The sequence below is a fragment of the Thalassophryne amazonica genome, chromosome 9 (assembly GCF_902500255.1).
Source record: "Thalassophryne amazonica chromosome 9, fThaAma1.1, whole genome shotgun sequence".
Lineage (NCBI taxonomy): Eukaryota > Metazoa > Chordata > Actinopteri > Batrachoidiformes > Batrachoididae > Thalassophryne > Thalassophryne amazonica.
The window spans coordinates 51,827,104-52,946,732 of NC_047111.1; the positions used below are offsets into that span (position 1 = coordinate 51,827,104).

Here is a 1,119,629-nt window from a genome sequence, read left to right on the forward strand (position 1 = left end):
AAAGTTTGCTGAAGGTAAAGGTAAAGCTGAAGAAGGAGTCCCACTTATCTTTGTTGGTAGGTGGGACCCCGGAGGCAGCTGACAGGTACCGGCAGGCCAAGCGTGCTGCAGCCCGTGCGGTCGCAGAGGCAAAAACTCGGGTCTGGGAGGAGTTCGGGAAGGCCATGGAGGAGGACTATCGGTCAGCCTTGAAGAGATTCTGGCAAACCGTCCGACGCCTCAGGAGGAGGAAGCAGCTCTCCACCATCACTGTTTACGGTGCGGGTGGGGAGCTGTTGACCCTGACTGGGGATGTTGTCGGGCGGTGGAAGGAATACTTTAAGGATCTCCTCAGTCCCATTGTCACGTCTTCTGAAGAGGAAGCAGAGACTGGGGACTCAGAGGCGGACTCATCCATTACCCAGGCCGAAGTCACCGAGGTGGTTAGAAAGCTCCTCGGTGGCAAGGCTCCTGGGGTGGATGAAATCCGTCCTGAGTACCTTAAGTCTCTGGATGTTGTGGGAGTGTCTTGGCTGACACGCCTCTGCAACATCGCGTGGCGATCAGGGACAGTGCCTCTGGATTGGCAGACCGGGGTGGTGGTCCCTCTGTTTAAGAAGGGGGACCGGAGGGTGTGTTCCAACTACAGGGGAATCACACTCCTCAGCCTCCCCGGTAAGGTCTATTCCAGAGTACTGGAGAGGAGAATTCGACCGATGGTCGAACCTCGGATTCAGGAGGAGCAGTGTGGTTTTCGTCCTGGTCGCAGCACACTGGACCAGCTCTACACGCTCCATCGGGTGCTCGAGGGTTCATAGGAGTTTGCCCAACCAGTTCACATGTCTTTTGTGAATCTGGAGAAGGCGTTTGACCGTGTCCGTCGGGGTACCCTGTGGGGGGTGCTCCGGGGAATACAGGGTCCGGGGTCCTTTGCTAAGGGCTATCCGGTCCCTGTACGACTGCAGCAGGAGCTGGTTCGCATTGCCGGTAGTAAGTCAAACCTGTTTCCAGTGCACGTTGGCCTCCGCCAGGGCTGCCCTTTGTCACCAGTTCTGTTAATTATTTTTATGGACAGAATTTCTAGGCGCAGCCAGGGTGTAGAGGGGGTCTGGTTTGGGAACCACAGAATCTCATCTCTGCTGTTTGCGGACGATGTGGTTCTGTTGGCTTCGTCAAATCAGGACCTTCAGCGTGCACTGGGGCGGTTTGCAGCCGAATGTGAAGCGTCCGGCATGAAGATCAGCACGTCCAAATCCGAGGCCATGGTTCTCAACCGGAAAAAGGTGCTTTGCCCTCTTCAGGTTGGTGGAGTGTCCTTGCCTCAAGTGCAGGAGTTTAAGTATCTCGGAGTCTTGTTCACGAGTGAGGGATGGATGGAGCGTGAGATCAATAGACGGATCGGTGCAGCATCTGCAGTGATGCGGTCGCTGTATCAGACCGTCGTGGTGAAGAGAGAGCTGAGTAGGGGGGCAAAGCTCTCGATTTACCGATCGATCTACGTTCCGATCCTCACCTATGGTCATGAGATTTGGCTCATGACCGAAAGAACAAGATCGCGAGTACAAGCAGCCAAGATAAGTTTCCTCCACAGGGTGGTAGGGCGCTCCTTTAGAGATAGGGTGAGGAGCTTGGTCACTCGGGAGGAGCTCGGAGTCGAGCCGCTGCTCCTCCACGTCGAAAGGAGTCAGTTGAGGTGGCTTGGGCATCTTTTCCGGATGCCCCCTGGACGCCTCGCTGGAGAGGTGTTCCGGGCATGTCCCATTGGGAGGAGGCCCCGGGGAAGACCCAGGACACGCTGGAGGGACTACATCTACATCCCTTAGGCAGTATTATTAGACGGTATTGCTTAAATTTTCATTGTTACGCAGATGATACCCAGCTTTATCTATCCATGAAGCCAGAGGATACACACCAATTAGCTAAACTGCAGGATTGTCTTACAGACATAAAGACATGGATGACCTCTAATTTCCTGCTTTTAAACTCAGATAAAACTGAAGTTATTGTACTTGGCCCCACAAATCTTAGAAGCATGGTGTCTAACCAGATCGTTACTCTGGATGGCATTTCCCTGATCTCTAGTAATACTGTGAGAAATCTTGGAGTCATTTTTGATCAGGATATGTCATTCAAAGCGCATATTAAACAAATATGTAGGACTGCCTTTTTGCATTTACGCAATATCTCTAAAATCAGAAAGGTCTTGTCTCAGAGTGATGCTGAAAAACTAATTCATGCATTTATTTCCTCTAGGCTGGACTATTGTAATTCATTATTATCAGGTTGTCCTAAAAGTTCCCTAAAAAGCCTTCAGTTGGTTCAGAATGCTGCAGCTAGAGTACTGACGGGGACTAGCAGGAGAGAGCATATCTCACCCGTGTTGGCCTCTCTTCATTGGCTTCCTGTTAATTCTAGAATAGAATTTAAAATTCTTCTTCTTACTTATAAGGTTTTGAATAATCAGGTCCCATCTTATCTTAGGGACCTCGTAGTACCATATTACCCCATTAGAGCGCTTCGCTCTCAGACTGCAGGCTTACTTGTAGTTCCTAGGGTTTGTAAGAGTAGAATGGGAGGCAGAGCCTTCAGCTTTCAGGCTCCTCTCCTGTGGAACCAGCTCCCAATTCAGATCAGGGAGACAGATACCCTCTCTACTTTTAAGATTAGGCTTAAAACTTTCCTTTTCGCTAAGGCTTATAGTTAGGGCTGGATCGGGTGACCCTGGACCATCCCTTGGTTATGTTGCTTTAGACGTAGACGTGGGGGTTTCCCATGATGCACTGTTTCTTTCTCTTTTTGCTCCGTATGCATCACTCTGCATTTAATCATTAGTGATCGATCTCTGCCCCCCTTCTCGGCATGTCTTTTTCCTGGTTCTTTCCCTCAGCCCCAACCATCTCAGCAGAAGACTGCCCCTCCCTGAGCCTGGTTCTGCTGGAGGTTTCTTCCTGTTAAAAGGGAGTTTTTCCTTCCCACTGTGGCCAAGTGCTTGCTCATAGGGGGTCGTTTTGACCGTTGGGGTTTTTCATAATTATTGTATGGCCTTGCCTTACAATATGGAGCGCCTTGGGGCAACTGTTTGTTGTGATTTGGCGCTATATAAGAAAAAAGTTGATTGATTGATTGATCTCTCGGCTGGCTTGGGAACACCTTGGGGTTCCCCGGAGGAGCTGGGGAAGTGTGTGTGGATCGGGAGGTCTGGGCGGCTTTGCTTGAGCTGCTGCCCCCGCGAAACCCAAATTGCATTTGATGTAGTGGTGTGAAGCTTTATCAAGGTGTTTGATCAGCTGATTTCCAACCCATTTTTCAGCTACCTTGGAGATAACTGGAAGAATACTGACTGACTGAGACTACTGACCGATTTAAAAATGAGAGTCACTGAAGCAACTTTCCAGGCTGTTGGGATTGTTTTATGATGAACTGACAAATTAACCAAATGAGTGATAGGTTGTACTAAGGCATTAGCATGTGTTTTTATAAAGTTGGTATCCATACCATATACATCTTTAGCTTTGGAACATTTAAATCCTTTAATAATTTTTAATATTTCGTCTTCAGTTATTTTGTCCAGTTGAAAAATGTTGGTTGGTCACAGTTTAGAACACACTGTGCAATAGAGGTGGGGGAAAACTGATTTGTTATATTGAGCACACTATTTAAAAAGTAGTCATTCAAAGTATTCGCTTTTTTTTAGGATCTTTCTCCAGAACATTATCAATATCTAAAGAGTGTTACTGTCATATTTGCTACCAAGTAATTTATTTAGTGTCTGCCAAACTTTCTTCCCATTACCCTTTGAATTCTCAATAACTGAGATAAAAAAAAAAAGGCTTTGGCTTTCCTTAAGGTTTGAGTAACTTTATTCCGCAAATGAGTGACTTTAACCTATCTTTAAGCAATCGAGTTTTCAAATAGAGCTTAAGGTGCATGTCTCTAGATCTCATCAGATCTTTACAGGTTTGATCTAACCATGGGAGTTGTTTTTGACCTTTCTTGGCCCTGAAGTTAAACTTCCTAGTAAAAGCAGATATTACATCTTTGATTTTCTTGTTAAAAAATGTTCTACTTGTTTCGATGGTACATGATGTGAGAGTTTCCTCCCAATTAATTCTGTTTATTGCTTCACTATTGCAGTTGTTTTTTGGTATCATATTAACATAGGTGGGAGAGGAGGTTTTAAGTAATCTTGAAAATCTTGAGTTGGTGAGCTTCCTAGACAAAAATATGCAATTGTGATCTGAAATGCCAGTAAGAAAGTTATATGTCTTTGCCATTCTATCAGGCTTATTTGTAAACAAAGGTCTATTCTTGTTTGTGATTTAGGAGTCAGTCTGGTTGGTTTGTCTATCAACTGTTCAAGGCTAAAGTTTTCTGTTGTTTAAGTTTTTTCCTTTCTTGTTTGTCATCCCATGTTAAAATCACTAAGGATAATTATTTCTTTGTCTGGGTTAAGTGAGTTTAACATTGTCTCATCGTAGACACAGCCTTGGCATTTGGGGGGGGAAATAACACACAAATACAAACAAAAGACATTTCACTTGAATATAGGTTGAAGAGGATTGGCAAATCATTGTATTCTGTTTTATTTACATTTTACACAATGTCCCAATTTCATTGGAATTGGGGTTGTATCTGGGGTGGCTTTTAGGGAGCCCAAACAATATTATTCTGACAAACATGGTACTTATTAGGGATCGACTGATAATCGTTTGGTCTGATAATCGGGATTGGCCAATAATCCCTCTGGATGCTCTGTAGGGATAGACACCCAGTCTCACTTTTTTTTGTTATGCTTCCTTGACGAAATGAGTCAAATTTTCGTGACGGATCTTTTTATAACTCACTATTACTAACCCTACGCCCACCCCCAACCCTAGCCTTAACCATCAACGTAATCTTACTCCTTCCCCTCACCCTAACCATAACCACCCGACCCCCCTGCTTTACTTTAATTTTGTGCAGCCATCATGGAATGAATGAGAATGAAATTCATACTGCCGGATGAAAATGAGGCGCTTTTCGTCACAATATCACAAACCAATAGATTAATGTATATTTCATGCTGCTGAAGCACAACTTGCCTTGAGACAGGTTGGGATAGACCAATAATCGGTGGGCTGATAATGGTATTGCCTGATAATCCCTCTGGGTACTCTGTAGGGATAGACTGATAAAGCGCTGGGCCGATAATCGGCATCGGCCGATAATCCCTCTGGTTGCTCTGTAGGGATAGACTGATAATCGGCTGGGCGGATAATTGGCCTGGCCGATACTCAGCCAATATCAGCTGAACCGATTGTCATGTGATTTTAGGTGATAACTACTAAAAACAAAGAGCTTCCTGCTCATTAACTTCAAATTAGTCTTAAATTTCGCAAAACTCCAGTTGTGCTGCCATCTGTAGTAAACTCATCCCCTCTGCTCATGCAGCAAATGAAACCTGACCAGTAATAATATATTTGTTTTTTTTGTCAGAGAACTGGTTCGGCGGTGAATCGGCCTGATGTTTGGTGTAGCTGATAATGAGCGGTTTCTCCTGCAGCTGAAGCTTCCTGTGGTGATGATATGTATGTGGCCCTGTGGGGTGGAGATGACAACGTAGGTGTGGAGGAAGTCAAATGCAGGTGTGTGTGTTGTGGTGTGTCGTGCTGCACCAGGTGGGTGCTGACAGACCGGCAGGTAAACAGCAGGTTGGTCTCTGATTCACCTGTGGAGCAGACTGAGTAACTCCGGCAGGCCTTCTGCTGCGGGAAACAAGTTCTTTGTATGACGCTGGAAAGTCAGTTCATCTTCTCCTCTTTCTCTTCCTTCTCTTATCCCCATGCATTTATTTTTCTCTACGTATTATTTTCTGATTGTCTTCCCTGTTGCAGGCGTTCTCCGCCTATGTCTATCTTTTCCTCACGCATGTTGCACGCCTGCGTGTCGTCGGTTTGCTCCTGCTCCCAGGTGTGCTGGGTAAACACCCAGGAAACAAATGTGGAGGTGAAGAACACCTCAGGGTAAAATGGCAGTACAGGTGGGCTGGTGTGTGTGTGTGTGTGTTGTGTGTGTGTGTGTGTGTGTGGTGTATGTGTGTGCATGTCCTAGCTTCATAAAGAGGTGTTTGGGAGGAAAGGAATGTTACACATCCAGATTATAACAGACCACCCTATAAACCGGGAGGAAGTCAGGTTAATCGCGCATGTCCGACACCCACACAGCGACATCACGCTGATCTGCAGTGACCGTCTGTCTGCTTTGGTGTCTCATCATCCTGAGGAGACTGTGTGAATTCATTCCTCTTACAAATTAATTTTTTTTCTTTTAAAACAGTGAATGTCATATGGTCAAGCTGCTTTATTTGGCCTGCAAAGACTTGCACGTGTTTTATGGAGAGGAAAGGGGGAGACCTCAGGAAGTGGAAGTAGAACCCCATAAATAGACTCAAACAAAACACTTTGTCAGCATTTAGTGACAGATCCATTTAGCGTACAAGAATTAGAGAAGGCATTCAAACATGGACTTATATGTCCTAATATTTCACTATAACTGTACAACCATTACTGCGAATGACACATCAGAGGGACAGTGTAACTTTTAATCCACATAATCACGAATTTAGGGCATTTTTAATAGAATAAAGAATAGTTCATTAAATAAAGGTGTTTTTTTTAAAAATGTGTTAAATTGTGTCATTGATTTGTAGTGAGAAAAGGACCAATAGATCTTTGATCCCATCATCCATCCAATTTCTGAACCCACTCATTGTAATTAAGGGTTTGGAGGGCTGGAGCCTATCCCAGCAGTCCACTGGGCGAGAAGCAGGGTGCACCCCGGCGCAGGCTACCAGCGTTATCGCAGGGCTGACTCGTAGACAAAGAGTTACACACTTAATCCAGCCCCGTCTCATGTTTTTTTTTTTCTTCGTGATACCATCAAGAATGTGTCACATTTTCATGACGTGAAGTTTTTAAGTTTACTAATTTTAACCTCTGATCTCCGAGATATGATGCACCTACTTTTGGTCATGGTTGAACCCCATAGTTGGCATATGGATTGAGTGGCAGTTGCTATGGCAGACCCGCAGCATCCAGTGGTGTTGAATGTTACCCTTCTCAATGAGCGTATTCTGAGGCTCATATTCAAGCAAGTCGTAGGTGTTGTGTCTGTCTGGTCTATGCTCCGACTGCAGTGACCAGGGTCTCTGCAGGTAGACTTTTTTACAGCGTCACTCTGTGATTGACAGTTGCCCCAGAGGTGACATTTTATTGGTCATGGTGGTTTCAGTGTGACTGCTGAGACTGCTAGATGGGCTATGAGGACTGCACTGTCCTCATGGATCTACCCTGGTGAAAATGGCTCAGTGCTCCTTGATGTTTGCAAAAAAGATGGGGGCTATGAGTTGCTGGATCTTGGTTTCAGGGTCCAGCTGTACACTGATGGATATGGTATTCTAATACTGGTGGTGTTGCCAAGGAGATCGACCATATTCCTGTGAGCAACATTAGAGAATTATACAGGATTTCTGTAGGATCTACAGAAGTGCCCAGTTTGTGAATTCTGTCTATAGATAGATATCATCAGGACAAATTTAAATGGTGTAATGCCAGTGGTGTCCAAAGTATTCAGAAAGAGCCAAGAGGGTGCAGGTTTCTTGCAGCCACTGACACCAGCAGGTGAGTTCACTGATGAACTCATCCCACCTGGTCACAGTGACGTTAATCCGGTGATGTGAACAAGAGAACAAGAGAGTTAAAGATCTGTCAGACATTGGGCTCTCCAGACGTTCCCAGTTCACCTGCTCTATACCTTAGGCTTACCAGGTCTGTCCAAAGTGCTCCCCCATCCTCTGATCCAGCTCACCACCAGATGGTGATCAGTTGACAGCTCTGCCCCTCTCTTTACCCGAGTGTCATGCAACCTCAGATCAGATGATACGATCACAAAATCGACCATCGTCCTTCGGCCTAGGGTGCTGTGGTACCATGTACACTTATGAGCATCCTTCTGTTTGAACATGGTGTTTGTTATGGACAGTCCATCACTAGCACAGAAGTCCAATAGCAAACAACTTGCTTGTATTAGACTGAAAGTCTAATACAAGCATATATACTCTGTACTGCACTGTATAACAAACAGAATTATTCTTATTTTAATTTCACTGTTCATGTTGTATGGGTGTGGAACACGGTCCTCAATAACATAATGTCTAATCTTCAGAACACTTGTGTTTCTCTGTAAAGTAAAGTAAGGGATCTTTCAAATTAATAAAGAAAAAAACCTAATCTCTGAAATGTGTGACACCACAGACAACAAACCGGTGAGAATACATACCAATTAGTAAAAATGAAATGATCAACATGCTTTGTGAAACAGTGGGATAATTCACCCCAAATATATCAATTTTAAAGTACATGATATTCACATGCACAGTTATTTTGTTTAGTCTTTAATGTTTTATGTGAATTATTTAATATTTAGGCTTTCATTATTCTTAGACTCATCGCTTTATGAATTCTTGAAACTATGCTTCAGATTTTGACAAGTACCACACAACATCATTTGCTGTGCTTTTTTTTTTTATAATGAAAGATTAATTAATATCTACTATTTATAAGTAAATGCATAAAAAACTAAATGGGTGTGACTGCTTTTCACATTTACTTAGCTTTTGATGGCCTTCAATTTGCAAGGAAACTGACTTTTATTTAATCAGGTTTTTACAATCACTTAATTTTTAAGTGATCATTGACAGAGATCCTTGTGTTTTTGTGTATTCTGCAGCTGACCTAAATATTGTTGTTGTTGTTGTTAGGGTTGCTTTTTGAAATAGTTTATTTGAACAGAATTAACTGAGTGGAAATGCTGATATCAGATAGTTTAATTTCAGCTTTAATTTTTTTTTTTTTTCAATTTAACCTTTATTTAACCAGGCTAGTCCCATTGAGATCGAGAGCTCTTTAATCTTGAGCATGGTGCAAAATATTTGTTTTGTAAATAATTTCTTTTACCTTCTGTTTTTCTTCATGGTCACCATATATTTTACACCATATGTCCTTCCTGGTGCAAATCCAGACGTACAAGTTGAGTGGAGCATGGGTAGCTTCACACCAGGGACCTTCTTTTTGGGACGTAAGTGTACTAACTTGCCCCTTGTGAAATGTTCTTCTTGTGTTCCATTGTCTTAAAAAGTTTCAAACCCACCATCTCTAGGTACCTTAGGTACCTAATGCCCTGATTTTTGGCGATATCTATCTATCTAGACCAAATATTGTTGTTTTCAGGGGGGGAGGAGTTGCTTGGTTAGTATAGGAATATGAACGACCTTGTGGGATAATGAATTACAATAATCAATACTCTGCTCAGTAAAATGGGTGACCCTTCAAAGGTCTTGGTGCAATGTGATTTTTGTCAAAGGTACATTATTTCAAATTATTTTCAAATCTGGTGAAAATCAGATAAAGTTTGTTTTGTTTGTCATGTACACAAGAAAGTGTGATTGATACATGTACGAATGGAGCGCAATTCTTTGTTGTCCTTCTCGCCTGGACCATAAAAACCCATCTTAATCAGGCACTGTAAGAAGATCTTTGCACAGCAGAGTTTAGCTACCAGTAAATTTGCCGTTGTAGTACCTTCAAAATAATAAGCTGGGATTACGCCAAACTGTAACCGTAACCGCAACTGTGAAAATGTGTAATAAATATGATTTATAGTATAGGTAACAATCCAACAGCACTTCAGTTGTTGATGGTGTTATTGGGGGAAACACGGACAAGTACCCCTACTACAAGTGCGTGTGTGTGGTATTACTGCTGAATCTACACCAAAGAGATAAGAATGACACATCAGCCTGGTATATTTAACAATATATATTTTCATTGTGAATGTACATTCCATTTCGACATAAGCTTTCTTCACAAACAAAAAGTTGGCATCTAAATAAATACTATATAAAATAGAACTTCAAAATAAATATATCTATAAAGGGAACCTTTTATATGAGGTTTTTTTTTTTTCTTTTTGTTATATCTAAACAAAACAAAAGCACATATCTTGTTTCTTAATCCCCAACATTGACATTGCAAAGGCAAAAAGGAATGGAGTAGCATCGGGTACTAATATTTCCTCCTGTTTGGGTTGACATTTTAAAAATAAAATCATCTTTATTGGTAAATTTATGACACAAGGGATTGTGTGTAAAATCACAGCATTGTAGCAACAAAAGAAAAAAAAGTTAAGGTTTTAACAGAGTCCCACACCTGGAACAGGCTTGCTAGCACATGGAAAAGTGTAAAGCTAATGCTAAGAAAAGAATGCTTGAGTAATACAGGGAAAGGGAGAGTGTAGAAACATAGGTCCACTCATGAAAAAGATGGCACGGAATGCTGGAAGATAGGGAAAGAAAAGAAGAAAAAGTAGAGAGAGAGCAAGAGAGAGAGAGAGAGAGAAGAGAGAGAGAGAGAGAGAGAGAGAGAGAGAGAGAGAGAGAGAGAGAGAGAGAGAGAGAGAAAGAGAGACAGGCTTGTCTTTCTCTCCCGTCTGTGGTATGACACGGCAGCTGTGTTTGTCAATCAAGACCAGGCGGCGTTTGTTGGACGAAGAAGAGGAAAAGCAAGAATGAGAAAAGGAGAGAAGTGAGCTGAGACACTGAGCAGTAACAGCAGGGAACAGGTTGATCCGGACCGGTGCCGGATTGGTTTCCCCTGTGTGGAGTCAAAGAATCCACAGTCTTTAGGAGTCGAGGAGGAACCGGGGAATTACCTTAGCCTCTCGATTGCTAATGAGCCACGGATAGCATAAACAGCAGGAGATTTTTCTGTTTTCTTTTTTATTGCCAGGCACGCTTTCGTAAATCAAGTGCTTGTGATAGAAAGATCTGCCATTTTCCCAAACCCTTCCTCTCACCCGCCCCTCCCTCTCCTAGCTCAAAAAACATCTTACCTCAAAATATATATCTAATATATTTTCTATATATTTTGTACTGAATTGTCGTTATAATGTACCATGCAATCTTTCAAGGACATTTAAAAGTCTCTTCTAAAGAACACAAATGTCATGAGACTATTTACAGCAAATAACATTTCACCTGCATAGCTCTATTTCTAAATCTATTGGTGATTTCTGCTCCGCACTAGGCCTTTGCCCAGTTGCACAATCAATCTGAATTTTGGCACCTTTCTCTCCAAGTGAATTGCTAGGTTTTGAAAATATTGCCTCATACATTCAAGACCAAGGACAGTGGCTTTGTATTTTTTTGTTGTTCTTCTTCTCTTTTTTATTTTTTTTTTATCTGGGTGATAGCAGCTTTGTGTAACAACACAAATATGTATATGAGTTAGCTAGACACCCTGACGGAATAAAGGTGCGTATGTTGGAGCAACAAAGACTCAGCCAACTGTATTCAAGGGTATGTATTAAGAACCAACTCCTATCAACTCGGTTTGGCAGGAATCCATAAAAACTGATCACTCAGGAAACGGCACATGCCAAACTCCTTTGGCAAAGTCCTACAAATGACATGCAGGCCACAAAAATAGACATTAAGAGGAAAAGTTAGCCTGACTTAGCTTAGCTATGCAGCATGATTTCCCGAAGACACTTGTATACGTGCATTAGGGTGGCTGGGTTGAAACTCGAGTGCATGCCAATGTAATGTGAAAAAAGCTGAGGTGGTAATACTGTGCTTTCGTACATCCATTTAGAGGTTTACGTCTTTTTTTTTTAAAAGGTTGTGCAAGTGGCAGGTTCGAGTTTGACTAAAGCTGCGTTTACATATTGGCAATTGGAAACCGCAGGCTGTCAATGCTTTTATGACCAATCAGTGGCTACGATGGCACATCCCCATACTAACAGTACATACTGATAGCATGCTGAGCTAAAACACCTCTTAGCATGCATCAACTAATAATAGCAAATGTGTTCGCTGGAGCATTTAGCTAGGTGCTAACTCCAAGCATCTTCACTTGTGACAGTACACAAGCTACAAGGTATTTCACATCCATTTTACAAGAAATGGTCTGGTTTGAATTAACAAAAGAAGAAAAGTTCCACTGTCAGCAGCTGAAGGAAGATCATCAAGTTCATGCTAACAAAGGAAATGCTATATTTACTCAATCTTGTTAGGTCAACTGGATCTACACAGTGTGGTTGTTTTAAATAGGAAATGGAATATGCAGTTAAATGTAACATACAATTTCAATGTTTCCCATTTAACCATGTTTTGTGGGACTGGAACTAGCTTAAGTAAGCTAGCTACGTTTGCTGGCTCCTTTTGAACTAAGGTGAATGGAACTTCCTGTTTCCCATGAATGCTAATATGTAAACGCAGCGTAAGGCTGACTAGATACACACGCAGCAACACAGCTATGCCTCTTTCGCTCCTCTTCACTCACATCGCTTGCATCCCTTCTCTTCTAGAAACAATATTATTTGGCCATTTTGTCTCTTACTTATTAGCTTACAAGTCTTAAATTATTCACTATTGCCTTTTTGTCCCTAAAAGTTCTTTGCATTATTGTGCAAAGAGGAAGTAGACCAGGCTCTTAGGCAGTTTTAAACTCAACATGCTGTCGGCCAAGTTCTATAGAGGATTACTGTAACAGTCCCTGAGAAGGTTGGGTGTACATTTTTATACATCGTTTGTCTACAACACATTGACTTCTAGCATTGTGTTTGACCATTAGACTAGAGCATGCAGGTCGTGGCATGCATTACTACCTCTGAGGTGACCAGTGAATGTTAAACAATCATAAATGTTTAAAACATCTTGGTTTCACCCCCTAAAATAGGAAACATATTTTGAAGTGATTATCTCTCGATCACTTGCAGTACAACTGTGTACAAACAGTACTGTAAGAATTATGGGCAATAAGGTGTTTCAAAAGATTTTTTTTTTTAACAGATCTCAATGGAGGCAAAACTGGAGATAAAATATTAGCAATACCAAGCTAGCATCTTCAAGCTATAAAAATGGTGACACTAGATGATGGGCGAATAGAGTACATGGAGCTTCCTTGCGGTCTCCTCTCCGAAGCTTCTGTATAGATAATCGCGTTTGTCATGTTGTTTGCCAAAGGCAGGGCACTGGGCTGTGCTTTCAGGGGGGGTTTGGATTTCTCTCTCCATCTTATACCTTCTATAATCAAAGGATCAGCAACCAGGTTCTGGTTAGTTACAAACCATTACAAAATTAGCTGAGAATACAGAGCAGCAGAGAGGTACAATGACTTTGTGCCTTCAGCCATTTTAAAATACAACACAAACACCAGTCCCATGATCTAGTCTCTTCTTTGTGTGTTACTCTTATTTTAAAAAACAAAACAACCAAGTTATTACTCAGGCCCACTCTGATCATTCACCTTTTCCAACATTTAAGTACCTTCGTTTTACATAAGTCATCTTTCAGCAGATTAATGGGGTAAATTAAGGGGTTGGTTTTAGATTGTCCGATCCATAGAAAGCAAGCAAGTCCTGCACAGTCATCTCCATTTCTCATCAAGACCACAACCAGCTTGGTCCAGTATCATGACCCCTGCATCTGCTTTTCAAGTGTCCCAACCTTTGCTTCCACACCTCCGCTTTTATAACCAGGGGCAGCCACACACCCCTGCAAGTGCTTGCAGCGGCAGCCGGGCCTGCTAATATGTCGTAACACTTTTGTCCCAGTTTGGCAAGACCCATAGCTGGCAGGTAGCAGACCAGGCAGGGCAGGACAAACAGAAAGGGCAGCCATAAATGACCAGCGGGCACAGCAATTGGCCTGGGAGCATGAGCAAGGCTGTCTGCACAGGATCCCTCATCGTCCTCATCCTCGGTGCAATGGTAAAAGATCCTTTGACCAGACACATGCAGGTGGCTGTATCCACCAGGCTCTGAGCCGAGCACAGGCACTCCTGGTTGCAGACCCACAAGAGGGTAGGGTTCGGGGGAGCGTACACTCTGTGCATCGACACTTCCCACAATGCTCGCAAAGAAGGAGGTGCTTCTTCTCAGCTGGGGAAGAAGGAATCAGTGACAATCCCTGCTGGCCTGTAGTCACCTTTGCAGATTTGAGGTCAAGCGATTTAGAAGAGGACGAGCAGGAAGAAGCAGAGGAAGAGGAGGTGAGGACTTTAGATTCAGAGGAGGCAAACAAGTTGGAGTTCGAGTGGTTGATTGGTGTTAGCGGGGCCCTGGTGGAGGGTGCAGGTTTGGGTGGTGGTCCACTGTTGGGGTGGGGGCAGCATGTTCCAGCAGCCTCTGGTCAGAAGAGGTGCTGCTGCTGCTGCTAATAGAGCTTGGCCTCCCGCTGAATGAAATCCAAGGGTGGGTGGTGGTGTCCTGGTGATGGTGGGGGTCACACCTGCCCTGCTGGTGGTGCTGGTGCTGATGATTATGGGTGATGGTTGTGGTTTGCCCCTGGGAAGGTCTCCTGATTCTGACCAAGCCACGTGATTCTCCTGTGATTTGCAGTCTTCTGGCTCGGAGGCTGCTGGGAGACAACAGCAGGACTGTCTATGTAGTCGTTCTCCACATGTGAGGACTTTATCTGGTCAATGGGGTAGATAGTGAGGGGGTGCTGCAGGCGGTCGTACGGCACATGACTGTCCAGCAGGGGCTGGGATATGAGGGAGGATGATACTCCGGGGATGTGGTGGGGAATCCTGGACTCCATGCCTTGCACGTCTTCACTCTAAAGTGGCATCTAGCAATGCTACACACACACACACACACACACACCCACACACACACCACACACACACACACACACACACCACACACACACACACACACACACAGATAAGACACAGTTATGACTGGCTGCTTTTCTTTTCTTTATTGATCTTTACTGTTTTTGATCTTTCCCACAATGGATTTACATTTATTTAAATAAATGTAAATAAATTAATTGGAAAGAAGTGAAAAGTGTAATCAAAGAGAGAAAAGGTGCAACTTCTTACCCACACACACACACACACACACACACACACACACACACACACACACACACACACACACACACACACACACACCACACACACACACACACACACACACACACACACACACACACACACACACACACACACACACACAAATAACTGTAAGCATTATAACAAGCCTTCAGTAATGCCTCTTATCTGATGTCCATCAATGAACTTCAGAGAGACTACATCAAGCCAACTGAGCAGCACTCAAAGCCGGCAACTACCAGGGAGCAACCACATTTACCCAGACCAATAACTAAAACCCAAGAGTGAATACTAAACCAATAGGAATCTGTTTCCAGGCCGGCTGGGTTACTGAATGTAGAGTGCACCATGATTGTGATTTTTTTTTTTTAGACTGAATACCAACAGGGTTTCAACCTCCTCCATTCTAACACTGACATTAGAACATAGTAGCTGGACTCTCTCTCATCGCCTCCCTTCCAAAGAGCGCAGAGGACCAGGGAGCAGGACATGCATGCAAAATACTCAAAAAGACGCAAAACAAGGAAGCGCAAAGGCCGCCAGGGAAAAAAAAAAGGGCTTCAACAAAGCCACGTGAATGCAAGAGGCAAAAGAAATCAGGGCTTTCTACATTAGAACTAATTAACTCTGTATTTTAACCCATAACTTTGCTCTCTGTGTGCATATTTTGGCAAAGAGAGCTGACGGTGATCGCGAGGAGTTTGTGAATGAAGCTCACTTTGCCAGTTGCAGATTTTTTTGTGAATGAAGCTGCTGAGCAGGAATCAATGGGCTCCAGTCATTATGAGCGTGAATGAAAACTGCTCCGTCTGTTTCAACAATGAGCGCACGAGGCGCAGACCTAACCCACATTTTACACCCAACTAAAAGATGATCGAAGACGAAACGGCGCAGCGCGACCGACGCGTCCACTGACCCACTTCAGCTGCGTAAAATGCGCTCCATAAACAACCTGGCACGTATCTTTGGAAAATGCTAATTTATTATTATTATTATTATTATTATTATTATTATTATTATTATTATTTAAAAACGTCTTTTCCTCGTCCCTTTTTCGTGAGAAACCAGTTGCGACAGCTCTGGCACCGACGCGACTTGTGTTCATCAAATCCAGATCATTACAAGCTCCAAGCCGGAACTGTGCGTGCGTGCGCGATGTGCGCGCGTTCCTCCCTTCAATATGTGAATGGACTGAGTCATAAGAACCGGAGGCGGCCGCTCGGCTTACTCAAATAGCACGCAGACATTCAAGCTGTACGTGTGCCGTGTTGGTATAAAGTGGAACACGGTGTGCCAGCAGCCGAAAGATTGTAAGATCGATCCCATCGATGAGGGACGAGCTGATCAAAGATATCGTTTATTAATATTTCTTTGGGAAGTTGGTAAATTCTGCTGGGGGGGAACAAATCAAATAAAAGGTTGTGCCTCACGTCACAAACACCTGACACAACCTGCGTGGACGAGCCGTTCCACGTACAGCATGTACAGTGCGATCGCACAGCTGGAAACGGCTCAGATACCGGACGTGAGGCCCGTAGCACGCAAAATACGAACGAATCTACCGATTAAAACTCCTCACCGTCTCCTGTCCGACTTCCTTTTTTGGTGCGCAGTCGGTGGTTGAATATTGACCTAAAGCGCAAACACGACTCCAGCTTGTTGCAAAAAAAAATAAAAAAAATAAAAATAATAATAATAATAATAATAATAATAATTAAAAAAAAAATAAAAATAAATAAAAGAGAGTTAGACAGCTGTCGTGCCCCCCCCCCAACCCCTACTCTCGCGTACCACCGGTTTGTGCAGCCAACAAGTTTGGAGCATGAACGCAGCAGAGGTGATCGCTTACCGTCTTCTCAGGCTACAAATCTCATCTCTTCGTTGCGCACTACTTTTTCTTTCTTTCTCTTTCTTTTTTGTTTTCTCCTGCGTACAGGTTATTATAGTCCAGTCCGAGGTGAGAGACGTGGAATGAGGTTTAAGTCCAAAACGTTGAAGGGGGAAACGCGAGCAGAAGGGGAGCGGGTTCTCCTGCGCGTCTTCTGGTGCGTAAAAAGCGACTGCGGTTGTGGACGCAGAGCTTTGGATATGATGTTGCAACCAGCGAGGGGGAGGGAGCCGAGTTTTTATGAATGGGAGGGTAACGGAAAGGAAAGAGACGGCACTGCGCAGATGCCTGGCTCTTTTTTCCCCCTTCTTTTTTTTTTTTTTTTTTTTGTGAATGGGAGGGCAGAGAGAGAGACTGAAATGCGGTGGTTACATTTTTATGAATGGGGAGGACTCCGAATGACATTGCGCAGGCGCGATGCTGATATTTTTATGAATGGGAAGACATCGAGGCGTGTGTGTGACACCACGGGGGCTGGGGGTGGGCTCGCTCTTCTTCTTCTTCTTCTCCTTTTTTTGGGATCAAAAGCAATGTCAGGTCTGATTTACATAAAAAAGTTTTCTTCATTTTAACCTGTTGATTTATTTATGACTTCCTGCTGCGATGATGATGATGATGATGATGGAGGGAAAGAAGTGCTCTGTTTCTTTTCTGATGGTGAATTTGCTTTCTGATTTTCTTTGATTAATAACTCATTTAACTCCACGCGCCTCAGATCTCCACAGCCGGATGTTAAAATGACATTTTGTTTAAAGGATCGAAACCAAAGAGGGAAATGTTTCAGCTTCGAATCTCCATCAGACTCAATAAAAGCCGCCCACCGCGCGTTCCCGTGCTATCTGAAGCGCGTTATAGCCAACGAGGACGCGTCCTTCCTTCCTTCCTTCCTTCCTTCCTTCCTTCCTTCCTTCCTTCCTTCCTTCCTTCCTTCCTTCCTTCCTTCCTTCCTTCCTTCCTTCCTTCCTTCCTTCCTTCCTTCCTTCCTTCCTTCCTTCCTTCCTTCCTTCCTCTGTAACAATGTGAGGCATGGCTACGGTGTAAAAACACACACACGGAGCTGGAGGAGGAGGAAGGAGCCAGCATGAGGGCACACAAGATTCACAAAAGGACAGGATGTTGTTGATTTGTACCAAAACCACGCGGAGAAAATGAGTGAGAATTTCCTTTCTCTGACATCCCACTGTGCGTGCGTGCGTGCCCTGCCCCCAACACACACACACACACACACACACACACACACACACACACACACACACACACACACACACACACACACACACACACACACACTTATATACGAGCTTTTAACCAGTCAAAGGTTAACAGTCTACCCATTATCCGTTTGCACATATCACCATGGCAACCACTACACCTCCAAATTGGGATTTTTGTCGTTTTTTTCCTAAGGGTGGGGAAGTGGTATGTTGACTCTTTTGATTGTCTGCTGTCAAAAGGATGATAATTACATCATCAACAGGAAGCACAACAGCTTTTGAGTGTCACAAACTGCCAAACAAAAACAAAGAAAAACTCTGTTTCCTAATGAACTCATCAGGTTTGGTGTCCCAGCGGTAGGTTCCTGCTTCAAGACCACCCGTGTCCATTCTCTGTGGAATGTGGAGTTTAGTCACAAAGTGTAGTAAATCCTGTGCCAAATCAACCTGGAGATCTGTGTCTGATCTGCTGTGGTTACAAAAACAGTTTTCGCTCACCTATATATTTTTTAATAAAACCCAATATCTGAAACATTTACAACTGATCATTAGAAGTTGGAAAAAGGCAACAGTTTGAAAGAGTTGTTTAGAATGTGGTTAATTAAAACTTTCAAATTTCACAGAATTTTCAAAATGTATTTTCTACCAAACTCCAAGTGTTATAATGTAGGTTTAGTTTTGTAAGTAAGACCCTTTGGCTGCTCCCTTGTTTGTACTCGGGGTCGCCACAGCAAATCCAAGGTGGATCTGCATGTTGAATTGGCACAGGTTTTACGCCGGATGCCCTTCCTGATGCAACTCCACATTACATGGAGAAATGTGGCGGGGGTGGGATTTGAACCCGGAACCTTCTGCACTGAAACCAAGCGCATTAGGTTTAGTTTTGTAATGTGTTGCAAAATTACATCTTATTTTTATGAAGAGAAAATATTGACCTGTGAGGTTTTGAGAACACCCGGGACCTGACACTCTTGTGTGATGCACTTTCACAGGGCACACACACTAACATCCATAAGCTGCATTGTAAATCACTTCATAAGCTGTTTCAGAGAGTTTCCCCCCATCTTGGTTTATTTTTTTTTTGGAGTGAACAGCCTTTCTTTACTCTGATTGGCTGTTGATGTGCTTCCCAGCATCCATCGCACAAGTTGAGGGAAGCTCCCACATGATCTGATGTCACTACCAAATGTAGGTCATGGCCATCTGATCACCTGAATTTCTTCCCTTCAGGGGCAGAAATTCTAAATTGTGTCCAGACAGTGCAAATTTTGATCATATAGCAATATCATATTTTGAATCCCTTATTTAAATGCTCACGAATACAATTACAGTAGTGCCAAAGAAAATTATTTTCTGACTTAAATCTTAAAAAAAAATCCCAGAGGTCATACAGCTTTAATACACACTGAGGATTGTGATGTACTTCTGATTTCAAATAATACTGCTTGATTGTTTCCGGTCTGGCTTTTGTTCACTGTGGTTGTTCAATTTCAGCATAAGCATATGCAGGAAATAATTTAAAAATGGATATTTTCAAAAACAGGAGAAGAAACACTCTGAGCCTTTGTTTGTCTCACTTTGTTCAGCTTCATTCAAATTTAAAAAAATGGACTAAGATTTTATGGCTTGTCAAACATGGTGGAACAGCCTGTTAGTGGTAACGTGGCACTTCTCTTCCCGGAGTTAACAGCATACAATGCACAGCTGATCTTATGTGGAGTTTGCATGTTCTCCCCGTGTTTGCGTGGGTTTCCTCCCAAAAACATGCGGGTTAGGTGGATTGGAATCTTTAAATTGTTCCTAGGTGTGCGTGTGGGTGTGACTGTGTTTGTTTGTCTGTTTGTGGCCCTGTGACAGACTAGTGTCCTGTCCTGGGTATACCCCGCCTCGCGCTCTGTGGCTGCTGGGATAGGCTCCAGCCCCCCACGACCCTTAATTGCACTAAGTGGTTGAAGATGAGTGTGTGAGTGAGTATATAATGTTGTCCAGAACTGAACCGGATGAAGCACATCAGAAACAGAACGATGAGCAAAAGACAGCATTTGGTGTTAGTTAACTCTGTTTAGTCAGTTGATTGTTGTTTTCTTAACTTTGTAGTTGTGTATGGTGAAACATAATATAATTTTTTTCATTTCATTTCATTATCCTGCAAATCCGATGAACAGTGGTGATGTTAAAGTTTGGAAACGAGTGTGAAACATTATTATTTTTATTATTATTATTATTGGACCAGAAATAATGGAGCAGTACTAACTGGAACATGGACACGATTGTGCAAGTAGCCGACTGACCCCGTTTTAAACTTTAAGATTGCTCGCACAAACTCCACCCCCTTTCTGTTATGTTGCAGGTCATCTTCTCTTTCATACCTGTAGATTTGAAGACCAACTCTGGTAACAATTTCTGATAAACATTAGTCATAAATCATTTATAAGCCATAACTGAATGATGAACTAATAATTAAAAAAGGATTTGGAGATGTAAACAAATAACCAATGTATTATGTGTCAAATAATGTACTAGTCATTTATTGTTCTATACTAATTTTACCATCTTTAAGAAATGGTTTGTAAAGCATCTGCATCAGACATGTATTATTAAAAACTGATAATTGATATATTAATGTATGTAGATCATTTATTTATTTCACTGTCAGTAACCAGTGCCTTAGTGATTAATGCAAACAAACATGGTTACTTAATTGATTATACTTAATTAATTTAATTATACGTTCACCTACATATAATTATTTCTTCATAATGTTAGCCTTACTATCCAACGCTTTAATCAGTATCAACAGCAGATGTGTATTTGGGGGAGGTGATGGTCTAGTTGTTAAGCGTTGGGCTTCAGACCAGATGATCCTGGGTTCAAAACCAAGCCAGACCAGAAATTTACTCAGGGCCCTTGGGCAAGGTCTCTAATCCCCAAGTTGTTCTCGGAGTGTAGTGAGCTTCTTCCATGGCAGCACCCTGACATCGGTGTGAGAGTGTGTCTGTGTGAATGGGTGAATGTGAGGCATAATTGTAAAGCACTTCTGATGAAGATGGAAAAGTGCTATATAAATACAGTCCATTTAACATATTTATTAAATTATTAGTTATTACTCATATACAGTAATCATTTGATTATTTTAAATCATTTACTAATGCCTACTGATCATTTAATTATTTCCTTATCATTAACCAATGCTTGACTGTCCACAAGTTTTTATGTATTATTAAACAATTTGTTGATCCTTTATTCTTATAAACACCTTATTGCTCATATATCTATGTATACTAATTATTTGTCAATAATTTTCTCATTATTATTTTGTACTTTATTGATATCTGTAAGCATCTACAACAGATTTATGTATTATTAAAAATGTTTCTAATTTACTAATTTGTACTGTATTAATAAACAATTTATTACTCATTTACCTATTAATATTTATGTGTACCTATCTTATGCCTTCTAATTATATGTTGATCATGTTATCATTTTTAAATAATTCTTTATTAAATATTTAAAACAGATTTGTTATATATCCAATAATTTATTAGTTATTTACTCTGTTATACTAATCATTAATGCATGGCTTTTAAGTCCCTACAACAGATTTATGTATTATTAAAGCAGTTCATAAGTCTGGGAATTTTCATCCTCTGCTTTATTTTTATATGATTTTGCGTTCATCTTTTCATTTGGACTACAGTGATTTTAATTGGTCCTGTATTGATTCAGCACACCGGCACCATCAGGGGCTAAATAAGGACATGGGGCAAACTAAAAACACTCAAAGCAAACTGCTTTGAATCACAGAAACTTTCATGAGCAGTCTCTGGGATCATGGAGAGAATACCTACAGGCCTGTGTATCTCTGTAAATGTAAAGGAACTTTTTGAAATGACTGATTGTACAGTTAGCCGCTTACCTAAATATCCTTCCTTCTGGGTGGTGCAGCACTCCACTAACTCATTGAAATATGACCTTTGATGAGGGGCTGTTCTTTTCCTTAAAACAGGAATGAGCCCTTCTTTGACACTCAACTTGTGATGACACAGTGGGCGGAGGGAAAGACGAAAGAAAACGCAACATATTCTCATGACGCAGTTTGTACGATGTGGTATGGAAAATAAAGCACAATATTTTATGCATATTCCTATTAACTTTCAAGATCATTTGCATTTTGCATTTAATGTTCAGAAATGCCTGTTTGCTCTTTGTTCAGGGTTAGAATAACATTCAATCCATTTCCACTGCAGAAACATGTGGGCCATTTTAGGGGTCTGACACCTGCATATCTCCACCGCAGGGACTGCCCCCTGAAAAATAATTTTTCAATTGGGTTCAGATAAATAAATGAATGAATACATGTAAGATGAATTTCTGCCAGAAAATCCGGCATCCTGTTTTGAGTGAGGGCATCACGACCTGCCGGATTATGAAAACATGGGTCATGTACATATTTTTGTGCTTTACTTCTGCTTTGATTTAATACACATTTTTTGTTAATTTATTGTTGGGGAGAATAACCTGGAAAAAGATGTGGTTGCAGGGCCTGTTGTACTTTGGAATGGGAAAGCGCTTCATTGTGCTTATTTAGTTATTTAAGCATTCCCCTCTTATTGTAAATGGTTAGAGTAGCATTAGTGCACCTACATCATGGTATTATAGTGTTTTAATAATAATAACTATGTAAAATAGTTTAACATGTCACAGCTACAAGCTGATTTTTTTTCTTTTCAAAATAAATAAATCAAATTAAGGCAGCAATCAAGAAATTCTGAAATCTTCCTGCCTCTGACCTCTTGAACACACACATATTTAGTCAAAGACGCACAGATACGTGCACGATTGTGTCTGCAGCTGTGTGGCTTGCAGGCACGGTCTTCATCACGTGCTCGCTGAATTGCAGATTTCTGGCCGGTGTGATCAGCCGGGTGAGGCGAGTATGCACAGAAGGGAAGGTCTCGATCTCTCTCCGGAGTCTTTTCTTCCTGCCACATCTGCTGACTGCTGCTGTGAGTTGGAAAAACGTACAGATGCCCCCATCTGCTTCCAGGGTGGGTTAAGATATTTAGCATGAGGTGTTTGCTTTTTCTTTTTGTTTTTTACATCCCATCAAGCAGCAAATCTAACAAACACATCGCTTGCACTTGAGAGGTGCGCATTTCTTCTGATTTCACTAAAATGTCTCCTGCAACCTTTTTGTTTCAGGTTTATATATATATATATAAATAATCCATATGCACATCCATACAAATCAAATTAGAATCTCACTAAGTTTTTTTTTTAAAAATTTTCTTTGCTTTTTTTGCATGCACATGCACTCTTTCCCTCACTCCAGAGCTGTGGCTCTGCTTGTGTCTCAATTTAAAGAAGTTGAAAAGTTTTTTTGTGATTTAGACCAACATTGGTGGAATAATCAAGGATCAGTCAAGGACAAAGTGATTTGTGGTTAGAAAGTCAAGGTCATGAGCCAAGTTCAAAGTTTGGGGCAGTGCTTCTATATAGGGGCATTTTTAGAATGGCCATTTAAAAGGAATCAGTTAAAGCAACATATATGGTTAATATCAGAATCAGAATAGCCTTTATTCACCAAGTATCTACAAGAATACAAGGAATTTTACAATTAATATTAAATAAACATGACAAATTTCACCTTTTCATGAGCCAAATGGCGTTTGACTTTGGGCGACTTTAAAGTTCAAACTCAACAAGAGCTAGTTGAAGGAATGGGTTAGATATACACCTGAGGTTACTGTGAAACACTAATGTGTTGTCACATATCAATGTTGTCTTGGTCACATGACATTTGACCTTGGGTGGTTTGGAAAGGTCAAACACCAGTATGGATGGAATATGGCAGGATAGTTTTTTGTGTGTTTGTCAAGCATAATGTGGTTCAGTTTTGGCCAGAATTAATCAAATGTCAAAGCCAAACAGAACTACTGTTACTTTTTTATCGCTGAAATAAAAAAATGCATGTGTTTGTGTCAAATATGTAAAGGCGTGGGTGTTGCACTGTGTGTGTGCTTATTTGTAGTTTATACATGATTCTCAGTAATGTATGTGTTTATTCTGACTTGAGAAAAGACGACAGTCTGTCAGAGGTGTGTGTTTGTGTGAGAACAGGGTGTTGGAGGACAGCACTTAAATGCAAATCGGAGCTACGGCTCTTTGCTTATACATCAAAAGTTGTTTTAGTGCGACAAACTGCAGAATGTAAATAGATTTTGTATGGTAGCCGATAGAGGCTACAACACACCCAAATTAAGACACCTTAGTTATTTGAACTGTCAACTGAGGTAATGCCACAAGATTTCTCTAGTTAACTTGAAATAACTTAAAAAAATCTATGCAAATTGTTACATCACTTTTTCTTGTGAGACAGCGGTTGATTTTTTAGAGTGTGCAATTTCACACAACACATCCAAAAACCCAGACTTGTTGGAAAACAACACAACAGAAGTAGTGTGGAAGTACTTCTGCCTGGAGGAATTTTAATGACTTCTTACTTTTCTTTAATGAATTGCAAGTAAAACAGTAAAAGGTGAACATATGGTTAGCATAAGAGTAAAAAAATGCAACAAAGTAAGTAAATAAACTTAGCTCTGCCAACCAGCTGGAGAAAACCAACGGTGTGTTGCGATGCACTGAACGATCCGCCAGGTGAAGTCCTCTGCGCAGAAACATCTTCAGTGTTGTTCGTACTTTTGTTATGTCCAGCTTTGTAAAGTCTCTGGGCATTTGGCCACAATAACCAGAGACATGTTTGGAGGAGTAAAGGTGAGGCACTCTATCCCAGCATCACCGTACCGACTGTTAAGCTGTTTTGTGGTCAGTGGAAGCAAATTGAAGGAGGAGGAGAAGGATTACTTTTAGATTCTGCAGAAAAACCTCAAACCTTCACTTAGGCAGTTATACTTGGATAAAACTGTTCCAAAAGGACAATGACCCCAAACACACCTCAGAACTGGCTGTAGTAGGTATAAACAGAGAAATCATTAAATATTATGCTTTTGGATTGGGGTTCCAAAGTCCTGACCTCAACCCTATCTAAAATAGTGACGTTGCATAAAAACGTGAGGGCTGTGCCAGGAAACGAACACATTTTTGAACTCTATCAATTCTGCCAAGAACAGTGGTCAAATATCCAACCAAAATTCTGCCAGAAGCTTCTTAATGGTTACCACAAGTGCCTGGTCAAAGTGTTTATTTATATCTACAGTATGTCCGGTAAGTATTCACGGTGCTTTGCTTTTTCCACATTTTATTATGTTACAGCCTTATTCCAAAATGGATGAAATTCATCTTTCCCTCAAAATTCTACTCAGAAAACCCCATAATGACAACATGAAAAAAGTGTTGTTGTTTTTTTACATTTTTTTGCAAATATATATATATATATATATATATATATATATATATATATATATATATATATATATATATAAAGAAATCACGTACATAAGTACATGAAAGTGAACATTGCTGAGTGAACATAATAAAATTATGCAAAGTATTTCCACCCAACTAAAATGCATTAGCCAGAAACACTTTACATGTAAATTTGTTGGGTCAACATGATGAATTTGAGTTACTGTAACATAATTACCATGGTTCAGGCCAACTAGATTTGTAAGGGCAAATGTAACAAACAAGCCTTGTTTGCACTCAGGGTCACCACAGCAAATCCGAGGTAGAGCTGCATGTTGAAGTTTTACACCGAATGCCTTTTCTGACGCAACTCCACATTACATGGAGAAATGTGGCAGGGGTGGGATTTGAACCGGGAACCTTCGGCACTGAAACCACCCCTGCGCTGTAAGGATAAAGGTAACACACTGATGTAATTTTCTTGGGCCATTTAAACTTGTTTGATATGATTATGACTTATTTAATTGAATAGGGAAGTTACAACTACTTTTTAAAATAGTACAATTACATGAATAAATTGTGCTGATCCATTAAAGCAAAGTTAAGTTACCATCTAACCTTAACTCACCCCTGCCACATTTCTCCATTTAATATGGAGTTGGGTCAGGAAGGGCATCCAGCGTAAAACCTGTGCCTATTCAACATACAGATCTACTTTGGATTTGCTGTGGAGACCCCGAGTGCAAACAAGGGAGCAACCAAAGGGAGTTTCACAGAGTCGTCCTGAAGCCACTCCTTTGATATCTCGGCCGTGTGCTTAGGGCAGTGGTGTCCAAAGTATTCCAGAAAGGGCCGATACAGTGTAGGTTTTCTTTGCAGCCACTGATTCCAACAGGTGATTTTACCGATTAGCATCACTTTGAGCAGGTGGGATGAGTTCATGAGAGAAATCACCAGTTGGAGTCAGTGGTTGCAAAGAAACCTGCACCCTCTTGGCCCTTTCTGGAATACTTTGGACACCACTGGCTTAGGGTCATTGTCCTGCTGAAAGATGAATCGTCACTCCAGTCTGAGGATAAGAGTGCTCTGGAGCAGGTTTTCATCCAGGATGTCTCTGCACATCTCTTACTTTTTTTGGTTACATTTTCCCTTACAAATCTAGTTGGCTTGAATAGTAACAGTAAAGCAAATTCATCATGTTTACCCAAAAAATTTCAATTGAGGTCACTCAACAAAATTGTTTCTGGCTAATTTATTACAATTTACTTGGGTGGAAATACATTACATTACATTACATTTGGCAGATGCTTTTATCCAAAGCGACTTACAATCGAGGACATAATCATAGCATATAACACTTGCAAATACAAAGTGCACAGGAAATATACAGAACAATAGGTGCAAATGCCAAATGGGGTTAGTTTTTTTTTTAATTTAAGTACATTAACACAGGGTTATTTTCCATAATTTTATTATGCTCACTGAGCAAGTTTTTTTTTTTTTTTTGCCCAGTACTTTGTTGATGTACCTTTGGCAGCAATTACGGCATCAGGTATTCTTGAATATAATGTCACAAGCTTGGTGCACCTATCTTTGGGCAGTTTTGCCCATTCCTCTTTGCAGCACCTCTCAAGCTCCATCAGGTTGGATGGGGAGTGTCAGTGCACAGCCATTTTCAGATCTCTCCAGATTTATTCAATCCGATTCAGGTCTGAGCTTTGGCTGGGCCACTCAAGGACATTCACAGAGTTGTCCTGAAGCCACTTCTTCAATATCTTGACTATGTGCTTAGGGTCATTGTCCTGCTGAAAGATGAATCGCCACCCCAGTGTTGTGTGTTGGGGGGTGTGGCTGGATATTTTGGTGTTCTTTTCTTTTCTTTGCTCTCCAGGTAGCATGAGAACTGATTTGTCTGTGGAGAAGGTGCTGGCTGAAGAATCCTTCACCCTCATCAACATCATGTGCAGCACCTGTGAATGGTGCTCACATGCAACCTTAAAGACTTTCAGCTGAAGCAGATAATTGGATGGTGTTCTGCATTTAAGTCATGTGTGATTCAAGCAGAACTGCCGGGAACTCGACCTTGTGATGTTCGTTTGTGAGACGCTGAGGACCGCGCCTGGGTTTGACACATCGAGCCCGTGAAGCAAGGAAGGGTGAGGGACACATGCTGTCAGCACACATCAAAGGTGATTAAGTGTTTGATTAATTGTTGATAGTAACTTGGTATTTTGTTACGCAGTATACTTGAATTGTGATGAGGATTGTGCAGCTTGCTTCTCACTGCTGTGGCATGCGGACAAGTGGTCCTCCACCTGTTGTGAGAAGCTGCTCATTTGCATAAAGCTTAAAATTCAGACCTGCATGTGTTGCTGATAGTGTGTGTCTTTTGAAGAATATTAGTTGTAACTGCTGACTTACCTCACCTCTTCTATGCTTTGCAGAGAGTCGGTTTGTCGTGTCCACCTGGGGGGTGTTTGGCGGTGGTAGTGGGTCCAGGAGCACCAGGCGTTGATCCTTTTGGGCGCTGGAGAGCGTGCCAGCCTTCACTCCACCAGAAGGACGCTATTTCAGTTCTTACACTTTCTTATGCACCAGTGGGTGAAATAAATATATTGTTTTTGTTATTGGAACCGCTTTCTGGTTATTTGTAGCGCTGGGTTCCGTCTGACGCAGGTGCGCTCCTCAATCCGCGTCGACACATAACACCCAGTCTGAGGTCAAGAGTGCTCTGGAGCAGGTTTTCATCCAGGATGTCTCTGTACATTGCTACATTCATCTTTCCCTCAATCCTGACTAGTCTCCTATTTCCAGCTGCTGAAAAACATCCCCACAGCATGATGCTGACACCACCATGCTTCACTGTAGGGATGGTGCCTGGTTTCTTCCAAACATGACACCTACATTCACACCAAAGAGTTCAATCTTTGTCTCATCAGACCAGAGAATTTTGTTTCTCATGGCCTGAGAGTCCTTCAGGTGCCTTTTGGCAAACTCCAGGTGGGCTGCCATGTGCCTTTTACTAAGGAGTGGCTTCCGTCTGTCCACTCTACCATACAGGCCTGATTGGTGGATTGCTGCAGAGATGGTTGTCCTTCTGGAAGGTTCTCCTCTTTCCAGGCACATGGTGAATTAATGGTTAGCACTGTTGCCTCACAGCAAGAAGGTCATGGAATCGATTCCCACCTGTGGCATTTCTGTGTGGAATGTGCATGTGTTTGCGTGAGTTTCCTCCGGGTGCTCCAGTTTCCTCCCACATTTAAAGACATGCAGGTTAGGTGGATTGGAAACTTTATAATTGCCCAGGTCTCCCTTGCAAAATAGATCTTGACCTCAATGGGACAAACCTGGTTAAATAAAGGTTAAATTAAAATTCTTGGTCACCTCTCTGACTAAGGCCCTTCCCCCCAATCGCTCTGTTTAGGCAGCGGCCAGCCCTAGGAAGAGTCCTGGTGGATCCCTACTTCTTCCATTTACAGTTGATGAAGGCCACAGTGCTCATTGGAACTTTCAAAGCAGCAGAAACATGTTTGTACCATTTCCCACATTTGTGCTTCGGGACAATCCTGTCTCAAAGGTCTACAGACAATTCCTTTGACTTCATGTTTGGTTTGTGCTCTGACATGCACTGTCAACTGTGGGACCTTATATGTAGACAGGTTTGTGTCTTTCCAAATCATGTCCAATCAACTGAATTTACCCCAGGTGGACTCCAATTAAGCTGTAGAAACATGATCAGTGGGAACAGGATGCACCTGAGCTGAATTTTGAGCTTCATGGCAAACACTGTGAATACTTACGTACATGTGATTTTTTTTAGTTTTTTTTTTTTATTTATAAAAATGGAAAAAATCTCAAAAACCTTTTTCACATTGTCATTATGGGGTATTGCGCGTAGAACCTTGAGGAAAAAAAAACATTTTCATCCATTTTGGAATAAGGCTGTAACTTAAAAAAAATGTGAAAAAAGTGTGTTTGTACTTTGCATTCTGACAGTGATACTGTACTTGAAGTGAGTGGTTTCATTGTAGCCTGGTGGCATGAGCACTGAAGGTCATGTGACTGCACAAGGTCTATAGCAGAACTGTTTCTACTACTGACAATGTTTAACCTCAAAAATATTTGACTGTGAAAGGTAGATAATTTTTTTTTCACAATATAACAGTTTTAATCTGTGAACTCCCCAATAACCTAAATAAATCTGCAAATAGTGAACAATAGTGTGGAATTCTTTGTGTGATTGTAAGTGCGATATTGGAACATTACATTAAATAGGCTTTTCATCCAGACGATGAGACCTAATTATTTTTAATCAATATTTATGTGTGTGATTTCTGTGGTATTTGTATATGCGTGCCACTCTCCCTCCAAAGTTCTGGACAGATAATCAGTTGGCCTTATAGACAGACGTACGTATGCATTCCCTGAATTACCTTAGTATACTCTGGCTTAGGCCCAGCAGGTGGTGGCGCTGCTTTACCCACATGCAAATAACATGGAAATCAGTGAGTGATAAAATAAAATTTTGATTAAAAATTAAATGATCAAGGATCACCAACACTTCTTTGCCTAAAAATCCTGTTCTTCACCAAATGCCATTGAGATTTCACTGATGCAGGTTGAAGAATCATGTAAACAAATATTCTAACTAACAAACATGAATAAAAACATTTCCTCCTGTGAAAGAAACACATTATTGTAGGCATTATTATACACATTATTATTAATAAGTCCCTTTGGCTGCTCCCTTGTTTTCACTCGGGGTCACCACAGCAGATCTAATTTAGATCTGTATGTTGATTTGGCACAGGTTTTACGTCGGATGCCCTTCCTGACGCAACTCCACATTACAGAAATGTGGCAGGGGTGAGGTCTGAACCGGGAAGCTTCTGCATTGAAACCAGATGGGAGGCTGGACACCATACTTTCCAGAAAATTTGCAAATGCAGCTGCAATGTGGATTAAAGATAAATTCCAATCTTTAATAATTATTAGTCATGAATGTGAAACTGTTCGGTTTGTTAAATTTCCCTGTTTAAATGGTTCAATGTCCTTATTTTGTCCTAGAATCATCTCCAAATGATGTATCTCTGGAGATGATTATACATGCAGGGATCACAGATACACGCTCAAGCAGCAAAAAATGAACACATACAGATTGCCACCAAAATGCTCACTTTTATTTTGGGATTCCAGCCTAAAGTAGTAGGATTGGCAAACAATCAAAATGACGGATTGTAAACTCAGGATCAGTCCAGCTTGGAGCAGCGTTGTGGCAGCAGAGCCTACAGGCTTCCTGAGAGGCGGATCTCGTCCACGAGGCTTCGGCTCCTCAAATATTGACTTCCTCTCTCGCTGCCCGCCTGGTCAGGAGGTGTGTTTGTGTGATTTGGATCCAGGAGAGTTGTGTGGTAATCGAGGTAGGAAGGGAGGCAGGGGTGCACGTATGTGGTTGTGTGTCCACATCCATCAAAATAAAGACTTTGATGACTTTGGCCTGCCTTTATTGCACCATAATGGAATGCATTAGACCGGATTCACTTAGAGCCATTAGACAGCTTCAATAACACCACAGGAATTTTGCAAGATGTAGAAACAGGATCCTAACTATTATATTACTTTCAAACAAATTTACGCATGTATTTTTTATGTTGGTAATCTCTGACAAATGTGATTTCCTCCATTGCACAATTCTTTACAAAAAATAAACCGATCCTGCTTTTATTTTCTAAGTATGTACAAGCACTCAAAGCAGTAAACAATGAAGATTTGACTCAACTCTTTAAAAAAAACCACATAAACCACATGCACATCTAAAAGGAAAGCTTTGTTTACATCATAAAAACACCAAAAATACACATTTCGTCAGGAATTGTAAAAATAGAAATGATCACATTTTCAAATTTCTGACAGTTCTTGAATGAACCTTGTGTACTAAATACTTCTATCAGGATAAATAAATAAATAAGCAAACTGAAGATGAAAATAGTGATTTTATCAAATACACATTTCTCATGCGACATTTTGGCTAAAATAAACTGTTCCATCCCAATTGTGAGAAATATTAAAAATTCAGCATTTCTCAGCACAGCTGTGTCACCTTGAATAGCAACAGTCATGTGGTAAAAGCATGTTGTTGATTGAAGTACAGGCTGCAACAGAGATGACGGTGATCAATTTTGACCTAATTGGTACCACTTAAGAGCAACTTTAACTTTTGACCCCTGTACAAACTGAAACTGACCTTTGTCACTATTTTTGCTGTTTTTTACCCCATAACTGTCAGTATAGTACTGTGTGAAGGGTTTTTTGAGGTGTTGTTGTCTTTTATTTTCTGTTTGGGGTTTGTGTTACTGCTTTCTCTTGTCTTTCACTGGGGTGCTTGGTGTTGGGCGGTTCCCTCCTGTTTTCCACGCCCTGTTCTGGATCTGTCTCTCACACCTGTCTCTCATCTCCTGCTCATCACTTCCTGTATTTAAGCCTCTCTTTTCCGTCTTTTTGTTGCCAAACAGTTGTGCTTCACTGCCTTGTCTTCCAGCCTTTCTTTAGAGTTTTTGTCTAGTGTTGCCTTGCTGTGTTTTTTGAACTATCTCTCTGTTTCCTGGTCCCTGCCTTTCGGCTCATGTTTTGATTACTGTTACTGATAATTTACTGCCTTCTTGTGTACCGAACCTTGCAAGTAATTCCAGTAAAGTCTTTTGAGCATCGAACTCCTGTGTCTGAGCTCAGCATTTGTGTCCAGCCATTTCAGCTTACAGAACCTGTTAATAACGCCAAAACATTTAATCACAGATTGTCCAAACTATACCTTTTGGGAATCCTTATGATCAGATAAATAATGTGATATAGTTTTCAACATGATTGGAACATTTTTAAATTTTGACCTCTGTGTGATTCTTCACTGAGCCCTACCTGGTTACAGCTGCCACCTTGGGATGGCTGTTATACATTTTTGTGTAGGTTATGGTACACTAAGGCTGGATTCTAAGTGCTGTTTCGTCCCCTTAAGTGGTACCAAAACCCACTTGGCCTATGGACTAATTGAGAAGACAAAGTGATATCCTCAAGACACACAGTAGAAGAGAAAATATATATTACAGATATTGATAATTCTCGTGGGCACTTGGATAGATGTACAGACAGATTCCATTTTTTCTTTTTTCATTATTTGCAAAATGAATTGGATACTGTGGGCACTAAAGGGTTAAAATATGACACAATAATCCTACTTCTAGGGACAGCGCTCATTTGTCCCCATCAGAAACACAGCACTTTCTCTGAGATTTTGGGAAAATTATGCCACAAAGTGAAAATGCAAAGGCAAAGTGACAATGCGGTGGAAAGTGGACATGTGTTACGGTTTGTTTATGACCCCGAGCTGTGGGACTTGCAGGTGCTTTGAAAAACATAAATATATATAAAAAAATAACTTTCATGTACTTTGTTGCTCCTATTTTGTACATATTTGTGGTTTTTAGTAGTTGTTTTTAAAGTAATTTTATGTGCTGCTTTTATATATATATATATATATATATATATATATATATATATATATATATATATATATATATATATATATATATATATTATTGCATCAATGTGTACGTCATTCTTATATTCTATGTAGGTACATTTTAGGTATTAAGTGGGATCAGCAAGTGTGCAAAATGAGAAGGTCAGCTAATATTTCAGAGCATTCACTGCTGAACTTTTCCATATCTACCACTTCATCCAACTGCATTTGATCTTGACTGCCAACCACTCAGACAGACACACGGCCACCCTCGTCTCTTCAAAGTAACCATCTGCCTGCTGCAGACAGGAGAGTTTGGCCCACAGCTGTTAAGACTACAGGAATCAATTAAGTTAACGTGACATTTTTATTACACACTTGATTTTTTTTTTCATTTCACCTCTATTGCGTTGGTGTACGGTATCAATATTACAAAAATGGCATCACTGTCCAAATACTTATGGACCTAACCCTTTTAAACTGTTTTATTTGACATGGTCATGTGGGTGGAACCTACCCCCGTGCACACTGGGCAAGAGACACCCACAGGATGCAAAGCGCAGACAGACAGGCTGCCATTCACAGGTAATACGTCTTTAGACTGTGGGATGAAGCCAGAAGTTCATTTAAAGTCCAGTTTCTTGGTGGCTGTGGAAATTCCTCTTTGGAAACCTGTGACCTAGAGGTCAGGTTGAACTTCTGAAGACAGGATGACTCAGAGTGAGTGTCCATGTTGACAAGTATCTAGGCTTCTTAAGTATTTTGCAAGTGAGACTCTGAATCCCCATCAGCTGTAGGGGTGCTGCTCTGACCTTGACCTCTGAACTTCCTGGGTCAGTGGAATAATGATGACAGAATTTTCCTGTGGGGCTCACTAACAATATCTAATTTAAAAGGCAGTGACAAGTTTAGTTTGGGTGGTCCGAGAGAGAATCGAACATTTCGACACGCATCGACATCGTGATCTATGAACTCAGGGAGCAAATTTACCCTCATGTCAAAGCAATGTTATTTTTTTGGTCATTACAATAAATGTTTTATTTACTTTAAAGGATCATACCAGCAATTTTAGAAGTTTTAGCTGAACATATACAATTTGTGTACACTGGAAACCATTTTTCAGCACATATGACTAACAGGAAAAAATGAAAAATATATTTTCACGCTTTCCTGGTTTCCATTGGATTTGGTTCACTTTTGTGCATGGGCCCCCTTCACATAGTGCCCACATGTGCCACTTCCGGTCGCGGCTGTGGGATGAGACGAAATGATCTTGAGTCTTACAGCTGGAGGAGGCAGGGGGCGGAGCCCATCCCCGCAGACAAACTGGTGGGACTGGGTGGTGGAGGGAGCGTCAGGTGGGTAACTGAAAAAACAGTGAGATTAGTGAGACCTCCAAAGCTTTTAAAGAACGTGCCTGCATTTAATTGGTTTGCGGTGAATAACTGTGGCAGGTGTTTAGGATTCTGTTCATAGCTGTAGTCAATTAGCTGATTGTGAGAGATGCTGAATTGTGAGTCTTCTGGGAGAATTTGCATGACGCTGCAATCATGAGGAAGCTACTTCATACGTAAAGACAGTAATCTGTTTGTGTGCTCATTAATTAGGTGTTTTAATTTTTTCAATATAAACTTAAAACTTTTTTTCTGCCACACATAATCAGTTATAACTGGTTCCATTTGATTTCTGAAACAATTTGTGGATTATGTGACCCGAACCTTCGGAAAGCATAGATGAGAAATCACTGAAACAGAATTGCCATGGGAATGTAACAGTTGATAATCTAAATATTCATTCACTCATCTTCAACCACTTTACTCCAGTTAAGGGTCACGGGGGGGGGGGGGGCTGGACTCTATCACAGCAGTGATAGGGCGTGAGGGACAACAGTTTGAAACAGTGTAAATTTTCAGTGTTGCATTAATGTCAAAACAGTGAATCATGGTGGTACATTAGTTGTTGGTATTATTAAAATGTATATGTCACAGACATGAATGAGTGAAGCTGTTCAGCATCTCACCATTTCATTGAGGTCCTTCAGACTGTTTTTGAGCGAATGCTTTAGGGGAGCATTAGCATGGCTAAAACCTTTCAGACCCCCTGCCATTTTAAGCATTTTTCTGTTTTTGCCTTTCAGCTTCTGGGGAGGGGGGCTTGACCCCCCCTAATTACAGCTCTCTTAACCCCCTGCCACTTTAAGCATTTTTTTTTTAAATTGTAGATGTGTATTACAATTCAAACATTTCATCTAGTTGACAGTAGGGCTGCACAATATGGGCAAATTATCATATCTCAGTATTGTCATATCAGTACGATATATGATATGACTATGATTTGACACAAAGTGCAGCAACAGTGAAAATTAAACATTCTTAAACAAAACAGTAATAATACCACACTCATTTTGCACTCATCATAAGGTTAGGATACTGTGTCCTCCAAAAATATTGGAACACTTGGAATTTCACACATTTTAATTTGTTTATACCATTTCAAATGCAAGAAATACAAAAGTATAAAGAATAAAAATTTCTAAAATGATCTTCCTCAAACTGAAAGCAAATCTCTAAAATTTAATAATACTTGTAAATAATAATCAGTTTTCTTCAGACAAGACAGGGGATGGAAACATGAACATTTCCAAGTCACTGAATATGTCTTGGACTTTATTTACATCAATTATCAAGAAATACAAAAGTTTCTTTCACCAAAACATCAAATCTAGGTTTTCATCTCAGATGTACTTTCTGGCAAATTGTAGCTGAACTATCGGGTCTTCTTTTTAAGAAACTCCTCCTCTACACTACTTCATCAGGAAGCTGGATTTTGTATTTTAATTAATTTATATCAAGTTGTAGAGATTTGCTTTCAGTTTGAGTTTAAGGAAGATAACTTTAGATTTATTTATCTAAAGTTGTCACCGATGTGTTACTCAGACAGCAAAATTAAGAGGGTATTTAATCAACAGCTGCGTGCTTGTTTAAAAATCACTGGAAAAATATGTGTGTGTGTGTGTATATATATATATATATATATATATATATATATATAAAGCAACCCGAATTAAAGGAAAAATGCTGCTTTTTAACAACCTGGACCTCATTTCTGGCATAAAATACGGTCGTTTACTCACCAATATAACTTTGGTGTCATTATTAGTCCATGGGTCAAACGACCTGTTCAGTTCAAATCTGAGGCAAACATTTTTCTTCTTCTACTAATGTGGATTAGAACTTCATGTGGTACACAGCACCAACTACTGGACAGGAGGAACCTAGCAGTGAGTGTGACACACTGATTTCAAAATGCAGCTCTTTTCAACCAGATATGTGGTGCCGTGACATGCCAATCATCTGTGTCCAATCAGATTTGAGGGGAGTCCAATGCAGCCCTGGCCTCCACTCTAGCTCCACCCATGCCAGGAAGTGTTCAGCATTTGACATTTCCTGCTTCACTGTGGACTCAAAATTTGGCACTTCCTGTTTCAGTGTGAACTTGCCACTGAGTTCTTGCGAGATTCCATGAGATATCGTCTGTCAATCCAGGAAGTGTCGATCCAGGAAGTGTTTGACATTTCTTGTTTCATTGTGTACTCAAAATCTGGCACATCCTGTTTGGGATTCCCTGTACCATGAGTGAGCTTCACACCGCTGCGTGTTGCTTTGCTCTTATCAAAATTTGGCACTTTCTATTTGGGACTCCCTGTACCATGAGTGAGCTTCATGCCGCTGTACGATACGTCACTCGTATTATTATACTATGGTCAGAGTTGTTGCTTCCCAATCATACGAATCCTGACTCATGACTGCTTGTGCTCATTCTCCCTGGAATGTGGAGCTGTGCTAGGGAGATCATCTGGCATAAAATTTGTGCCATATAAACATTCAGATCTGCTGTGGGAGCACCCCCATACCCCCCGAAAAAATAAAAAAATTCTTGTATGGTCAAAAACAAAATGTGCAGTCTGGCTTTCTGTTAATTTCAGAAAATTTAGATTTTATGGGTGGAAGATCCCCAGTGGGCAAAAGGAGGAAAGGAGACCTCCGGTGGAAGTTGACCTTTGACATTTCTTCAGAGATGTGGCAGGACCCCAACTGCACTTTGACCTCCTGAGATCAACCAATCGTTGAAGTGTGACCTGCCAACAGGGGCTGGCCAAGAGGCCTTCAGTTCTTAACTGTGTGTCTCACATTTTGGACATCCCAAGTGTCGCTGCGAGTACATGTCATCCAGGCACCTCAGGGAAATACACACACACACACACACACACAGTTTCCCCAAATTCTTGAGTTTTATAATTTCTTCACAACATACGTTGCAGAGTACTTTCGACTCTGCAGTGAGTACGTACTGTCCCACTCTAAATAGTGTTAAATCAACTCTATCACAATGTTGAATCAGCATGGTCAACTGCATTTGGGTTCGTTTATCCTGTGACAGAGTTGATTTAACATAATTTGGAGTTATTTTACTCTGCAAGATTTACAGTGTGCATCTTTAGATCCAGTGTTTGTTCGAGCCTTGATTCACACAGTGATGTGATAAAAGAGCGCATAAAACACTTATAATGTGAGTCCTCTGGAGCCGACTGACTGCCTTCTAGGAAGAACAGATTATATGAGATTTAATGTACAGATTACAAAATGTAAATCCCAGTGTATAATAACAGGAATATAATTATTACAGTATATAACCGAGCAGCAAAAATATGACTCCACATAAATTACAGCAATCTGCAAAGACAGCTGTCAATTTCAAAATAAATTGATGATGAATTAGCAATGTCTGGTGTAAATAATGATAAAATATTTTTGGGGGGATATGAATACTTACAAACACACAAACAAAAACAGTCTCCAGTTTTAAATAAATGTTTCAGTAAATATTTTAGATTTGACATGTCTGTCATGCTCGGCCCCGGCTCATGGTTTAGGGCAGGGGTGGGCAACGAGGGCCGAGACACTGCAGGTTTTCCTTGCAACCAATCACCTCAGCAGGTGGGTTGCTGATGAGCTTCTCCCTTGAACATAAACACCTGGTTGTCAATGAAATCACCTGCTGAAACACCTGAACATTAATGAAATCACCTGCTGAGGTGATTGGTAGCAAGGAAAACCTGCAGTGCTTCAGCCCTTCATGGCACATGATTGCCCACCCCCGGTTTAGGGCCTCGTCTTTGCTTAATCTCCTCAGATTCTCTGGTCTTGCTTTTCATATGTTCATACTTTATCAGGCTTGTCTCAGTTTGGTTCTGTTTGTTGTTTTGCTTTGTTTACTATTTAGTCACTGGTTTTATTCAGCTATTTGTTGCTTTTCCTTGTATTACACTTTCATCACTGGTTCATTCTTTACTTATCATTTATTGTGTAGTTTGTTTGAGGTCTGTGAGAAAAGTATCCGACCTTATTATTTTTTTAAAAAAACATATGGATTTGAATCACGTGTGATTACATCAGCCAAGCTTGAACCCTCGTGGGCATGCGTGAGTTTTTTCACGCCTGTCAGTGACGTCATTCGCCTGTGAGCACGCCTTGTGGAAGGAGTGGTCCAGCCACCTCAACGGAATTCCTTTGTCTGAGAAGTTGCTGAGAGACTGGCGCTGTGCTTGATCAAAATTTTTTCAAAAACTGTGAAGCACATCCAAGTGGACACCTTTCGAGAAATTCAGCTGGTTTTCGGTGAAAATTTTAACGGCTGATGAGAGATTTTGGATTGTTTCTATCGCTGTAAGGACTTCCCATGGAGCAGGACGTCGCGCAGCGCCCCGAGGCGACGTCGTCATCCTGTTTCAAGCTGAAAACCTCCAAATTTAAGCCTCTGTTGACCCAGGACATCGTGAGAGAACAGAGAACTTTCAGAAGAGGACGGAATCAGCAGTTTATCCGGACATTCCACTGTTAAAGGAGATTTTTTTAATGAAAGACGTGTGGAGGGATTGGTGCATTGGCTCGCAGCCGGCGCGACGCGCCCGCCACAGGAAAATCATCTCTGTTGGAAGCCTTAAGGACAAGTTGGAACATGCCCTGCTGTTAAACAATTCTCAGATACTCACTCAACTGAAAGCCACCAAAAGCCGCCTGGATTTTACAAATGGTTATCAACACGGAGGTGTTTTTCCTGTGGCGGGTGTGCTGTGCCGGCTGCAAGCCAACGCGCCAATCCGTCCGCACGTCTTTCATTAAAAAAATCTCCTTTAACAGTGGAATGTCCGGATAAACTGCTGATTCCGACCTCTTGTGAAAGTTCTCTGTTGTCTCACGACGTCCTGGGTCAACAGAGGCTTAAATTTGGAGGTTTTCAGCTTGAAACAGGATAACAACGTCGCCTCGGAGCGCTGCTCGATGTCCCGCTCTGTGGGAAGTCCTTAAGGCGATAGAAACAATCCAAAATCTCTCATCAGCCGTTAAAATTTTCACCGAAAACCAGCTGAATTTCTCGAATGGTGTCCACTCGGATGTGCCTCACAGTTTTTGAAAAAATTTTGATCAAGCACAGCGCCAGTCTCTCAGCAACTTCTCAGACAAAGGAATTCCGATGAGGGAGCTGGACCACTCCTTCCACAAGGCGTGCTCACAGGCGAATGACGTCACCGACAGGCGTGAAAAAACTCACGCATGCCCACGAGGGTTCAAGCTTGGCTGATGTAATCACACGTGATTCAAATCCATATAGTTTTTTTTTAAATAAAACTGTCTGTTTCTTTTCTCGCAGACCTCGTATTTGTTCACTCTGGGTCTTTTAAGTTACTTTAGTTTTAGTTTTGTTGTGTTTATCACATTTGTTGTATAATGCTTAGTCACAATTTTTGTTATTATTTATCTTTGGTGTTGCTCTTCAGATTATGTTCCATTTGTTAGTCATTGCATTTTCTGTTCATCAGTTATCTTGTTTTATTAATTGTATTATTCTGTATTCACCGGGTTTTTATTTGCAGTTTAACCGATAGTTCGTTTTGCCATTTTTATTGTATTCACTGTTCCGTACCAGTCAATAACAGTTCCATTCCAGTTTTAGTTTTAATCATTAGTTTTCTTGTTTTCCCCTTTTTTTGACTTGTCACGTTCACTCTTATGCCCCTTTGGTTTTGCTCACATTTATTATTTGAGCACGTCATGTTTCTCACAGTTAGTTTTTCTGTCACTCACTTCTCTTGCTTTGCACTGCTTTGTTTTGCCCGCTCACACACTTGCCTTTCTTCCCTCTTCTTTTTTCACTTAACCACACCTCTTTCCAGAACCTTCCACACACCTGCTTCACATCAACCTGATTAGTTTGCTCCTCATTAAAACCCTCACAGTTCCACAGTTGCTTGTTTCTGGACCTTGACCCAGCCTGCACCATGTCTGATACCACTGCCAGAAAGTTTGACTACCTGTGTACCGAACCTTATGCCTGGTCTTCAGATAAAGCTTTTTATCGATCAAAGCCACCCATGCCTGTGGGTCTGCATTGCATTGCATTTGACTGAAATTTACAGTCAAACTATTGTTTTAACTTTTGAAGGTAAAAGTCACAGGGACTGAATTTCCATATAATATTCTGTTTTAAATACAGCTGTACTTTTTAAAATCACTCTTTGGCCTCTTTTGATAAATTCAATCACTACTGCACCTCATGGTGATGCTCCTGTATTTCCCATATTTTTTCTAAGGTCTCAGGTTAAAAAATGGTACTGGAAGTATTTTCCATCACGGTATTTAAATGAAGTGCAGTGAAAACCATTACAGTGAGCCAATCTTCATAGTCCAAACAGAATAAAAAACCTCTACTCGTACATCATATACAGTGCTACTCGTACATCATTCACAGCGCTTCACTTTTTCCATGTTGTCACAGGGATGACACATATAAACAGACTCACACATTCACACCGACAGTCAATTTAGGGTCATCAATTCACCTAATCTCCATATCTCTGGAAGGTGGAGGAAGATGGAGCAACCAAAGGGACCCCACACAAACATGGGGAGAAAATACAAACTTCAGACAGAAAGGAGCAGGTCAGAAGCAAATCCTTGGCCATTCTTGCTGTAAGACACCAAACCAGCCATCAAACTATCAAAAGGATTCGGTCTTCAAAGAGTGCCTATAATTGAGTAATGCATATACGAGGTCTATTAGAAAAGTATCCGACCTTATTATTTTTTTCAAAAACCATATGGATTTGAATCATGTGTGATTGCGTCAGACAAGCTTGAACCCTCATGCGCATGTGTGAGTTTTTCCACACCTGTCGGTTGCGTCATTCGCCTGTGAGCAGGCTTTGAGTGAGGAGTGGTCCAGCCCCCTCGGCGGATTTTCGTTGTCAGGAAATGGCGGAATGATTTGGGCTTTTTTTCCATCAGAGTTTTTTCAGACACTGTTTCAGACAGGCACCTGGAAACCATTAGAAAAATTTATCTGGCTTTCGGTGAAAATGTTACGGGCTTGGTAGAGAGTAAGGAGTGTTACTGTCGCTTTAAGGATGGCCCCCAGCGGCTGTGGGGTGCGCAGCGCTCTGAAGCCGCCATCGACAGGCTGAACGACCATTTCATTTCTAAACGGATGGCTGTCTGGATCCGTGACCATTGTGTGCCATTTCTCTGGTTATCACAAGAGCTGGACATCAACCATTTTCCGGCAGATTTCACTTTTAACAAGAGATTTTGTCATGGAAAGCTGAGCGGAGGCTTCGCGCGTCATGATGGATTCGCTACTGGAGCGAGACAAAACCACCTCCATTTTGGTCTCACAGGACGGCTTTGAGATGGCGTTCAGACAGCTGTTGGTGGTTTTTCCATCGAGTGATTATCCGAGAAATTGTGGATGTGCCTGAACATGCCAGAACATGTCCCGTGAGGCTTCATCACGGCGTTGCTGTGCGCCATGCGGCACTGCCGCGACACGCGGAATTCCTCCGCACGTCTGTCTCAATGTGCCAAAAAAGTGCTGATGTCCACGTCTTTTCACAATTCCTGTGCTAGTCAGACGACGTCCCGGATAAAACACAGCGTCCAGTTTGGAAATGAACGGCACATTCCACTGTTACAGGAGTTTTTGTCATGGAAAGAGGAGCGGAGGCTTTGCGCATCGCGGCGGTGCCGCATGGCGCACAGCAACGCCGTAATGAAGCCTCACGGGACATGTTCTGGCATGCATTTAGTTTTGTGTTTGCTGTTGAATGAATAACTACACATTTCCTTAAATATTCTCATTAGATAATATTTAAATGAGATTTATTTCCAAACACACTTTTAAATTGTGTGCTTTTGGAGGTACAATCATTCTGCTCAAGACCGTGTGTGTGTGTGGGGGGTTGCAATAAATACATTTTTTTTAATTTTTCAATTAATATGTATTTACTAAAGTGGTTGAAAAAAGTCACTTCAAACTAAAGTCCAACACAGATATATACACCACATTTTTTATTTTTTCCTCACAATTTTTAAAATGTACCATTTTCCCTACATACTGTTTTAGATCTTCTTTGGAACTCTGGGATCAGTGAGGAAACATCATGCTGCCAAATGCCTTAAGGAGCTCGGACACAAAACCACCTCTGTAGCGTGGAGGCCTGGAACATTATGGATTCTATTTGTGCAAAAATAGGTGCCATGTGTTGATTCTCTTTGGGTCACATTGGAAATTGCATTTGACAGGTTTTTATTATTCATATTTGCAGAATGAGTTGCATGCATGGAGCCAGCCCACACATACTGCATTTTATTATCCAGTTCTGTCTTCCATGTCCTCGGTTGCCACTTGGTTAAGTCAAGACTTGGTCAAGAACAATTAACATCTAAATTTAAACCATCAGAACTCCGATGCTGTCTGTCCGCTTGCTTACTTTGGCACATACTGAACTTTTAATGTGAGTGTGTATGTTTGTGGCTGCCTGGTGAGAAGCATCACTCAGTTCTGGTTGTTCTTTGCTATATATGTCTTTCCTGCATGTGACTATGGTGTGTCCTTGGTGCAGCAGTACCACAGATAGACCGCGTGCACTCATACAAGTGTGTTTATAACAGTCATGTTCTTTTTAAAATTTGCTCTACATGTGTGGTTGGGCTCAGAGTGGTGCAGTCCACACCCGATCCTGTGCAGTCTCCACACTGACCCAGACAGAACCAGACCGGGCTGCACACTAATTACATGCCTAGAATTGGACATAATATCAGCCAGCCGGTTAGCTGTGGAAAGCAGGGATGGAAGGCCAAGTTAGGGATGTGTGTGCACGTGTGACTGAGGCATGTCTGCATGTCTCCCCATGCTTGTAAATTATTGCCTCATGAGGGACACAAGAACAACAGAAGTGTTTTTTTTAAAGAAGTCCTCAAGAGCTCAAATACACAACTGCTATATTTCAAGACAAGAACATTAATCCTTCATGACCTGTCGAGGGTCTTTTTTTTTTTCTTTTAGCAAGCCAATATTCTCAAAAGCAGTCAGTTCATTCTGAATAGAATCTGTATTAAGATGTCTGGTGTTGCATTCACCTTAAAATTAAACTGATAAATTATTTATGTATATAATGTCTTAATCAAACTGTTCTGAATGGTGCTGCACAGATATTCATTAGTTTCAGAGAACCCACATCACATTGATTTTATCATTAAGCCGAGTATCTCACTGGTCACAACAGCTTGTGATTGTAGTGACTGGAGCTCGACCCAGGACCCCTTCGCAGAATAAATCTCAGATATGTGGCTAAAATGTGCTTTTAATCAGTGTTTTAACAGCAGACAGAGATACAGACAAAGGACAGTCTGACAGAAGCCAAATCCATGAAGGGGCTGAGCAAAAGCAAGGTTGGTTAATTGGTTGGTTAGTTGGTTTATTATTATTTTCAGGGCTGTGCCTTGTGGCTACATTCTAGGATATTTTCACAGCCTTTTTTCACATAATAACAGCATAATAGCAGTCCACAGCCATCCTGAGCATTTTGTTTGCAAATGTGTCATGAGCGAGTGGTGTTCGACATTCGCAAGAGTGCCACACACCATTTGAGTGGAACACATATGATATGTATGCAGACATAATTTCGCTGTGAGTCTGTGCAATATTTTGCTCACATTCCTACAGCTAGCCAGGCACCTGTAGTCGGTACGGACCAAGGTAGCTTAGCCACCGTTAGTTTCCCTCCGGCAGATCCCGAGCAGTCGGGAAAGCAGGCCGACTGGGTGACTGTGAGGAGGAAGCGTAGTCCTAAACAGAAGCCCCGTGTACACCGCCAACCCGTTCACATCTCTAACCGTTTTTCCCCACTCGGCGACACACCCGCCGAGGATCAAACTCTGGTTATTGGCGACTCTGTTTTGAGAAATGTGAAGTTAGCGACACCAGCAACCATAGTCAAGAGCAGGCGACACTGAAGGAAATTTGAAACTGCTGGCTAAGGCTAGGCGTAAATTTGGTAAAATTGTAATTCACGTCGGCAGTAATGACACCCGGTTATGCCAATCGGAGGTCACTAAAATTAACATTGAATCGGTGTGTAACTTTGCAAAAACAATGTCGGACTCTGTAGTTTTCTCTGGGCCCCTCCCCAATCGGACCAGGAGTGACATGTTTAGCCGCATGTTCTCCCTGAATTGCTGGCTGTCTGAGTGGTGTCCAAAAAATGAGGTGGGCTTCATAGATAATTGGCAAAGCTTCTGGGGAAAACCTGGTCTTGTTAGGAGAGACGGCATCCATCCCACTTTGGATGGAGCAGCTCTCATTTCTAGAAATCTGGCCAATTTTCTTAAATCCTCCAAACCGTGACTATCCAGGGTTGGGACCAGGAAGCAGAGTTGTAGTCTTACACACCTCTCTGCAGCTTCTCTCCCCCTGCCATCCCCTCATTACCCCATCCCCGTAGAGACGGTGTCTGCTCCCAGACCACCAATAACCAGCAAAAATATATTTAAGCATAAAAATTCAAAAAGAAAAAATAATATAGCACCTTCAACTGCACCACAGACTAAAACAGTTAAATGTGGTCTATTAAACATTAGATCTCTCTCTTCTAAGTCCCTGTTAGTAAATGATATAATAATTGATCAACATATTGATTTATTCTGTCTTACAGAAACCTGGTTACAGCAGGATGAATATGTTAGTTTAAATGAGTCAACACCCCCGAGTCACACTAACTGCCAGAACACTCGTAGCACGGGCCGAGGTGGAGGATTAGCAGCAATCTTCCACTCCAGCTTATTAATTAATCAAAAACCCAGACAGAGCTTTAATTCATTTGAAAGCTTGACTCTTAGTCTTGTCCATCCAAATTGGAAGTCCCAAAAACCAGTTTTATTTGTTGTTATCTATTGTCCACCTGGTCGTTACTATGAGTTTCTCTGTGGATTTTCGGACCTTTTGTCTGACTTAGTGCTTAGCTCAGATAAGATAATTATAGTGGGCGATTTTAACATCCACACAGATGCTGAGAATGACAGTCTCAACACTGCATTTAATCTATTGTTAGACTCGATTGGCTTTGCTCAAAATGTTAATGAGTCCACCCACCACTTTAATCATACCTTAGATCTTGTTCTGACTTATGGTATGGAAATTGAAGACTTAACAGTATTCCCTGAAAACCCCCTTCTGTCTGATCATTTCTTAATAACATTTACATTTACTCTGATGGACTACCCAGCAGTGGGGAATAAGTTTCATTACAGTAGAAGTCTTTCAGAAAGCGCTGTAACTAGGTTTAAGGATATGATACCTTCTTTATGTTCTCCAATGCCATATACCAACACAGTGCAGAGTAGCTACCTAAACTCTGTGAGTGAGATAGATTATTTTGTCAATAGTTTTGTATCCTCATTGAGGACAACTTTGGATGCTGTAGCTCCTCTGAAAAAGAGAGCCTTAAATCAGAAGTGCCTGAATCCGTGGTATAACTCACAAACTCGCAGCTTAAAGCAGATAACCCGTAAGTTGGAGAGGAAAAGGCATCTCACTAATTTAGAAGATCTTCACTTAGCCTGGAAAAAGAGTCTGTTGCTCTATAAAAAAGCCCTCCGTAAAGCTAGGACATCTTACTACTCATCACTAATTGAAGAAAATAAGAACAACCCCAGGTTTCTTTTCAGCACTGTAGCCAGGCTGACAAAGAGTCAGAGCTCTATTGAGCCGAGTATTCCTTTAACTTTAACTAGTAATGACTTCATGACTTTCTTTGCTAATAAAATTTTAACTATTAGACAAAAAATTACTCATAACCATCCCAAAGACGTATCGTTATCTTTGGCTGCTTTCAGTGATGCCGGTATTTGGTTAGACTCTTTCTCTCCGATTGTTCTGTCTGAGTTATTTTCATTAGTTACTTCCTCCAAACCATCAACATGTCTATTAGACCCCATTCCTACCAGGCTGCTCAAGGAAGCCCTACCATTAATTAATGCTTCGATCATAAATATGATCAATCTATCTTTATTAGTTGGCTATGTACCACAGGCTTTTAAGGTGGCAGTATTTACACCATTACTTAAAAAGCCATCACTTGACCCAGCTATCTTAGCTAATTACAGGCCAATCTCCAACCTTCCTTTTCTCTCAAAAATTCTTGAAAAGGTAGTTGTAAAACAGCTAACTGATCATCTGCAGAGGAATGGTCTATTTGAAGAGTTTCAGTCAGGGTTTAGAATTCATCATAGTACAGAAACAGCATTAGTGAAGGTTACAAATGATCTTCTTATGGCCTCAGACAGTGGACTCATCTTTGTGCTTGTTCTGTTAGACCTCAGTGCTGCTTTTGATACTGTTGACCATAAAAGTTTATTACAGAGATTAGAGCATGCCATAGGTATTAAAGGCACTGCGCTGCGGTGGTTTGAATCATATTTATCTAATAGATTACAATTTGTTCATGTAAATGGGGAATCTTCTTCACAGACTAAGGTTAATTATGGAGTTCCACAAGGTTCTGTGCTCGGACCAATTTTATTCACTTTATACATGCTTCCCTTAGGCAGTATTATTAGACAGCATTGCTTAAATTTTCATTGTTACGCAGATGATACCCAGCTTTATCTATCCATGAAGCCAGAGGACACACACCAATTAGCTAAACTGTAGGATTGTATTACAGACATAAAGACATGGATGACCTCTAATTTCCTGCTTTTAAACTCAGATAAAACTGAAGTTATTGTACTTGGCCCCACAAATCTTAGAAACATGGTGTCTAACCAGATCCTTACTCTGGATGGCATTACCCTGACCTCTAGTAATACTGTGAGAAATCTTGGAGTCATTTTTGATCAGGATATGTCATTCAATGTGCATATTAAACAAATATGTAGGACTGCTTTTTTGCATTTGCGCAATATCTCTAAAATTAGAAAGGTCTTGTCTCAGAGTGATGCTGAAAAACTAATTCATGCATTTATTTCCTCTAGGCTGGACTATTGTAATTCATTATTATCAGGTTGTCCTAAAAGTTCCCTGAAAAGCCTTCAGTTAATTCAAAATGCTGCAGCTAGAGTACTGATGGGGACTAGAAGGAGAGAGCATATTTCACCCATATTGGCCTCTCTTCAATGGCTTCCTGTTAATTCTAGAATAGAATTTAAAATTCTTCTTCTTACTTATAAGGTTTTGAATAATCAGGTCCCATCTTATCTTAGGGACCTCATTATACCATATCACCCCAATAGAGCGCTTCGCTCTCAGACTGCAGGCTTACTTGTAGTTCCTAGGGTTTGTAAGAGTAGAATGGGAGGCAGAGCCTTCAGCTTTCAGTCTCCTCTCCTCTGGAACCAGCTCCCAATTCAGATCAGGGAGACAGACACCCTCTCTACTTTTAAGATTAGGCTTAAAACTTTCCTTTTTGCTAAAGCTTATAGTTAGGGCTGGATCAGGTGACCGTGAACCATCCCTTAGTTATGCTGCTATAGACTTAGACTGCTGGGAGGTTCCCATGATGCACTGAGTGTTTCTCCGCGCACTCCGAGCGCCGATCGACAGGCTGAAACCCCGCTGAAACAACCAGTTCATTTCCTACGTGAAGGCTTTGTTGATCCGGGACGTCGTCTGACTTCCACAAAAAAGGCAGAAGGCATGGACATCAGTATTTTTTCGGCACATTCCAAAGTTACAGGAGTTTTTTTCATGGAAAGAGGAGCGGAGGAACGCGCCACCGTGCCGCTCATGGCGCGGGACAAAACCACCTCCGTGTTGGTCTCACAGGACGGCTTTCAGATGGCTTTCAGACGGCTTTCGGTGGCTTTTCAGTCGTGTGACTATCCGAGAAATTGTGGATGACCTGGACATGCCAGAACATGTCCTGTGAGGCTTCATCACGGCGTTGCTTTGCGCCATGCGGAAACGTCCCAACGTGCGGAATTCCTCCGCACGTCTGTCTCAATGTGCCGAAAAAGTGCTGATGTCCACGTCTTCCGCAATTTCTGTGTTAGTCAGATGACGTCCCGGATCAACAGTGTCCAGTTTGGAAATGAACGGCACATTCCACTGTTACAGGAGTTTTTATCATGGAAAGAGGAGCGGAGGGATGCACCACGGAGCCGCTCATGGCGCGGGACAAAAGCACCTCCGTGTTGGTCTCACAGGACGGCTTTCAGATGGCTTTCAGACGGCTTTCGGTGGCTTTTCAGTCGTGTGACTATCCGAGAAATTGTGCATGAGCTGGATATGCCAGAACATGTCCTGCGATGCTTCATCACGGCGTTGCTTTGTGCCATGCAGCTCCACTGCGACGCGCGGAATTCCTCCGCACGTCTGTCTCAATGTGCCGAAAAAGTGCGATGTCCACGTCTTCCGCAATTCTTGTGGAAGACAGACGACTTCCCGGATCAACACAGTGTCCAGTGTGGAAATGAATGGCACATTTCACTGTTACAGGAGTTTTTGTCATGGAAAGAGGAGCGGAGGAATTCCGCGCGTCGCGGTGGAGCCGCATGGCGCAAAGCATGCGGTGATGAAGCCTCACAGGACATGTTCTGGCATGTCCAGCTCATGCACAATTTCTCGGATAGTCACACGACTGAAAAGCCACCGAAAGCCATCCTGCGAGACCAACACGGAGGTGCTTTTGTCCCGCGCCATGAGCGGCTCCGTGGCGCATCCCTCCGCTTCTCTTTCCATGAAAAAAACTCCTGTAACACTGGAATGTGCCGAAAAACTCTTGATGTCCACATCTTCTGCCATTTTTGTGGAAGTCAGATGATGTCCCTGATCAACAAAGCCTTCACTTTGGAAATGATCTGGTTGTTTCAGCGGAGTTTGAGCCTGTCGATCGGCGCTCGGAGTGCGCCGTGCTCTCAGACGCTGTGGGCGGTCTTTAAACCAGCTGGAGCACTCCTTAATCTGTGTAATCCCCATAAAATTGTCCCTGAAAGCCATCTGAATTTTCCAAATGGTGTCCACCTGTAGGTCTCTCACAGTTTCTGGAAAAAATTTGATGCAGCAAAGCTCCAAATCGTTCAGACATTTATTCGCAATAAAAATCAGCTGAGGGGGTGGACCACTGCTCACACAAAGCCTGCTCACAGGTGAATGACGCAACCGACAGGCGTGATAAAACTCACGCATGTGCACGAAGGTTCAAGTTTGGCTGATGCAATCACACGTGATTCAAATCCATATGGTTTTTTGCAAAAAATAAAAAGGTCGGATACTTTTCTAACAGACCTCATATGCTAACATGTCATTCATACCAATTCAGTGAGATACAAACTGAGAATTTGTCACTAATTTGCATATTTTGTCACAATTTTGTGTCTCCAACTTCTCCCCAACATTCGCAGCCCAGTGAGATAGTACCCTAAGTATATAGCACCTTTCAAGATACAAATAACAAAGAGCTTCACATCAAAATAAAACAAAGAATAAATCCAAAATAAAAAGACGGAAAACATCAGTAATATTTAGGACAAAAACAACTAAATGTGAGCTGAATGCCAGTTCAAAAGGTCTTCACCTGTTTTTTTTTTTTGAGATCTGAGTTCACAGATTGTACACTGGACCTAAGTTTCAGAAGTGAACCCAGTCTTCACCCCCTTCCCTGTACTTCCACAGTTTCTGGCTCCTTCAACATCCTCCCGGTGTCTTCCTGTCCTGTCCGGTGCAATACGCTCCATCCTTGCACAAATGGACTGCCACCCTAGGCACTTTTCTTGATCCTGGTTTATTGGCTCAAATTTGCCTTTCTTTTCTAAAATTCTTGAAAAAGTACTTTTGCAAGAATGTTTGTCCTTTGTCTCTGATAAAATCCTTTCGGAAACATTAAAGTCTTGCAATGGTCTAGATGAAACTCAAAAGGATGGACACACAAGTGCCGAAAATAATACCCCTCCATGCACTACCGCCGTGCACGGGTGTGATAATCACTCTTATCAGCCGTCGTGTGTGTGTGTGTGTGTGTGTGTGTGTGTGTGTGTGTGTGTGTGTGTGTGTGTGTGCAGCATCAGCAGTATCCAAGCTCAGTCTGATGACAAGCTTAAATTAAACCTTCAACAAGAGAAGACAGGAAAGGAAGATCAGATGGGAGGACAGAAGTAGAAAGGAAGGCAGGTAAAAGAGGTGAGGAGAAGAAAAGAGGTGAGAGGAAGGACAGGAGACAGCAAAGGATGGACGTAACTTCCTGTGGTCCACCAGTCTGGAGAGCAGCACTGGGAAGATGGAAAATTAAAACAACAACAAAAACCCTCTTTAATCTTGGCGACCTGTATTGGAAGATTTCCCAGATTTGTGAATGCATCAAAGAAGGTGCAAAGAAGGTCTAATCTGCACCGAGAGGAAACAGGCCATTCATATCAATGCGAATGATTTCAGGAACTCAGAATCTTTTGAGGAATTTAGGCCCCTTTCTCTCATTTTTTTTCATTGCTATGCTGATGATACACCAATTTATTGAGAGCTAAATTAAAATGTACCAAAACGACCTTGTTGAAACAGTTAAAGTGAGGTTTAGATGATTGGTAACTATTCAGTGACTATTTTCCTATTCAGTGAGATTTTGTTGTGGTGCATCCATTTTGCTGCGGGTCACCACAGGAGATCTGGCACGGGATCCACATGTTGATCTGTTTTTGTGACTGAGGACCTGGGATATTTTGCTTGGGAGACAGTATGCTTGCTGTTTGAGCTACTGTGCTGTCACACAAAAGGAATGTCTCTGAAAATATAATGAATTGTATAGTAACATTTTTTAGTGTATTTGTACAAAGTGTGTGTGAATATGATTCATTCTGAAAAATAATGGTTTGTACATTGCTATGTTGTTGCACATTATTTTAACTTCCTGTTAAAATTTTCCTGTTACAAAATTTCTTGTTAATAATTCCTGTTCTGGAATCTCACAAGCATGATCACCTCCAGAAAGGGGACAACTAGAATGGGCAATCAGAGGGTGTAACACATCACATGCACTCACTCACTCATCTTCAACCATTTACTCCAATTAAGGGTCACTGGGGGTGGGGGTGGTGGGGAGGCTGGAGCCTATCCCAGCAGTCACAAGGCGTGAGGCGGGGTACACCCTGGACAGGACGTGAGTCTGTTGCAGGGCCACATTGACAAACAAACACATTCCCACCTGCAGACACACACCTACAGACAATTCTAAAGTTTCCAATCCACCTAACCTGCATGTCTTTGGATGTGGAAAGAAACCAGAGCACCCGGAGGGAACCAACCCAAACTCCACACAGAAAGGCCACAGGTGAGAATCGAACCCATGACCTTCTTGCTGTGAGGCAACAGTGCTAACCACTGATCCACCATGTGGTTCATTGCGGTTCAGTGACACCATAATAATAATTTGTGCTATGTAGCCATATTTAATCAGTTTTGTCCAAAACAAAACTACTTCACAAACACACAACCGACGTGTCATGTTGGCTCGATACACAAATGAACACATGCACACTTGTGATTTCAAGAAGTTGGGCGCTAAATACCAGCTGTACCGGTTGAACACGACCAACACACAAAATAACCATTCCAAATATCTTTTATATCAGTGAGTGTATTTGATATTTTTGTACTGAAACTGTTGTTCACAGGCTTCTGATTAATCTAACAAGCTCTCAACTTGAGAACTGAGAGGATGTGACACAAGAGCGACACGTTCAATCACCCGCCCTTTTGTTGTGACAGATGATGAGGTGGTTGTTTTCCAATCTATGACCTCTGTCAATGGAGGATATGAATCAGGATCAGATTCAACATAAAAAAGAACGTCTGTTGACCAAGATCTATTTTTACACAATATGATTCTCACTAAAAATGAATCATTTTCATTTCTAGAGCTGAGTCAGTGTTAACAGTCAGCTTCACGGTGTCATCTTCAAGTAATGTTTGAACCACATCAGCTGACCTGTATCAGTGCTTTTACATGCACTTACTGTACATAACGTGGTTACAGTCAGATTTGTGCAAATGTTGTTTTGTGAAGTATGTTTGAAGATGAGTTGCTATAAGTTCCTGTAAATGACCAAACCCCAGACTGTCATGATTGGAGCTTGTGTATTGTGTCTTTTTGTTTCTTTATTTTTTAGCTACCATTCTTTGTCATGGTCATGTTTGGTGGTGGGATCTTTCTGCTCTGTCTTCTGCTTGGTGGTGGGCATTTCCCTGTGATCCTCTCTCCAGCCTGCCAGATGCCTTCCAGATCCTTCCACACACACCTGTCCTGCATTTCCTGCTAATCACTCCCTCTATTTTAGTCACACCTGTCACCCTGTCTGGTTGCAAGATTGTTGAGCTTTGAGCCACTTTTGAGCACTTATCCTTCTGAGCATTTCTGTCCTGTTTTTGACCTGCCTGCCTGTTTTTGACGTTGTCTCTGCCTAATACTTCGGATCCTGCTGCTTATCTTGGTCTGCCTACCTGTGTACCGAACCTGGCCTGAACTTTCATTAAACCCTGTTTTACTGACATCTGAATCCTGCATTTGTGTCCAGCTACGCCATTTCGGTAAGCCTGACAGAACAATCTCGCCAGCTATGGACACAACGGGTTCAGATCCAGCCCAGCTGACACTACATGCTCAGGCGCAGCAATTAGCTCAGCAACACTGAGGACAAGCTAGAATCTCTCTGCTCCAGTTTGAATGCACTGTCACAATATCAGGACCAGCTAATTTCTGCTCTAAGCACACAGGTGGACCAGCTGCTGAAACACTTTGACACCCAGCTTCCTCAAGCACCTCGAGCCGAAGCTCCCTTGACACCCACAGCCAGGCCTGTCAGCAGAGACACACCCACCTGCTCCAACTACAGTCATGTGTAATCAGCTAAACCGACCGGAACTCTTTTTAGGCGAATCAAGTGATGTCAAGCCATTTATCACAAAGTGTGAACTACATTTTGAACTGATGTCTGCAACGTTTCCGTCTGACCGGACAAAAATACCTTTCATGATATCTCACCTAACGGGGCGGGCAGCGGCCTGGGCCACCGCCGAGTGGAGCCATCGTTCGGAGATGTGCCAGTCACTCTCTCGTTTCACCGCCACTCTCCAACAAGTATTCCAACACACCAGTCGTGAGGCAGCGAGGTCTCTCATGAAACTCCGGCAAGGCAGACAGCGGGTAGCAGATTACGCCATAGACGTCTGCATTCTCGCAGCCAAGAGTGAGTGGAACAGGGCAGCATTAACTGACGCTTTCGTCCAGGGACTCTCCGAGGAAGTGAAAGATCAGCTAATCGCCATCGAGCTCCCAGATGACTTGGATGCTTTGATTGTTCTCGCCATCAAGATCGACAGACGGCTATCAGACTGACACCAGGACTGGTCCCGTCATGAACAGCGCTCCCAGAATTCCAGCGGTAGAACTGACTCCTCCCACCAAGCTCATCCGGCAGCCTCCGGTCCCAACCGGATGAAGAGGAACCCATGCAGCTTGGGCGGACACAGCTCTCAGCAGAGGAGTGTCAGTGGGAGGGGCGTTGTTTTTACTGCGGTCAGCTCGGCCATCAGATCGAAAGTTGCCAGGTCGGGGTGCCCCAACTCCAAACAAGCAGACTATCTGGGTGAGTCAGGACCAGATTTCCTCTTCTCACAATTCCGTTCAAGCTAAAATTAAGTCTGACAAAAAAACTGTCTAAATCTCAGTATTCATCGGCTCAGAATCTGATGCCAGTTTAATTCATACCTCTCTTGTCAGGACGCTGAATCTTAAATTACATCGGCTCCCACACCCCCTGGAAGTTAAAGCTGTCTGTTGGGGAGAATTATTCATCACACCCAGTGAGTCCAGTTAACTTTTTCTGAGGAGCATTCTGAGAAAATTAGTTTCCGTGTTTTTGATAACATTACTCACCTAGCCATCTTGGGGCACCCCTGGCTAAAACAACATTGTCCTAACTTTGACTGGGCCAGCAGCCAGATTATTTCATGGGGGCCCAGCTGTGCCCACACTTGTTTAGTCAGAAAGTGGAAGCCAGCTGTAGAAATTAACCCAGATCTTTTGGGGGTATTATCCTGCTATCATGATCTGGCACTAGTGTTTAGCAAAGCCAGGGCAAAGTCCTTGCCACCCCATCATAGCTATGACTGCGCTATTGACCACCTTTCTGGGTCTTGTCCCCCTAGGGGGAAATTATTCTCGCTCTCTGCTCCAGAACGCCAAGCAATGAAAGAATATATCAATGAATCCCTAGCCAAAGGGCTTATTCGGCCATCATCTTCCCCTGCAGGTGCTGGTTTATTTTTTGTAGAAAAAAAGGTAAGTCTTTGCAACCATGTATTGATTATCGGGGGCTTAACAAGGTCACAGTAAAAAACCGGTATCCCTTACCACTACTTTACAGTACCTCCTCTTCGGCGGCCCACACAACAACTTTATTCAGTGTTCGAGCTTCTGGAGGGGCCAAAATTTTCAACAAATTAGATCTTCGCAATGCATACCATCTGGTCTGGATTAGGACGGCGACAAATGGAAAACTGCCTTTAATACTCCCACGTGCCATTATGAGTACTTGGTGATGCCATTTGGGCTCACTAATGCACCAGCCGTCTTCCAGGGTTTTGTGAACAATGTGTTAAGAGAGTACTTGAATAAATTGTGTTCATATACCTAAACGACATCTTGATTTTCTCCCCCGATGAGAAATCTCACAAACTGCATGTCCGTACTGTACTACGTAGGTTACTAGAAAATCAGTTGTTTGTCAAGGCGGACAAATGTGAGTTTCACAGGCCCTCAGTGTCCTTTCTGGGGTTTGTGTTGGCTGAGGGGGAGATCTGTATGGATCTGTTGAAGGTTGAACGCTTTTTTGGTTTTGCCAATTTCTATAGGAAATTTATCAGAAATTTTAGTGCCATAGCTGCTCCTTTGCACAGCCTTACCTCCACCCACCAGTCGTTTGTCTGGTCCCATGAGTGTGAGGAGGCTTTTCAGCAGCTAAAGAAGTGATTTACATCTGCCCCTGTGCTGCTTCTTCCAGACCCTAGCCGACAGTTCGCGGTGGAGGTGGACGCCTCAGATGTAAGAGTGGGGGCCGTCCTGTCTCAAGGTGCCGCAGTCAATAAACTGCATCCATGTGCGTCTCTCTCAAAGAAGTTATCATCAACCGAACGCAATTACAGCATAGGTGACTGCGAACTCTTGGCAGTTAAGGTGGCTTTGGAGGAATGGCCGTACTGGTTGGAGGGGGCACAAGTACCTTTTCTCGTCTTAACTGATCAAAAAAATTTAGAGTACTTACATGCCGTCAAAAGGCTTAACGCCCGACAGGCCCGGTGGTCCATTTTCTTCAGCAGATTTAATTTCACCCTATCCTACCGCCCAGGGAATAAAAACGGGAAGCCGGACTCCTTATCACATAAATTCAAACCTGACAATTACCATCCTGTGGCACAACCCATTCTGCCTTCCACCTGTTTTGTTTCAGCTTTTACCTGGGGCATTGAGGATAAGGTGAGAGCAGTGTCTAGGGAGGATCCTAGACCTCAGGGTTGTCCTGCAAACAGGCTGTTAGTCCCCGGCAATCTGAAGGGGGACGTAATTCAATGGGCACATGACAGCCCCTTTGCCAACCATCCCGGCATTAAAAAAACTACTTGGTTAATTAATCAGCGGTTCTGGTGGCCCAAGATGTCACAGGACATCAAGGAATATATCATGGCATGCCCAGTATGCAGCACCCACAAGGCTTCCATGCAGAAACCCTCTGGTGAACTGCTTCCTTTGTCCATCACAAAGCGTCCGTGGTCTCATATCGCAGTAGACTGTGTCACCGGGCTGCCCGTTTCTCAGGGGTTCACAGTCATCCTAACATTTGTTGACAGGTTCTCTAAAATGTGTCATTTCTTTCCCCTGCCCAAGTTGACCTCGGCCAAGGAGACAGCAGAGGTCCTCCTTAAAAATGTGTTTAAGCTGCACGGATTCCCCATGGACATTGTCTCCATTCGGGGTCCACAATTTGTTTCTCACTTTTGGACTGAGTTTTGTAGGTTGCTCTCTTTTTTAGAGGAGCTACAGCATCCAAAGTTGTCTTCAATGAGGATGTAAAACTATTGACGAGATACTCTATCTCACTTACAGAGTTTAGGTAGCTACTCTGCACTGTGTTGGTATATGGCATTAGAGAACATAAAGAAGGAATCATATCCTTAAACCTAGTTACAGTGCTTTCTGAAAGACTTCTAGTGTAATGAAACTTATTCCCCACTGCTGGGTAGTCCATCAGAGTAAATGTAAATGTTATTAAGAAATGATCAGACAGAAGGGAGTTTTCAGGGAATACTGTTAAGTCTTCTATTTCCATACCATAAGTCAGAACAAGATCTAAGATATGATTAAAGTGGTGGGTGGACTCATTTACTTTTTGAGCAAAGCCAGTAGAGTCTAATAATAGATTAAATGCAGTGTTGAGGCTGTCATTCTCAGCATCTGTGTGGATGTTAAAATCGCCCACTATAATTATCTTATCTGAGCTAAGCACTAAGTCAGACAAAAGGTCTGAAAATTCACAGAGAAACTCACAGTAACGACCAGGTGGACGATAGATAATAACAAATAAAACTGGTTTTTGGGACTTCCAATTTGGATGGACAAGACTAAGAGTCAAGCTTTCAAATGAATTAAAGCTCTGTCTGGGTTTTTGATTAATTAATACGCTGGAATGGAAGATTGCTGCTAATCCTCCGCCCCGGCCCGTGCTACGAGCATTCTGACAGTTAGTGTGACTCGGGGGTGTTGACTCATTTATACTAACATATTCATCCTGCTGTAACCAGGTTTCTGTAAGGCAGAATAAATCAATATGTTGATCAATTATTATATCATTTACCAACAGGGACTTAGAAGAGAGAGACCTAATGTTTAATAGACCACATTTAACTGTTTTAGTCTGTGGTGCAGTTGAAGGTGCTATATTATTTTTTCTTTTTGAATTTTTATGCTTAAATAGATTTTTGCTGGTTATTGGTAGTCTGGGAGCAGGCACCGTCTCTACGGGGATGGGGTAATGAGGGGATGGCAGGGGGAGAGAAGCTGCAGAGAGGTGTGTAAGACTACAACTCTGCTTCCTGGTCCCAACCCTGGATAGTCACGGTTTGGAGGATTTAAGAAAATTGGCCAGATTTCTAGAAATGAGAGCTGCTCCATCCAAAGTGGGATGGATGCCGTCTCTCCTAACAAGACCAGGTTTTCCCCAGAAGCTTTGCCAATTATCTATGAAGCCCACCTCATTTTTTGGACACCACTCAGACAGCCAGCAATTCAAGGAGAACATGAATGACTATATGTATATGTATATGAATTACAATCTTACCAAATTTACGCTTAGCCTTAGCCAGCAGTTTCAAATTTCCTTCAATGTCGCCTGCTCTGGCCCCCGGAAGACAATTGACTATGGTTGCTGGTGTCGCTAACTTCACATTTCGCAAAACAGAGTCGCCAATAACCAGAGTTTGATCCTCGGCGGATGTGTCGTCAAGTGGGGAAAAACGGTTAGAGATGTGAACGGGTTGGCGGTGTACACGGGGCTTCTGTTTAGGGCTACGCTTCCTCCTCACAGTCACCCAGTCGGCCTGCTTTCCCGGCTGCTCGGGATCTGCCAGGGGGTAACTAACGGCGGCTAAGCTACCTTGGTCCGCACCGACTACAGGGGCCTGGCTAGCTGTAGAATTTTCCACGGTGCGGAGCCGAGTCTCCAATTCGCCCAGCCTGGCCTCCAAAGCTACGAATAAGCTACACTTATTACAAGTACCATTACTGCTAAAGGAGGCCGAGGAATAACTAAACATTTCACACCCAGAGCAGAAAAGTGCGGGAGAGACAGGAGAAGCCGCCATGCTAAATCGGCTAAGAGCTAGTAGCTATGCTAAGCTAGCGGATTCCTAAAAACACGCAAAGTGAATAATGTGTAAATAATTTAGAGGTGATTCAGCAGAAGGAGTGCTTTAGTTAAGGCACGTAAAGATTACACTGGGAAACAAATCGTAATCTAGATAACTAGATCAATCTAACTGCGCAGATTAAACAGCTAACAGATACAGAAAAACACCGCTGTGCTCCGGAACAGGAAGTGATACAATACCGCAGTGAGAGCCAACCACCAGTAGAGGCAAAGACCAAAGTCATCCACTGTGAAAGTGTGTGTTTAGGTGTGTGTTCATGGTGTTTAGGTGTATAGTATTTGTTCATTGGGGGTTTGGTATGGACGGGTGGGTGTGCATGTTTGGGGGTGGATTCATCGGGCCAATAGTGGGCTGGTCCAGAGTAAAAATGCCAGGGCCGAAATTTGTTCCCAGTCCAACCCTGTGTGCTGCAGTCTGCTCCTGTCTTTAGCAGTGGCTGCAGCGTACCAGATGGTGATGAAAGAGGAGATTATGGACTCAGTGATGGCAGTGTAGAAGTTCACCATCATTGTTTTTGGCAGGTTGAAGGCTCAGGCTAACAAATAGCAAGTTTCAGTAATCCAGACGTGATGAGACAAACACATGAATGATCATCTCCATCTCGGCCCTAGACACAATCCTGTGCAAATGGGCAATATTCTCATTGATGTCACATTATAGAGATTAAACAGGAACTAAAGTTACAGTACAGAGGATTAAAGGGTGTTTTTTCCCACAGAAATGGAATATAGCATACTTAAACATCTGTTCATTAGTCTTTTATTACCTGCAACAATAAATCAATGTGTTTTTGTGAGTGTAGAATGAGTCCTTCATATCTACATGGGAGTGGGCCCCCTCTTGGACACTGCCCTGTTGATACAGTAGCCCAAAAGGGACCTACGTATTCTGCGTCTTGCATGTTGCAGTGACGGAAAAAGAAAAGGAATCGGTCATTGTTCTCCTCCACATTGTCTACTGGTTGTTAGTGTAAGCTAACAAGTTTGAGAATCCTCATTTTTTGGCAAAATGGAGGATCATAGACATTGCTCATCACAAGAAAAGGCAAAGTAACATAAACATGAAGGGAAACAAAATCGCGACCAACAAGATAATAATGCAATCTGAAACCTCATCGCGAGACGACACAAATTCCTACATACTGTAGCTTTAAGGGGTTCATGTTAGCTAGGTTTATAGACTTAATAATTTTTAAAGCTAACGAATACCATTAATAAATCACTGATATAATAATAATAATAACAATACATAGTTAACTCTTAATTAACAGTTAATGGTTCTTATGATATGAGCTAATGCCAATTTATGTAACCTCATTGTAATGTTACATTTGTATAAATGTGATCATTTTAGAATTTTAATATAAAGAAGCACAAATAATTTTGTTTTCTAATTTAATGTCATAAAAAATTAAAAGCTCAAGGGTGCACAATCCCTTTCATAGAGTAGTCACCGTTACCCGGATAAGCGGCAGAAAATGAATGAATGAATGAATGAATGAATGAAAGAATGTAGAGCAGATAAACGATCTTCACATTCATTTCCACTGCAAAGCAAAAGAATGATTCAACGTTGACTATGTTTTGAACAATATCTCCACTTTATGATATGCATAAAAGTTGCAATTTCAATGACTTTTTTCCCACATTGGTACAGCCACCGTTATTTATGAATGAAAAATGCAGGACTAGATGGTGAAGGGAATACTGTCCCACAGTCTGTCAAAAGTGTCAATTTTTCAAACTCATTTTATTCAAGAGTGTATTTTAAAGCTTTTCACCTCATAGTTTCCATATTGCTCAGTTGTTTGTTCCTCTAATGTTGAAGATGTGCCTGAAGCTATGCTTATTTTTCCTTCCTCTACATTTTACATTCAGAACACACATACAAGTAACTTTCTCTAAACAATAATGTACACAAGAAGTTGATTTTTCAAAAATGTAATTGGAATGAAGTAGGCTTGATTTGTTCAGTACAAGATGAGTAAATGGTAAATGGATTGCATTTATATAGGGGCTTCATGTCCCACAGTAATACCTTTCCAGCGTTGCTGGCTCTGACCAGGTACATATCTTCAGGAGACAAGCACATCTCTCCTTTCAAAGTGGAAACCTCTAGTGCCAAACACGAAGCCAAGGCAGAAATGCCAAAACCTGCAGCCGTTACTTGAGCGGTTACCTCAAAGAGAATCAACCCCATGTTAAAATGTCCAGCTTTGCAGCATAAATAAAGTGTTTATAGCCTATATAAACATTTTGGCCTCTATAGATAGTTTCCTCATGAGGGTGAATTTTTAAATAACTCACCAGTTTACACAATTTTAAGGCATAAAATTATGAGTGTTTACAGTCGTGGTCACCCGCTCACCACAAGTAGTGGTCTCTATCTGCCGTGGACTCAATTGGATTTGTCATGTCTGATCATTTTAATAGAAATATCTGGGATGGCGTATTGTGTAGGTAATGGGTGGCACGGTGGCTCAGTGGTTACTACTGTTGCCCACGGTGAGAGGGTCCTGGACTCACTCCCCCCGGTCCATTTTGTGGAGTTTGCATGTTCTCCCCATGTTTCTATGGATTCCCTCCAAGTCTTCCAGTTTCTTCCCACTTCCAAAGACATGCAGTTTAGATGACTTGGAAGCTTTAAGAGTGTGAATATGTTTGTGTGTCTATACATGGCCCTGCACTAGACTAGCATCCTGTTAAGGCTGTACCCCACCTCTTACCCAAAGACCACTAGGGTAGGCTCCACTTCCACTGTGACCTTTAACTGGAGTAAGCGGGAAGAGAAAATGAATGAATGGGTGGGGAATTGTACTAATGGTCTGAAGCTGGTGCTCCAGTATTTCTACCAGAAAGACTCTGGAGACAAGTTAAATTTGATCATTTTAATACATTCAGATAATGTACAGAATGTTATAATAGTCTTTGCTTGAGGTCCTCATCATGGTCAAGAGTATAGTTGAGATGAGGACAAATCCTGCTGTTGGAAAAGGCAGGGGCAGAGCCTACCCTCCCAATCAGTGCACAGAGACCACTTGGTGGCGGTGAAGTAGAGGAGACAGTAGTGAGAGGTGGGTGACAACTTTGACGTTTTAAGGAATGCATGTGTTCCCTATTGGTTGAGAGCTGATGACAAACATAAGAAAATTGTTATTCGGACACATTCTCATCATATGCAACTGATGTACATGTTTAAATCAGGTAAATCTTTTCTTCAGTGCACCACTTTACCCATTTATAGGTTGTCCAGAAGTGATGCACTACCAAGATGTTAACATTTGCACCTGCACAACTGGATCTTCAAACCAGCTCTTCATGAAGGCTGTGGTTGATGTTACGTCAGAGGGGATTTGTCCAGTACAGTCTAAGGTGTTCCTATGCCTCAGTGTTGAGGACCTCAATGGCTGGAGAAGGCCAAGGGGTCACCCACAATTCACCTGCACAGTAAAATATACTCTGTCGGGATAACATTTGGTCCCAGTCTAAACAGATTTAAAAAAAAAAAAAAAAAAAGACTAAAATACAATAAATAGAGTAAAATACACTCTATTATAGAGTGAAATCAGCTCCACTGCCTTGTCAAATCAAATGTTTCTACTCCAGTAAGAGTTGATTTTATACTGTGACAGAGTTGATTTAGCACTGTGATCAGTGAGTATATTTAACTCTTTTTGGACTGGGACTAAATGTTATCCCGGCAGAGTAAATTTTACTCAGCAAAATTTACTGTGTGGTTGCTGCAGACGGATGGATACCTTTGAAAGCTGGACCGGATGACTGCCTGTGTGGTTGCCATCCTGGTCCCAAAGTGGTTCAACAGTCCCATGAATGTGGCAATGCATGACATCAGCACATTCGCCTAGACAGAATTCAAAAAAAGTGGCATTATTAAAGGTTAACCGGAATGTTTGAGTAAAAGTATATGAGGAACAAACTAATAACAAACGGTGCATGTATTCTGATGTCCAGGTTGTTTTTTTTAATTCATGACCACTACATAAATGACCATTAGACCAAAAGACAATTAGACCAAAATAAGAATTAAAGATAAATATTCAACGTCCACATAATAACATGCGTGTTTGTTGCTGAGAGAACACATTTTATGGACTGTCATTCAAACATCCATCATGTACTGCTATTTTGCACAAATGCAAAAAAAAGTTTTACATTATTAAATATTAAAAACTGAGACAGCAATATAAGATCACATTGCACATGCTGGACAACATCATGAGCACAGCATAGGGGAAGCCGGGGCACAGTGGATCAGAAATGTTGTTTTGTGGCAGCATAAACACATTATGCATAGGTTTAGGTCATTCTATTGTGGATTTAATACAGCAGTTATTGTTTATTAGACTGTGTTATATATGTCTCCCCAAGTGGAATTTACAGGTGTTAAAAATCAATTTTAAAATTTTTGATTCACTGTTTCCCAGGCATTAATTCACGGGGCACCGTGAATCAACTTAGAATATAATGAAAAACACGATTTAAAGATTTCTTCAAAATGATTAAATATATGCTGATGCATATACAAACTATCATCCACCAAACCAGCTATGTAATGTGTGAGTGTCTTATACAGTGATATAAGTACTTTATAAACTATTATAAATACAACTGTTATAATTTCTGTTCAAATGTCAATCAATCAATCAATCAATTTTTTTATATAGCGCCAAATCACAACAAACAGTTGCCCCAAGGCGCTCTATATTGTAAGGCAAGGCCATACAATAATTATGTAAAACCCCAACAGTCAAACGACCCCCTGTGAGCAAGCACTTGGCTACAGTGGGAAGGAAAAACTCCCTTTTAACAGGAAGAAACCTCCAGCAGAACCAGGCTCAGGGAGGGGCAGTCTTCTGCTGGGACTGGTTGGGGCTGAGGGAGAGAACCAGGAAAAAGACATGCTGTGGAGGGGAGCAGAGATCGATCACTAATGATTAAATGCAGAGTGGTGCATACAGAGCAAAAAGAGAAAGAAACAGTGCATCATGGGAACCCCCCAGCAGTCTACGTCTATAGCAGCATAACTAAGGATGGTTCAGGGTCACCTGATCCAGCCCTAACTATAAGCTTTAGCAAAAAGGAAAGTTTTAAGCCTATCTTAAAAGTAGAGAGGGTGTCTGTCTCCCTGATCTGAATTGGGAGCTGGTTCCACAGGAGAGGAGCCTGAAAGCTGAAGGCTCTGCCTCCCATTCTACTCTTACAAACCCTAGGAACTACAAGTAAGCCTGCAGTCTGAGAGCGAAGCGCTCTATTGGGGTGATATGGTACTACGAGGTCCCTAGATAAGATGGGACCTGATTATTCAAAACCTTATAAGTAAGAAGAAGAATTTTAAATTCTATTCTAGAATTAACAGGAAGCCAATGAAGAGAGGCCAATATGGGTGAAATATGCTCTCTCCTTCTAGTCCCCGTCAGTACTCTAGCTGCAGCATTTTGAATTAATTGAAGGCTTTTAGGGAACTTTTAGGACAACCTGATAATAATGAATTACAATAGTCCAGCCTAGAGGAAATAAATGCATGAATTAGTTTTTCAGCATCACTCTGAGACAAGACCTTTCTGATTTTAGAGATATTGCGTAAATGCAAAAAAGCAGTCCTACATATTTGTTTAATATGCACTTTGAATGACATATCCTGATCAAAATGACTCCAAGATTTCTCACAGTATTACTAGAGGTCAGGGTAATGCCATCCAGAGTAAGGATCTGGTTAGACACCATGTTTCTAAGATTTGTGGGGCCAAGTACAATAACTTCAGTTTTATCTGAGTTTAAAAGCAGGCAATTAGAGGTCATCCATGTCTTTATGTCTGTAAGACAATCCTGCAGTTTAGCTAATTGGTGTGTGTCCTCTGGCTTCATGGATAGATAAAGCTTAGTACCCTAAGTATATAGCACCTTCAGATACAAATAACAAAGAGCTTCACATCAAAATAAAACAAAGAATAAATCCAAAATAAAAAGACGGAAAACAGTAATATTTAGGACAAAAAAACTAAATGTGAGCTGAATGCCAGTCAAAAGGTCTTCAACCTGTTGTTTTTTTGAGATCTGAGTTCACAGATTGTACACTGGACCTAAGTTTCAGAAGTGAACCCAGTCTTCACACCCCTTCCCTGTACTTCCACAGTTTCTGGCTCCTTCAACATCCTCCGGTGTCTTCGTCCTGTCCGGTGCAATACGCTCCATCCTTGCACAAATGGACTGCCACCCTAGGCACTTTTCTTGATCCTGGTTTATGGCTCAAATTTGCCTTTCTTTTCTAAATTCTTGAAAAGTACTTTTGCAAGAATGTTTGTCCTTGTCTCTGATAAATCCTTTCGGAAACCTTTAAAGTCTTGCAATGGTCTAGATGAAACTCAAAAGGATGGACACACAAGTGCCGAAAATAACCCCTCCTCCATGCACTACCGCCGTGCACGGGTGTGATAATCACTCTTATCAGCCGTCGTGTGTGTGTGGTGTGTGTGTGTGTGTGTGTGTGTGTGTGTGTGTGTGGTGTGTGCAGCATCAGCAATCCAAGCTCAGTCTGATGACAAGCTTAAATTAAACCTTCAACAAGAGAACAGGAAAGGAAGATCAGATGGAGGACAGAAGTAGAAAGGAAGGCAGGTAAAAGAGGTAGGAAAAAAAGAGGTGAGAGGAAGGACAGGAACAGCAAAGGATGGACGTAACTTCCTGTGGTCCACAGTCTGGAGAGCAGCACTGGGAAGATGGAAATTAAAACAACAACAAAAACCCTCTTAATCTTGGCGACCTGTATTGGAAGATTTCCCAGGATTTGTGAATGCATCAGAAGAAGGAGCAAAGAAGGTTAATCTGCACCGAGAGGAAACAGGCCATTCAATCAATGCGAATGATTTCAGGAACTCAGAATCTTTTGAGGAATTTAGGCCCCTTTCTCTCTTTTTTTTCATTGCTGCTGATGATACACCAATTTATTGAGAGCTAAATTAAAATGTACCAAAACGACCTTGTTGAAACAGTTAAAGTGAGGTTTAGATGATGGTAACTATTCAGTGACTATTTTCCTATTCAGTGAGATTTGTTGTGGTGCATCCATTTGCTGCGGGTCACCACAGGAGATCTGGCACGGGATCCACATGTTGATCTGTTTTTGTGACTGAGGACCTGGGATATTTTGCTTGGGACAGTATGCTGCTGTTGAGCTACTGTGCTGTCACACAAAAGGAATGTCTCTGAAAATATAATGAATTGTAGTAACATTTTTTAGTGTATTTGTACAAAGTGTGGTGTGAATATGATTCATTCTGAAAAATAATGGTTTGTACATGCTATGTTGTTGCACATTATTTTAACTTCCTGTTAAAATTTCCTGTTACAAATTTCTTGTTAATAATTCCTGTTCTGGAATCTCACAAGCATGATCACCTCCAGAAAGGGGACAACTAGAAGGGCAATCAGAGGTAACCATCACATGCACTCACTCACTCTCTTCAACCATTTACTCCAATTAAGGGTCACTGGGGGTGGGGTGGTGGGAGGTGGAGCCTATCCCAGCATCACAAGGCGGAGGCGTGGGGGGGTACACCACTGGACAGGACGTGAGTCTGTTGCAGGGCCACATTGCAAACAACACATTCCCACCTGCAGACACACACCTACAGACAATTCTAAAGTTTCCAATCCCCTAACCTGCATGTCTTTGGATGTGGAAAGAAACCAGAGCACCCGGAGGGAACCAACCCAAACTCCACAGAAAGGCCACAGGTGAGAATCGAACCCTGACCTTCTTGCTGTGAGGCAACAGTGCTAACCACTGATCCACCATGGGTTCATTGCGGTTCAGTGACACCATAATAATAATTTGTGCTATGTAGCCATATTTAATCAGTTTTGTCCAAAACAAAAACTACTTCACAAACACACAACCGACGTGTCATGTTGGCTCGATACACAAATGAACACATGCACACTTGTGATTTCAAGAATTGGGCGCTAAATACCAGCTGTACCGGTTGAACACGACCAACACACAAATAACCATTCCAAATATCTTTTATATCAGTGAGTGTATTTGATATTTTTGTACTGAAACTGTTGTTCACAGGCTTCTGATTAATCTAAACAAGCTCTCAACTTGAGAACTGAGAGGATGTGACACAAGAGCGACACGTTCAATCACCCGCCCTTTTGTGTGACAGATGATGAGTGGTTGTTTTCCAATCTATGACCTCTGTCAATGGAGGATATGAATCAGGATCAGATTCAACATAAAAAGAACGTCTGTTGACCAAGATCTATTTTTACACAATATGATTCTCACTAAAAATGAATCATTTCATTCTAGAGCTGAGTCAGTGTTACAGTCAGCTTCACGGTGTCATCTTCAAGTAATGTTTGAACCACATCAGCGACCTGTATCAGTGCTTTTACATGCACTTACTGTACATAACGTGGTTACAGTCAGATTTGTGCAAATGTTTTTTGTGAAGTATGTTTGAAGATGAGGTGCTATAAGTTCCTGTAAATGACCAAACCCAGACTGTCATGATTGGAGCTTGTATTGTGTCTTTTTGTTCTTTATTTTTTAGCTACCATTCTTTGTCATGGTCATGTTGGTGGTGGGATCTTTCTGCTCTGTCTTCTGCTTGGTGGTGGGACATTTCCCTGTGATCCTCTCTCCAGCCTGCCAGATGCCTTCCAGATCCTTCCACACACACCTGTCCTGCATTTCCTGCTAATCACTCCCTCTATTTTAGTCACACCTGTCACCCTGTCTGGTTGCAAGATTGTTGAGCTTTGAGCCACTTTTGAGCACTTATCCTTCTGAGCATGTCTGTCCTGTTTTTGACCTGCCTGCCTGTTTTTTGACGTTGTCTCTGCCTAATACTTCGGATCCTGCTGCTTATCTTGGTCCTGCCTACTGTGTACCGAACCTGGCCTGAACTTTCATTAAACCCTGTTTTACTGACATCTGAATCCTGCATTTGTGTCCAGCTACGCCATTTCGGTAAGCCTGACAGAACAATCTCGCCAGCTATGGACACAACGGGTTCAGATCCAGCCCAGCTGACACTACATGCTCAGGGCGCAGCAATTAGCTCAGCAAACACTGAGGACAAGCTAGAATCTCTCTGCTCCAGTTTGAATGCACTGTCACAATATCAGGACCAGCTAATTTCTGCTCTAAGCACACAGGTGGACCAGCTGCTGAAACACTTTGACACCCAGCTTCCTCAAGCACCTCGAGCCGAAGCTCCCTTGACACCCACAGCCAGGCCTGTCAGCAGAGACACACCCACCTGCTCCAACTACAGTCATGTGTAATCAGCTTAAAACCGACCGGAACTCTTTTTAGGCGAATCAAGTGATGTCAAGCCATTTATCACAAAGTGTGAACTACATTTTGAACTGATGTCTGCAACGTTTCCGTCTGACCGGACAAAAATACCTTTCATGATATCTCACCTAACGGGGCGGGCAGCGGCCTGGGCCACCGCCGAGTGGAGCCATCGTTCGGAGATGTGCCAGTCACTCTCTCGTTTCACCGCCACTCTCCAACAAGTATTCCAACACACCAGTCGTGAGGCAGCGAGGGTCTCTCATGAAACTCCGGCAAGGCAGACAGCGGGTAGCAGATTACGCCATAGACGTCTGCATTCTCGCAGCCAAGAGTGAGTGGAACAGGCAGCATTAACTGACGCTTTTCGTCCAGGACTCTCCGAGGAAGTGAAAGATCAGCTAATCGCCATCGAGCTCCCAGATGACTTGGATGCTTTGATTGTTCTCGCCATCAAGATCGACAGACGGCTATCAGACTGACACCAGGACTGGTCCCGTCATGAACAGCGCTCCCAGAATTCCAGCGGTAGAACTGACTCCTCCCACCAAGCTCATCCGGCAGCCTCCGGTCCCAACCGGATGAAGAGGAACCCATGCAGCTGGGCGGACACAGCTCTCAGCAGAGGAGTGTCAGTGGAGGGGCGTTGTTTTTACTGCGGTCAGCTCGGCCATCAGGATCGAAAGTTGCCAGGGTCGGGGTGCCCCAACTCCAAACAAGCAGACTATCTGGTGAGTCAGGACCAGATTTCCTCTTCTCACAATTCCGTTCAAGCTAAAATTAGTCTGACAAAAAAACTGTCTAAATCTCAGTATTCATCGGCTCAGAATCTGATGCCAGTTTAATTCATACTCTCTTGTCAGGACGCTGAATCTTAAATTACATCGGCTCCCACACCCCCTGGAAGTTAAAGCTGTCTGTTGGGGAGATTATTCATCACACCCAGTGAGTCCAGTTAAACTTTTTCTGAGGAGCATTCTGAGAAAATTTAGTTTCCGTGTTTTTGATAACATTACTCACCTAGCATCTTGGGGCACCCCTGGCTAAAACAACATTGTCCTAACTTTGACTGGGCCAGCAAGCCAGATTATTTCATGGGGGCCCAGCTGTGCCCACACTTGTTTAGTCAGAAAGTGGAAGCCAGCTGTAGAAATTAACCCAGATCTTTTGGGGGTATTATCCTGCTATCATGATCTGGCACTAGTGTTTAGCAAAGCCAGGGCAAAGTCCTTGCCACCCCATCATAGCTATGACTGCGCTATTGACCACCTTCTGGGTCTTGTCCCCCTAGGGGGAAATTATTCTCGCTCTCATGCTCCAGAACGCCAAGCAATGAAAGAATATATCAATGAATCCCTAGCCAAAGGGCTTATTCGGCCATCATCTTCCCCTGCAGGTGCTGGTTATTTTTTGTAGAAAAAAGGTAAGTCTTTGCAACCATGTATTGATTATCGGGGGCTTAAACAAGGTCACAGTAAAAAAACCGGTATCCCTTACCACTACTTTACAGTACCTCCTCTTCGGCGGCCACACAACAACTTTATTCAGTGTTCGAGCTTCTGGAGGGGCCAAAATTTTCAACAAATTAGATCTTCGCAATGCATACCATCTGGTCTGGATTAGGACGGCGACAAATGGAAAACTGCCTTTAATACTCCCACGTGCCATTATGAGTACTTGGTGATGCCATTTGGGCTCACTAATGCACCAGCCGTCTTCAGGGTTTTGTGAACAATGTGTTAAGAGAGTACTTGAATAAATTGTGTTCATATACCTAACGACATCTTGATTTTCTCCCCCGATGAGAAATCTCACAAACTGCATGTCCGTACTGTACTACGTAGGTTACTAGAAAATCAGTTGTTTGTCAAGGCGGACAAATGTGAGTTTCACAGGCCCTCAGTGTCCTTTCTGGGGTTTGTGTTGGCTGAGGGGGAGATCTGTATGGATCTGTTGAAGGTTGAACGCTTTTTTGGTTTTTGCCAATTTCTATAGGAAATTTATCAGAAATTTTAGTGCCATAGCTGCTCCTTTGCACAGCCTTACCTCCACCCACCAGTCGTTTGTCTGGTCCCATGAGTGTGAGGAGGCTTTTCAGCAGCTAAAGAAGTGATTTACATCTGCCCCTGTGCTGCTTCTTCCAGACCCTAGCCGACAGTTCGCGGTGGAGGTGGAACGCCTCAGATGTAAGAGTGGGGGCCGTCCTGTCTCAAGGTGCCGCAGTCAATAAACTGCATCCATGTGCGTCTCTCTCAAAGAAGTTATCATCAACCGAACGCAATTACAGCATAGGTGACTGCGAACTCTTGGCAGTTAAGGTGGCTTTGGAGGAATGGCCGTACTGGTTGGAGGGGGCACAAGTACCTTTTCTCGTCTTAACTGATCAAAAAATTTAGAGTACTTACATGCCGTCAAAAGGCTTAACGCCCGACAGGCCCGGTGGTCCATTTTCTTCAGCAGATTTAATTTCACCCTATCCTACCGCCCAGGGAATAAAAACGGGAAGCCGGACTCCTTATCACATAAATTCAAACCTGACAATTACCATCCTGTGGCACAACCCATTCTGCCTTCCACCTGTTTTGTTTCAGCTTTTACCTGGGGCATTGAGGATAAGGTGAGAGCAGTGTCTAGGGAGGATCCTAGACCTCAGGGTTGTCCTGCAAACAGGCTGTTAGTCCCCGGCAATCTGAAGGGGGACGTAATTCAATGGGCACATGACAGCCCCTTTGCCAACCATCCCGGCATTAAAAAAACTACTTGGTTAATTAATCAGCGGTTCTGGTGGCCCAAGATGTCACAGGACATCAAGGAATATATCATGGCATGCCCAGTATGCAGCACCCACAAGGCTTCCATGCAGAAACCCTCTGGTGAACTGCTTCCTTTGTCCATCACAAAGCGTCCGTGGTCTCATATCGCAGTAGACTGTGTCACCGGGCTGCCCGTTTCTCAGGGGTTCACAGTCATCCTAACATTTGTTGACAGGTTCTCTAAAATGTGTCATTTCTTTCCCCTGCCCAAGTTGACCTCGGCCAAGGAGACAGCAGAGGTCCTCCTTAAAAATGTGTTTAAGCTGCACGGATTCCCCATGGACATTGTCTCCATTCGGGGTCCACAATTTGTTTCTCACTTTTGGACTGAGTTTTGTAGGTTGCTCTCTTTTTTAGAGGAGCTACAGCATCCAAAGTTGTCTTCAATGAGGATGTAAAACTATTGACGAGATACTCTATCTCACTTACAGAGTTTAGGTAGCTACTCTGCACTGTGTTGGTATATGGCATTAGAGAACATAAAGAAGGAATCATATCCTTAAACCTAGTTACAGTGCTTTCTGAAAGACTTCTAGTGTAATGAAACTTATTCCCCACTGCTGGGTAGTCCATCAGAGTAAATGTAAATGTTATTAAGAAATGATCAGACAGAAGGGAGTTTTCAGGGAATACTGTTAAGTCTTCTATTTCCATACCATAAGTCAGAACAAGATCTAAGATATGATTAAAGTGGTGGGTGGACTCATTTACTTTTGAGCAAAGCCAGTAGAGTCTAATAATAGATTAAATGCAGTGTTGAGGCTGTCATTCTCAGCATCTGTGTGGATGTTAAAATCGCCCACTATAATTATCTTATCTGAGCTAAGCACTAAGTCAGACAAAAGGTCTGAAAATTCACAGAGAAACTCACAGTAACGACCAGGTGGACGATAGATAATAACAAATAAAACTGGTTTTTGGGACTTCCAATTTGGATGGACAAGACTAAGAGTCAAGCTTTCAAATGAATTAAAGCTCTGTCTGGGTTTTTGATTAATTAATACGCTGGAATGGAAGATTGCTGCTAATCCTCCGCCCCGGCCCGTGCTACGAGCATTCTGACAGTTAGTGTGACTCGGGGGTGTTGACTCATTTATACTAACATATTCATCCTGCTGTAACCAGGTTTCTGTAAGGCAGAATAAATCAATATGTTGATCAATTATTATATCATTTACCAACAGGGACTTAGAAGAGAGAGACCTAATGTTTAATAGACCACATTTAACTGTTTTAGTCTGTGGTGCAGTTGAAGGTGCTATATTATTTTTTCTTTTTGAATTTTTATGCTTAAATAGATTTTTGCTGGTTATTGGTAGTCTGGGAGCAGGCACCGTCTCTACGGGGATGGGGTAATGAGGGGATGGCAGGGGGAGAGAAGCTGCAGAGAGGTGTGTAAGACTACAACTCTGCTTGATGGTCCCAACCCTGGATAGTCACGGTTTGGAGGATTTAAGAAAATTGGCCAGATTTCTAGAAATGAGAGCTGCTCCATCCAAAGTGGGATGGATGCCGTCTCTCCTAACAAGACCAGGTTTTCCCCAGAAGCTTTGCCAATTATCTATGAAGCCCACCTCATTTTTTGGACACCACTCAGACAGCCAGCAATTCAAGGAGAACATGAATGACTATATGTATATGTATATGAATTACAATCTTACCAAATTTACGCTTAGCCTTAGCCAGCAGTTTCAAATTTCCTTCAATGTCGCCTGCTCTGGCCCCCGGAAGACAATTGACTATGGTTGCTGGTGTCGCTAACTTCACATTTCGCAAAACAGAGTCGCCAATAACCAGAGTTTGATCCTCGGCGGATGTGTCGTCAAGTGGGGAAAAACGGTTAGAGATGTGAACGGGTTGGCGGTGTACACGGGGCTTCTGTTTAGGGCTACGCTTCCTCCTCACAGTCACCCAGTCGGCCTGCTTTCCCGGCTGCTCGGGATCTGCCAGGGGGTAACTAACGGCGGCTAAGCTACCTTGGTCCGCACCGACTACAGGGGCCTGGCTAGCTGTAGAATTTTCCACGGTGCGGAGCCGAGTCTCCAATTCGCCCAGCCTGGCCTCCAAAGCTACGAATAAGCTACACTTATTACAAGTACCATTACTGCTAAAGGAGGCCGAGGAATAACTAAACATTTCACACCCAGAGCAGAAAAGTGCGGGAGAGACAGGAGAAGCCGCCATGCTAAATCGGCTAAGAGCTAGTAGCTATGCTAAGCTAGCGGATTCCTAAAAACACGCAAAGTGAATAATGTGTAAATAATTTAGAGGTGATTCAGCAGAAGGAGTGCTTTAGTTAAGGCACGTAAAGATTACACTGGGAAACAAATCGTAATCTAGATAACTAGATCAATCTAACTGCGCAGATTAAACAGCTAACAGATACAGAAAAACACCGCTGTGCTCCGGAACAGGAAGTGATACAATACCGCAGTGAGAGCCAACCACCAGTAGAGGCAAAGACCAAAGTCATCCACTGTGAAAGTGTGTGTTTAGGTGTGTGTTCATGGTGTTTAGGTGTATAGTATTTGTTCATTGGGGGTTTGGTATGGACGGGTGGGTGTGCATGTTTGGGGGTGGATTCATCGGGCCAATAGTGGGCTGGTCCAGAGTAAAAATGCCAGGGCCGAAATTTGTTCCCAGTCCAACCCTGTGTGCTGCAGTCTGCTCCTGTCTTTAGCAGTGGCTGCAGCGTACCAGATGGTGATGAAAGAGGAGATTATGGACTCAGTGATGGCAGTGTAGAAGTTCACCATCATTGTTTTTGGCAGGTTGAAGGCTCAGGCTAACAAATAGCAAGTTTCAGTAATCCAGACGTGATGAGACAAACACATGAATGATCATCTCCATCTCGGCCCTAGACACAATCCTGTGCAAATGGGCAATATTCTCATTGATGTCACATTATAGAGATTAAACAGGAACTAAAGTTACAGTACAGAGGATTAAAGGGTGTTTTTTTTCCCACAGAAATGGAATATAGCATACTTAAACATCTGTTCATTAGTCTTTTATTACCTGCAACAATAAATCAATGTGTTTTTGTGAGTGTAGAATGAGTCCTTCATATCTACATGGGAGTGGGCCCCCTCTTGGACACTGCCCTGTTGATACAGTAGCCCAAAAGGGACCTACGTATTCTGCGTCTTGCATGTTGCAGTGACGGAAAAAGAAAAGGAATCGGTCATTGTTCTCCTCCACATTGTCTACTGGTTGTTAGTGTAAGCTAACAAGTTTGAGAATCCTCATTTTTTGGCAAAATGGAGGATCATAGACATTGCTCATCACAAGAAAAGGCAAAGTAACATAAACATGAAGGGAAACAAATCGCGACCAACAAGATAATAATGCAATCTGAAACCTCATCGCGAGACGACACAAATTCCTACATACTGTAGCTTTAAGGGGTTCATGTTAGCTAGGTTTATAGACTTAATAATTTTTAAAGCTAACGAATACCATTAATAAATCACTGATATAATAATAATAATAACAATACATAGTTAACTCTTAATTAACAGTTAATGGTTCTTATGATATGAGCTAATGCCAATTTATGTAACCTCATTGTAATGTTACATTTGTATAAATGTGATCATTTTAGAATTTTAATATAAAGAAGCACAAATAATTTTGTTTTCTAATTTAATGTCATAAAAAATTAAAAGCTCAAGGGTGCACAATCCCTTTCATAGAGTAGTCACCGTTACCCGGATAAGCGGCAGAAAATGAATGAATGAATGAATGAATGAATGAAAGAATGTAGAGCAGATAAACGATCTTCACATTCATTTCCACTGCAAAGCAAAAGAATGATTCAACGTTGACTATGTTTTGAACAATATCTCCACTTTATGATATGCATAAAAGTTGCAATTTCAATGACTTTTTCCCACATTGGTACAGCCACCGTTATTTATGAATGAAAAATGCAGGACTAGATGGTGAAGGGAATACTGTCCCACAGTCTGTCAAAAGTGTCAATTTTTCAAACTCATTTTATTCAAGAGTGTATTTTAAAGCTTTTCACCTCATAGTTTCCATATTGCTCAGTTGTTTGTTCCTCTAATGTTGAAGATGTGCCTGAAGCTATGCTTATTTTTCCTTCCTCTACATTTTACATTCAGAACACACATACAAGTAACTTTCTCTAAACAATAATGTACACAAGAAGTTGATTTTTTCAAAAATGTAATTGGAATGAAGTAGGCTTGATTTGTTCAGTACAAGATGAGTAAATGGTAAATGGATTGCATTTATATAGGGGCTTCATGTCCCACAGTAATACCTTTCCAGCGTTGCTGGCTCTGACCAGGTACATATCTTCAGGAGACAAGCACATCTCTCCTTTCAAAGTGGAAACCTCTAGTGCCAAACACGAAGCCAAGGCAGAAATGCCAAAACCTGCAGCCGTTACTTGAGCGGTTACCTCAAAAGAGAATCAACCCCATGTTAAAATGTCCAGCTTTGCAGCATAAATAAAAGTGTTTATAGCCTATATAAACATTTTGGCCTCTATAGATAGTTTCCTCATGAGGGTGAATTTTTAAATAACTCACCAGTTTACACAATTTTAAGGCATAAAATTATGAGTGTTTACAGTCGTGGTCACCCGCTCACCACAAGTAGTGGTCTCTATCTGCCGTGGACTCAATTGGATTTGTCATGTCTGATCATTTTAATAGAAATATCTGGGATGGCGTATTGTGTAGGTAATGGGTGGCACGGTGGCTCAGTGGTTACTACTGTTGCCCACGGTGAGAGGGTCCTGGACTCACTCCCCCCGGTCCATTTTGTGGAGTTTGCATGTTCTCCCCATGTTTCTATGGATTCCCTCCAAGTCTTCCAGTTTCTTCCCACTTCCAAAGACATGCAGTTTAGATGACTTGGAAGCTTTAAGAGTGTGAATATGTTTGTGTGTCTATACATGGCCCTGCACTAGACTAGCATCCTGTTAAGGCTGTACCCCACCTCTTACCCAAAGACCACTAGGGTAGGCTCCACTTCCACTGTGACCTTTAACTGGAGTAAGCGGGAAGAGAAAATGAATGAATGGGTGGGGAATTGTACTAATGGTCTGAAGCTGGTGCTCCAGTATTTCTACCAGAAAGACTCTGGAGACAAGTTAAATTTGATCATTTTAATACATTCAGATAATGTACAGAATGTTATAATAGTCTTTGCTTGAGGTCCTCATCATGGTCAAGAGTATAGTTGAGATGAGGACAAATCCTGCTGTTGGAAAAGGCAGGGGCAGAGCCTACCCTCCCAATCAGTGCACAGAGACCACTTGGTGGCGGTGAAGTAGAGGAGACAGTAGTGAGAGGTGGGTGACAACTTTGACGTTTTAAGGAATGCATGTGTTCCCTATTGGTTGAGAGCTGATGACAAACATAAGAAAATTGTTATTCGGACACATTCTCATCATATGCAACTGATGTACATGTTTAAATCAGGTAAATCTTTTCTTCAGTGCACCACTTTACCCATTTATAGGTTGTCCAGAAGTGATGCACTACCAAGATGTTAACATTTGCACCTGCACAACTGGATCTTCAAACCAGCTCTTCATGAAGGCTGTGGTTGATGTTACGTCAGAGGGGATTTGTCCAGTACAGTCTAAGGTGTTCCTATGCCTCAGTGTTGAGGACCTCAATGGCTGGAGAAGGCCAAGGGGTCACCCACAATTCACCTGCACAGTAAAATATACTCTGTCGGGATAACATTTGGTCCCAGTCTAAACAGATTTAAAAAAAAAAAAAAAAAGACTAAAATACAATAAATAGAGTAAAATACACTCTATTATAGAGTGAAATCAGCTCCACTGCCTTGTCAAATCAATGTTTCTACTCCAGTAAGAGTTGATTTTATACTGTGACAGAGTTGATTTAGCACTGTGATCAGTGAGTATATTTAACTCTTTTTGGACTGGGACTAAATGTTATCCCGGCAGAGTAAATTTTACTCAGCAAAATTTACTGTGTGGTTGCTGCAGACGGATGGATACCTTTGAAAGCTGGACCGGATGACTGCCTGTGTGGTTGCCATCCTGGTCCCAAAGTGGTTCAACAGTCCCATGAATGTGGCAATGCATGACATCAGCACATTCGCCTAGACAGAATTCAAAAAAAGTGGCATTATTAAAGGTTAACCGGAATGTTTGAGTAAAAGTATATGAGGAACAAACTAATAACAAACGGTGCATGTATTCTGATGTCCAGGTTGTTTTTTTTAATTCATGACCACTACATAAATGACCATTAGACCAAAAGACAAATTAGACCAAAATAAGAATTAAAGATAAATATTCAACGTCCACATAATAACATGCGTGTTTGTTGCTGAGAGAACACATTTTATGGACTGTCATTCAAACATCCATCATGTACTGCTATTTTGCACAAATGCAAAAAAAAGTTTTACATTATTAAATATTAAAAACTGAGACAGCAATATAAGATCACATTGCACATGCTGGACAACATCATGAGCACAGCATAGGGGAAGCCGGGGCACAGTGGATCAGAAATGTTGTTTTGTGGCAGCATAAACACATTATGCATAGGTTTAGGTCATTCTATTGTGGATTTAATACAGCAAGTTATTGTTTATTAGACTGTGTTATATATGTCTCCCCAAGTGGAATTTACAGGTGTTAAAAATCAATTTTAAAATTTTTGATTCACTGTTTCCCAGGCATTAATTCACGGGGCACCGTGAATCAACTTAGAATATAATGAAAAAACACGATTTAAAGATTTCTTCAAAATGATTAAATATATGCTGATGCATATACAAACTATCATCCACCAAACCAGCTATGTAATGTGTGAGTGTCTTATACAGTGATATAAGTACTTTATAAACTATTATAAATACAACTGTTATAATTTCTGTTCAAATGTCAATCAATCAATCAATCAATTTTTTTATATAGCGCCAAATCACAACAAACAGTTGCCCCAAGGCGCTCTATATTGTAAGGCAAGGCCATACAATAATTATGTAAAACCCCAACAGTCAAAACGACCCCCTGTGAGCAAGCACTTGGCTACAGTGGGAAGGAAAAACTCCCTTTTAACAGGAAGAAACCTCCAGCAGAACCAGGCTCAGGGAGGGGCAGTCTTCTGCTGGGACTGGTTGGGGCTGAGGGAGAGAACCAGGAAAAAGACATGCTGTGGAGGGGAGCAGAGATCGATCACTAATGATTAAATGCAGAGTGGTGCATACAGAGCAAAAAGAGAAAGAAACAGTGCATCATGGGAACCCCCCAGCAGTCTACGTCTATAGCAGCATAACTAAGGGATGGTTCAGGGTCACCTGATCCAGCCCTAACTATAAGCTTTAGCAAAAAGGAAAGTTTTAAGCCTAATCTTAAAAGTAGAGAGGGTGTCTGTCTCCCTGATCTGAATTGGGAGCTGGTTCCACAGGAGAGGAGCCTGAAAGCTGAAGGCTCTGCCTCCCATTCTACTCTTACAAACCCTAGGAACTACAAGTAAGCCTGCAGTCTGAGAGCGAAGCGCTCTATTGGGGTGATATGGTACTACGAGGTCCCTAAGATAAGATGGGACCTGATTATTCAAAACCTTATAAGTAAGAAGAAGAATTTTAAATTCTATTCTAGAATTAACAGGAAGCCAATGAAGAGAGGCCAATATGGGTGAAATATGCTCTCTCCTTCTAGTCCCCGTCAGTACTCTAGCTGCAGCATTTTGAATTAATTGAAGGCTTTTTAGGGAACTTTTAGGACAACCTGATAATAATGAATTACAATAGTCCAGCCTAGAGGAAATAAATGCATGAATTAGTTTTTCAGCATCACTCTGAGACAAGACCTTTCTGATTTTAGAGATATTGCGTAAATGCAAAAAAGCAGTCCTACATATTTGTTTAATATGCACTTTGAATGACATATCCTGATCAAAATGACTCCAAGATTTCTCACAGTATTACTAGAGGTCAGGGTAATGCCATCCAGAGTAAGGATCTGGTTAGACACCATGTTTCTAAGATTTGTGGGGCCAAGTACAATAACTTCAGTTTTATCTGAGTTTAAAAGCAGGCAATTAGAGGTCATCCATGTCTTTATGTCTGTAAGACAATCCTGCAGTTTAGCTAATTGGTGTGTGTCCTCTGGCTTCATGGATAGATAAAGCTGGGTATCATCTGCGTAACAATGAAAATTTAAGCAATACCGTCTAATAATACTGCCTAAGGGAAGCATGTATAAAGTGAATAAAATTGGTCCTAGCACAGAACCTTGTGGAACTCCATAATTAACTTTAGTCTGTGAAGAAGATTCCCCATTTACATGAACAAATTGTAATCTGTTAGACAAATATGATTCAAACCACCGCAGCGCAGTGCCTTTAATACCTATGGCATGCTCTAATCTCTGTAATAAAATTTTATGGTCAACAGTATCAAAAGCAGCACTGAGGTCTAACAGAACAAGCACAGAGATGAGTCCACTGTCCGAGGCCATAAGAAGATCATTTGTAACCTTCACTAATGCTGTTTCTGTACTATGATGAATTCTAAAACCTGACTGAAACTCTTCAAATAGACCATTCCTCTGCAGATGATCAGTTAGCTGTTTTACAACTACCCTTTCAAGAATTTTTGAGAGAAAGGAAGGTTGGAGATTGGCCTATAATTAGCTAAGATAGCTGGGTCAAGTGATGGCTTTTTAAGTAATGGTTTAATTACTGCCACCTTAAAAGCCTGTGGTACATAGCCAACTAACAAAGATAGATTGATCATATTTAAGATCGAAGCATTAAATAATGGTAGGGCTTCCTTGAGCAGCCTGGTAGGAATGGGGTCTAATAAACATGTTGATGGTTTGGATGAAGTAACTAATGAAAATAACTCAGACAGAACAATCGGAGAGAAAGAGTCTAACCAAATACCGGCATCACTGAAAGCAGCCAAAGATAACGATACGTCTTTGGGATGGTTATGAGTAATTTTTTCTCTAATAGTTAAAATTTTGTTAGCAAAGAAAGTCATGAAGTCATTACTAGTTAAAGTTAATGGAATACTCAGCTCAATAGAGCTCTGACTCTTTGTCAGCCTGGCTACAGTGCTGAAAAGAAACCTGGGGTTGTTCTTATTTTCTTCAATTAGTGATGAGTAGAAAGATGTCCTAGCTTTACGGAGGGCTTTTTTTTATAGAGCAACAGACTCTTTTTCCAGGCTAAGTGAAGATCTTCTAAATTAGTGAGACGCCATTAGCTCTCCAACTTACGGGTTATCTGCTTTAAGCTACGAGTTTGTGAGTTATACCACGGAGTCAGGCACTTCTGATTTAAAGCTCTCTTTTTTAGAGGAGCTACAGCATCCAAAGTTGTCTTCAATGAGGATGTAAAACTATTGACGAGATACTCTATCTCACTTACAGAGTTTAGGTAGCTACTCTGCACTGTGTTGGTATATGGCATTAGAGAACATAAAGAAGGAATCATATCCTTAAACCTAGTTACAGTGCTTTCTGAAAGACTTCTAGTGTAATGAAACTTATTCCCCACTGCTGGGTAGTCCATCAGAGTAAATGTAAATGTTATTAAGAAATGATCAGACAGAAGGGAGTTTTCAGGGAATACTGTTAAGTCTTCTATTTCCATACCATAAGTCAGAACAAGATCTAAGATATGATTAAAGTGGTGGGTGGACTCATTACTTTTTGAGCAAAGCCAATAGAGTCTAATAATAGATTAAATGCAGTGTTGAGGCTGTCATTCTCAGCATCTGTGTGGATGTTAAAATCGCCCACTATAATTATCTTATCTGAGCTAAGCACTAAGTCAGACAAAAGGTCTGAAAATTCACAGAGAAACTCACAGTAACGACCAGGTGGACGATAGATAATAACAAATAAAACTGGTTTTTGGGACTTCCAATTTGGATGGACAAGACTAAGAGTCAAGCTTTCAAATGAATTAAAGCTCTGTCTGGGTTTTTGATTAATTAATAAGCTGGAATGGAAGATTGCTGCTAATCCTCCGCCCCGGCCCGTGCTACGAGCATTCTGACAGTTAGTGTGACTCGGGGGTGTTGACTCATTTAAACTAACATATTCATCATATTCAAAGCTTCTGGGGAAAACCTGGTCTTGTTAGGAGAGACGGCATCCATCCCACTTTGGATGGAGCAGCTCTCATTTCTAGAAATCTGGCTAATTTTCTTAAATCCTCCAAACCGTGACTATCCAGGGTTGGGACCAGGAAGCAGAGTTGTAGTCTTACACACCTCTCTGCAGCTTCTCTCCCCCTGCCATCCCCTCATTACCCCATCCCCGTAGAGACGGTGCCTGCTCCCAGACTACCAATAACCAGCAAAAATCTATTTAAGCATAAAAATTCAAAAAGAAAAAATAATATAGCACCTTCAACTGCACCACAGACTAAAACAGTTAAATGTGGTCTATTAAACATTAGGTCTCTCTCTTCTAAGTCCCTGTTGGTAAATGATATAATAATTGATCAACATATTGATTTATTCTGCCTTACAGAAACCTGGTTACAGCAGGATGAATATGTTAGTTTAAATGAGTCAACACCCCCGAGTCACACTAACTGTCAGAATGCTCGTAGCACAGGCCGGGGCGGTGGATTAGCAGCAATCTTCCATTCCAGCTTATTAATTAATCAAAAACCCAGACAGAGCTTTAATTCATTTGAAAGCTTGTCTCTTAGTCTTGTCCATCCAAATTGGAAGTCCCAAAAACCAGTTTTATTTGTTATTATCTATCGTCCACCTGGTCGTTACTGTGAGTTTCTCTGTGAATTTTCAGACCTTTTGTCTGACTTAGTGCTTAGCTCAGATAAGATAATTATAGTGGGCGATTTTAACATCCACACAGATGCTGAGAATGACAGCCTCAACACTGCATTTAATCTATTATTAGACTCTATTGGCTTTGCTCAAAAAGTAATGAGTCCACCCACCACTTTAATCATATCTTAGATCTTGTTCTGACTTATGGTATGGAAATAGAAGACTTAACAGTATTCCCTGAAAACTCCCTTCTGTCTGATCATTTTTTAATAACATTTACATTTACTCTGATGGACTACCCAGCAGTAGGGAATAAGTTTCATTACACTAGAAGTCTTTCAGAAAGCGCTGTAACTAGGTTTAAGGATATGATTCCTTCTTTATGTTCTCTAATGCCATATAACAACACAGTGCAGAGTAGCTACCTAAACTCTGTAAGGGAGATAGAGTATCTCGTCAATAGTTTTACATCCTCATTGAAGACAACTTTGGATGCTGTAGCTCCTCTGAAAAAGAGAGCTTTAAATCAGAAGTGTCTGACTCCATGGTATAACTCTCAAACTCGTAGCTTAAAGCAGATAACCCGTAAGTTGGAGAGGAAATGGCGTCTCACTAATTTAGAAGATCTTCACTTAGCCTGGAAAAAGAGTCTGTTGCTCTATAAAAAAGCCCTCCGTAAAGCTAGGACATCTTTCTACTCATCACTAATTGAAGAAAATAGAACAACCCCAGGTTTCTTTTCAGCACTGTAGCCAGGCTGACAAAGAGTCAGAGCTCTATTGAGCTGAGTATTCCATTATCTTTAACTAGTAATGAGTTCATGACTTTCTTTGCTAACAAAATTTTAACTATTAGAGAAAAAATTACCCATAACCATCCCAAAGACGTATCGTTATCTTGGCTGCTTTCAGTGATGCCGGTATTTGGTTAGACTCTTTCTCTCCGATTGTTCTGTCTGAGTTATTTTCATTAGTTACTTCATCCAAACCATCAACATGTTTATTAGACCCCATTCCTACCAGGCTGCTCAAGGAAGCCCTACCATTATTTAATGCTTCGATCTTAAATATGATCAATCTATCTTTGTTAGTTGGCTATGTACCACAGGCTTTTAAGGTGGCAGTAATTAAACCATTACTTAAAAAGCCATCACTTGACCCAGCTATCTTAGCTAATTATAGGCCAATCTCCAACCTTCCTTTTCTCTCAAAAATTCTTGAAAGGGTAGTTGTAAAACAGCTAACTGATCATCTGCAGAGGAATGGTCTATTTGAAGAGTTTCAGTCAGGTTTTAGAATTCATCATAGTACAGAAACAGCATTAGTGAAGGTTACAAATGATCTTCTTATGGCCTCGGACAGTGGACTCATCTCTGTGCTTGTTCTGTTAGACCTCAGTGCTGCTTTTGATACTGTTGACCATAAAATTTTATTACAGAGATTAGAGCATGCCATAGGTATTAAAGGCACTGCGCTGCGGTGGTTTGAATCATATTTGTCTAATAGATTACAATTTGTTCATGTAAATGGGGAATCTTCTTCACAGACTAAAGTTAATTATGGAGTTCCACAAGGTTCTGTGCTAGGACCAATTTTATTCACTTTATATATGCTTCCCTTAGGCAGTATTATTAGACGGTATTGCTTAAATTTTCATTGTTACGCAGATGATACCCAGCTTTATCTATCCATGAAGCCAGAGGACACACACCAATTAGCTAAACTGCAGGATTGTCTTACAGACATAAAGACATGGATGACCTCTAATTTCCTGCTTTTAAACTCAGATAAAACTGAAGTTATTGTACTTGGCCCCACAAATCTTAGAAACATGGTGTCTAACCAGATCCTTACTCTGGATGGCATTACCCTGACCTCTAGTAATACTGTGAGAAATCTTGGAGTCATTTTTGATCAGGATATGTCATTCAAAGCGCATATTAAACAAATATGTAGGACTGCTTTTTTGCATTTACGCAATATCTCTAAAATCAGAAAGGTCTTGTCTCAGAGTGATGCTGAAAAACTAATTCATGCATTTATTTCCTCTAGGCTGGACTATTGTAATTCATTATTATCAGGTTGTCCTAAAAGTTCCCTAAAAAGCCTTCAGTTAATTCAAAATTCTGCAGCTAGAGTGCTGACGGGGACTAGAAGGAGAGAGCATATCTCACCCATATTGGCCTCTCTTCATTGGCTTCCTGTTAATTCTAGAATAGAATTTAAAATTCTTCTTCTTACTTATAAGGTTTTGAATAATCAGGTCCCATCTTATCTTAGGGACCTCGTAGTACCATATCACCCCAATAGAGCGCTTCGCTCTCAGACTGCAGGCTTACTTGTAGTTCCTAGGGTTTGTAAGAGTAGAATGGGAGGCAGAGCCTTCAGCTTTCAGGCTCCTCTCCTGTGGAACCAGCTCCCAATTCAGATCAGGGAGACAGACACCCTCTCTACTTTTAAGATTAGGCTTAAAACTTTCCTTTTTGCTAAAGCTTATAGTTAGGGCTGGATCAGGTGACCCTGAACCATCCCTTAGTTATGCTGCTATAGACGTAGACTGCTGGGGGGTTCCCATGATGCACTGTTTCTTTCTCTTTTTGCTCTGTATGCACCACTCTGCATTTAATCATTAGTGATTGATCTCTGCTCCCCTCCACAGCATATCTTTTTCCTGGTTCTCTCCCTCAGCCCCAACCAGTCCCAGCAGAAGACTGCCCCCTCCCTGAGCCTGGTTCTGCTGGAGGTTTCTTCCTGTTAAAAGGGAGTTTTTCCTTCCCACTGTAGCCAAGTGCTTGCTCACAGGGGGTCGTTTTGACCGTTGGGGTTTTACATCATTATTGTATGGCCTTGCCTTACAATATAAAGCGCCTTGGGGCAACTGTTTGTTGTGATTTGGCGCTATATAAAAAAAAAGTTGATTGATTGATTGATCCTGCTGTAACCAGGTTTCTGTAAGGCAGAATAAATCAATATGTTGATCAATTATTATATCATTTACCAACAGGGACTTAGAAGAGAGAGACCTAATGTTTAATAGACCACATTTAACTGTTTTAGTCTGTGGTGCAGTTGAAGGTGCTATATTATTTTTCTTTTTGAATTTTTATGCTTAAATAGATTTTTGCTGGTTATTGGTAGTCTGGGAGCAGGCACCGTCTCTACGGGGATGGGGTAATGAGGGGATGGCAGGGGGAGAGAAGCTGCAGAGAGGTGTGTAAGACTACAACTCTGCTTCCTGGTCCCAACCCTGGATAGTCACGGTTTGGAGGATTTAAGAAAATTGGCCAGATTTCTAGAAATGAGAGCTGCTCCATCCAAAGTGGGATGGATGCCGTCTCTCCTAACAAGACCAGGTTTTCCCCAGAAGCTTTGCCAATTATCTATGAAGCCCACCTCATTTTTTGGACACCACTCAGACAGCCAGCAATTCAAGGAGAACATGCGGCTAACATGTCACTCCCGGTCCGATTGGGGAGGGGCCCAGAGAAAACTACAGAGTCCGACATTGTTTTAGCAAAGTTACACACCGATTTAATGTTAATTTTAGTGACCTCCGATTGGCGTAAACGGGTGTCATTACTGCCGACGTGAATTACAATCTTACCAAATTTACGCTTAGCCTTAGCCAGCAGTTTCAAATTTCCTTCAATGTTGCCTGCTCTGGCCCCCGGAAGACAATTGACTATGGTTGCTGGTGTCGCTAACTTCACATTTCGCAAAACAGAGTCGCCAATAACCAGAGTTTGATCCTCGGCGGGTGTGTCGTCGAGTGGGGAAAAACGGTTAGAGATGTGAACGGGTTGGCGGTGTACACGGGGCTTCTGTTTAGGGCTACGCTTCCTCCTCACAGTCACCCATTCGGCCTGCTTTTCCCGGCTGCTCGGGATCTGCCAGGGGGTAACTAACGGCAGCTAAGCTACCTTGGTCCGCACCGACTACAGGGGCCTGGCTAGCTGTAGAATTTTCCACAGTGCGGAGCCGAGTCTCCGATTCGCCCAGCCTGGCCTCCAAAGCTACGAATAAGCTACACTTATTACAAGTACCGTTACTGCTAAAGGAGGCCGAGGAATAACTAAACATTTCACACCCAGAGCAGAAAAGTGCGGGAGAGACAGGAGAAGCCACCATGCTAAATCGGCTAAGAGCTAGTAGCTACGCTAAGCTAGCGGATTCCTAAAAACATGCAAAGTGAATAATGTGTAAATAATTTAGAGGTGATTCAGCAGAAGGAGTGCTTTAGTTAAGGCACGTAAAGATTACACTGGGAAACAAAATGTGTAAATAGTTGTTTGTATACACAAATTATAAAAATAAATCATGGAAAAATAAACATATAAGCTTCAACAAGTAATATTTGTCATCTACTTGATACTAGGGCTTAGTAAATCACTTTCTAGACTGATTCACTGTGCCCCAGGTGCATGTGACACACGAGTCATGTTATGAAATAGCTGATAGTCCGGAGAAGACATAACACATGCTCATCAGTTGAACAGGGTAGTCTTCTAACTAGTAACAATTTTTTGGGCCACCTTTCCTCTGTTGTGAGAAATAAATACAAAGACACTGACATCCACAAAATTTACTTTTGATAGGAAAAAAATGACTTCAGTTGCCACTTAGTTTTACCCTTAATGTATCCAAAAACAAAACACTAATTTATAAGGGGGATGTCTTTATGCATAAAAATATGCCATAACTGCTGCAAATATATATGTAGTTTTGCAGATATAGCTACTGATTCACTGTGCCCCAGTTTCCCCTATTGGCTGAAATACTGAAATACTATGAAATGTTGCCTATTTAGGGATAGATTTCTAAGTATGTTTTTCCAATTAACAATTTTAAATTAGAGCTTGGTATGAGTTTTTACAAGATTCTGGAGAGTTTATTTCATCCAAAAAGAGTGGATACCAACTATTCAAAAATGCCGCTTCCTGAAAAAAAAAATGGTGTCTGGTCTGGCCTGCTGTCACAGTTGATTTGTCTTCTTGTTGAAGAACATAAACTGTGTGCACCATTGGGGGGGCGGGGATTCCTCTTTTTTTCCACAATTATGTTGCTTTTCTACTGTTGCTATTACAATACTTTTAAACAGTGCAAAAAATGTACATCTGTCTGTGGAGTTGTCTCAATCTATGGAAAACTCCACTGACAGAGGTGCCCGTGTGTTTTGGGCAATGCAGACGCTACTGGGACATTTTGTAATTTTAGATCAAATTAAACAATAGAATACCACAGTTCCTTTGGCTTGGTGTTTTCCTGAGGGCTATTGAAGTGGGAGATGTAACTGTTCAGTGTGGGCCTCATCTTACACCTTCTCCCACTCCGCCTCCTCTCCCCCACCCCTTCCACCCCACCCTTCATCAACACACCTTCATTTCCTTAATTGAGCCAAACATCCTGTATATCAGTCAGATTAGCCTGGGATTAGGCAGGTAAACACAGTGTGCGTGTGTTTAACCACAGGAGGAAGTGGAGTCTTTGATCAAGCTAATGAGCTCCCAGGCCTTCCTCCACAGCCTGCATGGTTGGCTGGGGGTGGAGGGACACCTGAAACAACATGTAGATCCGACACAATACAGCACACCCGCATCCTGCCACCATTATTATCTGCCTGCCAGCTCCCACCACCCCCTGCTACTCGTCTCTATCCATGTGTCAGTCACACCCTCACTTCAGCTCCAGTCTCCTTCACATCTCCCACCCACCCAACTAAAACAGCAGCCTAACCTTTCACCGCCGTCACACCACCCACCCGTACACTCCGACACATCTATCCCCTATTCTAGTACTCACACAATCACTTCCACCATTATTCTCTACCCACTAACCACCCCGTTCTCCTTCACCTGCCCTCTGATTTTACCAACCCAGTCTCACGGCGGTTCATGGGACTGGGCTACGAAAAGTACATTAATCTAGGGGTTCGTGACAGGGGTACCAAAATCAGGTGATTTTCGTAAGAGGGACACAAATTCATTTCGTGACAGGAGACACAGTATGTGGGGTGAAAGGGGGGAGTCTGGGGGGTCATGGTTAACATTTGGGGAAGGTAGACACTAACGCTATGGTTAGTTAGGAGAAGGGGAAGATTATAAATAGCAAAACAAAACAAGCTGTGTCATGAAAAGTGGGCACTTTTCATGACGGGGGCACGGAAAAAATGGGCTAAAACATAGGGGCGCACCCCCCCATTTTTGGGGGTATTTATTTATTTATTTATGTTTAGTATTTAGAGTCATACACCCTCTACTATCTATCTATTAGTCACCTTCCTGTACTGTATGTAATGCAAAATATTCTACTAATTCAATAAATGAGGCATTATACATACATTCATATATATGTGTATGTATATGTAATGTGTGTATATATATATATATATATATATATATATATATATATATATATATATATATATGAGCTCGCCCTTCAGAGAAAAAGCAGACAGCAAAGAATTAACCAGTTATCCTACAGCCCAAACAACTGTTTTTGAGTGACAGACAAAGCTACTGTGATCAAGAGTGTCACATTATGAAATAAGAGACTTCTGAGGGGCATTTTCCCTTTACAGGTACCAGACTGTATTACTGGGAATACGGTCTTGCCCCAAGTGAAGGAGTTCAAGTTTTGTTCATGAGCGTGGGGACAATGGAGCGTGAGATTGGCCAGAGAATCATGCAGCAGGGACGGTCTTGCACTCTTCCGTACTGTTGTGATGAAAAGGGAGCTGAGCCAAAAGGCGACGCTCTCGATCTTCGTTCCTACTCTTACCTATGGTCATGAGGGTTGGGTCATGACCGAAAGAACTAGCTCGAGGGAACAAGCGGCTGAAAAGGGCTTCCTTAGGAGGGTGGCTGGTGGCTCCCTTAGAGATAGGGTGAGATGTTCAGTCATCCGTGGGGAGCACGGAGTAGAGTCGCTGCTCCTTCGCGTTGAAAGGAGCCAGCTGAGGTGGGTCGGAGATCTGGTAAGGGTGCCTCCTGGGCGCCTCCCTAGGGAGGTGTTCCAGGCACATCCATCTGGAAGGAGACACTGGGGAAGACACAGGACTAGGTGGAGAGATTATATCTCCACACTGGCCTGGGAATTACTCGGGAAACCCCCAGTCAGAGGTGGTCAATGTAGCAAGGGAAAGGGAAGTCGGGGTTCCTCTGCTGGAGCTGTTGCCGCCGCGTCCCGATCCCAGATATGCGGTTGAATGAGTGGTACCAGACTAGGGTTTGGACAGCAGACATGTAGATGAGTAGGCTACCCTCATGAAAAATGAATAGCAAAAGTATGAAAATCAATGCACAAAACTTTGCACATGTCCCAAGTATTCATCACTTGACAGGTGGGGACAGTGATGATATCACTGTTATTCTAACGCTAACCTTGACATGCTTTTCTGAATGTAAAATATGAAGGCACATCCATATGAAAATTCATAGCAATATGCAAGACATATTGTGCTTTTTTTATGATATCATAAAAATGTGACATGAGAATGCGTTGAGATGAGCGGTTGAGTGGGTTTGTCCATCCCCGCCAGATCTGTAGAGAATAACTCCAAACAGTCAATGCCATCATCTTGTAGCTCACCAAATTAAAAATGCACATAATGAGGATAATGTGATTAGTGATTGGTTAACTTTGATCCACCAGATCATTCACAAAAAAGTAACTTTGTTTGGCTTGTGTTAGATCAAATAGATGCATTTGACGCCTGCTGGATGGTTCGTGGATGTTGTCTGGGTTATTAAACATTAGAAGAAAAAAAAAAGAATAAACTGCCCACTATCATATGGATGTCAGCAATAGAGATAAAAAAAAAAGAAAAAAAGAGAAAACAATAAAACATAAAAACTAGAGTGGCCACTGTCACTGGTTGAATCATCCAGTGACAAGTAGCTCAGGGTTTCATCTTGTTTAAGAAAATGAATGAAGTTACACAATGTTAACAAACTGCTTCCCGCTTACACTAAAAAAGTTTGGGGAGGTAGGCAGGTGGTCATCCAGGCTACTTACACAAGATGGTGGAAGAAAATATTGTGGAAACAAGCTCAATGTCTGTTTTTTCATCTCCTTGCTGTCAGCTTGCACCTACAGTAGTGTTCAGAATAATAGTAGTACTGTGTGACTAAAAAGATTAATCCAGGTTTTGAGTATATTTCTTATTGTTACATGGGAAACAAGGTACCCGTAGATTCAGTAGATTCTCACAAATCCAACAAGACCAAGCATTCATGATATGCACACTCTTAAGGCTATGAAATTGGGCTATTAGTAAAAAAAAGTAGAAAAGGGAGTGTTCACAATAATAGTAGTGTGGCATTCAGTCAGTGAGTTCGTCAATTTTGTCGAACAAACAGGTGTGAATCAGGTGTCCCCTATTTAAGGATGAAGCCAGCACCTGTTGAACATGCTTTTCTCTTGAGGAAAATGAGACGTTCAAGACATTGTTCAGAAGAACAGTGTAGTTTGATTAAAAAGTTGATTGGAGAGGGGAAAACTTATACGCAGGTGCAAAAAATTATAGGCTGTTCATCTACAATGATCTCCAATGCTTTAAAATGGACAAAAAAGAAAAAAGAAAAAAAAAGACGCGTGGAAGAAAACTGAAAACAACCATCAAATGGACAGAAGAATAACCAGAATGGCAAAGGCTCACCCATTGATCAGCTCCAGGATGATCAAAGACAGTCTGGAGTTACCTGTAAGTGTTGTGACAGTTAGAAGACGCTTGTGTGAAGCTAATTTATTTGCAAGAATCCCCCACAAAGTCCGTCTGTCAAATAAAAGACATGTGCAGAAGAGGTTACAATTTGCCAAAGAACACATCAACTGGCCTAAAGAGAAATGGAGGAATATTTTGTGGACTGATGAGAGTAAAATAGTTCTTTTTTGTCCAAGGGCTGCACACAGTTTGTGAGAAGACCCCCAAACTCTGAATTCAAGCCACAGTTCACAGTGAAGACAGTGAAGCATGGTGGTGCAAGCATCATGATATGGGCATGTTTCTCCTACTATGGTGTTGGGCCTATATATCGCATACCAGGTATCATGGATCAGTTTGGATATGTCAGAATACTTGAAGAGGTCATGTTGCTTTATGCTGAAGAGGACATGCCCTTGAAATGGGTGACTCAACAAGACAGTGACCCCAAGCACACTAGTAAACAAGCAAAATCTTGGTTCCAAACAACAAAATTAATGCCTCGCAGATGTGAAGAAATCATGAAAAACTGTGGTTATACAACTAAATACTAGTTTAGTGATTCACAGGATTGCTAAAAAAGCAGTTTGAACATAATAGTTTTGAGTTTGTAGCGTCAACAGCAGATGCTACTATTATTTTGAACACCCCCTTTTCTACTTTTCTTTACTAATAGCCCAATTTCATAGCCTTAAGAGTGTGCATATCATGAATGCTTGGTCTTGTTGGATTTGTGAGAATCTACTGAATCTACTGGTACCTTGTTTCCCATGTAACAATAAAAATATACTCAAAACCTGGAATTAATCTTTTAGTCACATAGCACTACTATTATTCTGAACACTACTGTACCTTCACATGATTAGATAGAAATTTATTGATCCCTTGGGAAGACTCCCTCAGGGAAAATGAGTTTCCAGCAGCATTGTATAGCAGCACAGAGGGTAAGAGACACACAGAGTATCAAAAGTGAAAGTACAAAAGAAACAGTTTGCAAATCTAAATAGAAATACCAGACATACTTATCAATACTAGTTTACTGGCTACTACTGTTCCTCTTATTCCCGTCCTCTGTCTTCCTGTTACTCCTCCTCCCCCTGAGTGAAGAGTTATACATGCATCCCAATCACACACCAAGTTCATGATGGCGTCACGAAAAGTGATTTAATCTACTAGTTTGTGATACCATCATGAAATGTGTTACATTTTCGTGACATATCACAAAATTTGGGGAGACACATTTGTTTTGAAACAAATGTTTTGAAGCCTTCCGATTGATTTGCCCCTGTAGTGTTAAAACATAAAGCAAGAGAATGAATTGGGCTCAATGTTTTGATTCATAAGCCATATTTAAGTAACAATGAAAAAGTATGTAAAACATTGTTATGGAAAGGCTATCTGTACATACACTTGCATAATATGTAGCCTGAAATAAATCAGATCAGATTGAGCAGCGTGCACACTCAGTTGCACATTGCTGCACCCTGTGGTGACGACACCTGAGCACCTCTCCGCCCACTTGTGGTTTTAAACTATGAAACTTTTTGCATATGCTGAATCTCGTCACCAACCCCTGTCCGGAAACAAACCTATCATGCATACTTTAGAAAGAGGAAACTGACACAGATAAGGGGTGACTGTACAATTAGATTATTGTGGAACATACAAAACCAAAACCTTCTGGCTGTATAGAAAAACTAAAACACTGGTCCTGCTCTACATTAAATTAATATAAACTAGCTGAAAGCTAGACAAATCTGAAAATAACTGAGCAGAATGCAAACTGAATATACAACTAAACTCACTGAATGTAAAGTTTAATAAATCTAAAACAAACTGTGTTGGGAACTGAGGACACTAATTGTTGAAGCTTTGTAGGTGGAATTCTTTCCCATTCTTGCTTGATGTACGACTTCAGTTGTTCATCAGTTCAGTGTCTCCATTGTCACATTTTGCGCTTCATAATGCGCCGCATTTTCAATGGGTAACAGGTCTGGACTGCATGCAGGCCAGTCTAGTACCTGCACTCTTTTACTATGAAGCCACGCTGTTGTAACGTGCAGAATGTGGCTTGGCATTGTGTTGCTGAAATAAGCAGGGACATCCCTGAAAAAGATGTTGCTTGGATGGCAGCATGTGTTGCTCCAAACCTGGATGTACCTTTCAGCATTGATGGTGCCATCACAGATGTGTAAGTTGCCCATGCCATGGGCAATAACACACCCCCATACCATCACAGATGCTGGCTTTTGAACTCTGGGCTGGTAACAATCTGGATGGTCTTTTTCCTCTTTTGTCTGGAGGACATGATGTCCATGATTTCCAACAATAATTTGAAATGGGGACTCATCAGACCACAGTACACTTTTCCACTTTGCATCTGTCCATTTCAAATGATCTCGGGCCCAGAGAAGGCGGCAGCGTTTCTGGATGTTGTTGATGTATGGCTTTCAGTTTGCATGCTAGAGTTTTAACTCACACTTGTAGATGTAGCGACAAAAAGTGTTAACTGACAGTGGTTTTCTGAAGTGTCCCTGAGCCCACGCGGTAAGATCCTTTACACAATGATGTTGGTTTTTAATGCAGTGTCGACTGAGGGATCGGAGGTCACGGGCATTCAATGTTGGTTTTCGACCTTGCCGCTTACATGTAGAAGGTTCTCCAGATTCTCTGAATCTTCTGATTATATTATGGACTGTAGATGATGGAATCCCTAAATTCCTTGCAGTTGAATGTTGAGAAACATTGTTCTTAAACTATTGGACTATTTTTTCACACATTTGTTCACAAAGTGGTGATCCTCGCCCCATCTTTGCTTGTGAACTGCTGAGCCTTTTGGGGAAGCTCCTTTTATACCCAATCATGACACTCAGAATTAGTGTCCTCAGTTCCCAAATGCTTATTCAGTGTTGTTAGAAGGAAAGGTGATGTAACACAGTGGTAAACATACCACTGTCCCAGCTTTTTTGAAACATGTTGCAGACATCCATTTCAAAATGAGCAAATATTTGCACAAAAACAATAAAGTCTATCAGTCTGAACATTAAATATCTTGTCTTTGTGGTGTATTCAAATGAATATAGGTTGAAGAGGATTTGAAATCATTGTATTCTGTTTTTATTCACATTTTACACAACGTCCCAACTTCATTGGAATTGGGGTTGTAAATGAAGAACTATCAGCTACCGTCTATCTAATAATACGTGAATGTCAAAGTTACTGCTTATCTGTATGCATGGTTGCCATCCAGGGTCATGAAAAAATAAATATTTTGCAGTATTTCAAAATGTAAAATCATATTTCAGGCATTCTGGGCATGACATTAAACTGCATCTGGGACTGTAGATGATTCCTTTTTTTGGTGTGTGTGTGTGTGTGTGTGTGTGTGTGTGTGTGTGTGGGTGGGGTGGGCGGCTGCGGAAAAGCTCAAAACTGAAAAATATCTTTTGGTTCCCCACTCCATGGGAGAAACTCTGCTGCTGTCTTCCATTGGAGGGCAGCATGCTCTATGAAGGGGAATTGGGAAAAGCTTTTCGATCCTGTTGTCGGGATATGCGAAATCATATGTACCAGGGTTCAACTGGGAATCACCATCTTTCTGTGTGGTTGCACAGATGCTGAAACGACTGAGGGTGGGCACAGCTGCAAGGATCTGTTGTTTGGGATTGATGTCCTCCAAGTAGGTGGCAATACTGTTCTTGCATTGCATCTGGGAGCCAGGCTACATCATAACAGACTGCGGTATTACACAGGCCCTCTGTACCAGGTAAGAGACTTGTCAGGATCACTCTTAACGGGACTCTGTCCCAGTTACTTGCTGCTCAATGACCAGAGCCATATGGCTTGAGGACCACAATGGAAATAAGCCCTTTGACTTTATTGTGTGTGTGTGTTTTTTTGTTTTTTTTAATTGGTGGTGATTTTTAAAGTATCACATTTTCTAGAGAATAAAATCATGGCAATTTTACTATGCTGGGAGGTCCTGCTACTTGCAGTGCATCCAGAAAGTATTTGCAGCACTTCACTTTTTCCCTATTTTGTTATGTTTTGTTTGTTTGATATGTTATGACTGTAAACGGAATGGGTTTCCCTCAAAATTCTACTCACAACACCCCATAATGACAACATGAAACACTTTTTTTTAATTTTGTAAATTTATTTAAAAATCACACGTACATAAGTATTCACACCTTTTGCTCAACTTTGTTGATGCACTTTGGGCAAGTTTTCTTGAATATGATGCCACAAGCTTGGTGCACCTATCTTTGAGCAGTTTTGTCGATTCCTCTTTGTAGCACCTCTCAAACTCCATCAGGTTGGATGGGGAGTGTCAGGGCACAGACATTTTTATGTCTATCCAGAGATGTTCGATCGGATTCAGGTCTGGGCTCTGGCTCGACCACTTAAGGACATTCACAGTAACATGTCATTGTTACTTTGAGAGACTGAGATGAGGTGTACTACTTGCACCGTGAGCTAGTATAAAGGCACAGCATTACACCCATTTTGTGTGTTTCTCTGTACATGATCCAACACTAAGGAACCTAGCAACCATGCTCACAGACCTGATCTGACATCACATAATATTTCATTATTTATTGATATGAATATTTATTTCATGATAATTTTGTGATATTCCACAGTCATCATCCTGGCTGGTAAATGTATCTTCACATATTTTTTCTCCGGTTCTCCCTCGCAGCCAAGTGTAGCTGAAATCTTTTCTGTGCTTTTGCCCAGAGTCCTTCCTTTTCTCCCATGCTGCTTTAATTTTAACGTCAATTCAGTCAGGTTATTTTGACTGCATATTAGTTCAAGTACATTTTAACTCAAACGACTGACCTCATTGTGTCACACTCAGATTTCTCCACAATTGCCAACTGTGACTGCTATATTTGCCAGTTTAAAAATAAGCATATGTTGTAGTTATGACATTATTGTGACTGAGTGGTATCAAGTCCACTGGGTTTGTTCCATTTATGATGTCAAATCAAGTTCCCAAATTTGCTTTTTAGTATCAGAAGACACAACTAAAGAAATTAATGAAAAAAAAAACACCCAGATATTCTCTTTCCTCCATAAGTTACTCTGTCAAGTCCACAGCAGCTGGTGGCATCTGCTAGCGGGTATCTGCCTGAGATATACAAAAATTAAGCCCCTGTGCCTGTCATGGAGAGGGAAATTAGTGAGAGAGACCAAAATTGTTATTCCATGCTATAAATGCCTTTATTTCTGCTGTAAAGTTCAACATTTTAATATACAGCCTCAAGTGGCCATACAAGGAACTGCAGGATTTGGCATGTCCAAAACGTTGGCTTCATTTCAATAACATTTGCGCATTGCTTTGTGACAGATGTAAGATAGGGTTCTTGACGCTTTTCTATAAATAACAGTTATGCAGCAGACCTCCTGTGTAGTGATTTAATTTATTTCATTTATATAGCGCTAGATCACAACAAAGTTGCCTCAAGGCGCTTCACACAAGTAAGGTCTAACCTTACCAACCCCAAGAGCAAGCACACAGGCAATAGTGGTAAAGAAAAACTCCCTCTGGTGATTTCAGGAAGAAACCTCAAGCAGACCAGACTCAAAGGGGCAACCCTTTGCTTAGACCATGCTACCCAAACAATTGATACAGTAATAAAAAATATGCAGGAAATTTTGGGAGTCCATGCTGGTGCACAGGACAGGAGGCCTGCAGAAGAAGACACTCACTCCCATCTCTGTATGGAGCCGCACCTCAAACAGAAAGACAGCAAATACAGTATAATATGTCAGCATTTAGCAACAAATAAAACAGAAGAAATACTAAGGTGATCGCTGTCCACTACCCTAAGCCTCACTATAAGACCCAGACTTTAGATAAAGTTGAGGCTGCAACCCACTCTGTTTACTAATATAATGAATTTAAAACCGTAAAAAGCATAGTAGCATACTATACCAGTATGCTAGCCATACGAAAGGGAAAATAAGTGTGTCTTAAGTCTGGACTTGAAAGTCTCTACAGAATTTGTTTTAGTGACACAAAGAGGTCATTCTTTACAGTACACAGTATATCTCCATACTGTGAGAAATCTTAGAGTCATTTTGATCAGGATATGTCATTCAATGTGCATATTAAACAAATATGTAGGACTGCTTTTTTGCATTTGCGCAATATCTCTAAAATTAGAAAGGTCTTGTCTCAGAGTGATGCTGAAAAACTAATTCATGCATTTATTTCCTCTAGGCTGGACTACTGTAATTCATTATTATCAGGTTGTCCTAAAAGTTCCCTGAAAAGCCTTCAGTTAATTCAAAATGCTGCAGCTAGAGTACTGACGGGGACTAGAAGGAGAGAGCATATCTCACCCATATTGGCCTCTCTTCATTGGCTTCCTGTTAATTCTAGAATAGAATTTAAAATTCTTCTTCTTACTTATAAGGTTTTGAATAATCAGGTCCCATCTTATCTTAGGGACCTCTTAGTACCATATCACCCCAATAGAGCACTTCGCTCTCAGACTGCAAGCTTACTTGTAGTTCCTAGGGTTTGTAAGAGTAGAATGGGAGGCAGAGCCTTCAGCTTTCAGGCTCCTCTCCTGTGGAACCAGCTCCCAATTCGGATCAGGGAGACAGACACCCTCTCTACTTTTAAGATTAGGCTTAAAACTTTCCTTTTTGCTAAAGCTTATAGTTAGGGCTGGATCAGGTGACCCTGAACCATCCCTTAGTTATGCTGCTATAGACTTAGACTGCTGGGGGGTTCCCATGATGCACTGAGTGTTTCTTTCTCTTTTTGCTCTGTATGCGCCACTCTGCATTTAATCATTAGCGATTGATCTCTGCTCCCCTCCACAGCATGTCTTTTTCCTGGTTCTCTCCCTCAGCCCCAACCAGTCCCAGCAGAAGACTTCCCCTCTCTGAGCCTGGTTCTGCTGGAGGTTTCTTCCTATTAAAAGGGAGTTTTTCCTTCCCACTGTCGCCAAGTGCTTGCTCACAGGGGGTCGTTTTGACCGTTGGGGTTTTTCTGTAATTATTGTATGGCTTTGCCTTACAATATAAAGCGCCTTGGGGCAACTGTTTGTTGTGATTTGGTGCTATATAAATAAAATTGATTTGATTTGATTCCACAAAACAGGTGTGCAATAAGAGAAAGCTCTGTGACCTGCAGACTTTTTATTCACCCTAGGGACACAAAGTAGTCCTACACCCTGAGAAAGCAGAGCCTGGGCCGTTACATAGGGTTTCAGTAGGTCAGGTAAGTATGGAGGTGCTAGTCCATGAGCAATTACATAGGTTAGTAGCAGAACCTTAAAATCTGATCTCACAGGGTCAGGAAGCCAGGGAAGAGATGCCAAAATGGGTGTAATGTGGTCAAACCTTCTGCTTCCTGTCAAGAGTCTGGCAGCAGCATTTTGAACCAGTTGAAGAGCCCTAATGCTGGACTGTGGTAAACCAGAAAATAGAACATTGCAGTAGTCCAATCGAGAAGAGACAAATGCATGAATCAGGGTCTCAGCATCAGCCATAGACAGGATGGGACGAATCTTTGCTATATTTCGCAGGTGGAAGAAAGCAGTCCTTGTCATATCTCTAATGTGGAAGTCAAAGGACAGTGTAGGATCAAAAATATGGTGATCCACGGTATGTAACACAGCACTAAGATCTAGTGGCAGGTAAACTTGGTGCCTCTTTACATACAACATTCCAACATTTAACCATCATCAAATTACAAGTTTTATTCTTCAGTGTTCAGAAATGTTTCATTATACAAACTTCTATTGTAGTCATTGACTGGTTCCCGATTGTATCCCAAAAATTGAAGTATTTGGCACAGTTTGTTTGAAAAGGCCTCAAACCCATCATGAGATTGCCCCTTTTGTTCCATCTCTAGGAAACTTCACCAGACACATCCTCGCACTCTCTAATTCCTCAACCATGATGTGTGTCATTCAAGGTGCTGACAGTTAGAGATCATGCTGCTGACATAAGGGCACTCAAGCGATAAGTATTTGTCTTTGCCCTCCTGCTTTTTCTTGTCTCGTTCTTTCTTTGTCACTCTGTGGCCTTTGCAGTCTGTCACTATGTGACCCGCTGACCCATGATATGACTGGTCTCTGACATGAAAGAACTTTCCTATTATTAGTGTGCAATGATAACAACAGAACTTGGATGTGTTTGAAATGTTAGAAATACAGAAGGAGAGAAGTGCATTTAAAACAAAGACCAGATGGGTTTCTGATCTCATATGGGCAGTGCCGCTGTAGAGTAAGGTAGAATTTATTTGACCATCTAAATTCACTGCGGGTTTGTTATGTCTCATGGAACCTTCTTAACCCTTCATAACTCAAATTAGAGGTCTGTAATGACTGGGAGGAGAAAGTAGTTCAAAACTCCTGAACCTTTTTTAAATAAAGCCACATCTCATGAATATACCTTACATATAGCATAGAAAGCAAACAGTACTGCACAGGATTATTGGCACCCCTGAAATTTAAGGACACAACTTAAAACAAGCTGAGGTGACCTTGGTGGCCACCAAAGCAATGCTGGCCCTGTCACACCTTGACCGTATTAAAAACGCTGGCATAAGTCCAGTAAGTTAAGGGTAAGTTTTTATGAGCTAAAAGCAAGTTAAAGCATGTTGAATCTCACTGATGTACGTCCGAAGGACAAACAAGCTTATTTCCAGCTACATGTAACTTCGACCCCACCTGCTCCTAATTTCCATCATGTAAATTTGTGATGATTACCCGCTGGAACAATCCCAGACATACCCAGTTGGAGTAATACATCAGCAAAATAAAATCTCTTTGGATGTCTAATCAGTTTGTCCAAATTATACAGGATGTGCTTTTTAATTTGGTGAGTTTTATATACAGGTGCTGGTCATATGGTAAATGGACTGCATTTATGTAGCGCTTTTCCATCTGCATCAGACGCTCAAAACACTTTACAACTAATGCCTCACATTCACCCCGATGTGAGGGTGCTGCCACATAAGGTGCTCACTACACACCGGGGAGCAACTAGGGGATTAAGGACCTTGCCCAAGGCCCCTTAGTGATTTTCCAGTCAGGCTGGGATTTGAACCAAGGATCTTCTGGTCTCAAGCCCGACACTTGAACCACTAGACCATCACCTCCCCTAAAGGCGATGGTCCTCATATAATTAGAATATCATAAAAAAGTTGATTTATTTCAGTAATTTCATTCAAAAAGTGAAACTTGTGTATTATATTCATTCATTACACACAGACTGATATATTTCAAATGTTTGTTTCTTTTAATTTTGATGATTATAACTGACAACTAATGAAAATCCCAAATTCAGTATCCAATCCAATCCACTTTATTTATATAGCACATTTAAACAACAGAACAGTTTCCAAAGTGCTGCACATAAAAATGATTATACAACTATACAAAACAATAAACCCACTCAGATACTAATAAATAATAAACATAAAACAATAAAACAATAAATAAATAAAACACTGGGCCAAAGACAACAGAGGACCATACAACTCATGCAGAGCTAAAAGCCAGAGAATAAAAGTGGGTCTTCAGACGAGACTTAAAACACTCCACTGTGGGGGCTGTTCGAACGTGGAGAGGCAGAGCGTTCCAGAGTCTGGGCCCAGCCACAGAGAAGGCCCTATTCCCCCTGGTCTTAAGTCTTGTCCTAGGCACCACAAGCTGGAGCTGGCCCTCAGACCTCAGAGCACGCGCTGGGGAGTAAATTTGGAGGTCTACAATATATTGTGGGGCCGGTCCATTTAAAGCTTTAAAAACAAATAATAACATTTTAAAATCAATTCTAAAATTAACAGGGAGCCAGTGCAAAGACGCAAGAATGGGTGTAATATATTCATGTTTTTTGCTCCCTGTTAAGAGGCGTGCAGCAGCGTTCTGGACTAACTGCAATCTGTGAAGTGTATTTTGATTAATTCCAAAAAAAAGTGAATTGCAGTAGTCCAGGCGTGAAGAAATAAAAGCCTGCATGACGCGCGAAGTCAGAAAACGATAAAATTGATTTAATTTTGGTTAAAAGACAAAGCTGATAAAAGCTGGATTTAACAACCGCCTTGACCTGCCTGTCCAGTTTAAGATCAGAGTCCATAATGACGCCAAGGTTGGTGGCTGTGGGTTTCATGTGTTGACTGAGAGTATCTCAGATCATGAGAATATTACTTAAGACCAATACAAAAAAAGGATTTCTAGAAATGTTGGCCAACTGAAAAGTATGACCTTGAAAAGTATGAGCATGTCCAGCACTCAGTACGTAGTTGGGGCTCCTTTTGCCTGAATTACTGCAGCAATGTGGCGTGGCATGGAGTCGATCAGTCTGTGGCACTGCTCAGGTGGTATGAGAGCCCAGGTTGCTTTAATAATGGCCTTCAGGTCTTCTGCATTGTTGGGTCTGGCATGTCGCATCTTCCTCTTCACAATACCCCATAGATATTCTATGGGTTTAAGGTCAGGCGAGTTTGCTGGCCAATTAAGAACAGGGATACCATGGTCCTTAAACAAGGTACTGGTAGCTTTGGCACTGTGTGCAGGTGCCAAGTCCTGTTGGAAAATGAAATCTGCATCTCCATAAAGTTGGTCAGCAGCGGGAAGCATGAAGTGCTCTACAACTTCCTGGTAGACGGCTGCGTTGACCTTGGACCTCAGAAAACACAGTGGACCAACACGAGCAGATGACATGGCACCCCAAACCATCACTGACTGTGGAAACTTTACACTGGACCTGAAGCAACGTGGATTCTGTGTCTCTCCTCTCTTCCTCCACACTCTGGGACCTTGATTTCCAAAGGAAATGCAAAATTTACTGTCATCAGAGAACATAACTTCAGACCACTCAGCAGTAGTCCAGTTCTTCTTGTCTTTAGCCCAGGCAAGACGTCAAGTCAGCAGTCTTCCCCATGATTGTGTCACCTACAGAACTAGAGTGAGAGACCAGTTAAAGGTCTTTGCAGGTGTTTTGAGTTAATTAACTGATTAGAGTGTGACAGCAGGTGTCTGCAATATTCAACCTTTTCACAATATTCTAATTTTCTGAGATACTGAATTTGGGATTTTCATTAGTTGTCAGTTATAATCATCAAAATTAAAAGAAATAAACACTTGCAATATATCAGTCTGTGTGGAATGAATGAATGAATGAAAACTGTTTATTTCGAACATTTGATACAACAACAATTACAAGATAGATCAGTAAAGACAAAACAAAAAAGTTCCTGTGTACCCAACATGTCCGAAAAGGGGTAGGGTGAAGCATCAGCTTATTTATCCCTACCCCTTCTTCCCCACAACCAGTAATACCCTTTGCCACATATACACATAGATTCCTACACACCTAAACCGATATCAATATATATATATATACATATATACACATATATATATACATACACACATCAACATACATACACATATACACACATATACATATATACATATATATATATATACATATATATACACAAACATAAATATACACCTACACATACCTACTTACATACAAAATACTCTATATTTACGAGCCGAAGCAAAAAACAAAAACACCCTAACCCTCATTACCCTTCCTCCTCCCTATACCTAGAAAAAAACATATTTTTGTACCGCTGTTTGAACTGGTTCATGCTTGGACATTGCTTGAGCCCCACTCCCAATCTGTTCCACATCCTCACCCCACAGACAGAAATACAGAAACCTTTTAATGTTGTTCGTGCCCACTGATGCTTTAAATTAAATTTCCCCCTCAGACTATAATCCCCTGATCTGTTAAAAAACATATTTTTAATATTTGCTGGAAGTAAATTGTTTATTGCTTTATACACAATTTGTACTGTTTGAACCAAGTCTGTGAATTTTAAGAATTTGGATTGTAAAAATAGTGGATTTGTATGATCTCTATAGCCAGTATTATGAATAATTCTTATAGCTCTTTTCTGCATTACTGATAGTGATTGTGTTGTACCTTTATAAGTATTACCCCATACCTCTGCACAGTACTGTAAATATGGTAAAACCAGTGAGCAGTAAAGAATGCGGAGTGAGTTGTGGTCCAGAATATGTTTCGCTTTGTTTAGAACTGAAATGCTTCTTGACAGTTACTTTGTATATGTTTTATATGAGTCTTCCAGTTTATCTTATCATCTATTATCACCCCCAGAAACTTATTTCATGTACCCTTTCAATATCTACCCCCTCGACTTGTAACTGAACCTGTATGTCTGTATTACAATAGCCAATAACATGTATTTTGTTTTACTTAAGTTTAATGATAATTTGTTTCTGTCAAACCATATTTTCAATTTTCCCAGTTTCTATACTGATCCTCCTCAGTAACTCCTGCAAATCCCCCCTGAACAAAAAATGCTTGTGTCATCTGCAAATAATACTAATTTAATATTTGGAAACATTGACAATATCATTTATATAAATTAGAAACAGTTTTGGACCCAATACTGATCCCTGTGGGACGCCACAGCATTGTCCCAAGCATGATGATGTATATTCCCCCAACTTCACAAACTGTTTTCTGTTACTTAAGTAGCTTCTCACCCAGTGCAACACCAACCCCCTATCCCATACTGTTCAAGTTTATTGATTAATATGTCATGATTGATTGTACAAAAGGCCTTTTAAGGTCTATAAATATTCCAACTGAATGTAATTTGTGGTCTATGGCGTTTGTAATCTCCTCAACTGATTCTATTAATGCAAGTGATGTTGAACTATGTGCTCTGAATCCATATTGACTATCAGTAACTATTATTGAATAACTTTTCTAATAATTTGGAAAATTGTGGAAGCAAAGAAACAGGTCTATAATTTGTGAAGTGGTGTCTATCCCCAGTCTTATACAGCGGCACAACCTTAGCTATTTTCATTTGATTGGGAAATTTACCGGTTTGAAATGATAAGTTACAGATGTATGTTAATGGTTCTACAATCCATTCAATGACCTGTTTTAACCACCACCATATCAATTTCATTTAAATCGGTAGATGTTTTATATTTACAATTATTCACATGTCTATAATTTCTTTCCATCCACTGCTGTGAGGAACATTGAACAGGGATTTCTTTCTATGAGATTATTATCCCAATCCTCAGGTTGGGAATCGGGAATTTTTTCTGCCAAGCTTGGTCCAATATTACAAAAAAATTATTAAAACCGTGACTACCTCATCCTTATTTTCCTTCTTGACATTATTATCAATGAAATACTGAGGGTAACTCTGTTTTTTATTACCATTTTTGATAATGCTATTTAATATATCCCATATTCCTTTAATATTGTTTTTGTTATTATATGTTACTATAATATTCCTTCCTACATACCCGTATAATATTAGTTAATCTATTTTTGTATTTCTTATATCTATTTTCTGCCTCTTTAGTCTTTAGTTTTATGAATTCTCTATACAGTGTATTTTTCTTATTACATGCATTTCGTAACCCTTTCGTCATCCATGGTTGAGCTTGGATTTTTTGTTTTCTGTAGTCTTGTTTAATTGGACAATTTTTTATCATATAATGATGTAAATAGTTGTAAAAAAGTTTCATATGCACTATCAACATCACTTTCACTGTATACCTTTTCCCAGTTTTGCTCCTGTAAATCCTTCTTTAGTGTGTTCATGTTTTCCTCTGTCTGCACTCGCCTGTATTTTATTTTCTCCTCTGGCTGATTCCGCCGATGGTTTCTATTATAAACGATGAAAACTGGTAGATGATCACTAATGTCATTGATTAATATCCACTCACAGTGTTATTCTCAATATCATTGCTGAATATATTATCAATTAAGGTGGCACTATGGGATGTAATTCTGCTTGGCCTGGTGATTTTTGGATATAAACTCATACTGTACATTATACTGATAAATTCATCTGTTATTTTATGCTTATTTGGATTGAGCAGATCAATATTTAAGTCACCACAAATGAACACAGTTTTTTGATTAGTTTTTGAGAACATTTTTCCCATACAGTCAGTGAATGTTTCAATACTAGATCCTGGTGCTCTATATATACAGCTGACTAATACATTTTTGCTTTTTTCTTCACATATTTCAATAGTTATACATTCTAATAAGTTATCAATCATAGTTGTCATATTGTCTACTATTTTATAATCCATGTTCTTATCCACATACACAGCCACTCCTCCTCTACTCTTATTCTTTCTGTTTACACAATTAAATTCATATCCATCCAGTTCAAAATCCATTCCTTTATCTTCATTGATCCATGTTTCTGATATAGCAATTATGTTAAATATTTTTTTAAAACTGACTTAAATATTCTTTAATGTTGTTAAAGTTTGCATATAGACTTCTGCTGTTGAAATGGATTATTGATAATTTGTTTATCCGTTTTAATGATCCGATTAAACTGTTCATCTGTATAATAGCAACAACTGTCATTGATATTTGAGAAGAAATTATTGTCGCGGGTCTATATCGTGCTCCAAGTCCAGTACATTGTGGTCTGTGTATTTAAATGTTCTCAGTTCTACTTTTCCATGATCAGCAATCCTTTGAGTTATATCCTTCTTGTCTCCAGATGTAGATGATGTAGTAGATGAATAGGTTCCTCTGGTCTGTGTCATGGTGTTGTGATGTGTTTGTGTTCTCATACCTTATTGGTCGTATTTGTCCAGTTCCTCGATGTTCCTGATTATCATAACCTTCGCTTGTTCTGGTGTTCCATTCAATTTGATAAATGTTTTGCAGTTGGATGTCCATGTCTGTTGAATTTTTCCCTGCTTTTTTAAGAAACGAGCTTTCCTGGCGATGTCTGCGTTTCTTTTGGTCAGATGTTCATTGATGAATACGTTGTTCCTTTAAGTTTCCGTCCCTGTTTTAACAATGCCATTTTATGTTTTCTGTTGACAAACCTCATTATAACTGCTCGCTTGTCTCCATCCTCTCTCCTGGGCAGGGGGTGGCACGCTTCAATGTTATTACAGTCCATTTGAATACCTTTAGATTGCAGGAAGTCAGCCACCTGTTGTTCCACTGAGCTGGCCTCCTGCTCGTTGGCCTCCCCTCCGCTGTCTTCTGACACCGCCCGTGCGTAGGATCGAGGTTTAATATGAATTCCTGTAATAATAACGTCGTTCATCCTTGTGTACTGTTCCAACTCCGCAACACGGTTCTCCAGGTACACCAGACGCCGGTCTTTCTCGGCATTCTGGATCCGGAGAGCCTTCACTTCTTCCACCAGCTCCATAATGGATTTCTGCTGCATTTTAACCACAGAGATTTCCTCAGACAAAAAGTCCAGGGACTTCTTGATATCGTCTCCCTCCTCCGCCGTCAGTGCCTTCTTCGGACCCATGGTCAGATAACTCAGTGCTGGTGCCTCGGGCCTCGGTAAAGCCGCGCCGGTGGAACTGCGCTGACACCTCGGGCTTCAGGTGGAGCCGCGCCGGTGGATGTGCGCTGACACCTCGGGAGACAGTCCAGGGTCCGGTACACAGAAAGGCAGGCCGCGTAGATGGAATTACTTTTTGATGGAATTACTGAAATAAATCAACTTTTTCTAATTATATGACCAGCACGTGTGTGTGTGTGTGTGTGTGTGTGTGTGTGTACAGTGGGGGAAATACGTAATTGATCCACTGTCAATTTTGCAGGTTTTTCCACCTACAAAGAATGGAGAGGTCTGTATTTTTTATCGTAGGTACACTTCAGCTGTGAGAGACGGAATCTAAAAAAAAATCCAGAAAATCACATTGTATGATTTTAAAATAATTAATTTGCATTTTATTGCATGAAATAAGTGTTTGATCCCCTACCAACCAGCAAGAATTCTCACTCTCACAGACCTGTTAGTTTTTCTTTAAGAAGTTTACAAACAGTTTACAAATATAAATGTTATGTGGGCCGCTGAAGAGGAGGTACTGCTGGCCCACCACCACCAGATGGCGCCCTGCTTGAAGTGCAGGCTTCAAGTAGGAGAGGGCGTCATAGCAACCGGGAGTGACAGCTGTCACTCGTCATCAGCACCAGCTGTCACTCATCCACATCATATCACCATCACCATAAAGGCCGGACTGCCACTCCACCTCCCCACCGAGAAATCAGCTACCTTAGAGGTAATTTCTCTGCTGAACTTAACACTGACTTATAGTCTGAACTTCTTTGCAGCTGTTTTCCTGTGGTGTTGCCTTATCTGTGGGATTGGCGTTTGGTGTGATCAGCGACGGATTCGCTTCACACCCCAACCAGATGAGTGGTTAGACAGGAGCTGCACGAGTGTGTGATTGGAGGTGGAGGTGCTCCCTCCCAAAGGAACACAGACTGTGGGATTACTGAGTGTGCGTACTCACACTCATCTGTGCTGTTTTTGTTCTCTGGCAGCAGTGCCAGGTCTGACAGCTGGAGACGGTGGCCACCTGGGGACCCAGGACTTGGCGGCTCCGGTGTTCTTCAGATCCGTTGGCGGTGAGGGCCGTGTGGGATCCGGCTCGGTTCTGGACTGGCGTCTCCTATCATCAAGCCTGCCCACACGTCACTCAACGTGTAATTGACTGTAGTTCCAAACTTGTTATTGTCTGTATTCCGTTGTGCACAATTTACAACATTAAATTGTTACTGTTTGGCTTATCCATTACCCGTTCATTTACGCCCCCTGTTGTGGGTCCGTGTTCCTACACTTTCACAACAATAAATGCACAAATATAAATACCAGACATACTGATCAATACTGGTTTACAGTACAGTCTGATGGCCTGAGGAACAAAGGAGTTTTTCGGTCTGTTGGTCCTGCACTTGGGAAGGAGCAGGCTGTGGCTGAAAAGGTGAGTACCTTTTAAGTCTCTTGTCTAAATAGAGGTGTACGCCTGTTTCCGGTAACTTTCCAGCTCTTAAAGGTGATGAGGTATGAAATTGTAAAAGGTTTTATTTCATGTTATGCCGGAAACACACCCTTTAGTAATTAAGAAAAAGCCAACTCCTTTGTGTCCTGACATATCCATATGAACTGTAAAATTGCGACACACTCCAAATAAACCTGCACTTTTCACTGCAGATTGTGCGCTACACATTGTCAAGATAGGACCCTCATGAAAACTGTCTAGTACCTTCCAGGCCCGGAGCCAGAAAAAAAATATTAAGGGGGTGATGAGTTTATCACAGGGGGTGGGGTCCCCCCCCCCCCCAAAAAAAGTGCGCACCGGAGGGTACCTGCCTCTGAGCGTGCGTAATGAATTGGGTACGCTCCTAGAAAGCTCATGTATTTAGGCTACACCGTTGTAAGAGACTGACTGAGTAAGAGTAAAGAGTGATGACAGTATTTTTTTTTATTATTATTATTTGAACGTATAGACCATCGGTCAAGTGATCTCCTGCATACCACAAAACCAAACCAACAACTGATCTGAGAAATGGCACGAGACAGTAGATTAACCCCACATACAGCCCTCCATCACAAGCGCAAACACAGCACAATTGGGCATGACAGTCACACAACGGGCCAAAGATAAACCTTTCATGTAGCTATACAGTGGTCCCTCGTTTATCGCGGGAGTTACGTTCTAAAAATAGCCCGCAATAGGCGAAATCCGTGAAGTAGACAGCGTTATTTTTTTACAATTATTATAGACGTTTTAAAGCTGTAAAACCCCTCACTACACACTTTATACACTTTTCTCAAACAGGCATTAACATTTTCTCACTTTTCTCTCGTGTGTAAACACTCTCAAAGTTCAAACCTTAGTAGAAAAATAAGACCAACCTGTTTTCAGGCCCAAACATTTGTTTGAGAAATAAAAATAGAACGTTTTCTTATAAATAATTATGATGGCTTTTAGAACTAACGAATTTAATTTTAACGATCAACCTATGAGGTTGGACACATAAGAAATTATTAATAGTGACTGACCAGTATTTCACTGTTCCTCTGATCGTGCCTCTTCGTCCTGGCGCCGCGCCTCTTCGTCCTAGCGCCGCACCACTGTCGCACCTTTTTCCACTCACACCTCGCTGCAGGTGTCTTTTTCTGAGTGAAGAACACAGTTATGGGTAGTTGTTGGCGCTCTTTTTTCTTCTGGGCGAGAAGATTCTTATAAACAGACACGCAGAACACAATGCGCGTACTCTCCCTTCGCGGTGCCGCAACAGGTGTCCCGTAATCTCGACAGAACACCGGCCTGCTTGATGAGGACGCAGAGCACAATGCACTGTAAAAGAAAAGAAAAAAAAACAAAACATGCAAAATTGGACTAAAAAAATCCGCGAAACTGCGAGGCACTATATTTTCCAGTATTTCTTTTTCTTTCTTTATTTTTATTTTTGATAACTATCACATCCAAGGGGGCGAGGTTGATGATGTGAGGGGGCGTCGCCCTCAAACGCCCCCTTGTGGCGCCGGGTCCGGTACCTTCCCATTTATATTCATGGAATAACCCTGTTGTGTCTGATGATTTTCAGATGTTCATGCTGGTTATACAAGGTCTGTTAGAAAAGCATCGGACCTTTTTATTTTTTTCAAAAACCTGATGGATTTGAATCACGTGTGCTTGCATGAGCAAACCTTGAACCTTCGTGCGCATGCATGAATTTTTTCACGCCTGTCGATTGCGTCATTTGCTTGTAAGCAGCCTTTGTGTGAGGATGGGTGTAGTCTCTCGGCGTTTTTTTTCATTCCAAGGAAAAAGACGGAACGACTGGAGCAACGCCGCATCAAATTTAGCCAGAAAGTGGGCGACAGCCAGGTGGAAACCATTCGGATTATTCAGACGGCTTTCAGTGACGATCCTATGGGCATCACACAGATTAAGGAGCGGTACAACCGGTTTAAAGACGTCTGCACAACAGTGGAGAGCAAGCCGTGCTCCGGGCAGCCATCAACATGCTGAAATGACCAGATAATTTCCAAAAGCACCTTCGTGTTGAAGTCTCACAGGACATGTTGTGACATACCCACCTCTTCCACAATTTCTCAGATAGTCACACGACTGAAAAGTTACCGAAAGCCGTCTGAATCTTCCGAATGGTGGAAGAGGTGGGCATGTCACAACATGTCCTGTGAGACTTCAATCAATAAATCAATCAATTTTTTATATAGCGCCAAATCACAACAAACAGTTGCCCCAAGGCGCTTTATATTGTAAGGCAAGGTCATACAATAATTACGTAAAACCCCAACGGTCAAAACGACCCCCTGTGAGCAAGCACTTGGCTACAATGGGAAGGAAAAACTCCCTTTTAACAGGAAGAAACCTCCAGCAGAACCAGGCTCAGGGAGGGGCAGTCTTCTGCTGGGACTGGTTGGGGCTGAGGGAGAGAACCAGGAAAAAGACATGCTGTGGAGGGGAGCAGAGATCGATCACTAATGATTAAATGCAGAGTGGTGCATACAGAGCAAAAAGAGAAAGAAACAGTGCATCATGGGAACCCCCCAGCAGTCTACGTCTATAGCAGCATAACTAAGGGATGGTTCAGGGTCACCCGATCCAGCCCCAACATATAAGCTTTAGTAAAAAGGAAAGTTTTAAGCCTAATCTTAAAAGTAGAGAGGGTGTCTGTCTCCCTGATCCGAATTGGGAGCTGGTTCCACAGGAGAGGAGCCTGAAAGCTGAAGGCTCTGCCTCCCATTCTACTCTTACAAACCCTAGGAACTACAAGTAAGCCTGCAGTCTGAGAGTGAAGCGCTCTATTGGGGTGATATGGTACTACGAGGTCCCTAAGATAAGATGGGACCTGATTATTCAAAACCTTATAAGTAAGAAGAAGAATTTTAAATTCTATTCTAGAATTAACAGGAAGCCAATGAAGAGAGGCCAATATGGGTGAGATATGCTCTCTCCTGCTAGTCCCCGTTAGTACTCTAGCTGCAGCATTTTGAATTAACTGAAGGCTTTTCAGGGAACTTTTAGGACAACCTGATAATAATGAATTACAATAGTCCAGCCTAGAGGAAATAAATGCATGAATTAGTTTTTCAGCATTACTCTGAGACAAGACCTTTCTAATTTTAGAGATATTGCGTAAATGCAAAAAAGCAGTCCTACACATTTGTTTAATATGCGCTTTGAATGACATATCCTGATCAAAAATGACTCCAAGATTTCTCACAGTATTACTAGAGGTCAGGGTAATGCCATCCAGAGTAAGGATCTGGTTAGACACCATGTTTCTAAGATTTGTGGGGCCAAGTACAATAACTTCAGTTTTATCTGAGTTTAAAAGCAGGAAATTAGAGGTCATCCATGTCTTTATGTCTGTAAGACAATCCTGCAGTTTAGCTAATTGGTGTGTGTCCTCTGGCTTCATGGATAGATAAAGCTGGGTATCATCTGCGTAACAATGAAAATTTAAGCAATACCGTCTAATAATACTGCCTAAGGGAAGCATGTACACTCAACAAAAATATAAACGCAACACTTTTGGTTTTGCTCCCATTTTGTATGAGATGAACTCAAAGATCTAAAACTTTTTCCACATACACAATATCACCATTTCCCTCAAATATTGTTCACCAGTTTAAATCTGTGATAGTGAGCACTGCTGAGATAATCCATCCCACCTCACAGGTGTGCCATATCAAGATGCTGATTAGACACCATGATTAGTGCACAGGTGTGCCTTAGACTGCCCACAATAAAAGGCCACTCTGAAAGGTGCAGTTTTATCACACAGCACAATGCCACAGATGTCGCAAGATTTGAGGGAGCGTGCAATTGGCATGCTGACAGCAGGAATGTCAACCAGAGCTGTTGCTCGTGTATTGAATGTTCATTTCTCTACCATAAGCCGTCTCCAAAGGCGTTTCAGAGAATTTGGCAGTACATCCAACCAGCCTCACAACTGCAGACCATGTGTAACCACACCAGCCCAGGACCTCCACATCCAGCATGTTCACCTCCAAGATCGTCTGAGACCAGCCACTCGGACAGCTGCTGGAACAATCGGTTTGCATAACCAAAGAATTTCTGCACAAACTGTCAGAAACCATCTCAGGGAAGCTCATCTGCATGCTCGTCGTCCTCATCGGGGTCTCGACCTGACTCCAGTTCGTCGTCGTAACCGACTTGAGTGGGCAAATGCTCACATTTGCTGGCGTTTGGCACGTTGGAGAGGTGTTCTCTTCACGGATGATGCGAAGGAGATGTGTTGCACTGCATGAGGCAAATGGTGGTCCCACCAGATACTGACTGGCATCCCCCCCCAGTAAAACAAAACTGCACCTTTCAGAGTGGCCTTTTATTGTGGGCAGTCTAAGGCACACCTGTGCACTAATCATGGTGTCTAATCAGCATCTTCGTATGGCACACCTGTGAGGTGGGATGGATTATCTCAGCAAAGGAGAAGTGCTCACTATCACAGATTTCGACTGGTTTGTGAACAATATTTGAGGGAAATGGTGATATTGTGTATGTGGAAAAAGTTTTAGATCTTTGAGTTCATCTCATACAAAATGGGAGCAAAACCAAAAGTGTTGCGTTTATATTTTTGTTGAGTATATAAAGTGAATAAAATTGGTCCTAGCACAGAACCTTGTGGAACTCCATAATTAACCTTAGTCTGTGAAGAAGATTCCCCATTTACATGAACAAATTGTAATCTATTAGACAAATATGATTCAAACCACCGCAGCGCAGTGCCTTTAATACCTATGGCATGCTCTAATCTCTGTAATAAAATTTTATGGTCAACAGTATCAAAAGCAGCACTGAGGTCTAACAGAACAAGCACAGAGATGAGTCCACTGTCTGAGGCCATAAGAAGATCATTTGTAACCTTCACTAATGCTGTTTCTGTACTATGATGAATTCTAAAACCTGACTGAAATTCTTCAAATAGACCATTCCTCTGCAGATGATCAGTTAGCTGTTTTACAACTACCCTTTCAAGAATTTTTGAGAGAAAATGAAGGTTGGAGATTGGCCTATAATTAGCTAAGATAGCTGGGTCAAGTGATGGCTTTTTAAGTAATGGTTTAATTACTGCCACCTTAAAAGCCTGTGGTACATAGCCAACTAACAAAGATAGATTGATCATATTTAAGATCGAAGCATTAATTAATGGTAGGGCTTCCTTGAGCAGCCTGGTAGGAATGGGGTCTAATAGACATGTTGATGGTTTGGATGAAGTAACTAATGAAAATAACTCAGACAGAACAATCTGAGAGAAAGAGTCTAACCAAATACCGGCATCACTGAAAGCAGCCAAAGATAACGATACGTCTTTGGGATGGTTATGAGTAATTTTTTCTCTAATAGTTAAAATTTTGTTAGCAAAGAAAGTCATGAAGTCATTACTAGTTAAAGTTAATGGAATACTCAGCTCAATAGAGCTCTGACTCTTTGTCAGCCTGGCTACAGTGCTGAAAAGAAACCTGGGGTTGTTCTTATTTTCTTCAATTAGTGATGAGTAGAAAGATGTCCTAGCTTTACGGAGGGCTTTTTTATAGAGCAACAGACTCTTTTTCCAGGCTAAATGAAGATCTTCTAAATTAGTGAGACGCCATTTCCTCTCCAACTTACGGGTTATCTGCTTTAAGCTACGAGTTTGTGAGTTATACCACGGAGTCAGGCACTTCTGATTTAAAGCTCTCTTTTTCAGAGGAGCTACAGCATCCAAAGTTGTCTTCAATGAGGATGTAAAACTATTGACGAGATATCCTTAAACCTAGTTACAGCGCTTTCTGAAAGACTTCTAGTGTAATGAAACTTATTCCCCACTGCTGGGTAGTCCATCAGAGTAAATGTAAATGTTATTATGAAATGATCAGACAGAAGGGAGTTTTCAGGGAATACTGTTAAGTCTTCTATTTCCATACCATAAGTCAGAACAAGATCTAAGATATGATTAAAGTGGTGGGTGGACTCATTTACATTTTGAGCAAAGCCAATAGAGTCTAATAATAGATTAAATGCAGTGTTGAGGCTGTCATTCTCAGCATCTGTGTGGATGTTAAATCGCCCACTATAATTATCTTATCTGAGCTAAGCACTAAGTCAGACAAAAGGTCTGAAAATTCACAGAGAAACTCACAGTAACGACCAGGTGGACGATAGATAATAACAAATAAAACTGGTTTTTGGGACTTCCAATTTGGATGGACAAGACTAAGAGTCAAGCTTTCAAATGAATTAAAGCTCTGTCTGGGTTTTTGATTAATTAATTAATAAGCTGGAATGGAAGATTGCTGCTAATCCTCCGCCTCGGCCCGTGCTACGAGCATTCTGGCAGTTAGTGTGACTCGGGGGTGTTGACTCATTTAAACTAACACATTCATCCTGCTGTAACCAGGTTTCTGTAAGGCAGAATAAATCAATATGTTGATCAATTATTATATCATTTACCAACAGGGACTTAGAAGAGAGAGACCTAATGTTTAATAGACCACATTTAACTGTTTTAGTCTGTGGTGCAGTTGAAGGTGCTATATTATTTTTTCTTTTTGAATTTTTATGCTTAAATAGATTTTTACTGGTTATTGGTGGTCTGGAAGCAGGCACCGTCTCTACGGGGATGGGGTAATGAGGGGATGGCAGGGGGAGAGAAGCTGCAGAGAGGTGTGTAAGACTACAACTCTGCTTCCTGGTCCCAACCCTGGATAGTCACAGTTTGGAGGATTTAAGAAAATTGGCCAGATTTCTAGAAATGAGAGCTGCTCCATCCAAAGTGGGATGGATGCCGTCTCTCCTAACAAGACCAGGTTTTCCCCAGAAGCTTTGCCAATTATCTATGAAGCCCACCTCATTTTTTGGACACCACTCAGACAGCCAGCAATTCAAGGAGAACATGCGGCTAAACATGTCACTCCCGGTCCGATTGGGGAGGGGCCCAGAGAAAACTACAGAGTCCGACATTGTTTTTGCAAAGTTACACACCGATTCAATGTTAATTTTAGTAACCTCCGATTGGCGTAACCGGGTGTCATTACTGCCGACGTGAATTACAATCTTACCAAATTTACGCTTAGCCTTAGCCAGCAGTTTCAAATTTCCTTCAGTGTCGCCTGCTCTGGCCCCCGGAAGACAATTGACTATGGTTGCTGGTGTCGCTAACTTCACATTTCTCAAAACAGAGTCGCCAATAACCAGAGTTTGATCCTCGGCGGGTGTGTTGCCGAGTGGGGAAAAACGGTTAGAAATGTGAACGGGTTGGCGGTGTACACGGGGCTTCTGTTTAGAACTACGCTTCCTCCTCACAGTCACCCAGTCGACCTGCTTTCCCGGCTGCTCGGGATCTGCCAGAGGGGAACTAACGGCAGCTAAGCTACCTTGGTCCGCACCGACTACAGGGGCCTGGCTAGCTGTAGAATTTTCCACGGTGCGGAGCCGAGTCTCCAATTCGCCCAGCCTGGCCTCCAAAGCTACGAATAAGCTACACTTATTACAAGTACCATTACTGCTAAAGGAGGCCGAGGAATAACTAAACATTTCACACCCAGAGCAGAAAAGTGCGGCCGAGACAGGAGAAGCCGCCATGCTAAACCGGCTAAGAGCTAGTAGCTGCGCTAAGCTAGCGGATTCCTAAAAACACGCAAAGTGAATAATGTGTAAATAATTTAGAGGTGATTCAGCAGAGGGAGTGCTTTAGTTAAGGCACGTGAAGATTACACTGGGAAACAAATCGTTATCTAGATAACTAGATCAATCTAACTGCGCAGATTAAACAGCTAACAGATACAGCAAAACACCGCTGTGCTCCGGAACAGGAAGTGATACAATACCGCAGTGAGAGCCAACCACCAGTAGAGGCAGTTTATTTTTCTGTAGGTAATTCAGCTGGTGAGGCTTACCGTGAGGCAACATCGCTCCAACAGTGGTCAGGGTGCAGAGTAATCCATCAAATGTGAAAATCCATCAAATTTGAAACGGTAATTCTGTATCAGAATCCACATCAATACTTTGGTATGGTAGCTTAAATTAATCCATTTTGGCAACGTCATCGCTATATGACTTTCTCTCGTTCTCAACGCCGCATCAAATTTAGCCAGAAACTGGGCGACAGCCAGGTGGAAACCATTCGGATTATTCAGACGGCTTTCAGTGACGATCCTATGGGCATCACACAGATTAAGGAGCGGTACAACCGGTTTAAAGACGTCTGCACAACAGTGGAGAGCGAGCCGTGCTCCAGGCAGCCATCAACATGCTGAAATGACCAGATAATTTCCAAAAGCACCTTTGTGTTGAAGTCTCACAGGACATGTTGTGACATACCCACCTCTTCCACAATTTCTCAGATAGTCACACGACTGAAAAGCTACCGAAAGCCGTCTGAATCTTCCGAATGGTGGAAGAGGTGGGCATGTCACAACATGTCCTGTGAGACTTCAACACGAAGGCGCTTTTGCTCCACCATCAGCTTCGTGCCGAAGCCATCGGCATGAATTTCACTGCAACTCTTTTCATGGCCAGATTGGAATGTGCCGAAAAAGTGCTGATGTCCACCTCTTCCGCAATTTCTCAGATAGTCACATGACAGTCCCGCATCACCACAGCGTTCACTTTGGAAATGACCTGGTTATTTCAGCATGTTGATGGCCGCCCGGAGCGTGGCTCGTTCTCCACCGTTGTGGGGACGTCTTTAAACCGGTTGTACCACTCCTTAATCTGTGTGATGTCCATAGCATCGTCACCGAAAGCCGTCTGAATAATCCAAATGGTTTCCACCTGGCTGTCACCCAGTTTCTGGCTAAATTTGATGCGGCGCTGCCAAGAGACTCCACCCATCCTCACACAAAGGCGGCTTACAAGCAAATGACGCAATCGACAGGCGTGAAAAATTCATGCATGCGCACGAAGTTCAAGGATGGCTCATGCAAGCACACGTGATTCAAATCCATCAGGTTTTTGAAAAAAATAAAAAGGTCCGATACTTTTCTAACAGACCTCGTACAGTCACAAATTGAGCTTTAAAACCGATATTCGTACAGTTTATTTTTCTGTAGGTAATTCAGCTGGTGAGGCTTACCGTGAGGCAACATCGCTCCAACAGTGGTCAGGGTGCAGAGTAATCCATCAAATGTGAAAATCCATCAAATTTGAAACGGTAATTCTGTATCAGAATCCACATCAATACTTTGGTATGGTAGCTTAAATTCATCCATTTCGGCAACGTCATCGCTATGTGACTTTCTCTCGTTCTCAGCTGACAGCGGCATTATGACATCTGCGTAGCAGCACACGCAGCCGGTGTTCTGCTGGATTGTATGGTTCGTCGCATAAATCAACAGTTCCCCATCCCAACAATATTCCGTGGAGTGCTGGCCTGTCAACAGGAATGACATCTCATCAGAACATCGGTCAGGGCACGGAGTAATACATCCAAACGGTCGAATATTTTGCCACCATTACCCCGATATTATAACCCCAATTCTAAAGAAGTTCAGTTGTGTAAAATGTAAAAAAAAAAAACAGAATACAATGATTTCCAAATCCTCGACCTATATTCAGTTGAATACACAGGGAGGCCAGTCTAGTACCTGCACTCTTTCACTACGAAGCCACGCTGTTGTAACACATGCAGAATGTGGCTTGGCATTGTCTTGCTGAAATAAGCAGGGACATCCCTGAAAAAGACGTTGCTTGGATGGCAGCATGTGTTGCTCCAAAACCTGGATGTACCTTTCAGCATTCATGGTACCATCACAGATGTGTAAGTTGCCCATGTCATGGGCACTAACACCCCCCCATACCATCACAGATGCTGGCTTTTGAACTTTGCGTTGCTAACAATCTGGATGGTCTTTTTTCTCTTTTGTCTGGAGGAAACAACGTCCATGATTTCCAAAGACAATTTAAAATGTGGACTCATCAGACCACAGCACACTTTTCCACTTTGCATCTGTCCATTTCAAATGAGCTCAGGCCCAGAGAAGGCGGCGGTGTTTCTGGATGTTGTTGATTGATGACTTTTGCTTTGTAAGGTAGAGTTTTTACTTGTACTAGTAGATGTAGCAACGAACTGTGTTAACTGACAATGGTTTTCTGAAGTGTTCCTGAGCCCACGCGGTAAGATCCTTTACACAATGATGTCGGTTTTTAATGCAGTGCCACCTGAGGGATTGAAGGTCACAGGCATTTAATGTTGGTTTTCAGCCTTGCTGCTTACGTGTAGAAAGTTCTCCAGATTGTCTGAATCTTTTGATTATATTATGGACTATAGATGATGGAATCCCTAAATTCCTTGCAATTGAATGCTGAGAAACTTTGTTCTCAGCATTGGACTATTTTTTCATGCAGTTGTTCACAAAGTGGTGATCCTTAACCTATCACTGCTTGTGAACGGCTGAAACGTTTGGGGAAGCTCCTTTTATACCGAATCATGACACTCAGAATTAGTGTCCTCAGTTCCCAAATGCTTATTGAGTGTTGTTAGAAGGAAAGGTGATGTAACACAGTGGTAAACATACCACTGTCCCAGCTTTTTTGAAACATGTTGCAGGCATTAATTTCAAAATGAGCAAATATTTGCACAAAAACAATCAAGTTTATCAGTTTGAACATTAAATATCTTGTCTTTGTGGTGTATTCAATTGAATACAGGTTGAAGAGGATTTGAAATCATTGTATTCTGTTTTTATTTACATTTTACACAACGTCCCAACTTCATTGGAACTGGGGTTGAAAATGGTTTGAAATCTCATATGATTAACGAACCAGATTTGCGGAAAAATGTAACTGGATTAGAATCCTTAATGAGTGACATAAATGAATTCCAAGACATAGAAATGCTTTTGCTGTTATTGTCATCAGTAACTTTGGCCATTTGATGAAATATCCTTAATACACTGATTTGACTCTTTTTGCAGTTATTTCTGAGCATATTTTAAATTCTGAACTGAAAATTCAGGGGTGCCAATAATGTTGATCGGGACTGTATTGTGTGGAATTAATCATGCACTCATCCAGGAGTTCATGTTGTCACAGCCCATATTGCTGCAAAAAGCTTATCTGCAGCGTTTCAAAAATTTCTTATCACAGCTGATTCTGCCTTATTTGTAACTTTCTGGTGTTGCAACATCAAACACATGACACAAACTGAAAAACAAGTTTGTGGTGCAAAGGAAATGGAAAGAAAACAGTGACACCCTGACCAGAATTGTTGATGAAATGTGTATGCACAAAGTTTGTGGATGTTGCTCAACAAAAGCTGAAAGACGTTTAGTGGTTTTAATAAAATAAATAAATAGATAAAACATCAAAGGTTACTGTTCTACCCAACAGCCTCAAGTCTTCTTGAATATGATGCCACAAGCTTGGTGCACCTATCTTTGGGCAGTTTTCCTCTTTGCAGCCCCTGGCAGTCTCCATCAGGTTGGATGGGGAGCGTCGGTGTACAGGCATTTTCAGACCTCTCCAGAGATGTTCAATCAGATTCATTTATGGGCTCTGGCTGGGCCACTCGAGGACATTCACAGAGTTGTCCTGAAGCCACACCTTTGATATCTTGGCTGTATCTTCTTCTTCTTTGTCTTTCGGCTGTTCCCGTTAGGGGTCGCCACAGCAGATCAATCGTTTCCATCTCACCCTGTCCTTTGTATCTTCCTCTGTCACATCAACCACCTGCATGTCCTCTCTCAGCACATCCATGAACCTCCTCTTTGGTCTCCCTCTTCTCCTCCTGCCTGGTGGCTCCATCCTCAGCATCCTTATCCCTATATACCCTGGGTCCCTCCTCTGCACATGTCCAAACCATCTCAATCTCTCTCTCTGACTTTGTCTCCAAACCGTCCCACCTGAGCTGTCCCTCTGATATGTTCATTCCTAATCTTGTCCATTCTTGTCACTCCAAAGAGAATCTCAACATCTTCAGCTCTGGCCCCCTCCAGCTCTGCCTCCTGTCTTTTTGTTAGTGCCACTGTCTCTAAACCATACAACATAGCTAGTCTCACTACTGTTTTGTAAACTTTCCCCTTCACTCTTGCTGATATTCTTCGGTCACAAATCACTCCTGCCACCTTTCTCCACCCACTCCACCCTGCCTGCACTCTCTTCTTCACCTCTCTACCACACTCTCCATTACTTTGAACAGTTGACCCCAAATATTTAAACTCATCTACTTTCACCACTTCTACTCCTTGTAACTGCACTATTCCCCTGGGCTCCCTCTCATTCACACACATGTACTCAGTCTTGCTTCTACTGCCTTCATTCCCCTTCTCTCCAAAGCATATCTCCACTTCTCCAGACTAGACTCAACTTGCTCTCTACTCTCACTACAGATCACAATGTCATCTGCAAACATCATAGTCCATGGGGACTCCTGTCTGATCTCATCTGTCAACCTGTCCATCACCACTGCAAACAAGAAAGGACTCAGAGCTGATCCTTGGTGTAATCCCACCTCCACCTTGAATGAGTCTGTCATTCCGACTGCGCATCTCACCGCTGTCACACTATTCTTGTACATGTCCTGCACTACCCTAACATACTTCTCTGCCACTCCAGACTTCCTCATACAATGCCACAACTCTTCTCTTGGCACCATATCATAAGCTTTTTCTAAGTCCACAAACACACAATGTAACTCTTTCTGTCCTTCTCTGTACTTTTCACAACAGTATCTCAGAGCAAACATTGCATTCTGTAGTGCTCTTTCTCGGCATGAAACCATATTGCTGCTCACAGATCTTCACCTGTTTTCTAAGCCTAGCTTCTACTACTCTTTCCCATAACTTCTGCTGTGGCTGATCAGCTTTATGCCTCTGTAGTTACTGCAGCTCTGCACATCACCCTTGTTCTTGAAAATAGGAACCAGCACACTTCGTCTCCACTCCTCCAGGCATCCTCTCACTTTCCAAGATTTTATTAAACAATCTGGTTAGAAACTCTACTGCCATCTCTCCTAGACATTTCCATGCCTCCATTGGAATGTCATCTGGACCAACTGCCTTTCCACTCTTCATCCTCTTCATAGCAGCCCTCACTTCTTCCTTGCTAATCTCTTTTACTTCCTGATTTACTCTCACTACATCATCCAGCCTTTACTCTCAAAAATCAATTTCATCCATTTTGGAATCAGGCTGTAACATTACAAAATGTAGAAAAAGTGAAGCACTGTATCCTTTCTGGATGCATTGTAAATGTTTGCTCAATCCTGAGCATTAATTTGGTCTTTTTTCTCAAAATCTGTGTTGTCTCAGCTTTTTATATTCTTGTAAAATAGACTGTACAGTTGTGGTATAAATTGAAACAGCTCTAAAAGGAGGATCCATAAAAATTGCTGAAGGAATTTTGTACAATCAGAAGTGTCAATGTCCATACAGTAGTGTTCAGAATAATAGTAGTGCTATGTGACTAAAAAGATTAATCCAGATTTTGAGTATATTTCTTATTGTTACATGGGAAACAAGGTACCAGTAGATTCAGTAGATTCTCACAAATCCAACAATATGCACACTCTTAAGGCTATGAAATTGGGCTATTAGTTAAAAAAAAGTAGAAAAGGGAGTGTTCACAATAATAGTAGCATCTGCTGTTGACGCTACAAACTCAAACTATTATGTTCAAACTGCTTTTTTAGCAATCCTGTGAATCACTAAACTAGTATTTAGTTGTATAACCACAGTTTTTCATGATTTCTTCACATCTGCAAGGCATTAATTTTGTACCAAGATTTTGCCTGTTTACTAGTGTGCTTGGGGTCATTGTCTTGTTGAAACACCCATTTCAAGGACATGTCCTCTTCAGCATAAGGCAACATGACCTCTTCAAGTATTTTGACATATCCAAACTGATCCATGATACCTGGTATGCGATATATAGGCCCAACACCATAGTAGGAGAAACATGCCCATATCATGATGCCTGCACCACCATGCTTCACTGTCTTCACTGTGAACTGTGGCTTGAATTCAGAGTTTGTGGGTCGTCTCACAAACTGTCTGCAGCCTTTGGACCCAAAAAGAACAATTTTACTCTCATCAGTCCACAAAATATTCCTCCATTTCTCTTTAGGCCAGTTGATGTGTTCTTTGGCAAATTGTAACCTCTTCTGCACATCTTTTATTTAACAGAGGGACTTTGCGGGGGATTCTTGCAAATAAATTAGCTTCACACAGGCGTCTTCTAACTGTCACAGCACTTACAGGTAACTCCAGACTGTCTTTGATCATCCTGGAGCTGATCAATGGGTGAGCCTTTGCCATTCTGGTTATTCTTCTATCCATTTTGATGGTTGTTTTCTGTTTTCTTTCACGCATCTCTGTTTTGTTTTTTTTTGTCCATTTTAAAGCATTGGAGATCATTGTAGATGAACAGCCTATAATTTTTTTGCACCTGCGTATAAGTTTTCCCCTCTCCAATCAACTTTTTAATCAAACTACGCTGTTTTTCTGAACAATGTCTTGGACATCCCATTTTCCTCAGGCTTTCAAAGAGAAAAGCATGTTCAACAGGTGCTGGCTTCATCCTTAAATAGGGGACACCTGATTCACACCTGTTTGTTCCACAAAATTGACAAACTCACTGACTGAATGCCACACTACTATTATTGTGAACACCCCCTTTTCTACTTTTTTGTTTTACTAATAGCCCAATTTCATAGCCTTAAGAGTGTGCATATCATGAATGCTTGGTCTTGTTGGATTTATGAGAATCTACTGAATCTACTGGTACCTTGTTTCCCATGTAACAATAAGAAATATACTCAAAACCTGGATTAATCTTTTTAGTCACATAGCACTACTATTATTCTGAACACTACTGTATGTGCTATATATCTGATGTGTGTGCATGTGTAGGTGGATGCATGGCTTGGGGTGGCATAAGTGCACATGTCTCAGTGTGCTCTGAGGATGTTTTCATAGCACTGACATGTGACAGGTGATTTACATCCTCTTTGAACCTGCTTACCCAGAACACACAGAGCCACACAAGCACTCATTCACCAAAGAGTGGATGACGAGCACAGCAAAAAAACAGGCTGATGATCAAACTGGTTTAACAGAGGCCTTATGATGTTTGTATAGAGAGGTTGTCCTAGAAATCTGTTTCACATACTCAACCCTCACACTACTTCTGCTCAATGCTCGATGTGAGGGTGATGGATATTTCAGAGGTTTGCAGCATCCATACGGGAGTGGGTGGGGTGACAGTCTTTCTTCAAACTGGTTTCCGGGCACAGGATTAAGACTAGCTTTCAAGCAATAATTCACTGTGATAGCAAAGCAATACATTCTTGTATGTAATGAATGTATGAATGTATCCCCAACAGACCTCCACACCATGCTGTCCATGACATGAATATAAAGCTAAGTGAACCGCCACCTGAGTATAAAGCTAACTGAATCAAAAATTAAGCGGACGGAAAGCTAAGTGAACCGCCACCTGAGTATAAAGCTAACTGAATCAAAAATTAAGCGGACGGAAAGCTAAGTGAACCGCCACCTGAGTATAAAGCTAACTGAATCAAAAATTAAGCGGACGGAAAAGCTAAGTGAACCGCCACCTGAGTATAAAGCTAACTGAATCAAAAATTAAGCGGACGGAAAGCTAAGTGAACTGCCACCTGAGTATAAAGCTAACTGAATCAAAAATTAAGCGGACGGAAAGCTAAGTGAACCGCCACCTGAGTATAAAGTTAACCGAATCAAAAATTAAGCGGACGGAAAGCTAAGTGAACCGCCACCTGAGTATAAAGAAAGCAGGATTACACTCTGCAAACGTTTGACGATAAATAATCTTCCAAATAGACTTTGGCAGCCGCAGGAAATGGACCATTGTCTTCTTAACGTACTGAATATTCTTAATAACAACTGAAGACATTCGACGTGAAATGGGTGCCCGAGTTTTGTCGACAGAGATGACTCAGGGGTCCAGTGGATGCTTCTGTGGACGAGGGAGTGAATTTCGCCGACTGCTGGGTGTGTGACGGCTGCTGGAGGAGGTGGACCGGGCCAGTGACCATTGTTACTCACCGGCCTCGTGGGTCACCTCTGGGTGGCGTCTGCCAGCATAGCAGATGGGAGCAACGAGGAGCAAACACATCTCAAAGTCATCGAAACTAAAGCAGAGGATCTGGATGTTCAAACAGAAAATCCAGTAGATGATTGCACAGGTGAAAATTGCGAGGAAGCTCGGTTTGAGAACATTTTATTCTGTGAACTCTTGTGTTAAGTTCAGACATACTTGAAGTGCTCTTCTGTCGATAATGTCAAGAAACTTTCCACAAACTCTTTCACTGCCGAGCAGATTCTGTAGGTAAAACAGAAGCACTGGAATAATGAAGTTGGTTCTGATCTCTGTAAATATGTTAACAGGAAAAGCCCATCCCAGAGAAGTGATGCAGCTGCTAACATGAGTGACATTGTTGATGCACTTCGTGACATTGACAGAAGGAAGCTGCCATTGATATGTGTTGCTGTTGATGCTCATTGTATTCCAAGGCATAGTCCTGAAGATGTTAATGAGAAATCTATGCCTGATAGAATAGTCGACCTGGAGAAGAAATACAGTGACCTTGTGGAGACGTATGACCAGTACTGTATTGCAGCTTCACAGAGTGAGGAGAAAATCAAAAGGCTACAGCAAGACTCTGCAACACATGGCAGGCTACTCCATGAAATGACAATACATAGCAAACCTCAGGAGAAGGTGCCACACCTGAGGAGCATGGTGAGGGTGGTATTACTATGCAAGAACACAGTAGGAACTTTTTTGTTGTTGTCTTTACTGATCTATCTTGTAATTGTTGTTGTATCAAATGTTCGAAATAAACAGTTTTCATCATCAAGAAGAGGAGGTCAGTGTCCATGATGAGACTCATGCTGATGTTGAACTGTCATTCTCATAGTAACCTCACCAAGATTGTGGATCTCCTGAGGGCAACAGTGATACTGGGGCTTAGCGTGGTACACTGAAATCTTGGTGACAGGTCTGGTGACGTTCTCCCCAGATCTGGTCCTGTGCATGCTGACATCAATCACCCTGCGGCCGCAGTCAAGCCACCTGCTACAAGACCTGGCAACGGTGGACAGCCTGCAGGTGGCCCGCATGGAGTTGGCCAGCATGAAACCACACTCCATGGTCCCAATGCCCGTGGTCCTTCTACTGGTGGACAACAGCAAGGGTTCCAGCAGCGGTTCATGTCCTTTGCTGGTGTGTCTGCTGTGAAGAAAGGACCTAGGGGAGGTGGACCGCGGAATCAGCAGAAGGACGAGGGCTTTTCCATCCCTCGTTATCAATGGCGTAAGCAGCAGACAGAAGAGAGAAATATTTCTCTCTTCTTTCTTCTGTTTATGCTTCTGTTGACGCATTCATCACCAAGGTCGACGTCAGCTGTGAGGCCATGTTCAAGTACATCCAGAGCTGTGGGGTGTTGGTCATGGGTCTCTACCAGAGATCTCATCCTACAAGTCATTCATTGTGAGTCGCAAGTTAAATCGCAATAAACTGTGGGATGATGGAATCGAAGGCTGCTGTTACAAGCCCCATGGTGGTCGACAGGGCGAAGTGAGGTATTCCTAAAAAAAAAAAAAGTAAGAAAGAAAAAACGGCAAAATTAACTATTTTTATTCTTGGAATACCTAAAATGCGGAATGTGGAAGAACTATTTAATTCATGTGATTTTGTGTGTGTGTGTGTGTGTGTGTGTGTGTGTGTGTGTTGTGTGTGTTTGTGTGTGTGTGTGTGTGTGTGTGTGTGTGTGTGTGTACAAGAGCATTGGCTGTATAATGACAGTTTTCACCGACTCGATAAGGTTGCCTCATGCATTGACTTTGCTGCCAGTAGTGCTATGCCAGTGTACTGAGAAGTGGTCATCGCATGGTGGTACTGCCATCATCTGGAGGAGCGATATCCGCCACAAGGTTACAAGTGTGCAGACCACCTCCTTAAGGCTTTCAGCTGTCAAGGTAAAACTTGATGATGATGTGATTTTTTTTATACTGTGCACAGTTTACATGCCCAGTGATTTGAGAACTGATGGTGCTAACTTGAGTATTATGCAGGATGTTTTAGCTGAGGTCTCAACTTTGTTTCATCAACATAATGCACATTATTTAGCCATTGTCAAGGATTTGAATTGTCATTTTAATCATTTTAGTCTTCATACAAGTGAACTTATCAATTTTTGTGATCCTGAAGTGCTTGTTCCTTGTATCAAGATTCCCTGTTCGACTGTTGGGTATACTTTTGAAAACAGTACTGGTGCTAGGTCAATTATTGATCATTCTATTGTCAGTAATAATTTGCTTGAGTGCCTTACAAAATATTATACATGTGATTCTGTTAATAACTCTTCTAATCACCTAGCCATTGTTTCCCAGTTTGATATCAGGTGTGAGCAGTGGTGGGCATAGCTAACAAAACAGTTAGCTTCGATAACCATTAATCAGATAACTGAAAAGTGAGCTTTATGACAATAAACCGATAACCTGCTAAAAATGTGTCTTATTACAGATAACCGATAACTATTAGTATTGATTTGGACACGGCCACATCAGATTACACTGTCGTCTTTTGATAAATCAGTTTCATTTAAGTGCTGCAATTCAAGGATCACAAACACAAAGAAACACGCGAAAAATGAATCAGTAAAAAAATAAACCCCAAACACTGTCATCATCTTTCAAAAGCAGTAAAACACAGTATTAGAAGTCACAGTTTTCTCAATATTAGATACACCATCATTTACGAGCTAAAAGCTGCTGGTTTTTTCGCACGCTTTGAACCCTGCGGCTTAAACAACCGAAATACGTCGATTAATGCATTGATTGGCAGAGCAAAATACACATAGTAAATATAAATTCTTACCTGTTAGTTTCAATGGGATTCATCTGAATAAATAATACACATAAAGCGTCCTTTTTAAAAAAACAAAAGAAAACAGTGTCTAAACATGAAGAAAAGTCCCTTCCTCTGCACACACAGCTGCACCGTGAGAGCTCCTCTCACACACCGAGTCGTGGCGATTAAATTACAGCCACAAATAAATAAAATAAAATGTTAAAATTAGTCTGTTTTGTTTTTGTGTCTAGTGGACGATTCACTGTAACATCCAAGGTGAACCTGAACTATACTACCCACAATGCTCCCTGCACCAACTGGCCAATCACGTTTTGCACTTAATGATGACGTCATCAGCAAGCGACAGGCAGCCAGTCTGCTCCAAACACACAACAGACAGACTAAAATATTTGATTTTAGGGTTTATAAATGTTTTGACTGTTAAACTTTATCAGAAAAAAAGTTATCGGACCTGAAAGTTATCGGAACTAAATTTATTGGAAGATAATTGGTCTGATGATGGTTTAAAAACTTATCTGAAAAGCTAATCCCATAGCAAAACATTAGCTTTGATAATTATCTGCCATCGGATTATCTGAACTGTGCCCATCACTGGGTGTGAGTATGTAATAGAGGTGGGCGGATCGATCCTAATATTGATACCAACGCTGGTATTGATATTGAACGATCCTCGTGTAAAATGATCGATACTCAAGGTTTTTTTTCTCTCCTGCACGCACTGACTGCTGTGCACGCAGATTCATCAAAGTCGACTCTCTGTCTGTAAGAGCAGCACTGCGCTGTGTCACACAACACGGAGCAGCACACCCTTGTATTGTGGGAGGTCAGCGCTCTACCTCAGGAGATTTTGTTTTAAGTTGTGTTGAGTGATATTTTTTAAAACAAAAATGTTGATTGTGATAATAAAATATTTTGTTGTCACGTTCAATGTTTGGCGAAATTCTATCCTGGGTCTTTTGGATCCTTTGGATCTATGAAGCTTAAATATGAAAAAGTATCGGTATCGATATTGGCGATACTGGGCCTGTATTTACTTGGTATCGGATCAATACCAAAATTCCCGGTATCGCCCACCTCTAGTATGTAAGCTCTCACAGCAAAGGTAAATGTTCAAGTGTTTCTTGTTACAAGGCAAAACTCTGTAACATTGAGCAGCACAAGGCTGCATTAGATGAACTACTTAAAGATAAAGATAAACTTTATTGATCTCACAGAGGAGAAATTCACATGTTACGTCAGCTCTTAAAAAACACACACACAAGGTGGGTGCAAGTAGAGGAAAATGTTCATCAAACAGCGTGTGCAAGGATAAGCAATAATAATAATACTTGTAACAGTACAAGACACAAGAAATGAGGTAGAAATAGAATATGTATGTATGTATATATATATATATATATATATATATATATATATACGAGGTCTCTTAGATAATAAACCGACCCTTTTATTTTTTTTTTTTAACTATATGGATTTGAATGACATGCGATTACACCAATCATGCTTGAACCCTCGTGCGCATGCGTGAGTTTTTTCACGCGTGTCGGTGACGTCATTTCCCTGTGGGCAGGCCTTGAGTGAGATGTGGTCCCGCCCTCTCGGCTGAATTCCTTTGTTTCACACGCTGCTCGAGACGGCGCGTGTTGCTTTATCAAAATTTTTTTCTGGACCTGTGAGGAATATCCGAGTGGACACTATTCGAGAAATTAAGCTGGTTTTCTGTGAAAAGTTTAACGACTGATGAGAGATTATGGGGTGTTTCTGTCGGTGTAAGGACTTCCCACGGAGCGGGACGTCCTGCAGCGCTTCCAGGTGCTGTCGTCGGCCTGTTTCGAGCTGAAAACATCCTAATTTAAGGCTTAATTCACCCAGGACATCGTGAGAGAACAGAGAAGATTCAGAAGAGGCCGGCATGAGGAATTTATGCGGACATTCCACTGTTTAAGGACATTTTTTTAATGAAAGACGTACGCGCAAATTCGCCGAGTCGTTTCCGTGATGACTCGGCAAATTTGTGTGTGCCGCGACAGGAAAAACACCTCCGTGTTGAAAACCATTTGTAGAATTCAGGCGGCTTTTAACGGCTTTCAACAAGTGAGTAACTGAGAAATTGTTTAACAGCTTGGGCATGTTCCAACTTGCCCGTTAAGATTTCCAACGGAGGTGTTTTTCCTGCCGCGACCCCCGCGGTCGGGTCCAGCCCGACATGCGACTCTGCCCGCACGTTCTTTCATTACAAAATGACCGTTACAATGGAATGTCCGAATAAACTCCTCATGCCGACTTCTTCTGAAAGTTCTCTGTTCTCTGACGACTTACTGCGTCAACAGAGCCTGAAATGTGGAAGTTTCAACTTGAAACGGCGAGACGCTGCCGCCCTCGAAGCGCAGATCGCCGTCAGGCGCCGTGGACCGTCCTTAAAGCGACACTACCAGACCAAAATCTCTCATCAGCCATTAAAATTTTTACCAGAAAACCAGCTGAAATTATTGAATGGTGTCCACTCAGTTGTGCCTTACAGTTTTGAAAAAAAAATTTTATCAAACAAAGCAACAGTCTCTGAGCCATTCCTAAACAATGAAAAAAATCGACGAGCGGGGTGGACGACTCCTCACTCAAAGACTGCCCACAGGCGAATGACGTAACCGACAGGCGTGAAAAAAACTCTCGCATGCCCACGAGGGTTCAAGCATGTCTGATGTAATCACACGTGATTCAAATCCATATGGTTTTTGAAAAAAATAATAAGGTCGGATACTTTTCTAATAGACCTCGTATATATATATGAGGTCTGTCAATAAAGCAACGGTCCTTTTTATTTTTTTCAAAAACTATATGGATTTCATTCATATGTTTTTACGTCAGACATGCTTGAACCTCGTGCGCATGCGTGAGTTTTTCCACGCCTGTCGGTGACGTCATTCGCCTGTGAGCACTCCTTGTGGGAGGAGTCGTCCAGCCCCTCGTCGGAATTCCTTTGTCTGAGAAGTTGCTGAGAGACTGGCGCGTTGTTTGATCAAAATTTTTTCTAAACCTGTGAGACACATCGAAGTGGACACGGTTCGAAAAATTAAGCTGGTTTTCAGTGAAAATTTTAACGGCTGATGAGAGATTTTGAGGTGATTCTGTCGCTTTAAGGACTTCCCACGGTGCGAGACGTCGCGCAGTGCTCTCAGCCGCCGTCGTCAGCCTGTTCAAGCTGAAAACCTCCACATTTCAGGCTCTATTGATCCAGGACGTCGTGAGAGAACAGAGAAGTTTCAGAAGAAGTTGGTTTCAGCATTTTATCCGGATATTCCACTGTTAAAGGAGATTTTTTTAATGAAAGACGTGCGGACGGGTCCGCGCGTCGGCTCGCAGCCGCGCGGATGAATATGAATGAATATGAATGAATGAATGAAATCCATATAGTTTTTGAAAAAAATAAAAAGGACCGTTACTTTATTGACAGACCTCGTATATATATATATATATATATATATATATATATATATATACACATACACATATGCACACACATACACATATACATATCCAAATATATAAACATGATTGGGATTGAAAAGGAGATAGGAGCATCTTCTTTACAATATGTGAAAATGAGTTTAGATGTGATAAGGTGACATTAGTGCTGAGATTTGTAAACGAGTTGTTATTGCACATGATTTGTGGACATATTCTTGCATGTGGTTATTTCACAGTGTTATTCTACAGCCTGACAGCAGCAGGGAGGAACGACCTGTGATATCGTTCCTTCTTGCACTGAGGGTGCCTCAGTCTGTCACTGAACGAGCTGGTCAGCTCCACTACAGTCCGGTGCAGAGGGTGAGAGGAGTTTTCCATGATGGATTTGAGCTTGGTTAACACCCTCCTCTCAGCCACCTCCTCCAGAGACTCCAGAGGACAGTCCAGGACAGAGCTGGACTTACTGACCAGCTTATTCAGTCTCTTTCTCTCCCACTCTGTGCTGCCCGGGGCCCAACAGATGACAGCATAGAGGAGAACTGAGGCTACAACAGAGCTGTAGAAGGTCTTTAGCAGAGGCCTGCTCACTCCAAAGGATCTTAGTCTCCTCAGGAGGTGGAGGTGACTCTGACCTTTTTTGTACAGGGCGTCGGTGTTGTGAGTCCAGTTTGCTGTTGAGGTGAACACCCAGGTATTTGAAACTGTCCACAGTCTTTATGTCCTCCCCCTGGATGTTCACCGGTGGGTGAGGTGGTGGTTTCCTCCTGAAGACGATCACCATCTCCTTCGTCTTACTGGTGTTGAGACACAAGTGGTTGCACTCACACCAGTCCACGAAGACTGTGATGACCGACCAGTACTCCAGCTTAACCCATAATGGTGGACTCATCAGAGAACTTCTGGAGGTGGCAGCTGTCTGTGTTGTAGGTGAAGCCCGAGGTGTAGAGGGTGAAGAGGAAAGGCGAGAGGACGGTGGCCTAGGGGGCCCCGGTGCTGCACCTTACCACCTCAGACTGACAGCCACGCAGCCGCACGTACTGCGGGCGGTCAGTGAGGTAGTCGATGGTCCAGGCGGCGAGGTGTCCATCCACACCTGCGTCCTCCAGCTTCTCCCACAGCAGCGCCGGTCTGATGGTTTTGAAAGCACTGGAGAAATCAAAGAAGATGACTCTCACAGTGCTCCCGCCGGTCTCCAGGTGGGTGAGCACTCGATGCAGTAGGTAGATGACAGCATCATCTACCCCGATGTTGGGCCTGTAGGTGAACTGCAGTGGGTCCAGGGTGTCGCTCACCATGGTGCGGATGTGAGACAGTACGAGCTGTTCCATGGTCTTCATGAGGTGGGAGGTCAGGGCAACTGGTCTGTAGGCCAGTTCCTTGGCGTGCTGTGTTTTGGGAACCGGGACCACACAGGAGGTCTTCCACAGGGTGGGGACCACCCCCAGGCTGAGGCTCATGTTGAAGATGTGGCTGAGGACCTCACAGAGCTCATCTGCACAGGTCCTCAGCAACCTTGGGGAGATCCCATCAGGTCCTGCTGCTTTCCTCTGCTTCAGCTGCAGGAGCTGGACTCTCACCTCAGTTGGAGTTACAGTGGGGGGGGAAGCTGGGGTGTGAACTGAGGTGGGCTGGTGCTGAATACAGTCGCGGGGTAGGAGGGATGAGGTCCAGGGTGCAGTGGAGGCGACCAGGGGGTAGAATGTGGGGGGTCAGAGGGACTGGAGGGCTGGCTGCTGGAGACATGTGGAAGGCCGGGAGCAGGCAGGGAGCAGGCGTGGAGGAGCCAAAATGGTTAAAGTAGCTGTTTAGCTCCTCTGCGACCCGAGATTCTCCATCTGCAGTCCTGCTGGTACCCTGGCCAAATCTGGAGGCGGTCTTAAGGCATCTCCACACATCTCTGATGTTGTTCCGGGCCAGCTGCTCCTCCATCTTCCCTCCATACACCTTCTTGGCTGCACGGATCTTCCACTGGAGCCCCTGTTGGACTCTACGCTGCTCCTCTCTGTCTCCCGATTTGAAAGCCCTCTTCTTCTGGTTCATCAGGACCTTCAGCTTGGGGGTCACCCAGGGGTGGTTGCTGGAAAAGCACCGTACGGTGGGCACAGTGCTCTCCACACAGAAGTTCATGTAGTCAGTGACACACTGGGTCAGGCCGTTGATGTATGTCTTCACCATAAGAGTTTTGAAACTGCTCCAGTCTGTGGTTCTGAAACAGTCCCTCAGCCTCTCAGTGGCCTCTTCAGTCCAGAGTTTCACTGACATATATATACTCGTTGATATACTCGTAGATACAGGCAAATGCACACTTCCTGTGACTTCCTGTTCCGGAGCACAGCGGTGTTCTGCTGTATCTGTTAGCTGTTTGAACTGAGCTGTTTGAGTTCTTTGAATTAACAGTCTTTTTCAAGACTTTTTTACTTTTTAACTTTTTTTTTTTTTTTTTTTTTTACTTTTTCACCGTGCTCCAACGCCTAAAGAAGACCTCTAACGGTCGAAACATCGCGACGGAGCACTTTTATCAGCTAACTTTCATCAGCGTTGGCAAGCTAACTAGCTTGCTAACGCTTTCGTTTTTATTTTTATTTTATTTTTTAGCACTGTTGTCGTGCTGCTCCACAGCCTGCCTAGTGGATTTTTATTTTATTTTAGCGCTGTTGTCGTGCGTTACCTGTGCTGCTCCACAGCCTGCCTAGTGGATTTTTATTTTATTTTAGCACTGTTGTCGTGTGTTACCTGTGCTGCTCCACAGCCTGTTCAGTGGATTTTTATTTTATTTTAGCACTGTTGTCGTGCGTTACCTGTGCTGCTCCACAGCCTGTTCAGTGGATTTTTATTTTATTTTTTAGCACTGTTGTCGTGCGTTACCTGTGCTGCTCCACAGCCTGTTCTGTGGATTTTTATTTTATTTTTTAGCACTGTTGTCGTGTGTTACCTGTGCTGCTCCACAGCCTGTTCAGTGGATTTTTATTTTATTTTTTAGCACTGTTGTCGTGTGTAACCTGTGCTGCTCCACAGCCTGCCTAGTGGATTTTTATTTTATTTTAGCACTGTTGTCGTGTGTTACCTGTGCTGCTCCACAGCCTGTCCAGTGGATTTTTATTTTATTTTAGCACCGTTGTCGTGCGTTACCTGTGCTGCTCCACAGCCTGTCTAGTGGATTTTTATTTTATTTTTTACCACTGTTGTCGTGCGTTACCTGTGCTGTTCCACGGCCTGTCTAGTGGATTTTTATTTTATTTTTTTTACCACCGTTGTCGTGCGTTACCTGTGCTGCTCCACAGCCTGTCTAGTGGATTTTTATTTTATTTTTGCACCGTTGTCGTGCGTTCGCTGTTGCCGTGCGTTACTTGTGCTGCTTCATGGCCTGTCTGGTGCCTTAACTAAAGCACTCCTTCTGCTGAATCACCTCTAAATTATTTACACATTATTCACTTTGCGTGTTTTTAGGAATCCACTAGGTTGCGTAGCTACTAGCTTTTAGCCGATTTAGCATGGCGGCTTCTCCTGTCTCTCCCGCACTTTTCTGCTCTGGTTGTGAAATGTTTAGTTATTCCTCGGCCTCCTTTAGCAGTAACGGTACTTGTAATAAGTGCAGCTTATTCGTAGCTTTGGAGGCCAGGCTGGGCGAATTGGAGACTCGGCTCCGCACCGTGGAAAATTCTACAGCTAACCAGGCCCCTGTAGTCGGTGCGGACCAAGGTGGCTTAGCCACCGTTAGTTCCCCCCTGGCGGATCCCGGGCAGTCGGGAAAGCAGGCCGACTGGGTGACTGTGAGGAGGAAGCGTAGCCCTAAACAGAAGCCCCGTGTACACCGTCAACCCGTGCACATCTCTAACCGTTTTTCCCCACTCGACGATACACTCGCCGAGGATCAAACTCTGGTTATTGGCGACTCTGTTTTGAGAAATGTGAAGTTAGCGACACCAGCAACCATTGTCAATTGTCTTCCGGGGGCCAGAGCAGGCGACATTGAAGGAAATTTGAAATTGCTGGCTAAGGCTAAGCGTAAATTTGGTAAGATTGTAATTCACGTCGGCAGTAATGACACCCGGTTATGCCAATCGGAGGTCACTAAAATTAACATTAAATCGGTGTGTAACTTTGCAAAAACAATGTCGGACTCTGTTGTTTTCTCTGGGCCCCTCCCCAATCAGACCGGGAGTGACATGTTTAGCCGCATGTTCTCCTTGAATTGCTGGCTGTCTGAGTGGTGTCCAAAAAATGAGGTGGGCTTCATTGATAATTGGCAAAGCTTCTGGGGAAAACCTGGTCTTGTTAGGAGAGACGGCATCCATCCCACTTTAGATGGAGCAGCTCTCATTTCTAGAAATCTGGCCAATTTTCTTGGATCCTCCAAACTGTGACTGTCTAGCATTGGGACCAGGAGGCAGAGCTGTGGTCTTATACACCTCTCTGCAGCTTCTCTCCCCCTGCCATCCCCTCATTACCCCATCCCCGTAGAGACGGTGCCTGCTTCCAGACCACCAATAACCAGCAAAATCTATTTAAGCAAAAAATTCAAAAAGAAAAAATAATATAGCACCTTCAACTGCACCACAGACTAAAACAGTTAAATGTGGTCTATTAAACATTAGGTCTCTCTCTTCTAAGTCCCTGTTGGTAAATGATATAATAATTGATCACGTATTGATTTATTCTGCCTAACAGAAACCTGGTTACAGCAGGATGAATATGTTAGTTTAAATGAGTCAACACCCCCGAGTCACACTAACTGTCAGAATGCTCGTAGTACGGGCCGGGGCGGAGGATTAGCAGCAATCTTCCATTCCAGCTTATTAATTAATCAAAAACCTAGACAGAGCTTTAATTCATTTGAAAGCTTGTCTCTTAGTCTTTTCCATCCAAATTGGAAGTCCCAAAAACCAGTTTTATTTGTTATTATCTATCGTCCACCTGGTCGTTACTGTGAGTTTCTCTGTGAATTTTCAGACCTTCTGTCTGACTTAGTGCTTAGCTCAGATAAGATACTTATAGTGGGCGATTTTAACATCCACACAGATGCTGAGAATGACAGCCTCAACACTGCATTTAATCTATTATTAGACTCTATTGGCTTTGCTCAAAAAGTAAATGAGTCCACCCACCACTTTAATCATATCTTAGATCTTGTTTTGACTTATGGTATGGAAATAGAAGACTTAACAGTATTCCCTGAAAACTCCCTTCTGTCTGATCATTTTTTAATAACATTACATTTACCCTGATGGACTACCCTGCAGTGGGGAATAAGTTTCATTACACTAGAAGTCTTTCAGAAAGCGCTGTAACTAGGTTTAAGGATATGATTCCTTCTTTATGTTCTCTATTGTCATATACCAACACAGAGCAGAGTAGCTACCTAAACTCTGTAAGGGAGTTAGAGTATCTCGTCAATAGTTTTACATCCTCATTGAAGACAACTTTGGATGCTGTAGCTCCTCTGAAAAAGAGAGCTTTAAATCAGAAGTGTCTGACTCCGTGGTATAACTCACAAACTCGCAGCTTAAAGCAGATAACCCGTAAGTTGGAGAGGAAAATGGCGTCTCACTAATTTAGAAGATCTTCACTTAGCCTGGAAAAAGAGTTTGTTGCTCTATAAAAAAGCCCTCCGTAAAGCTAGGACATCTTTCTACTCATCACTAATTGAAGAAAATAAGAACAACCCCAGGTTTCTTTTCAGCACTGTAGCCAGGCTGACAAAGAGTCAGAGCTCTATTGAGCTGAGTATTCCATTAACTTTAACTAGTAATGACTTCATGACTTTCTTTGCTAACAAAATTTTGACTATTAGAGGAAAAAATTACTCATAACCATCCCAAAGATGTATCGTTATCTTTGGCTGCTTTCAGTGATGCCGGTATTTGGTTAGACTCTTTCTCTCCGATTGTTCTGTCTGAGTTATTTTCATTAGTTACTTCATCCAAACCATCAACATGTTTATTAGACCCCATTCCTGCCAGGCTGCTCAAGGAAGTCCTACCATTATTTAATGCTTCAATCTTAAATATGATCAACTTATCTTTGTTAGTTGGCTATGTACCACAGGCTTTTAAGGTGGCAGTAATTAAACCATTACTTAAAAAGCCATCACTTGACCCAGCTATCTTAGCTAATTATAGGCCAATCTCCAACCTTCCTTTTCTCTCAAAGATTCTGAGAGGGTAGTTGTAAAACAGCTAACTGATCACCTGCAGAGGAATGGTCTATTTGAAGAGGTTCAGTCAGGTTTTAGAATTCATCATAGTACAGAAACAGCATTAGTGAAGGTTACAAATGATCTTCTTATGGCTTCGGACAGTGGACTTATCTCTGTGCTTGTTCTGTTGGACCTCAGTGCTGCTTTTGATACTGTTGACCATAAAATTTTATTACAGAGATTAGAGCATGTCATAGGTATTAAAGGCACTGCGCTGCGGTGGTTTGAGTCATATTTGTCTAATAGATTACAGTTTGTTCATGTAAATGGGGAATCTTCTTCACAGACTAAAGTTAATTATGGAGTTCCACAAGGTTCTCTGCTAGGACCAATTTTATTCACTTTATACATGCTTCCCTTAGGCAGTATTATTAGACGGTATTGCTTAAATTTTCATTGTTACGCAGATGATACCCAGCTTTATCTATCCATGAAGCCAGAGGACACACACCAATTAGCTAAACTGCAGGATTGTCTTACAGACATAAAGACATGGATGACCTCTAATTTCCTGCTTTTAAACTCAGATAAAACTGAAGTTATTGTACTTGGCCCCACAAATCTTAGAAACAAATCTTGTCTAACCAGATCTTTACTCTGGATGGCATTTCCCTGACCTCTAGTAATACTGTGAGAAATCTTGGAGTCATTTTTGATCAGGATATGTCATTCAAAGCGCATATTAAACAAATATGTAGGACTGCCTTTTTGCATTTACGCAATATCTCTAAAATCAGAAAGGTCTTGTCTCAGAGTGATGCTGAAAAACTAATTCATGCATTTATTTCCTCTAGGCTGGACTATTGTAATTCTTTATTATCAGGTTGTCCTAAAAGTTCCCTAAAAAGCCTTCAGTTAATTCAAAATGCTGCAGCTAGAGTACTGACGGGGACTAGCAGGAGAGAGCATATCTCACCCGTGTTGGCTTCTCTTCATTGGCTTCCTGTTAATTCTAGAATAGAATTTAAAATTCTTCTTCTTACTTATAAGGTTTTGAATAATCAGGTCCCATCTTATCTTAGGGACCTCGTAGTACCATATCACCCTAATAGAGCGCTTCGCTCTCAGACTGCAGGCTTACTTGTAGTTCCTAGGGTTTGTAAGAGTAGAATGGGAGGCAGAGCCTTCAGCTTTCAGGCTCCTCTCCTGTGGAACCAGCTCCCAATTCAGATCAGGGAGACAGATACCCTCTCTACTTTTAAGATTAGGCTTAAAACTTCCTTTTCGCTAAGGCTTATAGTTAGGGCTGGATCGGGTGACCCTGGACTATCCCTTGGTTATGCTGCTTTAGACATAGACTGTGGGGGGTTCCCATGATGCACTGTTCTTTCTCTTTTTGCTCTGTATGCATCACTCCGCATTTAATCATTAGTGATCGATCTCTGCCCCCCTCCACAGCATGTCTTTTTCCTGGTTCTTTCCCTCAGCCCCAACCAGTCTCAGCAGAAGACTGCCCCTCCCTGAGCCTGGTTCTGCTGGAGGTTTCTTCCTGTTAAGAGGGAGTTTTTCCTTCCCACTGTTGCCAAGTGCTTGCTCACAGGGGGTCGTTTTGACCGTTGGGGTTTTTCATAATTATTGTATGGCCTTGCCTTGCAATATAAAGCGCCTTGGGGCAACTGTTTGTTGTGATTTGGCACTATATAAAAAAAAAGTTGATTGATTGATTGACTTTTTCTGCACTGGCTCTATTCTCACCCTGGGTGTGTCTTGGGGGAGCAGATAGACGACATTGTGATCAGAGCGTCACAGCGGGGGGAGGGGGCTGGAGGTGTAAGCGTCCTCCAAATTAGCGTAAAAAAGGTCCAGTATTCTATTGTCCCTGGTTTTACACGTGACATACTGGGTGAACGTGGGGAGGGTGGCAGAGAGGGAGGCGTGGTTAAAGTCCCCGGTGATGAGGACGAGTGTGTGGGGGTGTTGTGTCTGCAGCTGTGTGACTGTGCTGTGAATCCGCTCACAGGCAGCGGTGGCATCTGCAGAGGGAGGAATATACGCGCAGAGCGTAATCACACTTCCAAACTCCCGTGGGAGATAATACGGCCTCATGCTCACCGCGAGTAGCTCGACTTCCAAGGAGCAGATCTGGTCTTTGACGTGAATATGAGCTGCGCTGCACCATCTCTCATTCACATAAACGGCGAGCCCCCCCTCCTCTCCTTTTTCCGCTCTCCGCCAGCATCCTGTCCGCGCAGATGAGTGTGAAGCCATCCATGTTGATTAAAGAGTCCGGTACATGTTCATCCAACCACATCTCTGTGAAGCACATGAGACTGCAGCCCTTGTACAGCCTCTGGAAACGGGTTAGCACTGCTAGCTCCTTGGTCTTGTTGCGGAGAGATCTTACATTCCCCATGACCACAGACGGAATATATGTCCTTCTCTGCTTTGTCGGCCCGCCCCTGCATCCCCTCCGTTTCTTCCGAATGTCTGCAGGTACGTCCGGGTGCTCAGCATAGCGGGGACCCGGCCCACTGTACACTGAGTCTCTTAGTCCGAGCAGCTGATCCCGACTATAAACAATTGAACGTCCAGAGCTGGAAACAAAGGGATTTCCCCGCGCTGCCTCCAAAAGTGCAGAGAGCAACATGAAAATAATCACAAGAGTAACAAAAGTGGGTTTCCCATGTGCATACTTGCACAGGGTACCACCCACTGCAAATAAAGACAAATAAGCACCATTAAAAAGTATTAAAAATAGTGAAAGTAGGAAAAGAGGGGGTAGAGCTGAAGTAACAGGCTGCTGCGTCAACAGTGCCATCTTGAAAAAAAAAGTGTACTTGATAGTGTTGTTGTACCTGAGGAGGCATTTCATTCTAGAGATGCTACCTGTAAGCTTCATACCACTGAGTTAGAAAATCTTTACAATGATATTATCAATCACTGTTGTATTGAAGCTGGTAAGCGGGCTTTACCTGTTTGTAAAGGTGGTAGACAGGGTAACAATGATCTTGGTTGGAGTGAATATGTGGCTCATAAAAAGGAGCTAGCAGTGTTCCATCACTGTCAATGGAAAAGTGCAGGTAGTCCTAATTCTGGTACACTCTTTGAAGCTAGAAAACTGTCTAGAAAGGAGTATCATCTTGCTGTTAAAGGAGTTAAGGAGAAAGAAGATGTTATTAAATTGGAGAGAATGCCCAGGCATAGAGGAAAAGTCAACATCGGTATCTGTGGAATGAGGTTAGAAAATTCAAAGGCAAAAATAAAGCTTTGCCTTTTCAGTTGATGGTGTTAAAGGTGAACAGGATATTGCAAACCTCTTTGCTAACAAATATGACCAGTTGTATAACAGTGTATCGTTGGATAAAGTGAGAATGGGAAGCATTAACAGATGTATTAATGTTAAGGTACAGAGCTTGTCCAAGGAAAATACTATGCTGAGTTTGTTTAGCCAAGATGTGATTGTTAAAGCTATTAATAACTTAGAAAAATATAAATCTGATGGTAGAATTGGTTTCTTTTCTGATCATATTATAAATGGTAACACCAAACTGTATAGTTTACTTTTACGCTTATTTAATGCTATACTTATTCATGGGGTGATACTATCTGGTATGCTCTGCAGTCCTATGCTACCAATTCCTAAAAATAAGCACATATGTAATAAGTTATCCCCTAATTTTTGTACTATATACCTACAAATTGCATTATGTAAGGTATTTGATCTACTGGTGCTTAGAAGAGAGCAACAGAAGCTCTGTACAAGTAATCTTCAGATTGGCTTTAAATGTAAACACTTTGCAGCACTCGCAGCCTCTGTTATGTTAGAGACTATAGATTACATCAATAACGGTGGAGTAGTTTACGGCTTGTCACTTGATGCCACTAAGACATTTGATAGAATTGAATATGCTAGGCTTTTCCAACTTCTGTTAGATAGAAATGTAAATCCACTTTAAATCAGACTTATTAAAACTATGTATATCAAGCAAAGAATGAGTGTTAGGTATGGTAATTTTTTCTCTGAGTGGTTTTCAGCCAGTAATGGTGTAAAGCAGGGTGAAGTCCTTAGCCCGACCTTGTTGCTATGTAGGCAGTACATTTTGTGGAGCAGGAGGATGTGCTGATGATGTCTTTTTATTGTCACCTAGTCAGGCTGCAATGTGTCACATGATATCAATTCCTGAGCAATATGCTGATAACTTGTGTATAAAATTCAATGGTACCAAGAAAGAGTATCACTTTTCATAATAATTCTTTTGATTTAGCTTCTGATCCTGGAGTTTTTGGTTAATGGTGAGATGGTCAGCCATGTACAAATGTTAAATTACTTATGGTGCAGAATATTGTCAGTGATTTCAGTTGTAAATTTAATGCTTTTATTTGTGATTTAAATGATAATAGTCTTGATAAGTTTGATACTGCATGGAGAAAAGCGCACAGACGTCTTTTTAAATTACCATACACTACTCATAATAAGTTACTACCCCATATTTGTGATGTTCTTCCACATGATATTTTGATGCATACAGTATTAGGTTTATCAATCATGTTATTGTAGGACTTACACATAATAATCCTGTTGTACACCATTTGTTCCAACTGTGTCTAGGGACTCAGTTGTCAAGAACTGGTTATATTCTGCTATACGAGGTCTATTAGAAAAGTATCCGACCTTATTATTTTTTTCAAAAACCATATGGATTTGAATCACGTGTGATTACATCAGACATGCTTGAACCCTCGTGGGCATGCAAGAGTTTTTTCACGCCTGTCGGTTACGTCATTTGCCTGTGGGCAGTCTTTTGAGTGAGGAGTCGTCCACCCGCTCGTCGATTTTTTTCATTGTTTAGGAATGGCTCAGAGACTGTTGCTTTGTTTGATAAAAAATTTTTCAAAACTGTAAGGCACAACTGAGTGGACACCATTCAATAAATTCAGCTGGTTTTCGGTAAAAATTTTAACGGCTGATGAGAGATTTTGGTCTGGTAGTGTCGCTTTAAGGACGGTCCACGGCGCCTGACGGCGATCTGCGCTTCGAGGCGGCAGCGTCTCGCCGTTTCAAGTTGAAAACTTCCACATTTCAGGCTCTGTTGACGCAGTAAGTCGTCAGAGAACAGAGAACTGTTGGGAAAGTGTAGGAACACGGACCCACAACAGGGGGCGCAAATGAACGGACAATGGAATAGGTCAAATAACAACACTTTACTGTTGCGAACGTGCACAACAAACACAACAAATTACAACAATGGACAAAGTTCAATTCACAAAGGTGTCGTGTGGGCAGGCTCGAAGATAGGAGACGCCTCTCCAAAGTAGAACCGGAACCACACGGTTTCCTCTGCCACAGGACCCCGGGAATACTGGAGCCGCCAAGTTCCGAACTCCCAGGTGGCCACTGCCTCCGCATGTCGGACCTGGTACTGCTGGCGAGGAACAAGAACACAATTAACGTGGGCGCGTTTGCACCCAGCAACCTGTACGGCAGGGAAGCTACCTCCACCTCTCGTTGGAGAAAAAAAGTCTGCAATCACTCACAAAAATCACAAAGGTTACTGTCAAGCAGTCAGCTGAGATTATTACCTTCCAGGTAGAACGATATCTCGGCGATGAGGTGGAGATAGCCGTCCTGCTGATATACCCCAGTGATAATTGCCGTCAGCTGTCTCAGGTGATGGGTGACAGCTGTTACCGAGGCTGCTCCTGTGGGGCGGTGGCGCACTCTGGTGGTGGTGGGCCAGCAGTACCTCCTCTTCAGCGGCCCACACAACAAGAACTTTCAGAAGAAGTCGGCATGAGGAGTTTATTCGGACATTCCATTGTTAACGGTCATTTTGTAATGAAAGAACGTGCGGGCAGAGTCGCATGTCGGGCTGGACCCGACGGCGGGGGGTCGCGGCAGGAAAAACACCTCCGTTGGAAATCTTAACGGGCAAGTTGGAACATGCCCAAGCGTTAAAACAATTTCTCAGTTACTCACTTGTTGAAAGCCATTAAAAGCCGCCTGAATTCTACAAATGGTTTTCAACACGGAGGTGTTTTTCCTGTCGCGGCGCACACAGATTTGCCGAGTCGTCACGGGAAACGACTCGGCGAATCTTGCGCGTACGTCTTTCATTAAAAAAATGTCCTTAAACAGTGGAATGTCCGCATAAATTCCTCATGCCGGCCTCTTCTGAATCTTCTCTGTTCTCTCACGATGTCCTGGGTGAATTAAGCCTTAAATTAGGATGTTTTCAGCTCGAAACAGGCCGACGACGGCGCCTGGAAGCGCTGCAGGACGTCCCGCTCCGTGGGAAGTCCTTACACCGACAGAAACACCCCATAATCTCTCATCAGCCGTTAAACTTTTCACAGAAAACCAGCTTAATTTCTCGAATAGTGTCCACTCGGATATTCCTCACAGGTCCAGAAAAAATTTTGATAAAGCAACGCGCGCCGTCTCGAGCAGCGTGTGAAACAAAGGAATTCAGCCAAGAGGGCGGGACCACATCTCACTCAAGGCCTGCCCACAGGGAAATGACGTCACCGACACGCGTGAAAAAACTCACGCATGCGCACGAGGGTTCAAGCATGATTGGTGTAATCGCATGTCATTCAAATCTATATAGTTAAAATAAAAAAATAAAAGGGTCGGTTTATTATCTAAGAGACCTCGTATTTATGTAATTTATGTGGTTTAGACCTGTTTCACATACAAAATATGAGTAAGAATCAGATTAAAGCTTTAATACACAACAGATTTGTGGAGTCAACAAATGAAGTTGATGTTCAACAAGGTGTCCAAATCAGAGAGCTTGTACAAATTAGGGACTCTGATTTTAATTATGAATTTTTACTGACAAGGGATGAAATATGTGAGACAATTATATACTAAATAAGTTGTTACTTTTTTGGTATTAAGTTTTCAATTTGATTTTGTCTTGCTTACTTTTAATTGTACATGTCTATTTTTGGATGAATAAAATGTTATATATATATATATATATATATATATATATATATATATATATATATATATATAGCACTTTTCCATCTGCATCAGATGCTCAAAGCACTTTACAATAATGCCTCACATTCACCCCAATGTCGGGGTGCAGCAATACAAGGTGCTCACTACTCACTATGAGTAAACAGGGCCGTTAGTGATTTTCTGGTCAGGCTGGGATTTGAACCAAGGATCTTCTGGTCTCAAGCCCAATGCTTAACCACTAGACCATCAATTTATTTCTATATTTTATATTTATAATCTGTTAATAAAGCTACGGCTCACCCGTTTTGCTTTCACAAGCACAAAACAAATGCACAAAAAGTATGTAAATAAAAATATTGACTTTTGAGCTGCTTTCATACCGTTTTTGTCCACATTGTAACTTCTTGTCTTCTTACCAGTGCTTGTGTGCTTTGAACCAGAAGTATTAGCTAGCTCTGTATATTCATGAACAGGAACTAGCATGTATGATTTTTGGGTTTACAAATGCTCCCAACCATCAAATTTACTCACCTTACCAGCAAAAACAATTGTTAGAGGAACTAAATTTAGCATAAAGCTAACTGCATCAAAAACTAAATGGATAGAAAGCTAAGGCAAAGAGTTTTAAAAGACGTGAACGCATCTCAAAACTCTAAAACCATAAGTGGACTTAAAAATGGGCTACTCCCTCCTGAAGGGTAGGGAGCCAAGTCACAAGGGGCCATTAATTTTTCTCCACAAAAATAATGTTGTGAGTTACAGGAAGTGGTAAATCATGTTGAACAACAAGGCACAGGAACAGCTCTTACAGCAGATTATAGAAATAATGAGGGAATAACTCTATTGTGTCTGATTTGCGGACGTTAATGCTAGATTTTACGGTTGCTAATTGAATTTTACAATTGTAAAACAGATATTGGACAAATATCCCAAACCACTGTCGGATGTAGAATTGGACAAGGTTCTATTGGGATTTATTACTACATTGAAGAAAGTAGACATGCATTTCCACACACACACACATACCACTGAGCTCCTTAGCAGCTTTTTCTAAGCTCAGCAGTGGCTAGCCTGTGGGGTGGAGACACTTGCTGGGTGGACACAGTTGGCTCTGTGACCCACTGTTCTCCCCTTCCTGCTCCAAGAAGAAACACCTGTGTAATTTTAAGTAAACTATCCAATGATGTAGATGTATTTAGGTGTAATATTATACAAATAAATAATGTTTATTAGTGCAGTTGTAAGAATATTTGGCTGCGCCTTGATAGATGGAAAATTTCGTTTTTCACCTTCTGAAATATTCTTTCCATTGCATGAATGGAAAAAAAAACATTAATTATTTGATTTATATTACACCTAAAATAGATCATTGTCATTTGATATTTTCTTATTTATAAACAAGAGAAAAGGGACTTACATTTTGGTGTGTGTCACTAGTCCGTTGAGATCAAGAGGTTCCAAATAGTCCAACATGAACTTAAAATAGCAATCCAATCCAAAATTGTTCTCAGTCAACTTGCAAAAACAATCCTGACAATGTAGTCCGTAGCTGATGCCGTGCATTGACTTCTTCGCTTACAGACTGCCTTCTGCTTTCCCCAGTCCACTGAAAAATCGCGACAGAAAGTTGTTGAGCTCTAGAGACATCCCAGTGAATACTGCAAATGCCTCCAGAAGGCTTACAGTGTACTGGATTTGTTTTGTTTTTTGTGTTAGAAGAATGAGCACCGTCGATAAGCTCATTCAAATTGTCAACTGTCACCAAAACAAACCCTATCATGTTTGTTTTTAAACTAAGCACCGTTGCTGTGTCAAAGGTTGCTAGAGTGCTAGTGTGAGCTTGCGGTCCATCAGTGTTTGAGCGCTGTATGCACGCAAACGCAATACATCATGTTTCTACATTAAGGTGGTCACGGCATGCAATGGTACAAAATGTATGGAACCAAAGTTGCACGGTAAATGGAACAAAATTGCAAATGGGACAAATGATCAATATCACGTGACATACAAACTAGTAAGAATATTTTAATTCCTCAAAAAATGGAATGGAATGTTCTGTCTTTCATCTCATGCAAATATTCTTACCTTTGCACAAATAGAAACTAATCACACATATCAACAGATGCAATCAGCACACTATCTCATTGCATGATGGAAAATTATGCACTTTTAGGCTAAAAACCTGCAGTGTTTGGTGCCCTCTTCTGTATATATGTTGACAAACCTGAAATTTGTTCAAATGAAAGGATGTTCTGTTTTTGCAGTATTGAAATTTGGCACTATTCACCTACATTGTTTTTCCAATGGAATTTCAAGGGCCCCTAGACAAGCATAGCCCAGGAGCCCATGTCCATTTTAATTCACCTCTGTCTTTACTTTAAAATTCTGTGATTTAATCTTGCTATTCATTACAAAGAATACTATGGGTTTGTGTTGTGGTTTGTTTGTTTTACTTTTTTTAACCACAAAAGAGTGAATTATCAGGAGTGAACATAACTGGTACTCATGGTGCTCGTGTGTGCGAAACATCATCGATGCACATCAGAGGGAAACACAATCAGTCATTGCTTTCCTCTCATGAAGCGCTTCCTTTGTGTTTTCTGTTGCACATCATTTATTTTTAGCATGCACAAGAACCATGAGTACCAGTTATGTGCATGCCTGGAATTATCATTAAAACGCCAGCATACTTCCAAAGATGTATGGACAAAATACAGGCAGGTATAGCCTGCCTATAGTGTGATGCATTCACCTCAAACCAAATCAACTGTGAACTCATCGTCACTACTCTCACTATTCTCAAGAGAACTATCCTCATGCAGAGGAAATGAAAGAACAGTGTAAACATTGCACATTGGAAAACCTGCCTGCTGACTACACATTCATAAAGAAAAAAGTATCTACAGCCACTTATTACATTGATTTGCTCCTAATCCTGTTATAATGTATATCATAAACATTATGGTCTTCTTACTGTTGTGTTCATTGTTTTCACTCATTTGTTCATAAGTAAAATAAATACTTGTTGGTAAATACTGGTTGGTATTGAGTTATTGCGCGTTTGTGTGGATCGTAGATGGGGCATGGGGGGGGGGGGGGGTGCTCCTGTCATCTGTGCTGCTCTCAGGTCAGTGGATGGGGGATCTCCACCCCCATCCCCAGATATTCCTTACCTCCATTGTATGACCATGTCACAACTACACGTTGGGCTTGTAGAGCGGTCAGTCCATCATTTTTGGTAGACTAGGTTTCCATTGTGCACTGAGCTTTCGTGGACTCTTGTCCAGCTCTCTTGCATTTTAATTGTATGATCGGTACATAGGGTTTGGGATGTGGGTGGGCCTCAGGGACCTAAGTGTTGCCTGGCTTTATTCTTCCATACTTCAACTTGTCTGTGCCCCACCTGCATCAGGGTCACAATTGCAGCAGCATTCTTGCTGGATACCCAATGTACATTTTAACATTTACCCTCACACACTAAATCCTCATCTGGTTATGTGGGAACATGGACAGTCTGCTGTGGCAGAAGTTGCAGCATCTCAGTCATTTGGGAGGTAAACAGAAAAATAGAGGGTGCAGACAAATGCACTACTCTGTTGGTTGATTATATTATGTAAGCATTTATGTCAGCAGTTCAGGCAACTCTGACTGCAAACATGGCCGTGTTTCCACACAAGGAACACACACTCTTTAGACTTGGGGTAGATGACTCCAGGAGACCTGCCACAAATGGGAAAACGGCAAGATCCAGGGATCCTGGAGTCTACCAGTGATGGAATGAAGATAAGGGCATGGCAACTTTGTGACACTCAGAGCAGCAATTTTTGGGCTTCAAAACAACAGAAATCCTAAGAGTGCAAACACACAGGGTTTGTCCAGTATATATAGTTTATGCATAAAAATGGCTTAAGAACTGAGAAAAAGAGAGGGATCAGCAATGGGGAAAAAAGGCAACCCCATCTCATGCCATTTTGTGATGGCATCGCAAAAAGTAAATGAGTCAATTGGTTTGTGATACCGTCACAAAACTTGGGGGCTGTGGTTATGGTTAGGAGAAGGTTGAGGGTTAGGTTATGGTATGAATCACTGCAAATGGAAAATGAACGAAAGTGTCCGACAGAATGAGCCAGTGTGACTGAGGGACAAAAAGCTGAACAGTAGGTTTGATTAATGATGTAAGTGTGAGTATAGGACCTTTGTGGCTGGGACGGCGGTGGGATTGAACCTGGATGGCTCGCACTAAAGACCGTTCCTTTAGCCAAGCTAGCGGGAATGTCTTTTCAATCAGGACCCGGAACCTTCATCCCGCTACATATCTCCCCACCATTTTTTACTTCGTCCCGAAGTCACAGGTGTATTTAAGCATGTCCTGTGACTACCCACATCCTGTTCATGACGCCAGATTGTGACCGTAGGACCTTTGTGGCCGGGACGGCGGTGGGATCGAACCCGGACAGCTCGCACTAAAGACCATTCCTTTACCAGGTCAGCCAAAGGGGAATTCCCCGTAAGCCAAGCTAGCGGGAACATCTTTTCAATCAGGACCTGGGACCTTCATCCCGCTACATAAGTAAACAGCAGCATGTCATTAAATCTTGTGTCAATCTGCGTCTATCCTACTGCAGTGAAAAAATGTTCAGTTTGTTTCGTCCATTCACGTCTCACAGCTTTCCCCATTTAACTGTGTCATCAGGTGTCGTCAAACTGAGTGACACACGGTATTTTGTAAACCTGTGTGTAATCCTTTCCTGACATTTAATGTGAATGCTGAAATAAACTCTGCCCCCAGAGCAGAGGTACATTTTAAACTAGAGCACCATGCTCGTAGAGTGCAAAGCTCCACCAACACTAGTTTCCAGTTCCACCAATTTTTAGCTTGGAAAAATTTTCAAGGTCAAAGTCCTGTTAGAAGTGGCTTTTCATAACCTAAAATATAATACAAAATAGAGATCAAAAGGGCTTTTCAGTGTTAAAAAGAATCAAATTTCTGCTAAATGTGTAAAATGGATCAGATGCAGATCAAACTTAGTCTATTCATTGAGGGTGACAGGTTGCACCATTGCAATGCATCATTGGAGTTTGGGGTTTTGGGGTTTTAAATGTTGTTATTGTTGTTCATGTTAGTTTAACAGTGTTATTAGTATTATTTATTTATTGTGCTTTTGTAGTTCAGTTGGTTTAGTCAGTTTAGTTAGTTTAGTTTTGTTGCTGGTACCATAAGTGAGAAGTGTATTGCATTTGATGTCTTCTGCCACCATCTCTGTTTGTGTCTAAAATTAAAAGCACCTGCTTGCGGCAGAATGTGGAAAAGACAAAAAGCTCTGCATGTGTGCATGTGTGTAATTTCAATCACAGAGGAACTGAGGACAGCTGACATTTGCCATTATGTTTTTTGGGTCAAGAATGAATGCTGCCAGAATGGAATGTTGATAGGACAAATATTTTTGGAGAAGCTATGGATATTAGCTAACATTGCTAACTATACATTCTGGACTCACACGCCATTCCAGCAGGGGATGGTAAATCATCTTTATATTAAAAGCATGAGTGCACACATGCTTTGATTTAGTAAATTCAATGTAAATACAAAACATAAATACATTAAAAATACATGGATGACACAAGAAAGTGAAAACGCTTATTTCCATTGTGGTCCATTTAAAAGTCAAATGACAAAATAGAAGTAATAATAAAATAAAGTAATAATAATAATAATACTGATAATAATGATAATAATACTAGTGTGGATATGATAGCAAGAACCTAAACAATTTATAAATACATTAAGACAGTAAATTAACCTAAAAAAATGTAATTAACAGGAAAAAAGGTTTGAGTTCTTCTAAAAATTATTCTGGACTCACACACTATTCCAACTCATTCTAGAAAAAAAATGTCAGCTACCTATTTTATAAATATTACCCAATCTAGAGCCCGTGAGAATCCACGGGCAACATGCTAGCATACATTAAATGGGTTTTTCAATGTTAAATTTAAATGGCCACAGAATGTATAATGCGGATCCTATCCAGATTCCACTTTGTCAGTCGATAAAGGATACCATCCAAAGAAATGTGATAGTTTTTGACAGTTATGAATTTTTAAAAATTCTTTCAATGTTAAAGTATAGGGACTGACTTTGAACTATGACCTTGAAAAATGAATCAGTTCTTGTCTATCAGAATATTAATCCTCTGTAAAAATTTCAGAACAATATATGAAAAATTGTTGGTTACAGACTGTTCACAAACAGACAAACAAACAGGGATGAAAACATAACGAGGTTATTAAAACATTTTTAATGTGGAAGGGACTCTGTTCAGACACACTGGTCAGGAACAGCAAGATGTGAAATCACTGACATCAAGGTCAATGCATTGAGATGATTTCATTTTACGTGTGTGGGAGTGACATCACTTGTGTCTATAAATGGCCTAAAGGTGAGCCACAGCTGAGTCTGACACCCAGCGACGTCACTCTTATGAATTTTCAGTGAGCAACAGCACGGCTCAGCCCCACTGGAGCTACTGTCAATCAAAAACCTATGTCCTCAAGTCAGTTCATCTTAATGTTTACTTAGTGGTAACCTAGCAACTATTGAGGACAAGCTCTTTTACAGTACAGTATGAGAGTAGAAAAATGAATGTAGTAAAGATACCCAATAAACAACACTGCTTTATCTAGAATATAATGACAAAACACCCCTCACACCCCTTGGATGATCCAGTTCATTGGATCATCTGATCATCCACTCACATTGCTCCCCAGACGAGGGGTGTTTTGTTTTTATACCTCAGTCGTGACTGTGTTTTTTACAAACTGATATGTTAAACAAGATTATTAGTTTCGGAAAGCTGGAGGCAAAAGGTGATCCGTCCATTATCCAATCCAGCAAAGTAGATCCGGCCATATTGTAGTGTTTTGTTTTTTATACCTCAGAAAGTTATGTAAAACAAGATTAGAAATCGTCATTTCAGGCAGTATCTCGGAGGGTTGGCAAGTCTGACATTTTGGTTGTTTGAGCAGTACGACAAATTCATATTACACACTGACTGGAACAAAGATGGCCGAAACAAATAGTTCCAAACAACCTGGATCCACTACAAACCGTATCCAGGGGATCTGGATCCACTCATAACCTGAGGATCCACATCTGGCTAATATACACTTCGAACTGCTGCCCTCCATAAAAATCATGACCCACATCCAGTATGATTGATACGATTGCATAATTTATTTAAAATTAGTTATATATGGACAGGTGGGGTGAAGTCATTATTGTCAGAGTTCCTCAGTGATTTTTCATGGTGATCACCTTAGTATTTTTTCTGTTTTTCTTGTTGCTTAATGCTTCGGCAGGCCTCCCATCTCGTGCACCAGCATGGACTCTCAAAATTTACTGTATATTCTATTGTTCATGTGTCGTAGCATGGCCTAAGCAGTGAGTCACCCTTTCAATCTGGTCTGCTTGAGGTTTCTTCCTCAAATCATCAGAGGCAGTTTTTCCTTACCACTGTCACCTCTGTACTTGCTCTAGGGGTTCGTAAGATTAGACCTTACTTGTGTGACGCGCCTTGAGGCAACTTTGTTGTGATTTGGTGCTAAATAAATGAAATAAATTGAAAATGAATTTTTGTCATGTCCAAAAGCACCACTTCAGTCATTTTTACTGACTGTGCACACCTGCGCCAGCAAAGAGTTTTTACATGTAAAGACACATTTTGTTGACAGTCATTCCACCAGCACCAGAGATCTGACTTTCACATTTGCATTTTATTTACATAGAATTTCTGTATCAATTTGTTTACATATATTATGACTAAACTCTGAAATTGTGTGGTCACGTTCATGTCAGTTCATAAGATCTGTGTATTTGTTCTCTTATTGTGCGTCTTCAGAATGCCTGCATAGGCGCCCACACAGTGTGGATTATGAGGGGGACACCTCTAAATGCACATTTTTAAAAATAAAATGCACATTCAATCCAAAGTAACTAGGATGGGACAAGATTGTTTTGTGCCTGTATGAGAGGTGTTTAGAGCACCTGCTTTTCACAAGATGTGCGTGCCGCTGTTCACCTGTGCATATAATAGAAAGTGATTGAAAATTGACTGTCAAGATGAATCCATTCTTTCACAGAGTCAAGAACAAAAAAAAATGAGAAAATTTTTTGCCTTTTTCTTTTATGTTTATTTAATTATTTGTTCCTTTGTTTAGTTTTTGAAGACACAGGTGTACATCTGGCCTGATTATTGAGAAGCCACTCCCAACTTTGTTATTTATATTGACCTTTCTTATCATGTGCTTTTGTGCTATTTTTCCCAAAAGCCATAACCATCCTGAAGCAACAAGTGCACTGATGTGTGAGTACAATCCCCCAGACTTTCTCTACCCACCTAATGTGAAATACACTACTAATACAATAACATGCTTTTGGAGGTTGGTATGCATTTTCGGAGGCCCGACGTCCATGCCCAGTCACCCAAAATGACAGTTGCCCAAGTTAGACGATATCTGTCATTTGCTGACGTACAGCGGGCGGGTATGCCGATACTCGTTCGATACTGCGGGCAGGTATAGCCAGGTTGCATTGACGTAAATCTACGCTACCAGCCTAGCAACGCCTCGGTAAAGTGATAATAATGTGCAATATTCCTATCTATCTCAAACTCCTCTCTGTCCAATATCCTTACTCATTGCATATTATCAATACTACTGTGTAACTCTAGTTAATAACTTGCAATATATCCACTGTACATAAACGCATGTTCATACTTCTTGCAATATGCATGAATATGCATTTATGTACAATAAGCATTTATGTACATTTATTTATGCATAAAAGTCAGATTCTGTAGAGACTTTCAAGTCCAGACTTAAGACAGTTATTTTCCCTTTCATATGGCTAGCATACTGGCATAGTATACTACTATGCTTTTTACTCTGTTTTTACTGTGAAGGAGTTGCTTTTAATATTATTGTACTTGTGTGACCATAAAGGTACTCTATTCTATTCCACTCTTTTGATCATGATAATATTACATTACCTCACCTCTCCATATAAAACGACTATCTCACCTGAATTCAGGCTACACTTCGGGAATCTTTCAATGATATACTCAAATTATCGTGGTTGTGTGGGAGAGCGCGGCTTGGACCTCAAACATGTAGTTCACTGTGAGAGCAGGCCCAGCTAAGGAGTAGAGAGGACAGTGCACTGGTATGGTCCAAGACACCCAAATTTAGTGTGTAAATGTCCTGATAATTTGGTACGATTTGGTCTCAGGTCATTAGAACCAACACCAACAGTGTGCGTTCCCTGACGTATGACATTAGTGCACATCCTCTATTCCTGCTCTCAATCACCTGTGTGTGTGTGTGTTCCTGTTTTCTCCCCTGCTGTTCCGCTGCTCAGGTGAAAGGAATCCTGGGAACAGTCATGTTCCAGCTTCCCAAAAAGTGCTCAGCACTCCTGACTTAAAATGGAACAAAGCTCGTCTCAGTGTTGGTATGCTTACAGGAAACCCAACCCAGGCTGTAATGGCCCCAGTCTGACAACTAGGAACTAACAGTGAGAAGGGTGGGTTGAGTACATCTATGAGAATCACAGTTTAATTTATTCGTTCACCCTGTAGTATTTTAAGAATATGGAGAAGACTATTGGTTACCCACTCTGAGGATCGCAGTTAATTTTTCATGCATTTAAGGGATAAGAAAGACAGTTTAGAGAAATATGACATTAGGTACAGACAGATATATTTGTGTTATCTCACAGCAAGAAAGGTGTTTTCTGATGATTCTGGTTCCACGCACAGTCGCACACAGCAGATTAGGTTATTTTGTTACTCAAGCTAATCAGGGTGTGTATGTTGTGTCTGCCACAGTTTATATGTTTATAATCTGACTATACGAGGTCTGTTAGAAAAGTATCCGACCTTTTTAGTTTTTTTTCAAAACCATATGGATTTGATCACGTGTGATTTGCATCAGACAAGCTTGAACCTTCGTGCGCATGCTATGAGTTTTTTTCATGTCTGTCCGGTTGCGTCATTCGCCTGTGAGCAGGCTTTGTGTGAGCAGTGGTCCGCCCCTCTAGTCGTTTTTTATTGCGAATAAATGTCTGAACGATTTGGAGCTTTGCTGCATCAATTTTTTTCCAGAACTGTAAGAGACCTCCAGGTGGACCACTCGTCGGAAAATTATATGGCTTTCAGGGACGATTTTTATGGGGATTATACAGATTAAGGAGTGTTACTGCCGCTTTAAGGACGGCCCACAACTGCTGAGAGCACGGCGTGCTCCCAGCGCCAATCCGACATGCTCAGACCCCGCTGAACAACCAGATCATTTCCAACGTGAAGGCTTTGTTGATCCGGGACCTCGTCTGACTTTCATAAAAAGGCAGAAGTCGTGGACATCAAACTTTTTCGGCACATTCCACTGTTAAGGAGTTTTTTTCATGGAAAGAAAGCGGAGGGACGCGCCACGGAAGCCATTCATTACGCGGGACAAAACCACCTCGGTGTTGGTCTCACAGGACGGCTTTTCAGGTGGATTTCAGACGGCTGTCAGTTGCTTTTCAGTCATGTGATTATCCGATTGTGATTGTGCATGAGCTGGACGTGCCCAATATGTCCTGGAAGGCTTCATCACGGCGTTGCTTTGCGCCATGCAGCTCCACCGCAATGCGCGGGACTCCTCCGCACGTCTGTCTCAATGTGCCGAAAAAATGCTGATGTCCACGTCTTTTCACAATTCCTGTGCTAGTCAGACGACATACCGGATCAAGACAGCGTCCAGTTTAGAAATGAACGGCACATTCTACTGTTACAGGAGTTTTTGTCATGGAAAGAGGAGAGGCTCCCCCGCGCGTCGCGGTGGAGCTGCATGGCGTAAAGCAACGCCGTGATGAAGTCTTCCAGGACATGTTGGGGCAGGTCCAGCTCATGCACAATCACAATCGGATAATCACACGACTGAAAAGCAACCGACAGTCATCTGAGATCCACCTGAAAGCTGTCCTGTGAGACCAACACCGAGGTGGTTTTGTCCGCGTAATGAATGGCTCCGTGGCGCGTCCCTCCGCTCCTCTTCCATGACAAAAACTCCTGTAACAGTGGAATGTGCGTTCATTTCTAAACTGGACGCTGTCTTGATCCGGTATGTTGTCTGACTAGCACAGGAATTGTGAAAAGACGTGGACATCAGCATTTTTTCGGCACATTGAGACAGACGTGCGGAGGAATTCCACGCATCGTAGTGGAGCTGCATGGCGCAAAGCAATGCCATGATGAAGCCTTCCAGGACATGTTGGGGCACGTCCAGCTCATGCACAATCGGATAATCACTGGAAAACAATTGATGCAGCAAAGCTCCAAATTGTTCAGACATTTATTTGCAATAAAAAAACGACAAGAGGGTGGACCAGTGCTCACACAAAGCCTGCTCACAGGTGAATGACGCAACTGACAGGTGTGAAAAAACTCACGCATGCGCACGAAGGTTCAAGCTTGTCTGATGCAATCACATGTGATTCAAATCCATGTGGTTTTTAAAAAAATAAAAAGGTCGGATACTTTTCTAACAAACCTCGTAAATGTGTAATGCCAGATCAGAAAAAAACATGAATTCATTCCAACTCTTCTGATAACTGATTGTATTGGGGTTCCCCTCCCCATCCCCTGGAGATGATGCTCCAACTTCACCAAGAGATGACATGACATAAGGCCTGGATGGACTACATAGAAAACACTACATAGAAATTAACAACTGGACAACAGCTTATGGACGGCAAAACTTTGAATTTCAAAGGTTTCTTCTGGTGCCTGATAAAAATGTTCATCAAATGTTTACCTACCCAGTATATCTGGGATCATCCTCCTGCTTGCCTCTACTGGTGGTTGGCTCTCACTGCGGTATTGTATCACTTCCTGTTCCGGAGCACAGCGGTGTTTTTCTGTATCTGTTAGCTGTTTAATCTGCGCAGTTAGATTGATCTAGTTATCTAGATTACGATTTGTTTCCCAGTAATCTTTACGTGCCTTAACTAAAGCACTCCTTCTGCTGAATCACCTCTAAATTATTTACACATTATTCACTTTGCGTGTTTTTAGGAATCCGCTAGCTTAGCGTAGCTACTAGCTCTTAGCCGATTTAGCATGGCGGCTTCTCCTGTCTCTCCCGCACTTTTCTGCTCTGGGTGTGAAATGTTTAGTTATTCTCGGCCTCCTTTAGCAGTAACGGTACTTGTAATAAGTGTAGCTTATTCGTAGCTTTGGAGGCCAGGCTGGGCGAATTGGAGACTCGGCTCCGCACCGTGGAAAATTCTACAGCTAGCCAGGCCCCTGTAGTCGGTGCGGACCAAGGTAGCTTAGCCGCCGTTAGTTCCCCCCTGGCAGATCCCGAGCAGCCGGGAAAGCAGGCTGACTGGGTGACTGTGAGGAGGAAGCGTAGCCCTAAACAGAAGCCCCGTGTACACCGCCAACCCGTTCACATCTCTAACCGTTTTTCCCCACTCGACGACACCCCCCGCCGAGGATCAACTCTGGTTATTGGTGACTCTGTTTTGAGAAATGTGAAGTTAGCGACACCAGCAACCATAGTCAATTGTCTTCGGGGGCCAGAGCAGGCGACACTGAAGGAAATTTGAAACTGCTGGCTAAGGCTAAGCGTAAATTTGGTAAGATTGTAATTCACGTCGGCAGTAATGACACCCGGTTACTCCAATCGGAGGTCACTACAATTAACATTAAATCGGTGTGTAACTTTGCAAAAACAATGTCGGACTCTGTAGTTTTCTCTGGGCCCCTCCCCAATCGGACCGGGAGTGACATGTTTAGCCGCATGTTCTCCTTGAATTGCTGGCTGTCTGAGTGGCGTCCAAAAAATGAGGTGGGCTTCATAGATAATTGGCAAAGCTTCTGGGGAAAACCTGGTCTTGTTAGGAGAGACGGCATCCATCCCACTTTGGATGGACCAGCTCTCATTTCTAGAAATCTGGCCAATTTTCTTAAATCCTCCAAACCGTGACTATCCAGGGTAGGGACCAGGAAGCAGAGTTGTAGTCTTACACACCTCTCTGCAGCTTCTCTCCCCCTGCCATCCCCTCATTACCCCATCCCCGTAGAGACGGTGCCTGCTCCCAGACTATCAATAACCAGCAAAAATCTATTTAAGCATAAAAATTCAAAAAGAAAAAATAATATAGCACCTTCAACTGCACCACAGACTAAAACAGTTAAATGTGGTCTATTAAACATTAGGTCTCTCTCTTCTAAGTCCCTGTTGGTAAATGATATAATAATTGATCAACATATTGATTTATTCTGCCTAACAGAAACCTGGTTACAGCAGGATGAATATGTTAGTTTAAATGAGTCAACACCCCCGAGTCACACTAACTGTCAGAATGCTCGTAGCACGGGCCGGGGCGGAGGATTAGCAGCAATCTTCCATTCCAGCTTATTAATTAATCAAAAACCCAGACAGTGTTGTGTGGGCCGCCAGAAGAGGAGGTACTGCTGGCCCACCACCAGAGGGCGCCCTGCCTGAAGTGCGGGCTTCAGGCACGAGAGGGCGCAGTCGCCTCACAGGAGCAGCCAGGGTGACAGCTGTCACGCATCACCTGCAACAGCTGTTACCCATCATCTTATCAGCAGGGGAATATCAGCAGGACTACGCCTCCACCTCTTTGCCGAGATATCGTTCTACCTGGAAGGTAACATGCTCAGCTGACTGGTTAACAGTGATCTTTTGTGACTTTTGTGAGTTGTTTAGCTGACTCCTTTTCCAACGAGTGGTGGAGGTAGTTTTCCTGCCGTACGGATTCCTGGGTGCAGACGCACCCACATTTAATTGTTCTTTTGTTCCTCGCCAGCAGTACCAGGTCCGACACGGGAAGGCAGTGGCCACCTGGGAGTTCGGGACTTGGCGGCTCCAGTATTCCCGGGGTCTGGTGGCGGAGGAAATCGTGTGGTTCCGGTTCTGCTTTGGACAGACGTCTCCTATCTTCGAGCCTGCCCACACGACACCTTTTGTGATTTGGCTTTTGTCTATTGTTGTAATCTGATTGTATTTGTTGTGCCCATTCACAACAGTAAAGTGTTATTTGACCTCATCCATTGTCCGTTCATTTGCGCCCGCTGTTGTGGGTCCGTGTACCTACACTTTCCCAACAGACAGAGCTTTAATTCATTTGAAAGCTTGTCTCTTAGTCTTGTCCATCCAAATTGGAAGTCCCAAAAACCAGTTTTATTTGTTATTATCTATCGTCCACCTGGTCGTTACTGTGAGTTTCTCTGTGAATTTTCAGACCTTTTGTCTGACTTAGTGCTTAGCTCAGATAAGATAATTATAGTGGGCGATTTTAACATCCACACAGATGCTGAGAATGACAGCCTCAACACTGCATTTAATCTATTATTAGACTCTATTGGCTTTGCTCAAAAAGTAAATGAGTCCACCCACCACTTTAATCATATCTTAGATCTTGTTCTGACTTATGGTATGGAAATAGAAGACTTAACAGTATTCCCTGAAAACTCCCTTCTGTCTGATCATTTCTTAATACATTTACATTTACTCTGATGGACTACCCAGAAGTGGGGAATAAGTTTCATTACACTAGAAGTCTTTCAGAAAGCGCTGTAACTAGGTTTAAGGATATGATTCCTTCTTTATGTTCTCTAATGCCATATACCAACACAGTGCAGAGTAGCTACCTAAACTCTGTAAGGGAGATAGAGTATCTCGTCAATAGTTTTACATCCTCATTGAAGACAACTTTGGATGCTGTAGCTCCTCTGAAAAAGAGAGCTTTAAATCAGAAGTGTCTGACTCCATGGTATAACTCACAAACTCGTAGCTTAAAGCAGATAACCCGTAAGTTGGAGAGGAAATGGCGTCTCACTAATTTAGAAGATCTTCACTTAGCCTGGAAAAAGAGTCTGTTGCTCTATAAAAAAAGCCCTCCGTAAAGCTAGGACATCTTTCTACTCATCACTAATTGAAGAAAATAAGAACAACCCCAGGTTTCTTTTCAGCACTGTAGCCAGGCTGACAAAGAGTCAGAGCTCTATTGAGCTGAGTATTCCATTAACTTTAACTAGTAATGACTTCATGACTTTCTTTGCTAACAAAATTTTAACTATTAGAAAAAAAAATTACTCATAACCATCCCAAAGACGTATCGTTATCTTTGGCTGCTTTCAGTGATGCCAGTATTTGGTTAGACTCTTTCTCTCCGATTGTTCTGTCTGAGTTATTTTCATTAGTTACTTCATCCAAACCATCAACATGTTTATTAGACCCCATTCCTACCAGGCTGCTCAAGGAAGCCCTACCATTATTTAATGCTTCGATCTTAAATATGATCAATCTATCTTTGTTAGTTGGCTATGTACCACAGGCTTTTAAGGTGGCAGTAATTAAACCATTACTTAAAAAGCCATCACTTGACCCAGCTATCTTAGCTAATTATAGGCCAATCTCCAACCTTCCTTTTCTCTCAAAAATTCTTGAAAGGGTAGTTGTAAAACAGCTAACTGATCATCTGCAGAGGAATGGTCTATTTGAAGAGTTTCAGTCAGGGTTTAGAATTCATCATAGTACAGAAACAGCATTAGTGAAGGTTACAAATGATCTTCTTATGGCCTCGGACAGTGGACTCATCTCTGTGCTTGTTCTGTTAGACCTCAGTGCTGCTTTTGATACTGTTGACCATAAAATTTTATTACAGAGATTAGAGCATGCCATAGGTATTAAAGGCACTGCGCTGCGGTGGTTTGAATCATATTTGTCTAATAGATTACAATTTGTTCATGTAAATGGGGAATCTTCTTCACAGACTAAAGTTAATTATGGAGTTCCACAAGGTTCTGTGCTAGGACCAATTTTATTCACTTTATACATGCTTCCCTTAGGCAGTATTATTAGACGGTATTGCTTAAATTTTCATTGTTACGCAGATGATACCCAGCTTTATCTATCCATGAAGCCAGAGGACACACACCAATTAGCTAAACTGCAGGATTGTCTTACGGACATTAAGACATGGAAGACCTCTAATTTCCTGCTTTTAAACTCAGATAAAACTGAAGTTATTGTACTTGGCCCCACAAATCTTAGAAACATGGTGTCTAACCAGATCCTTACTCTGGATGGCATTACCCTGACCTCTAGTAATACTGTGAGAAATCTTGGAGTCATTTTTGATCAGGATATGTCATTCAAAGCGCATATTAAACAAATATGTAGGACTGCTTTTTTGCCTTTACGCAATATCTCTAAAATCAGAAAGGTCTTGTCTCAGAGTGATGCTGAAAAACTAATTCATGCATTTATTTCCTCTAGGCTGGACTATTGTAATTCATTATTATCAGGTTGTCCTAAAAGTTCCCTAAAAAGCCTTCAGTTAATTCAAATGCTGCAGCTAGAGTACTGACGGGGACTAGAAGGAGAGAGCATATCTCACCCATATTGGCCTCTCTTCATTGGCTTCCTGTTAATTCTAGAATAGAATTTAAAATTCTTCTTCTTACTTATAAGGTTTTGAATAATCAGGTCCCATCTTATCTTAGGGACCTCGTAGTACCATATCACCCCAATAGAGCGCTTCGCTCTCAGACTGCAGGCTTACTTGTAGTTCCTAGGGTTTGTAAGAGTAGAATGGGAGGCAGAGCCTTCAGCTTTCAGGCTCCTCTCCTGTGGAACCAGCTCCCAATTCAGATCAGGGAGACAGACACCCTCTCTACTTTTAAGATTAGGCTTAAAACTTTCCTTTTTGCTAAAGCTTATAGTTAGGGCTGGATCAGGTGACCCTGAACCATCCCTTAGTTATGCTGCTATAGACGTAGACTGCTGGGGGGTTCCCATGATGCACTGTTTCTTTCTGTTTTTGCTCTGTATGCACCACTCTGCATTTAATCATTAGTGATTGATCTCTGCTCCCCTCCACAGCATGTCTTTTTCCTGGTTCTCTCCCTCAGCCCCAACCAGTCCCAGCAGAAGACTGCCCCTCCCTGAGCCTGGTTCTGCTGGAGGTTTCTTCCTGTTAAAAGGGAGTTTTTCCTTCCCACTGTAGCCAAGTGCTTGCTCACAGGGGGTCGTTTTGACCGTTGGGGTTTTACATAATTATTGTATGGCCTTGCCTTACAATATAAAGCGCCTTGGGGCAACTGTTTGTTGTGATTTGGCGCTATATAAAGAAATTGATTGATTGATTGATATCTGCTGGGTCTGTTAAGTGGGGCCAGTGGGAGAGGTAAACCGTGCAGTGGAAACATGTCCTTATCACCTGATGTCAGATTTTTGGGATATAAAAGGCATTGTATTTGTGGTCTGCTTTATAAAATGAAGACACTGTGCCAGCTTGCTGAGGCAGTAATAAGATGCAATCAAGACCAAATGCCCAGGAAAGCTAAGTTTTTTCTTTTATTTTATACTAGGACACAACCCCAGCTCACATGTTGATGGTTGTCCCAGCTGCTGTGCATAATTATTGTATCCAACTGGTTGACCTCCCACCACTTTCATGATTTGGGGACATCTAATGTCTACACATTTGAAAGCAAGAAGGACTATTATTAAATATATCCACATGCTTCTTGATGCCACTGCTTCTAGATTGGATGTTTTAACCCTGAACCACAACATCCTTCAGCTGGCCAGTCACTGCCCACCTTCTCCTGCCTTCTAGCTCAACTTCTCCTTCCTGTTCCAGAGCAAGCATTAGACTCTGTTTGCTGCCTCTGCCAACCTGTGATTTGTAGGCATCCCCTCCCTTCCTACTATTCTCAAAACTGTAAGAGTGTTCCACACAAACTGGCCTGGGAAACTCCTGCAACCAACTTCCTGAAAATAACCAGGCCTGCCACCCTTTACCCCTACATTCTTAGAGTACTCAAGGTTCTTCATTTGTGATGTCTCTTCACATCCAGCTATACTCATGAGACCATCAGTTCAATCAGGATGATCTTTTTCCGTTCCTCAGACCATATGATGATATCGGGCCTCGGGGATGGTTGAATAACCTGGGGGAAGTGGAGCTTTCTTTCTAGGTACACCCTCATCTCCCACAACTGAGCTGCCTGCAGGTGTCACATTTTGGTCTTCTTGAAAAGGGGAGTAGCTTCTCCGCTTCCCCAATAAACTGAATAGATTGGACTGGTTTCCTGTGTGCCTAGAGATTTTTCAGTCTCCCTTGCTCATACTTTTAAACTCTGACTGAAATGATGGTTCTTGGTGCAGCAAGACATCGGCATCAGTTTGAACAGCTAACGCTTAACCTAGGCTCATGTGTCATACATCACACTGACAAAGTGAGGAACCTTGGGGTGGTTTTTATCCCACGTTGTCCTTTGACCTCCACATTAAAGATAGATTAAAGATGTGTGGCTGAAAAGATGAAGGCAGAAGCAAAGCTTGTAAATATCCTCCCCTTATACCATAAAAATAAAGAATTTATACATATATAAATATATATACTCATAACAACAATACAAACGAAATGTGCATGAACAATATAACTTAATCAATGCACTAAAATTTCAAAACACAAAACAAACAAGCAATAGTGCACAATCCCAAGCACAATAACAAAATTGGTAAACATAATTCTTCAAACTGTAACTGGTAAATACATTATTTTTGTAAAGCCTTTTAAAGCCAATGAGGGCACCAAGTAATTTAATGTTATCAGGACAATTATTCCAAATATTAACACCTTGAACAATGACTTTTTACAGTAGTTCGGATCTTTAATTTCTCAAATTGTAGCTGGATTGCCTCATTTTAAACAGATTCTGGACATGTTGAGGCAAAAGTTTATTTTTTAACTTTATGCATAATTTGTATTGTGATGTAATCAATCAATTAAATTTTATAATAAAGTTTAAAATGACAGAAAAATAAATATTTTTCTAATTCTAAAACACAGAAGTGATCATTTTTGACTGCATTTTAGAATTAGGCAAATATGTTTGTAATGTTAAACTTTATTATAAAATTTAAAAACTTAAAAAAAATTGAAAAACTTTTCTCAAAAGCCTCTAGATTTAAGTAAAGTGTTTTCTTCATTTATCTGAACTTGTTTAAATTATGTGTTATTACGTCTGCCAAGGACATAAAAAAAAAACACCTGCGTTTTATTTGTCTGTCCGTCTGTCTGTCTGTCTTTTAGCAGGATTATGTCAAAACTACTGCACTGATTTTGATGAAATTTTCACCACAAATAGATATTAAGCCATGGAAGACTCCATTACATTTTGGAGATGATCTGGATCATATCCGGATTCTGGATCAAGTGTAGCGGGATGAAGGTCCCGGGTCCTGATTGAAAAGACGTTCCCGCTAGCTTGGCTAACAGGGATTTCCCCTTTGGCTGACCTGGTAGAGGAATGGTCTTTAGTGCAAGCCATCCGGGTTCGATCCCACCGCCGTCCTGGCCACAAACGTCCTGTGGTCACACAAGGTTCACGTTATATACAGGCTTTTAAGGACTATGTCAAAACTACTTCACAGATTCTCACCAAATTTTCTCTACAGATAGATATTAGGGCATGGAAGACTCCATTAAATTTTGGAGGTGATCCAGATCCGAATCCAGATTCTGGATCAAGATTTCCCTTTATATAGGCTTTCAAGGATTACGTCAAAACTACTTCACAGATTCTCACAAAGTTTTCACCACAGATAGATATTAGGCCATGGAAGATTCCACTGAATTCTGGAAGTGATCCAAATCTGAATCCAGATTCTGGATCAAGATATCACTTTATATAGGCTTTCAAGGATTACGTTAAAACTACTTCATAGATTCTCACGAAATTTGCACCACATATAGATATTAGGGTAGGGAAGATGCCACTGAATTTTGGAGATGATCTGGATTCTGAATCAAGATTCAGTTTATATAGGCTTTGAAGTATTACGTCAAAACTACTTCATGGATTCTCACCAAATTTTCACCACAGATAGATATTATACCATGGAAGACTCCATTAACTTTTGGAGGTGATCTGGGTCCTAATCTGGATTCTGGATCAAGATTTCACTTTATTTTGGCTTTCAAGGATTACGTCAAAACTACTTCACAGATTCTCACCAAATTTGCACCACAGATAGTTATTAAGGCATGAAAGACTCCACTGAAGGTTCGAGGTGATCTGGATCATGATCCTGATTCTGGATCAAGATTTCCCTTTTATAGGCTTTGAAGGATTTCTTCAAAACTCCACATATTCTCACCAACTTCGCACCACAGATAGATATTAGGGCATGGAAGACTCCACTGAATTTTGGAGGTGATCCGGATCCGGATTGGCGGACGTCAGAAATCTCTGATTGCTCTTGTGTATCAATAAAACTTGTGGGCCCCAGATAGTTTTCAGCTTTCAAAGTGAGCCCCATTGTTCCTAAATTTGGGAATGACTGGTGTACAGGTCAAAGGAGAGCTCTTGAAATCATGCGGTCATTGCTTAAAATCCCTGTGTGCTTGAGTGCACGTATCAGATGGAAAAGCTTTATAGTAGAAATGCAGTGCATTTACATGAGCAGTAGTTTAAGATGTTACATAAAAAATTAACTGCATGCATATAGAAAATTATACACATAACTGAAGATGTTCAACCCTGCACCTTTCTTCGAGCTCAGACTGCGTACCCTATAAATAAGAAAGTGGAGGTGGGCATGACCAGATGCATTTGCATGGTGCACTTTAGACCGAGCACAATAAATCCTCAAACTATGGCCCTGTATAGTTTGATAAAACATGAGCATTTGACAAAGATTAAGTTTTAAATTTTTAGCCAAGGTGCATGAAAACTCATATCTGCAACCGTATGTGCGTGGGTGTGGTCAGGCCTGTCTGAAGTTTCTGAGGCACAGTGTGGAGCATTGTACAACAAAGTGACAACGCCATCAAAGAGACAGACCTTCATAAAAGAACGTTTTATGACTCTGGTCTTCAAAAGAACAGTTTGATGAGTTCAAAGCGCACACACGGGGAGAGGGAAAGTTCAGCGCAAGTGTGAGACATGATGGAAGAGAGTGAGACATAAAAGGTGAAGAAAGAAAAACCCTCAAAAGCTTTGTGATATCGCACATGAAAGAACGACGCTAACCTGCCTCGCTGCGTATTTGCAGTGCTGTGTTAAATCTTCAACATGAGGTTGTCATTCTGTGCACAGCCCATGCAGATCGGGTCCAACCGTAGTGTTTAAACGATCTCGTGTGCTTTTTTTTTTTTGGTCAGGGAGTTGGGGGGGGAGCACACACCTTCTATCCATATGCTGAGGATTTCTTCAAAAGACAGGAAACGTCATTTTATGATTTACTGTGTGGTATTGATGGATGGCTAAAATAGGAACAGCGGTCAGTTGACCTTTTCTGGCCTCATCATCTCATCAAGATTTAAAGGCTAAAACCCCATGGTGTGACACCGGCAGACTCAGTGTCTTTAATAAATTACTGCAAATCAAAGCTGACAGCTTGCAAACCTGCTTTTGTCTTTTGAAACGCTTCATACTGTCTACTCCAAAAAATAGACATTCCTGAGATCCATCGGTGCCTGTGTGTATCCCCAGAAACTGCATCATGGAGCAGGTGAGAGTCTATGACATCCCCCTGGACGGGCGTCAATTAATCACAGGTTACTTTCCCATCCAAACCAGTCCCCATTTCCAGCTGGTTGGACTGGAATGATACAAAGTGTCTTGTCCAAGGACACAAACAGGAAAACCAAAGGATGCACCTGGAATCAAACCCCAGCCTAAAAATCAGTATATTAGGAAAACATAAATAAATACACCTAGCTGGCTAGGGATGGGTATTGATAAGATTTTATCGATATCGATGCCATTATCAATTCTGCTTATCGATCCGATTCCTTATCGATTCTCTTATCGATACCTCTTGTGAATTTTGTACTAAAAGTAGGCTTTACAGGTTTTCTATGTATTTCATTGAGTCTTAAAGTAAATAAATATGAAATTGGTTCCTGTATCCTTGATGTCTGGACAGAAATAAAAATAAACAAAACAGTGTTTCGCTTTGAAGTTATTAATTCTGACTGGATTCTATCGTTCTAAGTTGACTCGGCAGAGAGCCGCGCAGCGTTTGGAGCAATAATTTGCCTTTTATGACAACAAACGCTTGCATGCTAACATGTTAGCATCAGTCCCGTTTTTAAGTTATAAAATACATCTATCAACTGTTTCAGAAGATCATAACAGGTCGGTTTAACATTAAAAAAAAGGTAAATAATACTCACAGCCATATGCTTTTTAGGGTTTTAGCGGGGGAAAGCGAAAGAAAAAAATGAATCAACAAAGCAATGATCGAAGCACTGCTTTGATCTGCGAATCACTGCTTCAATTGGTTCAAGGTTCAAAGCAAAGCCGTGCTTCAGAAAAGTTGATTACAGACCCACTGCAGGGTCTGTAATCAATGTAGAGAAATTATAATTTTCCTGACAAACACCCCCCAAAATAACAGCCACTCTGAGGGACCAATAATGGAATCATTAAGTAAAAAGGTTATTGAATAAAACAGAATACAATGATTTGCAAATCTACTTCAACCTATATTCAAATGAATACACCACAAAGACAAGATATTTAATGTTCAAACCCGATCAACATTATTGGCACCCCTGAATTTTCAGTTCAGAATTTAAAATATGCTCAGAAATAACAGCAAAAAGAGTCAAATCAGTGTATTAAGGATATTTCATCAAATGGCCAAAGTTACTGATAACAATAACAGCAAAAGCATTTCTATGTCTTGGAATTCATTTATGTCACTCATTAAGGATTCTAATCCAGTTACATTTTTCCGCAAATCTGGTTCGTTAATCATATGAGATTTCAGACCATTTTCAACCCCAGTTCCAATGAAGTTGGGACGTTGTGTAAAATGTAAATAAATACAGAATACAATGATTTCAAATCCTCTTCAACCTATATTCAATTGAATACACCACAAAGACAAGATATTTAATGTTCAAACTGATAAACTTTATTGTTTTTGTGCAAATATTTGCTCATTGTGAAATGGATGCCTGCAACACATTTCAAAAAAGCTGGGACAGTGGTATGTTTACCACTGTGTTACATCACCTTTCCTTCTAACAACACTCAATAAGCGTTTGGGAACTGAGGACACTAATTGTTGAAGCTGTAGGTGGAATTCTTTCCCATTCTTGCTTGACGTATGACTTCAGTTGTTCAACAGTCTGGGGTCTCCGTTGTTGTATTTTGCGCTTCATAATGCGCCACACATTTTCAATGGACAACAGGTCTGGACTGCAGGCAGGCCAGTCTAGTACCCGCACTCTTTAACTACGAAGCCACGCTGTTGTAACACGTGCAGAATGTGGCTTGGCATTGTCTTGCTGAAATAAGCAGGGACGTCCCTGAAAAAGACGTTGCTTGGATGGCAGCATGTGTTGCTCCAAAACCTGAATGTACCTTACCACCAAATTTGCTCAACTTGGGTAAATTTGGTTTATGGTGAGTAAGTCATCTTGTTTTGTAAACACACAGAACAAGACACAGTGACAGCAGTGCTAAGGCTAAAAGAACAACAAAGGACGAAATTCCACATTCATTTTAATCCTATATCCACTTACTCCAATTCAGGGTCACGGGATTGGGGGGAGCAGAGTTGGGGGGTGGAGCCTATCCCAGCAATCATCGGATGTGAGGCAGGGTACACGCTGGACAGGAAACCAGTCTATTACAGGACAGTGATTGAGAATCTGAAAGGAAATGTCCCATACATATTTGAAATCAGGATTAAATTGCAGGATCTGACCAGAAATCCATTCCAATTAACAAGGGTGATTCAATCCTTTTATAATCCATTAAATAGAAAGATATCAGCATCTATTCCCTTACCAAAAAGTAGTATATGCAAGTATGTTTCAAGTATACTTCTAGTTTACTTTTTATATACTTATCAGTACTATTTTTTGGTAAGGGTTAGCCATGTAAATGGCCAACCAGATTATTCTTCCCAGGCAGAATGTTGTGCACATGCCCACCAGTGACCTTCACAGTGATGCATGTAAAATCAGAAAGTCCATTGAGTTAAAGTTAAGCCAATCCTGACCAAGTGGTTCTTAGGGTTCTTTTATAAAAATACCACAGTATACATAGATAGGCCCAATAGGACAATGTGTAGGACAGCACAGTCTCTTTTGTCAGTTTGGACAAACATCCAAACAATCATCTGAACATCCAACACGTGCGATCAGAAGATGTTAGAGACCTCCCAGTGACATGCAACTGGGGCTGAGCAAAAATCAAGAAATATTTAATATTTATATATGAGACCTTTTAGAGGACCTGGTTAGAAAATTCTTCATGTAATTTCGGGCCACGGGGAAGTGACCCTGGGGTTGACTTACTAAAGCAGGAGAATAAAAAGCTGCAATAATCCAGGCTGCCTTCGACTGTTCTTGTTTACATTTGTCCTTCCAGTCTCTTCTTCAGTGCTCTGTGGTTTCACGCTTCCTGTTGGAATAAAAGTATCTCTAATGTCTGGTCCCTGAGGGAGCAGCTGGAGAGCTAATCCCCGAAGGGGTTTTCTCCTCCTCTTCCATCTCCTCCCCACCCTCATTGAATCACCCTTCCTTCCTTCCTCCCTCCATCTCTCATGTAATAGCCCCCTTGTTCCCACTGGACAAAACAACACCGTTGTGTCCTCTCTGCCTGTCTCCCTCTCTGTCTCCATCTGTCTGTCTCTACCCACATCCCCCTTTTCAGCCTCCGAACTAAACAATCTTTAAAGCAGAAATAAGGAAATCGTAAACAGCAGTATTTTAAAGGCCTGGAGGCCAAGGCAGAGTCTATCAGAGCTCCGAGTCCAGCAGTGCAGAAAAATAGGCCTTTGTTACAGAGAATTAGGTACAGTTGCCACCTCCAACATCAACCTACCCTCACCACCTCCTCTAATCACCACCATCACAACACACCCACCAACCCACACACATTTTAACACTATATATAATCAAGAACAGGTCTGCTGCAAGACTGCAAACACAGACTAAGCAGTGTGACCGTGTGATGCCAGCATTAGCCTCACTAACCTCCTCTACATAGAAAGTACACATTTATTATCACCACATAATAAAATATTGCATGGCCAAGCACCTTGTTATATAGAACATTTGGTTAAACATTTAAGTACATTTATGCACTTTGTGTTCTAAAAATGGAGCTTCTCTATGCATGTCAAAGGTGAAAAAGAAGTCAGCAGGCTGTAGGAATTTCCCTTATGAAGCTGCTTTTCTCAGGAATAACCATTTAGCTGCAATAATATTAAACTGAGACTAAATATACATCTATCTTCTAACTTTTAATTAGTTGCTGTTGTTAATGTGGCTATTGCTGTCTTATTCTAACACTGATTGTTGTAGTAAATTTGAGCCTGTTTGTAGCAGCTGTCTTATTTTTCTGTTGCCAACTGATCTTGCTGTAGGTAAATCACAGCTCATATTTGAGCTATAAATCCTGCCTTTTTTCAGATATTATGTCTACAAAGTCAGTAAAATAGCAAAAACTGAACCACCATCTTATCACAGATGTGTTTTAACTCTTGATGGGGTGCTAAGAAGATGTTAATGATCAGAAGCAATATCAAAATAAAAATGACAAAATTTTTTCAACACAGACGCTGAGGTTGTTCATAGTCACATCATTGTGCAGCTCCACATACGTCAGCAGACATGGAGTGAGATCGGCAACAAAATAATGATGTTCTTCCATCAGCCAGAGATGATCTTCATGTAAGGTGCCATAAGAATGATACTTCTGGATTTTACATGCATGATTTCTGACATCTGCTAATTCAGATCTGGATCACCTCCAAAATGCAGTGGAGTCTTCCATGCAATACTATCTATCTGTGGTGCAAAAATTGTGAGAATCCGTGAAGTAGTTTTGACGTAATTCTTCAAAGTGTATATCAAGGGAAATCTCGATCCAGACTCTGGATCTAGATCCGGATCACCTCCAAAATTTAATGGAGTCTTCCATGGCCTAATTTGTGTCTGTGATAAGGGAAATCTTGATCCAGAATCCAGATCCAAATCTGCATCACCTCCAAAATTTAATGGAGTCTTCCATGGTCTAATATGTGTCCGTAGTGAAAATTTGGTGAGAATCCGTGAAATAGTTTTGACTTAATCCTTCAAAGCCTATATAAAGTGAAATCTTGATCCAGAATCCAGATCCGGCTCACCTCCAAAATTTAATGGAGTCTTCCTTGGTCTAATAACTATCTGTGGTGAAAAGTTTGCCAAAATCCATGCAGTAGTCTTTACATAATCTTGCTAACAGACAGACGGACAGAAAAATAAATAAATGCTGATGATTTTATTACGTCCTTGGTGGGTGTTATAGCTACAAATGGATTTTGATTTAAGTACTCTTTCGTTGTGATAAAATTTTAAAGAACTCACACATGTTAGGAGCTTGCAGACTTTGCTATTAGATGGACATGGCTACTGGACATGACAGTGACAGCTCTGTATTGGTTAGGAACTAGTAATCTCAGTAGAGCTTCACCGTGCGCTTTCCTTGCAATGGGTGACACCAGGCCTGTAGTGCGTTTTAGTCTTTACAAATTGCAAAATGACACATTTATTGAAAACGACACAAGTGATATCTCCATCAGCTCGATGAGACAGCAGACAGCTCAGACAAACTGCTGTCCATGAGGCATGAGACATGAACCCATCCAACAGGAAATTTGAGGACAGTCTACATAGCATAGTTAAAACTGATTGAAATTTCAAAACCCCTGAAGAGAAACTCACAAGGAGAATACCAGAGAGAGTTTTTCCTTCCTTCCTTCTCTGCTGTCTTTGTTTCTCCATATGGCAGCCATTTGTCTGGAGGAGGTCTGTCAGACATAAATAATAGGTTATGAAGAGAAGAAGGAGGGAGGGGGACGGACGCTTTCTTCCTGAGGGACATGATCTCATGAGGCCTGGTGTCCTTCATGACAAAACAGGGGGGAGAGACAGAGGAAGAGAGGCATGGATTGAAGGAGAAATTGAAAGAGAAAGAAAACCAATACACACTGTAAGCATCTGGAGTCCCACGTCTGAGGAATGTGTACATATTGTTTAAAAATGGGCAACAGAATTTTACACAAACAATATTGTAAAATTTGCTCTAAGTGGAATTCCATTTTTGCAAAATTGCCATTTGCCTTTTAATATGAAAACCAAGGCTTTAAAAAGGTCCAAGGAACAAAACTGAAACCCACAAACTTTAGATTTTTTATAGTCCTGTACAGAAATGTTCATTTGAAATAGTGTTAACCAGTTAAAACTTATGTTTTATTTATTTATTTATTTATTACAAATTAAAATAGATTATTCTTGTAATAATTTGATGCTGAGTTCACTTCTTCTCTTCCTGTGAAAGTCATGCATGTCTTTGAATGGTAGAGAGAAATTTACCAGCTGCAGGCGAAAGTAAAATGTGGTGTGGTCTCCCTGTTTCCAAGCAGAGGAGGTAACTATTGTGCCACACAAATGTTGGTCTTAGAAGTCAACTTTATCAACGTCTGAGGGACAGGCTAACATAGGTAACGGGTAAAATAAATTTCAGTATTTGCAACACTTTACATAGGTCATTGATGTAGATGATAAAATTTTTGGGCCTAACACTCACCCCTGGGGGTCGCCACAGACAATGTCCAAGCATCTTGCTTGATGTGTCCCCATCTTCACAAACTGTCTCCTGTTCCTGAGGTACAGTCAAACCCATTTTAAAGCTGAATCACTTAATCACATAAAGTTCCAATTTATGACGTAACATATCATGATTTATTGTGTCAAAAGCCTTTTTTTGAAGTCAATAAATACCCCAGCATATTTCTCTTTGTCTATAGAATTTGTGATTTCTTCAATGACTTCTGTTAAGGCTTGCGATGTTGACCAGCTTCGTCTTCTGAATCCAAATTGACTGTCAGAAAGTAAATTGTGCTTATCAATGATGTTCTAAAGTCTACTGAAAAGGTTTTTCTAAAATCTTTGAGCATTGTAGGAGCAGAGAGACAGGTTTGACCAGTTTGAAATGAAAGATTTAAAAAGTGTTAGTTGTTTAGAAATACCAACAATTACCTTTTTTTTTTAAATATTTTCACACACACACACACACACACAGACACACACACACACACACACATATATATATATATATATATATATATATATATATATATATATATATATATATATATATATATATATATATATATATAAAAGATACTGTACATATGTACTGTATTATGCCACACTACCTGCCAAACCAGTTTTATTTGTTATTATCTATCGTCCACCTGGTCGTTACTGTGAGTTTCTCTGTGAATTTTCAGACCTTTTGTCTGACTTAGTGCTTAGCTCAGATAAGATAATTATAGTGGGCGATTTTAACATCCACACAGATGCTGAGAATGACAGCCTCAACACTGCATTTAATCTATTATTAGACTCTATCGGCTTTGCTCAAAAAGTAAATGAGTCCACCCACCACTTTAATCATATTTTAGATCTTGTTCTGACTTATGGTATGGAAATAGAAGACTTAACAGTATTCCCTGAAAACTCCCTTTTGTCTGATCATTTTTTAATAACATTTACATTTACCCTGATGGACTACCCTGCAGTGGGGAATAAGTTTCATTACACTAGAAGTCTTTCAGAAAGCACTGTAACTAGGTTTAAGGATATGATTCCTTCTTTATGTTCTCTAATGTCATATACCAACACAGAGCAGAGTAGCTACCTAAACTCTGTAAGGGAGTTAGAGTATCTTGTCAATAGTTTTACATCCTCATTGAAGACAACTTTGGATGCTGTAGCTCCTCTGAAAAAGAGAGCTTTAAATCAGAAGTGTCTGACTCCGTGGTATAACTCACAAACTCGTAGCTTAAAGCAGATAACCCGTAAGTTGGAGAGGAAATGGCGTCTCACTAATTTAGAAGATCTTCACTTAGCCTGGAAAAAGAGTTTGTTGCTCTATAAGAAAGCCCTTCGTGAAGCTAGGTCATCTTTCTACTCATCACTAATTGAAGAAAATAAGAACAACCCCAGGTTTCTTTTCAGCACTGTAGCCAGGCTGACAAAGAGTCAGAGCTCTATTGAGCTGAGTATTCCATTAACTTTAACTAGTAATGACTTCATGACTTTCTTTGCTAACAAAATTTTGACTATTAGAGAAAAAATTACTCATAACCATCCCAAAGATGTATTGTTATCTTTGGCTGCTTTCAGTGATGCCGGTATTTGGTTAGACTCTTTCTCTCCGATTGTTCTGTCTGAGTTATTTTCATTAGTTACTTCATCCAAACCATCAACATGCTTATTAGACCCCATTCCTGCCAGGCTGCTCAAGGAAGTCCTACCATTATTTAATGCTTCAATCTTAAATATGATCAATCTATCTTTGTTAGTTGGTTATGTACCACAGGCCTTTAAGGTGGCAGTAATTAAACCATTACTTAAAAAGCCATCATTGACCCAGCTATCTTAGCTAATTATAGGCCAATCTCCAACCTTCCTTTTCTCTCAAAGATTCTTGAGAGGGTAGTTGTAAAACAGCTAACTGATCACCTGCAGAGGAATGGTCTATTTGAACAGTTTCAGTCAGGTTTTAGAATTCATCATAGTACAGAAACAGCATTAGTGAAGGTTACAAATGATCTTCTTATGGCTTCGGACAGTGGACTTATCTCTGTGCTTGTTCTGTTGGACCTCAGTGCTGCTTTTGATACTGTTGACCATAAAATTTTATTACAGAGATTAGAGCATGTCATAGGTATTAAAGGCATTGCGCTGCGGTGGTTCGAATCATATTTGTCTAATAGATTACAGTTTGTTCATGTAAATGGGGAATCTTCTTCACAGACTAAAGTTAATTATGGAGTTCCACAAGGTTCTGTGCTAGGACCAATTTTATTCACTTTATACATGCTTCCCTTGGGCAGTATTATTAGACGGTATTGCTTAAATTTTCATTGTTACGCAGATGATACCCAGCTTTATCTATCCATGAAGCCAGAGGATACGCACCAATTAGCTAAACTGCAGGATTGTCTTACAGACATAAAGACATGGATGACCTCTAATTTCCTGCTTTTAAACTCAGATAAAACTGAAGTTATTGTACTTGGCCCCACAAATCTTAGAAGCATGGTGTCTAACCAGATCGTTACTCTGGATGGCATTTCCCTGATCTCTAGTAATACTGTGAGAAATCTTGGAGTTATTTTTGATCAGGATATGTCATTCAAAGCGCATATTAAACAAATATGTAGGACTGCCTTTTTGCATTTACGCAATATCTCTAAAATCAGAAAGGTCTTGTCTCAGAGTGATGCTGAAAAACTAATTCATGCATTTGTTTCCTCTAGGCTGGACTATTGTAATTCATTATTATCAGGTTGTCCTAAAAGTTCCCTAAAAAGCCTTCAGTTGGTTCAGAATGCTGCAGCTAGAGTACTGACGGGGACTAGCAGGAGAGAGCATATCTCACCCGTGTTGGCCTCCCTTCATTGGCTTCCTGTTAATGCTAGAATAGAATTTAAAATTCTTCTTCTTACTTATAAGGTTTTGAATAATCAGGTCCCATCTTATCTTAGGGACCTCATAGTACCATATTACCCCATTAGAGCGCTTCGCTCTCAGACTGCGGGCTTACTTGTAGTTCCTAGGGTTTGTAAGAGTAGAATGGGAGGCAGAGCCTTCAGCTTTCAGGCTCCTCTCCTGTGGAACCAGCTCCCAATTCAGATCAGGGAGACAGATACCCTCTCTACTTTTAAGATTAGGCTTAAAACTTTCCTTTTCGCTAAGGCTTATAGTTAGGGCTGGATCGGGTGACCCTGGACCATCCCTTGGTTATGTTGCTTTAGACGTAGACTGTGTTTCATAATTATTGTATGGCCTTGCCTTGCAATGTGGAGCGCCTTGGGGCAACTGTTTGTTGTGATTTGGCGCTATACAAGAAAAAAGTTGATTGAAGTTGATTGATTGACTACCTTAAATGAACTTATTTAAAAAATGACCATTGTGGAACTGTTAAAATATTGATTGTGGTCAAAAAACCTGCTTGGGGGTGGAAGGCGGGTATCACAACTCAGTTTTTTTTTTTATTTTACAATTTTTGTTCCCTTTAGTTGATTGTCTTATACTGTGAGCTGACATAGTGATCATTTCCAGTGGACGGAAATGAGGTTTGTTTCATCTGGAGTGCAGGACGATGAAAAACCAGAGAGAAAGAAAGAAAGACAGCAAGACAAAGGAAGAAGAGGAGGAGAATTCTGTGAAAGGGAGATGGAGTGCATGTTGAAGTAAATTAAGGCCTTCTCAAGTTTGCCCTCACTGATTTTCATCTGAAACCAATTAGTTCCAAACCACGAAGACAACACCAAATGTCATTTTTTTCAAAACATGCTACTCACTCACTCTCCCAGCATCCATTCATGTTTTAGGCTTTGCAGCTCTGTTCATTCTAGACTCCTGTGTGCATGTGTGTCTATGCACGTGCATGTGCAGGTTAAGGCATCGTGATTAACGTTCGGCCCAATTCGCTGAGGGACACGCTTTCTAAGCCCTTCCTTCCTGCTCTGAGTGGAATTCTCATTAGCTGATAACTGCTTTTCAAGAGACTGCTGCATTCCTCTGCTGGATACCAGAGGCCTTCCAGGACTCCAGAACACACACACACACACACACACACACACACACACACACACACACACACACACACACACACACACACACACACACACACACACACACAGACTTGCACAAGCAAAGTTAAAAACATGACTTTGCACATGGACAGCTGGTCTTGATGCACAAGCACACATCTCTGAATTGGATTTTAGACTGGTACTTATCATTTAACGTGAGTTAAAATAAATGAATAAATCATGGTAATTCCCTCCGCACTAAAATGCAGCACCTGACCTTGGTCATGGTGCTTTTCATGTCTCTGTAACCCTAAAAGCTCTGCCAGCGGGGACTCCAGTTCCTGGCAGGTCTTACCATGCCACATTGGTCAAGGCCAGACAAACACCAAGCTCCTGGTCATCCAGGTTGGTGGTTGGGCACTGGGTCAATCACCTTCCGCTTTAAATACAAACAAAAACCTTAAACACTCAAAAGCCATGCTGTCTTGGGGCCATTGTGGTAATTTGCCTGGTTAAGTAAACCATGACACTCATGGGCCAAATTTGAGAGGATGTTTATGGTCCAGAGAGATAAACAGCTGGATGGAAGACCTTGAGTGACCCTGTGAGCATTCAGATTTAAACTGTTTTCAATGGGATTTGCATATAATTTACACACTGCATTGAAAAATATCACTATTGAATATCATGGTTAAAATGATGTAAGTGTGAATGCTTAAAGTCTAAATAAATAAATTAATAAAATAAATACATAAATAAACTGTGAAAAAATTGTTGCCTTGAAGTCAGCATATGTTATTGTTACATCTCAGTGTACTTTTCTACATTAATGCTGCCATGACAGAGATAGAAATTGCCTTTGCCAAGGGCACTGACACAACCCCTATCAGTCTCGATGGCCCTTTGTCATCCTTGGTCCACAATACACAGCATCTGTTTCTTCTAAAAAAAAAAAAAGATATGGAATTCTGACTGTTTGACCATACTACATATTTCCACTGTGTGATGGACCAATCTACGTAGATACAGTAGTGTTCAGAATAATAGTAGTGCTATGTGACTAAAAAGATTAATCCAGGTTTTGAGTATATTTCTTATTGTTACATGGGAAACAAGGTACCAGTAGATTCAGTAGATTCAATCAATCAATCAATTTTTTTATATAGCGCCAAATCACAACAAACAGTTGCCCCAAGGCACTTTATATTGTAAGGCAAGGCCATACAATAATTATGTAAAACCCCAACGGTCAAAACGACCCCCTGTGAGCAAGCACTTGGCTACAGTGGGAAGGAAAAACTCCCTTTTAACAGGAAGAAACCTCCAGCAGAACCAGGCTCAGGGAGGGGCAGTCTTCTGCTGGGACTGGTTGGGGCTGAGGGAGAGAATCAGGAAAAAGACATGCTGTGGAGGGGAGCAGAGATCAATCACTAATGATTAAATGCAGAGTGGTGCATACAGAGCAAAAAGAGAAAGAAACAGTGCATCATGGGAACCCCCCAGCAGTCTACGTCTATAGCAGCATAACTAAGGGATGGTTCAGGGTCACCTGATCCAGCCCTAACTGTAAGCTTTAGCAAAAAGGAAAGTTTTAAGCCTAATCTTAAAAGTAGAGAGGCTGTCTGTCTCCCTGATCTGAATTGGGAGCTGGTTCCACAGGAGAGGAGCCTGAAAGCTGAAGGCTCTGCCTCCCATTCTACTCTTATAAACCCTAGGAACTACAAGTAAGCCTGCAGTCTGAGAGCGAAGCGCTCTATTGGGGTGATATGGTACTACGAGGTCCCTAAGATAAGATGGGACTTGATTATTCAAAACCTTATAAGTAAGAAGAAGAATTTTAAATTCTATTCTAGAATTAACAGGAAGCCAATGAAGAGAGGCCAATATGGGTGAGATATGCTCTCTCCTTCTAGTCCCCGTCAGTACTCTAGCTGCAGCATTTTGAATTAACTGAAGGCTTTTTAGGGAACTTTTAGGACAACCTGATAATAATGAATTACAATAGTCCAGCCTAGAGGAAATAAATGCATGAATTAGTTTTTCAGCATCACTCTGAGACAAGACCTTTCTGATTTTAGAGATATTGCGTAAATGCAAAAAAGCAGTCCTACATATTTGTTTAATATGCGCTTTGAATGACATATCCTGATCAAAAATGACTCCAAGATTTCTCACAGTATTACTAGAGGTCAGGGTAATGCCATCCAGAGTAAGGATCTGGTTAGACACCATGTTTCTAAGATTTGTGGGGCCAAGTACAATAACTTCAGTTTTATCTGAGTTTAAAAGCAGGAAATTAGAGGTCATCCATGTCTTTATGTCTGTAAGACAATCCTGCAGTTTAGCTAATTGGTGTGTGTCCTCTGGCTTCATGGATAGATAAAGCTGGGTATCATCTGCGTAACAATGAAAATTTAAGCAATACCGTCTAATAATACTGCCTAAGGGAAGCATGTATAAAGTGAATAAAATTGGTCCTAGCACAGAACCTTGTGGAACTCCATAATTAACTTTAGTCTGTGAAGAAGATTCCCCATTTACATGAACAAATTGTAATCTATTAGACAAATATGATTCAAACCACCGCAGCGCAGTGCCTTTAATACCTATGGCAGGCTCTAATCTCTGTAATAAAATTCTCACAAATCAAACAAGACCAAGCATTCATGATATGCACACTCTTAAGGCTATGAAATTGGGCTATTAGTAAAAAAAAAAAGTAGAAAAGGGGGTGTTCACAATAATAGTAGCATCTGCTGTTGACGCTACAAACTCAAAACTATTATGTTCAAACTGCTTTTTTAGCAATTTGCAATTTTAGCAATTTGCCAAAGAACACATCAACTGGCCTAAAGAGAAATGGAGGAATATTTTGTGGACTGATAAGAGTAAAATTGTTCTTTTTGGGTCCAAGGGCCGCAGACAGTTTGTGAGACGACCCCCAAACTCTGAATTCAAGCCACAGTTCACAGTGAAGACAGTGAAGCATGGTGGTGTAAGCATCATGATATGGGCATGTTTCTCCTACTATGGTGTTGGGCCTATATATCGCATACCAGGTATCATGGATCAGTTTGGATATGTCAAAATACTTGAAGAGGTCATGTTACCTTATGCTGAAGAGGACATGCCCTTGAAATGGGTGTTTCAACAAGACAATGACCCCAAGCACACTAGTAAACGAGCAACATCTTGGTTCCAAACCAACAAAATTAATGCCTCGCAGATGTGAAGAAATCATGGAAAACTGTGGTTATACAACTAAATACTAGTTTAGTGATTCACAGGATTGCTAAAAAAGCAGTTTGAACATAATAGTTTTGAGTTTGTAGCGTCAACAGCAGATGCTACTATTATTGTGAACACCCCCTTTTCTACCTTTTTTACTAATAGTACAATTTCATAGCCTTAAGAGTGTGCATATCATGAATGCTTGGTCTTGTTGGATTTATGAGAATCTACTGAATCTATTGGTACCTTGTTTCCCATGTAACAATAAGAAATATACTCAAACCCTGGATTAATCTTTTTAGTCACATAGCACTACTATTATTCTGAACACTACTGTACCTCAGAGCCCAAATATGTCAAAGCCACTTCTAGACAAGATTAACATATGGCTTTGTTTTTGCAGATTAAAAATTTTAAGTATCACTTGTAAATTCACATTGTAGTGCTTGACAAAAGTTTTGCTAAGTGATTCCTTGCCTGTGTATCAGGCAAGGAATATATCAGCTATTGATGAATGATGCTTCTTGATGCAATGCCATCACAGGAATTTGGTTTAGGCTTATCCTCTTACCTTTTATGCACTGTAATCCCTCAAGATCATTTACTGATAGTTTGCGCTGTAGAAGCAGAATTATGCAAATCCCTTCCAATCTTTCTTTAAGGAACATTCTTTTTAAAAATTTCAAGAATTTTCTCATGCATTTGTTGACAAATTGAAGATCCTCTGCCCATCTTTGCTCTGTAAAGACTCAGTCTTTCCTGGAGACTGTTTTTGTACCAAATCATGATTACAATCACCTACTGACATAATCTGTTTGAACTATCATTACTGAATTGTTTTACCTCATTACTAGGCCTAAACTGCCCCTGTACCAACTTTTTTGAAATGTATTGCAGGCCTGCAATACAGGAATGGATGTACATTAACAAATTAAATGAAGCTGACCACACAAAACATGAATTATCTTTTGATCATATGGTGTGGAATGAAATCAAAGTCAGAGCAAATGTAAAAATATCTGGGGGGTTAATTTGCATTTTCCACTTTTTCACAACTTTTTCTGATTTGGGGTTGTGGTTATGGGTGTGGTTTGAGAATAACATGAAATAAAACAGAGTGTTGCCTGCTTTTATTATACAATTATTCCAGCATCAGGCACATTTAATACTAAACATTACAGCCCCTTTTAGTTATATCCACCTTATTCTGTTTGACTGAAATAGCTCAAGATTTTCAACTAAGCTGTATATTTTCTTACAGTCATTTGTTGTGTTGACTATTTGAGACATTTACTTGTTGTTGGAACTTGGGCTTGTGAGTTATCAGTTGGGGAAAATAAAAGAAAATAAGGTTGGACTGGGGAATTGCAGATTGAGAAAATATAGCTGCCTTGGCTTAAGAGTTTGACAAAGTATCATTATATATATGTATGTATATGTATATGTATATGTATATTTGAATTTGAATTTATTTTATTTTTATTCAGCGACAGAAATAGCAGCAGCAGCATCAGCAGCAACTGCAGCAACTACAACAGCAACAGAGTCTGTAATTTATAAGACACATCAAAAAACACAAAAAATTTAAACATATAAAACAAACTCAAACAAATAACAAACAAATAACCCAACAATGCAACTGAAAGGGTGTGGGCAGAAGCAGAAGCTTATAAACGCCCACCCCGTACATCATACAATATTTAAATGCAAACACAATCACACACAATACAAATGTAGCACTATTAACAAACCAAAATACAAAGGCAAAAAAGAAACAAATATATTATTCACCATTATTATAACCAGAAATTATTAATTTTTTATAACACTTCTTAAAACAGTGAATAGCCAATGAACCACATAATTTAATTTCCACAGGACATTCATTCCAAATCTTCACCCCTCTAACTGAAGCACAAAACCCCTTAACATTAGTACGTACAGGAGGCTTCTTAAATACCATACAACCACGTAATCTATATCCCAATTCCCTACTCTTAAACAAGTTCTGGACATAAAAGGGCAAAGCCTGGTTATTAGCTTTGTACAAAGTTTGTATCAGAATATAATCCACTAAATCCCTAAATTTCAATAAATTTAAATTCCTAAACATGGAATGTGTTGACTCAAAATGATGTATATTACCAATAATTCTGATGGCACGTTTTTGTAGAAGAAATACAGGATTAGTGTTAGATTTATAGGTATTACCCCAAAGTTCAATACAATATATCATATATGGTACAATTAAAGTATGATATAATGTAAGTAACCCAACCTGGGACAATCTGTCCCGAACCCTATACATAATAGCAATAGATTTGGACATTTTTAACTTTATATAATTTATATGGGGTTTCCAACAAAGTCTATTATCAATTATAACACCTAAGAATTTATACTCAGATACTGTCTGTATTTCGATATTATTGATAGTAACATTTTTACATTTGGACATAAATTTATTTCCAAAAATCATGCATTTAGTTTTTCCAAGATGAAGTGACAATTTATTAGCATTAAACCAAGCCATAAATTTCCCCAGTTCATCTTCCATAATGTCCAAAAGCTGTTCAAGATTATCCCCGCTACAAAACACAGTCGTATCATCAGCAAAAAGAATGCACCTCAATACCCGTGAAACCAAACAAATATCATTTATATATAAAATAAATAACAAAGGACCTAACACCGAACCTTGAGGCACCCCACACGTGATTTCCCTGAATTCAGAATCAATGCTATTATATTGAACATACTGATACTGACCATGTAAATAACTATCAATCCAATCATATGCTAAACCTCTGATTCCATATTTCACCAATTTATTTTTCAGAATTTCATAATTAACAGTATCAAACGCTTTCTGCAAATCAAAAAAAACACCTACAGTATATTGCTTATTATCAACTGCAGTCGCAATATTTTCCACAAAATCCATCAGTGCATGTGAAGTAGTCCTAGATTTTCTAAACCCATATTGCTCTTCACACAATATCTCATACTTAAGTAAATAATTATTTAACCTTTTAACAAAAATTTTCTCCAATATTTTTGAAAATTGAGGTAAAAGTTAAATAGGTCTATAATTAGAAAAAATATGTTTGTCACCAGACTTAAATAAAGGAATTACTTTGGCTATTTTCATTTGTGAAGGGAATTTACCTAAACTTAAGGATTTATTACAAATGTAAGTAAAAGGTTTTACAATACAATCAACAATTTTTTTCAAAAGAGCCATATCCAAATTATTAAAATCCGTAGATTTCTTACTTTTTGAGTTCTGCACCAAATCAATAATTTCTTTTTCATTCGTTGCACCAACAAACATTGACACATTTTTATTAAATATTATCTTATTTGCAATGAATTTATCACTCATTGGATCAATCTTAGTATCAAGATTTCTACCTACATTAACAAAATATTCATTAAAATGATCAGCAATCATCACATTATCATCTATCACAGTATTATTAAAAAGAAAATAAGAAGGATAATCTCTACCTTTTTTATTCTTTTTAATTATATCATTTAATATATTCCATGTATTTTTTATATTATTCTTGCTTTTAACAAGTAACTCACCGTAATATTCTTTCTTACTAGATCTCATAATATGAATTAATTTGTTCTTATACATTTTATATTTACTTTCAGCTTCATTTGTTCTCAATTTAATGAATTGCTTATACAATCGATTCTTCTTTTTACATGCCCTCTGAAGACCCTTAGACATCCATGGTTTATTACTAAATCTATTATTATCTAACTTATTTACAAGAGGACAATGTTTATCATATAACTTAGAAATAATAGAAATAAACCCATCATAAGATTCATCAACATCCTCAACATAAACATTATTCCAATTCTGACATAATAAATCCTCCCTAAAATTATCAACAGTCCTTGGTGTTACATTCCTACACCTAAGAATTTATACTCAGATACTGTCTGTATTTCGATATTATTGATAGTAACATTTTTACATTTGGACATAAATTTATTTCCAAAAATCATGCATTTAGTTTTTCCAAGATGAAGTGACAATTTATTAGCATTAAACCAAGCCATAAATTTCCCCAGTTCATCTTCCATAATGTCCAAAAGCTGTTCAAGATTATCCCCGCTACAAAACACAGTCATATCATCAGCAAAAAGAATGCACCTCAATACCCGTGAAACCAAACAAATATCATTTATATATAAAATAAATAACAAAGGACCTAACACCGAACCTTGAGGCACCCCACACGTGATTTCCCTGAATTCAGAATCAATGCTATTATATTGAACATACTGATACCGACCATGTAAATAACTATCAATCCAATCATATGCTAAACCTCTGATTCCATATTTCACCAATTTATTTTTCAGAATTTCATAATTAACAGTATCAAACGCTTTCTGCAAATCAAAAAAAACACCTACAGTATATTGCTTATTATCAACTGCAGTCGCAATATTTTCCACAAAATCCATCAGTGCATGTGAAGTAGTCCTAGATTTTCTAAACCCATATTGCTCTTCACACAATATCTCATACTTAAGTAAATAATTATTTAACCTTTTAACAAAAATTTTCTCCAATATTTTTGAAAATTGAGGTAAAAGTGAAATAGGTCTATAATTAGAAAAAATATGTTTGTCACCAGACTTAAATAAAGGAATTACTTTGGCTATTTTCATTCGTGAAGGGAATTTACCTAAACTTAAGGATTTATTACAAATGTAAGTAAAAGGTTTTACAATACAATCAACAATTTTTTTCAAAAGAGCCATATCCAAATTATTAAAATCTGTAGATTTCTTACTTTTTGAGTTCTGCACCAAATCAATAATTTCTTTTTCATTCATTGCACCAACAAACATTGACACATTTTTATTAAATATTATCTTATTTGCAATGAATTTATCACTCATTGGATCAATCTTAGTATCAAGATTTCTACCTACATTAACAAAATATTCATTAAAATGATCAACAATCATCACATTATCATCTATCACAGTATTATTAAAAAGAAAATAAGAAGGATAATCTCTACCTTTTTTATTCTTTTTAATTATATCATTTAATATATTCCATGTATTTTTTATATTATTCTTGCTTTTAACAAGTAACTCACCGTAATATTCTTTCTTACTAGATCTCATAATATGAATTAATTTGTTCTTATACATTTTATATTTACTTTCAGCTTCATTTGTTCTCAATTTAATGAATTGCTTATACAATCGATTCTTCTTTTTACATGCCCTCTGAAGACCCTTAGACATCCATGGTTTATTACTAAATCTATTATTATCTAACTTATTTACAAGAGGACAATGTTTATCATATAACTTAGAAATAATAGAAATAAACCCATCATAAGATTCATCAACATCCTCAACATAAACATTATTCCAATTCTGACATAATAAATCCTCCCTAAAATTATCAACAGTCCTTGGTGTTACATTCCTACTCCTTCTATTGCAATCCTTTTGGAGCACTCGATCTTGAGATGCAAGGACAGTAAATACAGGCAGATGATCACTAATATCATTTAACAATATTCCCGCATTAAGATTACAAGTTATAACATTAGTTAAAATATTATCAATAAGGGTTGCAGTATTCGAAGTTATTCTACTTGGATGAATGATGGTCGGAAATAATCCCATGCAATATAACGAATTAATAAATGAAATAGTTTGTGAATGATTATGAGGATTTAAAAAATCAATATTAAAGTCACCGCAGATAAATAAATGAGAATTCTTATTTATTTTATTATACATATTCATAATTACTTCTTCAAAATTATCAATATTTGCTCCAGGAGCTCTGTATATACAACTAACAATCCTATTATTTGAATTTATAGATGTGATCTTAACTGTAACACATTCCATGATATTATCAATTGTAAATGACATATTATAAACCAATTCACAGTCATAATCAGACCTAACATATAATGCCACACCACCGCCTCTTCTCTTCGATCGATTTACAGAAAACAATTGATAGCCATTCAACTGCACAAAATCATAATTATCCTTAGTTAACCAGGTTTCAGATATAGCGATCACTGAAAAACTTTTGCTAATTGTGTCTAAACAATCATTTATTCTTGAAAAATTCCGAGAAAGACTTCTACTATTAAAATGTATTATTGAAAAATCTCCATCATTAATTTTATAGTCCTTAAATTGTTCTTCTGTAAAATGATTACATTGTCGATCGATATTATCATTAAAGAAAAAATCTGGATCTGATTCAAATTCACAATGGCGAGAGGCAAAATGACTATGATCAAATGTTTCCAAACAAAGCTCCTTTACAGAGGTAACCTGATTATTAACCGTGATCATTAAATTATATTAAGATTATTTCATCATCACAATCAACCAATACATATCATTATTAAGCATTTCATCACACTTACATCAATTAAACACATCAAGATCATTCTCATCTTTAATCCACAAGATTTTAGCTTGTTCAGGAGTTCCATTTAATTTAATATAAACTTTACAATTAAGTGTCCATGTAGCCTGTATCTTATTTTGTTTTCTTAACAATCGTGCCTTTCTTGCTATGTCAGAATTTCTCTTGGTCAAATATTCATTTATATATACATTCGTTCCTTTTAAGTTCTTAGCTTGTTTTAAGATTTCAATCTTCTGTTTCCTGTTTTTAAGCCTCAATAGTGTAACTTTAGGTCGATTTTGACCTCTCCTCGGGAAAAGGTAACTACTGTCAATATCATCAGAATTTATTACAATACCTTTGTCCTTCAAAAAAGAGATCACCTGTTCCTCTACAGATAGGTTGTCCATTTCAGAGGGCTCCTCTCCTGGAGCCACCGCTCTTGCATAACTTCGAGGCTTAATATCCAATCCTGTGATAAGAAGGTCATTTGACCTAGACTGCTGTTCTAGATCAGCAATTCAATTTTCCATAGATTTCAATACTCTATCCTTCTCCTCATTAGCCCTTTGTAATTCCACCACTTGTTTGGTTAATTCCAAAATCTTCTGTTGTTGTTGCGAAATAATCTTTAATTGGTCAGTTACTTCTTTAATGGGCTTCATTTGCGCTGACATTTCATTTAACATTTTCCTAATGTCCTCAAGCTCTTCTTCCAAGAACAAAGTACCTTTTTTTGGAGCCATAGCTGATGATCCTGAAGATGAACCTCCAACACCGACAGCAAGAAAATCAACAAGCCGCAATCGAGGATTTGGTAGGCCGCTAAACCCGGCCTACACGATATGAACACCTCCTTGAAGCAGACCAACAGCAAATGACCACTTGACATTCCCACTGGCTCGCCTTTCCAAGCAAAGATAGTTTTTGTTGGGCACTCACCTTTCAAAGTATGGCCCGTGAAATTTAGGTGAGGGGGAGTAAATCTGGAAAGTTATGGGCTCCTTGTCCCTGTGGGTAAACTGTTAATGTTCCTGATCATTATGCTTGGTTGGAGTGTAAATGTGCAAAAGATTATTGATTAGACATTAGCCAACAAATGACCATCTGTCTCATAATCTCGCTCCCACATGTAAACTCACCTCCACTGCTCCGCCATCTGTCCTGCTGATTATAGTTAACTTCTGCATGGACCATTTTGTTTTGTTTTGCAACAGATAATTCGCCGGCTATTCCCCAGATCTTGTGGTCAGTGTGCACTACATACTCAGTGTTTCATGTCAGCACATTGGTCTGTAAATTTATCATCTGTGATGGAGCAGCCTGGTTATTACAGGGACTGAAGGGGAGTGGTTTGGGATATTAATATATGTGTATTAATATTCGGAGCCCTCCCCCAGACACCCCGTCTTTTTAAGCATTTTTCTTTATTTGCCTCTCACATGCCTGAAAGCTCCTCACCATCTAGCCAAGTCATTTAGGTCCTTCAGACTTTTTTCAGTAAAATGATTCTTGGGAGCATGAGCATGGCTAAAACCTTTCAGCTTCTGGGTGAGCTCCCAGAGACCCTTGACCTTTTTAAGCATTTTTCTTTTTTGCCTTTCAGCTTCTGGGGGGCTTCACCCCACAGACCTCCCTAATCACAGCTCTCTTAACCCCCTGCCACTTTAAGCACTTTTTTTTTTATGTAGATGTAAATTAATATTCAAACTTTTCAGCTTGTTGACAGTAGGGCTGATACAATATGGCCAAATTATCATATCTCAATATTGTCATTTCAATATGATTTCACACAGAGTGCAGCAACAGTAAAAATTAAACATTCTTTAACAAAACAGTAATAATACCACACTCATTTTGCACTCATCATAAGGTTAGGATACTGTGTCCTACAAAAGTATTGGAACACTTGGTATTTCACACATTTTATTTTGTTTATACCATTTCAAATACAAGAAATACAAAAATAGAAATAATAAAAAAAATTCTAAAATTATCTTCCTCAAACTCAAACTGAGAGCAAATCTCTAAAACTTGATAAAACCAATAAATAATAATCAGTTTTATTGCCAGTTTTATTTAGACAAGTCAGGGGATGGAAACATGAACATTTCCAAGTCACTGAATATGTCTTGGACTTTATTTACATCAAGTTTCTTTCACCAAAACATCAGATCTACACTTGCATCTCAGATGTACTTTCTGGCAAATTGTAGTTGAACTTTCAGGTCTTCTTTTTGAGAAAATCCTCCTCTACACCACTTCATCATGAAGCTGGATTTTATATTTTTTAATTAATTGATATCAAGTTGTAGACATTTGCTTTCGGTCTGAGTTTAAGGAAGATAACTTTAGATTTATTTATTTATTTGTATTTCAAATGGCATAAACGAATTAAAATGTGTGACATGCCAAATGTTCCAATACTTTTGAGTACAGTTGAGAAACACTCCGTGGCATGTGTATTTTTAAGTGAAATGCATGATCCTGGTGTCACTCAGAGAGCAAAATTAAGAGGTTATTTAATCAACAGCTGCCTGCTTGTTTACAAATCACACACACATATATAAGGCAACCCGAATTAAAGGAGAAACGCCGCTTTTAACAACCTGGACCTCATTTCTGGCATAAAATATGGTCGTTTACTCACCAATATAACTTTGGTGTCATTATTTGTCCATGGTTCAAATGATGTGTTCAGTTGAAATCTGAGGCAAACATTTTTGTTCTTCTACTAATGTGGATTAGAACTTTATGTGGTACACAGCACAAACTACTGGACAGGACAAACCTAGCAGTCAATGTGACTCACTGATTTCAAAATGCAGCTCTTTTCAACCAGACAAGGTGCCGTGACATGCCAATTATCTGTGTCCAATCAGATTTCAGGGGAGTCCAGTGCAACCCTGGGCTCTGCTCTAGCTCCACCCATGCCAGGAAGTGTTCACCATTTGACATTTCCTGTTTCACTGTGGACTCAAAATTTGGCACTTCCTGTTTCGGACTCCCTGTACCACTGCACGGTTCTTCGCTCATAGTATTATTATTATTATTATTATTATTATTATTATTATTGCTGTTGTTGTTGTTGTTGTTGTTACTGGGCAGCACAGTGGCACAATTGGTTCGTACACTTGTCCACCAACAAAAACATCCCTGGTTAGAGACTACATGTGCCCCATCTACTTGCACATCTGGAGCCAGATGCCATCAAGATTGGCCTCTGGCATATAAGCTGTGCCCAGTGAACATGCAGATCATTACTACATTGGATTTTCCAAGTATGAGAGTACAATTTCACTCTGCACAGTCTTTGACATACAGTGTTGTCAGGCTATGATCAGGAATTTGGTATATTGGTTCATGCAGCACCTAGAGAAGTCTGTGAATCACATCATATGTGCTATTATTGACACCAGCTTAAAATATAGGTCCAGGATTAGGACCCACTGGTTACGGATGTTACATACAAATGTGTAAATCTGTAACTGCCCAGATATGGACCTATATACATATCATGTATCTATGTCCTCTTGAATCTGAAATAGTCATTTATTATTATTATTAGGGCCCAAGTAGGAGAACATCCTGCGAAGACCCTATTGTAATTATTATTATTATTATTATTATTATTATTATTATTATTATTATTATTAGATCTGTTGTGTTGGCCCTGAACGAAATAAATAATAATTAATTACTGCAAAATTTACAAAGGTAGATAGTAACAATTTCTTCCTGTATTTTCAAAGATTCCAACTGGATGTGGAGATCACAGGACTTTGGACACAGTGAGTTAACAGTTGCAGCAGACAGCTTTCATGAAATTATGTGTATGAATCCACACTCATTCCTGGTCACATGCACATAGGCATTTAGAGGCTGACTTACTCAAGATTTGTGTGTGTAAAAATGTGTGCAAATGAATGTGCATGCTGATTTACTTGGCCCTGTGATAGATCGGCATCCTGTCCAGGGTGTACCCTGCTTGACACCCTGCGACTATTGGGATAGACTCCAGCCCAGACCCTTAATTGCAGTGGTAAAGAAATTAATGGATGCTGATTTACTAATGGTGTGCAACAAGGACTGCATCTTTCCAATGCACAAAATAGTGTGTCTCGTCTATTTAACAAGTCTTCATGAATATGCAGTTTTGGGTGTCTCCATCTGGGTGTGCAAGACTGTGGATGATGAACATGCAAATAGGTGAGGTTTGTGCACACACAATATGATTTATCAAGGCTAAAATCAATTTCAGGGCTGAGGGTGCATCTGTAATTGAGCATGTTTGAAACCTTGGTGGTAACTTAGTGGTGCAGACACAACTAAATCTGACTCAAAGTCCCTGTGAGCTGTTTGATCGGGCATGTCTTTGTTTTGACTCAATTATGTTCTTTAACACAGAAAAACAATGATTCAACATTTATAGTTGTCCATTTTTGGCTAAATAAATGCCCACTGCCTAAATAAAATTAAATGACATAATAATGTTTTTCTGTGTGTTAGAAATATAAGTACAAACCCCTGTGCGTGTCTACCCAGCACAGCCCCTGTGTGTAACCACGCAAGAGAGCTGACAGCAGTCAGCATCACAGTCTATCAGTCTATCATCACAGTCCTGTTGTGAGGCAAAATGTGAACCACCGTGCTACCAGGAGTGGACACTGAAATACAAAAATAAATAAATAAAATAACAACAACAGTAATAACAATTTAGATCGCATTACCCCGCAGTTTGCATTTTTACTTTGTTTAGCAGTTATTCACTTCATTTTCTTCAAGGAGCTGATGGAGTCATGAGGTCAATGGACAGAGATGTTTGGTGATCTTTGTAGGGGATTGTAGGTCCATGGCTTGAGTCCCACTGTTGACTGTCTGAATGTATGCTTGAGAGTTGGATGCAGATCAGTGACATAAGGCAGTAATTGTGTGCCTTTGATACTCTCTGGAGGATCCTTGGCTACCACCTATCTTAGCCTCCCTAGGTAAATGCTTATTTGACACAAAGCCATTGCAGCCTCTGGAGAGCCTTTGGAGAGCATCCTGAGTACCAAAGACATCCAGTCATTGCCTTACTACATGGTTGTAAGATCTGGATGCAAACCAGTGGCCTAAGACATGGAGCACCAGGATGGTAAAGATCTAGAAATTGGCATAAAAGTTGAAAGTTAACTGCTCCCACAACTTGGTGCTTCTCTGTGCTGTTGCCAGACCATATTTTTAGAAGGACCTTCTGTGCTATCACCGACGTGAACAGTGTTAAGTGCTTCTCTACTCACAAAAACATAATTGTTCTATCTTTAGTTCAGTCAACGATCTGTGCTTCAATTTAATTTGTCGTAATTTTTACTGTGACTGCAGATTAACCCTAGTATTCTATTTGCGTGTGTATTCTAGGAGTGGTAACTTAACTTATTAGCTATTTGCTAGCACTAACTTTGTGTCCTCAGTTCAGAGTTACTTCATGCGGAAAGCTGTGTTTTAGTTGTACAATACTGGTAGACAGAGAGGCCCTCTTAGAGAGTCGTATCTGTAAGCAAGAGCATCTTATTATTTGTCTAAAGGTAGATGCAATGGCCACTCCAAATGAGGTTAGTGTTGGGGCGGCTAGCAAGCCCACTAGCATTAGCTTAGGTCCTCCACTGATGGATGATGGCTTTCGGGCTATGGTGAGGTGTAAGAAAGCTTGAACAACTCAGCTCCGGGTTTAGTGTCTGATCTACAGTTATCATTTCAAACTCTGAACAATTTTTACTGCCCTTGTGAGGACTGTTGATCATTCCCCATGTTTACAAGTAACTTCCACACCCATCTCCAGGCCAAAACTCAGTGTCTTAGTGATAAGGGACTCTATCACCATGGTCATAAGGATGAGTTTCAGTCACGCTATTTTGTCACTTTTTATAGGCCTCTGAGCTCATATTCCTATTTTATTACCTCTGCCAACGAAGTCAGTGGAGGTTATGTTTTCGCCCTTGTTTGTTTGTTTGTCTGCCTGTGAACAGCCTAGAGCCCACAATTTTTCATTTCTTCAAGAACTTTTTACTGAAGATTTATATCCTGATAGACAAGAACTGATTGTTGTGAAAGTGTAGGAACACGGACCCACAACAGGGGGCGCAAATGAACGGACAATGGAGGAATCAAATAACACTGTTTTTACTGTTGTGAAAAAGGCACAACAAATACAACCGATTACAATATGGAGATTGAGTCTTATTACAACGGTGTCGTGTGGGCAGGCTCGACGATAGGAGACGTCTGTCCAAGTCGAACCGGAACCAACCCGATTTCCTCTGCCACCGAACCCTGGGAATACTGGAGCCGCCAAGTCCCGAATTCCCAGGTGGCCACTGCCTCCGCTCGTCGGATCCGGTACTGCTGGCAGGAAACAGAAACAGTCAGGTGTGGATGCGGCTGCACCCAGCAACACGGAGAGTGGAGAGTCCACCTCCACCTCTCGTCAACAACAATCAAGAAATGTAGGAAGGTGAGTACTTATCCTACTTCGTCCAATACGGTCTTCAGCTGACCTAAGCACAAGCAACACAGTATTAATTCTCAGAATAATACAACTGGCTGAGTTCGTTACCTCTTTGGTAAGGCGATATCTCGGCAAATGAGGTGGAGATGCCATCCTGCTGATATACCTCCTTATTGATTGGGATCAGCTGTCTCCAGTGATGGGTGACAGCTGTCATCCTGGCTGCTCCCGTAAGGCGGCAGCGCCCTCCGGTGCCTGGAGCCCGCACTCCAGGCAGGGCGCCCTCTAGTGGTGGTGGGCCAGCAGTACCTCCTCTTCAGCGGCCCACACAACACTGATTAAATTTTCAAGATCATAGGTCAAAGCCAGGAAAATCTTGGAAAAATCCCTCTTTAACATCGAATGAATTTTCAAAAAATTCATATCTCTGTCAAAAAAGTTTTGAATTTCCTTCATATTTGAGAGTGTTATGTGGGATGGTATCCTTTATTGACTGACAAAAGTGTGAGCCACATCGGATTTACATTACAGATTTTGTGGCCATTTAAATTTAACATTGAAAAGCCAATTTTACATTATATCTTAGTCAAGCATGCCCCAATCACTCCCATATTTGAATGTGAGGTGCAGACTGGCACTCACTATCACCCGACAAAGTTTGATCTGGATCTGATCTGGATTGTGGTTTTTGTGGACATCTGAATTTAATATTGAAAAGCCCATTTGGTGTACATTTTGCATTATATCTCAATCAAAAGTGCCTCAATCACTCTTATTTTTCTGTTATGGATTTACTTACACCACCAAAATTGGATGGAGATTTCAATTTTATGCCTTTTGTCTATGTTTCAGTTATCATTCGGAAACCAAGTGCTAAAAAGCAATGACAAATTGTGCATAGCAAAGATAACCAATGTTATTTGAAAATTATCTGAAAAATAATTCAGAAAACAAAAAATTTGAAAAAAAAAAAACTGGCAACACCACAAAAAACCTTTGATTCAAGTGCATGAACTAAAGACATACCCCTGATATTTCACATCTAATTTAGCTTATGAAACGCCACTTGTAACAGGATTTTGACCTCAAAATTTTTCCAAGGTAAAATATTGTGGAATTGACAATTGTGTTGGCAGAGATTTGCGCTCAGAGTGCGGTGCTCTAGTTGGTGATTTTATTTGCTTTTGTTATGTGTTTATTTCTAACCTGGCAGCTTGTGCAGATAAAATCCTAATTGTTGGTGATTTCAGTATCTGTGTGACTAAAGCATTTTAATCCCTTCAGCAAAGCATTCATGGAAAGTGTAGAAAGGTTGGGATTTCATCAGTGCATCCAAGGTTTAACCCACTGTTGTGGGAACAGTCTGGATCTGGTCTTCTTTTGCAACATTACCGTCTCTGATATTGTCTCTGATATTGACATTGATTCTTTTATAGCAACAGTTTCAGATCACTCATTCATTAAGTTTAAAGTGTCTTTATCCTGTCCCCTAGACTAGAAAAATGTATCACCTTAGCGTCATATTAGCTCCTTGAGAATAACAGAACGCACACATTGCCTGATATTCTCGCATCTCTTTCTGTACATGGTCAGTCAGTATGTAGCTTCGACCTATAGAATTCAGTACTTATGAGTCTACTCAACACAATTGCTCCACCTATTATTAAACTTCATCAATTAAACTGCTTACTATTCTAATTTAATTATCAAAAACAGGCTTAATCTAAAGTTCCTCTTTGACACTGTCTACACTAATTCAAGGGAAACCACCTGCAAGCTGTTCACCATTTACTGCTCATGAATTTTTATCTTACTTTGAAAAGCAAATAGAACAGAGGCTGTGAGATCAAAGATGCTTCATGCTTCAGTCACACAAATTAATCCTATAATTGATGCATCTCAGCCATAAGGCTGACATTTAGCAGTTTTGACACCATTTCATTGGGTATGCTGTCACAACTTGTGAACACTGCTACAAACAGGACTTGTCTATTTGACACTTATACCAACTAAATTGTTTAAAGGGCTTAAGGACTATATTTGGATCTGCTATGGTGAAAATTATTCACCTGTCACTAACATTGGGTTAAGTTCTAAAATGTCTTAAATCTGCAGTGATCAAACCTGTTGTTAAAATACCACAGATGGGGGTTCATTGAAAATTACATACCGATATTGAGTCTGTCTTTCTGCTCAAAAATTCTTGAAGAAGTAATTTCACAGCAACTTGTAGATTATCTTGCTGATAATGACACCTTTGAGCCGATGCAGTCAACGTTTATATTGCACCACTCCACGGATACTGCACTTAATAAAGTGGTGAATGATCTTCTGATTATGGTGTTGCTACTGTTGGATCTTAGTACAGCATTTGATATACTCGACTATTGTATATTAATGGATAGGCTTGACAGTTATTTTGGCATTACTAGCCAGGTTCTCTCATGGTTGACATCATACTTGTCTAGTTGCTGTGACTCTGCCTTGGATAATAACAATACTTCAAAACGTGTCTGGTAAAACACGAGGTACCACTTGGCCCATATTAGTCCCTTTGCTTTTTTCTCTCTACATAGCAACTCTTGGGCTGATATTGGGACACCTTTCATTGCTATGCTGAAGCCATTCAGCTTTATATGCCAAAAACTACAATCACTCCCACACGAGGACTTGAGAGGATTGTCTGGCTTTAGTTAAAAACTTGATGTCCAGTAATTTCCCGCTCTTAAATTCTATCAAGATTGAAATGATGATAATTGATTATGTGAGATACAAATCAAATCAAATCAATTTTATTTATATAGCGCCAAATCACAACAAACAGTTGCCCCAAGGCGCTTTATACTGTAAGGCAAAGCCATACAATAATTACGGAAAAACCCCATCGGTCAAAACGACCCCCTTTGAGCAAGCACTTGGCGACAGTGGGAAGGAAAAACTCCCTTTTAACAGGAAGAAACCTCCAGCAGAACCAGGCTCAGGGAGGGGCAGTCTTCTGCTGGGACTGGTTGGGGCTGAGGGAGAGAACCAGGAAAAAGACATGCTGTGGAGGGGAGCAGAGATCAATCACTAATGATTAAATGCAGAGTGGTGCATACAGAGCAAAAAGAGAAAGAAACACTCAGTGCATCATGGGAACCCCCCAGCAGTCTAAGTCTATAGCAGCATAACTAAGGGATGGTTCAGGGTCACCTGATCCAGCCCTAACTATAAGCTTTAGCAAAAAGGAAAGTTTTAAGCCTAATCTTAAAAGTAGAGAGGGTGTCTGTCTCCCTGATCCGAATTGGGAGCTGGTTCCACAGGAGAGGAGCCTGAAAGCTGAAGGCTCTGCCTCCCATACAAACCCTAGGAACTACAAGTAAGCCTGCAGTCTGAGAGCGAAGCGCTCTATTGGGGTGATATGGGACTATGAGGTCCCTAAGATAAGATGGGACCTGATTATTCAAAACCTTATAAGTAAGAAGAAGAATTTTAAATTCTATTCTAGAATTAACAGGAAGCCAATGAAGAGAGGCCAATATGGGTGAGATATGCTCTCTCCTTCTAGTCCCTGTCAGTACTCTAGCTGCAGCATTTTGAATTAACTGAAGGTTTTTCAGGGAACTTTTAGGACAACCTGATAATAATGAATTACAATAGTCCAGCCTAGAGGAAATAAATGCATGAATTAGTTTTTCAGCATCACTCTGAGACAAGACCTTTCTAATTTTAGAGATATTGCGCAAATGCAAAAAAGCAGTCCTACGTATTTGTTTAATATGTGCATTGAATGACATATCCTGATCAAAAATGACTCCAAGATTTCTCACAGTATTACTAGAGGTCAGGGTAATGCCATCCAGAATAAGGATCTGGTTAGACACCATGTTTCTAAGATTTGTGGGGCCAAGTACAATAACTTCAGTTTTATCTGAGTTTAAAAGCAGGAAATTAGAGGTCATCCATGTCTTTATGTCTGTAAGACAATCCTGCAGTTTAGCTAATTGGTGTGTGTCCTCTGGCTTCATGGATAGATAAAGCTGGGTATCATCTGCGTAACAATGAAAATTTAAGCAATGCTGTCTAATAATACTGCCTAAGGGAAGCATGTATAAAGTGAATAAAATTGGTCCTAGCACAGAACCTTGTGGAACTCCATAATTAACCTTAGTCTGTGAAGAAGATTCCCCATTTACATGAACAAATTGTAATCTATTAGATAAATATGATTCAAACCACTGCAGCGCAGTGCCTTTAATACCTATGGCATGCTCTAATCTCTGTAATAAAATTTTATGGTCAACAATATCAAAAGCAGCACTGAGGTCTAACAGAACAAGCACAGAGATGAGTCCACTGTCTGAGGCCATAAGAAGATCATTTGTAACCTTCACTAATGCTGTTTCTGTACTATGATGAATTCTAAACCCTGACTGAAACTCTTCAAATAGACCATTCCTCTGCAGATGATCAGTTAGCTGTTTTACAACTACCCTTTCAAGAATTTTTGAGAGAAAAGGAAGGTTGGAGATAGGCCTATAATTAGCTAAGATAGCTGGGTCAAGTGACAGCTTTTTAAGTAATGGTTTAATTACTGCCACCTTAAAAGCCTGTGGTACATAGCCAACTAATAAAGATAGATTGATCATATTTAAGATTGAAGCATTAATTAATGGTAGGGCTTCCTTGAGCAGCCTGGTAGGAATGGGGTCTAATAGACATGTTGATGGTTTGGATGAGTAGTAAGATGTCCTAGCTTTACGGAGGGCTTTTTTATAGAGCAACAGACTCTTTTTCCAGGCTAAGTGAAGCTCTTCTAAATTAGTGAGATGCCATTTCCTCTCCAACTTACGGGTTATCTGCTTTAAGCTGCGAGTTTGTGAGTTATACCGCGGAGTCAGGCACTTCTGATTTAAGGCTCTCTTTTTCAGAGATACAGACACCAGTTTGTTCAGCCAATGTTAATGTTGGATTTGTCTGTTATTTAACATGATACAGCAAAAACATCTGTGAGTGACGTTTAGTCCAACACTGTCCTTTGACCTACACATTAGTAAAAATGCAAAAATTGCTTTGTTTCACCTCTGTAATATTTAGAATATTCAGCCTATTCGTTCTATGACTGATGCAGAGATATTGATTCATACATTTGTCTCTTCTAGATTAGATTACTGTAATCATTACAGTAATTACAGTGTAATGTCTTTCTTGCAGCCTTTCTGCAGCCAACCTTCAGAGGTCTCCAAATGGTTCCAAATGCTGCTGCTAGATTTGAAACGAGGAGAAGAAAATTTGATCATATTACTGAGATTTTGGCCTGCTTCCAGTGGCTTTGCGTCCATGTGAGATCTGATTTTAAGGTTTTGTTAACATTCAAAATCCTTGATGGATGAGTACCTCCTTATATGGCTGAGCTAGTTAAACCTTACGTACCGACCTGTGCTCTGCGTTCACAGGATGTAGGGTGTTTTGTGGAACAGTCTGTCTGCTGACATAAAACAGTCTGATTCCACTGATTTGTTCAACTCCAGCTTAAAGACTCATCTGTTCTTGACTTCATATAATTTAATATAGAACTGTACTGCGTTCCTCTCACCCCTAAATTGCATGCTAATGTTATCTCACCAGATCTAGTTTGTTCATTAAATGTAGGGCGACACTGCCAGCACTCATGTTAGTATGCTGTCTGTTTGTTGCTGTGAAATACTGCTGCTGTCAGCTGGACATTCCGGTTGATTGATTTTGCTCTGCCTCTCTGTCCGAGGTGCTGTGGTCCAAGATACAGTGGGATCTATGTTGCTGATTGTTGTACACTGCAGAATCACAAGTATCCAATCTTGTGGTCCCCTGTCTGAGCACATGGTGTCTGGACCAAAGTCACATGACAATCAACTGTGGTGTCACATTGCCCACTGGAATTTTTGTTATGTGGACATCTAGTTCTACCATCTTTGATGTGCATGTTTAAAAATTCTTTGTTGTACTGTGTTCCTTTGATCTTTGTTATTGGTTGTAGTCAAAGCAGTTGGTCACCTCCTTTGAGTCTGGTCTGCTTGAGGTTCCTTCTTCTTCCTTACCCAAGGGCGTTTTTCTTACCACTGTTGCCTATGTGCTTCCTCAAGAGGGTGGGTAAGATTAGACTTTACCATTGTGAAGCACCTTGGGGCAACTTATGTTGTGATTCAGTGCTATATAATTAAATTAAATTGAATTATAAAGACTTGGGACCTATGATTTCCTGCAAAGATGCGTATCTGCATCTCCAAACACCTCTGTCCAGTGACCTCATGAAGGACCCAGAGACAAGAGCGTCACTGCTGAGATACGTGAATGTATGAACAACTTCACCATTCAGTAAAAATCAATGTTTCCTCATAAGTACATTTGGGATGGAGATAATCCAGAAGTAACAGAATGCAATTAAATTCTCTTTATTTTCTGAAACCAGAAGTTTTTCATGAATTGTATTTTTTTTTTTAACAGACAATTCTTAACTTGACTGTAATGCTTTTTGGAAAAAAGATCCAAATCTGGAAATGATATATTTTATAATGAAAATCGTGTTTATGTGACATGAAAGGGCACATTCTTCTTGTGCCCTTCCGTATTTCTGCATTTCCTCCTGAATGTTGGACGGAGGAAAGTAAAGCAGCGAGTTTGTGTGATTCCTGTTGTTTACCTGCAAGCTTGACAAAGTCCAGTAGCTCTGTAATCGGCCGGTGCCGCCACCCACTTAGCCCTCATTCAGTCATTTGTCTGGCTCCTTTCCCTCTCCAGGAACACTTCCCCTCCGCCTGTAAAATGATCACCGGATGGCTACTTGATTTCCCTCTCTTTTTCTCTGTCTACTCTCCTTACCTCCATCCCCCAATCTCCTCTTACTTTCACTCTCTCAGCTCCCCTTCTGCTGTCCCGCTCATTCACCTCTTCCCTCCTGACATATAAGCTTCATTTTCTCCCACCCATCATTTTTCCTTTCCTTCCTCCCTTAGATGGATGCTGCTCTCCAGGGAGTGGTCACTTGTAAATGAGGAGGCTTCCTAAACACTGATGCTGCATTTACAAGCAACTTTGAATATTTTGAACCCACCTCAGATGCTCCTGGTCTTAACTTCTCTTCCGATTGCTCTCCTGTACACACAGTATGTCTACCTTTAACGCTCTCCCTTTACCAGTCATAATGTCAACATTCAAAGTTCAAATTCTTACTTTCCTGCCACGTTCTTCACCTTGTCATGTCTCAGTTTCCACCAGCACCTTGTTGGACAACAGCACCGGTGGCAGTCCCATGTGGTTGAGTGTCACTTCCCACAGACCCCCACGTTAAAGTCTGCAATGATGAAATTTGGGCAATTTATGTTAGAACTGGATAAAACCGTTGAATGGCTGTGCATATCACTTTTGTTCAATCTGGCCTTCAGGAAGGTGTTGACATATCAGTCAGTGGCAGCTTCTCAGTGTTTCTGCTGTATTTTCGTACGACCAAGCATATTTATCCTTCATAGACACTGTACCACAAAGGTAAGTGTTTATGCTATATTTTGGTACTACCAAGCATATTTATGGTCCAAAGATGGACCATAAATTTATGGTCCATAGATACCATACTACAAAGGTAAACTGTTTGTGTTCTACAGATATGATTTATTTTTAATATAGCGTGGTGGTGCATGCTGTCAGTAAGCCTGTCTTCCAATGAGAAAGTAACCAGTCTGAGGCCAGTGATGCCCTGTGTTCTTTGCACATCTCAGGAAGGGCATTCAATGACGTACTTCTGCCAAATCATCTTCTAGATCTGCAGTACTTTTTCCACATTTTGGTATGTTACAGGTTTATTCCAAAATAAATACATTTTTCCCTCAAAATTCTACTCACAACACCCCATAATGACAACATTAAAAAGGTTGTTTTTTTTTTTTAATTTTTGCAAATTTATTAAAAATAAAAAACTAAAAAAAAAATCACATGTACATGTGCTCGGCTTGAGGAAGAGTCCTGGTGGATCTGAATTTCTTCCACTTACAGAAGATGGAGGCGACTGTGCTTGGGACCTTCAAAGCAGCAGAAATGTTTCTGTACCCTCCCCCAGATTTGTGCCTCGAGACAATCCGGTCTTGGGGGTCTACAGACAGTTCCTTTGACTTCATGCTTGCTTTGTGCTCTGACCAACCCAGTCTCACGGCAAGTCATGATTCAGCAGCACAAAATACGAGGTCTGTCCATAAAGTATCGTACCTTTTTATTTTTTTTTAAACTATATGGATTTGATTCATATGTTTTCACGTCAGACAAGCTTGAACCCTTGTGCGCATGCGTGAGTTTTTCCACGCCTGTCGGTGACGTCGTTCGCCTGTGAGCACGCCTTGTGGAAGGAGTGGTCCCGCCCCGTCGTCGGATTTTCATTGTCTGGAAATGGCGGAATGATTTGGGGTTTTTTTCCATCAGAATTTTTTCAGAAGCTGTTAGAGACTGGCACCTGGAAACTATTCGAAAAATTTATCTGACTTTCGGTGAAAATTTTACGGGCTTCACAGAGAATAAGGTCTGTTAGTACAGCTTTAAGGACCCCTTTAAGGACGCTCAGCACGCCGCGCTCCGAGCTACGACGACACGGCACAAGCCACTGGACCATTTCTGAGCTGATGGATACGAGACCGTCGTGTGCTCTTTCTCTGGTTATCACAAGAGCTGGACATCAGCCATTTTCCGGCAGATTTCACTTTTAACAAGAGATTTTGTCATGGAAAGCCGCATGGAGGCTTCACGCATCACGACCGATTTGCTTTGGAAGCGAGACAAAGGAACACCTCCGTTTCGGCGTGTCAGAGGACAAGTTTGGACATGTCTATCTCGGCTTTCAATGCTTACCAGTCCAGTAAGTATCAGTGAAATTGTGGATAGCTGGACCGTGGGCCGTCCTTAAAGCGACACTACCAGACCAAAAATCTCTCATCAGCCGTTAAAATTTTTACCGAAAACCAGCTTTTGAAAAAATTTTTATCAAACAAAGCAGCAGTCTCTGAGCCATTCCTAAACAATGAAAAATCGACGAGAGGGTGGACGACTCCTCACTCAAAGACTGCCAACAGGCGAATGACGTAACCGACAGGCGTGAAAAAACTCTCGCATGCCCACGAGGGTTCAAGCATGTCTGATGTAATCACACTGTTTTTGAAAGCATTTATTATGTTTTTCATGTTTGTGTTGGAGTTTCCATTTACCATGCAGCTTGTAGTTTTGCTAGCACAAAGTACAATTCTGCCTCTGGATCGTCCTGACAATTTAGCGATTACTGAACTGACACAAAATCATGAGCATTTTTTTTCTCTGCAATCAGCAGAGAAATGGTCAACCATGTAATTTCAGCTTTCAAACATAGAAAAGAAACATTTATAATTGACAGCCTGAAATTTATTGTGTATAATCCTTATATGATGAGGGGAATAAAGTGTAAACTTTCTGCTCCGAAACACCATGACCGTCCAACCTAGCTGCTTTGCTCCAACCTCGTTTCGGCTGCTCCTGTTGGTGCGTGATCAGACAGGCTCTGGGGCCCCGGTTGCACCGGCTGACTGCACTCCTTTTCAATGGCTTCTTCCGCTGTCACATTCACAGCCACGGCCCCCTGAGTTCCCATATGCAGTCCCTCCCACCCGGCTGCACGTGAACATGCACTCACAAACACATAAGGCTTGATCGTTGCTGGAGCCATGGGAACACTGGGGGGGGGGTGGAATGCATGGGGATAGCCCCAACCGGAGGCACGCTTCTAGACTTGTGGATGAGGCAGAAAAGCCATTATGAATTGTTATGGTTGGTTGATCGCTGCCTTTCAGCGGCTGAGCTGCACACAAAAGCAGGAGGCAGAGGCAAAAAATAATGGCATTCATTTCCACACACCGCCCTCCAGAGCATATCTGACTTCATGCCATCACAAATGCGGGAGGTGAAGTGCCTTGCGCATGCATGTTTATGAGTGCATGTGCTTACTGTAAGTGCAGAGTCTATAAAATAGAAACACTAAAATTTCTCTCTCTGTAGATGCATATTGACATTTACATTCTTGCAGAACATGTTGGGTAATGTTACATTTTAAGTGGATGAAAATGTTCATGTGAGTGGATGTGCTGAAGGTATTCATATAATCCCAGGTGTTACCAAGGAAACAAAGCTATATTTAGTAAAACACACATAAATGCATGCGTGAGCGTGAATGCAAACTCCCACACAAACATGAAAAAATATCCAATTTTAATGCTGACCGTGGCCATACTTGCAATGTGGAATACATTCAGAAGTCAGTGAACACATGATGAAAACAAGAAGCACTCAGAGAGTGCAAACCTCCGCCAAGGCCATGGGGTCACTGAAGCCATAACATCTACACGCCGTGGAATCATTGAACCTAAAAAAGTCTAACAATGATGTTTGCTCAGTAGTAAAAAAAGTTTCATCTGCTGTGACTGGATAGCATGTATCCTTAGTGCTTGGCATCACAGTTTATTGCAACTTGCACCTTTCCCAGAAGCTACTGTCATCTGAGCACTGATATTGATATTGCATGTGCTTATAGACAAAAACAAATAAGAGACAAAATTCAATTTATTATTCAACTAAACTGCAAATATATGAATTTTTTAACATTTATGAAACACTTCTCTAAACAAGGCCATAGGGTCACTGACCCTAAAGAGATCCCCTCCTTGGCACAGTGATCTATTTCTTTTTGTCTCTTTCTCTAAACGAACGTGATGACAGCTGCAACTAACTTTTAACAATGAAAATGCCATAGACATGCTAACGCGTTAGCATCGGGATCCGGATCGTTATCCGGATCACCACTAAAATTTAATCATTTGTTCCTCTTGTCATTTCCAACCACTCCACAAAATTTATGTTGAGTTATCCTGCTGACAGACAAACAAACAAACTAACGTGACTGAAAACATAACCTCCTTGGCGGAGGTAATAAAGATGGGTGGGCTAAAAACATTTTTAATATTGCTTCTGCAATAAAATTTATATACCATGTTATTGATTTCTTTTGGAGGATGGCACTGTTTGTTGCAGACATACCACAATGACACTGCAGAGCTGTTCTTATAGTGTCACTGGGCAACAGTGACATTGAGAGGAGCTCCATCCATGAGCCTATAAATAGACCAGCAGTCGTTTATAGACCAGTACCACATCATGGCCCCCAAGCGCCACTTTTTACTAAGCAACATGTCTCAGTTAATTTTAGAAGAAAGTCACAATGGTTTAGACTTTTGAACATAGTGTTTTCCCTTTTCTAGGTTTGGATAACTAAAGGAAATCATTAGTCAACCAGTCGGGTACCATTAGATTCATGACCATTAGATTCATGACTAATCTTAGTAATGAATTAATCAGGTTAAATTTAAGCAGAGAAACTCCCAACTGACTACTGAAATGAAAATTAGTCAACTAGTTGGGTATTAGCTCGAGGTAGTTGACTGTTATGATTAGCAATCCCACTCCTACTTTAGTGGATTGTGAACTGATAAATGACAGTGCTGTTGGTGATTTCTTTGATCTCCTGATTTTGCTTGTGATGTGTGATCTTTGAGTGTTTTGTATCTCCATCCACATTCTGAACCCACTCAATGGGTGGGGGGGGGGGGGGGCAGAGCCTATGCCAGTAGTCAGTGGGTGAGAGGTCGGGTCCACCTTGGACAGGCCACCAGTCCATCATAGAGCTGATGCATATAGACAGAAAAACACATCCACACCTATGGTCAGTTAAGAGTCACGATCCCCCTTACCTGCATATTTTTTGGAATTTTGAGGAAGCTGATGCACGCAGAGGGAACACATTTAAACACAGGGAGAAAATGGAAACTTCACACAGAAAGGACCAGGTTGGTAGTGAATCTGGGACCTTCTCACTGTGTGGCAATGGTACTAAACACTAAACCACTGTGCTTCCCATTTTTGTGGCTATAATTCACAATTCTCTGGTTGTAAATCCTGTTTGTGTTCCTAAGTTTGTTTCGCTGAGTTCCTTGTGTGTGTTCCTCATTGCATTGTTTTGAGATTCAGTGGGTTTGACAAATGAGATTAGTGTTTTTTGCCCTTTATCTTGGTATTTCAGTTCTTTGCTTTAGTTATTTTGTTGATTATTGAGTAGTGTTTATTTTGTACTATAGAATTGGTAATAAATATTATTGTACACACATCACATGTTATCATGTATGACTTGCATTTGGGTCCATTATTTTTCCCAGTAATATGACAGACTGTGTAAACCAACATTGAAGGACAGGGTACACACCAGATATGTTGAATGTTGAACTTGTGTGGTGTGTTTTGCTTTAACTCAGGATATGTTTCTTGATTTCATCAGGTATTGTGAGTCAGTTTATCACAGTACTGTTTTAGAGACAGGGTCTAACAAAAATAAATCCTGAAGCCAGTTTGGTTTATGGATTCCTGGTGTGAAAGTCAGGTTTGGTATTTTATGTCTTCAGCCCTCAGTCTTCATGTCAAAGTCATTTCCCACAAATTAAGAGACACATTTGAATCCTGCATCCTGCTTCATTTTGAAATGTGGCTTGAAGTCTTTGAACAAGCACTGATTTAAACATTTGAGCATTTATTTTAGTCTTCCTCCAAGTTTCATTTCTGCAGGTATTCCCAGTATCATAGTAAACCTTCACTGGCAGTACACCCAAGGATGGGGCGGGGCGGGGGAAGGGGGCGGGGGGAATTCCACCCACAGTGCTTTCATTGTCTGGGCGCACAGCCATTCCAGGTATATGCCCAAGGTCTATATCAAGGGTAGTTGTATGATAGAGGTCCTGGTTCCTCACCCGGTGTCAATGCCCAGGCAGAGTCTGAGTCCTGCACAGCTCATGAGGCAGTAGCAATCCTGTGCACCGTTCCTATTTCTGAGGTGGCTGTGGTCCTGTGCACATCCTGTGTCCAAAGCAGTAGTGGTTCTGCTGCTACTCATGTGGACAGTACCACTGTGTGTGATCCTGCTCCTGACCTGGTAGATGACACCACCATTTACGATCCTGTACGGTACTTACCCAGAAGATAAAGGCACCACTTATGATCCTGCTCTTGAGACACTGGCTCCACCCAGTACTTCACATCCCAGCCCTGTGGTGCCTGCAGACACAGGCCCTGATATGACAAGAGAGCTTGCTGGTTCTGTTCTTTCTCCTGATGTGGTGAAGGTGCATCCAGTCCCTGTGATGTTGGCAAGGTACAGTCATCATGTCCTACTTTGCTGGTGTCAGTGGACTTAATTTCTATGGCACTTTGTTGAGTGTCTGCTTCACATGGAAATTATGCCTCACATTCACCCTTTCACTCACTGTCTCACTCCCACACCGATGTCAGTGTGCTGCTATGCAAGGCGCTCAGCTGCCCACCAGGAGCAACTTGGGGATTAAGGACCTTGCCCAAGGGTTCTTGGGGCAGCTCCCTGTTGACACCTGTTCTTGTCACATTGTCTGACAGATGACCATTTCCTGCTATTGTTTCTTGGCTGGTTCCCTCCTCTCTATTGCACTTCTACCTCATGATTGGTTTCCCAACTCCTTTCTGACCTGCTTGTGTCACTCAGCTGGCCTCCTTACTCATGTCTGCTCCACTCCTGTTCAATTGCCAGCCTCCTGTTTCAGTATCCATGTCTCTCATCCTACCGTGATCTTGTCATGATGCAAATAAGTCACACTTGTACTTCATTCAGTCATTGACTCTTACAGTACACTCCTTTGTCCTCTGTTTCCTTGCGGTACATTCTTTTAGACCTGAACATTTTTACCATATTTCCCGTGTTCTTAACTTTGGACCAATTAATGACTGTTAGGTTAGTGACTATATTTTGATCTCCCAACTCTGCTTATGTTGTGTTCCCTAACAGGTTTTTGTGTTTACAATTCAAATTATTCTGTTTTGTTTGTAAATCCTGTTTCTGGAAATTGGTTGGTTTCTTTGAGGTACAGTATTAAGTTCCTTGTTTTCCATAATTTTTCAGATTTGTTCTTCATTTAGTTTGACAAGTGGAATTAGTGGTTTGTGCTCTTGCTGTGTCCTGGTTTCCAGCAGTTTGCTTTGGTTACCTTGCTCAGTTATTTTGTGGGTGACCATGTACTGTTTATTCAGGATTTTAGATTTGTTAACAAAACGTAGTCCACGTACCATGTCTTGCCCTGTTTGTTATAACATGACAGAAACATTTGTGGCATTATTAAATCACATTTATGTGGTGCTCCCAGAGGGAGATTGGCCTATTAGGAGCACCATCTGGAAGTAGATTAAGGAGTGGTGAGGTCACTGGACACAGGCTTATGGTAATGCCAACATCTTTGTGGAAGGATGGAGCTCCAAGTCTTCAGAGTCCTGGGTAAATTTCCTGTCTGACTGCAATGCATTTCCATTAAAAACTTCTCGCTTGTACCAGACAGATCAGTCTGGACATGCCCAGTAACAGGTACAAAATGAAATTCAGCACTGGCACTCACCAATTCTAGGAAAGCGGGTATGTGTATTTCCATGATTAAAAGCCCGGCTGATTATCTTTTTCAAACCGTGCTCAAACCCGGCACCTAAACAAGGCAGACCTTTATTCAAATCCCATGATTATTTAAAAATGCTGCTTGCTGCCTTCACTGTAATATGGTGTTAAATTTCACACATATGCCTGGGTGTGATGAACCAAAGACAACCACTTTAGATCACAGCTCTCTGCGAGGCTGCGAACCCTCCCCATGATGTGCACCTGCTAAATGACTGAGACCGCAAATCCTGCAATTTGTCACTTTTATGTTTTCACTCCTTCCTCTCCCATTATATTTTAAAAGTTTTTGCAACTACATTTCAATCATGGATCAAATATGTTTGGCAGATAAGTCCACAAGCTTCAAACACTGAGTTGGAGAAAGATGCTCAAATGACCAGCAGTTCATGGAGGAAATGATACGTACCATACCATTGGTTTGGAGATTGATGAATGAGCTCTTTGAGGGACAAATTAATGCAGAACAAGCCAGAGTTCCTGTGGCAAATTGCATAAAGATGTGACAGGGAACTTTAAAAGGGTCACATGCACCTCGACATCATTGCATGGCCACAGAGTTACAGAGTTGCAGAAGCATAAATCTTTAGGATTTTAAGGCACCACTCTGCAGCGAGTGACTCCCAGCAAGCCATATCATCTGAGATATTTGTCTTTTTTTGTTGTTGTTGTTTTTAGAAAGGACTAAAAGTTGATTCAACCCAACTAGCTCAACTTTTACAAAACAGATCAGAAAAAACTTACACATGGCACCTAATTACACCAGGCACCTACTCTATTCTACTCTTCTTTTTTAGATATTTAGATATACCTCAGTATAGACTAGTAGAGTTCTACTTTAGAATTGGAATATATTATAGAAGACATACCTTACTTAATTTTCACATATTACATTTATACAGACATACGTCCACCTGGTTGTGTATTCTGCCATCTTCAATTTTTTTTTCTTCAATTTAAGCATCAGCCAACACAAACCATGTTACCTTACCTTGAATTTGCAGTCGCCCCATTGTATTGTTCAGCATTTGTATAAAGTAGACTTCTTTTCTACTTTGGCCCTGCCTAGCTCGCGCCATTTTCTTTTGTTGCTGTAAATCACCCACTCTGATTGAAATTGAATGGCAGCTGGTCGCTTCGCCTCTGTCTGTCACGGTTTGGGGTTTTGTTTGCATTATGTCTGCTCTGGCCTGTTTAGTTAGGTTTTGTTGTATGTGATTTATTTTGCTGGGTTTTTCCTGCTTGGGCTGTTTCTGTCCCTGTATCTCTTGGTGTTTAGTGGTGGGTGGTGCACACTGTCTGGGCCACACCCTGTTCTGGAGCGTTCCGCACACCTATTTCTAATCTGCAACTCTTCACCTGGGTGTATTTAAATTTCACTTGTTACACTAGTTCCCCGCCAGATTGTTGTGCGTGGTGCCTTCACATCCAGCCCTTTCCTCTGAGTGTTTTCTGTGTGACCTGACTGTCTTGCTGTGTTTTTTGATATCCTCTGCCTGTTTTTTGACTGCCATTTGCCTGATGTTTTTGTTACTGTTGCTGTTCTCTGACTGCCTTCTTAGACCACGGCTGTCCTACCAGTAAAGAGCTTTGAACGCCGATCATATGAGAGTGAGTCCTGCATTTGTGTCCACCACGAGTGTGTCTCTGAGCCTGATACTGTCTCTTGTAGCTAATGAAATCTATGGGTAGAATGTGATCCCGGTCTCACAGCTGCTGACATAGAATATTGTGGAAATAACAAGAAAATAATTTAAATAATATTCAGTTGTAGCAGACTTATGTAAAGCTCCCCCCAAACCCGCAGAGTGTAAATACGTGCAAGATCACCTTCTGCTATAAGCGACATTTTTCATCCAAGAAGCAAGTGTTGGATCCCAGCCTCCTGACAGTCCTGATAGCATTTGATTCTTGGTCATGTGTGAGTAATAAAAGGCAGCACACTGTTTATTTCCTCGACCTGACCTCGTTTCAGAGCATGCATAGCTCAGATTATTCCTGCGACCGCAGTGATTGTTTTCAGAGGTCTGTGTTTTCAGCACCATATAAAGTCAGTTTTGGTGTGTAGGAGGTAAATAGTCTAGTCGTCGTGTTTGGCAGTGACATCACAAAGGCTTTTGGCAAATTATCAAACATCTGCTCCCTTTTCTATCTTATCTGTACATTTTTAGTCCAACTTTCCTCTCTGTGGTTCTTCTTTTTGGACTCTATTCAGCTGACTCTCCCTTACCCTCATCCTCTGTCTCCGTCCCCCCTCCAGTCTTCCCATGGGGCCACAGGAGATGATAAGGTGATGTCATACCTCCGCTTCCTGGGGATGTGAGTAACTGTACACTGTGTGCTTTGGGCCACAGCAGGGAGTGTGTACATGAGTGTGTGTAAGTGTGTGTTGCAATGTTTGTGTTTCACAGTAATACAGACAAATGGAGTCAAGAGGAGGAGGAGAAGGCATTGGGGAATTCTTGCAAAATATGTTTAACATAATAAAGTGCAGACCCACAAAATTAATATGACACTAATGTGTTCACACATAATCACAAGGTTTATGGTCGCATGTGCTTTTAACTGAGAAATTACTAAGTGGTTTGTTGAAAACCAAGGACCACAAAGGTTTTGACGTTCAACACCAACTGGTTGATTGTTTCTGCTCACTCCAGCACACTTGTCACCTTTAAATCTGCGGTGTGTAGAAATTGGTGTCATCTAGTGGTGAGGAGTCAGTTTGCATTATGTCGTCACCTTCACAATTTTGTTTCCATTTTTTGTTGTTGCATCTTTGCCAACAATTAGAATCAGGTAAGGTTTGGGAGGGATTAGCATAAAATTTCCGTAGCATTTTAATTGAATTTAATAAAAATTGTGGACTCCAGCTCTATACAGCACCACCACAATGAGACTCCAAGTGCCAGTTCAGGGCCAACTCGGAAAGCTGGCTTTTCCACATTTCACAACAAAGAAATAAGATCTAATCTAATGATCTAATCATATGATTTTTGTTGTTGTTGTTGTTGTTAATAGGAAACATTTTCATTCCATCAGTGATCGTGGCTAGGTCGCCTAGTTCAACACATGACTCGTTCATCCTGACTAAAAGCATGGTTAGGGCAGCCCAGTCTCATGCTTTTTTTTCATGCTTCCATAATGAAATGAGTGACATTTCTGTGATGCTGTGTGTTTTTATTTTACTATTTCTAACCATAACGCAACTGTCTCCCTTCCCCTAACCCAAACCACAGCCCCCTTGATTTCATGCCCTTGTCAGGCACAGTGCACGATGAGTGGCTGCTTAATTGTTCCGAATGAAAACAGCAAGGCCACATTTGGACATGTGCACATTCAAATGTTTTTTGTTGTTGTTGTTTCTTGATGGTGAAACTAGAGCTTCTTAACAAGCCCTTGTTTGTCTCCCTGTGTTCAGTATTTGTCAATTAACAACTGCGAAATTTGTGATGACACACATTAGCCGCGGCACACCTCATTTTCCTTAATTTCAGTGTGTGTGCGCTGCTTCTGCTTATTCTGGTTGACAGGGTACCAAATAAAATATCCCTGCGTATCTCCACTTCATTTACTTAATTTACTCCACTTTATCTGTAGCTCACACTCTTCTTACCATAATCATTCTGGACAGAGGAGGGAATCCCCAGGTCCCAGGGCCTATTTAAATACATTTGCATATTTAAATAGGGGCGTGGACAGGGAGGAGTTTGGTACATCTGCATGTGCACTCAATTCCACGTTGATTGGGATGTACAAAAGGAATGTGATTGGATCCATGCATATTCACACTTTGATACATCTGGATATTTTTGTGCGTACAACAGTTTCTGGGTTTTAGCGTATGCCATGTTTAAGTAGGAAATCCATGCAAGTCTTTGTACATGAAGCCCCAGAACTCTGAATAACAGCTGACTATCTGATCTAACTTCTCTGTGGTGTGTTTGATTATAATATTCTGTCTCAATATTAAGATGTGTGGACAGTTATTGCTTTAGCCCTGCTATTTTTAACCCCCGTGCTCTCACATCAATGACAGTCAGGGAAATATCAACCTCAGCATGCTGTCCTTTAGAATGAACCACACTGTCAATGGCAGGAATAAATGTCACTGCTGGGAACAATGTATTTTCCATGTAATTAATTATGCCTGGATGTATTAATATTTTATGCCTGAGCTTCCTGTGACCCTCAGCAGGATTAACAGGTGCAGATAATGGACAAGTGAATAGGATTTAATGATTACTTTTGGGGACACACGCAATAAGGGGAACAAGAAAAAATAAGAATATAAAGCAATACTAAAATACCCTCGGCCATATGAGCATAAAAATAGGAAACAGAATGCAACCTTTTGACTCCTTAAAATCGGTCAAGGTTAGCCATCTTTGAACTTGTCCAAGGTCTGTGTCCCAAGAATCCTCCCTGTGAATGTGAAGACCCTGGCAGTAATATCGGTCAAGGTTAGCCATCTTTGAACTTGTCCAAGGTCTGTGTCCCAAGAATCCTCCCTGTGAATGTGAAGACCCTGGCAGTAATAGGAATGGACTTATGCTGAGTTGCTTGACGCGAGGACGTTTCGCTTCAAATCGCAGAAGCTTCCTCAGCTAAAATCGAGGAAGCTTCTGCAATTTGACTTCTGACAAGCTTCTGACTTCTGTCTGACCCAAGGGCCAGAGCAAGAATTTTAGCTGAGGAAGCTTCTGCGATTTGAAGTGAAACGTCCTCGTGTCAAGCAACCCAGTCCAGTCGAAGATTCAAGCTTCTCTACTATGGAAACCACCTGGACAACTGAGAGCCTACACAGAAACTTATGCTGAGCACAGACAGATGAACAGACAGATGGACACAGTAAAAGACACGTAGTAAATATAAATTCCTACCTGTTAGTTTCAGTGGGGTTCATTAAATTCTGAAGAAATAACCCACATAAAGTGTCCTGATTATCCAAAACGGTGTCTAAGAAAAGTCCCTCTGTAACACAGCTGCGCTGTGAGATCTCCTCTCTCCCATCAAGTCTTGGCGATTAAATTATGCTGTCAGCTACAAAAAATTAAATAAAATAATGTTAAAATTAGTCAGTTTTGTTTCTGCGTCGAGCAGACGGTAACACCCACTGTAACTTCCAAAGTGAACCTGAACTACACTACCCACAATGCTCCCTGCGTCGACCGTCCAATCACATTTTACGTTTAATGATGAAGTCATCAGCAAGCGACAGCCACAAACACACAACAGATGGATGAAAATGTTTGATTTTAGGGTTTACAAATGTTTTTGACCGTTAAACTTTGCTCACGTTACCAGCAAAAAAATGTTAGCGGACTGATAGTTATCGGAACTAAATTTATCAGAAGATAATTGGTCTGCTGATGGTTTTAAAAGTTATCTGAAAAGCTAATCCACTAGCAAAAACATTAGCTTTGATTATCCGTTAACTAAACTGTGCCCACCACTGGCTCTGTGTACGTCGGATTTGCAGTTTGGAAGGTCCTCTAATGTAGCCACTGTTAGTGCCATTTTATGCGTCACTTTGCGCATGCTTTTTTATCTACCAATTTAATTGCAAACACGTGGGTATGTTATTTGCTCATCAGTGCGTTGCTGATGTGGACATCACTCTGATGACCTCTTGTTTTCATACTGTTAATGGATCCAAGCATCACCTCTATGTGTCAGTAGTGGAACAAAAGTTGAAGAAACTTACATATGCCAGCCAGGATTTTTGTGTGACGCACCACACATTTCCATGGTCATTTCACTTTTGATACATCTGAACATTGGCGTTGAAACTGGTGTACGCCACATTTTTGTGCATACACAGCCTTTGTACATCAGACCCCAGGACCTGTCTGTGCGGTTTCACAGCAGGAAGCTTTGGATTGACCATGATAAGTGTTGGCAGATACAGGACCTGTGTCTTCTTCAGGTTGTTGTAAAGACCGAGCTTTGTGTGGGCTTCATCAAAGGTTTCAAGGATTTTCTGAAGACCTTCTTCCTTAAAGGATGACACACTGCTGTCGTTGACATACTGGAAATCCAGGAGCAAAGTGGTGTTGATTTTCTTCTTGGATCTCAGTCGGCTCAGGTAAAAGAGCACCTTCATGGACATGGTGGAGGATTCTTGCCATGAAGATGGTGCAGCCCTGCTTTGCTACTGATTGAAAAGTGAAGGCTTGGGTTTTTGTGCCATTTACCAGACCTGTGGTGGACAAGTTATCCTGGATAAGCCTGAAGATCTTGAAGAATTTCTCCAGCCAGCCTGTTTTGCTCAGGATCAGGTTATACATAACTTATATTGGTGTTTCATAGTAACCACTGATCGGTGTTTTTCAATCCTAATGCTTGGGACCCACTGTACTGCACATTTTTCCATTTGTCCCTGAACTGATCAAATATGCAGTACTTTGGGTCCCAAGGACCAGGATTGACAAAGACAAAGTATTGACTTGAAAGCAGAACATTTTTCCATTTTAATGATGCCCCTGCTGCATTCATCAAAATTATCATGGTCTTCGTCTGAGTGTGCTGGGGTTCTTATGGTTTACTGGTAAATTAACCACGGAATAATTGATTAATCAGAGAATAATAAACAGACAAACAAAAAACAGAATTTCATTCATTTAAGATTTTTTTTAAAAAACTGACAATTGATTACAAAAATAAGCTAGTTCTAGCCCTAAATGGCTTTCTCTCATCACCCATCATTTCTCTCTCCCTCCAGTCCTTTGGGTTTCTATTTACTCATCCTTCATTTACAACATTTCCACATTTCCATTCCAGTGTTTCACCACTTGGGGTTAAGAGGCTACAGAGGTTCAGAACATGAACAATCACAGTTACTCATGAGGTGTGGACAGACCAAAAAAGAATACTGTCTAAAAACAGAAATGAAAGGAAGTGCATACAGAATTTAAAAGTGTGTAAGTTCGAAAGAAAGAGAGAGGAAATCACAATATCCCACAATGACATCATCACAGCTGCAATCACACAGTACCAGATATGTGGAATGTGAAGTATTTACCATAAATAGGCCTCAACAATTTGTTTGGAGAGCTTTTTTCCCTCTTTATTTGGAGACATTTATTTTCTTTAGCTTTCAATGTTCTAAATGACAGGAAAGGGAAAAGGAAGAGGAAGTGATACATGTTTAAACTTAGATGTCTCTTTCCCAGAAAGGACACAGGACAGCGCCACAGACAGGAGTGGGTGCAACAGCTTTGCTTGCGCACTCACTGCCAGAATAGGAATTATTCCATGACAGCTTCCAGGGCAATCAAAGGAGGATACAGTTGTGCTGCTTGCGTCATATCCTTGATAAATGTGCAAGAGGGCCTTTTATTTTTGTGATGAATGATTTGTCAGCTTCCTTTAATATTATGAAACCTAGTAAGTCAGGTCAGGTAAGGTCTGGGAGCAAAGAAGAGTATTACATGGCCATAGGTCCTACCTGATATTCCCTAACAGTGCAAGTACATCTCACCTGTGTCTTCCTAAATAACCAATCATTTGACAGAAAGTCATTCCAGTCATACCCAAGGATCCTGCTGAGAGACACCTGGTACCAAAGATAACCATTTGGGGCTTTAGTAAGGTTGTGTTTGTACTGTCTAATACTAGCACTGCATTCATTAAAAGTCAGACATTCCCAGTTCCAACGTGAAGAAAAGGATTTTAACTCTGAAACTCATTCAGAAAAATCAGTGCTCTGATTTATTTCACTTAACGTCATGAATACTACAATCATAGCGTCCTCTGTCATGACAGCTATGACAGTAATATTGCATCAGCTACTAAAATGTGACATCACACACTGTTCTCCAAAATCTCATTTGTGGCAAACATACTTATAAAAAGCCTGTAATGCTAAATAAAGATAAACAATAATAGTAATCTTAACTCTTTAATGGAAAAATGGCCATTTTGTGTTTTGAAGACAATTCTGTTGTGAAAGTGTCGTGACACGGACCCACAACAGGGGGCGCTAATGAACGGACAATGGATAAGCCAAAAAGTAACAATTTAATGTTGTGAATCGCACAACGAAGTACAGACAAAAACAATATGGTGGAATGTCAATCATACACCAGGTGACGTGTGGGCAGGCTCGAAGATAGAAGACGTCTGGTGAGAGAAGAGCCGGATCCCACACAGCTTCCACCACCAACGGACCTGAAGAACACCGGAGCCACCAAGCCCTGCGCCCCAGGTGGCCACTGTCTTCAGCAGTCAGACCCGGTACTGCTGGCAGAGAACAGAAACAGTATTGATGAGTACGAGTTCGCACACTCAGTAATCCCACAGTCTGTGTTTAGTTAGGAGGGAGCACCTCCACCTCCAATCACACACTCGTGCAGCTCGTGTCTAACCACTTATCTGGTTGGAGTGTGAAGCGAAGCCGTCGCTGATCACACCAAACGCCAATCCCACAGATAAGGCAAACACCACAGGAAAACGGCTGCAAAAGAGTTCAGACTATTATTCAGTGTTAAGTCAGCAGAGAAGTTACCTGAATGGTAGCTGATTTCTCGGCGAGGAGGTGGAGTTGCAGTCCGGCCTTTGTAGTGGTGGTGATAGGTGACAGCTGTCACTTCCAGCGGCTCCGACGCCCTCTCCTGCTTGAAGCCCGCACTCCAAGCAGGGTGCCATCTGGTGGTGGTGGGCCAGCAGTACCTCCTCTTCAGCGGCCCACACAACATTCTGAGTGTAATGTGCTGACTTTTTCCATCCTCTTGGACAAAAGTGATGGATGAAACAAAGATCAGTTATATATATATATATATATATATATATATATATATATATATATATATATATATATATATATATATATATATATTGGATCAATCATCACTTTAGCGACAAGAATATCAATTTATTTCACTCCCAGGGCAATTCCAGACACCACCACTATTCACAAAGCTTCATGCACTGGAGTTACGCAGTGGAGAGCAGTTGCTTTTACCTCCCGTTTGTACACTCACTTATTACAGATTGTAAATGTACATATACAACTATTCATCAGAATAGCATTGTGAAAAATGATAGGACATGCCACAGCCAGAAGTAGACCAACAGCATTCACGGAGTACGTATGCCTGTCTCAGCATTTACAACCCCAATTCCAATGAAGGTGGGATGTTGTGTAAAATGTAAATAAAAACAGAATACAATGATTTGCAAATCCTCTTTAACCTATATTCAATTGAATACACCAAAAAGACGATATTTAATGTTCAAACTGATAAACTTTATTGTTTTTGTGCAAATACTCGTATTTGCTCATTTTGAAATGGATGCCTGCAACATGTTTCAAAAAAGCTGGGATAGTGGTATGTTTACCACCGTGTTACATCACCTTTCCTTCTAACAACACTTAATAAGCGTTTGGGAACTGAGGACACTAATTGTTGAAGCTTTGTAGGTGGAATTCTTTCCCATTCTTGACTGATGTACAGCTTCAGTTGCTCAAGAGTCCGGGGTCTCTGTTGTCGTATTTTGTGCTTCATAATGGTCCACACATTTTCAATGGGTGACAGGTCTGGTCTGCAGGCAGACCAGTCTAGTACCCACACTCTTTTACTATGAAGCCACCCTGTTGTAACACGTATAGAATGTGGCTTGGCATTGTCTTGCTGAAATAAGCAGGGACGTCCCTGAAAAAGACGTTGCTTGGATGGCAGCATGTGTTTCTCCAAAACCTGGATGTACCTTTTAGAATTGTTGGTGCCATCACAGATGTGTAAGTTGCCCATGCCATGGGCACTAACACATCCCCATACCATCACAGATGCTGGCTTTTGAACTTTGCGCTGGTAACAATCTGGATGGTTTTTTTCCTCTTTTGTCTGGAGGACACGACGTCCATGATTTCCAAAAGCAATCTGAAATGTGGACTCATCAGACCACAGCACACTTTTCCACTTTGCGTCTGTCCATTTCAAATGAGCTCAGGCCCAGAGAAGGCGGCAGCATTTCTGGATGTGGTTGATGTTTGGCTTTCGCTTTGCATGGTAGAGTTTTAACTTGCACTTGTAGATGTAGCGACAAACTGTGGTTTTCTGAAGTGTTCCTGAGCCCACGCGGTAAGATCCTTTACACAATGATGCTGGTTTTTAATGGAGTGCCACCTGAGGGATCAAAGGTCACGGGCATTCACTGTTGGTTTTCGGCCTTGCCGCTTATGTGTAGAAAGTTCTCCAGATTCTCTGAATCTTCTGATTATATTATGGACTGTAGATGATGGAATCCCAAAATTCCTTTTAATTGAACATTCAGAAACATTGTTCTTAAACTGTTGGACTATTTTTTCCATGCAGTTGTTCACAAACTGGTGATCCTCACCCCATCTTTGCTTGTGAATGGCTGAGCCTTTTGGGGATGCTCCTTTTATACCCAATCATGACACTCAACTGTTTCCAATTAGGTGCTCTTTGAGCATTCGTCAACTTTCCCATTCTTTTGTCGCCATGTCCCAACTTTTTTGAAACGTGTTGCAGGCATCCATTTCAAAATTAGCAAATATTTGAACAAAAATAAAGTTTATCCATTTGAACATTAAATATCTTGTCTTTGTGGTGTATTCAATTGAATATAAGTTGAAGAGGTTTTGCAAATCGTATTCTGTTTTTATTTATATTTTACACAATGTCCCAACTTCATTGGAATTGGGGTTGTACGTTTTAGGATTTAGTATGAAACTCAGAGCAGCTGTGTGGCGCAGATACACAAACTGGACGTGTTATGTACAACAGCCGAACCAATAGCAACACCTTCCCGGTGGTGGCTGGTGGTATTGATCAGGGACTTGCTGCAGGGCTCTTGTTCACTCAGTGTCGCTAATAAACTGGTAACTCGGCATACACTCATAGCCAAATATAGCCACCTTGCTAACTCCCTCTCTCTCTTTGTAACAGTTTATGCCTTAGCAGGGTGGAATTTTGCAAAATAAAGAGACATATCATAAATATCTAAAACATAGCTACTCCTGTGCAGGGGCATTGAAAAGGGGAGAATAAGGAAAAGGATTCTAGGGGCCTATGATTGACAGGGGCCCAAAGAGGCCCCTAATACAATTATAATACTGACAAAATAATATGACATTCAGTAATAAACTTACAATCACACATATAATTTATTTACAGTATTTTCGCAACACTAATTTTATTTGTTTTGGAAACATTTCTCAATGGCCACCCCCCTCTATTTAAGTAAAATGGTTCAGTCCACCTCCTCCATCAAACAGCTGCAGAGTCTAATAACTTTTCACAGAGAGCGAGTGGAGGCGGAAACGGCAAGATGCCTCACAAGTCGGAGAACCAAAAAAAAAAAAGAAGAAGAAGCTCAGACAGGAGAAAGTCACCCAGTTCTTTCATAGGCAAAGTGGGTCTGTTAGTGGTTCATGTGATGCAAAGTTCTGGAACATTAGCCTGTTGTATGTTCTTAACTTTGTCCATAGTTTATAAGATAGCTCAATTTTCTCCCCTTATTAGCTCATATTTCTGAAGAAAACTCTGAATGTATATGTTTTAATCAATGCAGGCAAACATTTAGCAAGCTGCTCTGCTCAAAAAATGACGTCAGTCCCCACCTGAACAAGCCCATGTACTCCCTGAGGAAGGAGGTGAGCAGCTGTGTGTTGAAATAATGGATTATTATAGCAAAAAAAAAAAAAATTAAAGAATAAATAAATCGTTCTGAAATATTAAAAAAGCCTATAGTCTATTTATAGTCTGTTTATTTCAGAATCTTTTTAATCATTTAATAAGCATCAGCTATCACTGAAATATAATGTTTGGTCAGTAGTTTGGGACTCTCACCCCCTGCTTTGCAGTAGGAACAAATATTTCACATTCATACAATATACCATTTAAACCATTTATACCATTTTTTTTTTGTTTATATGTGAGCCTACTTAACTTTAAGTTTAACATTTGCTGATTTTATTTATCATAACAATAATAATTATTGTTGTTATTATTATTTATTTTATTGTTTGCTTGTCCTGTCTTGTTCTATAGATGATAATGTTCAAATTGCAATACATCATAAAAGGAAATTGGCCATTTCTATTTTGATGGGGGTTTTTTTTGTTTGTTTGTTTGCTTTTTTGCTGATGTTTTATTTGTGGTGGACAAGTGGTTAGTGCGCTTGGTTTCAGTGCGGAAGGTTCCTGTTTCAAACCCCCCACCCTTGCCACATTTGTCCATGTAATGTGGCGTTGCGACAGGAAGGGCATCTGGCGTTAAAAAAAAAAAAAAATTGTACCAGAATCAATATGCAGATCAACCTTGAATCTGCTGTGGCGACCACGAGTGCAAAACAGGGAGCTGCCGAAGGGACTTATACTCCACAGTTTATAATTGGATTTCATTTTAATGGAAGAGGTTATTTTGTATTTGTTTTGTATTTTCAGATAACTAACCTTAAGAGAATTTTATATTCAAGTATTTAAAGAAAGAGATGTGTTTTGGACTATCAGGTTTGCAGCAAATAACTGAATTTAAGTGAATTCAAGTAATTGTCATGTTTTCTTTTCACAAATATGGGAATGATATTTAAAAATATCATTAAAATGTAAAATGGTATTAAATTTTTCATTGGTCTAAGAAGTGTATGTCGGTAAGAAATCTTTTCATGGGGCCCAAAATCCCTGTCAGTGGTTTTGCTCATAAACTAGCATGGAGAGCAAGTAGACTAGCATGAAGCATGATGACTAGCTCACAATGGAATAATCTGTTTTTTACCAATAATATATTAACGATTACATGAAGAAAGCCTCATATCCAGTACTGTCTTACAGTTCTGTTTTGTTTTTAACAACTGTTCAAGCATCAATTTTAATTATGCAGTGACCTGGGTTTGAACCACGCTACACTATATGCTCACAGCCAGCTGTTGTCTTACGACTATTTGAATATTCTATGAATCAGTTTTTGAACAGTTACTTAAAGGGTATATTTGTTAAAGGTTTGATGATGTAATGTGGCTAATATGACAATAGCAACCATTTTGGATCGCAGCCACTTTCATTTCCACCTGGCTGACACTATTTTCATTGCCATTTGTTGAAGTGTGGCACGTATAGGAAAAAAAAAATTAAGGAAGTGTAATATCCTGAAGCAAGCTGACCACAGGGAACATAATGCTAACATAGCAGAATCAGCCGTCACCTTCTTCCTGGTGCGAGAACAGTGTAGGCACGCCGGCTGTGAAAAGGATAATGATATGATATGATTTTGCCTCCTTTAACATCAATGACAGCTTGGAGTCTTCTGTGGTAGTTGTGGACGAGGCTCTCTGATGGTAAAGCCGGCACCGAATATGTCTTGGACTGTTATACATTATTTTTGAAGAAATACAAACAATATGGCACTCAATGATAAATCTGCATGGAGTAGACGGTTCTCAAAAACTGAGTGACTGTGCAAGAAGGAGAAGAGTGAGGAAAGCCACCAAGACACCCAGACAACCCAGGAGAAGTTATAGGTTAATGTGGCTGTGATTGGAGAAATTCGGAATTGGAGATTAATCATTTGGGTGAAGGTCAAGGTTTTTGCGGTCACATGTCAGGCTGTCATAGCCCTCACTATCTTAATGTTCATTTGTATTTGTGTTCACTGTGTTTATGTGTTTTCTCAGTGTGCAAGATGTTTTTTTTTAATGCAGTTAGCTGCTGTAGAATTCCTTTTTGTATTTTGTCCATATTTGAAAGTGTTTTGTGTATTTGCTGGTGTTGTCTAAATGTCTAATTGCTGGGGCCTCTCACGGCCACCATACTTCTGATGCTATGTCTCTGTCAGCTACAGTTAAAATAAGATGAGCACATGTCACTGTGATGCGCCAAAATGATGCACAAAAACCCACGGACACAGGGATATTTTCTCTCAGGACTCAAAAATTCATAGTTCATAGCTTCTCTTTCATTGCTGGTGGATGAATGCCATCATCTCCCCCAGTCTGAGGGAGAGCGGCATGTTTGGAGTCTCTGCAGAATGTGTCTATGCAGCACAAATCTTCTATTAGGAAAGCAGTTGCTGTAGGGCCAACCACAAACATCCGGACAATTCTCACTGCTCTCTCTCTCTGTATCTCTCTCGTTCTCGCTCGCTCTGAGTTCTTCCTCCATTTCACAGAGAGCAGGAGCAGATGGAGAGACCAGTGACCGGTGTCAGCATTTCCAGTTGGATCATCTGACGGATATGCATCCCGTTTCCGTTCCCATCAGTGTGTGTGTGTGTGTGTGTGTGTGTGTGTGTGTGTGTGTGTGTGTGTGTGTGTGTGTGTGTGTTTAAAATAAGGTGAAGGGAATAGCATGCATACACTAACGTTGACAAAGCATCAGCTCGGTTTTCCTGATGAGGCCACCAGAACAGGATGGAAAGAGTGAAAGAGGAGTGCAGAAGGATGGAGCACAGCATCCACTAACCCAGTGGCTCCCAATCCAGGGTTTGGGGGGGGGGGGGGGGGGTCGAGGGGCAGGAAGCCACTGCAGGAGGGGTGCGCACAGCTGGATTTGAAAAAAAAAGTTAAGTGCAGCAGAAGTTTAAATCATCTGGTTCATGCAAGAAGAAAAAGAATGGATTTCACAGCTCCCAAGTGTCTTCAGAAAAAGTCAAACCCAGAGAGTTTGGTGTGTTTTCTTAATAACAATGTCTTTGTCTGTGTCACGGTGTGTTCACATTGTTGCAGTCTCATGTGTAAGTGCTGCATCGGCCCACAAAGACGTCTACAATGCCAGAAATGTCAGCTACAGTATGATGCGCTGTTATTCATTTTATTGCTATGATGCATTTTATGGATATTTTAAAGTGACAGTGTGTTACATTTGGTGTCATCAAGTGGTGAGGTTGCAGATTGTTTTATGCCAGTCATGGTTTTGTTTCCCTTCATGTTTTTGCTTTTTTTATTAATTTATGTCCCGTTGCCTTCTCTTGTGGCAGCACGGTGGATTAGTGGTTAGCACTGTTGCCCCCCAGCTAAAAGGTCATGGGATCGATTCCCACCTGTGGCCTTTCTATATGGAGTTTGCATGTTCTCTCTGTTTGTGTGGGTTCCCTCCGGGTGCTCCAACTTCCTCCCACAGCCAAAGACATGCAGGTTAGGTGGATTGGAATTATTAAATTGTCTGTAGGTGTGTGTGCAGGTGTGAATCTGTTTGTCTGTCTATATGTGGCCCTGTGACAGACTGGCATCCTGTCCAGGATGTACCCTGCCTCACGCTTATGGCTGCTGGGATAGGCTCAAGTCCCTGCAACACGATCTCGGATAAGCGGTTGAAGGAGAGTGTGTGTGTGTGTGTGTGTGTGTGTGTGTGTGTGTGTGTGTGTGTGTGTGTGTGTGTGTGTGTGTGTGTGTGTGTGTGTGTGTGTGTGTGTGTGTGTCTTCTCTTGTGATACAGTGCATCCGGAAAGTATTCAGAACGCTTCACTTTTTCCACATTTTATGTTACAGCCTTATTCCAAAATGGAGTAAATTAATTTTGCCCCCTCAAAATTCTACACACAACACCCCATAATGACAACATGAAAAAAGTTGGTTTGAAATTTGGCCACTCTACCATACAGGCCTGATTGGTGGATTGTTGCAGATAATAGGGGATTAAAGACCTTGCCCAAGGGCCCTTAGTGATTTTCCAGTCATGCAGGGATTTGAACCAAGGATCTTCTGGTCTCAAGCCCAACACCTTAACCACTAGACCATCACCTCCCGGATATGGTTGTCCTTCTGGAAAGTTCTACTCTCTCCACAGTTGAATGTTGGAGCTCTGACAGAATGACCATCAGGTTCTTGGTCACCTCCCTGACTGTAGCTCTTCTTCCCCAATTGTGCAGGTCAAACAGGCGGCCAGTTCTCGGAAGAGTCCTGGTGGATTCAAACTTTCATTTATGGATGATAGAGACCACTGTTCTCATTGGGACCTTCAAAGCAGCAGAAATGTTTCCGTGCCCTTCCCCAGATTTGTGCCTTGAGACAATCCTGTCTCAGAGGTCTACAGACAATTCCTTTGACTTCATGCTTGGTTCGTGCTCTAACATGCACTGTCACCTGTGGGACCATATATGTAAACAGGTGTGTGCTTTTCCAAATCATGTCCAATCAACTGAATTTACCCCAGGTGAACTCTCGTTAAACTGTGGAAACATCTCAAGGATGATCAGTGGAAACAGGATGCACCTGAGCTCAATTTTGAGCTTCATGGCAAAGGCTGTGAATACTTATATATATATATATATATATATATATGCAAAAAAACACATTGTCATTATGGGGTATTGTGTAAAAATTTTGAGGAAAAAATGAATTTAATCCATTCTGGAATAAGGCTGTAACATAAAAAAAAAAATGCAGAAAAAGTGAAGCTCTGTGAAAACTTTCTGGATGCACTGTAAGTAATATGTATGATCCTCAATGTGAGGGTTTTCAAACTTGTTAGCCTGCACAAGCAAACAGTAGGCAGTGTACAGGGGAGAAACCACATGGCTGTGCAGCATGGTGTCCTCTGTGAGGAAGCCCACTCAGATGTAGATATGAAGGGATCATTCAGTGTTCATGAAAATACATCAATTTGTTGTTTAATTATACAATAATCAACAGATGGTTATGAAAGTGATATTACATTTCTGCTAATAAATACTCCTGAATTTTGCACACCATTGCTATCTCCCAATTCAGGGTGTGTATGAGGGTTGTGTCCCATGAAGCTCTTCAGGATTCAGGCTGTCAGAGACAGTGGAAGCCAGTGTCACAGACCAACCGGTCCACCCCTAAAAATTGGTCCGCCTTTTGCATCTGCGCATGCGTCATTTCGGACCACCGCAGCACGTCTGAGACGGCATCTCTTCACCCAAAGCTATCAAGTGGATTAATGGGATTATTAACCATCAGATGATAAAGGTAAAACCTCTTAAATCATTCTAAAGTCAGTTTTAAGCAGAAACGAGGATGTTTTAAACAGAAACTCGACAAAATTCCGTGATGCTTTGAAATGACTGATGCGCAGTGAACACATCAGCTAGCAGCTTGTTTAGCCACAACGCTCTGATCACTTCCGCCACCTTTCATGATGAAATAATGCTGAATTTATGTGGAAATGATTGTTGTACAAAAGCTTCAAATATCTGTCGCTGAGATAGATGATGACTGGAGTGCAGTTTGAAGCAGAAACAAGATGTGAAAACAAGAGCAATCCCAGATTTCTGACGTCCGCCAATCCAGATCCGGATCACCTCCAAAATTCAGTGGAGTCTTCCATGCCCCTAATATCTATCTGTGGTGCAAATTTGGTGAGAATCTGTGAAGTAGTTTTGACGTAATCCTTCAAAGTGTATATACAGTGAAATCTTGATCCAGAATCTGCATCCAGACCACCTCCAAAATTTAATGCAGTCTTCCATGACCTAATCTATCTCTGTTGAAACATTTGTCAAAATCCGTGCAGTAGTTTTGACATAATCGTGCTGAGAATATTCCTTCAAAGCCTATATAAAGTGAAACTTGATCCAGAGTCCGGCTCTGGATCCGGATCACCTCTAAAATGTAGTGGATTCTTCCATGGTGTAATATCTATCTGTGGTGAAAATTTCATCAAAATCTGTGCAGTAGTTTTGACATAATCGTGCAGACCACCAGAATGACTTTATTACATCCTTGGCGGATGTAATAAAAGTAAATAAACACTAGGAACATTGTTGTTTGTCTCTTGTCCTCAACAATGACTTTCACTGCCGGGGTTGGTGGGTTCGCTGGTGACTAATATGTCTTATACGGGCCCAAAATCCTCTTCTGCATGTTGGATGTGGGTGGATAAGGTGCTCTGGGTAGTTTGGGTTTTGCAGTTTTTATGCTTTTTACACTTTGCAGTAGCCGTTCTCTTGTTTTCCGCAAAGTGGGCACCAGTGAGGATTTGACTTCGACATGTTGGTCGATTGCGAGCAAGTCGTTCCCAGGCGTTGTTATTCATGTTGAAGTTCTTTCGTGATGCTCTGAGACAGTGCTTGAACCTCTTTTTCTGTCCTCTAACTGTCCGTTTTCCCCTACTGAGCTCACCCTAGAACAGTTGCTTTGGGTTGCGGTGGTCAGGCATGTGGCTGACGTGTCCAGCCCGTGTCACTTGTGCCTTTTGCTAAAGAGGCTGGGGAATAATTACAAAATAACACACATTAGCCAAGCGCTGCTAAGCAAAAATGCTACCATCAGTGCATTTATCTGAAAGAAAAAAAAAGGATGATGACAGTGTATTCTGGGTTGATTTTTCCTATTTACAATGGGGAGACGAAAAGCAAGCATTTGGTGGCTATTTTGGGGGCCATTTAAAACAAGATGAGTTTGAGTTATTGTATTTTATTCTGGTTTTTTTTTTTTTTATTTCTTTTGTTAGTAAGAGATTCTTTTGTTGGTATTTTGTTTATGTTCGTGCTGAACAAAAATTATTCATATTCATAGTCATTCATAGTCATTTCAAGGTCAATTTAACTATTTAGGCATAAATGCATTTATTGTTGCCAAAAAGTTCCTTGTTCTGGAATATTTTCAAACACTAAATCATTTATGTTGTTTTAATGTGTTTTCATAAGAAAATACTATTTTGGTGGCCATTATGGAGCCATTTTGAGCATCTGGGTTGAGACCAGTTTTTATTTTTGGGAACTTGGAACCTAATAGTGTTGAGATTTGCTGTCTTGTGTCATCGTCTTCACATTTATAATCAACACAACTGAAATCAATGGGTTACTCACTGACATACATCCTGTTGTGTGTTGGGGGGTTTGGCTGGATGTTTTTGTGTTGTTTTCTTTTCTTTGCTCTCCAGGTGGTATGCAAACTGGTTTTTGTCTGTGAAGAAGGTGCTGGCAGAAGAATCCTTCACCCTCATCAACATTATTGGCTGCACTCGTGGAGGATGTTCACGTGCAGACTTAAAGACTTTCAGCTGAAGCAGATAATGAGATGGCGTTCTGCATTTAAGCCATGAGTGCTTCAAGCAGAATTGCGGGGAACTCGACCTTGTGACGTTCGTTTGTGAGACGCTGAGGACCGCGCCTGGGTTTGACACATCGTGCCTGTGAAGGAGGACGGGTGAGGGACACATGCTGTCAGCACACATCAGAGGTGATTGATTGTCTGAATAAGTGTTAATAGTAATTTGGTATTTTGTTACGCGGTATATTTGAATATTGATGAGAATTGTGCAGCTCGCTTCTCACGGCCGTGGCGTGCGGACTGATGATCCTCCACCTGTTGTGAGAAGCTGCTCATTTACATAAAGCTTAAATTCAGACCTGAATGTGTTGCTGATAGTGTGTGCCTTTGAAGGATATTAGTTGTAGCTGTTGACTTACCTCACCTCTTCTATCCTTCACAGAGTCAGTTTGTCGTGTCCACCTGGGGGGTGTTTGGCGGTGAATGTTCGATCCCTTTGGGCACTGGAGAGCGCGCCGTCCTTCACTCCGCCAGACAAACGCACTGTTATGTTGTACACCGAGTATTGCACAAGAGGGGAAAATAAAATTGTTTTGTTTTTGGAACCGCTTTCTGATTATTTAGCGCTGGGTTCAGTCAGACGCAGGTCCGCTCCTCAACCCGCGTCGGCACATAACACATCCAATGTTTTTGTCTCAACTGTAGCCAACTGTCTGTAAAAGCAATGTTTTAGCTGTTCTATTAAACAGGGTGTGTAGTTTTGTGACTTATTCAAAGATAACGCAGCATATGATCTATGTAAATATTCAAATTCCTTTGCTCTCTAACTCAACATTTCATTTACTTTCCATCATTGTCAGTCCAATCCCATCCAAGGTCAAGTGAGGACAAGTGGCTGAGGAATTTTTGTGAAGAAGAAAGACCAAAGAAAAAGAAATGCAAAATGAAGAGAAGGAATGCTGCGAGAAAATGTTGAACACAGGAGAAAGGAATAAGATGAAAAAGTAGAAGGTTGAAGTAGTCTGGAGAGACAGACAGGAAGGGAGAGCTTAAAAAATGGAATTGAAGAAAGAGGAGTAACAGATGACAGAATGTGTCCCAGTTCCAGGATGAGTATGCGTTGATCTGTGTCTGTTAGAGTGGTTTGTGTTGCAGAGATCTTGGCTGCTGTCAGGCTCAGAGACTCCCAGAGGAAGCTGGTTCTTGTTCAGTTTACAGTGAATGATTCCCTTCCTGCCCTGCACAGACCTGCAGGCCCACGGCCAACTGTGTGTGTGTGTGTGTATGTGTGTGTGTGTGCGCGCGCGCATGTCTGAGATACAGCGGTCTGGTGCATAGTAGCCGATCACGTCCTGTACCTGAAAGGTCAGAGGTTATGTGACAGTCACTATTTGTCCACCATCAGTGATGTGATGTGTCAAAGCTCGCAAGCAAAATCCAGAGAGTATTTGCATGAGATAATCAGAATTGGCCTTTAAAATGTGGTTTTGCACATGAAAACTAGCCCTTAAAAACAGCAGACGGGAGAAAATACCAGTTTAAAAAAGTGGCCAGCAATATTTGCCTTTGATACCAATTACACCATGGTCACGACACTGCTGCCTCGCTGTAGGCCTCAACGACCATCCACAAACCATCCATCCAATGGCATGTCTGCTTGGAGACAAGCTAACATGCATGCGAACGTCGCAACAATGTAAAAGATGGTCAGTGGTGAATGGTCAAAAAGTGTGGCTTCACTTTGGAAACAAAAACAACAACAAGGCAAAGTGGGAAGTACAGCCCACTCACTTTTTTTTTTTTTTTTTTGTGGTATCGTCATGAAATGTATTAAATTTTTGTGATGTGGTCAACCTTCGATCACTATTTATAACTATAACACTACCCATAACCATAACCCCAGGCCTTCTAACTCCTCCTGGGGGATCCTGGGGAATTCCCAAGTATTTATATTTACAAACTGTTTTGTTTTGGGGGTTTCTTTATTTCACTTTTGATGCTCTGTGTGCTTCTTACCCTGTGTGCTGCTATTCAATGCTGCTGGAACCTCAATTTCCCTGAGGGAGTCTTCCCAATAAAGTTCTGTCTAATCTAATTGAATCTAATCTGATCAAAATGGTATGTTCCAGCTTTCGCCTCATGAAATATTCATACCATTGAACTCATAAACATTCATTATTTGTATACTATTTGTGAATATTAATGTAATGAAATAACCTAAAAGCATTTTTTGTTATCGAAATATTTGACATATTTTGTACTCTTTCAAACTTTCACAGCATACCCGTCAAAACTCAGCACAGTTTCCAATTCACTAAGGAAAAACAAACTCTCAAATAATTCTAGAGTGCAACAATGTTATACATTTTCACATTTCTGAAAGTTTGTACAATTTTGCAATAAAGTAATAAAAGATAAAGACAGTTGATTACTTGCTTGGCTGCACTGAAACTAAATGTTATGAAAGTGGGGAAAAAAGGTAAAATATGAGAACAGTTTCTGTTGGCTTGTCACACAGGATGCATTCTTTCAATCTGTATTATTGACAAACCTGATGTGTGATTGTGGTTTGAAAAACTTTTGCATGTAATTCATTTTGACAGACTGCTGGCTGCACTGTCAACAAATTGGACCAGTTTCTATGTATTTGGAAACCTGTTTTAACTGGCATAGATACACTTTCAACATGAGTGCATTTGGCTCTTAAACATGAAAAATGGAGATAATTACAGATAATTTTGCACAGATTGTGTATTTAGAGACTTTTTACAAATTGGGAAACACAAAGCTTTTGCTCAGTTTCAAATTTTCACTGTTGTTGCTTGGAACAGCAATAATCCTACTGTAATATTTCCTGTCAAGCCTGTTTAAGTCCCTCAGTAATATGGAACTAGTTGGAGCCGTGAATCAGCTCCAGTCCTCCCAAACATCTTAAACCACGTTCCACTGTTTCCTGCAGGATCTTTTTCCTGGCACGGCCTCTCAGGCCATGTTCTGTTTCAGCCGTTACACATTAAGTGTGGATTAGGTGAAGAATGCCACTGTTTCCAAAAATGCTGTGAAAATAGTTGATGAGGGTTACAGAGGTCACCTCTGACAATTTTATAGTTATGAAGATTGATTAGGTTAAACCCAAGCAAATATTCAGGGATGTTACACACACACACACACACACATATATATATATATGTATATATATATATATATATATATATACACACACACTCAACAAAAATATAAATGCAACACTTTTGGTTTTGCTCCCATTTTGTATGAGATGAACTCAAAGATCTAAAACTTTTTCCACATACACAATATCACCATTTCCCTCAAATATTGTTCACAAACCAGTCTAAATCTGTGATAGTGAGCACTTCTCCTTTGCTGAGATAATCCATCCCACCTCACAGGTGTGCCATACCAAGATGCTGATTAGACACCATGATTAGTGCACAGGTGTGCCTTAGACTGCCCACAATAAAAGGCCACTCTGAAAGGTGCAGTTTTGTTTTATTGGGGGGGGGGATACCAGTCAGTATCTGGTGTGACCACCATTTGCCTCATGCAGTGCAACACATCTCCTTCGCATAGAGTTGATCAGGTTGTCAATTGTGGCCTGTGGAATGTTGGTCCACTCCTCTTCAATGGCTGTGCGAAGTTGCTGGATATTGGCAGGAACTGGTACACGCTGTCGTATACGCCGGTCCAGAGCATCCCAAACATGCTCAATGGGTGACATGTCCGGTGAGTATGCCGGCCATGCAAGAACTGGGACATTTTCAGCTTCCAAGAATTGTGTACAGATTCTTGCAACATGGGGCCGTGCATTATCCTGCTGCAACATGAGGTGATGTTCTTGGATGTATGGCACAACAATGGGCCTCAGGATCTCGTCACGGTATCTTTGTGCATTCAAAATGCCATCAATAAAATGCACCTGTGTTCTTCGTCCATAACAGACGCTTGCCCATACCATAACCCCACCGCCACCATGGGCCACTCGATCCACAACATTGACATCAGAAAACCGCTCACCCACACGACGCCACACACGCTGTCTGCCATCTGCCCTGGACAGTGTGAACCGGGATTCATCCGTGAAGAGAACACCTCTCCAACGTGCCAAACACCAGCGAATGTGAGCATTTGCCCACTCAAGTCGGTTACGACAACGAACTGGAGTCAGGTCGAGACCCCGATGAGGACGACGAGCATGCAGATGAGCTTCTCTGAGACGGTTTCTGACAGTTTGTGCAGAAATTCTTTGGTTATGCAAGCCGATTGTTTCAGCAGCTGTCCGAGTGGCTGGTCTCAGACGATCTTGGAGGTGAACATGCTGGATGTGGAGGTCCTGGGCTGGTGTGGTTACACGTGGTCTGCGGTTGTGAGGCTGGTTGGATGTACTGCCAAATTCTCTGAAACGCCTTTGGAGACGGCTTATGGTAGAGAGATGAACATTCAATACACGAGTAACAGCTCTGGTTGACATTCCTGCTGTCAGCATGCCAACTGCACGCTCCCTCAAATCTTGCGACATCTGTGGCATTGTGCTGTGTGATAAAACTGCACCTTTCAGAGTGGCCTTTTATTGTGGGCAGTCTAAGGCACACCTGTGCACTAATCATGGTGTCTAATCAGCATCTTGATATGGCACACCTGTGAGGTGGGATGGATTATCTCAGCAAAGGAGAAGTGCTCACTATCACAGATTTAGACTGGTTTGTGAACAATATTTGAGGGAAATGGTGATATTGTGTATGTGGAAAAAGTATTAATCTTTGAGTTCATCTCATAGAAAATGGGAGCAAAACCAAAAGTGTTGCGTTTAAATTTTTGTTAAGTGTATATATATACACACACACACACACAGTGGTATGCTAATGTTTGGGCACCCCTGATAATTTTCATGATTCTCCTTTATAAATCATTAGTTGTTTGGATCAGCAATTTCAGTTAAATATATCATATAGGAGACAAACACAGTGATATTTGAGAAGTGAAATGAAGTTCATAGGATTTACATAAACGTTGCAATAATTCTTTGAACAAATTTAGGCAGGTGCATAAATTGGGCACCCGTAGATCCTCCTTTTGCAGAAATAACAGCCAAGGGCGCAATTTGGAACTACAATTTGGGGGGGAGAAGGTGCGGGGCCCGCAAGGCCTAAAGCGGCCCCCAGAAGCCAACGGTTTCTCCAGAACAGTAATTTTAATGTTTGAGAAGACTATAAAGTGGACACCATTTGACTTATACAATTTGAAACTGTGGATATAAGTACTTTATTCTGAGAATAGCCAGCATTGATTTTATTAACATCCTAGTGTAAATAAGGTATCACCACATGTGTAGAACTCAAAAAGAATGATAGGTTGAGTTTTCATGTAAAAAAAAAACAACTGCAATGTGGTAAAATGTATTCAGAAATATGAAAGAACAGGCTCTTAATAATTATTAACTATCACATACTGTATTTTTTTTCTCAAGATTTGTTTTTGCATAAGTTTGAAAAAAACAGATCATACGTTTAGGATAAATTACTTATCATGAATTTAATTTTCGAAGTGGCACTAATGACAACACTCATACTGATATAATTTCGCTTGCATAGACTGATTTTGGAGATCAAGCAATAATTGCAGATGGGCTTTCTGAGGTCCCAGATAACTTTTCTGATTTCCTTTTCTAACTTTCAGAATTTAGCAAATCAGCATATGGTCCATTGATACTTATGTGTAGACACTAGTCCCTAGAGGCAACTATTTTTGGTTTCATATCTTTTCAAAAAAATGCAGTCCCAGAAAATTCCAAATGTGACAAACAAGAAACAGGTGTTGTAAACAAGTCAATGCTGCTAAAAATACAAACTTGCAGAAACAAAGATACTATTCTGACATGGTTTTGCACATAAGACTGGCATAGCATGTTTCAAGTACACACATATATGTCAGAAGGTGGGGGGACATACCATATTCTGTCCCCCCTGGTTGAAAAGGTGGGGGGGACATATCCCCCCTATCCCCCACCAAATTGTGCCCATGATAACAGCCTATAAAATCTTCCTAAAGCTTCCAATGAGAGTCTGGATTCTGGTTGAAGGTATTTTGGAAAATTCTTCTTTACAAAACATCTCAGGTTTGTTGGTTTCCAAGCATGGACAGGCTGCTTAAAATCACACCACAGATTTTCAATAATATTCAGGACTGGGGACTGAGATGGCCATTCTAGAACATTGTATTTGTTCCTCTGCATGAATGCCTTAGTAGATTTTGACCAGTGTTTAGGGTTGTTGTCTTGTTGTAAGATCCAGCCCCAAAGCAACTTCAACTTTGTCAGTGATTCATGAACATTGTTCCCAAGAATCTGCTGATACTGACTGGAATCCACGTGACCCTCAACTTTAATATCATCAAGATGCTGATTAGACAGCATGATTATTGCGCAGGAGTGCTTTAAGCTGGCCACAATAAAAGGCCACTCTGAAATGTGCAGTTTTGCTTTATTGGGGTCTGAGGCGGTCAGAAAGCCTGTCAGTATCTGGTGTGATCACCATTTGCATCACACAGTGCAACACATCTCCTTTGCATAGAGTTGATCAGCAGCCAAATGCCATCGAATGTGAGCATTCACCCACTCAAGTCGGTTACGACGACGGACATGCAGATGAACTTCCATGAAATCGTTTCTGACAGTTTAAGCGCAAATTCTTTGGTTCTGCAAACCAGTTGTTGCAGCAGCTGTCAGAGTGGCTGGTCTCAGATGATTCAATTATCAAAGCAGTAAGTCTTGAAATACTGAAATTGAAAGAAGAAAAATGTGAATATATATATATACACAGTGAGGCAAATAAGTATTTGATCCACTGTCGATTTTGCACGTTTTCCCACCTACAAAGAATGGAGAGGCCTGCAATTTACATTTCAACTGAGAGATACAGAATCTATAAAAAACAAGAAATTCAGAAACTCACATTGTATGATTTTTTTTAAATAACTGATTTGTATTTTATTGTATGAAATAAGTATTTGATACAATAGAAAAACAAACCTTAATATTTGGTATGTGTATGTATGGCATCTTGTTTGCACCTATAATCAAACCTCAGAACAAATTGTGCCTGTAAAACCTTAAATCCAAAGAACCATATTTGTATTTTCAATATATTCCTTTTGAACATACCTTTGTTTAAATTTTGAATCGTTTCTGCTGCTCGCCTTTTGCATATTGCATTACAACAACTGTATTTTACTAACTTCTGAGTAAATATGCACGTAACACCAGCTTTTTCTTAACATAAATCATAAATAATATGTGTAATTATTACTTTATTCATTTCATGTTAACAAGTGGGGGGAAAACAGGAAGAATAAAAACTGAAATCCTCAGTGACAGTCATGAAATCACTTAAGGCAATGCTGCCATCTTGTGGTTGTACAGTTTCCCCCTAAACTTGTTTGGTGGGAGGGATGTGCAGCTAAAATTTCTGAGTTCACCAAAGACCAAGAAACACACAGAGGTACTCATCTTGATGATCTATAGTGCAGTCTGAAGCCCTGTTTCTCAATCTGGTGTCCAAGCACCAAAGACCCCAGCAAGGGGGTTACGAGGTCTTGTCAACTCTAAAGTTGTCGAAATTAGAGAAAATTATTTTTTTAATGCCATAATAACACTCTTACTGGTTGATCAAAAGTAATTACTCTTGGATGACATGTGCTAAAGTTCATTTTAGACTCTTTATTAATAACGTGCGTGTTATGGGCGTAACCCCCTGACCTGGGTGCACTGCTGCCTGAGGTGAAGCATTTTGAGTGCTTCCTGCCTGTACACCTCCCCTGATGACCCGATCAGCTCCATATCCTATCTGGGACATCTCTTGGTGCTCTCTGCCTACAAACACAGGGAAGAAGATGGACAGGATGGAACGGACAAGATGGACAGATTGTCTTGCAGCTTTTGGCCATCTGATTTAACTCGATGTAACTCTAACATGGTTTATTTTTAGAGGAACCTGATTAATTACATTTACACCGAACAACAAGCACAGAACATTGCACAATAAATGTTTATTTGAAGAAATATTAGTGAACCAGAAAAATGTACAATTTCTTTTTAAAATTCAGGTTTTAGCCCACACATTTAAACACCATCAATATAAGTTCTGTCAGCTCGAGAAAATTTTACCTTTTTACTATTTCACTGTGTGTAGCAAACTCATTAACGTTAATTGCCATGGTGTTAAATCATTCTTGAATTTATGTACTTCTCACTGATCCAAATTCAAGTTACTTACAATGTCATTAAAATTATGGCAATCCAGAGCCAGCATTTATAGTCTAAATTTCTGCTTACACACACACGTGTATATATATATATATATATATATATATATATATATATATATATACACACACACACACACACAGTGAGGAAAATAAGTATTTGAACACCCTGCGATTTTGCAAGTTCTCCCACTTAGAAATCATGGAGGGGTCTGAAATTTTCATCTTAGTTGCATGTCCACTGTGAGAGACATAATCTAAAAAAAAATTTAAAAAAATCCGGAAATCACAATGTATGATGTTTTAATAATTTATTTGTATGTTACTGCTGCAAATAAGTATTTCAACACCTGTGAAAATCAATGTTAATATTTGGTACAGTAGCCTTTGTTTGTAATTACAGAAGTCAAACGTTTCCTGTAGTTTTTCACCAGGTTTTCACACACTGCAGCAGGGATTTTGGTCCACTCCTCCATACAGATCTTCTCCAAATCTTTCAGGTTTGGAGTTTCAGCTCCCTCCAAAGATTTTCTATTGAGTTCAGGTCTGGAGACTGGCCAGGCCACTCCAGGACCTTAAAATGCTTCTTACGGAGCCCCTCCTTAGTTGCCCTGGCTGTGTGTTTGGGGTCATTGTCAGACTCAGCCATGACCCATCTTCAATGCTCTTACTAAGGGAAGGAGGTTGTTTGCCAAAATCTCGCAATACATGACCCCATCCATCCTCCCTTCAATACGGTGTGGTCATCATGTCCCCTTTGCAGAAGAGCACCCCCAGAGTATGATGTTTCCACCCCCATGCTTCACAGTTGGGATGGTTTTCTTGGGGTTGTTCTCATCCTCTAAACATGGTAAGTGGAGTTGATTCCAAAAAGCTCTATTCTGGTCTCATCTGACCACATGACCTTCTCCCATGTCTCCTTTGGATCATCCAGATGGTCACTGGTGAGCTTCAAACAGGCCTGGACATGTGCTGGCTTGAGCAGAGGGACCTTGCTGCCCTGCAGGATTTTAAACCATGACAGCATCATGTGTTACTAATGTAATCTTTGTGACTGTGGTCCCAGCTCTCTTCAGGTCATTGACCAGGTCCTCCTGTGTAGTTCTGAGCTTTCTCAGAATCATCCTTACCCCACAAAGTGAGATCTTGCATGGAATCCCAGACCGAGGGAGATTGACAGTCATCTTGTGTTTCTTCCACTTTCTAATAAATAATCATAACAGTTGTCTTCTACCAAGCTGCTTGCCTGTTGTCCTGTAGTCCATCCCAGCCTTGTGCAGGTCCACAGTTTTGTCCCTGGTGTCCTTAGACGGCTCTTTGGTCTTGGCTATGGTGGACAGGTTGGCGTGTGATTGATTTGAGTGTGTGAACAGGTGTCTTTTATACAGGTAACAAGTTCAAACAAGTGCAATTAATACAGGTAAAGAGTGCAGAATAAGAGGGCTTCTTAAAAAAAATTAACAGGTCTGCGTGAGCCAGAATTCTTGCTGGTTGGTAGGGGATCAAATACTTATTTGCAGCAGTAACGTACATATAAATTTTAAAAAAATCATACATTGTGATTTCTGGATTTATTTATTTTTTAGATTATGTCTCTCACAGTGGACATGCACCTAAGATGAAAATTTCAGACCCCTCCATGTTTTCTAAGTGGGAAAACTTGCAAAATGGCAGGGTGTTCAAATAGTTATTTTCCTCACTGTATATATATATATATATATATATATATATCAATTCAATTTTTCAATTTTTTTTATATATATGTATATATATATATATGTGTGTGTGTGTGTGTGTGCTCTCATACGTTTACATACCCTAGCAGAATTGTTTTTTTGTTGGTTTTTTTTGGGCCATTTTTCAGAGAATATGAACACAAAAAAATTTTCACTCATGGTTAGTGGTTGTGTGAGGCCATTTATTGTCAAAAAACTGTTTACTCTTTATGACAACAGAAATTCTTGGCAAAAAGTCTCCAGTTCCTGTAAATTCCTGGGCTGTGTTGCATGAACTGCACGTTTGAGATCTCCCTAGATTGGCTTGATGATATTGAGGTCAGGAGAATGGCCACTCCAGAACCTTGACTTTATTCTGCTGTAGGCTATGACAGGATGACTTATCCTTGTGTTTTGGATCGTTTTCATGCTGAAATGTCCAAGTATGTCCCATGCGCAGCTTCTGGGCTGGTGAGTGCAAATTTTCCTCCAGTATTTTCTGATAACATGCTGCTATCACTTTTCATCATTGGATGAAAGATGCAAGGGTCTGTCAGGAGCCCAGAAACTCACTGACCTTTAATATACACACACACTGATTACAAGGGTGATTCTTAGACTACGGGCACTTATTATGCCCTTTGATCATATTGCATGAAAAACAGAAAAAAGGGGAAATTTCACACTTTTATAGTTATCTTTACAATAAAAGTGTGTTAAGAACTTTGTTCTAGTAGTCTATGACTTTCATCTTTTTTCAGCATCATTATATGCAAATATTGCCATTTTGTGCTTGTCCCACACCCAGACTTTTGATCTTCAATGATAAAAATAGATGTAAAGAAACATTTTTTCTAATGTTTTAAAATATCAGTAAAATAATCAAAACATAATAGGGGTATTCAATGTCATACAACTGTTGATTTTTTTTTGTTTTTTTTAAACAAAATGTAGTTGTCCCACACTATCGCCGTATTTTCCACCACAACACTGTAATGTCCATTTAAACAGTTTGTATGAAAGATTGTTCGGGTAGTTTCTATGGAGATAAAAAGTGACAGAGCACATGTATATAGCGCCAAATCACAACAAACAGTTGCCCCAAGGTGCTTTATATTGTAAGGCAATGGTGTGGTGGAAATTACATTTACAAGGCCAATAGTGCCCATAGTTAAAGAATCACCCACAAGCAAATGAATCACTGTTTGGTAGGCTCCAGCCACCCTGTGACCCTTAAAGTGGGTATAGAAAATGGATTTTTTTATATATATAAACCTCAATACCATTAAAGTTGGGACGTTGTGTAAAATGTAAATAAAAACAGAATACAGTGATTTGCAAATTGTCTTCAACCTATATTCAATTTAATATGCCACAAAGACAAGATATTTAATGTTCAAACTGATAGACTTCGTTGTTTTTGTGCAAATACTTGCTCATTTTGAAATGGATGCCTGCAACACATTTCAAAAAAGTTGGACCGGGCAACAAAAGACTGAGAAAGTTGATGAATGCTCAAAGAACACCTAATTGGAAATAGGTGAGTGTCATGATTAGGTATAAAAGGAGCATCCCCAAATGTCTTAGCCATTCACAAGCAAAGATGGGGCGAGGATCACCACTTTGAACAACTGCGTGAAAAAAGTCAAACAGTTTAAAAACAATGTTTCTCAACGTTCAATTAAAAGGAATTTAGGTATTCCATCATCTACAGTCCATAATATAATCAGAATATTCAGAGAATCTGGAGAACTTTCTACATGTAAGCGGCAAGGCCGAAAACCAACACTGAATGCCAGTGAACTTCGATCCCTCAGTCGGCACTGCATTAAAAACTAACATCATTGTGTAAAGGATCTTACTGCGTGGGCTCAGGAACACTTCAGAAAACCACTGTCAGTTAACACAGTTCGTCACTACATCTACAAGTTGTTGTGTCGGACGCAGGATGGAGAACCGACCAGCGTTTGAAGGACCCAGTATAAAATAAGCAGAGCACGGTACAAAGGATAACAGAATTTAATAAACATAACAGTGATGTGCAAAAGTACAAACAAATGAGTGCGCGGTCTGCGAGGTGGAGAAACGGTGCGCTCCTAGCAGCACAAACGGTCAGCCAGAAACAGTTCGGACCCAAGGACCCCGCCAACACCCCCCAGGTGGCCGTGACAAACCGAGTCTGTGAAAGAAGAAACCATCATGTGAGTCCACACTCCACACACAGAGACCACTCAAAGGTGTACACAAACAGCAAACACTTCCTGGCTTAATTACTAATCAGCTTCCCACCCTGCAGGCATGGAACACTCAGTTCACAGTCTCACTGCAGTGGAAGCTGATTAAACGACTAACATAACAGCTCAATATAATAAAGTGTGAGGGACACCACATTTACTGACTGTACTCATGTTAGTCACAAAACCTAACGTACCTCAGGAAGTGTGCTGACAAGCGTGAGACCTCACCCCCTCCTCTTTCACAGACCATAGCATCAAACCTGGTGGTCTCTGCATCCATGATGATGAGATGGCTCTCTAGACGACGATCTCACCCGTCTGGTCACAAGGTCGAGTCTCTGGCAAATACACACTGTACTCCAGACTTAAATGCCACCATGCTCCAATCCGTGTAGATGCACCACAGCTGTGAGTCCTGACGAGCTGCACATGATCAGCCTCAGGTGATCAGGGTGAAGTCCTGATAACTCAGCCACTCAGTCCTAAACGCGTGCCACCTGGAAGGAAAAACAAAAGACAGAAACAAAGGCAGCCAGGCACCCCCAGCCACACAACACAAGTGCAAGTTAAAACTCTACATCAACAACATCCAGAAACACTGCCACCTTCTCTGGGCCTGAGCTCATTTGAAATGGACAGACAAAGTGGAAAATTGTGCTGTGGTCTGATGAGTCCACATTTCAAATTGTTTTTGGAAATCATGGACGTCGTGTTCTCCAGACAAGAGAGGAAATAAAGCCCATCCAGACTGTTAGTAGTGCAAAGTTCAAAAGCCAGCATCTGTGATGGTATGGCCGTATGGGGGTGTGTTAGTGCCCATGGCACAGGCAACTTGCACATCTGTGATGGTGCCATCAATGCTGAAAGGTACAACCAGGTTTTGGAGCAACACATGCTGCCATCCAAACAACATCTTTTTCAGGAACGTCCCTGCTTATTTCAGCAAGACAATGCCAAGACACATTCTGCACATGTTACAACAGTGTGGCTTCTTAGTAAAAGAGTGCGGGTACTAGACTGGCCTGCCTGCAGTCCAGACCTGTCACCCATTGAAAATGTGTGGCGCATTATGAAGCACAAAATACAACAATAGAGACCCCGGACTGTTGAACAACTGAAGTCATACATCAAGCAAGAATGGGAAAGAATTCCACCTACAAAGCTTCAACAATTAGTGTCCTCAGTTCCCAAATGCTTATTGAGTGTTGTTAGAAGGAAAGGTGATGTAACATAGTGGTAAACATACCACTGTCCCAGCTTTTTTGAAACATGTTGCAGGCATCCATTTCAAAATGAGCAAATATTTGCACAAAAACAATAACGTTTATCAGTTTGAACATTAAATATCTTGTCTTTGAGGTGTATTCAATTGAATATAGATTGAAGAAGATTTGCAAATCGATGTATTCTGTTTTTATTAACATTTCATACAATGTCCCAACTTTATTGGAATTGGAGTTTTTTTTATTATATATATATATACACAGTAGTTTTCAGAATAATAGTAGTGCAATGTGACTCAAAAGGAACAACCAAAATACAAAGTTCACCCACTCAGGTTGTGGGGAGATCCAGGGCGTGAGGAGACAAAGCAAAATTTAAGTTGACAATCTTCCAGGGAGTGCAAAAACCAGAACTGAGTACTTACAAAAAGGGAGCAGTGGAGAACACAGGACATCAGAAAAGGTGAGCAGTCACTTTAACAACAGAATGATAAGTAGCATGCTACATGGACAAAGACGAAAAGCAGCACAGGAATCAGCTACCACAGGAAAACAGCTACAATGGACCAGCATGGGACATGAACACAGGTGAGGTTAAATACAGAGTCTGATGAGTGAATGAATTCCAGCTGGAAACTCAGAAGAAGTGTGAAGACTAATTTAAGACACTAGATGGCGGCAGAGAACAGAACATACATGACTGAAGAGTGCAAACATGAAGTGACCCAACATACTAATAAGCCTAATGACATAGAAAGGAACAATGATAAACACACAGTGGAAAGACCAAGACACAAGCAACCACAGGAGTGTAGGACAAACTTGGTTGGAAAGAAAGGTGAGAGAACAGACAAAACATAATGTGAACAAAGGGCAGGGTCTAACCAGACCGACAGCACTGCACGCTCAGTGAGAAGTACCCAGACACAGAGCGCGCACATGCACCAGGAACAACACAGAGGAAGGAGGGATAATATGCACACATACGCAGCAAGACAGAAGGAGACAAAGACAAGAAGTGAGGACTGAGCGCCTGAGGAAATCATGTATAACTGCATTCACACACACAGACGTACACATCCACACAGATGAGGGCCAGCATGCATGTCAATGTGGACTAGGAGGGGGGCGTGCCAGGACACATGCGCATATAGCTGAGCACACTAACCAGACGTGCACATGCACCTACACACACACACACACACACACACCTGACTCCAACTCCTTCATCCAAATGACAAACCCACAGATTCACAAAGACAGAAGTCATGGACAGAGCAAATACAACAGAAACTTGGACACTGACCATTCAGAAGACAAGACAGACAGACAAGGAAGAAGACAAAATACAAGACCTCAAAAACAACCTGAAGGGACCCTAACAATTGAAAGGATGTTTGGGGATGATGAAATCATTTTCCAAGATGATAATGCATCTTGCCATAGAGCAAAAACTGTGAAAACATTCCTTGCAAAAAGACACATAGGGTCAATGTCAATGAGCAGATCTGATTTGATGCAGGTGTTAATTTGGGGGATGAAAATTTACAGGGTGATTCCATAATTTTTTCCTCAGAATTGAGTGATTCCATATTTTTTTTCCTCTGCTTGGTCTAAAAAAGTAACCGTTACTGACTGTCACAATCTTTTTTTTCTTGATTTCTTATAGTGTTTCTTAAAGCCAGAAAGTTGCCATTTGAAATGACTTCAGTTTTGTGTCATGTCTGTGATCTGCTTTTTTTCTACAAAATTAAACAACTGAATGAACATCCTCTGAGGCCGGTGATTCCATAATTTTTGCCAGGGGTTGTATGTGTGTGTGTGTGTGTGTGTGTGTGTGTGTGTGTGTGTGTGTGTGTGTGTGTGTGTGTGTGTGTGTGTGTGTGTGTGTGTGTGTGTGTGTGTGTGTGTGTCAAAAAAACACTGCATTATCATCTGTCGCCATAAGATGACAACCTCAGCACTCTGACCAGCTGCTCCTGTATCTGAATGAGCTGCTACCTGATAAACACTCCATACCAGAATGTGGTGGTAATGCACCATTAAGCTGGATGCCATCTGCCATCATAGAAGGAGATGTTGATGATGATGATAATGAGGGGTCTTGAAGAATGACTGAAATTAATAAATCATGCTCTTAAACTGAAAGACCACACTTTTGAATAAAATGAGGGAATTCGCTTCATATTAAATGGCATGGTATAATAAATTAAAAGGTTTATTTACATTTAGTGAGGTAGGGGTGGTGACCAAGTAGTTAAGTGAGTGTGTTTCAAACGCACGCCTGCCCACTTTCCAATATGGAGTTGCATCAGAAAGGGCACCTGGTGTAAAACCTGTGTCAAATCAACATGCAGATCCACCTCGGATCTCCTGTGGTGACCCAGAGTGAAGAGAGATGCTGAAGGACTGTAATTCTTAACTGGTTGATCCAATATTTTGTTACCAAGGAGGCAAGTCCTAGTCAGACAGGAAAATCACTAAGGTCCCTTGAGCAAGGTCCATAAACCAAAAAATGCTCATAGTGGGGGAGGGGGAGTGGGGAGCATCTTTATAAAACACCTTTGAGCATCTGCATCGAATGGAAAAGCATATTACAAATGCAGCACATTTACACTACAAGCACAGCTTGAGTTTTTCATTTCCTTAATTGCAGAGGCAAAAAAAACTGTCAATGTCCAAATACTTATGGAAGTGTCTGTGCCAGTGATGCACTGTGCTGGACTTGACACAAAGTTTTAGGTGGTTAATTCTGCAAAGACTTCCTTGTACCAGATGTACCATTACCAACACACCCCTGGGTGCACATATCAAAAAAGTGAACATATGTACTGAAAGTGTCTTGAAATTAAACTTTAACTCTAAAAATGAAGTTTGACATATTTGACTGGATAGGCTCCTGCACCCCACCCCCCACCCCCACCCCTAACCCTAACCCTAACCCTAAATTGGACTAAGCGGATCTAGACAACAAATGAATGCATCTTCACACTCCAGTTTTTGCTGTGTATGTATAAATAATTATCTTCAAACTTATTATCATATTCAATTAAAGATTTATTTATTAGCAGTAACAGATCAATAAATATTCACAATAACATCATCTGGTATACTGTTACAGTAACATGGTTTATCAAGTTAGGTAATAAAATGACATTCTGCTGCACTGTTAGTAGTATCTTAATTAAGCATTTATACTCAGATTTATGAATCCTTTGGTCCAAAATCTTGATATCTCAGACCTGTAGACATTTTAATACAGTGTATGATTATAACACTATCGTAATGCAATCACACCTCACTGTCGTGGCAGTGACATACAAGCAAGCTGTGTCCAAGAAGTATTTTAACACAAATATCATCCCACAACAGTTTTGTGCATTGACTGAAAAGTAAAGCTACAGTATGGCGGATTTAGTGTCCTCTAGTGGTGATCATGCAAATTGCACATCGATTCATTGTTGCAGGTAATTTATACACTAATGAACAGATGGTTATGAAAGCTAAATTCTATTTCTCCTAATAAACACCACTAAATGGTATACAGTGTCATTTTACACAGGATGGTGGCAGTTGCGAGTTTGTTGTACAGTTTAAAATGCGACTGATACAAGTTCGGTTTGAAAATTCTTCAAATCTTTTTATAGGAGCTTTACAGTATATAGGAGACAAAGTGTAAATATAACCTTTTTCTCATTAAACATTTATAAATTGGATTACATTGGTGAATTTATTGTGTAGCATTTTGTTAGTTTTTTCTTTGTTTTTGTGGTTTTATGTCATACGACGTGTTGAGCCAGACTGCCTTCAGTATTTTGTCCTTTTAAAGTTTTTTGATTTTTGTGCAAATGGCATCATCTCATAAAATGTCACTCTGTACAGATTTGAAATCATTGTGTGCCAATCAGTGTCAGTATCCGGGGCTGCCTCATCCATGAAATTTTACACTAAGTAAAAACAATTCTTCTTCATCTTTCGGCTGTTCCCGTTAGGGGTCGCCACAGCAGATCAATCGTTTCCATCTCACCCTGTCCTCTGTATCTTCCTCTTTCACACCAACCACCTGCATGTCCTCTCTCAGCACATCCATGAACCTCCTCTTTGGTCTCCCTCTTCTCCTCCTGCCTGGTGGCTCCATCCTCAGCATCCTTCTCCCTATATACCCTGGGTCCCTCCTCTGCACATGTCCAAACCATCTCAGTCTCGCCTCTCTGACTTTGTCTCCAAACCGTCCCACCTGAGCTGTCCCTCTGATATGTTCATTCCTAATCTTGTCCATTCTTGTCACTCCCAAAGAGAATCTCAACATCTTCAGCTCTGCCACCTCCAGCTCTGCCTCCTGTCTTTTTGTTAGTGCCACTGTCTCTAAACCATACAACATAGCTGGTCTCACTACTGTTTTGTAAACTTTCCCCTTCACTCTTGTTGATATTCTTCGGTCACAAATCACTCCTGCCATCTTTCTCCACCCACTCCACCCTGCCTGCACTCTCTTCTTCACCTCTCTACCACACTCTCCATTACTTTGAACAGTTGACCCCAAATATTTAAACTCATCTACTTTCACCACTTCTACTCGGTGTAACTGCACTATTCCACTGGGCTCCCTCTCATTCACACACATGTACTCAGTCTTGCCTTTACTCTCGCTCATTTTCTTTATTCATCAACTCTTCAAAATATTCCCTCCACCTTCTCAGCACACACTCCTTACTTGTCAGCACATTACCATGTGCATCTTTTACCACCCTAACCTGCTGCACATCCTTTCCAGCTCTGTCCCTTTGTCTGGCCAATCGGTACAAGTCCTTTTCTCCTTCCTTACTATTCAACTTCTTGTACAGCTCGCAATATGCCTTTTCCTTTGCTTTTGCCACTTCTCTTCTCGCACTAAGTAAAAACAATAAAGTCAATTTTTGTCATGAGTTGGTGGCATTGCAGCAGACTGATCTCATACAGGTACAGTGATTCATCACAAATGTGGATCGGTACGCTTTCACGTTTAGGTTTACATATGTTTTGCAAAGAAACGCTACATTAACTAATTCTATTTATGCTTCCAAAGTGGAATAATACAGTCGCTTGCCTGAAATGGCTGGTTCGCTTGTTTCCTTGGATCGCCTCATGTATCAGTTCATGTTGTTATTACCCTGCATGCCGGGGAAGCAGGGTATTGTTTTATGGATGAGATCAATCAAAAATGACTGGACGGATTTCCTTCAGACTTAGTTGGAGTATGACAGCTAGATATCTCGAGTTTATTCAGTTTTGGAATAGTTTGGTCAAAGGTCAAGGTCAAGCAACACATGGTCCCTAAATCACCTTTTTTGTATATTTCAACAATCAGCAAGCTTAGATGGATCATCTAAAACAAGTATTGAGCAGCAAAATATTTGTGATTGATTGGTATGAATGACTTCATAATGATGTCACACAGAAGTGGTACTATACAGGTTACACAAACATTTGTTTTTAAGTAAAATTTCCAATAATTACAGATGCCACTTTGAGTGACCAGAACATGCAAACTCCACACAGAAAGGCCACAGGTGGAATCAATCCCATGACCTTCTTGCTGTGAGGCAACAGTGCTAACCACTAAGGCACCGTGCTGCCCAATTATTAACCAGGAAATTAAATAATCTCTATATACTGTATATGTATGTACATACACACATATGTACAATATATAATTTAAAATGAACATTATTGCTGTAGGCACAGCCATCATATTTGTTTGAATGCTTATGTGACGAAATGACAGTGCCATTTTATGATAAATTTATAATTCTGGCAGCTGTCTCGTAGCTGCAAATGAAAACAGCACGAACTATTGTAGCATCCACATTTAGCTGCAGATGCTTAGACATGAGTGATTTAACAACTTTTTTTTAATTCCATAGTTTTTCCTGAAACACCATTTGCTTTGTTTTGTGACACTTGAAAAAGTACGTCAGAAACAGCTTCAGTAGTGTGCTAAAATGGGCTTCCGTCAAGCTTTACATGTTGTTGTACTGACAGGCCATGCAGCATCAGTGATGCAAGTGCCTTTGTGCACGGTACAGTTTGAGTCTATCTCTGGTTCCTGGCGTCTTCCTGACTCACAGGTTACCTGCAGGTCTTGGCAGAAAGAAGATGGCCTTCTGACCCCGGTGGTTGGCTGGTCCTGTTTTGGGTTGACCGTTTCTCTTCAGGCCTACGTACCAGCTGTACTTCTGTGAGCAGAATGTGGTGTAGTGGTTTTCTTCATACTTTTCCAGGAAGTAACACTCATCATTCAGTGCTTGCTGAGACAAGAATAAAGTGATGCAAAACTTTCAGTCAGTGCATTGTAACTGCTGTATGGATACAAATGGAAAAGGTAACTGCGGAAAGGTTCACTGACTTTAACTTTGTGAATGATGCTGTGATATTTGCAGAATCAATGGATACCCCGAGTGAGGTGTTGGGGTGTCTTGGTGGATTTATGATTGTCATGGATCAACACTAAGATCCAGGTTTTCAATGACTTCCTGGACTTGGCCATTCTTAATCAGGCCCTGAGACCCATCTAGCCAGGGCTTATCCTTGGATATCGTAGCATGAAATGGAAGGGATGTGTATCCTTTGTTGGTCCGCAGCCAATTACAGCTTGGTGGACAGGGACAATGCAGATGAAGTGTCTTCTCCAAAGACCCAGATACGTAGGTAGCGCGATGCACACACCTGGAATTAAGTCTATGCATCGGTAGTCCTACTCCTATATACTGCTTCCTGTAATGGTATGTGGTGACAGTGACAAATTGTCGATGTTCACTTGTCTCATCAATGGCATTCATATCTATGGGTATCCTGTCTCTGAGATCAAGTGATGGCTGGTAGCTCAGCTTATGTAGTTATAACATCCCTGCACATCAATGTATGACAATGCTGATGTCATGATTGGACTTGTGGGGTTTGTTCAGGGCTTTATTGTTATTTTGTTTGCTGTCCTTTTGTTCATGGTTTGGTTTAGGGCTAGGGATTTATCTTGTCTGGTGTCTGGGTGATTGGTGGTGGACATTTCCGTTCCAGTTCCTTCCACTACACCTGTCCTGCATTTCCCACTAATCACTTCCTCTTTATTACAGCTCCAATTCCAGTGAAGTTGGGACATTGTGTAAAATGTAAATAAAAACAGAATACAATGATTTGCAAATCCTCTTGCATGCAGGCCAGTCTAGTACCCACACTCTTTTACTATGAAGCCACACTGTTGTAACACGTGCAAAATGCGGCTTGGCATTGTCTTGCTGAAATAAGCAGGGACGTCCTTGAAAAAGACATTGCTTGGATGGCAGCATGTGTTGCTCCAAAACCTGGATGTACCTTCAGCATTGATGGTGCCATCACAGATGTGTAAGTTGCCCATGCCATGGGCACAAACACACCCCATACCATCACAGATGCTGGCTTTTGAACTTTGCGCTGGTAATAATCTGGATGGTCTTTTTCCTCTTTTGTCCGGAGGAGACAACAGCCATGATTTCCAAAAATAATTCGAAACGTGGACTCATCAGACCACAGCACAAATTTCCACTTTGCATCTGTCCATTTCAAATGAGCCCGGGCCCAGAGAAGGTGGTGGAGTTTCTGGATGTTGTTGATGTATGGCTTTCGCTTTGCATGGTACACAATGACGTCGGTTTTTAATGCAGTGACGCCTAAGGGATTGAAGGTCACGGCATTCAATGTTGGTTTTTGGCCTTGCTGCTTGCGTGTAGAAAGTTCTCCAGATTCTCTGAATCTTCTGATTATATTATGGACTGTAGATGATGGAATCCCTAAATTCCTTTAATTGAACGTTGAGAAACATTGTTCTTAAACCGTTGGACTATTTTTTCAGTTGTTCACAAACTGGTGATCCTCGCCCCATCTTGAACGGCTGAGCCTTTTTGGGATGATCCTTTTATACCTAATGTTGACACTCATCTGTTTCCAATTAGGTGTCCTTTGAGAATTCAACAACTTTCCCAGTCTTTTGTTGCCCCTTCCCAACTTTTTTGAAACATGTTGCAGGTATCCATTTCAAAATGAGCAAATATTTGCATAAAAACAAGAACGTTTATCAGTTTGAACATTAAATATCTTGCCTTTGTGGTGTATTCAATTGAATATAGTTTGAAGAGGATTTGCAAATCATTGTATTCTGTTTTTATTTACATTTTTACACAAAGTCCCAATTTAATTGGAATTGGGGTTGTAGTTGCACTCTGTCCCTCTCCTCCTTGCTTGGTTGTTGTGCCTCTTTGGAGCATTTATCTTCAGAGTCTCCTGTTTTTTTGCCTACCAGTGTTTTCGACCTGTCTACCTGTTCTGGACCCTGTCTCTGCCTAATGCTTCAGATAGTGTTGCTTGTAACGGCCAGCATTTTTGTATATCGAACCCAGCTCGAACCAACATTAAACCCAGTAAAACTAACATCTGAATCCTGCATTTGTATCCAGCCACTTTGGACCATTGAGTCTAACAGAACTGCTAGCCATGGATGCAGTGGGTTCAGATCCATCTCAATTGTTGCTGTGCGCCCAAGCACAACAATTAGCACAGCATGAAGAAAAGCTGGCTATGTTCTGCTCCAGTCTCTGCGAGCTGACCAGATGCCGAGACCTGCTGATGGCATCTCTCAGTTCTCAAGTTGGTCAGTTCCTGAACAGGCTAGACACTCACCATACCGGGCACCCCAAGCAGAAGCAACCGATAACCCACTTCCTGGTCCATCTGCGGAGACGCTCACGCCCATCATGAACTCTGTCATGTGCAATCAGCTCTCCAGACTGGAACGCTTTTCCGGGGAGTCAGGTGATGTCAAACCATTCATAACCAAGTGTGATCTACACTTTGAGTTAATGTCATCAATGTTTCTGTCTAATTGGGCAAAAATAGCGTTCATGATTTCTCACCTGATTGGGTGGGCGGTGGCCTGGGCCACCTCTGAATGAAGCCTTCAGTTGGAGTCATGTCAGTTGCTCCACCATTTCAACTGTGCACTGCTACAGGTGTTCCAACACACTTTGCCTGCTGAGAAGCAGCAAGGTCCCTCATGAGGCTTCAGCAAGGCAGACAGCGAGTAGCCAGCTACACCATAGACGTCTGCATTCTCGCTGCCAAGAGCAAATGGAACACTGCTGCCTTAACGGATGCATTCGTCCAAGGACTCGCCGATGAGATAAAGGATCAGCTGATTGCTGTAGAACTCCTGGAGGACCTGGACGCACTCATCGCACTTGCCATCACAATTGAGAGACGGCTGTCAGACTGACGGCTGCCTTCCTGGTTTATTCTGGATCCTGTGCTTATTCAAGACTTTCCCCCCTCGCACCCTGGGGATCCTGGGCCATCAGGGTCAGCCTTGGGGGGAGGGGTGATGTCATGATTGGACTTGTGGGGTTTGTTCGGGGCGTTATTATTGTTTTGTTTGCTGTCTTTTTGTTCATGGTTTGGTTTAGGGTTAGGGATTGATCTTGTCTGGTGTCTGGGTGTTTGGTGTTGGGTGTTTCCCTCCTGTCCTCCCTCCTGCTGGCCACACCCTGTTCTAGTTCCTTCCACCACACCTGTCCTGCATTTCCCACTAATGACTTCCTCTTTGTTAGTTGCACTCTGTCCGTCTCCTCCTTGTGGGACTGAAGATAAATGCTTGAAAGAGGCACAGGGCACAACAGAGTGTCTAGTCCTGTTTTATGCCTACCCGTGTTTTTGACCTGTCAACCTGTTTCTTGGACCCTGTCTCTGCCTAATGCTTTGGATACTGTTGCTTGTAACAGCTAGCCTTTTTTTGTACCAAACACAGCTTGAACTAACATTAAACCCAGTAAAACTAACATCTGAATCCTGCATTTGTGTCCAAACACTTCATACCACCGAGACTAACAACTGAGAGTTTTGCAAGGGATCAAATGTCCATCTGTTTAATGTCTTGGTGTTTCTTGTCTTACTGTATGGTTGTGAGACCTTGACATTAACTACTGACCTAGGATGACAACTAGATGTCTTGGATTCAGGGTTTATCCAGAGGATCTTTGGGTGTTACTGGAATGACTTTGTCAATTGAACTATTACTTAGGGAGACTCAAGTCATTATACTTGCATCATGAGGGAACATTAGGTCCAATTTATGACCATTGTAGTCCAACCAATTTGGATTTTTTTGGGGGGAGGGGAGGGGCAATACAATGCAGATATTAGGGAGTAAAAAATTTACTATGTATATATATATATATATATAAATTGTGTGTGTGTGTGTGTGTGTGTGTGTGTGTGTGTGTGTGTGTGTGTGTGTGTGTGTGTGTGTGTGTGTGTGTGTGTGTGTGTGTGTGTGTGTGTGTATAAAGAAATTATTCCTTTCATTATCATACCTTTTCGACAAAGAAATGTAATTGTTTTACACTTTAATCTTCATTATAAAACACTGTCCAACAACCAACCAATGTGCACCACACTATCATCACTCAGACTGGCAGTCACCATATCAAATGGCTCAGCATTTGTTTCTGTGTAGGCTCTCAGTTGTCCAGGTGGTTTCCATAGTAGACAAGCTTGAATCTTCGACTGGACTGGGTTGCTTGACGCGAGGACGTTTCACTTCAAATCGCAGAAGCTTCCTCAGCTAAAATTCTTGCTCTGGAAGTCTGACTTCTGTCTGACTTGTAGAGAAGAATAAAACAGAAGCCAACAAAAGCTGGAGTTTTAAACCTAACCAGACCCCTCCTACTGAGAGGCAGACTGCTATAGGCTAGTGACTAAACAATAGCTCTAATTAGCAACTATTGTGCTGTAGTTAGCACACCTAATGGCAGGACAGCTGTCCCTCTAATGATGGGATGGATGCCTTTCTGATGGCTCCCTTGATGACGTGAATGACTCATTACCATGAACAAAAGACTGAAACTGCTTTGACCTGAGTACCCCATTGTAAACAGGGGATAAAGTGTGTCTCAGACCCCCTCCCCGGTTAAGGCTGGGTTTCAAACATTTCACAAAGAATGCCTCCTTGACCCCTCTCTCAAACCATTTCTTCTCTCTGGCTAATATTTTAACTTCCTTGTCCTCAAACGTGTGGTTAGTGTCTTTAAGGTGGAGGTGAACCGCAGACTGAGGTCCACTGGCACCCTCTCTGCGGTACTGGTATAGCCTTTTGTGTAAAGGTTGCTTCGTTTCACCTATGTAGTGTTCATTACAGTTTTCCTGACATCTGATAGAATACACTATATTGCTCTGTTTGTAACTAGGGATCATGTCCTTAGGGTGAACTAATTTCTGTCGCAAGGTGTTAACCGGTTTAAAGTAAACTGGGATTTTGTGCTGTCTGAAGATCCTCTAGTTTTTCCCCTACTCCTGCTAAATAAGGGAGAGACACTCCTCTTCTTCTTGTCTCTGTCTCCTGTCTATCTGGTCTCTTTGTTCTCTGGGACTTCTGCACTTTGTCCAGGGACCATCTTGGGTACCCACATACTGTGAGGGCTTTCCGGACATGTTGTTGTTCTTTAGCCCTTCCCTCTGCAGTTGTGGGCACCTGTAGGGCTCTGTGTTGGTGCGTCCTGATCACCCAGAGCTTGTGTTCAAAGGGGTGGTTTGAGCCAAAGAGCAGATATTGGTCAGTGTGAGTTGGTTTTCTGTAAACCCCTGTCTGGAGCTGCCTGTTCTCTCCAATCGTAACATCACAGTCCAGGAAGGCTAAATGGTTGTTTCTGGCATCCTCACGTGTGAACTTGATATTGGCGTCCACCGAGTTGATGTGTTCTGTAAAGTCCTCAACTTGCTGTTGCTTGATTTTGACCCATGTGTCATCAACATATCTGAACCAGTGACTGGGAGAGATGCCTGTGAAAGACGTCAAGGCTGTCTTCTCCACTCGCTCCATGTACAGATTGGCCACAATGGGGGATACCGGAGACCCCATCGCACAACCATGAATCTGCCTGTAGTAATTCCCCCTAAACAGGAAATACATGGTGTTGAGACAGATCTCCAAGAGTTGGCAGATGTGGTCTGGTGTGAGTTTGGTCCTTTCAAGTAGAGACACATCCTCCAGCAGTCTCTGCCTCACAGCTGAGACGGCCTCAGCAGTGGGGATGCAGGTGAACAACAATGTCACATCAAATGACACGATAGTTTCATCTGCCTCCAGCTGTAGGTCCTTGATCTTGTTCACAAAATCTTGTGTGTGTTGTGTGGGCCGCTGAAGAGGAGGTACTGCTGGCCCACCACCACCAGAGGGCACCCTGCCTGGAGTGCGGGCTCCAGGCACCAGAGGGCGCTGCCGCCTCACAGGAGCAGCCGGGGTGACAGCTGACACTCATCACCTATGACAGCTGTCACCACTCATCTGATCAGCATCGGTATATAAGCAAGACGTCATCTCCACCTCTTTGCCGAGATATCGTTCTACCTGGAAGGTAACGTACCTCAGCTGACTGTTTGACAGTATTCTTTTGTGATTTTGTGCGTTGTATTGTGGACTACTTTTCCAACGAGAGGTGGAGGTAGCTTTCCTGCCGTACGGATTCCTGGGTGCAAACGCGCCCTCATTTAATTGCTTTTTGTTCCTCGCCAGCAGTACCAGGTCCGACACGCGGAGGCAGTGGCCACCTGGGAGTTCGGGACTTGGCGGCTCCAGTATTCCCGGGGTCTGGTGGCGGAGGAAATCGTGTGGTTCCAGTTCTGCTTTGGACAGGCATCTCCTATCTTCAAGCCTGCCCACACGACACCTTTGTGAATTGACTCTTGTCTATTGTTGTAATCTGTTGTATTTGTTGTGCACATTCACAACAGTAAAGTGTTGTTATTTGACCTACTCCATTGTCCGTTCATTTGCGCCCCCTGTTGTGGGTCCGTGTACCTACACTTTCCCAACAGGATATCTCGGCCACCGTCATGGATCCCGAAGGGCGTCAACCGGCTGTTGAACGGCCAATGGAAGAACAGGGCGCACAGGCGTCCGCAGGAGGAATGATCGGTGAGTTGCAGCGGATCCTCACCGCTTTCACGGCTCGGTTGGATTTAATGACCGAGCAGAACGTCCTCCTTAACCGCAGGGTGGAGGCTCTCGCCGCGCAGGTGGAAGAGCGCCCTCAGGGCGCTGCTGCGGCTCTCCCTCCTGTCGACCCTGTGCGTAACAGTGACGTTCCACAGGTCGTTCAACGACCCCTCCCACCTTCCCCGGAAGCATACATAAGCCCTCCAGAGCCGTACGGAGGTTGTGTGGAGACGTGCACGGACTTCCTTATGCAGTGTTCGCTCGTCTTCGCACAACGTCCTGTCATGTACGCGACTGATGCCCGCAAGATAGCTTTTAATAAACCTGCTTCGCGGTGAAGCACGCGCTTGGGCTACAGCGCTCTGGGAGCAGAATTCACGGCTCCTTCAGACATATGATGGGTTTGTGAGGGAGTTCAGAACAGTGTTCGATCACCCAAATAGAGGAGAGACCGCTTCAGCCGTGCTGCTGTCAATGAGACAGGGGCGCCGGAGCGCAGCTGCCTATGCAGTCGACTTCAGCATCGCGGCTGCGAGGTCCGGCTGGAATAGCACTGCCCTCCGCGCCACCTTTGTAAACGGACTGTCGTTGGTCCTAAAGGAGCACCTGGTGGCTAAGGACGAACCGCGGGATTTAGATGGGCTTATTGATCTCGTTATACGATTAGACAATCGGTTAGAAGAACGCCGTCGGGAACGAGACGAAGGGCGTGGCCGGGCACGCGCCGTCCCTCTCCCTTCCGGTTCCGACCGCGTTCCGCCCTCCCCATGCTCCACGGCCCCTACGCTCCGTGTGGTTACAGCTCCCCCTGCTGACGAAGCTATGGACACGAGCAGGGCCACATTTAGGGCACCAGATAGACCGAGGAGGCTGGCCCGCGGAGCGTGTTTTGTTTGTGGCTCGATAGAGCATCAGGTAAGAGACTGCCCCGAGCGGTTAAACACCAACGCCCGCCCCTAGAAACTGGGCTAGGGGTGGGCCGAGACATTCACGTGGGACACACCCACATTGCCACACGACTCCCAGTTACAATCCTTTATGAGGATTTAACCCTGAAGGCCCCAGCACTGGTGGACACAGGCTCTGAAGGGAATCTGTTAGACAGCAGATGGGCCAGGGAGATAGGGCTCCCTCTGGTGGCGCTTACCTCGCCTGTGCAGGTGCGGGCACTAGATGGCTCCCTACTCCCTCCAATCACACATAAGACACCACCAGTAACTCTGGTGGTGTCAGGAAATCACCGGGAGGAGATCGAGTTTTTTGTGACTCCTGCTGCCTCCCGTGTGATTTTAGGGTTCCCCTGGATGTTAAAACACAATCCCTGGATCGATTGGCCATCCGGGGTAGTGGTGCAGTGGAGCGAGACCTGCCATCGGGTATGCTTAGGTTCCTCGGTTCCTCCCGGTTCCCAGGCTAAGGAGGAGGTCAGAGTCCCGCCCAATCTAGGGACGGTGCCGGTGGAGTACCATGACCTTGTGGATGTGTTCAGTAAGGATCTGGCGCTCACCCTTCCCCCCCACCATCCGTACGATTGTGCCATTGATTTGGTTCCAGGCGTTGAGTTCCCGTCCAGCAGGCTGTACAACCTCTCACGACCTGAGCGCGAATCAATGGAGACCTACATCCGGGACTCTTTAGCTGCCGGGTTGATCCAGAATTCCACTTCCCCGATGGGTGCAGGTTTCTTTTTTGTGGGAAAAAAGGATGGCGGACTACGTCCATGCATTGATTACAGGGGCGGACAAATCAAGGTTCGTAACGATACCCATTGCCCTTGTTGGATTCAGTGTTCACGCCCCTGCATGGAGCCCAAATGTTCACCAAGCTCGATCTTAGGAATGCGTATCACCTGGTTCGGATCCGGAAGGGAGACGAGTGGAAGACGGCATTTAACACCCCGTTAGGTCACTTTGAGTACCTGGTCATGCCGTTCGGTCTTACAAACGCCCCCGCGACGTTCCAAGCATTGGTTAATGATGTCTTGCGGGATTTCCTGCACCGATTCATCTTCGTATATCTGGATGACATACTCATCTTTTCTCCGGATCCTGAGACCCATGTCCGGCATGTACGTCAGGTCCTGCAGCGGTTATTAGAGAACCGGCTGTTTGTGAAGGGCGAGAAGTGCGAGTTTCACCGCACTTCTTTGTCCTTCCTGGGGTTTATCATCTCCCCTAACTCCGTCGCTCCTGATCCGGCCAAGGTCGCGGCGGTGAGAGACTGGCCCCAACCCACCAGCCGTAGGAAGCTGCAACAGTTCCTCGGCTTTGCTAATTTTTACAGGAGGTTCATTAAGGGCTACAGTCAGGTAGTTAGCCCCCTGACAGCCCTGACCTCACCAAAAGTCCCCTTCACCTGGTCGGATCGTTGCGATGCCGCGTTCAAGGAGTTGAAACGGCGCTTCTCGTCTGCACCCATTCTGGTGCAGCCCGATCCTAGTCGCCAGTTAGTGGTTGAAGTGGACGCCTCGGACTCAGGGATAGGAGATGTGCTTTCCCAGAGCGGGAAGACCGATAAGGTCCTTCACCCGTGTGCCTATTTTTCCCGCAGGTTGACCCCGGCCGAACGGAACTATGACGTCGGCAATCGAGAACTCCTTGCGGTGAAAGAGGCTCTTGAAGAGTGGAGACATCTGTTGGAGGGAACGTCCGTGCCATTCACGGTTTTCACTGACCACCGGAACCTGGAGTATATCAGGACCGCCAAGCGGCTGAACCCCAGGCAAGCCCACTGGTCACTGTTCTTTGGCCGTTTTGACTTCCGGATCACCTACCATCCCAGGACCAAAAACCAGAGATCAGATGCCTTGTCCCGTGTACATGAAGAAGAAGTCAAAGCGGAGTTGTCGGATCCACCGGAACCCATCATCCCGGAGTCCACTATCGTGGCCACCCTTACCTGGGACGTGGAGAGAACCGTCCGGGAGGCCCTGGCACGAAGCCCGGACCCCGGAACTGGGCCGAAGAACAGACTCTACGTCCCACCAGAAGCTAGGGCTGCAGTCCTGGACTTCTGTCACGGCTCTAAGCTCTCCTGTCATCCAGGGGTGCGAAGAACCGTGGCAGTTGTCCGGCAGCGCTTCTGGTGGGCGTCCCTAGAGGCCGACGTCCGGGATTATATCCAGGCCTGCACCACCTGCGCCAGGGGCAAGGCTGATCATCGCAGGGCTTCGGGACTGCTCCAGCCGCTGCCCGTGCCCCATCGCCCCTGGTCCCACATCGGCCTGGATTGTGTCACGGGCCTCCCGCCGTCCCAGGGCAACACCACCATCCTCACGATAGTGGACCGATTCTCCAAGGCGGCCCACTTTGTGGCCCTCCCGAAGCTCCCGACGGCCCAGGAGACAGCGGACCTCCTGGTCCACCACGTCGTCCGGCTGCATGGGATCCCAACAGACATCGTCTCCGATCGTGGTCCCCAGTTCTCCTCGCAAGTCTGGAGGAGCTTCTGCCGGGAACTGGGGGCCACGGTGAGTCTCTCATCCGGGTATCATCCCCAGACCAACAGGCAAGCAGAACGGGCCAATCAGGAGGTGGAGCAGGCCCTGCGTTGCGTGACAGCCGTGCACCCGGCGGCCTGGAGTACCCATCTGGCCTGGATCGAGTATGCCCATAACAGCCAGGTGTCGTCAGCCACCGGGCTCTCCCCTTTCGAGGTGTGTCTGGGGTACCAACCTCCTTTGTTTCCGGTGGTTGAGGGAGAGGTCGGTGTGCCCTCGGTCCAGGCCCACCTACGGAAGTGCCGTCGGGTGTGGCGTGCCGCCCGTTCTGCCTTGCTGAGGGCCCGGATGAGGACGAAGGCCCATGCAGACCGTCGGCAGACCCCGGCCCCTACGTACCGGCCAGGGCAGGCAGTGTGGTTGTCTACTAAGGACATTCCCCTTCAAGTGGACTCCCCTAAACTGCAGGACCGGTATATCGGTCCGTTTAAGATCATCAAGGTACTCAGTCCAGCCGCAGTGAGGCTTCAGCTTCCGGCCTCACTGCGGATCCATCCCATTTTCCACGTGTCCCGGATCAAGCCCCATCACACCTCACCCCTCTGTACTCCAGGTCCGGCACCACCTCCTGCCGGGATCATCGATGGCGAGCCGGCTTGGACTGTGCGCCGGCTCTTAGATGTCCATAGGATGGGCCGGGGCTTCCAGTATTTGGTGGACTGGGAGGGGTACGGACCTGAAGAACGCTCCTGGGTGAAGAGGAGCTTCATCCTGGACCCGGCCCTCCTGGCCGATTTCTACCGCCGCCACCCGGACAAGCCTGGTCGGGCGCCAGGAGGTGCCCGTTGAGGGGGGGGTCCTGTTGTGTGGGCCGCTGAAGAGGAGGTACTGCTGGCCCACCACCACCAGAGGGCACCCTGCCTGGAGTGCGGGCTCCAGGCACCAGAGGGCGCTGCTGCCTCACAGGAGCAGCCGGGGTGACAGCTGACACTCATCACCTATGACAGCTGTCACCACTCATCTGATCAGCATCGGTATATCAGCAAGATGTCATCTCCACCTCTTTGCCGAGATATCATTCTACCTGGAAGGTAACGTACCTCAGCTGACTGTTTGACAGTATTCTTTTGTGATTTTGTGCGTTGTATTGTGGACTACTTTTCCAACGAGAGGTGGAGGTAGCTTTCCTGCCGTACGGATTCCTGGGTGCAAATGCGCCCTCATTTAATTGCTATTTGTTCCTCGCCAGTAGTACCAGGTCCGACACACGGAGGCAGTGGCCACCTGGGAGTTCGGGACTTGGCGGCTCCAGTATTCCCGGGGTCTGGTGGCGGAGGAAATCGTGTGGTTCCAGTTCTGCTTTGGACAGGCGTCTCCTATCTTCGAGCCTGCCCACACGACACCTTTGTGAATTGACTCTTGTCTATTGTTGTAATCTGTTGTATTTGTTGTGCACATTCACAACAGTAAAGTGTTGTTATTTGACCTACTCCATTGTCCGTTCATTTGCGCCCCCTGTTGTGGGTCCGTGTACCTACACTTTCCCAACAGTGTGTTCTCCACATGGTGGTCTGAGTTACCCACTAGAGAAGCCAAAATCCACTTGAGGTACTTGGCCAAATTGTACGTGATGGAATCTGTGCTACATACAATAGGCCTGAGTGGCACGTCCTGTTTGTGGATTTTGGGCAGTCCATAGATGCACGGAGTGGCGTCCCCAGGGTACAGTCTGTAGTATATCTGCCTGTCGATGAGTCCCTCTTTCTCCAGGTTTTGGAGGTAGCTAATGATTTTCTTCTTATAGCCGCTCGTGGGGTCCCTCTTCAGACGTTCGTATGTGTTGGAGTCACTGAGCAAGTTGTTGATCTTGGCCTCGTAGTCCGATGTGTTCAGGACCACCGTGCATCTGCCTTTATCCGCTGGCAGGATAAGGATGCTTTGGTCCTTTTTCAGTGCTGACAAAGCTTTCCGTTCTTCTCCTGTGATGTTGGATGGAGGAGGCTTAGCACTGTTCAGCACTGCTGTGACTCTTAGTCGGAGGTCCCCAGCTTCTGACTCTGACAAACTGTTATGTTTAATGGCCGACTCTACTGCAGTGATGTAATCTACTATCGGAATATGTTTAGGGGTCACTGAGAAATTTAGTCCTTTAGCGAGCACATCCTTTTCTGTCTGTGTAAGAACCCTGTTGGGGAGATTCTTTACCCAATTTTCCCTGTTGTCACTAATTTGTCTGGGTGTATCTTTAAAAATACTCCCACTGAAAGTACGCCTTTTCTGCACTAAAAGGTTGTGAAACTTCCTGATTTGTCGCTCCTTACTTTTTAAATGCTCAGCCATTTGAATTTTAACTATGAACTTTGTGATCTTATTATGGGCCTCTTCCTCCACTAAGGTTTCTAACATTTTGTGCAGGCTATCAAGATTATTTTGGAGGTCTAATATTTTAAAATGAAGTCTTCTAATTCTAAGACCCAAAATCCTCCTAAGGTAACTGTGCTGGATCTTTTCTGCTGTGTGACCTGCTTCTAGTGCCTTTTGCTTCATGCATTTGGGAATAACATTGTTTTGTTTGCATCTCAGGTTAAATCTTAAGTGGTTTCTAAAGTTAGCTATCTTTTTAGCAGTCTTTTCCAGCTTACATACCAGTGCCAGGGCCTCATGCCCACAGTTGGTCGCAATGTTTCTGTGAAGGCTCTCAGTTGTCCAGGTGGTTTCCATAGTAGAGAAGCTTGAATCTTCGACTGGACTGGGTTGCTTGACGAGAGGACTCGCGTCAAGCAACCCAGTCCAGTCAAAGATTCAAGCTTCTCTACTATGGCTCAGCATTTGCATAAAATTGGCTTTTTGTCTAGTTTTTGCCTGCCTCGCTGGCAACAAACTGTGTATTGACACCATTTACAACAGCCAAAATGTTTTTCTGCATTCTTTATTTGGGAAAATAAAAGTTTTCAGATTGGCAAAAATAACAGAGATACTGATATGTTGGTGAAAGACTCATATCAGCCAACCTATATATGGGTCATGCTCTAATGACCCTGTGTCATGTTTCTCTGGGCACGATCCACTACAAAGTGGTACTGGACTGTTTGCCTGCTTGGCTGGTTGCCTTCCAGGACGCAGGAAGTGTGGGGGATTCATCAACACATATACTAGCATAGTTTGTAACTGGGTTTGTCGTTGTTACTGTGAAAATTTAAAACTTTCTACTGCATGTACATTAATAGCATGCAGCTTCCACTCTCACAGCCAGCAGTGGTGGAATTTTCTATTGTTATCTCAAAGAAAAAATGCCAGTGTACGTAGTATCACAAGTAGATCACAGAAATATTAAAACTTACAGATCCATACAGGTGTCCATCTTTGTTCATGGCTAGAAACCGTGTGGTCATCTCACCCTTGATGACCACCACTCCTACGCTCACAGCTTTCAGCCTCAGGATATCTGCAATACAAGCATATAGCACTGGTCAGTGCAGGGATCATATCATGGACAGCTTTTTCAGGAAGGTAATATAGTTTCCCAGATGTTGTAAACACAGATATATCTGGGTGTGTAGCCAAAACTACTCTGTTGACACTGAGGTGATGCATCCTAAAAAATAAATAAATACATTTTCAGTTGTCTATGAAACATCCTGTGTCTCTGTGCATTGAATGGATATCATTGAGCTTCCTACACCATTTTAGCCCTCACAGAGGAGGCACCTGTCAACCCCCCCAACCCCCAACCAGATTGTGTGGAACCTGCTGCCTCAAACAGCACAAACTCAATAATTAAAAAGAAGTCCATATACGCAGTTGTACGACATATGTCACGGTAGTCTAAAACGAGTCGATTCAGTCCTGTTCTTTGCATTTAATTGTTTGTGTCATCATGCACACTCATAGAATTGTGGTGCTTTGAGGAAATTTAAGATGAAACCTCAACTGTATTTAAATGTAAAAGCCAGATAAAACCTCATTTTGCACCATATGATCCCTTTAATAACTGAAGAAAACTCTACCTCATGTCACTGCTTATCCCAGGTAGGGTTCTCTTTCTTAGTAACCACCAAGAAAGCTTTTAATAATAAGTTAATGTTACAAACATTCTAGTTAATTTAAAAAAAAAAAAACCTGTTCAGCATGTTTAATAATAGGGTCATTGCAGGTGTAGTATACATAAAGCTGTACGGCCTTTCAAATTTCACAAAACAGACAAGATTTAGTTTCTACTTAAATCCAAATGCAATGTGTATAATGTAGGTATAAATGTAAAAACTATATAAAAGGTATAAAATTTATGTATAAAATATAATGTAGGTTTATTTTTGTAACATGTTGCAAAATTACAGCTCATTTTAAATAAGGGAAGATATGAGAATTCCATGGTGAATATTGTCTTTTCCTTCTTATGCCATCTACATGAGGACGCACATGTGCACATGCGCGATGCTTTGAGATTACCTGTGACCTGACCCACTTGCTTGTTGCGCATTCCCGGGGTGCGCATGCTAACATTCATAAGATATCTTGTCGATCAATTCAGAGGCGTTACCGGTTTCAAAATTTTTAGGTTTAGAAGTGTTTTTTTTTCTCCTCCACTGGAGGAGAGAAAAAAACACTGGAGGAGTGGAGGAGTTTAATTATCTCGGGGTCTTGTTCACAAGTGAGGGACAGATGGAGCGTGAGATCGATAGACGGATCGGTGCAGCATCTGCAGTGATGCGGTCGCTGTATCGGACCGTCGTGGTGAAGAGAGAGCTGAGTAGGGGGTAAAGCTCTCGATTTACCGATTGATCTACGTTCCGATCCTCACCTATGGTCATGAGATTTGGCTCATGACCGAAAGAATGAGATCGCGAGTACAAGCGGCCGAGATGAGTTTCCTCCGCAGGGTGGCTGGGCGCTCCCTTACAGATAGGGTGAGGAGCTCAGTCACTCGGGAGGAGCTCAGAGTCGAGCCGCTGCTCCTCCACGTCGAAAGGAGTCAGTTGAGGTGGCTCGGGCATCTTTTCCGGATGCCCCCTGGACGCCTCGCCCGAGAGGTGTTCGGGCACGTCCCATTGGGAGGAGGCCCCGGGGAAGACCCAGGACACGCTGGAGGGACTACATCTCTCGGCTGGCTTGGGAATGCCTTGGGGTTCCCCTGGAGGAGCTGGGGGAGATGTGTGAGGATCGGGAGGTCTGGGCGGCTTTGCTTGAGCTGCTGCCCCCGCGACCCGACTCCGGATAAAGCGGAAGAAAATGGATGGATGGATGGATGGAAGTTTTTTTTCTTGCTAACTTCTACAAGAAATATGAGAATCATATTACATTTATGCAGAAATAAGCTCTTTCAGAGTGTTTTCCACCATCTTGGTTTTTTTGTTCGAGCAAGCAGCCAGCTGACGTCACATTACCACATTACCTTTCTTTACTCCAGCTGGCAGTTGTCATGTTCTTCTTAGCATCCTCACAAACCTCGGGGAAGCTGCCATGTGATCTATGATGCCACTACCATATCTAGGTGATGGCGTCTGATTGCTTGAATTTTAACCCTTCAGGGGTCAAAATTGTAATTTTTTGGCAGATAGTGTGAATTTTGATTATACTGGCAATATCATATTATGAATCCCTTATTTAAATGCTAAGTGTTAGATATATTTCTGTGTCTAATTATGGTTTTCTTTATTTGTTTTCTGTATTTCTTTTGGTATCAAGGTAGTTTTTATGTGTAGGGTTATATTTTTGGTTTCATTCTTATTCTCACTTTCCTTTGTTCTTCTTTGGTATGTAGAACTGGATTTAACCAGTTTGTACCACATAGGATAAAGAGAGTTAGGTTACAATTATAAATCATATGCCTCCCGTTATTGCGCGGGCCTGGGGCAGAGGGATGGACCTCCCTTGAATGCCCACGGGGGCCAATAAGAGAAGGACTTTGCGAAATAAGGTCTGCCTTTGTTACGCATATGTAATCCTGTATAAAAACTGCTTGTATCCATTGTCCGGGGTTCTGTAAGAGCGGATCTTTTCTGTAAGAGAAGTTCTTGCGGGGCCCAGGCCTGATTATTTTGGCTGTGACTTTGATTAAATTTAAAAGTGTGGAATAGTTTGAGATTGTGCTTTGTAAGGGGCAGTATTACAGAAAGAACTGGGGGGAAAAATAACACTAAGTAAGGGGTTTCTGTGTAGGCTCTCAGTTGTCCAGGTGGTTTCCATAGTAGAGAAGCTTGAATCTTCGACTGGACTGGGTTGCTTGACGCGAGGACGTTTCGCTTCAAACACTAAGTAAGGGGTGTTAAAGAAAATTATTTTATGACTTTAATCTTAAAAAACCCAAAGCCCACACAGCTTTAAATTAAGCTTAATCTCTTGCACAATGTCATTCCTGAAATCACCTTTTTATTCTTTTTATGAAATTTAAATAAATAAAACTTCTATCCTCACCATAGTTGTCATTTTCCTGTCTGCCACCATTCACATTTCCGTCCGGTAAAATCCTCAGATGGTGTCCTCCGTTCTGACAGTAGAGTCTGGTCAGGGACTGCTGCTCTTGTCTGGACATGTCCACAGACGCAGGTCCAAAAGGCAGCACTGTAACCTCTCCCTCAGACATCCTATAGAGAGTCTGAGCCGAGGAAAAAGAGTTTCCAGAGTGATGACTCTGCTGCTGCAACGACACACGAAGTCTATACTCACTGTTCATGTCACCTGGATTGTGTTTTAGGTGCCATTAAAAAAACACAATAACTCTGCAACTCCTCCATTTATCTTCTCTCTGACAGTGTTTTGAGGCACTTCACATTTTTCTGGAAGTGATGAAACCATTCAGGCCTCAACATGACTGAACTTGTTTTCTAACTTAACATCAATTACATTCTTTCTTGGGAAAATAATGCCCAGATGGCAGTGATGTCACGCACAGCTAAAACCAGTACGAGACCAGACAGTAAATAAATAAACAACATCTGGACAGGAGAAAATTTCACTGTAATGATTTCACTTACTGCTGGAAGTGTTGCAAGTACCAACACAAGATGTGTAACAGCCCATTGAGGAGGACTCAATAATTTATCATGAATCCACAAGAGAAAAAGAAGATCCATCCTCTTTTGAAATATTTAACAGGCAGTGAAGGACCTAAAAAGCAACAGTTTAGTACAACTGCTGATAAAGATCTGGTCTGTTTTATCATCGGGAGCCAGACGTAGCTGCCGTAGAGCCACATCTGGAATGTCTTGTTAAAGGGGAACAAGAAATAAAGAAAGCAGAAAAGAGGCAGCAGAGCAAATCCACAAGAGGAACGTTAGGCCTACCCACTCACGGCCTGCTTTTCTTCAGAACCGGACCTGGAGAAGAAGAGTTTGTTTTACAGGATTCGAGAGTGCTGGTTGTTCCCAGCAGGTCCACAGGGACCTTCGGACAGACATGCACATGCAAGTGACGTCAAACATCCAAGCAATGATCAGTCAGAGAGCAGGTGCGTGGGAGGAGAGTAACCCGCACTATTTGTTAATATGGGGGTGGGGGGGGGGGGGGGTAGAGATGAAGCTCTGACTCGAGTAAAGTTCAGCAAGGAATCAAACAAGGCGAGTTACCCGTGGCAAAGGGCACCTTCTGTGTTGGTATTTCCCTTGGTGAGAGAGGGGTGACTGCAGCAGACACACACACAGTCTCATACATCACACCACACGTTAGTATATGTTTAATGAATGTGTGATATTGCCCACTGCCATAACTGACTGTGCACTTGATGTTACTGCATGTGCACACCTTTACCATATTCTCAAACTGTTTGGTGTCAACCGCCGATGTAAATTCTAGGCACCTTGCCCCTCCACTTTTGGAAGATAGTGATGAACCCTTGATCTGCCCAGGTGGTTGACAAATGGGACTGACAGCAGGTCAGTAAGGTATTGGATGCCGTAACTTCCCGGTTGGTCTACTCCCATTTCATCTACTTCCCATTTGTTCTACTCCAGGTTCATCTACTCTTAGAATTGTAGAGTAGTGCCATTTCATCTACTCTCGTATTTTCCTGATTTTTTTCTTAATATTCACAAGATTTTGACTTATAAGAGGTTGTAATGATAAACCAAAAATACCCCCAATTTTCAATATTTTTTCAGCATTTTTATTTTGGGTTAGGGTTTGGATTACCCTAGAGTTTCTTTTGTATTTGTATCAGCTGCTATATTCAAAGATAAAATAAGTCATTAATATTACTCTTTTATGTTGTGTGGGCCGCCAGAAGAGGAGGTACTGCTGGCCCACCACCAGAGGGCGCCCTGCCTGAAGTGCGGGCTTCAGGCACGAGAGGGCGCTGCCGCCACGGACACAGCCGGGAGTGACAGCTGTTACTCATTACTTCCTGACAGCTGTCACTCATTCTTCATCATCTCACTCCATAAAACCCAGACGTCATCTCCACCTCATCGCCGAGATATCATACTTCATTGGAGGTAATATCCTCAGCCATTTGTGTTTCCTTATAAGCTGTATATTGTGAGTGTTTGCAGGAGTACCGGTCCCTCTTCCTGTGGAGGCTGAGTGAGTGCAGGACAGCACTCTTTTCCTCTGAGGGATTACTGTAAATACATCAGCATTCTGAGTGAGAGGTGGAGGTGGCATTCCCACCGTTGTTGTTACTGGGTGTACACACACCCACACTTGACTGTCTTTGTTCTCGCCAGCAGTACCAGATCCGACAGTCGGGGACGGTGATCACCTGGGAATTCGGGACTTGGCGGCTCCAGTATTCACCAGGTTCTGTGGCGGCGGAAATCGTGTGGTTCCGGCTCTTCTCAGGACAGACGTCTTCTATCCTCGAGCCTGCCCACACGTCACCTTTGTGGATTGACTGTAATTATATTCTGAGATTGTCTGTATATTCGTTGTGCACATTTCACAACATTAAATTGTTACTTTTTGGCTCATCTATTGGCCGTTTATTTGCGCCCCCTGTTGTGGGTCCGTGTCACTACACTTTCACAACACTTTTAGTTTATTTAGAAAGCTATGTTTTAGGATATTGTAGAAGTTAATTTCCTTAATTTCATCCAAAAAATAAAAACTATCAACTAAAAGTTGAATTTTAAGTTTCATTTGCCTAAAAATCCAAAACAAAATGGGAGTAGATGAAATGGGATTTCTGTACTTTCCTAAGAGTAGACCAAATGGGAGTAGACCAACCGGGAATAAATCAGTGGATGCATCAGTGCACAGCAGTAGTAGCACATGCTCCCAGACTTGAACTGCCTAATCTTACCCAACCCATAGCGGTTGTCCTCGTCTGTATCCATACAGTGGAGAAGATGACAGGTGCCATTCATTTAGATTGGTCAGCATGTTTAAGTAACAACATGGAGGCCAAAAGCTAATGGTAACCTTAACCTAGACCAGAGGTATTCAGCTCATTCCAGAAAGGCCCGAGAGAGTGCAGGTTTTTGTTATGTGTCGGACGCAGCCCGGAGAACCGACCAGCGTTTGAAGGACCCAGTATAAAATAAGCAGAGCACGGTACAAAGGATAACAGAGTTTAATAAACATAACAGTGATGTGATTAATATAAGAGTGCGCGGTCTGGTGTGGTGGAATGCGGTGCGCTCCCAGCAGCGCTAACGGTCCGGAGCCAGAACCAGTTCGGACCCAAGGACCCCACCGACACCCCCCAGGTGGCCGCGACAAACCGAGTCTGTGAATGAAGAAATCATCATGTGAGTTCACACTCCACACACAGAGAGACCGCTCAAAGGTGTACAAACAGCAAACACTTCCTGGCTTAATTACTAATCAGCTTCCCACCCTGCAGGCATGGAACACCCTGTTCACAAACTCACTGCAGTGGAAGCTGATCAAAACGACCAACATAACAGCTCAATATAATAAGGTGTGAGGGACACCACATTTACTGACTGTACAAATGTTAGTCACAAAACCTAACATACCTCAGGAAGTGTGCTGACGAGCGTGAGACCTCACCCTCTCCTCTTTCACAGACCATGCATCAAACCTGGACGTTCTCTGCATCCACTGATGATGAGATCTCGAGACGACGATCTCACCCGTCTGGTCACAAGGTCGAGTCTCTGGCAAATACACACTGTGCACTCCAGACTTAAATGCCACCATGTTCCAATCCGTGTAGATGCACCACAGCTGTGAGTCCTGACGAGCCTCAGGTGATCAGGGTGAGGTCCTAATAACTCAGCCACACAGCCACTCAGTCCTAAACGCGCACCACCTGGAAGGAAAACCAAAAGACAGAAACAAAAGACAAACAAAAGCCAGCCAGGCACGCCAGCCACAACAGTTTTCTTTGCAACCAGCCACTCCATCAGGTGATTTCACTGATTAACTGATTCCATCTGCTCAAAGTGATGTTAATCCATGAAATCACCTGGTTGAGTGGGTGGCTGCAGAGAAAACCTGCACCCTCTCAGCCCTTTCTGGAATGAGTTGAAGACCTCTGACCTAGACCCTAGCCTTGGTCATAACCTCCATAACTTTAGCTTTCAGGTAGTCTCCCATTGCTGATTATTGATGTTTGCGCATGTGCTGCCAAATGCACAAAACACTCCTTCCACATTTTTTCCACAATTTTCCAAAAACTTAAAGCTCTGTCAAAATTTCAAAACTGTGTTCTGTTGAAGAGGGCAGGTGTTTTTCAGGGGTTTCATGCTGCCGAGGACGATCACAAGACCTGTACTGGACGGTAGGTTCCTGTTACTGCATCTTGTACCACTTGTCCACTTTCACACCAGTGTAACCCCAATCTGCAATTGCAAAATCCGATTATTCACATTATGTGGATCACAATGTATCCCAATGTCACAAATTTTTTTACACATTTTTCCAGATTTCTCACAATGCTCTACAACACTACGTTTATGACATGTTACACCTTTTTTATGCCTGATTGTTTTTTATTTTCTTCTTTTTTTTTGCAAAAACGCACACAAATCAAAAATTAGCCATGGGAAACCACCCTTAGTCACTCACTCATCTTCAACCGGGTCGCAGGAGGCTGGAGCCTATCCCAGCTGTCATAGGGTGCGAGGTGGGTTACACCCTGGACAGGAGATCAGTCTGTTGCAGGGCCACATAGAGATAAACAAACACATTCTCACCCGAATGCACACCTACAGACAATTTAAAGTTTCAACTTCACCTAACCTGCATGTCTTTGGATGCGGGAGGGAGCCGGAGCACCGGGAGGGAATCCACACAACCATGGGGAGAACATGCAAACTCCACACAGAAAGGCCACAAGTGGGAATCGATCCCATGATCGTCTTGCTGTGAGGCAACAGTACTAACCACTAATCCAAGGTGCTGCCCACCACTCTTACTCACCCCAAATTAATTTAAAGTAGTCCCCCTGGGTTAATATTTGTTCCAGCATCAGAGTTGCACCCTCTGTTGTGCAACCCCAACAATGCCAATTCTTCTATTTTCAAGACAGCTGTTGTAACTGTGATTGTGCACCTTAAGTCTCCAGTAAGGGTTCTGACCAAACATTGGTGATTGACACCTCCCAATAAGAATGTGTTTCAAAAAGAAAAAGTTGATTCATGCATGCACTATATTAACTGTAAACAGGATACGCTTTGTTTTTTGTTCTTGACCTGCACAAATCCTCACAACAGACTAAGTTTCTCCAAAGAAAATAGAATTTCACTTGATTGCCTGCCAAAGGAATCAGCAAACAGACAGTCACACAAACCACAAACTTGTGCACCTACCTGGGAGAAAATCACATGCCCGTGCCACAAATGAGCCAGCATGTCCTTCTTTTTGTTTCCTTATGACGGAGGTTTAGCTGAAAACATCTTCTGTGCAAAGCGACCTCCAGAGAAGTGCTTAGACTTTATGAGTAGAGTCTGTATTTGTATGTATCACCCGCCTCACCTCACCCCTATTCTAAAAACGTCAGAGGACTCATTTTAACAGGCCAACGTCAGAACTAAATTTACCACCCGAAGACAGCACGAGAGAGACAGAGACAGTGACACAAGTGGCCCGTCTGACTGAGTACTGATACATTTTTTTGGAGGTGTCCTCCTGGAGACACTGCATGTGGAGAAACACAATATAAACACTTGTAAAGACAAAGAGGATGACTTCAGCTTCCAGAGTAAAACTTACATAATTTCTGCCGTCCAAATCTGGTTTTCGGCAGATGTTTGCCACAGTTATGACACTACACAGGTCTTGTAGCTACAATTCATCTCAGATCTGTAAAACCAGTGCAGGTTTGAGAAGGAATGAATGTGGTGAAAGATATATATATATATATATATATATATATTTAAATAACACTTGTGAAATCTGTAACAAAGAATTTAAAAGTCAATGTTCTAAAGATTTTTTTGCGTTAACTCAGATTTAGGTGTATCATCTTAAAGATACAGTGTGTATGATTTAGCGCCATCTAGTGGTGAAGTTGCAGGTTGCATTATCCAATCACTGCTCACAATTTTGCTTGCTTTTTTGATTCTTTGGTGACAGGGTCTCACATTGTAGCTTCAATTTAGGAATTAAAATCCTACCTAGTTTTTTTCATATAAAGTACAGGAAAATAAGCCTCATCTCTTGTTCAAAGGCAACACGAAGACAATGTGTAAGCAACTTGCATTTTGTATGTAAAATATTCATATTTTGACATCTTCAGCATCATTTCACATTGTCATTTTTGCGTGTCATCATGTCACAAAATTTAAACCCTCTCTATGGTTGGCATATCTATTATTCAGTTGATGTTAGAGTGCCAAAATGTAGCAAAAAATAGTTATATTTCTAGCACATAATGTGAACAATTCTGCAGTATGTGCCTGTACCCCAGTCTTGCCTTCATGTCCCCAGAAGCACTGTCATTTAAGTCTTCTTCTTCTTGTAAATTATTCTTCTAATTCAAATTCTAATTCTTTGTCGAATTATTCTTCTTCATTTTCATGGGCCAGTAATTTAAAGACTTGCCTATGGTGGAAACCACTGATCTGTATATATTACTGGGTCGCTCATTGGCCCACACACGCCTACAGTCCACTGAAGCAAACTGTCATCTTGCCACTCCCAACTTATGCGTCCCGCACATAGACAGTTTATTAGAACGTCAGCAATTTCAGGTAATAACTGAGCAGATTCTCTCATTTACTTATTTTTGTTCTTCGGATAATGTAAGATTGATCCCTCCTAATCTATGCCTGTCATGATTAGCTATTTGATTTATTTTCTTTCTTTCTTTTATTACTTTGACACTTTCTTCCCTTCTATTCTCACTTACTCATATCTCACTGATATCTCACTGGGACAAATACTCAATTCTAAAAATTATTGTTCTTTAATCACAGTTTATACAACTGTTGTGGAATCATCAGCAAGCTTTTATATATATATATATATATATATATATATATATATATATATATATATATATATATATATATATATATATATATATACGAGGTCTGTTAGAAAAGTATCCGACCTTTTTATTTTTTTGCAAAAACCATATGGATTTGAATCATGTGTGATTGCATCAGCCAAGTTTGAACCTTCGTGCGCATGCGTGAGTTTTTTCACGCCTGTCGGTTGCGTCATTTGCCTGTGAGCAGGCGTTGTGTGAGCAGTGGTCCACCCCTATCGTCGCATTTTTATTGCGAATAAATGTCTGAACGATTTGGAACTTTGCTGCATCAATTTTTTCCAGAAACTGTGAGAGACCTCCAGGTGGACACCATTCGGAAAATTCAAATTGCTTTGAGGGACGATTTTATGGGGATTACACAGATTAAGGAGTGCTCCAGCCGGTTTAAAGACCGCCCACAGCTGCTGAGAGTGCGCTGCGCTCCAAGCGCCGATCGACAGGCTGAAACCCCACTGAAACAACCAGATCATTTCCAAAGTGAAAGCTTTGTTGATCCGGGACATCGTCTGACTTACACAAAAATGGCAGGAGACGTGGACATCAGTACTTTTTCAGCACATTCCACTGTTACAGGAGTTTTTTTCATGGAAAGAAAAGCGGAGGATTGCGCCACCGTGCCGCTCGTGGCCACCTCTGTGTTGGTCTCACAGGCCAGCTTTGAGATGGCTTTCAGACGGCTGTCGGTGGGTTTTCAGTCGTGTGACTAACCGAGAAGTTGTGGATGAGACTGGACATGCCAGAACATGTCCTGTGAGGCTTCATCACGGTGTTGCCTTGTGTCATGCGGCACCGCCGCGACTCATGGAATTCCTCTGCTCCTCTTTCCATGACAAAAACTCCTGTAACAGTGGAATGTGCCATTCATTTCCAAACTGGACGCTGTGTTTTATCCGGGACGTCCTCTGACTAGCATAGGAATTGCGGAAGACGTGGACATAAGCACTTTTTCGGCACATTGAGACAGACGTGCGGAGGAATTCCGCGCGTCACGGTGGAGCCACATGGCGCAAAGCAACGCCGTGATGAAGCCTCACAGGACATGTTCTGGCATGTCCAGCTCATCCACAGTTTCTCGGTTAGTCACACAACTGAAAACCCACCGACAGCCGTCTGAAAGCCATCTCAAAGCCGTCCTGTGAGACCAACACGGAGGTGGTTTTGTGCCGCGCCATGAGCGGCACGGTGGCACAATCCTCCGCTTTTCTTTCCATGAAAAAACTCCTGTAACAGTGGAATGTGCCGAAAAAGTACTGATGGGCCAATGAGCGACCCAGTAATACGAGGGCTGTCAATAAAGTTACGGTCCTTTTTATTTTTTTCAAAAACTATATGGATTTCATTCATATGTTTTTACGTCAGACATGCTTGAACCCTCGTGCGCATGCGTGAGTTTTTCCACGCCTGTCGGTGACGTCATTCGCCTGTGAGCACTCCTTGTGGGAGGAGTCGTCCAGCCCCTCGTCGGAATTCCTTTGTCTCAGAAGTTGCTGAGAGACTGGTGCGTTGTTTGATCAAAATTTTTTCTAAACCTGTGAGACACATCGAAGTGGACACGGTTGGAAAAATTAAGCTGGTTTTCAGTGAAAATTTTAACGGCTGATGAGAGATTTTGAGGTGATTCTGTCGCTTTAAGGACTTTTCACGGTGCGAGACGTCGTGCAGCGCTCTCAGGCGGCGTCATCAGCCTGTTCAAGCTGAAAACCTCCACATTTCAGGCTCTATTGATCCAGGACGTCGTGAGAGAACAGAGAAGTTTCAGAAGAAGTCGGTTTCAGCATTTTATCCGGATATTCCATTGTTAAAGGAGATTTTTTTAATGAAAGACGTGCGGACGGGTCCGTGCGGACGGGTCCGCGCGTCGGGACGCAGCCGCCGCGACGCTCCGCCACAGGAAAAACACCTCTGTTGAAAGCCTTAAGGACAAGTTGGAACATGTCCTGCCTGTTAAACAATTTCTCATATACTCACTCCACTGAAAGCCATCAAAAGCCGCCTGGATTTTACAAATGGTTATCAACACGGAGGTGTTTTTCCTGTGCCGCCGCACCGCGTCGGCTGCGTCCCGACGCGCGGATCCGTCCGCACGTCTTTCATTAAAAAAATCTCCTTTAACAGTGGAATATCCGGATAAAATGCTGAAACCGACTTCTTCTGAAAATTCTCTGTTCTGTCACGACGTCCTAGATCAATAGAGCCTGAAATGTGGAGGTTTTCAGCTTGAACAGGCTGATGACGCCGCCTGAGAGCGCTGCACGACGTCTCGCACCGTGAAAAGTCCTTAAAGCGACAGAATCACCTCAAAATCTCTCATCAGCTGTTAAAATTTTCACTGAAAACCAGCTTAATTTTTCCAACCGTGTCCACTTCGATGTGTCTCACAGGTTTAGAAAAAATTTTGATCAAACAACGCGCCAGTCTCTCAGCAACTTCTCAGACAAAGGAATTCTGACGAGGGGCTGGACGACTCCTCCCACAAGGAGTGCTCACAGGCGAATGACGTCACCGACAGGCGTGGAAAAACTCACGCATGCGCACGAGGGTTCAAGCATGTCTGACGTAAAAACATATGAATGAAATCCATATAGTTTTTGAAAAAAATAAAAAGGACCGTTACTTTATTGACAGCCCTCATATATACAGATCAGTGGTTTCCACCATAGGCAAGTCTTTAAATTACTGGCCCATGAAAACGCGGATATCAGTAATGCCACAGAGGCAATTACTGGTTATATCTCTTTCTGTGTGGACTCAATCATTCCCCAAAAGATTATTAAGAAATACCCAAATAATAAATCGTATGTCACACGGGAAATACGGGAATGTATTAATAGGAAGAAAGCAGCTTTTAAATCAAGGGACTTTGCAGGGGTTAGGGTCGCACAAAAAGACCTGAACCAGAAGATGAGAGATGCTCGACGGCAGCATAAGGAGCGCACAGAACGGGACCTTTCCAGAGCGAATAATAAGAGACTGTGGGATTCTATTCGGGGCATGACAAACATGGACACAAAAAGGAAACCTGTAATTGACAATAATGAATTTGCAAGAGCCATTGAGCTAAATGATTTTTATTTGCGTTTTGAAAGTGATAATCAGGAAGAGTGCAGGGAAATTTTAAAAGAGATTAGGTGTAATTTGCATGAGGACAGAATTTTAATTGACTCACAATCAGTTACTCAAGTTTTTAAATCAATGTACACTAATAAAGCTACAGGGCCAGACAATATGTCTGCTTTTCTTTTAAAAACATTTGCAGAGGAGCTCACTCCAGCTTGGCATCAACTCTTCCAGCTCTCTATTGATATTTATTCAGTACCTGAGCTTTGGAAGAGATCAGTTATTATTCCAGTTTCCAAGAAATCATGCCCCCAAGTGAATAATGATTTTCGGCCAGTGGCCCTAACCTCTAATGTAATGAAAGCATTGGAGAAACTGTTAATTCAGGAGCTTACTGTAGAGGTGGAGCCACACTTGGATCAGTATCAGTTTGCGTACAAAAGGAAGCGGAGTACGAGTGATGCCATTTTAACAATAATGAACTTGGTTTTAAAGCATCTTGAGAGTTCCTCTGCATATGCCAAATTAGATTTTATTGATTTTAGTTCTGCTTTTAACTGTATCCGGTCACATATCCTTCTTCAAAAAATGATTCAGTTGAATGTGAACCCTTTTTTAATTAAGTGGTATCATTCTTTTTTGACAAACAGGTCACAGCAGGTGAAGGCCAATTCTGTCTGCTCTGATATTGCATTAAGTAGCACTGGTGCCCCTCAGGGCTGTGTTAGTTCATCTTTTTTATTTACACTGTATACCAATGACTGTATCAGCTATCAGCCAAACCAGTATGTTGTTAAATTTTCAGAAGACACGATAATAGTCTGCTGAACACTAGTACTAATTCAAGTTGTTACAAATCTGGAGTGGACAGGTTTGTGAACTGGTGTGATGTCCATCAATTGCAGATTAATGTTAATAAAACAGTGGAGATGTTGGTGGACCCTCGGGCTGTTGGAGACCGTAGTGTGGTCACCATACATGGACGTAACATTGAACAGGTGGATTCATATAAATATCTGGGGGTTTATATCGATAATAACTTAAGCTGGCACATATGTTTGTGCCCGAATCCACCAGCGTTTGCACTTTCTTCATCGACTCCGACTGTTTGGTGTATGTAGGAATATTATGCTGATTTTCTACAGAGCAACGATTGAGTCCGTGTTACGGTATGGTATTACTAGCTGGTTTTGTAATTTAATGGTTAAATCAAAAACTCAAATATTAAATCTGATTAAGATAGCTGGCAAAATCATGGGTATGGTGGTACCTGTAACTCCCCAAGAGTTGTTTGAACAGGCAGTTCTCAGATGTGCTGACAATATTTTAACAGATGAGTCTCATGTTCTGCACTCTGAATATACTTTACTTAACTCAGGAAGGAGGTACAGGGTTCCTCTTTATAAATATAATCGATATAAATATTCATTTATTCCATTATCAGTGAAGCTCATAAATCAGCAGATAGTTCAGGGAAGATAGCTTAAGGGTATGTATTGTGGAATTTGCAAAAAGATGTTAATAATGTTGTGTATTTATATTTTATCCTTTGACTTACTGTGTTGTTTTTAATGTATGAGTGCTATGTACTGGATGTGTTGTTGTGTAGCAGACTCTGTCCAAGGCAAATTTCTCCTTAGGGAGACAAATAAAGACACTTTGACTTTGACTTTGACTCACGCATGCGCACGAAGGTTCAAGCTTGGCTGATGCAATCACACGTGATTCAAATCCATATGGTTTTTGAAAAAAATAAAATGGTCGGATACTTTTCTAACAGACCTTGTATATATATATATATGTGTGTGTGTGTGTGTGTGTGTGTGTGTGTGTGTGTGTGTGTGTGTGTGTGTGTGTGTGTGTGTGTGTGTGTGTGTGTGTGTTGGTCCCATATCATGAACAAAAGTTGATGGATAACAAAACTCATGATGGATAATACAGAAATAGTGGTTTTGTTTTTAAATAGTTGCACTAAAATAATAAAAGACCACTTAACTAGCTACAAGAGAGTTAGTTTTACCTGCAATGACAACATTTAATACACACAGCTCCATGAGCTTCAGTCTAATATAAGGAATAAAGCTCGTAGCAACAACACTTAAAGCTCCAAAACTATGCACAAGTAGCCCTAATAAATGTCTTAAAATAGTTCGACCAACACAAAATACAACATGTGGCTACACATGTTGAGTTAATAAGCCACTTATGATATTATTATTATTATTATTATTATTATTATCTTTGACTCTTCAAATTATTGTTAATTACTTTGATTTTACTTTGATTGATTTTACCTTGCCCTTGATCTGGGAATTTGCACAGTTTATAGCTGCACATGAAGGTATTTTTTAACAAGAATAAAGTTGCGTGCGCCTCATTAAAGATCAATAGAAAAACGCATTCAGGAGCGGAACATCCAAGTGGTAATATGGCGGCCAGTTTGCTTCAGAAATATTGGCTAATGAGCAATCCAGTAATCAGTGGTGGCACCACGAAATTTTTGTTGGGGGGCTGAGGGGGGACTGGGGTAAAAGTTGGAGGGGCTCCACAAAATGTCGTCGAAATGAACAATATATAGTAAATTGCTTTATAAATACCAAGGTATATGTTTTAGTCACTCGTGCTCCTCTAACATGTGGTATCAATGCACACACACATCACTTAGAATGATTGCAAGTTCATTAAACTTGCACATAGGTATACAAACTGAATTCATTGAAATGGTGCTCAAGACAATGCATGGAATCAACCCTACACAAATCGTCTATATCAAAGATTTATTGCCAATTTAACACCGAGGTTTTGACCAAACAATGATGTACAACTTCTGTATATTCTGTGTTAGTGCACGGCTACGGCTGACGTGTTTGATGAATTCCAGCGCAAAAAGTAGTTCCCAGATAATTGTGATATATTCCTGTGAGATAATAAAGGGCCTTTCACACTGAATCCGTCAGGCCAATGCGTCAACGGATCGGGATCCGTCAAATCCGTCGGATGACGTCAGACGCGTCGCTTTGGAAGTGGGGGATGGAGATTGCCACGTCACACTCTGGCTGTTTCCACAATCTGAAAAAGTTCAGCGATCGCCATCTTGAATTTGGGTGGCCTGAACCACAAAAAAAAAGATTTAAAAAACAGCAGTAGAACGATTCTCCCATCACCCTGCTGGGAGAAGCTTTTTTTTTCAGCTACTTTTCGGAGTTATGCCGACTGAGGAGGAGGATGGATGAGGAGGACCGACGATCAAACCGCGACAGCGGACCAAACCGCATGGAGAAGCCGACCTTCAGGCATCATCACTGGGCAGACCGAGGCAGGCAGCCGGGGTGATGGAGCAGACCCACTCAGTCCAAAATCTTCCACTTTTTGGATATATGCGAAGTTCCAGTTTGCCCAACGGAGTTTAGTTCTGCAGCTTTATCAGGGTGAGAATAATGTAAAAATAAAACGTGACGTTTATTTAACTGTTTTGAAGGTTTAATGATCGGCTAATGTTAGCTTAGCCTTTTAGCACAGTTGATCTGAGGGAACACTTTAATTTCTAAATGGCTGTCTTTTTATTTTTACCAAATAAAGCTACAGCTTTTTTCAGACACCACAAAAGCTCTTCTTTAAATAGCTTGTTTTTTCCATCGTTTTTTCCATTTTTTTCCTTTTTTATATATAAATGTTTAGCGTTTCTTTATATTTAAATAAATATTTTTATTTGTCCCAGTCAGGAACATTTGCTGTGCAGACAACCAAACTTCCATTGATGAGCTGAACACCACGAAATCCAGTCGAAAGAAAACACATCTGCTTTTCAGCAACACCACCAGAGTTCAAAGCTGCAGAAGAGACCTTCATCTGGTCCAGAGAATCCAGCAGAACATCACCTGCTTCTAAATAAAAGGCTCTTTAAACAGCAACTATTTTATTATTTTTTAAAAAGCTGTTTCATTTTATATTTTAACAATAAATGAACGGATCATTAAAAATGTCCACAAAATCAAAGTCCAAAGACATTTGCACAGGTAGAAGCTCTCCACTTATTGTGCTCAAATTCATATTTTAGAAATGACTCTGTCCTGATAGCAGCATTAAAGGCAATTACATATTTTGGCGAAATTACAAGTTGAAATGACATATATATATATAAATCATGAGGTTTGTCACAGAAATCCTACTTTACAATCACACTGCAGTCATTGTTATATTATTTCCTGTTGCATTTATAATAAACATTAGTATTTATTTACAGTGTCTGTTTTTCTGTTTAAAATGAGATATAAATAATCTACCAGAATTTAAAAAAAAGTACAAATTTCCATGTTATTTTGTCTAAAAATAAATGTCTGAGGTTCCTTATGTTAAAAAAGAAATGAAATAATCTGAAATAACAGGTGGTTTTAATTTACAGATGAAAGGTTTCTAAAGAACCATTTATTGATTTATTTAGCTATTTTAATTACAAGTGTTCTAAACTGTTTTTAACAGTAATCAGAAATAATGAGGTAACAACAAAAAACATTTCGAAGGATTTTTCTTCAGAAAACTGCTCCATAAATGAGCAGTCCTGTGACACGTTTCTGTTTTGCACGGATCAGTGGTTTCCACCGATCCATTTTGTAGAGATCAGTGGTTTCTGCCATAGGTAGGACGCCCCTTCCAAGATAGCGGCCAATGTGGTTTCTGCCACCCGTCTTCCGTGTTTTGGTCCGACGCGTCGTTACTATTGGACAATGCAAAGGTACGTCACAGCTCAGCAGGTCGTAAGTTGGATTGGCTTGAATTTCGACTCCGTCAGCCTGCTGACAAGCGGCAATGCACGCTCCCGTTAGATGCGTCGGTTTAGCTTGGCTTTTGACGTGACGCATCTGACGCATCTAAAACGCAACGCGTCTCATTGAAAATAATGCTTTTTAGACCGATTTTTGATGCATCTGACGGATTCAGTGTGAAAGGCCCATTAGTATATCTCATCTAAATAAATTCTAAAATTTATCAGTAATAAAATTATAAAGATAAGTAAAGTTTTAAGAGTGACCGTAATAAATATTTAGGAAACCTAAATTTGTGGAGTATGGAGTTAAATTTGTCTCATTAATACTTGCAAATGCACAGAGGGTGATTTGTAAGTATCCTTTGATTTGTACATACTTTGTGATCCACAAACACAAATTTCTGATTTGTAACTTGTGTGTGGGTTTTTACAAATAAATGTTTATTTGCAAAACTGAAAATTCTGTTTGTGAAGGGTGATTCAGCATTGGTGGATCACCGAACACACACATTCATCACTTTGCTCAGTTACGCAATATTGAGACATTCTCAATGCAAAACTGCAGTTGATATCCACAAATATGTCAGTCGCTATTCACATTATTGGCAGAATTATTGGGGGAGCTGAGGGGGGGCTTGGCTCATTATTGGGGAGGCTTAAGCTCCCCCAAAGCCCCCCCTTGGTGCCGCCACTGCTAATATATAGAGCTCAGTGGTGGAAACCTTTGATCATTTGAAGCTGGTGGGAACCTCTCTGATGGCAAAGGAAGTCTATGTCGGGGCGGATCTAGATTTAGGTGAAGGGGGTTGTGACTTGGTTGAGTGTGTTAAAAGCACACCCTACTGGGGAGGGCATGCCATCTCCTCACCCCTTGAAAATTTTAAAAATCCATTGCCTTTTTCCTGCATGCTAAGGCACTCTGGGAAGCTAAGTACTGACTCTGTAGTCATTGTATTGAATACACAATTCTTATTTAAAACACTGGAAATATTCTAATTCTGCATGCAGCAATGTTCATCAATCACCTTTCCCATACTTTATCACTTCTTTGGTCAGCCGCTCAAGGATGGAGGATGGGCTGGAACTCCCTAAACCTCCTCTTTAGATCCCACAGGGTATGCTGGCCCCAGACGCTGGCTGACGCAAGTGTTTATCATATTCCGCAGTGTGAAGTGGATGACTTGCACCAGTCAAATGTTGGTTACTTTTCTCGCCAAGACAGGTACCATTTTTCACCTTGATTTACTGAGACAATATAGATGAGGTGACTTGGCTTGGCCAGTGACAGTTTTTTTTTAGTTTTACTTCCGTACACCACAATAATGGAGCTGAACTGAAACAACCAAGAGGTGCTTGTAGTGTATGTAGACTTTCAGTGTAAATTCACAGGGTTCATCAAAAATATTACAACCCCAAATCATTAAAAGTTGGACTGGTGTGCAAAATTAAAATTAAAAAAACAAAACAAAAAAACAAAACAATAATTCTTACATCTACTTTGACTTAGTACATTTTAAGAACCCAAATTTCATGTTTCATATATATATATATATATATATATATATATATATATATATATATATATATATATATATATATATATATATATATATATATATATATATATATATATATATATATATATATATATATATATTGGATCTATAGCAAAATAATAGCTGTGCACTAGTCTCATTACATGCTAAAAGACAAGTTTTGTTTTGTTTTTTTGTTACAAATATAAATCCAAAAAAGGGAAACTCTCAAACATCAGTGTAAAACGTCACAAATTGACTAAAAATGAAAAAGTTAACTGTGAAGCAGGATTGTACCAATAGGTGGCGTCATAGGATAACAACGTCTTTCAACCGAGACAAACGTATCACAACTTCAAATGACGTCATCATGACCTCCCGCCACTCCCTCCAACGGGGCAGACAAAGATCGTTTCTGTGAAAAGCGATGTCACACTCAAACCGTTACATTGATTGATGCTATGTGACGTGCAACGACTTTATCATAAGAAACAAACGGACTCCCCCACCACATCTTAAATTTGATGAAAATAGTGAATTCTCATGTAATTAAAACTAGAAGTCAATTTGTCATTTTCACTTCTAGTGAATGAATACTTTTGGCAAAATTGTGAGTTCAAGAATTATTATGTATCTTTGTTCAGGGTCAGTGTTAACATTTTGAGAAAGACAGTTAATTGTCACATGCCTACATGTATTATTGTACATGTAATATAATAGGTCTACACAGCAGCTAGTACTCTCTCTTTGTGTTGTGCTTTTGACTCCTCCCACTCGGGATGCAAACTGATCATCTCCAGTATTGGAGGCAGAAAACCTGGGCTCTGGCCTTGTGGCTAGAAAATCCTTTTAGCTGCTGGGACAGTGAGGTTTACTGGGTGCCGTTGCACAGCAACTCCTGCTGGCCTCTGTCACACCTACACACGTGGGAATAAAAAACATACATGTCAACCTATACGGATTGTCTGTAAATTATACAGATTTTTCTGAGTTTCAGAGTCATACGGACATACAAATAAAGTCTTACGAATATTTAGGCTTTTCTGTTGTAAATTTATTTTACTGTTGTTTTTCTTAAACATCGTCAAATGATTGTCACAAAAAGACACAAACACATTGTTCTAAACAAAGGATTGTGAAACCGGATGCCTGTTTTCCAAGTCTCGCACATTAACGTGACTTCTAGACTGGTCTGCCGGGGTGTCATGCCAAAGTAATTATCCCTGACAAAATTTGTATCCTCTGGCGCGGGAGCGTGCACTCACTCAGTGCAGCGCTTATTATGATCGCATCGCTGTCAAGATAATCCAATGATTTTCACTTTCTTCAGTTCAATTCGTTCATTCGAGATTAAAATATGAACAGTTATGAACACTCTTGTACTTGCCTGTGACTTTTTCTGTTTTAAATAAAAGATAAGCAGACAAACGTGATGTGGGTTGTTGTGTGGGCTGCTGAAGAGGAGGTACTGCTGGCCCACCACCACTAGAGGGCGCCCTGCCTGGAGTGCGGGCTCCAGGCACCGGAGGGCGCTGCCGCCTTACGGGAGCAGCCAGGATGACAGCTGTCACCCATCACTGGAGACAGCTGATCCCAATCAATAAGGAGGTATATCAGCAGGACGGCATCTCCACCTCATTTGCCGAGATATCGCCTTACCAAAGAGGTAACCAACTCAGCCTACACATACGTGTGACTTTAATTGTGTTCTTGTGATTATCTGTAGGACAGCTGACTATCAGACAGCGTGTGGATAAGTACTCACCTGCCTACATTTCTTGATTGTTGTTGACGAGAGGTGGAGGTGGACTCTCCACCCTCCGTGTTGCTGGGTGCAGCCGCATCCACACCTGACTGTTTCTGTTTCCTGCCAGCAGTACTGGATCCGACGAGCGGAGGCAGTGGCCACCTGGGAATTCGGGACTTGGCGGCTCCAGTATTCCCGGGGTTCGGTGGCAGAGGAAATCGGGTTGGTTCCGGTTCGACTTGGACAGACGTCTCCTATCGTCGAGCCTGCTCACACGACACCGTTGTAATTAGACTCAATCTCCATATTGTAATCGGTTGTATTTGTTGTGCCTTTTTTCACAACAGTAAAAACAGTGTTATTTGATTCCTCCATTGTCCGTTCATTCGCGCCCCCTGTTGTGGGTCCGTGTTCCTACACTTTCACAACAGGATATCTCGGCCAACGTCATGGATCCTGAGGGGCGTCAACCGGCTGTTGAACGGCCAATGGAAGAACAGGACGCGCAGACGTCCGCAGGAGGGGTAATCGGTGAGTTGCAGCGGATCCTCACCGCTTTCACGACTCGGTTAGATTTGATGACCGAGCAGAACGTCCTCCTGAACCGCAGGGTGGAGGCTCTCGCCACGCAGGTGGAAGCGCGCCCTCCGGGCGCCGCTGCGGCTCTCCCTCCCGTAGACCCTGTGCGTAACATAGACGTTCCACTGGTTGTTCAACGACCTCTCCCACCTTCCCCGGAAGCATACATAAGCCCCCCAGAGCCGTACGGAGGCTGTGTGGAGACGTGCGCGGATTTTCTTATGCAGTGCTCGCTCGTCTTCGCACAGCGTCCCGTCATGTACGCAACTGATGCTAGTAAAGTAGCTTATGTAATAAAACTGCTTCGCGGTGAGGCACGCGCTTGGGCTACAGCGCTCTGGGAGCAGAATTCACGGCTCCTTCTGACATACGATGGGTTTGTAAGGGAGCTCAGAACCGTGTTCGATCACCCTAATAGAGGCAAAACCGCTTCAACCGTGCTACTGTCAATGAGACAGGGGCGTCGGAGCGCAGCTGTCTATGCAGTCGACTTCCGCATTGCGGCTGCGAGGTCCGGCTGGAATAGCACTGCCCTCCGCGCCGCCTTTGTAAACGGACTGTCATTGGTTCTTAAGGAGCACCTGGTGGCTACGGACGAACCACGGGATTTAGATGGGCTCATCGATCTTGTCATACGGTTAGACAACCGGTTAGAAGAACGTCGGCGGGAACGAGACGAAGGGAGTGGCCGGGCACGCGCCGTCCCTCTCCCTTCCGGTTCCGACCACGCTCCGCCTTCCCCACGCTCCACGGCCCCTGCGCTCCGTGGGGCCACAGCTCCCCCTGCTGACGAAGCTATGGACACGAGTAGGGCAACATTTAGGGCACCGGATGCACAGAGGAGACGGGCCCACGGAGCTTGTTTTGTTTGTAGTGCAATAGAGCACCATATGAGAGACTGCCCCGAGCGGTTAAACTCCAACGCCCGCCCCTAGAAACTGGGCTAGGGGTGGGCCGAGACATTCACGTGGGACACACCCACATTGCCACATGACTCCCAGTTACGATCCTTTATGAGGACTCAACCCTGAAGGCCCCAGCACTGGTGGACACGGGCTCTGAGGGGAATCTGCTGGACAGCAGATGGGCCAGGGAGATAGGGCTCCCTCTGGTGGCGCTTACCTCGCCTGTACAGGTTCAGGCACTAGATGGCTCCCTACTCCCTCCGATCACGCATAAGACACCACCTGTAACTCTTTTTTGTGACTCAGGCCACCTCCCGTGTGGTTTTAGGATTTCCCTGGATGTTGAAGCACAATCCCCGAATTGATTGGCCGTCCGGGGTAGTGGTTCAGTGGAGCGAGACCTGCCATCGGGTGTGTCTAGGTTCCTTGGTTCCTCCCGGCTCCCAAGCTAAGGAGGAGGTCAGAGTCCCGCCCAATCTGGGGACGGTGCCGGTGGAGTACCACGACCTTGTCGACGTGTTCAGCAAGGATCTGGCTCTCACACTTCCCCCCCACCATCCGTATGATTGTGCCATTGGTTTGGTTCCGGGCAGTGAGTTCCCGTCCAGTAGGCTGTACAACCTCTCACGGCCTGAGCGCGAATCAATGGAGACCTACATCCGGGACTCATTAGCTGCCGGGTTGATCCGGAATTCCACCTCCCCGATGGGCGCAGGTTTCTTTTTTGTGGGTAAAAAAGACGGCGGACTTCGTCCATGCATTGATTATAGGGGGCTGAACGAGATCACGGTTCGCAACCGATACCCGTTGCCCCTGTTGGATTCGGTGTTCACACCCCTGCATGGAGCCCAAATCTTCACCAAGCTCGATCTTAGAAATGCGTATCATCTGGTTCGGATCCGGAAGGGAGACGAGTGGAAAACGGCATTTAACACCCCCTTAGGTCACTTTGAGTACCTGGTCATGCCGTTCGGCCTCACAAACGCCCCCGCGACGTTCCAAGCATTGGTTAATGATGTCTTGCGGGATTTCCTGCACCGGTTCGTCTTCGTATATCTAGATGATATACTCATCTTTTCTCCGGATCCTGAGACTCATGTCCGGCATGTACGTCAGGTCCTGCAGCGGTTGTTGGAGAACCGGCTGTTTGTGAAGGGCGAGAAGTGTGAGTTCCACCGCACGTCTTTGTCCTTCCTGGGGTTCATCATCTCCTCCAACTCCGTCGCTCCTGATCCGGCCAAGGTTGCGGCGGTGAGAGACTGGCCCCAACCCACAAGCCGTAGGAAGTTGCAACAGTTCCTAGGCTTTGCTAATTTCTACAGGAGGTTCATTAAGGGCTACAGTCAGGTAGTTAGCCCCCTGACAGCCCTGACCTCACCAAAAGTCCCCTTCACCTGGTCGGATCGGTGCAATGCCGCATTCAAGGAGTTGAAACGGCGCTTCTCGTCTGCACCTGTTCTGGTGCAGCCCGATCCTAGTCGCCAGTTAGTGGTTGAAGTGGACGCCTCGGACTCAGGGATAGGAGCCGTGCTGTCCCAGAGCGGGAAGACCGATAAGGTCCTTCACCCGTGTGCCTATTTTTCCCGCAGGTTGACCCCAGCCGAACGGAATTATGACGTCGGCAATCGAGAGCTCCTTGCGGTGAAAGAGGCTCTTGAGGAGTGGAGACATCTGTTGGAGGGAACGTCCGTGCCATTCACAGTTTTCACTGACCACCGGAACCTGGAGTATATCAGGACCGCCAAGCGGCTGAATCCCAGGCAAGCCCGCTGGTCACTGTTCTTCGGCCGTTTTGACTTCCGGATCACCTACCGTCCCGGGACCAGAAATCAAAGATCGGATGCTTTGTCCCGGGTACATGAAGATGAGGTCAAAACGGAGTCGTCGGATCCACCGGATCCCATCATCCCGGAGTCCGCTATCGTGGCCGCCCTCACCTGGGACGTGGAGAAGACCGTCCGGGAGGCCCTGACACGAGACCCGGACCCCGGAACCGGACCGAAGAACAAACTCTACGTCCCACCAGGAGCTAGGGCTGCAGTCCTGGACTTCTGTCACGGTTCTAAGCTCTCCTGTCATCCTGGGGTGTGAAGAACCGTGGCAGTCGTCCGGCAGCGCTTCTGGTGGGCGTCCCTGGAGGCCGACATCTGGGGTTACATCCAGGCCTGTACCACCTGCACCAGGGGCAAGGCCGACCACCGCAAGACATCGGGGTTGCTACAGCCGCTGCCCGTGCCTCATCGCCCCTGGTCTCACATTGGCCTGGATTTTGTCACGGGTCTCCCGCCGTCCCAGGGAAACACCGTCATCCTCACGATAGTGGACCGATTCTCCAAGGCGGCCCACTTCGTGGCCCTTCCGAAGCTACCAACGGCCCAGGAGACAGCGGACCTCCTAGTCCACCACGTCGTCCGTCTGCATGGGATACCATCAGACATCGTCTCCGATCGCGGTCCCCAGTTCTCCTCGCATGTTTGGAGGAGCTTTTGCCGGGAACTGGGGGCCACGGTCAGTCTCTCGTCCGGGTATCACCCCCAGACCAACGGACAAGCAGAACGGGCCAACCAGGAGATGGAGCAGACCCTACGCTGTGTGACAGCCGCGCACCCGACGGCCTGGAGTACCCACCTGGCCTGGATCGAGTACGCCCACAACAGTCAAGTGTCATCAGCCACCGGCCTCTCCCCTTTCGATGTGTGCTTGGGGTATCAACCCCCGTTGTTTCCGGTGGTTGAGGGGGAGGTCGGTGTGCCCTCGGTCCAGGCCCACCTACGGAAGTGCCGTCGGGTGTGGCGTGCCGCCCGTTCGGCTTTGTTAAGGGCCCGGACGAGGGCGAAGAACCATGCAGACCGGCGGCGCGCCCCGGCTCCCACGTATCGTCCTGGGCAGGACCAAGGACATTCCCCTTCAAGTGGACTCCCCAAAACTGCAAGAACGATACATCGGCCCGTACAAGATACTCAAGGTCATCAATCCCACCGCAGTGAGGCTCCAGCTTCCGGCCTCACTGCGGATTCATCCAGTATTCCACGTCTCAAGGATTAAACCCCATGACACCTCACCCCTCTGCACTCCGGGTCCGGCGCCACCTCCTGCCCGGATCATCGACGGAGGCCCTCCTGGCCGACTTCTACCGTCGCCACCCTGACAAACCCGGTCGTGCGCCAGGAGGCGCCCGTTGAGGGGGGGGTCCTGTTGTGTGGGCCGCTGAAGAGGAGGTACTGCTGGCCCACCACCACTAGAGGGCGCCCTGCCTGGAGTGCGGGCTCCAGGCACCGTAGGGCGCTGCCGCCTTACGGGAGCAGCCAGGATGACAGCTGTCACCCATCACTGGAGACAGCTGATCCCAATCAATAAGGAGGTATATCAGCAGGACGGCATCTCCACCTCATTTGCCGAGATATCGCCTTACCAAAGAGGTAACCAACTCAGCCTACACATACGTGTGACTTTAATTGTGTTCTTGTGATTATCTGTAGGACAGCTGACTATCAGACAGCGTGTGGATAAGTACTCACCTGCCTACATTTCTTGATTGTTGTTGACGAGAGGTGGAGGTGGACTCTCCACCCTCCGTGTTGCTGGGTGCAACCGCATCCACACCTGACTGTTTCTGTTTCCTGCCAGCAGTACCGGATCCGACGAGCGGAGGCAGTGGCCACCTGGGAATTCGGGACTTGGCGGCTCCAGTATTCCCGGGGTTCGGTGGCAGAGGAAATCGGGTTGGTTCCGGTTCGACTTGGACAGACGTCTCCTATCGTCGAGCCTGCCCACACGACACCGTTGTAATTAGACTCAATCTCCATATTGTAATCGGTTGTATTTGTTGTGCCTTTTTTCACAACAGTAAAAACAGTGTTATTTGATTCCTCCATTGTCCGTTCATTTGCGCCCCCTGTTGTGGGTCCGTGTTCCTACACTTTCACAACAGTGGGTAATGGGTTGTTTTGGTTTACAAGAAATAAAATTCAGCATTTACACTGTAAAAAAAAAAAAAAAAATCCAGTTGTTTTTACAGAAAAATTCTGTCAGCTGTGGTTTCCAGGGGAATTCTGTCAAAATTACAATGAATATGGAAATGGTTTGCACATACATATTTATGTAAATTTTACAGTTTACACCTGTAATTAAAAAATATTAATCTGTCATTTTGACGGTCTTTTTATGTTGAATTGGCATGGCCATGCTGATATTACACCTTTTTATTTGTTGTTGGGGTTTTTTTTGTAAAATTGACAAATATATTAAGTCCCTTTTGGCTGCTCCCTTGATTTCACTCAGGGTCACCACAGCAGATGCAAGGAGGGTCTGCATGTTGATTTGGCACAAGCTGGACACCAGATGCCCTTCCTGCTGCAACGTCATGTTGCAGTGAAATGTGGCAGGGGTGGGGTTTGAACCAGGAACCTTTGTTACTAAAACCAAGTGACTAAACACTTAGCCACCACCCCTGATATCTGTCTGTATCGTATAGATTAATAAGCACAGTAGCTTTGTGGATAGTGTATGTTGCCTCAGAGCAAGAAGGTCATTGCTTCGATTCCCACCTGTGGCCTTTCTGTATGGAGTTTGCATGTTCTCCCCATGTTTGTGTGGGTTTCCTCCAGGTGCTCCGATTTCCTCTCACATTTAAAGACTGTAATAAAACTGATTTTGGCTCAATTTTAAGGTTATAAGAATTTTGTGTTGATTTTATGGATTTTCTCACTTGGTTATACAGGTGGACCCTCAAAGGGGTTGGCATGTATGAAAAAATGTACTTATTTGTAGAGCCAACTTTTAAAAAGCTTGCTACGTTACACTTATTTATACTTGAATTGGACTAGAGGGTCGAGACTCGTGAACAGCAACGGTGTTTGGATTACTTCAGTTCAAATAGCTCCGTTGGAAGCGTTACGGGACAAGTTTGAACATGCCCAGCTGTTAAACAGTTTCTCGGATACTCACTCGACTGAAAACCATCGAAAGCAGCCTGAATTTTACGAATGGTTACCAACACGGAGGCTGCCTGCCGACGCGCAAATCCGTCCGCACGTCTTTCATTACAAAATCTCCTTTAGTGGAATGTCCAGATAAACTGCTGATCCCGACTTCTTCTGAAACTTCTCTGTTCTCTCACGACGTCCTGGGTCAACAGAGGCTTAAATTTGGAAGTTTTCAGCTCGAAACAGGCTGACGACGGCGGCTCGGAGTGCAGCGCGCCCTCAGGCTCCGTGGGTTGTCCTTAAAGCGACAGTAACACTCCATAATCTCTCATCAGCCCTTAAAATTTTCACCGAAAACCAGCTGAATTTCGCGAATGGTGTCCACTCGGATGTGCCTTACAGTTTCTGAAAAAATTTTGATCAAGCAAAGCGGCAGTCTCTGAGCCATTCCTAAACAATGAAAAATAGATGGGAGGGGTGGACCACTCCTCACTCAAAGCCTGCCCACAGGCAAAGGACGCAACCGACAGGCGTGAAAAAACTCACGCATGCCCACAAGGGTTCAAGCTTGTCTGATGTAATCGCACGTGATTCAAATCCATATAGTTTTTGAAAAAAATAAAAAGGTCGGTTTCTTTTCTAATAGACCACGTATAGCATAAAATACGATCGTTTACTCACCAATATAACTTTGGTGTCATTTGGAGTCCATTGTTCAGACGATCGAAGTGTTCAATTACAAATCTAAGGCAAACATTTTTCTTCTTCTGCTAAGGTGGATTTGAACATTTTGTGGTGCACAGCACCAACTACTGTACACAAGAGGCCTAGCAGTCAATATGTGTCACTGATTTCAAAATGCAGCTTTTTTCAACTAGACGTGCAGTGCCATGACATGTCAATCATCTGTGTCCAATCAGATTTCAGAGGAGTCCAGTGCAACCTTGGCCTCTGCTCTTGCTCTGCGCATACTAGGAAGTGTTCAACATTTGCTATTTCACTGTGGGCTCAAAATTTGGTACTTCCTGTTTCAGTCTGAACTTGCCACCAAATTCCCGTGAGATTCCATGAGATCCCGTCTACTGTCAATCCAGGAAGTGCTTGACATTTGACATTTCCTGTTTCACTGTGGACTCAAAATTTGGCACTTCCTGCTTTCGGACTCACTATACCATGAACAAGCTTCACACCACTGTGCTGCGGTTCGCTCGTATTAACTGAATCCGACTGTTATGAAGCATTGCTTCATTTCGCTTTGTTTACAGCAGAGAGCGGTGTCAGATCGGTTTTATTTAAATGTCAAGCCATAACATCATTTAGATCCACACACACACACACACACACACACACACACACACACACACACACACACACACACACACACACACACACACACACACACACACACACACACACACACACACACACACACATATATATATATATGGTACATGTAGTGACCTGGATCGTTACAGTTCTACCATTAAGACTCAGGAAGGAAACAAGTTGAACATTTATTCCATAATGAAATTGTACAAATATGATAGTCTTTGTTTTGGGGCTAGTCCCCTTTCCTGATGGTGTCGGAGTGTATTACACTCAAATCCTGCTGTCAGAAGAAGGTAGGGGTGGAGCCTACCCCCAGCCATAGGTCAGGGACCAACTGGTGGCGGTGGGATGGAGAAGGGCACAGTGCAGGACTGTGACCAAGGAGGATGCAAGAACCAGTGAAGGCGATACAAAGAGGAGAGGCAAGGCGAGCAACGGACCAGGACCGACGGGAGGCAGCAGAAACCGGGGGAATGTCCGGAACGAACCAGGAGGCAGCAGGGTTGGAGGACAGGGAGCCTCAAACAGTGTCTGTAAACAGGCAAAACATGAGTCAGGATTGCCATCTATAACTGGCTTCAGCATTTCCAACTGGTTGCCATTGATGCCGAAATTGAAAACAGCTGCTTCTGATTAGCTAGCAGGTGATATTAATTAGCAAATATGAGGAGAGCTAAAACCTGAGTCTTCCTGGTAGAACCTGTGATTCACTTTTGCATTCTTTAAATGGCTGCACATCCCATACAATATTAACTGGCACCCTCCTATACCATTTTTGTGGAGCCTTTTGGCGCTTCCCAGAGCCTTCCAGTGTGTAGTCATACTGAATTAAGATGGTCAAATCAAACTTATTGCTATTGTAGTCAGTATGCAAGAGGCTGGCCATTTGGCTGACTTGCCACCTGCTTTGCCCTGCTCCAGCCATCTGGTGGACACTGATGGTGCCTGAACAGTTGACAGCAGTCAGTCTGGTGGTTGCTGTTGATGCAGGAGCAGGTGGTGGACAATGGTGGGAAAGGAACATATGACAATGCCTCACCACCAAACCATGGACTGGGAAAAATATATATTATATACAACCCCAATTCCAATAAAGTTGGAACGTTGTGTGAAATGTAAATAAAAACAGAATGCAATGAAATCAAATCAAACTTAAACCTATATTCAATTGAATACACCACAAAGACAAGATATTTAATGTTTAAACTGATAGATTTTTTTGTTTTTGTGCAAATATTTGCTCATTTTGAAATAGATGCTTGGAACACATTTCAAAAAACGCTGGGACAGTGGCAACACATGACTGGGAAAGTTGATGAATGATCAACGAACACCTGTTTGGAACATTCCACAGGTGAACAGGTTAATTGGAAACAGGTGAGTGTCATGACTGGGTATAAAAGGAGCATCCCCAAAAGGCTCAGCCGTTCACAAGCAAAGATGGGGTGAGAATCACCACTTTGTGTACAACTGCGTGAAAAAAATAATCCAACAGTTTAAGAACAATGTTTCTCAACGTTCAATTGCAAGGAATTTAGGGATTCCATCATCTACAGTCCATAATATAATCAGGTGATTCAGAGAATCTGGAGAACTTTCTACACGTAAACCAAGGCCGAAAACCAACATCGAATGCCCGTGACCTTCGATCACTCAGGCGGCACTGCATTAAAAACTGACATCATTGTGTAAAGGATCTTACCACGTGGGCTCAGGAACAGTTCAGAAAACCATTGTCAGTTAACACAGTTCGTCTTTATCTCTGAGCCTTACAGCAGACACTGTCACAAGTAAATCTAATGCCATACTAAAGTTTCTGTATACGCAAATCAGTTTCAGCTTTAATACAGTGTCATCTTGCCTGTGCTTGATTTTCTGGTTTTACCAATAGAAATTCTAATCATCTGCAGACCACCCAGAACAGAATAATTTAGTTTCTTCTAAATATACCTCCCCAGACTCACACAGGTCATTTGGAGTTTGTGCAGGTTAAGATGTTACCACTCAGTCTCCAAGTTAAACAACTTTAAACTCAATCACATGCATCACATAATTTATAGAAATGCACCTGTGCATGCAGAATGATTCAACAAGTTGTCCTCCTGAGGAAGGGTGGTACGGTGGGTTAGTGGTTAGCACTGTTGCTTCACAGCGAGAAGGTTGCAGAATTGCTTCTCACAAGTTCTCCCTGTGTTTGCATGGATCCCATTGACATCTCATCTCCAAAGACATGCAGGTTAGATGAACTGGAAATCTTTAAATTCTCTCAATTCATCTTTTTTAGCCTTCTTTACCTTGGCCATGTCTTTGAGCACTGAGCACCTTGTACCTCTGGACACTCCAGGTAGGTTGTAGTTCTGGACTAAGGTGGTACTGGAGGATAATGTTTCATGGCCGTTCCTGTGTTTTCTCTGTTTCTTGTAACCCTGTTAACTATTTGCAGCAAAATGTTTGTTTGGTGATCATGTGCCAGTATCTTATGTAACGGAGGCCAGCAGGTGTCGCTGTGCATATGTAGTAAACCCCAACTCTCAACAGCTCAAAAGGATTCTCTGGTCACATGGCCAGAGCCCTGGATTTTAGCCTTCTGGTTAGAGAGTCCGACTCCCATGCCAAAGATTGTGGGTTCACATCCCGAGGGAAGAGAATGGGCGGAGCCATAACAACACAATGCAGAGTGCAGCCGCTACATGGGTGCAGTGACCCAGATGGGAGTGAGTTTAGGGGGGTGAGTGTAACTGAGGCTGGTCACAAGGCCAGAGGCCTGGGTTTTAGCCTTCTGGTTACAGAGTCCAACTTCCATGCTGAGGATTGTGGGTTCGCATCCCGAGGGGAGCGAATGGGCGGAGTCATAACAACACAATGTAGAGTGCAGCTGCTACACTTAGCTATTTCATGAAAGTTGCATCCCTTTGAAAGCAATTTTACAATTTCTTGACCAATTTTACCTGAGGTACAGATGCTTAATAATTATGCACACTTTGATACTGGGTGTTAACCAACTTTGGAAACATCCTCCCTCATTACACAAATACATATCATCTATGAATGCTTAAATACAACAAGCATTCAAGTTTATATAGCTTGGAGTTGGAAAATATGCATAGAAACATAAATAAGAAAAAATAAAAAACAAGACAACAACAACAAAAACAACTAGAAAACCAACAAAAACCTGTTGCCTACGTGCAATTACACGATTGTTATATGAAATTATTTATTACGTGCATATTTTTATTTACTTTCATTGCATGCATTCCATTTTTTACATGATATTTTATGGTCCACACTTTCTTGTCTCATCCGTGTATTTTTTTAATGTGTGTAATACTTTAATTTCTTGCTTTAAATTTTACGAAATAAACTCAATCATCAGAGTGATCCATCTTCGCTTTTCCCTCCTCTCTGTTTTAGTGTGGCGCTTCCTCCTGTCAAACCCGCCTCCAAGCTGTCGCTTCAATAATCTCGGCGTCCTATTTGCCAACACAGATGTCAATCAGCCGGCTATCCGCGTCCGGGTAGGTTGATTACGGTGTGCAGCGCGGAGCGGAGTTGCGGAGACAGCAGTGGTGTATAAGCCGCCCGGCCAAGACGTTGCTCTCGGCAGCCTGGTTTAGTTCTCGTAGCCTCCCCTTCGTCCTCACCTCCGTCGTCTCGCGCTGTTCGGTTCGGAATGACTCCGTCGGGAGGACGGAAGCACCGGTTTACCTGAGCAAGTGGACGCGTTCCTACGGACACTTTTTAAACCCGCCAGCACTCTGTGAGCTGGATGTAAGACGACCGCTGCCCTTCCCGAGAAAAACAAGCGTTTTCTTCACAGAGAGTGAGGTTATGTAGGCTGGCCCCGCTGGGTTTCCCATCATTTGTAGCAGCAGCTCGGGGATTCCCTCCTCCTCCTCCTGGTCCTGGCCGTCTTGTCAGAGATGGGACTACCTGCTCTGGAGTTCAGTGACTGCTACCTTGACAGCCCGCAGTTCAGGGAGAGACTCAAATCTCACGAACTGGAGCTGGACAAGACCAACAAGTTCATCAAAGAGCTGATTAAAGACGGCAAGGCGCTGATCCAGGCTCTGAAAAGTAAGTGCGTGCTGAGTGTCTCCACCTGACGTCATCCGTCAGATGACAGTAAGACCTGCCGCTTTTACATGCAGCTGGTGCTGAATCTCTCCTTCCTGAGATATGGTCATGACCTCTAACATGAGCTTGACCTTGCTGTGGCCTGTTTTATGAGAGGACAGTCAACTGAGTTTGTCCACCATGATTGCAATTGCTCTTTGCATTTTGGAGATACCACCATGTATTTTAGATGATGACTTCTTATTTGACTTTGACCTTTGACCTATGACTTTTCAATGACACATGTTGTGAGCGCAGTCCACTGGGTTTATCCACCAAGTTTGATTGAAATTGCTCTTTGCATTTTGGATATATCCCCATGTATTTTTGTTGATGACCTGTGATTTGACCTTGATGTTTTACCTTCGACCTTGACATGACCTGTATTGTGGGAGGACAGTCCAGTGACTTTATCCACCATGATTGATTGCAATTGGTCATTGCATTATGGAGATATCACAAGTATTTTAGATCATGACCTGCGATTTGACCTTGACCTTTGTCCCATACCCTTGACATTATCTGCATTGTGAGAAGACAGTCCTCTGGGTTTATCCACATACTGATTGATTGAAATTGTTCTTTGCATTTGGAGGGTGTGTTTTAGATGATGACACCTGGCTTGACCTTGATCTTTGACCTCCTACTTTGACATGACGTGTTGGTAGGACAGTCTCCACTGCATTTATTCACCAAGTTTGACTGAAGTTGATCTTTGCATTTAGAAGATCTCACCAGGGGCAGTTCAGTTCATTTTATTTATGTGTAAATTTGAGTCTGTAAGTCTCTGTACAGCGTGTATTTGAGATGTCGTTAAATCAAAGTAAGACAAAAATTTAGAATCAGATCCCACAATTTAATCAACACTTCTCAGAAAACTTCATAGAAAGCCATTCATCCTTTATAAAATTAGCTTTAGGCTTTAATTGCTCAAAGCTTTGCAATAGTTGTGTTTTGACAAATGAAGTGAAACATGATTAGTGTGCACTGTTTGTACATCACTGATTTTACTGAAACATTTAGTGTTTTTCTTGTGCGTTGCGGTGAACACATACAGTTCTGATACTGACATTTAATATATAAAATTCCAACTATTATTGCAATTAATACTGTTACCATTTAAAACCTGTTATGTCCAGGACGAACCAGCCTGTGTGTGACCTTTTCACCACCGTTTTGTTAACTGCACACAAATCAGCTTGTGTCACCACAATTGTCAGTGAGCCATGGAGCAATCAGGACAGTTCTGCTTTTGTCCATCGGTGACATCCAGAAATCAAACAGTATGAATGACTGTGAGGTGTCTGTTATTGTGCAGTGAGAGCTCTTTTTAGTATATATGGCCATTTATTATTTTTAAAATAAAGTTTCGGACTTTTCTTCTTGACTGGGGCTTGGTCTGATTTAGATCTAATGCTATTAGATGCAACAGTTCTATTTTAACTGATGGTGTTATAATTTGGAGTTCTCACTCTTCTAGGAAAAAATACATTTTTGTTGAAAATATACGGGAAATGCTTAATTATTGTTTTATTGCTACTGGGAGAAATTGTCTTTTGACAGCTGTCACATGACTAAAGGTGTGTTACGATAGAAAAAAAGAAAAACATTTACAGTCATCACCAGTGCTGTGAGGTGGGCCTGAGTGCTATGTCTGTGCTGTTCTCATATTTGCCATACGGCATGCCATCATGCTTTGTTTTAATGAATTCATCATGGTTGCAGTGTGAAGCTGACATAAAATGCTTATTGCTGCTGTTGATGTTGTTTATCAATATTTAATGCAGCTTAGTGCAGAATGCATCTGAGTAACCTGCAGATGATTTTTAAGAAATCAGATAAGATACTATAAATAGATGATACTTTATTATATTAATCTTACTATAATAATCAGTGTGTATGTGTATGTATGAGGCAACCACACACACAGGAACCTTACACACACCATCAAAAACAAACACATTAGGGTCTGCTCCTTCCACTGCCCCTGATCATGGCAGCATCTTTGCACCTGGAGTCAGTCGTCAGACTGAGGCTGCCTACTGATTCTTCTGGTTGGATTGTGTCTAACTATAATTGCGATGGGTTAAATGCAGAAGACAAATATACATACAACAGTATATGTCCATGTATGGTCGATGACAAGAAAGTTCCTGGTTCTTTCTTCTTCTTCTTCTTCTTCTGAAGCCTGTAACTTATTAAATGGTAAATGGACTGCATTTATATAGCACTTTTCCATCTATATCAGAATCTCAAAATGCTTTACAATGATGCCACACATTCACCCATTCATACAGACACACTCACACACCGATGTCAGGGTGCTGCCATGCAAGATGCACACTACACACTGGGAGCAACTAGGGGATTAAGGACCTTACCCAAGGGTCCCGAGTGGTTGTCTGGCCAGTCCGGGGTTTGAACCGAGGTTTCTCTGGTCTGAAACCCACTGCTTAACCACTAGACCATCACCCCCCCCCCCCCCCCCCCCACCACCACCACCACCACCACCACTCATTCAGTGTAGTCTGGGCATCTTATTTGCTCCCTCATTTGCCTCCTTATTGTTTTATTTTGTCCTCAGTTTTCAAGAACTACCTACTCCAGATAGGTATCGTTCTTATTTTCAGTGGTGATCTGGTTCTCAATTGATTCTTGTGCTTCACTTTTTCCACATTTTGTTATGTTACAGCCTTATTCCAAAATGGAGCAAATTAATTTTTTTCCCTCAAAATTCTACTCACCCCATAATGACAACATTAACAAAGTTTTTTGTGCAAATTTATTAAAAATAAAAAAAACTAAGAAATCACATGTATATACATAATTCACAGCCTTTGCCATGAAGCTCAAAGTTGAGCTCAGGTGCATCCTGTTTCCACTGATCATCCTTGAGATGTTTCTACAGCTTAATTGGAGTCCACCTGGGGTACATTTAGCTGATTGGACATGGCCTAGAAAGGCACAAACTTGTCTACATATACGCTCTTACAGTTGACAGTGCATGTCACAGCACAAACCAAGCATGAAGTCATAGGAATTGTCTGCAGACCTCCGAGACAGGATTGACCTGAGACACAAATCTGGGGAAGGGTACAGAAACATTTCTGCTGCTTTGAAGGTCTAAATGAGCGCAGTGGCATCCATCATCTGAAAATGGAAGAAGTTTGGTTCCACCAGGACTCTTCCTAGAGCTGGCTTAGTCAGGATTGAGGGAAAGATGAATGCAGCAATGTACAGAGACATCATGGATGAAAACCTGCTCCAGAGCATTCTTGAGCTCTGACTGGGGTGACGGTTTATCTTTCAGCAGGACAATGACCCTAAGCACACAGCACCAGTGTGGCTTCAGGACAACTCTGTGAATGTCCTTGAGTCCAGACCTGAACCCAATTGAACATCACTGGAGAGATCTGAAAATGGCTGTGCAGTGATGCTCCCCAGCCAATCTGATGATGGTTGAGAGCTGCTGCAAAGAAGAAAATAGGTGCACCAAGCTTGTGGCATCATATTCAAGAAGACTTGAGGCTGTAATTGGTGCCAAAGGTGTATCAACAAAGTATTGAGGAAAGGGTTGGAATACTTATCATCAATTTCATCATTAATTTTATTTATATAGTGCCAAATCACAACAAACAGTTGCCCCAAGGCGCTTTATATTGTAAGGCAAGGCCATACAATAATTACGTAAAAACCCCAATGGTCAAAACGACCCCCTGTGAGCAAGCACTTGGCGACAGTGGGAAGGAAGAACTCCCTTTTAACAGGAAGAAACCTCCAGCAGAACCAGGCTCAGGGAGGGGCAGTCTTCTGCTGGGACTGGTTGGGGCTGAGGGAGAGAACCAAGAAAAAGACATGCTGTGGAGGGGAGCAGAGATCAATCACTAATGATTAAATGCAGAGTGGTGCATACAGAGCAAAAAGAGAAAGAAACACTCAGTGCATCATGGGAACCCCCCAGCAGTCTAAGTCTATAGCAGCATAACTAAGGGATGGTTCATGGTCACCTGATCCAGCCCTTACTATAAGCTATAGCAAAAAGGAAAGTTTTAAGCCTATTCTTAAAAGTAGAGAGGGTGTCTGTCTCCCTGATCCAAATTGGGAGCTGGTTCCACAGGAGAGGAGCCTGAAAGCTGAAGGCTCTGCCTCCCATTCTACTCTTACAAACCCTAGGAACTACAAGTAAGCCTGCAGTCTGAGAGCGAAGCGCTCTATTGGGTGATATGGTACTATGAGGTCCCTAAGATAAGATGGGACCTGATTATTCAAAACCTTATAAGTAAGAAAAAGAATTTTAAATTCTATTCTAGAATTAACAGGAAGCCAATGAAGAGAGGCCAATATGGGTGAGATATGCTCTCTCCTTCTAGTCCCCATTAGTACTCTAGCTGCAGCATTTTGAATTAACTGAAGGCTTTTCAGGGAACGTTTAGGACAACCTGATAATAATGAATTACAATAGTCCAGCCTAGAGGAAATAAATGCATGAATTAGTTTTTCAGCATCACTCTGAGACAAGACCTTTCTAATTTTAGAGATATTGCGTAAATGCAAAAAAGCAGTCCTACATATTTGTTTAATATGCGCTTTGATTGACATATCCTGATCAAAAATGACTCCAAGATTTCTCACAGTATTACTAGAGGTCAGGGTAATGCCATCCAGAGTAAGGATCTGGTTAGACACCATGTTTCTAAGATTTGTGGGGCCAAGTACAATAACTTCAGTTTTTATCTGAGTTTAAAAGCAGGAAATTAGAGGTCATCCATGTCTTTATGTCTGTAAGACAATCCTGCAGTTTAGCTAATTGGTGTGTGTCTTCTGGCTTCATGGATAGATAAAGCTGGGTATCATCTGCGTAACAATGAAAATTTAAGCAATGCCGTCTAATAATACTGCCTAAGGGAAGCATGTATAAAGTGAATAAAATTGGTCCTAGCACAGAACCTTGTGGAACTCCATAATTAACCTTAGTCTGTGAAGAAGATTCCCCATTTACATGAACAAATTGTAATCTATTAGATAAATATGATTCAAACCACCGCAGCGCAGTGCCTTTAATACCTATGGCATGCTCTAATCTCTGTAATAAAATTTTATGGTCAACAGTATCAAAAGCAGCACTGAGGTCTAACAGAACAAACACAGAGATGAGTCCACTGTCTGAGGCCATAAGAAGATCATTTGTAACCTTCACTAATGCTGTTTCTGTACTATGATGAATTCTAAAACCTGACTGAAACTCTTCAAATAGACCATTCCTCTGCAGATGATCAGTTAGCTGTTTTACAACTACCCTTTCAAGAATTTTTGAGAGAAAAGGAAGGTTGGAGATTGGCCTATAATTAGCTAAGATAGCTGGGTCAAGTGATGGCTTTTTAAGTAATGGTTTAATTACTGCCACCTTAAAAGCCTGTGGTACATAGCCAACTAACAAAGATAGATTGATCATATTTAATAATAGACATGTTGATGGTTTGGATGAAGTAACTAATGAAAATAACTCAGACAGAACAATCTGAGAGAAAGAGTCTAACCAAATACCGGCATCACTGAAAGCAGCCAAAGATAACGATACGTCAGATAGAGATAACGATCCTTTTTCAGAGGAGCTACAGCATCCAAAGTTGTCTTCAATGAGGATGTAAAACTATTGACGAGATACTCTATCTCACTTACAGAGTTTAGGTAGCTACTCTGCACTGTGTTGGTATATGGCATTAGAGAACATAAAGAAGGAATCATATCCTTAAACCTAGTTACAGCGCTTTCTGAAAGACTTCTAGTGTAATGAAACTTATTCCCCACTGCTGGGTAGTCCATCAGAGTAAATGTAAATGTTATTAAGAAATGATCAGACAGAAGGGAGTTTTCAGGGAATACTGTTAAGTCTTCAATTTCCATACCATAAGTCAGAACAAGATCTAAGATATGATTTAAGTGGTGGGTGGACTCATTTACATTTTGAGCAAAGCCAATTGAGTCTATTAAGAGATTAAATGCAGTGTTGAGGCTGTCATTCTCAGCATCTGTGTGGATGTTAAAACCGCCCACTATAATGTACATGTGATTTCTTATTTTTTTATTTTTAATAAATTTGAAAAAAAAACCAACAACAAAAAAACAACATTCTTCATGTTGTCATTATGGGGTGTTGTGAGTAGAATTTTGAGGGAAAAATTAATTTGCTACATTTTGGAATAAGGCTGTAACATAACAAAATGTGGAAAAAGTGAAGCGCTGTGAATACTTTCCTGAATGCACCGTAAATAAAGGTCAAATAAAAAAAATGACGTGGCTTTACTCCATAAATTTTAATTTGATATTTTTGTTAAACTCAATGAATTACAGCTGATGCCCTACACTGCAAACACAACTTGGTTGTTTCATTTTAACTCCATTATAGTGGTATGCTATGCTCACTGTCTAAATTCTTATCGACCAGACTGTAACATTAGGAACACTATGGCGTTACCGTCTCATGACTGCAATTGCAATATTTCCCACAGTAATTGCAATATCGCATTTTCATCACATTGTGCAGCCCTGGAACCAATTTTGTGTAGTCAAAATAGTTTAAAAAAAAATCCAAAGTTAGTGAGTAACAGCAACAACAACAACAAAAATGCTTTGATATGCTGAAATAAATTACATAAAATGTGCTTATGAGAAAGATTTTGCCACCCTTTTGATGAGATAGCGGATCATTATCATTAACAGGCCCTGTGCCCAATTAGACCAGTTTTTAGTAGCATAAGGCAAGTGAGACTCCCTCAGTGGGATGCTAAGCCAAGGTCAGTAGCCAAGTGAGATGGGTGGACTGGGACTATGCAGATGAAGTGTTTTTTTCAAGGTTGCATACAGGTAACCTCAAGCAGACACACCTGAAATCAAACAGGTCAGTTCTGGCAGCAGACAGAGGAGCCATGCGTTGCTGCTTCCACCACACTGTGGAATAACTAGCCTTGGGTCCTGGATGGTAGCCACCCAGACAGGCAGCTGGTTTATCCCCACCTCAGTCACTTGAAAATGTTCATGTGTCCATGTTCATTTATCCATTCCCTGTCTTGTCTAAAGAAATCTGGATGTAAAAGTGATCATTTTTGTTAATAGAAATCCGTATATTTAGTTTGTCTAATTACTTATGAGTTGTGAAAATAGAAATACTTATGTATACAAATGGCTATAATTTGTAAGGGATTAAAGTAATATTTTTTAGCTAAACCCCTTGAATAGGGCAGCACAGTCTGGTTTGGGGGCGGGCACTAAAGGGGTAAAATATGATGCATATGATGTAATTACTCTACTTTTGGGGTACAAACCACGACATTTCCAATGGGGTTTTGGGCAAATTACACACAAACAAAGTGAAAATGCAAAGAAAAAGTGACGGGAAATGCAGTGGGAAATGTGTTGGCAAATGGACATGTGTTGCAGTTTGTTTATGATCCGGAGCACAAACTTGTCGAGGCAGTTTTGCAGGCGAGAGAACGGAGCTACTCTGGTTAGCTATGTAGGCTAACACTTACCGACACAACGTGTCCTAACCCCTCGCCTTTTCTTCTCCACTGGGAACCGAAAAAAAGTATTTTTCGTGACTGCTTTGGTGATTGCAGCTTAGAACAAAAGCGTACACCATTTATCCGTGTGAAGTTATGTTGTGTATATATTAAATGGAGCTCCCCGTAAGTGGTCAAATCCCGCAATATCACGAAGGGTTCAAACAAGACTACGATCTCCTATTAAAGTTGTAAGACTGCACTACAAGTGCACCTTTTGTGTTTCATTTCAACTCCTTTGTGATGGTATATAGAGGCAAAATTACAAACTTTATGTCACAGCCCGGATACTTATGGACCTGACTGTGTTATTATCAGCTGCAGCTTGACTTGGCTTTGGTTGAGTGCCAAACGTGAATAAAGCGGTTTACTGCACTTGGAGTAGTTTCATCACCTCTGTGGTTTGCTACCCTGTGACGCTGATTTCAGGGACCAGTCACGTACAGCTGAAATGTGAAATAAAGTCAGTCTTAATATATGCATTGCATTGGTGGCAGTAGTAAAACGTGATAAGGCACTTGTGTGAACAAGTGATAGTTACTCTTTACTTACTATCAGTTTTTTTAATAATGTGCTTTATGAGTAATGTTTTCTTCTATGTGTATTTCATGTGAATGTTTTTTAATTGATTTTACATTATTTTGTCAGATAAGGTATCATTGATGACTTTGTTGCAATTTCCACTTTTTTCTTATTTTTCTTAATTATTTTCACTTTTTTAAACACAGATTTACTCCATTCTGTCTATTCTGTCCGATGGTTTATGCACCAAATATACATATAGACAAATGTGCCAAACTGTTGTTTGACATTGACTTTGAAGCAACACAATATCAGTTTATGTGTGCGGAATCAAACTATAAAACCTGATATTTGAATGCACACAGATGCACATATATAGTAAAGACCCAGACACAGATGTTTGTTAGAATGTGTTAGATAGATGTTGTTTACGGCTTGATCCAGCTTGTTATTATAAAGCCACGAGGGATGTTTGGGTCTCTGGTTCACGTCTAACATGACAGGGCTCCATCAGCCAAACAAACCCTAATTACCAGCTGGGCATACCCTGATGCTGTGAGGAGAAATTAGACACCATGTTTAGACATTTTATATGACATGTACGCATGATGCTTTGATCTGAAAGTGTGTGGAGAATTGCAGTTATTTTAGTTCATGACATGGCTCTGCAGTGTGTATTAACCCTCTGGGGCCGACGCTGTCATATACAACAGCTAAGACCAAGCTTTACTAAATTATAAATAACTTTTGAATGATATGAGATAGAAACTTACATTTTTTTTGCTGAAAGTTAACTCCGCGGACCTTCGAGGCAGCCATCGGCCATCTTTGTACTCCTCATAGAAGCTGTGTGATGAACTGTGCAATGTGAGTGTCCAATTGGAATTAGTTCACCGTCACATGGTTTTCCAAAATCCAATCATAGGGCAGATTTACTTCACGTGAAAAGCCAAAGATCATTTTCAGGAGTGATGTGTTACTAGTTGGCCCGTTTGAATAGCCCCCTGGGTGCTCGCTCCAATGAGTACATACTATTAGTACATACTCAGTGCACCCTGCGCCATTACGCACAGCGATCAGTGAAAGCAGGAGCACTCAGAGAGCCTCTGATGACAATCTCATGTGCTCAAACAAAGAGTGTGTAACTATCAGGATTGCTCCACTAGTTTGCATGTGAATGTTACTGGATAACTCTGTTGCTTTCTCTGCATAAAGCACTGTTTACCATATCAGTGGACAACAAAACGCTTAGACCACTGTCTATTGTGTATTGTCAAAACAGTTGTTTATTATAGTTTGCTGTGTGTTTTGAATAAATGTGTGTGGAAAATTATTTTCCCCTTTATTTTTTCCTTGCCTATTTTTGATTGTAAACCTTTATTACACTTATAAAACACAACAAAAACATATATATTCTGAAAGCACAGGTTGTCCTGAATAAAAAAAAGAGACATAAAACTTGATTGTGAGATGCAGGGAGAGCTGTTAACAGCAATAATAAAACATTTATGCCAGGTGGGTGAACTGTCCAAAAAATGCTCTCGGACCCCAGAGGGTTAGGGTTAAGCCTCGGCCCCACCGAATAATAAAGCCATGAATAATGAGCCACGTATGGATTTGCCTGAACTTTCAGGCATTAATTGAAAAATGATCCACGTATAAATCGATCACATATCCACTATGAAGAAGCCTCTATGTGCCTCTAAGTACCTCACATGTGCCAGGTACCAGCCTCTATTCCCGTCCAGCCTCGAATGGCTCGTGTCGCTGCATATGATCCACGTCAAGCCACATATGATCCATGTAGCGCCATGTAGCGTGACGTTGGTGCACGTTTAGGCATGGATTTGATCCAAACCTCCAGCCCTCCCACACTTGGTCCCTTTTAAAGTGTGGGTTTTCAATTCACAGCATCCATTCAAGATGTTGTCACATTTTTTAAACGCAGTGCAAAAAAGACACTCCTGCACAGTCCAGCCTGTGTGCGCATCCGTGCAGTTCACCTGTGTTCCAGAGTCATTAAATGTGATTCTTCTCGCTGGCTTTATTTCTTCTGCGGCTCACCCGTGATCCAACTTTTAACTTTGTGTTTGTCCATTATTGTCTGCAAAATCACTCTTTAGCGCACTCTCATTCTGCATAAATGCTCTTCTTCATTTTGACACTGGTGATTCAACTTTTAACTTTGTGTTCGTCCGTTATTGTCTGTAAAATCGCTCTGTTGCGCGCTCACGTTCTGCATAAATGCTCTTCTTCATTTTGACACCGGTGATCCAACTTTTAACTTTGTGTTTGTCTGCTATTGTCTGCAAAATCACTCTTTTGCGCGCTCACGTTCTGCATAAATGCTCGCCTTCATTTTGTCACCGGTGATCCAACTTTTAACTTTGTGTTCGTCCGTTATTGTCTGTAAAATCGCTGTTTTGTGCGCTCACGTTCTGCATAAATGCTCTTCTTCATTTTGACACCGGTGATCCAACTTTTAACTTTCTGTTCATCTGTTATTGTCTGTAAAATAGCTCTTTTGCTCGCTCATGTTCTGCATAAATGCTCGTCTTCATTTTGACACTGGTGATCCAACTTTTAACTTTGTGTTCGTCCGTTATTGTCTGTAAAATCATTTTTTGTGAGCTGACGCATTGCGTAAATGCTGATCTTGAGTGCGAGTCATTGTGTCAGTGCGCACACACAGCGGAGCTCATCTGATTCATTATAACAAGATGTTAAAAATGTTCTGTCATAAACATACTTTTACAGCTGCTTATAAAGAATGAATGAACATGCAATTGTTTTACCAAGCTATTACAATAAAAAATTACAAATACTTACCTTTTAAGCTGTTTCAAATATGTTCGCCATCTCAGCGCACGAGACAGAGGAAAAAACAGTCCAGATGAAACAGTCCTCTATGATTCCAGAAGCGATTAGAGGTGTTTTCAACTGCCAAGCTCTGACAGAAAATGATTAATCCGATACAGAATAATTATTTATTGTTGAATAACTGGACTCTTACCAAAAAAAAAAAAAAAAAAAAAATGCTACGTGGCTCATTATTCATCATTATTCGGTGGGACCAGGGCTTTACTCTGTGTTCAGTGTCTGAGTGTGATTTCTGACCTTTGAGGAGTGGCGTTCTTTCTTTCGCTTTGCCATCTGTTGTCTGTGTCACCACTCGGGATATACCCATACTGATTCAATATCAGTTTTGGGTCTGATATTGATGTTATTCATGTATCAGATATCAGAGGGACAGGACCGGTGTGTTTACCAATCCAAGCTTTCGCCACTTCTCCAAATGAATATTTGATGTGGTGAGCCTACATGTGAATTACCAGCGTGACAAACATAAAAATAACTTAAAAAATGCTAGTAGTACTAATGGCTAAAATGATGTTTTCTGTCTAAGTTGATTAGCAGAAAGGTGCTTTTGCTTTCCAGTATCAAAGATGTTACACACTGTGCTACAGCTTCTGTACACAAAGAGGCTGAATTTAGATGCCGCTGCCTGACAAGAAAAAATAAATAAATAAAATCAGTTATTATATACATTGGGCATATTTAATGAATTAGCAGTTGTGGATAAAGGTAAAATGTGTCTGACTATGTGCGTAAATGGTAAACCGCAATTCTTCATTTTTTGTGCTGAGCATAAAGCAACTCTTATTGATTACTACTGTCTCCATTAGTGTCATTAAGTCATTTTCATGTTTAAGGTGAAATAACTTTCATGAGTAATGCTGTAAAACTTTGTATTTCTTAATTCTGGACCCCGTCAGAGTGTTGTGGTGTTGGAGAAATGAAATAGCAATGTTCAATTAATTACTTCTGTATGTGTTGTCAGAATAAGAATCGGAATCAATTTTATTGCCAAGTGAGTTCTCACATACAAGGAATTTGATATGGTGTTTTTGGTGCATAAACAAAAAGGAAAAGGAAAAACCACTTCTGTAAGAAGTATAAGAGTCAAATAGTCAAATAGGCAAAACTATATTCACTGTGAAATACATATAACATAATCATTATACAGTTAAACCGGTGTACAGGTGTACAGTACTTTTAAGTGCAGGGATGGTCAACTTGTTATTTGTGGAAGTGGGGGTGGGGGGAGGCAGGGTAAATGGGGTTCTCTGGCATTATTCATTAGTCTAGTTGCAGATGGAAAGAAGCTGTTTTTGTGTCTTGAGGTTTTGGTCCTGATGGAACTCAGCCTTCTGCCAGTGGGGAGGATGTCAGAAAGTTTGTGTCCTGGGTGGGAAGGATCAGCCACATTCTTCCTTGCTCGCCTCAGGGCCCTGGAGGTGTACAGGTCCTGTAGGGATGGCAGTGTGCAGTTGATCACCTTCTCTGCTGCGTGAATGATACGCTTCAGTCTGCCCCTGTCCTTAGCCATGGCAACAGTGTACCAGACGGTGATAGAAGAGGAGATGATGGACTAAATTATGTCCTCAAGAAAAACACATGCAAGCCTTTTACAAGCAACAAAATACACATCCACACACCTCAGTGTGATCATCAGGATCTGTGTTTGGTGCCTAAAGTGCTGTGTGCCTCAGTTGGCAGAGCATTTGTGCACAACACAACACATGGGGCTGATACACAGACTTTCATTTCATTAAACTCCAGGGTGGATCTATATTTGGGGGGTGGTAACTTGGCTCCCCTGGAAAAAATGTAAACGTCTGAAACCTTTTTTCTGCATTGTAAAGCAATCTGGGAAGATAAATGCTGAATCTCAATCATAGTTTTTATTTTAAAGACTAAAGATTTCAAGGAAACTGACTTCAGTCAAATGAGCTGAGCTGTGCGCTGCAGCACCTAATTCTGAACGCAGTAGTGTTCATGAATCAGCCTTCATATAGTTAACACCTTTCCCATATTTTTCACACAGTTTATATTAAATGTCAATTACAAATGAATACAAAAACAGCAAATATAGTTCAGCTAACATTAAACAGTATATCTAACAGTAAACAGAAGAAAAAATTATATTAAGCTTGGCCTTAAAAGATTCAACTGAAGTAAACTTTCTAATATCAACAGGCAAACTGTTCCACACTGTAGTTGCACGGTAGGCAAAGGTTCTAAAACCTGCTGACTTCGTAATCCTGGAGTACGCTTATCCTGTGATTGTAAGCCACAAGAAACCGTATAATGTTTTAGATCAAAAGTATCTCTTGAATTGGAATCCGTATCAGAACTGAAAAAAAGGTGGATCGTCACATTGCTACTCACTACTGTATAGTTAGTTAGCTTAAAGGAACAGTGGTGGCTTTGGTGTCTGCCAGACTTATGTTTGGAAATGAAAGGCTAGTATCTCACCGGGCTGCGAATGGTGGGGAGAAGGCGGAGATGCAAAATGCCGCCTGGAATGGCCGTGAAAATATGGCCACAAGTGCATCGCATGAGGCACGCGCCCCCCCACCCACCTCTACCACTCCCCCCTTGCCTCTGCCCTGCTGTTCCCCCCCGAGCTTGCGGCCACACGGGACACTGCTGCGGGTCCCCCCACATTCACATTGCCTCAATTCGGATGACGATGTTTTATGATGTTTTAAAGTTTTGCGTACATAAACAATCAAATGTACATGTATGGGTGTTCTAATTCTTATGTGTGCCATTATTACATTCAATTTGTAATAATTGTGGATTAATTGTATTTTGTTTGAGGTGATTGTGTGGGACGAAATTTCATTGCACTTGTTGTAATATCTATCCATCCATCCATCCATCCATCCATCCATCCATCCATCCATCCATCCATCCATCCATCCATCCATCCATCCATCCATCCATCCATCCATCCATCCATCCATCCATCCATCCATCCATCCATCCATCCATCCGGTGCAAGGATTTGTGCGGAAATACCACGCAGCACTGTCACAGATGTTGATTTCACTGCCATGCATGAAATGACACATTTGTGCACACAGTGCAGGCTGAAATCTTGATCCAGAATCCGGACCTGGATCACCTGCAAAATTGAATGGAGTCTTCCATGGCCTAATGTCTATCGGTGGTGAAAATTTTGTCAAAATCTGTGCAGTAGTTTTGACCTAATCCTGCTAACAGGCAGTCAAATAAATAAACAAACAAACAAACAAATAAATAAATGCCAATGATTTTAATACATTCTTGGTGGATGTAATTATGATAACATCATACAATTAATCTGTAACAATGCTGCATAAAAATTAAGTTGCTTATTTGATGACCAGACTCTGAACACAAAGGTACACTGTACACGATGTTCTTCACCATCTGCAATATGATATAAAACATCTCACTGCAAAATTTGATCCATCATCAATGAATACAGAAGTCCTCAGCAGGGACTGCAAAGAAGATTAGCTGCATCCTCAGCTTGGAGGAAAAATAAAGAAACACAGAGACTTGAGTCCGCTTACCGAGTAAGTGCTGTACTCTGTAGTATTCTATGATTTATTTTATTAAAAGTCATTCTGGGTTGACCTTTCTATTCAGACTGAAGCGGGCCAAAAATTTCTAAATGTTGTTTTATGTTTTGGTTTTTATTGAAGCCAACTATAGAAAAGTGGACTTTTTATGTAACAGATAATGTTTTGGGTTGCTAAACTGTTTTCTGAATTTTTATTTAATACCCCAGGATTTTTGTATTATTTTTTTCTCCTTCCACTGACACTGATAACTATGAAGAGGGAAAAAAAAAATCCATAAACCAACACAAAAGATCAAGGGTGTTTTTGTACAAATACCACTGAGGTGTTAGTGCGGGCCAGTTAAGTTAAGATGGGTCTACTGCATGTCTGACAGCTGAAAGGTGAACTGTGATTTCCTGTCTCAGCTGGTTTTGTTGGAAAAGTACAGTGTTCTTTGTCAATCAGCAGTTGACATTTACATTTACTGGTTGTAATTAGTTGACATGAAGCCAATTATCTGTAGATATACTAGACTCTATAGATCAGGGGTGGGCAATTAATTTTTACAAGGGGCCACATAGGGAACCTGAATTATGTCCGAGGGCCACGCCATCAATAACTCGGCTGTCTCCCATTACAAATTTTACAAAAAATTACCTATTTAATAGCATTTATAGGTAATTTTTATTATTGTAATAATATGTAAATATTTAAATATACCTAAATAAACCTCTCTAATGATTTGCAACACACAAGCTTGACATTTTTAATATATGTAATAATAATCACAGACCTCATGAGGGCCAGACAGAGACATGCAAAGGGCCGCATGTGGTCCCCGGGCCGCAGTTTGCCCAGGTCTGCTATAGATGGTGTTCTAAACTTCAGTAGTGAGCTCTGACTGTCCACAATTAATTGATTTGTTGACTGTACCAGTAGTTCAGTGTGATGGGTTCCACGAATATGTCCATATTTGTTCACTGTGTACATACAACTATCTGAATCAGCAAAATATGTTTTATTCTAAACTGGAAGATGGCTCATAAAGTTATAATTGTACATTGCATTGATTCTCTCTCTTTTCCTTCTTTGTGTTACTGCACCTTCTGCTGTGTGTTGTTGGTAAAAGAAGGGTAATTACAGTCATTCAGTGGCTCAACTGTGTTCTCACACACACACACGCACACTGTACCGTAGCTAATTCTTAATTATGGATGATGGAGGGAGTGAACCCTTGTTTAAAAGGTTCAGAGCAAAAGAAAAAAAAAGCACGAAGGGCAAAACAAAGAGAGGACAGGAGGAGAAAACGTGTGGGAGAGCAAAGCGGTGGGGGTCGTCATCTCTTAAAAGCCAACGTGCCCTTAATTTTCTATGGGCTTGTGTGGGGAGCATGGGGTACTAGTAGAGCAGTTGTAGCTGCTGAGAGGAGAAGATGATCATGAATCAGGAGAAGGATGGTAGAGAAGAAGGCGAGGCGGAGTGACGCCTTGTCTGAGAGTATTCAATCACACAGGAGCAAAAATGACAGGAGAATATTGCGTGTAAATTTCAAGTTGTACACACAGCATGCGTTGTGTGTTTCCTGATGTATGTGAACATGTGTGCTGAATGAACATGTGTGTGCATGCACAGGCTCTGTAGCACAGCACAGTTGGGGGTTGGGGGTCTCCCTCAAACTGTGACGTAGCGTGGAGAAGAATGGAATTAGGCCACGACTCAGCTCAGCTCTGGAGTAATTGTTGCCTTGCTTTCATCAGAGCACACATACAGTCACACCCACACACACTGACTTCGTGCACCGTACTGGATCAAAATGAAAAAAAGGGGCATGTATATTGTTATAACATACAAGAAACAGATCACTGCCATCCATCTCTTTGTGGAAGCGCAGTCAGTGACGAAGGCAGATTAGCAGTGTTGTGTGTGTGTGTGTGTGTGTGTGTGTGTGTGTGTGTGTGTGTGTGTGTGTGTGTGTGTGTGTGTTGGGGAATAAGTGGAACTGGGAGGGAGATGCGCAGACATAGAGGATCCATACCCAGCCTCAGATTCATTTATCTTAATGAATCAGACGAACTTCCTGTAGCGTGAATGACAGCGGATTTAGATTAGCTGTGTGATACAGGTTTTCACTTGTCAATGTGAAACATAGTGAACTCAGATATACTGATACCCTGCACCCCTCGTATTCATGGACTTGTGAGTTTACTGCTATGAATTGTTAAGAATTTAATTATTTTTGTTGGAAGAGCCGTGTACATGAAAAAGGTTTTGAGAACACTGGACAGAATATCTGATGTAAAGTGCAACCAAAGAGGTTATATATGAGTACTAGAGTCCACAATCGCACTGAGGTGTGTCCCGGCAAGGAGGCGTGGTCACCATTTTAATTCCACGCAAGTCAGGAGGCAGCACATATAGAAGTTCAATTCGTCTCATCAAGAAACAGGTGGAATATGCCGAAAAGCTGTGCACGTTGGCAAAGCCACACACGGAGGAAGAAGGGAGACACTATTTCCTTCCATAAGTATGTGGTTTTGGTGATTCTTGTCACTTGTCACCGTGACATTTGGTTGATAAACAGGTGTATGTTTCCTGCCCGTGTCTGTGTCATCCGAGGATACGGACCATTAACACTTCATAGACATACCACTCACACACAGAGATGTGCACCCACACCACTGACTTCATGAATGAAACTCTGTCAATAAAGGATAATTGTGTAAAATATATATATATGAGGTCTGTCCATAAAGTATAGGTCCCTTTTATTTTTTTCAAAAACTATATGGATTTCATATGTCAGACATGCTTGAACCCTCGTGCGCATGCGTGAGTTTTTCCACGCCTGTCGGTGACGTCATTTGCCTGTGAGCACTACTTGTGGGAGGAGTCGTCCAGCCCCTCGTCGGAATTCCTTTGTCTGAGAAGTTGCTGAGAGACTGGCGCTTTGTTTGATCAAAATTTTTTCTAAACCTGTGAGACACATCGAAGTGGACACGGTTCGAAAAATTAAGCTGGTTTTCGGTAAAAATTTTAGCAGCTGATGAGAGATTTTGAGGGGATACTGTCGCTTTTAGGACTTCCCACGGTGCGAGACGTCGCGCAACGCTCTCAGGCGCCGTCGTCAGCCTGTTTCAAGCTGAAAACCTCCACATTTCAGGCTCTATTGATCCAGGACGTCGTGAGAGAATAGAGAAGTTTCAGAAGAAGTCGGTTTCAGCATTTTATCCGGATATTCCACTGTTAAAGGAGATTTTTTTAATGAAAGACGTGCGGGCGGATTGCAGCGTCGGCTCGCAGCCGCCGCGACACTCCGCCACAGGAAAAACACCTCCGTTGGAAGCCTTAAGGACAAGTTGGAACATGTCCAGCTGTTAAATAATTTCTCATATACTCACTCCACTGAAAGCCATCAAAAGCCGCCTGGATTTTACAAATGGTTATCAACACGGAGGTGTTTTTCCTGTGCCGCCGCACCGTGCCAGCTGCGTCCCGACGCGCGGACCCGTCCGCACGTCTTTCATTAAAAAAAATCTCCTTTAACAGTGGAATATCCGGATAAAATGCTGAAACCGACTTTTTCTGAAACTTCTCTGTTCTCTCACGACGTCCTGGATCAATAGAGCCTGAAATGTGGAGGTTTTCAGCTTGAAACAGGCTGACGACGGTGCCTGGGAGCGTTGCGCGACATCTCGCACCGTGGGAAGTCCTTAAAGCGACAGTATCACCTCAAAATCTCTCATCAGCTGTTAAAATTTTTACCGAAAACCAGCTTAATTTTTCGAACCGTGTCCACTTCGATGTGTCTCACAGGTTTAGAAAAAATTTTTATCAAACAAAGCGCCAGTCTCTCAGCAACTTCTCAGACAAAGGAATTCCGACGAGGGGCTGGACGACTCCTCCCACAAGGAGTGCTCACAGGCGAATGACGTCACCGACAGGCGTGGAAAAACTCACGCATGCGCAGGAGGGTTCACGCATGTCTGACGTAAAAACATATGAATGAAATCAATCAATCAATCAACTTTTTTTTTATATAGCGCCAAATCACAACAAACAGTTGCCCCAAGGCGCTCTATATTGCAAGGCAAGGCCATACAATAATTATGAAAAACCCCAACGGTCAAAACGACCCCCTGTGAGCAAGCACTTGGCTACAGTGGGAAGGAAAAACTCCCTTTTAACAGGAAGAAACCTCCAGCAGAACCAGGCTCAGGGAGGGGCAGTCTTCTGCTGAGACTGGTTGGGGCTGAGGGAAAGAACCAGGAAAAAGACATGCTGTGGAGGGGGGCAGAGATCGATCACTAATGATTAAATGCGGAGTGATGCATACAGAGCAAAAAGAGAAAGAAACAGTGCACCATGGGAACCCCCCTACAGTCTACGTCTAAAGCAGCATAACCAAGGAATAGTCCAGGGTCACCTGATCCAGCCCTAACTATAAGCCTTAGCGAAAAGGAAAGTTTTAAGCCTAATCTTAAAAGTAGAGAGGGTATCTGTCTCCCTGATCTGAATTGGGAGCTGGTTCCACAGGAGAGGAGCCTGAAAGCTGAAGGCTCTGCCTCCCATTCTACTCTTACAAACCCTAGGAACTACAAGTAAGCCTGCGGTCTGAGAGCGAAGCGCTCTAATGGGGTAATATGGTACTATGAGGTCCCTAAGATAAGATGGGACCTGATTATTCAAAACCTTATAAGTAAGAAGAAGAATTTTAAATTCTATTCTAGAATTAACAGGAAGCCAATGAAGAGAGGCCAACACGGGTGAGATATGCTCCCTCCTGCTAGTCCCCGTCAGTACTCTAGCTGCAGCATTTTGAATTAACTGAAGGCTTTTTAGGGAACTTTTAGGACAACCTGATAATAATGAATTACAATAGTCCAGCCTAGAGGAAATAAATGCATGAATTAGTTTTTCAGCATCACTCTGAGACAAGACCTTTCTGATTTTAGAGATATTGCGTAAATGCAAAAAGGCAGTCCTACATATTTGTTTGATATGCGCTTTGAATGACATATCCTGATCAAAAATGACTCCAAGATTTCTCACAGTATCACTAGAGGTCAGGGAAATGCCATCCAGAGTAAAGATCTGGTTAGACACCATGCTTCTAAGATTTGTGGGGCCAAGTACAATAACTTCAGTTTTATCTGAGTTTAAAAGCAGGAAATTAGAGGTCATCCATGTCTTTATGTCTGTAAGACAATCCTGCAGTTTAGCTAATTGGTGTGTGTCCTCTGGCTTCATGGATAGATAAAGCTGGGTATCATCTGCGTAACAATGAAAATTTAAGCAATACCGTCTAATAATACTGCCTAAGGGAAGCATGTATAAAGTGAATAAAATTGGTCCTAGCACAGAACCTTGTGGAACTCCATAATTAACTTTAGTCTGTGAAGAAGATTCCCCATTTACATGAACAAACTGTAATCTATTAGACAAATATGATTCAAACCACCGCAGCGCAGTGCCTTTAATACCTATGACATGCTCTAATCTCTGTAATAAAATTTTATGGTCAACAGTATCAAAAGCAGCACTGAGGTCCAACAGAACAAGCACAGAGATAAGTCCACTGTCCGAAGCCATAAGAAGATCATTTGTAACCTTCACTAATGCTGTTTCTGTACTATGATGAATTCTAAAACCTGACTGAACCTCTTCAAATAGACCATTCCTCTGCAGGTGATCAGTTAGCTGTTTTACAACTACCCTCTCAAGAATCTTTGAGAGAAAAGGAAGGTTGGAGATTGGCCTATAATTAGCTAAGATAGCTGGGTCAAGTGATGGCTTTTTAAGTAATGGTTTAATTACTGCCACCTTAAAAGCCTGTGGTACATAGCCAACTAACAAAGATAAGTTGATCATATTTAAGATTGAAGCATTAAATAATGGTAGGACTTCCTTGGGCAGCCTGGCAGGAATGGGGTCCAATAAACATGTTGATGGTTTGGATGAAGTAACTAATGAAAATAACTCAGACAGAACAATCGGAGAGAAAGAGTCTAACCAAATACCGGCATCACTGAAAGCAGCCAAAGATAACGATACATCTTTGGGATGGTTATGAGTAATTTTTTCTCTAATAGTCAAAATTTTGTTAGCAAAGAAAGTCATGAAGTTATTACTAGTTAAAGTTAATGGAATACTCAGCTCAATAGAGCTCTGACTCTTTGTCAGCCTGGCTACAGTGCTGAAAAGAAACCTGGGGTTGTTCTTATTTTCTTCAATTAGTGATGAGTAAAAAGATGTCCTAGCTTTACGGAGGGCTTTTTTATAGAGCAACAAACTCTTTTTCAGGCTAAGTGAAGATCTTCTAAATTAGTGAGACGCCATTTCCTCTCCAACTTACGGGTTATCTGCTTTAAGCTACGAGTTTGTGAGTTATACCACGGAGTCAGACACTTCTGATTTAAAGCTCTCTTTTTCAGAGGAGCTACAGCATCCAAAGTTGTCTTCAATGAGGATGTAAAACTATTGACGAGATACTCTAACTCACTTACAGAGTTTAGGTAGCTACTCTGCTCTGTGTTGGTATATGACATTAGAGAACATAAAGAAGGAATCATATCCTTAAACCTAGTTACAGCGCTTTCTGAAAGACTTCTAGTGTAATGAAACTTATTCCCCACTGCAGGGTAGTCCATCAGGGTAAATGTAAATGTTATTAAAAAATGATCAGACAGAAGGGAGTTTTCAGGGAATACTGTTAAGTCTTCTATTTCCATACCATACGTCAAAACAAGATCTAAAATATGATTAAAGTGGTGGGTGGACTCATTTACTTTTTGAGCAAAGCCAATAGAGTCTAATAATAGATTAAATGCAGTGTTGAGGCTGTCATTCTCAGCATCTGTGTGGATGTTAAAATCGCCCACTATAAGTATCTTATCTGAGCTAAGCACTAAGTCAGACAGAAGGTCTGAAAATTCACAGAGAAACTCACAGTAACGACCAGGTGGACGATAGATAATAACAAATAAAACTGTTTTTTGGGACTTCCAATTTGGATGGAAAAGACTAAGAGACAAGCTTTCAAATGAATTAAAGCTCTGTCTAGGTTTTTGATTAATTAATAAGTTGGAATGGAAGATTGCTGCTAATCCTCCGCCCCGGCCCGTACTACAAGCATTCTGACAGTTAGTGTGACTCGGGGGTGTTGACTCATTTAAACTAACATATTCATCCTGCTGTAACCAGGTTTCTGTTAGGCAGAATAAATCAATACGTTGATCAATTATTATATCATTTACCAACAGGGACTTAGAAGAGAGAGACCTAATGTTTAATAGACCACATTTAACTGTTTTAGTCTGTGGTGCAGTTGAAGGTGCTATATTATTTTTTCTTTTTGAATTTTTTTGCTTAAATAGATTTTTGCTGGTTATTGGTGGTCTGGGAGCAGGCACCGTCTCTACAGGGATGGGGTAATGAGGGGATGGCAGGGGGAGAGAAGCTGCAGAGAGGTGTATAAGACCACAGCTCTGCCTCCTGGTCCCAACTCTAGACAGTCACAGTTTGGAGGATCCAAGAAAATTGGCCAGATTTCTAGAAATGAGAGCTGCTCCATCTAAAGTGGGATGGATGCCGTCTCTCCTAACAAGACCAGGTTTTCCCCAGAAGCTTTGCCAATTATCTATGAAGCCCACCTCATTTTTTGGACACCACTCAGACAGCCAGCAATTCAAGGAGAACATGCGGCTAAACATGTCACTCCCGGTCTGATTGGGGAGGGGCCCAGAGAAAACAACACAGTCCGACATTGTTTTTGCAAAGTTACACACCGATTTAATGTTAATTTTAGTGACCTCCGATTGGCGTAACCGAGTGTCATTACTGCCGACGTGAATTACAATCTTACCAAATTTACGCTTAGCCTTAGCCAGCAATTTCAAATTTCCTTCAATGTCGCCTGCTCTGGCCCCCGGAAGACAACTGACAATGGTTGCTGGTGTCGCTAACCTCACATTTCTCAAAACAGAGTCGCCAATAACCAGAGTTTGATCCTCGGCGAGTGTATCGTCGAGTGGGGAAAAACGGTTAGAGATGTGAACGGGTTGACGGTGCATACGGGGCTTCTGTTTAGGGCTACGCTTCCTCCTCACAGTCACCCAGTCAGCCTGCTTTCCCGACTGCCCGGGATCTGCCAGGGGGGAACTAACGGCGGCTAAGCCACCTTGGTCCGCACCGACTACAGGGGCCTGGCTAGCTGTAGAATTTTCCACGGTGCGGAGCCGAGTCTCCAATTCGCCCAGCCTGGCCTCCAAAGCTACGAATAAGCTGCACTTATTACAAGTACCGTTACTGCTAAAGGAGGCTGAGGAACAACTAAACATTTCACAACCAGAGCAGAAAAGTGCGGGAGAGACAGGAGAAGCCGCCATGCTAAATCGGCTAAGAGCTAGTAGCTACACAACCTAGCGGATTCCTAAAAACACGCAAAGTGAATAATGTGAAAATAATTTAGAGGTGATTCAGCAGAGGGAGTGCTTTAGTTAAGGCACCAGACAGGCCATGAAGCAGCACAAGTAACGCACGGCAACAGCGAACGCACGACAACGGTGCAAAAATAAAATAAAAATCCACTAGACAGGCTGTGGAGCAGCACAGATAACGCCCGACAACAGTGCTAAAAAATAAAATAAAAATCCACTGGACAGGCTGTGGAGCAGCACAGGTAACACACGACAATAGTGGTAAAAAAAAAAAAAAAAAAAAAAATCCACTGGACAGGCTGTGGAGCAGCACAGGTAACGCACGACAACAGTGCTAAAAATAAAATAAAAATCCACTAGACAGGCTGTGGAGCAGCACAGGTAACACACGACAACAGTGCTAAAAAATAAAATAAAAATCCACTGAACAGGCTGTGGAGCAGCACAGGTAACGCACGACAACGGTTCTAAAATAAAATAAAAATCCGCTAGACAGGCTGTGGAGCAGCACAGGTAACGCACGACAACAGTGTAAAAAAAAATAAAAATAAAAATCCACTGGACAGGCTGTGGAGCAGCACAGGTAACACACGACAACGGTGCTAAAATAAAATAAAAATCCACTAGACAGGCTGTGGAGCAGCACAGGTAACGCACGACAACAGTGCTAAAATAAAATAAAAATCCACTAGACAGGCTGTGGAGCAGCACAGGTAACGCACGACAACGGTGCTAAAATAAAATAAAAATCCACTAGACAGGCTGTGGAGCAGCACAGGTAACGCACGACAACAGTGCTAAAAAATAAAATAAAAATAAAAATAAAAACTAAAGCGTTAGCAAGCTAGTTAGCTTGCCAACGCTGATGAAAGTTAGTTGATAAAAGTGCTCCGTCGCGATGTTTCGACCGTTAGAGGTCTTCTTTAGGCGTTGGAGCACGGTGAAAAAGTAAAAAAAAAAAAAACAACAAAAAAAAAAGTAAAAAAGTAAAAAAGTCTTGAAAAAGACTGTTAGTTCAAAGTCCAAAGCAGCAGGTAGCAGTCTCTGTGTAAACAGTTCCAACAGAGAGCCAAAATTCTGATGCAACGTCTTCCTCCTTCCTAAAAGGAATGCCTTGGAACACACAGATGCTCAAAGCGTTTTACAGTTATGCCTCACATTCACCCTGATGTCAGGGTGCTGCCATACAAGGCAATCCATATAGTTTTTGAAAAAAATAAAAAGGACCTATACTTTATGGACAGACCTCGTATATATATATATTTGCATGAACACAGCAGAAGCAGCCCAGCAGCGCAGATCCGTATAGCTTTCAACACTAATATTTCAGCATGTGTGTGTGTCAGAGTAAGTTTAATACTTTCCTTACATAATTTAATGTAAATTAATTTTACTGGCTCGATATCCAGGTCAGAATGGCATTTTAAAACACGTGTTTTGCAAGCGTTTTTCTGAGTGTGTTCAGTTGCGAATCCCAATTGAAAATGCATTAACATCCGGGAACTTTGTCAATATTTTGCCCAGTTAGAAGGTGTCATGTCGCTGTTCATGAAGGGACGTTCGCGTTTAGTGGGCAGCATTGGGAGTGCGGACTCTAGTACTCATATATAACCTTTTGGGTGCAATAGACATCGCTCTTTCTTTCCTTACTACTTTACTTGCATTTTGATGTTGTGCAGAGCCATTATTGTGAAGATATGTAGTATCCTCTGTACAAACACTACTGAACTGTATGCACCTACAGTTGTATACAAACATTTGAGCACCCCTGATAATCTTCATGATGAGGGGCGAGCAGGCAGCAGTCCGTTCAGCACAAACAGCTTGAATGGATTAAAAAATATCAGAGCACAGCGCAGTATAACGGTGCTGTCATAACAGTATAATGGCACAATGCTGTTGTTCCATTGTCTGGGGAGAACCCTGTGTCTATACAGTAGTGTTCAGAATAATAGTAGTGCTATGTGACTAAAAAGATTAATCCAGGTTTTGAGTATATTTCTTATTGTTACATGGGAAACAAGGTTCCAGTAGATTCAGTAGATTCTCACAAATCCAACAAGACCAAGCATTCATGATATGCACACTCTTAAGGCTATGAAATTGAGCTATTAGTAAAAAAAGTAGAAAAGGGGGTGTTCACAATAATAGTAGTGTGGCATTCAGTCAGTGAGTTTGTCAATTTTGTGGAACAAACAGGTGTGAATCAGGTGCAAAAAATTATAGGCTGTTCATCTACAATGATCTCCATTGCTTTAAAATGGACAAAAAACCAGAGACGCGTGGAAGAAAACGGAAAACAACCATCAAAATGGATAGAAGAATAACCAGAATAGCAAAGCCCATTGATCAGTTCCAGGATGATCAAAGACAGTCTGGAGTTACCTGTAAGTGCTGTGACAGAAGACGCCTGTGTGAAGCTAATTTATTTGCAAGAATCCCCCACAAAGTCCCTCTGTTAAATAAAAAACGTGCAAAAAAATGTGCAGAAGAGGTTACAATTTGCCAAAGAACACATCAACTGGCCTAAAGAGAAATGGAGGAATATTTTGTGGACTGATGAGAGTAAAATTGTTCTTTTTGGGTCCAAGGGCCGCAGACAGTTTGTGAGACGACCCCCAAACTCTGAATTCAAGCCACAGTTCACAGTGAAGACAGTGAAGCATGGTGGTGCAAGCATCATGATATGGGCATGTTTCTCCTGCTATGGTGTTGGGCCTATATATTGCATACCAGGTATCATGGATCAGTTTGGATATGTCAGAATACTCAAAGAGGTCATGTTGCCTTATGCTGAAGAGGACATGCCCTTGAAATGGGTGTTTCAACAAGACAATGACCCCAAGCACACTAGTAAACGAGCAAAATCTTGGTTCCAAACCAACAAAATTAATGCCTCGCAGATGTGAAGAAATCATGAAAAACTGTGGTTATACAACTAAATACTAGTTTAGTGATTCACAGGATTGCTAAAAAAGCAGTTTGAACATAATAGTTTTGAGTTTGTAGCGTCAACAGCAGATGCTACTATTATTGTGAACACCCCTTTTTCTACTTTTTTTTTTACTAATTGCCCAATTTCATAGCCTTAAGAGTGTGCATATCATGAATGCTTGGTCTTGTTGGATTTGTGAGAATCTACTGAATCTACTGGTACCTTGTTTCCCATGTAACAATAAGAACTATTCTCAAAACCTGGATTAATCTTTTTAGTCACATAACACTACTATTATTCTGAACACTACTGTATGTATATATATATATATATATATATATATATATATATATATATATATATAGTTGTATATATATATATATATATAGTTGTATGCAAAAATTTGGGCAACCCTGATAATTTTCATGTTTTTCCTTCATAAATCATTGGTTGCCGGATCAGAAATTTCTGTTAAATATATCATATAGCAGACAAACAGTGATATTTGAAAAGTGAAATAAAGTTAATAGGATTTACAGAAAGTGTGCAGTAATTCTTTGAACAAAATTAGGCAGGTACATAAATATCGGTTGTTGTCTTGTTGAAAGATCCAGCCCCGAAGCAACTTCAACTTTGTCACTGATTCATGAACATTGTTCTCAAAATCTGCTGATATTGACTGGAATCCATGTGACCCTCAACTTTAACAAGATTCCCAATACCTGCATTGGCCACACAGCCACTCAGCATGATGGAACCACCTCCAAATTTTACTGTAGGTATTTTCTTGGTTGGTTTCTTGTGTTCTTTCTTCCTCTGCATTACAGCATCATACAGCATCTCTTTGTGCAAAGTGCGGTGTATAGTTGAACGATGCAGAGAGACACTATCTGCAGCAAGATCATGTTGTAAGTCTTTGGAGCAGATCTGTGGGTTGACTATGACTGTTCTCACCATCCTTTGCTTCAGCTTATCTGAGACATTTCTTGGCCTGCCACTTTGTGCCTTACCTAGTACTGTGCCTGTCATCTTCCATTTCCTCACTATGTTCCTCACAATGGAAACTGACAGCTGAAATCTCTGAGATAGCTTTTTGTGTCCTTCCCTTAAACCATGTTGCCACTCATTAGAAGAGATGCAAAGAGGGGAAACATTTGCAAACGGCCACCTCAAATACCCTTTCTCATGGTTGGATTCACCTGTGTAATGAGGTCAAGGGTCAGTGATCTTATCAAACCAATTTTGTGTTCTAATAATTAGTGCTTAATGTATTCCAATCAATAAAATGACAAAGGTGCCCAAATTTATTCACCTGCCGAATTTTGTTTAAATAATTATTGCACACTTTCTGTAACTACTATAAACTTAATTTCACTTCTCAAATATCAGTGTGTTTGTCTGCTATATAATATATTTAACTGAAATTTCTGATCCAGACAACCAATGATTTATAAAGAAAAATCATGAAAATTAACAAGGGTGCCCAAAAGTTTGAATACAACTGTATGCTGTTACACCGATGGAAAAGGAAGATGCAGTACACAATCAGTTCCACCTTTATCATCCTATGCATTTATAACATATCTTCTTATTTTTATAAACACAGCTGGGAGTTAGAGGAGTCATATTATGCAAAATGATTATATCTGCTACATACACTTGGTAGTACATGTGTGGTTTGTATTTTGTGCTACATATCCTTAATGTCTCACTAATCCATGGCTGTGTATGTGGAGGTATTACAAACTGCTATTACAAACTTTGGATCTGAAATGTCTTATTTTCACTTTGATGTAAGCATCGTAAGTCCATGTAAAGACACGGCATGGACTGAGTACTGGCTTCACAGTGTACTGCACTTTCAAAATACCACAGTTCCAAAACTGTGATTTTTTTTTTTTTCCAACAGTATGAGCTCCTGATTTCATTGCACATGGATGATTGTGAGTTTTGTATGAGTTTTTGTGTGAGTGAGTTTTGTGTTGCTAAAACCTGTACATCATGGCTGACTTTTACACTGGTGTTGGGGAAAAGTATGAGTAGAGAAATGCTTCCTTTACTTAGGAGAGGATATTTAGACAAGAAGTTTCTCGAGTATGAAGATAATGTCACACATTCATGTTGTGTTCTCTGTTACAGCTGAGCAGAAATCGCACACTGTTTTGTTCCTTCAGGATGAATTAGCACGGTAACCACAGATGGATGGATGGATGGATAGCTTTATTATCATTGTCATTACAACAACAGGATTACCACACTCACATTCCACAGACAAACAGCAATTAATCCACAATTATTACTTGTTTACCATAATAATGGCACACATCAGAATTAAGACAACACATATTCATTTGACATTGTTTATGTGCAGTAAACTTGAAACAGTCCATTTTGCAAATCCCACCCAGAAGCGAACATTTGCAAACATCAAACAAATGTTCATAGAATGTTTGTTTACTGTTCAGCAAGTTTGTGAATGTTCATGTAATGTTTGTGATGTTTGTCTAATGTTTGCATGGAGGTGAAAATTTGCTAACATCAACTGAACGTTCATAGAATGTTCATTTACTGTTCAGCAAGTTTGCGAACATTCATTTAATGTTTGTGATGTTTGTCTGTTTGCATGGAAGCAAACATTAGACAAACATGTAAGGAAACATTTGCAAAAATCAATCAACTGTTCATAGAATGTATGCTTAATGTTCAACATTACATAATGTTCATGTTGTATGTGTAAAGCTTGCCTCTAAATAAAAGTGTGTGTGTGTGTGTGTGTGTGTATATATATATATGTATATATATATATATATATATATATATATATATATATATTATGTATGTAAAATTTCACATTATAGGAAAACATTAAATATCATTTACGGCATACAGAAAGTTAATGTTGGACTCCATTTAAATTATGCGTGCAAACATAGGTAGAATGAACAATAGGAAATAATTTAAGCACTCTACCATAACCAAGAATTTGTCGATTTATGATTTATTCAGGCCTACTGAATATACTGTATAATTTCAAGATTACTGTAATAAACTGACAGAGCTAACTCCGTAACATGTCTTGGTGCAACTTGCATAAACATGCACTCTGTTAATTGGAATATTAATTTTTGCAAAATAATTTACATCACTACAGAGTGTGATTGTCAGCTACCAAAATATGTTTTTTATGGAAACAGATTGCAATGGCAGCTTATTATCCAGAAGTCCCACAGACCTGAGTTACATACATTTTGCCAAATTTAAAAAAAGGCTATCTTTAGCATTTTTGTAAATAAGGAAAAATACATTAAAGTTATTAAAAATTGATTTACAAAATAATGTTTTCAACATGCATGAGCAGGAAGCATTGACATTTAAATAAAACAGCTCACACACAAATAATATTTTTTACTGGTCACTTCACAACTTGCAGTTCAAACATGTTTTTAAACAAACATGCTGAACATGAGATGAATATAGCAGTCACACACGTTACCATGGCAGAAATCAACTAGATTTCACATTTCCAGAATGAACATTTGTCCAGGGTTTAGTGTTTCGCTCAGACCTCATTTGAGGATGACTTCATGTCACAGTCAAACAGTGTTTGGTGGGAATTGTTACCACATAATTGTTACAACATATTTCTTGCTTTCTGATTCCTTTAATATCAGCTGCTTAATTCATGTTTGCAGTGAGGCATGATATTATAATTATCCAGGGTAAAACATGTACATTGTACACAATATAATTGTAAGACCTGCATACAATCATTTCTGTATGTAAAATGCAACATACTCATTCTGGTAAAAAATAAAAATAAATAAATAAAAAAGCATCAGTGATCATTGTGTATAATTTCCTGTAATCACATTATACATTCAAGTATTGCCAATTAAGTTAACAAATTTCTAGCATACGTGTTTGGTTCCTTCGTGGTTAAAGGTAAATCCAGAGCAGGTTTATCAGCTCAGAGAAATGCTGTCTCACAAAACTACTGTAATAATTGGGTCAGAACGTCTGAAACACTATAGTGCTTTATTTTAAAACATGTTTGACCAACATTATCAGAGGATACAATTCAAATTAATTCATTTTATTTAAAGTAGTTTGTGTACATAGATCTATTTACTATTAAATTATTTTAATATGCTTGCTGCTTCACAGTTGCTTGCAGTGCTGCTCATGAACCAGTTGGTGGCAGTAGTGCACCGAGTTGGGTTAAAACCTGCTGTTTAACAGAGCAGAAGAAGAATACTTAGCTGAGTTACAGCACTCAACTCCGTTCTGTTTTAGCAAATAGAAGTTTGTGTTCCACAAGTTAATTTGCTTGTTCAGTCTCTATACTATGATTAAGAGACCACTGAGAGCAGAAGAGGAGACTAACGCTGGACGCTCGTCGACTGGGATTCCTCACAAAGAACCACCACAAAGCTACCCATGAGGTAGCAGCTATCTTCAAATGGCTGGGCCTTTGTGCCGTGATATCGACGCTGTGAATATCAAAAGAAGGTAACGGAACCTGATGTGAGCACAAATTCATTTTAGCCAGAAATAACAAAACTTACTTGAAGCTTGATTATGCCAGCCATAGATTAATGGGAACCAAACCAACACATTTTTGACTAGCACAGAGCTAACGTTAGCCACAGAGAGGCACAGGCCTAATTAATATTTTGACTAAAACATGACTAAACTAAACATACTCTCCTTTATTAGGTGTTGACGCAATTGAAGTTTAAGTAATGTCAGTGCCCACAAAGAGACTTTATGAAGATAAGCTTGTGATAATATTTTTGGATTATTGCTTGTTTCCCCCCCAACAGCAACCATGCTGGCTACCATACGAGTTGTTGAATCAGTGAATCCTCCATCTGATCAGTGGGTTGAGTGTGTGCCTGTAGTTGATTCACATCAGCCCGATTATCCCGAGGTTTGTACTATAATGGTTAAATAAAATTGTATAGTGTCTTGTGCCAGTAGATTCTAAAATTCATGTTCAGCAAGCAAAATATTCAAACATTTCTGACAAGAAATACTCTGTTCTATTTGGGATATAATTTGAAAATACAGTAAAATCTGTCAGTAATGAAGTTGTATATGCTAACTTCCTTCCTTAAAGAAATAATTTACAGGCCCTGTTACTCAATAAACATATTTATTTATTGCTGATATAAAGTTTCAGAATTTCTTATATAAAAAATTCTGTGTCCCTTGCATAATGTTTCATTTGCATAGTGTGTGCATACTGTCTATGGTAGCATACACTTGAAACATAAGGACTTCTGTGCTGTACTACTGAGGTTTACCACCTTATCTGGGGTGGAAAAACTGACCTGTGCCAACAAAAAAATAATTTTTTTTTAGATTCTTTTGGAATAGACCTGAGTAAGCACCAGAATGCATTTGAGATTTCACATTTTTCTGGGGGACAGCCACCAGACCCCGCCAGGGCCTTTTCAAGATCTTTCAAGTTTTTTTTCCAAAGCTCACTTTCATCACTCAGTTCATTCACAGATTTGTCCGTGCTCATGATGAAAGGTCAACAGCATTGGCTTAATCATTTGTGAAGCATAGGATTTAATAAAAAAGCGAGAACTTCTGTATTAAGGTTGTAACATGTGGAACTATAAACATTTTGTGTTCCATGAGAAGCAGAATGACATCATTCACAGTATTGAACAGCTGAATGACAAAGTTGATGCACTACATCCTTGGACCATCCCTGAAAGTGTCGGTTCCCAGACATACCAGGAGAGAGAACAATGTGGACGCTGCTGACACGATTATCCGAAGGTTGGCCAGCTAAACCAGAAGTGTGTGCTTGAGCCAATTACAAGCAGTGGCTGGAAGTAATGGGGCTTCCAGTAAAGTCACTCAAAGAAGTGAGTTAATGTTTTCTGTTTGTTAGATCCTCTTCACTTCAATAAAGTTTTGCCGTTTTTTTTTTTTTACACAGTGTATTATAAACTGTATTTATGGAAACTAGTAACTAAAGGGCCTTTCACATTGCATGCTTTATACACGTCAGGCAACAACTCCCAATGTGTCATCAGTCATGTTGTGTCAACGCCTCCCTACACCCTGACGCGACGCATGCAGCAGGGGGGTGGAGATTTTCACTCTGATTTTTTTTTTCCAGAGGAAAGCTGAATGATCGCCATGTTGTATATGTGTCGATGAACCAAGAAAAAGCTTTAATATAGCAATTTGATTTCACAATCAAATTAATTTTTGGGTTAAAAAACATTTGCAAGGATTTTTCTTCAGAAAACTGCTCTGTATAAATGAGCAGTCCTGTGACACGTTTCTGTTTTGTAGAGATCAGTGGTTTCTTCCACAAGTCTTCCATGTTTGGACCCAACACGTTTCTATTGGACAGTGCGAAGCTTTGTCCCAGTTCAGAGCGCCAAAAGTTGGATTGGGTTGAACGTTGAACATCATTCTGTTGACAAGCAGGAATGCGCACACTCCTGGTAGAAGCATCTGTTTAGCTCAGCTTTTGACACGGCACTTCTAACGCCTGTAAAAAGCTACGTGTTTCATTGAAAATAATGCTTTTTAGACCGATTTGTGATGCCTCTGACACTTCCAAGCATGCGGTGTGAAAGGCCCTTTACACAAATAGTGTTGGGTACAGAGGATTAATCATTTTTGTCTGATCTGCTTTCACCTGTGTGGTATACCTCGCTGATAACTAACCTGAGAAAAATTCTGCAAGCAAATAAACAACTTGTTAAAAATATAGGGCCTGTCCAATAAGGAGTTGAGTTGAATACCAGTTATGACCATGCCACTCAAATTATACAGTATCTGAACAGGAAAGTATATATATAATTGCTTATGACTTACAATGGAAATGTTAAACTTGCAGCAGTCAAGGCAAGTCAGGAACCGTCAAAGGCAGCCTTGCCAGGGACGTGCCACAAATTTACAGAGTTGTTATGGAGGCTGCAATAAATATCACAATCATCATTTCTACAATTGTGCCATAATCTGAAGATGTCCTGTCCAAGCAGAAGAATTATAGACGGGACCATCCTGAACTTCTTCCTGACCCAGATTACAGGTTTGAGAAACTAACAATCTTGCAAATCTGTCTTTTTTGGGGGGGGTGACACCCAGTCACAGTAGAGAGGCATTGTGACATCTGGTCTCTCTGGCTGCTAATGCAACATGGCAGAATCCGCTACAAAACGGATTAATTTCCGTGTACATCTAACATGTCTATCATATATTATGTAAAAGCTACAGAAAAACACTTCGAAAACGGAAAACGTTGTTTTCACAACCTGATAACACAAGACATCTCGCAGACATCAGTGTGCACACATCCTGCAGTCGATGGTAACTTCCACATTTTTCAGAAGCTCATGCATGTGCACACACACGCATGGTCCCCGTTGGATGCCAATAAAATGTCAGAGTTTATCCTACAACACCAATATAAACATACAGAGGCAAATATATTAGAGATACACAAATAACACAATAAAGGGCATATATATATATATACACACTTTGCACTGGGATATCAATTAAGTAATTATTATGAAGACAATCCTCATACGACTGAGGGTATTTTAGCATTGTGTTTATATTTCATAATATCAAATCTTATGAGCAGATTAGCAGCAGCATTTAATTTGCCTTGTACATGGAATATTTTTGATAACATTTTTTTACTTCCGGAGAAACTTTTTCTCTGGTGATCAAACATTAATTTAAATTAATAATTTTTTATTATTTTTGTATATTTTTTTATCATGAATTTCCTCAGGAAATTTTATTGTAATGTGTTTGTGTTAAAACTGTTCAGTTTTGCTTTAAAAATTATGTTCAATTATATTGTCGTATCTGACTGTCATACTTCTATGTGATAAAAACTTAGTGTTTTGTCATGTGAATTTCCTCAGGAAATTTATTGATTGTAATGTGTTTGTGTTAAACTGTTTCACTCTTAAAAATGTGTGTTCAGCAAGTTGCATTGTCGTATCTGACTGTCATACTGAGTCTTCAAGTCTGTGATTAAAAACTTTATATTAATATTTTTTCATAGGAATTTTCTCAGGGAATTTGAGAGTGTTTGTTTTAAAACTGTCCACAGTTTTGCTCTTAAATATCATAAAGTATTATTAACTGTATGTAGATGTAAGCTGAATTTATTTTTGCGCCTAAAATGTGTAGTTGGTTGTAGATCAATAGATGAATGTTTTTTAGGTTTCATTATTATTTCTCGAAGATTTATTCTTTTGTCTGAACATCTTTTGGAGTAGTGTTGGTGGTATGCCATGTAAGAAATCTTTTGTAAAGTTGAAAATTTTTCATTTTATGTGCTTTTTTATTTTTGAGCATGATGTTTAATTCTGTAAAGATGAATTTCCATCATTAAATCTGTAAGTGATTTCAAAAGTTTCTGCATTATTGATTTTATGTGAATTCCATGAATACATTGCAAGTTACTATTTGAATAAAACCTGTTGAATTTTAAAAAATAAAGTTTGTTTTGCATCATTTTTAGTTCTCAATAGGAAAAATCACAAAAAAAAATTGTAGATATATTGAGCAGGAACATCATATGAACAAAGAATGAGGACAGGTAATGTTGGTATTCGAACATTCTACAAATGTTCATTTAATGTTCTGGTTCAACTGTTCACATGTTTGTGAATGTTTGTATAATGTTCATTGAATGTTTGCATGCAAACATTACCTGTCATTCTTTGTTCATATGATGTTCATCCAGTGTTCATGACGTTTGCAAATGTTCTCATGCAAATGTTCAATGAACATTCAAAGAATGTTCAGTTTCCGGGTGAGGCAATGTGAGTGTGTGGTAGCTGCTGCAACTGGAGTCATGCCTCCTGCCAGCTTGGGAAGAACGGGGGCCTGCCGCTGGGTTGCAGGAAGGGAGGTGAAGGGGAAAAGCTGGAGCATGCTTCAGTCCATGTGTAAGTCTGTCGGTTTATTGTCTTTGTGGGTTGAGATAAGGAGCCGAATAAGCTCACCAAGGCCTGAATAAATTCCTCTGGAGGTAAACTGGGCAGTTTGTCCTTGAGGCTAGATAAGCCTGGAGTGTTGTAGCTGAGCAGTGAAAAACACTTTTACCAGTTCCACTTGAACAGCCAAATCCCAATTATGAATTTTGAATATTCTCAATTATGAATTAAGAATATTCATTGGCCTCCGAAACCTTCAGCTTCAACTGCAAGGCACGCATCAGCTCCAAGGTGTCATCCAATTTGCGTCTGAGTTCAAGAGTCAATGCAGTCTGAGAATGCACTGCTTTGCCAACCTCGTTAATCATGATGGACAAGCGAGGGCCCGTGGTTCTTAATGCCACTGTCTTGCCAATTTTCCGGTAGATCAGGACAGCACATAAGCCAAAAAGTACCAGCCCTGCTGCCATGAGACCAAAAATGAATAAATCCTCGACGTCCTCAACGGAGAAAGGCGCCAAGCATGCAACACGCCAAGACCCCCAGGAGTCGAGGACATAGCCCGCAGGATACGTTCCATCTGGGCAGGTAGGATCCCTGGTCCTTACCTTCTTGTAGAAAAAATGGTGCCAATAGCGTTCAGAGACCAGCTGATCAATTACATGGTTAATCCAATAGTAGTCCAATAGATCCAGAATCCAATATAGTTTTGAGGAATTCACATTCTGGTGAAGTAGGGACTTGAAGGTTAAAGGCAGAGAGATAAGGGAGAGTGGAGGAGATGCGACCACCCTCGTCGGAGTCCCAAGCTGTAGAGACAGCTGAAGAGATCTCTCGTGTGGCTCGAAGGGTGTACTGTAGATATAAACCTAAAATTAAAGCTGCCGCAAAAGTTCTAGCTAAATTATTGCCAACCCAAATAAATAGTTTGTGACCCATTTTTTGTGAATGGATGTTTCAAGAAGTTGTTTGTTTATTTATTTCATTTATATAATGCATCAATTTGAAATACGAGGTCTCTTAGATAATAAACCGACCCTTTTATTTTTTTTTTTAACTATATGGATTTGAATGACATGCGATTACACCAATCATGCTTGAACCCTCGTGCGCATGCGTGAGTTTTTCCACGCGTGTCGGTGACGTCATTTCCCTGTGGGCAGGCCTTGAGTGAGATGTGGTCCCGCCCTCTCGGCTGAATTCCTTTGTTTCACACGCTGCTCGAGACGGCGCTCGTTGCTTTATCAAAATTTTTTCTGGACCTGTGAGGAATATCCGAGTGGACACTATTCGAGAAATTAAGCTGGTTTTCCGTGAAATGTTTAAGGGCTGATGAGAGATTATGGGGTGTTTCTGTCGGTGTAAGGACTTCCCATGGAGCGGGACGTCCTGCAGCGCTTCCAGGCACTGTCGTCGGCCTGTTTCGAGCTGAAAACATCCTAATTTAAGGCTTAATTCACCCAGGACATCGTGAGAGAACAGAGAAGATTCAGAAGAGGCCGGCATGAGGAATTTATGCGGACATTCCACTGTTTAAGGACATTTTTTTAATGAAAGACGTACGCGCAAATTCGCCGAGTCGTTTCCGTGACGACTCGGCAAATCTGTGTGCGCCGCGACAGGAAAAACACCTCCGTGTTGAAAACCATTTGTAGAATTCAGGCGGCTTTTAATGGCTTTCAACAAGTGAGTAACTGAGAAATTGTTTAACAGCTTGGGCATGTTCCAACTTGCCCGTTAAGATTTCCAACGGAGGTGTTTTTCCTGCTGCAACCCCCCGCGGTCGGGTCCAGCCCGACATGCGACTCTGCCCGCACGTTCTTTCATTACAAAATGACCGTTAACAATGGAATGTCCGAATAAACTCCTCATGCCGACTTCTTCTGAAAGTTCTCTGTTCTCTGACGACTTACTGCGTCAACAGAGCCTGAAATGTGGAAGTTTTCAACTTGAAACGGCGAGACGCTGCCGCCTCGAAGCGCAGATCGCCGTCAGGCGCCGTGGACCGTCCTTAAAGCGACACTACCAGACCAAAATCTCTCATCAGCCGTTAAAATTTTTACCGAAAACCAGCTGAATTTATTGAATGGTGTCCACTCAGTTGTGCCTTACAGTTTTGAAAAATTTTTTATCAAACAAAGCAACAGTCTCTGAGCCATTCCTAAACAATGAAAAAAATCGCCGAGCGGGTGGACGACTCCTCACTGAAAGACTGCCCACAGGCGAATGACATAACCGACAGGCGTGAAAAAACTCTCGCATGCCCACGAGGGTTCAAGCATGTCTGATGTAATCACACGTGATTCAAATCCATATGGTTTTTGAAAAAAATAATAAGGTCGGATACTTTTCTAATAGACCTCGTATGATTCATTTTAATTTGAAACCATGCTTCCAGATATTTGTTTATATGGAAGATTTATTGAAACGTTTAACCAATTAAGTAACTTAATTGGTGGCGAAACACTGATTTATGTACGAGGTCTGTGAGAAAAGAATCCAACCTTTTTATTTTATGCAAAAAATATATGAATTTGATTCATATGTTTTTACGTCAGCCAAGCTTGAACCTTCGTGCGCATGCATGAGTTTTTCCACGCCTGTCGGTTGCGTCATTCGCCTGTGGGCAGGCTTTGAGTGAGCACTGGTCCACCCCTCTCGTCGTTGTTTCATTGCGAGGAAATGGCGGAATGATTTGGGCTTTTTTTCCATCAGAATTTTTTCAGAAACTGTTAGAGACAGGCAGCTGGAAACCATTCGAAAAATTTATCTGGCTTTCGATGAAAATTTTACGGGCTTCACAGATAATAAGGAGTGTTACTACTGCTTTAAGGACTGCCCATGATGGCGCATGGCGCGCCGCGCTCCGAGCCGCCATCGAGAGGCAGAAACCACCACATCATTTCTAAACGGATCACTGTGTGGAGCCGGGACTGTCGTGTGCAATTTCTCTGGTTATCACAAGAGCTGGACATCAGCCATTTTCCGGTAGATTTCACTTTTAACAAGAGATTTTGTCATGGAAAGCCGCGCGGAGGCTTCGCGCGTCACGACCTATTCGCTGATGGAGCGAGACAAAGGAACACCTCCATTTCAGAGTGTTAAAGGACAAGTTGGGACATGCCTATCTCGGCTTTCAGTGCTTACCAGTCGAGTGAGTATAAGAGAAATTGTGGAGAGCTGGGCTTGTCCCAACTTGTCCTTTAACACTTTAAAAAAACTAAAAAAAAAAATCACATGTACATAAGTATTCACAACCTTTGTTCAATACTTTGTTGATGCACCTTTGGCAGCAATTACAGCTTCAAGTCTTCTTGAATATGATGCCACAAGCTTGACGCCCCTGCCTTTGCCATGAAGCTTAAAATTGAGCTCAAGTGCATCCTGTTTCCACTGATCATCCTTGAGATGTTTCTACACCTAAATTGGAGTCCACCTGGGGTAAATTCAGTTGATTGGACATGATTTGAAAATGCACACACCTGTCTACATATAAGGTTCCACAGTTGACAGTGCATGTCAGAACACCAAGCATGAAGTCAAAGGAATTGCCTGTAGATCTCAGAGACAGAATTGTCTCGAGGCACAAATCTGCGGAATGGTACAGAAACATTTCTACTGCTTTGAAGGTCCCAGTGAGCACAGTGGTCTCCATTATCTGAAAATGGAAGAAGTTTGGATCCACCAGGCCTTGTCCTAAAGCTAGCCGCCCGTCTAAATTGAGCGATCGGGGAAGAAGGGCCTTAGTCAGGGAGTGAACAAGGACCCGATGGTCACTCTGTCAGAGCTCCAGCATTCCTCTGTGGAGAGAGTAGAACTTTCCAGAAGTACAACCATCTCTACAGCAATCCACCAATCAGGCCTGTAAGGTAAAGTAGCAAGATGAAAGACATTCCTTAGTAAAAGGCACATGGCAGCCCACCTGGAGTTTGCCAAAAAGCACCTGAAGGACACTCAGACCATGAGAAACAAAATTCTCTGGTCTGATGAAACAAAGATTGAACACTTTGGCGTGAATACCAGGTGTCATGTTTGGTGGAAACCAGGCGACATCCCTACAGTGAAGCAAGGTGGTGTCAACATCATGCAGTGGGGATGTTTTTCAGTGGCAGGAACTGGGAGACTAGTCAGGATTAGGGATGGGTATCGAGAACCGGTTCCTTTCGGGTATCGTTAAGAAATGATTCGATCCACCGACATCAATATCCTTTTCACTTAACGATTCCCTTATCGGTCCTTCAGAGTGGCCGTTGTTTTTGGGGGTGTTTGTCAGGAAAATTACAATTTCTCTACATTGATTACAGACCCTTCAGCGGGTTTGTATTCAACTTTTCTGCATGGCGCGGCTTTGCTTTGAACCTTGAACCAATCGAAGCAGTGATTCGCAGATCGAAGCAGTGCTCGATCATTGCTTTGTTGGCTAATTTTTTTTCTTTCGTTTTCCCCCGCTAAAACCCTAAGGAGCATATGGCTGTGAGTATTATTTACCTTTTTTTATGTTAAACCGACCTGTTATGATCTTCTGAAACAGTTGATAGATGTATTTTATAACTTAAAAACGGGACCGAAGCTAACACGTTAGCATGTCTATGGCATTTTCAATGTTAAAATTACCATTACGCAGTTGCAGCTGTCAAGCGTTTGTTGTCGTAAAAGAATCAAATGTATTATAAATTGTAATATTTTTAAAATGTATTTTTGTTTATATATTAGCAAGCACAACAGTAATAGTAATAACTAATCTAATGATTATATACAATTTTAGAGAAAGAGACAAAAAGAACCTGAATAAAAACACAACAGAAAATATAAAACCAACTAACAATGAACATACATAAATAAATAAATACATACATACATACAGAAATAGTGTTTCCTATGAACACCTAGTGACTTACACCTCCATTTCATCCCTGTCTTATTTAAGTTTAATGACAGTTTGTTTCGGTCAAACCATATTTTCAATGTGTTAATTTCTTCAGTGATTTCCGCCAGAACTATCTGTCAAGCTAGAAAACTGCTGCATCCTTGTAAGAGCAGAATACTACTGGAATGAATTTGAATAAGGAAAGTTTTTTTTTTTTCTCACACCAAAGTGGATGCTGCACTCACTCCAGTTTATTGTCTGGAATAGTCCTAGATTACATTTCAGAGCTTCTAGAATTCAAACATTTTCGTACACGTGGTATTGGGGGGTAATTTGGGGTTTCAGTTTTTTTTTTTTTTTTTTTCACCACTTTCATCCCTGAATATGTGAAATCGTGAGTCACTTTTGTGCGGATTAAAGTTACTAGCTGGGACTCCTGTCTTGTGAGAAAGAAATGAGAATCATCCTCCGTTCTGTTCACACAGCTCCAAACGCTGCGCGGCTTTCTGCCGAGTCAAGTTAGAATGATAGAGTCCAGTCGGAATTAATAACTTCAAAGTGAAACACAGTTTTGTTTATTTTTATTTATGTCCAGAGACCAAGGATACAGTGACCAATTTCATATTTATTTACTTTAAGACTCAATGAAATACATAGAAAACCTGTAAAGCCTACTTTTAGTACAAAATTCACAAGAGGTATCGATAAGGAATCGGATCTATAAGCAGAATCGATAATGGCATCAATATCGCTAAAATCTTATCAATACCCATCCCTAGTCAGGATTGAGGGAACGATGAATGCAGCAAAGTACAGAGACATCCTGGATGAAAACCTGCTCCAGAGCGCTCTTGACCTCAGACTGGAGAGACTGTTCATCTTTCAGCAGGACAATGACCCAAAGCACACAGCCAAGATATCAAAGGAGTGAATTCAGGACAACGCTGTGAATGTCCTTGAGTGGCCCACCCAGAGCCCAGACCTGAATCTGATTGAACATCTCTGGAGAGATCTGAAAATGGCTGTGCACTGACGCTCCCCATCCAACCCGATGGACCTTGAGAGGTGCTGCAAAGAGGAATGGACAGAACTGCCCAAAAATAGGTGCACCAAGCTTGGGGCATCATATTTAAGAAGACATGGGGCTGTAATTGCTGCCAAAGGTGCATCAAGAAAGTACTGGGCAAAGGGTGCAAATACTTACCTGTGATTTTTTAGTTTTTTATTTTTAATAAATTTGCAAACATTTCAAATAAACTTTTTTCATGTTGTCATCATGGGATGCTGTGAGTAAAATTTTGAGGTAAAAAATAAATTTACTCCATTTTGGAATAAGGCTGTAACATAAAATGTGGAAAAGTAAAACGCTGTGAATACATTAAGGATCCACCCCGTATGTGAACCTCCTTAAAGCTTCAGTGCATCCTAACAGTTCATGTCGTTTCATGACTTTGATGTGCCCTATGGGCTGTAGGCTCCAGCTGAACTGATGCTGGTAAATTTTTTAGTTCTGAGTCTTCAGTTACAGTGCTCTGCGATGATACTGTGACTCAGCAGCTCTGTGTAGTGTTACTTATATGTACTTTTTTCATGCCAACATGGTACGTTTTTTATGTTAATTTACTCAGTATGTCTGCTATGGATTATGTAGATCCAAGCAAATGAGAAAAGATTACCGTATTTTCCGGACTATAAGTCGCACTTTTTTACATGTTTTGGCCGGGGGTGCGACCTATACTCCGGTGCGACTTATAAATGAAAAATATACCGGTAGGATCTCAATTAATTTACTGTAACAAAACAATTTTACGTGACAGAGTCGATCTATGTTTTAAAATGGCCACCAGAAAAGGAAATGCAATGCATCATGGACACTGTAGTATGGCGGCCGTCCTATAAGTCACGCTGGTCGCGATAACCAATCAGAGAACAGAACGTTGGACGCGTATTCCTCACCTCACCCACAGCGTGTGAAGCTGACGAATACGGTGCTTGCTGTTATTCCGGCATGGCGAACAAAACAGCTTCAACCCTTGGATATCAGTGTGAGCAGAGTGTTTAAGTTGACGCTGAGAGCTGCGTGGGAGCACCGGGTGAGCGACGGCGGAGGATTAGTGTGTGCACTTGGAAGGAGCTGGCGTCGAAGATTGTGAATAGCGTTTGAAGCAGACGAACATGGTGTTTATTCCGGGACGGCTAACAAAACAGCTTCAACCCTTGGATATCAGTGTGAGTAGAGTTGACGCTGAGAGCTGCATGGGAGCACTGAGCGACGGCGGAGGATTAGCGTCTGCACTTGGAAGGAGCTGGATCGACAACGCTGGGTGGTCATGAGCTGCGCAGGTAGGTGCTGCATGGTTCGGCTCGCAATGTGGTCCGCAAAATACAAACATATCTGTAGGTAAAATGCAGCTCACGAGAGGGCACTCAAGGCTTGTTTGACTGTTCCTGCGACTTCTGACTACCATAGAAAAATAAAAATTTCAACGTTACTGATAACTTAACAAGACAACGGAGAAGGCCCGAAAAAATGCCACCAAAAAGAAAATCAATGAAATATGCATCTGAAAACGGTAGCCGTCACAATATTATCATCTGAACTTTTCATGTTAAGTTAACATACCTGTATGTCCATGGGACTTATAGTCCAGTGCAACTTATTTATGGTTTATTTTTCTTTATAATGATAAAGTGGCTGGTGCGACTTATACTCCGGTGCGACTTATTTATGGTTTATTTTTCTTTATAATGGATAAAGTGGCTGGTGCGACTTATACTCCGGTGCGACTTATAGTCCGGAAAATACGGTATTTTTTTCCTCTTTCTTGCCTGCATTGTTTTTCCTTCTGGAACCAGTAAAGGACAAGCCTTGTAGTATTCAGTCCTATAGAGTTAAAAAAAAATACTGTGGTGACTAAACATGAAATATTTTTGTCAGTTTGCTCACTTTTTCACACTCAGTTATCCCTCTCTTTATTATATTAAAGAAAGCATAAAAAGTAACAGCTTTAATTCAAGCAAATGGCAAATTCAGGTACAGTGTTATACTTAGCAGGCAAAAGTCTGCAATCACCACAAAAAACAAGACATTGGATATAACCAATACCAAGAAGACACACAAACGATTGGCGAAGACCCCCCCTCCCCCAAAAATGAACCCTGAGAAAATCAACAGCAAGTTTCCATACACAGAAGCTAATCATGAAGGCAAAAGAGTGTTATTTGGAGGAAATAAAGATAACTGGAGGATTTGATCCCTTTAAACAGAATAGACACTTGATTTCAAGGAGCTACTGATGCTCACGTTCCCTGACATTTTTTTCTACACTTGTTTTGTGGTGTGAGCAACTACACATCTGAGCAGTTTAAGAAGTGTAAATCCCTTGAAGCTTGTTTTCAGTTCACCAGTGAGTGACTGCAGGATCTGCAGATTTTCAAAGTCAGGAACCAGGGGCCTCATGTACAAAGCGTGTGCACACACAAAAATGTGGCGTACGCTTGTTTCCATGCTCACGTCCAGATGTTTCAAAAGTGAAATGACCGTGGAAATCTGCGGTGCATCACACAAAAATCCTGGCTGCCGTATGCACGTTTTTACAGCTATTATGGCACCTCCAACACATAGAGGTGATGCTGGGAACTATTAATAGTGTGAAAACATCCTCGGTTCAAACCCCAGCCTGACCGGAAAATCACTCAGGGCCCTTGGGCGAATTGCTCCTGGTGTGTAGTGAGCTCCTTGCATGGCAGCAGCCTGACATCAGTGTGTGAGTATGTCTGTGTGAATGGGTGAATGTGAGGCATATTTGTAAAATGCTTTCAGTGTCTGATGCAAATGGGAAAACGCTATATAAATGCAGTCCAATTACCATTTACCATTTCACCTTTGAACAATTAACACACCCACATGTTTGCAATTATATGGGTGGACATAAAAGCATGTGCAAAGTGATGAGGAAAATGGCACTAACAATGGCTGCGTTAGTGTTGTTAGAGCACCTTGCAAATGGTGCAATCTGATGTGAGAGTGTATTCAGGTAACGCAAAGATTTTCTTGTAAAAGACGATAATTGGCTCATGAGCTGATTTCAGTTATGAAGGCCACTGCTACTGGGGTTGTGCTCAGCACTGCGGCCGACCCAGAGCTCAATACGGCGAGGAGCCAGGGGTTGTCTGTGCCCACACAGGTGCTGATCACGCTGGAGTCCCTGTCAACAGGGGGATTCTAGCGTGCGCTTGCCAGTCGGTCAAGAGTGTGCCAGTCAACCTTGAGCCGAGCCATGCCAGCTGTGTAGAACTCAATCATCCGAATGTCATCCAGGTACATCACTTTCATGTTGGAATGTGATATCGCATTCCAATTCGCAGTGAGAGCCAGTTACCCTGATGTACTTGGAGCTGACAGTACACATTTTGCTATAAAATTAATTTGTTTTTCACTGTAAAAAAAATAGTTGAGAATACTTCAAATTTGCAGGCAACAGTCTGCACTAAGACTTTTATGTTGTGCCGATGATGAACTATATACTATAACATATATTTCATCATCGGCACAACATAAAAGTCTTAGTGCAGACTGTTGCCTGCAAATTTGAAGTATTCTCAACTATTTCTTTTTACAGTGTTGTTATTAGGAAACAATTTCATTCCATCAATGATCATTCCATCATCCTTGGTTGCGCTTCCAGACTGGAAAGCTGCCTTATAATGTTCCTTAAAGCGTTTCCATTCTGGTGGTGTAAATGGATGTGGCATTTTGTAACACAACAGTTCACCATTCTGATGCGTTTTAATGTTCACAATTTAACTTTGAAACCCAACAGTTTTTTTTCTTTCTTAAATGACTCCTAAATTCTGCTTTGTGCAAATTGTATGACTAAAACCAGGACATTCAGAGTAATCTTGACTGAATGTTTTAGTTGTTAAAATACGAGGTCTGTTAGAAAACTATCCAACCTTTTTATTTTTTAAAAAACTATATGGATTTGAATCATGTGCGCTTGCATCAGCCAAGCCTGAACCTTCATGCGCATGCGTGAATTTTTTCACGGCTGTTGGTTGCGTCATTCGCCTCAGGGCAGGCTTTGAGTGAGCACTGGTCCACCCCCCTCGTCGGATTTTCATTGTCAGGGAAATGGCTGAGTGATTGGAGCAGCGCTGAATCAAATTTTTCCAGAAACTGTGAGAGACAGCCAGGTGGAAACCATTCGAAGATTCAGACGGCTTTCGGTGGCTTTTCAGTTGAGTGAGTATCCGAGAAATTGTGTAACAGCTGGGCATGTCACAACTTGTCCTGGGAGACTTCCAACACAGACGTGCTTTTTGTTGTGCGCCATTGCGGCTCCGTCCCGACACGCGAATTCCTCCGCACGTCTTTCATTACAAAATCTCCTGTAACAGTGGAATGTGCCGCAAAAGTGCTGATGTCCAACTCTTCTGCAATTTCTCTGGTAGTCAGATGACGTCCCGGATCAACACAGCCTTCACTTTGGAAATGATCTGGTCGTTTCAGCCTGTCGATGGCCGCTCGGAGCGTGGCGCGCCCTCCGCCGCTGTGGGCCGTCTTTAATCCGGTTGTAATGCTCCTTAATCTGTGTGACGCCCAGAGTATCCTCACCGAAAGCCGTCTGAATCTTCCGAATGGTTTCCATCTGGCTGTCTCTCACAGTGTCTGGAAAAATTTGATTCAGCGCTGCTCCAATCGCTCAGCCATTTCCCTGACAATGAAAATCCGATGAGGGGGGTGGACCAGTGCTCACTCAAAGCCTGCCCACAGGCAAATGATGCAACCGACAGGCGTGAAAAAACTCACGCATGCGCATGAAGGTTCAAGCTTGGCTGATGCAAGCGCACATGATTCAAATCCATATAGTTTTTAAAAAAAATAAAAAGGTGGAATAGTTTTCTAACAGACCTCGTATTAATCATAATAATAATAATTACAATAATGTGCAAAAAGTCTTCTAAGCTGGATCTTCACTCTTAAGATGGTTGGGGGGGACAGCTTGCCTCCTCTCCCCATCCACTGGCTATGCACCTGCACAGTCTCTATGAGCGATAAGAGAACAGATAATGAAAACGCATTTGTTTATGCGGAAAGCGCAACACTATGAAGTTCACATCACATACGCCATCCATCAGAAAAACATCTAGTGCATATTTAGAGGACAGGATATATATATATATATATATATATATATATATATATATATATATATATATATATATATGTATATGTGTGTGTGTGTGTGTATATGTATAAATTTACTTATAACACATGTACAACTCTGTGCTGAACACAGGCACAGAGCTACTTCCCTGCTCACTATACTGTGCATATAATACAAAATGAGAGGACAAAAAGAAGAAAAAAAAAAATCAACAAAAAAAACTCTGCAGCCCAAGAAACACTGACTGGATTTCCTTCTAAATGGGCCTAATAATTACAGTAACTTGCCACATCGGGTAAGTTTGGGGCATGGTGCACTCGTCCGATAGCAACATTCACTCGCCAATGTCAAGCTATCAACCTTTCATGTTGAGCCATGAGCAGCATCTGTCTTCGCCTACTTCCAGTACAACTCATGCTTGATTGAACAACAAGCCCAAAACTCATTGCTCTGCTGACGTCTCAATTTCTACTGAGGCGATCTACTGATGTGACTGCCTCTGTTGCCTCAGCATAGCTGCAGGCCTGGAATTATTTTTTATGTGTCAATGAAATTTTTAGAGGCGTTATTTCCTTGAGGTCACTCAGTTCTTTTGAGTCATATCATTTGATATGACTCAAAATGCTTCAAATAAAAAATGTTCAGTATGTCAGTATTTTGGATTGATCTATTTCAGAAGACTATAGATAACTATCAGGAACGTGTTAGAGCAACCGGCGAAGACACACCGAGGAAATATTTTGCAGGTTTGTTTTTGTCACTGCATTGTTTAAAGCACCCCTTTACCAGTGTTAGCATGTACATTAAACATTAATACACAGTACATTAAACTAAAGAAGGAAGTGGGATTCACACATCGTGTAATTTTTAACGCAGCCTTGTCACTGCTTTCAGTAACGGAAAGAACACTTACGGTAAACATCTGACAGAGCTCACATCTTAGATGGTGCTTCTCACTGTGTGCACACTCACTGTGTATCTGTGCACAGTTATGTGAAAATGTTTTTTCTTGTAAAGTGTAGTTTTTTGTTGATTAGTAGGTGAGGAGTGGACAGTGGACAGTGGACAGCACCTGAAAACAACAACAACAATAAAAGAATATAGAGGGTCCTACCATGATGATCTATGGTGCATAGTCTAAAGTGCAAAGTGCAGGTGCATTTGGGATGTCAAACTCCAGACAATCACAAATTTTAATGTAAAGTAAGGTGCAGGGCGCAAAGGGGTTGTCTTTATTAGGGCTGGGCAGTTTGATGATCATATCGTCCATCGCCAAGGACTGGCCAACATCACGATGTGAAGTCAACATCATGATGCCACCTTTCGTCCCACAGACATTAATTCTATTGTGCCTGCTACAGCGTGAATATATATTTATTTATTTGCATAGGGGATTGCCCTGGAGATCAAACTGAGCACCGATGACTATGCTATTTAAGACCCCTGTCACGCATAGTACGAATGTGCACGAGCCAAGCCGAATCAGACAGAATGTAAAAAAAAAAAAAAGCAACAATATTCGTGCCACGTTTGGGAGGGAATCAGAATTGCGTATGACAGCCATGTGCATGAGCCTCCAAACGCAGTACAAATGTAGGTGGTACACAGTAAGAGTACCTGGACAGCTGCCAGGATGCAGTAAGAACAATAAGAATGTCTTTACAAGCCATACAATTGCGGTCCGATTGCGGTTTAGCAGAATATATTCCAAGTGCGCTTGAATTTCCTGAATGTGCCTGAACGGTGCTTTCAGGCACATTTGTGAAATTCAGCCAGGGTGGAAGCAACTCGAAGGTCCCCCCAAATGCAATCAGAATGTCACGAATGCCGTTTTTACCCCATCTGATTGTTTAGAATGCAGTCAGACAGCGGTCAGACTGCCCATCGACTGCTGTATGATGGTTGTTCCACCTAGACTGCGCCAAGACTGTTTTGAACATGAGCAAAACATTTTAAGTGGTCATGCGGATGGGCCCGACTGTTTAGACTGCTCTGAGAATGGTGTCCTACGTTTTCCAAATGCACCTCGACGCATCACGACTGTGGGTCGACTTTTCATTCGGCCTCATTCAAGCTATGTGTGATGGGGGTCTAAGGACTGTCAACCAGAGGGTGCACAAATTAAGAATGATGGTGAGCGCTTGTCTGTGTGTGATACAGCTCACACACACACACCATGCGTGGCCTGAATTGAGATGGGTAGATGAGTGTGCGCCAGCCACGTGTCCTGCTGTTTGACGACCCAGTGGCTTCCATATCCCATCTTGATCCTGACAGACAGACAGACAGCTGATCCCCATCCTCCTTAGTGGAGGTAACGTTTACATCTACACTAGTTGAACTTGTCAGCCAAAAACCTAATCACTTACAGTGAGGCCAAGCAGTCTTGTAAGTTAACTGAGTTAATTATATCAGCTGTCAGCAACCCTGCTGTAGTACAGATATGTACTGCTCAATTTTTACTGTAGCTGCCAAAAACTTGAGTAAGCTGTTTTGGTCTTCTGTCATATATGAAATACAGACTTGACACGATCTGTGTAAACTTTAAACACTGTGTGTTTGAGTAATAGAGAATAGATGACTTGCTCAAGGATTATTTTAAACTTGTGCAGCTGCTCACACATGATAAGCGGTGGGTGATGTAATGAGTTGGATGCACCGTCATTATTGGGAGCCAAGCGATTTCTTCCGGTGTCCTTCAGTGTCGAGAACACTGCCTATAAATGAAATACGTTATTATTATTATTCAAAATTTGCTTCTCCTACCAACACACAACGCTCAGAGTTTTGTTTTCTTTTCACACTCCTATCTATTTGTCTCTGTGTGTGTGTGCAGCCTGTTAAATGTGAAATAAAATGACAGAATGTTTAGTGTTGTCCTGATTTTACAGGGTTCCTAGAAAATGAAAGTAACCCTCAAGTTAATGATTCAAGCATATTCAAAATAACAATATAATGACAACAGTTCAAATTTGCAGGCTGCCCTTAGCTGTGAATTTTAAACATTGCTTTGTGAGATTGTCCTCCATGCCAGATCTGGCCCCTGCATTGATAATTTAATGCCTTGTTTTTATGGCATAAAAGACTGAGGCTGTGTTTGAGGAAAGAAAGTAGTGGTGTAACAGAACACAGTTGATCCAGGACCTGTGTCCAGTTCTGTTTTAGTTTTGTTCAGCTGGTTTGTGTTTTCATTGTTTATCATTTAGCTTTCATCTGTTTGCTGTTATACTTTTATATCGGGTTTTGATTTCTGTTTATTAGTCTGTTCCTGTTTTATCCTGCTTTTGTATTGATTCCCTGTTCAGTTCTACTTGCTTTTGTTCTCATGCTCATGTTTGATTTTGGTTCCTGCTGTTGCATTATATTCTGACCATAATTTCCAATTTAGCTCTGTTCTGTTTTTGTCATTTTGTTTCCACTCTGCACCTCCCATCATGTCTTTGTTCCTTGTCTCACGCCCAGTTACTTATGTTCACTCCATGCCCTGCACCCGCCCCATGTCTTTGTCTCCCACACTTTGATTCTGTTTTGCAATTTCATTCACTCCCACTCTCGCTCCAGCTCACGTGTCTTTGTCTGTTACTTCACTCCATTCTGTGCTTTCCTTCCTTCACTATCTTGTACTCTGCACAACCTTTGGCCTCCCCGGTCATGCCCCCTTCCAGAGACTTCCACGCACCTGCTTCACATCACCCTAATTTGTTTGCTCCTTATTTAAACCATCACAGTCTCACAGCTCACTGCTAGTTTGTTGTCGCTTTTGCACACATCCCAGCCTTAGTTCTTAGTCCTGTTTTGTCAAGCCGTGTGTTCTGAATTCTGCTCTGTTTTTTGACTACGCTTTTTGCCTAATCCCCGATGTCCATGTTTGCTTGTGCTTCTGAACCCTGCCTGAATAAGACTGCGTTTTTGCCTGACCCTGTTTGTACCTCCGCTCCGCTGACTGATCACCTGTGCACCGAACCTAAGCCTGAAATAATGACCATGTTTTTTCCAACTCCAACTACAAGTCTGGAAGTCTGCATTGCGGGTCCAGCCACCATGGATGTCGGGCAGTCGCCCGCTGTGACATAGTGTTAGTCTTTGTGTTTAATTCAACATGATTTCCACAGACAAATTGGTCCCAGAGTTTTAATCATTTGTCAGTGTTTCCTCTGACAGGCCAGCCGACCCTTTTAGATTGTCGAATTTGTCCCCCCCCAACACACACACATACACATACATTCATTGAAATTCATGTGTTTTGTGTAGTTTGGAGACCAGTTGTCACATGTACCAGTTCTGATTTCTGAATATCAGATTTCTTAAAAATTACATATTTTCATAATAAAATTAGCTAATCACAATAAATGAAGAAGAACACTAAGATTTTGAAGAGGTGTACATAAGCCACGGGCTGTTACATCTAACATCTACAAAATAAGAAATTTGCTGTGATTTTTGCCCTGTGTGTGTGTATCCAGCGTATGAATTTTGTGGCTGCCGTGGCCCCTCACTCTGGCCATAATGCTATTAAACATGATTATGCACCTGTGTTCCAAGTCCATTTTCCATCTGCTTTTGTCTTATTTTGTCTGTGTAACCACATTAGCAACACAATTTAAAGCATAGATTATAAAATAGAAATAAAATAAAAAAAAAAAGCTCAACCATGGTAACAGATTGGACAGACTCTGTGTTCCTGCTGAGGGTGAGTATTTTATCACCATAGGCATTGTAAGATTGTTGTTGACTATTGTCAGAGAAACAAATCCCACAAGCAGTGTTTGTTAGGGGTTCAAAGCAACGGTGTTTCCAGTCCAGTAAGGCTGGAAACCTTATTGTTTTTGTTCCGTTTTTTATTATGATTATTATTTAGGGGTTCAAGCCTGAATGAGCTGGAAACAGTGGTTGCAAAGCAGCTCTGTTTCCAGCCCAGTAGGACTGGAAACCCTGTTGTTTTTGCTCAGATTTTTATTTTTATTTATTTATTTTTTCCCCCCTACTAAATACAATGCTGCAGCCCTGACCATAAAAGCTACAGAGATGCCATTTTCAGAACTGGTACAAACCCCTGCATGTAACTCAAGTACAAAAAATTGAAACAAATCGGCCTTATAGTGAGCGCTATAGCAGCACGATTGCGTTTTGGGTTATAACTCCCAAACCGTACATCGCACATTCAAGTGCCTTATGGCCCAGTCACACAGCATACGACGATTCCTGAATGAAGGGAAAAAAGTAAAAAAGTCACAATTTGTTGAGAAAAGGTGGACAAAAGAGCTTTATCACCGAACAGCCTGCGAAGCAAGAGCGCAAAAGGGACAAAAGAGGAACTAAACAAAACCGAAGCTAATGTTGATCTCAAAGCTTTAAATGAAATGCGCCTGGAGGCACAGCTCGAGCAGTGTGTGTCTGCATCTCTGAGTTCCAGGACTTGGTGCTGGGATGGAGCTCATAGTGCCTGAGTCCTGGAGAAACTGCAAACAGAAGCTGTGGAGATCGTCGGTGAGTCCACCTGCTCTGGTTCCTCGTCCAGAATAAAAGCGGGATCATCCCCTATCATCAGAATCCTCATTGTCTGACGACACGCTGGGAGCTACATCTTGGTCCAATAAAAAAAAAAAACCCTCTGGTGTGCCGTTGTGGATTGCTGTATCACTGTATTATGTTCTAAGCCATATATACTGATTTATAACAGAAAACTGTCAAAAGTGGGAATAAATATATGTATAAAGATGATTGTATATATCAGAGCAGTAAATTGATCAGTACGTGTGAACGTGCATTGACACCCTATGTGCGGTTATTTCAACCAGCTGCGGCTGATCCACAAAGTGAGTTCTGCCTTCCAGAACAGCTCTTTATATAATCATCTGAATCATCTACCTGTTGCCACATGTACAAAAGGGCTGGATTGTCATTCCTACACTCATAGTTATATTTAATAAAAAATAATAAACACACACAGGAGCTCATGCTGATGCTGCGTTCAAGTACCGTCGGAAATCACACAACTATTTTGTTGTTTCAGATTCAGCATTTGCTTGTGGCAAAATAATTAATTGTATCCACACAAAAGATTCATTCTGGCCTATATAAGGTGCCTGAGCCCATTGAAGCTGACCCCCCCACCCAGATATAAAAAAAATCAAAGCAAACAGGCTGAGTTTGCCCTGTAATTTCAGATGGTACATGAATGCAGCGGCAGCAGCAGCAGCAGCGCTCAGAAACGGCTTCTGTACTGTGTGAAAACATTCAGCTGGTCGAGCAAAGTCAAACTGAACAATAGTGTTACAAAAACTAAGCAAACAATTAAAAAAACGTCAAGAACGACAGCAGAAACGAAATACTAATGAATTGAGGTTTTCGTTGCCCTTCGTTGAAATTTTTCGACAGTTTAAAAATCCTGACAAAGCACCAGCTGCAGGAATGAAGTTAAACAATGCCAACGAAAGTCCAGATTTCTTGTTTCATTTGGGCTTCGTTGCCCTTCATTAAGTGCCGTATGACTGGGCCATTATATGAACGCATTCACTGGCTCGAACTAAATCACCTATGTTAGGCCACACCCATTTTTACCAAGATTGTTTTTTCACAGATTAGCAAAAACATGCAAAAATTACTTTTTGAGAGGCAACCCAGACCATTGCTCTGATCAACACCAAACTTTGCACATTAAGTCTACTGGACCTCAGAAGCTTAAGTTATTAAAATGAGCTTGATGGGCTTTAACCTACCTGAGAAATAAAAGATGAACTTCCTGTTAAAACACGTGACACAAGAAGTTGGACTCATCTTTATAACAGTAAGTCTGATTTCGATGAAACTCAACTGTCTCAAGCTAAATGTTGCAGAGAGACTGCCTGATTAAAATAGTTTTGATGACATTAGGGGGCATCATCAATCTCAAAAGTTTATATCTCAAAATTGGCTAAACTTGAGCAGATATGGAGGTAAATTAAATTTTCAGTATTGACAAATGTAGACTGACAGACTGCGTTACACCACAGTTACCTGTACGTGCAACACCTCATGCACGTGGTGGAAAAAGCGGCTGTGATTCAGTGGATGCACTGAAAAAAGTAGTTCTTTTGGTGTAAGGTAAAGTTGGTGTGACAGCACTGTCACCCATGTGGCTCTGCAGGTCAGGCCCACATCTTGGAGCTGCATTGTTACGAGTCACATCGGTCTTGCGGGGGCTCAGCAGGCAGCCCAAAAAGGGGGCTTGAACCCTGTGTGTACGTGCTGGAGGGTCTAGTTTTTTTTTTGTTTTTTTTTGGTATAAAGATTGGATGAAGCACTGCTCGGTGGCCTGTCAGCACGTTTTTGCCAGAAAAATACTATATGGACATAGGCCCTAATACGTATGATGATGTTTTAAACCCCTTCAATTAAAGATGATGGTCTTCACTACAAGCATGTCTTGATTGTTTTATTTAATCACCACTGTGGCAAAGTACAGAGATAAAATTTCAAAAATGGTCACTCTCCAAATGCTTTTAATAGGGAGGGGTGTTATTTAAAAAAAAATTGGAAATCTATAAATGTTTGCATGGAATATGGAAATATACACGGAATAAACCATATCAGGATAAATTTTGGGTCATTTGGTTCCAGAAACCCATATGGACGAAGCCAGTGAAGATAACGGGTTCAAAAATCACCAAAAATGTCAACGAAAATGTCTTGAGAACCGCTGCACCTAGAGACTTGAAATTTGGCTCCAAATGTTGCTTGACCCCAAGTTTATATTCAACTTCTATAGTAACAATAAGCCTATCTGGTGTTTTTAAGAGTAATTGAAAAAAGTCCTAATTTCAGTACATATGTTACGATCAATTGTAACAAACAAAATCTATGTAGTTTTTATTTCAGGAACATTAGTTGAGTATAATCATCACATGTAAAGAATGACATGGCCACAATGAACTAATTATAAGCAACAGAGTGGTTTTCTACGTCAACAGCACATATATGACACATGCGTTACTTGAAATTTTCAAATGCGCCGTCCATATGGGTTTTTGGAACCAAATGACCCAAAATTTATCCTGCTATGGTTTATTCCATGTATATTTCCATATTCTATGCAATCATTTATAGATTTCAAAATTTTTTGAAATAACACCCCTCCCACCTGACTGTATTGAGGATGAAATATGTTGTGTTCAGTTTATTTTACTGTTCTGCAGGCTACAGGAATGATAGAAAATGAAAATGAATCTAACCTGCTGCAACTCATAACAGTGACTCATCAGGTCAAAGTTGTCATTCCCACCTTAGCTTGCAGTGTTGAGCTGTCAGCACTAAATTCAAGATATGTCAAATAATGAACTAGAAACTCTCAGCCTCAGGTGGAGAATAGGAGTGGCTCTGAATTGCTGTTGTTTTGTTAGAAACCCCAGGTCACTGTTTGAGACTCCAGCCTAGACTTGTAAGAGGTGTCATTTTCAGATTTTTTTTTTTAAACTGAGGTTTCCAAATATTATCAGAAACACTTACAGTATATGAGAGTTCGGGCTGACAGGTGTGGTTTAAATTAATACACAAATCGTCTGACACATTTACATGAACACAAACGCGTGTTGTAGCATGTTGACATAATAATTATTTTCCTCCCACATTAACGTTATCTAAATGAGTCAAACCAGCAGGAGAAGAGCCATTACAAGTCAGGAGCTGAGCCTGTCTCGTCTTCTTTCACAGATTTGTGAGCGGTGAAAGCATATTGTTATATCCAGGAGGGACGATACTATCTTTGACACAGAAAAGAACAATCCCTCTTTGTTGTGTTTAACAAGTACCATGGATGACTTAATGTTAGGCTCCGGGGTTTCAGTATAAAGCCTCTTTTTTAGGCAGATTTGAATCCTATGAATTCAGTGCAGCTGCAGAAAAAAAAGAGTCAGATTTTGGAGCCAGCCTCCTGAAATCATAGCAAGTCTTTACTTTCCCAGATTTTGCATTGTGCTGTTGTTCAGCACTATATCAGGTCTGGGAGCATTCACTGGGGTTGTGTGTTGCTGCATCCTTCACACTACGGAACTGACTTCGGTCTTGGATTGCAACTGCTCAGGGAGACAACTGGACAATCCCCAGCTCTCAAAAGTAGTCATTTATCTGCCGCAACCAGGTGAAATATGGACGTACCCTTGTCTTTTCACTTGTTTGGACCACAACACTGAGTCGCCTTTGTGGTGGATTGTGCTTAAGTGTCACAACCATAAAGTAAGACAAGAACCACTAGGATCCTGATGATGTGGACCTTCACTCCCTTGCAAATGTATCAACAGACACCTCTGTCTAGTTACCCTATAACTCCTTAAAGAACATATCTCACTCCAATCTACACTGTCTTTTAAAAAATATATACCAGTTTATGAATCATTACTTCCAACTCTTTAACTTGCTTGGGCCCTGATGTAGCTGATAAAAAAATAAAATTAACCATACAACATCTGAAAAATGCACACAGATTCAGGGCTATTTTTAGCCATAAAAGTAACCTGGGATGCTTTTTTGTCTCTAATTGTAATATGGCTTTAATTTGGCTTTCAACTCAAATTCTTGTATTTTCGATCAACATATGTCCGTCTCCGCCTCTTTGTAAGCTCGTGCTGTTAAAAAAACAAAACAAAACCAAAACCATTGCATACGTCTCAGTAAGACTAAATAATCATGATGATTACACCGTGAAAGTGGTGTCACTGATTTCATTCCTGCTGTGTTCTCACACACAAACATACACACACACACACACACACACACACACACACCACACACACACACACACACACACACACACACACACACACACACACACACACACACACACACACACACAACACACACACACAGAGCCTTCTAGAAATATTGTTTAACTGTATGGCCCTGTCTTTTGTCCACAGGAATGCATCTTTCCTTCATCGGCCTTCTTCAGACTTGTGCGGTTTCCTGGTAGCTTAGCTAAGCTATCGGTTTAGCTCGGCTTAGGCAATAACACAGCTGCTGAAGCTGGTCCACCTCACAACTCTCCTGTTAACAGCAGTTACTTGTCATCGCTTTTCTGTCTCACTCTGTGATCACACAAGCATAGCATGTAGCATTTTAGCTTAGCTAAGCATGACACGACGCCATGGCACAAACCATAAACACAGTTGGTTCCACGCTTTTGGGAAAGGAAAGGATCAAATCCGTGGTTAGATCCACGTTTTGAAGACTATTCTCATGCTGTACTCGTCTTCACTTCTGCTGTGTCCGAGATGCACTATAAAAATAATAAAAAAAAACCCTCTCACTTTCCTCCTCACAATATTATCTTTGGAAAATCTGTCCATCTAATAAGCAACCGTAGTCATTTTAGTGTATCCTCGTAAAACACACATTTAACCATTTTGATGTATTCACCTTCAAAGTACACAAAAACCACTAATTTCACACTGTAAGACATTCAGTTTTTCCTTATTGATTTTAATAGAGCGTATGGGGAAGCATGGCCTGACATGATGTCATCAGAGTCAAGTTTTCTGAGAGGTTCAGGTTCCTGAGTGTTTATCAGCAGCAGGTGATATCAGGCTAAATTTCCCATGCTTATGACTAATTTCTCAGGGCACATGACACCAAAAAAAAAAAAAAAAGCAACACATCAGTATTTTCATAATTCTTTCTCAGAGACCGATGACTCCGAGACATGAATGACACTGCTGACATAACTGAATGTCTCTTCACATTCAACACTTCATCTCACACAAATTCACTTCTGATGACTGAGTCCAGGAAGCTGGTGAAAGCTGGTGGATCTTAGTCTTGATTCAGGACAGTTGCAAACTCAGATATCTGTTTTCCCCACTCACCTGGTTTCCACAACTCTACCAACACCAAGTCCATAGAAGCACTGAACAGTGTGGGACTGACAACACACGCCTGCAAAAATCTGAGTTTCAAATTCTTTGTGAAAATCAATATAGTCTCCTGCACAAGCACACGGGTAACAGGGTGGGGGGTGGGGGGGTTACCCACTGCTTGGACAATGGTTTTACAACACATGGGGGGGGGACAGAATAAACAGAAAACAGAGAAAGAGAAAAGCAACAAAAACTGAGTCCGTTATTGATTTAAAAAACATCTTGGTGCTTAGACTCTGCCTCCAGGTCTTGAATAGACAGGGCATACGGAGGTCAGCCTGGTGCCCGAGGATACAGGGCCAGTGTCCATTAAAGTGCTTGTCAGTGCCTCGGACGGAGAGAAAAAGCAGAATCAGTTTTCTAGAAATAACTGCACGTAAGCATTAGTTCACCAGCAGTAAATAAACAGAAGCAAAGAGGTTACTAAAGTGGTCCCCCGCAGCTAGCCCTGTGCTTCACTAACAGGCTCAGAGGCTTAGAGTTTAGACATGTTTCGCTCCTATTAATATGAAATAAGAGGAGAGAAAACATAATTCCATACTACATCACACTCCAAAACCTGGCTCATTGGACAAACTCAATTCAATTATGAGCAGGATTTCCATCTAATAAAAATGTATAGTCCCAACCAAATTAAATTAAATGATCTTGCTTGGATGTGCTTCATTTGAGTTGGGGCTACATATATTTATGAGATGGAAATCCTTCTCATAATTGAATTGAGTTCTTCCAGTGAGTCAGTTTTTTGAGTGCAGCATGCTAGCCATACGAGAGCGAGCATAGATGGGTGATTCTTTAACTACGGGCACTATTGGCCTTGTAAATGTAATTTCCACCACACCATTGCCTTACAATATAAAGCGCCTTGGGGCAACTGTTTGTTGTGATTTGGCGCTATATACATGTGCTCTGATGTCACTGTTTATCTCCATAGAAACTACCCAAACAATCCTTCATACAAACTGTTTAAAGGGACATTACAGTGTTGTGGTGGAAATTACGGCAATAGTGTGGGACAACTACATTTTGTTTAAAAAAATCACAACAGTTGTATGACATTGAATACCCCAATTATGTTTTGATTATTTTACTGATATTTTATTCAGAGATATTTTAAAATATAAGAAAAAACTTTTTTACCATTCATTTTTATCATTGAAGATCAAACGTCTGGGGGTGGGACAAGCACAAAACGGCAATATTTGCATATAATGATGCTGAAAAAGGTGAAAAACTCATCATAGACTACTAGAACAAATTTCTTAAAACACTTTCATTGTAAAGATAACTATAAAAGTGTGAAATTTCCCCTTTTTTCTGTTTTTCATACAATATGCTCAAAGGACATAATAAGTGCCCGTAGTCTAAGAATCACCCAGATGCGTCTTTCGTCTGGACTTGAATGGAATGTAAATGGACTGCATTTATATAGCGCTTTTCCATCTGCATCAGACGCTCAAAGCGCTTTACAAATAATGCCTCACATTCACCCCGATGTGAGGCTGCTGCCATAGAAGGTACTCACTACACACCCGGAGCAAATAGGGGATGAAGGACCTTACCCAACGGCCTTAGTCATTTTCCCTTTCAGGCTGGGATTTGAACCAATGATCTCTGGTCTCAAGGCCAATGCTTTAGACCATCACCTCCACTGTGTAAAACGTGTAAAACAAAAACTTCCATTTCCATCTCTTTTCTGCTGATTAATCAATTGGAACTGTTTTATCTCTGCAGGGAGAACATTCCACAGGACAGGGGCATGATAAGAGAAGGCCCTGTGGCCTGCCAGCTTTTTTTGACCGTAGAAACACAAAATAGTCCTGTGTCCTGAGAATGCATAGCACGGGCAGAACACAGAGCACGGGTGTCTTGTAGTTCTAGAGATGTACCAGCAAAGTCATCTTGTGTAAAACTTGTGCCAAAATCAATATGCTGTGCCAACCCAGAGTGAACAAGAACAGCTACAGTGTGGGGTGGGGGATGGGGTGGAGACCTCCAGATATGATGTAGTTGTCTACTGCTAATGGGGTACAAGAGGGTAGTTTGTAATTTGGGTGGAAGGATATGTGATTATGGTAGCATTTTTAAATTGATGTATATTATTAAAATACACTGTTTTACTGATATGGGGCATCTGTTATATAGTTCTGCATTATTGACCTTTCCCCTGATGCATCTTACACTGACCAGTTACCAGTAAAATAAGCATGGGATGACATCTGACTAGTTAACTACTACGACTAGCTAACATCTGACCAGTTGACTATTTTTTATTAAGCGTCTACTCAAAAGCCATTTATGAAGTTTAGCCCTTAAAAGAGTAGACCTGCTGAGCTGCCACCACTCCCCTTCACTCAGTGATGGGAATGGTGGTAAATGGGTAAACTACTCAATCGGGTAGTCTATGCCGAGTAAATGAATGCAGGTATTAATCTTCATGCAAATGCTGTTCTTTTTTTGTATTGTGATTTTTTTGCTTATATTTGTTTAAAATACAACCACAATTCCAGTGAAGTGGGACTTTGTGTAAAATGTAAATAAAAACAGAATACAATGATTTGCACATCATCTCCAAATTGTATTCAGTTGAATACACCACAAAGACAAGATTTTAATGTTCAAACTGATAAACTTTCTTGTTTTTGTTCAAATATTTGCTCATTTTGAAATGGATGCCTGCAACACTTTCAAGAAAGTTGGACGGGGAACATCTAAGAACATCTAATTGGAACAACAGGTGAGGTGTCCATGATTGAGTATAAAAGGAGCATCCCCAAAAGGTTCAGCTGTTCACAAGCAAAGATGGGGCGAGGATCACCACTTTGTGAACAAACTACATGAAACAAAATAGTCCAAGAGTTTTAAGAAAGGTTTCTCAACATTCAATTGCAAGGAATTTAAGAATTCCATCATCTACAGTCCACAATATATCAGAAGATTCAAGAGAATCTGGAGAACTTTTGAGACGTAAGCGGCAAGGCACGAAAACCAACGTGAATGCCTGTGACCTTTAATCCCTCAGGCGGCACTGCATTTAAAAACAACATCATTGGTAAAGGATCTTACCGCATGGGCTCAGGAACACTTCAGAAAACCATTGTCAGTTAACACAGTTTGGCGCTACATCTACAAGTGCAAGTTAAAACTCTAGCATGCAAAGCAAAAGCCATACATCAACAACATCCAGAAACGCCGCCGCCTTCTCTGGGCCCGAGCTCATTTGAAATGGACAGATGCAAAGTGGAAAAGTGTGCTGTGGTCTGATGATCCATGCTTCAAGTTGTTGTTGGAATCATGGACGTTTGTGTCCTCTGGACAAAAGAGGAAAATGACCATCCAGATGTTACCAGCGCAAAGTTCAAAAGACAGCATCTGTGATGGTATGGGGGTGTGTTAGCACCCATGGCATGGGCAACTTACACATCTGTGATGGCACCAATAATGCTGAAAGGTACATCCAAGTTTTGGAGCAACACATGCTGCCATCCAAGTAACGTCTTTTTCAGGGACGTCCCTGATTATTTCAGCAAGACAATGCCAAGCCACATTCTACACGTGTTACAACAGCGTGGCTTCTTAGTAAAAGAGTGTGGGTACTAGACTGGCCTACCTGCATTCCAGACCTGTCGCCCATTGAAAATGTGTGGCACATTATGAAGTCCAAAATACGACAACAGAGACCCCGGACTGTTGAACAACTGAAGTCGTACATCAAGCCAAGACAGGAAAGAATTCCACCTACAAAGCTCAACATTTAGTGTCCCAGTTTCCAAACGCTTATTGAGTGTTGTTAGTAGGAAAGGTGATGTAACACAGTGGTAAACATACCACTGTCCCAGCTTTTTTTGAATGTGTTGCAGGCATCCATTTCTCAGTTTGAACATTGAATATCTTGTCTTTGTGGTGTATTCAGTTGAATATAGGTTGAAGAGGATTTGCAAATCATTGTATTCTGTTTGTATCAACATTTTACACAATGTCCAAACTTCATTGGAATTGGGGTTGTAAATGTCACATTTGAATTTTACCATGAAGATTCAAAATTGGCTTAATTCATTCAATGTCAAATTTAGTCACCGAATAGTCGATGCCTAATGGTACCGACTAGTCAACTAATGATTTTAATTAGTCGTCCCAACCTTAGAATAAAATGGCATTCCATTTTAAATCAAATCAAATCAACTTTATTTATATAGCGCCAAATCACAACAGTCGCCCCAAGGCGCTTTATATTGCAAGGCAAAAGCCATACAATAATTACAGAAAAACCCCAACGGTCAAAACGACCCCCTTGAGAGTTTATCTATCAAAGTTTTTTTTATTTTTAATTTTTTTTTTTAAATTAACTGAATAAAAATATCTGTATGTTTCTTTCCAGGGTTTATTATAAATACTGCAAGTTTTTGTCAGAAGGATGATTTATAACAGTATCACCAGTAAATTCAGTTGTATTCTGAATACAGTAACACTCCATAGCAGTGTTTTTCATTTTTTCCTCTTAACAGGAAGGTGAATTCAAGGCCTTCCTGTGCGTGGCTGTCAAGGACAGTCGAGATGAAATATTATTTGTGTGAAAATGATGTTGAAATTTTCACATGGCTCATGGTCACACAAATCTGATGAATGACTAATGCTCTTTGTGGACTTGTTAACTTGAAAATTGTTAACTTGAATTAAATTAAACAAAACATTAAAGATAAGCTTCATGAAATAGATTTACGACTTGCTGTATTTGATGATTAAGATATCCTTCATTTTCTAGACAACATCTCATAAATAGCAACTCAAATGTGGGGTCTTGTATCTTTCCTGCTGCCACATTCATCACACTGTTTTCCTTTCTTACCTTCTTTACATAATTTAAATCTTGTTACTGTGTTATTAAAAACAACCACACTCTTACTTCTTTTTTCAGCAGTTGTAAGGTATTTCACACAAGCCCCGTTGTGTGTTTAACATTGAATTGTGAGTGAATGGTGAATAATTTATAATAGACTCTTGTGTTTGATGACCTTGGCGTTGAAGTTGACCTTCAACAGTGGTCCTGCCTCAACTTTCCTCTTCCTCTGCTCCCCCTTATGTTTTCCTTTTTAGCTCAGGATGTTCATATTTTTATTATACACATTCCATCTTCACCTTCTTTTCCTCTTTATCCTGTTCATCCTCATTTCCTTTCAGCAGTCTCACATGGAAATTCATTTATCATTCTTCTTTGCTCCCAACTCTATAATCTTGTTTTGCTGATGTTTTCCAAAACAAGACATTTTGTGTTATTAAAGCAGAATGCACGTTTGCAGAGAAAATGACACGCAGGAACCTTCTATACTCCATTTTATCACACGCTTTAAGTCTTTCACAGCCTTTGTTTTGTTTTTACCACATCTGACATTACTGTCAGTCCTGCCAAGTCTTTAAATATATTTTTCTCGGGGTTGCGTTTTATTTTTAGAACAGTGAGACATGAGCAAACGCCCTCCATGGTCAAGTAATTATATTGGGACTCAGTACAAAACTAGCACAATAGTCAGCAACAATTTCCCCAAGATAGACAAAGACTCCTGCTGGAATTCCCAAATTTATCCTCAAGTCCTCACAAGCAAGAATGATGACGTCTGTCTGGTTCCATAACTCCATCTCTACCTGTCATGTGTCACACAGCATTTCACATTATTACACTACTCTCCTATAGGCGCAACAAGTTGCAAATGATGATGATGATGATGGAAGTGCATATATATATATATATATATATATATATATATATATATATATATATATATATGTATGTATATGTATGTATATGTATATATGTATGTATATGTATATATCATGCAATTTTCATACGAGTCATATGCAGCTTACACACACTTTTTTCAGTTTCAGCATTTCTACCATTTCAAATACAGAGATAAAACCTATTGTATACAGTAGTGTTCAGAATAATAGTAGTGCTATGTGACTAAAAAGATTAATCCAGGTTTTGAGTATATTTCTTATTGTTACATGGGAAACAAGGTACCAGTAGATTCAGTAGATTCTCACAAATCCAACAAGACCAAGCATTCATGATATGCACACTCTTAAGGCTATGAAATTGGGCTATTAGTAAAAAAAAGTAGAAAAGGGGGTGTTCACAATAATAGTAGGAACCAAGATTTTGCTCGTTTACTAGTGTGCTTGGGGTCATTGTCTTGTTGAAACACCCATTTCAAGGACATGTCCCCTTCAGCATAAGGCAACATGACTTCTTCAAGTAGTTTGACATGTCCAAACTGATCCATGATACCTGGTATGCGATATATAGGCCCAACACCATAGTAGGAGAAATATGCCCATATCATGGTGCTTGCACCATCATGCTTCACTGTCTTCACTGTGAACTGTGGCTTGAATTCAGAGTTGGGGGTCGTCTCACAAACTGTCTGCAGCCCTTGGACCCAAAAAGAACAATTTTACTCTCATTAGTCCACAAAATATTCCTCCATTTCTCTTTAGGCCAGTTGACTGGTGGTTGGCTCTCACTGCGGTATTGTATCACTTCCTGTTCCAGAGCACAGCGGTGTTTTGCTGTATCTGTTAGCTGTTTAATCTGCGCAGTTAGATTGATCTAGTTAACTAGATAACGATTTGTTTCACAGTGTAATCTTCACGTACCTTAACTAAAGCACTCCCTCTGCTGAATCACCTCTAAATTATTTACACATTATTCACTTTGTGTGTTTTTAGGAATCCGCTAGCTTAGTGCAGCTACTAGCTCTTAGCTGGTTTAGCATGGCGGCTTCTCCTGTCTCTCCCGCACTTTTCTGCTCTGGGTGTGAAATGTTTAGTTATTCCTCGGCCTCCTTTAGCAGTAATGGTACTTGTACTAAATGTAGCTTATTCGTAGCTTTGGCCAGGCAGGCTGGGCGAATTGGAGACTCGGCTCCGCACCTTGGAAAATCCTACAGCTAGCCAGGGCCCCTGTAGTCGGTGCGGACCAAGGTAGCTTAGCCGCCGTTAGTTCCCCTCCGGCAGATCCCGAGGCAGCTGGGAAAGCAGGCCGACTGGGTGACTGTGAGGAGAAACGTAGTTCTAAACAGAAGCCCCGTGTACACTGCAACCCGTTCACATTTCTAACCGTTTTTCTCCACTCGGCGACACACCCGCCGAGGACAACTCTGGTTATTGGCGACTCTGTTTTTGAGAAATGGGAAGTTAGCGACACCAGCAACCCTAGTCAATTGTCTTCCGGGGGCCAGAGCAAGCGACATTGAAGGAAATTTGAAACTGCTGGCTAAGGCTAAGCGTAAATTTGGTAAGATTGTAATTCATGTCGGCAGTAATGACACCCGGGTTACGCCAATTGGGGGTCACTAAAATTAACATTGGAATCGGTGTGTAACTTTGCAAAAAACAATGTCGGACTCTGTTGTTCTCTCTGGGCCCCTCCCCAATCGATCTGGGAGTGACATGTTTAGCCGCATGTTCTCCCTGAATTGCTGGCTGTCTGAGTGGTGTCCAAAAAATGAGGTGGGCTTCATAGATAAATTGGCAAAGCTTCTGGGGGAAAAATTCTGGTCTTGTTTGGAGAGATGGCATCCATCCCACTTTGGATGGAGCAGCTCTCACTTCTAGAAATCTGGCCAATTTTCTTAAATCCTCCAAACCGTGACTATCCAGGGTTGGGACCAGGAAGCAGAGTTGTAGTCTTACACACCTCTCTGCAGCTTCTCTCCCCCTGCCATCCCCTCATTACCCCATCCCCGTAGAGAAGGTGTCTGCTCCCAGACCACCAATAACCAGCAAAAATCTATTTAAGCATGAAAATTCAAAAAGAAAAAATAATATAGCACCTTCAACTCCACCACAGACTAAAACAGTTAAATGTGGTCTATTAAACATTAGATCTCTCTCTTCTAAGTCCCTGTTAGTAAATGATATAATAATTGATCAACATATTGATTTATTCTGCCTTACAGAAACCTGGTTACAGCAGGATGAATATGTTAGTTTAAATGAGTCAACACCCCCGAGTCACACTAACTGTCAGAACGCTCGTAGCACGGGCCGAGGCGGTGGATTAGCAGCAATCTTCCATTCCAACTTATTAATTAATCAAAAACCCAGACAGAGCTTTAATTCACTTGAAAGCTTGACTCTTAGTCTTGTCCATCCAAATTGGAAGTCCCAAAAACCAGTTTTATTTGTTGTTATCTATCGTCCACCTGGTCGTTACTGTGAGTTTCTCTGTGAATTTTCGGACCTTTTGTCTGACTTAGTGCTTAGCTCAGATAAGATAATTATAGTGGGCGATTTTAACATCCACACAGATGCTGAGAATGACGGCCTCAACACTGCATTTAATCTATTTAGACTCGATTGGCTTTGCTTAAAATGTAAATGAGTCCACCCACCACTTTAATCATACCTTAGATCTTGTTCTGACTTATGGTATGGAAATTGAAGACTTAACAGTATTCCCTGAAAACTCCCTTCTGTCTGATCATTTCTTAATAACATTTACATTTACTCTGATGGACTACCCAGCAGTGGCGAATAAGTTTCATTACAGTAGAAGTCTTTCAGAAAGCGCTGTAACTAGGTTTAAGGATATGATTCCTTCTTTATGTTCTCCAATGCCATATACCAACATAGGGCAGAGTAGCTACCTAAACTCTGTGAGTGAGATTGATTATCTCGTCAATAGTTTTATATCCTCTTTGAGGACAACTTTGGATGCTGTAGCTCCTCTGAACAAGAGAACCTTAAATCAGAAGTGCCTGACTCCGTGGTATAACTCACAAACTCGCAGCTTAAAGCAGATAACCCGTAAGTTGGAGAGGAAATGGCGTCTCACTAATTTAGAAGATCTTCACTTAGCCTGGAAAAAGAGTCTGTTGCTCTATAAAAAAGCCCTCCGTAAAGCTAGGACATCTTACTACTCATCACTAATTGAAGAAAATAAGAACAACTCCAGGTTTCTTTTCAGCACTGTAGCCAGGCTGACAGAGTCAGAGCTCTATTGAGCCGAGTATTCCTTTAACTAACTTTAACTAGTAATGACTTCATGACTTTCTTTGCTAATAAAATTGTAACTATTAGAGAAAAAATTACTCATAACCATCCCAAAGACATATCATTCTCTTTGGCTGCTTTCAGTGATGCCGGTATTTGGTTAGACTCTTTCTCTCCGATTGTTCTGTCTGAGTTATTTTCATTAGTTACTTCCTCCAAACCATCAACATGTCTATTAGACCCCATTCCTACCAGACTGCTCAAGGAAGCCCTACCATTAATTAATGCTTCGGTCTTAAATATGATCAATCTGTCTTTATTAGTTGGCTAATTAAACCATTACTTAAAAAGCCATCACTTGACCCAGCTATCTTAGCTAATTATAGGCCTCCAACCTTCCTTTTTTCTCAAAAATTCTTGAAAGGGTAGTTGTAAAACAGCTAACTGATCATCTGCAGAGGAATGGTCTATTTGAAGAGTTTCAGTCAGGGTTTAGAATTCATCATAGTACAGAAACAGCATTAGTGAAGGTTACAAATGATCTTCTTATGGCCTCAGACAGTGGACTCATCTCTGTACTTTTTCTGTTAGACCTTAGTGCTTCTTTTGATACTGTTGACCATAACATTTTATTACAGAGATTAGAGCATGCTATAGGTATTAAAGGCACTGCGCTGCAGTGGTTTGAATCATATTTATCTAATAGATTACAATTTGTTCATGTAAATGGGGAATCGTCTTCACAGACTAAGCTTAATTATGGAGTTCCACAAGGTTCTGTGCTAGGACCAATTTTATTCACTTTATGCCTGCTTCCCTTAGGCAGTATTATTAGACAGCATTGCTTAAATTTTCATTGTTACGCAGATGATACCCAGCTTTATCTATCCATGAAGCCAGAGGACACACACCAATTAGCTAAACTGCAGGATTGTCTTACAGACATAAAGACATGGATGACCTCTAATTTCCTGCTTTTAAACTCAGATAAAACTGAAGTTATTGTACTTGGCCCCACAAATCTTAGAAACATGGTGTCTAACCAGATCCTTACTCTGGATGGCATTACCCTGACCTCTATTAATACTGTGAGAAATCTTGGAGTCATTTTTGATCAGGATATGTCATTCAATGCGCATATTAAACAAATATGTAGGACTGCTTTTTTGCATTTGCATAATATCTCTAAAATTAGAAAGGTCTTGTCTCAGAGTGATGCTGAAAAACTAATTCATGCATTTATTTCCTCTAGGCTGGACTACTGTAATTCATTATTATCAGGTTGTCCTAAAAGTTCCCTGAAAAGCCTTCAGTTAATTCAAAATGCTGCAGCTAGAGTACTGACAGGGACTAGAAGGAGAGAGCATATTTCACCCATATTGGCTTCTCTTCATTGGCTTCCTGTTAATTCTAGAATAGAATTTAAAATTCTTCTTCTTACTTATAAGGTTTTGAATAATCAAGTCCCATCTTATCTTAGGGACCTCATAGTACCATATCACCCCAATAGAGCGCTTCGCTCTCAGACTGCAGGCTTACTTGTAGTTCCTAGGGTTTTTAAGAGTAGAATGGGAGGCAGAGCCTTCAGCTTTCAGGCTCCTCTCCTCTGGAACCAGCTCCCAATTCAGATCAGGGAGACAGACACCCTCTCTACTTTTAAGATTAGGCTTAAAACTTTCCTTTTTGCTAAAGCTTATAGTTAGGGCTGGATCAGGTGACCCTGAACCATCCCTTAGTTATGCTGCTATAGACTTAGACTGCTGGGTGGTTCCCATGATGCACTGTGTGTTTCTTTCTCTTTTTGCTCTGTATGCACCACTCTGCATTTAATCATTAGTGATTGATCTCTGCTCCCCTCCACAGCATGTCTTTTTCCTGATTCTCTCCCTCAGCCCCAACCAGTCCCAGCAGAAGACTGCCCCTTCCTTAGCCTGGTTCTGCTGGAGGTTTCTTCCTGTTAAAAGGGAGTTTTTCCTTCCCACTCGCCAAGTGCTTGCTCACAGGGGGTCGTTTTGACCATTGGTGTTTTTCCGTAATTATTGTATGGCTTTTCCTTGCAATATAAAGCGCCTTGGGGCAACTGTTTGTTGTGATTTGGCGCTGCATATAAGTTTTCCCCTCTCCAATCAACTTTTTAATCAAACTGTGCTGTTCTTCTGAACAATGTCTTGAACGTCCTATTTTCCTCAGGCTTTCAAAGAGAAAAGCATGTTCAACAGGTGCTGGCTTCATCCTTAAATAGGGGACACCCGATTCACACCTGTTTGTTCCACAAAATTGACGAACTCACTGACTGAATGCCACACTACTATTATTGTGAATACTATTATTTTCTACTTTTTTTTTTTTTTTTTTACTAATACGCCAATTCATAGCCTTAGAGTGTGCATATCATGAATGCTTGGTCTTGTTGGATTTGTGAGAATCTACTGAATCTACTGGTACTTTGTTTCCCATGTAGCAATAAGAAATTACTACTATTATTCTGAACACTACTGTATGTGATGGAGAAACTGATGGGAAAGCTAATCAAAGTTATTTTATCATGGCTTTCATTCAGGGCTTTTTGTCTGTATTTTTAATGTTAAGCCAAACAGTTTCTATTTATAGTGACATATGAAAACACATCTGCACATGAATATAAAATGGTCTAAAAAAGGAATGGATGCACTGAATTACAGAACACAATGCACTGACCCAGATTGATGCGCAGACCTTTTCTGTATTGCCATCCTGTCTCATGGACAGTCAGCAGTCTTAAGAAATGGAGAGTGCAAAAGAGACCGCAGTCACAAAGGAGATAAACTATACTGGTATTGTCTTCAGTTGTTCAGTCTATTGTCACACTGTCAAAATTGAAAACGAGAATATAGCTAGAGTTTGTGGACATGTTTGCAAAAGATGCCATGTATAACGTGTTGAATTTGAACATTATATAACGGCTGAGTGGATTCTTGTCATTAGATTGGTGCTTTGTATGTCACATGACTTGGATTAATTCATCCCATTTGTGTTGCATTGCATTTAGAGTGCAGCATGGTTCCATTGAGAGTGCAAATTTGGTTCCATACATTTAGTACCATTGCATTCTGCACACACATGCATGTGAGCACGTCCTCGTGCATGCGCGCATACGTGCTCGCGCACGCACATGTACGCACTCACGTGCTCGTGCATGTACACGCACCCACACGTGCTTGTGCACATACAGGCATACACGCCCACACATGCGCGTGCACACCCGCACGCACACACAAAACAAATCCACTGTGCTGTCTGGAGGCTGTTAGCAGGAAGTTGGAATGAAAGGCTGGACTCATTTCTGATGTGATTTTTTTTTTTTTCGCTACACTGAGGATGTACATAGTCTTTTTTTGGTAGTACACGCACACACAAGCGCCGACCAGGTGGCGTGTGTGTGTGTGTGCGCGCACGCGGGGGACAACGACTCTCCCGAGACATAATGTGATTGAGCTAACTGGCGCTGCTAATTATTGTAAGACACACACACACACACACACACACACACACACAAAACAAATCCACTGTGCTGTCTGGAGGCTGTTAGCAGGAAGAAAGAATGAAAAGCTGGACTGTTTTCTGATATGACTTTTTTTCGGTGCACAGTCGACTGACCCGGTTGCGTGTGTGTGTGTGTGTGCGATAATTTGATTGAGCTAACTAATGCTGCTAATTCTTGTAACATACACATGTACACACACACACAATCTACTCCGCTGTAAACCATCTTGATGCATTAAGACCTGTTCACATGAAATGCTGACGTGAGTTTTGGCTGGTCTGAGGAACTACACAAAGTCTTTTTTTTCTATGGAAGTCGGAAGTCAGTGCACAGCATCACTGAACTACACGTTACAGTGGAACACCAAAATGTAAGTCCCTCTTCTGTTGTTTATAAATTAATGAAATATCAAATGACAAGGATCTATTTTGGCCGTTATATGAAACAAATAATAATGTTTTTACATTCTTTCAGTGGAATGAATATTTCATGAGGTGAAAGCTGGAACAAACCATTGAACTCGGCTTTGCCTCGTTGAATGGTTTGTTCCACCTTTCACCTCATGAAATATTCGTACCATTGAACTCATAAACATTCATTATTTGTATACTATAAAATGATTCCAACTTCACACATCTTACAGTCTTACAGTGTAAACTAAAGCCATTCATGTTTCAAGAATTATTCCAGTGTCTACTGTATATATTTTTCATCTTCTCATATTTAGTAGTCCTATCTAGACCATGTGCCCATGCTTATCTGCAGATTCCTTGGCATCAAGTGGGTGAAAGTCTATGACTCCTACTGCACGGGATCCCAGTCTGAGACAGGTTACTTCCAGTACTGCCCATTTACAGCTGGGTGGACTGAGACAATGCATATTAACTGTCCTGTACATGGACACACACAGGTAGCCTGAGTGGGATTGAACCCAGGTCTACATACCGGCGGGGCCAGTGCTCTCATATTTAGCTGGAGAGAAAATCTGGCCAATGTGAGGCTCCAATTAATCATTGTCATCATCGGATAATCTGCTAGGGAGGTTGACTTTGACTTGGGAAGTTGGACGAAGTTGGAAGACAGTCAGACAAAACATTGACAGTACGGGAACTATGCAAACGATGAGGAACCGTCAAGACAGAAGGCAAAATCAAATACAGACGAATTGAAGTTGTCGTCGGGATTCGTTCACATTTTTCAACAGTTTTGAAAATTCTGATGAAGCACCAGCTACAAGAACGAATCTGGACGACAATTAAATTATGTCTCAGAAAGCCAACGTAAGTCCAGATTTCTTGTTCGTTTTGGCTTCGGTGTCCTTCGTTAGTGCAGTGTGACCTGGGCTTAATGTTTAATTAAATTAGCCAGATAGGGATGAGCTAATCCTTGAAGGTTTTTGTATGTTAATAACAAAACCTTAAAATGTGACCTAATGCAGACAGCAAGCCAGTGAAGGGAGGCCAACATTGGGATAATATGATGAAACTTTTGTCAGTGATTTGGCCCAGGCCATGGCCCAGAGAACTCACACTAGGCAAACATCTGAGTTTTGAGGATGTAACTCTCTTGGCATGGTCCATAGTGCACCGTATGAGTACACCCTTAAGCTCCTTTCACACCGGGCCTGCTTTGACTTGCATGAGCTGCGCATCTAATAACACAGGAATGTCTGCGTCAGTTGTGCGCAGCAGGGGGTGAGAAGCTTGAGGGGAGTGCAGAGGAGCTGCAGCCAGACTGAGCTGCAGCCCGACTGTGTGTGCTCTGATTTCTCTTCTAGTTTATATTTCTTCTTGTGCAGCGCTACAGGTCTGCGCCCCGATTTCTGTTATAGTTTATAGTTCTTCCTGTGAGCGCGGAGCTGCAGCCGGCATTTGCATGTGCGCCAATCCTCTGTGAGTGGACGTGGAGATGTCCGGAGTTATACTGGATGTGGACATGTCCTGTCTCTGGCAATCAGTCTGTGAGCAGGACTTTTATGGACTTTATTTAACACAATCGTGAGAGAACTTGAGGAGGTGAGCGCGATGAGCTGCAGCCAGGCTACAATGAGCATTTTTTTTTTCCTTTTAATTGTTCACATGTGCTCCTTGAGCGGTGTAGTTTTACTGCGTTATGTACACGGTATAAAAAGTTCGACAACAATCCTGCGTTATGTATAGCTCAACAACAATATAGCACAGCAGGAATCATAAATTGGGGTCGGGTAGTGTTATATTGTGTGAGTGTGGCATCCAGTCACGTTAAGTACTGTTAAGTTGCCTCAACTTGCGAGAAAACTACTTCATTTCTGCATCCTGTGCTCAACGCAGAAAAAATTAAACATGTTTAATCTTTGGTATCCGTTTTGCTTCGCCCTTTGTGTCCCTCGCAGAGTTGTGGCGTTGAGCTGCATCAACTCGGCACTAGGTTGCATCAACGTGGCGTCGTCATGATGTAACTCGAAGCAGGCCCGGTGTGAAAGAGGATTTAGTCTTCACCAGTAGACTATCCACAGCAACGAAAACCGCTGTTTTCTCACAAATTTTGGAGACGCACAATAGACTAGCTTCCTGTGATTGCTGCATCTGAATTGGCACGTATAGCTCATCCAAATCAGCCACGTAAGTCAGCACACAGCCATTAAGTATCTTATTGATCAGCAGCACAATCTTCCACCCTCACCTGAACAGGAAGCCACTGAAGAGAGGCCAACACTGGGGTAATTTTCCTTGAATTTCCCTCCGGGATCAATAAAGTATCTATCTATCTATCTATCTATCTATCTATCTATCTATCTATCTATCTATCTATCTATCTATCTATCTATCTATCTATCTATCTATCTATCTATCTATCTATCTATCTATCTGTCTATCTGTCTATCTGTCTATCTATCTGTCTATCTGTCTATCTATCTAATGCAGTCTAACAACATTCTGAATATTCTGTTATTGGTAATATTGTTGTTATTATTACATTCAATGGCACAACATAAACAACAGTTGAAAACTGCGGTGTTGGGGTGCATTTATCTCTTTAAACAATATTGAAGTTTTTTTTTCTTTCAGTACGAGGTCTGTCCATAAAGTATCGTACCTTTTTATTTTTTTTTAACTATATGGATTTGATTCATATGTTTTCACCTCAGACAAGCTTGAACCCTTGTGCGCATGCATGAGTTTTTCCACGCCTGTCGGTGACGTCATTCACCTTTGAGCACGCCTTGTGGAAGGAGTGGCCCCGCCCCGTCGTCGGATTTTCATTGTCTGGAAATGGTGGAATGATTTGGGGTTTTTTTCCATCAGAATTTTTTCAGAAGCTGTTAGAGACTGGCACCTGGAAACTATTCGAAAAATTTATCTGGCTTTCGGTGAAAATTTTACAGGCTTCACAGAGAATAAGGTCAGTTAGTACAGCTTTAAGGACGCTCAGCGCGCCGCGCTCCGAGCTGCGATGACACGGCACAAGCCACCGGACCATTTCTGAGCTGATGGCTCTGTGGATACGAGACCGTCGTGTGCTCTTTCTCTGGTTATCACAAGAGCTGGACATCAGCCATTTTCTGGCAGATTTCACTTTTAACAAGAGATTTTGTCATGGAAAGCCGCGCGGAGGCTTGTGTCACGACCGATTCGCTTTGGAAGCGAGACAAAGGAACACCTCCGTTTCAGCGTGTCAGAGGACAAGTTTGGACATGTCCAGCTCTCCACAATTTCACTGATACTTACTGGACTGGTAAGCATTGAAAGCCGAGATAGACATGTCCAAACTTGTCCTCTGACACGCCGAAACAGAGGTGTTCCTTTGTCTCGCTTCCAAAGCGAATCAGTTGTGACGTGCAAAGCCTCCGCGCCGCTTTCCATGACAAAATCTCTTGTTAAAGTGAAATCTGCCGGAAAATGGCTGATGTCCAGCTCTTGTGATAACCAGAGAAAAAGCACACGATGGTCTCGTATCCACAGAGCCATCAACTCAGAAATGGTCCGGTGGCTTGTGCCGTGTCATCGCAGCTCGGAGCGCGGTGCGCTGAGCGTCCTTAAAGGGGTCCTTAAAGCTGTACTAACTGACCTTATTCTCTGTGAAGCCCGTAAAATTTTCACCAAAAGCCAGATAAATTTTTCGAATAGTTTCCAGGTGCCAGTCTCTAACAGCTTCTGAAAAAAATTCTGATGGAAAAAAACCCCCAAATCATTCCTCCATTTCCAGACAATGAAAATCTGACGACGGGGCGGGACCACTCCTTCCACAAGGTGTGCTCACAGGCGAATGACGTCACCGACAGGCGTGGAAAAACTCACGCATGCGCATAAGGGTTCAAGCTTGTCTGACGTGAAAACAAATGAATCAAATCCATATAGTTAAAAAAAAAAAAAAAGGTACAATACTTTATGGACAGACCTCGTACAGTTGTAGTTTTACATTAATAAGGCCTGATTCCTCTTCTTGAATGTTCCATTAAATTGAGCAGGCCAATGGTTTCTCAGCTGGTTGAGGGATTTGAACTGGCTGACCTCCAGTCACAACCTATTATCTATGTAATTAACCCCCTATGATATAGTATCACGCACCATTTTCCCTGATAAAACAGAAACACGCTGTGTTTCTCACTCTGTCACTGTGTGTGACACGTGCAGGGGTGGGATTAGGAGAAGAGTTGTCTGCACTACTGTTCCGATCCAATCCAAACAAACCACAATCCGCTGGCATGGCAGTGAAGGAGTGTGTCTGTGTGTGTTTAACAGTGTGCATGTCTGAGTTCAGATCTCATCCGTTTTGTCCCGCCTGCTCCAGAAATAACCCCCTGCTAAGAATATTTAATCCTATGGTTACTGCTCTCTTTCCCTGTTTGTCTTCCTCTTTATCACACCCTCACACATTTCATGAGCATACTGTAAACACAAACACACATGTGCTCACACCAGGGTGTGTAGGGGCGGTTCTACTGGTATAAAACCAGTCCAACCCCAGGCTTAGTGTGTGTACTAATCCGCTAGTTCTATGTTTTATTCTTTTTCATGCATCTGGTGTCAGAATTGGGGTAAAGTGGTAGTTTGTGCACTTGGACTGGTGTCTGTGTCTGGAGATTTCCTTACAACAGAGAAGGGGAAGTGCCTCTTTAGCCTTATTTGTATGTTTGTCCCCAGAATCAAGGTTCACAGTTTATTTCCAAATGACATTTCAGATCTTCCCACTTTGATCCTGATCACATCCTGCAGAGTTAAATTGTGGTGCTGATCGAGCTCTTATGCAGCATTTCAGGATGAATGATTGAGTGCTCAGGAGTGAGGGTTGATGCATAACAGAGAGGATTGAATCAAGGAGGGATTTGTGCTGTTCACTGCAGGAGGTGGTAGCACAGCCTGTCATGTTAAAACTCTGGGTGTTATGAGTGATTGGCTGAAATCCCACTTTGAATTTGTTTATTTGAGTAGAAGGCAGTCAAACATGCACCAGAATGTGAATCCAAATGCCTTTGTACTGTTAAAAAAAACACTTCTGAAAGACATTTTCTTAACCTTTGCGATTTTACACAGTTTGTCACAGCCCTTGCCATGCTTTATCATATTATACACTTGAGCTGATAGCAATAAAACTATGAGTATGTGTTTAGCCCGAGGGAAAAGCAACAGAAATAGAGTATTTTATTAAACTGATACCAATCTATTAAAATGTCCTTATTTGTACAGAAACCAGTTCTTAGGTTCATCTAAGTACATTCCAATATGTGTTTTTGGGAATTGGAATCTCTAGGCACCTCATGAGCCAATCTGATTATGATGTTGTAGAGTCTTGCAGTGCAGTTATGTCAAACCATTTTGAAGCGTTTTTTAAAATACAGGATTTTGTTTCCCTATGTTAGTCTTTGCTTAACTGCACTGAACATATTTCACTTAATAGAGAGGTATTTAGAATATTTATTGTGCAAAAGTGCCATAAATAGAAAAGAAACACAAAGCCTTTTCCCCAGTAGAAATATTTTCCCAATAAGTGTACACAACACTCATAATACAGAATTACAAAGTAAAAAGCTCCTCTTTGGTTACAGTGTTGCAGGAATAGGCCAACATTGGGCAAAATAAAGGCTGTTTGACGGAAGCTGTATTTTTATGAATTCATTATTTTTCCTTTAAACACAAAGTTGGAAATATTTCCTTTGAAGCCCCAAAAATGAATCTGGATGGAGGACCTTGAACCAAAATAAATCTTGATCTTCTTTTACATACAATTAAATGTATTATATTTTATGTGTATTCAATTTGATAGAAAATTAGCATTCTGAATCTAAAAAAACTCGTTCTTTAATCTTTGTTGACAGAAAGCTAGTCAGTTTTTTCTCCTTCCACCCCAGAATTTCTTGTGTTTAACATCGTTACTGTATACAGGGCCTGATCAGTGACACCTATACAGTCCTGGTCAGAATTGTTGACAGCCGTATATTTTAATATGTGCATTTGTGGCTGCTGTACAAGTAAATGTACACAGATACAGTGTATCCAGAAAGTTTTCACAGTGCTTCATTTTTCCACATTTTGTTATGTTACAGCCTTATTCCAACATGGCTGAAATTTTTTTTTTCCTCAAAATTCTACACACAATACCCTATAATGACAATGTGAAAAAGCTTTTTTGAAAATTTTCTATATTTATTAAACATAAAAAAAAAACAAAGAAATTGCATGCACATAAGTATTCATAGCCTTTGCCATGAAGCCCAAAATTGAGCTCAGGTGCATCTTGTGTCCTCTGATCATCCTTGAGATGTTTCTACAGCTTAATTGGAGTCCACCTGGGGTAAATTCAGTTGATTGAACATGAATTGAGAAGGGACACACCTATCTACATATAAGGTCCCACAGTTGACTGTTATGTGCAGACACGAGTTGAGGAGCGCGACCAGCGTCTGACTGAACCCAGCGCTAAAATAACCAGAAAGCGGTTCCAAAAACAAAACATTTATTTCCCTTCTGTGCAATGACTGTGTACAACATAAATGTGCATTTATCTGGCGAGGTGAAGGACGGCGCGCTCTCCAGCGCCCAAATGGATCGAAGCCCGATGCTTCTGGACCCAGACTCACCGCCGAACACCCCCCAGGTGGACGCGACAAGCTGACTCTGTGAAGGATGGAAAAGGTGAGGTAAGTCAACAGCTACAACAAATATCCTTCAAATGCACACACTATCAGCAACACATTCAGGTCTGAATTTAAGCTTTCTGTAAATGAGCAGCTTCTCACAACAGGTGGAGGATCATCATTCCGTACGCCACGGCAGTGAGAAGCGAGCTGCACAATTCTCATCAATGTTCAAATATACTGCGTAACAAAATATCAAATTACTGTTAACACTTATTCAGACAATCATCACCTCTGATGTGTGCTGACAGCATGTGTCCCTCACCCGTCCTCCTTCACAGGCACGATGTGTCAAACCCAGGCGCGGTCCTCAGCGTCTCACAACCGAACGTCACAAGGTCGAGTTCCCGGCAATTCTGCTTGAACCACTCATGGCTTAAATGCAGAACGCCATCTCATTATCTGCTTCAGCTGAAAGTCTTTAAGTTTACACGTGAGCATCATCCACAGGTGCAGCTAATAATGCTGATGAGGGTGAAGGACTCTTCTGCCAGCACCGTCTCCACAGACAAAAAAACAGTTTGCATACCACCTGGAGAGCAAAGAAAAGAAAACAACACAAAAACATCCAGCCAAACCCCAGGATTCAGGATTGTCACGAGGCATAAATCTGGGGAAGGGCACATAAACATTTTTGCTGCTTTGAAGGTCCCAATGAGCACAGTGGCCTCCATCATCCCTAAAAATGAAATGTTTGGATACATCAGGGCTCTTCCTAGAGCTGGTTGCCTGTCTAAATTGAGTAATCGGGGGATTGAGGGAAAGATGAATGCAGCAATGTACAGAGACATCCTGGATGAAAACCTGCTCCAGAGTGCTCTTGACCTGGTGGAATGTTTGCTTGCCTCTACTGGTGGTTGGCTCTCACTGCGGTATTGTATCACTTCCTGTTCCGGAGCACAGCGGTGTTTTTCTGTATCTGTTAGCTGTTTAATCTGCGCAGTTAGATTGATCTAGTTATCTAGATTACGATTTGTTTCCCAGTGTAATCTTCACGTGCCTTAACTAAAGCACTCCTTCTGCTGAATCACCTCTAAATTATTTACACATTATTCACTTTGCGTGTTTTTAGGAATCCGCTAGCTTAGCGCAGCTACTAGCTCTTAGCCGATCTAGCATGGCGGCTTCTCCTGTCTCTCCCGCACTTTTCTGCTCTGGGTGTGAAATGTTTAGTTATTCCTCGGCCTCCTTTAGCAGTAACGGTACTTGTAATAAGTGTAGCTTATTCGTAGCTTTGGAGGCCAGGCTGGGCGAATTGGAGACTTGGCTCCGCACCGTGGAAAATTCTACAGCTAGCCAGGCCCCTGTACTCGGTGCGGACCAAGGTAGCTTAGCCGCCGTTAGTTTCCCTCTGGCAGATCCCGAGCAGCCGGGAAAGCAGGCCGACTGGGTGACTGTGAGGAGGAAGCGTAGCCCTAAACAGAAGCCCCGTGTACACCGCCAACCCGTTCACATCTCTAACCGTTTTTCCCCACTCGACGACACACCCGCCGAGGATCAAACTCTGGTTATTGGCGACTGTTTTGCGAAATGTGAAGTTAGCGACACCAGCAACCATAGTCAATTGTCTTCCGGGGGCCAGAGCAGGCGACACTGAAGGAAATTTGAAACTGCTGGCTAAGGCTAAGCATAAATTTGGTAAGATTGTAATTCACGTCGGCAGTAATGACACCCGGTTACGCCAATCGGAGGTCACTAAAATTAACATTAAATCGGTGTGTAACTTTGCAAAAACAATGTCGGACTCTGTAGTTTTCTCTGGGCCCCTCCCCAATCGGACCGGGAGTGACATGTTTAGCCGCATGTTCTCCTTGAATTGCTGGCTGTCTGAGTGGTGTCCAAAAAATGAGGTGGGCTTCATAGATAATTGGCAAAGCTTCTGGGGAAAACCTGGTCTTGTTAGGAGAGACGGCATCCATCCCACTTTGGATGGAGCAGCTCTCATTTCTAGAAATCTGGCCAATTTTCTTAAATCCTCCAAACCGTGACTATCCAGGGTTGGGACCAGGAAGCAGAGTTGTAGTCTTACACACCTCTCTGCAGCTTCTCTCCCCCTGCCATCCCCTCATTACCCCATCCCCGTAGAGACGGTGCCTGCTACTTTCAAAAAGAAAAAATAATATAGCACCTTCAACTGCACCACAGACTAAAACAGTTAAATGTGGTCTATTAAACATTAGGTCTCTCTCTTCTAAGTCCCTGTTAGTAAATGATATAATAATTGATCAACATATTGATTTATTCTGCCTTACAGAAACCTGGTTACAGCAGGATGAATATGTTAGTTTAAATGAGTCAACACCCCCGAGTCACACTAACTGTCAGAACGCTCGTAGCACGGACCGAGGCGGTGGATTAGCAGCAATCTTCCATTCCAACTTATTAATTAATCAAAAACCCAGACAGAGCTTTAATTCACTTGAAAGCTTGACTCTTAGTCTTGTCCATCCAAATTGGAAGTCCCAAAAACCAGTTTTATTTGTTATTATCTATCGTCCACCTGGTCGTTACTGTGAGTTTCTCTGTGAATTTTCAGACCTTTTGTCTGACTTAATTATAGTGGGCGATTTTAACATCCACACAGATGCTGAGAATGACAGCCTCAACACTGCATTTAATCTATTATTAGACTCTATTGGCTTTGCTCAAAAAGTAAATGAGTCCACCCACCACTTTAATCATACCTTAGATCTTGTTCTGACTTATGGTATGGAAATAGAAGACTTAACAGTATTCCCTGAAAACTCCCTTCTGTCTGAGCATTTCTTAATAACATTTACATTTACTCTGATGGACTACCCAGCAGTGAGGAATAAGTTTCATTACACTAGAAGTCTTTCAGAAAGCGCCTGTAACTAGGTTTAAGGATATGATTCCTTCTTTATGTTCTCTAATGCCATATACCAACACAGTGCAGAGTAGCTACCTAAACTCTGTAAGTGAGATAGAGTATCTCGTCAATAGTTTTACATCCTCATTGAAGACAACTTTGGATGCTGTAGCTCCTCTAAAAAAGAGAGCTTTAAATCAGAAGTGCCTGACTCCGTGGTATAACTCACAAACTCGTAGCTTAAAGCAGATAACCCGTAAGTTGGAGAGGAAATGGTGTCTCCGTGGTATAACTCACAAACTCGTAGCTTAAAGCAGATAACCCGTAAGTTGGAGAGGAAATGGTGTCTCACTAATTTAGAAAAAGAGTCTGTTGCTCTATAAAAAAGCCCTCCGTAAAGCTAGGACATCTTTCTACTCATCACTAATTGAAGAAAATAAGAACAACCCCAGGTTTCTTTTCAGCACTGTAGCCAGGCTGACAAAGAGTCAGAGCTCTATTGAGCTGAGTATTCCATTAACTTTAACTAGTAATGACTTCATGACTTTCTTTGCTAACAAAATTTTAACTATTAGAGAAAAAATTACTCATAACCATCCCAAAGACGTATCGTTATCTTTGGCTGCTTTCAGTGATGCCGGTATTTGGTTAGACTCTTTCTCTCCGATTGTTCTGTCTGAGTTATTTTCATTAGTTACTTCATCCAAACCATCAACATGTTTATTAGACCCCATTCCTACCAGGCTGCTCAAGGAAGCCCTACCATTATTTAATGCTTCGATCTTAAATATGATCAATCTATCTTTGTTAGTTGGCTATGTACCACAGGCTTTTAAGGTGGCAGTAATTAAACCATTACTTAAAAAGCCATCACTTGACCCAGCTATCTTAGCTAATTATAGGCCAATCTCCAACCTTCCTTTTCTCTCAAAAATTCTTGAAAGGGTAGTTGTAAAACAGCTAACTGATCATCTGCAGAGGAATGGTCTATTTGAAGAGTTTCAGTCAGGTTTTAGAATTCATCATAGTACAGAAACAGCATTAGTGAAGGTTACAAATGATCTTCTTATGGCCTCGGACAGTGGACTCATCTCTGTGCTTGTTCTGTTAGACCTCAGTGCTGCTTTTGATACTGTTGACCATAAAATTTTATTACAGAGATTAGAGCATGCCATAGGTATTAAAGGCACTGCGCTGCGGTGGTTTGAATCATATTTGTCTAATAGATTACAATTTGTTCATGTAAATGGGGAATCTTCTTCCCAGACTAAAGTTAATTATGGGGTTCCACAAGGTTCTGTGCTAGGACCAATTTTATTCACTTTATACATGCTTCCCTTAGGCAGTATTATTAGACGGTATTGCTTAAATTTTCATTGTTATGCAGATGATACCCAGCTTTATCTATCCATGAAGCCAGAGGACACACACCAATTACCTAAACTGCAGGATTGTCTTACAGACATAAAGACATGGATGACCTCTAATTTCCTGCTTTTAAACTCAGATAAAACTGAAGTTATTGTAGTTGGCCCCACAAATCTTAGAAACATGGTGTCTAACCAGATCCTTACTCTGGATGGCATTACCCTGACCTCTAGTAATACTGTGAGAAATCTTGGAGTCATTTTTGATCAGGATATGTCATTCAAAGCGCATATTAAACAAATATGTAGGACTGCTTTTTTGCATTTACGCAATATCTCTAAAATCAGAAAGGTCTTGTCTCAGAGTGATGCTGAAAAACTAATTCATGCATTTATTTCCTCTAGGCTGGACTATTGTAATTCATTATTATCAGGTTGTCCTAAAAGTTCCCTAAAAAGCCTTCAGTTAATTTAAAATGCTGCAGCTAGAGTACTGACGGGGACTAGAAGGAGAGAGCATATCTCACCCATATTGGCCTCTCTTCATTGGCTTCCTGTTAATTCTAGAATAGAATTTAAAATTCTTCTTCTTACTTATAAGGTTTTGAATAATCAGGTCCCATCTTATCTTAGGGACCTCGTAGTACCATATCACCCCAATAGAGCGCTTCGCTCTCAGACTGCAGGCTTACTTGTAGTTCCTAGGGTTTGTAAGAGTAGAATGGGAGGCAGAGCCTTCAGCTTTCAGGCTCCTCTCCTGTGGAACCAGCTCCCAATTCAGATCAGGGAGACAGACACCCTCTCTACTTTTAAGATTAGGCTTAAAACTTTCCTTTTTGCTAAAGCTTATAGTTAGGGCTGGATCAGGTGACCCTGAACCATCCCTTAGTTATGCTGCTATAGACGTAGACTGCTGGGGGGTTCCCATGCTGCACTGTTTCTTTCTCTTTCTGCTCTGTATACACCACTCTGCATTTAATCATTAGTGATTGATCTCTGCTCCCCTCCACAGCATGTCTTTTTCCTGGTTCTCTCCCTCAGCCCCAACCAGTCCCAGCAGAAGACTGCCCCTCCCTGAGCCTGGTTCTGCTGGAGGTTTCTTCCTGTTAAAAGGGAGTTTTTCCTTCCCACTGTAGCCAAGTGCTTGCTCACAGGGGGTCGTTTTGACCGTTGGGGTTTTACATAATTATTGTATGGCCTTGCCTTACAATATAAAATGCCTTGGGGCAACTGTTTGTTGTGATTTGGCGCTATATAAAAAAATTGATTGATTGATTGATTGATTGATTGACCTCAGACTGGGGCGACGGTTCATCTTTCAGCAGGACAATGAACCGAAGCACACAACCAAGATAAACCAGGTTCAAGAACTCCTTCTTTTCCCACAGCCATTCTTTCCCACAGCTGAGCACCCCCCCCCCCCCCCCCAAGGACAGAGCCCCCCCATCACTGGTCACTTTATCTTCTATTGGACACTTTACTATATTACGGACACTTTATTCTATTGCACTACAATACCTGTTAACTTGAATCCATTGGCTCAGTTGCACTAATTGCACAAAACCATGTACTGCTGAATGTTGCACAAAACATTGCATCAGTGTGCAACATTCACTATCATGTACAAATCATGTAGGCCATTACACAAGAATATTTTATATTTCCCTTCTTATTGTATATTTGTTTTTATTACATTATTACATTTTTATTACATTGCTTGTTATATTCTATTGTTCTTACCAGCATGCTTATTTTATGTTATTTCATCCCCCCACACTTATATTTAGATATTTTATACTTAATTATATATATATATTTGGGCATCCAGTGTGGGCAGCAAAGTAAGAATTTCATTGCACAGGGAAACATGTTTCTTTACTGTGCAAATGACAATAAAAGCTTTGAATCTTTGAAGATATCAAAGGAGTGGCTTCAGGACAACTCTGTGAATGTCCTTGATTGGCCCAGCCAGAGCCCAGACCTGAATCTGATTGAACATCTCTGGAGAGATTTGAAAATGGCTGTGCACCGACACTCCCCATCCAACCTGAGCTGGATGGAGAGCATCAGAGGTTCTGAGAGGTTCTGCAAAGAGGACTTGGCAAAACTACCCAAAGATAGATGCACCAAGCTTGTGGCAGCATATTGAAGAAGACTTGAGGCTGTAATTGCTGCCAAAGATGCATCAACAAAGTATTGAGCAAAGGGTGTGAATACTTAGATACATATTTAAATAAATAAAATCTGTACATGGTCACTGGATCCTAGATCTCTGGACATCAATAGAAATAAACAAAATCTGTAGTTTTTGTCAAAAGCATTTCCTTTCAGGTATAAATGAGGCAAATTTAACTCCATAGTCTCTGAGCTGAGCTCTTGCAGCCACCTGTGCTGCATGTCAAGATCAATGCAATTTATAAAGAATGGAGGATGTCTCATTTTGGGAGGAGAAAAACCTGGTTTTGGTCATTTGCAGTTTGTTGTCTATATTTCAACGTTTGGAAATAGGTGCCATTTGATTTAAAACAGTGATTCGCTTTGAAGTTATTAATTCTGACCGGAACCTACCTTTCCACGTTAACTCGGCAGAGAGCTGCGCAGTGTTTGGAGCTGTGCAGTTAGTCCCACAAAACAGAGGATATCATTGTTATTATTATTATTATTATTATTATTATATTTATTATTTCTTTTACCTGATGGACTTCAGTTTACGAACCGGCGACGTGGGTCCAGCTCACGCCATCACGTGAACCATCGCGTAAAACTCCAGTGTGGAATGATGGATGATTCTCGTTTCTTGCAAGACAAGAATCCCAGTTAGTGACTTTAGTCAGCACAAAGCTGATTCATGATTGACATCTTTAAATGGCTTTGAGGGAGGGTTAATGAAGAAATTGCGGACCTGCCGCTTCTGAAAAGCAGCGATGCAGAGATCCAGCGGGTCAATCAATCAATCAATTTTTTTATATAGCGCCAAATCACAACAAACAGTTGCCCCAAGGCGCTTTATATTGTAAGGCAAGGCCATACAATAAATTATGTAAAACCCCAACGGTCAAAACGACCCCCTGTGAGCAAGCACTTGGCTACAGTGGGAAGGAAAAACTCCCTTTTAACAGGAAGAAACCTCCAGCAGAACCAGGCTCAGGGAGGGGCAGTCTTCTGCTGGGACTGGTTGGGGCTGAGGGAGAGAACCAGGAAAAAGACATGCTGTGGAGGGGAGCAGAGATCGATCACTAATGATTAAATGCAGAGTGGTGCATACAGAGCAAAAAGAAAAAGAAACAGTGCATCATGGGAACCCCCAGCAGTCTACGTCTATAGCAGCATAACTAAGGGATGGTTCAGGGTCACCTGATCCAGCCCTAACTATAAGCTTTAGCAAAAAGGAAAGTTTTAAGCCTAATCTTAAAAGTAGAGAGGGTGTCTGTCTCCCTGATCTGAATTGGGAGCTGGTTCCACAGGAGAGGAGCCTGAAAGCTGAAGGCTCTGCCTCCCATTCTACTCTTACAAACCCTAGGAACTACAAGTAAGCCTGCAGTCTGAGAGCGAAGCGCTCTATTGGGGTAATATGGTACTACGAGGTCCCTAAGATAAGATGGGACCTGATTATTCAAAACCTTATAAGTAAGAAGAAGAATTTTAAATTCTATTCTAGAATTAACAGGAAGCCAATGAAGAGAGGCCAATATGGGTGAGATATGCTCTCTCCTTCTAGTCCCCGTCAGTACTCTAGCTGCAGCATTTTGAATTAACTGAAGGCTTTTTAGGGAACTTTTAGGACAACCTGATAATAATGAATTACAATAGTCCAGCCTAGAGGAAATAAATGCATGAATTAGTTTTTCAGCATCACTCTGAGACAAGACCTTTCTGATTTTAGAGATATTGCGTAAATGCAAAAAAGCAGTCCTACATATTTGTTTAATATGCACTTTGAATGACATATCCTGATCAAAAATGACTCCAAGATTTCTCACAGTATTACTAGAGGTCAGGGTAATGCCATCCAGAGTAAGGATCTGGTTAGACACCATGTTTCTAAGATTTGTGGGGCCAAGTACAATAACTTCAGTTTTATCTGAGTTTAAAAGCAGGAAATTAGAGGTCATCCATGTCTTTATGTCTGTAAGACAATCCTGCAGTTTAGCTAATTGGTGTGTGTCCTCTGGCTTCATGGATAGATAAAGCTGGGTATCATCTGCGTAACAATGAAAATTTAAGCAATACCGTCTAATAATACTGCCTAAGGGAAGCATGTATAAAGTGAATAAATTGGTCCTAGCACAGAACCTTGTGGAACTCCATAATTAACTTTAGTCTGTGAAGAAGATTCCCCATTTACATGAACAAATTGTAATCTATTAGACAAATATGATTCAAACCACCGCAGCGCAGTGCCTTTAATACCTATGGCATGCTCTAATCTCTGTAATAAAATTTTATGGTCAACAGTATCAAAAGCAGCACTGAGATCTAACAGAACAAGCACAGAGATGAGTCCACTGTCCGAGGCCATAAGAAGATCATTTGTAACCTTCACTAATGCTGTTTCTGTACTATGATGAATTCTAAAACCTGACTGAAACTCTTCAAATAGACCATTCCTCTGCAGATGATCAGTTAGCTGTTTTACAACTACCCTTTCAAGAATTTTTGAGAGAAAAGGAAGGTTGGAGATTGGCCTATAATTAGCTAAGATAGCTGGGTCAAGTGATGGCTTTTTAAGTAATGGTTTAATTACTGCCACCTTAAAAGCCTGTGGTACATAGCCAACTAACAAAGATAGATTGATCATATTTAAGATCGAAGCATTAAATAATGGTAGGGCTTCCTTGAGCAGCCTGGTAGGAATGGGGTCTAATAAACATGTTGATGGTTTGGATGAAGTAACTAATGAGAATAACTCAGACAGAACAATCGGAGAGAAAGAGTCTAACCAAATACCGGCATCACTGAAAGCAGCCAAAGATAACGATACGTCTTTGGGATGGTTATGAGTAATTTTTTCTCTAATAGTTAAAATTTTGTTAGCAAAGAAAGTCATGAAGTCATTACTAGTTAAAGTTAATGGAATACTCAGCTCAATAGAGCTCTGACTCTTTGTCAGCCTGGCTACAGTGCTGAAAAGAAACCTGGGGTTGTTCTTATTTTCTTCAATTAGTGATGAGTAGAAAGATGTCCTAGCTTTACGAAGGGCTTTTTTATAGAGCAACAGACTCTTTTTCCAGGCTAAGTGAAGATCTTCTAAATTAGTGAGACGCCATTTCCTCTCCAACTTACGGGTTATCTGCTTTAAGCTACGAGTTTGTGAGTTATACCACGGAGTCAGACACTTCTGATTTAAAGCTCTCTTTTTCAGAGGAGCTACAGCATCCAAAGTTGTCTTCAATGAGGATGTAAAACTATTGACGAGATACTCTATCTCCCTTACAGAGTTTAGGTAGCTACTCTGCACTGTGTTGGTATATGGCATTAGAGAACATAAAGAAGGAATCATATCCTTAAACCTAGTTACAGCGCTTTCTGAAAGACTTCTAGTGTAATGAAACTTATTCCCCACTGCTGGGTAGTCCATCAGAGTAAATGTAAATGTTATTAAGAAATGATCAGACAGAAGGGAGTTATCAGGGAATACTGTTAAGTCTTCTATTTCCATACCATAAGTCAGAACAAGATCTAAGATATGATTAAAGTGGTGGGTGGACTCATTTACTTTTTGAGCAAAGCCAATAGAGTCTAATAATAGATTAAATGCAGTGTTGAGGCTGTCATTCTCAGCATCTGTGTGGATGTTAAAATCGCCCACTATAATTATCTTATCTGAGCTAAGCACTAAGTCAGACAAAAGGTCTGAAAATTCACAGAGAAACTCACAGTAACGACCAGGTGGACGATAGATAATAACAAATAAAACTGGTTTTTGGGACTTCCAATTTGGATGGACAAGACTAAGAGACAAGCTTTCAAATGAATTAAAGCTCTGTCTGGGTTTTGGATTAATTAATAAGCTGGAATGGAAGATTGCTGCTAATCCTCCACCCCGGCCCGTGCTACGAGCATTCTGACAGTTAGTGTGACTCGGGGGTGTTGACTCATTTAAACTAACATATTCATCCTGCTGTAACCAGGTTTCTGTTAGGCAGAATAAATCAATATGTTGATCAATTATTATATCATTTACCAACAGGGACTTAGAAGAGAGAGACCTAATGTTTAATAGACCACATTTAACTGTTTTAGTCTGTGGTGCAGTTGAAGGTGCTATATTATTTTTTCTTTTTGAATTTTTATGCTTAAATAGATTTTTGCTGGTTATTGGTAGTCTGGGAGCAGGCACCGTCTCTACGGGGATGGGGTAATGAGGGGATGGCAGGGGGAGAGAAGCTGCAGAGAGGTGTGTAAGACTACAACTCTGCTTCCTGGTCCCAACCCTGGATAGTCACGGTTTGGAGGATTTAAGAAAATTGGCCAGATTTCTAGAAATGAGAGCTGCTCCATCCAAAGTGGGATGGCTGCCGTCTCTCCTAACAAGACCAGGTTTTCCCCAGAAGCTTTGCCAATTATCTATGAAGCCCACCTCATTTTTTGGACACCACTCAGACAGCCAGCAATTCAAGGAGAACATGCGGCTAAACATGTCACTCCCGGTCTGATTGGGGAGGGGCCCAGAGAAAACTACAGAGTCCGACATTGTTTTTGCAAAGTTACACACCGATTCAATGTTAATTTTAGTGACCTCCGATTGGCGTAACCGGGTGTCATTACTGCCGACGTGAATTACAATCTTACCAAATTTACGCTTAGCCTTAGCCAGCAGTTTCAAATTTCCTTCAATGTCGCCTGCTCTGGCCCCCGGAAGACAATTGACTATGGTTGCTGGTGTCGCTAACTTCACATTTCTCAAAACAGAGTCGCCAATAACCAGAGTTTGATCCTCGGCGGGTGTATCGTCGAGTGGGGAAAAACGGTTAAAGATGTGAACGGGTTGGCGGTGTACACGGGGCTTCTGTTTAGGGCTACGCTTCCTCCTCACAGTCACCCAGTCGGCCTGCTTTCCCGGCTGCTCGGGATCTGCCAGGGGGGAACTAACGGCGGCTAAGCTACCTTGGTCCGCACCGACTACAGGGGCCTTGCTAGCTGTAGAATTTTCCACGGTGCGGAGCCGAGTCTCCAATTCGCCCAGCCTGGCCTCCAAAGCTACGAATAAGCTACACTTATTACAAGTACCATTACTGCTAAAGGAGGCCGAGGAATAACTAAACATTTCACACCCAGAGCAGAAAAGTGCGGGAGAGACAGGAGAAGCCGCCATGCTAAATCGGCTAAGAGCTAGTAGCTACGCTAAGCTAGCGGATTCCTAAAAACACGCAAAGCGAATAATGTGTAAATAATTTAGAGGTGATTCAGCAGAAGGAGTGCTTTAGTTAAGGCACGTAAAGATTACACTGGGAAACAAATCGTAATCTAGATAACTAGATCAATCTAACTGCGCAGATCAAACAGCTAACAGATACAGAAAAACACCGCTGTGCTCCGGAACAAGAAGTGATACAATACCGCAGTGAGAGCCGACCACCAGTAGAGTCAAGTAAAAAAGTAAAAAAAAAAAAATAAAAAGGTAAAAAAGTAAAAAAGTCTTGAAAAAGACTATTAGTTCAAAGTCCAAAGCAGCAGGTAGCAGTCTCTGTGTAAACAGTCCCAACAGAGAGCCAAAATTCTGATGCAATTCTGTCGCAGCGCTTCTTTGGTGCTTCAAGCTTCAAGCAGATTTGTTGAGATAAAAGGCTATTGATGTTGGTGGATCAAATAAGTTCTTATCGATTCTTAACAGGAACCAGTTTTCGATACCCATGTTGCTATACGTTTTCCCATAAAATACACAAAGTATGTTACAGCAAAGTTTATGTGAAAAGTAGTTGAGCATGAAATGATTGTTTTAAAAGAAGGTTGAAAGAGAGATTCAACTGTAATGATTTCAAGGATACTGATCAAGCTAAACAGGGACCAAATAAATGAGGAATTACAAGAATTGGCTTGGCAATTATTTATTTACTGATTTACCGTCTTAGTCAACATTAGCCTATGTCTATGATTTATACCTGCTTAATCATCAGCTTGTTAAATAGACTCAGACAGCTAAGCTGAGCTGGAAATCGCACAAAGCGTCCGGCATGTGATGGTCTGTTGACAGGGAATGAGAACGTGACTTCGTGGACCTACAGCACACAGTACAAATGAGCTTTACATTACTGTGGTTTTGATGTTTGACTTCTCTGCCAACAATTTCCTTTTATAACCATATGATCCTTTGCTGTGCTGCTGCAGTGGCCTTTTGAACTTCATTAAATGTCTCTTGATGTGACATCCTAAGTTTAAAGGATGGATGTTTATTATAGTCCTGGCTGCATGAACTGTCCTCCGAGCATGGTGGATGAAAATATGAAAATTAGTGAAGATAAAACATACTTCTCCAAGCCCAAGATTAAAGAACACAACTAATAATAAAGAAGAAAGGGACAATAGCATGGCATGTTTGTAGCCCTTTTTCTTCTAGTACAGCAAGTCCACAAATAGAGTGGCTTATTTTGAATCAGCCTGCTTCAAAATTAAATGAACATCCTTGCCAAAACATTATTAGACCTTGTATAATGTGACCAACTTGACAAACATTAAACACAGTTATTTATTATTTGATTTATGAAAAATATCTGTATCTGATAAGATTATAAGAGATGCCACTTGAACTTTTGTTTATCTGAAACACAAACTCGCAAACTGGTGCATGTTGAGCAGAGGACAGATGAAAATGAGCTGCCATGACAAGTGTGACTTGTTTGACCTCAGTTATCAAGAACAGCCTTGAATGTTTCTCAAAGAGTAGTAATCACTAAGCTAGATGTCCTGGACTTGGATCATAATTCGAAGGGAGACAGCACGTTGATGTCAGTCATTAATGAGGGGCGGAGGGGGGGACTCAAACTCAGACCTAGGAGACATACATACTGCTGATTTTGTTTTTCGGTGCCTTCGAAGTGCCATTTCAAATTACGAAAAATTTTGAAAGAATTGTACCAACAAAAAGGATTCATAATCGTATCCTTGTGACTTATGTGTGACATTTAGAATAATGGATTTGTCTTCACCAGGTAATCAAATTACTGTGTGATAAAATAAATAATATTTTACCCATTTTCCTTTGAAATGGAAAGCACAGTCCTGATCAGAATTACTGGTTACCGAGCAATTCTAGTCACTGTTGCTGACAAGATATTGTGATTAAGACAGGACCAGAAATCCTCACATTGGATTACTACAATAGTTTTAGTTTGAGATTCATCTCTAGGACAATAACATCTGCATGACATCACCCAGACAAAGGCATCATCACTGGATGTGTCATGTAAGTGCCTTTGCTTACCCTGGAAATAAACCTGCATGGCAAATCAGCAGAAATGGGTCTCTAAGGGTCTCCTGTCCACATCAGTCAGTCACTCAGTTTTGATAGAGACTGTCACAGCCACATCAGTGCCAGAATGTTGATTGCTTCCCCAAAAGCTGGCAAGGTACATTACATGTGTGAGAATGAGTGAAACATCTATCAGTTAATTGCAGAACAGCATTGCCCAAGCTGGACCTTCCTCTGCAGGCATCATATTTGCAACTTTGAGGAAGTGATAGATGCAAGAGACAGAAGCATGGATCAGACATGGCATCCTAGTGGGCTCTGTGGCAACTCAGTGGCTCAGGTATGGCAGCTCCACAAGACCTCACTTAGGTGTGTGTGTGTGAGAGAGAGACGTGGAAGGAGAACACTGTTGTTGTACTGTCATTTTGTACAGGCAGGTAGGTAGGACTAATTGGAGCGATACAGCTTCCCATAAGATAACCTGTACATAACTTTGAAAGTCAGAACCAGCTACACTTCTGAACCAGTAACTATTGGATATCCTTCCCTGCCTACCCAACCTCTATTGCTGGGGTCTAACCAACACCTCTGGCATGTCTACTGTGCATGAAAAGAGGTTCCTTGGATCACATCTTGAGTTGCTGTTTAAAAGCATTGGGAGAGGGGTGGTACAAGTAACAGCATGCTACTTGTACCACCTCCTGAAGGCAGTAGCTAACATCATCTGCACCAGAACCCAACAGAGCAAATGGCTCCCAACAAGGTGGGAGAGGAATCTCAGACGAGTCACAGGGCTTCAACTGAGATGGTGGCATTGGCAGCTGAAGGTTGACGTAGGAAAGCAGACAAAATTTCTTTTTCACATGCAAGGATGACAGTCAGGCCACTTTTGGTCTTAACATCATCTGACTGTGCCAAGGAAGGGGTTATGTTAGAATTCACTCTCCCCTGATTAGAAGAAGCCCACATGCATAAGAAAACCAAATGTCTTGGAACTGGTAAACAAATGTACAAGGCGTGAGTGGAAGGCCTCTTGCAGTGTCTACATGGGTCATGACAGAGTCTGTCTTATGGATCTATAGCGCAGGTCTAAAATGCATAATGCATATCCATTTGGGGCATTTCAAACTCCCTGTCACTGTCTTGCAGGCATGTAAACAGTGCAAAGTGGGCACAGTATAAAAGGGACTTGTTTTATCTCACTTGGGTATTCATTACTTTTTTTTTTTTTGTAGACATATCAACAAATCAACCAAGCAGGGTTAGAAGAAAAGGAAATGTGGGATGAGCTGCTTGGTCTACTGCCACTGCAACCTGGCCCTTGATAAGCAGCAGAAAATGTAAATGTAAAATAAATGATTGTATGACAAAATATCAAGAAATCAACCTGTCAATTCGGAGTGGAAGCTATTGTGCTGTGGTAGTGAACGGATCCATGTGAAAGGTAGGGAGATGTTATCTGGTGAGGAAGTATATCTGCATGGACAGGGCGAATGAGGATCACCTGGCAGAAAAGACCATGTTGGAAGCTGCCTTGACACAAGGATTAATACTCACAGTATGGGAATATGCATCCTTTAAGGCCAGTTAGAGCCACATGTGTAAAGAATGTACACCGACCTCTATCCATCATGCACATAAAGTGCAGCTGTTTTAGTTGGACTTTGGGTTGGACCTCACATCCACACTTAACGGATGTACCGACATCTGTCACCTGCAGTGCATTTTAAGGTAATTTATGAGCCGTTCTTCTGTATTTTGTCTCTGCACTGTCATGAAGTTAGAGTCAGCTTTTTTTTATATATTTTAAGTTTGGACTGTGTGATTCCTGTATGTAATTTGTTTTGTGTCATATCATGCGTTGCTACACATCTTGATGGTGTATTATCAAGAGGTAGGTTCAATTTTGATGTCTAGACCTCCTTTTAAAACAAACCAGAACTGTTGATCCCCCAGCCCTGCGGGGTAAAAAAAACTAAAATATGGTATTATTATAAATATACTACAGAGTTAATACAGCTGTGTTTTTTTTTTCCATGAATAAATCCTCTTATTTATTTTTTGGTTTTTTTTGTGTGTCAAATTCAGTTTCCTGTCCCTGTTATACAATATCGTACTCAATTCAGGATCAAGACTAAGACCCAGGTTTTCAAAGACTTTCTTGACTCGGCCATCAGAACTGTATCTGTATACAATTAAAGTGCTGAAGTTGTAATTTCAATTTATTTTTCAATTTATACAAAGTTGCCTCAAGGCACTTCACACAAGTAAGGTCTAACCTTACCAAACCCCAGAGCAAGCACACAGGCGACAGTGGTAAGGAAAAACTCCCTCTGAGGAAGAAACCTCAAGCAGACCAGACTCAAAGAGGTGACCCTCTGCTTGGGCCATACTATTGACAGGAGGGTTTCAGAAACAGACACCACACCCATCTCTGGATGGAGCTGCACCTCAAACAGAGAGAGAGAGAGAAAAAAAGAATCGGGCAACAGAAAGACAACAAATACAATATAATTTGTCAGCATTTAGCAACAAGAAGAACAACAAGTTGTAAAGACATTTCCTTGTCTTGGCAGTGACATTCATGGATCTTGGTCCTCAGCCTTTGGGAATTAAATATGCCTGGTAAGAACTTATAGAGCCATGAGGTTAGTAGACATGGGTGTTCAGTGTTGCTTCCTTTCTTACTCTATGGTTGTAACACAGGTACTAACCAGTTACCTATGGTGATGACTGCATGTCTTTAGTACTAGGTGTCTTTAGGTGATCCTTGGGTATCACTGGAAAAAAACATTTTCAACCAAACATATGGGCTTCAGTCTCCTTTGGAATCCGAGGGTTTCAGGAAAGAACAGCCACAGTGAAGATCAAAGCTGTAGAAAAAGTATTTTTCGTGGCTGTAGATTAGGAAGAGTGGTACATGGTATAGCATGCTATTTGGAGATGAGCCAGAGACTCATCACCTACGGCTATGATGCCAGAGTGAGGATGTCTGATGATCTCAGACACAATAGCTTTCATAATTCATGTTTTGATGGACAAAAGAGAAAAGTATACCAATATGCAGAAAATGATGTATATCCAAATGATTTGTCTGAAACAGGTGGACAATAAAAAATGACTTCACAGGTCGTATGAATCATTCCAGTTTTGGGAACAAATCAGTGAGGGTCTGAAATATCTGATGGTTCTTGAGTTGTTACTGTTATGTCAGTTTGTCATCTCATGAAAGGAGAATCACAGGGGCGTGTACCTGCCTCAACAACTATAAAGAAAAAGGATGGAATTTGTAATGAAACACTCCCTAGAGGTAAAATGTTTTAAATCATGTCTTCACAATGTGGCTTCCAGGGTGTTCTTTTGCAACGTTGTCTACATATCAGTGTGTAATTTCCATTGTTATCTAGCAGTGAATGTGTTTTCCTGATCTCTGCCTCACTGTCTCTCTGTCTGTCACATCGGCTTCAGAAGAGGACATTAAACTGACAAGCTCCCTCCCAATGCAGCAACATCACATCCAAGCTTCTGTAATCCATCCCGACAGAGAACGAAAGAGAGGGCCAGAAACACAATAAAAACCTGCTGAGAGCGAGTAATGGCTGCACTAATAATAGCAAGTTCAATACTCAGTGGACACAGCATCTTTACTGTGCTAATGGCACAGTGTAACATGAAATGAAAACCTGTGTGTGTGTGTGTGTGTGAGGTTGGTTGGTTGGTTGGTTGGATGCTAATAAAGCATATGATGGTGCCTTCAGGGCTGCGTGAGTCTCGCACTGGGAGAAAGAATGAAGCAGGGAGAACTGCACAATTATTTTTTTCCAATTTAGAAATGTACATCAAGATAGCAGTAATAATACTTCTTCTGTGCTTTCTGCTGGCAGTCATAAATTTCATCCTGATCATTTCTGGGAAGACATCTGGGTACATCATTGTACTCTTGGATTTTGGATATAGAACTCCCTGGTAATTGCAGTGTCAAAAGGATTATGCACAGTGCAAATATTTTTTCCACTAAATTGCAACATCAGCTTTTATCTTCAGGGGCAGATCTATTTTCAGGATTTTTCTGAAAAAAAAAAATGTTTTTTGCAAAATTGCACAAACATTGGTTGATGATGGCATGGAAATTTTTGGGATGAACACTGACACTTTTACAGACTTTTTTTTAATCATTGTAAAATGGGCCATTTTACTCATTTACTCAGGTTTTTAGCAAATTGTGAATATTGGTTTGCAGAACCCAGATTGAGCTGCTTTCATGTGTTCGGTGAGTGCAGCGTTATTGTAAAATGGATGTTTCTTTTGTTTCAAACTGCTGGCTGTGAAAACACACCACACACCCAAGCACTGTTGGATTATTCTGTTGTGTAAATTATTGGTGTGTAACCATGAGAAAACAATGCATGAAGATCACGGTTTCCATGAGAACACAGTTTGATGATGTAACCTGATGGTCTAGCACAGTCTGTTGACACCAAAGGCAGGCTTGTACCATGAGATGTGTACAAAAACTACAGCTGTAGTAAAAGTTTGTCAAAGGCTGCACTGAGAAAAAAAATTCTCAACTCAGTAAAACTCAATTCAGCCATGATAACAACAAGGCCGCACCGCATTGATGGAATATCCTGCTTTACAATGGACTCAAGGATTCAAACCTTGAGCTTGTGGGAGGCAGATCTATATGAACGTGAGAAAGAGTCTTAAGTAACACTACAACTGCAGGTTTTTTGTTTTTTACTTTTTAAAACTGCAAAATGTGGCATTAGGAGTCTGGTTTAAAGTTTCCAGTTTTAAATTGGATTCATTATATCTTGTTTGATTCATAAAACTACAGTGCATCTGGAAAGTTCACTGTACTTCACTTTTTCCACATTTTGTTACATTATAGCCTTATTCCAAAATGGAGTAAATTAATTTTTACTCAAATTTCTACTCACAACACCCCATAATGACAACATGATTTTTTTTTAATTTTAGCAAATTTATCGAAAATAAAAACAAAGAAATCACATGTACATTATTATTCACACCATTTGCTCAATACTTTGTTGATGCACCTTTAGCAGCAATTACAGCCTCAGGTCTTCTTGAATATGATGCCATTAGCTTGGTGCACCTATCTTTGGGCAGTTTTACCCATTCCTCATTGCAGCACCCCTCAAGCTCCATCAGGTTGGATGGGGAGTGTCGGTGCACAGCCATTTTCAGATCTCTCCAGAGATGTTCCATCAGATTCAGGTCTGGGCTGTGGCTGGGCCACTCAAGAACATTCACAGAATTGTCCTGAAGCCACTCCTTTGATATCTTGGCTGTGTGCTTCGGGTCATTGTCCTGCTGAAAGATGAACCGTTTCCCCAGTCTGAGGTCAAGAGTACTCTGGAGGAGGTTTTCATCCAGGATGTCTCTGTGCATTGCTGAATTCATCTTTCCCTCAATCCTGACTAGTCTCCCAGTTCCTGCCACTGAAAAACATCCCCACAGCATGATGCTGCCACCACCATGCTTCACTCTAGGGATGGTGACTGGTTTCCTCCAAACATGACACCTGGCATTCACACCAAAGAGTTCAATCTTTGTCTCCTCAGACCAGAGAATTTTGTTTCTCATTGTCTGAGAGTCTTTTAGGTGCCTTTTGGCAAGCTCCAGGCAGGCTGCCATGTCCCTTTTACTAAGGAATGGCATCTGTCTGGTCACTTTCCCATACAGACAGGAAAAAGAGGGAAAATCGGCGCACTGGTTTAAAACTCCCAAAATCTTTTTATTGCCTAAAAAAGCAACGTTTCAACCGCAAGGTCTATTGCCCCAAGGTACAGTTGCCTGAAGACCTTGCGGTCAAAACATTGCTTTTTTAGTCAATAAAACCATTTTGAGAGCTTTAAACCAGTGTGTCAATTTCCCCTCTTTTTTCTGTCTGCAGTTCCTGATTATCCTGCACCTGGCCTAATATTGGATTGGATGTGCGCACAACTATTATCTTTTCACTCTACCATACAGGCCTGATTAGTGGTTTGCTGCAGAGATGGTTGTCCTTCTGGAAGGATCTCCTCTCTCCACAGAGGAATGCTGGAGCTCTGACAGAGTGATCATTGGGTTTTGGTTACCTCCCTGACTAAGGTCCTTCCCCCACCATCACTCAGTTTAGATGGGTGGCCAGGTCTAGGAAGAGTCCTGGTGGATCCAAACTTCTTCCATTTACAAATGATGGAGGCCACTGTGCTCACTGCGACCTTCAAAGCAGCAGAAATGTTTCTGTACCCATCCCCAGATTTGTGCTTTGGGACAATCCTGTCTCAGAGGTCTACAGTCAATTCCTTTAACTTCATGCTTGGTTTGTGCTCTGACATGCACTGTCAACTGTGGGACCTTATATGTAGACAGGTGTGTGCCTTTCCAAATCTTGTCCACTCAACTGAATTTAAGTTGTAGAGACATCTCAAGGTTGATCAGTGGAAACAGGATGCACCTGAGCTCAATTTTGAGTTTCATGGCAAAGGCTGTGAATATTTATATATATGTGATTGCTTCTTTAAAAAAATACATTTGCAAAAAAAAAAAAAAAAAAAAAAACTTTTTTCATATTGTCATTATGGGGTATTGTGTGTAGAATTTTGAGGGAAAAATTATATAATCCATTTTGGAAAAAGGCTGTAACATAAAATATGGAAAATGTGAAGCACTGTGAATACTTTCCAGATGCAGTGTAGTGTGTTCTTTTATTTCCAGTCATGAAACATTGTTTTTCCTCAAACAGTATCGAAGACCTACAGGAAATTACTGACTGATACTTGAGTCTTGGTTAAAGTAATTTTATTTCACAGGTGTTTCATATTCAAATCATCCTCACACATTTCTCAACGACAGCCTTTTGTGTATAACACTGTGTATTCTTACACACAGTTCATACTGTTATAAATGACATCATTGTGTTAGATTCACTATTACTCAGCCGTGATGGCTTGGTGGCCTCAGTTTCTGTTGCTCACAGCTGAAATAGATGCTGCAGACAGCTTGCTTGCACATGCATGCATGAATACGCACAGTAGCATGAACACATGCACACTGAGACACAGTCTTGCCCCATCAGTTTACAGTCTCACAAACTAACACATTTACAAAAATGTTGAAACCTTGAGGTACATTTATGGGTCATGAACTGAGCATCCACAGGACGGCTTTAACAGCTGTTGTTGTATTGTTGTATTGTTGTATTGGGATTGAATAGATGATGTGGGAATGACTTTATAGGAAATGAAGGAATATAGAAAAGGGTAGAAGAGAGTATAAAATAGCGTCATGGTTCAGTGTGAGGTTTGGCTCACTTTACGTTGAGGTTGCAGTGATACAAAGATGGGGGTTGGGTGTTGGTGGTAATGGCTTCAGGACACATTTTTGGAAGCAAGAGAATATTAATTTGAGTGGATATTGTTCTCTATAAGGAGTGTGAGAGTGACTGAAGGCTTCAAAAGAAGACAAGCAGACTTTTTCTTATTCTCTGCCCTATATTCTGTTTGAAGTTGTCTTTCTATGAATACCGTAGATACCTCTGTACACGCCAGATTCTCTGCTGCCACGGCACTTAAAAGGCTGCCATGCACGAGGTGGTGGTTGCTAGGCTGGCTGCTGAATGGCATCAGGAGACACAATAAAACGACTTCTCTAAGCATATCTGCTTAGTGACTGACTGGTCTGAGGCCAAAGTTAAAGGTTGCAGTGCATGTGGGTGCCATGCAGACTGTGTGTGTGTGTTCACTGAATCAGAAAATTTTAAATTCAATCAGGCTGGTTGGTTTTATTTCATGTCTGTTTTCCATAGTTGTTACAGCAGATCCAGACTTGGGCTTTTTTTTTTTTTTATTATTTATTGTTTTTTAAGACCTGTTAGTTTTGGTTTACAACATTTGGTATGCCTGTTAAATCATTTTATTGTCAATATTCAGTATGGTCAGAACACACAGAAGAGGGAAATAGGGTGGTACGTTGGCAGAGCTTGTTTTATTTTATTTATTTTTGTTTGTTTTTATACCATGTGTGACAGAGTAATGTAAAATTTTGTTTTCCATGAAATATTTTTAAATTGGATTTCACCTAGTCATTCTTGTGGGGTGAAATTTGGGAGCTTTTCAATGCGTTATGAATCACTGGATTAAACAGATGGAGATCCGCTCAACTATACAACACACGCTGATTTCATTAATGTGTTAAATGTATGCGGAAAAATTAAGAAATAATTGCAGTCTTTGCAATTCGCTAATCGCATTAGTTTACATCGTGATTTCAGTTAAAATTCAATAAATTGTTCAGCCCTAGTCTCATAGTCATCACCGATGTGATCCCTGCCAGCTCAGAAACAATTTTTTTAATGACAACAACAAATGAAATTGCTAACCAAATAATCTATATTATAATAGTCAAGTGGCCTCTGTGTGTGTGTGTGTGCGTGTGCATGGCTTTGATCACGGAGAAACTGCGAAGAGCTCACGTTTGTGGTTTGGTATGCTTATGTTAGGATGAACGCTACAAAAATGGAAAGTTAATAGGGCTAAAATTTTTGGACAAATTAGGGATACTAGCTAACAGCAGAAAACAATGGGCATTGTGCTGCAGTGCACCATGTGAGTTCAGGGTTTGTGGTTTTAAATGTTGTTATTGTGGTTCATGTTAGTTTAACAATGTTGTTAGTGTTATTGATTTATTATGATTTTGGAGTGCAGTTGGTTTAGTCAGTTTAGGTAAGTGTCGTGTTACTGTTACATGACTGATTTAAGTGTCATGTTACTGTTGCATGAGTGAAAACTGCAGTTTGATGTCTTCCACCACCATCTCTATTTGTGGGTGTGTAAAAATAAAAGCACCTGTTTGCAGCAGAATGCAGAAAATGGTAAATGGACTGCATTTATATAGCGCTCTTCCATCTGCATCAGATGCTCAAAGCGCTTTACAAATAATGCCTCACATTTACCCCGATGTCAGGGTGCTGGCATACAAGGCGCTCACTACACACCGGGAGCAATAGGGGATTAAAGACCTTGCCCAAGGGCCCTTAATGATTTTTCAGTCAGGCTGGGATTTGAACTGAGGATCTTCTGGTCTCAAGCCCAACTCCTTAACCAGAAAAGACAAAAAAGATGTATAACTTCAATCATGGAAAAACTGGGGAGAGCTGACATTTGTTGGTGCAACTGATCGTGGATCGCTGATGTGATGATTGGAACCCAAGACGGAGGTGGTTTGTGTGGCCAGTAATCTTTTTATTTTTTAAATACCTGTTCTGGTGAGTCCAGAAACCTGTTAAATACCTTTGCTATAGATATAACTTGCTATAAAGTCATTTTCACAATCTATGTGTTTGCTCAGGGGGGTTGTAAGGTTTAGACCTTACTTGTGTGAAGCACCTTGTGGAACCTTTGTTGTGATTTGGTGCTGTATAAATTCATTGAATTGAAGACATACCTTAGCAATCATGGAAATGGTAAATGTTGTGATCACCTCAACACTGGTAGTGCTGTGAGAATCGGGGGGTATAATCTCTGACTTTTTCCCATTTTAAAAACTGTCTTTGGTCAGGGGTGTGTTCTGGCTGTTACTCTATTCATTGATTCCATATTTTGGGTGTTGCGTAGGGTAGTGGAAACCAGCAGCTTAGGTGTTTGCAAGAAAGGATGGACTAGTTGTCTGCCTGAGTGGTTGCCATCAGCACCCAAAACTGTTCCATAGGCTGGTGGATGCAGCCACGTGCAATGCCAGTGCATGTTTGCAAACCTGACCTGTTGTTCATTCTTAATATCCAAGTTGAAAAAGTACTTGCTTACATCCAAACTTGGGTGGAAACCCTTTGAGTTTAACTTCTTTTTATTAGTGTTTCACAGCACACGCATAACCATCACTTAGATCATTATTATTAATAATTAATTTGACAGCAAATGTTTGTCTGTTTCTGTATGAATTTCAGTTTAATCCCTGTTTCTGCTTTCAGTCGTTTGCATATACAACTCAGTGATTCTGTTGATTCTTGAGGAGCTGTAATCTTTTATTTAGTAACAACCTTTCAAAGAGTCTGTTCACTACTAGATCCAGGTGGCGTGATATAATCCCGCTTTGCATACAGATGTTCCATTCTTGTATACTTATCATGCATGAAGAGATTCTTTACAGTAACTAATTTGCAAAAACATTCAAACACTGTGCATGTCGGTGCTTTTTTCCAGCTGCAATAGCACCTTAAATTTGCTGCAGTTGAGAGATCCTGCTGAAATAAATGACCAATAAACATCCCGTGTCATTCTGCTGCACACTGTGATGTCACCCTGTTATTTGAAATAGTTGTGGTATTTTGTTGGCCACTTTTCTCAATGTTGTGCAGCCGTTTTTTCTCAACAGTGTGCATGGCAACATAGTTTTTGTGGTGCAGAATAAACTGTTGGAAAGATTATCCAAAATAAGCAAGCAATGGACCAGAAAGGTATCCATTATTATGAAGCCAATGCCTATTTGTTGTTGTAGAATATATCTCATCACTTCTGATGCAGGACTTATGTTAATTTGGAACAAACCTTCTTCTTCTTCACTGTTTTACTTTATTTGCTACTTTCACTTACATTGCTTTATCTATTAATCCTTATTCGCTGCTTGTCTCCAAAGAGTTGATAGAATGGGGTTAGGGAGGATTTCAGCTAATCCTGTTAGAGCATGCTGATATATTCTCTCAGTATGGCTATGTCTCAAACCGTCGAGAACAATGGCATTTGTGCAGTCATCTTCAATACACTCACCACTAGAGCTGGGCGATATGACTTGAAATGGAATCCCTTCACAGTAACGGTATATATCACAACATAAACTTAAGTGTACAAATTCTAATGTATTTCTGAATGGGTCCCTTAGCAAAGCTAAACTAATAAAAATAAATAAATAATGACAAAAAACCCAACAGATATAATGTAATTTTGAATACATTTATTGTGCAAGTCTCAAACTACAGCTACAATTTGCCAGAAGGTACATCTGAGATGCAAGCCTAGATTTGATGTTTTGGTACAGTATTGTTGGGTTAGTGGCTGAAGTTTCATCTCTTGAACATGAGATGGCACACACGCTCTGAATACATGAAGCATTTTCAGGATGCAGGCATTTCCTCATTTCCAAAACACAACAACCACCAAAAATTACAACCCCAATTCCAATGAAGTTGGGTCGTTGTGTAAAATGTAAATAAAAACAGAATACAATGATTTGTAAATCCTCTTCAACCTATTGTGACGGGGTTCTTGTACAAGATGATAAATGATGGCAAAAGTCGCAGGATGTTTTAAGGTGTTTTTAATTCCCAAAAATCAAAAAGAGGAGTGCTGTACAACAAACAGTGAACAATTATTTACAATATTTACAAACAACAGAAAAATAACAACAACAAAGGATCATAGTTACCTTCTCTGTAACACGACCAGGCCCAGACTAATTGAGCCAAGGAGACTGGCGCCCCTTATACCCCTAGGCCCCTCCCACAAACAATTAACCAAAAAATACAGTTTTCTGCAATCAAACTGCGAATTTCAGAAATACAAAAATACAAAAAATCATCAAATTAATACTTTATTATTTCGCCTTGTCCCCTTACCTGTAAGAAACTCAGGAAAATAATAAAATAAATTTTTGAAAAAATGCCCTTAATGATGACGTCAGCGCTGACGTCGGACGCTAATGTCCTGCACTGGACGCAATAATCCGGAAGTAAACACAGCGCTCGATTTGACAGTAGGGCTCGTGAATTGTGGCTGGATACTGGAAAAGAGTTGGTTACTGGACAAAACTATGGATCATGGAGGATTTAACAGCGGCCTAGTGTGTACCCAAGACTACTGCGGTGGTGAAATGGACTGGCGATTATTGGAAACTGCCGCAGGAGGACGGGGAGTTGACTGAATGAAGGTAAGTGAGCGAGTGAGCACGTGGTTAGGTTGGAGGTGGCGCCGCGGGCTTTGGTGGGCTGCTCCGTCACACCTATATTCAATTGAATACACCACAAAGACAAGATATTTAATGTTCAAACTGATAAACTTTATTGTTTTTGTGCAAATATTTACATCGAAAGGAGTCAGTTGAGGGTGGCTCGGGCATCTTTTCCGGATGCCCCCTGGACGCCTCGCTGGAGAGGTGTTCCGGACACGTCCCATTGGGAGGAGGCCCCGGGGAAGACCCAGGACATGCTGGAGGGACTACATCTCTCGGCTGGCTTGGGAACGCCTTGGGGTTACCCCAGAGGAGTTGGGGGAGGTGTGTGTGGATTGGGAGATCTGAGTGGCTTTGCTATGTTTACCACTGTGTTACATCAACCTTTCCTTCTGACAACACTCAGTAAGCGTTTGGGAACTGAGGACACAAATTGTTGAAGCTTTGTAGGTGGAATTCTTTCCCCATTCTTGCTTGACGTATGACTTCGGTTGTTCACAGTCCGGAGTCTTTGTTGTCGTATTTTGTGCTTCATAATGCACCACACATTTTCAGTGGGTGACAGATCTGGACTGCAGGCAGACCAGTCTAGTGCCCGCACTCTTTTACTATGAAGCCACGCTGTTGTAACACGTGCAGAATGTGGCTTGGCATTGTCTTGCTGAGATAAGCAGGGATGTCCCTAAAAAAGACGTTGCTTGGATGGCAGCATGTGTTGCTCCAAAACCTGGATGTAGCTTTCAGCATTGATGGTGCCATCACAGATGTGTAAGTTCCTTATGCCATGGGCACTAGCACACCCCCATACCATCACAGATGCTGGCTTTTGAACTTTTCGTTGGTAACAATCTGGGTGGTCTTTTCCTTCTTTTGTCTGGAGGACATGACGTCCATGATTTCCAAAAACAATTTGAAATGTGGACTCATCAGACCACAGCACACTTTTCCACGCCCAGAGAAGGCGGCAGCGTTTCTGGATGTTGTTGATGTATGGCTTTTGCTTGTATGGTAGAGTTTTAACTTGCACTTGTAGCGACGAACTGTGTTAACTGACAGTGGTTGTCTGCAGTGTTCCTGAGCCCACACGGTAAGATCCTTTACACAGTGATGTCAGTTTTTAATGCAGTGCTGCCTGAGGGATCGAAGGTCACGGGCATTCAGTGTTGGTTTCGGCCTTGCCGCTTACGTCTCAAAAGTTCTCCAGATTCTCTGATTTGTCTGATTTTTTATGTACTGTAGATGATGGAATCCCTAAATTCCTGCTATTGAACATTGAGAAACATTGTTCTTAAACTGTTGACTATTTTTTCACACATTGTTCACAAAGTGGTGATCCTCGCCCCATCTTTGCTTGTGAATGGCTGAACCTTTTGGGCATGCTCCTTTTATATGCAATCATGGCACCCACTTGTTCCAAACAGGTGTTCTTTGAGCATTCATCAACTTTCCCTATCTTTTATAATTTTTGGTCTTATGGTAGCAGGGCTGGTACAGTAGTGTTCAGAATAATAGTAGTGCTAGGTGACTAAAAAGATTAATCCAGGTTTTGAGTATATTTCTTATTGTTACATGGGAAACAAGTTACCAGTAGATTCAGTAGATTCTCACATATCCAACAAGACCAAGCATTCATGATATGCACACTCTTAAGGCTATGAATTGGGCTATTAGTAAAAAAAAAGTTAAAAAAAGGGGGTGTTCACAATAATAGTAGCATCCGCTGTTGACGCTACAAACTCAAAACTATTATGTTCAAACTGCTTTTTTTAGCAATCCGGTGAATCACTAAACTAGTATTTAGTTGTATAACCACAGTTTTTCATGATTTCTTCACATTTGCGAGGCATTAATTTTGTTGGTTTGGAACCAAAATTTTGCTCTTTTACTAGTGTGCCTGGGGTCATTGTCTTGTTGAACACCCCACTTCAAGGGCATGTCCTCTCAGCATAAGGCAGTATTTTGACATATCCAAACTGATCCATGATACCTGGTTTGCGACATATAGGCCCAACACCATAGTGGGAGAAACATGCCCATATCATGATGCTTGCACCACCATGCTTCACTGTCTTCACTGTGAACTGTGGCTTGAATTCAGAGTTTTGGGGGTCGTCTCACAAACTGTCTGCGGCCCTTGGACCAAAAAGAACAATTTTACTCTCATCAGTCCACAAATATTCCTCCATTTCTCTTTAGACCAGTTGATGTGTTCTTTGGCACATTGTACCTCTTCTGCACGTCTTTTATTTAACAGAGGGACTTTGTGGGTGATTCTTGCAAATAATTAGCTTCACACAGGCGTCTTCTAACTGTCACAGCACTTACAGGTACACCTCCAGACTGTCTTTGATCATCCTGGAGTTGATCAGTGGGTGAGCCTTTGCCATTCTGATTATTCTTCTATCCATTTTGATGGTTGTTTTCCATTTTCTTCCACATGTCTGTTTTTTTTTTGTCCATTTTAAAGCACTGGAGATCATTGTAGATGAACAGCCTATAAGTTTTTTTCACCTCCGTATAAGTTTTCCCCTCTCCAATCAACTTTATAATCATACTACGCTGTTCTTCTGAACAATGTCTTGAACGTCCCATTTTCCTCAGGCTTTCAAGAGGAAAAGCATGTTCAACAGGTGCTGGCTTCATCCTTAAATACGGGACACCTGATTCACACCTGTTTGTTCCACAAAATTGACAAACTCACTGACTGAATGCCACACTACTGTTATTGTGAACACCCCCTTTTCTACTTTTTTTACTAATAGCCCAATTTCATAGCCTTAAAGCCCCGTTTACACACAGACGGTAAGAGCTCCCGGAAGCGTCCCGGAAGAGTTTTTGGCCGTCTTAAGGACACACGCCATTGTTAACGCCGGCACTAAGGGGCGTGGCTTAGTTCCAGCTTTACCGGGAATCGTCGAAAAAATTATTCAACATGTCGAATAATTCCAGGAGCGCTCCCGGAGACCTCCCGTGATGACAGCGACAATGCGAACAACGGCGTTTGATACTTTTTAATCGCCGTTTCATCCTGCCGCTTCCTGTAGTGCCGCCGTTCTCATCGCGCCGCGATGACCAATCAGGGACTGAATATATTGTGACGTGGAGATGTCTGGAGTTTGAAGATGTGAACATGTCCTGTATCTGGTAGCAGCCTGTGAGCAGGACTTATGTGTCTTTTGTCCTTTATTTTACAATCATGACAGAGTTTTTTGGAGCGAGCAGCAGCACCACAGCAGCGTGGAGCGGAGGTTCTTTTTATTTTTCTTTTACGTGTGTGCGCGCGCGAATCGTCCTGGAGATTATTTTGCTTATTAGCTATACAGCTGTATAATAAAGCAAATGGTGACTGGCTTCTAAACACAATTATGACAGTTTTTTGGGGGAAAGAGCGAGGAAGAGCCCCGCAGCAAACAGCAGCAGCAGGGAGTGGAGTTTCTTTTTTCTTTCTTTTTTTTACGTGTGCGCGAGCGAATCGTCTGTAGAGAATATTTTATTAATTAACTACACAAATGTATAATAAAGCAAATGGTGACTGGTTTCTAAACACAATTATGACAGAGTTTTTTGGGGGAAGGAGTGAGGAGGGGCCCCGCTGCGCGCGCTCCGCCCCTTTCCACCCCGAAAACAGCTGGAACTACAGCGAACTTCGGTCTATGTACTACTCACCGACAAAACCTTCTATGTGTAACCTGGGCTTAAGAGTGTGCATATCATGAATGCTTGGTCTTGTTGGATTTGTGAGAATCTACTGAATCTACTGGTACCTTGTTTCCCATGTAACAATAAGAAATATACTCAAAACCTGGATTAATGTTTTTAGTCACATAACACTACTACTATTCTGAACACTACTGTACTTTTTGGCTTATGTGCTGCCCTGATCTACTGGAAAATTGGCAAGACAGTGGCATCAAGAACCACAGCCCCTTGCTTGTCCGTCATGATTAACGAGGTTGGCAAGGCAGTGCATTCTCAGACTGTGATGACTCTTGAACTCAGACGCAAATTGGATGACATCTTGGAGCAGATGCGTGCCTTGCAGTTGAAGTTGAAGATTTCAGAGGCTGGTGAATATTCTTAATTCATAATTGGTATTTGGTTGTTCAAGTGGAACTGTTAAAAGTGTTTTCACTGCTCAAACCATAACACTACAGGCTTATCAAGGCTGAAGGTCAAATTGCCCGACTGTTTTCCCTCCAGAGGAAGGAATTTCTTCGGCCTGGGGATCATTTGGCTGTTTCTTATCTCAATTCACAAAGACAATAAACTCCTTTTCACAGGACTGAAGCATGCTCCACCCCCACCCCCCCACCCCATTCCCCATCAACACTCCCCACTCCAGTGTCTGCTCACGTCACTCCTTTCCCCTTCTGTGGGGGTGGTGCAGTTTTAGATACAGCCCCCGTTCTTCCCCCCAAGCTGACGGCGGCACATCTCAGAGTTGCTGTGTGCCTTCACCCACTTGCCTCAATTCGGATAACGGACTTCTTCAAACTTACTGTACATAAACAATGTCAAATGTGTATGTGCTGTCTTTAATTCTGATGTGTGCCATTATTATGGTAAACAAGTAATAATTGGTGGACTAATTGCTGTCTGAGGTAACTGGAGTGTAAACAGAATTTCTCCACTGTGAGATCAATAAAGTATATCTCTCTCTTTTGTTGCCCCGTCCAACTTTTTTTAAATGTGTTGCAGGCATCCATTTCAAAATGAGCAATTATTTCCACAAAAAACAATAAAGTTATCAGTTTGAACATTAAATATTTTGTCTTTGTGGTGTATTCAATTGAATATTGGTTGAAGAGAATTTACAGATCATTGTATTCTGTTTTATTTACATTTTACACAACATCCCAACTTCATTGGCATTGGGGTTGTAATAAAAGTACTTAATTTACTCATATGTGAAGTCATTCTGGGTAAATCGCTGTTCCCTGGCTAATTTTGTCTTTCTGCATCGGTTAAAACAAATCCTTGCATTATTTAATGTGTTGTCATCTGAAATGATTGATTCAGGTCATGACGGAGTGTCCCGCTGACATAAACAACAGCTTTACAAATCTTGTATGTTGCTGTCTTGGCTTTACGGTGTTCAGCGACAGAACTGCTAAGTGTGGAAGACACTCAGGCGTCTCACATGAGCACTCCTCATCTCCGTGAGAGACACTCCTCAGCTCACAACACCTCCCTTTCCTCCGCTCTGCACTTCGCAGCAAAGGAGCAGTGATTCACAGACACTTCACAGAGGAGTTTTCCTGTATCAACAAACTGCGGGTGTTATCGCGATTTTTCAGTGAAGTCCAAATCTGTACCATAGGCCAGATTTATACCATGTACTGTTTAAACCAGATATACCGTGCACCTCTACTCACCACTGGGTCTCATACGGATATTGGAAGCCAAATCACTGATATTATCTAAAAATACAGTTGTGAGTTTGCCATCTACAGATGTCACGTAGAGGTAGTGTATAATGGATACTAGAGTCCCAGTGGTATTTTGATTGGCCAATAATAGCTGATATGAGGCTTTCACTCGGTATAGGCTTTATTATTGCTGATATCAAAACTTTTATTTTCCTGAATAAACAATGCAGAAAAACACTTTGGCTGTTGGAAATGTTGTCATTACATAGTTAGTCCAGCAGTGAACATGCCAGCAGCATAATTTGCAGTGCTGTCAAGCAGGCTGGGATCCCCTAATATTGGTGTTGCATCCTCCCCTCAACAATCCATATTGGTCAGGCTCTAATGGATAGTACAAAATCATGACAAATAAAAAAAAGTTGGTAGTGTTTTGCTGTGTATTTTCGTTATATTCTGAAAGGTCCGGTTTGTGTCAGATACATATAGAGGAGGCTGTGGACAAAGGCTATTTGTAGAAGACTGGCACTAATCAGGTTATTGTGGTTTCCTCTCTCCTCTCTGTTCTGTTGCCACTCCAGCTCAGTGTAGTGGTTTGTTCAGTCATGTGCCTATCATAGCAAGCCAGGATCCCATTCAGTGAGTTTGTGCTGTGTGGCAGCTGCTTAGTAGATGTTACATAGTCCATGGGGCAAACATTTCAATATAACATTCATGCTGACTCTGTTGGAATTATATTGTAACATTGTTTATGGGAGATACCAAACTACAAATCAAACCCGAGCATTTGAAAAAAAATTCTTATCAGTGCGCAGGAATTTTGGACAAATTTTAAAGGAAAAAATGTGTGAAAGAGATAGGTACAATATTCTTGCGTTATGACATGTGATGGAAGCATCTACTGACCGTGATGAAATGTTTTTCCACTTGTGTTGGGAATCAGTTTGTGGGGCACCAGTGACAGCTTCAGTGCCGGTGTCACAGATCGAACGGTGCCCCCTAAAAATTGGTCCGCCCTGCCTTCACTGCGCGTGCGTCATTTCTGTACGTCAGCCGCGGTTCATGGATTATCACATTGTTTCTGCTTCAAATTGCACTCCAGTCATCATCTGTCTCAGTGACAGATATCTGAAGTTTTTGTACAACAATCATTTCAACATAAATTCAGCATTATTTCATAATAAAAGACGGAGGAAGCGATCAGAGCGCTGCATCCACACGAGCTGCTGCTGCGTTCACTGTGCCTCTGTCAATTCAAAGCGTCAGTAGCGACTCACCGATTATCGCCTCGTTCCGCTTAAAACTTTTTTTACAATGATTTAAGAGGTTTTACCTGTCACGGGGGGGGACCGTTTGGTCGGCGGCACTGGCTCTCAACAACTACAACACAAGCAAAAGTACTCACTCATGTTCTGGCTACTTCCACTTAATCTAAGGGGTTTTTCCTTCTTCTGTCAGCATTTTCCATTGTATCCATTATAGAGAAGAACACTTGTTTCTGATTTTAGATGTCAGGTCTGTCTAAGGGGTAGTTCATATATTCTCTACATTAACAGTGTTGAAGACAATGTCTTTGAAGTAAGTCGTGGATGTTGTATCATTCTGTTAAAAGTATAGTGTCTAAGATCATTCAGCAGCTGAAAAGTTTAGCTGTGGCTCTTTCTTGTACTTGGCCTTCAAGGCCTTAGTACACAGTGGTCACAAACCCTGTTCTGCAGATCATCTGAACTTTGAATATCTGAATATTATTTTCAGAGTGTCATGCTGACTTTATGGCTGATCACCTGAAACTGTCTCCACTAGTATTTTCATTTTAATATGCTTTGTGAACCACCAGCAGCCACTCTGCTATGTGTCAGTGTAATCCTGACATGTCTCAGAAGCGAAGCGGAATAGGTCCTGATTGGTACTTGGGTGGGAGTTGTCATAGGATGACCAGGTTCTTTGTGTGTGTGGTCCTTCAGGTAAAACTGGTGTTGCGTCAGGAGGACATCGATGTTCTAAATCCCAGTGCAGATCTGTACTGCACCACCCCTTACCAAAAATAGTACTTATAAGTATATAAAAAGTAAACTAGAAGTATACTTAAAACATACTTGCATATACTACTTTTGGGTAAGGGCCTGCATGCCTTGCACAGCCTCATTCCACTGTTATATTTATTTGACAGTGAACATAGTTTTGCCCATTTCGTCTATCTGACTCCTTCACTTCCCTAACAGAAATATTTTCCCCCTATTCTTTTATTGTTATTTATGCACCAATTACTTCTTACAGAAGAAGTATTTTTTTCCTTTTCTTTTTATTGTTGTTTATCCACCAATGACACCAGATCAAATTCCTTGTATGTGAGAACTTACTTGCCAATAAATTTGATTCTGATTCTGATTCTGCAATGGATCCACTGTGGTGACCTGTACAAAAGGGGGCAGCTGAAACAACAACATTGTCTGTCATTCAGTCATTTGTTAGTTATTCAAAGAAAATTTATTTTCCAAGCTTAGCGTTATCTACAGAAGACTGAAAGTTTGGAGCAAATAACAGGTAGGACACACAGATGCTTGTGGAGTCTGTGTTCCTCAGCAAACCACCATTATAAAATTGGCTGAAGAGTGGTGTTTTCCTTGAAATTGCAATCTCGGTTCTATTTCATTCCTCCTGACTGCCAGAGGGCGGTGCTTTAGCACCTGGATAACTACATGTGCGCAGCAGAGGTCCAAGAATATATACCAACAAAGTCAAAACCATTGAATGTGACCTGGGTGACGTCACTGGTTGTCTTTATATACCAGACCACCCAGCGCTCGCTTCTTTTCTACATTCTCGCATCTTAGAGGTTGAGAACGCATTTACCTGTGATTGCCGCTCTCGCTTGTAGCCTCGCAACCCACCTTCGGTTGGAGCTACGTGCACTGCACACGTCCTCCAGAGGCTGCGAGACACGGCTTCACCGTTTTTTGTATTCTTTGACGCCTGTCATGAGTACACCTTCCTAAACGCCGGGTGCGCGCCTTGCCGCTGCCCTGCTGGATATTTTCCTCTGTGCACATTAGCTGTGTTGTTTCGATGAAAGCTGGCTATTTGTTTAGTTGTGTCGCTAACCCCGTTAACTACGTGGTAGTGTGTGTATCAGAACCAATATAGTGTACTGTGTTGGGCTTGCCGTGAGTGTCTTCCCACTCCTTGAAGTATTTTGTCTGCACTGCTGCCATTTGATAAGTTTAACAGCTCCGCTAGCAGCTAGTGTCATCGTCGTTGCTCTAAGTGACTTAGCACTTGGGCTGTGAGTTTTTTCGCTGTGTGCATCGTGTTATTACTGTGGCTGTGAGTGTTTTCACGCTCCGGGCCTTGTATTAGCTTTTACACTGTGAGTGTTTCAAGCTCCGTGCTCGTGCCGAGTCTGCGGCTGGAGTGCTTCACGCTCCGTGCTCATGTCGAGTCTGCGGCTGTGAGTGCTTCACACTCCGTGCCTCGTGTCAAGCCGAACGGCTTGAGTGCTTCACGCTCCATGCCTCATGTCGAGTCTGCGGCTGTGAGTGCTTCATGCTCCGTGCCTCGTGTCAAGTCGACGGCTGTGAGTGCTTCACGCTCCGTGCCTCGTGTCAAGACGACGGCTGTGAGTGCTTCACGCTCCGTGCCTTGTGTTGCTATTTACACTGCGTGTGATTCATGCTTTGTCTTTCCATTTGTAACCATCAGGGCTTGTGTTAGCCATCTGCACGCAGTCCACAATGTTTACAGGGCCTTTGTTGCATGGCTATAGTACCTGTTTGGCTCCCTTAAGCCCAGATGTTGGACATATGTTTTGCCCCCCTGTCTTGGGATCAGACACCTGAGGGAAAGCCCTGACTGGCGATGCCTGCCTTAATTGTGCCAGCATGCCACTGGCAGAGAGATCTGCTAGACTTGCGGCATTGGAAAGTGGAATATCTAGTGCGACTTTGGCCTCCAGCCCCAGGAAGGACCCAAAGCAACGTAAACGCCCACATGCAGGAGCCCCTTCTGCTAGAAGGTTACTCATGACCATGCTTTGGCTGAAAAGGTCGAAACGTTGACTTCTGAGTTTGCTCAGATAAGTCCTTGCTTCTGAATCTACAGCCTCAGGATGCAGTGACAGTTCCTGCTGTCCCTATGAGGCTGATCAGACCAATGTAGTTACTCAGCAGGAGGACGATGTCATGTCTATTGCTGCAACTGATTCCTTGTACATGACAAGTGATATAAACTGTGTGGAGGATGAGGATGAGAGGAGTCTTTCTCCAAGCCATTCATTAGTGGGCTCTCATACCTCCGAGGCAGAGTCCCATGCCGCAAACCGAACCTGGACTATCCTTTGTCAAGCAAGCTGTTCAGTTGGCTTTAATCCAGGCTTGGGGGCGACAATCCCCCTGCGGAAACCCACCGCTTCAAGTGCCTTTTTCAAGTCACTCAGAAGCCTGATTTCAACGTCCAGTTTCACAAACCATATATCGAGGAGCTCCACCGATGTTGGGCGGACCCCAAATCATTGACCCATCTATCACAGGACTGCAGAGCCCTTAGCTCTATGTGTGATTCAGCGCAGTATGGTCTGAACCGTATGCCCGCCGTTGACAGCATTATTGCGAACCGGGTTGTGGGGCTCCAGCTGATGCCTGCTCGGCCGGGATGCCCGCTGCCCACGCCCTCAGTGTAGGGTCACTGATGACCTCCTCACCAAAAGCTAGGACATAGCTGCTCGCATCGGTTGCCTAGGCAACTCACTGTCCCATTTAGGCGCCCTTGCCCTCTCAAAGTCTTTGAGGGAAGGCAGAGGTTTGAGTGATGCTAGCGCAAGTCTTAGTGATGCCTCACTCCAAACCTTTGCCTTATATGTCCAGAGAGCTTGGCAGACTGATGTCAACCCTTACCATCACTAGACGTCAGGTTGTGGCTTGCGGCAGTCCCACCTTTCCCGAATCCTTGCAGGCAGGCACAACTCCGTTCGCTTGCCGGTTTCTTACAGGCCAAGTTATTGGACCTGCGGCCCAACAACTTTTAGAGCGTGCTGTCGAGGGCTAGTAACTCTCGGCAACCAGTTTGTTGAACTACACCGTTCTTGCCACGACCTCAGCTCAGTCAGACGTGCTACAGCTTTTCACTCTACATCCAGGCTTCCGCCGACTCACCAGAGCTGCCGTTGCTTTTGCCGTTGAGGGCCTAGCTCTCCCAAGCAGCCTGCCTTTTCGTGAAGCCTACGGGCAGGACCCCTGAGACCGGAACGGTTTTCGCAGAACTTCCCGCTAATCGCACCCAGAGGTCCTCAGGGATGCGAGGCAGAGGTGGTCGGGTCTGACTGCCAATGTTTGGCCCCCAGCCATTTTTCACAAATCAACTCAGCCACTGGGAGGCTCAAGTTCAAGACCCATGGGTCATTTCAACCTTGTTCGAAGGTTACAGAATTCAGTTCGATGTTGTCCTCCAAAGTTCAATGGGGTGAGGATGACTGTTGTTTCCAACTCGGTGCAGTCTGCTGCCCTACAACGGGAGATTTTGGAACTCCTGGAGAAGGGGGCCATAGAGCCAGTTCACAGATCAGACCAGCTCAGGGGGTTCTATTCAATTTACTTCCTTGTTCCAAAGAAGGATGGCGGCTTTCGTCCTATCCTCGATCTCCATCTGAATCGTTATATCAAAGTGCTGCAGTTTCACATGCTCCGCACAGTAGACTCCTTCAAACTATCACACCAGGAGACTGGTTCACAAGTGTCGACTTAAAAGACGCCTATTTCCATGTGCCAGTGGCGCCTCATCACAGCAGTTTCTCCGCTTTGCTTTCGAAGGTCAGGCATACCAGTTCAGGGTGCTTCCTTTCGGCCTCTCTCTTGCCCCTCGTACATTTACCAGATGTATGGCTGCAGCACTAGCCCCACTGCAAGCTCTTGGATTAAGAATCCTACCCTACTTAGACGATTGGCTTGTCTGCGCTCCGACTCAGGAGCAGGCGCACAACGACACAGCTCTTCTACTGAACCATATCTCTCATTTAGGACTCACAGTGAACTTTGCAAAGAGTTCTCTTGTTCCCAGTCAACAAACACCTTCATCGGCATTGCCATCAACTCCCTGACTATGACTGCATCGCCATCCCGCAGAGAGTGGACGATGTAATTCGTCTCGTCTCACACATTCAACGGGCTGTGACGCTGCCTTTTGGTTTGCTGCTCCGGTTGATGGGCAAATTGACTGCAATGTTGCTAGTGGTACTTTGTTCTGTTCTTACGTCCCTACAGATTTGGATCAACAACCTAGGCCTCAACTCGAAGTTGCATCAGCACAGGCTTGTACGACTCTCCAACCAGTGCCTTCTGCACCTCAAACCCTGGGGGAACGTACTTCATCTGCAAGGGTGGCCCTCTAGGCTCTGTTCCTTCTCGCCGAGAGGTGGTTGTTACAGATGCATCACTCAAAGGTTGGGGGCCGTGTGGAATCACAGGATGGTGAGGGGTGTCTGGAGTCCCCAGGAGAGACTCCAACACATAAACGTGAGGAGCTTCGCTGTGCGACTGGCTCTCAAGCATTTCCTCCCAGCCCTGAGAGGAAGACATGTTCTTGTCCGTCGGACAACACGTCAACAGTCTATCACATAAACCATTAGGGGGCACCAGGTCCAATCACTCATTGGCAGAAACTTGGAAGCTTCTCTTATGGTGTTGCCTCGCCTTCAGCGTGTCACAGCAGTTCATCTGCCCGGTGTACAGAACAGCGCAGTGGATTTACTCTCCAGACAAAACCACCACCGGGAGAGTGGAGACTGAACCCGATTGTGGTCCAAATGATCTGGCAGAAATATGGTGCAGCGAAGTGGACCTTTTCGCTTCAAGCACCTCGACACGTTGCCCACGATGGTACTCCCTCTTGGAACCAGACAGCCCGCTGGGGCAGGATGCATTGGCTCACCCGTGGCCGGATTGCCTCCTTTATGCCTTCCCTCCTCTCCCGCTGCTGATGTTGACACTGCACAGGATAGATCAGAGCAGCCACAGGGCTGCTGATTGCTCCATTCTGGCCTGGGAGGATTTGGTTTCCCATGATTACAAACTCCTCGAGGGAGAACCTTTGGCTCTCCCGGAGAGGAAGGATTTGTTGTCACAGCTACAGGGGAGGATTTGGCACCCTCACCCAGAACGCCTTCAACTGTATGTGTGGCCGTTGAGGGGCCAGACTACTTGTTAAGTTCTTGTGACCAGGCTGTTGTTCAGACTATCCTTAATTCACGTGCTGCTTCTACCAGGGCTTTGTATGACAACAGATGGAAGCTGTTTGCGCGGTGTGTTGTGAGAAACAAAAGTTAGACCCAGAGCATTGCCCTGTCTTCTATCCTCGAGCCTGCCCACACGTCACCTTTGTGATTTGACTGTAATTATATTCTGATTGTCTGTATTTCGTTGTGCACATTTCACAACATTAAATTGTTACTTTTTGGCTCATCTATTGACCGTTCATTTGCGCCCCCTGTTGTGGGTCCGTGTCACTACACTTTCCCAACATATCTCGCCAGCGTCATGGACTCCGAGGGGCGTCACCCAGCTGTTGAATGACCAATGGGAGAGCAGGGAGCGCAGGCGTCTGCAGGAGGCGTGATTGGTAAGCTGCAGCACATTCTCACCACCTTTACGGCTCGGTTGGATCAAATGACCGAGCAAAACACCTCCTGAACCGCAGGGTGGAGGCTTCTCCGCGCAGGTGGCGGCGAGCGCTCAGGGCACTGCTGCAGCTCCTCCTCCTGCCGACCCTGTGCAGAATATGAACGTTTCAGTGGTGGTTCAACACCCCTCCCACCATCCCCTGAAGCATACATAAGCCCTCCTGAGCCGTACGGAGGTTGTGGAGACGTGCGCGGACTTTCTCATGCAGTGTTCGCTCGTCTTCGCACAACGTCCCGTCATGTACGCGTCAGATGCTAGTAAAATAGCTTATGTGATTGCTCTGCTTCGGGTAAGGCACGCGCCTGGGCTACGGCGCTCTGGGAACAGAACTCACGGTTGTTATCAGCATACACTGGGTTTGTGGGGGAGTTCAGAACAGTGTTTGATCACCCTAACAGAGGAGAGACCGCTTCACAATGCTGCTGTCAATGCGACAGGGGCGCCGGTGTGCAGCCGAATATGCAGTCGACTTCCGCGCGGCTGCGAGGTCCTGCGGAATAACGTTGCGCTCCGCGCCGCCTTCATAAACCCAACTTGACAAACATTAAACACAGTTATTTATTATTTGATTTATGAAAAATATCTGTATCTGATAAGATTATAAGAGATGCCACTTGAACTTTTTTTATCTGAAACACAAACTCGCAAACTGGTGCATGTTGAGCAGAGGACAGATGAAAATGAGCTGCCATGACAAGTGTGACTTGTTTGACCTCAGTTATCAAGAACAGCCTTGAATGTTTCTCAAAGAGTAGTAATCACTAAGCTAGATGTCCTGGACTTGGATCATAATTCGAAGGGAACAGCACGTTGATGTCAGTCATTAATGGGCGGAGGGGGGGACTCAAACTCAGACCTAGGACATACATACTGCTGATTTTGTTTTTCGGTGCCTTCGAAGTGCCATTTCAAATTACGAAAAATTTTGAAAGAATTGTACCAACAAAAAGGATTCATAATCGTATCCTTGTGACTTATGTGTGACATTTAGAATAATGGATTTGTCTTCACCAGGTAATCAAATTACTGTGTGATAAAATAAATAATATTTTACCCATTTTCCTTTGAAATGGAAAGCACAGTCCTGATCAGAATTACTGGTTACCGAGCAATTCTAGTCACTGTTGCTGACAAGATATTGTGATTAAGACAGGACCAGAAATCCTCACATTGGATTACTACAATAGTTTTAGTTTGAGATTCATCTCTAGGACAATAACATCTGCATGACATCACCCAGACAAAGGCATCATCACTGGATGTGTCATGTAAGTGCCTTTGCTTACCCTGGAAATAAACCTGCATGGCAAATCAGCAGAAATGGGTCTCTAAGGGTCTCCTGTCCACATCAGTCAGTCACTCAGTTTTGATAGAGACTGTCACAGCCACATCAGTGCCAGAATGTTGATTGCTTCCCCAAAAGCTGGCAAGGTACATTACATGTGTGAGAATGAGTGAAACATCTATCAGTTAATTGCAGAACAGCATTGCCCAAGCTGGACCTTCCTCTGCAGGCATCATATTTGCAACTTTGAGGAAGTGATAGATGCAAGAGACAGAAGCATGGATCAGACATGGCATCCTAGTGGGCTCTGTGGCAACTCAGTGGCTCAGGTATGGCAGCTCCACAAGACCTCACTTAGGTGTGTGTGTGTGAGAGAGAGACGTGGAAGGAGAACACTGTTGTTGTACTGTCATTTTGTACAGGCAGGTAGGTAGGACTAATTGGAGCGATACAGCTTCCCATAAGATAACCTGTACATAACTTTGAAAGTCAGAACCAGCTACACTTCTGAACCAGTAACTATTGGATATCCTTCCCTGCCTACCCAACCTCTATTGCTGGGGTCTAACCAACACCTCTGGCATGTCTACTGTGCATGAAAGAGGTTCCTTGGATCACATCTTGAGTTGCTGTTTAAAAGCATTGGGAGAGGGGTGGTACAAGTAACAGCATGCTACTTGTACCACCTCCTGAAGGCAGTAGCTAACATCATCTGCACCAGAACCCAACAGAGCAAATGGCTCCCAACAAGGTGGGAGAGGAATCTCAGACGAGTCACAGGGCTTCAACTGAGATGGTGGCATTGGCAGCTGGTTGACGTAGGAAAGCAGACAAAATTTCTTTTTCACATGCAAGGATGACAGTCAGGCCACTTTTGGTCTTAACATCATCTGACTGTGCCAAGGAAGGGGTTATGTTAGAATTCACTCTCCCCTGATTAGAAGAAGCCCACATGCATAAGAAAACCAAATGTCTTGGAACTGGTAAACAAATGTACAAGGCGTGAGTGGAAGGCCTCTTGCAGTGTCTACATGGGTCATGACAGAGTCTGTCTTATGGATCTATAGCGCAGGTCTAAAATGCATAATGCATATCCATTTGGGGCATTTCAAACTCCCTGTCACTGTCTTGCAGGCATGTAAACAGTGCAAAAGTGGGCACAGTATAAAAAGGGACTTGTTTTATCTCACTTGGGTATTCATTACTTTTTTTTTTTTTGTAGACATATCAACAAATCAACCAAGCAGGGTTAGAAGAAAAGGAAATGTGGGATGAGCTGCTTGGTCTACTGCCACTGCAACCTGGCCCTTGATAAGCAGCAGAAAATGTAAATGTAAAATAAATGATTGTATGACAAAATATCAAGAAATCAACCTGTCAATTCGGAGTGGAAGCTATTGTGCTGTGGTAGTGAACGGATCCATGTGAAAGGTAGGGAGATGTTATCTGGTGAGGAAGTATATCTGCATGGACAGGGCGAATGAGGATCACCTGGCAGAAAAGACCATGTTGGAAGCTGCCTTGACACAAGGATTAATACTCACAGTATGGGAATATGCATCCTTTAAGGCCAGTTAGAGCCACATGTGTAAAGAATGTACACCGACCTCTATCCATCATGCACATAAAGTGCAGCTGTTTTAGTTGGACTTTGGGTTGGACCTCACATCCACACTTAACGGATGTACCGACATCTGTCACCTGCAGTGCATTTTAAGGTAATTTATGAGCCGTTCTTCTGTATTTTGTCTCTGCACTGTCATGAAGTTAGAGTCAGCTTTTTTTTATATATTTTAAGTTTGGACTGTGTGATTCCTGTATGTAATTTGTTTTGTGTCATATCATGCGTTGCTACACATCTTGATGGTGTATTATCAAGAGGTAGGTTCAATTTTGATGTCTAGACCTCCTTTTAAAACAAACCAGAACTGTTGATCCCCCAGCCCTGCGGGGTAAAAAAAAACTAAAATATGGTATTATTATAAATATACTACAGAGTTAATACAGCTGTGTTTTTTTTTTTCCATGAATAAATCCTCTTATTTATTTTTGGGTTTTTTTTTGGTGTGTCAAATTCAGTTTCCTGTCCCTGTTATACAATATCGTACTCAATTCAGGATCAAGACTAAGACCCAGGTTTTCAAAGACTTTCTTGACTCGGCCATCAGAACTGTCTCTGTATACAATTAAGTGCTGAAGTTGTAATTTCAATTTATTTTTCAATTTATACAAAGTTGCCTCAAGGCACTTCACACAAGTAAGGTCTACCTTACCAAACCCCAGAGCAAGCACACAGGCGCACAGTGGTAAGGAAAAAACTCCCTCTGAGGAAGAAACCTCAAGCAGACCAGACTCAAAGAGGTGACCCTCTGCTTGGGCCATACTATTGACAGGAGGGTTTCAGAAACAGACACCACACCCATCTCTGGATGGAGCTGCAACCTCAAACAGAGAGAGAGAGAAAAAAAGAATCGGGCAACAGAAAGACAACAAATACAATATAATTGTCAGCATTAGCAACAAGAAGAACAACAAGTTGTAAAGACATTCCTTGTCTTGGCAGTGACATTCATGGATCTTGGTCCTCAGCCTTTGGGAATTAAATATGCCTGGTAAGAACTTATAGAGCCATGAGGTTAGTAGACAGGGGTGTTCAGTGTTGCTTCCTTTCTTACTCTATGGTTGAACACAGGTACTAACCAGTTACCTATGGTGATGGACTGCATGTCTTTAGTACTAGGTGTCTTTAGGTGATCCTTGGGTATCACTGGAAAAAAACATTTTCAACCAACATATGGGCTTCAGTCTCCTTTGGAATCCGAGGGTTTCAGGAAAGAACAGCCACAGTGAAGATCAAAGCTGTAGAAAAAGTATTTTCGTGGCTGTAGATTAGGAAGAGTGGTACATGGTATAGCATGCTATTTGGAGATGAGCCAGAGACTCATCACCTACGGCTATGATGCCAGAGTGAGGATGTCTGATGATCTCAGACACAATAGCTTTCATAATTCATGTTTTGATGGACAAAAGAGAAAAGTATACCAATATGCAGAAAATGATGTATATCCAAATGATTTGTCTGAAACAGGTGGACAATAAAAAATGACTTCACAGGTCGTATGAATCATTCCAGTTTTGGGAACAAATCAGTGAGGGTCTGAAATATCTGATGGTTCTTGAGTTGTTACTGTTATGTCAGTTTGTCATCTCATGAAAGGAGAATCACAGGGGCGTGTACCTGCCTCAACAACTATAAAGAAAAAGGATGGAATTTGTAATGAAACACTCCCTAGAGGTAAAATGTTTTAAATCATGTCTTCACAATGTGGCTTCCAGGGTGTTCTTTTGCAACGTTGTCTACATATCAGTGTGTAATTTCCATTGTTATCTAGCAGTGAATGTGTTTTCCTGATCTCTGCCTCACTGTCTCTCTGTCTGTCACATCGGCTTCAGAAGAGGACATTAAACTGACAAGCTCCCTCCCAATGCAGCAACATCACATCCAAGCTATCTGTAATCCATCCCGACAGAGAACGAAAGAGAGGGGCCAGAAACACAATAAAAACCTGCTGAGAGCGAGTAATGGCTGCACTAATAATAGCAAGTTCAATACTCAGTGGACACAGCATCTTTACTGGCTAATGCACAGTGTAACATGAAATGAAAACCTGTGTTGTGTGTGTGTGTGAGGTTGGTTGGTTGGTTGTTGGATGCTAATAAAGCATATTGATGGTGCCTTCAGGGCTGCGTGAGTCTCGCACTGGGAGAAAGAATGAACAGGGGAGAACTGCACAATTATTTTTTTCCAATTTAGAAATGTACATCAAGATAGCAGTTAATAATACTTCTTCTGTGCTTTCTGCTGGCAGTCCATAAATGTCATCCTGAATCATTTCTGGGAAGACATCTGGGTACATCATTGTAACTCTTGGATTTTGGGATATAGAACTCCCTGGTAAATTGCAGTGTCAAAAGGATTATGCACAGTGCAAATATTTTTCCACTAAATTGCAACATCAGCTTTTATCTTCAGGGGGCAGATCTATTTTCAGGATTTTTCTGAAAAAAAAAAATGTTTTTTGCAAAATTGCACAAACATTGGTTGATGATGGCATGGAAATTTTTGGGATGAAACACTGACACTTTTACAGACTTTTTTTTAATCATTGTAAAATGGGCCATTTTACTCATTTACTCAGGTTTTTAGGCAAATTGTGAATATTGGTTTGCAGAACCCAGATTGAGCTGCTTCATGTGTTCGGTGAGTGCAGCGTTATTGTAAAATGGATGTTCTTTTGTTTCAAACTGCTGGCTGTGAAAACACACCACACACCCAAGCACTGTTGGATATTATTCTGTTGTGTAAATTATTGGTGTGTAACCATGAGAAACAATGCATGAGATCACGGTTTCCATGAGAACACAGTTTGATGATGTAAACCTGATGGTCTACACAGTCTGTTGACAACCAAAGGCAGGCTTGTACCATGAATGTTACAAAAACTACAGCTTAGTAAAGTTGTCAAAGGCGTGCACTGAGAAAAAAAATTCTCAACTCAGTAAAACTCAATTCAGCCATGAATAACAACAAGGCCGCACCGCATTGATGGAATAGCCTGCTTTACAATGGACTCAAGGATGCAAACCTTGGGCTTGTGGGAGGCAGATCTATATGAACGTGAGAAAGAGTCTTAAGTAACACGTACAACTGCAGGTTTTTGTTTTTTACTTTTTAAAACTGCAAATGTGGCATAGGGAGTCTGGTTTAAAGTTTCCAGTTTTAATTGGATTCATTATACTTGTTTGATTCATAAAACTACAGTGCATCTGGAAAGTTCACTGTACTTCACTTTTCCACATTTTGTTACATTATAGCCTTAGTCCAAGAATGGAGTAAATTAATTTTACTCAAATTTCTACTCACAACACCCCATAATGACAACATGATTTTTTTTAATTTTAGCAATTATCGAAAATAAAAACAAAGAAATCACATGTACATTATTATTCACACCATTGGCTCAATACTTTGTTGATGCACCTTTAGCAGCAATTACAGCCTCAGGTCTTCTTGAATATGATGCCATTAGCTTGGTGCACCTATCTTTGGGCAGTTTTAACCCATTCCTCATTGCAGCACCCCTCAAGCTCCATCAGTTGGATGGGGAGTTGTCGGTGCCAGCCATTTTCAGATCTCTCCAGAGATGTTCCATCAGATTCAGGTCTGGGCTGTGGCTGGGCCACTCAAGAACATTCACAGAATTGTCCTGAAGCCACTCCTTTGATATCTTGGCTGTGTGGCTTCGGGTCATTGTCCTGCTGAAAGATGAAAACCGTTTCCCCAGTCTGAGGGTCAAGAGTACTCTGGAGGAGGTTGTCATCCAGGATGTCTCTGTGCATTGCTGAAGTCATCTTTCCCTCAATCCTGACTAGTCTCCCAGTTCCTGCCACTGAAAAACATCCCCACAGCATGATGCTGCCACCACCATGCTTCACCTCTAGGGATGGTGACTGGTTTCCTCCAAACATGACACCTGGCATTCACACCAAAGAGTTCAATCTTTGTCTCCTCAGACCAGAGAATTTTGTTTCTCATTGTCTGAGAGTCTTTTAGGTGCCTTTTGGCAAGCTCCAGGCAGGCTGCCATGTCCCTTTTACTAAGGAATGGCATCTGTCTGGTCACTTCCCATACAACAGGAAAAGATGGGAAATCGGCGCACTGGTTTAAAACTCCAAAATCTTTTTATTGCCTAAAAAAGCAACGTTCAACCAGCAAGGTCTATTGCCCCAAGGTACAGTTGCCTGAAGACCTTGCGGTCAAAACATGCTTTTTTAGTCAATAAAACCATTTTGAGAGCTTTAACCAGTGTGTCAATTTCCCCCTCTTTTTCTGTCTGCAGTTCCTGATTATCCTGCACCTGGCCTAATATTGGATTGGATGTGCGCACAACTATTATCTTTTCACTCTACCATACAGGCCTGATTAGTGGTTTGCTGCAGAGATGGTTGTCCTTCTGGAAGGATCTCCTCTCTCCACAGAGGAATGCTGGAGCTCTGACAGAGTGATCATTGGGTTTGGTTACCTCCCTGACTAAGGTCCTTCCCCCACCATCACTCAGTTTAGATGGGTGGCCAGGTCTAGGAAGAGTCCTGGTGGATCCAAACTTCTTCCATTTACAAATGATGGAGGCCACTGTGCTCACTGCGACCTTCAAAGCAGCAGAAATGTTTCTGTACCCATCCCCAGATTTGTGCTTTGGGACAATCCTGTCTCAGAGGTCTACAGTCAATTCCTTTAACTTCATGCTTGGTTTGTGCTCTGACATGCACTGTCAACTGTGGGACCTTATATGGTAGACAGGTGTTGCCTTTCCAAATCTTGTCCACTCACTGAATTTAAGTTGTAGAGACATCTCAAGGTTGATCAGTGGAAACAGGATGCACCTGAGCTCAATTTGAGTTTCATGGCAAAGGCTGTGAATATTTATATATATGTGATTGCTTCTTTAAAAAAATACATTTGCAAAAAAAAAAAAAAAAAAAAAAACTTTTTTCATATTGTCATTATGGGGTATTGTGTGTAGAATTTTGAGGGAAAAATTATATAATCCATTTTGGAAAAAGGCTGTAACATAAAATATGGAAAATGTGAAGCACTGTGAATACTTTCCAGATGCAGTGTAGTGTGTTCTTTTATTTCCAGTCATGAAACATTGTTTTTCCTCAAACAGTATCGAAGACCTACAGGAAATTACTGACTGATACTTGAGTCTTGGTTAAAGTAATTTTATTTCACAGGTGTTTCATATTCAAATCATCCTCACACATTTCTCAACGACAGCCTTTTGTGTATAACACTGTGTATTCTTACACACAGTTCATACTGTTATAAATGACATCATTGTGTTAGATTCACTATTACTCCAGCCGTGATGGCTTGGTGGCCTCAGTTTCTGTTGCTCACAGCTGAAATAGATGCTGCAGACAGCTTGCTTGCACATGCATGCATGAATACGCACAGTAGCATGAACACATGCACACTGAGACACAGTCTTGCCCCATCAGTTTACAGTCTCACAAACTAACACATTTACAAAAATGTTGAAAACCTTGAGGTACATTATGGGTCATGAACTGAGCATCCACAGGACGGCTTTAACAGCTGTTGTTGTATTGTTGTATTGTTGTATTGGGATTGAATAGATGATGTGGGAATGACTTTATAGGAAATGAAGGATATAGAAAAGGGTAGAAGAGAGTATAAAATAGCGTCATGGTTCATGTGAGGTTTGGGCTCACTTTACGTTGAGGTTGCAGTGATACAAAGATGGGGGTTGGGTGTTGGTGGTAATGGCTTCAGGACACATTTTTGGAAGCAAGAGAATATTAATTTGAGTGGATATTGTTCTCTATAAGGAGTGTGAGAGTGACTGAAGGCTTCAAAAGAAGACAAGCAGACTTTTCTTATTCTCTGCCCTATATCTGTTGAAGTTGTCTTTCTATGAATACCGTAGATACCTCTGTACACGCCAGATTCTCTGCTGCCACGGCACTTAAAAGGCTGCCATGCACGAGGTGGTGGTTGCTAGGCTGGCTGCTGAATGGCATCAGGAGACACAATAAAACGACTTCTCTAAGCATATCTGCTTAGTGACTGACTGGTCTGAGGCCAAAGTTAAAGGTTGCAGTGCATGTGGGTGCCATGCAGACTGTGTGTGTGTGTTCACTGAATCAGAAAATTTTAAATTCAATCAGGCTGGTTGGTTTTATTTCATGTCTGTTTTCCATAGTTGTTACAGCAGATCCAGACTTGGGCTTTTTTTTTTTTTATTATTTATTGTTTTTTAAGACCTGTTAGTTTTGGTTTACAACATTTGGTATGCCTGTTAAATCATTTTATTGTCAATATTCAGTATGGTCAGAACACACAGAAGAGGGAAATAGGGTGGTACGTTGGCAGAGCTTGTTTTATTTTATTTATTTTTGTTTGTTTTTATACCATGTGTGACAGAGTAATGTAAAATTTTGTTTTCCATGAATATTTTTTAAATTGGATTTCACCTAGTCATTCTTGTGGGGTGAAATTGGGAGCTTTTCAATGCGTATGAATCACTGGATTAAACAGATGGAGATCCGCTCAACTATACAACACACGCTGATTTCATTAATGTGTTAATGTATGCGGAAAAATTAAGAAATAATTGCAGTCTTTGCAATTCGCTAATCGCATTAGTTACATCGTGATTTCAGTTAAATTCAATAAATTGTTCAGCCCTAGTCTCATAGTCATCACCGATGTGATCCCTGCCAGCTCAGAAACAATTTTTTTAATGACAACAACAAATGAAATTGCTAACCAAATAATCTATATTATAATAGTCAGTGGCCTCTGTGTGTGTGTGTGCGTGTGCATGGCTTTGATCACGGAGAAACTGCGAAGAGCTCACGTTTGTGGTTTGGTATGCTTATGTTAGGATGAACGCTACAAAAATGGAAAGTTAATAGGGCTAAAATTTTTGGACAAATTAGGGATACTAGCTAACAGCAGAAAACAATGGGCATTGTGCTGCAGTGCACCATGTGAGTTCAGGGTTTGTGGTTTAAATGTTGTTATTGTGGTTCATGTTAGTTTAACAATGTTGTTAGTGTTATTGATTTATTATGATTTTGGAGTGCAGTTGGTTTAGTCAGTTTAGGTAAGTGTCGTGTTACTGTTACATGACTGATTTAAGTGTCATGTTACTGTTGCATGAGTGAAAACTGCAGTTTGATGTCTTCCACCACCATCTCTATTTGTGGGTGTGTAAAAAATAAAAGCACCGTTTGCAGCAGAATGCAGAAAATGGTAAATGGACTGCATTGTATATAGCGCTCTTCCATCTGCATCAGATGCTCAAAGCGCTTTACAAATAATGCCTCACATTTACCCCGATGTCAGGGTGCTGGCATACAAGGCGCTCACTACACACCGGGAGCAATAGGGGATTAAAGACCTTGCCCAAGGGCCCTTAATGATTTTTCAGTCAGGCTGGGATTTGAACTGAGGATCTTCTGGTCTCAAGCCCAACTCCTTAACCAGAAAAGACAAAAAAGATGTATAACTTCAATCATGGAAAAACTGGGGAGAGCTGACATTTGTTGGTGCAACTGATCGTGGATCGCTGATGTGATGATTGGAACCCAAGACGGAGGTGGTTTGTGTGGCCAGTAATCTTTTTATTTTTTAAATACCTGTTCTGGTGAGTCCAGAAACCTGTTAAATACCTTTGCTATAGATATAACTTGCTATAAAGTCATTTTCACAATCTATGTGTTTGCTCAGGGGGGTTGTAAGGTTTAGACCTTACTTGTGTGAAGCACCTTGTGGAACCTTTGTTGTGATTTGGTGCTGTATAAATTCATTGAATTGAAGACATACCTTAGCAATCATGGAAATGGTAAATGTTGTGATCACCTCAACACTGGTAGTGCTGTGAGAATCGGGGGTATAATCTCTGACTTTTTCCCATTTTAAAAACTGTCTTTGGTCAGGGGTGTGTTCTGGCTGTTACTCTATTCATTGATTCCATATTTTGGGTGTTGCGTAGGGTAGTGGAAACCAGCAGCTTAGGTGTTTGCAAGAAAGGATGGACTAGTTGTCTGCCTGAGTGGTTGCCATCAGCACCCAAAACTGTTCCATAGGCTGGTGGATGCAGCCACGTGCAATGCCAGTGCATGTTTGCAAACCTGACCTGTTGTTCATTCTTAATATCCAAGTTGAAAAAGTACTTGCTTACATCCAAACTTGGGTGGAAACCCTTTGAGTTTAACTTCTTTTTATTAGTGTTTCACAGCACACGCATAACCATCACTTAGATCATTATTATTAATAAATTAATTTGACAGCAAATGTTTGTCTGTTTCTGTATGAATTTCAGTTTAATCCCTGTTTCTGCTTTCAGTCGTTTGCATATACAACTCAGTGATTCTGTTGATTCTTGAGGAGCTGTAATCTTTTATTTAGTAACAACCTTTCAAAGAGTCTGTTCACTACTAGATCCAGGTGGCGTGATATAATCCCGCTTTGCATACAGATGTTCCATTCTTGCATACTTATCATGCATGAAGAGATTCTTTACAGTAACTAATTTGCAAAAACATTCAAACACTGTGCATGTCGGTGCTTTTTTCCAGCTGCAATAGCACCTTAAATTTGCTGCAGTTGAGAGATCCTGCTGAAATAAATGACACAATAAACATCCCGTGTCATTCTGCTGCACACTGTGATGTCACCCTGTTATTTGAAATAGTTGTGGTATTTTGTTGGCCACTTTTCTCAATGTTGTGCAGCCGTTTTTTCTCAACAGTGTGCATGGCAACATAGTTTTTGTGGTGCAGAATAAACTGTTGGAAAGATTATCCAAAATAAGCAAGCAATGGACCAGAAAGGTATCCATTATTATGAAGCCAATGCCTATTTGTTGTTGTAGAATATATCTCATCACTTCTGATGCAGGACTTATGTTAATTTGGAACAAACCTTCTTCTTCTTCACTGTTTTACTTTATTTGCTACTTTCACTTACATTGCTTTATCTATTAATCCTTATTCGCTGCTTGTCTCCAAAGAGTTGATAGAATGGGGTTAGGGAGGATTTCAGCTAATCCTGTTAGAGCATGCTGATATATTCTCTCAGTATGGCTAGTGTCTCAAACCGTCGAGAACAATGGCATTTGTGCAGTCATCTTCAATACACTCACCACTAGAGCTGGGCGATATGACTTGAAATGGAATCCCTTCACAGTAACGGTATATATCACAACATAAACTTAAGTGTACAAATTCTAATGTATTTCTGAATGGGTCCCTTAGCAAAGCTAAACTAATAAAAATAAATAAATAATGACAAAAAACCCAACAGATATAATGTAATTTTGAATACATTTATTGTGCAAGTCTCAAAACTACAGCTACAATTTGCCAGAAGGTACATCTGAGATGCAAGCCTAGATTTGATGTTTTGGTACAGTATTGTTGGGTTAGTGGCTGAAGTTTCATCTCTTGAACATGAGATGGCACACACGCTCTGAATACATGAAGCATTTTCAGGATGCAGGCATTTCCTCATTTCCAAAACACAACAACCACCAAAAATTACAACCCCAATTCCAATGAAGTTGGGTCGTTGTGTAAAATGTAAATAAAAACAGAATACAATGATTTGTAAATCCTCTTCAACCTATTGTGACGGGGTTCTTGTACAAGATGATAAATGATGGCAAAAGTCGCAGGATGTTTTAAGGTGTTTTTAATTTCCCAAAAATCAAAAGAGGAGTGCTGTACAAACAAACAGTGAACAATTATTTACAATATTTACAAACAACAGAAAAATAACAACAAACAAAGGATCATAGTTACCTTCTCTGTAACACGACCAGGCCCAGACTAATTGAGCCAAGGAGACTGGCGCCCCTTTATACCCCTAGGCCCCTCCCACAAACCAATTAACCAAAAAAATACAGTTTTCTGCAATCAAACTGCGAATTTCAGAAATACAAAAATACAAAAAAATCATCAAATTAATACTTTATTATTTCGCCTTGTCCCCTTACCTGTAAGAAACTCAGGAAAAATAATAAAATAAAATTTTTGAAAAAATGGCCCTTAATGATGACGTCAGCGATGACGTCGGACGCTAATGTCCTGCACTGGACGCAATAAATCCGGAAGTAAACACAGCGCTCGATTTGACAGTAGGGCTCGTGAATTGTGGCTGGATACTGGAAAAGAGTTGGTTACTGGACAAAACTATGGATCATGGAGGATTTAACAGCGGCCTAGTGTGTACCCAAGACTACTGCGGTGGTGAAATGGACTGGCGATTATTGGAAACTGCGCAGGAGGACGGGGAGTTGACTGAATGAAGGTAAGTGAGCGAGTGAGCACGTGGTTAGGTTGGAGGTGGCGCCGCGGGCTTTGGTGGGGCTGCTCCGTCACACCTATATTCAATTGAATACACCACAAAGACAAGATATTTAATGTTCAAACTGATAAACTTTATTGTTTTTGTGCAAATATTTACATCGAAAGGAGTCAGTTGAGGTGGCTCGGGCATCTTTTCCGGATGCCCCCTGGACGCCTCGCTGGAGAGGTGTTCCGGACACGTCCCATTGGGAGGAGGCCCCGGGGAAGACCCAGGACATGCTGGAGGGACTACATCTCTCGGCTGGCTTGGGAACGCCTTGGGGTTACCCCAGAGGAGTTGGGGGAGGTGTGTGTGGATTGGGAGATCTGAGTGGCTTTGCTATGTTTACCACTGTGTTACATCACCTTTCCTTCTGACAACACTCAGTAAGCGTTTGGGAACTGAGGACACAAATTGTTGAAGCTTTGTAGGTGGAATTCTTTCCCATTCTTGCTTGACGTATGACTTCGGTTGTTCAACAGTCCGGAGTCTTTGTTGTCGTATTTTGTGCTTCATAATGCACCACACATTTTCAGTGGGTGACAGATCTGGACTGCAGGCAGACCAGTCTAGTGCCCGCACTCTTTTACTATGAAGCCACGCTGTTGTAACACGTGCAGAATGTGGCTTGGCATTGTCTTGCTGAGATAAGCAGGGATGTCCCTAAAAAAGACGTTGCTTGGATGGCAGCATGTGTTGCTCCAAAACCTGGATGTAGCTTTCAGCATTGATGGTGCCATCACAGATGTGTAAGTTCCTTATGCCATGGGCACTAGCACACCCCCATACCATCACAGATGCTGGCTTTTGAACTTTTCGTTGGTAACAATCTGGGTGGTCTTTTCCTTCTTTTGTCTGGAGGACATGACGTCCATGATTTCCAAAAACAATTTGAAATGTGGACTCATCAGACCACAGCACACTTTTCCACGCCCAGAGAAGGCGGCAGCGTTTCTGGATGTTGTTGATGTATGGCTTTTGCTTTGTATGGTAGAGTTTTAACTTGCACTTGTAGCGACGAACTGTGTTAACTGACAGTGGTTGTCTGCAGTGTTCCTGAGCCCACACGGTAAGATCCTTTACACAGTGATGTCAGTTTTTAATGCAGTGCTGCCTGAGGGATCGAAGGTCACGGGCATTCAGTGTTGGTTTTCGGCCTTGCCGCTTACGTCTCAAAAGTTCTCCAGATTCTCTGATTTGTCTGATTTTTTTATGTACTGTAGATGATGGAATCCCTAAATTCCTTGCTATTGAACATTGAGAAACATTGTTCTTAAACTGTTGGACTATTTTTTCACACATTTGTTCACAAAGTGGTGATCCTCGCCCCATCTTTGCTTGTGAATGGCTGAACCTTTTGGGCATGCTCCTTTTATATGCAATCATGGCACCCACTTGTTTCCAAACAGGTGTTCTTTGAGCATTCATCAACTTTCCCTATCTTTTATAAATTTTTGGTCTTATGGTAGCAGGGCTGGTACAGTAGTGTTCAGAATAATAGTAGTGCTATGTGACTAAAAAGATTAATCCAGGTTTTGAGTATATTTCTTATTGTTACATGGGAAACAAGTTACCAGTAGATTCAGTAGATTCTCACATATCCAACAAGACCAAGCATTCATGATATGCACACTCTTAAGGCTATGAAATTGGGCTATTAGTAAAAAAAAGTTAAAAAAAGGGGGTGTTCACAATAATAGTAGCATCCGCTGTTGACGCTACAAACTCAAAACTATTATGTTCAAACTGCTTTTTTTAGCAATCCGGTGAATCACTAAACTAGTATTTAGTTGTATAACCACAGTTTTTCATGATTTCTTCACATTTGCGAGGCATTAATTTTGTTGGTTTGGAACCAAAATTTTGCTCTTTTACTAGTGTGCCTGGGGTCATTGTCTTGTTGAAACACCCACTTCAAGGGCATGTCCTCTCAGCATAAGGCAGTATTTTGACATATCCAAACTGATCCATGATACCTGGTTTGCGACATATAGGCCCAACACCATAGTGGGAGAAACATGCCCATATCATGATGCTTGCACCACCATGCTTCACTGTCTTCACTGTGAACTGTGGCTTGAATTCAGAGTTTGGGGGTCGTCTCACAAACTGTCTGCGGCCCTTGGACCCAAAAAGAACAATTTTACTCTCATCAGTCCACAAAATATTCCTCCATTTCTCTTTAGACCAGTTGATGTGTTCTTTGGCACATTGTAACCTCTTCTGCACGTCTTTTATTTAACAGAGGGACTTTGTGGGTGATTCTTGCAAATAAATTAGCTTCACACAGGCGTCTTCTAACTGTCACAGCACTTACAGGTAACTCCAGACTGTCTTTGATCATCCTGGAGTTGATCAGTGGGTGAGCCTTTGCCATTCTGATTATTCTTCTATCCATTTTGATGGTTGTTTTCCATTTTCTTCCACATGTCTGTTTTTTTTTTGTCCATTTTAAAGCACTGGAGATCATTGTAGATGAACAGCCTATAAGTTTTTTTCACCTCCGTATAAGTTTTCCCCTCTCCAATCAACTTTATAATCATACTACGCTGTTCTTCTGAACAATGTCTTGAACGTCCCATTTTCCTCAGGCTTTCAAAGAGAAAAGCATGTTCAACAGGTGCTGGCTTCATCCTTAAATACGGGACACCTGATTCACACCTGTTTGTTCCACAAAATTGACAAACTCACTGACTGAATGCCACACTACTGTTATTGTGAACACCCCCTTTTCTACTTTTTTTACTAATAGCCCAATTTCATAGCCTTAAAGCCCCGTTTACACACAGACGGTAAGAGCTCCCGGAAGCGTCCCGGAAGAGTTTTTGGCCGTCTTAAGGACACACGCCATTGTTAACGCCGGCACTAAGGGGCGTGGCTTAGTTCCAGCTTTACCGGGAATCGTCGAAAAAATTATTCAACATGTCGAATAATTCCAGGAGCGCTCCCGGAGACCTCCCGTGATGACAGCGACAATGCGAACAACGGCGTTTGATACTTTTTAATCGCCGTTTCATCCTGCCGCTTCCTGTAGTGCCGCCGTTCTCATCGCGCCGCGATGACCAATCAGGGACTGAATATATTGTGACGTGGAGATGTCTGGAGTTTGAAGATGTGAACATGTCCTGTATCTGGTAGCAGCCTGTGAGCAGGACTTATGTGTCTTTTGTCCTTTATTTTACAATCATGACAGAGTTTTTGGAGCGAGCAGCAGCACCACAGCAGCGTGGAGCGGAGGTTCTTTTTATTTTTCTTTTACGTGTGTGCGCGCGCGAATCGTCCTGGAGATTATTTTGCTTATTAGCTATACAGCTGTATAATAAAGCAAATGGTGACTGGCTTCTAAACACAATTATGACAGAGTTTTTTGGGGGAAAGAGCGAGGAAGAGCCCCGCAGCAAACAGCAGCAGCAGGGAGTGGAGTTTCTTTTTTCTTTCTTTTTTTTACGTGTGCGCGAGCGAATCGTCTGTAGAGAATATTTTATTAATTAACTACACAAATGTATAATAAAGCAAATGGTGACTGGTTTCTAAACACAATTATGACAGAGTTTTTTGGGGGAAGGAGTGAGGAGGGGCCCCGCTGCGCGCGCTCCGCCCCTTTCCACCCCGAAAACAGCTGGAACTACAGCGAACTTCGGTCTATGTACTACTCACCGACAAAACCTTCTATGTGTAACCTGGGCTTAAGAGTGTGCATATCATGAATGCTTGGTCTTGTTGGATTTGTGAGAATCTACTGAATCTACTGGTACCTTGTTTCCCATGTAACAATAAGAAATATACTCAAAACCTGGATTAATGTTTTTAGTCACATAACACTACTACTATTCTGAACACTACTGTACTTTTTGGCTTATGTGCTGCCCTGATCTACTGGAAAATTGGCAAGACAGTGGCATCAAGAACCACAGCCCCTTGCTTGTCCGTCATGATTAACGAGGTTGGCAAGGCAGTGCATTCTCAGACTGTGATGACTCTTGAACTCAGACGCAAATTGGATGACATCTTGGAGCAGATGCGTGCCTTGCAGTTGAAGTTGAAGATTTCAGAGGCTGGTGAATATTCTTAATTCATAATTGGTATTTGGTTGTTCAAGTGGAACTGTTAAAAGTGTTTTTCACTGCTCAAACCATAACACTACAGGCTTATCAAGGCTGAAGGTCAAATTGCCCGACTGTTTTCCCTCCAGAGGAAGGAATTTCTTCGGCCTGGGGATCATTTGGCTGTTTCTTATCTCAATTCACAAAGACAATAAACTCCTTTTCACAGGACTGAAGCATGCTCCACCCCCACCCCCCCACCCCATTCCCCATCAACACTCCCCACTCCAGTGTCTGCTCACGTCACTCCTTTCCCCTTCTGTGGGGGTGGTGCAGTTTTAGATACAGCCCCCGTTCTTCCCCCCAAGCTGACGGCGGCACATCTCAGAGTTGCTGTGTGGCCTTCACCCACTTGCCTCAATTCGGATAACGGACTTCTTCAAACTTACTGTACATAAACAATGTCAAATGTGTATGTGCTGTCTTTAATTCTGATGTGTGCCATTATTATGGTAAACAAGTAATAATTGTGGACTAATTGCTGTCTGAGGTAACTGGAGTGTAAACAGAATTTCTCCACTGTGAGATCAATAAAGTATATCTCTCTCTTTTGTTGCCCCGTCCCAACTTTTTTTAAATGTGTTGCAGGCATCCATTTCAAAATGAGCAATTATTTCCACAAAAACAATAAAGTTTATCAGTTTGAACATTAAATATTTTGTCTTTGTGGTGTATTCAATTGAATATTGGTTGAAGAGAATTTACAGATCATTGTATTCTGTTTTTATTTACATTTTACACAACATCCCAACTTCATTGGCATTGGGGTTGTAATAAAAGTACTTAATTTACTCATATGTGAAGTCATTCTGGGTAAATCGCTGTTCCCTGGCTAATTTTGTCTTTCTGCATCGGTTAAAACAAATCCTTGCATTATTTAATGTGTTGTCATCTGAAATGATTGATTCAGGTCATGACGGAGTGTCCGCTGACATAAACAACAGCTTTACAAATCTTGTATGTTGCTGTCTTGGCTTTACGGTGTTCAGCGACAGAACTGCTAAGTGTGGAAGACACTCAGGCGTCTCACATGAGCACTCCTCATCTCCGTGAGAGACACTCCTCAGCTCACAACACCTCCCTTTCCTCCGCTCTGCACTTCGCAGCAAAGGAGCAGTGATTCACAGACACTTCACAGAGGAGTTTTCCTGTATCAACAAACTGCGGGTGTTATCGCGATTTTTCAGTGAAGTCCAAATCTGTACCATAGGCCAGATTTATACCATGTACTGTTTAAACCAGATATACCGTGCACCTCTACTCACCACTGGGTCTCATACGGATATTGGAAGCCAAATCACTGATATTATCTAAAAATACAGTTGTGAGTTTGCCATCTACAGATGTCACGTAGAGGTAGTGTATAATGGATACTAGAGTCCCAGTGGTATTTTGATTGGCCAATAATAGCTGATATGAGGCTTTCACTCGGTATAGGCTTTATTATTGCTGATATCAAAACTTTTATTTTCCTGAATAAACAATGCAGAAAAACACTTTGGCTGTTGGAAATGTTGTCATTACATAGTTAGTCCAGCAGTGAACATGCCAGCAGCATAATTTGCAGTGCTGTCAAGCAGGCTGGGATCCCCTAATATTGGTGTTGCATCCTTCCCCTCAACAATCCATATTGGTCAGGCTCTAATGGATAGTACAAAATCATGACAAAATAAAAAAAAAGTTGGTAGTGTTTTGCTGTGTATTTTCGTTATATTCTGAAAGGTCCGGTTTGTGTCAGATACATATAGAGGAGGCTGTGGACAAAGGCTATTTGTAGAAGACTGGCACTAATCATGTTATTGTGGTTTCCTCTCTCCTCTCTGTTCTGTTGCCACTCCAGCTCAGTGTAGTGGTTTGTTCAGTCATGTGCCTATCATAGCAAGCCAGGATCCCATTCAGTGAGTTTGTGCTGTGTGGCAGCTGCTTAGTAGATGTTACATAGTCCATGGGGCAAACATTTCAATATAACATTCATGCTGACTCTGTTGGAATTATATTGTAACATTGTTTATGGGAGATACCAAACTACAAATCAAACCCGAGCATTTGAAAAAAAATTCTTATCAGTGAGCAGGAATTTTGGACAAATTTTAAAGGAAAAATGTGTGAAAGAGATAGGTACAATATTCTTGCGTTATGACATGTGATGGAAGCATCTACTGACCGTGATGAAATGTTTTTCCACTTGTGTTGGAATCAGTTTGTGGGGCACCAGTGACAGCTTCAGTGCCGGTGTCACAGATCGAACGGTGCCCCCTAAAAATTGGTCCGCCCTGCCTTCACTGCGCGTGCGTCATTTCTGTACGTCAGCCGCGGTTCATGGATTATCACATTGTTTCTGCTTCAAATTGCACTCCAGTCATCATCTGTCTCAGTGACAGATATCTGAAGTTTTTGTACAACAATCATTTCAACATAAATTCAGCATTATTTCATAATAAAAGACGGAGGAAGCGATCAGAGCGCTGCATCCACACGAGCTGCTGCTGCGTTCACTGTGCCTCTGTCAATTCAAAGCGTCAGTAGCGACTCACCGATTATCGCCTCGTTCCGCTTAAAACTTTTTTTACAATGATTTAAGAGGTTTTACCTGTCACGGGGGGGACCGTTTGGTCGGCGGCACTGGCTCTCAACAACTACAACACAAGCAAAAGTACTCACTCATGTTCTGGCTACTTCCACTTAATCTAAGGGGTTTTTCCTTCTTCTGTCAGCATTTTCCATTGTATCCATTATAGAGAAGAACACTTGTTTCTGATTTTAGATGTCAGGTCTGTCTAAGGGGTAGTTCATATATTCTCTTACATTAACAGTGTTGAAGACAATGTCTTTGAAGTAAGTCGTGGATGTTGTATCATTCTGTTAAAAGTATAGTGTCTAAGATCATTCAGCAGCTGAAAAGTTTAGCTGTGGCTCTTTCTTGTACTTGGCCTTCAAGGCCTTAGTACACAGTGGTCACAAACCCTGTTTCTGCAGATCATCTGAACTTTGAATATCTGAATATTATTTTCAGAGTGTCATGCTGACTTTATGGCTGATCACCTGAAACTGTCTCCACTAGTATTTTCATTTTAATATGCTTTGTGAACCACCAGCAGCCACTCTGCTATGTGTCAGTGTAATCCTGACATGTCTCAGAAGCGAAGCGGAATAGGTCCTGATTGGTACTTGGGTGGGAGTTGTCATAGGATGACCAGGTTCTTTGTGTGTGTGGTCCTTCAGGTAAAACTGGTGTTGCGTCAGGAGGACATCGATGTTCTAAATCCCAGTGCAGATCTGTACTGCACACCCCCTTACCAAAAAATAGTACTTATAAGTATATAAAAAGTAAACTAGAAGTATACTTAAAACATACTTGCATATACTACTTTTTGGTAAGGGCCTGCATGCCTTGCACAGCCTCATTCCACTGTTATATTTATTTGACAGTGAACATAGTTTTGCCCATTTCGTCTATCTGACTCCTTCACTTCCTAACAGAAATATTTTCCCCCTATTCTTTTTATTGTTATTTATGCACCAATTACTTCTTACAGAAGAAGTATTTTTTTCCTTTTCTTTTTATTGTTGTTTATCCACCAATGACACCAGATCAAATTCCTTGTATGTGAGAACTTACTTGCCAATAAATTTGATTCTGATTCTGATTCTGCAATGGATCCACTGTGGTGACCCTGTACAAAAGGGGGCAGCTGAAACAACAACATTGTCTGTCATTCAGTCATTTGTTAGTTATTCAAAGAAAATTTATTTTCCAAGCTTAGCGTTATCTACAGAAGACTGAAAGTTTGGAGCAAATAACAGTGTAGACACACAGATGCTTGTGGAGTCTGTGTTCTCAGCAAACACCATTATAAAATTGGCTGAAGAGTTGGTGTTTTCCTTGAAATTGCAATCTCGGTTCTATTTCATTCCTCCTGACTGCCAGAGGGCGGTGCTTTAGCACCTGGATAACTACATGTGCGCAGCAGAGGTCAAGAATATATACCAACAAAGTCACACCATTGAATGTGACCTGGGTGACGTCACTGGTTGTCTTTATATACCAGACGCACCCAGCGCTCGCTTCTTTTCTACATTCTCGCATTCTTAGAGGTTGAGAACGCATTTACCTGTGATTGCCGCTCTCGCTTGTAGCCTCGCAACCCACCTTCGGTTGGAGCTACGTGCACTACACACGTCCTCCAGAGGCTGCGAGACACGGCTTCACCGTTTTTTGTATTCTTTGACGCCTGTCATGAGTACACCTTCCTAAACGCCGGGTGCGCGCCTTGCCGCTGCCCTGCTGGATATTTTCCTCTGTGCACATTAGCTGTGTTGTTTCGATGAAAGCTGGCTATTTGTTTAGTTGTGTCGCTAACCCCGTTAACTACGTGGTAGTGTGTGTATCAGAACCAATATAGTGTACTGTGTTGGGCTTGCCGTGAGTGTCTTCCACTCCTTGAAGTATTTTGTCTGCACTGCTGCCATTTGATAAGTTTAACAGCTCCGCTAGCAGCTAGTGTCATCGTCGTTGCTCTAAGTGACTTAGCACTTGGGCTGTGAGTTTTTTCGGCTGTGTGCATCGTGTTATTACTGTGGCTGTGAGTGTTTCACGCTCCGGGCCTTGTATTAGCTTTTACACTGTGAGTGTTTCAAGCTCCGTGCCTCGTGCCGAGTCTGCGGCTGGAGTGCTTCACGCTCCGTGCCTCATGTCGAGTCTGCGGCTGTGAGTGCTTCACACTCCGTGCCTCGTGTCAAGCCGACGGCTGTGAGTGCTTCACGCTCCATGCCTCATGTCGAGTCTGCGGCTGTGAGTGCTTCATGCTCCGTGCCTCGTGTCAAGTCGACGGCTGTGAGTGCTTCACGCTCCGTGCCTCGTGTCAAGACGACGGCTGTGAGTGCTTCACGCTCCGTGCCTTGTGTTGCTATTTACACTGCGTGTGATTCATGCTTTGTCTTTCCATTTGTAACCATCAGGGCTTGTGTTAGCCATCTGCACGCAGTCCACAATGTTTACAGGGCCTTTGTTGCATGGCTATAGTACCTGTTTGGCTCCCTTAAGCCCAGATGTTGGACATATGTTTTGCCCCTCCTGTCTTGGGATCAGACACCTGAGGGAAGCCCTGACTGGCGATGCCTGCCTTAATTGTGCCAGCATGCCACTGGCAGAGAGATCTGCTAGACTTGCGGCATTGGAAAGTGGAATATCTAGTGCGACTTTGGCCTCCAGCCCCAGGAAGGACCCAAAGCAACGTAAACGCCCACATGCAGGAGCCCCTTCTGCTAAGAAGGTTACTCATGACCATGCTTTGGCTGAAAAGGTCGAAACGTTGACTTCTGAGTTTGCTCAGATTAAGTCCTTGCTTCTGAATCTACAGCCTCAGGATGCAGTGACAGTTCCTGCTGTCCCTAATGAGGCTGATCAGACCAATGTAGTTACTCAGCAGGAGGACGATGTCATGTCTATTGCTGCAACTGATTCCTTGTACATGACAAGTGATATAAACTGTGTGGAGGATGAGGATGAGAGGAGTCTTTCTCCAAGCCATTCATTAGTGGGCTCTCATACCTCCGAGGCAGAGTCCATGCCGCAAACCGAACCTGGACTATCCTTTGTCAAGCAAGCTGTTCAGTTGGCTTTATCCAGGCTTGGGGTCGACAATCCCCCTGCGGAAACCACCGCTTCAAGTGCCTTTTTCAAAGTCACTCAGAAGCCTGATTTCAACGTTCCAGTTTCACAACCATATATCGAGGAGCTCCACCGATGTTGGGCGGACCCCAAATCATTGACCCATCTATCACAGGACTGCAGAGCCCTTAGCTCTATGTGTGATTCAGCGCAGTATGGTCTGAACCATATGCCCGCCGTTGACAGCATTATTGCGAACCTGGTTGTGGCTCCAGCTGATGCTGCTCGGCCGGATGCCCGCTGCCCACGCCCTCAGTGTAGGGTCACTGATGACCTCCTCACCAAAAGCTATGACATAGCTGCTCGCATCGGTTGCCTAGGCAACTCACTGTCCCATTTAGCCCTTGCCCTCTCAAAGTCTTTGAGGGAGGCAGAGGTTGATGATGCTACGCAAAGTCTTAGTGATGCCTCACTCCAAACCTTTGCTTATATGTCCAGAGAGCTTGGCAGACTGATGTCAACCCTTACCATCACTAGACGTCAGGTGTGGCTTGCGCAGTCCCCCCTTTCCGAATCCTGCAGAGGCACACTCCGTTCGCTGCCGGTTCTTCCAGGCCAAGTATTTGGACCTGCGGCCCAACAAACTTTAGAGCGTGCTGTCGAGGCTAGTAAATCTCGGCAACAGTTTGTTGACCTACACCGGTCTTCCAGACCTCAGCCAGTCAGACGTGCTACAGCTTTTCACTCTACATCCAGGCTTCCGCCGACTCCCAGAGCTGCACGTGCTTTTGCAGTTGAGGGCCAGCTCTCCCAGCAGCCTGCCTTTCGTGAGCCTACGGGCAGACCCCTGAGAACTGAACGGTTTCGCAGAACTTCCAGTAATCGCACCCAGAGGTCCTCAGGGATGCGAGGCAGAGGTGGTCGGGTCTGACTGCCAATGTTTGGCCCCCAGCCATTTTTCACAAAATCAACTCAGCCACTGGGAGGCTCAAGTTCAAGACCCATGGGTCATTTCAACGTTGTTCGAAGGTTACAGAATTCAGTTCAGATGTTGTCCTCCAAAGTTCAATGGGGTGAGGATGACTGTTGTTTCCAACTCGGTGCAGTCTGCTGCCCTACAACGGGAGATTTTGGAACTCCTGGAGAAGGGGGCCATAGAGCCAGTTCACAGATCAGACCAGCTCAGGGGGTTCTATTCAATTTACTTCCTTGTTCCAAAGAAGGATGGCGGCTTTCGTCCTATCCTCGATCTCCAAAGTCTGAATCGTTATATCAAAGTGCTGCAGTTTCACATGCTCCGCACAGTAGACATCCTTCAAACTATCACACCAGGAGACTGGTTCACAAGTGTCGACTTAAAAGATGCCTATTTCCATGTGCCAGTGGCGCCTCATCACATGCAGTTTCTCCGCTTTGCTTTCGAAGGTCAGGCATACCAGTTCAGGGTGCTTCCTTTCGGCCTCTCTCTTGCCCCTCGTACATTTACCAGATGTATGGCTGCAGCACTAGCCCCACTGCAAGCTCTTGGATTAAGAATCCTACCCTACTTAGACGATTGGCTTGTCTGCGCTCCGACTCAGGAGCAGGCGCACAACGACACAGCTCTTCTACTGAACCATATCTCTCATTTAGGACTCACAGTGAACTTTGCAAAGAGTTCTCTTGTTCCCAGTCAACAAACAACATTCATCGGCATTGCCATCAACTCCCTGACTATGACTGCATCGCCATGCCCGCAGAGAGTGGACGATGTAATTCGTCTCGTCTCACACATTCAACGGGCTGTGACGCTGCCTTTTGGTTTGCTGCTCCGGTTGATGGGCAAATTGACTGCAATGTTGCTAGTGGTACTTCTGTTCTTACGTTCTTACGTCTCCTACAGATTTGGATCAACAACCTAGGCCTCAACTCGAAGTTGCATCAGCACAGGCTTGTACGACTCTCCAACCAGTGCCTTCTGCACCTCAAACCCTGGGGGAACGTAGACTTCATCTGCAAGGGTGGCCCTCTAGGCTCTGTTCCTTCTCGCCGAGAGGTGGTTGTTACAGATGCATCACTCAAAGGTTGGGGGGCCGTGTGGAATCACAGGATGGTGAGGGGTGTCTGGAGTCCCCAGGAGAGACTCCAACACATAAACGTGATGGAGCTTCACGCTGTGCGACTGGCTCTCAAGCATTTCCTCCCAGCCCTGAGAGGAAGACATGTTCTTGTCCGGTCGGACAACACGTCAACAGTCTATCACATAAACCATTAGGGGGGCACCAGGTCCAATCACTCATTGGCAGAAACTTGGAAGCTTCTCTTATGGGTGTTGCCTCGCCTTCAGCGTGTCACAGCAGTTCATCTGCCCGGTGTACAGAACAGCGCAGTGGATTTACTCTCCAGACACAAACCACCACCGGGAGAGTGGAGACTGAACCCGATTGTGGTCCAAATGATCTGGCAGAAATATGGTGCAGCGGAAGTGGACCTTTTCGCTTCAAGCACCTCGACACGTTGCCCACGATGGTACTCCCTCTTGGAACCAGACAGCCCGCTGGGGCAGGATGCATTGGCTCACCCGTGGCCGGATTGCCTCCTTTATGCCTTCCCTCCTCTCCCGCTGCTGATGTTGACACTGCACAGGATAGATCAGAGCAGCCACAGGGTGCTGCTGATTGCTCCATTCTGGCCTGGGAGGATTTGGTTTCCCATGATTTACAAACTCCTCGAGGGAGAACCTTTGGCTCTCCCGGAGAGGAAGGATTTGTTGTCACAGCTACAGGGGAGGATTTGGCACCCTCACCCAGAACGCCTTCAACTGTATGTGTGGCCGTTGAGGGGCCAGACTACTTGTTAAGTTCTTGTGACCAGGCTGTTGTTCAGACTATCCTTAATTCACGTGCTGCTTCTACCAGGGCTTTGTATGACAACAGATGGAAGCTGTTTGCGCGGTGTTGTGAGAAACAAAAGTTAGACCCAGAGCATTGCCCTGTCTTCTATCCTCGAGCCTGCCCACACGTCACCTTTGTGATTTGACTGTAATTATATTCTGAGATTGTCTGTATTTCGTTGTGCACATTTCACAACATTAAATTGTTACTTTTTGGCTCATCTATTGACCGTTCATTTGCGCCCCCTGTTGTGGGTCCGTGTCACTACACTTTCCCAACAGGATATCTCGGCCAGCGTCATGGACTCCGAGGGGCGTCACCCAGCTGTTGAATGACCAATGGGAGAGCAGGGAGCGCAGGCGTCTGCAGGAGGCGTGATTGGTAAGCTGCAGCACATTCTCACCACCTTTACGGCTCGGTTGGATCAAATGACCGAGCAAAACATCCTCCTGAACCGCAGGGTGGAGGCTCTCTCCGCGCAGGTGGCGGCGAGCGCTCAGGGCACTGCTGCAGCTCCTCCTCCTGCCGACCCTGTGCAGAATATGAACGTTTCAGTGGTGGTTCAACAACCCCTCCCACCATCCCCTGAAGCATACATAAGCCCTCCTGAGCCGTACGGAGGTTGTGTGGAGACGTGCGCGGACTTTCTCATGCAGTGTTCGCTCGTCTTCGCACAACGTCCCGTCATGTACGCGTCAGATGCTAGTAAAATAGCTTATGTGATTGCTCTGCTTCGGGGTAAGGCACGCGCCTGGGCTACGGCGCTCTGGGAACAGAACTCACGGTTGTTATCAGCATACACTGGGTTTGTGGGGGAGTTCAGAACAGTGTTTGATCACCCTAACAGAGGAGAGACCGCTTCAACAATGCTGCTGTCAATGCGACAGGGGCGCCGGTGTGCAGCCGAATATGCAGTCGACTTCCGCATCGCGGCTGCGAGGTCCGGCTGGAATAACGTTGCGCTCCGCGCCGCCTTCATAAACGGACTGTCATTGGTCCTGAAGGAGCATCTGGTAGCTAAGGAGGAATCGCGGGATTTAGATGGGCTTATCGATCTTGTTATACGGTTAGACAATCGGTTGGAGGAACGCCGTCGGGAGCGAGGCGAAGGACGTGGCCGGATATGCGCCGTCCCTCTCCCTTCCGGGTTCGAAAAGGGGCCGCCCTCCCCACGCTCCACAGCCACAGCGCTCTGTGGGGCAACAGTTCCCCCTGCTGACGTTGTTAGGGAAACGCACAGGGCCAAAATGAGGAGGCTGATCCGCGGGGAGTGTTTTCTCTGCAGCTCAAAGGAGCACACACAGAAAAACTGCCCCAAACGGCCACAACAACAACCGCCCTCAGAGACTGGGCTAAGGGGGGGTCAAAACATTCACGTGAGACACACACAGATTGCCACACGACTCCCAGTTACAATCCTGAGCGGGGATTTAACCCTTCAAGCCCCAGCACTGGTGGACACGGGGTCAGAAGGGAATTTGCTAGACAGCAGATGGGCAAGGGAGGTAGGGCCCCCTCTGGTGCCGCTTCCTTCGCCATTGCAGGTGCGGGCACTAGATGGCACCCTCCTCCCTTTAATCACACACAAGACACAACCAGTAACTCTGGTGGTGTCTAGAAACCATCGGGAGGAGATTGAGTTTTTTGTAACTCCTTCTACCTCCCGTGTGATTTTGGGCTTCCCATGGATGTTGAAGCACAATCCCCGGATTGATTGGCCGTCTGGGGTGGTGGTTCAGTGGAGCGAAACCTGCCATCGGGTGTGTTTAGGATCCTCGGTTCCTCCCGGTTTACAGGCTAAGGAGGAGGTCAAAGTCCCTCCCAATCTGATGGCAGTGCCGGTTGAGTACCACGATCTTGCTGACGTCTTCAGCAAGGATCTGGCACTCACCCTTCCCCCGCACCGTCCGTACGATTGTGCCATTGATTTGCTTCCAGGCGTTGAGTTCCCGTCCAGCAGGCTGTACAACCTCTCACGACCTGAGTGCGAATCAATGGAGACCTACATCCGGGACTCATTAGCTGCCGGGCTGATCCGGAACTCCACCTCCCCGATGGGGGCAGGTTTCTTTTTTGTGGGCAAGAAAGATGGCGGACTCCGTCCATGCATTGATTACAGGGGGCTGAATGAGATTACGGTTCGCAACCGATACCCGATGCCATTGTTGGATTCCGTGTTCACCCCCCTGCATGGAGCCAAATCTTTACTAAGCTGGATCTTAGAAATGCGTATCACCTGGTTCGGATCCGGAAGGGAGACGAATGGAAGACGGCATTTAACACCCCGTTAGGTCACTTTGAGTACCTGGTCGTGCCGTTCGGCCTCACCAACGCCCCCGCGACGTTCCAAGCCTTGGTTAACGACGTCTTGCGGGACTTCCTGCACCGATTCGTCTTCGTATATCTGGACGATATTCTCATCTTTTCTCCGGATCCTGAGACCCATGTCCAGCATGTACGTCAGGTCCTGCAGAGAACCGACTGTTTGTGAAGGGCGAGAAGTGCGAGTTTCACCGCACGTCTTTGTCCTTCCTGGGGTTTATCATCTCCTCTAACTCCGTCGCCCCTGATCCGGCCAAGGTTGCGGCGGTGAGAGATTGGCCCCAACCAACAAGCCATAGGAAGCTGCAACAGTTCCTCGGCTTCGATAATTTCTATAGGAGGTTCATTAAGGGCTACAGTCAGGTAGTTAGCCCCCTGACAGCCCTGACCTCTCCAAAAGTCCCCTTCACCTGGTCGGATCGGTGCAAAGCCGCATTCAAGGAGTTGAAACGACGGTTCTCTACTGCGCCAGTTTTGGTGCAGCCCGACCCTAGCCTCCAGTTCGTGGTTGAAGTGGACGCCTCTGACTCAGGGATAGGAGCCGTGCTATCCCAGAGCGGAGAGACCGATAAGGTTCTTCACCCGTGTGCCTACTTTTCACGCAGGTTGACCACGGCTGAACGGAACTATGACGTCGGCAATCGGGAACTTCTGGCGGTGAAAGAGGCTCTTGAGGAGTGGAGACATCTGTTGGAGGGAGCGTCTGTGCCGTTCACGGTTTTTACTGACCATCGGAACCTGGAGTATATCAGGACCGCCAAGCGGCTGAACCCCAGGCAAGCCCGCTGGTCACTGTTCTTCGGGCGTTTTGACTTCCGGATCACCTATCGCCCCGGGACCAAGAACCAGAGGTCGGATGCCTTGTCCCGGGTACACGAAGAGGAGGTCAAGACTGCACTGTCGGATCCACCGGAGCCCATCCTGCCTGAGTCCACTATCATGGCCACCCTCACCTGGGACGTGGGGAAGATCGTACGGGAGGCCCTGGCACGGAGCCCGGACCCAGGAACAGGTCCGAAGAACCGGTTGTACGTCCCACCAGAGGCCAGAGCTGCAGTCTTGGACTTCTGTCACGGTTCCAAGCTCTCCTGTCATCCAGGGGTGCGAAGGACCGTGGCAGTTGTCCGGCAGCGCTTCTGGTGGGCGTCTATGGAGGCCGACGTCCGGGAATACATCCAGGCCTGCACCACCTGTGCCAGGGGCAAGGCAGACCATAAAAGGTCCCAAGGACTTCTCCAGCCATTACCTGTGCCTCATCGCCCCTGGTCCCACATCGGCCTGGATTTCGTCACGGGCCTCCCGCCGTCCCAGGGCAACACCACCATCTTCACGATAGTGGACCGATTCTCCAAAGCGGCCCACTTCGTGGCCCTCCCGAAGCTCCCAACAGCCCAGGAGACAGCAGACCTCCTGGTCCACCACGTCGTCTGTCTGCATGGGATACCCACCGACATCGTCTCAGATCGTGGTCCCCAGTTCTCCTCACACGTCTGGAGGAGCTTCTGCCGGGAACTGGGGGCTACTGTGAGCCTCTCGTCCGGGTATCATCCGCAGACCAATGGACAGGCAGAACGGGCCAATCAGGAATTGGAGCAAGCTCTACGCTGTGTGACGTCCGCACACCCGACGGCCTGGAGTAAACATCTGGCCTGGATCGAGTATGCGCATAACAGCCAGGTGTCCTCTGCCACAGGCCTCTCCCCATTTGAGGTGTGTTTGGGGTATCAGCCCCCGTTGTTTCCCGTGGTGGAGGGAGAGGTCGGTGTGCCCTCGGTCCAGGCCCACCTGCGGAAGTGCCGTCGGGTGTGGCGCTCCGCCCGTTCTGCCTTGTTGAAGGCCCAGACGAGGGCGAAGACCCATGCAGACCGCCGGCGATCCCCGGCCCCTGCTTACCAGCCCGGGCAGGAGGTGTGGCTTTCCACAAAGGACATTCCCCTCCAGGTGGACTCCCCGAAACTTCAGGACAGATATATCGGACCATTCAAGATCCTCAAACTCCTCAGTCCTGCCGCAGTGAAGCTCCAACTCCCGGCTTCACTGCGGATCCATCCGGTTTTTCACGTGTCACGAATCAAGCCTCACCACACCTCACCCCTCTGTGCTCCCGGACCGGCTCCGCCTCCTGCTCAGATCATCGACGGGGAGCCGGCTTGGACGGTGCGCCGGCTCCTGGACGTCCGTCGGATGGGCCGGGGGTTCCAGTACTTGGTGGACTGGGAGGGGTATGGACCCGAAGAACGCTCCTGGGTGAAGAGGAGCTTCATCCTGGATCCGGCCCTCCTGGCTGAGTTCTACCACCGTCACCCGAACAAGCCTGGTCGGGCGCCAGGAGGCGCCCGTTGAGGGGGGGGTCCTGTTGTGTGTGTGGGCCGCCAGAAGAGGAGGTAGTGCTGGCCCACCACCAGTGGGCGCCCTGCCTGAAGTGCGGGCTTCAGGCACGAGAGGGCGCTGCCGCCACGGACACAGCCGGGGGTGACAGCTGTCACTCATTATCTCTTGACAGCTGTCACCCATCTACTCAACATCATCTCACTCCATAAAAACCAGACGTCATCTCCACCTCGTTGCCGAGATATCGTACTTCATTGGAGGTAATATCCTCAGCCATTTGTGTTACTTATAAGCTGTATATTGTGAGTGTTTGCAGGAGTACCGGTCCCTCTTCCTGTGGAGGCTGAGTGAGTGCAGGACGGCACTCTTTTCCTCTGAGGGATCACTGTACATTCATCAGCGTATTGAGTGAGAGGTGGAGGTGGCATTCCCACCGTTGTTGTTACTGGGTGTGCACACACCTACACTTGACTGTCTTTGTTCTCGCCAGCAGTACCAGATCCGACAGTCGGGGACGGTGATCACCTGGGAATTCGGGACTTGGCGGCTCCAGTATTTACCAGGTTCGGTGGCGGCGGAAATCGTGTGGTTCCGGCTCTTCTCAGGACAGACGTCTTCTATCCTCGAGCCTGCCCACACGTCACCTTTGTGATTTGACTGTAATTATATTCTGAGATTGTCTGTATTTCGTTGTGCACATTTCACAACATTAAATTGTTACTTTTTGGCTCATCTATTGACCGTTCATTTGCGCCCCCTGTTGTGGGTCCGTGTCACTACACTTTCCCAACACCAAGGCTTGCATGGTGTTGGTCCTTCATGGGACCTTCCTCTAGTCCTGGAAGGTTTAAGCTTATCCCATTTCGAACCAGTTGAAAGTGCTGATCTTAAATGGGTGTCAGTGAAGACTGCCTTTCTACTTGCACTGTCTTCGGCTAAGCGGGTGGGAGAGCTCCATGCCCTATCAGTCGCTGGGGACTGTTTGCGATGGAATTCTGACAGATCTGGGGTTACGCTGTGGCCTAATCCGTCCTTTTTACCCAAGAGAATTTCAACTTTTCATGTTAACCAGCCAGTTTCCTTGGCTGTGTATGTCCCGCATTCTGATCCAGGATTATCTGTTTCAGGTTCCCTGTGTCCTGTCCGAATGTTGAAGCAGTACATTAGTGCGACTGCCGGGATCCGGAAAACGGATACCCTGTTTGTGTGTTACGGTGATCACAAAAGAGGCTGTGCTGTCTCAAAGCAGCGACTCTCGCATTGGGTCGTGGATGCCATTTTACAAGTATACAGGTCCAGAGGTCTTCAGCCTCCTAAGGTTACGTGCCATTCCACCAGAGGGGTGTCCACCTCCTGGGCTGCACTGAGAGGTGTCCCTTTGAGTGATATTTGTGCTGCTGCTACGTGGGCTTCGTCCTGTACCTTCGCCCGCTATTACAGACTGAATGTGGCCGCTCCTCCTGCGGTGACTTCGGCGGTGTTGTCTGCCTCCACTCCCCACTGCTAATGCAAGGTGAGTGTGACTCTTCGTGACCTTGTTGGTATTAAGTCATCCAGGTGCTAAAACACCACCCTCTGGCGGTCAGGAGGAATGAAATAGAACGAGAGTTACGAATGTAACTACGGTTCTATGAATTCCAGATGACCGCCAGAGTTGCTTGTCACTCAGAGTCTTGCGAGTTCATTCCGAAAAGAAGCGAGCGCTGGGTGCGTCTGGTACATAAAGACAACCAGTGACATCACCCAGGTCACATTCAATGGTGTGACTTTGTTGGTATATATTCTCGACCTCTGTGCTGCGCACATGTAGTTATCCAGGTACTAAAGCACCGCCCTCTGGCGGTCATCCGGAATTCATAGAACCGTAGTTACATTCGTAACTCTCGTTTTACCCATAGTTGGGCATTTCTGGCCCTGTGTTGTCCATTCATATTCCAAATCATATTGTCCCAGATTCCTGTAGCAGATTTTTTCCAGCGCCAGCTGGCAACCCACAGGATGATTTCACCCTTCTGTTGCCTTTTTTTTAAACAACAAAAAAAAGATAGAGGGCAAGAGACAAAAACCTCCCTGGTTGTCTCTGTTTGCTTTGACAGCAGCAGGCGTGGCAGTGCCAAAATGAGAGTGAGGGAGAGGGTGAAAGAGGGTTGCTGAGGTTAACAGAGGAATAGGGAGAAAGAGTGCCACTAAGCATACAACCAAGACCAACAACAGAATACACTGTCAGACAAAATAAAAAAAATAAAAAAACAGACGAGCAAAGATGAAAGAAAAAATAATGAACTAATTAAAAATAATCCATGTGCTTCTTGTCATGGCCTTGGTATCTTTGTGCCAGTTGCTATGATAGGACGGCTTTGTGGCTTCAGGCAAGAGACAAAATCTAGTGACAGTCCCAATGATGTGCAGTGCTTCTTGCTCTCTGTGCCCAGAGGTGGGACAAAGTCACCGTCAAGTCACTCTCAAGTCATTAATCTGCAAGTCCCATGTCAAGTCTCAAGTCAGCTTGCAAACAATTGGTGGTCATTATGACTTGAGACTTGACTTGGGACTTGTAGATTGATGACTTGAGAGTGACTTGATGGTGACTTTGTCCAACATCTGTCTTTACCTATTACACATTATTATACAGTTCATAATACTTGTGCTGACTCCATACATTGCAAGTACTTTTTCTTAGCACAGATGAAAGCTTCAGAGTTGTTAGATGTTTTAACAAATAACTCAGATGGTTGCATTGGTCTCTACAAATTAATACATTTTCCTTGAACAAGACATTGAACCCCAAAACTGTTCAGCCTTGGGGTACAGTGCCCCCATAGTGTGACCAAAATTAACATTGGAAAATGTGTACAAAATGACGAGAAAGGCCAGTTTTCATACCTTCCATACATATATGGATTAAACTGCATACATGTTGAATTATTTACTGTTACTAATATGACTGATTTAAAAAAAAAAAAAAATCTGTAATATTGTATATAGATTTAAAAGCAACAGATTGGGGGATGTAATAGTGTTGCAGCTCTCATTTTGTCACAAGGCATAAATAAAAATAATTATGTTCTAAAATAAACAAAATTAAAATAAAAATAAAATAAAAAATAAAAAAATTTCTTTTGATACCGGTGTCGCAGACCGAATGGTCCCCACTGATGATGCGGTTCACACATTAATACCTCGTTTCCGCTTCAGACTGCACTCCAGCCATCATCTACAGTAGTGTACAGAATTATAGTAGTGCTATGTGACTAAAAAGATTAATCCAGGTTTTGAGTATATTTCTTATTGTTACATGGGAAACAAGGTACCAGTAGATTCAGTAGATTCTCACAAATCCAACAAGACCAAGCATTCATGATATGCACACTCTTAAGGCTATGAAATTGGGCTATTAGTAAAAAAAAAATGTAGAAAACATGCTTTTCTCTTTGAAAGCCTGAGGAAAATGGGCCGTTCAAGACATTGTTCAGAAGAACAGCGTAGTTTGATTAAAAAGTTGATTGGAGAGGGGAAAACTTATATGTAGGTGCAAAAAATTATAGGCCATTCATCTACAGTGATCTCCTATGCTTTAAAATGAACAAAAAAACAGAGACGTATGGAAGAAAACGGAAAACAACCATCAAAATGGATAGAAGAATAACCAGAATGGCAAATGCTCACCCATTGATCAGCTCCAGGATGATCAAAGACAGTCTGGAGTTACCTGTAAGTGCTGTGACAGTTAGAAGACGCCTGTTTGAAGCTAATTTATTTGCAAGAATCCCCCGCAAAGTCCCTCTGTTAAATAAAAGACGTGCAGAAGAGGTTACAATTTGCCAAAGAACACATCAACTGGCCTAAAGAGAAATGGAGGAATATTTTGTGGACTGATGAGAGTAAAATTGTTCTTTTTGGGTCCAAGGGCCGCAGACAGTTTATGAGATGACCCCCAAACTCTGAATTCAAGCCACAGTTCATAGTGAAGACAGTGAAGCATGGTGGTGCAAGCATCATGATATGGGCATGTTTCTCCTACTATGGTGTTGGGCCTATATATCGCATACCAGGTATCATGGATCAGTTTGGATATGTCAGAATACTTGAAGAGGTCATGTTGCCTTATGCTGAAGAGGACATGCCCTTGAAACGGGTGTTTCAACAAGACAATGACCCCAAGCACACTAGTAAATGGGCAAAATCTTGGTTCCAAACCAACAAAATTAATGCCTCGCAGATGTGAAGAAATCATGAAAAACTGTGGTTATACAACTAAATACTAGTTTAGTGATTCACAGGATTGCTAAAAAAGCAGTTGGAACATAATAGTTTTGAGTTTGTAGCGTCAACAGCAGATGCTTTATTATTAGTGTAACACCCCCTTTTCTACTTTTTTTTTTTACTAATAGCCCAATTTCATAGCCTTAAGAGTGTGCATATCATGAATGCTTGGTCTTGTTGGATTTGTGAGAATCTACTGAATCTACTGGTACCTTGTTTCCCATGTAACAATAAGAAATATACTCAAAACCTGGATTAATCTTTTTAGTCACATAGCACTACTATTATTCTGAACACTACTGTATCTCAGTGACAGTTTATCTGAAGCTTTTGGACAACAGTCATTTCCACATAAATTTAGCATTATTTCATCATAAAGGTGGCGGAAGCGATCAGAGCGGTGCAGCTAAATAAGCTGCTAGCTGATGTGTTCACTGTATGTCAGACATTTGACAGTGTCACATAATTTCTCCTCGTTTCTACTTAAAAATGACTTTAGAATGATTTAAGAGGTTTTTACCTTTATCATCTGATGGTTAGTAATCCCATTAATCCATTTGATTGCTTTAGGTGAAGAGACTCTGTCTCAGACGTGCTGCTGTGGTCCGAAATGACGCATGTGCAGATGCAAAAGGCGGACAGATTTTTAGGGGCGGACCTTTTCGTCTGCAACACCGGCCACAAGTAGGGAAGAGTCAGGAAGTCAGTTGGGAACCACATAGGACTGATGGTCATGTGTTGAAGTTGGCAACTGTCACTGAGAGGATGACACATCAAATGAATTCAAGGACCACTGGGAAAAATACTTTTTCAGGACCTTATGCTGAGGTACTATCAAATGGATATCACCTAGAAACCTAAGGTGATGGCTGGTTGGTGGCTGTTATTTGTGTAAAAGATTCAGGAGGTGAGGAACAGGTTTAAACAGGATCAGTGAGCTTTGGTGCTGCACATACTTTGTCAGGCTCTTAAACAGTAGTTCTCCTCTGGTTATTGATAGACACTCCTAAAAACAGCCTCCAGCCAGGAAACACTTGATCATGGCCGACAGAGGCAGGCTGTTGACAGCCCAGGCGCAGCTATGCATTTCTGTTTCTCGGTTGACAGAAGTAATTTCTTTAAAATACTCACACTAGACAAGCTCCAGATGTAGCTCAGCTGACAGAGGTGGACAAGGGAATTGCCTGCAGGCAGGTATGCTCTTAGTCTTTTTTCCCCAGCCAACAGAGGTGGTCTGAAAGTTTGCAGCTGGAGTAGTTCATTGACCCTTGAATTACACAGAGGGGTCCAGACTCTTTTCAAGAACCAGGGTAGACATCCTCAGGAGCCAAAAGGTGTACAGGTATGGACTCTGGAATGGCTGGTTACAGAAAAAGAGATCTTGGCTTTCATACCGCACTGCAAGAGGCAAGTAGGAGGTAGCTTAGCCTTATTTTGCAGGATGTGGCTTGGACTTTCACTTGGCAGAATATTGCACAGGCTTGGCAGGACATAGATCAGACTTGCATTGGATGTAGTTATGCAAAAGTGGACAATAGCTGTAATAAGACAAATAAGTCCTATGGAACTTGAGCCTAGAATCTTGATGTTTGATGTTTGGTCCTCAAGATGTTTCACCATTCATCAAAGTGACTACTACAGTCTGCTACTTGGAGAGCCTTCATTGTTCTGTGGCAAGGTGGTAATAACCTTGAAGATCAACATGCTGGGACGTGGAGGAAGAGGACTTTGGTGTATGCTGAGTTTAGAGGCATGGACAAGCAATCAGGAGATGTTATGGTAGCAGTTCCAACATGAACCCAATATGCAGGCAGCCAAATGGCAGGTATGGTGAAATAACATGAACCCAATATGCAGGCAGCCAAGTGGCAGGTATGGTGAAATAACAGGTGTTTATTGTCCAAGCACATAAAAAAAGAAACCCACAACAATGTGAGTACAAAAATCCCAACTCGTGAAAACCTTTCCAACAAACAGAGTGGGAACCCGGGGGGGGGGGGGGGGGGGGGGGGATAGGAGTAAATAACATGTAACTAAATCCACATGCAGACTAAAATGACAGAGATGACAGGAATTAAACACACTACAAAAAATAGACACATCAGCAACTACAGCTTAACAAAAAGAACTGAATACTTACAACAAGTGCGCCGGAGGAACCAAACGAGAGAGAAGGAACTACCACTTGAACTGGGAATCAGTGCTGGCTTAAATACACAGATGGTAATAAACAAACACACAACAGGTGCAGAGTGTGACAGTAGGGACAACCGGAACTAAAGACACACGTGAACATACCTACAGAAACTAACAAACACAAGGTAATTCAAAACTCAACCAAAGTCTGGGAGTAAGTGGAACTAAAAACAACAACAGGATAATAATACACAATCTTAAACAAAACAATCAAATAACAAACCAAGAAACAAATTCAGAAAACTAACATGGAACTCAAAAGTGTACACAGTGCCAAACAGGGAGACAAAACAGAACTCATACTGAGGATATACTGACAAAAGCCACAGAGAAAAGGACAGAGGACAGATTAGGAGGACAAGGACTAAACAGACTACAGGCATTGGCAGGGGACAGACCACAAGGATGACAAACACAGATGACTGACCAGGACCGGGGAGTGAATGCAACAGATACAAACAAAAGGACACAGACAGAAACTAATCACCAACAGTACACAAACAAAGAACAGACCACAAAATAAGATGACGGCATACACAAGGGACAAACCATAACAGGAGATTAATAATTTCTGAGATTAGCTGGGGGGAAACCAGAACAAGAGGTGAGTGTTTAAACCACACCTTGTATTAATGGAGGTCAGACAGGTAAGAATGATTAAGCAGAAGAGTCCAACACAGGGAACGACCTGAGGGACTGAAGTGGAAACTCTCCAGACAAACATGCAAGCTTATTATGTAATACTATAAATACCGCATGGAATAATAGGGAACAAAGCAAGTAACTTGAAACTTTTTATATAAAATGGCAAAAAAGGTCACTTCCATTCTAATGTGTAAAATATTATTTTGTGATTGCAGCTTGAAATCGTTGCACTTCAGCTGTTTTTCTGCTTAGTTTCTTGTATTCACCTCACTGAAACTAATGTACATTGCTTTTATTTTCGGTTTGTCACACCTGCAGCTGTTCTTCTCCTTCAAACTGACACCTCCTTCTGGTTTGAAGGAGGTGTGAGTTCTCCTTTTTTGTTCTCCTTTTTTCATCGACTGTATTCAGCTATTGTTAATCACTGTGCTGGAGTCTCACCTCTATTCTCCCAGTTTCAGATGAGCATGTAGGATCATTTATTTGTTATACTCGTATTTCTTAAAGGGCATGCCACATGCTTTTTAACGACCCAATTAGCAACACAACATCAAGGTACTCATGATCGTATGTCTCCATGCACACATGCACTCAGAATTAGTAGTTTCTGATGTTTTTTTATTCCTCTTCCGAAATGAGGTAACAGGTGCATTTCCGGAAAACGTCTCAATCACCAATTCTCAGCATTTCTCTGCATGTGACATAGTTAAGAGCAAAACAGAAACATCCCAGACAGAGACAGACGAAGCAAAACGAATGGGGTTCTGTCCAATAGCGACGCTTCTGAGTTTTTTTTTTTTTTTTTTTTGAAAGCAGTGACTCAGATTTACAGAGGAGACGACACACTTCACCCTGAAACTCTTAACTTTTTCAGAGTCTGTCAGATTTTGGAACTTAAAGTTTCGTGACACTGCTGTTTGTATGGCAGGATGCTGGTTTACTGAAGCTGTGATCATGGACATACCTGGACATGCAGATGTATGTGTGTTATTGGGAAAACTCAGAAGACGCTATTTTCAGGATATAATGGACTCTCTAATGTGCCACAAGGCAGAGCTGTGATCGGACATTATGCACGTGCGCGTTCCGAACCTGAGAGCAAGTGGACCTGGACATTATTCCCTCGCCGAGTGGAACTTGAAAATGATCTCTGGCTGTGGATCCGAGTGAGGATGAGTGGACCGATCACACGCGTGCATGAAGGCTTGTTTTTGTTGTGGACTAATTTGGAAATCTTTACACTGGGGTGAGTGGAATGTTAATATTTTTTTTTTCATCTTTTGCTTTGTGTTCTTTTCAATGGAGCTTTCAATGAAAGTACTTTTTTTTTTCTTTGAGAGAGTCTGTGGATGTGTGTGTGTGTGTGCGCGCGTGTGTCTGTGTGTGTGTGCGCATGCAGCAGCTGTTTTAACCCCCAATTTATATGGACTTCTGGCTGAATTCGAACAGTATATAATCAGTATTAAGTTTGTAGACTCTCAAATGTCATAAAACTGTCAGTCTTTATATGGAACTTTTTAAGAGAATTAATGTTGAATAATCCCTTAAAAACAGCTGACATGTGGGTTAAAGCAGCTGTTATGCTGTTTTAATCCGCATGTCACCTGTTTATTGCCCCTTCATGGACGTGGAATGTCTCCGTGATGACACAGATACATATATTATTTAGATGTTTCAGAGTTATATACAACACTTATGGCTCTTAACCGCAGGTGCAAAAAAACCTTCTCACAGCTGCTCCTTTTACCGTGACTGCATCAAAATGAACAGTTATCACTAAAAAATGAGTTGTCATAACACAACATCACACTTGTGTAAACTTTGAAATTAATCTGTGCCTCGGTTCTTAACGTTAGCAGATACATTCCATTGAAGCACACGCTGGGACGCTCCTAATACCAACATCACCTGTCGGAAACACCTGAGTACTCACGAGTAGTTTATTTTTGGAAGTCTCCGTAACTATTTGATGTGAATGCCGTATTCTTTGAACCCGGTCATGGAAGTGCACAACGTAATCCCGGTGGATCATCGGATGGTCACTAACAGTCTAAATCTAAATTGTTATGATTTCAGTGCGACATGTCCTTTAACATGATTTTGAAGGTGGGACAGATCTGTGTGTGTCTGTGTGTGTCTATCTATCTGTGTGTGGTGTAATCAGGAACAACAGAGAAGAGAACTCGAAGCTCAAAGACAAGAGTTGGAAAGATTAAAATGCAATATTTTGACAAACCTTTGTGTATCAAGGTGAACTTTGGTACACAAGGTTAGGCTACCTCTGTAATACCTCAGACAGTTTGAAAATTTAGTGGGTTTTGATTCTAACTTCACAGAGGCTGAGTCTCTGAAACCATGTGTAGGCAATATATTGACAAAAACATCATGTATCAAGCTGAAATGAAACTTGGTACACAAGGTCACCTCACTAAGACTACAAATAAGTTCGATGTGCATTTTGATTGTCATTGTGGCCACCACGGGGCAGAGTCTTTAAAACATTTTGCATGTGATATCTTGACAAAGGCTTTATGTGTGAAACTCAAACTTGGCACACAAGATCATCTCACTAAGACCTCAGAAAAGTATGACTTTTGGCGTGTTTCAATTCTAATTGTCACCACTGAGGGGCCTGAGATTCTGAAACATGTTATGTGTGTTGATACCACAAGGACTTCATGGATCGTGTTGAAACTTGCTGTTGTGGATTATACCTTTCTAAGACTTTGCACAAGTTCAAGGCTGGGCTGTGCAACCCAGGGCAGGGTCAGTATCACCCTTTACTTAATGTTCTCCTGCTCCTTTAAAAAAAAAAAATCCCTTTCTGAGATTACTCTCTGGGATGGGCACTTTGACACTCATTAAAAAGACGGGAGGAACGTGTGTTATATTTGGAGTGTTTAGACTGATGAAAGATCCAGACTTTTCTCAGCTAATTAGAGTGAATGTAGAACATGAAGACTTGTTCCTTTAGCCACTGAACCGACCAGCACATTCAAATGTGATGAAAGCCATCTGCTGAGATAAACAAAGGAAGTGTTTCCAGTGCATTTGTATGATGGCTCTGCTTTGTCAACCCCAGCGCCGTGTCACACTTTGGCCTTTGTTTGCTTTTATAAGTAATTGAGATCTGGGTCATTGTTTGCCACTGTGCACTGTCGACTCCCCTATGTTCAGTGATACCTATGTTCAGTATTTATCACTCACGGAGCTGTTGGCAAACACACAATATTATTCCACAATATTGTTCAAGCAAACATTAAGACAAATGTTAGGGAACCATTTATGTCTGAGCCCCTCTGCATAGTTGGATATAAAATATACAGTATATGTTTACAGTTCATGCCATTAAATTTAATATTCTACTTTTCTAAAATCAGTTGCTTTTTTTCAGTGTAAGGTACTTGTTTTCATATTCTGAGTTCTTACTTTATTTTCTCAAGTAATGCGTTAATTATTTAGTTCATACAGTTTGCCAGAAAATCAGTTTACAGACAGCAAATATCTGGTTTAGAATCCATATTAAGTGCTTTTAAATGGCTTTAAATCAGTCTTTTATCTAAGAATTTAAAGTAATCAAAACTAGTTTACAGCAGACAGGCTTCAAGAAAAAACAATAATCAAATCCCCTGTTTTATGTAGAATGTAGACAAAGTTAAAATAAGAAAAAAAAACAACAAAAAAGTCAATAATTACATCCAAATACTTTCTGAATATCGATACCCTGTCCACCTTGTTTTATCAGCAATTTAACACTTAATATTGAAGAATTAACAGCTGTGCACTACCAGTCAAACGTTTGGACAGAATTTCCATTCAGTGGGAAAGTCTGTCCAAACTTTTGACTAGTAGTGTATATTGTTGTTCATAGCCATAATATAGCTGTAAAATATATAAAATATTTCTGAGCTAATGTCAAATTTGATTACAAAATTATAGCTACATCAATAAAGGTAAATATAACGCAATGCTATAATATCCTCTGCCATATGTGTTGTGTGTTGGGGGGTGTGTGGCTGGACATTTTGGTGTTCTTTTCTTTTCTTTGCTCTCCAGGTGGTATGCAAACTGATTTATTGTCTGTGGAGAAGGTGCTGGCAGAAGAGTCCTTCACCCTCATCAACATGATGTGCAGCACCTGTGGATGGTGCTCACGTGCAACCTTAAAGACTTTCAGCTGAAGCAGATAATGAGATGGCGTTCTGCATTTAAGTCATGTGTGATTCAAGCAGAATTGCCGGGAACTCGACCTTGTGATGTTCGTTTGTGAGACGCTGAGGACCGCGCCTGGGTTTGACACATCGTGCCTGTGAAAGAGGAAGGGTGAGGGACACATGCTGTCAGCACACATCAGAGGTGATTGATTATCTGAATAATTGTTAACAGTAACTTGGTATTTTGTTACGCAGTATATTTGAACTTTGATGAGAGTTGTGCAGCTCGCTTCTCACTGCCGTGGCATGCGGACTGATGATCCTCCACCTGTTGTGAGAAGCTGCTCATTTACATAAAGCTTGAATTCGGACCTGAATGTGTTGCTGATAGTGTGTGCCTTTTGAAGGATATTAGTTGTAGCTGCTGACTTACCTCACCTTTTCTATCCTTCGCAGAGTCGGTTTGTCGTGTCCACCTGGGGGGTGTTTGGCGGTGAACGTGGGTCCAGAAGCGCCGGGCTTCGATCCTTTTGGGCGCTGGAGAGCGTGCCGTCCTTCACTCCGCCAGACCGACGCAGTTTTTGTTTGTACACTTTGTTATGCACCAAAGGGGGAAAATAAATTGTTTTGTTATTGGAACCGCTTTCTGGTTGTTTTAGCGCTGGGTTCCGTCAGACGCAGGTCCGCTCCTCAACCCGCGTCGACACATAACAATATGAGTATTGTGTTCTTTATAATTTGCAGTTGTTTAATTAATTATTAAGATCCCCTTGTCTTACGTACAATTTGTGTGTTTAGTAAAGCCCCTCTATCAATCAATCAGTCAATAAAAAACAATATTTATCATTTTCACAGCATCTGCAAAAGGCCCTGCATGTACATGTACATGAGCTTTTGACAAGAGCGGAAGTTGTGCAAATGACGTAGTATTTGTAGATCACCCTCTGAGCTTTGAGTTAGCCAACTAGCTCAAAGCTAACTGCCTAACTCACTAGTCCCACTGTCTTTGTTATTTTAAAAGTTGAAAGAGTCACAGTGGCTCGTTCATTCACGTCAGTGTTTACCACAGGCATCAGTGGAGCATTCCGCATGCGATGAAATAAAGCCCATGATTCACCAAGACAAAAATAAAATAAAAATAAATTGTTAAATTACTCTGTTTGGCCTCCATGTGGAGGGGCAAGGGTGTGTAACAGCGTACTCATGCTCGATGACGTGCATATCAATATGTACATGCTCCACCTACCAGACAAAAGTTTACTGCTGGTAGTGGAAACGCAAGCCAAGCCACATTTAATAATAATAATAATAACAACTATAATCCAGAGTGTTACGTTCAGTCTCATTGTGCACGCTCTGTGTGTGCTCAACTTGGCACAGAGCAGACATTTATTATGTGTGCATGAACTGTTCAAACACTTGAACTCTTTGTATCTGTGGTACTCAGTAGCATTTCAAGTGCTTCATAAAAGGTGCCCTTGGTGCATATTTATTTTCTGTGGTCCAGATTTTGGTGTTGACCACAGCTGGGACAAGCTGATGAACAGCTCTCATTGCCTCCCTGCGCAGTGTGAATGGAGGCACATGTAGCGGCTGCACTCTGCGTTGTGTTGTTATGACTCCGCCCATTCGCTCCCCTCGGGATGTGAACTCACGATCTCCAGCATGGGAGTCGGACTCTCTAACCAGAAGGCTAAAACCCAGGGCTCTGGCCTTGTGACCAGAGAATCCTTTTGAGCTGTTGGGAGTGAGGTTTACTAACTACATCTGCACAGCGACACCTGCTAGCCTCCGTTACACTCACCCCCCTAAACTCACTCCCATCCGGGTACACGGCACCATTGTAGTGGATATATACTCTCTCTTGCGTTGTGTGATGAAATAGGCAAAGATCTTGAGCTTTTGGCACCAACACGCCGTTTATTCTGATAAGAACTGAGAAGAACAGAAGCAGAAAATGTCTTCTCACAGCCACTCTTTCAAAAATAAGCTCCAGCTTTGCACAGAGAAGCCTGGTGTTTTCTGGCAGAAAATGTACAGTAATGAATTGAAATGTGTACCTGATAAGAACAGAAGCAGAAAATGTATTCTCACAGCCACTCTTTCAAAAATAAGCTCCAACTTTGCTAAACATGAAACAAACAAAAAAATTGAGCTAAAAGTCCAGGATGCTACACCATGGAGAACAGAAGATTTTAGCTAGCAAAATATACCACAAGTTCAGCCTAAATGACTCAGAAACAAATATAATCACCGAAAAGTTTTACAGAAGTCTCAGAGACTCTCTCAACCATGTCAGATGGAAAGGTATTACATTTATAAAGAAAAAACTGACTTTTATAACGTATTTTAGCTGAGCTTATCAACACATACACTTACCACAGAGAAGCCTGGTGTTTTCTGGCAGAAAATGTACAGGTTGCACCGCTCAAGTCTGCACGGGCGCCAGCAGGGGGCGCTCCTAATACACCAAGTCTCCATGGATATTTAAAATTCAACAAAAAGCATTTAAACAATTTACAAAGTAAAGTAAAGGGTATTTTTATACCAAAAGGTGGCAAGTGGAATCTTTAACTCCTTTACACACACTCTGTCACATGTAGTGTACACTGTGTTCTGCAGGTTGTGTATAGCCAGTGGATTTGGCAGACAGAAACTTTACCACTGAGCTACCATCACTGTCCTGTAAAAGGTGCGGGAAAATGCCTGATATCAAGAAGGACATTGATGTATTTAAAAAAAATAATAAAACCACACACCATATAAAAGCACCGCATTTCATTGAAGCAAGCAGGCAATACAAGTATGATCTGTCTGTTCCTCTGTAGATGACCCATAGTCACAGACGTACAGTCATGAAATGACATGAATGAGAAGCATTGCGCTCTTATCATGTCCACGTCTGCTGGTGGTGTATCCAATCAGCTCTGCGTGCATGTCCTGCCCAACACGCGTGTCTTGTGGATGGTGCCGCAGGACTGACACTGCATCATGTGGAACAGAGCTCACTTGGGTCACGTGATATTCAGATCGCCCGCTGCGTGTTATGATCTGACGGTCCGCTTCACCTGTGGTAGCCTGTCAATGTGCGTGGTGTGCGTATGCTCACTGCAGCCCATTGCAACAGCGATATATGTTTTTATGTATGTCCGCGTGACGGTTCAGCGCACACACCAACGTGTGACTGTGTCTCTTTGCAACGCCACACTCGTGGCACACTTAGACAAATTTCACATCCATCATGCTGACTGTTGTCGTGCTAATAGTGCGAATGGCCACACATTTACTAAGTGCTAAGCGAGCAGTGTTAGATGTTCATGTGTCAGCTGGAATTTGCCCAACACCTGCTGCGAGAGGGTTTGATGGGCTTGCACAGCGCACACTCTTTCAACCACTGGTGTGCACAAATAGTTGTAGCAACAGGTGTACGAGGCGTTGGAGGCAGCTATGGTTTTACATGTATTGCATACGATTCCTGCTTCATACGCACTTCATGCAAAATTCGACCACATTCGTAATATGTGTGAAAGGGGCCCTAAGCAATGGCACAGTGTCGCTACACCACTATGCCGATTGTCAAATTTAGTGTGTCCCTTTTCTGTTTTCCCGGGTAATTATTAATTTTTTCACGTCTTTACAAGTTTTTGATCTTTCCCGATGTCAGGAGCTCAGCCCTCCCCTGACCCCGGACCGTAAGCGCAGACGGTTGGTGTAATCCTCAGTCAGTCAGGCTGCACGTGAACGTGAGCACAGCCTGTGAAAAACTGGGCTCTGGGAAGGGTGTGACAATTTACATAAACTGACCCAAACTGACACCAACAGTTACCCAAACTGACTCCATATGACCCAATGAAGTACTTTTATTTATTTTTGGAAATGTACTCCGTTCTCAAAACAGTACATGAAGCGCTCTCTCTCTCTCTCTTTTCCTCCATCTGTCTCACTGTCTCTTTAGAATGCTGAAACAAGGGATGTTGAAGTACCTTTGTGAGTACTGGCAATTATTTTTTTTGGGGGGGGGGGCACATACAACAGACTGAACTTTAACATTTGATGTTACGACCCCTCACAAGGCAGCAGTGCATCCCACTGTACGTCTGCAAAGGCGAGTTCCATTTCCTCTCATCTACCATTTTGAGGACGGAGCGCATTTCCAAAAATAAATTAAAGTACTTCATTTAGTTATATTTGGAGTCAGTTTCACTTTAAATGCGCAGTAAGTCTGTTTCAGATGATCAGTGTGGACCTTCTTTCTCTTAAAAGGCTTTAGTTTACTCTTTTGTGTCGTGTTGGAAAGCTGTAGCTTTTAATGCTACAGATTAGCTCTTACATGGCTTATGCGCATGCTCTAGTCTTTTTCTGTTTTTTTTTTTTCTTTCTGGGGGCGTTACAGCATCACACACAGGCCTGGCATATGTACTACAATGTTAAACGGCGCTTCGAGGCACAGAATTTGCCTTGAAAATTTTTTGTAATCTAATCATTCAAGTTATTTGGCTATCATTTCAGCCCTAATACATACACACATATACGAGGTCTGTGATGAAAAAAGCGGTCCTTTTTATTTTTTTCAAAAAATAAATGGATTTGATTTATATGTTTTTACGTCAGACATGCTTGAACCCTCGTGCGCATGCGTGAGTTTTTTCACGCGTGTCGGTGACGTCATTCGCCTGTGGGCAGGCCTTGAGTGAGGAGTGCTCCACCCCGCCCGTCGGAATCTCTTTGTCTGAATAGCCGCTGTGGACGGCGCGCGTTGCTTTATCAACCTTTTTTCTGGACCTGTGAGGAATATCCGAGTGGACACTATTCGAGAAATTAAGCTGGTTTTCGGTGAAAAGTTTAACGGCTGATGAGAGATTATGGGGTGTTTCTGTCGCTGTAAGGATTTCCCACGGAGCTGGACGTCGCGCAGCGCTTCCAGGCGCCGTCGTCGGCCTGTTTCGACCTGAAAACATCCTAATTTAAGGCTTAATTCACCCAGGACGTCGTGAGAGAACAGAGAAGATTCAGAAGAGGCCGGCATGAGGACTTTATGCGGACATTCCACTGTTTAAGGACATTTTGTAATGAAAGACCTGCGCGCAAATTCGCCGAGTCGTTTCCGTGACGACTCGGCAAATCTGTGTGCGCCGCGACAGGAAAAACACCTCCGTGTTGAAAAATTTGTAAAATTCAGGCGGCTTGTGATGGCTTTCAACAAGTGAGTAACTGAGAAATTGTTTAACAGCTTGGGCATGTTCCAACTTGCCCGTTAAGGTTTCCAACGGAGGTGTTTTTCCTGTCGCGACCCCCCGCGGTCAGGTCCGGCCCGACATGCGACTCTGCCCGCACGTTCTTTCATTACAAAATGTCCGATAATGTGCCAACTTGCCCCCCGTTGAAATACATATAAACACACAAGCCCTTAATAACACTTTTATACTGAATAATAAAATAAAATAAATGATGACTACACAGTATGTTGCTCACTTGGTTTTAAGAAGGATGCTGGAGAGAGCATTTAAGAGTGTTTATTTATCACTCATTCAGTCACTCACAGGCAGTGAAACTGTCATGGCATTGGCAAGCTGGCCGCAAGGCACTGTAGGTCACATCACACAAATAGAGAGCCCTGTGAAAGATAGACAGCAAAAGATGTATGCATTATTTTAGTGATTACTGAACAATATCCATGCAAGTTTTTATATCTTGACCAAAATACATGTGTAATAGATAGCCAAGAAAAGAGGAAAGCAAGTGTATTACTTTACAAGGAGGATGCTGAACACTGGCAACCAGGAAGAGAACTTTAGGTTTCACCGCATAACAAACCATATTATTCCAGGTGTTTATCATAAAATACTCCAAACCTGTGCACCGTGCTCGTAGAGCACAAATGTCCTAATGGATCAGATGCCTCTGTTACAGTAGACATGCTGAGTGAAACCCTCGCTTGATTTAATGTTTTATGCTAACAATGTTAGCACTTTTAGCAGCTGTCAGTAGCTTCACCCGTTAGTGCCACTTAATGTATGATTGCCAGAAAATATACATGACTCATAACTTTTAATGTCCACAACAAAATAAGCCAGTAGGAGAACTACTGCACAGTCCCCCAAAATATACGAGGGCTGTCCATAAAGTATAGGTCCTTTTTATTTTTTTCAAAAACTAGATGGATTTCATTCATATGTTTTTACATCAGACATGCTTGAACCCTCGTGCGCATGCGTGAGTTTTTCCACGCCTGTCGGGGACGTCATTCGCCTGTGAGCACTCCTTGTGGGAGGAGTCGTCCAGCCCCTCGTCGGAATTCCTTTGTCTGAGAAGTTGCTGAGAGACTGGCGCTTTGTTTGATCAAAATTTTTTCTAAACCTGTGAGACACATCGAAGTGGACACGGTTCGAAAAATTAAGCTGGTTTTCGGTGAAAATTTTAACGGCTGATGAGAGATTTTGAGGTGATACTGTCGCTTTAAGGACTTCCCATGGAGCGAGACGTCGTGCAGCGCTCTCAGGCGCCGTCGTCAGCCTGTTTCAAGCTGAAAACCTCCACATTTCAGGCTCTATTGATCCAGGACGTCGTGAGAGAACAGAGAAGTTTCAGAAGAAGTTGGTTTCAGCATTTTATACGGATATTTCACTGTTAAAGGAGATTTTTTTAATGAAAGACGTGTGGACGGGTCCGCGCGTCGGGATGCAGCCGGCGCGGTGCGGCGGCACAGGAAAAACACCTCCGTGTTGATAAGCATTTGTAAAATCCAGGAGGCTTTTGATGGCTTTCAGTGGAGTGAGTATATGAGAAATTGTTTAACAGCTGGACATGTTCCAACTTGTCCTTAAGGCTTCCAACGGAGGTGTTTTTCCTGTGGTGGAGTGTCGCGGCGGCTGCGAGCCGACGCTGCAATCCACCCGCACGTCTTTCATTAAAAAAATCTCCTTTAACAGTGGAATATCCGGATAAAATGCTGAAACCGACTTCTTCTGAAACTTCTCTGTTCTCTCACGACGTCCTGGATCAATAGAGCCTGAAATGTGGAGGTTTTCAGCTTGAAACAGGCTGACGACGGCGCCTGGGAGTGCTGCACGACGTCTCACTCCGTGGGAAGTCCTTAAAGCGACAGTATCACCTCAAAATCTCTCATCAGCCGTTAAAATTTTCACCTGAAAACCAGCTTAATTTTTTAAACTGTGTCCACTTCGATGTGTCTCACAGGTTTAGAAAAAATTTTGATCAAACAAAGCGCCAGTCTCTCAGCAACTTCTCAGACAAAGGAATTCCGACGAGGGGCTGGACGACTCCTCCCACAAGGAGTGCTCACAGGCGAATGACGTCACCGACAGGCGTGGAAAAACTCACACATGCGCACGAGGGTTCAAGCATGTCTGACATAAAAACATATGAATGAAATCCATATAGTTTTTGAAAAAAATAAAAAGGACCTATACTTTATGGACAGCCCTCGTAATTGAATAAACATCCAAACCCAGGTTAGGTAGTTCGGACTTCATAGAGAGCCATGTTCTGGCGTCTTTTGTCACACTCCATCCCTTTATGCATGAATGAGTTCTGACTTCCTGATAGTCTGAGAAATGTACATAATGGCAGAAGTATCCTACGAAAGAAAAAAACCTTGCGGGCTGAGAGAGTTAACATGAAAACAAAACAAAAAAAATGGTCAGCCATCGGCCCATTCATTTATCGCTCCACTGGGAAAAATCCCGGTTCTCTTAATGGACAAGCCACCCCTGCTACAATGAAGTTTGGTGGTGGCAGCATCATGCTGTGGGGATGTTTCTCAGTGGCAGGAACTGGGAGACTAGTCAGGTTTGACGGAAAGATAAACACAGCAATGTACAGAAACATCCTGGATTAAAACCTGCTCTTGACCTCAGACTGGGGAAACGGTTCATCTTTCAGCAGGACAATGACCCTAAGCACACAGCCAGGATATCAAAGGAGTGGCTTCAGGACAACTCTGTGAATGTCCTTGAGTGGCCCAGCCAGAGCCCAGACCTGAATCTGATTGAACATCTCTTGAGAGATCTGAAAATGGCTGTGCACCGACACTCCCCATCCAACCTGATGGAGCTTGAGAGGTGCTGCAAAGAGGAATGGGTAAAACTGCCCAAAGATGCATCAACAAAACCAAAGGGTGTGAATACTTACGTACAAGTGATTTCTCAGTTTTTTATTTTTAATAATTTAGAAAAAACAAAATAAAAAAACAACAAACTTTTTCATGTTGTCATTCTGGGGTGTTGTGAGTCGAACTTTGAGGGAAAAATGTATTTACTCCATTTTGGAATAACATAGCAAAATGTGGAAAAAGTGAAGCGCTGTGAATACTTTCCAGATGCACCGTAAATGCTGTCATCCTGCAACCCACAAAATTAAAAAGAGCACATAATGAGGATGAGTTGAGTTAGATGTTGGTGAAGTTTAATGCACCAGATCCATCCCAACTTTGGCACATGTAAAATCTTACAGATATGTCTGCTCTGCCCCTGTGATTGTCACTTGAGGATCAGTATTAAGCTAGAATCTGCAGGACAAACATGATCCCCACAATGTGGGCAAATTCATGACACAACAGAATGCAAAATTAAAATTGGAATGAAAGAACAGCTAGAACCTGTGGCTGTGTATGGTGAAGAATATTTTGATGAGTAGTGTAAATTAGCCATGCCTAACTAGAAACACTTTTTTGAAATGTTTTGAAACCTTTGAAACACCATTTTCAAATGTTACTCTGGAATCCGCATTAAAAGGAAGACATCACAGTATGAGCAGAAATACGCAACAGAATGGAAAAGTAAAACGGAATTAAATAATGGGTAGAACATGTGGCTGGGGATGGCGCCAAAGCTTTTTATTGGTAGAACAAATTAACAGTGGCTAACTTGAAACACTTCTTTGAAATGATTCAAATACCTCCTCTTGTTGTTAACTGGCAGATTGTATCTGACATTGGGTGCCTGCGACCACCTACTGTGCAGGAGGTGTGCAGAGGGATTGAGCAGAGTATTTTCATTTTAATTTAGCCAATATTTTACCAGGCTAGTCCCATTGAACTCAAAATCTTGTTTACAAGGGAGACCTGGACCGTTATAAAGTTTGCAATCCACCTAACCTGCATGTCTTTGGATGTGGGAGGAAGCGGGAGCACACGGAGGGAACCCACACACACAAACACAGGGAGAACATGCAATCTCCACACAGAAAGGCCACAGGTGGGAATCGATCCCATGACCTTCTTGTTGTGAGGCAGCAGCGCTAACCACTAAGCCACCATGCTGCCCTGCTTATCTGCCCCTCCCCCCAAAAAACAAATTCTTGCTATTAACCCAGAGTGTTTACAAAAGATAACAGTCAGCAGCTGCAAATGACAGCTATTCTGCTGCCACGGTGGTTTTTCCACCATCACCATGTGAATGTAGTATAACAGCAGATTGTTACTATCACAAGATATCATATCAAGATCACTTCCTCAGAATCTGTTGGATCAGTTTAGGGTGCTGTAATCTGATTTTATAGTCAGTGTATGATTCCATTCCCAAATTCCTCAGCTTGCTTGGTTGCTGGCTCCTGTTAAGAATTAAATGAGGAGACTGAAATCGCTTTGTCTCCTCCACAGTTGAATCGTGTGCATGTGTGTGCATCCCACGTGATGAATAAAGTTTCTATTCACATGCTTGTTGAACAAAGCTGCTGCAGAGTTCAGTCTTCTGCTGGATATCCTGTTGATATCACACAGGCCCATTCTTTTGACTGTGTATGTGCGTTAATAGACACAGCAGCAGTTGTGTGCTGCTTTTGTAGGGTTGTGGTTAATTACAGATTCTCTTTGTGTAGCTTACACTGCTGTGTGTTTGTATCTGCTTTTGTGTGCAAGAATGCCTCATTCTTGCTCGATTATCTTTCACATGTCATTGGTAAACTGGAGTCAAAGCATTTGACTGACATATTTATGGCTGGCTGGCTGGCTACCCCCCCCCCCACCCCCACCCCCGTGACAACACACATGGAAAGAAAACTAGATATTCTTTTTGAGAAAGTATCCAGAAAATATAAGTGTTCAGAAAATATAAAACACCTGTTTAGCATCAAACTGGGCCACAGCATGCCATAATGTAGCAATGAAACTGCAGAATCTTCGTTAGTGGCCCATTTTGCCGTTATGGTTAAAATGGTTTGAGATCAGAGTATTTGGATAGAACAAGTCTTCACCCCAGATGTTTGTGAAGTATTTGAAGCATTACTGTCTCCTTCACGTTTGCCAGAAATTTGGAATATTGTCAGTTTATTAGAGCTTGTATGATACATAGAAAGTGACAGTAGAAGTAGTACCGGACAGTAATTTCCGGACTATTAGCTGCTACTTATTTCACACGCTTGGAACACTGCGGTTTTTACACTGATGCGGCTAATTTATGGATTTTTACAGGCTTTTCATAAGTCTAAATACGTCAATTGATGCTGTCAATTGATTTCCTGAAAGCTGCGCTCCTCATCTGGTGTAAATTCATTCACTGTGTAAGTACCGGTATAATGTCTTACCCGTTTGTTTTAGTGAAGAAAGGTCCCTCTCCAGCACCAGAGTTGTGCCGTGACATCAGTTAGCGGAGCAGAGCCTTCTCCCCCCACCCTTCCAAACCGGTTCTCTGTCTTGGTGCAACAAGTCACAAAGTCACAATGTCTCATTTACTATAGACTCCATCCGATCCTGGCTGCACACAGTGAAATCTCAAGAAAAAGTTAAAATTACTCAGTTCTCCATGTTGAGCAGAGAAGCCGCGCTGGATGACGTGCGCGTCAATGTTTATGTGTAACACTTCAGGCAAAAAAAGTATTTATGGTACATATTTAATTAAAAGTTAAAAAATATTTGTAACATCTTTCTGTGTAAATATGTCATGTTACAATGTGGAGACCCGCGGCTTATAGTCAAGTGTGTCCTATTTATACAATTTCTTTTTTCTTTTTAAAATTGGTGTGTACGGCTAATATTCAGGTGCACTCTATAGTCCGAAAATTACAGTAGTAGCTCATCTCATACTTCCCTATCCTTGGCCCAATACTCTAATGCAGTGATTCTCAACCGGGGTGCCGGCACCCTAGGGTGCCGTGATCGATCGTCAGGGGTGCGGTGGGTATTTTTCATATTCACGATTATTTTTCATATTCGCGATTACCGTGAATTATTTATTTTATCCACAAAGCATAAAACGACTCCGAATCTGACGTCAAACGTGCTGCAGCCTCGCTCTCGTCTTAAGGCGGGACAATAACAAGGAGGCTGACGGCCGATTAAAACAGTGCCATCTTCTTCAAAAGCCGTCTAAAATGCGGAGCTGTCGGTGTGTGTGTCTGTGCCTGTGTGTGCGCACGCGGAGTTAACAGGCTGCAGACTGCGAGGGAGGGGGTGGGTGAGGGAGATTCCTGAATGCAGGCGCGACACGTTCAGTGCGCAGCGAGCGCGGAGCAGAGAGAAGATTTTAACCCGAGTGAACGTTAACAAAACGGAAACGTGAAGCTGCCTTTACTTCTCTCTGAACTTTCTCTAAAGGTGTGATTCTGCCGTTACCGTCCTGTTCACACCATGTGCGCGTCGTATGCTGAATTTATGAGATCATGAGATGAAATAAATGGTCAAATATCTTTAAAAACATATTTAAAAAATTAGAATATATGAATGAACTGAGCCACAAAAAAAACAATGTTCAGACGCAGAGATCACAAAAAGCAGATGAGAACTCTGAACTTTAACAGCTGTTATTTTCCAAAGGTATTTATTTGTTCAATCTTGAGCTTAATGCAGTGTTTAAGCACAAACGTGACTGATGAGGAGAAACAATTTCAGAAATGCAACAGAAACAACCACAAATCAGAAAAAGTTGGGACTGTATGTAAAATGAAGATAAAAATAAAAATGTTGCACCATTCCCAGTTTCTCCACTCACAGAAACTAAACGTTCTTCCAGAGTTGTCTAATTATACTACAGTAGTAGAATATAAAGAAGGGTGAAAAAAAGAAAAAATAGACAATATATTTGTCAATCGCAATTATTTGTCTGACAATTAATCGTCTCCAGAAATTCCTAATCGTGACAGCCCTACTTGAGATCAGAGCGCAAAATGCTTGAGGATTTTCGAAATGCGGTGTTTTCTGTATCGATTTTCTACTGCGATAATTGGGTTTTGCGCAAAACCAGAGGTAATAGCATTATAACATTATTTTGGTTGGTGGTGTGCCGCAGGATTTTGTAAATATAAAAAGGGTGCCGCGGCTCAAAAAAGGTTGAAAATCACTGCTCTAATGTATGCTGGGGATCCCAAGGTTTTCCCAAGCCACCTGGGAATTCTAATCCCTGCACGTCTCCTGGGTCTTTCAAACCACCTTCGGTGGCTCCTTCCAATGCAGAGAAGCAGCAGCTCTACTCCGAATTCCTCCCAAATATTTGAGCTTTTCACTCAGTGAATGTAAGCCCAGATACTCGACAGAGAAATCTCATTTCCGCTGCTTGTATCTGCGACCTTTTTCTTTCGGTCATTACCCAAAGTTCATAGCCATATGATAGGTGAGGATAGGAGCATAAATTGAGTGTCTCACCTTCTGGCGCAGCTCTTTCTTCCCTATGACCGTCCAGTACAACATCTGCAGAGCGTTGAATTGACATCAAAATTTCACAGTTGGGTTCACATTAGTGATTGACTGATATGAGGTTCTTTTTTTGTTTTGCTTTTTATGGCGGTGCCCATTTTTAGACAGTAGGGTGGCTGATTGCCAATATGTACTGGCAATATGCTGTTTGTTTGGGTGTAACAAAGAGTTGAGTTTCAAACTAATGTAATGTTACATGAAATGCTAATAAGCTCATTAGTATAACAGCCTGAAAATATTATTGCCTTTCAATGTATTAGGTCAAAAATATGTTAATGCGCGACACCAATGCATGCTCCCACGCCTGACCTGACTTCACCCCCATAATACCCCCAATACCCCATCCCCATAGAGACGGTGCCTGCTCCCAGACCACCAATAACCAGCAAAAATCTATTTAAGCATAAAAATTCAAAAAGAAAAAATAATATAGCACCTTCAACTGCACCACAGACTAAAACAGTTAAATGTGGTCTATTAAACATTACGTCTCTCTCTTCTAAGTCCCTGTTAGTAAATGATATAATAATTGATCAACATATTGATTTATTCTGCCTTACAGAAACCTGGTTACAGCAGGATGAATGTTAGTTTAAATGAGTCAACACCCCCGAGTCACACTAACTGTCAAAATGCTCGAAGCACGGGTCGAGGAGGAGGAGTAGCAGCAATCTTCCACTCCAGCTTATTAATTAATCAAAGACCCAGACAGAGCTTTAATTCATTTGAAAGCTTGACTCTTAGTCTTGTACATCCAAATTGGAAGTCTCAAAAACCAGTTTTATTTGTTATTATCTATCATCCACCTGGTCATTACTGTGAGTTTCTTTGTGATTTTTCTGACCTTTTGTCTGACTTAGTGCTTAGCTCAGATAAGATAATTATAGTGGGTGATTTTAACATCCACATAGATGCTGAGAATGACAGCCTCAACACCGCATTTAATCTATTATTAGACTCAGTTGGCTTCGCTCAAAATGTAAATGAGCCCACCCACCACCTTAGCCATACTTTAGATCTTATTCTGACATATGGCATAGAAATTGAAGACTTAACAGTATTCCCTGAAAACCCCTTTTTGTCTGATCATTTCTTAATAACATTTACATTTACTTTAATGAACTACCCAGCAGTGGGGAATAAGTTTCATTACAGTAGAAGTCTTTCTGAAAGCACTGTAACTAGGTTTAAGGATATGATTCCTTCTTTGTTATGTTCTTCAATGCCATATACCAACACAGTGCAGAGTAGCTACCTAAACTCTGTGAGTGAGTTAGATTATCTCGTCAATAGCTTTACATCCTCATTGAGCACAACTTTGGATGCTGTAGCTCCTCTGAAAAAGACAGCCTTAAGTCAGAAGTGCCTGACTCCGTGGTATAACCCACAAACTCGCAGCTTAAAGCAGATAACCCGTAAGCTGGAGAGGAAATGGCGTCTCACTAATTTAGAAGATCTTCATTTAGCCTGGAAAAAGAGTCTGTTGCTCTATAAAAAAGCCCTCCGTAAAGCTAGGACATCTTACTATTCATCACTAATTGAAGAAAATAAGAACAACCCCAGGTTTCTTTTCAGCACTGTAGCCAGGCTGACAAAGTGTCAGAGCTCTATTGAGCCGAGTATTCCTTTAATTTTAACTAGTAATGACTTCATGACTTTCTTTGCAAATAAAATTTTAACTATTAGAGAAAAAATTATTCATAACCATCCCAAAGACATATCTTTATGTTCGACTGCTTTCAGTAATGCTGGTATTTGGTTAGACTCTTTCTCTCTGATTGTTCTGTCTGAGCTACTTTCATTAGTCACTTCCTCCAAACCATCAACATGTCTATTAGACCCCATTCCTACCAGGCTGCTCAAGGAAGCACTACCGTTAATTAATGCTTCGATCTTAAATATGATCAATCTATCTTTATTAGTTGGCTATGTACCACAAGCTTTTAAAGTGGCAGTAATTAAACCATTACTTAAAAAGCCATCACTTGACCCAGCTATCTTAGCTAATTATAGGCCAATCTTCAACCTTCCTTTTCTCTCAGAAATTCTTGAAAGGGTAGTTGTAAAACAGCTAACTGATCATCTGCAGAGGAATGGTCTATTTGAAGAGTTTCAGTCAGGTTTCAGAATTCATCATAGTACAGAAACAGCATTAGTGAAGGTTACAAATGATCTTCTTATGGCTTCAGACAGTGGACTCATCTCTGTGCTCGTCCTGTTAGACCTCAGTGCAGCTTTTGATACTGTTGACCATAAAAATTTTCATTACAGAGATTAGATCATGCCATAGGTATTAAAGGCACTGCGCTGCAGTGGTTTGAATTATATTTATCTAATAGATTACAATTTGTTCATGTAAATGGGGAGTCTTCTTCACGGACTAAGGCTAATTATGGAGTTCCACAAGGTTCTGTGCTAGGACTGATTTTATTCACTTTATACATGCTTCCCTTAGGCAGTATTATTAGAAAACATTGCTTAAATTTTCATTGTTACGCAGATGATACCCAGCTTTATCTATCCACGGAGCCAGAGGACACACCAATTAGTTAAACTGCAGGAATGTCTTTCAGACATAAAGACATGGATGACCTCTAATTTCCTGCTTTTAAATTCAGATAAAACTGAAGTTATTGTACTTGGCCCCACAAATCTTAGAAACATGGTCTCTAACCAGATCCTTACTCTGGATGGCATTACCCTGACCTCCAGTAATACTGTGGGAAAACTTGGAGTCATTTTTGATCAGGATATGTCCTTCAATGCTCATATTAAGCAAATATGTAGGACTGCTTTTTTGCATTTGCACAATATCTCTAAAATTTGAAAGGTCTTGTCTCAGAGTGATGCTGAAAAGCTAATTCATACATTTATTTCTTCTAGGCTGGACTATTGTAATTCATTATTATCAGGTTGTCCTAAAACCTCTCAGAAAAGCCTTCAGTTAATTCAAAATGCTGCAGCTAGAGTACTGACAGGGACTAGAAGGAGGGAGCATATTTCACCCATATTGGCTTCTCTTCATTGGCTCCCTGTTAATTCCAGAATAGAATTTAAAATTCTTCTTCTTACTTATAAGGTTTTGAATAATCAGGTCCCATCTTATCTTAGGGACCTCATAGTACCATATCACCCCAATAGAGCGCTTCGCTCTCAGACTGCAGGCTTACTTGTAGTTCCTAAGGTTTTTAAGAGTAGAATGGGAGGCAGAGCCTTCAGCTTTCAGGCTCCTCTCCTGTGGAACCAGCTCCCAATTCGGATTAGGGAGACAGACACCCTCTCTACTTTTAAGATTAAGCTTAAAACTTTCCTTTTTGAAAAAGCTTATAGTTAGGGCTGGATCAGGTGACCCTGAACCATCCCTTAGTTATGCTGCTATAGACTTAGACTGCTGGGGGGTTCCCATGATGCACCCAGTGTTTCGTTTTATTCACCTCTTTTTGCTCTGTATGCACCACTCTGCTTTTAATCATTTGTGATTGATCTCTGCTCTCTTCCACATCATGTCTTTTTCCTGATTCTCTCCCCTCAGCCCCAACCAGTCCCAGCAGAAGACTGCCCCTCCCTGAGCCTGGTTCTGCTGAAGGTTTCTTCATGTTAAAAGGGAATTTTCCTTCCCACTGTCGCCAAGTGCTTGCTCATAGGGGGTTGTTTTGACCGTTGGGGTTTTTCTGTAATTATTGTATGGCTTTTGCCTTGCAATATAAAGTGCCTTGGGGTGACTGTTTGTTGTGATTTTGCGCTATATAAATAAAATTGATTTGATTTGATTTGATTTAATGTGAATTGTGCCATTTAAAAGTATGCTTTCTTGCTATCACTCTGATTGTCTGTTTATTTCTGTGAGAGAGTTACTCTTGTGTCGTGTGATCAGCTCAGAAAGATGTGAAGCAAAAATTATAGGAGGGAAATTCTTGTGTTTAAGTGTGACAGAAGAGTGGAAGAGGACAGCGAGGCGAGTGTCAACAGGATCACTTATTTTTAGCTGTCAATGTCCTGTAGTATTTCTCCTGCTTGAAATACGCACAATGATGATTTCAGTCCAGCATCTGGGAAATGCCAACAATACTGTTCTTATTTTCTGATAGTGGTGAATGTGATATTACTTATTCAAATATTTAAGATATTTTCCACTTCATCGAGAAATGAAGTGTAGCATTAATTCTACCAGAAGACTCACTATCCAGCACGTTTCACAATCAGCTAATTGTCTCCAGCCACGTGGAACACATAATCAAACAGATGTTACTGTTAATTATCACCACAAACCAATGAGATGCAGGCACATCCTTGAAAAGCTTCATTGTCTCACTCACCTCTTGCTGCATTTCAGTTAACTGCTTGACGCTCCCTCTGCCGCCCTACCGCTACCAGCTGTTCACTTTCTGCCGCAGGGGAATGGGCTCCTCCCCCTACCTCTTCTATTGGCAGGATTAGAGATTCTCTCGGTTTATCCCACAGCCGCGTTTGGGACTGAGGCCAAACTAAATTTAAAATTTTGTATTAATTTCTGTAATAATTGATTTTCTTTACCCTGTTGAGTCTTTTGGTAGAACTACAAGACATTTTTTTTCTGATTGTGTTACTCTGTTTTTTCCTAAAAATTTTGAATTAATGAAAAAAATGTCCAATGCTACAACCAGTAAATATCAATGCGGACGTAGAGGTACAAAGTTGGACAAATGCAATACTAGTTGCAGTAGTGGTGCAGCTGAATGTGGTCACTGCTGAGTTATTATAAAGTGAAATGATCTGATCGCAGGTGTTGGTTCAGCAGTTATTCATGTTTATCTGATATTAACCCTCTGGGGCCGATGCCATCGTATACGACGGCTGAGACCAAGCTTTACTAAATTGTAAATAACTTTTTAATGTTATGAGATAGAACCTTACTTTTTTCTGAAAAGTTAACTCCGCGGACTTTAGCCAGCCATCGACCATCTTTGTACTCCCCATAGAAGCTGTGTGATGACGTGCGCAATGTGAGTGTCCAATCAGAATTGGTTCACCGTCACATGGTTTTCCAAAATCCAGTCGTAGGGCAGATTTACCTCACGTGATCAACCAAAGATTGTTTTTTAGCAGTGATGTGTTACTAATTGGCCCGTTTGAATAGCCATCTGGCTGTTCGCTGTAATGCGTCCTGCTCTATTACACACAGCGATCAGTGAAAGTGAGCAGACGGAGGACCTCTCACACAATCTCACGTGCTCAAACACAGAGTGTGTGAGTTTTATAGATGCTCCACTCCTCATTACCAGTGAATGTTATTGAATAAGCCTGTGGCAAACTCTCTCCCTCTGGCGTAAAGCACCATTTACAATATCAATGGAGCCAGGGGGGAGGGACCGCTCCTCAGAGTGTAAATGGGCCAAAGTGTCAAAGCTGCTTTCAAACAGGATAGAACACTCCAAAACACAGTCAGCTTCATAGAAGCAGAAGTTTGTGATGTGACCTTTGTGTAATAACAGACAGAAATTGCTTTGAGATGAAGATAAACAAAATGGATAGACCATTTTATATATATTGTTCAAAATGTGCATTTGTCTTTATTGTTTGAACCTTTTTGTTGTACAGTCTTTCACACAAGAACCCAAATTACCTTTATAAAGTGTCAAAACAGTTGTTTATTATAGTTTACTGTGTGTTTGAATAAATGTGTGTGTAAAATAATTTCTGCTTTACTTTTTCCTTTCTTATTTCTGATTGTAAACCTTTATTACACTTCTAAAACACAACTATGGCATATACTGTATATTCTGAAAGTACAGATTGTCCTGAAAAAAAGAGACATAAAACTTGATTGTTGGATGCAGGGGGAGCTGTTAACAGCAATAATAAAACATTTATGCCAGGCGGGTGAATTGTTCAAAAAATGCCCTCGGACCCCAGAGGGTTAAATAGCTTGTCTTTGTGGTGTATTCAGTTGAATATAGATTGAAGAGGATTTGCAAATCATTGTATTCTGTTTTTATTTACATTTTACAGAACATCCCAACTTCATTGGGACAGTTAGTTGTAGTCTTTAATGGTTTGTCAGTCCAAATCACAAATAAATGAGTCGGTAGATACATTTCTTTTGTGGTATCTAGTGTGTGTGTGTGTGTGTGTGTGTGTGTGTGCGTGTGCGTGTGCATGTGTGTTTCAACATATGATTTATAAGGATCATATTTCTTTTGCCTGCCTATAAAATGAAGATAAATTAAATTTTGTTCTATCAGCACAGATACATGAAATGGACAAGAATCCACAGCAATACCTCTTTTTGAGTTAATCTTCAATTACTCTGGATTATTTACACGGCTGATGGGAACTCTATTCATCATTCATCACCATCATAAAAGGTAGAAAATAGCTTCTCTGTGGATTCTAAAACAGAGGTTTGACCCATTACCAAACAAAATGCTTTGTCAAAACTTTTGTGGGTTGCATGCGAAGGGCAAAGGTCAGGTACGGTCAGATCTGGGAGCATCCACTGCTGCTGAGCATTTCAGCATTCATGACACTATAGAACTACCTTGGGACCTGACTCCCATCCCCTCTGGCAGACAGCTGATCCCCATAGAGTCTCAAAAGGAAGGCTTTGGATTGGTTTGTGGAACAACAACAAAAACCAGAAACATTTGGTATTTTGCTGGGAATGAAAACGAAATCAGAAACTTGATATTTTTTTAAACCATTTATTTAAAATAATGGTAACCAGTTAATGCCATTATTTTTTTCGTTCTTGAAAAGATTTCTCTTTACAATGACCCGGTGAGGATTTCAGACACCCAAACCCCACACCCAAACATATGGTGGCGGTACTGCATCATGTCGTTTTACAAACCGCCAATAAACTCAACAGAAGAAGATCGACCCAGTGAGGTTCACTTCTGCCTGTTGTTTTTTTTTTTTGGTGGAACAAAGTCCTGCTGTCCAGTGTTTCACCATGAGCAGACAAACCCTGAGAAACTTCTTTAAAAACACTGTTTCTTCAGTAATTTCTTCAAAAAGGAATTAAGCCTGCGCCAACAGACAAACAGCTTTTTTCCCATGGCTGTGAAATAAATAAATATAAATTTGTTCACAGACTGGCACCTCCCTACTTAGCTGACCTAATTAAACCTTATGTACCAGCCTGGGCTTTGCGTTCTCAGGGTGCAGGACTGCTTTGTGTCCCTAGGGTGAATAAGAAGTCTGTGGGTCATAGAGCTTTCTCTTATCGTGCCCCTGCTCTATGGAATGATCTCCCTTCATCAATAAAACAGTCAGATTCTGTGGAGACTTTTAAGTCCAGACTTAAGACGCACTTATTTTCTCTTTCCTATGGCTAGCATACTGGCATAGTATAGTTCTATGCTTTTCACTCTTTTAATTCATTTTATTAGGAAACGGAGTGTGCCGCAGCCTCAACTTTACCTAAATTCTGGGTCTTTTAATGAAGCTCAGGGCTAGTGGCCGGTGATCACCTTAGTATTTTCTGTTTTTCTTGTTGTTTAATGGTCACAAATTATACTGTATTCCTTGTGTTTCTGATGCTTAATTCTGTTTTTTTTTTTTCTCTCTGTTTAAGGTGCGGCTCCATCCAGAGATGGGTGTGGTAATTTTGCTGGAGACCGTCCTGTACTGTGCACCAATAGCTTTTCCTGTGTATTCATTTTGTGAATTGTTTCTGTAATTTATGTCTGTAGCATGGCCCAAGCAGAGGGTCACGCCTTTGTGTCTGGTCTGCTTGAGGTTTCTTCCTCAGAGGGAGTTTTTCCTTACCACTGCTGCTCTGGGGGTTTGTAAGGTTAGACCTTACTTGTGTGAAGCACCTTGAGGCAACTCTGTTGTGTTTTGGCACTATATAAATATAAATAAATGAAATAAATTGAAAATTGTTTTAATATTTGAAACAGTCAGAACTGTGTGAATGGTCGTGTGAGGACTGTAGCTTTTGCTGCTGAGCCAATCAATGGGCAGCAGTGAGTTTGTGCAGACTTCTCTGCAAGGCTGAGAGCAGCTCAGCGCTGCGTCTTTTACAAATACCAGAAACACACTGCTTCACAATAAGTCTATTTCAGGTGATCAGCGCAGGCCCTTTTACCTTTTACTTAAAACGCTAACTGGTTCGGGAACGTAAGTTTTGGGGTGGAACCCAAAACCGCAACCATTAAAATATTGTTTGTGTTCAGAATGAACCATTTGGGGAAAATTGTTTCAAAGTCCTGCTCGAAAGTAACCATCTGTCTGCTGTAGCCAGGTTAAACATGGGCTTCCCTTTGACTATTTCCAGTTGCAGGGGTCCTCAGTACTGTCTCCTGTGCATGATACAGAAAACAGTACCACATGGTCAAAATTTGTAACTGATGCTTCATCAAAATACAAGTGATACACCTATTCTAAGTCTCCTGTTACCATTTTACACAAAGCCAATTTGAGCTCTACCACAGGATGCTCCAAAGAGGGCTGTTATCAAAGGCCGGTCTCACAACCATACAGTAAGATGAGAAGCACCCAGAACCGAAAGACTTGGAGTTTCATTCCCACACAAAGGTGTCTGCATTAGCAAACAGTTCTGTCCATTAGGGGTTATGGTAAACTTAAGTCATGACTCGGTTCATATTTGTGGATAGATATCACGGTTCAGTACGAGTTCACTACATGAGCTTTAATAGGAGCACCACAGAGATGCCATCAGACACTTCAGCGCTGTGAGAAAAAAAGTAAATGGAAACTTTTTTTCCTACTAAATGTTTATGAATTGATTACATCTTTTGTCATTATCATTGCGCTGAATTTACTGTGCAGCATGTTGTGTTTTTTTTTGTCTGTCTACTTGTGGGGCCAGGCTCCTTTCAATATTTTGTACATTTTAAGTTTGTTTTACTTTTGCACAAATGATGACAGCTCATAAAATCTCACTCTGTACAGATTTGAAATAATTATACACAGTGTTGCTATTTGGCACCCATCTCATCTGTGAAATTTTAAGCTAATTCATGTAAAGCAACTTATAAATTGGTGGCATTTATTGTGTAAGACCCCATCACACATAGCATGAATGGGGCCTAATGGCGTTCGAATGACGACTTGTCCCACATCTGAAAACTGTAGAGGTGCGTCCTGAAAATGTCGGACAGCAGTCTCAGAGCACTCGACATGGGTGGGCCCATTCACACGGTTGCCTCAAATGTTTTGCACATGTGCAAAACACTTGTGGCACAGTCCAGGTGGGACACCCATCAAACAGCAGTCAATGTGCAGTCTGAGTGCAATCCCACTGCAATCTACATATTCGTACGGCGTCATAACATCATTCAAAACAATCTGATTGCGGTCAGCCGAACCCTGAAATGGAATTGGCATATCAGATCCTTCCGGCATTTTCTGCTTGTGCCACATATGTGCACCTCCACTGGATCCCGTTCAGGGAGCACAAATGAAATGTTGATATGCAACATGTATGTGGCACGCATCCATCATGTTACGTGGACATGGACATTGCGCAATCAAACCAAAAACACCGTCTGTCACTGCAAGTGATTGTGTTGCGCACATCAGAGGCTCGGCTCAGCACCTGCAGCACATCTGCACACGATGTCGCCGCCGTAATACACATATTATGACATGTTTACCATCAAATTCTGGCTCAGGAATGACAGTGGAACTGTTTCGCCAACCCAAGACACCAAAAATAAACATGTAAAGTCACATTCAGTACAGCCCCAGGTGCGTGTCACAGTGCAGAGTGGACACCAGCAAGGTGCTGCAGCCTGTGGTTAAGTCCCTCTCACCCCGGCTGTGCCATATGCTCGCAACATTGGCTCACAAATGCCCTGTCCACCACGGCATAAAAATATTCCATCTCAGGCACCATCCCTCTGCATGCCACGCACCAATAATCCGATCAGACAGCACACCGCACAGCCTCTCCATGCACTCCGTATGCTCAACACATCGCCCTCACTGTGCTGTGTCCGTGAGCACAGTGCTGACAGTCTGTCATGTGTGGGAGACACATGTCCATCCTGGTGGTGGAGTGTCCTTCTCAGAGGTCAGTGCATGTGAGGGAGTGAGGGGACGAGCAAATCAGTGAGGCACATCTGTCTGGCAGTGTGAATACTTTATTTATGAATAAATAATAAATGTCACTGGCAACATAAGTGAATTTCCTTAAAATCAAAAGCAAATCAGGTAATCCAGTGATTCTGCAAAGATCACAGCTTCTCCTGTGAAGTCAATAAACCTTTCCTCATGGACAGAGGCACCTAAACTGCTGGTCTCTCCAACCCCACAGAACACCCAGTGCATGCAAGTATTGAACAGAGTAGGACGCAGAGTGTATCCATTTCAAATGCCAGAACTCACAAGGAGAAGTATACCCTGATCCAATTATGATGTCCAGCAACTTGTTGAGGAGCCCCCACGTTTGTTGACATTTTTGGTGTGAAGCCAGACTGCTCCATTTGCCCAGGTGTTTGTAACTAGGACTAATCCTTGCAAAGACCTTTCCTGACACAGTCAGCAGTGTGATTCACTGTGATTGTGATCTCACGAATATTTGACAGTTTGCACTTAATTGGTGGATGTGACACAAGAACACTGCCAAAAAGAAAAAAGCTTTTTTTTTGTGGCAATCATGTGAAACATGGTGAAATGGTGGCTGCAACCAGGTAGCCAACTAGTCCCTTCAAAGTCAGACCTTGCAGTCAGCTTCCTATATACGAGGGCTGTCAATAAAGTATAGGTCCTTTTTATTTTTTTCAAAAACTATATGGATTTCATTCATATGTTTTTACGTCAGACATGCTTGAACCCTCGTGCGCATGCGTGAGTTTTTCCACGCCTGTCGGTGACGTCATTAGCTTGTGAGCACTCCTTGTGGGAGGAGTCGTCCAGCCCTTCGTCGGAATTCCTTTGTCTGAGAAGTTGCTGAGAAAATTTTTTCTAAACCTGTGAGACACATCGAAGTGGACACGGTTCGAAAAATTAAGCTGGTTTTCAGTGAAAATTTTAACGGCTAATGAGAGATGTTGAGGTGATACTGTCGCTTTAAGGACTTCCCACGGTGCGAGACGTCGCGCAGCGCTCTCAGGCACCGTCGTCAGCCTGTTTCAAGCTGAAAACCTCCACATTTCAGGCTCTATTGATCCAGGACATCGTGAGAGAACAGAGAAGTTTCAGAAGAAGTCGGTTTCAGCATTTTATCCGGATATTCCACTGTTAAAGGAGATTTTTTAATGAAAGATGTGCGGACGGGTCCGCGCGTCGGGACGCAGCCTGCGCGGTGCGGCGGCAAAGGAAAAACACCTCCGTGTTGATAACCATTTGTAAAATCCAGACGGCTTTTGATGGCTTTCAGTGGAGTGAGTATATGAGAAATTGTTTAACAGCTGGACATGTTCCAACTTTTCCTTAAGGCTTCCAACGGAGGTGTTTTTCCTGTGGTGGAGCGTCGCAGCGGCTGTGGAATATCCGGATAAAATGCTGAAACCGACTTCTTCTGAAACTTCTCTGTTCTCTCACGACGTCCTGGATCAATAGAGCCTGAAATGTGGAGGCTTTCAGCTTGAAGCAGGCTGACGACGGCGCCTGAGAGCGCTGCGCGACGTCTCGCACCGTGGGAAGTCCTTAAAGTGACAGTATCACCTCAAAATCTCTCATCAGCCATTAAAATTTTCACTGAAAACCAGCTTAATTTTTCGAACCGTATCCACTTCGATGTGTCTCACAGGTTTAGAAAAAATTTTGATCAAACAAAGCGCTAGTCTCTCAGCAACTTCTCAGACAAAGGAATTCCGACAAGGGGCTGGATGACTCCTCCCACAAGGAGTGCTCACAGGCGAATGACGTCACCGACAGGCGTGGAAAAACTCACGCATGCGCACGAGGGTTCAAGCATGTCTGACGTAAAAACATATGAATGAAATCCATATAGTTTTTGAAAAAAATAAAAAGGACCTATACTTTATTGACAGACCTCGTATTTAATTTTGATACTTTGATGAGGCTCGGTCAGTAAATTTGCGTTGGTGAATGTGTGGATAGAGTCGCTTATGTTTGCTGAATATGTGTAGAGTTATTTTATATTGGTGAACATGTTTTCATTGGAGTGTTGCATTTGCTTATGTTGTCAAATAAGTTTTGATTGATGATTGGAAGTGTGAAATTCATTTTGATAGAGCAATATGAGTTGTGAATTATTTTTGATTGATTAATAGGGACTGTGTAGTTTGGATAGAGAAAGGTTAGTTGTCTGTAGTTAGTAGTTGTCTCATCGTGAGAAGGTCCTGTGTTCAAATCCAACCTGGACCTTTCTGTGTGGAGTTTCATCTCTTTTCCATGCTTGCCTGAGTTACCTCTGGGATTCCTCCGACCTCCAAAGATGCACAAGTTAGGTGAACTGGAAATTTAAAATTGACGAAGTTGTGATTGAGTTGGTCTTTTTTATATGTGACACGCTTCTGCGTTAGAATCGTGGCCTGTCCAGAGTTTAGGCCGCCTCTCGCCCAATGACCGTTTGGGTACACTTCAGCTCCCCATGACCTGTAATTGGAATAAGTAGGTTTAGAAGATGAATTTATGTCAGCTATGAATTGGCTTTGATTAATGAGTAACATTGGAGTTACCTTTGACTGGTCATTTTTGAGAGCAATTAGTTTTGATTGGTGAATACATATTATAAACTATGGGTCCAGAGGGCAATGCGTGCATCACTTACAACTTCTGAATCCAGTCACTCACTCAGGGTAAGTGAGAAAACCAAACTGACCCATAAAATAAAATGTGCCAGGATTGAGTATTCATGTGATGTTCATCATAAAAATGAATAATTTTCCAGACTGTGGTTTAATTTTGTGAGTCTCTGTATTAAAATGCCACAAGTGGTAAGGCATCTCTGCTGGCCACATCTGTAATTCGACATGGTTTTACACAAAAGCTTCTCTGGACAATATATGTACTTGTTGTGGCATGTAATTCTTTCTTTGTTTAGTTGCATTGGCAAGAGCTGACAGAATCAGATCCTCTAACAATGTGGTTTTGATTCGGAAACCGTGAGTGTGAGCCACGAGTCCTTCTTTGAGCTGATTTGTGTGTCCGAGTGTGTTACTGCTGCCAGTACCAATCGAGAACATAGCTATGGGGAGAGCTATGACACGCGTGATGTATTTGCATCTAAAGACCAACAAAATTCTTGTGTTACCTCATCATACCATCTGCCAAAATATAGAGTAAAACATCAGTCAAAGGAGAGCATGCTCAACACAAATGAATGTAACCACTTCACTTTTCAACACAGTTTTGAGTGAAGCATGTATTGTTTCCAATGTAGTCATACTTGACAGTCATCAAGGTACTTACTCAGTGCTGCAATACAAACAGTGGTAAACAGTGAAAGTGCTTTTGGTATGCAAATACCAACTCAAACTTGACACATTCAGCAATGTTCTCATTATGTTGCAGGCAACATTGCTGACCATCTGTTTGTGTATTTCTGTGTTTGTATACCTACAGATGAGGACAAATTTATTAGTCCCCTATGAAATTTAACATTTTCTTCAAAAAAATCCCAAATGCATTTTTTAACAGAGCAAATAATTTCCATCACAGGATTTCTAAACATCTATTTTAAAAATGGGATGTTTACATAATTTTACTTTGAACAGAAACAAAATGACTTTCCAAAAAAAAAAAAAAAAAAAACTACAAAGTTATTAGCCCTTTTAAGAACTGACCTTTTTGTTGAGCCATAGCACAAACCACTGTTGTGCAATGATGTGATTTAACATTGTAATGCTCAAAGCTTGTAAAATCAAGTTAAAACTGAGGGTTATCGTCCTGTGTTCACACACTCCAGAAAGGGTTTGAGCTGTCACTTGTGAAAGCATCAGAAAGAAATCAGTTTAGACTTGAGAAAAAGAATTGTTGCTCACAAAGTAGGAGGAGTTTTCACAGCATTTCCAAGTGTCAAGAACTGGAGTGAGAAGTATCATCAAGAAATTCAGAGAGCCTTACAGTACAGAACAAGCCTGGCAGAGGTAGGAAGCGAAAGGTTTCAAAGACTCTGGAAAGAAAACTAGTGAGCAATGCTTCTGAAGATCCCAGAACAACTGACAAGATACTTTTGAATGCCTTAGCCAAGCCAGGAATTGTAGTCTTAAAGAAGACCATCACTAGAGCCAGTGGTGTGGTCTACATTTTTGAAGTTGGTAGACTGTGTTTTTTGCCCATCATCAACCCCGTGCGTATGCGCCCCCGGTTATTAACATTTTTAACACCATAACAACAAATAGATCTATACTTTCCATCTGATCATTTATATTCTATATCTGCCACTATAAATGTGAGAAATGTGTCAGAATGTAAGTAAGTAATTTGCACCAATTGCAAAATACAGCATACAACAGTAAATCTAAAAGAGTGATTAAAAAATACAAAGATCAAATACATTTATTTTTTGGCATCTGAAAACCTAATTTAACAAAGAAATTTAATCAGGTCATAAACCAGGAATAAACAATGTTTAAATCCAGCCAAAATTATCATATGGAAGCTACTGTGTATTGTTTAACAGTAAATAAGACAACTTTAAGTCACAGTCACTCAAAAAAAAAAAAGTGACTGGGATTCCTTGTTATTAAGAAAGAAAAGTTCTCTTAACAATAATAAGGAGCAGATTATTGCCTCCCAACTAAGTATATTGCAAGAGTTCACTTTTCCTCCCTCTATTTAGTACCGGATATGAGCCTGTACTGCCAAATTCAGCAGCTGCAAGATTCACCCTTCATATAATCCGCATGCCCCCACGTTGTTTGTGTACAGTTTAGACGCATAAACAAAAACAAAACAACACACCGGTCTACATGAGCATGCACCAGCTGCAGAGCCTCACGCCTCCTACCACAATCTCTGTTGAAGTTGACAGTCCATCATCAGGTCCAGACGGGGGAGTAGAACCTGTAGGCTTTGTGGTCCATAAGGAAACCTACCCAGTATAAACAAGTTAGTATTAGTATACGTTAAGTTACATTAAAACAGCAGCTAGACTGAAGGACAGAAGCCGGGACAGAAGCTAGCTCCCAGAAAATTCACATACAACAATGAAAATATGGTAGATGCTTTACTTTGCAGAAACCTTTTCAACCCATGACAGAAACATTGTAGGCCAAATCAGTGGCACAAAAGTACAGTATGAAGACAATCATGCAACTAATACCGGAGAGTATGCCACTTACCAATTCCAGTCATTTTAAAACTACACTATCCAACAGCCAACGGGACTCAAGCTCAAGAGACATCTGTAGATTTTAAAAAGCTGTTTCATTTTATATTTTAACAATAAATGAACGCATCATTAAAAATGTCCATGGATTAAAGTCAAAAGACATTTGCACAAGTAGAAGCTCTCCACTTATTGTGCTCAAATTTATATTTTAGAAATGACTGTCCTGATAACAACATTAAAGGCAATTACATATTTTGGCAAAATTACAAGTTGAAATGACCATTAAAAAAATTCATCATGAGGTTTATGTCAAGGAAATCCTACTTTACAATCACTGCAGTCATTGTTAAATTATTTCCTGTTGCAGTTATAATAAACATTTGTATTTATTTACAGTGTCTGTTTTTCTGGTTGAAATGAGATATAAATAATCTATCAGACTTAAAAAAATGTACAAATTTCCATGTTATTTTGTCTAAAAAATAAATGTCCGAGGTTCCTTATGTTAAACAAGAAATTATCTAATCTGAAATAACAGGTAGTTTTAATTTACAGATGAAAGGTTTCTAAAGAACCATTTATTGATTTATTTAGCTATTTTAATTACAAGTGTTCTAAACTTTTTTAAACAGTAATCAGAAATTCTGAGGTAACAAACAACAACAAAAAATATTTCCAAGGATTTTTCTTCAGAAAACTGATGTATAAATGAGAAGTCCTGTGACACGTTTGTTTTGCACAGATCAGTGGTTTCTGTACCAATCCGTTTTGTACAGATCAGTGGTTTCTACACCAATACATTTTGTAGAGATCAGTGGTTTTTGCCACTAGTCTTCCGTGTTTTGGCCCGACGCGTCATTCCTATTGGACAACGCAAAGGTACGTCACGGCTGAGAGCATCGAAAGTTGGATTGGATTGAACTTTGACGCGTCAGCCTGCCGACAAGCGGCAATGCACGCTCCTGTCAGAAGCGTCAGTTTAGCTCGGCTTTTGACGAGATGCTTCTGATGCATCTAAAAAGCAACGCGTCTCATTGAAAATAATGCTTTTTGGACCGTTTTGTTGACGCATTTGACGCGTCTGACGTATTCAGTGTGAAAGTCCCATTATCTTAGTGAACAAATAAAAAAAACTAGCTGTCGTAAGCTAGCTCACTTACCAGCAATGCAGACAGCACCAGGTTTATCTCCTCCACTCAGGGTGCAAACTTTGCCAATCGGCCCTGAAGCAGCAGGTAGACGTTTTTGAAAAAAAATCTAAAACCAAGGCCTGTTTTCTTTTCATTTTTTGGGGTAATAATCACCATCGATACTTTCTCTAGCATTCTTCTTGTTCGTGTGCGGCTTTCGCTCTGATTAGCTGGTAGCCCAGCCCCCATCTATCTATGAGCCAATTAAAACTCTTATCTAGCAGAGTGAGCTGGGGGTGGGGGGGGGGGGTGGGACACATACGGTGCACTCTGCAGTGATGGACGCCTGATGGCTGTCTTTTAAAGGGAGAAAATAAAATTACAGTCAATAAGCGCTCATTTTATTTACACCGTCACGTTCCCCGGAGCAATTTGAAGTGGGTAGATGGAAATTCCGGGTCTTTTTAGGTGAGTAGACTGTGTCTACCTGCGTTCCACGTAGACTACACCACTGACTAGAGCCCTGGACAGGAATGGACTACGAGGTTGTAGACCCAAGAAAAACTCACCTTCAAGCCAGACTGAAGTATGCTAAAGACAACCTGGAGAAAGATTATGCATACTGGAAGCATGTTCTTTGGTCAGGTTAAACAAAACTAGAGCTTTTTGACCATAGAGATGTTGCTTATGTTTGGAGAAAGAAGGGAAAGGAGGGAATGACCCAAGAACACCATCCACACAGTAAAACACGGCAGTGGGAGTATTATGGTTTGGGGAGGCTTCAGTGCGTCTGGAACTGGGAATCATGTGTGGGTGTGGGTTTGTCTGTGTGTGTGTTCACACAGCAGTTAGAGGAGGGTTAAGATGGCACGAGTGTGTTTGGCAGTCTGTCTGCTTTACTTTTTTAGTGTGTTTTTCTTTGGATATTAGGTTGAGAAAACACAACCTGCAGCTGTGTTGTTAAGACAGAAGGAAGTGAACAACACAGCACTGGTGATAGTTCAGTTGCGAATGAATGTCTAATCTTTATACTAATTTGTAGTACTGATTAGTATTGAAGTATGAATTTTTATTTATTTATTTTGACAACCCTTCTGCTGTGGAGTTTAAAATTTTGTCCATGCAGGTAAAATATTTATATATTATTTGCAAATGTAAACAAAAATAATAACTAAGATGTTTAAAGTTCATGTTTTCTAACCACGAACAGCATGACATATATAAAACACTGAGAAGACATACAGCAAGAAGTAACAGCATTTTTTGACTGAGCCAAACAGCAGCCATCCTGGCAGATTTGGAATTTTGAAGTACTTAAAAATCTAAAGATGTGTTCAGACTGAACATAAAGCAAATTTTCACTTTTCTAATCTGACCTCTGCATTGTTTTTGGAGTGGTGTTTATTTTTTGAAAAAGCTCTCCTCATACAGATGTTCATTTGATAACACCACCTCATCACAATAATTACAATAGTCATCTTAAAGAGATTGTAGAAGTGTATCTGAGGCTGGATTATACTTTGAATGTCCTTCTGTTCCCCTCTTTCTGGGTCTGTGGTTTATTTTGATGTTTATACAGGGGAGCACATGGAGTGTGGTTGGAAGCAGATTGAAGAAATTAATGACAACAGATGTGTTTCACTCTTAAGGTGCTGAGAGAAGCTGTCTGTCCGAGGAGGAGAAGAAAATGGAAAAGGGAGATTCATGCCAAAAATAAGAGAGCAGAGAAGTAAGACCTCAGAAACACTGAGCACAAAAGGTACTTCCATAGCTCAGTCGAGACTGAGGTAGGCTTGAGTCTGTCATACACCTTCTGGTAAACTCGAGCCTAGATTTCAAGTGTTATTTTCAAAATGGCTTTCTTTGTGCCACACTAGCATGACACTGTGAAGCCAGCTGCAGAAACTGTGTTCCTTTGTCACTTCCGGCACTAGGGCTGTGCCACACTAAGTAAGTCTCTTCGGCTGCTCCATTGCTTGTAGTCGGGGTCCCAACAGTAAATCTAAGGTGGATGTCCATGTTGAATTGGCAAGTTTTACGCCGGATTCCCTTCTTGATACATCTCCACATTACATGGAGAAATATGGCAGGGGTGGGGTTTGAACCAGGAATCTTCTGCACTGAAACCAAGTGCACTAACCACTTGTCCACCATCCCTGCACCTCCCATGAGAATACTGGAATAAATTTTGACATGATAAAAAAAGGTGTCATATTGCGATATAGCAGTGTTTCCATTACAGATTAGGGGAGTAACAAGATGGCGCTGGTGTATTTGGTAAGATGTCCGCTTTAGTTTTTCCCATTTGTTTTATTGTGTTTTTCTTTGCATTGCAGTGTTTTTCCTCTCCTAGTTTATAGCACCAAGCTTCGCTCCTGTGTCATCTGTTGGAGTTGTTAATTGGTGTTTTGCAAAAATGAGCGAGTTTTTCTCTTCAGTTTCTGTCAGCTGTGCTGCTGTGTTTGCAGGGGAGGGCAGAGAGAGTGGGTGGCAGTCTGAGGACTCAAATGCTGCACACCTGAGAGAAAGAAGGATTATAAGATTGCAGGCTGCACACGGAAAAGCTATAAAATTCACTCACTGTCCAGGATGTCTGATGATAAAGTGCAACAGGGCCTCCTCAACAGGTTCTGCTGTGCAAGCGTGGACATAGCGTAGCTCAGCTCTGCCCTCTGTCAGATTGACTAGTCTTACCCTGGTAGCACAGTGACTTTTACCCAAACTGGATTTGATAACTGCACAAACGCCCTGACAGCCTTCAATAGTGTTTGTCTGAGGACACAGATATCCCCTTCATTTTAAAAACCTTCAGACAAAGGAATCTGACAGTTGTAAAACTGACAGTAATGTTTTGTGTTATACAATTATCAGTGACTTTAATTTTGGACTTATTAACCTCATATCATGGTCCACCAAATTACCCGAAACTGTACTAACCTGTAATTTCAGTAGTCATCATTGCAGTGAATGGGTAAGACCCCTTAAACTTTCCCATGTGTTTTTTTTTTTTTTTGCTGTTGTTTTTTTTTGTGGGGGTACACCTGTTTCCATTAAATGTATTTTCAAATTTGCTACTTCAAATTGTGCAGTTTTGCATATGTTGTAGCGCACACAACAACACAAACCTACACTGTAAAACTCAATGAGTTAGTTGAATTCAAACCATTTGAGGAAACCGATTGCCATAAACCATTTGAGTTTGCCAACTTAAATAAAACAATTTTCAAAAATTTAATGGTTAAAGTTTTGCTTACTTAATTTATAGTTAATTAAACTTATGTCAATCTAGTTTATGATTTTCACTAAAAAAGTAACAAATTTCTGCCTTCTGTGTTGTTATGACTCTGCCCATACGCTCCCGTCAGGACGTGAACTCACGATCTCTGGCATGGAAGTCGGACTCTCTAACCAGAAGGCTAAAACCCATGGCCTTGTGAACAGAGAATTCTTTTGAGCTGTTGGGAGTGAGGTTTACTAATTACATCTGCACAGCAACACCTGCTGGCCTCCATTACATAAACTCAATTAAAATGAGTGACTGGAATGCACTGGACATACATCACCAACACTTAAGTGCCCCAAAACTTTAAATGCACTTAAAGGAACTGAGTTGTTATGACAATTCATTTTTGAGTTAGTTTAATTAATGGAAATGAGTGACTATAACCTTTTCAAAGTTTGAGTTACATTAACTTAATTACTGTATTAAAATGGAGTGTTTGGTTTAACAGTGTAATCATGCCTGAAAGTGAGAGCAGCGTGTCAGCCTCTGATCGTTGTTCAGTATTTTTTTTCTATATCATCATAAGTATTGTTATCGCAGATTTCCTTGAAATATCATTGTATAATTTTGAAGCTATTTCACCCAATCCATCCAGCAGTACGTGACTGAGATGAGACCAAAACACAACAGTCTTGACCTGTCTTTCAGCATGTACAACTAACACCATTACCATCATAATAGAGGTTATTTGTTGAGTTTACTTAATGTTTTCATGCTCCAGGCACTAAATAAAAAAAAATATATATATATATGATGTATGAAGATAACTGCGAAAATAGGCATTTGTTTTTTTTGTTTTTTTGTTTTTTGGTTGTTTGCAAATTTTGCTCAGAACATGTTCACTTGTGAGATGGAGATGTCTTTGTTGTTGGTGGGACATACGTATATTTTAAAATTGTCCAGGTCTCCCTTGCAAAAGAAATCTTGATCTCAATGGGACTAACCTGGTTAAATAAAGGTTAAATTAAAATGAAATGAAATTAAAGTGTTTACTGTAATGTTAGAGTTTTTCTCAGTCACTTTGGTGCATTTCTCACATCACTATTTAAATTTGCAACAGTTAGTGCATTTTTCAAAACAATTACAAACTGGATAGTTTATTCCTCAAAAGCAAGTATTCATGTCAATGAAAGTGTCAGTGTCATCAAGATGAAAAGTCATGACACCATTGCTCACAGACAAGATAGTCAAATGGCTTTGTCATGTTTTCATTATGACAGTTTACTCTGTAAGTGTTTTCCGAAACAAAAAAGTCAGATCTTGGTGACACTACCTGAAAATGCTCATGGCAGCACTGTATACTGTTTACACAGCCATTTCAAAACTACAGTAAAGTCACACATCACTGTATTTGGTGAGGTAACTGAGTTCAAGACACTGAATATGTATGTCTCCCATTTTTACTGCATATACTCTTTGCAATTCCAATTTGTTCTCAGCATCGTACAAAAGAAAAAAATACACCGTTATTTAAAACATAAACTCCCCTTGGGTACAGTGGTGCACAACTGTAAACAATATTGCAGTACATATTGGAACTGAACATACAACATGCACATAAATGTAAATCACTCATGCACATCGTGTCAGTTCCTGTCTGTCTGACCACATATTTTCATCTACATCACAGCGAATATCATCTCTTACAATGCAGCGAGGAAAGTGTCTCCTCTAGTGGCGAATCCACCTTCTGCAGGACTCTGCTGCGATGCCATCACATGCTACATCCATGGCTGCTCACAGGGCCATTTGGGTATGTGGATGGCGGTCATATACCATCCACCTCCTTGAAGAACTCCTCTATTAGATTTAAGAATGGTGAGTACGGAGGGAGATATTCCACCAGCATCCTATCATGTGCCGCAAACTACTGTCTGACCACATCAACAACAACATACTTGTTCAGATGGTCTCCAGTTAGACTCCTCTCATTCTCAGGGATTATGTGCTTGTAAAGTGTGTCTAAAACAGTCAGCAGATGTGTATTGTGGGGACCAAGACGGGGGATGTGGGTGAAGACGCTGTTTTCTGAGATGGCTGCACACAAAGTAATATTCCCTCCTCATTGGCCTTGGACATCAATGGTTGTTCTCTGTCCAATGCACTTCCTTCCATGCCTTCTACCTTTTGCCATATTGAAATACACCTCATCAAGATATATGAATGTGTGCAGTCGTTCCTTGGCCTCCAGCTTCAGTATACGCTTTATCACAGAAGAGGGAGCGAGAAAAACTATAACCACTTTTCCTGTGAAACATAATACATTTTGGACAACATAATGTACAGCAGGGGTGGGCAATCATGTGCCATGAAGGGCCAAAACAATGCAGGTTTTCCTTTCTACCAATCACCTCAGCAGGTGATTTCATTAAAGATCAGGTGTCTCAGTAGGTGATTTCATTGACTATCAGGTGTTTATGTTCAGAGGAGAAGCTCATCAGCACCCACCTGCTGAGGTGACTGGTTGCAAGGAAAACCTGCACTGTCTCGGCCCTCGTTGCCCACCCCTGATGTACAGGATGAGCTGTGAATACACACACAGAACTGTAAGTAAGTGTAAATGTAGTGCATGGCAAGACACAAAGTAGTTTGCAGCAGTGAACATTAGAATATGCACAGAACACATTCATGTTTTACCTGTATATACTGGTGATGGATCTCCTTCACTTTGTGACTATTCCCTTCAAGTGGCACATTGTACAATTGTTTCATGCGGATTTCATTTCTCCTGAGCACTCTGTCCATTGTAGCGATTGAAACGGATTCAGTATACCCAAAGATGTTGTCATCCTCTATTACAACACTTTGTATCTCTCTCAACCTTATGGCATTGTGTTTGCAATGCCCATTGCACAAAAGGCTTCTTCTTGTTGCGGAGTAAAAAGGGGCCCTCTTCCACCTCTGCAGTCCTATGTGGTGCAGAGTAAAATTTCAGTCAATATGGCAAATCTTTACTGTAACACTCCTGTACACGACAGTACACCAAATCTGTGCTGCAGTAAAACCGTAAGTCTAAATGTTAACTGTAAAACATGGCAAGTTCTTGTCCCACTGGAGGCTTCATGAATGACACAATGACATTAGTGCAGTACAGATTGCTTAGAGATGAATTTTTGTCCATCATGCACACCTGTTCTCCTGACAAAATGTTTGAATAATTAGGGAATAACCCTGTTGTGTCTGATGATCATGGGTTCATGCTGGGTTATACGGTCGAACAGCTTTAAAACGGATATGTTCGACCGTATAACAGCATGAACGTCTGCACATCATCAAACACAAGGGGGTTATTCCCATTCTAATCTAATTCCATCGTTTGCACGGTTTATTTTTCTGTAGGTAATTTGGCTTACCGTGAAGCAGCGACCATCTCTCCAAAAGTGATCAGGGGGTGGAGTAATGTGGAAATCCATCAAATGTGAAATGGTAATTCTGTATCAGAATCCACATCAATTCTTTTGTACGGTAGCTTAAATTCACCCATTTTGGCGGTGGCTAGGGTTGCCAACTCTCTGAAAAATAAATAAGGGACACCTCACCGCAAGGGCCGATCGGCCGACTGACCATTGCCTTCACCCTTCCCAGCGTCTGTGTGAAACCATTTTTAACCATTTGACTGTTGACTTGACCCTGAATTTAGGTAGATGCATACATGCATTTGTTCTGATATGAACACGTGGAAAACAAATTATTATTTAGCAATTTATTTTTAGTGCAAAATAAATTTTCACTCACAATTTCAATATGAGCATTCTGTCTTCTTTAAAAATAAATCTCTGTAGTGCTATTGCTTAACTTAAAATTGTATAAATTAACAAAAAAAAAAACAATACAAAATTTGCATCATCCAAAACAATGTAACAGTGCACATTTACACATTTAGAGTAATAAAAAGTGCAAAAAATAAAGTCTGAAAAGTAAACAATACTGTTGTCGCGCACCTTTTCCACCCAGCCATTTTCCTTTTCTCATTCTCCCCTGTATTTTTGCATTCTTTTTTGTTTGTTTGTTTTTTAGGAGGAGTAGTAACGACGTTACAGACATTGCTGTCCGTAGGCATATCTGCAGTGCCAGTGTCGGTGTCTGTATCGATATCAGCCATGCTGCTTTGTTATTGTCGTCCAGCGACCGTCGTCGGCTCATGACGTCGGTATCTTCTTGCGAGCAGATGTCCCTCGACCAATGAGATAAGAGTGATTCTGTATTGTCAACTCGTGTCTGTCAGCTCATTGGTGAAAAGCAGGAGAGAGGCTGGGATCAAATTTACCATAAGTTTCCATATAAAGCGCCAGTCAATTCCATTGACATTTTACAGACTTTTTGATTCTCACAGAAATACGGGACAAACTGTGTCCCGTTTCAGGTCAATACGGAACACACACTTTTATTTCCAAATAAGGGACGATTCCGTTTTTCAAGGGACGGTTGGCAACCCTAGCGGTGGCACATGGCTTTCTCTCACTCTGAGCTAACAGCGCTAAAAGCTAACAGCACACACAGCCGGAGTTCTGAAGAATTGTGCGTCTCCAACGTTTTGTTTGAGTATTGTCAGTATTGGTGTGCGCACATGCACTGTTGTTGAAAAAAATTACATGTATATAAGATATTACATGGTCTGCGCTCTCACACGATTAACCAATCAGATTCATGGAAAAAATGTAATTTGATTAGAATTGAATTTATAGTGGCTCTCCCAACATTTGGCTGCACCCTTTGACCAGCCTCAGCCATTGTGAGGCTGTGATTGACAACATGATCCACAATTGTCGCCCTGATTACTTCAGGAATCTATGTACTTGGCCTCTTCTTCCTCTTCCCCTGTTTTGTGCCCTTCCCCTTCCTCCTAGCATCGTCACCCCTCTTCCACGAGGTTGACCTTCCATTTCTGTGTCACAGTATTGTAGAAATGGTGCACACTGTGTCCTGCTTGGTGGAGAAGTGGGTTATCATTGGTTGCAACTAATGTTTAAGACACCCCTTCTCAACGCTGAGGTTCACCTCAGAGTAATTGTTCAATTTAGGAGACATTTTCAGGAAAATTAAAGATAAATAAATGTATAATATTTGCTTGACAGATTTTGACAGCTAGTTCAGCATTTTTGTATGTAATGACTCTAGTAATGAAATCAGGACTATTAGTTTTAGCATTCACAAGTATTGTTCATTTTGACTGGCATGACATGAGCAAATAATAATGTTATAAAACAGCGGAGAGTTGTATGAAAGCAACTAATGCATGTCCAAAAGCATTTGCAATTTGTTGGAAGGAATGAGAAACTGCTACTATGATGTGCACAAATTATTAAATTGGAGGTTAAACTAACTGCAAATGTTAATATTGATGTGAGAAATGCACTAAAGGGACTGAGAGAAACTGTAATATATGACCTTCCCAGGACCCAGTAATATCTTGAAATTATGTGACTACGGTGTTGGTACATCTCTTTCTCTTCAGTCTGTTTTCATCTTTACAGGGACAATGTTAGCGAAACGTTGCTGAAAAGTTTAGAATTCGAAATTGTTTTGTCAATGCAGGAGCTTGTTGGGACTAAACGATAATATTGTGACCAATACGAAGATACCAATGATGTGAAGCAGTAAAGTAACCCATCCGGGACCCAAAATAACTTTGATAAGCTGTAGCACTACTCACCATATTAATGGGACCCAGTTTTCTGATCTTCCCCACACCCAAAAATAGCTTATATAATCAGCATAAACATTGGCAAAATAATGACCGGGCCCAACAACATGATCAAAGTATGTTTGGTTTGTTTGGGACTTGTATTTAGTGATCAAGCAACTGGGCAACAGCTGTTGTTGTTACAGCTGTGCACAGTTACTGAAGCTTGTAACGCCTTCAGAGCTGTCTGTGGACATTCTCAGTCATCCAGGTCGTGGTATCCAAGCAGGTAGCATGAGGTCGACTGGATGTGTTTAGTTGCTTGAAGATGTTTTCCTCTTCATCCAGAAAGCGCTTCATCAGATCCATTACAGTTGTCATTGATGTTATGATTGGTTCTCTCATGAGTCTCCTTCATGCACCATTCAATTTTAGGGGATGTTCTCCTCCAGTAAGATTAACAGTTGTTCCATATGCTTTTCATTGATTTACAATTGATTTAGCTGTGCTACAAAGGATTTTTAGTGAATTGGAAATGTTTTTCTATCTTTCTCTTCAGTTTTCTTTTTCAGTCGCTTTTTCATTGAGTTGCCTGGAGTATTCTTTTGTCTATCTGGTTGTAGGCTTTGGCATAACTGACTCAGCACATATTTGGCCATCAAGACAAAGATGTATTTATTTTACACTCAATTCAACTTCCATGAAGCACAAGTTCACATCTTTACAACCTTTGTCATATTAAAACATCATTAGCAATGAAACCACTAAGGACTGTGTTCACCTTTGACTATTGCTTTGTATGGGAGAAATCTATTTTTCACGACCATCCATTCATCTATTTTCTATTTCCATGGTCAGAGTGGGCTTTTTACAGCAACAAGAGACAACAGTTGCTATTCTGCCAGGTAGGCGGGGCCAGAATAGATGAGAATACTTATCATTAAACTATTATTAAACATTGTGCACCATAATGCCAAGTAGGGCTGAAACGATTAGTCGAGTAACTCGAATAATTTGATTACAAAAAATGTTCAAGGCAAATTCTGTGCCTCGAAGCTCCGTTTAATGTTGTAGTACCTATGCCAGGCCGGTGTGTGGTGCTGTAACATCCCCAGAAAAAAAAAAAACAGAAGAAGACTACAGCATGCCCATAAGCCGTATAAACACTAATCAAATTAGTGCCTAAAGCTACCACTTTCCAATGTGATAGACAGAGTAAAATTAAGCCTTTTAAGAGAAAGCGAGTCCACGCTGATCATACACTGACTGCACATTTAAAGCGAAGCTGTGTGTTTGTCTATTTTTAAAAAACACATGGTCCGCTCGACGTGGGGAGTGACTATTGACTGGGTGGCCGGCTGCTTTCTCTCTCTGCCCGGTGTCAGGGGCTGATTGTTGTTGGCCTTGCCAGACTGCAACATCTTTCTGACCAGTTAATGTTGTCACTTGGCAACTATATGATTCATCAAAGTGGAAAAGTTATTGTCACTGTCTCTTGATTTGCACATTAAGGGGGGTCATTAAGCATAGCATTGCAATGATCAGACCTATCTTCTACATTGCAGTTGCAGAAATTTTCATTCATGCCTTTGTGTCTTACAGAATTGACAACTTTAATGTTTTACTTTTTGGATTGCCACCTAAGAGTACGAGATGTCTACAGATAATACGAAATACTGCTGTCAGAGTTCTGATGAAAACCGGGAGGTTTGATCACATCACTTCCATTCTGGCTTCCCTTCATTGGCTCCCTGTAACTCTAAGAGCAGATTTCAATGTTTTGTTACTAAATGGACGTGGGCCTAACTTGCAGTACTTGCTGAACTTGTTAAGCCTTATGTGCCTCCTTGTGCCCTGTGGTCACTGGATGCAGATTTTCTGTGTGTCCCAAGGGTTAAAAAGAAGTCAGCAGGTTTTAGAGCCTTTTCCTACCGTGCTCCTGCCTTGTGCCTGCAGAGGAATGGTCTATTTGAAGAGTTTCAGTCAGGTTTTAGAATTCATCATAGTACAGAAACAGCATTAGTGAAGGTTACAAATGATCTTCTTATGGCTTCGGACAGTGGACTTATCTCTGTGCTTGTTCTGTTGGACCTCAGTGCTGCTTTTGATACTGTTGACCATAAAATTTTATTACAGAGATTAGAGCATGTCATAGGTATTAAAGGCATTGCGCTGCGGTGGTTTGAATCATATTTGTCTAATAGATTACAGTTTGTTCATGTAAATGGGGAATCTTCTTCACAGACTAAAGTTAATTATGGAGTTCCACAAGGTTCTGTGCTAGGACCAATTTTATTCACTTTATACATGCTTCCCTTGGGCAGTATTATTAGACGGTATTGCTTAAATTTTCATTGTTACGCAGATGATACCCAGCTTTATCTATCCATGAAGCCAGAGGATACACACCAATTAGCTAAACTGCAGGATTGTCTTACAGACATAAAGACATGGATGACCTCTAATTTCCTGCTTTTAAACTCAGATAAAACTGAAGTTATTGTACTTGGCCCCACAAATCTTAGAAGCATGGTGTCTAACCAGATCGTTACTCTGGATGGCATTTCCCTGATCTCTAGTAATACTGTGAGAAATCTTGGAGTTATTTTTGATCAGGATATGTCATTCAAAGCGCATATTAAACAAATATGTAGGACTGCCTTTTTGCATTTACGCAATATCTCTAAAATCAGAAAGGTCTTGTCTCAGAGTGATGCTGAAAAATTAATTCATGCATTTATTTCCTCTAGGCTGGACTATTGTAATTCATTATTATCAGGTTGTCCTAAAAGTTCCCTAAGAAGCCTTCAGTTGGTTCAGAATGCTGCAGCTAGAGTACTGACGGGGACTAGCAGGAGAGAGCATATCTCACCCGTGTTGGCCTCCCTTCATTGGCTTCCTGTTAATGCTAGAATAGAATTTAAAATTCTTCTTCTTACTTATAAGGTTTTGAATAATCAGGTCCCATCTTATCTTAGGGACCTCGTAGTACCATATTACCCCATTAGAGCGCTTCGCTCTCAGACTGCGGGCTTACTTGTAGTTCCTAGGGTTTGTAAGAGTAGAATGGGAGGCAGAGCCTTCAGCTTTCAGGCTCCTCTCCTGTGGAACCAGCTCCCAATTCAGATCAGGGAGACAGATACCCTCTCTACTTTTAAGATTAGGCTTAAAACTTTCCTTTTCGCTAAGGCTTATAGTTAGGGCTGGATCAGGTGACCCTGGACCATCCCTTGGTTATGTTGCTTTAGACGTAGACTGTGGGGGGGTTCCCATGATGCACTGTTTCTTTCTCTTTTTGCTCCGTATGCATCACTCTGCATTTAATCATTAGTGATCGATCTCTTTTTCCTGGTTCTTTCCCTCAGCCCCAACCAGTCTCAGCAGAAGACTGCCCCTCCCTGAGCCTGGTTCTGCTGGAGGTTTCTTCCTGTTAAAAGGGAGTTTTTCCTTCCCACTGTGGCCAAGTGCTTGCTCATAGGGGGTCGTTTTGACCGTTGGGGTTTTTCATAATTATTGTATGGCCTTGCCTTGCAATGTGGAGCGCCTTGGGGCAACTGTTTGTTGTGATTTGGCGCTATATAAGAAAAAAGTTGATTGATTGATTGATTGTGGAATGGCCTGCCTGTTGAGATTCCAAAAGCAACTTTCATTGACTAGTCTTGAAACCCATTTGTTTTCTATTGCCTCTATATGGTTTTTAGCCTCTTTTGTTTTGCTTGTACAAAAATGTTATGGTTTTAATTGCTTTTACTCTGTGATATGGGGATCTTTGTTTAGTATTCTAGGATTTCTAGGACACTTTAATTTTTTCATTCAAAGTGCTTTTAAATACATTTATTATTGTTATTATCAACTCCCCCAGAGCATGCACACAGACAACAGTGGTAAAGAAACACTGACCCCTGCTGGACAATTCTGGAATATTATTCATATTGAAAGCCAGCTTCAGAGGTTTGTACAATACCCAAACTAGCACGAATATTGCAAGTCAAGTCTGCAAACATGCACTGGTGTCGTGCATCGCTGCATCTTGTCACAACATATAAAATGACTTTCTGTTTCAATAGAATGCTTTCAGTAGGTATTCCTAAAAGTAGAAAATTGGCAGCGTAAAAACACAGTGCCCACCAAGGTCAGTGAGTGGTCTTTGTTTGGTGATGACGCTATGGTGCTGCTGTGACTCATTGTTAGCTGTCATCCTACTACGTTTTTCTGAGTCAGCCCCTCAAGAGAAAATGAGCTTTTGGTGTGTTTTTGTGACAGCATGTATGTGTATCTGGCAGCACTTGCAGGAGTCTGTATTTCATTTCTCCAGCTGGCAAGCTGCAGTGAATCTTTCCACAGACACGCAAAGAAATCTGCATGGAGAACCTGTGGTATTTACAGAACACCAACACAGCCATTTACGCTCTGTTTTCCCCCCTCATTTCCATGTGGCTCTGTCCTCTCTATTCCTATATTCTCTATTTCTCTTTTATTCCTGTCCTGTCTCTGTTTCTTTGTGTCCTGGCCTGGATGTTATTTCGAGCTTCTGTCCATAGTTTGCAAAACGCTGCACACGTGTCGGCTCTGTGGAAGTGTGGGATTTCCCTGCTGGGATGGAACACATCACGTGTTATTTTTTAGCACTCTTTTTCTTGCTTTCAAGCATTAAAAACCATCATAGAAAATAAATAAATAAACAATTTGCAGCTCTTGAGCTCTCTGTGTGATGACGACATGATGAGGAATCCTAGTTGCAGTGTGAATTCCCTCAGTGTCACGGTTCCTCTCTCCTGCCCCTTGTTCACTCTGATCCTGTTTATATGGCTAACCTCAACCGGTTCAGCAGCAGGAAATGCTGGAGTGAAGGTGATCCTGTTTTTGAGTTTAAAAGGATGGGAAGTCAAACTTGCTGTGAGTGTCTGTCTCCTAGGAGCTCTTAGTGCCTCATGCATTATTTGAAAGGCATCCATCTGTCTGAAACTTTTCCATGCCTTATGTGACTTGTTAATTTAAACTTAATGGATTAATAAAAAAAAGGCATTTCAACATTCATCATGTCTTCAGCTCCCTTTTTCATCTTTGGAGCTCTCAACCTTTGGGTTGAATGATAGAACCTAATTAATTTCATGGTATGGTACGTTCTTACTTTTTGGACAGTAATGGCAATGTTGTCGTATTCATTCTTTCATTCATTTTCATATGCTGATCTGGGTCCAGGTCGCGGTGGCAGTAGAGCAAGCAGGTCATCTCACACTTCCCTATCCTTAGCCAAGTCCTATAACTCTTTCCGAGAGATCCCAAGGCGTTCCCAAGCCATCTGTGAAATATAATCTCTCTAGCATGCTCTAGGTCTTCCTTGGGGCCTCCTCTTGATTGGACCTCCCCCTGGAAGACCTCCCTAGGTAGAACACCAGGGGGCATCCTCACCAGATGCCTGAACTACCTCAACTTTTGATGTGAAGAAGCGGCGGTCTACTCTGAGTCTGTCACGGATAGTTGAACTTCTCACCCTGTCCAGGAGTGTAAGCCCAGATACCCGATGGAGCAATCTCATTTCTGTCACTTGTATCCGTGATCTTATTCTTTCAGTCATTACTCAAAGTTCATGACCATAGGTGAGGATACGAACGTAAATCAACTGGTAAATTGAGAGCCTTGCCTTCCGGCTCAGCTCTCTCTCCACCATGATGGTCCGGTACAGCGTATGTAAGATTTCAAACACTGCCCCAATCTGTCAAATGATCTCACTCTCCAACTTACCCCCACTTGTGAACAAGACCCTGGGATACTTAAATTCCTCCACTTTGGGCAGTAACTCTCCTCTGACTCAGAGGGGACAATCCACTGTTTTCCAACAGAGGACCATGGTCTCAGATTTGGAGCTGCTGATTCTCATCTCAGTCGCTTCACAGTCAGTCTCAAACCTGCTCATTGCGCATTGGTGGTCACTGCGTGATGACGGCAACAGAACCACATCATCTGCAAAAGCAGAGATGCAACTCTGAGGTCACCAAACTGGACACCTTCCAGTCCCTGACTGTGCCTTGAAATCCTGTCCATGAATATTGTGAACAGGATTGGTGACAAGGGCACCCCTGGAGGAGTTCAGGTCGAAACCCATATTGCTCCTCCTGAATCTGAGGTTCAAGTCTCCACTCTAGTACCCTAGCATGGGCTTTCCCAGGGAAGCTGAGAAGTGTGTCCTTGTAATTGGAACACACTTTGTGACCCAAGGTTTGCCAGTCCAGAGGTACTGTTGTGGTATTACTGTATTATTATTATTGCAGAGTATTTTCCAATTCTCAGCAGCAATTAATTTGCAAAAAACTCAAAAATCTTTATATTAACTTTATGTGTGGAACCTAAAATAACCAGTTGTTTTCAGTGGTTATCAAAGACTTTCACAATTTACAGTTCACATTAACGAAGAACATAGCAGTGTAGCAATTTATTTTTTTAATAAATAGGCTGTTGATTTCTTATGGTGTTTGTTTTATTGGGCAATCCATTCATAGTCAGAATGTGATGCGGCTGTGAGTTTTTGCAGTTGGTGGTTGAACCATCTGTGTACTTCTGTTTCAACAATGGCTTTTTGTTACACACACACACACACACACACACACACACACACACACACACACACACACACACACACACACACACACACACACACACACACACACACACACACACACACACAACCCCCCTGTCATAAGTAAAGACTATTTGCTGGTAAAATAAATCTTGTATAAACTTGACAAGCTTGTTTCCCCTCTTCTCCCTCTCAGGTCTGTCCACCGCTAAGAGGAAGTTTGCAGATTCTCTCAATGACTTTAAATTCCAGTGTATTGGCGACGCTGAGACAGATGATGAGATTTGCATTGGTGAGTTCACTGATATATGAAATTCATCTCACTGCATTTGCAGGAAAAAAAGGATATTTATTTGTCATGTGTGATCATTAAAGCAGTTGTTAACATTCAATCCAGCTTCATGTTCCGTTGGATTATAGCAGAAACTGTGGCAAACGTTCCAGAGTTATGCCTCTGCTGTAAATCTGTTTTGCATTTGAATCTGTTTATTGCTTTATGACCACAGTAAAGACAAACTGAGTGGAACGTTGCGAAAAGTGTTTGAATCTCATGTCACTTTTAGTAGCCAGACCTTTCTCCTAATGTAGCTTTGATGCCTAAAGAAGCATAAAGAAGAATTTAGACTATTTCATGTATTTTATAAAAAGTCAGAGTGCAGCTCATTGACATCATTCACAGATGTGTTCTTAATGACGTCTACCAAGGAGATTTTCACATGCATGTTTGTTAGCAGGATGACTCACAACACAGTGAAGTATGTTAATGAATAGATGTTTATGAAACAGCTTTGTTTTTGTCCACCTTCCCTTTTGCCTTTTGTAGTTTTGATGTTAATTGCAATGATGTCACACTAGCACTGTAATTGTACAAAGTGTTTATTGTGCATGAACTCGTCCACGCTGAGGTCTGGCACTGTCCTTTCCATCTCTCTGAACAGCCTGTTGTGAAGCACGCAGCAGCCGCACCCTCTCATGTCTGTGCAGGCTGCAGTGCTTCACTGGCCCGACCCGCCCACTGCTGTTGTTTAACTGTCCGAGCTATCTTTCCTGGACAGCTTGTTGCTCAACTGGGCTGCACGATCGCAATGTTGTTTTCAACCGATACTCACTGTAGTGGCTTCTCTTTCTAAAATGGTGTTGATTGCCACCATATAGTACTGCAATTTATATCCTTCAATGAGAATTACTGGTGTATTGACACTGAAAGGACATTTAACTGATTTCATCAGATTTTTAAAACTAAAGAAACTGATTAGTGTGTTTTAGATTTAAATTGCTATTTGTAGCACAAGAGGTTATAATGGAAATATTTTGTATAAATTGTTGTTTGGGTGTTTAATCAGGTAATTTATTTGGACCATAAACATTAATGAGTACTTATTCAGAAGAAGAATAGAATATATGTTTATTGTCATTGCGTTTCTGCAGTGATATTCTGGTAACACTTTCCAAAGAGCTATAAAAAGAACAAACAACAGTTTTAAAAACAACGAATAGCTTTGCAAGACGACTGACATCCTTAAACACATAAAAAGTGACACTTTTTATGTGTTTAAGGATGTCTGTTGTCTGTCGTGTTTATGTGTTTATTAAGTGACTTTTAATGACTTATTAAGGTGCTTAATGCTTAATGAGGTAGAATAGTCTTAGATGTGTAAACAGACTGACTGTCATGCCCCGCCCAGTTCCAGGCTTCAGCCCTTATTTTTCCTCTTTATTTAGTTCTGTTCCTTTGCCCCAGCCTTGTTTTATTAATTGCCTTCTTCATCATGTGTTTATTCTATGTTCTATTTTTGCTTTGGCACATTCTTCTGTTACTTTTATACTTCAGCCATGTTCCAGTTCCGTTCTAGTTTTGTTCTATCAGTCTGTGTTTTCATGGTTTATCATTTGGTTATTGTTTGCCTATTGTTTTTGCTGTTCTCATTTCTATTATGTAGTACTGTTATGCCAGGTTTTGTTATCACTTTGTTTCTGTTTTTCTTATAGTTTTGTCTGTCTGTTCCACTTGGTTTTGTCACAATGTGTTATTTCCCATGATTCTGTTTATCATGTTCTGGTATGCTTTTCAGTCCTGATCAAGTTTAGATTTGTGATCATGTTTTCTTTGTATGATCTTTAGTTGTCATGTCCAGTTTCATTGTTATCACAGTCTCTTTCTGATCACTCATGTCCCACACCTGCACTTTGTCATCACTGTTGGCCATGCCCCATTCATCTGTCATTTACTTGCCCATTTGTCACCGCCTTTCTGCATCTCTTTTGCCTTTTAGTTGTCACCTGACCACGCCCCCTTCCAGGCCCTTCCTACTCCACGTGCACCTCATTATCTTATTAACACCTGTTCTTATTTAAACTGCTTCAGTTCACTTCCTCCCTGCTCGTTTGTTGATTCATTCACTCACCAGCACTTTGTTTCAGTCCTGTTTTGCCAAGCCGTGTTTTTTGACTCTGCTCTGTGTACCGGATCCTGCCTTTTGCCTCAGCCCTGACAACTCTGTTTGCTCGTGTACTGACCCTGCTTGTTTTTGACCACGTCCTCTGTCTTGTCCCTGCCCGGTACTTTTGCTCCGCGGACTGCCTTCCTGTTACTGAACCCAGGTCTGAATTAAACCATCCTTTACGCATACGTCCTGTGGTGAGCCTGCATTTGTGTCTAGCCTCTGTCTGTGTCTCACCTCCGCTCAGTCCTGTCACTGACTGTATTATTTATTGCACATGTTGATAGCCCATTACTGAATGTCTGCGTTTGTTGGAGGGACAGGGTGGGGTGATGGGGGCTACAGCTGTGGGGAAAAAGTTGTTCCTTAGCCTATTAGTCCGTGTCCTTATAATACAGTAGCTCTTCCCCGACGGCAGAGGAACAAACAGTATTACTCATTTAATAATTTATCTAAATGGGCTGAATGAGTCATCCTCACCATTTGGCAAATGTCAGGAAAGCCCAGATTACACATAGACGGTTTTGTCGGCGGGTAGTACGTAGACCGAAGTTTGCGGTAGTTCCGGCTGTTTTCACGATGGAAGGGGCGGAGCATTTCGCCGGCGTTTTGAGTGCCGTACTAGCCGCAAATACGCGGATTAAACGCATCTAAATCTGCCGAATAAAGTGGCGTTTTGACGCCGTAGCATCCGGCACACATCAGGCAACGGGGGTTAATACCCAGTTCTATCCTTTACAATCGCAGGTTAAGACGCGCGTGAGAACGGCGGTGTTCTGCTGCCGCCGATAATGCCTTGTGTACCGCTGGACTTATCCAGGCAAATCCTGCGTTACTCCAGGAACTTTTACATATAGGCACCGCCCCCAGAGTATAATAGGCTGAAGCAGCTGTCACTGCAGGGGGAGGTAGCTCATCTCTCAGCCTTTTCTTCTCATTCCTTTTCCCCTCCTCAACGTGTTGCTCGTCTCCACCACAGGCCTCTCCTCTGCTTCTGAACCAGACCTCTTGGTAAGTCCTTGCCGCTGCTAGTTTTCTTTTAGGTGGCATACTGGAGCTTCTCTGCAAAAATATCTGGAGCTAGCCGAGAGTGAGAGGCCTGCATGCAGCGCGCTACTGTTTTTATAGTGACCGCCGCCTATCGGCCGTTTGGAACGCCATTAACCGGGAGGTGGCGTTTAGAACGGCGTACTGTCCGCTAGCTCCGCCGTTTTGTCTGCCTCTGTCGCTGGTTAAAATGCCTTTGAGGACGCCGATGTGGGCTCTATCGCCGTTGAATAGGGATACAACGCCGGCCGGCAATTATGGCGGTGTAAACTGCGGCACTACAGGAAGTGGCAGGATGAAACAGCGGTTAAAAAGTATCAAACGCCGTTGTTCGCGTTGTCTCCGTCGTCACGTGAATTCTCCGGGAGCGCTCCCGGAATTATTCGACATGTTGAATAATTTTTCCGACAATTCCTGGTAAAGCCGGAACTAAGCCATGCCCCCTAGTGCCGGCGTTGACAACGGCGTTTGATCCTTAAGATGACCAAAAACTCTTCCAGGAAGCTTCCGGGAGCTCTTACCGTCTATGTGTAAACAGGGCTGAAAGTTGTTTTGAGATGCACCCTTGTGTAGCCGGTCTGCCCCTGCCTCTGGCTGCCTACTGAAGGAGATTTATTCCATGTGCTACATGGTAAAATGAGCAACTTCACAACTGCATTTCCACACACACCTCTCCTCAGCCAAGTAATCCAGGTTAGGTTTCTTAAGAAGTGGTTTAAGGTCTCTGATACACTTACCGAGTCGGTGGGCTCGGTAAGCGCTGCAGCGGGCCACTCACACCGCCCCCCTGTCTGCTGTGCAAAGCTGCGGCCAACAACGGCAACTGGTCCAGAGACTACGCTTGCTGTTATGATGTGTCTGGTCCGGCAGCACCCAAGGATAGACTTCTTGTGGAAAAATCCGCAGCGCCGCAGGGTTTCAGTAACCGCAGCTGCAGAGCTCCATGGTCACTGAGAGAGGTTTCTATCTTTTTAATGACTTAGATTCTCTGCGGGTCCTGCATCCGTACCCCGCAACAGTAACACCGGAGGCAGTGTGAGCGAGGGATAATCACGGCAGATGTAAAACATTTAAGAACAGAACTCCAGGCTATCCATCCATCCATTTTCTTCCGCTTTATCCGGAGTCGGGTCACGGGGGCAGCAGCTCAAGCAAAGCCGCCCAGACCTCCCGATCCACACACACCTCCCCCAGCTCCTCCGGGGGAACCCCAAGGCATTCCCAAGCCAGCCGAGAGATGTAGTCCCTCCAGCGTGTCCTGGGTCTTCCCCGGGGCCTCCTCCCAATGGGACGTGCCCGGAACACCTCTCCAGCGAGGCGTCCAGCAGGCATCCGGAAAAGATGCCCGAGCCACCTCAACTGACTCCTTTCGATGTGGAGGAGCAGCGGCTCGACTCCGAGCTCCTCCCGAGTGACCGAGCTCCTCTCCCTATCTCTAAGGGAGCGCCCAGCCACCCTGCGGAGGAAACTCATCTCGGCCGCTTGTACTCGCGATCTCGTTCTTTCGGTCATGAGCCAAATCTCATGACCATAGGTGAGGATCGGAACGTGCAAGGTCTATGAGAAAAGTATCTGACCTTATTATTTTTTTCAAAAACCATATGGATTTGAATCATGTGTGATTGCGTCAGACAAGCTTGAACCCTCGTGCACATGTGTGAGTTTTTCCATGACTGTTGGTTGCATCATTCGCCTGTGAGCAGGCTTTGAGTGAGGAGTGGTCCACCCCCTCTGTGGATTTTCATTGTCAGGAAATGGCGGAATGATTTGGGCTTTTTTTCCATCAGAATTTTTTTCAGAAACTGTTAGAGACTGGCAGCTGGAAACCATTCGAAAAATTTATCTGGCTTTTGGTGAAAATTTTACGGGCTTCACAGAGAATAAGGACTGTTACTACAGCTTTAAGGATGGCTTTAAGGATGCTCGGCGCGCCGCGCTCCGTGCCGCCATCGAGAGCCACAAACCACCGGATCATTTCTAAACGGATGGCTCTGTGGAGCCGGGACCATCGTGTGCACTTTCTCTGGTTATCACAAGAGCTGGACATCAACCATTTTCCGGCAGATTTCACTTTTAACAAGAGATTTTGTCATGGAAAGGTGAGCGGAGGCTTCGCACGTCATGATGGATTCGCTACTGGAGCGAGACAAAACCACCTCCGTTTTGGTCTCACAGGACGGTTTGAGATGGCGTTCAGACAGCTGTCAGTGGTTTTTCCATCTAGTGATTATCCGAGAAATTGTGGATGTGCCTGGACATGCCAGAACATGTCCCGTGAGGCTTCATCACGGCGTTGCTTTGCGCCATGCGGCACCGCCGCGACGTGCGGAATTCCTCCGCATGTCTGTCTCAATGTGCCGAAAAAGTGCTGATGTCCACGTCTTTTCACAATTCCTGTGCTAGTCAGACGACGTCCCGGATAAAACACAGCGTCCAGTTTGGAAATGAATGGCACATTCCACTGTTACAGGAGTTTTTGTCATGGAAAGAGGAGCGGAGGCTTCGCGCGTCGCGGCGGTGCCGCATGGCGCACAGCAACGCCATGATAAAGCCTCACGGGACATGTTCTGGCATGTCCAGGCACATCCACAATTTCTCGGATAATCACTCGATGGAAAAACCACCGACAGCTGTCTGAACTCCATCTCAAAGCCATCCTGTGAGACCAAAACGGAGGTGTTCCTTTGTCTCGCTCCATCAGCAAATCGGTCGTGACGCGCGAAGCCTCCGCTCGGCTTTCCATGACAAAATCTCTTGTTAAAAGTGAAATCTGCCAGAAAATGGTTGATGTCCAGCTCTTCTGATAACCAGAGAAAGTGCACACGACGGTCTCGGATCCACAGAGCCATCCGTTTAGAAATGATCTGGTGGTTTGTGGCTCTCGATGGCGGCACGGAGCGCGGCGCGCCGAGCGTCCTTAAAGCTGTAGTAACAGTCCTTATTCTCTGTGAAGCCCGTAAAATTTTCACCGAAAGCTAGATACATTTTTCGAATGGTTTCCAGGTGCCAGTCTCTAACAGTTTCTGAAAAAATTTCTGATGGAAAAAAGCCCAAATCATTCCGCCATTTCCTGACAATGAAAATCCGCCGAGGGGGTGGACCACTCCTCACTCAAAGCCTGCTCACAGGCGAATGATGCAACCGACAGGCGTGGAAAAACTCACGCATGCGCACGAGGGTTCAAGCTTGTCTCACGCAATCACACGTGATTCAAATCCATATGGTTTTTGAAAAAAATAATAAGGTCAGATACTTTTATAATAGACCTCGTAGATCGATCGGTAAATCGAGAGCTTTGCCCCCCACCATAGTAAGCTCAAGTGTAGTCCTCAGGTCCTTAAATAGGTTAGCTGTATCTGGTAAAAAAGAGATTAGTTTAAACAAGCAGCTTGTCAAGTGTTAAGGCCATAGATAACACTGGTCAACAAGATTTTTCTTGCATGGAGTTTTCCAAAGGATTTTGGGTAATTTGGAGATGCTGAATCCAAATCTGGTGTTAGTTTTTGCCAATCACATCACATTTTTGAGATATGAAAACATATTTCTTATATCGCTTTGGCTCCATAAACGATATTACAGCTCTTTTTCACATTTTGCACACCTGGTTTAAAAACTGTGCTTTTGAAGCTGCTGTTGTGTATAATTAGTGGCATCAAAACATGATGCGATAGTGGAATTCTGAGCTCAGATGTGGATTCACCACCCTAAAATTACCCTAAATCAGTTCTCAATGTCCATGCAAGAAAAAATATGTTTTTTGTTGACCAGTGTAATGTATTTTTGATATATAAGTTGTGTTGAAAAATAAGTCACAGCCAAAGTAAAAAAAAAGTGCAAATTATAGTCTGGAGAATATAATAAACGATGTCTCTGTTAACAGGACATAAGGTTTTGTGTCCTCTGTGCATGTGCATACGTGTTTGAATTTTACATGTTACACATGCTGAGTGTGCACAAAGAGTGTATGCACTCTGTTTGTCTGAAAAACAGAGTGTACGCGTATATGCTGACAGGGTGGAAGCATTTCAAATGGAAACTGTCCGAAACAATGTCTCACTTATCAGAGAGCTCAGAAAGGAGCAGTGTCTTCATGAGACTTGCTTACTGTTGAAAACCACATTGTAATTTTTTGTTTCCAGTTAATTGCCTTGTTGTGCAAGGTATTGACTAAAATTTGTGTGTGGTCCAAGAGCAATCACAAAACACTTTCATCACAACTGCACCACGCCAACTGTCACCAGCCTCACAACAAATTTGGATGTGCTGTTCTCTCACTCTTCTCAACACTGTAAACACAACATTCTCTTGCTCTCTCTCTGTCTTCACAGCCAAGTCTCTGCAGGAGTTTGCAGCTGTCCTACAGAACCTGGAGGATGAGAGGATGCGGATGGTAAGTGATATATCAAAGTGAATAAAAGAAGAAAGATGTTTCTGGATGGCATGTGGAATTCACTGTGCTGTGTTTTGGTCTTGGAGCTTTTCATTGATTATTGCCATTTCTCATTGTTGGGAAGCATGAACTGAATGATTCAAACAATAGTTGATTGCACCAAAATTTCACATGTTGCCCAAGCCAAGTCCAGTTCACTGTAATGCAGTTTTCACATTAACATTAATGGGTGCAAGAGAGTCGAGAGTCAGATTGGATCACATTTTTACTTATAGATCGGATCAGCTAAAAATGGGGACGCAAACATGAATTTGCTTTCCAGTGATGGATCACCCAGAAAAAGTTGAGAAAAAATGTTTTTCTTTTTCTTTTTTCGGAGCTCAGTGGACTGCCAGCTACTTCGGCTCGACCCGTGCTTGGCTAACAGAGTTTTTCTTGGCTCAGAATGAGGCTGCGGTGGTAGCTCACCACAAGATCGGGGGGTATCTTGTTTATAGCTCATGTATATACACATTTGCAAACAATAGTTTGCAAATTTGTATGTACATGATCTGCTGTATGTACATGTCTTAGGGCCCCTTCACACATAGTACGATGTTTGGACGAAGTGCACATGAGGCAGGAATCGTGTGCAAACCGTGTACTTTTGTCCCTGCCTATAACCCCTCGTACACCTGTTGCTACTACTATTTGTGGACACAAGCACCTGAAAGGCAAAGTGTGTGCTGTGCGAACACATCGCACCCTCTCGTGACAGGTGCTGGCCAAATTCCAGGTGACATGCACAAACAACTAACACCGCTCACATGGCACTTACAGGTTGTACTGGGAGTGAAATTTGTTTAAGTTTGACTGTGAAGTTGCCGAGATGTGGCATCCCGCAACACGTGTGTGTGTGTGTGTGTGTGTGTGTGTCGTGCCCCCACCCCCCAACATGTGGATGGGTGTGGTTCATGCCCCCTCCCCCGCAGGCGAGGCGCATCTCATCTGATCACAGAGGGACACTTTGGTCTCTGTGCTGAACGGACGGGGGTGTGGCAGTTGTTGACATCTCTGGTCCTGGACATCAGAGCTGCAGAACATGCATCTGTGTGTTGATGGACACGCATGTGTGCCCGCTTGCTGTACTCACATTGAAAACATAAAAATATATATTGCTTGCGCCGGGCTGGAGAGCGCGCAGACTGACAGGTCCAGCTGGACCGGAGCATCAGTTTATGTGGACACACAGCAGGTGATCTGAACGTCACGTCTGTCTGACAGGACATTGAGCGGTACGCTGCAGGAACATATGACATGCCAACAGTATGACAAATACGGCACTTTCAGTCACATATCAGCAGAAATACACTGTAGCAATTGCTGTTTGGTCAGTTATCACAGCACTTTTTTTTCTTTTTTGGAGAAAATACGTTTGTCTGCTTGCTGATTGGAGCCATTTCACACCCCTTTTACTAGACAGTGATTGTGGTGCGCTGGTAGAGTTGCCATCTGGTAATTAGGATGCACAGGTTCAAATCCTGTGAATGTTGATTGTGTGTGTGTTTTTTTTTAACCAGGGTCATTTAACCACGGAGTTCTGTATTGTGTCCCGCTTTATTTATTATTTATATCAACCCAGTGATATTCACTAATTATACAGCTGTTTTTTTTTTTTAATTTTCCTCCAAATCAGCAGCGCGATGTGGTGCAGCTCCCCCCATGGAACACAATGCAAGCTGCTGCAGTAGCGTGAGCTTCTGTTCCTGCTCGACAGATACCGTTGCGTGCACGAACCATTGCGCTGGCGTCGTGCACGCCTGCTCGTTGGCGTGACGTTTCGTGGTGCGCTAATTTTGAACTGTTTCGCGATGTTTCGCCGTTTTCGGCCACACATCATCCACACTTCGCATTATGTGTAAAGGGGCCATTAGTTGTGTAGATTACTTAAGAATTGAGAAATTATCACAGAGGACTTTATTTCAAAATTTAAAATGCTGTCTTCAATAAGAAAAAACCTTCAGCAGTTAATTAAAATTGCTACGAGTTTATTTGGAGTTGTTTCATATATGTGTATATGCACACTGCAACAGGGATTTTGGTCCACTCCTCCTTGCAGATCTTCTCCAGATCTTTCAGGTTTGGAGTTTCAGCTCCCTCCAAAGATTTTCTATTGAGTTCAAGTCTGGAGACTGGTTAGGCCACTCCAGGACCTTGAAATGCTTCCTATGGAGCCCTGCCTTAGTTGCCCTAGCTGTGTGTTTGGGGTCATTGTCATGCTGGAAGTCCCAGCCATGACCCATCTTCAATGCTCGAGAGAAGGAGGTTGTTTGCCAAAGTCTTGCAATACATCCATCCTCCCTTCAATACGGTGCAGTTGTCCTGTCCCCTTTGCAGAAGAGCACCCCCAGAGTATGATGGTTCCACCCCCATACTTCACGGTTGGGACGGTTTTCTTGGGGTTGTTCTCATCCTCCAAACACGGCAAGTGGAGTTGATTCCAAAAAGCTGTATTTTGGTCTCATCTAATCACATGACCTTCTCCCATGCCTCCTCTGGATCATCCAGATGGTCACTGGTGAACTTCAAATGGGCCTGGACATGTGCTGGCTTGTGCAGGGGGACCTTGCTGCCTTGCAGGATTTCAAACCATGATGGCATCGTGTGTTACTAATGTAATCTTTGTGACTGTGGTCCCAGCTCTCTTCAGGTCATTGACCAGGTCCTCCTGTGTAGTTCTGAGCTTTCTCAGAATCATCCTTACCCCACAAAGTGAGATCTTGCATGGAATTCCAGTCTGAGGGACATTGACAGTCATCTTGTGTTTCTTCCACTTTCTAATAAATAATCATAACAGTTGTTGCCTTCTCACCAAGCTGCTTGCCTGTTGTCCTGTAGCCCATCCCAGCCTTGTGCAGGTCTCCAGTTTTGTCCTTGATGTCCTTAGACAGCTCTTTGGTCTTGGCCATGGTGGATAGGTTGGAGTGTGATTGATTGAATGTGTGCACAGGTGTGTTTTATACAGGTAACAAGTTCAAACAGGTACAATTAATATAGGTAAAGAGTGCAGAATAAGAGGACTTCTTAAAGAAAAATGAACAGGTCTGTGAGAGCCAGAATTCTTGCTTGTTGGTAGAGGTTCAAATACTTATTTTGTGCAATAAAATGCAAATTAATTATTTAAAAATCATACAGTGTGATTTTCTCTCACAGTTGAAGTGTACCTACGATAAAAATTCCAGACCTCTCCATTCTTTGTAGGTGGGAAAACCTGCAAAACTGACAGTACTTATTTCCCCCACTATATATATACAAGGTTTATTAGAAAACTAACCGGCAGTTTTATAAAAAAAAAAAAACTATATGGATTTGAATCACGTGCGATTACACCAGACATGCTTGAACCCTCGTGCGCATGCGTGAGTTTTTTCACGCGTGTCGGTGATGTCATCCACCCGTGGGCAGGCTTTGAGTGAGCACTGGTCCAGCCCTCTCGGCTGAAATCCTTTGTCTGAGACGCTGCTGGAGATGGCGCGCGTTGCTTTATCAAAATCTTTTCAGGACCTGTGAAGGATATCCGAGTGGACACTATTCGAGAAATTCTGCTGGTTTTCAGTGAAAAGTTTAACGGCTGATGAGAGGTTGTGGAGTTTCTTTCGCTTTAAGGACAGCTCACAAAGCGGATCGGTGCGGCGCGGTCGGAGGTGGCGTCCGTCTGGCTGTTTCGAGCTGAAAAGTCCTAATTTCAGGCTCTGTTCACCCAAGACGTTGTCAGAGAACAGAGAAGTTTCAGAAGAAGTTGGCATGAGGAGTTTATGAGGACATTCCACTGTTACAGGAGATTTTCTAATGAAAGAACGTGCGGGCAAATTCGCCGAGTTTGATGGCTTTCAACAAGTGAGTATCTAAGAAATTGTTTAACAGCTGGGCATGTTCCAACTTGTCCATTAAGGTTTCCAATGGAGGTGTTTTTCCTGTCGCGGCCCGACATGCGAATCTGCCCGCACGTTCTTTCATTACAAAATCTCCTTTAACAGTGGAATGTCCGCATAAACTCCTCATGCTGACCTCTTCTGAAACTTCTCTGTTCTCTGACGACGACCTGGGTGAACAGAGCCTGAAATGTGGAAGTTTTCAGCTTGAAACAGTGAGACGACGCCGCCTCGGAGCGCAGATCGCCGTCAGGCGCCGTGGGCCATCCTTAAAGCGACACTTACACACCAAAATCTCTCATCAGCCGTTAAAATTTTTACCGAAAACCAGCTGAATTTATCGAATGTGTCCACTCAGTTGTGCCTTACAGTTTTTGAAAAAATTTTGATCAAACAAAGCAGCAGTCTCTGAGCCATTCCTAAACAATGAAAAAATCGACGAGAGGGTGGGTCACTCCTCATTCAAAGACTGCCCACAGGCGAATGACGTAACCGACAGGCGTGAAAAAACTCTCGCATGCCCACGAGGGTTCAAGCATGTCTGATGTAATCACACGTGATTCAAATCCATATGGTTTTTTAAAAAAATAATAAGGTCGGATACTTTTCTAATAGACCTCATATATATATATATATATATTCCCTCTCACACCCTCTGGGAAGGGTGTTATGTGTGTTCCTCAAGCTCGGGTCCTCTACCAGATGCCTGGGAGTTCGCTGCTGTATCTTAGCTGTTCCTAGGACTGCACTCTTCTGGACAGAGACCTCTGATGTTGTGCCAGGAATCTGCTGGAACCACTCTTAAAATTTGGGAGTTACACCTCTGAGTGCTCCTGTTACTACTGGGAGCACTTTGCCTTCCATATCTGCTCCAGTTGCTCCTTCATCCCTTGGTGCTTCTCTGTTTTCTTGTGCTTCTTCTTTCTGATGTCGCTGTCAGCTGGGATTGCCACATCAATCACAACTGCTGTCTTCTGTCCCTTGTCAAACAGCACTTTACCTTTTGGTTGGCCAACAGCTGCTTGTCTGTTTGGAATTTTAGTCCCACAGGACCTTAGCCCCGTCATTCTCAAGGTGGCGTCTCCCATCAGGACTTTGGAACGTCTAATCCGTATGCGGGACAGATGTTTCTGTATATGATTCTTGACACTTGGTTGTACCTCTCAGTGTATGCTATCCCAGCTTGCATCTTGCATCTGCTACTATGTATATACACACACTCATCTTCAACCGCTTAGTCCAATTAAGGGTCACTGGTTGCTGGAGTCTATCCCAGCAGTCATAGAGCGTGAGGCGGGGTACACCCAGGACAGGACGCCAGTCTGTCACAGGGCCACAAACAGACAAACAGTCACACAATTTAAAGATTCCAATCCACCTAACCCGCATGTCTTTGGATGTGGGAGGAAGCCGGAGCACACAGAAAGGCCACAGGCGGGAATTGAACTCATGACCTTCTAGCTGTGAGGCAACAGTGATAAACACTAAGCCACCGTGCTGCCCTACTATATATATATATATATATATATATATATACGAGGGCTGTCAATAAAGTAACGGTCCTTTTTATTTTTTTCAAAAACTATATGGATTTCATTCATATGTTTTTACGTCAGACATGCTTGAACCCTCGTGCGCATGCGTGAGTTTTTCCACGCCTGTCGGTGACGTCATTCGCCTGTGAGCACTCCTTGTGGGAGGAGTCGTCCAGCCCCTCGTCGGAATTCCTTTGTCTGAGAAGTTGCTGAGAGACTGGCGCGTTGTTTGATCAAAATTTTTTCTAATCCTGTGAGACACATCGAAGTGGACACGGTTCAAAAAATTAAGCTGGTTTTCAGTGAAAATTTTAACGGCTGATGAGAGATTTTGAGGTGATTCTGTCGCTTTAAGGACTTCCCACGGTGCGAGACGTCGCTCAGCGCTCTCAGCCGCCGTCGTCAGCCTGTTCAAGCTGAAAACCTCCACATTTCAGGCTCTATTGATCCAGGACGTTGTGAGAGAACAGAGAAGTTTCAGAAGAAGTCGGTTTCAGCATTTTATCCGGATATTCCACTGTTAAAGGAGATTTTTTTAATGAAAGACGTGCGGACGGATCCGCGCGTCGGGACGCAGCCGATGTGGTGCGGCGGCACAGGAAAAACACCTCCGTGTTGATAATCATTTGTAAAATCCAGGCGGCTTTTGATGGCTTTCAGTGGAGTGAGTATATGAGAAATTGTTTAACAGGCAGGACATGTTCCAACTTGTCCTTAAGGCTTTCAACAGAGGTGTTTTTCCTGTGGCGGAGCGTCGCGGCGGCTGCGTCCCGACGCGTGGACCCGTCCGCACGCCTTTCATTAAAAAAATCTCCTTTAACAGTGGAATATCTGGATAAAATGCTGAAACCGACTTCTTCTGAAACTTCTCTGTTCTCTCTCGACGTCCTGGATCAATAGAGCCTGAAAAGAAGAACGCTGTCATGCTGTATCAAGGATCACCCCTAATCAAGATGGATCAACACGCTCAGTTGTGACCTCCATGACATGAGGCGAAAAGAGGGTGGTGTGTGACATTCGTGGAAGATTTTTTGGCAGCCAACAACATGCTCCACGAAAATCATGAATATCACGCACCAACGCACACTATTAAGAAACCTATTCAGATGCGTTAAGTCACGTTAAGAATGTCAGGAATGTGCCAAGAATGACACAAATATGACATTTGTAACACGTCTTACCTATGTGTAAACGCAGCAAAAATGCAAATAGAAATAATGTTTATTCACTAACCGTATGTTTTGGAAAATGTCTGGTTACTTTATTCTTTATTCAAATGATGTGATCCATTTTCTTTTTTTTTTAGCTTTATTTATTTATAGTAGCCTTTATTAATTTCAGTAGTTTTGAGTCTGTCTGGTGTCAAAGCAGTATTTATAGATTGGCTTTTGGTCACTGTGATATTTTCACCTTAAACTGGGTTCATTTATGTAATTTGTGAAGTTTTAGGCAGCTTGACTTTGTTGTTGAAATTATATTTTCTTACAGACATAACACTTGTAATTTTGAAGATATCAGAAATATTTGTTTTTCTTATCTTTGATCTTACTTTACACAGTACATGTGATTGTAAGTGTGCTCTGAATGTCTGTTTGTCTTCAGATTGACAACGCCAATGATGTGTTAATAATGCCTCTGGAACGGTTCAGGAAAGAACAGATCAGTGCAGCCAAGGTAAGAAGTACACGTCCATAGAAACCATTAAACCTGTATTGTCTCTTCTGCTGGCATATTGATCCATCCATCTGTCCATTTTGTGCCACTTACTTTGAGGCTGCGTCACACTGACAGCAGGTTAAATCAGGTAGATCACATGATCGTCTCCTAGCCACATCAGATAGATAGATAGATAGATACTTTATTGATCCCAGCGGGAAATTCAAGGCATCCAGCAGCTTACACATTAGACAAGACACACACATTGCACCAGACACACAAAATAGGGTTAAGTAAATAAAAGAAAAATAGACTAATCAATAAAAGCTACTAACTAAAAATAAAAATAAAATTTGTGTGCAAGTGCAGCATCCAGTCTCAGAGAATATGACGGAGGAGTAAATGTAGTAGTGCAGTAGTGAGGAGGTAGCACAGATGTAAACAGTACACAATGTGAACAGTGTAGGTTGTGCAAAGAAGGTTCTCTTGGACAACGTGGCATTTCGCATTTCAGACAGGATTTATAGTCCTACCAGTGAATTCTACATCTGCACTAGACTCTCCTCCCAGCTGGGCATGCCTGGAAACATTCTACGGGGAGCTTCCCAAAGACATTCTAATCAGATGCCTAGACAACCTTCATTGGCTCCTTTATATACGAGGTCTATTAGAAAAGTATCCGACCTTATTATTTTTTTCAAAAACCATATGGATTTGAATCACGTGTGATTGTGTCAGACAAGCTTGAACCCTCACGCGCATGCGTGAGTTTTTCCACGCCTGTCGGTTGCGTCATTCGCCTGTGAGCAGGCTTTGAGTGAGGAGTGGTCCACCCCCTCGGCGGATTTTCATTGTCAGGAAATGGCGGAATGATTTGGGCTTTTTTTCCATCAGAATTTTTCCGGAAACTGTTAGAGACTGGCAGCTGGAAACCATTCGAAAAATGTATCTGGCTTTCGATGAAAATTTTACGGGCTTCACAGAGAATAAGGACTGTTACTACAGCTTTAAGGACAGCTTTAAGGACGCTCGGCGCGCCGCGCTCCGTGCCGCCATCGAGAGCCACAAACCACCAGATTATTTCTATACGAATGGCTCTGTGGATCTGAGACCGTCGTGTGCACTTTCTCTGGTTATCACAAGAGCTGGACATCAGCCATTTTCCAGCAGATTTCACTTTTAACAAGAGATTTTGTCATGGAAATCCGCGCGTCACGACCGATTTGCTGATGGAGTGAGACAAAGGAACACAGGATGGCTTTGAGATGGCGTTCAGACAGCTGTCGGTGGTTTTTCCATCGAGTGATTATCCGGGAAAATTGTGGATGTGCCTGGACATGCCAGAACATGTCCTGTGAGGCTTCATCACGGCGTTGCTTTGGGCCATGCGGCACTGCCACGATGCGCTGATGTCCACGTCTTTTCACAATTCCTGTGCTAGTCAGACGACGTCCCGGATAAAACACAGCGTCCAGTTTGGAAATGAATGGCACATTCCACTGTTACAGGAGTTTTTGTCATGGAAAGAGGAGCGGAGGATTCGCGCGTCGCGGCGGTGCCGCATGGTGCACAGCAACGCCGTGATGAAGCCTCACGGGACAAAATAATAATAGCCAATAATAATAAAAATAAAATAAAATAAATCCTGTACAGTCACAAAAATAGTAATTCCCATGCTACAGTACCCATTAAAAATTAACCAAGAAAGATGGAAGTGGAAATGGGTTAGCTTACATTCCAAACTGTTTATTCAAGCGGATGAAAAGGATATCCTCCAGAATTTTGTCATTCAGGGACGACCTAAGCGGAGAAAGAATAAACTTCAAAGATGAAAATGCACGCTCCATGCTAACTTGGGTCACGGGGAGCGCTATGACGGACGTTGCGAGTTTGTGCATATCTGCATTTGAAGCGGCCATGGATGCCCAGTAACGAAGGACGTTCTCGGTGCGCTTTAAACGCGCTTCTCTAGAATAGGCGTCTAACACCGATGCAATGGGATCTCGGCCCTTTTGTATGACGGTGGTTTCTCTTTCTTTAGCCACCAGCAGCTTCTCAATTTCATCGTCATCTTCAGATGAAGATGATGAACGCTCAGCTACACTGTCTGTGTTTGGTGCGGCGGACAGGTTTTGGATCATGTCTCAAGTGTGGCACAGGTGTAATTTCGCCATCTCAGCCTGATTATCTGTCAAAAATAGCCTATATCTAGGATCAGCAAATACAGCACCCACAAATGCATCATTTTCAAACAGTGTGTGCTGACGTGCTTTCATGCACTGGACCAATCGTTTGGCAAAGGGGCTGTCAGTTTTGTCGGTATCTAACACACACTTCAGCCACAGGCCGTAAAAGTCACCTGCAGTAAGCTGTTCTGATTGGATGCATTTAGTTGTAATTTTTGCAGGTTTCAACACATTGACTAGATTTGAAATGGCCTGCCACTCGGATTCACTTAAATGCAGCTCATTAACTGTAGGCGACATGTCATCACAAAATGATCTGAGCTCGCAAAGTCGCTCCAGCATATCATGTGTGCAATGCCAGCGCGTTAGGCAGTCAACTATGACCCTCTTGTGGCCCATTCTTTTGATAACGGCCACAACATTTGGAGTGTGCAACTTTTTAGCAACACTGTGTGCTTTACCGATGATGTTAGACACCCCTTTTTCTTTCAATGCATCGTCTACTGCTAACTGTAAAGTGTGTGCTGAACAATGCACACTTCGCAACACCTGCCCCTGAACAACAGAATCAATTTCAATATCAGGTTCATCAGCTTCTGTGTCCGCATCGTTGTTCTCCTCCTCCTCATCGTGGCCTGTCGCTTGCAGGTCGGACAATACTTGCACTGCTTTTTGCATGTTGGCACCGTTGTCCGCAGTGATCGAGTACACCTGCTTCAGGCTGATTTTATACTCTGCCAGTCCCTCCTGTACCACAGAGGATATGTAGGAGGCCATGTGTCTTTCACACAATTCTCGAACAGCCAGCGTCCATAACACAATGTTTTCCCCAGCTGTATATTGCACGTTAATCCCCAAAACAGAGTGATCCCTGCAAGTGGCGCTGTCGATTTTCCTGCCACTAAGCTCATCTATCAGTTTTCTCCTTTTGCTGTTGGCGAATGTTGTTACTCTCTCATGAATGTTGGCTGACTTAATTGCGAAACCATTTCCGATTGCTTGTTGTAGTGGGTCTATTATTTTTCTAAAGCCACTGTCCTCCATTAAGGAAAATGGTCTGCCGTTCACTGTGACGAGCTCCATACACGCATCTACTAGGGCCCCGGATGTAATGGGTACATTGAGCAATTTTGGCTTCTTAACAACGACTGCATCTAGAGTACTTTGCCCTGTGCCGGGTCTTTTTTGTGCGGTGTCAGTAGAAGACTTGTTCAACAGCTCCGGGTGCCGTCTTTGGATATGCCTCTGCAAATTCCCCCATGGTTGCTCGCTATTTCGGCTCCACATCCCTCAACGTTGCACTTTGACTTGTTTGTTGCTGGGTCAAAGGAAAAATGTTGTCTGTTTGGGTTCTCAGTATGTCTTCCTATCTACACAAACAGAAAAAGTGCCAAAAATGAAAGATAATTCGTTTAGAGTGTTACCAAAGATGAGGCTAGTCAGACCCTATGCGTTGATAGGTTAATAGAGGTTGTCATTTAATGTTCATGAGCCTCTCATTAACGTGGACAAATATATTGATACCGTGTTTGAAATTGATGTTTTTGAATAACGATAGACTGCAATATTTACCTCTTATTTAAGATGTGGAGACGTGATAGTAGTCCACCTTCCCGCTCTCTCCATTCAGTCAACAAACAATGTCACACAGGAAGTGAACCCCAGCGGGTCATAGAAACTCGTGCAGGAGAAGAATGACTTTTTTTTTATTTGTAGGCTACGGAAACTTTGAGGAACGAAATAAAAACCAATATTAACCGGTTACCATTATTTTTAATAAGTGTTTCTGTTCTGGAACATAAAAAATAATAAAGTTTCTGGTTTTGTTTCTGTTCCATGTAAAACAGGAAAAGTTCCCGGTTTTCGTTTTCGTTCCTTGAACCGGTTCAAAGCCCTGCTTCTAATCTTACAGCATCAACAGTAAAATAAGTGATAACTTTCCACGGTAGGTACCAGTTTCAGATGTTTTAAGGATGACTTATCCAATGAGAAACTCTGGTGCAGTAAATATAGACTACGTCAGACTTAAGTATATTGGAGATGATAATTGATGCAGGGCATTTAACATGCAAATACAGTATTGTTTCAATCAATATGCATTGTCAGCAGAATTTGCCACTGCACATCATGACTGCTATGCTGTAACATGAACAACTTTTCATAGATTTTTAGTGAAACCCAAATTTCTATGCTGTCTTGTGGAGAATGTGGAGCACAGCATTATTATCTTAATTTTGACAACTGTCTAGTGAAACTGCTGGACAGTTGTACTCACATACTTGTTTCTAGCACTAAGATGCTTCTGTTTCCTCTTGTCTGGATGTGATTGGGAACAGAAATCAAAACTCATGGAAATGCCATTAAATTTTGGTGCTTTCAGATAAAGTGGTATAGCCAGCAATTTAATTTTTAAAAGATTGCAAGATAGGCTGTTTCCCTGCGTTGGCCTCCACCAGGGCTGTGCCTTGTCACCAATCCTGTTTGTGATATTCATGGACAGGATATCAAGGTGTACTCGGTGGAAGGAAGGTCTTCAGTTTCGTGGGCTAAGGGTCTCATCACTGCTTTTTGCAGATGATGTGGTTCTGTTGGCTTTATCAGCCTGTGTGACCTCCAACACTCACTGGATCAGTTCACAGCCGAGTGTGAAGTGGCTGGGATGAGGATCAGCACCTCTAATTCTGAGGCCATGGTTCTCAGCAGGAAACTGATGGATTGCCTACTCAGGGTAGGGAATGATATCTTGCCCCAAGTGAAGGAGTTCAAGTACCTTGGGGTGTTGCCCACGAGTGAGGGGACAATGGAGCATGAGATTGGACAGAGAATTTATGCAGCAGGGGTGGTATTGCATTCACCTTACTGTACTGTTGTAACGAAAAGGAAGCTGAGCCAAAAGGCGACGCTCTTGATCTACTGGTCAGTCTTCGTTCCTACTCTCACCTATGGTTATGGGGGTTGGGTCATGACTAAAAGAACTAGATCGTGGGTACAAGTGGCCGAAATGGGCTTCCTCAGGAGGGTGACTGGTGTCTCCCTTAGAGATAAGGTCAGAAGCTCGGTCATCTGTGGGGAGCTCAGAGTAGAGCCGCTGCTCCTTCGCATTGAAAAGGAGCCAGCTGAGGTGATTTAGACATCTGGTATGGATGCCCCCGGGTGCCTCTCAAGGGAGGTGTTCCAGGCACCTCCATTTGGGAGGAGACCCAGGGGAAGACCCAGGACTAAGTGGAGAGATTATATCTCCACACTGACCTGGGCACACCTCAGGATCCCCCAGTCAGATGTGGTCAATGTGGCCCAGAAAATGGAAGCTTGGGGTCCCCTGCTGGAGCTGTTGCCCCTGCAACCCAATTCCAGATGAGTGGTCAAAGATGAGTGATTGAGTGAAAGATATTTAGAGAAGAGTAAAGAAACTGCTTAATGAAAATTTCCAATTTAAGACGTTGAAATCAGAATTTTGATTTTTTAAATGACTCAACATGATTAAATGGTTATCAAAATAGTTGTTAATTGGCAGTTTATATTTGCAGCTCTAGTCGAATACTTTATAAATAATAATTCAAGCAAACAAACATACAAAAACATGGTGACCTAAACTTCCCATCTTCCTTCAAAGCCAGTTTGGGAAGAGATTAAAAAAGTTTCCCTGCAAACAGGAGATGTTGTTTGAATATTAATAGAGAGAGAAGGGTTCACTGTAACTTGTGACATGACCTCGCAGTAAATGTGATATGATAGTCCTTGATCAACATTTTTTCCTTCTCTAGAAAGAAATAACTAAATTGCTTTTAATGGGGATGTTGGTGAATACCGCCATCTGCTGGTGGAGAATCAAATGATTTCCTTAACCAGCCTTGCTCAAGTGGCTCAGTAGACAACACTGGTTATGCCAGCTTACTTTTTGATTTTGCACATGAATATTGCCACATTTTTAAAAGAGGACAGACTGTGCAGCCTAGTTGAGAGTAATGATGGAAACAAGATTCAGAAGCAGAAGAACTCTGACATCTTTTCCACATTGTCAGAGAAGGAAGTATGAAAGAGAGGGCTTGTTTAGTGGAATGTTCATCATCACTGATGCATTCTGCAGCTGCTCTCTGTTCCTTCTGACTCTGAGGAGTTGATTCGTTGTTGAAGGTTGCTTGGCAATGCATCTGTGAGTGAAATAAATTGTTGTAACCCTGGGCTTGTCTGAACAAAGACTGATAAATCAATTTGTAGTCACACCTCAGTTATCACAATAAAAATGTTATATATATATATATATATATATATATATATATATATATGTGTGTGTGTGTGTGTGTGTGTGTGTGTGTGTGTGTGTGTGGAGCATGCACCAGAAGAGAGAACTTTACAAAGCGGGACACTGAGTAAATATATTAATCTGACCTGTTGGGTCTGTTCAACTGGATTCATCATCACAGCCTGCTGAAAGCTCTCATCCACATGAGATGACTTTGTTTTAGAAGGCGATGTTTGGAAATGGTTTAATTCCTTATATTGAATTGCTTGTGAATAATCACAGAGTGGAGGTGTTTTTAAAGAAGTCCCTCTGTGTTTCTTTTTCCTCTTGATTTTTGCTGTCGATGGAACCTGGCAGAGTCTGCTCTGAGTGTATTTCTGACTCAGAGATGGAGGATGCTGCCACTTATCTCACCACCAACAACAAGAAAAAATAACTTATTTTAAAAGCAGAAAGTCTTTTCTGCAATTATTTTGTTAGTTTCAGAACAGTCTCATTATCATTTCACAAACGTTGCGTGTTAGTTATACACAGGAAAACGCAAAGGCGGTGTCACTCTGGGACCTGTTTTCAATATGTAGCATTTTTGGCCTCCAAAAACGAAGATGCGATGCAGAACTTTTGTAGATATGCCTAAACTCGTCTCTGTGTGGATAGGCCCCAATCTCACAACCATAATGTAAGGCTGGAAGCACCACGACCCTGAATACTTGGAAGTTTGTTCTTCTGCAAAGGAATCAGGATCACTGAATGCCCACAATATGATGCTGCCACCATCATGCTTCACTGCAGCAATGGTGACTGGTTTCCTCCAAACATGACGCCCGGTATTCACGCCAAAGAGTTCAGTCTTTGTCTCATCACACAAGATAATTTAGTTTCTCATGGTCTGAGAGTCCTTCAGGTGCCTTTTGGCAAGCTCCAGGCAGGCTGCCTGGAGTAAGAAGTGGCTTCCATCTGGCCTCTCTACCATACAGGTCTGATTGGTGGATTGTTACAAAGATGTTGTCCTTCTGGAAGGTTCTCCTTTCTCCACAGAGGAATGCTGGAGCTCTGACAGAGTGACCATTGGGTTCTTCATAACCTCCCTGACTAAGGCCCTTCTACCCCGATCACTCAGTTTAGACAGGTGCCCAGCTCTGGGAAGCATGCTGGTGGATCCCAATGTCTTCCATTCACTTATGATGGAGGCTACTGTGCTTACTGGGACCTTCAAAGCAGCAGAAATGTTTCTGTACCCTTCCCCAGATTTGTGCCTCGAGACAATCCTGTCCCAGAGGTCTACAAACAAAAAGTGGTCATAAACCAAAATCCAGTCCTTATTTTACTCTCATGAGCCACTGCTGTCTCAAAATATTTTTTCCACCAATTCCAGATCATTAACTGGCCCTGGATCAATGTACACCAACGTACAGACAATCACAGTTTTGAACATTGACTTTTAACTTTGATCATGACCTTGATCCTGATTGCTCACCTTTGTTTCTGACTGCTGACCAGTTTTAATAATGATCTGGATATGGACCAATGTACACATACAGCGGGCAAAATAAGTATTGAACACGTCACAATGTTTTTCAGTAAATACATTTCGAAAGGTGCTGTTAACATGAAAATTTCACCAGATGTTGGTAACAACCCAAGTAATCCACATGTACAAAGAAATCAAACCACAGATGTCCATAATTATGTGTAATAATGTGAAATGATCACAGAAAAGCATTGAACACCTGAAGAAAGGGAGGTGCAAAAAGACATGGAAATCCAAGACACCAACTGAAATTTATTAGTAATGGCTCAGTTCCACCAAATAATAAGCCATGCATGGATGTCAACGATTATTGAAGAATGGTCCACGTTTTAAGCAGTCACATATCCGCTACTAAGGCACCTCTATGTGCCTCTCTGTACCTCTCTGTGCCTGAATATTCTGCCTCTAAGGAGCCTCTAAGAGCCACTATTCTCCCATGATTGTTGAATACCTCCTCTTGTCCCCCCCCAAAAAAGTAAAACATGTTGCGTGACTTATTATTCACTTATTTGGTGGGACCAGGGCTTACTTATCAAGCAATCCTGCCCCTTGTCAGTGCAAATTAATATCAGCTGGTTCAGTCCCAACTGATGGCCCGTAAAAAGGTGTCTCATGACCAAGGTGTCACAAAAGAAACGTCTTATGATGGGTAAAAGCAAAGAGCTCTCTAAACCTCTTCACAACCTTATTGTTGCAAAATATACTGATGGCATTGGTTACAGAAGGATTTCTAAACTTCTGAATGTTCCAGTGAGCACTGCAGTTGTTGTAATCTGGTGTCGCAGACCGAATGCCCCCCCTAAAATTGGTCCACCCTGCCTTCACTGTGCATCCGTCATTTCTGTGCATCAGAAATTATCACCTCGTTTCTGCTTCAAACTGCACTCCAGTCATCATCTATCTCAGCGATAGATATCTGAAGCTTTTGTCATTTCCACATAAATTCAGCATTATTTCATCATAAAAGACGGAGGAAGCAATCAGAGCGCCGGAGCCAGAGGAGCTGTTGCTGCCGCGTTCACTGCACCTCCGTCATTTCAAAGCGTCAGTAACGACTCACCGATTATTGCCTCATTTCTGCTTAAAACGGCCTCGTTTCTGCTTAAAACTGACTAGAATGATTTAAGAGGTTTTACCTTGTCATCTGATGGTTAATAATCCCATTAATCCCTTTGATCACTTTGGGTGTATAGACTCAGTCTCAAACGAGCTGGTGTGGCCCCAAATGACGCATGCATAGTGAAGGCAGGGTGAACCAATTTTAGGGGGGGGCATTCGGTCTGCGACACCAGATTACAACAACTGCAGTGCTCACTGGAACATTCAGAAGTTTGGGGGGGGGGGGGGGGGGGGTTTGGTCTGTGACAGTGGAAGTGGAAATAACAATTTCACCATAAACTGGCCATAACGAGGTGCTCCTTGCAAGATTTCTGACAGAAGAGTGAAAAGAATTATCAGAAGAGTTGTACAAGAGCCAATGAGCACTTGTGGTGAGCTTCAGAAAGACCTGTAAATAACAGTACAATTCTTTCAAAGAAAACAATAAGTAATGCACTCAACCGCCATGGCCTGTATGCACACTCACCACACAAGACTCCATTGCTGAAGAAAAAGCATGGTGAAGCTCATTTACAGTTCGCTGCACAACATTTAGACTAGCCTGTGAAATACTGGGAGAACATAGTTTGGTCAGATGAGACAAAAAGTGAACTCGTTGGATGCCATAATACACACCATATTTGGAGAGGTCAGATGGCCCCAAAAATATCATACCAACAGTGAAGTTTGAAGGTTTAGGCCTGGTATTTTTCCGACCTGAGCCAGATTTCCGGCTTTTAGATCCGGATATAATGCAGCAGAGGCGACAGGTTGCCATGTAATCCCTATGGAAGGACGCGTTGTGGATATGTAGTGACGTGGAGATGTCTGTCTGGAGTTTATACTTGACGTGGACATGTCCTGTCTCTGGCAATTATGACGAATTATGAGTTTGAGGGGGAGAAAGTGAGGAAGTGCAGCAGCAGCCGGTGTTTTTTTTTTTACCTGCATCCGCGCGTGAACGAATCATCTGTGAAGATATTATTAATTACACAGATGTATAATAAAACAAATGGTGACTGGTTTATACACAATTATGACAGAGTTTGAGGGGATGGTCCACGAATGACGCTTATCGCCGGGAAATATACCGGTTCTTTGTTTAATAAGAGCCGTGAAATATACCCTGTTCTTTGTTTAATAACACGATTTTTCATTGGTCTAGCTCGATGTGATAACCAATCATTGAACGTGTTTTAATGAGGCTCGATCTGTATCAGAACAAAAATCTTTTCTTAGCATTTTGCAGGTGCCTGTTAGACAAAGCGATCAAATTGAAGAAAGAGATTATTTAGTGGATATGATTTTGACCAGTGCAGCCGATTGCTGTAAGTAGTATTTTATGTTTTTTATCTATGTAGTTTGAAGAGGTCTTAGTGAAAGGATTAAGTATCCATGACGGGTGTTCGATAAATTTCAAAATTCAAATTGCTTACGAATTTTGGCATTTTAAAAACAAAATGCTTCGCTCATGTTGTAAGTTAATAACCATTCATTTATTGAAATAATAATTATTTTTCACATATTTGAAACTTGGAATGGATGCGAACCCAACCCTTTTCATTTTCTGCCTTGCTTTTCTTTCCACACTGATGTTCGCTTGGACTGGTCTGTTGAATAAACTATAAAATAATTGCCCCGAAAATATGAGCCCAGCAGCAACAGTGTTCAGTGATGGTGGTATGTAGACAAAACCTGCAGATGTTAGGGGAACCTATGCCCAATTTTTGTTTGTGGTTATTTTATTTTTGCTGTAGAAAACTGCATTGTAAAACACAAACCACTTGACCTCAAAGATGGTAATGATTGTTTAAAATCTTTAACATTGGGTGTTCCTGAGAGCTCCCCAAACAGGTTTAAAAAGGCCTAAAATCGCAGCCCCCAGCCCAGGGCTTTGCCCCTGGACCCCATTGGGGACCTTGGCGGTAGGGATGTGAATCGTACAACAACTCACAATTCAGAATCGATTTTCGATTCAAAGAGCTCTGAGAAATACTTGTAGTTATATTTGGCAGTTTGGCGAAGCACTGGTCAGTAGTCGGCAGAGACCGCTGCTCCCCTCTTTTAGCTCCGGGTGATGGTGTAGCATGTGGGCTTGCGGATTTGAAGTGTTTCCGAAGTACTTGACTTTCATTTTGCAGATTTTGCACACTGCATAAGTCATGTCAAGCTCCTTCTTACGCAGCAAATAATAAAATCAAAATGCGCCCAAACATTTGCCTTCAGCAAAGACGATGCTGGCTGAATTAGCTCTTCGTCCGCCATGCTAAGCTGCAGCTCACGGGTGTTTGAAGCACGCCGGACCCTCCCCCCCTCGTGGGGACGCTGTAGTACGGAAGCCGTTGCCTGACAAACAGTACACGCATCAAGTAAGCAAGAAAATGTTTTAAAAAATGCTTTTAAAAAAATCGATTCTTGGACATGTTGGATCGATTCTTGAATCGTAATAAATAAGAATCGCGATTCGGATGTGAATCGATTTTTTTCCGACACCCCTACTAGGCGGCCCCCAAACCCCTTGACAAATTAGTTTCAGGCTTAGCCATATTGCCTCAATGCCAGCCCTGAAGGTGGGAACATCATGGCGAGCTGTTTTTCAGTATACGGCACTGGCAAAGTTCATATAATTGAAGGAAGGATGAATGGAAAAATGTACAGAGACATTCTTGATAAAAATCTGCTGCCATCTTCCAGGATGATGAAGATGAAACAAGGATGAATATTTCAGCAAGACAATGATCCCAAACACACAGTCCAGGAAATGCCAGAGAATGAAAATAGAGTTGCTATAATCCATTTGAAAATCTATGGAAAGAATGAAACAGAGTTTATAGAAGAAGTCCACTGAACCGTCAAGATTTAGAGACTGTTTGTGTTGAAGAATAAGTTAAAATCACACGTGAGCAATGCATGCGACTAGTTTCTCTGTACAGGACACATTTTGAAGTGGTCATTACCAACAAAGGCTTTTGTACAATTCAATTTATTTTATTTGTATAGCGCAAATCACAACAATGCTGCCTCAAGGCGCTTCACACAAATTTGTACGAAGTATGAATTAAATTTCAGTAAGTGTGTTCAATATTTTTATTTAATTTATAGACATCTGTGGTTTGAATTCTTTGTATGTGTGGATTACTTGGGTTGTTATCGACATCTGTTGAAAATGTCATGTCAATAGCAACTTTAGAAATAGATTTACTTAGTAAAATGGTGACGTGTTCACTACTTATTTTACCTGCTGTATGTCTAGGCAATCATCTGGAACACTTAACATTAATCCTGATTCCTCTGACCCTGATTACAGGATCAAAGCAATTTGCAATGAAAGGTATCAGAAGGCTGATGCAAATTCTGCACACTGGTATCAAAAGTGGTGTAAGGTGCCCCATTCACAGGTACAAGGGGAGTGTTATCATGGCTAGACTGTACAGGATGAATCTGCTTTCAGCTTAACAGTGCACTGTAAAACCTGACAAGTTGACTTTACTTTAAAAAAATGTGGATAAGTAAAGGACAAGTACTTTTTTCATTTAAAATAACCATGCTAGTTTATTTTAAATGAGAAAGCTACTTGCCTTTTACTTCTCTGTTTCCACGTGTTTTTAAGTCAACATTCCAGGTTTTACAGTGTTTAATATGAAATGGTTTCATCAGTGTTTGAGTTTTTCCTGGAACCAGTGTCTTCTTCAGCCTGGTCATGAGTTTTGGATGAGGAAATATAACATCAGCAATCCAGCACAGATGTATAGTGCTAATGTAACATGCCAGGGCCTTGATGAAAGGAAGATCCACCCTGATCTGCTCCTCTTTTTGTTTTCTCTCCTGCCTGTTTTTACTGTTTCTGCCCATATGTCCTCCTTCAGTTGATGAGAACTAAAGTTAATGATCCCTGTGGGACTGATAATTACAACTACATCAGCATGTTTAGACAAGACATTACCCCTGGTTCTTCTCCAAACTATTGTACCCAGCTTTGTGGTTTTCAGTTTTTTTCAAGATTTTTCTGTTCAGTCTTTTTATTTTATATTTTTAAACAATGCCACACCCAGCTCAATCTGTCTTTGGTTCAGCATCCATCAATCTGCGTGTCTCTTCTGTTGATGACCTCACCTCTTATAAAACAGGCTTTTGTTAAATAAGCAGCTGTGCTCTCTAGAGAAACCATTTCATGCTGGATTTCCTGCAAAATGAAAAACTTTACGAACAGGCTCAGAGAAATTCACATTATATAAAGTTTGTCTTCCTCCCTCTTCTGAAAACAGGGGCTATGTTTGAATAACCCATAGTATATTTAACAAAATTAAATTCGTTGTTTTGTTTATTTAGCTCATGACATATTCCCAAAAGGAAGGAGTGTGTGAGAGGAAGTTGTAACCATTACGGGTTGTACCGTAACTAAACGATTTATTTATGCTTTACAGGAAGCCAAGAAAAAGTATGACAAAGAGACAGAGAAGTATTGTGCAGTGCTTGAAAAGCACCTGAGCCTTTCAGCAAGGAAGAAAGAGTCACATCTACATGAGGTAAAACTTATTGCAGAATTTTATTTATTTGTTTATGCATTTATTGTAGCTTTTTTGTACTGGGACTGACATTACATATAATTGACTTTACAGGTGTCGCCGGCCGAACAACTGCTCCCCTCCCCCCCCTCAAAAAAAAAAAAATCGAGCTGCCCTGCCTTCACTGTGCATGCATCATTTCAGAGCATCAGCAGCGTCATTTCTGAGTGTCGGCAGCGATTCAGCGATTATCACGTCGTTTCTGCTTAAAAATGCACTCCAATCATCATCTATCTCAGCAACACATATCTGAAGCTTTTGTACAACAATTATTTCCACATTATTTCATCAGAGCGCCACAGCAGCACATCTGAGACTGATGTAGCGATTCACCGATTATCGCCTTGTTTCTGCTTAAAACTGACTTTAGAATGATTTAAGAGGTTTTACTTTGTCATCTGATGGTTAATAATCACATTATTCCCTTTGATCGCTTTGGATGCAGAGACTTAGACTCAGAGAGTCAGACTCAGACGCATGCAGAGTGAAGGCACAGTGAAGGTAGGGTGGACCAATTTTTAGAGGGGACCGTTCAGTCGGCGACACCAGCGACAATAAGTGCCACTAACATCAATATATGTTGTTTTTGGTGACAGTACAGTGGCTTGCAAAAGTATTCAGCCCCTTGGTATTTCACGCATTTTAATTTGTTTATGGCATTTCATATACAAAAAGTAAATCAGGCTTTTCAGTATAAAAATGTTTTAAATTATCTTCCTTAAACTCAAACTGAAAGTTAATCTCTACAACTTGATATAAATTAATTAAAAATATAAAAGCCAAGATGATGGGTTGCATAAGTAATGAGCCCCCTTGGTATAATACCTCTAAATAATCAGTTTAATTGCCAGTTTTCTTCAGACAAGCCAGGGGATGGATACATGAACATTTCCAAATCACTGAATATGTCTTGAACTTTATTTACATCAGTTATGAAGAAATACAAACAGTATGACACTCGATGGTAAATCTGTGTGGAGTAGACAGTTCTCAAAAACTGAGTGACTGTACAAGAAGGAGAAAAGTGAGGAAAGCCACCAAGACACCCAGACAACCCAGAAGACATTACGGGCTTATGTGGCTGTGATTGGAAAAATTGTGCATAGTGCAAGTTTTGCATTTGTATCCCCAGTTATAAAGCTTCACGATGAAGTGGTATAGAGGAGGGTTTTCTTTCACCAAAATATTAAATCTAGGCTTGCATCTCAGCTGTACCTTCTGGCAATATACGCTGCAACATGCTTATCTATGGTTTGTCTTTTTCTGCTAGTTACAGTTTGTCTTGTCAGTTTTCTTGATGAATATCACTTAATCTTCAACTTTAATTCCTTCCATGTGTAGGCGGACAGCCAGCTGAATAACGTGCGGCAGCATTTTTATGAAGTTTCTCTGGAGTACGTCTTCAAGGTGCAGGAGGTCCAAGAACGGAAGATGTTTGACTTTGTGGAGCCTGTAAGCTGCCACTTTATGCCCATTTTGCAAAATTATGTTTTATATGACTCTGTATTACATTTTCTGTCTTTAACATGTCCACACTGCTGCATATCCAACTGCCATTAGAGCAGTTTGGAGGTTGTTACATCGTCAAAAGTATTGTCTTTTTCACCAAGTGATCATGAGTATAATTAAAGAGGAATTAGGTGATTCATAGTGCAAATGTTTCTTTATTTGTTAAGGGCCTTTCACACTGAACACATGAGACGCGTCAGAAGCGTAAAAAAAAATCGGTCTAAAAAGCATTATTTTCAATGAGACGTGTTGCTTTTTAGACGCGTCAGAAGCGTCGCGTCAAAAGCCGAGCTAAAACCACGCTTCTGACGGGAGCACGCATTGCCGCTTGTCGGCAGGCTGACATGGTCAAAGTTCAATCCAATCCAGCTTTCGACACTCTAAGCTGTGACGTACCTTCGCGTTGTCCAATAAGAATGATGCGTCGGGCCAAAACACGGAAGACTAGTGGCAGAAAACATTGATCTCTACAAAACGGACTGGTGCAGAAACCACTGATCTATACAAAACGGATTGGTGCAGAAACCACTGATCTGTACAAAACATTAACGTGTGAGAGGACTGCTCATTTATAGAGCAGTTTTCTGAAGAAAAATCATTGGAAATGTTTTTTTGTTGTTTGTTAAATTTAAGTAACTCAATGGAAAAAATGAAAATGAAAACCCCAAAATTCCAGAAGTGCAAAGTCATGATAAGATGAGGCTTGTTAAAATAATGAATAAATAAATAAATATGAGTCAGCTCCGGGTTTGGCATACAATGTGTTGTCAGACCAAGAGTGCTCCTCCCTAACCTGCCAAAGGCAAACAAGAGAAAACAAATATCCTGATCTAACACAGCTGAGAGAGCAGGGCTACTGGGCTCATACCTTGCCAAAGCAAAGGAAATAAGATAGCAAAGCCAAAAGCACCAAAGAAGCCACTTCTTCAAAGCAGAGTAAAATCAGTGAGATACTGTAGTAAGAAAGAACTCAGCTCCATTTGTATGAGTTTTTCCCAGTTAAGAAATGGAGTTGGTTATAGTCAGTACCTTCAGCAGCCACTAGGCGGTAGTACATCACAGATGATTTGATGTGCTTGAGGGGACATTAAAGAGACTGGCAACATTTTTATGATTGTACACAACACGGTGGGTCTAATGCACTTGTTTTCTCAAAAAAAAATTCTCTTATAAAATATTATAATTTCCATATGTCATTTGACAGTGTTCAGTTTTTATTTGTTTATATACCTTTGATTCTTTACATAGGTAGGTGTTGTTTCTTATTCTAAAAATATTTCACCTTGTGTTTGCTGTCTTGATGAAGTTGTGCCACTCCTTCTCTCGTCTCATTTTTTCCCACTTACTCAGTACATCTTTGTTGCACTTATTTTTTCCATTCATTTGCATCTCCCACTTCTATCTCCTCCTCTTCATCCTCACACATCTAGTTGTCATTAGATTTTTTTCCTGCTTCCTTCCTTTTTAACTCCACCCGTGTTTTTCTTTACTTGATTTTCTTTCTCCGTTATTTTCTTCTTTTGCCTAGTTATCATTATCCTCATCTTTCCCTTTCCTCATCCTTCACTGCTTTAAACAACTTAATGTTTTTTTTCACACAGCTTTTGGCATTTCTCCAAGGCCTGTTCACCTTCTACCACCACGGTTATGAGCTAGCCAAAGACTTCAACCACTTCAAGACTGCTCTTACTATCAGCATCCAGAATGTAAGGTTCCACTTTAAAAATACATTATATCAACAAGCAGAGCACAGGATCATGGCTCAAGTTCACAACAGGATGTACAGTCCAGTCACCTCTGAAACAACAAGCATCTCAGTGTGAAAGGAACTGGACAACACACTCTTTTCACTATTTTCTCAGTCCACCTAGCTGTAAATGAGTACCAGCCATGGCTGGCAGAGTAACCTGTGTCAGACTGGTGTACCAGTACACTCATCTGCTTCATGCTGTGGAATCCAGAAATAAGCAAAGGTACCAGTCTAGACCTATATAGGACTTCTAGTTCTTCCCTCTGGAAGTACTTGAACAGTGCAGTCTCACACCCAAGTTGTCACATTTTGCAAATGGTTCATTTTGACTGAACATCAGTATGTGACAAGTCTGGTAGCCCAGTGTGTCACTATGTGATGCATTGGGAAACACTAAGCCTATTTGTCACCTTAATCATGACCATAACCAGAATATAGACAAATGTTCCCTAATGATGCAGACGTGAAGTAAATAGTTCCGTGTTGGAAACCATTTGGAAGATTCAGACGGCTTTCGGTGGCTTTTCAGTCGAGTGAGTATCCGAGAAATTGTGTAACAGCTGGGCATGTCACAACTTGTCCTGTGAGACTTCCAACATGGACATGCTTTTTGTTGTGCGCCATTACGCGGCTCTGTCCCGACACGCGAATTCCTCCGCATGTCTTTTATTACAAAATCTCCTGTAACAGTGGAATGTGCCGCAAAAGTGCTGATGTACACCTCTTCTGCAATTTCTCTGGTAGTTAGACGACGTCCCGGATCAACACAGCCTTCATTTTGGAAATGATCTGGTCGTTTCAGCCTGTCGATGGCCGATCGGAGCGCGGTGCGCCCTCCGTCGTTGTGGGCCATCTTTAATCTGGTTGTAATGGTCCTTAATCTGTGTGATGCCCAGAGTATCCTCACTGAAAGCCGTCTAAATCTTCCGAATGGTTTCCACCTGGCTGTCTCTCACAGTTTCTGGAAAAATTTGATTCAGCGCTGCTCCAATTGCTCAGCCATTTCCCTGACAATGAAAATCCGATGAGGGGGGTGGACCAGTGCTCACTCAAAGCCTGCCCACAGGCGAATGACGCAACCGACAGGCGTGAAAAAACTCACGCATGCGCACAAAGGTTCAAGCTTGGCTGATGCAAGCACACATGATTCAAATCCATATAGTTTTTAAAAAAAATAATAAGGTCGGATAGTTTTCTAACAGACCTCGTACAATGGTAGTGCACCATGTGAATATGTGCATGTAGGGAAATAATTATGGTGCAACATCTTCAAGGGGACACTAGTCTTATTTTGTTATACTTAATATTTGTCAGTTACATCTGTAAGCAGACATGTTGAGCTCTTCAGTACAGAAGTTCAGCAGTTCGTTAATTGTGGTATTTCATTACGAAAGATTTACAACTACATTTATACTTGTGAGCAACTAATATGGCAGAGCAGGGGTATCATTTTGGGTGTTTGCTCTCAGATTACAATTTACATCTAGATGTGTTAACCAGTGTTTCCTCCACCTGTGGGGACATGCCTGATAATACTGATGATAATAATAATGATAATAATAATAAGAAGAAGAATAAGAAGAATTGCTGTTATATGTAAAAAAGAAAAAAAAAGAAAAATGTCTACCAAAGTGGACCTTCATGCTTAACAAAGAGGGGTGGCCCTTTCAACCCCTCATCTCTCTGGCTACGCACCTGCACTGTCTCTGCAAGCAGGAGGAAAATAGCCACTATGATGACAAAAACCTTTTTGTGGAAAACACTACCTGATTGGCCTGTATTAAGGGTGCATCTTCACAAACAGACTTGGTGCATATTTTAAGTGAAGGAGAATTAAATGTTTTTAAAACTGGCACCATGACAGCCCTGAACGCTGCTTATTATCGTTCCACACTTATGAAATAGAACGATATTGACACTCTGTTGGATACACAATATGTACTTTTTCATTGGGAAATCTTAATTGTTGAAATAACGAATGTATTTCTTTAGAATATTTGGTTCCCAGGTTTGTTTTGACATCAGCGTGTATGCTGATAAAGTAAATGTGTAGCTGGTCCCCATACTCTGTGACATGCATGTGCGCAATGTGTACCTCACCTATGGAATTGATGGTGCCAATAATTTTGTGGCAGCGGCCCACTGCCACGAAATGTATATAGAGGAAACACTGCGATGACACAGCACATTTTGCATCACACCACCCAAATTTGGCCTGATCAAATGTATTGGAGAATATGGCTGGCAGGTGTTTCTTGTGACCCAGGTGTGATTAAACAAACAACAACAACAACAAAAAAAAACATTAACTAGCCCAAATTGTCTTGTCAGTGTTAACATTAAGTTTCATATGTCCAACGCTAAAAGCCAATATGCCCAATTCTGCAATGATCCAACATGTTGACCAGAAAGCTATATTTTGGAGAAAATGAAGCCAGCTTTGGAGCTGAGAAGAGAGAGAAAATCAATGCCAGGCATTACACAAACACTGGGCATAGTCAATAAAACAATTTGAATAAAGAAAGAAACAACTGGCATACTGAGAAACAGACATTTAATCGATTAAGGATTAATTGATGACAGAAATATTAGGAAGAAAAAAAAAACGACAAGAGTGACAATAGGACAGTCCACTGAAGAGAACTTCAAGAGCAGAAATAAGGAGTCCATAACACAGTATCAGAATCAATTCAGATTGAAATTTTTGTGATGATCCACAGGAGTTCTGGAGCAATGTTTTATGTGCTGATAAAGATAAACCAAAGTGATGAAAATTATGTGTGGATGAAGAAACGATCTGCTGATGATACATTTTGAAACATACTGGAGGTCATGTCATGGCTTGAGCCTGCGTGGTTGCTTCTGGAAAAGACTTTGACCTTTTCTGGTGACATGAGTCATGGTGCTAACAGCAGAATGATTTCAGAAGTCTGAAGGAAGATTTCATCTGCCAGTTTACAAAGAAATCCATCCAAATAAGTAATCATGCATCACGACAATTATCCAAAACACACAGACAACTCAACAAAGGGTGACTTCAGGAAGAGAGGAAAAGTAGAAGGTTCTAGACTGAGGATTTCACCCTCCAGTAAAACAAACAACTCAAATCGGCTGCTGTAAAGGCCTGGTGAAGAATAGTAAAAGATGAAATCAACATTTGGGGGATGTCACTGAGTCGCTGGCTTGTTGCAGTTTTTGTATGCAAGGGATATTAAGTCACATGTTAAGTGTTGTTTCCTTCCAGACTTACCTATTTGTATTGATTGTGCACCCAAAAATTGGCTGACCAAGCAGCATGTGGCATAAGCAATTAGTATCAGACTCCAAATGTAAACGTCCGCGGTTCAAGACTGCCCATGCTGCTGAGTTTTGTCAGGTGTGTAGATGCATCCACAACAGATGTGCTGGGACACATCATCATTGATGTTTCCTGAGATTGACAGGTGTTTTGGGTCTCACAACATCAGACACCCTCCTTCAGGAGACCCACCCAGGGGTGATCAGTCCTCGACTTGTGTCCCAACAAAGTTGGCCCACTTCTCAGACCTTTTAATCCAAATTCACATTGAGGCTCTCCCAGCAGCCTCTGAGGTGGACTTAATGGCTCTCCTCTTTGCTGCTCCTGTGATACCAAACAAGGTGTAGAACTTGCAAAGGGAGCGGGCAGCAAAGCCCCTACACCCCACCTCGACTGGCTCACAGCAAGCTTTCCAGCCCTTCCTCTGGCACTCCTTGATGAGCTCCTGGTACTTGAGCCACTTGCACTTATTGGTCTCATTCCATGGGACTGTCAGCTCCACTAAGAAGATCTACTTGGAAGAAGTAGATGTCAGCACCACATCTGGTCTCAAGGAGGTTGATGTTATAAAGTCTGCCAACTTGAGCTCTCTGCCCAAGTCAACTCGGTGTTCCCAGTCTGAGGGCATTGAGAGCAGGCTGCCTGATGGTGAAGTCCTTGCATGTGGGTTCTCTCCAGCTCTTACAAAGGTGATCTTCTTGTGTCTGTGGATGTGTTTGTGTTGGCCACTGCCTTGGAGATAGCCTCTGCCACTGTCTTCAGGACCTGGTCGTGCCGTCAGTGGTAGTGACCCTCCCCCGAAGCCTGTTCAGGTGCTGATCATGATGTACTCCAGGGTCCCCCATCCTGGACGGAGGGAGGACGTTGGAGTGTCACTCTTGCCCCAGACGGATATGCAAATTGGCTGGGATATACCAGGAAGTAAAAGCTGTCCTGTCTGTTCTGTATTCTCATATTCATCTTTTAATCCCAAATTCATCAGGAAGAGGAAAAAAAAAATCTAAATTGCATTGGAGTGTAATATCTGGAAAGCCTGTTCAGCCACACACTAGCCTAAAGAACATACACTGAATATGTTTAATCAGAATCAAATTTATTGGCAAGCAGGTTCTGACATACAAGGAATTTGATCTGGTGTCATTGGTGCATAAACAACAATAAAAGTTCTGTGGAATGATCTCCCGGCACACATATGACAGTTGGATACTGTGGAGACTTTTAAATCACGTTTAAAGACTCATTTGTTTTCCTTGTTTTATCATTAGTTTTATTGTGTCATGATGTGTTTTTATTCTTGTGTTCTTTTATGGTTTCGTCTTTTTATTGTGTTTTTGTCAGGGTGGGTGCTGGTTTGATGCAAGAAGTAGTAGGAGACCAATGCAGACTCACAGGCATGGTTGGTTTAGATGAATAATTGGCTTTATCTTGAAACCAGGCATTAGGTATGGTACCCTGGTAGTCAGACATGGAAGCGGAGGTATCAGACATGGTGTAGGCTGGGACGTGGTCCATAAACCAGGCCGGGGTCGTTTACACGGCGTCGAGGAATATAGGAGGCAAAGCAAAGGCAGAGTCAAAATACAAGCAGAGTTCAGGATACGGCAAGGCGGAAATCGGAGCACAAAAGCAAGGTCAAACACACAAGAGCAAACTGGACAAGAATGTGAGGCGAGAGGCGGTGAGCTGTGGAACTGTGAGGGTTTTAAAGAGGAGCAAACTAATCAAGTTGATGTGGAGCAGGTGTGAGGCTTTTAAAGAGGAGCAAACTAATCAAGTTGATGTGGAGCAGGTGTGTAGAAGGAGGTGTGGTTTAGTGAACAAAGAAGAGGGAAGAAAGGCAAGAAAGTGCAGGAGGGCAAAACAAGCCGGTGCTAAGCAAGATAAGTAGGTGACAGAAAAACTAACTGAATAACCTGACGTGTTCTAGACAAACAATAATGCGTGAATGAAACCAAAAGGGGCAGAACTAAGAAATACGGTGGCAAGTCTAAAGAGAGAAAAAAACAAGGACCTTTGAATTAAACCAAACTAGGATGAAACAGATACTGGCAGACAAGAGAATACAACAACTGATGAAGGCACAACAACTATGGATTGAACTGCAAATAACCAAAACCCAGAGAATACAGAATAATGCAATAAATAATACAAGATAACTGATGAACAGAAAATGCCATGAATAACAGATGGAACATAATCTGATGAGCAACACCAAAGTTAAAAAAACAATAATATGTGACTAAGCATATACAATAAATGTGATAAACTCATGATGAAAACAAACTGGCAGGACAACACTAGAATGGAACTGAATCATGACAAAGAAATACAAAGTGACAAAGAGACCAAGTAATAAAGCAAAATGGAACACAATAAACACATGATGAAAATAATCCACTAATAAAACAAAGCAGGAGCCGAAGGAGATGTAAAGAAAGAAGGAATCAAAGCCTTGAACAGGGCCAAACCATGACAGTACCCCCACCCCAAGGGACCGACATACCCCCACCCCAAGGGACCGACACAGGCGGTCCCCAGAAAACCCAGCACACAAGCCGACCAGGGGTGGGGGGATGGGGTAATGGCAGGAAGGCAGTGCCTAACACACCGGGAAAACCAAGTGGGGAACCGTATGGCCGTCCCATAGTCCACACATAACCAGGGGGTCGGTCTGGAGGCCTATGCCGGTAGACAGGGAAAGACGGAAGATGGTGGCCAGGCTGCTTAGAGCCCAAGGAGTCACCAGGAGGTGTCATCAATGAACGGCTGGGAACTGTGGCAGAGACAGAGACCAGACGGGGAGCAAGCTCTGAGCTGGGAACAAGGAACTGACAATCAACGGCCTTATTGAGCTGGCAGCGACTGGAACGAGACACGGGAAGAAGGAGAGCCATGAGGGACTGATACAGACTGGACAGCACAGAGTAGGGAGACAGGTTAAGCCAAACACAAATCAACAAAACTCCATTGAAACTAAGGAGGCAACAGAAAAGAAAGACTAATAACTGAGATTGCAGCCAAAAACTGGATGAAAGTAGAACATCAGATCCCAAAATGTAGCTTATGGTGGTGAAGATAAAAAAAAAGACAAACGGAAAACTGGTGACAAAAGTGCTGAAATAGGGAATAAAGAAACCAACAACCAGAAACTCTATAAGAACTAAGTGGATTAATAGAAGTAAGGAAAAAATGAAGCAGGGAGTGAATAAAGCCAGAAAAGTTAACAAGATAGCAAAAAGAGGAAAAAATGGTAATAAACCATGCCCCTGAATACTGAAGTACCCCTTCAAGTTTATGGCTACTAGAACCATTGAAAAACATGAGCCAAGAATTATATGAGCCAAAATATCGGTCAAGCAAAGAACGTGTGTGGGCTAGGGCCCGACGAAGGGAAATCCCCCGGGGGCCACCAAAGCCAGCTAATCTAGTAAAAATCGTCTCTGGAACACTAAACAGCCGTCCGAGAGAGCGTGGAAGGTGGAACAACCAGCAGAACCATTTCAGAGGAAAACCAAAAACCGAAAAACCAAGAGCTAAACTACGTGAGGGGTCAAATGACTTCCGAACTAAGGAAAGGATTAGATGAATCAACAACCATAAAAAGCGATAAAACCGCTGATATGTGATGCACATACAAGAAAAATAAGCAAGAGAACTACGGGGGGAAAAAACATTTGACAAAAGAATACAGAGCACTGTGGACCCAACCAAGCTGATACAGAGGCTTCTTCCACCCAAACAATTTCAAACACAACATGTGAGGTTTATGCACAAAACAATATAGTGGGCTGGCGACCAGTTTCTTACACATATTCAAGCTAAAAAGGGAACAGAAAAAGAAAATATACTTGACATATCATACAGGAAATGACTGTCAAAATCCGGGTGCATAACAACACCAGGCTTGATAGTGGAGCAAAAAACTGCATGTAGAACAGGTTATACAGACACACAAGAAAGAAGATCATCAATAAGAGAATAAACAAAAGAGCACTAACTGTTCGGTGACTGTCAACTCCAAAGGAAGTCTTCAAGGATGCAGTAGAAAGGTGGGCAGGAAACGATGATTCTGAAGCAGTGGGCGTGGCAGGGAATCCCGGTGACGTAACCTTCAACGTCACTGTGGGCGTGGCAGAAGAATCCGGTGGCTCGAGTTTCACTGAGAGCAAAGCAGGCGTTGTGGGCGTGGCTTGAGGCAAGGGCTTCCAGGAGGGCTGAGAAGGAAGTTCTGATGATGTCATCATCATTGTTGACCTCAGCGGAGCACGCTCAGCTGGGACCTTTACCGCCGGGGCAGGGCCGACAGGCATGCTCGTCATCATGGTGCCCACTGAAGCTTTGGTCAGTGGGGCTGACGAGGGCAGAATGGCTTGTAAGAGCAGCGTTAGCTTTGCTGCTAACGCTTCCGGTGCTGTAGCTGAGTCACTGAGCTTGTGCGCTGTGATTTGCGGCAGCGACCAGGAACTTCCTGATGACTTGACGGCTGGAGCGGGAACTGGAAACAGAGCTGATGGTTCTGGAGTACTTTTTACCGACACGAGGGAGGCAGAGCTTATCGAAGCCGGCTGCTGCAGCTGAAGTGACTGCCGCTTGCGTGGAGCACGGATCGGACGAGGGAGAGGTGACGCTGACCTCAGTGTGTAATTTGGCTGGAGAGACGGTCCGCTTGTCCGGGGCTGCCCTGTCAGTTCTCAAATGGTGGAGCACCGTGGTGCCGGAACTGGTGGGGACGATGAGACTGGAGATGATGCTGGAGTCGTCTGAGAGACCGGCGGGTGAAAATAAGCAGGCAATACTACGGCATCGGACAGCGTAATGGAGCGGGGTGTGCCAAGACTGGCTATGATGTCTGCTTCAAATAGGAAGTCCATCGGGTCCTCGACACAGGTAGGCAACCGACATTGCATAAACAGAGCTTTTATGTTGGTTAGTTCAGGGAATTCAGTGACCATTTCTGGAGCAGTGAGGAGAAGCTGATCTAACTTAGAAAAAATGTGCTGCTTGCTCTGCTCACCTGGACTGTCCAGGAACTCAAAAAACAAGTCCTGAATCTTAAACAAAAACTCTGCCTTGCTCTGGAGTACTGAGTCCTCTGTCTCTGATGAAGACTCATCCTCCAGATCTTCCCACTCTGCGTCATCGTCTGGTGGTGAATGAGTGGTTTGCAGATATAATTCAGGGTGCTTCACCCAGTCGGGCAGCCTATCTGCAGCAAAAAATTGTCCAGATCCTCTAGATCAGGGAAGTAGTGATAAAGCCAGGTGGTCGCTTCAACCACTTCCCAAGCCTGATCCAGGTAGTCAAACTTCTTGCCTGGGGAGTAGGTGTGGTGAAAACAGGTAAAGAAGAAGTGTATGTCAGCAAATACCTCTTTAAGTGCTGACAAGTTGAGTTCTGGGTCTGAGTCCGCGGTCTCCTCGTACTGGCCTGATTGTTCTGTCAGGGCAGGTGCTGGTTTGATGCAAGAAGTAGTAGGAGACCAATGCAGACTCACAGGCATGGTTGGTTTAGATGAATAATTGGCTTTATCTTGAAACCAGGCATTAGGTACGGTACCCTGGTAGTCAGACATGGAAGCGGAGGTATCAGACATGGTATAGGCTGGGAGGTGGTCCATAAACCAGGCCGGGGTCATTCACACGGCGTCGAGGAATATAGCAGGCAAAGCAAAGGCAGAGTCAAAATACAAGCAGAGTTCAGGATACGGCAAGGCGGAGATCAAAGCACAAAAGCAAGGTCAAAACACACAAGAGCAAACTGGACAAGAACGTGAGGCGAGAAAGTGTACAAAGTCAACAATCAGGCGGTGAGCTGTGGAACTGTGAGGGTTTTAAAGAGGAGCAAACTAATCAAGTTGATGTGGAGCAGGTGTGTGGAAGGAGGTGCGGTTTAGTGAACAAAGAAGAGAGAAGAAAGGCAAGAAAGTGCAGGAGGGCAAAACAAGCCGGTGCTAGCAAGATAAGTAGGTGACAGAAAAAACTAACTGAATAACCTGACGTGTTCTAGACAAACAATAATGCGGGGCAGAACTAAGAAATACGGTGGCAAGTCTAAAGAGAGAAAAAAACAAGGACCTTTGAATTAAACCAGACTAGGATGAAACAGATACTGGCAGACAAGAGAATACAACAACTGATGAAGGCACAACGACTATGGATTGAACTGCAAATAACCAAAACCCAGAGAATACAGAATAATGCAATAAATAATACAAGATAACTGATGAACAGAAAATGCCATGAATAACAAATGGAACATAATCTGATGAGCAACACCAAAGTTAAAAAAACAATAACATGTGACTAAGCATATACAATAAATGTGATAAACTCATGATGAAAACAAACTGGCAGGACAACACTAGAATGGAACTGAATCATGACAAAGAAATACAAAGTGACAAAGAGACCAAGTAATAAAGCAAAATGGAACACAATAAACACGTGATGAAAATAATCCACTAATAAAACAAAGCAGGAGCCGAAGGAGATGTAAAGAAAGAAGGAATCAAAGCCTTGAACAGGGCCAAACCATGACAGTTTTAAAAATTTGAATTCGTTTATTTCTGTTTTTATGCTGTGTGAAGCATCTTAAGGCGATCTCATCGCGAATTGGCGCTATATAAATTAATAATTTTGAATTTGAAAAGAAAATGAAGACGCACCGTGTTTGTTGTTTCTACTGTACTGAAAATGTACCAAACTATAAAATTTTGTGTACTCTTACACACCTGTTTTTTTGTTGTTTTGTTTTTTTTTTACATATAAGTCACTTTGGAATGTAAGTTGCAGGACCTCCCAAAGCAGTTAAAAATGATTTATAATCCAGAAAGTACAGTATAGCACAAACATAAAAATAAACCATTGTTTGTTTGTTCTGCTGTCATAATTTCTTATTTAGCAGAAAGCTTGACTATTGAAAGATGAAGTTGCTCAGAACATTTTCTTCATGTCTGAAGTGTATGTTGATGTTCGCACATTTTCAACAGACGAGGAACCGTTTTGAGAGCACGCGGTCAGAGGTGGAGAGTCTGATGAAGAAGATGAAGGAGAATCCACATGAGCACAAGAGTGTCAGTCAGCACGCAATGGAAGGATACCTCTATGTACAGGAGAAGCGTAGGTTCCAACTCTCATGTGTGTGTCCTCGCTGTTGTGTAAGAGCATTAATTAAATGCCCCTTGATAAGAAAAATAAATTAACTTTAGATTCAAGGAATGTTTCAGTTCTTACCAGTTATCAAGGTATCCCAGTAACCCTTTATGATGTTGAATGGATGAGGTTGTGCCACATAATTATTTTAGAAGTATTTTAGAATTAGCAGTTATATTTTTGTTTTAAAATTGTCAGAAATCGTAAAATGTGCCTATGGATTATTCACACTCCAAGGATATGTCAACAGGCATCACTGTAATAGCAACTTAAAATTGAAATTTTTGCTTGTTTTGAGTCCAGTTTTAACCATATTAATATTTGTCTGACAGCTATTTAATACAGTATCTGCATTAAAACTTGTTTAAATTGCTCCAAAGGTAGTTTAAACATGTTCTTGTTCGTCCTTGTCATATTTAATGATATTGAGTGATAATGCTAACTGGGGAGGTGATGGTGTAGTGGTTAAGAGGTTGGGCTCAGGACCAGAGGATCCTTGATTCAGTTTCTTGTCAGACTGGAAAATCATGAAGGTCCTTTGGGCAAGGACCTTCATCCCTCAGTTGCTCCCTGTGTGCAGCTGTGTGCCTTGCAGGGCAGCCTGCTGATTTTGTGTGTGTGTGTGTGTGTGTGTGTGTGTGTGTGTGTGTGTGTGTGTGTGTGTGTGTGTGTGTGTGTGTGTGTGTGTGTGTGTGTGTGTGTGTGTGTGTGTGTGTGTATATACATGCCTATCAAATAACACACACCTGTGCTGTCAAATCAATAGCACAAATGAACTATAATTAACACACGCTGGTGATGAAGTCGAGGCTGATCTATCAGCAAAGCGACAGCAGCTGACGTGTGGTTACCATAGTAACCTCTTTAGCACTAAAACAAAACAGACTGGTTCGTATCCTGGTTTTTTGTTTTGTTTTGATTTTTAACCATATCTCCTTCATTTCTTTGACCCTTTGACATCATCTTTTATTCAGTGTTTGTGTTCCCTTTCTTGTTTTTGTCCCCATATTTTCTTCCTCTCCTTTCTTCAACTGTTTCCATTATTGTCTTTTTAGGCCCATTTGTGTCTTCCTGGGTGAAGTACTACTGCATATACCACCGTGAACCCAAGAGGGTTACCATGGTCTTGTTTGACCCCAAATCAGGAGGGAAAATGGTAAGCAACTGTATCCAGCTGGTTAAACCCCCGATAAGGTCAAAATGTTACTCAGTCTCACTCTGTTTGACTGATTAGAAAATGTCCATTTTTGGATCCATATTGGAATGTTTGCAAGTATTGCCAATTGATTCATAGAGGAAGGCAACTTAGTTATTTATATAAAATCCATATGTAAGTGTAACAAAGGTAATACTTATCCTGTCTTGTTGAGTGCAAAGTTGAACGTGTCCTAGGTCTTAATGAGATGACCTTATGTACTATGTTTGACCTTGATACACACTTTTTTTTGCCAAAGATATCAACCACACAAGGTTTCAGAGCCTCTTTCCCCTTATGGCCACAGTTAAAATCATAACGCACCCTATGTTGAGCTTGTCGGGGGTCTTTGAGAGGTGACATTGAGTATTAAGTTTCACCTTGATACACAAAGTCTTTTTCAAGATACTGTGTACACATTGACCACATAGACACAGGCATGCACAGACACACAGACAGAGACACACACAGAGTCGAGCAGACCCCTAGACCTGCTGACACAAGTAAAAATAATGTTTAAATCTGGTTTGTTCATTCTCATCTTTCACATTTTACAACGGTAATGGAAAATAATACTTGTAGTAATGTGAAAAATACTAAGTTTTGTTCTACAGTTTCTTCAAGATTGGGTCATCTAAATGGTGTTTCTGCATGACTTAATGGCTGATGCTGAGACCTGGATCCATGCTTTTGTTTCTTCCAGATTGGATTATTGCAATGTCCTATTTTTAGGGTTGCCACAGTCCAACATTAGGGGTCTCCAATTGGTTCAGAATGCTGCTGCCAGACTTTTGACACGAAGCAGAAAGTTTGACCACATTACACCTGTTCTGGCATCTCTTCATTGGCTTCCTGTCTCTGTGAGATCAGTTTTTAAGGTTTTGTTATTAGCCTATAAAATTGTTGATGGACTGGTACTGACCTGTCAAGCTGATTTAATTAAACCTTACATACTGGCTTTGCGCTCACAGCATGCAGGACTACTTTGTGTTCCGAGGGTGAAGAAAAAGTCTGCGGGTCAAAGAGCCTTCTTCTATCGTGCACCTGTCTTATGGAATGGTCTCCCAGTATCGATAAGACAGATTCTGTGGAGACATTCAAGATGAGTCTTAAGACACATTTCTTTTCTCAGTCCTATGGTTAGCATATTGTGTTAGCATCCTTAATTTTTACTCCTTTGTGCTTTTTTTTTTTTTTGGATCTTTTAATTATGCTTTTTAATTTTTGGTTTTTAAAATCATTTTAAGTTGTTTTTGAATTGTTTTGTGTGAAAAGCCTTGGGGTGACTGTCGTGAGTTGGCGCTTTATAAATTGAATAAATTGAAAATCAATGCATTGCTAACATATTATCATTTCTTCTTTGACCTTTTCTTTAATTCAGGGAGAAGAGGAGAGCTTCTTCCTCAAATCCTGCACCAGGAGGAAGACAGATTCGATAGAAAAGAGGTTCTGTTTCGATGTGGAAGCTGTGGACAGGTCAGTGTATTTTGTTTGACTTGACTTATTCTGATTAAAACTATAGCCACACATAATCTTTTGCCTGACTTTTGCTTTATGTTCTTTTACTTTATGGTTGTAACAGTAAGTTTCTGCTCAGTGTGCAAAATGTTTCTCTGTTAAGCTAATTGGGAAAAGGATGTGTGTTCCTTTGTCTGTTTTTGAGGCACGTTATTTACACTGTTTCCTGAAAATAATGTACTTTTGTATATGTATATCTAATATATTGGTTTTAAATTAATTTATATCTTGACAGTATAAATCAGAAAATGAAAAGATGGAAAACTGGAGAAGGTTTGCGGAGTTTGAGTGAACTCTTTCATTAGTATAATTGCATATTTTAGCCAGATGGTGGTATTGTTGAATTGATTATGCCTTGGAGACGTACTAGGGGTGTTTGTCCTCATTTCCTTTCAGCCTTTGATTCCAATGGCCCTTCCTCTTCACCCTCTTGTTCAGCCTTTTCTCATCGAATCATCTCACTTTCTCATCCTCTTGTCTCCTCTTGTTCTCCTCTGATAACAGCGTCTGGCTTGAACAGCAGAAATGTAAATAGGTCAGTCCCTCCATCCCAGTCAGGTTTCAGGTTGTGTAGATGGTCACACAAAAACAGTAAATGCAATTATCTCGGAACACACAACATTAAAAAGCACCTAACCAGGATGACCTGATTACTTCATGGTGACCTTTGCTGCACCAGATTAATCCCAAAAGCAACTTTGTTTTACCATAGACGTGTCTGCGCTGCCCCTCGTGAACATCCGCTAATGAGTGGACTTAAGCTCGCAACTACAGGGAGAAACATGTTGCCCAGTGCATGGGGAAATTCAAAGCAAAATATACAACAGAATGGAAAAGTGAAACCAGTATTAAAGAAATGATACAATGTGTGGTTGTATTTAGTGCCAAAACATTTTGCTTTTACTGTGAATCCGGAAGGTATTCACAGCGCTTCACTTTTTCCACATTTTGTTATGTTAACAGCCTTATTCCAAAATGGATTAAATTCATTTTTTTCCTCAAAATTCTACACACAGTACCCCATAATGACAATGTGAAAAGCTTTTTTTTTTTTTTTTTGCAAATTTATTAAAAATACAAAAAAAAAAAAAAACTAAGGAATCACGTGGGCATAAGTATTCACAGCCTTTGCCATGAAGCTCAATATTAAGTTGAGGTGCATCCTGTTTCCACTGATCATCATTGAGATGTTTCTACAACTTAATTGGAGTTTGCCAAAAGGTACCCGAAGGACTCTCAAACCATGAGAAACAAAATTCTCTGGTCTGATGAGACAAAGATCGAACCCTTTGGCCTGAATGCCAGGCATCATGTTTGGAGGAAACTAGGCACCATCCCTACAGTGAAACGTGGTGGTGGCAGCATCATGGTGTGGGGGTGTTTTTTAGCAGCAGGAACTGGGAGACTAGTCAGGATTGAAGGAAAGATGAACACAACAATGTACAGAGACATCCTGGATGAAAACCTGCTCCACAGCGTTTTGGACCTCAGACTGGAGCGACTGTTCATCTTTCAGTAGGACAATGGCCTTAAGCACACAACCAAGATATCAAAGCAGTGGCTTTAGGACAACTCTGTGAATGTCCTTGAATGGCCCAGCCAGAGCCCAGACCTGAATCCGATTGAAAATCTCTGGAGAGATCTGAAAATGGCTGTGCACTGACGCTCCCCATCCAACATGATGGAGCTTAAGAGGTTCTGCAAAGAGGAATGGGCAAAACTGCCCAAAGATAGGTGCACCAAACTTATGGCATCATATTCAAGAAGACTTGTGGCTGTAATTGCTGCCAAAGGTGCATCAAAAAAGTATTGAGCAAAGGGGGTGAATACTGGTGTTTTCTTAGTTTTTTATTTAATAAATTTGCAAAATTGTCCAAAATAATTATTAAAACATTTTTCATGTTGTCATTATAGGGTATTTTGAGTAGAATTTTGATGGAAAAAATAATAATTTGCTGCATTTTAGAATCAGGCTGTAACATAAAATGTGGAACCAGTAAAGCACTGTGAATACTTTTTGGGTACACTGTACTGGAAATTACTGACAGCTAACTTGAAACACTGCTTCAAAATATTGTGCAACCTTTGAAACACCTGTGTTTCAAACATTATTCCAGAGTCCATATGAAAAAGAAGATATGACCAAATGAATCAAAATGCACAACATTGCAGGAAAATAAAACCAGAATTTAAAGAATAACTACAATATGCAAATGGAGATGGTGCCAAATGTTTTGACCAGTACTATAAATTAGCAATGGCTAACTTGAAATATTGCTTTGAAGTGTTTCAAATCTTTTTTTTTGAGTTAACTGGCAGATTACAGTGACATTTTGGGCCTTATTTACTAAGATCCCAGTGGTAAGTTGCGTGGGCGATCCAAGCTTTTGCATGTTGGGATGGAGACAGTTTTGCAGTTTAATAAGAGTGAATGTGCAATTGATAGTTGCATACTGTGACATAATAATGTGTCATAATGAGGATTTTGTGTGTTAATGGTCATAAGTGCAAAATGAAATGAAATGAACCACTTCATTCAAGCTACTTGACGCAGGTACAAAGCACCTCTTTCATGCAGCTCTAATATCCATGAAGACAACTCAGTACTTAGTACTGGATATATTATACTTACTATCATCATGTATCCATTGCTTATCTTTTCTTTTTTAATGGAATACACTCAGCACTGTTATACCTCCACTAGCAGACTGTTCCGTGTATCCACCACTCTAATTGTAAATGAAAATTTTGTCATTACCTGACATGACTTTTTTAAAATAGTTTCTTCTTGTGAGCCCTTCTGATAGTGGCAGATCAGCAGTACATTCACTTGCAGGTATGTTACACACAAACTCTACCGCATAACTCTACCTGCTCTGTTCCACAGAGCACTGTTCTTTCCCTTTTCATCCCAAATAGCAAATCAGGGCATGTTTTGAAGGATCACAGTAACTTCTTGATCCATTTTTGTCAGCCTTGAACAAACTTGGTATATGCAGTAGTTGCGGCCATCATCAGCACCAGTTTTTAAATTGGGTTGAAATTTTTGAGCTCTTCAAAAATTTTATCCTGATCCCATTCACATCATGTTGCATGTGCAAACGTCACCTAATTTTCATATTCCCTCACAGAATTTTAAGCACTCATGTGAACAAGCCCCAAATTGCATCTTCATGAAGGCATACACAATAAACTGACAATACTTGCTATTTTATGCATTTGACAGAAGCAGTCCTTGTTATGTGCTGTTAGTAAACCGGCACGCAGGTGTATTTGTGAGTGCAATGGTGTTTGCACACATTTTTACACATGCAAATCTTTAGTAAGTCAGGTCCCTTGTGCTTGCTGCAGCCTACTATACAGAAGTGCGCACAGGGATTTAACAGAGTACAATTCTTATTTTAAAATAAATAAATGCATGTCCAATTAATTCTGAGTCACGAAAGAAGATGAACACTGCTATACATTATTCCATTTCATTCCTTGTTTTCTCAGGACATCTTCCATTGTAAGCTCTCATCTTGCCATTGTTTCCTGCAACCTCAATCTGTATTCAGAGTTCATTTGGAATTGGACTTTGTTCAAGATTCAGAGTGAAAAAGAGCTAGATGGTTCAGGAATGTGCATTAATGTCAACTTATGAATTTCTTATTTCAAGACTACAGTTAACCTAGGGACTGAGCGCAAGTTCATACGTTGCATACATTCATACATATCGACAGCCAAGAACAAAAAAGTCCTCAGTCGAGTTTTTGAAACCCCAGTGGAAAAGCCTATTTCCCTACTTTATTGTTAAAATATTTAATTGCCTTGCTGCATGAACTGAAAATGCATTATGATCTGTTGTTGTTTCCATAACCTTTGTGACAGACAGCAGGCCAACCCCGTGTGATCAGAGGGAAAGAGGTGGCAAATATGGTTGAACCAGCTCACCCATATTAGTTGGTGCTCACCCATTCATTATCTTATAAGTCATTAGCTTAACTTTCAGATCCACTCTCAGGGGAACTGGCAGCCAATGTAGACAAGTCAGCACTGAGGTAATGTGGTCCGATTTCTGAGCTTTGAGCAGTCATCTGCAGACATTACATTCAGCTTGTTACTGCAGCCAGGCAAGCCTCTAAGATTTGTAATTTGTGATGCATTAGGGTCCTATCTCACTGGGCTGCAACTGTTGGAGAGTAGTTGGAGATGTGAATTTGCAACCAAATATGTGAATGCACAAGAAATTCACACTTGGTATCTCACTGAAGTGGTAGAAATGACATGTCAGGGTATCTCCTCCCAATATCCCAATTTCACACCGACTCGCGGTGAAGATGTCCACAGCAGTGGGGAATAAGTTTCATTACACTAGAAGTCTTTCAGAAAGCGCTGTAACTAGGTTTAAGGATATGATTCCTTCTTTATGTTCTCTAATGCCATATACCAACACAGTGCAGAGTAGCTACCTAAACTCTGTAAGGGAGATAGAGTATCTCGTCAATAGTTTTACATCCTCATTGAAGACAACTTTGGATGCTGTAGCTCCTCTGAAAAAGAGAGCTTTAAATCAGAAATGTCTGACTCCGTGGTATAACTCACAAACTCGTAGCTTAAAGCAGATAACCCGTAAGTTGGAGAGGAAATGGCGTCTCACTAATTTAGAAGATCTTCACTTAGCCTGGAAAAAGAGTCTGTTGCTCTATAAAAAAGCCCTCCGTAAAGCTAGGACATCTTTCTACTCATCACTAATTGAAGAAAATAAGAACAACCCCAGGTTTCTTTTCAGCACTGTAGCCAGGCTGACAAAGAGTCAGAGCTCTATTGAGCTGAGTATTCCATTAACTTTAACTAGTAATGACTTCATGACTTTCTTTGCTAACAAAATTTTAACTATTAGAGATAAAATTACTCATAACCATCCCAAAGACGTATCGTTATCTTTGGCTGCTTTCAGTGATGCCGGTATTTGGTTAGACTCTTTCTCTCCGATTGTTCTGTCTGAGTTATTCTCATTAGTTACTTCATCCAAACCATCAACATGTTTATTAGACCCCATTCCTACCAGGCTGCTCAAGGAAGCCCTACCATTATTTAATGCTTCGATCTTAAATATGATCAATCTATCTTTGTTAGTTGGCTATGTACCACAGGCTTTTAAGGTGGCAGTAATTAAACCATTACTTAAAAAGCCATCACTTGACCCAGCTATCTTAGCTAATTATAGGCCAATCTCCAACCTTCCTTTTCTCTCAAAAATTCTTGAAAGGGTAGTTGTAAAACAGCTAACTGATCATCTGCAGAGGAATGGTCTATTTGAAGAGTTTCAGTCAGGTTTTAGAATTCATCATAGTACAGAAACAGCATTAGTGAAGGTTACAAATGATCTTCTTATGGCCTCGGACAGTGGACTCATCTCTGTGCTTGTTCTGTTAGACCTCAGTGCTGCTTTTGATACTGTTGACCATAAAATTTTATTACAGAGATTAGAGCATGCCATAGGTATTAAAGGCACTGCGCTGCGGTGGTTTGAATCATATTTGTCTAATAGATTACAATTTGTTCATGTAAATGGGGAATCTTCTTCACAGACTAAAGTTAATTATGGAGTTCCACAAGGTTCTGTGCTAGGACCAATTTTATTCACTTTATACATGCTTCCCTTAGGCAGTATTATTAGACGGTATTGCTTAAATTTTCATTGTTACGCAGATGATACCCAGCTTTATCTATCCATGAAGCCAGAGGACACACACCAATTAGCTAAACTGCAGGATTGTCTTACAGACATAAAGACATGGATGACCTCTAATTTCCTGCTTTTAAACTCAGATAAAACTGAAGTTATTGTACTTGGCCCCACAAATCTTAGAAACATGGTGTCTAACCAGATCCTTACTCTGGATGGCATTACCCTGACCTCTAGTAATACTGTGAGAAATCTTGGAGTCATTTTTGATCAGGATATGTCATTCAAAGCGCATATTAAACAAATATGTAGGACTGCCTTTTTGGCATTTACGCAATATCTCTAAAATCAGAAAGGTCTTGTCTCAGAGTGATGCTGAAAAACTAATTCATGCATTTATTTCCTCTAGGCTGGACTATTGTAATTCATTATTATCAGGTTGTCCTAAAAGTTCCCTAAAAAGCCTTCAGTTAATTCAAAATGCTGCAGCTAGAGTACTGACGGGGACTAGAAGGAGAGAGCATATCTCACCCATATTGGCCTCTCTTCATTGGCTTCCTGTTAATTCTAGAATAGAATTTAAAATTCTTCTTCTTACTTATAAGGTTTTGAATAATCAGGTCCCATCTTATCTTAGGGACCTCGTAGTACCATATCACCCCAATAGAGCGCTTCGCTCTCAGACTGCAGGCTTACTTGTAGTTCCTAGGGTTTGTAAGAGTAGAATGGGAGGCAGAGCCTTCAGCTTTCAGGCTCCTCTCCTGTGGAACCAGCTCCCAATTCAGATCAGGGAGACAGACACCCTCTCTACTTTTAAGATTAGGCTTAAAACTTTCCTTTTTGCTAAAGCTTATACTTAGGGCTGGATCAGGTGACCCTGAACCATCCCTTAGTTATGCTGCTATAGACGTAGACTGCTGGGGGGTTCCCATGATGCACTGTTTCTTTCTCTTTTTGCTCTGTATGCACCACTCTGCATTTAATCATTAGTGATCGATCTCTGCTCCCCTCCACAGCATGTCTTTTTCCTGGTTCTCTCCCTCAGCCCCAACCAGTCCCAGCAGAAGACTGCCCCTCCCTGAGCCTGGTTCTGCTGGAGGTTTCTTCCTGTTAAAAGGGAGTTTTTCCTTCCCACTGTAGCCAAGTGCTTGCTCACAGGGGGTCGTTTTGACCGTTGGGGTTTTACATAATTATTGTATGGCCTTGCCTTACAATATAAAGCGCCTTGGGGCAACTGTTTGTTGTGATTTGGCGCTATATAAAAAAATTGATTGATTGATTGATTGATACATGGTGCAAGAGTACTGCTCTTATGCTGTGTGGCACTCTTGTGAATGTCGAGTGTAGCCTTTGCAGATGCAAGGAACACTACTTGTGGCGGAAATGATAACACGTTTGCACACAAAGTGTTCAGTTGATATTGTCCTGCTATTATGTGAAAAGACGCTGTGAAATTCCCCCCATTTGTAGCCAGGTATGCACAGCCCTTAAATAATAATAAAATAAAAACAGGTACAAAAATGTGGACAGCACTGTCACCGGATTCACAGAATGAGGTCCCTGCTGGACCCACTGTCCATTCCTCCTGGGAATTTTTGTCCTCCACTTCAGATCCGTGTGCAGCACTCAACCAAGCACTGGACCAGCCTCTTCTCCATGATGGCCAGTGTCCAGCAGCACTTGGGGGTTGTACATCTTTTGATTTGATTTGTTTTATTCAGCAAAAACATAATAAGTCCCTTCGGCTGTTCCCTTGTTTTTTTTTCACTCAGGGTGACCACAGCAGATCCAAAGTAATAATAATAATAATAATAATAATAATAATAATAATAATAATAATAACTCATTTAATTGCCTTTGTGCATACATACAATGAAATTTGTCCTCTGCATTTAACCCATCCTAATTTGTCCTCTGCATTTAGACCCACTCCAACCACTAGGAGCAGTGGCCAGCCACAGTCCAGTGCCCACAGACCAACCCCAGATGTAGAGACACTATCTTGGTCAGGGCCAGAGAAAGGAGCAGATCCTAATAAGCATATTTTTGTAGTGGGAGGAAACCGGAGTGCCTGGAGGAAACCCACACAGGCACAGGGAAGAGCATTCAAGTTCCACACAGAAATGGTGGGAAGCGATCCCACAACCTTCTTGCTGTGAGGCAACACTGCTAACCACTAAGCCACTGTGGATATGCATGCATGTTGATTTAGCACGGATTGCGTGTGACATCCTGCACCTCCTCTGTCTTCCTGCGTGCACAGTGGGTTGGAACCGGGAGGCAGCATATAAGGCTGATAGAGCAAAAGCATTATTTTGTCAGTCTTTCATAGATTTTTGGCTCTGATGGACAGATGACATTATATTTCCATGGCAGCACAGAGAGCTGCATTTAGCAGAAGGATTTTCCCAGTTTAAAGACACATATGCAGTGTGGGAAGGTGGATTTGAGTGGATGGTGATGTGATCTAAAAGCATGACATCATATTTCACCACTGTTCATGCACTGTCCTCACAGTGGGAGCATCAAAACAACTCCGCTGCAGGTCCTCACTGAGAGAAAAAGAGAGAGAGTGCTCCAGATTAAAAAAAAAAAAAAAATCTGTTTTTTCTGTTTCCTGTTTGTTCAGCTTGGTAAAACTTTGTAAAAGCCTTGTTACTGTTAGAATGGCCTAATAAGCAGTGGGTCACCCTCTCTGAGTCTAGTCTGCTTGAGGTTTCTTCCTCAACATCATCAGATGGAGTTTTCCTTACCAGTCTGTGTGCTTGCTCTAGGGGGTTTGGTAAGGTTAGACCTTACTCATGTGAAGTGCTGTATAAATAAAATAAATGGAATTGAATTTAATTGAACTGGTGCAGCATAAAAGAAGGAAAGAAACAATATTGACCAAAAAACAGAACCTCATACTTAACTGGGGAAATTTTGATGTGTGTGTAGGGGTGGAAGTGGTCTATAATCTGACGGAAATCCTAAATCCAACGTGGGTTTTTTAAGAAGAGCCTTTATCACAGAGGCCTTGAAGCTAGTAGGAACACTTCCATTAGTGAGGGATAGATTTCCAGTATTCAGCAAAGTGAGTCCCACTATTAACTACAAAATTTTACAAGCCTGGCTGGCAATGTATCCAGACAGCAAGTAGTACATATAACACCCATCTCAATCTTAAACCCAATGGATTTCCTGGTATGGCTAGAGAAGACTGGGGATTTATATTTCCAATATTTTCAACTGTATTATTGAGAAAAATAATCTAGCCTATAGGCTGATGACTCCTAGCAAGTTTTGCCATAGTGTTCAACAATAATCTAAGATTATTCTTGTTAGTACCGATTAAATTAGAATAATTAAAATGTTTTGGCTGCTGATAGAGCTCTATTTTATCCAGTCAAGCAATCCTGACAATCATGATAAGAGACCTCCACCTCCAGCCTTGAATGGTGCCACATAAGCTCTGATATGCCTCAGTTTCTAACATATGCATGTAAGAAGTCATGAGCCAGCGTGTTTTCTTTCTCAGCGCTTATCCTTCAAAGGTGAAACTGAATCTTTCAGTCCATGCAGTTATCCACCAATTCATCATGACTAGAAAATGTCACAAGGACCTCTGGTAACCTATAATTAAGTTCTGTTAAGGCAGTGAGTTCATAATTATGTAGATTAGACAACAGTATGACCACTCACATGAAAAGAAAGTGATATTAGAAATGTAACCAAAAAGTAATCAAATTATTGAGAGATTGAGAGATTTATCTGATGGAGAGACTGACTGACATATGTGTTGAGACTGCAGAAAGCCCAGCTGGAAGATAAATGGGAGAAATGGATGATATTCTCAGTTTTCAGCAACACAGAACTGAGAGGAGACATGTGGATAATAACACTGAAAAGAGAACACTCTTGCGAATTCTTGTGACTTGAAATATTTTCCTGTTTTTCTTTTGTTTTTTGTTTTGTTTTGTTTTTTCCAATTCTGAATGAATGTCTGTTTTATAACTGTTTAAAAACAAATAAAAAGAAAGTTTAAAAAAAAAATCAGAAAATACAGATGGAAAGGGAAGCACTTGATCAGTGGAAACATGTACACTCTGGGCCAAAAATCCAGTCCAGGGTGTTTCCACCGCTGTGTGTGGAGCCCTGTACTAAATGTCTGAACCCAAATTTGTCCAACACTGCCAGGAAATCTGTACATACAGGATGAGCTACCTTGTTCATAACCCCATGAAAAGCTGCACTCTTCAGAGGTAAAAGGGTTTTCTGAAGTGAACAGATACATTTTTGCTTGGTAGTAAAAAGTATATAAAAACTCTCTATATATTTTTTCCATCCAAGGACTTCTTTGTTTAAAGTGTGATGTTGTGTTAACCTTTACATGCACACTTTTGTGTGTGCACATGTGTGTGTGTATGCATCACCAGTGTGTGAGGTTGATATTTGATAGGCTCTACGTGTGTGTTTACAGGCCAGGAGTAATCACCATACAGGCGCTGTCAGAGGAAGACCGCAGATTGTGGATGGAGGCCATGGATGGGAGAGAACCGGTAGGTTACTACGGTTACAGAGATCGAGAGAAGGAGAAGCAGACACCCCTGAATACAGGCTGTCAATACAGTTTCATGCTTTAGCACATGCTATCTGTCAATATAGAGTGTAATTATCAATAATAAGCTTGCAGCACACAGCATGTACATGGATCATTTCAGTGATTATGTTCTTAGTGGAAAGGTTGATTGTCAAGCAGGCTCAGTAAAAGTTATTTTATCCTATTAAAAACATGTAATGAATAGTTTTGTGCCTTGAGGCTTGATGTGTGTACACTTGCCTCACCATTCCCATTTAGTAATATTCATGCCCCAACACCTCCTTTATCCTCTTGTCTACATGTTAAAGGTTTCCAGATCCCATCTTAGGTAATCTACATCCACAAAGTCACAACAAAAGCTGACTCAAATGCCTTGTTTCTACTAATTAACTGATATTTTACATGCCAAAATAGTGCTTAATTCTAAAAAAGAAGGGAAAAAATGGCAATAAAGGTAGTGTTTCCCCTTCTACCAACCAATAGATGTTATTAAATATTGCCATTTAAAGAGTAAATTTTGAGTCATTATTAATGACATTTTGAGCCTCTGTTGCTGACACTTAACTCTCACCTCTCAAAAGACACATAGTTAAAAAATAAAAAAAAATCAGAATGCGCTGATTTTACAGCAACCTCTAGTTAGGACTTCTACTGGCTTGTATTATTTTATTGGTTGCTGTAATATATCAAATTATTTAATTAGTGCACTTAATATTGTTTTTAATAGTGACAGTATTTTTTATTGTACATTCAATAAAAAATAGAAGTACTGTTATCATCAATGTAGACTCACATTGAACTTTGAGAATATTAAGTTTGAACATTTGTCCAAAGTGTTCAGTAATTGAACACCACTTCAGTCTTTACCCATCTGATTACCCCCCATCTGATTACGCCCCTCAATACAGTTTACATGCTCTGTGTGTGTGTGTGTGTGTATGTATTTGGATAGGATATTTCTGAAACTACTTCCTGACTAAACATGTTAGCATAAATAATGTTTGTATGATTTCAGGAAAATTTTATTTAATGTTGGCTTAGTGATGGTAATTTACCAACGTTTGTGGGCAACAATGACATAGTAAAAGTGTGACGGCCACTCCATTTATGTTAAAGCCCTCTTACTGTTAACCACATTCTGGAAAGATTATCAGCAGGAACTTCACACATTGAACTTGTACCACCTGCAACACCAGTGATGAGCAGAAATATTCAAAGCATCTCTGACCTGACATTTATATAGTAATACCAAGTCATTCTGTCCAGTCATCTGAAGACATATTTTTTATCTGTCAGTAGAACCTGGTCTCACGGCAAGTCGTGATTCAGCAGCACAAAATATACATTAATCTATTGGTTCGTGATATTGTGTCGAAAAGCGCCTCATTTTCATCATGGCAGCACAAATTCATTTTAATTCATTCCGTGATGGCTGCATGAAATTAAAAATGAAGCGGTGGGGTTGGGGTGGTTAGGGTTGGGGGAAGGAGTAGGGTTAGGTTATGGTTAAGGTTAGGGTTGGGGGTAGGAGTAGGTTTAGTAATAGTGAGTTAAAAAAAAAACCCCGGGAGGACGAAAAAAAACGTGAGACTGGACTGGTCAGTATCTCAAAAACTAATAAAGAGATTTTTCAGATTTGTTTTAGATAATCTATGTTGCTTGAATAAGTCTAGTGTAGTGTTTCATATCATTTTAAGAATTTTTTGGATTTATTTTTTTCAGCATGGGATCCCCAAAGGCTGCATTCTTTCACTTCTACTCTTCTGTCTGTATAACAGAAGCAGCACTTCTAGCCTTGAGTCCATGAAGCTCCTGAAGCCTCATTAGGTTTTGTTGTAACATGAATATTTACTGAACAGGGTTTTTCTTTTGCCTTGCAGGTCTACAATATGAGCAAAGACAACCAAGCTGAAAGCAGTAAGTGGTTTTAATCGTTTGTAGTATTAATTCATATTTATGGTAAAGATTACATAGATGAATGTTTGACTTACAGCATGTATGGACATTAAATACACTTTTCATTTGATGTTTTGTGCTTTAAAAAGTGTTTCTGTCTATTTTAAATGTACTGCCAACTATATTCAAATAGAAATTACTTTTTATGATGAGGAACATGAACCAGATATTTCTTTTCTTTTTTCCATCTGACCTCTGCTGATCCTCTGTCCGTCCCATCGTAGTGGTCCAGCTGGATGTGACTGGGTTCAATGTGATCAAAAAATTCATCTATGCTGTGGAGACCCGAGGTACATTGTTAGCTCAAACCTGTATTGTTTTCCTCACTGTTGTTATGTCATAGTAGGATTTTCTGTACTGTTCTATTCAGAGCCTGTCCTTTGAAATGTCACCACAGCAGCAGTATGGGTGTTGTGATCTGATAATACGGACGCCATGGCCAAATTCTAGCTTTATAATTACACCTGTGTCTTTCTCTGGGTCTGTTTTGATTCACTGTACCTGTAAATATATTTGCAAATTAATGTGTATATTTTCATTACATTAATTAACGGCCTCATTACTAAAAATCCTTTGTGTTTTTGCTGTCGGCAATGAAAATCAATTGTGGTTGTGAATGAATAATGTGTGGCTAGTGATGAATCACATACGAAACAAATGCATAAATTCCAGAATTACCAAGTGAAATATTTTCTCCTGAAGGCAGATGGCTCTGCTCCTTCCTCTTGTGAGTGCATTCTGGGTATTATGTGCATCCAAGTTTAGGTCCAACAGTTATTGTTGTTGTTTTTTAATGTGTTAGAATAAGTCTTTGTGTCCTGCCACATTATAACACTTTCAAACATTGGACTGACATGAAGGTGATAGTGTATTTAGCTTCATTTCTTTTGTGGTTTTGGTTTCTGATGTTATGCCAGGAAACTGCCTCTTTGACAGCACTCCTTTGCTTTTGTAATTTACCTTGGTCTTTAGTCATTCTGAATAAAGTGAGCACACAGTACACTCATGATGGAGCAAAGGCAGAAACATTATGTTTCTATTTATTCAGAAATTCCATGGAGTGAGGACAGAAGGTAACCTGATCACAACCATCTGCCGCTTGTACTTCAGCTTTCTTTTTTAAATTACATCTTCTACTCAGCTTTGAGACTGGACAGTGCAATTCAAAATCATATTTACCTGCTGTTTTCTTGCACTTTTAAAGGTTAGTGAGGTTAGTGTGTTGGGGCTTTTCAGGTCATGTCTGACTGCATTTTTGCTGTTTCAGCACTACATCTGGAAAATAATAAACTCCTAATAAACTCCTCCCCCTCCCTTCCAGGTATTGATGAGCAAGGCTTGTACAGAATCGTTGGCGTCAACTCCAGAGTACAAAAACTACTGAGCCTTGCTATGGGTAAATACACAGAAACAAATTAGCAACAAATATTTGTCATTTTAAACTCTTTTTTTTTAATGCATTTGTTCCTCAGAGAGTTAGGATGTTAAAAGGACAAAGTGGCAGAGACCCCAAGATAGAAGGAAAAACACCAGATTAGTGTCAACCACCATCAAAATCTAAATGTACACTTTATTATTTTTTCCACTAGATCCTAAGACGTGTGCTGATGTGGAGCTGGAGAACCCAGAGTGGGAGATTAAGACGATCACAAGTGCAATCAAGCACTATCTCAGGTTTGTGTTTAGAAAGGTTTATGTAGAAAAGTAGAAGTAGCATGAAACAAGAGTACAGAATATTCTACTCAAAAGTGTCAGATGATGAAATGGCGTTTTTAGTATTCAACTTTAAAGCATTTTGGGTTTATCATCTGAGACATGCGAGTGTTTCAGTATTGTGACCGTCAGTACATTCAAAGTCAACGTCAGCTTTATTGTCAATTCTTCACATGTACCAGACATACAAAGCAATCAAAATTATGTTTCCCACCATCCCATGGTGAAAACATTTCTGACAGTAAGGTAGTCAATGAGACAAACATATCTAACATTCAAGTAAACAATGAATAAGTAAGAAGGTGCATAGCAGATGAAGACACAAAAAATTTGCAATGAAGAACTAATGGCCCAGTCACACGGCACTTAACGAAGGGCAACAAAGCCCAAATGAAACAAGACATCTGGACTTTCGTTGCCTTTCGTTGGCATCGTTTAACCTTCGCCCAGCTTTGTTCCTGCAGCTGGCGCTTTGTCAGGATTTTTAAACTGTTGAAAAATTTGAACGAAGAGCAACGAAAATCTCAATTCGTCCATATTTCGTTTTGCTGTCGTTCTTGACGTTTTTTTAACGTTTGCTTAGTTTTTGTAATGTTAACATTTAGTTTGACTTTGTTCGACCAGCTCAATGTTTTCACACAGTGCAGAAGCAGTTTCTGAGCGCTACTACTGCTGCTGCTGCTGCTGATGCATTCAAATACTGTCGGAAATTACAGGGCAAACTCAGCCTGTTTGCTTGGATTTTTTTATCTGTGTGGGGGGTCAGCTTCACTGGGCTCAGGCACCTTATATAAGCCAGAAGTAATCTTTTGTGTGGATACAATTAATTATTTTGCCACAAGCAGCTGCTGAATTTGAAACAACAAAAAAAGTTGTGTACCGTATTTTCCGGACTATAAGTCGCACCAGCCACTTTATCCATTATAAAGAAAAATAAACCATAAATAAGTTGCACTGGACTATAAGTCCCATGGACATACAGGTATGTTTACATGAAAAGTTCAGATGATAATATTGTGACGGCTACCGTTTTCGGATGCATATTTAACCAGTCGTAACTTGTAATCTGCAGAGTATGATTTTCTTTTTGGTGGCATTTTTTCGGGCCTTCTCCATTGTCTTAAGTTATCAGTAACGTTGAAATTTTTATTTTTCTATGGTAGTCAGAAGTCGCAGGAACAGTCACACAAGCCTCGAGTGCCCTCTCATGAGCTGCATTTTACCTACGGATATGTTTGTATTTTGCGGACCACATTGCGAGCCGAACCATGCAGCACCTACCTGCGCAGCTCATGACCGCCCAGCGGTGTCGATCCAGCTCCTTCCAAGTGCAGACGCTAATCCTCCACCGTCGCTCAGTGCTCCCATGCAGCTCTCAGCGTCAACTCTGCTCACACTGATATCCAAGGGTTGAAGCTGTTTTGTTTGCCATGCTGGAATAACAGCAAGCACCGTGTTCATCAGCTTCTCACGCTGTGGGTGAGGTGAGGAATACACGTCCAACGTTCTGTTCTCTGATTGGTTGTCGCGACCAGCGTGACCTATAGGACGGCCGCCATACTACAGTGCCCATGATGCATTGCATTTCCTTTTCCGGTGGCGATTTTAAAACATAGATTGACTCTGTCACGTAAAATTGTTTTGTTACAGTAAATTAATTGAGATCCTACCGGTATATTTTTCATTTATAAGTCGCACCGGAGTATAGGTCGCACCCCAGGCCAAAACATGTAAAAAAGTGCGACTTATAGTCTGGAAAATACGGTAATTTCCGACGGTACTTGAACGCAGCATCAGCTCCTGTGTGCGTTTTTTTATTTTTTTATTAAATATAACAATATGAGTGTAGGAATGACAATCCAGCCCTGCTGTACATATGGCAACAGGTAGATGATTCAGATGATTATATAAAGAGCTGTTCTGGAAGGCAGAATTCACGTTGTGGATCAGCTGCAGCTGGTTGAAATAATCGCACATGGGGAGTCAAAGCGCATTCACACGGACTGATCATGAATCATCTTTACACTTATATATATATTCCCCCTTTTGACAGTTTTCTATTATAAATCAATATATATGGCTTAGTACCGTAATACAGTGATACAGCAGTGAACACGGCATACCAGAATTTTTTGTTTTGTTTTGTTTTTTTAATTGGAGGAAGACGAAGCATGCAGCGTGTCGTCAGACAGTGAGGATTCTGATGATGAAGGAGATGATCCTTCTTTTGTTCTGGACGAGGAACCAGAGCAGGTGGTCCCACCGACGTGTGCACAGATCTCCACAGCTTCTGTTTGCAGTTTCTCCAGGACTCAGGCGCTATGAGCTCCGTCCCAGCGCCAAGTCCTGGAACTCAGAGATGCAGACACACACTGCTCCAGCTGGGGCTCCAGGCGCGTTTTATTTAAAGCGTCAAGATTGTTAGCTTTGGTTTCGTTTAGTTCCTTTTTCGTCCCTTTTGCGCTCTTGCTTCACAGGCTATTTGGTAATAAAGCTCTTTCGTCCACCTTTTCTCAACAAATTGCGACTTTTTTACTTTTTTCCCTTTGTTCAGGAATTGTCGTGTGCTATGTGACTGGGCTATAAGAGCATACTGTTCACTGTGATAAGTGTCAGAAAAATTGAAATAATGCAGAGACAGTCAAGGCAAATAGTGGCAGCTGAGGTATTGCTGTTTGATTTAAGTGTGCAAGTGGCATAGCAGTGCAAATACAGTCAGATAATAGCAGAAGTGTTTTCCTGTTTTTAAACAAAGTGTTGAAGTGGCATAATAGTGCAAGACAGTCATTGTGTAGGTCAGAGGGCTTAAAAGTCCAGGATGTTATGTAATTGAGGGTGCAGAGGGAGTGAGTTTAGCCTATCAGCCTGGTGGATAAAGCTGTTGGCATGTCTGGTGGTGCGGGAGCACAGGGCACAGTACATCTTCAGTTGCAGGTGTTGGGTGTGACCTCTCCGGAACAACAATCTCCTTGGTCTTGCTGACATTCAGCAGATTGTAGTTTCTCCACCACATGGTCAGAAGGTTGACCTCCTTCCTGTGTTGAGTCTCATCACCGTTGGTTGTGTCGTCAGCAAACATCACTATTTGTTTGTTGCTGTAGGTTGTCCTGCAGTCATGTGTCAGCAGTGTGAAGAGCAGGGGGCTGAGCATGCAGCCTTGGGGTGCCCCTGTGCTCAGTGTGATGCTGCTTGAGATGTTGTTGCCAACACGTACTACTTGAGGCCTCTGACTGAAGACGTCCAGAAGCCAGTTACAGAGGGATGTACTGAGTCCTAGTTTGTCAAGTTTGCAATTGAGTTGTTGCGGTATTATGGTGTTGAATGCAGAACTGGTCTGTGAACAGCATTCTCACATATGAGTCTTTTTTGTCCAGGTGGGTGAGGGCTGGGTGGAGGGCACAGCAGATTGCATCCTCTGTAGATTGTTTGGCTTAGTATGCAAACTGGAAGGGGTCCAGGGTGGGGGTGGGTATTTGATGTGTGCCATGACAAGCTGTTCAAAGCACTTCATGATGATGGGTGTCAGTGCCACAGGGCGGTAGTCACTGAAGCAGGATGGAGCAGGTTTCTTCGGCACAGGTATGATGGTGGCGGCTTTGAAACATGATGGGCTTCAGGGAAGTGTTAAAGATGTCTGTGAAGACATCCTTAAGCTCATCTGCGCAGTCCTTCAGCACACGACCAGGGATGTTGTCTGGACCTGTTGCCTTGCGGGTGTTGATAGCAGCGAGTGTCCTCTTCATGCTGGCCGCAGAGAGGCACAGCGTCTGGTCATGGGGAGGGGTGGGGTCTTCTGTGGGCGTGTGTTGTTTTGTGCTTCAAAGTGTGCAGAGAAGTGATTTAGGTTGTTGAGCAGAGGGATGTTGCTCTTGCAGCTCTGTGGCGTGGGCTTGTAGTCCATAATGGCCTGAATACCCTGCCATAGGCTCTGTGCGTCCTTGCTGTCTTTGAAGTGGGTGGTTATCTTGTCTGTGTAGTCCTGTTTTGCTTTCTTGATGCCACGGGACAGGTTGGCTCTCGCTGTTCTCAAGCCAGATTCATCCCCGGCTCTGAAGGCTTTGTCTCTGGACCTCAGCAGCCTGAGGACATCACCTGTCAGCCATGGCTTCTGGTGAGCCCGAGTGATGATATTTTTTGTATGGGTCACATCATCAATCCACTTGGTGATATAAGAGGTTACAGTGTCTGTGTATTCCTCTATGTCTGTCTGGTTGTAAGTGGCTGCCTGCTTAAACATTTCTTCTCTGTTCTTCGTCTGTTTCGTCGAAGCAGTCTTGAAGAGCAGAGGAGGCTCCCTCTGGCCACACTCTCACCTGTTTTCAAACCGGTTTGGTGACTGTCACACTCTGTCTGTATGCTGGCATTAGCATAAAGTATAACCTTTAACTGCATTTCACATACAGTAGCTGCAGTACCTCTGCAGTGTGGCTTTTACTGTGTAATTTCCACATAAGATTCGTTGTTTGTAAAAATATTTGTTCAGGCCATATGTACTATAGTGTAAAACATACATATACATAAATTGGTGTGTGGATAATTATTGTGATAGCGTTGTGTCACATAACCAAATTAGGCCACTATTACATTTGCCTTGACCTTTTACCCCCAACATTTTTTGAGCCATATTTTTCAGGGTCTCACTGGTTCTCATGACCTGGGAAGCATTCTGAGACCTGAGCCTGATCACTGTCCAATTGGGATGAATTCAGATCTTGTTCTGTTGCTGCAAGGCCCAGAGACTGAAACCCAGATCCAAATTAGAGCCAAAGCCATAATGGCAAGTACACTGCACATACCAGCAGCTGTGGTTGCCAGAATATCCATCCATCCATTTTCTTCCGCTTTATCCGGAGTCAGGTTGCGGGGGCAGCAGCTCAAGCAAAGCCGCCCAGACCTCCCGATCCACACACACCTCCCCCACCTCCTCTGGGGGAACCCCAAGGCGTTCCCAAGCCAGCCGAGAGATGTAGTCCCTCCAGCATGTCCTGGGTCTTCCCCGGGGCCTCCTCCAAATGGGACGTGCCCGGAAGACCTCTCCAGCGAGGCATCCAGGGGGCATCCGGAAAAGATGCCCGAGCCACTCAACGGGACCCATCCGCACGTCTTTCATTAAAAAAATCTCCTTTAACAGTGGAATATCCAGATAAAATGCTGAAACCGACTTCTTCTGAAACTTCTCTGTTCTCTCACGACGTCCTGGATCAATAGAGCCTGAAATGTGGAGGTTTTAAGCTTGAAACAGGCTGATGACGCTGCCTGAGAGCGCTGAGCGACGTCTTGCACCGTGAAAAGTCCTTAAAGCGACAGAATCACCTCAAAATCTCTCATCAGCTGTTAAAATTTTCACTGAAAACCAGCTTAATTTTTCGAACCATGTCCACTTCGATGTGTCTCACAGGTTTAGAAAAAATTTTGATCAAACAAAGCGCCAGTCTCTCAGCAACTTCTCAGACAAAGGAATTCCGACGAGGGGCTGGACGACTCCTCCCACAAGGAGTGCTCACAGGCGAATGACGTCACTGACAGGCATGGAAAAACTCACGCATGCGCACGAGGGTGCAAGCATGTCTGACGTAAAAACATATGAATGAAATCCATATAGTTTTTGAAAAAAATAAAAAGGACCTATACTTTACGGACAGCCCTCGTATGTTAATCGGATAAAATGGATTTGCATTTTAATCACATTTTCCGATTAATTCATGCCATTTGACAGAATTGTAGTGTAAGCACTTAGTGTGCTTGCTGTCCCACTTAAAGGCTGCCTTTACCCCATTCTCATTTTAATTTATTTATTTTTTGCAAATAAGTGTCTTTTTGTTTTGTTGTTTTTTGTTTTTTTTTATTGAATTATTTTGGTAACTACAGCTGCTATCCCCCCCCCCCCCCCCAGACACACACACACACACACACATACGCTGGAAGTGCTTCTCTCAAGTGACTGACAGCGCACTCTATTTTGAATCCAGTCTATTCTCTCTGTGAAACAACCTGTGGGTCTTTCTGCTTGAATTACAGATAAGATAAAGACCTGCAGGTCCTTACAGATACAGATAATTCATTCAGTGGTTTGAGTTGTACAGAAGTATGTGGTGGGCAGACTTTGCAACACACTTAAGAAGCTACATTAATAATGGACAAAACGTCACATCTCTCTCTCTCTCTCTCTCTCTCTCTCTCTCTCTCTCTCTCTCTCTCTCTCTCTCTCTCTCCATCAACAATTCATTAAATGTTGCATAGTAAGCAAATGTATGCATATTAAGTTTTTTTTTTGTTTTTTTTTTTGCTAATTGTGGCTAATGGAGAGCACAGCACACTTCCCTGTTCTTTTCAATGCAAGCAACAAGTGTAATTAACCAGAGCAATTATGCACAAATCCATCTCATTTTACCATGTTCTCAGAGGCCAAATGATGCATTTCAGCCATGAAGCATGAAAACAATCCTGTCTGATCACTCAAGGATGAATAATCAACACTTTGATTCAGGTTAAATTTTAATTGGGGTTGGGAAAGGAACATATTAATGATCACATTAACAATATTTCCTATTTGTGGTACTTCGGTGAACTCAGCAATACCCCAAAATTTAAAATCTTCAAGCAAGGACGTGGGAAATTACAGCAGAATGTAGCTACCACTTTAATCACACTGTGGTAAATGATTTTTTTTTTGTTATTTAACAGTCTCATGAATTTTAGTTTGGACAGACAAATAGCATTATGCCCCATAACAACAATATATGCATTGTTTTGAGACTTTACAATTTGCTGACATTTTTCACTATTCACAATAGCAAAACTTATTCAGTTCACACAGCAACAGGGGCCGCCGCTAGAGCCCAACCGATATATCGGTGGGCCGATAATCTTGCCCAATGAGCGTTTTCACCAGCATGTCTGTACCATTATTATTTTGTCAATATGAACACTTTTATTAAGAATGCAGAAAAGCACTTTGGTTGTTGGAAATGCTGTCATTACATGGTTTGTCCAGCAGAGGGTGCGCTGATAGCATTGTCTGATGTATTTGTCATAAGGGTTTAATATCAAAATATTAGGAATCATTGGCATTTTATATGTATACGGTGGCTTGCAAAAGTATTCAGCCCCTTGATATTTTACATATTTTAATTTGTTTATGGCATTTCAAATACAAAAAAGTAAACCAGGCTTCTCAATATAAACATTTCTAAAATTATCTTCCTTAAACTCAAACTGAAAGTTAATCTCTACAACCTGATATATATTTATTAAAAATATAAAAGCCAAGATGATGGGTTGCATAATTAATGGACCCCTTTGGTATAATACCTGTAAATAATCAGTTTTATTGACAGTTTTCTTCAGACGAGTCAGTGGATGGATACATGAACATTTCCAAGTCACTGAATATGTCTTGGACTTTATTTGCATCAGTTATGAAGAAATACAAACAGTATGGCACTCTATGATAAATCTGTGTGGAGTAGACAGTTCTCAAAAACTGAGTGACTGTGCAAGGAGAAGAGTCAGCAAAGCCACCAAGACACCTAGACAACCCAGAAGAAGTTATAGGCTTCTGTGGCTGTGTTTGGAGAAATTGTGCACAGTGCAAGTTTTGGATTTTATATCCCCAGTTATACAGCTTCATGATGAAGTAGAGCAGAGGAGGATTTTCTTAAAAAGAAGACCTGAAAATTCACCAACAATTTGCCAGAAGGTACATCTGAGATGCAAGCCTAGATTTGATGTTTTAGTGAAAGGAGACCCTTGTCTATACCACTTCATCATGAAGCTGTATAACTAGAGATACAAAACACAGAATTTGCACTGTGCACAATTTCTTCAATCACAGCCACAGAAGCCTAAAACTTTTTCTGGGTTGTCTGGGTGTCTTGGTGGCTTTCCTCACTGTTCTCCTTCTTGCACAGTCACGCAGTTTTTGAGCAAAAATCAGCATAGACTGCAAAGAAGCATTGACAATATTTGAGCTTCAGTGGCAGCTCTCAGAGCTCAGATGTGGTCATTGGTTGACTTCTTGATTGTGAAGCCATATTACTCCGCTCACACAAGGATGACACCTGTCTCCAAGATTGAAAGAAAGATTGTTTTGCAGTGCCAGGAGACCAATAGCTCCACCTGCCTGAGAAAAGCTCAGGTCTATTACAGCAGATCCCTGGAGCTTTCCCCGCCGTCAGCTGTTTCACTTCTCATTTCTCACAGGCCTTTTAATGTTTTATTTTTCCTTCTTTGTTTTTGGGTGTAGTACATCAATGTGTACAGGATATTTTATGTGACAATTTCATTATTTGTTTTCAGTCACCTGACCCTAACCCTATCCTTAGTAAAATAGGCCTGCAAGTGATGAGTATTTTTCTTAGTGAGTAATCTGTCAATTATTTATGGCAGCTGTGGGGAAAACTCAACAACCAACTGTCTTCATGTTTTAAACCTGGAATTACATTATGACTGTCCATTGTAACCTTGATAACTCATCTAGTGGGGTACTCTATCCATCCTGTTTTATCCTCAGGCCTTCCATCTTTCTTTCCTTTGTTTCACATTCCTGGTACATCTGTATTCTATGGCTATTCACAAATTGTTTTCAGGATAAGTGTTTTTTGTAAAAACATCTCAGCGGTGGTTATAAGAGGGAATGTGTCAGGCTATATGGACAGCTTCCTACTGCACCCATGTGCTTCTTTTACTTTGAAGAAGAATGTTTTCTCTTTGGAGAAATTAATAGGACAGAAATGAAGAATTTGAAGCATCATTGACAATGGCAAGAAAACCAACATTGGTGGTCTGTTTGAGTTGAGTCTTCTGTGCTCAAGATATGCGGGTAAATACATTTAAAAATTCATTAACCCTTGTATGGTATTTGGGTCAACTTGACCCATTTCAGATTTTTACAAGAAGAAAAATGGTACAAGCATCAATATTCACTACTTGAACCCCAAGGGTCTTAGTTTACTTGCTGTGTTAAACATGTACAAATAAAAAAAATTAATTGAACACACATTGCTTATTATAATCTAAGCACGGAGAAGCTGTTTGCTCACTTTCCCACACTCTTTACTCTCTGTCATGTGTCCACCTGCAACATCAAACATTTTCACGCACTGTACCTCGCACTTGCACATCAAGGGTGTTGGGCAAAAGAGATAAATACCTCTACATCACAGTACAGAATCTTCCACCTTCAGTATGACCAAAACATTTAGCTCTCAGGGGGCTTTTGAGCTCGTATTTGTAGAGTCAGGCACGCAGTGATGTGGAAGAAGATAATTTAGATATCAATTCAGAGTATTCCAATTCTGAAAGTGAATTTGAAGATGGCCTTCAGTCGCACTATACATGACAAGGAGCACCACAGGTGGTCCTTAGACCAGCCCAAGAGCCAGCCACTGAAAGAGTCCCAAATAATATATTTGTCTAAAGGCCCCCTGACACGAGCATGACTTTGATTCACGCACTTGCACGACCTTTGTCATGCAGGAGAGTAAACTTGTCTTTAACTGGTATAGACTGAACGTAAGAGGGGCACCGGTGCGTGCAATTTGACAAAGCGAATTTTGAAATGTTCCGAAAATCCTTCACGCATAAATGTTGTACTATGTGGCACGATCTAATCACCAACACGATGTACAGCTCGTCAAGTCGAGTAAAAAAGTCAACAGAGCAAGTAGTGACATCAGTGGATTCCATCAGAGCGCAGCTCGTCTGAAGGATTACAACAAGATGTTAAATCTGTCAAAAACGCACTTTAACAGCTGCGCACAAGGAAAGAAACCACAACTGTTTTACCGAGCCATGACAATGTAAATATGACAAATAATTACCTTTTTAGATGGCTCAAAATGCTTTCTACAGCTTGTTAGGTGCGCGCGAATGGCTGAAGCTGAAGCGGTCCTCTGTGATTCAGGAAGCGATTAGAGCTGTTTTCAATGGCCAATTTACAGAGAAAATGATTAATCAGACACAAAGTAATTATTTTATATACACAACGTCCAGAGCAGAGCATGTGGCAGGCAGTAGAACAGAGAATGGCATCCAGCTGGGAAGACAGCGGGTGGGATCGTCACGACGACGGGCGTGCAAGTGCATGAATCAAAAGTCATGCTCATGTCAGGGGGCCTTAAGAATGGACAGATTGAATGGTCTTCATCCTCAGTGAGAGTGCTCCCCCCCTACCCCCACCACTCATCTGCTAACAGATGGTACCAGGGCCCACGCAGTTTGCAGTGGCTCATGGTCAGGACATCAGGTCATCCTTTGAGCTGCTGATTCTTGACTCAGTTCAGAAAATGATTCTTGAGGGGAGATGTGTTTTTGGTGAGCAGTGGAAGAAGATGGACTTCATGCATCTGCATGTCTACTTTGGCATCCTCATTCTTGCTGGTGTATACAGGTCAAGAGGGGAGTTCACTGAAAGTCTGTGGGATGCTGGGGCAGGGAGAATGATTTTTAGAGCCACAATGTCTCTGAAGAGCTTCCATGTATTCTGAAGGATCATCAGATTTGACAGCAAGGAATCAAGCAAGACCTGTTCGACACCACTCGCTGTTGCAAGGACTATGCCTCAGTTGCTTATCTGCATTTTATAAGATAAAAGTGATTGATTGTTGAAGTTCAAGTTGATGTATTGAGCGTTTGCATTCAACATAATAACTGTTATGACAAAAACAACGAATCACATTTCAATTGTTAATTATGTTCTAGTAGAGACTGATTGCAATCAAACATATATGTTATCTCTTTTGTTTGAAATTGAGATAAAGACAATACATATGTTAATAGTGTATGAAGTAAAATTTTATATCAGTAGTTTTTAAAACCCCAAATATTTCCTGAGTCAATTTGACCCAAGGAATACCAGAGGGTCCCAAAAGTAAAGACGATACAAGGGTTAACATACGTGTTTACCTTCACAAGTAGAGATTCAACAACTTCACATCACTTGAATCTAAGGTCCAGCATCATTAGAACCAGCAGGAGTCTTTAAACCCCTCAGTCTGTCATGCTAAATTGATGTCCAGCTGTGTGAGTTGATGTGGTGGAAAAAAGAAACATGAAGATCATGCAGTTACAGCTCCACAACTATTGAGATTTTGTGATTTTCTTACTGCAACCAACCCCACACGTGTCATTTTCCAAGCTTTCCTCCTGACGTTTCTGTCTCCTCTGTGTCCAGGATGCTGCCTGCACCTCTCATGACATACCAGTACCAGAGGAGCTTCATCAAAGCTGCCAGTGAGTATTTTTCATTAATGGCTTTTTAAGATGACCCTGTGGAGCTCAAGGCAGAAAAACACCAAGGAATATTATTTTAGGAGATTTTTACTTTGCCTTCCTGTATTTATACAACAGCTAGCACAATGTCTGTCTGTAGGCTAGTTTTGTTATTTTACCCATAGACTGTATATATACAGACAGAGCCTGTGTGACATCATCCACTGGTTTTCTCACATGGAACAGCCGAATGACCCCTTTTCTGGGTGCCGCCATAATGAGAGCCCTGCATGTACTGATTCCCGATTAAGTCATTAATGCATAAAGGGGTGGCATCTGGGTGGGTCAGTGTGTGACAAAAAAAGCCTTAGCACCCCCCACCCCCACCCCACCCCCACTCGAGTCCAACGCTAATAGCTAACCTTGGTTTGAGTGTTAATGAATTCATATTTTTGGGCACTGCGTGGTGATTCTCATAACGGTTTACTTTGGTGTGGACAGTAAAAGTTGTCCACCGCATAGTTCCTCAGTAATCGTGGACCTACCGACAGCTGCTAAAAGTGCTAACACAATTAGCATACAATAATAAATAAGATGAGAGTTTCACTGAGGTGCACTATTGCATCTTAGATTATCCGTTAGGATGTTTCACCGCACAAAAAGCTCTGTTATTCCAGGTGTTTGTAATAAAAGACTCCAAACAGACACAAAAGCAAGTGGCTCCGTTTCTGTTCCGGGGAGTCTATGGCCACAGTCGCTGGCACTCAAAGCAACCACACCCACAGTTATACAGAATTTTATTAATTAAAACATCTTCAAATAAGAAAGGGGAAAAAAATACCCTCATACAGTTGTCATGGAGGAGGAAACTATCTACAGAGACCAAAAAAAAAAAAATAATTTTTGTACCAGGCTGTAAACATGTTCATTTTTGCTCTAAAGTTGGCCGTTTTAAAATGGGCTTCTATGGGAATATGCTCTGTTTTGGAGCCAGCCTCAAGCGGCCAGTCAAGGAACACCACTTCCTGATTTGGGTCAAAATGCAAGCTCGAGTGTTGTCACTTGATTTTATCCTTCAGTTCTCCTGGTTCATGATGTGTGTGAGTGACACAATATTATCGGGCTTCTGAATTTCATTGAAGGGGAAGAGCCTGGTCAAAAATGTAAGTGTCAGCCTGCTCAAATATTTCTATTTTGTTTTCCTGGCAACCTAATAGTAATGTTATACTCAGGTGTCTTGACACAATGTCTAAACTCCCTTACAGCCACAGCAGTCTTTGATGTGGCTTTCAAATCCTCCAAAACTGGTAGATACGACTTAATTTTTCTTGTAGTCAGAGCAACAAGAGTACTTTTGTTTATATTGACAGGCCTTTTGTTGTGGGTTATTTTAGGTTATGTGTCTCTTAGCTGACTTTGTGCAATATGGAACATTTAAATTTCATATGAGGTTAAAGCACGGAGCTTGTGACCAGAGGGTCAGTTTCTTGATAGACAGAAAAATCACTAAGGTCCTTCGGACAAGATAGGCAGTGGAGCACCATGCTGACATCTATGTGTGTGTGTGTGTGTGGGGGGGGGGGGGGGGGGGGGCACATGTTTGTTAGTTGCTGTATGGACAGTTTTGGAGATGTTGATGATGAATACATAGCAGCCTGCAGATAAAACAATGACAACATCATGCTTGGCAGTGTAAGGTGTGGACTTTCTCTTAATTTGAATAACTCCCTGTGTGCGTTACAGTGTAGGTGCTGGACAGTGAGTGAGTTAGTCCATCCTGGTGAGCCTGGGAAGACAATCACTGAAAAATAATAAATGCAGCCATTTTATAACTCAACAGATTTTAAAATAGACATAATAAGGATGAACTAATTTGTTCATTATTAACATTGATGCAACAGATCAGTTGGAAGCACACCTTTGTTTAATATATGTGCAAGTACCATTGATGTGACTGCCACCTACAGAAGCCACTGGGTGGAAATTTATGCACACCGTGGTTCAATTTTCATGTATTTTGGCTGCCACCTGCTGAAAACTGGGCATGTGGTGTACTTGTTGGTGTTCTACTCCCACATGTGCCCACATATACATCATCTGACAACTAAGGACCCCTTGCCCATATAGCCCAGACATACTTTATTTCAGCACTTTATGAAAACTAAAAAGCAATCCCTCCTCATGGGAACCTTTTAAATCAGTGGTTGTCAAACTGCTTCTCAAATATCACGTAACCAACTCTTCCTGTAGTGCAGCAGATAAGTGTATGAATTGTTCAGTTGATGATATGAGTACCAAATTTGGTATACATACTTCTGAAAAGTCATTTTCTTTTTTGGAGGGGGGTGGGGGGATATAATACAGCACTGGAATGTACTGGTTTGATGTGATTGACTGACTGATAAAATGTAGGGTGGATGCGCATGGATCTGGGGAGATGGAGATGAACAGAGACGGGGTTAATGATTTTAGATACCAGGAAGGGACCAACAAACCTGGAAAGCCACATTTTTGGGCAGTCCTCTAAGGGAAAGGTGGCGCGTAGAGAGCCAGACTTTCTGTCCAGGAGCATAGGAAGGCGCGATGGACCTCCTTCGGTCAGCAGCGGTTTTGTAGGCCACTGTGGAACACAGTAGAGCCCTTCTAGCCCGCTCCCAGGTTTGTTGGCAATGGAGAATTCAGTCTAGAGCTGAGGGAACAGAAGAGTTGAGATTAATAGGTGGAAATAAAGAAGGCTGATGACCGTAAACAACATGAAAAGGCGAGAAACTGGAGGTTGCTGAGGGTAAACTGTTGTGAGCTAATTCTGTCCAGGGAATTTGTGATGACCATGTAGCTGGATGTTCAGAGGCAAGCACCCAGAGACCCTTTTCAAGCTCCTGATTGAGCCGTTCAGTTTGCCTATTGGCCTGTGGCTGGTAGCCTGAAGTTAAGCTAGAGGTGACCCTGAGGAGACAGCAGAACTCCCTCCAAAAATTGTAGACAAACTCTGGCCCCCCATCAGATACAATATCTTGAGGGAACCCGTGTAGGTTAAAGACCTGCAAAAGCATTACTTCGGCCATCTGTTTAGCGGAGGGAAGTCTAGGCAAAGGAATAAAATGAACCATTTTCGACAACCTTTCCATGACCACCAAAACCACTGTATGACCCTTAGAGGGCGGGGGTGTTGCTTTTATTTATAAATCCAGGTTTACTTTAGTAATTGTTGGGGGTCAGAAATATAATTCATTTGAGCATCTGATTCTCCGTTATGCCCATGATGCTAAGTACTGTCAGGGACATAAAACTGGAAATCAGCTATGTTATATTGTCACTGTCTACAGGCCTCCTGGCCCATATTCAGATTTTTTTGATGAATTTGGCACATTCATCTCTAGTCTTTCAACTAGTGTAGACAACATTTTGATTATTGGTGACTTTAACATTCATATAAATAAGCTCTCTGATCCCCTCGGTAAATTATTTATGGAAATCATGGATGCATTAGGATTTCAGCAGTTCGTTCATGGTTCAATGCATATCAGTGGTAATACTCTGGATTTGGTTCTTGCACGTGGCCTTGCTGTCACAAATATCGACATCCTGCCTCTTGCATCAGTGGTCTCTGACCACTCGCTTGTTAGGTTTACAATTATGCTGCCGCGTTTAGTGGAGCAACAACCTTGCCTATCATTGCGGCGACAAATTAAACCTTCAACTTTGACTGAACTCGAAGCAAGACTACCTGAAATCCTAACTTCAAGCTTGATGAAATTTCAGTCAGTAGATAGTCTTGCAGATAGCCTGAATTTAGTGCTAAAAACCACACTTGATAAGATTGCGCCTCCTCTATTAAAGCCACGCCTTCCCAAAGCACAGACACCCTGGTTCAATAGTTATTTGCGTGACCTTAGGAAGAAGGCTAGAGGGTTGGAACGGAAATGGCGTAGTTCCAAACTAGAGGTGTTTCACCTTGCGTGGCGTGAAGCTATTTTAGATTATAAGCATGCTTTATTGGCTACGAAGCAGGCATATTATTCTGAATTGATCAACAAAAACAAGCATAACTCAAAGTTCTTGTTTGATACGGTGGCATTTCTTATTCATGGACAGCCACCTGTTGGTTCTCCTTTTTCAGCACAGGACTTTCTGGACTATTTCGAAAAGAAAATAGAAGATATTAGGTTGAGCACATCTCAGCATACTTTGGTTGAATCATTGTATCCAGCTACTGAGCTGGGGACTACTACTGAGGTGCTACCTAGATTCATGGAATTTAACAGTATCTCACAAGGTGTGCTGACGAAACTCATGATGTCTACTAGAAGCACAACTTGTTTATTTGATCCTATACCAACAAAATTGTTTAAGGATCTTTGGCCCATTCTTGGGCCGACTGTGCTGGAAATTGTTAACCTTTCTTTAAACTCTGGATCTGTTCCAAATTGTTTTAAATCTGCAGTGGTTAAACCACTACTCAAGAAATCTAATCTTGATCCTGGTGAATTGAAAAATTATAGGCCGATATCAAATCTATCATTCTGCTCTAAAATTCTGGAAAAGGTGGTTTCATGGCAGCTTGTGGACTATCTTACTGAGAATGACCTTTTTGAGCCACTTCAGTCTGCTTTTAGAAGATGTCACTCCACAGAAACAGCACTTATTAAAGTAGTTAATGATCTTCTGCGAGCAATGGACTCGGATACTACTACAGCATTGGTGTTGTTGGATCTCAGTGCTGCGTTTGACACAGTTGATCATCATATTCTACTTGATAGGCTAGAAAACTGTTTCGGGATTACTGGAACTGCTCTTGTGTGGCTGACGTCTTATCTGTCTGGTCGTTCCCATTGTGTTTTGTGCAATGACACTACCTCTGACTTTAAGGGCATGAAGTTCGGGGTTCCGCAGGGATCCGTTCTGGGTCCCTTGCTTTTTTCCCTGTATATGGCACCCCTTGGGAACATTTTGCGGCGTTTCGGGGTTGCTTTTCATTGTTATGCTGATGATACTCAGTTGTATATGCCCATAGGTGCTGGAAATCCTGTCCACATAAAATCTTTACAGGACTGTCTTGCAGCAGTGAGAAGTTGGATGTCTAGCAACTTTCTACTTTTGAACTCTGATAAGACTGAAATGATGGTTCTTGGCCCAGCAAGACATCGGCACCAATTTGATCAGCTGGCGCTTAGCCTAGGTTCATGTGTTATACATCATACTGTCAAAGTGAGGAACCTTGGGGTAATCTTTGATCCTACGTTGTCCTTTGACCTCCACATTAGGGACATTACGAGGACTGCTTTCTTTCATCTGAGAAATATAGCAAAGATTCGCCCCATCCTGTCTATGGCTGATGCTGAGACTCTGATTCACGCATTTGTCTCTTCTAGATTGGATTATTGTAATGCTTTATTTTCTGGTCTGCCGCAGTCTAGCATTCGAGGACTTCAGTTGGTGCAGAATGCTGCTGCCAGAATTTTGACACAAAAGTAGAAGGTTTGACCACATTATTCCCATTCTGGCATCCCTTCATTGGCTACCGGTTTCTGCCAGATTGGATTTTAAAGTTTTATTGTTAGTTTATAAAATTGTTCATGGACTGGCGCCTTCCTACTTGGCGGACTTGGTTAAGACCTACGTACCTGCGAGGCCTTTGCGTTCGCAGGGCGCAGGGCTTCTGTGTGTTCTGAGGATGAACAAAAAGTCTGTGAGGTATAGAGCCTTTTCCTACCGTGGTCCGGCTCTTTGGAATGATCTACCTGCTGTTATTCGGCAGTCTGACACGGTGGAGATTTTTAAATCAAGACTGAAGACCCACTTTTTTAGACTGTCTTATCATTAATTTTTTAATCTGTTTGTGTTTGCTTTGTAATTTCTTTTTATTCTACTGTGTTTTATCTTTTAACTGTGCTTTTCTTTCTTTTAATTTTGAATTTAGATTAATTTGTGTTGTTGTGAATTATGTGAAGCACCTTGGTGCGACTTTGTCGTGATTTGGCGCTATATAAATTAATAATAAATTATAATTATAGAGGGCAGAAAAATGGTTACAAAGTCCAATGAAATGTGTGACCATGGCTGGGTAGGAACAGGAAGTGGCAATAAAGTGCCTGCATATGGGCGATTGGATGATTTATGCATGGCGCATATTTGGCAGCCATTAACGTAATCAGTCACATCTTTACATGACCCTAGCCACCAAAATCATTGCTGTACGACAAAAACCGTCTTTTTCATCCCTGGATGACACGGAAACTGACTGTCATGGCTCCACTGAATAATGTTCCCCTTGAGAATCCTGGAAACGAAAAGTTTGCCCTGCAGACAACTGGCGGGAACCGGTGTATCACCCAATGCTGATCTGACCATTGAGTCAATTTCCCAAATTAATGCAGACACAAAGCATGACGCAGGTAGTATGGTCCTCGGATCAACAGGCGCGTCAACCAGGTCCCCAGATGAGACAACGCATCCGGCTTACTGCTTTTGGTGCTTGGACAGTAAGCACAAATTAAAATGACTGAAAAAGATAGCCCATCTGGCCTGGCGGGAATGGAGACGTTTAGCGGTACATAAGTATGCTAAGTTTTGTGGTCAGTGTAGACAAGAAATGGAATTTGTGCCCCCTCTAACCAGTGCCACCACTCTTCCAAGGCCACTTTAACTGCCAACAGTTTGCAGTCACCGATGCCATAATTATGCTCTGCTGCCAACAGCTTCTTCGACAAAAAGGCGCACGGATGCAGCCTGTTGTCTGAAGGATTTCTCTAGGATATCACCACTCCTACACCGATATTGGAAGCATCGACCTCGACCAGGAACTGACGAGTGGGGTCAGGAAGGAGCATCACGGGGGCCGCGGTAAAGCAATTTTTTAGGACTCTGAATGCCTCATTGCACTCCAGCATCTAGACGAACAGATGGAGCGACAAGGTGTCTTCATGCAGAGGTGCTGCGACTACTGAAGCTGCGTATGAATTTACGATAAAAGTTAGCAAACCCCAGGATTCTTTGGACTTCCTTACGAGAAGTGGGAATGGCCCAGTCCTGCACCGCCGCTATCTTTTCTGGATCCATCTTAATCTCCCCCTCCATGTTAACAAAACCTAGGAAGGGCACCGTCGGTCACACTTTACGGTCATTCTGCCATTGGGGTCAATTATAACCCAGCACAACCTGTCCTTTCACTGTTATGTGGATGATCTGCAAATCTATCTGCGTATGAGGACTATTTGGAGTGATGCTTTGTCATCACTATTTAATTGTATTCGCGATATAAAGCAGTGGCTGTCCCAAAATTTCCATTACCTGAATGATGGTAAAACTGAGATCATGGTGTTTGAGTGCCCTGGCATACTATATGTGGTAACACCAAATTGTGGTGATCTGGCTAATTAGTATGTAAAACCAGCTGTCAAGAATTTAGGAGTGATATTTGACAGCTGTTTGAGGTTCGATAAACAGATTAATTCTGTTGTCAAAGCAAGTTTTTTCCAGCTTCGTCTTTTGGCTAAATTAAAGCATTTCCTCAGTAGACGTGATCTTGAGATGGCCATTCATGCTTTCATCAGCTCCAGACTTGATTATTGTAATGCACTTTATTCTGGCATTAATCAGTCTTCTATTGCACGTCTCCAATTCGTGCAGAATGGTGCTGCTCATCTTTTAACAAACACTTTTAGACGGGAGCATGTTACGTCCGTCCTGTACTCACTCCACTGGCTTCCAGTTCATTTTAGAGTTGATTTTAAGATTTTAGTGTTTGTTTTTAAAGCTATTTATGGCCTTGCACCTCCCTACTTGTTTGAAATTTTAACTTTGCGCACTTACAGTAGGACATAACGGGTGTCTGGCCAGCTTTACTTAGATGTTCAGAGGTCAAGATACAAATGCTGGGGTGATCATGTTTTGCGGTAGCTGGCCCCAGACTGTGGAACAAGCTACCTCTTGAATTACGTACTATTCCTGACCTAGTACTTTTTAAATCTAAGTTAATGACTTATTTATTTAAACTGGCTTTTAACACCTAGTGGGGAGGTGACATTCTGTTTTTACGTGCTGTTTTAAATTTTATTGTATATGTGTTTTATTTTTGTGAAATTTTGTTTTTAATGTTAAGTGCTTTGGACACCAGTTGGTGCTATAAAGCGCTTTATAAATAAATGTTGATTGATTGATTGATTGACTTCTCATCTTTTACAAATCGGTCATTTTGTAGTAGAGTTTGTAGAACAGTGCACACATGCCCGGTGTGAGTCACCAGATCGGGGGAATAGATTAAGATGTCATCCAAGTAAACAAAAATGAACTTATGCAGGTACTCCCGCAACACATCCCACACCCGCAAGTGCGTTCGTGAGTCCAAATGGCATGACTAAGTATTCGTAATGTCCTGTGGTCGTATTAAAGGCAGTCTTCCATTCATCACCCTGTTTTATCCGGACTAAGCGATAAGCATTGCATAGGTCGAGTTTCGTGAATGTCTTGGCTCCTTCTAATAACTCGAAAGTGGAAGAGATAAGTGGCAGTGGATAACGGTTCTTAACTGTGATATTGCTTAAACCATGGTAATCTATGCAGGAGCTGAAAGACTTATCCTTCTTTTCCACAAAAAAGAACCCTGTGGGTCACGACGATGGTGGAATGGTCTAATCAAACTGGCTGAGAGTGACTCTTGGATGTATACATTCATACGGCTGCGTTCAGGAGCCAAAAGAGAAAACAGTTTTCCCAGAGGTGGATTCGCACCGGGGAAGAGCTTGATAGTGCAGTCATATTCACGATGAGGTGGTAGAGATTTAGCTTTAGCTTTGCTGAATACAGGTGCGAGGTCGTGGTAACATGTAGGTACCCCTACGAGGTCTTGATTCGAACCTGGTGAAGTGCATTCAGATTTTGACAAACACACATTAGTGCAATCAGGAAATAATAAATAATTTAGGAAATAATTTCACCCTTCATCCAATCGAAATTGGCTTGTGACATTGTAACCAGGGATGCCCCAGAATAGTCAGGTGAGTCATATTATTAAAGACGTGGAAACGTATGGATTCTGAATGAGTCTCGGAAATAACCATTTTAACAGACTGAGTGCGATGGATGATTTGACCTAATTCATGGCCATCTACGGCACGTACCACCACAGGGCGCAAGATCTTATACACCTTAAGGTGTAGGGACCTGGCAAGCGAAGACAAAAGTAAATTTGCATCAGAACCAGAATCAGCAAAAGCTGATATGGTTATAGTGGAGTGATCAGAAATTAATTTAGATGGGATTATTGTATGGCCTTGCCTTGCAATGTGGAGCGCCTTGGGGCAACTGTTTGTTGTGATTTGGCGCTATACAAGAAAAAAGTTGATTGAAGTTGATTGATTACATTTTTAGCTGAGACAGAAGGGATGGAATTGAGACTCACCCGTAACTCCGGCCTTGGCCACACGGTGGCACCACTGGCCTGACAATTAGACATTCAAATGTCCTGAATGTCCACAATTGTAACAGCTTTTTACTGGCGACACATTAGCGGAGCCGGTAAAATAGATATTTGTGACTGTAATCCAGCATGAATGTCCGCATCAGACACAAGGGGGTTATTACCATTCTAATCCAATTCCATCGTTTCCACGGTTTATTTTTCTGTAGGTAATTCGGTTGGCGAGGCTTACCGTCGAGGCAGCGTAGCTCCAACAGTAGTCAGGGCACGGAGTAATCTGTCAAATGTGAAAATCCATCAAATGTGAACCGGTAATTCTGTATCAGAATCCACATCAACACTTTTGTATGGTATCTTAAATTCACCCATTTCGGTATCGTCGCTATGTGACTTTCTCTCGCTCTGAGCTATCTGTGTAGCAGCACGCGTGGTCAGTATGTGGAGTAATACCTGAAATGTGAAATGGTCGAATATTTTGCGACTGTACATCCAATATTATACAGTCTGAAATCTCACACGATTAACCAATCAGATTTGCAGAAAAAACGTAATTGGATTAGAAATACAGTTTCCACTGAGATACCAATTAAACAACTGCAAATTATAAAGTAGACAATGCTCATATGGCCGAGGGTATTTTAGCATTGCGTTATATTATTTTTAACATGGCAAGATCAGGCTTCTTCAGGCCTTGGCAGAGATGTGCGATCTTTGAATGGGGCTATCAAAAATAACTAGTTCATTGTATTTTATTCTGGCCTAGTCTGGTCTAGAGTGCCTTAATTGAGAGAGTGAAGTCAACTCAGAACATGACGCCATTTTGGTTCCAACTACAGTGAACTACTGAATGAACCTTTTATGTTTTCAACATTTTTTAAATAATTTAACCACATACAGCAGCACATCCAGGTACAGGTGATATCAAAATAAATGTAAAAATAGTTAAACTCTCAAATTTACATAAATTTACAATTTATGATGACTTATTTAATAAATTTAAAGCCTGATTTATGCAACAGCACAGTTGTAATTTCGTGTCATGCAATGACTTGCGTGACAATTTTAAAGTTCTCTGTCTCTGGATTATGATTTATTCTGCACTAATTTGACCCTCAACACGGTTTTCTTTCTACAATCATCACCTCCAAATCAAAGATAAGCTGTACAATTTCCTATTTTACTGACTTTGTGCTGTAAATGTGCAGACTTTTCTGATCCATATGTAATCAGCGTGCGCACTGCAAAAACTATTATAATATGATGGCAGACGAGGCAGTGTAAGCAGAAAAGTGTCAAATCACAGCCTTTTGTGTCTGATTTAACAGGTGCACGTCCAGGCTGCAGGTCCGAGTCTGAGCACAGTGTGAAAAAATAAATGGTCGGACTTGTAATCACAGAAATAACTCTGGTCCCACTTTCCTCGAATCGACGAGTGTCAGAGCTGAACTTTAATTTGTACCTCTGTTACTGTGCATGTCCAGACTGCTCGGGGTTTTAATAGAAATACATTGCGATCGGGCGGGACATTTTATCTGATGTGAGCAAAAAAATCCGTTCTACAAAATCCGTACAAAACTTTGGGACTTTTGTTTGTCCGGTGACTGTGAATATCTGGTTTATATGATGGCGGTTTAGGTAAGTTTTACTGTACATGGGACTGAAAAATAAATTTACCTCTCAAAGCTTTGATGATGATGTCAGCTTCCATCCCACACGGCTGACTTTACGAGGTCTGTTAGAAAACTATCTGACCTTTGTATTTTTTGCAAAACCTATATGGATTTGAATCATGTGCGCTTGTATCAGCCAAGCTTGGACCTTCGTGTGCATGCGTGAGTTTTTTCACACCTGTCAGTTGCGTCATTCGCCTGTGAGCACGCTTTGAGTGAGCAGTGGTCCACCCCCCTCGTCAGATTTTTATTGTGAGGAAAATGTCTGAGCGATTTGGAGCTTTGCTGCATCAAATTTTTCCAGAAACTGTGAGAGACAGCCAGGTGGAAACCATTCGTAAGATTCAGACGGCTTTCAGGGACGATTCTATGGGGATCATACAGATTATGGTGTGTTACAACCGGTTTAAAGACAGCGCACAATGGCGGAGGGCACGCTGCGCTCCGAGTGGTGATCGACAGGCTAAAACGACCAGATCATTTCCAAACTGAACGCTGTGTTGATCCGGGACATTGTCTAACTAATACAGAAATGGCAGAAGAGGTGGACATACCACTTTTTTGGCACATTCCACTGTTACAGGAGTTTTTGTCATGGAAAGAGGAGCAGAGGAATTCGCCACGGAGCCGCTAATGGTGCGAGACAAAAGCACCTCTGTGTTGGACTCACAGGACATGTTGTAACATGCCCAGCTCTTGCACCATTCGGAAGATTCAGACGGCTTTCGGTGGCTTTTCAGTCGTGTGACTATCCGAGAAATTGTGGACGAGCTGGACATGCCACAACATGTCCTGTGAGGCTTCATCACGGCGTTGCTTTTGTCCCGCGCCATTAGCGGCTCTGTCCCGACACGCGAATTCCTCCGCACGTCTTTTCATGACAAAAACTCCTGTAACAGTGGAATGTGTCGAAAAAGTGGTATGTCCACCTCTTCTGCCATTTCTGTAGTAGTCAGACAACGTAGCGAACAACACAGTGTTCAGTTTAGAAATGATCTGGTCGTTTCAGCCTGTCGATCGCCGCTCGGAGCGCTGCGCGCCATCCGCCATTGTGTGCCGTCTTTAAACCGGTTGTAACACTCCTTAATCTGTGTGATCCCCATAGAATTGTCCCTGAAAGCCATCGGAATCTTCCGAATGGTTTCCACCTGGCTGTCTCTCACAGTTTCTGGAAAAATTTGATGCAGCAAAGCTCAAAATCGTTCAGACATTTTTCTCACAATAAAAATCCGATGAGGGGGGTGGCCCACTGCTCACTCAAAGCGTGCTCACAGGTGAATGATGCAACCGACAGGCGTGAAAAAACTCACGCATGCGCACGAAGGTTCAACCTTGGCTGATGCAAGCGCACATGATTCAAAGCCATATAGTTTTTGAAAAAAAAATAAAAAGGTCGAATAGTTTTCTAACAGACCTCATATTTTCCCAAATGTAGATTTAAAGGGAATATGTACATCTTGAAGCCCTTGTTGTGTCTATTTGTGCATCCAAATGCACAACAACCTGGCATTTTCAGAGAATAAATAAATAAAATAGCTGGATTTCCATGCAGACAGAATAACAGCGAATGCTATTTTGGCACCAAGATGTCACCAAGATGGCACCATGAGTGACGTGACCGGTTTTTGACTCATCATGTCACCACACTCTCAATGAAAGCACTCTCGTCTGGTCAGGCCTGTGTTGCAGGATGCAGCTACTGCTTTTTTTTTTCTATTTATCCATATTTCAGAAAAAAGCTGAGCAGAAAGGGAAGGAAATACAGGAAATTACCTTGTGCCTCTGGCCATGCAGCCAGGAAATGGCTCTATAGTGAGGCCAACTGGAAGAAAAAAAAATTCAGTGTTGATCTGTGTGCAGAAGGAAAGAAAAGAGCAGAGCCTAGTATTTCACAATTTAGCTGCTTCATACCAAATCAGACCGCCCTATTGCACATGCAGTCATAAACTTAAAAAGTATCTGCCAAATAGACTTTTTCAAATGTATGTCTCCTGTCTCGTGACTCTTAAACTGTTTTCCGCTTGCTATTTATCTGTTTGTGTGGGTGTCTGCATGTCATGAATGGGCAGGAATGCATTTCTGTCTGCCTGTGTGAGCACACATTTATTTGTATGTCCTCAGAAGCAAAACATTTGCAGCAGTGGCAGGGTGTTTTGAGGACAGCGTCCTAAGATGAACTTTGTGAGCTCCTCCTCCACCCTCCACCCGCTTCATGTCTCCTACGCACTTCCTGCTGCCACGCTGCTTGCAAATTTTATTTTCCTCCTGCTGCACCTTCTCCTCAAGATCCATCCCACTTTACTCATTCCCATCTCATGCAGCTCTGGTTTCAGTTTCTGGTTTACACAGAAAATAGCGATTGAGTGGAGAAAGAGAGGGAAGCAAGTAGGCGGAGGAGTATAATGGAATGCAACCTGGATATTTCACACAACCTGAGACATGCAGCAGCAAGAAAACACACGCTGCCTGTCATAGGTCTAATTATTTGCAATCTTTCTGTAATTTATCATTGTTGTTTATATGGAATTTTTGCTTCTTTTTTTTTTTTTTGCACAGTCTTGTTTACTTGAAGTACATGTGTTATTGCATACACTTTTCTTTAGGACTCACAGTTTTCACAAAGAAATGTTATAATTATGGCATTCTGTAGATCTGGCTCGATATTATCCAAAAAAAAAAGTATGCTCATGTAATCTATTATTTAAATTTTTTTGTCACGCATATTTTTTATTGTTATTTTTAACTTGCATGCTCCTCTCTTTAAAAGTTTGATTATGGCTGTGTTTGAGGAACCACATTAGTGTTTGAAAGATTACTACTATTTAAAAAGTCTGTATTTACATGTGAATGCAGACTGATGCATTAGATAAAGGAAGTTCATCCCGTATGGCTCAAACCAAATGGTCTCCCTTTTGAGAGCAATAAAATGAAACTACTGCAGACGGCCAGGTGGCTGCCTTAAGAATCTGACAACCTGCAACTTTATGCAGGTAATCGTTTTAAAAACATTGACTTTAACCCTTTTTGCTCAGCCATTTGGTAGAGCAAAAAGGGTGATATCTACTACACTCTGTTGAAAAATATGAAGCCATTAAAGGGTTAAATCTATGTATCATATGACATACATAATTAATATTTTTTATTATTATTATTGGCAATACATACAAATTTAGATTTAGTAAGACTCCAGTTGAGACGCCCACATTTCCACTGACACTCAGCAACAGAGCTGGCGCCTTACCATGCTGGCACAGATAGCCTGGCACAGTGCACAATGTGTATACATTATAGTGCAGTGGTACACTGTGGCTTCACACCCACGAAGCCAACCACCAAATGCATTATTGTGAGTACTCATTGAATGCAAATGTGAATATGAGAAGTGCTTCGATGCAGCCAGTGATGATTTTCAGAAGGTTTGACCCAGCTGCTCTCTGCAACATCTTGAAAATTTGTAGGATTTGCTGGACATCATTGTCTATACAGAGGTACTGTGAGTGCTGTACACAGATTTTTTTTTTTCCGATGAAAACTGGTGCTCATCAGAGATGTGTTCCTGCTCATGCACTGCTCAGTGCTTGCATTGACTGGGTGTTTGGGAAGGTTGTGAAAAGAAGTGGCATTGGTGCTAATGTCCGTGGAAAATATTGTGATCTGCAAAATCAGTGGATACCCTGATGGAAGCACTTGAGAAGCTGAATGAAGAATGTGGCTGTCTGGGTTTGCGATTGTACTGGATCCAGGCTTTCAGTGACTTCCTGGACTGGGCTACCAGAAGTGTCGTGGCAAGTGTTGAACCTGTGGAGATGTTCACTCGTCTTGGGAGTGAATTTCATGTCTGTGTCCTTGGACTTGGAGACTGGGAGATGCCTGGGCGGTTTTTGGCATTACAAGGCCACTAGACAAAGGTATATGGAAATGTCTACATCATTACAGAAGATGTGAGATGTTATTGCTAACCAGTGGCCTAAACCGGCAATTAGTTGTCTTTCATACAAGGTTTCTTCAGACAATCCTTGATTGTATACAACCCCAATTCCAATAAAGTTGGGACGTTGTGTGAAATGTAAATAAAAACAGAATACAATGATCTGCAAATCCTCTTCAACCTATATTCAGTTGAATACACCACAAAGACAAGATATTTAATGTTCAAACTGATAAACTTTATTGTTTTTGTGGAAATATTTGCTCATTTTGAAATGGATGCCTGCAACACATTTCAAAAAAGGTGGGACAGGGGCAACAAAAGACTGGGAAAGTTGATGAATTCTCAAAGAACACCTGTTTGGAACATTCCACAGGTGAACAGGTTAATTAGAAACAGTGTCATGATTGGGTATAAAAGGAGCATCCCTAAAAGGCTCAGCCGTTCACAAGCAAAGATGGGGCGAGAATCACCACTTTGTGAACAACTGCGTGGAAAAAAATAGTCCAACAGTTTAAGAACAATGTTTCTCAACATTCAATTGCAAGGAATTTAGGGATTCCATCATCTACAGTCCATAGTAAAATCAGAAGATTCAGAGAACTTGGATAACTTTCTACACGTAAGTGGCAAGGCTGAAAACCACATTGAATGCCCATGACCTTCGATCCCTCAGGCAGCACTGCATTAAAAACCGACATCATTGTGTAAAGGATCTTACTGCTTGGGCTCAGGAACACTTCAGAAAACCATTGTCAGTTAACACAGTTTGTTGCTACATCTACAAGTGCAAGTTAAAACTCTACCATGCAAAGTGAAAGCCATACATCAATAACATCCAGAAACACCGCCGCCTTCTCTGGGCCCGAGCTCATTTGAAATGGACAGATGCAAAGTGGAAAAGTGTGCTGTGGTCTGGTGAGTCCACATTTTAAATTGTTTTTGGAAATCATGGATGTCGTGTCCTCTAGACAAAAGAGGAAAAAGACCATCCAGATTGTTACCAATGCAAAGTTCAAAAGCTAGCATCTGTGATGGTGTGTTAGTGCCCATGGCATGGGCAACTTACACATCTGTGATGGCACCATCAATGCTGAAAGGTACATCCAGGTTTTGGAGCAACACATGCTGCCATACAAGCAACGTCTTTCTCCAGGATGTCCCTGCTTATTTCAGCAAGACAATGCCAAGCCACATTCTGCACGTGTTACAACAGCGTAGCTTCGTAGTAAAAGAGTGCGGGTACTAGACTGGCCTGCCTGCAATCCAGACCTGTCGCCCGTTGAAAATGTGTGGCACATTATGAAGTCCAAAATACGAATGGAAACCCCGGACTGTTGAACAACTGAAGTCACACATCAAGCAAGAATGGGAAAAAATTCCACCTACAAAGCTTCAACAATTAGTGTTCTCAGTTCCCAAACGCTTAATTGAGTGTTGTTAGAAGGAAAAGTGATGTAACACAGTGGTAAACATACCACTGTCCCAGCTTTTTTGAAACATGTTGCAGGTATTTCAAAATGAGCAAATATTTGCACAAAAACAATACAGTTTATCAGTTTGAACATTGAATATCTTGTCTTTGTGGTGTATTCAATTGAATATACAGTTGTATGCAAAAGTTTGGGCACCCCTGATGATTTCCATGACTTCCTTTATAAATCATTGGTTGTTTGGATCAGCAGTTTCTGTTAAATATATCATATAGCAGAAAAACACAATGATATTTGAGAAGTGAAGTGAATTTTATAGGATTTACAGAAAGCGTGCAATAATTCTTTAAACAAAATAAGGCAGATACATAAATTTGGGCACCCCAACAGAATAAAATATATCAATATTTAGTAGATCCTCTTTTTGCAGAAATAACAGCCTCTAAATGAGAGTCTGGATTCTGGTTGAAGGTATTTTGGACCATTCCTCTTTACAAAACATCTCCAGTTCAGTCAGGTTTGTTGGTTTCCGAGCATGGACAGTCCGCTTAAAATCACACCACAGATTTTCAATAATATACAGGTCTGGGGACTGAGATGGCCATTCCCGAACATTGTTCTTGTTCCTCTGCATGAATGCCTTAGTAGATTTTGAGCAGTATTTAGGGTCGTTGTCTTGTTGAAAGATACATCCCCGGCACAACATCAACTTTGTCACTGATTTATGAACATTGTTCTCAAGAATCTGCTGATATTGACTAGAATCCATGTGACCCTCAGCTTTAACAAGATTCCCAGTACCTGCACTGGCCACACAGCCACACAGCATGATGGAAGCACCTCCAAATTTTACTGTAGGTAGCAAACATTTTTCTTGGAATGCTGTGTTCTTTTTCAGCCATGCATACCGCCCCTTGTTGTATCCAAATAACTCAATTTTAGTTTCATCAGTCCACAGCACCTTATTCCTAATTGAAGCTGGCTTAGCCAAATGTGCTTTAGCATACCTCAAGCAACTCTGTTTGTGGTGTGTATGCAGAAAAGGCTTCCTCTGCATTACAGCATCTCCTTGTGCAAAGTGTGCTGTATAGTTGAACGATGCACAGAGACACTATCTGCAGCAAGATTATGTTGTAGGTCTTTAGAGCAGGTCTGTGGGTTAATTATGACCGTTCTCACCATCCTTCGCTTCAGCTTATCTGAGATATTTCTTGGCCCGCCACTTCGGGCCTTAACTAGTACTGTGCATGCGGTCTTCCATTTCGTCACTATGTTCCTCACAGTGGAAACTGACAGCTGAAATCTCAGAGATAGCTTTTTTGTCCTTCCCCTAAACCATGATGTTGAAGAATCTTTGTTTTCAGGTCATTTGAGAGTTGTTTAGAGCCTCCCATGTTGCCACTCATTAGAAGAGACGCAACGACGAGAAACATGCAAATGGCCACCTTAAATACCCTTTCTCATGATTGGATTCACCTGTGTAAAGAGGTCAAGGGTCAGTGAGCTTACCAAACCAATTTTGTGTTCCAATAATTAATGCTAAATGTATTAAAATCAATAAAATGACAAGGGTGCCCAAATTTATGCACCTGCCCAATTTTGTTTAAATAATTATTGCACACTTTCTGTAAATACTAAAAACTTCATTTCACTTCTCAAATATCAGTGTGTTCGTCTGCTATACGAGGGCTGTCCGTAAAGTATAGGTCCTTTTTATTTTTTTCAAAAACTATATGGATTTCATTCATATGTTTTTACGTCAGACATGCTTGAACCCTCGTGCGCATGCGTGAGTTTTTCCATGCCTGTCGGTGACGTCATTCGCCTGTGAGCACTCCTTGTGGGAGGAGTCGTCCAGCCCCTCGTCGGAATTCCTTTGTCTGAGAAGTTGCTGAGAGACTGGTGCTTTGTTTGATCAAAATTTTTTCTAAACCTGTGAGACACATCGAAGTGGACATGGTTCGAAAAATTAAGCTGGTTTTCAGTGAAAATTTTAACAGCTGATGAGAGATTTTGAGGTGATTCTGTCGCTTTAAGGACTTCCCACGGTGCGAGACGTCGTGCAGCGCTCTCAGGCAGCGTCATCAGCCTGTTTCAAGCTTAAAACCTCCACATTTCAGGCTCTATTGATCCAGGACGTCGTGGGAGAACAGAGACGTTTCAGAAGAAGTCGGTTTCAGCATTTTATCCGGATATTCCACTGTTAAAGGAGATTTTTTTAATGAAAGACGTGCGGACGGGGTCCGCGCGTCGGGACGCAGCTGACGTGGCGCGGCGGCACAGGAAAAACACCTCCGTGTTGATAACCATTTGTTAAAATCCAGTTGGCTTTTGATGGCTTTCAGTGGAGTGAGTATATGAGAAATTGTTTATCAGCTGGAGATGTTCCAACTTGTCCTCAAGGCTTCCAACAGAGGTGTTTTTCCTGTGACGGAGCGTTGCGGCGGCTGCGAGCCGACGCTGCAATCCGCCCGCACGTCTTTCATTAAAAAAATCTCCTTTAACAGTGGAATATCCAGATAAAATGCTGAAACCGACTTCTTCTGAAACTTCTCTGTTCTCTCACGACGTCCTGGATCAACAGAGCCTGAAATGTGGAGGTTTTAAGCTTGAAACAGGCTGATGACGCTGCCTGAGAGCGCTGCGCGACGTCTCGCACCGTGAAAAGTCCTTAAAGCGACAGAATCACCTCAAAATCTCTCATCAGCTGTTAAAATTTTCACTGAAGACCAGCTTAATTTTTCGAACCATGTCCACTTCGATGTGTCTCACAGGTTTAGAAAAAATTTTGATCAAACAAAGCGCCAGTCTCTCAGCAACTTCTCAGACAAAGGAATTCCGACGAGGGGCTGGACGACTCCTCCCACAAGGAGTGCTCACAGGCGAATGACGTCACCGACAGGCGTGGAAAAACTCACGCATGCGCACGAGGGTTCAAGCATGTCTGACGTAAAAACATATGAATGAAATCCATATAGTTTTTGAAAAAAATAAAAAGGACCTATACTTTACGGACAGACCTCGTATATGATTTATTTAACTTAAATTTCTGATCCAGACAACCAATGATTTATAAAGGAAAATCATGAAAATTATCAGGGGTGCCCAAACTTTTGCATACAACTGTAGAAGCAAATTTCACTAATTTCTTTTGGCTTCTCTATTTATTTATTTTCTGGCGGTCACCACATGCGCCTGTTGAGCTGCCTTACACCACAGATATAGGCAGGGCATTTTGACATGTTCTTGAACGAGCACTCAACTTGGTGTAAATTAATGCTTATTCATATCAACAAGTTAATGATGTGGACTAGATTAGTCACTGAAATTATCTTAAGTTAGTGCTTATCATGTGATAAATCCAAAATATTTTAAACTTTGTCACGGCTCATGAACTTGACTCTGCATTTAGCCAAAGTTATAAGTAAACACATGGTGCAACTGATATCTGTAATCACAGTAAATCATAGTCATTTCAGGCCTGAATTTGGGTTGTAGTGCAAGAGACTTTACCTCTTGGTATAGACAGAACTTTAGGGCATTAAGTATATTTAACCTTAGGTTAAATATACTTATAGGTTGAAGAGGATTTGCAAATTATTATATTCTGTTTTTATTTACATTTTACACAATGTCCCAACTTCACTGGAATTGGGGTTGTAAAAAAAGGACATATTCTATATTGTCACGACTTTTTCTGATTTGTGGCTGTACATTTCTGAGACAGACTGCATCATCAGTCCTGCATCCACTAACCATCCAGCAGGTGGCAAACACTCTATGGGATATTTCATAAGCAATTCAATGTGGCTTTTTCAATTGATCTGGTGCATCAAAGTTGACCAGATGCAGTGAGTTTGTCGACAAGGTGATAGCATGTATTGTTTTTGAGTTATCATGTTCAACTGGAGGTAATTATGCATTCATTTATGTGTTCACTCAGTGCCTTTTAGAGGCTACATTCATGGGCTTTTCCATAGCCCCTGAATTTGATTTGGCATCCGTGTTAATGACGTTAATAATGTGTTAATACTCACATCCAGAACATGTTAAAAGGCGTGCAGGACCAAGAAAATTCATCTGACGAAGGGCTGGTCGCCCGAAATGTTACATTTATTTTTTGTTAAATAAAGCCTTTTTTGTATTGGAGCGCTGTGGCTGTGCCGATCATTTGGTTTCTATCCGTATTAATGACAACATCACATTGCCTTATTTGAAACACTGCTTCAATATATGGTACTAATTTTGCTGTTGCACATTCATTTACTGTGCTGGTGTTAAGTGTCAGACACCTGACAATACTTTAAAAAAATAAAGAATGTTTTCATGTGGAGGCATATGTTTTTTTTAGATACAGTGGGCCTCATGTATCAACGTTGCGTACGGCGATATTTGAGCGTATATGGGGTGTACGCGAAAACGGCTGCGCTACTTGGCATTTATCAATGTGGTCGTTGGCGTACGCTGAGCTGAAAATATACACCAGGTCGAGAGGTGGCGTAAATTATACACCAAAATGAACCAGCACTGGAATCCACATAAAAATGAAGATGATCAACATGATAAACAGTGCCATTATACAAATCAATGCATATGTTACATAAATAACACTTTCCTGATTATACTACATAATAATCAATACAAATCCCACCTTTGCGGGATTGTTATGGAGCACGATCCGTGGCTACAGCGCTGACAGGAAGGAAAGCGCTGCATGCCTTTTTCTCCAGACTTCGAGCCTGGAACCAGAGCAGCGCTGAGCTTAACTTCATGTGGTGTGATTGTTTTAGACTATGAAATTGATAATAACAACTGTAGTTTTGTCATTCCCTTAATTCGCCCGTGCTGCAGCCAGGTTTTGTCGTCTCCATTCGGTTGTCACAATAAAATAAATACAGAAATACATTTAAAAAATAAAGACATCTGACAGATTAGGCGGGTCTTATTAATTGAGCGAGCAAATATCCATGTCAAGAATTATTGACATGTGAAAAGAGAATACAGTGGTCCCTCGCTATAATGCCGTTCACCTGTCGTGGCCTCGGAGTCTCGCGGAGTATTTAGTCCAATTTTGTATGCCTTCTTTTTTTTTTACAGTATTCTGTGTTCTGCGTATCTGTTTATAAGAATCTTGTTGCCCAGAAGAGAAAAGAGCGCCAACAACTACTCATAACTGTGTTTGTCACACGGAAACAAACACCTTCTGCAGCCAGGTGTGAGTGGAAAAAGGCGCGGCGTCAGGACGCAGAGGCTTGATCTGTGAAATACTTGTCAGTCACTATTAATAATTTCTTATGTGTCCAACCTCGTTCGTTGATCATTAAAATTAATTTGTTAGTTCTAAATGCCATCATAATTATTTATAGGAAAACGTTCTATTTTTATTTCTCAAACAAATGTTTGGGCCTGAAAACAGTTTGGTATTATTTTCCTACTAAGGTTTGAACTTTGAGAGTGTTTGAGAGAAAAGTGAGAAAATGTTCATGCCTGATTGAGAAAGTGTATAAACTGTGTAGTGAGGGGTTTTACAGCCTTAAAACGTCTATAATAATTGTAAAAAATAACGCTGACTACGTCGCCGTTTCGCGTATTATGGGCTATTTTTTAGAACGTAACTCCAGCGATTAATGAGGGACCACTGTAACACTTTATTGATATACTACAAAACAATTGATACGACAGCCGCTTTTGATGCTCTATTGGCATGCGTCGTGATTGGTGGAGTTCTTTTTCATTGCCGTCTTCCCGACTTCCATGTCGTAAAATGAGGGTGTGTCTGAAGCGGAGTCTGAATATTTATGGGCGTGTTTATTATAATTACGATCGTTTCCACCCGCCGCATTTATCAAGATCACGTCAGGCATACGCTGGAAATGGGCAGGTGCGCACTGCTTGATACATGTCACGGCGACTTTGGTGTATTTCAAGTTTACGCCATAAATTTACGCCACAAGTGCGCAACATTGATACATGAGGCCCAGTATGTAGATATGGCTTGCCTCTATTGGTGGTTGGCTCTCACTGCGGTATTGTATCACTTCCTGTTCCGGAGCACAGCGGTGTTTTTCTGTATCTGTTAGCTGTTTAATCTGCGCAGTTAGATTGATCTAGTTATCTAGATTACGATTTGTTTCCCAGTGTAATCTTTACGTGCCTTAACTAAAGCACTCCCTCTGCTGAATCACCTCTAAATTATTTACACATTATTCACTTTGCGTGTTTTTAGGAATCCGCTAGCTTAGCGTAGCTACTAGCTCTTAGCCGATTTAGCATGGCGGCTTCTCCTGTCTCTCCCGCACTTTTCTGCTCTGGGTGTGAAATGTTTAGTTATTCCTCGGCCTCCTTTAGCAGTAATGGTACTTGTAATAAGTGTAGCTTATTCATAGCTTTGGAGGCCAAGCTGGGCGAATTGGAGACTCGGCTCCGCACCGTGGAAAATTCTACAGCTAGCCAGGCCCCTGTAGTCGGTGCGGACCAAGGTAGCTTAGCCGCCGTTAGTTCCCCCCTGGCAGATCCCGAGCAGCCGGGAAAGCAGGCTGACTGGGTGACTGTGAGGAGGAAGCATAGCCCTAAACAGAAGCCCCGTGTACACCGCCAACCCGTTCACATCTCTAACCGTTTTTCCCCACTCGACGACACACCCGCCGAGGATCAAACTCTGGTTATTGGCGACTCTGTTTTGCGAAATGTGAAGTTAGCGACACCAGCAACCATAGTCAATTGTCTTCCGGGGGCCAGAGCAGGCGACATTGAAGGAAATTTGAAACTGCTGGCTAAGGCTAAGCGTAAATTTGGTAAGATTGTAATTCACGTCGGCAGTAATGACACCCGGTTACGCCAATCGGAGGTCACTAAAATTAACATTAAATCGGTGTGTAACTTTGCAAAAACAATGTCGGACTCTGTAGTTTTCTCTGGGCCCCTCCCCAATCGGACCGGGAGTGACATGTTTAGCCGCATGTTCTCCCTGAATTGCTGGCTGTCTGAGTGGTGTCCAAAAAATGAGGTGGGCTTCATAGATAATTGGCAAAGCTTCTGGGGAAAACCTGGTCTTGTTAGGAGAGACGGCATTCATCCCACTTTGGATGGAGCAGCTCTCATTTCTAGAAATCTGGCCAATTTTCTTAAATCCTCCAAACTGTGACTATCCAGGGTTGGGACCAGGAAGCAGAGTTGTAGTCTTACACACCTCTCTGCAGCTTCTCTCCCCCTGCCATCCCCTCATTACCCCATCCCCGTAGAGACGGTGCCTGCTCCCAGACCACCAATAACCAGCAAAAATCTATTTAAGCATAAAAATTCAAAAAGAAAAAATAATATAGCACCTTCAACTGCACCACAGACTAAAACAGTTAAATGTGGTCTATTAAACATTAGGTCTCTCTCTTCTAAGTCCCTGTTGGTAAATGATATAATAATTGATCAACATATTGATTTATTCTGCCTTACAGAAACCTGGTTACAGCAGGATGAATATGTTAGTTTAAATGAGTCAACACCCCTGAGTCACACTAACTGTCAGAATGCTCGTAGCACAGGCCGGGGCGGAGGATTAGCAGCAATCTTCCATTCCAGCTTATTAATTAATCAAAAACCCAGACAGAGCTTTAATTCATTTGAAAGCTTGACTCTTAGTCTTGTCCATCCAAATTGGAAGTCCCAAAAACCAGTTTTATTTGTTATTATCTATCGTCCACCTGGTCGTTACTGTGAGTTTCTCTGTGAATTTTCAGACCTTTTGTCTGACTTAGTGCTTAGCTCAGATAAGATAATTATAGTGGGCGATTTTAACATCCACACAGATGCTGAGAATGACAGCCTTAACACTGCATTTAATCTATTATTAGACTCTATTGGCTTTGCTCAAAAAGTAAATGAGTCCACCCACCACTTTAATCATATCTTAGATCTTGTTCTGACTTATGGTATGGAAATAGAAGACTTAACAGTATTCCCTGAAAACTCCCTTCTGTCTGATCATTGCTTAATAACATTTACATTTACTCTGATGGACTACCCAGCAGTGGGGAATAAGTTTCATTACACTAGAAGTCTTTCAGAAAGCACTGTAACTAGGTTTAAGGATATGATTCCTTCTTTATGTTCTCTAATGCCATATACCAACACAGTGCAGAGTAGCTACCTAAACTCTGTAAGTGAGATAGAGTATCTCGTCAATAGTTTTACATCCTCATTGAAGACAACTTTGGATGCTGTAGCTCCTCTAAAAAAAGAGAGCTTTAAATCAGAAGTGCCTGACTCCGTGGTATAACTCACAAACTCGTAGCTTAAAGCAGATAACCCGTAAGTTGGAGAGGAAATGGCGTCTCACTAATTTAGAAGATCTTCATTTAGACTGGAAAAAGAGTCTGTTGCTCTATAAAAAAGCCCTCCGTAAAGCTAGGACATCTTTCTACTCATCACTAATTGAAGAAAATAAGAACAACCCCAGGTTTCTTTTCAGCACTGTAGCCAGGCTGACAAAGAGTCAGAGCTCTATTGAGCTGAGTATTCCATTAACTTTAACTAGTAATGACTTCATGACTTTCTTTGCTAACAAAATTTTAACTGTTAGAGAAAAAATTACTCATAACCATCCCAAAGACGTATCGTTATCTTTGGCTGCTTTCAGTGATGCCGGTATTTGGTTAGACTCTTTCTCTCTGATTGTTCTGTCTGAGTTATTTTCATTAGTTACTTCATCCAAACCATCAACATGTTTATTAGACCCCATTCCTACCAGGCTGCTCAAGGAAGCCCTACCATTATTTAATGCTTCGATCTTAAATATGATCAATCTAGCTTTGTTAGTTGGCTATGTACCACAGGCTTTTAAGGTGGCAGTAATTAAACCATTACTTAAAAAGCCATCACTTGACTCAGCTATCTTAGCTAATTATAGGCCAATCTCCAACCTTCCTTTTCTCTCAAAAATTCTTGAAAGGGTAGTTGTAAAACAGCTAACTGATCATCTGCAGAGGAATGGTCTATTTGAAGAGTTTCAGTCAGGTTTTAGAATTCATCATAGTACAGAAACAGCATTAGTGAAGGTTACAAATGATCTTCTTATGGCCTCGGACAGTGGACTCATCTCTGTGCTTGTTCTGTTAGACCTCAGTGCTGCTTTTGATACTGTTGACCATAAAATTTTATTACAGAGATTAGAGCATGCCATAGGTATTAAAGGCACTGCGCTGCGGTGGTTTGAATCATATTTGTCTAATAGATTACAATTTGTTCATGTAAATGGGGAATCTTCTTCACAGACTAAAGTTAATTATGGAGTTCCACAAGGTTCTGTGCTAGGACCAATTTTATTCACTTTATACATGCTTCCCTTAGGCAGTATTATTAGACGGTATTGCTTAAATTTTCATTGTTACGCAGATGATACCCAGCTTTATCTATCCATGAAGCCAGAGGACACACACCAATTAGCTAAACTGCAGGATTGTCTTACAGACATAAAGACATGGATGACCTCTAATTTCCTGCTTTTAAACTCAGATAAAACTGAAGTTATTGTACTTGGCCCCACAAATCTTAGAAACATGGTGTCTAACCAGATCCTTACTCTGGATGGCATTACCCTGACCTCTAGTAATACTGTGAGAAATCTTGGAGTCATTTTTGATCAGGATATGTCATTCAAAGTGCATATTAAACAAATATGTAGTACTGCTTTTTTGCATTTACGCAACATCTCTAAAATCAGAAAGGTCTTGTCTCAGAGTGATGCTGAAAAACTAATTCATGCATTTATTTCCTCTAGGCTGGACTATTGTAATTCATTATTATCAGGTTGTCCTAAAAGTTCCCTAAAAAGCCTTCAGTTAATTCAAAATGCTGCAGCTAGAGTACTGACGGGGACTAGAAGGAGAGAGCATATCTCACCCATATTGGCCTCTCTTCATTGGCTTCCTGTTAATTCTAGAATAGAATTTAAAATTCTTCTTCTTACTTATAAGGTTTTGAATAATCAGGTCCCATCTTATCTTAGGGACCTCGTAGTACCATATCACCCCAATGGAGCGCTTCACTCTCAGACTGCAGGCTTACTTGTAGTTCCTAGGGTTTGTAAGAGTAGAATGGGAGGCAGAGCCTTCAGCTTTCAGGCTCCTCTCCTGTGGAACCAGCTCCCAATTCAGATCAGGGAGACAGATACCCTCTCTACTTTTAAGATTAGGCTTAAAACTTTCCTTTTTGCTAAAGCTTATAGTTAGGGCTGGATCAGGTGACCCTGAACCATCCCTTAGTTATGCTGCTATAGACGTAGACTGCTGGGGGGTTCCCATGATGCACTGTTTCTTTCTCTTTTTGCTCTGTATGCACCACTCTGCATTTAATCATTAGTGATCGATCTCTGCTCCCCTCCACAGCATGTCTTTTTCCTGGTTCTCTCCCTCAGCCCCAACCAGTCCCAGCAGAAGACTGCCCCTCCCTGAGCCTGGTTCTGCTGGAGGTTTCTTCCTGTTAAAAGGGAGTTTTTCCTTCCCACTGTAGCCAAGTGCTTGCTCACAGGGGGTCGTTTTGACCGTTGGGGTTTTACATAATTATTGTATGGCCTTGCCTTACAATATAAAGCGCCTTGGGGCAACTGTTTGTTGTGATTTGGCGCTATATAAAAAAAAATTTGATTGATTGATTGATTGATATGCCTGATATGTGTGTTTTTCTTGTGGTTATAGTTAGATTCCAGCATTTGTATTAGAGGAGAAAATGAGAATATTATTCTGCTATTGTTTTGCCATTTGTGAGCATACTGTATTTTGGTGCTGACAAGAGCCCAAGAGTTGATCAAGAATGAGTCTTTTGTCATCTTTATATCAACTGGATCTGCAGAAGTGACTTAATAATTTATCACCAAGACTCTCACATTCGCTGTCTTTCTATATTATATGTCTGTCAGCATGATGGCCTGTCGAACCGTTTATCTCCAGAACACAGAGCTTCCACAATTTTCTGCAGAATGAAACAGTGACTCACATAATGTCTCATATTTTCCCCCTGTTGTTCCGTTTAATTTCCTTATTCACTCACAGTACACTCTTTCTGTCTGTCTGTTCAGAGCTGGATAACCCGGAGGCCAGGGTGAAAGAGATCCACACTCTGGTGCACCGGCTACCTGAGAAGAACAGACAGATGTTGGAACTGCTAATGAAACATCTTGCCCAGTATGTGGAGATATTACACGCACATGACGGAATGTCATAGACTTGATTTGAGCCCTTCCTGAAATTACAGTTTGAGTTTCACCTTTAGTTTCAGTCCCTTTTCCAGACAGTCTTTACCTCACAGCCTATCCTGGAGTGCAGAGAAGGTCATATGGGTCTGCCTCTCACTCTTTCTGTGCCAGCTGCTTCAACAGGCTCATTCATCATGCACTGTCACTCTGTTCAGAAATCAGACATATTCATACTGCCACTCAACCCTCACAAATGCTACAAAAACTGCTGGGCGGCAGGGGATAGCTTTGGGAGTGTGGAACGTCATCTCGCTGTGGGGGAAGGAGCCGGAGCTTGTGATGGAGCGATACCAGTTAGATCTGGTGGGCCTCACCTCCACGCACAGGCTTGGCTCTGGAACCATTCTCCTTGATAGGGGTTGGATCTTATTCTTCTCTGGAGTTGCCCAGGGGGTGAGGTGCCGGGCAGGTGTGGGAATACTCACAAGTCCCTGGCTGAGCGCTGCTACATTGGCGTTTACCCCAGTAGACGAGAGGGTCGCCTCCCTGCGCCTTCAGGTGGTGGGGGGAAACTCTGATTGTTGTTTGTGCATGTGCACCGAACATCAGTTTGGAGTATTTGGCCTTCTTGGAGTCACTGAATGGAGTCCTGTATGGGGCTCCGGTGGGGGACTACATTGTTCTACTGAGGGACTTCAATGCACACGTGGGCAATGACAGAGACACCTGAAGAGGCGTGACTGGGAGAAACGGCCTCCCCGATCTAAACCCGAATGGCCGTTTGTTATTGGACTTCTGTGTGAGTCACGGACTGTCCATAACAAACACCATGTTTAAACATAAGGATGCTCATAAGTGCACATGGTGCCAGAGCACGCTAGGTCGAAGATCGATGATCAATTTTGTGATCGTATCATCTGATCTGAGGCTGCATGTTCTGGACACTTAGATGAAGAGAGGGGCAGAGCTGTCAACTGATCACCATCTGGTGGCGAGTTGGATCAGAGGGTGGGGGAGGACTTTGGACAGACCTGGTAAGCCTAAATCGATAGTGCGGATGAACTGGGAACATCTGGAGGAGCCCACTGTCCAACAGATCTTCAACTCACACCTCCGGCAGAGCTTTTCTATCATCCCTGTGGAGTTTGGGGCAGAGAACCAGAATGGGCAATGTTCAAAGCTTCCATTGCTGAAGCTGCAGCAGGGAGCTGTGGCCTTAAGGTCTTAGGTGCCTCAAGGGGCGGCAACCCTCAAACACCGTAGTGGACACCAGTGGTCAGGGAAGCTGTCCAACTGAAGAAGGAATTCCAGGATATGTTATTTCTGAGGACTCCGGAGACAGTTGCAAGGTACCGACAGGCCTGAAGAGCAGTAGCCTCTGCTGTGGGGGAGGCAAAGCAGCAGGTGTGGGAGGAGTTCAGAGCAACCATAGAGAAGAACTTTCAGCTGGCACCAAGGTGCTTCTGGCGGACCGTGAGGCACCTCAGGAGGGAAAACGGGGAACCATCCAAGTTGTCTACAATAAGAATGGGACTTTGTTGACCTCAACGGAGGATGTAATCTGGCGCTGGAAGGAACACTTTGAGGAACTCCTGCATCAGATTGGAGCGCCCTCTATAGTAGGGGCAGAGCTGGAAGCTGATGGAGGATTTTCATCAATTCCCCTGGTGGAAGTCACGGAGGTATTCAAACAGCTCTGCAGTGGAAAGGCCCTGGGTGTTGATGAGATCCGTCAAGAAATGCTGAAGGCTCTGGGTGTGGAGGGATTGTCTTGTATGAGATGTCTCTTCAACATTGCGTTGAGGTCTGGGACAGTGCCTAAGGAGTGGCAAACTGGGGTGGTGGTCCCCATATTTAAAAAAGGGAACCAGAGAGTGTGCCAACTACAGAGGCAGTCAAACCTCTGATTGAAGAGGAACAATGCAGGTTCCGTCCTGGTCGTGGAACAACTGACTGGCTCTTCACTCTCAAAAGGATCCTGGAGGGTGCCTGGGAGTATGCCCATCCAGTCTACATGTATTTTGTAGACTTGGAGAAGGCATATGATTGGCTACCCCGGAAGATACTGTGGGAGGTGCTACGGGAGTATGAAGTGAGGGGTCCCTTCTCAGGGCCATCCGGTCTCTGTACTCACAAAGCGAGAGCTGTGTTCGGGTGCTCGGCAGTAAGTTGGGCTCATTTCCGGTGGGGGTTGGCCTCCACCAGGGCTGCGCCTTGTCACCTGTTTGTGATATTCATGGACAGGATATTGAGGCGTAGTTGGGGGGATGAGGGTTTCCAGTTTGGTTTGCTCAGGGTCTCATCACTGCTTTTTGAAGATGATGTGGTCCTGCTGGCTTCGTCGGCCTGTGACCTCCAACACTCACTGGATTGGTTCGCAGCCAAGTGTGAAGCGGCTGGGATGAGGATCAGCACCTCTAAATCTGCGGCCATGATTCTCAGCAGGAAATTGATGGATTTCCTACTCTGGGTATGGAATGTGGTCTTGCCCCAAGTGAAGGAGTTCAAGTACCTTGGGTTCTTGTTCACGAGTGAGGGAACAATGGAGTGCGAGATTGGCCAGAGAATCGGTGCAGCAGGGGCGGTATTTCATTCGCTCTACTGTACTGTTGTGACGAAAAGAGAGCTGAGCTAAAAGGCAAAGTTCCTACTCTCACCTATGGTCATGAGGGTTGGGTCATGACCGAAAGAACTAGATCACAGGTACAAGTGGCCAAAATGGGCTTCCTTAGGAGGGTGGCTGGTGTCTCCCTTTGAAATAGGGTGTGAAGCTTGGTCATCCGTGGGGAGTTCGGAGTAGAGCCGCTGCTCCTTTGTGTTGAAAGGAGCCAGCTGAGGTGGTTTGGGCATCTGGTAACTAGGATGCCCCCTGGGTGCCTCACTAGGGAGGTGTTCCAGGCATGTCCATCTGGGAGGAAACTCCGGGGAAGACCCAGGACGAGGTGGAGAGATTATATCTCCACACTGGCCTGGGAACGCCTTGGGATCCCCCAGTTAGAGGGAGTCAGTGTGGCCCAGGAAAGGGAAGTCTTGGGTCCCCTCCTAGAGCTGTTGCCCCCGCGACCCGATCCTGGATAAATGGAGAGTGAGTGAGAGTTGTTAAATATAAATGCCCCTTCACTTCACTTGTTCACACTGGTACTATCACTAGTAAACTCCACACTCAAGGCACTTCTCTTTCGTCTAAAGTACAGTGAGGTAAATAAGTATTTGATCCATTGTTGATTATGCAACTTTTCCCACCTACAAAGAATGGAGAGATCTGTAATTTTAGGTACACTTCAACTGTGAGAGACAGAAGAAAATTATACAACCCCTGGCAAAAATTATGGAATCACCGGCCTTGGAGGATCTTCATTCAGTCGTTTAATTTTGTAGAAAAAAGCAGATCACAGACATGACACAAAAATAAAGTAATCAGGAGTCAAACAGGTTTGTAGCACCCACGTGCAGCATCTGCAGAGAAAGGATGCATTCATATCAAGGGGGATATTTGAATCTGCTTGGTTATACAACCAAGCTGGCATGCACACCCACGCTATGTGTGCTAGCCAGCAGCCAGCAGTAGATAGCCCAGGAGTCTGGGCTCTGTTTATAGCAGTAGGCAGGCTACTGAGCTCCTGCATATATGCATAGGGCCAGCTATTAAAGCTGAGAGATTTGTGCTGGAGTACAACTGTCATTGAGGTACATATGGTTCAACTGTATGTATCAGATTATTGTTAATATTGTTGTCTTAATATTAATTTTTTTGTTTGAAAATAGTACCAGGTTGTAGCCCATGTCATGGTGGTTCAAAATATGTAACTTTGGGGTTCAACTGTATGTATCAGATTGTTGTTAATATTGTTGTCTTAATATTAATTTTTTTGTTTGAAAATAGTACCAGGTTGTAGCCCATGTCATGGTGGTTCAGAATATGTAACTTTGGGGAGTTCACCTTTTGTAGTTTTAGAGCCTATTCCGGACAGACAGAAAGACAAAAGTAGCCATTTATGTATATAGATAGGAGCGGGCTGCGGCCTCAACTTTACCGAAATTCTGGGGTCTTTTAGTGAAGTTTAGGGCTAGTGGCCGGCGATCACCTTAGTATTTCTCTGTTTTTCTTGTTGTTTAATGCTGGCAAATTATACCGTATTTTTTGTCTTTCTGATGCCTGATTCTGTTTTTTTTCTCTCTGTTTAAGGTGCAGCTCCATCCAGAGATGGGAGTTGTATTCGTGTTGGTGATCCTCCTGTCCTGTGCGCCAATAGCATTTCTTGTATATTCGTCCGTGAATTGTTCTGTGAATTGTTCTGTAATTTATGTTTGTAGCATGGCCCAAGCAGAGGGTCACCCCTTTGAGTCTGGTCTGCTTGAGGTTTCTTCCTCAGAGGGAGTTTTTCCTTACCACTGTTGCTCTGGGGGTTGGTAAGGTTAGACCTTACCTGTGTGAAGCACTTTGAGGCAACTTTGTTGTGATTTGGTGCTATATAAATGAAAATAAATTGAAAAATGAAAAATTAAATTGAAATTTGCTCTTTGTGGGACAGCCATAAATGCAACAAGGAGGATGGCTAGGCTAAGGGGAGGCTAACATAATCGTTTGAAAATGTGTAATCAAGTCAAACGTTTTATATTTAGTGAGCTAAACAAGCACACATCTAGCTGCTTCAGAAATTGTGTCTGTTCAGTGGAAACAAGGACGAGTTTCCCCAGGAGTTCTTTTGTACTTTGTACAGTAGTGTACAATAGCTCTTGCTCACTGACACGGTGTTTGCATTATAAATAATGCATCGATTAAATACATTTTACGTCTTGTAGCATGAAGCAGTAGCATCAAATAAAAATACAGTAAAAGTGACTTATTAATGGACGCAACTTAGATATGTTTTTTCCTCTTCATGGCGCATTTTTAGGCAGATGTGACTCATACTCCATTGCAACATATAGTCCAGAAAATATGGTTCATAGGTATAGCTTACTTTACCTTTTTAGCAGTTCATATGTGTGTGGAAGTGTCCTTGAGCAGGATACCAAAGTTCCAATTTACTCCTTTTACTGTGAGGCAACAGTACTACTACTAAGCCACCATTCTGCCCCATGAATATTGTATTGTGCAAAATTATTGTCTTTTATAATTAACTCTTTATGACTTACTTAAAAGTGCAGACATATGGTAATGGACTAATTTACTTTGTACCAAGTCACAACAAAAAAACAACTTAAAATTTAACAATTTAACAACTTAAATTTCAGGAAACTGTGTTGCCTTCAAATTCACCTCTAATTTTCAACACTGATAATTAAAAACTGTAAAATACTGAAGCCATCATAGATTTTATTTCATAACATCTCCACTTCAGCTGGGTCCTTTCAGCATGAAGGAACAGCGACTCTACTCTGAGCTCCCCACGGATGGCTGAACGTCCCACCCTATCTCTAAGGGAGACACCAGCCACCCTCCTGAGGAAGTCCATTTTGGCCGCTTGTACCGATCTAGTTCTTTCGGTCATGACCCAACACTCATGAGCATAGGTAGAGTAGTAACAAAGATCTCGTTGGATCTGACCATCTCTGCCTGTCCCTCAACTCCACCTACACCCCCCTGCTGAGGTGAACAAAGCCACAACGAAAGACTATCCAAACCTGGCCTGAGGGAGCGCCCTCCCAGCTACAGGACTGCTTCTCACAGACTATATGGGATTTATTTTCCAGTTACAACCTGCAGGAGTACACTGACACCGTACTCTCTTACATCAAGAACTGTGTTGACACTGTCACCGTCAACAAAAGGGTCAGGGTTTTTCCAAAACAGAAGCCCTGGGTGAACAGTGCAGTCCGGTCCCTATTAAAAAGCTGCAACACTGCCTTTAAATCAGGGGACAGGACCCTGAACAACGCGGCCAGGCCCTTCTGAAAAGAGGTATCAGAGAGGCCAAGGCTGCCTACAAGAAAAAGATAGAGGACCACTTTGCTGTAAATGACCCCAGAAGGATGTGGCAGGGAATAAATCATATAACCAACTACAGAAGCAGCAACCCAGGAAATGCTAGGTCTGACGCCTCGCTGACAGAGGAGCTGAACCACTTCTTTACCCGCTTCGAAGCAGACAGACCAGCAGCAACTCCACACCCACCACCCTCCAGCACTAGCATGCTAACACTTAAGGAACATGAAGTGAGACGTGTGCTGAAGGCGGTGAACCCCAGGAAGGCGGCCGGCCCCGACGGTGTACCTGGAAAGGTACTCAAAGCGTGTGCTGACCAACTGGCTGGAGTTTTCACCTGCATCTTCAACCTGTCCCTGTCGCAAGCCATCATTCCACTCTGCCTCAAATCCTCCACCATCATTGCAGTCCCAAAGAAGTCAGCAGTGGAGAGCATAAATGACTACAGGCCTGTTGCACTTATTCCTGTGGTCATGAAGTGCTTTGAAGACTGGTCTCTCAGCACATCAGAGCCTGTCTGCCTCCCACTCTGGACCCCCACCAGTTTGCCTACAGGGCAAACCGCTCCACAGAGGACGCTACCACCACAGCTCTCCACACCGTGCTGAGCCACCTGGAGCACCAGGGGAGCTATGTGAGGATGCTCTTCCTGGACTTCAGCTCAGCCTTCACCCACATCATCCCAGAGATCCTGGTCCAGAAACAGACACATCTGGGCATCTCCACCCCCATCTGCCAGTGGATCAAGGACTTCCTCACAAACCACCCACAGTCTGTGAAACTTGGCCCCCACCTTTCCTCCACCATCACACTCAGCACCGGCTCCCCTCAAGGCTGTGTACTGAGCCCCCCCCCGTTCACCCTTTACACACACGACTGCTCTCCGACCCATCCCACAAACACCATCATAAAGTTTGCGTATGACACCACCGTGATTGGGCTCATCTCAGGGGGGCATGAGACTGACTACAGACACGAGGTCAATCGACTGACAGCGTGGTGTTCAGCTAACAACCTTCTCCAAGTCCACAAAACACATGTAGGTTGAAAGGAGCCAGCTGAGGTGGTTTGGGCATCTGGTAAGGATGCCTCCTGGGCACCTCCCACGGGAGGTCTTCCAGGCACGTCCATCTGAGAGGAGACCCCAGGGAAGACCCAGGACTAGGTGCAGAGATTATATTTCCACACTGGCCTGGGAATGCCTCGTGATCCCCCAGTCAGAGGTTGTCAGTGTGGCACGGGAAAGGGAAGTCTGGGGTCCCCTGCTGGAGCTGTTGCCCCCGTGACCCGAACCCAGAAAAGTGGTTGAAGATGAGTGATGAGTGATATTTTGCAACATCATCGAAGCATGTGTTATTGACCTTAATGTGCTATATAAATAAATGTATTGCTGTTGGTATGTATTCAGCAACATCACAAAATGTAATCCAAGCACTGACTTGGATGAACATCTATAATGTTCCTAAGGTAAGCAGTTCTCAAAGACTGATTGACCACGCAAGAAGGAAGGTAGCAAGAGAAGCCATCAAGATAAGGACAGTGGAATTATAGTTTTATGCTTCTGTGGCCCTGCAATAGACTGGCGTCCTGTCCAGGGTGAACCCTGCCACTCACCCAATGACTGCTGAGATAGCTTTCAGCTTCCTCTTGATCCCCAATTGGAATAAGTGGGTATAGAAGTCGAATGGCCAAGCAGCCAGCCTGCTCTGTGTATGCGTGATCCTGTCAAATATCAAAAGGTACGTGGCATACGTCCTAGTTAGTACTTGGATAGAAGACCTTTTAGGAAGACCAGTGGCTGTGGGTGTTTCTCCAAGTAAAACTGGAGGTGTGTCAGGAAGGGCATTTTGGTGTATCACTTCTGCCAAATCCCAGTGTTGGCTCTGCTGTGGTGACTCTGAGGAAAAAAAAAAAAAACTGAGGCAGCTGAATGACCATCAACAGCAGAAAATTAATGTGGAGAACTAGTATAAAGATTAACAGTTTTTTCTTCACCACTTTTGTGAACAGTGTGGCCAGTCACCACCACCAGAACCTGATGACGGTAGCCAATCTTGGTGTGGTTTTTGGTCCAACTTTGCTCCGCCCACAGGAGGAGACAGTGGCAGCCATCATGGATATCAAGTTCCAGAACATTGTAGTAGAGATCCTGATAGACAACCATGAAAGGGTAAGTGTTGTATTTCTGTATACAAAGAAACAGTAACAGCTGAGCTTTTCAGTTATAGAAAAAAAGCCTTTACTCTCTGAACACATGTATCTACAGTGGGGTAAAAAAGTATTTAGTCAGTCCCTGATTGTGCAAGTTCTCCTACTTAGAAAGACGAGAGAGGTCTGTAATTTTCAACATAGGTACACTTCATTTATGAGAGACAAAATGAGAAAAAAAATCCAGAAAATCACATTGTAGGATTTTTAAAGAATTTATTTGTAAATTATGGTGGAAAATAAGTATTTGGTCACCCACAAACAAGCAAGATTTCTGGCTCTCACAGACCTGTAACATCTTCTTTAAGAAGCTCTTCTGTCCTCCATCTGTTACCTGTATTAATGGCACCTGTTTCAACTCATTATCTGTATAAAAGACACCTATCCACAGCCTCAAACAGTCAGACTCCAAACTCAACCATGGCTAAGACCAAAGAGCTGTCAAAGGACACCAGGAAGAAAATTGTAGATGTGCACCACACTGGGAAGAGTGAATCTACAATAGTCAAGCAGGTTGGTGTGAATAAATCAACTGTGGGAGCAATTGTAAGAAAATGGAAGACATACAAGACCATTGATAATCTCCTTGATCTGGGGCAACACGCAAGATCGTATCCCGTGGGGTCAAAATGATCATGAGAATTGTGAACAAAAATCCCAGAACTACACGGAGGGACCTGATGAATGACCTGCAGAGAGCTGGGACCAAAGTAACAAAGCCTACACATAGAGGGACTCAAATCCTGCAGTGCCAGGTGTGCCCCCCTGCTTACGCCAGTACATGTCCAGGCCTGTCTGAAGTTTGCCAGAGAGCATATGGATGATCCAGAAGAGGATTGGGAGAATATCATGTGGTCAGATGAAACCAAAATAGAACATTTTAGTAAAAACTCAACTCATTGTTTGGAGGAAGAAGAATGCTGAGTTCCATCCCAAGAACACCATATCTACTGTGAAGCATGGGGGAAGAAGCATCGTGCTTTGGGGATGTTTTTCTGCAAAGAGGACAGGATGACTGATCTGTGTTAAGGGAAGAATGAACGTGGCCATGTATCGTGAGATTTTAAGCCAAAACTTCCTTCCATCAGTGAGAGCATTGAAGATGCAACGTGGCTGGGTCTTCCAGCATGACAGTGATCCCAAACACACCACACGGGTAACGAAGGAGTGGTTCTGTAAAAAGCATTTCAAGGTTCTGGAGTGGCCAAGCCAGTCTCCAGACCTCAACCCCATAGAAAATTTGTTGAGAGAGTTGAAAGTCCATGTTGCCCAGCGACAGCCCCAAAACATCACTGCTCTAAAGGAGATCTGCATGGAGGAATGGGCCAAAATACCAGCTACAGTGTGTGCAAACCTGGTGAAGACTTACAGGAAATGTTTGACCTCTGTCATTGCCAACAAAGATTATGTTACAAAGTATTGAGTTGAATTTTTGTTATTGACCAGATACTTATTTTCCACCATAATTTACAAATAAATTCTTTAAAAATCCTACAATGTGATTTCCTGGATTTTTTTCTCATTGTTTTCCCTCACAGTTGAAGTGTACCTATGTTGAAAATTGCAGACCTCTCTCATCTTTCTAAGTAGGAGAACTTCACAATCAGGGACTGACTAAATACTTTTTTGCCCCACTGTATTTTTGTATTTATTTTAGAGTCACTTCTGGTTTTTGGTCCATGTAGCCAATTAGCAGGGTACTGTTCATGTAGGCATCACTATGACAATAAACATATCAGTCCAAGGGGTGTAAATGCCAACATTACGCACGTGCACATGCACACACACACACATACACACACACAGACAAAATATCGTTCACACTCTGTGCAGTTCCTTGATTTCCCAAAGAACAGCTGTCTCTGGTGCAGTGGGTCAAAACAAGTTGATTGATGTGACATTATCCATCTGCTGAGGGTTGATTCATGTGATCCTGCTTTTTAAAATCCACTACAGGACCCTTGAAGATGGCTTTTGTGAGATCCTATAATATGCTTTTTTCATTTAATATTTTTCATTTTTTTTCCTTCCACAGCAGAGCTGTGGGTGTAGAGCTCTATGAAAAGCAGAACAAGGCGATGACAGATGAATAGATGAACAGATGATGATGTGTGATCAAGGCTGAAATAACACACTGTTAAAAGCAGAGGAGCATTAGATGTGGAAAATAAAGCACCACTTTGAAAAATGTCACACTTGGTTAGAGGAAAGCTTGCAGTGAAAGGAAAACTTTAAACACCCTAGTGTTTGTATAAATGGGTGTTTTTTTTCTCAATAATATATGAGAAAAATGACTGGTTTTGCAGTTGTCAAATCTTAGGGAAAAACTCAAATCTTACAGCTTTCTGTGTCATTGTAGAAACTATTATGTTGAACAAAGTAAAGATCTTTTCAAATCAATTAAATAAAAAGGTTATTTTATAGTCTTACATCCCAGTGCATGGTTGCGTAAAGATGACAAACAAGACATCATAAAAATAGTGAAGTAATCAACATGATCTTGCAAAACTGTGGAGTAGCTCACTCTAATAATTCAGTATTAAAACATGTTCAATACCTACACCTCAACCTTATCAGACCGTGAGACACGAAAAGGCTGGACACAAATGCTAAGCTCAGACACAGGTGGGATTTGGTCAAAAGGTTTTAGATTAGCAGGGTAGACTAGCAGGGTTCGATAGTTCAAAATCAGCAACAGTAACAGATTCATAAAGCTAAGGCGTAATCCAAACAACAGGCACGTGGTTCACAAAAACACAGCAAGGTAAACAGGTTGAGAAAAACACAAGAAACAGGGCTTGAAACGAAGGCATAAAGCCCAATGATCTGCTGGGGAAGGCAGGAACGAGAGGCTTAAATACAGGGTGTGATGAGCACGTAATAGGGAACAGGTATACAGGAAAGATCCAGGACAGGGCGTGGAAAACAGAAGGGGAACAGCCCACAACCCAAGTGACAGACAAGAAAAAGCAGTAAGACAAATCACAAGTAGAAAAGTGACAGACAAAATCCCAAATCCTAACAATCCAACTCTAGTCATGAGGAGCTGATGGCGTGGTCTTGAAAAATGCCTCTGCTGTACTGTCCCGTTGGGACTGCTACTTTGAGGCATTTTATAAGATCGTGATACAGCGCATCATAAAACCTGCGGTTTCAGATCTGATCACAAACGGAAGAATTTTTCTGCCTGTTTGTTTGCTCGGGGAGGTTGATAAGGTTAGACCTTACCTGTGTGAAGTGCCCCGAGGCACCGTTGTTGTGTTTTGGCACTATATAAATAAACAAATTGAATTGAAATTGAGCATGGCTTTTTGTCATGGATGGAATATTGGGGGGGGGAGTCCAAAAACACAAAACAAAAACGGGGGAGGTGATGGTCTAGTGGTTAAGGTGTTGGGCTTGAGTCCAGAAGATCATGGGTTCAAATCCCCGCCTGAGTGGAAAATCACTAAGGGCCCTTGGGCAAGGCCTTTAGTCCCCTATTGCTCCCGGTGTGTAGTGAGCACCTTGTATGGCATCGGTGTGTGAGTGTGTTTGTGTGAATGGGTGAATGTGAGGCATAATTGTAAAGTGCTTTGAGCGTCTGATGCAGATGGAAAAGCGCTATATAAATGCAGTCCATTTACCATTTTAACAATAAATTGTCCTGAATAAAAACAAGGCATCATTGAATGCTTGCACAAATATTGCCTGTGGATCTTTGCAGCCTATGTTGATTTTCACAGGGCATCTGAATTTGTTGACCAGGCTGCTTCTAAAATTTAGCAGGGTCCACAACAAGTTGGTGAACATCATAGCTGGCCTATACACAGGTACTGTGCGTGCTGTGCAAAGCGACGGCAGAGCCTCTGACTTTTTTCCAGTTAATTCTCGCATTCATGGAAGTCAAATTCCTTGTATTCTTGTGGATACTTGGCAAATAACGGCTGTTCTGATTCTGATTCTGATTCATCAGGGATGTCTTCTTGCATGGACTGGTTGTTGTGTAGAGTTGTGGAGAAGAGTGAAACAACTGCTTCTGCAACTACAATTTGTAGTTGTTTGACAGCCACAATGGGCTTGCCTTTGATGGCGAAGAAAGGTTTACTGAGCTTAACTTCATGGATGCTGTGATCTTTGCAGAACCATATCAAACCTGATTGCAGTCTTTCAGAAGATGAGTGAAGAGTCAAAATGTCTGGGTTTACAATTGCCCTGGATCAAGATTAAGATCCAGGCTTTTGGTGAGTCCCTGATGTCAGGCATCAGAAATGTATCTGTCTGCGGTGAAAGTGCCCAACTTGCAGAGAGATTCACTTATCTCAGCACTGACATCCAGGCCTTTGATGTTGAGAGATGCCTGGTAAAAGCTTATGGAGTCATGAGATCTCTCGACAGAGTTGTTTGGTGATACCTGTACATGGGAACAAAAGTCCAAGTTTTTATCAGCTTGGTGGTTCTTGTTGAAGTGTATAGTTGTAAGACCTGGACACTAAATAATGACCTAAGGCATCAACTGGATGTCTGGGGAGGTGATGGTCTAGTGATTAAGCGTTGGACTTGAAACCAGAGGATCCTCGGTTCAAACCCCAGCCTGACTGGATAATCACTAAGGGCCCTTGGGCAAGGTCCTTAATCCCCAAGTTGCTCCCAGTGTGTAGTAAGCACCTTGCATGGCATTGGTGTGTGTGTGTTTGCGTGAATGGGTGAATGTGAGGCATAATTGTAAAGCGCTTTGAGCGTCTGATGCAGATGGAAAGCACTATATAAATGCAGTCCATTTACCATTTTGGTACATGGCCTGTTTAGCAAATCCTTGGATACCTCTGAAATGACGTTGTGTCACATGAGTAGTTACTACGGGAGACCTCACTTGAAACATATCAGTTGTATAGTGGGCAGCACAGTGGATTAGTGGTTTGCACTGTTGCTTCACAGCAAGATGTTCTGGGATCGATTCCCACCTGTGGCCTTTCTGTGTGGAGTTTGCGTTGGTTCCCTCTGGGTGCTCTGGTTTCCTCTTACATTTAAAGACATGCTGGTTAGGTGAATTGGAATCTTTATAATTGCCAAGGTCTCCCTTGCAAAAGAGAATTCAATCTTAATGGGATTAATCTGGTTAAATAAAGGTTAAATTAAATTAAATAGTGAGAGGGAATGGCAGTTACAATACAGTGTTTTGGCCATGCCATGCATTTCTATGGACATCCAAAATTCAGGTGCCTTTGTGTTGACAATTCCATCAACTTTACAAGGCAAAGGAGACACCCAAGTTTCACCTGACTGTGACAGGTAGTTGGTGTCTTTAAAGAGCTGGGGATGGACTGGTTGTCCCATTGTCTGCTTGTGTGGTTGCTATCTGGGACCCAGTGTGAGTCTGTTGTGTGGTGGAGTGAAATTTACCATCGCCAACTTGCTCCCTGACCTGACCTGTGTTATGTATGAATAAAAAGCCTGATGCCTACAGTAAAAGTTGATCTGTGACTCTACTCACTCCTGATGTAGTAACAGGTGCGTAATACATGTAACATGGATAAAGTGTGGAAAAACTGATGGATGATTTACATAGCATTTGACATTTTAATGCAGGAACTTCATAGAAAGTGACACTGTATTTATATCAAGTGTCTTGTTTCCACAGATTTGTACCGTTTTGGCCTGAACTGAACTTCTGTCTCTGTGTATCTCTTTCTCTTCTTGTGTGCACTCATGCTGACCCATTAACACATTTGTCAGCTTCATAAAGGTGTGTCATCTGACAGTAATTTACACAATTTCACAGATGAGGTGCCTTGTGATGGCTATCTGTGGCACATGGTCTAAAGTACACAGAAGTGCATTTGGGGCATATCCAACTTCGCTGTTTACACAGTGCATAATCTGAGCGCAAATTAGGATGCAGGGCACGAAAGGTTGTGTTTAGTCACTTAAGGGTAAATCCATCTCAAATCACCAGATTTCAGACAATGTTCCAGACAGACCATCTCTGATTGTTTTTTTTTTCCATACTTTCACAAAATAATGTTATTCCCAGTAAACACCATTCAGAATTTCAGTTTATACTGTATTTTTATTAGTTTTGGGGATATTGGAACTTTAAAGATAGGGCATGATACTGATTTTTCTAGCAAAAGCGAGGGGTACAGAATAAAATAAGATACTAAGTTCAGTAAGTCATTACTCTGGAACTAATCATGCTAGATGTATGAAATTTTCAGGAGTTCTAGGTACTAGATGTCTTTTACTACTACTGTACAAAAGAATATTCACAGTTGCGTATTTGTCAGTTTATAATTTGCTAACTAACTAACTAAAAATGTTCATGCTTTGGAGCAGTTTTGGCCATTGGCAGTTTTCAAATTTTGGTATTTATTTCTCATGTAATAGAACTATTTTGGTGACTAAGTATTTTTTTTGAAAGAAATTTAAAAAAAAATCATTTGTGAGGCTTTAAACAAAAATCATGCCTGTATTTCAATTGCATATTACTCATGTGTGATGAGGTCTACCATAAAGACCTATACCACTGGTGCTTCTGACTTCCTCACAATAGCAATAGACCAGCATTGCGCCAGAACATGCCTCATTTAAAGACCAACACGGACATGGGTGCCTAGATGAGCACAAATAGGCTTCATATTTACAGAAAGTGGTAGATGGTTTTAAAATGACAGTTGTGTCAGATGGAGAGTTGCAGTATCACTTGTATTGGTTTTTGTCAGGTATAAGATGGAGCTCTTGATGTGTAATATGTGTGAACAGAATGATGAGAAAATACATCTGGTACAAAAGTGAATGCCAGCTCTCTATTAACTTTAATATCTGATTTTAAGACACAGAGTGACCTACAGTATGTCATCTTGCTGAAACTGTGTATATTATGACCTCCTTGACACTCATATTCAGAGCAAAAAGACCCAAGTTATTATCTTGGTAAACAGGGAAGGGTGACTCATGAGATGACTTGAGGGTTAGCTGAAAGACATTGTGCCATATTGCATTTTTCGAACAGTTTGTTCTTTTGGTGCCACATCAGTGCATATAGAATTTAAAAAACATCCTGTGAATACTCTCTGCATAACGCCATAGCTGGTTAAACAGCATCATTAGCGCTGCATTCATTTCATTGACAGCTTTGTGATTGCTGGAAGAAGAAAACTTCCATTCCCTAAATTTGGAATTTGTTGCTGTTGCTTTGGTTGGACTCCCGCCTGATGTGTCTGTCTTGTCTGTGCAGCTGTTCAGGGATGTGCCAACTTCAGCGGCCAGTTCCACCAATTCACAGCTCAATCTGTCCAGGAGGAGAAGCAATGAAAGCAAAGTTCCATCATGCAGCGAAAGGCCTCTCACGCTCTTCCACACACCGACGCATTCACAGAAAGGCAAGTGCACATTCAGATAGTGCTTTTAGCCTGTTCTTCCTTTTCAGATGGCTCATTCTAGGACATTTATATTCTAAAAGGTAGTGTGAGGCTAATCTTTTGCCTGTGTGTGCTGGAATAGCCTGGGTTTAGAAAGGATAACAAGAATCAGGTGACCAAAATACAACAAAGAATTGTCAAATATAGAGACAAAAATGAATGACCTTATTTGAAGATAGCATCTCACCAAAAGGGAAGGAAAAGCAAGTATTTCTTACTGCAAGGAGGGTATTTTGGTGGGAACAAATGGAACCTCAAATATAGGGGTTGATGCTTTGTGTTTGACTTATGTTATCCCTGGTATCTGGCCTGGTTTCTGAGGTTTTAGAAAAGACATTCTGTTCAATATATTCTTCAAAAGGCATGTTAATCAATGCGATGTTCATTATCTAATGTTTCCTGCCACAGCATCTTGCAAGAAGATGCTACGAACGCACACTCCATACAGTGGTCTCGTGCACACATGATACAGGGTTCTCCCCAGAAATTTTTAGCGGTGATGTTGGCAATTATCGCCTGAGGCAGTGCACGTTGCGAGCCATTTTGACTAGTTTTAGATGCACTGAAAGCAAGAATAATAGACAAAAAATTTACACTTATGTTGTAATATCAAAGTTCTTTTTTGTATTTTTCTATGTTAAGAAAATAAATTACATTGAAAAGTTTAAAAACACATTAATATTTGATGGACATAACATTTGCTCTCTTCTTTAAAAATGACACACTGTACCTTTAGTCCAGTAAGAGTCCAGGCAGAGTTTTTCTGTCATGTTGGCAGTTTAGCTTTTTTCAGCATTTTTGAGTGGAATTGCATACTTGTTAAAAAAAACAATATAACCCCTAATTGTCTTGTTTGAACAAGAGCTAAATCTGGACTGATTTGTCAAATCAGAATCAAATTTATTGCCAAGTTTTCACATACAAGTAATTTGATCTGGTGTCATTGGTGCATAAAAAAACAATAATAAAAAGAAAATGAAAAAAATAATTCTGGAAGAAGTAAATGAGTAAATCTGCTCTTTTAAAGATGAATCCTGGATGAAAAAACTTTCTGAATCAGTTTTTCACACTTTACTGTTTCACTGAGGCTGTGTGGTGAAAATGATCGTTTATTAAAATTGTTTCGCTGCTTTTTTACGTCTAATAACACTTTTTCCTCCCTCCTTCCCTCCCTCTCTCTCTCTCTCTCTCCTCTTTCGCTCTCTGTCTCTCCCCCTCTCTCCTTTCTCTCTCCTCTCCTCTTTCTCTCTCTCCTCATTCTTTCTCTCCTGTTTCTCTCTCCCCCCTCTCCCCTCTCTCTCTCTCTCTCTCTCTCCTCTCCTCTTCTCTTTCTCTCTCTCCTCTTTCTCTCTATCTCTCCTTTCTCCCCCCTGTCTCTTTCCTTTCTCTCTCTCCTCTCTCTCTCTCTCCTCTCTCTCTCTCTCTCCTTTCTCCCCCTCTCTCTCTCAGGCGTTTCTTGGCAGCGGCACTTGTGAGGCTGCTATGCTCATGAAAATTGTTGACTAACGTAAAACGGCTAATCTACAGGTTTAGCTGTCAATTTGAAATGGAGATTAGACAGCTAATGTTGGGCGACTAACCTTAGTCGACTGAGTAAGTTTAGTAGACTAAAAGATAAGACTGCTTTATGAAACTGGGCCCTAGTGTGCAGGTACCTCAGTGTTGAGGACCCCAGCTACTGGAAAAGGACGATGGGATGCTCATGTGTCACATGACTGTGGCAGATAGACTTTTGAGATGTGGGCATGGGCTGGTTGCCAAACACAACCAAGGGTGGTTTTGTAGTATTATGGATGTGGTGATGAACAGCACTACCACATGCTCACAGACCTAATTTATGTATTTACTTTTTAAATTTTCTTTCATCTGCTCCTAGCCATGCAGGGTTGCCACAACATATCCAGTAGAGCTCTGCATTGGAATTTCATCCATTTCTTATGCTGGATGCACTTTATGATACAGCTCCACTTCTACATGGAGAAACATGCAGCTCCTGGTGTTCCTCAGCTATCTCTCAGCCAAGTACAAATCAGCATCTGCTTTGCTTAACTTCTGAGATCTGACTGGGTCAGTTGTACAGTGGCTTGGCTGTACTCACAAACCTAATGCACCATTGGAAACCCTTGCACTTATATCACTTTATTCTACTTTTATTTTTTAAATCTAATGGATAAGATCTGACAGTTTAATAACACTTCTGGGTCATTGCATTAGAATTCATAATTATGATGAGGCTTATACACTGTCATCAGTCATTCTCAGGTCATAATAGGACTTGCAAAAGGAAAATATTAATTTACCATGTCATTCAACGCTTAAAGCTGTAAATTTAATTTTAATTTACTTTTAAAGCCAACTTGCATTTCAATGTAACCCAGCATCATCAGAATAACATAAGATAAATAGCTGCTGTAATTGAAAGCAAGTGTTTACTGTCGAGCAAGACACATTTCTTTTTTTTTTTTAATCTAGCTAACTGCACCAGAGAGCCTGACAACCATTCTTGCTTTTTGAAGGTGAGAAGAGGAACAGTGTTATGAACATGACAGTCGCTGAACTGCAGCAGTCAGGCTCATCCACTGCCAACTGTAGCAGCAGCAGCAGCACCAGCAGCAGCCATAGTCGAACACCGAGACACAGTCTGACAAGCAATGACGGGGACCAAGACACAAGACCCATCACCAGGCCCAGCTCGCTGTAAGTAGACTAGTGACTGCAGTTGTCAGGATACATTGAAATTATCAAGTCATAATAAAATTCAGTCAGGATTTTAAAGACACCACATGCAATGCAAAGTTTGCATAGTATAATTGTAATAAATAACATTTTAATGCTGCTGAAAATAAAGCATGTCCTCACAGAGGGCGTGCAGAATGTTGTTTCAAAGCAACATACAGGCACTTGTAAATGTAAAGACAATGAAGACCAAATATATCAACAGAAAACAATTGCACAATAGACTACTGAAAACCTTGTTAGCTCTCAAGTGCGCAGTTTTACCATTTATGGAATGGGGAAGAAAGAGAAGATAAAAGCATTAGATGGTGAAGAAATACAGTAGTGTTCAGAATAATAGTAGTGCTATGTGACTAAAAAGATTGATCCAGGTTTTGAGTATATTTCTTATTGTTACATGGGAAACAAGGTACTAGTAGATTCAGTAGATTCTCACAAATCCAACAAGACCAAGCATTCATGATATGCACACTCTTAAGGCTATGAAATTGGGCTATTAGTAAAAAAAAAAGAATAAGGGTGTGGCCGCTATGGTGCCACCATTTTGACCCTTTGCCATGGAACATCAAGTCATGATAACTCCTTCATGCTTTGCCTGATTGACTTGAAACTTCACATGTGTGATCACGGTTGGCCCCTGAACACATCTGACCCCTCTGTTTGTACACTGAGCGCCCCCTACTGGATGAACCATCAACATCTCATAACGCCTTCATGCATTGTGTGATTTGCTTAAAATTTTAACTGTGTGATGAGTTGTTGCCCCTGTACGCACATGCCCACATCTGGTCACAAGGGCACATACTGGCCTGGGTAGGCGGTCGCGTGGAACGAGGGCCCGTATATGACTGCTTGCACTAGATTGCATCCACATGGCGTTGTCATGACACCGCATGACGCAACTTGAAGTGGGCCTGGTGTGAAAGGGACATAAGAGCCTGTGCTAACCAGCTGGCCCCCATCTTCACCCAGATTTTCAACAAATCACTGGAGCTGTGTGAGGTCCCCTACTGCTTCAAACACTCCACTACTATCCCAGTCCCAAAGAAACCCTCCATAACAGGACTAAATGACTACAGGCCTGTCACCTTGACATCTGTCGTCATGAAGTCATTTAAATGGCTGGTGTAGAGCCACCTGAAGGACATCACTGGACCCCTGCTAGACCCCCTGCAGTTTTCCTTCCGAGCAATCAGGTCAGTTGGGGATGCAGTCAACATGGGATGCATTACATCCTGCAGCAACTGGACTCTACAGGGATGCACATGAGGATCCTGTTTGTGGACTTCAGGTCAGCACCATCATCCCTGACATTCTCCACCAAAAACTCTCCAACCTCTCTGTGCCAGCTCTCACCTGTCTGTGGATCTACAGCTTCCTGACTCACTGGACACAGCAGGTGAGGCTGGGGAGCATCACATCCAGCACACGGACAGTCAGCACTGGCGCCCCTCAGGGGTGTGTGCTCTCCCTACTGCTCTTCTCCCTCTACACAAATGACTGCACCTCAGGGCACCCCTCTGTTAAACTCCTGAAGTTTGCAGATGACACCACCATCATTGGTCTCATCCAGGATGGTGATGAGGCTGCATACAGACAGGAGGTGAAACAGTTGGTCCTCTGGTGTGGTCAGAACACCCTGGAGCTGAACTTGCTCAAGACTGTGGAGATGATAGTGAACTTCAGGAGAACCCCCCCCCCCCAATCCTCAACAACCCTGTGTCTACTGTGGACAATTTTTCAATTTCAATTTATTTTCATTTATATGGCGCCAAATCACAACAGAGTTGTCTCAAGGCGCTTCACACAAGTAAGGAGGCCTAACCTTACAAACCCCCAGAGCAACAGTGGTAAGGAAAAACTCCCTCTGAGGAAGAAACCTCAAGCAGACTAGAGTCAAAGGGGTGACCCTCTGCTTGGGCCATGCTACAGACTTAAATTACATAACAATTCACAGAAACAATTCACAAAAGGAATATACAGGAAATGCTGTTGGTGCACAAGACAGGAGGGTCTCCAGCACAAATACAACTCCCGTCTCCTGATGGAGCTGCACCTTAAACAGAGAGAAAAAAAAAAAAAACAGAATCAGGCACCAGAAAGACAAGAAATACAGTATAATTTGCCAGCATTAAACAACAAGAAAAACAGGAAATACTAAGGTGATCGCCGGCCACTAGCCATAAGCTTCACTAAAAGACCCAGAATTTAGGTAAAGTTGAGGCCGTGGCACGCTCTGTTTCCTAATAAAATGAATTAAAAGAGTAAAAAGTGTAAAACAAAACTATACCAGTATGTTAGCCATACAAAGGGGAAAATAAGTGTGTCTTAAGTCTGGATTTGAAAGTCTCCACAGAATCTGACTGTTTTATTGACCCAGGGAGATCATTCCATAGAACAGGGGCACAATAAGAGAAAGCTCTATGACCTGCAGACTTCTTATTCACCCCAGAGACACAAAGTAGTCCTGCACCCTGAGAACGCAAAGCTCGGGCCGGTATGTAAGGTTTAATTAGGTCAGCTAGGTAGGGAGGTGCCAGTCCATGAATAATTTTATAGACTAGTAGCAGAACCTTAAAATCTGGTCTCACTGGGACAGGAAGCCAGTGAAGGGACGCCAAAATGGGTGTAATATGGTCGAACTTTCTGCTTCGTGGCAAAAGTCTGGCTGCAGCATTTTGAACCAATTGGAGAGCCCTAATGCTGGACTGCGGTAAACCAGAAAATAGAATATTGCAGTAGTCCAGTCTAGAAGAGATAAATGCATGGATCAGGGTCACGCAAGGTGGAATACTTCTAATTTTGAATGACGCCATTTCCGTTCTTGACCTCTAGCCTTATGCTTGAGGTCACACAGGTAAGCATTGAACCAAGGTGACTGTGTTTTGGGAGAGCGTGGTTTTAACACAGGTGACACAGTCATGTTGAGTGTAGTTTTGAGCACTGAGTTTAAACTATTCACGTCTGTCTACTGATTGGGTATTTGCCAGATGTGAAGCTAAGACATCAGGCAGTCTAGCTTCAAATTCAGTCTTAGTTGAGGAGTTGATGCATCGCCGTAATGATATATAAGGTTGTTGTTCCACTAAACATGGCAGCAAAACTGTAAACTTAATAAGTGAGTGATCAGAGACCACTGATGTAAGAGGCATGATGTCAGTATTTGTGACAGGAATACCACGTGTGAGAACCAGATCCAGGGTATTTCCACTAATGTGCGTCAAGTCCCAAATGCATTACCGAAATCGTAATGCACCCACAATTTCCATAAATGATTTGCAGAGGGGATCAGAAGGCTTATTTATATGAACGTTAAAGTCACCAATAATCTGAATGTTATCTGCACTGGTTGACAAGTTAGAGATGAACGCACCAAATTCATCTAAGAATTCAGAATATGGGCCAGGAGGCCTATATACAATGACAAAGTAGTACAGCTGATTTTTATTCTTCTGACTTTGGCAATGCGTAATATCCTGAGCAGAGCGGAGAATCAGATGCTCAAACGAGTTACATTTGTGACCTCCAACAGCTAATAAGCTAAACCTAGATTTAGAAATAAGAGCAACACTCCCATAAGAGCAACACCCCCAACACTTCCGGTTCCTGGGATCCACCATCTCCCAGGATCTGAAGTGGACTTCCCACATAAAATCCATCAGGAAAATGGCACAGCAGAGGATGTATTTCCTCAGACAGCTGAGGAAGTTCAACCTGCCCCAGGAACTGCTCATCATCTTTTACACGTCCATCATCCCGTCTGTCCTGTGCATCTCCATCTCTGTTTGGTTTCTCTCTGCCTCCGAACATGACAGGCTCAGACTTCAACAAACTGTCAGGCCTGCAAAAAAAAAAAAAAAAATTGGAGCCAGCCTGTCCTCCATCCAGGATTTACACTCAACAAAAATATAAACGCAACACTTTTGGTTTTGCTCCCATTTTGTATGAGATGAACTCAAAGATCTAAAACGTTTTCCACATACACAATATCACCATTTCCCTCAAATATTGTTCACAAACCAGTCTAAATCTGTGATAGTGAGCACTTCTCCTTTGCTGAGATAATCCATCCCACCTCACAGGTGTGCCATATCAAGATGCTGATTAGACACCATGATTAGTGCACAGGTGTGCCTTAGACTGCCCACAATAAAAGGCCACTCTGAAAGGTGCAGTTTTGTTTTATTGGGGGGGATACCAGTCAGTATCTGGTGTGACCACCATTTGCCTCATGCAGTGCAACACATCTCCTTCGCATAGAGTTGATCAGGTTGTCAATTGTGGCCTGTGGAATGTTGGTCCACTCCTCTTCAATGGCTGTACGAAGTTGCTGGATATTGGCAGGAACTGGTACACGCTGTCGTATACGCCGGTCCAGAGCATCCCAAACATGCTCAATGGGTGACATGTCCGGTGAGTATGCCGGCCATGCAAGAACTGGGACATTTTCAGCTTCCAAGAATTGTGTACAGATCCTTGCAACATGGGGCCGTGCATTATCCTGCTGCAACATGAGGTGATGTTCTTGGATGTATGGCACAACAATGGGCCTCAGGATCTCGTCACGGTATCTCTGTGCATTCAAAATGCCATCAATAAAATGCACCTGTGTTCTTCATCCATAACAGACGCCTGCCCATACTATAACCCCACCGCCACCATGGGCCACTCGATCCACAACATTGACATCAGAAAACCGCTCACCCACACGACGCCACACACGCTGTCTGCCATCTGCCCTGGACAGTGTGAACCAGGATTCATCCTTGAAGAGAACACCTCTCCAACGTGCCAAACGCCAGTGAATGTGAGCATTTGCCCACTCAAGTCGGTTACGACGACGAACTGGAGTCAGGTCGAGACCCCGATGAGGACGACGAGCATGCAGATGAGCTTCCCTGAGACGGTTTCTGACAGTTTGTGCAGAAATTCTTTGGTTATGCAAACCGATTGTTTCAGCAGCTGTCCGAGTGGCTGGTCTCAGACGATCTTGGAGGTGAACATGCTGGATGTGGAGGTCCTGGGCTGGTGTGGTTACACGTGGTCTGCGGTTGTGAGGCTGGTTGGATGTACTGCCAAATTCTCTGAAACGCCTTTGGAGACGGCTTATGGTAGAGAAATGAACAATCAATACACGAGCAACAGCTCTGGTTGACATTCCTGCTGTCAGCATGCCAGTTGCACGCTCCCTCAAATCTTGCGACATCTGTGGCATTGTGCTGTGTGATAAAACTGCACCTTTCAGAGTGGCCTTTTATTGTGGGCAGTCTAAGGCACACCTGTGCACTAATCATGGTGTCTAATCAGCATCTTGATATGGCACACCTGTGAGGTGGGATGGATTATCTCAGCAAAGGAGAAGTGCTCACTATCACAGATTTAGACTGGTTTGTGAACAATATTTGAGGGAAATGGTGATATTGTGTATGTGGAAAAAGTTTTAGATCTTTGAGTTCATCTCATACAAAATGGGAGCAAAACCAAAAGTGTTGCGTTTATATTTTTGTTGAGTGTATATCGGTTGAGGTTCAGGAGGTGAGCTCGTAACATCTCTGCAGACCCCTGTTGAAACTCCTTCCCCCTGGTCAACATTATAGAGCTCTGTATGTCAAACAGCAAGACACAGGATTTGAGACACAGGATTATTTGCACATTTTTTTATTGTGAATTATTTTGTGTTTAGTATATACTATGTATACATGCTTGTACATAGAGAGCACAGTTCAAACCGGAGTCATATTCCTTGTGTTCTTTTAAGATACTTGGCGATTTGGTGCCTACCCAAATCACCTATGAAGTTTAGATATGCTGTCTTTGCTTCTGATGAGATGGAAGTGTATGAATGTCTGCATTTGTGTTTGTGTGGCAGTGAGTGGGTGTCTTGTATTTCATTGGATTGATGACCCATCAGGATGATGAGGAGGTAGGAGGCTCTTCTTAATTATGTCAGCTCTCAAATGTGGTGTATTTGTGAAGAGGAAAAGGAGATTAAGAATTTAGCCCAACGGTATTAACCTGAATCCAGTTCTTCACTGTTTGTGAAATGCCATAGACGTGTACACCAACTGAATTTTTTTCGCAATATCTCTGAATGTGAAGAAAGAAAGTGTATGACTCAGTGGTATACTTGTGCATCACTGAAAGTCAAACATTCAGTGAAGCCATGGAAACGACAGCAGAGAATTCAAAAACTATCACAAGTTACCTACCTGAATGGTAACTATCACAAGTTACCATTCAGGGAAGCATACAACAAGGCCATGCTCTGTCACCAGTGTTGTGCCTAATATACAGTACATCCAATCTCTCTGCCATTTGTTGAAATACTGTGCACACTGTACAAGCATTGTCGTGTTCCTCCCTTCATGTCAGTGTCTGGTAAATTAGATAATCTAGGAAACATAGGGAGAAGCATGGTGCCTGGCATGTGGACAAATACAGGGAAAATACACAACACAAGAGAAAAGTAAAATCGAATATAAAGAAAGGAGTGTGTGGCTAGGGTTGGTGTCACAAATGTGTGTGTTGATACTCCAGTTAGGGCCCCTTCACACGTTTACTTCACACATAGTCCCAATTTGGAAGCAGGAATCGTATGCAAAACGTGTAAATTCGTAGCTGCCTCGAACACCTCGTGTACCTGTTGCTACAATTATTTGCACATACCAGCAGCTGAAAGACAGAGTGTGCGCTGTGCCGCCAACTTCCAGCTGACACACACGAATATCTAACACCGCTCATTTGGCACTTAGAAAATGTGCTCCCCCGCTCCCCCCCAACACGTGCATGCATGTGGTTTGCGCACCCCCTGCAGGCGAGGTGCCTCTCATATGATCACAGAGTGACATCTTGGTCTGTGCGCTGAACGGATGGGGGCGTGGCAGCTGTTGACAACTCTGGTCCTGGACATCAGAGCTGCAGAACACGCACCGTGTTTTGATGGACACACACATGTGTGTGCTTGCTGTCCTCACATCGAAATACATAAAAACATATATCGCTTCTGCGAAGGGCTGGAGATTGCACACGCATATGATGTAATTTCTCTATTTCTGGGGACAAAAACACAGCATTTTCTCTGAGTTTTTGGGCAAATTTCACACAAACGAAGTGGAAATGCAAAGAAAAAGTGATGATACAGTGGAAAAGTGGACGTGTTGCGATTTGTTTATGTCCTGGAGCTCAAACGTGTCAAGGCAGTGTTGCAGGTGAGAGAACGCAGCTACTCTGGTTAGCTGTGTAGGCTAACACTTACCAACACAACGTCTCCCATTCGCCTCGTCTTTCCTTTTCCACTGAGAAACAAAAAAAAAATACTTTTTGCGACTGCTTCGGTGATTGCAGCCGAAAACAAAACAGTACACCATTTTTCCATGTGAAGTTATGCTGTGTATATAGTGCGCAACGGGAGCGGAGGTCCCCATAAATGGTCATATCCCACGATATCATGCTTGGTTCAAACGAGACTGCGGTGCCCTATTGATAGAATGTGTGGCTGGGGATGGTGCCAAAACAACTGCTAAAACAAAGAGCAAATTAGTGATGGCTAACTCAAACTTTTTTGAAGCATTTCAAAAGCACCCCCCCCCCCCCCCCCCCCACACACACACACACACACACAAAAGAAAGAACTAAAAAAAATAATGAAGAGGTAGTAAAAAGTCAACACCAAGCTAATTACATCTACAATGTGAGGCCACACCTGAAGAGCCAGTTTAGTGGGAACATTGACATTCAAGCCATTAACTTGCAGATTAGGACAAAATTTTGACACACCTCCCCCATGACATTTAACAGTGTCTTCAACATTTTACCAAGTATTTTTTTTTTTTTTTTACAGTGCAAGAATTTTAAACACAGCATTTCTAAACATCCTAGTTTTATTTTGGACACTTACATTCATTTACTTTGCACACAGAAACAAAATTATTTCACAAAAACTACCAACGCCAAAATTATTAGCATCCCTAATGTGTATCATTTTTGCTGGACAACAGCCTGAAGTCATTTTGTGTAGTTTTCAACAAGTCTCAGACATGTTTCCTGAGGAATCCCAGCCCATTCTTCCTTGGTGAATCTCTCAAGCTCCTCCAGATTTGATGGTGTTCTGGCATGGACCTTGGCTTTCAGTGCACCCCACAGAGTTTCAGTGGGATTCAAGTCAGGGCTTTAGGCAAGCCAGTTAGTAATGTTCACTTTGGTCTTCTGGAGTCACAGTGTTGTATAGTAACTGACAGGGATTTCTATATATTAGCAATATTATTATCAAATATTAATGTCTTTACTTTGATTGTTAATGCCTTTACTTTGATGTACTGTCTTTGATCTATTTTCATATGTACATATATGCATGTGTGAGAGTTCATGTACCATTACTCTTTTAATTAATCACTCATTGTCAAAGCAGTCATATACACTGAACTGTTCAAGTAATCCTTAAAACTGCTCACACAGGAAAGTGAACAGATGATCTTTGGCTTAGTGAATGTACAGACTGTTTTGCTAAAGCTATGTTTTTGCTAAGCACAGATGTGCATCTTTAATTAACGGATCAGCCTTGAGGGAAGAGCGGTGTGACCGGCACACTGGTTCAGGGCTGAACGTTGTTATCGGAGGACTAGGAGACTGGAGGCTTAAAGCCATAACAGTTTTCATATCAACGTGAGACCAGACTCTGTGTCTTTTCCTTGTTTTGTCCTATATGCTTGTATGTAACTTTATTCAATAAATAGGAGAGGCAGATGGGCGGGGCCCTTCAGAGCGGACGAGACGGTGGTTGGCAAGGGGTCACGCTTGTTTGCTCTCTCCTGATCAGGAAAAAGAAATTCACTGTCTCCTGCGTGATTATTTTCTGTGTTAACTGAGTTGTTCTTTTCAGGTCCAACTCTGAACAACTCCGACAGTAACGAAGTAAAAATACTTCACTACTGTACTTAAGTACATTTTGGGAGACTCTGTACTTTACTTGAGTTTTTTTAATTCGGCTTACTTTCAATTTTACTTCACTACATTTCTGACCTTAATTGCATACTTCTACTCCGATACATTTTCTATGCGCCATGCCATTACTCGTTACAAAAAACACACACACATGAAAAAAGTAGTGTTTTCACCCAGAGACACCACTGATTACTAGTGACTGCAACGAAGTCAGGCCGATTTGTCATGAGGCATGTCCGGTAGGCTTTTTTGCAGTTGCGCATTTGGGGGGTGTTTGTCAGGAAAATGATAATTTCTCTACATTGATTACAGACCTGCAGCGGGTCTGTAATCAACTTTTCTGCAGCGCGGATCGAAGCAGTGATTTGCAGGTCGAAGCAGTGCTTCGATCTACGATTTGTGGATTGATTGCTTTATTTCGCTTTATCCTAATTATTCCCCACTAAAACCCTGAAGAGCATATGTCTGTGAGTAATATTTAATATTTTTATGTTAAACCGACCTGTTATGGTCTTCAGAAACAGTTCAAATCAAATCAAATCAATTTTATTTATATAGCGCCAAATCACAACAACAGTTGCCCCAAGGCGCTTTATATTGCAAGGCAAAAGCCATACAATAACTACAAAAAACCCCAACGGTCAAAACGACCCTCTATGAGCAAGCACTTGGCAACAGTGGGAAGGAAAAACTCCCTTTTAACAGGAGGAAACCTCCAGCAGAACCAGGCTCAGGGAGGGACAGTCTTCTGCTGGGACTGGTTGGGGCTGAGGGGAGAGAATCAGGAAAAAGACATGCTGTGGAAGACAGCAGAGATCAATCACTAATGATTAAATGCAGAGTGGTGCATACAGAGCAAAAAGAAAAAGAAACACTCAGTGCATCATGGGAACCCCCCAGCAGTCTAAGTCTATAGCAGCATAACTAAGGGATGGTTCAGGGTCACCTGATCCAGCCCTAACTATAAGCTTTAGCAAAAAGGAAAGTTTTAAGCCTAATCTTAAAAGTAGAGAGGGTGTCTGTCTCCCTGATCCGAATTGGGAGCTGGTTCCACAGGAGAGGAGCCTGAAAGCTGAAGGCTCTGCCTCCCATTCTACTCTTAAAAACCCTAGGAACTACAAGTAAACCTGCAGTCTGAGAGTGAAGCGCTCTATTGGGGTGATATGGTACTAAGAGGTCCCTAAGATAAGATGGGACCTGATTATTCAAAACCTTATAAGTAAGAAGAAGAATTTTAAATTATATTCTAGAATTAACAGGAAGCCAATGAAGAGAGGCCAATATGGGTGAAATATGCTCTCTCCTTCTAGTCCCCGTCAGTACTCTAGCTGCAGCATTTTGAATTAACTGAAGGCTTTTCAGGGAACTTTTAGGACAACCTGATAATAATGAATTACAATAGTCCAGCCTAGAGGAAATAAATGCATGAGTTTTTCAGCATCACTCTGAGACAAGACCTTTCTAATTTTAGAGATATTGCGCAAATGTAAAAAAGCAGTCCTACATATTTGCTTAATATGCACATTGAAGGACATATCCCGATCAAAAATGACTCCAAGATTTCTCACAGTATTACTAGAGGTCAGGGTAATGTCATCCAGACTCAGGACCTGGTTAGACACCATGTTTCTAAGATTTGTGGGTCCAAGTACAATAACTTCAGTTTTATCTGAATTTAAAAGCAGGAAATTAGAGGTCATCCATGTCTTTATGTCTGTAAGACATTCCTGCAGTTTAACTAATTGGTGTGTGTCCTCTGGCTTCATGGATAGATAAAGCTGGGTATCGTCTGCGTAACAACGAAAATTTAAGCAATGCTTTCTAATAATACTGCCTAAGGGAAGCATGTATAAAGTGAATAAAATTGGTCCTAGCACAGAACCTTGTGGAACTCCATAATTAACCTTAGTCTGTGAAGAAGACTCCCCATTTACATGAACAAATTGTAATCTATTAGATAAATATGATTCAAACCACCGCAGCGCAGTGCCTTTAATACCTATGGCATGCTCTAATCTCTGTAATAAAATTTTATGGTCAACAGTATCAAAAGCAGCACTGAGGTCTAACAGAACAAGCACAGAGATGAGTCCACTGTCTGAGGCCATAAGAAGATCATTTGTAACCTTCACTAATGCTGTTTCTGTACTATGATGAATTCTAAACCCTGACTGAAACTCTTCAAATAGACCATTCCTCTGCAGATAATTAGTTAGCTGTTTTACAACTACCCTTTCAAAAATTTTTGAGAGAAAAGGAAGGTTGGAGATTGGCCTATAATTAGCTAAGATAGCTGGGTCAAGTGATGGCTTTTTAAGTAATGGTTTAATTACTGCCACCTTAAAAGCCTGTGGTACATAGCCAACTAATAAAGATAGATTGATCATATTTAAGATCGAAGCATTAATTAATGGTAGGGCTTCCTTGAGCAGCCTGGTAGGAATGGGGTCTAATAGACATGTTGATGGTTTGGAGGAATTGACTAATGAAAATAACTCAGACAGAACAATCGGAGAGAAAGAGTCTAACCAAATACCAGCATTACTGAAAGCAGCCAAAGATAACGATATGTCTTTGGGATGGTTATGAGTAATTTTTTCTCTAATAGTTAAAATTTTATTAGCAAAGAAAGTCATGAAGTCATTACTAGTTAAAGTTAAAGGAATACTCAGCTCAATAGAGCTCTGACTCTTTGTCAGCCTGGCTACAGTGCTGAAAAGAAACCTGGGCTTGTTCTTATTTTCTAAAATTAGTGATGAGTAGTAAGATGTCCTAGCTTTACTGAGGGCTTTTTTTATAGAGCAACAGACTCTTTTTCCAGGCTAAGTGAAGATCTTCTAAATTAGTGAGACGCCATTTCCTCTCCAACTTACGGGTTATCTGCTTTAAGCTACGAGTTTGTGAGTTATACCATGGAGTCAGGCACTTCTGATTTAAGGCTCTTTTTTTCAGAGGAGCTACAGCATCCAAAGTTGTGCTCAATGAGGATGTAAAACTATTGACGAGATACTCTATCTCACTTACAGAGTTTAGGTAGCTACTCTGTACTGTGTTGGTATATGGCATTGGAGAACATAACAAAGAAGGAATCATATCCTTAAACCTAGTTACAGCACTTTCCGAAAGACTTCTACTGTAATGAAACTTATTCCCCACTGCTGGGTAGTCCATTAAACTAAATGTAAATGTTATGAAGAAATGATCAGACAGAAGTGGGTTTTCAGGGAATACTGTTAAGTCTCAATTTCCATACCATAAGTCAAAACAAGATCTAAAGTATGATTAAAGTGGTGGGTGGACTCATTTACATTTTGAGCAAAGCCAATTGAGTCTAATAATAGATTAAATGCAGTGTTCATGCTGTCATTCTCAGCATCTATGTGGATGTTAAAATCGCCCACTATAATTATCTTATCTGAGCTAAGCACTAAGTCAGACAAAAGGTCTGAAAATTCACAGAGAAACTCACAGTAACGACCAGGTGGACGATAGATAACAACAAATAAAACTGGTTTTTGGGACTTCCAATTTGGATGGACAAGACTAAGAGTCAAGCTTTCAAATGAATTAAAGCTCTGTCTGGGTTTTTGATTAATTAATAAGCTGGAGTGGTAGATTGTTGCTAATCCTCCCCCTCGGCCCGTGCTACGAGCATTTTGACAGTTAGTGTGACTTGGGGGTGTTGACTCATTTAAACTAACTAGGCAGAATAAATCAATATGTTGATCAATTATTATATCATTTACTAACAGGGACTTAGAAGAGAGAGACCTAATGTTTAATAGACCACATTTAACTGTTTTAGTCTGTGGTGCAGTTGAAGGTGCTATATTATTTTTTCTTTTTGAATTTTTATGCTTAAATAGATTTTTACTGGTTGTTGGTGATCTGGGAGCAGGCACCGTCTCTACGGGGATGGGGTATTGGGAGGATGGCAGGGGGAGAGAAGCTGCAGAGACGTGTGTAAGACTACAACTCTGCTTCCTGGTCCTAACCCTGGGTAGTCATGGTTTGGAGGATTTAATAAAATTGGCCAGATTTCTAGAAATGAGAGCTGCTCCATCCAAAGTGGGATGGATGCCGCCTCTCCTAACAAGAGCAGGTTTTCCCCAGAAGCTTTGCCAATTATCTATGAAGCCCACCTCATTTTTTGGACACCACTCAGACAGCCAGCAATTCAAGGAGAACATGTGACTAAACATGTCACTCCCGGTCCGATTGGGGAGGGGCCCAGAGAAAACTACAGAGTCCGACATTGTTTTTGCAAAGTTACACACCGATTCAATGTTAATTTTAGTGACCTCCGATTGGCGTAACCGGGTGTCTTACTGCCGACGTGAATTACAATCTTACCGAATTTACGCTTAGCCTTAGCCAGCAGTTTCAAATTTCCTTCAATGTCGCCTGCTCTGGCCCCCGGAAGACAATTGACTATGGTTGCTGGTGTCACTAACTTTGCATTTCTCAAAACAGAGTCGCCAATAACCAGAGTTTGTTCCTCGGCGGGTGTGTCGCCGAGTGGGGAAAAACGGTTAGAGATGTCAATGGGTTGGTGGTGTACAGGGGGCTTGTGTTTAGGACTACGCTTCCTCCTCACAGTCGGCCTGCTTTTCCGGCTGCTCGGGATCTGCTGGCGGACAGCTAATGACGGCTAAGCTACCTTGGTGCGCACCGACTACAGGGGCCTGGCTAGCTGTAGGATTTTCCAAGGTGCGGAGCCGAGTCTCCAGTTCGCCCAGCCTGGCCTCCAAAGCTACGAATAAGCTACACTTATTACAAGTACCATTACTGCTAAAGGAGGCCAAGGAATAACTAAACATTTCACACCCAGAGCAGAGAAGTGCGGGAGAGACAGGAGAAGCCCCCATGCTAAACTGGCTAAGAGCTAGTAGCTGCACTAAGCTAGCGGATTCCTAAAATCACACAAAGTGTGCTTTAGTTAAGGCACGTGAAGATTACACTGTGAAACAAATCGTTATCTAGTTATCTAGATCAATCTAACTACGCAGATTAAACAGCTAACAGATACAGCAAAACACCGCTGTGCTCCGGAACAGGAAGTGATACAATACCGCAGTGAGAGCCAACCACCAGTTGATAGATGTATTTTATAACTTAAAAATGGGACCAATGCTAATGCGTTAGCATGTCTATGGCGTTTTCAACATTAAAGCCTCAGCACGTTTGTGTTGATTTGTTTTCTGTATAATTAATGGCTCAGCGTTCATTGTCGTAAAAGAGTCAAATTGTAATCTTTTAAATGTATTTTTATTCATATATTATAGCAACAACAATTGTCTACATAATAAACAATAATAGTCAATAATAATAGACTAATAATGTTACAATACAATTTTAGAGAAAGAGACAATAAGAACCTAATGAAACAAAAGCACAACAGAAAAGATAAAACCATGTAACAATGAAAATAAATAAATACATATAGAAATAAATGTTTCCTGTGAACACCTAGTGAGTAGCCTACTCTCGTTTAGGTTTTGAAACCACAGTGTTTTTTTGTGATGTTTACAATTTTCAGTATTTTGACTAATACTACCAGTCATTTACAAGCCTAGATAAACTTTTATAAAAAAAAAAAAAAATCAGTCAGTTTTTGATTATTAACATTTACTTGTACTTTTACTTTCAATGCTTGAGTACATTTAGTTGTACATTACCAGACAATGAAAATCCGACGAGGGGGGCGGGACCACTCCTTCCACAAGGCATGCTCACAGGAGAATGACGTCACCGACAGGCGTGGAAAAACTCACGCATGCGCACGAGGGTTCAAGCATGTCTGACGTAAAAACATATGAATGAAATCCATATAGTTTTTGAAAAAAATAAAAAGGACCGTTACTTTATTGACAGACCTCGTAAGTGTGATTTTCCAGTACTTTATACAACACTGGTCCATCACCAGGAGTGACATATGTTTTCGGTTGTTGCCGTGTTGGAAGACAAAGCGATGACCCAGACCCAGTGTTGCTGCTGACTGCTTGAAGGTTTTTATTTCAAAATCTTCACATATCCTTCTTTCTTCATGATTACTTCCACCTTGAGGAGATTCCAAGTTACAGACACACTGAAGCATCCCTACAGTATAATATTCCCACTGCCGTGTGTTTCACTGTAAATCGTTAATTCTCTGATTATCATTAATATGGGGGTAGGGGTAAAGAATTGCTTATAACAGCAGTGCTACTTATGCTAGAATGTTCATATTTCATGTAGTATAGTAGGAATAACCAGTGAATAGATCTGTGTTGTTTGTTTTGAGGTATATACAGAGGGTACTTAAAAATCACAACTTAAAATAAAAATTTTGAAAAAAAAACCCCCACAAAAATAATTCTTGTTTTTAAGATAAATGGACAGGACCTTGTCATTTTAGGCAATGGATAATGAAAGCCAAGGTGCTTATTCACTAAATATATGTGTTTTGTTTATGTCTATAACCTTTTGAACCTCCCTGGACAACTGTTTCCAATGGTTACATGTTTATTATGCATTTCACCTTTTCTTGCTGCCGTACTGACCCCTTGATTATAAAGTGGCTGTTGTCATAATGCCTTGACAGCTTGTGCGAATGACAACAAGTGAAAATGTCATCCCAATAGACCCAGGAACAATGTAGTACCATCAGACTAAAGTTGCAGTGGAGGTGCAACCAACTCAGTAAATGAGGCCTTTTTTGGATTTGGCCCGCGGACTACTATTATTGAGAAAAGCTTGTGTGGAGAACTGTAGTGAATCTGTTCATGATGGCACAATAAAAGTCATTAACACCAGATCAGCAGAGATGACACTCTGCCATACCAGAAAGGCATGTGTTGTAAAAATCTATCTGAGGCCTTACAGCGCAGAGGAGCAGTCAGTGTGGTAGAAGCAGATTAGATCCTTTGGGCAGGATAACAAGTTAGGGACATTGAACAGAAAGTTCTGAACCGAATTTGGATGAGTAGTCCTAAGGGTAAGCTGTGATGAGTCTCTAAGATTCTGTGGGACTTCCAGATCCAGGTCGATAAACAGGTCCTGGCCAAAAACCAGACACTGGTGGTTGATGTGGAGCAGTACATGTACTTTAACAATGATGGATGATGTGTCAGCTTTGACTGGAGTGGCTGTTGTGAATCAAAGTGCAGTCCAGTGTATATTATATACCTTATTTTAAAAGACAGACACAGCATCATTATCCTTTATTATCCAGGATGTCTGTGTCATAACAGCATCACCATGGCAGCCTAAAAGGGAAGCTATATGCTACACAAAATGATGTCTCTGACATGGCAGTGAAAACAGCAATGTACGTGATTCATGAATGTTGGTGAAAGGAAAAACGCTTGTGAAAGGAGAGTGAACTCTGCGATGCCGAAAGAACGTAATTTCTTACTGTTGTTAAGCAACGCCACGTAGCTGTGTGTATTGAATCCATAGAAAGCACTTACATACATTACGTGGCATCTAATGAGAAAGTGATGTTTCATTTTAAAAAAGCAGTTCCACAGAAAAGGGCAGAGATTAATTGACGGCCATGTCTGTCTTTTGGTATGCCTGTGTTCATTGATGAGTTGAATGTTTTCAGTCTTCTCGCTTTCTTGTGGATCACGAGAAAAGCGGGCTTGATCGTTTGTTTTTAATCAATCCATCAACAGTTCTGAAATATGTATTTATGGTTGTCTGCCTGTGTGATGGCTGACCAGGGGTGCTCTGTAATGGGGTGCATGTACTGACACACCACACCACAAGTCCCTCCTGATGTAAACTATCTTTCCTTGCCTGCGAGAATTCAGCAAGCCCACATGGAAACTTCCTTCAACCTTCTTCCTCTGTCCTGTGAGCTCAAAGAATGCAGTCGGAACATCCTTCATGACAGCGGGTCGGATCGATTTCAGCCAAGGATGGAAGGTGCAGGCGACATATGTATGAGTCTGTAGCCTCTTTCACCTTCACTCCTTTCCTGTCCTTTATCCTTATCTGTGACAGATTTCATCTGAGCGTCACTTCTGAAAAAGACACTTGACTGACAGGTTTAGTCAAAGATGAGGTGTTTTTGCTTCCTGACAGCAGTGAAGCAGCAGAAGTTTGTGTTGATATAGGACATTTAGGGTGATGGGAGGGAAAGATGAATGAAGAATGATTAGAGTTTCATGATAGCTGTTTTAGGTTGTGTTTATTATTATTATTATTATTATTTTTTTTTTTACCAACATGTTAAAGTGTCTTTGGTTCTATCCCTGTTGATGGGAAATTAAATTACAGGTTATGAAATGGAGTAAATGATTAATCTTTTTTTAGCCTATGGAAATTACAACTATTAGCCTTTATATTTAGAGTTTTGTTTGTCAAAGCTGGACCACATTAGTGACATATCACCCACTCAGAGCTATTAAGCTGCCAGTGTGTTCTTACAAATAATAATGTGGGATTTTCATGTTTTTTCCCCATTCTGGTTTGTTTTGGGGTCTTTTGGAGAATGAGAGTTGGTAGGCTGTCTACGCCGCAGACCTGTCATTGGTTTCTTTTCATATAGAAAAATATGAAAGTAGAACTCAGCGAGAAGGGAAACCATTTTTAGCACTTAATCTTCAATTTTATTATTAATTAGGATGGATTACTCAATTTTTTTTTCACTTTATCTTGTGTTTTCAGGCTGAACCCAAAGAGTCGTGGCAGCATACCGACCAGGTATGGGCATTATTGCTCCAGAAAGCAGGCATGCTGGCTGCTCTTAACACTTTAAGGCCCGATTTACTAAGATCCCAGATAAGGAGTGTAAAATTGTGCAGGCAATCCAAACATTTGGAATGGTGATTGTTATGCAGTTAATTTCCTAATAATAACTGTACATGTGACAGTGAGTGGTAATGTGTATGTAAATGAAGATTTTGCATGTGTTAATGACCATAAGCACAAATTAAATTCAATCATCCACTTGCAGCAATGTGCAGTATAATACAAACACACACATTTTAACCCCAGTATTGTTTATTGAACATTTACCAAATCAAAAATGAACATGCCTTGAAAATATTTTGTCACATGAGGTGCACAGTGTTTTGTTCAAATTCATCACTACTTACAGTGTCTGTTTAAGGCCAGGATCATCAAATGTGCTTTCCCATGACAGGGTGCATTTGATTCATTGTTAATATATTCTCTTTACTATCATGTAATTGTAGAGAAGATGATATCGAAAGAGAATCATTTGCGTCTGTTTTATATGTAGGACATTGTTCATGGCTGCTGTTCGTGCTACCCACCTTCCTGGCCATAGACTGTAGTGATGACTGCTGTCAGTAGTTCTCATGTGTAGTTGTCTATATATGAGATACGAGGTCTGTCCAAAAAGTATCAGACCTTTTTATTTTTTTCAAAAACCATATGGATTTGAACATTGTGTGCTTGCATGAGCCAACCTTGAACCTTCATGCACATGCGTGATTTTTTTCACGCCCGTCGGTTGCATCATTCGCCTGTGAGCAGGCTTTGTGTGAGCACTGGTCCTCCCCTCTCGTTGGATTTTCATTGCGAGGTGGAACGATTTGGAGCTTTGCTGCATCAAATTTTTCCAGAAACTGTGAGAGACAGCCAGGTGGAAACCATTCAGAAGATTCAGACGGCTTTCGGTGACGATCCTATGGGCATCACACAGATTAAGGAGTGTTACAACCGGTTTAAAGACGGCGCACAATGGTGGAGGGTGCGCCGCGCTCCGAGCGGCCATCGACAGGCTGAAACGACCAGATAATTTCCAAAGTGAACGCTGTGTTGATCCGGGACGTCGTCTGACTACCAGAGAAACTGCAGAAGAGGTGGACATCAGCACTTTTTCGGCACATTCCACTGTTACAGGAGATTTTGTAATGAAAGACGTGCGGAAGTTGGAAGTCTCACAGGACATGTTGTGACATGTCCAGCTCTTACACAATTCCTCGGATACTCACTCGACTGAAAAGCCACCGAAAGCCGTTTGAATCTTCCGAATGGTTTCCACCTGGCTGTCTCTCACAGTTTCTGGAAAAATTTGATTCAGCGCTGCTCCAACCGTTCAGACATTTTCCTCGAAATGAAAATCCAATGAGGGGGGAGGACCAGTGCTCACTCAAAGCCTGCTCACAGGCGAATGATGCAACCGACAGGCGTGAAAAAACTCACGCATGCACACGAAGGTTTTTGAAAAAAATAAAAAGGTCTGATACTTTTTGGACAGACCTCGTATACTAGCATCCTGTACAGGGTGTACCTCACCTATTGCCCAACAGCTGCTGGTGTAGACTGCTACTCCCCCATTACTCTTAGTTGTAATAAGTGGGCATAGAAAATGAAAGAATGTTTAATTTATTTTAAAATAGGCCACTGTTTTCTGTTGTAAAAAAGGTTGTTGAGTGAAAATAAAGAAATGCTTACCTAAACACCTCATAGGGAATGACTTTGAATCACATTAATGCATGTCTGCATTGACCTTGCAGTATTGGCTCAGTTAGCACCAAGGTTTCAAACGTGCTAAATTACAGACACAACCTCAGCCCCTGATATTGCTTTATCTTTGATAGCTTATGTTGCATGTGCAGATCTCACCTATTTGTATATTCAATACCCACATTTCCTGCATTCACATGCCCACACTCCGAATTGCATATGCATGAAGGAAAGTGTTAAATGGACAGTATGTGCCATTTTATGGATTTGAAAGAGCTATTTCTCAGTGCACACTGTTAGTAAATCAGCATGCACATTTTTTGCAGGAAGTATTGTGTTTGCACGCATTTTTACACAATGAAACCTTTGGTAAATTGGCCCCTAATGTTCTGAAATGACACCTATGCATTTTTAAATTCTGCATAATTCTACTACTACTGTGGCTAACTGATTACATCTGGGTTTTTGTGTTTATCAGCACTACATCTCCTAGCCCCACCTCTCCTCGTTCTCCCTCATGGCCGATGTTCTCAGCCCCGTCCAGTCCGCAGCCGATCTCTTCTGCCTCGAGCGACTCCTCCTCTGTCAGGTTGGGAAACATCATTTATGTGGGGAGTCAATCACAGCTTGTGACAAACAACAGCAGTCTATAGGAATTTAGAATATTAGCTTTCACCTGTGTGTGCACGTGACAGTGAAGAAAGCAGAGCTTACCCCCCCAAATAAAGAAATAATACATTTCCTTTAGAAATTAATACATTTGTCGCATACTCATAAGAGAGGCACCCAAAATGTCTGATATCAACTAAATGCTTTTGCTGGATCATGTGTCAGATCAGCCCACACCTGTCCATAACTGGCTCAAGGTGAGCCATGCTCTGTGGGGAAGATCTGCACCTGGTGGTGACTTTGTGCCTGCGGTGTTGGTGAATTGAGGAGGATGAGGTGCTGCTATTTTTTTCTCCGTGCATGGATGATGTTGAAATTTGAGCTGCAGAAGAAGGGGGGCAGCAAACCAGCAGGCGTTTGGTGGCCCAGTTGTTGAGCCTCTACTGTCATGTTCTCTGTGAAGCGATGCAGTGGCAAAGCCAGATAGAACAGGGACAAACTCTGTAGGTGTCCATCTGAGGCACCCAGTAACAATTCTGAGTTTCGTTAAGCATAGTGTATAGCTTCTTCTTCTTAAATTCACTGCAATCTTAAACATCAAATAACAAAATAAAACAGCTTTTTTCATCAACTTTTGTAAAGCAGTTTCTAGAAAGTGATTCTCTTTCTGTGGTTTGACAGACTTCATGAGCTGTTTACTGTCTAATCTGAGGTGTTTAAGCCTATAATGCCTGACCCACGAAAAGTATGAATCAAATATGATACGTACAGCATTACATTTTTTTTTTCATTCAAATGGAAAACAGTTTTTCACAGCCCTGGCCTATAATGTAAAATTTCTCTCATTCTTGTGCAGTATTGCTGGGAGAAAGGCTCGAGCCCTTTATGCCTGCAAAGCAGAGCATGAGTCTGAGTTGTCCTTCATCGCTGGGACCATCTTTGAAAATGGTGAGTCACTCTCTGGATATGCCAACCGGAAGCAATTGTTTGATGCAGAAATAGTGTTGTTCTTTTTTTTCTTTTGTTTTTTTTTTTTTTGTCCAAGCATCACCAAAGCTGTTTTTGTGGTGTTGTTGTTGTTGTTTTTCCTTGGCACAAAAAATGTTTGGGCAGCCTAAACCAGGTGGAGTTGAAATTTACAGGGTTGGTAGATGTCAGAAAATACTCGGCATATACAAAAAATGGCCAGTGAAAATGCTAGGTGGCACTATAATTAATAAAAATGTGTTAACACTAATAACTTTTGATGCATGGGGTCAACTAAAGGAAAACTTTATACCATTGGGATCACTGAAGTGAGCCCATTTTAACAGTGCAGGTCTTGCGCATTTGCACTTGAAAATGTTTTTTTGCAATAATGCAAAATATACGAAATTGGCCTGAACGAATTTGTCTCGGGATTTTTGACATAGAAAATCCAGATTGGTGTCAAAACATTCTCTGGTTCATGAGTCTCTAACTGGATCTAAAACCTTAAAATTTGTTTCTCTGTTTGCAATTTTCATGGCTTTGAGTTTGACCATGTATGATGCTCTTTACTATATGATGCATTTTCTCATTAATGGGATCACTGAACTGCATGACATTGGGCAGGTTTATGCATGGCCTTTGTTACAGTTGCAGTGCCAAATATGGTGGAACTGCACCATTAGATGGTGTTGTAATGCATGTTTTCCTTGAATTTCAAGGTACAAATTGATTAAAATTTCATGTAGATTTTCCCTGAGAGTCCTACAAGTTGCTATTTTACTGTCAGACCAAAGATGATGATAAATCACCTCTTAAAAAATATTTCTTATGTTTAAATTAATTTTAGAACAGCCAAAACAACTCAAAATGCGCTCTCATTAATGGATGGACCAAAGGCTGCTACATTTGCCAACTTCAACCAGAATACTGTTTATGGTGTGTACAGCACAGTGCAAACTGTATATATATATATATATATATATATATATATATATATATATATATATATATATATATATATATATATGAGGTCTGTTAGAAAAGTATCGGACCTTTTTATTTTTTGCAAAAACCTGATGGATTTGAATCACGTGTGCTTTCATGAGCAAACCTTGAACCTTCGTGCGCATGTGTGAACTTTTTCACGCCTGTCGATTGCGCCATTTCCTGGTAAGCAGCCTTTGTGTGGGACGTGTGCTGTGCGCTTTGCGGATTTTCATTTCAAGGAAAAAGACAGAACGACTGGAGCAGCGCCACATCAAATTTTGCCAGAAACTGGCGACAGCCAGGTGGAAACCATTCGATTGATTCAGACGGCTTTCGGTGACGATCCTATGGGCATCACACAGATTAAGGAGCGGTTCAACTGGTTTAAAGATGTCTGCACAACAGTGGAGAGCGAGCCACGCTCCGGTCAGCCATCAACATGCTGAAATGACCAGATCATTTCCAAAGTGAATGCTGTGGTGATGCGGGACCGTCATGTGACTATCCGAGAAATTGCGGAAGATGTGGACATCAGCACTTTTTCGGTACATTCCACTGTGACAGAAGATTTGGCCATGAAAAGAGTGGCTGTGAAATTCATGCTGCTTCTGACGGCGGAGCAAAAGCGCCTTTGTGTTGAAGTCTCACAGGACATGCTGTGACATGCCCACCTCTTCCACAATTTCTTGGATAGTCACACGACTGAAAAGTCACTGAAAGCCATCTGAATCTTCCGAATGGTTTCCACCTGGCTGTCGCCCAATTTCTGGCAAAATTTGATGCGGCGCTGCTCCAGTCGTTCCGTCTTTTTCCTTGAAATGAAAATCCGCCGAGCGCGCTGCACATGTCCTCACACAAAGGTTGCTTACCAGAATATGATGCAATCGACAGGCGTGAAAAAGTTCACGCATGTGCACGAAGGTTCAAGGTTTGCTCATGCAAGCACACGTGATTCAAATCCATCAGGTTTTTGCAAAAAATAAAAAGGTCCGATACTTTTCTAACAGACCTCATGTATATATATATATATATATATATATATATATATATATATACATGCTAGGTGACACTATAAATAATAAAAGCATTTAAAATCATCAGTCACACATTGCAAATCTTTATACTCTTGCAATTGGTGGATTAAGCTCTTTCCAATGGTATAGGCCATGCCTCTTTGTGCCAAGACAGGTTTTTGGCAGTTCGTAAAATATGCAAAATACAGACCGGAAACCTTGATTTTTTTTTTTTTTTTTTACTTTGTTTTCAAGTTTCGTTATTTTCATTTTGACCATATGTGATGCTACTTAATTAATGATGGGTTTTCTCATTAATGGAATTACCAAATGGCATGACATTTACCAGGTTGGTAGAATACAGAAGAACCTAGCCACATACAGAAAATACCTCACAAAAACCGCTAGATGGCGCTATAAATAATAAATATGTTTTGACACAAACAACTTCTAATAACTTGTGATGCATCAGCCACACATAGCAAACCTTCATACTGTTGCATTCAGTGGGGGCTCTTTCCATGGGTATAGACCACGCCCATTATACTTTTTCACAAAATTTCAAAATATGCAAAATAGCCCTAATGTGAACCTGTATCTGGATTTTTCAGACAGAAAGGCAAGATTGTCAAAATGTTCTCTGCTTCATGACTCAGAAAAATTGGACCGGAAACATTCAAATATTTTGCTCTGTTTTTAAGTTGTTTTTTTTTGTTTGTTTTTTTTTGCTTTAAGTTGGACATTGGGCACAACTATTTAATTTATGATGGGTTTTGTCATGAAGGGGATAACTAAAAGGCATGAAATTTGGCAGGTGTATAGACAGCCTTCCTTAGATTCACTGTGCTAAATTTGGTGGAACTGTGCACTAGATGGCAATGCAATGCATATATTTATGAATTTCAGAGCACTAACATGCTCCAAAATTCATGTTGAGCTTGCCTGAGACTTACAAGGCTTATCTGTGGTCCCTGCTTGGGGCAGGCCTGGATCCGTGGTGCGGGTAGGTGGTGCTTCCATCCTTAATGTTTGCTTGCAAATCCAGTATTTAAATTTTGATTAAGAATGATCAGTTTTGCTTCTCCATTACCGTGATATTTCAAATGCACGGTAATTTTTGCAGTTTTATTAAAACTTTTAAATCAGTACTGCAGTGAGTGCATATGGTCACATTTAAATTGTGATAAGTCAACTCTAACTTAGTGTTAAATTAAGTTAATCATCACCTGCAGTTAATTTAATCCAGTGGTAGGAACATCTTACCTCAAAATTAGCTATAATAACCACTAATTCGCTAACTGAAAAGTTAATGGTGAATGGTGATAATACTAAACCGAAAAACTGCTAAAGCATTTCACTGCCGCTAGCTGCTAACTTTTATTATATTTATTTAACTTTGTATTATTTGTTGTTTGCTCTAAACCCCTGAAAACAGATCTAAAGAGCTAAAATTGTTATATGTTGAAATGTAAACATATGGGTTCACAAAAAGGTTTAGCATGTTCTAATGCACATAGATAAATAGAACAAATTAAACAGTAGTCTAATTAGGGTTAGCATTAGGGTTGGGTATCGAGAACCGTTTTTTTTTTTCCGGTATCATTAAGAAATTATTTGATCCACTGACATCAATAGCCTTTTTGCTTAACAATTCCCTTATCCGTCCTTCAGAGCGGCCGTTGTTTTTGAGGGTGTTTGTCGGGAAAATGATCATTTCTCTACATTGATTACAGACCATTCAGCGGGTCTGTAATCAACCGCTTCTGCAGCGCGACTCCGATTTGAAGCTTGAACCAATGAAGCAGTACTTCAATCCGCTGCTTTGTTAGTTCTTTGATTCGCTGCTCTTCAGAACCAGCAACTTCGCTTCTTAACCCCTGTTAAAGCCATTAAATATGTCAATCATGAGTCATTTTTGTGCAGATTAAAGTCGCTAGCTGGGAGTCTTGTCCTGTTGCAGTCTAGAAACGAGAATCGTCCTCCGTCCCGTTGGCACAGCTCCACACACTGCTCCGCTCTCTGCCAAGACAGAATTAATAACTTCAAATCGAATCGGCGCTTTAAATAAAATGACACCTCTTTCCAAACGTTGTAACACAGACAATAAACTACAATTGACCAAAATGTTTTTTCTTTCCTCCCAAAATGAGACGTCATGCTTATTTTATGAATTAAATTGATGCTGACGTGAAGTGCAGCCAGCTGCAAGAGCTCAGCTCAGAGCATTGGAGTGACATTCATGCCAGTAATGTCTGAAAGGAAATTTCTTTTGACAAAAACTACAGATTTTATTTCTATTTATGTCCAGAGTTTAAGGATCCAGTGACCAATTTCATATAAATTTACTTTAAGACTCAATAAAATGTTGTTGACATAGAAATCCTGTAATGCCTACTTTTAGTACAGAGAAAATTCACAAGAGGTACACAAGGTCTGTTAAGGGAATTGATAAGGAATTGGATCGATAAGCGGAATCGATAATGGTATCGATATTGATAAAATCTTATCAATACCCATCCCTAGTCTGCATTAAACATAGAGTTTATTCACAGTACAAAAACTACCCAGCAAAGCAGAAATATTAAGAAATAAAATTGCACTCTTATTTTGACCTCATGCTCCACAGTCTCTTCAAATTGATGTTTGTTGCCTTCATGCAAGGTGTCAAATTAGCTTAATGGGTTTGTGTGTGAGCACAAACAGGAACAAATACGTATGATTTTAGGTTTTACAAACACTTAAAGTCAGCGGAACTAAATTTAGTGGAAGCTAATTGATCAATCAATCAATCAATCAATTTTTTTATATAGCGCCAAATCACAACAAACAGTTGCCCCAAGGCGCTTTATATTGTAAGGCAAGGCCATACAATAATTATGTAAAACCCCAACGGTCAAAACGACCCCCTGTGAGCAAGCACTTGGCTACAGTGGGAAGGAAAAACTCCCTTTTAACAGGAAGAAACCTCCAGCAGAACCAGGCTCAGGGAGGGGCAGTCTTCTGCTGGGACTGGTTGGGGCTGAGGGAGAGAACCAGGAAAAAAGACATGCTGTGGAGGGGAGCAGAGATCGATCACTAATGATTAAATGCAGAGTGGTGCATACAGAGCAAAAAGAGAAAGAAACAGTGCATCATGGGAACCCCCCAGCAGTCTACGTCTATAGCAGCATAACTAAGGGATGGTTCAGGGTCACCTGATCCAGCCCTAACTATAAGCTTTAGCAAAAAGGAAAGTTTTAAGCCTAATCTTAAAAGTAGAGAGGGTGTCTGTTTCCCTGATCTGAATTGGGAGCTGGTTCCACAGGAGAGGAGCCTGAAAGCTGAAGGCTCTGCCTCCCATTCTACTCTTACAAACCCTAGGAACTACAAGTAAGCCTGCAGTCTGAGAGCGAAGCGCTCTATTGGGGTGATATGGTACTACGAGGTCCCTAAGATAAGATGGGACCTGATTATTCAAAACCTTATAAGTAAGAAGAAGAATTTTAAATTCTATTCTAGAATTAACAGGAAGCCAATGAAGAGAGGCCAATATGGGTGAGATATGCTCTCTCCTTCTAGTCCCCGTCAGTACTCTAGCTGCAGCATTTTGAATTAACTGAAGGCTTTTTAGGGAACTTTTAGGACAACCTGATAATAATGAATTACAATAGTCCAGCCTAGAGGAAATAAATGCATGAATTAGTTTTTCAGCATCACTCTGAGACAAGACCTTTCTGATTTTAGAGATATTGCGTAAATGCAAAAAAGCAGTCCTACATATTTGTTTAATATGCGCTTTGAATGACATATCCTGATCAAAAATGACTCCAAGATTTCTCACAGTATTAATCCACTATCCACTATCCACTAATCCAGTATCCACCAATCATTTTCAAATTGGCTGAAAAGTTAATCCACTAATAAAAAATTTAGCTTTGCTATTTAGCTGTTAGCTAGTCAACTGAACTGTGCACTTCACTGATTGAGCTGATTTAACCCTGTTTTGAAAGGGACCTTATTCACTCAGTGCACACATTAACACTATAAAATTTATTTCAGAAAGAAATATTTGTTGGGTTTTGGGGTTTCATGTTTCTCCAAACAGTCACAGTTCTGTTTGTACGGTTCACAGCAAATGCATTTTCAGGTCTCTGGGAAACATCATGAACAGTAAAACTGTTTGACAAACATTTTGGTGATAGCAGAGGGGTTTCCACATGCACACAAAGGTGCAGACATAAATTTACATAATGTATTTTTGAGTATCTAAGTCGCACGGGAGTATAAGTTGCACTTTTTTCTGTATTATCAGCTCTTTAATTTTTGAATTTTGTGCACTGCTGTTTTCATTATTAGCATTTATTATTTTATTATTACAGATTATTTGTTTAGTGCATTGATCCTTGGGGAGGTCCTGTATAATTAGTCATTATCATTCACTCATCTTCAATGCTTATACGGGATCAGGTCATGAGTAAATATTCATTATAATTACTGTTATTGCAAAATGAATGTGTGATGTTTTTTGGTATCAGAGTGTAAGTTGCAGGGTTTCATACACCAAGATACTGCCTCTTTAATCTTGTGACCTTTTTTAGCTTGCTGTGAAGGTTTATAATATCACCCCTTTAAGGTCATGTGCACATGAGTAGAATGGAGTGTGTATTATACTGTAAAAATCAGAATACTCCTTAAACACCATCCCTGTAACTGCAGGCGTGGGCATACCATTTGTATGCATTTCCACACATACCACAGTATTTTTTCTTTGAGTGTGCTAAGACTCTGACTAATATGGGTCACTCCAGTGAGTGTGGCTGAGAGGCACCGCTGACGAAACAACAGCCTGCCCATTCCTGCTAAAATTCACCACATCCAACTGATGAGCAAAAGTACGAGAAGTCTCTTCAAATAAGCAGAAAGATAAGGACAAGAACAAAGTGAAAACATTGTTTCCAGTTTCCTCTCAAGAATCTAACCATATACAGTCTCAGGAACCTCTTGAGTCTAATTTCAGCTTCTCCACTCATATGGTCTGCAAATTCGAAGCCATATTTAATCAGCCTCCCAATTTCATTCTCTACATCAGTTCCCTTTAATGAAGTCCACACAGGAATAAATTTAAGGATAATAAAACTACTTTTACAGTGGTTGTGAAGCGTCACTCGGTCAGACAGGGTCAAAGTCTAGATGACAATATGTGAATTTACAATTTATTATCTCACCAGTGGATAAAAGCCACAGTTTGTTTGCTCACCATCTACAGTTTTGTACAGTCCTCATCATCCATCTCATAACCACAAACATGAAAGCTATGTTCACTGAACCAAGTTTTTGGGGGCAAAAAAAGAAATGCTTGACTTCAACCTTGTCCTTTAACTTTGATTTATTTTTTTCCCATATAGCCGTCCATTTGAGCTACAATATCCAAACCAAAGCAAAAACAAGCAGAAATATACGAGGTCTGTTAGAAAGTATCCAACCTTTTTATTTTTTTCAAAAACCATATAGATTGAATCACATGTGATCAGTGGTGTCAAAAGTACACACATTTGTTACTTAAGTAGAAGTATAGATACTGCAGTTAAAACACTCTGGTAAAAGTTGAAGTATCAACTTGACCTCTTTACTCAAGTAAAAGTGAAAAAGTATGTGCTCCAAAACCTACTTAAAGTACAAAAGTATAAAGTAACCTTTAAAAAAAAAAAAAAAAAAAAAAAAGGTAGATGCCACTATATGAATTGCAAGCTTAATTTAAAAACTGATTCGTTCTACATGTGGCCCAAGACCCCAAAACCCAAAATTACCCCCCAACACCACCTGCACCGAAAATGTTTCAATTCTAGAAGCTCTGAAATGCAATCTGGGACTATTCCAGACAATAAACTGCAGTGAGTGCAGCATCCATTTAGTGAAGGAAAAAAAAAAAACACACACTTTTCTTGTTCAAATTCATTCCAGTAGTATTCTGCTCTTACTAGGATGCAGCAGTTTTCTAGTTTGGCAGATAGTTCTGGAGTAAATCAGTGAAGAAATTAACACATTGAAAATATGGTTTGACCGAAACAAACTGTCATTAAATAAGAGAGGGATGAAATGGAGGTGTAAGAGTCACTAGGTGTTCACAGGAACATTTTCTGTATGTATTTATTTATTTATGTATGATCATTGTTAGTTGCTTTTATATTTTCTGTTGTGTTTCTATTCAGGTTCTTTTTGCTTCTTTCTCTAAAATTGTATATAATAATCATTAGATTATTAATATATAAACAAAAATAAATTTAAGAAATATTACAATGTGAAAACAAATGCACCCGAACGTGATGAGAGCTGCAATAGCTTAATGCTAACTTTTAACATTGAAAATGCCATAGACATGCTAACGCGTTAGCATCGCTCCCCTTTTTAAGTTATAAAATACATCTATCAACTGTTTCAGAAGACCATAACAGGTCGGTTTAACATAGAAAAGGTAAATAATACTCACAGAAGTATGCTCTTTAGGGTTTTAGCGGGAGGAAATTAAGCAAAAGAAAGAAAGAATAAACAAATAGGTCGAAGCATTGCTTCAATCTGCGAACCACTGCTTCGATTGGTTCACGGTTCAAAGCAAAGCCGCGCTGCAGAAAAAGTTGATTACAGGCACACATGACGTGAAATATATATATAAACATTAAACTGAAGCCAAGAGTAACGAGGCTGTTTGTTTTAAAAATGTAAGGAATAGAAAGTACAGATACTTGTGTGAAAATGTATGAGTAGAAGTCAGAAGTAGGCAGTAACAATAAGTAAAGGAGTAAAGTATAGATACCTACAAAAGTGTACTTAAGTACAGTAATGAAGTATTTGTACTTCATTACTTGACACCTCTGCGTGTGATTGCATCAGCCAAGCTTGAACCTTCGTGCGCATGCGTGGGTTTTTTCACGCCGTCGGTTGCGTCTTTCCGCCTGTGAGCAGGCTTTGTGTGAGCAGTGGTCCACCCCTCTCATCGGATTTTTATTGCGAATAAATGTCTGAACGATTTTGAGCTTTTCAGGGATGATTTTATGGGGATTACACAGATTAAGGAGTGCTCCAGCCGGTTTAAAGACTGCCCACAGCTGCTGAGAGCACGCCGCGATCCGAGCGCCGATCGACTGGCTGAATCAACCAGATCATTTCCACCAGTGAAGGCTTTGTTGATCCGGGACGTCGTCTGACTACACAAAAATGGCAGGAGACGTGGACATCAGTACTTTTTCGGCACATTCCAATGTTACAGGAGTTTTTTCATGGAAAGAGAAGCGGAGGGATGCGCCACAGAGCCGTTCATGGCGCGGGCACAAAACCACCTCCGTGTTGGTCTCACAGGACGGCTTTGAGATGGATTTCAGACGGCTTTCGGTGGTTTTTTCAGTCGTGTGACTATCCAGAAATTGTGGATGAGCCTGGACATGCCAGAACATGTCCTGTGAGGCTTTATCACGGCGTTGGTTTGCGCCATGCGGCACCGCCCGCGACGTGCGGAATTCCTTTGCACGTCTGTCTCAGTGAACGTCTTCCGCAATTCCTGTGCTAGTCAGACGACATCCCGGATAAAACACAGCGTTCCAGTTTGAACTGAATGGCACATTCCACTGTTACAGGAGTTTTTTGTCATGGAAAGAGGAGCGGAGGAATTCCGTGCGTCGCGTCCATGAAACGGCTCCGTGGCGCATCCCTCCACTTCTCTTTCCATGAAAAAAACTCCTGTAACAGTGGAATGTGCCAAAAAACTACTGATGTCCACGTCTCCTGCCATTTTTGTGTAAGTCAGACAACGTTCCAGATCAACAAAGCCTTCACATTGGAAATGATCTGGTTGATTCAGCCTGTCGATCGGCGCTCGGAGCGCGGCGCGCTCTCAGCAGCTGTGGGCGGTCTTTAAACCGGCTGGAGCACTCCTTAATCTGTGTAATCCCCATAAAATCGTCCCTGAAAGCCATCTGAATTTTTACGAACATGTCACCTGGAGGTCTCTCACAGTTTCTGGAAAAAATTGATGCAGCAAAGCTCCAAATCGTTCAGACATTTGTTCGCAATAAAAATCCGACGAGAGGGGTGGACCACTGCTCACACAAAGCCTGCTCACAGGCGAATGACGCAACTGACAGGCATGAAAAACTCACGCATGTGCACGAAGGTTCAAGCTTGGCTGATGCAAGCACACATGGTTCAAATCCATATGGTTTTTTTTTTGAAAAAAATAAAAAGGTTGGATACTTTTCTAACAGACCTCGTATATGCTGCAACTGTTTTATAGCGATGTGCTTTTTTAAGGCCTACTTAAGCATGTGGAAAATGTCCAGATACATTATAACACATAACTCTGCCTAACTGAGCAATAGCCTTATTGGTTTCCATCCAGTTTAGCTTACTTTCACAAAATATATCAGAAGCTTTTGACCCATACAGACTTAAATCATTGAAGAAGGTGTCCAAATTAACACCCAGAAAATGAACAAACTTGAGGGCCCCTTCACACATAGTGCGAAGTTTGGACAAAGTGCACACTTAGTGCGCATGACACCGGAATTGTGTGCAAACCGTATAATGTCGTCCCTGCCTCGACCACCTCATACACCTTGTTGCTTCAACTATTTGCACACACAAGTGCCCTGAAAGACAAAGTGTGCACTGTGTGAACCATTGCATTCCATTGTCTCGAGTGATGCTGAAAAACTCAATTCATGCATTTATTTCCTCTAGGCTGGACTATTGTAATTCATTATTATCAGGTGTCCTAAAAGTTCCCTAAAAAGCCTTCAGTTAATCAAAATGCTTGCAGCTAGAGTACTGACGGGGACTAGAAGGAGAGAGCATATCTCACTCATATTGGCCTCTCTTCATGGCTTCCTGTTAATTCTAGAATAGAATTTAAAATTCTTCTTCTACTTATAAGGTTGAATAATCAGGTCCCATCTTATCTTAGGGACCTCGTAGTACCATATCACCCCAATAGAGCGCTTCGCTCTCAGACTGCAGGCTTACTTGTAGTTCTAGGGTTTGTAAGAGTAGAATGGGAGGCAGAGCCTTAGCTTTCAGGCTCCTCTCCTGTTGGAACCAGCTCCCAATTCAGATCAGGGAACAGACACCCTCTCTACTTTTAAGATTAGGCTTAAAACTTTCCTTTTTGCTAAGCTATAGTTAGGGCTGGATCAGGTGACCCTGAACATCCCTTAGTTATGCTGCTATAGACGTAGACTGCTGGGGGGTTCCCATTGATGCACTGTTTCTTTCTCTTTTGCTCTGTATGCACCACTCTGCATTTAATCATTAGTGATCGATCTCTGCTCCCCCCCACACCATGTCTTTTTCCTGGTTCTCTCCCTCAGCCCCACCCAGTCCCAGCAGAAGACTGCCCCTCCTGAGCCTGGTTCTGCTGGAGGTTTCTTCCTGTTAAAAGGGAGTTTTTCCTTCCCACTTTAGCCAAGTGCTTGCTCACAGGGGGTCGTTTTGACCGTTGGGGTTTTACATAATTATTGTATGGCCTTGCCTTACAATATAAAGCGCCTTGGGGCAACTGTTTGTTGTGATTTGGCGCTATATACAAAAATGATGATTGATTGATGATCCCTCTCGCTGCAGTTGCCGGCCAAATTCCAGGTGACATGCGCAACGACCTAACATCGCTCACATGGCACTTAGAAAATGTGGCGCCAGTCACACTCTTGGCATGACGACAGACCTGCAGACAACCCCTGCATCATCATGCTGTGAAGATTGTCTAAATTCCCCATGAGTGTCTCAGACTTCAGACAACTTTATATATAGATATTGCGCAAATGTAAAAAAGCAGTCCTACATATTTGCTTAATATGCGCCATTGGAAGGCATATCCTGATCAAAAATGACTCAAGATTTCTCACAGTATTACTAGAGGTCAGGGTAATGCCATCCAGAGTAAGGATCTGGGTTAGACACCATGTTTCTAGAGATTTGTGGGCCAAGTACAATAACTTCAGTTTTATCTGAATTTAAAAGCCGGAAAATAGAGGTCATCCATGTCTTTATGTCTGTAAGACATTCCTGCAGTTAACTACTTGGTGTGTGTCCTCTGGCTTCATGGATAGATAAAGCTGGGGTTCCTCTGCGTAACAATGAAAAATTTAGCAATGTCTTTCTAATAATACTGCCTAAAGGAAGCATGTTATAAGTGAATAAAATTGGTCCTAGCACAGAACCTTGTGGAACTCCATAATTAACCTTAGTCTGTGAAGAAGACTCCCCATTTACATGAACAAATTGTAATCTATTAGATAAATATGATTCAACACCACAGCGCAGTGCCTTTAATACCTATGGCATGCTCTAATCGCTGTAATAAAATTTTATGGTCAACAGTATCAAAAGCAGCGCTGAGGTCTAACAGGACAAGCACAGAGATGAGTCCACTGTCTGAGGCCATAAGAAGGTCATTTGTAACCTGCACTAATGCTGTTTCTGTACTATGATGAATTCTGAAACCTGACTGAAACTCTTCAAATAGACCATTCCTCTGCAGATGATCAGTTAGCTGTTTTACAACTACCCTTTCAAGAATTTTTGAGAGAAAAGGAAGGTTGGAGATAGGCCTATAATTAGCTAAGATAGCTGGTCAAGTGATGTCTTTTTAAGTAATGGTTTAATTACTGCCACCTTAAAAGCCTGTGGTACATAGCCAACTAATAAAGATAGATTGATCATATTTAAGATCGAAGCATAAATTAATGGTAGGGCTTCCTTGAGCAGCCTGGTAGGAATGGGGTCTAATAGACATGTTGATGGTTTGGAGGAAGTGAGTAATGAAAATAACTCAGACAGAACAATCGGAAAGAAAGACTGTAACCAAATACCATCATTACTGAAAGCAGCCAAAGATAACGATATGTCTTTGTCAGCCTGACGACAGTGCTGAAAAGAAACCTGGGGTTGTTCTTATTTTTTCAATTAGTGATGAGTAGTAAGATGTCCTAGCTTTACGGAGGGCTTTTTTATAGAGCAACAGACTCTTTTTCCAGGCTAAGTGAAGATCTTCTAAATTAGTGAGATGCCATTTCCTCTCCAACTTACAGGTTATCTGCTTTAAGCTACGAGTTTGTGAGTTATACCACGGAGTCAGGCACTTCTGATTTAAGGCTGTCTTTTTCAGAGGAGCTACAGCATCCAAGGTTGTGCTCAATGAGGATGTAAAACTATTGACGAGATAATCTATCTCACTCACAGAGTTTAGGTAGCTACTCTGCACTGTGTTGGTATATGGCATTGGAGAACATAACAAAGAAGGAATCATATCCTTAAACCTAGTTACAGCGCTTTCCGAAAGACTTCTACTGTAATGAAACTTATTCCCCACTGCTGGGTAGTCCATTAAAGTAAATGTAAATGTTATTAAGAAATGATCAGACAGAAGGGGGTTTTCAGGGAATACTGTTAAGTCTTCAATTTCCATACCATAAGTCAAAACAAGATCTAAAGTATGATTAAAGTGGTGGGTGGACTCATTTACATTTTGAGCAAAGCCAATTGAGTCTAATAATAGATTAAATGCAGTGTTGAGGCTGTCATTCTCAGCATCTATGTGGATGTTAAAATCACCCACTATAATTATCTTATCTGAACTAAGCACTAAGTCAGACAAAAGGTCTGAAAATTCACAGAGAAACTCACAGTAACGACCAGGAGGACTATAGATAACAACAAATAAAACTGTTTTTTTGGACTTCCAATTTTGATGGACAAGACTAAGAGACAAGCTTTCAAATGAATTAAAGCTCTGTCTGGGTTTTTGATTAATTAATAAGCTGGAGTGGAAGATTGCTGCTAATGCTCCCCCTCGGCCCGTGCTACGAGCATTCTGACAGTTAGTGTGACTCGGGGGTGTTGACTCATTTAAACTAACATATTCATCCTGCTGTAACCAGGTTTCTGTAAGGCAGAATAAATCAATATGTTGATCAATTATTATATCATTTACTAACAGGGACTGAGAAGAGAGAGACCTAATGTTTAATAGACCACATTTAACTGTTTTAGTCTGTGGTGCAGTTGAAGGCGCTATATTATTTTTTCTTTTTGAATTTTTATGCTTAAATAGATTTTTACTGGTTGCTGGTGGTCTGGGAGCAGGCACCTTCTCTACGGGGATGGGGTATTGGGGGGATGGCAGGGGGGAGAAGCTGCAGAGAGGTGTGTAAGACTACAACTCTGTCCTGGTCCCAACCCTGGATAGTCACAATTTGGAGGGTTTAATAAAATTGGCCAGATTTCTAGAAATGAGAGCTGCTCCATCCAAATTGGGATGGATGCCGTCTCTCCTAACAAGACCAGGTTTTCCCCAGAAGCTTTACCAATTATCTATGAAGCCCATCTCATTTTTTGGACACCACTCAGACAGCCAGCAATTCAAGGAGAACATGTTGTGTGTGGGCCGCCAGAAGAGGATGTACTGCTGGCCCACCACCAGTGGGCGCCCTGCCTGAAGTGCGGGCTTCAGGCACGAGAGGGCACTGCCGCCATGGACACAGCCTGGGGTGACAGCTGTCACTCATTACCTCTTTACAGCTGTCACCCATCTACTCAACGTCCTCTCACTCTATAAAGACCAGACGTCATCTCCACCTCGTTGCCGAGATATCATACTTCATTGGAGGTAATATCCTCAGCCTTTGTGGTAATATTGAAAATCTGTTTATTGTGAGTGTTTGCAGGAGTACCGGTCCTTTTGTGGAGGCTGTGCAATACTGCACTGTTTTTCCTCTGAGGACGCGCTGCAAGTATTGAGTGAGAGGTGGAGGTGGCATTCCCACCGCTGTTGTTACTGGGTGTACACACACCCACACTTGACTGTCTTTGTTCTTCGCCAGCAGTACCAGATCCGACAGTAGGGGACAGTGATCACCTGGGAATTCGGGACTTGGCGGCTCCAGTATTCACCAGGTTCTGTGGCTGCGGAAATCGTGTGGTTCCGGCTCTTCTCAGGACAGACGTCTTCTATCCTCGAGCCTGCCCACACGTCACCTTTGTGATTGGACTGTAATTATATTCTGAGATTGTCTGTATGTTCGTTGTGCACATTTCACAACATTAAATTGTTACCTTTTTGGCTCATCTATTGGCCGGTCATTTGCGCCCCCTGTTGTGGGTCCGTGTCACTACACTTTCCCAACAGAACATGCAGCTAAACATGTCACTCCCGGTCCGATTGGGGAGGGGCCCAGAGAAAACTACAGAGTCCGACATTGTTTTTGCAAAGTTACACACCGATTCAATGTTAATTTTAGTGACCTCCGATTGGCGTAACCGGGTGTCATTACTGCCGACGTGAATTACAATCTTACCAAATTTACTCTTAGCCTTAGCCAGCAGTTTCAAATTACCTTCAATGTCGCCTGCTCTGGCCCCCAGAAGGCAATTGACTATGGTTGCTGGTGTCGCTAACTTCACATTTCTCAAAACAGAGTCGCCAATAACCAGAGTTTGTTCCTCGGCGGGTGTGTCACCGATTGGGGAAAAACGGTTAGAGATGTGAACGGGTTGGTGGTGTACAGGGGGCTTCTGTTTAGGACTACGCTTCCTCCTCACAGTCACCCAGCCGGCCTGCTTTCCCGGCTGCTCGGGATCCGCTGGGGGGCAGCTAACGGCGGCTAAGCTACCTTGGTCCGCACCGACTACAGGGGCCTGGCTAGCTGTAGGATTTTCCAAGGTGCGGAGCCGAGTCTCCAATTCAGCCTGGCCTCCAAAGCTACGAACAAGCTACACTTATTACAAGTACCATTACTGCTAAAGGAGGCCGAGGAATAACTAAACATTTCACACCCAGAGCAGAGAAGTGCGGGAGAGACAGGAGAAGCCGCCATGCTAAACCGGCTAAGAGCTAGTAGCTGCGCTAAGCTAGCGGATTCCTAAAAACACACAAAGTGAATAATTTGCAAATAATTTAGAGGTGAATTCAGCAGAGGGAGTGCTTTAGTTAAGGCATGTGAAGATTACTGTTGTATGGCTGGGGGGGCCTGGCTGCCTTTTGTTTCTGTCTTTTGTCCTGTCTTTTGTTTTTCCTTCCAGGTGGCTTGCATTTGGGACTGAGTGGCTGTGTAGCTGAGTTTATCAGGACCTCACCCTGATCACCTGAGGCTGATCACCTGCGGCTCGTCACGACTCACAGCTGTGGTGCATCTACATGGATTGGAACATGGTGGCATTTAAGACTGGAGTACACAGTGTGTATTTGCCAGAGACTCAACCTTGTGACCGAGGAGTCGTCGTCTCAAGAGCCATCTCATCATCAGTGGATGCAGAGAACGTCCAGGTTTGATGCATGGTCTGTGAAAGAGGAGGGGGTGAGGTCTCACGCTCGTCAGCACACTTCCTGAGGTACGTTAGATTTTGTGACTAAATTTATACAGTCAGTAAATGTGGTGTCCCTCACACCTTATTATATTGAGCTGTATGTTGGTCGTTTAAATCAGCTTCCACTGCAGTGGAGTTTTGTGAACTGGGTGTTCCATGCCTGCAGGGTGGGAAGCTGATTTGCAATTAAGCCAGGAAGTGTTTGCTGTTTGTACACCTTTGAGTGGTCTCTCTGTGTGTTGAGTGTGGACTCCCATAATGATTTCTTCTGTCACAGACTCGGTTTGTCACGGCCACCTGGGGGGTGTCGGCGGGGTCCTTGGGTCCGAACCGGTTCTGGCTCCGGACCATTAGCGCTGCTGGGAGCGCACCGCAATCCACCACGCCAGACCGCGCACTTTTATATTTTTCACATCACTGTTATGTTTATTAAACTCTGTTATCCTTTGTACCGTGCTCTGATTTTATACTGGGTCCTTCAAACGCTGGTCGGTTCTCCGGGCTGCGTCCGACACATAACAATTACACTGTGAAACAAATCGTTATCTAGATCAATCTAACTACACAGATTAAACAGCTAACAGATAAAGCAAAACACCACTGTGCTCCGGAACAGGAAGTGATACAATACCGCAGTGAGAGCCAACCACCAGTAGAGGCCAGTAGAGATTCCACAAAATGTGCTCAATAATGTGCTCAGTAAGACAAAAGCCAAATCATAATTTGAAGAATTCACAGTCTGGTGAAGCTGGGACTTTAAGGTCGGAGCAGAGATAGAGAGCAGAAAGGAGGAGAGGAGGGGAGGAATGCGACCGTCCTTGCCGAAGTACCAAGCCTACAAGTGTGGTACAAGAGTGTGACTTTGCAAGCACACACACTGACACATGGGTGTGTGCGCTCCACTCACAGGAGGTGTGGCTTTTGACAGAGGCAGCTGTGGTGATCTGTCATTCTGGATATTCCAGCTACACAACACCTACTGTGTTGGGACAGTCATGGACTAACAACTGTCCACAGTGAGGCGCGCGTGTCTGATTGCTGTATTTACGTGGACATAAATAAAAACATATATCGCCGTGGTGGCGACAAGCTCCAGCAAGTGAGCGCGCACACGGAGCAGACACTGACAACCCCCCAGGTTGAAACAGACCATCAGATCAGAACACGCAGTGGGCGATCTGACCGTCATGTCATCCACATGAGCTCTGTTCCACACGACACAGGGCAGAACATGCACGGCTAACTGGATGCACCTGACCAGTAGATGTGGACATCAGAGCACGCTGCTTCTCATTTATGTCATTTCATGACTATATGTCTTTGACCATGAATCATCACCAGTGGAACAGACAGATCATATTTGTATTGCTTGCTTGATAATGCGGTGTTTTTATTGGTGGGGAGTTTATTTTCATTTATTTATTTATTTATTTTTGTAATACTTCCATGTCCTTCCTGATATGAGGCAGCTTCCCTCAGCTCAGTGGTGAAGTTTCTGACTGGGAATCAGAGGTCTTGAAAGGCGCAAGTTCGCATCCTGGGTTGTGTTTTTTTTTTTTTTTTCCTTTTTCTTTTTTTATTATTCCACATAAGCGGCACGAAGTGGTCCCACAGGTACCGGCAGGTTTTTTTTTTTTATTCCACATAAGTGGCTCGATGTGGTTCCACACATACCGCTGGTTTTATTTCTTCCACATGTATAGTAGGAATAACCAGTGAATAGATCTGTGTTGTTTGTTTTGAGGTATATACAGAGGGTACTTAAAAATCACAACTTAAAATAAAAATTTTGAAAAAAAACCCCCCACAAAAATAATTCTTGTTTTTAAGATAAATGGACAGGACCTTGTCATTTTAGGCAATGGATAATGAAAGCCAAGGTGCTTATTCACTAAATATATGTGTTTTGTTTATGTCTATAACCTTTTGAACCTCCCTGGACAACTGTTTCCAATGGTTACATGTTTATTATGCATTTCACCTTTTCTTGCTGCCGTACTGACCCTTGATTATAAAGTGGCTGTTGTCATAATGCCTTGACAGCTTGTGCGAATGACAACAAGTGAAAATGTCATCCCAATAGACCCAGGACAATGTAGTACCATCAGACTAAAGTTGCAGTGGAGGTGCAACCAACTCAGTAAATGAGGCCTTTTTTGGATTTGGCCCGCGGACTACTATTATTGAGAAAAGCTTGTGTGGAGAACTGTAGTGAATCTGTTCATGATGGCACAATAAAAGTCATTAACACCAGATCAGCAGAGATGACACTCTGCCATACCAGAAAGGCATGTGTTGTAAAAATCTATCTGAGGCCTTACAGCGCAGAGGAGCAGTCAGTGTGGTAGAAGCAGATTAGATCCTTTGGGCAGGATAACAAGTTAGGGACATTGAACAGAAAGTTCTGAACCGAATTTGGATGAGTAGTCCTAAGGGTAAGCTGTGATGAGTCTCTAAGATTCTGTGGGACTTCCAGATCCAGGTCGATAAACAGGTCCTGGCCAAAACCAGACACTGGTGGTTGATGTGGAGCAGTACATGTACTTTAACAATGATGGATGATGTGTCAGCTTTGACTGGAGTGGCTGTTGTGAATCAAAGTGCAGTCCAGTGTATATTAATACCTTATTTTAAAAGACAGACACAGCATCATTATCCTTTATTATCCAGGATGTCTGTGTCATAACAGCATCACCATGGCAGCCTAAAAGGGAAGCTATATGCTACACAAATGATGTCTCTGACATGGCAGTGAAAACAGCAATGTACGTGATTCATGAATGTTGGTGAAAGGAAAAACGCTTGTGAAAGGAGAGTGAACTCTGCGATGCCGAAAGAACGTAATTTCTTACTGTTGTTAAGCAACGCCACGTAGCTGTGTGTATTGAATCCATAGAAAGCACTTACATACATTACGTGGCATCTAATGAGAAATGATGTTTCATTTTAAAAAGCAGTTCCACAGAAAAGGGCAGAGATTAATTGACGGCCATGTCTGTCTTTTGGTATGCCTGTGTTCATTGATGTTGAATGTTTTCAGTCTTCTCGCTTTCTTGTGGATCACGAGAAAAGCGGGCTTGATCGTTTGTTTTTAATCAATCCATCAACAGTTCTGAAATATGTATTTATGGTTGTCTGCCTGTGTGATGGCTGACCAGGGGTGCTCTGTAATGGGTGCATGTACTGACACACCACACCACAAGTCCCTCCTGATGTAAACTATCTTTCCTTGCCTGCGAGAATTCAGCAAGCCCACATGGAAACTTCCTTCAACCTTCTTCCTCTGTCCTGTGAGCTCAAAGAATGCAGTCGGAACATCCTTCATGACAGCGGGTCGGATCGATTTCAGCCAAGGATGGAAGGTGCAGGCGACATATGTATGAGTCTGTAGCCTCTTTCACCTTCACTCCTTTCCTGTCCTTTATCCTTATCTGTGACAGATTTCATCTGAGCGTCACTTCTGAAAAGACACTTGACTGACAGGTTTAGTCAAAGATGAGGTGTTTTTGGCTTCCTGACAGCAGTGAAGCAGCAGAAGTTTGTGTTGATATAGGACATTTAGGGTGATGGGAGGGAAAGATGAATGAGAATGATTAGAGTTTCATGATAGCTGTTTTAGGTTGTGTTTATTATTATTATTATTATATTTTTTTTTTTACCAACATGTTAAAGTGTCTTTGGTTCTATCCCTGTTGATGGGAATTAAATTACAGGTTATGAAATGGAGTAAATGATTAATCTTTTTTAGGCCTATGGAAATTACAACTATTAGCCTTTATATTTAGAGTTTTGTTTGTCAAAGCTGGACCACATTAGTGACATATCACCACTCAGAGCTATTAAGCTGCCAGTGTGTTCTTACAAATAATAATGTGGGATTTTCATGTTTTTTCCCCATTCTGGTTTGTTTTGGGGTCTTTTGGAGAATGAGAGTTGGTAGGCTGTCTACGCCGCAGACCTGTCATTGGTTTCTTTTCATATAGAAAAATATGAAAGTAGAACTCAGCGAGAAGGGAAACCATTTTTAGCACTTAATCTTCAATTTTATTATTAATTAGGATGGATTACTCAATTTTTTTTTCACTTTATCTTGTGTTTTCAGGCTGAACCCAAGAGTCGTGGCAGCATACCGACCAGGTATGGGCATTATTGCTCCAGAAAGCAGGCATGCTGGCTGCTCTTAACACTTTAAGGCCCGATTTACTAAGATCCCAGATAAGGAGTGTTAAAATTGTGCAGGCAATCCAAACATTTGGAATGGTGATTGTTATGCAGTTAATTTCCTAATAATAACTGTACATGTGACAGTGAGTGGTAATGTGTATGTAAATGAAGATTTTGCATGTGTTAATGACCATAAGCACAAATTAAATTCAATCATCCACTTGCAGCAATGTGCAGTATAATACAAACCACACACATTTTAACCCCAGTATTGTTTATTGAACATTTACCAAATCAAAAATGAACATGCCTTGAAAATATTTTGTCACATGAGGTGCACAGTGTTTTGTTCAAATTCATCACTACTTACAGTGTCTGTTTAAGGCCAGGATCATCAAATGTGCTTTCCCATGACAGGGTGCATTTGATTCATTGTTAATATATTCTCTTTACTATCATGTAATTGTAGAGAAGATGATATCGAAAGAGAATCATTTGCGTCTGTTTTATATGTAGGACATTGTTCATGGCTGCTGTTCGTGCTACCCACCTTCCTGGCCATAGACTGTAGTGATGACTGCTGTCAGTAGTTCTCATGTGTAGTTGTCTATATATGAGATACGAGGTCTGTCCAAAAAGTATCAGACCTTTTTATTTTTTTCAAAAACCATATGGATTTGAACATTGTGTGCTTGCATGAGCCAACCTTGAACCTTCATGCACATGCGTGATTTTTTTCACGCCCGTCGGTTGCATCATTCGCCTGTGAGCAGGCTTTGTGTGAGCAATGGTCCTCCCCTCTCGTTGGATTTTCATTGCGAGGTGGAACGATTTGGAGCTTTGCTGCATCAAATTTTTCCAGAAACTGTGAGAGACAGCCAGGTGGAAACCATTCAGAAGATTCAGACGGCTTTCGGTGACGATCCTATGGGCATCACACAGATTAAGGAGTGTTACAACCGGTTTAAAGACGGGCGCACAATGGTGGAGGGTGCGCCGCGCTCCGAGCGGCCATCGACAGGCTGAAACGACCAGATAATTTCCAAAGTGAACGCTGTGTTGATCCGGGACGTCGTCTGACTACCAGAGAGAAACTGCAGAAGAGGTGGACATCAGCACTTTTTCGGCACATTCCACTGTTACAGGAGATTTTGTAATGAAAGACGTGCGGAAGTTGGAAGTCTCACAGGACATGTTGTGACATGTCCAGCTCTTACACAATTCCTCGATACTCACTCGACTGAAAAGCACCGAAAGCCGTTTGAATCTTCCGAATGGTTTCCACCTGGCTGTCCTCTCACAGTTTCTGGAAAAATTTGATTCAGCGCTGCTCCAACCGTTCAGACATTTTCCTCGAAATGAAAATCCAATGAGGGGGGAGGACCAGTGCTCACTCAAAGCCTGCTCACAGGCGAATGATGCAACCGACAGGCGTGAAAAAACCTCACGCATGCACACGAAGGTTTTTGAAAAATAAAAAGGTCTGATACTTTTTGGACAGACCTCGTATACTAGCATCCTGTACAGGGTGTACCTCACCTATTGCCCAACAGCTGCTGGTGTAGACCTGCTACTCCCCATTACTCTTAGTTGTAATAAGTGGGCATAGAAAATGAAAGAATGTTTATTTATTTTAAAATAGGCCACTGTTTCTGTTGTAAAAAAGGTTGTTGAGTGAAATAAAGAAATGCTTACCTAAACACCTCATAGGAATGACTTTGAATCACATTAATGCATGTCTGCATTGACCTTGCAGTATTGGCTCAGTTAGCACCAAGGTTTCAAACGTGCTAAATTACAGACACAACCTCAGCCCCTGATATTGCTTTATCTTTGATAGCTTATGTTGCATGTGCAGATCTCACCTATTTGTATATTCAATACCCACATTTCCTGCATTCACATGCCCACACTCCGAATTGCATATGCATGAAGGAAAGTGTTAAATGGACAGTATGTGCCATTTTATGGATTTGAAAGAGCTATTTCTCAGTGCACACTGTTAGTAAATCAGCATGACATTTTTTGCAGGAAGTATTGTGTTTGCACGCATTTTTACACAATGAAACCTTTGGTAAATTGGCCCCTAATGTTCTGAAATGACACCTATGCATTTTTAAATTCTGCATAATTCTACTACTACTGTGGCTAACTGATTACATCTGGGTTTTTGTGTTTATCAGCACTACATCTCCTAGCCCCACCTCTCCTCGTTCTCCCTCATGGCCGATGTTCTCAGCCCGTCCAGTCCGCAGCCGATCTCTTCTGCCTCGAGCGACTCCTCCTCTGTCAGGTTGGGAAACATCATTATGTGGGGAGTCAATCACAGCTTGTGACAAACAACAGCAGTCTATAGGAATTTAGAATATTAGCTTTCACCTGTGTGTGCACGTGACAGTGAAGAAAGCAGAGCTTACCCCCCCAAATAAAGAAATAATACATTTCCTTTAGAAATTAATACATTTGTCGCATACTCATAAGAGAGGCACCCAAAATGTCTGATATCAACTAAATGCTTTTGCTGGATCATGTGTCAGATCAGCCCACACCTGTCCATAACTGGCTCAAGGTGAGCCATGCTCTGTGGGGAAGATCTGCACCTGGTGGTGACTTTGTGCCTGCGGTGTTGGTGAATTGAGGAGGATGAGGTGCTGCTATTTTTTTCTCCGTGCATGGATGATGTTGAAATTTGAGCTGCAGAAGAAGGGGGGCAGCAAACCAGCAGGCGTTTGGTGGCCCAGTTGTTGAGCCTCTACTGTCATGTTCTCTGTGAAGCGATGCAGTGGCAAAGCCAGATAGAACAGGGACAACTCTGTAGGTGTCCATCTGAGGCACCCAGTAACAATTCTGAGTTTCGTTAAGCATAGTGTATAGCTTCTTCTTCTTAATTCACTGCAATCTTAACATCAAATAACAAAATAAAACAGCTTTTTTCATCAACTTTTGTAAAGCAGTTTCTAGAAAGTGATTCTCTTTCTGTGGTTTGACAGACTTCATGAGCTGTTACTGTCTAATCTGAGGTGTTTAAGCCTATAATGCCTGACCCACGAAAAGTATGAATCAAATATGATACGTACAGCATTACATTTTTTTTTTCATTCAAATGGAAAACAGTTTTTCACAGCCCTGGCCTATAATGTAAAATTTCTCTCATTCTTGTGCAGTATTGCTGGGAGAAAGGCTCGAGCCCTTTATGCCTGCAAAGCAGAGCATGAGTCTGAGTTGTCCTTCATCGCTGGGACCATCTTTGAAAATGGTGAGTCACTCTCTGGATATGCCAACCGGAAGCAATTGTTTGATGCAGAAATAGTGTTGTTCTTTTTTTTCTTTTGTTTTTTTTTTTTTTGTCCAAGCATCACCAAAGCTGTTTTTGTGGTGTTGTTGTTGTTGTTTTTCCTTGGCACAAAAAATGTTTGGGCAGCCTAAACCAGGTGGAGTTGAAATTTACAGGGTTGGTAGATGTCAGAAAATACTCGGCATATACAAAAATGGCCAGTGAAAATGCTAGGTGGCACTATAATTAATAAAAATGTGTTAACACTAATAACTTTTGATGCATGGGTCAACTAAAGGAAAACTTTATACCATTGGGATCACTGAAGTGAGCCCATTTTAACAGTGCAGGTCTTGCGCATTTGCACTTGAAAATGTTTTTTTGCAATAATGCAAATATACGAAATTGGCCTGAACGAATTTGTCTCGGATTTTTGACATAGAAAATCCAGATTGGTGTCAAAACATTCTCTGGTTCATGAGTCTCTAACTGGATCTAAAACCTTAAAATTTGTTTCTCTGTTTGCAATTTCATGGCTTTGAGTTTGACCATGTATGATGCTCTTACTATATGATGCATTTTCTCATTAATGGGATCACTGAACTGCATGACATTGGGCAGGTTTATGCATGGCCTTTGTTACAGTTGCAGTGCCAAATATGGTGGAACTGCACCATTAGATGGTGTTGTAATGCATGTTTTCCTTGAATTTCAAAGGTACAAATTGATTAAAATTTCATGTAGATTTTCCCTGAGAGTCCTACAAGTTGCTATTTTACTGTCAGACCAAAGATGATGATAAATCACCTCTTAAAAAATATTTCTTATGTTTAAATTATTTTAGAACAGCCAAAACAACTCAAAAATGCGCTCTCATTAATGGATGGACCAAGGCTGCTACATTTGCCAACTTCAACCAGAATACTGTTTATGGTGTGTACAGCACAGTGCAACTGTATATATATATATATATATATATATATATATATATATATATATATATATATATATATATGAGGTCTGTTAGAAAAGTATCGGACCTTTTTATTTTTGCAAAAACCTGATGGATTTGAATCACGTGTGCTTTCATGAGCAACCTTGAACCTTCGTGCGCATGTGTGAACTTTTTCACGCCTGTCGATTGCGCCATTTCCTGGTAAGCAGCCTTTGTGTGGGACGTGTGCTGTGCGCTTTGCGGATTTTCATTTCAAGGAAAAAGACAGAACGACTGGAGCAGCGCCACATCAAATTTTGCCAGAAACTGGCGACAGCCAGGTGGAAACCATTCGATTGATTCAGACGGCTTTCGGTGACGATCCTATGGGCATCACACAGATTAAGGAGCGGTTCAACTGGTTTAAAGATGTCTGCACAACAGTGGAGAGCGAGCCACGCTCCGGTCAGCCATCAACATGCTGAAATGACCAGATCATTTCCAAAGTGAATGCTGTGGTGATGCGGGACCGTCATGTGACTATCCGAGAAATTGCGGAAGATGTGGACATCAGCACTTTTCGGTACATTCCACTGTGACAGAAGATTTGGCCATGAAAAGAGTGGCTGTGAAATTCATGCTGCTTCTGACGGCGGAGCAAAAGCGCCTTTGTGTTGAAGTCTCACAGGACATGCTGTGACATGCCCACCTCTTCCACAATTTCTTGGATAGTCACACGACTGAAAAGTCACTGAAAGCCATCTGAATCTTCCGAATGGTTTCCACCTGGCTGTCGCCCAATTTCTGGCAAAATTTGATGCGGCGCTGCTCCAGTCGTTCCGTCTTTTTCCTTGAAATGAAAATCCGCCGAGCGCGCTGCACATGTCCTCACACAAAGGTTGCTTACCAGAATATGATGCAATCGACAGGCGTGAAAAAGTTCACGCATGTGCACGAAGGTTCAAGGTTTGCTCATGCAAGCACACGTGATTCAAATCCATCAGGTTTTTGCAAAAAATAAAAAGGTCCGATACTTTTCTAACAGACCTCATGTATATATATATATATATATATATATATATATATATATATACATGCTAGGTGACACTATAAATAATAAAAGCATTTAAAATCATCAGTCACACATTGCAAATCTTTATACTCTTGCAATTGGTGGATTAAGCTCTTTCCAATGGTATAGGCCATGCCTCTTTGTGCCAAGACAGGTTTTTGGCAGTTCGTAAAATATGCAAAATACAGACCGGAAACCTTGATTTTTTTTTTTTTTTTTTACTTTGTTTTCAAGTTCGTTATTTTCATTTTGACCATATGTGATGCTACTTAATTAATGATGGGTTTTCTCATTAATGGAATTACCAAATGGCATGACATTTACCAGGTTGGTAGAATACAGAAGAACCTAGCCACATACAGAAAATACCTCACAAAAACCGCTAGATGGCGCTATAAATAATAAATATGTTTTGACACAAACAACTTCTAATAACTTGTGATGCATCAGCCACACATAGCAAACCTTCATACTGTTGCATTCAGTGGGGGCTCTTTCCATGGGTATAGACCACGCCCATTATACTTTTTCACAAAATTTCAAAATATGCAAAATAGCCCTAATGTGAACCTGTATCTGGATTTTTCAGACAGAAAGGCAAGATTGTCAAAATGTTCTCTGCTTCATGACTCAGAAAAATTGGACCGGAAACATTCAAATATTTTGCTCTGTTTTTAAGTTGTTTTTTTTTTGTTTGTTTTTTTTGCTTTAAGTTGGACATTGGGCACAACTATTTAATTTATGATGGGTTTTGTCATGAAGGGGATAACTAAAAGGCATGAAATTTGGCAGGTGTATAGACAGCCTTCCTTAGATTCACTGTGCTAAATTTGGTGGAACTGTGCACTAGATGGCAATGCAATGCATATATTTATGAATTTCAGAGCACTAACATGCTCCAAAATTCATGTTGAGCTTGCCTGAGACTTACAAGGCTTATCTGTGGTCCCTGCTTGGGGCAGGCCTGGATCCGTGGTGCGGGTAGGTGGTGCTTCCATCCTTAATGTTTGCTTGCAAATCCAGTATTTAAATTTTGATTAAGAATGATCAGTTTTGCTTCTCCATTACCGTGATATTTCAAATGCACGGTAATTTTGCAGTTTTATTAAAACTTTTAAATCAGTACTGCAGTGAGTGCATATGGTCACATTTAAATTGTGATAAGTCAACTCTAACTTAGTGTTAAATTAAGTTAATCATCACCTGCAGTTAATTTAATCCAGTGGTAGGAACATCTTACCTCAAAATTAGCTATAATAACCACTAATTCGCTAACTGAAAAGTTAATGGTGAATGGTGATAATACTAAACCGAAAAACTGCTAAAGCATTTCACTGCCGCTAGCTGCTAACTTTTATTATATTTATTTAACTTTGTATTATTTGTTGTTTGCTCTAAACCCCTGAAAACAGATCTAAAGAGCTAAAATTGTTATATGTTGAAATGTAAACATATGGGTTCACAAAAAGGTTTAGCATGTTCTAATGCACATAGATAAATAGAACAAATTAAACAGTAGTCTAATTAGGGTTAGCATTAGGGTTGGGTATCGAGAACCGTTTTTTTTTTCCGGTATCATTAAGAAATTATTTGATCCACTGACATCAATAGCCTTTTTGCTTAACAATTCCCTTATCCGTCCTTCAGAGCGGCCGTTGTTTTTGAGGGTGTTTGTCGGGAAAATGATCATTTCTCTACATTGATTACAGACCATTCAGCGGGTCTGTAATCAACCGCTTCTGCAGCGCGACTCCGATTTGAAGCTTGAACCAATGAAGCAGTACTTCAATCCGCTGCTTTGTTAGTTCTTTGATTCGCTGCTCTTCAGAACCAGCAACTTCGCTTCTTAACCCCTGTTAAAGCCATTAAAATATGTCAATCATGAGTCATTTTTGTGCAGATTAAAGTCGCTAGCTGGGAGTCTTGTCCTGTTGCAGTCTAGAAACGAGAATCGTCCTCCGTCCCGTTGGCACAGCTCCACACACTGCTCCGCTCTCTGCCAAGACAGAATTAATAACTTCAAATCGAATCGGCGCTTTAAATAAATGACACCTCTTTCCAAACGTTGTAACACAGACAATAAACTACAATTGACCAAAATGTTTTTTCTTTCCTCCCAAAATGAGACGTCATGCTTATTTATGAATTAAATTGATGCTGACGTGAAGTGCAGCCAGCTGCAAGAGCTCAGCTCAGAGCATTGGAGTGACATTCATGCCAGTAATGTCTGAAAGGAAATTTCTTTTGACAAAAACTACAGATTTTATTTCTATTTATGTCCAGAGTTTAAGGATCCAGTGACCAATTTCATATAAATTTACTTTAAGACTCAATAAAATGTTGTTGACATAGAAATCCTGTAATGCCTACTTTTAGTACAGAGAAAATTCACAAGAGGTACACAAGGTCTGTTAAGGGAATTGATAAGGAATTGGATCGATAAGCGGAATCGATAATGGTATCGATATTGATAAAATCTTATCAATACCCATCCCTAGTCTGCATTAAACATAGAGTTTATTCACAGTACAAAAACTACCCAGCAAAGCAGAAATATTAAGAAATAAAATTGCACTCTTATTTTGACCTCATGCTCCACAGTCTCTTCAAATTGATGTTTGTTGCCTTCATGCAAGGTGTCAAATTAGCTTAATGGGTTTGTGTGTGAGCACAAACAGGAACAAATACGTATGATTTTAGGTTTTACAAACACTTAAAGTCAGCGGAACTAAATTTAGTGGAAGCTAATTGATCAATCAATCAATCAATCAATTTTTTTATATAGCGCCAAATCACAACAAACAGTTGCCCCAAGGCGCTTTATATTGTAAGGCAAGGCCATACAATAATTATGTAAAACCCCAACGGTCAAAACGACCCCCTGTGAGCAAGCACTTGGCTACAGTGGGAAGGAAAAACTCCCTTTTAACAGGAAGAAACCTCCAGCAGAACCAGGCTCAGGGAGGGGCAGTCTTCTGCTGGGACTGGTTGGGGCTGAGGGAGAGAACCAGGAAAAAGACATGCTGTGGAGGGGAGCAGAGATCGATCACTAATGATTAAATGCAGAGTGGTGCATACAGAGCAAAAAGAGAAAGAAACAGTGCATCATGGGAACCCCCCAGCAGTCTACGTCTATAGCAGCATAACTAAGGGATGGTTCAGGGTCACCTGATCCAGCCCTAACTATAAGCTTTAGCAAAAAGGAAAGTTTTAAGCCTAATCTTAAAAGTAGAGAGGGTGTCTGTTTCCCTGATCTGAATTGGGAGCTGGTTCCACAGGAGAGGAGCCTGAAAGCTGAAGGCTCTGCCTCCCATTCTACTCTTACAAACCCTAGGAACTACAAGTAAGCCTGCAGTCTGAGAGCGAAGCGCTCTATTGGGGTGATATGGTACTACGAGGTCCCTAAGATAAGATGGGACCTGATTATTCAAAACCTTATAAGTAAGAAGAAGAATTTTAAATTCTATTCTAGAATTAACAGGAAGCCAATGAAGAGAGGCCAATATGGGTGAGATATGCTCTCTCCTTCTAGTCCCCCGTCAGTACTCTAGCTGCAGCATTTTGAATTAACTGAAGGCTTTTTAGGGAACTTTTAGGACAACCTGATAATAATGAATTACAATAGTCCAGCCTAGAGGAAATAAATGCATGAATTAGTTTTTCAGCATCACTCTGAGACAAGACCTTTCTGATTTTAGAGATATTGCGTAAATGCAAAAAAGCAGTCCTACATATTTGTTTAATATGCGCTTTGAATGACATATCCTGATCAAAAATGACTCCAAGATTTCTCACAGTATTAATCCACTATCCACTATCCACTAATCCAGTATCCACCAATCATTTTCAAAATTGGCTGAAAAGTTAATCCACTAATAAAAAATTTAGCTTTGCTATTTAGCTGTTAGCTAGTCAACTGAACTGTGCACTTCACTGATTGAGCTGATTTAACCCTGTTTTGAAAGGGACCTTATTCACTCAGTGCACACATTAACACTATAAAATTTATTTCAGAAAGAAATATTTGTTGGGTTTTGGGGTTTCATGTTTCTCCAAACAGTCACAGTTCTGTTTGTACGGTTCACAGCAAATGCATTTTCAGGTCTCTGGGAAACATCATGAACAGTAAAACTGTTTGACAAACATTTTGGTGATAGCAGAGGGGTTTCCACATGCACACAAAGGTGCAGACATAAATTTACATAATGTATTTTTGAGTATCTAAGTCGCACGGGAGTATAAGTTGCACTTTTTTCTGTATTATCAGCTCTTTAATTTTTGAATTTTGTGCACTGCTGTTTTCATTATTAGCATTTATTATTTTATTATTACAGATTATTTTGTTTAGTGCATTGATCCTTGGGGAGGTCCTGTATAATTAGTCATTATCATTCACTCATCTTCAACTGCTTATACGGGATCAGGTCATGAGTAAATATTCATTATAATTACTGTTATTGCAAAATGAATGTGTGATTGTTTTTTGGTATCAGAGTGTAAGTTGCAGGGTTTCATACACCAAGATACTGCCTCTTTAATCTTGTGACCTTTTTTAGCTTGCTGTGAAGGTTTATAATATCACCCCTTTAAGGTCATGTGCACATGAGTAGAATGGAGTGTGTATTATACTGTAAAAATCAGAATACTCCTTAAACACCATCCCTGTAACTGCAGGCGTGGGCATACCATTTGTATGCATTTCCACACATACCACAGTATTTTTTCTTTGAGTGTGCTAAGACTCTGACTAATATGGGTCACTCCAGTGAGTGTGGCTGAGAGGCACCGCTGACGAAACAACAGCCTGCCCATTCCTGCTAAAATTCACCACATCCAACTGATGAGCAAAAGTACGAGAAGTCTCTTCAAATAAGCAGAAAGATAAGGACAAGAACAAAGTGAAAACATTGTTTCCAGTTTCCTCTCAAGAATCTAACCATATACAGTCTCAGGAACCTCTTGAGTCTAATTTCAGCTTCTCCACTCATATGGTCTGCAAATTCGAAGCCATATTTAATCAGCCTCCCAATTTCATTCTCTACATCAGTTCCCTTTAATGAAGTCCACACAGGAATAAATTTAAGGATAATAAAACTACTTTTACAGTGGTTGTGAAGCGTCACTCGGTCAGACAGGGTCAAAGTCTAGATGACAATATGTGAATTTACAATTTATTATCTCACCAGTGGATAAAAGCCACAGTTTGTTTGCTCACCATCTACAGTTTGTACAGTCCTCATCATCCATCTCATAACCACAAACATGAAAGCTATGTTCACTGAACCAAGTTTTTGGGGGCAAAAAAAGAAATGCTTGACCTTCAACCTTGTCCTTTAACTTTGATTTATTTTTTTCCCATATAGCCCGTCCATTTGAGCTACAATATCCAAACCAAAGCAAAAACAAGCAGAAATATACGAGGTCTGTTAGAAAAGTATCCAACCTTTTTATTTTTTTCAAAAACCATATAGATTTGAATCACATGTGATCAGTGGTGTCAAAAGTACACACATTTGTTACTTAAGTAGAAGTATAGATACTGCAGTTTAAAAACACTCTGGTAAAAGTTGAAGTATCAACTTGACCTCTTTACTCAAGTAAAAGTGAAAAAGTATGTGCTCCAAAACCTACTTAAAGTACAAAAGTATAAAGTAACCTTAAAAAAAAAAAAAAAAAAAAAAAGGTAGATGCCACTATATGAATTGAAAGCTTAATTTAAAAACTGATTCGTTCTACATGTGGCCCAAGACCCAAAACCCAAAATTACCCCCCAACACCACCTGCACGAAAATGTTTCAATTCTAGAAGCTCTGAAATGCAATCTGGGACTATTCCAGACAATAAACTGCAGTGAGTGCAGCATCCATTTAGTGAAGGAAAAAAAAAAACACAACTTTTCTTGTTCAAATTCATTCCAGTAGTATTCTGCTCTTACTAGGATGCAGCAGTTTTCTAGTTTGGCAGATAGTTCTGGAGTAAATCAGTGAAGAAATTAACACATTGAAAATATGGTTTGACCGAAACAAACTGTCATTAAATAAGAGAGGGATGAAATGGAGGTGTAAGAGTCACTAGGTGTTCACAGGAAACATTTTCTGTATGTATTTATTTATTTATGTATGATCATTGTTAGTTGCTTTTATATTTTCTGTTGTGTTTCTATTCAGGTTCTTTTTGCTTCTTTCTCTAAAATTGTATATAATAATCATTAGATTATTAATATATAAACAAAAATAAATTTAAGAAATATTACAATGTGAAAACAAATGCACCCGAACGTGATGAGAGCTGCAATAGCTTAATGCTAACTTTTAACATTGAAAATGCCATAGACATGCTAACGCGTTAGCATCGCTCCCATTTTTAAGTTATAAAATACATCTATCAACTGTTTCAGAAGACCATAACAGGTCGGTTTAACATAGAAAAGGTAAATAATACTCACAGAAGTATGCTCTTTAGGGTTTTAGCGGGAGGAAATTAAGCAAAAGAAAGAAAGAATAAACAAATAGGTCGAAGCATTGCTTCAATCTGCGAACCACTGCTTCGATTGGTTCACGGTTCAAAGCAAAGCCGCGCTGCAGAAAAGTTGATTACAGGCACACATGACGTGAAATATATATATAAACATTAAACTGAAGCCAAGAGTAACGAGGCTGTTTGTTTTAAAAATGTAAGGAATAGAAAGTACAGATACTTGTGTGAAAATGTAATGAGTAGAAGTCAGAAGTAGGCAGTAAAATAAGTAAAGGAGTAAAGTATAGATACCTAAAAAGTGTACTTAAGTACAGTAATGAAGTATTTGTACTTCATTACTTGACACCTCTGCGTGTGATTGCATCAGCCAAGCTTGAACCTTCGTGCGCATGCGTGGGTTTTTTCACGCCTGTCGGTTGCGTCTTTCGCCTGTGAGCAGGCTTTGTGTGAGCAGTGGTCCACCCCTCTCATCGGATTTTTATTGCGAATAAATGTCTGAACGATTTGAGCTTTTCAGGGATGATTTTATGGGGATTACACAGATTAAGGAGTGCTCCAGCCGGTTTAAAGACTGCCCACAGCTGCTGAGAGCACGCCGCGATCCGAGCGCCGATCGACTGGCTGAATCAACCAGATCATTTCCACCGTGAAGGCTTTGTTGATCCGGGACGTCGTCTGACTTACACAAAAATGGCAGGAGACGTGGACATCAGTACTTTTTCGGCACATTCCACTGTTACAGGAGTTTTTTCATGGAAAGAGAAGCGGAGGGATGCGCCACAGAGCCGTTCATGGCGCGGCACAAAACCACCTCCGTGTTGGTCTCACAGGACGGCTTTGAGATGGATTTCAGACGGCTTTCGGTGGTTTTTCAGTCGTGTGACTATCCAAGAAATTGTGGATGAGCCTGGACATGCCAGAACATGTCCTGTGAGGCTTTATCACGGCGTTGGTTTGCGCCATGCGGCACCGCCGCGACGTGCGGAATTCCTTTGCACGTCTGTCTCAGTGAACGTCTTCCGCAATTCCTGTGCTAGTCAGACGACATCCCGGATAAAACACAGCGTCCAGTTTGGAAATGAATGGCACATTCCACTGTTACAGGAGTTTTTGTCATGGAAAGAGGAGCGGAGGAATTCCGTGCGTCGCGTCCATGAACGGCTCCGTGGCGCATCCCTCCACTTCTCTTTCCATGAAAAAAACTCCTGTAACAGTGGAATGTGCCAAAAAACTACTGATGTCCACGTCTCCTGCCATTTTTGTGTAAGTCAGACAACGTTCCAGATCAACAAAGCCTTCACATTGGAAATGATCTGGTTGATTCAGCCTGTCGATCGGCGCTCGGAGCGCGGCGCGCTCTCAGCAGCTGTGGGCGGTCTTTAAACCGGCTGGAGCACTCCTTAATCTGTGTAATCCCCATAAAATCGTCCCTGAAAGCCATCTGAATTTTCCGAACATGTCCACCTGGAGGTCTCTCACAGTTTCTGGAAAAAATTGATGCAGCAAAGCTCCAAATCGTTCAGACATTTGTTCGCAATAAAAATCCGACGAGAGGGGTGGACCACTGCTCACACAAAGCCTGCTCACAGGCGAATGACGCAACTGACAGGCATGAAAAAACTCACGCATGTGCACGAAGGTTCAAGCTTGGCTGATGCAAGCACACATGGTTCAAATCCATATGGTTTTTTGAAAAAAATAAAAAGGTTGGATACTTTTCTAACAGACCTCGTATATGCTGCAACTGTTTTTATAGCGATGTGCTTTTTTAAGGCCTACTTTAAGCATGTGGAAAATGTCCAGATACATTTATAACACATAACTCTGCCTAACTGAGCAATAGCCTTATTGGTTTCCATCCAGTTTAGCTTACTTTCACAAAATATATCAGAAGCTTTTGACCCATACAGACTTAAATCATTGAAGAAGGTGTCCAAATTAACACCCAGAAAATGAACAAACTTGAGGGCCCCTTCACACATAGTGCGAAGTTTGGACAAAGTGCACACTTAGTGCGCATGACACCGGAATTGTGTGCAAACCGTATAATGTCGTCCCTGCCTCGAACACCTCATACACCTGTTGCTTCAACTATTTGCACACACAAGTGCCTGAAAGACAAAGTGTGCACTGTGTGAACCCATTGCATTCCATTGTCTCAGAGTGATGCTGAAAAACTAATTCATGCATTTATTTCCTCTAGGCTGGACTATTGTAATTCATTATTATCAGGTTGTCCTAAAAGTTCCCTAAAAAGCCTTCAGTTAATTCAAAATGCTGCAGCTAGAGTACTGACGGGGACTAGAAGGAGAGAGCATATCTCACTCATATTGGCCTCTCTTCATTGGCTTCCTGTTAATTCTAGAATAGAATTTAAAATTCTTCTTCTTACTTATAAGGTTTTGAATAATCAGGTCCCATCTTATCTTAGGGACCTCGTAGTACCATATCACCCCAATAGAGCGCTTCGCTCTCAGACTGCAGGCTTACTTGTAGTTCCTAGGGTTTGTAAGAGTAGAATGGGAGGCAGAGCCTTCAGCTTTCAGGCTCCTCTCCTGTGGAACCAGCTCCCAATTCAGATCAGGGAAACAGACACCCTCTCTACTTTTAAGATTAGGCTTAAAACTTTCCTTTTTGCTAAAGCTTATAGTTAGGGCTGGATCAGGTGACCCTGAACCATCCCTTAGTTATGCTGCTATAGACGTAGACTGCTGGGGGGTTCCCATGATGCACTGTTTCTTTCTCTTTTTGCTCTGTATGCACCACTCTGCATTTAATCATTAGTGATCGATCTCTGCTCCCCTCCACAGCATGTCTTTTTCCTGGTTCTCTCCCTCAGCCCCAACCAGTCCCAGCAGAAGACTGCCCCTCCCTGAGCCTGGTTCTGCTGGAGGTTTCTTCCTGTTAAAAGGGAGTTTTTCCTTCCCACTGTAGCCAAGTGCTTGCTCACAGGGGGTCGTTTTGACCGTTGGGGTTTTACATAATTATTGTATGGCCTTGCCTTACAATATAAAGCGCCTTGGGGCAACTGTTTGTTGTGATTTGGCGCTATATAAAAAAATTGATTGATTGATTGATTGATCCTCTCGCTGCAGTTGCCGGCCAAATTCCAGGTGACATGCGCAACGACCTAACATCGCTCACATGGCACTTAGAAAATGTGGCGCCAGTCACACTCTTGGCATGACGACAGACTGCAGACAACCACTGCATCATCATGCTGTGAAGATTGTCTAAATTCCCCATGAGTGTCTTCAGACTTCAGACAACTTTATATATAGATATTGCGCAAATGTAAAAAAGCAGTCCTACATATTTGCTTAATATGCGCATTGAAGGACATATCCTGATCAAAAATGACTCCAAGATTTCTCACAGTATTACTAGAGGTCAGGGTAATGCCATCCAGAGTAAGGATCTGGTTAGACACCATGTTTCTAAGATTTGTGGGGCCAAGTACAATAACTTCAGTTTTATCTGAATTTAAAAGCAGGAAAATAGAGGTCATCCATGTCTTTATGTCTGTAAGACATTCCTGCAGTTTAACTAATTGGTGTGTGTCCTCTGGCTTCATGGATAGATAAAGCTGGGTATCATCTGCGTAACAATGAAAATTTAAGCAATGCTTTCTAATAATACTGCCTAAAGGAAGCATGTATAAGTGAATAAAATTGGTCCTAGCACAGAACCTTGTGGAACTCCATAATTAACCTTAGTCTGTGAAGAAGACTCCCCATTTACATGAACAAATTGTAATCTATTAGATAAATATGATTCAAACCACCACAGCGCAGTGCCTTTAATACCTATGGCATGCTCTAATCGCTGTAATAAAATTTTATGGTCAACAGTATCAAAAGCAGCGCTGAGGTCTAACAGGACAAGCACAGAGATGAGTCCACTGTCTGAGGCCATAAGAAGGTCATTTGTAACCTGCACTAATGCTGTTTCTGTACTATGATGAATTCTGAAACCTGACTGAAACTCTTCAAATAGACCATTCCTCTGCAGATGATCAGTTAGCTGTTTTACAACTACCCTTTCAAGAATTTTTGAGAGAAAAGGAAGGTTGGAGATAGGCCTATAATTAGCTAAGATAGCTGGTCAAGTGATGTCTTTTTAAGTAATGGTTTAATTACTGCCACCTTAAAAGCCTGTGGTACATAGCCAACTAATAAAGATAGATTGATCATATTTAAGATCGAAGCATAAATTAATGGTAGGGCTTCCTTGAGCAGCCTGGTAGGAATGGGGTCTAATAGACATGTTGATGGTTTGGAGGAAGTGAGTAATGAAAATAACTCAGACAGAACAATCGGAAAGAAAGACTGTAACCAAATACCATCATTACTGAAAGCAGCCAAAGATAACGATATGTCTTTGTCAGCCTGACGACAGTGCTGAAAAGAAACCTGGGGTTGTTCTTATTTTTTCAATTAGTGATGAGTAGTAAGATGTCCTAGCTTTACGGAGGGCTTTTTTATAGAGCAACAGACTCTTTTTCCAGGCTAAGTGAAGATCTTCTAAATTAGTGAGATGCCATTTCCTCTCCAACTTACAGGTTATCTGCTTTAAGCTACGAGTTTGTGAGTTATACCACGGAGTCAGGCACTTCTGATTTAAGGCTGTCTTTTTCAGAGGAGCTACAGCATCCAAGGATGTGCTCAATGAGGATGTAAAACTATTGACGAGATAATCTATCTCACTCACAGAGTTTAGGTAGCTACTCTGCACTGTGTTGGTATATGGCATTGGAGAACATAACAAAGAAGGAATCATATCCTTAAACCTAGTTACAGCGCTTTCCGAAAGACTTCTACTGTAATGAAACTTATTCCCCACTGCTGGGTAGTCCATTAAAGTAAATGTAAATGTTATTAAGAAATGATCAGACAGAAGGGGGTTTTCAGGGAATACTGTTAAGTCTTCAATTTCCATACCATAAGTCAAAACAAGATCTAAAGTATGATTAAAGTGGTGGGTGGACTCATTTACATTTTGAGCAAAGCCAATTGAGTCTAATAATAGATTAAATGCAGTGTTGAGGCTGTCATTCTCAGCATCTATGTGGATGTTAAAATCACCCACTATAATTATCTTATCTGAACTAAGCACTAAGTCAGACAAAAGGTCTGAAAATTCACAGAGAAACTCACAGTAACGACCAGGAGGACTATAGATAACAACAAATAAAACTGTTTTTTTGGACTTCCAATTTTGATGGACAAGACTAAGAGACAAGCTTTCAAATGAATTAAAGCTCTGTCTGGGTTTTTGATTAATTAATAAGCTGGAGTGGAAGATTGCTGCTAATGCTCCCCCTCGGCCCGTGCTACGAGCATTCTGACAGTTAGTGTGACTCGGGGGTGTTGACTCATTTAAACTAACATATTCATCCTGCTGTAACCAGGTTTCTGTAAGGCAGAATAAATCAATATGTTGATCAATTATTATATCATTTACTAACAGGGACTGAGAAGAGAGAGACCTAATGTTTAATAGACCACATTTAACTGTTTTAGTCTGTGGTGCAGTTGAAGGCGCTATATTATTTTTTCTTTTTGAATTTTTATGCTTAAATAGATTTTTACTGGTTGCTGGTGGTCTGGGAGCAGGCACCTTCTCTACGGGGATGGGGTATTGGGGGGATGGCAGGGGGGAGAAGCTGCAGAGAGGTGTGTAAGACTACAACTCTGCTTCCTGGTCCCAACCCTGGATAGTCACAATTTGGAGGGTTTAATAAAATTGGCCAGATTTCTAGAAATGAGAGCTGCTCCATCCAAATTGGGATGGATGCCGTCTCTCCTAACAAGACCAGGTTTTCCCCAGAAGCTTTACCAATTATCTATGAAGCCCATCTCATTTTTTGGACACCACTCAGACAGCCAGCAATTCAAGGAGAACATGTTGTGTGTGGGCCGCCAGAAGAGGATGTACTGCTGGCCCACCACCAGTGGGCGCCCTGCCTGAAGTGCGGGCTTCAGGCACGAGAGGGCACTGCCGCCATGGACACAGCCTGGGGTGACAGCTGTCACTCATTACCTCTTTACAGCTGTCACCCATCTACTCAACGTCCTCTCACTCTATAAAGACCAGACGTCATCTCCACCTCGTTGCCGAGATATCATACTTCATTGGAGGTAATATCCTCAGCCTTTGTGGTAATATTGAAAATCTGTTTATTGTGAGTGTTTGCAGGAGTACCGGTCCTTTTGTGGAGGCTGTGCAATACTGCACTGTTTTTCCTCTGAGGACGCGCTGCAAGTATTGAGTGAGAGGTGGAGGTGGCATTCCCACCGCTGTTGTTACTGGGTGTACACACACCCACACTTGACTGTCTTTGTTCTTCGCCAGCAGTACCAGATCCGACAGTAGGGGACAGTGATCACCTGGGAATTCGGGACTTGGCGGCTCCAGTATTCACCAGGTTCTGTGGCTGCGGAAATCGTGTGGTTCCGGCTCTTCTCAGGACAGACGTCTTCTATCCTCGAGCCTGCCCACACGTCACCTTTGTGATTGGACTGTAATTATATTCTGAGATTGTCTGTATGTTCGTTGTGCACATTTCACAACATTAAATTGTTACCTTTTTGGCTCATCTATTGGCCGGTCATTTGCGCCCCCTGTTGTGGGTCCGTGTCACTACACTTTCCCAACAGAACATGCAGCTAAACATGTCACTCCCGGTCCGATTGGGGAGGGGCCCAGAGAAAACTACAGAGTCCGACATTGTTTTTGCAAAGTTACACACCGATTCAATGTTAATTTTAGTGACCTCCGATTGGCGTAACCGGGTGTCATTACTGCCGACGTGAATTACAATCTTACCAAATTTACTCTTAGCCTTAGCCAGCAGTTTCAAATTACCTTCAATGTCGCCTGCTCTGGCCCCCAGAAGGCAATTGACTATGGTTGCTGGTGTCGCTAACTTCACATTTCTCAAAACAGAGTCGCCAATAACCAGAGTTTGTTCCTCGGCGGGTGTGTCACCGATTGGGGAAAAACGGTTAGAGATGTGAACGGGTTGGTGGTGTACAGGGGGCTTCTGTTTAGGACTACGCTTCCTCCTCACAGTCACCCAGCCGGCCTGCTTTCCCGGCTGCTCGGGATCCGCTGGGGGGCAGCTAACGGCGGCTAAGCTACCTTGGTCCGCACCGACTACAGGGGCCTGGCTAGCTGTAGGATTTTCCAAGGTGCGGAGCCGAGTCTCCAATTCACCCAGCCTGGCCTCCAAAGCTACGAACAAGCTACACTTATTACAAGTACCATTACTGCTAAAGGAGGCCGAGGAATAACTAAACATTTCACACCCAGAGCAGAGAAGTGCGGGAGAGACAGGAGAAGCCGCCATGCTAAACCGGCTAAGAGCTAGTAGCTGCGCTAAGCTAGCGGATTCCTAAAAACACACAAAGTGAATAATTTGCAAATAATTTAGAGGTGAATTCAGCAGAGGGAGTGCTTTAGTTAAGGCATGTGAAGATTACTGTTGTATGGCTGGGGGGGCCTGGCTGCCTTTTTGTTTCTGTCTTTTGTCCTGTCTTTTGTTTTTCCTTCCAGGTGGCTTGCATTTGGGACTGAGTGGCTGTGTAGCTGAGTTTATCAGGACCTCACCCTGATCACCTGAGGCTGATCACCTGCGGCTCGTCACGACTCACAGCTGTGGTGCATCTACATGGATTGGAACATGGTGGCATTTAAGACTGGAGTACACAGTGTGTATTTGCCAGAGACTCAACCTTGTGACCAGACGGGTGAGATCGTCGTCTCAAGAGCCATCTCATCATCAGTGGATGCAGAGAACGTCCAGGTTTGATGCATGGTCTGTGAAAGAGGAGGGGGTGAGGTCTCACGCTCGTCAGCACACTTCCTGAGGTACGTTAGATTTTGTGACTAACATTTATACAGTCAGTAAATGTGGTGTCCCTCACACCTTATTATATTGAGCTGTATGTTGGTCGTTTAAATCAGCTTCCACTGCAGTGGAGTTTTGTGAACTGGGTGTTCCATGCCTGCAGGGTGGGAAGCTGATTTGCAATTAAGCCAGGAAGTGTTTGCTGTTTGTACACCTTTGAGTGGTCTCTCTGTGTGTTGAGTGTGGACTCCCATAATGATTTCTTCTGTCACAGACTCGGTTTGTCACGGCCACCTGGGGGGTGTCGGCGGGGTCCTTGGGTCCGAACCGGTTCTGGCTCCGGACCATTAGCGCTGCTGGGAGCGCACCGCAATCCACCACGCCAGACCGCGCACTTTTATATTTTTCACATCACTGTTATGTTTATTAAACTCTGTTATCCTTTGTACCGTGCTCTGCTTATTTTATACTGGGTCCTTCAAACGCTGGTCGGTTCTCCGGGCTGCGTCCGACACATAACAATTACACTGTGAAACAAATCGTTATCTAGATCAATCTAACTACACAGATTAAACAGCTAACAGATAAAGCAAAACACCACTGTGCTCCGGAACAGGAAGTGATACAATACCGCAGTGAGAGCCAACCACCAGTAGAGGCCAGTAGAGATTCCACAAAATGTGCTCAATAATGTGCTCAGTAAGACAAAAGCCAAATCATAATTTGAAGAATTCACAGTCTGGTGAAGCTGGGACTTTAAGGTCGGAGCAGAGATAGAGAGCAGAAAGGAGGAGAGGAGAGGGGAGGAATGCGACCGTCCTTGCCGAAGTACCAAGCCTACAAGTGTGGTACAAGAGTGTGACTTTGCAAGCACACACACTGACACATGGGTGTGTGCGCTCCACTCACAGGAGGTGTGGCTTTTGACAGAGGCAGCTGTGGTGATCTGTCATTCTGGATATTCCAGCTACACAACACCTACTGTGTTGGGACAGTCATGGACTAACAACTGTCCACAGTGAGGCGCGCGTGTCTGATTGCTGTATTTACGTGGACATAAATAAAAACATATATCGCCGTGGTGGCGACAAGCTCCAGCAAGTGAGCGCGCACACGGAGCAGACACTGACAACCCCCCAGGTTGAAACAGACCATCAGATCAGAACACGCAGTGGGCGATCTGACCGTCATGTCATCCACATGAGCTCTGTTCCACACGACACAGGGCAGAACATGCACGGCTAACTGGATGCACCTGACCAGTAGATGTGGACATCAGAGCACGCTGCTTCTCATTTATGTCATTTCATGACTATATGTCTTTGACCATGAATCATCACCAGTGGAACAGACAGATCATATTTGTATTGCTTGCTTGATAAATGCGGTGTTTTTATATGGTGTGGGAGTTTATTTTCATTTATTTATTTATTTATTTTTGTAATACTTCCATGTCCTTCCTGATATGAGGCAGCTTCCCTCAGCTCAGTGGTGAAGTTTCTGACTGGGAATCAGAGGTCTTGAAAGGCGCAAGTTCGCATCCTGGGTTGTGTTTTTTTTTTTTTTTTTTCCTTTTTCTTTTTTTTTATTATTCCACATAAGCGGCACGAAGTGGTCCCACAGGTACCGGCAGGTTTTTATTTTTTATTTATTCCACATAAGTGGCTCGATGTGGTTCCACACATACCAGCTGGTTTTTATTTCTTCCACATAAGCGGCGCATGTGGTGCACCTGGCACTGTTCCTGTTCGACAGACACCGGTGCGTGCACGAACTCTCGCACCGGGTTCGTGCACGCCTGCCCATTGGTGTGATGTTTTGTGCACAATGTTTCGTGCGCTAATTCGCTGTTTTGCCGTTTTCGTCCAAACTTCGCACTATGTGTGAGGGGCCATTAAGGTTGGTTGCCCTCCAGGACTGTACTGTGGTGTCGTGGATGCGGCAAAGTGAAGCACCAGTCTGGGGGCATGCACTGGTACTGTGCTCTGCCGCACCCACAACACGACAGAACTGCCTTGAGTCCTGGATGGCAACCGACCAGGCAGACCCAAGGAGGCTATGTGGTGTGGTGGATATGGTCACACAGGGCACCATAGCACATACTCCTGAACTTGACTTTCTTATACATGCAGTACAGACAGTTTAGCTTTGCTGTCACCATTCGCTGTCATCCTTACTTATTTTTCCTGTCTTTTCAGTAGCTATTCAAATCTTGTAGATCAGGGGTGGCCAAGTTCGGTCCTCGTGAGCCACATTCCTGACAGTCTTAGTTGTCTCCCTGCTCCAACATACCTGAATCCAATGAAAGACTTGTTAGCAGACTTTTAATGAGCCTTTCATTGGATTCAGTTGTGTTGGAGCAGGGAGACAACTAAGAGTGTCAGGAAGGTGGCTCTCGAGGACCGTACTTGGCCACCCCTGCTGTAGATAAATCTAAATCTGTAAATTATAACTAGTTGTTATGTGCAATGTTGCCAAGTTCTGATCCCAGTGTTTTGACATTACACTTTGAAGACATTTTTCACAGGCAACAGATGTTGAATTGAGACCAAAAAAAAAAGCCTCCATGATCTCATGCTTCTGGATCACATTTGTTATTTTCTTTGATGTAACTCTGTGTGTGATGGGCAGAATCTCAGATGGACAAACTGTAGTTGTGCTTGTGCTGAGTCATGTCATTGTAGTTCCAGGTTTTTATCATGGCAGAGGACGTCTTGTCTTTCTTTAATCTGAGCATTACATGACGCTGCGCACCGGTACACTACGAACCAACATAATTAATCAAATTAGATTTCTTCTTCTACTGAAAGATCATTGCAGCTTGTATATTTCTTTCCCTTTCCTCTCAGCTTCTCTCATTCATTCTGGGTCACCACAGTGGATCATCCATCTGTGTCTCACTTGATCTGTATTGGAACCAGTATGGATTTGGCAGATAGTACATTTTGGCTGAAAAAGCACTATCTATGTACTATTTGACAGAAAGTAACTATGACTGTTTAAAAAAGTACTAATAGTTACTTTTTAAGCACTGCTAGGAACATGAACATCTCAAATCTAGATATACTTTTCTGTTTATTTATTAATATAACTAAGGCAAAGCCTTGGACCAAACATCAATGTAGGTTGTTGTAAATATGTCGATTGCATGTGATACACCATAGTTCAAAATTGCTTGAGTGTATGAAGGTCTTGAGATGAAGGTCCTTTAAATAGACTGACATGATTTGTTAATAATAAACTATTGTAGGCTTTAATGGTACATACATATGGGTTTATTAAAGGTATTCATGAAAATATCATTGCTAAGTAGAATATCAAGAACAGAAACGTCTGTATTTTTTAGATCAATAGATTTATTGAATGATCAATGTAATTTACAACAGTAAATACACTCAACAAAAATATAAACGCAACACCTTTGGTTTTGCTCCCATTTTGTATGAGATAAACTCAAAGATCTAAAACTTTTTCCACATACACAATATCACCATTTCCCTCAAATATTGTTCACAAACCAGTCTAAATCTGTGATAGTGAGCACTTCTCCTTTGCTGAGATAATCCATCCCACCTCACAGGTGTGCCATATCAAGATGCTGATTAGACACCATGATTAGTGCACAGGTGTGCCTTAGACTGTCCACAATAAAAGGCCACTCTGAAAGGTGCAGTTTTGTTTTATTGGGGGGGGGATACCAGTCAGTATCTGGTGTGACCACCATTTGCCTCATGCAGTGCAACACATCTCCTTCGCATTGATCAGGTTGATCAGGTTGTCAATTGTGGCCTGTGGAATGTTGGTCCACTCCTCTTCAATGGCTGTGCGAAGTTGCTGGATATTGGCAGGAACTGGTACACGCTGTCGTGTACGCCGGTCCAGAGCATCCCAAACATGCTCAATGGGTGACATGTCTGGTGAGTATGCCGGCCATGCAAGAACTGGGACATTTTCAGCTTCCAAGAATTGTGTACAGATCCTTGCAACATGGGGCCATGCATTATCCTGCTGCAACATGAGGTGATGTTCTTGGATGTATGGCACAACAGTGGGCCTCAGGATCTCGTCACGGTATCTCTGTGCATTCAAAATGCCATCAATAAAATGCACCTGTGTTCTTCGTCCATAACAGACGCCTGCCCATACCATAACCCCACTGCCACCATGGGCCACTCGATCCACAACATTGACATCAGAAAACCGCTCACCCACACGACGCCACACACGCTGTCTGCCATCTGCCCTGAACAGTGTGAACCGGGATTCATCCATGAAGAGAACACCTCTCCAACGTGCCAAACGCCAGCGAATGTGAGCATTTGCCCACTCAAGTCAGTTACAATGACGAATTGGAGTCAGGTCGAGACCCCGATGAGGACAATGAGCATGCAGATGAGCTTCCCTGAGATGGTTTCTGACAGTTTGTGCAGAAATTCTTTGGTTATGCAAACCAATTGTTTTAGCAGCTGTCCGAGTGGCTGGTCTCAGATGATCTTGGAGGTGAACATGCTGGATGTGGAGATCCTGGTCTGGTTAAACGTGGTCTGCAGTTGTGAGGCTGGTTGGATGTACTGCCAAATTCTCTGAAACACCTTTGGAGACGGCTTATGGTAGAGAAATGAACATTCAATACACAAGCAACAGCTCTGGTTGACATTCCTGCTGTCAGCATGCCAATTGCACGCTCCCTCAAATCTTGCAACATCTGTGGCATTGTGCTGTGTGATAAAACTGCACCTTTCAGAGTGGCCTTTTATTGTGGGCAGTCTAAGGCACACCTGTGCACTAATCATGGTGTCTATCAGCATCTTGATATGGCACACCTGTGAGGTGGGATGGATTATCTCAGCAAAGGAGAAGTGCTCACTATCACAGATTTAGACTGGTTTGTGAACAATATTTGAGGGAAATGGTGATATTGTGTATGTGGAAAAAGTTTTAGATCTTTGAGTTCATCTCATACAAAATGGGAGCAAAACCAAAAGTGTTGCGTTTATATTTTTGTTGAGTGTAATATGTTTGTGTTGCCGACATTAATGAGTGAAGCTCCTCACCATCTCACCATGTCATTTACACCCTTCAGACTTTTTTCAGTAAAATGGTTCTGGGGAGCATTAGCATGACTAAAACCGTTCAGCGTCCCCTCTTTACCCCCCACCATTATAAGCATTTTTATTTATTTGCTTCTCGCATGTCTGGACGCTCCTCACCATCTCACCATGTCATTTAGGTCCTTAATCGCAACAAAAGTCAAATAAATTTGATTCAGAGAAATAAATTGGCAGGAACTATGGCCTATAAATAAATATGTTGTGTGGGCCGCCAGAAGAGGAGGTACTGCTGGCCCACCACCAGAGGGCGCCCTGTCTGAAGTGCGGGCTTCAGGCACGAGAGGGCGCAGCCGCCTCACAGGAGCAGCCAGGGTGACAGCTGTCACGCATCACCTGCAACAGCTGTTACCCATCATCTGATCAGCAGGGGAATATCAGCAGGACGACACCTCCACCTCTTTGCCGAGATATCGTTCTACCTGGAAGGTAACGTGCTCAGCTGACTGGTTAACAGTGATCTTTTGTGACTTTTGTGAGTTGTTTAGCTGACTCCTTTTCCAACGAGTGGTGGAGGTAGTTTTCCTGCCATGCGGATTCCTGGGTGCAGACGCACCCACATTTAATTGTTCTTTTGTTCCTCGCCAGCAGTACCAGGTCCGACACGCGAAGGCAGTGGCCACCTGGAAGTTCGGGACTTGGCGGCTCCAGTATTCCCGAGGTCTGGTGGCGGAGGAAATCGTGTGGTTCCGGTTCTGCTTTGGACAGACGTCTCCTATCTTCGAGCCTGCCCACACGACACCTTTTGTGATTTGGCTTTTGTCTATTGTTGTAATCTGATTGTAGTTGTTGTGCCCATTCACAACAGTAAAGTGTTGTTATTTGACCTCATCCATTGTCCGTTCATTTGCGCCCCCTGTTGTGGGTCCGTGTACCTACACTTTCCCAACAAAATATTCTTAATTCTGTATGTTATTTTCACACTTGCGCGAATATTCTGCCTGTGATTCAAAGAATATCGCAGATTCTCGATCAATTTTGATGTTGTCACAGACAACAGCTGACAGAAATGAGAGTGGCACGCTAAGTGGTCAGTTTCAATCAATCAGTCAATCGACATTTATTTATAAAGGGCTTTACAGCAGCAAGACAGTGTCTAAAGATTTACATTAAAATCAAAGATTCATAAAAATGAAACACACAAGACAACAGCACATAAAAACAAAACATGTCACAGCACCACTCGGTATTAAAAGCTATCTTAATTTTTTTTTTTTTTTTTTTTCCACTTAAATTTTAATTGTTTAGGCACTGTGCACTATTTGCTTTGAAATCCGAGACACGTTTTCAATGGGTTGCACATCCGGCTACTCCGTCTGTGAGGTTTTAGTCACGTGCATAGCAACGCCAGTGACTGATCTTATGTGGAAGTGATCAAAGCTGAAGTGACGTCGCCGCGTCAGGGTCCTCTTGGCAGGTGAAACAGATGGCATGGCACAGTGCCCACATTTAAAATGGCAGCGCCCATGGTTCTAGTGGTCCTCATGGTGGATGACTTCGGCCTCACTCGATGTTTGGTATAAGTTAATTATAAACTATTGTATCATAAAACTATAATGGAACTTTATTTACTACAGGACATTTATTTGACACATTGAGTTTTCAGTTACTTTGTAATTTGAGATTTCACTTCTAAATCATCTGTGCATGTAGCTTCACCAAGCCTAGAATAGTCCATGGGCCAAACAGGTTTTCAGTACCACTTAAGGGGATGAAACAAGCCTTACAATCCAGCTCCATTATATCATGACATACACAAAACTGTATGGTGTGCATCTCAGGATGGCAACTATAGGCAGGCGGGGGTCAATGAAGGATTATACAGGGGTCAACATTTAAATGATTTATTAATAGATCCATGATGAAAAGTTGACCAGGACGCAGGAGAGCATCATGAGGGCTCGGAGGGTTAAGATGGACTTGGTGGGTTTTTGGCTGTCGTCCTCTCAGTGGGTGTTTGACATTCCCGTGATGTTCTTCAGGAGCGAATAAAGCACAACATTGAACATGGCAGAAAAACGATGCCTGAGATCACCACCTCAGCTGAGGAAAGATTTTTCCATTTTGACATATATGGAAGCACCTACTTGAGGTCAGGTTGACCTGAACATCTCTTCAGGGAAAGAACAATTATTCTCATAGTGGTAGTATGCAGTAAAAGTAGTGCTGGCTCAGGCTAAGGTGAGGCTGTGTTCTAAATTTGGAGGACACCTATCCAGTGTGGGAAAAGTGTTGATTATTTAACTCCAAATAGCTCTTATTGTTCTGGTAAGATTGTGATGAAAAATCATTGTGAGCTGGCCAACACTGAGGCCCAGCTGTGCGCCAAATTTCAAGGAGCTGTGTCACACAGGAGCAAAGTGGAACACCTGAAAACTCAGCATTATACACACACACGAATGCTGTCGTGCGCGCACACACACACACACACACACACACACAGACATCATCTGGTGTTAGTATTTAGTGATCATGTAGAAATTATAATTGATTTGTGGCTAGTTCCTGCCTTCGACTGTAGTTGACATAAAAACTATTAAATATAAAAATTTTGAGGGAGGTTATGGTCTAGTGGTTAAGGCGTTGGGCTTGAGACCAGAGGATCCTCGGTTCAAATCCCAGCCTGACCAGAAAATCACTAAGGGCCCTTGGGCAAGGTTCTTAATCCCCTAGTGGCTCCCAGTGTGTAATGGGCGCCTTGTATGGCAGCAGCATCACATCGGGGTGAATGTGAGGCATTGATGTGTAAAGCGCTTTGAGCGTCTGATGCAGAAGGTAAAGCGCTATGTAAATGCAGTCCATTTATTTACCATTTGATCAGCAGATGCATGTTAATCAGTTTGAACCAGCCACATTATTTTTTGAAAAGCTCTGCAGTTACAGGTATTAGGGGCAGGCTTCTTTTTTATAGGGAAGAAGGACGGGACATCACGCCCCTGTATCGATTTCCCCTGATTAAATGCCATCACCGTGTGTAACAAATACCCACTCCCCCCTCCTAGATTCTGTTTCTGACTCATTGCATGGGGTGTCTGTTTTTACTAAACTTGATCTACGAATCCGATTTACCATCTGGTTATGATCAAAGAGGGAGATCAGTGGAAGACTGCGTTCAGTACACCCTTAGGGCACTTTGGATATCTTGTGATCCCCTTCGGTCTCACAAATGCTCCCACCACATTCCAGGCCCTCATAAACATCATCTTACATGATTTTCTGAACCGTTTTGTTTTTGATTATTTTGATGACATACTTGTTTTCTCCAAAGATCTCCACGAACACATCCAGCACGTCCATTTGGTGCTTAAGAGATTACCGGAAAATCGTCTCTTTGTCAAAGCTGAGAAATGTGCTTTCCACCAAGACTCCGTTTCATTCCTGGGATTTGTCGTTCAGCATAATCAAATAAAGCCTGACTATCTAAAATTACTGCGGTGTCCAACTGGCCCATACCCACTAACATTCAACGATTACAACAATTGTTAGGGTTGGCCAATTTTTGTCACAGATTTATCCATAGCTTCAGCTAAGTCACAGCACCCCTCCACAAACTCACCTTATCCAAGAACAGGCTTTTCAGTTATTGAAACACCAGTTTACCACAGCTCCCATCCTCATTCAACCAGATTCGGATTGTCAGTTTATCGTGGAGGTCGATGCCTACGACATCGGGATCGGGGCTATCCTTTTCCAGCGGGCTGAGGGCGACACACACCTGCACCCTTGTGCTTTTTTCTCTTGCCGTCTGATTCCCACTGAGCAGAATTACAATGTAGGGAACAGGGAACTCCTAGCCGTGAAGTAGGCACTGGAGGAGTGGAGACATTGGCTAGAAGGTACATCTGTTCCCTTTGTTGTTTGGACTGACCATAAAAATCTTGCTTACATACAGTCTGCCAAAAAACTCAATACCAGACAGGCCAGGGGCCTCGTGTACAAAGACTTGCGTGGACTTTCTACTAAAAGTTGGCGTACGCCAAAACCCTGAATCTGACGTAAGCACAAATATATTCAGATGTACGAAAGTGTGCGTAGGCATGAATTCACGCACATTCTGTTTGTACATCCCACTGAACGTGGAAGTGAGTGTGGAACCAAACTCCTCCCTGGCCACGCCCCATTTAAATATGCAATTTCATGTAAATAAGCCCTTTGAGCAGGGATTCCCCATGATGTCTCTTCAGACAACATGAACACAGAAAAGAAATTATACTACAGATGACTGGAAATTACGTGGTGACATGCAGGGACAGTTTATTTGGTACGCTGTTAAACGGATTAATCATGAACTGGAAAAATGTTCGTGGAAGTTACGAAGCATGTGTGTGAGGCCGCACACACACACAAAACAGCACGCACACACTGATGTTAAAAAGGTGAGGCACGCCTCCGCTGACCATTCACAATTTACACACACGTTTATTGACAAATAGTGAACACAGGAAGCCTCACCATCAAGCAAAAATAAAAAATACATTAATAATAATAATAAACATATTTGAATGCGCACATGACCAAATGTGCCCGCTCTGGTTTTCGTTCTGAACAATTACACGAATAAACTGTTTAAACACAAGCAACCCCCCACCCCCCATCGCGCACCGTTCAACCTCCAGTCGAATATGGCACATTTGCACACCACATATGATTTGAACATTGATGGAATGAAAATGTTTCCTATGAACAGAAACAAACTCATCATGTGGTGGCGCCTTTATAGCTAAATGTGTGCAGTCAGTAGCTCCGATTACATTCAGGAAACCAGCTTTCGCTGCAAAATGCGCTGTAATGTTGGAATGTACCTGATGACATTTAGATGATTGTGGCTGAGCACAAGGTTGACTGGCACACACCTGACCAATCAGCCAGCTCACCTGATGCCAGGACACCCAGCGTGGTCAGCACCTGTGTGGGCACAAAGAACCCCTGGCTTGTCACTGTATTGCGCTCTGGGCTGGCCGCAGTTCTGTGCGCACCTCCAGTAACAGTGGCCTTGGTAACCGAAATCGGTTTATGAGCCAGTTATCCTCATTTGGAAGTAAATCCTCGTGTTCCCTGAATACACGCTCACGTCGGATTGCACCATTTGCAAGGTCCTCTAACAGTGCCACTGTTCATGCCATTTTACGCATCACTTTGCGCCTGCTTTTATTTCCATCCATATAATTGCAAACACGTGGGTGTGTAATGTTCATCAGTGTGTCTCTGATGTGCACATCACTCTGATGGCTTCATGTTTTCACATTATTAATGGTTCCCTGTGTCACCTGTACGAGGTCTATTAGAAAAGTATCCGACCTTATTATTTTTTTCAAAAACCATATGGATTTGAATCATGTGTGACTGCGTCAGACAAGCTTGAACCCTCGTGCGCATGCGTGAGTTTTTCCACGCCTGTCGGTTGCGTCATTCGCCTGTGAGCAGGCTTTGAATGAGGAGTGGTCCACCCCCTCGGCGGATTTTCATTGTCTGTGAAGCCCGTAAAATTTTCACCGAAAGCCAGATAAATTTTTCGAATGGTTTCCAGCTGCCAGTCTCTAACAGTTTCTGAAAAAATTCTGATGGAAAAAAAGCCCAAATCATTCCGCCATTTCCTGACAATGAAAATCCGCAGAGGGTGTGGACCACTCCTCACTCAAAGCCTGCTCACAGGCGAATGACGCAACCGACAGGCGTGGAAAAACTCATGCATGCGCACAAGGGTTCAAGCTTGTCTGACGCAATCACACGTGATTCAAATCCATATGGTTTTTGAAAAAAATAATAAGGTCGGATACTTTTCTAATAGACCTCATACATGTCAGACATGGTACAATATCTGTAGAAACGTACATACGCCAGCCAGGATTTTTGCGTGACGCACCACGCATTTCCACGCTCAAGTCACTTTTGATACATCTGCACGTGCATGTGGAGATGGGCGTATGTCAGGTTGTTGTGCGTATGCACGCTTTGTACATGAAGCCCCAGGTGGTCATTGTTTTTTGGACATTTTAACTTCTCACTCACCTACAGACTCGGCTCTAACAACATTAAACCCAATGCCCTGTCTCGTCAATTCTCACTTCAACATTGCATTCATCCCCAGATAATATAATTCCCAAACAGATGATGATCAGAGCCCTCACCTGGGATATCAAGAGGGTCATCCAGGAGGCCAGAAGACTTACCTAGATCCTGGATCCTGCAGGTGGACCTCCCGGAGGGCTCTTTGAGCCACCTGCTGCCTGGTCTGCTGTCCTTCACTTTATTCACACTTCCAAGTTTGCCTGTCACTGTGGGACTACATCAAGGCCTGTACCATCTGTTCCAAGAGTCAGTCTTCTCACCAGTCACCATCCGGACTCCTCCATCCGCTGCCAACTCATGGTCGCACATCTACCTGGACTTCGTCACAGCGCTTCCTACTTGCAATGGTATGACCGCCATCCTGTGCCATCCGTTCATGGCACATTTCATGGCCCTGCCCAAGCTGCCGTCAGCCCAGGAGACCACTGACCTCCTGGTTCACCATGTGTTCCAGCTGCATGGCATACCCCTGGATATTGTATCAGACCGAGGACACCAATTCACATCGCATGTATGTAAGAACGTTTGCTCTGTGCTGGGGGCCTCAGTCAGCCTTTTGTCTGGGTTCCATCCCCAAACCAGTGACCAGGTGGAATGGGCCAATCAAGAACTTGAGACCACTGTTCGGTGTGTCACATCCTCCCACCCATCCTCTTGGAGCTCTCGTCTGCCATGTATTGAATATGCACATAACTGTCAGGTGAGTTCAGCTACTGGATTATCACCATTTGAATGTTCTTTAGGATATCAACCGACTTTGTTTCCTGCTCAAGAAAGTGATTTAACTGTTCCGCCTATTCAAGCCCATTCAACAGGTGTGGAGGACCGCCCGTTTCATTCTCCTCTGGACAAGAGACAGGACTGTGTGCCGCAGTCCTGTCACACACTCACCAGAAATTCAGCTTTGCCGGCATGGTACCTGGCCTCAGTTTGCCTCTTGATGAACTATTCTGTTTCCTTGCACTCTGGGTTCTGGTGAACTCCATTTTCTCTGTGTCTTCAGCGCTCCAATTTGCAGTCAACTGCGTCGCGGCTGCCTGGTCCTGATTCTGGTTTTGGTTTGGTTCTATCACACCATCTGGCTTGGGAACAACTTCGTCTGCCTGTTTTTCTCTGGTCGGCATCTCCCTCATTTATCAATTTCAGTTTCTTTGTAAAAATAAAATTGCTAATTTACTTTCATTTTGGCTCTCTGCATTTTGGGTCCTAATCTCTGGCTTTGGTTTAACCATGACACAATGTGTGTTTGAGGTCATTTATAATTTTTACTTTTTTATTTTTATTTTGAACATGGTTTTAAAAAGAGGAATACATGATTTAAGAGTAAGCCTGTCAGCAAATTAAATAATTCATGCATGAAAGGAGAAGGATGAAGTGTATATTAATCATCTCACACTCCCTTCTCTATATTTAATCACTATATATTTATGACGTACCAACTTTTTCACCAATTTTTCATCTTCCATTACTCAATCAATTCAAAAGACATAAACATTCATCACACACCAAAAGTAATTCAAAACTATAAACTTAGCAAAACAGTACAAATTAAAGTCAACAAACACTTGTTGTCCCATGATGTTACTGGGCGAGCTGCCCTCTGCAATCACTCATGCTACTTTATATACATTCAGTGTGTTATGTTAAACCATTCTTTTAACCTCCTGAGATCCTTCGTCCACTTATGAGGGCATCATTTTCTCCAAAATGTGTGTCATGTTCAAGCTCACTTCTTAGGAGGCAACATCTGTTTACTGTTGGACACGATTTCATGTTGCTTTTATGTTTATAACACATGGTAATTCCTTTGAGTGTGATTCAATGACTTTTAGTGTTGGTGCTCACTGGTTACTTATTGAACATAGAAATTTATCTCAGGTCATGTTGACTTGCTCTCATTTGGAACAGCTTTGGGATACTGCTGGGTAATACGTTTTTCCATGAGTTTTACTGTCTACCTCGTCTTTAAACTTTAGTGTCTTTGATAAATGGTTGGTTGGTTGGTTCTCATAGGTTGTTTCCAATTTGCATCAATCTTTTTAACACCGTATACAGAGAAGCGTTCATAACTCAGCCACATGGGGTATATAGCCAGTACATTTTGAGTACCAGTCACAAGCCTGGATAAATTAGTTGGGATACGCCAGGAAGGGCATCTGCCGTTAAAAAAAAAAAAAAGGCAAAGTAACTAAGGATATCACAAATTGAATTTCCACACTCGAATGGTCGGGGCCCGGGCTTACATCGACTTCTACTGGTGCCACCAAGAGGGTGCTGGCGAATATTGGGCAAAGAAGAAAAAGAGAAAGAGAATTTGTATCCTCCTAAGAAGTGACAGGTGGCGAGGACATTGATATGGTGAGGAAGGACATACAGGTGGTCGGTATGACAGAGGAAGATGTTGAGGACAAGGTGAGGTGAAAACTGATGATCTGCTCTGGTGCCCTTCACTGGGAGCAGCCGAAAGAGGAAGAGATCTGTTCATCTGTTTCATGGCAAATTCATAGAATCTCTTGCAATTTAGAGAGTTGTGAAAGTAAAGAGTGGTCTGCAATTTAAGATTATATGTGTCTCCAGCTGTATACGAGGTCTGTTAGAAAAGTATCCGACCTTATTATTTTTTTCAAAAACCATATGGATTTGAATCACGTGTGATTACATCAGACATGCTTGAACCCTCGTGGGCATGCGAGAGTTTTTTCACGCCTGTCGGTTACATCATTCGCCTGTGGGCAGTCTTTGAGTGAGGAGTCGCCCACCCTCTCGTCGATTTTTCATTGTTTAGGAATGGCTCAGAGACTGCTGCTTTGTTTGATAAAAATTTTTTCAAAAGCTGTAAGGCACAACTGAGTGGACACCATTCGATAAATTCAGCTGGTTTTCGGTAAAAATTTTAACGGCTGATGAGAGATTTTGGTCTGGTAGTGTCGCTTTAAGGAAGGCCCACGGTGCCTGACGGCGATCTGCGCTTCGAGGCGGCAGCGTCTCGCCGTTTCAAGTTGAAAACTTCCACATTTCAGGCTCTGTTGACCCAGGAAGTCGTCAGAGAACTTTCAGAAGAAGTCGGCATGAGGAGTTTATTCGGACATTCCATTGTTAACGGACATTTTGTAATGAAAGACGTGCGCGCAAATTCGCCGAGTCGTTTCCGTGACCACTCGGATATTCCCCACAGGTCCAGAAAAAATTTTGATAAAGCAATGCGCGCCGTCTCGAGCAGCGTGTGAAACAAAGGAATTCAGCCGAGAGGGCGGGACCACATCTCACTCAAGGCCTGCCCACAGGGAAATGATGTCACCGACACGCGTGAAAAAACTCACGCATGCGCACGAGGGTTCAAGCATGATTGGTGTAATCGCACGTCATTCAAATCCATATAGTTAAAAAAAAAGTGAAAAAAGTGTTGGTTTCTTATCTAATACACCTCGTACTTTGGAATGACTTTAGCGATTTTCATTTTGTTTGGCAATACGAGGTCTGTGATAAAACTAACGTACCTTTTTATTTTTTTTCAAAAACTGTATGGATTTGAATCACGATAACATCAGACAACCTTGAACCCTCGTGCGCATGCGTGACTTTTGTCACGCCTGTCGGTTACGTCATTCGCATGTGGGCAGGCTTTGAGTGAGGAGTGGTCTACCCCTCCTGTCGGAATCTCTTTGTCTGAGAACTTCCTGAGAGACTGGCGCTTTGCTTGATCAAAATTTTTTCAAAAACTGTGAGGCACATGGAAGTGGACACCATTCGAGAAATTCAGCTGGTTTTCTGTGAAAATTTTAACGCCTCTGTTGACCCAGGACGTCGTGAGAGAACAGAGAACTTTCAGAAGAGGTCGGGATCAGCAGTTTATCCGGACATTCCACTGTTAAAGGAGATTTTATTAATGAAAGATGTGCGAACAGGTCCGCGCGTCGGGACGCAGCCGGCGCGGTGCGGCGGCACAGGAAAAACACCTCCGTGTTGATAACCACTTGTAAAAACCAGGCGGCTTTTGATGGCTTTCAGTTGAGTGAGTATCTGAGAAATTGTTTAACAGCTGGACATATTCCAACTTGTCCTTAAGGCTTCCAACGGAGGTGTTTTTCCTGTGGCGGCGCACGGCGCCGGGTGCGTCCCAACGTGTGGACCCGTCCGCACTTTCTTTCATTACAAAATCTCCTTTAACAGTGGAATGTCCGGATAAACTGCTGATCCCGACCTCTTCTGAAAGTTCTCTGTTCTGTCACGACATCCTGGGTCAACAGAGGCTGAAATTTGGAAGCTTTCAGCTCGAAACAGGCAGACAGCGGTGGCTCAGGGCGCGTCACGACATCCCGCTCCGTGGGCAGTCCTTAAAGCCACAGCAACAGTCCATAATCTCTCATCAGCCGTTAACATTTTCACAGAAAACCAGCTGAATTTCTCGAATGATGTCCACTTCGATGTGCCTCACAGTTTTTGAAAAAAGTTTGATCAAGCAAAGCGTCAGTCTCTCAGGAAGTTCTCAGACAAAGAGATTCCGACGGGAGGGGTGGACCACTCCTCACTCAAAGCCAGCCCACAGGCGAATGACGTAACCGACAGGCGTGAAAAAACTCTCGCATGCCCACGAGGGTTCAAGCTTGTCTGATGTAATCGCACGCGATTCAAATCCATATAGTTTTTGAAAAAAATAAAAAGGTCTGTTACTTTTCTCACAGACCTCGTGTACCAGTTTGTAAAACAGGTTACAAATATATGTAACCAGTTTTATCACAAATTCTATAATCTTGAGCATGGTCAAATAAAATGAAGATTTTGCGTTCTTAAATGACTTTCAAGAATTTCTTCTTCATTTGTTCCCCTTACAGATATTTATTTACCTGTTGATATTTATAGATTTACTTTCTGCTACTTGTCTCCAATTTCTTGATCCAAACCAGGACCATCATCAAGACCATTGAGTTCCTTATCTATTGAATCTGTATCATTAGTGGTTGTGTTGTTCTTTGTTGGGCGATGATTAGGATATACTGTTCTTCCAAATCCATTTTTAAACATGAGTCGACAGTAGATGACATATCCATCCAGTCCACACAAATCAGTAAAACAAAGTTTCGGGGGTCACCCAAGTACACCCTTAGGCTAAATATGAACAAATTTGGTCAACTGGTTCTTGAGATGAAAACAGATGAACATGCTGATCCCCCGCATTTCATACCAGGGGGATAAAAAGTAATTGTTTATGACTAAATGTTGTTAAACAGTGTGTCTCTGTCTCAATAGTTCACACCTCCAGGGAGCCTGGCTGGTTGGAAGGGACCCTGGGAGGACGAACAGGACTAATACCAGAAAACTATGTGGAATTTGTGTAGAGTCCCAAGTTCTTCAATAAAGACGTCCAGTCTTTTCCATACTGTCAAACTGGCGCGGACTACAGTCATATACGGACTGCTGGTGCTCATGGGAAACAGCTTTTCTCATCCAGACTGGGAATTACGACTGGACCCAGCGGGACTGTGTCAGAAGAGAGATGTGGCATAAAAAAGAGCAGACTGGCCTGGGGCGTGACCCCTGAACTACACTGGAAAAACCCCACACATTCTGCTTTGGTTCTGTTCTTATTAGATTAACGTGGATTGCTTCTTGCGTCTTGGCAAAGATGACGTCATGAAGCAGGAATGTGTGTGTGGGAAGGTGCAGACCAAAAATCACTTTGTGTAAATGAGATGATTAGTTCTGAGCTTTGCAGATTTTTCAATTTTGTTTTTTATTATTATTATTATTATTATTGTTTAACTGCCACTGTTTGACCGCCTCGTCTTCATCGGGTCAAGATAAAAATACCTTCCTGTGCAGATGAAGTTGATGATCGGTGCCGTTTGTCATCAGGGGAGTTTGTAAGCGTGTCTTACCGTGTGCTTGCTGTGACTCGTCCTGACCAGTGTTTCAGAGCCACAGTGCCGCGAGCAGCTTTGAAATCAGTTCGCCAAAAGGTCAGCGGCGGCTTTCTCCTTATTTGTAATCCTTCTCCCCGCAGAGCCAACAAAAAAATGTAAAACATCTCAAACAAACTTCACAAGCAGCTCAGCAGTTTTGAGCATCGAGGAGGAGTAACAAGTGATTTCTGCTGCCCCTGGCACCACGCGCTCGTGCTGATGAGCGGGGTGAGAATAAGTCAGCATGGAGCCCCGTTTATCTCTTATTACAGTCTGTGATTTATCCTTAACCTCCCGCTCACGTTTCACATCACAAAACATTGATATTCTAAATCAGGGCTGCGTTTCAGCCTCGCTCTTCTTTGTGTTTGTTCCTTGCCTGCCTGTCAAATCTCATCAGTCTTGATAATTTAATGAAATGAGTTTGTTGCATTTCTGCAGACAGAGCAGAGCTTAAATACGACCCACAGTCCTCTGTGTCGTGTGGGTCAGCACTCGACGTGTGTCATTTTCACATCCAAAGTGAGCAGATCCAGTTTGCAGCCAAAGCCGTCATTCCTGCTCGATGCACATGAAATGCAGCTGGAATCTCTCACCTCCAGAGGGAAAAAAAAGCACATTGTTTTTTATATTTTTTCCAGTATGTGACAGCTGGTCTGCGTTGACACTCCACTGAATGTCCTGATTTACTGAGACAGATGCTGAATTTCTCTTAGAACCACTCACTAAAGATTTGTATCAGCTTTTCTGGATCTTTACTCCTTTCATGGCAGGATGTTGAGAAACCATTTCAGCATTTTGACAGGTGAATCAAATGGGAGCATTCAAAAAAGAAAAGTGAAATGAGACTACTTCTTTTAATTTATGAGATCTTCTAAAAGACCATGAGAAAATGTATTCTTTTTGCAGTGTAACATTGACGCTGTAAATACACATTTGATGAGGTATAATTTTTTAAGTATAAAATGTTATATTTTGTATTTTTAGTATACTAACTTAATTCCTGAATTCTATCTCTGTTGCCCAGATTTTTGTATGATTTAAATCTACAGCCTATTCTTTCTTTGAATTGAAACATTTGTGCAGAATTAAAGACCACTGAAAAGCTGCAGAAGGCTTGATTTATTTGTGTCTCACCAATGTGCACGTAGCTGTGTTGTCATGCTTACACCTGTGTGATGTTCTTGTGTACAGGATAACACACTATGCACTTGATACCAACGCCACAGGTACTCCATCATAAATGGACATACATAGAAATCTGTAGCACCTTAGGGCTTTCTTTGTGAATGTATTTACTTATTAATGCATATATATTTTCCAAAACCCATTACTTTGTAAAAACATGATCCAAGTTAACATAATGCCAATCCAATGTCAAAGAACACCACAGACAGTTTAATTCAACATTTAATCAAACGTGGAAATATCGACAGTGACTACAGAAGAGTAACACAGAAGTTAATACAAACTTTTTAACAATCCATATCTTGTATCTTTTTCATTGGATTACAATTACATAACTGAAATATGAACCAAATTGACTTCAGTGAAAGCCATATACATATACTTGAACATGATTTGCCCTTAATCTTTAAAGAAAACATTTGCATGTATTTAATACAAAATAGAATATCAACCAGTACAAGGGTAGTGCAAAAACATCAGGCTTTGCTAAAATGACTTTACACGCAAACTTGTTTGATGGTTTTACAATGTTAAAATGACCAGTATTTCTCACAGTAATATGCAGGAGTTCCAATGCCAAGACACATACAAAGATGTTTGGAGAATAAGTGCTACTTAAAATGCTTGACTGCTTTTGTCAACTTTTTTTTTCTTCCAGCTGCTTTGGTCACTCCCATATAATGCAAAACCTCCTGTGATCTCTCCCAATCCTCCCTCTGTCCCTCATTTCTTTACAAATTTAAAATACAGTGACATTCACACAGGCGCCCCATTTAACTGTGAGATTTATAATTTACTTCACAACACAAGCACATTGAAGACTTTTCAATGTTTTCCCTTATCAAACACGAACCAAAAAACTGAAAAAATATTTACTTTCTTTACTCGATTGATGTACAAAAAAATATTCATATCAAAGACAAGCAGATATATTCGAAATCACAGAAAATATCTTTTTTTGTCTCCTTTTTACAGTAAATCCATTTTTTAAAGCACTGGCATTTAAGGGTTTCTGTATTTCCTGATTTGAAGTCTTATTTCTATGGCTCTCCATCGCTCTATCACAAGGCCTTCAAACATGTAGTTGAAATGGGATAAATGTGTAAAAGTATAAAGGTTACATCTGTGTAAAAATACTTTGTAATAACACTGAGACGTTATATATGCTATATACACCATGGCCATTTAGACACAATCTGTGATCAACCCATTAAAGCTGGTTTTCTGAAGCACCGCCTGCATGAATTTGCACTCTAAAACTGTATGTGTAAAAAAATAAAAATCGGCCAAACACGTTTAGTCAGATTTGGGGAATAATAATCAGTGAAGACCATCGGCTCTGTGTTGATTACAAAATCTGGCAGTTAGCAGAATAAATTACAGGCTTGAAAGCTGGCTGAAACTCCTAAAGCAAGAGTCCAGCCTTTGGCAGAAAGGCATGATGGGTCTTATTGCACAGTGGCTCTTATGTGTCCAGAACCTGTTGTGCTGTTGGCATCAAATAACACACAAATAGCTGGTCTGCATGGCGAGCTGCTACCTGAACTACCATTCAGAGTTAAGAGCTGTGGAGGAACAGATCTATACAGGCATTCAGCGTGAAGAGTTGAAAATCACTAAATGCAACTTTATAGTTAGAGTGGAAATGGGAACTGCAATACACACGTCAGCCATTAGATAAACTGGTGCGAACATGGTGGACTTGCTTATTATGAAACATTAGTCCAACTGCTGCTGTAATAACTGGCATTACTGTCATCATTATTACAACACATCTATACCAGGAGCTCCTTTGAGTTGGACATGGCAGGAACCCCTCTAGAGACAGGCATTGAGGTATTCTAATCAGACAGCCAAACCACCTCAACAGGCTCCTTTCTATACCAACAGAAGTGGTTTTACTTTGAGTTTTTGCAAGATGTCAAAACTCCTCACCCTGTCCTTAAAGGCAATCCCACAACCCTCTGAAACAAGCCCATTTCTTTGCTTGTAGCCATATTTTTTTGAGGCATGATTCAACTTTCATGACCATACCTCATGGTTGGAATGTAGATACTTCAACACAACATTCTAAAGTAACACCGGGATCATGCTGCTGATATTGCCCCAGTGTATTTGTCTTTTTTTTTCCATCACTTTTCCATCACTTTCCACACCCCAAAATAATCAGTGTTTCACCCTTGTCCATACCGCTAGAATTACTTTGTGTGAAACGAGTGATTACTTACGGCCAACCAAGTGAGGCATACCACTTACATTGTGCCAAAACACCAACTGCACCCCTTCAGCCATGTGGCGCTCTTTCAGGAGCAACACTGCCATCCTGTGCGTATGCCCTCAATGAAACCAAAATCAAATCAATTTCATTTATATAGCGCCAAATCACAACAAACAGTTGCCCCAAGGCGCTTCATATTGCAAGGCAAAGCCATACAATAATTACAGAAAAACCCCAACTGTCAAAACGATCCCCTGTGAGCAAGCACTTGGCGACAGTGGGAAGGAAACCAAGAGGATAGATATAAGCCTGGAGACTGTTGGCTAGTCTTTGGGCACCTCAAAACACTTGGACATAGGTAAGAGAACGCTGCTACTAGCACCCCCTAGTCACCTCATCCTGGTCTCACTAGAAGTAGTGTTGGGTATAACTATATTGAGTATTTTTGGCTTTGGAATCACTGACCTACAAGGACTGAGCAGTAGATCGAGCTGCAGCGAGAAGACTACAATCTACCAATAACCCAAAGGTTATGTAGAGATGGTACAAATGTTCAGATGGACATACAGGTATGGGGTGTATGCCTAAGATGTAGCAATTAAAATTGTGATGTAGGTGGGGACACAGGCGCTGCAATATAAGGAAATGACAGGCCACACAACACTCTCATCCTTCACCCACATGACTGAGCCCCACACCTGCACCTCAATCACTGCATATCTAACATGCAATCAAAATGTAAAATAGGTCCAACATTTGCAAGTATACCAGGGTGCAGTTTTGCTGTGCTGCATGGGGAATCAGTTCCTAGTAGTGCCTCCCAAGGCAAATTGGTCACATCCGAGGGCCTGACTGAATGTGGTTATAGATCAGGGGTGGGCAACGAGGGTAGGAGACACTGCAGGTTTTCCTTGCAACCAATCACCTCAGCAGGTGGGTTGCTGATGAGCTTCTCCCCTGAACATTAACACCTGATCATCAATGAAATCACCTGCTGAGACACCTGATCATTAATGAAATCACCTGCTGAGGTGATTGGGTGCAAGGAAAACCTTCTTCAGTTACCTCAGCTGGGATATGGAGAACCCTTTTGTGTAGCCAGACCTGGGAAGGAGAATTCGTTGGCAGGTTCAGCTCAAAATGGCATCATAGAGAAGGGGTTTAATTGTAGAAATGTAGGTGGCAAATAAAGGGCCTTGGCATGCTTGATTCCCAGGTACAGAAACCAATTCTTAAGGAATCTGCTGGAAATACTGGTTAAATTACATAAACAGTAGACAATAGAGGTGAACTGAATACAGTTTTAATCTATATTTAACTTAATATGTATATGTCGCGGACATGAACGAGCGAAGGGATGGGTATTGATAAGATTTTATCAATATCGATGCCATTATTGATTCCGCTTTTCAGTCCAATTCCTTATCGATTCCCTTATCAATGCCTCTTGTCAATTTTCTGTGTAGTAAAATTAGGCTTTACAAGTTTTCTATGTCAACAACATTTTATTGAGTCTTAAAGTAAATAAATATGAAATTGGTCAATGGATCTTTGATCTCTGGACATAAATAAACTCTACATGGTGTATCCTTGATCTCTGGACATAAATAGAAATCTGTAGCTTTTCTCAAAAGCATTTCCTTTCAGACATTAATGGCATGAATGTCACTCCATACGTCTGAGCTCAACTCAGCTGGAATGCGCTGCATGTCAGCATCAATGTAATTCATAAAGAACACAGGACGTCTCATTTTGGGAGGAAAAACATGTTTTAGTTGATTGTAGTTTACTGTTTGTATTACAACATTTGGAAAGAGGTGTTATTTGGTTTAAAACAGCGATTCACTTTGAACTTATCAATTCCAGTCGGACTCTATCTTGACTCGGCAGAGAGCGGCGCAGTGTTTGGAGCGGTACGAATGGAATGGAGAAGAAGCAGATTTGTTGCTTCAGAAAACCAGCAAAGCAATGAACCAACAAAGCAGTGGGTCGAAGTACTGCTTCGCTGGTTCAAGCTTCAAGAATAGCCGCTGCAGAAGCGGTTGATTACAGACAGGGTCTGCAGTCAACATAAAGAAATGATAATTTTCCCGACAAACACCCTTAAAAACAACGGCTGCTCTAAAGGACTGATAAGGGAATCGTTAAGCCAGAGACCAGAAGATCCTCGGTTCAAATCCCAGCCTGACTGGAAAATCACTAAGGGCCCTTGGGCAAGGTCTTTAATCCCCTATTGCTCCCGGTGTGTAGTGAGCGTCTTGTATGGCAGCACCCTGACATCGGGGTGAATGTGAGGCATTATTTGTAAAGCACTTTGAATGTCTGATGCAGATGGAAAAGCGCTATATAAATGCAGTCCATTTACCATTTAAGCAAAAAGCCTATCAATGTCGGTGGATCGAATCATTTCATGCCATTTCTGGTTTGCGGCTTCGTCTAACATTGTTTTGTGGCTTTTTACTGCTTTTTACGACAATGTCATAATCAAACTGTGGCTCGGTTTGTGGTGTTTTCTCCATTGGGGAGATTTTTTGTGCGATTTCCGGTTTATGCCTTCGTGCCTTGTGCCATAAGAGCGAGCGTTGCTCCGCTGCACGGTTCTCTGCTGCACGGAGCTCCGTTCGTAATATTTAGTAAACTTTTTTTTTACTTTTCAACAAAATAAATTATGCCTGATTGATTTTGACTTTGTGTAGGCAGATTTCCAATCGACAGCAAGCATTTCCCTGAGTTCCCTCTGGCTTTGGGAAAAGAATAACAATTACATATCCTGAACACTACAAATGTTCAATATACTGTAAAATCTCTTACATGTCCATCAACAAATTATTATTATTATTATTTTTTTTTTTTTTTTACTATTTTTGCATTAAACAACAACAGCAACATGAAGTTTCAGTTCAGAACATCAGGTGAACACAGTGCTCATTAAGCTAGCTGCTAATAAAATACTGAACTATCTACTACACAGAAATGGTTTCCATTGAACTGATCAATCACCATGTCAGTCCTGACTTTGGGAATAGACAACTAGACCTTGGCACACTGTAAATTGTAATGGTACTACTAACACGTTTTTCAGATACTGTCTGCCCAGACTTAGCAGCTAGTTTATGCTTGTGATATTAGCTAGCAATCCTCAGCTAAAAACAAAACAAAAAAAGAAATAACTATGGTATATGATATTTTAATATTAATATTATAATTAATAACAGTGGTGGGCACAGCTAACCAAAAAGTTACCTTCGTAACAGTTAATCCGATAACTGAAAAGTTATAATTTATAAAGCTACAGTGAGGAAAAAAGTATTTAGTCAGTCCCTGATTGTGCAAGTTCTCCTACTTAGAAAGATGAGAGAGGTCTGTAATTTTCATCATAGGTACACGTCAACTGTGAGATTTATTTGTAAATTATGTTGGAAAATATGTATTTGGTCACCCACAAACAAGCAAGATTTGTGGCTCTCACAGACCTGTAACTTCTTCTTTAAGAAGCTCTTCTGTCCTCCACCTGTTACCTGTATTAATGGCACCTGTTGGAACTTCTTATCTATATAAAAGACACCTATCCACGGCCTCAAACAGTCAGACTTCAAACTCAACCATGGCCAAGACCAAAGAGTTGTCGAAGGACACCAGGAAGAAAATTGTAGATGTGCACCAGGCTGGGAAGAGTAAATCGACAATAGTCAAGCAGGTTGGTGTGAATAAATCAACTGTGGGAGCAACTGTAAGAAAATGGAAGAAATACAAGACCATTGATCTCTCTCGATCTGGGGCTCCACGCAAGATGTCATCCCGTGGGGTCAAAATTATCATGAGAACGTGAACAAAAATCCCAGAACTACATGGAGGGACCTGATGAATGACCTGCAGAGAGCTGGGACCAAAGTAACAAAGGCTACACAGTACACAGAAAGGGACTCAAATCCTGCAGTGCCAGGCATGTCCCCCTGCTTAAGCCAGTACATGTCCAGGCCCGTCTGAAGTTTGCCAGAGAGCATATGGATGATCCAGAAGAGGACTGGGAGAATATTATGTAGTCAGATGAAACCAAAATAGAACATTTTGGTAAAAACTCAACTCGTTGTGTTTGGAGGAAGAAGAATGCTGAGTTGCATTCCAAGAACACCATATCTACTGTGAAGCATGGGGGTGGAAACATAATGCTTTGGGGCTGTTTTTCTGCAAAGGGGACAGGACGACTAATCCTTGTTAAGGGAAGAATGAACGTGGCCATGTATCATGAGATTTTAAGCCAAAACCTCCTTCCATCAGTGAGAGCATTGAAGATGCAATGTGGCTGGGTCTTCCAGCATGACAATGATCCCAAACACACTGCTCGGGCAACAAAGGAGTGGCTCCGTAAAAGGTCCTGGAGTGGCCTAGCCAGTCTCCAGACCTTAACCCCATAGAAAATTTGTTGAGGGAGTTGAAAGTCCGTGTAACCCAGCGACAGCCCCAAAACATCACTGCTCTAGAGGAGATCTGCATGGAGGAATGGGCCAAAATACCAGGACTGGGAGAATATTATGTAGTCAGATGAAACCAAAATAGAACATTTTGGTAAAAACTCAACTCGTCATGTTTGGAGGAAGAAGAATGCTGAGTTGCATTCCAAGAACACCATATCTACTGTGAAGCATGGGGGTGGAAACATCATGCTTTGGGGTTGTTTTTCTGCAAAGGGGACTGGACGACTGATCTGTGTTAAGGGAAGAATGAATGTGGCCATGTATCATGAGCCAAAACCTCCTTCCATCAGTGAGAGCATTGAAGATGCAATGTGGCTGGGTCTTCCAGCATGACAATGATCCCAAACACACCACTTGGGCAACGAAGGAGTGGCTCCGTAAAAAGCATTTCAAGGTCCTGGAGTGGCCAAGCCAGTCTCCAGACCTCAACCCCATAGAAAATTTGTTGAGGGAGTTGAAAGTCTATGTTGCCCAGTGACAGTCCCAAATCATCACTGCTCTATAGGAGATCTGCACGGAGGAATGGGCCAAAATATCAGCTACAGTGTGTGCAAACCTGGTGAAGACTTACAGGAAACGTTTGACCTCTGTCATTGCCAACAAAGATTATGTTACAAAGTATTGAGTTGAACTTTTGTTATTGACCAAATACTTATTTTCCACCATAATTTACAAATAAATTCTTTACAAATCCTACAATGTGATTTCCTGGATTTTTTTTTTTCTCACAGTTGAAGTGTACCTATGTTGAAAATTACAGACCTCTCTCATCTTTCTAAGTAGGAGAACTTGCACAATCAGAGACTGACTAAATACTTTTTTGCCCCACTGTAAACTGATAAACCCCTAAAACATTTACCAGAAGTTACAGATATAAGCTAAACCGATAACTTTCAGTACTGATTTCAGTACACTAGGAGCTACTGACACAACAAGCCAGCGCTTCTGTGTCAGATTAGTTTTCTCTCAGCAAAAGAGTGACTGAGGCGGATGAGGAGGAGGAAAAATAAAGACAACTTCTCTTTACACCATAATGACTCACCGGCGTATCACACAAGTCATCAACAGGCATACAGTTTTAACTTATGGTTAACATTTTAACCAAACTAATTCCGGACAAGTTATCTAAATTATCGTCATGTCTGGGTTTTATAAAGTGAAAATATCAGCTATACGAGGTCTGTTAGAAAAGTATCTGACCTTATTATTTTTTTCAAAACCCATATGGATTTGAATCACGTGTGATTACATCAGACATGCTTGAACCCTCGTGGGCATGCGAGAGTTTTTTCACGCCTGTCGGTTACATCATTTGCCTGTGGGCAGTCTTTGAGTGAGGATTCGCCCACCCTCTCGTCGATTTTTCATTGTTTAGGAATGGCTCAGAGACTGCTGCTTTGTTTGATAAAAATTTTTTCAAAAGCTGTAAGGCACAACTGAGTGGACACCATTCGATAAATTCAGCTGGTTTTCGGTAAAAATTTTAACGGCTGATGAGAGATTTTGGTCTGGTAGTGTCGCTTTAAGGACGGCCCATGGCACCTGATGGCGATCTGCCCTTCGAGGCGGCAGCATCTCGCCGTTTCAAGTTGAAAACTTCCGCATTTCAGGCTCTGTTGACCCAGTAAGTCGTCAGAGAACAGAGAACTTTCAGAAGAAGTCGGCATGAGGAGTTTATTCGGATATTCCATTGTTAACGGACATTTTGTAATGAAAGAACGTGCGGGCAGAGTCGCATGTCAGGCCGGACCCGACCGCGGGGGATCGCGACAGGAAAAATACCTCCGTTGGAAACCTTAACGGGCAAGTTGGAACATGCCCAAGCTGTTAAACAATTTCTCAGTTACTCACTTGTTGAAAGCCATCAAAAGCCGCCTGAATTTTACAGATGGTTTTCAACACGGAGGTGTTTTTCCTGTCGCGGCGCACACAGATTCGCAGAGTCGTCACAGAAATGACTCGGCGAATTTGCACGCACGTCTTTCATTACAAAATGTCCTTAAACAATGGAATGTCTGCATAAAGTCCTCATGCCGGCCTCTTCTGAATCTTCTCTGTTCTCTCACGACGTCCTGGGTGAATTAAGCCTTAAATTAGGATGTTTTCAGCTCGAGACAGGCCGACGATGGCGCCTGGAAGCGCTGCGCGACATCCCGCTCCGTGGGAAGTCCTTACAGCGACAGAAACACCCCATAATCTCTCATCAGCCTTTAAACTTTTCACCGAAAACCAGCTAAATTTCTCGAATAGTGTCCACTCGGATATTCCTCACAGGTCCAGAAAAATTTTTGATAAAGCAACGCACGCTGACTCGAGCAGCGTGTGAAACAAAGAAATTCAGCCGAGAGGGCTGGACCACATCTCACTCAAGGCCTGCCCAGAGGGAAATGACATCACCGACACGCGTGAAAAAACTCACGCATGCACACGAGGGTTCAAGCATGATTGGTGTAATCGCACGTAATTCAAATCCATATAGTTAAAAAAAAAATAAAAGTGTCAGTTTCTTATCTAATACACCTCGTACATTTTAGTTTTAAAGTAATGCACTAATTTTGAAGGTTTTAGTGTTTGGACCACACATGCTGCAGTGCATTATGGGTAACATTTCACGACAGGAAACACGTGGAGTTACTAACTGGCTTCATCCCACTTTATTCAGTGATTCAAGGCCGAGGGGCTATCCTTTTACCACCTTGCTCAGTGCGCAATCATGCACAACAATGTATGGGATACGACTAGGTTCGGGAATAAAAATATATGACCTACACCTAGCCCGATCGTTCATCCAGTATCATTTAAGTCCTGTGCGATCTGTACACCATCCGAGTAAATCCATGAACAAGTCATGCATAGCCCCCTTACCCTTGGCTTGGCTCTCCCGCGCTGGCACACCCTGTCAATTCAGGCGCGACTGTCTAACTAAACATCTATGTTAATCTACATGTAATCTACACGAGCTAACTGATGTGGGGCTTATTAGACAGCATTTGGGACAGACCAAACAAATTATTCAGGTGATACTGAACCCCATGCTGAGTTTCACAGCAGCAGTGCCACCAGTGTGCCCTGGCTGTGCGTTGACATCTGCTATGTTGAGCTACTTCTACACACCACCTGCTGCAAGTTTCTCACCGCCCCCTCCCCTGAAGGATCATGTCCAGTTTGGAAGCCTTGTACAGGAAGATTTTACACATACTAAACCTCTAACACTACTACAATATACACAGCTGTACATTTTAGGAGAGTCAGACATAAAATAAACCCCTAATTTAGTAGAATATTAGGATTCTGGGACTGATATGTGGTACATAGAAACCAGTGAGGAAGTCCATGGGTCAAAATTCAGAATCTACATGGTGAAAAATGTACGATTTGACAAAAAGATCATTTAAATAGGACAAATATTGTTGATTTTATTGTGAAATGCAATATTATTGTATATTCAAAGGGGGCCATCTTGAAAAATTGCCGCCATCTTGAATTTTTACGTAGCTAGCGGGTTTTTTTGAACGAGCAATCCTCAAGGAGTATGTGCGCCAATTTTGGTGCTTGTCTCCGCAACTGAACAATTGTTCTGTAATTTGCAGTTATCTGCCCCACTACTGCAGACGATAGAGCTGTCTGTCTGCTAGGAAACATTTAACAGGTAGGTGCTAAAATCTGACATCAGACTTCACAAATGTTTTTAACTGCTAAGCTTTATTCGCTATGCCTCCAAAAATATGTTAGCAGTCTAAAAATTATCTGTCCTAAATTTGTCGGAAGCTAATTGGTCTGCTAATGGCTTTCAAAGTTGTCTGAAAAGCTAATCCGATAATGAAAACATCAGCTTCGATAATTAGCAGTTAGCAGATTAGTGCAACTGTGCCCACCACTGATTAATAATACAACCCCAATTCCAATGAAGTTGGGACGTTGTGTAAAATGTAAATAAAAACAGAATACAATGATTTGCGAATCCTCTTCAACTTATATTCAATTGAATACACCACAAAGATATTTAATGTTCAAGCTGATAGACTTTTTTGTTTTTGTGCAAATATTTGCTCATTTTGAAATGGATGCCTGCAACATGTTTCAAAAAAGCTGGGACAGTGGTATGTTTACCAATTCTTTCCCATTCTTGCTTGATGTACGACTTCAGTTGTTCAATAGTCCGGTGTCTCCATTGGTGTATTTTGCACTTCATAATGCGCCACACATTTTCAATGGCTGACAGGTCTGGACTGCAGGCAGGCCAGTCTAGTACCCGCACTCTTTTACGACAAAACCACGCTGTTGTAGCACATGCAGAATGTGTCTTGGCATTGCCTTGCTGAAGTAAGCAGGGACGTCCCTGACAAGAACGTTGCTTCGATGGCAGCATGTGTTGCTCCAAAACCTGGATGTACCTTTCGAAATTGATGGTGCCATTACAGATATGTAAGTTGCCCATGCCATGGACAATAACACATCCCCATACCATCACAGATGCTGGGTTTTGAACTTTGTGCTGGTAAAAATCTGGATGGTCTTTTTCCTCTTTTGTCCGGAGGACACGGCGTCCATTTTGTCTAAAAACAATTTGAAATGTGGACTCATCAGACCACAGCACACTTTTCCACTTTGCATCTGTCCATTTCAAATGAGTTCAGGCCCAGAGAAGGCGGCGGCGTTTCTGGATTTTGTTGATTTATGGCTTTTGCTTTGCATGGTAGAGTTTTAACTTGCACTTGTAGATGTAGTGACGAACTGTGTTAACTGACAATGGCTTTCTGAAGTTTTCCTGAGCCCACGTGGTAAGATCCTTTACACAATGTTGGTTTTTAATGCAGTGCCGCCTGAGGGATCGAAGATCAGGAGCATTAAATGTTGGTTTTCGGCCTTGCCGCTTACATGTAGAAAGTTCTCCAGCGTCTCTGAATTTTCTGATTATATTATGGACTGTAGATGATGGAATCCCTAAATTCCTTGCAATTGAACATTGAGAAACATTGTTCTTAAACTGTTGGACTATTTTTTCCATGCAGTTGTTCACAAAGTGGTGATCCTCACCCCATCTTTGCTTGTGAATGGCTGAGCCTTTTAGGGATGCTCCTTTTATACCAAATCATGACACTCACCTGTTTCCAATAAGGTGTTTTTGAACATTCATCAACTTTCCCAGTCTTTTGTTGCCCTGTCCCAACTTTTTTGAAATGTGTTGGAAGCATCCATTTCAAAATGACCAAACATTTGCACAAAAACAGTAAAGTTTATCAGTTTGAACATTAAATATCTTGTAGAACAAAAACAAAGAGTTCATCGCGCTTCTGTATAGCACAAACAAATCTGGTGCAACCAGATAAGACTAATTTGTAAAAGAGAAAAATAACTGGTGCAACACAGAAATAAGTGCCAGAAAATTTAATAATAATAATAATAAAAATGTACAACGGGACTAATGTTTCGATGTGAGAGTCACATCTTCCTCAGAGTCCTGCAAAGACAGAGATGGTACAGCTTAAATACTAATAAGAAGCAGGTGTCCTAATGCTTCCAAAGGGGCATGACCATCCGTCAGACACAACACTCACTCAATTAGTAATCAGTTCATGATTGGAAACACACTGTCCCAAAACACACAAAACTAAAACCAGACTAAAAAACAATTATTAGAGAAAGCTTCATTCAGACCAAAAGGTTCCAAGGTGCCTAAAGTGTAAATCCAAAATGCTTCTCTACATAAGAGTTTTTTAATAATATCACCACCTCTGGGTGGAGCTATGATTCTCTCAATGCCCCAAAATTTTAGAGATGCTGGAGAGCCATGACCGGCCTGTTTATAGTGCCTTGCCATGGCATAGGTTAAATTCTGAGTACGGATTGCTGTTTTATGTTCAGCTATCTGTAATTTAAGTTGACGTTTTGTTTGGCCTATATATGCCAATCCACAAGGGCTTTTTAATATATATACTACATGAGTAGTATTACAATTGATAAATGAAGAAATAGGATATTGCTTACCAGTGCGAGGATGAGAGAAACATGAAGCATTAGTGGAATTTGAACAATGTGCACAATTACCACGTCTGAAGAAACCTTTTGGTGGGCTGGAGGGCCAGGCAGTTGAGACGGGAATAATTATATCTGAATATCTTTTTTCTCTTTTATTAAATATCTTGGCTTTGTGGTGTATTCAATTGAATATAGGTTGACGAGGATTTGCAAATCATTGTATTGTTTTTATTTACATTTTACACAACGTCCCAACTTCATTGGAATTGGGGTTGTAATAATAATAATATTAGAATCCTGATACCTATTCAAAATTTTACTTATTACAGCTTATACCAAAATACCTGTGTGCAACATGACGTTTATTGAAAGGCGGTACTGTAATCTTCAATTAAATGTGACTCTTACTTACAGAGTACATAGTGCATTAAATGTTACCATTTAGACTAGACAGCATTTTGTGATACATTCCCTAACTTGTGTGGGGGGGCTAAAACTCCTGGACAGGGGTCATACGTGTGTGTCAATCCTGTCTTGTAAAGTACCATGGACCAGGTCTGTTTTGTGATCACAAAACAGATCTGCCCTCATAAAACAAAAGAGAAAAAAGTAACACACAGAAGAAGACAAAATCTAAAATTTCCAGCATGGAAAAAGTAAGACGTATGAAGAAGGCCAAGAAAAAAAAAAGACAGAGCAGCAATGAAGAGCATTAAAAGCTAAAAGGCACTGTATTTTCTTTCTCAGATACATGATGTGTAAACATTTTGTGTGAAGTTCTATGGATGTACCACCGATTATGTGTGTGTGAGATTACAAATTCATGTTTGGGTACTTCTTTTTTTACCACAGTGTGGGCTGGGATGAGTTAAGCATTTTGGAAGATCACTGGCAGGAATAATCTTGGGATGAGCTGCTAATCCAGCAATTTGCCAGAACGTTACATTAAAGTGGGGCAAAAAAATATTTAGTCAGTCCCTGATTGTGCAAGTTCTCCTACTTAGAAAGATGAGAGAGGTCTGTAATTTTCAACATAGGTACACTTCAACTATGAGAGACAAAATGAGAAAAAAGAAATCCAGAAAATCACATTGTAGGATTTTTAAAGAATTTATTTGTAAATTATGGTGGAAAATAAGTATTTGGTCAATAACAAAAGTTCAACTCAATACTTTGTAACATAATCATTGTTGGCAATGACAGAGGTCAAACAGTTCCTGTAAGTCTTCACCAGGTTTACACACACTGTAGCTGGTATTTTGGCCCATTCCTCCATGCAGATCTCCTCTAGAGCAGTGATGTTTTGGGGCTGTCGCTGGGTTACACGGACTTTCAACTCCCTCAACAAATTTTCTATGGGGTTGAGGTCTGGAGACTGGCTAGGCCACTCCAGGACCTTTTACAGAGCCACTCCTTTGTTGCCCGAGCAGTGTGTTTGGGATCATTGTCATGCTGGAAGACCCAGCCACATTGCATCTTCAATGCTCTCACTGATGGAAGGAGGTTTTGGCTTAAAATCTCATGATACATGGCCACATTCATTCTTCCCTTAACAAGGATTAGTCGTCCTGTCCCCTTTGCAGAAAAACAGCCCCAAAGCATTATGTTTCCACCCCCATGCTTCACAGTAGATATGGTGTTCTTGGAATGCAACTCAGCATTCTTCTTCCTCCAAACACAACGAGTTGTGTTTTTACCAAAATGTTCTACTTTGGTTTCATCTAACCATATGATTTTCTCCCAATCCACTTCTGGATCATCCATATGCTATCTGCCAAACTTCAGACGGGCCTGGACATGTACTGACTTAAGCAGGGGGACACACCTGGCACTGCAGGATTTGAGTCCCTCTCTGTGTACTGTGTAGCCTTTGTTACTTTGGTCCCAGCTCTCTGCAGGTCATTCATCAGGTCCCTCCGTGTAGTTCTGGGATTTTTGTTCACTGTTCTCATGATCATTTTGACCCCACAGAATGACATCCTGCATGGAGCCCCAGATAGAGGGAGATTATCCAAGGTCTTGTATGTCTTCCATTTTCTTACAATTACTCCCACAGTTGATTTATTCACACCAACCTGCTTGACTATTGTAGATTCACTCTTCCCAGCCTGGTGCAGTTCTACAATTTTCTTCCTGGTGTCCTTCGACAGCTCTTTGGTCTTGGCCATTGTTGAGTTTGGAGTCTGACTGTTTGAGGCTGTGCATAGGTGTCTTTTGTACAGATAACAAGTTCCAACAGGTGCCATTAATACAGGTAACAGGTGGAGAACAGAAGAGCTTCTTAAAGAAGAAGTTACAGGTCTGTGAGAGCCAGAAATCTTGCTTGTTTGTGGGTGACCAAATACTTATTTTCCACCATAATTTAAAAATAAATTCTTTAAAAATCCTACAATGTGATTTCCTGAATTTGTTTTTCTCATTTTGTCTCTCACAGTTGAAGTGTACCTATGTTGAAAATTACAGACCTCTCTCATCTTTCTAAGTAGGAGATCTTTTAGAATCAGGGGCTGACTAAATACTTTTTTGCCCCACTGTTCGGTGGTGGCGTGCCAGCGAAAACAGGAGTAAAACAGTGAACGCAGATGAGCACCCAGAGGAGTACTGTATCTGTAGACTTGTGGGGGGGTGGACGGAGGAGGGCGTGAGTTTGCTGTGGCCAGGAAGGAAAATTAAAGTCTGGACTGAGACATTCAGAGTCAACATGTGTCCCTGGAGGCCAAATCCTTCTTGGTTCAACAAGCTGGAGAGCTACAGGTGAGAATCAGGTAAGGGCCGGGAGCCACCAGTATTGTGCTCATATTGTGGCGGAAACCTTGGGGCTTGAAAGGGAGGATTCCTGGGAGCAGTAAATAGAATGCTGAGGGGCAGAGTAGAGCCTGAAACGGTCTGGGATTCAGTGTGAAAGCTTGGGGTCCCAGGGAGGTCTAAGGAACGGGCAGGATTTAAGGCAATGCTTCACAGCTTAAGGCAGTCATTTCTGATGAAACAGCAGAGGCTTGACGCTCCCATCTTTGAATTTTGGTATCTGGCTGGTGATGATCTCCGCCAGCATGTCTGGGAATTCCACACTGAGCGTTTTATTCACAAAGGTGTAGAAGCAGATCTGGAGGAGACCTTCGACCATCTGGAGGAAGCAGATCATCAGCATGAATATCTGAGATTTGGTTGTCTGTAGGTCCTATGATTACAATCAAAATATGACTTGTAGAGAGTTTCATCATCATCATCAATTTTATTTATATAGCGCCAAATCACAACAGACAGTTGCCCCAAGGCGCTTATATTGTAAGGCAAGGCCATACAATAATTACGTAAAAACCCCACGGTCAAAACGACCCCCTGTGAGCAAGCACTTGGCGACAGTGGGAAGGAAAAACTCCCTTTAACAGGAAGAAACCTCCAGCAGAATCAGGCTCAGGGAGGGGCAGTCTTCTGCTGGGACTGGTTGGGGCTGAGGGAGAGAACCAGGAAAAGACATGCTGTGGAGGGGAGCAGAGATCATCACTAATGATTAAATGCAGAGTGGTGCATACAGAGCAAAAAGAGAAAGAAACACTCAGTGCATCATGGGAACCCCCCAGCAGTCTAAGTCTATAGCAGCATAACTAAGGGATGGTTCAGGGTCACCTGATCCAGCCCTAACTATAAGCTTTAGCAAAAAGGAAAGTTTTAAGCCTAATCTTAAAAGTAGAGAGGGTGTCTGTCTCCCTGATCCGAATTGGGAGCTGGTTCCACAGGAGAGGAGCCTGAAAGCTGAAGGCTCTGCCTCCCATTCTACTCTTACAAACCCTAGGAACTACAAGTAAGCCTGCAGTCTGAGAGCGAAGCCCTCTATTGGGGTGATATGGTACTATGAGGTCCCTAAGATAAGATGGGACCTGATTATTCAAAACCTTATAAGTAGAAGAAGAATTTTAAATTCTATTCTAGAATTAACAGGAAGCCAATGAAGAGAGGCCAATATGGGTGAGATATGCTCTCTCCTTCTAGTCCCTGTTAGTACTCTAGCTGGCAGCATTTTGAATTAACTGAAGGCTTTTCAGGGAACTTTTAGGACAACCTGATAATAATGAATTACAATAGTCCAGCCTAGAGGAAATAAATGCATGAATTAGTTTTTCAGCATCACTCTGAGACAAGACCTTTCTATTTTAGAGATTTGCGTAAATGCAAAAAAGCAGTCCTACATATTTGTTTAATATGCCTTTGAATGACATATCCTGATCAAAAATGACTCCAAGATTTCTCACAGTATTACTAGAGGTCAGGGTAATGCCATCCAGAGTAAGGATCTGGTTAGACACCATGCTTCTAAGATTTGTGGGGCCAAGTACAATAACTTCAGTTTTATCTGAGTTTAAAAGCAGGAAATTAGAGGCCATCCATGTCTTTATGTCTGTAAGACAATCCTGCAGTTTAGCTAATTGGTGTGTGTCCTCTGGCTTCATGGATAGATAAAGCTGGGTATCATCTGCGTAACAAATGAAAATTTAAGCAATGCCGTCTAATAATACTGCCTAAGGGAAGCATGTATAAAGTGAATAAAATTGGTCCTAGCACAGAACCTTGTGGAACTCCATAATTAACCTTAGTCTGAGAAGAGGATTCCCCATTTACATGAACAAATTGTAATCTATTAGATAAATATGATTCAAACCACCGCAGCGCAGTGCCTTTAATACCTATGGCATGCTCTAATCTCTGTAATAAAATTTTATGGTCAACAGTATCAAAAGCAGCACTGAGGTCTAACAGAACAAGCACAGAGATGAGTCCACTGTGGCCATAAGAAGATCATTTGTAACCTTCACTAATGCTGTTTCTGTACTATGATGAATTCTAAAACCTGACTGAAACTCTTCAAATAGACGATTCCTCTGCAGATGATCAGTTAGCTGTTTTACAACAACCCTTTCAAGAATTTTGAGAGAAAAGGAAGGTTGGAGATTGGCCTTATTAGCTAAGATAGCTGGGTCAAGTGATGGCTTTTTAAGTAATGGTTTAAATTACTGCCACCTTAAAAGCCTGTGGTACATAGCCACTAATAAAGATAGATTGATCATATTTAAGATCGAAGCATTAAATAATGGTAGGGCTTCCTTGAGCAGCCTGGTAGGAATGGGGTCTAATAGACATGTTGATGGTTTGGATGAAGTAACTAATGAAAATAACTCAGACAGAACAATCTGAGAGAAAGAGTCTAACCAAATACCGGCATCGCTGAAAGCACCCAAAGATAACGATACATCTTTGGGATGGTTATGAGTAATTTTTTCTCTAATAGTTAAAATTTTATTAGCAAAGAAAGTCATGAAGTCATTACTAGTTAAAGTTAAAGGGATACTCGGCTCAGTAGAGCTCTGACTCTTTGTCAGCCTGGCTACAGTGCTGAAAAGAAACCTGGGGTTGTTCTTATTTTCTTCAATTAGTGATGAGTAGTAAGATGTCCTAGCTTTACGGAGGACTTTTTTATAGAGCAACAGACTCTTTTTCCAGGCTAAGTGAATATCTTCTAAATTAGTGAGACGCCATTGTCCTCTCCACTTACGGGTTATCTGCTTTAGAGCTACGAGTTTGTGAGTTACAACCACGGAGTCAGGCACTTCTGAATTTAAAGCTCTCTTTTCAGTGGAGCTACAGCATCCAAAGTTGTCTTCAATGAGGATGTAAAACGACTGACGAGATACTCTATCTCACTTACAGAGTTTAGGTAGCTACTCTGCACTGTGTTGGTATATGGCATTAGAGAACATAAAGAAGGAATCATATCCTTAAACCTAGATACAAGCGCTTCTGAAAGACTTCTAGTGTAATGAAACGTATTCCCCACTGCTGGGTAGTCCATCAGAGTAAATGTAAATGTTATTAAGAAATGATCAGACAGAAGGGAGTTTTCAGGGAATACTGTTAAGTCTTCTATTTCCATACCATAAGTCAGAACAAGATCTAAGATATGATTAAAGTGGTGGGTGGGCTTCTGTTTAGGACTACGCTTCCTCCTCACAGTCACCCAGTCGGCCTGCTTTCCCGGCTGCTCGGGATCTGCCAGAGGGAAACTAACGGCGGCTAAGCTACTTTGGTCCGCACCGACTACAGGGGCCTGGCTAGCTGTAGAATTTTCCACGGTGCGGAGCCGAGTCTCCAATTCGCCCAGCCTGGCCTCCAAAGCTACGAATAAGCTACACTTATTACAAGTACCATTACTGCTAAAGGAGGCCGAGGAATAACTAAACATTTTACACCCAGAGCAGAAAAGTGCGGGAGAGACAAGAGAAGCCGCCATGCTAAACCGGCTAAGAGCTAGTAGCTGCGCTAAGATAACGGATTCCTAAAAACACACAAAGTGAATAATGTGTAAATAATTTAGAGATGATTCAGCAGAGGGAGTGCTTTAGTTAAGGCACGTGAAGATTACACTGTAAAGCAAATCGTTATCTAGGTAACTAGAGCAATCTAACTGCGCAGATTAAACAGCTAACAGATACAGCAAAACACCGCTGTGCTCTGGAACAGGAAGTGATACAATACCGCAGTGAGAGCCAACCACCAGTAGAAGCAAGTTTGAGCACAACAGATTAAGCTGGAGTTTAATGCACTTAGTAAGATCTGCTTGTCTAGTCTTTTGGGGTGATACACCAGGTAGACTCTTGGATGCATGGAAACTCCAACATATAAATTCTAAATAAAACTAACCATTACAGATAAGTCAAGTATAATGTGTATTTTGTGTGCTTTCACCTCCTGCATGGAGTCCAGTAGCTTAGTGAGCTGGTAGAAGCGTTGCCAGTTCTGACTGGAGCTCTCCTCTCGCTTCACGATGGCCTTCCCCAGCTCCTTGATGTACGTCATCCTGATCTCATCAAACACTGCTTGGCTCTTCAAGCCATCTTTTGGCACTGCATATGGAGAGACATAAAACACATAAGTGTTTGGATAAGCACTTAAAGAAAAGCATAATTAGCTAGAAAAATACACCATATGGTAAAGGATCATAACTCCCAGCACAATAATAAGACTTAATTCAAAATCATTCTCTTTGTAAACCATGTGCCTGAATGTTACAACACATTAAATGGAAAACAACATAAATGCAAGTGAAGTACCAACTACTAACACAGCAATGGACACAATGAGTATAAATACGCACATTAGACATTGAAAAAGTTTGTATTTTAACTAGGGATTTCCCGATCCGATCACGTGATCAGAAATCAGGCCCGATCACATGGTTTCAGACTTGATCGAAATCGGACATTGCATCCCGATCAGGAATCTGACATAGATTTTTCCTCATTATTTTGATCAGTGCTGTTTCAAGCTCATTATTGCAGATTAATGGGCCTTTCACTCATCGGAAAGCATCAGAGGCGTCAAGAATCCGTCTAAAAAGCATTATTTTCAATGAGACACATTGCTTTTTAGAGGTGTCGCATCAAAAGCCCAGCTAAAGCGACGCTTCAGGACGGGAGCGCGCATTGCCACTTGTCGGCAGGATGACACAGTCAAAGTTTTCTCTATAGACCAAAAAGAAAAAAAAAAATAAAATCAAGAAAAATCAAATTTAAACATTCAGAAGAATAAATAAAATTCAGTGCCAAATATAAACACATAGAAACCAACAAATGTAGTCTAAATGAGGTAAAACCACAAACTAATTCCGAGTTAGGCTACAGGTGTTTAGATGGTTGTTTGTCTGTCTAGATCGTTGTTGTGTTTTGCTGGTTCTTATTGGTGTCGTAAAAGTTCCCTGTGTTTAAATCAGGGGTTGACTGATATGGATTTTTAAGAGCCAATACTGATACCAATTATCGCCAAGGTTTGGAGGCCAATACTGAATTTGAAGCCAATATTGCCTGCATTAAAAAGTGTCAAAAGTGTCAAAATTTAGTACAACACACTCTTGATACAAAACTTTCTTTAAATTTTTTACAGCATATGTTTAACCCTCTGGAGTTGAATGACCGCCCATCGCGTAAAAAGTCACATGACCTAATTCAGCAGAGGTAACACTCAATCTGCTGCACTCTAGGGTTCCCTTTAAATGCGTGTTGAACGAGGAGACTTCTACCTTCATAGTACTTTTTAAATTTTGTTAAAGATGCCTAGTATAACTTGACTTAAGAGTATTTTTTACACCATGCATTTTCATGAATATTAATATCATTTTTCACTGTGCGTTTATGTACACACATGCAGCCAAAAGTATCATTTCCTTCTCTACTGCAGCAGTAACAACAGTAGGAAGAAATATGACTCCTTCTTCCTCATTGGTTGGCTCCTGAAATTTTCCACCAATCAGAAGTCACTAAACCCAGGTGTGTTTGATCACAACCCACCCATGCCATGTTGGTCTGATTGTGTGTCCGTTTTCTCTTTGTCACTGGTGGGAAGTGTGTGTGGTTAGTGTTTTGTTGTTTGGGGGGGGGGGGGGGGGGGGGGGGGGGGGGGGGGGGGGGGGGTAAAAATGAGATGTTTTATGAATGTGGAGCAAGTGCTTCAGTTATTTTTTTGAACTGGAGGAAGACGGAGCATGCAGTGCATTGTCAGAGTCTAAAACAGACAGTGAGGATTCTGGTCATGACAGAGATGATCCCTCTTCTCCAGGGAACTCCAGCAGTCCAGGTTGATACACTTTCTACCCAAAGTCCAAAAGACCTTTTTCTTTTGTTTTTTGCAACTGACATAATTACAGGGATCCCAGCCAGGTAAAAAAATAAAATAGAGGAAAGGAAAATATTAGCCAGGGTTGAAGGGGGCCGCAGGGGTACAGTGGCAGACCCCCTGTTGGGGATTCAGGGGCAACGCACCCTGAAGCTGAAGCGATTTTTCCATTTCAAGGTGCTTTTAAAGACATTTGCTTGATATCAATTTTATAAAAATGCAAGAAAACTTACCAGTGGTTTCTATCTATTAGATGCCATAAACTGTGAGCTACACTTCTTTTTCATGCAACTGTACCACTGCATCAATAGCTCAGTATTTTATTGAGAAAATATCACCATATCAATATTAGCCATTCCAAGAATGTACAACAGCATCCATAGTTCATTTCAATTGTTCACTGTTTTTGTTGAGCCATTCACTTCACCATATCATTGAATATAAACAATGCAAAATGTTCAACATCCATTGTTTATTTCATTAGTTCAATGTTTTGATTCGCTTGAAAATCTCTTCACTATATCACTATAAGGCATGAATATATGATAGCTATATACAAATGTACATGATGTATAGTAAAAATTTGACACATTTGGATTTAAATCTTTCTTTTTTTGATAGATTGCACTGCAGTGGAATATGATGATCTTTTCCTTGGCTTCTCTGACTTGGCTTTCTCTTTCTTTTGGTGTATTTTACTCCCGAGCGATCCTGAATGTCAACGGAAGCAACCGACACCGACCAAAACATACGAAAGCTTGCCTTTTTGGAAGGTTTCTTGGCCACCCTGTTCCATGAGCTTTTGTTTCAAGAGCACTGGCCAACAGCAGTATATATGCCCTATCATTCCTTATTAAGAATTGTAGCTTATGAAAATGACTCACCAGGTAGTGTGTAATTCTGTTTTCTCAATCTCTTCTTCTCAGCATGCTTGCTTCCCTCGCAATGTTGTTTCAGTGACAGCCAACCTTTGCCAACATAGTTTATCACCTTTCCATCACACAGACTACAAAGGGCTTTCCCCGGATCTTTGTGTTTTAAAATGAAATCTGAAAGCGGGCATCCGTCGACTTGTTTTTCCAACCACGACCAATTCCACGAATTTTTTATCCCCGCATCCAAAGCCGTCGCCGTCCCGCTGTCTCTCTTATGGAGGATATCTTTCTTCCACGACATCTTACAATGTGAATACTCGCGTGCTCGCCCGAGCGAGCAACACGTTATTATATCAAAACAAAAGCACTACGTGATATATACCAAACCCAAACTGTATTTTAACCTATTAAACATATAATACCTAAAAATGTGACGATGTTTAGCAGTTTAGCGATGTTTAGCGAGGGAGCTAGCATTTGTTTTCTCATTTTAATCGCGCACATTCTTGTGGTATTTTACTCCCAAGCGATCCTGAATGTCAATGGAAGCAACCGACACTGACGAAAACATACGAAAGCTTGTCGAAACGAGCAATACGCATTCTGATCATCTTTTCACCCATCAAACAAATGGTTTTATCATCTTGGCTAAAAAAAATAGAGGAATTCCGCTAAATAGCTGACATCTGGGATCCCTGTAATTAGAACAATTTGCACAAACACCAATAAAATTGCTGCAAAAAACAAGGCTTTAGGGAAAAATACAACTGGACAATATTATGGAACATCCACCTAAGCGATCCAGATGAGGATGTAGAAAATGATAGAAAAAAGGGAACAGCAGGTCATGACAAACTGTTTCAAGTCAGGCCTCTTAATGATGACATCCTCAGTGCCTGCCAGGCTTATTATCACCCGAGGAGGGAGCTGGCAGTGGAAGAAAGGATGGTGGGGACAAAGGCAAAAACTGGAATGACTCAATATTTGAAGGACAAGCCAACAAAATGGGGCATGAAACTTTTTGTGTTGGCTGTTTCAAGTAATGGCTACACACTCAAGTTCACCATTTACACTGGTAAGACTGTGACCACAAGTGAGCACAGGCTGTCGTATGATGTGGTCATGAATCTGATCCAGCCATCCTCGCTTGGTACTGGGTACCACATTTACATGGACAAGTTTTACACAAGTCCCGAACTGTTCATGGACCTGGCTAACATGAATTCTGGGGCATGAGGCACATACAGGGAGAATAGACGAGGATGCCCCAGAGAGAGGGCAAATGCTCTCACAAAAAAAAATCTGAAATAGGATCTATAAGATGGAGGAGAGAGGGGCCTCTGGTGTTTGTAAAGTGGATGGACACATGGGAGGTGTCTGTGTGCTCTACAATCCATCATGCATTTTCGGGTGAGACAGTGCGGAGAAGGGTGAACGATGCGAAGGATGGACGCTGGACGGTGAAAGACATTCCCTGTTCTACCCCAGTGCTGGCTTATAATAAAAACATGGGTGGAGTTGACCTATCTGACCAGCTCATCCACCCATCAGAAAACTGCATGCTGGTACAGGACAGTGTTACTGCACTTCCTTGACATTGCAACCACAAATGCATTCATCTTGCATCGTGAGATCAGCAGTGTCAAGCAAGTGCAGCCCATGACACACAAGGACTCTATGGTGGAGCTGGTGTGTCAATTGTGTGGCACAGACAAAACAGGTGTCCCACAGAACAGGAGCCAGAACCACATTCCTGTGCCAATTGTGACAGCCACAGATCCTCGCCAAAAGGCCACAAAAGGCAGATTAAGGACTGACACACCGTGGAAGTTCTTTTTGAAACTTACCATTTATATTTACATTCTAAATCTTATTGTGATATCTGATTGTTTTCTAAATAGTTTTAGCATTAACATTTCCTGCACTATATTTGTACATATGTTTTTGAAATTCTAAATCTTATTGTGAAATCTTACTGTTTTGTAAATAATTGTACAAAAAACGCTTGAAGCATTTCCTGAATTTATATAAATAGTTGTATTTAACTTTGTTTTTTTGCTATGTTTGTACATATGTTTTTGAAATTTACAATTTGTATTTACATTTGAAGTTATGAAAATGGTTCGTTAAACAAGTTTGTGGTTTTCACAGTAAAAAAAAATACCAATTTTTTTTTCCTACTCAGATTTTATGTTTTTGGTGTGATTTTAGGTTCACTGTGTTACTACCGTAGGTCAGAATGAATGAAAAACTGTAGAATCACACAGGTGAGGTTGTGCTGAAAAGATTGACACCAAACAAGGCCAGGTAAACACTTTTTAAAGGTAAATTATAAAGGTAAAACCAAAAGTAGTCAAAAACGGCCAATTATACCTTGGACTCCAGAGGGTTATTTCACAGAACCTTTCAACATGACCTTCACATAAATAGTGCACTGAGCTACGAATAACATTATTATGAAGTTGAATCAAGAGGGCATAAAGGAACGGAACAAAACTGAAACTAACTAAAGAAAAACGAAGCGAACTCTGACCTTGATGCTTTGAACAAAATCAAAACGAAACATTCATGATGAACGCACGTGTGAGCACAGCTGTTCCAGTCACAAACAGCTGGAACATGCCTAAACAGTTAAAGTAGCTGATAAAATGCTATTGTTTCTGTGTGAAAATGTTGCTTTTCATCCCACACATGGACTAGTCACGTTCAGCTCGTCGGATCTTTAGTTATTGATCCGTTCAGATATTGTCAACGTCCGTGCAACTCGTCGGACTTGAGAGGTTGGACCAAGTTGGACGACAGTCAAATGGAATGCTGACGGTACGGGATCTACGCAAACGATGGGGAACAGTCAAGACAGAAAGCAAATACGGATGAATTGAAGTTGTCATCGGGATTGGTTCACACTGTTCTACAGTTTGAAAATTCTGATGAAGCCCCACCTACAGGAATGAAGCTGGCTGACGGTGTCCTTCGTCAGTGCCGTGTGACCGGGGCTTAAGTCAATGTCAGACGACACTATTCATGATGGTCCCAGAAAAATTTTCCAACATGGATAAGATTTTATACATTCATGCTAAAACACCAGCAAGAGTTGAGCTCCATTACCAATATGTCATGTCCAAGGGCGCAATTTAGAACTAGAAATTGGGGGGTACAAAGTGCGAGGCCCGCAGGGCCGAAGCCCATAGGCCAGGGGTCTGGGGGCCAATGGTTTCTAGATAAGCTCAGATGCATTTTGAGCATCCAGAACAGTAATTTTAATGTTTTGAGAAGACCATAAAGTGGACACCATTTGACTTATACAATTTGAAACTGTGGATATAAGTACTTTATTCTGAGAATAGCCAGCATTGATTTTATTAACATCCTGGTGTAAATAAGGTATCACCACATGTGTAGAACTCAAAAAGAATGATAGGTTGAGTTCTCATTAAAAAAAAAACTGCAATGTGGTAAAATGTATTCATAAATATGAAAGAACAGGCTCTTAATAATTATTAACTATCACATACTGTATTTTTTTCTCAAGATTTGTTTCTGCATAAGTTTGAAAAAACAACAGATCATAATTTTACGATAAATTACTTATCATGAATTAAATTTTCGAAGTGGCACTAATGACAACACTCATACTGAACATAATTTCGCTTGCATAGAGTGATTTTGGAGATCAAGCAATAATTGCAGATGGGCTTTCTGAGGTCCCAGATAGCTTTTCTGATTTCCTTTTCTAACTTTCAGAATTTAGTAAATTAACATATGGTCCATTGATACTTATGTGTAGACACTAGTCCCTAGAGGCAACTATTTTTGGTTTCAAATCTTTTCAAAAAATGCAGTCCCAGAAAATTCCAAATGTGACAAACAAGAAACAGGTGTTGTAAACAAGTCAATGCTGCTAAAAATACAAACTTGCAGAAACAAAGATACTATTCTGACATGGTTTGCACATAAGACTGGCATAGCATGTTTCAAGTACACGCATATATGTCAAAAGGTGGGGGGACATACCATATTCTGTCCCCCCCGGTTCAAAAGGTGGGGGGGACATATCCCCCCTATCCCCCACCAAATTGCACCCATGGTCACGTCTGCTAGTGTGTCATTACTGCTCCGATCGCCTCCAGCGACCTCTGCTGACCATAACAAAAATCAGCATTGCCGGACTGAAGGACGCCGGTGCTGATTGAGCTCAATCAACTTTGCATTCTCGACCGGCAAACACTGGGCTAATCGTCATAGTGTGAAATTAGCAAGTGTTCTCGGGTGTTTCACAGACATTTTTGAGAATCTGCTACATCGGTCAGTGTCAGCCACTTCATGGGCCATGAGGCAGTTCTGAAAGCACTGGGAGGTCCAACCAGATTCTAGCACAGTGTATTTAATGAAATGGCCAGTGAGTGTACATTTGTCATAGCCCAAATTGTTGACATCTTATCACATGGTTGGTGACAGTTTGAGCTCTTTGGCTACTCTAAATAAATTCATCCACAGGGGTGGAGACTGCTGTGGTGATAAATTGTTGTCCTGTAGAGACCCAGAAATCTGCAACCATAATGCATACTCCTCAACTTGACCTGTTTGTTCTTATTTTTTCTGGACACACCACCACATGACTATGCCTCATGCTTGTGGTATCAACAAGCACATACATACATTATATGAGAAAAAACTGATGAGTGTTGATTCTATGTACTTTGTGTCCAGGACTCTTTCATTACAAGTTCAAAACTGTTTGCACAAAGTATAAGAACAGTCTTTGTTTCTTAAGTAAATTATTTCAAATGTGACAGTTTATTCCTTCTCTGTCTTACAAATAAGAAACAGACTTGCTAAACACCGTAATCTGGTATAGTTTTAAGTATCAACATTAACAAGCTACTACAGACAATGCCAAAAAACAGTTCAATTGTGCATTGTGAAATATGGAACAAACAAAAGCACTTGGATATGTAAGATTGACAGTATTAATCAGGACCATTGTTTTTATTTTGTCGGAAAATGTTCTATCTCACGAAAATAGCCCCCCCCCCCCCCCCCCAAAAAAAAAACAAACAAACTACAATTTGAGAAACTTTGGTTTGTTTTTTTGTTCCACTACACCAAGGTTCTTGGGCCAATTTTTCACAAACATGCCATGTGTAAATAGACGGATATGAAAATGGCCCTAAAGGGGGTTGTTTGGACAAAGGTTGTTGTTGTTGTCCATTCGGCTGCTCCCGTTTTGTGTTCGGGGTCACCACAGCGGATACCACCAGATCCGCATTGATATTTGGCACAGGTTTTACACCGGATGCCCTTCCTGATGCAACTCCAGTGTTACCTGGAGAAACACACAGCCGCTGGTGTTCCAAAGAGGTCTCCCATCCAAGTACTAACCAGGTCCTGCACTGCTTGGCTTCTGAGATCTGATGGGATCAGGCTGACACAGAGCAGATCGACTGCTTGTTTGGACAAAGGTAAAAGTCATTAAAGTCAAGGGTCATTTTTTTGTTTATCTGTCTGTTGCCTTACTCCTCCCAGGTCTTCCACCAAACCTGATAGCTGGTCAGTCAACCTCATATTTGCCCTGAAAGGGTTTGATAGCAACGAAAGTTGGCAAACATATGTAGGTGGGCAATGGCATTGCTCAGGAGAGGTCAAATTTACCAAAGGTCAAACACTGGGGTCAAAGTCACTGTGGTGAAAGGTCAAATTTTTGGTTTTTCACTCCGATTTGTGTCAAACATAGCACAGAGAGTAGATTTTGTAATTGCCCAGCAAGCTCAAATTCGTCATTTGCTGGTGTTAAGTTCACATACTTGATATAGCAAGAGCAAGAGTTGCCAAAATTGCTGTTAATAATTTCATTTTGGCAAAGGTTAAGGAATTTAATTTTCAACCAGATTTGGACCAAATGTGGCACAGACTTAGGTGGGTTCCAGAACTTCCCTGGAAAGGATCAGCCACAAGTCAGTCAGTGTAAGACATCAGATTGCTGTAGCCATTTCTGTCTTCATGCCCGCTGGTACCATTACCTAGTTTGATTAAAAAAAAAAACCCCAAAACAAAACAAAAACAAACAAACAAACAAAAAAACAAAAATCCATATCTGGATCCTGATGAATATCAAAGTTTAATTTGACATTTCAACAAAGTTTTGTGGAGATTGTCTGAAAATATTAAGCTTCTGCCCACACCCTTTTGGTCACACATATTCACTGTTGAATTGTCTTGTTTATCAGTTTTTTTGTTATTGTTGAGTCTGTGTGTCAAATAAAATTCATTCATTCATTCAAATATTTTGTGTAATCCTATCATCACACAGACCACCAATCAATCTATCAAAGACTAACATTGCTGAAAATATGCCTTTGGCACAGCGACTGAAATCTGTTTCAGAAACATATCAACACATTTGTTAGTCTTGAGAATTTTTTAGCATCTATAATAGGTAGATGGCACAGGTGACACTCTCTTCAACAAATCTACTTTTGCTTTATCCTATACGATCACAAAACAGTTTTGAAGACAAGGAACCAGTGTGTTCTCCCTTATGTTAACATTTGGACTGATCTGACATGGCCAATGAAGACTGTCAGGAACACCAGCCGGCATAATGGTGATGACCAGGAGAACGAGGAGAAGGCCCAACAAACACAGAGTATTTTGCTCACAAACATCCAGTTACTGGAGAAAAAGTTGGAAGATATCAGAAAAAAAGCCTTCAGACAAGACTGTCCCTCAGTGAACTGCCTCCTAGAGACAGATTTACCACACAGTACCATAATGTTTGTATTTCTTAATGATTGATGTAAATAATGAGGGAGGGGCTCAGAGTAGAGTCGCTCTTATAGCATCCAGCTGAAGTGGTTCGGGCATTTGGTAAAGATGCCCCCTGGTCGTCTCCCTGGTGAGGTCTTCTGTACAAGTCCAAGTGGGAAGAAGCTGCAGGGAAGATCCAGGACACGCTAGAGGGATTATATTTCCCAGCTGTCTTGGGAATGCCTCAGGATCCCCCAGGAAGGGTTACATCACTTGGCCGAGAATAGGGAAGTGTGGGTTGAGCTGCTTGGGAATGCTGCCACAGCGACCCCTGACCCGGATAAGCATCAGAAAATGAATGAATGCGTAAATGATGTAAATAAAGTCCAACATTTTCAGTGAGTTGGAAATGTTCATGTATCCATCCCCCAATTTGTCTAGATTGTAAAAGTAATGATTTGTGTGAGCAAGAATTCTCACATGTACTTTGCCAAAATACTTATGGCTTCTGAAACTGAAGGGACTGGGCATAAAAATGACTGTAAATCCTGGATGGTTTTTCAGTTATTTTTGTTAAATTCCTTTAATTAAAGCAGAATGTCTACACTACAAGCACATAATGACTGTTTCATTTCAACTCTGTTGTGGTGGTGTACAGAAATAAAAAGACAAAAACTGTCACCGTCCAAATACTTATGGATCTGACTCGACACTTCTGAAATACTGCCTAGTTTATTGTCATTTTCACCTAAACTGTCAGCTGACGTTCACCTACATTTGGTGTGTGTGTGTGTTGAATGTTTTATCTTGCATCAGAATTTTTTATTATTCATTCTGTCATGCAGTTCCTTTTATTGCACTTTATCACATTTTTCCTTTGTAAATATTGGTGATCTTTGGGATATTTTTTGAAGAGGATTAAATCTGAGGACACTAGTCATTTCACTGTTTTAATTTGCATCTCTATGCATGTGCTTAATTATATCCTCAAGTTAGCAAAACTGTCCTTGTCAACACTGGCAGTTTTAACATAAAGGCTGACCAACGTCATCTATTTCACATGCTTGCATTTGTTATTGACTTGTGCCTTGTGACTAACTCAAATGTAAATTTGACCTTTATCTGTGTTACTGTACCATAAGGCTGACTGGTGAAGCAACACGAAGACATGTGCTCAGTGTGTCCAATTGCACACGGCACAGCTCAAGTGTCATTGCTGGTTTCCAGCCAACACAGTTGTCGTTTCCACACCCAAGACCCATGTTGTTTAAGAAGCAAATATAGCCACCATGAGGCAGCAGAAAGTGACTGTGCCATAGACCAAAAAAACTGGTCTCAAGTCAAGCAGGGTTCTTCTGTTATTCATACGTAGGCCTGAAACCATAACTACTACATTGACTTACTGTATATTATGACAGGGACATAATGTGGATCATTTTTGCTGAGCTCGATGCTGCCTGATGTGTTTCCATGTTATTTGTTTTGTTTTTTTAGAAACAGAGGAATGTCACAAACATTTTGTCTACATAATGTCAAAATCAATAATAGTTGTTTATAGACTTGCAGTCCTATATCTCTGAGTCTCAATAAGCAACCATTCTTTTGACACAGCGTCATTCCAGTGGTACTCAAGGATCCCCCCCAAAGAGACATAGTACCACAGGCATTCATTCAGTCCTCAGCTTAGGTTACTGGTTAGTATCCATGTCTTAAAACCATACAGTAAGACAGGAAGCTCTGGGACCCCAAAGACTTGGACCATTGTATCGCTTAACCCCTTTGTCAAAGGAACCCATGAATCCCAGTTATGTCTTGATCTCAAAGGCCAAGGACCTGAAGACATGGTTGAGATAATTGAATGTCTCTACACACCGTTTACAGGCACCTTCCTGATGTGCAATTCCAGAAGGTTATTTAAAGCGTAGACCTTGGTTTTAATCCAGGACAAACACATATCCAGACATTCCAATTCCAAACTCAGCATCTGTAGTGTTATAATCAGGGCATCCTTTAGCACTGTCCACAAAGTCAAGATCTGCAACTCTTTTCTAGCAGACAAAAACACCTAGATTGCTTTTCTCCATAGCCCAACCCAACACCCAGACCATACAAGCACTGAACAGAGTCAGAGCCAGCACATCCCTGATGATTGCCAGATTCCATAAGGGAGATGTCAGTGATTACATACAGCACTCACAATATACCTATGTAGGCCAACTATGTTGTCCAGAAACTTGTCCTTCACAATTTACGAGATGTTTCAGTAAGCCCAAGACAGTTAAAACACTTTTATTTACGAATAAAGGTCAATAAAGCAGTTCTTTTCCACTTGACACAAGCATTGTCACTACTAAATAAATATTTTAATATGTGCATTTGGTCATTTTATATCTCAAGCTGAGGTGGTGGCCAAGTGTTTAAATGTGCTTGTTTTCAGTACGGAAGCTTCCTGGTTCAAAGTCCACCCCTGCCCATTCTCTATGTAATCAAAACAAATCAAATCAATTTTATTTATATAGCGCCAAATCACAACAAACAGTTGCCCCAAGGTGCTTTATATTGTAAGGCAAGGCCATACAATAATTATGTAAAACCCCAACGGTCAAAATGACCCCCTGTGAGCAAGCACTTGGCGACAGTGGGAAGGAAAAACTCCCTTTTAACAGGAAGAAACCTCCAGCAGAACCAGGCTCAGGGAGGGGCAGTCTTCTGCTGGGACTAGTTGGGGCTGAGGGAGAGAACCAGGAAAAAGACATGCTGTGGAGGGGAGCAGAGATCAATCACTAATGATTAAATGCAGAGTGGTGCATACAGAGCAAAAAGAGAAAGAAACACTCAGTGCATCATGGGAACCCCCCAGCAGTCTAAGTCTATAGCAGCATAACTAAGGGATGGTTCAGGGTCACCTGATCCAGCCCTAACTATAAGCTTTAGCAAAAAGTAAAGTTTTAAGCCTAATCTTAAAAGTAGAGAGGGTGTCTGTCTCCCTGATCCGAATTGGGAGCTGGTTCCACAGGAGAGGAGCCTGAAAGCTGAAGGCTCTGCCTCCCATTCTACTCTTACAAACCCTAGGAACTACAAGTAAGCCTGCAGTCTGAGAGTGAAGCGCTCTATTGGTGTGATATGGTACTATGAGGTCCATAAGATAAGATGGGACCTGATTATTCAAAACCTTATAAGTAAGAAGAAGAATTTTAAATTCTATTCTAGAATTAACAGGAAGCCAATGAAGAGAGGCCAATATGGGTGAGATATGCTCTCTCCTTCTAGTCCCTGTCAGTACTCTAGCTGCAGCATTTTGAATTAACTGAAGGCTTTTCAGGGAACTTTTAGGACAACCTGATAATAATGAATTACAATAGTCCAGCCTAGAGGAAATAAATGCATGAATTAGTTTTTCAGCATCACTCTGAGACAAGACCTTTCTAATTTTAGAGATATTGCGCAAATGCAAAAAAGCATATATATTTGTTTAATATGCGCATTGAATGACATATCCTGATCAAAAATTACTCCAAGATTTCTCACAGTATTATTAGAGGTCAGGGTAAAGTTGATACCCATAAAGCTGGGTATCATCTGCGTAACAATGAAAATTTAAGCAATGCTGTCTAATAATACTGCCTAAGGGAAGCATGTATAAAGTGAATAAAATTGGTCCTAGCACAGAACCTTGTGGAACTCCATAATTAACCTTAGTCTGTGAAGAAGATTCCCCATTTACATGAACAAATTGTAATCTATTACCGGTAGATAAATATGATTCAAACCACTGCAGCGCAGTGCCTTTAATACCTATGGCATGCGCTAATCTCTGTAATAAAATTTTATGGTCAACAGTATCAAAAGCAGCACTGAGGTCTAACAGAACAAACACAGAGATGAGTCCACTGTCTGAGGCCATAAGAAGATCATTTATAACCTTCACTCATGCTGTTTCTGTACTATGATGAATTCTAAACCCTGACTGAAACTCTTCAAATAGACCAAATAGATCAAATAGATGTAATATGGAGTTGCATCAGGAAGGGCCTCCGGGGGAAAAACTACTGCAAAATCAACTCGCAGATCCACTTCGGATCGGCTGTGGTGACCCTGAGTGAAAACAAGGGAACAACCAAATGGACTTACAGTCATTTTATATCTCCAATACTTAAGCAATCCCAAAGAAATGCAACTTCAAATGGACCTCAAACTCAAAATACATTCAGTTCTTTGTTTCCAAACTTTTCAGTATGATGCATAGGTCCACAGAGCAACAAATGATGCATAAATATCAAGCCAAGATCAAGGTATGTCAGAGTAATGTTATACATTGACAGCAGTGAGAGGTCCTGTCTTCTGGAAACTGAAAAGAAGTTGATTTCACCCATAGAGGTGGTGGTAATAAACTCAAACTGAAGATGGAATAAGTGAGAAGTGTTTTGGACGGCATTGTTCAGCAACTTGTCAAAATTTAAAATATACTGGTGCAGTCAGGGGAGGAGTTCACCCTGATGCGGGAACTGGAGTGCAAGGAATCCAGGGAGAACTGAACATAATTGTAAGTAACTGTAATTTACTGTGTTATTTGTGAATACTTTGTGCTCATTCTTGTGATGATCTCATTGATAGCATGTAAATAAATGATTTTTTGTGTTAGTGTGAAAAAGTGAACCCATTCTCCATCATGACTGTGCATCAAACAACATAAGAGGTTTGAGATTCGCCAGCTGAAAAAGACCATGTCCACGTGTGCAGTCCATTCTTATGGTGAACATCACAACAATACTTAGCACACATAGTAAGTAGGGGCTGAAAGTGGATCTCCAGACAGACAGTTCTATTTCTTAATTGTTGGGATGAAACAATTAGTTGATGTAAGTGACAAGGTTGACAGTAAAAATGAATCAACAAACATTAGCAGAGTGATCAACATCCTCAAAACACCACATGAGTTCATACAATGTGGAAAGTGAGGCCTTGGGCAAAGCGTGCCAAAGAGCACTGACACTTTGTGCTTGGATTTTCATGAATGTGTCACCCACCTGCAAAATGTGAACATCTGGATTTACTTATTTCAACATCTGTCTCAAACAGATAATCTATCAGGGATGATACTGTTTGTTTTATTCTGGCGTCTCCGATGTAAGAAACAACTTACGGCATTAAAATCTCATCAATAACAAAACTGACTATATGGCAGCCAGTTCTGGTTTTGACACATATTAATATGTGCACTTCATATGTATTTAGCATTCAGTAAGAAAATATCCAAAACTATGCCTAACATCAACATAGGTGAGTACATAAGTATTTTGATAGTGATACTTTTTGTAAATTTGCTTCTGTGTACCAACACAATGGATTCTACTTGAAACCATCAAATGACACTTGTAGTGAAGACTGTCAGATTTAATTTAAAATATCCCATTTAGGAATTTGACATTTTTCTACATAGTTCATCCATTTTCAGGGGCCATGAGTGCTTGGATTCATGGCCATGTGTGGCCTGGTCCCTAGATATTCTATGGTCCATAAAGCACATGAAAAGTTTGAATTAGTATTTGGCAGCTGTTTATTACAACTCTAAATATGAGGTCCAAACAGATGTTGATGCTCATAAAGGAAGCAACAATTCAGCTCAAAAAATAAACAAACAAACAAACAAACAAACAAAAAACCTTTAAGACAGATAGCAGAAGGTTTATGAGCGGTCAAATCAAGAATTTGGTACATTTCTTAAAAAGAAGGAAAACACTGGTGAGTTAAGTAACACCAAAAGACATGGAAGACCACAAAAGACAACTAAAACGGATGATGATGATATAACTGTTTCCTTGGTGAAGAAAAATCCTTCACAACATGTAGCCAAGCTAATAACACTCTGGAGGAGGCAGCAGTGTCATTGTTAAAGTCTACAATCAAGAGACACCTTTGTGAATGTAAATACAGAATGTTTCAACAAGCTGCAAACCACTGGTGACATTCAAGAGCAGGAAGGACAGAACAAACTTTGGCAGAATTCACGTAAATGAGCCTGAGCAGTTCCGGAACAAGGCTCTTTGGACAGATGAAACCAAGATTTACTTTTACCAGAATGGTGGGAATGGAATTTTATGGATAAGGAATGAAACCAAAGTGGACCACGTCTTCTATCAAACATGCTGGATGCAGTGTTATAGCACAGGCAAGTATGGCTGCCAGTGGAACTGGATCGCTTGTGTTATTGATGATGCGACTGCTGATTAAAGCAGCATCATAAATTCTGAGGTATTCAGAGCTATGCTATCTGCTCAGATTCAGCCAAATGCTGCCAAACTGATAGGATGGAGGAGTTTCACAGTACAGAGAGATAATGACCCAAAGCATACTGCCAAAGCAACCCAACAACTTCTTAAGCCAAAGAAATGGAAAACTCTTCAATGGCCAAGTCAGTCGCCTGACCTCATCCCAGAAGAGTATACTTTCAGTTGATCCTTAAGTGGAAAAAGTTGGTTCAGAAAATGGAGTGATGAATGAGGCTGCAGTGAAGGTTCGTCAAAACAGCCCAGTCTCATGTTTTGGATTGTGCCCTGTCAGTAAAAGTGCCCCGTTTTCATAACGTTTTTTGTCATTTTGCCATTTATAATCCTCTCCCTCTTCTTAACTCTAACCATAACTTTAATTTTAAGGTATTTACACGCAAATGAGATTGGAGCAGTCCTTCTACATGGCCATTACAGTTTATTTATTTTTAGGAATTTAATGTAATTGTGCAAACTGATTCCCCCCCCTTCCCCCCCCCCCCCCCCCGCCCCAAGACCAGAATAAAATAAAATAAAAATCACTGTGAATAGAAGGTTGTTAATCTTCTGCCGCTGGCTTTCTTCAATACCAGATTTTAACCCCATCCACTTTCATTTCCTACTTTTTTGTGAAACACATGCTCACTTAGATCTGAGTCAAGTGATTGGTTTGCTCTTTGCAGAAACTTTCACTTCTTTGCAAAAAAAATAAAAAAAATAAAAAAATAAATATCTTGCAATGAACCCTCCGTATTGGGTTAAGTCCCTTTGGCTGCTTCCTTGTTTTGCACTCCAGATGGCCACACCAAATCCAAGGTGGATCTGCATGTTGAATTGGCACAAGTTTTACACAGGATGCCCTTCCTGATGCAACTCCACATTACATGGAGAAATGTGGTAGGGGTGGGATTCTCTGGCGAAATGTTTTCTTTATTGCCAGTTTTGACACAAATTAACCCAGCCTTTGGGTTGGCGTTCTTGATCTAGCCAACTATTGTGAAAAGGATTTTCATCATAAAGGAAACAACTATATAATGTTAATAAATGTGGTTACCTACAGTGCCACATTTGTTGTTCAGTGTCTTCTGGGTATGAACTCACCAGAAGTTCTTTTTTTCCTTTTCTTTTTTTTAAGTAAGGCATCAAATCATCAATTTTGCCACATCCCAGGTTTCTTGCCTTCTTCTTTAAGTACATACACTTGAAATAAACTTTAACACAATATATGAGAAACATGTTAGATTTACCCAGAAACATTGCGGAATTAGTTGTGTTACTCTGATTGGCTGCCCCCCCCCCCCCAAAAAAAAGTGGATTTGCATGATTCATAGCATAAAAATAGGAAACAGAATGTGACCTTTTGACCTCTTAAAATAGGTTAAGGTTAGCTATCTTTGAACCTGTCAAAGGTCTGTGTCCCCAAAAATGGTCCCTGTGAATTTGAAGACCCTGGCAGGAATAAGACTGGACTTATGCTGAGCACAGACTGACAGATGGAAAGACGGATGGATGCAAAACCTTTGCAATACCATATTTTGATGGCCTCGGGTAAAAAACAATGTTGGTTTCCACAACCCTACCCAACATCCAATCCAAAGTGATGAGCTAACACAGGGGGAAAAAGTCATGTAGAAACACTTTGTTGGTTGACTTTCACACAGTACTAAAGGATTATTAACCGAGCAAGCAAGGTTAATAACTTGTTTATTATATGGCTATTATATATATATAAACAGATGAACTTACGGTGTCGCCCGAATATGAAAGCTGCTGACGGTTTTGGGCTCGTAGTCGGACCCGTTAACTTTCTTCACCTCCATGAAGAACTTGCTAACAGATGGTCCGGTCGCTAGCTGGTAAGCTTTCAATCTGTGTTTTTTTTTTCGATGCTGTTTAAATATTTATGGAGTACGTTCACATCTGACTTGATTTTTCTAATCGTGTTTTTAGCTTTCTGGTTTGTAATGAATGTGATATGCATTCCGGACTGATTGTCATTGTAACGGTCTGATATGGGAATAATATCAGACTGGAAATCAGCCAATCAGAGCGCATGTGGCGTTGTAGCCATATAATTAGGGATGGGTATTGATAAGATTTTATCGATATCAATACCATTATCGATTCTGCTTATCGATCGGATTCCTTATCGATTCCCTTATCGATACCTCTTGTGAATTTTCTGTCTACTAAAAGTAGGCTTTACAGCTTTTCTATGTCAACAACATTTTACTTAGTCTTAAAGTAAATAAATATGAAATTGGTCACTGGATCCTTAAACTCTGGACATAATAAACTCTACATGGTGGATCCTTGATCTCTGGACATAAATAGAAATAAACAAAATCTGTAGTTTTTGTCAAAAGCATTTCCTTTCAGACATTATTGGCATGAATGTCTTTCCATACATCTGAGCTGAGCTCTTGCAGCTGGCTGTGCTGCATGTCAGGATCTAATTCATAAAGAATGCAGGACGTCTCATTTTGTGAGGAAAAAAATGTTTTAGTCGATTATAGTTTGTCTGTATTACAGCGTTTGGAAATAGGTGTCACTTTATTTAAAGCGGCAATTCGTTTTGAAGTTAATTCCGACCGGACCCTGTCTCGGCAGAGAGCCACGCAGCATTTGGAGCTGTGCCAACGGAAGGGAGGACAATTCTTGTTTCTTGACTGCAGCAAGACAAGAGTCCCAGTTAGTGACTTTAATCCACACAAAAGTGGCTCACGGTTGAGAGGCGTTAAGAAGCAGACTTGCCGCTTCTGAAGAGCAGCAAATCAAAGTCAGCAGATCGAAGCACTGTTTCATTGGTTCACGCTTCAAAGTGGATGGAATCGCGCTGCAGAAGTGGTTGATCACATAGCCACTGCAGGGTCTGTAATCAGTGTAGAGAAATGATCATTTTCCTGACAAACACCCTCAAAAACAACGGCCACTCTGGAGGACTGATATGGGAATCGTTAAGCAAAACGACTATTGATGTCGGTGGACCGAATCATTTCTTAACAATACCCGAAAAGAACCGGTTCTCGATACCCAACCCTACATATAATAATGCTAAATATTAGCCTTCCTGTTTTAATAACTAACTCAGACTTTCTCTCGTCAAACAGATGGCCACTGTGCTTTTTACTCCTACACAACCAATCAAATGTCAGAATAACATTCATGGTTTTGCTCATTTTCAAGCCTCTCAAGCAAATCAGCACTTAAACACCAGTTGCACTCATTTAAAAGAAAATTGTGAGGCAAGGTGGTGAAGCGAGCAGGTCAGTATTTGTTGAATCCAATGTTCCCTGAGCAGAAAACAAAATGGGTTTGTTTTAAAATGAGGTTTTTTTTAAACATAAATGTAATGACATTGTAGATAAACTGCTATACTGGTGATTATAGCAAAACTAAAAATGAAAGAAAAAGTAAACATACATTTTGTTCTTTTCTGAAAAAGCTTTGCAAATCATTACACAGCAGAACATCATTTCTGATAATGAGAGACAAAAACGTAATAGCCTCTGTTGAAGCTCTGTTGATACGGCAAACAGGCACCATCTTAAACAACAACAACAAAAGAAACAACCCAGAATTACAAGAATGTGATTCTGTGATAAACACGCTGAACATCGCTGATCATCAAGTGAAGATCAGCAGACAGTTACATCCACAAGTATTTGGAAAGTGACCCTTAAAATAAATAAATAAATAGCCTCTGTACACCACCACAATGGAGCTGAATATGACTCGGACTTCATCTACATCAATAAATAAGAAATACAAACTGTACATTTCTCTGCAGTAGGCAGTTCCCAGAAACTGAGTGATCGTACTCAAAGGAGAAAAGTGAGGGAAGCCACCAAGACACTCAAGACAACTGTGGCCCATTCTTCATGTATGTGGAGGTGCAACCAGCAGAACACATGCCAAATCAATATGCAAATCCAAATCAGATCTGTTGTGATGAAGTGGGACAAGATGAAAGCAGTCTAGCAAACTGTATAGATGCTTGTGGAAACATGAATCTTCTCAGGATGTCTCTGAAGGAGGAACCTGACTTAAAACCTGACTTAACATAAAAATAATGCACTCCAGAAGCTTTGGCATCGTACCAAAAATTAATAATAAAAGAAAAATAAATAATAATATTAATCTGTTGTGAAATGTTTGAAAGCACTGGTTTTACAAGTCGACTCTTAAAGTAGACCTGCATTGAAATAAATGTGGTCAGATTTCAGAAAGAAATAGCTGATATGTATTTATAAGATCCTTGTGAATGCACTAAAGTAAATCTGTAAGCCCAAATTTATAATTCAGCGGAGAAATCTTCGTTTAAAAATGACAAATTTGCAGCTAAAATTTAGCCCTCCATGAAAACAGTTTGTACATCCGGATCATTTCCATGACGTCGGGGACAAGACGCCTCAGACGCCTCAAGACGCTCGCGCCTTCAGTCCGATCCCGCATTGAAATTGATTTTATCTGTTAGTAATGTTACTGTTATACACATCCTGGTTTCAACATCCAAAAGTAAGCTGCAATGAATGTGAGATACAGCTCTGCATGCTCAGATCAGCGGCGGCATTGACAGCGGGTGCCGTTCTTCCCCGACGCCTCGCTCTCACTGCATCCGATGCGCTTACTGAGTGCATTCGCTCGTTAAATTCCACCACGGGCCACTCGCACCCCCGTGTCTGCTGTGCAGCGGCAGACACGGCTTTGTCTACTGAATGGAGGTGCAGCCAACTTGGCACAAGTCCAGAGACTACGCTCGCCGTTTTGATGCGGAGCAGCCGGTGACACCTGTTGCTCGCAAGGACAGACTTCTTGCGCCACTCAATCAAACGGGCGCATGAAAAAGTCCCTCAAAATAATTCTCAAGCACAAATAAAAGAAATGTCTACTCACCAAGAGTACCGCAAGAAAATATGAAGTTTTAAAAAAGTAGATCCTTCCGTATAAGACAAGAAAAAGGTGCAGATGCAAACTGACTTAAATCCACAAATTACAGTTGGCGCGCGCAATGCATGCTGGGATAGGGTCTTCTCCCTGACGTCTCGGCAGCGTCCCGGATGTGATGACAGTTTTGCGGAGGGCTAAATTTTAGCTGTAAATTTCTCATTTTTAAATGAAGATTTCTCCGTTGAATGACAGATCTGGGCTTGCAGATTTACTTTACTACATTCACAAGGATCTTATGTGTAAATATAAGTCATTTTTTGGTCCAAAGATCTGACTGCATTTATTTCAATGCAGGTCTACTTTAAAGCCTTTCAAATTTCTCAAAACTGAGAAATTTAATTTTAGTTTAGTTTTAAACTTTAGTTTCTACCTAAAATCCAAGCATTATAATGTAGGTTTATTTTTGCAACATGTTGCAAAATTACAGCTCATTTTAATGAAGAGGACATATTTATCTGGAGAGAAATTCCACAGTGAATATTGTCTCTTCCTTCATTGCTGTCATGCAAACTAACAACAGGAAGAAGTGTGTGTGTGCATGCATATGCGTGAGGTTTTGAGATGACCTGTGAACCATCTTACCTTAACATCCATAAGATTGCTTGTAAATCACTTCCAAATCTACCAAATGTTGGTCATAGCATCTGATCCCTTGAATTTCTCCACCCTCAGGGGTTGAAATTCTAAATTGTTTCCAGACAGCATGAATTTTGTTCATATTAGCAATATCACATTATGAATCTCTTATCTAAATGCTAAGGAATAAAATAATAGTCGTGCCAAAGAAAATTATTTTTATGGAATGAATCTTAAAAAGCTCAGTGGCACTATAGCTTTAAATACAACCAAGAGTTCCCCTTTTAACACCAAATTATACCAATTATTACCAAGTAATTTAGTTAAATTAGCAACTCTTTCGGAAATATCCATGCTGTTTAAGGTGGCAGTGATCTTGGTGTATTTCAATTACTTGTTCATGAATATTTTGCTATTTATTGTCCTGTTTGCCAGCAGTAGTTGCTAGATGTTACAACAGTGTTTGATACCTGAAATCATTCAGTGCTACAAACGAGTCAAGCGTCACCAGAGTTTTGAGAGGAAAGGACACCAAGGAAATTATTTGATGAACTGTCTGTTACTGAGAGATCAGTTGACTTCCATCATGATTACATATCTATATGTTATGTATATGATTATTTACCACATCTCTTGACATTCATCTTGTAATGTGTATTTACCCGTATTGGGTCATAGGTGTATATATGGTAAATGGACTGCATTTATATAAGCGCTTTTCCATCTGCATCAGAGGCTCTAGCATCAGACGCTTTAGAATAATGCCTCACATTCACCCTGATGTTAGGGTGCTGCCATACAAGGCGCTCACTACACACCAGGAGCAATAGGGGATTAAAGACACTTAGTGATTTTCCAGGCTGGGATTTGAACCGAGGATCTTCTGGTCTCAAGCCCAATGTCTTAACCACTAGACCATCACCTCCCCCAGTGCTATGCAGGCTGTGCTGTATCTGGGATCCTGTTTGCAAAAATAATGGAATCACAGTATCGCATTGGCATCCAACAACCAAAGTACTTTTGATTTTAAGATGTCACCTTTATCTCTCACTGCTATCACATAATAGCATCAACCAACAAAAGACTGTGAATATCTGTGATATTTTCGAAGCACTAATGTGTTAACGTGTTCCATTACCTGTACTGAGCAGTAAGAGAACCTTCATGCACAGATACTCCTCGTAGGACACCTGTAGTCTGACGAACTCATGACAGATCTTCAGCATCTGCTCACACTGGTCATTCATGAAGGGCAGCTTCATACGCTCCCTGAAAGGAGACAACAGAGATGAAAAACAAGACACAGGTGACAGAGAGGGACAGACACGTACAGATTCAAGTCAAAGATCCTTCCTTCACCTGCAGCCCAAGCACAGCGGTGTCACAGCCCTGCAGACTGAATTACATCCTGACGGATGTTTACACCTGACTCTCAGTACACCTCACTAAACCTTATATTTTTCCTCAAACATCAATAGAGATCATTGTACAGCTGTTGCCTCAGACTGGTCTATTCACAGCAGCACAGCTACCAGTCGTTCTCACCCGCTGTACTGAGCTCTACAGTGCATCCAGAATCCAAAATTCTACACACAATACCCCATAATGACAATGCAAATGGACTCCATTTATATAGTGCTTTTCTATCTGCATCAGATGCTCAAAGCACTTTACAATAATGACTCACATCCACCCCGATGTCGGGGTGTTGCCATACAAGGCGCTCGCTACACACCGGGAGCAACTAGCGGATTAAGGAAATTGCCCAAGGGCCCTTAAGGATTTTCCGGTCAGGCTGGGATTTGAACCAAGGATCCTCTGGTCTCAAGCCCAATGCTTAACCACTAGACCATCACCTCCACAATGTGAAAAAGATTTTTGAGATTTTGGCCAGTTTATTAAAAAAAAAAAAAAAAAAAAAAAAAAACACTAAGAAAGCACATGTACATAAGTATTCACAGCCTTTGCCATGAAGCTCAAAATTGAGTTCAGGTGCATCCTGTTTCTACTGATCACCCTTGAGATGTTTCTACAACTTAACTGGAGTTCACCTGGGGTAAATTCAATTGTCTGAACATGATTTAGAAAGCCACACACCTGTCTACATATAAAGTCCCACAGTTGACAGTGCATGTCAGAGCACAAACCAAGCATGAAGTCAAAGGAATTGCCTGTGGACCTCTGAGACAGGATTGGCTCAAGACAGAAATCTGGGGAAGTATACAGAAACATTTCTGCTGCTTTGAAGAACCCAATGAGTGACAGTGACCTCCATCATCTGTAAATGGAAAAAGTTCAGAGCCCTTAGGACTCTTCCAAGACCTGGCCACTCATCTAAACTGAGCGATTGGGGGGAATTATTTGGGAGTTGACCAAGAACCAGATGGTCACTCTGTCAGCGCTCCAGCATTCCTCTGTGGAGAGAGGAGAACCTTCCAGAAGGACAACCATCTTTGCAACAATCCACCAATCAGGCCTGTATGGTAGAGTGGCCAGACAGAAGCCACTTCTTATTAAAAAGCTCATGGCAGCCCACCTGGAGTTTGCCAAAAGGCACCTGAAGGACTCTCAGACCATGAGAAACAAAATTATCTGGTCTGATGAGACAAAGATTGAACTCTTACATGAGGAACATAAGTGCATGAAATGCATGGCGTACATAAGGAATCATGATTCCTTGCCTCTTGCTTGCCTCTACTGGTGGTTGGCTCTCACTGCGGTATTGTATCACTTCCTGTTCCAGAGCACAGCGGTGTTTTTCTGTATCTGTTAGCTGTTTAATCTGCGCAGTTAGATTGATCTAGTTATCTAGATTACGATTTGTTTCCCAGTGTAATCTTTACGTGCCTTAACTAAAGCACTCCTTCTGCTGAATCACCTGTAAATTATTTACACATTATTCACTTTGCGTGTTTTTAGGAATCCGCTAGCTTAGCGTAGCTACTAGCTCTTAGCCAGTTTAGCATGGCGGCTTCTCCTGTCTCTCCCGCACTTTTCTGCTCTGGGTGTGAAATGTTTAGTTATTCCTCGGCCTCCTTTAGCAGTAACGGTACTTGTAATAAGTGTAGCTTATTCGTAGCTTTGGAGGCCAGGCTGGGCGAATTGGAGACTCGGCTCCGCACCGTGGAAAATTCTACAGCTAGCCAGGCCCCTGTAGTCGGTGCGGACCAAGGTAGCTTAGCCGCCGTTAGTTCCCCCGTGGCAGATCCCGAGCAGCCAGGAAAGCAGGCTGACTGGGTGACTGTGAGGAGGAAGCGTAGCCCTAAACAGAAGCCCCGTGTACACCGCCAACCCGTTCACATTTCTAACCGTTTTTCCCCACTCGACGACACACCCGCCGAGGATCAAACTCTGGTTATTGGCGACTCTGTTTTGCGAAATGTGAAGTTAGCGACACCAGCAACCATAGTCAAATGTCTTCCGGGGGCCAGAGCAGGCGACATTGAAGGAAATTTGAAACTGCTGGCTAAGGCTAAGCGTAAATTTGGTAAGATTGTAATTCACGTCGGCAGTAATGACACCTGGTTACGCCAATCGGAGGTCACTAAAATTAACATTAAATCGGTGTGTAACTTTGCAAAAACAATGTCGGACTCTGTAGTTTTCTCTGGGCCCCTCCCCAATCAGACCGGGAGTGACATGTTTAGCCGCATGTTCTCCTTGAATTGCTGGCTGTCTGAGTGGTGTCCAAAAAATGAGGTGGGCTTCATAGATAATTGGCAAAGCTTCTGGGGAAAACCTGGTCTTGTTAGGAGAGACGGCATCCATCCCACTTTGGATGGAGCAGCTCTCATTTCTAGAAATCTGGCCAATTTTCTTAAATCCTCCAAACCGTGACTATCCAGGGTTGGGACCAGGAAGCAGAGTTGTAGTCTTACACACCTCTCTGCAGCTTCTCTCCCCCTGCCATCCCCTCATTACCCCATCCCCGTAGAGACGGTGCCTGCTCCCAGACCACCAATAACCAGCAAAAATCTATTTAAGCATAAAAATTCAAAAAGAAAAAATAATATAGCACCTTCAACTGCACCACAGATTAAAACAGTTAAATGTGGTCTATTAAACATTAGGTCTCTCTCTTCTAAGTCCCTGTTGGTAAATGATATAATAATTGATCAACATATTGATTTATTCTGCCTTACAGAAACCTGGTTACAGCAGGATGAATATGTTAGTTTAAATGAGTCAACACCCCCGAGTCACACTAACTGTCAGAATGCTCGTAGCACGGGCCGGGGCGGAGGATTAGCAGCAATCTTCCATTCCAGCTTATTAATTAATCAAAAACCCAGACAGAGCTTTAATTCATTTGAAAGCTTGACTCTTAGTCTTGTCCATCCAAATTGGAAGTCCCAAAAACCAGTTTTATTTGTTATTATCTATCGTCCACCTGGTCGTTACTGTGAGTTTCTCTGTGAATTTTCAGACCTTTTGTCTGACTTAGTGCTTAGCTCAGATAAGATAATTATAGTGGGCGATTTTAACATCCACACAGATGCTGAGAATGACAGCCTCAACACTGCATTTAATCTATTATTAGACTCTATTGGCTTTGCTCAAAAAGTAAATGAGTCCACCCACCACTTTAATCATATCTTAGATCTTGTTCTGACTTATGGTATGGAAACAGAAGACTTAACAGTATTCCCTGAAAACTCCCTTCTGTCTGATCATTTCTTAATAACATTTACATTTACTCTGATGGACTACCCAGCAGTGGGGAATACGTTTCATTACACTAGAAGTCTTTCAGAAAGCGCTGTATCTAGGTTTAAGGATATGATTCCTTCTTTATGTTCTCTAATGCCATATACCAACACAGTGCAGAGTAGCTACCTAAACTCTGTAAGTGAGATAGAGTATCTCGTCAATAGTTTTACATCCTCATTGAAGACAACTTTGGATGCTGTAGCTCCTCTAAAAAAGAGAGCTTTAAATCAGAAGTGCCTGACTCCGTGGTATAACTCACAAACTCGTAGCTTAAAGCAGATAACCCGTAAGTTGGAGAGGAAATGGCGTCTCACTAACTTAGAAGATCTTCACTTAGCCTGGAAAAAGAGTCTGTTGCTCTATAAAAAAGCCCTCCGTAAAGCTAGGACATCTTTCTACTCATCACTAATTGAAGAAAATAAGAACAACCCCAGGTTTCTTTTCAGCACTGTAGCCAGGCTGACAAAGAGTCAGAGCTCTATTGAGCTGAGTATTCCATTAACTTTAACTAGTAATGACTTCATGACTTTCTTTGCTAACAAAATTTTAACTGAGAAAAAATTACTCATAACCATCCCAAAGACGTATCGTTATCTTTGGCTGCTTTCAGTGATGCCGGTATTTGGTTAGACTCTTTCTCTCCGATTGTTCTGTCTGAGTTATTTTCATTAGTTACTTCATCCAAACCATCAACATGTTTATTAGACCCCATTCCTACCAGGCTGCTCAAGGAAGCCCTACCATTATTTAATGCTTCGATCTTAAATATGATCAATCTATCTTTGTTAGTTGGCTATGTACCACAGGCTTTTAAGGTGGCAGTAATTAAACCATTACTTAAAAAGCCGTCACTTGACCCAGCTATCTTAGCTAATTATAGGCCAACCTCCAACCTTCCTTTTCTCTCAAAAATTCTTGAAAGGGTAGTTGTAAAACAGCTAACTGATCATCTGCAGAGGAATGGTCTATTTGAAGAGTTTCAGTCAGGTTTTAGAATTCATCATAGTACAGAAACAGCATTAGTGAAGGTTACAAATGATCTTCTTATGGCCTCGGACAGTGGACTCATCTCTGTGCTTGTTCTGTTAGACCTCAGTGCTGCTTTTGATACTGTTGACCATAAAATTTTATTACAGAGATTAGAGCATGCCATAGGTATTAAAGGCACTGCGCTGCGGTGGTTTGAATCATATTTGTCTAATAGATTACAGTTTGTTCATGTAAATGGGGAATCTTCTTCACAGACTAAAGTTAATTATGGAGTTCCACAAGGTTCTGTGCTAGGACCAATTTTATTCACTTTATACATGCTTCCCTTAGGCAGTATTATTAGACGGTATTGCTTAAATTTTCATTGTTACGCAGATGATACCCAGCTTTATCTATCCATGAAGCCAAAGGACACACACCAATTAGCTAAACTGCAGGATTGTCTTACAGACATAAAGACATGGATGACCTCTAATTTCCTGCTTTTAAACTCAGATAAAACTGAAGTTATTGTACTTGGTCCCACAAATCTTAGAAACATGGTGTCTAACCAGATCCTTACTGTGGATGGCATTACCCTGACCTCTAGTAATACTGTGAGAAATCTTGGAGTCATTTTTGATCAGGATATGTCATTCAAAGCGCATATTAAACAAATATGTAGGACTGCTTTTTTGCATTTACGCAATATCTCTAAAATCAGAAAGGTCTTGTCTCAGAGTGATGCTGAAAAACTAATTCATGCATTTATTTCCTCTAGGCTGGACTATTGTAATTCATTATTATCAGGTTGTCCTAAAAGTTCCCTAAAAAGCCTTCAGTTAATTCAAAATGCTGCAGCTAGAGTACTGACGGGGACTAGAAGGAGAGAGCATATCTCACCCATATTGGCCTCTCTTCATTGGCTTCCTGTTAATTCTAGAATAGAATTTAAAATTCTTCTTCTTACTTATAAGGTTTTGAATAATCAGGTCCCATCTTATTTTAGGGACCTCGTAGTACCATATCACCCCAATAGAGCGCTTCGCTCTCAGACTGCAGGCTTACTTGTAGTTCCTAGGGTTTGTAAGAGTAGAATGGGAGGCAGAGCCTTCAGCTTTCAGGCTCCTCTCCTGTGGAACCAGCTCCCAATTCAGATCAGGGAGACAGACACCCTCTCTACTTTTAAGATTAGGCTTAAAACTTTCCTTTTTGCTAAAGCTTATAGTTAGGGCTGGATCAGGTGACCCTGAACCATCCCTTAGTTATGCTGCTATAGACGTAGACTGCTGGGGGGTTCCCATGATGCACTGTTTCTTTCTCTTTTTGCTCTGTATGCACCACTCTGCATTTAATCATTAGTGATTGATCTCTGCTCCCCTCCACAGCATGTCTTTTTCCTGGTTCTCTCCCTCAGCCCCAACCAGTCCCAGCAGAGGACTGCCCCTCCCTGGGCCTGGTTCTGCTGGAGGTTTCTTCCTGTTAAAAGGGAGTTTTTCCTTCCCACCGTAGCCAAGTGCTTGCTCACAGGGGGTCGTTTTTGACCGTTGGGGTTTTACATAATTATTGTATGGCCTTGCCTTACAATATAAAGCGCCTTGGGGCAACTGTTTGTTGTGATTTGGCGCTATATAAAAAAATTGATTGATTGATTGATTGATGATTGGTAACACAAAGCAAAAATTATCCATCTGCAGCGCTAACAGTCATCCTACTGAGTTGTGAACTGATGATGGAGTGAATGTGTAAAATGAGTGAAGTGTGACTGACGCTCTGAATTGAGCGGTCACAAAACACAGTTGGCTGACAAAATGTCCAGAATTAAATACAGTATGAAAACACAACAGCTGGTCATGGTACACACTCGTTGATGACGAGGTCAGGGGCGAAGCAGAGCATGCTGCCGTTACAATGCTCGTATGACCGCCAGCCCAGACTGAAGGACATGAGAAAAAGCCACGAGCACTGCAACAGCGTCATCTGGTCATCTAGGTGCAGATTACGGAAGCCTGCAGAGGTCAGATGAGGCAAAAGTGAGTCTACAACATAGAATCACAACACTATAGTTTTCAGTGAGATTTAATGCTTCAAATCTACTATACAACACATTTAATAGAGCACAGTCAAAGATACTGTTGTGCTTAAATTGCCAAAAAATTTAAGCAAAACTGGATATGCTATTGAAAAAAAAAACCCCATTAACAAGAAAAATCTTAATAAGCATTAGGGCTTGGTGAGTAAACTGGAATTTTACTCGATACAGCCAGACCTAATAACCAATCACAGACTTAGTGTGGCCACTCCAAACAACTTTAAGGTGAAAAATCTCTGAATTTTTCAAAACGGCGCTGTGTTGTCACTGCAGCGCCTTTTCAGGCAACCAATCAGATGGAGCAAAACTTGTCACCCTCACAGAAGAAGAAGCTTGTTTGTTTGTGTATAGTGTCTGTCTACAGTCAACTGATTAATCATACAAAATGTGTCACATCACAACAGAGACAAGAAAAAAAAAACTTACCTGTGATAGACTGGACAGAGCTCTGTTCCTGTTGAGGGTGAGGGCTTTTATCACCGTAAAAATTATAAGGTAGCCTTTAGCTGTTTATTGTTGTCAATCAAATACAACCTCAATTCCAATGAAGTTGGGACGTTGTGTAAAATGTAAATAAAAACAGAATACAATGATTTGCAAATCCTCTTCAACCTATATTCAATTGAATACACCACAAAGACAAGATATTTAATGTTCAAACTGATAAACTTTATTGTTTTTGTGCAAATATTTGCTCATTTTGAAATGGATGTCTGCAACACGTTTCAAAAAAGCTGGGACAGTGGTATGTTTACCACTGTGTTACATCACCTTTCCTTCTAACAACACTCAATAAGCTTTTGGGAACTGAGGACACTAATTGTTGATGTTTTGTAGGTGGAATTCTTTCCTATTCTTGCTTGATGTACGACTTCAGTTGTTCAACAGTCCGGTGTCTCTGTTGTTGTATTTTGCGCTTCATAATGTGCCACATGTTTTCAATGGCCAACAGGTCTGGACTGCAGGTAGGCCAGTCTAGTACCCGCACTCTTTTACTACGAAGCCACGCTGTTGTAACACGTGCAGAATGTGGCTTGGCATTGTCTTGCTGAAATAAGCAGGGACGTCCCTGACAAAGATGTTGCTTGGATGGCAGCATGTGTTGCTCCAAAACCTGGATGTACCTTTCAGCATTGATGGTGCCATCACAGATGTGTAAGTTGTCCATGCCATGGGCACTAACACACCCCCATACCATCACAGATGCTGGCTTTTGAACTTAGTGCTGGTAACAATCTGGATGGTCTTTTTCCTCTTTTGTCTGGAGGACACGACGTCCATGATTTCCAAAAACAATCTGAAATGTGGATTCACTTTTCCACTTTGCATCTGTCCAATTCAAATGAGCTCGGGCCCAGAGAAGGTGATGGAGTTTCTGGATGTTGTTGATTTATGGCTTTCACTTTGCATGGTAGAGTTTTAACTTGCACTTGTAGAAGTAGCGACGAACTGTGTTAACTAACAATGGTTTTCTGAAGTGTTCCTGAGCCCATGCGGTAAGATCCTTTACACAATGATGTCGGTTTTTAATGCAGTGCCACCTGAGGGATCGAAGGTCATGGGCATTCAATGTTGGTTTTCGGCCTTGCATTTTACGTGCAGAAAGTTCTCCATATTCTATGAATCTTCTAATTATATTATGGACTGTAGATTATAGAATCCCTAAATTCCTTGCACTTGAACATTGAGAAACATTGTTCTTAAACTGTTGGACTATTTTTTCATGCAGTTGTTCACAAAGTGGTGATCAAAGTGGTGATTGTTCACAAAGTGGTGACCATTGTCCTAGCTTTTTTGAAATGTGTTGCAGACATCCATTTCAAAATGAGCAAATATTTGCACAAAAACAATAAAGTTTATCAGTTTGAACATTAAATATTTTGTCTTTGTGGTGTATTCAGTTGAATATAGGTTGAAGAGAATTTGCAAATCATTGTATTCTGTTTTTATTTACATTTTACACAACGTCCTAACTTAATTGGAATTGGGGTTGTATTTGTGATTGCAGTCTGAGCTTTTAATGAAATATTTTAACAGGTTACATGACAAGCTTGTATTGCTTTGTAAAGGAAAATAGTTTTTACACAGTTACATGTTGACGTTCTGTTTTTTGTTCAATTATTCTAAAGGAAATGTAATCTTTCTGCTTTCTTCAGCATTCAGTCATTATAGTCTTCAAAGTGGCTGCAATATCAAATGATATATCATGATCAATCAATCATATCAATATTAATATGTGGCTATGGGTGGGGGATGATTATGATATTTTTTACCATACTGCCCAACCCTAGTAAGTATTATCAAAATGCATCATAAAAGACAATGACTAAGCTAGTGTTGATAAAATGGGCAGAACTAAATGATCCATGAAAAGTTAGATTAGATTCAAATCAAAGATCAATCTTTTCCGGGCTGTCCTGACTTCGGCCGTGGAGCAGCACATTAAAGTCCTTTCACATTACATTTGTTATAAACTACAGCTCTGTTATATAACCACCCTCTGAGGAGCTTCGGCTCACTATCGCCCTGGCGATCTGCCATCTGCACACAATGCACACACACAACTGGATTTGTCCCTCATCGTGCTGTCACACACAACGTAATCACAGTTAACTAATGTCATGGATTCACAGGGAGCTTTTATCTTGCACAAATCTGATCTTAAAGCTTTGTTGTGACCATTAGCTCTGATTACATGAAGGAGTCATGACTACTCACGTCAGCCAAAAAAAAAAAAAGTAAATTTTTGCAGAGATTAGGAAATCATGTGCTTTCTTGATCAAGGCTAGAAATGAGTACAGGTGGCAGAAGTTCCACTCGAATTGTGTCTCTGTCTTTTTACTTTGCAACTAAATTCATACAAATTCCTTTCCGATGGGCTGTGGGGACATATAATTGTGTTGTTTGTGTTTTAGAACATAATCACTGTAAAACAATAAAACAATAGTGTATGTCTCTGATTTGGTAAACTGCTGTGAACAAATGGAGCTCTCTCTCTGTCTCTCACACACACACACACACACACACACACACACACACACACACACACACACACACACACACACACACACACACACACACACACACACACAGAACCCATTCATTCCGTACTGAGCACCATCTCCCTTGCTGTTTTTTTTTTAGTTCTAAATTCATATGTAAAACAAAAACAATGAGAGATTTCTGATGTCCACCAATCCAGATCCAGATTACCTCCAATATTCAGTGGAGTCTTTCATGCCCTAATATATACCTGTGGTGCAAATTTGGTGAGAATCCGTGAAGTAGTTTTGAAGTACACCTTCAAAGCCTATATAAAGAGAAATCTTGATCCAGAATCTGCATCCGGATCCAGATCACCTCCAAAATTCAGTCGAGTCTTCCATGCCCGGGTGTGAATTTGATGAGAATCCGTAAAGTAGTTTTGACATAATCCTTCAAAGCCTATATAAAGTGAAGTGATGCAGAATCCGGACCCAGATCACTGCCAATATTCTATGGAGTCTTCCATGCCCCAATATCAATCAATCAATCAACTTTTTTCTTATATAGCGCGATCCATGAATTAATTTTGATGTAATCTTTCAAAGCATATATAAAGTGAAATCTTGATCCAGAATCTGGATCAGGATCACCTCCAAAATGGAGTCTTCCATGCCCTAATATCTATCTGTGTTGAAATGTTTGTCAAACTCTGTGCAGTAGTTTTCAGGTAATCCTGCTAACAATAATCCTTCAAAGCCTATATAAAGTGAAGCTTGATCCAGAATCCAGATCACCTCCAAAATTTAATGGAGTCTTCCATGGCCTTATATCTATCTGTGGTAACAATTCTGTCAAAATCTGTGCCGTAGTTTTGACATAATCTTGCCAACAGACAGACAAATAAATAAATGCTGATGGTTTTATTACGTCCTTGGCAGACGTAACTGGGTGATTCTTAGACTACGGGCACTTATTATGTCCTTTGATCATATTGTATGAAAAACAGAAAAAAGGGGAAATTTCACACTTTTATAGTTATCTTTACAATGAAAGTGTGTTAAGAAATTTGTTCTAGTAGTCTATGATGACTTTTTCACCTTTTTTCAGCATCATTATATGCAAATATTGCTGTTTTGTGCTTGTCCCACACCCAGACTTTTGATCTTCAATGATAAAAATGAATGGTAAAGAAACGTTTTTCTAATGTTTTAAAATATCTCTGAATAAAAATATCAGTAAAATAATCAAAACATAATTGGGGTATTCAATGTCATACAACTGTTGTGATTTTTTTAAACAAAATGTAGTTGTCCCACACTATTGCCGTAATTTCCACCACAACACTGTAATGTCCCTTTAAACAGTTTGTATGAAAGATTGTTTGGGTAGTTTCTATGGAGATAAACAGTGACATCAGAGCACATGTATATAGCGCCAAATCACAACAAACAGTTGCCCCAAGGCGCTTTATATTGTAAGGTAATGGTGTGGTGGAAATTACATTTACAAGGCCAATAGTGCCCGTAGTTAAAGAATCATCCAACTATGTCTAAAGAAACCTACTAAAATATTTAGCGACTGTTATTTGGGAGATTTTACATACTTCATTAATTACATTTGATAAATATACTAAAATATAAACTTTAAATATTTTTAATTTGGGGAAGTTCAGCTATTATTATTCACACACACACACACACACACACACACACATATATATATATATATATATTTATATATATATATATATATATATATATATATATATATATATATATATATATTGTATTCACAGGTATAGTGCTAGTATTACATAATGGGGAACAAAAACATCAGTGACTCTGTGGTTAACGTTAGCTGCTCGCAAATCTGAAGATGGCTCTCGCTCAACACCTGACTGCTTCTATGAGTCATACAGCAACATTATTTTATGACATTACATTATTATGCTAATATAATTTGATTTAACCACAAGTTTTGACAGTTGTCTTTGTTAAAAGCATCAACATTTTATTTTTGCAGTTCAGTTGTTCCATACACCCACTAAACCAGCTGATTCTAACTAGTTTAACTCTTTCAGACAGATAGATACAGCTCATCCGTAAAGTTTTGACACTGCATCACTTATTCCACATTTTATTATGTTACAGCCTCAAATAATAAAAATAATAAATAAAAAAATAAAAAAATAAAAATTTGGAGCAGTGCACAGTATTTTAGATTCACCTCCAGTCTATGACACCTCCACCACTCACTCATCTCACTCATCTTCAACCGCTTATATGGGATCGAGTTGCGGGGGCAACAGCTCTAGCAGGGGACCCCAGACTTCCCTTTCCCGGGCCACATTGATGACCTCTGACTGGGGGATCCGGAGGCGTTCCCAGACCAGTGTGGAGATATAATCTCTCCACCTAGTCCTGGGTCTTCCCTGGGGTCTCCTTCCAGATGGACGTGCCTGGAACACCTCCCTAGAGAGGCGCCCAGGGGGGATCCTTACCAGATGCCCGAACCACCTCAGCTGGCTCCTTTCGAAGTAGTGGCTCTACTCCGAGCTCCTTACAGATGGCTGAGCTTCTCACCCTATCTCTAAGGGAGACACCAGCCACTATCCTAAGGAAGCCCATTTTCTAGTTCTTTCAGTCATGACCCAACCTTCATGACCATAAGTGAGAGTACAAACGAAGACTGACCAGTAGATCGAGAGCTTCACCTTTTGGCTCAGCTCCCTTTTTGTCACAACAGTACGGTAGAGCGAATGCAATACTGCCCCTGCTGCGGCAATTCTCCAGCCAATCTCATGCTCCATTGTCCCCTCACTCGTGAACAAGACCGCATTCCCTACCCAGAGAAGGCAATCCATCGGTTTACTGCTGAGAACCATGACCTCAGATTTAGGGGTGCTGAGCCTCATGCCAGCTGCTTCATACTCGGCTGCAAACCGATCCAGTAAATGTTGAAGGTCACAGGCTGATGAAGGCTTACAGAGGAAATGTGACCTGGCCCGGAGGAAGCCTGGGGCCCCCATCTGGAGCCAGGCCTGGATGGAGGGCCTGTCAGCGGGCACCTGGTGGCTGGGCTTTCCATGGAGCCCAGTTGGGCACAGCCCAAAAAGGCAACGTGGACCTTCCATCTCCACCCTGTGGGCTCACCATCCACAGGGGGAATGACTGGTGTCAGGTGCGCTGTCCCATGGGTGGCAGTGAATGTCGAGACACCTCCTCCATACAGTGGTATGCAAAGGTTTGGGCACCCCTGATCATTTTCCATAATTTTCCCTTGATAAATCATTGGTTGTTTGGATCAGCAATTTCAGTTAAATATATCATATAGCAGATAAACATAGTGATATTTGAGAAATGAAGTGAAGTTTATAGGATTTACAGAAAGTGTGCAATAATTCTTTACACAAAATTAGCCAGGTGCATAAATTTGGGCACCCCAACAACAAAAATACATCAATATTTAGTAGAGCCTCCTTTTGCAGAAATAACAGCCTCTAAATGCTTCCTATAGCTTCCAGTGAGAGTCTGGATTCTGGTTGAAGGTATTTTGGACCATTCTTCTTTACAAAACATCTCAGGTTTGTTGGTTTCCGAGCATGGACAGCCCGCTTAAAATCACACTACAGATTTTCAATAATATTCAGGTCTGGGGACTGAGATAGCCATTCCAGAATGTTGTACTTGTTCCTCTTCATGAATGCCTTAGTAGATTTTGAGCAGCGTTTAGGGTTGTTGTCTTGGTTTTTTTTTTGTTTTTTTCAAAACTTTATTTTACAATTTTCAGTTAACAAACACAAACACTGAACACATGTGCAACATGAAACCCCCCCTACCCCCACCCCATTAGGCTCATGGAAAAAAAAAAAAAAGAACAAGAAATGAAATGAAACAAACAAGATCCAATACAAAAAGTTGCCAGACAGGAACTTCTCATGGTGTATTAGCTGAGTTGGTGTTATAGCTGCATCAAAGTTAGAATACTTTCAACTATCCAGTGCAACGGATGCTAAAGTACATCAGCAGAAGGAAAAACCTTCTACAAAGTCTATAAAGGGAGTCCAGGTCAGAGTGAAATTTTTACGGGCTTTATATATCTTGTACCTCAGCTTTTCCAAGGGTAGAAAGGATAGTACCTCCCTCAACCACTGCAGAAATGACGGGGCTGAGTTCGATTTCCAATTAAAGAGTATAAGTCTGCGTGCAAGTAAAGAGGCGAATGCCAAGGCATTTGCTTGAAGATTAGAAACTTTGTGGCCTGGAGGCGGTATGCCAAAAATGGCTGTATGATAGTCAGGTGTTATAGTCTGGCCACAAATTTTAGAAAACACTTCAAATATTTGTCTCCAATAGTCGTTAAGGGAGGCACATGACCAAAACATATGTCCTGTTGTAGCAGGTACATGACTGCATCTTGGACAGCCAGGATCTATAGTGGGAAAGAGTTTGGATAATTTATCCCTTGAATAGTGTAGGCGATGGAGTACTTTAAATTGAATTAGACCATGACGTACACACAATGAAGAAGTATGAATACGTTTCAAACTGTGTTGCCATAGATCTTCAGAAAGCTTCATTCCTAAATCTTTTTCCCATGCCAATTTAGCTTTCTCCCATGACCGTGGTTTCAGTTCCCCTATCATATCATAAATCACAGATCCACGTTTCTTTTCATACGGGACCAATCCCAGAATCGCATCTATGTGGTTCTTAGGTGGTGGGTGAGGAAATGATGAAAACTTTTCTCTGGTAAAGCTACGTATCTGAAGAAACCTAAAATAATGTGATCTGGGTATATTATGAACCTTTTCCAGTGTCTCAAATTATATAAACACATTATCAGGGTATAAGTCACTAAAGAATACTAATCTATTTTTATGCCAGTATTGAAATGCATTGTCAAGCTGTGATGGGGGAACGAAGCGGTTGTCTGCTATTGGGAAATACCTACTGTATTGTTTTAAATCAAAGTGTCTTCTAAACTGTGACCATATTCGAAGTGTGGCTTTGACGATTGGGTTTGTAAACAGTGTACTAGAGCTGCGTGGTATCGCCGATGTAACTGTTGGTAGCGGGTTGGATAACAGTTCCATGTGAACCCAGTCTGGACCCGTTTTATTCTCATATGTATAAATCCAATAATTTAGTTTTACTATATTAGCAGCCCAATAATACCAAAGAAAACTGGGTAATCCCAATCCACCTGCATCTTTGGGAACTTCCAGGTACAGCTTTTTCATCCTAGGGTTGGAACTGTTCCATATAAATGAGGCAATTAATCCATCTAGCTGCTTGAATGTTTTCATTGGAATAAACACAGGGATCATCTGGAACACATAAAGGAATCTCGGTAAAACCGTCATTTTAACTATGTTGATACGACCTGCCAACGAAAGTGGTATAGTTGACCATTTCTCGAAGTCTTGTTTTGTTTGCTCCAATAACACGCTGAAGTTGTGCTTTTCCAAGTTCTCCATGCTACGAGTAACTTTAATTCCCAGGTATGTAAATACGTTACGTTCTATTTTAAATGGAAACTTGGAGTAATCCTCATCTGTGCCACCAATTGGAAAGAGCAGGCTCTTAGAGTAATTTAGCTTGTAACCTGAGAGACGTCTAAAGTTTTCTAGTATCTGTAATAACCTTGGAATGGATACTGTGGGTTTGGATATGTACAAGAGTAGATCATCTGCATATAGGGCCACTTTATGGACCTTACCGGCACGAGAGATACCTATAATACCCTCATCTGCTCTAAGGACTATAGCAAGGGGTTCGATTGCCAAATCAAACAAATATGGGGAGAGACCACACCCTTGTCTGCAGGACCTGTAGAGAGAAAAATAATCAGAGATGTTATTGTTGGTCAAATCTTTCCAAAGCCGCAAACAAATACTGCCATTCCACCCGATCGAACACTTTTTCTGCGTCTAGGGAGACCACCATCTCTGTGGTCTCCCCAGCCGCAGAGCATGGGGTATACAAGATATTAAATAATCTACGCATATTATAAAATGACTGTCTACCTGGGATGAAGCCGGTTTGGTCTGAATTGATGACTGTTGGAATTACACTGTCTATGCGGGTGGCTAATATTTTTTGTAAGGATTTTATAGTCGCAGTTTAAGAAGCTTATTGGACGGTATGATCTGCATGATAAAGGGTCTTTATCTTTTTTAAGCAAAACTGAAATCATAGCCTGAGTCATGGTTTGGGGTAATTTCCATTGTTCAAATATATCTTGATATAACTGGCTGAGGATAGGCGCTAATTTGTCAGAGAATTCCTTGTATATTTCAATTGGAAACCCATCAGGCCCGCCAGCCTTACCACTTTGCATTGATTTGATTGCCTGCACTACTTCTTCTGTTGTGATACGTTTTTCTATCTGCGAACTAACTTCCGGGGTAATTTTTGGAATTGTCAGTCCTTCCAAGAATGTAGTAATGTCTGACGGGTCATCTGGTGGCTCCGATTTATAAAGATTTGTGTAATATTGCTTAAACTCTTGGTTTATTATACTGGGGTTAGTAGTTATGTCCCCTAGTTCTGTCCGAATTTCAGGAATAGTATTAACTGCAGTGGACTGCCTAATTTGGTGAGCTAGGAGCTTTCCAGCCTTCTCCTCGTGCTCATAAAATCTTTGTTTTGATTTAAAGAATAGCTGTTCTATTTGCTTAGTGGAGAGACTGTCAAATTCATTTTTTTAATAGTAATTTTTCTCTGTAGAGTTCAGGCGTTGGGGAGTCAGCGTATTTACGGTCCACCTCTGCTATATTGTCGGACAAGTCACTTAGGCGCTGCTTGCGTTTCTTTCTCTCGTAGGCCGTATAGGATATTATCTGGCCCCTGAGATAGGCCTTAAGGGCCTCCCACACTGTGGTTAATGGCATACCTGGTGTACGGTTAAACTCCAAAAAGCTATCAATTTGTTGATTAAGTAGTAACAGAGGGGTCGAATCACCATGTACGGCGTGGTCTGACACATTCTGGGAAACATATGTCCAGCTGTACTGGCCCATGATCAGAGATGACTATACTATTGTATTGGGAATCTTTAACCATAGGAAGAGTCTTGCTATCTACCAGGAAAAAATCAATCCTGGAAAAAGAGTGGTGGACTGGGGAGAAAAAAAATTGGGTTATCTCAAGGGGTCAAAAAGTGCATATGTGCCCATGAATGATTGTATAACTGCACCAGAATTAGAAATCTTACTGTTTGGGTTAAAATTTGAGCTATCTAATTTTGGATGCAGAACACAGTTGAAATCGCCCCCCAGTATCAATTGGTTGTTGATAAGATCTGGTAGTGCTGCTATGAATTTAGTAAAAAAGGGGGTCATCCCATTTGGGTCCATATATGTTAGCCAATGTTACTTGTGTACCATATAGCTTGCCAGTCACTATAACATATCTACCTCTGGAGTCACACACAGTTTTGTGATGGGATGAAGGGGATACCCCTTCTAACCAAAATTGCTGTGCCACGTAATCTGTCATCGTTTTTTGAGCAGAATAATTGTCCTATCCAAGCTTTCTTTAGTTTTATACATTCGTTTGATCGTAAATGAGTCTCCTGTAAAAACATAATGTCACTTCCTAATGTTTTTAAGTGTGCCAGTACCCTACTACGCTTCACTGGATTATGGACTCCCTTTATGTTCCAACTCAGAAAGTGAGTATAAGCTGGCTCAGACATTGTATTTCTAAGGTAGTCAAGAAAGAAAATAAAAGAACTAAAGCAAGTCCCTGTCCTACCCCTAAACTAAAATTGAGCCTTGAACCTATGTGCTGATCTACTAACCTCTCGAGATTGCACCACCTCCTTCTAGCGTTATGCTGCTAATATTCATCTAACCTATTCTCCTGCCAGCCACGACCAGGGCGAACCATATTTTCTAAATTGGAAAGAACACAGAATAAAAGTCATCCGTATACCACCGACGGTGAAAAAAAAGAATTTTTTTTTCTTCTTTCCCCCACTTCTCCTTCCACTTCTCTTCCCACTGATCCTGAATGAGCCTCTGCCTTGTTCAGGTGATTTTCTGGGTGCTTCTTGTCAACCCACATCTCAATGCTGTGCCTGTCCTCCTGGTGTTAAAAAAAAAAAAAAAGGAATAAATAACAAAAGGTGGGAGCTCCCTCTCCCCTATATAACAAATATTGGATTCAACTGTTCACAGCGGGCTAGGATAACGAGATTCTGTAGGGGTTCCAGATTATAGATGTAGCAGAGAGAGAAAAAAAAAAGGGGGGGGTGACTAAAACTTTTAGGGGTATTGTAGTATCTGTGTGGCGTGTATCCTAACACCAGTAATTTTTATCCCATTTACATTCCACCTAAGGACTCACATTCAAATTGTGTACACTTCTAGCTTGTCCATATCTACCTTACACACAAAAAATGAGAAAAACAGTCTCTTCCCTCCCCCTTTTCTCCTTCTCACCCCTCCCTCCACATCTCCCTCCTCCTCACCCCTTCTTTGAGCCTCGCTGTTACAAACAAATGGGGAGTAAAATGAGGAAAAAAAAGGAAAAAGGGGGGGGGGGGAGAAATGATAGAAATAGACAGTCAAATGTGGGGGAGGATCTTTCACTTTTATCAGTTTTGTTTGCACCCAGTCACCATTGTCCAGCTGCTTAAATTAACGCGACCTTAGGCTTCAGGTTTTTTTTAATGTATTCTACCGCCGCTGCTGGGTCTTCAAACCGCTTCTCCTGACCCGACGAGTCTGTGATGCGAAGTGTCGCAGGGAACCACATACCAAACCTGACACCCTGGCAGCTCTGAAGTAAACGTTTGGCTTCGGCGAAGGCGGCTCTCCTCCTCGCCACCGCCGCCGTATAGTCAGGAAATATGCTCACTCTTTTATCGTGCAGGGTCAGTGGTGCCAGGCGAGCTGCTGCTTGAAAGATCTCCTCTCGTTCCCGCAGATAGTGGAATCTGATCACGATGGTTCTGGGGGCCCCCCCCCTCGTTAGCGCGGCGGGCGCCACGGTATGCCGCATCCAGGGTTGGAGTGAAGTTCAGACCCAGCAGCTCCTGTAGTAATTTAGCAATGCTTGCAGTGGGCCGCCGCCCTTCACACGATTCAAAGGGTTGTTGTCTTGTTGAAAGATCTAGCACCAGCGCAACTTCAACTTTGTCACTGATTCATGAACATTGTTCTCAAGAATCTGCTGATATTGACTGGAATCCTTGTGACCCTCAGCTTTAACAAGATTCTCAGTTCCTGCACTGGCCACACAGCCACACAGCATGATGGAACCACCTCCAAATTTTACTGTAGGTAGCAAGCGTTTGTCGTGGAATACTGTGTTCTTTTTCAGCCATGCATACCGCCCCTTGTCCAAATAACTCCATTTTAGTTTCATCAGTCCAGAGCACCTTATTCCAAAATGAATCTAGCTTGTCCAAATGTGCCTCAGCATACCTCAAGCCACTCTATTTGTGGTGTCTACGCAGAAAAGGCTTCCTCTGCATTACAGCATCATATACAACATCTCCTTGTGCAAAGTGAGCTGTATAGCTGAACGATGCACAGAGACACTATCTTCACTTCAACTTATCTGAGATTTTTCTTGGCCTGTCACTTCGGACCTTAACTAGAACTGTGCCTGAGGTCTTCCATTTCCTCACTATGTTCCTCACAGTGGAAACTGACAGTTGAAATCTCTGAGATAGCTTTTTGTGTCCTTCCCCAAAACCATGATGTTGAACAATCTTTGTTTTCAGGTCATTTGAGAGTTGTTTGGAGGCTGCCATGTTGCCACTAATTAGAGGAGATGCAAAGAGGGGAAACATTTTCAAACGGCCACCTTAAATACCCTTTCTCATGATTGGATTCACCTGTGTAAGGAGGTCAAGGCTCAATGAGCTTACCAAACCAATTTTTTGTTCCAGTAATTAGTGCTAAAAGTATTCAAATTAATAAAATGACAAGGGTGCCCAAATTTATGCACCTGCCTACTTTTGTTTAAATCATCATTGCACACTTTCTGTAAATACAGGGGTGCCCAAACTTTTGCATACAACTGTAGAAGCAAATTTCACTAATTTCTTTTGGCTTCTCTATTTATTTATATTTCTGGCGGTCACCACATGCGCCTGTTGAGCCGCCTTACACCACAGATATAGGCAGGGCAATTTGACATGTTCATGAACGAGCACTCAACTTGGTGTAAATTAATGCTTATTTATATCAACAAGTTAATGATGTGGACTAGATTAGTCACTGAAATTATCTTTAGTTAGTGCTTATCATGTCATAAATCCAAAATATTTTAAACTTTGTCACGGCTCATAACTTAACTATGCATTTGGCCAAAGTTATAAGTAAACACACGGTGCAACTGATGTCTGTAATCACAGTAAATCATAATCATTTCAGGCCTGAATTTTGGTTGTAGTACAAGAGACTTTACCTCTTGGTATAGACAGAACCTTAGGGCATTAAGTATATTTAACCTTAAGCTCCAATAATATTTAGCATAAAAGGTAATTAAAAACAGATTTTCATTACCTGGTAGAGACTTGGCCCACTTCACTGCAGAAATGACCTGCTGGCCCCCCCCTGTTTGAGTGGTCATCAGACGGGATGTCAGGCAGCGTGCCGTCATAGCCTGAGTAGATGATCTCTGGCTCAATGGCCTTCAGCAAGGACAGCATAGTGGGCATGATTTGTGGCATGGCTCTAGGGATAAATGGCAGAGGCAGGCTGATACTGGGTTCTGATGTTCCAGAAGACCGCTGAGCTTTTATCTTAATCAGCTTCTTGTGTTTCCTTGCTGGTGGTACAGAGATTTGGAACAAGGGGAAAGAAACATAAACAGAAGGGTATCAGTGATGTAGCCATCTACATTTCACCTGGAAAGTATTCACAGTGTTTCACTTCTTCCACATTTTGTTGTTACAGCCTTATTCCAAAATGGATGGAATTTGTTTTTTTTTTTTTTCTCATAATTCTACACACAATACTCTGTAATGACAATGTGAAAAAAGTTTTTGTTGTTTTTTTTTTTAGATTTTTGGAAATTTATTAAAAACAACAATACTAACAATACACATGTTCACAAGTATTCACAGTCTTTGCCATGAAGGTCAAAATTGAGCTCAGGTGCCTCATGTTTCCAATGATCATCCTTGATGTTTCTACAGCTTAACTGGAGTCAACCTGGGGTAAATTCAGTTGGTTGGACATGATTTGGAAAGACACACACCTGTCTACATATAAGGTCCCACAGTTGACAGTGCATGTCAAAACATAAACCAAGCATGAAGTCAAAGGAATTGGCTGTTGACCTCCAAGACAGGATTGTCTTGAGGCAGAAATCTGGGGAAGAGCACAGAAACATTCTGCTGCTTTGAAGGTCTCAATGCACAGTGACCTCCATCATCCATATAGAAGAAGTTTGGATTCATCAGAACTCTTCCGAGAGCTGGGCACTCATCTAAACTGACTGATTAGGGCAAGGCCTTAGTCAGGGAGGTGACCAAGAACCCAATGGTCACTTATCTGTGCTCTAGCATTTGTCTGATGAGAGAGGAGAACCTTCCAGAAGGACAACCATGTCTGTAGAAACCCACCAATCAGACTTGTATGGAGTGGCCAGACAGAAGCCACTTCTTATTAAAAAGCTCATGGCAGTCCACCTGGAGTTTGCCAAAAGGCATCTAAAGGACTCTCTCCATGAGAAACAAAATCTCTGGTCTGATGAGACAAAGATTGAATTGGTATGAATGTCAGGTGCCATGTTTGGATGAAACCAAGTACCATCCCTACAGTGAAGCATGGTGGTGGCAGCATCATGCTGCGGGGACGTTTTTCAGCAGCAGGAACTGGGAGACTAGTCAGGATTGAGGGAAAGATGAATGCAGCAATGTGCAGAACATCCTGAATGAGCCATAGCATATGCCATGTTCAGTAAGAAATCCATGCAAGTCTTTGTAACATGAGGCCCCTGAAGGTTTGTGCAACACGTGACTTCAAAGAAAACAGTGGAACAGCACAGTTTGTGTCAAACATTTACTTTTGGAAAAAAAGCCACTCTGACATTTAAAAAAATTACATACTTTCTGTTTCAGAACACTAATAACAGCTGGTGTAGGCTTTTATCTAGGTGAGTTTTTAACATTTTCTTCTCTTTGTATTTGAAAATGTACATTATATGTCAAGATGTGAAAGATTACAATGAAAAAAAAAACACAATTTTTTTTCCCGCCCTTCTCGCTACCTATTTAATTTATTCCCCTGGTGTTTCTATAGCAACTAAAGGCCTGTCTGGTGAAAGTCTGCTTGCCGATGAGGACATCTATCAAACGTCTGAGACACACATGCACGCACATACACACACAAGCACACATAGCTCTGTCAATGCATTCACTACAACTGCAAATACTAGTCCTTCCAAGTGCATAAAATAAAGGATGAGAGCCGTGGAAGCAATTCCTCGGCCCTTCACCTGATGATGCTGCTTTACACATAACGACGGCACGTCACAAATATACATTCTTATATAATATAATACAATATTACATTCTTGGCCGCTGATCACAAATGTGAGGATTTGGGGCAGTGTAAGGTGTCCTCAGGAACTGCTGCAGCCTGTTACCACACGTTACAATTAATGGCACATGTTGCTGGAAAATTTTCAGGAACCATTACGCACTGTCAAGAATAATGTTCCGTGTTGTGCGCGCTGTTGCACGCTATCGTGTGTAACAGCGCATCGTTAAGTTCTGTCATGTTGTAAATGAAGTGAATTGTTTCCACACACACACGCCCATATTCATCCAACCGTCAGTTGCTGAACAATTACGATCGCTCCAGTTTGTTCCTCAAAATCCACACCGAAGAAGTTTGTGACTGCATGCTTAGTTTGGCTCTGTGCCATGGAGTGCCGCAGAGAGGAGAAGGAGACGGAGAGCCAGATGTGTGGCTCCACGCGGCTCTCGTCTCGCTTGTTTTCCCAAACATCAGGCACATGCAGCAGGTGGAACACCTGCAGGGGCGCGCTGAGGAGCATTGGAACGAGACTTTTAGCTGACTTGGCATCACTGTCCTTCTTCAGCATACTGCAGCAATGAAACTGAATGTGGTGCAGCAGGTTTAATTGTGCGCACGTCAGAGAAGAAGGCTTCACACTCTGTTAAGGATCGCCACTAATCAAGACGGATCAACACGCTTAGTTGCGACCTCCACGACATGAGGCGAAATGAGGGTGGTGCGTGACATTCATGGAAGATTTTTCGAGAGCCAAAAACATGCTCCACGAAAATCACGAATATCAGGCACCAATACGCACTATTAAGAACCTATTCAGATGTTAAGTCACGTTAAGAATTTCAGGATGTGCCATGAATGACGCAAATATGACATTCGTAACGCGTCTTGCCTATGTGTAAATGCACCTTAACTCTTGTCCCCTCTTCATCTCACATTGCTTTAATGTTGAGCATCGACTGTCATAAACATTTATCCTTTCAAGTGTGATTGAAAGCTGCTTTCTTTGTGTGTTAGTTCTTCGGTCCAGTTTGTAGAGAGAACCCGAGATGGGAGCAAATTTTATCCAGTATATTTTATCCAGTATGTACAGCCCTTTCAGAAAGTCTAAGAACAACCACTTGGTCTCGACTATTGTGTTTTGCGTGTTTCAAAGATCTCTTATTTTGTAAATACCTGATACTCTGAAATGTATATGGTGTCACTGTGCTCTTTGAGCACTTTTGATCTAGTTTTAATAATGTATCTACATAATACAAGTGAAGCGTTACAAAGCTCGCTTATGGTACAGGGTCCTAAACAGGAAGTGCCAAATTTCAAATCCACAGTCAAACAGGAAATGTTCAAATGTCAAACACTTCCTGGATTGACAGACGAGATCCCATGGAATCTAGTGGGAACTCAGTGACAAGCTCACACTCAAACAGGAAGTGCCAAATTTTCAGTCACAGTGAAACAGGAAACGTCAAATATTGAACACTTCCTGGCATGGGTGGAGCTAGAGCGGAGGCCGGCTTTCACTGGACTCCCCTGAAATCTGATGGACACAGATGACCGACATGTCATGGCACCGCACATCTGGTTGAAAGAACTGCATTTTGAAATTAGTGAGTCACATTGACTGCTAGTTCCTCCTGTCCAGTAGTTGGTGCTGTGTACCACAGCTGAAAGGTTTTAATCATGCTCTTGCTCACAAGAACCATTATACTGAAAAAAAGTCTGAAGGACCTAAAGGACAAGGGTAGATGGTGAGGAGCTTTTCCAGGTACATGAGAGGCAAATAAAGAAAAATGCTTAGAAAGGCTTTTAAAAAGACCTAAATGACATGGTGAGATGCTGACGAGCTTTGCTTCTTCATGTCCGCAACACATGCATATTACCTCCCATTGATTTCTAAATTATTGATACTTTTATACTCACCAATGATGCGGCACAGTTAAGCACAAATACAAAGAACTGATGAACCTTGGTGGAGATATAACACTAATAGTTAGCATTGTACTTTAACTGCACATGGATCTGGTATTCACCTTCCAAGTTCATTCCAGCTTGCAGACATTTCCTGAAGCGACAGGCTGGACAGTTCTTCCTACGGATCTTGTCAATGATGCAGTCATTCCTTCCACACCAGGTAGTTGTGCTGGCCTGTGAGGAACAAAGAATGAAGACACATTGCTAAGAACATTTGAGAAGGATTACCCTCAGCAGTGTGCATCAATGAACATTCCAACCACATGCTGATTCTTCAGTATTCCCGAAACTCCTCTCACACTACTTTGGTGTTGACAGCTTCACTTCTTCAAATTTATACATAAAACGCTTTTTGTAAGCTTGATTTTAAGGTACCGCTATCAATATGTAAAACTTCAAATGGTTTCGCACACTCATAATTGGCCGATAAATTTACACCTCATGTACCAGCCTGTGCTCTGTGTTAACAATGCAAGTGGCTGTTGTGTGTGTTCTGAAGGTGAAAAAGAAGTCATCTGGTCACAGAGCCTGTTCCTATCGTGCACCTTGGTTGTGGAACAGCTTACCAACTGAGATAAGAAGGCCTCAAATGCAAGCCGATATTTCTGAGTATGTTTGGTTTGCACGACTCACAAATCCTCCACTCGGAGGCCCCAGGGGAACGTTTGGCTTTATAGGTCCATTTAAGAGGAGAGGTCCTCACATGGGCTCACGATAGCCGGTTCTTCTGACATCCTGGTATCAAGATACCAGCCTTTGTTATCCAACTGCAGTTTTGGTGGCCTCAAATGCATGCTAATACTTCTGAGTATGTTCGGTTTGCGGAACTAAAAAATCCTTCACTCGGAGGCCCCAGGGCCCTTTACAGGTCCCTAAATGGCCTTGACCCACTTTGCAGTTGTGACTGGCCTTTCCGTTTACAAGAGCAACATGGTGAAGCTAACTGTTGTAGATAGGCTGTCTAAAATAGTTCGTTATATTCCTCTTCCTAAGCTCCCCTCAGCCAAGAAAACAGTTGAGGCCTTACTGACTAATGTTTTCAAATTACATGGATTCCCTCAGGACATTGTGTCAGACCGGGGACCAAAGTTCAGTTCCAACTTCTGGAGAGAATTCCGTAAATTGCTTGGTGTGTCCGCCAGCCTTATCACAGGTTACCACCCTCAATCTAGGGACAAGCAGAACAACAGAACCAAGAACTGGAAAAGGGGCTTTGCAGCACCCAACCACATGGTCCTCCCAGTTACGAGGTGATATCAAAAGTTTTTAGCCTCGCACATTTTTCCCAGTCGGCTATTACAATGCATCACACCTGATCTACATCGCCTTAGCTACTTTTTTCATGTAGGATCATACTGATCACTTCAATTGTTGAGTCATAACACTGTGTGGAGAGACATACCCTCCAGTGAAATGGAAAAATCTGTCGTGGCATTATGTTTCATCAGGACAACGCACCAGTCCACACCAGCCGGTTGCCATGGACGCTGTGTGCAAGTGTGCCTATGAACTTCTTCCTCACCCTCCCCATTCTCCAGGCCTAGCCCTAGCCAGGTCCACCTCTTTCCCAGGCTGAAAACAACATTCGGGGCCAGAGATATGAGGATGGCGATGAGCTGACTGCTGCAGCGGAGGGCTGGTTAGGGGACCAAGATGTTGAGTTCTATCGATCGGGTATCAATGACCGGCAAACTAGATGGAACAAGTGTATGGAGTTGGAAGGGGACTATGCTGAAGAAAAAACAAAAAACATTAGAAATCCAAATATCTTGCTCTTTCTGGTTGAGGTTCAAAACTTTTTGATATCCCCTCGTAAGCTGCATAGAACTAGCTCATAACAGCCTGCTGTCTGCATCTACTGGTTTCTCTGCCTTCCACATAGTGTATGGTTTCCAATCTGCTCTGTTTACTTCCCCACACTGTGACTCTCCAGTATCATCCACCCTGGCCTTGATTCGGAGATGTAGGACAACCTGGAAGCGGGCCTGCCAAGCTCTTCTCCACTTTCAGCTGCTTCATGTTACAGACTCCAGAGATAAGCACCAAGACAATTGGGCCTCTGGTCCTATTTACAACTTACTTCTTCTACTCCTTCTTCAGATTTTGAGTGGGTTAACGGTTTTCAGTGCTGCAAAAACATTTTTTGCCCCCTTAAGTTTGTACATAGCAAATAAATAAAAGAGTAAATCAGGCATATTTAAATTAAATTTATAAAACTGTGCCCTTTGTAATCACAGTGAACACATATCCCTGCAACATGAAGAAGTAGTGTAGTAGTATAGAAGAAGTAATTCCTATATATGCCCAAAGGGCCGCTAGTGCCGGTGGTTATGTCAAGATGCGTAACATGAACCAGATGAGAGACAACAACTCCCCATGGATGGGATGCCAGTCCAACAAAGGTTACGTCTCCAGCCAAGACCGGTATAAATTAATGTGGTGCACACAAGAAAACACATATTTATATCAGTTTTCATGAAAGCCTTCTGAAGTCGCACTAAAATTGACTATTTACTCATAAAAGCACAGAAATATGGTCAACCTGTTACACAAAGAGACATTTGTCCTCAATGAAACAATCACAATATAAATAGTTAACTCTTGAAGCACTTTTATCACACCCTATGACTTCTAGGATAGGCTCCAGCCTCCTGTGACCTTTAATTAGAGTAAGTGATTAAAGATGAGTGAGTGAGTGGGTGATGCTCTACACTAAAGAGCATGTATACATCTACTGACTACTGTTGCCTTGAGTTTCTACTTTAGGGAATGTATTTTGATTACAGTCTTTGTAAAGTATGTATTTCTGACTGCTGACCCCAGAAAGATTTGTAAGACTATTGCGCCATATGAGTTGTTTTTTTCCCCCCTTTTTACTCCTTAAGCTGATCCAGCGACTTACGTTTCAAAGTGACTTATGTGAAAAAAATACTGTATTATCATCTATAGCCACAAGATGGCACCATCTACATTTGTAACAAGCTGTTCCTGTTGTATTTGCATTTGTCAGTCCTGTTTGTAATTTTATGTTTATGGGGTTGTATTTAGTTCTCTGGCTTGTATCTGTGGCTTCACCTATGTGTCTGCTGCATCCCTGTTTGTACTCAGCGTGTGTCCTTCTGTGTCTGTCAGTCATGGGTGTCCTCCTTGTGGTTCATTCCTCTGCCTCCCCCTTGTGCCTGTCCTTGATTTTACATTTGTTGATCATGTTGATCATGGTTTTGTTCCTGTATCTACAGTAGTTTGTTCTTCCTGTTTTATTTTGGTAGTTCTGACTGTGCTTGTTTGTTTGAGATGACTTCTTCCTGTGTTTTCTTCTCAGCTGTGGTTAATTACTTTTCCATCACCTGTCATTCATTTGTGTCATCACCCCAGTGTGTATTTAAGTCTGAGTTTGCCCTTGTGTATTTGCTGGTTCCTTCACTTTGCTCACGTTGCTCCCTTCTGTGTCTGTAAGTACCAAGATTGTCTGTAAGTTTTGATTGTCACCTCCTGTAGCAGCTGTATGTAGTTTTTGTGTAGATTCCCTGTTCAGATTCCTTTGTCATGTGTTGTTTGGACTCTTATCCCCTCGTGCTTTCATGTCACCGTTTGGACAGTTTTCATTTTGGAGCATTAAATCACCTTTGTTTTGCAATTTACCATCTGACTCATTGCTGCCTGCATTTTGGGTTCTATTTTGCCTTTGCTAAATCACAACACTTCCTGTATCCTGATCTGAAAGAGGTTCTGTGTGATCCACACTCCACAGCAAGGGATGGCGATAATGCACCATTAAGCTAAGAAGAGAATGAGAAGAAGCTCTGAATGAATGAAGAATGAAATGAAATTAAAAGCATGTTCTCAATTTGAAAGACCAAGTTTTTGCATACAAAAAGGGACTATAACCTTCTTACTCCTTGGCACTCCACTTGTTTGAACTTTGTGGAAAAGCCAAAACTGCAATGGGGAGGACAGCTAGGCTAAGGTAAGGCGTCCTAGTAAGTCCCTTTAGCTTATCTTTTCACATCGTTTTCACTCAGGGTCACCACAGTAGTTTCAAGAAGGATCTGCCTGTTGATTCCTTGCAGCTTCCTATTACATGGAGAATGTGCAGGGGTGGCCTTGAACTAGTAAACTTCTGCACTGGAAACGAGTGCATTTAATTGCTTGGCTATCACCCCTGTGTAAGTAAAGACAAGGTAGGGGTACTGTGATGTTTTAAAAATGCAGAGGAGTTGCAAAAATGTTTAATTACATTTAGTGCGGTAAACATGCACACGTTTAGCTCTGAACAGATATTTTCATCTGAGCTACAAGGATCATTTTGAGTGCATATGATCAATATGTGGCTTCATGATGAAGGTGTACTCACACCTACATACACTGTTTTATGTATGATTAGTTCCATGTTGACACACAGTAGCTGCTGCTCCAAGCTTTCAGCTCCTCACATTTCATAAGACCAAGCAAATAAATATGCATTCTGAATCTCAAATGTGGCTGCAGCATTCATCAAACACTGAAAGCACTTGATTAATATTGCAGAAAATGAGTAGGAAAGAGAAGTAAACACAATCATTTTAGGTTTGCATTCTCCCTTAAAAGCAATCATTTGTTCACAAAATCATTTAATTACATTCCAGCAATTTCAGTGATGTTTCTGTGGAGTTCTTTTGAACTCACTATATTATCTCAGAAGCACTTACCCATTTCATTATTTTAAAAGACTCTAATTTAGATTGCTTAACCCTTCTAAGAACTGTGCAAGCATTTCTTGGTTTCTATACGAATTACATTCATATTATACAGACACAATTGTTGTTTTCGGGGCTTTTTTAACCCTCATTCTCACATCGCTACATGTGTGGAAGACCTTCTTCATGTCCAGTTAGCACAACAGTTTGGCCAATTAGGACCCATCTACCTTGTAGCAGCATCTCGTTCATCTGTTTGACAGAGCCAGAGGACAATCTTACATCAAGCACTTCTTTTGAAGTCAGGCAGAGTCATAACCAATCTACAGCAATTAGTGGGAGTACTGCAACTTTCATGCAAATGTTCCCTCAATTACTGTGATTCTATGAAATCAAGTGATCATCTGAAATGATTAGCCAGAAAGCACCTCTGACACGAACGATGAGTCACTGTCAGACCCAACAAAGAACTTCGTGTTTGCTGATGTAGTCCTACCACATTGTGGGAAAATGAACATTAAAGTCTGTTGGGTAAACGTCCTCTTCCAGCGAAGAGGCTTTTTCGTTTGATTCTGCAGGAAGTCTCACAATGGAAAAGTTAGCATGACCGAAGTCTGATTTTCATGAAACTGTGATAGGACTCAGTTCCAAGGAACCTCATGAAAAAATGATGCAACCCCTCGATCTTCACGTCCCCCCCAAGGCATGAATCAAGTCATTTTCCAACTCAGATCTAAATCAAATGTTTAATAGTTCAACGGTGCACCGCACCTACTGAAATGTAAATATACACTCACCGGCCACTTTATTAGGTACACCTTTCTAGTACCGGGTTGTGCCTCCTTTTGCCTTCAGAACTGAATTCATTCTTCATGGCAAAGATTCAACAAGGTGCTTCAATAATTTATTGTCATTGTCAAGGTAACAACGGAATTACATTTAGAGCAATTCATACGATCAGTAACTTGTGCAAAAATAGCAATGTGATGCAAATAGTACAGTATGTAGGCACATATGATGTGAACACTGACATGGTAGGGTTGGAAACATTCCTCAGAGATGTTGGTCCATACTGACATGATGGCATCACACAGTCACCCCATTCAACCAGTCTATCCATTCTCCTCTGACATCAACAAGGCATTTTTGTCCACACAACTGATGCTTACTGATGCTTACTGGCTGTGCATGAAAATCCCAGTAGATCAGCAGTTTCTGAAATACTCCCATCTGGCACCAACAACCATTCCACATCCAAAGTCACTTAAATCCCCTTTCTTCCTCATTCTTCCTACTCTGATGGACTCCCAGCAGTGGGGAATACGTTTCATTACACTAGAAGTCTTTCAGAAAGCGCTGTATCTAGGTTTAAGGATATGATTCCTTCTTTATGTTCTCTAATGCCATATACCAACACAGTGCAGAGTAGCTACCTAAACTCTGTAAGTGAGATAGTATCTCGTCATAGTTTTACATCCTCATTGAAGACAACTTTGGATGCTGTAGCTCCTCTAAAAAAGCTTTAAATCAGATGCCTGACTCCGTGGTATAACTCACAACTCGTAGCTTAAAGCAGATAACCCGTAAGTTGGAGAGGAAATGGCGTCTCACTAACTTAGAAGATCTTCACTTAGCCTGGAAAAAGAGTCTGTTGCTCTATAAAAAAGCCCTCCGTAAGCTAGGACATCTTTCTACCATCACTAATTGAAGAAATAAGAACAACCCCAGTTTCTTTTCACACTGTAGCCAGCTGACAAAAGTCAGAGCTCTATTGAGCTGAGTATCCATTAACTTTAACTAGTAATGACTTCATGACTTTCTTTGCTAACAAAATTTTAACTGAGAAAAAATTACTCATAACCATCCCAAAGACGTATCGTTATCTTTGGCTGCTTTCAGTGATGCCGGTATTTGGTTAGACTCTTTCTCTCCGATTGTTTCTGTCTGAGTTATTTCATTAGTTACTTCATCCAAACCATCAACATGTTTATTAGACCCCATTCCTACCAGGCTGCTCAAGGAAGCCCTACCATTATTTAATGCTTCGATCTTAATATGATCAATCTATCTTTGTTAGTTGGCTATGTACCACAGGCTTTTAAGGTGGCAGTAATTAACCATTACTTAAAAGCCGTCACTTGACCCAGCTATCTTAGCTAATTAGGCCAACCTCCAACCTTCCTTTCTCTCTCAAAATTCTTGAAAGGGTAGTTGTAAAACAGCTAACTGATCATCTGCAGAGGAATGGTCTATTTGAAGAGTTTCAGTCAGGTTTAGAATTCATCATAGTACAGAAACAGCATTAGTGAAGGTTACAAATGATCTTCTTATGGCCTCGGGACAGTGGACTCATCTCTGTGCTTGTTCTGTTAGACCTCAGTGCTGCTTTTGATTACTGTTGACCATAAAATTTTATTACAGAGATTAGAGCATGCCATAGGTATTAAAGGCACTGCGCTGCGGTGGTTTGAATCATATTTGTCTAATAGATTACAATTTGTTCATGTAAATGGGGAATCTTCTTCACAGACTAAAGTTAATTATGGAGTTCCACAAGGTTCTGTGCTAGGACCAATTTTATTCACTTTATACATGCTTCCCTTAGGCAGTATTATTAGACGGTATTGCTTAAATTTTCATTGTTACGCAGATGATACCCAGCTTTATCTATCCATGAAGCCAGAGGACACACACCAATTAGCTAAACTGCAGGATTGTCTTACAGACATAAAGACATGGATGACCTCTAATTTCCTGCTTTTAAACTCAGATAAAACTGAAGTTATTGTACTTGGCCCCACAAATCTTAGAAACATGGTGTCTAACCAGATCCTTACTCTGGATGGCATTACCCTGACCTCTAGTAATACTGTGAGAAATCTTGGAGTCATTTTTGATCAGGATATGTCATTCAAAGCGCATATTAAACAAATATGTAGGACTGCTTTTTTGCATTTACGCAATATCTCTAAAATCAGAAAGGTCTTGTCTCAGAGTGATGCTGAAAAACTAATTCATGCATTTATTTCCTCTAGGCTGGACTATTGTAATTCATTATTATCAGGTTGTCCTAAAGTTCCCTAAAAAGCCTTCAGTTAATTCAAAATGCTGCAGCTAGAGTACTGACGGGGACTAGAAGGAGAGAGCATATCTCACCCATATGGCCTCTCTCATTGGCTTCCTGTTAATTCTAGAATAGAATTTAAAATTCTTCTTCTTACTTATAAGGTTTTGAATAATCAGGTCCCATCTTATCTTAGGGACCTCGTAGTACCATATCACCCCAATAGAGCGCTTCGCTCTCAGACTGCAGGCTTACTTGTAGTTCCTAGGGTTTGTAAGAGTAGAATGGGAGGCAGAGCCTTCAGCTTTCAGGCTCCTCTCCTGTGGAACCAGCTCCCAATTCAGATCAGGGAGACAGACACCCTCTCTACTTTTAAGATTAGGCTTAAAACTTTCCTTTTGCTAAAGCTTATAGTTAGGGCTGGATCAGGTGACCCTGAACCATCCCTTAGTTATGCTGCTATAGACGTAGACTGCTGGGGGGTTCCCATGATGCACTGTTTCTTTCTCTTTTTGCTCTGTATGCACCACTCTGCATTTAATCATTAGTGATCGATCTCTGCTCCCCTCCACAGCATGTCTTTTTCCTGGTTCTCTCCCTCAGCCCCAACCAGTCCCAGCAGAAGACTGCCCCTCCCTGAGCCTGGTTCTGCTGGAGGTTTCTTCCTGTTAAAAGGGAGTTTTTCCTTCCCACTGTAGCCAAGTGCTTGCTCACAGGGGGTCGTTTTGACCGTTGGGGTTTTACATAATTATTGTATGGCCTTGCCTTACAATATAAAGCGCCTTGGGGCAACTGTTTGTTGTGATTTGGCGCTATATAAAAAAAATTGATGTGATTGATTGATTGATTGGTACACAAAGCAAAAATTATCCATCTGGCGCTAACAGTCATCCTACTGAGTTGTGAACTGATGATGGAGTGAATGTGTAAAATGAGTGAAGTGTGACTGACGCTCTGAATTGAGCGGTCACAAAACACAGTTGGCTGACAAAATGTCCAGAATTAAATACAGTATGAAAACCAACAGCTGGTCATGGTACCACACTCGTTGATGACGAGGTCAGGGCGAAGCAGAGCATGCTGCCGTTACAATGCTCGTATGACCGCCAGCCCGACTGAAGGACATGAGAAAAGCCACGAGCACTGCAACAGCGTCATCTGGTCATCTAGGTGCAGATTACGGAAGCCTGCAGAGGTCAGATGAGGCAAAAGTGAGTCTACACATAGATCACAACACTATAGTTTTCAGTGAGATTTAATGCTTCAAATCTACTATACAACACATTTAATAGAGCACAGTCAAAGATACTGGTTGTGCTTAAATTGCCAAAAAATTTAAGCAAAACTGGATAGCTATTGAAAAAAAAAAACCCCCATTAACAGAAAAATCTTAATAAGCATTAGGGCTTGGTGAGTAAACTGGAATTTTACTCGATACAGCCAGACCTAATAACCAATCACAGACTTAGTGTGGCCACTCCAAACAACTTTAAGGTGAAAACTCTGAATTTTTCAAAACGGCGCTGTGTTGTCACTGCAGCGCCTTTTCAGGCAACCAATCAGATGAGCAAAACTTGTCACCCTCACAGAAGAAGAAGCTTGTTTGTTTTGTGTATAGTGTCTGTCTACAGTCAACTGATTATCATACAAAATGTGTCACATCACAACAGAGACAAGAAAAAAAAACTTACCTGTGATAGACTGGACAGAGCTCTGTTCCTGTTGAGGGTGAGGGCTTTATCACCGTAAAAATTATAAGGTAGCCTTTAGCTGTTTATTGTTGTCAATCAAATACAACCTCAATTCCAATGAAGTTGGGACGTTGTGTAAAATGTAAATAAAAACAGAATACAATGATTTGCAAATCCTCTTCAACCTATATTCAATTGAATACACCACAAAGACAAGATATTTAATGTTCAAACTGATAAACTTTATTGTTTTTGTGCAATATTTGCTCATTTTGAAATGGATGTCTGCAACACGTTTCAAAAAGCTGGGACAGTGGTATGTTTACCACTGTGTTACATCACCTTTCCTTCTAACAACACTCAATAAGCTTTTGGGAACTGAGGACACTAATTGTTGATGTTTTGTAGGTGGAATTCTTTCCTATTCTTGCTTGATGTACGACTTCAGTTGTTCAACAGTCCGGTGTCTCTGTTGTTGTATTTTGCGCTTCATAATGTGCCACATGTTTTCAATGGCCAACAGGTCTGGACTGCAGGTAGGCCAGTCTAGTACCCGCACTCTTTTACTACGAAGCCACGCTGTTGTAACACGTGCAGAATGTGGCTTGGCATTGTCTTGCTGAAATCAGGGACGTCCCTGACAAAGATGTTGCTTGGATGGCAGCATGTGTTGCTCCAAAACCTGGATGTACCTTTCAGCATTGATGGTGCCATCACAGATGTGTAAGTTGTCCATGCCATGGGCACTAACACACCCCCATACCATCAGATGCTGGCTTTTGAACTTAGTGCTGGTAACAATCTGGATGGTCTTTTTCCTCTTTTGTCTGGAGGACACGACGTCCATGATTTCCAAAAACAATCTGAAATGTGGATTCACTTTTCCACTTTGCATCTGTCCAATTCAAATGAGCTCGGGCCCAGGAAGGTGATGGAGTTTCTGGATGTTGTTGATTTATGGCTTTCACTTTGCATGGTAGAGTTTTAACTTGCACTTGTAGAAGTAGCGACGAACTGTGTTAACTAACAATGGTTTTCTGAAGTGTTCCTGAGCCCATGCGGTAAGATCCTTTACACAATGATGTCGGTTTTTAATGCAGTGCCACCTGAGGGATCGAAGGTCATGGGCATTCAATGTTGGTTTTCGGCCTTGCATTTTACGTGCAGAAAGTTCTCCATATTCTATGAATCTTCTAATTATATTATGGACTGTAGATTATAGAATCCCTAAATTCCTTGCACTTGAACATTGAGAAACATTGTTCTTAAACTGTTGGACTATTTTTTCATGCAGTTGTTCACAAAGTGGTGATCAAAGTGGTGATTGTTCACAAAGTGGTGACCATTGTCCTAGCTTTTTTGAAATGTGTTGCAGACATCCATTTCAAAATGAGCAAATATTTGCACAAAAACATAAAGTTTATCAGTTTGAACATTAAATATTTTGTCTTTGTGGTGTATTCAGTTGAATATAGGTTGAAGAGAATTTGCAAATCATTGTATTCTGTTTTTATTTACATTTTACACAACGTCCTAACTTAATTGGAATTGGGGTTGTATTTGTGATTGCAGTCTGAGCTTTTAATGAAATATTTTAACAGGTTACATGACAAGCTTGTATTGCTTTGTAAAGGAAAATAGTTTTTACACAGTTACATGTTGACGTTCTGTTTTTTGTTCAATTATTCTAAAGGAAATGTAATCTTTCTGCTTTCTTCAGCATTCAGTCATTATAGTCTTCAAAGTGGCTGCAATATCAAATGATATATCATGATCAATCATCATATCTATTAATATGTGGCTATGGGTGGGGGATGATTATGATATTTTTTACCATACTGCCCAACCCTAGTAAGTATTATCAAAATGCATCATAAAACAGACTAAGCTAGTGTTGATAAATGGGCAGAACTAAATGATCCATGAAAAGTTAGATTAGATTCAAATCAAAGATCAATCTTTTCCGGGCTGTCCTGACTTCGGCCGTGGAGCAGCACATTAAAGTCCTTTCACATTACATTTGTTATAAACTACAGCTCTGTTATATAACCACCCTCTGAGGAGCTTCGGCTCACTATCGCCCTGGCGATCTGCCATCTGCACACAATGCACACACACAACTGGATTTGTCCCTCATCGTGCTGTCACACACAACGTAATCACAGTTAACTAATGTCATGGATTCACAGGGAGCTTTTATCTTGCACAAATCTGATCTTAAAGCTTTGTTGTGACCATTAGCTCTGATTACATGAAGGAGTCATGACTACTCACGTCAGCCAAAAAAAAAAAAAGTAAATTTTTGCAGAGATTAGGAAATCATGTGCTTTCTTGATCAAGGCTAGAAATGAGTACAGGTGGCAGAAGTTCCACTCGAATTGTGTCTCTGTCTTTTTACTTTGCAACTAAATTCATACAAATTCCTTTCCGATGGGCTGTGGGGACATATAATTGTGTTGTTTGTGTTTTAGAACATAATCACTGTAAAACAATAAAACAATAGTGTATGTCTCTGATTTGGTAAACTGCTGTGAACAAATGGAGCTCTCTCTCTGTCTCTCACACACACACACACACACACACCACACACACACACACACACACACAACACACACACACCACACACACACACACACACAGAACCCATTCATTCCGTACTGAGCACCATCTCCCTTGCTGTTTTTTTTTTAGTTCTAAATTCATATGTAAACAAAAAACAATGAGAGATTTCTGATGTCCACCAATCCAGATCCAGATTACCTCCAATATTCAGTGGAGTCTTTCATGCCCTAATATATACCTGTGGTGCAAATTTGGTGAGAATCCGTGAAGTAGTTTTGAAGTACACCTTCAAAGCCTATATAAAGAGAAATCTTGATCCAGAATCTGCATCCGGATCCAGATCACCTCCAAAATTCAGTCGAGTCTTCCATGCCCGGGTGTGAATTTGATGAGAATCCGTAAAGTAGTTTTGACATAATCCTTCAAAGCCTATATAAAGTGAAGTGATGCAGAATCCGGACCCAGATCACTGCCAATATTCTATGGAGTCTTCCATGCCCCAATATCAATCAATCAATCAACTTTTTTCTTATATAGCGCGATCCATGAATTAATTTTGATGTAATCTTTCAAAGCGTATATAAAGTGAAATCTTGATCCAGAATCTGGATCAGGATCACCTCCAAATGGAGTCTTCCATGCCCTAATATCTATCTGTGTTGAAATGTTTGTCAAACTCTGTGCAGTAGTTTTCAGGTAATCCTGCTAACAATAATCCTTCAAAGCCTATATAAAGTGAAGCTTGATCCAGAATCCAGATCACCTCCAAAATTTAATGGAGTCTTCCATGGCCTTATATCTATCTGTGGTAACAATTCTGTCAAAATCTGTGCCGTAGTTTTGACATAATCTTGCCAACAGACAGACAAATAATAAATGCTGATGGTTTTATTACGTCCTTGGCAGACGTAACTGGGTGATTCTTAGACTACGGGCACTTATTATGTCCTTTGATCATATTGTATGAAAAACAGAAAAAAGGGGAAATTTCACACTTTTATAGTTATCTTTACAATGAAAGTGTGTTAAGAAATTTGTTCTAGTAGTCTATGATGACTTTTTCACCTTTTTTCAGCATCATTATATGCAAATATTGCTGTTTTGTGCTTGTCCCACACCCAGACTTTTGATCTTCAATGATAAAAATGAATGGTAAAGAAACGTTTTTTCTAATGTTTTAAAATATCTCTGAATAAAATATCAGTAAAATAATCAAAACATAATTGGGGTATTCAATGTCATACAACTGTTGTGATTTTTTTAAACAAAATGTAGTTGTCCCACACTATTGCCGTAATTTCCACCACAACACTGTAATGTCCCTTTAAACAGTTTGTATGAAAGATTGTTTGGGTAGTTTCTATGGAGATAAACAGTGACATCAGAGCACATGTATATAGCGCCAAATCACAACAAACAGTTGCCCCAAGGCGCTTTATATTGTAAGGTAATGGTGTGGTGGAAATTACATTTACAAGGCCAATAGTGCCCGTAGTTAAAGAATCATCCAACTATGTCTAAAGAAACCTACTAAAATATTTAGCGACTGTTATTTGGGAGATTTTACATACTTCATTAATTACATTTGATAAATATACTAAAATATAAACTTTAAATATTTTAATTTGGGGAAGTTCAGCTATTATTATTCACACACACACACACACACACACACACATATATATATATATATTTTTATATATATATATATATATATATATATATATATATATATATTATTGTATTCACAGGTATAGTGCTAGTATTACATAATGGGGAACAAAAACATCAGTGACTCTGTGGTTAACGTTAGCTGCTCGCAAATCTGAAGATGGCTCTCGCTCAACACCTGACTGCTTCTATGAGTCATACAGCAACATTATTTTATGACATTACATTATGCTAATATAATTTGATTTAACCACAAGTTTTGACAGTTGTCTTTGTTAAAAGCATCAACATTTTATTTTTGCAGTTCAGTTGTTCCATACACCCACTAAACCAGCTGATTCTAACTAGTTTAACTCTTTCAGACAGATAGATACAGCGCATCCGTAAAGTTTTGACACTGCATCACTTATTCCACATTTTATTATGTTACAGCCTCAAATAATAAAAATAATAAATAAAAAATAAAAAAATAAAAATTTGGAGCAGTGCACAGTATTTTAGATTCACCTCCAGTCTATGACACCTCCACCACTCACTCATCTCACTCATCTTCAACCGCTTATATGGGATCGAGTTGCGGGGGCAACAGCTCTAGCAGGGGACCCCAGACTTCCCTTTCCCGGGCCACATTGATGACCTCTGACTGGGGGATCCGGAGGCGTTCCCAGACCAGTGTGGAGATATAATCTCTCCACCTAGTCCTGGGTCTTCCCTGGGGTCTCCTTCCAGATGGACGTGCCTGGAACACCTCCCTAGAGAGGCGCCCAGGGGGGATCCTTACCAGATGCCCGAACCACCTCAGCTGGCTCCTTTCGAAGTAGTGGCTCTACTCCGAGCTCCTTACAGATGGCTGAGCTTCTCACCCTATCTCTAAGGGAGACACCAGCCACTATCCTAAGGAAGCCCATTTTCTAGTTCTTTCAGTCATGACCCAACCTTCATGACCATAAGTGAGAGTACAAACGAAGACTGACCAGTAGATCGAGAGCTTCACCTTTTGGCTCAGCTCCCTTTTTGTCACAACAGTACGGTAGAGCGAATGCAATACTGCCCCTGCTGCGGCAATTCTCCAGCCAATCTCATGCTCCTTGTCCCCTCACTCGTGAACAAGACCGCATTCCCTACCCAGAGAAGGCAATCCATCGGTTTACTGCTGAGAACCATGACCTCAGATTTAGGGGTGCTGAGCCTCATGCCAGCTGCTTCATACTCGGCTGCAAACCGATCCAGTAAATGTTGAAGGTCACAGGCTGATGAAGGCTTACAGAGGAAATGTGACCTGGCCCGGAGGAAGCCTGGGGCCCCCATCTGGAGCCAGGCCTGGATGGAGGGCCTGTCAGCGGGCACCTGGTGGCTGGGCTTTCCATGGAGCCCAGTTGGGCACAGCCCAAAAAGGCAACGTGGACCTTCCATCTCCACCCTGTGGGCTCACCATCCACAGGGGGAATGACTGGTGTCAGGTGCGCTGTCCCATGGGTGGCAGTGAATGTCGAGACACCTCCTCCATACAGTGGTATGCAAAGGTTTGGGCACCCCTGATCATTTTCCATAATTTTCCCTTGATAAATCATTGGTTGTTTGGATCAGCAATTTCAGTTAAATATATCATATAGCAGATAAACATAGTGATATTGAGAAATGAAGTGAAGTTTATAGGATTTACAGAAAGTGTGCAATAATTCTTTACACAAAATTAGCCAGGTGCATAAATTTGGGCACCCCAACAACAAAAATACATATATTTAGTAGAGCCTCCTTTTGCAGAAATAACAGCCTCTAAATGCTTCCTATAGCTTCCAGTGAGAGTCTGGATTCTGGTTGAAGGTATTTTGGACCATTCTTCTTTACAAAACATCTCAGGTTTGTTGGTTTCCGAGCATGGACAGCCCGCTTAAAATCACACTACAGATTTTCAATAATATTCAGGTCTGGGGACTGAGATAGCCATTCCAGAATGTTGTACTTGTTCCTCTTCATGAATGCCTTAGTAGATTTTGAGCAGCGTTTAGGGTTGTTGTCTTGGTTTTTTTTTTTTTTTTTCAAAACTTTATTTTACAATTTTCAGTTAACAAACACAAACACTGAACACATGTGCAACATGAAACCCCCCCTACCCCCACCCCATTAGGCTCATGGAAAAAAAAAAAAAAGAACAAGAAATGAAATGAAAAACAAGATCCATACAAAAAGTTGCCAGACAGGAACTTCTCATGGTGTATTAGCTGAGTTGGTGTTATAGCTGCATCAAAGTTAGAATACTTTCAACTATCCAGTGCAACGGATGCTAAAGTACATCAGCAGAAGGAAAAACCTTCTACAAAGTCTATAAAGGGAGTCCAGGTCAGAGTGAAATTTTTACGGGCTTTATATATCTTGTACCTCAGCTTTTCCAAGGGTAGAAAGGATAGTACCTCCCTCAACCACTGCAGAAATGACGGGGCTGAGTTCGATTTCCAATTAAAGAGTATAAGTCTGCGTGCAAGTAAAGAGGCGAATGCCAAGGCATTTGCTTGAAGATTAGAAACTTTGTGGCCTGGAGGCGGTATGCCAAAAATGGCTGTATGATAGTCAGGTGTTATAGTCTGGCCACAAATTTTAGAAAACACTTCAAATATTTGTCTCCAATAGTCGTTAAGGGAGGCACATGACCAAAACATATGTCCTGTTGTAGCAGGTACATGACTGCATCTTGGACAGCCAGGATCTATAGTGGGAAAGAGTTTGGATAATTTATCCCTTGAATAGTGTAGGCGATGGAGTACTTTAAATTGAATTAGACCATGACGTACACACAATGAAGAAGTATGAATACGTTTCAAACTGTGTTGCCATAGATCTTCAGAAAGCTTCATTCCTAAATCTTTTTCCCATGCCAATTTAGCTTTCTCCCATGACCGTGGTTTCAGTTCCCCTATCATATCATAAATCACAGATCCACGTTTCTTTTCATACGGGACCAATCCCAGAATCGCATCTATGTGGTTCTTAGGTGGTGGGTGAGGAAATGATGAAAACTTTTCTCTGGTAAAGCTACGTATCTGAAGAAACCTAAAATAATGTGATCTGGGTATATTATGAACCTTTTCCAGTGTCTCAAATTATATAAACACATTATCAGGGTAAGTCACTAAAGAATACTATCTATTTTTATGCCAGTATGAAATGCATTGTCAAGCTGTGATGGGGGAACGAAGCGGTTGTCTGCTATTGGGAAATACCTACTGTATTGTTTTAAATCAAAGTGTCTTCTAAACTGTGACCATATTCGAAGTGTGGCTTTGACGATTGGGTTTGTAAACAGTGTACTAGAGCTGCGTGGTATCGCCGATGTAACTGTTGGTAGCGGGTTGGATAACAGTTCCATGTGAACCCAGTCTGGACCCGTTTTATTCTCATATGTATAAATCCAATAATTTAGTTTTACTATATTAGCAGCCCAATAATACCAAAGAAAACTGGGTAATCCCAATCCACCTGCATCTTTGGGAACTTCCAGGTACAGCTTTTTCATCCTAGGGTTGGAACTGTTCCATATAAATGAGGCAATTAATCCATCTAGCTGCTTGAATGTTTTCATTGGAATAAACACAGGGATCATCTGGAACACATAAAGGAATCTCGGTAAAACCGTCATTTTAACTATGTTGATACGACCTGCCAACGAAAGTGGTATAGTTGACCATTTCTCGAAGTCTTGTTTTGTTTGCTCCAATAACACGCTGAAGTTGTGCTTTTCCAAGTTCTCCATGCTACGAGTAACTTTAATTCCCAGGTATGTAAATACGTTACGTTCTATTTTAAATGGAAACTTGGAGTAATCCTCATCTGTGCCACCAATTGGAAAGAGCAGGCTCTTAGAGTAATTTAGCTTGTAACCTGAGAGACGTCTAAAGTTTTCTAGTATCTGTAATAACCTTGGAATGGATACTGTGGGTTTGGATATGTACAAGAGTAGATCATCTGCATATAGGGCCACTTTATGGACCTTACCGGCACGAGAGATACCTATAATACCCTCATCTGCTCTAAGGACTATAGCAAGGGGTTCGATTGCCAAATCAAAAATATGGGGAGAGACCACCCTTGTCTGCAGGACCTGTAGAGAGAAAATAATCAGAGATGTTATTGTTGGTCAAATCTTTCCAAAGCCGCAAACAAATACTGCCATTCCACCCGATCGAAACTTTTTCTGCGTCTAGGGAGACCACCATCTCTGTGGTCTCCCCAGCCGCAGAGCATGGGGTATACAAGATATTAAATAATCTACGCATATTAAAATGACTGTCTACCTGGGATGAAGCCGGTTTGGTCTGAATTGATGACTGTTGGAATTACACTGTCTATGCGGGTGGCTAATATTTTTGTAAGGATTTTATAGTCGCAGTTTAAGAAGCTTATTGGACGGTATGATCTGCATGATAAAGGGTCTTTATCTTTTTTAAGCAAAACTGAAATCATAGCCTGAGTCATGGTTTGGGGTAATTTCCATTGTTCAAATATATTGATATAACTGGCTGAGGATAGGCGCTAATTTGTCAGAGAATTCCTTGTATTTCAATTGGAAACCCATCAGGCCCCCCAGCCTTACCACTTTGCATTGATTTGATTGCCTGCACTACTTCTTCTGTTGTGATACGTTTTTCTATCTGCGAACTAACTTCCGGGGTAATTTTTGGAATTGTCAGTCCTTCCAAGAATGTAGTAATGTCTGACGGGTCATCTGGTGGCTCCGATTTATAAAGATTTGTGTAATATTGCTTAAACTCTTGGTTTATTATACTGGGGTTAGTAGTTATGTCCCCTAGTTCTGTCCGAATTTCAGGAATAGTATTAACTGCAGTGGACTGCCTAATTTGGTGAGCTAGGAGCTTTCCAGCCTTCTCCCGTGCTCATAAAATCTTTGTTTTGATTTAAAGAATAGCTGTTCTATTTGCTTAGTGGAGAGACTGTCAAATTCATTTTTTAATAGTAATTTTTCTCTGTAGAGTTCAGGCGTTGGGGAGTCAGCGTATTTACGGTCCACCTCTGCTATATTGTCGGACAAGTCACTTAGGCGCTGCTTGCGTTTCTTTCTCTCGTAGGCCGTATAGGATATTATCTGGCCCCTGAGATAGGCCTTAAGGGCCTCCCACACTGTGGTTAATGGCATACCTGGTGTACGGTTAAACTCCAAAAAGCTATCAATTTGTTGGGAGATTAATTTCTTGAAAGAGTCCTTAAGTAGTAACAGAGGGTCGAATCACCATGTACGGCGTGGTCTGACACATTCTGGGAAACATATGTCCAGCTGTACTGGCCCATGATCAGAGATGACTATACTATTGTATTGGGAATCTTTAACCATAGGAAGAGTCTTGCTATCTACCAGGAAAAAATCAATCCTGGAAAAAGAGTGGTGGACTGGGGAGAAAAAAAAATTGGGTTATCTCAGGGTCAAAAAGTGCATATGTGCCCATGAATGATTGTATAACTGCACCAGAATTAGAAATCTTACTGTTTGGGTTTAAAATTTGAGGCTATCTAATTTGGATGCAGAACACAGTTGAAATCGCCCCCCAGTATCAATTGGTTGTTGATAAGATCTGGTAGTGCTGCTATGAATTTAGTAAAAAAGGGGGTCATCCCATTTGGGTCCATATATGTTAGCCAATGTTACTTGTGTACCATATAGCTTGCCAGTCACTATAACATATCTACCTCTGGAGTCACACACAGTTTGTGATGGGATGAAGGGGATACCCCTTCTAACCAAAATTGCTGTGCCACGTAATCTGTCATCGTTTTTTGAGCAGAATAATTGTCCTATCCAAGCTTTCTTTAGTTTTATTACATTCGTTGATCGTAAATGAGTCTCCTGTAAAAACATAATGTCACTTCCTAATGTTTTTAAGTGTGCCAGTACCCTACTACGCTTCACTGGATTATGGACTCCCTTTATGTTCCAACTCAGAAAGTGAGTATAAGCTGGCTCAGACATTGTATTTCTAAGGTAGTCAAGACAAGAAATAAAAGAACTAAAGCAAGTCCCTGTCCTACCCCTAAACTAAAATTGAGCCTTGAACCTATGTGCTGATCTACTAAACCTCTCGAGATTGCACCACCTCCTTCTAGCGTTATGCTGCTAATATTCATCTAACCTATTCTCCTGCCAGGCCACGACCAGGGCGAACCATATTTCTAAATTGGAAAGAACACAGAATAAAAGTCATCCGTATACCACCGACGGTGAAAAAAAAGAATTTTTTTTTCTTCTTCCCCCACTTCTCCTTCCACTTCTCTTCCCCACTGATCCTGAATGAGCCTCTGCCTTGTTCAGGTGATTTTCTGGGTGCTTCTTGTCAACCCACATCTCAATGCTGTGCCTGTCCTCCTGGTGTTAAAAAAAAAAAAAAGGAATAAATAACAAAAGGTGGGAGCTCCCCTCTCCCCTATATAACAAATATTGGATTCAACTGTTCACAGCGGGCTAGGATAACGAGATTCTGTAGGGGTTCCAGATTCTAGATGTAGCAGAGAGAGAAAAAAAAAAAGGGGGGGTGACTAAAACTTTTAGGGGTATTGTAGTATCTGTGTGGCGTGTATCCTAACACCAGTAATTTTTATCCCATTTACATTCCACCTAAGGACTCACATTCAATTGTGTACACTTCTAGCTTGTCCATATCTACCTTACACACAACAAAAAATGAGAAAAACAGTCTCTTCCCTCCCCCTTTTCTCCTTCTCACCCCTCCCTCCACATCTCCCTCCTCCTCACCCCTTCTTTGAGCCTCGCTGTTACAAACAAATGGGGAGTAAAATGAGGAAAAAAAAGGAAAAAGGGGGGGGGGGGGAGAAATGATAGAAATAGACAGTCAAATGTGGGGGAGGATCTTTCACTTTTATCAGTTTTGTTTGCACCCAGTCACCATTGTCCAGCTGCTTAAATTAACGCGACCTTAGGCTTCAGGTTTTTTTTAATGTATTCTACCGCCGCTGCTGGGTCTTCAACACCGCTTCTCCTGACCCGAAGAGTATGTGATGCGATAGTGTCGCAGGGAACCACATACCAAACCTGCCACCTGGCAGCTCTGAAGTAAACGTTTGGCTTCGGCGAAGGCGGCTCTCCTCCTCGCCACCGCCGCCGTATAGTCAGGAAATATGCTCACTCTTTTATCGTGCAGGGTCAGTGGTGCCAGGCGAGCTGCTGCTTGAAAGATCTCCTCTCGTTCCCGCAGATAGTGGAATCTGATCACGATGGTTCTGGGGGCCCCCCCCTCGTTAGCGCGGCGGGCGCCACGGTATGCCGCATCCAGGGTTGGAGTGAAGTTCAGACCCAGCAGCTCCTGTAGTAATTTAGCAATGCTTGCAGTGGGCGCGCCCCTTCACACGATTCAAAGGGTTGTTGTCTTGTTGAAAGATCTAGCACCAGCGCAACTTCAACTTTGTCACTGATTCATGAACATTGTTCTCAAGAATCTGCTGATATTGACTGGAATCCTTGTGACCCTCAGCTTTAACAAGATTCTCAGTTCCTGCACTGGCCACACAGCCACACAGCATGATGGAACCACCTCCAAATTTTACTGTAGGTAGCAAGCGTTTGTCGTGGAATACTGTGTTCTTTTTCAGCCATGCATACCGCCCCTTGTCCAAATAACTCCATTTTAGTTTCATCAGTCCAGAGCACCTTATTCCAAATGAATCTAGCTTGTCCAAATGTGCCTCAGCATACCTCAAGCCACTCTATTTGTGGTGTCTACGCAGAAAAGGCTTCCTCTGCATTACAGCATCATATACAACATCTCCTTGTGCAAAGTGAGCTGTATAGCTGAACGATGCACAGAGACACTATCTTCACTTCAACTTATCTGAGATTTTTCTTGGCCTGTCACTTCGGACCTTAACTAGAACTGTGCCTGAGGTCTTCCATTTCCTCACTATGTTCCTCACAGTGGAAACTGACAGTTGAAATCTCTGAGATAGCTTTTTGTGTCCTTCCCAAAACCATGATGTTGAACAATCTTTGTTTTCAGGTCATTTGAGAGTTGTTTGGAGGCTGCCATGTTGCCACTAATTAGAGGAGATGCAAAGAGGGGAAACATTTTCAAACGGCCACCTTAAATACCCTTTCTCATGATTGGATTCACCTGTGTAAGGAGGTCAAGGCTCAATGAGCTTACCAAACCAATTTTTTGTTCCAGTAATTAGTGCTAAAAGTATTCAATTAATAAAATGACAAGGGTGCCCAAATTTATGCACCTGCCTACTTTTGTTTAAATCATCATTGCACACTTTCTGTAAATACAGGGGTGCCCAAACTTTTGCATACAACTGTAGAAGCAAATTTCACTAATTTCTTTTGGCTTCTCTATTTATTTATATTTCTGGCGGTCACCACATGCGCCTGTTGAGCCGCCTTACACCACAGATATAGGCAGGGCAATTTGACATGTTCATGAACGAGCACTCAACTTGGTGTAAATTAATGCTTATTTATATCAACAAGTTAATGATGTGGACTAGATTAGTCACTGAAATTATCTTTAGTTAGTGCTTATCATGTCATAAATCCAAAATATTTTAAACTTTGTCACGGCTCATAAACTTAACTATGCATTTGGCCAAAGTTATAAGTAAACACACGGTGCAACTGATGTCTGTAATCACAGTAAATCATAATCATTTCAGGCCTGAATTTTGGTTGTAGTACAAGAGACTTTACCTCTTGGTATAGACAGAACCTTAGGGCATTAAGTATATTTAACCTTAAGCTCCAATAATATTTAGCATAAAAGGTAATTAAAAACAGATTTTCATTACCTGGTAGAGACTTGGCCCACTTCACTGCAGAAATGACCTGCTGGCCCCCCAGCCTGTTTAGAGTGGTCATCAGACGGGATGACGTGTCAGGCAGCGTGCCGTCATAGCCTGAGTAGATGATCTCTGGCTCAATGGCCTTCAGCAAGGACAGCATAGTGGGCATGATTTGTGGCATGGCTCTAGGGATAAATGGCAGAGGCAGGCTGATACTGGGTTCTGATGTTCCAGAAGACCGCTGAGCTTTTATCTTAATCAGCTTCTTGTGTTTCCTTGCTGGTGGTACAGAGATTTGGAACAAGGGGAAAGAAACATAAACAGAAGGGTATCAGTGATGTAGCCATCTACATTTCACCTGGAAAGTATTCACAGTGTTTCACTTCTTCCACATTTTGTTGTTACAGCCTTATTCCAAAATGGATGGAATTTGTTTTTTTTTTTTTTCTCATAATTCTACACACAATACTCTGTAATGACAATGTGAAAAAAGTTTTTGTTGTTTTTTTTTTTTAGATTTTTGGAAATTTATTAAAAACAACAATACTAACAATACACATGTTCACAAGTATTCACAGTCTTTGCCATGAAGGTCAAAATTGAGCTCAGGTGCCTCATGTTTCCAATGATCATCCTTGATGTTTCTACAGCTTAACTGGAGTCAACCTGGGGTAAATTCAGTTGGTTGGACATGATTTGGAAAGACACACACCTGTCTACATATAAGGTCCCACAGTTGACAGTGCATGTCAAAACATAAACCAAGCATGAAGTCAAAGGAATTGGCTGTTGACCTCCAAGACAGGATTGTCTTGAGGCAGAAATCTGGGGAAGAGCACAGAAACATTTCTGCTGCTTTGAAGGTCTCAATGAGCACAGTGACCTCCATCATCCATAAATAGAAGAAGTTTGGATTCATCAGAACTCTTCCGAGAGCTGGGCACTCATCTAAACTGACTGATTAGGGCAAGGCCTTAGTCAGGGAGGTGACCAAGAACCCAATGGTCACTTTATCTGTGCTCTAGCATTTGTCTGATGAGAGAGGAGAACCTTCCAGAAGGACAACCATGTCTGTAGAAACCCACCAATCAGACTTGTATGGTAGAGTGGCCAGACAGAAGCCACTTCTTATTAAAAAGCTCATGGCAGTCCACCTGGAGTTTGCCAAAAGGCATCTAAAGGACTCTCTGACCATGAGAAACAAAATTCTCTGGTCTGATGAGACAAAGATTGAATTGGTATGAATGTCAGGTGCCATGTTTGGATGAAACCAAGTACCATCCCTACAGTGAAGCATGGTGGTGGCAGCATCATGCTGCGGGGACGTTTTTCAGCAGCAGGAACTGGGAGACTAGTCAGGATTGAGGGAAAGATGAATGCAGCAATGTGCAGAACATCCTGAATGAGCCATAGCATATGCCATGTTTCAGTAAGAAATCCATGCAAGTCTTTGTACATGAGGCCCCTGAAGGTTTGTGCAACACGTGACTTCAAAGAAAACAGTGGAACAGCACAGTTTGTGTCAAACATTTACTTTTGGAAAACAAAGCCACTCTGACATTTAAAAAAATTACATACTTTCTGTTTCAGAACACTAATAACAGCTGGTGTAGGCTTTTATCTAGGTGAGTTTTTAACATTTTCTTCTCTTTGAAAATGTACATTATATGTCAAGATGTGAAAGATTACAATGAAAAAAAAAAACACAATTTTTTTTCCCGCCCTTCTCGCTACCTATTTTAATTTATTCCCCTGGTGTTTCTATAGCAACTAAAGGCCTGTCTGGTGAAAGTCTGCTTGCCGATGAGGACATCTATCAAACGTCTGAGACACACATGCACGCACATACACAAACACACAAGCACACATAGCTCTGTCAATGCATTCACTACAACTGCAAATACTAGTCCTTCCAAGTGCATAAAATAAAGGATGAGAGCCGTGGAAGCAATTCCTCGGCCCTTCACCTGATGATGCTGCGTTTACACATAACGACGGCACGTCACAAATATATACATTCTTATATAATATAATACAATATATACATTCTTGGCCGCTGATCACAAATGTGAGGATTTGGGGCAGAGGTGTAAGGTGTCCTCAGGAACTGCTGCAGCCTGTTACCACACGTTACAATTAATGGCACATGTTGCTGGAAAATTTTCAGGAACCATTACGCACTGTCAAGAATAATGTTCCGTGTTGTTGCGCGCTGTTGCACGCTATCGTGTGTAACAGCGCATCGTTAAGTTCTGTCATGTTGTAAATGAAGTGAATTGTTTCCACACACACACGCCCATATTCATCCAACCGTCAGTTGCTGAACAATTACGATCGCTCCAGTTTGTTCCTCAAAATCCACACCAGAAGAAGTTTGTGACTGCATGCTTAGTTTGGCTCTGTGCCATGGAGTGCCGCAGAGAGGAGAAGGAGACGGAGAGAGCCAGATGTGTGGCTCCACGCGGCTCTCGTCTCGCTTGTTTTCCCAAACATCAGGCACATGCAGCAGGTGGAACACCTGCAGGGGCGCGCTGAGGAGCATTGGAACGAGACTTTTAGCTGACTTGGCATCACTGTCCTTCTTCAGCATACTGCAGCAATGAAACTGAATGTGGTGCAGCAGGGTTTAATTGTGCGCACGTCAGAGAAGAAGGCTTTCACACTCTGTTAAGGATCGCCACTAATCAAGACGGATCAACACGCTTAGTTGCGACCTCCACGACATGAGGCGAAATGAGGGTGGTGCGTGACATTCATGGAAGATTTTTCGAGAGCCAAAAACATGCTCCACGAAAATCACGAATATCAGGCACCAATACGCACTATTAAGAAACCTATTCAGATGTGTTAAGTCACGTTAAGAATTTCAGGAATGTGCCATGAATGACGCAAATATGACATTCGTAACGCGTCTTGCCTATGTGTAAATGCACCTTAACTCTTGTCCCCTCTTCATCTCAACATTGCTTTAATGTTGAGCATCGACTGTCATAAACATTTATCCTTTCAAGTGTGATGATGAAAGCTGCTTTCTTTGTGTGTTAGTTCTTCGGTCCAGTTTGTAGAGAGAACCCGAGATGGGAGCAAATTTTATCCAGTATATTTTATCCAGTATGTACAGCCCTTTCAGAAAGTCTAAGAACAACAACTTGGTCTCGACTATTGTGTTTTGCGTGTTTCAAAGATCTCTTATTTTGTAAATACCTGATACTCTGAAATGTATATGGTGTCACTGTGCTCTTTGAGCACTTTTGATCTAGTTTTTAATAATGTATCTACATAATACAAGTGAAGCGTTACAAAGCTCGCTTATGGTACAGGGAGTCCTAAACAGGAAGTGCCAAATTTCAAATCCACAGTCAAACAGGAAATGTTCAAATGTCAAACACTTCCTGGATTGACAGACGAGATCCCATGGAATCTAGTGGGAACTCAGTGACAAGCTCACACTCAAACAGGAAGTGCCAAATTTTCAGTCACAGTGAAACAGGAAACGTCAAATATTGAACACTTCCTGGCATGGGTGGAGCTAGAGCGGAGGCCGGGCTTTCACTGGACTCCCCTGAAATCTGATTGGACACAGATGACCGACATGTCATGGCACCGCACATCTGGTTGAAAGAACTGCATTTTGAAATTAGTGAGTCACATTGACTGCTAGGTTCCTCCTGTCCAGTAGTTGGTGCTGTGTACCACAGCTGAAAGGTTTTAATCATGCTCTTGCTCACAAGAACCATTATACTGAAAAAAAGTCTGAAGGACCTAAAGGACAAGGGTAGATGGTGAGGAGCTTTTCCAGGTACATGAGAGGCAAATAAAGAAAAATGCTTAGAAAGGCTTTTAAAAAGACCTAAATGACATGGTGAGATGCTGACGAGCTTTGCTTCTTCATGTCCGCAACACATGCATATTACCTCCCATTGATTTCTAAATTATTGATACTTTTATACTCACCAATGATGCGGCACAGTTAAGCACAAATACAAAGAGAACTGATGAACCTTGGTGGAGATATAACACTAATAGTTAGCATTGTACTTTAACTGCACATGGATCTGGTATTCACCTTCCAAGTTCATTCCAGCTTGCAGACATTTCCTGAAGCGACAGGCTGGACAGTTCTTCCTACGGATCTTGTCAATGATGCAGTCATTCCTTCCAGCACACAGGTAGTTGTGCTGGCCTGTGAGGAACAAAGAATGAAGACACATTGCTAAGAACATTTGAGAAGGATTACCCTCAGCAGTGTGCATCAATGAACATTCCAACCACATGCTGATTCTTCAGTATTCCCGAAACTCCTCTCACACTACTTTGGTGTTGACAGCTTCACTTCTTCAAATTTATACATAAAACGCTTTTTGTAAGCTTGATTTTAAGGTACCGCTATCAATATGTAAAACTTCAAATGGTTTCGCACACTCATAATTGGCCGATAAATTTACACCTCATGTACCAGCCTGTGCTCTGTGTTAACAATGCAAGTGGCTGTTGTGTGTGTTCTGAAGGTGAAAAAGAAGTCATCTGGTCACAGAGCCTGTTCCTATCGTGCACCTTGGTTGTGGAACAGCTTACCAACTGAGATAAGAAGGCCTCAAATGCAAGCCGATATTTCTGAGTATGTTTGGTTTGCACGACTCACAAATCCTCCACTCGGAGACCCCAGGGGAACGTTTGGCTTTATAGGTCCATTTAAGAGGAGAGGTCCTCACATGGGCTCACGATAGCCGGTTCTTCTGACATCCTGGTATCAAGATACCAGCCTTTGTTATCCAACTGCAGTTTTGGTGGCCTCAAATGCATGCTAATACTTCTGAGTATGTTCGGTTTGCGGAACTAAAAATCCTTCACTCGGAGGCCCCAGGGCCCTTTACAGGTCCCTAAATGGCCTTGACCCACTTTGCAGTTGTGACTGGCCTTTCCGTTTACAAGAGCAACATGGTGAAGCTAACTGTTGTAGATAGGCTGTCTAAAATAGTTCGTTATATTCCTCTTCCTAAGCTCCCCTCAGCCAAGAAAACAGTTGAGGCCTTACTGACTAATGTTTTCAAATTACATGGATTCCCTCAGGACATTGTGTCAGACCGGGGACCAAAGTTCAGTTCCAACTTCTGGAGAGAATTCCGTAAATTGCTTGGTGTGTCCGCCAGCCTTATCACAGGTTACCACCCTCAATCTAGTGGACAAGCAGAACAACAGAACCAAGAACTGGAAAAGGGGCTTTGCAGCACCCAACCACATGGTCCTCCCAGTTACGAGGTGATATCAAAAAGTTTTTAGCCTCGCACATTTTTCCCAGTCGGCTATTACAATGCATCACACCTGATCTACATCAATGCCTTAGCTACTTTTTTCATGTAGGATCATACTGATCACTTCAATTGTTGAGTCATAACACTGTGTGGAAGAGACATACCCTCCAGTGAAATGGAAAAATCTGTCGTGGCATTATGTTTCATCAGGACAACGCACCAGTCCACACCAGCCGGGTTGCCATGGACGCTGTGTGCAAGTGTGCCTATGAACTTCTTCCTCACCCTCCCCATTCTCCAGGCCTAGCCCCTAGCCAGGTCCACCTCTTTCCCAGGCTGAAAAACATACATTCGGGGCCAGAGATATGAGGATGGCGATGAGCTGACTGCTGCAGCGGAGGGCTGGTTAGGGGACCAAGATGTTGAGTTCTATCGATCGGGTATCAATGACCGGCAAACTAGATGGAACAAGTGTATGGAGTTGGAAGGGGACTATGCTGAAGAAAAAAACAAAAAACATTAGAAATCAAATATCTTGCTCTTTCTGGTTGAGGTTCAAAACTTTTTGATATCCCCTCGTAAGCTGCATAGAACTAGCTCATAACAGCCTGCTGTCTGCATCTACTGGTTTCTCTGCCTTCCACATAGTGTATGGTTTCCAATCTGCTCTGTTTACTTCCCCACACTGTGACTCTCCAGTATCATCCACCCTGGCCTTGATTCGGAGATGTAGGACAACCTGGAAGCGGGCCTGCCAAGCTCTTCTCCACTTTCAGCTGCTTCATGTTACAGACTCCAGAGATAAGCACCAAGACAATTGGGCCTCTGGTCCTATTTACAACTTACTCTTCTACTCCTTCTTCAGATTTTGAGTGGGTTAACGGTTTTCAGTGCTGCAAAAACATTTTTGCCCCCTTAAGTTTGTACATAGCAAATAATAAAAGAGGTAAATCAGGCATATTTAAATTAAATTTTATAAACTGTGCCCTTTGTAATCACAGTGAACACATATCCCTGCAACATGAAGAAGTAGTGTAGTAGTATAGAAGAAGTAATTCCTATATATGCCCAAAGGGCGCTAGTGCGGTGGTTATGTCAAGATTGCGTAACATGAACCAGATGAGAGACAACAACTCCCCATGGATGGGATGCCAGTCCACAAAGGTTACGTCTCCAGCCAAGACCGTATATAAATTAATGTGGTGCACACAAGAAAACACATATTTATATCAGTTTTCATGAAAGCCTTCTGAGTCGCACTAAAATTGACTATTTACTCATAAAAGCACAGAAATATGGTCACCTGTTACACAAAGAGACATTTTGTCCTCAATGAAACAATCACAATATAAATAGTTAACTCTTGAAGCACTTTTATCACACCCTATGACTTCTAGGATAGGCTCCAGCCTCCTGTGGACCTTTAATTAGAGTAAGTGATTAAAGATGAGTTGAGTGAGTGGGTTGATGCTCTACACTAAGAGCATGTATACATCTACTGACTACTGTTGCCTTGAGTTTCCTACTTTAGGGAATGTATTTTGATTACAGTCTTTGTAAAGTATGTATTTCTGACTGCTGACCCAGAAAAGATTTGTAAGACTATTGCGCCATATGAGTTGTTTTTTTCCCCCCTTTTTTACTCCTTAAGCTGATCCAGCGACCTTACGTTTCAAGGACTTATGTGAAAAAATACTGTATTATCATCTATAGCCACAAGATGGCACCATCTACATTTGTAACAAGCTGTTCCTGTTGTATTTGCATTTGTCAGTCCTGTTTGTAATTTATGTTTATGGGGTTGTATTTAGTTCTCTGGCTGTATCTGTGGCTTCACCTATGTGTCTGCGCATCCCTGTTTGTACTCAGCGTGTGTCCTTCTGTGTCTGTCAGTCATGGGTGTCCTCCTTGTGGTTCATTCCTCTGCCTCCCCCTTGTGCCTGTCCTTGATTTTACATTTGTTGATCATGTTGATCATGGTTTTGTTCCTGTATCTACAGTAGTTTGTTCTTCCTGTTTTATTTTGGTAGTTCTGACTGTGCTTGTTTGTTTGAGATGACTTCTTCCTGTGTTTTCTTCTCAGCTGTGGTTAATTACTTTTCCATCACCTGTCATTCATTTGTGTCATCACCCCAGTGTGTATTTAAGTCTGAGTTTGCCCTTGTGTATTTGCTGGTTCCTTCACTTTGCTCACGTTGCTCCCTTCTGTGTCTGTAAGTACCAAGATTGTCTGTAAGTTTTGATTGTCACCTCCTGTAGCAGCTGTATGTAGTTTTTGTGTAGATTCCCTGTTCAGATTCCTTTGTCATGTGTTGTTTGGACTCTTATCCCCTCGTGCTTTCATGTCACCTGTTTGGACAGTTTTCATTTTGGAGCATTAAATCACCTTTGTTTTGCAATTTACCATCTGACTCATTGCTGCCTGCATTTTGGGTTCTATTTTGCCTTTGCTAAATCACAACACTTCCTGTATCCTGATCTGAAAGAGGTTCTGTGTGATCCACACTCCACAGCAAGGGAGATGGCGATAATGCACCATTAAGCTAAGAAGAGAATGAGAAGAAGAAGCTCTGAATGAATGAAGAATGAATGAAATTAAAAAGCATGTTCTCAATTTGAAAGACCAAGTTTTTGCATACAAAAAGGGACTATAACCTTCTTACTCCTTGGCACTCCACTTGTTTGAACTTTGTGGAAAAGCCAAAACTGCAATGGGGAGGACAGCTAGGCTAAGGTAAGGCGTCCTAGTAAGTCCCTTTAGCTTATCTTTTTCACATCGTTTTCACTCAGGGTCACCACAGTAGTTTCAAGAAGGATCTGCCTGTTGATTCCTTGCAGCTTCCTATTACATGGAGAATGTGCAGGGGTGGCCTTGAACTAGTAAACTTCTGCACTGGAAACGAGTGCATTTAATTGCTTGGCTATCACCCCTGTGTAAGTAAAGACAAGGTAGGGGTACTGTGATGTTTTAAAAATGCAGAGGAGTTGCAAAAATGTTTAATTACATTTAGTGCGGTAAACATGCACACGTTTAGCTCTGAACAGATATTTTCATCTGAGCTACAAGGATCATTTTGAGTGCATATGATCAATATGTGGCTTCATGATGAAGGTGTACTCACACCTACTATACACTGTTTTATGTATGATTAGTTCCATGTTGACACCACAGTAGCTGCTGCTCCAAGCTTTCAGCTCCTCACATTTCATAAGACCAAGCAAATAAAATATGCATTCTGAATCTCAAATGTGGCTGCAGCATTCATCAAACACTGAAAGCACTTGATTAATATTGCAGAAAATGAGTAGGAAAGAGAAGTAAACACAATCATTTTAGGTTTGCATTCTCCCTTAAAAGCAATCATTTGTTCACAAAATCATTTAATTACATTCCAGCAATTTCAGTGATGTTTCTGTGGAGTTCTTTTGAACTCACTATATTATCTCAGAAGCACTTACCCATTTCATTATTTTAAAAGACTCTAATTTAGATTGCTTAACCCTTCTAAGAACTGTGCAAGCATTTCTTGGTTTCTATACGAATTACATTCATATTATACAGACACAATTGTTGTTTTCCGGGGCTTTTTTTAACCCTCATTCTCACATCGCTACATGTGTGGAAGACCTTCTTCATGTCCAGTTAGCACAACAGTTTGGCCAATTAGGACCCATCTACCTTGTAGCAGCATCTCGTTCATCTGTTTGACAGAGCCAGAGGACAATCTTACATCAAGCACTTCTTTTGAAGTCAGGCAGAGTCATAACCAATCTACAGCAATTAGTGGGAGTACTGCAACTTTCATGCAAATGTTCCCTCAATTACTGTGATTCTATGAAATCAAGTGATCATCTGAAATGATTAGCCAGAAAGCACCTCTGACACGAACGATGAGTCACTGTCAGACCCAACAAAGAACTTCGTGTTTGCTGATGTAGTCCTACCACATTGTGGGAAAATGAACATTAAAGTCTGTTGGGTAAACGTCCTCTTCCAGCGAAGAGGCTTTTTCGTTTGATTCTGCAGGAAGTCTCACAATGGAAAAGTTAGCATGACCGAAGTCTGATTTTCATGAAACTGTGATAGGACTCAGTTCCAAGGAACCTCATGAAAAAATGATGCAACCCCTCGATCTTCACGTCCCCCCCAAGGCATGAATCAAGTCATTTTCCAACTCAGATCTAAATCAAATGTTTAATAGTTCAACGGTGCACCGCACCTACTGAAATGTAAATATACACTCACCGGCCACTTTATTAGGTACACCTTTCTAGTACCGGGTTGTGCCTCCTTTTGCCTTCAGAACTGAATTCATTCTTCATGGCAAAGATTCAACAAGGTGCTTCAATAATTTATTGTCATTGTCAAGGTAACAACGGAATTACATTTAGAGCAATTCATACGATCAGTAACTTGTGCAAAAATAGCAATGTGATGCAAATAGTACAGTATGTAGGCACATATGATGTGAACACTGACATGGTAGGGTTGGAAACATTCCTCAGAGATGTTGGTCCATACTGACATGATGGCATCACACAGTCACCCCATTCAACCAGTCTATCCATTCTCCTCTGACATCAACAAGGCATTTTTGTCCACACAACTGATGCTTACTGATGCTTACTGGCTGTGCATGAAAATCCCAGTAGATCAGCAGTTTCTGAAATACTCCCATCTGGCACCAACAACCATTCCACATCCAAAGTCACTTAAATCCCCTTTCTTCCTCATTCTTCACCACGTCTAGATGCCTAAATGCACTGAGTTGCTGCTATGTGATTGGCTAATTAGCTATTCATGTTAACAAGCAGTTGAACAGGTGTACCTAATAAAGTGGCCAGTGAGTGTATTTGTGGTGCATTTGAGTGGATTATCACCATCATTTCGAAAAGGAGTACAGTCCAACCTGCTATACTGGCATCAAGTGAAAAATGTCCCTCCTGCAATTCATCATTTTTGCTGCTGAAATTTGATTAACAGTGAGTTTATCTTAATGTTCAACAGGCACCAGCGTATGTGAGTGTAAATGGGTGAATACGTGGCATAATTGTGAAGCTCTCTGAGCTTCTGACGTAGATGGAAAAGCGCTATATGAATGAAGTCCATAATAAAGACAAAAGACCGAGACCACTAATGATAAATAATTGTCTGCATTACCAATCAAATTTACAGACACACTTAAGTGTGTCCAAACCTTTGACTGTTAGTGTAGGTAAGGTGTTCATTGGAAAGCTTTATGGTATATATTGTGGTGAGTGTGTTACAGCTTCTTGAAGATTGTCAAAAATATGCCCATAAGTGATTTTATTTTCTAAATTAAGAAACGTGACCGACATGAAACATGAGTGAATGTTCTTCACCCATGGTGGGCTTTAAAATTACCGGTGCACAGCTACACTGAAAAAAGAGAATGTTTGAACTAACTTAAAAAAGTGTTACAATTTGTAAAAACCTGAATGAATTAAGTTAAATCAACTCTAACTTACAAACTTAAGTTCAAACAACTTAATTCATTCAGGTTTTTTTTTACAAATTGTAACACTTTTTTAAGTTGGTTCAAACATTCTCTTTTTTCAGTGTTCAATTTATTTAGTTGATATAGCATCAAATCACAACTTAACTGCCTCGAGGGAGTTCACACAAGGTCGAATCTTACTAACTCCTAGAGCAAGGGGTAAGGGAAAACTCCCTCTGAGATTTTGAGGAAGAAACCTCAAGCAGACCAGACTCCAAGAGGTGACCCACTGCTTAGGCTTGTTGCTACCAGCTCAGTCTCATGCTTTTTTTCATGTTCCCATCATGAAATGAGTCACATTTTCGTGATGGTGGGTTTGTTTTTTAAAAAAAATATAATTTTGAACCTTAACCATAACCATCACCGCGCATTTTGTGCTGTCTTCACAAAATTAATTTGTGCTCTTGTTACGAAAAGCTCCACATTTTCATGACAGTATCACAAACCATAGATGAATTTACTTTTCATGATGCCATCACGAAATGGTGTGAGACTGGGTTGTTGCCACCTAGAGCCGCATTTATTTGATATCTTTCGACACTGATCTCATTCTCACAAAGTTGATTTTCTTTGCTCTCTGAGCCGTTATTCCTGCGCAGAACACAAGCAACAACTGTAGGTTTATCCAAATGGTTTAATGAGGCCATTTCTGAATGCAAACAACCAAAAATGTGCATGAGCATGTGCTTTAGAATGTGTGATTTATTAACAGCTGATACTTACTGATGTACATTTGATTGCTGTTCGCCTGTTTTATCAATAAGGATTTTGTTGTACTTACACACATACGACATTTTGTTCGTACGACACCATTTAGAACCTTTTCAATGTAGTTTGTGTGTTACATATATAGCATTAAAACAAACAATTTTAGTGTTTAAATCAGCTCTGAGATGTGAACAGCTGAGTTCTTAATGTGCAGGTGATGTCTCCGTGTGTACCTGTGCTACTCCATACTGGTAATTTATGTGTTAAGAAATAAACCGTCTTCCAGCAGTGCAAATAAAGGAAAACACAGCAGTCAGCACACTAACCAGCTGTGAAGTTTGCTCCACATGCAGGCTGTCACCATGACTTATTACACCTGCGAGCTGGAGTGCATGAATGTGAGGGCATTGTTTTTGGTCTTGTGAGTGATTTGTTTTTAAGAGTAATGGGTAAGTCAAGGTCGCATGACAAAGACAGTTTTAGCCCAGTGCTTTTATACTCTGGGGGACTTTTACAACAGAATCATTATTTTGAGTAACTAGTTGAGGATGCACCCATGATTTATACTAAATAATAATATGAAGTCATGCATCTCCTTCTTATTGGTCACATGAACTTTGACCTTGACGTGAGGTTCACTTTGGCTGCAGCGGATGGGAGTACAATTTCGAGAGAGTGTGGGTGGTTGTCGCGCTGAAGCCAGGGTGGTTCCATGGTGGTGTGTATGCGGCAATACATGTTCCCAGACTTGACCTTTTAAAAAGGGAATTCTTTTATAGAATGGCTATTTTGAGGAAATGATAAAATATATAATTATGGTTACTTGACATTTGACCTTGGGTGACTTTGGAAGGTCAAACTCATACAGAATAGCTGTTTTAAAGCATTGTTAAAGATACACCTGTGGTTACTATTAAACACTAATATGAAATCATGGCATCTTTCTCTCGGTCACATGACCTTTGGGGTGACCATGAAAGGTCAAACTTAAAGTCATAACTGTTCGACTCTTGATGATATGTCAAGGCCACACAGAGCCATATATTATATCACTGAACAACAAAGAATGAATTGACATCAGTCAGTTTCACACATGTAACATGAGGGTGTTGCTCTCCGCTGGGAAGTCGAGCACCATTATTTGGGGTGTAAAGCCATTAGCATGACGACTTCGCAATTCTCACATGGAGGTCAACAGTGCTGCTTATTAAGCCACACTGGATCACAGACTGAGCTGGGGTACACTCCTCTAACCCCAGTTCGACTACTGCAGATATGGAGATAAGGTTTTAAGCCTGCTTATAGTCATTGTTGGTATACGAGTGTGACTGGTCACACTGGGCCGCATGCAAGAACATTTTAGTAAATGTTGGTTCATGCTGATAGTGAATTAGCATAAATAAAACCTCCTGCTCAGTCTGCAGCACAGTGCATGGAGTCATTACATGTCGATTATCAAGGAGAGGTTTGTTCCTGTTTTAACCCTCTGGAGTCCAGGGTATATAATTGGCTGTTTTTGACTACTACTGGGTTTACCGTCATAACTGACCTAAAAAAATGTTTACTTTTCCTTGTTTGGGGTCATTTTCAGCACAACCTCACCTGTGACATCACAGTTTTCTTTCATTCTGACAGACTGTAACGCAGTGAAACTAAATTTACACAAAAACCATAAATCTGAATAGAAAAACTTTTTTTTTTTTGTTTTTTTTTACTGTGAAAACCACAAACATGTTTCACAAACCACTTTTATAACTTAAAATGCAAATATAAATTGTAAATTTCAAAAACATACAGTATGTACAAATGCATTTTTTTTTTTAATTGAAGTATGGGTGTGTGTTTGACGGTGGTCATTGTTTTTGAGGATGCACAAGCAAATTTCGTTGTGCTGCTGTGCAATGACAATAAAGGTGATTCTGATTCTGCAGACAAAGTTATATACAACTATTTACATTAAGATGCAGGAAAAGCTTCAGTCGTTTTTTTTTGTACAGCTATTTACAAAATAATAACATGCCACAAAAAAAGAGGTTTTGTTATTTATTTGCCAGAGGTGACAAAAAAGGAAGAGGTTCATGTGCGCATCAAAGGCAGCACCTCCACAACCAAATACGTGGGTCTGAGAGCGTGGTGGCCCAGAAGATAGTTCGCTTGTCATCAAAGAAGAAGAATCCTGGTGTCGAGACCCAAAACCACATTATCCCAGTGGAGTTTTGTCAGGATTTTATTCAATTTTAATATTTATTTAACAGGGATGATACATACAACATTGCCACAGAAAATGGGAAAATGCGATGCGTATGAGACATCCAGCTTTGGCTAATTTGCAGTCTTTGTTCCTGGTCAGGCTTTAGAATAGAATAAAATATACTAAAAACAATACAATGATACAAATACAGTGAATAATACAAAGAATAAATATAGTATAAATACTATGAATGAATAAGTCATGCACAGTTACAGTTGTAAATTACAGATTAAAACACAAGTTAAATTTAACATTAAGAATTAGTAAGTGTAATTGTACTGAAAATGACAAGGGGAATTAATGTTGACCTTTCTGCTGCTGCTCAAACCAATGTTTAACTTTCACACTAAACCTCTTTAGATCTGTTTGGGTTTTAAATTATAATGGTAAATAATTCCAAATGTTGTCCTACCTTTTGAATTTTACAGTTTTGATTTGTTTTGCTCCATGACACTGTCCTACAGTTGTCAATGTTTTTAAAGATCTGAGACATCACTTGTGGTGCCGGTCCATTTAGGCACTTAAAAACAACTTTCAAAAAGGAGAATTTTATAAAGGTAGAAAAAGTCAACAAACTGTATTTCTCAGTGACTTTGCAGTGGAGCCATTTTGATGGCTTCTGGTCTACAATTTTCAAAGCTTGTTTATAAAGTGAGCATAGAGGTCTAGTAGCTGAGTCAGCGGCCTGACCCCAGGCAGTGATGCAACAGGACAAACGTGAAAGAACCTTGGCATGCAGGTATAAATGAGATGCCTTAAAAGGTAGACATGACCTGATAAGTCTAAAGTAGTACAGACTGGTTTTTACAGGTTTGGATAGCGTCTTTATATGTGCGTAAAACTTAAGTTGAAGATCTAGAGTTATGACGAAATATTTAAATTCCTTTACCACCTCAATTTCTTTAGTATCAGTAGTGATGTGAAATTTATCAGGGACTTTCTTTCTTATTGAAAAACACATTAACACTGTTTTTTTTCCTAATTAAGTGTTCAGTGATTCCCTTGTGCCATTCTGAAACAGTAACCATCTGTCTGTTTAAGATCTCTTCAGTGTTCTTTGCTGAAAGAAAAACACTGTCATCAGCATACAACTGACATTCAGGGACATACCAAAAGAATTTACTTCAGTAATGAAAAGTGATGGCCCAACAATGCGCATTGCTGCCTTGAAAACATAAAATATAACTCAATGCTTCTTTATGTTCTCTAATGCCATATACCAACACAGTGCAGAGTAGCTACCTAAACTCTGTAAGTGAGATAGAGTATCTCGTCAATAGTTTTATATCCTCATTGAGGACAACTTTGGATGCTGTAGCTCCTTTGAAAAAGAGAGCTTTAAATCAGAAGTGCCTGACTCTGTGGTATAACTCACAAACTCGCAGCTTAAAGCAGATAACCCGTAAATTGGAGAGGAAATGGCGTCACTAATTTAGAAGATCTTCACTTAGCCTGGAAAAAGAGTCTGTTGCTCTATAAAAAAGCCCTCCGTAAAGCTAGGACATCTTACTACTCATCACTTATTGAAGAAAATAAGAACAACCCCATGTTTCTTTTCAGCACTGTAGCCAGGCTGACAAAGAGTCAGAGCTCTATTGAGCCGAGTATTCCTTTAACTTTAACTAGTAATGACTTCATGACTTTCTCTAACTATTAGAGAAAAAATTACTCATAACCATCCCAAAGACATATCGTTCTCTTTGGCTGCTTTCAGTGATGCCGGTATTTGGTTAGACTCTTTCTCTCTGATTGTTCTGTCTGAGTTATTTTCATTAGTTACTTCCTCCAAACCATCAACATGTCTATTAGACCCCATTCCTACCAGGCTGCTCAAGGAAGCCCTACCATTAATTAATGCTTCGATCTTAAATATGATCAATCTATCTTTATTAGTTGGCTATGTACCACAGGCTTTTAAGGTGGCAGTAATTAAACCATTACTTAAAAAGCCATCACTTGACCCAGCTATCTTAGCTAATTATAGGCCAATCTCCAACCTTCCTTTTCTCTCAAATTCTTGAAAGGGAACTGATCATCTGCAGAGGAATGGTCTATTTGAAGAGTTTCAGTCAGGGTTTAGAATTCATCATAGTACAGAAACAGCATTAGTGAAGGTTACAAATGATCTTCTTATGGCCTCAGACAGTGGACTCATCTCTGTGCTTGTTCTGTTAGACCTTAGTGCTGCTTTTGATACTGTTGACCATAAAATTTTATTACAGAGATTAGAGCATGCCATAGGTATTAAAGGCACTGCGCTGCGGTGGTTTGAATCATATTTATCTAATAGATTACAATTTGTTCATGTAAATGGGGAATCTTCTTCACAGACTAAGGTTAATTATGGAGTTCCACAAGGTTCTGTGCTAGGACCAATTTTATTCACTTTATACATGCTTCCCTTAGGCGGTATTATTAGACAGCATTGCTTAAATTTTCATTGTTATGCAGATGATATTCAGCTTTATCTATCCATGAAGCCAGAGGACACACACCAATTAGCTAAACTGCAGGATTGTCTTACAGACAAAGACATGGATCAATCAATCAATCAATCAACTTTTTTTTATATAGCGCCAAATCACAACAAACAGTTGCCCCAAGGCGCTTTATATTGTAAGGCAAGGCCATACAACAATCATGAAAAACCCCAACGGTCAAAACGACCCCCTGTGAGCAAGCACTTGGCAACAGTGGGAAGGAAAAACTCCCTCTTAACAGGAAGGAAACCTCCAGCAGAACCAGGCTCAGGGAGGGGCAGTCTTCTGCTGAGACTGGTTGGGGCTGAGGGAAAGAACCAGGAAAAAGACATGCTGTGGAGGGGGGCAGAGATCGATCACTAATGATTAAATGCGGAGTGATGCATACAGAGCAAAAAGAGAAAGAAACAGTGCATCATGGGAACCCCCCCACAGTCTACGTCTAAAGCAGCATAACCAAGGGATAGTCCAGGGTCACCCGATCCAGCCCTAACTATAAGCCTTAGCGAAAAGGAAAGTTTTAAGCCTAATCTTAAAAGTAGAGAGGGTATCTGTCTCCCTGATCTGAATTGGAGCTGGTTCCACAGGAGAGGAGCCTGAAAGCTGAAGGCTCTGCCTCCCATTCTACTCTTACAAACCCTAGGAACTACAAGTAAGCCTGCAGTCTGAGAGCGAAGCGCTCTATTAGGGTGATATGGTACTACGAGGTCCCTGAGATAAGATGGGACCTGATTATTCAAAACCTTATAAGTAAGAAGAAGAATTTTAAATTCTATTCTAGAATTAACAGGAAGCCAATGAAGAGAGGCCAACACGGGTGAGATATGCTCTCTCCTGCTAGTCCCCGTCAGTACTCTAGCTGCAGCATTTTGAATTAACTGAAGGCTTTTTAGGGAACTTTTAGGACAACCTGATAATAAAGAATTACAATAGTCCAGCCTAGAGGAAATAAATGCATGAATTAGTTTTTCAGCATCACTCTGAGACAAGACCTTTCTGATTTTAGAGATATTGCGTAAATGCAAAAAGGCAGTCCTACATATTTGTTTAATATGCGCTTTGAATGACATATCCTGATCAAAAATGACTCCAAGATTTCTCACAGTATTACTAGAGGTCAGGGAAATGCCATCCAGAGTAAAGATCTGGTTAGACACCATGCTTCTAAGATTTGTGGGGCCAAGTACAATAACTTCAGTTTTATCTGAGTTTAAAAGCAGGAAATTAGAGGTCATCCATGTCTTTATGTCTGTAAGACAATCCTGCAGTTTAGCTAATTGGTGTGTGTCCTCTGGCTTCATGGATAGATAAAGCTGGGTATCATCTGCGTAACAATGAAAATTTAAGCAATACCGTCTAATAATACTGCCTAAGGGAAGCATGTATAAAGTGAATAAAATTGGTCCTAGCACAGAACCTTGTGGAACTCCATAATTAACTTTAGTCTGTGAAGAAGATTCCCCATTTACATGAACAAACTGTAATCTATTAGACAAATATGATTCAAACCACCGCAGCGCAGTGCCTTTAATACCTATGACATGCTCTAATCTCTGTAATAAAATTTTATGGTCAACAGTATCAAAAGCAGCACTGAGGTCCAACAGAACAAGCACAGAGATAAGTCCACTGTCCGAAGCCATAAGAAGATCATTTGTAACCTTCACTAATGCTGTTTCTGTACTATGATGAATTCTAAACCTGACTGAACCTCTTCAAATAGACCATTCCTCTGCAGGTGATCAGTTAGCTGTTTTACAACTACCCTCTCAAGAATCTTTGAGAGAAAAGGAAGGTTGGAGATTGGCCTATAATTAGCTAAAATAGCTGGGTCAAGAGATGGCTTTTTAAGTAATGGTTTAATTACTGCCACCTTAAAAGCCTGTGGTACATAGCCAACTAACAAAGATAAGTTGATCATATTTAAGATTGAAGCATTAAATAATGGTAGGACTTCCTTGAGCAGCCTGGCAGGAATGGGGTCTAATAAACATGTTGATGGTTTGGATGAAGTAACTAATGAAAATAACTCAGAAGGAACAATCGGAGAGAAACAGTCTAACCAAATACCGGCATCACTGAAAGCAGCCAAAGATAACGATACATCTTTGGGATGGTTATGAGTAATTTTTTCTCTAATAGTCAAAATTTTGTTAGCAAAGAAAGTCATGAAGTCATTACTAGTTAAAGTTAATGGAATACTCAGCTCAATAGAGCTCTGACTCTTTGTCAGCCTGGCTACAGTGCTGAAAAGAAACCTGGGGTTGTTCTTATTTTCTTCAATTAGTGATGAGTAGAAAGATGTCCTAGCTTTACGGAGGGCTTTTTTATAGAGCAACAAACTCTTTTTCCAGGCTAAGTGAAGATCTTCTAAATTAGTGAGACGCCATTTCCTCTCCAACTTACGGGTTATCTGCTTTAAGCTACGAGGTTTGTGAGTTATACCACGGAGTCAGACACTTCTGATTTAAAGCTCTCTTTTTCAGAGGAGCTACAGCATCCAAAGTTGTCTTCAATGAGGATGTAAAACTATTGACGAGATACTCTAACTCCCTTACAGAGTTTTAGGTAGCTACTCTGCTCTGTGTTGGTATATGACAATAGAGAACATAAAGAAGGAATCATATCCTTAAACCTAGTTACAGCGCTTTCTGAAAGACTTCTAGTGTAATGAAACTTATTCCCCACTGCAGGGTAGTCCATCAGGGTAAATGTAAATGTTATTAAAAATGATCAGACAGAAGGGAGTTTTCAGGGAATACTGTTAAGTCTTCTATTTCCATACCATAAGTCAAAACAAGATCTAAGATATGATTAAAGTGGTGGGTGGACTCATTTACTTTTTGAGCAAAGCCAATAGAGTCTAATAATAGATTAAATGCAGTGTTGAGGCTGTCATTCTCAGCATCTGTGTGGATGTTAAAATCGCCCACTATAAGTATCTTATCTGAGCTAAGCACTAAGTCAGACAGAAGGTCTGAAAATTCACAGAGAAACTCACAGTAACGACCAGGTGGACGATAGATAATAACAAATAAAACTGGTTTTTGGGACTTCCAATTTGGATGGAAAAGACTAAGAGACAAGCTTTCAAATGAATTAAAGCTCTGTCTAGGTTTTTGATTAATTAATAAGCTGGAATGGAAGATTGCTGCTAATCCTCCGCCCCGGCCCGTGCTACGAGCATTCTGACAGTTAGTGTGACTCGGGGGTGTTGACTCATTTAAACTAACATATTCATCCTGCTGTAACCAGGTTTCTGTTAGGCAGAATAAATCAATACGTTGATCAATTATTATATCATTTACCAACAGGGACTTAGAAGAGAGAGACCTAATGTTTAATAGACCACATTTAACTGTTTTAGTCTGTGGTGCAGTTGAAGGTGCTATATTATTTTTTCTTTTTGAATTTTTTTGCTTAAATAGATTTTTGCTGGTTATTGGTGGTCTGGAAGCAGGCACCGTCTCTACGGGGATGGGGTAATGAGGGGATGGCAGGGGGAGAGAAGCCGCAGAGAGGCGTATAAGACCACAGCTCTGCCTCCTGGTCCCAACGCTAGACAGTCACAGTTTGGAGGATCCAAGAAAATTGGCCAGATTTCTAGAAATGAGAGCTGCTCCATCTAAAGTGGGATGGATGCCGTCTCTCCTAACAAGACCAGGTTTTCCCCAGAAGCTTTGCCAATTATCAATGAAGCCCACCTCATTTTTTGGACACCACTCAGACAGCCAGCAATTCAAGGAGAACATGCGGCTAAACATGTCACTCCCGGTCTGATTGGGGAGGGGCCCAGAGAAAACAACAGAGTCCGACATTGTTTTTGCAAAGTTACACACCGATTTAATGTTAATTTTAGTGACCTCCGATTGGCGTAACCGAGTGTCATTACTGCCGACGTGAATTACAATCTTACCAAATTTACGCTTAGCCTTAGCCAGCAATTTCAAATTTCCTTCAATGTCGCCTGCTCTGGCCCCCGGAAGACAATTGACAATGGTTGCTGGTGTCGCTAACTTCACATTTCTCAAAACAGAGTCGCCAATAACCAGAGTTTGATCCTCGGCGAGTGCATCGTCGAGTGGGGAAAAACGGCTAGAGATGTGCACGGGTTGACGGTGTACACGGGGCTTCTGTTTAGGGCTACGCTTCCTCCTCACAGTCACCCAGTCGGCCTGCCTTCCCGACTGCCCGGGATCCGCCAGGGGGGAACTAACGGTGGCTAAGCCACCTTGGTCCACACCGACTACAGGGGCCTGGTTAGCTGTAGAATTTTCCACGGTGCGGAGCCGAGTCTCCAATTCGCCCAGCCTGGCCTCCAAAGCTACGAATAAGCTGCACTTATTACAAGTACCGTTACTGCTAAAGGAGGCCGAGGAACAGCTAAACATTTCACAACCAGAGCAGAAAAGTGCGGGAGAGACAGGAGAAGCCGCCATGCTAAATCGGCTAAAAGCTAGTAGCTACGCAACCTAGTGGATTCCTAAAAACACGCAAAGTGAATAATGTGTAAATAATTTAGAGGTGATTCAGCAGAAGGAGTGCTTTAGTTAAGGCACCAGACAGGCCATGAACCAGCACAAGTAACGCACGGCAACAGCGAACGCACGACAACGGTGCAAAAATAAAATAAAAATCCACTAGACAGGCTGTGGAGCAGCACAGGTAACACACGACAACAGTGGTAGAAAATAAAATAAAAATCCACTAGACAGGCTGCGGAGCAGCACAGGTAACACACGACAACGGTGGTAAAAAAAAAATAAAAATAAAATAAAAATGCACTAGACAGGCCGTGGAACAGCACAGGTAACGCACGACAACGGTGGTAAAAAATAAAATAAAAATCCACTAGACAGGCTGTGGAGCAGCACAGGCAACGCACGACAACGGCGGCAAAAAATAAAATAAAAATCCACTAGACAGGCTGCGGAGCAGCACAGGCAACGCACGACAACGGTGGCAAAAAATAAAATAAAAATCCACTAGACAGGCTGTGGAGCAGCACAGGTAACGCACGACAACGGTGGTAAAAAATAAAATAAAAATCCACTAGACAGGCTGTGGAGCAGCACAGGTAACGCACGACAACGGTGGTAAAAAATAAAATAAAAATCCACTAGACAGGCTGTGGAGCAGCACAGGTAACACACGACAACAGTGCTAAAATAAAATAAAAATCCACTAGGCAGGCTGTGGAGCAGCACAGGTAACGCACGACAACAGTGCTAAAAAATAAAATAAAAATCCACTGAACAGGCTGTGGAGCAGCACAGGTAACACACGACAACAGTGCTAAAAAATAAAAATCCACTGGACAGGCTGTGGAGCAGCACAGGTAACGCACGACAACAGTGCTAAAAAATAAAATAAAAATCCACAGAACAGGCTGTGGAGCAGCACAGGTAACACACGACAACAGTGCTAAAAAATAAAATAAAAATCCACTAGGCAGGCTGTGGAGCAGCACAGGTAACACACGACAACAGTGCTAAAAAATAAAATAAAAATCCACTAGGCAGGCTGTGGAGCAGCACAGGTAACACACGACAACAGTGCTAAAAAATAAAATAAAAATCCACTGAACAGGCTGTGGAGCAGCACAGGTAACACACGACAACAGTGCTAAAAAATAAAATAAAAATCCACTGAACAGGCTGTGGAGCAGCACAGGTAACACACGACAACAGTGCTAAAAAATAAAATAAAAATCCACTGGACAGGCTGTGGAGCAGCACAGGTAACACACGACAACAGTGCTAAAATAAAATAAAAATCCACTAGGCAGGCTGTGGAGCAGCACGACAACAGTGCTAAAAAATAAAATAAAAATAAAAACGAAAGCGTTAGCAAGCTAGTTAGCTTGCCAACGCTGATGAAAGTTAGCTGATAAAAGTGCTCCGTCGCGATGTTTCGACCGTTAGAGGTCTTCTTTAGGCGTTGGAGCACGGTGAAAAAGTAAAAAAAAAAAGTAAAAAAAAAGTAAAAAAGTCTTGAAAAAGACTGTTAATTCAAAGAACTCAAACAGCTCAGTTCAAACAGCTAACAGATACAGCAGAACACCGCTGTGCTCCGGAACAGGAAGACGACGATCTCACCCCAATCCCTATGGAATGCAGCCTTTGTTGGATGCGCTGTTGGATCTTTGTGTCTCTTTAGGGCTCTTTGCAGACCCTTGAAGGATCTTTGAGGATGACCTCTAATTTCCTGCTTTTAAACTCAGATAAAACTGAAGTTATTGTACTTGGCCCCACAAATCTTAGAAACATGGTGTCTAACCAGATCCTTATTCTGGATGGCATTACCCTGACCTCTAGTAATACTGTGAGAAATCTTGGAGTCATTTTTGATCAGGATATGTCATTCAATGCGCATATTAAACAAATATGTAGGACTGCTTTTTTGCATTTGCGCAATATCTCTAAAATTAGAAAGGTCTTGTCTCAGAGTGATGCTGAAAAACTAATTCATGCATTTATTTCCTCTAGGCTAGACTACTGTAATTCATTATTATCAGGTTGTCCTAAAAGTTCCCTGAAAAGCCTTCAGTTAATTCAAAATGCTGCAGCTAGAGTACTGACAGGGACTAGAAGGAGAGAGCATATCTCACCCATATTGGCCTCTCTTCATTGGCTTCCTGTTAATTCTAGAATAGAATTTAAAATTCTTCTATTACTTATAAGGTTTTGAATAATCAGGTCCCATTTTATCTTAGGGACCTCATAGTACCATATCACCCCAATAGAGCGCTTCGCTCTCAGACTGCAGGCTTACTTGTAGTTCCTAGGGTTTGTAAGAGTAGAATGGGAGGCAGAGCCTTCAGCTTTCAGGCTCCTCTCCTGTGGAACCAGCTCCCAATTCGGATCAGGGAGACAGACACCCTCTATACCAGGGGTGGCCAAGTTCGGTCCTCGAGAGCCACATTCCTGACACTCTTAGTTGTCTCCCTGCTCTAACACACCTGAATCCAATGAAAGACTCGTTAGCAGACTTTTAATGAGCCATGAGCTTTCAGTGAGGATCTGCCACGAGCAGACGCTGCAGCCAGAGCGCAGCCTCTCGCAGTGAAAGAGGAGACATACCTATGTGACATTCTCTGGCCTCCACGACTGGCTGTGAGTCAAAGATCATCTAATGACAGCATGGCTCAGACTACTTGGGCTGCTTTAACCCCTCTTCCCTTGTTGACAGAGTGTCTGAACCAAGCTGAGCATATGGAGAGATTTTGGATTCTTGCATTTCCCATTTGTGGGACTAATAAAGGAAGATTGTTAGGCTTTCTGAATTAATTTAGAATTATATTACATTTGAAACTGTGGAGTTAAACAAGATAACTTCATTCGAATTATGATGTCTAATTTATGCAGTATTTTCAAAATACAACTACTACAAAGAAATGAATTGTACAATAAATTAGTGAAAAGACATTTGGATGTGAGCAGACTAACTGCATGAGTCCTACTTCAGGTTTGGAAAACTTAAAGTGCGGATCAAACTTAGTCTGTTCTTTGAGAGTACCAGTTTGTACCTCATTGTCACAAATGACAGTGATTGGGGCACTTTTGATTGAGATATCATGCAAAATGCACATCAAACGGGCTTTTCAATAATAAATTCAAATGTCCACAAAATCCACAATCCGTGTCAGATCAAGCTCAAACTTTGTCAGGTGATAGTGAGTATCTGTCTGCACCTCACTTTTCAAATGTGTGAGTGATTGGGGCACATTTGATTAAAATATAATGTAAAATAAACATGAAATGGGTTTTCAATTTTAAATGTAAATGGCCACAAAATCTGTAATCTGGCTCAGATCTGGATAAAACTTTGTCAATTAATAGAGTATATTATATAACAGCTGAGTGGATTCTTGTCATTTGATTGGTGCTTTGTATGCCACGTGAAATGGATTATTCCTCCCATTTGTGTTGCATTGGATTTAGAGTGCAAATTTGATTCCATACATTTGGTACCATTGCACTTTGTGCAAACACACACGCACCTATGCACATATACACATACATGCGCACACACACACAAAACAAATCCACTGCGCTCTAAGTCGTCTGATGTGACTTTTTTCACTGCACTGAGGAAATAGTCTTTTTTTTTTTGGTAGTACACGTGTACAAGCACCTTCCCGCTCTACTGATCAATAAAGCCAGGCAGTGCTTAGCTTTAACACGAACACGGCGGAATTTGTTTTGCTAACGGATGAAGATTTGATGCACGTCATGGCAGACTTCATTGTCAGAATTATTTTTGGACTCCTATTTAAAGCTTGTGTTCGAGTGTTGATGTCAAAGCAGCAGTGCCGCACCAAAGCTGGATTAATTTCTGGTGTTATTTTTTTTGCTGCACTGAGGAGGCACCAAAATGTAAGTCCCTTTTCTATTGTTTGTAAACTAATATAAATATAAAATGACAAGGATCTGTTTTAGCCATTATATAAAATAAATCATCATCATCAACCAGTAGAGGCCATTCTTTTAATGAAACGAATATTTAATTCGGTTTGCCTCGTTGAATGGTTTGTTCCAGCTTTCACCTCATAAAATATTCGTACCATTGAACTCAAAAACATTCATTATTTGTATACCATTCTACATAACACTATCAAATATGAAAGATAGTCATTTTTGACAGTTATGAATTCTTGAACATTCGTTCAATGTTAAAGGAAAGGGATTTTTCTAATTTTCCAAGATTTTTTTTCTGACTTTGATCTTTTGCACCATCAGGATATGAATCTTCTGTAAAAAATTTCATAACGATATATGAAAAATTGTGGGTTACAGATTGTTCACAAACAAACTAATAAATTACACCAATTAAGATTGAGATCATATCAGGATCTGTTTAAAATGAGGGAGTCCAGCTGTAATTTCAGAGTAACATTAGTATTTGATAAATTAAAGACTGTACTGTAAAAAGTCATTGTGTTTTCTTAAAAGGTGTAAATATTTGGAATAACTGTTCTGATAGCATTAAATGATGTGGTACTTTAGTTGGCTTAAAAAGACTTAATAAAAACCAATATAATTACTTGTTATGGTATGAAGAATTAGGTTAACCGAGTTTGTTATTGGCTCTATTGATTGTGCGTTGTTCACTGTTTGTTCTGTTGTGTTGAGAAATTATAGTTCACTGATTAATCTATATTGTCTGTGCTTGTTTTTTTTTTGTTTTTTTTCAATCAATACACTGAAAAGACTGAGCTTGACAACTGCATTCATGACTGGCTGAGATGAGACATTATATCAAGTCTACTGTGCAGTAGCAAAATGGCCTTTAGATCCATAAAACACTGTTATCTAATGGCTGCAATATAAGAGTTCAGTGGGGTTCACGCAGTCTGACGCTGGTTTTTGAGCTGACATGCATTCAATAACAGCACTGGTGCATTTTATGAAAAGGGAAAAAAATTACAGACTGAAAATTAATTTCCTGTATACGTAGATCTCAAAAGTGTATGGTCAAATCAGAAAAATTACATACATACACACACATATATAAACACTAAAAAACAAAACCCAGATCTGTCTGTGCACAAACTTTAAATTCTATATAATAAAGGCACATTGTATTGGAATAGTATTAGGCTTCAGCCAAATCTATTTTGACATTGAATCATGGTTTAAGAGACAAGTATTATTGATATCAGGTCAAATTATTTGCACTGCCAGGCAAGAGTGATATGTTTGTTTGAATTAACGATCTTCAGTTGAAAGGTCGTGCCAGAGTTGCATAAGCACACAAGGTGGATTAGTACACAAGTCAATCAATCAATCAATTTTTTTATATAGCGCCAAATCACAACAAACAGTTGCCCCAAGGCGCTTTATATTGCAAGGCAAGGCCATACAATAATTATGTAAAACCCCAACGGTCAAAACGACCCCCTGTGAGCAAGCACTTGGCTACAGTGGGAAGGAAAAACTCCCTTTTAACAGGAAGAAACCTCCAGCAGAACCAGGCTCAGGGAGGGGCAGTCTTCTGCTGGGACTGGTTGGGGCTGAGGGAGAGAACCAAGAAAAAGACATGCTGTGGAGGGGAGCAGAGATCAATCACTAATGATTAAATGCAGAGTGGTGCATACAGAGCAAAAAGAGAAAGAAACAGTGCATCATGGGAACCCCCCAGCAGTCTACGTCTATAGCAGCATAACTAAGGGATGGTTCAGGGTCACCTGATCCAGCCCTAACTATAAGCTTTAGCAAAAAGGAAAGTTTTAAGCCTAATCTTAAAAGTAGAGAGGGTGTCTGTCTCCCTGATCTGAATTGGGAGCTGGTTCCACAGGAGAGGAGCCTGAAAGCTGAAGGCTCTGCCTCCCATTCTACTCTTACAAACCCTAGGAACTACAAGTAAGCCTGCAGTCTGAGAGCGAAGCGCTCTATTGGGGTGATATGGTACTACGAGGTCCCTAAGATAAGATGGGACCTGATTATTCAAAACCTTATAAGTAAGAAGAAGAATTTTAAATTCTATTCTAGAATTAACAGGAAGCCAATGAAGAGAGGCCAATATGGGTGAGATATGCTCTCTCCTTCTAGTCCCCGTCAGTACTCTAGCTGCAACATTTTGAATTAACTGAAGGCTTTTTAGGGAACTTTAGGACAACCTGATAATAATGAATTACAATAGTCCAGCCTAGAGGAAATAAATGCATGAATTAGTTTTTCAGCATCACTCTGAGACAAGACCTTTCTGATTTTAGAGATATTGCGTAAATGCAAAAAAGCAGTCCTACATATTTGTTTAATATGCGCTTTGAATGACATATCCTGATCAAAAATGACTCCAAGATTTCTCACAGTATTACTAGAGGTCAGGGTAATGCCATCCAGAGTAAGGATCTGGTTAGACACCATGTTTCTAAGATTTGTGGGGCCAAGTACAATAACTTCAGTTTATCTGAGTTTAAAAGCAGGAAATTAGAGGTCATCCATGTCCTTATGTCTGTAAGACAATCCTGCAGTTTAGCTAATTGGTGTGTGTCCTCTGGCTTCATGGATAGATAAAGCTGGGTATCATCTGCGTAACAATGAAAATTTAAGCAATACCGTCTAATAATACTGCCTAAGGGAAGCATGTATAAAGTAAATAAAATTGGTCCTAGCACAGAACCTTGTGGAACTCCATAATTAACTTTAGTCTGTGAAGAAGATTCCCCATTTACATGAACAAATTGTAATCTATTAGACAAATATGATTCAAACCACCGCAGCGCAGTGCCTTTAATACCTATGGCATGCTCTAATCTCTGTAATAAAATTTTATGGTCAACAGTATCAAAAGCAGCACTGAGGTCTAACAGAACAAGCACAGAGATGAGTCCACTGTCCGAGGCCATAAGAAGATCATTTGTAACCTTCACTAATGCTGTTTCTGTACTATGATGAATTCTAAAACCTGACTGAAACTCTTCAAATAGACCATTCCTCTGCAGATGATCAGTTAGCTGTTTTACAACTACCCTTTCAAGAATTTTTGAGAGAAAAGGAGGTTGGAGATTGGCCTATAATTAGCTAAGATAGCTGGGTCAAGTGATGGCTTTTTAAGTAATGGTTTAATTACTGCCACCTTAAAAGCCTGTGGTACATAGCCAACTAACAAAGATAGATTGATCATATTTAAGATCGAACCATTAAATAATGGTAGGGCTTCCTTGAGCAGCCTGGTAGGAATGGGGTCTAATAAACATGTTGATGGTTTGGATGAAGTAACTAATGAGAATAACTCAGACAGAACAATCGGAGAGAAAGAGTCTAACCAAATACCGGCATCACTGAAAGCAGCCAAAGATAACGATACGTCTTTGGGATGGTTATGAGTAATTTTTTCTCTAATAGTTAAATTTTGTTAGCAAAGAAAGTCATGAAGTCATTACTAGTTAAAGTTAATGGAATACTCAGCTCAATAGAGCTCTGACTCTTTGTCAGCCTGGCTACAGTGCTGAAAGAAACCTGGGGTTGTTCTTATTTTCTTCAATTAGTGATGAGTAGAAAGATGTCCTAGCTTTACGGAGGGCTTTTTTATAGAGCAACAGACTCTTTTTCCAGGCTAAGTGAAGATCTTCTAAATTAGTGAGACGCCATTTCCTCTCCAACTTACGGGTTATCTGCTTTAAGCTACGAGTTTGTGAGTTATACCACGGAGTCAGACACTTCTGATTTAAAGCTCTCTTTTTCAGAGGAGCTACAGCATCCAAAGTTGTCTTCAATGAGGATGTAAAACTATTGACGAGATACTCTATCTCCCTTACAGAGTTTAGGTAGCTACTCTGCACTGTGTTGGTATATGGCATTAGAGAACATAAAGAAGGAATCATATCCTTAAACCTAGTTACAGCGCTTTCTGAAAGACTTCTAGTGTAATGAAACTTATTCCCCACTGCTGGGTAGTCCATCAGAGTAAATGTAAATGTTAAGAAATGATCAGACAGAAGGGAGTTTTCAGGGAATACTGTTAAGTCTTCTATTTCCATACCATAAGTCAGAACAAGATCTAAGATATGATTAAAGTGGTGGGTGGACTCATTTACTTTTGAGCAAAGCCAATAGAGTCTAATAATAGATTAAATGCAGTGTTGAGGCTGTCATTCTCAGCATCTGTGTGGATGTTAAAATCGCCCACTATAATTATCTTATCTGAGCTAAGCACTAAGTCAGACAAAAGGTCTGAAAATTCACAGAGAAACTCACAGTAACGACCAGGTGGACGATAGATAATAACAAATAAAACTGGTTTTTGGGACTTCCAATTTGGATGGACAAGACTAAGAGACAAGCTTTCAAATGAATTAAAGCTCTGTCTGGGTTTTGGATTAATTAATAAGCTGGAATGGAAGATTGCTGCTAATCCTCCACCCCGGCCCGTGCTACGAGCATTCTGACAGTTAGTGTGACTCGGGGGTGTTGACTCATTTAAACTAACATATTCATCCTGCTGTAACCAGGTTTCTGTTAGGCAGAATAAATCAATATGTTGATCAATTATTATATCATTTACCAACAGGGACTTAGAAGAGAGAGACCTAATGTTTAATAGACCACATTTAACTGTTTTAGTCTGTGGTGCAGTTGAAGGTGCTATATTATTTTTCTTTTTGAATTTTTATGCTTAAATAGATTTTTGCTGGTTATTGGTAGTCTGGGAGCAGGCACCGTCTCTACGGGGATGGGGTAATGAGGGGATGGCAGGGGGAGAGAAGCTGCAGAGAGGTGTGTAAGACTACAACTCTGCTTCCTGGTCCCAACCCTGGATAGTCAAGGTTTGGAGGATTTAAGAAAATTGGCCAGATTTCTAGAAATGAGAGCTGCTCCATCCAAAGTGGGATGGATGCCGTCTCTCCTAACAAGACCAGGTTTTCCCCAGAAGCTTTGCCAATTATCTATGAAGCCCACCTCATTTTTTGGACACCACTCAGACAGCCAGCAATTCAAGGAGAACATGCGGCTAAACATGTCACTCCCGGTCCGATTGGGGAGGGGCCCAGAGAAAATTACAGAGTCCGACATTGTTTTTGCACAGTTACACACCGATTTAATGTTAATTTTAGTGACCTCCGATTGGCGTAACCGGGTGTCATTACTGCCGACGTGAATTACAATCTTACCAAATTTACGCTTAGCCTTAGCCAGCAGTTTCAAATTTCCTTCAATGTCGCCTGCTCTGGCCCCCGGAAGACAATTGACTATGGTTGCTGGTGTCGCTAACTTCACATTTCTCAAAACAGAGTCGCCAATAACCAGAGTTTGATCCTCGGCGGGTGTGTCGTCGAGTGGGAAAAAACGGTTAGAGATGTGAACGGGTTGGCGGTGTACACGGGGCTTCTGTTTAGGGCTACGCTTCCTCCTCACAGTCACCCAGTCGGCCTGCTTTCCCGGCTGCTCGGGATCTGCCAGGGGGGAACTAACGGCGGCTAAGCTACCTTGGTCCGCACCGACTACAGGGGCCTTGCTAGCTGTAGAATTTTCCACGGTGCGGAGCCGAGTCTCCAATTCGCCCAGCCTGGCCTCCAAAGCTACAAGTGTGGCCAAATTGATTTTGCAAAGACTGGTTGAACAAGAAGATTTTAAATCACCATGTTTCACCCAACCTGTGCCCATTCTTATATTCATTTACACAGATGCAGTAACTGCTGTGTCTGCTTCAAGTTTGTACCCAGATGAAGCACAATCAAACAAGTTTCAAGCTTCACCTTTGTTCCTCAGCTTTCAAAATAACTGCCTTTATATGTACAGCTAGAAGCATGATTGAGATGTAGGGGAAACTGGGGCACGGTTTATCACGGGGCACAGTGTATCAGTAACTATATCTGCAAAACTACATATATTTTCAGCAGTTATGCCATATTTTTATGCATAAAGACATCCCCCTTATAAATTAGTGTGTTGTTTTTGGATTCATTAAGGGTAAAACTAAATGGCAAGTGAAGTCAGTTTTTCCTATCAAAAGTAAATTTTGTGGATGTCAGTGTCTTTGTATTTATTTCTCACAACAGAGGAAAGGTGCTCCAAAAAAAACTTATTAGTTAGAAGACTACCCTGTTCAACTGATGAGCATGTGTTATGTCTTCTCCAGGCTATCAGCTATTTCATAACATGACTCGTGTGTCACATGCACCTGGGGCACAGTGAATCAGTCTAGAAAGTGATTTACTAAGCCCTAGTATCAAGTGGATGACAAATATTACTTGTTGAAGCTTATATATTTATTTTTCCATGAATTCTATCATTTGTGTATATAAACAACTGTTTTCACATTTCAACAGAAATTACGACAGTTGTATTTATAATAGTTTCTAAAGGACATATCACTATATAAGACACTCACACATTACATAGCTGGTTTGCTGGATTATAGTTTGTATATGCATCAGCATATATTTAATAATTTTTCAAGAAATCTTTATAATCATATGTTTTTTTTCATCATATTCTAAGTTGATTCGCTGTGCCTCGGACACTGATTCACTGGGCACAGTGAATCAAAAATTTTAAAATCGATTTTAAACACCTGTAAATTACACTTGTGGGGGGGGGACATAAATAACACAGCCTTATAAACAATAACTTGCTGTATTAAATCCACAATAGAATGACCTAAACCTATGCATAATGTGTTTATGCTGCCACAAAACATTTCTGATCCACTGTGCCCCGGCTTCCTCTACGCTTTATTTCACACTACTGGATGACTTTGTTGAATTGTGACCTATCTTATTACCTGAATAGTATTAATATCTTGTCAGTTGTATATTTGCACTTTTATGCAAATGTATTGCAGTGATAACTTCTTGAAGGCTCATGTACTAAATGTGTATATACCTGTATCTTTCAAGAGTTACGTTTTGTGGCACCTTATCATCAAGTCAATACAAGTGTTGTTTCTTTTAAGCGCTATTGTGACATACGCTATCTGACCAAAAAAGAAAAAAACCTATGATTTTGGTTTGTTGAAAAAAACAACCCTGAAATTACTACATTGGAAATTATGTCCATGAATTGGGGTGGGGGGGAGTTGTTGAGCCACCAGAACACACATTCAGTTTGATAACTATGTCTCAAAAAAACTTATGAGACTTTTCTAAAACCAGTTTATAAGACAGACTTTCTTCAAATAAACATGTTACAATTTAAATGAAGTTTCGGGGCTCATTGCTTCAGTGTGTGTCTAATCTAAAAAAAAGATATAAATTCATATCATGCAGTCCCTTTGTCGTACATAATATCTCTATTTGTACATCTGTCTGCTCATGTTTGAAGATTTTAATTTAATCCGTCATCTGCCAAGCCATTTTTACATTACAAATTTGTGAAAATCAAAACATTGACTTTGGGTAATCAGAAACACATGGAGTGGAGGTGTGATGATAAGACAGAGGCCACTGTAAAAAGCCACTGCTGTGATCACATGTAGTTACTGCAAACAACAGCGTAAACAGCCATCTGTGGTGTCCAAAGTGCCAGCTGACTCACGCTGATAGCCTCCTTCTCCTTCTTTTGCCTTCAGCCAAAGCCTCCATCTGTAGCTAAACAAGCTAACCCAACCGTGCATTTTGCCTCACTCTCACTACCACAAAATCTATTCTGTGGGTTGGTCACTCAGTCCTAACCAGGATCTGCTAACTAAAAACTACTTCCTAGTAGTCTGGCCAACTGTTATTCAAGTACGATACACTTTATTATCCCCTTAGGAAAATTTGTCTTGTGTAACTAGCTAGGATGTGACAAGAGGCCTGAAAGAAAGAATACACACACATTATAATATATATATATACAGTGGCTTGTGAAAGTATTCAGCCCCTTGGTATTTCTCACATTTTAATTTGTTTATGGCATTTCAAATACAAAAAGTAAATCAGGCTTTTCAATATAAAATTTTAAAATTATCTTCCTTAAATCAAACTGAAAACAAATCTCTACAACTTGATATACATTGATTAAAAATATAAAAGCCAAGATGATGGGTTGCATAAGTAATCAGCCCCTTTAGGATAATACCTGTAAATAATCAGTTTAATTGCCAGTTTTCTTCAGACAAGTCAGGAGATGGATACATGAACATTTCCAAGTCACTGAATATGTCTTGAACTTTATTTACATCATTTATGAAGAAATACAAACAGTATGGCACTCTATGATAAATCTGTGTGGAGTAGACAGTTCTCAAAAACTGAGTGACTGTGCAAGAAGAAGAAGAGTGAGGAAAGCCACCAAGACACACAGACAGCCCAGAAGATGTTACGGGCTTTTGTGGCTGTGGTTGGAGAAATTGTGCACAGTTCAAGTTTTGCATTTTGTATCCTCAGTTATACAGCTTCATGATGAAGTGGTATAGAGGAGTGTTTTCTTTCACCAAAACATAAAATCTAGGCTTGCATCTCAGATGTACCTTCTGACAAATTGTAGCTGAACTTTCAGGTCTTTTTAATAAAATCCTCCAGCCTTATTCCAAAAATGGAGTAAATTATTTTTTTTTTCCTCAATTCTACTCACAACAACACCCCATAATGACAACATGAAAGTTTTTATTTGCACACACACACACACACATATATATATATATATAGTGATATCACAGAACTAGTGTGAACAATGGATGTGCTGCAATGCACCATGGGAGTTCAGGGGATTTAAATGTTATTGTGGTTCATGTTAGTTTAACAGTGTTGTTAGTGTTACTGATTTATTGTGTTTTTGTAGGTCAACTGGTTTAGTCAGTTTAGTCTTGTGTTATGTTGTCGTTACCATGACTGACAAGTGTAGTGCATCTGATGTCTTCTGCCACCATCTCTGTTTGTGGATGTGTAAAATAAAACCCCCTGCTTGTGGCAGAATGCAGAAAAGACAGAAACATCTGTGTGTGTGTGTGTGTGTGTGTGTGTGTGCGCGCGCATCTGTGCATATAACGTCAATCACAGACAAACTGGGGAGAGCTGACATTTGCAGTTTTGGTTTGCTTATGTATCTTGCATTAAGGATGAACACTGCCAAAATGGGCTGTTGATAGGACTAATATTTTTGGAGAAACTACAGATATTAGCTAAGAACACTGAACAATGGACATTGAGAATTATATTCTGGACTCACGCCACTCCAGCATGGGGCAGTAAACCATCTATATATTGAAAGCATGCATGATTTTATTGAGTAAGTTCAATGTAAGTACATGATATAATTGTAAAAATAAATAAATAAATAAATAAATGTTAAAAATACATGGATGACACAAGAGAATGAAAACACATTGTGACCCATTTAAAAATCAAATGACAAAATAGAAGTAAATATAAAACAATAATATATACATGTATATATAATAAAATAATCATAATAATAACAGTGTGTATAAGATAACAATAACCTAAACAATTTGTAAATACATTAAGACAGTAAATTAACATTTAAAAATTATGTAATTAACAGGAAATAAAAGTGTTCTTCTAAAAACTGTTTAGGTCTAAGGTTCAAAAAACATTCTGGACTCACATGCCATTCCAACTTATTGACTTTGCATGATTTATTACCACCGGTGAAAAATTTCAGCTACCTATTTTATAAACATTACATAATCTAGAGCCCATGGATGACCATGGTTGAAAATAGCTTGTTCTGTTAAAAAAGCACTTTTGAAAATTTTGAAGAAAATGTTTAACTTCATAGGGGGCTAATAATTTTGTCCTCATCTGTGTGTGCGTTTGAAAAATTACAGAAACTGTGTCAATGTCCCAGTCTTTGCAGATGTGATTTTATGCCATCACTGAATCACATGGATGATTGAGAGTGTGTGATGAATGCTTATTTTATTTTTACAATTGTAGGGGAGGTGATGGTCTAGTGGTTAAAGCGTTGGGCTTGAGACCAGAGGACCCTCAGTTCAAATCCCAGCCTGACTGAAAAAAAAAAGGCTGCTTGGGCAAGGTCCTTAATCCCCTAGTTGCTCTAGGTGTGTAGTGGGCGCCTTGTATGGCAGCAGCCTGACATCGGGGTGAATGTGAGGCATTGACGTGTAAAGCGCTTTGAGCGTCTGATAAAGATGGAAAGGCGCTATATAAATGCAGTCCATTTACATTTACAGTTTGCTTTGCAGCAAGATCATTGACCACTTTCTTTCATGAAATAGGAAAAAAAAACCCTCACTGATTTTTTTTTTCTTTATTTTTTAAAATAGGAGGGTGATTCTTTAACTACGGGCACTATTGGCCTTGTAAATGTAATTTCCACCACACCATTGCCTTACAATAAAGCGCCTTGGGGCAACTGTTTGTTGTGACTTGGCGCTATATACATGTGCTCTGATGTCACTGTTTATCTCCATAGAAACTACCCAAACAATCTTTCATACAAACTGTTTAAAGGGACATTACAGTGTTGTGGTGGAAATTACAGCAATAGTGTGGGACAACTACATTTTGTTTTAAAAAAATCACAACAGTTGTATGACATTGAATACCCCAATTATGTTTTGATTATTTTACTGATATTTTATTCAGAGATATTTTAAAACATTAGAAAAATGTTTTTTTTACCATTCATTTTCATCATTGAAGATCAAAAGTCTGGGTGTGGGACAAGCACAAAACGGCAATATTTGCATATAATGATGCTGAAAAAAGGTGAAAAAGTCACCATAGACTACTAGAACAAATTTCTTAAAACACTTTCATTGTAAAGATAACTATAAAAGCGTGAAATTTTCTGTTTTTCATACAATATGATCAAAGGACATAATAAGTGCCCATAGTCTAAGAATCACCCAGGAATGTTGAGACATTTGAAATTGAAATTTCTGTTTATTCAATAATGAAGAAAAAAGTCTAGGGTGCCCAAAAATCTGAATGCGTGTGCTGTGCTTTTCTCTTACATGTATAAATGTAGGGTTTGTTTGATAGTCTGCAATTAATTAATTTGAAATGAAAATAAAATTATCGTCGCCCGACAGCCGGGCAGTAGTGGTGCTTTTTTTACTCACTTTACTGCAATTATTTGTAAATTTGTAACACATTAAAACAGTCCTATAAGCAGAGGTGGTGGCCAAGTGGTTCATGCACTTGGTTTCAGTGCAGAAAGTTCCTGGTTCAAATCCCACCCCTGCCACATTTCTCCATGTAATGTGGAGTTGTGTCAGGAAGGGCATCCAGCATAAAACTTGTGCCAATTCAACATGCAGATCCACCTTGGATTTGCTGTGGTGACCCCAAGTGCAAACAATGGAGCAGCCGAAAGGTCTTACTATTAACAGTCCTATAAGCTACATATTAAATTGCTATGACTGTAAGAGCCATAATGCCACACAACCTTCATATGAAATACTTTGTGATGATGTTTGATGATGCTTTCCTACATTTTTTAGAAATGGGTCGGCACTGCTGGAAGTAACATCTTAATGTTTCGACCTTATTTGTCTGCAGAAACAGGAAAATGAACAGCACAATGGAATAAAGAAAAAAATGGGATCCGATCCTCATACTTTAAGTGGGTAGAGACCAAGAGAACAGTGTTACTAGATAGATTAGAAGGAGGGGCTGATTATACCTGTTCAATCTACCACTTATGAAGATCAGAAGGAGCATTCCAAGCAGAAAGGGGAGAGTATAAAAACACGAACAGGCACTTAACTCTGACTTGAATAACCAAATCAGGACATTTGCATGCATTAACAGCTAGCTGGCAGATGAGTCTGTGTGTGCATGATCAAACTGCTCGTTGTTTAGTGGGAACACATGGGTAAATCATCATTAATATTATTATTATTAAAGGTGCAGTTATTTACCATCTGAGTTTTGCCGTGCTCTCCATCCTTCACCATACAGACCGGAGAATGGAGAGGGGGAGAAAAAAGAAGTCACACATGTAACTTTCACAGGGTTCTGCAGCTCCGTTTAAAACACAGGGTCCTATGTTCCACTCGGCGCAGCACATGTGTGCAATCTACGCAGGTGATAATCTCACACAGAGAACCCTTGATGGGTAACATGCAAATTCATTCATTTTCTAAATCAGCTTATTCTAATTAAGGGTCACAGGGTAGCTTGAGCCTGTCCCAGTGGTTATTGGGTGAGAGGCAGAGTACACCCTGAACAGGCCACCAGTCTATCATAAGGCTACAGTATAGGCAGACAAACACATTCATGTGCACACCTATGGTCAATTACAGTTCACCTAGCCTGCATGTCTTTGGAAGTAGGAGGAAGCTGCAGCACCCGGATGGAACCCACACAGACACAGGGGAACATGCAAACTCCACACAGAAAGGACCAGATGGTTGCCTCACCTTACTGTGAGAAAACAGTGCTACCCTACCCGCTAAGCTACCGTGCTGCCCTAACATGCAAGTAGGTTAGCATATCGTCTGTTCATTTGTTGTTTAAGATGGTGTTACATTGGAATGTTTTTTTTTCTGGTTGGTTTCCTGTCTGAAATGCTACCTGGATGAGAAAGGGGAAAGTGGTCTGCAGACACACATCAAGATCCAGATCAGAAAAGATGAAGGGATCACAAGTACTTGTTTGGAACCACATCTGAGGGATCCATTAATGACTGGTACAAGTGTGGTCTGCATGGGAGCTATTTGAAATTGAGTAAACCAGGATAGAATAGAATAGTTTTTACAGTTATTGTACAGGGAAGGGGGTGGTGGTGGGAGGTGGGGTGGACAACGAAAGTGGGGGTGCTCCTGCAGAGCTACTGTATACCACAAAAAACAAGCCATACTTAGACACCGCAACAAAATTGTTTAAATATGAAACATGTACTGTATACTAATATAAATATACTGTAAATTATGGAACAGTGCAAAAAATGGAGATATGTATATGTGTGTATGTGTGTGTGTGTGTGTATATATATATATATATATATAAAAAATATGAAAAACATATGAATAAAAAGTACAGTTTAAAAAGTGACTGTAAACATTTTGGCCAGTGATTGTGAACATTGGGGCACTGAAGCCAGTGCTTTTAAGGTGCGAAAAGCAGGGTTGGGTAGGATTACTTTGAAATGTAATCAGATTACAAGTAATCCAAATGTATGTACATACATACATGTAATCCACATGTATTCTTTCAAAGTAATCCTACCCAACCTTGGCTAAAAGTGGGAGGGGGTATGTTGAGATGTTTGTTGTCTGGGAGGAGGGTGGGTGGGTGGTGGTGGAGGTAGAGTGGCTTGGTTGTTGTCGGGGGGGGCTGGGGGGGCATGGGAGTAGGTTTGTGGGTGAGTGTGTGTGTGTTTATGTGTCCATGGGTGTTTGCAGTACGTATGGCACAGGAGAAGAAGCTGTTAGTCAGCCTGCTGGTCTGGGACTTCATTGACCTGTAGCGTACAGAGGGCAACAGATCAAACAGGGGGTAGGCAGGGTGTGAGGGATCTCCTGTGATGGCATTGGTTTTTCTAAGGCAGCAGGATGTGGTGATGTTTTCCAGGTTGGGCAGAGGGCAGCAGATGATCTTTAGGGCAGTGTCCATGACCCTCTGCACCGCCTTTCTGTCCTCGGCTGTGGAGCCTGCCTACCACCAGTGTTGTCAGTTACTTTGAAAAAGTAATCCAATTACTGATTACTCCTTGAAAAAGTAACTTAGTTACTTTACTGATTACTCAATTGTAAAAGTAACTAAGTTAGATTACTAGTTACTTTTGTAGTTACTTTCCCCAGCTGCCGACAACAACCCTCTGCCACCTCAACATGACAATGATACTTGTATGGCCACAACTCACTTTATAGTCACCCTTTCTTGACTTCTATGAAAATAAATACTTGTTTTATAAAGAGTAAAATAAAGACCTCCTTCTTGACCTCATATTTAACTGGTGACAGCACTGTAACAGTAAAACTTGCAATTTCTAACCTACATTGTGTATAAATGTAACTATTAAATTCTTTCTAATATTTTTCTAGCATTTAAATTTTCTATAAACATTTTACTTGTCAAAATTATTATTATTATTATAAGTAGTATTAGTAGTTGTAGTAAAAAAAAAAAGGCTTCAAAACTGGACCTTTAATCTAGGGGTGTTGTGAGGGGGGCACATCCCTGCCCCACGCCCCCATTCCATCTGGATTCAACCCTGCTTTGGCGTTTGAGCACAAAGAATGGATAACATTTATTTATGCAGAAAACATGACCAGATTTACAAGTAAGAAAGTTCTATTGTGTTTTCACATCATGTGGTCCTCAGAAAGAGAGTTTAGGTGCATTTGAGTGGAAAATAGTGTTAGTTGTTGACGCGTCGCGGAGGATCAGCTGTTTTTAGTGCGCAGATATGGAGCAGCTCAGCTCAGAATTCTAAATAAAGGAGAAAAAAGTATAAAAATGTCTTTGTAAAGCTTAGTGCAGGTGTGCTGTTGTCACCGCACTTTAAGAGGTGAGGACGAGTTGTAGCTTCTGCAGAAAACTGCAGATGGAAAGCTCACAGCTCGCTGAAAGTGGGCAGTTCAGTTGAACCCTGACCTCCTGCCCACGGACCAAGTTTAATGCTGCTATCGACCCACAATGCAAAAATAATAGTAACACACAGTGACTTGGAGAAGTAACTTTAATCTGATTACTGATTTGGAAACATTAACGCATTAGATTACTCGTTACTAAAAAAAGTGGTTAGATTATCACTGCCTACTACACACCCAGACAGTAAAGCATGGTTTACACATAGACGGTTTTGTCGGTGGGTAGTATGTAGACCGAAGTTCGCGGTAGTTCCGGCTGTTTTCGTGGTGGAAAGGGGTGGAGCATTTCGCCGGCGTTTTGACCACTGTACTAGCAGCAAATACGCAGATAAAATGCCACTAAATCCGCCGAATAAAGCAGCGTTTTGACGCCGTAGCATCCGGCACACGTCAGGCAACGGGGGTTAATACCCAGTTCTATCCTTTACAATCGCAGGTTAAGATGCGCGTGAGAACGGCAGTGTTCTGTTACCGCCGATAATGCTCTGTGTACTGCTGGATTTATCCAGGAAAATCCTGTGTTACTCCAGGAACTTTTGCATATAGGCACCGCCCCCAGAGTATAATAGGCTGAAACAGCAGGAATACATGCCTCTGTCACTGCAGGGGGAGGGAGATCATACTCAGCCTTTTCTTCTCCTTTTCCCCTCCTCAACGTGTTGCTCGTCTCCACCACAGGCCTCTCCTCTGCTTCTGAACCAGACCTCTTGGTAAGTCCTTGCCGCTGCCAATTTTCTTTTAGGAGGCATACTGGAGCTTCTCTGCAAAAATATCTGGAGCTGGCCGCGGGTGAGAGGCCTGCATGCAGCGCTAGCGTTTTTATATTGACCGCCACCTATTGGCCGTTTGGAACGCCCTTAACCGGGAGGTGGCGTTTAGAACGACGTACTGTCCGCTAGCGCCGCCATTTTGTCTGCCTCTGTCGCCGGTTAAAATGCCCTTGAGGATGCTGATGTGGGCTCTATCGCCATTTTACATGCAGTTGATTAGGGATCCAACGCCGGCCGCCAATTACGGCAGTGTAAACTGCGGCACTACAGGAAGGGGCAGGATGAAACGGCGATTAAAAAGTATCAAACGCCGTTGTTCGCGTTGTCTCCGTCGTCAAACGAATTCTCTGGGAGCGCTCCTGGAATTATTCGACATGTTGAATAATTTTTTCGACGATTCCCGGTAAAGCCAAAACTAAGCCACGCCCCTAGTGCCGGCGTTAACAACGGCGTGTGATCCTTAAGACGGCCAAAAACTCTTCCGGGACGCTTCCAGGAGCTCTTACCGTCTATGTGTATATGGGGCTTAAGTCAGTACACTCTCTAAGAGTGACAGAAGGCCAGCAGCAGCAGAACATGCTTGTCATACAGAGCTAATTATATGGACGGGTTTAAACATGTGTGAAGGTTGGGGTGAGAACTCTGGAATGTCTTACTTGATGACTGATTTGGTATCAATACAAACGCTGGCTACATCTGAATACTCATACTAGCTTATTGTGGTAAGTTCTTTCAGCTTCTCCTTTTTTCACTTGGGGTTACAACAGCATATCAGAGATGAATCAACATGTTGATTTGGCACAAGTTTTATGCTGGATGCCTTACCTGACATAACTCTACATTACATGGAGGATGGGTAGGGGTGGTCTTGAACTGGGACCCATCTACTTTGGAAGCTAGTGCACAAACCACTTGGACAACATGTTCTCATACTAATGTTGGCAAAAAGAAGTACATCACAATCTGAAGGGTGTCTCAATACGCAGTAGTCGATCAATGCATAGATGATCTACTACAGCCACACTATGCAAATAGGCACTATGCTATCCCATGAGGGATTGCCAATGTACTTGCTCATGGGGTGGGTAAGGTTTAAACCTAGTTTGTATGTAGCACGGTGGATTAGTGGTTAGCACTGTTGCCTCACAGCGAGAAGGCCGTGGGTTCAATTCCCGTGGCCTTTGTGTGGAGTTTGCATGTTCTCCCCGTGTTTGCGTGGGTTTCCTCCGGGTGCTCCTGTTTCCTCCCACATTAAAGACATGCGGGTTAGGTGGATTGGAATCTTTAAATTGTCCGTAGGTGTGTGGGTGTGTATGTGTTTGTCTGTTTGTGGCCCTGTGACAGACTGGCGTCCTGTCCTGGGTGTACCCCGCCTCACGCCCTATGGCTGCTGGGATAGGCTCCAGCCGCCCGCAACCCTTAAATGGACTATGTGGTAGAAGATGAATGAATGAATGTACGAGGTCTGTGAGACGACGGTCCCGGATCGACACAGCCATCCGTTTAGAAATGAAATGGTGGTTTCTGCCTGTCCATCGTGGCTCGGAGCATGGCACACCGTGCGCCATTGTGGGCCGTCCTTAAAGTGGTAGTAACACTCCGTAATCTCTGTGAAGCCCATAAAATTTTCACCGAAAGCCATGTGAATTTTCCGAATGGTTTCCAGCTGCCTGTCTCTAACAGTTTCTGAAAAAATTCTGATGGAACAAAGCCCAAATCATTCCGCCATTTCCTCGCAACGAAAAAATGACGAGAGGGGTGGACCAGTGCTCACTCAAAGCCTGCCCACAGGCGAATGACGCAACCGACAGGCGTGAAAAGACTCACGCATGCGCACGAAGGTTCAAGCTTGGCTGACGTAAAAACATATGAATCAAATCCATATATTTTTTGCATAAAATAAAAAGGTGGGATACTTTTCTCACAGACCTCGTATGTAGCACCATGGGGAGACTTAGGTTCTGATTTGGTGCTGTATAAATGCATAAAACTGAACTGAATTAAGTCCTTTTTTTTGTAATTTAAGTTTTTATTGACTTAAACATTTACCAAAACAAATATGACTAAACAGAAACAAACATAAGTAGAAACAAAGGCTGGTGCACCCCCCTCCCCCTCCCTTCCCATTCAGGGTAACCACACGATACAGGTTACAGTAAGGCAGTTACAAAAGCAAATATCTGCAATGAACTGGAGAAGAAAAAAAAACAAAACCCTTCAAGAGCAATTATCTCAAAGGCTTTATATACCACTTTTAAGAGTGTCCCAAAAGCTGTTCCATTCAATGACTCTGTCCCCTTTCGTTGTTGAACATGGCCTCATAAGAGGCTGTGTCCACCATTGATTTAATCCAGTCCCTTATCTCAGGGTGCACAGTGGTCTTCCATTGTCTTAAGATAATTCTAGATGCTGTCACAAGCCCAACCATAACAGCTGAAAGGACTCCTTTGGAAACATTCGGTATTTGAGATCTGTCTCCTAATAAACACAATTCTGGGGTGTAAGGGACTTCTGATCCAGACCAGTCATTTAGAACTTTCAAGACTTTAGTCCAAAAGGGTGAAACCAACGAGCATTCCCAAAGGCAGTGTAAGTATGTCCCTACGTCATCTTTACATGTCCAACATTAGTTTTATTCTGTGCAGTCTGGTAGGAGTATGATAATATCTATGCAACACCTTGTATTGTATAAATTTACTTCTGGCCTCCTTCACATATTTACCACTACCTGATAAGATATCTAACCATTTTTCATTTGTGTACTCTATTTTTAAATCCTGCTGCCAAACAAGTTTAATATTTGATGATTCACCACTTAAACTATAATTAAACAATTCATAAAACTGAGAGGCAGTGTGGCAATCATGCGCCATTTTAATATAACCTAAAATATCATTCTCAACAGGTCACACAGTGTCATCTGTAAATATTTCCAGATGTTTGCTCTGCCTTCCAATTTAAATGTACGAGTTAAATCCTCATAGGACCTAAATTGTGCATCTTTATACAAATCTTCAATAATGCATATATCACGTGAATGCCACTGCCTCCAAAACACAGGTGTTTTACCAATACATATAGCAGGGTTGTTCCAGAGAGACGCATACCTCTGAATATGATGTGAAAGCTTTAACATTTTATGAGCCTTTGACCAAATCTCACAAGAGTGAATAATTGTATCAATCTTTTGAGACAATTTGTGTTTTGGATCGAATGGTGAACAGATATCCATTTCAATGTTTAGCCAATCTTGTTTATTCTCAACCCCCTCCCAATATTTAACTAATTTAGCCATTTCAAATGACAAGCAGTAAAGTTTTGAATCTGGAAGTCCCAGCCCGCCTTTCTTTCTAGGAGCATATAATTTATCTAGTTTTATTCTTGCTCTTTTACCCCCCCACAAGAACTGTTTAATCAATTTTTCATACCTTTTAAAAATATCCAATGGGATTGTAATGGGTAACATCATAACCAATTAAACTGAGGAGCTGTAATCATTTTAATAATATTAATCTTGCCCCACGTCAGTTTCAGTGTTTCCCACTTTTCAAAATTTGTTTTAATTTTTGACAACACTGGGTTGAAATTTAGTAAGGGCAATTCCTCGAAATCTTGTCATAATGTAACCCCCAAATATTTCATGCCTTTAGGTTTCCACTTAAATTAAGTCATTTTGCACCTGTGTGCATTGGTTATAAAATTAAGTTTGGTGCATTGCTATGAAAAGCCAGCAGAAAGCAACTTGCACCACAGAGCATCCAACAAAATGCCTCACATACATAGTATGCTGGTTCACAACACACAATACAAACTGCTTGCACAAACCGATGTGCAATACTGTCATGAAACTGAAGCAAACTGATGAATACACTAAGCAAATAATATAAGGTATAAGTTTTGTATCTCTTTGATGACCATGACCTTGATCTGGAGACACTCACTCACACAATATTTCTATAAAGTTTGATGAAAATCTGTTCACCCACTTCAAAATTATTTTGTACATAAGCAGATGCATGAATGATTAAAATACAAAACTTTGGTTTTTACCATATTTTATTTTTATGCTGTTTTCCACCCTCCTTGGATTGACTGGCAGACAGCAACAAGACAAGACTGGTCACAGTGTCAAGGTGCAGCAGGGTGTCTGTGCATTGTGGAATATGGAGATTAGGTGGTTGGAAGTGGAAATTGTGCCGCAATTGTGCTCAAATGCTTCACCTCAGGGAGCTTTGGTGGAATGGTGTTCCCATAAATGATCCGCATGTTTGCTTTTGACACTACATGCAAAATTGCTGACCAAACTCTCACTTCTAAGTTAACTATCTAAATGTGCCAGATGCTGGCACACTTGTTTTTAAAAGGGAACTGATAGATTACATAGTGATTGGGTTATTTTTTGTTATGCCCAAAATATACCTATAACATACAGAGGGCAAAGTAAGTATTGATCATGTCACCATTTTATTCAGTATTTCTATATGTATTTCTAAAAGGTACTACTGACATGAAATTTTCACCAGATCTCAGTAACAACTCAAGTAATCCACACATGCAAAGAAATCAAAACAAATAAGTATAGAAATTACGTTATGTGTAATAAAATGGAAGGTCACAGGGAAAAGACTGAACACGCTTACTGAAATGTACTTACGGTAATTTGTCGTGCAAAAAGTCTTTGTTGGTCATGACTAGTCACATGCATTGCTCAGGTATGACTTTGGCCCACTCTTACACACAGACAATTTTCAAATCGTGAAGGTTCTCTGATCTTTAGTTTTTCTATAGATTTTCTGTTGGATTTAAGTCAGCTGATTGGCTGGGGCCATTCTAGCAGCTTTATTTTCATTCTCTGAAACCAACTGAGAGTTTTCTTGGCTGTGTGTTTGGGATCATTGTCTTGCTGAAATGTCCACCCTCATGTCATCTTCATAATCCTGGTAAATGGCAGGAGATTTTTATCAAGAATGTCTCTGTACATATTTCCATTCATCCATTCTTCAATTATACAGTAGTGTTCAGAATAATAGTAGTGCTATCTGACTAAAAAGATTAATCCAGGTTTTGAGTATATTTCTTATTGTTACATGGGAAACAAGGTACCAGTAGTTTCAGTAGATTCTCACAAATCCAACAAGACCAAACATTCATGATATGCACACTCTTAAGGCTATTAGTAAAAAAAAAAGTAGAAAAGGGGGTGTTCACAATAATAGTAGTGTGGCATTCAGTCAGAGAGTTCGTCAATTTTGTGGAACAAACAGGTGTGAATCAGGTGTCCCCTATTTAAGGATGAAGCCAGCACCTGTTGAACATGCTTTTCTCTTTGAAAGCCTGAGGAAAAGGTTTACTAGTATTGGGGTCATTGTCTTGTTGAAACACCCATTTCAAGGGCATGTCCTCTTCAGCATAAGGCAACATGACCTCTTCAAGTATTTTGACATATCCAAACTGATCCATGATACCTGGTATGTGATATATATAGGCCCAACACCATAGTAGGAGAAACATGCCCATATCATGATGCTTGCACCACCATTCTTCACTGTGACCTGTGGCTTGAATTCCGAGTTTGGGGGGGTCGTCTCTCAAACTGTCTGCGGCCCTTGGACCCAAAAAGAACAATTTTACTCTCATCAGTCCACAAAATATTCCTCCATTTCTCTTTAGGCCAGTTGATGTGTTCTTTGGCAAATTGTAACCTCTTCTGCACATGTCTTTTATTTAACAGAGGGACTTTGCGGCGGATTCTTGCAAATAAATTAGCTTCACACAGGCTTCTTCTAACTGTCACAGCACTTACAGGTAACTCCAGACTGTCTTTGATCATCCTGGAGCTGATCAATGGGTGAGCCTTTGACATTCTGGTTAATCTTCTATCCATTTTGATGGTTGTTTTCTGTTTTCTTCCACGCGTCTGTGGTTTTTTTTGTCCATTTTAAAGCATTGGAGATCATTGTAGATGAACAGCCTATAATTTTTTGCACCTGCATATAAGTTTTCCCCTCTCCAATCAACATTTTAATCAAACTACGCTGTTCTTCTGAACAATGTCTTGAACGTCCCATTTTCCTCAGGCTTTCAAAGAGGAAAGCATGTTCAACAGGTGCTGGCTTCATCCTTAAATTGGGGACACCTGATTCACACCTGTTTGTTCCACAAAATTGACGAACTCACTGACTGAATGCCACACTACTATTATTGTGAACACCCCCTTTTCTACTTTTTTTTTTACTAATACCCCAATTTCATAGCCTTAAGAGTGTGCATATCATGAATGCTTGGTCTTGTTGGATTGGTGAGAATCTACTGGTACCTTGTTTCCCATGTAACAATAAGAAATATACTCAAAACCTGGATTAATCTTTTTAGTCACATAGCACTACTATTATTCTGAACACTACTGTATGGTGTTTGCCAGTGGTGTTATGCTGAATAACAGCCCCAAACCATGATGTTGCCACCTCCAAATTTCACTGATAGTATGGTGTTTTGGGGATGATGTGCAATACCATGTAATCTTCAAACATGGTGTGTATTATGGCATCCAAAGAGTTCAACATACCACTGTTACATTGCTTGGCACATGCGCACTGAGTACTCCCCAAGTCGCTCATGTAAAATGCGGAGCAGCGTCTATTAATGCTGGCATGCATCCTCCATGAAAAAAAAAAACGGAATCTGACTGAATCTATGGATAACACTACGACAAATGTACGTAATGTGCCTAAAGAAAGGTGGACAAGGTTCCTTAAACAAGTCCCAGATGTGACAATATTTAATGGAGAACATTTCCGTTATCAGTTGCAATCCTGTAAAACACTGTGTGCACATTTTTTGTCATCATTCAATATTACAACAATAAAAACAGCTTGTGTGAAACAATATTTAATGTTTTGATTGAAATGTGCTTTTCACTAATGATAGCTGTTTGGGAGGAAAGACAGAAAAATACCAGACTTTTCAGTGTTCTCAGGTAGGTAGCAGAACACTATAAAAAAAAAACAAAAAAAAAAAAAACGCAAAAACACAATTTCCTGCACTTTCAGTTAAGAACATTATAGAAAATTTGTATAATTTACCACCCTTGAAAAAGTCACCTACCTATTTTATAAACATTAACCAATCTAGAACCTGTGGATCCTCACGGGCAACACACTGCTGTTATATTACACCATTGTTGCTTCACAAGTCCCAGGTTCACCTCTGACCTGGTCCTTTAAGTATGGAGTTTGCATGTTCTTCCTGTGATTGTGTGGGTTCTTTCCGGGAACTTCCAAAGACATACAGGTTAGGTGAATTATAGACTTTAAACTGATAGTAGGTGGGAATGTGTCTCTGTGTGTCAACCCTGCACAATACACCGTTGGCCTGTCCAGGATAAAAATTGATTCACATGAATGAGAATCTTAAGCACAAAATGTACACAGTTCATGGATGCGCTCGGAGATAAACATACACAATGTCACAGTCACCTAACATGGAATACACAGGAATAAACATGCAAATGTGATTATATCCTGGAGTAAATGTGGCTTCAATAGCCTATTGCAGGAAAAATAAGGCTCTTTGCTTTCACACAGTCACAACTGTCATGCAATCACCCTGCTCTATATACTGAAGCCCCAGTATATTCTGACTGGATTTTGTATGAAATGTGGATTAAAAAAATGAGTCCCTGTGTGACACTAACCTTCAACAGCCCTTTTGAAAAACACCTTACAGCTGCCGCAGGTCACAACCCCATAGTGGCATCCTGAGGCCTCATCTGAGCACACTAAACAGATCTTATGTGTCTGCCCACTGGACTTGGTTTGGACCGGCCCAACGGAGCTGCTCGTCTCTCCAGGTCTGGGTGACATGCTTCAATTTAAAGAGGAGAGACAAGAGGAAAAACATATAAATGTACAGTGTCTGTCAAGAAGAGTGATCAAAATGTGACGGTAGGAACATTAGGATGGTCACTGCACATGATGTATAACAACTCTGAAGAAGATAAGCATAATCCTTATCCTACTATATTATATATTACTCATTAGAAAACAATTTTTAAATTTCATGACATTTATGGAAAAGCTATTTTTTTTTAGATGTAAGGTCTTAGATACAGAGCCCAGGACAGAACACTTATAATACATAAATAAATGAATTAAGGATCTCATATTAACAGTTCATGGGCATGCAACAATGACCTCACTTTAACTCGTGGGCTTACAAAAGAGGTCTCACATTGTTAACTTGTGAGCACAAAGTAATGATGTCACATTATTAACTCATGGCTTGCAAAAAAGGTGTCACATTGTTAACTCATGGAGTCATGGGCACACAATAATGATGACACATTAACTCGTGGGCACACAATAAAGATCTCACATTATTAACTCATGGCTCGCAAAAAAGGTCTCACATTGTTAACTCAATGGGATATAATGATGTTACATTCTTAACTTGTGGGCGCACAATAAGGATCTCACATTATTAACTCATGGTTCACAAAAAGGTCTCACATTGTTAACTTGTGGAGTCATGGGAACACAATGATCTCACATTATTAACTCATGGTTCACAAAAAAGGTCTCACATTGTTAACTCATGGGAACATAATGATGTTACATTCTTAACTTATAAGCGCACAATAAGGATCTCACATTATTAACTCATGGTTCGCAAAAAGATCTCACATTGATAACTTCTGGAGTCATGGGAACACAATAATGATGTCACATTATTAACTTGTGGGTACACAATAAGGATCTCACATTAACTGGTTCGCAAAAAAGGTCTCACATTGTTAACTCATGGGCACACAATAAGGTTCTCACATTATCATAAGCTGAAAGGTGCCTTGCTGTGCTGTGTGCACTCAGACGTGGCTGGCTGGTCCCCATGTGATCATGTCTGTACATACATATCAGCATTTAATGCAAGTGTGCTCCCCCCCAGGGCACGATACACACGCATGCCACGTGTTGTGGGTTGGGGGGAGCGCAAAAGACACGCACACCACATGTGTTGAGAGGAGAGCTGACACTCTGGCACGCCACATGCGTGTTGCACTTAAACATATTTCACAGTCAGCTCGAAAGCGGTTGCGTGTTCACTATTTTCGTGCTGGCTGCACGAATGGCACCACATTTCCTAAGTGCTCCATGAATGGGGATGTTCCTGTGTGGCACCTGGAATTTGGCCAACACCTGCCGAGAGAGGGATCTAATGGGCACTCGCAGGGCACTGTCTGTCTTTCAGCTGCTGGTGTACATGAATGGTTGTGGAGACAGGTGTACGAGGTGTTAGAGGAAGCTCCAATTTTTCACGAATGGCATGCGACTTGCTTTGTGCGCCATTCTGCCTTAATTGTGCCATGTGTGAAGGGGCGCTAAAATATGCATCACAAACTAAAATAATAATAAAAAAAACAATAAAATATCAAACACAAATTTGTAAGCAATAAAACCAGAATACATTAATCATTTACTTTTCTGCTCTGGGTGTGAAATGTTTAGTTATTCCTCGGCCTCCTTTAGCAGTAACGGTACTTGTAATAAGTGTAGCTTATTCGTAGCTTTGGAGGCCAGGCTGGGCGAATTGGAGACTCGGCTCCGCACCGTGGAAAATTCTACAGCTAGCCAGGCCCCTGTAGTCGGTGTGGACCAAGGTAGCTTAGCCGCCGTTAGTTACCCCCTGGCAGATCCCGAGCAGCCGGGAAAGCAGGCTGACTGGGTGACTGTGAGGAGGAAGCGTAGCCCTAAACAGAAGCCCCGTGTACACCGCCAACCCGTTCACATCTCTAACCGTTTTTCCCCACTCGACGACACACCCGCCGAGGATCAAACTCTGGTTACTGGCGACTCTGTTTTGCGAAATGTGAAGTTAGCGACACCAGCAACCATAGTCAATTGTCTTCCGGGGGCCAGAGCAGGCGACACTGAAGGAAATTTGAAACTGCTGGCTAAGGCTAAGCGTAAATTTGGTAAGATTGTAATTCACGTCGGCAGTAATGACACCCGGTTACGCCAATCGGAGGTCACTAAAATTAACATTAAATCGGTGTGTAACTTTGCAAAAACAATGTCGGACTCTGTAGTTTTCTCTGGGCCCCTCCCCAATCAGACCGGGAGTGACATGTTTAGCCGCATGTTCTCCTTGAATTGCTGTCTGTCTGAGTGGTGTCCAAAAAATGAGGTGGGCTTCATGGATAATTGGCAAAGCTTCTGGGGAAAACCTGGTCTTGTTAGGAGAGACGGCATCCATCCCACTTTGGATGGAGCAGCTCTCATTTCTAGAAATCATCTGGCCAATTTTCTTAAATCCTCCAAACCGTGACTATCCAGGGTTGGGACCAGGAAGCAGAGTTGTAGTCTTACACACCTCTCTGCAGCTTCTCTCCCCCTGCCATCCCCTCATTACCCCATCCCCGTAGAGACGGTGCCTGCTCCCAGACTACCAATAACCAGCAAAAATCTATTTAAGCATAAAAATACAAAAAGAAAAAATAATATAGCACCTTCAACTGCACCACAGACTAAAACAGTTAAATGTGGTCTATTAAACATTAGGTCTCTCTCTTCTAAGTCCCTGTTGGTAAATGATATAATAATTGATTAACATATTGATTTATTCTGCCTTACAGAAACCTGGTTACAGCAGGATGAATATGTTAGTTTAAATGAGTCAACACCCCCGAGTCACACTAAATGTCAGAATGCTCGTAGCACGGGCCGGGGCGGAGGATTAGCAGCAATCTTCCATTCCAGCTTATTAATTAATCAAAAACCCAGACAGAGCTTTAATTCATTTGAAAGCTTGACTCTTAGTCTTGTCCATCCAAATTGGAAGTCCCAAAAACCAGTTTTATTTGTTATTATCTATCGTCCACCTGGACGTTACTGTGAGTTTCTCTGTGAATTTTCAGACCTTTTGTCTGACTTAGTGCTTAGCTCAGATAAGATAATTATAGTGGGCGATTTTAACATCCACACAGATGCTGAGAATGACAGCCTCAACACTGCATTTAATCTATTATTAGACTCTATTGGCTTTGCTCAAAAAGTAAATGAGTCCACCCACCACTTTAATCATATCTTAGATCTTGTTCTGACTTATGGTATGGAAATAGAAGACTTAACAGTATTCCCTGAAAACTCCCTTCTGTCTCATCATTTCTTAATAACATTTACATTTACTCTGGACTACCCAGCAGTGGGGAATAAGTTTCATTACACTAGAAGTCTTTCAGAAAGCGCTGTAACTAGGTTTAAGGATATGATTCCTTCTTTATGTTCTCTAATGCCATATACCAACACAGTGCAGAGTAGCTACCTAAACTCTGTAAGTGAGATAGAGTATCTCGTCAGTAGTTTTACATCCTCATTGAAGACAACTTTGGATGCTGTAGTTCCTCTAAAAAAGAGAGCTTTAAATCAGAAGTGCCTGACTCCGTGGTATAACTCACAAACTCGTAGCTTAAAGCAGATAACCCGTAAGTTGGAGAGCAAATGGCGTCTCACTAATTTAGAAGATCTTCACTTAGCCTGGAAAAAGAGTCTGTTGCTCTGTAAAAAAGCCCTCCGTAAAGCTAGGACATCTTTCTACTCATCACTAATTGAAGAAAATAAGAACAACCCCAGGTTTCTTTTCAGCACTGTAGCCAGGCTGACAAAGAGTCAGAGCTCTATTGAGCTGAGTATTCCATTAACTTTAACTAGTAATGACTTCATGACTTTCTTTGCTAACAAAATTTTGACTATTAGAGAAAAAATTACTCATAACCATCCCAAAGACGTATCGTTATCTTTGGCTGCTTTCAGTGATGCCGGTATTTGGTTAGACTCTTTCTCTCCGATTGTTCTGTCTGAGTTATTTTCATTAGTTACTTCATCCAAACCATCAACATGTTTATTAGACCCCATTCCTACCAGGCTGCTCAAGGAAGCCCTACCATTATTTAATGCTTCGATCTTAAATATGATCAATCTATCTTTGTTAGTTGGCTATGTACCACAGGCTTTTAAGGTGGCAGTAATTAAACCATTACTTAAAAAGCCATCACTTGACCCAGCTATCTTAGCTAATTATAGGCCAATCTCCAACCTTCCTTTTCTCTCAAAAATTCTTGAAAGGGTAGTTGTAAAACAGCTAAGTGATCATCTGCAGAGGAATGGTCTATTTGAAGAGTTTCAGTCAGGTTTTAGAATTCATCATAGTACAGAAACAGCATTAGTGAAGGTTACAAATGATCTTCTTATGGCCTCGGACAGTGGACTCATCTCTGTGCTTGTTCTGTTAGACCTCAGTGCTGCTTTTGATACTGTTGACCATAAAATTTTATTACAGAGATTAGAGCATGCCATAGGTATTAAAGGCACTGCGCTGCGGTGGTTTGAATCATATTTGTCTAATCGATTACAATTTGTTCATGTAAATGGGGAATCTTCTTCACAGACTAAAGTTAATTATGGAGTTCCATAAGGTTCTGTGCTAGGACCAATTTTATTCACTTTATACATGCTTCCCTTAGGCAGTATTATTAGACGGTATTGCTTAAATTCTCATTGTTACGCAGATGATACCCAGCTTTATCTATCCATGAAGCCAGAGGACACACACCAATTAGCTAAACTGCAGGATTGTCTTACAGACATAAAGACATGGATGACCTCTAATTTCCTGCTTTTAAACCCAGATAAAACTGAAGTTATTGTACTTGGCCCCACAAATCTTAGAAACATGGTGTCTAACCAGATCCTTACTGTGGATGGCATTACCCTGACCTCTAGTAATACTGTGAGAAATCTTGGAGTCATTTTTGATCAGGATATGTCATTCAAAGCGCATATTAAACAAATATGTAGGACTGCTTTTTTGCATTTACGCAATATCTCTAAAATCAGAAAGGTCTTGTCTCAGAGTGATGCTGAAAAACTAATTCATGCATTTATTTCCTCTAGGCTGGACTATTGTAATTCATTATTATCAGGTTGTCCTAAAAGTTCCCTAAAAAGCCTTCAGTTAATTCAAAATGCTGCAGCTAGAGTACTGACGGGGACTAGAAGGAGAGAGCATATCTCACCCATATTGGCCTCTCTTCATTGGCTTCCTGTTAATTCTAGAATAGAATTTAAAATTCTTCTTCTTACTTATAAGGTTTTGAATAATCAGGTCCCATCTTATCTTAGGGACCTCGTGGTACCATATCACCCCAATAGAGCGCTTCGCTCTCAGACTGCAGGCTTACTTGTAGTTCCTAGGGTTTGTAACAGTAGAATGGGAGGCAGAGCCTTCAGCTTTCAGGCTCCTCTCCTGTGGAACCAGCTCCCAATTCAGATCAGGGAGACAGACACCCTCTCTACTTTTAAGATTAGGCTTAAAACTTTCCTTTTTGCTAAAGCTTATAGTTAGGGCTGGATCAGGTGACCCTGAACCATCCCTTAGTTATGCTGCTATAGACGTAGACTGCTGGGGGGTTCCCATGATGCACTGTTTCTTTCTCTTTTTGCTCTGTATGCACCACTCTGCATTTAATCATTAGTGATCGATCTCTGCTCCCCTCCACAGCATGTCTTTTTCCTGGTTCTCTCCCTCAGCCCCAACCAGTCCCAGCAGAAGACTGCCCCTCCCTGCCTGGTTCTGCTGGAGGTTTCTTCCTGTTAAAAGGGAGTTTTTCCTTCCCACTGTAGCCAAGTGCTTGCTCACAGGGGGTCGTTTTGACCGTTGGGGTTTTACATAATTATTGTATGGCCTTGCCTTACAATATAAAGCGCCTTGGGGCAACTGTTTGTTGTGATTTGGCGCTATATAAAAAAATTGATTGATTGATTTACCTAAAAACTAAATGAATACATGAAACTAATAAAATAAATCCATAATTTCTGCAACCACCCGCTCAACTCACTTTTCATTTACCTCAGTCAAGTACTATGTAGGCCACTGGTGTTGATGCATATTCCTGGATTACTGTTACTAACAACAGCATTATCAGTCAGTCCAGTAAAGAATCCAAGAAACAAACCAACCAGTCAACACACAAAAGTGAAAAGGAAACCTTCAGTAAATCACATCTTTACTGAAGATAAAGACAATCAGGCCCATGTTTCTGTAATATATCACAACACCGCAGGCACAAAACACTTAAATTCAACTTGAGTCAAATTGCATTTATGTTAGTAATCAGAAACTGACTAACTTTTAAAACTAACTTTTCAATCTGTAACTGTCCATCAGAGATTCAATCTGTATAAAGTCTAGTGACAACTTCTCCATCGCTATAACCATCTTTATTTTTTATTTAACCAGGTTAAATACTGTGTATGTATATCTATCTATCTATCTCTGTCTGTCTGTCTGTGTGTCTGTATGTGTATATATATATATATATATATATATATATATATATATATATATATATGAGGTCTGTTAGGAAAAACTGAAAGCCGTCTGAATAATCCGAATGGTTTCCACCTGGCTGTCACCCAGTTTGTGGCAAAATTTGATGCAGTCGTGCTGCTCCAGTCGTTCCGCCATTTCCTTGCAAAGAAACGACGAGAGACTCCACCCATCCTCACACAAAGACTGCTTACAAGCAAATGACGCAACCGACAGGCGTGAAAAAAATCACGCATGTGCACGAAGGTTCAAGGTTTGCTCATGCAAGCACACGTGATTCAAATCCATCAGGTTTTTGAAAAAAATAAAAAGGTCGGATACTTTTCTAACAGACCTTGTATATGTGCGTGTGTGTGTGTATATGTATATATATGTGTGTGTATATATGTGTATGTGTGTATATATATGTATATGTGTGGTTACGTAGATACAACAGTCTGACCCAGCCCAAACAAAGACCAAAGATAGCCGCAAGCTTGAACTTAAAGTCATTACATAGGCTTACTATGAAGCCTTTGTTAAAATACAACTTGTGTGATGTCAAAACAAAGCTCAAAGCTTTTCTGTTACCTTCAAAGTCCCACGTAATGACTTTAAGTTCAAGCCTGCGGCTATCTTTGGTCTTTGTTTGGGCTGGGTCAGACTGTTGTTTCTATGTAACCACCCACTCAAAGCTGACAAACACCATGTTTATGACACAGATGTAAATAGAAAGACAATGAAACTAGTTAGTGTCAATCATTCAAGACTAAATCTCTGGTGTACTCTTTGAACTAGCATTAGAGGTCAGTGTCTCATGGACACACCTACTGATGTAAATCCAACTTCTAAAAGGGAAGTAGAAGTGGTATAACTATAAAGACTTGTGGCTTATTTCAGGAGGAAACAACAGTGCTTGCAGCTTTACACTAACAAATATGAAAAACGCTCAGCTGCCAATGGTATGATTGACATGTAAAGCCAAAATTTGTGTATTTTGAAAACAAATTTTCAAACTTTTTACATGCTGGTATGAAGAGAAGAAGAAAGGAGAGCAGAATATGAAAGACAGTAAAAAATGTGAAAAGACATTATTCTTAAAACTTCTGACACCCTGCTTACCTAGCACAACCAGGTACGACAAATGTGTAACTTAATTTCCAGCTGTACCTGTAAATTACACATGCACAATGCAATGTTAAAAGAGAAAAGAAAATCTGACATACAAGCTGTGAAAATACAAGACTGTATTTCAAAAATTCATAGCGTTGATGCTATTCTGAAATTTCTCAACAAAAAAGTTGCATGACTAAAATGGAAAAGAATGTCTCAACACTGAAAAAACTGTCCGTCTCAAAAGAAGAGAAATAATCTGAAATCTAGCCAAACTGTCTTGTATTAAACAAAAAAAATTCCGCCAATGGGGTAAGAAAAATTTACCTGTTTAGAATTCTCAAAATTAGCAAAATGTTTAGGCACCGAATAATCAAAATGTTCCTTAAAACTAGACCGAATTCTTTGGATGATTTGAAATCCATTGCCTTTCCTTGTTACTGGTTAAATACAGCTGGATATTAGCTGGAAAAATGTATTAAGAAAACATTGAGATACATTTTCCCAAAATAAGACATTTTTATCTTTTGTAAAAAAATGCTTGACAAGATTATTTTTCTATTTAGACAAAAATTAAGTCAAATTTTCTTTAACCAAGTTTTTTTTTGCTTTCTTAGATATCGGTTTTTGCAGTGAATCTGAAACTATTTCAGCTCAATTTGGAGTGCTTGTCCTTTTTCTCTACAACAGGGGTTCAACCACAAAAACCCACAACCCAGTTTCACATTGATAGTAATGGCATACTAATCAAGTATTATAGATGTTCACCCAATGGCAAATACACTTGTTGGTCTTCAAGGTATTTTGCCAGTCATCTAAGTGACTTTTTCAGTTTTTAAAAAGTAAGGCAGTGTGGTATCCTCAACAAGAAGTCCAGTTGCTGCAGAGTAAACTCGAATCTCCTACAACTACCTTCATTGATGTACTAGTCCCCAGAGGTGGGACGATGTCATTGTCAAGTCATAATGACGACCAATTGTTTGCAAGCTGACTTGAGACTTGCCGATACATGACTAGAGAATGAATTGACAGTGACTTAGTCCCACCTCTGCTAATCACTGATGTACTCAACTTAAAGATTTATGCTGTATGTACTCTGAGGTAAGTAAGCCTCTTCAGCTTCTCCCTTTTGTCACTTGCGGTCAACACACTATGGATATGTTGATTTGACAAGTTTAATGCCGGATGCTCTTCCTGGCGTAATTCCACATTGAGTGGAGAACAGGCAAGTGGTGCCCTTATACTAGGGAATGTCAGCACAGAAGGTCCCAGAAGAAATCTTGCCTGTAACAATCTTGTGGCGTCTTACGACTTTAGACACCACTAAAGTCGACCGTACTGTTTCTTAACTTAGTTGAATCTCTCACCTGCCTGTCTCACAACCATCATTGGACACTATTGTCCAGTGAGGTGTGGAAGACAAAAGCATACTGTAGTACCTTAATGTCAGTAACAATCTAGCTTGTTTCATACTCTTACGTTTAGAGGTTTGGGAATTAGATTGTGTCAAACATCTACAGATGAATGTTAACATTAGCTAGTTTGTAATTTTTGCCTGAAGTTGTAGTCGACCTCACCAACCAACATTAGCGAGTGAAAACTAACTATTGCCTTCTCTAACATTTGCAAAGTAATATAAAGTAAGGAACACCAACCCGTCTTCCCCACCTACCTGCTGCCACATTAAGGGATAATTTCTCTTCAGTTTTATTTCAATAATTGTTGAAGATAAACTGGAAACTTTAAAGGATTAAAGACATATCTATTACCTTGTGACCTTAACACTGTAAACTTTCATGTCTTATGAAATGCAAGATAAACAGACTGGTTCTTAAACAGCTACTGATTAAAGCACACTGAATTTTCCTTCATAATTATAGTAAAGTACATTAGGCTTCTTTTTTTATGACTGACCAAACCAGACTTCTAATCACCTAAAACTTGGATGGTCAGACTGGCAGGAGCATGTTATTTATAGACGAGGTCATCTTCATACCGTAAACCCCACGCATGAGGAGTATGGTGTGCTCATGTTTCTGGCCTCATTATATGTCATCTAAAAACAGCTAAACGTGAACAAGAGTAAAGCTGTTGTGAACACTAACTGTCAAGCAGTGCTTGACTTGTGATTGCTCTCACAGTTTTGCGGAAACGTAGGATAAAGTTGCTGATCACCAGACAAAAGTCTAAGTGTTTTAGCTGTGTTCGATTAAAACATCTTCTTAAAGGTGTGCAGAAAAGTTACAGAGAATCAAGTCCCAAAGCATCAGTTTTTATAAGAAAGCAAGTTCAGAGTCTTCAAAAAACACCAGAACAGCTTCGAAACACAAGGTGTTACAGTTATCTTTATACATAGGGGAGGTGATGGGCTAGTGGTTAAAGCATTGGACCAGAGGATCCTTGGTTCAAATCCCAGCCTGAATGGAAAATCACTGAGTTGCTCCCAGTGTGTAGCGATTACCTTGTATGGCAGCACCCTCACACTGGGGTGAATGTGAGGCATTATTGTAAAGTGCTTTGAGCGTCTGATGGGGATGGAAAAGCGCTATATATGAGGGCTGTCAAAGTTACGGTCCTTTTTATTTTTTTCAAAAACTATATGAATTTCATTCATATGTTTTTGAAAAAAATAAAAAGGACCGTTACTTTATTGACAGCCCTCGTAAATGCAGTCCATTTATTTATTTAATCCATTTATTCCAGGGGTCAGTTTCTCTGCCCCAAGGGGATGGTCTTTCCAAATCTTACACCAACAAAAGCAGCAATTAATGACATCATTTTTTCCAGAAGTAGGTGTGATGAGATCATTTCTTGGAAAATCCCCAGTCCTGTGAGTTCAACTCTGGGTCACCAGGCCTTGTGTGGCAACTCTGAGTCATGGAAATTTACCTTTCCTTTAAAAATGATCATCATTTTCATCGATAAGTTTGATTTCAATTCACTTGTCCTTTACAATAAAATCAAGGGCTTTACTCAAATTACACCCTTAAATTCAAGTTCTGGCCTTATAAATTCCTTTGAAAGAAAACATACAATTTGCACACAACATATGTGCTTCTAAACATCTGTTAACTGTTATCAGTAATACACAACATAACCATCTTCTCACATTTGCATATCATCATGATAAGTAACACATCCAGAATCCGATCTGAGCAGTCAGACAAAAACAAATTTGTAAAAACATGATTTGATGCACATTTCAAACTATGATGAATTAGGCTTGAAACAGGTTTAAGAAAAAAAAAAATGATTTCATGCGACTTTTGATTGTTCAAAACTGCAACATTGAATCAGGTTGAAATCGGATATGCACATAAACTGGATTTTTACTGGCAGCCTGAACAAGGTCGATGTCCTCCTTCTTCTATCTAGCATCCACTAACCACCCACCAGGTGGCAGACACATCTATGGGATATTATACAGAAAAATTAAAGTTGCTCTTTTAATCAATCTGGTGCATCAAAGTTCATCAGGTTTTCCTCACTATGTCTTGTGTTATTTTAATGAATTACAATGTGGCAGCATTTATGGTTTTTGAGTTATTGCCTGCACAAGCTGGCTGGGCTGGACTAACCCACTCACTCACCCACTCATCGACATTTTTGCTATCTGAGCTATACACTGATAATAGGGCAGAGATTAACAATAAGAACAAATATGAAAATGGTTAAAAATTTGACTGACCACAGGGTGGCGTATTAACGTTACAGACGTCCGTCCCCAAGGTTTGTATTGCTCAAAATCTCTGCCTAACTCTGAGTAAATGATTTTTTTTTTTTCCCCCTCAAAATTCTACTCACAACACCCCATCAGGCTCGGACTGATAATCTGTGATTTTGGGCATTTGCCCGGTGGGCCACTGCACGTTTAGACGTGCATGGGCCGGCCTTCCCATATTTATAGAGATTATGGAAATATACAGTGTTCTCGAAGCGCACGCTGCTGTCAACACGAGGAAAGTCCGTGATCGGTGAAGCTACAGCATTTAATCGGCGCAGCTGCAGAGCCACTTCCTGTGTCAAAATAAAAGTTCTGTAGTGTTTCATACATGGCGCAGTCTTATTCTAGGTTTTAGTTTTGTTTCCGTTTGATCACACAACGGAGACTTACATCAAGCACAATGATTGACACGACCAACAGCCAATGACAATGGAGATGCATACAGGGTGGCCAATCAGATTGCAGGAAGAGCAGGCGGCCGCTCCTGCCCCTGTGAATGGATTGAGTCCTCGGCGCCTGGACTTCCCTCCGCTCTTCTACTGATACAAGGTTGGAATCGTTTCTTTTAGCTTAATTAACTGTGCTTTACTTTTGTTAATCTTTAAATGCAACAGCTACGGACTTCAGCTCCTTAATTTGCTGCTGTGTGAATCCTAGCAGTGGTTACACATTACCTCTCTCACTCTCACACACACACACACACACACACACTTTGGAGACACAAAACCTTTTTTCTGCTTGTGTGCATTTGCTTCTGTTTTGTCAGACCCGGCACCAGAAAAAAAAAAAAATATTAAGGGGGTGATGAGTTTATCACAGGGGGCAGGGTCGCCCCCTGTGAAAGCTCGTGTATTTATGCTGCACCGTTGTAAGAGACTGGCTAAGAGTGAAGAGTGATGACAGTATTTTTTAAAAATTATTATTTGAACGTACAGATCCTCGGTCAAGTGATATCTTGCATACCACAGAGCCGGTGTTCTGTCGAGATGAGGTGCGCCAACTTTCGACACTCTGAGCTGTGATGTACCTTGGCATTGTCCAATAGGAACGACGCGTCGGGCCAAAACATGGAAGACTCGTGGCAGAAACCACTGATCTCTACAAAATGGATTGGACCAATCTGATTGGTGCAGAAACCACTGATCTCTACAAAACATTAACGTGTCACAGGACTGCTCATTTATAGAGCAGTTTTCTGAAGAAAAATCATTGGAAATGTTTTTTGTTGTTGTTGTTACCTCAAAATTTCTGATTACTGTTAAAAAAGTTCAGAACACTTGTAATTAAAATAGGTAGATAAATCAATAAATGGTTCTTTAGAAACCTTTCATCTGTATTAAAACCACCTGTTATTTCAGATTAGATAATTTCTTGTTTAACATAAGGAACCTCAGACATTTATTTTTAGACAAATAAAATAACATGGAAACTTATATATTTTTGAAGTCTGGTAGATTATTTATATCTTATTCCAACCAGAAAAACAAACACTAAATAAATACAAGTGTTTATTATAAATGCAAAAGGAAATAATTTAACAATGACTGCAGTGTGATTGTAAAGTAGGATTTCTGTGACATAAACCTCATGATGTTTTATATATATATAGTCATTTAAACTTGTAATTTCGTCAAAATATGTAATTGCCTTTAATGTTATCCGGACGCCCCCTCGTGGCGCCGGGTCCGCGTTTTGTACTATGATCAAGGTGAAATGACAGTGAAAGTGTGTGTTCATGGTGTTTAGGTGTACAGTATTTGTTCAATGGGGGTTAGGTATGGACGGGTGGGTGTGCGTGTTTGGGGGTGGATTAGTCGGGCCAATAGTGGGCTGGTCCAGAAGAAAAATGCCAGGGCCGAAATTTGTTCCCAGTCCGACCCTGCAACCCATAACGACAACGCGAAAGGATTTTTTTTTTTTTTTTTTTTTTTTTTTTTTGCAAATTTATTAAAAAATAAAAAACAAATAATGTGTACATAAGTAGTCACACCCTTTGCTCAAAACTTTGATGCACATTTGGCAGCAATTACAGCCTCAAGTCTTCTTGAATGTGATGCCACAAGCTTGGTGCACCTGTCTTTGGGCAGTTTTGCCCATTCCTCTTTGCAGCACCTCTCAAGCTCCATCAGGTTGGATGGGGAGCATCAGTGCACAGCCATTTTCAGATCTCTCCAGAGATGTTCAATCAGATTCAGGTCTGGGCTCTGGCTGGGGCACTCAAGGACATTCACAGAGTTGGTCTGAAGCCACTCCTTTGATATCTTGGCTGTGTGCTTTGGGTCATTGTCCTGCTGAAAGATGAACCGTTGCTCCAGTCTGAGGTCAAGAGCGCTCTGGAGCAGGTCTTCATCCAGGATGTCTCTGTACTTTGCTGCATTCATCGTTCCGTCAATCCTGACTAGTCTCCCAGTTCCTGCCGCTGAAAAACATCCGCACAGCATGATGCTGCCACCACCATGCTTCACTGTAGGGATGGTGCCTGGTTTCTTCCAAACATGATTCTTGGTATTTAGACCATCAGCGAGGGCTTCAAAATATGGAAAGTGTTACTGAAAAAGTGGCAAAGGCTGGAATCTCAGCTTTTCAATGACATGTGATGGCCATCTGAGAAGAGTAGCTGTTACAAGTTATTGCACATAATGAAAACTAAAGTTGAGAAAATTATGTGTATAAACCAAAGAAGAACAGTGAGATAGCTGAAAATCTAAAAATGGTAAACTTCTGAACTTCTTCCATTTATGGATGATGGAGGCCACTGTGCTCTTTGGGACCTTATAAGTAGCAGAAATGTTCTAACTTTCCCCAGATTTGTGCTTTGAGACAATCCTGTCACTGAGGTCTACGGACAATTCCATTGACTTCATGCTTGGTTTGTGCTCTGACATGCACTGTCAACTGTGGGACCTTATATGTAGACAGGTGTGTGCCTTCTCAAATCACGTCCAATCAACTGACTTTACCCCAGGAGGACTCCAATTAAGCTGTAGAAACATCTCAAGGATGATCAGTGGAAACAGGATGCACCTGAGCTCAATTTTGAGCTTCATGGCAAAGGCTGTAAATACTTATGTACATGTGATTTCCTAGTTTTAATAAATTTGCAAAAATCCTCCAAAAAACCCAAACATTTTCCACATTGTCATTATGGGACATTGTGCATAGAATTTTGAAGAAAAACAATGAATTTCATCCATTTTGGAATAAGGCTCTAACATACCAAAATGTGGAAAGAGTGAAGTGCTGTGAATACTTTCTGGATGCACTGTATATCTTTATTACAAACACAAATATTCAGGAAAAAGTACACAAAACAAATACACACAGTGTATTTGACTGCATACAGTGGCTGTCACTCAAAGTGACTAATCTCTTAATTACACATAACTTTATGGCTTAAAACATCTTTAACCAAGACGTTAGAATCTGAATATTTAACAGGATGGAGGAAACTATAGAGATCAAAAACATTTTATTTATATAGCGCCAAATCACAAGTAACAGTTGCCCCAAGGCGCCTTATATTGTAAGGCAAGGCCATACAATAATTACGGAAAAACCCCAACGGTCAAAACGACCCCCTGTGAGCAAGCACTTGGCAACAGTGGGAAGGAAAAACTCCCTTTTAACAGGAAGAAACCTCCAGCAGAACCAGGCTCAGGGAGGGGCAGTCTTCTGCTGGGACTGGTTGGGGCTGAGGGAGAAAACCAGGAAAAAGACATGCTGTGGAGGGGAGCAGAGATCAATCACTAATGATTAAATGCAGAGTGGTGCATACAGAGCAAAAAGAGAAAGAAACACTCAGTGCATCATGGGAACCCCCCAGCAGTCTAAGTCTATAGCAGCATAACTAAGGGATGGTTCAGGGTCACCTGATCCAGCCCTAACTATAAGCTTTAGCAAAAAGGAAAGTTTTAAGCCTAATCTTAAAAGTAGAGAGGGTGTCTGTCTCCCTGATCTGAATTGGGAGCTGGTTCCACAGGAGAGGAGCCTGAAAGCTGAAGGCTCTGCCTCCCATTCTACTCTTACACACCCTAGGAACTACAAGTAAGCCTGCAGTCTGAGAGCGAAGCGCTCTATTGGGGTGATCTGGTACTATGAGGTCCCTAAGATAAGATGGGACCTGATTATTCAAAACCTTATAAGTAAGAAGAAGAATTTTAAATTCTATTCTAGAATTAACAGGAAGCCAATGAAGAGAGGCCAATATGGGTGAGATATGCTCTCTCCTTCTAGTCCCCGTCAGTACTCTAGCTGCAGCATTTTGAATTAACTGAAGGCTTTTCAGGGAACTTTTAGGACAACCTGATAATAATGAATCACAATAGTCCAGCCTAGAGGAAATAAATGCATGAATTAGTTTTTCAGCATCACTCTGAGACAAGACCTTTCTAATTTTAGAGATATTGCGCAAATGCAAAAAAGCAGTCCTACATATTTGTTTAATATGCGCATTGAATGACATATCCTGATCAAAAATGACTCCAAGATTTCTCACAGTATTACTAGAGGTCAGGGTAATGCCATCCAGAGTAAGGATCTGGTTAGATACCATGTTTCTAAGATTTGTGGGGCCAAGTACAATAACTTCAGTTTTATCTGAGTTTAAAAGCAGGAAATTAGAGGTCATCCATGTCTTTATGTCTGTAAGACAATCCTGCAGTTTAGCTAATTGGTGTGTGTCCCCTGGCTTCATGGATAGATAAAGCTGGGTATCATCTGCGTAACAATGAAAATTTAAGCAATGCCATCTAATAATACTGCCTAAGGGAAACATGTATAAAGTGAATAAAATTGGTCCTAGCACAGAACCTTGTGGAACTCCATAATTAACCTTAGTCTGTGAAGAAGATTCCCCATTTACATGAACAAATTGTAATCTATTAGATAAATATGATTCAAACCAGCGCAGTGCCTTTAATACCTATGGCATGCTCTAATCTCTGTAATAAAATTTTATGGTCAACAGTATCAAAAGCAGCACTGAGGTCTAACAGAACAAGCACAGAGATGAGTCCACTGTCTGAGGCCATAAGATCATTTGTAACCTTCACTAATGCTGTTTCTGTACTATGATGAATTCTAAAACCTGACTGAAACTCTTCAAATAGACCATTCCTCTGCAGATGATCAGTTAGCTGTTTTACAACTACCCTTTCAAGAATTTTTGAGAGAAAAGGAAGGTTGGAGATTGGCCTATAATTAGCTAAGATAGCTGGGTCAAGTGATGGCTTTTTAAGTAATGGTTTAATTACTGCCACCTTAAAAGCCTGTGGTACATAGCCAACTAATAAAGATTGATCATATTTAAGATCGAAGCATTAATTAATGGCAGGGCTTCCTTGAGCAGCCTGGTAGGAATGGGGTCTAATAGACATGTTGATGGTTTGGAGGAAGTAACTAATGAAAATAACTCAGACAGAACAATCGGAGAGAGAGTCTAACCAAATACTGGCATCACTGAAAGCAGCCAAAGATAACAATACGTCGTTGGGATGGTTATGAGTAATTTTTTGTCTAATAGTTAAAATTTTATTAGCAAAGAAAGTCATGAAGTCATTACTAGTTAAAGTTAAAGGAATACTTGGCTCAATAGAGCTCTGACTCTTTGTCAGCCTGGCTACAGTGCTAAAAAGAAACCTGGGGTTGTTCTTATTTTCTTCAATTAGTGATGAGTAGTAATATGTCCTAATCTTACGGAGGGCTTTTTTATAGAGCAACAGACTCTTTTTCCAGGCTAAGTGAAGATCTTCTAAATTAGTGAGACGCCATTTCCTCTCCAACTTACGGGATATCTGCTTTAAGCTGCGAGTTTGTGAGTTATACCACGGAGTCAGGCACTTCTGATTTAAGGCTCTCTTTTTGAGAGGAGCTACAACATCCAAAGTTGTCTTCAATGAGGATGTAAAACTACTGACGAGATACTCTATCTCACTTACAGAGTTTAGGTAGCTACTCTGCACTGTGTTGGTATATGGCATTAGAGAACATAAAGAAGGAATCATATCCTTAAACCTAGTTACAACGCTTTCTGAAAGACTTCTAGTGTAATGAAACTGCTGGGTAGTCCATCAGAGGACTCATTTACATTTTGAGCAAAGCCAATAGAGTCTAATAATAGATTAAATGCAGTGTTGAGGCTGTCATTCTCACCATCTGTGTGGATGTTAAAATCGCCCACTATAATTATCTTATCTGAACTAAGCACTAAGTCAGACAAAAGGTCTGAAAATTCACAGAGAAACTCACAGTAACGACCAGGTGGACAATAGATAACAACAAATAAAACAGTTTTTTTGGGACTTCCAATTTGGATGGACAAGACTAAGAGTCAAGCTTTCAAATGAATTAAAGCTCTGTCTGGGTTTTTGATTAATTAATAAGCTGGAATGGAAGATTGCTGCTAAGCCTCGGCCTCGGCCCGTGCTACGAGCATTCTGGCAGTTAGTGTGACTCGGGGGTGTTGACTCATTTAAACTAACATATTCATCCTGCTGTAACCAGGTTTCTGTAAGGCAGAATAAATCAATATGTTGATCAATTATTATATCATTTACTAACAGGGACTTAGAAGAGAGAGACCTAATGTTTAATAGACCACATTTAACTGTTTTAGTCTGTGGTGTAGTTGAAGGTGCTATATTATTTTTTTCTTTTTGAATTTTTATGCTTAAATAGATTTTTACTGGTTATTGGTGGTCTGGGAGCAGGCACCGTCTCTACGGAGATGGGGTAATGAGGGGATGGCAGGGGGAGAGAAGCTGCAGAGAGGTGTGTAAGACTACAGCTCTGCTTCCCGGTCCCAACCCTGGATAGTCACGGTTTGGAGGATTTAAGAAAATTGGCCAGATTTCTAGAAATGAGAGCTGCTCCATCCAAATTGGGATGGATGCCGTCTCTCCTAACAAGACCAGGTTTTCCCCAGAAGCTTTGCCAATTATCTATGAAGCCCACCTCATTTTTTGGACACCACTCAGACAGTCAGCAATTCAAGGAGAATATGCGGCTAATCATGTCACTCCCGGTCCGATTGGGGAGGGGCCCAGAGAAAACTACAGAGTCCGACATTGTTTTTGCAAAGTTACACACCGATTCAATGTTAATTTTAGTGACCTCCGATTGGCGTAACCAGGTGTCATTACTGCCGACGTGAATTACAATCTTACGAAATTTACGCTTAGCCTTAGCCAGCAGTTTCAAATTTCCTTCAATGTCGCCTGCTCTGGCCCCCGGAAGACAATTGACTATGGTTGCTGGTGTCGCTAACTTCACATTTCTCAAAACAGAGTCGCCAATAACCAGAGTTTGATCCTCGGTGGGTGTGTCGTCGAGTAGGGAAAAACGGTTAGAAATGTGAACGAGTTGGCGGTGTACACGGGGCTTCTGTTTAGGGCTACGCTTCCTCCTCACAGTCACCCAGTCGGCCTGCTTTCCCGGCTGCTCGGGATCTGCTGGAAGGGAACTAACGGCGGCTAAGTTACTTTGGTCCACACCGACTACAGGGGCCTGGCTAGCTGTAGAATTTTCCACGGTGCGGAGCCGAGTCTCCAATTCGCCCAGCCTGGCCTCCAAAGCTACGAATAAGCTACACTTATTACAAGTACCATTACTGCTAAAGGAGGCCGAGGAATAACTAAACATTTCACACCCAGAGCAGAAAAGTGCAGGAGACAGGAGAAGCCGCCATGCTAAACCGGCTAAGAGCTAGTAGCTGCGCTAAGCTAGCGGATTCCTAAAAACACACAAAGTGAATAATGTGTAAATAATTTAGAGGTGATTCAGCAGAGGGAGTGCTTTAGTTAAGGCACGTGAAGATTACACTGTGAAACAAATCGTTATCTAGTTAACTAGATCAATCTAACTGCGCAGATTAAACAGCTAACAGATACAGCAAAACACCGCTGTGCTCCGGAACAGGAAGTGATACAATACCGCAGTGAGAGCCAACCACCAGTAGAGGCAAGATGCAAACCATTTCTTGTACCAGGCTGTAAACACGTTTATTTCTACTCTAAAGTTGGACATTTTATCATGGACTTGAATGGAAACCTGCTTACTTTTTCAGTTCTGTAACTTTTTGTTTTTCTGAGCAGGCCTCATCGGAGACCATTGAAGCTTACCGCTTGGGTACAAAGTCCTATCACACCGAGCGTCTCCTCTGCTAGTCTGTTGCTAGAATAAGTACATGCACCAGTATCTCAAAATTAAAACTACAGTCTGTGGATGATCATCAAAGAAAGCACAGCAACAAAACACAAAGCCCGTAGCCAATACGGAGGCGTCCAACTGAAGAACTGGCTGACCTGCTGTATCTAGGAAGAAACCACACCATCTACTACAGTGGGAACCGATGTGAAGCTTGTTTTTTTTCCCTCTCAACAAGCTTTTTTTAACTAACATGTGGGAGCATGAAAGCATGACAAGCATTGTGAGAGAATGACTGTTCCTTTCAATCCAGAGGTGGAGAGCACAAAAATATTCAGTGATGATGCATGACACAGACTTGGCAACTCAGAGACTTTACCAAGTAATCCAGTCAAACCACAGTGAAAATCAGAGTGACAAAAATATAGCATTAATGTTTTACTTTTAAGGAATTACCAAAGCAAATCCTTAAAACAAGGCGATTTTTACATTTGATTGTCACACAACCACAGTTATGGCTTGGTTACTTCTGTATCCAGAGAATTTTCTTAAAATGAAGACATTAATTTTAAACTACAGCTTACAATAAAGCACAAGGGAGATATGAGCCTAGATTCAATCTTTTTTCCTTTTTTTATATCTAACTATCCTTTTCCAGTTGCCCGTGGAGCTATGACTGATGATGCAGAAGAGAACTGCCTAGTTTTTCATTTAACAGCTACAGTTGCCTTCAACTCCCTGACAGTTGTCTCAGTTTCTTGGTGGCTTCCCTCACTTGTCTCCTTCTTGTACATTCACCCAGATTTGAGGACTGCCAACTTCAGACAAATTTACCGTACAGTATCATGATATTTGTCTTTATATTTCTTAATGATTGATGCAAATTAAATTCACAGCACATTCAGCGAGTTGCTCATGTTTCCATCCACTGATTGGTGCAAAGTAAAGCTGTAAAAGTGACACTTTGCATTAAAAATAATACTTATGCTTTGTTTGTCCAGTTACTTATGGGTTAGGGTTTGAATGACTAATTTAACGGTTTGGTTAAAAACCTTGAATTAAAACTGAAAGTCAACACTTGTGCTTTCTCTTGGAGAGCCGCCTACCTCTATCCAAGAAAGGCTAGGTTTCCCCAGCCCGTCTACATTAAAACCATATATGAATATAAGCTTTATACATATGAAAAACCCTATAGAAAAAGTAATTATTATTATTATTATTATTATTAATAAGGAATGTGTGCCTTGTGATAGAATGATGTCCTGTCCAGGGTGTACCCCGCCTCACGCCCTATAACTGCTGGGAAAGCCTCCAGCCCCCCCGTGACCCTTGACTGGAGTAAGCGTGTATAGAAAATGAATGAATAAGGAATGAGTGACCTTTCGGTAAGTCGCACTTGACTTCAAAATTAGTAAAAAAAAAAATTGTGACCTATACGCTGGACAAATGCACATTACACATCATTACAGAAATACATATCACCTGATAATGTAAAAATCCAGTTTCAGGTTTACATAGTCTGGAGTTGGAAAATATGCATAACAATGATGAAAATGTCAGAAGAGTCACTCGCATAATAATTGTGCACACAGTATATACTGCATGCAATGTTCATATTTTTTATTGACAGACTAGAATATAATCTTTGTCACTGTACATATATACATACATACTGGGGATGCACTGATAGCACTTTTTCAAGACAGAACAAGTACGAGGACATAGCTTTGGGTACTCGTCGATACCGAGTACAGATACGAATACTTAATGATACCATTGCAGTTTTATGATGACTTTGAAAACATGTTTTTTTTCATCAGCTGTTCCTTACTTTTTGAATGTAACTGATATCAGTATCATTAGCTTTGTTTTTATTTACAAACATTTTACTTAAATCATGTAACATCACTTTTTGACATTGTCCTTTAACATTAGTTGTGTGTTTCTTAATAACATGACACTGCCAGACATCTCAATGAAATGTAACCTGTGGACTTCAGCACTACAAAATATACAACAAAAGGAACAGAACTGAAATTGTCCATCACTAACTACTTATGTCTGTGAGGACAAAAAGCCTTTTTTGAAAATCTGAGGGCAGATTCTTTTTGATGAAAAGAAGCTTCTCTGAATGATCAGCTGTGAGACTGTTTCTGTTTTTATCTACAATGTGTGACACTGAGCTAAACAGCCTTTCACTCTGCACACTATTTTTTGTTTTACTTTTAATTAAATACGTACAGGTAACATATGCAAATACAAATTGTAACTGTTTTTTCCACAAAGGTGGAACATGTAAATGTTTGAGGAGCACAGCATCACGCACACGAGCACACTGTGTTGCGCGATGTGTTCACTTCACAGGGAGGCAAAACAGAGTAATTTTAACTTATTTTATTTATTTTCTTTGTGGATCGTGGGATAATTTCATCGCGTGCAAACAGAATTGCCTAATAAACTGTGGTAACTGAGATGTTAATGAGGCACTGTGATGCTTTTAACTTCTGGTGCAAAAGTGCGGCCCGCGGGGGAGAGGAGGTTCCGCTGACATTCAACAAATGGATTACAGCTGTAGCAGACCGAGCCGGTCTCCCATCGGCCTGGACAGCCAAACCAAGGGCTGAAACTCACCAACCTGATGGACAACCTCTGCTGCTGAAACCATGATCTGAGTTCTGATGGAGCAACTGTTGCTCCGAAAGTCACAGAGGAACTTTTTTCAGCCACGACAAGGAATTAAAGTATTTTCAGATGTTGTTTTCCAAACTCGGGAGGCTGTATGTGGATTATTTTTCTTCAGGAGCATGTGATTTATTTACTCGTATGTGTATATTATTTTTAATATATATATATATATATATATGCTTGATGAATGAACATAGTTACATGTAAATATGACGGATTATAGCAAGATGCTAATTTCCATCCTTAGTCCCAGTAACATAGAAACAGACTAAGACCACACAACATACCAAAATAAATTAATCATGACACAAAAATAATTAAAACAGAATACACATGCAAATATTTACAATTCAAAGTAACAATAATTGATAGATAATAAGTAGCCGACAGGTGGAGGAACAAAAAGAGTTTCATGATGAGTGTTGAGGTGCAAAAGTGCTGTATTAAAGTGACAAGTGCAAAGTGCTTCAGTACCTGGTTGTAATTTCACATTACAGTACTAGGTTGTATTGCACGTTGCCCAATACACTCATTTACACATGCACAAGTGTAAATATTGCACAGGGTGTCATACACAAGTTTATGGTGTAAAGACTACTAAACCATACACAAGGGTATTGTGTACATATAACTGAAAAAGAAACTCGAGTGGTGCCTCCACAGTTGAATTGTGTTTTAGGCTACAAATGGTTGCATGTTTGATTTTGCCAGTAAACAAGTTTTCAATTGTCCTTTGAAAGTACTGAAAGTGGTGTGCTCCCTGACTGTGACTAGCTGCAGTATTCAAAACGTATGAAAATGTAGCGGCTTAAGGGGAGGTGATAATCTAGTGGCTAAGCGTTGAGCTTGAGACCAGAGGATCCTTGGTTCAAATCCCAACCTGACTGGAAAATCACTAAGGGCCCTTGGGCAAGGTCCTTAATCCCCTAGTTTCTCCCGGTGTGCAGTGAGTGCCTTGTATGGCAGCACCCTGACATCAGGGTGAATGTGAGGCATTATTGTAAAGGCAAAGGCTATACGCCCAACCGTTGGGCAAATAAATATAATGTCTTACCTTATTCACCCAACCATGATCGTGTATTTGACGTTTTGTGCATCTAAACTACGTTTTTTACACCACTTTTTAAGGCTCTATTGCAGCGTATGTTTGACATTTAACGGTGCTGTCTTTAATTACTGCAAAAACACCGCAATGGATGAAAACAGACAAACTTCATAAGCATTTTGAACGGAAGCCTGTTAATGACGACGAAACAGTTTTTGAACAAAATGCTGCTTGTTGGCTGTAAGATGGTGTTAGTTTGACACTGTTCCCTGGGTGTGATGAGCCAAACAGAACCGCTTTAGATCACAGCTCCTCTGCGGGCTGCGAACCCTCCCACAGCCGGCGAAAAAATATCCGCCTTTTTCCCCTCCTGCATTGAAACCGGAAGTGAGCTTACAAGCGCACTCATTGGTCGGTTGTGGTTGGGCGTATATGCTTGCGAATTTACTTTACTGACCCAACGGTTGGGGGTATAGCCACTCTCTATTGTAAAGCGCTTTGAGCATCTGATGCAGATGGAAAAGCGCTATATAAATGCAGTCCATTTGCCATTTACAGTCTGGAAATTATGGCACGTATGGGTGAAAATGCCTTATTGAGAGGTTGACATCACGTTGCTGTACAGGATGTCATAGTATTGGAGAAGTTTTATGCTTACAAGTACAAGTAAATTAATACGATATCTGGCTGATACTTGATACTGGTATCGGTGCATCCTTAATACATACAGTGAAATTTGTCCTCTGCATTTAACCCATCCAAACTACAGTTAGACACAATCCAACCACTAGTAGCAGTGGGCAGCCACACTCCGGTGCCCCAGGGACTAACTCAAGATGTAGAGACACTGCCTCGGTCAAGGACAGAGAAAGGAACAGACCCTAAATAAGCATGTTTTGTGGGAAGAAACCGGCATGCATGGAGGAAACCCACACAGACATGAGGAGAACATGCAGAGTCCACACAGAAAGGGTGGTAAACGATCCCATGACATTGTTGCTGTAAAGCACCAGTGCTAACCACTAAGCCACCGTGCTACTCACAGGCTGCAACAGGCAATCCAGAATTTATTAGCTCATAATATTCTGATAAAGCATGAATGTCTCACTGAAATTACAAACAGCAGCAGACTCATATGTAACAGAGAGCATAAAAGTTTAATTACTTTTAAAAGATGCACAATAAAAATATATTAAATACGAAGACATACAATAATTGCCTGCAATACAGATGTTCCTGCACTGGTAACAGACAAATGGGAACCTCCTGTGCTGAAAATTGGGTTCAGTGTAAAAGTGTAAAACCGTGCTGCTCCAGAAGCATTCTCCATAGAACTCCATGTTAAAATGTCCAACTTTACTGCAGGAAAAACATATTTACCACCTGGTACAACAACAAAAAGGTTTTGGCCATTGTGCCAAGTTTTTCCATTATCAACAACTGTGAAATTTTAGTGTTGTTTAATTTATATGTTAGTAAGGTTAGAACTGTTTAGAATTGATAGCTAGGTAACATTAGCTACTTTGATAATGCCAGTCATTGTTTTTAATACCCATCACCAATCCACCCATTATTTGAGCCACGGCTCAGTCCACATGAATAAGTTAATCACCCAAACCCAGGTTAACGAACTTGTTAGCATTAGCTAGCTTGGTTACTTCAAGATATGTTTGTGTCTGGGCTTCATTTGTCCCACCTTGGTCATGCTGGTTTTGCCCACACTCAAAATTTTGCCTATTTCTGAGTTGGCCAGGAATTGAAACCTGCTCCTCAGAAGACCTATAGGTGGATATCATGAAGGGTTTGTCCATGACTTCTACAGAAAAGGCTTGTACAGCATGGAGATGAGTGAGTTAGTCCATCTCAGCCAGCTTTGCGTAAGCCATAACACAAAAATCACTCATCATCAACCGCTTACTCCAGTTAAGGGTCGTGGGGGGCTGGAGTCTATCCCAGCAGTCATAGGGTGCGAAGCAGGGTACACCTTGAACAGGACGCCACCCGCATGCACACCTACAGACAATTTAAAGTTTCCAATCCACCAAACCTGCATGTCTTTGGATGTGGAAGGTAGCCGGAGCACCCGGAGGCAACCCACACAAACAGGGGGAGAACATGCAAACTCCACAGAGGAAGGCCATAGGTGGGAATCAATCCCATGGCCTACTTTCTGTGAGGCAACAGTGCCATCCACTATGCCACCGTGCTGCCCCATAATTTTCAAGGTCAAAGTTAAATTAGATGTGATCAAATGTCAGTTTTTTTTCCAACTAGTTTTTTTTCCAACTTTTTCAGTTTCTGAATTCTTTTTCAGATAATTTTCACAGAACATTGCTTAGGGCCCCTTCACACATAGTGCGAAGTTGGTCGAATTGTGCATTAGGTGCGCATGAAGTAGGAATTGTATGCAAAACATATAAAGTCGTAGCTGCTTCCAATGTCTCATACACCTGTTGCTACAACTATTTATTATATACACCAGCAGCTGAAAGACAGAGTGTGTGCCGTACGAGCCAACCAAACCCTCTCGCGGCAGGTGACGGCCAAATTCCAGCTGACACACACGAACATCTAACACCGCTTGCATGGCACTTAGAAAATGTGTGGCCATTCAAACTATTAACACGAAAACAGTCAGTAGACGATCATTTTCGAGCTGGATGTGAAATTTGTCCCAACGACTGTCAAGTTGCCAAGTGCACGTGGCGTGCCAGAGTGTCGGCTCCCCCCACAACACGTGTGGGTGATTCTTTAACTACAGGCACTATTGGCCTTGTAAATGTAATTTCCACCACACCATTGCCTTACAATATAAAGCGCCTTGGGGCAACTGTTTGTTGTGATTTGGCGCTATATACATGTGCTCTGATGTCACTGTTTATCTCCATAGAAACTACCCAAACAATCTTTCATACAAACTGTTTAAAGGGACATTACAGTGTTGTGGTGGAAATTACGGCAATAGTGTGGGACAACTACATTTTGTTTAAAAAAATCACAGCAGTTGTATGACATTGAATACCCCAATTATGTTTTGATTATTTCACTATTTTATTCAGAGATATTTTAAAACATTAGAAAAATGTTTCCTTACCATTCATTTTTATCATTGAAGATCAAAAGTCTGGGTGTGGGACAAGCACAAAACGGCAGTATTTGCATATAATGATGCTGAAAAAAGGTGAAAAAGTCATCATAGACTACGAGAACAAATTTCTTAACACACTTTCATTGTAAAGATAACTATAAAAGTGTGAAATTTCCCCTTTTTTCTGTTTTTGTGAGCAGTGCGCTGCAGGACCAGGACAAGCCAACAGTGTGACAAATATGCCACTTTCAGTCATGTATCAGCAGAAATATGCCGTAAAAAATGCAGTTTGGTCAGTTATCACAGTGTTTTTTCCCCTTTTTAAAGAAAATATATTTATCTGCTTATTGATTTTAGCCATTTCACACTTGTATTACAAGACAGTTATTGTAGTGCAGTGGTAAAGTTTCTGTCTGGTAATCAGAGTGTGTGGGTTTGAATCCCGTGACTGGCATTTTTTTTCCCTTTTTATTTAAGCAGGGTTATTTAACCGCGGGGTTCTGTATTGTGTCCCCTTTTATGATTATTTATATCAACCCAGTGATATTCACTAATTATACAGCTGGTTTTTATTTCATTTTCCGCCACATCAGCGGCGCAATGTGGTGCATCTCGTTCCTGCTCAAAAGACACAGTCACATGCACGAACTGTTGCACCGGGATCGTGCATGCCTGCCCACTGGCGCAATGTTTCATGGTTCACTCATACAAGCTATTTCGCCGTGACTCGCCCTGAGTTGTACATATTTGCACTATGTGTGAAGGGGCCCTTATCTTTGCTATGCACAATTTGTCATTGCTTTTTGGCACTTGGTTTCTGACTGATAACTGGAAGATAGAAAAACAGGCATGAAGGTAAATCCATAACAGAAAAATGAGAGTGACTGAGGCATTTTTGATTGAGATATTATGAAAAATGTACACCAAATGGGCTTTTCAATATAAAATTCAAATATCCACAAAATCCACAGTCTGGATCAGATCTGGATCAAACATTGTCAGGTGATAGGGAGTGCCAGTCTGCACCTCACTTTCAAATATGAGAGTGATTGGGGCATGTTTGATTAAGTAAAATATACATAAAATTAGGTTTTCAAATTTAAATGGCTAAAAAAAAATCTGCAACCTGGATCAGATCCAGATCAAACTCTGTCATTTGATAAGGATACCATGCTACATAACGCTGCCAAATTTGAAAGAAATTCAATCTTGTTTGACAGAGTTATGACTTTTTTAAAATTTGTTCAATGTTAAAGATGGGTATTTTTACAATTTGTGAAGATTTATCCTGGCTTTGACCTTTCACCATAAAAATTGAATCACTTCTTGCTTATCAGGATATGAATCTTCAGTAAAAAAAAAAAAAAAAAAAAATCATAACAATATATGAAAAATTGTGGGCTCCAGGCTGTTCACATACAGACAAACAGGCGAAAACATAACATAACATAAAAAAAAAACAAAAAACTAAGAAATCACATGTACCTAAGTATTCACACCCTTTGCCATGAAGCTCAAAATTGAGCTCAGGTACATCAGTTTCCATGGATCATCGTTGCAATGTTTCTATCCACCCATCCAACCTGACGGAGCTTGAGAGGTGCTGCGAAGACGAATGTGAAAAACTGCCCTCAGCACTCTTTTTTTTTTTTTTGGTTAAAATTTTTACAAACAAAACAGTGCAACTACATGTATAGATCCATTTCCTGAGTTATTATTCCACTATGACTTAAGGTTATTACTGTACAATAGTCAGTCATGTGACGTTCCACTTCTGAGTAAGATGATTTCAGCTGTACCACCGAACTGTCACCAAACATGGTGAACACATTATGCATAGTGACCCCAAGAGGTATCTTGATTTTGGGATCAAAAGGTCAAGGTAACCGGAGCATACTTTTTAAAAATGATGTGAGTGCAATCATTTCTTTTTTTGCTGCCCAGTTGGCAGCAAACGAAAGAACGTAGCTACTCTGGTTAGCTGTGTAGGTTAACACTTACCGACACAACATCTCCCATTTGCCTCGTTTTTCCTTCTCCACTGGGAACCGAAAAAACCTACAGTTTTCATGACTGCATCGGTGATTGCAAGCAAAAATAAAACAGTACACCATTTATCCATGTGAAACTATGCTGTGTATTTGTGGCACAACGGGAGCGGCTGTCCCTATAAGTAGTCAAATTCCGCAATATCAGGCAGGGTTCACACAAGACTGTGCTGCCCTATTGCCACTAAACCTAGAATATGTGTTAGGTATATTGACCCCAAGAAGCTTATTATTTTTGGGGGCAAAGGTCAAGATCACTGGATGATACGTTGTCAAAATATTTTGTGCACACTAACCTCTTTCCTAATTGCTTCATTGTCACCAAACTGTGTGTGTATGTGTGTGTTTGACATGGCGACCCTAAAAGGTCTAAATCACTCAGCTGCACTTTGCAAAAGCATTCTGCAGGAAATCGTGACTTGTCAGTGGTGAGCTTATCACCATTTGCCCAGGCACCGTGGGTTAGTGCAGAAGAGCACTTGTTGACTACACTTTACTCCCAACTCACACTTTTCCTGTCTGCGTCCTTCCTTCCTGTCTTTCCAATCATGCCGATTACATCACCTGTTTGCGTTTGTGTAAGGAAGACGCCGAGAAGCAGAGCTGCTCACAAGAGTGTATTGATTACAAGCTCACTGGAATACAGACCGCACCCGGGTATGTCCGCGCATGCCATTTTCTACTCTTGGAGCGTACAATTACTAAAACATAGAGGCGTGTTCCGTAGCATTTCCTCTTTTATAGTTATACAGATAGGCGCACCGCATAAACCTGTAGTTGGACACATAGACATGCCTATAAAAAATAAAACATGGCTATACAGATTAACTGCAAATCATCAATTGACGCCACACTTAAAACCCATAAAACATATCAATGCAACTCAACTGCAAATCGTTAGTTAATAAATAAACACCACACACACAGCATGCCTACACAGTCAACTAGAGTTCATTAGTGCCTTTGCATAACCATTATATCATTTATTTTATAAGTTAAGTTTTTTTGGAACCTTCACCAACATTCTCCTGCTGGTCCTGTACTGTCTGGGGTCAGGGGTTTGGGCTGCTCTTCCTGATTGCCAATATCATGGTGCGTGTCCTTTTCTTCCTCTGCCTGAGGTAAGTTATCCTGCTCACCAACCTGTCCCTCTTGCGGTATCTCTGACACTGGCCTTTCGGCTGGTCTCAGATCCACCCTGTTACACCTATACAAGGTCCCCTCAACGTCTACGAGGTATGACCTAGGACCCACTTGTTGGTGTTGGAGGCACACCCCCTTTCTCCATCTACCTGTCCGGTCACCCGGTAATAGCTGCATTCTGATAGGCTGACCTATCTGAAGCTCAGGCAGATCTCTAGCAGACCTGTCGTTCAAAGACTTTTGCCTTCTGATGTTTAGCCCTTATTTTCTTTGCAACACCTGTAATGATACATGGCTCTAAAAGTGTATCACAAACCGGAAGTGATGTTTTCAACCTATGAGTCATTAGTCTTTGTGCAGGGCTACTGTGTATGGCATCATTAGGTGTATTTCTCCACTGAAGTATGGCAGGCCACGGGTCAGTACCTGCTCTGGCTGCTCCTTTCCACAGGTCTTTCACTATTTTCACAGCTGACTCTGCTTTACCATTCGATTTAGGGTGCTGTGGGTATGACATAACGTGCTCAAAATTCCAGTCTTTTGCAATTCTTCTAAATGTCTCATTGTCAAACTGGGAGCCACAGTCTGTAATGATCTGGTTGGGCTGCCCATACCTGGCAAATTGTGATTTGCATTTAAGAAGTGTCGTTTCTGCTGTGAGGTCTGGAAGCTGTTATATTTCCCAAAAATCACTAGCAAGTCTTTGCCTGTCTGTTTGCATAGATCTAAGCTAAGAATTTGCCATGGCCGTGTGGGTAATGCATGTGACATCGTTTCCTGCTGCTGTTTGTGTGCGTAGTCATTGCATGCTGAACACTGACTGACATAATCCTTTATCTCACCTTGCATATTCAGCCAGTACAATGTCTCTCTTGCCTGTCTGTAACATGCGTCACCCCCAATATGGACTACATGGATGCTTTTCAGCATCTCGGATCACAACGCTCTTGGAATGATCACTCTCTGGCTTTTAAAAAGCACCCCGTCCTGTGCACTTATCTCATCCCTCATAGACCAGCATTCTTTAATGGCTATGGGAGTATCGGCTCTGTGCTCTGGCCACCCCTGTAAGACTACGGTCTTTAACATTTGAAGGCATTTATCCTCCTTTGTATGCTTCCTTATCTGGCGTTGGCTGGTAACGTTCAAATAGTCGGCCTGATTTATCTGTTCAATAGTCTCCTGTTCCCTCTGCAGTCTGCAAACAGAATTACGCCTGTATGCAGCCTCAGGTTTATAAATCACTTTCAGATTATAATTCTGCAAAGTAAGGCGCATGCTCTGTAGGTGTTTAGGTGTACTGAGGAGTGACTTGTTGAAAATCGTAACTACAGGCTTATGATCTATTTCCGCTGTTATCTCTTCCCGACCATACAGATCGTGATGGAAATGTTGACATACAAACACAGTGCTCAAACAGTCCTTTTCAGTTTGTGCATAATTCTGTTCAGTCTGTGTCAGTGCGTGAGACGCGAATACCACAGGTTGATCCTCTTGCAAGAGGCAGCAGCCAAGTCCCTTTTGGCTAGCGTCACTCTGAACAGTGATTGGCTTGGTCACATCATATTATCTTAAAACTGGTGCTGTCATAACCAGTCGTTTGATTTCCTGAAAGGCTGCCTCGTGTTTAGGCAGCCAATGCCATAGCACATCTTTGTCCAACAGTCGTCGCAGCGGTTCGCACACTTCCGAATGGCATGGCAGGAACTTTGCGAGATAGGTTATAAATCCTATAAATCTTAGCACCGCCTTGACATCCATGGGGCGGGGCATATCCCAAACTGCCCTGATCCTCTCAGGGTCGGGGCGCAGACCCTCTGCTGACAGAATGTGTCTGTGAAATTTTACTTCCTTAACTTTAAACTGGAGCTTTTTCAGGCTCAGTCTTAGTTTAATCTCACCACATCTGTCCATCAATGCTGTCAGTTTAATATATATCTATATTGATATCTATAGTGCCAGGGAGAGCCCTGGCACTATAGATATCTTAGAGAATCTTATAGAATTACTGTTTTATCTGATTACTTGATAAAGTCTTCCTAGTTCATTGGAGTGTGAAGTTTGCTGATCCACAGCAGGATTGTTTTCCACCGGCGCGGCTCCACTGAGGCCCGAGGTGTCAGCGCAGTTCCACCAGCGCGGCTCCACCTGAAGCCCGAGGCGTCAGCGCACATCCACCGGCGCGGCTCCACCTGAAGCCCGAGGCGTCAGCGCAGTTCCATCGGCGCGGCTTTACCGAGGCCCGAGGCGTCAGCGCACATCCACCGGCACGGCTCCACCTGAAGCCCGAGGCGTCAGCGCACATCCACCGGCGCGGCTCCACCTGAAGCCCAAGGTGCCAGCGCACATCCACCGGCGCGGCTCCACCTGAAGCCCGAGGCGCCAGCGCAGTTCCACCGGCGCGGCTTTACCGAGGCCCGAGGCGTCAGCGCACATCCACCGGCGCGGCTCCACCTGAAGCCCGAGGCGCCAGCGCAGTTCCACCGGCGCGGCTTTACCGAGGCCCGAGGCGCCAGCGCGGAGTTATCTGACCATGGGTCCGAAGAAGGCACTGACGGCGGAGGAGGGAGACGATATCAAGAAGTCCCTGGACTTTTTGTCTGAGGAAATCTCTGTGGTTAAAATGCAGCAGAAATTCATTATGGAGCTGGTGGAAGAAGTGAAGGCTCTCCGGATCCAGAATGCCGAGAAAGACCGGCGTCTAGTGTACCTGGAGAACCGTGTTGCGGAGTTGGAACAGTACACAAAGATGAACGACGTTATTATTACAGGAATTCATATTAAACCTCGATCCTACGCACGGGCGGTGTCAGAAGACAGCGGAGGGGAGGCCAGTGAGCAGGAGGCCAGCTCAGTGGAACAACAGGTGGCTGACTTCCTGCAATCTAAAGGTATTCAAATGGACTGTAATAACATTGAAGCGTGCCACCCCCTGCCCAGGAGAGAGGATGGAGACAAGCGAGCTGTTATAATGAGGTTTGTCAACAGAAAACATAAAATGGCATTGTTAAAACAGGGACGGAAACTTAAAGGAACAAACGTATTCATCAATGAACATCTGACCAAAAGAAACGCAGACATCGCCAGGAAAGCTCGTCTCTTAAAAAAGCAGGGAAAAATTCAACAGACATGGACATCCAACTGCAAAACATTTATCAAATTGAATGGAACACCAGAACAAGCGAAGGTTATGATAATCAGGAACATCGAGGATCTGGACAAATACGACCAATAAGGTATGAGGACACAAACACATCACAACACCATGACACAGACCAGAGGAACCTATTCATCTACTACATCATCTACATCTGGAGACAAGAAGGATATAACTCAAAGGATTGCTGATCATGGAAAAGTAGAACTGAGAACATTTAAATACACAGACCACAATGTACTGGACTTGGAGCACGATATAGACCCGGACAATAATTTCTTCTCAAATATCAATGACAGTTGTTGCTATTATACAGATGAACAGTTTAATCGGATCATTAAAACGGATAACAAATTATCAATAATCCATTTCAACAGCAGAAGTCTATATGCAAACTTTAACAACATTAAAGAATATTTAAGTCAGTTTAAAAAAATATTTAACATAATTGCTATATCAGAAACATGGATCAATGAAGATAAAGGAATGGATTTTGAACTGGATGGATATGAATTTAATTGTGTAAACAGAAAAAATAAGAGTGGAGGAGGAGTGGCTGTGTATGTGGATAAGAACATGGATTATAAAATAGTAGACAATATGACAACTGTGATTGATAACTTATTAGAATGCATAACTATTGAAATATGTGAAGAAAAAAGCAAAAATGTATTAGTCAGCTGTATATATAGAGCACCAGGATCTAGTATTGAAACATTCACTGACTGTATGGGAAAAATGTTCTCAAAAACTAATCAAAAAACTGTGTTCATTTGTGGTGACTTAAATATTGATCTGCTCAATCCAAATAAGCATAAAATAACAGATGAATTTATCAGTATAATGTACAGTATGAGTTTATATCCAAAAATCACCAGGCCAAGCAGAATTACATCCCATAGTGCCACCTTAATTGATAATCTATTCAGCAATGATATTGAGAATAACACTGTGAGTGGATTATTAATCAATGACATTAGTGATCACATTATTAAAATAAAATACAGGCGAGTGCGGACAGAGGAAAACATGAACACACTAAAGAAGGATTTACAGGAGCAAAACTGGGAAAAGGTATACAGTGAAAGTGATGTTGATAGTGCATATGAAACTTTTTTACAAATATTTACATCATTATATGATAAAAATTGTCCAGTTAAACAAGACTACAGAAAACAAAAAATCCAAGCTCGACCATGGATGACGAAAGGGTTACGAAATGCACGTAATAAGAAAAATACACTGTATAGAGAATTCATAAAACTAAAGACTAAAGAGGCAGAAAATAGATATAAGAAATACAAAAATAGATTAACTAATATTATACGGGTATGTAGGAAGGAATATTATAGTAACATATTATATAATAACAAAAACAATATTAAAGGAATATGGGATATATTAAATAGCATTATCAAAAATGGTAATAAAAAACAGAGTTACCCTCAGTATTTCATTGATAATAATGTCAAGAAGGAAAATAAGGATGAGGTAGTCAACGGTTTTAATAATTTTTTTGTAAATATTGGACCAAGCTTGGCAGAAAAAATTCCCGATTCCCAACCTGAGGATTGGGATAATAATCTCATAGAAAGAAATCCCTGTTCAATGTTCCTCACAGCAGTGGATGGAAAAGAAATTATAGACATTGTGAATAATTGTAAATATAAAACATCTACCGATTTAAATGAAATTGATATGGTGGTGGTAAAACAGGTCATTGAATGGATTGTAGAACCATTAACATACATCTGTAACTTATCATTTCAAACCGGTAAATTTCCCAATCAAATGAAAATAGCTAAGGTTGTGCCGCTGTATAAGACTGGGGATAGACACCACTTCACAAATTATAGACCTGTTTCTTTGCTTCCACAATTTTCCAAATTATTAGAAAAGTTATTCAATAATAGATTAGACAAATTCATAAATAAACATAAATTACTTACTGATAGTCAATATGGATTCAGAGCACATAGTTCAACATCACTTGCATTAATCAGTTGAGGAGATTACAAACGCCATAGACCACAAATTACATTCAGTTGGAATATTTATAGACCTTAAAAAGGCTTTTGATACAATCAATCATGACATATTAATCAATAAACTTGAACAATATGGGATTAGGGTTTTGGTGTTGCACTGGGTGAGAAGCTACTTAAGTAACAGAAAACAGTTTGTGAAGTTGGGGGAATATACATCATCATGCTTGGACAATGCTTGTGGCGTCCCACAGGGGTCAGTATTGGGTCCAAAACTGTTTCTAATTTATATAAATGATATTGTCAATGTTTCCAAAATATTAAAATTAGTATTATTTGCAGATGACACAAGCATTTTTTGTTCAGGGGGGGGATTTGCAGGAGTTACTGAGGAGGATCAGTATAGAAATGGGAAAATTGAAAATATGGTTTGACAGAAACAAATTATCATTAAACTTAAGTAAAACAAAATACATGTTATTTGGCTATTGTAATACAGACATACAGGTTCAGTTACAAGTCGAGGGGGTAGATATTGAAAGGGTACATGAAAATAAGTTTCTGGGGGTGATAATAGATGATAAGATAAACTGGAAGACTCATATAAAACATATACAAAGTAAACTGTCAAGAAGCATTTCAGTTCTAAACAAAGTGAAACATATTCTGGACCACAACTCACTCCGCATTCTTTACTGCTCACTGGTTTTACCATATTTACAGTACTGTGCAGAGGTATGGGGTAATACTTATAAAGGTACAACACAATCACTATCAGTAATGCAGAAAAGAGCTATAAGAATTATTCATAATACTGGCTATAGAGATCATACAAATCCACTATTTTTACAATCCAAATTCTTAAAATTCACAGACTTGGTTCATTTTCAAACAGTACAAATTGTGTATAAAGCAATAAACAATTTACTTCCAGCAAATATTAAAAATATGTTTTTTAACAGATCAGGGGATTGCAATCTGAGGGGGAAATTTAAAACATCAGTGGGCACGAACAACATTAAAAGGTTTCTGTATTTCTGTCTGTGGGGTGAGGATGTGGAACAGATTGGGAGTGGGGCTCAAGCAATGTCCAAGCATGAACCAGTTCAAACAGCGGTACAAAAATATGTTTTTTTCCTAGGTATAGGGAGGAGGAAGGGTAATGAGGGTTAGGGTGTTTTTGTTTTTTGCTTCGGCTTGCAAATATATAGTATTTTGTATGTAAGTAGGTATGTGTAGGTGTATATTTATGTTTGTGTATATATATGTATATGTGTATGTATGTGTGTATGTATGTTGATATATATATATATATATATATATATATATATATATATATATATATATATATATATATATATATATATATATATCTCATCGGTTTAGGTGTGTAGGAATCTATGTGTATATGTGGCAAAGGGTATTACTGGTTGTGGGGAAGAAGGGGTAGGGATAAATAAGCTGATGCTTCACCCTACCCCTTTCCGGACATGTTGGGTACACAGTAGGAACGTTTTTGTTGTTGTCTTTACTGATCTATCTTGTAATTGTTGTTGTATCAAATGTTCGAAATAAACAGTTTTCATTCATTCATTCATTCATTCAAATATCGTGATCTGCCTCACCCTCTGCACCAGTGTCTCCGCACCCAACAACCAACATGTCTTCAACTATTGGCTCAACGCCACTTAGTCCTGACAAAAATTCATGCTGTTTCCATTGACAGACCTCTGGGGCAACAGATACTTCAAAAGGCAGCTTCAGCCACTGATACCTGCCCCATGGGGTCCAGAATGTCGTCATGTAGCTGCTTTCTCTGTCCAATTTGCATCGTAGAAAGGCATCACGTGCATCGACAAGCGTAAAGATCCAAGCTTTGGGGAGCTTGTAGAGCACGTCGTACAGTGTGGGCATGATGCAATGGAACCTCCTCAGAGCTTTATTGAGGGACTTGGGATCAATGCAAATCCTCAATTTCTCTGACTGTTTGACGATTACCATGTTGCTGATCCACTCACTTGGTTCAGACACAGGTGTTATGTGACCATCCTTCTCATGTTTGTCCAGCTGAGTCTTGACAAAAAGTGTTATATGGCTGGGGGGGCCTGGCTGCCGGTTTGTTTCTGTCTTTTGGTTTTCCTCCCAGGTGGCGTGCGTTTGGGACTGAGTGGCTGTGTTGCTGAGGCTGTCAGGACCTCACCCTGATCACCTGCGACTCGTCAGGACTCACAGCTGTGGTGCATCTGGATGGATTGGAACATGTTGGCATTTAAGACTGGAGTGCACAGTGTGTATTTGCCAGAGACTCGACCTTGTGACCAGACGGGTGAGATCGTCGTCTCGGGAGCCATCTCATCAACAGCGGATGCTGAGAACGTCCAGGTTTGATGCACAGTCTCTGAAAGAGGAGGGGGTGAGGTCTCACGCTCGTCAGCACACTTCCTGAGGTACGTTAGATTTTGTGACTAACATTTATACAGTCAGTAAATGTGGTGTCCCTCACACCTTATTGTATTGAGCTGTTTGTTAGTCATGTATCAGCTTTCACCGCAGTGGAGTTTTGTGAACTGATTGTTCCATGCCTGCAGGTTGGGAAGCTGATCAGTAATCAAGCCAGGAAGTGTTTGCTGTTTGTACACCTTTAAGTGTTCTGTGTGTAGAGTGTGGACTCACTTAATGGTTCCTTCTTTCACAGACTCGGTTGTTGCGGCCACCTGGGGGGTGTCGGCGGGGTCCTTGGGTCCGAAACAGCTTCTGGCTCCGGACCGTTAGCGCTGCTGGGAGCGCACCACGCCAGGCCGCACCTTTTGTTATTATATTATCACTGTTATGTATTAAATTCAGTTAGCCTTTGAACCGTGCTCTGCTTATTTCATACTGGGTCCTTCAAACGCTGGTCGGTTCTCCGAGCTGCGTCCGACACATAACAAAAAGTTCCCTAAAAAGCCTTCAGTTAATTCAAAATGCTGCAGCTAGAGTACTGACGGGGACTAGAAGGAGAGAGCATATCTCACCCATATTGGCCTCTCTTCATTGGCTTCCTGTTAATTCTAGAATAGAATTTAAAATTCTTCTTCTTACTTATAAGGTTTTGAATAATCAGGTCCCATCTTATCTTAGGGACCTCGTAGTACCATATCACCCCAATAGAGCGCTTCGCTCTCAGACTGCAGGCTTACTTGTAGTTCCTAGGGTTTGTAAGGGTAGAATGGGAGGCAGAGCCTTCAGCTTTCAGGCTCCTCTCCTGTGGAACCAGCTCCCAATTCAGATCAGGGAGACAGACACCCTCTGTACTTTTAAGATTAGGCTTAAAACTTTCCTTTTTGCTAAAGCTTATAGTTAGGGCTGGATCAGGTGACCCTGAACCATCCCTTAGTTATGCTGCTATAGACGTAGACTGCTGGGGGGTTCCCATGATGCACTGTTTCTTTCTCTTTTTGCTCTGTATGCACCACTCTGCATTTAATCATTAGTGATCGATCTCTGCTCCCCTCCACAGCATGTCTTTTTCCTGGTTCTCTCCCTCAGCCCCAACCAGTCCCAGCAGAAGACTGCCCCTCCCTGAGCCTGGTTCTGCTGGAGGTTTCTTCCTGTTAAAAGGGAGTTTTTCCTTCCCACTGTAGCCAAGTGCTTGATCACAGGGGGTCGTTTTGACCGTTGGGGTTTTACATAATTATTGTATGGCCTTGCCTTACAATATAAAGCGCCTTGGGGCAACTGTTTGTTGTGATTTGGCGCTATATAAAAAAATTGATTGATTGATTGATTGACAGTGCTTCTGAGTGCTACTGTGACATTCCGTGGAGATGCCTGTTCACGTGCCACTGTATTGTCCAACTCAAAGTGAACATCCCCTGGGAGTGACAGAACTGGTCCATTAAATACATCTGCGTATAAGTCCATAAGCTGCTGCTTAGTCAGAGGCATCATGCTACTTTGATCTACTTTATTCAGCTCCTCAGGTATGGAAAAGTGCATAAGACCCAGCTGCATGCGTGTTGAACCTGATAGGATGGGCCTTTGATTGCATCTGACTATCTCAAAGTCCAACGTGTGTCTCGTGCTCTCACCTTGCATTCAGTTCTAAAGATGCCTACTGAGTGCATCGTTTCACCTGAATATAATACGAGTTTAGCTCTGCTGGGCAAAAGTGGTACATGTGGTGTGAGTTTTCTCTTATCTTTGATGCTCATGACATTACAAATTGCACCAGAGTCCAGCTGGCACCTTTGTGATGAACCACTTTTTTCCTTGTTCCTTCTCTGCTCCAATCTTCTCCACCGTGTAGATGTTGTCCCCTGAGTTCTCATCCTCACTGCATGTCTCATCTGCTGCATTCACTTGATCCGCTATGCACTTTTCATGGACATCTTTGCAAAGTAGTTGAGGGTCCCACAATGACGGCAGATCTTACCATATGCAGTGCATGCATCTCGCCCGCGTTTATGTGCGGGCGAGATGCTTGACCGCAGTATTTACATGCACTTTTACTGACTGCCACTTGCCTCTCATTATCAAGAGCCCTGCCTGAACAGTCAAACTTAAATGGAGCTCGCTGCTGTCGCCTGTTTGTGGCGTGCACAATTTCCATTGGTCTGTCTTGAGCCATCATTCTCAGCGTTACACCAGTCGCTTCCGCAGCTCTGCATATATCAGAGGCCGAAGCCAAGGTGGGTTCATTTTCTCTGAGTAAGCGGTGCCATACACTTTCATTGTTAATACCAAGAACCAGCGTATCCCATATTAACTCCTCTCCCAGCTCTCCATAATCACAAGTGGCAGCCTTCTCTCTGAGTCTTGGAACCAACGGGTCAATTAGTTCACCCTCTTCCTCCTTAGAATTTCCAAAGATATGTCTTTCAAATATAACATTCCTTTTCAGCTTAAAATAACCATCCAGCACATCTAGTGTGGCTTTTACATCTCCCTGCCTCTGACAAGTCCAGATTATGTTTGGAAATGTGACGACATTCACTGCACATCACTCGTCTCAGTGTTGCTGCCTGCACTGCTTCCTCTGTCTCATTCAACCCAGATGCCAGCAAGTAATCTGCAAATTCAATTCTAAGACTGTCCCAATTGCTACATCTCCGATCAGTTTCATTTCTTCAGGAGGTGGAATACTTGCTGCCATGTTGTCACCTCTTAGCCGTGTCAGCGCTGGCTTAAACTTGAAAAAAGTCTTGTCTTACCTTGGTCTACTCATGGCAACAAAAAAACGTCCTCACAAGAATAAAAATGCTACAGGTGGTGTTTGTAATTACCAGTTCTGACACCATGTTTGTGTTTGTGTGTAAGGAAGATGCTGAGAAGCAGAGCTGTTCACAAGAGCGTATTGATTACAAGTTCAATGGTATACAGACTGCACCCGGGTATGTCCACGCATGCGCTCTTCTACTCTTGGAGCGTACCATTACTAAAACATAGAGGGGTGTCCCGTAACATCACCCACTCTCTTGTCTTCTCTCTTCAGCTTCCCCTCATTATCTCCCTTTTCCCAATATGCCAACATAATACATATGATCCATATTACGGTTGCTGTTAAGTATCACTGATGTTCTAGTGTGTAGAATTCCGGCGAATCACGAGTTAAACCAACTGGTCTGTAGTGTTTCTGCACGTTTATTCTTTAGTCTTTGAATCACTGAGTGCAGACTTTGCTTAGTAATGCTGCGTTTACACATAGGTAAGATGCATTATGAATGTCATACTTCCGTCATTCTTGACACATTCCTGACATTCTTAATGTGACTTAATGCATGTGAATAGGTTTCTTAATAGTGCGTGTTGGTGCGTGATACTCGTGATTTTCGTGGAGCATGTTTTTGGCTGTCAAAACATCTTCCATGAATGTCAAGCACCACCCTCATTTCGCCTCATGTCGTGGAGATCGCAACTGAGCGTGATGATCCGTCTTGATTAGTGGTGATCCTTAAGAGCAGGGGTGGGCATCGAGGGCCGAGACACTGCAGGTTTTCCATGCAACCATTCACCTCAGCAGGTGGGTTGCTGATGAGCTTCTCCTCTGAACATAAACACCTGGTTGTCAATGAAATCACCTGCTGAGGTGACTGGTTGCATGGAAAACCTGCAGTGTCTCGGCCCTTTATGGCACATGATTGCCCACCCCTGCTTAAGAGTGTGACTGCTTTCTTCTCTGACATGCGCACAATTAAACCCTGCTGCATGGCATTCAGTTTCATTGCTGCAGTTTGCTGAAGAAGGACAGTGACGCCAAGTCAGCTAAAAGTTTTGTTCCAATACTCCTCAACGCGCTCCTGCAGGTGTTCAACCTGCTGCTGCTGCTGTGCCTGATATTTGGTAAAATGTGCGAGACGAGCGCCGCGTGGAGCCACACATCTGGCTGTCTCCATCTCCTCCTCCTTTCTGCACCACTCCATGGCACAGAGCCCAACTAAGCATGCAATCACAAAGTTCTTCTGCTGTAGATTTTGAGGAGCAAACTGAAGCAACCTGAATTGTTCAGAACAGCACGCAACAGCTTGGAACATTATTCTTGACCGCGCGTAATGGTTCCTGATAATTTGCCAGCAACATGTGCCATTAATCATAACGTGTGGTAACAGGTTGCAGCAGTTCCTGAGGACACCTGACAACTCTGCCTCACATCATCACATTCGTGATCAGTGGCCAAGAATGTATACTTCGTGGCATTCGTGACTTGTAGTCGTTATGTGTAAACACAGCATTAACAGTGCGTGTCGGTGCGCGATTTTCATTTAGCATGTTTTTGGCTGTCAAAAAATCTTCCACTAATGTCACGCACAACTCTCATTTCGCCTCATGTCGTGGAGCTTGCAACAGAGCGTATTGATAAGTGTTGACTAGTGGTGATCCTTAATAGAGCTTGACAGCGTTCACAGCGGTTCCTGTGATGGTTCTTGGAGCCCAAACTGTCAAGTGCTGTTAAAATTGACACAGAAACTGTCAAGTTTTGCCACAAATTGTAACGTGGTGTCACATTTCACTGCGTGCCACTACGGATCAATTCTATGGCAAGCCAACAGTGCCACAAATATGCCACTTTCAGTCACGTATCACCAAAAATACACTGTAAAAAACACAGATTTTTTTCCGTGTAATTAAAGACAACGCCATTAAATGTGCCGTAATGTGTCAAAAATACGTCGTTTTTCAAGCTGCAATGGAGCCCTTAAACAGCACCATAAAAAGCGCTGTTCAGTACGTAAAATACATGTGTCTGTGTGCTTCACAACACGCATAAAAAAGGGCGTTTGTGCAGTATGATAATAATCTCCAGCCTCCTTTTCTCTCACCCACTGAACCTGAAGTGTTTGCGCCCAATCGCTGATCAAGATGAGCAAACCGGATCAGTCCAGCACAGATCTCTTTGTGGCAAAGTTTGCTCTGACTTACCTGTTGTGTCATTTAACATCGGCTAATATTTTGGGGGTTAGGCAGGAAAATATATCATAAATTAACTTCCTCTTTTATATATCATTTCATTTTTTTTTTTTAATCAAATAGGTTTCCCTCCTTATTGATTAGAGGCATTTTACGTTTCTGTTATCCAGCTGTGACTGTGGTGCAGTGGTAAGACTCCCATCTACCATTTAAAGATTTGTAAGTTTTAGGTTCAAATCCTTTGAATGGCATGTGTTTTTATTATTATTATTATTATTTTATTTAACCAGAAAAACTCCCACTGAGATTAAGAACATCTTTTCCAAGGGAGTCTTGGTCAAGATAAATAGCAGCAAACACAAAGCACAGTTACACACACACACACACACACACACACACACACACACACACACACACACACACACACACACACACACACACACACACACACACACACACACACACACAAAACCACATTCCATTCACGGGATTCAAACCTGAAAAGACCTCATCAACAGGCAGGAGTCTTACCACTACACTACAGGCAGAGTTGGAGTGTAAAATCCCTAAAATCACTAAGGAGGGAAACCTATTCGATAAAACAAATGAAACGATGTATAAAAGAGATGTGCACAGGCGCGCATCGTTCGCACCATGTGTCATGCTTAGTTATCATGTTACAGGGTAACATATGTCACACGTCATAGAATCCAGTGGACGTTGATCTTGTTTGACCTTTACTTTGGAGACCAAACATTCAACACAACAAAACTATTCCATTTATCAATCCTATTAGCACAACCAATAATTTTCACCTACCTGGCTTCCTAATTAAAATTTAGGTGGCTAACATGCTTTTACAAACGCGTAATTCTCAGGATTATTTGTGCCAAATTTGTTGCTTGTTTCACCATTTGAAAGATTCCTCTGTAAATATTCTGTTATCTGCTTCACTATAGTATGTAAATCAGCTTTTGTTCTCCATTTATTAAAAGATGGCTACCCACTGATTTTAACTATTTATACACCAACATCTAATCTTGCAGTGCTGGCCAAAAATCTTGATGCTTTGGTGAGTGAACAAGTAAAGGAGTTTTTGTATTCAAATACCATCTTATCAATCAGGTTTCAGGAAAAAGCAGAGTACCATCACAGCTGCAATGAAAGTGGTAAATTACATTATTGTAACATTGGATAAGTGACAGCATTGTGCATCACTTTTTCTTGATTTGTTTAATTTGTTTGACATTAACCTGTCCACCTGTTAACCTGTGTGCTGCTGCCTTTCTTGGCCAGGTCGTCCTTGCAAAAGAGGCTTCAATCTCAGTGGAATTCTTCCTGGTTAAATAAAGGTTATTATATGATGGTCTGTGTTCTGAATTTGTTACTATCCACAAGGGGGTGCCGCAGGGTTCTGTATTGGGTCCCCTTTAATTTATTATTCATAACAACCTTTTGGGCCAGAGGATAATTTACATTTTTATGCTGATGGCACGGTTATTTATTGCTGTGGTTCAATTCTTTTCCAGGCCATTGAATGCCTGCAGAAAGCCTTTGTTGCTGTTCAGCATTCATTATTTCAGCTGAAATGAGTTCTCAATGCAGATAAGACTAAGCTTATGTTATGTTCTAACTCTAAGAAGTGGCCAGAAATGACTCCCTCAGTGACCACTCTGAAGGGGAATGAAATCGAGATGGTTCACACGTATAAATACAGAGGTGTCTTCATTGATGACTCTCTCGCTTTTAAACCACGTGTGGAGAAACTTGTGAAGAAGCTGATGCTTAAATTGGGTTTTTATTTTCGAAACAAGCTGTGTTTTTCTTTTAATGTAAAAAAGCAGACTTTTTTTAAAATCTGTGTTGGATTATGGAGATCTTTTATATATGAATGCTTCTGCTCAATGTCTTGGCACAGTAGACACTGTTTACTGTGCTTCTCTGAGGTTCATTACAAATTGCAAAGTGTTGACCAACAGAAGAACTAGTCATTGGTATACTTTTATACAGTAGTGTTCAGAATAATAGTAGTGCTATGTGACTAAAAAGATTAATCCAGGGTTTGAGTATATTTCTTATTGTTACATGGGAAACAAGGTACCAGTAGGTTCAGCAGATTCTCACAAATCCAACAACACCAAGCATTCATGATATGCACATTCTTAAGGCTATGAAATTGAGCTATTAGTAAAAAAAAAAGTAGAAAATGGGGTGTTCACAATAATAGTAGTGTGGCATTCGGTCAGCGACTTCTTCAATTTTGTGGAACAAACAGGTGTGAATCAGGTGTCCCCTATTTAAGGATGAAGCCAGCACCTGTTGAACATGATTTTCTCTTTGAAAGCCTGAGGAAAACGGGACGTTCAAGACATTGTTCAGAAGAACAGCATAGTTTGATTAAAATTTGATTGGAGAGGGGAAAACCTATACGCAGGTGCAAAAAATTATAGGCTGTTCATCTACAATGATCTCCAATGCTTTAAAATGGACAAAAAAAAAAACAAAAACAGAGAAGCGTGGAAGAAAACAGAAATCAACCATCAAAATGGATAGAAGAATAACCAGAATGGCAAAGGCTCACCCATTGATCAGCTCCAGGATGATCAAAGACAGTCTGGAGTTACCTGTAAGTGCCATGACAGTTAGAAGACGCCTGTGTGAAGCTAATTTATTTGCAAGAATCCCCTACAAAGTCCCTCTGTTAAATAAAAGACATGTGTAGAAGAAGCTACAATTTGCCAAAGAACACATGAACTGACCTAAAGAGAAATGGAGGAATATTTTGTGGACTGATGAGAGTAAAACTGTTCTTTTTGGGTCCAAGGGCCACAGACAGTTTGTGAGACGACCCCGAAACTCTGAATTCAAGCCACCGTTCACACTGAAGACAGTGAAGCATGGTGGTGCAAGCATCATGATATGGGCATGTTTCTCCTACTATGGTGTTGGGCCTATATATCGCATACAAGGTATCATGGATCAGTTTGGATATGTCAAAATACTTGAAGAGGTCATGTTAGCTTATGCTGAAGAGGACATACCCTTGAAATGGGTGTTTCAACAAGACAATGACCCCAAGCACACTAGTAAACAAGCAAAATCTTGGTTCCAAACCAACAAAATTAATGCCTCGCAGATGTGAAGAAATCATGAAAAACTCTGGTTACACAACTAAATATTAGCTTAGTGATTCACAGGATTGCTAAAAAAGCAGTTTGAACATAATAGTTTTGAGTTTGTAGCGTCAACAGCAGATGCTACTATTATTGTGAACACCCCCTTTTCTACTTTTTTTTACTAATAGCCCAATTTCATAGCCTTAAGAGTGTGCATATCATGAATGCTTGGTCTTGTTGGATTTATGAGAATCTACTGAATCTACTGGTACCTTGTTTCCCATGTAACAATAAGAAATATACTCAAAACCTGGATTAATCTTTTTAGTCACATAGCACTACTATTATTCTGAACACTACTGTATATATTTGTACTTTATTTGTAAAGAGAAGTGCTGGTCTTTACTCTTTCCACTCACTCCATTACTTGTTGCTTTCTGTTCCATGTGCCTGGACCAAAGAGGGCTTTTGTCCACTCCGCAGCTTTCGCCTGGAATAAGCTACAAGAGGAGTGGAAATTAAAAGTATTAATTTCACTGAGTGCTTTTAAATCCGTATTGAGAGCACATGGTGCCAACTCCATAATATGCACTTGTTTTTTGCAGTATGCTTGTTATTTAATTTTTCATCATCTTTTTATTTACCTTTTGTTTGTGGTTGTGTAAATGTGTAACTGTGCTTTGTATTTGCTGCTGTTTATCTTTTCCAAGGGAGTCCTGCACTTGGAAAAGATGTTCTTAATCTCAATGAGAGTGTTTCTGAGAGTGTTTAATAACAACAACAACAAAAACCACACACATGCCACTTGCAGGATTCGAACCTGAAAAGACTTGAGCAGCAGGCGGGTGTCTTACCAGCTGTGCTACAGCCACAGTTGGATAATAAAAGCGTAAAATGCCTCTAATCAATAAGGAGGGAAACCTATTTGATTAAAAAAAAAAAAATGAAATTCATGTATAAATTCAATTCAATTCAATTTTATTTATATAGCGCCAAATCACAACAAACAGTTGCCCCAAGGCGCTTTATATTGTAAGGCAAGGCCATACAATAATTACGGAAAAACCCCAACGATCAAAATGACCCCCTGTGAGCAAGCACTTGGCGACAGTGGGAAGGAAAAACTCCCTTTTAACAGGAAGAAACCTCCAGCAGAACCAGGCTCAGGGAGGGGCAGTTTTCTGCTGGGACTGGTTGGGGCTGAGGGAGAGAACCAGGAAAAAGACATGCTGTGGAGGGGAGCAGAGATCATTCACTAATGATTAAATGCAGAGTGGTATGTATAAATGAGGACGTTCATTTATGATATATTTTCCTGCCTAACCCCCAAAACATTAACCGATGTTAAATGACACAGCAGGTAAGTAAGAACAAACTGCCACAAAGAGATCTGTGCTGGACTGATCCGGTTTGCTCGTCTTGATCAGCAATTGGGCGCAAACCCTTCACGTTCAGTGGCTGAGAGAAAAGGAGGCTGGAGATCATTATCATACTGCACAAACGCCGTTTTTTACGCATTTGTGTTTTTACGTGTTCCGCCTGCTGTTGTGCCTGATGACCAGGAGAACGAGTCTGAACTTCCTGCAGTCTCAGTCTCTTTAACTACAGGTTTAAGGACCCCTTTAAAGGACGGTCGGTGCGCCGCGCTGCGAGCTGCGACGATGCGGCACAAACCACTGGATCATTTCTAAGCTGATTGCTCTGTGGATACGAGACCGTCGTGTGCTCTTTCTCTGGTTATCACAAGACCTGGACATCAGCCATTTTCCGGCAGATTTCACTTTTAACAAGAGATTTTGTCATGGAAAGCCGCGCGGAGGCTTCGCGCATCACGACCGATTCGCTGATGAAGCGAGACAAAGGAACACCTCCGTTTCGGAGTGTTAGAGGACAAGTTGGGACATGTCTATCTCGGCTTTCAGTGCTTACCAGTCGAGTGAGTATAAAAGAACTTGTGGAGAGCTGGACATGTCCCAACCTGTCCTCTAACACGCCGAAACGGAGGTGTTCCTTTGTCTCGCTTCATCAGCGAATCGGTCGTGACACGCGAAGCCTCCGCGCGGCTTTCCATGACAAAATCTCTTGTTAAAAGTGAAATCTGCCGGAAAATGGCTGATGTCCAGGTCTTGTGATAACCAGAGAAAGAGCACACGACGGTCTCGTATCCACAGAGCCATCAGCTTAGAAATGATCCAGTGGTTTGTGCCGCATCGTCGCAGCTCGCAGCGCGGCGCACCGACCGTCCTTTAAAGGGGTCCTTAAACCTGTAGTTAAAGTCCTTATTCTCTGTGAAGCCCGTAAAATTTTCACTGAAAGCCAGATAAATTTTTTGAATAGTTTCCAGGTGCCAGTCTCTAACAGCTTCTGAAAAAATTCTGATGGAAAAAAAGTCCTTTTCATTCCGCCATTTCCAGACAATGAAAATCCGACGAGGGGGCGGGACCACTCCTTCCACAAGGCGTGCTCAAGGCGAATGACGTCACCGACAGGCATGGAAAAACTCACGCATGCGCACGAGGGTTCAAGCATGTCTGACGTAAAAACATATGAATGAAATCCATATAGTTTTTGAAAAAAATAAAAAGGTACGATACTTTACGGACAGACCTCGTATATATGCACTGATAATTTCTAGCAATGACTGAACCGAGACCAATAGAAATATTGAAACTCTGATATATAGCATCCCGAAAATAATAACATTTCACAAAAAAAAGACCACTTTTAAATTTTGATGGTTATGTCACACTTTGGTTTCATTATTTTTTAACTAGGCCACAGGAGAAGTGAAACCTGAAAAAAACTCGAGTATAAACACAGAGTTCAGTCAGGCAATTTGACTTCCTCTCGTGCAGAGAGTGGCAGTTGATGGTTGCATTCTTCCCCTATTTTATTCCGGAGGACCCGTGCAGGCATTGTTATACCAACACGCACGCTCGTAAATCGTCATTAGCCAGTCATCTATGATGATATCTCATTAGCTTTCATTTCCACTGTGGCTGCCTGTGAACAGGGGGACTTTAAATTCAGATTCCAAAATAAAACCAGCCCCTGCCTTCAAAGACACCTGAAACAATTGCGTATGTAGCGGTGACGTTACTCCGCTACTAAAAAGTGTGTATGTAAGTGAAACTGAGATCCCACTTTCCTGTGTGTTTAAGTTTCCTCTGTGGCTTACTCAGTGAGAGCACTCACCAAGGTCACTATCAGATTAAAAATGCGAACTGCACTGAACATTTATTACAATTTCATAAATATGTGGAAGAAAAAAATGTCCAATATTAATTCATAAACATTTGCTTAGATTACCCCAAAACAATCATCAATTTCATTCATTCATTCATCTTCAACCGCTTTAATGGGTTCAGGTTGCGGGGGCAACGGCTCCTTTCCCGTGTCACATTGATCACCTCTGACTAGGGGATTCTCGCAGTCGGACATCCAGGATCTTCCTAGCCGGAAGAGAGCTGCCATCTTTTTTGGGAGGAATTGAGCGACTTCGTTAACATCGAAAGCAGCAAAAAAATGTCCAAAAGTTGTTGTGTTCCAGGTTGTACAGCCAACCAAGAGTTATCCTGAACGGCAGTTCTATATTATACCATCTGAGAAATGCAGGCGTGAGAAATGGCTCGCTGCAATCAACAGGGCCGTTGCAAACACCAATGGGAGTATCAACAAAAAGAAACGATGGCTTCCCATGTCTGGTCCTGCTATCTGTGTTCTGCCCATTTCATCTCGTAAGTACTTTTTGTGTTAATATTTATGATTTATGAATTGAGGTTGTCATCAGGATCTGTTCACATTTTTCAACAGTTTGAAAAATCTGTTAAAGTGCCAACTACAGAAACGAAGATGGATGACGGTTAAACAATGTCTCCGAAAGTCAACGTGAGTCCAGATGTCTTGTTTTGTTTTGGCTTCGGTGTCCATCGTTAGTGCTGTGTGACCGGGGCTTAACTGATACAATTATTAATATATTCTTATATATATATATATATATATATATATATATATATATATATATATATATATATATATATAAAATAATACTCATGAGGACTCTTGATGAAGTAGACGTCTTTGTAATCCATCTCTGGCTATTGTTTAGGATTGTCTAACCAGTCATCTGCAATAATCTTATACGGGTATTTTCGGATTCCTGCCAACTCCAGCTTCTTTCTGTATCAATTCCATGCCTCAGGTGGCAAATTCTCTTCGTAGTGATACAAGTAGATCATCAAAAAAACAAACTTGGAAGTAGAGAAACAACGAACTTTGTGGACGTGCTCACATTTCCCCCAAACAAAGATGGCACCTAGAAATTCCGTCACGTGTGACATCACGCCGACTGTGAGAATCCCGAGGCGTTCCCAGGCCAGTGTGGAGATATAATCTCTCCACCTAGTCCTGGGTCTTCCTCATCTGGGCTGCCATCAACACTCTGATATTTTGCCCTCGGCTCCTGTCGGGAAGAATTCATGTCGGTCTCTTAAGGCGATTCTGCGACACTGCTGTAAACGTTAGGCTTAGCAGCGACAGCTAACAGAGCTAATCACAACAAATGAAGTCAGCTGATCAACTTTAGAGGGGGAAAAAAAATCAAAGAAACAGCACTAACAGCCGCGGATGAATGCAACAGTGACTCGTTTACTGCCCAATAAATCAAAATGTAACGGCTTAATATTCCTTAGGATCTTTATAACGTTATCTTTTGTTGTTTTTTTTTAAAACCACCCGCGTCACACGTTTTTTTTCTCTTCTCCTCTTGTCCCCCTTCCTTCACTTGTATCCATGACAACCAGGAGGCGTACTCCACTATACGTAGAAGAATTCCAACAACATGATTCGGTGCAAAGCTGCCGCACAGCGTCACAGAAAACGGACCTTCAAACCTGTGAGCAGAGCCAGCTGCAAGGTTTATTGTTCTTCACTGGAGTCACAGCTGTGATATCAAAGGTTCACAAATAAGGCATGAAACAGGCTTCGAGCACTGCTGGGATTCACACCTGACCATTTAAAATGAACGATTCCACGGAGGATCAGTTATATTCAAGGTATTAGAATAATCAGTAAAGCAGATCAGACAGCACAAGGTTTAAAGAAGGACAGAAAAAATGGGTTAGAGAACAGACAGTAGAACCTTTGTAATATAACTGTGATTCAGAAGAAAATGCACGGAAGAGAACTGAATGGTTCTAAAGCCTATTAATGGCAGACTTTGTGCCGTTCCTCTATGGTTTAGCTTGGAGGAGGTCACATGTTGAATCCCTGGTGTGTAACTATGCTGTAGTGGAATGTAGAGTTCTGCAGGAAATTAGGTCACATGCTGCAGAGCACAAGGCCCAGAATAAAGGCCACTGGCACAGATTTGTTTCTGTTCTATTCCTGGATTTGTTCCTAGGCTTTGGAAAAGTCAAGACATCTACCCTATAAAATGCAACAGATTGCTAGATGAGGACATCCCCTCCAGATTGATCCACACAGAAGGGCCACATGTGGGAAGCGAACCCATGACCTTGGTGTGAGGCAACAGTGCTAACCACTAATCCACCATGATTTTATTTATAAATTTTAAGATACTCTCAGGATTATTTCAGGCATCAAGTTTGATTTCATAAAATTTTGTTTGGTATAGTTCGTTTTTCCATGAAATCTATTAATTTAATTGCAGGCAAATGGACCTGAATGCAAAAAACAAAAAACAAAACAGAAGCTAGCAAAGCAGTCTTCAAGCCCTATGTACTGCTGCTGTCATTGGCCCATTAAAAATGTGGGCTGAGCTACGACCAATTTGTTCAGTCTGTTAAGCAGCAAACTGAGCTTGTGCATGTTCTTTGGAAACTCAGGTTTCATGCAAGCGTAAAGAATCCTGCCCTCTTCAGCACAGGATTGTGAAAGAAATATCACAGTGATAAACTCTTGAAGTACATTACATCACAGTAAAAATTGAAAATGAAGCAACCTTGGAGAGACAATGTGAAAATTGGTTGATTTGGATTGTTCTGTTAACAAAAACAAAAACAACAACAACAAAAAAAGTAAAAAGCATGCTTTGAGAGCACTATAACCCCTCTGGCAAATGCTGCTTTGGCACAAGTGTTTGTGACATTCTCATGACATTTCAAGTTATGTGATAGTTGATTTCAGAATGCAGACACCAACTCAGAAAACTGGCAGTGCCTAGGTTTGTTAATCAAGGACCATAACTCTGCCAAAATGTGTCAATTTTGTACAATATTACAATTTGCGTATTACTGACCAATAACAAGGAATTGGATGAAGTTTCATGAAATTCCTCCTAAAAATGTAATGGAGTTGATGTCAGAATGCAGGCACCCACTCGTGAAACCGACAGAGTCCAGATTTGTGAATCAAGAGCCACAACTCTGGTAAAACAGGGCCAATTCAAATGATATGATAATATATGTATTACCAACCTACAACAAGAACTTGCACCAAGTTTTATGAAATTCCTCCTAAAAACGCAATGGAGTTGATGTCAAAATGCAGGTACCTACTAAGAAACTGACAAGAGTCCAGATTTGTGAATCAAGAGCCACAACTCCAGTAAAACGGGGCTAACTCGAATAATATGATAATATGTGTATTACCAACCTACAACAAGAACTTGTACCAAGTTTTATGAAATTCCTCCTAAAAACGCAATGGAGTTGATGTCAAAATGCAGGTACCTACTAGGAAACTGACAAGAGTCCAGATTTGTGAATCAAGAGCCACAACTCTGGTAAAATGGGACTAACTCGAATAATATGATAATATGTGTATTAGCAACCTATAACCATGACTTTTACCAAGTTTCACAAAATTCCTCCTAAAATGTGAGAGGAGTTGATTTCAGAATGCTTATACCCTTTTTGGGACAGACAGACAAACAGAAATTGCCATGACATAATCCCCATTCAGGCCTTTGATCAGAGGGGGATTAAAAAACAAAAAACAAAACAAAACTTGGCTTGAGTAGGCACACAGTTGGCAGAGTTAGAGTTCTTTACAATCAGGTTCAGGACCAGGACATCAAAATGTCCTTAAACATAACAACAGTTTTTGACACTACTTTCAACTTTCCCCTTCGATTAAAGGCAGCTAGATGATATAAATCACATTGAATCTATCTAGCTGGAGGCTAAAAGAAATGCTCAGCATCACCTAGAGCAATTTTCTGTCCAAAGTTTGATGAATAGAAGTTTGTGATGGTGGCTCTTTGTCCAGTACTTGAGAGGTACTGTCTCAGCCTGGTGTATTATAGCCAGTACGTGTGCATGAGTTATACACACTACAGTGCACGGAACTTTTGACTGCTGCAGATTCAATTTGCCACTGACACATTGTGTGTCTTAAATCAGATGGATGGTCAGAGCCTGAGGGAACACAGTGCTCACTTTCCCTGACACCCTTATGGGATTATCTTTGTTTGCACCATAATGTCTTGGTCCCCCCAAAATAACCTACAAGAAAGTCTGTTCTGCCTCATCCACCAACTCTGTCCTTATCTTTTCCTTTATCTTCATCGCAACTGAAAGAGAGCGCCAATGATCAGACTTTAAATAATTCTCACAATACTATAGCTGATAATGTGATTTACCAACATAGGTGTAATTATTGTCACCTTTATTATCACAAATTTCACTGCACAGACAGACAAAACAGACCATAATCAGCTAACACCATCCATCCCTGACAACAATGAGATAATTCTGCATGGGATAGTGACCAAGTAGTGACCAACATGACAATAGCTAGGTCTGCCATCACAGATTTGAGCAAAGGTTTACCAATATTTTCAAAATGTCAACACTACAGTGAAATTACAGCGTTTGCATTGAGTCACCGAATGTGACTTCTTGGTTTTATCATCTCGCAACAACATCCCATGAAGGCTCTTGCGAGAACTTTAATACCAATAACCATGCAATGGATGAGTCAGTCCTGCTAAATACTGCCATTTCGTTGTTGTTTAAAGGTATAAGTCCATCCATGTCGGTTTACTTTTTAAATGCGTTTCAAAATTACAGCACCTTTTCATGAAGGGAACATATTTATCTGAGGGGAATTCCATAGTGAATATTTTATTTTCCTTTTAATGCCGTCTTCAGGAGGGTGTGTGTGGGTGCACATGTGTGAGTTTTTGAAATGACAGGAAGGCCCAAAATTATACACATAATACCCCACAATGGAAATGTGAATAAAGTTTTTTTTTTAAGATTTTTGCAAATTTATTGAAAAAAAAAAAAACCCCACTCAAATCACATGTACATAAAAATTCACAGCCTTTGCCATGAAACTCAGACTTAAGCTCAGGTGCCTCCTGTTTCCACTGATCATCCTTGAGATGTTTCTACAGCTTAAACGGAGTCCACCTGGGGTAAATTCAGTTGACTGGACATGATTTCAAAAAGCACACACCTGTCTACATATAAGGTCCCACACTTGACAGTGTATGTCAGAGCACAAACCAAGCATGAAGTCAAAGGAATTATCTGTCGACCTACGAGATAGGATTGTCTCAAGGCACAAATCTGGGGAAGGGTACAGAAAAATTTCTGCTGCTTTGTAGGTCCCAATGAGCACAGTGGCCTCCATCATCCATAGATGGAAGATGTTCAGATCCACCTAGTCTTCCTAGAGCTGGCCGCCTGTCTAAGCAATCGGATGAGAAGGACCTCAGTCAGGGAGATGACCAAGAACCTAATGGTCACTCTGTCAGCGCTCCAGCATTCCTCTGTGGAGAAAGAAGAACCTTCCAGAAGGACAACCATCTCTATAAAAATCCACCAATCAGGCCTGTATGGTAGAGTGGCAAGATGGAAGACACTCCTTAGTAAAAGGCACATGACAGCCCACCTGGAGTTTGCCAAAAGGCACCTGAAGGACTCTCAGGCCATGAGAAAGAAAATTCTCTGGTCTGAGGAGAAAAAGATTGAAGTTTTGGTGTGAATGTTGGGCGTCATGTTCATCACCTAGCCCAGGGGTGCCCAAGTTTGGTCCTCAAGATCTACCTTCCTGACACTCTTAGTTGTCTCCCTGTTCCAACACACCTGAATCCAATGAAAGACTCGTTAGCAGGCTTTTAAGGAGCCTATCACCTACTTGGGCACTCCTGACCTCGCCAATACCATCGCTACAGTGAAGCATGGTGGTGGCAGCATCATGCTGTGGGGACATTTTTCAGCAGCAGGAACTGTGAGACTAGTCAGGATTGAGAGAAAGATGAGTGCAGCAAAGTACAGAGACATCCTGGATGAAAACCTGCTCCAAAGCTCTCTTGACCTCAGACTGGAGCGAAGGTTTATCTTTCAACAGGACAATGACACTAATCACACATCCAAGATATCAAAGGAGTGGCTTCAGGACAACTCTGTGAATGTCCTTGAGTGGCCCAGCCAGAGTCCAGACCTGAATCCGATTGAACATCTCTGGAGAGATCTGAAAATAGCTGTGCACCAACACTCCCCATCCAACCTGATGGAGCTTAAGAGGTGCTGAAAAGAGGAAACTGCCCAAAGATAGGTGCACCAAGCTTGTGGCATCATATTCCATAAGACTTGAGACTGTAATTGCTGCCAAAGGTGCATCAACAAAGTACTGAGCAAATGGTGTGAATACTTAAGTACATGCGATTTCTAAGTTTTTTATTTTAAATGAATTTGCAAAAATTTAAAAACAAAATTCTATATTGCCATTAAGGGGTGTTGTGAGTAGAATTTTGAAGGAAAAATCTATTTACTGCCATGCTGGAATAAGGCTGTAACAACAAAATGTGGAAAATTGAAACACTGTGAATACGTTCTGGATGCACAGCATATACACTAAGGCTCATGTCTTTTTCAAAAACGTGGAAGATTCCAGAAATTGAATTAATTATAGTCTCGGCCCAAATGTCAGATTGTTTTGGTATAAGATGGTGGACCCCCGCCCCTCAAGACTTAAAAGAAGGAAATAAAATGCAGTCAAAAGTTCCCTAGTTAACCCCTATTTATAACATTCATTTCACATCTTTAAATTTCTGGAATGTTTTCATAATCTTCATCGTTGCTTAAATAAGCATTCATTTTTTTGTATGCACCCTTAAGCTCACTTAAAATTCGACAGTGAAAAAACAAATATATTCTTGTTGTAATGTTGTAACACGACATGAATAGAAAATATGTGCGCATGGAAAAACGTCGAGTTGGAATGCTTCCAGCCAAGGTGTGTGAAATTTTACTTTCACTACTCGAAATAATGAAAACCAACCATGCATTGTGGAGTATACAGCGGAAAGAGAACATGGTGCCAGCATCAACTTGAGCTTTGGCCAGACACAGCAAAGAGGCGTGTTTGTGTCTGAGTAGATGGCGAATGACATGATGAGGTGCAAGGGTTCAGTGAGCAGAGCTGAAATGAAAGCATGGATTCCCCTCACTGAATCAATGCCCTGTGGCAAAGAACAAATGGAATTTGCACCAAGCTTAACGATCTATTTCACACTTCAGTTGATCCTTTTCCACCGGCATTGCAATTCAGCCGAGGTTATGCACTTTAATATTGTTAAATCTCTGTGATTTCCACTTATGTCACTGCATGGACCTGTCTGCAGCCTCCAGCTGGTGCAACGCTTTCACTTCAAAGACAAACACAGTGGCGGCGCCAGGAAATTTTTGTTGGGGGGGGCTGAGGGGGAGCTGGGGTAAAAGTTGGAGGGGTTCCACAAAATGTCGTCGAAATGAACAATATATAGTAAATTGCTTTATAAATGCCAAGGTATATGTTTTAGTCAGCCATGCTCCTCTAAAATGTGGTATCAGTGCACACACATCACTTAGAATGATTGCAAGTTCAGTAAGCTTGCACGTAGGTATACAAACTGAATTCATTGAAATGGTGCTCAAGACAATGCATGGAATCAACCTTACACAAATCGTCTATATCAAAGATTTATTGCCAATTTAACACTGAGGTCATAACCATTCGATAAAAGTAAGTAAAAGATATAGCCTGAGAAACTTAGTTGTAAACAATATACAAAAAAGTGATTCTTTATGAAGTTTGTATACAATCTAGCCCAAATATTCTTTGATTTGTACACGTGCTTTGTGATCCACAAACACAAATTTCTGATTTGTAACTTGTGTGTGGGTTTTTACAAATAAATGTTTATTTGCAAAACTGAAAATTCTGTTTGTGAAGGGTGATTCAACACTGGTGGATCACTGAACACACACATTCATCACTTTGCTCAGTTATGTAATATTGAGACATTCTCAGCGCAAAACTGCAGTTGATATCCACAAATATGTCAGTCGGTATTCACATTATTGGCAGAATTATTGGGGGGGGCTGAGCCACCACTGGACAAACATCAAATCAAATCAATTTTATTTATATAGCGCCAAATCACAACAAACAGTTGCCCCAAGGCGCTTTATATTGTAAGGCAAGGCCATACAATAATTACGGAAAAACCCCAACGGTCAAAACGACCCCCTGTGAGCAAGCACTTGGCGACAGTGGGAAGGAAAAACTCCCTTTTAACAGGAAGAAACCTCCAGCAGAACCAGGCTCAGGGAGGGGCAGTCTTCTGCTGGGACTGGTTGGGGCTGAGGGAGAGAACCAGGAAAAAGACATGCTGTGGAGGGGAGCAGAGATCAATCACTAATGATTAAATGCAGAGTGGTGCATACAGAGCAAAAAGAGAAAGAAACACTGAGTGCATCATGGGAACCCCCCAGCAGTCTAAGTCTATAGCAGCAAAACTAAGGGATGGTTCAGGGTCACCTGATCCAGCCCTAACTATAAGCTTTAGCAAAAAGGAAAGTTTTAAGCCTAATCTTAAAAGTAGAGAGGGTGTCTGTCTCCCTGATCTGAATTGGGAGCTGGTTCCACAGGAGAGGAGCCTGAAAGCTGAAGGCTCTGCCTCCCATTCTACTTTTACAAACCCTAGGAACTACAAGTAAGCCTGCAGTCTGAGAGCGAAGCCCTCTATTGGGGTGATATGGTACTATGAGGTCCCTAAGATAAGATGGGACCTGATTATTCAAAACCTTATAAGTAAGAAGAAGAATTTTAAATTCTATTCTAGAATTAACAGGAAGCCAATGAAGAGAGGCCAACACGGGTGAGATATGCTCTCTCCTTCTAGTCCTTGTTAGCACTCTAGCTGCAGCATTTTGAATTAACTGAAGGCTTTTCAGGGAATGTTTAGGACAACCTGATAATAATGAATTACAATAGTCCAGCCTAGAGGAAATGAATGCATGAATTAGTTTTTCAGCATCACTCTGAGACAAGACCTTTCTAATTTTAGAGATATTGTGCAAATGCAAAAAAGCAGTCCTACATATTTGTTTAATATGCGCATTGAATGACATATCCTGATCAAAAATGACTCCAAGATTTCTCACAGTATTACTAGAGGTCAGGGTAATGCCATCCACAGTAAGGATCTGGTTAGAAGATTTGTGGGGCCAAGTACAATAACTTCAGTTTTATCTGAGTTTAAAAGCAGGAAATTAGAGGTCATCCATGTCTTTATGTCTGTAAGACAATCCTGCAGTTTAGCTAATTGGTGTGTGTCCTCGGGCTTCATGGATAGATAAAGCTGGGTATCATCTGCGTAACAATGAAAATTTAAGCAATGCCGTCTAATAGTACTGCCTAAGGGAAGCATGTATAAAGTGAATAAAATTGGTCCTAGCACAGAACCTTGTGGAACTCCATAATTAACCTTAGTCTGTGAAGAAGATTCCCCATTTACATGAACAAATTGTAATCTATTAGATAAATATGATTCAAACCACCAAACCACAAACATGAAGATAAGAATACTGATTCATCAACTTCACAAGGTGAATAGCAACGGAAACTATGCCGTTAGAGACAATAAGCGTCATGCTTTGTTGATGTTGTGATTGAGTCTGCCAACAGGGAAACAGGTCACACATGCATGCAGGCAGAGTGAGTGAGGAAGAATTCAGAAAGCTCAGAAGCACCAACACCACCAGGACGGGGACTCGCAGAGGGTGAACAGCTCATTTACATACACCTCTGTCTGGAAAAGATTAATTAAGCTGAAGGTGCAAGAGAGGAAAAAACATCAACAACCATGCAGTAGACAGGCAGTAAAGGGCAGCCGCAAGGCGCACTGTACCCAGCCAACAGGTTTCACATCACTTCTTACACGCCGCTCACACATGCCACAAACACCCTGTGGCTGCTTCTGGTATAGAGACTGTAAAGAAGCACAAACTGTGGATTGTAGCGAATTGTGTTTAAGTTTTATTATATGACTCTTTTATTGTTGAATATCTCTTGATAATCTCTTTTTTTTAATTGCTTAGTGTGTTGACTGGTTTTGCACCTTGATTTAAAATATGGGCAGCACTGTTGCCTCACAGCAAGAAGGCCATGGGATCGAGTCCCATCTGTGGCCTTTCTGTGTGGAGTTTGCATGTTCTCCCCGTGTCTGTGTGGGTTTGCTCCCGGTGCTCCGGCTTACTCCCACATTTACAGACATGCAGGTGAATTGTAAACTTTATAATTGTCCAGGTCTCCCTTGCAAAAGAGATCTTGATCTCTATGGGACTAACATGGTTAAATAAAGGTTAAATTAAAATTAAATGGCGTGTTATCACCAAAGAGAAAGAACTCAGCTGGCTCTACCAGTCACAGAGCGTGGTACATGATAGCAATCAGTACTGTGTATCATCTCGATTTTACTCATCACACTACTTCAACTGCTTAAATGGGATCAGGTCGCGACCCAGGGGATCTCAATGTTAGAGCCTTTCAAACCAAAGCCCTATTCACCAAAATTTAAAATTTCCAAAAAACAAACAAACAAACAAAAAAAAAAAACCTTTTTGGATTTGTAAACCCATATAAATGGTTATTACAATATATATAGTATTTTAATCATTCAAAATATCATGGCTGAAAAAATTGTTTAATTGTCAAGTAATAATTGTTTTAAATGATGCAACTCAATTTTTTCAAAACTATGTTCTGAATTGAAGAATTACTCTTTTATTTCAAACATTTTTACAGTACAATTAATTATTTCCTTAAATGTTGAAATGGTGGAAAATAAATGTTTTGTCATATCCTTAACTGTCATGTTTGCAATTTGTTGAATAAAAAAGGACAAGCACTCAACATACATGGTATTTATGACCATAACAAGGCATATTTTTAAGAAAACGAGAAAGATGCATTTGGTATGTTTTCAGCCATCATCTTGGATATTGGCAGCCATATTGGATTTAGCATTTGTGTGTGTGAAAAACTGAACATCAAATATGGTATTTAGTGTGTGATTAGAATTATATTTTGTGTTCTAGTTGACATTTATATGTGTTTAAAGGAAAACATTTTATTTCATAAAATTTTGGTTGATGGGGAGTCACTTTTAAAGGTTGTGAACTCAAAAAGTGACAATACTGATTGCCATCATGCTGAAATTAACTCTTGAGATGCATAGCTTTCAGAAAAATATAGTAAGCATTTTCCTACCCAAGTCCTTAGGAGCCAAATTTAGTGGGTCTGGCCCAGACACTATTTTACTCCCCCGCATTCAATTCCTCTAAACCAGTGGTGGCCACAGCTAACCAAAAAGATAGCTTTGATAACCGCTAATCCACTAACTGAAAAGTTAACTTTTCTAACGATAAACTGATAAAAAATTTAACGGAAGCTACAGCTAACCGATAACCCCTAACTTTTAGTATTGACTCTGGTACATTGTCAGCTACTGACAAGCCAATTTTGAGTTTAAACACCGCTGATGCTTCTGAGTCGAATCAAAGGCAATCAAAAGCCCAACACAAACAATGAGTCTGAACTTCTGTCTTTGTACCCCCTGCCCACTGCTGTAAGGAAGAGTCATTTACATTCACAGCATACAGTGCCCCTAATGTGGGCAAAAGGCATAAATGGAAAAGAAGGTTTGGCTTATGGTTTGATTTAAAAACCAAGATAATTTAAACAAAAAAATTAAAAGATATTTGTGATATTTTCACTTTGTAAAAATGACAGAGTTAACGTTAATATCAATAAACCGTCCAGAACTAGACATAGATAGATATATTCTTTATTTGTCAGTTTAAAACTGAAATTCATTTTGCATCCCTGGGAGGCTTGTTTAACCCTCTGGGGTCCAAGGGCATTTTTTGGACAATTCACTCGCCTGGCATAAATGTTTTATTATTGCTGTTAACAGCTATCCCTGCATCCCACAATCAAGTTTTATGTCTCCTTTTTTTCAGGATAACCTGTGCTTTCAGAATATATATGTTTTTGTTGTGTTTTATAAGTGTAGTAAAGGTTTACAATCAAAAATAGGCAAGGAAAAAATAAAGTGAAAAATAATTTTCCACACACATTTATTCAAAACACACAGCAAACTATAATAAACAACTGTTTTGACACTTTATAAAGGTAATTTGAGGTCTTGTGTAAAAGTCTGTACAACAAAAAGGTTCAAACAATAAACACAAATGCACATTTTGAACAATATATACAAAATGGTCTATGCGTTTTGTTGTCCATTGATATGGTAAACAGTGCTTTATGCAGAGAAAGCAACAGAGTTATCCAGTAACATTCACATACAAACTAGTGGAGCAATCCTGATAGTTACACAATCTTTGTTTGAGCACGTGAGATTGTCATCAGAGGCTCTCCGTGTGCCCCTGCTTTCACTGATCGCTGTGCGTAATGGCGCAGGGCACACTGAGTATGTACTAATTAGTATGTACTCATTGGAGCACCCAGGGGGCTATTCAAACGGGCCAACTAGTAACACATTACTCCTGAAAACGATCTTTGGCTTTTCACATGAGGTAAATCTGCCCTACGATTGGATTTTGGAAAACCATGTGACGGTGAACCACTTCCGATTGGACACTCACATTGCGCACGTCATCACACAGCTTCTATGAGGAGTACAAAGATGGCCGATGACTGCCTCGAAAGTCTGTGGAGTTAACTTTTCAGCAAAAAAAAAAAAAGTAAGTTTCTATCTCACGTTTCAAAAGTTATTTATAATTTAGTAAAGCTTGTTCTTAACCGTTGTATACGAGGGCGTCGACCCCAGAGGTTTAAAAACATACAGTGAGTGACCACCCAGACACCCTATGATGATCACACTACCAATAAATACACCACATACACAAATACAAACACATGGTGTTCACACTAGATAAAAACACAAGTACAAGTGCAAATCCCGAGTCTCCCGCCCCACCTACGACATAAGTGCTTGCGTGGTCATCTCAACAATTTCACCTACTTTTTCATGTTGTTTGATTTCCTGTTTTGTGTTTCTTCAGCTTTGTAAAACTTTGTAAAAACCTTGTGATTGTTAGAATGGCCTAAGCAGTCGGTCACCCATGAGTCTGGTCTGCTTGAGGTTTCTTCCTCACTACCATCAGAGGGAGTTTTTCCTTACCACTGTGACCTGGCCTGTGTGCTTACTCTAACAGGGTTAGTAAAGTTTGACTTTACTTGTGTGAAGCTCCTTGAGGTAACTTTGTTGTGATATGGCGCTATGCAAAATGAAATAAACTGAAATGAAATGATCTCACATTTTGAGGAGTGGTTAAATATTCATCAGTTATCACAGGAAAATGAAGCAATGTTTGTTTTGAAAGGCTGCCATAGCCCCTGTTGGAGATTAATCAACATGCAGTTTGACTCTTCTGCATGTTGAACATGCATCCACGAAAAATACACAACACACAAAAAATTTGTAGTAATGTGCCTCTTGTGACCGTATCTACAAGGAAATTGCTTTTTTATGTTTGTTTTTCTCCCAGCTGGCTGCAGCACCTGTTGGTGCAGCACCTGTTGGTACAGCTCAGCATTCTTGGCATGTTACAAATTGGCAAAGCTGACTTTTGCCCCAAGTCCATTAGGGCACAACACCGCTTTTATTTGATTAATGTGGTTTTGATGTGAACAAGCTCGGCCTCTCTATCTCTTTAACAGACACTAACATCATGAAAGAGGTCAATTATTAACCCACACACATCCGCAAGGTATCTCTTCATTAAAGCTCTTATCCATTCCTCTCAGATGTGATAAATTAAACAAAGGGAAGCGGTGTGGTGATCAAAAGAAAAGTCAGGAAAAAATAAGCAATTCAAGAGAACTGGAACGAATGAATGAAAATGAATGAAAACTGTTTATTTCGAACATTTGATACAACAACAATTACAAGATAGATCAGTAAAGACAACAACAAAAAAGTTCCTACTGTGTACCCAACATGTCCGAAAAGGGGTAGGGTGAAGCATCAGCTTATTTATCCCTACCCCTTCTTCCCCACAACCAGTAATACCCTTTGCCACATATACACATAGATTCCTACACACCTAAACCGATATATATATATATATATATATATATATATATATATATATATATATATATATATATATATATATATATATATATATACATACATATATATACATACATATATATATATACACATCAACATACATACACATATACATACACATATACACACACATATACATATATACATATATATACACATATATATACACAAACATAAATATACAGCTACACATACCTACTTACATACAAAATACTATATATTTACAAGCCGAAGCAAAAAACAAAAACACCCTAACCCTCATTACCCTTCCTCCTCCCTATACCTAGAAAAAAACATATTTTTGTACCGCTGTTTGAACTGGTTCATGCTTGGACATTGCTTGAGCCCCACTCCCAATCTGTTCCACATCCTCACCCCACAGACAGAAATACAGAAACCTTTTAATGTTGTTCGTGCCCACTGATGCTTTAAATTAAATTTCCCCCTCAGATTGTAATCCCCTGATCTGTTAAAAAACATATTTTTAATATTTGCTGGAAGTAAATTGTTTATTTAATAATATTTAAGTCACCACAAATGAACACAGATTTTTGATTAGTTTTTGAGAACATTTTTCCCATACAGTCAGTGAATGTTTCAATACTAGATCCTGGTGCTCTATATATACAGCTGACTAATACATTTTTGCTTTTTTCTTCACATATTTCAATAGTTATACATTCTAATAAGTTATCAATCACAGTTGTCATATTGTCTACTATTTTATAATCCATGTTCTTATCCACATACACAGCCACTCCTCCTCCACTCTTATTCTTTCTGTTTACACAATTAAATTCATATCCATCCAGTTCAAAATCCATTCCTTTATCTTCATTGATCCATGTTTCTGATATAGCAATTATGTTAAATATTTTTTTAAACTGACTTAAATATTCTTTAATGTTGTTAAAGTTTGCATATAGACTTCTGCTGTTGAAATGGATTATTGATAATTTGTTATCCGTTTTAATGATCCGATTAAACTGTTCATCTGTATAATAGCAACAACTGTCATTGATATTTGAGAAGAAATTATTGTCCGGGTCTATATCGTGCTCCAATACCAGTACATTGTGGTCTGTGTATTTAAATGTTCTCAGTTCTACTTTTCCATGATCAGCAATCCTTTGAGTTATATCCTTCTTGTCTCCAGATGTAGATGAATAGGTTCCTCTGGTCTGTGTCATGGTGTTGTGATGTGTTTGTGTCCTCATACCTTATTGGTCGTATTTGTCCAGTTCCTCGATGTTCCTGATTATCATAACCTTCGCTTGTTCTGGTGTTCCATTCAATTTGATAAATGTTTTGCAGTTGGATGTCCATGTCTGTTGAATTTTTCCCTGCTTTTTTAAGAAACGAGCTTTCCTGGCGATGTCTGTGTTTCTTTTGGTAAGATGTTCATTGATGAATACGTTTGTTCCTTTAAGTTTCCGTCCCTGTTTTAACAATGCCATTTTATGTTTTCTGTTGACAAACCTCATTATAACAGCTCGCTTGTCTCCATCCTCTCTCCTGGGCAGGGGGTGGCACGCTTCAATGTTATTACAGTCCATTTGAATACCTTTAGATTGATAGATAAATAGAATAAGAAGCAAAGTCAGGAAACCAAGACAATTAAGAGAACTCATACATAAATAGATACACACACACACACACACACACAAAATATATATATAGATATATATATATATATATATATATATATATATATAGATATATATATATATATATATATATATATATATATATATATATATAGATAGATAGATAGATAGATAGATACACAACCAGCCTCACAACCGCAGACCACGTGTAACCACACCAGCCCAGGACCTCCACATCCAGCACGTTCACCTCCAAGATAGTCTGAGACCAGCCACTCGGACAGCTGCTGAAACAATCGGTTTGCATAACCAAAGAATTTCTGCACAAACTGTCAGAAACCGTCTCAGGGAAGCTCATCTGCATGCTCAGTGGCCCATGGTGGCGGTGGGGTTATGGTATTGGCAGGTGTCTGTTATGGACGAAGAACACAGGTGCATTTTATTGGTGGCATTTTGAATGCACAGAGATACCGTGACGAGATCCTGAGGCCCATTGTTGTGCCATACATCCAAGAACATCATCTCATGTTGCAGCAGGATAATGCACGGCCCCATGTTGCAAGGATCTGTACACAATTCTTGGAAGCTGAAAATGTCCCAGTTCTTGCATGGCCGGCATACTCACCGGACATGTCACCCATTGAGCATGTTTGGGATGCTCTGGACCGGCGTATACGACAGCGTGTACCAGTTCCTGCCCATATCCAGCAACTTCGCACAGCCATTGAAGAGGAGTGGACCAACATTCCACAGGCCACAATTGACAACCTGATCAACTCTATGTGAAGGAGATGTGTTGCACTGCATGAGGCAAATGGTAGTCACACCAGATAGTGACTGGTATCCCCCCCAATAAAACAAAACTGCACCTTTCAGAGTGGCCTTTTATTGTGGACAGTCTAAGGCACACCTGTGCACTAATCATGGTGTCTAATCAGCATCTTGATATGGCACACCTGTGAGGTGGGATGGATTATCTCAGCAAAGGAGAAGTGCTCACTATCACAGATTTAGACTGGTTTGTGAACAATATTTGAGGGAAATGGTGATATTGTGTATGTGGAAAAAGTTTTAGATCTTTGAGTTCATCTCATACAAAATGGGAGCAAAACCAAAAGTGTTGCGTTTATATTTTTGTTGAGTGTGTATATATATTAGATTAGATAGAGCTTTATTAATCCCTTGGGAAGGCTCCCTCAGGGAAACTGAGGTTCCAGTAGCATTGTAATAAAGCAGCATGCAGGGTAAGAAGCACATAGAGTATCAAAAGTGAAAAAAAAGTTTATATATATATATATATATATATATATATATATATATATATATATATATATATACACGAGGGCTGTCAATAAAGTAACAGTCCTTTTTATTTTTTTCAAAAACTATATGGATTTCATTCATATGTTTTTACGTCAAACATGCTTGAACCCTCGTGCGCATGCGTGAGTTTTTACACGCCTGTCGGTGACGTCATTCGCCTGTGAGCACTCCTTGTGGGAGGAGTCGTCCAGCCCCTCGTCGGAATTCCTTTGTCTGAGAAGTTGCTGAGAGACTGGCGCTTTGTTTGATCAAAATTTTTTCTAAACCTGTGAGACACATCGAAGTGGACACGGTTCGAAAAATTAAGCTGGTTTTCAGTGAAAATTTTAACGGCTGATGAGAGATTTTGAGGTGATTCTGTCGCTTTAAGGACTTCCCACCGTGCGAGACGTTGCGCAGCGCTCTCAGGCGGCGGTGTCAGCCTGTTCAAGCTGAAAACCTCCACATTTCAGGCTCTATTGATCCAGGACGTCGTGAGAGAACAGAGAAGTTTCAGAAGAAGTCGGTTTCAGCATTTTATCCGGATATTCCACTGTTAAAGGAGATTTTTTTAATGAAAGACGTGCGGACGGGTCCGCGCGTCGGGACGCAGCCGCCGCGACGCTCCGCCACAGGAAAAACACCTCTGTTGAAAGCCTTAAGGACAAGTTGGAACATGTCCTGCCTGTTAAACAATTTCTCATATACTCACTCCACTGAAAGCCATCAAAAGCCGCCTGGATTTTACAAATGTTTATCAACACGGAGGTGTTTTTCCTGTGCCGCCGCACCGCGTCGGCTGCGTCCCGATGCGCGGACCCGTCTGCACGTCTTTCATTAAAAAAATCTCCTTTAACAGTGGAATATCCGGATAAAATGCTGAAACCGACTTCTTCAAAACTGGACCTTTAATCTAGGGGTGTTGTGGGGGGGACACATCCCTGCCCCACGCCCCCATTCCATCTGGATTCGACCCTGCTTCGGCGTTTGAGCACAAAGAATGGATAACATTTATTTATGCAGAAAACATGACCAGATTTACAGGTAAGAAAGTTTTATTGCATTTTCACATCATGTGGTCCTCAGAAAGAGAGTTTAGGTGCATTTGAGTGGAAAATAGTGTTAGTTGTTGACGCGTCGCGGAGGATCAGCTGTTTTTAACGACCAGATACAGAGCAGCTCAGCTCAGAATTCTAAATAAAGGAGAAAAAAGCATAAAAATGTCTTTGTAAAGCTCAGTGCAGGTGTGCTGTTGTCACTGCGCTTTAAGAGGTGAGGACGAGTCGTAGCTGCTACAGAAAACTGCGGATGAAAAGCTCACAGCTCGCTGAAAGTGGGCAGTTCAGGCGAACCCCGACCTCCTGCCCACGGACCAAGTTTAATGCTGCTATCGACCCACAATGCAAAAATAATAGTAACACACAGTGACTTGGAGAAGTAACTTTAGTCTGATTACTGATTTGGAAAGATTAACGCGTTAGATTACTTGTTACTAAAAAAGTGGTTAGATTAGAGTAACACGTTACTAAGTAACGCGTTACCGGCATCACTGTATATATATATATATATATATATATATATATATATATTATATATATATATATATATTATATATATATATATATATTATATATATATATATATATTATATATATATATAGTGCAGCAGATAAGAGAATATTTAGAGCGGAATCCCGCAAATGGTGATAAAAGCATCAAATTCAGCAGAAATAGTCCTCAGACAATCCTCTTCTGAAAAAAAGGATTGCACACTTGAATTTTCAGTTGGCGTTCAGGTAGAGGTCAATTGAAGAATTACAAAGGAGTCAAAATGGAAAGATGCTCAAATCATATTGAAACCTATGCCACATTATTTGCCTGATCATAAAGATTCCATAAAGGTATAGTTTAGACTATCTGTGACTGAATTCTATTACTGGATAAAAACAGCAAGAATGGTGTCGGTTTATACAGGGGTCAAATGTTAAAGTTGCTCCAATTTTTGGTAAAAAGTGATGCAAATTACTAGTTGAGTTAACACAGTTTTAAAAAGGAATAGTTTGGACCATGTATCATCCTTACCTATCACGTTATAGACACAGACCTTGTTTGACCTTTACTTTGGAGACCAAACATTCAACACTGTCAAAACTATTCCATTTATTAATCCTATTAGCTCAACCAATAATTTGCATCACTTTTTACCAAAATTGGAGTAACTTTAACTTTTGACCCCTGTACAAAATGAAACTGAGCTTTGTCACCATTCTTGCTGTTTTTATCCTGGAACTCCATAGAATTCAGTCACAGATAGTCCAAACCATACCTTTTTGGAATCTTTATGATCAGGCAAATAATGTGGAATATTTTTCAATATGATTGGAGCATCTTTTAATTTTGACCTCTGTGTAATTCTTCAATTGACCCCTACCTGACCACCGAATGAAAAGTCAAGTGGCCAATTGTTTTTTTTTTTTTTTAAAAAAAAGAGTGTCTAAGGAGTATTTCTGCCGAATTTGATGCTTTTATCACCATTTGCATGATTGTTTCAGTTATCTGCTGCACTAATATGCTAGACTGCACACATTTCTTCCTAAATTTCACAACTTGGATTTCTAGCAGGTGGAGGAGTAAATGAAGAGTGAGTAAAGGTATCCATGCTCAGTGTTCTGAGGAACATGGTTGATGACACATTAGGAGTTTGATAAGCACATGATTATAAGAAAAATGAGAGTCCGTCCTCCAATTATTGTGGTGCACACAACTGCAGATTTAAAGGCATCAACAACAAGCTCTCCACATATTGGGGAAAATTACCTCTTCCTCTGCCAATAGCTCTGAGAATAACACGTTTCCAATAGAAGAATAAAAATACAATTGGTTTGATACTGGAGTTCCAAAGGTTGGCACCTGTGCAAAAACCGAATGAAAAGAGGTTGTTTTTTTCTTCTCATTACTATTATTAAATGAAAAAAGCAATCACAAAATAACTGCCTTCATCAGGTGTGTCAAATTACATGCAGATTACAGGAATTGCATGAAACAAAACAAACAAAAAACCAAAATGATAAAACATCAACATATGATCAAGAATAAATAATCACAAATACAGTGACCCAGCTCTGTGAAAGTAGTGTAAACAGGCTTCGTTTTCTCCTCTTCGCTTTGTTAAATGGAAGTAAACAAATCTATTAGTGGTAAAAGTATTTTTTAAACCATGGGTCAGAGTTAATGGAGCAGTCACAGTAAAGCTGTGCACTGAATTGAACTGAATTGAATTCATTTATTGTCATTGCACAAAAAGTACAACGAAATTCAAAAACAGCAGCCCTCGAAGACGGTGCAAAGATTAAAGTGCAGTAAATGCATAAAATAGATAAAAAACAATGAGAAAAATACAGATAAAATCATACTGCACATTAAATTACTCTGCAGCATTCAGGGCAGCAACAGCTCTCGGATAAAAACTGTTCTTTAGTCTGATTTTTGTCACCGGTGCTTAATTTATCTGATATGATTAATCAAAAATAGCCTTGGTTGGGTTTGATTCCAGTCACTTAGATTAGATAGACATCCATAAACCAAATTATCTTATGTATGTAATGGATGTCTAACCATATGACTGATATAAAATTTTACTTACTTCATGCTTCAGTGTTTTTTGTTTAATTTTGCATTTTAGAAAGGACATTGAATATTTTGTGGAAACTAACAAAATGTTGATTTCCCTGTTGTTGTTGTTGTTGTTTCCCTGTTTCCCTGGTAAAGAATCCGTAGCCAAAGACACGCTGTTTGAACGACACACTTTTAAGAAGTCCCCTAAGAGAGCAAATATTCAGACAGAGAGGGGTGAAGGAGGCATTGCATGTGAAACAGTTGAAACCCAGCCTTAACCGGGGAGGGGTTCTGAGACACGCTTTGTCCCCTGTTTACAATGGGGTACTCAGGTCAAAGCTATTTCAGTCTTTTGTTCATGGTAATGAGTCATTCATGTCATCAGGAGAGGCGTCAGTCCCATCGTTAGGAGGGACAGCTACCTGGTCATTAGGAGGGTGCTAACTAGAGCACAATAGGTGCTAATTAAAGCAATTGTTTAGTCACTAGCCAGTAGCAGTCCACTTCTCAGCAGGAGGGGTCTGGTTAGGTTTAAAACTCCAGCTTTTGTGGCTCCTGTTTGTTTTTCTCTACAAGGGTCAAGACAGAAGTCAAACTACCAGAGCAAGAATTTTAGCTGAGGAAGCTTCTGCGATTTGAAGTGAAATGTCCTCGCGTCAAGCAACCCAGTCCAGTCGAAGATTCAAACCTCTCTACTATTCAGACAGAGAAAAAAATAAGCACATAAATGAATGAAAGAGAAGTTATACTACACAGGTTGGAGGTCATCCATGAGGCTACACAGAGCGTCGGTGACCTACAGCAGGTGGCCACCTTCATCAGGAGAGGCTGGCCTCAAAGAATGTCACGCTTTCCACAGCTTTGTGGACACCACACTTCCAGAGCTTCCCTTGTTGGAGATCCATGGTTTGCTGATGTACCAGTGTTGAATCACAATGCCCAAAACAAGGACAGCAGATACATAATGGTCACCAGGGACTGTAGCAGTGCTATGAGATCCCCCAACTGAGTGGTGGCAAGTCAAGTATCAGTGCTGAGGTTACAAGGAATGTACTGTCATGCAAGTTCTGCTTGGAAAACAAACCAGCACAGAGACACACAGCATGAATCACCACTACCCTGCCTTGGCCTGTCAGTTATCAGGAAGGAACTATCTCACAGTCTCAGACTCCTACATGGTGGTAGTGGTCTTTTGGCTGCTCCCGGTTTTTCTATTCAGGGTCAGCACAGAAGATCTGGCACAGATCCTCATTGGAATTTGGCATTGGATGCCCTTCCTGCACAGGAAATTTTGCTGAGTAAAATTTACTCTACTGGGATAACATTTGGTCCCAGTCTAAATAGAGTTAAATATACTCTGCCACAGAGCTAAATCAACTCAACGTAGTGTAAAATCAAATCTATTTCATCAGAAAAGGGGAACGAAGCGATCACAGCGCCACAGCTACACGGGCTGCTAGTTGCTGCGTTCACTGACCATCCATCATTTCAAAGTGTCACAGATTAATGCCTCAATCCTGCTTTAAATGGCCTTGTTTCAGCTTAAAACTGACTTTAGAATGATTTAAGACAGTGGTTTTGAAACTGTGAGGCTTGCCCCCCCCCCCCCCCCCCCCGGGAGCGCCAGAGTTCTTTAGGGGTGGGCACAAAAAATAACTGTAAACACTGTTAACCAACAAAAGAAGAAGTGGAAAAAAGAAAACATGGAAAATGGATAAATTTTAGTGCATAAATCTACCAGTGAGAAGACAGAGTTTGGGGCAACCAAAAAAAGAAGAAAGTAGACAATGATCATCGTTTGCTCCTCTCCACAATGTATCCATGCATCAGCCGCCTGTGCGCATCAAAGACCCAGACTCACTGATCGCACTAAACAAGATGTGAGACTAGCTAAAAGACTAAATATGTATAAAAATGTAATTAATATTATTTATGTTAAAATGCGTTAGTTATGTCAAAGACACTTAAAAACACAGAGATGTTTAAATGTAAAAAAAACAATGTTTAAAATATGACAAAAGGTAAAAACAGAAGAATAGAAAGTTTTTTTAAAAAACACATTTAAAATGGTTGAAAAGGGTGTAACGCGTGAAAGAATAGAATGTTCTTTAAAAATATGTTTAAAATGTTTACAAAGGCTTTAAAATGTGTAAAATGCAGTTCCTCAAAAACATAAATATATTTATAAAATGTGTTTAACATGCATCAAAGAATAAAAAGAAACACACGAAGATATTAAAATTGTGTGTATATGAGTCGGTGGGGGGGGGGGGGGGGGGGGAGCTATTCATTTGTTCTCTGAGGGGGGGCTCACTGTCCCACACTTTGAAAACCCCTGAATTAAGAGGTTTTACCTTGTCATCTGATGGTTAATAATGCCATTAATCCATTTGATCACTTTGGGTGAAGAGAGTCCGTCCTCAGAGCATTTGAGCTCTGAAATGACGCATGCGCAGTGGAGGCAGGGGGAGTTTGGTTTTAGACACCAGTAGAGCTGATTTCACTCTACAATACAGTGTTTTTTACCCTATTCAGATGGGATCGGACTAGCACTTTGAGAATAACAATATTTCCCAGATGGCTTGAGAATGCCACAAGAATTTGAGGGCTTGGCCAGGGATAGGGGAAGTGTGGGTTGAGCTGCTTGGTCTACTGTCACCATGTCCTAGATGTGGATAAACAGCAGAAATACAAAATGAGCACACATAAGAACAATCCATCTTGAGGTTCTAGAGCAAATACAAGGTGCAAATCCATTTCAGGTTTATCCGTGCACACACTGCTATCTAGCACTGAAAACAAAGGCGCTGAACTGATGCTCATATGTAAGGCAAAGGCCCCTGGACAGTGCACAGAAAAAAAGATATATCCCTGGAAATTGCCTGTTGTTGTTTTTTAAAGAGTAATGTTTAAGGAGAATGTGTGCCAATTTTGGTGCTTGTTTCCAGAAATGAATAATTGTTACAATTATCTGCTCCACTATAAATATGAAGCAAACAACATTACATAGTTTACAATGTGGTATTCATGTTTCACTTACGGAACAATTGCAGTCGGCCTAACAATTACAAGTTTTCATTTTTTTCCAGTGAACCCATTACTGATAACGGTTTGCAGCTCTCAACTCACTCACACAATTTCTAGTCCTCACTATGCACAGGCAAGTGGGTTTACTGAGCATGCAGTGCAAACTGCAAAGTGTATCTTCACCTGACCCACATCGAGGCTTGATGCCCTATCACGCAAACTCTATAGCTGCAACTGATACAAACCCAGCACAACTAAAAACCGGATGACAAATCCGCACCATCGTTGTAATATAAACCCATTTAACTGCAGCCACATGGGGAACACCAAGACACCTACAGGCTCTTTTACAACCATAGACATTCATTTCATCCCCTGCTGGATCAGGCCTTGAAATACAGGTGCATCTCGTTTTTTCTTTTTTTCAATGTTAGAACGTTCTAGTTTTTTGTCAGGTATTTGAGAAGGTGAAGCTCTTATGTATTTTATACTCACAATATATAAACTAAAATGTTTTAAGCCTTTTTTTCCATTTCAATTTTAATAAATATTGCCATAGCTCCAAAAATTAAAAAAATGTGCATCCTAAATTATTAGAATATTTCACAAGATCCCAAAAAAAAGGCACAATACAGACATATCAAACATCTGAAAAGTATGTTTATTTATGTGCTCAATACTTGGTTTGAGCTCTATTTGAATGAAAGTCTTGTCTTCCGCTTGACAGTATCTCATCAAGAATCTATGAGGTATTGTCTTTAGGGCCAATAAGTACAGTAATACCATAGTCACCAAAGTCATCATTAGTAGTTTTGGCACAGTGGGCAGATGCCAGATGGGCAGATGCCAGAAATCAGTATCTCAATAAAGCTCCTCAGCGGACAGAAGCGTGAAGTGGTCTAAAATCTCCTGGCAGATGGCTGCATTGACCTTGGATTTGATAAAATACAGTGGACCAACACCAGCAGATAACATGGTGCCAAACCATCACTGACTGTGGAAGGTTCACACTGGGCATCAAGCAACTTGGATTCTGTAATTATCCACTGTTCCTCCAGACTCTCAGATCTTGATTTCCAAGTGAAATGCAAAATTTACTTTCATGTAAAAGAGGACTTTGGACCACTGAGCAATGGTCCAGGTCTTTTTCTCCTCAGCCCAGGTAAGAGGCTTCTGACACTGTCTCTGGTTCAGGAGTGACTGAACACTAGGAATGTCACAGTTGTAGCCCATTTCATGGGCACGTCTGTGCATGGTAACTTTTGATGCACTAACTCCAGCCTCAGGCCACTCCTTGTAAACCTCCCCCAAGTTCTTGAATCAGTTTTGCATGAAAATCTTCTCAAGGCTGTGGTCACCCTGTTGCTTGTGCTGTAAATGTGAGCGGTAAGTAAATGCACACTAAAAGACAGTCTGTCTCAGAGTTGTTCATGGCCATAGACACATCTTATAATTTTTTTAAAATGTGTATTAATTAATTAATTAATTTGCTGTAATAACAGGCTGTTGGCTACAATTTTACAATGCAAGAGACTCTAGACTAAATGCATTGTAGCAAATGGTTGGCCCTTTAAGTTTGCGTGGGAGGACAGCAAAAATAAGTGATAAAGACAGACACCACATAAAGAAACCGTCATGGGCAAACCAGAGAGGAGACTGACAGCAAAACATCATTTTTAGATGGAGCATGGCATCTTGCACGACATAAAAGCATTCCAATATCCTGGTTAGGATGTACAATCTATTGGTATTTGAAAGTTTTTACTTCAGTATGCAATTAGAGTTTTTCTTTTTATGCCTGGTAGTGAACACATAGCTCAGGAGGATAAGAGCTGGGCTGCAAATATGTAGACGAGTTTGATTCCAAACTACCTGTCTCTGTCCTTGGACAAGATAGATTTTGTAGGTAAGCTCAAAATTGGCCTGGCCTACATGTTGCTGCAGCCGCGAGCATCGAGCTCTCTTTTGTCGAGAGCGTTTACAACTTTATATCCTTTCACTAAGGCACTTATATCATGTCTCCATATAAATTTCAGCAAGCTTTAACTTTTTCTTGTTATGCTTTTTTTTAAATACTATATTTATGCTAAAAATTGGAGAAGTGGGGTACAATTAGTTATACCTAACAGCTAATGTTAGCTTATCTAGCCGGCTGTAGCACCGTTTATCGTAGCGAACAATATAGTCAGTTCTTTTCTGTTTGGAAACTTATGTTACTACACACTTTTGTCTGCATTTGTTGTTATATGTATTTGTTAATACCGTTATTGTAGGGTTTAACTACACTATTATACTTTATACACTAGTTACCGGTTTTGTTTATCTTGTTAGCTAGCTAGGTATAGTTGCCTTATTAACGGCTAATTTAACGGTAGCTCTTATAACTATAGTTAGCTTATTTTCTTTATTTACATTTTTATTTTACATGGTGTAGATTTTTAATGATTATTCAGTTTATGGGTTCTTTAATAGCTATCAACATATAGTACCTAGTTTCAGGTTTCCTTTGGATAGCATATAGATTATGTATTTTATGAGGTGGTCTAGTGGTTAAGGCGTTGGGCTTGAGACCAGAAGATCCTCGGTTCAAATCCCAGCCTGACTGGAAAATCACTAAGGGCCCTTGGGCAAGGTCTTTAATCCCCTATTGCTCCTGGTGTGTAGTGAGCGCCTTGTATGGCAGCACCCTCACATCGGGGTGAATGTGAGGCATTATTTGTAAAGCACTTTGAGCATCTGATGCAAATGGAAATGCGCTATATAAATGCAGTCCATTTATTATAGAAGACATACCTTACTGAATTTTCATATACAAATGTAAATATTGCCGAACAGATTACCCTGACTAATTATAACTTCAGATGTGGTTCCTAGAACAGTTTCAATATTATAACTTTGCTTTATGTAATTTGAATACAGAATACATTATTTTTAATACAGAGTACATTATTATCAATGGGGATAAATTTGTATTTGGCAAGGATATTGTTCAGAGCAGCCAGAGAAGGAAAGCAAAAAGCTGGTCGGCTCTAGATTAATGTAACCACAGGTTGGGTTGAGGCGAATTTGCTGCAATTGCTATCTCACACAACTACTTTGGGTGTTGGCTGGCAACCACCCAGGTTGTCCAGCGGTGCATCCCTATCTCCTGAATGTAGCCATATATCCACCACAGCCAGGTGAAACACGAGTGTCCCCATGACCCGGTCCAGTCTCTGGGTTCTTCAACAATGAAACATCTATGTGAATCATACTACCAAATCATACTGAATCATACTCAGGGAAATATGCTGGATAACCAGAGCGACACAGCCAAGCGGGAAGCTTTGATGGCTTCAGATGAAGCCCTACTGGAAGACGAAAAGTTGCAGTTTCTTGGCTTGGCTTGAGGCTGGCTCCAAAATTGGAACACATTCCCATAGGAAACCATGTTAAAATGCTCAAACTTACATCAGAAATGAACATGTTTACAGCCTGGTACAAAAAATGATTTTGGTCTCAATAGGTTGGGTCCTCCTCCATGATAACTGTACAGGGGTGAATTTTTTTTGTACCTTCTTAGTTTAAGACCTTTGCATAGGTTGTTCCAAAAGTTAATAAATAATAATCTGTTAATAAACAAACAATAATAAACAATAATCTGTTGAAAAATCCATCCAGGCAGTTTATTTATTTGTTTATTTTTTAGTTATTTTATTCACTCACAGACACACATATACACAGAAGCCCTTAAGATACCCTGCTCGCTGTGCAAACAGAGTGATGAGTATCAAAATATTCTATGATGCATAATTTTCTGAACCCGCTTATTCCACTTAATAATAATTAACGTAAATAATTAAAGACGTGAGAAAGAACACATTAAAACAGCAGGTTGCTCTGCACACATCAAGATCCAAAATGTGACTCTCTCAAAGTAAAATAAAAAATAAAGTCTACCAGATCCACTGAAGAGAAAAAATACAATAGAGAAAAAAAAACTGATCAGGGCATTCACCCATGATTTCCAAGATTAAATATGCAAAGTCCACTACACCAAAGAGTCCCCAAGCAGGGATCGCATGTGATCGCAGCTGGAGAATAATTTCCAACTGCAGCTCTGCTGTCAGCTCCTTAAGTTCTTGATTCTGGCATGTTAGATAGAAAGTCCATTATCTCCTGAAAATAACATCTTCTAATGTTTTTCAATGTAAGACATACATCTGTATTTTCAGGCAGTCTGTAAAAACAGTGTAGTGGAGACAGACCGCAGCTATGTTCATGGTGGCAGTAAAACAGCATCCTGCGACACGAACATCAGCGTCAGCATGTTAGGTTTCAAAATCTGACAGACTCTGAAAAAGTTAAGAGTTTCAGGGTGAAGTGTGTCGCCTTCTGTCTGTACATCCTCTGTAAATACGAGCCATCACTTTTGAATGAAAACTTAGAAGCTTCGTTATCGGACATAACAGCATTCGTTTTGCTCTGCCTGTCGGCCATCTGAAAGTTTCTGCTTATTCTAAAATGTACGTGACACACTGAGAAATGCAGAGAATTGCCAAGTAAGATGTTTTCCGAAAAACACCTGTTAACTCGCTTAGTGAGAGGGATAATTAATAATAAAATAAATCAGAGACCACTAATTATTACTGTATATGCACGGATAGACTTACAATCATGTATACTTTGATGTTGTGTTGCTAAATGGGACATTAAATAATGTGTGACTTCCGTTAAACTGAACTAACTACTATGCACACGTATAGAGGTATATATAAACTTAACCAGTTATTGGTAGTTACATGAGAAGAGAAAAGACTGAGTGCATTGAATGCAACTTTTGTTCTATTTCTAGTACTTTTTCAAAGATTTTCTTTTAAGATGTTCTCCCACCTCTAACCTGTACACCACAATTTATGTGTGTTTACAAATTAGTGATCTAAATGTGGCAGCAAATACAAAGCTTGTCAGTAATCTGAGCGAGTGCATCTCAGGTCCACAGCTTTATAAAAATGAAGTTGTAGCAGGCTTTCAACTAACATGGAAGCGCCACACACAAAGCTGAACCTTACACAATCAGTTCTGGCTGACTTTCAACCACAAAAACAAAGTAAACACTTAGAAAAGGGGCTCGGGGCTTGTATGGAATGTGATAGTATGTCTGTAAACACACTGTGATATGACAAGAGAAGTAGAAGAGACGAAAGAAGTGCAAGCTCATGAGATGACAAAAAATGCAAGAGGGAGAAGATGGAGTAAAGGACAGGGAGTGAGCAAACACACTACTGTAAGGCAGGAGAGAGCGATACAGGGAGAGATTATAGAGCGAGATCAGTTGGACCGTGGCCCATGTTTGGTAGGTCTCACTGAGCTCCTCATCTTCCCTCACATAAGAAATATGCAAGAATGTGTCTGTCCAAACTCTACTCCATCCGGTGACACTGTGGTTCCAGTTTCTCTGCCTCAACTAAATGCTAAGTGGTGAAATAATTATTCTTTTGGCAAAAACATTAACAATTTTCACCTAGTTAGATACAATCTGCACAACTCATTTACTCTTTTTGCAAAACCAAATTTTTCACTGTGATGCAGAATGTTCATCACAGGCCCCATAAGCTACAATTTTTTTTAAAACAGATTTGGTCAGGTCTGGGAGCATACATACCCACCACACTACAGAAACACCATGGGTACTGGAGAGAACCGGTCCATCCCTACCTCTTGAAAGTAGTGCTGTATTTGCAGCAGTGGTGGGCACGGTTCTGCTAATGCACTAACCGCTAATTAGCAAAGCTAATTTTTTTTTTCTTTTCAGCTAACTTCAAAAACCATCAGCAGACCAATTAGCTTCCCATAAATTCAGTTCCGATAACTTTTAGACCACTAACGTTTTTTACATAGTAACAGTGAAAAACATTAATAAACCCTGTTGGTTCCTGTCTGCTACAAATTTTACAGCAGTAAGGCAGCTTAGAGCAGCTGAGCTCAACTCTACCCCAGCAGAAGGGGACTGGCCACCAGGCAGCAATAACAACAACAAAAAAGCAAAAGTCCTTCACAGCATATAGTAGTCCAGCCATGAGGCAGACATCTTGAAAAGGAAAGCAGGTTTGACTTATGGTTTTGATTTATAAATCAAATTAATCTGGATGGAATAACTACATTAATGTCAACTCTGTCATTTGTACAAGTGAAAATATAACACATATCTTTTAATTTTAAAATAATGCACTAATTCTGAAGGTTTGAACATTAGCACACACAGATGCTCAAAGGGATTATGGGTAAACTGAGCCTCCGCTCACACTGATTGGTTGACTCATTCATTCTATGTAAAAACCAGCACAAGTTAATGTAACGTGTGTGTTGGTGTGTACAAATAAATGTGCTTTTGTAAAATATGTAATTTTTTTCATTTGGAAAAAAAACATACCATTCAACGAGGCGTCACCTCGTTAAATGGTATGTTCCGGCTTTCACCTCATGAAATATTCGTTCCATTGAACTCAGAAACATTCATTATTTGTATAATATATCATGCAGCTCCAGACAAAATACATCCCTGTTGTGCCAAGTAAGGTGCATGGTGCAACATTGGCGATCCAACTCCCCCTTTGCCATGTAAATACCAAAGAGGGAGTTGGGTCACCCCAAATGGACTTGGTGCTTTAGACACGTGGGCTGTAGGTCTTCAAGATCATGTTGGAGATATACTGCTGTGGCAAAAAGTATGAAAGCAGTAAAGCCAGTGAAATCATATTACATTCAAACAAGCATGTTCCCTTCAGTCTTAAAGATTAAGTAGCTCAGGGGGTGATTAGCAGTCATTCTAGATGATTCCCATTGTTTGGAAAAGGATGAAGGCTATTATATGTGACCAGCTGAGTTATATCAGATAGCAATTGCTGCTTTAGCTGCTGGATGCCTGGATTGTGCCAGAGTTTGACAACAAAGCACTGCTGGGCTGCATTCCAAACTAGGATACTATTCCCAAAAGACAGAAACCAAAAGAATAAGAAAACAATATAAAACGACATCGTGAGAAAGAAAGAGTGAGAGTGGAGAAGTACCTGTAAGGGAAGGTTTTAAACGACTAAAGCAACAACCGAAGGAGGAATGTGTGATTGGAGCTGGCGACTGATTTGACAGCGATGATGCCTAGTTGTTGCCGTTGCTTTGGCCGAGCACCACTTCAAAGCCACAGGGAATACATCAAACTTTTATATTCAGCACATTCACATGGAAACAATTTCTATTTCGTCAGTATAAAGTGTTTGCCTGAGCCAAACACTGCTCGCCAAAATCAATACAATCAACTATGACATTTTTATATTATCTCCAAAATAAATATATTTCAATTCAATTCTCATTGATAATTAGTGTATTACTGCCGATCAGCTGTGCTCACCTCATCCCATCAGATCTCAGAAGTGAACCAGAGCAGGCTCTGATTATTAGTACAGTACTTGACTGGGAGACTGCTTGGGAAGACCAGAGGTTGTGCACGACTCTTATTGTACAACTGGAGTTGTGTAAAGAAGTGCATCAGTCATAAAACTTGTACAAAATCTCAATGTGGATCTGTACTGGGTCCACTGTAGCAAACGAGACAAACTGTGAGCAGCCAAAACAAGAAGAAGAAGAACAACAAAAAGTGTATTATTGCAGTTCACTCTTAGGTTGTGACCACCAAATCTTACTTTTACTTACAAAAGTAATAAGTGATATGTTTCAGTCTGTTGTCTAGTGGCTGGCTTGTAGCCAAAAAGCATAAAACTTCTTCAATTTGTTTGTCAAGTGTTAAAGGTGTACCTGGTGTTCTTACTCCTTCATCATGAGCACATAATTAGCTTTTGAAGCCAGTCATCTCACTTTGTCCTAGGGTCCTTTTGGGCAGAATATGAAATTAACCTGTTAAGGTGTCATCTATTATCCCTTTTTAAAGCTATGGTGAGATTAACTACAAATGAAGGCAGCAAGCACTTGGCATTTGTTGTTTGATTGGCATTGGCGGGGAGTTGCCAGCTTGTGGTTACTTGGCGTTACTGTGCACAATGATTAAATAGATTATTAAAGATGGAAAAACCCAAAACTGTCATTATGAACTTAATTCATTGTTGACTGCTTAACAGAACCTAAGTTTGATTGATCTTTCATGGTGACATTCTTGTATTGCTGATGAACATGCTAAAATCTCTGAGATGTCTTATTTAGATTTAGAAGTGTTTATTACTTGTTAAAGGCCCTTTCACACATAGTGCAAATATGTACAACTCCACGGCGACACCCGTCGGAGCAGCTGACGAAACATCTTGCTGTTGGGCAACGAAACATCTTGCCGTTGGGCAGGACACATCGTGCAGCTGGTGTGAAGAAAAAATAAATAACAAATAAAAAATACATGCTGCGACGGTTCCATGCACACGGAAACACAGCAGCTTTTCCCTATGTGTAACCACATTGTGCAGCTGACAAAAAATAAAATAATACATGTTGCCCATGGGATTCGAACCCGCGCCTTCCAAAAGCACTGATTGCAGTCAGAAACTTTACCAAGTGAGCTACCATCACTGTCCTATAGAAGGTGCTGAACACTGCCTCATATCAGGAAGAACATGGATGTATTTAAAAAAAAAAAAATGACGCACCATATAAAAACATCGCATTGTATTACATCCCTCTCATCAAGTGAGCAATACAAATATGATCCATCTGTTCCTCTGTAGATGACCCATAGTCATTGACGCACAGTCATGAAATGACATGAATGAGAAGCAGTTTGCTTGTCTCGTTCGTGTCCACATCTGCTGGCGCGTGTCTTGTGGATGGCGCACCGCAGAACACCGCGTCATGTGGAACAGAGCTCACGTGAGTGACGGGACAGTCAGATCGCCTGCTGCGTGTTATGATCTGACGGTCTGTTTCAACCTGGGGGCAGCCACGCGTGCACTTGTTTGCTGCAGCCAGTCGCCACAGTGATATATGTTTTTATTTATGTCCACTTGATAACAGAAAACAGACACACGCGCATCACAGTGGTCAGTTGTTAGTCCATGTACTTCCAAACACAGTAGGTGTTGTCCAGCTGGGATGTCCAGAATGACAGATCTCCACAGCCACTTCTGTCATAACCATACCTCCTGTCAGTTCAGCGTACACACCAAAGCCACACTTGTGGGGCAGTTAGTCAAATTTCACTGCCAGTACGACTGAAAATGTGTGGCCATTTGCACTCTTGGCACAACAACAGACTGCAGACAATGACTAAGTGCCATGCGAGTGGTGTTAGATGTTCGTCAGTGGAATTTGGCCGACACCTGCCGAGAGATGGTTCAATGGGCTCGCACAGCGCACACTGTCTGTCAGCCGCTGGTGTGCACAAATAGTTGTAGCAACAGGTGTACGAGGCGTTAGAGGCAGCGCCGAAATTACACGGTTTGCATACGATTCCTGCTTCATGCGTACTGACCAAATTCACACTATGTGTGAAGGGGCCCTAACATTGGCAAAATGAGAGGGAAAAAATGCCAAACAAATATGGTTATTTCAGAACATGCAACCAATGTACGTAACTCTGACGTTGCACTGCCTTCACTCAGACTGGCAGTTCCCACGTTGAGTCCTTCAACATTTTTATAAAATAGACTTATCTATTTTGGTTCCACCTAGCGGGTGGAGTAGTGACAACTTGTCTTGTTGGTGTAAATGCCCACTCAGATTGAAAATAAATAGCAGCTCATTGCTTTGCCTCTGTCTCTTGCAGCCAACGTGACCAAGGGGTAAGAGCTGGATTAACACCAGCATCTTGATGCCTCTTGTGGACAGTGCTATTTTGAAAGTGCACTGAAATGAGAGGTTGTCTGGCAAGTTATTGACTTTTCACCAATGTGTCATAGTGCACAACAGCCACCAAATTCCCTGAGGTGAAGCATGAAACAGTGATTTAAAGTTTAAAATTTTCCTAAAAGTGTTTACTTTTATGTAATTTCATGATTGCTGTCCATTCAGGTTCATTGTATACACAAGCAGGGTGTACGTGTGCTGTGACCCTCCTAATGTAAGCATCAGAATACAGTATTGCACTGTTTCAATAGCAGAAATAAACCGTCCTCAACTTTCAAGCAGAAGTTTTGCTGTTATACGTCACAATCACTTTCTGCATGACACCAATGCACCATAATGAACCCAATTACAGATTTGAACAAAGTCTGATATTTGAAGCAGCACCTTTGAAAGACCTTTAAAAAACCTACTGAGCACAGGAGACATGAAAGTAGTAAGAGTGTGTCTGGAGGAAAAGGAAGCGAGTAATGTGTGTGTGGGCGGTGTCAGTTATACAGAGCGAGATATTTGTTCAAGAGCCACAATTCTAAAAACATTTCATAGAAAAGGACAATAGCATATGACTGGATGCCAATATTCCATATTTAATCTGCAAAAGAGGTTTGGAACTAACACTGACAATTCATTAACCCCAAGCTAGTTGCATCTGAATTGTTAAATACCTTCCATTTAAAACTGCGACAAGTAATGCTTATCAGTGCTGTGCAAAACCACAAAAAACTGACAAGAGAAAGATGGAATACATAATAATCTAATTTTGAGTTGCAATTAGCAAAATATAAAAATGCATTTTTGCAGAATAATCTGCCTGCTAAAAAAAACTTAAATTCTGTTGACATCTTTATGTCTGTTTTTGAAATGTTCTGACAATATGACAAACCAATAGATTAATGTATACTTAGTGCTGCTGAATCACGACAATCCGTGAGACTTGGTTGTAATTGTTCCATTTTTCTAAAAAGCACGATGACAGAGCATCTGTTCCAATTATTAGAGTATCAAACTGCTTATTCCGTGTGAGCCTTGGAACAATGTCCAAATACTTCTGCTTAAAAACATGTGAGTTTACACACCCTCTCTACATATGTTGTGTGACCTTAGAAAAGGCCTATGACTGTGTCCCTTGGGGTGCATGAGGGGGTTGTACTAAAGGGATACTGGGTGTCTGGCTCTCCAGATCTGATTATCCAACCATAGCCACAGTTATGTCCCAATACTTGCTAAAACACTAAACGCTTTCTCAGTTAGAATTAGAGTCCATCGGGGTTGTGCCATGTCCCTGATTCTGTTTGTGATTCAAACAAAGATTGCTTTTTCAAACACCTGAAGGTCAGAGCGCATGATGTGTCACTATTGCATAATAAGATTTATTTAGTTTTTACAGATTATTATTTTTTTTTTATGATTTCTTTAGAACATGACCGTCAGTGAGCACTGTGATGTTTTGCAGCTGATTGTAAAATTATGAGGGTTTGATACTCAGTTAGAAGGTAGCAAACAAATATACCTTATCTGGGTCAGAAATGAGCTGTTAACTCAATCTGAAACCCTTTGAATATCTTTGGAATTTGCTTATGAAAAAAGGAGGATTACGAAAACAAAGATTAGCTGAATAATACGGTTTCTGTTCCAGGCTGCTGTGTAAGATAAATGGTCGTATCTTGGCCATCTATGCTCATCTCTGTGCTTGTTCTGTTAGACCTCAGTGCTGCTTTTGATACTGTTGACCATAAAATTTTATTACAGAGATTAGAGCATGCCATAGGTATTAAAGGCACTGCGCTGCGGTGGTTTGAATCATATTTGTCTAATAGATTACAATTTGTTCATGTAAATGGGGAATCTTCTTCACAGACTAAAGTTAATTATGGAGTTCCACAAGGTTCTGTGCTAGGACCAATTTTATTCACTTTATATATGCTTCCCTTAGGCAGTATTATTAGACGGTATTGCTTAAATTTTCATTGTTACGCAGATGATACCCAGCTTTATCTATCCATGAAGCCAGAGGACACACACCAATTAGCTAAACTGCAGGATTGTCTTACAGACATGGATGACCTCTAATTTCCTGCTTTTAAACTCAGATAAAACTGAAGTTATTGTACTTGGCCCCACAAATCTTAGAAACATGGTGTCTAACCAGATCCTTACTCTGGATGGCATTACCCTGACCTCTAGTAATACTGTGAGAAATCTTGGAGTCATTTTTGATCAGGATATGTCATTCAAAGCGCATATTAAACAAATATGTAGGACTGCTTTTTTGCATTTACGCAATATCTCTAAAATCAGAAAGGTCTTGTCTCAGAGTGATGCTGAAAAACTAATTCATGCATTTATTTCCTCTAGGCTGGACTATTGTAATTCATTATTATCAGGTTGTCCTAAAAGTTCCCTAAAAAGCCTTCAGTTAATTCAAAATGCTGCAGCTAGAGTACTGACGGGGACTAGAAGGAGAGAGCATATCTCACCTATATTGGCCTCTCTTCATTGGCTTCCTGTTAATTCTAGAATAGAATTTAAAATTCTTCTTCTTACTTATAAGGTTTTGAATAATAAGGTCCCATCTTATCTTAGGGACCTCGTAGTACCATATCACCCCAATAGAGCGCTTCGCTCTCAGACTGCAGGCTTACTTGTAGTTCCTAGGGTTTGTAAGAGTAGAATGGGAGGCAGAGCCTTCAGCTTTCAGGCTCCTCTCCTGTGGAACCAGCTCCCAATTCAGATCAGGGAGACAGACACCCTCTCTACTTTTAAGATTAGACTTAAAACTTTCCTTTTTGCTAAAGCTTATAGTTAGGGCTGGATCAGGTGACCCTGAACCATCCCTTAGTTATGCTGCTATAGACGTAGACTGCTGGGGGGTTCCCATGATGCACTGTTTCTTTCTCTTTTTGCTCTGTATGCACCACTCTGCATTTAATCATTAGTGATCGATCTCTGCTCCCCTCCACAGCATGTCTTTTTCCTGGTTCTCTCCCTCAGCCCCAACCAGTCCCAGCAGAAGACTGCCCCTCCCTGAGCCTGGTTCTGCTGGAGGTTTCTTCCTGTTAAAAGGGAGTTTTTCCTTCCCACTGTAGCCAAGTGCTTGCTCACAGGGGGTCGTTTTGACCGTTGGGGTTTTACATAATTATTGTATGGCCTTGCCTTACAATATAAAGCGCCTTGGGGCAACTGTTTGTTGTGATTTGGCGCTATATAAAAAAAATTGATTGATTGATTGATTGATGTAGTGCGAGTGCATTTGGTGGGTGTCTCACACCACATTGCTCTTTAGAGGGTGGGTAATCTGAGCTTAAGGTAGGCTGCAGGGTTGCATCCATTTGCTTAGTCACTGGTGTGTTTCAAACATACCATCAATCAGATAGTCATTGGTACTCTTCTTTTAGAGCCGGAGTATTCCGTTTAACAGGTGGAGTTAAGTGAGTGGTTTTCTGGTGAGTTAAAAGATACATGCCAATACATCACACTACACAAGTGGACAGTGGCCACCAAAGCTCCCTGAGGTAAAGCAAGTGATATTTTTTATTTTGACATTAGTATTTATTTTTAATTTAATGCCTATGTTCAATTCCATTTCATTACGTATACAAACATGCATCATGGACTTGCTTGTGTAAAGCGCATTAGAATACTGCACCCTAAAAATAATGGGACAACTCTGCTCTCGACTTTAGACCAGATGTTTGGTGCTCTATGGCAAAATTGCTTTCTGCCTCCTCACAATAGCAATCTAAAAACACTGCACCTGACTCTACCTCATTTGAAGACCGACTCGCACATAAGCGCACAAATTTGCACAAAGATATGGTGCTTGGATTGAAAAATGTGCACATCAGGTGGAAGATAAGGCTTGAAGCCTACAATTGACCATGGGATTTGCATCTCAAATTTCACACATAACTTTGGGCAGTGACTGAAAGAACGACGGAAGCAAGCACTAAAAATAAGGTTCCTTCTCTCGATGGCTGACTCACACATGGTGACAGAGTGAGCAGCTCTTACATCTGAATGCACTCAAGAGTAGATATGCTGCTTCTTCCATGGGTACAGCCCAGATAGAAAGCACTCTGTAAAATAGATGGATGGCTGAATAGATGAAAATACTTGAAGCGGTACAGTGAGTTTCCATCACATGAGTATCACTTATAAAAGTGAAGCTGACCTAATGCAAGAGAGCAATGAAACTCAACTCTCTGTTCCCAAAGTCAACTCACATGTACTCTGGCATTTACCATTTTTACCCAAGGCCATCGAAATTGGCCACTGGGTATTGCAAAGACTTTGCGTCGGTCGATCCGTCCGTCCGTGTTCAGTACAAGTCCAGTCCTATTACTGCCAAAGTCTTCAAATTCACAGGGAACCTTCTTGGGACACAGACCTTGGACAAGTTCAAAGCTAACATTGACCTACTTTAAGAGGTATTTTAAGATATTAAGTCACATTCTGTTTCATTCTGTTCCTTTTTTTTTTTTTTTTTTGAGGGGCAAGAGTGACACCCAGTCACAGTAGAGTGGCACTGTGACGTCAGTGGCTGGTCTAGCTAGCTGCAAACTCTGTTTTGTTTGTGTGTAAATATAACCTCTTTTTCATATATTATGTACAACCCCAATTTCAATAAAGTTGGGACATTGTGTAAAATGTAAATAAAAGCAAAGTACAATGATCAAATCCTCTTCAACCTATATTCAGTTGAATACACCACAAAGACAAGATATTTAATGTTCAAACTGACTACGTTTACATGCAGCCAATAACCCTTTCATAACTGGAATATTAGCAATAACCCGGTTGCACATGGCCATGTAAACACCCGCAAAAACCCGAATATGACCGCTGGGTTACTCCTTTTCTAACCCGAATATCAGGTCATATAAACGCGCATCGGGATATCCCCATAGAAAGGAACATTATTTTGTGTTCTGCGCATGTCCTATCCGCAAGGAATCTTAGTCTTTTGAGTACAGCAACTACTTGTATGCGGCGGGCGCAACCCTCTGGACACCACAGAAGCAGAGGTAAACAAGTATGGCGAAATCCAGATGCGGCAGCACAGCACCACACTTTTGGAGCGAGGAGGAAACCAAATACTTCATTAGTATCGTGAAAGACATGAATATAATGTCTTTTATTGACGGTAGAAAGAGGAAGAAGACACGGAAATGACGCATATTTGCGTCATGACGTTCTCCATGCGTCTGGACGTTGTCCATGCATCGCTGTTTAGATGGGGATATTCCAAATGATACCAGTGACCATGTATACAGGAGTAACTCTGTCTGCTTAAGCATGTAAATGGGTTATTCCTAATGAATCAGAAACCAGAATATTGACCTTAACCTCAATATTAACAGCATGTAAACATAGTCACTGATAAACTTCATTGTTTTTGTGCAAATATTTGCTCATTTTGAAATGAATGTCTGCAACACATTTCAAAAAAGTTGGGACAGTGGTATGGAGGACACAACGTCCATGATTTCCAAAAACAATTTGTAATGGAGACTCATCACACCACAGCACACTTTTCCACTTTCCGTCTGTCCATTTCAAATGAGCTCGGCCCACAAAAGGTGGAGGTGTTTCTGGATGTTGTTGATGTATGGTTTTCGTTTTGCATGGTAGAACTGACAATTGTTTTCTGAAGTGTTCCTGAGCCCATGAGGTAAGATCCTTTACAAAATGATGTTGGTTTTTAATGCAGTGCCACCTGAGAGATCAAAGGTCACGGGCATTCAATGTTGGTTTTCGGCCTTGCCACTTACATGTAGAAAGTTCTCTGGATTCTCTGAATCTTCTGATTATATTATGGACTGTAGATGATGGAATCCCTAAATTCCTTGCAATTGAACACTGAGAAACATTGTTCTTAAACTGGAGGACTATTTTTTCACAGAGTTGTTCACAAAGTGATGAGCCTCGCCCCATCTTTGCTTGTGAACGACTGAGCCTTTTGGGGATGCTCCTTTTATACCCAATCATAACACTCACCTGTTTCCAATTAGGTGTTCTTTGAGCATTCATCAATTTTCCCAGTCTTTTGTTGCCCTGTCCCAACTTTTTGAAGCGTGTTGGAGGCATCCATTTCAAAATGAGCAAATATTTGCACAAAAACAATAAAGTTTATCAGTTTAAACAAATATCTTGTCTTTGTGGTGTATTCAATTGAATATAGGTTGAAGAGGATTTTCAAATCATGGTATTCTGTTTTTATTTACAATTTACACAATGTCCCAACTTCATTGGAATTGGGGTTGTAAAAGATAGTGAGAAATAAACACTTCTAAAACTGAAAATGCTATTTTTGGAATCTTATACCACCTCTGAAGTGATTTACAAGACATTTAGCAGACTTCAGCGTGCACGCTAACTTCAGCTCTTGTCAAAAGCTCATGTATGCACACACACACACACCCTCCTGCAGAGGCCGTTAAAACGTAAATATTGTTTATGATTGACTGATTGATAGAGGGGGTTTACTGAACAAATTCTAAGTAAGATTTGTGGCTAAACCTTCAGGTCTTCTTTTTAAGAAAATCCTCCTCTATACCACTTCATCATGAAGTTGGATAACTGGTGATACAAAATTGCTTGTGGATTGGTAGCCGAAAAATTTAGCGTACCCATAATGCACCACGCGGCCCGAGATGTGCACTTCACTTATTGGCATGCCATAAATTGTGGTGAGACATTATCATCATAAATTAAAAGCACCTTCAAAAATAGTAGTTTGGCCTGAGCACTGCCTAGGCTGGAAATAGATACCCAGACACAGAGTGGTCTCTAATTTAAAGAATAACAGCACGAGGACTGAGAATCGGGTCGATATTCTCTGACAAATGAAGGAGCCTGTGGCAAGAGGGGACGAGGTCAATTTACTTTCAGTTCAGTCAATGCAGGAAGACTTTTGGTTAAGGAGAAAAAAAGCCTTCCTGCAATTATTACATCAATACATGAAATGGGACAGAATAATAGCATTACAACTGAATGAATGGGAGTGGACTTCTTTCAGGGTTAAGCTGAAATTGAACCAATCAAGACTCTAGGGGTTAAAACAGAACAAAAAGTGGAAAATAAAGACAGAAGCAATTCTTCAGTATGGGGACCGTGTGAGGATTCCAGTGGCACACAGAAGAAGAAATGGGTGATCTACTGTCAATCTATAATTGTGAGTTGCACCAAATCTTAATATTAACCAATAAAAAATGAAACCATTTTCAAGTTTCCCCTTAAACCATCTGGTACAGAGCAAGTGACATTATATGGAGTGCAAGTATTAACAGCTTCAGACAATAAATGTTTTCCTCTGCATGCGCAGTAACCTTGGTTAAGGTCAATCATTGACCAGACAACGGCCTGAGGTCCTCTGTGTTGTCAAGTGACAACTATAACAACCAGCCCGCACAGGACGTATGGGTTCATATATAAAAACATCAGGAAAAAATTTAAATTATTCATTTCTATTAACACAAAAACATATCAAACAATTTTAAATGACAACACACCTACTATTATGTCATTAACAAGTATGACGTAAAAGTATTTAAAACAACAGACAACACTGAGCGACGTCAGAGACACTGCTGACTTCACAAGTGTGAAACAGCTCTCACGAGCGCCTCAACAGAGCTCATTCAGTCAATTAGCACACACCTCTTACTAATCATTAGTCAACACCTTCTTGTGGCTTTGCCGAACAAAATGTGTAAAAAGATGTGTTGCTTTATTGCGCAGCCGTAAAATTATTTATGGGCATATATGACGCAATTTTAAAACCAATGAAACAGCCTTATATGAGATTTTAAAAGAGAAAACAGCCTCAGAAGAGACCGTCTACTTCAATAGAGGAACAACTTTGAGTAAAAAAAAAAAAAAAAAGAATTTGAACAAGTCAAACTGATGTGATTGGTGTCTTTTCAATAACACATTAACAAAACACTTTCTTCCAGAATGTCTATGACTGATCAATTCCAGGGCTCTGATTGGTCACATGGCTGGAGGGCGGTGTTCTTACTGCAGTTTGCTAGCTCATATTAGCGTGAGAAACAATCATAACCTATTTTCTAAGAACCATACTGCATTCGCATGTTAACTCACATTCCCTAAATCTTTTTTTTTTTTTGCTCAATATGTCCTTTGACTTACATGGTGCCTGATGCAGAAAATTCAAAGAACCACAAATCTGTGATCTGGAGACGTGGGCAGGTAGCTTGAATAAAATGTTTCTCAATCAATCAAAAGAACAGCAGCTCTGGAGAGGATCTAAGAGAGTGGATTGTACACACTTCAACAGGTGGAATGTTTTTTGACAAAGGAGTCTGGAGCTGTAACCTCTTGGTGAAGGTCAGGAACCGATAAGAAGTGAATATAAACCATTCACTGTTAATCCAAGCAAAGTTACCCTGTTTAAAAATAGCCAACGAACATGGCAAAGATTAAAAAGCACTACTGCTGACTTTTAAAAAAGTATTTGTAAAGATGACTGGTGAATCAATTATAGAAAGATTTTGACCTTATGTGCTGACAAAGCAGCGAAGCAGGATATTCTCATTTGTCCTGTGTGCGTCTGTCTGCCTTTGAACACAAAAACTAAATAAACGGATTTTAACCAAACGTTTAGGGCATATTACTTAAGCAGGTATTTCAAAATGTTTAACTTTTGGAGAGTATCATACAAAAATCAAGGTCAACAAGAATAGGGTGTGATTTTTTTTTTTTTTTTTTTTTTTGCTATATCTCTGCAACCAATAAGGCAGGAGAAATGAGCTAAAGTTTATATTGATGAGCTGAATATTTGTGATTGATTGGTAGAAGTGGTGTCACGATGAAGTCAAAAGGAAGTAATATTTTTTCAAAAAAATATATGGGTTACAATCTCTCTTCTTTGAGGTTAACATGCTCCTTGCTTAAGGCCCCTTCACACATAACACAAAAGACACCGAAACAGGAAGAAAATCTGCGAACCAAAAACAAAATGGGGAACCACGAAACATTGCACCTGCTGTCAGGAGGGATGCACAGTCGAACAGGCATGCACGAAACCATGGCCATGGCCATATGGCCAATTTATAATACTTAATTTGTGTTATAAAGAGCGGATTTAGCCTCCACCTAGACATAAACCAGGAAGTAATGAAATGAAGTGGATTACTGTTCTCTCTTTCATGTTTTACATGAATTACGTGATGCGCTTGTCTCATGAAGAGCTGGCCGTCTCCCGTCTCATGAAGAGTCGGCTCCCGTGTCATGAAGAGCCAGCCCTCGCGTCGTGAACACATCAGCAGTGATCTGCTGCAACTGTGACGTGTTTTAATTATTACAATGTGGGGAAATTCCACAGTGACATGCCTGCATGGCACGATATCCAGCAGCTTTGTGGTGCGCTGACGCGATGGTCAGCTGAAGCTATATGTTTTAATTTACACCCATGCGAGGACAGCATGCCAACGTCCGCGCTTCACACTGTAGTTATGCGACTTCATAGCCTACAAGCCAGTACAGCTGTTCCAGAGCTGTGACTTGCAAGCACAGATATCTGAACAGCTGCACGTTGCAGGGGGACACGGCCACCTCTGTCAGCGGATATCGTCAGCTGACAGGTGGTCAGCAGACAGGTAGTCAGCTGACAGGCGCTGTATGTCCACAGCAAAGCGATCACACAAGAATGAGTTCACACCTTCATTCTTATTTGTTTTATTTAATTTCCACTCTGTTTGTCTGTCATGTAAACTGCAATTTACGTGGTAGAAGTGACATTATCCGGCCAGCCAGCTGCACACCATGCCGCATGTTCAGATGCTGGTTGGTCCTCATGAGGGCGTGAGCGCCCACACACACATGTACTGCATGTTCTCCAGCTGAGGTGTAGGACACAGCAGTCAACTGGTCCAGCACCGGCCTCCGGGACCTTCAGCCACAGCTGACAATGTTGGATTCATGGTGTGTGTGTGTTGTTGTGTTGGTGGTGGGGGAGACGCACTCCACAAGCCATTTGTTTTTTGGGGGGGACAACGCGACGACACACTCCACATGTCATTTGTGTGTGTGTGTGGGCAGGTTCGGCGCAGTCGCACTCGTGTGTTGCGAGGTTACGACCCTTTCGTGTGGCACTTAGACACTTTTCACAGACAGGTTGAATGTGGTTGCCTGCTCTCTACTATCGTACCAGGTGCATAAATGACCATGCCTTTTCTGTGTCCAGCGAGTGGTGTTAGATGTTCATGTGTGACACCTGTGGAGAGGGGGATCAAATGAGCATGTGCAGGGCATTCACTGTCTTTCGGCCACTTGTGTGCGCGAATGGTTGTGGAGACAGCTGTACGAGGCATTTGAGATGGCTCTGAATTTTCATGAATGGCATGCAATTCGTCCTTTGTGCGCTAGTCGGCTTCAATCGTGTTATGTGTGAAGAGGCCTTATAAAGGAGTCCAATTTGGGAGTAAGAGAATAATAAACATAGAAAGCTGCATTACTCTTCAACAAAAGCAAATTGTAATCACAAGTTTTTGTAATCACACTCAAAAGCTTGCATGTACGACTACCCTGAACTACTGGGCATGGATATAATCCTGGTGTGTAGAGTGTGCAGGGTTTGCATTAGCCCCCTGATTTCTTTCATTTTCTTTATTTTCCACAAACATAGTTGGCAATGTATTTGAAATTGCAGGGTGGGCAATTAAACAACTCATCACATTATGACGATTAAAACAATAACAAGAGCAAACCAAGATTTCTGACATCCGCCAATCCAGATCTGGATCACCTCCAAAATTCAGTGGATTCTTCCATGGCCTAATATCGATATGTGGTGCAAATTTTGTCAAAATCTGTGCAGTAGTTTTTGACGTAATCCTGCTAACAAACAGACAAATAAATAAATGCTGATGATTTTATTACGTCCTTGGCGGACGTAACAGTCAAGATAAAACAATTGTTTGGCTACTTTCTGTTCTGCAATGGTGCTCTCCTTTTGCCATACGAGATAAATCCAAGGTGTGTGTGTGTATGCCAGGTACAGACGGCCATTTCTAGTGGCCAACTGCTGTGGAATCACCATATTTCTCCGTTGTCAGCATTTTATTTGAAATCTGTGATATAGCATAGTTTGCTGAGCCGTCAGTTGTACTAATAGACCATCTGTAAGGTCAGTGCTGCAGTATTTCCACTGACTGAAATTTTAGTGTTATTTAATTTGTATGTTCACACCGTTGGCACTAATTGGCAGGTATTAATAGCTTGGTGACCTTTTAGCTCCATCAATGGCACCACAGTTGCTGAGGCAATATTCCATAGAGTTTAACACCTGCACTCAAGCCACCTGTTGTGAAAACACCATTCCAGTTGACAAAAATCTGAGTAGTTCAAACACTCAAGCAATACAAATGAGCCTGGTCCACTTAGTTTGTTTGGTATTATGAGAAAGGAGCATCTTCTGTCTTCTTCATCTTACCCAGGTCATTCCGTTCTTGCCCACACTTCACCTCTTTAATCATTTATGGATTGACCAAGTTATATATTTGCTTTTTAAATTCAATATATTTGAATATTTGCTTTTTTCAATTCAATGTAGAAAAATGCTATAGTGGAGACGAGAAATTTGAGGCTGTCTAAAGATTAAGAACATTCACTCCTTGCTAATTTGAGAATGGGGAATTAAAGATGATCATTTTTTGCTGGTATCATAACCTCTCCCCTCAAAAATTCTTGATGAAGTAATTTTCCAACAGCTTGGGGCTTATGTTGCTGAAAATTATCTCTGTGAGCCACTGTATTCAGTGTTTGGAAACTATCACTCCAATACAGACAGCACTTGATGAAGTGGCAAATAGTCTTTGGCTGGCAATGAATTAGATATCACCACAGTTCTGTAACTGCTGGATCTCACTTCAATAAGGCTGATCATCGTATATTGCTGGAAAGGCTTGAAAATTATTTTCGTATTACTGGCCAGCTTTTCTCATGGTTGACATCATATTTACAGTAGTGTTCAGAATAGTAGTAGTGCTATGTGACTAAAAAGATTAATCCAGGTTTTGAGTCTATTTCTTATTGTTACATGGGAAACAAGGTACCAGTAGATTCAGTAGATTCTCACAAATCCAACAAGACCAAGCATTCATGATATGCACACTCTTAAGGCTGTACAATTGGGCTATTAGTAAAGAAAAGTAGAAAAGGGGGTGTTCACAATAATAGTAGCATCTGCTGTTGACGCTACAAACTCAAAACTGTTATATTCAAACTGCTTTTTTAGCAATCCTGTGAATCACTAAACTAGTATTTAGTTGTATAACCACAGTTTTCATGATTTCTTCACATCTGTGAGGCATTAATTTTGTTGGTTTGGAACCAAGATTTTGCTCATTTACTAGTGTGCTTGGGGTCATTGTCTTGTTGAAACAACCATTTCAAGGGCATGTCCTCTTCAGCATAAGGCAACATGACCTCTTCAAGTATTTTGACATATCCAAACTGATCCATGATACCTGGTATGCGATATATAGACCCAACACCATAGTAGGAGAAACATGCCCATATCATGATGCTTGCACCACCATGCTTCACTGTCTTCACTGTGAACTGTGGCTTGAATTCAGAGTTTGGGGGTCATCTCACAAACTGTCTGCGGTTCTTGGACCCAAAAAGAACAATTTTACTCTCATCAGTCCACAAAATATTCCTCCATTTCTCTTTAGGCCAGTTGATGTGTTCTTTGGCAAATTGTAACCTCTTCTGCACGTCTTTTATTTAACAGAGGGACTTTGCGGGGGATTCTTGCAAATAAATTAGCTTCACACAGGCGTCTTCTTACTGTCACAGCACTTACAGATAACTCCAGACTGTCTTTGATCATCCTGGAGCTGATCAATGGGTGAGCCTTTGATATTCTGGTTATTCTTCTATCCATTTTGATGGTTGTTTTCCATTTTCTTCCATGCGTCTCTGTTTTTTTTTTTATCCATTTTAAAGCACTGGAGATCATTGTAGATGAACAGCCTATAATTCTTTGCACCTGCGTATAGGTTTTCCTCTCTCCAATCAGCTTTTTAATCAAACTACGCTGTTCTTCCAAACAATGTCTTGAACGTCCCATTTTCCTCAGGCTTTCAAAGAGAAAAGCATGTTCAATAGGTGCTGGCTTCATCCTTAAATAGGGGACACCTGATTCACACCTGTTTGTTCCACAAAACTGATGAACTCACTGACTGAATGCCACACTACTATTATTGTGAACACCCCCTTTTCTACTTTTTTTTTTTACTAATAGCCCAATTTCATAGCCTCAAGAGTGTGCATATCATGAATGCTTGGTCTTGTTGGATTTGTGAGAATCTACTGAATCTACTGGTACCTCGTTTCCCATGTAACAATAACAAATATACTCAAAACCTGGATTAATCTTTTTAGTCACATAGCACTCCTATTATTCTGAACACTATTGTATCTAATCAATCTCAATGTGTCTTTATAACAACATTACATCAAAATCCACTGCAGCAAAACATGATGTACCACAGGGTTCTCTCTTAGGCCCTATGTTTTTTGTCATTACATTGCACCGCTTGGTTACTGTGATGCTAAGATGATGGGGTGTTCCTTCTGTGAGTGACCTGACATTAACTGCTGATTCACCAATTGTGATCTGTTTGCTGGGAATCTGTTTTTTACCATTTGGATGTCTTGTGACCTGTCGGGTATTGCAACTAGGGATGGGTACTGATAAGATTTTATCGATATCGATGCCATTATTGATTCTGCTTATCGATCCGATTCCTTATCGATTCCCTTATGGATACCTCGTGAATTTTGTACTAAAAGTAGGCTTTACAGGTTTTCTATGTATTTCATTGAGTCTTAAAGTAAATAAATATGAAATTGGTCACTTTAATCTTGAGCTCTGGACATAAATAAAAATAAACAAAACGGTGTTTCACTTTGAAGTTATTAATTCTGACTGGATTCTATCATTCTAACTTGACTCGTCAGAGAGCCGCGCAATGTTTGGAGCTGTGTGAACAGAACGGAGGACGATTCTTATTTCTTTCTCACAACAAGACAGGAGTCCCAGTTAGTAACTGTAATCCGCACAAAAGTGACTCACGATTTCACATACTCAGGGATGAAAGTGGTGAAAAACAAAAAAAGCTGAAACCCAAAATTACCCCCCAACACCACCTGAATGAAAATGTATGAATTCTAAAAGCTCTGGAATGCAATCTGGGACTATTCCAGACAATAAACTGGAGTGAGTGCAGCATCCATTTAGGTGAGAAAAAAAACAAACAACTTTCCTTATTCAAATTCATTCCAGTAGTATTCTGCTCTTACTAGGATGCAGCAGTTTTCTAGCTTGGCAGATAGTTCTGGAGGAAAGAAATTAACACATTGAAAATGTGGTTTGACCGAAACAAACTGTCATTAAACTTAAATAAGACGGGGATGAAATGGAGGTGTAAGAGTCACTAGGTGTTCACAGGAAACATTTATTTCTGTATGTATGTATGTATTTATTTATTTATTTATGTTCATTGTTACTTGGTTTTATATTTTTTCTGATGTGTTTCTATTCAGGTTCTTTTTGTCTCTTTCTCTAAAACTGTATATATGAGGTCTGTTAGAAAAGTATCCAAACTTCTTATTTTTTTCAAAAACCATATGGATTTGAATCACGTGTGATTGCGTCAGACAAGCTTGAACCTTCGTGTGCATGCGTGAGTTTTTTCACGCATGTCGATTGCATCATTTGCGTGTGAGCAGGCTTTGAGTGAGGAGTGGTCCACCCCTCTCGTCGTTTTTTTCATTGTTTAGGAATGGCTCAGAGACTGCCGCTTTGCTTGATCAAAATTTTTTCTGAAACTGTGAGGCACATCCAAGTGGACACCATTTGATAAATTCAGATGGTTTTTGGTGAAAATTTTATGGGCTTCAAAGAGATTACGGAGTGTTACTGTCGCTTTAAGGATGGCCCCCAGTGGCTCATGGCGCGCTGCACTCAGAAGCCGCCATCGACAGGCTGAGCGACCATTTCATTTCTAAACGGATGGCTGTATGGATCCGTGACCATCGTGTGCCATTTCTCTGGTTATCACAAGAGCTGGACATCAACCATTTTCCAGCAGATTTCACTTTTAACAAGAGATTTTGTCATGGAAAGCCGAGCGGAGGCTTCGCGCGTCACGATGGATTCGCTGCTGGAACGAGACAAAACCACCTCCGTTTTGGTCTCACAGGACGGCTTTGAGATGGCGTTCAGACAGCTGTCAGTGGTTTTCAGTCGAGTGATTATCCGAGAAATTGTGGATGTGCCTGGACATGCCAGAACATGTCCTGTGAGGCTTCATCACGGCGTTGCTTTGCGCCATGCGGCACCGCCGCGACGCGCGGAATTCCTCCGCACGTCTGTCTCAATGTGCCGAAAAAGTGCTGATGTCCACGTCTTTTCACAATTCCTGTGCTAGCCAGATGACATCCCGGATAAACACAGCATCCAGTTTGGAAAGGAACAGCACATTCCACTGTTACAGGAGTTTTTGTCATGGAAAGAGGAATAGAGGCTTCGCGTGTCGTGGTCACGGATCCATACAGCCATCCGTTTAGAAAGAAATGGTCGTTCAGCCTGTCGATGGCGGCTTCGGAGCGCGGCGCGCCATCAGCCGCTGGGGGCCATCCTTAAAGCGACAGTAACACTCCGTAATCACTTTGAAGCCCATAAAATTTTCACCAAAAACCATCTGAATTTCTCGAATAGTATCCACTTGGATGTGCCTCACAGTTTCTGAAAAAATTTTGATCAAGCAAAGCGGCAGTCTCTGAGCCATTCCTAAACAATGAAAAAAACGATGAGAGGCGTGGACCACTCCTCACTCAAAGCCTGCTCACACGCGAATGACGCAAGCTTGTCTGACGCAATCACACGTGATTCAAATCCATATGGTTTTTGAAAAAAAATAATAATGTCAGATACTTTTCTAACAGACCTCGTAATAAGTATATATTGTATATAATAATCATTAGATTATTAATATATAAACAAAAATAAATGTAAAAAATATTACAATTTGAAAACAAATGCACCCGAATGTGATGACAGCTTATTGATTGGATCATTTCTTAAAGATACCCGAAAGGAACCGGTTCTCGATACCCATCCCTAATTGCAACCACTGGAATTTATATCTGCATTGTTGTTTAGCTGCAACATTTCTGTCTTTGCATGCATGACAACCCTTTGCTGTACTTTGTTTTATTTATTTCATTATTGGTAGTATGGTCAAAACAGATGGTCACCCCACTGAGTCTGATCTGCTTGAGGCTTCTTCCTATAATCAAAAAACCACCTGAGGGAGTTCTTCCTGACCACTGGTGACATCGTGTGGTCTCAGGAGGCAACTTATGCAGTGATTTGGTGCTGCACAAATAATCTGAATTGAAAATGAAGATGTCTTGTATGGACATGTCCCTAGAGAGGTCTTTCAGGTACACCCAACTGGGAGGAGGCCACGGGGAAGACCCAGGACATGCTGAAGCGATTAGATTTCCCAGCTGGCTTGGGAATGCCCCAGAAACCACCAGGAAGAGTTGGAGGACTTGGACAAGGATAATAAAGTGTGGGGTGAGCTGCTTGGTCTCCTGCCACCATGACCCGGACCCGGATGAATGGCAGAAAATTAATGAATGAAAATGAAGATGAACCACGTTCAGGCACTCTGCTGGCAGACAGACCAACAAAACATCACAGCTTTCCAAATGGCAGATTCAGCAGGAAGCAGCACAGACAGGAAATTCTACCCACTTCATTCATCAATCAGAAAACAAGCTGCAACACATCAGAGATTTTCCAGTGAAACATTGCATAGTAGAGTTTTGGTATATATAGTTTGTGTCCCAACAGATGCTATGTAGAAGTGTTTTTCCACCACAGGGACAGGAACCACACTTCAGAACTAGTAGCATCGTTGTGCTGGAAGCATGCATCATCACATAGGAAGCATGACTAACTGGGTTTCCTCCGGGCACTCCTCGCACAATCAAAACATGCTCTTTAGAGTCTGCTCCTTTCTCTCCCCCTGACCAAGGCAACGTCTCTACATCTGGAGTTAGACAAATGCAGAGGACAAATTTTTCTTTATGTATCCATACATGGCCCTGAGCATCCGTGTGAGAGCTGTGTGAAAGTCACGCGCAAATCCATGCGCCTGCAAAAACCGTGCCAGTGCCACTTGACTTTTGCATGTGTGCTGCGCGGTGTGTGTATGGACTGCTTGAGTATCTTAGCCATAATTTTCGTCGCCGCTCCGGACAGCATTCAGCGGAAAGTCGGTTGCCATGCGCACACGTGTCAGTAGGACCAAGTCAGTGAGATTCCAGATGAGAACTTTATTGCTTTTTCACCTGTTTTTGCGTGACTTTGTGTCTCCACCTCCTCTTCACCAGTTCATCAGAGAGATACTAGCCTAAGAGCCACAAGATATCCCTGATAAATAGCAGAATTCACTGGGAAGACATAAAGATCTCCGCCTCCACTCTGAACAGCATTTACAGCACACGTGTACAGGTGGGCTATAGTGTCCAGCAATTTAATAGGGAGCCAAGATTTCTGAGGCTGTCCTACACAGCAGCCCCATCAACCGAATCAAATGTTTTGCTGATACATCACAAAAGAAGCCCTGTAGAATTACATGCTCATAGATCTAGGTTGTGGTCAACTGCTAACTTCTCAGGTATGAAATCAGACTCCTCTGGTCACTAAGAAACAAGGTTGCTGGCACTGAATACTATTGAGAATGGTACTTGCAAGTAATGTTCCTGGTACAGACAGCAGTATAATACCCCTGTTGTTGGGATGATACCTGTCTCTGAAATATGAACAGTGATTGCTTGCAACACCAGGGCAACAGCACCCCCCGTAAGGCATTCAGCCTGGATGCCACATATCCCTGTAGGATTCCATACCTCAAGTTGTTTCACAAGTTTTGCTATCTCACTGTCTCAGTGACTGACAGATCAGCCTAAAGAACCCTGGCACTGGAGATGTTCAGCATCCTGGCAGAAAACACAATCTTATACAACTGCTAAAAGTCGTGAGGCCAGCAGGACAGTATAGTAAAGTCATGAGTCAGGACCGTGCTGTCACTTGTTTTGGCTGCAGCGTTATGAGGAACACAGTGCTTCAAATACTGCCTTGTCTACCCTCAGTGTCACCACAGCCTGCTTTCTCAACTCCTTATACGGCCCAGAACTACCACCATTGACGAGTATCTCGTCAATAGTTTTACATCCTCATTGAAGACACCTTTGGATGCTGTAGCTCCTCTGAAAAAGAGAGCTTTAAATCAGAAGTGCCTGACTCCGTGGTATAACTCACAAACTCGCAGCTTAAAGCAGATAACCCGTAAGTTGGAGAGGAAATGGTGTCTCACTAATTTAGAAGATCTTCACTTACCCTGGAAAAAGAGTCTGTTGCTCTATAAAAAAGCCCTCCGTAAAGCTAGGACATCTTACTACTCATCACTAATTGAAGAAAATAAGAACCCCAGGTTTCTTTTCAGCACTGTAGCCAGGCTGACAAAGAGTCAGAGCTCTATTGAGCCGAGTATTCCTTTAACTTTAACTAGTAATGACTTCATGACTTTCTTTGCTAATAACATTTTAACTATTAGAGAAAAAATTACTCATAACCATCCCAAAGACGTATCGTTATCTTTGGCTGCTTTCAGTGATGCCGGTATTTGGTTAGACTCTTTCTCTCAGATTGTTCTGTCTGAGTTATTTTCATTAGTTACTTCATCCAAACCATCAACATGTCTATTGGACCCCATTCCTACCAGGTTGCTCAAGGAAGCCCTACCATTATTTAATGCTTCAATCTTAAATATGATCAATCTATCTTTATTAGTTGGCTATGTACCACAGGCTTTTAAGGTGGCAGTAATTAAACCATTACTTAAAAAGCCATCACTTGACCCAGCTATCTTAGCTAATTATAGGCCAATCTCCAACCTTCCTTTTCTCTCAAAAATTCTTGAAAGGGTAGTTGTAAAACAGCTAACTGACCATCTGCAGAGGAATGGTCTATTTGAAGAGTTTCAGTCAGGTTTTAGAATTCATCATAGTACAGAAACAGCATTAGTGAAGGTTACAGATGATCTTCTTATGGCCTCAGACAGTGGACTCATCTCTGTGCTTGTTCTGTTAGACCTCAGTGCTGCTTTTGATACTGTTGACCATAAAATTTTATTACAGAGATTAGAGCATGCCATAGGTATTAAAGGCACTGCGCTGCGGTGGTTTGAATCATATTTATCTAATAGATTACAATTTGTTCATGTAAATGGGGAATCTTCTTCACAGACTAAGGTTAATTATGGAGTTCCACAAGGTTCTGTGCTAGGACCAATTTTATTCACTTTATACATGCTTCCCTTAGGCAGTATTATTAGACGGCATTGCTTAAATTTTCATTCTTACGCAAATGATACCCAGCTTTATCTATCCATGAAGCCAGAGGACACACACCAATTAGCTAAACTGCAGGATTGTCTTACAGACATAAGGACATGGATGACCTCTAATTTCCTGCTTTTAAACTCAGATAAAACTGAAGTTATTGTACTTGGCCCCACAAATCTTAGAAACATGGTGTCTAACCAGATCCTTACTCTGGATGGCATTACCCTGACCTCTAGTAATACTGTGAGAAATCTTGGAGTCATTTTTGATCAGGATATGTCATTCAAAGCGCATATTAAACAAATATGTAAGACTGCTTTTTTGCATTTACGCAATATCTCTAAAATTAGAAAGGTCTTGTCTCAGAGTGATGCTGAAAAACTAATTCATGCATTTATTTCCTCTAGGCTGGACTATTGTAATTCATTATTATCAGGTTGTCCTAAAAGTTCCCTGAAAAGCCTTCAGTTAATTCAAAATGCTGCAGCTTGAGTACTGACGGGGACTAGAAGGAGAGAGCATATCTCACCCATATTTTGCCTCTCTTCATTGGCTTCCTGTTAATTCTAGAATAGAATTTAAAATTCTTCTTCTTACTTATAAGGTTTTGAATAATCAAGTCCCTTCTTATCTTAGGGACCTCATAGTACCATATCACCCCAATAGAGCGCTTCGCTCTCAGACTGCAGGCTTACTTGTAGTTCCTAGGGTTTGTAAGAGTAGAATGGGAGGCAGAGCCTTCAGCTTTCAGGCTCCTTTCCTGTGGAACCAGCTCCCAATTCGGATCAGGGAGACAGACACCCTCTCTACTTTTAAGATTAGGCTTAAAACTTTCCTTTTTGCTAAAGCTTATAGTTAGGGCTGGATCAGGTGACCCTGAACCATCCCTTAGTTATGCTGCTATAGATGTAGACTGCTGGGGGGTTCCCATAATGCACTGAGTGTTTCTTTCTCTTTTTGCTCTGTATGCACCACTCTGCATTTAATCATTAGTGATTGATCTCTGCTCCCCTCCACAGCATGTCTTTTTCCTGGTTCTCTCCCTCAGCCCCAACCAGTCCCAGCAGAAGACTGCCCCTCCCTGAGCCTGGTTCTGCTGGAGGTTTCTTCCTGTTAAAAGGGAGTTTTGTCCTTCCCACTGTCGCCAAGTGCTTGCTCACAGGGGGTCGTTTTGACCTTTGGGGTTTTTACGTAATTACTGTATGGCCTTGCCTTACAATATAAAGCGCCTTGGGGCAACTGTTTGTTGTGATTTGGAGCTATATAAATAAAACTGAATTGAAAATTGAATGAGTTCAATGGTACGAATATTTCATGAGGTGAAAGCTTTCACCAAATTAAATATTCGTTCCATTGAAAGAATGCAAAAAAATATTCATTATTTGTTTTATATAACGGCTAAAATAGATCCTTATCATTTGAAAGGGACTTACATTTTCATGTTCCACTGCTGCTGAACTCCAAATTGTGACGTGTAGTCCGTGATGCAGTGCACTGACTTTGGACTTCCATTAAAAAAAAGACTTTGTGTAGTTTCTCAGTCCAGCCAAAAATCACGTCAACTTTTCAGCTTTTCATGCATCCAGACAGTTTACAGCGGAGTGGATTTTGTGTGTGTGTGTGTGTGTGTGTTACAAGAACTAGCACCGTCAGTTAGCTCAATTAAATCGTCTTGCTTCTGTCACAAAAGGGACGCACTTGTGCGTGCGTGTACTACCAAAAAAAGTACTGTGTATTTCCTCAGTGCAGCAAAAAAAAAAAAAAAAAAAAAAAAAATCTGAGAAATTAGGCCAGTTTTTCATTCTAACTTCCTGTTAACAGCCTCCAGACAGCTTACAGTGCAGTGGATTTGTTTTGTGTGTACGTGCACATTGTGTGTGTGTGTATGTGTATACGTGCATGTGCGCGTGTATGCATACATGCATGTGTATGTATGTGCGCGAGCACGTGTGTGTGTGTGTGTGTGTATAGAGTGAGATGGTACCAAATGTATGGAACCAAATTTACACTCTAAAATGGAACCAAATCAAACTCTAAATGCAATGCAACAGAAATGGGACAAATAATCCATGTCATGCGACATACAAATCAAATGACAAGGATCCACTCTGCCATTATATAAACACTTATATAGTGCAATCCCTGACAGCTTTCAGGGTTTAGTCCCAAACATATGCCACAGAAGTCTAAAACAAACTGTGTCTGGATTAAATTTCAACATAAGGACTCATAAAATTGTGGGACTTTAGAGATGGATAAGATGAACATCTAACCATATGAAACTACTACAGATAGAAAAAAAAAATACTATATTTGCAAAATATGGCCCCTTTAAAGTAGTAAAACAGCTGAAAATGAATATATTTTACCACAGCCTATTCAAGTTCCTCCTGCTTGATCTGATTTTTTTAAGTATAAACTCAGTTACGTCCTGCACAGGCCCTGGTGTCCAGTAGCACTGGTGATTATCCCCAGTTTCAACAGAATGTATTAAAAGAGAGTCTATGACTTCCCCTGGACAGGACCCCCAATCCAAGGATGACCTGCAAGTGTCTTGTCTAAGGACAAACAGAAAGCATGACCAGGAATCAACCCCAGAGCGACATATCGGTAGCCCAACTCCTATCTCACAGATTTAGGAAATAACAGAGAACATAATGCTATAATAATGGCTGAAAAACACGGCTTTTAAAATCTGTCACATTGCAACATAGCATATACATATTCAGCATGGAATGTGAATGTTTGGTATCTCCAGTTGATTGGGATTTTATAATAGAGAACATCAACAACAACAGAATAGAATTTACTGCATTCCTGTGATTTGTCTCACTTTCAATTTTTTTAACCATGCTTCAACAGAAAATTCAACAGAAACACAGATGTAACTTTGGAAAAAAAGCTGAAAGTGAATGTTTCTATACCAGTGATACCCATCATCTTTGTAAAGGTAGCAGCGCTCACCAAAATAGCCTTTAAAGAAATTAAACCACTTTGCTGGTAATGGGGCATTGCCTTCTTTTACACTATCCATGAGTGGCTGTGGACAAACCAATTTCAATGACTCACTACAACAGGCCTGAAAAGAGAAGGAAACAACTATAAAATAAATAAAAAAATTAGAAAAATTAGAATAAAAAAAGAAGAAGAAAAAACACAGTAAAGGCACCAACACACCAATACTGTTGAAACCAGGTGAGTACAATTCACATTATAGGCTGTAGACCACCACATCTACAAATCCATAAAGAACATAATGACACTGCTTTGGCACACAGAGGGCATCAATCAACATCTCCTCAAAATCTTCTCCTCAGACTGGATTGGTGCGTGATTGAAGTCCAACTGGCCAAACTAAACCAGCAGCTGAAGTGAAACGCAAACTTAAGCAAAAACAACAGTGCCATCTGTACAGTAGGACTGATTAGCAATAAGACCATTAAGCAACAGGAACTCAAACATTGTGTACTGAGTTTGGGACATCCAGGAAATTGAGTCAACTTTCATGAGTCAGAGCCAGTTTTGTTGCAGTTTATTTGCTTTAATTTTACACAACTACCTGTTGTGAAATGATTAATGAGGGCATACAATAGAACTTCAAATCAAATCAATTTTATTTATATAGCACCAAATCACAACAAACAGTTGCCCCAAGGCGCTTTATATTGTAAGGCAAAGCCATACACTAATTACGGAAAAACCCCAAAGGTCAAACGACCCCCTGTGAGCAAGCACTTGGCGACAGTGGGAAGGAAAAACTCCCTTTTAACAGGAAGAAACCTCCAGCAGAACCAGGCTCAGGGAGGGGCAGCCTTCTGCTGGGACTGGTTGGGGCTGATGAAAAGAACCAGGAAAAAGACATGCTGTGGTGGGGAGCAGAGATCAATCACTAATGAGTGAAATCCAACATACTTTTTGCACTGTATGTAAAAATATCCTGTATATAACCCCTGGCAAAAATTATGGAATCACCGGCCTCGGAGGATGTTCATTCAGTTGTTTAATTTTGTAGAAAAAAAGCAGATCACAGACATGACACAAAACTAAAGTCATTTCAAAAGGCAACTTTCTCAGGTGACCCTATGTGTCTTTTTGCAAGGAATGCTTTCACAGTTTTCGCTCTATGGCAAGATGCATTATCATCTTGAAAAATGATTTTGTCATCCCCAAACATCCTTTCAATTGATAGGATAAGAAAAGTGTCCAAAATATCAACGTAAACTTGTGCATTTATTGATGATGTAATGACAGCCATCTCCTCAGTGCCTTTACCTGACATGCAGCCCCATATCATCAATGACTGTGGAAATTTACATGTTCTCTTCAGGCATTCATCTTTATAAATCTCATTGGAACGGCACCAAACAAAAGTTCCAGCATCATCACCTTGCCCAATGCAGATTCGAGATTCATCACTGAATATGACTTTCATCCAGTCATCCACAGTCCACGATTGCTTTTCCTTAGCCCATTGTAACCTTGTTTTTTTCTGTTTAGGTGTTAATGATGGCTTTCGTTTAGCTTTTCTGTATGTAAATCCCATTTCCTTTAGGTGGTTTCTTACAGTTCGGTCACAGACGTTGACTCCAGTTTCCTCCCATTCGTTCCTCATTTGTTTTGTTGTGCATTTTCGATTTTTGAGACAGATTGCTTTAAGTTTTCTGTCTTGACACTTTGATGTCTTCCTTGGTCTACCAGTATGTTTGCCTTTAACAACCTTCCCATGTTGTTTGTATTTGGTCCAGAGTTTAGACACAGCTGACTGTGAACAACCAACATCTTTTGCAACATTGCCTGATGATTTACCCACTTTTAAGTGTTTGATAATCCTCTCCTTTGTTTCAATTGACATCTCTTGTATTGGAGCCATGATTCATGTCAGTCCACTTGGTGCAACAGCTCTCCAAGGTGTGATCACTCCTTTTTAGATGCAGACTAACGAGCAGATCTGATTTGATGCAGGTGTTAGTTTTGGGGATGAAAATTTACAGGGTGATTCCATAATTTATTCCTCAGAATTGAGTGATTCCATATTTTTTCCCTCTGCTTGGTCTACAAAAGTAACCGTTACTGACTGCCACAATTATTTTTCCTGATTTCTTATAGTGTTTCTTAAAGCCAGAAAGTTGCCATTTGAAATGACTTTAGTTTTGTGTCATGTCTGTGATCTGCTTTTTTTCTACAAAATTAAACAACTGAATGAACATCCTCCGAGGCCGGTGATTCCATAATTATTGTCAGGGGTTGTATTTTGTCCAGAGCTTTCATGAATGCATCAAAACTAAGTTCAAAGTCAACATGCCAAAAATAGTTATCAGCACACTTTGAACCAGGGAGATAACCAGTGAGGATTTAAAAAAATGTCTTTATAAAACAACAGCACCAAATGAAAAGTTCCACAGGTGAATTATTTTTAAGATAATAATCATTATCATCATCATCTTGGTGAAACTGACTTGCAGAATACTGTCCAGGAGAACTAAAGTCCTTCATTTTAGCTCTTGCCAAAACCCAACAGAATACACAATTTGTGGTTAAAGTATAATGTTCAATATAAAGGTAAAGACAGCCAATGTCTGAAAAATGAAACCATACTGCAGCCATCGTCCTCTAGTGGCTGCCAACACATGTACTAATGCACATAGAGGCCCCATCCTGACAGTAGTGTACACATATTCATTCATTTCTGCTACTTATCCATTATTATACGTGGCACTGCAGGTCATACCGACAGGCATACCGTGCCAGATTCATCTTGAGGTTCCCTCGTTTGCACTCAAATCGTTTCGGATTCCATTTTGCCACCATCATAAATATGTAAACTGTGGTTAGATGTTTTTCAGATAATACATGGACCACTGTCAGATAGATGTCCCATCTCATCTTATGAACATGTGCATCACACTCAGGGCCGCTGGCCGATTTTGACCAACTGTGTCGACTTCTGCAGATGGCTGTCAGAACATTTTGGAACTGAATTCCGACAATTTCGGATGTACGCCGATTCATAACTCTGACGGCACTCTGCATGATTCCGACTAAGTGTGACGGGGGTATAAAGAATGTGCTCCCTGCTCAGTCTACCTGTTGGAGATGCCAGATGATAACAGGTGTTCACTAGAGCATTGCGCTCATAGAGTGCAAACCTCCGTCAACACTAGTTTCCAATTCCACAAATTTTTACCTCGTACAAAATTTTCAAGGTCAAAATCCTGTTAGAAGTAGCTTTTCATAAGCTAAAATATAATACAACATATAGATTAAAGGGGCTTTTCAATGTTAATATCATATACAGTGGTCCCTCGTTTACCGCGGGAGTTACGTTCTAAAAATAACCCGCGATAGGCGTTATTTTTTACAATTATTAGAGATGTTTTAAGGCTGTAAAACCCCTCACTACATACTTTATACACTTTTCTCAAACAGGCATTAACATTTTCTCACTTTTCTCTCCTGTGTAAACACTCAAAGTTCAAACCTTAGTAGAAAAATAAGTCCAGTATTATAGAATGAAACCAAAGATCAAAACCTGTTTTCAGGCCCAAACATTTGTTTGAGAAATAAAAATAGAACATTTGCCTATAAATAATTATGCTGGCTTTTAGAACTAACAAATTTAATTTTAACGATCAACCTACGAGGTTGGACACATAAGAAATTATTAATAGTAACTGACCAGTATTTCACAGTTCCTCTGATCGCGCCTCTTCGTCCTTGCGCCGCTCCGCTGTTGCGTCTTTTCTACTGAGTGACACCTCGGTGCAGGTGTCTTTTTCTGAGTGAAGAACACAGTAATGGGTAGTAGTTGGCGCTCTTTTTTCTTCTGGGCGAGAAGATTATAAACAGACATGCAGAACACAATGCGCATGCTCTCCCTTCACTCACTGCCTCCGGTGTTACCGTTGCGGGACAGATGCAGGACCTGCAAAGAATCCAAGTCATTAAAAAGATACAAACCTCTCTCAGTGGCCACGGAGCTCTGCGGCTGTGGTTACCGAGACCATGCAGCGCTGCGGATTTTTCCGCAAGAATTCTGTCCTTGCGGGCTGCTGGAGTGCTCTGCATCAAAACAGCGAGCGTAGTCTCTGGACCTGATGACAGATTTTGGCCACAACTCCGCACAGCAGACAGTGGGTCGGTGTGAGTGGCCCGCTGTGGCGTTAACCTGCAGCCCACAGACTCGGTAAGCGCATCGGAGGCAGTGACAGCAATCGCGGTGATGCCGACTGGCCTGCCTAATGAGGACGCAGAACACAATGCGCTGTTAAAAAAAAAAGAACAAGAAGCATGCAAAATTGCACAAAAAAAAAAAAAATCCGCGAAACTGCGAGGCTGCGAAAGGTGAACCGCGTTATCGCGAGGGACCACTGTATCTGCTAAATTCCCAGTGTGGGTTAGATGTGGATCAAACTTAGTCTGTTCACTGAGCGTGCCAGTTTGCACCTCATTGTCACAAATGAGAGTGATTGGGGCATGTTTGATTATGATACAGTATAAAATATGCATTAAACGGGATTGTCAATGTTAAATTTAAATGGCCACAAAATCTGTAACCTGGTTCAGACGCCATCCTACATAACACTCACAAATATTAAAGAAATGTGATCATTTTTGACAGAGTTATGAATTTTTGAAAATTTGTTTAATGTTAAAGATGGGGATTTTTCCAGTTTCCACAGACTTTTCTGTCTTTGACCTTGAAAATTGAATCCTCTTGCCTATCAGGATATGAATCCTCAGTAAAAAAAATATATCAGAATGATATATGAAAAACTATGAGCTCCAGGCTGTTCACAAACAGACAAACAAACAAATGGGCGAAAACATAACCTTTGTTCCCTGTCATGCACCATAATTTTTCAAAAATACACTTTTAGCCAAAGAGATTTGGATTATTATTTCGACCTGGACCAAAGTACTCCTGTGAATAGACCATCACGTGATCACCAACAGCCGCGTTTGATTCTCATCATGACCTTGATCGCCTAAATTTATTCATAATTCAGACTGGTAATTCTGATTGTTGCTCCTAATCACTCATATATGATCATGTTCCTGACCTTTTCCCTTTATCTGATCATGTACCTATAACCTTTGATGCAGAGTTTTATCTTGATCACATATCTTTGATAATGTTCCTGACCTTTGATCCTGGCTGCCATTGCCTGATCCTGATCATTGATTTTTGAATATATTCTTTGCCTTTGATCCCGATTGTCCATGTCTGATTATGTTCGCTCAACTTTGATCATATGATTGTTGTGAGACACTGTGAAATATATATATATTGCAAATACAGGAAGGAGATTACCGGTACGCGTACTAAATGTCTTATACCGGTACTTCAATAATACCGTGATCCAGTATAGACCCCTAACTCTCAATATAAAAGAAGTCTGATATAGACCTTGAGACCAACTGGAGCTGGTGCTTATCCTCAAATTCCATAGTGTGAAGCCTTTGAGAGTCTACAACTCCCCCTGATGGGACGTGTGTCCAGCACAGGTCACTTTTACAGCCAAAGATGGCACCCATTTGTGCAAGAACACAGACTGGTAGCACAACCAGGAATCTAACCCAGGTCTACATACTGGCAGTCCAACACCTTATCCCGCTGAGCTACCTGTTCTGTAATATAACACAGCAATACATGAAATCATGGCATCAACCTTTTCACAGTAAACCAATTTCCAGTATGACTCAACATAGATGCGCCCACACAGCAGAAAACATCAAGAACACTCCTATGTGGATGCCCAGGGATGAGAACATCCTGAAGAATCCCACTTAGCCTGAACAATGTGTCCTCTCAGATACTCCATTACTAACAGTGAACCATGCATGATATTCCTCCTATTTCCTGGCCCCTGACAGTTATTTCAGTCTATTTCAGCCCTGTCTCAGCGACCTGACCTTGTTATCTTTGACCTAGAAAAAGACACAAGAGAGATGTCCTTTTCCTTTCTCTTTTTTTTTGTGTGCACACACAAACATAAAGTCAAACATATAAACAACAAAAAGAAACCAATAAAAGTAGAGTTACTTTTAAGCACTGAAAAGACAACGGTAAAACATAGCTTAGTCCCACGAGGCCTACCTGGGGAAGGCAACAGGAAAAGTAGCCAAGGAGACAGCGCCTGGGAGTCCGTCTTCCCTCCTCTGTGTCCCGGATGCGTCTGCATACCTGTTTCCCTTGACCCACTTGTCCCCCACAGGAAGTAGATTTGAGTACATGCTAAAAGGCTTCTGGTCTTGTAGGTCCACTGTGGAAGATATGTTGGCTCTGTAGGGGTAACTGATGGACGTGCCGGCGCCTGTAGCAAAAGGTGTGAGTCCTCCTCCATGGAGGATGCTCGGGCTACTCTGGAGACAGGGTGACTGGCAGAAACCAGAGCTGTCCTCCTTTTCCTTTTTAACCATATTGGAACAAGCATGGCTGCAGATGTCCTCAGGGTCCTCTACCTTGATTATAATGCTGGACAGTGACAGTGGCTGCTGATCTTGAGGTTGCGTCTCCTGAAGAAGCTGCTGCTGCTGATTTATAACAGGTTGCTGCTGGCCCGTGCCATTCACACTGGTACAGTTTCCTCCATTACCTTTGAGCAAACTGCTGACAGGACCACCTGCGCCAGCCCCGCTCTCGTGCAGGATGTTATTCAAGTGTGCCATCTCATTACGCCAATCAAACTCACTGATTTCTGGCTTTGAACCAGGAAGATCCAGGTCTTTCCAAATGTCGGCATCATCACTTAGGCGATTGTCACTGGCTGACAACCCCCTCAGACTGGAGCCTGTTGGCCCACTGTATGCCCCCAAGTCCTTATCCACAGAAAAACCCCCTTCCTGCTTGACATACTGAGGAAAAAGGTCAGGCAGAGGGAGGTTACCCAGGACAGAGGTGTCAGAGCTGCTGATGACAGAAGTGGATGGTGCGTTTATCTCTGCAATGCTTTCATTCAACAATGACAAGTTGTCCTCTATGTCAAACACACCAATATCCTGCTGTTGCAGTTCTTTCTGGATTTTGAAGAATTTACTGTCCTTAGCATCTGAGTCCTCAGACTGAACATGTTGGAAAGAGGACTCAAAGAGACCTCCGAGCTCCCCGTGATCTTTGGTCCCACCCTGTCCATTTGGGGCCGTGGTAGGCTGGGGTACAGTCATAGGGCTGTACCCCACCGTATCGCTTCCCGCTCTGTCGCCCATCTTGAACAAGATAAGGCTGTCGTCTCTGTTACCACTGCGCTTGAGGTCGCCCTGATCCATTTCTCAATCCTGCTGGTGAGAATGGAATAAAAAAAAAAACAGATAAAAAGAGAGCAAGTGAGGCGATAAAAGTGAGATGACGCTGAAGAAGAAGAAAACATCAAAAATAAAAAGTAAACCAGAAATGCATTACTTGTCTTTCAGTGCAGAGCAATAAGAAATGATACTGAAGTTGTAAATGACACACTCATGCATTGTAGAAAATAAGAAATTCCATTGTTTTTAACAGGAAAAAACTGGCAGCTGTGGTTGTCAGAATAATTATGTCCAAAAAAAGAAATTAAAACAACAACAACAATAACAACAACAACAACAACAAAAAAAACAGTAAAAAAAATTAGAGTATTCTATAAATCACTTAATAGAAAATATTATAGTATAAAACACTGTAATCTGAGAAAAAATATGTAAACAGGAGAATGAGGCAAAGGCAACCTTGAATGGGGGATATTCTGTTTGGGAAGCAAACACACTAACTGCTTACGCCACTATTTTGTCCCATGGATTAAATTAGATGGAAAAGGCAGTGAACTACTCAGTTCTAAACAGACATGATTGTTTCAGAATATATATATATATATATATATATATATATATATATATATATACACACACACACAAGGGCTGTCAATAAAGTATAGGTCCTTTTTATTTTTTCAAAAACTATATGGATTTCATTCATATGTTTTTACGTCAGACATGCTTGAACCCTCGTGCGCATGTGAGTTTTTCCACGCCTATTGGTGACGTCATTCGCCTGTGAGCACTCCTTGTGGGAGGAGTCGTCCAGCCCCTCGTCGGAATTCCTTTGTCTGAGAAGTTGCTGAGAGACTGGCGCTTTGTTTGATCAAAATTTTTTCTAAACCTGTGAGACACATCGAAGTGGACACGGTTCGAAAAATTAAGCTGGTTTTCGGTGAAAATTTTAACGGCTGATGAGAGATTTTGAGGTGATACTGTCGCTTTAAGGACTTCCCACGGTGCGAGACGTCGCGCAGCGCTCCCAGGCGCCGTCGTCAGCCTGTTTCAAGCTGAAAACCTCCACATTTCAGGCTCTATTGATCCAGGACGTCGTGAGAGAACAGAGAAGTTTCAGAAGAAGTTGGTTTCAGCATTTTATCCGGATATTCCACTGTTAAAGGAGATTTTTTTAATGAAAGATGTGCGGATGGGTCCGCACGTCGGGACGCAGCCGGCGCGGTGCGGCGGCACAGGAAAAACATCTCCGTGTTGATAACCATTTGTAAAATCCAGGCGGTTTTTGATGGCTTTCAGTGGAGTGAGTATATGAGAAATTGTTTAACAGCTGGACATGTTCCAACTTGTCCTTAAGGCTGCCAACAGACGTGTTTTTCCTGTGGCGGAGCGTCGCAGTGGCTGCGAACCGACGCTGAAATCCGCCTGCACGTCTTTCATTAAAAAAATCTCCTTTAACAGTGGAATATCCGGATAAAATGCTGAAACCGACTTCTTCTGAAACTTCTCTGTTCTCTCACGACGTCCTGGATCAATAGAGCCTGAAATGTGGAGGTTTTCAGCTTGAAACAGGCTGACGACGGCGCCTGGGACCGCTGTGCGACGTCTCACACCGTGGGAAGTCCTTAAAGCGACAGTATCACCTCAAAATCTCTCATCAGCCGTTAAAATTTTCACCGAAAACCAGCTTAATTTTTCGAACCGTGTCCACTTCGATGTGTCTCACAGGTTTAGAAAAAATTTTGATCAAACAAAGCGCCAGTCTCTCAGCAACTTCTCAGACAAAGGAATTCCGACGAGGGGCTGGACGACTCCTCCCACAAGGAGTGCTCACAGGCGAATGACATCACCGACAGGCGGGGAAAAACTCACGCATGCGCATGAGGGTTCAAGCATGTCTAACGTAAAAACATATGAATGAAATCCATATAGTTTTTGAAAAAAATAAAAAGGACCTATACTTTATTGACAGACCTCGTATATATATACAGTAATGTTCAGAATAATAGTAGTGCTATGTGACTAAAAAGATTAATCCAGGTTTTGAGTATATTTCTTATTGTTACATGGGAAACAAGGTACCAGTAGATTCAGTAGATTCTCACAAATCCAACAAGACCAAGCATTCATGATATGCACACTCTTAAGGCTATGAAATTGGGCTATTAGTAAAAAAAAGTAGAAAAGGGGGTGTTCACAATAATAGTAGCATCTGCTGTTGACTCTACAAACTCAAAACTATTATGTTCAAACTGCTTTTTTAGCAATCCTGTGAATCACTAAACTAGTATTTAGTTGTATAACCACAGTTTTTCATGATTTCTTCACATCTGCGAGGCATTAATTTTGTTGGTTTGGAACCAGGATTTTGCTCATGTACTAGTGTGCTTGGGGTCATTGTCTTGTTGAAACACCCATTTCAAGGGCATGTCCTCTTCAGCATAAGGCAACATGACCTCTTCAAGTATTTTGACATATCCAAACTGATGCGATATATAGGCCCAACACCATAGTAGAAGAAACATGCCCATATCATGATGCTTGCACCACCATGCTTCACTGTGAACTGTGGCATGAATTCAGAGTTTGGGGGTTGTCTCACAAACTGTCTGCAGCCCTTGGACCCAAAAAGAACTATTTTACTCTCATCAGTCCACAAAATATTCCTCCATTTCTCTTTAGGCCAGTTGATGTGTTCTTTGGCAAACTGTAACCTCTTCTGCATGTCTGTTATTTAACAGAGGGACTTTGCGGGGGATTCTTGCAAATAAATTAGCTTCACACAGGCGTCTTCTAACTGTCACAGCACTTACAGGTAACTCCAGGCTGTCTTTGATCATCCTGGAGCTGATCAATGGGTGAGCCTTTGCCATTCTGGTTATTCTTCTATCCATTTTGATGGTTGTTTTCCATTTTCTTTCATGCATCTCTATTATTATTATTTTTTTTGTCCATTTTAAAGCATTGGAGATCATTGTAGATGAACAGCCTATAATTTTTTGCACCTGCGTATAAGTTTTCCCCTTTCCAATCTTTCAAAGAGAAAAGCATGTTCAACAGGTGCTGGCTTCATCCTTAAATAGGGGACACCTGATTCACACCTGTTTGTTCCACAAAATTGACAAACTCACTGACTGAATGCCACACTACTATTATTGTGAACACCCCCTTTTCTACTTTTTTTTTTACTAATAGCCCAATTTCATAGCCTTAAGAGTGTGCAAATCATGAATGCTTGGTCTTGTTGGATTTGTGAGAATCTACTGAATCTACTGGTACCTTGTGTCCCATGTAACAATAAGAAATATACTCAAAACCAGGATTAATCTTTTTAGTCACATAGCACTACTATTATTCTGAACACTACTGTATATATGTTTTACTGTATTTGTACAAAGTAGTATGTTAATATGGCAATATGATATATACAATGCATTATATTTTCAGAGTAGTTCCTATTGCTTGACAGCACAGTGGCACAGACAGGAACCGTGTTGCCTCTCAAGTGAAATATCTCAGGTTCAAGGCCGACAGAGTTCCATTCAACTTACACAGCTGTAGTTGTTTTTGGAAATTAGATCAACATGTGAATCCCATACCCAACCTCCTGTGGTGGCCCTGAGGAAAACAGGAGCAGCACAACAAAATCTCATTGAATGTGGAAATAATTAGTCAGAAAAGATAATAATGATAATGTTTATTTAGCAAAAAAAATAAAAATAAAAATTGGATCCACTGGCTTAAAACTTTTTTGTTGTTTTTTTTATACAGTAACACATACAGGTTGTTCTGCAAAGGTATTTGTGCATCTGTCTACTGTATGTTTTTTTTTTTACAGAATAATACTGGAAACCACAGCTGCTGCTTTTTTTTTTAAACAAAAACAATGTTTTGTTGTTTTTAACCAGTGTGGCTTAGCAGAACCAAAATCCAACAATTAAAGCCATATAATTTCCATATTAAACTCCAAACAGTTGTTTGAACATTGTACTTGATAAGTGACTTAAAAGACTCAATAAATCCCAAACCTTACTTTTGTTAAGCTAATAAAGTGTTTGACTGATCAGACTGAAACAGCAGCATCTTTAACGGTCTGTCCACCCAGTAAAACATGCGTATTATCTCACATATCTGTAACAAAATGCTCAGAAAGACAAAAAGTTGAGTCCACAGCAGCTAAGCAACCACACAGCTGTCACTCAAAGTGACCACACCCCTAATTATTCATGATTTCATCCCTTAAAACCATGACTAATATAGGAATTCACCCATGTACAGTTGTCATAAATAGGGAAAGTAGTTACAGAGGTCTCAACCACTTATTGCACCAGGCTGTAAAGCATATTTATTTCTGCTGTAAAGTTGGAGATATTAACATGAGGGTCTGTAGGGAGTGACCCGCTTTTTGAGCCAGTCTCAAAAGGCCATTCTTGAACAGCATGCATGGTAAAAAAAAAAATGGTAAATGGACTGCATTTATATAACGCTTTTCCATCTGCATCAGAGGCTCAAAGTGCTTTACACATCAATGCCTCACATTCACCCTGATGTCAGGCTGCTGCCCACTACACAACGAGAGCAACTAGGGGATTAAGGGCCTTCCTGTCCTGTCAGGCTGGGATTTGAACCGAGGATCCTCTGGTCTCAAGCACAATGCTTTAACCACTAGACCAGTCCTTCTCATATAGTGGGGTGCGCCTCCCTGGGGGAGCACAGTGCGATGCCAGGGGGAGCATGTGTGACCGTGGGGAACATGCTTTTTTTCCCCATACTAGAAAAAAGTGTATCATCCACTACAGTAGGTGGCAGTGGCGCTGTCATTGTTGGGCCACAATGGAAACAAGCGTTAATGCTTTTTTTGTGTTACCCAGTATATTTATGTACCCATTACACGTTTCCATTTTATACAAATACAAATCAATCAATCAATCATTGTCAGAGTGTGCGCATAGAGTATTGAAGACTAGCATAATGGAACGCAGATCTATGTAGGGTTTTTTTTTCGCACTACGGTGGGAGAAGAGGAAAGACTGCTGTGTCTTAAAATGTTGGCAGCAGACAGGATGAAGCCAAATACATTAAGGCATCACTTAAAGACATTACACCCCAATCATGCTAATAAGCCCCTTGAGTTTTTTTCAGCGAAAACGTGCCAAATATTGCTAGCAATCATCCCGCTTTGTGAATGCTGCTTCAGTAAACCAGCAAGCATCGTTAGCATCATAGCACCATAACAGAGGAGCTGAGCAGCAGTAGACATGAGCTCTGTGCTGCAAAAATAAAAACTAATAAAAAATAAATAAAAATCAAAAATAATCGTAAAAAATCAGCACAAATTGTTTTATTCATTTTTGTTTTGTCTGTTAAAGTGTTTTATATATTGTGCTCCTGAGTAAGTGTTGTGATCAATTTGAGGGTGGTGGCCAAGTGGTTAATGCTCTTGGTTTCAGTTCAGAAGGCTCCGGGTTCAAATCCCACCCCTGCCACTTTTCTCCATGTAATTTGGAGTTGCGTCAGGAAGGGCAGCGTAAAACCTGTGCCAATTCAACATGCAGATCCACCTTGGATTTGCTGTGGCGACCCCAAGTGCAAACAAGAGAGCAGCCGAAGGGACTTACCTATTGATTTTATATTTAATTTTGTTTTTCATTATCAAATGGCAGTCAGTCATAAAATGTTTATAGTTTAAGGATTTTTTTTTTTTAATTTCAAGCATAGTGATGCACATTTTTTTCTGTTACACACTAAAAAACAATGTTAACAAAGTTATTCTATGTTTTCTTCTTCCTAAGGGGGGCGTAACAGAAAATACTTGCGAAGCACTGCACTCCATCACCTCCCCTGCATGATTTGGTACTTCTGCAATGGTTTCATTTTTTTGGCACTAGAAGTTGGAGCTTGATTAAAAAAGTGAGGCTAAAAGCTGGATTCGAATGGCAAAGGTGAATTTTATGGTGGGGCAACTGAAACTCTTATGGGGGGGAGGGGGGCTACAGTTCCCATCAAGCCACATCCTAAAGCCGCCCCTGTCTGAAGGCACCGTCTATCTGCAACATGTTTGTTTTGGGACAATAATAACTGGTACATTCAGCCCTCAGCATGTGTTGTTACTAATGTATTATCTCTAACAGCGAAAGGAAGGATTACCGCGCCTGTGCAGAGGCCGTTTGTTTCTCATTTATGCATGTTTCATGAAGTGACTATAGTCTAATCAAGCAGGCCCTCTCCTCTTCTCACACCCACACAACAACATGACGACAGAACAAATGGCACCAAACAGACTGTTAAACACATACAAACCATAAATGACCAGGAAACGCATTTTTCTTTGAAATGTGCGTCTCCATTCTGTGCTGCCTGGAAATGAGCCTGGATGCGTAAAACAGGCCCAGGCCTCACTTTTCACTCCGGTATATACACACACACACACACACACACACACACACACACACACACACACACACACACACACACACACACACACACACACACACACACACACCTTCATGTTCACTCAGAGTGGCCTGCAGCTACATCCATCTGTCAAAACACATTAACCTACAACTGGGCATCGCCTAATATTTCATAATTTCCAAGACAGATAAAGTTTTAGCTAATGATTATTTCCAATACGATCATTCTGATGATTATCATTGTGATTTATTCTTTTAAAATATATCAGTATTAGCTGTAAAATGCCCATTATAGTTTCTTATAGTGCTACAGTAATTGATTGCCAAATATTTTCATAAGGTGTTAATCTGTTGAATCTTTAGGGAGGTTTTCTTGGAAGGAAAAGAAAAAAAAATCATTTCTCTGCTTTCAGTTTCTTGAATGTGAATATTTTCTGGTTTCATTACTCATTTTTTTTTTCTCCTGTGTGATAATAAACAGTATTAAAAACAAGACATTTGAGAAGGTCATCTTGGACTCCAAAACAAAACAAAAAAAAAACACCCCCACCCTTAAAAAAAAACAAAAAACAACAACAACAACAGCATTTTCTGACATTTTATGGGCCAAAAAAAAAACGAATCGACAGATTAGTCAGTTATGAAAATAGCTGTTGGGTTGTGTTGGTGACAATCCAAACCCAGGACATTTGCATGTACAGTGACAAGGAACAAAGATAAAGCTAAAAGTTCTTGTGTTGCAAAAGCTGGAACAAACTCAAAGTTTAAGATTTGTTTTTTTCTTTGATAACTTTTTTTTTTTAATCAGTTACCTCTGCTGAGCAGCTGAGATACACAGTTGTTTGTTGGTGTGTCAGCACGAGAAACCTGGTGTACTCGATCTCGCCTCTGTCTCGGGCTCGATTAAGTATCCACATTAAAAATTAGAATCATTGTTATTTTATTAATGGCTAACACACTTTAATGTGCCTTCAAAAGAGTTCAGTATCAATCAGACTTTTTACAGCATATTCAGTTTTGCCGTACGTTGTTGGACCTTTTGACCTCATGCAGTGTTCGGGTTGAAGCCAGCTGAGCCGCTGAGCCCGCCGGAAAATTTAACTTTTGAATATTAACGAGGTCTGCAATCCAGGATAAGCAGTTGAAGATGAGATTATTAATGGAGGTGATGTTAAGTGCAATTAAATTCACGGTCTTAAAAAGTGTCTTGGTTCAAACTCGACTACTTCAAAATCCAAAAGTCTTAATGTATTGGTCTTGACTTGGACACTGTCAGCAAAGAAAATTAACTTTCTTGCCAACAGGAAGAAGCCTTTACATTTTGGATCTTGCTAGATTTCCAGATCCAGATCAATCACATACCGGCTTGTGTTACGGTGCTTCGGGTTGTGCGTGCTGGCTATTTTTCCGGCTCTTCTGGTTACTTTGTTCCGGCTGGCAGAGTTGTCGTAAGCTGGTACCAGCTGCTAATAAAATCAAACCAACGCTGGCCCTGACGTTAATCTGAATTATTGACATAACGCTCATGTAAATGGCTCTGCATATTTAGACCCTATGCACAAAAAAACAGAACTAGTACAGACGAATAGCTGGACAAAAGCCTTTACAGATATGGTACGGCAGACACTATATTTTGGTGTTAACACTGTTATCATTCTTTAACATTGTTAATTGGGCACTTTTTAGAATTCTGTTGCTTTTAATCCACTATAGGCACTCACCGGCCTCTACATCAAAACTGCCACTTCTTCACGACGTACATCCAACAAGGTGCTGGAAGCGTTCCTCACCGATTTTAGTCTGTATTGACACAATGGCATCACACAGTTGCCAAACACCACTTTGTTGACATAAGGCAGGATGGAGCCATACTTCCATGCTGTTGAGGCCAAACTCTGACCCTACTGAGACTCATCAGACCAGGCAACGTATTTTCAACCTGCCCTTGTCCGATTTTGACGAGCTGGTGCCCACTGCAGCCTCGGTTTCTTGTTCTAAGCTGACAGCAGTGGCACCTAATGCACTGTTCTGCTGCGTCAAGGTACGACATCCTGTGCGACAAGTGGTTATTTATGTAAGTGTTGCCTTTCTATCAGCTCGAACAAGTCTGACCATTCTTCTCTGACCTTTGCCAGCACCAAGGCTTTTTTCCCCCCAGAGACCAGCTGCTCAGTAGAGGTTTCTTCTTTTCCAAACCACTCTCTGTAGACTGTAGATGATTGTGTGTGAAAATACCAGCAATTCAGCAGTTTCTAAAATACTTAAATGAGGCCATCTGGCACCAACAACCATCCCACGTTTAAAGTCACTTAAATCACCTTCTAAGTATATTCTCCAAATAAAAAAAGACTCTGCAGTGAGTGCGTATGGAGCACTGACTCCATCACAGTGTTAAACCAGATATATATCTGGTGTGGCTGCAGATTACTTTATGACGTTGCCTGTCACAATTTCTTTTCTTTGGTGAAGGGGATTCGTGTTCGCTTTCCTTTTATTGTGATCAACAATATGTATGACCTTCCATTTCACAAAAATGAGGGCTCTTAAACTTATAGCCAGCACCAGCAAACCGTACAGGAGAGCAAACAGATTCCTCTTCTTCTTTTGCAGTCTTCTGGCCATTTTCCAATATGTGACAGACTGAATCATTATGCCCCTTTTGGGCTACTGCATCAATATGGCGGCCCCCATGAGGAGGCCCACTCCGATGCAGACATGAAGAGCTCAATATAAGCTCATGAAAACATTAATTTGTTGTTACTGGTAAATATTATGCACTGCTGAATGGATGATTATGAATGCCATATTCCATTTATGCACAAAACACCCCTAAATCCTACACATTGTAGCTTTAAGACTATGGCACCTCATGTACACTTAAAAAAGTAATTAATGAAAAAATATACAATATTCCAGCAACTGTGCCAGATGAATATCATTTACAGGAAGTTGTGGCTTTTGTGATATTTTTACATTATAGTCACTGTCTATATTTTATGCATTCATAAAATACAGCAAAAATCTGTAGAATAAATGGGAATTTTTTAAATAAAATTAGTGTTTTGTATTTACACCGTATACTCAATGCAGTCTTTTTTGCTCTGCAAAATGTATTGAATTTCTGATGCTTTTTGTTTGATCTTAACTTCTTAAGAATACCTAAATGCATCTAGTTTTGGCTGAGTAGGTCGATTTACTTGAACAGGTAGACTTAATGAAGTGGCCAATGAGTACATATACAGGTAGGAGTGATCTGAATAATGTCACAACCAAAAACAAGGCTACAATCACACAATGGGGTTCATCTAAATCCAAAACGATGCAGTTGGCAGAGGTATGTGGCCTCAGGCAGGGTGCCGATCTATTTTGTGCGTTTGTGAATAATGGTTTCAGCTCTAAAATAAAATGTAAAAAAAAATAAATTTAAATATTTTCAGAGCTGGAAATTTAACGACACTTTTCTTCATGTAATCAAAGCAGCTGTCAGTGAACTGTTAATGATTAACCCGCAGATCGGCCAACATCTCCAAGGGCAAAAATTATGCAAACCAAATCGTTTTAGCGCCAAACTAGCATCACAGACACCGATTATATGACAGAAACGCGTGATTATTGCTCATTATAAAATTCTGTATTTGTGGCATTCGTGTTGTGGCAATCAATAACCGATAATCGATCGCAAGCTGTGCTGTCGCAGAAAAAAAAAGTTTGGGAAGCGCAGTGCAACCTGTTGGTTGCGCCCACAAACTGAGGAGGAGACTGATCGGTAAAACTGAACAGTTAAAAAGTTTGGACGATCCATTTTATTTTCCCCAAACACCCCAAATCAAACGGTTCCCACCAGTGGCGAGTTTGACGCCCACGCGCGCGGCGCTGTCAGTGCGCAAAAAACACACCAGCGAGGAAGGAGTTCGCCGTGGGCCTAATGTCCAGTCGGGGATTTCACCACCACGTCACAAAAGACAAAATGTACTTCAAAGCAGATCGTACCTGTGATTAAAAACAGCTCCGATGCGCTCCTCTGGTTTAGGTCATCTCCAAACTGGATGAAGAACGGAGGGAAAAAAAAAATACGAATGACGCACGGCAGCTCCTGCGCTCAAAGCCTTGAGGAAATGTCTTGTGGATTTGTTGCTTCTTCTCTCCCCGCATGGCAGGAAATCATCCTCAGAAGAATTTTTTTAATGACGTAAGTCAACGTCCATCTCCCCCCGTGTCCGGATCCTCCGTGTGCGCCGCCGTTCTCCGGGCTGCCGAGAACTTTTAACGCGCGGCGGCGGGCAAGCAGGCGCAAAGTGATCCGACCGCCAGGAGGTCGCGATCTCACAGTAAATCTACACAGAATCAACACTTCTGCTCTGAAATACTCTGCCAGTAGCGCCAATAAAAGTCCGAGCGCTTTAAAGTTATATAGTCAAGTCTTGCTGTCTGGCGCACTGAACTAACTGTAAAGGCTGGGCGCAAGGCGGTGTGTCAAGGTACACGCAAAACACAGCACTTCTTCCTTTATCTGTCAAAATAAAAATAAACATGAATCCTGAAAATACCCGCCCTTCTTGTGCAGTTTGTGAATATTAAATATTCTCAGTTTGGATTGGATATGGACCATATCGGAGGTGTGCTCCTGTGCAAGACGTCTGGAAAGTAGAGGTGGGCGGATCGATCCTAATATCGATACTAACGCAGGTATTGATATTGAACAATCTTCGTGTAAAAAGATCGATACTCAAGCTTTTTTTCTCTCCTGCACGCACTGACTGCTGCGCACGCAGATTCATTAAAGTCTACTCTCTGTCTGTAAGAGCAGCGCTGCGCTGTGTCACACAACACGGAGCAGCGCACCCTTGTATTGTGGTTTGTCAGCCCTCTACCTCAGGAGATTTTGTTTTAAGTCGTGTTGAGTGATATTTTTTAAACAAAAATGTTGATTGTGATAATAAAGTATTTTGTTGTCACGTACAATGTTTGGTGAAATTCTATCCTAGGTCTTTTGGATCCTTTGGATTTATGAAGCTTAAATATGAAAAAGTATCGATATCAGCGATACTGGGCCTGTATTTACTTGGTATCGGATCAATACCAAAATTCCCGGTATCGCCCACCTCTACTGGAAATAACCAAAGCTGTGGTCCATAGGTCCATTGTTCAAACATTTTCGGTATTTATTTCACAATAATTAAATATTAACCCTTTTTCTTAGCCTAACATGGCTTCATTTATTCGTTTTCTACACCCACGTACTCCAATCAAGGGTCACAGGGGGACTGAGAGCCTATTCCAGCAGTCAAACGGGGACAGGCGAGGTACACCTCGCATATTGCGCCCATCCTATACTCACTCCACTGGCTTCCAGTTCGTTTTAGAATTGATTTTAAAATTTTAATGTTTGTTTTTAAAGCTATTTATGGCCTTGCACCTCCCTACTTGTCTGAAATTTTAACTTTGCGCACCTACAGTAGGACATTAAGGGCGTCTGGCCAGCTTTACTTAGATGTTCCAAGGTCAAGATATAAACGCTGGGGTGATCATGCTTTCGCAGTAGCTGGCCCCAGACTGTGGAATGAGCTACCTCTTGAGTTACGTACTATTCCTGACCTAGCACTTTTTAAATCTAAGTTAAAGACTTATTTATTTAAACTGGCTTTTAACACTTAGTGGGGAGGTGACATGTTCTGTTATTTTTATGTTCTTTTTTATGTGTTGTTTTAAAATTTTATTTTATATGTGTTTTATTTTGTAAATTTGTGTTTTTAATGTTAAGCACTTGGACACCAGTCGGTGCTGTAAAGCGTTTTATAAATAAATGTTGATTGATTGATTGATTGATTGATTGATTGATTGATTGATTGATTGATAATATTATCCAATCATATTGAAAACTATACCACATTATTTGTCTGATCATAAATTTTCCAAAAAGGTATAGTTTCAACTATGACAGCATGTTATGGAGTTATGGGGCAAAAAATGGTGACAAACGCCAATTTAAGTTTGTGCAGGGGTCCAAAGTTAAAGTTGCTACAATTTTGGTAAAAATTGGTACACATTATTGGTTGAGTCAATAGGATAATTAAATGGAATAGCTGAATGTTTTGTCTCCAAAGTAAAGGTCAAACCAGGTCAACGTCTATAGGATTCTATTACATATGGCACCCTCTAACACAATAAGTAAGCATGACTGATGGCGCAAACCATTCCATTTGAAAACCCCATTAACTCAAGCGATAAGTTGCACCGGTTTATTTGTGGGAATGAACTGGTTGCCTGCCTGGGTGGTTGCCATCCAGGACCGAAGGCAGTTCTGCGGTGTTGTGGATGTGTCAAAGTGCAACATCAGCACATTGTATAATATATATGAATTTCAAAGGGAGCTCAAATGTTTCAGTATTCAAAACGAATTATATGTGATAACTTAATCTGTTTTCATGTACCACTTTGGGGCGTTTTTAAAATTGCTTTTACTGTGAAGACGATACAACTTCCTGTTGCCCTTCGTGTGTTTCAGCCGCTTGACGCAGCTCTGAGTTTGACACTTGTTGAGAAACGCCCCTCCGCAGCTCTCTGGGAATCTGTCAGTGTGTCCTCGTGGGACACCGGTAATTTTCCAGCCTGTCAGAATTGATGTGTCACTTTTTGGCACATATTACCTCCAACAAAGAGTAATATTCTCACTTTTGTCTGTCAGTGAGGATTACCCAAAATATGCACCGATTTTTTTTTCATTAAAGTGGTGAAGGGGCGGGTCACGGTATATAATCAATAATCAATACAATTTTCATGACATCCAGATTGACTTTTTTTTTTATTTTGCTTTCTTCAGTGCTGCAAAATAAGGTGTGTTTCAGTATTAACAAAGTAACTCAAACAATTATTCACCACCAGCAACAACAACAAAATCTCAGTGTCACATGTGCTGCTGTATCTACACGTCATACAACATACATACATATAACTTTGGTGTGAAAATATTTGCAGGATACAAGTTCCTACAGGCTTTAATATAACAATGTCAGAAATGGAATTGTTTGCCAAGTTAACAGGCAAAAAAAAAAAAAAAAAAAAAAAAAAAAAACACTAAGATATGGACATTATAGGTCTCACCACTGCTCCACTTAAAATGAGGTGTAATGCCTGTTTTGACATCTGGCATCAGTGAAGTTATTACAGGCTGTTGTAGCTGAGGAGATCTCGGGCTTAAATTACACAGACACTCATAGTTTTTATTTGATCTAGATAAACGTTTTTCTTTGGTTAAACCACTTTACCCTATGGATCCATAAGATGTTCATGGGGAAGTGATAGAATCCACTTGACGATCACAGTGATATTCACTTTAACCCTCTGGGGTTCGAGGGCATTTTTTGGACAGGTCGCTCACCTGGCATAAATGTTTTATCATTGCTGTTAACAGCTCACCCTGCATCCCACAATCAAGTTTAATGTCTCTTTTTTTCAGGACAACCTGTACTTTCAAATTATACAACCCCTGGTAAAAATTATGGAATCACTAGTCTCTGAGGATGTTCATTCAGTTGTTTAATTTTGTAGACAAAAAGCAGATCACAGACATGACACAAAACTAAAATCATTTCAAATGGCAACTTTCTGGCTTTAAGAAACACTATAAGAAATCAGGAAAAATAATTGTGGCAGTCAGTAACGGTTACTTTGTTAGACCAAGCAGAGGGAAAAAAAATATGGACTCACTCAATTCTGAGGAAAAAATTATGGAATCATGAAAAACAAAAGAACGCTCCAACACATCACTAGTATTTTGTTGCACCACCTCTGGCTTTTATAACAGCTTGCAGTGTCTGAGGCATGGACTTAATGAGTGACAAACAGTACTCTTCATTGAGCCTTGTGGTTTTGACTCTTGCTTGCCTCTACTGGTGGTTGGCTCTCACTGCGGTATTGTATCACTTCCTGTTCTGGAGCACAGCGGTGTTTTGCTGTATCTGTTAGCTGTTTAATCTGCGCAGTTAGATTGATCTAGTTAACTAGATAACGATTTGTTTCACAGTGTAATCTTCACGTGCCTTAACTAAAGCACTCCCTCTGCTGAATCACCTCTAAATTATTTACACATTATTCACTTTGTGTGTTTGTAGGAATCCGCTAGCTTAGCGCAGCTACTAGCTCTTAGCCGGTTTAGCATGGCGGCTTCTCCTGTCTCTCCCGCACTTTTCTGCTCTGGGTGTGAAATGTTTAGTTATTCCTCGGCCTCTTTTAGCAGTAATGGTACTTGTAATAAGTGTAGCTTATTTGTAGCTTTGGAGGCCAGGCTGGGCGAATTGGAGACTCGGCTCCGCACCTTGGAAAATTCTACAGCTAGCCAGGCCCCTGTAGTCGGTGCAGACCAAGGTAGCTTAGCCGCCGTTAGTTTCCCTCTGGCAGATCCCGAGCAGCCGGGAAAGCAGGCCGACTGGGTGACTGTGAGGAGGAAGCGTAGCCCTAAACAGAAGCCCCGTGTACACCGCCAACCCGTTCACATTTCTAACCGTTTTTCCCCACTCGACGACACACCCGCCGAGGATCAAACTCTGGTTATTGGCGACTCTGTTTTGAGAAATGTGAAGTTAGCGACACCAGCAACCATAGTCAATTGTTTTCCGGGGGCCAGAGCAGGCGACATTGAAGGAAATTTGAAACTGCTGGCTAAGGCTAAGCGTAAATTTGGTAAGATTGTAATTCACGTCGGCAGTAATGACACCCGGTTACGCAAATCAGAGGTCACGAAAATTAACATTGAATCGGTGTGTAACTTTGCAAAAACAATGTCGAACTCTGTAGTTTTCTCTGGGCCCCTCTCCAATCGGACCGGGAGTGACATGTTTAGCCACATGTTCTCCTTGAATTGCTGGCTGTCTGAGTGGTGTCCAAAAAATGAGGTGGGGTTCATAGATAATTGGCAAAGCTTCTGGGGAAACCTGGTCTTGTTAGGAGAGACGGCATCCATCCCACTTTGGATGGAGCAGCTCTCATTTCTAGAAATCTGGCCAATTTTCTTAAATCCTCCAAACCGTGACTATCCAGGGTTGGGACCAGGAAGCAGCGTTGTAGTCTTACACACCTCTCTGCAGCTTCTCTCCCCCTGCCATCCCCTCATTACCCCATCCCCGTAGAGACGGTGTCTGCTCCCAGACCACCAATAACCAGCAAAAATCTATTTAAGCATAAAAATTCAAAAAGAAAAAATAATATAGCACCTTCAACTGCACCACAGACTAAAACAGTTAAATGTGGTCTATTAAACATTAGATCTCTCTCTTCTAAGTCCCTGTTAGTAAATGATATGATAATTGATCAACATATTGATTTATTCTGCCTTACAGAAACCTGGTTACAGCAGGATGAATATGTTAGTTTAAATGAGTCAACACCCCCGAGTCACACTAACTGCCAGAATGCTCGTAGCACGGGCCGAGGCGGAGGATTAGCAGCAATCTTCCATTCCAGCTTATTAATGAATCAAAAACTCAGACAGAGCTTTAATTCATTTGAAAGCTTGACTTAGTCTTGTCCATCCAAATTGGAAGTCCCAAAAACCAGTTTTATTTGTTATTATCTATCGTCCACCTGGTCGTTACTGTGAGTTTCTCTGTGAATTTTCGGACCTTTTGTCTGACTTAGTGCTTAGCTCAGATAAGATAATTATAGTGGGCGATTTTAACATCCACACAGATGCTGAGAATGACAGCCTCAACACTGCATTTAATCTATTATTAGACTCAGTTGGCTTTGCTCAAAATGTAAATGAGTCCACCCACCACTTTAATCATATCTTAGATCTTGTTCTGACTTATGGTATGGAAATTGAAGACTTAACAGTATTCCCTGAAAACTCCCTTCTGTCTCATCATTTCTTAATAACATTTACATTTACTCTGATGGACTACCCAGCAGTGGGGAATAAGTTTCATTACACTAGAAGTCTTTCAGAAAGCGCTGTAACTAGGTTTAAGGATATGATTCCTTCTTTATGTTCTCTAATGCCATATACCAACAGTGCAGAGTAGCTACCTAAACTCTGTAAGTGAGATAGAGTATCTCGTTAATAGTTTTACAGCTCCTCTGAAAAAGAGAGCTTTAAATCAGAAGTGCCTGACTCCGTGGTATAACTCACAAACTTGCAGCTTAAAGCAGATAACCCGTAAGTTGGAGAGGAAATGGCATCTCACTAATGTAGAAGATCTTCAATTAGCCTGGAAAAAGAGTCTGTTGCTCTATAAAAAAGCCCTCCGTAAAGCTAGGACATCTTACTACTCATCACTAATTGAAGAAAATAAGAACAACCCCAGGTTTCATTTCAGCACTGTAGCCAGGCTGACAAAGAGTCAGAGCTCTATTGAGCCGAGTATTCCTTTAACTTTAACTAGTAATGACTTCATGACTTTCTTTGATAATAAAATTTTAACTATTAGAGAAAAAATTACTCATAACCATCCCAAAGTTGTATCGTTATCTTTGGCTGCTTTCAGTGATGCCGGTATGTGGTTAGACTCTTTCTCTCAGATTGTTCTGTCTGAGTTATTTTCATTAGTTACTTCATCCAAACCATCAACATGTCTATTAGACCCCATTCCTACCAGGCTGCTCAAGGAAGCCCTACCATTATTTAATGCTTCGATCTTAAATATGATCAATCTATCTTTATTAGTTGGCTATGTACCACAGGCTTTTAAGGTGGCAGTAATTAAACCATTACTTAAAAAGCCATCACTTGACCCAGCTATCTTAGCTAATTATAGACCAATCTCCAACCATCCTTTTCTCTCAAAAATTCTTGAAAGGGTAGTTGTAAAACAGCTAACTGATCATCTGCAGAGGAATGGTCTATTTGAAGAGTTTCAGTCAGGTTTTAGAATTCATCATAGTACAGAAACAGCATTAGTGAAGGTTACAAATGATCTTCTTATGGCCTCAGACAGTGGACTCATCTCTGTGCTTGTTCTGTTAGACCTCAGTGCTGCTTTTGACACTGTTGACCATAAAATTTTATTACAGAGATTAGAGCATGCCATAGGCATTAAAGGCACTGCGCTGCGGTGGTTTGAATCATATTTATCTAATAGATTATAATTTGTTCATGTAAATGGGGAATCTTCTTCACAGACTAAGGTTAATTATGGAGTTCCACAAGGTTCTGTGCTAGGACCAATTTTATTCACTTTATACATGCTTCCCTTAGGCAGTATTATTAGACAGCATTGCTTAAATTTTCATTCTTACGCAGATGATACCCAGCTTTATCTATCCATGAAGCCAGAGGACACACACCAATTAGCTAAACTGCAGGATTGTCTTACAGACATAAAGACATGGATGACCTCTAATTTCCTGCTTTTAAACTCATAAAACTGAAGTTATTGTACTTGGCCCCACAAATCTTAGAAACATGGTGTCTAACCAGATCCTTACTCTGGATGGCATTACCCTGACCTCTAGTAATACTGTGAGAAATCTTGGAGTCATTTTTGATCAGGATATGTCATTCAAAGCGCATATTAAACAAATATGTAGGACTGCTTTTTTGCATTTACGCAATATCTCTAAAATTAGAAAGGTCTTGTCTCAGAGTGATGCTGAAAAACTAATTCATGCATTTATTTCCTCTAGGTTGGACTATTGTAATTCATTATTATCAGGTTGTCCTAAAAGTTCCCTGAAAAGCCTTCAGTTAATTCAAAATGCTGCAGCTAGAGTACTAACGGGGACTAGAAGGAGAGAGCATATCTCACCCATATTGGCCTCTCTTCATTGGCTTCCTGTTAATTCTAGAATAGAATTTAAAATTCTTCTTCTTACTTATAAGGTTTTGAATAATCAGGTCCCATCTTATCTTAGGGACCTCATAGTACCATATCACCCCAATAGAGCGCTTCGCTCTCAGGCTGCAGGCTTACTTGTAGTTCCTAGGGTTTGTAAGAGTAGAATGGGAGGCAGAGCCTTCAGCTTTCAGGCTCCTCTCCTGTGGAACCAGCTACCAATTCAGATCAGGGAGACAGACACCCTCTCTACTTTTAAGATTAGGCTTAAAACTTTCCTTTTTGCTAAAGCTTATAGTTAGGGCTGGATCAGGTGACCCTGAACCATCCCTTAGTTATGCTGCTATAGACTTAGACTGCTGGGGGGTTCCCATGATGCACTGAGTGTTTCTTTCTCTTTTTGCTCTGTATGCACCACTCTGCATTTAATCATTAGTGATTGATCTCTGCTCCCCTCCACAGCATGTCTTTTTCCTGGTTCTCTCCCTCAGCCCCAACCAGTCCCAGCAGAAGACTGCCCCTCCCTGAGCCTGGTTCTGCTGGAGGTTTCTTCCTGTTAAAAGGGAGTTTTTCCTTCCCACTGTCGCCAAGTGCTTGCTCACAGGGGGTCGTTTTGACCGTTGGGGTTTTTACGTAATTATTGTATAGCCTTGCCTTACAATATAAGGCGCCTTGGGGCAACTGTTTGTTGTGATTTGGCGCTATATAAATAAAATTGATTGATTGATTGATTGATTCATCAATCTGGCTCCAACTTTCTCTGATTGCTGTTGCCAGATCAGCTTTGCAGGTTGGAGCCTTGTCATGGACCATTTTCTTCAACTTCCACCAAAGATTTTCAATTGGATTAAGATCCGGACTATTTGCAGGCCATGACATTGACCGTATGTGTCTTTTTGCAAGGAATGTTCTCACAGTTTTTGCTGTATGGCAAGATGCATTATCATCTTGAAAAATTATTTCATCATCCCCAAACATCCTTTCAATTGATGGGATAAGAAAATTGTCCAAAATATGAATGTAAACTTGTGCATTTATTGATGATGTAATGACAGCCATCTCCCCAGTGCCTTTACCTGACATGCAGCCCCATATCATCAATGACTGTGGAAATTTACATGTTCTCTTCAGGTAGTCATCTTTATAAATCTCATTGGAACGGCACCAAGCAAAAGTTCCAGCATCATCACCTTGCCCAGTGCAGATTCGAGAGTCATCACTGAATATGACTTTCATCCAGTCATCCACAGTCCACGATTGCTTTTCCTTAGCCCATTGTAACCTTGTTTTTTTTCTGTTTAGGTGTTAATGATGGCTTTTGTTTAGCTTTTGTGTATGTAAATCCCATTTCCTTTAGGCGGTTTCTTACAGTTCGGTCACAGACGTTGACTCCAGTTTCCTCCCATTCGTTCCTCATTTGTTTTGTTGTGCATTTTTGATTTTTGAGACATATTGCTTTAAGTTTTCTGTCTTGACACTTTGATGTCTTCCTTGGTCTACCAGTATGTTTGCCTTTAACAACCTTCCCATGTTGTTTGTATTTGGTCCAGAGTTTAGACACAGCTGACTGTGAACAACCAACATCTTTTGCAACATTGCCTGATGATTTACCCTCTTTTAAGAGTTTGATAATCCTCTCCTTTGTTTCAATTGACATCTCTCGTGTTGGAGCCATGATTCCTGTCAGTCCACTTGGTGAAACAGCTCTCCAAGGTGTGATCACTCCTTTTTAGATGCAGACTAATGAGCAGATCTGATTTGATGTAGGTGTTAGTTTTGGGGATGAAAATTTACAGGGTGATTCCATAATTTATTCCTCAGAACTGAGTGAGTCCATATTTTTTCCCTCTGCTTGGTCTAACAAAGTAACCATTACTCACTGCTACAATTTTTTTTCTTGATTTCTTATAGTGTTTCTTAAAGCCAGAAAGTTGCCATTTGAAATGACTTTAGTTTTGTGTCATGTCTGTGATCTGCTTTTTTTCTACAAAATTAAACAACTGAATGAACATCCTCCAAGGCCGGTGATTCCATAATTTTTTCCAGGGGTTGTATATGCTATAGTTGTGTTTTAGAAGTTTAATAAAGGTTTACAATCAGAAATAAGAAAGGAAAAAGTAAAGCGGGAAATAATTTTTCACGCACATTTATTCAAAACACACAGCAAACTATAATAAACTAGTAACACATTACTCCTAAAAACGATCTTTGGTGTGTCACATGAGATGAATCTGCCCTACGATTGGATTTTGGAAAACGATGTGACGGTGAACCAATTCCGATTGGACACTCACATTGCTCACGTCATCACACAGCTTCTATGAGGAGTATAAAGCTGGTGGACGGTGACGTGAAAGTCAGCGGACTTAATTTTTCAGCAAAAAAAGTATGTTTCTATCTCATGTCATTAAAAAATTATTTCTAATTTAGTAAAGCTTGGTCTCAGCCATCGTATACGACAGCGTCGGCCCCAGAGGGTTAATGTGCGAGTGCAGGATTTTTTTTGCAGCCAAGTGGTTGTGTAGCAGTGCACTCTGCATTGTGTTATGACTCCGCCCACTTGCTCCCCTCGGGATGCGAACTCACAATCCTTTGCATGGGAGTCAGACTCTCTAACCAGAAGGCCTAAACCCAGGGCTCCATAGAATCCTTTTGAGCTGTTGGGAGTGAGGTTTACTGCATACACACAGCGACGCCTACTGGCCTCTGTTACACTTGTGTGGCACTGCATAGATTACATCTGTAAAAAAGTCATAGAAAAATATTGACTGCACTATAGCCGACAGCCAAAAAAGAAGTACAGACATGAAGGCCTGTAGGCAGAATTTTTAGAGAAGTGGGTCTTTTAACATGAAAAGTGGAGCTTCTTGTCAGTTGTTACGCTTCAAGGACTACACAGGCCCTGAAGTCTGTTCACCCTGTGCTTATCCCTGCATTCTGTAGCATGAGTCTACAATGTCCCATTGACAGGAAACCAGTCCATTGTTCTATGCATGATCAAAGACTGCTTTGATAGACAGTTTCAAAAACAGAGCTCTATATACTGTTGCTTGCATGTATATTTCATAAACTTTTGAGTGTCTTATTTTATTCATATTTGTTAACTTTATCATGACAGTATTCATATGGATGTTTTTTGAACTTCGTTTTAAATATAGACCCCACTTTAGAAATTTACATACACGAATACATTGTTTTTGACAATGAAAACAAAATATGAGGCCTTGAAACATGTTCAGTTGACACAAGTCTCTGGAAAAAAAGTTTAGTAGATGTGTAATGATTCAGTTATTTGTATTGCACCAAATCATAAAATTCATAATTCATTCATTTTCTAAACCTGTTTAGTGCAGTTAAGGGGGATGTGGAGCTGGATCCTATCCCAGCGGTAACTGGGTCAGAGACTGGGTACGCGCTGGACAAGCCACCACTCTATATAACACATCAAATCAGTTACAATTTGTATATTTATAAAAGTCAGTAAAATTTATTTATATAGCACTTATCACAGATTAAAATCATAAAGTGTTTCACAAAACAGTAAAAATAAAATCATAACATATCCAACTTTATAAAACATTATAAAAAATAGAAAACAAGAACTAACCAAAAGCTTGTCTGTATAAAAATGTTTTCAGCTGCTTTTTAAAAGAGTCAGCATAAAGACAGGAAGTGCATTCCACGGTCTTGGTGCTGCTGCTTGAAATGATTGATCTTCACAAGTTTTAAAATGGGTGTGTGGGACTGTCAGCTACTTTTCACCTGATAACCTAAGGGCCTGGGAAGAAGAGAACGCCAAACACATCGTCACACATCTGAAAGCACTATACACGATGACTATGTTCTATCTAGACCTTACCCATGAGCAAGCACATTCTTGACACTGGCAAGAAAAACCTCTCTATTTTTCTACTTTTCTTATACACTGTAAAAACTAAACTGAAACTAAAACTGAACCTTGAGGAACACCTTTTGTGACCTCAAGGAAGGTGGAATTATTTTGTTCACAATTTATATTACTGATCTGTGTACAAACTTATCAAATGCCTTCAATCATCTTTATGCAGAGGACACTAATCTAATGTTGTTCAAACTCAGTTTCATAAGCATTTGATTTTTTGCAGTTTGCTTTTGATGTAGTGCTGTGCCATCTGGAGAAATTCAAACTGGTCTTGAATGCTGAAAAATCCAAAATAATGTTTTTCAAAGTCACCTGTTTCCTTGGAGAATATGTCATTAATTAGAATTGCCCAAGGTAAACCTCTTGAGGTAGTTAGCATTTACAACTATGGCATTAATTATTGATATGGTGCTTTCTTGTTAAATTAATCTTAAACACTTCATTTCCAAATTAAGGGTGAAAGGCTTCTTTTATAGAAATAAGCCATGTTTTTCCTTAGGAGTGCAGAAGCTCCTGATAACTGCCTCTACTGGTGGTTGGCTCTCACTGCGGTATCGTATCACTTCCTGTTCTGGAGCACAGCGGTGTTTTGCTGCATCTGTTAGCTGTTTAATCTGCGCAGTTAGATTGCTCTAGTTACCTAGATAACGATTTGCTTCACAGTGTAATCTTCACGTGCCTTAACTAAAGCACTCCCTCTGCTGAATCACCTCTAAATTATTTACACATTATTCACTTTGTGTGTTTTTAGGAATCCACTAGCTTAGCGCAGCTACTAGCTCTTAGCCGGTTTAGCATGGCGGCTTCTCCTGTCTCTCCCGCACTTTTCTGCTCTGGGTGTGAAATGTTTAGTTATTCCTCGGCCTCCTTTAGCAGTAATGGTACTTGTAATAAGTGTAGCTTATTCGTAGCTTTGGAGGCCAGGCTGGGTGAATTGGAGACTCGGCTCTGCACCGTGGAAAATTCTACAGCTATCCAGGCCCCTGTAGTCAGTGCGGACCAAGGTAGCTTAGCCGCTGTTAGCTTCCCTCTGGCAGATCCCGAGCAGCCGGGAAAGCAGGCCGACTGGGTGACTGTGAGGAGGAAGCGTAGCCCTAAACAGAAGCCCCGTGTACACCGCCAACCTGTTCACATTTCTAACCGTTTTTCCCCACTCGGCGACACACCCGCCGAGGATCAAACTCTGGTTATTGGCGACTCTGTTTTGAGAAATGTGAAGTTAGCGACACCAGCAACCATAGTCAATTGCCTTCTGGGGACCAGAGCAGGCGACATTGAAGGAAATTTGAAACTGCTGGCTAAGGCTAAGCGTAAATTTGGTAAGATTGTAATTCACGTCGGCAGTAATGACACCCGGTTATGCCAATCGGAGGTCACTAAAATTAACATTGAATCGGTGTGTAACTTTGCAAAAACAATGTCGGACTCTGTAGTTTTCTCTGGGCCGCTCAACAATCGAGTGACATGTTTAGCCGCATGTTCTCCTTGAATTGCTGGCTGTCTGAGTGGTGTCCAAAAAATGAGGTGGGCTTCATAGATAATTGGCAAAGCTTCTGGGGAAAACCTGGTCTTGTTAGGAGAGACGGCATCCATCCCACTTTGGATGGAGCAGCTCTCATTTCTAGAAATCTGGCCAATTTTCTTAAATCCTCCAAACCGTGACTATCCAGGGTTGGGACCAGGAAGCAGAGTTGTAGTCTTACGCACCTCTCTGCAGCTTCTCTCCCCCTGCCATCCCCTCATTACCCCATCCCCGTAGAGACGGTGCCTGCTCCCAGACCACCAATAACCAGCAAAAATCTATTTAAGCATAAAAATTCAAAAAGAAAAAATAATATAGCACCTTCAACTGCACCACAGACTAAAACAGTTAAATGTGGTCTATTAAACATTAGGTCTCTCTCTTCTAAGTCCCTGTTAGTAAATGATATAATAATTGATCAACATATTGATTTATTCTGCCTTACAGAAACCTGGTTACAGCAGGATGAATATGTTAGTTTAAATGAGTCAACACCCCCGAGTCACACTAACTGCCAGAATGCTCGTAGCACAGGCCGAGGTGGAGGATTAGCAGCAATCTTCCATTCCTGCTTATTAATTAATCAAAAACCCAGACAGAGCTTTAATTCATTTGAAAGCTTGACTCTTAGTCTTGTCCATCCAAATTGGAAGTCCCAAAAACCAGTTTTATTTGTTATTATCTATCGTCCTCCTGGTCGTACTGTGAGTTTCTCTGTGAATTTTCAGACCTTTTGTCTGACTTAGTGCTTAGCTCAGATAAGATAATTATAGTGGGCGATTTTAACATCCACACAGATGAGAATGATAGCCTCAACACTGCATTTAATCTATTATTAGACTCAATTGGCTTTGCTCAAAATGTAAATGAGTCCACCCACCACTTTAATCATATCTTAGATCTTGTTCTGACTTATGGTATGGAAATTGAAGACTTAACATTATTCCCTGAAAACTCCCTTCTGTCTGATCATTTCTTAATAACATTTACATTTACTCTGATGGACTACCCAGCAGTGGGGAATAAGTTTCATTACACTAGAAGTCTTTCAGAAAGCGCTGTAACTAGGTTTAAGGATATGATTCCTTCTTTATGTTCTCTAATGCCATATACCAACACAGTGCAGAGTAGCTACCTAAACTCTGTAAGTGAGATATAGTATCTCGTCAATAGTTTTACATCCTCATTGAAGACAACTTTGGATGCTGTAGCTCCTCTGAAAAAGAGAGCTTTAAATCAGAAGTGCCTGACTCCGTGGTATAACTCACAAACTCGCAGCTTAAAGCAGATAACCCGTAAGTTGGAGAGGAAATGGCGTCTCACTAATTTAGAAGATCTTCACTTAGCCTGGAAAAAGAGTCTGTTGCTCTATAAAAAAAAGCCCTCTGTAAAGCTAGGACATCTTACTACTCATCACTAATTGAAGAAAATAAGAACAACCCCAGGTTTCTTTTCAGCACTGTAGCCAGGCTGACAAAGAGTCAGAGCTCTATTGAGCCGAGTATTCCTTTAACTTTAACTAGTAATGACTTCATGACTTTCTTTGCTAATAAAAGTTTAACTATTAGAGAAAAAATTACTCATAACCATCCCAAAGACGTATCGTTATCTTTGGCTGCTTTCAGTGATGCCGGTATTTGGTTAGACTCTTTCTCTGAGATTGTTCTGTCTGAGTTATTTTTATTAGTTACTTCATCCAAACCATCAACATGTCTATTAGACCCCATTCCTACCAAGCTGCTCAAGGAAGCCCTACCATTATTTAATGCTTCAATCTTAAATATGATCAATCTATCTTTATTAGTTGGCTATGTACCACAGGCTTTTAAGGTGGCAGTAATTAAACCATTACTTAAAAAGCCATCACTTGACCCAGCTATCTTAGCTAATTATAGGCCAATCTCCAACCTTCCCTTTCTCTCAAAAATTCTTGAAAGGGTAGTTGTAAAACAGCTAACTGATCATCTGCAGAGGAATGGTCTATTTGAAGAGTTTCAGTCAGGTTTTAGAATTCATCATAGTACAGAAACAGCATTAGTGAAGGTTACAAATGATCTTCTTATGGCCTCAGACAGTGGACTCATCTCTGTGCTTGTTCTGTTAGACCTCAGTGCTGCTTTTGATACTGTTGACCGTAAAAGTTTATTACAGAGATTAGAGCATGCCATAGGTATTAAAGGCACTGCGCTGCGGTGGTTTGAATCATATTTATCTAATAGATTACAATTTGTTCATGTAAATGGGGAATCTTCTTCACAGACTAAGGTTAATTATGGAGTTCCACAAGGTTCTGTGCTAGGACCAATTTTATTCACTTTATACATGCTTCCCTTAGGCAGTATTATTAGACGGCATTGCTTAAATTTTCATTGTTACGCAGATGATACCCAGCTTTATCTATCCATGAAGGAGGACACACACCAATTAGCTAAACTGCAGGATTGTCTTACAGACATAAAGACATGGATGACCTCTAATTTCCTGCTTTTAAACTCAGATAAAACTGAAGTTATTGTACTTGTCCCCACAAATCTTAGAAACATGGTGATCCTTACTCTGGATGGCATTACCCTGACCTCTAGTAATACTGTGAGAAATCTTGGAGTCATTTTTGATCAGGATATGTCATTCAAAGTGCATATTAAACAAATATGTAGGACTGCTTTTTTGCATTTACGCAATATCTCTAAAATTAGAAAGGTCTTGTCTCAGAGTGATGCTGAAAAACTAATTCATGCATTTATTTCCTCTAGGCTGGACTATTGTAATTCATTATTATCAGGTTGTCCTAAAAGTTCCCTGAAAAGCCTTCAGTTAATTCAAAATGCTGCAGCTAGAGTACTAACGGGGACTAGAAGGAGAGAGCATATCTCACCCATATTGGCCTCTCTTCATTGGCTTCCTGTTAATTCTAGAATAGAATTTAAAATTCTTCTTCTTACTTATAAGATTTTGAATAATCAGGTCCCATCTTATCTTAGGGACCTCATAGTACCATATCACCCCAATAGAAGACTGCCCCTCCCTGAGCCTGGTTCTGCTGGAGGTTTCTTCCTGTTAAAAGGGAGTTTTTCCTTCCCACTGTCACCAAGTGCTTGCTCACAGGGGGTCGTTTTGACCGTTGGGGTTTTTACGTAATTATTGTATGGCCTTGCCTTACAATATAAAGCGCCTTGGGGCAACTGTTTGTTGTGATTTGGTGCTATATAAATAAAATTGATGAATTGATGATAACTGTTATCTTCTTGCCTGTACTGGACTATGGTGATGTGTATATGTACACTTCAACCAACTGTCCACAGTCCTTGACCATTTGTGCTCTGAGATTCATCACTGGTTGTGGCTGCCTCACCCACCACTGTGAGTTCTATGCTAATGCTGGCATGCCTTCTTTGAATGTAAGGCAATATAGACATTGGATGACTCTGGTTTACAAAGCTGTTATTGGGTTGGTTCTGATTTTTTTTTATCCAGTTTACTTTAGAGATCCGAAAACCATTATGCTTTGTGCTCGAATGACATGTTGTGCTTTCGTGTACCTTGTGTTCACACTGAAATAGGAAAGAAACCTTTGAGTTTTTCTGCTCCCACTGATTGGAATGTCTTCCAATCTGAATTGAAACTGTATGGGTTGATTTCTTTGAATGCTTTCAGCTCTATTTTAAGATACCATGAATGGAATTTTTTGCATAGTGTCTGTTTTTAAATTTTAAACTGTTTTAACTTCTATACTGTTACTATGATCGAGCTGACTGTTTTATCTGTAAATTGCTTATATTTTATTTAACATTCTTTTGATGTTGACTCATGTATTATGACGTGCTGCTGCCTTCCTTGGCTAGGTCACCCTTGTAAATGAGGTTTTGATCTGAATGGGCTTTTATCTGGTTAAATAAAGGTTATATATACACGTGTTCAAATGTGTCAAATTTAGAATTCTGTCATCATAAAGCTGAAGAAAGATTTGTAAATTAAAGCTATTCTTCCACCTTGTTTTATATCATGAGCAATATGGGCATTTGTATGTCCAGAAGGAGAGGCTTAATTACTGGTATATTGTAATTACTGGTATAATTACTGGTATATCTAATAAGTGTTTCAAAATGTATTCATTTATCAACACTGATTTACAAGAACAGTGATCAAATATGAATAAAAGTAAAAGACTGACTGGATAATATGGAGCGCCTTGGGGCAACTGTTTGTTGTGATTTGGCGCTATATAAGAAAAAAGTTGATTGATTGATTGATTGATTGATTTGATAGACAACACATGTAAGCTGGGAATTGATCAGGTGTCAGTCAGATGTCTCATTTTAGGGATACAACATTGAGTGGTCCAACATAAGTGTACTGAAAGAGACACTGTTCTGGTTTTGCTTAGTGACAGACATGCATTTTAAAACAACTGATTTTATTGTTTTGAGCAAACCAATAACGGATGATTTAACATTTCAAGCCTGTGATGTCAGAGGAAGTGTAAATTTGATAGCTTAACTATTTGTATATGTTCTTTGATAGCACCTGTACCTGGATGTGTTGCTGTATGTGGTTAAATGATATAAAATAAATTTTGAAAACATAAAAGGTTAATTTGGTGGTTCAACGCAGTTGGAACCAATATGCAGCCGGTCTGCTCTGTGTCAGTCTGATCCCGTCAGATCTCAGAAGCTAAGCAATGCAGGATCTGGTTAGTAATTGGATGGGAGACCTCTTTGGAACACCAGCGGCTGTGTGTGTTTCTCCAGGTAACACTGGAGTTGCGTCAGGAAGGGCATCCGGTATGAAACCAAATACCAGTGTGGATCTACTGTATCCGCTGTGGCAACCCCGGACAAAAACGGGAGCAGCTGAATGAACAACAGCACAGTGGGAACCAAAATGTCGCCATGTTCTGAGTTGACACCACTCTGTCAATTAAGGCACACTACTGCTAACAGGAAAAGAAAAGAAATACAAAACAGAAAACAGATGTGAGTGACCGAGCTCCTCACCCTATCTCTAAGGGAGCGCCCAACCACCCTGCGGAGGAAACTCATCTCGGCCGCTTGTACCTGCGATCTCGTTCTTTCGGTCATGAGCCAAATCTCATGACCATAGGTGAGGATCGGAACGTAGATCGATTGGTAAATCGAGAGCTTTGCCCCCCTACTCAGCTCTCTCTTCACCACGACGGTCCGATACAGCGACCGCATCACTGCAGACACTGCACCGATCCGTCTATCGATCTCACGCTCCATCTGTCCCTCACTCGTGAATAAGACCCCGAGATACTTAAACTCCTCCACTTGAGGCAAGGACACTCCACCGACCTGAAGAGGTCAAAGCACCTTTTTCCGGTCGAGAACCATGGCCTTGGATTTGGAGGTGCTGATTTTCATCCCGGACGCCTCACACTCGGCTGCAAACCGCCCCAGTGCACGCTGAAGGTCCTGATTTGACGAAGCCAACAGAACCACATCATCCTCAAACAGCAGAGACAAGATTCTGTGGTTCCCAAACCAGACCCCCTCTACACCCTGGCTGCGCCTAGAAATTCTGTCCATAAAAATAATGAACAGAACCGGTGACAAAGGGCAGGCCTGGCGGAGGCCAACGTGCACTGGAAACAGGTTTGACTTACTACCAGCAATGCGAACCAAGCTCCTGCTGTGGTCGTACAGGGACCGGATAGCCCTTAGCAAAGGACCCTGGACCCCGTACTCCCGGAGCACTCCCCACAGGGTGCCCCGAGGGACACAGTCGAACGCCTTCTCCAGATCCACAAAACACATGTGGACTGGTTGGGCGAACTCCCATGAACCCTCGAGCACCCGATGGAGCGTGTAGAGCTGGTCCAGTGTGCTGCGACAAGGACAAAAACCACACTGCTCCTCCTGAATCCGAGGTTCGACCATCGGTCGAATTCTCCTCTCCAGTACTGTGGAATAGACCTTACCGGGAGGCTGAGGAGTGTGATCCCCCTATAGTTGGAACACACCCTCCGGTCCCCCTTCTTAAACAGAGGGACCACCACCCCGGTCTGCCAATCCAGATGCACTGTCCCCGATCGCCACGCGATGTTGCAGAGGCGTGTCAGCCAAGACAGTCCCACAACATCCAGAGACTTAAGGTGCTCAGGATGGATTTCATCCACTCCAGGAGCCTTGCCACCGAGGAGCTTTCCAACCACCTCGGTGACTTCTGCCTGGGTAATGGATGAGTCCGCCTCTGGGTCCCCAGTCTCTGCCTCCTCTTCGGAAGACGTGACGATGGGATTGAGGAGATCCTCGAAGTACTCCTTCCACCGCCCAACAACATCCCCAGTCAGAGTCAACAGCTCTCCACCTGCCAGAATCTCTTCGAGGCCGACCGATAGTCCTCCTCCATAGCCTCCCTGAACTCCTCCCAGACCCGAGTTTTTGCCTCTGCGACTGCATGGGCTGCGGCACGCTTGGCCTGCCGGTACCTGTCAGCTGCCTCTGGGGTTCCACCTACCAACAAAGATAAGTAGGACTCCTTCTTCAGCTTGACAGCCGCATCAGCAATGGAGGTGGAGAACATGGTCCACTCGGACTCCATGTCTCCATGTCTATGAAAAATTATTTTTTCTAATTTGTCTTAAATGGGAAACATCAAGTAAAGCAGGTCTTCCAGTCTCAAAGTATTACTTACTTATTTAAAATGAGTGTTCATAATAGGTTGATGAAAACTGAGTTTGGTTCACTTATCATAATTTATTTGTATGTTAGCATTTACAGTGTAGTAGACTTTTTTTTGCTTTGTATATTGTTCTGCAAGCCACTTTTAATTACAAATTCATCCGCACACCGCCTGAGTTTTCATTATCCTTCATTTGTTTGGCATTTTTTGTTGAAAATTTAGCAGGTGAACACTGGGTATGTTTCAAACAATATTGTGGGTGCTCTTAATTCATAATGTGAAGTAAAACAGAGCATGCCGTGTAAAAGAAACAGTTTTATTTTTGCTTAATAAACTGTACTATGTGGTCAAGACTATTTCTGTTTAGTTTCTTTTGTCTGTATTAACATATTTGATATTGGAGTAATCCAGAAGTAATTGAAAGTAATCAAATTACATTACTTTAATATTATGGTACTTGGATTACGTTACTGATTACATTTTTCAACAGGTAACTAGTAACTGTATCGGAATACATTTTTAAAGTAACCCTCCCAACCCTACTGAAGGATTCCAGGATGTTCCCACACCATCTGCCACACCATTGTCAAGCTCCAAGATCTCGAGCTCCATCTTCCCCCATTCCTGAACAAAACCCTGAGATATTTGAACTCCTCCACTTGGGACAATAACTCTCCCCATGGCAGTTGGAGTCTATCCCAATTATCATAGGGTGTGATGCGAGGTACACCCTGGACAGGACAGGACACAGGGACACATACGAGGGCTGTCAATAAAGTAACGGTCCTTTTTATTTTTTTCAAAAACTATATGGATTTCATTCATATGTTTTTACGTCAGACATGCTTGAACCCTCGTGCGCATGCGTGAGTTTTTCCACGCCTGTCGGTGACGTCATTCGCCTGTGAGCACTCCTTGTGGGAGGAGTCGTCCAGCCCCTCGTCGGAATTCCTTTGTCTGAGAAGTTGCTGAGAGACTGGCGCGTTGTTTGATCAAAATTTTTTCTAAACCTGTGAGACACATCGAAGTGGACACGGTTCGAAAAATTAAGCTGGTTTTCAGTGAAAATTTTAATGGCTGATGAGAGATTTTGAGGTGATTCTGTCGCTTTAAGGACTTTTCACGGTGCGAGACATCGCGCAGCACTCCCAGGCGCCGTCGTCAGCCTGTTCAAGCTGAAAACCTCCACATTTCAGGCTCTATTGATCCAGGACGTCGAGAGAGAACAGAGAAGTTTCAGAAGAAGTCGGTTTCAGCATTTTATCCGGATATTCCACTGTTAAAGGAGATTTTTTTAATGAAAGACGTGCGGACGGATCCGCGCGTCGGGACGCAGCCGACGCGGTGCGGCGGCACAGGAAAAACACCTCCGTGTTGATAACCATTTGTAAAATCCAGGTGGCTTTTGATGGCTTTCAGTGGAGTGAGTATATGAGAAATTGTTTAACAGCAGGATATGTTCCAACTTGTCCTTAAGGCTTCCAATGGAGGTGTTTTTCCTGTGCCGCCGCACCGCGTCGGCTTAACAGTGGAATATCCGGATAAAATGCTGAAACCGACTTCTTCTGAAACTTCTCTGTTCTCTCACGACGTCCTGGATCAATAGAGCCTGAAATGTGGAGGTTTTCAGCTTGAACAGGCTGACGACGGCGGCTGAGAGCGCTGAGCGACGTCTCGCACCGTGGGAAGTCCTTAAAGCGACAGAATCACCTCAAAATCTCTCATCAGCCATTAAAATTTTCACTGAAAACCAGCTTAATTTTTCGAACCGTGTCCACTTCGATGTGTCTCACAGGTTTAGAAAAAATTTTGATCAAACAAAGAGCCAGTCTCTCAGCAACTTCTCAGACAAAGGAATTCCGACGAGGGGCTGGACGACTCCTCCCACAAGGAGTGCTCACAGGCGAATGACGTCACCGACAGGCGTGGAAAAACTCACGCATGCGCACGAGGGTTCAAGCATGTCTGACGTAAAAACATATGAATGAAATCCATATAGTTTTTGAAAAAAATAAAAAGGACCGTTACTTTATTGACAGCCCTCGTATAGACAAACAAAAACATTCACACCTATGGACAATCTAAATTTTCCAATCCAGCTAACCTGCATGTTTCTTGACGTGGGAGGAAGCCGGATCACCCGGAGAGAACCCACACAAAATGGGGAGGACATGCAAGCTCCACACAGAAAGACCACAGGTGGGAATCGATCCCTTCACCTTCTTGCTGCGAGACAACAGTGCTAACCACTAAGCCACCGTGCTTCCCATCTGGACACCATTAAAAAGGAAATATAAGGTCCAGGTGCAACCTTGGAAGACACTCATTTTGAAGCTTTCTGGTGGAACAGCGGTTGCCGCTATCACCTCCCAGCAAGAACATCCTGTCTTTGACATATCAGCCGAGGCTGTTTTGGTGGGCGATAACTGCTCACTCTGTGTCTGCGTGGGATTCTGAATCATCTGATTTCCTCCCACATATAGGAAACATGTTTTGAGTGTGTGGGCCAGTGCTCTCCTGGTGACCCAGACTTTTACCTGTGTGTACACTGCAGTGACAGGAATAATGTTACCGCCGATGCCAATAAATGGCTAACATTAATTCATTGCTTTATTTGCCTCCATGCATGATGACAATCAAAGTGGTCCAGTCAGGCAGTGCATGTGATTTCATGTTTCACCTCTTGGCTTGTAGTGTGACTATGTAAAACTGTAAGGAAATTACAGTGTGTCATTTCTTTCGTTGTTCAGAAAAACCTGAGCTACAGATTTGAAATGACCTTGCCCTGGTAAAGAACAAAGTGGCAATCGTTCAACGCATTCTTATGACTAAAATTCAAGCTTCTAAAAGGAAACATTTACTTTTTGCAACTTCAGTCATATTAAAACATTTTATGAGTCATGGAGCTCGACTCAGTTTTGATTGTGTTTTATACAAGAAATCCCTTTTCTGCAAATTATTGAAAGGGACATTGAGGGTTATCAATGTCATAATTCAATGAATATACACAAGAACCGCATAACAAGCATATTGGTGACAACAGTCAGGGAAAACTGCCCCAGACTTTTTTTAACTGTAGGAAGAAACCTCAAGCAGATCAGACACAGTGGGGTCACCTTCAGCCATACTATCAAATAAAGGAAAAGCACACTGCACCACAAATTGTCTAAACCAGTAGTTCCCACACTTTTTCTGCAGTGCTCCTCTTTTGTACAGAAGAATATTTTTAAGCCTCTGATATTTATTCCTACCTCAAAGATACATCAGGTATTTTTGTATTTTATATCATTTATGTCACGTATGCACTGTGAATGGCTGCTTCAGCAGGGGGCCCAGCTGCTGATTATTTCCCCCAAAGTAACGCATGATCGATGTGACACATAATCCTCTTGCTGTGTCATGATGGATTTTAATTTTCTTTCTGGCTTTGTTGGTACAACCCACTGCCTCACATTGCTGAGGCATTAAAAAACAAACAAAACAGTGGTGAAAATGAAAAACACATCAACTTCATTGTCTGCTGTGGATTGTTTACACACCAGCCGGTGTTGCTAAGCACGTTGCTAAGAGCTCACAGACAGAGTGCCCGGATGTGCAACCCAGTCAATGAACACAGAACCAGGTGCTACTTAAATGCCAACTCAAACTAATGAAAAAATGGAGGACAGGTGTGGCAGGGTCAAAGGTCAGGTGACAACTCTAGAAAAGGAGAAGCCTAAAGTGAAGCAGAAACAAAACATGACCATAATCAAAACATAACCAAGCAATAAAAAAAAAAAAAAAAAATCATAAAAACAAAAGACATATCCGAAACCACATAAATACCAAAAAATAAACAGACTCAAAGAGAACAAGATGCAACGGTGGAAAAAACTGGCAAACAGTCTGAGCATAATAAAAATGGCAAGGACACTTGACGAACACAAAAACTAAACCATACCAAATGTTACGGTCTGAACCCCAAATGGAATGCAGGACCAAAAAGTGGAAGATAGAAATGGAACAGTGAATGAAAACAAATTTGATTTATTACAACAGGATAACCTGCAAATGTGCAAACAGAATGTGGAAAGAATTGGAAGGAGGTCAGGTGAGCGGAGACCCGGCCCACGCTGCGGTAGAAACTGGGAGCTGCAGCCCGCCCGAGAACTGTAATCAGAGCGGACGAGGATGATCCAGGGAGGGGGACCAGGTGCGGAAAATGAGCCGAGATGCAGCACGAGGAGTGGATGATTCCCTGTGGGCCAGGTGGCCGTCCACGAAGCTGAGGAAGAAGGAGGATCCTGAGGAGGAGGAAAAGACACAGGTGATTTGGCGAGCATGAGCACGGAGCAACTGAGCAGCGGAACACTCAAGTTCAAAACCACCAAAATGATAGCGTGGGAATGCCAGAGATTAGAGCAGAAGATACTAAACTCTACATGGAAATAGAGCAGCCAGGTTATCAGGCAGGAATCACTGAGTTTCTGGCATCAATGAAATGTTGAACCAGGGTTTAAATACTGCAGCAGTGATGAGTGACAGGTGTGATAATCAGCACTCAGCTTTGTGTCAAGCCACCTGGAAGAGAGAGAAAAGAAAAGCAGAGCCAGGCAGGGACCAAGGCGGCACACACAGCACCAAAAGCTGAATCAAGAAATAAAAATCGAAGAACAACATGGCCCTACTAAGAGAACACAGTGTAAAACAGAGGAGCTTAGACTAAAAACCTACAGATCAATTCTAAAGAGAAACAGTTTAAAACAAGCGTGAAGACTAACAGCAAGATCAGAAAGCAAGCAGCACACAAACTACAACCACAACTAAACAATGACTTAAACTAAATCTATCAACGAAAAGCAGAAAGCTAATGTGGAACTCAAAAAATGGATAAAGTGTGAATGAGGGAAAAGCCACATAAGAAACCAAGGAGACAAATGATAAAACAGAGATATAGACAAAAGAGACAAGACACAGACCGGACAAACCACAAGCGGGAAAAGAATCCAGAGACAACCCAGGGAAGGAACAAGGACAGAACACAATAACATTTAACAACGATCACACAGACAAATGAGAAGACACACCATAACCATCTAAGTGAACACACAGAAACAGGACAGAACAAAACCATGAACCAAGGCCACAAACAGGCAATCAAATGCAGACACATCATCATCATCATCATCATCATCATAGTAATGATAATTTGTTTATAAGGATACTGGCCAGTAGATTATTACACAAAACAAGATGCAAATGATCAAGTAATATTACAATGATTGTAAAACACGATTACTCTTACTTTAAGTGGTGTTTTTCTTCAAATAGTTTTGCAGTCCTGCAATGTTATACTCTAGTGTGACTTATATACAGAAAAATCACATGAAAATAGAACAAGTTTTTCATATTAATTATTATTAAAGTTGAAATCCATCACACATTTAATTTATTTATGAACATTTAAGAGGTTTTTAATGGTTTTTTATGATACATTAATTGTGCCTAAAACATTAGCACAGCAATATATATATGTAAGGATTAAAGGATTAAACAATGAGAAGCCGTGCATTATACGGTTTGAATGCACAACGCGGAGTCTGGTGTTTTAGTCTCCGCATAGCCTGCACCTCGATAGGCTGTGTCAGGTGAAACGGACCGTCAGATCATGCATACATGTGATCTCAGTGTCACGTCACCCACGTGTGAGCTGTGGTCCACATGACGTGGTGTCTATCCTTCGGCACACCACTGACTGGACACGCGGGACCAGCTGGACACACCGGGCGAGCAAATGTGGATATGATAAGAGTGCGCTGCTTCATTTATTTAATTTCAAGTCTGTACGTCTATGACCACGGATCATATACAGAGGAACAGAAGGTTCATACTTGTATTGTCTACTCGATAAGAGGAATTAAATATTATAAACTGTTTTATAGTGTGTGTTTTTAATTTTTTTCCCCACAGCAGCGATGTCCGCAGACAAAGGGCTGCGTGTCCTCCTGCGACCTGCAGCTGTTCAGATATTTGTGCTCGCAAGTCACAGCTGAGGAACACCTGTAGTGGCTGGTAGAAAATGACACCTTGAAGCGCAGACTTCAGCTCGCTGTCCTCACGTGGGAATAAATTAAAACACATATCGCTTCAGCTGACCGCCTCATCAGCGCACCGCAACACTGGTGAATATCGTGCCATGCTGAAAACCACCACGAGGCACCTGTCACTGTGGGATTTCCCCACATTGTAAAAATTAAAATAAATATCACATTTGCAACACAGTCACCAGCAGAACACTGCTCGCTGGACACGCCACGCCGGCTGATGCATTCATGACACGACAGCCGGCTCGTCATGAGACGAGAGCCCAGTTGATGTCTTCATGAGAGGAGTGCATCAGGTAATTCATATAAAACATAAAAGGAATCCGTGTCATTTCATTACTTCCTGGTGTACATCTAAGCCAGGGGCGGACAATCATGTGCCATGAAGGGCCAAGACACTGCAGGTTTCCTTGCTACCAAGCACCTCAGCAGGTGATTTCATTAATGATCAGGTGTCTCAGCAGGTGATTTCATTGACGACCAGGTGTTTATGTTCAGTGGAGAAGCTCATCAGCAACCCACCTACTGAGGTGATTGGTTGCAAGGAAAACTTGCAGTGTCTTGGCCCTCGTTGCCCATCCCTGGTGTAGGTGGAGGCTAACTCTGCTCTTTATAACAGGAATTACATGAAGTATTATACAGTGGCTTGCAAAAGTATTCAGTCCCTTGGTACACTCAACAAAAATATAAACGCAACACTTTTGGTTTTGCTCCCATTTTGTATGAGATGAACTCAAAGATCTAAAACTTTTTCCACATACACAATATCACCATTTCCCTCAAATATTGTTCACAAACCAGGCTTAATCTGTGATAATGAGCACTTCTCCTTTGCTGAGATAATCCATCCCACCTCACAGGTGTGCCATATCAAGATGCTGATTAGACACCATGATTAGTGCACAGGTGTGCCTTAGACGGCCCACAATAAAAGGCCACTCTGAAAGGTGCAGTTTTGTTTTATTGGGGGGGGATACCAGTCAGTATCTGGTGTGACCACCATTTGCCTCATGCAGTGCAACACATCTCCTTCGCATAGAGTTGATCAGGTTGTCAATTGTGGCCTGTGGAATGTTGGTCCACTCCTCTTCAATGGTTGTGCGAAGTTGCAGGATATTGGCAGGAACTGGTACACGCTGTCGTATAAGCCGGTCCAGAGCATCCCAAACATGCTCAATGGGTGACATGTCCGGTGAGTATGCCAGCCATGCAACAACTGGGATGTTTTTCAGCTTCCAAGAATTGTGTACAGATCCTTGCAACATGGGGCCGTGCATTATCCTGCTGCAACATGAGGTGATGTTCTTGGATGTATGGCACAACAATGGGCCTCAGGATCCAAAATGATCAAGATTCAAAATGCCATCAATAAAATGCACCTGTGTTCTTCGTCCATAACAGACGCCTGCCCATACCATAACCCCACCGCCAGCATGGGCCACTCGATCCACAACTTTGACATCAGAAAACCGCTTACCCACACGACGCCACACACGCTGTCTGCCATCTGCCCTGGACAGTGTGAACCGGGATTCATCCGTGAAGAGAACACCTCTCCAACGTGCCAAACGCCAGCGAATGTGAGCATTTGCCCACTCAAGTCGGTTATGACGACGAACTGGAGTCAGGTCGAGACCCCGATGAGGACGATGAGCATGCAGATGAGCTTCCCTGAGACGGTTTCTGACAGTTTGTGCAGAAATTCTTTGGTTATGCAAACCGATTGTTTCAGCAGCTGTCCGAGTGGCTGGTCTCAGACGATCTTGGAGGTGAACATGCTGGATGTGGAGATCCTGGGCTGGTTACACGTGGTCTGCGGTTGTGAGGCTGGTTGGATGTACTGCCAAATTCTCTGAAATGCCTTTGGAGACGGCTTATGGTAGAGAAATGAACATTCAATACACGAGCAACAGCTCTGGTTGACATTCCTGCTGTCAGCATGCCAATTGCACGCTCCCTCAAATCTTGCGACATCTGTGGCAATGTGCTGTGTGATAAAACTGCACCTTTCAGAGTGGCCTTTTATTGTGGGCAGTCTAAGGCACACCTGTGCACTAATCATGGTGTCTAATCAGCATCTTGATATGGCACACCTGTGAGGTGGGATGGATTATCTCAGCAAAGGAGAAGTGCTCACTATCACAGATTTAGACTGGTTTGTGAACAATATTTGAGGGAAATGGTGATATTGTGTATGTGGAAAAAGTTTTAGATCTTTGAGTTCATCTCATACAAAATGGGAGCAAAACCAAAAGTGTTGCGTTTATATTTTTGTTGAGTGTATTTCACACATTTTAATTTGCTTATGACATTTCAAATACAAAAGGTAAACCAGGCTTCTCAATATAAAAATTTCGCAAATTATCTTCCTTAGACTCAAACTGAAAGTAAATCTCTACAACCTGACATAAATTAATTAAAATGATAAAAGCCAAGATGATGGGTTGCATAAGTAATGGGCCCCTTTGGTATAATACCTGGAGCAGGGGTGGTGGCCAAGTGGTTAATGCGCTTGGTTTCAGTGTGGAAGGTTCCAGGTTCAAATCCCACCCCTGCCACATTTCTCCATGTAATGTGGAGTTGCGTCAGGAAGGGCATCCGGCGTAAAACGTGTGCCAATTCAACATGCAGATCCACCTTGGATTTGCTGTGGCGACCCCGAGTGCAAACAAGGGAGCAGCCGAAGGGACTTACTGGTATAATACCTGGAAATAATCAGTTTTATTGCCAGTTTTATTCAGACAAGTCAGTGAATGGATACATGAACATTTCCAAGTCACTGAATATGGACTTTATGTACATCAGTTATGAAGAAATACAGTACAGCACTCTATGGTAAATCTGTGTGGAGTAGACAGTTCTGAAAAACTAAGTGATTGTGCAAGAAGGAGAAGAGTGAGCAAAGCCACCAAGACACCCAGACAACCCAGAAGAAGTTATAGGTTTCTGTGGCTGTGACTGGAGAAATTGTGCACAGTGCAAGTTTTGAATTTTATATCCCCAGTTATGCAGCTTAATGATGAAGTGGAGCAGAGGAGGATTTTATTAAAAAGAAGACCTAAAAGTTCACTTACAATTTGCCAGAAGGTACATCTGAGATGCAAGCCTAGATTTAATGTTTTAGTGAAAGAAGACCCTCGTCTATATGCCAGATGGCTCTGGGCTTTAGACCAGGATTTTGGTAATCTAAGGCATAAACAATTTCTGACGACAACTCTGCACCTGACCAGATCTTAGCTTGGGACAAACACGCGAACACGACTGCAAGTGCTATTGTAATTTAGAGGATGTGGGTCCTGGGTGGGGTGATTCAGCATTGTGATACAACCCCAATTCCAATGAAGTTGGGAAGTTGTGTAAAATGTAAATTAAAAACATAATACAATGATTTGAAAATCCTCTTCAACCTATATTCAACTGTATACACCACAAGATATTTAATGTTCAAACTGATAGACTTTTTTGCTTTTGTGCAAATATTTGCTCATTTTGAAATGGATGCCTGCAACACATTTCAAAAAAGTTGGGACGGGGCAAGAAAAGACTGGGAAAGGTGATGAATGCTCAAAGAACACCTAATTGGAAACAGGTGAATGAGTCATGATTAGGTATAAAAGGAGCATCCTCAAAAAGCTCAGCCGTTCACGAGCAAAGATGGGGCAAGGATCACCACTTTGTGAACAACTGTGTGAAAAAAATAGTCTATCAGTTTAAGAACAATGTTTCTCAATGTTCAATTGCAAGGAATTTAGGGATTCCATCATCTACAGTCCATAATATAATCAGAAAATTCCGAGAATCTGGAGAACTTTCTACACGTAAGCTGCAAGGCCAAAAACCAACAATGAATACCCGTGACCTTCGATCCCTCAGGAGGCACAGCATTAAAAACCGACATCATTGTGTAAAGGATCCTACCACTTGGGCTCAGGAACACTTCAGAAAACCATTGTCAGTTAACACAGTTTGTTGCTACATCTACAAGTGCAGGTTAAAACTCTTCCATGCAAACTGAAAGCCATACATCAACAACATCAAGAAACACCGCTGCCTTCTCTGGGCCCAAGCTCATTTGAAATGGACAGACGCAAAGTAGAAAAGTGTGCTGTGGTCTGATGAGTTCACATTTCAAATTATTTTTGGAAATCATGGACATTGTGTCCTCTGGACAAAAGAGGAAAAAGATTATCTAGATTGTTACCAGCGCAAAGTTCAAAAGCCAGCATCTGTGATGGTATGGGGGTGTGTTAGTGCCCATGGTATGGCAACTTACACATCTGTGATGGCACCATCAATGCTGAGAAGTACATCCAGGTTTTGGAGCAACACATGCTGCCATCCAAGCAACGTCTTTTTCAGGGATGTCGCTGCTTATTTCAGCAAGACAATGCCAAGCCACATTCTGCACGTGTTACAACAGCATGGTTTCGTAGTAAAAGAGTGCAGGTACTAGACTGGCCTGCCTGCAGTCCAGACCTGTCGCCCATTGAAAATGTGTAGTGCATTATGAAACACAAAATATGACAATGGAGACCCCAGACTGTTGCACAACTGAAGTTGTACATCAAGCAAGAATGGGAAAGAATTCCACCTATAAAGCTTTAACAATTAGTGTCCTCAGTTCCCAAATGCTTATTGAGTGTTGTTAGAAGGAAAGGTGATGTAACACAGTGGTAAACATACCACTGTCCCAGCTTTTTTGAAACGTGTTGCAGGCATCCATTTCAAAATAAGCAAATATTTGCACAAAAACAATAAAATTTATCAGTTTGAACATTAAATATCTTGTCTTTGTGATGTATTCAATTGAATATAGGTTGAAGAGGATTTGCAAATCATTGCATTCTGTTTTTATTTACAGTTTACACAACGTCCCAACTTCATTGGAATTGGGGTTGTATAGTTAAAAATATTGGTGTGACATGTCATAAGTTCTTCTTGTCTAACTTACATATTACAGCTGTGACCCGGTGTTCCTTTATCTTTTGCGCAAGAGCAGTTATATTAGGCGATACAGAAATATTCACTAATGTATGTTGCAGAACTGATTATTCTAATATTTAATTTTGTGGTTTACAACATGGCATTATTAAAAGTCTTCAAAGGATCCAAAACACAACTACGAGATTTATTTATTTATTACCGGATGAGGAAATCTAATCATCTAATCCCAGTTTTAGCTTCTGTTTATTGGCTCCATGGTCACATGATGGCAGACGTTCTGTTGTTAACAAATAGAATAATGAGTGGAATAATGAGTGGCTGTGCTCCTCCTTATCTGGTGGAACTTGTTGTGCTTTGTGTGCTGGCACAGACCCCGCTGTGTCAAGGTGATGCTTTACTGCCTGTTCAGAGGGGGAGGAAGGCACAACCAAGTTTTAGGGCTTTTGTTATCATGTTCCTGCTCTGTGGTATTTGGACAGGTGAGTTAGGTTGTATTTCAAGCCAGCTTAGCCTTGCCCCAGCTCGTGGGAGGCCCCAGCCAGGACCGCGGCTTGTCAGCAGACGCCAACGGCCTCTAGGCCCACCGGAGGAGCCATCCAGGGCCGTGGCTGTGTAAGTGTATCATGCCACCTAAAAAGGCAATAAGTGGAGAAGAACGTGAAGAGATAAAACAGTCTCTGAACTTTATGTCAGAAGAACTGAGTGGTGTGGTTAAAAAACACAATGAATTACTGGGTTTGTTGAAGGAGGTATGTGAGCTGAGGAAAATGCTGCAAGAAAAAGACAACAAAATTAGATTTTTGGAAAAACGGTTGGATGAGTTGGAACAGTACTCTAGAATGGATGACGTTATTGTAACAGGGTTGAACACTAAACATCAATCATATGCCAGGGTAGTTGCTAACAGCACTGGAACTATGGAAGAAACACAGGAAGAAACACATTCCCTGGAGCAACAGATCATCAATTTTTTTTTTCGTCAAAGGACATCCACATTAATAACAGTGACATTGCAGACTGTCACTCACCTTACCTAAGAAGGATAACAAGGCCAAACCAACCATTATCATCAAGTTTGCAAACAGGAAAATTAAGAATGATTTGTTGAGGCAGGGCAGGAAATTGAGAGGAACAAATGTTTACATTAATGAACACTTGACAAAGAAAAATGCTGATATAGCAAGAGAAGCTAGAAACCTCCGGAAGCAACAGAAAATTCAGGTGACGTGGACAAGAAATTGCAAAGTGATGATTAAGTTAAATGGAGCACCAGAAGAAGCTAAAGTTAAGAGAACTTTTGGACCTGGAAAGATTTAAATGATGGGTATTTGGTTTAATAATGATTATGACTGTGTTGTTAAAAGAACATGGGTAGGATTAATTGGAGCAATGAATGCCATGGTATGCTTACATTATGTTTACATTGTGTTGGAGTCTGATTGTTAATTGTGTTTGTATTCTATGATGACAGCTGATCCTTTTGAATTTACGTTGGTACAAGAATTACAACCTTTTCGGTATACAGAACATCATATTCAAGATTGGGAATATGAGATAGACCCGGATAATCATTTTTATTCCTCTGTAAATAATAATTGCCAGTATTATACTGAGGAACAGTACAATAAGTGCACTATATGGGAAGGGAAGTTCTCAGTAATCCACTTTAACAGTAGGAGTTTGTACAAGAATTTTGGGAGCATTAAAGACTATTCAAAACACTTCTGCCAACCTTTTAGTATAATTGCTATAACAGAAACTTGGCTTGCTGATGATGACGTTTCAAATTATGAATTGGAGGGTTATGAATTTAATCATCTGAATAGATATAATAGAGGTGGCGGAGTAGCATTGTATGTTGATAAAAGGCTTAATTACAAAATCAATGATCAAGTGACAGTGGCCGTAGAAAAACTTTTGGAATGTATCCTGTGTAGTTCTGAGCTTTCTCAGAATGATCCTTACCCCACAAATTGAGATCTTGCACGGAATCCCAGACCGAGGGAGATTGACAGTCATCTTGTGTTTCTTCCACTTGCTCATAAATAATCATAACAGTTGTTGTCTTCTACCAAGCTGCTTGCCTGTTGTCCTGTAGTCCATCCCAGCCTTGTGCAGGTCTACAGTTTTGTCCCTGGTGTCCTGTGACAGCTCTTTGGTCTTGGCTATGGTGGACAGGTTGGAGTGTGATTGAGTGTGTGAACAGGTGCCTTTTATTCAGGTAACAAGTTCAAACAGGTGCAATTAATACAGGTAAAGAGTGCAGAATAAGAGACTGTGAGAGACAGAATTCTTGCTGGTTGGTAGGTGTTCAAATACTTATTTGCAGCAGTAACATATGAATAAATTATTCAAAAATCATACATTGTGATTTCTGGATTTTTTTTTTATTTTTTGTTTTAGATTATGTCTCTCACAGTGGACATGCACCTAAGATGAATATATATATATATATATATATATATATATATATGTACATACACACACACACACTGTACACATACTTGACTTTAAAGGGCTTTTTTTTTTAAATAAATTTTATTTGAGTTTTGTTGAATTTCTTTCCATCTCTCAGCCTGCTGCACAGTCATTGCTTCGAGCTGAAGCAGAGAACACCAACTGGGCAGTATATTGACACAGAGGCTTTTTAACTCTCTGTACCCCTGCGAACTCAAAGTAGTGCGTCTTTCCTGTTGTACAATGTGCTCAACCCATGAAAAAATTTGAAAAAAAGTTGCAATTTGATGATTATATCAAACACCAGGAAACACAAGTGAATTTTTGTCAGATGTGAATGTGTATGTGGGTGTTTCCAGCCCACCACCAACACCACACACACACACACACACACAGACACAGCTGACATGCATATTTTAGACATCGGGTTTGGGTGTGTGGGTGTGTATTTGTGTATGTAGAGCTGGCACACCCCCATGCCACATCACCCCAACAACACAATATGGAATACTGTTAAAAGTAAGTTCAAGTTTGATTTTTTTTTTTTTTGCATTATCAAATACTGATTTGGTGTTCTAATAATTTAATCTCTCCATGTACAAGGTGAAGTCATTGAGCAGTGCTTGTTGCTTAATTACTGTACTTAGGGATTTTATGGGGGTGGCACGATGACTTTGTGGTTAGCACTGCTGCCTCAGAACAAGGAAGATAGTGTGATCGCTTCCAACCTGGTCCTTTTCTGTTTGGAGTTTGCATGTTTTCCCTGTGTGCACGTGGGTTCTCTCCAGGTGCTCTGGCATCCTCCCGCTTCCATAGAAATGGAGGTTAGGTGTATTGGGAACTTTAAATTGACCGTAGGAGAGAGTGAGAGTGCAAATGTGTTTGTTTGTCTCTATGTGGCTCTGCGTTGGACTGGTGTCCTGTCCAGGGTGTACCCTGCCTCTCGCCCAATGACCACTGGGAAAGGCTCCAACCCTCCAATTTAAATTTTTCAATTTATTTTCCTTTATATAGTGCCAAATCACAACAGAGTTGCCTCAAGGCGCTTCACACAGGTAAGGTCTAACCTTACCAACCCCCAGAGCAACAGTGGTAAGGACTCAAAGGGGTGACCCTTTGAGTCCATTAGTCCATGTCCCTCCATGACCCTTAGTGGTACTCACAACCCACCATACATGCTGCTACGAGCAGTCTATGGGGGATAAAATGGCTAAACCGTGCGGGAGACATGCACATCATTTGAGGGTGTGGAGGACCATAGAAAGTCACAGACTGGCCTTGGAGACCTTTGGTCTTGCACATGCAAGTTCTACTATACGCTCCCGGCGCATACCTGAATCAAGTCAGGCAAATAGGGGCTTTGCAGTAAGATGTGCGAGTGATGCATGATAATTGTTCAGCTGACAGGTGATGCTTTAGAAGTACTACACTATTTCTGGTATGCTATGTATGCCCGCAAAACAGAAGTACATCTCTCACTTTCCACCCCTCTATGCGGCATGCACGCAGCGCACACGACACAAGTTGCAAGACTCCAGTTATACACTGGGGAGATCGTGTAGCATGTAGCACTGCAGACAAAAGAAAATCCCACACCAGGATTATATTGCATATAAGCAACAGACCACCCCCCCATCCCCCGCCGGAATAATCTGATACAACAGTTTTTTTTAAAAGAAGAATGATTAGATGTGACATCTGCAGTGATGAGTTGCCGAGCCACTGTGCTTTAATGCAGCACAGACCCACAGTCAGCAGTTTTACTCTTTCAGCACCTGTACAGCGGTGCAGCCTCGGGGCTCATATCAAAATGATGCGTCATGTCCACACAAGATGCTTTTATTGTTGTCATATTGAATTTTTTTTTTTACAAATAAAGCTGTGAAAAAAAATGTAGGCACAGTGGATACAGGATTACGCCATACCGCTACAATGTCTGAAGGCGTCAGGCCTCTACAGGCAGATGATAGCTGAGGAGAGGCACAGAGCGATACTGGCTGGCTTAACACAGGAACATCGACATCGGAAAGCAAGGTGGCAGATGCAATGGTTTGCCTCCTTTTATATGTACTCCTGGTTTACGTCACACACTGGTCGGGGAGTGATTGGCATGTCCCAGTTTTCACCTCATGAAATATTCATACCATTGAACTCATAAACATTCATTATTTGTAAACTAACAAACCCAAATAGTTTATCTTTAGTCTTATTTTGAAGGTGTGTTTTGGACTTGTGCTACCACAATAGTTTTATTTTGAAGGACAGAAAACAGACGTACAATGCAACAGAGCAGTAAAAAACGTCCCATAAAGTTATAGTTAAAAGGCAGATGTTATGTTACAAAAGCGCCTGGTTGATGGAGGCACAAGGTTTGTATTCATGTCAGCTTTATGCAGATTACCCTGGAGCAGTGTTGTCGCCTAATTTCAACTTTGATTTTGTCTTTTTATGCCTAGGTTTTTGGGCTAGAGTGAATGCTAACTAAGCTACATCAGTAATGCTATCCGATGATGTCACAGATTTCCCACAATTCCCCAGTCCGCCATGTTGTGAGTCAACTTTGTTAATAGATCAGTGACATTGCCACAATAATGTTGACATCAAAGCCAGATAAAAATAGCAAGAAAGAAAAACGAATATATCGTGACACATTGAATCCAATTTGAAAAGCGAGGTATTTACAGAAAATTGCTGAAATTGCCAATAAGGACCAGTACACGATTGGAAAAGAAGAACGGTGCTCAGATGAGGAAGCTCTCCCAGCCATTACCTTCCCAGATCTTGTCACCTATTTGGTATACGGTGTGAGTGCATGCATGTTAGTGGAAATGAAAGTCTACAATTGTCGTTTACGTGGAAACGAGGAATAATAATTTACCAACATCTGAGTGCTAAAAGTCGGGCTGAAACAATGTGGTGTTCTGCAGCCTGCGCAAAAGCATCTCTGTGCATCGCCAGTTGGTACAGGACGGATCAAACTATCTTCCTCAGTCCTGTGTGCACTGGTCGCAAAAAGTCCTGGTGCTGTCAAGAAGGCTTGCAAGAAAATAAATGTGACAATTTTCATGCGCTCACAGTGATAAAACGCCAGAACAGAAACTGGAGTGCATCCACGGGAAGCCTACTTTTTAGACATCCGTGTACTGCCTGCCCACGTCGTAGGTTAACAGTTGAAAAAACCAAAACAAACAAACACCTTTGGGCTATGACCTCAGATCAGATGACACCACCCGCTGAATTTAAGCAGCATATTAAATAAAGACATAAATGCTGATGATTTTATTACATTCTTGATGGACGTAATGAGAGCAAATGCACGTGTGTGTATTTATGTATGTATGTGTGTGTGAGACAGAGCGAAAAAAAAAACAAACAAAAAAAAAACAAAACAAAAAACCCCCCAAAAACAATTCACAGTTAAACATCAAGTTTTACTTCTTGCTCTGATGACCCGTGACAATATATGCCTTGATTGTCAGTATATTGTTGCTTGGGACAATATGTGCCAGCGTCTCTTTTGTTAACAAACTGAATCAGTGCCACACAACATGACGGCTAGTGCAAAGGGTCATGGGAAATGTGCCAGAGCGGAAACCCATCTATAGCTGTGAGAAATCGGTCATTTATTTAAATTTAGAGGGACGGTTTAATGTGTGCTGTGGGGAGGCAAAGCAGCGGGTGTGGGAGGAGTTCGGAGCAACCATGGAGAAGGACTTTCAGTCGGCACCAAGGTGCTTCTGGCAAACCGTGAGGCAGGAGGGGAAAACGGGGAACCATCCAAGCTGTCTACAGTAAGGATGGGACTCTGTTGACCTCAACTGAGGATGTAATCCCGCACTGGAAGGAACACTTTGAGGAACTCCTGCATCAGACCGAAGCGCCCTCTATAGTAGGGCAGAGCTGGAAGCTGATGGAGGATTTTCATCGATTTCCCTGGTGGAAGTCACTGAAGTAGTCAAACAGCTCCGCAGTGGCTAGGCCCCAGGGGTTGATGAGATCTGTCCAGAAATGCTGAAGGCTCTGGGTGTGGAGGGAATGTCTTGGATGAGACGTCTGTTCAACATTGCGTTGAGGTCTGGTACAGTGCCTAAGGAGTGGCAAACTGGGGTGGTGGTCCCCATATTTAAAAATGGAGACCAGAGAATGTGTGCCAACTACAGGGGCATCACACTAATCAGCCTCCCTGGTAAAGTCTACTCCAGGGTGCTGGCAAGGAGGGTCCGGCCGATAGTCAAACCTCTGATTGAAGTGGAACAATGCGGGTTCCGTCCTGGTCGTGGAACAACCGACCAGCTCTTCACTCTCACAAAGATCCTAGAGGGTGCCTGGGAGTATGCCCACCCAGTCTACATGTGTTTTATGGACTTGGAGAAGGCATATGATCGGGTACCCCAGGAGATACTGTGGGAGGTGCTGCGGGAGTATGGAGTGAGGGGGTCCCTTCTCAGGGCCATCCAATCTCTGTACTCGCAAAGCGAGAGCTGTGTTCCGGTGCTCGGCAGTAAGTCGGACTCGTTTCCGGTGGAGGTTGGCCTCCGCCAGGGCTGTGCCTTGTCACCAATCCTGTTTGTGATATTCATGGACAGGATGTCGAGGTGTAGTCGGGGGGAGGAGGGTTTCCGGTTTGGTGGGCTCAGGGTCTCATCACTGCTTTTTGCAGATGATGTGGTCCTGTTGGCTTCTTCAGCCGGTGACCTTCAACGCTCACTGGATCGGTTCGCAGCCGAGTGTGAAGCGGCTGGGATCAAGATCAGCACCTCTAAATCCGAGGCCATGATTCTCAGCAGGAAACCGATGGATTGCCTACTTCAGGTAGGGAATACAGCCTTGCCCCAAGTGAAGGAGTTCAAGTACCTCGAGGTCTTGTTCATGAGTGAGGGGATGATGGAGCATGAGATTGGCCAGAGAATTGGTGCAGTAGGGATGGTATCGCATTTGCTCTACCGTACTGTTGTGACAAAAAGGGAGCTGACCCAAAAGGTGAAGCTCTCAATCCACTGGTCAATCTTCGTTCCTTCTCTCACCTATGGTCATGAGGGTTGGGTCATGACTGAAAGAACTAGATCGTGGGTACAAGCGGCCGAAATGGGCTTCCTTAGGAGGGTGGCTGGTGTCTCCCTTAGAGATAGGGTGAGAAGTTTGGTCATCCCTGGGGAGCTCAGAGTAGAGCTGCTGCTCCTTCATGTTGAAAGGAGCCAGCTGAGGTGGTTCGGGCATCTGGTAAGGATGCCTCCTGGGCGCCTCCCAAAGGAGGTGTTCCAGGCACATCCATCTGGGAGGAGACCCCGGGGAAGACCCAGGACTAGGTGGAGAGATTATATCTCCACACTGGCCTGGGAACGGCTCGGGATCCTCCAGTCAGATGTGGTCAATGTGGCAAGGGAAAGGGAAGTCTGGGGTCCCCTGCTGGAGCTGTTGCCCCCACGACCCGAACCCGGAAAAGCAATTGAAGATGACTGATGAGAGGGTTTCATGTGTTATTCTTATTAATTGACGGTAGTTAAAGATTTGTATTCTAATATTTTGTTTATTCATTTCTTTTAGCTCTTATGGTTTGTTCACTCTGTGCACGGACAAGGACAAAGTTTTCAATTAAACACTGTGAACCATCAGTTTAAGAGTCAAGTCATCAGTCAACCGGGGATGCTTCCCTATTAGGGGAGGTGATGGTCTAGTGGTTAAGGTGTTGGGCTTGAGCCCAGAAGATCATGGGTTCAAATCCCTGCCTGACTGGAAAATCACTTAGGGCCCTTGGGCAAGGCCTTTAATCCCCTATTGCTCCCTGTGTGTAGTGAGCTTGTATGGCAGCACCCTGACATCGGGGTGAATGTGAGGCATAATTGTAAAGCGCTTTGAGCATCTGATGCAGATGAAAAAGTGCTATATAAATGCAGCTCATTTATTTTTAAAAGTAGAAAGCCATCACCCCGGGATGTTGCAATTTCTCTGTGTTCAGGGAGGAGAAAATAACAAGAAACGACGAGAATGACCCAGACAGACATGCCGTGAAATGAGGAGACATCAACACAAACATGTATGCTGAAGAATAAAGAAGGAAACAGAAAGGAAGGATGAGGGGGAGGTTGTAGGTGCAGCTCTCCATGCAACTCATTCGATTAGAAGGCGGAGAGTGTGTCCTGTGCATGGAGATGTCTCATTAAGCGCAAGCGTGGCTGGAGAGAGGCAGGAGCTCCCCAGGGCCTGAGAAATCCACACTGTTCTCAAAACATTACTGGGAACACTGTGAGTTTTTTACTGCTGGGTTAACAAAAGGTGATCATATTTACTGAACAATGATAAAGACTTGGTGATCAATGTGCACGTATGATCGTGCGGGTGTTCAATACACCTGCTGTGCATTCACAATCAATCACATGTTGGAGTGCTGTTGTGCAGATACAGCTACATGTGGATAGTCACCGGATACCACAAAGCCGTTTGAGGTTTTGGTCCAAACCCACACCCTTTCTGGACCCCCCCCCAAAAAAAAACAACCAATCAACCAAACAAACAAAAACAACACCTGACTCACTCAAATAAGACATTACACAAACACATAGTGATTTGGTAGTGATTTTAATGAATAAAAATTACCTTCTTTTTAAAAACACGTGGACCACATGTCATCAGCTTGTCGGGGGTGGGGCTAAGAAAAACAAAGAAGTTGTGAAGGTGTTGCGCAATATTGTGAACCACATGGCTCTACTGCAATGTGCAACTCCAGGGGCCAGTAATACACCACGAAACATTCAATTCAATTCAATTCAATTCAATTTTTTTTTTTTATATAGCGCCAAATCACAACAAACAGTTGCCCCAAGGCGCTTTATATTGTAAGGCAAGGCCATACAATAATGATGTAAAACCCCAACGGTCAAAACGACCCCCTGTGAGCAAGCACTTGGCTACAGTGGGAAGGAAAAACTCCCTTTTAACAGGAAGAAACCTCCAGCAGAACCAGGCTCAGGGAGGGGCAGTCTTCTGCTGGGACTGGTTGGGGCTGAGGGAGAAATTCCAGCATTCAGATTGCTGGAAACAGAGATAACTTTTTTAAATACAAAATATTAATCCGCAAGCAGACTCAAATCTCAGTTTTTACTCCAGATATCCACTGTCTAATTCTTTGGTTTGTGACCGTACAGTGAAGTGCACAACCCATGCACTTCACTGTACACACAATAGGAACAGTTTTTTTTTTGTTTTTTTTTTGGAATGTTTAGCAACGTAAACAGAGGGGAACTGTTCCAGCAGTGACAGAGTAAAGTGAGTAGTGGGAGTGAGATTCCGATGATAGGAGCAAGACGAGTAGTCAAATGCATTATTGTGGGTATTGTGAGCAGATGACTATCTCATAGACTGAGCTATGTGTTGGTGATGTTGAGATGGTGGCAGCTGGAATAAAGGTGAAACAGGCAGACAGACTGGATATGATCCAGAACGCCAACACCAGTGATCTCATGATGAGTTGTTGATGACCCGAGGCTCTTAGCTTCATATTAGAGTAGAGCGAAGAAGGATATTCTTTCACCAAAACATCAAATCTAGGCTTGCATCTCACATGTACTTTCTGGCAAATTGTAGCTGAACGTTCACGTCTTCTTTTTAAGAAAATCCTCCTCTATACCACTTCATCATGAAGCTGTAAAACTGGTGATACAAAATGCAAAACTTGCACTGTGTACATTTTCTCCAGTCACAGCCACATAAGCCTGTAACTTCTTCTGGGTTGTCTGGGTGTCTTGGTGGCTTTCCCCACTCTTCTTCTTCTTGCACAGTCACTCAGGTTGAGAACTGTCTACTCAATGCATATAGTGCCATACTGGTTGTATTTCTTCATAACTAATGTAAATAAAGTCCAAGACACATTCAGCTTTACATCAGAGAGCCTTGTAGCAACCCGTTTTGTAATAAATTTTCAAACTTCCCTAAAAACAGTAATTTGTGTACAGAAGGCTGGGTATTGGTGTAAATAAGTTAATTTGACAAAATCATGAGGTTTTGAAACTTAATTTGTCTTAATTGCAAGTTATAAATTACAACCCACTTTGTAATACATTTTTGTATGCACGCATAACCCGTTTTGTAATAAAACCTGCTTCGTAATAAAATTTTCAAACATCCTTAAAAACAGTAATTTGTGCATGGAAGGCAGAGTATTGTTTAAAATCAAGAGGTTTTGAAACTGAATTTGTCTTAAATTGCAAGTTATAAATTACAGCCCACTTGTAATACATTTTTGTACACGCACTTAACCTGTTTTGTAATACAATTTTCAAAATTCCCTAAAAACAGTAATTTGTGCATGAAAGGCAGGGTATTGGTGTAAAATTAGTTAATTTGACAAAATCAAGAGGTTTTGAAACTTAATTTGTTTAAATTCCAAGTCATAAATTGCAACCCACGTTATAACCCATTTTTGTACCTGCGCTTAACCCCTTTTGTAATAAAATTTTCAAACTTCCATAAAAACAGCACTTTGTGTACAAAAGGCATGGTATTGATGTAAAATAAGTTAACTTGACAAAATCATGAGGTTTTGAAACTTAATTTGTCTTAAATTGCAAGTTATAATTACAACCCACTTTGTAATACAGTTTTGTATGCACGCATAACCCATCTTGTAATAAAAACCTGTTTTGTAATAAAATTTTCAAACTTCCCTAAAAACAGTGATTTGTGCACGGAAAGCAGGGTATTGGTTTAAATCGGTTAATTTGACAAAATCAAGAGGTTTTGAAACTAAATTTGTCTTAAATTGCAAGTTATAAATTACAACCCACTTTGAAATACATTTTTGTACACACGCTTAACCTGTTTTTTAATAAAATGTTCAAACTTCCCTAAAAACAGTAATTTGTGCATGTAAGGCAGGGTATTGGTGTAAAATCAGTTAATTTGACAAAATCAAGAGGTTTTGAAACTTAATTTTTTTTTAATTGCACATTAGAAATTACAACCTACGTTATAATACATTTTTGTACGCGTGCTTAACCCGTTTTGTGATAAAATTTTCAAACTTCCCTAAAACAGTACTTTGCGTCCAAAAGGCAGGGTACTATTGTAAAATAAATTAATTTGACAAAATCATGAGGTTTTGAAACTTTATTTGTCTTAAATTGCAAGCTATAAATTATAACCCACTTTGTAATACATTTTTGTACACACGCATAACCCGTTTTGTAATAAAAACCCATTTTGTATTAAAGTATTTTCAAACATAGTTTCACTTTTCTAGATCAAGTACTGTGTTCATAATGTAGTAATGCTAGTAATCTGAGATTTTGCACTGTTCAGACAAGTTTTATTTGAAGATAAACCGTTTCAACTGAGACAGAGGAGTTTATTACCAAACGAGTTATTCCGGCCTGAAAAATGTATTACAAAGTGGGTTATGATTTACAACTTGCAGTTAAAGACTTTTGTGTGTAAACGTGGGATCAAAGTGTAGAAATGCATGTAGTCTGACATTTTACACTGTTCAGGAAAGTTTCTTTGAAAAAGAAACAGTTTTCATTGCAGATATAGAAGTTTATTACAAAACGGGTTATGCACACGTACAAAAATGTATTACAAAGTGGGTTGTGATTTACAACTTGCAGTTAAAGACTTTTGTGTGTAAACGTGAGATCAAAGTGTAGAAATGCATGTAGTCTGACATTTTACACTGTTCAGGAAAGTTTCTTTGAAAAGAAACAGTTTTCATTGCAGATATGGAAGTTTATTACAAAACGGGTTATGCACACGTACAAAAATGTATTACAAAGTGGGTTGTGATTATAACTTGCAATTTTAGACAAATTAAGTTTCAAAACCTCTTGATTTTTGTCAAATTAACTTCTTTTACACCAATACCCTGCCTTCCGTGCGCAAATGACTGTTTTTAGGGAAGTTTGAACATTTGATTAGAAAATGGGTTTTATTACAAAACAACAGAGCCTCGTCCACAATGACCACAAAAGACTCCAAGCTGTCACTGATATTAAAGGGGGCAATACATGGTATTAAGAACAGGGGTGTGGAAAGTTTTGATCAGGGTCATTGGGTAGTTTCTGTTGTCATTATGATTTAAAAAGAGTAAACACAGTTGTTTGACAATAAATGGCTTCAACCAACCAATAACTCAGTGAAAAAAGTTTTTGTGTTATCATTCATACACGTATTCTCTGAAAAATGGCCAAAAAACTAAAAATTCTGCCAGGGTATGTAAACTTTGGAGCACAACTGTATCTCATGCTACACAAAATTTTTTTTCTCTGGATTCACCCAAATGAAATTACAATTGTCTGTACAGTCCAGTCTGACTATTATTTCCCTTTATGTAACACTATGCCATGATGTAATTGTGGTTATTCTCAGACTGAACTGCAGCTGAAACACCCCCGCAGTTACGAAGTGATATAGTTGGAACGGATGCAAATTTCAAGTGCAGCACTGGACATTGAAAGTCAAAGACAATACCTCTCAAAAGAGAAAATAAGAGAATTTTCTTTGAAACTAAAATGATCGGCTGGAAAAGCAAAATAAAAGCAGAGAATAGTGCTTAGGATGGCAAGATCACTGGTAGGGTCATGTGGTTGGGTAATTTTAGATTTTTGTTTTATACGTCATATATCTAACCAAATTTTTATATATATATATATATATATATATATATATATATATAATATATATATATATATATATATATATATATATATGTATATGTTCTCCACTCAGATTGCAATAGCCAATCACAGATTAGCCTTTCTGTCCATCATTTACCTGTATTTTGGGCATGGTTGGTGCCAAAAGGATCCAAAAAGGCTAGGACCAAAAGTTATATTGGATCGGTTCCCACTGACCAATAGCGTTAGAGCTTACTACCAACAGCTAGCCATCAGAGCACGGTATAAACGAAAGTCAGGAACTAGCTGACAGACGCTGGTTGAAAAAAATGGCAACAAACATGTCAAAACAGCAGAAAAATTGTCTGCCAGCGAGGTTTGCTGAGTTCACAGAGGAGGAACTGCTGGAATATTGAACTCCAAGGATCCAAAAACACTAAGAAGGTAGACAAGCATGCTATTGACGTTTTAGAAGCATTCATCGCATCAAAATTGTCGATCACCAGCAACTGGAGCTGAATCAACAAACTGTCACTGGACAGAACAAAATAAATAACCATTTATTTCCATATTTTGAAACTGCAATATTGTTTTTTCTGTTCTAGTAAGATAGTGACAACCACTGTTGTCACTTTGGGCCAAAATTGGAAAAATCAACTGCTGGGACAGTTGGCTACTTTCAAGATGATTAATGTTACTTCAGTTGTGACACTGTGGAAATGTGCAAACACACCACAGTGTTTCACCCTTCTCGAGGATACACAGTGTCAAAATGAGCAACTGTAGTTTCCATTCTTCATTAGTGAAGAGTGCTGTTACAGAACAGGTATGTGTCATTACTGAGAGCGGTCCAGTAATTCCTGTAAAGGCAAAATGCTCTGCTCTCTTTTGGCTGAACGCAATAGCTAGAAAACTGAAACTGTTTGTAAAAATATCTATAATGCTATCAGTATTTACATAATTATCCCATCCAACTTCTTCTTCTTTCGGCTGTTCCCGTTAGGGGTCGCCACAGCAGGTCAATCATTTCCATCTCAACCCTGTCCTCTGTATCTTCCTCTGTCACACCAACCACCTGCATGTCCTCTCTCAGCACATCCATGAACCTCCTCTTTGGTCTCCCTCTTCTCCTCCTGCCTGGTGGCTCCATCCTCAGCATCCTTCTCTCTATATACCCTGGGTCCCTCCTATGCACATGTCAAACCATCTCAATCTCACCTCTGACTTTGTCTCCAAACCGTCCCACCTGAGCTGTCCCTCTGATATGTTCATTCCTAATCCTGTCCATTCTCTTCACTCTCAAAGAGAATCTCAACATCTTCAGCTCTGCCACCTCCAGCTCTGCCTCCTGTTTTTTGTTAGGTGCCACTATCTCTAAACTGTACAACATAGCTGGTCTCACTACTGTCTTGTAAATTTTCCCCTTCACTCTTGCTGATATTCTTCGGTCACAAATCACTCCTGTCATCTTTCTCCATCCACTCCACCCTGCCTGCACTCTCTTCTTCACCTCTCTACCACACTTTCCAGTACTTTGGACAGTTGACCCCAAGTATTTAAACTCATCTAGTTTCACCACCTCTACTCCTTGTAACCGCAATATTCCACTGGGCTCCCTCTCATTCACACACATGTACTCAGTCTTGCTCCTACTGACTTTCATTCCCCTCCTCTTCAAAGCATATCTCCACCTATCCAGGCTAGACTAAACTTGCTCTCTACTCTCACTACAGATCACAATGTTGTCTGCGAACATCAATGACCATGGAGACTCCTGTCTGATCTTATCCATCAGCCTGGATTTAATTTAATTTAATTTAATTTGAATGAGTCTGTCATTCCTACTGCACAACTCACTGCTGTCACACTATTGTTGTACATGTCCTGCACTATAATTCTCATACTTCTCTGCGACTCCAGACGTCCTCATACAATACCACAACTCTTCTCTTGGCACCGTCTCAGTCCACAAACACACAATGTAACTCTTTCTGGCCTTCTCTATACTTCTCCAACAGTATTCTCAGAGCAAACGTTGCATCTGTAGTGCTCTTTCTCGGCATGAAACCATATTACTGCGCACCTGCCTAGCTTCGACTACTTTCCCATAGCTTCATGCTGTGGCTTATCAACTTTATGCCTCTGTAGTTACTGCAGCTCTGCACATCACCCTTGTTCTTAAAAAATAGGAACCAGCACACTTCATTTTCACTCCTCAGGTATTCTCTCACTTTCCAAGCTTTTATTAAACAATCTGGTTAGAAACTCTGCTGCCATCTCTTCTTGACATTTCCATGCCTAAACTGGAATGTCATCTGGACCAACTGCCTTTCCCACTCTTCATCCTCTCATAGCTGCCCTCACTTCTTCCTTACTAATTTCTTGTACTTCCTGACTTACTCTCACTACCTCATCCAGCCTTTTCTCTCTCTCTCATTTTCTTCATTCATCATCAGCTCCTCAAAATATTCCCTCCACCTTCTCAACACACACTCCTCGCTTGTTACCATGTGTGTCTTTTACCACCCTAATTTGCTGCACATCCTTTCCAGCTCTGTCCCCTTGTCTGGCCAATCGGTATACAGTAGTGTTCAGAATAATAGTAGTGCTATGTGACTAAAAAGATTAATCCAGGTTTTGAGTATATTTCTTATTGTTACATGGGAAATAGGTACCAGTAGATTCAGTAGATTCTCACAAATCCAACAAGACCAAGCATTCATGATATGCACACTTTTAAGGCTATGAAATTGGGCTATTAGTAAAAAAAAAAAAAAGTAGAAAAGGGGGTGTTCACAATAATAGTAGTGTGGCATTCAGTCAGTGAGCTCATCAATTTTGTGTAACAAACAGGTGTGAATCAGGTGTCCCCTATTTAAGGATGAAGCCAGCACCTGTTGAACATGCATTTCTCTTTGAAAGCCTAAGGAAAATGGGACATTCAAGACATTGTTCAGAAGAACAGCGTAGTTTGATTAAAAGTTGATTGGAGAGGGGAAAACTTATACGCAGGTGCAAAAAATTATAGGCTGTTCATCTACAATGATCTCCAATGCTTTAAAATGGACAAAAAACAAAACAAAAAAAAACAAAAAACAGAGACGCGTGGAAGAAAATGGAAAACAACCATCAAAATGGATATGTTGTGTGGGCCGCCAGAAGAGGAGGTACTGCTGGCCCACCACCAGAGGGCGCCCTGCCTGAAGTGTGGGCTTCAGGCACAAGGGCGCTGCCGCCACGGACACAGCCGGAGTGACAGCTGTCACTCATTATCTCTTGACAGCTGTCACCCATCTACACTTCATCATCTCACTCCATAAAACCCGGACGTCATCTCCACCTCATTGCCGAGATATCGTCGACCTGTTAAGGTAACATTCTCAGCCTTGATCTGTGCCGTACTGACTTTGTTTAGTAAACTCGTTTTTGCAGCTGTTTCCTGCGGAGTGTTTTATCTGGAGATTGGCGTGACCGGCGACAGCTTCGCTTTACACCCCCACCAGATAAGTGTTGAGACAGGAGCTGCACGAGTGTGTGTTAGAGGTGGAGGTGGACTCTCCACCATTGTTGCTACTGGGTGTGCACACACCCACATCTTATTGTCTCTGCTCCTTGCCAGCAGTACCAGATCCGACATTCGGAGACGGTGGCCACCTGGGGACTCGGGACTTGGCGGCTCCAGTATTCTCCGGGTTCAGTGGCGGAGGAAATCGTGTGGTTCCGGTTCTTCTCAGGACAGACGTCTTCTATCCTCGAGCCTGCCCACACATCACCCTTGTGATTGACTATTTGCAAAATTTCACATTCCTCTGTATTGTGGTTGTGCTCATTCACAACAGTAAAGTGTTCATATTCGACTCTTTCATTGTCCGTTCATTTACGCCCCCTGTTGTGGGTCCATGTCACTACACTTTCCCAACAGGATATCTCGGACAACGTCATGGATCCCGAGGGGCGTCACCCATCTGTTGAACAGCCAACTGAAGAGCAGGGTGCACGGGCGTCTGCAGGAGGCGTGATCGGTGAGTTGCAGCAAATCCTCACCGCCTTTACCGCTCGGCTGGATCTGATGACCGAGCAAAACATCATCCATAATGCAGGATGGAGGCTCTCACTGCACAGGTGGAAGCGCGCGCTCAGGGCGCTGCTGCGGCTCCTCCTCCTGCCGACCCTGTGCAGGATATAAACGTTCCACTGGTCGTTCAACGAACCCCCCCACCATCCCCTGAAGCATACATAAGTCCCCCAGAGCCGTACGGGGGTTGTGGGAGACGTGCGCGGAACTTTCTTATGCAGTGTTCGCGGCTCGTCTTTGCACAACGTCCCGTAATGTCGCGTCTGATGCCAGTAAGGTGGCTTATGTAATTAACTTGCTTCATAGTGAGGCACGCGCTTGGGCTACAGCGCTTTGGGAGCAAAATTCACGGCTCCTTACCACTTATACTGGGTTTGTGAGGGAGTTCAGAATGGTGTTTGATCACCCTAACAGAGGAGAGCTTCAACAGTGCTGCTGTCACTGAGACAGGGGCGCCGGAGCGCAGCCGAGTATGCAGTCGACTTCTGCATCGCGGCTGCGAGGTCCAGCTGGAATACGTTGCACTCCGCGCGCCTTCATAAACGGACTGTTGTCGGTCCTGAAGGAGCACCTGGTAGCGAAGGAAGAACCGCGGGATTTAGATGGGCTTGTCGATCTCGTTATCGGTTAGACAATCGGTTGGAGAAACGCCGTCGGGAGCGAGACGAAGGACGTGACCGGGCACGCGCGTCCCTCTCCCTTCCGGGTCCGAAAAGGTTCCGCCCTCCCCACGCTCCACAGCCTCAACGCTCCGTGTGGCTACAGCTCCCCCTGCTGACATTGCTAGGGAACGCACAGGGCCAAAATGAGAACAGATGACAGAATGAGGAGGCTGGTCCGGGGAGTGTTTTCTCTGCAGCTCAAAAGAGCACATACAGAAAAACTGCCCCAAACGGCCAAACGACAACACTCGCCCTTAGAGACTGGGCTAAGGGGGGTCATAACATTCACGTGGGACACACACATATTGCCACATGACTCCCAATTACAATCCTGAGCGGGGATTTAACCCTTCAAGCCCCAGCACTGGTGGACACGGGGTCGGAAGGGAATCTGCTAGACAGCAGATGAGCTAGGGAGGTAGGGCTCCCTCTGGTGGCGCTCCCTTCGCCACTGCAGGTGCGGGCACTAGATGGCACCCTTCTCCCTTTAATCACGCACAAGACACAGCCAGTATCTCTGGTGGTGTCTGGAAATCATCGGGAGGAGATCGAGTTTTTTGTAACTCCTTCTACCTCCCGCGTGATTTTGGGCTTCCGTGGATGCTGAAGCACAATCCCCAGATGATTGGCCGTCTGGGGTGGTGGTTCAGTGGAGCGAAACCTGCCATCGGGTGTGTTTAGGATCCTCGGTCCCTCCCGGTTTACAGGCTAAGGAGGAGGTCAAAGTCCCTCCCAATCTGACAGCGGTGCCGGTTGAGTACAACGATCTCGCTGACGTCTTCAGCAAGGATCTGGCACTCACCCTTCCCTGCACCGTCCGTACGATTGTGCCATTGATTTGATTCCAGGCGTGGATGTTTCCGTCCAGCAGGCTGTACAACCTCTCACGACCTGAGCGCGAACAATGGAGACCTACATACGGGACTCTTAGCTGCGGGCTGATCCGGAATTCCACTCCCGATGGGTGCAGGTTTCTTTTTGTGGGCAAGAAAGATGGTGGACCTCCGTCCATGCATCGATTACAGGGGGCTGAATTAGATTCGGTTCGCAACCGATACCAGTTGCCCCGTTGTTAGATTCCGTGTTCACCCCCTGCATGGAGCCAAAATCCTTACAAAGTTGGATCTTAGGAATGCGTATCACCTGGTTCGGATCTGGAAGGGAGACGAGTGGAAGATGGCATATTTAACACCCCCTTAGGTCACTTTGAGTACCTGGTTATGCCGTTCGGCCTCACCAACGCCCCTGCGATGTTCCAAGCTTTTGGTAACGACGTCTTGCGGGACTTCCTGCACGATTCATCTTCGTTATATTGGATGATATACTCATCTTTTCTCCGGATCCTGAGACTCATGTCCAGCATGTACGTCAGGTTCTGCAGCGGTTGTTCGAGAACCGGTTGTTTGTGAAGGGCGAGAAGTGCGAGTTTCCACCGCGCTTCTTTGTCCTTCCTGGGGTTATCATCTCCTCTAACTCCGTCGCCCCTGATCCGGCCAAGGTTGCGGCGGTGAGAGATTGGCCCCAACCAACAAGCCGTAGGAAGCTGCAACAGTTCCTCGGCTTCGCAAATTTCTATAGGAGGTTCATTAAGGGCTACAGTCAGGTAGTTAGCCCCTAACAGCCCTGACCTCTCCAAAAAGTCCCCTTCACCTGGTCGGATCGGTGCGAAGCCGCGTTCAAGGAGTTGAAATGACGGTTCTCTACTGCGCCAGTTTTGGTGCAGCCGACCCTAGCCGCCAGTTTGTGGTTGAAGTGGACGCCTCTGACTCAGGGATAGGAGCCGTGCTATCCCAGAGTGGAGAGACCGAATAAGGTTCTTCACCCGTGTGCCTACTTTCTTGACAGGTTGACCCCGGCTGAACGGAACTATGACGTCGGCAATCGAGAACTCCTTGCGGTGAAAGAGGCTCTTGAGGAGTGGAGACACCTGTTGGAGGGAGAGTCTGTGCGTTCACGGTTTTCACTGACCATCGGAACATGGAGTATATCAGGACCGCCAAGCGGCTGAACCCCAGGCAAGCCCGCTGGTCACTATTCTTCGGGCGTTTTGACTTCCGTGATCAACCTATGCCCCGGGACCAAGAACCAGAGATCGGATGCCTTGTCCCGGGTACACGAAGACGAAGGTCAAAACTGCACTGTCGGATCCACTTTGAGCCCATCCTTCCAGAGTCCACTATCGTGGCCACCCTCACCTGGGACGTGGAGATGACCCGTCCGGGAGGCCCTGGCACGGAGCCCGGACCCGGGAACTGGACTGAAGGACAGACTATACGTCCCACCAGAGGCCAGGGCTGCGGTCCTAGACTTCTGTCACGGTTCCAAGCTCTCCTGTCATCCAGGGGTGCGAAGGACCGTGGCAGTTGTCCGGCAGCGCTTCTGGTGGGCGTTCTATGGAGGCCGACGTCCGAGAGTACATCCAGGCCTGCACCACCTGTGCCAGGGGCAAGGCTGACCACAGGAGGTCCAAGGACTGCTCCAACCGCTTCCTGTGCCTCATCGCCCTGGTCCCACATTGGCCTGGATTTTGTCATGGGCCTCCCACCGTCCCAGGGCAACACCACATCCTCATGATTAGTGGACCGATTCTCCAAGGCGGCCCACTTCGTGGCCCTCCCGAAGCTCCCGACGGCCCAGGAGACGGCAGACCTCCTGCTCCACCACGTCGTCTGTCTGCATGGGATACCTACTGACGTTGTCTTGGAACGCTCCTGGGTGAAGAGGAGCTTCATCCTGGATCCGGCCCTCCTGACCGATTTTCTACCGCCGACACCCCGATAAACCTGGTCGGGAGCCAGGAGGTGCCACTTGAGGGGGGGGGGGTCCTGTTGTGTGGGCCGCCAGAAGAGGAGGTTACTGCTGGCCCACCACCAGAGGGCGCCCTGCCTGAAGTGCGGGCTTCAGGCACGATGAGGGCGCTGCCGCCACGGACACAGCCGGGGGTGACAGCTGTCACTCATTATCTCTTGACAGCTGTCACCCATCTACACTTCATCTCATTCCATAAAACCCGGACGTCATCTCCACCTCATTGCCGAGATATCGTCGACCTGTTAAGGTAACATTCTCAGCCTTGATCTGTGCCGTACTGACTTTGTTTAGTAAACTCGTTTTTGCAGCTGTTTTCCTGCGGAGTGTTTTATCTGGAGATTGGCGTGTCCGGTGACAGCTTCGCTTTACACCCCCACCAGATAAGTGTTGAGACAGGAGCTGCACAAGTGTGTGTTAGAGGTGGAGGTGGACTCTCCACCATTGTTGCTACTGGGTGTGCACACACCCACATCTTATTGTCTGTGCTCCTTGCCAGCAGTACCAGATCCGACATTCGGAGATGGTGGCCACCTGGGGACTCGGGACTTGGCGGCTCCAGTATTCTCCGGGTTCGGTGGCAGAGGAAATCGTGTGGTTCCGGTTCTTCTCAGGACAGACGTCTCTATCCTTGAGCCTGCCCACACGTCACCCTTGTGATTGACTATTTGCAAAATTTCACATTCCTCTGTATTGTGGTTGTGCTCATTCACAACAGTAAAGTGTTCATATTCAACTCTTTCATTGTCCATTCATTTACGCCCCCTGTTGTGGGCCTGTGTCACTACACTTTCCCAACAGGATAGAAGAATAACCAGAATGGCAAAGGCTCACCCATTGATCAGCTCCAGGATGATCAAAGACAGTCTGGAGTTACCTGTAAGTGCTGTGACAGTTAGAAGACGCCTGTGTGAAGCTAATTTATTTGCAAGAATCCCCGCAAAGTCCCTCTGTTAAATAAAAGACATGCAGAAGAGGTTACAATTTGCCAAAGAACACATCAACTGGCCTAAAGAGAAATGGAGGAATATTTTGCAGACTGATGAGATTAAAACTGTCCTTTTTGGGTCTAAGGGCTGCAGACGGTTTGTGAGACGACCCCCAAACTCTGAATTCCAGCCACAGTTCACAGTGAAGACAGTGAAGCATGGTGGTGCAAGCATCATGATATGGGCATGTTTCTCCTACTATGGTGTTGGGCCTATATATCGCATACCAGGTATCATGGATTAGTTTGGATATGTCAAAATACTTGAAGAGGTCATGTTGCCTTATGCTGAAGAGGACATGCCCTTGAAATGGGTGTTTCAATAAGACAATGACCCCAAGCACACTAGTAAACGAGCAAAATCTTGGTTCCAAACCAGCAAAATGAATGTCTTGCAGATGTGAAGAAATCATGAAAACTGTTATACAACTAAATACTAGTTTAGTGATTCACAGGATTGCTAAAAAAGTTTTGGAAAAAGATTTATTTCTCTTCCTGTCCTCACCATGATACAACAACTTGATCCCACCACCAATGCTCCTACTCTTACTTCCCTTCCACTTGGTCTCTTGCATGCACAATATGTCTACCTTTCTTCTCTCCATCATGTCAGCCAGCTCTCTCCCTTTACCAGTCATACCAACATTCAAAGTCCAAACTCTCATTTCCACCCTTCTAGTTTTCCTTTTCTGCTGCTGTCTGTGGTCATGTTTTCCTCCTCTTCTTCTTCTTCCCCCAGCAATAGCACAATTTCTGCCGGCATCCTGTTGGGCAACAGCACTGGTGGCGGACGTTGTTAACCCGGGCCTCGAGTGATCCGGTATGGAAATTCGATTCTTAGTCTGCATGGTTGGCTTGGCTTGTTTCACTCCGGATGTACTTCCTGACGTAACCCTCCTTATTCATCATTGGGACCAGCACTCAGAATGTACTGGCTGCACACCCCATGTGGCTGAGTTAATTATCCCATCTAACGGTATATGTTAATCCATGACACTGGTTTGCATGCAGCTTGTCTGTGTATTTGCAACAACTATGTATACAGGATTCTTGGTATTCATTAAGTCATTGTGGAAAATTACACTGTGGTTAAGATTAGATTGTGTGTAAAGGTAAATTTAAGCACATACCCAAAACTCTGTCTGTTAAAACAGAAAGTTTCACCTAGATTTGTGGATGACATCTCACTTTTTTTTTTTTTTTTTTTTTTTTTGGTTTGTCACAGACAAAGTGCAGTTATGTAATTACAAACAAAGCCCTGCTACTAAAAAGTGAGGCGTTAGTTTCAGGGACGGACGGGCGGTAAGTCTTTGCAATACCTGATGGCCATATTTTGGCCTTGGGTAATAATATTAAAAATTACAAAGTAAAAAGCCAAAAAGCTTGATCTGTCCAGCTCTAATGGGCATATTAGAACAAATGTCAGAAATTTTAGACAATGACAGGAAATCTATTTTGAGCAAGTCAAAGTCAACTTAGTATCCATTCATGTAATCCAGAACTACCTGAGGGATAAAAGGTCTGTTGATAGTATATCTATATCAGGATGCACCTGAGCTCAAGTTTGAGTCTCTTTTTTTTTGTTTTATTATTTTTAATAAATCTGCAAAAATCTAAAAAAAAAAACCCCAACAACAACAAAAAAAAAAACATTTTTCATATTGTCATTATGTAATATATTATGTCTAGAATTTTGAGGAAAAAATTAATTTCATTCATTTTGGAATAAAGCTGTTACATTAAAAATGTGGAAAAAGTGCAGCTGTATGAGTACTTTCTGGATGCACCATATATATACATACATACATATTATATACATACTAGCGTGGTCAATGTGGCACGGGAAAGGCAACTCTGGGGTCCTGCTGGAGCTGTTGACCCCGCAACCTGAACCTGGAAAAGCAGTTGAAGATGAGTGAGTGAGGAGTCAATAACACAGCCTTATAAACAATAATTTGCTGGGCGAAGACGACGAAGAAGAGGATAAGAACGTTTCCACTAACAGTGGAGAAGAAGAAAACTAGAAGGGTTGAAATGAGATTGGGGACTTTGAATGTTGGTAGTATGACTGGTAAAGGGAGAGAGCTGGCTGATATGATGGAGAGGAAAAAGGTAGACATATTGTGTGTGCAAGAGACCAAGTGGAAGGGAAGTAAGAGCAGGAGCATCGGCAGTGGGTACTAAAGGCACTGCGCTGCGGTGGTTTGAATCATATTTGTCTAATAGATTACAATTTGTTCATGTAAATGGGGAATCTTCTTCACAGACTAAAGTTAATTATGGAGTTCCACAAGTTCTGTGCTAGGACCAATTTTATTCACTTTATACATGCTTCCCTTAGGCAGTATTATTAGACGGTATTGCTTAAATTTTCATTGTTACGCAGATGATACCCAGCTTTATCTATCCATGAAGCCAGAGGACACACACCAATTAGCTAAACTGCAGGATTGTCTTACAGACATAAAGACATGGATGACCTCTAATTTCCTGCTTTTAAACTCAGATAAAACTGAAGTTATTGTACTTGCCCCACAAATCTTAGAAACATGGTGTCTAACCAGATCCTTACTCTGGATGGCATTACCCTGACCTCTAGTAATACTGTGAGAAATCTTGGAGTCATTTTGATCAGGATATGTCATTCAAAGTGCATATTAAACAAATATGTAGGACTGCTTTTTTGCATTTACGCAATATCTCTAAAATCAGAAAGTCTTGTCTCAGAGTGATGCTGAAAAACTATTCATGCATTTATTTCCTCTAGGCTGGACTATTGTAATTCATTATTATCAGGTTGTCCTAAAAGTTCCCTAAAAAGCCTTCAGTTAATTCAAAATGCTGCAGCTAGAGTACTGACGGGGACTAGAAGGAGAGAGCATATCTCACCCATATTTTGCCTCTCTTCATTGGCTTCCTGTTAATTCTAGAATAGAATTTAAAATTCTTCTTCTTACTTATAAGGTTTTGAATAATCAGGTCCCATCTTATCTTAGGGACCTCGTAGTACCATATCACCCAATAGAGCGCTTCGCTCTCAGACTGCAGGCTTACTTGTAGTTCCTAGGGTTTGTAAGAGTAGAATGGGAGGCAGAGCCTTCAGCTTTCAGGCTCCTCTCCTGTGGAACCAGCTCCCAATTCAGATCAGGGAGACAGACACCCTCTCTACTTTTAAGATTAGGCTTAAAACTTTCCTTTTTGCTAAAGCTTATAGTTAGGGCTGGATCAGGTGACCCTGAACCATCCCTTAGTTATGCTGCTATAGACGTAGACTGCTGGGGGGTTCCCATGATGCACTGTTTCTTTCTCTTTTTGCTCTGTATGCACCACTCTGCATTTAATCATTAGTGATCGATCTCTGCTCCCCTCCACAGCATGTCTTTTTCCTGGTTCTCTCCCTCAGCCCCAACCAGTCCCAGCAGAAGACTGCCCCTCCCTGAGCCTGTTCTGCTGGAGGTTTCTTCCTGTTAAAAGGGAGTTTTTCCTTCCCACTGTAGCCAAGTGCTTGCTCACAGGGGGTCGTTTTGACCGTTGGGGTTTTACATAATATTGTATGGCCTTGCCTTACAATATAAAGCGCCTTGGGGCAACTGTTTGTTGTGATTTGGCGCTATATAAAAAAATTGATTGATTGATTGAAGTTGTTGTACCATGGTGAGGACAGGAACAGAAATGGTGTTGGGGTCATTTTAAAGGAAGAGTATGTTAAAAGTGTGTTGGAGGTCAAGCGAGTGTCTGACAGGGTGATGAGTGTGAAGTTGGAAATTGAACGGGTGATGATGAATATCATCAGTGCATATGCCCCACAGGTAGGTTGTGAGATGGAGAAAGAAGATTTCTGGAGTGAGTTAGATGAGGTGGTGGAGAGTGTGCCCAAGCATGAAAGAGTGGTGATAGGAGCAGACTTCAATGGGCATGTTGGTGAAGGGAACAGAGGTGATGAGGAAGTAATGGGTAGATATAGTATCAAGGATAGGAATGGGGAAGGACAGATGGTAGTTGATTTTGCAAAAAGGATGGAAATGGCTGTGGTGAATACCTACTTTAAGAAAAGGGAGGAACACAGGGTAACATATAAGAGTAAAGGAAGGTGCACACAGGTGGACTACATTCTTTATAGGAGATGCAAGCTAAAAGAAATCAGAGACTGTAAGGTGGTGGCAGGAGAGAGTGTCATTAGACAGCATAGGATGGTTGTTTGTAGGATGACTTTAGAGGTAAAGAAGAAGAAGAGAGTGAGAGCTCAACAAAGGATCAGATGGTGGAAGCTGAAGGAGGAAGACTGTTGTGTGAAATTTAGCGAGCAGGTGAGAGAAGCACTGGTTGGAAGGGAAGCAATTTTGGACAACTGGAAAAGTACTGCAGATGTGGTGAGGGAGAGAGCTAGGACAGTACTGGGTATGACATCTGGACAGTGGAAGGAAGACAAGAAGACTTGGTGGTGGAATGAAGAGGTCCAGGAAAGCATAATGAGAAAGAGGTTGGTGAAAAAGTTTTGGGATAGTAGGAGAGATGAAGACAGTAGACACGAGTACAAGGAGATGTGGCGTAAGGCGAAAAGAGAAGTGGCAAAAGCGAGGGAAAAGGCATGTTGCGAGCTGTACAGAAGTTGAATAGTAAGGAAGGAGAAAAGGACTTGTACCGATTGGTCCAGACAAGGGACAAAGCTGGAAAGGATGTGCAGCAGGTTAGGGTGGTAAAAGATGCACATGGTAATGTGCTGACAAGTGAGGAATGTGTGCTGAGAAGGTGGAGGGAATCTTTTGAAGAGCTGATGAATAAAGAAAAGCGAGAGAAAAGGCTGGATGATGTGGTGAGAGTAAATCAGGAAGTACAAGAGATTAGTAAGGAAGAAGTGAGGCTGCTATGAAGAGGATGAAGAGTGGAAACGCAGTTGGTCCAGATGACATTCCAGTGGAGGCATGGAAATGTCTAGGAGAGTTTCTAACCCAGATTGTTAATAAAATCTTGGGAAAGTGAGAGGATACCTGAGGAGTGGAGACGAAGTGTGCCTGGTTCCTATGTTCAAGAACAAGGGTGATGTGCAGAGCTGCAGTAACTACAGAGGCATAAAGATGATCAGCCACAGCATGAACTTATGGGAAGAGTAGTAGAAGCTAGGCTTAGAAAACAGGTGAAGATCTGTGAGCAGCAATATGGTTTCATGCCGAGAAAGAGCACTACAGATGCAATGTTTGCTCTGAGAATACTGTTGGAGAAGTACAGAGAAGGCCAGAAAGAGTTACATTGTGTGTTTGTGGACTTAGAAAAAGCTTATGATAGGGTGCCAAGCGAAGAGCTGTGGTATTGTACGAGGAAGTCTGGAGTGGCAGAGAAGTATGTTAGTGTAATGCAGGACATGTACAAGAATAGTGTGACAGCGGTGAGATGCGCAGTCGGAATGACAGACTCATTCAAGGTGGACGTGGGATTACACCAAGGATCAGCTCTGAGATATATATATATATATATATATATATAGCTCTGAGTCCTTTCTTGTTTGCAGTGGTGATGGACAGGTTGATGGATGAGATCAGACAGGTGTCCCCATGGACTATGATGTTTGCAGACGACATTGTGATCTGTAGTGAGAGTAGAGAGCAAGTTGAGTCTCGTCTGGAGAGGTAGAGATATGCTTTGGCGAGAAGGGGAATGAAAGTCAGTAGAAGCAAGACTGAGTACATGTGTGTGAATGAGAGGGAGCCCAGTGGAATAGTGCAGTTACGAGGAGTAGAAATGGTGAAAGTAGATGAGTTTAAATATTTGGGGTCAACTGTCCAATGTAAATGAGAGTGTGGTAAAAGAGGTGAAGAAGAGAGGTGCAAGCAGGGTGGAGTGGATTGAGAAAGGTGGCAGGAGTGATTTGTGACCGAAGAATATCAGCAAGAGAGAAGGGGAAAGTTTACAAGACAGTAGTGAGACCAGCTATGTTGTATGGTTTAGAGACAGTGGCACTAACAAAAAGACAGGAGGCAGAGCTGGAGGTGGCAGAGCTGAAGATGTTGAGATTCTCTTTGGGAGTGACGAGAATGGACAAGATTAGGAATGAACATATCAGAGGGACAGCTCAGGTGGGACAGTTTGGAGACAAAGTCATAGAGGCGAGATTGAGATGGTTTGGACATGTGCAGAGGAGGGACCCAGGGTATATAGGGAGAAGGATGCTGAGGATGGAGCCACCAGGCAGGAGGAGAAGAGGGAGGCCAAAGAGAAGGTTTATGGATGTGCTGAGAGAGGACATGCAGGTGGTTGGTGTGACAGAGGAAGATACAGAGGACAGGGTGAGATGGAAACGATTGATCTGCTGTGGCGACCCCTAACGGGAACAGCCGAAAGACAAAGAAGAAGTGTGTTGCCCGTGGGGACCCATGGGTTCGAGATTGTATAGTGTTTATAAAATAGGTCACTGACATTTTTCATTGTGGTAATAAACTGTGCAAAGTTTCTATAATGAGTTGGAATGGCGTGTGAGTCCAGAACATTTTAAGAACCTTAGACCTCATCAGTTTTAGAAAAAGAACTCAGCCATTTATTTCCTGTTAATTTTTACATGCTCCAAGGACATAATAAAATAATTGGTGTCTATTTATTTGTCTGTCTGTTAGCAGGATTACATCAAAACTACTGCACTGTTTTTGATGAAATTTTCACCACAGATAGATATTAGTTGCTGACCAGGTCGATGATGGCTTGGAAGAGCCAGAGGATGTGGATGTGATGGACGGATGACCGGTGCCAGGTCATAACCCACTGAGCTGACAGGATACAGTGGCACTGTGGGAGGAGCAGAAGGAAAGGTAAGTGGCGACGTGGAACATCCACACACACCTGCAGAATATCTATCATAAAGAATGCTTAAAAACACAGAGCTCTATTAGGCAGCATAGATAAAAGGAATTGCGTAGGAACACATAATAAACTCTCACGCTCAAGAGAAACCAGTTACCAAGCTGTAACAACTGAGTTTCCAGCGAAGATGAAGGTGTTCATCCAGGGTTTAAATGCAGGTGTTCTGATGATCTGCAGATGTGGTGATCAGCTGCTCAGCTCCGTTGCACACCATCTGGAGACAGACAGAGGAAAAAGTCAGGAGCCAGCAGACACCAAGGCTGTTACAAAAATGCACAGTACAGTAATTGAGACAGTGGGCAAATTTCGGTAATTTTGTCTCTGGAAACCAACACAGAATTGAAATAAACCAACCAAGATGCACTTTGAGCTTTAATTCAAAGTGTTTAATACAAATAGTCCATTAACCATTTAGAAGTTGCAACCATTTGTACACATTCTGTTTTCACAGGCCAGAAGTAGCTTGAGAAACTGTACATGGTGCAATTTTTGTCAACTGTATCACCACTCTACAGATTCATGTTGCATGGTATAAGTATTTTTGGCTTGAGTGAAAGTGAACAAATTTGATTTTACTGTTCTTGTAGCTGGAGGTCTCTTGTTGTGGAATCTCCTGATGTCCTTATCCTTAAAATCACGCTTTCTTTTTCAAAGCTTTATTTCCATGTTACAAAGAGCAAGAAAGGCCAATGAAGGCATTCTGCAACACTGACAATGAATCTTCACACATTCCATGGATGCACCAAGTATGAGTCTAGGCCTCAGAGTCGTCCCGACACTTGGCTTCCAGTACTGTACAGTGTGTTCTGGTGCTTTGACAGGAGTTTTTGTTTTGTCCATGTCTCTTTTGTTTGCTGCTCCCACTCACACGCTCATACTTTGTTCCTTGCCAGAAAACCTCTCACTTCTGAGTTTGGTCTCTGAATAGCAGTAGGTCAGAGACACTTGTGTATTAAAGGGAATGACACATGAAATCTAATTGGTTACTACTTTTTTTTTTTTTTTACCCAAAATACATCCATGACTAATTAAAACTACTAAGCATAATCCATTTATGCAATGCACCCTTGTTCATGCCGCAAAAATATGCCACAAATGTACTTGTGCAATGTATTATAGACAGTGTGTAGAAACAGGTAATTTTTTTTCAAGACTTGTAAATAAACATAATTTTAGATTGCCTCAGCATCTCAGGATTTGTAAAAATTCCTAGTCATTTTATTGGTGGTTTGTATGTCACGTGACATGGATTATTCGTACCATTTGCCATTGTGTTTCATTTACCATGCAATAGTGCTTTTTTGTGTGCAATTTTAGTTCTTTATGAAATGTGCTATTGCATGCCCAACCACCGTGCGCACAGGGACAGCGTTTAGCTAAACATGCAGAAGTTTGTTTTGCCGACGGATGACGATGTGAAAGAGCTAATTGATGGTGGTAATTTTTCTAACACGAAGAGCTGTTAGGATGAAGTTAGGATGAAAAACTGGACATATTGCTGATGCGATTTTTCGCTGGACTGAGGAAAGCAGACCGCAGTATACATAAAGTCAGTGCACGGCATCACGGACTACATTGTCATAATTGTTTTTGATCTATCTGACTGTTTATGCAAGTTGACCGAGAACAATTTTGGACTCCTATTGAAAGTTCACGTTGGACTATCTGGAACCTGTTTACGTCAAAGGACCAGTGACAAAGACCAAAATGTAAGTCCCTTTTCTCTTGTTTATAAATTAATAAAATATCAAATACAAGGATCTGTTTTAGCCGTTATGTAAAACAAATAATGAATGTTTTTTCATTCATTCAATGGAACAAATATTTAATTTGGTGAAAGATGGAATGTTTCATTCAATGAGGTGAACACAGCCTTTGTACATGAGATCGCTGGTCTGCCAACATGTAGACCTGGGTTTGAGTCTCGCTCATGCTGCCTGTCCGTGTCCTTGGAGAAGACACTGAGTCTGCATTGTCCCAATGCACGAGCTGGTAAATGGGTATCAGCCTTGACTGGAGAAGTAACCTACGTTAAACCTGCATTGTACTTAGTGAAAAAACAAAACAAAACATTGTTCACAGTTTACTGTTTCTGTAGTCTGGTGGAAAAATTTCCTTCAGGATGAACAAAGTTGATCTTATCTTATCTTAAACTAGCACCCCATCTGGTGGGAGTTGCAGACTTTTATCCGCTTTACGCTACAGAATCTAGAGATTAGCATCAACAGGCCGTAGGGCCTATATAGAAATGACTTCTTACTTACTAGTCCTAAACTGCCCTGCCCCTACTTTTGGAATGTGTTGCATGCTGGAAATGTGGGAATTGATGTGAATTTACAAATCAAATGAAGGTGGCTACATAAAACATAAAACATGAACGAATCCCTGTCTACAATTCAAACTATAGCAATGAGTGAAAGCGTCAAAATAAAAGTAAAAATCTCTTTTTTTTTTATATGAAGAGTTCAGATGCAAAACCCAGTATCTCCAAAACCAGAAATTTTTAGTTGACGCCAGCATGTACTTGGCTGTCAAGGGGACCATCAGTGTGCAAAATATGAAAGAATTTGAACAAACTATTTTCATTTTATTGATGAAAGTCTGTGCAATTCTGAATATGGTTCCCTTTGAATCTCCATTTTCAACTGCATTTTTTTCTCCATTTAAAAAAATACTTTCTGGGAACTCTTCATATATATAGTCCTGACATATATAGTCCTGACATTTTCTGATTTGGGACTGTAAAATATGAACTCACCACAGGCATTTCCTTCAGTTTTACACAGTCCACCACCTTCTAACTCACTCCAGAAATCTGTGGGAGTCAACTTGGAACTTGCTGTTCCAAGACTTAAGAGTCTCTGTATCTTTCAGCTGCGCTCGGTGGATTATTTTATGTGAAACACAAATCCATTGAAAGATTCAGGGCTCTAGGAGATTGTAGTCTTTAGGTAGCTGGTGCAAAACTGTTACTGACTTTTTTGTGCTCAAGTTGGAGTCAAGATGGAAATAAAGAGATGTTATGGGCAACATTAAACTATAGTATCCATTATGTATTAAATACATTTTCTCACCAAAGAAGCTGTCAATAAATATCAGCTCAAAGCCCCCAGATTTTATAAGGTCAGGACATTAAACTCCCTGTAAAGTATAAAATGTGCTATAGTTACTGTGTCGAAGAGAATTCAGGCTTCTTTGGAAATTAAAAATTCTCTCTTTTTAATGAAAATTTAACCCCATAGTTAAACAAACGTCTCCAAACACCAATGTTTCATCTCCAGTGAAGGTAGACACCCAAGCCACCACATTAACACATCATCCTGACAAGGACTTTGTCAATTTTCTCCTTGAGTGTTTCCCATTTGATTTTCATCCCAGTGTAAAGGTTATTCTTGTCTCATCATATATCTCTTGTAACTTTTATTCAGCTCCAGCTGAACCAGGCATCATCAGCTCCCTCTTGGCCAATGAGGTAAAAGAGTGATTCATGGTAGGCCCATTCTCAAGTCACTCTTACTGGTATTTTAAATTAGCCTGAGCTGCAAGGAAATATTGTGACATGAAGAAGTCATGTCAGAATATAGGTCCTGAGGGCCTTTGGTACCAATGCTTATTTCCAGATTCCATAGGATGAAGTGGATGAGAGCCTTGATGAGACTGCAGTCCAATGCAGATTGCTATCCCATTTACAGCTGGGTGGACTGAGACAATGCAGATGAAGCCTGCCTTGTCCAAGGCCACAGACAGACAGCATGTGATGGATTCAAACCCAGGTGTGTTGTGTGGGCCGCCAGAAGAGGAGGTACTGCTGGCCCAACACCAGAGGGCGCCCTGCCTGAAGGCGGGCTTCAGGCACCAGAGGGCGCAGCCACCTCCCAGGAACATCCTGGACCTCCAGTAGTGACAGCTGTCACTCATCATTTCATTATCCACACTACCCATAAAAGCCGGACAGCAACTCCACCTCCCTGCCGAGAAATCTGCTTACCTACAAGGTAAACTCTCAGCCGTTCAGTGCTGTACGCACACAATTTTACAGCTAAGGTTGTCAGTTGTAACGTCTTTACATCTGAGCTCATAGTTGTAATGTTTTTGCATCTGAGTTTTTGCAGCTATAACCTTTTGTATACACACAGCTGGTTGCTGAGTTTGTGGATGTTGGGAGGAGTTGGCGTGCCCGCTCCTCAATCCAAAACTTGAGTGTTACATAAGGATCTGCACATACTCTGAGTAACTGAGTTCAGGAGGTGGAGGTTTTTCCACCAGAAGGAACTGTGTTTGTTGGTTGACTGTTACTGGGTATTCACACGCCCACCATAATCTGTCTGTTCTTCCTGCCAACAGTACCAGATCTGACAGCTGGAGGCCGTGGCCACCTGGGGACTCAGGACTCGGCGCCTCCGGTTTGTTGCAGGTCTCCGTTGGCAGTGGAAATCGTGTGGGGCTCTTCTCTGGACAGGCGTCTCCTATCCTCGAGCCTGCCCACACGTCATCTGTAATTTAATTGACTGTTACCTAAAAGTAGCATCTGTATTCCGTTGTGCACATTTTCACATTAAATTGTTATATGTTGGCATTTTCATTGTCCGTTCATTTACGCCCCCTGTTGTCGGTCTGTGTCATTACACTTTCCCAACAAGGTGTACATTTTGGCAGGCCAGCTCCTTATCCGTATCCACCTGTTTTGACAAAAACATCTAATAATGGAGCTCTACTCTCCTCATGGTTCCAGCTAAGATTTTTATATGCACTATAGACAAAGGTCATGGGTCTATGTTGTGATGGAATCCATACAGTGTCATTCAAGTAGACTGTTTTTATAATGATTTATGGAACCCAACATTCAGAGAGTGAAGCACACAGAAAGCGTAGAAATAAATGGTTCATTACCGAGTGTAAAAAACAAAACCAAACAGGGAACCATATAAAATATCAGAGTTGTCTCATCAGTCCAAAACCAATTTCTGATACAAAACACAAAAGAGCTGCATATTTGAGAAACTGTTACAAAGTTTGATTATTTATCATTCATTCATTCATTTTCTATACCTGTTTACTACAGTCAAGGGTCATGATGGGCTGAAGCCTGTCCCAGCAGATACAGTAGGGTGAGAAGAGAGGTACGCCCTGGACAGGACACCAGTTGATTAATTATCAAATTTCTTAATTGTAAACTTTTTGGTGAGCATCTAAATCTTTGGGTTATTTTTATTTTATTTATTTATTTATTTTTTTGTCACTTTGGAAATGGGCATCTCTATAAATACATATATGACAGAAATACTTGAACTGTGATTTCAGTGGGCCATTAGGTGATATCCTGTATAGTTCCCTCTCAGTCCAAAAACCACAAATATTTATTTGAGTCAAACAAGTACTTGGCTACTTAGGTAAATACAAATGTGCAAAATATTAAAGAATTTGAACATACCATTCTTATTTTATTCATAGAAATCTGTGCATTTTTGGATGCATTTTTCTTTAAAATTGCATTTTAAATTACCTTTTTCTCCATTTAAAGTAAAGGACACAGAGGGTTTTACAGACACACACATATATGCTTATTATATAGATGTTTTGACAACTTAATTGGAGTCCACCTGGGGTAAATTCAGATGACTGAATATGATTTGTAAAGACACACACATGTCTACATTTAAGGTCCCACAGTTGACAGTGCATGTCAGACCACAAACCAAGCATGAAGTCAAAGGAATTGTCTGTAGACCTCTGAGACAGGATTGTCTCAAAGCACAAATCTGAGGAAGGGTACAGAAATATTTCTGCTGCTTTGAAGGTCCCAATGAGCACAGTGGCCTCCATCATCCATAAATGAAAGAAGTTGGGATCCACCAGGGCTCTTCCTAGACCTGGCCGTCTGTCTAAACTGAGCGATCGAGGAAGAAGGACCTTAGTCAGAGAGGTGACCAACAACCAGATGATCACTCTGTCAGAGCTGCAGCATTCCTCTGTGGAGAGAGAAGAACCTTCAAGAAGTACATCCATCTCTGCAGCAATCCACCAGTCAGGCCTGTACGGTAGAGTGGCCAGACGGAAGTCACTCCTTAGTAAAAGGCACATGGTGGCTCACCTGGAGTTTTCCAAAAGGAACTTGAAGGACTCTCAGACCATGACAAAGAAAATTCTCTGGTTTGATGAGACAAAGATTGAACTCTTTGGCGTGAATGCCAGGCATCATGTTTGGAGGAAACCAGGCACCATCCCTACAGTGAAGCAAGGTGGTGGCAGCATCATGCTGTGGAGATCTTTTTTTTAGCAGCAGGAATTGGGAGACTAGTCAGGATTGAGGGAAGGATGAATTCAGCAATGTACAGAGACATCCTGGATGAAAACCTGCTCCAGAGAGCTCTTGGCCTCAGACTGGGGTGGTGGTTCATCTTTCAACAGGACAATGACAGTAGGCGTACCAAGCTTGTACCATCATATTCAGGAAGAACTGAGGATGTAATTGCTGCCAAAGGTGCATCAACAAAGTATTCAGTATTAAGAAATCACATGAACAAATACTTATGTTCATGTGATTTCTAATTCTTTTTTATTATTATTTTGAATAAATTTGCAAAAATTTCAAAAATACTTTTTTCATGTTGTCATTATGGGGTGTTTGAGAAGAATTTTGAGGGAAAATTTAATTACTCCAACAGACCAACAGTGATGTCATTTTTGATTATGTCATGTCTATCAACTGAAAATAGTTTGTCTGTAACAAACATTCTTACTTGACAATAGCTGAAAAAAAATACATTGCTAAAATGGAAAGTGAATACCAGTAGGCACTGTTCTTAAAAACACCTTTCTTTCAATTTCTCTCTTCTTGTTCTTATTTTCCACTTTCGTGCCATCAGAAAACATTTTGTATGAACCAGTGTGTGTTCACCTGCGTGCACAGAAGCTTTGTGCACTGATTTATTTTGCAGTCCTGATGCCGGCTCATTTTTCGAATGGCAAAGTTGTTGCCATGGATACATGCAGTGACGTGATCTTTCGGGGTCGACCTATCATGTGCTAAGAGGGTTGTATAGATAGCTGCTGAGGACATGGCTTAGTGCGGGGTCGCCTTCATACAAAGGCACATACAGTCACATACACACACACACACACACACACACACACACACACACACACACACACACACACACACACACACACACACACACACACACACACACACACACACACACACACACACACACACACACACACACACACACAGGCAGACGCAGACAGACAAGCTTTAATTGTCAGGATGTTTCAGCAGTGCTAGTTGCACTTTAAAATCTTCAGCTTGCTGTCTTGTTCCAGTAATCAGTCTGCATTCTTCTGTGCAGTTTTTTTCCACTTTGAAAATGGCCCTCTCTAAAAATACAAATATAACAGAAATACTTCTATAGTGATTCCAAAGGGCCAATAGGTACAAACCATAAAAGTTATTTGAGGCCAACAACCACTTGAATACTTGAATACTTATATATATATATATATATATATAGGCGGGGAAAACTGTCAGTGATCTCCAACTGTAAAACCATTTCTGTTTTGGGTGTCATCTCATTGTTGCCCCTCTAGTGGTGCACCTGTTGTTAATTTCATTAACACCAAATCACCTGAAAGTGACTACATTCCCCCTGCTACTTACAACCCCAACCCCAATGAAGTTGGGACGTTGTGTAAAATGTAAATAAAAACAGAATACAATGATTTGCAAATCCTCTTCACCCTGTATTCAATTGAATACACCACAAAGACAAGATATTTAATGTTCAAACTGATAAACTTTATTGTTTTTGTGCAAATATTTGCTCATTTTGAAATGGATGTCTGCAACACATTTCAAAAAAGCTGGGACAGTGGTATGTTTACCACTGTGTTACATCACCTTTCCTTCTAACAACACTCAATAAGCGTTTGGGAACTAAGGACACTAATTGTTGAAGCTTTGTAGGTGTAATTCTTTCCCATTCTTGACTGATGTATGATTTCAGTTGTTCAACAGGCTGGGGTCTCCGTTGTCATATTTTGCGCTTCATAATGCGCCACACATTTTCAATGGGCGACAGGTCTGTACTGAAGGCAGGCCAGTCTAGTACCCGCACTCTTTTACTTTGAAGCCACGCTGTTCTAACACGTGCAGAATGTGTCTTGGCATTGTCTTGCTGAAATAAGCAGGGACGTCCCTGACAAAGACGTTACTTGGATGGCAGCATGTGTTGCTCCAAAACCTGGATGTACCTTTCAGCATTGATGGTGCCATCACAGATGTGTAAGTTGCCCATGTCATGGGCACTAACACCCCCCCATACCATCACAGATGCTGGCTTTTGAACTTTGCACTGGTAACAATTTGGATGGTCTTTTTCCTCTTTTGTCTGGAGGACATGATGTCCATGATTTCCAAAAACAATTTGAAATGTGGACTCATGAGACCACAGCACACTTTTCCACTTTGCGTCTGTCCATTTCAAATGAGCTCGGACCCAGAGAAGGTGGCAGTGTTTCTGGATGTTGTTGATGTTTGGCTTTCACTTTGCATGGTAGAGTTTTAATTTGCACTTGTAGATGTAGCGACAAACTGTGTTAACTGACAATGGTTTTCTGAAGTGCTCCTGAACCATGCGGTAAGATCCTTTACACAATGATGTCGGTTTTTAATGCAGTGCCGCCTGAGGGATCGAAGGTCACGGACATTCAATGTTGGTTTTCGGCCTTGCCGCTTATGTGTAGAAAGTTCTCCAGATTCTTTGAATCTTCTGATTATATTATGGACTGTCGATGATGGAATCCCTAAATTCCTTGCAATTGAACATTGAGAAACATTGTTCTTAAACTGTTGGACTATTTTTTCATGCAGTTGTTCACAAAGTGTTGATCCTCACCCCATCTTTGCTTGTGAATGGCTGAGACTTTTGGGGATGCTCCTTTTATACCCAATCATGACACTCACCTGTTTCCAATTAACCTGTTCACCGGAATGTTCCAAACAAGTGTTCATCAACTTTCTCAGTTTGTTGTTGCCCCTGTCCCTTCTTTTTTGAGATGTGTTGCAGGCATCCATTTCAAAATGAGCAAATATTTGCACAAAAACAATGAAGTTTATCAGTTTGAACATTAAATATCTTGTCTTTGTGGTGAATTCAATCGAATATAGGTTGAAAAGGATTTGTAAATCATTGTATTTTGTTTTTACTTACATTTCACACAACGTCCCAACTTCATTGAAATTGGGGTTGTAAGTAGTAGGGGGTTGCAATCAGTTTCAGGTGATTTGGTGTTAATGAAATTAACAACAGGTGCACTAGAGGGGCAACAATGAGATGACACCCAAAACAGAAATGGTTTTAAAGGTGGAGATCACTGGCAGTTTTTTCCTCCTCATCTTTTCTGACTGATTGTTTCACTCGTTTTGCATTTGGCTTTGGTCAGTGTCACTGCTGATAGCATGGTGCAGTACCTGGACAGTACACAGGTTGCACAGGTAGTCCAACTCCTCCAGGATGGCACAGCAATACATGCCATTGCCAGGAGGTTTGTTGTGTCTCCCAGCATAGTCTCAAAAGCATGGAGGATACCAGGAGACAGGCGGTTACTCTATTAGAGCTGGACATGGCTGTAGAATGTCCTTAACCCATCAGCAAGACTGGTATCTTCTCATTTGTGCAAGGAAGAACAGGATGAGCACTGCCAGAGCTCTACAAAATGACCTCCAGCAGGCCATCGATGTGAATGTCTCTCACCAAACAACCAGAAACAGGGGTGAGGGTGGCCTGAGGGCCCGACGTCCTGTTGTGGGCCCTGTGCTTGTTGGCTGACACCTTGGAACTCGACTGGCATTTGCCAAAGAACACCAGAATTGGCAGGTCTGCTAATGGTACCCTGTGGTTCTCACAGATGAGAGCAGGTTCAACCTGGACACATGTGACAGACGTGAAAGGGTCTGGAGATGCTGTAGAGAAAGTTACGCTGCCTGCAACATTCAGCATGACTGATTTGGTGGTGGGTCCCTGGAAGGACACACAAACCTCTACAGGCTAAACAACAGCACCCTGACTGTTATTAGGGATCCGGATGAAATAACTGGACCTATTGTCAGACCCTACGCTGGTGCAGTGGGTCCTGGGTTCCTCCTAGTGCACAACAGTGCCCTGCCTCTTGTTCACCTGAACTCAGTCCAATAGAGCACCTCTGGGACATTATGTTTTGGTTCATCCAACACAACCAGGTTGCACCTCAGACTGTCCAAAAGCTAAGTGATGCCCTGATGCAGATCTGGGAGGAGATCCCTGGGCTGGTAAAGAAATTTACTTTTTTTTTTTTTTAAAGTCATGATTTTTTTTTTTTTTTCAGTTTAAATTGACTTTTGTTGATTTAAATCAACTTTTTTCATTGATTGAGACTATACAAATATTATCATTAGTTATAATCTTTACTGACATGTTAAAACATAAAGGTGCGCATACAACATTTACAAGTACCATTAATTAATGGTACTGATTTCACAATTTGGTGATGTTGTAAGCACTGATTTCTAAAAAGAAAAAAAAAAAATTTTTTTGATGATTTAAACTAAATTTTTTTTACAGCGATTTAAATCATACCAGCCCTGGGGATCCCCCAGGACACCATCTCTCTTCTTATCAGAAACATGCCCTGACATTGTCAGGCATGCATACAAGTATGTGGGGGCCATACAATCTACTCAGAACCATTTTAAGTTGCTGCATTGAAATTTTGCCAAAATGGAAAAGCCAGCAGCATAATTTTTTCACTTTGATTTTCGGAGTGTCTTTGAATTCAACCCTCTGTTGGTTTAATTTCCATCAAATGATGTGGCATCCTTTTGTTCCTAACACATTACCCAGTCCATATCGGGAAAGATATCAGGCATGATTTTTTTTTGTTCCCTACTGAGATGTGTTTTCAAAGCGTTCCTTTAATTTTTACTGTGTGCATACATGAGCCTTTAGTTGTACTCAAGATATTCTTCTAATTGTTCACAGTATGTAGGCGTTTGACTGATGGTTACGTTCTACTTTCCACATTGGTTTGCCCTATTTTTATATCTTCTTTCGTTTCATGTGCTGTGAACATCTCACCAACATTCAGATCAGAAGAAAAAAATAAGACAAATAAGACCGACAGATGCACATACCCAAATGTGGAAAGAGTTTGGATGATAATGATGATATGATGGTTATGAGTCACACAGTGGCAATCCAGCGCTTACCGGCAACATTAAACCACAGTTTCCACCATCGATTAGACAAGCTTCTCATTAACAGCATCACCAGTTCAAACACGTTCTTGCATTTTCTCATCTGATGCCATGAATTTAACAAAAGAACATTCAGCTGTTTCAGTCTGAGTTTATCGTCTGCTCGTGCAGTTCTTCATTGACAGAACTGTTGATTGAATTAACATCATTTTGAGATTGCGGTAATAATTTAGCTCATTTGTGAAGCAAAACTGGCAAACACAACATCATGGTTTCATGATTGTTTTATTTTATTTTCTGATTTGCACCACTCTTGTTAAGTAACATTGTAACAGAGGTGGGACGAAGTCACCATCAGGACACTCTCAAGTCATGAATCAGCAAGTCCAAAGTCAAGTCTCAAGTCTGCTTGCAAACAATTGTGTTATATGGCTGGGGGGGCCTGGCTGCCGGTTTGTTTGTCTGTTTTCCTCCCAGGTGGCGTGCATTTGGGACTGAGTGGCTGTGTTGCTGAGGCTGTCAGGACCTCACCCTGATCACCTGCGACTCGTCAGGACTCACAGCTGAGGTGCATCTGGATGGATTGGAGCATGTTGGCATTTAAGACTGGAGTGCACAGTGTGTATTTGCCAGAGACTCGACCTTGTGACCAGACGGGTGAGATCGTCGTCTCGGGAGCCATCTCATCAGCAGCGGATGCTGAGAAACGTCCAGGTTTGATGCACAGTCTGTGAAAGAGGAGGGGGTGAGGTCTCACGCTTGTCAGCACACTTCCTGAGGTACGTTAGATTTTGTGACTAACAGTTATACAGTCAGTAAATGTGGTGTCCCTCACACCTTATTGTATTGAGCTGTTTGTTAGTCATGTATCAGCTTCCACTGCGGTGGAGTTTTGTGAACTGGATGTTCCATGCCTGCAGGTTGGAAGCTGATCAGCAATCAAGCCAGGAAGTGTTTGCTGTTTGTACACCTTTAAGTGTTCTGTGTGTAGAGTGTGGACTCACATAATGGTTCCTTCTTTCACAGACTCGGTTGTTGCGGCCACCTGGGGGGTGTCGGCGGGGTCCTTGGGTCCGAAACAGCTTCTGGCTCCAGACCGTTAGCGCTGCTGGGAGCGCACCACGCCAGGCCGCATCTTTTTGTATTATCACTGTTATGTATTAAATTCAGTTAGCCTTTGTACCGTGCTCTGCTTATTTCATACTGGGTCCTTCAAACGCTGGTCGGTTCTCCGAGCTGCGTCCGACACATAACAAATTGGTGGTCATTATGACTTAGGACTTGACTTGGGACTTGGTGATTCATGACTTGAGAGTGATTTGACGGTGACTTCTCCCCACCTCTGCAGTGTAAAGCTTTGAATAAAAGTCCTGGATGAAGTGTGAGGGTTGACTTTGAAGATCATCAAACATCAAACATTCACATCAAGTGTTTGCTGATTTTCTATACAATGTTATTGCAGATACTTTGACAATGTTTTACAGTAAAATATGATGAAAATGTGGTTATTTGCAATATACATTCATAATGTGTACGTGTTGTATGCAACATGTTTCTATATCTGTTTTGTAAGGTTAAAGTATTCGATACTCCATGGACCTGATGGTGTATGAACACTGAATGGTTAAAAATGGTAAATGGACTGCATTTATATAACACTTTCCATCTGCATCAGACATTCAAAGCACTTTACAATAATGCCTCACATTCACCCCAATGTCAGGGTGTTGCCATACAAGGTACTCACTACACTCCGGGAACAACCAGGGGATTAAGGACCTTGCCCAAGTGCCCTTAGTGATTTTCCAGTATGGCTGGGATTCGAACCAAGGATCCTCTGGTCTCAAGCCCAACGCTTTAACCACTAGACCATCACCTCCCCTGAATCACAATTAAAATGTTTTTATGTACTCAGTTTGGGTAAAGAAATGCTAATTCTGCCTGATCAGAGTTTCTACTCCAACATGTATATTTTTGGTAAAGTTTATTTTACCATTTTTGACTTAAATTTAGAAAGTAGGGCCTGTCACAAGGGGCACCCTCATCCTATACTTAAAAAATATATACCTGCTTACCCCAATCAAGGGTCATGGTGGGGCTAGAAGCAGGGTACACCCTCAACAGGCAGCCAGTGTATCGCAGGGCTGAGACATATTGATAGACAAATACTTTCACACTCTCATTCACACCTTTGGTCAGTTTAGTGTCCATTTAGAAATATTCACTAAAAGCCAAGGTATGAGTTTGAAGTCAAAGAGCAATTGATCTGGCCAAAGTGAGCAAGTGGGCAAGGGAATGAATCAAGAACAAAAAGAAACTGATGCATAGTTACACTAAACATAAATAAACATACATTTCTTTGTTTCATTCTGAGAAGAATATGCATTTTAATATTTCTGATTTTGAGTTCCAGTGAAGCTGTGCAACATAAGATGTATCCTTTTGATTTTGTAAAATTATCTATTGATGTAGACTATATTTTACTCCACAAAAGAGGATTCATGGTTCAACACCTCCAGTACGCATTTTCCATGTAATGTGGAGTTGCATCTGGTGTAAAGCTTGTGCCAAATTGACACACGACTATGTATCTGATTGACTGTGCTGACCCAGAGCAAAAAAAGGGGAAAAACCTTAAGAAATCACATATTTTACTTTATAGTGTCATGACTGGAGTACAACTGGGGACCCCTGAGCAGAGAACCACACGTGAGGGTAAGTACAAAGTTCTTTAGTTGACATCCAGGGACAGGTAATGGTCAAAACTTAGTCCACATACCAGCCAAGTCCATGAGGGGCAAAATCACTGAAGCAAGTTTATAAAACAGATTTAGGTCAAAACACAGGAAGTTAGTATACCAGGCACCAGAGTCTAAGGGAGCAAGCTGAAAGACAAAAATAGGTTCAGACAGCAAAAGTCAGCAACAGAAAGGATAAAACAAGCACAAAGGAAAGTATGATACACATATAATCTGACAGAGGAACGATGGAGAGAGGCTTGAATACACTAGTGACTAATCAAGGTGAAAAGATAGAAACACAGCTGAGGAGAAACACAACAAGAAAAGAAGCTGCATATCTTTGAACGCCACATCGTATGAAGATCTGACCTTTTGAGACAGCGGAGGCTGAACCAACTGTTCTGAAATGACACCGTCTCTAACCCAAGGAGCATTTTGTGATTCATCATTAACTTATCGCATGCCATCCCCCTGTTGACTAGCAACCTTCATGGCTGCATGCTAGAAGCTATAGTGTAATGGGCTTAACCTCATACTTCACTTGCAAACATTATTTATAATTGTATATATGGAGGCTAAAATTGTCTCTTTTTTTAACCAACCATTTTGTCTTGGACAAAAAAAAAATATACGACTCTTGGGATTGTTTGGGCCATGAATGATACATGTTTTGTATCCTTCGTTTTCGGGGGATAAAAGGCTGCATTCTTAGACTGCGTTCCAACGAAACATCGAAAAGAGGCAGCCTAGTTATGCCACAATGACATGTGGTTGATGAATGTTGCATTCAAAGGATGTGCCCCCTGAACTGAGACACAGCCAAGAGTCTATCGCCAATGCTGCCGTTAACAAGCTAGGCAATGCTCGGTACCTGGTTTAGCCTAATTGGAGCTAGGTTGCTACTTTCAACATTATTTCTCTTTACGTGCTAGCTTGTCCATCAAACATTAATAAAGTTGATGTCTAAGACCAACATTTATCAGGCACATAGCACAACATTTACCTTATTTCTGGTTTTGACACTGGGAGATTACACCACATCTTGCTTTAATCGCCCATTGGTAAATTTATTTTCTCTCACCACTCAAAGACGTGCACGACATTCAGAAAGTGAACCCGGCACAAAATTATTACAAGCAGAAAATATTAAAACTACTCATCAAAGAATGAAATATGCTAAAATATGTTATTAACTAATTACTATTATTTCAAATTAATGTTTCTGTTCTGTAACCTTTAAAAAATTATGTTTCTGGTTTTGATTTTGTTTCTACAACAAAACAAACAAGCAAACAAAAGCATTGATCTGCATTTAACTGAACCAAGTAACAATAATAAATAAATTTGTGTGAATGACATGAATGGTAAATGGACTGCATTTTTATAGCACTTTTCCATCTGCAGCAGTAGCTCAAAGCACTTTACAATGATGCCTCACATTCACCCATTCACACAGACACATTCACACACCGATGCCAGGGTGCTGCCATGCAAGGTGTTCACTATACCCACCGGGAGCAACTCTGGGATTAAGGACCTTGCCCAAGGGCCCTTAGTGATTTTCCGGTCAGGCTTGGATTTGAACCGAGGATCCTCTGGTCTGAAGCCCAATGTTTACCACTGGACCATCACCTCCCCCGATTCATGTCATACTCTGACATGAATGCTGCTTTGGAGGTTTTGCTCAACATGGTTTAACATAATAAAAGACAAAACCAGTGAACAGCAGTGATATTTGGCCTAACTACACTCAAGCATGCAAAATCTCCCTATTTCAAAATAAAAGTCCCTTCTCAGCTAAACATCTTTTTTTTTTCTGTGGTCTTCGCACAGAAATGCCTGAATTTCCTCAGTAGTATGTTTTGATCTGTTCTTTCTCTTGGATCATTTATGACATTGAGAAGTTTTCCAAAACAAGGGTTTGATTATCTTGCTAATTGTTGCACTAATGACAAGCTTGTTTATCTAGCAGGAGTAATTAGATGTGTCAATTAGTATCATTTAGAACTCATGGTGTTTTAATCTTCTATTAAGATGCAGCCAGAGAAAATGTTCTCTTTTCAACTGCAGGTTGGACACAGTTATATGTAGTACGTTTCATTTTTCCTAACATAGAACGCTGAGTGCTTCTCATCTGAGTGTTCAGGAGATATATATATATAAAGAACACTAATATGGTTAACTCCAACCCTCTCTGTACTGGATGGCACCTCTAATATACCCTCTTACACCTCAGCCGTTACATTTCCACCAGGTTTAGAAGAACTCCATCCATCCATCAATCCATCCATCTCTAGGGAAAATCATAGTGTCAGAAATAAGGTAGTCCAAGCATCCTTCCCACCCACATTCAGCAGGCCTCATGTGGTATACTCTGGAGTTCCCATGACAGATATATAATCCCTATAGCATGTTCTGGATCTCCTTTCATCTGGACATGTATAGAAAATCTCCAGTGGAAGGCATCCAGGTGCATCTTCACAAGGTGGTCCTGAACCACCTCAGCTGAATCCTTGAAACACAAAGGAGCAGTGGTACGTACATCCCTGAGCTCCTTCCTGACGTTTGACCTTCTCACCTGAGCCCAGCCAACCTTTGGAAGAAATAAATTTTGGCTATGTTTCTCTGCAGTCTCGTTCTTTCCTTCACTCCTTTGAGTTCATGCCTAAAGGGAAGATTTCAAAAACTCTAACTTGAAAACATGATACTAAAGACTTGTTTTGAGGAATGTCTTGGTAATTCTGTGACCTCCTGCACTGCAACAGTGCCAGAGAAAGGACACCCTATGATTATTGTGCTCCTGTGCATCAGGCATTGTGCTACCTGTTGTGGTTGTGGTTAAAGTAAGGATTAAGTTCACAATTGAAGACATTTTTAGTCTAATTTGCAAAACAAACGTATTTCTTTGAACATGGAAAACCCGTTTCATTTCTCTGTTTGTCACAACATGGAAAGTTATCCTTGACATAATGTGACACCAAAAGCAGAGCCTCATGATTTGATGCCTTGGGGTGAGACCGGTTGACATTTGGAAGATTGGTTTTGCAGCACCTGAGCACTCTGGTAATTAATTTCCTTGACATCTTATAGGTTTCACACAGACATGCATTATTTTGTTTAGCTGGAAAGAAGCTGTTTACTACTGTTTTTGACTCATTTGGTGTCCTTAACACCAGACCACCTCATAAACACGGCGAAAATCTGTGTAATGAAACTAGACCGAGAAACAGTATGTCAGAAGTAGATGAAGTCTCTGCCCAGCTTAGTTAGTTAGTTTACTTTGAGTTTGCTTTGTGTTCTTTTAAATTTATAGTGCTTTAGTTTTATGTTTTGTTGGGTTTATATTAGATTTTAGGTTATTTTATTGTATAGTCAGTTAGCGTTTGATTTTGTTAACTAGGACTAGTTAGTCTAGCCCCACCTCTTGACAGTAACCATCTGCCTGCCACAGCCAGGAGAAACATGGGCATCCCCTTGTAGTGCAACAGATGATAGAATATTTACAAATGAATCCTTCAAATGTGATGCAAGCACCAAATTCGGCACAAATACTCCTTAGACATTCCATTTTTGAAAATAATGTACTGGCCAATTGAATTTTCAATAAGCAGCCAGGTAGGGGTCAACTGGAGAATTACACAGGGGTCAAAATTTAAAAAATGCTCCAATCATATTGAAAACTTATTTGTCTACACATAAAGATTCCAAAAAAGCTATAGTTTGGACTATCTATGACTAAATGTTATGGAGTTCTGGGGTAAGAATAACAAGAATGGTGACAAAGTTCAATTTCAGTTTGTACAGGGATCAAAATTAAAGTTGCTTCAATTTTGGTAACAAGTGATGTAATGTATAACTCCATAACATTTAGTCACAGAAAGTCCCAAATATACCTTTTTGGAATTCCTTTGTTTAAGTCATTTCAACTGTCGTGGCTCGTCTTTAGTCTTCTTGGGATGTCGTCTTTTAGATAACACAAACTAATTGCAAGTGATATGTTAGAAAAGGACACAACACTTTAGAATAATTCAGCCTTAAGCAAGATAAAATGCACAGAGTTTTTAAGTTTATTTAAGCCTTCGACACAGAGCTTAGACAAACTGAGTCCTCTAGAGAGACTGAATATGACAACCGCGCTCATCTATTTATTGGAGACCCGCGGGCATCGCTCCTCCTTCAACTTTTTTATTTATTTCATTCCCAAGACATGGTTTTCTATTGGAAGCGTCCTCTAGTGAACCCTAAGCAGGTGTTAGGCCATTATTTCAATGTGACAAACGCTCCCATTAAAACGTGAAGGATTTACAACTGATTTTTTTAAAAGACCTTCAGCCACAGGTGCAGCTGGCCTGAGGCCCCCCGCACGTGGCCTCAGCCACAGGTGCAGCTGGCCCGAGGCCCCTCGCATGTGGCCTGCGGGAAAGCACCTAAAAGGCCTTGGAAAGCCCCTGACAGACTGAATGACTAATAGAGCCCTTTTTTTTTGGGTTGAACACCTGCTAGTTCAACCAGAGGACATACAGTTCGAATCAGGACACTTGATAGTTCATCACAGTTCAAATATGGACCTAAAAATTCTTCTACAGTCCCTCCTCTGGGACTCGAAAGAGTCCCATTACATCAACTATACTCTTGGGTTGTTTACTGACAAGACATCTTCATTTGTGCATTGCAATAAAAAAGAAAAACACATCACTCGAATTACTGATAACTCTGGTGCGGATATGAATATCAGTGATACTTCACACGGTAAATATATTGAAGTGCAGGTGAACCTACATACTAAGGCACAAGGTGATCAATTAGCTGGATTATATCAACGCAAGGTGACATTCAAACATTGAGTTTTGGTGTAACTCAAGGCACTTAAAATGGCCACATAAAACAAGTTACAGCAACCTCTTAATCATGGCAAAGTAAAGGCATTACATTGACATTAGTGCAACCAATCATCTTCTGGCATCTATTGTCTCACTCAACCAGAGGCTCCAACCCATTATACTTGGTTCTACATATTATTTTGTTAAAGAGTCACACATTTATTACTTAAATGCATCAAATAACCCCTATGTTACCACTATTTAGTCAACCAATCAAGAAACTATTCTAAGGTTAGCGCAGCTATGTCTAGTTAAATGATAAAACACAATAAATGGTTTCCCTTCATGTCCGTCCTTAAGTCATTTGCCTTAGTCAATCATATAATGGTTTTCATTATAGGCCATTTCTCAACATTTTCCACTTTGTTTTTCTTCTTTTTCAGCTTGTTTTCTAATGCCCTTTTTGGCCAGACGCCAAATTTAGGCGATGCATGTCTCTTGAGGCATGCTATAATTTAATAAAAAGGGGTCCCTATGGTGCATCTTTACTACTAAATCTACAAACACGCCGTGTAAGGGTCCCCTTTTTATAACTTTGCAATGTGATATCTATGTGTATGCATTTAGCTTTATCTGTGTTACGCAGATGATGGTAAGGACAGACATTTACCCAACCTTCGTTACTAACATATATCCTTCTTTGTTTTTATTTACACTCAGATTTCTGAAACCAGTCCGTAATTCAAACTCAAGAACCAAGATCATAGTCCGTGTTCAGTGCCATTACGTCAGTCCGCGCTCCTCAGCATTTACTCAGCGTTTGAAGTTTTGGGAGAAGTTGGGGAATATGAGGAGGTTGGCCTTTCAGGGGTAGTGGGGGAAGGATCAGGAATTCTGGCTTTCAGACAGTCGTGCAGTTCTCTGATGGATCTTTCCAGCTCCTTGTGCTGCTTGGCCAGGTTGTACAGGGCCCCCAGAGAATTCTTGCCCACATTCAGGGTGGTGGTGGCCAGCCCTAGCTGTTCCCTTTCCATATGCTCCATCATGCTGGCTAGCATGTCCATACTAGACTGAAGACCACACAGTTGAGTATGGAGGCCCTCCTGAGCACAAGAGATGTTGGCATTGTCACGGTGTATCCTTAACAGGTATGCAGCTGTCTGACTCAGTTGTGGCATGATTTCCTCAAATAGCCCATGGGGAATGTGATTTGTGAGGGGCAGGAGCTGCTCCAAGGTTTTTGGAACAGACTCTTGTGGAAGACGAAGCTCTCGAACCAAGATTGCCATGTCCAGTGGGGTGACCATGACCAGATTAAGGTTGTGCAGTCCAGGGGACAGGAAGTACAAGGGGGAAGGCATTTTGTGTGTGGGGGGAGTATTGCTGATGTCGCTCGGGCAAGTGGCTGGGACACTCTGGGCATTTAGTAGCCTGTACAAAGCTCCCCTCTGTCCTGGTCGGTGAGTTCGGCTAAGGTCCACCCCTGCTGATCCTCCTCCAGAGGTACTGGGCTGATCGGAATATCTCTCCTGCCTTGGGGGTGGAAAGCTGGGGACAGGTCCTAGCAGTGAATTGGGTCTAGGATGCACTCGGGCAGTTGCTGCATATGGCCGACCTTGGCTGCCTCCCCTGGAGGGTATCGTTGCCACTGGCACATGTGACTGTCTCCATGGCATCTGCGGAAGGGGTGTGTTCCTGAGTCCAAAGGGTCCTTCAGGTGATGGTGGAGTCCTCGGGCCGACTCTTGCTGCAGGCAGATTCTGTGAAGCCGTCATCGCCAGGTGCTGGAACGATGAAGATCCTTCTGTTGCCAACTGGTTTAGCTGCTGGATGGAAGGCGGCTGTGGCGACCAATCATGTCTCGACCATCCCTCCTGTATATCCTCTTCTCCAAACAGTTCTGAGAGTCCAATCAGACTTGATAGAGGCAGATCAGGCATAGGTCCCTGATCAGGGGAGTCTGGTCTCTCAGCCATACTCCTGTGTCCTAGTAATATACATATATGTTCATTATTACAGCTCCATGTCATTCTTTCAGATATTGTCTATCCTATCCCTCATTTTTGTGGGTGCATGTGTGTGAATGTAAATGTGCGTGCATGTCTTCTTCCTCGTCTACAATATCACCAAGCACGGTCCATCCCAGTCCTCCCTATCTGGGGTATACGCCACAATATTAGGGAGCTGGGGGCTGTCGGGGAGGATAATTGGTATTTCATCCATTTCCATATATTCTGGTTCTCTGTCTGTTTCGTTTGTGCTTTCTTCTAGGGCTCGGATGGCTAACAGTGGGAGCTGTCCTACTGTGGATGAATTCAATTTATTGACCAGAAATTTTATCAAGGGAATACCACAACATATTACCAGCAAGACCGCCACCCCTGTTAGTGCCAAGACTACACCTATCTGGTATAACCAGTCTTTCCATGATATCCACCCTCTCCTTAGAGTCCCAAACAGTGAAAATAGTGGGCCAATATTCATTCCATTCCCTACAATGTATCCAGAATCGTCAGTTTCATTTCTCCCTCCTATGGAGTTACTTAACAGTTCCTGTTGCATCTCTTCAAGTGTGATTAAGAGCTCTGTCAAATTTCCGTCTTCCCCTGTACGCATGGGAATAGCTGTGCAACATTCGGTGGCTTTGATCATAATACAAACTCCTTGTTCATCAGCCATCATCATCTCGATAGCTAATCTATTTTGCATTGTCATTAGCGAGGTGGCGTGCAGTTGTTCGGTTAAGGCTCCTACTGCTGCCAATGTCCAGTTCAGGTATCTTTGCTGATTATACCACAAGTAATTAATCCACTGCACCTCCTGGAACCTAGAACGGATTTTTGGAGTAACCCCGAACAGCACCAATGCCCATCCCCATTTATCCGCGTCTTCATCTGCTTTAACTCTGCTACTGTCTATGGCTTCTAATTGTCGGGGTATCCCTTCTGGTATCCCGTTTCTTACTGTGATGTTGTAGTCTGTATTAAACGTCATTATTCCTCTTTTCTTACGAAGTTTCTGTGGCATGGGTTGTATTGAATTTGGCATTTCAATTACTGTTATAGCTCCTGTGAGCATCACAGGAGCACAAAGGCCTTTCCAATTAGGGGACAGCGATGACAGGAGTTTCCTTCTTTGTCCGCATATCCAAAAGATGTCAGCTAAGGGTACCGTTCCCTTAGCTAAATTTGGAGTAGATACCCATGAAGCATGGGTGAGATTCAGTCCAATTACAGACCCCCCTGTGGCCGGTACTATTTGTTCACACTGTATGCCTGCTGCTGGCAGGGTGTGACAGACGGTAATGTTCCATGCTGTTTTGGCCGGTTTGTATTCTTGCTGCTTTTGCATACACTGTATGTGGTGTTTTGGCTGGGTCGTCCCTACCTGCCAATCGCTTATGTATTGTGCTACTAAGCCTTTAGCTATACAGAATGGGTGTATCATCCCTTTCTCTATTTTAATCATAGGTGGAACGGTTCCTTCTGTACTTAGAGGCACTGGACAAAGTTTACTGTCGGCAGCATATTTTTCATCACCTACTGCCATTTTCATAACACATTGTGTATAGCATTCTGCTTGGTCTGAGTTATGTTGGGGACTCCTATAACAGTTGTTGATATCAGGTAGGGGTTTAGCCTGAGGTATCACACCTTTCCGGTGACAGGCTATGCAAGGCTTTTCACTGATCTGCCTAGCCGAAAACTTCAACCATTGGTAAAATAGATTTGTCTTCAACCCTTGTGTACGGGCTAGGTCTGTACTGGGATCCCATCTCCCTAAGTGACTGCTTGTTTCTAGGCTTCTAATTGTCCTCTTTTTCCTTGGTTTGATTTTTACCCATTTTGTGGCTTCATGTACTGTAACAGTTACGTCTTGCTTGGTTTCCCTGCATCCTCTTTTATCACAAATTACCTCTATGTTGAGTGTTCCCTCCTCTTCACATTTGATGCTAATGGCTTTGCCTAATATGTAATCCCCCAGCTTTCCCTGTATTCCTATGTTCTTGTAGGCTTTTGATTTAATGTATACCAAATTATATGTTTTTCCTGTGTTTAGAATGCCTTGTTTAGCTGCTATTGCGGCCATGGCCACGGCACAGTCCGTTGTATGTTTTGGATGTCTATTTTCTCCCATACTGACCACCAGTAGTATTGTCAATCCCTTGAATAATTCCTTAATCATTGCTCTGATGACTGTTGAGATGTGCTACTAGATGTGCTACTGAGTGAGCCGTCACTAGATGAGCTGTCACTAGGGATGTGTGGTGTATCTGTGCTTTGTCTGGGTTGTACTTCCTGTGGTTCTTCTGTCGGTAAATCTACTAAGTTGCTGTCCGAGACTGATGTCTCCTGTGGCCTGTCTGTCTGTCGGTCTGTATTTCTGTCTGTCTGTTGGCCTGCGTCTCCAGTTGTTTCTGAGTCTGCATCTGAGTCTGTCACTGCTCTATCTGGCAGGGATCCACTACTCTCTGAAGCTGTGCGTCGTCTTTGTTCAATCAGTCTCTGTGAGCGCCTTGGCCGGTGTTCGCCTGGCTGCAGGGAGGCGTGGCCTTCCCTCGATGCTTCTTCTGGCTGCAGGGAGGCGTGGCCATCCCTCGGTGCTGCTGTAGGGTCTCTGGCTTCTCTTGCTTCCCCCCTTGGCCCGGCGGCTCTGTCAAGACGTGCTTGCCGAGGCCGCAGGGGCGCTGGGCCACCAACCCTACAGCAGTGGTTTAAATGAAACCAAGTGTCCTTACCGTCTACTTTGACTGCTGTACGTGAGGCAAGAATAACTTTAAAAGGACCTTCTCGGCGGGGCCTGTCCCACTTCTTTTTGAACACTTTGACGTAAACCAGATCACCAGGCTGGATGCTCTGATTTTCGAGTGGAATCTCTGCTTCTCTGTCTTCTGTAGCACCTTTGACCTGCAAAAAGATAGTTTTGTGTATTTGGGTTAACTGTCTCAGATAATTATGCCATTCGTCTTGTAGCTGCTCCAGCGATGGTCCTTCGTAGGGTCCTCTCAGGTATGGAATAGGCATCGGCCGACCTGTAAGAGCTTCAAATGGTGTCAAATGGGTTAGTCGGTTAGTTTGTGAGCGCATTGACAATAAAGCAAGCGGCAACGCATCCAGCCAGGTTAGTTTGCCATTGCTGTCTGCTATGATTTTTGCTAGTTTGTTCTTTAAAATGCCATTAGCCCGTTCCACCGCCCCATTTGATTGGGGGTGATAAACACACCCAAATTTCTGTTTGATACCCAATTGTTTGAATGTTTCTTGTATAACCTTGGCTACAAAAGCCCTACCGTTGTCAGATGAGATAGTATCTGGAATGCCAAATCTTGGAAAGACATCTCGGCACAAGAATTTGGCTACCGTTTTATGGTCTTGATTTGCAGAGGCTACTGCCTCAATCCATCGGCTGAATCTGCATATCACTACCAAAACATATCTCATTCGTTTAACTCGATTTTCAGCTCCCATGTCTATGAAATCCATCATAAGATGTCTGAATGGCCCATCAGGGACCGGAATGTGGGCTAAAGGGGCTGTGAATGATTTCCGGACATTGTACTGTGCACATACCTCACACTCATTCAACAAACGGTCCACTGTAGCTGCCATATATGGTGACCACCAGACAGCTTTTAGTTTGTTCATAATTTGGACTCGCGAACAATGATCGGGTCCGTGGGCCCAAATGATTGCATGTCGTAATAAATTGGTGGGTAACACAAAATGTCCATGACTACTGCACCACAGCTTGTCCGCTGGCCCCTGACTGCGTGTCTCAATAGCGCCTCGTTTAACCCACATTCGTTTTTCTTCTCCACTGGCCCTACTTTGAGCCACTATCAGTGCGTCAAGTGAAACCAGTGGGGCACAATCTTGGATGGTTAGCAGGGGAAACATATTTTCTCCTTGTGCTCCTTTGCGAGCTGTGTCATCTGCTAGGTTGTTACCTTGAGCTATGATGTTATTATTCTTTTGATGACCTGCACATTTAATGATGGCTACCTCAGACGGTAATTGGAGAGCTTGTAACAGTTGGGAAATCGCTTCTCCATGAGTGACAGGGGTGCCATCTGCTCTCAGGAATCCCCTTTGTTTCCAAATGTTTGCATGTACATGACATACGCCATAAGCGTAGGCTGAGTCTGTGTAGATATTAACACGTTGATCTTTAGCTATCTGGCAAGCCATAGTTAAGGCTTTTAGTTCTGCCAGTTGGGCTGAACAAGGCTGATCAATTCCTTGGGACTCCAGTAATTCAAAGGTCTCGCCATCCGTGTTTAGTTTAACAATCCCCATACCTGCATGCAATCCCGCGGCATCCCGAAAGCATGAGCCATCCACGAACAGGGTTAGATCTGCATCTATAGCGTGATTATACAAATGTTCTCTGGCTCTCAAAAATTTCTCTGTCTCTGCCACACAGTTATGTGGAGTACCATCTAACGGTGTGGTCAATTTGGTGGCGGGATTCACCGTGTGACAACGTTGTATTGTTATTTCTGGAGCGGACAACACAACTTCATATCCAGTGCGTCTAGCTTGTGTTAAGACAAACGTTGACTGGTTAGCAGGGCATGTAACTGATGCGACGTGTACAACGTTACTGCATGTCCCATGATTATGGATGATGCTTTTTGAAATGCAAAGGCAGCTGCTGCTAGACCCTGATAGCATGGTGGCAATCCTGTTTCAATGTTGTCAAGCTTTGTACTATAATAGGCCAATGGTTGTTTTCCTTCATTTGTTTCCTGCATTAGTACAGCACAAGCATAACCAGCTTTTTCAGTAACATACAAATGGAAAGGTTTCCCATAATCTGGGTTACCTAATGCGGGAGCAGATTGCATGTCTGTTTTCAGGGCCTCAAAAGCTCCCGTTGCCTCATCTGTCCAGACGAGGAGAGCTGCATTGCTTGTTTGCCCCACTGCTCTAATCATGGCACGCAAAGGTGCAGTTTTTATAGCATAATCACAAATCCACGGCCGACTGTACCCTGCCATCCCAAGGAATGAAAGCATCTGTCCCACTGTTTGGGGTTTGGGAGCCTTGATTATAGCCTCCACTTGGCTTGGGGCTATACATCGCGTGGTCCCACACAACTGTGTTCCCAAGTATTCTACTTGTTGTTTGCAGAACTGCAATTTGTCCTTACTTACTTTATGACCTCCATCTGCCAATGCATGCAATACAATTAATGAATCTTTTTCACACTGTTCTTGAGTCTCTGATGCAATAAGGTGATCATCCATATATTGCACCAATGTACTGGGTATGTCAAGGTGTTGTAAATCTTCAGCCAGGACTTTGTTAAAGATGGCTGGGGACAGGTTCAGTCCCTGAGGTAGCCGTGTATACGTTAGCTGTTGTCCCAGAAATGTGAATGCAAACAAATGTTGTGAGTCTGGGTGCACAGGCACACTGAAATAGGCTGAACACAGATCGATTACTGTGTACCATTTTGCTCCAGCAGGGATGCTTGATAGTATAGTATGCGGATCAGGTACTATAGGTGCATCCATTTCTATTATTGCATTGATAGGACACAGATCATGTACCAGCCGATACTCTTTGGTATTGTTTTTAGGGATAGGGTAGATAGGAGTATTGCATGGGCTTGCAGTTTTTATTAAAACTCCAGCTGCCATTAGTCCCTTAATTACTGGTTTTATGCCTTCAATAGCCTGAGGTTTTAATGGATACTGCCTTTGGTGAGGCAGTTTTGCTCCCGGTTTTACTTTTATTTTTACTGGTAAGGCTGTTTTTACTAGTCCTACATCCGTTTTGCTTTTGGACCACACCACTGGTGGTATTTGCTCTAACAATTTCTCTTGTTGGGCCGATAACACCATTTGTCCCTCTGGTCTAGGATTGAGCTCCACTTTTTGAGCTATAGCCTCATCATTTACTTTTAAGTTAATTCGTACAAACTGCTGGTCTTTTGACAGATGTACTTGTGGACTTTCCATGTTTTGCCATTCTTCAACTTCTGAGGCTGTCTTTACCATTGGACCTAGGTCATGGGATTCGTACTTTTCAGAGACTAAAAGGGTCACATGAGGCGTGGCATTCGGCACTTGATACCATTGTTGTTCAGCCGAAGTTAGCTTGACAGAAGCTGCGGCCCCTTGGGGCCTAAATAAATTTCTGTGGTGGTTATGTGAAACAGCCGTTGATTCATCAATGCATCCCAGCAGCATGCATAGTCAGTTTGTTCTTGTTTGGCATCGAACATCAGGGTGACATGTAAAGGTAAACTAGGTGTATATACTGCTGCATAGTGTTGTTCTGCCCAGGGCTTCCATTTTTCCCATTCCAGTTGGAGATTTGAATTTTCTGGTTGTAACTTCAGCCAGTATACCATGGGTTGCACAGGTCGGACCTTGTTTTCCATGTCCATAAGCACCATAATGTTGGTGAGTGCTTCGTCAGGAAAGTGTATTTGCAGTCCTTGATGGGTACACACTATCTGGGTTTGTAGCTTACATAAAATGTCTCTTCCCAGCAAATTCACAGGTGTATTTTGTGAGTATAACAGGGGTGCTTCAATTGTTTTTCCTGCAATCGTTACAGGAAGTGGGCGTGTAAAAGGTATTATTTGAGTCTTCCCAGAGAAGCCGATGGTCTTAATTACAGACCCAGAGAGGGGGAGATGAGCGCCCATTTTCCCTATGCAAGAGTATGTTGCCCCTGTATCCACCATGAAAGGGAAATCTCTGTTTTGTATATTAACAGTGATGGTTGGCTCTTCCTTAGGTATCATCGAAATAGCCAATGCCACCGTTTCCCCCTCTGTCTTCTCTAGGCCTCCCTATTGCCAATAGGCAGAGGGTCCAACCCAAGGTCGGGCCGGACAATTTCTCATTCGATGTCCAGGTTGTCCACAGCTCCAACACTCATTAGAGGGTTGATCCCCTATTGGGGGTGTTGGTCCCATAGGCGGTCCCGCTTGACTGTTCCTGGGAGCTGAGTTCTGGAATCTGCTTCCAAATGAAGGTTGGCGAGATCCTCTTCGCCACCCTCCTCTTTGACCTGGAAAGTTCCGTGACTCTCCTCTCCACCCATGACTGTAGGTGGGTCCATTTCCGGGTGTGCCAGCGCTATGGTAGTGATAGTGATGCTCCACTGGTGCTGAGACTTCTCCTGCAGCAGTGCTCCCTGCTGCTCCCTGGGGGCTCTGTGTGGCTGTTACCACAGGTGCCTGTATGGTGGCAGCAGTGTTTGCCGTAGGGCCTGTGCTTGCCGGCTCAGAAGGAACAGGGGTCATCATTGGTGCCTGGGTCTTTGTTTTTTCTTTCTTGACTTTGGTTAGCTCTCCCAACTGCATCTGCACCAATTTTTTCGTCAGGGATTTTGCTGCATCTTCTTCTTTTTGTTTTTCTTTCTTGTAGATTTCAAGATGGTGACAAATATGCTCAGAGTATAAAGCCCAATTCATTTTTGATAGTCCCACAACTCCATCTAGGGCTTTCTGAACCTCATCTGGTAGAGCCTTTTTTACAGTTATTTTAAACAGGATTTCAGTTGCTGGCGAATGGTTCCATGCATTTCCTGTTTCCTCCGCCCATCTCTTCTGGAATCGGTGCAGGAACTTCTTTGGGCACTCTTCAGGTGTCCACTCCTCATCATCCAATTTAGAGGGATCCAAGACCTCAGGGTACTTTCTTCTCAGTCCTTCCCACATAGAGTTTCTATAGCGATTAAAGGGGACTTCATCATGTTGATTAGTGCCCATCATTTGTGTTAGTCCAACCTTTCCTGCTAATTCTTCAGTGTCATGTTTTCCCATGACATGCATTAGCAAGGCTTTTATGTCACCTAAAGACAAGGTTACCCCTGCAGTGCCTTCTTCTAAGGCAGTTATCCATCTCCCAGCTCCTTGGGTGATGTCTGGCAGCCTGTTGGCCAGCCCCACCATGTCTGTCCAGCTCCATGGGGTATACACATGATGACCATTTCTAACCACCAATGGGCATATGAGGTCTTCGTCCTCCTCTTCTTCTGTGGGGGCTCCATACTGTCTTCCAGATCGAGTGCGACTGACTGGTTCCAGGCAGTCTATCCAGTTGGTTATATTCTGTTCTAAAGCTGCTATGTCTTTGGCTACACATTGTTGTCTTTGCCTGACTCGGGCCTCTTTTGCACTCTCAATGATGATCTCACCAGAAATTTTTCGGGTGGGTGGCTCTATAATGTGATTCCCTTGATTGGGCGTCGATTGTTGTAATATTCTTCTTTCCTCAGCGTCCCTATGTCTTTGTATTCTTTCCTTCGCTAGCCGAAGCTGCTCAGCTAGTTCTTCATTATCTCTTCTGGCCAGATCCAGTGTGTCACAGAAGCTCTTGTGCCACTCTTCGGAGCCTCTATAGCCTGTGAAGGTCCAGTCGGCTGACTTATGATGGGAGGGGACGGTTTTCAGTGGACCTCGATGTGCAGGCGGAGCCTTCAGGTCTCTCTCTTTATCCTCGTCTGCCTCCGTGTCACTGTTATTTGTGGCCCCCCCTGCTGGTCGTGGTGAGCGACCACTTACTTTCGGACTTGGAGACCTTGTATGATCCATTTGACAGACTGAGGACCTGTCTCCTTGTGGCTCTCGAGCTTTTAGTGTCAGTGTGAATTTGCCCTCCACATCCATGCCTTGGTCCTCTTCACGAGTTCCTAATACAAATTGTCCAGCTGTCCTTCCCATATCATGACGTTTATATGGGGGTGGCTCTGCTTCCCAGCTCGGTGCACTGGCTTTAGTTTCTTTGGATCTTTCCTCTGTCATTTTTTCTCTTTTCTGCTGTAGCCTCTGTGCTTCCTGCTTGAACAAGGCCAAAACTTCTTTTTCTTCAGTGCGTTTTTTGTTGTTATTTACGTTCTTCTGCTGATCTTTAATTTCTTTTTTCTGTATTTCTACCGCAACTGCTTCACACATCACCGGATCAAATGATCCCTCCAAAGGCCATTGCCTGCCCCCATGTGACCTTTTGTGCCACTTTCTCATACATTGGTTAGCCTTAATGCGTTTTCCTGGATATTTTCTTAGTACTAAGTCTAGCGGGGTACTTTCCCGACCTTGACCTTGAGAGTTACCCATGTAACCCTGACAAACGCTATGTGAGGTGTTTCTATGGTGTTCTGGTAGTCCCTCAGGGGCTGTCCTGATCCAGACCAATAACTTGCCGGCTGTAACACCTGTTTTGTATTTTAAACCCTTAAAAGGATTAAATTTCCAACTGTTATGCCCGTCTTCTTTTTCTTTAACTAAATACGAAAATTTACCTGTTTCCCACCGAACCTTCCTTGGGACCACAGTCAGAGTCAACCTAGGAAACAGTTCTTCACCTGGATCGGTTGGCAGTGTTATTAAATGATTGTATGTATGCTAATTTCTTTATTAGGATCAGCACAAAGCAGCTCCAGCCACGGGGTTAAACCCTGATGCCACAGACGTCTTATCAGCAGCTCCCAATTAATTAGAGGGAATTGTTCTTTCTTTTGTTTCAGATTGATTACCTTAGTAATCTGCCATAATTTCTGATTGATCTCTTGTTCGTCCTGCCAATGTTCTGCTCCTACCCTGTCAAAATAGGTCCTTTCCAGCCAAAAATGTGTCCTGATTCCCTGGGTTTCGATGTCTCCGTCAGTCAAGTAATGTTCTGGGAGTATTGTTTCATCATCACTTAAGTCTCCCATCAAAGACTGTCCCAAGCATTGATCAGTCTGTCAGCTTTTTCACTATAATCTAAGCTTTAACTCTTTTGATTTATAACCAATTTTATTTCTTTACTCCTCTTACAACCCTAACACTTCCTAATGTCTTTGCTCCCGACTTTCTATTTTCCTTCTAATTTTTTTAACTTTCTGCTTCTCGTCTTTTTCTGCTATGTTTGTTTATTAGTTTTCTTTCTTTGAAATAATATCTACCTTCTCTGTATTTACATAGCAGTCCTGTCTTTTTCTTCACTGTCTCTGTTTCACACTTTCCTCTCTGCCTGTCATGCACCTCCCAAGTCCTTCTGTTGGGTCTAAACACCTCCTCCTCGTACCTACTCTTCACATTAATCTTGTATGTCAGCCAGCCTGCAAGCCCTCACAGCTTTGCCTGCAACTCCCCGATTACTCTCCACTCTCCCACACACCAATCTTCAAAAGCTTTATACACAAAAATTATTAAAAACAACTTTCTATATATCTCTATCTAGACCTCTGCCACCCTTTACTCCGCGGCTTTAAACAACCTTTTTAATCACTTAACACCAATGTGTTCTATTTAAATATGTATCTCTTCTTCACGTTAGACAGCTTCTCCGGCGCTGCCAGCAACTTCATATATTATTATTATTATTTTTTTTTTACAAGCCCTCTTTGAGCGTACAATATTTCATTTACTTCTACGCCTTACCGCGCCTCGCGTGCGTATCCTGTGCTTAATATATTTTTCACAAGCTCTTCTCTGAGCATACAATATTTCATTTATTTCTACGCCTTACCGCGCCTCGCGTGCGTATCCTGTGCCTTTCTGCACTTTCTTCTACTTTTGTTTTTTCACTTACTGAGCTCCTCGTGAGCTTAATGTGCCTTTGCACTGAAAATACTCTCTTTTTCTTTTCTTATAAAAAACTCATATTACTGTGTACTTAATTACTTATTCTTCTCCCACGCCCCACAAGCGTGTATTTGGTGCCTTACTGCACTATTTTCTGCTTCATTAATTCTCATGTATTCTGCACTAACTATTTATTTTATTTATTTTTTATAGCCCCCTCAGGCGCTTATCTTGTGCTTTCTCTGCACGTATTCTCTTGTTAAACTCTTTTTTCTCACTTATTTCACTTCAGTCTCTGTTAAACTCTTTAAATAACCTTGTATTACCTTGTATCTATTTGTGAGTATACTCCCCTAAATTAACCCCTACAGCGCATGCTATCAGCCGGCACGTTAGTAACGAATTTCAACACCAATTATTCCCCAAGCATCCAGGTTAGTTTTCCACGCACTCTTTTCCGCACCAGAGTTCATGAACATTCCTGACCTTTCACTCACACAGACATTCTTTTTCCCGGGAACACACACACCTTCTGAGCATTTATCTACAAGGCCTGATAATTTTCAATCTTATCTTTTTTAGTCTCTTATCAATTTTCTTAGTCCAGGTTCTTTTGGGTAAGAGGCAATTAAAAAATATCACCTGTCAACTTGGGCGGAAATCCCGACTCACTCCTCCAGATCGTGCAGAAGTTATAAAAGGTTTCTGCTTACCTTTTAGTCGTGATCACTGTTATTTACGGTCTGGAGGGATGAGCTGGACTGCCCCAGGCTGCCGGAATGCCCCTGGACCCTCCTGAAGCTGGCTCGCCAAGTTCTGTCGTGGCTCGTCTTTAGTCTTCTCGGGATGTCGTCTTTTAGATAACACAAACTAATTGCAAGTGATATGTTAGAAAAGGACACAACACTTTAGAATAATTCAGCCTTAAGCAAGATAAAATGCACAGAGTTTTTAAGTTTATTTAAGCCTTCGACACAGAGCTTAGACAAACTGAGTCCTCTAGAGAGACTGAATATGACAACCGCGCTCATCTATTTATTGGAGACCCGCGGGCATCGCTCCTCCTTCAACTTTTTTATTTATTTCATTCCCAAGACATGGTTTTCTATTGGAAGCGTCCTCTAGTGAACCCTAAGCAGGTGTTAGGCCATTATTTCAATGTGACAAACGCTCCCATTAAAACGTGAAGGATTTACAACTGATTTTTTTAAAAGACCTTCAGCCACAGGTGCAGCTGGCCTGAGGCCCCCCGCACGTGGCCTCAGCCACAGGTGCAGCTGGCCCGAGGCCCCTCGCACGTGGCCTGCGGGAAAGCACCTAAAAGGCCTTGGAAAGCCCCTGACAGACTGAATGACTAATAGAGCCCTTTTTGTTTGGGTTGAACACCTGCTAGTTCAACCAGAGGACATACAGTTCGAATCAGGACACTTGATAGTTCATCACAGTTCAAATATAGACCTAAAAATTCTTCTACACAACCATACCCAAGGATCCTCAGAAAAGACAGACTACTAAAGGCATCTAGTTGTAACATTAGGTCACTGGTCAGCATCCAGCTCTCACAACTATCCATTAAGGAAAAGCACTAGGACCTGAAAGACTTGGCTCTTCATTCTCCTACAAGAACATTTAGCTTGCCAAACACCTCAAAGGCCAAGGACCCAGAGACATGAACAACACTGCTGAGATAAGTAATGTCTCAACAAGTTCAACACTCTCACCACATAAAGAAATACTTCTGATGGCCAAGTCCACGAAGTCAATGAAAGCCTGAATCTATCTTAGTCATGATCCAGGACAACCACAAACTCAGTCAATCTGATTCGTCACTCAGCTTCTCAAGTGCCACAGAGTATCCACTGAATCAGGGTATCCACTGATTCTGAAAAGAGTCTGTTTTACTGACCGTGACTTCGCAGCAGCTTAGATGCCTTTGTTGGCATCTAACCCTTTGGTTTTCTAACCCAACACCCAGTCCATGAAAGCACTTACTGGGGTAGGAGCCAGAACACACACCTGTCAAATGCTGGTATTCACTCTGGGAAACAAACCAGAGATTCTGTTCTGCTTTGCACAGAGTAGAATCTGTGTAGACTGGCTGTGATGTCCAGCACCTTCTACTTTTAGTTTATGTTCAGTTAAAATTGTGTTTGGTTAGTTTTAGATTGCTGTAATTTTCATTTAGCTTCACACTGATTTCATGTGTAACAAGAAGAGTGCGGCTTTGGTTCCACAAACACCCAGTTGGTTTCCTCCAGGTCCACCAGTTTCATCCATTTATTCAAACACTGTTAAACTGAACACTCCATTTTAATAAAATAATTAAGTTAATGTAACTCAAACTTTGAAAAAAGTCACTCATTTCCATGAATTACACTAACTCCAAAATGAATTGTTGTCATAACAACTCAGTTCCTTTAAGTGCATTTAAAGTTTTGGGGCATTTAAGTGTTGGTGATGTATGTCCAGTGCATTCCAGTCACTCATTGTAATTGAGTTTATGTAACGGAGGCCAGCAGGTGTCACTGTGCATATGTTGTTAGTCAACCTTGCTCCCAATAGCTCAAAAGAATTCTCTGGTAACAAGGTCAGAGCCCTGGGTTTTAGCCTTCTGGTTAGAGAGTCCGACTTCCATGCTGGAGATCGTGAGTTCGCATCCCGAGGGGAGCGAATGGGTGGAGTCATAACAACACAACACAGAGTCAACAAGCAAACCAAAGAATGCATCAAAAAAATAAAATGCAAATTTTTTTAGCCAGAAATTTATTTGTCACTTTTTTTATTGAAAAACATAAACTAGATTTACGTAAGTTTAATTAACTGTAAATTGTTAAGTTACTAAAACTTTAACAATTAAACTTGTGAAAATTATTTTATTTAAGTTAATTTTATTTAAGTTGGCAAACTCAAATGGTTTAAGGCAATCGGTTTCCTCAAGTGGTTTGAGTTCAACTAAATCATTGAGTTTTACAGTGAACCATCAAAACATGTACGTTAGGTTCATCTCCCTGCAGGGGTTAGTCACTGAATTGGCACTCGAGTCAGTGTACAAAAACACTCTCCTTGGTTGGAATCACGAGACCTGTGTGGTCCTAAGGTGACATCCCCATAGGGATGCCGCAGTCTGAAGATAAGCACACGCTGTGATGTGATGTGATCTCTCAGAGCTGCTTGAATGTCAATAACAAGAACACTTTTGAAAATGTGACAGTATTCAATATTCAATATTCAATGTAGAAAAAAACATTTTGAGCTGTAACAAATAACAAAAAAAGACAATTATCTTTTGTCTGTATTGTTTGATGCTGAACTTCCATGAGGAGAATACAAATTTCACAGTAACAAATTGTCCTGACACCTCTTTGAAAGGTTGCGTGCAACTGCAGGTTGTACAGGAGGATGACAGACTAAAAGGACGCTACAGTGAGCAATAATGATGTGATGCCGTCAATGTGCTTTAAACATTATCTCTGATTGCTACAGATGTGTCTCATCTTCTCAAATTTCTGCACATTCAGAATGCATGTGGGATTCTATGGTTAAAAACATTGATGGCTTGGACAGTGACACAATTTTAGTAATTTTGCTTCTGCACGCCACCAATTACAGACATTTTTATACACAGTCCCTCCATTTTCAGATGTCATAAGTAATTGGACAAACTAAATATCAGTATTATTTTTAATACAAGTCATCACGTTTCCAGCCAGTTTTCTTTATACTAGTCAGGCGATGGATAAATGATACATATACTTTTGTTTACATTTGTTTTTATATGTATTTGTTAATACCATTATTGAAGAGTTAAAGTACGCTATTGTACTTTATATGCTAGTTACCGGCTTTGTTTTACCTTGTTGGCTAGCAAGGTATGGTTGGCTAATTTAACAGTAGCTCATCTAGCTGTAGTTAGCTTATTTTCGTGATTTACACATTTATTTTACATGATGTAGATTTTTAATTATTCTTAAGTTTATGGGTACTTTATTAGATATCAACATATAGTTTCTAGGTTTGGGATTCCCATTAGATAGCATATAGAATATGTATTTTGTCTTCCTATAGTAGCTAGTAGGGTGAACTATAGATAGATACCTAAAACATATTGCATCATAGCTTCTGTTTCTATAATATAATAACCATATTTATAGCTTAGCCTACTAGCTCTAATTTAATTTTACTACTAGTCTACAGACTAGGTATACATTTAATACAATCTTCTCCTGTATTAATATTCAGGTTTTAGAAGCTAACTCCTATAATATTATGTAGTAACTATATTTCTTGTATATGTTGCTGTATATATTGTTTATTACCCTTATTGTGTAAATATCACTTATATACATTATGTCTAATTTCTTGAGCCACTTGGGTGGGTAGGGAGAGTTCCCATGGGATAAAAGTTTTTCATCCTACCATCCCTGCTTCTTAAGACCAGGCACCTACAGTGAGGAAAATAAGTATTTCAACACCCTGTTGGGAAGGTGTCGTGACACGGACCCACAACAGGGGGCGTTAATGAACGGACAATGGATAAGCCAAAGAGTAACAATTTAATGTTGTGAAGCGCACAACGAAGTACAGACAATAACAATATTGCGGAATGTCAATCATACACAAGGTGACGTGTGGCAGGCTCGAAGATAGAAGACGTCTGGAGATAGAAGAACCGGATCCCACATGGCTTCCACCACCAACGGATCTGAAGAACACCGGAGCCGCCAAGCCCTGCGCCCCAGGGGGCAACTGTCTTCAGCAGTCAGACCCGGTACTGCTGGCAGAGAACAGAAACAGTTTTGATGAGTGTGAGTACGCACACTCAGTAATCCCACAGTCTGTGTTCTGTAAGGGAGGGAGCACCTCCACCTCCAGTCACACACTCGTGCAGCTCCTGTCTAACCACTTATCTGGTTGGGGTGTGAAGCGAAGCCGTTGCTGATCACACCAAACGCCAATCCCACAGATAAGGCAACACCCACAGGAAAACGGCTGCAAAGAAGTTCAGACTATTAGTCAGTGTTTTCGGTTTAGCAGAGAAAATTACCTGTATGGTAGCTGATTTCTCGGCGGGGAGGTGGAGTTGCAGTCCAGCTTTTATGGAGGTTGACGTAGATGAGTGACAGCTGGTGGTGATGATGTGACAGCTGTCACTCCACTGGTTTCGGCGCCCTCTCGTGCTTGAAGCCCGCACTCCAAGCAGGGCGCCATCTGGTGGTGGTGGGCCAGCAGTACCTCCTCTTCAGCGGCCCACACAACAGGACCCCCCCCTCAACGGGCGCCTCCTGGCGTCCGACCAGGTTTGTCCGGGTGCCGGGCGTAGAAGTCGGCCAGGAGGGCCGGGTCCAGGATGAAGCTCCTTTTCACCCAGGAGCGTTCCTCGGGGCCATACCCCTCCCAGTCCACCAGATACTGAAACCCCCGACCCTTACGACGGACGTCCAGGAGCTGGCGCACGGTCCATGCCGGCTCCCCGTCGATGATCCGGGCAGGAGGCGGTGCAGGTCCAGGGGTGCAGAGTGGTGAGGTGTGGTAGGGCTTAAGCCGTGACACATGAAAGACAGGATGGATCCGCAGTGAAGCTGGCAGCCGTAGCTTCACTGCGGTCGGGCTGAGGACTTTGATGATGGGAAACGGTCCAATATACCTGTCCTTGAGTTTCTGCGAGTCCACTTGAAGTGGGATGTCCTTTGTAGACAACCACACCTCCTGCCCGGGCTGGTATGCAGGGGCCGGGGAACGCCGGCGGTCTGCATGGGCCTTGGCCCTCATCCGGGCCTTCAACAGGGCAGAACGGGCGGCCCGCCTCACCCGGCGGCACCCCCTGAGGTGGGCCTGGACCGAGGGCACACCGACCTCTCCCTCCACAAGTGGAAACAATGGGGGCTGGTACCCCAAACACACCTCAAACGGGGAGAGGCCGGTGGCTGACGACACTTGGCTGTTGTGGGCGTACTCGATCCAGGCCAGATGGGTGCTCCAGGCTGTCGGGTGCACGGAGGTAATGCAACGGAGGGCCTGCTCCACCTCCTGGTTGGCCCGCTCTGCCTGTCCGTTAGTCTGAGGGTGATACCCGGACGAGAGACTCACGGTGGCCCCCATTTCCCTGCAGAAACTCCTCCAGACCTGAGAGGAGAACTGAGGGCCACGGTCTGAGACGTTGTCCGCTGGTATCCCATGCAGACGCACGACGTGGTGGACCAGGAGGTCTGCTGTCTCCTGGGCCGTAGGGAGCTTCGGGAAGGCCACGAAGTGGGCCGCCTTGGAGAACCGGTCCACTATTGTGAGGATGGTGGTGTTGCCCTGGGACAGTGGGAGGCCCGTGACAAAGTCCAGGCCGATGTGGGACCAGGGGCGGTGAGGTACCGGTAGGGGCTGGAGGAGTCCTGAAGTCCTCTTATGGTTAGCCTTGCCCCTGGCACAGGTGGTACAGGCCTGGACGTAGTCCCGGACGTCGGCCTCCATAGACGCCCACCAGAAGCGCTGCTGGACCACTGCCATGGTTCTGTGCATCCCGGGATGACAGGAGAGCTTGGAACCATGACAGAAGTCCAAAACCGCAGCTCTGGCCTCTGGTGGGACGTACAGTTTATTCTTCGGGCCGGTCCCCGGGTCCGGGTTCCATGTCAGGGCCTCCCGGACGGTCTTCTCCACGTCCCAGGTGAGAGTGGCCACGACAGTGGACTCGAGGATGATGGTCTCTGTGGGGTCTGACAATTCGGCCTTGGCCTCTGTTAAAGATTTTGTATATATTTTTATCACTGTTAAACATTTGTTCCTTTGTCTTTGTTCTGATGAAATGTTATTGGGCTGTTTTGCACCTGTCTTAACGTAACCCTGAGAATGTACTTGTTATTATTACACTGATAGCACAACTTTGTTTTTGTAGCCACTAACGACTGGGAGTGAAGCATGCTGGGGTCAGTTTGAACTGGGAGTGAAGAGCTGGAGGTTATTTTGACCTTATGCTGTACGAATGCTGTACAACACAGGACACTCCAAGCTTTTGCAGAACAGATGATAAGTGCAAACAGAGGAGCCTGCAAGAACGGGATGTGCTGACCTTCAATGATAAGATTAAACAAAAGGAACCGTTTCTCCACACAGCTGCAACCATTGGCATACGTGCCATGAGATGTTTTGTATTACGGGAGGAAACTTGTCATGCGATGTTCCCCCCACCTTTAGGACAAGTTTCACAATGTGGGTAGGGCTTCTCCTAATAAAAAGAGTGAGCATGCGCAGCAGTCCTCAGTGCTCTCAGTGGTACTACGTGTACGGACTGTCTGCACTCCTCGCAAGCTTCAATTGATATTCTGTCTCACTGGTGTTCTTGACTCTGTTTGTCTTGCTAAAGGTTTTAAGAATGTTTGGAGGAGAAAATACCCAACAGCCTCCTCTTCATGCACCCGGGACAAGGCATCCGATCATTGGTTCTTGGTCCCGGGGCAGTATGTAATCTGGAAGTCAAAGCGCCCGAAGAACAGTGACCAGCGGGCTTGCCTGGGGTTCAGCCGCTTGGCGGTCCGGATGTACTCCAGGTTCCGATGGTCCGTGAAAACCGTGAAGGGCACCGTCGCTCCCTCCAACAGGTGTCTCCACTCCTCAAGAGCCTCCTTCACCGCCAGGAGTTCCCGATTGCCGACGTCATAGTTCCTCTCAGCCGGGGTCAACCTGCGGGAAAAATAGGCACAAGGGTGGAGAACCTTATCGGACTCCCTGCTCTGGGACAGCACGGCTCCTATCCCTGAGTCAGAGGCATCCACTTCCACTGTGAACTGGCGAGTAGGATCAGGCTGCACCAGAACAGGTGCAGATGAGAACCGGCGCTTCAACTCCCTAAACGCGGCTTCGCACCGATCCGACCAGGTGAAGGGGACCTTAGTGGAGGTCAGGGCTGTCAGGGGGCTAACTACCTGACTGTAGCCCTTAATGAACCTCCTGTAGAAGTTTGCAAAGCCGAGGAACTGTTGCAGCTTCCTACGGCTTGTTGGGTGGGGCCAATCTCTCACCACCGCAACCTTGGCCGGATCAGGGGCAATGGAGTTGGAGGAGATGATGAACTCCAGGAAGGACAAAGAAGTGCGGTGGAACTCGCACTTCTCACCCTTCACAAACAGCCGGTTCTCCAACAACCGCTGTAGGACCTGACGTACATGCCGGACATCAGTCTCAGGGTCCGGAGAAAAGATGAGTATGTCTTCTAGATATACGAAGACAAACCGATGCAGGAAGTCCCGCAAGACGTCATTAACCAACGCTTGGAACGTCGCGGGGGCGTTTGTGAGGCCGAACGGCATGACCAGGTACTCAAAGTGACCTAAGGGGGTGTTAAATGCCGTATTCCACTCGTCTCCCTTCCGGATCCGAACCAGGTGGTACGCATTCCTAAGATCGAGTTTGGTGAATATTTGGGCTCCATGCAGGGGCGTGAACACCGAATTCAACAGAGGTAATGGGTATCGATTGCGAACCGTAATCTCGTTCAGCCCTCTGTAATCGATGCATGGACGGAGTCCGCCGTCCTTCTTACCCTCAAAAAAGAAACCCGCGCCCATCGGAGAGGTGGAGTTCCGGATCAACCCGGCAGCTAAGGAGTCCCGGATGTAGGTCTCCATTGATTCGCGTTCCGGACGTGAGAGATTCTACAGCCTGCTGGACGGATACTCAGTGCCCGGGATCAAATTGATGGCGCAATCGTACGGTCAGTGCGGGGGAAGGGCGAGTGCCAGATCTTTGCTGAAGACGTCAGCAAGATCGTGGTACTCCTCCGGTACCGCCGTCAGATTGGGGGGGACTTTGACCTCCTCTTTAGCTGTCACACCGGGTGGAACCGAGGATCCTAAACACTCCCGGTGGCAGGTTTTGCTCCACTGCCCCACAACCCCAGACGGCCAATCAATCCAGGGATTGTGTTTCAACACCCATGGAAAACCCAAAATCACTCGGGAGGTAGGTGTTACATAAAACACAATCTCCTCCCTGTGATTCCCAGACACCACCAATGTCACAGGCTGTGTCTGGTGCGTGATTAATGGAAGAAGGGTGACATCTAGTGCCCGTACCTTCAAGGGTGAAGGCAGAGCCACCAGAGGGAGTCCCACTTCCTTTGCCCATCTGCTGTCCAGCAGATTCCCTTCCGACCCCGTGTCTACGAGTGCAGGGGCGTGAAGGGTTAACTCCTCACTAAGGATCGTGACTGGGATTCGTGCGGATCTACGGGGTTTCCCCGCGTGCGTGTTATGGCCCACCCTTAGCCCAGTTTCTAAGGACAGGCATTGTAGTTTGACCGTTTGGGGCAGTTCCTCTGAATATGACCACTAGAGCCACAGAAAAAACACTCCCCGCGGGCCAGCCTCCTTTGTCTTTCATTTGGTTTCACTTTGGCCCTGCTCGTGTCCATAGCTTCGTCAGCAGGGGGAGCTGTTGCCACACGGTGCCCTCTGGCTGTGGAGCGTGGGGACGACGGCACCCTTTCGGACCCGGAAGGAAGAGGGACGGCTCGTGCCCGGTCACGCCCCCCGCCCTGCTCCCGACAGTATTCCTCTAAGCAGTTGTCTAAACGTATAACGAGGTCGACAAGCCCGTCAAAATCCCGCGGTTCCTCCTTAGCCAGCAGATGCTCCTTCAGGACCGGAGACGGTCCGTTTATGAAGGCGGCGCGGAGTGCAACGGTATTCCAGCCGGACCTCGCAGCCGCGATGCGGAAGTCGACTGCATACTCGGCTGCACTCCGGCGCCCCTGTCTCATTGACAGTAGCACGCTCGAAGCGGTCTCGCCTCTGTTGGGATGATCAAAAACCTGTTTGAACTCCATGACGCTGGCCGAGAAATCCTATTGGGAAGGTGTCGTGACACGGACCCACAACAGGGGGCGTTAATGAACGGACAATGGATAAGCCAAAGAGTAACAATTTAATGTTGTGAAGTGCACAACGAAGTACAGACAATAACAATATTGCGGAATGTCAGTCATACACAAGGTGACGTGTGGCAGGCTCGAAGATAGAAGACGTCTGGAGATAGAAGAGCCGGATCCCACACGGCTTCCACCACCAACGGATCTGAAGAACACCGGAGCCGCCAAGCCCTGCGCCCCAGGTGGCCACTGTCTTCAGCAGTCAGACCCGGTACTGCTGGCAGAGAACAGAAACAGTTTTGATGAGTGTGAGTACACACACTCAGTAATCCCACAGTCTGTGTTCTGTAAGGGAGGGAGCACCTCCACCTCCAGTCACACACTCGTGCAGCTCCTGTCTAACCACTTATCTGGTTGGGGTGTGAAGCGAAGCCGTCGCTGATCACACCAAACGCCAATCCCACAGATAAGGCAACACCCACAGGAAAACGGCTGCAAAGAAGTTCAGACTATTAGTCAGTGTTTTCGGTTTAGCAGAGAAAATTACCTGTATGGTAGCTGATTTCTCAGCGGGGAGGTGGAGTTGCAGTCCGGCTTTTATGGAGGTTGACGTAGATGAGTGACAGCTGGTGGTGATGATGTAACAGCTGTCACTCCACTGGTTTCGGCGCCCTCTCGTGCTTGAAGCCTGCACTCCAAGCAGGGCGCCATCTGGTGGTGGTGGGCCAGCAGTACCTCCTCTTCAGCGGCCCACACAACACACCCTGCGGTTTTGCAAGTTCTCCCACTTAGAAATCATGGAGGGGTCTGAAATTTTCATTTTAGGTGCATGTCCACTGTGAGAGACATAATCTAAAAAAAAAATAAAAAAAAAATCAGGAAATCACAATGTATGATTTTTTAATCATTTATTTGTATGTTACTGCTGCAAATAAGTATTTGATCCCCTACCAGCCAGTAAGAATTCTGGCTCACAGACCTGTTAATTTTTCTTTAAGAAGCCCTCTTATTCTGCACTCTTACCTGTATTAATTGCACCTGTTTGAACTTGTTACCTGTATAAAAGACACCTGTTCACACACTCGATCAATCACACTCCAACCTGTCCACCATAGCCAAGACAAAAGAGCTGTCTAAGGACACCAGGGACAAAACTGTAGACCTGCACAAGGCTGGGATGGACTACAAGATAACAGGCAAGCAGCTTGGTAGAAGACAACAACTGTTATGATTATTTATTAGAAAGTGGAAGAAACACAAGATGACTGTCAATCTCCCTCAGTCTGGGATTCCATGCAAGATCTCACTTTGTGGGGTAAGGATGATTCTGAGAAAGCTCAGAACTACACAGGAGGACCTGGTCAGTGACCTGAAGAGAGCTGGGACCATCGTCACAAAGATTACATTAGTAACACATGATGCTGTCATGGTTTAAAATCCTGCAGGGCAGCAAGGCCCCCCTGCTCAAGCCAGCACATGTCCAGGCCCATTTGAAGTTCACCAGTGACCATCTTGATGATCCAGAGGAGGCATGGGAGAAGGTCATGTGGTTAGATGAGACCAGAATAGAGCTTTTTGGAATAAACTCCACTTACCATGTTTAGAGGATGAGAACAAACCCAAGAAAACCATCCCAACCGTGAAGCATGGGGTTGGAAACATCATACTCTGGGGGTGCTCTTCTGAAAAGGGGACAGGATGACTGCACCGTATTGAAGGGAGGATGGATGGGGTCATGTATTGCGAGATTTTGGCAAGTGAGAGCTTTGAAGATGGGTCATGGCTGGGTCTTCCAGCATGACAATGACCCCAAACACACAGCCAGGGCAACTAAGGAGGGGCTCTGTAAGAAGCATTTCAAGGTCCTGGAGTGGCCTGGCCAGTCTCCAGACCTGAACTCAATAGAAAATCTTTGGAGGGAGCTGAAACTCCAAACCTGAAAGATCTAGAGAAGATCTGTATGGAGGAGTGGACCAAAATCCCTGCTGCAGTGTGTGCAAACCTGGTGGAAAAACTACAGGAAATGTTTGACCTCTGTAACTGCAAACAAAGGCTACTGTACCAAATATTAACATTGATTTTCACAGGTGTTCAAATATTCATTTGCAGCAGTAACATACAAATAAATTATTAAAAAAAATCATACATCGTGATTTCCGGAATTTTTTTTTTAGATTATGTCTCTCACAGTGGACATGCACCTAAGATGAAAATTTCAGACCCCTCCATGATTTCTAAGTGGGAGAACTTGCAAAATTGCAGGGTGTTCAAATACTTATTGTCCTCACTGTAAGTGGCTCTACTCTTCTATTCTGCTCTTCTATTCTACTCTTCTTTTTTTTTAGATATTTAGATATACCTTAGTATACACTAGTAGAGTTCTACTTTAGAATTGGAATATATTATAGAAGACATACCTTACTGAATTTTCGTGAACATTTCCAAGTCACTGAATATGTTTTTGGATGCCATTTACATCATTCATGAAGAAATATACTCAACACAGTATTGTATGGTAAATCTGTCTGGAGTAGGCAGTCCTCAAAAACTGAGTGACTGTACAAGAAGGAGGTTAGTGAGAGAAGCCAACAAGACAGCGTTACAGGCTTCTGTGGTTGTGGTTGGAGAAACTATGCACAGTGCAACATTTGTCTGTTGCATCACCAGTTATTCAGCTTCATGGTGTAGAGGATCCAAAAATGATTTTTATAAAGAAAAAAAGATGAGGATGAAAAAATTCAGCTACAGTGGGAGACTAGTCTTTGTTTTTTTTCTGCTATGAAAATTCTGCTGTGTTCCACTCCACCATGAAGATGTGAGTGGTTGTGCCATGGATGGAACTTTCACTTTGCATAGTGTCTCCATTTACAGCGAAAGAAACCTTTAACTCCTTCAGAGGTTTCATGTGTGAACTTTGAGAACTGCCTACTCCAGCCAGATCTGTCATACAGGGTGAGCCCCCCAAAACTCAGAACCCATAAAAATTGTAATAAATCCTACATGGACCTTTATGTTGGGTCTGTTGGGTATGCTGGAAATGTCTTGGTCAACCAAGGAAAAGACATTTTACCTGGAGGCCTATTTCACCAACAAATCATACTATTTGGAGTAGGGATGAGCGAGTACACCACTATCTGTATCTGTATCTGTATCTGTATCTGTTCAACCAACTAAATTATCTGTATCTGTACTTGTAGTGTGCGGGGCCTCAACCGGAAGTGGGTGTGGTTTAACCCAAAATGTCTGGGGCTTAAATCAGTACATTATTTTAAGTCTAAAATTGATATGGACTGATCAAAAGTTGCTATATTTATTGTTTGTTTGAAAACTATTTACAGAACAGCCTCAAAATTGAGATTCAAATCAATGTTGTTGAACATGAACATTCTTAAGTGTATGAATGAATATTTACAGAACAGCCTCAGAATTGACATTCAATGTTTTTGATCACAATAGTAAAGGAACTATTTATAGAACAAGTTTTTTTTTTTATAAACTCAGAACATGAATATTCTTAAGTGTATGAATGAATAACAGAACAGCCTCAGAACTGACATTCAATGTAGTAGGAAACTACGGACTAAGTATGCATGAACAAGAGTTGTCATACTCAACACAACTTTCTTTTTTAATCTTATGATCAAACTGGTTTTTTCAATTATTTATTTCTTTTTATTTGTTTATTTATTTATTTATTTATTTTTTACCTATTTTTACCTTGTCATTTTTTTTCCACACAGTTAAACAATATTGATTAAGGTGTGTGTGTGTGTGTGTGTGTGTGTGTGTGTGTGTGTGTGTGTGTGTGTGTGTGTGTGTGTGTGTGTGTGTGTGTGTGTGTGTGTGTGTGTGTGTGTGTGTGTGTGTGTGTGTGACTGAGGGAGAGAGGGAGGTTGTTCGACTGACCAGTTTATTTTTATGAACTGTAGTGAGAAAGTGTCAGATACTGCATACAGCCATGTTCAGTAAAAATATTAATATAGGCTACTTTGTGTGTTCAGCTATGTGTATGTGTGTAAGTGGTCTATAAGACTGTTTTTTTTTTTAATGATCTGTGTGAACTTGGTGATTCATGCAAACATCCAGTGATGGCAAACAGGGAAATAACATGTCAGCCTTGTTCACTGTATTCTTCTCAAAAGCACCGCCTTCAGTAGGAGCAAGGTTTTCCAGCTAACTTTATATCACCAACAAAACGAAGAGCAAAAAACAGTTAAAAAATAAATAAATAAATAACCCGACTGGAGTGGAGGCAGTGACCGACACGACAGGAGCCGTTTTCAGCTCTGTCTTGTTAAAAGCATCGCGAATGACATGAAACAAGTTCACCAAATAACTTTAAATATCAGACAAACCGAAAAAGAGGCGAGCTGAAGACAACTTAAGCTGGGCAAGCGTACTGACAGAGCAACGTGAAGCAGAATCCAGCCAAGCACAGAAACAGAGAGATCCTGTCTGTGTGTGTGCGCGAGAAGCTGCACAGAGACGTGTCTGTGTAGGGAGGGGCGGGCGCTGTGTGTGACTGGCCAATCACAGAGCGTGAAGACAGTCGGTTAGCCAATGAGAATTTTCCTTCAGCACGAGCACAGATATTGATGCGTTTTATTCAGATCATGCTCATGCTCATCAAAAATGCTTTACTCATCTGAAACTAGTATCCGGCTCAACCCTAATTTGGAGCATAATTTTGAAAGAACATCACTTTTATGCAAAGCGACCAAGATAACTGAATCTTTGGGGAATGATCGTACAGCAAATTTTAAGAAATCCTACGGCCTGTCCATCTGATCCTCTGCAGCTGCTGTGTCTGCTCACCTGCAAGCAATCCGCAATCAAACTACTGCAGGATTTAACAATTTCAAGAAATTTGCTGGACTTTTATGAAATTTATTACAATTTTTATGGGTTCTGGTTTTTTTTGGGGGGGGGGGGGTTGTCACCCTGTACACGACCATTCATTCATTTAATTCATGCATTTGATAAACCTACTTATTCCCGTTCAGGATCAGGAAGGGATGGGGGTAAGGACTGCTGGAGCATACCCCAGCATTCAATGGGCATGAGGCGTGGTACATCGTGGACTGACATACAATATAGTATTATATAACGGCTGAGTGGATCCCTGTCATTTGATTGGTGCTTTGTATGTCACGTGACATGGATTATTTGTCCCATTTATGTTGCATTGCATTCAGTGTGCAAATTTGGTTCCATATATTTGGTACCATTGCACTCTGCACACAAACACACACACTTACACACTCGTGCACACACACACACACACACGCGCACGCGTGAGCACATACACACGCACACTCGCACATACACACATGCGCACAAGTGCCTTCCCGCTTGTGTGAGTACGCACCCAAGCCTGGTGGCGCTAAGCTCTAAAACAAACATGGCAGAGTTTGTTTTGCTGACAGACAGTGATTTGATCAACCTGGTCTCACAGCAAGTCGTGATTCAGCAGCACAAAATGTACATTAATCTATTGGTTCGTGATATTGTGACGAAAGCGCCTCATTTTCGTCAAGGCAGCACAAATTCATTCTAATTCATTCTGTGATGGGTGCACGAAATTAACAGAGAAGCGGGAAGGTTGGGTGGTTATGGTTAGGGTGGGAGAAAGAGTAAGATTAGGTTATGTTTAAGGTTAGGGTCGGGGGTAGGAGTAGGGTTATGAATAGGAATGGCGGACTTCATTGTCAGAATTATTTTTGGACTCCTATTTAAAGTTTGTGTTGGATTGTTGATGTCAAAGCAGCAGTTACACACAAAAGCTGGATTTTCTTTCTTTTTTTTTGCTGCACTGAGGACGTACCAAAATGTAAGTCCCTTTTCTGTTACTAGTAAATTAATATAATATAAAATGACAAGGATCTATTTTAGCCATTATATAAAAGAAATAATGAATGTTTTTACATTCTTTCAATGGACCGAACATTTTATGAGGTGAAAGCTGGAACAAACCATTGAACTTGGCTTCGATTTGTTGAATGGTATGTTGCAGCTTTCACTTCATTAAGTATACTTACCATTGAACTCATAAACATTGTTTATTTGTATACCATACTGTTTGTATTTCTTCATGGTTGACGTAAATGAGGACATAGTCAGTGACTCGAAAATGTTCATGCATCCATCCTCTGACTTGTCCAAAGAAATCTGGCTGTAAAAATGATTATTTTTATTTGTAATAATCATTATATTTACTTTGTCCAATTGATTGTGGGCACTTAAAATGGAGAGACTGTGTATAAAAATGGCTGTAATTCTTAAAGACTCATGCAAAGTTCTACTTTAACCACTTGAATTAAAGCCGACAAGCTCATCTTGATTGTTTCATTTTTCAATTTCATTGTGGTGTTTTACAGAGGCAAAATTTTTTTTAAATTATGTCAATGTTCAAATACTTATGGACCATTAATGCACGTAGCCATTAACCTGTATACATACATGATCCTGAGTAGACATTTTTGTGCATGAGCAGCTGGTGTCTGGATCTCTTACAATATTTGCGTTGGTTCACTGAGTTCTGAATTGTCTGTCCGCCGTACAATGTGGGAGACAGTTAGCCTAATGAAGTGCAGGCGCTGCAGAAATCACACTCAGTGCTGACGGCTCGGCCGTGAATATTCATGTGCTTTATGGTTTTGCACATGCATTAAAAAGTGGCGTTGCATTGCTGAATACCAATCAATATATTTCCACCTGTCGCTTCCCTCCTACTCCGGTCAACATCATATTATCACTGTCGGGGTTCTGAGGCTTCTCAGTGCTTCATTACGTGCACGGACCACATCTGTCCACGTGGGTGTCCAACACAGCCGTCGCTGTCTCTTCATTTGAAAACATTACAATAGAGAACACAATGGCAGTTTTGTACTCAGTACACAACTGCAAACAGTGGAGGATTGAAAGAGTGGAAGAGATTTATTGTAATGCAGCAGATCACACCTTCAGATGTGGGTTAGCAACCTGGGATTCACTGACCTACAGCGTCAAACTGAGGGGTCAGGTCAGGGTGTTAGGGTTCAGGCTTTGCCTTCTCCTTTCCTTGTGTGTCTTGTCATCTTCCCTCCCTGGTGTGTCATGTTTGTTTGAGTCTGTCTCTGTGTTGCTGGGCGGGGGCTCAGACATCCAGATGCTGGCAGATTGTTCTGTCTCCATTGTGGTACTGACATCTAGGCCTCATCTCTGAAGTTTCTTTAATGTTTTTTGTATGTATTTTTGATGTTTGTCTTCCTGAAACGTCTGCATACCTGCTCTCTCCGTGCTTCAGATATGGTCCACCCATATTGGACTCCTCTGCTTGCCATGCCCAGCTGTTCCTGTCTCTCTGCTATCAGACCAGTCCAGCCAAGCCTGCCTGCATATCACCCAAAATAAACATTCTCCATTTCCAAGCTGTGTCTGCACTTTGGGCCCTATCTGTCAGTTCCTGGGTCAGAAATGACACAGGGAGCATGTGTTAGTGACGTGCATTGACTTCTCCGGAACCACCTTGGGTTCTGGATGGCAACCACCCAAATGGAGAACCAGTCCATCCCTACCTCTCAGAAGTAGCAATCATCCATAACATTATGTATAATTAAAATATAGATTTTCCAATCTATTTTTGTGACATCAAATTTTACATCTTCAGGCCTGAAATGAAATGAAATAATCTCTCCAAGTTGTGTTGCAATTACAGTAAAGTGCTAGGTTTTAAAGTGCTAAATGTGCAGAAAGCATTTTACAATCATGAAAAGACACTAAATATATAATATTTAGAGATAAAAATGGAAGAAATTTTTAAGCAACTCGTGTTGTATTTAATCACGTTTTTACAATCATTTATTATTGAGTCATTATCAGCAGATGCCTCTTTATGTGTAGTGAGTCACCTCCCCTATAACATCTACACCCACAACTGCAAAGCCAATGACAGCTCCACCTCCATCATCATGTTCGAGGACAAGATAGTGGTCATAGACCTGATCACCAACAACGAAGAAGCCTTCCTGAACCAGATGGACAATGTGGCACAGTGGTGCCAGTCCAACAACCCAATTCTTAACATCAGCAAAACCAAAGACGTGGTGGACTTTAGGAAGTAGTAGAGCAGGAGAGCCTGTACAGAGGGGCTCCAGCTTCAAACATTTTGGCATCCACATCACTGATAACCTCACATGGACTCTTCACACACCAATAAAATCTGGACAGTGGCTGTGTCCCAACTCAGGAGGTGCACTCTTCTTAGGGTATAGAGTGTAGAAAATTCCACACACTATACCCCATAATGACAATGTGAAAAAAGTTTTTATTTTTAGAAATTTATTAAAAATAAAAATACTAAGAAATCACATGTACATAAGTATTCACACCTTTTGCCATGAAGCTCAAAACTGAGCTCAGGTGCATCCTGTTTCCACTGATCATCCTTGAGATGTTTCTACAGCTTAATTGGAGTCTACCTGGGGTAAATCCAGTTGATTGGACATGATTTGGAAAGACACACACACCTGTCTACATATAAGGTCCAACAGTTGACAGTGCATGTCAGAGCACAAACAAACATGAAGTCAAAGGAATTGCCTGTAGACCTCAGAGACAGGATTGTCTTGAGGAACAAAATTGGGGAAGGGTACAGAAACATTCTGCTGCTTTGAAGGTCCCAATGAGCACAGTGGTCTCCATCATCCAAAAATGAAAGAAGTTGGGATCCACCAGGACTCTTCCTAGAGCTAACTGCCCGTCTAAACTGAGCAAGTGAGGGAGAAGAGCCTTAGTCAGGGAGGTGACCACGAACTGATGGTCACTCTGTCAGAGCTCCAACATTCCTCTGTGGAGAGAGGAGAGCCTTTCAGAAGGACAACCATCTCTGCAGCAATCCACCAATCAGGCCTGTATGGTAGAGTGGGCAGACAGAAGCCAATCCTTAGTAAAAGGCACATGGCAGCCCACCTGGAGTTTGCCAAAAGGCACCTGAGGGGCTCTCAGACCATGAGAAAGAAAATTCTCTTGTCTGGGGAGACAAAAATTGAACTCTCTGGTGTGAATACCAGGTGTCATGTTTGGCGGAAACCAGGCACCATCCCTACAGTGAAGCATGGTGGTGTCAGCATCATGCTGTGGGGATGTTTTTCAGCAGTAGGAATTGGGAGACTAGTCAGGATTGAGGGAAATGTGAATGCAGCAAAGTACAGAGACATCCTGGATGAAAACCTGCTCCAGAGCACTCTTGACCTCAGACTGGGGTAATGGTTCATCTTTCAGCAGGACAATGACCCGAAACACACAGCCAAGATATCAAAGGAGTGGCTTCAGGACAACTCTGTGAATGTCCTTGAGTGGCCCAGCCCAGACTTGAATCTGATTGAACATCTCTGGAGAGATATGAAAATGGCTGTGTACTGACGCTCCCCATCCAACCTTATGGAGCCTGAGAGGTGCTGCAAAGAGGAATGGACAAAACTGCCCAAAGATAGGTGCACCAAGCTAGTGCCATCATATTCAAGAAGACTTGAGGTTGTAATTGCTGCCAAAGGTGCATCAACAACAAAGTACTGAATGAAAGGTGTGAATACTTACGTACACGTGATTTCTTAGGATTTTATTTTTCATACGTTTGCAATAATAATAATAATAATAATAAAAATTCCTTTTAACCTTTGTACATAGATGTCTCTATTGCACTTAATGGCACTGAATTTTGTTATACTTTTATGTATAATGACAATAAAGATTCTATTACTGTTTGAGGGAGAAGGATGCTGAGGATGGAGGCTCCAGGCAGGAGGAGAAGAGGGAGGACAAAGAGGAGGTTTATGCATGTGTCGAGGGAGGACATGCAGGTGGTTGATGTGACAGAGGAAGATACTGAGGACAAGGTGAGAAGAAAAAGATTTATCTGCTGTGGTGAACTCTAACGGAAGCAGCCGAAAGAGGAGTATAAAGTTTTATGTGCTGACAGAGCTCTTCGTAATATCCATCAATCAATTAATCAATTGATCAGACCAGTTTCAGGCTACACATTCCTCCTTTTTTGTTCACATTTAAGTAAAGTTGAATAAATTAAGATATTCATAAAAATCAATTTTTTATGGCTTTTCCATCAGCTAAATGTTAGAGAGCAGAGCATGCTGAGGAAAAACATAAACTCCATTAGAATGCTGTTTAATTGTTTTAGTCAGTTAAACATCACAGAGAGTGTTAATGCATATTTAGGAGGAAAAACTTAGTTAAACATTCAAAATTACTCATCTTGTTCCAAAATAAACCCCTCAAAGTAATTATCTTCAGCACAAGTAGGTGCCACATTGGTTTTTACAAAATTACAAAATGGTTCACTTGTGTAAAAACAAACAAAATAAACTCATCCAACCTGAGTGTCATTAATTTCCAACAAGTGTTTATTTTAATCATTTAGTTGAACTACTGTCTGTTTCTGTCCTCTTCCACTTTTCACACTTTCAGTTTGTCTTTGTACGATTTTATTTAAATAATCGAATCACATAACTCGTTATTATCTACATTGCTGACACTGTAGGGCTGGTATAGCAAACCTGTAGGTGAGTGGGTGAGGGAGTGAGTCCATCCCACCCAGCTTGTGCAAATAATGACTCAAAAGCAACAAATCTTATAATCTTGTAACCCACCAAATTAAAAAGAGCACATAATGAGGATGACTGCATTAGTTCTTGGAGAACTTTGATGAACCAGATGGATTCCAAAAGCACCTTTGTTACCTCCCACTAGGAGGTAATGCTTTCACCGATGTCTGTCTGCTTGAGTGTCAGCAGGATAACTCAAAAAGTGACAAATGGATTTTAATGAATTTTGGGGAGCAGATAGATAATGTTCCAGGTAATGAGTGATTCCAAGTTTGGAGGTGATTCCTCTGGTCTCAAGTCTAATAAACGAGATTCAGTGACAAGTTGAGACTGAAACAGGAAGTGCTAAACTTTGGAAAGGAAATGTCAAATGTTGAACACTTCCTGGCCTGGGTGTAGATGGGTTACACTGGACTCCCCTGAAATCTGATGAGACACCCCAGGTGCCAACCCAGATGACTGACATGTCACGGCACCACACGACTGGTTGAAAAGAGCCATTTTGAAATCAGACTCATATTGACTGTTAGGTCCCTCCTGTACAGTAGTTGGTGCTGTGTCCCACAAAAAGTTCTATTCCACCTTAGTAGAAGAAGAAAAATCTTTGAGCCAGATTTAAACCTGAACAGATCATCTGAACCATGGAAATATAGACCTGGAATGGACGCGCGCGCCTCAGTCTATTAGCGTCGCTTAGGACAGGAAGGCGCCATTACTAAGGGTGAAGATGTGCAGATCATCAATAATAAACTGACCGCTTTTTTTGCACTAGTGTCGCTATTTGTTAACGGATTTTAATGAACATAGGCTTGTTTTAAAGCCCTTTGAGCTCTTTCCAATGAACCTATACATGTGTGGGTGAAAAAAAAAAACTTTTATGTAAAATGCAGAAATTTGGGGAAATTATGACAAACTGTGCTCTTTTCTCACTCTATTGTCGCTATTTGTTAACAGATTTTAATAAAAGTAGGCTTGTTTTAAAGCCCTTTAATTGCTCTTTCTAATGAACCCATACATGCCTGGGTATAAAAAAAAAAATGTTTTATGTAAAGTGTGGAAATTTGGGGAATTTACTGTGGGGTTTTTTTTTTTTTCCTGTCATCATAATTCTCGATGGATTTTTATAAATGAAGCCTTGTAAGTTGTATTCAAGCTGATTAAAAGCTCGGATAAAAAATCCTTATGTATTAAAATATAAATCTGAAGTATGCTTTGCCATTGTGGTCATTTACATTGCTGCTTTTTCCACTGTAATATTACTGCTAGTCTTTTAATGACAACAACATATATATATGATTTATACTAACATTTTATTACAAGTAGATATAAAGCCGTTCACCATCCCTGGTTCTCAAGACCAGGCACCTAAGTGGCTCTGCTCTACTCTTTTCAACTCTCCTATTTTACTCTTCCTTTTTAGATATTTAGATATACCTTTATATACTAGCATAGTTCCACCTTACAGTTGGAATATAATATATAAGATATACCTTACTGAATTTTCATATCATAATAAACAGCAACTGCAAGTATGTGTGTGTGTATATATATATATATATATATATATATATATATATATATATATATATATATATATATATAAACATTTTTGTTTCTGTATTTGTATGCATGTGAATGCAGCTTAATGAAAAGAACTTATGGCGTTGAGTTATAGTCTCAGTATATCGATATTAAATTGTGACATAACGACTTTAAAATAGACATTTGTTTTACATAATTACATTAAGGTTATTGTAGTTCATTTTAGTATGTGAGAATTTGTTTTTGTAGTTCGTGCAGTTGATGGTGAAGCACTGGTTGCCTTTTTCCCCTCATTTCGCGTCTGTTTAACAGGCTCCAGCCGGCCTCTCCACCCTTAGTAATGGCCGCCGTGCGGCACGCCGCTAGTCACGTGACGTCCATTCCAAGTCTCTATTTCCATGATCTGAACCACGAACTCCTAATGACACCAAAGGTATATTGATGAGTAAACGACCGTATTTTATGCCAGAAATGAGGTCCAGGTTGTTAAAAGCGGGTTGCCTTATATAAACCTGTTTCCCCAGTGATTTTAGATTAATAAATCAAGGAGGCAGCAGCTGATCTATGCATGCTTATTTGAGATGTAAGATGCTGCCCGAGTGTTTTTCAGTTGCTCTCAAAAGTATTGGAACACTTGGTATTTTACACATTTTAATTTATTGATGCCATTTCAAATACAAAAAAAAAAAACCTTCCTTAACCTAAATGACATGGTGAGATGCTAAAGAGCTTTGCTTGTTCATGTCTGCAACATATACATATTAACCATATTTTAACAAAAAATGTGTTTTATTTTAGACGTCACCTAAAAGAGCTACACTTCCCACAATCCTAAATGGAAATGGTGACACCTCTGATTGGTGGATGTTGCTGTTACCAGGTAAATAATAATAATAATAAAAAAATAAATAAAAAAAAAAGCCTCCAAAGAGCAGGGTAGTCAGTTGTTTTCTCTTGGTGCCCTCAAGTAATATGACATGGGAACTGAATGGCTCACTGTACAGGCTGAGCAGTGTGTGTGTGTGTAAATACTTTTGCTGTGTTGATTCTCACATTCTCTGGAGGAGATGCGGTTCATCCCTTGGCAGTGACTTGAAATTGTTTTGTGAGTGTGTGATGCACCAGGTGACAGATGTTGCTGCTGTGAGGTCAGTAATGAAGAAATGTATAATAACTAAGTTCTATTTTATTTTATTTTACACAGAATATAAACTACAATATATATACAAAACTATTATTAAGTGTTTAAACACTATGATCCTGAAAAAGGATTAACCAAAGGGTGAGAAGAAGATGCAGAAGGTGGTATTTTTAATGCATTATGGGATGTGTACTTCCTTCTTGCTTTAACATAATTATGCACAGTTTTGTACCATTGCCTTCATTTTCCCTTAATTTATTTATTTATTTATTCATTTTTATCCAAGTCAAATCTTTTTATGGTCATAATTCATCTCATAGCTGATTGGCTTGGTTCAAGGGTTAAAACACTTCATATAAGAATTTTCTGAAACATCAACTGGAGAAAATGACTGGGATTTTTACTACATCTGGAACCAGAGCCCTTAAAAAACTGTTGAGCTCTACGTGTGGCCTTGGCGGAACTATGCACTCTATGATTGCCTTTTATGTAACGGTTGAGTGTATCCTTGTCATTTGATTGGTGCTTTGTATGTCACGTGACATGAATTATTCATCCCATTTGTGTTGTGTTCCATTTAGCGTGCAAATTGGTTCCATATGTTTTTGACGTGAATTTTCGCTGGACTGAGGAAGTACACAAAGTCAGTGCACGGCATCACGGACTGCATCATTAAATATTTTGGAACTATCTGTTTTTCCAAGTTGACTGAGAACAATTTTGGACTCCTATTTAAAGTTCGTGTTGGATGAACAACAAATTGTAAGTCCCTTTTCTGTTGTTTATAAATTAATAAAATGTCAAATGAGAAGGATCTATTTTAGCCGGAAATCTGCTTGTCCATATACCCTGTCAGAAAATGGAAGTATGACCTTACAGTTGATGATCCCAGTGGCTAGAGAAGGTCAATGGGACACCCACACTTCACCTGCCTCCAGCAAATACTTTCAAAATGTCGGCTGTCTGCTTGGGTGGTTGCTATCCAGGATGGTTCAGGATTTGTGTAGATGGAGTGAAGCAACACACCAGCACATGGTCCAAGTCTTGACTATATTAAATTTTGTTCCTGCTCTAACTGCAACCTACCGCCATAATTTTGGCTTGCACGATGCCTCTGGTATAAAGTGCTGAGTTGGGTGTATATGGATGACATTTATCATCTTTCCTGATTTAGTGCAGAGAGTTTTCCAGATAGGTTTAACAAGTACTGATGCAGCAGGAGAAATGTCATGTTGCAGCCACTTGGGGCGATGACATGTGACTCAACACTGCCATCTGGTGTCTGTTTGCTGGAAATGTTTTATGCAGCTACTTTGCAGGTTCTTGGTATTTTTGTTCTCAAAACTATTACAAACTTTAGCCACACTAACTATACGACACTCAGTAGAGTACTGACTCACATTTTTGAAGGATTTTAGCATCTACAGCACCACCCACACTACTGTTAGTGTTAGATTGGAAGACTTTGAAGGGAACCAAGGACATAGTGTACATAATGCAACACTGAGACAGAAAGTCCTGCAGATAAAAACCCTTCAAACTAACGCTACAGCACCTTCAGCAAATTAAGAATACATGCATCCTTATAAAGAATTTTAAATATGCTGTCAAAACTCCTTGTTTATACTAAAAATAACTTAAGTGCTCACACTTTGGCTCAAGACTTCTTCACAACACCTTTTTGGATGGAAGAATTTTAAACTATAGTTAGGTCCATCTTCTATACACTAAGAGACAACTGTATGTGTGTATATGTTCCTCTCCTGTCCAAACGGCACCTTGGAAATGAGTTTAATGTGGCACACATATACTTTGACATTCAGGGAATGACATAGGCCATTGACCGTAGTAGTAGTAGTAGTAGCAGTAGTAGTAGTAGTTAAGGGGGGAGACACCTTAGTGCTGCCTCATCATTGGCAAATGTGCTAAAAGGTTGGTGTTAAACTTTTCTATTCTCTTCATTCTTCATTTTTGCAAGTAGTAGTAGTAATCACAATAGCAGCTGTCTCTTCTTGAGGCAGCTTTAGTCATGCCCTAACAGTTCTCTGGAATCCAAGACAGGTGGGAGGTGATAGGTTTGTTGGTGAACAGAGTCCTTAATGATTGTGGCGTATGCGAGAAATTCCTTTTTTCCATATATCAAATTTATTGGCAAGTAAGTTCTCACATATAAGGAAGTTTATCCAATGTCATTGGTACACAAACAACAATAAAAAGAAAGGAGAAAAAAAAACAACTTCTGTAACAAGTACTAATTGGTGCAAAAACAACAATTAAAAGAAAAGGAAAAAATACTTCTGTAAGAAGTAGGGATTTCAAATACACAAATAGGCAAAAACTATATTCACTGTCAAATAAATATAACAGTGAAATGGGGCTGTGCAAAGGCATGCAGATGTACAGTACCTTTCAGTACAGGGATGATCAGTCTGTACTTTGTGGGAGTGGGGGGTGGGGGCAGGGTAAATGGGGGTCTCTAGCATTATTCATAGCTGTGGACAGAAAGAAGTGTCTTGCGGTTTTAGTCCTGATGGACCTCAGCCATCTGCTAGAGTGGAGGGTGACAAAAAGTTTGTGTCCAGGGTGAGAGGGATGGGGCACTATCTTCCTTGCTTGCCTCAGAGCCCTGGAGGTCTACAGGTCCTGTAGGGATGGCAGATAAACTACTGTAAAGGAAACATACAGTGAAGTCTGACTCAGAACCACATTTTTTTTAACCTTTAAGAAAATATTACTGACATGTTCTTGTATTTTTACAATGATTGCAACATACTATATGGCTGATATTCTATATGAAGAAGGAAGTCCTATATAGGCCCTGAGGCCTATACACATTATAACCTGGAGTGACATGTTTAGCCGCATGTTCTCCCTGAATTGCTGTCTGTCTGAGTGGTGTCCAAAAAATGAGGTGGGCTTCATAGATAATTGGTAAAGCTTCTGGGGAAAACCTGGTCTTGTTAGGAGAGACGGCATCCATCCCACTTTGGATGGAGCAGCTCTCATTTCTAGAAATCTGGCCAATTTTCTTAAATCCTCCAAACCGTGACTATCCAGGGTTGGGACCAGGAAGCAGAGTTATAGTCTTACACACCTCTCTGCAGCTTCTCTCCCCCTGCCACCCCCTCATTACCCCATCCCCGTAGAGATGGTGCCTGCTCCCAGACCACCAATAACCAGCAAAAATCTATTTAAGCATAAAAATTCAAAAAGAAAAAAATAATATAGCACCTTCAACTGCACCACAGACTAAAACAGTTAAATGTGGTCTATTAAACATTAGATCTCTCTCTTCTAAGTCCCTGTTAGTAAATGATATAATAATTGATCAACATATTGATTTATTCTGCCTTACAGAAACCTGGTTACAGCAGGATGAATATGTTAGTTTAAATGAGTCAACACCCCCGAGTCACACTAACTGCCAGAACGCTCGTAGCACGGGCCGAGGTGGAGGATTAGCAGCAATCTTCCACTCCAGCTTATTAATTAATCAAAAACCCAGACAGAGCTTTAATTCATTTGAAAGCTTGACTCTTAGTCTTGTCCATCTAAATTGGAAGTCCCAAAAACCAGTTTTATATTTTGTTATCTATCGTCCACCTGGTCGTTACTGTGAGTTTCTCTGTGAATTTTCGGACCTTTTGTCTGACTTAGTGCTTAGCTCAGATAAGATAATTATAGTGGGCGATTTTAACATCCACACAGATGCTGAGAATGACAACCTCAACGCTGCATTTAATCTATTGTTAGACTCGACTGGCTTTGCTCAAAATGTAAATGAGTCCACCCACCACTTTAATCATACCTTAGATCTTGTTCTGACTTATGGTATGGAAATTGAAGACTTAACAGTATTCCCTGAAAACCCCCTTCTGTCTGATCATTTCTTAATAACATTTGCATTTACTCTGATGGACTACCCAGCAGTGGGGAATAAGTTTGATTACAGTAGAAGTCTTTCAGAAAGCGCTGTAACTAGGTTTAAGGATATGATTCCTTCTTCATGTTCTCCAATGCCATATACCAACACAGGGCAGAGTAGCTACCTAAACTCTGTGAGTGAGATAGATTATCTCGTCAATAGTTTTATATCCTCATTGAGGACAACTTTGGATGCTGTAGCTCCTCTGAAAAAGAGAGCCTTAAATCAGAAGTGCCTGACACCGTGGTATAACTCACAAACTCGCAGCTTAAAGCAGATAACCCGTAAGTTGGAGAGGAAATGGTGTCTCACTAATTTAGAAGATCTTCACTTAGCCTGGAAAAAGAGTGTTGCTCTATAAAAAAGCCCTCCGTAAAGCTAGGACATCTTACTACTCATCACTAATTGAACAAAATAAGAACAACCCCATGTTTCTTTTCAGCACTGTAGCCAGGCTGACAAAGAGTCAGAGCTCTATTGAGATGAGTATTCCTTTAACTTTAACTAGTAATGACTTCATGACTTTCTTTGCTAATAAAATTTTAACTATTAGAGAAAAAATTGCTCATAACCATCCCAAAGACATATCGTTCTCTTTGGCTGCTTTCAGTGATGCCGGTATTTGGTTAGACTCTTTCTCTCCGATTGTTCTGTCTGAGTTATTTTCATTAGTTACTTCCTCCAAACCATCAACATGTCTATTAGACCCCATTCCTACCAGGCTGCTCAAGGAAGCCCTACCATTAATTAATGCTTCGATCTTAAATATGATCAATCTATCTTTATTAGTTGGCTATGTACCACAGGCTTTTAAGGTGGCAGTAATTAAACCATTACTTAAAAAGCCATCACTTGACCCAGCTATCTTAGCTAATTATAGGCCAATCTCCAACCTTCCTTTTCTCTCAAAAATTTTTGAAAGGGTAGTTGTAAAACAGCTAACTGATCATCTGCAGAGGAATGGTCTATTTGAAGAGTTTCAGTCAGGGTTTAGAATTCATCATAGTACAGAAACAGCATTAGTGAAGGTTACAAATGATCTTCTTATGGCCTCAGACAGTGGACTCATCTCTGTGTTTGTTCTGTTAGACCTCAGTGCTGCTTTTGATACTGTTGACCATGAAATTTTATTACAGAGATTAGAGCATGCCATAGGTATTAAAGGCACTGCGCTGCGGTGGTTTGAATCATATTTATCTAATAGATTACAATTTGTTCATGTAAATGGGGAATCTTCTTCACAGACTAAGGTTAATTATGGAGTTCCACAAGGTTCTGTGCTAGGACCAATTTTATTCACTTTATACATGCTTCCCTTAGGCAGTATTATTAGACAGCATTGCTTAAATTTTCATTGTTATGCAGATGATACCCAGCTTTATCTATCCATGAAGCCAGAGGACACACACCAATTAGCTAAACTGCAGGATTGTCTTACAGACATAAAGACATGGATGACCTCTAATTTCCTGCTTTTAAACTCAGATAAAACTGAAGTTATTGTACTTGGCCCCACAAATCTTAGAAACATGGTGTCTAACCAGATCCTTACTCTGGATGGCATTACCCTGACCTCTAGTAATACTGTGAGAAATCTTGGAGTAATTTTTGATCAGGATATGTCATTCAATGCGCATATGAAACAAATATGTAGGACTGCTTTTTTGCATTTGCACAATATCTCTAAAATTAGAAAGGTCTTGTCTCAGAGTGATGCTGAAAAACTAATTCATGCATTTATTTCCTCTAGGCTGGACTATTGTAATTCATTATTATCAGGTTGTCCTAAAAGTTCCCTGAAAAGCCTTCAGTTAATTCAAAATGCTGCAGCTAGAGTACTAACAGGGACTAGAAGGAGAGAGCATATCTCACCCATATTGGCCTCTCTTCATTGGCTTCCTGTTAATTCCAGAATAGAATTTAAAATTCTTCTTCTTACTTATAAGGTTTTGAATAATCAGGTCCCATCTTATCTTAGGGACCTCATAGTACCATATCACCCCAATAGAGCGCTTCGCTCTCAGACTGCAAGCTTACTTGTAGTTCCTAGGGTTTGTAAGAGTAGAATGGGAGGCAGAGCCTTCAGCTTTCAGGCTCCTCTCCTGTGAAACCAGCTCCCAATTCGGATCAGGGAGACAGACACCCTCTCTACTTTTATTAGGCTTAAAACTTTCCTTTTTGCTAAAGCTTATAGTTAGGGCTGGATCAGGTGACCCTGAACCATCCCTTAGTTATGCTGCTATAGACTTAGACTGCTGGGGGGTTCCCATGATGCACTGAGTGTTTCTTTCTCTTTTTGCTCTGTATGCACCACTCTGCATTTAATCATTAGTGATTGAGCTCTGCTCCCCTCCACAGCATGTCTTTTTCCTGGTTCTCTCCCTCAGCCCCAACCAGTCCCAGCAAAAGACTGCCCCTCCCTGAGCCTGGTTCTGCTGGAGGTTTCTTCCTGTTAAAAGGGAGTTTTTCCTTCCCACTGTCGCCAAGTGCTTGCTCATAGGGAGTCATTTTGACCGTTGGGGTTTTTCTGTAATTATTGTATGGCTTTGCCTTACAATATAAAGCGCCTTGGGGCAACTGTTTGTTGTGATTTGGTGCTATATAAATAAAATTGATTTGATTTGATAACCACTCTTGGCCTTATGCAATCTTCAACTTCATTATGAGATGACACTACATTCTACACATTTTTGCTTTAAGAAATACAAAATATTACGGGACAGCGTGTAAAGTTTCCACAAATTGTTCTTAAAAACTGAGTGGCCATGCTCCCACCTACACACACTGTCTCACACAGTTCTTTTAAATATTGCATAAACATGAAAATCATTCATTTTCTGTACCAGTTTTTTCTAGCTAAGGGTGTGTAAAATAAAAAATGTACATTGCACGCTCAGATGACTATGATTTCATGTCTCCATTTTGACTTTTCTCCACAGAACTGAACTTCCCTGTTAAGCTTTAATGAACAAACTGAATTTACACTGTGAGGTTTCTTTGTTGCGGCGGCATAACCAGTTCTCATCTGAAACATGAGGGTTTCTCATTCGTGACCTCCTCACTCAGTGTGAAAACTACTGATCAAACATTTGACCCCTTTTTCAACAGCTTTGAACAAGTTTTCTTTCCTTCTGTGATCAGGAAAGTTTTCCCTGTTACATATAAGTTGGGAACACTGAGGATCCAGATGCAAGCTGTCTAGACAATGAGGTTTTCAAACTGCTTGAAACAAATGATGTTTCAACACAATAATCTGAAGTATTTATAATACTTGGCAACGTACAGTGCAAGAACTGTTTTACTGAGGAACAAATTCCTGTGACAGCTGGTCGCCTTCATGAAGAAAATGTTTCACTGACATTAAACACATCAGAATACAAACCTTTAGAGAAGAAGCATATTGTGTGTGCAAGCATCTGTACCAGTTTTCTGTAGCTCCCTATAGGTTTTCTTGAAATGCAAATGTTGAGTTTGTTGGAATAGGAAATGCACTCCATCATTCTCAATTTTATATTATTCATTCTTCCTGAGTGAGTTATCAGCCATTTAAGGTGCTCGCCTGTTATTTCAAAGCACGCCAGTGCAAAGGAAACCCACACAGGGACCAAAAAATAATATTCACTCCAGGTTTCCTTTTATTATAGACGTCTTTGTAATGAGAAGAAAATAATCTGGTGTAGTCATTAATGCCGAGGCATACATACAAGTTTCCATAGGTATTTGGACAATCCCTAGTTTGAGAAATATGTGTTTGTTCTTCTCATCTTAGGTCCACTGGCCAGTTTCTATCAAACTAATTGAGGACAATCAACGGCAAAGGTTTGGTTTCAGCAAAGATCAAAATTTGAGTTCTTTTCACATATGTAAGTGGGTCCTGAAATTGCCCAGGCAACATCAAATTCATCAAAGGTCAATCAGTGAAATCAAGGTCATTGGGGTCGATTAAGGTTGGCCCTGAAATTGCACCATTTTGGCAAAGGTCAAGGAATTTCACGTTCAGTCTATTTTGGACCAAATGTCAATCAATCAATCAATCAATTTTTTTATATAGCGCCAAATCACAACAAACAGTTGCCCCAAGGCGCTTTATATTGTAAGGCAAGGCCATACAATAATTATGTAAAACCCCAACGGTCAAAACGACCCCCTGTGAGCAAGCACTTGGCTACAGTGGGAAGGAAAAACTCCCTTTTAACAGGAAGAAACCTCCAGCAGAACCAGGCTCAGGGAGGGGCAGTCTTCTGCTGGGACTGGTTGGGGCTGAGGGAGAGAACCAGGAAAAAGACATGCTGTGGAGGGGAGCAGAGATCAATCACTAATGATTAAATGCAGAGTGGTGCATACAGAGCAAAAAGAGAAAGAAACACTCAGTGCATCATGGGAACCCCCCAGCAGTCTACATCTATAGCAGCATAACTAAGGGATGGTTCAGGGTCACCTGATCCAGCCCTAGCTATAAGCTTTAGCAAAAAGGAAAGTTTTAAGCCTAATCTTAAAAGTAGAGAGGGTGTCTGTCTCCCTGATCTGAATTGGGAGCTGGTTCCACAGGAGAGGAGCCTGAAAGCTGAAGGCTCTGCCTCCCATTCTACTCTTACAAACCCTAGGAACTACAAGTAAGCCTGCAGTCTGAGAGCGAAGCGCTCTATTGGGGTGATATGGTACTACGAGGTCCCTAAGATAAGATGGGACCTGATTATTCAAAACCTTATAAGTAAGAAGAAGAATTTTAAATTCTATTCTAGAATTAACAGGAAGCCAATGAAGAGAGGCCAATATGGGTGAGATATGCTCTCTCCTTCTAGTCCCCGTCAGTACTCTAGCTGCAGCATTTTGAATTAACTGAAGGCTTTTTAGGGAACTTTTAGGACAACCTGATAATAATGAATTACAATAGTCCAGCCTAGAGGAAATAAATGCATGAATTAGTTTTTCAGCATCACTCTGAGACAAGACCTTTCTGATTTTAGAGATATTGCATAAATGCAAAAAAGCAGTCCTACATATTTGTTTAATATGCGCTTTGAATGACATATCCTGATCAAAAATGACTCCAAGATTTCTCACAGTATTACTAGAGGTCAGGGTAATGCCATCCACAGTAAGGATCTGATTAGACACCATGTTTCTAAGATTTGTGGGGCCAAGTACAATAACTTCAGTTTTATCTGAGTTTAAAAGCAGGAACTTAGAGGTCATCCATGTCTTTATGTCTGTAAGACAATCCTGCAGTTTAGCTAATTGGTGTGTGTCCTCTGGCTTCATGGATAGATAAAGCTGGGTATCATCTGCGTAACAATGAAAATTTAAGCAATACCGTCTAATAATACTGCCTAAGGGAAGCATGTATAAAGTGAATAAAATTGGTCCTAGCACAGAACCTTGTGGAACTCCATAATTAACTTTAGTCTGTGAAGAAGATTCCCCATTTATATGAACAAATTGTAATCTATTAGACAAATATGATTCAAACCACCGCAGCGCAGTGCCTTTAATACCTATGGCATGCTCTAATCTCTGTAATAAAATTTTATGGTCAACAGTATCAAAAGCAGCACTGAGGTCTAACAGAACAAGCACAGAGATGAGTCCACTGTCCGAGGCCATAAGAAGATCATTTGTAACCTTCACTAATGCTGTTTCTGTACTATGATGAATTCTAAAACCTGACTGAAACTCTTCAAATAGACCATTCCTCTGCAGATGATCAGTTAGCTGTTTTACAACTACCCTTTCAAGAATTTTTGAGAGAAAAGGAAGGTTGGAGATTGGCCTATAATTAGCTAAGATAGCTAGGTCAAGTGATGGCTTTTTAAGTAATGGTTTAATTACTGCCACCTTAAAAGCCTGTGGTACATAGCCAACTAACAAAGATAGATTGATCATATTTAAGATCGAAGCATTAAATAATGGTAGGGCTTCCTTGAGCAGCCTGGTAGGAATGGGGTCTAATAAACATGTTGATGGTTTGGATGAAGTAACTAATGAAAATAACTCAGACAGACACAAATGTGGCACACACGGGTGGATAACACAGTAAGATCAGGCAAGATCAGCCAGAGATCAATCATGACGTGAGTGAAGGTCGAGGTCACTGAGGTCAAATGTCAGATTGCCAAAGTTCTTAATGTCTTCATGGCCTTGGATTGTGTTACCCATTTTTTTTTGTAATTTGCCTTTGTACACCACAATGGAAATTGAATATGCTTGTAGTTTAGATGCACACATTCATCTTCAACCGCTTAGTCCAATTAAGGAGCCTATCCCAGCACTCATAGAGTGTGAGGTGGGGTACACCCAGGACAGGACGCCAGTCTGTCACAGGGCCACAAACAGACAAACACATCCACACCCACTTGCACACCTACGGACAATTTAAAGATTCCAATCCACCTAACCCGCATGCAAACTCCACACAGAAAGGCCACGGGCAGGAACTGAACCCATGACCTTCTCGCTGGGGCAACAGTGCTAACCACTAAGCCACCGTGCCGCCAGTAGTTTAGACAGTCAACTTTAATTAAAGGGATTTAACAAAAATATCACAATAACCACATTGGAGTGACAGCCATTTGTATGCAGTTCCTTCATTTTCAGATTATGTGGCACAGTGGCACAGGTCACTTGCTTCCTCATGAGAAGGTTCCCAGTGTGAAGCGTCACCTGCCCATTTTTCTTGTAGATCTGGAGTAATGCCAGAAAGGGCATCTGTCATACATTTTTAGCAAAATCGGTGAGCAAATCTAAACTGGACCTTTTGAGGCAACCCAGAGCAAAAACAGGCAAGGGCAAATTGAAGTATTAGTATTAATACCAATCATCACTTTTCTTGAGGCTGTTTCATAAACTGGGATTAGTGCAGGTTTGGTATGTTGTACCACATGGAGTGGAGCAGACAAAGACTAACACAAGAAAAATCTAATCTCGGCTCATGTGTCCCATACCCCTTCAAGTAAAACTGCAGCAGAGATTTCACATCTTTTTAGGAAACTCCTCTGTGACACTCCACCGCCAAGCTGCAAGACTTTTATTTTTTCCCCCAAGTTGCCTGGGATTGCCACAGCAGATCTGGTAGAGATCTCAATTTGGATTTGATGCATTTTTCATCAGATACTGTACCATTCTGGCTCAAGCTTAACTCTACATGAAAGTACGCTCCTGGTGTTCCCAGTGAAGTACTAATCAGGTCCCACTCTGCTTAACTTATGAGATCTGACAAATTCAGGTATACAGACCAGCATGGCTGCCACTAAGGTACAAATTGGCAACACTAAATCTAAGTGGTATTTTACCTAAAACTAAATACTGTTTGAGAAGAATCTCATAGATATTTACTAGCTGAATACCTGTCCCAAGATGAATTTGATTCAGAAACTGAAATGAAAACTTCATCTTCACCAACAAATCTGTCACTACCCACCTACTTTTGGACTGCGTGAGCGACTAAAGTGGCCTCAAGAAGAAACAGCTGCTGTTATTACTGATACTACTACTTGAAAATATGAAGAGGTAAAAAGTTCAAAGAAGAGAATAGATACGTTTGACACCAATCTTTTAATACACTTGCCAATAATGATGCAGCACAGGTGTCCCTTTAACTACTGCTATTACTAAAGTGTTGAATAGCCTGTCACTCCCCGTATGCCAAAGCATGTGTGCCAACTTTGGCTCACTTCACACCAGCCACTATATTAGGTACACCTGTCCACTTGCTGATCTACTGGGATTTTCACACACTATCATCTCTAGGGTGTGACACCAATTTCATTCCAGTGAGCGACAGCTGTGTGGATGAAAATGCCTTCTTGATGTCGGAGGAAAATGGGCAGAATGGGTGGTTGTGTGATGCTATCATGTCAATAGGGACCAGCATCTTTTGAGGAATGTTTCCAACACCTTGTTGAATCTGTGCCATCAAGAATTAAGGCAGTTCTGAAGGCAAAAGAGGGTCTAGCACAGTAGTAGCAGGGTGTACCTAATAAAGTGGTCTGTAAGTGTGTGTACACAGTATATAGATGTGTGCTACTGTCTTCTTAGTAAAAGGTTTAACATCTGCCATAATCAGCTGGTACGGCATAAAATGGACTTCTCAATATCACAAGACTAATACCCATGAAAGACAACTTTAATGTGAGTCAACTTTAAAACAGGCAAACTCAGCAGATACAAAATACAGTGACACGTTTGTACCTACGGAGAAACACAGTATCACTGAAAATATGAATTCTCATCTAATCAAATTCGTTTGGTTTTCAGAATTCGAATATTGCTTTTGTGTAAACTAATTTATCTTCCTGCAATTTCAAACCTTAAATTAAGCTCAAAAATATAAAGGAAGAAAATAAAGCAGACAATGATCCTCACGTGCCTCCTTCCGACATAAACAAAAAAACGAGGTCGAGAGGAGGCGGCGGCGGCTCTTTTCCTCCCACTCTCCCCTTTCTTTTATCTTAGATGGAACAATACAAACAATGGGAGCCAGGAGAAATGTTCCCTCAGTTTTGTAGAACCATGTTTGGTGGCTACAAACTAGACTGCTGCTTTTGCTACCAACATTCCTTGCATTTATGGAAGAGAAAAAAAAAAAAACCTTCCCATCTGTGCACAAATTTAAAGCCGTCTCAGCATCCATCAAACTTGCTCACTTTCTTTGCCTTGACTGTCTTAACCTGTTGGACCCATTAAAGTTCCAACACAGTCCACAGGAGTTACTTTTTCAGCATTACTTTCTGTCCTCCTTTAACATGTCCTCTGAGGGACGATCTGGAGACATGACTGAGAAGATGGAGCTTGTTCATAAACAATAAGGTCCAAGTCAGATAACCATCAGGTAAGCGGGTTTACAAAGAAAAACAAAAGTGTTTGATGCATCTTAAATAGCAGCTGCCATTTCCTGTAATAACTGTGTAAGAGAATACTAATTACAGAAAGACGGGAGCAGTAATTTTACATCATGATGCAGTTTTTTTTTTTTTTTTTTTTAGAAAACAGAGATGAGTGCAAACACTCCATATAAGAGAGCACAGGGGTAAGCAACCAGTAGCTGCTGCCCATCCATAGCAAGTGCAGAGATAAAAATCTTTGATGCCGAGAAACTGCACCAGCCAATGACTGCTGCCGTGAGGATAATTCCCATCATACCCCTGAGGAAGAGAGGAGACAGAGGTGAGCTTTCATTATTAACAATACAATGTTCAGAAAATTGTGCTCAGTGCACAACTACATACAGCTCATTTTCCACTGCAGAGACTCATATGACAAACAAAAAGATATGTTTTCAATAAAATGAAAAGACCCTTTACGGAAATGTGGAGCCCAGGAAGTAGGAAAGTGGCACAGATGATCCATAGCTAATTTTCTCCAACCTTTCACCTTTTTCTTCTCTTAAGTGTCACATCCAGTGTATGCCAATGCAACCTTAATTGAACATTAATAGACACATACAAGAAATGCACATGTTGGTGCACTAACACGCCATGTGCTGACAGAAGCCTTTCAGTAAAATTTTAGATTAATGCATTTTCTTGAAGAGTACAGCAGGTGAAAGTGTTGCATCAATTCCAGAACAATGTACTGAAACACAAACACTGCAAAGGTCTCAAAACGCTGCAAAACAATATTTTGTGTTTGCCATCAGTAATTTGCAGTATCGGCAACAAATTCTGGTGTCACCCCCAACCACACATTCTTTAATTGTGGGTTTAAGTTCCAGTTACTGTTGTATATTTCTTCCCATATTTGGCCATGTTCTGGGCAACATGTTTCTCCCTGCGGTTGCTCTTTTAGCCAATGGTTACTTGAAGGCGGGTGCCTCATCCTGTGAATCCATTTCAAAATGAGCAAATATTTGCACAAAAACAAAAAAGTCTATCAGTTTGACATTAAATATCTTGTCTATGTGGTGTATTCAATTGAATATAGGGTGAAAAGGATTTGCAAATCGTATTCTGTTTTTATTTAAATTTTACACAATGTCCCAACTTCACTGGAATTGGGGTTGTATATATATATATATATATATATATATATATATACACACACACACTCGTACACACATATATACATACAGTGTTCACAATAATAGTAGCATCTGCTGTTGACGCTACAAACTCAAAACTATTATGTTCAAACTGCTTTTTTAGCAATCCTGTGAATCACTAAACTAGTATTTAGTTGTATAACCACAGTTTTCATGATTTCTTCACATCTGTGAGGCATTAATTTTGCTCGGTTACTAGTGTGCTTGGGGTCATTGTCTTGTTGAAACACCCATTTCAAGGGCATGTCCTCTTCAGCATAAGGCAACATGACCTCTTCAAGTATTTTGACATATCCAAACTGATCCATGATACCTGGTATATGATATATAGGCCCAACACCATAGTAGGAGAAACATGCCCATATCATGATGCTTGCACCGCCATGCTTCACTGTCTTCACTGTGAACTGTGGCTTGAATTCAGAGTTTGGGGGTCATCTCACAAACTGTCTGCGGCCCTTGGACCCAAAAAGAACAATTTTACTCTCATCAGTCCACAAAATATTCCTCCATTTCTCTTTAGGCCAGTTGATGTGTTCTTTGGCAAACTGTACCCTCTTCTGCACATCTTTTATTTAACAGAGGGACTTTGTGGGGGATTCTTGCAAATAAATTAGCTTCACACAGGCGTCTTCTAACTGTCACAGCACTTACAGGTAACTCCAGATTGTCTTTGATCATCCTGGAGCTGATCAATGGGTTATTCTTCTATCCATTTTGATGGTTGTTTTCCATTTTCTTCCACGTTTTTTTTTTTTTGTCCATTTTAAAGCATTGGAGATCACTGGAGATGAACAGCCTATAATTTTTTGCACCTGCGTATATGTTTTCCCCTCTCCAATCAACTTTTTAATCAAACTACGCTGTTCTTCTGAACAATGTCTTGAACGTCCCATTTTCCTCAGGCTTTCAAAGAGAAAAGCATGTTCAACAGGTGCTGGCTTCATCCTTACATAGGGGACACCTGATTCACACCTGTTTGTTCCACAAAATTGACGAAGTCACTGACTGAATGCCACACTACTATTATTGTGAACACCCCCTTTTATACTTTTTTTTTTTACTAATAGCCCAATTTCATAGCCTTAAGAGTGTGCATATCATGAATGCTTGTTCTTGTTGGATTTGTGAGAATCTACTGAATCTACTGGTACCTTGTTTCCCATGTAACAATAAAAAATATACTCAAAACCTGGATTAATATTTTTAGTCACATAGCACTACTATTATTCTGAACACTACTGTGTGTGTATGTATATATATATATATATATATATATATATATATATATATGCATACGCCATACAGAGAGAAAATGGTATACGGGCACAGGGCCTTCGATAGGAAAATAATGTTGCTTTTTCGATTGATTTGCATCAAAGTTAAGCACAGTCCAGTACAGTGGTTCTCAAGTACCACAAACCTACAGATTTTCCATCTCTTCCTGCTTTGACACAAGCTGATTAGTTCATTCAGATGTGTTCAGGCAATCAAGTACAGACAGACACCTGAATCAGCTAATGGCAGAGCAGGAAGAGATGGAAAATGTGTAGGTTTGTGGTACTTGAGAACCAGAGTTGAGAAGCACTGACCTAATGACTTCATCCTCAATATGTGCTCTTTTAATTTGGTGAGCAACAAGATATTAAGATTCACTGGGCCTCATGCAAGCACAACTCATACAAACGGACTCATTCAAAAATGGTGAATGGAACAGATTTAGAGTAGGAGAACTTCCTGATTTCCCCAGTTGTCCAATATATCGAGTTGTAGCACCACCCCTAGTTGACCATCCCAGTGCGGAAGACATCACGACATTAAAACAGCTGTTTTGAAAGTGCTATATAAATTATTAATATGAAACACAAACCTCTGACAAAAGCCTACAGTGAACGGAATGACATGCTTTCATCTTAAAATCTCTTAAATTTGCAGAGATGCACTGTGATTCACTGCAGTGGCTGTTCAGGCAAACAAGAAAATTATTTTGGCTGATTTGTCACTCAAAATCAATCACCAGTGGCTATTTTAGAATCTGTTAGGGCCCTAAGCAAAAATCCAAAGCCCCATTGAAAATGTTGAAACAGCTGGGATGAAAGCATTTGTGGCAGCTCTCTCAGCGCTTTTCCTCCAAAAAAAAAAAAAAAAAAAAAAAACTTATATGGACAAGGGACCATAATCTATCACAACAGTGATGCAAAAAAACAAACAAATAAAATAAAACAGACACTATGCCCCTGCTTAGGGTGAGTGTTTTTCATAAATGTACATTGTTAAACATGTCATTAGCTGTTTATTCTTATCATGGAAAGAAATCCCAGAAGGAGCACTGTTGTTTTTTTTTTTTAGCACTGAGATGAAGTATCTCTGTCTGTGTCCTCTCAGCACTTTTCTGCTAGGAGGGAGGAAAAAAAGCTACATGTTACACGGGGTCTAATCCAGAGGCTAAAACTTCATGAGTCTGTACCGTAATATTTATGACAAATGACTATGGAGCACACAGTGTACACGTACACACACACACACACACACACACACACACACACACACACACACACACACACACACACACACACACACACACACACACACACACACACACACACACACACACACACACACACACACACACACGTTCATGACAAATTTTTATTTTTCTGGGGTGCAGTGTTTCAAGTTGAAAAGAAGGTCATGGTTAGAACTTTGATAAACCACTGAATAGCATGCTGAGCTGTGCTGATGCCAGTCCCATCCCTGAAGCTCATAAACAATATACACAATTTCATATGGAAACTGTGTGACGGGCCATTTCGTGCTACATCATCCTGAACTGAAGCCAAGGTGAAAGCATGATGTCAATGTTTCAGCTTTTCCCACTGGTGCACAGACCATGTTTGGCCTTTGGAAAGCACATTTAAATTCACTGAAATGCTTGATGGTATTAGTCTGGTCCATAGTGGCACTGCTGTCTGCCTACTACAGGAAATGCTGTTGGGTGGTAATAAAGAGTTGAATTTGTGCACAGCACTAACTGGCTCCTTTGGAGGTAGAAGCAACATGTGGCTGTAGTTCAGTCTCCATTAAAGTATTTTACTCAATCCTTTCTCTTGTTCAAGTTTTCAATTAGTGAATTGGTTGTTTTCAAGTAAAATGGCTTCAACTGCTCTTTAGTATCCATACAATATAGTGTGCACTCACTGTAAAGAAAAGACAACTCCAAAACTGGAGAGAAGGATCATGGGAAGGAGACAATATCCCAGTACACTGGCCACACAGCCGAAGGACACGCCCATCATACTCATCAGATTGAGTAGGCAGTACATGCCGAGGCAGCCGATGGCACTGATTCCGTACACGTAACCAAACTGGATCTTTCCTGACTGCAAACATAAAGTAGAAAAAAGTACACATCCACCCTGCTTGGCTGCAGATACACACAGATAAATGTGCCTGTGTATTGTTAAAGGTTTTCAGTAATGCTGCCTAAATAACTTACCAGGAGGAGTGTGGCTCCAAAAGCCAAACAAAACACCATAGGACCAGCCAGATCCGTTTCATTCATGATGCTGCCGTCTGCTGCCTTCATTGGATGAAGCACTGTCAAAGTCTTCTGCCAGATGTGGTCAAAGTTGATCCCCAACTCTTAAGGAAGGAAAGCAAACATAAATGAGGTTTGCAGGACACTATAAATGTAGGCTAACATTTTATTGGAGAAGAGGCATATGGACATTAAATTAAATATGATCCCTTCAACCAAAAAAAAAAAAAAAAGATATTTGTGGTCCTGGTGTAAGCATATAAAAAATATCTGACCCCCACAATAACACATATGTAATCTGGCATCTTCCAAGAAAACTGACGATTCCTCAGTCAGATTCTTCTTCAAAATTGTGCACAGATGGTGCAGCTCCCCACATGACATATTTTTATACGATGTGCAATTTTCTTACAAGTCTTTATCATTAACAACACAGTATGTGCACTCGGTGGGAGCACCCACATCCCAGTGTAATACAAGATCAGAAACTTAGATTTTTTACTCTTACAGCTAAATCTACCTTTGAAATTGATCAATGCCTGGGAAGAGCAGATGGAGCCATGAGGTCAATTTCAATTCAATTTAATTCATTTATATAGCTCCAAAACACAAGAAAACGACCTCAAGGTGCTTCACACAAGTAAGGTCGCTGGACAAAGGCATTTGGCAATGTAGGTACCTTTGAAGAAGAACAAAATTAAAGTCTTTCAGATCCTGGTGCTTCTTGTATGTTTGTGATGCAAGTACATGAATTGAAAAGGCCACCAAAGAAGCTCAGTTACAGTCTACACTGATTTTAATTAGTAAATATGTTGTTCAGTGGTTTTACTTTGTTTCTAACCACAAAGTATTTTATTTTGAAAGGACACTATATACAACTACCTAACAGTAACTGACAAAAAAGAGAAACCTGTCGGACACACATGGTAGAGGAGTATCCTTCAGAAAAGGGGAGGGCAAATTGGAAAAAAACAAGTTTATTGCCAGTCCAGAGGTACACTACAAGGTATGCTAACTGCAGTTTCTGTGTCCGATAATTTTGTGTTTATTTTGTGAATCTTCTAAGTTCTAGTGCTAAAATTGAACAAACAATGTTTTTAAAGTGTTATTTGCCTTCTGTTTTTCAGTTTGTGAATAGCTCTTACATTGGTCTATAATCTACAAAGGAAGCTAAATAAAATCACACCATCAGTTTAGGCCAACATTCTTACTACTGGGACGCTACACCTAAGGCCTAAGGCCTGGTTCACACGGCAGGATAATTAGGCCAATATCGGACGCGATCTTCCCCTTCCGACAACCTTAAGGACGCCTCAACAATCGTGATGACGCTAAAGATAATCTTATCAGATATTCCTGCCGTGTGTGGTGTATTAAGGGGCGCTCCGATCACAAATCGGGGATATTCAACATGTTGGATTATTTTGGCCTGATATTGCAGCGTGTGTGGTGTCCTCTGACCTCAAACAAGCACGCAGCCTGCTGAATGTGACGTGCAGCCAATCAGAAAGCGATGTGACAGACGCACGGAGCGGAAAATAAAATCAAAACAGCTGTTCTGACTTTCCAGAAAGTCCGGTGGTCACGCTGTCTCCACTCCTTTAAAGAACGCCTTTTCTTTTTCATTTGTATTGTTTTTTTCCCATCTGTTTTAAATAGTCCACAAAGTATCTCTGTTTGTTTACTCTGCAGTCCCGTTTAATCTCGAGAGATTTTGCGAGATTTCCTGTCTCAGATGTGTGTGAAATCTGTTCATGTTTGGTGTTGTTGTCCTTACCGTGCAGCTGAACACCACACACTGTACGAGCAAACCTGTTAGATCTATGATCTTTTATCTTCACGTGTGTGGTCTCTCAGGTTTTGGAAACCTAAAGATAATTTTAAAATGCTGTCATGTGAACCAGGCTTAAGGCAACAGTTCAATATCTTTGGTGCTGGGTCTCTTCAAAGGATCCCTGGGTACTCCTGCAGTGACTATGGAAAACAGTCATTTAGGGATACTTGCATCAGGAATATTACTGGAATTGTGATGGAATGTCAGCTACAACATTTTGGCCATATGGTGCATTTTTCTGGTGATCCATCACCCAAGTGTCCCAGTGTTGAAGATGCCTACCTTTTACATGGCTGCAGAAGATACAGTAGGTTGGTTGCTTTTGATTGGCTTACTTTTGAGAGGTAGTCTTGGACCGGATTTTTGTTTAGGTGGTTGCCAGGCAGGCAAAAATCAGACTGACAAAAATGTTACTGCTACACTGAATGTCTACAGTAAATGTTTACGGATTAAGACATTATTTTAAGACTTGCATAAAATAAACTAGTTTATAGTTGATCACCAGGACCAAGGTCACGCCTTTATGTCTTTGGTCAATTATACAGTAATGCCTTCCAGGTCATGATGTGAGAGTGTTCATTTGAAGATGGATGATCAGATTCCCAACCAATGCTATTAACTCTAAAGGTCTGGTGGACCTTTAGAACAAAGGTTTGTTCATTCCTTGGTGCCAATTAGGGCCTCCTTCCTCAAGGGATGAAGTTTATATGGTATCAAAAATCCTATTTTTGTACAATAGACTGCACAGTTGCTCGTAGTTCCATAGATCTTTTAGAAATGGCTCCAAAGGAAGAACATGACTTGTGAACACCCAAAATAGTGCTCCGAGAGCTGTGGTTTATTTATTTTTGTCTTACTCTTTAATGCAAGAAGGCAGTGATTCTTCTATTATACCCTTATATACAGGCAATGGTTCCCTAATTAAACCCTGAATTATGCCAATGAGTAATTCAGAAGCTTTTACAAGGATTTCTGTCAATTTCTGGAAGAAAGGGACATACAGAGACAATCCCCCCCCCACACACACACATTCTCTACAACAGCAACTGTATCTCCTTTGGCACAGTCTTTTTAATGCGCTCATACTTCCCATAAGCACGTTTGAGTAGTTTGAACTCTGGTGGGGGTGAAGAAGACACTTGCCAAGGTGAATGATAATATCTAAGCATCATTGATGGCTTTTTAATACTGCGCTACATGAATTTGAATTACCTTATATTAACTCTTCTGGAACTGTAAAGTCTTGAGTTTCCCTTTTCAGGATTCATCAAGGATCAGAATTTGTTAAAGGTTGTTTCTGGTACAGATCACCAATTACATATCCCCAAAACAGAGAAGCCATGTAAATTAGTAGCATTTCCTTTCTTCAGTGTCTGGCATAATTTTTAACTTCTTCACATCACTAAAACGAAATATTTAAATGAAAAAATAACTTGAAATATCTAAATAGAATTTAAGACTGCTGCAAATATATTTTATGGAAACATAACTCTGCATTTCAATGCCCACATTAGTTGCTCTATTCAATACCATTTTCGGAATAAATTCAGGGCACAAACACAATCTAAACCACTCACGTGACTGTGAAACCATTAAAGAATATTTAAAGAGCCCTCCAATATAAGTGAGGAAATGGTAGATCATCCAACTTTTTAATTTTTGTGTGACTGAGAAAATGAATAAACAATAACAACAGCAACAATAATAATAAATATAATAAACAACTCATTTCATTCAACCATATCCCAGTAGGGAGCACAAACTGCCCTCTGACCGGAGGGTCAGACGGCACTTTTCTCATTCCTTCTGTCTTTATGCTGAAGTCTGCTTGACAAAGACACCAAACTACAAACTGTGCTACCCTGGACTAAATGTTAAATCTCTTTACTATACATCACTGGAGAAAAAAAAAAAAAAAAAAAAAAAAAAAAAAAATAAATAAATAAATAAATAAATAAATAAATAAATAAATAAATAAATATCTATCTATCTATCTATCTATCTATCTATCTATCCATCCATCCATCTATCATACGTGGTATAACACATGAGCTTGTTGGATGTGATTCACTTACCTTCAAGTAGTGGTGGCTCATCGTCAAAGCTGTTTGTATACATGGTTTGTGGCATTGATGGGGTGTAGGTCTGTGTAGGCTGAAAGATTTGGCCTGTATATGGCTGCTGAGGCTGCATCATCCCTGGGGAAGAGTAGCCCATGGGTTGAGAGTAGTCGTACTGACCATACTGCCTGGGAAACACAATGAATAACATCTTTCCAGATATGGTTCTTTAACAATGTCATAAACAGCCAATTTGCACTTGTAATGGTAAAGTGTTTCTTTTCCCATTTCGTGTTGCTTTGATGATACCCTTACTCTACCAAGTCTGATTCTGTACAACACTGTTCAGAATTTCACTTTAAATGTGCTATAAAATATATTTTTTACTTGACCAATTTGTTGACTGTTTTCTTTACTCATTGGTTGATCACTTAATCTGTAAATTGTTACTTCAACTTCAAACAAGTTTATTAATCCCACAAGGGACAATAAAGTTACAGCAGCATAGTGACATGTAACAACATTTAAGAACAATAAAACAAATAAAACTGATAAAAACACATAAAACAGACTTTGGCAAGGCGTTAAACTGAGTAGCCAGGTTAAAAAAAAAAAAAAACCCTATGGAGCATTTAAAAGTTGAATCGCCGAGGGGATAAACGACTTTAAAAGACAGTTAGTTTTACAGGCTGGTAAAGCATAACAGTGCCCTGAAGGCAACAGAGGAAATGTATGGTAGCTTGCAAAAAAGAGTAAAAAGCTATGAGGAAGGGCAAATGTTTCTTACTTGTTGTAGGGGTTTTCAGTGTTGCTGTAACCGTAGCCACTCTGCCCTTGCCCTTGGTCTTCCACACTGTAACTGGACTGATAAAAGTCTGTGTTCAAGTTGTCAAACCCCGACATCTCTCACTTTGCTTCAAAACAAATGGGGAAAATGGGGGTGGAGGTGGGTAGAAATAATAATAATGATAATAATAATAAAAACTTAGAGATTTGTGATCATGTTCACAAAATCATACCACCTGCTCAGAATCCTTCATGCACATTTCCTTGGTGTCCTACCACTGTGTGAACTTTCATTAAAATCCATCAAGGTCTAGCAACAGCAGCGTTGACAGGAATCACGGACAGACTGACGTAAGGACAGGGTGATTCCTATTTACCACCCCAAATTTTTGTGAGCAAGGAGTATGACAAAAAGTCATTAACTTCCTAAGACATGTCTTACGCTATAAAATAGGACTTTGCTGGTATATCAACAGTATGCACAATGTCATCCAGTGATATTTATTTAGACACAGTTTTTTGGTGGCATTTTAAAGACCATTAGGACATTACATAAAAACTGCAAAAGGAAACTATTCACTCTATGTTGTGTATATCATCATAATTATCAGAGTTTGGGGGGAGTAGTGGAGGCAAACCAGGGATCACAGATCCAAGGGCCAGTTAGGCAGGTGTACTACGGCGAGCTCAGAGAGGACAGAAACCTCCCGTGGAGCAGAAGGGCAAAAGGTCGCTTGATCTTGATTTTTAGTATGAATACAGACTGTGAAAGTGGAACCTCACAATCCTTCTGACTTTTTGGGTATTAAGCAGGAGGTGTCAGAAAAGTTACCACAGGGATGGCTTGTGGCGGCCAAGCGTTCATAGCAAAGTCATTTTTTGATCCTTCGATGTCAAATCTTCCTATCATCATGAAGCAGAATTCACCAAGTGTTGGATTGTTCACCCACCCATCACACATGCGAGATGAGGGGTGGCACGAGGACCCATGGTGGAATGAAAGTGAGAGGTGTTCAAGTCATAATTCCACAGATAGTAGCTTCGCACCATTGGCTCCTCAGCCAAGCACATACAACAAATCTTGAAGAAATTCACATTTTGCGACTTACGTTTTGCGAGACCTGTATTCACATTTCGGGAGATTTTTCAGTATTCACGTTTTGCAATTCACGGTTTGCGGATCATTCAAGATTTACATCTGATTCACATAATGGGGGTTAACATTAACAAGGTTAACAGCCTTTTATGAACAGTGATCCTATATTCAGTTTGTTAAATCACTTGTGGCCTCTGAAAATAGAGTTACAATAGAAAAATGGCTCTAATTCCTAAATGCTTAACGAAACATTGTTGCCAAACCCACTGAATTAAGGAAGAGAGTATTCGTAAGTAGCCAACACCATATTAATAATTCCAAATTCTACATCTACATAGCGCAGCCTTGTTATGACTAGGGATTATCGTTATGGTTAGGAGTTATGACAAGGGGTTGTGGTTAGGATTAGTGGTTGTAGTAGTTTTGGAATCTATAAATCAATAGCAAATACAAATACAAGTTCGTAGTCTCATGATCACGTGACAGTATATTGACCAATGAGGGACACTACGTACCAACAGAAGGCCACGTATGAATAGCCACTGCTTTGAATTAAAGCTGTTGTCTACAGTACAAGCACACCTTGATTGTGTTAATCGAACTCTGAAATCGAACACTGTTGTGGTGGTGTCCAGACACCAAAATTACAAAAACAGCCACTGTAGAACTGTGTACGGACCTCACTGTAACGATGCTGACAAAACTTCACTTTTCAATTCCATGCCCGAAACAGCACGATGATCTGCACGGTTCTTGTTGAACTATTACTGTAGTTCTTACAGGTAACACTGTGGTTGTTCGTGTTGTGTGGGATCTGTAATGAAACGTCTACCAAACATAGTAACGCCACACAGAAAAGAAACATCTGTACACTGACGATTTCAACCCAGTGACAACCAACTGAGCAGACAAAACCCACCTGTTCTGACAAAATAAGTACATTTCTAAGCCGCGACTCTCTGAGCGGCTCGTGTTTACCATTAGCGTAGTGGCTAACAGATGTTAGCTAATGGCAGCTTGAGCTAATGTGCAAAGCTGCTTTACATAACTTAAGCAACCTGTCAGCGCTAGTTTATATCGCCCATCTAACGACATAATGACTTGTAATGAGTTATTAAAGCGTAATAATGTCAGTGCATATTACCTGTATAGTTTAATCACCAACACTGCCAGCTCAGTTACTACGTGTCAGAAGAAAAAAGAATCTTCTTCCGGGGTAAAAGCTACACAGACGGACTCCATTAGGGTCAAAAATACCGAAACGCGTTGCAGGTTAGACGCACTCCACTGACATTTAGCTCTGTGAACATTTAGCGCAGCAACATAACCACACTGTGTAGGAAAAATGTTTCTATTAGTAGCAATGGAATATAGCATCCACATCCATTGTTCATTGGTGTATGGGTTGGAGCGGACACGTCACTTTCGGCAAAGTGGCAAATCCGAAGGCGAGAATTCGTACTTCTACGACTGGCCGCCCGATGAAAACAAGCTCGGGGTGCATTGCTTGTCTAATGAAATCAGCTGGTTTTGTTTTGTCTCTGACTTGCTTCTAACAGTGAGCTGATAGCTGTCATTGCCTGGAATGATGAGATTTATACACCAAGCTGACCTGAAATGAACCACTGTACATTAAATGACATTGACGAGTCTGACCCTTTGAAAAGTGACCATATTACATGTATTTGTATTGAGCTCGGGGATGTTTTCATCAGCCACAAATAGCCACCACAGGGCACTCGGTGTAAAGTCCGCTCCAACCCATAATTACTCCGCAACAACAAATTGGTGTTCTCAGCTCTGCACCCCAGGGTGCTGGACTTATCTCATGACGCCCTGCCTTTGGCGCCAGTGACTGCATGTTCACCTCAATAATACACTTTGTTTCCTGTTTCCTCAGCTTGCGAAAATGTTGTAAAAACCTTGTGACTGTTTAGAATGGCCACCCCTCTAAGTCTGGTCTGCTTGAGGTTTCTTCCTCAATATCATCAGAGGGAGTTTTTCCTTACCACTGTCACCTCTGTGCTTGGTCAAGGGGGTTTGGTAAGGTTAGACCTTATTCAAGTGCCTTGAGGCAGCTTCGCTGTGATTTGGTACTGTATAATTAAATAAAAAATCATTAGCCCCCAAAGGGACATACTTACTCCACCTTTTGCATTTTACAACACAGCTGGAAGATTGGAGGAAAAAAACTAGATATTTATTCTTTCATTTAACCAGGTGGGTGTCAAAATCCACCCCCTTGTCTGCGTCGTGACACCTGGGTCAAGTAGGGGATTGCTTGTTGGGGTGAAATAGGGTGAGGACCGTGTGTGCCCTGTGGCCGCTACAGTAACCATGAAAGCCCAAAAGGAACCTTGAACACAAGACAGCTGACGGGGCTCTTGTGAAACAAGAAGTCCTCAATCAGGTGGCGGAGGTGATGGCTTGTAACCCATTGGCTGTGAAGGCGGATGAAGACTGCAGTAGGTCATTAGACCCCAATCATCTGATATTTCTCAGCCATCACACCAGGATAAGGATCTCTCAAGGACTATGTGACAACTCATGTTAAATAAACCCCACACACAGGCATCTTTTGACCTTGGATGTAGATTTTATATTCAGTCCAGGAATCAATGAAGAGATGATCTTCCTCATCACCGAGGGATTGGTGTGACAACAATTTAACCAGGTTAACCCCTTTGAGATTAAATCTCTTTTTGAATAGAAACCTGACCATGAACAGCAGCATTACACAGTTACAGACTATGAAAAATATCACATCAACAATAGATAACTCAAAATGAAATTGAAACAAAAAGCAGAGAAACCACAACATAATAAATTAAAACATTAGCAAATTTTGTGAACTTTACATTTCCTTTATATTCAGTGAGTGAAACTAGGTCCTGGCAAAAGAAGTTGTGGCTTCTTCCAGATACACTATCTACTGGTTGCTAGTCCAGGCTAACAAGTTTGAGAACCTTCAGTTTTTGTGAAATTTAGGATCATGCATATTGTTGATCACAAGAGAGAGCAAGGGAGCATGAATCCCACAAAGAAGCAAACTCACGGAGGGCAGCAAAATCACAACCTGATCACACGGCAAAAACTTGATGACATCACGAAAAGTGATTTAATAATAGTAGTTTGTGAAAATGCAACACATTTTGAGATAGTATAATGAAAATATTTTATGACTGTATCACAAAATTTTGGGTTACATGGAGGGTGAGGTTGTTGGGTTATGGTTAAGGTATGGGTTACTGTTAGGGTTAAAAACTGTAACAGAAATTTGATCATGCATGCAATCTGCAACCTCACCACTAGATGACACTAAATTCTACACTCTGTAGCTTTAAGAAAACATATTTTGTTCATACAAGTAAGTGACTCAGAAATAACAAATTTTAATTTTTTTCTGTGAATCCTGAAGCCAATGTCAAATGATCCCAAATTATTCTGTTTAATCAGAAAGCAAGGCTTTGGTGAGCATAACAGAAGCTGCAAAAGAAACTTGGTCCATACAATGTGTGTATTGGGGGGGGTCCGATTATGAATCATGAAGAGATCCAACTGTGAAAATTCTACATGAATCCTTTATCTGCCTCATGACGAACAAAATCTATTTGATATATGAACACATGAATTCATCCAGAAAACTCCCATGACTAAGTGGAAATAAATCACCTAATTGGCTTTGCTTCTCAACTTTCTTTAGACTTTTAATCATTTGTAATGTTGAAGAATGTGTCTTTAATCCACTTAATGGAAGAAAACTGAAAGGTGTCTGAGAGGGGAATTGAATTTAGAACAGTGCATTGCCATGCAGTCATAATTACCTTTCTTTTATAAAGTCTTTGCTGTAATCCCACTCTTACTGCCTGAATGGGTGAGTGGATTAAAAATATTGTATTTCATCTACTGAAGCAACAAGCTTCTACAATCTCCATCTACCTACTGGAGAACCTAAAATCTCTCTCTCTCTCTGTCTCTGAAGATGGAGCTACACATTTACAAGTCCTAAAAACGTACATCGATTTTGATTGTTATACCATGGATGATAGCTGAGGGCTCGGTCCCACTGGCGTTTAGGAAGATTTGGGCATGAATTGTGCACAAAAGTGGTTTATATTAGCTAAACATGCGCAATATCCGCGAAACATGCTTGTGTGAGTCGGCCGACACCTGCACACGTCCGCAATTATCCGCAGAGGTACGTTTTTCCATTGGCAGGATTTTTGACCTGCACAAAATTTTGGTTGCAGATGACAGCCGCCTTACATATGCAATACATTCTCAATCTATGCGCTGTATATCCGCCATTATCCGCTGATATCCGCAACTGACGGGGTATTGCGGCTGGGCAGCATACTGGGACAGTGTGTAAAACAGATACATAGTGTGCCTATCACATCCACATCACAAACTAAAATAATTTGTAGCGAATGCAGACAGATTGGCCACGAATAAAGCATTTGTATTATGTCTGCTTTGCATCTGATTTGAGGACAATTTGCGAATGCATAACAAACAGAAATCGACATACCTGCCAGTCAGTGCCAGTCCAGCTGTGGAGACGTACAGATGTAGTTATGGATTCCCAAAGACATAGTGTGATAGTTGCTGCCATCCAACAACATACCAATGTGTCCAAGTCCAGGAATTGCTCCAGAGGCTGTGGTGTTGGTGTGAATAGTGATGCCGAAAGGCCTGAGTGCGCTTCTTTTATGACCGCAATGCAGATGCTGCGCACGCGCAATATAACCACGGTTTCTGCCACACGTGCGCGATGCATTCACAAGACATCTGTAATATTTCCGTGATAATCGCAATGCGTCCGATCCATTTCCTCAATACATGCTTTATACATCTGTGATTGTTTGTTATATATTCACTATACATTATTAATATATCTGTAATTCATACTGGGACATTTGTCATTTTTGGCCAGTTTTGTTGCAGACGACAACCAACGCCCGTAATTTGTATACTCAATTCATGCGCAATTAATCCTCTCCCCAGTGGGACCGTGCCCTGAGAACATTTCTGGTCCTCTCAGGTCTTCTCTCTGAAGGCCGCCTCTTTCCACTTAGTGAACTGGTCTGTGTAGAGTTTAAACAATATAAACCTCGCATATTTCGGAGTATAACTGAAAGTAGGGCTGTACCAATCCACAATTTTTCACTTCTGATCCGATCCCGATACCTGAATGTGGATATCTGCCGATACCGGTACCTTTCAGATCCGATATCAGAGCTCTGTTTGCTTTATTATTATTATTGTTGATTTTATTTGAGGATTTTATTTAAAAGGAGACCTGAAAGTTGAGCTACAATTTGCCAGAAGGTGTATCTATGATGAGAGCCTAGATTGGATGTTTTGGTGAAAGAATTAAGTACTTTTATTTTTTAAAGACTTTTATAGCCTTATTTTATAGACTTAAAGTGAAAAGACAGCATCTCCCTCTCTGTCTCTCCCTCTCTCTCTTTTTCTTCCTCTCTCGCTGTTGAAGCACATCAGTGTCAGACCCAGATACGGATCCGGGATTGGATCAGTCCCATCCTAACTTAAAGTTTTCTGTTTATGCAGTGGTTTAGACTCTCCAGTGGGTTTCAACATGTAAATGAAGGGTTCAGAAACAAAACCCAGGGTCTCCAAAACTACATTTTTACTTTTTTTTTTTTTTTAGCTGAAGCCAACATGCACTCTGGCTGCTTAAGAAACTATCAGTGTGCAAAATTAAAGAATTTGAAAATACCATTTTCACTTTATTTGTGGAAATCTGTGGATTTTTTAATGCATTTTACTTTAAATCCTCATTTTAAATGGCATTTTTGTCCATTAAAAAGGACTTACTGAGATTAGCATCAGAACTGTTCAAATAAAGCTCATTCTGTCCCCCAAGGAGGCCATGTTCTGCTTTTTTTTTTGTCTTTTCAGGATTACATAAAATTGCTGAAGTCAGTTTCATGGAACCTGCTGGAAGGATAGAAAACGAACAAAAGAGGAAACATTACTTTTTTTTTTATTCACTTTTGTTAACACTGAAAGATGAAATTTCCATCAATTTCAGTTTTCCATCAATTTTCACAGAAATTAATACATAAACTATCACAAAAAAAAAATAAAAATCAGGCATTCATATTATATTTAATTTGGTGCAGATCCCTATATTAAGTTCTGTAAGTCCCTTCAGCTGCTCCCTTGTTTTCAAAGCAGATCTCAGGTGGGTCTGCATGTTGATTTGGCACGTTTTACACCGGATGCCCTTCCTGGCACAACTCAATATTACACAGAGAATGGACAGGGGTGCCCACCCGGAAACCAAACGTTCTTTGAATGTTTGCATGAGGACATTTGCAAACATGGCATGAACACTGCATGAACATCATATGAACAAAGAATGAGGACAGGTAATGTTTGCATGCTAACATTCAATGATTATATAAATGTTCACAAGTGTTCACAAACATTATATGAACAGTTGCAGCAGAACATTAAATGAACATTTGTAGAATGTTCAAATGCGAACATTACCTGTCATTCTTTGTTCATATGATATTCTTGCAATGTTCTTCTGTACCTACAATTTTTGTGATTGTTCCTATTGAGAACTAAAAAAAACAAAACAAAAAAAAAAAAACTAAAAACTAAAACAAACTTTATAAATGTTTTAAAATTCAATAGGTTTTATTCCAATAGTGACTTGCAATGTGGAATTCACATATAAAATCAATAAGAGAAACTTTTGAAATCACTTAATTGATAACAGAGGAATTCATCTTCACAGAATTAAACATCATTGCTCAAAAAGCACATAAAATGAAAAATTTTCAACGTTACAAAACATTTCTTAAACGGTAAACCACAAACGCTCCTCCAAAAAAATGTTCAGACATAAGAATAAATCTTCTTGAATTAAAAAAAAAAAAAAAAAAAATCATTTTCATTCATTCATTGATCTACATACAACTGATACACATTTTAGGAGCAAAAATAAATTCAACTTAAACATAAATCACCGCTTGAAACAAAAACTTCAACAATCTTTTAGACATCTACATAAAATTAATAAAAATCATATTTAAGAGCAAAACTGTAGACAGTTTTAACACAAACATTACTATCAAATTCCCTGAGAAAATTCCTATGGAAGCTTTTAATCACATAGATTTGAAGACTCAGTATGACATTAGTCAGATACGACAATGCAACTGAACACATATTTTAAGAGGGAAACTGAACAGTTTAACACAAACATATTATAATCAAATTTCCTGAGGAAATTCACATGATGAAAAAATATACAAAAATAAAACAAAATTAATTTAAATTAATGTTTGATCCCCAGATACAAAGTTTCTCTGGAAGTAAAATTAAATTTTAACAAAAATATTCCACATACAATGCAAATTAAATGATGCTACTAATCTGCCCATAAGCTTTGATATTATAGAATATAGACACCCTCATATCATATAAAATACCCTCAGCCGTATGTGCAGTCTTCTTAATTATTTAATTGGTATCTATATGTATACAGGTGGGGCCAAAAGTTTACATACCCTGGCAAAAGTTTATTTTTTTTTGGCCATTTTTCAGAGAATATGAACGCTAACAAAAACTTTTTTTTCGCTCATGGTTCATGGTTGGGTGAAGCCATTTACCGGCAAACAACAGTGTTTACTCTTTTCAACTCATAATGACAACACAAACTACCCAAATGAACCTGATCAAAAGTTTACATACCCCTCTTCTTAATACCATGTAGTGTCTGTCTTTTGTGGTTTTTGTGGACAAGACTCTCTGAGGGTAAAGCTGCCACTGAATGTTTTGGACTTTATTTACATCAATTATGAAGAAATACAAACAATATGGCACTCTATGGTAAATCTGCATGGACAGTTCTGAAAAACTGAGTGACTGTGCAAGAAGATGAGTGAGGAAAGCCACCAAGACACCTAGACAACCCAGAAGAAGTTATAGGCTTACGTGGCTGTGATTGGAGAAATTATGCACAGTGCAAGCTTTGCATTTTGTATCACCAGTTATCCATCTTCATGATGAAGTGGTATAGAGGAGGATTTTCTTAAAAAGAAGACCTGAAACTTTAGCTACAAATTGCCAGAAGGTACATCTGAGATGCCTGGATTTGATCTGTTCTGGTGAAAGAAAATCCTTTAGTGCTCTACTCCACTATGAAGCTAAGATTAGTAATGCAAAATGCAAAGCTTGCACTGTGCACAATTTCTCCAATCACAGCCACATAAGCCTATAACTTCTCCTGAGTTGTCTGGGTGTCTTGGTGGCTTTTCCTTGTAAATCACTACAGAGGTGTTATCAGGTTGTGAAAACAGCGTTTTCAGTTTTCAAAGTGTTTTTCAGTAGCTTTTACATAATATATGATAGACATGTTAGATTTACACAGAAATGAAGCTGTTTTGGAGCAGATTCAGCCATGTTGGATTTGCAGCCAAAGAGAGACCAGACGTCACGGTGCCTCTCTACTGTGACTGGTTGTTACCCCCCCCCCCCAAAAAACAAACAAACAAACAAAAAAAAAACTGATTTGCAAGATTGTTAGTTTTTCAAACCTGTAATCTGGGTCAGGAAAAAGTTCAGGATGGTCCTGTCTATACTTCTTTGATTCTGCTTGGATAGGACATCTTCGGATTATGGCACAATTGTTGAAATGATGGTCGTACTGTCCATTGATGTGATATTTATTGCAGCCACCATGACAACTCTGTAAATTTGTGGCATGTCCCAGGCAAGGCTGCCTTTGACGGTTCCTGACTTGTCCTGGCTGCCAAAGATAAACAGGAGCCGTAGCGTACAAGCAGCCCCTGACAATGATTATTACTGTATCCTTCCCTTGTTCCATTCCAGGGGTGTATGCAGTTAAGGTATTGATTAGGGCATTCCTCTGGTGCCTGGTTCCCTTGTCCTCACCATCAGGTCTGTCATTAGCACTTTTGAGCTGCAAGTTGAAAATTTCCTTTGTTAGTCATAAGCGATTATATATATTTTCCTGTTCAGATACTGTATAATTTGAGAGGCATGGTCATAACTGGTATTCAACTCAACACCTTATTGGACAGGCCATATATTTTTAACAAGCTGTTTATATTGCTTCCAGAATTTTCTCAATTTAGTTATCAATTAGGTATACCACACAGGTGAAAGCAGATCAGACAAAAATGATTAATCCTCTGTACCCACTGTTATTTGTGTAAAGGACCTTTCACACCACATGCTTTGGAAGCATCAGAGGCGCCACAAATCAGTCTAAAAAGCATTATTTTCAATGAAACGCGTTGCTTTTTAGAGGCGTCTGAAGCGTCACGTCAAAAGCCGAGCTAAACCAACACTTCTGCCGGGAGTGTGCACATTCCTGCTTGTCAACAGGCTGACGCGGTCAAAGTTCAACCCAATCCAACTTTTGCCGCTCTGAACTGTGACAAAGCTTTGCACTGTCCAATAGAAACAACGTGTCGGGTCCAAACATGGAAGACTAGTGGCAGAAACCACTGATCTCTACAAAACAGGAAGGTGTCACAGGACTGCTCATTTATACAGAGCAGTTTTCTGAAGAAAAATCTTTGCAAATGTTTTTTTAAACCTCAAAATTAATTTGATTGCTGTATTAAAGCTTTTTAGTGGTTCATCGACGCACATACAACATGGCGATCACTCAGCTTTCCTCTGGAGAAAGAAGAAGGAAAAAAAAAAAAAAAAAACATCTGAGCAGAAGTCTCCGCCCCCTTGCCGCATGCAACACGTCGGGGGTGTGGAAGGCGTTGACGCGACGCCTGATGCATAAAGCATGCAATGTAAAAGGACTTTTAGTTACCGTATTTCCATAAATACAGCATGTTTCATAATATACTGTGTAAAAAATGAAACAGCAAAACTTTATTAAAGTGATGAGGATCTAACAAACAGAAAACACATTAACTCACTTCTTCGAGTGACTTTACTGGAAGCCCCATTACTTCCAGGCACTGCTTGGAATTGGTTCAAGCCCACACTTCTGGTTTAGCTGGCCATTCTTCGGATAATCGTCTCAGCAGGGTCCACATTGTTCTCTCTCCTGGTATGTCTGGGAACCGTCACTTTCAGGGACGGTCAAAGGATGCAGTGCATCAACTTTGTCATTCAGCTGTTTGATACTGTGAATGATGTCATTCTGCTTCTCCTGGAACACAAAATGTATATATATCCATATGTTACAACCTTAATACAGAAGTTCTTACTTTACATTAAATCCTAATGCTTCACAAATGATTAAACCAATGCTGTTGACCTTTCATCATGAGCATGGACAAATCTGTGAATTAACAGAGATGAAACTAAGTAGGTAAGTCCCTTCGGCTGCTCCCTTGTTTGCACTCGGGGTCGCCACAGCAAATCTGAGGTGGATCTGCATGTTGAATTGGCACAGGTTTTATGCCAGATGCCCTTCCTGATGCAACTCTACATTACATGGAGAAATGTGGCAGGGGTGGGATTTGAACCCGGAACCTTCTGCACTGAAACCAAGCGCATTAACCACTCGGCCACCACTCAGTGATGCCATGGAGGGGGAAAAAAAAAAAAAAAAAAAAAACTTGAAAGATCTTGGCAAGGCCCTGGTGGGGTCTGGTGGTTGTCCCCCAGAAAAATGTGAAATCTCAAATGCATAGAGCTCAATCAGAGCTGTGACTTGCCCGGTCTGAGAGCCCCTCACACGGGGTAGAGAGACAGCAGCTGGCCACCGGGTCAATAGTCCCTCCCCACGTAGAGCAGAAAAATACACAAACACTGCTTCGCTTTAAATGCACAATAAGTCTATTTCAGATGATCAGCGTGGACCATCTTTCTCTTAACCCTTTACCTACTGAGGCTATAAATGGACGATTGGTTATAATTTTTTATTATAGCAATAAAATTAAGAAATAATGTTCTGTTTGTGTGCTTTGGTATGCTTTTCCAAGAGTACTGAATTTCAATTATATTACACCTGATTAACTATTTATACACATTATTTGTAAGTTTTAACATTTAAAATGAGAAAAAACACAAATGAACATGATTTTTTTTTCAGTTTTTTAGTGAAAAATGATTGTTATGTAAAGGAAGTTTGGATTTCACATTTTTAACAGGAAGCTGTAAGTGTTTACAATCAAAATAATTAATTTTGTGTGTCTAGAACTCAGAAACAGTGCAAAAGTAAACATTTTACAAGGCGAAAATATGCCAATTTTAAAGTGCAGAACCAAACAATATGAATAACAAAGTGCAAAACTATATATAAATATGTCAAGTATTATCTGTTTTATTAAAATGTGCAATAAATCACTCATTTTGTGCAAAATTATACAATATGAATAAAACAAAGTGTCAAACTATATACAAATATATAACCAAGAATCAAAATTAGATCTAAACAACATCAGTCCATTGTCAGTGTGGTACCGTTTGTAACAGTTTCTGTCTGGCTGAAGACAGAGGCCAATTTTACAAAGTTTGCACATCCAGCAGGTTGACCTCTTGCAAACCTTGCAAGAACCCTGCCTTTTCCTCAAGAATTACTACATTTATGTTTGCTGTCTGTCTCTGTACTTTTCTGTCACTTTTACGCTCTTTTGCATACTTTTCCCTCGTTTCAAAAGTCACTGAACGCACTTTACCGTAATATATGCAACATATAGCATACTTTTGGAAAGCACGGGTTCTTGGCTTGCTGTCAGTGTTGAAATTTTTCAGACTGAGGGCTTACATGAGAACTTACGGTAATAAGAATCAGCGGCGCACGAGTGTGAAACTTCAGTGTTTTTCCTCTGCGTGATGACGTCACAGGCTTACGTTTACCGTAATACACCATATATCATTGGAAAGCCCTTGGTGTTAGCTTAACAATGCACTTTGGATCATTCGGATTGGACAAACTATGGCGGAGTTATGCGAAAAAAAAATACGCATATGGAAAATATGGCGTGGGCGGCATCGCTGTAGATAAAGGGTTAAAAGGCTTAATTTTACTCTGTGTCACATTGGAAAGCAGTAGCTATCGTTGCTAATTTGATTAGCTGTTATGCTCGCTTTTTTCTTTTTTTCTGCGGACGTTGCAGCGCCACACACAGGCCTGGCATATGTACTACAACGTTAAACGAAGCTTCAAGGCACAGAATTTGCCTCGAACATTTTTTGTAATCGAATTATTCAAGTTACTTGACTCATCGTTTCAGCCCTAATTCTGATGCTTTCTCAGGTGTATTTACCCACCAAAAGAATCTCAAAAAAAAATTTTTTTTTTTTTTGGACAGATCACTTTTCCCACACCAGATAAGGTGGTAAACCTCAGTAGTATAGCATAGAAGTCCTTCTGTTTCAAGTGTATGGTACCATAGACAGTATGCACACACTATGCAAATGAAACATTATGCAAGGGACATAGAAACTGAGTTTTCATAAAAGGAATTCTGTAACTTTATATCAGCAATAAACAAACATGTTAATTAAGTAACAGGGCCTGTAAATTATTTATTTAAATAAGGAAAATTAGTATATACAACTTCATTACTGGCAGATTTTACTGTATTTTCAAATTATATCCCAAATAGAACAGACTATTTCTTGCCAGAAATTTTGAATATTTTGCTTGCTGAATGTGAATTTTTAGAATCTTCTGGCACAAGACACTGAACAATCTTATTTAACCATTATAATACAAACCTCTGGATAAGGATCAGGCTGATGTATATCAACTGCAGGCACACACTCAACCAACTGATCAGATGGAGGATTCAGTGATTTAACAACTCTTAAGGCAGCCGGCATGGTTCCTGTTGGGGAGACAAATAATAATCCAAAAATATTTTTAAACTTATCTTTATAAAGTCTCTTTCTGGGCACTGACATTACTCAAACTTTAACTGCATCAACACCTAATAAAAGACAGAGTATATATTTTAGTCATGGTCATAAAAAGCTATGTATATTTTAAATTTAGCATTTATTTAAGCAAATTAGTCCCTTTGAGATAGAGACCTCTTTTATAAGTGACCTGGACAGTTATAAAGTTTCCAATTCACCCAACCTGCATGTCCTTGGAAGTGAGACACACCTTATTGACACCTTTAGGCTTCTGGCTTAATATCAGAATAAATTAAAACATGGACAAAATATGAATTAGGCCTGTGCCTCTCTGTGGCTAACGTTAGCTCCGTGCTAGTCAAAAATGTGTTGGTTTGGTTCCTATTAGTCCATGTCTGTCATAACCAAGCTTCAAGCAATTTCTGTCTTTTCTGTCTAAAATGGGTTTGTGCTCACATCAGGTTCCATTACCTTAAAGTGTCGATAGTCACAGCGTCGTGATAACCGTAGGAAGGCCTCGCCATTTGAAGCTAGCTGCTAACTCGTGGTTGTGTTGGTTTTCTGTGATCCAGTCGATGATCTTCCAGCGTTAGTCTCCTCTTCTGCTCTCAATGGTCTCTTAATCATAATATAGAGACTGACCAGGCAAATTAACGTCTTGAACATAAACTTTTATTTGCCAAAAGTGAACAGAGCATGCGGCACTGTTAGTTAGCTAAGTCTTCTTCTTCTTCTTTGTTAAACAGCGGGTTTTAACCCAACTAGGTGCACTACTGCCACCAACTGTTTGGTGGAGAACACTGCAAGTTTTTTTTTTCTTTTTTTTTTACCAGAATGAGAATGTTGCATTTTACATACAGAAATGATTGTATCCAGGTGTTATATTGTGTACAATGTACATGTTTTACCCTGGATAATTATAATATCATGCCTCACTGCAAACATGAATTGAGCAGCTGAAATTAAAGGAATCAGAAAGGAAGAAATATGTTATTATGGTAACAATTCCCACCAAACACTGTTCGGCTGTGACATGAAGTCATCCTCAAATGAGGCCTGAGCAAAACACTAAACCCTGGACAAATGTTCATTCTGGAAATGTGAAATCGAGTTGATGTTCTGCTGTAACATGTGTGACTGCTATATTCATCTCATGTTCAGCATGTTTGTTTAAAAACATGTCTGATAATGTTTGAACTGCAAGTTGTGAAGTGACCAGTAAAAAATATTATTTGTCTGTGAGCTGTTTTATTTAAATGTCAATGTTTCCTGCTCATGCATGTTGAAAACTATTTGTAAATCAATTTTTAATACCTTTAATGTATTTTTCCTTATTTCCAAAAATGTTAAAGATATTATGCTTTTAGAAAATTTGCCAAAATGTATGTAACTCAGGTCTGTGGGACTTCTGGATAATAAGCTGCCATTGCAATCTGTTTCCATAAAAAACATATTTTTGGTAGCTGCCAATCACAGTCTGTAGTGATGTAAATCTTTTTTTTTGCAAAAATTAATATTCCAATTAACATAGTGCATGTTTATGCAAGTTGCCCCAAGACATGTTTCTGAGTTAGCTCTGTCAGTTTATCACAGTAATCTTGAAATTATATATTCAGTAGGCCTGAATAAATCATAAATCGACAAATTATTGGTTACCATGAGTGTTTAAATCATTTCCTATTGTTCATTCTACCTGTGTTTGCACACATAATTTAAATGTAGTCCAACATTAACTTTCTGTAGGCAATAAATGATATTTAATGTTTTCCTGTAATATGAAATTTTACAAAATTTTAGAATATATATACTTTTATTTTGAGGCAAGCTTTACACATACAACATGAACATTATGTGAATGTTCGCAAACACACTGAACATTAAGCATACATTCTATAAACATTTGATTGACTTTTGCAAATGTTTGCTTACATGTTTGTCTAATGTTTGCCTCCATGCAAACATTAGACAAACATCACAAACATTATATGAACATTCGCAAACTTGCTGAACAGTAAACAAACATTCTATGAACGTTCAGTTGATGTTTGAAAATTTTTGCTTCCATGCAAACATTAGACAAACATCACAAACATTACATGAACGTTCACAAACTTGCTGAACAGTAAACAAACATTCTATGAACATTTGTTTGACGTTCGCAAATGTTCGCTTCTGGGTGGGTGGGGTTTGAACTAGGAACCTTCTGCATGGGAAAGAAACACACTTTGGTGCAGATCCCTGTAAAAAAAAATAATCCAAATTTTATGGATCAAAATATGAATTTTAAAGGGGTGTAATTATACTGGGTGAGTGTAAGATAAATTGGTCAAGAAACCCTAGTCATCTATATAGCTGTTCATTTCCTGAACTTTACAGGGTACATTCATTCATTTTCTAAACCTGCTTATTCCAGTCAACGGTCACAGGGCAGGGGGTTGGAACCTATCCCAGCAGTCATAGGGCAAGAGGCAGAGTACTAGCGAGGTTAGATGAAGAGAGACAAACTCATTCACACACCTATGCTCAGTTAAGTTTCCAGTTCACCTAACCTCCACGTTTTGGATGTAGGAGGAACACGGAGCACCTGGAGGAAACCCACACAGACAAGAGGAGAACATGGAAACTCCACACTGAAAGGACCAGGCGAGAAAGATCTCAAGACCTTCTCGCTGCCAATTTCAAGGAAATGTCTTAGAATACAAAAGTAAGGACCTCTTCTCACATTACACGATTGAAGCCAACTAGCACATGAAGGAGTAATTGCATGCCATTCGTGACAATTCAGAGCTGTCTCTAACACCTCGTATACCTATCGTTACAACTATTCGCACACACCAGCGGCTGAAAGACAGAGAGTGCCCTGTGAGAGCCCATTCAATTCCGCTCGCGGCATGTGTCAGCCAAATTCCAGGTGATACACACGAACATCCAACACCATTCACTGGGCACTTAGAAAATGTGGTGCCATTCACGCTCTTACTATGAAAATAGTGAGCAGACGACTACTTTCGAGCTGAAATTTGTCTAAGTGCCCCCATGAGTGTGGCGTTGCAAGCAACACACGTGGCGTGCCAGTGTGTCGGCTCCCCCCAACACATGTGGGGTGCGTATCTATCGTGTGTGTATTGCGCCTTCCAACACATTTGGCATGCATGTGTTTCATTGTAACTACCCCCCCGCAACATGTGCGGCGGGGAGAGCACACTTGCATGGAATACTGATATGTATGTACAGATGGGGACTGGCCAGCCACGTCTGAGCGCACACAGCACGGCGAGGTGCCTCCCAGCTGACTCCCTGACAGCTTTTCTGAAGGGTGTATAAAGCCATATTCATTGGTAAAACAACTTGATAATGATTTTATCATATACCTATAAATGATAAATGCACGCAGAACACAATGTGTTTGCTCTCCCTTCGCTCACTGCCACAGGGGGTACAGATGCGGGACCTGCAAAGAATCCAAGTCATGGCCACAGAGCTCTGCGGCTGCGGTTACCGAGAACATGCAGCGGGTGCTGCGCATCAAAACAGTCTCTGGACCTGTCGCTGGAGTTGGATGCAGCTCGGCACAGCAGACAGGGGGGTGGTGTGAGTGTCCCGCTGCAGCGCTTACCAAGCCCGCAGACTCAGTAAGCGCATCGGAGGTAGTGAGAGCAATCGCGGTGATGCCGACCGGTGCCGCGACCGGCCCGCCTGATAAGGACGCAGAACACTGCTCTGTTAAAAAAAAAGAAAAAAAAGAAGCAGCATGCAAAATTGCACTGAAAAGAATCCGCGAAACCACAAGGCCACGAAAAGGAGTTACATTCTAAAAATAACCCGCGATAGGTGAAATCCTTGAAGTAGTCAGCGTTATTTTTTACAATTATTATAGATGTTTTAAGGCTGTAAAACCCCTCACTACACACTTTATACACTTTTCTCAAACAGGCATTAACATTTTCTCACTTTTCTCTCCTGTGTAAACACTCAAAGTTCAAACCTTAGTAGAAAAAAATAGAACATTTTCCTATAAATAATTATGATAGCTTTTAGAACTAACGAATTTAATTTTAACGATCAACCTACGAGGTTGGACACGTAAGAAATTATTAATAGTGACTCACCAGTATTTCACAGTTCCTGAGTTAGACTCAATTGGCTTTGCTCAAAATGTAAATGAGTCCACCCACCACTTTAATCATATCTTAGATCTTGTTCTGACTTATGGTATAGAAATTGAAGACTTAACAGTATTCCCTGAAAACTCCCTTCTGTATGATCATTTCTTAATAACATTTACATTTACTCTGATGGACTTCCCAGCAGTGGGGAATAAGTTTCATTACACTAGAAGTCTTTCAGAAAGCGCTGTAACTAGGTTTAAGGATATGATTCCTTCTTTATGTTCTCTAATGCCATATACCAACACAGTGCAGAGTAGCTACCTAAACTCTGTAAGTGAGATACAGTATCTCGTCAATAATTTTACATCCTCATTGAAGACAACTTTGGATGCTGTAGCTCCTCTCAAAAAGAGAGCTTTAAATCAGAAGTGCCTGACTCCGTGGTATAACTCACAAACTCGCAGCTTAAAGCAGATAACCCGTAAGTTGGAGAGGAAATGGCATCTCACTAATTTAGAAGATCTTCACTTAGCCTGGAAAAAGAGTCTGTTGCTCTATAAAAAAGCCCTCCGTAAAGCTAGGACATCTTACTACTCATCACTAATTGAAGAAAATAAGAACAACCCCAGGTTTCTTTTCAGCACTGTAGCCAGGCTGACAAAGAGTCAGAGCTCTATTGAGCCGAGTATTCCTTTAACTTTAACTAGTAATGACTTCATGACTTTCTTTGCTAATAAAATTTTAACTATTAGAGAATAGTTAAATAGTTAAATAGTGGTTTGAAATTGCTGGCTAAGGCTAAGCGTAAATTTGGTAAGATTGTAATTCACGTCGGCAGTAATGACACTCGGTTACGCCAATCGGAGGTCACTAAAATTAACATTAAATCGGTGTGTAACTTTGCAAAAACAATGTCGGACTCTGTTGTTTTCTCTGGGCCCCTCCCCAATCAGACCGGGAGTGACATGTTTAGCCGCATGTTCTCCTTGAATTGCTGGCTGTCTGAGTGGTGTCCAAAAAATGAGGTGGGCTTCATTGATAATTGGCAAAGCTTCTGGGGAAAACCTGGTCTTGTTAGGAGAGACGGCATCCATCCCACTTTAGATGGAGCAGCTCTCATTTCTAGAAATCTGGCCAATTTTCTTGGATCCTCCAAACTGTGACTGTCTAGCGTTGGGACCAGGAGGCAGAGCTGTGGTCTTATACACCTCTCTGCAGCTTCTCTCCCCCTGCCATCCCCTCATTACCCCATCCCCGTAGAGACGGTGCCTGCTTCCAGACCACCAATAACCAGCAAAAATCTATTTAAGCAAAAAAATTCAAAAAGAAAAAATAATATAGCACCTTCAACTGTACCACAGACTAAAACAGTTAAATGTGGTCTATTAAACATTAGGTCTCTCTCTTCTAAGTCCCTGTTGGTAAATGATATAATAATTGATCAACGTATTGATTTATTCTGCCTAACAGAAACCTGGTTACAGCAGGATGAATATGTTAGTTTAAATGAGTCAACACCCCCGAGTCACACTAACTGTCAGAATGCTCGTAGTACGGGCCGGGGCGGAGGATTAGCAGCAATCTTCCATTCCAGCTTATTAATTAATCAAAAACCTAGACAGAGCTTTAATTCATTTGAAAGCTTGTCTCTTAGTCTTTTCCATCCAAATTGGAAGTCCCAAAAACCAGTTTTATTTGTTATTATCTATCGTCCACCTGGTCGTTACTGTGAGTTTCTCTGTGAATTTTCAGACCTTCTGTCTGACTTAGTGCTTAGCTCAGATAAGATACTTATAGTGGGCGATTTTAACATCCACACAGATGCTGAGAATGACAGCCTCAACACTGCATTTAATCTATTATTAGACTCTATTGGCTTTGCTCAAAAAGTAAATGAGTCCACCCACCACTTTAATCATATCTTAGATCTTGTTTTGACTTATGGTATGGAAATAGAAGACTTAACAGTATTCCCTGAAAACTCCCTTCTGTCTGATCATTTTTTAATAACATTTACATTTACCCTGATGGACTACCCTGCAGTGGGGAATAAGTTTCATTACACTAGAAGTCTTTCAGAAAGCGCTGTAACTAGGTTTAAGGATATGATTCCTTCTTTATGTTCTCTATTGTCATATACCAACACAGAGCAGAGTAGCTACCTAAACTCTGTAAGGGAGTTAGAGTATCTCGTCAATAGTTTTACATCCTCATTGAAGACAACTTTGGATGCTGTAGCTCCTCTGAAAAAGAGAGCTTTAAATCAGAAGTGTCTGACTCCGTGGTATAACTCACAAACTCGTAGCTTAAAGCAGATAACCCGTAAGTTGGAGAGGAAATGGCGTCTCACTAATTTAGAAGATCTTCACTTAGCCTGGAAAAAGAGTTTGTTGCTCTATAAAAAAGCCCTCCGTAAAGCTAGGACATCTTTCTACTCATCACTAATTGAAGAAAATAAGAACAACCCCAGGTTTCTTTTCAGCACTGTAGCCAGGCTGACAAAGAGTCAGAGCTCTATTGAGCTGAGTATTCCATTAACTTTAACTAGTAATGACTTCATGACTTTCTTTGCTAACAAAATTTTGACTATTAGAGAAAAAATTACTCATAACCATCCCAAAGATGTATCGTTATCTTTGGCTGCTTTCAGTGATGCCGGTATTTGGTTAGACTGTTTCTCTCCGATTGTTCTGTCTGAGTTATTTTCATTAGTTACTTCATCCAAACCATCAACATGTTTATTAGACCCCATTCCTGCCAGGCTGCTCAAGGAAGTCCTACCATTATTTAATGCTTCAATCTTAAATATGATCAACTTATCTTTGTTAGTTGGCTATGTACCACAGGCTTTTAAGGTGGCAGTAATTAAACCATTACTTAAAAAGCCATCTCTTGACCCAGCTATTTTAGCTAATTATAGGCCAATCTCCAACCTTCCTTTTCTCTCAAAGATTCTTGAGAGGGTAGTTGTAAAACAGCTAACTGATCACCTGCAGAGGAATGGTCTATTTGAAGAGGTTCAGTCAGGTTTTAGAATTCATCATAGTACAGAAACAGCATTAGTGAAGGTTACAAATGATCTTCTTATGGCTTCGGACAGTGGACTTATCTCTGTGCTTGTTCTGTTGGACCTCAGTGCTGCTTTTGATACTGTTGACCATAAAATTTTATTACAGAGATTAGAGCATGTCATAGGTATTAAAGGCACTGCGCTGCGGTGGTTTGAATCATATTTGTCTAATAGATTACAGTTTGTTCATGTAAATGGGGAATCTTCTTCACAGACTAAAGTTAATTATGGAGTTCCACAAGGTTCTGTGCTAGGACCAATTTTATTCACTTTATACATGCTTCCCTTAGGCAGTATTATTAGACGGTATTGCTTAAATTTTCATTGTTACGCAGATGATACCCAGCTTTATCTATCCATGAAGCCAGAGGACACACACCAATTAGCTAAACTGCAGGATTGTCTTACAGACATAAAGACATGGATGACCTCTAATTTCCTGCTTTTAAACTCAGATAAAACTGAAGTTATTGTACTTGGCCCCACAAATCTTAGAAGCATGGTGTCTAACCAGATCTTTACTCTGGATGGCATTTCCCTGACCTCTAGTAATACTGTGAGAAATCTTGGAGTCATTTTTGATCAGGATATGTCATTCAAAGCGCATATTAAACAAATATGTAGGACTGCCTTTTTGCATTTACGCAATATCTCTAAAATCAGAAAGGTCTTGTCTCAGAGTGATGCTGAAAAACTAATTCATGCATTTATTTCCTCTAGGCTGGACTATTGTAATTCTTTATTATCAGGTTGTCCTAAAAGTTCCCTAAAAAGCCTTCAGTTAATTCAAAATGCTGCAGCTAGAGTACTGACGGGGACTAGCAGGAGAGAGCATATCTCACCCGTGTTGGCCTCTCTTCATTGGCTTCCTGTTAATTCTAGAATAGAATTTAAAATTCTTCTTCTTACTTATAAGGTTTTGAATAATCAGGTCCCATCTTATCTCAGGGACCTCGTAGTACCATATCACCCTAATAGAGCGCTTCGCTCTCAGACTGCAGGCTTACTTGTAGTTCCTAGGGTTTGTAAGAGTAGAATGGGAGGCAGAGCCTTCAGCTTTCAGGCTCCTCTCCTGTGGAACCAGCTCCCAATTCAGATCAGGGAGACAGACACCCTCTCTACTTTTAAGATTAGGCTTAAAACTTTCCTTTTCGCTAAGGCTTATAGTTAGGGCTGGATCGGGTGACCCTGGACTATCCCTTGGTTATGCTGCTTTAGACGTAGACTGTGGGGGGGTTCCCATGATGCACTGTTTCTTTCTCTTTTTGCTCTGTATGCATCACTCCGCATTTAATCATTAGTGATCGATCTCTGCCCCCCTCCACAGCATGTCTTTTTCCTGGTTCTTTCCCTCAGCCCCAACCAGTCTCAGCAGAAGACTGCCCCTCCCTGAGCCTGGTTCTGCTGGAGGTTTCTTCCTGTTAAGAGGGAGTTTTTCCTTCCCACTGTTGCCAAGTGCTTGCTCACAGGGGGTCGTTTTGACCGTTGGGGTTTTTCATGATTGTTGTATGGCCTTGCCTTACAATATAAAGCGCCTTGGGGCAACTGTTTGTTGTGATTTGGCGCTATATAAAAAAAAAGTTGATTGATTGATTGATTGATTCACTTTATACATGTTTCCCTTAGGCAGTATTATTAGACGGCATTGCTTAAATTTTCATTGTTACGCAGATGATACCCAGCTTTATCTATCCATGAAGCAGGAGGACACACACCAATTAGCTAAACTGCAGGATTGTCTTACAGACATAAAGACATGGATGACCTCTAATTTCCTGCTTTTAAACTCAGATAAAACTGAAGTTATTGTACTTGGCCCCACAAATCTTAGAAACATGGTGTCTAACCAGATCCTTACTCTGGATGGCATTACCTCTAGTAATATTGTGAGAAATCTTGGAGTCATTTTTGATCAGGATATGTGATTAAATGCGCATATTAAACAAATATGTAGGACTGTTTTTTTGCATTTGCGCAATATCTCTAAAATTAGAAAGGTCTTGTCTCAGAGTGATGCTGAAAAACTAATTCATGCATTTATTTCCTCTAGGCTGGACTATTGTAATTCATTATTATCAGGTTGTCCTAAAAGTTCCCTGAAAAGCCTTCAGTTAATTCAAAATGCTGCAGCTAGAGTGCTAACAGGGACTAGAAGGAGAGAGCATATCTCACCCATATTGGCCTCTCTTCATTGGCTTCCTGTTAATTCTAGAATAGAATTTAAAATTCTTCTTCTTACCTATAAGGATTTGAATAATCAGGTCCCATCTTATCTTAGGGACATCATAGTACCATATCACCCCAATAGAGCGCTTCGCTCTCAGACTGCAGGCTTACTTGTAGTTCCTAGGGTTTGTAAGAGTAGAATGGGAGGCAGAGCCTTCAGCTTTCAAGCTCCTCTCCTGTGGAACCAGCTCCCAATTCAGATCAGGGAGACAGACACCCTCTCTACTTTTAAGATTAGGCTTAAAACTTTCCTTTTTGCTAAAGCTTATAGTTAGGGCTGGATCAGGTGACCCTGAACCATCCCTTAGTTATGCTGCTATAGACTTAGACTGCTGGGGGGTTCCCATGATGCACTGAGTGTTTCTTTCTCTTTTTGCTCTGTATGCACCACTCTGCATTTAATCATTATTGATTGATCTCTGCTCCCCTCCACAGCATGTCTTTTTCCTGGTTCTCTCCCTCAGCCCCAACCAGTCCCAGCAGAAGACTGCCCCTCCTTGAGCGTGGTTCTGCTGGAGGTTTCTTCCTGTTAAAAGGGAGTTTTTCCTTCCCACTGTAGCCAAGTGCTTGCTCACAGGGGGTCGTTTTGACCGTTGGGGTTTTTCCGTAATTATTGTATGGCCTTGCCTTACAATATAAGGCGCCTTGGGGCAACTGTTTGTTGTGATTTGGCGCTATATAAATAAAATTGATTTGATTTGATTTAGTGTTTTATCCAATCATATTGGCGTATGTTACGTATTCAGTAGCTCCGTTACAACACAAAACATAAACAACACAAATAAGACAGATATTTCACAAACAATCCATACAACAAAAGTTTACTCGCATTGCAGCCTTGATAATGTTGTTATCAATTATTTAGTTTAAGTATCAACTGATGCACAAAAAAATGTTTCAGTCTGACCTTTTAAACCGTCCCTTACCAAAAAATAGTACTGATAAGTATATAAAAAGTAAACTGGAAGTATACTTGAAACATACTTGCATGTACTACTTTTTGGTAAGGGGTGGAACACTGTCAGAAGTGATATTTTTTGCCAGCCTTATTGTGTTGTTGTTGTGATAAGAGGACTCATACAGACCCTCTAAAGGATGACCAACAATTTTTGAACAGATTTTTACCTCCGCCAAGGAGGTTATGTTTTTGGTTGCGTCCATTTGTTTGTTGGTTGGTTGGTTTGTTAGCAGGATTACTCAAAAAGTCCTCAATGGATTTCAGTGAAAGTTTTACCAGGGGTGTATCTTGGCCTAACTTAGAAGTCATTAAATTTTGGTAATGATCCGGAACACGATCTGGATCCAGTAATTTTTTAAAGGATTCTTTATCATTGCAGGATAGGGCCAATTTCAACATTTTTGCATCTAACTTCATGAAGACGGGTCACAAAGGCTGAACAAAAATTAAGTTATGACACAACAATAATTTAGCATTTGTTTCTCCTCATTGAGTAAACTTGTTATTAGAAAATAAAACAAAACGTGTAGTTCATGCAGTTTCTCTTTATAAATACATTTTCTGAAGATCTAAGGGTTTAACCCTTTGGGGCCGACGTCGTATACGATGGCTGAGACCAAGCTTTACTAAATTATAAATAACTTTTTAATGATATGAGATAGAAACTTACTTTTTTGCTGAAAAATGAACTCCGCTGACTTTTGAGCCACCGTCCACCATCTTTGTACTCCTCATAGAAGCTGTGTGATGACGTGAGCAATGTGAGTGTCCAACTGGAATTGGTTGACCGTCACATGGTTTTCCAAAATCCAATCATAGGGCAGATTCACCTCACGTGACACACCAAAGATTGTTTTTAGGAGTGATGTGTTACTAGTTATTATAGTTTGCTGTGTTTTTTAAATAAATGTGTGTGAAAAATAATTTCTGCTTTACTTTTTCCTTTCTTATTTCTGATTGTAAACCTTTATTACACTTATAAAACACAACTATAGCATATATATTTTGAAAGTACAGGTTGTCCTGGCCTTGGCGGAGTGCTTTGAGTTAACAAGTGTTTCAGGCCAAATTTTACAGAAGTGGACAGGCAATTGTACCACACAGCTGTTGGGAAAGTGTAGTGACACAGACCCACAACAGGGGGCGTAAATGAACGGACAATACATGAGCCAAAATACAACACTTTACTGCTGTGAAATGTGCACAACGAAATATAGACAAATACATAATTTGGATAGAGTCAAATGTACAAAGGTTACGTGTGGGCAGGCTCGAGGATAGAAGACGTCTGTCCAGAGAAGAACCGGATCCCACACGATTTCCACTGCCACTGAACCCGGAGGATACTGGAGCTGCCAAGTCCCGAGTCTCCAGGTGGCCACCGTCTCCGGCTGTCGGATCTGGTACTGCTGGCAGGAAGCAGAAACAGTTAGGTGTGGGTGTGTGCACACCCAGTAACACAGTCAGCAACAGTTCCTTTATGGTGGGCAAAACACCTCCACCTCCGAAAGAGGAACACAGAAAAACAGCAGCGCCTGAATCACTACTTATCACAGTTCAGCGTGAGGAGTGAAGTCTGGTCACTCTGTCACCAGCTTCGAACCCAGCCTTCAGCTGTAAGTGGAGAAACAGGTACACCTGCAAACAATACAGAATCAGTGCGGTAGGCACAGAATACGGCTGAGAGATTACCTTGTAGATAGACGATATCTCAGCAGGGAGGTGGAGATGTCGTCCGGCTTTATGGAGTGCTTGATGAGGTGGAGATGGGTGACAGCTGTCAAGAGATGATGAGTGACAGCTGTCACTCCCGGCTGTTCCCGCAAGGCGGCAGCGCCCTCTCGTGCCTGAAGCCCGCACTTCAGGCAGGGCACCCTCTGGTGGTGGGCCAGCAGAACCTCCTCTTCAGCAGCCCACACAACAACAGCATTACAATACTGCAGTACACTGAGAATAACAGAAGTATAAAACAGTAGGAGTATCTGTCGTGTAGCTCCAAATGATCTTAAACGACGGAGAAAATAAATCCTGTTTTGTTTTCTTACAGATGTAGTCAATATAATGTTTCCAAGGTAGAGTAGCATCTATCATTATTCCAAGATATTTATATAACTCCACCTGTTGGATTATTTCATTATTAATGATTGTGGGGTTTACCCTTACTGGTTTTGGACTAAACACAGTTTCCTCGGTTTTCTTTGTGTATATCTCCAGAGCTTTGTTTTTGCTCCATGTGACCACTTCATTACCACCTTGTTGGTGCACATCAGGACTTTCTTAATCATGTAGTAATGTCAGCAAAACGGTATCGTCAGAGTATTTCAAAACGTACTGGTTATTTAAAGTTGAACGGAGATCATCTGTGTATAGAGTGAAAAGTATTGCAGAACTTACGCAGCCCTGAGGTGCACCAACGTTGGTTGAGATGGCAGAAGAAAGGGTCTTGTTTACCTTAAGCAACTGGACTCTATTTGTTAAAAAAGAGAAATACCAGTGGATCAAGTAAGGGTTTACTCCCAGGTGGGACATTTTTGAAAGTAGAATATTGGGTTGTATTGTACCGAAAGTGGAAGAATAGTCCAGAAAGAGTGCTCTTGCATAGTTATGTGGTTTATCAAGATGTTTTGTGATGATATGATCCAAAGTGGCCACAGCATCTTCAGTACCACAGCCTGTTCTATATATGCAAACTGTGATGGATCTAGTTTGTCATTAGTGCAGGCTTCCATATGTTTGAGCAGAAGTCTTTCGAGAGCCTTCATATTCACAGAGGTCAGAGCTATGGGTCTGAAATCTCTGTGTTCTTTTGGACACTGAATTTTAGGCAAAGGTTTTATGTGTGAGGTTTTCCATGCTACTGGAACTGTGTGAGTGTCAGTTGAGAGTTGAAACACTGGTTGCCAAGCTGGTGCCAACTCTACTGCAAAGGTTTTTAAAATAAAAGGACTACATTTATCTGATCCTGCTTTTTTACTGTTTATAGCTTTAAATATTTTTCTAACTTCATCAACAGTGATCTCAGTTTTATCTGAAGGTCTCAGATGAATATTTGTAAGAATTTGATTGCATTTCTCAAAACTGTCAGATTACTCAAATCTTGTGAAATAACCAGTGGTGGGCACAGATAACCAAAAAATTAACTTCAATAACAGATCATCAGATAACTGAAAAGTATTGCCCCCTGCTGGAAGCTCTTGTTTACTACATGGCTTCCAGTACAGAAGCAAGCTGAGAGGAACTGCAAAGTTCAACTCTCTCTACTCAATCACAATGCTCCCATCAGGCAGAGGTCTTGGAAAATAAAGCAATGCTGAGTTATGGTTTGGAGTATAAATAAAATTAATACTGATAGAATAACTCCATTAATGTCAATTCTGTCATTTTTACAAAGTTAAAATATAACATATATATTTTAATGTTGAAAAATGCACTAATTCTGAAGTTTTGTAACAAACACAGACAGATCGCAAAGTATTCCGGGTAAAATGTGCCTCCGCTAAACACTGATTGGTTGAGTCATTCATTATGTAAACCAACATGTTAATGTGACGTGTGTTGTGTGTTGGTGTTTACAGATAAATGTGCTTTTGTAAAATATTCCATTTTTTATTTGTAAAACAGGCATTTTTACAGAGCCCTGGAAGTGTCATCGCAAAATGTTTTGCATGTGGAGAGAATGTGCACTCATTTTATTATATTGTGTGCACATTTTATTATATTGTGTGCACGTTTTATGATGTTGTGCACACGTTTTATTATATTGTGTGCACGTTTTAAGCATCATTTGAGTAAAACAAGGGCACGATCTACAGTAGTGTTCAGTGAGTGCTATGTGACTAAAAAGATTAATCCAGGTTTTGAGTATATTTCTTGTTGTTACATGGGAAACAAGGTACCAGTAGATTCAGCAGATTCTCACAAATCCAACAAGACCAAGCATTCATGATATGCACACTCTTAAGGCTATGAAATTGGGCTATTAGTAAAAAAAGTAGAAAAGGGGGTGTTCACAATAATAGTAGCATCTACTGTTGACGCTACAAACTCAAAACTATTATGTTCAAACTGCTTTTTTAGCAATCCTGTGAATCACTAAACTAGTATTTAGTTGTATAACCACAGTTTTCATAATTTCTTCACATCTGTGAGGCATTAATTTTGTTGGTTTGGAACCAAGATTTTGCTCATGTACTAGTGTGCTTGGGGTCATTGTCTCGTTGAAACACCCATTTGAAGGGCATGTCCTCGTCAACATAAGGCAACATGACCTCTTCAAGTATTTTGACATATCCAAACTGATCCATGATACCTGGTATGCGATATATAGGCCCAACACCATAGCAGGAGAAACATGCCCATATCATGATGCTTGCACCACCATGCTTCACTGTCTTCACTGTGAACTGTGGCTTGAATTCAGAGTTTGGGAGTCATCTCACAAACTGTCTGCAGCCCTTGGACCCAAAAAGAACAATTTTACTCTCATTAGTCCACAAAATATTCCTCCATTTCTTTTTAGGCCAGTTGATGTGTTCTTTGGCAAATTGTAACCTCTTCTGCATGTCTTTTATTTAACAGAGGGACTTTGTGGGGGATTCTTGCAAATAAATTAGCTTCACACAGGCGTCTTCTAACTGTCACAGCACTTACAGGTAACTCCAGACTGTCTTTGATCATCCTGGAGCTGATCAATGGGTGAGCCTTTGCCATTCTGGTTATTCCGCTATACATTTTGATGGTTGTTTTCCGTTTTCTTCCACACGTCTCTGTTTTTTTTGTCCATTTTAAAGCAACGGAGATCATTGTAGATGAACAGCCTATAATTTTTTGCACCTACGTAAGTTTTCTCCTCTCCAATCAACTTTTTAATCAAACTATGCTGTTCTTCTGATCAATGTCTTGAATGTCCCATTTTCCTCAGGCTTTCAAAGAGAAAAGCACGTTCAACAGGTGCTGGCTTCATCTTTAAATAGGGGACACCTGATTCACACCTGTTTGTTCCACAAAATTGATGAACTCACTCACTGAATGCCACACTACTATTATTGTGAACACCGACTTTTCTACTTTTTTTTTTACTAATAGCCCAATTTCATAGCCTTAAGAGTGTGCATATCATGAATACTTGGTCTTGTTGGATTTGTGAGAATCTACTGAATCTACTGGTACCTTATTTCCCATGTAACAATAGGAAATATACTCAAAACCTGGATTAATCTTTTTAGTCACATAGCACTACTATTATTCTGAACACTACTGTACTTAAACGTGGCCACAATTTGTAAAACGTGCACTCAATATTGTCTTGACACATAAATGTTGGCTATTAGCCAACAAACCAGGAGACAGTGTAATACATTTCCCCATTAGAAATGGATCTGGTCAGAGTGTATCATCATGGTTTGGGCACAAAAGGACATATAGAGAACTCCAGCTACCCAGCATGACACCATCTGGAGTTTAAGCACATTAAAAAGGATGCTGAGGGCGAAGCGTCTCCCCATCATGAGGATGACAATTTAGGTCATATTATGAAGTTCATAATATATATATATAATATAATATAATATAATAATGAAGTTATGAAGTTTGAACGAAAGGAAAACGTGCGCACGTTTTATTAATTTGAGGGCTCAATTAAAAGAAAACGTGCGCACGAATTATCATGGCCAGGAAAACGTGCACGTTTTATTAATTTGAGAGCACGTTTTATTAATTCGTGGGCTCAATTAAAGGAAAACGTGCACACAAATGATCATGGCCAGAAAAAAATATCACTTTAAGTGACCTCTCCCTGGTTCAGAAAAAAAAATCACTTTAAGTGACCTCTCCCAGGTTCAGAAAAAAATATCACTTTAAGTGACCTCTCCCGGGTTCCATACTCCCATCGAGAGTTTTTGTAAATTAAGTTTGAAAAAAAAAGCCTCTGTTTACGTCTTCTGGAAACACGAGTCCGACGTGTGATTTTTGAACGTACAATGTGTGAGAACATAAATCGTGCGCTCTGAACTTTTACACCGTGCGGTTCTGTGGTACAGTTTGAGCTGTAGCCGAGTACAGTGATTGAAAATATATCAGCCAGCTTCAGGGCCAATACTGCCATGAACATTACTGGCCAGTAGATGGCAGTAGAGACCTTGAAAACGTGCCAAAACAAAATTCCAGATAATCCATGTCTGCTACATTTAAGATGTGTGGAATTTAATAAACGCAGACACAATAACAATGTCTATAAACCCAGAGAATATGAGGTCTGTCAATAAAGTATAGGTCCTTTTTATTTTTTTCAAAAACTATATTGATTTCATTCATATGTTTTTACGTCAGACATGCTTGAACCCTCGTGCGCATGCGTGAGTTTTTCCACGCCTGTCGGTGACATCATTCGCCTGTGAGCACTCCTTGTGGGAGGAGTCGTCCAGCCCCTCGTCGGAATTCCTTTGTCTGAGAAGTTGCTGAGAGACTGGCGCTTTGTTTGATCAAAATTTTTTCTAAACCTGTGAGGAACATTGAAGTGGACACGGTTCAAAAAAATTTAGCTGGTTTTCGGTGAAAATTTTAACGGCTGAAGAGAGATTTTGAGGTGATACTGTCGCTTTAAGGACTTCCCATGGAGCGGGATGTCGCGCAGCGCTCCCAGGCGCCGTCGTCAGCCTGTTTCAAGCTGAAAACCTCCACATTTCAGGCTCTATTGATCCAGGACGTCGTGAGAGAACAGAGAAGTTTCAGAAGAAGTCGGTTTCAGCATTTTATCCGGATATTCCACTGTTAAAGGAGATTTTTTTAATGAAAGACGTGCAGACGGATTGCAGCGTCAGCTCGCAGCCGGCGACGCTCCGCCACAGGAAAAACACCTCTGTTGGAAGCCTTAAGGACAAGTTGGAACATGTCCAGCTGTTAAACAATTTCTCATATACTCACTCCACTACTCACACTTTTTTTTTTTTTTTGCTGCACTGAGGACGTATACAGTCTTATTTTTGTTGTTCACACACGCACAAGCACTGACCAGGTTGCGTGTGTGCGCGCATGGGGGGACACGACACTCCTGAGACATAATTTGAGCAAACTGACACTGCTAATTCTTGTAAGATATATACACACACACACAAACACACACAAAACAAGTCCACTGTGCTGTCTGTTAGCAGGAAGAGAAAGAAAACCTGGACTCATTTCTGACGTGACTTTTTTTTCCGCTGCACTGAGGAGGTACACAGCTCGACCGAGCCAGTTGCGTGTGCGCGCGCGCGGGACAGTGACATGATGACTTGATTAACTGATGCTTCTACACACACACACACACACACACACACACACACACACACACACACACACACACACACACACACACACACACACACACACACACACACACACACACACACAAAATCCACTCCACTGTAAGCCGTCTGGATGCATAAAGAGCTCCTCACATGAAACGCTGATGTGATTTTTGGCTGAACTGAGGAACTACACAAAGTCTTTTTTTTTTTTAATGGAAGTCTGAAGTCAGTGCACAGCATCACTGGACTACACATCACACTGGAACACTAAAATGTAAGTCCCTTTTCTGTTGTTTATAAATTAATAAAATATCAAATGACAGTGATCTATTTTAGCTGTTATATAAAACAAATAATGAATGTTTTTACATTCTCTCAATGGAACTAATATTTACATAATTCGGTGAAAGCTGGAACATACCATTCAACTCTGCTTCGCCTCGTTGAATGGTATGTTCCAGCTTTCACCTCATGAAATATTCGTACCATTGAACTCAGAAACATTCATTATTTGTATAATGACAGTTACTTTTTCATCTAATGAGCCCTGATGAAAAGTGCTCCAGTCAGTCCAGTCAAAGCATGCTCTGAGCTGCTCTTATCTGTCCAGATTCAAATTACTTTTTTTTTTTTCAGGTTTACTTCTTTTGAATTTTGTCTTGTAAACTGGGATCAAATGAATGACATTATGGTCTGAATTTAGTATTGGTGACCTAACCTTTGAAATATAAGCAGTTTTAATGTTTACAAAACACTTGTCCAGAATGTTGCTTTTTCTGGTTTGATTTTTAACATATTTCTGTGTATTTCTGTCTTTTTCCTGGTTCTCTCCCTCAGCCCCAACCAGTCCCAGCAGAAGACTGCCCCTCCCTGAGCCTGGTTCTGCTGGAGGTTTCTTCCTGTTAAAAGGGAGTTTTTCCTTCCCACTGTTGCCAAGTGCTTGCTCACAGGGGGTCGTTTTGACCGTTGGGGTTTTTCCGTAATTATTGTATGGCCTTGCCTTACAATATAAGGCGCCTTGGGGCAACTGTTTGTTGTGATTTGGCACTGTATAAATAAAATTGATTTGATTTGATTTGATTTAGGCTCTCAGTTGTCCAGGTGGTTTCCATAGTAGAGAAGCTTGAATCTTCGAGTGGACTGGGTTGCTTGACGCGAGCACGTTTCGCTTCAAATTGCAGAAGCTTCCTCAGCTAAAATTCTTCCTCTGGTAGTCTGACTTCTGTCTTGACCCTTGTAGAGAAGAACAAACAGAAGCCACAAAAGATTCAAGCTTCTCTACTATTTTTAACATATTGTTCAAAACCAGGCAGCACAGAGTCCAGATAGCAATGATTCATGTCTCCAACTACAATAGCTGGGGAATCAGGATATTTCAGTTGTAACTCATGGACACAATCAGTAATGATGGTTGCTGCTTTAGCAGCTTTACCACTGGGAGGGGCATATACCACAAAGAGCAAAATGCATCCAAACTCTCTGGGTAAGTAAAAAAAGTCTTAATGTCATTCCCAGTATTTCCACATTTGGATCACATAGCTGGTACTTCACTGTGTGTTGCCTGCACCAAAGATCGTTTATGTACACGCAGATGCCTCCTCCTTGCGTCTTCCCCGAGTCTACATCCCTGTCTGCACGTACGAGCGTGAATCCAGGAACTTCATAGACAGAGTCAGATATTGTCTGCTGTCACCAACTTTCAGTAAAAACATAACAGAGATGCTTCGCGGAATTCATTACAGTACCCACTGTATGCTCTTATGGTGTCAACTTGTTGCTCAGAAAGTATGAAGGGTCAAAGTGATCAAAATTAATTGAAATATTGAATGTGGTAAATATGAACGCAGTAAAACTTTGAATGTGGTGAAAATTAAAGCAGTAAAACAATGTGGTTAAAAGTGAAAGCAGTAATATTGAATGTGGTTAAAAAATCAAAAGGGTAAAACGACTTGATAAAAATGGAAGGTGTGAAGTACTAAACATGAAAATGAGTGACGTAAAAAACATCATCTGATTAATATCGCCCCTTTGAAAATTAGAATCATTAAATTTGGATGCCATTAAAATCACATTATGGTAAATATTAATCTTACAAATATTGTGTCTTAAAAATATAACATTGGCTAATTTAATTCACTGCCTCGATTCTAGCAGGTCCACTTTACCCACTTCAATTGTATCATTTGCTGCCACTGTTGCGAGAGCGGAAATTTGTAGTCCAGAGACACTGCGCATGTCACTGATCGCGGGGTGGCGCCATTGGGAGTCATGGGCGAAGAGCGCCCAAATCTAAAAGCGCTTTTCTACTCACAAAAGTAGCACTACTCGGCTCGACTCTACTCGTTTTTTTTTTTTTTGCTTTTCTATTAGGATTAGTACCTGGTACCGAGTGCTTTTTTTAGTACCTGCTCAGGAGCAGTTCCAAGCAAGCCGAGCCGATACTAAATATGACGTCAACAGGCTGCCGGCCACTGATTGGTCAGAGAATGTCGTCACTGGACGAGTCATGAGCGCGCTGTCCGAGATGAGAATCAAACCCGCCATTTTTAAATAGCCACAGCAGCGTTACAGAAACCGGGTTTTTCTTTCATTTCATGGCAAGGTTTTTTTTTTTACTCGCACTGGTCCGTGGATGAGTTGCGGACGTTTGTGTTTGGTGGCGGAGGAGAGAATATAGAGAGGTGGATGAAGTGACCCGAAATGAGAAAATCTCCCAGTCTTTGGCCGCTCACCGGACATTACAGCAACGCAGAGAACAGCTGAAAAAGCTTAAAAGTGATTACAGGACCACAACGACTGGAGTAGGTCAGACCGTAAGGGCTGGAAACAGATCGACCGAAGGAACGCTGTTAACGGACACTCGACCGACGAGCACCCGGAGGCAGGATGACCGCGACTCGCCCACGACTTTGTTGGAAACGGCGGATGGTAAGTATTTTTGTGACTTTATCTGTAGTCTGCTTGAAAGCACCGTTTAACGTTACTTATCCCATTGGTTGGAAGCACACTTTAATGAAGATTTTGAGTCTAAACTTGTGTTAAAGTAACATCATTGTCTCGTGTATGCAGACACAGTGAGCTAGCTCACTGCTAACTAGCGAGCTAGCTAACTCTGTGCTCCACTTTAAAGTATTAACTTCTGACAGAAAAACACCTCAAGTCAGCATGACAACAAACGTTTACATCTAATTTAGTGCCATTACTATATTTTTTTTAACATGTTGTGATTTTGTGGTTTTGTTGAAGAATCCAGTTCCATAAGCGAAAAGTGTTCGACCATCAACGTCCAGCAACGTGTCATCACTGGGAAGAATAATGTCTCACATCACATAACTTTTAGCTCCAAAATGTATCTCCCAAATACGGTGTGTATATATATATATACACACAGGGTAACACCCCCCCCCAAAAAGAAAAGAAAGCCATAAAAATATTGTAAAAAAAAAAAAAAAAATCCCACTAAGGTCCAGCAAATTTTGCTGGACCTTCCCCAAAATTTCAGTTATCTTAGTTGCTTTGCGTAAAAGTCAGGTTCTTTCAAATTAATCTCCAAACGGTCTGATTTGTTGGAGCAAAATTTTGAAAAACAACTTTTATGCAAAGTGACCAAGATAACTGAAAGTCTGGAGAATGATCATATAGAAACTGAAAGTTTTTTTTTTTTTTTACAATTCTTGTTTTTTTTTGGGGGGGGGGGGGGTCGTCACTCTGTATATATGTACGTACGTATGTGTGTATGTATAATTTATTAAAACTTGCTTTTGTTAATCACTTTCCATTTCTACCTTCATTATTGTCCGAGCAAGAGTAAAAAGAGCCTGTTCCAGTGGGAGAATCTGTCCATTCAGCGATGTTGAGGTTGAAGTTGAACTGGGTTCAGTGTGATCGACACATCCGACTGATCCTCGAAGAAGCAATGGAGGTGGAAGCTGCGTTTAAACGGGCAATCCTTGACGTGCTGGGCGAGCTTATCCACACGATGCATGACCGGGGTGTGTGTCCTGCGCCCCCCACCCCAGGACTATAGACACATGGAATTTTTGTATAGTTTGTGTTGCACAGATTTATTTTTAGTATTTGCTCTTCTTTTAGTTGCAGTAAACAATTTGACTTATGTGATTGTATCATAATTTGTCATTTCTGGCTGAGGTCAACAGTAAAAACATTTTGGCATTGACGTTTTGGTGGTTCATTTCTAAGAATATTAATTTGGGATTTGCTACTCCAGAATACACTGCACATAACACCTGGCTAAATCTTTACAAAGATGCTGTAATAATCATGTCTAAACTGAGATTTTAGCAAATGGTATTCAACATGAAAAGGTTTAGTCACTTCAGTGAAGGCACCATTACATCAAGGAATTCTGGCCACAAACGTACCACAAACTATTGTACTGTGGGTATAATTCTGCTGGATGACTTATACCAAACCAGAAGTAATTAATTCAGATATTTTGAACAACCAGTTTTACTGTCTGTTTACTTCCATTTACATTTATGACCCCATTAAATGTAAAACTTATTTTACTACTGGATTTTTGCTTAAATGGCTTTTCAAACTGTTAGAATTTAATTTAAATCAGTAACCCTTGGTAACTTTTACAAATCAAATTGATGTTACACAAAAGTGGAGACATTTTAGCAAAAAGTACAAACGTTTATTCAAAATTCACAGTGAAACATAACCAGTGTATAACATGTAGGCAAATGATGACAGGTATCCCATTCTGTGGCATGAACCTTTGCAGCGGTGTCTCTGAGAAAACCATCTGAAACAAACACATACAGCATACATATTTTAATTAGTGCTGTCAGGTTATTAAAAAAATAATGTAATTCATTACAGGGTTTGTGATTAGTTAATCTAAATGAATCATTTAATTGCAGGTATGTTTAAAAAAATCTGTGTTTGGGGCATTTAATAATCTGGTAAATGGTTGTGGGTTATTTCTGTTACACATCAAGCAGGTATTAAGCTGTAAATTGATCTTAAATTGGGAGGTGTCTAAATGTAATTGGATGGGTTAAATGCAGGACAGATTTCATTGTATTTGTGTACAATGACGATAAAAAGCTATATTATAAAGAATGTCTATAAAACAGAATTGTGGGAGTTTGGAAGCTGATTCTTTCTGCACAATATGACTCCTTTAATAATTATCTTGAGATTTCATATTTAAAATTTGTCCACTGAACATTAAAATCTGGATGAAAAACAAATCAAACGTTTTTAATGCGTTTTAACCTGTTCGAGTTCAGTGACGACGTTAATTAATGGTCATTAAAACCGAATTAACATTTTGTGCATAAACGTCAGTAAACGCACAAACTCCCACGTTTGATTTTTAATAATACAGTAGTTATCAAAGCAAGTTACTTCAGTATAAAAAGTATTGACATCCAACACATTTATTGCTCTCAGAAATGTGTCTTCCTAAGTCACTGACGTCTAAACAAAATGGAGCAAAGTGTGACAGGTACTGTAATTAATTAATCTAAATTAACGCTTTATTTGACAACCACAATTTAATATGTAATAGCGACAGCCTGCAGTTATTACTTATGAGCTAACGATTAGCTTACCGTCATGCTTTGTCTCTTCGTTTCTAGCAGCTCGTATCTTCTCGTCTTCAATTATTGTATGAATTCCACAAGTCTTCTGTACTTTTCAAGCGTGTTTCATCTCATCGCCAGCAGCTTTCTCTTAAAAACTCACAGAGCAGTAAATGTTTGTGTCGCCTATAAAACGTCACCTGCAGTTTGCTCTCCTGACCCTGCCCACGTTGAGGAGGTAGTGAAAAGTGGTGTAGTGGAAAAGGACACCTGGAACCAAACCAAGTAAAGTAGAAACCGAGTAGTGCTACTTTTGTGAAGCAGAAAAACGCTTTAATTAGATTTGGGCGCTCTTCGCCTGTGACTCCCAATGGCGCCACAGCGCAGTCAGTGACATGCGCAGTGGCTCGGACTACAAATTTCCGCTGTCGCAACAGTGGCTGCTGCCATATTCGATCCAGCGGAAGTGAGCAAAATTGCACAGTTGACACGGTGAATGATAAAACTGAAGTGGGTAAATCGGACCTGCTAAATTGAGGCAGTGAATGAAAACATTCATCATTAAATCGAGTACAGCAACTGATACAATTGAAGTGGGTAAAGTGGAGGTGGTAAATCGAGGCAGTGAATTAAATTAGCCAATGGTATATTTTTAAGACATACAATTTATAAAATAATATTTACCATAATGTGATTTTAAGGCATCCAAATTTAACGATGCTAATTTTCAAGGGGCGATATTAATCAGATGTTGTTTTTTACGTCACTCATTTTCATGTTTAGTACTTCACACCTTCTATTTTTATCAAGTCCAGTTTTACCCTTTTGATTTTTTAACACATTCTATTTCCTGCTTTCACTTTTAACCACAATTAATTGTTTTATGCTTTCATTTTCACCACATTCAAAGTTTTTATTGCTTTCATTTTTACCACAATCTATGTTTTCCTGGTTCATATTTACAACATTCAATATTCGATTAATTTTGATCACTTGACCTTTCATAAGAAAAGGTGCAAGCTTGAGAAGATAATTGAGGGGAGCCCGTGGGCGGTAGCTCTCCACCGTAGCCGGTTCTTAATCCCCCTCACCTTTCCGCACTTTGTTCTCCGTTTGGTTCTGATCAACTCCAGGGGAATATGTCCAGTATTGAAGTGTCAGTGGAGAAGCTCTGCGTAATCAGTAACTCCAGCAACGTCTCTCGACTGTACAAGCGGACTGTTTGTGTCGGCTCTTCACACTTTTCCATGTTGATGTCACTCAGGTGTGCTATTATTAGCAACAGTATCAATGACAGCCAGAACATGTACCATGTTTTGAAGGACATGGCCTTACAACTGTCCACTATAATGCACGTGTGTCTGCTTGCTGTCCTCACATGGAATACATAAACATATATCACTTTTGCAACAGGCTGCAGCGAGCAGCGCATGGCGCACACATGACAGGCTGTACCAGATGAAATGAACCGTCAGATTAGGTGAACCGCAGCAGGCGATCTGAATGTCACATCATCAACGTGAGTTTTGTTCCACGTGACGTGGTGTCTGTTCTGCAGCGTGCCGCCAACAGAAACACGTATGTCAGGCTGGACATGCACAGAGCTGACTGGACATGCGGGGCAAGCAGATCTGGACATGATAAGAGCATACTGCTTCATCATGTCATGTCAGACTGTACGTCTATGACCATGGGTCATCTACAGAGGAACAGACGGTTGCCATACTTGCATTGTTCACTCGATAAGAGGGATTCAATAAATTGTGGTGTTTTTTATGGTGTGTGGCTTTATTTATTTTTTTTCTCCACAGCAGATGCACGATGTGGGTTGCAGACGTTAACAGCTGCTCACACTGTGTTCTGCACACGCACGAGCATGCACAAACCCGTCGCTGGTGTATCATGCACACCTGTCCGACTGTGCGTGCCTCACGACAGCAGGTGGAATGTTTCGTGGTTTAACCCCACACCCTTTTATGTTTGTTTTTGCGGATTTTCTTCCAGTGTCTTGCATCTGTTTCAGTTTATTAGACCCCATTCCTACCAGGCTGCTCATAGGAAGCCCTACCATTATTTAATGCTCGATCTTAAATATGATCAATCTATCTTGTTAGTTGGCTATGTACCACAGGCTTTTAAGGTGGCAGCAATTAAACCATTACTTAAAAAGCCAT

General features: G+C 41.5%; 5 protein-coding genes and 9 long non-coding RNA genes across 16 annotated transcripts in view; 3 read left to right on the forward strand and 11 right to left on the reverse strand.

Annotated features, from left to right (window-relative positions):
- Window positions 1–10,938: 10,938 nt before the first annotated feature.
- spry4 (sprouty homolog 4 (Drosophila)) lies at window positions 10,939–17,033 on the reverse strand. The gene is given in 9 exon segments (XM_034178043.1): window positions 10,939–13,608; window positions 13,611–13,677; window positions 13,679–13,743; window positions 13,746–13,793; window positions 13,796–13,873; window positions 13,876–14,055; window positions 14,163–14,283; window positions 14,315–14,656; window positions 16,765–17,033. Coding segments are annotated over 8 exon segments (984 nt in total). The 5' UTR covers window positions 14,618–14,656; window positions 16,765–17,033; the 3' UTR covers window positions 10,939–13,486.
- A 225,854-nt stretch (window positions 17,034–242,887) lies between these two features.
- On the reverse strand, window positions 242,888–265,218 carry LOC117516531 (fibroblast growth factor 1-like). The gene is made up of 4 exons (XM_034177416.1): window positions 265,007–265,218; window positions 259,710–259,879; window positions 256,637–256,740; window positions 242,888–243,149 (listed from the first exon to the last, which is right to left on the reverse strand). The coding sequence occupies exons 2-4, from the start codon at window positions 259,876–259,878 to the stop codon at window positions 242,964–242,966; spliced, it is 459 nt and encodes a 152-aa protein (XP_034033307.1). The 5' UTR covers window position 259,879; window positions 265,007–265,218; the 3' UTR covers window positions 242,888–242,963.
- Window positions 265,219–288,989: 23,771 nt separating this feature from the next.
- On the forward strand, window positions 288,990–686,048 carry LOC117517120 (rho GTPase-activating protein 26-like). 2 transcript variants are annotated; one of them, XM_034178045.1, is made up of 24 exons: window positions 288,990–289,610; window positions 490,952–491,047; window positions 498,572–498,633; window positions 505,682–505,753; window positions 519,218–519,319; window positions 520,700–520,810; window positions 522,469–522,573; window positions 532,904–533,033; window positions 534,122–534,222; window positions 535,643–535,737; window positions 545,910–545,988; window positions 547,910–547,946; window positions 548,210–548,275; window positions 549,307–549,381; window positions 549,575–549,659; window positions 560,872–560,930; window positions 588,427–588,532; window positions 596,483–596,642; window positions 603,897–604,041; window positions 606,597–606,777; window positions 624,412–624,447; window positions 626,660–626,770; window positions 627,647–627,738; window positions 684,285–686,048. In XM_034178045.1, exons 1-24 carry the CDS (start codon window positions 289,457–289,459, stop codon window positions 684,371–684,373), a joined length of 2,349 nt encoding a protein of 782 aa, XP_034033936.1. In that variant the 5' UTR covers window positions 288,990–289,456; the 3' UTR covers window positions 684,374–686,048. The 2 variants fall into 2 exon arrangements, with proteins under 2 accessions (XP_034033936.1, XP_034033937.1); XM_034178046.1 differs by lacking the exon at window positions 624,412–624,447.
- LOC117517122 lies at window positions 361,039–384,174 on the reverse strand. The gene is made up of 3 exons (XR_004562656.1): window positions 384,164–384,174; window positions 379,169–379,174; window positions 361,039–361,121 (listed from the first exon to the last, which is right to left on the reverse strand). It is a non-coding gene; the product is annotated as an uncharacterized LOC117517122 (long non-coding RNA).
- Window positions 425,672–437,907, reverse strand: LOC117517121. The gene is made up of 3 exons (XR_004562655.1): window positions 437,645–437,907; window positions 436,927–437,465; window positions 425,672–425,804 (listed from the first exon to the last, which is right to left on the reverse strand). It is a non-coding gene; the product is annotated as an uncharacterized LOC117517121 (long non-coding RNA).
- Window positions 556,639–577,653, reverse strand: LOC117517123. The gene is made up of 3 exons (XR_004562657.1): window positions 577,643–577,653; window positions 569,078–569,079; window positions 556,639–556,716 (listed from the first exon to the last, which is right to left on the reverse strand). It is a non-coding gene; the product is annotated as an uncharacterized LOC117517123 (long non-coding RNA).
- On the reverse strand, window positions 581,568–603,577 carry LOC117517125. Its single transcript, XR_004562658.1, has 3 exons — window positions 603,447–603,577; window positions 592,157–592,163; window positions 581,568–581,579 (listed from the first exon to the last, which is right to left on the reverse strand). It is a non-coding gene; the product is annotated as an uncharacterized LOC117517125 (long non-coding RNA).
- Window positions 686,049–687,377: 1,329 nt separating the features above from the next.
- LOC117517127 lies at window positions 687,378–689,479 on the forward strand. The gene is made up of 2 exons (XR_004562659.1): window positions 687,378–689,218; window positions 689,390–689,479. It is a non-coding gene; the product is annotated as an uncharacterized LOC117517127 (long non-coding RNA).
- An 11,828-nt stretch (window positions 689,480–701,307) lies between these two features.
- Window positions 701,308–944,783, reverse strand: LOC117517126 (glucocorticoid receptor-like). Of its 2 annotated transcripts, XM_034178047.1 has the most exons (10): window positions 944,362–944,783; window positions 932,814–933,994; window positions 822,194–822,363; window positions 811,055–811,081; window positions 778,631–778,747; window positions 774,571–774,843; window positions 734,416–734,560; window positions 728,011–728,141; window positions 705,536–705,693; window positions 701,308–701,921 (listed from the first exon to the last, which is right to left on the reverse strand). In XM_034178047.1, exons 2-10 carry the CDS (start codon window positions 933,980–933,982, stop codon window positions 701,769–701,771), a joined length of 2,343 nt encoding a protein of 780 aa, XP_034033938.1. In that variant the 5' UTR covers window positions 933,983–933,994; window positions 944,362–944,783; the 3' UTR covers window positions 701,308–701,768. The 2 variants fall into 2 exon arrangements, with proteins under 2 accessions (XP_034033938.1, XP_034033939.1); XM_034178048.1 differs by lacking the exon at window positions 811,055–811,081.
- LOC117517128 lies at window positions 876,324–890,477 on the forward strand. The gene is made up of 4 exons (XR_004562660.1): window positions 876,324–876,450; window positions 879,908–879,913; window positions 888,921–888,925; window positions 890,466–890,477. It is a non-coding gene; the product is annotated as an uncharacterized LOC117517128 (long non-coding RNA).
- Window positions 944,784–946,340: 1,557 nt separating the features above from the next.
- LOC117516532 lies at window positions 946,341–962,808 on the reverse strand. Its single transcript, XR_004562453.1, has 3 exons — window positions 962,796–962,808; window positions 959,101–959,103; window positions 946,341–946,454 (listed from the first exon to the last, which is right to left on the reverse strand). It is a non-coding gene; the product is annotated as an uncharacterized LOC117516532 (long non-coding RNA).
- A 107,354-nt stretch (window positions 962,809–1,070,162) lies between these two features.
- yipf5 (Yip1 domain family, member 5) lies at window positions 1,070,163–1,082,679 on the reverse strand. The gene is made up of 6 exons (XM_034178050.1): window positions 1,082,553–1,082,679; window positions 1,080,314–1,080,440; window positions 1,079,542–1,079,714; window positions 1,075,591–1,075,736; window positions 1,075,293–1,075,474; window positions 1,070,163–1,071,198 (listed from the first exon to the last, which is right to left on the reverse strand). Exons 2-6 carry the CDS (start codon window positions 1,080,427–1,080,429, stop codon window positions 1,071,036–1,071,038), a joined length of 780 nt encoding a protein of 259 aa, XP_034033941.1. The 5' UTR covers window positions 1,080,430–1,080,440; window positions 1,082,553–1,082,679; the 3' UTR covers window positions 1,070,163–1,071,035.
- A 7,651-nt stretch (window positions 1,082,680–1,090,330) lies between these two features.
- On the reverse strand, window positions 1,090,331–1,094,973 carry LOC117516533. The gene is made up of 4 exons (XR_004562454.1): window positions 1,094,723–1,094,973; window positions 1,094,111–1,094,220; window positions 1,091,356–1,091,591; window positions 1,090,331–1,090,373 (listed from the first exon to the last, which is right to left on the reverse strand). It is a non-coding gene; the product is annotated as an uncharacterized LOC117516533 (long non-coding RNA).
- Window positions 1,094,974–1,106,659: 11,686 nt separating this feature from the next.
- LOC117516534 overlaps window positions 1,106,660–1,119,629 on the reverse strand; it is a 16,554-nt gene continuing 3,584 nt past the window's right edge. Inside the window, exon 3 of the long non-coding RNA XR_004562455.1 lies at window positions 1,106,660–1,107,056. This is a non-coding gene — a long non-coding RNA (uncharacterized LOC117516534). The remainder of the gene's footprint in view (window positions 1,107,057–1,119,629) is intronic.

Bases quoted from the DNA above. Each gene is read 5' to 3' on its own strand.
- LOC117516531 (XM_034177416.1), bottom strand. From the start codon at position 259,878: ATGTCTGAGGGAGAGGTTACAGTGCTGCCTTTTGGACCTGCGTCTGTG. The intron at 256,741-259,709 runs GTGAGGATAGAA...CTTGTATTGCAG, and splicing joins ACAGGAAAATGACAACTATG to ATATCCTGAGGCTGAAAGCT. The intron at 243,150-256,636 runs GTAAGTTTTAAT...TTCTTGTCTCAG, and splicing joins ATGGACACCTGTATGGATCT to CAAGCACTGAATGATGAGTG.
- LOC117517120 (XM_034178045.1), top strand. From the start codon at position 289,457: ATGGGACTACCTGCTCTGGAGTTCAGTGACTGCTACCTTGACAGCCCG. The intron at 522,574-532,903 runs GTAAGGTTCCAC...CATTTTCAACAG, and splicing joins TTACTATCAGCATCCAGAAT to ACGAGGAACCGTTTTGAGAG. The intron at 535,738-545,909 runs GTCAGTGTATTT...GTGTGTTTACAG, and splicing joins GATGTGGAAGCTGTGGACAG to GCCAGGAGTAATCACCATAC.
- LOC117517126 (XM_034178047.1), bottom strand. From the start codon at position 933,982: ATGGATCAGGGCGACCTCAAGCGCAGTGGTAACAGAGACGACAGCCTT. The intron at 774,844-778,630 runs GTGAATACCAGA...CTGTACCACCAG, and splicing joins AGCTGGAATGAACTTGGAAG to CAAGGAAACACAAGAAGCTG. The intron at 734,561-774,570 runs GTAATGAAAATC...TGACCTCTGCAG, and splicing joins GTGGGCCAAGTCTCTACCAG to GCTTCCGTAATCTGCACCTA.
- yipf5 (XM_034178050.1), bottom strand. From the start codon at position 1,080,429: ATGTCGGGGTTTGACAACTTGAACACAGACTTTTATCAGTCCAGTTAC. The intron at 1,079,715-1,080,313 runs GTAAGAAACATT...TGTGTTTCCCAG, and splicing joins ACTGAAAACCCCTACAACAA to GCAGTATGGTCAGTACGACT. The intron at 1,075,737-1,079,541 runs GTAAGTGAATCA...TCCTTCCTTAAG, and splicing joins TGAGCCACCACTACTTGAAG to AGTTGGGGATCAACTTTGAC.